Source organism: Rhea pennata, chromosome 2, assembly GCF_028389875.1.
Source record: "Rhea pennata isolate bPtePen1 chromosome 2, bPtePen1.pri, whole genome shotgun sequence".
NCBI classification, from domain to species: domain Eukaryota; kingdom Metazoa; phylum Chordata; class Aves; order Rheiformes; family Rheidae; genus Rhea; species Rhea pennata.
In genome coordinates this window covers 44,190,339-45,343,771 of record NC_084664.1, presented here as the reverse complement: position 1 = coordinate 45,343,771, position 1,153,433 = coordinate 44,190,339, and the positions used below count along the sequence as shown (strand labels likewise).

Genomic DNA, 1,153,433 nt, shown 5'->3' with positions numbered 1-1,153,433 from the left:
ATAGGGCAGGAAAGGATCTCGCAATGTCATCCTGACTAAATACCTTCTGTCCTGAGATAGCCCAGAGATTGCAGCCAGCTTGCAGCTAGCCGGTGTTTAGTCTGCTCCAAGTGACCTCAAACACTGGCTGCCCGTGCAGGCCATTACGATGTTTAACAACTCACAGAAGGTTTTCCTAACGGTGACCCTCAGTTTTCCTTGATGCATTTGATGTCTGTTGCTACTTGACCTATCGCTCATAGTTAAGGTCGAGAGAGATTTTTTTTTTTTCCTCTTTGCAGCTTCTCCCTATTCCAAGTTTATTATCTGAGCTTCCCTTAATGGTCTTCGGTCTTCATTACTAGTCCTGAACTACTGTCATTCTTTCCACACTTCCTCATGGGCCGTGTTTGAAAGGCTTCAGCTTATGCTGTTGCCCAAAACAAGCGACGGCAGTCCTCAGAACTGCAATAGCGCTGAGAAGAAAGGCAGGGCTACTCTGTATGTCTCACAGACCCCACTGCTGTTTGTACAGCGCAGGACAATGTTTGCCTTCTTCTGGCACAGCAAGACACTATTGACTCTTCTTAGGTGTGCGATTCACTCTGATCGCTCGGGCCACTTTGGCTAACTGCGCCACACAGCTCTTTCCCATTAGACAGCTGCACACTTGATTACTGCTGGTTAAGTGTTCCCACAAAAGAGGATCCTGTTTTTTCAGGACGTTTATTCAATCTGTCAAGAGCAGTTTGAATTCTAAGCTTGTCCAGCAGCACACTTGCAGCCTCATATAGCATGTTAAAGTTTGCGGATTTAATAAACATATCTACTTTAGTCCATCATCTATTATTATTTAACATACTGAGTAGGACTATATGTTGGTCCCTGTGGTATCCTACTCAGCACCTCCTAGGGATCCATATGGTACCTGTTTTGTCTTTCAAGCCAGTTGTGCACCAACTCTGTACTTAAATTTAGACAATCCCTACTTTCCTAATGTCATTTGAGGCAATGTCAAAAGCCGTACTCAGTTCAAGACGTGATATTTACTACATCTTCTCCATCTACAAGGGCTGTTGTAAAGGGAGAAAAATGTCATTGTTTTGGCATAATTCAACCCTGACAAATACATGTTGGCTCCTACCCTCATTATTTTTCGGTTGCCTTGAATTAGTTTGATTCCCCTCACCCCCTGGGAGGTAGGGAACTGCAGGGGTCACTCAGCTCCTCCTCCTTCCCCCTTTCCAGTTGTAGGTGTCACCTTTACCATTTTTGCAGTCTTAGGCCCCATTGCCTGTCTGCCCACGTTGTAGGATGGCAGCCAGCCTTGCTGGGGCTCTGTGGTCTATATTGAGACCTCTCACCTCCAATAACCAAAGTCAGCATTGACTGAGGAAAAGGCTAAGGATGGAGGATGCTGAGCTGCTGATCAGGACCATGTCCCTAGCTGATAGCCTGTGGGAACCCAGGGTCCGGGAGGGGGAAGGACTAGTACTCATGTAAGTCTTGCCCTCAGTATGGAGGGGCCAGGATGGGCTTTTGGGTTTGGAGTGAGGCAAGCGGTCCCATGCTGTATCAGAGAGTCAGCATAGCCAAAGACGAATGTGACTGGATCTGAGATTGCTTCTGGCAATCCTTTTGGACATCGAGGATAATTTTCTTCTGGAAAGCAATGTGGCATAGCTATGTGTTTTCCAGCCTGTTCTTCTCCCATGCCAGTTTGAGAAGGACTCCTTTGTCATCTGACTGTGGCTACAGAGAAGACTGAAACAACAAAGCACTGAACATTTTGGCCTTTTCAGCCAGCGTTTATTTTCCTGGGCTTGTTTAGAACTGGAAGACAAAGATGTTCTTCTATTACTAAAGTATTCAGCCTGACAAGACAGTCATGAGGAGAGGATATTTCATCAGGTATTAGCATAAGATGATAAGTAAAAAAGAGCCCCCCTCCCTAACCTAAGAGCCCTTACCCTGTAATTATTTTCCTAATGAATGCACTACATGCAGCTCACAATACTTATAATTTCTTTTTGATTACTGCAGGAAGACTATTAACTGAGTTATTTAAAAATATAATTCATACTATAGAGTATACAAGAATGGAGTCACAAGTGTACACAAGTTATTCATCGGAGCATTTAATATACTCAATAATTTTAACATTGCCAAGATATGTTGCTCAAGCAAGAAATGTGGTGCTGGTAAAGAGTGTTAGAGGAGTTGTTCCTAATATAACATTAATATATTCCTATTGCTAACATATCGGAAACACATATAAGAAAGGAAATGAAAAAAAGATGGGCATCCTAATTTGGCCTATCTGATATGGTATCTCTAACTCATTTCATGCATTTGTCCATGAAATAAATTTCCATCTCTTCTAGAACAGCGCAAGTATTGCAAAGTGCAGACACAGAGATTAGCCAAACTACATAGCAATCAAGACTCAGTGAGTCTAAAATTCTTACTGAAAAATCAAAAGGAAAAATTTATTTGTAAAAATCTGTTATATTTCTCCCCAGGATTTTTGAACCAAATACTGTATATCAATAGCAACAATGTGAAGACATTTAAAGATAAGAGCAACTACCCTTTAAATGTTCTGTGACTAGTCTCCAGTTGTTATTGTGAAACCCATAGTGTCTGCGCTAAAAATCTGCCTCTGTTCCACAGATGTAGCAGATCAAATTGCTGAACTCAACCCTATTGACTTCAACAGTGTTGAGTCTTAATGAATGTTGAGTAAGTTGAGTCTTAGTGCCAATCCTTGGAAACATATGGCATGGAATTCATTTCACCAAGCTTTAGTTGTCTGAAAATTAGAGGTCTGTGTTTAAGGCTCCCTCGTGGTTCCCTTCATAGTCATGGAGAGCAAAGTGCAGCTCCAGATGGAAGGACCTGCCCAAATTAGGACAGAAGCCAATTTTTTAACCAATCTGCAAACCTGGTGATGCTGGAGAGAATCTGCTGCACGTTCCTCTTGGCAGGGTCTTCCTGAGGGTTTTTACATTCAAAGTGGATCTTCTTCTGCCAGAATGTTTTCCTCTAGAGCTGATAAAACCAAATTAGACTCTTCTCCAGACCAGGAATGAATTTTGTCTGATTATGTGTGTCACAGCTATAATAAACAGTTTATACGTGGGCAAAGGCTGTGTTTAAGTACAGCTGAATCCTGTTTGGTTTACTGTGATTAACCTAAACAATTTATAAATGGATGAAGTAAGTTAATTCAAATTCTTTCTTCCATTTCCTATACTTTGTTAAGATTACTTACTTAAAAGCAACCATTCTAGAAATGGTCTCAAGACAAGCAAATTAATGAATGTTAACATTCCTACATTAAAATAAAATAATCTTTTTTCCCCCCTCTCTATTTAATAAGGTTTTCATGTCCTTTCCAGAAGTACCCGGGCTAAAAACCTGCTGCATAATGGGAGATGCAGTTAATACTTTAAAGCACATTTCACTCTGCCATTGAAAGTATCACAAGAAGAATTTCAGCCTAATGCCCTGTAAACTGCTTTTGCAAACTCCTCCGCACTAGTGACACTGAGTCGTGCTGACATCGTCATGTTGCAGCTTCTGCCCATTGCCTGGGGATTGACTGAACAAAAGGAGCTCTGTCTTCAGACAGTATGGGTAAGTTTGTGTAGAAGTGTGCAAGGCTTAACAACTGGAGGAGCAGAAGTCCTGGTATGACATTTCTGTCCTGTTCAAAACCTTTTAGCAAAATGAAGGCCTGGCTTGCTCTCTTCTGCCTCCACGGATACACCCAGGACAGCAAGGAGAGAGTAGCTTAGTTGAACAGAACTGATATCCCACCTTTAATTTCACTGCAGGAGGAAAACTTGCCTTTTCAGAAATTAGGATGGATTCAAATTGCAGCTGCTCTACTCTTTCCCTTGATATGTCCCTTTGCTGTGGACGGGCTGCTCAGGAACCCTCTGGCTGTTAACCTGTGTGCTGCAAGTCATCCTTCACCTGGGTGGCAGCTCTGCATAGCACTTCTTGATGGCCTGAGCAGATGTTCCTTCTATTTTCTTTTACTGAAGTCTTCTTCTGAGAGCTTTGGACACTTGCATATCCCATATAAAAGGCTCTTTCAAAAAAATGGTATTTTACTTCGATTCTCAAATGCAACGATTCACTGAAGTAGTCCTGAGTAGGCCTTGCATATCCATCTTAATCTTTGCAGTGGTGCCCGTAACCACTCCCGAGTCCAGGGAGGCATTTCTGAAACATTGCCAAATGATAACCCCGATTTACTAGCACTGTTTTTCTAATCTTACGATACTGGGTAACAATAGTGTAGATAGCCTTGATAGATGAGTACCGAAATCCTCTAAGCTTTTATAAGTATACATTTATAAGGAAGTTAGTACCTAAAGACTAGCCTCTATGTGTCAAATATTAGCAGCCATTGACAGATGAACAGATATTTATCTCAGAGGAAGTTTATACTGTCTTCTGTTAGAGGAATAGAAAGATAGTTTTCATCTTCAAGGAAAAGCATAAATTAGATGTAATCATTGTTGTTCATAAAACATTTTCTAGCCTTACATGGCCTCCTGAAAGGCTAAAGCATAAAGACTTTGGTACATTTATAAAAGAAGCTGCATTTATAGAAGAAGCCAGTTTTAGTAAGTCTATTTCCAGACTTCTTTGTATGAGATTGAAAGTGCCAGGTTTTGCCTTTGTAAAAAGGTGGGGTAAGCAGCTCCACTTCTGTGGCTCAGCCTATAGCACGGCTAATAAATACATCTGATGCCCCACAGCTGTTCAGATTATCCTAAGCAACAAACTGCCTTGAGCACTTCTCACAGCAGGACTGGGCCTGGGGTACTGTGCTCAGACCTGGACATTTTGGAGGTCATTTTGCTAAGCTGACACTGAGCTGCTAGGTGCAATACAGCAAACAGGGTTGCATCCCAGCTGTAAATGCTATAGGCGCATTTGCAGTCGTGGCCTGATGGGTGGGATCCCTGGGGAGGCAAGCACTAAGGGTGTTGGGGGGGACTAATACGGGTTGGCAATGCAGGCGACAAGTTTGCAGCAGTTTTACCCTGGGTAGTGTCAGGAAGGGGAGATTCAACCTTCTTCTTGTTCAGGAAAACAAAAGGGAGAGCTGATAGGAAGAGACAGCCCCAGCCTGAGAAGATGCACAAAGCTGCCAAGCCTGATGTGAGCCCTGATTGCCATCTCCATGCAATTTGGTTAGAAATATAGAAGGTGTTTGTTTCTCTTAGGCTTTTACTTCCTCTGGATTGCTTTTGGCCCAAATAAATAAAGCTGTGGTGCATTAAACAACTACATGGTATGTTAAATAGTTATTTGGTGTATTAACCACGTATCCTTAGCCATGGTTTCTCCAGGAGGACAGCAGCCCTTGCCGGTGAGGACTGTCCTCGGGCTGAAGCAAGGTGAGGAGCCTGGCGTGGAGGAATGGTGACAGGGACACTTCTTGCTGCAAAGGAAGAGCAAGAAGGGGAGTGTTTTCAGCCAGAAGTTGTCCCTCCTGTGATACTCGACAGATGGCTCAGTCTGGGAAGAAATATTGGAAATCTTTGCTCTGCGTATCTTAAAATGGCAGCATATTTGAGAAGCAGAGATTTCAGCAGTGAGAGGTTAATTGTGCCTTCTTGATCAGATGACCATTTTATTTTTTTAAAGAATTTAGCTAGGTAAATGCAACTGTCTGAAGAGATTGCTTTGTCACCATTATAACTGAGCAAATAATAATTTGCAAACTGCCTTTTGCCGTTCTCTCTTCATGAACTGATTAGCATGGTGCTCAAAGCATTCATTATTCAGGAGTTTTAAATGTATTTCCTGGGCTTAGGCCTCCCATGAGCCTCTCGATTTGGCCATATTTCAACAAACCCCGGACTTCGTCCTCACATTATACACATGAGCAGGGACATTCAGATCCCTGAGATTAAAAAATAGGTGAGGGCTGCCAGTAGGTCAAGGCCCTGCAAGGGACCAGGCTCCAGACAGCTGGGCTGGGACCCCCATGGGCTCAGGCTGTCTGGGTCGTGTGGTCACTCATAGAATTTCCCAGGAAGACACATGTGCCTGAAAAACGCCAAAATGCTGCTGTGAGGTGCATCGCTTGCGCCTAAGCTGTTTGCTGGGATGAGGCTGGATTTTCTGGCACCCACCAACATGAGCCACCTGAACGTGCATGCAGAGTGCACCCGCTTGCATTGCTGTTTGCCAAGTAATAAGCTGCATGAACCCAGCCAAATTGCATTCATGAACAGCAAGCAGGCAGTTTGGAACAGAGTTTACTCCAGCTTGTTTGTGGCCAGAGGGGAAAAAAAAAAAAAAAAGAGGAGCAAGAAAGAGCAAGAAAGAGCTAAGGATCAGAAGGATCAGGAGGAAATAAATTCATCAGTGTCCCCTGAAATGAAAACAAGCCCTTGGACCTCAGCACAGCTGGCTTGACGAGAGGACAATATTACAGGTGCTCTACATGTGGCCCAGTTCGTTTCCAGGAGCATTCAAAACAGAGATGTCCTAATGCTCCTGGCCCCCAGGAGCTGTGTCATGTTTTTTTGTTTTGTTTTGTTTTTTGTTTTTTTCCTTTTTTCTTCTATTATTTGTGTCTACTCCAGGAGCAGTTAGGAGTATCCTAGTAGAGCTGTACTAGCTGGTAGCAGAAAGGCAGGGAGCACTGGGATATTTTGCCATCTAGTTTAGACTGCCATGTGGTTCAGTAGTAAATGCACAGCTTGCCTTCTGCAGAACGCCGTTGGAGCCTCTTTGCTGTGCACCTTCATCATAAAACAGCGAGTGACATGTTAATTATGGGCTGCTTACAGAAAGGTTTTCAGATCCTATATTTAGCCTAGGAGAGGTGGGTAAAAACCTTAATTGAAAAACAAATGTTAAAAGGATATTGTGTACTTCAGTTCAAGACTGAAAGGTCTCTGGAGTTTACCTGACATTGTAAAAAAGATGCCAGGGCTTGAAGAGCACTGTCGCAATGCGGCTGGCAGCATGGCCTGGTGAAGGGTAGCTGGGGCTGATAGTGCATCAGCAAATGTGGGTGTTGAGAGCATGATTATGGGCTTTCCTGGGGACTGCTGGACAACCCCCGCCAAGGTGTAGGAAGTGAGGGTTTGTATGCCCACAGGGACAGGGAAAGCTCAGTTTTGTACTAGGCCTTCACTGAAGGGACAGCAGCGAAGGCTACACCACACTGCTGAAGTTTCCTGGGGAAGAAGAAGAGCTGGTACCCTGCAGCTGCCTGTGCCCCTAGGCTGTGCCCCTAGGCAGGACCTTTTCTAAAAAAGCTGTATTTTGCCAGTTTTGTAGCAGAGGTGGCCGCTGTACTTCGGCCCACACTTTACGTTGGCCACATGTGTTGCACAGGTCTGAACACTGAGTGTCCCATCAGGGCATGACATTCTTGGCATTGAAGATATTAAAAATTCAACAAAGTCTTGAGCAAAATGATCTAAGCTGCTGATTCTGAGCAGGAGCCCAGACCAGATGACCAGAGAACCTGGCAGCTGTGCCAGAGGTCCCCTCCACCCCGTTACTCTACTTCACTGGCTTCCTCACAAACGGAGGCACCTGGATGCCTATTTGGGGAAACCCCACTCAGACATTCAAAAAGTGATCTACAGCTCAGCCAATCATGAGTATTGGTGGATTGGTGGAGTTTTTGGCACTAAAAGAGACTGACTGAGCAAATGGTGCTGTTTGGCGAGTCTCAAATGCTTAAGTTAGGTGAGGACAGCAATATGTTTGAAGACTTAGACTCAAACTAAGTTACACCTGGAACAACTTTCTTTTTTCTTTCTTTCTTTCTTTTTTTTCTTTTTTTTTTTCTTTTTTTTTGGTAGAGGGAGGTATCTAGCTCTTTGTGTTTGCTGCATGTCTTCCATGGAAGAGGTATTAGATTAAAAGGGGGAACCCTCTGAGTCTAGAACAGTAGCTGGAAGGCAAATTAAACATACCATGCTGTGTGACACAGATTTAGTGGGCTGTCTTCTGGCTCGTTTTAATGCCAGCACCAAAACACCTGAGGTTTAACCAAGGCTTTGCCTGTACTTGGAACTGAGTGAGCGAAAAGGAGGAGAGCATCAGCTGCAACCTCCCAGCTCCCGCTCCCCTCGCCGAGGCTAGTGCAGGTTTGGAGACCCCTCCCAGGGGTGTCTGCTCAAGGCAGGGGAAGGAGGCACCAGCAGTGCAGTGCACATACACAGGTTGTTGGAAATGCTGAGCACGCCATTCAGCCCATCAGTGGGAAGGACTGGGTCTGAATCATTTTAGGGTAGGGATCATTTTCAGAAGAGCTTCCTCCTTCCTTTCTGGAGCTGCTCTGGAGATGTAAGACAAGCCACAGCTGAGAAACTCAAGTCGATGTTATTTTATTTGCTCTAATAAACATTTGATTTTATACAAAAAACATTGTTTACAAAGCAAGTTAAGTGCTTGAAACATTTGATAAACGAGAGTATATATTGTTCACATTCCTATTTCATACATGATGTACAGGTGAAGTATTCCCTAAAAGAACAAAAATTCTCCTTTACATGTAGTAGTAAAAAAAAAAAAAGAGAGAGAGAGAGAGGAAAAAAATGTCAGTATTGTCAGGACCTACCGGACTTTATCCCTTGACCTTCAACGTGAAATGAGGGAGAAACCACCACGAAACAACCTCGTCCTCTCCCGGCGGCGCAAAGGCGGCGGCGGCGGCGCAGTGCCGCGGGCCGGCGCTAGAGGGCAGCGGGCGCCGGCGCGGCGCCCTCGCCGGCAGCGCCGCGGGGGGCTTTTGCATTGGGGGTTTCTCTTGGGTCTTTTTGTTTTTATTTTATTTTCCCCTTTTCCTTTTTTTTAAAATCCTCCCCCCCCCCATAAAATTTGACGTAAGATCTAACTGTAGTTGCTGAGGTTTTTGCACCGCTTCGTTTAAATACTTCTGAGTACTTTGGTTTAACCCTCCCCTAGCAAATATGAAACCATTTTAAATAAAATATTTCTCATCATAAATCTAAACTCCTATTTGAAAAAAACATGATTCCTATTGATTTACCTGTCTTCTAGAAATATAAATGTTTATCTGTCAAAGGCTTTCAATACATTGACCAGATACATATTCATCTGTGCAGAATTGCTTTGTGCTGGCTGAATTTCTAATTTCTGAGACCACTTACACGCCCTGGTGAAGAAAAAAAAGCAAAAAACACCTGAAGACAACACCAGTAACATTTACAAACCACAACATTGTCATTTACGTAAGTCCACTGTGATATCAACTGCCTCTCCAAACTAATCACTGCTAACCACTGACTAGCTGAGGGCTCTCCTATACGCAAGCAGTCCTGTGGGCAGGGTATGCCATTAGCTGCTATTATGGAGCTCTCCCTCACCACTAAGGTCCTCATGCAAAAATCAAGGCACTGGCTGTTATTTCTTACTTTTTTCTGGAAGGCACAGCACAAAATCAGGCTGCGGCGTGTCAAGCAATTAGACACGCTGTACAGGGAAAAATATGTTTGCTCTAACAGCAGTACAACCAAGGTAAAGGGAAGCAAAAAAAAAAGCACCGCCTCTATGCAGAATGCACAGCAAATATAAAACACCTGTTTGGATCACTGCTCGATGCCTTGTTTTGTATGGTTTGGGGGTGGGGATGTGAGGAGGAGAAAACTCATCCTGCCGATATTTTGCAACCTGCTTGCAAGCAGTGTAAATTCAAAGCAATAAACGTACAACACCAATGGCCTCTGCATGGCAACAAAATTGTGGGATGGACCAAACCTTCTAGCACTGCCGATATGGGATATTGAGAGGATTTGGGGGTTAAGGCGAGGGAGCAATGGCATTCTGCTGAGCCTTCGCGATGTGCTGCAGGCAGGACTGCATAGTCACTCACAACTGTAACAGCCACATCTGCCTGTCTGCTGTGACACTGCTCCTGCAACCGCAGACTGCAGGGCCACAACCCGGTGTGTACATATGCTTTGAAAGCCACCTTCTTATTGCATGTTATTCCTATCTGTTTTGGCAGGGTGCTTAGTGCACAACTGCTGGTGCCATGACAAGCCAGTCTCTCCATTCTCTTTCCCCAGCGGGAAGGGCTCTCTAATGCACTGCTGATTTCCTGGAAGCACTGTAACTGTTTTTTTTCAGAGCATGGCTATTTATAGATATATATATACACACACACATTTATATATATATATATATATACACACATATATATATATATATAAATAGCAATTTCATAGTTATATACAGGCATTAATAAAGTGCATAATGTTATTAGCTATTCTCAAATCTCGTTTCCTGAGGAAGTGCTACCACATGTAGCTCCTCCTGTGGCAGGATGTCGGCAGCCAATGCTATGGTATGACACCTACTCCCCGGCTTTCAGTTCCCATGAATAGGTCTCCCCGTCCGGAGCCACAGCTTAAAGGGAGTAGTGACAGCTTCAGTCCTCCAGGAAGCAAGTCAAGGCACTGAGCGGGACTCCTTCCTCGGCCAAGCAGAACGTGTTCGGGAGTGACTTCCCCCCACTAGGGAGCTCTTGGCGGCTGCTACTTGGTGGTGGTCACGGAGCCGTCTTCAGGGATCTTCTCCTCGGAGCAGCTCCGTCCTGAGAGTTTGTCGTGGTGCTTGAGCTCGCTGAAGCGCTCGGCGACGCACTGCGCGGTGAGCCGTGCCTCGGGGTCGTGGTCCCAGCACTCAATAAGAGTTTCGCACACCATCTGGATGCCCTGCAGCGAGCAGAGAGAGAGCAGCCGTGACGTCCCGGCCGGGACAGCGCCAGGCACCGCGTCACCGCGAGCGCGCTCGTGGCGGGCTTGCTTTAGTGCCCTCTGAAGTCCAGAGAGTTATTTGCGTGTGTCAGTGGTCACAAAACTGGTCCCAGAGGTATTTTATGGGCTCTGCTGTTATTGTAATGGGAGTGTGGTTAAAAAAAAAAGAAACCCTACTGCAATTTTTTCAGCAACTGGTACTGTCATTTCCAGACATATATAATCTGCTACATTATAATAACAGAAATGATGCTTTGGACCAGTGCTGTAGAATCAGATAGTAATTTTTATAAATATCAGAATTCTTGGATAGCATCACTTCCTGCTCAACCTGTTCCTTTGTGTGACTGAATTTTATTTGGATTTTCCAATCAAAATTCTGATCACCAGCAATACTGAGCCCTGCATCAGCTCTTTATGAGTTCCTTGCAGACTAAAAAGAATCTATGTGCAAATATGGGCTGCAATCCCACAAACACTTAAACACATGTCACTCACAGATGTAACTATTTAATCTTCATTTCAATGCTGATGCACTTGTTTACAGGAGCAAAAAAACAGTTGCATCTTTGTAATGCATTTTATAAACATGAGGTATTTGCCAGGAAATTGTGCGCTTTGCTTTATGACACTAAAAGCCCATTAAGTAGGATTTATCTTAAACTTCTTATTAAAAAAAAAAAAAAAATTCACAACACTGCATTAATTGCATAATTTACCTAATTGGCGATGTTGACTGATGTCAATGTTAACAGCAGAACATTATTGTCTGTATACAAATAACATTTGTTTTTTTTGCTGGCATTGAAATTACAAGCAGTAAATTAAATTAAATATTAAACATTAACTTGAAATCAATAGTGCAACAAATCTCATTAAGGAGGAAAAGTTGTAATATGTAAATCCATTCCAGAATTTTATCACAATGAATAATGAGTTCATTACAAAAACCTGACTGCAGAGGAAGGAAATGAATATGGAAGAGCCATTACAGCGCGAGCACCATCTATAGAGTTCAAATCAGATCCTCAGCTGCTGGAAACTGTCACAGCCCTGCTGATGCCAACGCATCACTGCGTTTTAGAGAGCGCGGTACGAAATGCTGAAGGGATTCAGAGGAAAGGAATTATATCCCTCTTCATTAAGTGAAGATCCCTCATCATAGCCCCCTTCATGTGAGTGTATGATCAGACATCCCTTTACTGCCTTCGACTCTTAACTGAATCCTGCCTGGTGCCGGCCGTGCCCGCCCCAGGGACGTACAAGCCCAGAGCGCGTATTTCTTCCAGTTCGTGCCCGGGACTCGTGGGCTCTGGTGCTGGGGACGTGGGTTTCACACAGCGAAGGAGTCTCTCACACCACAGCAGAGCCCTATCCCCGATGCACTCAAGCCGAGAGCCCCCTAACGCTGCCCAGCTACTGCTTTAAGTGCCTGCGACTTCGGCTACATTGGGGCCTTCATCATCATCTGCAATATGTACCTCAGCTGACTCTTCCCCAAATGCAGAACAGAAATATTTGCGGACCACTTCTGCCTCTGCATTAGCATAAACAGTATCTTCCCTTTCATAATTGGTACTGAGTTACATTTCCTTTTACTCTTGAGAAAACTGCTACTGTCCTCGAGTTTGCTGACCACAGATCCGCCTATTGTTCTTCTCTTTCCCAAATCAGTTCTCTAAACTTCTTTACTTTCTATTTTTTCACATATGAGACCTTGACTTTTGGGTATTCAGGGAAATGTTCCTTCACTGTTCCTAAACACCAAGAATTTCCTTCCATTTACTTTCTTTCTCCCAAACAATCCAGTTCAGGATTCCTTTCTGCTTTGTTAATTGGGCTCTTCTAAATACCACATGTATATTACTGATTTGGACTTCATCCTGCTTTCATGGAAAACAACCATCCACATCAACTCATGAGCCCTTTTACTAGCTAAGCCACATTTTTTTTTAACTTCTGTAACCTGTTCTTTTCTATAGAGATGAAGATTAGCATATTCTCACCAAGCGCAACATGTCAGTTAGGAAATAGCTAAATCTTTAGCTCCTAGAAGTGTTAAGGGCTTTTTAGTAACATGAGATATCCATATGTCCCTCAAAATACAGCTCTCTGCCCAGTTGAAACATCCCTCCATCTGCTCATTGCAGATGACTACATAAGGAGCTGGTCACTGTGGACTGGGAAGGGGTTGCACTCTGACATAGTCCTCAGGCAGATGATGTGTTGTGCTTGGCTGGAAAGGACATTTATCAGGGCCACTCGCTTGACCTTTCCTAATAGATATTAGACTATGATTTTAACATCTCAAATGGAATGAAAAAAGGAGTATTACATTGTTCCCGATGGAAATAGTAGCTGATCTTCATTGCCCTTTTTTTTTTTTTTTATAAATGTCTGTGATCCTTTTGGTATTCTACAAAGACCAGTCAATATATTTCATTGACAAGTGGAACCAAATCTCACTTCTTTTTCCTCTGATACAATTCTCACTTTATTTCTTCTGATAAAACTGCTCAGAGTGCAGGCTGTGAAACACATGCCTTTGGCTTGTTTCCATTCAGTTTTATCTACTCAGAAATTGGGCTGTGACTACTGGCTAGGAGGTGAAATCATGCTGTCCATGAATGGGAAAGCCGACAGTGCATTTCATGATATGCAACCGAAAAGGACTGTTAATGTGCAACACTAAATAAAAACACACTCACTTATTGAAGACTTATCTCCTATTTTCTTAATTCTGTTGATAGCTAGGATACCACTGTGACTGTTCTCCATGATGAAGTACTGAGATTTGCTTTCTCTGCGGAAGGAACCCACATGTGAAATTGCTCTCCTTGACCTTACAGAGTCTGCACAGAGTGTGCTTTAAGGCTCTAATTAGTCTACGGCCACCGAGACGACGGTCTAGTTTTCATTTTACTATTTTTTGTTTTGGTGGCTCTTACCAACACCAGTTGGTAGCAGAAACCCCAGGACTCTGGGGTTAAGCCTAATGTGGTGTCTGAACCACAGGCAGCACCAGTGGTACCACATGACAGAGCTCTAATCTGTGCAAAAGAAAGGTCCTGCCTGTAGGGCAGGACACTGAGTTAAGAACTGAGGCTTGGGACAGCAGCTGAACGTACGGCACATCTCGCAGCTGTTCATACGTGGTGTTCTTACCTGATGGTTAAGCCAGGAGCTGGGGATCTCAGGTCGCCCTCTGTCTCTTAGGACATTGTCCTTCATGCTTTCCACACAGGGGTGTTCTCGCACTTTAGAGCCAAACGGGGGCTCATACTCTTTCACTTCTGCCAAGAGAATAAGCAAACACAAGGTTATTCAGCTGGGCCGTGCTGGTGCCAAGTGCGAAGGGAGCTGGCTGTTCTCTGAAGGAGTAGGAGCTACTGATTAGCTGCTCAGTGCCATACTGTTCTGCCTGACCAGCTCCAAACAAAGCAAAGCCAGTTGGCATCTTCAAAAATGTTTCAAATATGTTTCTCCCACACCCTCCCTCCCTCCCTTTTTCTTTTCCTAGCCAACTAAACAATTTTCATTTAAACCCTTTTGTACATAATCAGATTAGCAACAGTCAGAGCATCAGTATAACGGTTAGTGAGTAGTTGCCTTTGAATCTCTACTGAGGCAAAACTCACAGGGGCTTTAAGGACAGTTTTACTTGAGCCAGGCTTGCAAGAATTGCTTTCTTCGGTCCCGCTTAGTTCCCTTGGGGTTCGCACACACTTACCAGGTGAAATTTAAACTAAAACCTATCTGGGTCATAGATACTAACGTGCTGGATTGCTAGCAGGAAACAGTTGGTTGAAAAGCGCAAAGGAACAGTAAGAAGGAGTGCTGGAAGCTGCTGTGCCACCCTTGTTTATTACTGAGCCATGTTCCCTGGCAGAAAGTAGTAGGTTGCTCTTCCTTTAGGCCTCTTTCCCTAAACAGGCCAGTTTTGACCTGCGATGCAGCAGGCACAGCTTCCTGAACAGGCTGCTGCCATTCTACTTTTTATTTGTGTGTCACATATTTTCTTTGCTTTTCTTTGGAGAGAGAAAGGAAAAGGCAGACATATGGGTTGTTTGGAGAAAACTCAAGAACGCTCTGAGAGCGGAAATATTACAGTAGATGCTGACACAATGTAGAAAATGCTGCGGTTTCTTTGGGAACAGATGGAGAATTTACTCACAGGCCTAATGACTTACTAGCATTAGATAAAGATTTATGAAGTTGGCCTGCTCTACTGCTTCTTATTTCTTTCTAGGAATTAATTGAGGGCAAGAAAAACTGAAGTGTAATCTACAAGACAGCCTGAAGAATGCATGTGAGTGCCTAGAAGATGTGTGACAAGTGAGATGAATGAGATGGGAGAAACAGTCCTGTTGTGTAATGTTACAATCAAAGTTCAAATACGGTGTCCAGCGCTGTTCACTCATCTGAAAGGGCATTTGACAACAAAAACAGGCTCTGAGGAGGGTGATAACAACGATTAAAGGCCTGCAAAAAAGTCTCCTGTTAGGGGAAGAACCTCTACAGCTTCATTTACTTCAGAGAGAGAAAGATAAGAGGTGATATGGCAAAAAGAGGTAGTGTACTAAAAACAGCTAATGACTGAGATTATAGGTCAGAGTCTTCTGATTGCTCTGTCCCAAAACAAAAAAGGGGGTATTCAGCATAACTAAAAGGTGGAGAATGTGGCTTTCAGGAAAAGAAATACTTTTGTCCAGCACCTTAGAATCAGGCTGTAGAAGTCATTAATACATGACAGTCATGAGATGAGGAATTTAGCAGGCTACAGTAAAGGACAGGGGATTTCTAATGCCTAAAAAGAATAGTCCAAGCTACAGCAGCAAACATTGTGGAAGGGATATTAAGCTCTGTACTTCAGATCCAGCTGCAGCCAGATGGATGTACACTGAGGCCGATTACCCCACAGCTACCTCCTGCAGAGCTCTCTCCTCGTGAAACATCTGGTGCTGACCACGGTCAACACAGAGCTCTGGGCAGTGGTTACAGTTCTGAAACACAACTCTTATCTTCTCAGAAGTAAACCACTTTCCTTAAGACTCAAGGGCCAAAGTCTGCTTTGCTTTCTTCCCTCCACAAGAAGGCACACCAGTTTCAAATGCATTAACCTGAGTTAAAGATTACTCAGCCAAAGTAAATTTACAAGCTGTTAGCCCTAAAAACTGATTGGGAAGTTGCCATCTTGCTGGTCAGGTCTGATTTATGATGCAGTGGTTGTAAAATGATTACAAAGTAGATACCCTTATTTCCAGAGTTAACCATAACATTAATGATTGCTCAGGAAATCTACATAACATGCCAGGCATTCGACCTAAACTGCTATTTTTTATGCCATCTACATTAATAATTATTTGATTATAGTAGCGGTCCTGGACACTATCCAAGTTGCAGCGATCTCTATTGCAATATGTAGTACTAACATAGAAGATGGTCTCTGTCTCAAGGAGCTGTTAGGGCCAGGTGATCAGGACAAAACCCGAGGGGCAAAACAGGCTTGAAAAGAGCAGGGAGGTGAGATGGAAGTGCCAAGCAAAAAATGCTAAGCAATGACATTCTCCTCCTACTGCTTCACCTGACCACAGTGTGACACTATCGTCTCTTTGGAAAGTTCCCAGGACTATATAGTCTACTTATAACCAGGTCATCTTGTGCATGTCTGCCCTTCTGTGTATTTCTCAGAGGAATCTGCATGTCCAACAGAAGGGAGCTGGTGTTGTCATGCCAATCTGTTCCCTCTCACTAAGCTTAATCCAAAGGCCATTAAGGTTCATGAGAAGGTTTGCAGAGGGAAGGGAAAGCCATCCTGGGCAACTGACAGCTCTGTAATATGCCTTCCTGTTTAAAAAATTCTTCCTATGCTATGAACATTCCTCTTCCAAATGCAAAGACTGAATAGTTTGGGGGAGATTTTTTTTTTTTAGTAAAGAAAGAGAAATTGAGGCCAGATGTCAATTCGCTGTAATGACTTTGTAGTAATGTATTTATGCTTTTCCTCAGTTTGAAAAGCATGCAGCATCTTCTTGCTGTTTGTTATCTTGCTTCTTTTTCCCCTAGAAAGAAAATCCTCTTGCAGTAAATTGTCCTGATGCTATGGAATCTCAGGTGTCAGACACACTTTGCAGTAATGGCTGGGGTTATTCATGGATCATGCTGACACGCTACAGTAGTTGTAACAGATGTCAATTTGAAGCAGGTTAAGATGTTTGTGGCTAGCTGCTTGTACACTGTTTTACACAGATGCTAAATCTATTTTTCATTCCCTATATGTTCCTTTTGCTTGTTTTTAGACTATTCAGGCACTAAAAATGACAATTGGTTGAAGTACCATAAATACCTGGGGCGTCATACATCTTCATGAACTGCAGCACCTTTAGCATTCAATAATGGCAGGGTGCCTTCAACTTCAACCTCCAGCACTTAATCCCTATGATTGTTGTGAGCTACCTTGCACTAATCACTGCACCTCCAGTTCCCCTTGACACTGGCATGGCCATAACTCTCAGAAAGACTGGGATTGGATTTTCAGGCCCGAACAGAGACATTACTGAAAATCTATTTGCTGTGCCTGAAGAACGCTTTGGAAAATCTGGCTGTGGGTTCCTCATGGAAAATATGGCTCTGTCTTGTGATCTTTTTCTATGCTAAGTTCTGTGCAGTGAGGCTCTTCCTTTGGGTCAGAATTGTGAACCCTGTCGACACTCCCGTGTGAGCCATCTTGCTGATTTCAAGCTGATTTCCTCCTGCTGGAAGATGAGGGTTCATTTGTGGAATTAAAGCAAGAATGAGGTGAAAGAAGGCTGGCAAAAATAAATAATGGAGTGCTGTCCACATCAGTGGGCTTGTGTTCTGAAACTTTTAGGTGCTTTTGAAATGCCCCTCATTTTAGAGCTACAAAAGCTGAGCCACAAAAGGGGTAAATCGGTCAAGCTACTATGAACACATGCATTCACAAATGTGTGTGTGTGTATGTGTATGGTCTGTGCAGATTATGTGTTCTCTTCACATTACTGGAAACTGGATGATGGGTCCATGTAGCTGGTGTGCAAAGGGATTAGGCATCAAAATGGCTCAAAAGCCATTTCGTGATGACCACGCAGTTACTAAATGCTTATTTCACATTTTTCTTAAATTTCCCCCTTCCGCACCTTCAGAATGTGAACAGTGGCCAGGAGAGGTAGGGATACACTGAGATGACAAGTGACGTGATAGGTGAGGTGCGGTAACTGATATTCCCCTGGGAATGGCTGTGGTTGGAGGGAGGAAAAACTCCATCCCTAGTGTGGCAGTTCCTGAAGGTGAGCTCACGTAAAGCTGCTACTGACTCCATTTGGAAACAGTGAACTCACTGTGCAGCTTCTCTTGCACAGACATGTTTTAAGTGACTTCACACCTGACGATCAAAGACCCAGCCTCCCTTCCAAAGGTTGGGGCTACATCAACTCTGCCATAAGGATAAGGTTACATGCTACTTAGTCACTATGTGCTGGATCTTGAGGTAGGAAAGTAGAGGAGTACATTTAAACACAACATGGAGCATAGTGCAGTGATCTTATCTACTGTTACTTGACCTTGTTGACCTGAGCTTACTTGCCCACCTGGACCACTGTGGTAAAACAGCATTTCTACAACCTTATTATCATGGCGTGACACTACACTGTCTGGATCCACCAGCTCGGGGTTATATCCCACCATACACCGGCACAGTGTAGACATGCCCTCATTGGGATCCACCTCATAGCAGGACAGGCTGAAATCAGGCCCTCTCTGCATCTGCCTCAAGGCCTAACGCACGGCCTTAGCCCCACTGTGCAGGCTATGCGCTCTGCTGCCAGAACTGCCACCCCTGTGCAATCAATATAACTAAAACCGAGCATTTAATGAGGTACAGGGTAAACAAATGTTTAGTCACCAAACTAGGGCTCTTGACTGACTCTTTCCAAGTAAGTGTAAGATTAATCAGAGCTTTTATTCATATTAAACACAGCTCCGGTAAAACAAGCCTGCTATTTCAATCATAGCTCTGCTGCTATGCTAAAGCCAGCCATCACTCCAGGCAGCACAACACTGCACAAGCAATGTCACCATTTTTGGGGGGGGTTCTCCTCTCCCTCTTCACCAACCTCGTATATCAAGAAGAGCTCCCTCTGCATTCCTTCTCCCCTGCTACCCCAAACAATTCCCCACCTGCAGCTGCTCCAAAAAAAAAAACTGATGCTTTTCATTTCTTTCTAGAAGACTGTTGCAGAAATTACACTTGCCTCAGTTGCCAAAGCTGTGCTGCTCTGAAAGCAAGTGGTTCAGATGAAAATTATATTTTTTGCAATGTGCAGCATCTGGTGCACAGCTGTTGTACTGAATGAAATACCAAGTTAACGGCAGTGTGGAGCAGTTGAAGTTCTCCCCAAAGTAGTATTGCTGAATTTCTAACTATGCCTTTTAAATCATACTCTGGTGAAAAATCAGTTAAACTCAACCTTTGCCTCTGTCTCCCTTTTAATTGTGCCCCATTTCTTCTTCTCCATAATCAGCACAACACAGTAACAATGAGCAGCATTGCCTTTCTTGAAAGCTGATCCCACCTGCTTATTCGTTACAGCAGCTTCACAGTATGGATTACGCTGCCGGGTATTTTTGTTTAAATGTCTGCTGACTCAAAAGGCCTGGCATAATGTAGAGACTATGTTTGACAAAGCCTCTGCAGTGACAGACCTGCCTCAATCACCTCCCACACTCACCAAACACCTGCACATTGACAACTGAAGCCTGAGAGCTCCCCTTGTTAAAGAAAAAGTCACTGTATCTTTATGCAGCTGAATCACCCCGCTACGCTTCCCTCACTCGTGAAAGTTGTTAAATCCATTATCTTAGCATTAGACTGATATTCCTGCTTCGGTGCTGGATATCTTCTAGTGACAGAGAGCTAACATGGTCGGCGAGTCTGCACTGCAGAGAAGGTCTCTACATCTTTCAGGCTCCTTTGGAAAGCCTGGCTTCAACCAGGTCAAGCTACTCCAGTGTAAACGTGAGGTCATTTCTCGCAGTGCACAACAGTTTAGGAAGACAAGAGGGGTTGGCATGCACTGAGGGAGCTTCCTCTGGAAGGCTGAGATCAGAGAAAGGAGTCTCACAAGTGACAGATGGAGAGAGAAAGCAGTAGGTGAGTTGTAATCATGAATCACTGTAAGGGTATTTCTCCAGCTGGTTGCAAAGACAGTCATACTGCACAAACCAAGCAAAATATCTAAGAGGGAAATGAGAGAAACTGTACAATGCTGCTGCAGCTCAGTACCAGACACAAGCCAAGGGAGCTACATTCTGGGAATTATATTTAGCTGCTCTATATGAAGACACTAAGCCCAAGTTCCATCCTATGGGACCTACAGACTTGCCCAAATATTCCTGTGGTTTTGTTGGGGGTTCAGTCACCTGGAAAGATGACTGAAATATGGAAATGAAATACAAGAAATGTGTTACTGGAGAAAAGTATGACTGAGGTGTGAAATGAACAGGAAAAATCAGGACTTGGGGTTAAACTCCATTATGAAAGGGAAGGGAATGCTGGGTTAGAGAGACCTGTTCATTTCCTAAAATAACTTTAGTGCTCATTCTCAAGGTTATCAGAGGTCAATCTCTCCTAGCTAAATATGCTGTCTATTTTCCTTCCTTATGAAACTCTGTTTATATCCTCTTTTAGGCAATTGCCTTTTGAGAAGAGCAGCAATGAGGTTTACTCTTGCCACAATCTTCATTTCACTATACTCAGCAAATATCAACAGGGAGGGACTCAGGCATCAGCAAAGATAAAAAACTCCAGAACGAACAATGCACAGTTGTATTAATAAGGTGAGCTGCTAAATGCAAAAAACAGAAAGAACTCAAGAGACAAGAAAAGATCCATTTTCTCCTGTTTTAAATCTCCTCAGTCACATTTACAAGATGCAAATGAAAGGCTGGGGTTGTGCCAATATACTTAGAAACATACAGAACCACAAGAGCTAAATGTGGATAGGTTTGCTTTGGAAGATGCCAAACTGAAGTTCAGTTCTGGAAGCACCAATTTTTTTTTTTTTTTCTTGAAATGCTTGACTAGAAAATAATTCTTTTTCATGCTTTTATGCTAGCACTAGCTGGATGCACACATAGTTGCTCTGTAGCTTCCTGGCAGGGTGCAAATCTGTTACCCACAGCTTGGCCCACCCACCAAGACCAAATGCTGGTTACACATAGAAGGAGCTTGAGGTGGAGGCATTCCTCCCTCCTGAACACAGCCACCCTGATGTAGCCACATAGCCTCTGCAGAACTGCTCCAGAGACTTCCATGGATACCTTTGTGGTATTCCACAGATGTCAGTGGAGAAACAGGCAGTAGCTAGCAACAGCATGTCTTCCCATGGCCACTGTTCCCCCTGCTGTACACTAGGTTCCCCATACTGTAGTGCTCTACTCTGCAGGATTGTCCCATCTCTGTGATAGCCCTCTGAAATGCAACTGGGTCAAATCTGCTGAAAAGTTAGCCTCTGTGGTTTTGGAAGAAAGATAGCAAATTGAACCATAGTTTCATATCTATCATAACATCTGTTAGTGTTACCTGCAACACCCTCATTCCTTACTTTGTCTGTCTGTGCAAGTCCCGGACCGTGCAGAAGCTTTTGCTAGCTGCAAACACCCATGAATGTTAGGCACTACCACAAGACTGAAGAATTTTATATGTAACTTAGTCCATTTTAGTCCCTGAATTAAGATGAAAATTTTCAAATACTGCAGTATGTAATGTAGCAACTTCCAGCACATACAGCTGCAGCAAACTGGGAATTCTGTGTGTGTTTTGCAAAGCAGACATGGAGATTTTGTTTCCATGAAATAACTCCAAACATGAACAAGCACAGCATTTTTGCATCTTCCTGAGGCAATTCTGATAGTAAGTTCCACTCATTTTTTTTAACTGCACTTTGTAAAACAAACATCCCTTGGTTTTTCATGTGGATGATCTCTTGCAACAGCACAGAAAATGATGGGTGCAGCTAGGCTTTTGGGGAAAGTTGGAACATTTTTGGATTGCTATGTTAGTTCTTACTGAAATGATGAATTTATAAAAGTGACACTCACATTGCCCTCGCCACATTTCAGAATTAACATTTAATGAAGGTAAACTGAGGGCAGTTACCACTTCTTGATCTTACTGTTTCAGGCTGTCTTATGTTTCTGATCATTTTGGATCAGGATAGCCAAACAGAATCAATCTGTGGCTTCTCAAGATGTGTTAGTTTAAAGAAAAACAGTCACTAACAGTTTCTCAAAGTGGTTGACCTAACAGTAAATTTATCCTTACACCAATAAAGGACCAGTTTTCTCATTCTCTGATACTTGCCCTTCAAGCCTGCTCATGAACATGTGCCTCACACAATACCAAAGGCCCGTTAGCTTGCAGTATCCAGGTACATTAGAACAGATGTTGTTGCCAGGCCACTCTCATAATCTTTCAAAGATCGTGGAGAACTGGAGAGGTGCCTGGTGGCTGGAAGAAAGCCAGTGTCACTCCAGTCTTCAAAAAGGGCAAGAAGGAGGACCTAGGCAACTATAGGCTGGTCAGCCTCACCTCCATCCCTGGAAAGGTGATGGAACAGCTCATCCTGGACGTCATCTCCAAGCATATGGAGGAAAAGAAGGTGATTAGGTGTAGTCAGCATGGATTCACCAAGGGAAAATTCTGCTTAACCAATCTGACAGCCTTCTATGATGGAATGACTGGTTGGGTAGATGAGGAAAGAGCAGTGGACGTTGTGTACCTTGACTCAGCAAGGCTTTTGACACTGTCTCCTGTAACATCCTACTAGGAAGTGGGTGGCTCAGGAAGTGTGGGTTAGACGAGTGGACTGTGAGGTGGACTGAGAACTAGCTGAAAGGCAGAGCTCAGAGGGCTGTCATCAGTGGTGTGGAGTCTAGCTGGAGGCTTGTGGCTAGTGGCGTCCCCCAGGGCTCAGTACTGGGTCCCATCCTGTTCAACATTTTCATCAGTGACCTGGAGGAGGGGACAGAGTGCCTCCTCAGCAAGTTTGCTGATGATACCAAGCTGGGAGGAGTGGCTGAGACACCAGAGGGCTGAGCTGCCATTCAGAGAGACCTGGACAGGCTGGAGAGTTGGGCGGAGAGGAACCTCATGAGGTTCAACAAGGGCAAGTGCAGGGTCCTGCATCTAGGGAGGAATAAATCCATACACCAATACAGGCTGGGGGCTGACCTGCTGGGGAGCAGCTCTGCAGAGAAGGAGCTGGGAGTGCTGGTGGATGACAAGTTGACTATGAGCCAGCAATGTGCTCTTGTGGCCAAGAAGGCCAATGGTCTCCTGGGGTGCATTGGGAAGACTGTTGCCAGCAGGTCGAGGGAGGTGATCCTGCCCCTCTACTCAGCCTTGGGGAGGCCTCATCTCGAGTACTGTGTCCAGTTCTGGGCTCCCCAGTACAAGAGAGACACGGAGCTACTGGAGAGAGTCCAGTGTAGGGCTACAAAGATGATCAGAGGGCTGGAGCATCTGCCCTATGAGGAACGGCTGTGAGAGCTGGGCCTGTTCAGCCTGGGGAAGAGAAGACTGAGGGGGGATCTTATCAACGTGTATAAGTATCTGAAGGGAGGGTGTCAAGGGGATGGGGCTGAACTCTTTTCAGTGGTGCCATGTGACAGGACAAGAGGCAATGGGCAAAAACTGAACCACAGGAAGTTCTGCCTGAATATAAGGAGAAATTTCTTCACTGTGAGAGTGACAGAGCACTGGACCAGGTTGCCCAGAGGGGTTGTGGAGTCTCCTTCTCTGGAGATACTCAAAACTCGCCTGGATGCAGCCCTGTCTAACATGCTCTAGGTGACCCTGCTTGAGCAGGGAGGTTAGACTAGAGATTCTGCGAACAACTGTTAATATTTGAAAAGAATCATCCATGCTCAGTGAGAACTGCAAGGGCACATCTGTTCAAACAAGCCCTTAGAGATAAAAAAAACTGATGACACTTACCTCCAACACCATTACAGCGAGATGTCATTTCCCAGAGGACCAAAGCCATGGAGTACACATCTGTTTGCTTGAAAGACTCCACATTCTCCAGGTTCATCCTAGACTCTAGAACCTCAGGGGCCATGTACCTTGCTGTGCCAACCTACAGGAAGGGAGGCAGGAGAATGCTCAAGAGCTGAAACTGTAACTCACGTTTTAGATTCTGCTGTGATTTGACTTTGGCTTTCATAGAAACCGTGTCATTTGACATGTACCCAACAATGCAAGCTAAACTTAGCACAGGTCATATTTTCTGCTGCCAGGAGAATCTTGCAAATACCAACTTATTTGCACATCCCTTGGTAAAAACAAAACGTCCCCCCTCCCCCCAAAAAAGGAACACAGCTCTGACATTTTTGCTGCTGAGTACCTTTCAGATGGGCATGAAACACATATTGTAGTCTTTTGCACCGCATATTACAGTGTTAGCTGTTTCTTTTCACGGTATGGCTTAAGAACAAGGTGGTAAATGCAGGCCTGGCAGAAGCAAACAAATACACCAAATACTGAATGCAGAAGCACATGTTTGACCCACTGTTTGAAAAATGCTTCTCATAAAGTTTACATGTGTTGAGTGATTTTCCGAAATGATTTTTAGCAGCTTTGCTGTGCTCTTAATTATGACTTTGTATTACAGAAGGCTAAGTTCGAATGTTTGTTTTTTTCACAAAAAAAGGATCTTGGACCACTCTGCAGTTGTTCCCAAATGAAAATCCTTCACAGGGTAGAAAGTGAAAATGTACCCCTCTTGGAAAACTCCACACATAATGAGGCTTTGATCAGCAAAGATAGCTTCAAATGGGAGATTAGCTAATGACAAACATGAACAAGCACAAGTGGGTGATGCAGTAGGACCTGTGTTTCAAATGAGCTATTATACTGCATTATAGTCATCACTGTGGAGCCCAGCAGCAAACAGGACTGCAAAAGATCATTTCAGTTACAGGGTTTGCAATTGCAGGCAGTCACATCATAAATGTATAGTCCTGAGAGAGCCCTCAACATTCATTGCACATGCTTCTGCAAACATGTGTCATTCTCTTGGGCTCAGGTTAAATGGGAAAAAGTGCCACAAAAAGTGTAATGTACCATAAGACGCCAGCAGGAGAGATCAAGAACATTACTTCTGTCATACAACCCTGCAACAGCAGAGAATTCTCTAGTCAAAAATACCCAAAGAGTATTCTTTATAAACAGAGGAAAGCAAAATACCTCTGCAGTTGATCCCAAAGTTACATTGCTTATGATGTAGACCCTGTGATGAATTTTAAACCAAGCATGTAAGCAAAACCCATACAAGGAACAGGCATTTAGGAGGATGATGTCTCAGCACCATTGAGTACACAAGTATCTCCCTGCCCTACAAAAAACGAAAACTCTGCAGTGAAGGCTGTTCCTACCTTTCCCTTCCCCGACATACAACTTTTTCTGCCAAGCAGATCCCCTCCACAGCATACGAAAGGATACCTGCACTCTATCGCCAATAGTTCCCCCCCTCCCAAATCCCATTGATTTTAACAAGAGTTAATGGTGCTCAAATACAGATTTGTAACATTGGCACAAAGTGCCACTCTTCTGGCAACATTTCGCACCATCTTTGCAACAGTGAAAATGATTATGAAGCTTTACAGGACAATAGATGATGATGGCATCGAAAGGGACAATATTTAGAAATGCACTTGAAATATATTGTTTTCAAAACACTCATAAACATCCTCCTGGCATCCTTGTAAAATAGATGAGTACTATCCATAACTGAGAAGTACAATGGGAAATGCAGAGAAAATTTAAAATGTCTTCAAGAATGATATCAAGCCAATCGCATTTCCTTCCTGCTTAGCATTTATCATCTGTTCTTCTCTGCTTCCGTCTTTTTATCAGCATTTAGATTATTAGGTCTTTGGGTCAACTGTATCTTTGGAAACTAAAGTCCTGAGTCTCAAAGGCATTTTTTAAGTACCTAAACTCCAGCAATTGATTGCCACTCTGGAGTCTAGACATGCTTTCTTTTGCAAAGACAAGTCTGCAATTCAGTTCTTACTTTTTTAAAAACTTCTAGTGAGGGACTAGCTCTCTTCTCGTAGTATATTTGTAGTACATTTTGGAGACTTTTTGATCTTTTTTACTGGACCCTTCATACTTCTTACATGCTGTTAGGGAGTGTTTTGTAGCCTGAGGTGTGTCAGTCAGAGCAGCAGTGGTCTTCTTATCTGACTGAGAAGACCATAAAATCGCCAACCCTGTTGAAATGAGGAACTGATGGCCTTGCTGACATCCACCAGTCCTTGGAACGCAATGGGACAAAGGTCCAGATTTATGCATCCACATCAAGTAATGTTGGCAAATATTACCCACCATGGATGGGCACACCACAAAGATTCTAATGGGGAAAAAGATGGATTCTAGAAAGTCACTGAGAGCGCTGGTACTCTATAGTTAATAAAGGCTACATTTACATCATATGGAAGGTAGTTGGGTAAATGGAAAATAAAACAGCGGCTTTGTACTCCAAACAATCTGCTTTGAATATTACCACCTAAGGCTGACTAGAAAAATGAGAAAAGATTGTACTGATTTGCTTATTTATTATTTGTGAACCTATGTATAATTATACATGGTAATTAATTAGAGATTAACTCACTTAATACATGGTCTGAATTTATAGCACAGGAGTTATCATCAAAAGAGACAATATTTAGAGATGCACTTGAAATATATCATTTTCAAAATATTCATAAACATCCTCCTGGCAACCTTATAAAATAGATGAGTATTATCCATGTAACTTAGTTGAAAAGGCAACAACAGGGCAACTATTTCTATTTGACATTCTTGCATTTGTTTGCATGTGGATAAAGTACCATAATCTTAAACAGGCTTATTTGTGGCCTTTTAAAGTGATTGTCTATCTCTCCATGTATCTGCTCACTCCTCTTGGGGACAGAGGACTGACCTCACATATGCTGAGGTACACCAGAAGTGGGTCCACTCACACAAAGTGGTAGCACAGGTAGGTCTGGAAGCTCTAGCACAACATCACAATGTGAAGTATATCCTTGCCTTTTGCGTGTGTGCATGGCATCCGCATCACAAACCCATATGCACTTCAGTGTAAATGTGTACAGAGGATGGTTTCACTATGTATGCATACGGATCTATGATTATAACAAAACCTTTGATCACACTGCTGTCACTGTTCTAATATTAAGTTTAGAGTTTCTTTCTTTATAAACAGTCACATTTATTTCTAACATTTTTAAACAGGTAAGGCAGCATGGGGTTTACTTTCCTCTCTTCTCCCCAGCAGCTAACTCACCAACTGGTGTAACACACACACATCTCTTCAAATTTTTAAACCTACCTGTCCACTGTTAGCCAAGTCATCCACGGACAGAGAAGGATCCAGCCTCAGGGATAACCCAAAGTCACAGAGACAGCAAGTTAAATCATTTTTCACGAGGATGTTGGAGCTCTTTAGGTCTCTGTGCACAATAGGTGTTTTGGGACGACCACAGGGTGTGTGATCACTGTGCAGATGGGCAATCCCTCGGGCCAAGGACCCACCCAGTTTCCAGAGGTCCTCCCAGCTGATAATGTGCCGCGTGAGGTATTCCTGCAAGTTCCCTCTAGCATGGAAGGCAGTGATCAACCAATACTGTTTACCAAGATCTGTCTTGCGCTCCTCTGCTGTCAGGAATTGGAGGATATTCTCATGTTTGAGGTTTACATCTGAAAAAATGTCTTTTTCCGTTTTCCAGGAGGCATATTCTTCATAGGGGAAGATCTTGACTGCCACGGTTTCATACTGCTCGGATGTATTTTGCTTCAGTTTGGCTTTATACACTTCAGCAAACCTTCCTTTGCCAACAACAATGTCCAACTCAATGGGCAGCAATTCCGTGTTGTGGTTGATGTTGTTGGCACAAGTAGAGCTGATATCTGAGCGGTCATCATCTAACATAATGGCACAAACATCACTGCAGTCCTTATGCTTCCTGGGCTTAACATTCTTCTCCCATGCCTTGTTGAGCTTCCTCTTCTTATGAGTGCGGTAGGCATAAAATATAACAATCACAGCAACAGAAATCACCAGCAATGGCACAAGACTTATGATTGTGACTTTGGAAATTTCATCTTTCTCCTCTGGTTTATGGGGGTTCTCTGTAAAGGAAAACAGAAGGAAGGCATGGTTCAAGTTCATACATTAAATGATATCTTAGCTTTATGTATTTAGGAGGCTGTCAGTAATCTACAATCTGACTTTTATCCAAAGCACAATTCATGATTTCCTCCACTAACAATAAGTAATAAAAATGATCACTAGTTTCTTACCTCCAAATGCTGTTTTGTGAAGAGGCCTCCACTTACCAGCACTTCAAAGTCTACTTATTTTGTAAGAAGCCAGAATAGAATGAGCAAGAAACTAACATAATTTAACAGCTTTGTTCTTCTCTCAGGCTCTTATGTATTATGGGTGAAACCTTCACTTTCCTGAACCTGACAGCCAAAGTATTCTGTGCTTACTTTGGCAATGTATTCTTGACAAATATGCCTCTTTAACCAGTAATTACTAGAAAACATTATTTTTTTTTAAGAGGAATTGAATTGATAAATAAATAGACAATGCAGCACGTGAATTCCCACTTGCCCAGTTACCACTCCAAATCCAGCGTATTTTGGAAGGATCAGCCCTATGACATCTTCAGCGAGTTTGTACATGCACAACTACTTCACGCTAACACTCAGGCACACTACCTATACACACACATCTGAAAAGCATTCTCATACTTAGATGTATGTGAAAGATTTGCTAGAATAAATTCAGATGCTTGTATGAACACAGGTGTTTGAATCCTGCAGGCATAGTCAGGCATGTTTGCCACATCTGAGAATTATCACACCATGTATTTTCTGTACAGATTTCTGTAACTGAAAATACCTTGTGTGTCATTTGCTGGTTGTACACTGGCTGCCACATTGCAAAATAGTAGGTGGTTCAGTGCAAACACCATAGTGCAGTCTATAACATATTCTTAGGGGACCAACCATAAGGCACAAGAGTGCGTGCTGTCCTCTCACCTCTGTAGCTGACCCTTCATGCAAAAAACTAAGAAACTAAGTTATCACTGCTTATACAAAAATAGTTTTCTTCTGAAAGTAAATTAGGGAGGAACAGAGTTTATTTTACGATGCTTTAGTGGATTTCTGTACCTGATTTGATTGAGCCCATGGAAATGCAGTCTCCTAGCCCATTTCTTCCTTTAAGTCAGTGCAAATGGACTATATTATCTTTCTGGGGGGAGGGAGAGGATTGATTGGAAGAGGTCCTAGGGGTCTAATCTGAAGGAACTAAAACAACTGAAGCAGTAACAAAAGTTAAGCAAGTGGCTCGTGTTGGCAGCATGACACACTGGGGGGATCATTACAGCAATGTCATTGACTCAGGTTCTGCATATCAGGCCAAATAAGTCAATACAAAAAAGAAAAATATAATAAGCTCTGAGGGAAAGTAGCCACTAACAACATGAGACAAAAGTCTCCGTTTCCCCTAATCTGTGCAGGAGAAAAGCTTCTCAAAAAGAAGGTGAACCATGCTGAAAGGGATGGGGGGAAAAGAGTTTACAATCAGAACGAGCAGCACCTCTGACCCTCCAGTTTCACGAGTAATCACTTTCTACACTAGGAACAGAGTCAGTTGGCAAGCAGCAGGGGCCATCAGCCATTCAAAGGGAGGTGACAGGACACCTGAAGAGCACATTCTCTACTTGGAAGAAGGCATGAATTCTGAACCAGGATTTGCTTCCTCTGTTTGAAAGGTTCATCAATCAGATGTACAGCAAGTAACTCAATTCTCACCTCTCTGATAGGATTTCAAGGAAGAGAAAGTGTCTTTCTAGCACTGACATTCCTATCTAGCACAGGTAAGCAGCATTCCTTAATAGTACCCCTCTTCACCTATAAAGAGATGTATTTACTTTTACTTATGCAAATGAAACTTTAAAGCTCAAAACCAGATCAAGCCTTCTCCCACACCTGTGCAAATCACTTATCATTTTTCTCAAGTAATTTACCTTGGCACCAAATGTTAGTAACATGCCTAACTTTAAAAGTTCATCACGGATTAGCTGTTTTCCTTCTGCTTCTCAACATGTTCAAGAGGAGCAAACCTCCAGATTATGTGCAGCTCTTACTGGAGGAATATAGGAAGTCCCATGCCACTGCTAGTAAACAGCAGTTTTAGATTGCTTTTTCCTGTGTGCATTCTTTGTTCTCAGAAAACCTGCTTTGTAAAGATCTAGGGGAACACCCTGAAGTGGACAGCTGATCGTTTCACTAGAATGGCTCTGTTCTGGAGATTCGGCTGCAAGCAGGCCACAGTTTTGTGAACGCAACTGTGATCTGTAACAATCAGATAAGGTAGTTTTGATGAGCATGTTTCGGGTTCTGTTGCTTTTTTTTTGTTGTTTTTTTCTCCTGACCACAGCCAAGAATGCTTAATTTAGACTCTGCTGTTAGAACTGAACGATAGGTCACCTGCATCATGTGCTGTAACTGTTAACAGAGATTAGCAGGCCATTTTAGGGAACTCTAAGCCCCTTTTCTTTGCCATACAGCTGCAATATGCAGTTCAGATATTTGAAATGTAGATGTCTTTCTAAATGAGGGAGAAAAAAATCCCAGATTTATTAGCTGTCTTTCAAATTTCTTTTCATGAGTCCAGGCACCTGGGTGAACATGCAGATCTAATTAAGAAGAAAGAAACTGGCCCAGAGCCTCCACTTGATGACTGTTACGGCTACCCTGCCTGCCTGAGGGTCTCTGGCCATTTCTGTTAAGTTTGAGTGCAGCCTGTATCACTTTGACCTAAAACTGAGTATTCTCCAGCAGACTTTAGAGACCCTTTGGCTCTTTCTCTTCTTGCATAAGAGAAAGCTCTGCCTGTGGTACAGGGGGATTTCTGGTGGGTGGGAGAAACTTGATGTTGCAAATGTCACTTGAAAAAGAATGAAAAAAAAAAGGAAATGTAATCAAAACAGAGGCTGAGCAGTTTGGCCACTTCCCCTGAGCCCTGTATTGTCCTCCAGTCCTGCTGCAAAGTGACACATCCGCTTTGGCAGGGGCCTTTGGAGGAAGTAGGCAGGAAAGGGGTGAAAAGCGTATGGCTGCACATCCTGCCCAGCGGGGACGAAGTGTGTGCTCATTCTCAGTTTTGTCCCAATCAAAGCTTAGGGAGTGCAGGAACGAGCACCAAACAGGGAGAACTGAGAGTCAGGATTTCCGGTGCTGAGCCTCGAGCTCAGAAAGAAGGGGCTGAGCTGCCTGCCAACAGGATTAAGGGAGACAGAGGCAGCACAGAGCTGGTGCCACTGATGGCTGGTCCAAGCAAACACAGCTGTAACTGCTTATGATTTTGATCACTGATTTGACCAAAACAGTATCAGCCTTTCCAGTACAGCTGAGGCTGGAGCACTTCTCAGATGAACCAACATACAAAGTCAGGGTAGGATCAAAATTGAGAGTGTATCTATATGTTTGCATAGTGGCTAGTCGACATTTCCTGGTTTGACAGGAGGAAGCTAAGAATAAATTTGCTCATTTGTTTACAGATAAGCGACTATTAATCAAAACTCATAATTTTGTAAATGCAGTCTCCTCTTTTTGAACACCCTTATGAGCAAAACACAGCTGAACAGGCAGGCAAGGGAATGGTTAAATAAAATAACCTTTCAGATTCTGCAAACATGTTCCTAAATAACTTTCCCCACCCAGAACTATTATTCAGACAGGTCAGTCCTTCTCAAACTTCAAAAGAGCCTATGAAAATAGCATAACAATAGAGAAGTCTAGCTAAAAGAAAGCTTCCTGTAGGTGGTTCAAACTATGCACAAGTCATCTGCACAACCCTTAGCACTACTTAAGCCTTATGCACTCAGGTGCTGAGGAAAATAGAAACCCTGTACAAATCCTGTTCAGTTAGGAATCTTCAAAGCACATCATCAACTTGCCTGTCAATTCTTGAGGTTGGACTTTGTGCCTTTGATTGAACTTTGGTATCACTGAACTTTGGAAACAAGAAATAAAGCAATGCCAAAAAAATTGGCACTGATGCTTTAATGTACAGGGCAGCACAAATGCACAGCTAGTACTAACAGGACTGCTTTAATGCTGTTTGCTGCTCGTGCTGTTTTTCAGGTTGCTGTCTATCATCTGCTAGTCAAAGCCACATAGCAGAGCAAGAATACATTCCATATTATCAGAAATCACATTACACATATCAATATTGATGTATTGCAAGCTTAATGTCTACTGTCTTAAAAACCTCGAGAAACACAGTCACAAAATATGGGCCAGAACCTGGCCTGTGATCCAGTTATTTTGCAAGCTCCTAAGACACAAAGCAGCCCTTTGAGCTGACTGAAGGACAACAACTCCGTTTTGCAGCAATTCTGAGGTTTCAAAGTTTGGTTTCAATGCCACACTGGAACGAAAACTAAAACCTTTTGAATGTTTTTGCATAAACAGAATTCTGTTCAAATGTTGCGATTTGGCAAGAGATGTGAGTATTTAATCCTCAACAGTGAGAGGACTAGTCTGGGGTATGGGAGCTCCAAGTTCAAGTCCTACTTTGTTTGATTCAGGGAAGAGCTTTTCATCTCTGATTATTCTGAATTAGGCAAAATGTGAGTTGAAACCATGAGTGCTTGCTGATTTCTGGGCAAGCCACTCGTAAATAAAATATGAAAGAGTCTGTCTCTCTCGTGCTACTGTCTTGATGAAAACTAATTCCACAAAATATTTCAACTCCAGTGAAATAAAAATTCATAGACTCTCACCAGCTGTTTGGGTTAACTTAGTTTATCTACTTAGAAGAATCACCAAGTGATGAAGAAAGTCTGTAATTGACTCCCTCCTGTTCCTTCCTGATTTTGGTCTTAGAATTAAACTGGTTTGGAATTATTTAGCAAAGCATCTTCAGTTGGGAAATATTCCTATCCTTTAACCAGAAACCCTTCCTTCAGGGACAAAAGAGGGAATGAGGTTTGCTCCAACCTTTATGTTTAAAAATTTCTCCTAATTTTGGGGGAATTAGTTTTCGGATGAGGGAGTTCATTGTTTTTACCCTTTGTGCACTTTTTCTTTAGGAAAATGGTTGACTTGACACAAGATACTTGAAAATAATTAAATTCAAATGCTGCACCTTGAACTCACCTGTATTTTTTTCATGGCAGTTCATTTAAAAAATTTTAATTTTCCATCCTTGCTTGAGAGTAAGATTTTTTTTTCAACTTAACATTTTTGTGAGGCAGAAAATCAGTTCTTCCCCTCCCTCAGCTCTTTGCTGAGCCATATGATGCAGTAGATTATTAGACTTCAAAACCAGAGGGTATGATTAACTATCTCTACCTTGCTCCTCAGTGGAAAACAAGCCATAGCATTTCTTTTAAATTTTCCTGAAAGTGAAATTCATGCAGTCAGTTCCTGAATTTGACTTTTTTTTGAACTAGCTAAATCTAGACTATCAAGATTAGTAACCTACATTTTATCTACAAGTCTCCATCTTTTAATTTAAAGAGGATACTGCCAAGGTACCCAATAGCTCAATGGCAGTATCTGCTGAAGCAGCCCTTGGAGAGGCACTAGCACCAGTAATTGACAGATCTATTTGGGCTGCTTTAGGGGCTCAGAATTAGAAAAGCAACCAGGCAAAGTCATCTCTAGAGCCTGTTTCTAAAGCACCACCACCCTCGTGGCTCAGAATTTTGGCCCAAGGATGCTTGCTCAAAGGTGTGGGAACTCATTTTCTTGGCCTTTTGGTTATTCACCAGCCTGGAACATTGCTAAGCAGTCAGCATTCAACTTGCAGACCGGTGCTCAGCCCTCAGAGCCCTTAATGCAGTGCAGTGCTCAGTTCTACCACATAACCTCTTCTCCTGAGAGATGGGCAGGCAGCAGTATGAGCAGTTTTGGATAGCAGCGGTACACTTGTGGTTGCTCTCCACTGGGGGACAACAGCTGTGTCCTCGGCACGAGACTGTCTATGTCGGGGTGATCAGGGCTTGGGCATCTCGATTATGCCCAGGGAGGATCCCCAGTTACATGACCCAGTTACATGATGTAAGAGTCATGCATATGCATCTGTCACCTGATGAGAATGGCTGCATCTTAGTCATGTCATGGGGACAGCAGGGCAAGAGATTTGATTGCCTCTGGATGGCCTACTTTAGTGGAAAGGCTGGGCACCAATGATGCAATGGATATTTAATCTATTGTAAGAATAATTTTTGTTTCAGCTGATTGCCAAGTATGCTATATAGCACTCTGGAGGTTTAAGAAACTGCTAGGCTCTAAGACAGAACAAATAGTTTGCTCCTGTTTTTTTTTCCTTTACTGCTGTCTAGAAAGTATAATTCTTTGGTTTTCTGGCACAGCACTCTTTCTTTAAAATATCCCGCCCCTGGTTGCCTTTCCTTCTTATCTCCCCCATTCTAATAGGTCACTTAAATGGGTGTGTATACAGTATGTCTCGCATTCTGACATTTGTAGCTCAGTTCTTCTCCTCAGTGATATGAAAACCAACATGATCTAATTTTACATGATGTAGCTGTGTTTCTGTGATACATGCCTCAGTTACACAACTCAGTGTCTCCTGCTGTTTGCTAGTGGTTTTCTGGAACAAATCAATCTCTCCAGCTTCAATATGTTCCAACAGATGCCACACATTAACCACTATTTTTATGCTCAGCCCGAGTTTCACCCCTCCAACCTTTCCCAAAATATTATGTTGCCAGTGTTAGTTACAGTTTGTTTCTGTCTGTAATTATTAAAGTCTCTTCCATGACAACCTGATAAAAGGTTGGCCAAATTCCCACACTTATTAAGCTCACAAGTGATGCAAATTGTAACAAATATGCCAACCAAACTCTAAGAGAACTGCCTAGCTTGTTTTTACATAAATCTGTAACTGAGCTCTGCATGGTTATTTTCCTAGGAAGCACACAATAAAAATAAAACAGAGCAAAACAAAAAATTGGCTTCTTTTGCCTCTTTCCCTTCTATTTCCTTTCTATCCCACTAAGTGAATCAGACACTCAGTGTTAGGCAGCCTCTCCTTTGGTTACATACAGCTGCAGGCTTTGGGTGGGTCTCTGTGGCTGCAAATACCTAAGAGAAAACATTGCGAACAATGCCAATATACAAGCAGTGAGAGGCTCTGTGCAACATTATGTAATGCTACTGACCTCTTTTACGGGGCAGCGGGAAGACAGTTACCTTCTGAACATGTTAGTTGGACAACAGAAAAACACATTAATGAAAGTCTTTGTTAAAATCCGCTTGGATGTAGTCCAGCTGTAATCATGTCCCTTCTGCTGTTCCTTGAGCACTGGACAACTCATCGCATGAGTATTTATGGCCTGGCGGCTGTTTGTGCACAGGTCTTAAGTCTGCTCTTAAGTCTGAGATCCTTCTATGTAGTCAAGTAAAAATCACTAAAGCTTTGACTCTAGCAAGGAGAGGAAGAGGAGAGAAAGGAAGGAAAAGACAGGGGCAACATGTTAGAGACAAGCAAGAGATACCAAGTTAAGGAAACTCTAAAACGTTACCAATACTTTGCTGCAATCTCTGCACGGGACAAAGTGTGGTGGAGGCATGCCCGGGGTCCTTCGGGGAGCCGAACAATACCGCGTCTCCCAGGTAACAGCCACAACCGTACACAATGAGTAATCACAGCACTTGACACACAGCTAATCCACAGGCTGTAATTTGTTCAGGCAAATGATTCAGGAAACAGCCAGAACTGATTAATCAAATACTTACCTCTCTTACACTCTCAATTAACAAACTTAGGAAAACTATGATCCATGTACAGATTGTTAGCAGCCCAACACCCTCCCCTCCTCCAACACACTTCCCCAAACAGCTTCATCCCCATGAACTCCTGCTGACCAGTTAAGTCATCTCTGTCACTGAAGTTTTGCTATTTTAAGGCAACTGCTTGGATGACTCAGGCAACCATTAAAACTCATCTATACAGTGGCTACTAAAGATTTCTTCCATGCTATGACATGATGGAGTGGGAATGCCCAAAACAAGGATTTAATCTTGCAGTACATGAGGAATAAAGACAGTCTACCTGAATATTCCCACTGACGCCTACTTGCAAACTGCACGGAGATTTGGATGACATAGCAAGCCAAGTGAAAATGAAAAATGGTCACCATGTAAAAAAACCAAAACTAAAACCATAATGAAATAACTCTAGAAGAGCTGGGCTATAGATCTGCAGTGCATTTCCAACTCTCTGCATTTTTACTTGGGTTTGAACTGGATGTCCAGGATAACAACTGCATGTACAATGACAACAGCACACATGATCCTGCGGTTTAAGGGATCTGATTTTTTTGTCTGTAATCTCCAGTGCGGAGGTCACCCTTTCATATGCATCTGAATGAATGTGTCTGAATAAGGCTGGACAAAATGAAAGAGCTGCACTGGTAACAGGCAGATTATGTGTAACACTGCATAACCTGCAGGTATCCCATTTCCTATGCTATAGTGAGGGCGACTTGTCATCTCTGCCCATGGAGAACACGTCAGACACAAGGCTGGAAAGAGCACAGTCCTCTTCCTTTGCATAACAAGCCTTGATCTCAGCCAACTAGTTTAGGATTGTAATTAAAACAAAACAATAATAATAAAAAAAAGTTTTTTAGTGATTTGTCAGGTTCCCACTGGTTGATGAATAAAGGCTGGGAGATGATGTAGCAAGGGGAACACTGAGGAACCAAACTGGCCAAACACCAGGAGAAGCCTGGCATTGTGCAAACAGCTAGAGACAGCTTTGGTTCTTCACAACAAGTTAAAAGAAGAGACTATAAGAAGAAAATGCAAAAAGTTTTGTATGGAAGAACCACCAGACACTATGATTCAGGAAACAGCCAGAACTGATTAATCAAATACTTACCTCTCTTTCTTACACTCTCAATTAACAAACTTAGGAAAACTATGATCCTAAGTTTGGATCATAGTTCAGTCCTGGTAGTTCAGTCCTGCACTCATCTTTTCCATGACAGGAGGACAAGGCCTCTGTATCTGCCACCTAGCCAACATCTCCCTAGCCAGCCAGCGCTTTTATCCCCCTCTTTCTTGGCTAATCTTTTCCTGTGTTTTTACTCTGTGGCTTTGCCTTCTGGTAACATTGACATTAGACATTTGAATAAATAATAATTAAAACAGATTGGTATTGAGTTTTGCTGTCAGAAGCATTTTTCCACCACAGGGGTGTAAGTTGTTTGCCAGTCACCCACAATTATGTTTGGCAAAAACCAGACGGATTGAAAAATAAACAGGGTAGCCAAATTTACAATGGCTACCTGTCTCTGGATATTATTTCCCTGAGAACTACAGAACATTGTTTGGAACAGCCATGCACAAAATATTTTCCACTAACTGCTTGTGGCCTGATATGCCAGTGATCAGAGTCAGCGCCAGAAGTCCCCCAACGCAGCGGAATTACAGGCATATTTAGGTGCATGTCTAATCTGAGTGTATCTTGTTTATTTTGCAGATTGGCAACTTAAATGAAAGTCCATATGAGAAACAGACTTTTGATTTGGATGTAACCACTTCAAATATTTCCAAAGCCACTCTTTACGTGAGTCACAATACCTCACACTACCCAAAATCTTTAGATGTTTATGTCTAAACATGGAGTCAGGAGGTTTACCTTTCACCATCAGAGACTGATACATGCTGACAGAGGCATAAAGCATTTCTTTTATAAGCAACAGCAGCTCAGCTGCGACTCACTGGAATGTCGTGACTAACCTCTGCTGGAAATCAGAACCTGTTGCTTCACCCACACTTTTATTTTTTACCTCAGCAACACTAGGAACAAAATAAATCTAATTTGTCTTAAATGTGCATCCAGAGGGACGAAGAACTAGAACTCTGATCATTTATAGCAATAGCCACAAAGGAAAGGTGAAAGAATACAACCTTTCCTATTGTCTCAATTTCTGCTAATAAGTGAGTACAATCCCACTTCGATCAGGCCTTCTGAGACCAGCTTTTGTCCGCTATTCCTAAACAGAAAAGACGTGCTAAAACTCAACAAAAATCTTTATTTTGGGGTACAACTAGAGAGAAAAAAATGCAAGAACAATGTACAGAATAGATCTGGATGACAGTCATTCTAAAGGCAAAATTATTACAGGCTATTATCTAGTTGTCTGGAGGAGCCGTGGACCAGCTGGCTGTGATGTTCTGCTCAAAGTTAAACACAGACAGGAAACCGCATGTCTGATACTGTAAAAATCGTTTGTCTTCCTGCCATGGCTAAGCAGGCAAGCAACCCAAAGGGGCTGTTTTCGTTTAGAAGTAACACTAATCCACAACAATAAAATAGCAATGGCAAAGCCTCAATCTCCCCCCTCCCCTTCAGAGTTAAGGCATGTGTTTGTGAATGAACTGGAAATGTTACAACTGAAGCTTTACATTGCTTCAATTTTTGTCTGCAGTTATTCAGTTACTACGTGTGAATGCAGAGCACAGCTTTCATGATTCACCTACAGTGCTAACAGCACATGACCTGGAAGGAAAAGCTAAATTTACCCAAGGAGTGAAAGGAATCAGATTAACAAGGCCAGATTTTCATTTACACTACAGATCGTTTTAGGCTGCTTTGGCAGTGTGAGGGGACTGCAGAGGAGATGGGAATGAAGGCACTTAATGTTGGATTTATGGAATGGATCTCATAAACATAAGCACAGAAGACACATTTGACGGACGGATTACATTCAGCAATATAGCCCCAGGAGAAACTGCCGTTACATGACTAATTTATAACAAATTAGCCCAAATCCACAAGGGTGTGGTTAGCTTTGTATAGAAACTCCAAATGGCTGATAGACAGTAAGATTTTTTCACTGGGAACATGTTCCCTTTGATAAAATCAAGGCAATCTGTTAGAATTAGGTCCTGGGTTTACTGCCTGTGCTCACAACAGTAATTGAATTTATTTCAGCTTTGTTAAAGTCCACCTGAGTAAGAGCTGGTCATGCAACCACGGATCAGGTTGTCAGGTTTCAAATTAAGCTTGGGGAGGGGAGGAGAAAGAGGTAAGGAGGTGGCACTAGATAGGGACAGCCTGGGCCAATGGAGTAAAGACTCTTTAGCTTGCCCTTGTCTAATCTCATATGATTTTGCAATCTAAACTAGTCAGCCTCCTTGGAGGGCTGAGAACTATTCATGGAATTCTTCACCTTAGCCTCAGTGCAGTTGTGCATCATGTTTCCCAAAAGTGGAAATACTATCCCAATCTTTTGTTATCCCCCCCTTGCTATATCCTTTTCCTGAGGAACTTACAGGTGGTAGGCATGGGTGCAGTGTGCCACACTCATTTAGAAGTGTGTGCACACAAAGCTCACCACAGAAGATCTCACACTTGCCCTGGGAAACCTGATGGAGTCTCAGGCAAAGATTTACAGTGGGATCTAGCTGGTGGGAGAAAAGAAAGTGAGGTGTGTGCATGTACATACACACGCATCTGTGTGTGCAGCCCAAGGTAGGCAGGAGCTGTACACAATTATGCTGCCTTTACTATATTTGTAGTGGTCACTACAGGCATTCATGAACCAGAATGGGGACAGGTTCCCTGGTTACACATTTGTGAGTCAATCTGTGCTCAGATTTGACCAGTATAATTGAATTCAAATACACCACCCTGAGCTGTAACAAGAATGAGGTGGCTTATCCAGCATCAAAGGAAACTTCTAGGTACTTCATTCCCATCACAGAACAAGAAAGTGCAGAAGCTGACTTTAAATGCACACTCTATTAAGTTAATTAGTAGGAACTGATCTGTATATACAGGTGCTATGATACGGCAATAGAGCCTCCTAGAAAAGGCTAAATCTTAAATATGGCATTTGCCTCTTGTTTGTGTATTATAGTGCAATTTGCCAATGCTGCACTTTGGTGTGTCAGTAACACAACTTTAGGCAGGTTGCTTTCACGATTAAAGCAACTTTTAAGTGCAGCATCTTGGGTCAAGTATCAAAAGTGCTTCAAAGAGACAGCCTGGCAAGAAGAAATATCCCCTAGAAACAGAAAAGAAAGATAGAGATTTTGTAGGACTCATAAGAGACCAAAGTATCCTCAGTCACTGGAAGTTTTTCACCAGAAACTACAACTCCAAAGTCCATTGGTAGGATAGGTTTTATATTGCCTGAAAGGCACAACACAGAAATGCAGTGAAAATTTTAAACCTACCTGGTGAAAAAATGAGCATGTCGTTGCATTCTTCCCCTGTACAGGAGCACATGAACATCAATCCTCCATCGTCCTTCTTTTCTTTCATTAGACATTTCTCTGAGCTGGAGTCATCCAACATGTGACCATAGAGAGTTTTCTGGGGATCATGGCATATTGTTTCTAATGTCTTATTTTCATCATTCTGTCTCCTAAAAATGAAAAGGAGAAAATTGAAATCAAAGAAAGAATATTTTACAAACAGAGCAGACAGGACCGTGCTTGGCTGAAATTTGCCTCTCTTCAGAACTCAAATGGGATTTAAAGAATTTTGTATGATTTTCTCTGGCTTTCCTGGACTCCTCTACACTGAGACATTTGTACAATGGCATTGCTACCCCTTTATCATGTTACACTAAGCTGCAATGAAGGTCTTTGAAAATCTCACCCCTAATCATTCAAGCTAATGCTCAATGAACTACTCTGAACCTCACAACATACTTTTGGTTTTTGTGGTCACTGTGCAGACAGTAAAAATCTGTGGGAAATTACGATAAAAACTGAATGATTTCCTCAAAATCCGAGGAATTTCTACTGTGTTGGATTTTTGTTTTGTTTTTTGAAGCCTACAATCAGCATAATTTCTGCACTGAATGAGTTAGCCTCAGCATTTTTATTTGAGGGAGAAAAAAAAAAGATAGGACTTGTGAAAACCAGAGTTGCCTGTCAGGGAAATATTTATAGCTTAAAATCTGGCCCACATTCCCAGGTTTTGTTGTAGTCCACATGTAGATTATCTTTCATTGACAAAGGACACAGACAGGAAGAGCAATTTAAATACAGTTCTCAACTCACTTGTCTTCTGGATAATTTGGCATGAATCATTCAGAAGTACCTTAAATTGCACTACAGCCACTTTGTGTGGCAATTACAAGCACTGAACGGTTACTCTTACAAACACTGAACACTTAAAAAAAGCAAAAAAACAAACCAAACCAAAAAAAGCTTTTCTGTAAATGGTTCTAATTATGCTCCTAACTCAGCAGTAATGTTGGAAATACTTAGTTCTTTTGCTTTTGTCTGATCATGAACCTCAAAAGGCTACTTTTGGTTTTCTTTGGTAGGATTGGCTTACTGTCTATGGGAGAGCAAAATCCTAGTTTTTAGACTGGAAGGCAAGTTTAAAGTCAAGAATCCCTAAAACATGTTATAAGTCATTTTCATATGCCTTTGATTTTTCAGAATCTAGGCATACAGTGTATAAAAGTTAATATTTTTAAACCAGAGACATTCCTCATTAAGAGAAAGCATTTCCACCTATAAATGGTAAATAAGGCTCTGGTGATAGATGTACATAATCTAGTTCGTTGTTAAACCTAGAGAGCACTACTTTTCTTCAGCAAATGCCACCATGATCTCCTCTGAGTCTCAGTTCTGTTTCTACTCTGAGTGCTGTGGGTGGATGCAGTTTAATGGTTTGAGCAAAAACAAGCCTCTTTTCCAATAACAGCATAAGCTGGAACAGAACTCCTTTAAAAAAAAGTTCCCCAGAACATTTCATATCTGAATTGTTGTTAACCTCAAGTAACTCTCAGTATGCTGAGCACAGATACAAGCTGGAAGTGAGACAGCAGAGCCTGGTGAGTTAGCAGGCATATTCTGAATATCACATCAAGGGAAGAACTAAGTAAGGATGGATGAGGGTGTGCTCCCCTCCTTGCCTTTATGAAGAAATAACTTACCATATAGCAACACAGACTTCATTATTATTCTCACAGATAGAAGTGATGTTGCAGTTGCTCTTGCATTCATGTTGGTTTAAGCAGGTTGTTACTTTAATGTCACAAAATTTGCATAGGTTTGGCATCTGGAATCCATTTTCCTTATCTCTGTCTACAGGTGACATAATTTCAGCTTACAGAGGGGAAAAAAGAGAGAGAGAGAAAAAGAGAGAGAAGGAAACTCATTAATAATGGTAAATTAACAGATTGTATGATTGCTCATTATGAAGGTAAGTTTGTCATCAGCAGCCCTCCCATCTTAAATTAGAATCTCTCTGATCTTGCCCAGCTACCAATTTCTTTGTAACAGGGAAAGTGCCACTTTGTCTAGACCAGGATAATCAAAGTGAATTTGCAAAGTTGAGTCAACTACTATTGAGTTCAGGGGGCACAGAAGTTGCTCTGTGATCTGCAGAATCAAGTTTGCTTTGAGTTCAGTCTGCACTGAGGACTGAGTCCTCTGCAGCTACCCGTCTGCATTACTCACAGGCAGAATACTGATCCCGTGTGCAGGATATTGCATCTTGCTCTGTGTACCACAATAACTGTAGATACCACAGTGCAAAGCCTGCTGGGAATGCATACGTGGTGGGTGACATCCTTATGATATGGCTCTTGATCGATCTCACAAACTTGTCTTCACCAACCTGAGGCAAAACCCTAATCTGATTACTGCTCACATCATAGAAAAACCTATAGCTGGGACTGACTGTCAGCTTAAGGTAGATGGTCTGCCAGAGGCTATGGATAAAACTCAAGTTGGAAATGCAATAGGGTATCTGTGCAGCAATGGGGCATCTGTGCAGCTCATGTAGACTGCTGCTAGACTGTTACGGGGCTGATTCAAGCAAACGTGCAATGAAAGCCTGCCTCGTGTAATCCTGCATTGACCCAACAGCTACATTTCCGCACCCAGGCGCTGAAGAACGTACTTGTTTTCTGGCTCCAAAAATGTCTTAGCACTCTCTCTCTGCTTCACTGTGGTAGCAGTAATGGAAGTTATTTATCCTAATGTATGACTATCAGGAAACATATTTTTAGTTCAAAAGCTATTTTCAAAAGCCAGCATGACTATAAGGAACAGAAAATGCCAACAAAACTTTTTTTCTAAAGCTAAAATGAATATGCAACTATCTGAAGTGGAGTAGACTGACTACAGCAGTTTCAATCTGATTCACTTTGTAATATATTTGGAAAAGTGGGTTGAGCCAATGTAAGGAGATGCTGGGCTTTATGTAGTATAATATTTTTCTGTAGCCAGCTGTGTGTTAAAACTATGTTCATGTTGTTCTAGATGGCTCCATGTTGCTAGTCAACCAAAAACAGGCAACCAGGGATTTGCAATTTTCCCCCTTTTCCTCCATTAGCTGAGAAATCAAACTTTTTTTCTTCTAGAACTTTATTATTTGCTACCATTAGAAATGTTTCATTGAAGGAACTAAATATACATGCTTTCTCCAGAAGGAAACAAAAAGATCATTGCTAACGTTTTCAATGGATTTCTGAGCCATTGTGAGGGACTGAGAGAAAAGTCTCTCTGTCCTGCCTCTTCCAGATCACAGGTTCTTCTTGTCACTAGCATGTTGTGGTACTGACCTAAGGTCTCTGTTCTTACTGTCATTTGTAATCAATGGCAAAACTCCCAACGATTTTAATGGTATAGAAGAAGCTCCTGCATGCCAGGGAGGGTTACGGTGATCTCACTAGGAGCACATACTAGGGTGCAGAAGCTGGTAGTATGTTACAGGCTGGATGAATTTTAAGCCTGAGGTAAAGATTTCTTCTCCTTAATTATTTTTCTTCCAGTAATTCCTAGAAGTGATGTATAAGAACAAAGCCTCATTGAAGTAGGTGTGGTAGGAACTCAAAAGGTCTTGAATCTAATACTGTATAAAATATATATTAATAAATTCATTATGATGGTAATTGCTCCTCTCTTTTGCATAGTACCTCCTATTGACCAGATGTTCAAGAGACAATGATAGCTATATTCATTTAGCTAGTTCACACTAATGATCAAACATCTTGATAGAGTGGGCCTGTCCCTGCACCCTGTAAGAGACAATCTATGGTCTTAAAAACCTGGACAAGCAATAGAGACAAGTACTAAGGAGACATTGCTTTCAAAGATGAGCACAGAGATTGACTCACCCAAGCTCACACGGGGCAGCTCCTATGTCTACACCACACAACTGAGCACAGTTAAGAGCCACCTGGTGCTCAGATTGGATGTACTTTAGCTAATGCGTACGCTGAGCTAATGCGTCTCTGTGTTTCACTGTGCAGCTGTAGCAGCACCCTGCGTGTCTATCTCAGACATTGCCCATTCCACTTTGGCCCCCTCAACACTTAGGATAGGCGCATGATCCTCACAAATGATGCAAAAGTTACTCCTCCACCTCATAAAAGGGCTTCTTCATTAGGGTCTGATACCACAGTAGAAAACTGTCCAGCTAATCCAAACCATCTGCAGAGATTAAGTATCGTCCTGTTACATGATTAGTTTTGATTTGAATGAGGTTAACTTGGGAAGAGCTAACCAAATGTAGACAACTTGAGCCAAAGTCTACAAGAAAGCAGGTCCCTAGGTGACCGCTTTGAGTCCACTATGTTGACACGCAGGACTCATTTTTATGTTGTCCCCAGCCATGTCAGGTTCTGCCAAGACTCACCCACTGGAACAAACAGATGAAAATATGTTTGGACCGCTTCCAAGGAGGGATCTCCAAACCAAACAACTTGATTCAAAAAAACCAATCGCTAGCTGGGAAGCAGCAATCCACTGCAAAGTCACAAACTTAAGTTTCTAAGTCAAGAAGTTACTTTTAATGCTATCAATAGTACTCAGCAAAATGCTGAGTAGTTAGGGCCAGTTAATTTCTAAACAGGTTAAACTAAGGGCAAAAGTTAATGGTATTTAGGACTTCCAGAACTAATTGCACTTGAATTGTCCCCAAAAATTCTCCTAATAAAAGCTGACAAGTCATTGCCTCTTTTCTCATTTCTCTGGCAGTTCAAGGTACATGGGTGAACTGTCCAGGTGTACAAACCTTTTTCCACACTTCAGCATCTGATTTAGATTAAGAGTGCAGTTTACTTTCCTTGATACTGTCGTATTGCTCCAGCAGGTGTTGATGTGTTCTTTGTTACTTCAGCTCTGCTCTGCCCACTCTGACAACTCAGGTATCCAGTTAGTTCCAAACTAAGTGGGTTAAAGCCAAGTTTCACTTTCTCCTATAAGGCTGTTACTAAAATGGGACTTGTCAATCTCTGAAAAGGGCCTGAGATGAAATCCAGAACCAGATGTGAACAACATCAGTACTGTCATCACAGCCTGCTACCAGAATCTGAACACTTAGAAATCAAGGAAAGACAAGTCTGTTTCCAAGTCACATGAACACAGACCTGTCTCTAATCAATTGAAATCTTGCCTGGAAAATGACAAGTTGGTAGGGCTCTTCCCTGAGGAGGTGGATCCTCTGCTGGGCCCACAAGCCCTTCTCTAAAACTACTTGACTACTTTATTGCCTAGTTCACACCATACCAGCCAACTCTTCAAGGCTTTCTCTTATTCAGGTGATCAAGGTCCCTTAAACATTTTGGACAAAAGCAATCTTCAATGTGCATAAATCAGATTGCGCAGTGTAATGGGAAAAACAACTGAGAAACCCAGATTTCCATGCCTGCAGGAAGTCATTCTAAAATGTGTGTGCTTGTTTCCTGAAATGTGAGTTTTGTCATCTACTCTCTAACGTAGAGATGTAATGTCTCTCTTCTTATTTGGATGTGTACGAGAAGACTAATTTTAGCTTTCCTTGCTTCTTTGTCCAGGAACTGGGCTCCAAATAAAAGAAAGTGGTTTCTTGGCTACGAACCTTTCAACCAGTCAGTTCAGCATAAATCAGTCACCCTGGTTAAAATGCTAGCAACATGCAAGCCAACACCTGAGTTTTACGTTATGGAAGAGACACCAAAGCAGCCACACAGGAAATACCAACTCCATGGTTTCTGGTGGAGTCAGGCTTGTGGGACAACACTTTTACTCCATGGTTCACCTCTTACTTACGGCTTCTGAAAGTCCTATAAACAGTATGCCTCACCCAAAGCCTATTGACTGTCTTGAAGTTGTTTGCTTTGTGTCTGTTGTTTGTAAATGTGTAACTTTCATTGAGACCTCAGGCTATAGTTTACATTTCTCATATTTGTTTAGCATCATTACAGGACTCTCAACAGCCAACAACATTCAAATAAAGCCAAAACTAACATGCTGTCTTTTTTTTAGCGTATCTACAACGAAAAACTTTATGTATGTCTTAGGATGGATTTAAGAAATATTGGCCAATCTCTCTCACTCCTACCTGGTAAAATACGATTACTACATTTCTCTTCTCTCAACCAGTGCCAAATATATACACACAAAATAGCAATGCTGAGCAGAGAGACCCCATATCTTCCAAAAAGCACAGTTCCAGGATGCCACGTCTAAATTGTCATTGACTGAATTGCACCATAGCAGCTCTGAAGAAAGTCCAAGCTGTATTACCTTCTCCCCCAACAGAGACACGCTAAGCTTTGCCAGGAACAGTACATGCATACGGCATTCTTTCTACTGTGCCTCCCACTTTAGTATATAATCTACAATCTCAGTAGAACTTCAGTGACCTACTGATGAGGTCACTAGCAGCAGCACACAAACAAATACAGGTTCTGATGCAAAAGCAACATTCTTAGCCTTCCAGAAATGCCTTCCAAGTATTGATGATTCAACTTCAGGAGAGAGGGAGGCAAGGAAAAGGAGTGATCTGAGCTTTGCATTTAAGACCAGGAAAGATCCTGATGATCGTTCTTAATTCCATTGATTATGTTCCATGCAATAATACATGGAAGAAAAGATAGCACCATAACCAACCCGAAGAATTTTAAAAAAATCACAAAATGACAAGACTAGACAGATCATAGAAATAGTAAAATAATAATAATAATAATAACAATAATAATAATAATAATAATAATAAAACAACAACTGCTGGGATTGTCCTTTATTTGCTGCTGCTCTCTGGACAGTTAGGGTACATCTGAGTCATGTTTTGAAGCTTTGGCCACAAGCAGGAGGGTTGGAAACTTACTGTCTGACTTGCAAAAATGAAAAATGTTTTTTAAGAAAAAACACACACAGGAATCTAGGAGCCTGAGCTTGAAAAAAATGTCAACTCTCACGCGATTCATGATAAAATCACAGGAGCTGGTAACATTGCAGATCACCTCGTAACTCCCATAGCAACATCACCAGGGCAATCCTACAAAACAAAACTTTCAAGTTTTCATTTACAGTTCACAATTCTGAGTTCAATGCCATCATGAGTTGAAATGGAGTGTTACTGTAAGAGAGAGAGCAACTCAGCTCTCTAAGTATAGGCACCTAGTGCCATTTTGGACACAAGGCATCTGAAACATCCTCACAGACCCACAGGAGACCTGCTCCCATGTAACATTCAGGTGAAGGTGAGACGAGATACTTGAGGGTGTCTAACCAGCACTTTATACCCATGTTTGACATCAGAATCCTATCAAGTGTACTCCAATGAAAACTATATCATCATGGTAATTATTCGATTTAAAAAAATGAGAGATGAAAAATAAACTAAAAACATTTTTTGTTTTTTAATTAAAAATCTGAAGTTAAATTAAATAGGAACTCCTACATATGCAAAGTACATATAATCTTATATACAAATTATTACATCTGTACTACTGTCTGTTGGAAATTAGCTTATACTTTTTCCCATTTAGAATGCCCTCAGTAATTGCTATGGAGTTGTCACTTTTGACACAAGCCTTAACAAGACAGTTCTTTCAGCAGATGCCTGGAATTGCCATTTGGGATGTAAAATATGTAGGAAAATTGATGGATAAATGCTAATTAATTTAGCATAACTGTTTTGTTCTTTCTGATATTCCTAAATGTAGGTCTGAGTAAAAGGTCTCCCTGCCTTCATGAATGTCATCGTCACCGGTGTCTGACACCACAATTCACTGGTTTGGAATTCATTATGTCATAAAAAGAATGTAGCAAAATCCATGGGGAACAGGCAAGAGCAGATGAACTCTCTTTTCTGAAAATATTTCTAATATTGCACTGAAAAGGGAAGAAAATCACCAGGCCTCATGACATAAATAGCACTCTTTGAACAGACCGTTCTTCCTCTGTGTTTATGACTTGGAGAATCAGTGTGTAGATACTCATATATTCAGGACAATGACCCATTGTTCTGATCCACCAGCCTGAACTGCACTGCAGCTAGAGCGCCACAAAGGGTGTAATGATCTAGCACTCTAAGACTTACTTGGACATCTTCCACAGGCTTTATCAGGAAAAATTTCAAGGCCAAAATGAACAGGACAGCTCACCTTGCTTTCAACTTTTTTTTTTTTTTTAAGCTCTGACTATGGGGATAGAGCATTTGATATCTTGTGTGATCAAGCCATGGATTAAAGCCTGCTCTGCAAACATTTCACACCTGTTGACAGTAGAAGGCAATGGGAAAATGGTGTACCATTGAGAATGCACCGGAGTGCTCATCTGGAGATGAGGCTTCAGTCATCCTTCAATGCATCCTTTGGCCCTATCTATCCCAACGTTCTTGAGAATGAATGAAGTAGTTACTACCTAGTGCAGAGGATCATGTTTAGTGACACAGCTACCAGAGGAATGAGATTGTGAAACTTCTTGGTTTTTATGAGGCCACCTTCATTATCAAACCTTCTTAATTATCAAGCCTGTATCAGCCATTAGCAGCCATTGCTTAACACTTGGGATAGATTCACATAGTTTGTGCTGTCTTGGACCACGTTTTGGGCTGCAGTCCTGCATCTCAACTATGGTTTACCCCAACAGAACTAACATGAGGAAAGGAATTTCACAAGCATTTCCTTTAAGATTAAAAGCAGTGATTATCAGAGTGCTGAGACAGCCTCCTTAAAGCCAAACAGGAGCAATAATTTATGCACAACTAAAATGCATCAGAGGAAAATAGGTTACATTAATGTTTAGCTCACCAGATATTTAGCTGTCTCTGCAGCAGAGACACCAGTCCTGGAGCTTCTTTTGCAGACTGTATGATACAGGTTGAGGCAGAGAGAGGGTCATGAATCACTGACAACACCCTGGTCAGCCCCTAGCAACTTCCCTCTTTCCTTGGAAGGCTTTTTTACCTCATGGGTTTCCTTTTGATCTTCAGCCTTCCGGCCTAGCATAACAGCTGCCTTAGTCAGTGGAGCCTGATTTTGTCTGCAAAGTGGTTGGGACCATTGTATTGCTTTCCCGTCCCATCAAACTTAATCGAGGCTCTGCAGAGAATAAAGACCAAAGTAACTGCCTTTCCACGGGCGTACTTCTTTGTGAAGTACTTGGAAGAGAGGCAGGTCACCGCTCTTGCCTATTATGTAACTAGTCTTGCCTGTCATGTTAGAAAAGGATTCGTCACACCTATCAAATGGCACCAATTCAACAAGACACTCACACAGCTCCCAGGCCTGGGATCCATCTATTACAGAGAAGCCCCTATGAGGCAGGGGGAAAAAACAGTCAGGTGGGGCCTACAGGCCTTCAAAACTATTTATGTGGACTAAGGCCTACTCTTTAGCCATGGCTGAGAAGACTACTCGGAAATAAGACAGCAGACCAGATGAGCTGTTCTGAAAAGCCAGATCGAGCCAGAAGTCATTTGGCCACCCCAGCTTAGTGAAGGAAAGCCAAAGCAGAACCGGTTCTCAAGGGGAAAGCATTCAAAAGCCACATGGACTGCACTGAAATGTAGGAAACCACTGCTGCCAACCTGTAGGCAGGCAGGGAGTGGGGGAATTTTTGTACAGAGACAAAAGGAAAAGGGGCAGGAGTTAGAAAACTTCATTTAACTCCTCTCTGCAGTGGAAATGTTTGTCTTTTAACAGCATGTGGAACTGGCAAAATTTTGCTTGAGGGATTGCTGCAGGCACTGACACAGAGACAGAATCCAACCTGACAAGAATGAGGGGGAGGGAAGGAACTAGAGAAAGTAAGGGAGGGAACAGACTACCAAGTCGGAGCTCTTGAAGATAAAACTCATTCCTCTATTTAAAGCATTAAAATAACACTATTTTTATCCACTACTTCCAGACTGAGCTAATGTTGGCAGTTTTCATCATGGGCTTCATTCTTCTCACTCTTATGGGGCATGGTACTAAACTGCCTCAAACATACCTGAGCTAGCTGTCCTCAGTGAAACTCCTGACCGACATTAGTGCTGGTGCGAGGAGTATCAAGCCCAGCACTTAAAATGAAATGTGAATGCATTTTGAAAACAGGGAATAAAAATAATATTATTGTGATGCTTCAAATAATGAAATAGAGTTTCATCTGCAGATTTTTAACTTACTGCTCTCTTTCACATTTTCAGGTCACTGTTTTGCACTCCATGGTAGCCCATGAAAAGAGAACAAAAGAATACTGTACCCAGGCAAAACAGCTGGAAAAAAAGCTAAATGATGGCTTCCCATAGGGCACTCAAAGGGACCTTTCATCTTCTCCTAACTGTGACCTGCAGCCTCCCTAACACAGATGGTAAACAGCATGCAGTGCTAAAGAACCGTATGTGATATAACATGAAGATCGATTTATTCAACTACGACTACAGGGTCTAGCTTTTTCTGCATAATGCATTAAGGCTGGAATTTACTGGAAGCTGTCTTTGGTAGTTAACTCCTTGTTGACTTCAGATGCACAGCAAATATCCAGTACAGCGAAGCTCAGCTGGTCCACAAGTTTAGGGAAAAAAAAGTTTTCCTCCTTTGCTGGAATAAGCCTAATTTCTGGTTTAGGACTGACATTTGCACAACTAATTCTGACCTGTCCATGGAAAAGGCATATCCTGCAACTTCACCTCCTTTTGCATTCCTGCCTGCACAGTGAAAGCTGCCATTACTTCACTTCAAACAGAGCTGAAAGACTATAAACACTTTAGGTTTGCACAAATGCTATTTTTTCAACTAAGACACTCTGAAAATAGCAGACATTCAAGTTTTAAACACTTCTTTCTATGATAGAGAAATAAGCAAAGATTTTGCATGATAAGAGAGTTTCTGTGGTAAAACAAACAAATAACATTTAAAACATTTACAAGTAAGAACACTTTTGACTCAGAAAAACCCAAAGGTGCCTCCACTCTCAGCTACAGACTCTCAGCAGAAAAAAAACCATATGTGTGAATCTTCTAACTAGGTTGAATGGAGTTTCTGAATCCATCCTTCCTCTACTTTTAGCTATTTAAGAAAGCTTGCTTACTAAAACATGTCTCTCTCCATTCCTGCCCCCTCAGCAGTCACACCACCACCAGCAGCTTTTTTAAAGTATGAGAGGGCTTTTCATTTTTCACAATGACTTTGGAAAGGGTGAATCATGTGTCTTGAAGGAGGCACATTTTTTCCCCAAGATCTTAATTGGTATTTCTTCCCTTTCTCTCTCCACTACAACAGCAATGAGGAACATCCACATTAAAAACAGTTATCCCATCCTATTTTCAAGGGTTGGCTATTTCTTAAACTTCCAATTTCCAACCTTAAAATTCAGGAATTCAGTAATTTTTAGGCCATTCTGCAACAGTGTTACAAGCTATTTCTGTTAGCCATGAGGTATTCTATAGAGACATGTTCTGGCTCTGCAATTTATGTGTATGGCTACTGAACGCAGTCAGCACCATGCACAAACTCGAAACTCCACAAGATCATGAACAATCATATTCTTAAAATATCAGCACTGCTTATGTGAAAGCATCACTTCATTATTAGCAGTACTAAGCATCTGACTTGTGATACCTGCTTAATGCAAATTCAAATAGATCTCCATTGCCTTATTTCTAGCAGTATCCTTACTCCCAGAAATCCTAGTAGTATCCTTACTCTTAATCCAGAAAAGTCTTGAAGCCTATGACACAGGGCAAGCAATTACATCTGCTGCTAAAATTTTGGGTAGCAGAACATATTAGGATCTACTCCAGGGGCTGAGGCCAACTTCAAGAGAGTTATGAGCTTCCTGCCACACAGTACTGCCAATCCCCTCCTTCCTTCTTGCAGGGAATTGCAGCTGTGGTACCAGTAACTGCCAGCTTTGGTGGGCATTTGGTTCTGCTCCTACTACTCAGGAACCCAGAAAGAGCACTGTCTTGCCCATTTGCCACCCAGATCCACACAGATGGAGCCTTGCCCTTGGCTCCCACAGAATAACTGAGAGGCAAAGCCGCACGGTAATCAAAAATAGCAACACACTTGTACAGCCAAACACTCAGAAGCGACACTCTCGCACAGCTTTTATCATATTTAGTGCCTGGCCTTGTCATGCTCAACTGTCCAAACTGCTTTCAGTAACTAAGTGCTGGCCTGGTCTCCTCACCACACATCAGTTTAGCTGATTTAATTAAAGGGGTGTTGCAGCTTTGTGTGTGGACTTTCACATCAGTTTAAACCTCACTTACCTCAGTTTAGGTTATTTTTGTAATGAGTACAACCAGTGTCAGAACTGAGAATTGTCACATACAAAGTTGCTGTGGTTTGACACACAAAGCTGCTTTAGAATCAACTACAAGTTGAAGACATCTGAATTCTGAATGTACGAAGAACTTATATAATGTTACTTGACCATCTGCAGCATTCTCTACAGGTTCGATAGGAGAAAATCATCTCTTCTAATGCAAAATGGAGTAATTTAAAGACTGACTGCTATGCTGACAGCATGAAGCAACTCAGAGAGCCAAAAGCCAGATCTTTCCTAAAGGGCCTCCTGAGACTGCAGTTCTGTTGTGAAATATATGCCCAAAGGACTCTAGTGTACCCAAAAAAACAGACTAACATGAGTTAAATGTAGAAGAAGCTGAGCAAATAATAATTTTCAAAAGCACTACCAGACACTGCTCACTCAAAGAGACTGCAGGCACTTGCAAATCCTCGCTGGTCTCAGGGAAGAGCCTCCAGGAAAGGTCATGAAACGTGTTAGCTGAGGGGGAGATTTTTGTTTGTTTTTTAAAGCAGAGAAAATGAAGCACAAACGTTAAGACTGTGACAAATCATGCAAAACAGGAAATTTAAAGCTAAGGCTGACTCCTCCAGGTCCCCCTCGATACAACTAAGTTGCTCTGTGACTCAGAAAAAGTATCACCCTTATCATTGCCATTTCATGTCTTTTTTCTTCATTTTATTTGTTTTTAGTAATATCCCCTGAAAATTACTGTCATGCTTCCTGGAAAGATTTTGGAAGGCGAAAGGCCATACTCATCTCCCCCACCTTTGATGGGCTTTGAACAGTATGAAGCATGCTGGCTGCATTTTCCGTGGGCCCAGTGCCCTTCCGAAGGGCCCCTGCCCAGCACAGCTTTCCAGAGCCCTCAGCAGAGCACTCCTTTGGGGATCTCACCACAGAGCCTCCTGCACACTCGCAGATCATTTCTGACATCTTACTCTTAGTGTCATGCCAGTGTCATGCAAGGAGGTGCGCGTTTTGAGAACACTTGTTTCTCTCTCAGAGAAATCTTCTGACCATTTTAAGAAAAATGACTAATTTGTTTCTTGCGCATTGTGAACACGAAAGATCAGCCTTTTTCCCTTTCTCTCTGGTGAGCCCATACTGAAAGCATCTGCACAAACAGCATCAGTCAGCAGAGAGAAGCAGTCCTGTCCCTCGCCCTGCCCTGCTCCGGTTGTTGTCTCTGTACTTTCTCCTCCCTTGCAGAGCACAAGATTTCTTGGGTTAGACTGGGGGTCTGATTTGCTTTAATATTCACCTGACCAGACCTCCTCCCCCTCCAACAGCCAACTTGAAACCAGAGCAGTTCTCCAATCCAGACTAAACACTTCCAATAAAAAAAAGGTAGTGTGAAGAGTGGGAAGCCATGGCTAAAGTAAAGCAGGACTACATATCTCAACAGCAGCAGTACCACTTATGAACTGAGAAAAGTCCTTGTGAATCCATGGCTGCAATTACTTCTGGGCCAAGCACACTGGAAAAAGAAGGCGAGTAGGCTGTGTTGCAGTGGGAAGAGCCACAGGAGGGGGCATCTCAACTTCTGCTCTCTATTTCTAAGCAAGCTCCTGTAGATATTTTAAGAGACTCTTAGTTTCAGAGGGGTCTCAAGTTCTGAGGAGCTGTTTTGGGGCAACAAGGGCTTGATTTCCCAAGCTGGCTGATCCCTGCAGGGTGCTGGAAATGGGCTGGAGATGAATTCAGAGCATTACAGCCCCAATGGCAGGGCTGCACCCAGGAACGCAGCACGCAGCACCCTGCCCTGCAGCCAGGCTGCCCCTGCACTGGCACGTGAGAGCCCTGCTATCGGCCACCGGCACGCCAAATTGGCCCCAGCACAGTCTGCCTTCAAGCACCCTCTACCCATCTCCTGAGGCGGGAGATGTCACAGCCCTTCCAGCAGAGGAAACAAGGGCTCCTGCCGTTATTTCTTCTGTGTGACACTGCCACGGCAAGGGCGGATGGCACATGCCTAGGGCTCACCCATGTGGGTTGTGGCACTGCAGGGCGCTCTAGAGACTGATGTTTCTCCCCAAAAATATTTGCAGACACCCTAGAGTAGGCTCCAAAACTGTTTAAGCAGGCTACGAAAGTAGACAGTAAGTTGTTTTGACCTTGAATGGGCCAGTGCAGAAAAAGTACTTTCAGTGTCTCAAGTTGGTTAGCAAAATTTATGGGAGACATTTGAAAAGACAAGTAGCACTCTCTGTGTCTGCTTCCTCAGCAGTACACAGACCTAACAGATGCCTCTTCCTCACAGGATGTTGATGGAGTCAGAGCAGTCTTGTTTTCAAAAACGCACTTTTTTCACAGAGAAAGGGCCATATAAATGAGACAGTCATATGAAGCATAGTATCTGAAATGAAACCTCTGTATTTGCTGCAGATCTGTAACATGAATACAAAAGTAAAATTCAGCCAAATCACCCCAATTCTTTGTTTCAAAGGAAAATCTGATGAAAATTTACCTGAAGCTACCACTAGTCTGGGCAAACTCTCTGTAAACGCAGACAAAAATCTTGCCTGAGTTTCAGTTTCTGCTCTGAAACGCTGGCAGAACTTGAGTTCCCGTCCTGTGATCGCAAAGGGCCTGATCCTGACTGCACTTCCTTTCCTGTAAACTGGGAGTAGGACCCTGTGGGCCAGGGAACAAAGAACTTGTTTAAATGACGCCAAACCTAAATAATGGATTTAGGAATTTCAAAAAGAAAAAAAAATACCAAAAGTGATCTCGAAATATAACGCTGTAATTGGGCTGCATCCGTTCTTTTATTGGTTAAAATGTACACATTCACACATAGGAAATACTTCATAATTATGAAGCACAGGAGGCATAAATGGCATAAGACATAAAAAGATTTTGGATACAATGGCATGGTTTGGAGTACATAAATTACAGTCCTGCTGTTGAGTGTTTTATTTTTACTGAGGTGGAGGAATTCAAATTAGAGTTCCTAGATCTTTTTCTGGATGCGAGTCCACATTGAGCCTCAGTAAACAGCCCTTCACAAGTGCACCTCTTGCGTTGAGCGCTGGAGCATCTTTGAGTCATGAGTTAGGGGGGATGTGCGTGTTGTCCTCTGACCAGGACCTGCTCATTCTTGAAGCATGACCAAAGCAATCCATACAGTTGTGATGGGAAGTCACCAAGCAAAAGGTATTTAGCCACAGCCCATAGGTCAAGCGAAGCAAAGATGTGCTCTGGCTGGGGAGGATCTCTCTTTTGTACAACAGAAAACTCTATGTATATATGCATTCTGCTAGTAAACCAGACCAAAACTTCTATGAAAGTTTGTAACACACCACTAAGTATGGGGAGAAGCTGTTTGCACACAAAGACTCACAGCTGCCCATAAAAATAAGCATTTAAATGGATTAAAAAGGTATAATAATGTCCCCATACTTTCAAACCAGCAGTGGTTACAGTTAATTATTCAGAGGGATGTATAATTATTTTTCTAGATAAAAGGAAGGTATCAGTGGGATTTTTTATGTGTATTGCCTGTGACCATCCCTCCCTATGAGGCACAAACAAACACAGAAAAAAGCCCAAGGATCTGTTTAGGGGTGCAACATTTGTAGTCAGGGTTTAAGACTCAGATTTTTGTTTAAGCTTTATAAAGATAAATTGGTAAAGTAAAGGTAAAAAGTCTCATTTTGCTTAGCTTTTTAAAAAACTCTGACCTTCAGAAACGTGTGCAAGATCTAGAGTTCAAGTTCAGGCACATCCACTGACCTAAGGATGCTCCCATAATGGCACCAGTTTATAGTATCATCTCTGCATTCCGGTTATACAGAATCCTGTGCAATGTCTTTCCTTACACCTCATCATAACTTATCTTTCTCAGCCTATTTGAAAAACTATTTTTAAATAAGAAGTCTCATTTAACAAGTCCACATCCTTTACAAACCTAGACTTCTCTGTCAGTCACTGATGGGTGAATGCATTTATGTGATAGCTCTATTTAGAGCTTTTTTGACTGTAAGGGGCTATTCTCCTAGGTAAATAATGTTTATGAACCATTTTGTCCCCACACAGCAACATTTGAATGACAGATTCCAGAAAACACCATGAGAAAGAAATTGCTCCCTTTCATAATCCATCAGCTCAGCTAAAATAGTAAATCAGAGGAAAGTTGGACTCAAATATAATCCCTTGGGAGCAGAATTATTTTGAATGGATTTCGGGAAAAATACACATCCTTCTCAAATCAGAAGTTTGGATGGTTATATTTGTCTCTGTCAAGTTACTTGCAAAGAAGCAGAATAAAAGAATTTAATACCCTGGGGATATGTTCTCTTGATAGATGCATCTAAATTCCACAACCATTAATGGGGATTATATAATGAGTACTGAGAAAAGAACATAGCCACAAAAATACACAGTTTTAATGATATCCAACCTTAGAAAAACTTGCTTTTGCAGACCTCTGTTTCAGAAATTCTACTGTTACGGCATGCCATTACAGAGTATTAGATTTCTTGGTGGAGAAGCATGTGGCAACATCTCCTTTATCTGCCAAAGGTAAATTTGCTAGCATGTCCCCCAGGTATAAGGTGTTCCTTTTAATGCATTTGTAAATGACTCCCTCCAGTTACCTTTGAGACTGTGAATCATCCGCTGTAATATCATATTGCTGAAATACAGGAAAGCGTAAGTCATCTCCTTCATTTCTCTTTGATGCTTTCTCTTTGATTTTACCAGATGTAAAGAAAAACAAAAATCACGGGTGAAGTTTGCCCATTCTGAAATAATTAGGTGTTTCACCCATAAATACATCCCTTGAAAGCACACTGACGAGTCCTTGTCTTTGCCATTATTTCTAACCCTCAAATATGAGGAATTCATTCACTGTGCTATAAAGTCGGGTGTTTCTTAGGACATGGTCTCTTCTGTATGTAGGCAGAGCCCAGCAGGTAAGCCTTCACATTTAAAAAACTACCACAGGAGAGTAAAGAGTCTGCATATATGAATACACAATTCTCACTACATACAACAACACATTTCCCACCACGTGCAGCAGCTATTTTCACTCGCTGCCCAATGCACTTCAGTTACCTCTACCAAAACAGTTGGCATTACAGTGTGAGGACAGTCTTACATTAGAGACAGCTTGTGGGAAGGAACTTGCCAGTCTAAAATGTTTAGTCTACCTGCCTGAAGATGTGTGAGAGACTGCAGACTCCTCCAATTTGTTTAGGAACAGTAACACTGCATATTTAGGCAGAATAAAATTATAAATAAACTCAGAATATGAAATGTACTGATAGAGTTTGTTTTTTAGGGTTTTTCTCTCCCAGTTGCTCTTCATACTTAATAAAAAGCAGCCTTTTATGATTGTCACTGTTTCCATAAAACCACTCTTTTCAGATCTTCAAGATATAGTTTAAACCCTTCTCCAGACTACACCTTAATGACGCTCCTAACATTTCAACGGTACTCCAAGTCCGCATATACACTTGTAAGCTGCCTTGTTTGAAAGAAACATTGTAAAATAGAAGTCATTTAAATGTCCACAGAACAATTACTTCTGTTGAAGGAATTGTTTCAGGGAGAAAGCTGGAAGAGATAAGACAGAAACACAAGAGCAAGCATATTAAGAAGCAGCTCAGATGCAAACCTTCTCTTGCTTCTCAATTTTCATCCCAATACCTCACAATATCATCCAATTACTTCAATGATTCCTTCTAACCACACAGAACTATGAAGAGCAAAGTATCATGACACTTCATAAACTTTTAAATGGTCCAGTTTGCTTCTGGCAACAGCCTAATATTCTTCATCCTGCAACCACAAGACACACGATGTTTACCATCACATATATTAGTTTAATAAGATCTTCAGCAGATGTTATTCTGAGATTTCCAAGTACTGCTACATCAAATTATACCAGCTGATATTTAACATTTTAGAGACACTGGATGTTTCTGAACATTGGTCATGGCACATAATCATCCATCATGTAGAGGGCACTTGCTCAACCACAGAAATTGGTAATAGTCTGCAGGATATCTGAAGGCTTCCATGAAACGCTATGATTATTTTAATCAAAAGCCAATGGATTAATAGTTATGTCAGGAAAATGCTATTTCAACAACAGTCAATGAGGAGGTTGTGCATAACATAGACATAGTAGCAACCACTTGGGATCCCTTTAAACATTAGGAGTCAGCTGAATGCTTTGTTATGGTTTCTGGAGCAACTGTTCAGGGGAACGGGCAGCTCATTCTCTGAAGCTGTCAGTTTGGCATCATTCACAAATACTACATTCATGTAGAAAGAAATATGTTTTAAAAAATGTTCTTACAAAACAGAACAATTCTAAGCTTTCCAAATGCAATAATATCTTAGTTTGTAACAGAGTTTATTTATATCATTTTCTATTCTCTATAGGAATGGAGACATTTTTTAAATTCCTTGGATGCAAAATTTTACAATTCATGCATATTTGAAATGTCCTTGCAGTGGGTTAGTTAGCAGAGTGGTTTAACTGTTTATTGTTTCTGGAGATGCTAGTCTTAATTCTGAGAGGAATATGAGGGAAACCAGTCCAGTGGAGGTAACCTGCTCCTTCACAGATTTATACACTTAGGGAACTCGTGTCAAAAAGAACTGGATGATATTTCCAGCCTGGTCTTCTGTACAACACAAGTGAAATCATTCCGCTCAGCAATTTCTATATCAAGCCCTAACTTCTCTGGGTACAGCCTTAAAAAGCAGAACCCAGTCTCAATTTAGAAATTCACATTGGGAAGTCCATAACATCCTTGACACAGATCTAATAATTAAATGATTCTCTTTGCTAAAAATGCACATCTTATTTCCAGAGTGATTTTGTCTACCTTCAGCTCTCATTATTGGAATGGATATTTGTTCACAGCCTTATCCCCTTGCACAGTCTAAAATGATCAAGTTAGCATGGCTTAACAACTTACTCTCCATCAACTACGTGCTCTCCTACCCACAGCTTAGCATTTTAGCATAACAGACTTAGTTGGGTTGCATTACCTTACATTTGCCTTGAGGCAAATGCCTTTAGTTACTGAGGTTTATTCGATATGTGACAACTCACTAAGGTATGGCAAACTGCCCACATATCTGACCAAATCTGTGTCCAGCACCGGACTAGCAGCTGCAGGCACCATTCCTGCTTCTTTTGTTCTTCAAGTGGCCAAACCCCAAGAGCCTGTCATTTTCAAAGGCAGGCAACCAAAACATTAAATGCATGGCTGAAAAAATGCAGAAAGATTCCCTAAACAAACAGTACTGTCTCCTACACAACCCATCACTGGCCTTAGGGCAACATGGTGCAAATTTCTGCTCTGGACAAAGCTACCTACATCTCCATTTCAAAAGAACAAAATGGAAATTTAAAACAAAAAACACTCTTTAAAGAGAAGAGTGATGATTATTCTGGTACTGTAACTACTCATGCTAAACTACAGCTTGGAAAGGCAAGTGTCAGTGTCTTTCATTTCTAGATGTGTGGTTATGATAGTGGCAAAGGTGCCTTGTCATTAACTTTGAAGGGTAAGACATAACAAATAATTAGTGGTTTTCTGCTAACACTCATTCCACATCTTCATCAACCAGAAGACCAATATGTTTCTGATTTCAAACCTGCAGTAGGTATGCATCTGACAATCACACGACATATCACCAAAACAAAAAAGCCAAGTTAGGAGAAGAGAAAGTTGCCTGTAGCATGGGTAATACGTATGTAGACAACCATGTGAGCAAAGAGTTAGGCCTTATATGGTCAGATGAAAGAAGACAAAGCTATCCTGTGCCCTTCCCATTTCCTGGCACCTCCAAGCACACAGCCTCTTAATCAGAGAGGAACGGGGAAAAAAAACAGGCGATAATTCTCTTGTTTAACTTGTCAGGAAATGCAAGAGAAGAAACAACAAGAGGCTGATGAGGATGCCTGGGTGCCCAGAGGGCTATCATCCAGAAATTCTGTTCAGAAGTAACACTGGTCATAACTCCCTTTGAACCTAAATATAATAAGTATAATTTTATGATGTGTTAAGTAGAACTAGTCTAATTTTCATAGAATCATAGAATGATAAGGTTGGAAGGGACCTCTGGAGATCATCTAGTCCAACCCTCAGTGTAGCCCGTATAGGGATTGAACCTGTGACCTTGGCATTAGCAGCACCATGCTCTAACCAACTGAACTAAACCTGTAGTTTTACATCTGTATTGTGGAAATTCAAATACAAATGTCCTGAAATTCAAGACTGACATAAGAAATAGAGTGGAAGAAATCCTGGGAAGATGGAGATCTGGGTTTGGGTCTCTAAAGGCTAGGGAGAGACAGAACCCAGATTTCTCACTTCCTAGCTGATGGCTTTAACCAAGGGTCCTGATGCAAAAACTTGATTCCGTAAGAAGTCCCAATCAAGTCTTGCCTCCCATGTAAAAGAATAAGCCTCTAACTCCCTCCAACATCTGCAGAAAGAGCCTTCATGCCTCATATAGATACTCTGAAATCTTCCTTTTGCAAGTGAAGTGACCAGTTCTGAAATGCTGCAAACATCTACATGGAATGTGTCTGGATCCTCCTGCTGGATCTCATGCTCCTGGATTTTGTTAACTTGAATCACATGTGTATCATATTTTAGATACATTATAGGCAGGGGACATGTACACATAGCATGCTCTAGGCTGCTTCTGGTTGCACTGCGACTCATGGCACAAGTGTGGCCTCAGGAAAGAGTAGAAACAGCAAAGCACTATGCCAGGCAGAAACTTGAAGGCAAAAGCATAAGATGTGAAAAGAGAAGAGTGTGTGAGAAACAAGCTGAAGGAGAAAGAAAAACAGTGATGAGGAAACACCCTTTAGTTGTGTTTCCTTTTCCAGAATAGTTCAACCTTCTCTTCCTGGTGAATGTCTCCACATTCTGAATGACAATTCAGAGGCAAGCAGACTGCAGATATGGCTTTAGTTACTACCAGACAATGTGGTATTGCTATGTTTACATGCAAATTTGGTCTGTGTCAGCTTTGTAAGCCCAATGGCCTGGCATTGTACATACCGGATGAGGATACAACAAATGCAATAAAAGGATTAGCTTTCCAGATTTTTGACTCAAGGCGTTCCCTTGTGGTAAAGTTGGGTGAGGAAACGGAAGAACAGACTTAGGGAAAGAAGGGAAATTCAATAGCCCAGAATCACATAATGCTGAGCTAGTTACTCTGTGAAAGCTTCAATAAAGTGGCTTACAAAGTCATGACTATTACATGGTTCTCTCTGATCTTTTCATGAGGATGAGAAATGGTTGTTCCCAGTTTAAGAAAAAAAAAATCTGTATGTAAAGTCTGGCTTTGTTGTACTGTGAACTCCCTGGAGAGAATATCAGTCACCCTGCAGGGGCTGGAATAATGAATGAATCCATCAGGGAACAGGCTTTCTTCTCCTCTGACATGCTTGGAAGGACCACCCGCACACACTTCAACCCTTTCTCTGCAGAGTGCCGCCCTCTACAGCCCTGCCTAATCTCAGTCAGCAAAGATCATTCCTATCAAAGCCCATCACTGATGGGGTTTAGATGCCCTGAGGCTGAGGAGTGGCTTGCCCATAGACTTCCCACTTTCTGGGCAAAAGCTTTAACCACTGGAGGAAAATGAGGCAATGCAAGGGTGAAAAACTGTAATGGGAGCTGTGGGGAGGCAGAAGGTAAGCAGCAGGGCAGCTGGCCAACTGCCACAGCACAGTCACTGCAAAATCATGGATCTCCTGGTATGCAGGGGATAAATGAGACAGGGTAATTGCTGCACGCTTGCAGGCAAAACCAGCCGGAGGAAATAAAGGATAAGCAATCACCTGCATTTGACAGCTCTTCTCTCGAAATCTTCATGGTTCCTGAATATAGTCTGCAAATCTGCGCTGTTCAAAACCTCATTAAATTCGTCCCATTAGTGAAGCACACAAAGATTTACTTCTTCATTCCTGTACTCTTCTTGAGAGTTTTTCAAGGAGAATAGGACACCCTGGGGTCACTACACAGTCATGTTACACAGAGTTTAAGATAGTTATGGAGCCAAGGGGTAAGCACCCTGAGAGCAGCAAGAGACCAACTATCATATGAACTCCAGAAGCAACTCAGTGCTGGCTGGATGCTGAACTCCCATGTGTGATTTTTCTGTCATTTCATCTTGTCATTACTGATAATACAATTAAAAAGATATATCCTTAATTGTGTATATTTTTACAATGTTGCCGTTTTAGGGTAAAAGGTGAAAAAAAAAGCTGCCTTACAATCATGTAATGTCTTGCTCAGAATAACAGAAAGCTACTCCATGCTAATTAGTAGCTTTATAGTTATCTGAAGTGAAACGAATGGATATGCAGCTACAGTCCTCCCTTTAGCAGTGGCCTAAAAATTGCACAGCAGATACTAACTCTGTCTACTGAAGGAGTATTTAAAGAAACTAGACAATTGGAGAAGGCAATTGTGGAAAAGGAAAAAGTATAATTACATCTATCATATTTCCCCAAATATGCATTTAATGGACAGAAGGTATTCACACATATGACACTGGGAGCAGTCTGAAAGTGCACAGATATGTTAAGCCCTGTTATTACGACTTCAGATTTGCTCCCGCCACAGAGCTCCCAAACAGGGAGCTGGACCACAGGGCTGGCCAGGGCAGCCAGGTAATGGTAAAAGCAGGGGATCGATCAAACAAAATGGTGAGAAATTTCAGCTTTCACTGAGCCCTAAGATTTTTCTTAAACTGTTGCCTGTGTATTACATCCATGTTATTAAAACCTCTGCTGTACTGAGATACTTTCTACAGCGAGTTGTCAATAGCATCTGAGCTACTAATTAGACCCCAAGGATCAGACCAGATCAGCATCTCAAGACATACAAGAATCCTGGACAGCCACTCCTGCTTCCCTCTCTGAAAATGACTGAAAATTTTAATTTATCATTAATCACCTGTGGTGTATTTCAAAGTTCACTCTCTCTTACAGCAACGTTAAAAATGCCCTTATAATAGTTAGTAAGATTAAGTCTACAAAATTACCACATTTCTATACAAAAGCCCCAGGCACAACCTAACTGTGTCAACAGGTAATGTGTACAGTGCATTTACTCCCATTTGGTGCTTCAGCATCTACAGCAGGTTTAAAACTGGAGGGAGGTGGCTCATCTGTATCTCACATCTAAAATACCTAGACTCAGAAGAATCACAGGTTAATTCCCCAAAAAACTAACTGAATCATCTCCTCTTTCGGAGTCAATAAAATGAGTACCAGCTTATTTATGACCTTAAAAAATTTAAAAATCACATGTATGTTCTGAGGAGGTTGCCCCTTAGTCCTTGTTTCCCACTCTCCACTTCCTTATTAATTATGCCATAACTAGCAACTTGTTAGTGATGAGGGAGCCTCAGCTTTCCTACAGTTTGGGAAATGTACATGAGTGCTTTGGAGCAAAAGGCCTGGTCTCAATGAAAAATCATCCCTTGCACATATTTCTTTTCTTTTTCTTTTCTTTTCTTTTTCCTTTTTTTTCGTAATTGCCTATGCCCAAATCAACCCCCCTAAAATTCTCCTTCTATAATTCTACCTGAGCAAAAATTCTTAATGATACACTACAACATTGGAAGCAGCCTCCTTCTCTCGACTCTCCGAAATCTCTCCTGCCTGAAGTTCTGAGCACTTCAAAATACTGCAGCCAAACGACTCTCTTGCTCCAAGAAAAAGAACCAGATCACTCTGGCTCCTCTAAGACTGATATCACAAAAGTTCCCTCCAGGGAATTACAGCCTCATAACATACAGTTGCCTATTTTTTATTCCATGGCCAGATTCTCAGCTGGTATAAATCAGGGCAGGTTCCTTGCCTTCACAGGGTAAGGCTGATTTATGCCAGCTGACAGTCTGATCCTGCATGTGTTCCACTTGCACAATGCTAGTTATTAAAGAGACTCATTAAATGCCCCAGGCATGCCAGAACCACACTTGTGTCTTTACTTGGAAAATGTTGCTCTGAGGAGTAACTCTGTGAAACCTTCCTGCTGCTCTCTCAGTATGTTCTGTTCAAATTCAGTTGCTTTTCTAGCAGAAGGAAGGCTCTATGCCCTGCCAGACCACCACAGCTTTGGGAACACAGGATGGATTTTATTACAATGGCTTCAGCGCAGACCAAGTCTTTGACTGAGTTTAAATGCTGAATTAGATGAAGCTCACAGGTATACCAATGCAGTGCTTTGGAGGAACTGATCAAATGCACAAGCAGCAGAAGCTACCTTTCAGAAGCTGTATTACTGGTAACTACAGAAAAGCCAGAAAAAATCTGGTGTGACTTTTAAATCACTAGCTGAGCTTAGGGCTTTGGCTGCTTGATAAGCTTTTCTTTCTTCCCTTAAAAACTAAGAAATCTCCTTACAGAGCAGGGAAACTGAGTTCTTTCAAGGATCTGGGCCAAAGTCCCAGGGTGCAAACAGAACGTATGTAGGAAACAGAAGACACCTTTCTAATACCTCTGGTTTCAAATTACCATTTCAAAGGTGCAAAGTTAACCCAAAGTATCATTGTAAAGATGTGTCTGCCAGATTGCAAGTTGAAGGATACTTCAAATGTGAGGAGGCAGAATCTTCTATCTGTTACTAAAGTTTATTAAATTCAGTGGGATTACTGCTGAAATACTACTCTGAGTGAGTGGAGAACTGCAATCCTGGAATCAGACTATCAGGGCTGTTAGTAATAAAAATTGTGGTTCCTTTGCATGGCACAAAATCCTGAACAAGGCTTGTTTATTATTATGACATGAAACAAAGACTAGAAGACTCCATTCATTCTTTACATTGCCATTCCCACCCATCAAAGGGAAGATGAACACATGGTCACAGATCAACCTAAATAACGCTGGCAGGGAAATGTTTTTCCTGCCCCACAGAACACTGTAACATTTCATAAATTTTCATATTTGCAACCAGAATGAAACCAACATCATTTGAAGTGGTGGGTGTGGGGGTGTTGTGCATGCATGCAAAACAAGAGAAAGAGACTGTCGGCCAGCATCCTGGTGGTAGGGGATAGGGGGAGCTCCAGATTCAAACGTGCACTTTATGAGTCAGACAAGACACTTGATCCCATCTTTCTTCCATCCTCAACCAGTGATTATTCTAATTATTGATTAATGATATTTCTCTTTCTGTCTCCCATATATTATAAATTCCACCCTGGATTGGGGGGGGGGAGGTTTCCTGATGAAGGTTTAGTGGAAACTGGTACATTTCCACAAATTGTTTCAGTTTTGACAAATCAGCATTTTCCCATGAAAAAACAGTGTCAAAAATTCTCAAACAGCTCTAATTTTAACCAGATTAACTTCAGGGATGAATGCCAGCAGCAAGCTCTTGCTAAATACCCGTTGTTTGAGCAAAGGAAAACTACTCCTTCCCTAGACGATCTTTCCAGAAGTAAAAAGGCTTTAAAACCCATATGAAAACACGGCAGGTAGATCCATCTGAAACAATTATAATAAAATCCAGAGCAAGCAAATGGCATATTAAAAATATACACAAACATGGACAAATGAGCAATTAGTATTTCTCCTGCCAATGTGGTTGTTTCTTGACATTTCAAAGAGCTGCTAAACTTTGTAACAACGCAAGCAAAGACAAAAGTCACTGCCTCAGGAACCCATCTGGACTGCAGGGATATCACTTAAAATATGCTCAACTTTAAATGCCGCTTAAATCCCTGCAAGTCAACAGGACACAAACGAATGATGACATGTTGGCACCAACAGAAATGGAATTAAGCATGTCCTGGTGAGATTTGTTAGTTCTGACTCCTAATTTGGATGAGTCTTCATCACTGGATGGTGTTCCAAATGGTTTGTTTCCTCTACATATCTTACCCTAAACATTTCTACATTAACTAAATCTGCACTCTTCCAGGCAGTAGGCTACAAGTGGTTACATTCAACAAATGTCAGTTCTGCCATTCCATCTTCAAGCCAAAATGAAACCCTACTATAAAAAATATGTTTAAGACTTAGCTTTTGTCACCAAGAGCCCAATTGTGCAAATACTCAGTAGCAACCCATTGCTTTACAACTAGAACAGTCCAAAGGCATTTGCCAAAGCTGCAATGCCCTGCCCCAGCGCGTATGCCCACTCCTTGCTGTAATAGAAATATATGCTCTATAGTAAGAAGTTTCTCCGCTGTTTCTTAATACAGTTCTTGCCACATTTACCTGGCAGCAAAGTTAAACATCAGAAGGACTTCTGAGTGATCTGCAGAAAACAAGGCATACTCCTTATGGTGTATTTTGGCCTATTTTAATCATCTAGGATTAAGATTCTTAAAAAGACCTAGAGCTACTGCTACCACTTTTTATTTTTATAAATAAAACAAAATTTAAAAAGCCTGTTCCCTTCCTCTACAAGGTTCCCTGTAGAAACACCTTTTCCCCTCGCACCCGGAATAAATTTATGGTTAAAGTCCTATTAAGCCTACTGAAAACTCAGCACTAAATCTCTTGAATTGGGACTCAACCGCATTTCTTTTTCACAGCGGGGCTGGTTCTCCACTACTCTGTGCTGGAAATCTCTTGTGCTCTCTGACACATGCACAGAACTAGTCCATTTCACTGAGCTTGCAACAGTCTGGCAACACAAACTAGGCAATGCTCCCGGGATCTGCCTACCCGGAGCTCCTGCCTGCCCAGGGACATGCTGCCCTGCTGTTCTCTCACCCCGCCTCCGCACATCCCTTCGTTCCTCTGCTCACCAGGATGGCCCCAGGGGCCTGGGCAGACCCCACGAGGACCGTAAAGCCTCTGGCCCACGAAGTCACAAGAGCAGCTGAAAGCCCTGGCTTTCCTGTGCCACCAAAATTGCACTAAAGCTATGCCAGCCAGTATGGAGACTGTATGGACCACTTTTACATCAAAATCTGTCATTACATCAGTGATAATATTTCATACCTAGTTGGCACAAATGCCCTGGCTACACAAGGCCCAGGACTAACACATTAAGTTCAATTAACTGGTTTTGCTCATTCTCGCTACCACAAGGGAGACACAGATCTTCTGAGGCCAGAGGAATGACAGTGATACAAAATGAATGCTAGCGAATAGAATATGGCACAGACATAAAACACAATGAGAAAAAGTCCCTATGCCATGAATGTAAAAACATCAATTTAAAAATATCCTGCAGAGGAAATAAGATCACGGGAAACATCAACAACTGGTACCACGACGACACTGTACTCTTCCCCCCACCCCCCAAAAAAAAAAAAAAAAAAAAAAAGAGAAGCTCTGTTCTAATTATGAAAAATAAAACCATGAAGAACTTTGCTCTTGGTAAGAGTCTGACACCATCTTTGCTCCTAAGTTCAGAGTTAACCTTGTAACAGTGAAGACTTCTCAGCCATCACTACAGTACATTGCATCTTTGAAGTGATAACAACTCATCCCAGAGAAGAGTAGTTGATTTTGAAACAACACTGATGTATGTCATATAACTGATGTAGGTCACATAACAGTAAGTGTTTATAAAATGTAAGTGAAAAATAAGAATATGAGTATGAAAAAAAAAGAATGATTCCATTGCCCCTTTTTTTCAAATTGCTTTTTAAACAGCTTTGGGAAACGTATATAACTCTGCGTAACTCTATTGATGCTAATGGAACTATATTAATTGGCAATAGCTTAAGATTCAGCTCATCATTTTTTAATAGTAGTCATTCCTACACAGAATTCACCACTCGAATATTATAGAAGCATGTTACTACTAAAGAGCTAAAAATAGCAATTAAATAAAAGTGAGTTTCAAAGTATGAGGTATAAAATACTCAGAGTTCAAGGGTATATCATACATAGAAGAAAATGCAACAATATCTCAGTCCTGTTCTTACTTTCATCATGAAATAACTGGAAATTTGCCAGAGCTTTACCAGGGGGGCAGGACTGTATTTTAGATCTGAGCATGTTGCAAACATTTTCCTCCAAGTTATGAAAATGTTTCTTCTCATACTTCCCTCTTGCAACTATCTGAAGTGCCTGATTTGATTTTATTTTGTTACTGTAAAACTAACTGACTGTAATATGGCATTTAAAAAAATGAGGAGACAATGACGCAACTAGGGCTTGGCTGAATGGAGAAATAAAGTCCTAGATATTCAGAAAAGACAGAGAGTTTTCCAAAGCACAAATTTATTTTCTAATACCCCAAATACAAACTACAGATTCTGATTTCAGTTGGACAAAACTGTGTTCATTTCTTATGCAGGTGACTGCTAGTTTGCACTGCCATTTATCAGTGTAGCAGTCACTACCATCCCAAAAACACATCTTGTCCCTTTAGTCTATGGAAATAACTTCAAGTACTTATGTCTAGCACAGGATACTAGAGCCTTTTTTTTTTTTTTTTCAAAGTAAGGACTTGCTATTGAACCTGCTCATGAATTCACAGTTTTCTCCAGAATTTTTTATGTAAATGTGCTGTTCTTGTCCAGTATTTTGCTAGGAAGAACATTAAGATGAGATATTAACTGAGGTTCTATTAATACCCTCCCCAAGAACAGCAGGTAACTACACATACCTGTAAAGTGAGCTCTCCTGAGACTGCTGCCTGCTCTGCCTCATCCTCTCCCAACTGCAGAGTTTCTGGTTATTCCAAAGCGAGCAGCTCTTCTTGGGCTTTACTCTGTTTCCCCCCAAAAACATCTGGAAGCTCTAGTTTTCATCCTGATGACAACTAACAAACAATATCCAAACCTCATGTTTTCTGCCCCGCACAGAATTGTTGTTTTATGACCAATCCTAACTTGTGACACATTTATTACGAAAATGGAATTTTCAACAAGTTTTGGAGCTATACCATAGGTTATCTATCAACAGGTCAACCTAATTTTGGTTACTGTAGAGCGCAGATGAAGATCAACTGGAAATATACTGAATTTGAAACAAGTTTCTATTTTTTCCTCACTGGATCTATGACAGGAAATAATATATCAAAAAAATCTTAAGATATGTCCATTAAAAAAATTTATCTGTAGTTTGAAACTGTCTGTACTGGTTGAGTGAAAAAAAGCGTAAGCAATAAGAACAGAACAGCAGCTTAATAACAGTTCACTTCACTTCACTTAAAGCTTTGTATATCAGAATCTACTGCAATTTTTTTAGGCATCAAAATAAAAGCCATCATCAGTTGTGTATGATTTATAGTAATCATAAATAACAAATATATACCGAAGTCAACAAGAAGCTGCATGCCTCAAATTTAAAATAATAAGATATTGTGCCCTAGGAGACTACAGGGCCTTATTTTTAAACTGTTTTTTCATGTGCCCAAAGCTTACATGAGTAACTTTACAGGTATGTAAGGCCTGTTGACTTTGACAGGATTAGTAATGAAGCATGAAGTTAGTCATGTATACGGCTATTTGCAGTGGCTATGTGAGAGCTACCTAGTTTATGTTGATATTTTTCAGCAACTGTTTTGAGACCATTACTGGATAATGAATGGACCACAGGGGAGAATTGGAGCACCAGGCACAGCTTGAAAAAGCTCAGGTGCCTGCACCTCTTACTTAAAGATTAAAACCAGTCATTCAGTATCACAAGGCGCCTCAGAAACCTGCTTGATACTTCCAAACTGTTTCAGATGTAGTTCTGCTGTGATATGATGTTCTCTTTTTAACTTCACCAATGGAGTTGCAACATGATTTAGGGCCTAACCTTGCAGATACAGATGTGAGTTCACATACATGGGTTAACATTGGCAAGACAAGGACCAAAAGCTCCTCCAAGCAGGGACCTTGTTTCCACAGTGTACCTTAACCTCTCAGTGTACTCCAAATTACTCTATGAAGAATACTACAAGCCACAGCCTCAAAAACCTGTCTGGGGATGTCTTGATAAAAACAGGCAGAATAAGGGATGTAAAGCCTCATTAAAAGTGAACGGAACAACATGAACACTTTAAGATGCTGAGTGCTACAAGAAGGACTGCTGTCCTCCGCGCAGCTGCTCACAACCATGCCTTAATTCTGCTGTAGGCAATGCCTCAGCAACTCGCACGTAAAATCACTTTCCGGCAAGCAGCTGCCGATGCCCCCGGCAGCGAGCTCCGCGGCGGCGCACGGGCGCTGAGGAGCCCCGCGGGACGGCGCGCACAGGCCGGCGGGCGGCCAGGGCCAGCGCTGGCCGAGCACAGCAGCCTCTCCGCGGCCAAGAGCACCGCGGAAGCGGTGGCCGCGGGCGCGCTGGGAGGTGCGGGACGGCCGCCCCCAGCCGCGGCCGCGGGGGCCGGGCAGCTCCCCGGCAGCCCTCTCCAGCTTCGCCGGCCGCACAAGACCCTGTTGCATTTCCTGCCCGATTCTCTCTTTTTTCCCCCACTTCCCTCTGCCGACGGACCTCAGTGCCTGCTGTGAGCCCCCCTCTTCCCCAACCCCTTCCCTCCCCGGGAACTTTCAAGCAGGGCAATAAATAAACACGCTGTCTCTGCCCCCCAACCCCCATTTTGTTACTAGCTTCAAAACTTTCGTAGCAACCAAATCCTCCCCCTCCGCTGCACCGCTCCTGCCTCCGGCCGAACAACTGTCAAGTGAAAACGCCGCGCAGGCTGCGCCGGGGCCGGGGCAGCGGCGCGCACTTACCCCGAAGCAGAGCGGGGACCGAGCTGCCCATTAGGAGCCACACGGAGAGGCGCAGCAGCAGCCGCCGCAGGCTCCTCGGCAGACCGGCAGGCATCGCGGAGCCGGAGCCGCATAGAGAGCGAGGCCGCGGCGGGGCGCGGAGCGGCGCGGAGCGGCGCGGCGGGCGCCCGGGCCGGCCGGGCAGCGCGGAGGCCGCTGGCGGGGCTGGCACGGCGGCGCGGGCTGCGCTGCTTTGCTGCTCGGGACCGCGGGTGACTCACTAAAAACTTCACTTCGGCGCTGCAGGGGAAACAGGAAATCTTAAACTTCGCAAACAGCTGGGCAGGACTTTCGTACTCTTACAGTAGTTCCTTCTCCCCCCTTCCACGCTCACCCCCTCCTCCGCGCTCGCTCTTTTTCTTTCTTTCTCTCTCTCTTTTTTTTTTAACATGAAACCTCACCCAGTTTGGTGTCAATCATCTGCCAGAGGCCAGCCCCTCGCAGGTCTGGCTCTCCCACCCGAGCGCGCCGGGCCAGCCCCGACGTGCCGCCGGGCGGCCGCGTCCCCGGGCGGCAGCGCGGCGCGCCCAGCCGGCCCCGAGCGGCGGCCCGGCCAGCGGCCAGGCTGCAGGGCGCCGGGAAAGCAACCGCCCGCCCCGCTGCTCCCTTGTCCCCACGAGCGGACGAGGGCCCAGCCGTGTCCTGGGGGCACGGGGGCTTCCCAGAGCTCCCCCTCGCATCCCTAGCCCTGGCCTTGGCCGTGCTGCCGTGGTCCGTTCTGTGCTCCGCGGGACTGGCATCTGCAAGATGAGCTGTAACCCCCTGATGAACTAAAAGCAAGGGGCAGGGGAGGTTGAAGTCAGGGTAATAACAGGAAATATTCACACGGACTAGCTGGGCACTCAGCTTGCAGATGCTGAAGCAGACTGCGACAACTCACCACCTGCCTCTTTTTTGCATTTGGCTCTCAAATGGGCTGGATGCACACCATTTGCTCCCGAGCCCTGCACGTGTGACACAGATGAAGTTCATCTCCTTTCCTCTCTAAAGCAGGTTCAGCTTTTGCCAGCGATTTCTTCAGAAAGGGGAAATTGCACAGAGCTTTCAGGGAGTAGGACCACACTACAGATGTCAGTTTTGCACAGCCCAAACAGGTGACAGAATCACTAGATCCTCAGCAGGTTTACACTGAATAAGGCCTGTGCCTTCTGCCTGTATAAATCGAGCCACTTCATAGCTGGGAATTGTCTTGAGACTCATTTTCAGTTGAGAATCTTCCTCTCTGAGTTAAATGGTTGGGCATTGATTGAAAAGTGAACTGCTGCACATGGGGATAATTTGAGAGTGCCTGTTCAAATTTTGGTGATTCGCTTTTGTCTTGATTACAGCATGAGTCAGAGGTACAGATTTGGGTATTTGAGAAACAGGACTAAGCCCTCAGGGGGAATATACATAATCATGCTCTGAATGTCTCAGATCAACTCTGTATGAATTTGGAAGTGTTTACATAACGCATTTAATTGGCCTATAACAGGCATAAAAAAAATCTCTTTGTGATTTTATGTAAATTTAGTTTTAAAAACTCCCTAAATGCATGTTTTCACAGTAGAGTCCCAGTTTATTGTACAGATTCCCATAAAACTCTCCAAGAGTATTTTCCTCCCCGCTCCCCCCCCCATACACCCAAGATTCATTCAGACACAGTTGCTACCTTCCAGGTGAGGTAAGAAATGTTGGATTCACTTTTGAGTGAAGACCTGAAGTATTCTTATCTGTTCCTGTGCATCGACCCTGTGCTAGAAACTGCCTATGTCTTTAGTAATTTATTTATATGAAAGCATTTCTCAAACCCCATTAGTATTTGTCATAGCAATGCAGCTGTTAAGAGCTGCAGTTTGCCGAGAAAGTTGGCTGTATGTATTGCTTGAGCTCTCCTGTTAGTTTTAGATGACTAACTTCCAATATGTAAGGAAGCTAAAAAGCCATTAGATTCAGACTTAATGTTAGTATTCAAACCTGTCAAAATTCAGGTATGATTCAGTGAGCTGGGCTCCACCTCACATTCCACTGCTTTAGCACCTGATCGCTGCCGCTGCTGCGAGTGCCGTGGCTCTTCTTGCACGTTGTGACCCTCTGACCAGTGGAGGACAGAGAGGGGTTTGGGGAGGTCTCAATCCTGAGTGCTCAGGACCCCAGTCGTCTCACATCCCTGACTGCAGCCCGGCAGCATGGCTCGTCTCTGTCACATTGAGCGATGCTGCTCGTTCGATAGCCAGTAAGCAAGGAGTCTACTCTGTGTTGACTTCAGAAGTCTATTTCTGCCATACAAAATTGCTTTTATTTTCATAACATGTCATGCCATAAGGATTGTGTACAGTTGCACTTGGGCGTTCAGATAGTACATGAGAGCAATACTTGCTATTAGGAAGTTTTAGGGGTGGGGGTATACATCTTACCTGGATATCCTCATTGGAGAAATAACTTTATCACAAAAAGTCCACATGGAAGTGGAAGTAAACTTCAATTCAGTTCACAGATTTGTCCTAAACAGGCTTCTTAATAAAGCTCATGTCCTGCCTTTTTGAGTACTACAAGCTTCCTTGTTAGGGATCAAATGCAGTTTAATCAGGATTTCCTGGACAACCAAGAGTATATAAAACAAGGCTAAGCTGGTCATTTCTTTCCATTTCCTTATTCATAGTTCCCAGTTCCCTATTTGCAGGCTGCAGTTTATTACTTCTAGATTGAAACTGTGAATATTTAACCTCAGCCTGACTGAGGTAAGAAAGAGCCAGCTTTGAAGAGCCACAGGCTGAAACTGTAAATAATTAACTCTGGCCCAACTAGGTAAGAAAGAGCCAGTTAATTTCAGTTTGCTGCTCAAAAAAGCTAAATACTGAAATACTGTACATTGTGTGTTGTCTTTCTGAGCCTCAAAAATGATCTAAAGAGATACCCAGAACACAAACAAGCTAATACCTCTTGAACCTCAGGGCCTTCTAGCGAAAGACAACACAAGTGCTTCTTGCTGCAGTTGTAGGTACCATTTTTTATAACAATCCATAAAAGCTACAAAAAGCAAATGGTTTCTTTCTTATTCCAACCATTTCTCAGCTTGCAATATCATACTTCCGTCAAAATTCCATGCAAAATACAGTATTATTCTCATAGGAAGAACACTCCCAAGCCTCCACAAAACCTGCATTGCTATTACAACTGTATTTTCACTGTACATAACACACACTTTTATTGTTGAAGAACATATAGTCTTGTACAGACTAAACTACTAGTAGCAGTAGTTAAACTACTGCATCTTGTATGACTGCTTGCGTCTTATTTCTCTCTTCATTTAGGTTATCAGAGAGCACAGAGTTATAGCTATTATTAAATGCAGTTTCCTTCTGTCTCATAATCACTGGTTTGGACTTGTTACTAATAATTTGCACTATTATAAAACACATGCTGCCTCAAGCAAGGACATTTACAAAAGGTTACATTCATCGCAAAATGTTTTGAAAGACTGATAAAAAGTGTTTGGAGTTAACACAGCTTATCACACAGATACAATCAAATTAAAACATCTGTTGTGTGTAATCATCCATCAGAAGGATGCAATCAGCTGTTATCAACTGCATACATCAGAGGAAACAAGAATAATGTTATCTTCAAGTTTTATCTTAACAATGCTTTCTGTACAAATCTCCTGAATGACACTTAGCAAAATGAAGTTTTGAAATATTATTCAAATTAGCACCAGACTCTCAGAGCACCACTGTTCACATGCTCTCTGACTTTTATACAAATCAACCATTTTTAAGGTTCACTGAACTGGTTTGATCTGTGTTTACTGTGTATGCACAAATATCCCCAACAGTGAAAGCAGTACTGAAGCATCGGGAGAGAGATCTTCCTCTCAATGCTGCCAGAAGCAGGAAGTACCATTAATCTCACCACATAACCTTTTTAGATGAAGGATCCTTTCTCATATTGCAAATGCAGAGGATTTGGGGAGAATGTTATGTTGTTCTCTTCAGTTTCTCATACTTCTCACAATGGTATCTGAGCTGGAGGAGAAACTTGAACGTTTCCATGAGCATGTTCTATCTTCCTTGTTTTCTCTTTCACATGTAAAAGGAACTAGCAAAACTAATTCTAGCTGCAATAGCATTTTAAAAAGACATTGAATCATATAATTGCAGAAATGTTTGGGAGATAATTTAAGTTGCTCAAAAATATGGTTACTCAGTGGAACTTTTCTCCACTACCATGTAATCTGCAATTTGTACTTTTTATCATCATCAAAGCTTGTTATTTTAGGCTCTTCATTAGAAAGAATTCGAACACTGGATGCCAAGCCTCAGAAAATCTCTGAAGCTATCAAAGAACCCAAGTAATACAAGACAGAGGCCTTTTTGTTTAATTTTCCCACTGGAACAAAAAGGAGTTGTGAATCAATGATAGAGTATATCCCTAAATCTAATCTGAAAGCATCCCAATACTTCAACCGCAAAGCCCAGAACTGGGGAAAGCACGCTCCCACTCTACAGTGCAGAAGATCACGTCTGTGCTATTCAGGAATGCAGTACACTGATGATGTTAAACTGACTCATTTGACGAGGATCTTTAAACAAATTTATTTGCAACAGCACAGCTGTTCCCCTCAGGAAGGAAATGCATGTGCCCATAATTTTTATCTGCAAGGCAACTTTATGATCTGTGGTCACAGGAGGTGGCTACTGTGCTTTACAGGTCAGAACCATGCAGTACTAGGGAATTCAGCTTGCCTTGGGAGCTGGATATTGTTGCAGCAGAGCTGGAAGCTGACCCTGGAATGAATGGGCTAATTGTAGCTTGCAAATAACTCAGCTAATGTCATCCACCTTTGCTACTTTTTTTTCTTGTGACCAAACTCATCGCACGTCTAGGCTCAATTCTCAGGCTGTGCAAACACATCTCCCAGCTGGGAGTGACAAAATGCTCTCCACACAGTCCTGCCAGCTGGGAATATTGGGCAGGCATTTCCACTTCCAGCTCAGGCCAGATTAGCTGAGCTACCTTCAACAGTTTCAAGCCTTGGCCAGAGCTGATTGTTACAGGGCTTTGCAAATTAGACAGTGCTCTTCTGAAACTTCCAATAGGCCCAAAGGATAGTGACTCGGTCTGGTGGATGGAGACAAGACCTGGGACATCAATGACTTCTGCAGGGACCTGGGAGAGGTCAGTAATACTCAGTCAGTAATATTCAAGGCTCTCTGCATCACTATAACAATATAGGGGGCATTAGAGCAGGCTTTACTGCAATTTACACCCATTTTATTACTCTTCTACAATACCATACTGTTATAAATTGTCCATAATGTAATGAGAATTAGGCGCTTTGTACTTAACGAAGGAAACTTGATTGACTCCACTGATTAGAGAAATAACACTATCCATTTTCTGTCAGTGTGGCATTTCTGGAGTGTCAGTTCCCTAGGCTCTGTGTTTCTATGTCTAGGTACTGAGTGCAACTGGGGAACAGATGAAAGATACCTGTTTAAATTCAGTCTTCCATACAGAGATGCATAAGATTTTCCTGCCTGGCTTTGCCCCCATTGGTAATTATCCTGTCTAGTACAACCCGAGGTGCAACTGATACTGATGAGGGATGAGAGTCTGAGTGAGTATTTGTTGCATCTTCAAATGCTTTCAAGCATAGATAAGTACACATCTTGTTCAGTGCTACAACAGTTTAATCTCTGAATCATGCAGGAGTTGGAGCCCTTCTGTCCTGAGGGATTGCTGCCCCTCTACTCTGGAAACTGCTTAGAAATTGAGAGTTTGAAGGCTTTGAACAAAATCCATGGTGGGGTAAACGGCAGCAAGGCAAGGGGGTGGGATGTGGAACAGGAAAGGGCAGTGATGCTGATGAGGAAATGAACAGATCTTGTTGAAGTCACACTGAATTTTCTAAAGAGCTTTGGTAATATATGCTATTTGATGCACATTTTGCTTACTACAAATACAGGCCTATTTTTAAACTCTCTTTTTGATTTTTTTGTTGTGATTCAAAAATAGGACAAGATTGAAAAATCAGCTTCAGTAATCTCCATCACAAATTAAAAGTACAGCTGTCTGCAGGACATTGCTCTTGTGTGACTTCCTTTCATGCCTTCCATGGTCATGCTGTCCTGAATTGACATCTCTTTTTCTTCATTTTGCTGCCTTTTTTGACTCTTTTCATTGGGTTCCTTTTCCTCACTTCTCCAGTTCCCTAATTTTTCTTTCCTTCTTTTCTTTCAGTTTCTTTATTCTATGTGTTTTATTCTATCATGACTTTTCCTCTGGATGTCCATTAGAGCTTGTTATTTTAAAAATCAATCCTTTTTTTTTAACCTCTTTGCAATTACTGCTGTTTCAAACTATGATTCTGTTACAGAGATTTAACAAGCTGCTTCTCCAAAAGTGTGTCTGTGCATTTGTGTGTGCATGGTAATGTTTCATTCAGAAGTAATTCCAGACTCTAGTAACTAGCAGCAACCACATTCAATTAATTTATCAATGATAAAACTTTTGACTCTCACACAGTTTCTTTTAGTCATAGCCCTGTGGCACTGTGAAAGGGCACTGTGAAATGACAGTAGCATAATACTGTCATAATATGGCTTTCTTATTTCCCTATTAAACACTGTGATCACAGTCCAGACTGGTTCCTTTTCCACTACCTCCTTCAACAATTTCTTCCAGCTGTGAAGATAGATGTGCTGAGAAGCTGATATGTAATAGCTCACAAAAAGCTGTGATACTGAGATACACGTTTTCTACCAGTGTAATCATATATATGTGCATGTGGTGTTTGCATGGTATCACTGAACTGAGGTTTACATTGCAGAATGAGCCTGACATCCTCCGCAAAATTTATTTCCACTTTTCTCTGGTCTGCCCGCAAAGGCTGAATTTAGCAATATGACTGGAAGTATAGGCTAGATCCTGTTTTCACTGCAAAAAGCTGCTTAATTTGCAGCAAGGATGCAATCTGACTCATATGGATGCTGACCATCCTCCAGAGTTCTGCCACAGTTGCCCTGGCTGGCAGATCTAGCACTGCTCCCTGGGACCAGTGTCAGCTCAGCCCAGAGATGTCCTCCCAGATGTGCTTGAGATGCTCTTCCCCAGGGATGACAAAGCTAGATGAGGCCAACCAGCATCTGGGTTACCAAAGCCTAGGCTGACTGCAGTGAAGATATATCCTCCATGTAACTAAATTGGAAGCTAAAACACCAGCCTTGTACCATAGCACAGAACTGCAGCAAGATGTTTTTGGCCCCAGAGCACCTCCTTCCTGTCCTGCCTTCCCCTCTGCTATCAGCGCTTTCTCTTACTGGCTCCTTCCAGTCCCTGAGTCCTCTCAATCAGCCTTCCCCCTGTTTTCCTGGCCTCTCTGAGTTCCTGCCAGCTGCCACCGCCCGCTTAGCCCCATGAGTCCGCTGTCCAGCTGCCACGGCAGCTGGCAGGGGTTTGACATACTTGCCGTGGGTTGCTGTGCCCTTCAAAGGAATGCCCTGCTCAGCCCGAATTGCTTGTCCTCTAAGGCTCTCACGTAAGCTTTTACACAGTATTTCTCTTACAGTTTCTTAAAACCGATAAAGATTAAAGAAAAAAGAAATCTAAAGCATCTCTTAAGTCATTGTTTAATTTCTTTCTTTACTTAACTGCAGCAGACAAGAGAATTTAAAAGGTAAACATGATTTTCAGCACTGAATTGCTTTTAATACTGCAGTTAAAGCTTTTGGGTGCCATAGTCATGTAATCATTGACAGGAGGCTTTTTATCGCTGCCTTTCAACACCCAGAAGTGTGGACCAAGTGCAGTCTTGGACTCTTTAAGGACTTGGATATCTCGCTGCTGATTATTGATTGGTTCTGACGTTGTTCATCCTCCTGGGCGGCGGCGAGAACAACGAGAAACTGGCAATGGACTAATTTCCACAGACAGCTCAAGTATTGTTCCTTCCCTTCCCCACACCACGCCAGACATGGCTGCCAGCCCAATCTCGCCGCACACAGCCTCCGCAAGGCTTCAGCTGCACCGAACAGCCCCTGAAAGTCCCAGCTCCCGCCACGTGCCGTGAGAGATGGTGCCAGCTTCAGCTGTATTGCGTGACGCAGCTGGGAAGTGCAGCCAAGCTCCATTGCCTTCCTGCTTTCTGCTTGCTGCCCACCTACCTCGTGGCAAAGGAAGCCATATTTTTGCAGGGAGTTTGTGGCAAACCGGAAGGCAGGTAGCTCATTGAGGTGATTCCTGGAGCAAGGTGCCACATTGCCCGTTCCACGCAGGCATGCAGACCTTCACCTCACTGAACTGCAGTTGCGGTAAGTAGTAGTAACACACCTAATAACCTTCCATTGGAAGTAAGAGCTGGAGGTAACCACTAGAGGGACATGACTTGTCGGCACTGAAGCCAATTAAAGGCTGATTTTTGCAAATATATATATATATATATATATATATTTGCTTTGGAATAAACCACTTGAAGCTATGAATTATTGCTGCATCATGCATGCCTGTGTGTCTCCCTGGGGAGCCCTAAGAGCTTCCTAAGAGTCAGCGGAAACCCAGTGATTCTCATAGACTAACAAATGCACTGCTCCCTGTGAAGCGCTCTAAGATCCTCTACTGGAATGCATGGTGGAAAAAGAGACCCAAGGGAAGCACAATTAAGTTTCTTTTCTCATGAGTGATCATTAGGCCTCCAAAAAAAGATAGACCCTTCGTGTGCAGCATCGATCAGAATTTTAAACAAAGAGGTATTTCCATTCTGAATTCTGTTGTTGACTTTTGTGTAGGGGGCACATGAAAGGACAAGATGGAGGATAACTTCTCTGTGTGGACTTGGTTTTCTCATGTGCACTATCAAAGCAGTAACTCTTACCATCAAAGCAGTAATTTCTATCACACAATGTGGATGAGGCATATTCATTACGGTATAGAAGACATGTTTTACTTCCCAGGTGGAAAGCATCATAAATGAACTATATACTTCACCACTCTAGTATGTGTTTTCTAGATGGTCTTCCAGGTGCAAACATCACTCTCTCTGCAGAGTTGATGACTCCTAAGCAAACATCTGCAGTATCAAAAATGATTCATTTGGGGCATGTTAATGTCATCATCTATTTGTAATTCAACTGGTCCCAATCATAGACCGGCAGTGTGAGCTTTCAGGTGTGAAGGAGAGGTGACAACTGAGAACTGGCAGGTGCTGAGAGGGTGCACAAGCTGATATGCGATAAGCAGGAACAAGTATGAACTGATATTTCAAAGCTGTAAGAAGCTGCTTTGTAGAAGCTGCATTTCCAGCTCTAGACACAAACGAGATGTTATTTTGCAGCAGCCACACACCAACCTTGTGCTGTTGCGCTACAAAGGACACACACTGCTTTCTGCCGTTTCAAACCAGTTTACCACAGACACCTCCTCATGAGCTCACCCATGTCATGTTGACACCATTGTACACAGATAGCTAGTCTATTCAGAGCACAGAGTTGGCTGGGGGCTTTCTGTCTGGTTTTGCAGCAGGCAGCCGTATCTGGCCTTCACCTACACCATTTTAGGAGATGGGTCCCATGTTGTAAAGTCTGAATCTGGATCCAAACACAATTTTCTTCAACATTCATAGATCTCATCCTCATGCTCCGTTCAGATCAGAGCTCAACTCCAAAGTTTGTGTTCCAATTAAAACTTCCTCAAAGCTTTGGGGTCTTCGACTGCAGTTTTGGTTTATCTTAATTTCCAGCTTTTTTTTTGGAAAATCCTTATGCCTAAAAAATTTAAGGACTGATCTTTCTTCCACTGAGGTCAGTAGAGTCTTGCTTTCTTGACATTGGCTTCAGAAAATCATTTAGAGCATAAAAAGATAAGACCAAGGACAACAGGAATTTTTAAGAATCTGCCTACACGCCTAACTTTTAATTGCCAGTTAGACACCTTAGGTCTGTAGAAATCTCCATTTGTGATCATTATTTTATTTCATTAGATGCATGGCAGACTCTATTTATTATTAACTCACCATACATGTCCCAGAAGACAGCCTTGTTTGGTTTGACCTTATAAATTCAAATCATGACTTCTGAGGCAGTGGGTTATTTCCTCCCAGAGATGCAACACTGACACAGGATAACAGACTAGAGTGGAGAGGTTTTGCATCTAGCTGTACACTGGAGTGGGTTTTGGAAAGAATCTTGCTCTAGGATTGGGAAGGTTTCTAAAGCATATGTTATTAGTTATTATTTTGCTGTTTGTAACAAAATTAAATTGAATGAGTCGCGCTCACTGAGCAGCACAGAAACAGCAGTTGGCTTGAAATGAAATGAGCTGAAGTTGAACTCGCTTAGTTTCAGATACATGTTAAGCAACTTCCTGGTAAAAGTGTGATAGAGATTATTTGTATAAACAGCTGTTTCTCCAGTCATGTAGAAAGAAACATTGTCAGTGGAGGTGGATGGGTGCAGTCCCTGCTTTTTAAGCAATCTCTTCTCAGTGACCTCTGCTTACTAACCTAGAACTCCTCCATGACACCGTATGGTGCTCCTGGACTGTCCTCAGCCTCTGAAATATGCCAGTGGTTTTTGTTCAGAGACTGTGTGACAGTTCTTTGTGTTGGATGAAGTAAATCTGCATATATCTGAATTTCATTTCAAAGGCCCCATAATAATAGCTGGTTTTATAAGTGCTTAGAAAAGCAGCAAGAGCACAAGAGACCCTATCAGACTTTAAATATCAGATCAGAGACCTAGAAAATATCTGCAGCTGCAGCAGCACCTGTTACATCAAGATACTATGCATGTAGGTTGCCTGTTAAAGGAAGGAAAGAGGAAGTTCACGTGGTTACTTATGGTCACTTCTCAGCTCTATTATTTCTCCTACTATGTAAGTATAAGCAAGATATTTAAGGTTTAAATGCATAAAAAATATTTCTGCGAGTAATAAGCTACTAAGCACCCTTGTCTATGGAAAATAAGACATGTTGAACACTTTCACATTTATGAAGGGGGCAGTATCACAGCACAACAGTGCTGTATGCTCACTATTACTAATGTGAGATACTTGCCAGCAATTAGGAAGCATCAGTGAAGCACCTGGATAAGGTGAAGTCCTTTGTTGCCAAGATTATGCTTTTACGTCTTTCCACATACCAGCTTTACCATGAGCAGAAGTTTCATAGCACTGTGCCATGGTGAAATGCTTCAGGCTTTTATCCAGAAAATTTCACTACAGTAGTACTGTAGCTTCACTATAGTGCATCCACAGGTAGCAAAAATATTTACCACACTGCATGAGGACTCTCTTCGCCATTCAGAGGACTAACATACTTACTACATAGCTGCAGTAGTCCTTAATTAAAGGAAGAACTGGATTCTGTGATGGTGGGTTGTTCCCTTCAGAGAAACAGCAGCGTACCCCTGTGCATCCTTTCTACAGCAGCCCTGTGGGCAAGCTCTACAGAACAGCCTTCAGCACCAGAGGTTGGAGGGAGGGGTCTCTTCCCAGTCAGTGAAATTTGCACTTCAGTTGTACATTGCCTTCTCTAGGCAAGTTAGTGTCTCTACATCTTCCATCAGCTTATTCAAGCTGATGGCAATGTGGAGGTATATGTACGCACATAGTTCATTGAAAAATCATTCACCGCCTTAAAATTAGAAAAGAAAAAAAAAAGATTTCAAAGTTCTGTAAGTTGCCAGGATATTTGGGAGCAAGCTGATATTTGGAGCTTATTTTTCCCTTTCACAAACCACACCTTGTCTTGCCTTTTATATCACATGTCTTTTCTTTCCTGTAGAGTACTGCCCAAGTATGCTTTAAAATTTTTAGTACATCATTTCTCTCAGTCAAATAAGTTCAGTCAAAATAATCTGCAATGGAATTGTTTTAATTAGGGAGAGAATTGTTAGAGGGAACGCCAAGGGAAATGAGAAAAAAGGTCCCACTCCCTTTTAACCGAGTGGAAAGATGTTCTTGGAGAGTTATGTGCTGAGATCCATTTGTAGCATAATGTTTTGGCACTGCGCAATATTTTGTTTGATTGCTGTGGCAGCAGACTTACCTACAATGGTTTCACGGAGAGATTAAAGCCAGGAGAGCAAATTTTACTGGTGAGAATTAGCAAGAGATGGTTCACCAGTGGCAATAAGTGGTTCTTCAAGAACTACCAACTTAAACATACAAATCAGCAGAGCCAGCAACAGTACTTGCAATGGTGCCATATGGCCTTCCTTTGGAGGACAAGAGAGGAGCATCACATGTATGGCACAAAAACGACTCGTTCAGATGAAGTGTTACAGAAATACATTGTTTAAAACTGACTAATATTTGCAATGAAGTTAGTATTCAAGCTCAAGTTTACAACTTGGTTAGCACACTTAGTGGAACAAGTGATTGGGTCTCTGAACTCTGGCAAAAAATAAAATATGGGTACTCAGATTCAAAGATACTCAACCTCTCTCCTTGAAAACCATGCTTGTCTCAAAAAAAAAGAGGTTCTTAAATTGTAATCAAAACCAAATAGTTGAAAGCAGGGTATTAAAAAAGAGATCTGCTAGTTTGTTTGACTTGCTAATGTCAATCTACATTGGATAATCAGGATTCAGTGTGAATCTTTCTGGAGAGAGTGAGGGGGTTGGTGTTCTTTAATCTTGACTGGCAAGGCATGGCTTCAATGTCCTTTAAATAGCCTTCTTCCAGGGACTGTAACTATTTTACTGTTATTTCCTGTGGGAGATTTTATAATTTCTAATCTTGGTGATCCTGGGTTACTGAAGCCTTACTGGACAGCAAGAATTCTCTTGCTGGGAGTTTAAGCAATTCATGTCGCTTGGCTGATCAGGAATGCTGTTTTTCTTCAGTGTGAACAACAGCCATTGGATACATGTATTCATTTTTTCTGACACCCCAGAGAAACAGCTCCTCCGTGTTGCTGTCCCTCATAGAAAGGAAAGCAGGGAAGAAGCAATTATAGCACATTTCCCTGATCTGAGGAAGTTGCCCAAGAAAAGCACTTTGTGATTTCCCTAAGAGGATCTATTGAATTAACCAGCTTAATTCCACATTCCCTGGGGAGAGCCCTTGATCCATGACACTGGAAAGGATTGAGACTTAGTAAAGAAAAGGAAGAGTATTTCATTCCCTAGGCATCCTTCATAAAAATCTTCTTTCATAAAAATCTTTAAAAAATATTTAGAATATTCTCAGGGCTTCCTCTTCCTTTTGCACACCCCCTTTTGCCACTAATGTGTCAGAATGGAGGAATTAACAAAATCAGAAAAAAAAAATAAAGCATAATTTCAGGCCACCTTGAAGAAATTACTCAAGATTTTGAATGAAAAAAACCAATATTTAAAATAATGCAACTTTCCAATGAAAGCAAGCATACAATTGAATCTTCTTCATTAAGCTTTCAAGTTTTAAAAGCAACGGCAATAACTATGGTGACTATTTGATTACTATTCTGCTATAAAAAATACAGCAGCTTTTCTGGTAGTGTTCAAAAGATTAGTCAGAACCACTGGAGATGGAAAGAATGACACAGGTAACTAAACAGCTTGCTACATTACTTTGATTGTTTTCTTAACTTATTTTTCTTGTTGATGTTTTTCATATCCAACAAAAGTGATTGTATGTAAATGAAAAGGTATAGCTAATGACTAGATCTGAAGAGCTTACAAAGCACTGGAACTGAGATAGTTTCCCATCCGCAGAGCCTGAAGAATAGTGGCATTTCCTTGTTCTCAGCAGAGGCTTCTCATTAATTATTAGTGTTCACTGTTGCACAGACATGCAAACAAGATCAAGGTATAGGTGTGAGCTACCTTACAAAAACATTCAACGGAAGTACAGCTGTCATCCTAAAGGGCAATAGTCGTAGAAGGCAGGATGAAAGGTGGATGACAGAACAAAATGTCCACAGCCATACATTAGCTTTAATGTAGCAACATCTAAAGTCTCCACAGAAGGACAGTGGGAAGGTAGGGAGGAGGAAGAAGGGAAGCCCCCTATGCTCTATGCTAAGCAAAATAAAAAACTAAAACCAGTTATTTGAGATAACCAATATCATCCCTCCATGAACGCTGTTGGATAACTTTACACCTGGCTTTCCATGAACACTATTAGATACCTTTAATCCTGGCTCATGTTGTTTTAGTCTAATTAAAGGTAGAAAGTCGCCTTCAAAAATAGATCGACAGGGGCACCTATAAGAGGTGAATTAATGGAGACTGAGAAGTCTCCATTAATCACTTCTTACAGAGAAAATACCAGGAAAAAGATTCATAACCAATGGCCAGAAGCTTAAAACAGATACCATGGAAATTAATTGTTTTTTTCTTTCTTTCTTTTTTTTTTTTTTAATTGTGAGGTTGATTATCACTGGACATACTGTTGAGGGCCACAGTAGATTCTACATTTCTTACTGTCTTCAAATTGAGAAGATATGTCCTTATAAAACACAAATTATTGGAGTCAGTCAGAATAGAAAAATATGGCTCAGATTAAATCTTCCACTAGTCCTTTCTGGCCATAAACTTCAGGAATCTCTGAAAGAGTGTGAGAATAGGAGGCAAAGTGTGGGAGAGAGCGCTGGTTGTGGAAATGCCTACCAGTGTAAAGCTTTCCTACTACTTCTCATTGGCTGAGGGCTCAGGGCAGCACACTCTTCCTCCTCTAATCCATGGCTATTAGGAAGGTGAGAGTCATTAGCTTTCTTGTTTTAGACTAATCTTTCCTCCTCTCTAGCTTCTCTGATCTCTTCCTAGGCTCTTCTTACTTATTCAGATTTGGATTTCACAAAGGACCAGAGGTCCTTTTTCTGATCTCCAGAGGTCCCTTCCAACCTTACTGATTCTATGAATCTATGACCAGTGATGGCTGCAGCCTCATGGGATCTGCCCTGAAACCTTCAGTCTAGCATGGAAGTAGAAATTCATGCTGAGGCATTTCTGTGAACTTTATTAATTAGCCTCACAGCAAATGTCTTATCTAAACTCTTTGGGGTACCCATTCTTCCCAACAATAATCTCTGTGAACTGAAAAATGATTCCCTCCATAAATGGCTCCCCCAAGTATTATCTGAGCCTACCTGGCCTATCTACCCAATTTTTCTACCACAGTGGCAGATTTGAATTATTATTTCTCCTTTTTGGTTCAGTTGTGACATAAATGAAATAGAGAAGATTCTTCATTTAAATTGCTAACGTTAGTATCTGCTGTGGTAACATGGAAATATAGTTGGCAATTGTCACCTGATTGTATAAACCGCTGAATGCACAGCACAAAAAGACAGGCTCTGCTCTGAAAACACCGTCAGTCATATGTAAATACTCACATATTTTCTACAGGCCTTTACTTGGTCTACTCTGTAGACTATTTGCATGCATCAGATGCTGAGTTTAGGCTGTTAGGTTGCCCCAAAGCATAACGAGGTTTTCTTTTGCCAATATACGTCCCCTAGCCAGAAGCAAATGCAGCCAGAATGGTGATGGGAAGGAAAAGTGGAAGGGAAGAGAATTTTACAGCCACTGCTCTCTTGCCTTACAGACAACCCACAACCTGACTGGTGCAAAGTGGCTTTTAATCCTCCTATCCATAGAAACCTGTCTGTTAGCCACAGATTATAGCTGGCTCTCTATTGTATCATGCACTACACTCAGCTCTACCACTCTGTTTCATTCAAACAAGCTCCCTGTTTACCACCTTCTACCTGGTGCTTAAATTGAAGCACATCTCCAAAATCTGGGAGTTTGTTCTATACAGCCAGGTACAACTTTTGGCCATGAGCCTCATAGATCTGCAAGATATTCAACAACAAAAAAGAATGGTGGCAAGCCTGTTTGCACTTGAATGTTGCTTGTAATAGAAATACTGACTCAAGCGTAATTTATACTTTGAAGACCAAGGGCATTTTTTCCATGTAGTTCGATTTACATACTCGTGTATGCATTTTGAAGTCTTGGCCTCTGTGCTGTAGCAGCCTGTGTATCTTTTTTTCCATCTAAGCCCTTTCTGTCAACCTTTACTGCCTTGCTCTTTCAAAGAATAATGTCCATTTTGATGAAGTATTCCTTTCAGTTTAGTTTACTTTTATTCACATTCTTTACTATCATATGAAAACTACCCTCTCTATAGTGGTTTGACCTGTACTCCTTTGGATTTAGTCATTTGTCAAAATAACCCTAAATATTAAACTATTTCAGTGTTTTAGAAGCAAGCTGTAAATATTGTCTCCTTCCACTCTCCTGTGTTTTCATTCTAAATGGAACAGTTGCCTTTCCTTGACTAATTTCAACATTTTTGTTACCATATCAGAAACACAGTATCTTAACAACCTCAAATAGAGTTTTAAGCAGCAGAGCACATCTCTGTATTTAGGCATTTTGAAACAAATTGTGTTTCTCCACAGATAGCCAAGTGAATAAATTACTTGAACTGAATTTTGTCTTTAGGCGGTCTCATCCACAGAACTTCTGAATTCAAATGGTTTCAAAACTTAGCATACTTAAAAACCTGTATGGCCTCCCTTGAGATGAAAGTAACCCTTTACTACTTTAAAGAACCTAAAGTTGAAAAAACAAGCAATTAAAACTTAAATCCTAAACAGAATGAGGTACTGCCTGAGCACCTTCCACAGGACATCAGAAGCAACAGTGAAGTCTTTAGTTGCCTGTATGGGAATCTTTGCACTAAGCTCTGTGAGGTTAACATTAATAAGATGGGTTTTTTTGGTGGGAGAAAGATGACAGAAAGGAGGATGCAAATAATGACTAGAAAAGCAGCTGTTGGACTGTGTCACTTATGGTAAACAGACCTCCCTCTACCCCAATCACACAGGTAAAATTTTTCATCATTTCATGAAGATGATCAGATTCCAGCGGATCATTCCATAGCAGAGTTACCTTGTCAGGAAGCGCAGATACAGAAAAGCAAAAGCCAAATCACATTTTTTTCCTGAACTTCCTGATCTAAAGCACATTAGAGGTATGAAGGAACTGAAGTTCCTTCAGTTGCTTTGAAAATGAGGGCCAAGGCTGTAAACAGGGACTGTGAGACAGTGGGAGCCTGCTGAGGGACTTGAGTTTGGACATACTGTGCTGAAGGCACCTCATACCACAGAAAAAGTCAGCAGTCACATTCTGGTCCATTCAGTTTTTGGATTCCTCTCCAGTTACAGATTTTAGGCTAGAAGAGACAAATGCATGAGCCAGTGGGCTGAGATGCCTATCAACAAGGAAAGGACAGAGAAAGGAAAGATACAGAAAGCATTTCTGGAATTTGCTGCAATTTGGTCATCCAAGTCTAGTGAGGAGTCACTTATAACTTTGATGAATGAGGGCTGTACATCTTTGAATAAAGGTGGTGAAAGGGTTTTGGCCAGCTCTTCAAAGAGTTTTTTCTTCCAGCCAGACACACTTTGGACTTATGTGGATTCCTCCTGAGCTGACTTCTCCTCATCTAGATAGTTACTGGGAGGCATTTTGACATGGTAGAAGCAATAGTGTTCACATACCTTGACAGTGGGAGCCCAGGAACATGAACAAGACTTGCACTGATGGGAATTTATTGGCAGAGCCTCCTAGTGGAGACCTTCTGTATGACTCCTCATGACACAAAGTGCATCAGCCAAGATACTCTTTTCTTTGGCATAACTATGTCTGTCCTGTGCTGTTGGTGGGGTTTTGACAGTATAGCTGTGCTGGCTACCAGAGCAGATTTTTTTCCACACTTCTGACTGGTTGAATACAGCAAAACTCACTTCAGTGCCCATGAAAGCAATGGGAATCTCCAAGAGTCTGTTAAAAAGTCCCTCAGAGGAATGTATTTGCAAGAATCTGGCCCTGCATTGGGTTGTTAAGTCCTTCTGGAAATACATTCCGTATTTCACAGGCAACTGGAGCTGCTAAAAGGTTGTTCCAACCTACCTGCTGCTCCATACCTAGGTATGACAAAGTTACCGCTAGATGCACTTAGCTATTTATATGATACTGATGAAACCAGTGGATTCTCAGATTGTAAATCTGAAACTGCCATCTGCTCTGTATTCCCACAGAGTGCTTACTATTTTTTAGACTGATTCTGCCTAACACACATTCTTGTTGCCATTGGGGTCAAGAGGAGTTTATTGTTACAGGTGGTCATACAGGTTGTACCTACAGAAGATGGTAAGTTGAGCACCCAGAGTGCTACTTTGATTCATAGTAAATCAAAGAAGCAAAAGCAAGGTTTAAGGACAATGAAATGCATGCTTGCCAGCATTCCCCTGTATGCTACTATTGCTGAGCAGATCTATATGAAATACATATAACAAAATGAAGGATTGTTAAATAAATCCTGTCTTTGCTTTAGCTGAGGATTTGCAAGCTGAAAATAGTGTCCCTTTTGAGTGAAGAAAAATATCCTAGGTTGTACAGATTTCCTTGAACCATTCTGTAACTCAGAGTATTCCCAAACACACAGAGCAAATCACTAAAAATTTGCCCCCAAATCACTACTGTGATTGCTGCCTACTCCTTCACTTTTTTTCGCCCTGCAGTTCACCCATGTTAAAATTGCCAATCACAGAAGAATATGTTTACTGCTCAAGAAACACCTCATTCTGTAGTGCACTTAAGTAGTATTCACTGTGAGACTTAGGAGTGTGCTGAGAAAAGCAAGCTGCACGTTCAGTTGTTTGGTGGACTGCAAGTTAGTCAATGGCAGCTGTGGGCTTCCAGCACTGTAGCTTTTCTTTTTGTTTCCTAATACAGCCTGGAACTACTACTATCCTTACTTTAAAGGATCTTAAAGACCAATTTAAAACTTAAACCAAAGCTGAGAAATACAACCCTTAATAACAAAGAACTCTCCTTTTATTAATTTATAGCTAGATTTTTCCAAATGCCAGATAATTTAAACTGGACACTAGAACTATACCATACCAATAATTTCTTTTTCTTAGCGTTTGGCATGTATGTAGACAAGAAAACAAGAGAGACAGAGGGACTAGACAGATGATGAGGACTTAAAAATGTTTGTTATATTTCCAAAATTCCTTCCCTGGTAAGACTTTGAAATCTCACAGCTGCTGCCCTTTTGCTTGCATGATTATTTCTCCAGCTGTGTGGAAATGCTGCAAAACCATTCTGTGATCTGTCATACAAATTATTTTGACTCAGCCATCAATGACGTAGAAGTTCCTGCTGAATGGTAATGTCCAAGTCTGGTGTTGGATTGGATAAAAAATTATGGTTAATTCTTAAATTGGTATATGTGGAATTGAAGTATTTAAGGTGCTTTTTTCCCCAGAAAAGTTGCACAGTTTATTTATTTAAGTTTTGAAGTTACTTCCTTTATGCTTTAAAGCCCCAGTGGGATAACTTTTACAGCTGTTTGTGGTAGTTAAGAAAAGGGTTAAGAGGGACAATCACTATGCCTTCATTGGAGACTGTTTCTGGCCCTGTACTATGCGCAGGGATAAAAAGTCTGCAGATTAGAAAGAAGAATTTATTTGAACAATAGACTTCAGGGTAGCTACCTAAGTGTCTGAGAAAATGAAATGGGAGGTGATGGAAAAGTGATCCAGGAGAGCTGTGAGGTATAAAACAGTCTGGAAAAGTGCTAGAGAGAACGAATTCCCATTGCTTTATAGAATTTTCCTCTGGCAGTTCTGGCTTCTTCTGCAAAATGTCTCTGTTATCAAAACCCCTGAACAGAAGTGGTTCAGACATTCCTCAGATAGGGCTGACTGACTGCTGGACACCTGGCAAAGCGAGGAGATGCTCAGTGATGTGGGCTGATGACTGATCTGCCAAAGAGTGCCAGTGGTCTGTGGCATGAAGGGGAATGGAGGCAAGCTCACCTCAGCTCCCCACATCACCATGAGAGAACACCAGAACTCTTGGTGACTCTGTTTTCATTCAGATCTTTAATTTTCTTACTTAAACACATCTTGTTTGATAACCAATAGGTTATTGTGTTAAAAAAAAGGATTCTACTGTCTCACACTTGCCTTTTACTAGCATGTGAGTTGAAAGAGCCAAGCTCCCAGCCTCTCTGGCACTAAATATTTATCAGATCTTGACAGCACTTGACAAAACACTGATTAATCCTTCACAATTACACACAACAAAATATCTGGAAAGAAGCTTAACTCCTTGTTAAGGCAAGTGTTTGTTTGTTATTGTCTTATGATACTGTCCCACAAGATCAGGCAATGACCGACAAATGTTTCTTCTCAGTCACTCTCCAGGGCATAAGCTAATGGTTGGAGAGATCAAGAGGGAATTCTGCCTCACACACAAGTGCAAGAACAACATTATAAACCTGGCTAAGTGCACAGCAGTGTGGAAACTAGGCAAAATCACCTTTGGTAACAGCTTCCCACAGATTTCCCAGCCTGCCTATACAAAGCTGTTGAGGAGAAGGTACAGGATTTGGCAAAAGAAATGAGTCCCACTTGAGACTGTCTTTAGAAAGCACCAGTCTAGCCTTTCACAAAAGCTGGTATTGCTTGATTTCTGCTGTCCATAAGAAAGAGCTCCTAAGGGTCACTTATTTGATTATTTACAGTAATACTTGCGAATCTAAGAAAATCCCAGAGTGACTGATTCCAGACTGATAACATACATTCTATGGTTACATTGGATTCATTTCACAGAAAAACGAAACATTTTCTGTAATTTGTTTCATAATTTGGCATTTAAGGTCAACTATTTACCCTGAAAAGAAAAGAGAAAGGGCAGCCACATTCTTGAATGAATTATACTGAATTCACTGGGATTTCACAAGATACTAATGGGTGCAGAATTAGATTGTTGTCATCATTTTCAAAATCCTATTTGCATGAAGTAGTACTGTACTTCTCAGTTACTGTAGCACTGTATGTCTCAGTTACTTTAGAGACTCTGTGTAGAGTTAGGGTCTAGGGCGCTAAAAACAAAGGTGTCAGAATCTGACCCATGGTGCTCTTGTCCAGTCTTTTAGACTTGTACCCAAAGCTTCTGACTGGGTTGTATTTTCATTGGAATTGTGTCAACTCTCTTGTAAGAAAAGTAAAAGGAAACAGGGTTATTAGAGAATAGGAAGCGAAAAATCACACACCAGAAAATGAGGATCTAGTGCTAGAAGTTAGCTAAAGTCCTAGATGCATTTCCTTCTGTCAAGCCTGCTATGAAAGAGAGAGAGAGAAAAAAAAAAAGATGTTGGGGTAAGGCAAGATGTGAATGTAAGTGCACCTATGGTAACTCCTTCTCAGGCTTGTCATTATCCCATGGTAAATAAATGACCATTTACCTCTCTTTTTCCAATATATTTATTTGGCAAATAAGTCACCTGTGGTTTATCAAGAAGGTGAGGCATAGTAACTTACTCATCTTTCCATAACTCTTCAGTATCAGAAGTTTATACTATGTGAAAATTCACAAGGTGAAGAACAGCTGGAGCTTCATAGAAAGCCTATATGCCAGAGAGGCCGTTCCACAGGTTGGTCACTGCCTGCAGACTGTGTATTTGGCAGTGAGGGCGTAAGTCATTTTGCCAGGGAAGAGGAAGAGAGGCTAAAAGGAACTAGTTCAGTTACACAGTCAACAATTTTAATTTAGATGTCCTAGGGTGTCTAAGACATCTTCATACGAGACACGGCCTGTGAGAGATTGACACATTTCAAGACAGACACCTGAAGACCAGCTGGGATGCCCTTAGGCATTGAAAAGGCTCAGGATACCTGTGATTAGATGAGTGAATCCCACCCTTAGAGTCAAATGAAGCTGTGAAGGGGATCTGGGGAGCAGAAAGAGGTCCTGAGGTGAAAGGACAAGCCCTGTGGAAGATAGCCAGAAGATAGCCACAATAGCCTCTGCTCAAAAACTCAGAGGTTTAAACAGCCTGTTAAAGGGAAGGAAAGAAAAGATGATGGTGAAGATGCAGAGGGGAAAATAGTGGATTTGAGGGGAAAAAAAAGAGAAAAAAAGTTCAGAATATGGAGAGTCTTGAAGCAAAGGGCAAAAAACCAGGCACTAAGTTAGAGGAACATGTCCTGGAAGGGGGATGATATGAAGGGTAAGGAGCATGGAGAGAATGTAGATCAGGTTAAAAGAAACATGTATAATACACCCTGTTCAAAACAGAAAATGTAATGCACTCCATTCTATAAAGCTAGTTTCAAGCACTTCCCAGTTTTCTGTGAACATAATAAATCACTGGTTTCTCCAGTGACACAGAGCATGCTCTGTTAAAACTTTCCCTAATTCTTGCAGAAGATTTCAGAAACCCTCAGTTTCTTTTTGCCATTTTCATACTACAGCTAACATATTCCCAGATAATGCAAATAAAAGGACAGGAGCCTGATGGCCTTTAGGATAAAAGAATAAACCACGTAAGATGGAAAATAGATAAAAGTATGGACATTTTATTTTTTTCCCCCCGAACTATCCAGTGGATGAAATTCTCCCAGGAATTATCTTTCTGAAGTAAGGGCAATTGCAGTGCTGTAATTAGGGTAGAATGATTACCAGATGGCTCTAATTTTGATTTCTACTATTTTTTATGGTTCATTTTTGTTTGAAAGCTATTATTCACTGGAATGAGCCCGAACAGCTGTAGGCCTTTCTTGGTGATGTGGATTTGGAAATACTATAATTTGAACTGATTAAGTGTGCACATTCCACTTGTCTTTATCTCATTAAGTTTTAACATAACTGTACACACAGGAAAACACACAGATCACATGTGTACTTGAAGGAGACTAACATCTGATAACTAGAGACACCAGGCTTGCCTAGCAGTCACCTGGGATTAATTCCCACATTACACAGTACATATCGGTTTCATAGATCTCATAAAACTAGGATTAAGATTTCAACCCTATATTAAGGTACATGACATATTTTCAGCATGGAACTATTTTAAAAAGGAAAGAGAGAGCAAAGAAAATTTTCTTAGGAGAAAATGTGGTGCACAATTGACACTCAAAACCCTCCTTATCTAGGCAGGCAGGCCGGTATGGTATTTTTCATAATGCTCTATGTCAGCAAATAGCAACCTATCTAAAAAGGTGGAACCAGGATGTATTCTCTTTCCCAAATTAGAAGTTAAAATATGTCCAGTATAAACCTACTAGTCTCCAGGAGATGCTGCCTCTCCAAGAGAGAAGATGCTACTGATGATGGTATCCTAATTTTCTATGACAAAATGGTTTCTAGCTCAATCTAGATATAAACTGAAGCTAGGAAGCACTGCCTTTTAGAAATGAACCTTTTGGGATGCAGCTCCCAGTTCTAAGCCACATGCCATTACAAAATATGTGTCCCACCTATGTTTTCCTGCTCCACTTGTTGATCTCTGTTGTGGGCTATGGCAGCTCGTGCATTTATTTTTAGTAAACACAATGAAATAAAGTTTTATTGTGTATTGTATCTCTCACATTTGAATAACAGAAAAAGACAAACTCCTGCTATACTCTGTATTCCTTATGCCATTCTGTCATTTGGTTTGCTGAAGTAGTAGGGACTAGTCAGGTATTAACAGTCTTTGGAGTTTTTACAAATGCCAAGGCTGTTTTGCCTCAGGCCAGAAATTATACAGAAATGTTTTCTTGGTAAAAAAAAAAAAAAAAAGTACATAAAAAAGCCTGATTGAGTGCCGCATATATGGAGGTCAGGCTGCTCTCCAGTGAACTGGATTGAAAAAACTCAAAGCCTCATTTAGCAATGCCCAGCCTGCCTCCCTTGGACTGGGTCAGTTGCCATGGCATCTGAACAGCTCTTTAAAGAGAACCAAAAGCCAATGCAAGCAACATCTGAATCATCGCAGTGCCTGACCTAATAAAAAGACTATCGCCTAAAACTAGCACAAAGTGCTCCTCGTTTGTATATTGTTTTAGATGAAGCATACTAGTTTAAGCCAGATGATAACACCACCAAGGCAAGATTGTGCATGTACCAGTTACGAGTAAAGACATCATTCATTTACCTACAGGGTTTGTCAAAGAATTAGAAGGTGCCTCTGTGTCATAACACCAGGTTTGGAGAAGATGGCAACAAAAGACAAAATAATACATCAACACTCACACAAGCACCTAACAGCTGGAGTAAAAGGTCACCTGTTTTGTGCTGGGCAAGGGTTGCTATTTCAGTTTCACCTTTGCTCTGATGCTTGCCCAAATACACAATCAGGAAGCACAGGTTTACGAGCAAAGACGGAGAAGACAGAGATTGTAACCCCATCATTAGTGCTGCTGTGGCACATTTAACTCACTTGGGTCAGGTGATGGAGAGATGCGTGGTAAGGACCAGGCTGTGTTCACCTCCGAAAGGAGGTGTGAGGTCTCTTTCTATTACCTGCCCAATTCTTGGCGTGTGTGGGATCTCATCCAATGCCCAGGTGTACTACAGATTTTACAAGGGAAGAAAAACAGCATGAAAAACAAAGACCAACAGTTTTGTTTCTCAAGCCTCTGATCAGCCTGTCAAATACATTTCCTTTCCAATAACAATAAAAGAGTTTATTGCTTGACTGTGCAATAGTGGGAGCAAAAATTCATGAGCACATGGAGAAATTCCTCCTGAACTTTTAGAGTTACAAAAGACTTTGAATACCATGTTGTATTTCCATGCAAAATACTGGACAACTCCTATTTCAGTGCAACATACTGTATCTTTTCTGGAAGCAACCACGGTTAAACCTTGCTTGTTTTTGAAGAAAGAAAAGGGAGTTTTCTCTTGTAAATTTTAACAGTATTATAGAATTTTTTAAAAAAATCTATATTCATGCATTTGTAACTAGTATGAATATATATATGTCTGTGTATTTATATAGTTTCTAAATGAAAGTGGTAGGAAGTGTTCCTGGGACAACTGCTTATGTTCCAGACTCATGCCTAGTTTTAAAAAGTAGGGAATGGCCACATTCTGCTGCCTATTCTGCTTTGGCTACCTTTCCGGTATATAGAGCTAGATCTGGGTGACCTCATCTGATAAGTAATTCTCTTCTGTCCCCCAAACGCTCCCCAAAGAAAAAGCTGCTAGCCTCACAGTCAGGGCTAAAGAGGGAAAAATGTATCAGATGGGCCCCAAGTCTGCAATCTAACATGTTCATAGTCTTGGACTAAGATATTCACATTAAGTGAAGCAAACACTGCCCATTTGGCCCTGAGATACCCAAGCCATCTGCTGCTCCTGTTAATGCAAAGAGCACACAGTCAGATGCATGCAAGTTCCTTCGGAACATTCTGCCCACTGTAAAAGAAAAAAATCTGCCTTTCACATGAAGTCATTTTGCCAGTGTTTTGAATAGTATTTTCCGCATGTTGTTTCTATGAGATCAGCAGTCATGCCCTACTGTTCCACATTATCAGCCTTTTTTTTTTCCACCCTGTGTTTTACATTAGCAAATCAGCCAGCTCTGAGATCATATTACGTAAGTTTTTTTTTTTTTTTTTCGATTTCTAATTAATAGGAAGTGGCTCTCCACTATGGCCCGGAGATGATAAACGGCTTCGTTTCCTCGGTGGCGCGCTGCTCCGCACTGAGAGCCTTGCTCCCGGTGCTGCCCTTTGCAGTGCTGCCAGCCCCACAGCTGCGGAGGCTTTGCAGAGGGACGACCACTCCAGTGACAGGACAACCATGTCATCAGGGGTTTGGTCCTCACCAGCCCAGAGCCTTGCAACAAAGGACTGTTAGCATAAAGTAAACACGTTTGCTGTGCTTAGGATAAACTTTGACCTGTAATTTCCTCTCTGATCTGCAGGTAGGCTCTCCTGCAAGTAGGCTGCATCTCACCTAAACATTAAGCTACTAAAAGATCATGGCCTGCAGTACTGAGCTGGTTACTGAGGCTTCCTCCGTAACCATGTGGAGGACGATTCACCCCATCAAAGTGGATTACTTTTCTCAGAAAGTGCCTTACTTGCCACTGGCTATAGAGGGAACCTAGACAGGCACTAAACTAAACATCTAATTTCCAGATGGCTAAAATGAGATGATATGAATCCTGCCTTTCATGGGTTGTTGTACCAGCTGAAGCCTAAACTGTGTGCACAAAGGTTTTCCTTACATTGTAGCCTAAGACATTCAATGCTACTTCTGTTTTCTATTTTGAAGCTGTTGTATGACTTTCCTTTTCCTGTCTCTCTCTTTCTGTTAGTGGAACTGGTAAATAATTTGCAGCAAATCACATACTTCAGTGAAATAGATGTTTTGGAAAAATGATCTGCTGGTACCTTCTGACTTTTCTCAAAAGCATATGACTTTTAAAGTTCAGTGACCACATCATTTGCAGGCAGTGGGGTGAAGATATTCAATATTTTAAATTCAAACAGTGTTTGATAGTCTGGTTTGGATACTTTGACCACAGAGTATTTTTCACGTTCTGTGACAAAGTGAATAGAGGTTATTTGCAGTAACTCATTTTGCTCTGCTCAGCACTGGATTAAAAGCATGGCCACAGCCTGTTACCATGACTCAGTTGCATGGCAGTAATTTTGAGCTGAGATGGAATTATTTGAACTGATGAAACATGATTGCTTGAGAATTTCTGGTCTAAAAATTAGGTTTCACGAACTGAAAATTTTTCTTCTGCAGGTTAATATACACTTAAAATTCATAGTTTCTAAGAATGCTGTTAAAAGATTTGTTTGCTAGAATATTCCAGAAAAAAATAAGAAGAGGACAAGGATATTCTGGAAATATATTCATTATTTTGGTTGTAAATCAGCATTGAAGCAGTAACAGGTTTTACAAAAACAATAAGAAATGTTGCATCTTCATTACATGCTAGTTCTTCTCAAAGAAAATATGGACAATCACTTAGCTGTCTTTGATATTTCAGATGCTATGTGGGACTGGTCATTTTTTAAGCCTAGTAATTCTTGTTTGCAGATAGAAGCCTGAAGATAATCTCAAATTTTGGCTTGGGAAAAAAATTCTTGAGGCCTGCACTTCTTTTAAAACAAGGCTGGAGTTGCTAGAACTAGGTGGTGTCACACAACGGAATATCATTGCAATGACTGTTATAGTGAGACGCCTTGTTGACCAAGCTCAGGATACAACAGACTATAAGAAAATCTTAGTGTTTTCACTAAGTGGCCTTTTCTGAGAGTCCTTTCAGCTGCAGCACCCTTCCAAGGAATCTGTAATCTCTTGTTCTTTCCTTGTCTTGCCTAGAAAGTGAGTCACCTTCCAATAGAAATTCTAATGCATTACTTCTCTTTTTTTTGTCCTTCATCTGTTTTCATTTTTATTATTCTGTATTTCTATCTCATGTGAGCTGGAACTTCCAAGTCTGTGTTCCTCACAGTGGGTCACCAGCTGACAGTCTCTATCCTCTATGTTAACTGCTTACAAAATCCAGAGGACAGAGCTCTGGGAAGGACATAGTGAGATGACTTGAAGGAAATGGGATGTGTCAAAACTCTTGTGTCTCTGGCAGCTAGGTGCTATGGTACCACAAGTTAATGAGAGATACTAGACAGAGGATCTGTTCCGTGGAGTTTGCTGGCAAGTTTATTTAGAAACCATGCCTAGACAGAACTCCAAATAGACAGGGATCTGTACGCTGGTTCCAGCTCAGTAGCCTGGTGACCATTCTGCTAGAGTTAGAAACCATTTTGTTCTAAACTTTTAACGATTTCTTTTTTTCTGCAGGAAAATTGTTATTGAATTATTATCATGTACCTTGCTCTCAATAGAGGAATGGATGTAGCACTTTCATTGCAGTCTGAAGAGCTGATCAATATCAAATACTTACTGGTAATTTGGCAGTGCTACTAATAAATGCCTACAAATTTCAGAAGTGACTATATAAGAGGATTACAAGTATTAGTGTGCTTGGCAAAAAAAATACCCCATGCTGATTTCTCAGTACATTCTTCTCTGTTTTCCTTGTCTGGTTCTCTGGAGGAAGCAAGTTGTTACCACACTTACAGAAATTCTGTTTTGGTTGCAAGACCCTTGCCCACTTCAGAGAAAGCTATTCCACCATTGGAATAAAGTTACATCCAGAATTGTTAAAGAAGTAAAATATTCAAGAACATTTCTCTTTCAAAAAATATCTGTAAGAATGTCAGTGGCTCCTAGAGTTTGGAAGTCCTCTGTAATGCCTTCTTCCAAGATTTCTGGTGCAGTTTCCAAAGCTCCACCTTCAGGGCCTTGTCTAAATGAAGCAACTCTGTGAAATCACATATGTCTCTCTCTAATATGAGATTTAGGAGATTGAGGAACTCAGAGATTTCAGAGATTAATAAAATAATTCTGAGGTTTATAAGTCACTAGCCTTTACCTGGCCTACTTTGGTAATGACTGGAAAGAATTATCATCACAGAAAGCGACTGGGTTCACCCTGACGGCCATGGTGTGTTCATGCAACTTGAACAGAGGAAATTTCGTTTTATAGACAAAGATGAGGTTTTATTCCACTATCCGGAAAATGCAGAGTGCTCCAACATGAAGAAATCAAGTCAGGCCTGAAGAATGATCATGGGGAAGAGAAGAGAAGCCTAAATATCAGGAGTACATATGATCTGTGGTAAGACAAATGACTGTTCTCTAGCCTTGTCAGGCTACTAGCCCTTACAAGCATTGGAAAAGTCAAAATAAAAAGGAAAAGGGGGCTGCGAAAATATCCATCCTTACTTTTGTAAACTATGCAGAACACCTGGAAATGCTTAGGATTCCAGTACGGACTCAGAATATATATATATATATTTATATATTATATATTTATATATATAATATATAATATTATATTTTTATATAATATAAATATATATATATTTATTTAACCAGCAGTACTAGTATTATTTACTCTATTGTTAATACGAGGGATGTAGCCTGCCAAATACTATAAATATTTCCAGAGATATTCACTCAAATTTTGCTTCACCCAGAGTTACAACAATTTTGTTTGCTTTCTTGGGTGACTTTCTTCCCTGGGCACAGAGCCAGCATGATAGTGAATGTCACCCTCTGAGAATATGAAATGATTGACACTTAGGTTATGTCTACAAAGCAAAAGAAAAAGAGGTGTAAGGCTTAAGCTCATGTGGCTATAATGCCCCCGTTACCTGAACTAACTGAAGTATATCTGTGTATGGCTGAAAAGTTTTTTTATAAGTCAGTGCCAAAATGGGGACTTAAATATCTGCTTCCCCTGGATCTGACCCACATTTGAAGAATACTCATTCTTTAAAACAATTATTATACAGAGTAGTATTAAACAATTTATTAAGGATATACCAGAAAATGATGTACTGTAGACTCTACCCACAAAAATGACATTTAAGTTTCATATCTGGCCTGAACTCCACTGATCTTGAAGACTTGCTTGCTTGCTTTTGGACAGTTAGTTTTCTAAAACCTGCTGAAAACTTTCTTTAGCTGCAGTGCTCCTGATGGCAGTCCAGCAAGAGCAGGGCTGCTCAGACCTGTTTAGTTGCATCCGTGTGCTCTCCTGCTCATCCACTTCCTTTCTCTTGCCTTATACTTGGACAAAGAGGTCTCGGAGGCCAGGGCTGCCTGAGTTCACGCTGCATTTGCACAGGAGCTAATCTCTAGGGGTCCTTCTCCATATGAGTAGACCTAGGATCTCCAACTTACATAACGTATATAATAACAAGATTAAGCTCCTCTTACTGCTTCCCCATAATGGCTGAAGAAAAGTCACTGAAATAGTCATCTATAAAATGAACTAAATAGGAACGATTTAAAATGTGTTTTGAAGACAGAGAGCAAGATACCAGTGGAAACTCCTTAGCAAAAGTCTACTCCAAGAGAAAAGCCTGTCTCTAGCTCAGACCAAGGGAAACAAAATGGTCTTAGTGATACAGGAAGGCTGGAGTTACAAGGGATGGTCCTTGTCCCTCTACACACGCTGTAGCCAGGCCAGCACCCTGGTCTGTTAAATGTCAATAGAAAATGCAGATTTTTACAAAATTAAACAGAAAAAACGATAATATCACCAACATGGTTGTCCTGCTTTGATTCCTTGTGATATTGCTGTTTTCAGCTTACAGACTACTACAGGTTTCTGTACCTTTGCCAACTTGCAGAATTTGCCTGTGAAAAAGCTGGAGGTATTGGCTGCTCACTGTATAGCAGTGGTGAGCAGGGGCAGCGCAGGGGTGTGCCTCATGCACAGGAACGGCTCAGGTGAAATACCTGGTAACACGGATGCTTACGTAGTCACTCCAGTGTTGAAAACTACTGAAGTGACTACCGTAGTTCACATCAGAAACTTTTGTTTTAGCCTGTCTACATGCTCAGGAAAACTAAAGTGCTTCGGTTAGACGCAAATCTTTTTCTTTATAATCGAGAGCTGGAGAGCTGGAAGTGGATTTTAGATGAAAGCCTCGATTTTGGAAACAGGGTCTGTGCCACTGAGGAAGTCACCTGCAGCTCAGGTATTAGCCTATTAAGTGCTCATTTAATAACCAAACATGCTGTGACCATGTCTTTGAAGAGGGCTTTATTTATTTTTTTTTTCCAGTGTAGCATTTAAATTTTATATTTTAAAACAGTTCAGTTAATGTTTCCTTTAGCCTTTGATCTCTGTTTACTGTTACACATACCTGTTTCTATTTTAGGTCAGAAACAGTGTTTGAATAGATCTAAGAGTACACATATCTGAGACTATTTCTGCAGGCATAATGCATAATTTTAGGTCTAGAACACATACTGAGAAGTGGACAGGCTGCCAGGAGGATTATAAAACTAGTCATGTGTTTTTCAAATCTAAAGGACAGGTTTCAATTAAGGAAACCTAGGTTCAGCTGTAGCAGAAATCAGTGCCAGGTAGACAAGATTCCTCTGATCCCTCTCCCACCTTGTCCACCTTCCCTGACTTGTTCGGTTGGCCAAAATGAAATGAACATTTGTTCTAAACTGTGAGAAGTGTGTGCAGCAGGAAGGTTTAAAGGAGTTCTGAGGGAAAGGTTTTCTAGATAGCTGAAAGACCAGATCATTGCAATAGTCCTGCAAGAGGCCAGCCCACAGTCAGGAAGATAACCTACCCGTTGGTATTCTGAGGCTCCCTTGCATTACACAGGCAGGAAGATACTGTGTATTTTACCATTGTATAAGCCCTGATGCTGTGCCAAAATAAGCTCCTGAAATGGATGCACAGTGCAGCATCTAAAACACTGCACTGTCCCAACTGCGGTGAAAGGAAAACACTTTTTTTCCTGTTGCTATGTACTTTGGCAGATATCCCATCCGAAGAATTGTGCTCAAAGTACTCTGGAAACACCTGCCAGGAGACTACTTGGGAACGTTGTTTAAACAAGCATACCTGCCAACTTTCCAACACTGTTGACTTTGCAGTACCAAAAACGCGTCCTATTTTAAAATAGACTTGAGGGATAACAGGAATCGGGCCATAAGGATGAAGCACAGAATGTTCTTAAAAATTTGCCTGTAATTTTTGAAGCTGCTCAAAGTAAATAACTGTCTAATGCACAGACATTTCATATGTAGCAGTACAAGTGGTTGGACTTGAAGCTGGAACACATACGTAATAACTATATGTGTTAATGTTGTGTGAGGAAAGGAAGGATGTGTTTTTCCTAAGGTAATTTATTCCAAAAAGGTTTCCACAACATTTTATAGTGATAAGACATCTTTCTGAGTGTGTGTGTGTGTGTGTGTGTAAAATTTTTTCAGAAAATTCTCAGAGGAAGGCTTTGACATACAGTGTTTGTTCCCAGAAGAGGTCATGCAGCAACAGAGATAAAACAGTAATTATCTGCCAGATTTGTCCACTGAAAGGAAGAGAAGGTGGAGAAACATTGAGAAAAATGTCCTTTTCACATGCACAGACTTAACATATACAAATTGACTATCAGGACCAGCATTATGTGATGAAAATATAATCTCTTTCATTAACATCAGTCCATGCAATGCACACACCAGATCTTCTGATGGGGAACTAAAATTTCTGCCACCCCATCACTCATATAGTTTCTTATATGTCCATATGCACTGTGGTTGTATCCATACCCGAGTAACTCAGTGCCCATTTACTCCTTAAACTCAATCTAATCCCTTTGAGGATTTCAGAGGTCTGTTCACAACTTTGTTTTTGGCCCACTCCTGACATCTCTTTTTGCTAGAGAACTCAAATGCTACAGAAACTTTCTCTCTGTGAAGATCTGTGAGGTTCTCCAAGCTCCATAGGTAGTTCTAGTAGCAAGAGCCTTACTCTGTATATTTAATCTCTCCACAAAACATGAGCAAATACAGAAAATGGCTTCTTAATGAATCCTCCAAGTCTAGTCATGTAATAAACTCCCAGAAGGGCCACATTAGACTTCTGCTGACCCACAGATGATGACAGAATGCTCAAATCCAAAGTCAAACTTAACCTCCCTAGAACATAAAACCATTTAAGGAATGTCCATCAACATGACACATGGAAAGCTCTCTCAAGCTTGTCTATCTTCCTAAAAAATATTTCATGTTGACCCACAGTAGTGTTCAATTGATCTTCTGCTTGTAATACAGTATTTTGCAAGTTTTTAAAATGTACTCCAATGTGCTACAGTCCAGAAGTTGGCTGAAATGTGCTTCAATGACAGATGATAAGGAAGTGTTTGCTGTGTCAGCACAAGTATATAACTCCATCTTGAAATATTTACAGCCTTGCTAGGCTTTTTCTCTCCAGCTGAAGTCAAAGGAGCTTTGGCCACAGGCGACTGCCTTTGTACATCTATATCCAGCTTCCTTCTAACATTAATACAAAGACTCTTGTTGATTCATGAGATAAAAGATTTAGCTGCAGTTATTCCTGCACTAATCAAATATTGTTTTGTGTAACATTTATGGCTACTCTTTCCACTGGCCTGTGCCATTGGAATGGGTAGTCTAAAATGCTATTTAATGATAACTTAGAAAACATCTGCAAATATTAGAAATCTTTTCTTCATGTAAAGTGATGTGGCTCTATCACTGTATCATCTCCCTTGTTGCACATGTACAGATACTACTAATGATTAGAGCTGGGCAAATATTATTTGATCAGCTCCATGGACAGCAAGTTGAAGAGCTCTAAGCTTAGGCAGAGGACATTTAGCATTTCTTTTGGCAAGCAACCATTTTTCTGATGTAGTAATTTGTTTACATCTACAACAAAGCAGCAGGCCCATGAAAACATAAAAACCTCTCAAATCTTTGATCAGCCAGGAAAATCTACAGATGTGTGGTAAGCACAAGTAAAGCTAACAGATTGCTTGTGTATGCTCAGGTTATATTTTTTGTTCAGGTTGTCTTTTTTATTCTTTGTGGTGGGATTGATTTAGCTCTAAATCTGGTTTCCCTATCCTAATGTGGCATATTCCCTTCACTGTCATTAAGGTCTAGCCCCAGATAGCTTAGTAATATCTTCCCCCATAGAGGTGTTTTGTTTGTTTGTTTTTGTTTACTTTTCTACAGGAACACTACGGACATTTGCATTGTTTTCTGGTTTCTGCTTCATCAGATTTTCTTTCCTTTTTTTGAACAATATAGAAGCCAATAACACAATTGTGTTCCTAAAAAATATTTTTAGGAGGAATACTGCTCTAAAGTATTTATTTTTAAAAGCCTCTATGGTATTTTAAAATATTTAGTTTAGTGCACAGAAAATATATGCAGTACTTTGATATGCCTGCAAGGTTCAGATCTCTGACTTCATGGGAGGAAATTTTTTTTTAGTTACTATGAGCTCTTTTATCCATTGTCTAATACTTGTTTCCTGTATTTTTAAGTATAGGAGATTGGAGAATTAAGCTGGCTAAAATAGGAAGAATGCTATTTTAAAAAGCTAACCACATAGTTTCTCAGGTGAACATTCATAAGCCTGTGATTTTTGCACTACTCTGTGACATAGAAATGCCTGTTGTAAGATATTGTGTTCACAGACTCTGAAATGTGCTCGAGATATTTGCCTTAGATTTGTCCTATGCAGTAAAATTATTTAGGCAACATGATAACAGACAGTATATTACTTCAGTAAATATAACTTGAGAGGTGGATGCAGTATTCAGTGAACTTTGAGTTCAAGGTCAGAAACTCTCCATTCACATTGTATGTATCAAGAACTCAAACAACTATTATGTTTCACATATAAAATTTTATATTTATAGTTCTCTCTTATCTATGCATGAACCTACAGCACAGCAGTCTTAGGCAAAAGCCCTTTCCTTAAAAACACGACCATTTTTTTTTCCTCGCAAGGAGCAGTATTTTGGAAGCACTCTTTGAAAGATGTTTTAATCTTTCTTGGTAATTTCATTAAGAAAACTTATATCTTCAGTACACCATCAAACTGAATTTTCTGTATGGAGTCTTGAAGAAACAGTTGGGAACTAAAGGCACTTAACCACACAGCTTGTCTAACCTTACAAGACCTATTTAAGAATTATGAAAATTCCTGGACTTTATCTTTGGGGAGATACTTTTGCTTGATCACAGACACTTTTATTTTCTTTCTTTCTTCCTCCTCCTTCTGCCCTGAATAGTTGAGATGCAGCTATCAAAGATCAGGTGTCTTTGTTCAAGCAGCAACCGGACCTTAGTGTTTCTTTCAGAATCGAATATACTTCGTTTTAGCCATAAAACCTAAGTCTAAAATTCTGGTTGAGCATGGCAACTTAAAAGCCTTATTAATAGGAAAAATAAATGCAGCCAGCTAGATTCAGCTAGGAATTACGGAGCAAGTGGCTGAAACTTTGCCGAAAAATAGTGTCAGATCTGTCTGTGCAGGGCAGCTGTCCCTTCCAGCATATCAATGTTAAAGACTGAGAGAGACTGCAGAGCTCTTTGGGGTAAATGGGTCAGAGCGAGAGTGGTGCCAGACAAGTGAAAACAGATAGTTCTACGACAATTTTGCTCAGTACGGCAAGATAGAAAGAATACAGAGAGTGGAGTGAGGAAACAGGACATATTGCTGATGCACAGGCTTTTCTAATCCTAAACAACAAATTGTTGGGTGCTCCAATGTACACCACTGGTCTGTGTCTAATGTGCACCCTACATCATTTGAGAAATCCTTGAAGAACAGGAAAAAAATACACTAGATTTCGTATCTCTATAGCCAAAAATTAAGGTGAGTGTGTGCAAAACCAATTACATTGGTCTTACGCCATGTGAGGACTTCTGCATACTAGACAAATTCTTGGCTGACCAGTGTGAGTGAATTCCAGCCCCCTAAGTAGTAAAAATGAAAAAGAGCAGTGGAAAAGTATGTACTAGAGTTTTTCACTAAATAATTAAAAACAACAATAATGAAAAAATAGGTTGTAACATAGTCCACAGAAATGCAGTGATAAACAGCAGGGAACCATCAGCATGCAACGGAAGTAACTCTTTCCTCATACACTATTACTGACCTAGTGCTGTTCTACTGATGCTAAGAAACAAAGGAGCAAAGAAACAGGCCTAAAATCAAGCAAATATCTAAGAAGCACTTTGGGCCTCTAGGGGTATCCCCAGCCAGCCAAATCAGGGCATAAATGTAAAGGGACCAGCCCCCGGTCCCCACGCGTGCTGCACTCCTCTCCATCACCCTCTGCTCCTGGTTCTGCTCGTGCCAGGGTGGCTGTGGTAGCTCAAAGCAGCTAGAGGAGGGGAGGAATGAGAGCACGTGGCCATGCAGAAGCCTCGGGGCCCAGGCTTCCCCTTCTCCCCTTCCAGAGGGAAACCAGACAGGGCACCCCATGCCACTGCCAGTGCCATCACTGTGATTGCAGCATGCAGCCCAGGTGACTTTTTGTGTCTCTTTTCATGCTTGATAGTGCTGAAGAGCTTTGCTGAACTGTCACACCAGTTTATTGTTTAACTGGAAAGTGGTAATCAAGTTCCTTTACAACATCTGGCTACAACACTACTGTTAAAAATCACCTTTCCAGTTACGGCCATTAACTCTCTTTCTTAAGTACATTTCATTTAGTAACCTGCTGTTTTGTAATGGTCTCTCTTCTATTACACTACAGCTGCAGATGCAAAATTTAAGTTTTAGTTATTTACAGTCTTTAGATCTTTAGTACTTCCTCTATGTGCTGTATTCCAACAGGTGACATATTATCATAGTTCACAGGGTATAAAATACCAGTCTTAAAACAAATCTGCCTTCTTTTTTTCATGGAGGTACTAATGAATGTGGAAAATGGCTTACATTAATTGGTTCTTTTCAGAGGGACTGGAAATGAAAAGGAAATGACAAAGGAAATAGGTATAAAAATAAACCATTCTTGTGGTCTAAAATTCCTCATCCCCTGGACTTTTTCATAAGCTGAAGTAAAGGAAAAACCTGGCAGCCGGTGCCTATGCATTTATGCATTTTAGATGCATAGGAGTAGGAATATTTATGCTTTAAAACACCAACATAATTTTTAAACACCATTTTCTAATTGCAGCCAATACATATACTTCATGTGTTTCTTGGCATCTTCATTTGGAAAAGACACAGGGACCTCAAGAAGTGTAGGATTTCATTAGGAAAAAAGCAGCATAGACTGCCGTATATATTGAGGAGCTTGCCAAGACTATGGGAAATCAGAGAAACAGATAGGCCAGCCTCCCTTCCCCAGGCTCCACCTCTGTGAACTAAAACCACGAACATTTGCAGCCTGGGACAGGACTACTTTATTGAAGAAAGCCGTGTGTGACTAGGTAAAAAGGAACAGTATGTGCTTAGGCAAAGCCAATCTCCCAAACTCACTTTCCATAAACAAGACTGCTACAGAGACATAACTGGGTTTAATCCTGTCTGGATGACTTCACTTGCTAAGCACTCCAGAGCTCACCAGAGAGCACGTGACCCAGCCAGCTCCATTCACTCCCGAAAGCGGCTCTCTCTTGGACTCTGAAGCAGCAAAAATGGTCATTTATCAAAGCATTAGAAGTGCTTCTCCCATTGGATCATGAAGACCCTGAAATTTGTACCTCTCTTCCGGGAGGAGTCTTTCCAAACCATTTTATTTCGTTCATTTTTATTCTTTTCATTTTGAGATAACATCAAACATTTCCAACAGGTATTTGCAGGTAGCTAGTGACTCCAGCTACTAGATACTATGGTGGAGAACTTGATTTTGAATGGAAAAGAAATTCATGCTTTGATTTCTTACCAATATTATATTTCAGGTGTATATTATTAAGCTACTTTATGCAGCATAAAACTTTTAATTAAATTCCATGTATTTCTTTTTTTCTTCATCCCTTTTCTGTGCCTCCTTACCCACATAAGTGTAAAATTGTTTTCCCCTCTCTTAAAAAAAGTATTTAAACACTTTTGGAGTGAACTTAATGCTTGCAAATGGGGCTGGATTGGCAGAGCTACAGACCAAAGGCCTTTTTCTGCAGAAAATGTGGAGTTCTGGCAGTGCTGCAGCAATTTTTCCTGACACCATTCCTGAGGCTCTCCTGGAGGTACTGTGATGGAGGGTGAGGGCACACCGGAAAGCTGAAGTGCAGCGGGTTGAGGATGAGGTTAGGAAGTGGTGGCTACTCCGTATTAGCTCCCCAGGCGACTGCTCTCAGCTCACCGATTACATGTCAAGTAGCATACTGCAATTTTGAAGGAAAACAAGCTGGATTTTGAGTGCCTTTGTGCCTCCTGTCCTGTCTCACTGTGTGCAAGCTCTATCGTGCAAACAGCACCTCAGCTGAGGAGACAGGTCAGGCTCCAGGATAGCTCGGGTTTTGGCCTCGAAGGTGAGGCTTTCAAAGCTGCCAGCGAATGCCAGCTGCCGTGTGGGATTTTTGAGCTGAACTTCTTCCCACTGTGTTCCTGAGCACAAGTGCAGGTAGTGGCTAACAACCTCCTGATTCCAGTTAAAGCATCCCAGCTCGTAAGTTGGGAAATCCCTCCATGCTATTTCATCACGACTAGCACTTCACTGCATTGAACAATCTGTATTGAATCTATTCCTTAGAATAATAATAATAAAAAATAGATAAACTGATTTTAAATCGCTGGTTTGTTTTTGTTTTATTCTTACTGAACTAAAGAGTCTGGTTATAAGATGAGTAAGGAGTGGGCAAATCTCTGGAACTATACAAGTTTGGCTCCAGCAATAATCAGAGAGCAGTTAATGTCAAAAGAAATCTAATCATCTGAAACATAAATGATGTGAAACTAAACAAAATCTTCAGAGCCTGAATTCCTCACATCTCTGCCGTACAAGAGAGTGCAACGCAGGGGACCCACAGCTGGGACAGAATAAAATAGCTCAGAAATATTCAGCATGCTGCTGGACCACATATTGCTACGGAAGCCGTGACTGTGTTTTGCTAATATGAATTCATTCATGTTCCTAGTTCACACTAAGAGGCCTGGAGTAAGTTTTCTCTTAGTCCTAATCCATTATCAGTTTCCTTTAATAGATCAAGAGACTAAGACTATGCCTTAAATCTGGATCAGTCTGTGATCTCGTCCAAATGGGGCAGGCAGTCTCCTAGACCTCTCACCGGGATAGGGCAGACCAGGACTCTCATTCCCAGGGCACCCAGTTCAGACTAGATACTAAATCCTAGACTGAAACAATAATTCATTACTCTCACACTTCAGTCACAAATCCCTGGAACTGAAAAACTTGTTCCAGTTAAAATTTTGTGACAAGTGATACATTAATCTTAAAAATTTTAGTTTCAACGTTTTTTTGACCAAAAAGAAAAAAAATTAGTGGAAGATTCCAATCAACATTCCTAGGAATGGCTAGTGTTTAGGGCCATGTTTCTCAGGAAGGGAGAAGGATGGAGAAAGAATACCATCACTGATCACTAGAAATTCCTGAACAGAAGCAAGGCCCAGCTGTAAGCTGTTTTGCAAAATATAAATATACAGTCAGCCAGTGCCAAAAAGGTAATATAACACAATATGTATTCATGTTAGGTGGTTTTGTTATGAGGTGCCAATATACTGTAGCTTACTCAAAGTTTTGTTGTTTCTGCTGTTGGTTTTGTGTTGAAATAGCTTTCAGAAAAGTTTTTTTACAGTTGGCTTTTGTTTGTTTGTTTATTGCTGCTCAGCTGAGCAGATCCCAAATCCTGGGACAGTGTCTCTTGCAGAGAGATCAGTATCTCATTTCTATATTGCCTCCATTTGCAGACTTGGCTTATATTCCATTTGCTAATCTCACTGAGATTGCCAGTAAATCATTCCCATCAGGACTGTTTTTCTCATTTTCTTTTTTTGTTTCTAGGGTATTTTACTGGCTGTCTTCCTCTAATGAACAATTCCTGCAGTTAGGCCAAAGAGCTTCTTCAAAAGTGACTTTATTTAAATGCTTCTAATGATTGAAAAGAAGAAGACAAAGTGCCTCAGAAACTATGTAGAGCAGCTAAAGGGCTGGACTTCATCTCACAGAGTATCACCTGTGCTCCCCTTGTATTGGCTGGTGGGCAAAGAAACACTTCAGCTATTCAGCTGCAAACTCTCCCTGGGTGTCACAGTAGTTAGCTGACTAACTTTCATTTCAGATTTTACAAACCAGTCTGCAGTACCTTCAGATATATATATATATAGTCTAAGCAATTCCCTGCTTTCTCATCATGCTTTCTCACACACTATACTTGTATGTAATATATACTATATGTATATATATGCATGTGTATTGCATGTGTAAATATATATATATACACAGAGACATGTTTTTATACAAATAAAGGCTTCATTTGATAAGAAATGTCTCAAGTGGCTTAGAACATGCTACAACTTGAAAAAATGTTACCTACTAAGATGTGAGCTATGTATTAAATCTATTCCTCTTACTTGAGTGTTTACAGGGGTTCCCCACGCACTGTGTCACAGGCTGAACATTTTCATTGCAGAAAGATGTTTTTTAATCAGGTTCTGTAGGTGAAAAAGAAAACACCCAATAAAATCAGTTTTTCTTTTTCATGCTTCAAAAATGAAATTTGTTAAAAAAAATATGGTGTATGACCAAGTCATCATCACAAAAGGGATACTAGAAAGAGAGGAGAGAGGGACATAATTTTTTGTTATTCAGATGAAGCGTTTAGATATGTTGTGCATGAGTCAATCACACTCCTCATGGGATACAGAGACCTGGACTCTCTGACCATGATAAACTACTCTTAGAACAACTTAAATGGAGTTACTGCATTACCCTGAATGGTCCGCAGGAAAAAAATTGGAACAGTTCATCCCCCAATTAACTCTCTTTCAAACATGTTGTCCAAAATCCAGATCTTAAGAGGTTGGCCTACATTATATATTAGCTCATTTCTCCCATCCAGCCTCTCTTACCACTTGAATAAGAAAGGAAAAGTTACATTTTGGGCCAGTGTTACACCTTTAGAACAAAGAGGGAAAGAGAAAGACCTGAATCTTGATTAATGTTTATTTGTCATTAGGGTTGTTTCTTTGCAACTCTTAGGAGTCTATCACAAATCAGCCCAGTTAAAATACCATGTTGTTCATCTGGCTCCTTGCCACTGCCGTGACATTTTGACCTTAGGAAGAACAGTATCAGCCCGTGTTATCTGGTTTTGCTTGGTAATTTATTTTTTCATTTTTGGTCTGTGTCTCTCTCACTTTCCCAGTGTCTTGCTGATGGAAACTTTGGGCTTTTCTCCTAATCATTTTTTATTTCCTCTGTTTTCTAATGACACTTGGTGTTGCAAAATAAATGAGAAAAGGATATACTGTAAATGCCACATTTGGGTTAAAATCATGTGCCTGGGAAGATCTAAGGTAGTTTCATATGAAAAGTGAAACTGTTCCAGTCCCACAGCTGCAACAAACACCAATGAGACACAGAGCTCTTAGCAATTGCTGGGGTAGCACAAGGTGCCATCCCTAGACATTTTCTGAAGTAAGTAGAAGGGACCAAGCATGAAGTCAGAGATTTCCCCACCCCTCCTTCCCTCTCCAGTTTGCTTTCTTCATCTAAAACTCATTTGTATTGCCGAAGGCGCTAGGATTTTATCAAAAGGACTGAGTAGGGACAGGGTGGAGATCCTGTTATGGCAGGGTGTGGTTTTTCTGTAGCTGAAAAGACTCATCCCTCCATTGTATTTACAGGAAAAGAAAATCAATCTTCAGAGCATGTCCTTATACTAACCCAGTCGCTGCACATACAGATAAGAATGAAATCCAAACTCCCCTCCTTGCCTCGGCTTCATCTAATTTGCTGTAAACCTCTACATCTGCCACTTATTGCAATACTAAGATCTTATGAGTCATTTGGGAAGGGAATCCTCAAGGATGCAAAATCCGTATAAAATCATCGATATCTAGATCAAAGTATTATAACAGTTGTAAAAATGGGCATCTGAGATAGGTAACAGTAGAAATCTATTTAGCTTCTGATCATTACTGTAGGGCAATGAATTTATTATCACTGTAAGTTTTATTCTTACACCTAACAATGGGAACAGTATCATCTCCTCTCTCAGCTTTGACAAAGGACTCATACCCAGACCTTCCCCATTCCTGACATTTGCCCAAGTTCCTACTATAGATTTAAAGGAAAAGGCAACAGAGTCTCACAGCAGAAGGGAGGGGGAAGAGGGAATCTACTGGGAAAGAGCATGTGCTGGGGCCAAGCTGCAAGAAGGTACTAAAGCTGCAGTTTAGGTCTGTCCTCTGGGGAAGGGAGATGCCTATAAAATAAACTGGATTTAGAAGAACCCCTACCCCTAAGAAAAGCTTTCAGTTATTTAGAGCTAGTCATAATTGGAAAAATTGAGCCCCACATACAAGCTCATCCTCCAGCTCCACCAGATTCCTCCTCATCTCGTGTCACCCCCAACTCACATGGGGCAAGGAATCATGTTCTTCATGTGAATAAGGGCAAGGAGGAGCAAGGAGGCTCCTTCACAGGTGATGTGGCTTCCAGCCACCACCAGCCACATGGAGATTAGTGCACAGCAAGATGTGCATGGGAGCCACTGGGCCAGGCTTCTTTTCCTGCCCAGTGCTGCTTATATTGGAAAAGGCAGCCTGATTTTTGGACTCCCAAGTGACTAGTTCCAATGAATTAGGCCCTGGGGGCCCAATTTGCTCAAATGTGGATAGAAAACAGAAAATCAATAAATACAGAAACAGCAGTAGGATTTTTACTCTACAAAAGTAGTAAGAATACAGTTTTTCTAGTCCATCGTACAACCACCATAGCACAGGGTTTAACAGAACTCCTTGTTGCAAATTTTCCTTTCTTTAGGCTTATTATTTTAGGGAACTAAGAATACTTTCAATCCTAAATATAAGTTTTAAAGTGTTTTCTGTCTCTACTTAATACCTTAAAAAGTTTCTTGAGTAGTCTTCTTACAGTAATGGAAAATGAAGAAGAAAGATACAGTTCGGGTAATTTTCCCAAGATTCTGGAAGAATTAGGAATAAATCTCTTATTATACGAGCCACATAACTACAGATGCTTCATCACAACTATGGAATAAATCAAATGGATATGACCATTTTTCATAAGACGTAACAAAAGTTGTATCCTAATTTTTTTCCTAAATTTCTTTGCTTTTTTTTGAAGAAATTAAAATCTATGCCTTTTTGTATCCCTGCCCATTCTTTCTCCTTTCCAAAATGAATCATTTTGATCAAAATATACTTTTCCTATGGCAAAAAAATTCTTTTGGTCAAATAGGCATTCTGGGTTTTGTTGAAAAACTACTCCACAAATACCCTCAGAATACTTCCAGTTAGGAATTTGGTTTCACTTATACAGTTGCACTACCACATTATTTCCCCTTGCACTTTGTGGGTACTGCCATTAGCAGCATGTTTATTAGTACGGAAGATACAGTTTCATACTGTTTTTACAGCAGCATTCCTTACACCACAACTTCACTACGTGGACTAGTCACAACCAAGGAAATACAGGGTAGAAACAGCCAGGTAAGTGCTACACAGCCGGAGAACAAAGCAGGGAGGTTTCTTCCTGAGGCACTGTGCAGATGCAGGAAAAGCAACGTGCTTGGCAGAAAACAAATGGTCACATTTTGTAAAATGTGGGAGGAAGCTTCAGTGAAGGTACAAAGTGAAAAGAAGGATGAGACTATGTCGAGAGTTTTCCTGGGCTACAAACATGACTGCTGGCTTTTAGCAGCCCTGCTGGGCTTGCAAATTCAGCAGCCCACTGTACAGGCCATCCACGGTGCATCTAATTAATAGCACTTGTGTGTACACTAATGGCAGCCCCTCGAATACAATCTTTTATCTGCTACGCCATCATGTTAGGCCACTGGATGGACATGTTTTTATACAAACATTACAACATAGCATTGAAAACATGCAGAATTTACCAGGAGCTGTCAGCTCTTTGTCTCCTACAACCATTTTGCTTTCTCACATATACATACATTTACATCATTTAAAAAATGCGTATTATTAAGCTGACTGTTATGGCTCCTCTGGAGTGGTTACCGTCTATTATGTAAACATATCATTGCTACAATTTATAACACTTCTGCTATTTACCCAATAGAATGTGCAACTGTTCCAAGTGAGCCATTACCGTCTGCCACGTAAAGTAAATCTATCTTCAGCTGCTTTTGCAAGCATGAGTTATAATGACACTTAACGTTTCAATAGTGCCATACACATTGGAAGATCTCAGTGCGCCTTATAAACATTAATGAATGAACTTAGATTTAAAAACAGTCCCATGTGGCAAGAATTAGAGCTAAGCCAATAATTCACAACCCGGCCCCGATTCAGCGAGAAGCTTAATGACAGGCACTGACTTCAACACAGCTGCTTATGTGCTGCAAGTTTCACATGTGCCTAAGTTCCCAGGTGACTATGAGTGTAAGGGGTCCACTGCATTCATTTTTCATCTCTTTCTGTCTGCAGAACATGCTCAGCTTACAATCTTAACACAGGAGGTCTTTGCAAACCGGTCCCTGAATTCTGAAAGACATTTGGTTTGAATTTGATACACACACAGAGCACGTAGTGTGTTCATTCCTTTTGGGTTCCTTGTATTCAGTTAACCCTTTGCAGAAGCACACTGCTTTCATTAGTCACCCCGCTGCACGCTCTGTCTTCTTAGAAATGTTGGGGGGAGGCAGACACCAAAGTCAGCCAGAGTTTTTCCCCAGCTGGGTAGCAAGACCAGCATTTTGCAGTTGGACATTTCTGTTTGCTGGAGGTTTTGAGTCTTGAAAGCTGTTAATAGAGACGCAGGTGTCCAGAGCAGAATGTTAAAGAATTACATGTGCCCACTGCAAGATATGTAGAAAGAGTGCAAGGTCAGGGCCAGCATAGGGTTATAGTAAACAAATAATCTTTGTTTACTTTTTTTTTTCATCTTAAATCAAAGCTTTTGGATTTCTTAGATGTCATGATCAAATGGAATCCTGCTGAACTTATTTTCTTACGGCAACTCATCTGGGGCTGAGGGAAAGGGAAATGAAATTTTAAATTAACTTTGTTATTGTCATAAATACAAAACGTCAAATTGTCCTCTGAATTACACTGGCTATATCAGCGTTATGCTGGTACAAATGAAAAGAAAATCGTATATTTCTGTTTGACTTACCTGAAAAGCCCCAAACTCTTGGATCAATTCTCCTGATGTCTTAGTAAATAGAACCCTTACAATGAATCGTGATAAAGTAATTTAAAAGACTTCATAACTGACTTCAATCTTTGAGCATCCTCTTGTTGTGTATATATGCATGGGACTACGAGCTGAGCCAGAATGACCTATGCATGATAGCATTTCTCTGTGAGAAAAGGCATAATAAACGGAGTTAAGACTTTGCATTTTAAGAAAGAGAAGGAGTATTTAAGCTCAAAAAATTATCCAGGTTGCTAGTTATAAATATATTGGATTACATTCTGTTCTAACAATCTGTTTCTAAACTGCATCAAAGGTATATAAATACTCTTTAGAGCTTATAAGCCACCCAGCTACTCTAAGTAGGAGACACTGTAAATAGTCTACTTCTTGAAGATACACAAGTGTTAGAACTGGAACTCAAGATAGGTTGGTCCCAATAGTGCTTTCAGGTGCAAATTCTTACACAGCTTGGTGCACAAATATCAGATGATTTACTTTGCTTGCAAAGATGATAGACCACTGGAAGTATATACCAGCAACATTTCAGGTTCGTGCATATGTATGTGCCCTCTGATGGAAGCTAGGTTATGTGTATATAATGCACCAAGTGAATGCTAGCTGGAGAATTGACAGATGGGCTAAAACCATGTGTCTTGCAATAGTTTGACATTCTGCGGGCTGGCAAACCAACTGGAGGGGAAGGCAATGTGTAGCAGGACAACAGCTCACAGAAAGGTTTCAGCTGATCTCCCCCTTTGCTTTATCATATCCTCTTCTGTAATTTACTATTGCTTACAGTTTCCCATTCACTCTGTAATGATATGGGAAAATGCAACATCTGGAAAATTGGTGGAAGTCACTCCCTTAACACTTAATGAACCTGATTCTTTTCTGGCAGCTGATCAGCCCTGCTGCACCTCCACTTAAATTCAGAGTTTAGTTTTGATTAACACTTGTGTAACCAAGGAGAGCATCGTTCCCATGGTCTTTCACACCCAACATTTAATTTACTGCAATGACTGACCAGAGACTTCTGTACAACTAGTATCTCTTGCATTAAAAGTTAAATTCTGGGCTTTGTGAAGTTTATGACAAAATGCTCACTGCTTCTGAATGTCTTCTATCTTTTCAAGGATATCTAAGCCATTGAGAATGGACAGTACAAGTGCACAGTCTCACAGCACAGAAAGATACTGACATGAGAGATGAAGATGCTATCACAAAAATACAGAACTTTGAATTTCCCTTCTTGTGTAGATCTAATTTAAATCAGATCCTTCAATATTGTACAGATGTGGCTTATACTAAAGAGTTTGAGAACAATCCCTAAGTAGTGAATTGAATACTTTATCATTCAAAAATGTAATACAAAAGTGAGTTAAAAATACAAGATATGAAAGAACTGGGAAAAAATTAATGTTCATACTCTCATAGCTCCTAATGATAAATGATGTCTTACATGTAGATTGAAAATTGCTTGCATTTTGCTTATGATGAGTTTTTCCATTTTATATAACTGAAACAGAAAAAGAAGTATTGAAATATTTCTAATTACAGGGAAATTCTGAATTGGAAAATATATCTAATTTCTCTACCTGCCTCTTACTGTTTTTTGAGAGATACATAAAGTGCCAGTTTGAAAACAGTCAACATGGATTGATTCCAATTCTCTCCAGATAGCAGAAGTTTGTATGCAGCTGAGCACTGTTATTAGCAAACATTATTATTTGAAACATAAGTGCATGGATCCTTTGTATTACTTCTCCGAGTATGGCAAAAGACATAAGAAAGGTTTACACTTGATCTTTCAGTACAAATGGTACTGCGGGGCTAACCAACAGAGCCTCCTCATCAACATGGGTTATGGGAATGACCCTTTTCCAGCTCTGCTCTCAGCTCTCGCTGCAGTAGCACTCCCCTATAATAGGAACAGAAGGCATAGCCAGAGTAGGGAATGCGAAAATTGTATTTTCTTTCTCATGGCCCGTTAACAAAACATACTTTAGAGTGGTCTCAGCTTACAGTGGGAGCCAGGCAGACCTACGAGCACAGAAATATAGGAAAACCAAAGAGGCGGCTTAAGCCATCTCTCCCTTCCCCCACTCCCTACACTGATGGGAGTAAATAAAATCAAAGAACGTGGTTTATGCTGCCACCAGTTAGGATTTGGAAGTTAGAAGTTCTAAACTTTTAAGTTAGACTATTTTGAGCAGGAGTTTGACCAGATGACCTCCAATTGTCCCTTCCAAATGATTTTTTTTTTCCTGTGGTTCTATGATGGCTAATAATGGATCTACCAGTGAAAAGAATCAAATGACATCAGCTTCCTGAAACATTCAAGCCACTTTAAGAAACTAACTTCATGTGTTTTAGGAAGCAAAGGGAAGGTAAAATTCAAATGAGAAGACATAGATTACAATGGCTTTTGAACGACTAGCTTTCAGAAACAGGCCTCCTCTTAAACCTGTTCTCATACTAGTGAAGAGTGTTTTTTCCTTCCTCTTGAAATCTTAAAATTTCAGACTTAACACTTAGGCATCCCTGAACAGTGCCTTCCCATTTCATTCCTTCTCAAGTGACTTTCAGGCCACACAGTGGTTTAACTACTGCTTGTAGCCATGTAGTTTTGAACTCTTCGTTCCCAGTACTATTCCTCTCTTCAGATACAGATCATGTTTCTGCATAAGAGATTTCAACAATATGTCACGTATGTCACATACGGTGATGATACCTTTCTGTGTTTTTCATACCTATTGTGGGCATGGCAGATTTGCCTTTTGACTGTACTTAATTGGCTTTTGGTTTCCTCCTGAGAAACTATGATTGGGATTATTTCCACCCAACTCCAAGCATTTAAGTGATGGTACTAAAGTAGTAGCATTGTCACCTTCTATATTCAGTGAATGACCTTTGGAAGTCCTTACCCATCTTTGCAGACAGAGGAATGCTGGGTCTTAGGTGTATAGTGTCAGACATGAAGAAGGCAACATTAAGAGGCTGCAATTTTAGACTTAATTATATATTTGAAGAAAATGCCAGGAGTTAATCATTGTATCTTCCATGGGGTTACTAATATGTTGCAGCCAAGCATACTTGCAGATGTTTCAAGGGATTGGAGAGCTTGGAATTAATAAAAATAGTATTGAGCATGTCAGGAGATAAACATCTTTCTTCCATTTTCTGTTGCCACACAACTAGTGGACTTATCAAATACTAGTGTTTTTTTTTTTTTTTTTTTTTTTTTTTTTTTACCAGAATTTGGTTTTCATACCCAGACCAACAATACTTTGCCAGTATAAGATGCAAATTGTTATAAGTTGTGTGTAGGCTAATCTACTAATCTTGCTCACTTAAGCACACTACTGACTTTTTTCTTCCAAGGCACTGACTTCATCAGCATACATTAGATCAGCTAAATGTGCTTTGGATTTGTTGCTTGCAAAGAATAGATTGAGCTTTTCTCCTATCAGTTCCATCTCTTTTCACATAAAATGTGTTAAGAGTGGCATGAGATAATCATTAAATATGAGTTTTGGCCCAAAATTGATAAATGGTCCAGTCACTCTATCCAACTGTCTTGTATTTTATATGACAGTTTTCTTTTTGGCTAGATGGAGAAAGCCATAACAATAGATGGCTTTCTGGCAAAATCTAAAATAAAGCCAAAGTCTAATGACTTTGCATTTGTAGAGGTGGTTCCAGGTAAATTTGTTCTTAAAAGCTTCAGTTTAATTATTGTAGTTACAGCCTTTTTTAAACAAAAGAGAAATATAAAACTAGAATAGGATGACCAATGAGAAATGGTAACTGTATTTTGGGGGAAAGCATACTCAGATTAAAGTTTAATCAGAAATTACTTCTGTGGATTCTGAAATTGCTAGGAAGTGAGTAGATGTTCGTGAAATGCAGAGCAGCCTCTACCAGCAATGCTGAAATGAGCAGCTCTCCAGTTCTGGCAACGGCTAAAGGATAGGGTCTTTCCATGGAATCTGCAAGACTGAATATTCTGCAGTAAAGGTTGTTACTCTAGATAACCTAGTAACATTTTGCAGACACCTGTGGCTGGGTGGCAATGAGGTCTGCGCTGGAGACAAAACTTACCCAGTAGTTACATAGAGCCTCACACAGGGCCTCTACAGAGGAGGTTTTCACACCGTCTGAGAAAGCTACTGCTCCCCAGCTCGCTCCGGGATCAGCCCACACTGTGGCAAATAGCACTGGGATCTTAAAGACTCCTCTAAGTGTGCTGTTCTGGTCATATTACCCTGGCCTTAAAAGGCAAGCTTATCTCATACTATTTCCTTCATAAACTAGGACCTGAATGGCTGATTCTGCAAAATGCAAGCTGCCCTGTACCACACTGATGCAGTCAGCACAGAGAATGCTCAGTGTCTTGCAGGCTAAACCATAAAGATTTATATATAAATCATATATAAATCACTTTAGTGGTATTGCTTTTGTCACTAGGATTCCGAGAATTAAACTCCCCAAGCCTCCTTGTGGAATGATGAAGCCCATTTTCTCCTCTTTATCAAAGTTACCATTAACATGGGATTATACAGCCACCGAGTCTGGCTCTGCTTTGCAGTGTGTCTCCTAGAACACTGCTCTGGCAATATAAAGTGATGATTATTGCAGCTTTAGGGCCCTTTGCAATATAGGAATAAATGTTTTGCATTTTATTTCTGCCAAATGCAGAGAACTCTCCATATATTGTACAATATCACTGCAGCCTTTTCTTCTTTTTTCTTCCCACTGTGATAGGTAGAGAGGTGCCACCCTGCAGGGATCCCGCCAGCCAATTCTACACCCAGTGTGGAGTATTTTCCTTCCAGCGCTTCTAGGAAAAGCAAAGTAATCAGCACAAAAATGGTGCAGTGGTGAGGGGGGAATCCTAGGGTTTCACTTCAGGGAATGGGGCTCAACTCACCTAACTTCAGCTTGAAGTGAGGCCATCCAAGACAGTCACATAGGACTATTCATCCTCTCCTAAGAGAGGTGGGCTGAATTACTCCCTGGAGGTGCCTGCCTTAGTTTCTCTGTCTCTTGACAGAACTAAGATAATTCATGCAGACCAAGTGGCTAGCTACTAGATAGCTGAAGTTAAGATGAAATTGGTATCACCCCTGTATTGAGGCCCACTTCTTGCAAAAATATGTAAATTTCACTGAGTAAGTTACAGCCTTTATTTTCCTTTTAATGCAGGATACAGTTTCAAGCTGCTTTTTATACCCACTCTTTCTAAGCTAGGATTTCAGTGATAAATTCTTGCCTGCTTGCCTAATAAATTTTGCTCTTATTTACAAACTGAAATGTCGCATGCTTGGTCCTAATATTTGGTAAACATAAAGGCTATAGTAAGGATGTGAATAGACACCAGAGAACTAGCCTTCAGACTGGAAGGAAAATGAAGCTCTGCAGGGCTGAAGGAATATGGCCTGTCAACAGAAACAAGGAGAGAAAGAAAGAGGCAAGCAATCTTAAAGATGCCTGCTGATAAATGCTTTTGTGGTCCTGTTAAATGATCATATTCACTCTTTAGTCAGATTTGTGCAAGCACAAATCTAGGAAAAGTGCCAAACAAAATGATTTCAGTTTGGGAAATGGCTTCTCATGCAGAATACTAAAAAAATTAAAGCACCACTCCCCAGCTTTCCAGTTTCTTTTTCTCTGGCGTTTTTACGGAATTCATTACAATATAATAGCAGGGGCATTTTTTGTAGCCCTGATGGCTGAGCAATATGAGTTCAAGTGAGCCTGACTGCTGCTTCTCCCCGAGACCAGAAGAGAGGCTTGCATGCACGAAGACTTGTCTGTTTTCTCCAAATATATCAGCTGGTTTAAGGCAAGCTATTGCCTCTCCCTTCAAGCTGGTTATTGCTTCCAAGAGAACGTGTAGATACCCTTAGTGTCAGAATTGACTGAACAAGACCAGGATCCACGCTTTCCTGCAACACAGGCCTAGCAAGAGTTGAATGAATATTTCAGGCTAGCAAGAGAGAGGGCCAGAGCAGTGCTAGGCGAACACAACAGCAAGCAAGGAATGTAAAAAAGGATTTGGGGAATAACGCCCGACACCTGCAGCCTCACTAGCAGGCAAATTTTCAGCTCTGTGCAAAAATGACTCATGCTGATTTTAAAGTGTAGAGGAAAAACTTTGGCAGCACAGTGAAAAAGAGGCAGCTCTCATTCCAAGGAACCAAATGGCTGTTTTTTTAGAAAACAACATATTCACTGCCATTTTAATCTCAACAGGATCATTTCCCAAGACCAAGAAAGGAAAGAAACTCTGGGTTATCAGCTAATCAACATCCTCCTGCTTACGAGCACTGCTGAGGCTCTATAGAATCACTCCCTGGTAAACTGATAATTTCAGATTTGTTGAAAAGCTCTGATTTATTTTGTCTAAGTCATGTATGAAAGGAAAAGGTGATGATGGGGTGTTTCAGTGGGGGCCAGAGGTGAGATTTCAAAAATCCTCTGCTTTTTCATAAACTATTTTTGGTAATTTCTGAGAGACCAGTGCTACTTCTTAGTTGAAACAAGAGTTGAAAAATCCCAATGTGAGAACAGAGGAATATGTGGGCAAGGTTGGCAGTATAGACGACTGTGTACAAAACTCTCACCTTCTATGATCAGCAGGCAAGTCTCCACCCCTATATTCATTACAGCTAGAGTTTATTGTGACTTTGGCTGTCAAGGCATTAGCACTCTGCTGTTCCAAGGTAAAAATTAAATCACATCACAGAAAATAGGCACTTCAGATTGCCTCTAGCTGTTCTACCCAGCTCCCATCATCCTTAGGGATGCAAAAAAAAAAAAAGCAGGGGCGGGGGATAAAAAAATGCAAAAGATTGCATCTTTAGGCTGCAGCCTCTAGCAAGAATATTCTTGGGAAGAACATATTAAAAGTTGTGATGTCTTATCTGTAGGAAATTCTAGAAATTTCCCTTTTTTGGAAAAAAATAAATTTCAAGAATTTCCCATGAAGGTGAACCCCATTTATTTTTGTTTCTAGTAGTCAAAATGACTGGTTTTGAAAAAAAAATGGAGAAACTGGAAATGGGAATCATTACAGGCTCTCACTTAACCCACAATTCCTTGTGTAACAACAGAAAATCAGAAATGGAAAAGTCCTGAGAGCCCATGGATAAGGCAGCAGTCTGGGAGTGCAAGAATGAGAGCTCCAGTCCAATGACAGAGGTGTCTAGAACAGGATTTTACATGGAAAGACTTTTTGTCTGACTTACTTAGGTCTGGCACCCTAAATGAGCCATCATCAAGAACTGGAAATCAACCTCTAAATCTTTTGTTCTCTCAAATATGGGGAGAAGCTTGTTTTGAGTAGAATGCAATGTTGAAGTTTGAGGATTTAGGGTTTTTTTACATTTAGGTCAATTTAAGAAAGAAATATGTTCACTCTCTGTTTAACTCAAAGTACAAATTTGTAAATAACTTAATGTATATAAATAGCTATTTTTCAGTTAAAAAAAAAAAAAAAAAAAAGGTTTTATCTGGAAAATTTCAGAAGTGTCTACACAAAAGCCCTGAGAGAGACCCCCAGCATGAGCTCTCAGCTACACAGCAGTGAGCCAGTCTCCAAGTGGGCCAAAGGCTCCCGAGCTTCTGAGAGCCCAGTGCCCTGGGAGAGTTCTCAGCCCTGAGAAGTCTCATGGTCTTGCAAAAGCAACTGCTGCTGGGGTCCAAAACCTCCTGCTAGGCAAGTAAGCGTGAAATGGTGAAAACCTCATTATGGTACACTGTCAATTTGTTAAAACTGACAGTGACACAAATCATTCCAGATGTGATGAGTCACCATTTTCCGACAGAAAAAATGGTTTAACTGGAGAACATCCAACCCATTCTATTCTTGGGATGCACAGAAATTCCATCATACTAGACTTCCTCTTGTTCTTTGACCTGCGACAAAATACGACCACAGCTAATCGAGCCCAGAGCAACATGCTTAAGACGATCCTGCCTCCAAGCATGCCCCATTCCCACGAATATCTTATTTCAAGGGATATCACTAGTTTCAAGCTAAACACACCTTCAGCATTGCCATACAAATGTGTCCTTCTCACTCTAATTTCAAAGTCTTTGCCCCCAGAAACAGAGCTACAAAGTAGATAACAGAAAGACCAGTATACTTTAGGAGAATTCATCCAAATGCAGTGTATATTTCAGAATGTCTTTTGTTTTAGACATCCCTTTGTTCTACAATTGAATTTTGGCGGATGAAGAGGTATGTATCACAGTCTTACAGTAAACTGGAAGAAATTTGATGATTCCCTGAAAAAAAGGTACGTCCCATTCATCGTTTTTCCTACATCCTGAAATGTGACTCTAACTTACCTACAGGCAACATTGTTTTCTACTCCTGTCAGTAAGAAACCAGCGCTCAAGTGGTTGTGTGCTAGGTAAGTGCTGTGCATCTCTGTCCATCTAGTTCCCAATAAGAAGTTCAAAAAAGGGGGCAGAATACAGAAAATACACCAGAAGTATAGGAGAAGGAACGGCACTATTAGAGGAACTTCTAACAGAAGACATCAAGCACATGTTTTAGGAGATTTTTTTCTTTTAGGTGATTTTGTTTTTAAGAGATTTTATTTTCAGTTTTTATCATACTGGTCTTGGTCATTTTTCTCTAATACAGGGGTTAATGTAATTAGGAGTTTGCCAGTTTTGAGCAGAATTACTGACGTGAAATCAATCTGACTGTGACAGACTGTACTAGAGTGAAGACAGTTTGTATGGGCAAAAACTTTTCTCTATCGTTTAATAACTCTATCAGTTGGTCTAACAAAATATTTAACATCTCTCCCCAGAAGATGCTTCATCAGTCTTTACATAGGCATAGGTGCAGTGATTCTAATGGAAATTTTGTAAAAACAATAGATGGCAGAATAACAGTAGGATTTTGTGTGAAGAGCAACATTGTCACCTGTGTTGGATCTGGTTTCAATTGAACAAAGAGCTATATAGAATATGAACGTTTTGTCATTTTAAGAAAAGACTACATTAGCCCAAAGTCTTCTGTATTTTAGATTAAATGATAGACACATTCATATATTGCATAAAGGAGAAATAGAGAAACTTGGAACCTCTTGCAGCAAGTGAGAGAAGACCCAGAGAGGATATTCAAAAGACTCATGACTTAAATCATTTTATCTAATTTGGAGAGAGCAGAATGTTTGAATTGCTAAATATTAAGAAAGAAAGTAAACCATTCCAAGATATTTAAGCGAGTTACTGATACATAGCGTAAAATATGGGAGAACTCAGCAGCAGTGTAAATTTGCATTTCCATGGTCATCCCTGCTGAGATTATCTCAGATGAAACAGTAGGCTCCACATACGTAATTTAGCAGAGGAACTATTCAGGCTTGTTCTAGTGAAATGTGTAGTATATTCAATTATTTTTATGCAGTCTTATTTCCCAAATGCTGATGTTCCTTAAAAAAATTCTAACCAATTTAGCTTCATTCCCACCAGCAAATTAGTATAAAATGACAACTGGCATATTTAAGAAGTGCTTTCTTGACTGTGCTAATGAACAGGATGGTGCAGTGCAGCAAATATTGTTAGGACCAAAACAAAGAGAGGAAAGTAACAAAATGGGGATTCTGACCTTATGTTTTTGGTTAAATCCACCATTATTTAGCAAAACATTAAAACATTTGCCTTTCTGATTCAAGGTCCACTGGGTGGTAACCATTGTGTATGCAGTATTTGTTCACACAACTCTCTGTTTTAATATCCAAGTGCTTCTGAATTATTCAGTTCACAACACACTTGTGATAGGGAAATACCATTCACATCATTCTACCACTAAGGAACTGAAGGGGCCCGTAACAACTCATGTCATCACAACTCAAGAACGACTCTTGCCTTGGCGTACCTTAAGCCATCCAACTAATTCCACGCTACATAGCACTTAACACAAACTCTGACTCCACAGCTATCCCATGAAACTTTGGTTTTTCTCCTCTAAAAGCATCTGTAGCACACTGCTTATGCCATGTACAACATTTGCGTGCCCTGTACTTGACCAGGCAGGTTCACCCCTTGGACCTTAGTACAGGTCACATTTAGTTTCAATGCTGCTTTTAAACTCCTATAGATGAAGCCATTCCACACCTTTATAGATGACCAATCTTATAGTCATGAAGTCTTGTACCCTTGCAGAATAGCTTGAGGAACTTGGGCACAAGCTCCAAGCTCACATTCAGGTCAAATTTCGTCCCTCTTTTAAGTTGAAACATCTTAAAAACCCTTTAAAGGTTTTCTAAGCTTTAACTTTTCTATGCTGTTACAGGAGGTCGCATGTTAGTATGATGTTTTCTGGGATAGCACTGGAGGACCAGACTCATTACAGAGCCAACACTGGAGGACTCTCCTGCCCAGGGCAATGATCTTTGCTCAAAACCTAACTACAGATTTTCTCTGAGACCTTGTTATTCCATTCCAAAGAAATCTCAGGATTGATCTAGCAGGCAGGCAACATATACAACCATTGAAACAGGAAGCTGAAGCAGACTCAGGAATTAACCACACTGGTAAGTGCAGTGAAATAAATCAGTGTTAGTATTGATCCTATGCATGCTATTTTGTGTTTAAATTCAGACTTGAGTTAGCCTATTTTCCCTAGACCAAATGTTCCCATATTTGAAGGTAGTTGTCTCAAGAAAAGTTGTCCAACAAGCCCAAGTAGACCCTGTAACTCTGTCTAAGCCATAACACTCCCGCCACAGGATCTAAGCGTTGAAGCATTTACTGCCTCATGTTTGCATCTGGCAATAAAAGATTTTCTGCAGATCATTGAATAGGTCTGTGACAGAGCAGCTCATCAAACTTATGTTTCAGTCTAACCACTGGATTATCCCTCCACCTGAGAAGGGGGCTTAGAGCTTGATCAGTGTGTGGGTGGCAAATGGAACAAACAGTTATCTACACACATTCAGCAAAGGTAGAAAATATGATTAGCAGTGATATTTTAAACCTTTCTATGAAATGATCCATTATGAAATATACTTTTTCCTTTACATACCATATTTGCAAGGTGGATTCTGATGAAAATGTCATTTTAATGGTATTTTCTAGCACTGATTTTGCAATATTTAGAATAAACTCTAATCCCTTTGCTCTAAAAAATAGATGATCTATGCTCTTCCCATACATATAACATAAAATGAATTATTTACAACTCCAGAAGAAATATTTCTTTTTAATTAGTGGTATAATTAGTGAATCCTTCATGTCTATTTTTACAAATGATCAGTACTTTGTAATTTTTTAGAAAAACAATTTTTACATAACGATTTGAATGACAGCTATATAAACCTGAAGAAAAATCAGATGTTTTACAAGACAAAGACAGAAAGACAGAAGGAAAGAGAATACAAACTTTGCCATTACTTCATTCAAGATTTCATCCACATGGTCCCACGAGGAAGTTAGTTAAACAAATAAAAAGCTACTTAACATGCTAATTTTACCAACACACATGTGAATCTCAGAGAGCATGAATAGGAAGAGATGTATGATGTGGCAGACAGTTTAAACAGAAGGTGAATTCCAGAAAAAACTTTTAAAGGAAATGTGTCATTTTCTGGGTTTCAAGTATGTTTATTTTGACTCTAGGAAACTTGCAACTGATGTAATTTTGTCAGATATTTTTTGACTAACCTGAAAACCAGCATCCCTAATTTTGGTGCTAATTTTACTGCAGGACAGAATTAGACACAGAAAAAAACAGCATATTTTTATCTTTTAATATAAAACCAGAAGCTGTAGCTGTTTCAAAGGTATTAGAGCTTTCACATCTTGAGTGAAGGGCAATGAATTAAGAACTCAAAAGTGGATGCAACCAGCAACTGCATTTGGGCTGCTTATGTGAGAAAGGGATTCTGTTGTGGTTATTTGCATTTTGGCCTTCTTGATTAAATTTGGGATTAAGTGTGATTACGGAGATAATTTGCAGGCAGTCATGGCACAGCTGCCTGGATCCATCCTTTATCAGAACTGCCAGCACAGTACAGTCCAGTAGCACCAGATTATATACTAGGGAGCAAAAGGGGGGAAGAGAGCTACTATCATCACTTGTGCTCCTAAACACATCAAAATTTAGGAACTTTTGCAAATACTCCTCATTGTAATTTATAACGTGCAAAGCAATAAAATCATTTCCTTTAGCACCGAGACCGAATCAAGAGGCAACTGGCCATCCTGTAAAGCTGTTTGCATGAAGACCTATGTGATTGTGTTTGGATTTGCTGAAAGAAGCACCAATGTGCCTTCTGATGCAGCCTTCACTCCTTTGCCAGTAACTAGAAGTGAAGCACTTTAAATTTCAGATGTTAGCATTTTCATGAACAGAGAATATGCCAAGATATGAGAGAGAAAGCACTTCACATAAAAGCAAACAAGTAGCATTTGTGGCAGAGCAGTGGCTGCTCTGTGTTAGCAGTTAACCATTTCAAGACACGCAACTGTAACCTCCAAGTACAGACTCACTTTCTGTTTTACGTCATCCTGAAGATCTAACGAACTGGCACAGCAAAGCAAGCATTGCCTGCAACAAAGAAAATGAAATATTGCAGGAAAGAGAGGAAGAAGCAAACTTACAAATGCCACATAGCTGAGTCTCCTAAGTCTTGAGGATATGATGAATTATCACATTTTTCCGTCTACAAGACACAGACAGCTGTTTAGGTCACCCTCAAAGTCAGCAGGAGTTTTGCTGCAGAGAAGGACCTGGGAGTGCTGGGGGATGACAAGTTGACCATGAGCCAGCAATGTGCCCTTGTGACCAAGAAGGCCAATGGTGTCCTGGGCTGCATTAGGAAGACTGTTGCCAGCAGGTCGAGGGAGGTGATCCTGCCCCTATACGCAGCCCTGGGGAGGCCTCATCTCGAGTACTGTGTCCAGTTCTGGGCTCCCCAGGACAACAGAGACATGGAGTTACTGGAGAGAGTCCAGCGTAGGGCTACAGAGATGATCAGAGGGCTGGAGCACCTGCCCTATGAGGAACGGCTGTGAGAGCTGGGCCTCTTCAGCCTGGGGAAGAGAAGCCTGAGGGGGGACCTTATCAATGTATGTAAGTATCTGAAGGGAGGGTGTCAAGGGGATGAGGCCAAACTCTTTTCAGTTGTCCCATGTGACAGGATGAGAAGCGATGGGCAGAAATTGAAGCACAGGCAGTTCCGCCTGAACGTGAGGGAGAAATTCTTCACTGTGAGAGTGACAGAGCCCTGGCGCAGGTTGCCCAGAGAGGCTGTGGAGTCTCCTTCTCTGGAGATATTCAAAACCCACCTGGACGTAATCCTGTCTAACATGCTTGAGGTGACCCTGCTTGAGCAGGGAGGTTGGCCCAGATGATCTCCAGAAGTCCCTTCCAACCTCAACCATTCTGTGCTATTCACTTCCAGAGAGCTAGAAACTCAGAGCCCCATCACATCAATGCTGGAGGTTATTTAGATGCAAGCTTTTGTTTTGATGAGTTTCCATTGTATGTCTAGGCAAATTGTGTTTCAAGTCCAGAGAACTGTAAAAATGGTGCAAAAGCAATATTGCTACACTTGAATGGTATTTTTCTTAAATTTCAGGATGGATTTGACAGCCCAATCTACTCATCATAAACATGACACAAAACTAAACAGCTTTTATTTGTATCATTATTGTTGATACTTAGGGACTGGGGTATCTGGAGAGATGGGACTCTACTTATAATTCTAGGTGATGTCAAATATTATTAAAGAAGTACTAACATTTGCTGCTTTCCACCCAAAAAGCTCTTTATTTTGAAAATAGACTTTTTCCCCTCTGTTTTCTCTTAGTTAAAAAATTTATCAGTAAAATTTCCGCTTGTGCGATCACAGATCAAAACCAGGATCTAATTCATTAACTCCTTTGAGGTAAGTAGATATTTCTTTCCTTACACAGAAAAGGTGATGAGTTGCACTAATTCACTAAGCTGAGTGACTTTCTTTTACAGGCAAATCATTAGAACTGGAGAATTCTTGTATTTCACTTTGCTTGTTGCTCTACTATGTTGTATTTTGAACCAGGATTCTGGGTCTTCAAGGATTTACACTAGGTCACTTGTGGACAATATAACTGTGAGGGTGAATGTTTTTTGTTTTGTTCTTGATCTTTTCTTTTTTCAGTCTCAACTCATACACTGACTGGCTTTCAGTTTTGTAATAAGGAAGGCTAAGCAATACTTTGATGGATGAGAGTAAAATGCAAATCAGGATTTCCACATGAATTGAAACTGAAAAAAACTTCTCAAGTTACCTTGCCTTCAGCATGTTAATTTGCTTTAATAATATATGTGTAGTTGTCTTCTTCCTTCCGCTCTACATTTCAGCCTCTTTTTATCCTTTCAGATTTTTTTGAATTGATGTGAGAGTGAGAGAAAAGAACATTCTGATACTTAAGGTCATCTTTATGATTTTGAACTTTAACAACATCTTCATGTACTTTCCCCTTGTCTTCTCCACAGAACTGACTGAGGAAAATTCACTTTGTTGTGATCAACATGAAGAGAGACGTGTCATGTCCAGTATTGTACTGAGTGCCTATGGCGAAAGCCAGAGATATAATATCCCTCGTACAACGCTGAATCCACCTTACCCTGCTACTAACTGCAGACCTGAGGTAACTGCACAGTTTTGGTAAATTACAGTGATTAATCACTTCCTCAAAACTTGCTTCTAAACAGATGTTTCCTAGTGAAAGATAGGCTCATTAAGTTCCTCCAGCTAACCTCACCATCTTAACATCAGAGGAAACTTCCTGACATCGGTCTGTATATTCAACACTCATCTATTTCCATCATTCCAGTAACAAGTGTATCTAAAAAGGTTTTTCCTTCACAAACTAGCCACTGACTGGTGACAGTCCTTTGCACTAAGGTGTCATCTATATACTTTCCTCTTCATGGCCACATAAAAGCAGCTTTTGGTGCCTGGCTGTTCGCTTGTCTCTTCCATCTGAACAAAATGCTCCAGCCTCCCTTTTTAAGAGATCCCTGCCCTTTGCTGGGCATCTTCCATTTTGAAATGGAAAAACATGGCAAATATGTTTATGTCAGTAAGTTGTGTTTTGAATACTCCACAGCTAACTAGAGTTTTATCTCTGGAAGCTAGAATCTGTTTGAATATGTTAAGCATTTGGTTATTCCTACTGACAGATCAACTGAACACCAAATCAGATACTGTCTAAACTTTAGCAGTTTGAACTAAACGAGTGTTGAAGAGAGAGAATCTGCACTTGATGAATGTGAAATGAATAGCTTTTCTAAACTCCAAGCAACATTTCTATGCTCACTGTCTTACTCAGATTACCATCAAACATTTTGGGTCAGATTTTAAACTTGTTCAACAATATTAAAGAATCTCTGTAGCTTCTTAGGGAATTTTCCCTATTGCAGGACTGATGCAAAACTTGTATGTGAAACTTCAAGCTGCTCACTTAGAAGAATTTAGCATAGGAGTGAGGCAAAAATAGCTATAAAATTTCAGCCATTCTAGGTTTCAAAGCAGTTTCTAAACACAAAGTGGAAAAATACTATAAGTTAACTGTCCCCAAAGGGCTGGTCTAACTAACTTCCAGTGCTGCAACATTACCATTAGGCCAGGCAAGAGGAAGCTGGTGTGTTGCAAGGCAGAACACCATTAAAAAAAGAAAAACAAAGACAGTGGTTTTTAATTAAGCAGGAATGTTTATAAATGAAAAAATTTGTTTTTTGTGGAGTGTGGCTCTTTTTCTTAAAAGGTTTTCTTAAAGTCTTTCTGCTTTTAGACAGCTACTTCTCCTCCCTTCTTTCAAGAATACTTGAGACAAAGAAATATCAAACCATAAAATCCAATATATTTTGTGCTTAGTCTTAAGAAGAAAGGCAGTTCTGACTAGCTGTACATACAGTGCAGCTCTGTTCCCAGGAGGTCAGCTATGATAAGCCTCTATACTGTGTTTTAGCCAGTGCATGTCTTTTATCTTTCAGCACAATCAAGCACAACTCTTGTTTTTATCGATATGATTTGGCTAAATGTTCCTTGAACAATGCTGTAAGAATGTGTCTGCATGCTCAAGGGCCTGCATTTAACATTATTCCATTTTTGGAGGAGGTATGGCTGAGTCGGAGGAAATACGCACTACTGTGTTTTCGAGGGATTTCTGCAAAGTAGTTTTCTCATGCATTCTGACTTCACTCTGGATTATTCTTTAGGAAGTGTCCTCATTTAGAGGTGCTGAGAATCCTCAATTCTTCTGGAAGTTAGTGAGACTATGTCTTTTTTGCATATCATTACAAAACACTAACATTTTGGATGCTGCTTCAAGCCATACCTACCTCAACCAACTGTAGTTTCTGCTCTGATTTGGGATTTGGCCAGAGCAAAACATTCAGTCCTATCTTAACTTCAACTGTTACTTACATTTCTTCATTATTCCACTTTTACCAGCTGGCCTATTACATTATAACATGTCAGGAGAGAATGTATCTGTTACATCAGGTTGTGCTACATCTGTGAGCATAATGTAAAACTCGGGTTAGGAGAACAGGGTTTTCTCACAATTGTGGTGAGCAAAATGGCTGTTCTACAAAAATGGGTACTGAACAGTAAATCATAAACCTAGAGATCTCATAATTTATGAATTACTGTCACTTGAATGAGTTATGTTACTGCAAACATATCTTAAGGGAATGTGCAGTTAAACTGCTTTCTGAAGATGTCAAGGATGCTCTTTGCTTATTTATCCAGAGGCACTCTGGAAGTTTGGGCGTATGGTATGAAGTTAAAAAAAAGAAACTCTTAAAAATGCTTCAGGTATTCTCTTGTATATACTGCAGTGAAAGTAAGTCTACTTTTAAGAGAGCACCCAGATGTGATGGAGAAAAATGCACCTAAACTGGTGTACGTTGCCTTTGTATCACTGAAGAAGCTGTGAGACTCTCCAGATAGATGAGTCCTGAGCCAGGATGGAATGACTGTGCCAAGAGAGTTCCTTGAAACCATGTGGTGGCATACTACAAAGGAAAGATTTCAAAAAATCTGAGTTAATTGATACCAGCTGGCAGCTTGCTCCAAAACCGTTATTTTCCTTCTATTTCTTAAATCTGTAATTAATCTGTAATTTTTGTTAAGATGCATTTGGTACAGTAATATTTTTATGCCCACAGGTGTTATGAGACAATATACAGTTGGTGAAAAAAAAAAAAACTTCCCATTTTTACACCTGCATCTTCCATGTCCATGAATGCAGAAGAAAATGGTCCAGCCTGCAGGACTGTGCTGTGGCAATTAGTCTGCTACTTTTCAACTGTTGCTATGAAGAGAGCTTTTGAGACACTAAAACAATAATGTTATTATTGTCACCAAACAATACTGCTCAAAGAATCAGAGCTATATATAAACTCATAGGAATGTTTTCATCAGGTTGGGAAGCCAAGTCTTTGTGAGGCTGAAAAGAAGTTTTAGTAAATGAACAAGTGCCCATTCTGCATTGCATTCCCCAGGGGTTAGAAAAAATGGCAGAAGGCTACATGGTTTATGGCATATCAACATTTTTTTTCATATGCAGAACTAGAGAATTGAAAATATATCTTTGTTTTATATGGATTTTCTTTAGCCCTCAGACTGCACTATTCTTCAGATGTCTTTCACTAACAAAGACTTAACATTTACCAGAGGATCGGACAAATTCCTCAGGCATTAGAAGCATGGCTGATTAAAAAAGCCTGCATTTAGTAATTAAAACAGTGCAACTAATCCATAACTTGAAATATTTTGGAAGCATATCATATGATGAATAACACAGCTGTCAAGTAAAGAGAGCTTTTCTCATAAAGGATCACTTCACAATATGAGCATCTCCAGATACCCTCCAGCAATAGCACACTTTTGCATAGTTGGAGATTTTTAATATTTCTTAATAGCCAATATAAATTACAAAATTCCATAACAGCGTAAGGCTTTCTACAGCTGGTTTAACACTTGCAGAGAGCAGCAATTTGCTGTACAATCTAACTTATGCTGACTTGCAAGTGGTTTTGATAAGTTTAGTCGATGTAATGAAGACAGGTTTTGTACATTGCTGGTCATCCATTTGTAACAGATTTGTCATTCCCTACAGTAAGTGGCTTAAAGCTTTAGACCAAGCAACTAGTCACAACAGATACATCACGAGGACTGTGGAACACCTAATTTCTATGGAACAAACCTCAAGGAACCAAATCCTGTGACTGTAATGGTAAGAACCTCCTCCCACCACCTTTTGTCATCTTTTGATTGATGCCCATTCAGCTGATTGACACGATCTTCTTTCCTCATGTCTATACTGCCAAATCAGATCACGCAAGTCCCAAAGCACACTGGTAGCAGGCCCAGTAAGAGCACCTGCTATGCTTCAAGCCTGAACAAAGTTAAGGTATGTCCTTATGTAGACTGATACTCTGAATTTGCAGTCAATAAAATAATAAGGGAATGTTATTTACAAAATCTTTTTTTTCAAAATTTGTGTTACTTCAGTTAATAAACATGTACACATCTCTCAATGAAACCACTATAGTAGAGCCATTCCTAACTGAGAGGGCTTTGGGAACTATCTTGCTGCAACCAAAATCACAGAGGAAGGGAGTTCCTGGGTGTAGGACTGCTGTCCAAGCCAGAGTTTGCACAGTAGCACTCTACCAAGCTACCAGCAGACATTCCTTGCCAATTTTTCTCTTTAAGTTGCATTAGTCTTAACCCTCAGTCACCAGAGGAAAAAGACAAAAAGGCCTTAAGGCTCATGCGAAATTCAGACCACTAGTTAAAGAATACTTAACTAGGTAACTTGTCTAGGCATGGATGGGAAGAGCACAAATTACTCGGTCATGAACTGGAAAAAGTTTACAATGCATTTGGGGAAAATTTTACTTTTAATACCTCTGGGAGTTGAGACTACAGAAAGAAAAGTATGGGAGATTTCATTTCTATTATCTCTGTATTAGGTATATTAATGCAATATCTACATTGGACAGGTAATATTTGCTGGCACCTACCTGCTTAAACCAATCCATATAAATTATACAGCTGTGTTCACAAAGAGCACATTACTTCTTACCTTTACTGCCCACAAAAACATCTCTGTAGATGTTCTCAAATCACATGGGAGTATAAATGCATATAATGAAATTGGATCACACTAAGGTGGTTATTTCTTCATTGATTGAGAAGCACTACTAAATCCCTCCAAAATTCCTGTATCCCTCCAAAAGAGGTGACTATAATTTCTCAGAGAAATTTTCCCCACACTACTACTTGTCTTCTTGGTACTCAAGATTATCAGAATGGAAATGTACGATGGGATATGGAACTATAACACAGTGGTTATTCTGAAATGAATAATACAGATGAATCACTAGACTCCTAATTGCTATTAAATATAACCTAGATTAAGAATATGAAAAGCAAGCTTTTCATCAAGATTACTTTTGGCCAGTTTGGAGGCTTTTCTCTGTTATGATATTAGGAGAGAAACAAAGCGGAGATAAATGAATTGCATTGCAATATAATGTCAGTAGAAAGGTAGGTATGGCAGGTCCTAGCTGCTAGTAGACAGTGGAAAGACTTAACTGGTATTTAAAACAATAGGTGAATACTGTTGATCTTCAGTAGTACAAAGGGCAGAATGAACATTTCCTTCCTCAGCATATAGTAAATTGTGCATATGCATGTTTGTGCATATATTATTTTGATAACATTAAATAAGAAATCTTTGATTTTGGGGAAAAAAAGGTACAGATATCTAGATGCATCTGGGAGAAAACCTCAAGAGGTTGGTGGTCATGGGTCATCTCAATTTGTATAGATACTCTCTCACAACCAAACAAACTGCATCTTGATGTTTCTGCATTCACTTTGCTATAAACGCCACATAACAACTGAACATTAGAGATCCACAGTTTCTTTTACTCAAAAGGCTGGCATGGGGGAGGGCTCTACTAGTCTTAACCCAAGTCAACTGCTTTCATCCAGGCAAACAGCTGGGTGACTAGCCAGGGTCAGAGCTTGATTCTTTGTACAGTGCCTTGCTCTTAGCAGCTTGATCCAAGACTTTGTTATTACACCGCCCTTACGTTCTCTCCCTTGCCTTTTCCTGGTATTTGTTACTTCAATGGCGACTAAGTCCTTCATGCGCATGAAGTCACAGCAAACTTTGCTTTCGGCTTTGGTGGGAGCAGTATCCTGTATGAGCACAGTATAAACCTCTTTCTGTCTTTGACTTACATGTCAACACATTTTGCAGCTCTATAGAAAGTATTTTAGTCTTAAAGCAGATGCTTGTTGTAGATAAGCTAATGTAGATAAGATAATGGAATACTTTGTCAGCTGGTGCTGATTTTAAATTAGAACAGTACTATCTTCTATGAGCTACAGAAAAACACTTTGGTCTTCTTCACCAATGTCAGTAGCAGTGTAAGGGATACTGTAGTGCTAGCATGGAAAACATTCAACCTGAAAAACTCTCTAGTTTCAGAGAGCCAATATTACCTGCAGATCTCAAATAATAGTGTTTGCAAGATACAAGAAAGAGGAAAGAAAAACTGAGATTTCTCCAAACACTTCCTTTGTTCACTGTGGGCTCATTTTAATCATTGGGAACCACTGAATAAATAGAGAGGATTTTATTTTTCACCCTGATTTCCAACTTGCTTTATTTTAAATCTAAAAATAATCACTGCTCCTTTTCTCTGTGTTGAAATTTAATGACAGTTTCCAATGCGTTATTTTAATTATGCCTCTAAATTTGTTCATAAGCTGTCCAGGTCACAAGGAGAATTAAAAACAAACACTAGTAATGTATTTCTGCATTGCTTCTACAGGCAGTGATATCTGACTTTTATCCAGAAGCAAAGCTAGCAGGATTCACATGACTAGAAAGGGCATCAGTGCAGTTTGAGATTGTCTAAGCTTCTGAAAGTCTGATCTGAACCCTGCAGTGCCCCTGCTAATTTGGGATTTATGAGAGACACAGGCTTCGTGACTCTAAAACAATATATAGGTATTAGAAACTAAAAACTCCCCTCTAAGCAGTATAAATTTATTTAATAGTGGTGATTCCAGGAGACACAGTAGGTTCCTCATTCATGTAAGTTCTTTCTGGAGACCTTATATAAGTAGTGTTTCATCTACAATTTTCATGATTATCAGAAATTTTGCCCTCATTCCAAAATTCACTAACTAAAAAAAAAGTCAAATCTCAAAGCAAGGGCTAAGATACGTTTTCCCCTAAACTCTTGGTCACGTAGAAAAGAGAATTTCATAATTATTACAGTCTTCTGTTACTTCCAACAACTCCAGGACAGTCTTTCAGAATTTACTAGCAAAAAAAAAAACATTCTCGTAGGAGGCTTAGTCCATAATATTCTATCACTCACACTGAAGCCAAACTTTTTTCACTTAACAAGTAAGCCTGTTAAGGAATATGCCATTTCTGGTACCTTTTGCTGCATTTCTTTGCTCTTCTTTTATGTACACTGAAGGTCTTTATAGAAAGGTGACTGTCTATACCTTTAGTTCCAGCAATGCCTCCAGCAAAGAGAACAAATTCTTGCTCCTGCTCCCACACGGTGGTTCTGCGAGGTCAGGGTTCAGATGTGCGGAGGTAGGGCCAGAGATCTTGCACCAGCTGCTGCAAATTTTCTGTTGATCAATTAACAAAGACTTCACTGTACAGTGCTGTCAGTCTAGGCCTTTTCACAAGTACTACAATAAACTTTTGAAAATGAATATTCAAGCTAAGCCGTTGTAATGCCACATATTGCATGAAGTCCTGTGTAGAGTAGCAGACCACAGTTCAGTCACTGCACAAATGCTCTGAAGCGTGGGAGCAAAGATCAATCTTTTGCCTTTTCTGCTCTCTCCATTTCTCAGATTTAAAAGATGTAAATACAGAAGTAACTGAACACAACTGTCTTCCACTGCAAATGACAACTACCACAATAATTTTTCTGTCTTACAGTCTACATATCACAAACCAGCAAACAAGCTATACTATATTTATTAATCACCTAACAGCTAATTTTGTTTTCCAAGTTACCACGATAGCCATCCTGGTATGTGACCATGGAAAAACCTGTTCCTTTAGAAGATACCTGAAAAAACTTTATTTGTTCTCTTCTTTCTCATGTTTTCAGGCCTGTAAAATAAGGGGTGAACACGTGTGTTTGCAAATTCTATACAGATAGTGTCTGAACATTCCTTTCACGGTATTCCTTTCATAGACTGTGAAATAGTAACCATGATATCTAATTAAAAAAAAACCCAAGAAATATTTCAAAATGTATTCAGGCTCATCATTCCATTACACTGAAGCATTTCGGTATTGACTCACCATTTGTCCGCATGATCTGTCATTTCCCATAACAGTATTTCCTTTTTCAGTGAAATAATATTCCTATTATTTCTTTACTGCAGCCTAGAAATCCATTTCACATATTGCCCATTGAAACAATTCAGATCTTTATGTTCACTAGTTAATGAACATTCAGTATTACCATGTTCACCAAAATCACGCACTACATTTCATAAATACCATTTACAAAGTAGTCTTTGTGAAGAACTTGGCAACATCTTTTTATGTGAATAATGAATCTATCAAAGAGAAATAATGATAAGGCAACTGAAAGTATTCTATCATTCATGTAAAGTTTGATTAAACTATTAGTTTGATTATTTACGTGTGATTAAAAATTTGCAGAAGTGTTAAACATTTTAAAAAGTTTCATTAAAAATAGTACATTAAAAAATTATGAAAAAAGCCAAGTAGAAAGCTAAAGAGTGATCAGAAAACACTACAAAATTAAAAAAAGAAACAAAAAACCAAAACAAAACTGGTGACCTATCCTGTAAGGATGGGAAATGCTAATATTAGGATGCATCCTAAGGAAAAGTCCATAAAAGAAAGCAACATAAGTAATCGATGATTGTTACTTAAAAGAGATACTTAATACAAAATAAATACAATTGTTATTTACCATAAATTGTTTAAATTAACTATTATTTTTTATTTACTAAGAGAAGTAAAATTTATATCTGACCTCCCACAGATCTAAAGAAAATTATAGTGCAATTTACCTTGCTTCATTACCAGAAATATTTAGTCTTCATCTTCTAAAAAACGTTTACATTTTTTATTATTCTGGTTTAAGACAGCAGAAACGACTTAGCATTATTGTAGCTGAAGGAGCTATAAGACTTTTCATGTTTTATTATACAAAGATTCATAGGAAATAACACAGAGATTTGGAAATTCAGAGAAGGGAATTAGAAAGGTAAGGTTAATAATTTTTAACTTTAGTGCTATCAGAAAGAAATAAAAATTTAATTCTCATAAAACTGCATGTTGCTTTTCCATTTTGAGATCTCATTCATCTTTTAATCTTCATAATCTTGGGGAAAAAAGTGTAATAGCAGCAATAGAAACAGAACATTTTGAGCAGCAGGGGTTTTGAGAGTCATACCTTTCCACTATATTCACTTGCAATCCTTAAAAAAAGGATTAGCTCTCGGCAGCCAATATGCCAGCTGTTCTTGGGATACTCAAACTTTGAAGGTCTTATCATGTATTTAGGTATGTACTAACTTATGAAGGCCACTAAGAGTTTCTCATCTGCAATAAGAAATGTCTTAAAAATCACTCTTGTCCTTTCTCCTTTCATGTTAGGTGGCATAATGATGAAAAAGAGAGAAACGAAAAAGGTATGTTTTAGGGCAGGAGTCTCTTGGGAGATAGCTGCATATATTACATCTCTCAGCAGGCAGCCAGATCATTAAGTCTGGGCAGAGCTCTTTGCTGCTGGAAAGAAAATGGCACAAAGAAATCTGCCCTGTTTGCATCTCGACTCAGTCCTTAGTACAAGTGAAAGCAGCCTAAAAATTGTCTGTACCCACATTCCCCTCACAGGTAGCAAGTCCTCCTATGGTAACAGCTTTTGGGGTGACAGGGTGACGCTGTTGCGGATCTTTTTGGATAGGAGTTATCTTTCAGTTAGGGCAAGTTTTAATATCACAACAGAACAGCGCAAAGCAGCCTGAAAACCCAGCAAAATGGGTTAAAACTTTCTCCTCTGTGGTGCTGTATGACTGCAGACAAGCTCAGCAAGTGAAAGGAAGAAACATTGTCTAGAAACAGAGGGAGAAAAACAGCCAAATATACAGAATCACCTCCGCAACTGTAAAGAGTCCCCCAGCACCTGCTGATGCCCGTAGGTACCGCATTATCGTTAGGTAAAGGGTATCGTTCTACCAGTACACCAGAGCAGTCAAACCTGGGGGCCGCAGGTCCTAGCTGACTCTGGAAGGTGCTGAGAACGACAAAGCAAATCTTCATCTTCTCTTCCCAGCAGCTGTGCACAGTGTGAGTAAAGTTTACTATCAAGAACTTCATCCAAATTTCCCATAGCTACATTAGCCGTGGACTGGTTCGGAGGTGCAGTTTGATGGAGCGGACATAGTAAGAGCCTTCAACAAGAAGCAAGTACAGCACTGGAGAAGCTGGACTCAGTCCAGTGGCTTTCTACCCTTTCCATACCCCCCCCCCCCCCCAGTACTGGCAGAAAATAGCAGCAGGCACAATCAGTGCTGGGGAATCTGAACTATTTTAAGTTCACCAGCTTTCACTTCCTAGGGCTCAATAGATCTCAACAGGTGTCAGCAGCAATATTTGGAAAGGGAAGGCAGATACAGCAAGAGTATCAGATTATATAAGTGCAGTTAGTGTCCAGTCTCAGAAAAATCATCTTTCACCATACCAATTAAGTCAGTAAGACTAAGAAGAAAAGCAAAAGATCAGCTTTTTTTACTCTAAGCAGCAACAAAAAAAATCTTTACTAACCTGTAATATACAAACTACATCAGGGAAAGAAGAAACAAGGGTAAAGTACTACTATAGTGCAATTAAAGAAAAATATCTAAACTCTACACAGGCAACCATTGAAAAACCTACTATCTTGGTTTTTTTCTATATGAAAACTGAGTTAATTGCTGCCAATCATTTTCACCTCCTGCTAATTAGTTTCAATTTGTCTTAAAAGCAAATCATGTGCTATTTGAGCAGTTGACCTTGGAAACATTTTTAAGGAGGAAGAACTGACTACTGTATACTAAACATCCAGATGATTTGTTTGCTTTTGAGGGGTAGGAAGTGCTCCATATAGCATTTAAAAGCTGAATAACATAGATGCTTAAACTAATCGTAAGATGCAAGCGTGTGGGTCAAGAAGTAAGTTATATTTTTAAGCTCTACTCATAAAAGTCTTGAACCATAGCTTGCTCCTCTCCAAGAGCTGTTGGCAACTCCAGACTAGCTTCACCTGTCTCAAGGGCTCTATGTAACAGTAAAGTAGAGATCCTAGCAATCTCAAGAATAAAATCTCTACAGCCAGCTACTGAAGTCCAACTTTGAGGAATCATCTTTCTTTTAAGTAACTTCACTACGCATCTTGCATAGTGATTTGAGGACACTTTTTGCATACAGAAATGGTAACCTGTCTTAAGTTTTTATTCCCTCATTTCAAGACTGGACTTTATCCCATTCCCTTGCAGCTAAGAAAACCTATTGAGAAAAATGTAGTATTGATTTATAGGTTGTTCTTAGCAAAGCCTCGCATGGTTTTTTCAGCTGACTTTGCAGTTGATTTATGGGCTGTCACCAAATCAAGGGTCAGAAGCTGACACAAAATGTCTTCTGCAAGCTTTAATTCCTTATTCATTATAGCGTCTTCTTCATTTATATTCTACTGAACTAAACAACGCAGGATTTCCTCTCCTTTTGTTGGATAGCTTCCTGTTCCTGCAGCTGCCTTCTGCGATGTCAGAACATAGGAGTTTTTAAATGTTGCCCAAGGATTATGTTGCCCAAGTCCTTCAAAATAAATCAGATTTGGGAGTTCTACTCCTTTTAGCATCTCTGAGTATCTCAGTTTAAACAGCCAAACCTCCTATAACAAGCCAACTCCTCCTCTTCCCCAGACAACTTTTTGATGAGTAAAGATTCAGTGTGGCTTGCCTTGAAACTCACATGTTAACAATACACTGAGAGATTTTTGGTATCTTTTCTCCTTCACTGTAGCAGAAAAAGATTTCTACTACATCAAGTTCTGATGTAAGCTGGTTTCACTATATGTATAATTACATATCATTCTTGCCTTCCCATCTGAGCTAAATCAGTTCTTCTGGTGACAGAGTCTGTACTCTGACTCTGCATTTGAATAAAGCATCAGTTGTATTGAATGTGCTGGAATTGGCAGATGGTTGGTCACTCATTCAGTTTGATATTAATTGCTTCTTTGAGATCCTCTTTCAGTGAAATGAGGACAAAATACATACTGTTTTATTTTGTTAAAATAAATCACATCTGAAATTCTTTGACTGAAAATTCATCTGCTTGGCAGAGAGTGGGCTTCCTCCCTAGGAGTTAAAAACTGACTAAGAAATTTAATGATGTAAAGATTACATGCTTTCATTCCAGTGTCCTTCCAGACATCATTTTGTTTGGAAGAAAAAAAAGTACAATTTTCTATTAATGTCTGAACAATACTTGTAATTGATGAGCAGTTCTTTTTCCCCAGAAGTTGATCATGCAATTTGTTCATTATTAACAGTCTTTAAATTCTTCACAATAATTTATGAACACGTTCAACTGTACTCATGTGTGCCTTCTAGCGGGTCCCGTTGAAGACCATGGTAGCAAGCAGGGACAAGATTAAGTAAAATCAAGACTATTTGACAGTTGTTTTTAATGACTGGACATCTAAAAGAACTAAAGATCTAGGATGAGGGCTAGAGTTCTGCTCCTCATGTATTATCATGGGTCTATTGCAGGACCCAAAGATTTTCTTCAGGAATCAAAGGTACTCTCAAGAACTACCCCACATACTTGTAATCATATTCATACTTCACATCAAAAGCAATCTTTTCCTCAGTATATTAAACATGTGTCTAGCACCTCAAAATCATTATGTCTGATTTAATCTCAAATTCATTACTTCACAGATATGTAAAATGTATGTCACATCATTTATTCATTGGCCATTAAAAATATATAAAATAGCTCTAAGCTTTTTAAAAGTGTGGGACCCTTTCTATCTGATAGTTCTGTATTGCTATTTCCATCACAGCAATTACAGCAGATGCCAAATGGCACCCATTTCTTATTGATAAACTATATCTTCTAAAGTATTTAAGTAAGTAATGTATCTACTCACCCAAAATATTTTTTAAGACTAGATAATCAATTAAAACTGCAGGCTGCCTACTTCTGCAACAGTAACACTGTTCTAGTTAACTGAGCTAAATGCTTTGTTTCAGAAGGAAGTCTCTTCCTCACATCAGAGGACTCAGAACTCCTATGCCTTTCCCCTGTTCTCTCGCCTGCACTTTTCCTTGGGTCCCCTCCACAGTCATATTTCCTTTTTTTCCTAAGCTGATAGCACAGTACAGTGGCCACTCCAGTTTTTCCCTCCTCTTAGCGTATTTTTGATGATACCATGCATGATATCCAGTCTTCACACTCAGATGCTTGAAATCATTAGTGAATGTTTTAGCAGCTCAGGTCTACTTACAAACAATTTGCAGGTACAACAATAGCATAGCTGGTGTTCTTAATTTGAGTAAAATGCCTTACTCAGTCTTGGGGATAGATCCCAAACTAGCAAGAATCACTTTAGTTCCACAAATTTTAAATGGGCAGTGTAAATTTACACCAGCCAACACTTTAGTTTCGCAATAACACAGGGTCTCTTGGCACCTCATGTGCTTCATCTGGAAAAATGGATAAACTTGGGACCAACACCGAGAAAACAGATTTTGCCTCTGTGCTGGGCTTTCTTAGGTAAACAATGAAAATGGCTTAGTGGTCTATCTATCTGCTGCATTTTGTTTTACAACTATGTGAGAAATACTCATTAACCAGATGTTATTGACATTGGCTAAGTCTCTTCCCTGAAATAATATACTAAGCCCGTATGAAGGAACCACTAGAACAGTGCAGACAGCTACTTGGATACTGTGGTCTCCCTGTTTCTTGGCCCATGGCTGCACGAGGGATGGGCCAGTTGGGTTCTGAGCAGAAGAGGCCTCCTGGACCTCTTCCGAATGTTGTGACCTTGAGCTACCTCTGGACTGGTGGATACCACCATCATTGGTCTTCCTATCCACTTAAAACCTCAATTAATTCTGCCCACAGTGGTTTTATCAGAAGACACTAGCTGGCAGAAAATACTACAGTCAGAGTGTCCAAAGCACCAAAACCAGTGCAGCAATACCAGCTCTTTTCCTACCTGTCTTTTTAAAAGTTTACTGCGTTCAGCCATCATTATCATGCTGTCTTCAGGCAGACTGTACAGGTGTAAAACTTGCGATGATGACATCTTCGAATTAATCCTGTATTATTGTCACATAGTATTGAATCAAGTCTCTTCGTGAAAGACAATTTCACTACTTTATTTCTAGTAGCTTCCTGTCTACAAGATTCACAGACATCAGAGACATTCTAGCTATGTTTTTGAGAATGGCTACAGTGCATCTCTCTCCTGCTACCTAAGTTAGTAGACTGACTCCAGTATCAAGCCAATCACCAAAAACAAAGTGTTTTTTAAAAATTGAAATCTTTATCACAAAGGTCAAGGAGATGGATTTTCCCTCGTGTCAGTAGGGGCACCCTGGAGTGATGGCAAGAACATCAAGCGGCTGTATGAGATATTTAGAGAAGGAAAAACAAGGTGAAACCAAAGATTCTGAAAAGCTTTGGGTAATGCAGTGAGCTTCTCAGGGGAGCTAATTAGCCTGGGCTTAGTGCTGGGCTCATGCAGCTCTGCTACCTCTGTTTCTGCAGCTAGTGTCTTCTTGGTACTGAGCTGTGTTACATATACAGACCAAATCATTTGGGGCTAGCTGGGCATCTCTAACATGGCACTTTAACCCGGAGTATAGAATCCCAGAGAGCTGCACTGAAGCTGACAAGACATCCAGGTGGGAGTAGTAGGACATAATCACACTTTTCTGCTGAAAGCTATTAAAAAAGGAAAAACATATCAGCTAACCTGTTAATCATGCAGGTAAAATGACCATTACAAAAATACAGAGGAGGTAAGAAAAATAATTATTTTCCTAGAAAGCCAGCATGCCCCATCCTTTCAGCATAAACAAGCCAACAAATGAACAAGAACTTTTGTCAGAGTGACGATGTGCAAGGCATATTCCTAAAACAGAAGAAAGCATGTTTAGGCACAGCAGAGCAAAAGAGGAGGTTCACACACTCAGCAGGATTTCTAAGCTTATGAATAAAGACGACAACTGAGTGAGAGCAGAGCCAAAACTCAGAGTAAAAACTACATAGCAATATTCACACCTTTAATGAAGCCAGGGAATTTCTGGCTCTCCATCTTTTGTGCTTTAAATATGATATTCCTGGCATTTTGCCTCTTTGTGCATGTGTGTGTGTGTTTTGGTAATGAAAAGAAATCCTAGCTTTAAAGAATGTTTCTGATGAAATACCCTCTTTACAAACTCTGAGGTCAGGGCCACATAAGCATCAAAATGCTGGGCCCAAAGATAAGCAAAAATAAAATCAGATCAGAGTGAATTTTATCTCCCAGAACAGTGTCCTGCCAGGTACACAGATTATCCTTTTCATTATATAGTTCTCCAAGTCACTTCTGGGCATGCTGCAGCCATATATATTTCCTTCTGGAGCTACTTTGGAGCTAAGTTGTAAGTACAGTCTAAGTCTCCTCTCACCAGCCCCATAAATTTGTAAGGTAGGAAAACTCTAAAATAATGTGAAAAAGTATTTCATCAGTTCCTGTTGCCCTACAAAATATTTTGGCAGCCCAATGTTATTTTCTTTAGACCATCTTTCAACACGTTTGCTGGGAATGCCATAGCTGGACAAGTCTGCTCTTAAAAAAAATTCAAGTACCACACTCATAAAAATTTTAACTTATAATAGTGATGGAAAAGGTCACAAATGTAAATGGCTGCGAATGGTTACAAGTAGAGTTTCTCAGAGGTCTGTCTGGGCCTGGAGAAGGAGGCAGATTCACCCTCATCAGGTTTGCAGATGACCTGAAACGGGGAAGAAGGTGACAGTCTGTACTCTGTACCAAATGCAGCTGACACGCTCGAGGACAGGGCTGCTATTCAGAGGCACCTAGGCAGGCTGGAGGAATAAGCTGACAAGAAACTCATTAAATTCAACCAGGACAAATGCAGTGTCGTGTATCTGGGACAGATGAATGCCTTGCAGGGTATAGGCTTGGACTTCCTGGCTGGCGAGCAGTTCCTTTGAGAAAGGCCTGTGGGTCTTGAGGGGCAGACTGGAGGTAAGCAGGAGCCGGGAGAGCCCTGACACTGATGAAGGCTAACAGCATCCGGGGCTTTCATCAGCAAGAGCATAGCCAGGACATCGAGGGAAGTGATTACTGTCCTTTGCTGGGTCCAGTTTTGGGCCCTCTCAAATCAAGGAAGATGTTGATAAACTGCTGTGAGTGCGGCAGAGGGCTCCTGAGGGCAATTGGGGCTGGAGCACTTGCCCTGTGAGGAGAAGCTGAGGGAGGGGATTTTGGTCAGCCAGGTGAAGTGAGATCCTCCTTCCCTTTGGGGGACCTACCTACAGCCCCCAGTACCTACAAGGAGGTTACTGTGGAAGTGGCTTGGAAAAGGGAAGTTTCTCATTGATTTGGGATGGTCTCACTCAAAAGAAGTGTGTGCTAATAGACATTAAACAGATTCTGGATCTCTGAGAAATTTAGCAGTAGGGAAAAAAAAAAAAGGAGTTGCCAGATATATAGCCAGGGGCCCAGGTATCCTACAAGAGCAAATGCAAAAACAGGTAGAGAAGGAAACAACAGTCAATACAGGCCTCTTGCTTGTTGCAACGTATTCCCCTTGTTTATTGCTTGTCCTACCACCTCAGCTTATCAAGCTCTGCATGAATTCCTTTTGAGGGGATCTAGCTGATGAGTTATATTAGTTTAAAGTTAAGTTTGTTGGCAGACAGAACAAAGGAAGTAAATTTGGGGAGGAATCATAACTATGCTACAGGGGTGAGACAGCAGAAGATAACCACTGTATGCCTGTGCATTTACCAACTGAAATGCTTTCAACTTTGTAATTGGATTAATGGACATTAACTTTGGTATATATTGTCCACATCACCTTTTAGAATGAATTTTCGTGAGAGAACGTTTGCCCACTCTACATTCACCCATGCTGTTGACTTGGATCATTTCCTTGAATGGGCTATCTTCTTTACGGACAACCCTCCCACTGAAAAGCGGAGAGGAATTCGACCTCCATCCTTTACCCTAGTACTGACAGCTAAACCACTAGTATGGAGTAGTTTGTAACAATTTCATTTTACAAAGAAGTTATAAAGCTACTAATATATATCCCACCCTACCTTAAGTCACCGGAGAGTACTACCAAGGTACCTTGTGGATCCTCTAAGAAGATTAGGTTTGACTGTTTTGGAAAATAATTAGTTAATCAGCACTAAATCAGCTTTAATGGGGAAGGAGGCACTGAAAACATTTGGAATATTGTGAAATTACAAAATGGTCAATATGGAAAGGTATATATTTTACTGTGACAGTGGATAAGCTTTTACATTTTCAGGCTTTGACAGTCCCCATCTGAATAATGCCAATATATATGCCTGATAAGCTGAAAATCTGGTGTGGCATACCTTCCCATAACAGCCCACTTCATCACTGATTTTACAGATACTTTCCACGTAGCACTTTTAGGCTGAATTGCTGAATGCTCTCTGTCAACTCGCGAGGACCAGCTGTGGCTCCTTAATGCGAGGATAAGTTTGGGATTTCCCCACCTTGCGGTACAGTGGGTGTAGCTTCCTGGGCTGTGAGCGTATGGTGCGTGTAGTGAACATGTTGACTGCAGGGCTTTCATTGCACACACTTCTTAACAGAATTTCCGGACTGAGTCAGCCAGAATTCTCCCCGGGGCTTTTACTGTGGCACGGCTCTTCGGCAAGCACAGACCTCAGAGTCACAGCCTGGCCCTGGCAGATGCTATTCTTATCACTGGTGTGGGCTACGAGATATGGCAACTACATACAAATGGAAAATCCCTGTGGTAGCTACCAATACTTTCCAGACTAATGCTTGAACCACTAACATTCAGAACATGAAAGACCAACTGCAGTCTCTGAAGGTAACTTCTAGGGAATTACACTGACCTCTTCAGAGGGAGTTTCCCCCTAATCCTGAAAGAAGTTAACAAAAATAGTCAAATAGAAGCAGTATAGGTCATTAATATTTGAGCTTATTTGCGTTCTAGACTATTTTCTTTATTAATTTTACCTAGAAAATTTAATGGGTTTTGACTCAATTTTATTGTTATTTCTTCAGTGGCCCTGAATCCCATAAAAATCTCATAAGGGAAGAACTCTCTGATTCCAGGTGGTAAAAATCAGAAGCACCTTCATTCTCTGCCTACTTTTCTTCTTTGATCTTGTGCTTTGCTGTAGTTCTGTCCAAGCAGTTAAACACAATTTGATACTCATGATTTAAGTAACAAAGAGCTTGTGGATTTAGAAGCAGTTAACAGGTCTATCTGTAAATTAGAGGTTTGTGAGAAACAGTTTAGTATATTCAATGAGGTTGAGCATTTCAGTTCTTACAGTTATTTAGACTAACTAGGAAAATTCAAGCCTTGTTTTCCTAACTGGAGTTTCACTTTTTGTCTGAAACATACCTAATGAGCTTGGCTACCAGTCTCTGCAATTGCTCTCAGATGCAAAATAATTTATTTTCAGTCGTGTTGAAATTAAAAAGCATCCGAAAACACTCGTGCTTTTGCTGCAATAAGACTATTTTGATTATAAGGTAGAAAACAAGCAGAGCTGAGAAGAAAGATCTTACTGTTCTTCCTCACACAACTCTGTGGTGAAGAACATAAAATCTAACTAATTATACTTCCCACTGCAAGAGGCCTCTACAAGAAGAGACCAGATGTTCAGTTTTAAAGTTTAGAAGACTGAATAAGAGACAGGAATAAGAGATGGAAGGTAGGCACAGAATAATCATATCATATGCTTTAAATCCACCAACACTACTAAAAAAAAAAAGGCTTTTGTAATGTGGCTATGAATCTTATGCTAAACGTAAATCAATAAAAAATGATCTGTAATACAAACCCACTGAATGAGCCCCATTTTCACTTTGTAAAAGCAGTGCTGTTGTTTAAGAAACTGAAAAGCCTTTTCTTCCCCGAGAGTTTTCAAAGCTGTACTGTTTGCTTTAAACAAGGTAGAGCAATGGCAGCTATATGGGATGCTGCTTGCAAACTGAAGAACCCACAAAGTCTTTATTCCCTCTTGTGCCTGGAAGTATCCCCAGAGATATAACACTGTCAAGCTCTACCATCATGCCTATTTAAATACACCACACTGCACTACTCACTACATTGGTGAGTCTACTTTGTAAAATCTTAACATAGAATTTGGCTTTTAGTTGGGTCAAGTAACTAAGAAAAATGTTTTTCTCTGTAATAGAAATGAAAACAAAATAACTTAGTTGTGCATTTCTGAGGTTATGTTTCTGTTAAGATACATTTGTTTTTGCTTTTGCTTGTGGAAGCAATGGTAAGAGTGACAGAAACTGTATATTTTTTGACAATTCTGGTACTACAACTATATATTAGTCACCTTGCTAAACAATACAGACCATCTTTCAGATACTCTGGAGATAAGCATGCTATGCAGAACCACTTTACCCACAACCATTCCCTCCTAACTTCTATGCCCAGTCATTGGTAGAAACAACAAGGTTTTTCACATGGGTAACAGAATTGAAAGATCTATTCCAAAATCACCATTCAACATAAATCGAAGGTAGAGATCTGAAACTTTAGAAAGAGAAGCTATTAACCAATGTTCCTTTTCTGTTTTTTCTCCCTAGAGTTAGGTTATATTGTTCTTGCCTTTCTTGGAGTCAAGTATTGAAAAAAATATATAGTATTTATTCATTAGTTGTGAAATATTTGCAATAAATATACCGGTTTTGTTAAAAGACAATAAATAGTAAGTTTAAGTTTTCTCCAAATACAAAAATTGGAAAAGTTTTGGCATTTACTTCTTTTCCTGAAACACTGCATTCCACCAATTTAACATCTACCCTCCCTTTTATTGATGACTGGCATTACTTCTTCATTTTTTGTGAGCCATTCATTCCTCTTTCCATGGGGCTGGCACAATATCTTAACCATATAAATAAGCCTATCCACAGGTAGGACCTCAGCGAGAATAAAAGTCATATTTATATAGAATATTTGCTTCCTACTTAAGGTTTGGTATTGAATTACTGAATATTGTAAAAATAACAAAATAACAGATGATGAAGTAGGTTTGAGTTTTCCTTTGAATACAAATCAAAATTACTATTTGCACAGTATCAATTCTTAAATTGTATTGAAAAGCTGAGTCATCTTATTGAGGATAAAATTCTGGTGGGGCAGATTAACTGCTTTTCAGCGAATTCCCACTTTTTGTGGGAGCTGTGTTCACTACCAATGTGGTGCTTGACTGTACATTAATTACCAAGAAAATGTCATACCACTAACATGGGAGGACATGTTATAATAAACTACTTAAAGATTCCTGTGCTAAGGACTGGCTGAACAATTGGACTAGAATTTATTCTCATCCTCTGATAGGATTTACAAAAACAGTGCAATCTTTCTGAATGACTTCAGGAAAAGCAAGAAGGAATCCAGAATTGACAATATGATTAATATTAATACTATAGTGATGCTCCAGTCTGTTTTCTTAAAAAGGATCCTGAAATTATAGCTATAGTGCTGCTGTTCCTCACTTCATCTATGTCTGAGTCCACGCTTCCTCAAGATTGAGTATCTGAAGAAATTAGCAGAAGATAAAGGCCACCAGGTCTTTAGCTGGTGTGAGCTGGCACAGCACCGCTAATGGGCAACAGAACTATAGCAATTCATACCAGCTCAGGAGATTCCAAATTAAACATTTTTGCAACCTGAAAGGAAAGGCAGAGGCCACATGCCACAAAGCAGAGTCAGAATCTTTTAGTTACTTTCTTTTGTACTAGTGTTAAGGGGTATAGTGGGGATGAAGGGAAAAATGAAAATTGAATCATGATTATGCTGAAGGAAGAAACAACAGAGAAAAATCAAGTCACAATGAAACATCAAATGGTGTATATGGAGTAGGAGGGGTGAGTCCGTTGTATTTGGTACTTTAGTAAGGTTAATTTGTATGTGAAAAATGTGAAACAGGATGCAGAAAGCAACACATGGCAATATGAATGAGGTAACTAAAACCATTTAGTGCATTTCCTATCAAAATTTGAGCATATGCAAAAATAGAATGGCAAGAATCCACTTTAGAGTACATAGTGGTTGTTTACACATGTTCTTTTATGCTTACTGGAAATTATCAAAGTGCTTTTTGTACAAAAGCAACTTGAAAGGTCTGTGACTGTGAATATTTTAGTCAGCCTAAAAAACCTCTGAAAAATATTAGCTGGAGAGGAGGTGTGAATTTCACACTCACTGAGCGAGTGTGAAACCTCACTCACTGAGCTGTAGGACCATGAGTTTACCTCTTGCAGAAGTGAGTGTCATTTCTGTGGTGGGTATCAGAGAATTTTGTTGCTGAGGTTGCTTTGGGCCTGTCAGCTCTTTCATACGTCCTTTGCCTGTTTTGATCACCCAGGATCTGTGTGTGCTTCCTTAGCTATCTTTCATATTTGCAAGCATCTATCCTGCTTGGGAACTCTCAGCAAATATACTTGTGTGTGTGTGTGTGTGTGCGTGTGTACTTGTTTGTGCGTGTGTACTTGTGTGTGTTCAAGTGTTTGCCAATACATTAGGCACTGACAGAATTGCATCTGGCTCAAGGAAACTACTGGATATCTACTCTGACAGCATTCCAGTATTAGTAATGACATTCAGCTGAAGCAGACACATCTATGGAATAGTCACGCATTTATCTGGTCTTTTGAACAGAGATGCTAACTTGAATTGGAAAGAGCAAAGCCCTTTCTGAGCACTCATGAGGCAGTTGGGAATAAGGAATCTAGAAGACTAAGTCTTTTTCCATCTTGTTCCTTGGAGCCTGAATATGCAAGAACGAAGCGCAGCCTGAGGGAGGTTTCTCCTTTGCTCGAGCCTAAGCCTCTAACATCAAAACAAAGAGCTTGGAGTTAACTAAGTCCCCCTGACAACCAAGGGAGGGGGAAAAAAAAGAATTAGCACTCCAAATTATTCTTTTTTTTTTTTTTTTTTTTTTTTTTTGGAATATAATTTCATTTGCAAGGGTGAAATAAATTGAAACAACAAACAATGTTAAAGAAGAGATCTCTTGTTCCAACACAGAAAAAAACATCTGAAGAACAGAGAGATAAAGCCTGCTTATACTTGGGAGCATGGCAGGCAGCACTGGGATGTGCCAGGGCAGGAAACAGCACTTATCCTGTGGCATTTTGGGGTCCTCTTTGAGCAAGGAAATACCATCATGACCTGCAGTAGATAAGATAAACAGCTCTAAAGACAGCTGCAGAGACTACGGGAAATCAGTTGTTCAAATAACTGCTTACCTTCTGTGCATTTAGGAGAGCAAGATCCACCTCCTCTGCTCAGTTCTCACATGCTAGTGATTGATACTGTTGGCGCTCCCCTACACCTTCTGCTTTGTGTTATAAAAATATAAAAGGAATGCTTGGTAGATTAAAGAATCCAAGATCAAAATTCAAGCCCTTCCTCCCTCCTCTAACGCAGTTTCACTAGCTGGTAAAATGAAGAGTTAAAGTGAACGGAAATGGAGTTTGAGATCAGACCTGAGGCCAAGTCCTTAGTTTGTTTTTTGCTAAGGCTGAACTCAAGGAAGTCAACTGGATCCTTGCCTGAGTAAGTACCGGGCAGAAATTAAGGAAGGGTTTGAAGACTGGGTCTTTGATGATTAGGTCAATGCCTTCCGTGTAATCCCAAGTGTGCAAAAGTGCAAGAAGAAAAAAGGAAACTGTACCCCTTAGCATTTCCCATTGCCAACTCAGGAGGGAGGACTTCAGCACTTCTATTATAAGTAGTGTTTTTCTCATCAGAAGTATTTTACAAAAGAACTGATATAACCCTACTGAAATGAGAGAAGGGCTGGAGGTGGGCAGTTGCAGCCAGATGACAGAAAGTTCAAACAAAATCAGCTACAGTTTTCACTGATTCCCCTCTCTTTAAAATCACTGTTGAACACAAGGCTATATGCACACATCTCCTCTGCCTTGCTGAGCACAGTACTTGTTTAACTGTTGGGCTCCAAATCAGACCACCAAATACTCTGCAATGTAATTGCTCAAGTACTTAGTTAAAATGTCTATAAAACCTATTTCAGTGGGTTCTTTGCCTGATTCAGTGAACTCTAAGACTGCATTTACATTAAACTCTTAGGTCCAGCAAAATCCGCACTGGTTTCTAGGCCTACTTCTACCTTGGTCCCAAGTTCAAGACTTATCATTCAGACTAGAATTCTACTTGCAGCTCCCCTAGTACTTCTTACTGTTTTTCATTTTGAAATTATTCTACCCAGAACATCCCACATGTGATTGCTGAAGATCAGTCTAATAATTCAGTGGATGCTTTGCCCAGCAGTTCCTGGAAACAACAAACTAGGACAAACTGACAGGAACTGCATGAAGCATTACGAAAGAGTTCATAGAGTTTCTACTAGAAAGAGCATTAGCCTGCAGCAGGCCTGCTTTTTCTTCCAAGGCATGGTAGACCCTCTTTTCCATTTTCACTGGTTATTAACTACCCCTGCTACTGTAACAGGAGCTCAGGGAGTCAGCTGGGAGGATTACCATAAGAAGAAGAACAAGGCCAAGGAGGGGGAGACAGTGAGAGTTGCAATGAAGTGGCAGAGTTGAAGAGGAGAAAGGCATGGGATCTCCAAGGGACTAAAAAAAAAAAAAAAAAAAAAAAGGAGTAGGGTGCATTTTAAGAGTCTTATAGAATCTGATCTTCACATAACCTCTAAGGCAATGCCTGCAGCTTCCTCTGCTTAATCAGTCATGTAGGAATAGGTCAGTGTGGCCCTAACAAATAAAACTTCACAAGATTTGCCAAGCTTTCATTGAAACTAGTGTAAAACATACAAGCTGTGTGATTGCAAAAAAACAAAACATGAATTTTACATACAATACATGGAACTTCTACAGAGCAGATGCTAGTCCTACTAACACAGAACATCACGCCAAAAGTTCCCCCAAACAAACCACCAAAATTATTTAAATAGAACAATAATGCTCAGAAAAAGTAACCAATAAATGACCTTGCTCATGCTTCATAGGTCTGAGGAGAACATTTTATTTGGATCCTAATATCATGGCCAAATTGTGTATTGACTCATCACCCAGTCTTATAACTCCAGTGGAATTGTACCAATCCCAATCAAACCTAATTGTCCAGCATCCTTCCCTCGAATCCCAATTCCCTTCCAGTCCTTTTCTTCCCACCTCATCAAGTGTGCCTTGAGCTAATTCAATGGCAGCAGTACAAATACAACATTGCAGGACTGACCAACTTTATGTATTCACAGCCATAGGAGCCAGAAAGAGTCAGTAATCCTGGAATCAAGTACTGATTAGGCTGCATATAAAGCCAAACTTAATTCCATTGTTTTGCTGCCTGCAGCAGCAGTTGGGAGAGGAAAGCTATTAGTAATCCCTTCTGTGCTGCTATCACTGTAAATAAGTGTTTTTAGTGGATTACCCGAGGATGTAAATTTCATATTTTTAAACTTCCTTATTGCTGCCTAAGCTGCGAGTGTAAATTAAGCTCTAAGAGGTAACAGATATATAACCAAGAGTGCTCAGGGTGTAAGTTCTGCTTCAAAAAGCTTGATTAAAGACACAGATTATGGCATCAGCAGAGCAGATTTATATTTATACTGTCAGGTTGATCTGAAACAGACAAGATCTTTCCAAATAAGAAAAGAACCTAAGCAGATTAAATCAGCTATCCTTGCTTTATGCAAATACATATATAGTTTTGTTTCACCCCACTTTCTCCCACACACATCACTTATTAGCATGATTTATTTATTTATTATATTAAAGCAAGAGGGAAAGTTTGGTTGCTTAGGACTAAACTGATAAGGGACAGAAAGTGCTGAGGCAGGTGCTTGATGGTTTGGCTGGCTCCAGCACTAGGCAGACAGCTGTAGCACATCCTCATCGCAGGCTGTGTCAGGAACTGATGTGCGACTCCACTTAGCGTGAAGGGGAATCTCACACCCCCCTGGTGCTGAGAGAGTTTGTGTGCTGAGCACATCTGTCACTGTGCTGTTCTCACCTTGAGGAATATCGGAGCTGCGTGCTCTGGGATGCCTTCGCGTGTCATCAGCTGGTGCAGGTGAGCAGCTGTCAGCCAAAGGGGTCCAATCTGGGAATTCTGCCCGTCAGAAGGAGGAGGCAGAGACAAGCACCTCTCTGCTAGCTGTAACCAAGGATGTTGGTCCTACAGGGCTCGTAAAGGATGGCTGGCATTGCCACAGGGAGCTTCTAACAAAAAGCAAGCCTTTAGCCTGGTATGGTTTTAAAAAAGATGCCATTTTAATACGCAGCTGTTCAGGTTTGACTGGGCACGGCAGAGCGTTCTACAGACGTGTTTTGCCTTCCCTTTGCCCCCCTCATGAGTGTTTAGCAACGTCTTTCTTTTTACTCACACACACACACAAAAAATAGCCACTAGTTCTTTCCTGCTATGTTCCCAGCAGATAACTTCATGAATCATTTTCTCAGTAACAGTTTGTTTTTAACACTTTCAGCACACCCTGAAGCTGGAAAAGGACATGCATATAGACCATACGACCTCCCTTGCTGGCTGGCTGACCTGGCAGGAGGTCTGCACTATCTAAGCCAGGTAAGCAGTAAGGTTTAGGAACAGCAAAACTTGCAGAGGCAAATAAGATATGCTCAGTTGGCTTCTTGCTGTTTACGCTGCCAGTAAAGAGATGATAGTGTTCATACACTTATCCTCTATTTACTGAGCCATGTCAGCTGCTACATTATGGCTATCTAGCTTTCAGATCTGGTCTATGCTTTGACCTGACGCAGAAATCTGCATCAGAAATCAACAGGAGAGCAGTGTCTGTGTGTGCGTGCCTGTCTGTGGAGAGCAGGACCCTGCACTGTGCAGCACAAGGCTCATGATTCATCCGAGAACTGTGTAAGCTGTAAGTAGTGCACTTTGACTTAGCATAGGCATATTCAGTGTAGAATAAATTTCATGCTAGATTACAATAAGAAAAAGCTTCAGGTTTTCAAGTTAAAAGCTCACTTTCTGAGACTACTCCCCCTTGTCTGCTTGCAATCTGGTGGCAGAAATATTTGCTTTTTTCACTTACATATTCATTACCAGAGTGAGGAGAGCAGGCTGAAAGTGAGGAGAGCACACTAATGCAGAAAGCACAAAGGTATTTCTTAAAAGAAACGTGATGCTAGGTGAGGGGAAGACAGAAATGTCTCCCTGTTTAAACCAAGAACACAGACTTAGGCATAAGTATAAATGTAGATTCTGGTAATGGATTCATTGTGGGTTGGTCATTTACTGTGTCATAATTCTAAGAGTCTCTCCTGTAGACACCTCTGTAAAAGCCAGTTTCAAGGGCAAACAGAAAAACAGTTTGAAAGAGTATCTTCCACCTTCTGTCACATATAAAATTCGGTGCAGTTAATCAGAGAATTTGAAGTGTTGAAATTCTCTGACAGCCTCATGTAAGGAACACAAACTGCAGTTAAGATATAACAAAACAGGATGTTAAAAGCCCTTAAAAATAGCCTCTTATATTATCTCACTCTTTCCAGAAGTTGCTGGATTAACCACTGTGGCAGTCTGCGGGGTCTCCCATTTACATTACTGCGGCCCTCTCTCACTGTGGAGAGTATCAGCCAAGGCTCAGCCCGCTGCGAAGCCCAGAGCAGGCTGAAACGGGCCAGGAGCACGGTGCTGGCATGGCCCGTCTGCTCCCACCTGACACCTCGTAGATAAGCGAGTGACAGTCTGTAAGTCACAACAGCCGAACTGCCAACTTCCCTAATTCGTGAGTGATGCTGGAGGCTCTTGGAAGGGGAGGCAGAAGGCCAAGCACTTAGTAAAATGCTGCAATAAGATCATGAGAGTTTAATCAGGAAGTCTGAAGCTGTAGATTTTATCCCAAAAGCATATGAAAATCTCACCCAAGAGTACAGAGCATGATCTCTTAAAGAAAAAAAAAAAAGGCGGGGGGGGGGGGGGCAAAACCAAATTCCAGTTTATGTTGAAAGAAGGAATTTTATTTTAAAAAGTCTCCCTCTGATAGTTAACACTTCACTTTGGTTTCAGCTGTTATCCAAATCTGAAAAGTTCTGCATCACCCTCTTCATTTTGTGGAACCAAATTCCTATTCTGCAGAGAAAATGGAATGTAGGTTCAATAAACTCAGAAACTCAGTGAAGAGCAAAAACAGTTTATGCATCACAAGATGACATGCCCCTTTCAAAAAAAAAAAAAAAAAAAAAAAAAAAAAAGAAAGAGGTATTGTATTGAAAGTATGCAACTGATAAAATAATCCTATAATATTTTGACTTGGAAGCATTCAAACTGTTGAATGATAACACAGCAGGGTTGATGAAAAATCAAAGTTCATTGGCTAAATTCTGCTCTCGGAAAGGAACAACTAAGATCAGAATCTCTCCCAATTGCTATCTGTTTGCCTTTTTTATAATTAAATCTCACAATCTTTCCTCAGACAAAATCATCCTCTGGGATTGCCAGCATTTTTGTATGACTTCAAAACTTGGCACTTAGTGTTCTCAGGAGGAAAATCTTTAAGAGTTAAAAGAATACAGCTGAACTGCAAAGAAGGAACAGGCCAGAAGTGGCACGACCTCATCTCCTAGCAACAGAAATCAATAACAACAAAGATAACATAATTACACCGCAGAAAGGATCCAGAGGGCAGATTATGTCAAGTATTATGTTGTTAAGAAAGAATGACATGTGAAAGAGACAGTATGCTTTAAACATGGAATGAAATACAGAAAATGTGGAAGGTAGATAGGGAAAAGTGAAACACAAACACAGAATAAATTAGCCTGCAGCCTCTTAAAAGGGAAAGGAAATTATTTCTGTTCCTGCTTTCACAGTTTTATTTATTCAGTCCACAGAATAAGATTCCCAGGGGAGCAGAAGGCGGCATTTTATTTCACCAGAAGCATCACTGCAGAGGGAAATGGATGACCCTACGATGACAGCTTTCTCCTGGAGCTCTGCAGACCCCTGCTCGGTTCTCACTTAGGCACAGGTGGCTCCTACTAGGCAGATCATGGGTTTCTTGTGCCTCAGCCTCTCATCTGAAAAACAGCACCACTACAAGGGTATGGATTCAGAACCGAGGTGGATCAGATACTGCTATAGTCTGGGAGCTACGTGGAAATACCTACAATGGAGAGATTTCTGACTGCAATGGCAGCCTCTAGAACAACACACTGCTCTTTTACTGCTCAAGCTGCTCATATGCTCAGAAGAGTCAGGAAGGATGTTGTGATATGGCAGCCCCCCATTTCACCGCAATATCCAGAATTTCAGTACCCCACAATTGCCAGCACAAAGACTATTTAAGAATATGGTCACTGATACAACTCTCTTTTAATATTCTCATACTGCACTGAAACATTAACTACTGTGGGGTAGACTTGTCAGGGAAATCTCGTTTTTCTAGGAATATCTGGTTTTAGGCAAAGCAGACCGGTACCAACACATGCTCATATGTCTGTTGCTCTACATAAGGCAGTAACATCCTGCTTCTAGATACTCCTACATTTCAGCCGATTTCTTCCCTGTTGTCACTCAAGTCCAATGTCACGCTTTTTTTGACCCCTTGCTGCACATAGCAATAATGTGGGTTGTGCCACTCACAGTAACTTTTGCCTATGTATTACATAACTGAAACAATCACCAAATACTTGGGTACCCACCATCCAAGCCTGCCACACTTCTTTCACCCCACTGCCACAGCAGCTGAGCTAAATGGACCATCCCCCTGCAAGGTCCCAGGCTCTCAGGTCTCTGCTCAGGGCCTATCAGGCTTTTATTAACATTGCACTCTGCCTTTACTTCCGTGCGCCAGATATTTGCTAAAATAAAATGACTTAAACAACAGAAAAACACACACACAAAAAAAACAGCAAAAGGAATACTTTAGGTTAATGCTACTCACTCATCATAATTTCTACTTACAGATACAGGGATAAGCTACAACTTGGAGAACTGGCTTTCCAACTACATGGGGAACTGAACACCAGTATCAAGCTGAGAAGTTTGCAGTGATTAATTCTTTGGGGTTAGATGTCCACTGAGAGTCTAATTTTCACTTATTTTTTCTTCTAGTGTTTGTGAAAGCAGCTCTTGAACCACAAATACATGCTCAAAAACAGCTTTAAGAGTTCAACCACAAGTTACAAAGCTACACACATACAGTATTAGGATGTAGATGAGGTGTGACTCACACTGTGGCTTTTGCCTCAGTTAAACACTTTATTCTACCTGTTTTCATTAACCTCGTAGCACTTGATGTGGTCAGTATTTCTACCTCTATGCTAAATTTTTAACAGGCAAGGTTCATATGTCATGCATGGGAAACACCCGAGCAGAAAAACATGGACAGAGAGGCTGCAACTCAGTCATCAGCATTGTTCAAGTGTTACAATGGTTCCTGGCAAAGTTTTGGCCCAGTGCTGAAAACTCCTCTCACAAACAATTTCTGGGCTGAGTTCAGAAGCTGATGCTGGCCCGAGATCATTCCCAGTGGCAATTTGGATGCAGCCACCTTGATTTGGAAGATCAGAGAGTTTAACAGTATGGACACAGGCTTTTTCACACCAGTTGGCCTCACAGCTACACAACAAACCTGGGCACATTTAGTTTACTGGTATACATGTAATCTGTGACTGCTTCTGCCTTCTTTCCATCAGAGACTAGCCTAAAACGTGTCATTGTTCTCAAAGGTTTCCTAAGTCTTACGATTTTGAGCTAATTCTTAGAGAGCATTGCCTCATGCTTCCAATCTATGCAGAGTCCTACTATAACACTTTTTGAACCTTTGCAGGAGAAAGTCAGTACAAATTGGGCACCCATCCTGACCTGCTTTCCTGTGGTACCCATCTTCACATCTCTGTTATAAATAGCAGTAGATGATAACAGGCCAATTATGGTCATTATTCCTGTCATAAGATGTTAAGCTCAGCACAGATGGTATCTTATTCAACCTTAACATGATGCAAACAATAGAACTATTTTAACACACTGTATAAAATAAGGGGACTTTCCACAATCTTTCCCAGGAGTGCTTGAGTGCTGATGATTTAGCTATCTTGGCACCTATCCTAAAGCCACCAGCTGAACTAGACTATTTTTCCTTCAGAACAATACATTTTGCAGATATTACTAAATCCTGTTTTTTCCCAGCTTCTTATGGAACTGTGTTAATCACATCTCAGTGACTGGGAGAATCAGTGCAGTTGATGCGGTTGCGTAAGGCTTTCTCAAAGGCTGCAAAGTCAGTCTCTTCTAAAACTGGCTGTTATGGTTCCCTGCTTTAAGCTGCTCTTTAACTCAACTACATTCCCTTTGTGTCATCCTAGGCATCTCTTCTAAATCCAAAAAAAGTTTATGGAAGATTGATCAAGTCACTGATGGTGTCTCTATATGACAAAAATGAGCCAGACTCTTCCACCAGATCTTCCATGAATTAATGTGAAGTAAGGGCATTACCTGTGTTTATTAGCAGTTTTTGATATGAAAAATATTTTGGAGGCATGAGGTTAAAAAACAGGGTGAAATGAGTTCATAATTTTTTTCTGACTAGTAATCTTGCAATCAGCAGGGATGCTGAGTTTACTTGTATTGGCACACAAGCTACTGCTCTTCAATTAGTTCAATTTATTGATGTGTAGTCACATGAAGTAAGAAGATTTTCCACATGAAGAAAGAATACTTTGATATCCTTGTGACAAGTTCTGTGATTCCAAGAAGATCAGAAGGCTTTGGATGTTACCACAAATTAGCACGGAAGGACATAGTAGAAGTAAATGATAAACAGAGAGAAAATATAGTCAGTTTACACAATGTAGAATAATTCTACCCTAGTGAAAATGAATTTACACGGCCAATATATCATCCTGCCAATGGCACCATTCATGATTATTATCTGTTGCCTGTAATATTGGCATTTCTTAAGGACACTGCAGTTATTTCATAGATTGTTAAATGGTACATGGTATCTGGAGGAAAATTAAATGGTGATTGGTCTAGTTGGAGCTGTGGAGAAGAACTGAAAATCTTCAGCATTTATATTTCAAATCTATTATATTTAGCTATCTGTCAGAGACAACAACTCCATCTATGAAAGTCAGTGGCTGAAAAGGACTGTTTTGGTATTTTTGTTTACAACTCATTCATGGTAAACAAAAAATCTCATTAATTTTTGGACAGTTTTTTAGAAGGATTGCATACTCTTAAATAAAGCTCCATGGTTTACGTGCTTCTAAAAAACCTTGATGGTTCAGCTCAGAACCATTTAAAAAAAAAAAAAAAAACAACCACTGCACTGCTGAATATTTTTTTTATGTGGGCCTATTATTAGCCTTGAGGCAATAAATCACACATTTCAATAGCTGGAGGAAGTGGCACCAGCATTTGATGGATCAAAACACTCCTATAAATCCCTACAGCTAAAATGATAATCATGTATTGACAAATTCTTCCCTAATTGGAGAAAACATTGTTTAAAAAACCTCCAGAAAATCATGACTTCCTCTACTTCATAGCTGGTGTATAGGAATGAATATTGTTGCTATTCTTGTTTCTGAATTTTAAAAATATGTTCAAAATCACAAACATTTATAAAGAAGCTAAGTAGCTTATTATTTAGTTTTGATACAGAAAAATATTTGTATGATGATGTATGAGGTAGAAATTTGATAGTTTTAGGAGGCATTTTTGAAAGAATGCTGGAAAATGTTAACCAATTTGGTGTATATGAAAAGAGGAAGGATTCATGTCTTGGGCTGATTTGAAAAGTATTTGAAAAGGAGAGGAAAGCACTGTCAAAACCAGCGTTTTTAATGTTAACGTTCCAGTATTTGCTGTTTTCACACTTGCTAGAATCTGAAGTCTAACAAAATCTCAAGCTTCATGTTTTTCTTTTTTTTTTTTTTTTTTAATTAAGGAACCATGAGGACCTACAAACAAACCAAATTAATCAGAACGGTTAAGTGGTCTGAATACAATACCCTGCTTCCAAAACTGCGTTTTAAGTAAAACCTTGTAATCTTTTAGAAAATCTCATCATTGTAAGTGCTTGACTAGATTCCTCTAGTATGCAGCTGGCCAGCACGTTGAGGAGAAGTTACAAGGTGCTGCACACAGCTGAAAGGAAAGGAGAAGCAGTAAGTGAACAATCACGAAGAGCCTAAGGGGAAAGAACCTTTAAGCTGGTGTGGCAGTGAAACCCTGCTAAGAACTCAGTAAGAGGGTGATCTTGAAAGAAAAAACACTGTACATGGAGGGCTATAGAAACAGTGTGATAATGTCCACGATTTTATGTCAAATGAGGCCTTGACTTCTCTAGGAAAATGGTACAAGTGCTGCCAAGATATGGATCTGATCGTCTTCCTAAGTATGTTTCCTGGAGAGTCATCTGAATACTCTACCATAAGGGAAAATAATCCTATAATGCCATTCTGTTCTGCTGCAGAAGACCTTGCAGAAAGTGAAAGCAGCCATGCAAAACAGCAGCTAAATTTGCCTTGACATCTTTTTCTTAGCAGACCATTCCTAAGCCCAAGGTATTGTATGGGAGTAAAGGCATTGGTTTTCAAAATGAGGGACTGTCCTTGATCCTGCTGGCCCATCTCTGTTCCAAGATATATGGTGATTTGATAAAAAGAAACAAGAAAATGTTTGGAATACACCAATACTTTGTTACAACTGCTTCTGCTTCACGGGGAAGCCAAACAGAAAAGGCTTATTCATATTTTACCTGTTGACAGAATGATCAGGTTGGAAGAACAGTTCTTTCTCGCCCCTTAAAAAAATAAAGGATGTGATTCTTCTTTCTACAAATGAATAACAGAAATAGCTCTGTTGAAGTTAGTGAAACTAAAGAGTAAGAAAAATGGAACTACATCCTAAATGTCAGTACAGTCCCTCCAGATTTTCAATACTGCTTGGCACTTAGACAACACTTTTTATCCGAGAAACTTAAAAGGCCAGTTCTTAGTTCATCTTATAATACCCCTCTGAGGTTGGTAAAACGCCGAGATAAAGAAACTTGAGTACCAAAAGGTTAAGTAATTTACTGACAGTCTCACAGAGTCAGTAGCAGACAGGAGAGGCCCAAATGCCCAGACCTGTGCTGTAAATATAACATGCAATAAGCAAATTCTGGCCATTTTTAGTAATTTGTGTATCTGTTCTTTAATGGAATGCATTAACTATGCATCCTTTGGGGCTTAAATTCTCAGTAAGTCAAACTGAGCTAAGGCTTGTTTTAAATGGATGTAGATTTCTAAAACAAACACCAGCATTCTCTTAGAAAAGTGGATCATAACTCACAGACAGACTGTTGTTCTGGAAAGAGTAATCAGGATAATGCAAGAAGAATTTTGACTGTGTTGTCTAGTAACAGTTATACCTACCATACCATACTACATTTAGTAGTCTCTCCCTAAATAGCTACACCACAAATCCTTACAATGCTGCTTTGGGGAAGCTAGGAAACACTCCGCTTACTTTCCACACAAAAAAGCTGATATCCACAGAAAAGTAGAAAAGAACATTATTCAGTTCAAACCAGTCCAAATTGTGAATGCCCCAAGTGACGATACTAGCAGTAATAAAATATGATCTCATTTGAATATCTTTTCTACAGCTACAGGACTTTCACAAAAAGTTGATTTAAAATTTGGACTTAGAGTTCAGGAGTTCTGGGCTTATAGATAATTCACAGCCCACATTAAATCCTGTTTAGTAGCACTCATAATTAGTGAACTCTTGCAATTATATAAAAACCAGCAGCATTCATAGGAATAGTTAAGTCAGCACTAATTTACAACTATGGAAGATCTTCAGTTTCTTTTGTAACTGATATATATTATAGGAATGTGCTTATTAAATTTGCAAGTGGCATGAAGCTGGAAGGAATTGTGAGTATGTTGGAGGACAGGATCAGAATTCAAAATGATCCTACCAAATTGGAGTAATTATCTAAAAAGAAAGAAAAAAGAAAAAGAAAAGGATATAATTCAGTGAGGTACATTTGGAGTTCTACAGTCAGGCAGGAATAATTAACTGTTTAACTGTATAACTAATCTTTCATTAGACAGGGATTCTTTAACAATGATTTAGCTTTGACAATGATTTAGGGTGTATAGCAGCTTGGAAGCTGATGATATGTTAACAATGTCATGCTGTTGAGAAGAAAATGGTAAATATGGTACTAGGATATATAAATAAAAATACCAATCACAAGATACAGGAAGCCATCCTTCAGTTCCATTCAGCTGATGCTAAATGAATGCTGGGTAAAGTGGTAGTCCTGTGTCCAAATTTGAACTCTGCTCCAAGTAAAATGAATAGTGAGAGGAGGAAGAATGTCCATTCTCAGTAATTAGTAGAGTCTAAAGTGCAGTAAGAAATATTTAGCCTGAATATCTGGAGAAGCATTCTAACAGCAATGAAGTAAAACACTGCAGTAAGTCGCATGGTATCTCCACAATCTCCCCCATCGATTGTCAGACATACTTCTAGCAGCATTGACATCAGCACAGGAAGTCTGCTAGATTGCTAGATGATTTCTGAAGGACTTGTCAGTTCTATTCTGATGAAATGGCAGTTATATTCCTTTAACATTTTACATAAAAGATATGCAGGATTCATTTTTTTTCTGACGTAGGGTGAAAACTGTGCTTGATCACACCACTTGATCAAACTCTTTACTCATGCAAAGAGAGGAAGGACCCACCTGGACCAAACGCCTCCTTAACTGTCGGATGTCCAAACCACAAACCATTTTACTACAACAGCAACGTGCTATCGGGAATCTGAAGCAGACATTACTCTCAGAAGGGCTGTAGCTTTCAGTTGTAGATATTATAATCAAAAACGGTGAGAATGAGTTAGAACTTGATTAAGATGGCAGTTCGTTTTTGCTCGAAGCTAACTAGAGTGATAACGAGAAAATGATGGCCTAGAGCCATCTCATGTGCAAGTACATCAAGCAGAGTAAGCTGTGTTGACAGAAACACCAAAATGCAGAGTTAAAGAGTGTTTTTACAGATAAATCATTCCTGGCTTTGATCGTGTATATGATCCATCAAAAACATTTTGATGAGAAAGAGCTGGATGGACATACATGGTGCACTCAAGCTTATATTCCTTCAAAATTATTTTTGCTCTGCTGCTTCTCACAATTTAGGCTGACAGTCTTTACTGCAAGGATTCAAATTAAGGTGAGATTTTAAAACATCTTCCAGCTATTTTTCTCCCTCTTGATTACTCATAGAAGCTTCAAAACAACTCCACTGGCCCTGAAGAAGTAGGCATGGATGAGCTGATCCTGACATCAATTATCCAGAATTATAAACCCTACCGGAAAGACATTTTCAACTCCAAACAAACAAACAATTGTTCCTACTTTAGAATGACATCTTGCTTTTGCATACCTGTCTGTTTGGACCAGAGAGGGAGAAACAGGGAGGGAAGGGAAGAAAGACAAGTGAAAGAGAAGAGGAGAAGGGAGGAAGAGAGGAGAAAGAGGGGAGAGGAGAAAGAAGGTAATAAGAAGTGGGGAGAAGAACGCTCCTCACCTTTACTTTCAGGAGACTTTCAGTTTAAAGTTGCAGACCTAAGAGAATCCAATAAATTTAATTTATATTGGTAAAAATGCTGTCCCCAAACTATATCACCTCTGAATTCAGTAAGTGTCATCACTGTTAATGACAGAAGTATTTGGCCCCTGACGTTTTAGATGTTTATTTGAATTTTCTCCCATCAAAGCATTTGAGACAAAAAAAACTCTTTTTTTTTAGGTTTGTGTAGCATTTGCCTATTTAAGGGACAACCTCCCCCTGCTTTCTTCACAGAATTCCTGAGTTAATTACTTGATAAAGTTATATTTATTGTATCCTAAGGGCTTCTAGAATTAGGTGCTTAGCAGTAAAACACATCCAAGCTTGGGTTGCATGTATGCTGAATGAAGCAATGCCAGAGAGTATATGTCCTCTATTGTGCAAAACTGAATGTGTAGTTAAATTAAGAACAATAGGTATTCATAAATCACCATGAGCGCCCATGAGAAACAAGCCTTCTAATTAAATAAGTAGAGAATCAGTGTTTCTTGTTCCAGGAATTGTTATTTGGTATTGAAGCAGAATATATGGATAGTTGGTAGAGAGATATTTTTTGTTAGAAGAATTATTAGGCTTATTTATAATAAAAAAGACCCTTCCTTCACATTATTAAAGGTAATATATATCCTAAATGATTCTGAGGGAAATTACATGCATGCTTTTTTAAAGAAATTTTTAAGTGCTTTTATAGACAAAGAAATCTTTGCAGTCAAGATAAAATAAAATTGAAAGTATGCATGGAAACTGCAATGGAACTGTATTTTATTTTGCTTTTCACCTAGGAAAAAAAACAAGAAAAATGTTAGTGTCCTTCCTCTGAGAGGAAATTTTTGAAGAAATTTCTTCTGGAATTTGAAAAGAAGAATCAGACAATTTGTCATCTTGAAAATACTTCAGAATTTCAGGGGAAACTATTCAAATTATTCTGTACTCAGTGAGTAAATGTGGCTTTAGGATGGCTTCCAGATTTTCTGATCCTGATGGTGGTTACCTACAGCTTTACAACTATAGCAAGTTACACATGTTTTCCCATCATCTCAGCAAGAGAAGAAAGAAAACAGTGCATTGTAGTTTTCTGACTTAGGGCCCACAAGTTCAGCTTTTTATCTGCCTGTTATGATATCTTGCACCTCTTCAAGATCAAAGAAAAACCTATGTATATTATACTTGGCAGTATAGTCAAGAACGTGCTTATTTCAGATGATGTGGGCATTAAACACCACGTTTGCTTTAACCTGTTCAAAAAGAAAACAAAAACATTCTAAGAATCTCAAGTCTGCTATTAAAAACATGGAAATGTTAGCAATTATAGAAACAACTTCATGTATGCTAGAGTGATTGGTTGAATCACATTAATAAAAGACTGAGAGAAGTAACTACATGTTTTCTGAACAAACTGTAAGTATCCAGATCACCAGTTTAGGAATCAGATTCTGTTCTTACCGTTAATCTGAATTCCCTCTCAAATACATTAATCACTTGTGTAGACACTCTTATTTAGAGTTGAGGTGGCTTCAAAACACTGCTTATCTGCATTTTTACTCAGAGTGCCTACACAAGAGTTAACTAATACACCTCACTGCAACCTATTTTTCCTTTATGTTCCTCTGTTTAGAAGTTCAAAGTAGTGTAATTCCACAAAGCACTAACTTTGACTCTGGCTAGAACTGGATCTTGTGATTATCCTCCATGAGATTTCCAAGCTAATGAACATTAAGCTGTCAGGGCACCCTGCTAGTCCAATCGAAAGCTGACCACGCAAATTGAAATCCATAATGTACCTGTATAACATGTTTGAAACTTTCTACCTCCACGGAGGATGATTTGAATACATTTTGTCATGGGTGTTTTAAGGTAGAAGGATACCTTTCTGACAGAGGTGAACTTAGTGGGTTTTGCATTAACATTTTTCCACCCAAAATGAACCAATTTCTAGATATACTTTTAGGTCCTGTGAATTATAGACCAAAAGATGACATGTGCTTGGTATTTTCCTTGAAAGTCTTCAACAGAAGAAAAAGTTAATTTTTGAAAGATCTGGATTCAAGCTAGTGTCTCCTAGCAAAACTTCATTCCCTCCCATTAGACACATCACATCCTTACTTTCTGTCCATTACTATCATTCTTCAGCTCTGGTTTTAGCAACTTGAAATTGATGTTTCTAGCATCTTACCAATTCTGTCATCTAACTCCGTTTAGACTGGAAGTATGATGGGATTTCTAAAGTACCCAAACAAAGCGTTCTCTAATGCCACCACAAGTCAATGGCTAAGATGTTTCTGAGTATCTTATCTAGGACTTCAGATCAAGAGCACTCCTGGAGCTGAGGCTGTAGCAGCAGAGAGAGTGTTTTTAGGGCATTCGCCTGCTAAAGTCAAAACTGTAGAATAGAAAGCTTGTCTCTATCATCAGGTTATTCGTACCATTCTGTGGCAGTTTGTAGGAGATTCAGTCATTTCAGTCATTCATCACTATGCTTTGTGGACTTGGAAATATCTGTACTGTGCCCACAGAACTGTACCTAGTGGTTTTTGTATATCTTTTCCTTAATATAAAGCAGGCTTTTTTCCATAGGGTGCCTTTTAAATGACCTGTGGAAAAGCAGCTTACATTCTAAGTGTTTATATAGCTTCAAACCCATTGTGGCTCATTATACACTTTATTCCATGCAAAAACAATAATTAAGGAAATGCTCCTGACACTTCTTACTGCTGTTTCTCATATCTTGGTGACACAGCAAAAAGACAGAACCTAGAAGCATGAGGAGACAAAAGCACAGTATGATGAGGTCCAACTCTGTAGTACTGAAAAGCTTCAATGAAGGCTGCTTGTCCAGGACATTCTGTCCCTTGCAAGTGCCCAGTAACCTAGGGCAGTAGACAATGTTCCAGGGACCCACAGGGGCACTTGTGGCTTTTGAAAGCTTAAGACTTTGATATTCAGCCTTACAAGCTACATTATTTTGGGGGGTATTGTAAGGCTGGATTTATTTTCTGCCCATAGCTTTTTCTGCAGAGTAAATTCTCAGCCATGTGTGAGAATGTATAGCACAATTCACACACTATTTTGCCATCATGTCACAGAGGACACACATTGTCACTGCTATTGTACCCAACTCCAAACACAGGATATTGGTCCCCTGTGTGTACAGCCACAACTAACAACACTTTACAAGACAGAGGAAAGCAGAGTCTAAAGAAATTGATTCTAAAATGAAAAAGACCCCAAGCAAGCCTTGCTAAGCTAAAAACTCATTAAGAAAAAAAGAATTAAGAGAACAGGACTATTTTTTCCCCCTATTGTTAAATGTAAACTCAGATAATAGTCAAAAAGTCATGGAGGATAGGGGAGGGAAGTTGTGGATGATTGCTGCATTCTTTATTACGTCCCCTCTCCATCCTGGCAAGCTGGAACATCAACGTAGTTCTCATGCCAGCTTCCAAGTAAACAACACGTACTTCCTGGCTATCTCTAATCTGGACAGCAATGTGTGTGAAGGGAGAGTGGTGAGTGATCTGTAGTTCAGACCAGGTATCCTGTTTTGACAAGAGTGTTTGTCCTTTAACCAACATATTATAGAAGGTATTCTCGACATTTCTGTGTCATGTTTTTTGGGAAAGGCCTAATTAAGTCTTTTGGGAAAGCTTTAGTTTGGATTACTAAGAAGTTTAGAAGGCCAGAGGTAACAATTAAAAATAACCCAAAAAAGAGTTGCATTGATAAAATGTTTTTTGCACTCAACATTTCAAATTACAGCTAATTAAAGACATTCTTTTTCCTTTAATTAATATTTAAGCTATATATTTACTTCACAATATGTGGTTGAAAATAAAGTTTTAAATTTGCTTCCAGAGGTTTCTGAGGAGCTAACTGAACTGTTTTAGCATTGAGCTCACCTTTCCACTGAATAAGTAGAGCTGCTCAGAAATTTTTGAGTAAACCACTTTTGCTTTGGAAAATGCATATTAATCAAAAAAAAAATAGTGTAAGTAATGCTTCCAGTAAAACTTCTGCTGGCAACAGCTCACAGATCCAGAATAAAATTCTGAACCAAATGTTAAAAAGAAAAATATTTGAATCAGTGTAATTAATTATCTGATACTTGAATGAGTTCAGACTGTATCTGGTCTCCTATCTTTGAAGTGAATAGTTTATTCCGTGGGCTAAAGAGAAATGTTTTATTTGACTCAGTGAGTCATTAGCTATACTGAGCTAAAGAGTTCCCACAACACAGTTTTCAAAATGGATAACCCATACTGATTGGTGATTAGGTCATCAGTCTGACACTTGGAAGATCTGGGTTGCTATCCTTCTTCTGTCTAATGCAGAGCAAAGACCTGAATGTGCATTTCCTACACCCTAACTAATTGCCATAGTCACCTGCATCCTGGCTTCTTTGGTACGGAAAAAAGAAATCCTACGGTCTTATATCAAATCAAAAGGGAACATTTGTTCAATAGTTTTGTTTCCCCAGACAGCTTTAATAAAATGTTTTACAATATGGATGAGGGAAATAATAAAGATAATATCATCTTCATAGTTTAAGTGTTCTAGTCCTTTGTACTCTTAAGACTTGCTGCATTTTATCCTGCTATGGTCCTTTTGTACTTTGCAATAATCTAACAGTTGGGCCCCAATTTCTTTGGAACCCAGTTCACTGAATAACATGGACATAACCAGTCCTGCTATGGCTCCCATTCTAAGCCAATAAAAGCACAAGTAAGTTTCTCACCATCATCCATGGGAGGGGAACCTCGGCCTGCCCAAAGCATAACCCGTGTTGTTTTTGAACTTCCATTTCCTGACTTAAATCCAACATAACTTTAGCTTTTACTCAGGATAAACACAGGTAGCACCATGTCAGGGAAAGAGGGGACCAAATGAAGGCAGGTTACTTCTCTCAAAGGCATTGAAGGACTTAGACAAGCTCTGGGATGAGAGGACACTTAGGAACCTAACAATTCAGATTGATCTACTGCGTCCAGTAGCCATAGATTTAATCTTTCTCCACCTAGCATTATTCATTAACTACTTTTTTCTGACAAACAGTATTATTCAAAATGTTGAGGCTTTCAGTTAGCTGCAAAACCCGTTTAAATTGTTCAACATTCAGAAAAAGTTAATTCCTCAAAATTAAAACGTCAAAAAAGACAAAAAAAATCTAAGATTTCCCATGTTTTTTATTTTATCTTAAAGAAGTAACAGCTTGTATTCCCTTTTTTTCTTTTGAAGAAGAATTTTATCTCTGAATCCTTTAGAATTGCCATGACTTCTATTGTAGTCAAAAGAGGGAAAACCAGACTCATGCAGCCCTCAACTTCCATATCATTGCACACAGGTAACCTTGAGCTGAGTTTGCCTATTTATTTTATGATTCTAGAGCTTTTGCACATAACTTTCCTTGCATCTGGAACCCCTCAAAACCAAAGGCCTGTGAATATTATGGAAATGTTAGGAATTTGCTATTAGGTCCTAAATTTCTAAAGCATCTTTTATATTTTTTTTTGAAAAGCACATTTCCATGCACATCTTTTCCATCAGTCCATTTCCTTCTCTGAGTAAAGCCGATCTGGAGGGAAAATTTCTTCTCACTACTTAATAGCAAACATGAATTTTCATGGAGGAATATGCAGCAAATGTAGAGACTGACAGTGATCTCATATACCATTGTGAACTGAGTGGGTCAATGAACAGAAGTCCTGAAATACCATTAGTTTTACTTTTCTTTGTTTGCTTTTTTTTTTTTAAATGCAAAATTCCAGTTCCCTGAGATGTTGCAATGAATAGTGATTTCAGGAGTGCTTCTCAGCACAGTGCTAAAATAAAGACCACTGGAGGGAACTAGTTAAAAGGATTTACTTTGAAATTATCTGGTATGAACTGAATATATTAGAAATAATGAATCATTAGAAGCTGATGCTTTAGAATGCTAAATCCTCATTTTAGTTAAATATACTGGAGCTGCACAGGAATGATCTTAGAGGGTAATGAAAGGCAAAATAATGACAGATTAGCCAGTTCACTAACTTCACTGATTAAAATCTTTCTCCAAAATGAGCAAGCCAAATTAAATGGAGGTGTGAGGTAAAAATATAAAATGTACTTTTTCGTTGAAGTTTTAAGTACTTCAGTAAATTTTGTGGATGAACTTCAGGTCCAACAAGCGAAAATGTAACCTGAAGCCTCTCCCTGCATTTTACTCAGGATACGATGATGTCCCAGTGACAAAGGCTATATGTGTTTGACAAGGAAGTCTCACAAAACTGAATTCCTCAAACTGTGACTAGAAGTCAAGGCTTACAGTTAATCCCATAGCTGCAGCAAATCAATAGAGAGAGAAAAGGATTTTAATCAGGTAGAGCTTTCTTGTATTAATTTTGCAGTGTTCTGGGATCAGCAGCCTACAAACTCAGAAAGCAAAAAGTCCAGCCCTGGTGCTGCCCTAAGTATTTCTTTTAATTTCTATTTAGCACACACAAATGCAACTAATTATTTCAGTTTGGAAGTACAATTAGCATCCTAATTCCCACTACAGAAAGATATGTTTTCCTAGAAAATGCAAAGCAACCCTAGAATTTCTTGAAAAATGTCTAAGACCTCAAATTGTCAACTTTATTTTATGGATCTTACACCAGATCTGTCTGGCCTGCATAAGCTGGCTGGTAAGATTTGTAAAACTAGTGACCCAAGTGCTTCATTTGTTATTCTACAGCCCCCAAATTGTCATATTTTAATTTCATTTACACTGCTGTCATTCTGAATAAATTAACTGGATAATATCTTGATATTTTTTCAGTCAAGAACAAGTCTCCCATTTACCTCACTGAAGTTGGAAGTTCTCTCTATATTCAGTGGAGATACTCCAGCTCATCTCAATGCTATCGGCTCAGTGTCTAGCCTTTTATATCCTGGAGTTACAGCATAAATAAGGCAACAATTAGAGGTGCAAAACAAGTTTCAGTATTAATCTTGGAAGCAGAATGTGTCACCCTAGGAAAACAGAAATGTGAATCTCAAATGACTTAAGTAGAGCTGCCAAAGGGGATCGCTAACATTTCACTAATGGAAAAGTGAATTTTAGATGGCAGGCATAATTAGAAAAGTACAACAACACTTGAAGCCATGTGACTGATTTATATACAGCATAACTTCAAATATGTTCAACTGTTACTTCCTTCTAAAGGTATATGGCAGGAAAGCACTGGTCATTTTTTCCAGGGGTCTCCCAGATAATAACAGATATGTGGAGACGCTTCTCTAGATACTCTTTCTTTGAAAATTGTTTTGCCGCAGTCTTTTGTTAAACATGGAAGTCTGAAAAAATGTCATGCATTCCTATTTTCCCGTACCTGTTTTTAGTTGCAGTGGTTATCGGAGGTTGTTTTCAGACTCAGAATCAATAGCAAGCAAATTATTTTTAAGAGGGAACTAAAGCAACTCAGTGCCTCTTTGATAGCAAAACTGACATGTCTGCCTGCTTCTGTGCAGTCTAGCCAAAACCAAAACCAGCCTCTCATTTTTATAAGGGTACTACCTTGCCAACAGTTGCAAAAAGGATAGCACCTCCAAAATTTCCACTATTTGGTAAAATTTTGTTCCACAGAAAGATTGAGCTAGGCTATTAACTGAAGGGCCAGTTTCTGAGCTTAGGATATTTACAGAGAATTTACTCTGTGTTTTTAGATTATGAGTTGGACTGCCTGCATGCACAAAGGAGGAAGATTTCCTCCAGTGCCTTGTACAGGACAATACTGGCAGTGTGGCTACATTTGTCTCCCATACCACTGAAGCATATGGGCTAAGACACGTCAACCTGAACAGACCTTAAGCACGTAACAGGTAGAAGTGGGTATTTCTAAGGCACAGTACCTTTCAGATCCACTTTGCTCAAAATTGAGCCTAAAGGCTACAATCTGATCTTTTTTTCAATTTGTTTTTCAAGCATCACTTCCTCCAAGCTCAAGAGAGGTGCATCTCTGTGAGTAAGAAGGGCAGCAAAAGGGGCAGGAGACCTGCGTGGGTGAGCAAGGAGCTCTTGGTCAAATTCAGACAGAAGAAGAAAATACACAGAATGTGGAAGAGGGGACAGGCTACTTGGGAGAATTGTAGGAATGCAGTCAGAGTATGTAAAGATGCTGCAAGGAAGGCTAAGGCCCAGCTGGAATTGAGTCTGGCAAGGGATGTCAAGGACAACAGGAAGGGCTTCTTCAGATACATCAGCAGCAAGAGGAGGACTAGGGAATATGTGGGCCTGCTACTGAATGGGGTGGGGGCCCTGGTGACAAGGAATACAGAGAAGGCAGAATTGCTGAATGCCTCCTTTGCTTCCATCTTCACTGCTAAGGGCAGCCCTCAAGAATCCTGGAACCTGGATGTGAGGGAGAAAGTCTGGAGAAGGGAAGACTTTCCTTTGGTTGAGGAGGATAGGATTAGAGACCTTCTGGGCAAGCTAGACATCCACAAATCCATGGGCCCGGATGGGATGCACCCACAGGTAATGAGGGAGCTGGCGGATGTTGTTGCCAGGCCTCTCTCCATCATCTTTGAAAGGTCCTAGAGAACTGGAGAGGTGCCTGAGGACTGGAAGAAAGCCAGTGTCACTGCAGTCTTCCAAAAGGGCAAGAAGGAGGACCCAGGCAACTATAGGCTGGTCAGCCTCACCTCCATCCCTGGAAAGGTGATGGAACAGCTCATTCTGGATGTCATCTCCAAGCATATCAAGGAAAAGAAGGTGATCAGGAGTAGCCAGTATGGATTCACCAAGGGGAAATCCTGCTTAACCAATCTGATCGCCTTCTATGATGGAATGACAGGCTGGATAGATGAGGCGAGAGCAGTGGACGTTGTGTACCTTGACTCAGCAAGGCTTTGGACACTGACTGCCATAACATCCTCCTAGATAAGCTCAGGAAGTGTGGATTACACAAGTGGACAGTGGCTGAAAGGCAGAGCTCAGAGGGTCATCATCAGTGGCGTAGAGTCTGGTTGGAGGCCTGTGGCTAGTGGTGTCCCCCAGGGCTCAGTACTGGGTTCCATCCTGTTCAGCTTCTTCCTCAATGACCTGCATGAGGGGACAGAGTGCCTCCTCAGCAAGTTTGCTGATGATACCAAGCTGGGAGAAGTGGCTGAGACACCAGAGGGCTGTGCTGCCATTCAGAGAGGCCTGGACATGGTGGAGAGCTGGGCAGAGAGGAACCTCATGAGGTTCAACAAGGGCAAGTTCAGAGTCCTGCACCTAGGGAGAAATAACCCTAGGCACCAGTAGAAGCTGGGGGCTGACCTGCTGGGGAGTAGCTCTGCAGAGAAGGACCTGGAGTGCTGGGGGATGACAAGTTGACCATGAGCCAGCAATGTGCCCTTGTGGCCAAGAAGGCCAATGGCATCCCGGGGTGCATTAGAAGACTGTTGCCAGCAGGTCGAGGGAGGTGATCCTGCCCCTCTACGCAGCCCTAGGGAGGCCTCATCTCTAGTACTATGTCCAATTCTGGGCTCCTCAGTACAAGAGAGACATGGAGCTACTGCAGAGAGTCCAGCATAGGGCTATGAGGATGATCAGAGGGCTGGAGCACCTGCCCTATGAGGAGAGGCTGTGAGAGCTGGGCCTCTTCAGCCTGGGGAAGAGAAGCCTGAGGGGGGATCTTATCAATGTGTACAAGTACCTGAAGGGAGGGTGTCAAGGGGATGGGGCTAGACTCTTTTCAGTTGTCCCATGTGACAGGACAAGAGGCAATGGGCAGAAATTGAAGCACAAGCAGTTCTGCCTGAACGTGAGGGGGAAATTCTTCACTGTGAGAGTGACAGAGCACTGGCACAGGTTGCCCAGAGAGGTGGTGGAGTCTCCTTCTCTGGAGATCTTCAAGGCCCGCCTGGATGCAACCCTGTCTAACATGCTCGAGGTGACCCTGCTGAGCAGGGAGGCTGACCTAGATGATCTCCAGAGGTCCCTTCCAACCATACCGATTCTATGATTCTATGAAATACCAATATACTACAAGAAAACAGTTTTTTTTCCTGAGTTCTGCTAAACAAAAATAAATTAGAGACTAAATCACAGCTTCTAATAAAGTAGTTAATATTATAGGTGAGTGAACCATGATTTTGACTAAAATCATTTCCAAATGGGAAATACCCCAAATATGCCAAAAGCCATAAAGGTACATGACCGAAACACACTGTGAAAAGGAGTAATTAATGGGAATAAGAAGAGATAACATGTCTTTTAACTGTAAACTTTGGTTTACATTGCCTTTAAGATCTTAATTACATTTCTCATTAGAAAGTATCTCAAAAAAGAAAGAGCCTTAATCAATCCAAGATGGATTTCTTTCTTAACAGAGCCTGGCAGTCGTGTATTACTAAATGTAATTCTGAGAGAAAATACAGTATGAGATTTGCAGTTAGATTGGTAAGGAATTAAAAATCCTCAAGTTGCAGATAAAACAAAATAGCTTTTCTATGTCCCTCTTCATAACAGCTGATCCATCTGTCTCATGGTTTTAATACAAAACCCATATTTAAATTTTTCCCCTATATAAGTTTTCTACCCAGGAAATCAGTGCCTTCCAGTCATCTCTTCATATTTTTACTTTTTACTCTTCTCTGTTATGCACTGGAGTCTTTTCTCTTATATAGTCTCCTTTCTGTATATAACTTGGTGCATCACAGGTTTATTTATGTGCCCTGTCTGCACGCTCCCTATGTACTTTTGCCTTCTAGTGGATGGCATGTGGGAAAACCGTTTAAGTGCCCTCTAGTGACTGAAACTCGCACAAAATATATGGCTCGCTGCAGCAGTCACCACTACCTGAAGGACCCAGGAATAGCAAAAATGTGCATGTGATGTGCTGTGGGCACCACACTTTTCCTTTTTAACTTTTGATTTTTTCTGTTGGTATGACCAACACTAGCATACTGCGCAGAAGCTATAGGGCAGGGATCATCAACCTGATGTCTTTACATAAATTGAATCTTTAAAATGTGTATCCAGGAAAGTCCAGGAAGCTATCTGCAGTCTACAAATAGTAAAAGATAGATGCTAAGCTGATGGGAAACAATGTATGTCTATCAGTCCATTTTGAGACTACATAAGAACTGTAAAAATAAAAAGTAATAATAATCTATCAGCTGTTTCTTGTATTCTTAATGAAGCCATTTCAGCTATGCTTCATTACTCCCTTCGAGCAAATAGTGGTAGAAAAGTAATATAGTAGTAGCAATGATGGCAGAGTTTCCATTTGACTACTCAGTCTAGAAAATGGAACATAAAAATTAGGCTCTTTGAATCTGTTCAGATTTTGAACACCTGAATCATGTAACCAAGCCATAGGCCAAAAACTTATTCTCAGGAATGTACTATTTATTTATCATTTTATAGGCTTATTAATCTAGAAGCTTAGCCATTGGCAACAGACAACCATATAATATGATACATGTACGTTCTAAAGTCAAGACATCTTGAAAAATGAACACAAATTTTAGTCAGAAAAATATGAAGAAAAAACACACAAGTTTAGCTCTAAATTTCAGCCACTTAAGAAATAATGAAAATCTGCAATGACACATGGAAATACGTTATTCCTTTTACGTAAGAAGGAGCCTTTCCATTCTAATCAACCAGTTAAATAAGTACAGCAAGCAATATCACAGACACATTTTGGCTTACTTAAAAGACAGTCTGGTACATGGGTTGTTACAAAAAAAAAAAATCTGATCCAGACAGGAGGCCAACCTTCTATCATCTACTGAAGGTACAGGTCTTAGGGAAATACAAAAGATACTCAACCTGCCAGTCCTGCCTGGACAAATCAATTTTCTCTCTTCTACTTAGCAGGTGTTTCCTTCCTTTACATGCTATTGTTCAAAATAAGAAGTCATGTGGTACCAAATTAGCAGAGTAAAAGAGGGGGACATACATACTTATGACCGTCTTGCAGTTATTTTATACCAGGCGAAGTTTATTCAAGACTTTCACATATTTAGAGATTAACATCAACTCAAGTTCTGGGAGGCTTAAAGAATGGAGAAATTTTTGAAAATTCATCACAGAGAAGAGTTCTGGGGGTTTCAAATTGATAAGGCATTTCTCTGGACTTGGAGGTTCACAGACGGCTAATAGAGACATAGTGCTTTAATCAAAGGATCCCATTCTCTGTTTTTTTTTCCCTAAGTACTTAGTTTTTTTTAGTAGTTGGTGAGTAATTTGCGAGGCAGAATAATTGCCTTTACAAAGTGTTTCACACAACATCTGCCTCCTTTACATACTTCAGTTTTCACAAGTTATAACAATAAATACCCATCCTTGGATGGATGTCCTTGAAAAATTCTTCAGTACATGCTTCAGTAAATCAAGATAGCTCAGCAAAAAAAAAAGAAAAAAGAAAAAAAAGAAAGAAAAAAAATGCAAGCAGCCACAGCTGCATATGCTTAAAATTATTCTAGACATAAAAGTTGTAATGTTTGTTGGGAGAAAATGGATCTGTTGAAAGCCAACGTGCAATGTGAAAACAGATCCTGTACAGGTGTGTCTGTTCTGTGGCTTACTGCTAGTCCTCTAAAGTGTTGTTGCTTTCCTTCCTTTTACCCCCAACCCTTTTTACCTTGCAAACCATTAATCATATAAGGTTTTCATCCGTATTCTTCTTTTTTGCCCTCTGTTCCGTTTAGACTTGTTGGAGTCCCTCTTAAAACTTTACTTGTAATCTTATTTTCTGGGTTTTCTCATTTCCCCTTTCTCATCCTCCTTTTGTACTACGTGCAAGACAAAATGTTATTTTATTGCCCTCTTACAGCACAAACATTTCTGAAACCATAACAAACGTATATTTAAGACTGGAGAATAAGCCTTAAAAATATACAAAAATTCCACTGGTCTGTCCCTCTCTAAAAAACCTGCGTGAGTGGGCTTAAATAGGGATATTTTATTGTTGCTGCAATGGAGCAGGATTTTTTATTGTGGTTTTGCCTTAGAGAAACTCTTTGAAATACTTTTCATCCCTCTTGAAGGTCTCTCAGAAACAATCTTTCACCACTACAAATTTCCCTTAAGCAGCAGGACAAGTCTGCCTGCCAGCAAGCCAATTCTTTGTCAGAATGAAGAGTTTCTCATCAGTAAAAGCAACATCTTCCACACTGCATTTCAGTCTCTGCAGTAATAATGTAGCTCTACCATTGACTTGAAAATAATTAGACAGCAGTATCATTGCTATTTTCTTCATTGCCAGCACAGTTCTTCAAAGCAATAATTCATCTCTCTCCAGGAATATCAAGCTCTTCAATTGAATAATGATGGACTTGAGCAAATACCAGTCTAGCTCTCAGCAGCAAGATTCCTACTGCTGAAACCTGTAATCCAGTTTTCTTATGTAGTAATCCACTGATTTTAGAACTACAATCAAATCCTCCACAAAAGGGATATAAATGTGTGCAATTAAAGCAGAGTAGCTCAGATCAAAGGCTCTGAGGACAGTCTTTTCCTCTTAACACATACTTCAACTCAGTCAGCAGTTTCCAAACTTTCCCCATGTTACTACCACCTTGAAGAAGATAGTTCACTCATCCCAACCAGGTGCTCTTTCAGCAGCAAGGGAAGAGCAGCAACAGTGTCCCATTCATATCAGCATGACAGTCCCCAAACGGAGCCCCTATGACCTAGACTGCTGAACAGCTGCTGAGCAACCTATCCAATCCCCTATACAGATAAAAGAGCTATGCTGAAGCATATCTTACGTCTCCATTTTAGCAGTTTGAGTTTCACTGCTTCCAAATGAACAAGATTGCAAGAAAACCAGTTCTAATGTGAGTTTTGGAAATACTTTGCCTTCATTCTGAGCAGTGAAATCTTTTTCCTGTGTACACACTCTTTTTGCATGTAGGTACAGGATTCATTCTAGCAGCACTAAACAAGGTTCTCTCCAGCTTCTTCCAAGCCTGCAGCAATATTCTACTCTGATAATTTCAGAATTAGTGCTGAGAAATAAAAGCCTTTTGTTAAAGCAAAGCCTATTCTGATGGAAAAATCATGCAGAAAATCATAATCTGGAAGGAAATGCTACTGGAGTTTTCATGGCACAGTCAGATTGCTCAGCTGAGTGGATGTCTTCCTCTGATTATTGGTAAATTCCTGACCTAGTGAACAAGGCAGGTAAGGACCATGGAGGTAAGATAAAATACAAGACTGATAAAAATAACATATATTCTGTGAAAAGGCAGTTTAGGTGAACTGTGAAACTATGCACTTGGTGCAATAGTCTGAGGTAATTTACTGTGAGTTAGCTCAAGTCTACTTTGTGTTTGCAGAGTGTGATTTTCTTCGTGGAGAAAACTTCAAAGTGGCTAGATATTTTCCAGATATCTTATTTAAAATCAACAAAGGCTGAGTGTTTATGTATACAAACGTGCTTAGAATAATAACCGTGTACATCAACAGTTGATTTCCCAATTAAGCTGACCAGTAACAGCAATTAAGATAGCAACTGGTTGTAACAATGTACTGAAAAGGCGATCTCCATTTCAAAGAGGCTTGTGTTTACCTTATAAGTAAATAAGCAAATTGTGGTTTCTTCTACTACCAGGTCTATTCTGGTTTGATTTGAAAACAAAACTCTTGTTCCTCTTTGCCAGTAAGAATGCCCTTTGAAGCTAGAAATGAAAGCTTCAGACACAGCCTGCACCATTTCTAATCACAAAAGAGCATTTAGCCAAGTGGTAACACATAGCCCTCTACATGGAGCTCTGTCTTAGGTTTGTTACAGCCCTCCTAGCTTGTTATTTGCATGACTAAAATCCACTAGAGCCTCTCTCCTTCCCTGTTGATGAACAACTCACCTCCACAGTTAGCTCAGAGAAGATCTCTCCCCTTTCCTTCATCTTGAGTCTGCTCTACCCCAGTTCCTCACCATCTTCTGCCTTGGCTACCTGCTAGTTATTGCTAGGCAGAACAGCTGAAACTTGTCAATTATAAATATCAGCATCTTGAGGGGAAAAAAGAGAAGAGTTCTAAATGTTCTGTCTACATTTTCACAATCTTTTTCTCCATTTCTAAAGCCTTGAGATACTGCCTCAAACTACAAAACAAGCAAAGAAACTTGTTTAGGGTGGTATTCATACAGATCACATCCAGTTTGAACACATTTCCCCATCTTGCTTCCTGACGAGTAGAGCTGGTCAGGAGATTTTCTAAGAATGCCTTCTCACTAACAAGAACATTGATCAAAAAAGATCTGTCCCAATCTAGTGTCTGGTCTCTTGAAGAAAAGGGATTTATTCCTTGTTTTTCCAGCACACTACCAGAAGGATAGTGTGTCTCTAACAGTGCTGACTCATGAGCAGGAATGTTTTCAGCTGAGACAGCTAATGAGGCTAGCACACTGCTCACTCCTCCTTACCCCACTACATGGAGGCTGAAACTCCTCTTCATTCATTTACCTTAAAATGCTGCGTAGGAAGCTTGCACTGGCTCAAGAGCTAATACACCAGTAGCTCTGCCAGCCATGTATTTAGGATTCGTTACTCTGTTACCATTCCCAAAAATGCCCTCATGAACGAAATGCCTAGGCAAGAAATTCACTGTTGCATGGTATTCAGTAGTCGCTCTTGGACTGCTCAAGTTTATATTGTATACTGGCCCTAGTCTGAAGGGGTGTAAAGAATTCTACCCACTAAGAAGGGTTAAAAGAAACCTTAGAGCAGTCCTTTCCCTAATCAGTCCTTGTTTCTGGCTAAACATGCATATTTTGAAACATAATTAAAACTTAGACCATCCTCAAAATGACTCTTAAACATTCTAAAAATGGAGCAACTGTTTAATTCACATACAGCTCAGAAGTTTAGGACTAGGCACACTTGCTGCAATCCAAACAACAACAACAAAAATAAACAGACGGGAGTGTCATAACAAGAGAAAAATATGATGAAAACGTGTCCTACCACCACAAGCTAAACATTTTGATACCAGTCACTCCACCCACAACTCAATAAAACCAATGATAAATAAATACAGAAATGGCAGATTCACTTTGACTGAAATCATTTGACAATTCTGAAGTGAGTGAAGTAAGTTGTGGAAAAAAGGGTGTGGGACTCTAAATTCACAAAATGCAAGTTGCCAATCATCTTCTTGCAGGAGTGACTAATAAGGATGTAGGTGGGAGGAAAGGCTTGGAAATATTATTAGAAAAAAAAAAAAAAGTAAGACATTGCTAAAAATATTGTAAGCTCCAAATCCAAGTTTATTATTTTATGGTAAGTTTTATGGTTTTCCTAACTCACTGTTAAGACTCAATCAAAGTACAAAATGCAGACACACTATAGGATAAGCACAACTGCACAGGACACATAACCAACCGTTCTCAATTACTCAATTACTCAAAGATTACTTTCCCCTTGAGCACTCTGCTGTTTATTTCCCTATGTGATCTCCTTCCATTAACACCTAAACTAATGGCCATTTAACCTGTGGTTTTCCTTTTATGAAATCAGAACTGGAAAATAAGGTTTCTGAAACAAATTTACATCAGTCTATCTGCAGAACACTTCATATTTCAGCAAGAAGAGTCCTGGCTGCCATTCTGTTTGTTTCTAGGAGTAAAAGGAAGTTATTTTCCTAATGTCTCCGAGTCTTCTGTTTCTTAATTATTGTCAAAATAATCTTTGTTCATAAAAGGTTCCTGTAACTGCTTTATATTGGCTTCAGAAAGATACATACATAATGAGAAATAAACGTTTAACAGTCACTCTTTGATAAGCAAGTGTTTATAGCCACTACAATCTGCACAACTGAAACATGACTTTGTATCTTCAAATTTCCTGTCCAATTTACCTCTCAACAGCCCTACACTCTGACCCTCAATTTCTTTTGCTCCTTTTTCAGTGTGCTTGCACTGCACTACACTGTTTTGCCTCTGTGCAACTGCTCAGTTTTGCCACAACTGATACTTAGATTATTGGTAAATATGATATAAAAATCAAAATTATGTCTAAAACCTACATGACAGCTACAGTGCCATGAAACTTGTCTTGTCTTCAGGTGGTGGTTTAGCCCAAAGAGGAAGTGTTGATAGCCATATAGAGAGCAAAAGTGCTGGAGCCTACATCATGAAATACAGCCTAGTAAGAAGTTTTTCCTCTAATATGCTTACAGTATTCCCTCTTAATGCTAACAGTATGAGAGAATTGGTTTAGATTAGGCACAATGTAGGGTTTTGATCTAGTCTTACCTAAACAAAAATTGGGTTGGGGGAATAGAAGCTCTGCCAGTAGCATTTACTCTTATGTTCTGTCTCAATTATATGGATTAAATTTTATTCAGAGAAAACAGTATTTTCACAGCACAGAAAGTAGAAAGTAGACAAAGAATTAAGACAACAATGGCAAGAGATTCATTCTGTCTGAAAAAAAAATGTTTTTCAGGGTACTCTAGGCAAAATTAGAATATCTGAGAAGCATGAAGAATTAATCCTTCTTTTACAGAGGTATTGGGAAGACAGTGGGAAAACAGAGCAAAGTTGCAGCAAAACGTTAAGTAGAAGGCATCAGAGAATAGGAAAAAACAAACAGCTAATATCTTTACCATGAAGAGAGCACAGTAGAATATTTAAGTTGTCATTTTTACTATTTGACCATGAGCCAGCAATGTGCCCTTGTGGCCAAGAAGGCCAATGGTCTCCTGGGGTGCATTAGGGAGACTGTTGCCAGCAGGTCGAGGGAGGTGATCCTGCCCCTCTATTCAGCTCTGGGGAGGCCTCATCTCGAGTACTGTGTCCAATTCTGGTCTCCCCAATACAAGAGAGACATGGAGGTACTGGAGAGAGTCCAGCATAGGACTATGAGGATGATCAGAGGGCTGGAGCATCTGCCTTGTGAGGAAAGGCTGCGAGAGCTGGGCCTCTTCAGCCTGGGGAAGAGAAGCCTGAGGGGGGATCTTATCAGTGTCTGTAAGTACCTGAAGGGAGGGTGTCAAGGGGATGGGGCCAGACTCTTTTCAGTTGTCACATGTGACAGGACAAGAGGCAATGGGCAGAAATTGAAGCACAGGAAGTTCTGCCTGACCGTGAGGGGGAATTTCTTCACTGTGAGAGTGACGGAGCACTGGCACAGGTTGCCCAGAGAGGTTGTGGAGTCTCCTTCTCTGGAGATCTTCAAGGCCTGCCTGGATGCAACCCTGTCTAACATGCTCGAGGTGACCCTGCTGAGCAGGGAGGTTGGCCCAGATGATCTTCAGAGGCCCCTTCCAACCTTACTGATTCTATGATTTTTTGTCAAACTAAGGTAGAACAAGATAACCTGACCAGAAAAAAAGTAAAACTTCAGTTTAATCACCATGCTCATTTTGCACAGAAAAAATTTTAGTTAATCTTCTTCATGAAAGAGTAGGTGGTTGTTTCTCAGATAAGTTTATTGGTTCTCAGTTGTGGAGTGCACTACAGTCATACCTTTCTGACTCATACTAAGGTGGACCCCGGAAAAGCTTATTAAATGGTTGCACTAATGAATGACTCACATGTTCATCACAGGAAACATTGATGTTAATCAGGGGGATAAACACAAATGTTCTGTAAAAATGCCCTGAAGTTGTAGTCAGAAGAAGGTGAAAACAAAATCTTGACAGCTTTTCCCTGGAATGGTGTTGAGGTTATCACTGGTGACACATCCCCAGCTCTTTAAAGCTATGACTGCAGAGAAAGTGCAGTTGCGAGACTGACTTGCTACATGAAATGACAGGTAATCACGGAGAAGCATTAAGACTGCAGTGTGCTGTGCTACATTTGCATATACTAATCAGAACAGAGTCCAGCAGCTTAATAAACCTGCTGGCAACACAGCATTCCAGATATTTTTCAGCTAATATGTAATTTTTAAGACTGATCACAATCCTAAGAAGTGAACTCGTTCCAGCAAAAAGTGGAGTGCTTTCAGTTGCTATTAAAGGGGCTTCTCATTTTAAAGGCAAATGACTTGATCCCTGGTAGCTTTTGTGGCCTCACTCTACGCCTGCAGAGAATTAGCACTGCTACTAGTTATGGTTTGAGAATAGGACTTTACCGTATATCAAGCAGAAGGCAAACACAAAAAAGATGCTCTGTTCCCAAATTAGCTTGCAAACCAAACTGAAAAATTTGAAATGAAAACCAGGCATGATAAACAGCAAATGTTCAAGAAGACAATGAGATGATAAGCTAGATACTTTCAGAAAGTCACACTTCTCAAAGTCACACATGAAGTTAATGGACAAAAGGCCTGTCTCCTACTGTATTGCTCTAGCAACACATATATCGAGCTATAGTAGAACAAATAAGGGATGTAGTGGTCTGTCAGTAAAAAGCTGTAGTGCATGTTTACATGTCAGCCTCTCTAAAGCCTAAGCTGAACTTGCTAGAGTAGCTAGACTCCTGTAAAAAGCCAGCAGCCAGAACAGCAACCCAGTGGCATTAAGATGCAAGAGAAACTTTCTAGAGACACCAGCAGGAAACACCAAACCCAGAGCCTGTCTGAAATCTTGCAGATCTCTGATGCTTAAAGCCTTGTACCAGAGTTTGTGCAGTATCTGATGGCAGTACTCTCTCAGGATTAAAATCCTCTCCAGAGAGTGGACACTTATAAAGTGTTCTTTTGAGCTGGTGAGCAGGGTTCATTTTGGAGCATACAACCGCCAAGGAAGTGGTATCAGCTCTCCTATTTCAAGTGATAGCCTAATTTAATAAATATATCAGTCACACAAAACTTAGCCAGACAAAGTGTGCATGAGATGGGGAGGTATGCTTCAACCTTTTGAGGGGTACCGTGTGCCCATGCAGAAAGGAATATAGTGAACCCTGGGCCAGGAGGGAAGCATAGGAGCCAGATAGGTTTCTATCCTGCCTTTCAAGACTCTTATGTGTGTTTAAGCTGTTACTAGGCAGAAGAATGGAAATCCTAGAGAATCCAGAACTCAGGACTCCCCACATCCAGCTGAGCCCTAGCCACGGGTACACTCCTCCTCACATCCCTTCTTGTGCAGTTCAGTGACTGTTCTGCAGAAGCATTGCTTCCAAAGAAGTGGGAAATTGTTCTGCACTGCTGCGTCCACGTAGAAGTGAAGGTAGGTTCAGAGCAGTGAAGATCAGGTTCTCTTTTCTACTCTACTTGTTCCCTATGTCTCACTCATCCCAGCTTTTGCTCTGATCATCAAGCAAAACAGCCTTTTTCTCTGGCTCGGAGGTTCTAACTAATTATATAGAGTGGGACTAGCAAGTGACACTGACTGCAAAATCATTTTGGAGCCCCGGATTCAAGGCCATGCTTTGAAATCAGAGCAGGGATTTGAATCCAAGCTGCTCATGTTTCAGGTTGATCTACAAGCATGATCAGCTATTCCCTTTCCTTTGGTTCACCGTGGACCATAAAAAAAAACATCAAAAACAACGAAGATCCTTAAACAGTAAATTACAGTGAATTAGTATTTTCTGTTGAACTGTTTCTTAGCTGCTGTGTCCCTAATGCTGATTAATGTTAATGGGACCTTCTGTGAAAGCACTAAGGGGACCAAGGCCACTGTTTCTTTGTGCCTAGATTTGTAGGGTTCCTGTTGTCTGAGATTCTTTTCTGCTGCAGGAAATAGCATGGCTGTCTCAATAGAAATATCTGAGTCAGTACTGAATCAGTGCCCAACATGATGCGAGGGGCCAGGATAGCATGCGTTGTTTTTGTTTTGCCTTTTTTTTATGATGGTGTCATTCGAATGTAGGCATAAAATTGAGACCACAACCATTCTAAGGATCAGACACCGTAATGTGCTTTTCACATAATTATTCATGATGGTTGCATTTCTAAAGCCATTTCAAATGGATACAATATCCTGTTTTCTCTATAGCATTCCCTTGACAGCTGAAGAGCTCCATACCCTATTGGGGAGGCAGCATATTTCAATAGTGCATAGGAACAGCAGGAGAGGAAGGGTGACCTAGTGTTCCAATGCTAGTCAGAGGCTTGAAAGATCTGGATTCAAATTCTGAAGTGAGAAGATCAAACTTCTTTAGTGAAGTTGGATCAGTTGCTTAGAGACACATTCAAAGGGGGATTTTCATGTCTAAACATCAGTCTGTTACCCATCGAACTGTAACCCTTAAAATCATGCCCATCTGCAGGGCTTCCTGGAAGGGCTAATTCTCAGAGGACCTTGAATAGGTAACATTGCACAGAACACTGATTTTGATGCTGCTTGTGGAAGAAAAGTAGAGAGCTTTCTTTTCCCCCCTCCTTCAGTCATTCAGTAGATAGCTACGACAAATGCAGGAAAACAAAGTTCCAAGCCCAGGCCTTGCTCCAAAACCAGTGTAGGTACTTTATCTGATAGCTGTTGTATGTAAAACACAAACTCTGTCCAAGGCAGCAGCTTAAACCCAGCCCTATCTCTTTCCCTGATAAGTATCTGAAACAATACACAACAGAGTCACGTTCTCCATTCCTGAGCCAGTCAATCTTCAACGAATTCCTGTTAAGGAACAGATTTAACAAAAGGGAGGGGAGTGTGGTCAATATAGCTATAGTGAGTACTTGCTTTTGGAAGATCTGGGTTTGCACCCCATCAGATGAAGACAAGAATCAATCGCAATCTCCTCTGTTTTGGATTTGTGTTTTAACTACTGAGATTGTCATGTGGGAAGAGTTACCTCCGTACAATTAAAACCGATCAATGGCTGCTTCACTGTTTTGGGCAGACAGGTTGCAGGCAATCTACTTTAAGAAGATGGTATTTGGGCTATAATTCCTAAAGAGGGAGTTAGGGGCTTTTTTGGTAAAGTTGTACGGATGGAAAGGAGGATACCAGCACATTGCATTGTGACACTAAACAGAACAAGGAACTCCCTGCTGACCATTCGGGTTCCTAAAGCCCTTTGGAGATGTCCAGCTTTCCTCCCCAGGCATTGTTTAGTGGTGGCAAGCAGAAACCTAAAAAGCAGTATGTAACTCTCAGGCTGCTTTGTGCTGGAGGGTGAGAAACACTGTGCTGTGCTTTGCCCAAGGCTTATGGCTAAACAATGACTGAATTCACAGTTTGTGAAATGCTCAAAGGTTCTTCTGGGATAAAATACTATCTAAAATGCAAGGTACTACCAGGCTGATTTTCCCACCAGAAAGGAAGCAACCCATCTCCTATTGATTCCACTGGCAAAACTCTGTGTTGTCAGCGATAGCAGGAAGAGATTCCAGATAACTAGAAAGCCAGTTTAATGAGGCAGAGTGAGGAATATACCACAATAAGCAGCTTTGCACTGTGATTTATTATGTTATTTGTACTTTATGTTAAAGTTCTTTCCCGTTTTGCAGCCCATGGTTGAGGGAGCGGAGGGTGTGTATTCATTGCCCTGAGCTGAGCATTGTCTCCCCTTCTCCGCAATGCTTTTTAACCGGGTGCACCACCCTGGTGGTGAATCCACCAGCATAGCAAGACCAGGTGTATAACTGATATCTTAGAAATGGCAGGGAGAGAAACAGAAAGAGCTGCCCCAAATATTTCAGTGGTTAAATACCATATCTTTTTAATGTGAGAAAGACAACTCATCTGTCAGTCTCTCATCTCTTTGAGATGTGTGTGTCACATCCCTTTCTAAAATAGTTCTTCTTAGTGCAAACAAGCTGACCAAACTAGAAACGATTACAAAGTAGGCCCTGGACATCATTCTGCATACTGTTTTTAGTCTGTGCCCAGAACATATATCATATATCATTGTATCATTCCACATAAAATGCATCCAAAGCATTTGGATGTATTCTCTAGAAATATAATTTGAACTGTAAGTGGACTGGACAAATTGTGCAACATTCAAAATAGGTAATTCCTTCTTCCTCTTCAAAGAAATCCCTAGAAGAGGGATATCAAAAGAAAGAAGTGATATTGCCAAAGTACAAATTACTTTCTGGTAGCAGAAAAATCAGTGACAGCAATACATTAAGGAAACATTGGGTACTATTAAAAAGCTGGAACATATACCAAACTAGAAACTGAAAGAATGACAATGATGATTTAAATCCAAATGTGTGAAACTCCTGAGAGATCCCTAAATGATATCCTAAATGCTTAATGACTTTATACATTAGTGTAAATAATAAATTAGTGTAAATAATAAAAGTTACTGTAAACTATAAATGTGCACATGCCTGCAACAAATTATTCTGGTATAAGTGCTACTCTATAGAACAACTTATATTTTTTAGAAAAGCAGAGAGCTTCCAATACTTCAGAGAAACAAGAAAGCCCTAAAATGTAATGATTCTGGAATGAAAATTCAAGCAAATTTACTAATGTCAGATATGAATGCATCTAGCAAAACAGTAAAGCAGCTTAATAAACAAACAGATCTAATTTTGACAAAATTCCATTTTCTACCTAGGCTGAATATACGTAGACTAGAAATCCCCAGGGCCAGTTGAACCTAAGGGGCTCTGTGAATAACTTATGAGATCAGCAGTAGGGTAATGCAAATCCAAAGACTCAGACCTATTGAATTAAGTTTTGGACTGATGCATATTCTTATACGGATGAGCTGCAAAGCCCTGAATACAGAATTTATAAGGCCCATGTTGACAGGCATGTAACTACATAGCAGGTGCTATGCTAAAAGAATATTCCACAATGAACAGAACAAAAATAGCTGAAAAAAAACTGAGTGAGGCCTTGCCCATCACTCAGAAACTAGATGAAATCTTTAGGGCTTTATGAAGGCACTCTGGCTCAAGACAATTTCACCTTAATAACAGGAGCTTTTCTGTTAACACAGAGCAGTAAGTGCTTTGCCACAGGATAGATTAACCCATATTTTTTAAAAGCTTAGTATGGGCATTCTGCATTTGTAAGCATATGTTGAGTTGACATATGTTGTGAAGAAGACAGAAAAAGCATATTAGAAGTTGGAGGGATGTACATATTTCCTCTCTCCTTTCCAATCTACTGCTTTTCTGCCACCCTATCTAATGTTCGTTTACTGTTGGGTTTTTTTTACTCAGCACTTTTAAATTAGGACATTCAATCATGAATGCAGATATTCAGAAAAGAGGTCTGACACATGACTTGCACATGTCCCTAGAAATAAGTCTGACCTTCTCAGGGCATTTTATTTATTTACTAGGTTTTTTACTTTCACAATCACTTTGTTTTACATAAAGATAGGCAGAGCATTATTTCCCACCCACTCCTGGCTCTGCTTGCCTCCCTTCTTAATTAAGTTGTAGTTCTCTCTTTTAATAAGCACCGAAGTCATTTGTCAAGAAAGCAGTTTTGCCCACTCTGCAAAATGGGAGTTGTTGGTTCATCTGTTTCACCTAATTCACAAAGCACTTTTGGCACTGTTAAGGACCTCCAGCTATAATTCACCACTTCTGTAATAACTGCAAGTCAAGGCCCTTATTTTATAGATCACAGGGTAGATACACAGCGCCACATACTTTTGCTGTAATATCTGTTGCCTTGAAAGACTCCAGTCAGATTCCATGGCCCAGAAATGAGAAGGGGCTGGTGGAGAGGTAGCAAGGGAGAAGTCTTTTCAGGACCCAGAGGACCACCACACTGCTGTTGTCACAGCATTGTGAGAAAGAGTCGCCTAGCCTAGTCCCCCAAATATAACAACCCCAAGCCACATACCTTCTGTGGTACTCTCTTGAGTCCCCGGCTGGAAGAGAGCTGTATTGCCCTTCAGAGGAAAAGTATCAAGGAAAGCTTATTTCCCAGAGGAGAATCCTCATATTCCTTTTCTCCTCCCATCCTCAAATGAGCTACTGTAGTGGATTTGGAGTTTCATTAGCACCTGGTGGTATCTGAGATTGTTTCCAAGGGCTTAATTAAGATGCTGAATAAAAGCCAGTGATCACAAGAAGTGTGATGTGTATATATGTAATTCAGCATGCAGTTTAGCCTTTAAAATTATAGTTTGCTGCTGGAAAGCATTTAGTTCCCTGTGAGTTATCAGAAACCTAACATTTACAGAGAATGGAGAATTTCTTCCCTGAAGCTGATACTACAGTTCCACTTATCACAGATCACCATGCCATATGTGAGCAATTACCTTTCACTTCCTGCTTTAAACCATAGTCAACATGCTAAGCGGTCAGATCACAGTCTTTTCCTGAGGTTTGGATGCATTAACAAAGGCTTACGATAAGATGAAGTTCAGCCCAAGCTTCTCCTCCAACTTGGCTACGTCCAGAGTTGCTGCTTCAAAATTGTTCCCCCTCTACTCTGAATTCTCCCTGCTTTTCTGTCTCTAGTTCAGAGATCCATTAAATCTTCTTCAGAGCAGCAGCAGCTACTTTTCTCTTTTTATGAACCGTAAGAAATTTTTTCCTCTAGGCGAATGGATGCTGCAAAACTGGAGTGATTTCTTCCCATTTCCAGAACAGACTATTAACTTTTTCATTCTGGTATGTTACCAAGTTTGTTTTTACACCATCACACTATTGAAAACGAATAACCTTGAGGACCTGAGTGAAATCATAGACTGGAAGAGAAAAAAGAGTATTTTATTTTTTCGGTAGCAGTTCAACTACATCTTAGAAGAAATTAAAGGTGGCTGTCAATATAATGACAGTGCTGTCCAGATGCTTTTGCAGGTAGTATAAAAACAAAAGCACTAGACAACTACTTAAGGAAAGTCCTTTTTGAGTCATTAGCTGCCTGTGACAGTTAAACCAGTCACTCGTTTTTCCATAATTTTAAGTGTTCAGAGGACTGCTTCCTTATTACTACCTACATGGAGGATCTGAACATCTGGAAACAACTAAATACATTATATTCATTGGTATTTCTACAGCACCTCTACTAAATGGAGGTACTCAGAAGATTACCAAGCCAGTTTATCAGAACTGAATGTTTTGAATAGCTCGGATAAGCTTTGAAAAGGCACGCATTTTTGGATTCCTGGGAAAAATTCACTCAAATTTATGTTTTCTGAAATTTCCCCACTCCCATAATCCCTATAATCTGTGTTAGACTAATTTATTTTTAATCCTCAACAGTCAGTTACATTAACAGTATTAGCACCAGCAGACATTGTTGCCAACAAAGATATGTTTTTGTTCTGAATAGGACTAGAAATCCACCAAAGAGAGCTGATTTATACTGGTTGAACATTGAGCGGTAATTGATTTTCATCCGTTTTATTTGCTCTGTGGATAAACTACAATTTTTAATTTCTGTAGTCTTCAGTCCAGCACAAACCTCACTTAAGAAGGACAAATACATGACATAAAAAACTGAGGTTATATTATTATGGCAGTACTATGGCAACCCTTCCTGCAGTGCTGTATTTCTAGAATAATCTCAAAAAATCTCCTGAAGGTTTTCAAATAAAATATTAAAAACGTTTTTTTCTCTCCCAGTTACTCATCTAGCTGTAATAGCAAAAATAGTCTTCATTATTTTTCTAGATCCATGCTATATTTCTACCACTAGTGCCTATCATAGGTCTAGTCTGAAGCTTAAGGTCAAGAGAATGCTGAATGATCCAGACCTTCCAGAAAAACATAGACACCTTCCCCCACAGTCAAGGGAGAAGCAATTACAAAAACTAAATTTAGTATGTCGTTGGTGGTCTAGTTATGGCCCCATTAGCCTTTTTTAGTTCAAATACATATAAGTCACCACTTCTACTCACAATAATTGTTGAAGAGAAAAATGCTAAAAATGCTATTCACCATTCAACTGCAAAGGAAGACAAAATCTCTGCCTCAAAACACACAAAACCCAATTCTTACTGCTTTAATAACACTCTTAACTCACCAAGTACCAACTCACTTACAAAAATATTATCTCAACTGTGATGATGAAGTCTCTTGTTGAGCCAATATGTGAGGTTTCAGCTTTTTCAGCTTCTCTGGTGGGAAATCAGTGTGACTTTATCCACAAAGTGATGGCTACAAGTGTCCTACTACAACTTCTTGTAGTCATTGTACCAGTTGTCCTCTGATTACTTCAGAGTTCTATAGCATCAGTCTGATTTTGCTCATAAGATCTGATGGTGCTAGTAGATAATTTTTGCCACTATGATAAATCAGAACAGAAGATAAGCTTGGAGCATGACATTGTTAATGGATGGTGAAACTGAAATGCACTGAAAGATGTGACTGTCCGAGAGACACATAGGAGATTGGTATTAAGAAGTAGCATTAGAATCCAGCCGTGCTGGTATGCATCCTCTACAACTCTCAACAGCTCATAATGATGAAGCATCAAGGGTGAGATGAAGATACCACATCTTGCAAACACTCACTCTCTCATATATGCACTTTTGACCTGCTATTTCAATCCTACATTAATTGTTCCAGCATCCTTTGCCCATGTCTCTACATCAAGCACTTGCACTCTTACTTCTCAACTTCTATACAGGACACTTTCAGCTGTTTATGAAAATTATCCTTAACTCTCCCTGTACTTTGTCATTAGCCATTTCTTCTAGTTGTCTCAGGAAAAGGATCTCTCATGCAAGATCTGGAAAGTAGTGAGGTAATAGGTTTGAGAACAATCTGGATAAATATCAAGAATGTAAACTGAGAAAGCAGCCAACACTCATTCATTTAGTATATCAATTCCATCAACCAAGGTTTATAAATTTAACACTGACTGCTGAGTTTCTAAGCATGAGTGTCTGATCCCAAAAGCTGAGGTGTTTTATTATACTTCCTAAACAAACTTTTTTTGTTTTTCTCCTGATATTTTTAATTCCCATGTAGTCTTATAATTGCTATAAAGCTAGGATATTTTTTCAAATGTTTCATGTTCAGCCTTAGGCAACAATCATGCTAGGTGATATTGTCTATGGTTTCCTTGCAATTCCCAGCGTTTCACTGTGTTGGTCTTTGTACGTGCAGTTGCACATTTGCCTTTTAAGCTGCGCATGCCATTTTTCAGTATGTGTCTTTAGTGCTTCCTTAGAAACTTAGCTGCTGCATTTTTACTTAAGCTTAAGAGTTTGAAAGAACTACTGCCAAGAATGACCTCAGAAACCATCATGATGCAAAGAGGCAGCTCTGCCAGGCAGCATCAGCACCCAGTGACTCTGTGTTCACAGAGGGGGGTGGAGGTGAAGAAACCTGAACCCAAGGAACTCCTTTTCAGAAATTGTCACATGGGACATTAAAAACAATAACTTTTTTTTTTTTTTTTTTTAAAAAAAAAAACAAACTCTAACTCCCCAAACCTTTATATTAAGAAATGTGGTAGCAGATACCCTTATTCTTTATCCTCCTTTTCCCTCCCCAAATGGTCCCCAAAACCCTCAGTACTGAAAACAAGCAAACAAACAAAACCACAGCACAGGTGTGAAATGAGACAGCTCAGAAGTTAGAAAATGAGTGCACAAGCAGGGTCTATGAGCTCTTTCTGTATTCAAAATGCACAGAGCTCACTGTGGGACATGTACAGAAGGGCCCCACTTTGCACTAAGTGCAGTGGTGTGCTAGGAGCTAGGTATGGCTGTGAAAGCATTTTGTGCAGCAGTCTGTCCCTGCGTGGAGGAACTCCTACGAGGGACAGACTGCCCTATATTGTACTGGAACTGCCTGGCCATGCAGAGGCTGAAACCTGGCACGAGCTCTGCCTGGGCTTCTTGTGGCCATAGCTCCTCCGTTTGCAGTCCGAGCTATGAATGCCCACACATCCCACCAGCCCGTGCAGCAGGTGATGCGCAGGCCCTTTAGGAAGGCCATATTCTCTGCATGGGGTTACTTTTATGAAATTTCTTAGAGCGAAAATGGAGTGCCAGGTCTATCCTGCACTATAACCCAAATATACTGTACACACATACAAGCTCAGGATGAATAAAAGACTATTATAAAACAAAGTTTTCTCTGGAATTCCCTGAAAGCCATCTTGGCCAGCACCTGGGTGAAAAATTAGGTTCACAGAACTCACTTCCATGCTTAGTGCAGACAAAGCCATTGCCCTGGCATGAAGCACTATTTCTTTCTTTCCCTTTGAGACCTGTACAGAGCTGATGGCCTCTTATAGAAGATAGTGGCATCAATGACAAAACACACATTCAACCTAATCCTACTCAAGAGATCTCAGAACAGTCACATGTTTTGCAGTATCTAGTGAAAAAACAAAGCATTATACGAACAAACTTTCCCGAGGAAACTTTTTTCCAGTTGTTCTCTCACTTTTTGTCCTGATCATCACTAACACTTTCATTCATTTCCTTCAGTTCGAAACAATTTAAAATAAGTTTACACATTTGTTTGCCCACAACAACAAACAAACAACTAAACAAAAAATGTGTGTAATTCATTTTAAAAAGCTGCACAATAAAAAGAATGCTTTCAAATAGGCTCATACGGAGTATTACTCTACTGGAAACATAATGTCACAGAAACAGCCACTCCAATTTCATTCTTCCTATACTATGCAGCAATTTTCCACATTTAGTTTTATCACCTATGTCTTATTGTATTGCCAACATCTGTAAAAGAATTCGCTTCACCTGCCAACATTAAAAACAAAACAGAACTCAGACAAACAGAAAGTGTGTTTCTTTCTTTGGAGTTCTTCTTGGTTATTTTAATTTATTTTTACCCATTCAACCAATAAATTATGGAAATGAGTAAACAACATTTGAAGCTCAGCCTGTGACATGGACCAACAGAGATGCTTTATTACTAGAGTAGAATATGTGGACTGATACATAAATAATTTTAAAATCTTGTGTCAACTTCTGATTATGTTAAAGGGAGATTTTTGCTGTCTTACTACTTTATGTCTGACTATAATACTTTTTCTTCAAAGGGCAGAGCAGTTAGCCTCTAACACGGCATTGAATTTTTTTGTTTAGCTCTACGTATAGTGACTCAGCCATACAAAGGGCTCCCCTTTTTGTGAACTATGGATGCAGTGTAGATTCTCTTGCTTATAACACTAGGTATTTGCAGTCCAAATCCCCGATCTTCAGATTTTAAGAGAGGAAGAGAGGTACATGAAATACATGAAACAGTGTGGGAGTAAATTATGGCCGAAGCTTTGTATCTGTGGTTATATCCCACTCTTCTCACTTCATGCAAAAATACAGTTATATCCTTCATACTATTATATGCTGCCGACTCTCCATGGCTTCCCTTATGGAGAATATGAGACATAGCAGTCTAGTAATTTTGCTTTTTAATATGTTCAAAGGTACTTTTCGTTTAGTAGCATACCAATAATTGTTGCTTTGGATGACAACTTTGAAGAACTCCTGAGAAAAATTAATTAAAAATTTACTTAGAGCTCTGATGTTTTGTCAGATTTGGTAGCAAAATTAAAATTTTTATCAAACGATACCAAAAGAACCTAAGGTAAAACTATTACATAATGTCTTGAAAATGGTCATTAGACACAAGCTAATTAGTTTTGCTTTGATAAGGAGTGGCTGGCTAACAAACAAAAGCAACAGTTCAAAAAGGGGAGGATTTTCTGAGTACGGAGAAAATACACCAAGGTACAAAACCACTAAAAATAATAAAAGAGCTAATTAGGATCGGGAGTAAACATTGATCAAGGAAATCTCTCAGATGACTGCAGCCAGAGTAGTGCAAGACAGTGAACAAATAAGTGAATTTTTACTATATAAATGGAAAATTTAGAGGCAATACAGTTGACAAACATAAGTTAACAAAGGGAACTCGAAACCTGAATCACACGAACATTAGGGAAACAGCTGGATTTTTTTATTAAACAGTTTTTAGAAGCCAGTAATCACACTTACTTAATAAAAAGACTATTAAATGAATGCTAAATTATCAAAAATCAATTACAACTTGGCATACAAAGTTACATGCTTCTTTCACTTATGCACAGAAGCCTAGAATTCTTCAAGCTATACAAAGCAGAGACTTTCTTGTCTAATGTTATCAAATATACGAATATTAACATTAGCCCCATCACAGCGTTTTTTCAGGTACTACAAAAACAGACAAATTTTTTTCAAACCATGCTCATCACTTATTTCTGTGGTACTTATAGAGGGGAAAGATGAGGATGACTGTGCATCATAGCAACCAGTTTATCTTCTGAATATTGTTTGTGGTTTATGAGCAAGCATGATTAGATAAAGTGAAACCTTCGTACGTTCAGTGGAAGGAGGCCACACTAGCTCTTTGCAAAGGAGACATTTTTGCAGATAAAATCTCATGGATGCTGAGATATGTGCTGTGTCCAAAAAGGAAAGAAATATCTTTCCTCCTTAATGTAAAGAAAAGCAGTTACATGGAAATGCCTACCAGCTAGGATAAAAAGTGAGAGCTAGCATACAGAGATATACAATCATGCTTTATGCAACCCCTTGAACAATAGTTAGATTAAAATAATAATATTCAAACCCCATATTTCTTGGCTGGCTTCTTTTGTTCCCTTCTCCTCTGAGTTTTTTGGAGCACTGTATTTGAAACAACCAACTCGCATGGAATTTAAATAGGAGAGCTTTAAAATAAAGTGACATCGTGGGAATGGCAATGCTATGCTAATGGTTTATAATCTAATTGTGTCTCTTCCTAAGACAATGAAATAAGAGGATTTGATGTCCTCTTTGAATTACAGACACAGATTTCCAATCCATCCAGTAGGACTGAAACACAAAGAACAGAGAAGCCCAAAATCTTCATTTTATTTTAAAAGGGTCAGAATTGTCCTTATACCTGTTATTAAAATGGACAACAAAAAAAGCCATGGCTGTGAAGTGAGTTATGTCATTCCATTAAATGGTATAAAAGCAGCTGTACTTATGTATTAAAAAAAATCATATGGCTATTTTACTTTTTTCCTCACCTTTCCATTACAGTCCTACTGTATAGTGTGGTAAAATAAGGAAGAACAGTTAATTTTCTTGACAACAGGACTCACATCTGGATAGTAATGCATTCCTGGGGAGGAGGGCTTCCTGTTTCCATCCTCCCACCACAGAAACTATAAGGAAGATGGTGCCTATAAACTAGGGTAGTACATTATCTTTTCTTGTGCTGGTTGGCTAAACAGGGAAGAAGAATATTGCAAGTAGGCCAAGAGAAAATGGCACTATAAAAATCACAAGGCTATTCACTTCCTTGCCAAACTTTCTGTCTGCGGTAATTCTGTGCAGCCTGCTAGAAGTGGAGGCAGGAAGTGAGAGAGTTTGGGCTCAGTGAAGAGATGCCAGAGATTAATTTGGCCAGCTACATTCATAACAGCAACAGAAGAAATTAGTCTGTCCAACCACGAAAAAATAAATAAAAAAAAATCAAATCAGCTCAACTGAAGAAGTTTTTTAAGTTTCTAGGAAAATGACAGTGAACAATATGTACCTGCAAGAATAATACCTAGTTTTTGTCAACTGGTAGCCAATAAAGAAATATCTATCTATATCAGGGGACGAAAGGTTCTCAGACCACGGCCACCTTATCTCCAGCTGTGCCAAATTCTAGCATGAGTTTATTTTCCAATCTCCAGCAGTGCCAAATGCTTGCATGAGTTTATTTTCCAAGCAAGCACATCCCAGACAAGGCATTCTTCCTAGGAAAAATAACTAACTTATGTAAAATAACGAGGAAAAATAACAAGTGAGGTCCTGAACCTTGAGTCCCAGGTCATAAAACTCATAGAAGGAAAATACTTTCCTCAAGACCAGAAGAAATTGTCAGACTTTCTTATACTCTTTCTGTAGTGGGAGCTTGTGTGTACAAGGCATGTTTGTACAATATGGGAAAGAAGCAAGAATAAGCAAGGGAAAATGGTGACTCAAGGGAAACCATTGTACAGAAACAGTCTGCCTTCCTCATAGCCCGAGTTCAACAACGGACCTTGTGCTTTACAAGACCCTTGACAGGGAGCTCTGCAGCAGCACTGTGTCGTGCGAGAATGAACCGTACATACCTGAGCATTCAGACGTGTACTCTGCGTGCTTTTCCGCATACTAATTCATTACAGTTTACAGTTCAGGACTGAAGAAACTTCAGTATCTCATCCCAGCACATTTCACTGCAGTATGTAAACACAAGCAATGTGTTTTAATTGGCAGTCACCAAGTGACCTGTTCTATGACAGTACAGGATGCAGCTGGACGTGTCACGAATACAGAGTAACAAATCCAACACACATGCCATTGTGCAGAGACCGCGTGCTCAAACCGAGAAATTTAAAATAGACCATGGATGTTTTGAAACCAGGCAGAACAAAATCTGGTCTCCACTCACGCAAGCAAACTGAGTTAGTGGAGAATGAATAGAGTACGCTTTCGCCCTCTGCTTTGACCCAGGGAGCCGTCGACAGGGATTCCAGCTGGAGCTCCCTCGGAGGCCAGGAAGGGTTTCCAATGTGGAAGTTAGCTTTGGAGCTCTGTCGTGCCCCTAATTTTGTCTCCAACACTGTGAGTTAGCAGCAGCAAATACATAGTAGAAGACTATTCGTTGTGGAAGAGGGAAAATATTTTATTTTCCATGATCCTTTTATCAAATCTGCATGGCACCAGCAGAATGAGTCCACTGGTTTTATTATTCCACCGCTCCCACCCCTTCAAGCAGCAAAGAACTGCAAGCACATGAAAACGCTTCTGAGTGTTTTTCTTCTCTTTAACCATATCTACCTCCTGTAATAAATATCAATTTACCATGATCATTTTCCTGCAAGTACAGTATTTTCAATACTAAAGCAAAAATTAACATTTAACTCAGTAAAGCACAGATTGCACTGTATAGGTCTAAATCCACCACTCAAAAATGGAATCTGGACTCTGTTCAAAAACATAGTCCTGCCACTAAAAAGTATTCATGCTTTCATTTTATTTACTGAATTTACAGTTGCTTTTAAAATACAAGAGCTTTTTTCCTATTTTTTTTGGTAGTGGTTTCACTAGCAATTCTCAAGGGGGCAGGAAAACTAACTGGGAAAAAAATGAAATCTATTTTTCTTTGAATTACAGACGGTAAAATATAAACAGTTCTTCACACAAAGTACTATTTTTTATTCCTATCGATATTTTTGTTTTTTATTTTTTAAATACAAACATGAAGAAAATAAAGGCAATTATTTTCCTGGGGAGCTGTAACTCTTTTTTTAATTTTACTGTCAGAAAAGTAGAACATGTCAAATGCAATAACAATTTTTACTGAAGAAGTAAGTTTCTGTTAAATTTTCTTTTTCTTTTAGATTTAATTTTATGAAATTTTCCAAATTTGATTGGACAAGGCTGCAGGCAGCATGAATTTAGCCCTGCTTTGACCAAGAATTTGGACTAGGTGATCTTCAAGAGCTCTTTACAACCTAAATTTTACTGTTTATATTTTATTATTTATAAATTTTACTAAACAGTACAGCTGTTTTTGCTTGGTTCTCTACTTAAACAAATTGGTCAAAAAAATCTAATCAGACCAGGTTTAGAACTAGGCTGAAACAGCTACACTTGCTGTCAGTGACAGAACAACTGCAATGACCTTCACATGATGTATCTCATGCGGTAGTCCTGTCCTTGTTTTCTTTCCTGCATCACTTTTATGCTTTAAATTAACACCTGTTTAATTCGAATTCCTGGTAAATCCTAAAAGAAAAGCTTTAATTGTGAAATATTCATGATCCATATCTTTCCAGCTAAGGACTGAAAAAGGATCAGTGCAAATCTTTTGGTTCCTTCAGCAAATTATGATGATTAACTACATTAATAACAATAGCTAATACCAATTACATCTATAACGTTAGTATCACTTCAACATTCTATATTGATTTATTTTGGACTGTGACTTTTCTTGCTGATTTTAAAGTACCTAAGCTATATGAAATACTGTCATCCTAAAACTGGGAACACAGATATAACCTGAATCTATTTAAAGCATTACATTTTGGACTTACAGATCTGATGACTTGCGTATGCTTATGCTTTTACTGGCATACAATGGATATATGCCAGCATAGTTTTTTTCCTGTGCTTTTTTTCATAAACACAGCTGTTTGCAATGATTCAGTTCCCCTAATTTCCCAATTGACCCATAATGAAGGAGAGCAGACAGCTTTAAAGCACCAGTTGTTAATAGCTTTTCTTAATCCAGGTCTGTGAGGCTACATTTGCAGTATTTTTTTGAAGGTAAAACTGGAAATGCACTAGAAGTGCATACACACACACCCCTGTATAGGTATTTGTGCACAATTAAGCAAGTACAGATACTTTCTAAAGAGAAAAGTAAATACATAATGCTCTTAGAAGCAGCTGTGGCTCCTTGGTCACAGAATCACGAGAGTCCAGTCAATGGTATGACAAACATGTCATTATCTTCTGCTGTCCACATCATAAGCTGAAGATAACTTAGATGCCAGGGAATTAAAAGCTTTTTGCAAGTTTTTTTTTTTTTTTTTTTTTTTTTTTTTAATAATTAAGCTGCACAAAAGGTTTTCAACTTACTTCTCAGTGAGGACAACCTGGCAAGTTCAGGTGTCACCAGCATGGATAGCAGTAGAACTGTGATGTTATTGCTTGGAAGAAAACTTGCCTGCATAGGTAGTACCTATTTGGCAGATCCTTTCTGCAAGCATAACTGCACTGCCTGAGATCATGAAGACACTCCTGGGAACTGAAAATCTAGATGGAAGAAAAGCAAATACCCAGGATATGTCTCAATTTGTTTAATGCAGACCATTGATATGTGCAGAATAGCATTCAACTGCAGACCATTATTCTCACAGGTTTTTCTGCCTTGTGAAATGAAGATGCAGACACGTTTGCTCTGTTTAACAGATAAAGCCAAATGTTCAGACTCCTGAATAGATTAAGCAACAGTAATAATACAACATACATTGAAAAACATTAATATTTTCCTGTGATTAGAGAAAACTTTTCTAAGATCATATATAGAGAAACCCCATGCAATATATGCTCTTAAGTTTAAATAGACACTTAAGACTATGAAACAGATACATGGATACCACATTGTGCTCAAAGTATTTTTAAATGTATATAAGTTTTAAAACACATGTATATGGTAGGATCTTAATTAAAGCTGGAAAACAGATAAATTAGTTATCCAATATTTGACAAATATTTTGCCTGTGGTTTCCTTTCAATGATACCTGACTAATCATATTTCCTAAACAACTATACAGCAAGTGAAAAGAGTTGATAATAGCAAGAGTTAAGTACACCATATACCATAAGTAATATGTTATATTTAAGTGCCTCAAAAATGGAGATTTGTATTAGAGGTGTTATAAACAAGAGTGACACTGTGGAGGTCTGAATATATTGGGTTAATATTCATTTTTAATATATAACACACAGCATATTTTTAGTTTAGTTTGGTGAGAATCTGGCAATATGTTTTCTGAAGGAGGGTAATATACCTTGAGTGGAAAGCAGTACTATATAATGAAAATGATTTACTGACAAAATCAGCTTTGTTTCTATCTGCATTAATTGGGACATGACACTGAAACATGGTGCTGTAACAAAAACCTGTCAGTCATCATTCTTATGACATGACGAGCCTTGAAGGTGGCGAAAACATCCAAGCTACATTACACATAGAAACATCTATGGTAGGTTGCTGGAATTCAGCTCTGTTCAGAGGGTCCAAAGTAAGCAAAGATCAGGAAGACGCTTTATTTTGTATCCCTTTCATAGATGGACTGGAAAAGAAAGAAAGAGGTAAGAGACACAGGAAGGTCCCTTCTTGCAAAATCCTCTGACAAAACTCAGTGGTGAGAAATTACTTTATTAACTTCACATATTTTAAGTCAAACATAATTTAGGCAATGGCCCATTAACAGGTGACCTGACCTATAGCTCAGAAATAAACTAGAATTTATGGGAAAAGAAAGTACATTCTAGTGTTCCTGTTTTAATACTATAATTCACATGAGCTATGCAAAATTCCCTCCACAACCTCAGCTATTTTCCAGAGGGCCAAGAAGGTGAAAAGTAGCCTACAGCTAAAAAGCAGTTTTTAACAGGCAATAATATCTCATTATCTCAGTGCTACAATAATACACAATTTCATTGGAAACAACATTTTTTCACGTGAAAATGCACCCATACACATTACAGTCTTCATTTAAGGAGCTATTTGGGGAGGTGCAGATGGTAGTGGTCGCAGTCATAAAATAGTTACACAAAACCCCTCTAATTTGTCTCTCTAAATATTTAATTACATTAGTTTTATTTGCTTTCTGATATTCTAATGTTGACCAGTAGGAAGCCTGGAGATGAAAAGGGGGAAAAAATAGGTAGTCCAAAAATGGTAAGTGGAACTTATCCTTTACCTTGAAGGGGAATTCTTAAGAGGGGGCTTATCATAGCTAAAAAAGCCATCCAAAACCATGAGAATCAATTATCTGTGGACTACATGGTTGGTTTGGTCATTAACTGCTATAGTTGTGTTGTTATACATGTTTTTGCAGCATGGTTTACTTTATTAAAAAAGAGATAAGAGAAGGCAGTCTGAGTTTTATGACTTTGGAAATACAGGGATGAGGCCTAAATTTCATAAGGACCATCCTTCTATCAGGAAAGAAGGAATAATAAGGAATACTTCTAAATTTGTGGAAGAACATATATTCAGAAGACTGGCACAGTCAGAGAGAACCTTTTACACTATTCATTTCAGTCCTGCAAGACTCCATTTAAGTTCCCTTTCTGAATGCATGAACGATAACTTTGTTCAGTTCTCAGTAGACAGCCACACAAGGACAAAAATAGTAGAACTTGATTTAGAGAGTAATATTTTATATAAGCAATATGGTGAGCGCGTAAAGAAAGTGGGTCTTTTGCATGGTGATTTGATCTCCCTGAATCATACAGCATGCCTTGAGAAGGTGCAGGTTACTCCTATCAGTATGAGAGTTTGTCAGTCCTGCTGTCAAGACCATTTCCATAGCCGGCGCTTACCAGCTCTCTAGCAGAGCTCCAGCAGCTCTAGCTGCGCTGGCACCTCTATGCTCTTGGAGGTTTCTATTGGATACAAGACAAGGAAGAGCCACCTTCTGTCTCCACTGTAGCCGTAGGTGCATCCATGAGTTTTTCTGCCTTTGGAAATACATGATTTGTTCTCCTTTCCTGGCAGAAGATGCAGTGCCAGAATAACCTTACTTTACACCAGCCCTTCTGAAAAATGTTTCACTCTGTTCCGCAAACTAGTACAATTGGTGGCTAAGGACAGGGAGCAGGAATAGGCCTCTCCCTTCACTTGACCCTTAAGAGGGCTTCACCTTGCTATCAGCATTCAATAGAGTAACGGTCTTAAACGTTTCTCCCAGTAACACTGAGAGAGAAGTGTAAAGACCAAGTTTGAAAACTTGGAGAAAGTTGAATCACATGAAAATATTTATGAACCAGCTTCACATGCAGTATCCAGAATCCAAGTTATCCTAATACTGATCTGAAGCCTTAATCTTTTCCCATTAGATTTGAAAAGAACTTATATCAGGCTGAGTGCTACAATAATAGGATGTTGGACAAGGAGAAGGGATATGAAGCTTTCTTTTGGGGGGCTTATGATTGCAGTGAGGATAAGAAGTAGCAGAATTTCAGTGGGGCTGAAGAAGTACTACACGGTGTGTCAATTGCTGTGATTTGTGAGACAAACCCACATATTAAAAACTACAGCTCTACCCAATAAGTACTTTTCTAGGTCTAGTAATAATTCAAACCATATAACCAAATGTTCCAATCCATTCTGATCTAGCTCTGTCAGACATTCCTAAGATACACTGTAAAAAATCCAAGGACCCTGAAGGTAATCACTTTACAAGCTTTATTTGTTTTGTTATAAAGTCAGGCTTTTGGAAAGCTTTCAGGACAATGCTTATGCTTGAACAAATGCCATTATAAACTTCACAAACATATAGGATACGCTGAACAATTTCTGAGGGGAAAACAAAAAAGCATTAAGCTGAATAAACCATCATGCCCCGCTCCTATCCCTTGTTCCACACATAAGCTGGAAAAAATAGATTTCTTCTGGATAAAGCAAATGCTTACCAATTTTCTTTTTTAAAAAATTTGCCACCTTGACAAAACTTGCCCGTTTGCTCTATCCCAATGTGAAACCAAGATGTTTTTCTGGAACACTTTCAGATTGCACTTACTGCCAGAGTAACTGAATGTTTTATCTATTAGGCTTTAAGCCCCCAGCCATGACTACTCAAATACTGCTGATACAATGGTCTCCAAATACAGCTGCTTCTACTAACACATACTAGGAAGAATTTTATTGTGACAGCTTATGAAAAAATTTACATAATCAAAGGAAATGTGGTAACACTTTATTTTAAGTGGCCAGTAACCAGTACTTCATCACAGGTCAACACCTACAGGAAGTGCATATGACATCCACATGAGTACTAAATGAATCCATTATGATTAGTAGTATTAAAATGAATACCAGATGCATTAACAAGGGACTGCATAAAACAAAATGCTGCACAAATGTTTGCATCCCAATCCTAGCTTTCAAATAACATCAGCATATTACCCTAAAATCATTACTTTGCTATTCTGGTTCCTTTCCTAGGGAGCTTTAATGACAGTTCTTGCCCTACAGTGAATTCATATTGCATCTGGCACAGGAAATTTGGCATTTCAATTTACATAACTGTTTTCAATTGCACAAATTTGCTGTTCCCTAATTCTCAGCGTACTTTGGACAACAGTTTTAAATGCTTGACTGAGAAAGAGCAAAATTCTGAGCCAAACTTTTTTTTACCCTCTCTTCTGTCAGTAAGTTCTCATGCTTTTTCAGATGGAGGTAAAAGGAGGTTAAAATTCAAATTTCAAAGAACAGAAGTTGTCCATCAACCTTTTGCCTCATTTAATTCAGATAGCTGGGTTTGACTGACAGAGACTGGATCTTGTATTACAAGTGAGAACTGCAATCTGGGTTAAAATCCAGACACGGAAAAGTATAACGTTTCCCAGGAAATAGCATTCTCATTTATGTCAGAGCAAAAGAGACAAAGACAAATGATAATACTTCTATGAGACCAAACAAAATCAGTGCTACTTTATTATTAATTGAGTTTCAGCCGCAGATATGGAAGGCAGATGTACTTCTCTATGATACGTACCTCTCCAGATCCTACACTGCTGGATGTTGAAGAGTAAACTATGAACAAATAGTGATAGACACTACACAGTCAGTGTGAAATATCAGTGTGGAATTTAGAATAAAAACAACATAGGACAAAAGGCACAGACAGATTGGAGAGGAGGGAACCTGACATGTAGAAATAAATCAAAACAAGTAAGTTCCAAGAGGCTGTAGACCTTCTAGCTTAATCTAGTCCTAAGGAAACTCTAGAATAACTTGTAAATCTAAGGAAATGTCTATGTCATTATAGTCTGATCCAGGGTTTCAACTCACACACTGAATCTTTTTACAGTTCTTGAGGGAGAAACTAGAAGCTGATATGCAAAAATTACAGGAAAATGCTAGTACAGAGGGACCGGCCAGAAGGAGAGGCAGGCAAAGCTTGGTGAATTTTGCTGCTAGTGTGTGCCATTGGGAGCAGCAATCACAAAATTACTTCTCTCCTTGCCTTTCACATCCCACGGTTCACAGATATGTTGCTCATTTTCCCACATAGGCTGCTGTGATATGTTCCATGCCTGTCATTACCTGCACATCGCAAGACAACTAGTTTGTTGTAGCAGCCTATTCTTCTGAGTTTGGCATCTGAGATGTGAGAAGGGCAGCTGGGCTTCTGAACATGACATATCCTGCAGGCCAGCACCATCTTCCTCCGAAATAAAGAAATCCGCGTATGAGGAAGAACCTCTCTGTTAGAGGTTCCTAATGAGATATGTGCACCTCCTTGTTGAGTCAACAATGTCATACGACAAGCAGTGGAGCTCAAGGGAATAAGGTTTCCAGAACTATGCTGTATTGATGCTGAGCCATGTCCAGTGCCTCCTGGCCTTTTTGAAGATAGCAAGGGCAGTTCCAGGGTGATCAGGTGGTAAGAAGACAGCAGGAATAAATGGAGGAGAGAGGAGGAGCTGGGCTCAGTGATCGTAAAACGCACTGCCAAATTTCTCAAGTACACCTCAGTACAGAAAAGACAGGAACCACTGGTCTATGCGAAATCCTTCTGTTATGCTAAAGCTTTCTTGGCAGCCTGGCCTTTCCCTTTTTTCCTGTTTCCATTAACTGCTGCCACTGTTCCACCCACTACAGCTGTTCAGCAACCTCCCACTGCCTACTCATGAGTGTGTCCTACACCCTTCCTACTCCTGGTCTTCCCATTGCTACTTCCCATTGCCCAGAAGGACACCAATCTTGGGGTTGGCAGGTTGGGGAGAAGATTAAAAAGGGCAGATACAATCCTTTGACCATAGAATCTCTGTAACGGATTTAGAAAAAAGCCACAGAAACACAAACTACAACTATATATAGCACAATTACAGCTCCCGTAGACTTTTCTGCTTGATTTTCCCCACTTGTTTACAAATTCACCTCACAAAATAAATGACCAATGGCATCTAGAAAGTCAGTCAAAGTAAACAGTTTTAAGAGACCTCGAGACAATAATTTTGAAAAGAAAATACATTGTTTTATTTAAGCACCCTCCAAAAGGGATGCATGGTATAAATATATAGAGATTTTTCAGTTTTCTAATAATCAGATGTAGAGAGAGGGCTGTGGAATATATATATATAGATGTGTCTATCTGTGTGTATATTGCTGTAGATTTACTGTACTCTCTTAAAATAAGTACAAGTTCCAGTTTACATCTGAGAGGTCCTTCAATTATGAGGCAAGAGTAAAAATTCTATCATTAAAGCAAAATCCTACAGAGGAAAAGGACTTGAAGCTATATTAGTTGCTTCTTCCCTATAGTTAAAAACAAGAAAAATATATCCAAACTCCAGAGTCTGTGTTGAGGCTACTAATGTCACTGCCAATAAGAGTTAAAATTTCAGTTTCTGTGTTTGTCTTCTTTGGATACATTTCAGACTACTTTTACAATATGTGCTCTGACAGGGAGGTCTAAAGGAGAGCTGCCAAAGTCCTCTCTCCTCACGCACACAAAAGTATTAATAATCAACTCTTTCTTAACTCTCCCACTTTTTTGACATTGTTGATGCACAAATAAACTAACTTAGCCATTTTTTTTAAGGAAAAGGATAGAACAGATATAACTATTTGTAGAAAACTGGAGAAATTTTCAAGCATTACATTTTCAGAACTACTAACACAAAATTAAAACTAATACTTAAAATGGTCCCCACAGTTTAAGGTGTGGTTCAATGACTAAAACTCAGTTTAGAAGCCTTCCATAATTCCAGTGAAGTCAAGAGGGTTTGAATGAATTTGACACAGTATATTTATAAAACATATTAAGCATATGGCAATAATATTATATAGGTTAAAAGATTTCTTACAATTTTAGCTTAAAGAAGCTTTGACCTTGTAGAACTGGAAAAATGCAATTTATAATATTTCATTAGTTTACTGGTGCTCCATTTTTTTTGGATTATGCAATTTCATTTCATATTCCTATGAATCCATTCATATTCAATAAACACAATTCTATAGTCGATCGAATACTGATTCAAAATAAGAATAGGGAGAATCCACTTTGAAATCGTCAGAATTGAAAAAATTACCATTTCAAGACAGCCTGATTAAATAACTGATGTTTATACCAGTATTTTGTGGGAGTGAGGGAGAAGGTTAAGCATTTCATCATTTTGAACACTAAAAAGCCTGTATATTTGAATTACTTACATAATATGGTCATAAAAGGCCTAGTCTACTTTTAGATGTGAATTTAAATAGTTTATATCAACTTCAATGTAAGCTGTGTGCAGGCACTCTCAGGCAGAATTACAAGAGGAAATGGTCCATTTTCTTTTTTATGACTTGCAAAGAGCAGGTACAAATCATGAAAAAAAGCATTTAGGTCTTTACACAGGTCTCAGTTTCTGAGATCTAAAAGCTAAATGTCAAGAAGAGTATTTCACAAACCTCTGCTGCACTGCCTGTTGTTTTCTCTGTAGAAGACAGCTGCTAATAGTTAATACATTTTGGTGTTTTCATGCTGTCTTTTCTGCATCTGTCATAAGGGCAGAGTTTTCAGGATGCTTAAATAAATTGTGGGTTTTAAGAGGAAAAACAGAATGATTTGAAGGGTACTATATGAGTACCAAGCCAGTCAGAGAGCATTTTCTAGTCCAGAGTCTGAACTAGACATTGAAAAGTACTCTTGGTTTCTGGTTTTGTAATACTGAACAATTCTGGCTTGACTTCTTCCAAATGGAAACAACATTAGTCATTTAATCCTGCCTTTGGAAGGTTTCTATACTGCCTAGCAAAACCACTGCATTGTGTATACCTCTGTGGAGCCTCATAAAAGAACAGTTAAAGAAACAGAAAGAAATTCCATATCGCTCTCTAAGATTATTGATTTTATTCCTCATTTATTGTTCTAGGATTCTAGCTATTATTATTTTCTCACTTCTTATACAAGCAGTCTTCCCTATTTCCTACCTGCATCGGTTATTGTAACAAAATGCTAGTTGACTTTTGGAGATTTCTGAAATTGACCTTACACAGATGTCAAGAAATGATTCTTAAAAACCTTTTCAGCAGGTGTCTTCAATAGCTCTTGATGAGATCATATCAAAGATGAAGTTTGGACTAACCTTACCCAGAACAAACTGAAGTGCCTTACTGAAAGACAAAAACCAGGGAAGAATAGAGACCTCTAGTTATGATCTACATTCATCTCAAACTGAGCATTTCTTTTAGAGAAAGCTAAAGGAAAAGGTGTCATTCTAAACAAAACAGCTAACCAGCAGGGGGAATTGTTTGTTCTGGTTACTGTCTGCCATGCCAATGCTGCCATTTTAGGAGACATGAAAGATGGATGGGGAGATTGAGGAGAGACGTAGAAAGGCTCATGAAGAAAAAGAATGGAGCCAAGATTCAGAAGCTTGTGAGACTATAAACTGTACAAATTCAGAGACAACTAAATTATGCTAAACAAAGTGCCTGCTCAAGAGACCAACTCAATATGTCTGGGCAATTTCCCGTCTTGAACACATAACTGAGTCAAAAAAAACCAATCCAAGTCGTATTCAAGACAGCCCAAAGTTTGAGAGAGCTCCTTGTAGAAAAGAGAAAAGCCTTTTCCAAGAAAGGCTTAGTGTAAGAGATAGCTTCAGCCTTGTTTCCTTAAAGTTCTGTTCAGTTTGTGTTCTTGATTATTCCGCCAGAACTTCTCTTTCTCCTATGAGATCAATGACAATCTGCAGGCTGCTCTGATCTATGATAGTTGATGCTGACTCAGCTAAAGTCAAGTCAAAGAGGCAGCTCTCACAGTTGTGCCAGACTATGAGCATCACCCCAGTGAAGGGTTCACATCAAGGGTTCAGACAGTGGGATCAGCTTCATTGCCTACTTCATTCATGTTTTATCAACTGCAGCTGATGGACTCTTAGACATTTCTGTAGGTATGCAAAGTACAGGAGAAGACAAACGTGACCAAGAAAGGATATGGTAGTCAGTTCCATGGTTGGATCTGGAGCCAACAGTGGCAACAGAGCCAATGACTTCAGTGACAGTATACAAAATTCAGTACACTTTATATTAGCAAATGTCATAAGCCAGCTAAATTGCTTGCTAGACTTTATTCTTACTGCAATAGCTTCCTGACATTCTGTCAGTGGCTCAGCCAAAACTAAAACTTGAAGCAGTAAAAAGAACAATGCAAAACACAAGTTCCAGCAACTGTTTTGCAAAAGGAAGGTGGAAATCTTGAGAACATCTATCTCCCATAACCCATCCCAATCCCAATAGAGAACAAACCTCTTTCCCACACAAGTTTATATTTACATGCCAAAATGACTCAAAAGAAAAATCTTGTGTCATCTCTTGAGCTATGACATAAATTGGTAGAACAGCCAGTAAATGTAAGAATGAACAAAACAATTAGCAGCAGAAGGATGCTGACATCCTAGCTGAACACAGCCTCACAGTCAGTAACGGCAAAGTTACAGTGCTAAAACTGCCAAGGCTAAAATAATGCATCTAAGTAGATTTTTACATGTTCAACATGATGATGCCCTGCTTTTCCACTCTACACCATCTTCAGCTTCCACTTCTCCCAAAATTCCAAGTAAATGCAAAAGGAGATACAATGGCTCACACAGGGCAACAGTCATCAGTGACTCACCAGACCCAGTCATTTTAGCTCATCACATTAGATACCATCTTGATTGTAGAGAGAGCTTGACTTCTCAACCTGCACTGATTAAAACTAGTTCCAGAGGCTCAGACTGGACAGAAATGACAAAAAATATCTGTGTAGCATAGTCAAAATGTGAAGATAACTTTGTAATTCCGTACTGATTGATTTAATTCTAGGCAAAAAGAAGCAGTGATCCACTATGGAGAACTCACTCAAATGTGCCTGTGCATCTTATTAAGCCGTATATTTTAGAGGATTATCTGTAGTTTATCCAACAGTAAACCACAATTGCCTCCTCACTTGCACCTGGATATTTACTTATGTTAATCGTGAGATGTTCCAATTTACTAGGAATAGATAGGCATTGCTTCAGTTATTTTCAGTCATTTACATTTTTCTTTTTTTTTTTGAATTTTAAAAAAGCTTCTCAGACATCTTCTACTACTTTTTACCATAAACAGTCATGCTCAAATACTAAATATCCTTTTGAGTTTTTCTGTCACTTGCGGTTTTCTACTCCAGCTTGTGAACAGTTTTGCAGATGGTTTTCATTTGGAAGCTAAAATGAGGTGATCTTTTATATTATTATTGTTCATGCTTGTTCATGACTGGCTTTCTTTCAACAAAATACAGTATTTGTGTACTCTGTTCCACTAGTACATAATGTGCAAGAATTTTTCTTTGTAAGAGTCAGGAATCTTGGCCAATTTCAATCTCTATACATAAACATTTGTCTGCACTGCTCTGTTGTTTATCCCACTCAGAGAGAGATGAGGTGCAACTGAGTGCGTTGGGGGGGGGGGATATAAATAGCAGCATAGACTATTGCATATAAGTTCATTGAGCAAAACAGACAAGTATGGGTCACAGAGAGGGTGATGGTCAAGTGAGCACCTCTTTCCCTCACAAAGACATTGAAAAAAAACCCAGCTTTTCAAAGCAGATAGTTTAGACCAACAAATTATATACGCTGTTATTTTAAGTGAATGAGTAATTAAAATGTCAGTGAAACTATTAGCATACACAAACTCAGCTCTAGAAATTCAACCGTATCCAAAGTCAGAACAATAAGAGAATAAAACAAGGCTCTGATTAGAAGTGTGGTCCACCTTAAACCACAGTACTCTATGTCGATTCCCTAGACTTCGGGTCTGTCTTACGAATACAAAGTATGCATGTTAGGGAATATGATAATAACCCCTGAATTACTTGTTTCTTCTACAGTACACCAATCACTAGAGGTGAGAACGGTGAGAAAATTGGCTGTCAAATCTGAAAACAGTCACGTTGCTCCTTTTACCTTTTAACGCTAGAATTTAGGAAATTTGATAGTTGATTACTGATTTAATATTGAAAGAAAAATAAGATATCACTTCAAGGGTTGGAAGAATATCATATCAGGTGACACTGTCTACAAATGAGTTGATCTCTCTGCTGCCTTTCAAACTAGGCAGATATTCTGATAGGAATCATATTCAAGCTAAATATGACTGAATCTGAATCATTTTATCCAACATTTATCAGATAATTCTCATGTTACTACAATTTTGCTCCCCAAGGCCAACTACAGGGATGTGAGAATGCTTTTAAAAATTAATCTTCACACCGGAACAGACATGCATGCTTATTACAGATCACACAATTGGTTGTGCACAAAAAGTTAAGGCCAGATTCCCGGTTAAGGGCCCCAAGGGACCAAACGCATCTATTTCTTCTCAGTCATCTCATATACCACCCTCAGCATCAGCTCTTGGGTCATGGGGGCAGACCAGAGTTCCAGCTATCTTTAATGTAACAGCTAAATCCTGGGACCACAGCCAGCAAGTGGAAGGCAAAAGGATCTATATCTCACTCTCCAGCTGGGTATAGAAGTGTCCAGAGATTAATCAGCTTCCCTGCAAGCCCTTGGATACGTTGTGTTTAGCACCACAGTGTAATGGCTTAGGTCACATATAGTCCAGTTGCACTCATGGCTCCATTCTAGAAAGATAAAGCCACAGCAAGAGATTATTTCCAGAAAATATCCACGTTTCATCTGTAAATAGAGGGCTTCAGCTTTTCAATAACATCTTTTTCAATGTTCAGTCATAAGAAAATCTGGCTTTCAAGGGGCTAATTTGTTAGTCATAAAATCACCTTGCAGACAAAGATTTTTTAATTTTGTTTCCTTCAACATAATGAATGCCTTAAAAATACCATGGTATTCAAAACTCTTTCCATCCAGGCCAGTAACAGTGATTTCTAATCACATATCAGCAAAAAAACCCCTTTAATTTATTGACAAGATTCCACATCTAAGTATGATGCGTGTTTATCCAAAATCAGGTATTCAATAGAAAAGAATCCAATTATCATTAGTGGGCTTTGAGACAAAGCTATTTACATCTGCTGTCAATACATCACCATTTGAAATGGAGAGCTTTCTTCGTATCACACTTTATAACACAGCTGTTAAAAAAACCAATGGTTCTTGCAGTAGAAAATACGTATCAGTAAATGAACATAGACAGGTCTCATTTTCCTGTGGAAATTTCTAAATCTTTAATGTTTCTACCCAGTTGTGCAGCCATGATTTATGGGCTAGCATTTCAGAGCTCAAACACTACTAGCTAAATGGATGAAAATGAATGCCTGGCTTTTCTTTATATACTATCACCATTATTGCATAGGATGCATTCAGTTGCTGGGTTGGAACTCTGTTTCTCTGTTTTCATTTTCATTTGAGATAATGATCTGTCATACAGTATGTCAGGCAGATTTTTGGAAAAGTTACTGTCTTCTGCCTCACTGATCTCCAATTGAAACAGTTTGTTAGCCTAGTAACCAAGATGAGATATACTTGTGTTTTGTCTCAGCCCAGAGTAAGACAAGATGGGGAACCAATAGAAAAGAACCAGTAGGACTGTAAAGATACCTCTTCAGCTCTGTGGCACAGTGCCCATTGACGTTTTTGGCTCCACAGCAGTCATCCTGGAGTGCAGAACCCACAAAGTTTCTCTGACATTACATTGGCCATTCAGTGGGGTGCCCTTCCTTTCCATAATGCACCCCAATAGACAGAAGGGAGAATGAGCTGGCACTGAGTGCTTGGGTGTTAGCTGGACATGGAGAATTGAAGCACAGAGATGTGATAAACATTTTAGATTTCTATTCTTTCTGGCTTTAACCTCAGAATGCTGGTAAAGCCAACAAAACCAACAATGGCTAAACAAAATCAAATTTGTTCAGGATCCGCTTCCAATTTTCAAGAAACACTGATCACATAGAAATGCTGTGAAGCCTCCTTGAAGATCTGAACACAGAAGTCAAACTGAATTTTATCCACAATCATTCTTCAACTTAATGCCCCTCCATTCTTTCACTTGAAGGAAATATTTTCAACTTCATGTTGTAAACCAACTGTTGTGCTCCACACCAGAGGTAGAAAGCAGGCAAACCATACTGGAAGTCCCTTGGGTGAAAGGTAAGACATTAAATACCTGACAAAATACTATTATTCAACAGGAAGATCACTGTGTTCTCCTATTAACAGGAGTTACAAAACAATCGGAGAAAATATATTTCCAGGAGGAGTACATTCCATTAACCTCACACAGCATGGTAGAAGTTGTCTCAATTTTTAATCTCTAACTTTGAAGAAACATGGATACATGAAAGCAGTAGCTAATTGTGTTCAATTCAGAGCTAAAAGTAAACAAATCTCAATGGGGTTGCAATTTTGGCTTCCTGTTAGACTGGTTGGTGAGGAGGATACATCTGCCCAAAGTGCAGTCTGACAACCCAAGCATTCCATTGTAGTTTAACATTTTTTTCCCCTGCATTCAGTAGACCAGCAGTATGACTATGGTCATGTGTTCTGTATGAAATACAAGTGGGAATTTCCATTCCTTTTATCTTTTTTTCATATCATTCTACTCAAAGTCACTCACTTCTGTTCATATACATGAACTTCTGCAGATTTTCTTACGTAGACTTGCTTAGATATTTGCCCTGTCGTCAAAATATGTCACACAGCATTTCACCCATCATTCTTATAATGTGCTCACTGAGCCTGTATTCATTTAAGACATGCATAAGAATACCAAAAAAACAAAATGCCTAAAGAAAATCTATTAAAAGTGGGGTTAAAGGTATAAGTTAAAGTTCCAGTTGCTTCGTTGGTAGGTTACGTCAACACAGATTATTTTAGATATCATTGAAGAAAGCACTAGTAGATCCTAGGAAGCATAGCAAGGTACAACACTGGGTATCCTTCATGCATCTGTTCCGTCTACTTGCAGTGATGGCAGGAAGCATAAGGGTGTGCTCTGGGTCTTTTTTGTTTGCTGGGGGGGGTTGTTTTGTTTGTTTTGTTTTCTGGGTTTTTTTTGTTTGTTTGTTTTTTAAGAAGTAGGGGGTCTTCTTTGGATTTCAAGGTCACTTACAGCATGTGTCTTGTCTCGATGTCTCACATTACCATACTTGATGTCTCACATTTCATCATCTTGATCATGTCTCTGCACAACCTACAGTCTGCCTTGTCACAAAGTCATACTGTGAAGGGAACTGTCAAACATGATTGCACCCAAGAGAACAAGATGCAATTCATGATATTACAGACATCATTGTCGATGTCAACAGAAAGAGTCACTGCTAAGATAAAGCTGGCAGATGGAAGCCAGACATCCTGGAAAATAATGGAAAATAATACAGTTGGTTGCCAGTGTGAATTGCTTTCAGGTGGTCCGGTTCATCCCTAATTAAGATAGCACCCTCAGCATGCAATCCTAATGAGCCCTCTGCAAAGGCATAACGAGTCCTAATTCTCATCTTGCATAGTTGCCTTTCTCATTGTGGGTTGGTTACTATGCAAGAAGTGAGGCATATCAAGTGTCTTGCATTTGCTAAGTGAAGTGGGAGTCAGAGCAGATTAAAAATTTGATTAGTTCATTTGTGTGTGTCTGTTTAAAAAAAAGGTGTTGGAATATGCTTAATGGGTAAACTAGGCTAATTTTTGTTCGTTACTTTTTGTAGAAGCGTTAGGAAGATGGAAGTTTATCTTAATAGCACTAGAGTAGGCATACAGTATACATAACATAGAAGACTTGCTTTAAGACTTGAGATTATTCATTTATATTGGGATTCTATCTCAAAGCCTTGAGAAAACTAGCTTCACCATCACCACCTGGTAGTTAAGTGAACTTTGTAACAAAGCTTCAGCAAGAAAAGTTGGCAAGCTGGTATGAAAGTTAGATCTTTCACAAGAATGCATGGTCTAGAGGCCAGGAAGAAGACCTGGCCTTCATTCCTAGCTGAACCACAAAATTGTTCTATTGCCTTTAGAAAATTTCCTTACTGCTCAGGGAACCAACTAAGCAAAAATATATACACAGTCTCGGTTTGCTGTTTTCTGCTCACAACACCAAGGTAGATTCCTTGTCTCATGGGCATCTTGCGACAGCCGTTGTTTACAACATCCTTGAGCAAACTAAATTTTAAAAGTATTAGTTAACATGATACGGTTAACCACAGACAATTCTAAGGCACAAATGTTTGTCCAGAACCTATTTGGCTTCCCCCTCCCCCTAAAGAAAGAGCCATTTTGACTGATGAAGTAAAATGTTTCATTTTGAAACCTATTTTAGGCCTGTAGTTGCTTCTTTAGTATGAATGAATGATGAAAATAATACTTCAAAAGCTTTGTGAGTAGGAAACATAATAGAAAGCAGACCTTCCCTAACAGTATCACCTTGGGTCATATAATAACGCATACATCTACTTTACCTTATCACATAACAAAGGTGGTCATGTAGCACCAAGCAATATCTTTAGAATGTAGTATCCTCCAACATATTAGTTCATAAAGAAATAACGCAATTTGATAGGTATCCAGATATTAATCTGGATCTGCTCAAGTAAACTCATTTGGAAGTATATGGAGTAGAGATAAAAAAGATTTGCATTTTGTTAACAAATCTTGCCTTATTCTGATTATCACTCATTAGAGTTTTATTTTATACACCAATGCTTTAAGCATTTGGTAAAAAAGTTGGTGAAAAATAAGTAGAGGTACTCAATTAATGTGAATTAATGATGAAGAAAATGAGGCTTGCAGGGAAACAGACACCACTGTGTCTGTGGTGATACGTGTAAAGGTACAGAGCCCAGCATAATGGGGCCTGGAACTGCATGGTGGCAAAAGATGAAAATAAACTAGTTGCTTTACAAGAAAAGGCTCCTCCTTTTTTCCCCTCAGTGCCTCAGCAAGCTGTCAATGCAAGATGTCAATGCCACAAGGAGTTTCTAGCATTCACACTCTTCTGATCTAACACAGATATGCAAGTTCTGATTTAAGAAGCTCTCATATCTACTGGTGCAACTGATATCTCTTGCAATAGATAAAAACTGACACAACTATTTTATCCCCATCTCCCCTCAGGCAACTGAATTTTTACATTCCTTTTACATTCCTTTTTTAGTGTTAAGCATTGCCAGATATCAGCAGAGACTCTTCTAGGAATTTGTACTGATGTTAGAGCAGTTTGGGAATTCTCTATGAACATTTTTTTAAAAAACAAGGAAATATGAAAACTAAACAAGCCATGAGAAAGTCAGTTTTGTAAGGGAAGGTCAGTTTTGATGCGTGTTACACAGTTGCAAAATTATCATCTTGTTTTGACATTTTCAAAACGAAACAGTTTATTTCCTTGGTCAAAATGACTCTTTGTTTTGAAATTAAGTGAATTTATGCCTAAACTAAAAGTTCAGTAAAAACATCAGCAACACCACAAAGAAATAAATTGGCTCTGTATGTTTTGAAATAGCAAAACATAGAGGGTTTTCTGTTTTTTGGCTGGACACTAGTTCAGAAGGAAACTTTCCCGTGACTATCAAAGCACTGTGACAATGCTATGCAGACATTGTTCCATTCACAAGTGTCAGACAGGAAAAACAATGCCAAACTGATTAGGAATCTATTACACACAAAGTTGAGCCAAGAACTCAGAACCTTCTGAGATTCCAGCTAGAGCTAGGAGGCTTCTCAGACAGTCCTCTAGCCTACCCCATATGCCAAAGGCAAGATCTAGTATGCTTAACTAGTCCTGAGAGATGTTTGCCTACCCTATTCCTTAAAGGGAGCAGTGGATGGCAGTTTTCCAGGGTCTCCCCCGCCCACCCAAGTGATTCTGTTCCAGTCTTCAGATATCTCCAGCTCTATGTACATGGCTACCAGTAGAAGCCTATAGCTTTCCCAGACCCTGGCTTTGAAGATCAGCCTCAGAAACACTGAGGAAGCCTCAGAATTAATGTCAGATGGCTGGCTTCTGAATCCATATTCAATCATTTTAAGGTCTGGAAGGCCATGCAATAGGTGCCAGAAAAGATCATGCATTGTTCTAGCACAGTTTATAAGACTCAACTGACCCAAATGGGTTTTATTTGCCATTGCTATTAACAGGCATCCTTGTGGTGAATTATAGTCATGGAAAAACGTCAGTGGGATAAGAAGCCACAGGACCATACTTATCTGTTACAACTAACTTGTGGTGGAAGGCTTACTGCTTTCACCAAGTTGTGAAGACTGCCTGTTAGGACTATACTCTTTTTCCCCTTGATTAAAACCCTACTTCTTCCCCATGGTCTTTGCCAGGACATATTCGTACACAGGCAAAATAAATAATTGTCTAGCAATAAGCAGGTAGTTTACACCATCAGGCTGGGGAAAGGTTGAAAGAACTGTTAGAGTACTGAAGCAGCACAATGGAAAAAGTCTTCACAAGAAGGATCACAAGAAAGCAGGAATAAGGCTGTTGCTACTGTCAAGAGAGTTTAGGATATAGCAGCTACTGCTAGCAAGCGATATCCCATTGCAGCAGCAACTGTCACTCATGAGTTTTCTTCCTCCATTTCCCTAACAGCTGGAACAAACCTAATTTTTCAGAATCCTTTGCATCTCGAGTTCATCTTATCCCCAGTCCCTTGCTTTGACAGGAAGGATTTTTGCCCTTCATTTTGGGGGCGATAGCGTTGAATTTTGCCTACCGCTGAGAGGCTCTGAGAAAGACTTGCTCTAGGAGTAGAGGAGAAACACAGGGTAAACAGCATTAACCAATTTCATTTTTTATACCAGTTTCAAATAAACTTCAAAGACAAACTGTAATAACAATATCCTTCTCAAGCAAATAAGTTACTTAATCACATCTCAAAAATAAAACTCTGTAAATAATTAGAAGTATTTATCTGCAGCAAGTTTTATAATCCTGTATAGTAGAAATGTTGCTGAATATTACCATGTAGGTGTCAAAACTTCATGTGTTTCTCCATGGACAGGGATCCAATCGAAGGTAGACCCAAATTCCAGTGAATGACAGAATGAGTCAGAAAAATCTACACTTTTTGGAATCCTAAAGTTTAGAATAGCAATTTATTTTAGCATCCCCAAAACTGCTTTCTCCTAACTGTAGGTTATAAAAACTAATTTGAGTCACATAACTGTAATCTTAATTATTCACAACAATTAACTGCTTTGTTTCCAAAAGTTATTTACTGTTTAAATGACAGCATTTATTATCAGCTGAGAATATACTTATTGCAAGTAGAGAGGGGCAAAAATATATGTGATTTTTTTATGGAACTACATGGTTATTCTTACCTTGGTTTTGCAATTACAAATCCCAAGCTATTCAGAAATAGACACATAGCCAATAAAATAACTAGAAAGTTCTATTACTTACAGTTTTTACCTATTCATCTATGAGTTTTCTCTTTTTAGAGAATTTTTAATTCTACTTTTAGGACTATAAGGGGAATGAGAACTAAAATTACAGCCCTTCCATTACAATAAAACAAAGTGGAGGATTCTGGAAAAAAAGGCATCAGCACTGCAGAAACCTATATACAAAGAATGGAATGTGTTTCTGTACTGCCTATGAAAAATACTCTCATCAATATTTCATTAGTTCCAGACCAGGAGAAATCAAGCAAGAGATGACTCCAATACATGATTAATTGCATGCAGGATGCATGTCCCACTACAATTCCTCCATTTATATCAGACTAATTGGACCAACTATTCACCTCATCAGGCTCAAGAGACTTCTAAAGCATTTGTTAAGCTTCCCAGCTGAGGATCATAACCATCTTTCTCATAGCTCCATGGAAGTAGTCATTTGAGAGAGAAAAATGACAGCTCAGATGGCACATAAGCACTATGAGCTCTTACCCATCACCATGCACAGCGCCATGCTTCCAGCAAGCTAAATCAACAAACCAAACCTGAGCAGTAGAGCATAAGAAGCAGAAATCCTTTGTGCCTCCAGAGTTTTGGTCCTGCAATAAGCATAGCTTAACTATGCCTGAAGATCAGCATCTTCATTATCTAGGGAGGGGCTAAAGGATTAGCAGGTGTTTTTCCGTGTCTAACTACAACTTTAAAGCAAAGTAAGGGCCAGGCTGGGAGAATGTGTGATGCCTAAAAAACAACTACGTACCACATGTCACTATAGAAAAACATCCAGGTATATTTACTTGTATGTTTACTTTCCACACAACATTAAACAGCTTGAAACTTAATTTATGCACCAATATAAAAGAAACATCTGCAAACTGTGCCACCACTCCAGTAGGTTCACCTTGCAGCAACACTTAAAATGGACAACATGAAGTTTCAGCTGTAGCATCTTTTCAAACTGAGCAAACTTTCAGAGGCTCAAAAGTTATTGTTGCAGGAGGAGAGATCAAAGGCCTTGTAGCAGGTGTTTCAGCAGCTGTTCCTGTCCAATTTCTGCCCAAATAATTCACAGCTGGCAGTGAAAAAGTGCTTTTCTTTTCTTTCTTTTTTCTTTCTTTCTTTTTTTATTTATTTTTTTTTTTTTTGGAGGTGGGGTGCAGAAGGGGCAATTTTTCTGCTCACCACCTGGCTAGTTAAAGACTCACTTAGGCTCAGCTGTGCTGGACAGTTCTGAAAGGCGTCTTTCTGTCTGGCTAAAATGCATCCGTACATTTACCTCCACTCCCTGCAAGGCAAGTACAAAAGTTGGAAAGAAAATGAAAAGGTCAAATCTTTATACGGTGCAGCGCATCATGTCTCAGTTGTAATCAAGATACATCCATTGACCTCCCAATGCTTATTGTAATGGGGTGCTAGAGCAATAAGGAAATAATTTGGCCTACTGCTTGCTAATGTCTGTTAGCAAATTAGAAGTGGCCCAGAAAACAGCCACACAGAACAGAAAATAAACTATCCAATGAACAAGTGAAACCTAACTTTTCAGGGTAAATTTCATCGTGGCTTGTATCGGGTGGGCAGAAAATTTCTGATGAACTGCCCCTTAATGCACAAAATCCAAAATGTGAAAAATAAAACCAAACAATTCGATAGAATTTTGTTTTGAAAAAAAAGGGGGGAATTCTGATCATCATTTTCGTATTGAAAAAAGTTTCATTTTGGCATGAAATTTGATATATTTATATTAAAAATTGAAATATTTATTTGAAATGAAACATTGAATTACTCCCTTCCCAGCAATGTCAGCACCACTGAAAGTGCTAGGTAGAGATTTTACAAAAATGAAATGTCATTGAAAGCTTTGACAGAGAGTTCTGATTTGACAGAGTTGCTTTTTCCAACAGGAGACAAAAAAATGTGTTAGCAAAATGATCAAGTCTGCTTTGTGACCTCCGGATTTGAGCTGTGTTGTACAGTTTTTGGCTGCAACCGAGGGAATGAAATACACTCTACTACCCTTTAGCAGGCAACATTTAAAGAAAAATGTACATCATTTTTTTCCCCTTTCAGTTTGTATTTAAGCAAAGTTAGTGCACCTGCAAAGAGTCAAGGGGACTGTCCTAGAAAATGACCTCCTTTCTCTAGAGAACAGTGTGAAAGCAAAATAAAGCAGTGTTTGCTTCCTTTTTACTGTCCTGCCAGATCAAATCAACCCTCACCTGGGCAGACCATCTGGAGTGATGAAAAGATAGCTCAGTGTCCATACCTTTTCAACTTCTTGGTCTCTCTCCTGAACAGTCAATTTTTCAATTCCTTCAAATGCAGAAAGTTGAGTGCTAATTCAGGCAGTTTAAAACAAACAAGACAAGTTGGCAAAAACCCTAGGGAACTGATAGTGAGGAGTGGTTTGCTGACCTAAGCCATCCTAAATTTTTGAATGACTTCAAAGGAGCCACCATTATACAGCAGAGGAAACGCTAGGGTCAGAGATATGGATTCTATCTCCAGTAGCACCATTTCCTAACTATGCTACCTTAGCATTCTACTTAATCTCTGTGACTGAAATAATTTAACCACTTCTATAACACTGAGGCCTACAAATTACAATAACTTTACATGTTATACATTATTAATATAGAATGTCAGATATTAGCCTGAGGTTTGCCCAACTTACTGTGGTAATTTTACTCTTGGATTGCAACACACCTACGCTGCAACTAACCAACTTCAGGCAAATAATTTCAGTGAATTCACTCTCAGTCAGAATGTTTATGAATGTTGCACTCTTAATGGACTAAAAAAGGAAATATGGTACCTAAAGGCTCTCATATCTACTTCACACAGTATATAAAAATTACCTTTGGATTTAAGCCTTGTGTGCAAGGAATTTATATAACGGTATATAAAAATATGTTCCTGGCACATCTGTGTATTTGTAAGAGCTCAGAGGATTTTATAGTTCTAGCTGAGTGATATACAGCACAGACTGTTTGAGGAGTTATTTTGTGCTTTGCAAGCAAGATAAATAACCACTTTGAATTGTTTTGAGAAACCTAAACTAACATATAATTCAAATATTTCAATAGCTAAAATACCTTGCTTTAACAAGGGCTTGGGATACATTTCCTTACAGGTATGGGCAGATTTTCCTGAAGAATAAAGGTGATTGTAGTCTCTGTTCCGGCTTTCCTAGTTATCATTATTGAGCATGCCACGTAGCCCACAACAATTGACAATGTTAAAAAAAAAAAAAGCAGGCTCTTTCTGCTCTAGTTTTATCTTCCAGTGTCACCATTAGAACCAGCCACAGACTTTCCTCTTTTCAGATATGGAGGGATATGGCTGAAACAGGATCCATACTCTTAACCATACCCTCACATGGAAGGTCATACTGGAGAGAGGTAAGAGTTCGTTCAAGGTAAAAGCTGAACATTCCTTCCCCAGCAACCCATGAAAACGACTCTTCCTCTTTTACACTCTGCTTTGCTCCAGCTGTCTGGCCATCTTGTACCCTACAGACTATTCAATGAATACTACAAAGGCCTTTCCCACCCTCTCTCAAATCAATTCACTCTGTGCTCAAAATTAATCTTGCTGAATTGGCTTCACTGCTGCACAGTAATCTCAGGAGTAAATATGGCTAAATTATGAACACACACATAAAAGCTGAGGCTATCATTCAGCCTGTGGCTATATTGGTCTTTGCCAAGAAGTTAGTACACTCCAATACTATTTGCAAATGGACTAGAAAAGACAAATTCACAGAGTTTCATGCTAACTGTGAGAGGCTAAGCATCTTCAGCATTCTGGATTTTTAAATGCAAGCCTTCACACGGCAGGGGCACTCGTTACAAATTTATGAGGGCCTCCAGGATCCTTAGAGGGAGGATCAATAGCTATGATTATTATTACAAATGTATTGCAGTTTGGCAGTGCTGTATCTAGTGGAAGTGAAGAAGAGACAACAGGCAACTAACTGTATGATGACCTGAGGCATAGCATGAGTTACTTAACTGTCAACTTTTAAGAAGTGATGGCTACCTGCACCTCATGCTGAAGCTGTCTCTTGGGACTTAGCCCCATTTGTAAGGTGTATGGGACTTACTTTCAGGGCTGAGCAGTGACAGCAGGGTCAAATGAGGCTAAGAGATTAGAGCAGTGTGCAGGGAAATGCAGAGCATGGCAGAGCTACACAGACAGCTGTAACAACCCTTTTTCTTCTATAAAACCTGCTTAGAGCCTGCTTTGTTACAACTCTCAGGGACTACAAATTTGCACAGCTGGCACTAGCTGCCATATAGTGAAAGGGTTGTTCTTGTAAACAAGGTATCTTGTTCCAGTCCATACAAATGAAACACAAATGAAACATGGTGATGTATAGAACACAGAGCAGACATCAGCCACACTAAATCCAAAGATAACATATTGCAAGATTCAAACCTCAGCTTTGCAATTGGATCTACCTGGCCAGAAAGGCCCCTTGCAGAATCCAGTTACAATATCAGAGCTTTCAGCGATCTGTAGATGTCAGTTAGAAAACTTAGCTTCATACCAGTCTGTCTTCTTTACTCACTTGAGTTTTACCTGTATGTAAGCAGGTCATCAGTGTCCATCTTCACTCTCAAGCTTAGTCCTCCTGGAGTTTTATCCTGAGGGAATTGTTCACAGTGTACTCCAGCCTTGCTGCCCACATCCCTTTACAGGGAGCTAATGGAGTCCTGGCTAGCCTCACTGTTCAAACAAAAGAGTAAGGGGAGGGATGCAGGCAGGGAAGTGCCTTCAGCTTCCGAAAAGCTGTTCCATGTGCTCTGTGAGTCATCTTGACTCCTTGAGACAGATTACCAAGTGGGAAACTGCTGGGTAAAAGATGTTATGAACTTAGCGGCAGCTTGTCTCTGTTATAGAGATCCTGGTGCAGGAGAAGGCTTCACTGAGTCCCTTACCACCACCAATGCTGAAACACAAGCATGTGGTGGGTGCCGTCTTACAATTAACTCTTAACACATGCATGTCCATTCACGCTGTTATGCTGAACCTCATCTCTACGATGCTCTTGCTCTTAGTAGACAACCCTTTGATTTGAACCTGCCCTTGCCTGTGTGATAAAATTCTGAGTCCAGTTCTACAGGTCAGAATCCATAGGTCTCCCATGATGATCACAAAACCTTCTTATATAAACTTTCCCTAGACATTTGTTTTTCCCCTCATACTAAATCCCTTGAGGTCATCCAAAGTCAGTATCTGCTGCTGCCATAGTAACTGCAGCAGTAAGGATGGAGGCAGCATTACAAGCTTCCACTTTATTGCATCTGGATTTTAAAATATCATGCACAATTATTATCTGCCTCCCCTGGCCACTTCCTTCATTTATTTTGCTCAGGCAAGCAGGCCTTGCAAACCTGAGGTTGAGTAGACTCAGCAGCACCAAACAGTCAATGATTTATTAAGTCAAGCTGTAGGCACAGTAATGCTCACCAGGTGGCTAATAAACAGTCTTTGTGAAATAGAACTAAGAAAAAAAAAGAAAAAGAAAAGAAAAGAGAAAAAATCAGGGCCTTTTCTTGGGATAGTTTCAAAAACTTTAAATATGCACCAGAGCAGGCACACACTTCTTCTTCTTCTTTTTTTTTTTTTTTTTAACAGTTTGATGTGTGCTTTGAATGTTAAGCAGACATAAACTTGGCATTTTCTAAGTCAGTATAATTCCACAGTGAAGGAGGGGGAATATATTAATGTAGAATTACTCTCTCCTTCTTGCAAAATAGAGTTTAAATCTTACAGTGCAATGGTCTTACAGAATGAATTGCAGGTATAATCCAAAAGACCAAAAAGGGCTTTGATCATACTTCTGTTTGATTCCCAAGCTGCGGTAACACAAGGTAACTGTGAAGCTGAAAAATGCTGCAGCCAATACACTGGAAGAAGTGAAACAAAGATATGCCTTCTCTTTTTCTATGCTAATCATAGTGGAGGCTGCCACGAGAACATGCTCCAAAAACTCTAAAACTGTGAGCCAAGATAAGGAAGCATGCTCTGGACTGAACAAAATAAAAATATGTATGTTAAAAATAAGAAAATGGTCTTTCTGGAAAGGTCATCTGTGTTGGATATATAAAGAGCTTAGACAACGGAGTTCTGATAGCTTAGTAAGACTATGGCTGATCCCAAATGTTTAAGTTCTGATTCTCAAAAATGTTTTAATATGGAACTTAAACTTTCCCAGAACAACAAAACGTGAAATCTTGCATTTTATTCAAGTTTTTCAGCAAGTGTAAGCTTGAGGAAAAAATCTTTTATTAAAAAGTCCATTGATTAAAAGAATAGTAAAATAAGTAAAAGGTAATAAATAAAAGAACACACTGACAGAGAATAATAGACATAGAAAACTGTTATCAATTTTGATCCAAAAAATATATTTAGCTACATATTTTAAACAAAGGAATAAAATAATTTGTTCTACAAACATTACTTTTTTCCTTTCTTGTATATTCTGGATTTTAGTGGTACCTTGCATCATCACTGATGTTTCCATACTCACACTGAAATGTGCATCTACATATACCTATTTGTTAGCTGATGATCAGGTTGGCATGAATCAGCTCATGATGGGCCATTTGAGAACAGACAGCACCCTCTTTAGATGGCATCTAGACTTACAGCCTTGTTTTTGTCCATAGGCCAGGCTCTTTTGTGTATTGTGAAGCCCAAGAGATCATTCATATAAATAACTAGAAGGGAGACAGTTTCAGCATATTCAGCCACAGCATATTTCCATTGCCAACTGTCCCTCCATTTATTATGTTGTTTGCCAATCTGTATTGAGAGAAAACACAATGACTATCCTGTGGTCATCTGTGTATTACACATTAAATAGTCTGCACAAGACTTTTCCCACAAAGACTCAGCAACACTACAGCATTTCAAAGTAACACGTACAGAAAGCATGTTTGATTACAATCAGCTAAGGGTCTCTTGCTAAGTCTATAAATCAGTCACTTACTGAATTTGACGATGGATGAAATGGGCAAGCTCCACAGTAAGCCACACACATATTTTCAAACCCCAATACACTTTTATTACCTCTTCAGCACAAAAGGCCATACTTTCTTTCTCCAGCCACTGGGATTACTTTACCTAACTTCCTCTGGTTGTATAGTTCCTTAACAAGGAGCAAAACCTGAGCTCAAAGATAAACAAAGTCTCTGGCCCCAAAAGCCTACAACCTAAGGCTCTGGTCCAATATGTGGTTAAGATTATCCATATCCAGGAAAGTACTTAGGCATGTGCTGAAGCCTGACTGATCTCAATTAGATTCAAATATATTTAAAATGCTCTTTTGAATGGAAACAAGCAGAATTCCAAATTAGAATTTCCTTGACCTTCAGGAAGGCCTACGTACTTCAGAAAGGACCCACAGGTGTGCTGGGATCAACTCATCTGAAGATCCTTCTGGGAAAAAAAACTTAATGTAAGTAGTATCAGAACAATATCTTATATTTTCCCATCAGCTTCTCTTCTATTTTTTAAGTAATAGCACTGATGTCGTATTAGTCACTGCAAATATATTACTTTTGAAAGATGACAGATCAACACATTGTCAGGAACCTCATAGTAGGAGTGGGTCTTCAGAGAGGATTTATGGGAATAGGTAGTCAATCTGTGGGTATGCTGAGAGTATAAACTCTGATGCATAGAGTTATTACGTGAGATACATATAAATAAAAAGCACTATTCACATCAGCATGACTTTCTTTTCTGGCCTCCACCCTCAATTGTCAGAGGAATGATCTCTCACTGAAGTGCCAAGAAAAGACAACACTGCGCCCCTTGATTTCAAATAAAGAATACTATGAAGTAACCTTGTTCCCTTTTCAAATTTATGATGCATGGTTAAATGGTGTTGCCTTCTGCCCCTACTAGTCAAATTTCACAGAAATGGGCTGTCACAGCTGACAACATTTCTTTTGAGAAACAGCCTCTTTTCTACTGAAACATTCAAATTACCAGTCCCAGTGGAGACCATAACATCACCCTGGAGATGCAAGACCATCAGGATAAATAACCAGACAGGAGGATACCCACCTTAATTCCCAGGCAGTGCTCTATCATATTCTCAAACTTCCTAATCCTGGGAGATTTAAAGTACTAACTAGATAAACTATAAAAGATGGCAATGAATGATCTACAGTGACTTGTGCATCTTTCTCTAACCATAAATAACTTTATATTTCATTTCTGGCAGCATGACAAAGCAAGGAGGTAATGAGCCATTATGGAAAACCCATCTGTTGCTCATAAGGGAAAAGGCTTTGCACTGGTAGATTTATAGAGGAAAATTCTCAGAGCAAGTACCATTATTGTTAATGAGAATTGCATATCTAATTGCCCATGCTGAAAGTGTACCCCATTACATTTCTTCACTGTCTAGATGGCTATTGTTTGCTTCAGCAACAAGACAAAAATATTATCAAAAGAAAATCCAGTGCTCAAGTGACAGTAACAGTCCGATGATGGGGAAAAGAAACATGAAACAAAACAGAAGAGGCTGAGAGATGAAGAATCAGAACACGCTATTCAAAGTATCTGGCAATGCAATAAAAACATTATAAGTTATTTTTGATGTGCAAGCACAGAAGATATTTTAAGGCCCAAACAAACCAACAAAACATAGCTTAGTGGGTCTACTCTAAAATCCATATGTGTTTTTTCTCTTGCAAAATCCTGAGTATTAAACCTGTGGTTCCTAGTCAGAATGCCAATCTCTGTATTCCTTTGCTAGATCACTCTTGAGACTAGCTTTAGAGAAGGTGCCTTGGGCCAAAACATCCTGTCTGCACTAACTCAACAGGGCTTTCAGGCATTTCTCCAGTGCTGGAGAAATATCTGGCTTTTGGTCTTGAACACCCTGGCAATGCCTTCTAGCTCTATGATTTATTTGGCCCATGCAGGCACTAGGTCCCACCTACCAGGTCTGTATAGTTTGGCTTTGCGCAGCCCTTGCATTCATTATCTTCCAGCACCTCCAAGCAACAGGAGATAGAGAGGGGAAGGAATCTGGGCCAGTGGTTCCACTTCGACCTCTGGACTGTCAGCCCTCTCCATTGTCCTCCATGCCTTTTTCTACCTGTACTTGGCAGCAGCACTGGGCAAAACAGCGAGTGCCCAACCCGAGAGGCACGACACTGTGGGCAGCTGAACTCTACCACCAAGTCTTTCAGACACAGAGATACTGACTGACATACTATGTGATTTCCTACACCACCTCCCTGGTATGGAATCTGAATGAGCTATTCTTTGAAGCAGCCAAAAGGCCTGCTCAGAAATCAGGAGAATTCACCAGCAATGAGGAACATGACATAGGTAAAATGGGAAGAGTGAGGAAGCAACGGTAACTGGTTCCCTCTTGGTTTCGTATTTGTGGGGAGGACTGGTAAGGATCATGGGAAGGGGAAACATGAAGGTGATTACCCTCACTCAGGGATGTGAATTAAAAAACAACAGCAGCAGCAGCAGCAGCAGCAACAACAACAGACAAGACTTAATTCACCAGGTACCATATATTTTACTCCTGGTAACAGTAAAAAACAGTAAAAAAATTTACTGTTATTCAACTCAAAATAACTTTGCCCTCCTGAGTCACAGAAGAAAGAGTGTACAAGAAACAGGCCCTGTGGCAAGTTTGAAAGTACAGTACCAGTGTTACCTCAGTGACATCCAGAAACAAAGACCTCATGAAAGATAGACAGCTTTAAGAGAAGCTTCTCTGACTGACTACAGGCCTCCAAAGATGACTCTCCTCCTTCAAAGTAATTCTGTGCCAAAAGCATTGGGTTCTACTTTATAGTTCCAAAATAGAGTATGAGGGACAACCTATCAACTACAGGAAAGCAGAGAGTACTGCAACAGTCACCAAAGTTTCTTCACTGGAACAGTAAAGGTCTTAATACCCCAGGTTTGCTCTGGGTATGCTTCTAATGGCTTGATGACTATCAGAAAATTTAAACTGCTGCAAAAAAAAAACCAGCATCGGTACAACTGAAATTATCATTGAACTTAGAAATGCAGATGTCTAAGTAACAAAAACAACTTAACAAATGACATGATGTGCACATTTTGAGGAACTGTTGTTCCCTAAAAGCCTTTCCTATTGGCAGACCTCAAATACTGTGCAAACATGTCATTGCTTTGCATGATCTCAATGAGGTAGAAATAATATTCCCTACACTATCCCTGAAATACAACCATATCTGGAATATACAGAATAGTAATACTAGTAGTCTGTGAAGAAAGTTTGCTGAATCTAAAACTGCAGAAGGACTCTAAGTAATCGGAATGTAATTAGAGTTTGGGCAGATGACTATGTTTGACACAACATACCATGAAGGTCTTCATGTGCCTTTAGTGGCAATATTCTCTATCTTAATTTTCTCACCAAGAACAGCTGCAGAAATAGTGGGCTCTCTAAAATAATTACTCATTGATTCAGTACTACATTAGATGGATGATTGCAACATCATCCTTGTAGGTCCTCTGTCTAAGTACTAACTCAGGCTACTCTTTTGAGAGCTAGTGATAACAATTCATTCTGGTGTGGTACAAGCAGTGATTTTAGAAGCACTAGTGAACTTAAATGGATGAGGAGCAAATAGAGTCACCAGAGGAGAAGGTCTCTAGGCTGATTTAAAGATTCTCCAGTTAAAGGAATACATTCTCTGTCAGCCTGCGCAGACTAACATGACATTTGGGAAGACCATGTGAGAGCTGCAGCTTTGTGACACAGCATTGAAGGAAATGCCACAAGAAAAATGAAAATTTATTTTTGTTTTATTTCTCAGTCTAAACCCCCCCCCCCAAAAAAAAAAACAAAACAAAAAAAAAAACATGCGCAAACCCTGGATTTGTAACAGCTGTATTTCACCTTAGAGACCTTTCTCTGCGATGTGGTTTAAGCCTCAATGAGATAAGGAAAGCTCGGGCCAGCAAAAAGAGACAGAAACAAAAGGAAAGTTGGAAAGAAAATCCAAAATCAACACAGTACAACTTAACAGAACCACCTCACAATGCTATAAAGCACCAGGAAAGTAGGAAGAAGCCATGTCCCAAAAGAGTGTGTATAATCACAGAATCACAGAATCAGTAAGGTTGGAAGGGACCTCTGAAGATCATCTAGTCCAACATCCCTGCTCAAGCAGGGTCACCTCGAGCATGTTAGACAGGGTTGCATCCAGGTGGGCCTTGAAGCCCTCCAGAGAAGGAGACTCCACAACCCCTCTGGGCAACCTGTGCCAGTGCTCCGTCACTCTCACAGGTAAGAAATTCCCCTTCATGGTCAGGCGGAACTTCCTGTGCTTCAATTTCTGCCCATTGTGTCTTGTCCTGTCACATGGGACAACTGAAAAGAGTTTGCCCCCGTCCCCTTGACACCCTCCCTTCAGATACTTATACACATTGATCAGATCCCCCCTCAGGCTTCTCTTCTCCAGGCTAAAGAGGCCCAGCTCTCGCAGCCGTTCCTCATAGGGCAGATGCTCCAGCCCTCTGATCATCCTTGTAGCCCTACGCTGGACTCTCTCCAGTAGCTCCATGTCTCTCTTGTACTGGGGAGCCCAGAACTGGACACAGTACTTGAGATGAGGCCTCCCCAGGGCTGCGTAAAGGGGCAGGATCACCTCTCTCCACCTGCTGGCAACAGTCTCCCTAATGCACCCCAGGAGACCATTGGCTTTCCTGGCCACAAGGGCACACTGCTGGCTCATGGTCAACTTGTCATTCACCAGCACTCCCAGGTCCTTCTCTGCAGAGCTGCCCTCCAGAAGGTCAGCCCCCAGCCTGTATTGGTGTATGGAGTTATTTCCCCCTAGGTGGAGGACTCTGAACTTGCCCTTGTTGAACCTCATGAGATTCCTCTCTGCCCAACTCTCCAGCCTGTCCAGGTCTCTCTGAAGGGCAGCACAGCCTTCAGGTGTCTCAGCCACTCCTCCCAGCTTGATATCATCAGCAAACTTGCTGAGGAGGCACTCTGTCCCCTCATCCAGGTCATTGATGAAAAAGCTGAACAGGATGGGACCCAGTACTGAGCCCTGGGGGACGCCACTAGCCACAGGCCTCCAACCAGACTCTATGCCACTGATGATGACCCTCTGAGCTCTGCCTTTCAGCCAGTTCTCACTGTCCACTTGTGTAACCCACACTTCCTGAGCTTATCTAGGAGGATGTTATGGGAGAGAGTGTCAAAAGCCTTGCTGAATCAAGGTACACAACGTCCACTGCTCTCGCCTCATCTATCCAGCCAGTCATTCCATCAGAGAAGGCTATCAGATTGGTTAAGCAGGATTTCCCCTTGGTGAATCTGTGCTGGCTACTCCTGATCACCTTCTTTTCCTTGATATGCTTGGAGATGACATCCAGAATGAGCTGTTCCATCACCTTTCCAGGGATGGAGGTGAGGCTGACCAGCCTATAGTTGCCTGGGTCTTCCTTCTTGCCCTTTTGGAAGACTGGAGTGACAGTGGCTTTCCTCCAGTCCTCAGACACCTCTCCAGTTCTCCATGACTTTTCAAAGATGATGGAGAGCAGCCTGGCAACAACATCCGCCAGCTCCCTTAGTACCCACGAGTGCATCCCATCCGGGCCCATGGATTTGTGGATGTCTAGCCTGCCCAGAAGCTCTCTAATCCCTATCTTCCTCAACCAAAGGAAAGTCTTCCCTTCTCTGGACTTTCTCCCTCACGTCCAGGCTAGAGGATTCATGAGGGCTGCCCTTAGCAGTGAAGACTGAAGCAAAGGCTGCATTCAGTAATTCTGCCTTCTCTTATATAACAAAATGCCTTAAAGAACAAAAGTAACTGAGAAAAATGGAGGAAAACAAAAGATATGCTGAGTTGTGATTTGGCAGAGATCTATGTCATCAGATTTCAAACGGGCATCCGAAGAAAGTCTGACATACACTTTATGTAGCATCTTTTAGAGCCCCTGTCTACAGAGAGGGAGCACAGCTTTTCCTAAAGACATGCATTTACTTTGCTGCTGTAGAAGAAAAGGTAGGGGAAGCTTATGTTTAGGTAACAATCTGTCTCCATGGTAGACCACAAATAGAGAGAGCAATCCTTGTTCTGTGTGAAATTTCCTTTTCCTTCCTGTATTTGTATACCAGTATAATGCTACCATACTGTAGGCCCAGGAGCCTACAAAAGATCTTGGAAAGAAACACTCTGTCCTGAAAATTTTGTACTTGTACACAGCACATCCATTTTCTAACTTATTTAGACTTTTATCACGTCTAACTTTATGTGACATCTATATGACACAGCAAAAATCTTTTGAATAAATAATTACAGGAGCTTGAAAGACTATCCCAAAACAGAGCATTCCATTTAAGTGCTGCTTTAAGAATTCTTTCCAGTATAAGCCATATTGCCAGTAGCAGAATTTGCTGGTGTACTTCTACCAATATAACTGTACCAGTAGACCCCTCCATTAGATGAGGCTTTACTGCACCAGTACAAGGCCAAAAATTGTTTTTCCTCGGAAGACCTCCTTTCTTTCTTTCACAGCTCCCTGACTAGGTTCAATTGCTGTTTCCCTGGGGACCTTGCTATCTGAACAGCTTTTTTTGATCTCTACAGGCCTTGAAAGCAGTGTGATCAAATGGATGATTGAGGGGACTTGACAGGTACGCAGCTGTGTGCTACAGCTCCACTGCCCCCTGACTTCGGAGCTCATCTGTCTTTCTTGTCTCACAGTACACAGACAGGAGGTAACAGCAGATTAAAGCCATATTACACATTACTGAATTACGTAGGGAATAGAAAATATCAGCTGAGGACAGCAATAATGTACCCAAGTAATACAGTGGATAACAAATTCTATGAGTTCCTTTTCTCTGACTAACCTCATAGATTTTTTTCCCCTCCTAAAGGGAAGCCTCCATTTTATTCTTCTCCAGATCTGTATAGGCATTCTTGTTCAGGTTTTGGCAGTCTTGAGTTCTGCAGTTCAAGGCCAAACAGATCAGTTCCTTATGTAAAAAAACACACTGTGGCTAATAACCCCTCCACAACCAGCATGGTTATCTGTTTGCAAATACTAAAAATCACTATCTGAAAATGAAAATAATTTTCCTTAAGCGCTATGTAAGCTAGATCTATGGTGAAGAATGCAGTCTAAGGTAGAGAGCCTTCTCCTGGAATTAAATTAGCTGACTCAAGCACCAGATGCAATTTAAGCACATGAGCATTAGCAGCATGGGCTAATTTAGCCTATAGTGGAGGATCCAATTTTGAGAAGATACTGTAGCTCTTTGGCTGCCTGAGGAAAAGGAATGGATAACCTGACATGCCTTATCAGGAAATTTCCATCAAGTTAATATTTATGAAAGTTCAAAAGCTATGTCTAGGTCCAGATTGCTTGTCTATGTTATATTTCAGCTTCCATTTTGAATGTTACCTCTGCCGGGCATAAATTTGTCTTGGATTTAGGACAGCCAGACTGTGAAATTCAACATAGCAAGAAGAAAATGGACAGGAATGGACACCTTAAGAATGATTCTAAAAGATACAGATTTCCTGAGGAAAAAGAGGAATTACCAAGACTAAAATGTTTTAATTTATATGGTTTAGTGCAGCACACATGTTCTGGGTTGCACAGCACCATTATGCCTGCATAAGCAGTTGCAGGACTGTACGCACAGCATGGCCAAACAGATCTAGCAAGCTGTAATGTAATGTTCATGGACTTCACAGGCTTGGATGGTGTGGCAAACAGGTAGACACTGTCTGGGGTCACTTTAGAATTGCCAGGCTGATGGTTCTAAGAGCATCCTGTGTATCTTCTCTTGTGCTATTAAAAGTAGATGATTAGTTTTTTCCATACCTGGCTGAAACACGTCAACTTCTTGTGGGCCAGCTTGTGAAAACCCATTTCTTGTATTTCCAGCATCTTGAGTGGGTTGCATTTGTGTGACTGGAGAAATTGTCTCAAAAAACAAAACAAAAATTCTCACTCTCACCCCAAAACATGCAACTCTGTCTCCTTCCCCAAATGCATAGTGAAAAGGCATCTACTTCAATTTAATTTTGTGGGTTGTGTGTCTGTGATGATAAACTGACAGTCAGACTACTGAAACTACACAGCAGCAAGACTGCTGTGCTAAAACAAACATTCCTGATGAAAATCTGGAAAAATAATTGATTTGTAAAGTACCTCATCTCTACTCAATGAAGAGGAGGAAAAAGTATATCTTTACATAACCGGACAAATTTGGATTAGTCTTCTGATTGAAATACCATCTATCCACTGCAAAACATTAGAGAAATCCCAGAAACCAGTTGATTTTCATTTGATGGCATAAAGGTCAAATTCAACTGGCAAGAAATAAATCCATAGAGAAAGCACAAAACTATTTGGACCTGACAGCACAAGTCTGGTTACTGTACTGCACACTCTAGTAATGGCTGATACATCCCCAGCATGCACTTATTCTCTGTTCATTGATTTGACTAAGCATTCTACAGGCCAGAACCAGTTAGTGTACATAATACTGGTTAATATGTCATACACATGTATTTACTAGCTTGAAAGAAACTTCATCATTAGACTTCTCTACTTTTGATATCCAAAGATTTTAATTAAGCAGTGTCACAACAGGGTGTGCTTTAACAGTCTATTGGCACATGCCTTTGGTGCATTGTGAAGCACTGGACCAGAGACCAATTACCTTCTACCACCCAAGCAGTACAACAGCAGCCCATTAATGCACACCCTGGTGTGGCCTGTTTCAATTAAAGTATATTTGTAGAACTATGAAAGGGCAGTCAGTGTTGAATCGCTGAGGAAGTCAGATGTTTCTAGGCTGGGATCCTGCTGATTATTCAAACTTTTACAAATGTACACACTGACATTCAGTAAACAAATTGCCTAGCTTACTTCATTAAACAGCGTAGTAAGAAATGAGGCTATTAACAGTAAAGAACATTATTTCCATCTGAACTTAGCGCATGTGAGAAGGAAGCTGTGGTGTCAGCAGTTTTGCTGTCTCCATTTCCCCAATGGACATTCAATTTCAAGAATCTGGCAGAGAAGACATTGAGGAGAAATAAGTTCTGCTCACCCCTCCAAAGGGTTTATCCACGAGAGGAAAGGCTAGAGCTCATCCAACTATGCAGTACAGTTAAAATTTACTAGGAATATAACATCCTTTTTTTTTCACTACCAAACTATTAATGCCTCATGCCTGATTTTCTGCTCCCATAAAGCCTGCATGCACATCTTCAGAAAAATGCATAATATCTTCACACTTGGTAAAGTATATTTTAAGTAAATCTAACTAAAAAGCCCAATACACACTTTAAGTGAGTCCTGTTTCCTCAATGGCTTCTATTTATGTCAGTGGCTATTTAAGGGTAGCATGATCTCCTCTGAGGTGTTCATACAGCCCCAGATACAATTCCTCCCATTTCTAATGGGGTGCTTCCAACTACTCTAATGCAAATCACAGATGTAGATGTATAAATCTGCATATATAAATGTACATACACACAAAGCATAAATCTGTGGCCAATTAGCAAAATATTATGACATGCTACAGAAGAAGAGCACAAAGCTATATACGTTTTTGAGCATTTCCGCTCAGTCCAATTTGACTGAGCAATAATAACAAGGGCCAAGACAACATGACCTGCAGAGTGCACAAAATAAGGTGGTAAAAGTTCCTCAGCCTGAGTCTCATTCAATGCCCACAGAAATCAACCTATCCTAATGTGTTAGGAACAAGTGCTTTAAAACTATGAGGAAACTATCCCCCAAAATACAGGACTGAACAAATCCAGTGAAGACATTAAATGTGTGCTGAACCACACACTATTTTACAATAAATGCAGCTAAGAGTAGGCTGTGAGCTTAAAGATTGGAAGATGGATTATAAATATTTGGCAAGTATAAGTGTCAGAGAAGAGAAGAACTAGTTAAAGAGGTAAAAGAGCTTATAACTAGCAAGTAACTATGAATGAAACCAAGCAAGTGACATTCTATTTGACTGCAAGGCAATGTCTCTGAAGGGGACCACCATGGAGAAACACCCTGTAGGAATTTATGGCAGTTTTTACCAGCCAGGACATGAAACTGGTCAAATCTCTAAGAAGTAATGTCTTGTAGCTGGCACTGGTAGGAGGATGAAGTAGATGGTGCAGGGCTTCTTTTCCTTCTTCATTTAGTATGTTTCTAAATGATTCATCAGCCCAGACAAGTAATGAAGTGAAGTCTTACACATCAGCTACTTCTTCCTGAGTCTCAAAGAGACTCTCGCTCTGGAGATTTTAACTGCATTATTGAATGTAGCAATTGGATTTGCCTTCACATTTCAGGATCCATCTCAGCCAAGTCAGAAATGAAAAATGAGCAACGTGATGAAGACACACAGCAGAACGATGAGATACTGTCCCTTCTATTTTGCTTTCTTTCCTCAGGGTATGGTCTAATATGTCTAAAAGCAGAAGTCATCTCAGGTCAAACATTCTTCCTTCTTTCTTGCTGTAACAACGGATTTTGCCAGTTCTAATTTCAAAGAAACCGTGACATCTTCTGATCTCCAGTAAGTATTTAAGAGAATACAGTTCTTTTTGAATACTGGTCAGTAAAACAGCCTATTGCGAATCAACTTTTTATTTTGCAGTTTCCCCTTGTTCTGAATGCTGTGTATATTCTCAATACTGTATTAAAAAAACTCCCAATGCAGACAATATCCTGTCAGAGTGATTGACATGACTGAAATACTGACAATCAGATTCCGAGTTCTAATCAAACCTGTGAATATCAAATGAAATTCAAACACATTTGAGCTGATGGCCCTATTCCTTCCTCTAACAATTCTCATAGCCTCTTTTTTGTTTTTTATGGAAATCTAGTCTATATCTCTTACATTTCTTCTTTATTCCTTCTTCTCTGTTTCTTCTCTACCACATTAAATAGAATGGCCTGTCAAATTATTAGGTTCACTTAAGAATCAAATTCCATATTCTCTTCTCTGTTCCAGATGAGATGATACCATTATCTGCAATCTCTTTTTAGGTAAAAGTAACCTATCAAATTATTCATCAAATATACATAAGCTGTGTATACCTATAGAAAAGGATGAATGTAACATATAAATATACTACTAACGTATATAAACATATATAGCTTACACACACACACATACATATATACTTATATCAAACAAATATTACAAAATGTATTGGAGTCTTCTCACTCAATTTTTCTTTCTTCTAAGGATGAGGCTATGAATACTACATTCCAGATACAACAGATTTTCTCAGAAAACACTATAACCCATTTCACTCTTCAAAATGCTTTCCTAGAAGTATTGTCTAACTGTTCTGATCTGAGAAATCTATAGGTAAACTTGCTTCAGAATGTGTGAGACTCCAGAATTTTAATTCAGATTTAACCACTGCAGAAATACCGGATGTCCCCAGGAGAAAGACTAGAGAAGCACCCAGTGTTGGAGCTACACATATTTTGGTTGTTCTAAGCTAATTTACTGCAGGAATTTCCCTGTTTGCATTAGCAACAGTGAGGTTCTGATAGTAAGTCCTCTTACCAACCTATCCTACCATTCCAGATACAATTCACAATGCGGTTGTTTCTTTACTTTTGCCTTACCTTTATGTAGAGCTTGGAGTGAAAGAGGGGATGAGGACAAATCTTTCCTCATAATCAGTTCTGTGAATTGGTCTGATACCTTATGAATCAGTGGAACTGCACTGATTTATATTAGCTGAAGTTCTAGCCCAGGAAAAGGGAAGTTTGCATGAAGTCACTTCTCCTTCCTCTCTTCAGCTCAAATTCTCTGATCAGGAGGCAATGCCTGAATGCTACACTTCACGTCTCAGTTCTAAAGTCCAGTCCATCAGATGATTCCAAACTTCTGAATCAAATTGTTCCCAACTTCTGCTGGTATCTACTAACAAAGCATCAGTACAGGCTGGATTAGACTAATATTTGGATAGAACAAGGTATAGAGCATAAAAAATTTAACTCAGAATAATATATAGTGGAATTTAATTATTAATTAACTTGAATAATTTTTAATCACAACAGATTTAAAGCTATACAACTCTTATTCAAGGTTAATAATAAAAACTGCACAATCTTTATTGGAGGTTAAGAGTATCTTACCACATCAGAAGAACCTTTGAACACGTTTACTTGCTCTGACAAAAGATTTCGATTGAGGACGAATCAAGGTATTCGTATCTGGCTCACAGTAAACGTATCTGACTGAACACTGCATGTACAACTTTCTGCAAATATTCTGTTGAACATTTGTGGATAATTGCTCATTCATAATGTTCATCTGTTTGCTTTCTGCAAAGTTCTGTGTGATCGAGAGTTGTTAACATAGGGAGAGCAAGTAAAATATTCCCACAAAGAGAACTAAAAGTGTTCTGTCCATACGCATTTGCATGAATAACACACAGAGATTTTGAGAAAATTTGCATCAAGTCATATCATGTGTAGAATACTATTTATTTTAGAGATGGGAAGGCTTTTGGAGTGATTCTACTTCTAATGCCTCCTAAAACTTTCAAAATGAGACAAGAGGAATACATCATAAATTAATCCCCAAAGTATCATTTTCTAGTATGACTTATGTTAACCCTTTGAATCTCTCTTAACAAAAGTCCGTTGTTCACAAACAAAATTAACACATCTTAATCTTTCTTGTTAATATTTTCTTTCAAGACAACACATAATAAAAATTGAATTAGTTCTTCATGGTTCAAAGACTACTTGGTAAAAGTTAATACTGCATAAAGTGATATAATGGTCCTCATGGCAGGAAAGGAGTATAAAGGCCTTACTGATAAAAAAAAGGTCTTACTGTAGCAGCTCTGCTGAAGAAAATTAGTCTTCCATTAGGCATGTCTGTTCTCAGCTGCTAATAATTGATTGCTTGCTTTAAGTCAGCAGTTAGCTGCTGTACTGCAGCCATACAAAGCTGAAACCTTATGCTAACAAATACGGGAAGTTTTTTAAGTTCAAGTATTAGCTATTGTTAAAAGTTTATTTAAAGTATTAGGAAAAATAAAGAGTTCCTCTATTATTTTCCATGTATTGTGTTGACAGCACTGTTACAGCTCATGAAAGATTTGCAGATTTGGTCTCATAGCTCATGATTTTATTCGGTTTTAATGCTTTTTTTTTTTTTGTGTGTGCACATCCTAGTAAAAAGGCAGGGAGTGCTAGATTTCCATTTGTGTTTTTAAACAGCAGCTCATGGGGCTGATCACTAGTTGGATTGATTTATGTTTTAATTTTATGGATGATATCACACAATTATCTCCAGATGGAATAATCGGGATGAAGCATTGCCAAAGAACATTAGACACTAAAGAAGTCAGCCAATGCAATCCATTCAGTACTGTAATTATTTTTGTTTTGGCTTCAGACATTTGTACAGAGGTACAAACTCTTCCTAGTAGGGACTGATTCAATATCTAATTCAACAGAGCAGTTTTGATAGACTTCAAGACCTACAGCTCACCATCCCTGCAACCCTCCATTGCCTCCTCACCTTCACCTACTGAATATGTCAAAGATCTCTTTACTATATTTTCTTTCTCTTCTCTTTCCATCCTTTCCTCTCCCCCTACTTTTTTTTCCTTTCCAGCACTTTGCAGCTGCTATTTGGACCCATCATTTGTGGTTTATTAAGCATAGACAAATGAAATCAAAGTTGTTCAGCCTGAGTAAACCAGAAAAATATTAATTTTTATAACAATCTATACAGGTCTGATTTGTATTCATTTGTTGCCTGGGTGGATGATAATAAGACTGATCACTTCAGGTTTCTCAGTGTTGAGTTCAATCAAACATTTCTTTCTAGATTAAATATGACATATCAAGGGACAGACATAATTTTCCCTTTTTCCTGGGAGAACAAACACACACTGTCTTGCTGAATAGGCTTGCTTTGCTGAGTGCCCAACATTTCTAGGAACACAATTAGTTTTCTAGGAGTGCATTTACAAAAAGGACCTGCCTCAGCTAGGTGCAGAAACCCTGTTCCAAATTCTCAAACTCTATTTAGAAACTTAAACAAAAGTTGAAAATAGATTTTAAAACATAACTATAGGCTTCAGAGTGTGATTGTTTTGGCTGTGGTCCCAAACGCAGAACCCAAGCCCCACAGAGGATCACATTAGATGGTTGTCTTCCATGTTTACATTGCTTAAAGCACTGCTATAGAGCTAATCAGCTAACTCTGGAACTGGGAGCAGTGCAGTGACACCAGTGCAACTTGCTGAAAGACAGGGACAACTATAATGGATTCAGAGCTGTATCACTGTGTTTATAATGCTTTCAAGACCAAAGCCTTTCTTCATGCTGCTGCCCATCTGGAACTAAATCAAATATCTTCTACAAGTAGAAGACTTAAAAGTAAATCTGAACTGCCTGTAGATCTGAATGACTCACTTTCTCCTCATCATTTTCTCTTGCTATGTTAAGTGTATTTATTTATTATTTCATATTTATGCCTTGCAGCAAATGGTATGAAAATCTATGCAATGTAACAATCCATGAATATCTACTACTTGTTTTTGTGGTAGAGTTGAGCAGCTTCTAGGTTTCAAGAGCCTGAGTCAAAATTCCTAAGATTCATAGCTGTCTGCTAGATTCTGGATCAGCTGCTGTAATTTTATCAGCATTAATTCTTAGTTGTATAGCATATTCTCTTTCTTCCTACAGATATGAACATATAATGGTTTGGGAGTGGGGAAGCTTGTTTGTTTATTTCAACTAATTCCTGAAAGCATAACTGGAACATTACTTTGATGGTCTTGTGGCATCTCTGGGGAAGTCCCTTAATATCATTTTTTAACCTCCTTTATGGAATTTTCCCCTAAATTTTTGAATAAATTCTTTGCAGAACATCCTTAATCTAAATACTGTTATAATGTATTAGCAAAATAAGCCATGTGAGAGGAGCTGCCATGTTCCTTCTTTCCTCACTAAGCATTCAAGAATTTCAGATAGCTGCAATGTTATTTTTTTACAGAATTTTAAAGATGTTCTGTCAACAATAGCAGAAAAAAATGTCATTTGCCCTCCATTTTATAGAAAAGAAGTTTACTCTTAGGTTATGGTTACAAAACAAACATCTAGGATATAAATTTGCAGCTTACGAGCTACTCCATAGTAAGTGCTCCTCTATATTATCTACAGTATAGGAGGCAATTTGAAGTGGCTTATCCCTTAACACAATAACAGTAAGCTATCTCACAGGGTAAAAGTATTTTCTAAAGCAGTTGTCACAGACTAGCTAATGCTCTGTAAATTCCCTGACTCACATTGGACAAGCTACTTCCAGAGGTAATGCAGTCTCTTGGTAACCTACTCTGTTTCACCATACTGCTGTGGTGGGTTCTCAACCTCTGTAAGTAACTTAGCAGCATAAATTCCACTTAAAAGCCTATTGCGTCCAGGTGCAGTGTATAGAGTGTAAAACATAAAAACAGAAAACTTGGAACTTAAGTTCAGAGACACTATCGCCTAAGTTCTGACATCTTTTCACCATAAACCTCATATTGAGTTCAAAAAGTTCTTGCTCAATAAGGTGCTTGCTCCAGCCAGATACAGGCCTTTTCTTTGTGCCAACGAGACGAGTGAATTTATTAAACTGGAACTGAACCTGAGCTAATAAATCTTCTTGGAACTTCCTATGTAGTATAGAGATGTTCAGATGGCACTTAATTAGCCTGGTTGACTCTGAACTGCCTCTGCACTGTCCCAGTCCTTCTGGGAAACAGGAATGCAATACTGAAGCCTTCTTGGTGACTCCGCAAAATAAGCCTGGGTCTGCAGGGCTATTAGTTTGTGTTCTGCACACACAACATAGCTAAGCTGCTCACAGTCCCAACCTGGCTGTGAAGGCAGTACAGCTGTCTCTCTCTGGCACTATGCCTTAACTAGTAAGTCCAGGCAGCCCAATGCAGACTTGGTAAGGGGAAGCTCAGGTATCACTGCTTCCACAGTATGATTAAATCTCGCACTAGATAAGGTAGCCACAAGTAGGGAAGCATTGATTGGATATGATAAGTTCAAAATTGCACAGAAAACATGTGGCAGAGCCAAGGTCTGTATCTAGGCCTCCTGCATCTCACTCAGTCCAGTGCCTTAGTTACAACACTGTTTACCCTTACCAGATGGGGAACATTTTCAGTAGTTTGCCAGTACATAAAAGATTGCTTCCCAACCCAGATTTGTTGGCGGATGGTCCAATCATAATAAACAGAAGACATTGATGATACTGTCTGTGTTGCTAAATAAAAACAACAAAAGAATCACAACTAAATAAAAACAGAAGCAAGTAAAATAGGTCCCTTCTCTTGGACCTGGAAAGTGGAGTGCATCCACCCTGCTCATGGCTAGTCCCCCTGTGGCAAACTGCTCATGTACAAACTACAATAGCATTTCTTCCTGAGCCTGTCTAGTGCCTTCACAGCCTTCAGGCATAATTACCAGTTAGTGGTTTTATTTCAGACTCTCTTCAAAATGCCCAACATGACTAATGACTGTGTTGCAAGCTACCAGAGTTCACAGCATGAAGCTGAGGATGTGTGTTGCATGAGGCCTTATGAGGATGCTAAAAGGTATAAAGCCTACTCACATCGTTGGCAGATTGCGTGGGGCAAAGACAGCCAGACCTATGGAAGCCTTGTCCACAGTGCCTTGTTCGGCAGTCCCTTGAGTGGGCTCACCCCTAGAGTTGTATCCAGACACTGTCCCATAGAGTTCAGTCGAGTGGCCCGGAATGGAGTTGGCATATGTGTGTGTGTGTCAGGGAGGGGGGGGAATACTAATAATGAAGCGGCAGCGACAATCCAGGCTCCAGTGATTGACTTTCCTCTTCGGTCTCCTTTTATTGAGACGTCTACATGCACCTGGATGTCCCCTGCTCAGCCAGTTTTGAAATGGTCATTCATATTTAGAAAATACTTACGTATTTTGGTAGTGATGATGGACAGAACTTGTGCACAGTGTCTGCCCTCTACATATTTTGTTGCCATCTAAAAAATAACCTTTCACTGAAAAGCTTGCTAAAGTTTTATTTCTTCTCAAGTCCTGAGAGCATGCTTACTGTTAAGACAACTGGCCTATAAACAAATTAAGAACATTTCTTTTTTTTTTTCCTGAATTATTAAAGCAAAACACAACATTTAAAGGGTAAAATATCCTGAGACAAAACAGCCAAAATATTCATGTGAATTTTGTTGGAAAGAAATATCCAGCATTGTATTGTGACAACAGATCCCATTGCATTTGTTTGACACATATAATGAGTTTGTATAGTACAGCAAGTGAAGATGAGAGAAGTCACCTTTGCTTCCTTCTAGTTATTATCAGAGATTGTGCAATGAGTTTGAAAAATTCCATTACCGGCTTGTGACTTTTTTATTTGCAGCAAAAAGAAACTGTGCTAATAGAGATAACAAGGGTAAAGGAAATGTAAAAACATTCAGTATACATGGATAGCAGGGCTGGAAATCAAAATGTAGCACAAGAGGCAACAACTTGCAAAGTCCTGCACAACCTCTTAGTGAAGGTCACTGGTACTCTCCTCTGCATTCATGGAGTTTTATTTCAGAGGAGTATAATTACAGGAGTGCATGTGTAGTAGAAATGATAAGACTACAACAAGCTCAGCTAGCCCCCTTTGAATCAATGAAGCTAGATCTTCCCTCATCTGGGAATCATTCTAACAGTTTTGAGCTCCACCTTGTGCTACATAGGCAGTAGAGGCTATATACCTTGATTTTAACATAACATTCTTATCAGCAATCTAAGAAAATAGAGCATAGTTGAAAGTACCATACAGTAGGTGAACAACTACTTGATTTGGCTTCCAAATGGGTTATTAAAGGTATCTGTTTCAGGCCTGATTCCACTTGATGCTTTCATTAATGACCTGGATGAAGCATCAGAGAATATGCTTACAGAATCAGGATTGATAATAATGGTGAGAGCTGCAAAGGATATGATTCATCATAGTGTTGAAAACTGAAAGTGATTGAAATGAACACAAGGATATTATAAAAAACAAATGTAACATACTACATGCTGAAAGGACAGATAAAATATATAGATGAGAAATAAAACATAAGCTGCAGGACTGCAAAGAAAAGGATAGGGAATTACAGTAGATAATAAATACATTTTGAAATGAGAACATGGCACTACTTTTTTTGGTATTTATCAACAGTGTCCTGTATGAGGCACTATATGTAGTGCTGGTGAAATTTATCTGGCACACGCCATTCAGTTCTGGGCATAAAACAAATCAGAGAAGGGCAGAAAACATAAAGAATGATAAGAATGCTATAAAGATAACCTATAAGGAAAAGTAGATGATTTTGGAGAGTCTTCACACACACACACAAAACAGAGTAAGAAGATGTATGATTGAAAAATGCACATTTCAACATTCTTCCAGTACGCAAAGGATAACAGTTAAATGTTGCTAGGGGTAGCCAAAAAAAAAAAAAAAAAAAAAAAAAAAAAATCTGTACTTCTGAGAGTAATTAAGAACTGCAAGTGACTATTTAGGGAAAGGGGGTAGCTAAGACATCTGTTCCATTACTGGTTGTTCAGATAGCTCCACGATGGTCTGCTAGGCATAAATATCTCCAGAGAAGGAGACTCCACAACCTCTCTGGGCAACCTGTTCCAGTGCTCAGTCACGCTCACAGTAAAGAATTTTTTTTCCTCATATTCAGGTGGAAATTCCTGTATTTCAGTTTGTGCTCACTGCTTCTCACCTATCACTTAGCACCACTATATTCATTCATCAGTATCTAGCTATGAACTGCACACAATCATGATCTCTCAGAAAGTAACCTGTAATGTCTACCTTCTGTAAAGCTCTACTCCAGGTGCCTTTTTCACTTTAGGCTTAGACTGTCCCTGTCTGCTGTGCATTGACTTGACCGCTGACAAGGTAAAGTAATGAAATCAAAGCAAAAGATCACCCTGTTGGTGATCCAGCAGATCTTTCTGACAGGATACCTTTCAGCCAATAAATAAGAGAATTTTCTAAGTTACTAATAGATCTAATGGTGTTGACCCTTACCACGTCACATCAGACCAGCTGAAGGCTCTAGGGATTTGCAGTTAATTTTGCAACCCCAGGGAAGAGAAGATGGAGTTGTAATCAGTATAGTTCACTTCACTGACTCATCAGAAATTCCCACTGGTGAACTGATATGTAACCCTCCTCCTACAAATAAGCTTACAGAGAAATCTCAGTCCTGTCATGATTAGAGCCCATCTGAGGAGAAGCATCCTTGTTATGTGGTACCTACAACAGTCCCCAGGTTTGCTGAACCAATCTTGATTTTCAGCTTTATTACTAATGGAGCTTTATTCTAGAAACAAAGGCTGAATATCTGCTGATGAGTTGGGTCTAGCTTTGAGATTGATAATATGACTGGAAAAAAGAGTAGAGGGTAAGTATCTTTGGGGGGTGGCATAATTAGCAAGGGCAATGGCAAAAAGAACAAGGGCAACAGACAGCTCATTAAACATCTCAAATCTAACTTTGGTGTTCAAGGGGAGCTTGTGTAAAACCAGTGGTGCTAAATACAGGATTATCCTGCAGCAGTAGTGTAGCGGTAACCATAGAGATTGACTTGGATTTTATACAGCCATCTAGTGTTTTCATAGGGAATGGAAGGAAACTTTTAACCAAATGACTGAGAAGAATCCTCTTGCCACAATCTTCTAAATTCAACCAATTATTGAAGGAAAAGGCATCAGGAAGGGGAAGGTGGCACATAAAAATCTTCTGGCACAGTTTTTTTAAAAAATGTGTTTATATTTTTTCCACATCTCCTCTTTAACAATTACATTCACTGATGCTAGCTTTGAGATAGGAATAAATATTTTGAGTTCAAGTGCTTCAAAAAAAGAAAGTAAAGGGAAAAGAAAAAAAGAGGGAAAAGGGGGCAAGAGGGAAAAGGAAAAAATGAAAAATGGAAAAATAGAAAAGAAAGAAAGGGAAGAAAAGGAAGCCCTCAGGAATGAGGAAGTACTGTAAGCCTTGTAGCAGCTGCTTGAAGACCCTCTAAGAAACAAACTTCTCATTACAGATAATCTCTAGCCCCAGTGAAACCAGAGGTAAAACTTAAAACAACCTCACTGCTGCTAGAAATTTATACCCAGCTGTCAGAAACATAAAGTCCAGTTCTGGCCTTCTCTGTATTGGCACTGCCCCAATTACTGTAGAAGTACAAGATATACAGCCCTCTACCCTAGCTCACCCTGATGATGCATGCAGAACAGGAAATGCTTGCAAGGGTAATTTAATCTATCTGGCCTGCGTAAGGCTCTCTTGATAATCTTGGCTACTATGCCACTGCTCTGAATGAATGAGAAGTATGCCTCTGTTTTTTTTTTAATTGAAACTGATTTCAGTGTGCAGACTTCCATTACCAGGTTATTCCCCGGAGATTCTGCTGAACCCAGGTGATGACAATATTGTTAGTGCTGAAGTTTATTTCTATGCAACCTTGCATAACATTGCCCTCTTAGGAAAGAGCCCCTGAAAGGGCCTGAAGAAGTAGCCGGTCTGGATAAAGACAGAAAGCAGGTTTCAAAATCTGAATTCTGATTGCCTGCTGCCAGCCAGTCTGAAACACTGCCCAATTGTCCAGAGTAGCCTGCAATCGTGTGGGAATATAAAGCCACACTTGTAATCTAGACAAGTGAATTGGCTGCTATTTCCCCACACAATGATATGGTTTTCGCTGGAATGCTCTCTACTGCAAACACAACTGAGGCGGAAACCTTTAACACTATTATCCAACAGCTTGCATTTTGTTTTTCTTTTCTCCTTTTAAATGGAAAAGCACCGTAAGACTGAACTGAAGATGCAGATATTTAAAATTGGGCATGCGCCTATTAATATGCGAAGTACATGTGCTCCATCTTCATTTTTGAAAAGACAACCAATAGTTAGAGCTTTTCTCTGCAGAATCTAAGATATGGTATCCCCTATCCTAACCACCTAGTTAAAACACTAGACAAGTTTCTCATGTCTCCCATTCCACTTTTTGCAATAGGCTTTCTTCCAGCCTCAGCCTGCCCTATTCTTCACCTATTCAAAGATCATTTTCGTAGCTCATCATTCTGTTCATTTCATGTTCTCTCTTGAATCATTTCTCCATCAAATCAAACCCAAGCTGTTTCTCTTCATTTTTTTACGTGTCACAGCCTAAATTCAACTTACATGTCATTTAGAGCAGAAATGCTGACTTCTACCTCATTGTACACATCTGTCATCCCTGGCTGCATTTGTATTTCCTGTTGTTCATCTAAGATGCAATGGTGTAAGCTAACTGCAGCACAAAACAGCTTAGCATCTGAAAGCATGCTGCTATAGTCCATAACAAAGACTCTCAGTCACTGTAGCAATACAAATTACATATTTTAGCAGTAACTTGACAGTCTTAAAATGATCTTTAATAGTCTTCTACTGGCCACTGGGTTTAGTTTGTTAGTTACTAAATAGGACTGACCTTCCTAAAGTCAGTAATAGCCTTAATATTTATTGTTTCCAACCACTCCAGTTCTTCTCAGCTAAGCTCACTGTTGGCATTTATATTGTCATTTTCACTGTAGCATGTAAACCTGGTCAAAGATTTCCCTGGAAGAGTTGGTTTTCCATTTTATCATGGCTGTGATCAAGAACATGTATCTGAATCTTAACTATAACCAATAACTGATATCACTTCCAATCTTCATTTACGGCTTTATAGGCTGCTATCATATCTTCTTGTATTTTGCATCCTTGGAGAATGAGATCCCGTAGATAAGAATCTTCCAGTGTCACTGGATGGCATGGGGTGTAAGACTGAATTGTTCACTTTTGGAAGAATTACCCATGATACTTGAGCCCCTTGAATCTCTAGAGTGTATTTATATAGTGTGTATTTATACAGTGGAATGATGATATATATTGATACACACACACAGGGAGGGAGGGAGACGGATGAATGGAACGTGCCTGGATCATGGGTTTGGAAAAGACTTCTGAGATACAGGAATTAACACAATCCTATCAACTGATTATATTTTTTACATTTGTTTGATAGATCAAAGTATTCAGATGTTTCAGATTCCCACAATCGCAGAAACTATAGATCAGTAAAACTGACAGAACACCTAATACTTACCTAGTCTAAATCATTCCTGCCAAATACGTTTCTAAGCTGTTTTCAAAAAAACAGCCCCCCTAGTCTGTCTGCCCTCGCACTTACCCATTCTTAAAGTCAGCATTCTTCCTAGTTGAAGATTGATTCTCACAGAAATCTCAGCCTACCACTTCTTGTCTCATCTGTCACTGACATGGAAAGCAGACTTCTCTCTTCCCTTTTTACAGCATGATTTTATATATCTGAAGACTTCTATGCTGTCTCTTCCCACACCTCTCCACATCAAACAATCCTTATCTTCCTAGATTGTTTTTCCTGATTGGAGATCATGTCTCCAATCACTACCTCAAGACAACTGATTTCTTCCCATCTCTTTGCAGCACATGTTTTTGACGGCATAACCTAATAGCTGTTCTTAGGAAATTTTATATGACTTCTCCATAAATCTGCCAGCCATTTAGATCCCGGTTTCTTTTTTTTTTTTTTCAAGACTCTTCTCATTGCCTTCAACAGGGGCTTTATCAGATCCTGTTCATGACAGCATACGTCAAAGCTTGCATACTTGCATACTGTAGATATTCTCAAAGATATAGAATAGGAAGATTCTGTGTAGAGAAAGGAAAATGCATTTTATAATTCCTTTCAAAATTCCAATCACCCCTGGAGACAAAGCAGTAATCTTGGCTCAGAAATACACTGCTTTGTCTCTTTAACCTACATTTCAATATTCTTTTTCTTCTTCCATAGTGTGAGGTATATACTGCAGTTCAGTATAGTGAATAGATACAGTATCAGTGAGGCTCACAGCAAGGCACCAACCCACAAGTCAAACTTCCTGAAGGATCTGGTTAGCAGTTGACTCAGCAGCACATACACAAAGTCTTTAGTTGACAGGAAACCTGGTTTACAGAAGCCATGTATCTTCTAAATTATGAAGTAAATTACTTATTACACTTGCAATCTATTGATGGGGCTTAAAAACTTGTACTACAGTATTATCTATGGTTGAAAATGAAGAACAAAATAATTTAAAAAAAGATAACTTGATTTAAAGAGTTTAAGTGAGTTAAACACCAGTGGTTTGCGATTTTTTTCTGCCAAAGATCAGATAACAAAAGTGGAACTCAGCTTTAACCTTGAACACATAAAAATCAAACTCATCCTTTTAAGTGTACAGAGGCCAATTAAAAAAAGTGACATGAAATCCCCAAATACCACAATTAATGAGTCATTTGAAAGTGACCATGAATGAACATTGAAGCTAAATAGTTTGCAAACATCATTTGATGAGCTACATGAATGAACATCTTAGAATAAGATCCTCATTTTTGAAGATGTTGTTGTCTGAATCTGTGGTGGAAGAATTTAACTGGGATGGAAACAAGCAAATAACTGCAATGGTCAATGAAGCTGATAGCATCTAGAAAGGACCTTTTTTTTGGTTGAAAGATATTTATAAACACAGCATTAAGCAATTTATTTTGCTCTTTCTATACATAGTTCCTTATTTTAATCTTGTCTTTCACCTGCAGGAATTCATTACATACTACACGCTGTGAAATGAGTTACCTAAGTTTCATCTTAGATAGGAAAATTATCTCATCCCAACCAAAGAGCAAAATCAAAACAGCTGGAAAGACTGTAAATGACTTGGAAAAACAGTTATGACTGCTACTTCACTAGTCAGGACACACTACTCAAGAATTCTCTTTTCAACCACTTCTCATTTAACCACATGGGACAGGGCTACTCATCAGAAATTGATTTTAGTCAGTGCTGAGCCTAGGCTAGGATTAAACTGAAGTAAACATTCATGATTTAAGGTGCACTGCAAGGGCTACACTTCTAAGCAGTCAACTTGCAGAAGCAACACAAAGCACAGTACTAGCTTTTTATGACAAAACAGGCATCACAAGAATGGGTTGTAAGTATATAAAACATCCACAACATCTCTTTTGCTAAAGTAGATGATGCTGTAGGCAGTCACCTCATTCCTCAAATTGGGCAATGTGACTGGGATATGATTAGGATTAGGAGGTGTAGGGAAGGCACTGACTTACCATATTCTTGCAATACTTTTTATTACAGCAACTCTGTCAGTTCCCCAGCACAGAAACACATAATTTCCCAGAGGCAGATTTCAGAGACATCAACAGTAGAAATAAACACCTACGGTCTCTCTAATGGGAATTTATGTTGAGAAAAAATCTGGACATACTGGCCCAGGGAGATTCAAAACACTTTCAGAATCAGACCAAGTGATTATCTCCATAATAAAGCAGACAAAGCAATTTTAATAGAATCCAGGGGTGTCAAAATTATTGGCATACCTGAGTAAAATTTAGCACATACATGGAAGAAATGTTGCAATGATTCCTTTTGACACCTATAAAACATGAACATCTTGATCTCTTCAGGATGCATTTGCAAGAAGATGTGGTGCCATTATCCCCCTTCTAAAGCATATATTCATAGCCATGACACCATTTTGGAAGAAAAGAGGAGGACTCAAAGGGGCTTCTTACTACTGAACTACTGGCTGTTCTGTAATGAATCTTTTCTAATCTTCCCAGCTGAGACTTCACATGCTCAGACATTTGCTGAAACAATGACTCTCCTCTCACCCCCAAACAGGAGAGGATTGTCACAAGCAGCCTGTAAACTTACCCACTCTTTCTATCCTGATGAAGATGTGAGCAGTGGTGGTGACATCTCTAAGAGAAGATGCCCTCTGTGTATAATCCTTTTGCATTGGCACCCAGCTCCTTACTTTTAGTAATAGTCAAAATAGACATCAAAAACAAAGATGATGAGGACTACAGTTCAGAAGACTACCTGAGACTGGCTGTGGTACAATTGCTTTTATATTTAAAGCTCATCTATTATCTTTTCTTAACATTAATTCCAGTAAGCTTTCAGCTAGCCACTCCTCATTGTGATTCAACCTTCTGAAGTACTGCAGGAATGAAGAAACTTTTCCGCTCTAAAATATCTGCGGAATTTAGGTCAGAATAGCATTCTACTACAAATCCTATTATATTACTGTAGAAGGCTTGCTTTCTCCACCTAGTGGCTAAAATACGAGCAAATATCCCATGCTACAAAAGTTCCTCCCCTCAAAAAGCAAAATCTAAAGAAAAGTCCTTATTTCCCCCTTTAGTGGGGCTTCATTTTATCTGTACTGACAAAGCTTTTTCTGTTCCCTCCCCCCAACCCTCAATAAATGGAATTTTGTCTTCTGAGGTAAATTGAGGGACATGGATTTTGCCCTCAACGAAAGCCTCTGGGCTAAGATCTCTAGAGAGTCAAGTCATCTCTTTGCTCACAGAAGAGGCACAGTGTAGGCAAATCAACCCACTATTAAGACACTTAGATCTTACCAGATGCATGTTGAGGAATGTGAGAGGAGGACTATAGGAAGAAATGCAAAGAGGCTTTTGTGCTCTTCCATTTGTGCTCTTAAGTTCACTATGGGTAAGGCTTGCTGACTGGTATAATTAGAGCCCCCTGAAGCTCATGATCAGGTAGACAACAGCTCCCACAGACCAGAAGACTAGGATTGAGGTTATGAAATCATAAGAAAGCCCTAGCCATGTCCCTTCTCAGTTATGCCCTTTAGATCTAAAGTAAGAGAAGCACACTCTATAGTTGCACTGAGCACGTACCTCCAACAGGACTACCGTGCACTGAGACGAGCCTCCTGCTTATGTTGATTTTGTGGGGATGTCGTACACTTCATCTGGTCCACAGGATTCAAATAGATTGTTTCATGACTGCAGTTGAAGATTACTGTGTATGCAATTATTTTCCAAGGCCAGATCAAATTGACATAAGGAAGCAAGATCGCCAGTGCCAGTTACAGGTCCCCATCATAAAGCAATCCAGAAGAGTGACCAGACAGCACCTTACAAAATTGTTCTCACTGGCCTGCCTTTCCTTCCTTTCCTGCAAGTAGCAGTAAATTATCAACACCACCAACAGAGTCAGTTTATCAAAACAAAAAGCAAAACAAACAAACAAAAAGCCCTCAAAATCATGAACAAAAAACCTTCTGTCAGGTAAAGATACAGACAGAATCAAATTCATTCATTTAGTCACTGTAATTGCATAGTGTCAGCATCATTTCCTCCAACAGACCAAAGGGTACAGTCCTTCTGATTACTTTACGCAGGATCTCACTTAAATTTAGGCACCTCAAGCTGGACTGAAGGCAGGGTAGTCTCCCAAAACTCTCTTTATAATCAAAGGAGATGAACAGGTGCCTCTAGAGGGTGAGTCATCTCGTCTTTCTCAGAGACTGCTGTAGGACGAGCTGCACTGCCTTCTGCAAGGTCTGTCTCTCTAGAAGAGGCTTAGGATGGTTAGCACAGAATTTGACCCACTCTAATTCAAGAAGATAAATTACAGCAGATGGACCCTACACAAAGATACTAGGAAAAATTTTTAAATGCTAACTATATGCTTTACTTTTTATTCTAAATATCCAGTAGCTTCTCGCACAGTGAGGAAAACAAGTGTTTTTTCAAGTTCAGAAGTCCAGTCAGAGTATTTTACCTTTGAGGAATGGAGAAATGGGTACAAGGGAGAGAAAGGGAAATTTTCTTTTAATTTCTCCTGATTTCCAATTAGCAGTAAGTTTCACAAAACTGAGGCAGGCAAGAAAATGATCAAATGCTCTGAAGGTTTTCCACTTACTAATAGCCCAGTCCAACAGCCTCTGTAGTAACTTAACCAGTCATTCTAGTCTGGTCCAGCAGCCATCCACTACTTATTGACAGAGGCACATTCAGATGGAGATTCAAAGATCTCTCCCCTCCTGTGTGATAAGGGGCATGCTCTGGAAGAAGCACTAGTAATGACACTTACAACAGGCATAATTTGCTTGGCTCCAAATCACTCCCAATAAAACCTGTCCAGCCATCCACTACTTATTGACAGAGGCACATTCAGATGGAGATTCAAAGATCTCTCCCCTCCTGTGTGATAAGGGGCATGCTCTGGAAGAAGCACTAGTAATGACACTTACAACAGGCATAATTTGCTTGGCTCCAAATCACTCCCAATAAAACCTGTCCTATATAAGTGTGTATGTTTTCATTGTTTCTTAAGTTCCAGAGGATTCAATACCCTTACATTCACAAAGAAGAGAACCAGAGGAGAGCCTCAAATACATTCTCCATGTAAAATCAACTTTGCAAAACAGCTGCAACTATTAAAAGCATTCTTTTAGTTACAGAGAATGCATACAATTGGTTTGACTTAAATGAAATTTTTGTTTACCCCTACAATCAAGCATAAGGTTAAGTGCTTTTCTGAATTAGATAGATTTAAATCTGTATTTAAATGTTTTGCAGATCTGGATAACTAGTACATCAATGATAGAGCCATAAATATAACCAAAGAGAATTGTTTTTATGACAGAATTTTCAACATTACAGGAGAGTTATAAAAGATGTAAAAAATATCATATGGGGAAAATATGCATTAATTTTACCTTTTCTAAAGATAGTGAAGGGGTTGTGGGGGGAGAAGGGATTTACAGAACTTGCACTCAGGACCTCCAGTTTATATACCACCATCTTCATCAATGTGTCACCTGCATCAAAGCTCGAAAAACTGAACTATATCATATTAGGAAGAGACTGAAGTTTATCTGAGTAGGCTTTATCTGAATGAGACCACCTGTCAATTGGCAACATTTCAGCGTTGCCACAAAGTATCTCTGAATGTTAGAGGAAGGCACTTTCTTAACAATATATTGTAAGTATTACTGACCTATTTCCACTCTTCTCTTCAAGCAATGGAAAGCATCGAAAATACTTGCCTTGTTCTGAGATACTGCAACCTGAGTTTCCTGTAACTTAGGAAGCAGAGTCACCAAATGGGTTAAGACCTAGCTTAAAAGTGACAGACTTCTCTGCATTTCTGATTAGTAATGCTCATAACTAATGTCTATCAGTATACAGTATGGCAGCATATAATACAGTAATACATATTAATAATATGCTGTCTGCACTTTGAAACACTGTAGCTTAGAAAACAAGTTATTTAATCTACTCCTGATATCTTCAAAGAGCCCAGGATTTCTGCCTCTACATCTTCCATTATCCATCTGTAAACAAGCTTAATACTTAGAACCAGCTATGGCATGACACTTTGTTCACCACCTTTATTCATGCTTACAGTATTTGTCTTCATGCCAAATGGAAGTGAGAATCAACACATTGCACGTGTTTCCACAAAATCAGTACAGCGTAACAAGTCCTTCTTTAGCGCAAATAGGCAAGTTATCACTTCAGGTCCTACCTGGCAACGCACCTTACACTGGGCAATGCAGTGCTAAGCTATAGATCCCAGAACTAGAACGAGAGACCCAACGGACTCATACGGCACAGCAAACAAAGTACAACGCAAATTCATCAGCTTGCAGGTGTTTCATGCAGAGACAGTAGAAGTGGTAGTCAGTACTATGCTCAGTTGAATCTACCTTTTTTTATACTCAGGTTAATTCTTTTTTTTTTTTTCCCTAGTAAAGCTAATAAGCAAGTACCATTGCAATGTAGCAATACCATTTCCCTTGCACTTGGAACAGGGGGGTAAACACCCCATATACAAAAGCGATGGTACTAATTTACCTCAGAATCTTTCCTATAAAAAAAGCCAAGAATCTCTTTTGAGATAGTATATATAAAAATATATATATTGAAAGTTCCCAAGCATTGCATTAACAGCAGTACTTTTCTATGCTATAGGTAAGATACAGTAACTTGCTAAACATGATAAAGTTGCTAGTCATATTGCCTTTCCTTCTAAAATCTACCTTAACATCTACCTTTTCAATGAAGGATAACATCAGCCCAGCGATGTATAATAGCAGATGTTGCTAGGTTTAAGTTTCCTTTCTATGCTATCAAAATCCACAGTGAAAATTTTGAAGCAGCTCCTTTCTTAAATCCCTTACTAGCAATCTCCAATTTAAGTAAGTTCTCTCTATCTGACCAAAGCGATAGAAACACAGATCAATAGTACGGGGAGATACAGCAGGATGGCTCTCTCAAGAAACTCATAGCAGTGCAGGCAGAATTTTCACTTACATTTCAAGTAGGATCTAGGAATTCTTGTGCACTAGCTTTGCTTTGTGAATTGTCTTAACAGCATCATCTCAGCACAAAATGGATTCTTCTCCCTATCACTTGGAACACTTCTGCTTTGCACCAAGGGCACTTTATAATAGATCCTGGGCCACTTCTTCCCCCAACAAGCACTCTGAATAATATAAGCAGGGGCATTCACACTTTCATCTGAGAAATCACCCAAATCTTTGTGATCTAATACAGGTTGATTGAAGTCTCACAGGCAGGCTGTAAGAACAGAGCCGTATGCATTTCCCACTCAGAGACAAGGCTATTTTTAGACAACATTGGCTCTCTAGCCAAGTGAGATTTACTGCTATCCTAAAGGTGAGATGAAAGGCCAGTACAACTCATCAACAATTCAGTAAAAAAATGAATGTTAGTGTTGCAAACATCTGAGAGATTTTCTTGTCTTCCTTTTTTTTGGGGGGGTGGGGGTAGGGGAAGGGAGGAGAGAGATGTTATTATTGTGAGTTATTTAAAGGAGGCATTTTTGTTCCCTTTTGCAAAGATTGCGCTTAATATCCTACATAGCTACCCAAGCTATAGATGTGTGTGTATGCTGCAGCCAGCGGTCAAAGGTTATCATGCATTCATATGCTGCATTTCCACCTGGAAAGACAGTATGTTGATTGTATAAATTATGGCTATTCGCATTGCATAGTCTTTGGAATTAGCAAATGTTAGGACTTTTTTTTTGTCCTTAGGGGACTGAAATAATGAAGTTGTTGGCAACAACATCTTTTTAAAAGGTAATTGCAGGTAAAGATACATGATACACGCAGAAATGAGAAAGAGCCCTGGCTCTAATTAGTGAATTCCTCATTACCTTTTTTGGAAAAAAAAAAAAAAAAAAAAAAACTCACCAGCACAGGCTGTCATCCCCACTGGCTCTGCTCCTTCCTACACTGTCTCAAGCTATTTCACTCTGCTGAAGCAATTTCACATTGAAGTGTTTTGGGCTTTCACAGGCTGATTCCCACACACACCCCTTGTATTTTCTACAGCAGTGCAATTTCATTTGTATAATGTTTTGCTTTGATTATCAGCTCAGGCAGACAATTAAAACACAGTGCCACATTAAGTTTATACTCTGCCACCTATTAGGAGGAAATCCAGAAGATGCAAGATTCACTTCAAATCAGAAATGCTGCAAATGGGTAAGAACCTGTGATAGCAGGACCTTAAGACAGAATGTAATCAGAATTTCATCCAAACTTGTTTTTATCCTCAAAATATGTATTTTAACTTTCTGAATATCCATGAGATTCTGATTCAGATCTGTACCTGTGACTGAAGCCACACTATGATTAATCATTGAGCTTGTAAATTCACTTTGGGTCAACTCACTATTCATATGCTTAAAGCTAGACACATTCTTAAGCGCATTTATGCACTAAGCCTTAATGCAGCCTAGACAGATCATCGCCACCACATCATCCCTTTTTTGTGGCAACTGGGGTAGTTTGAATTAAAACTTTTTACTGAAAGAAACTGTTTATCCTTCAGTTCCCATTTAATATGACACCAGTTGAGATTACCAGATAAATCTCAGGAGATGGACTGACTGCTATAAGAAACTGAAACTTGTAGTTACACAGCCTGCCCTACCTGCCCAGCTTTCAAATACTAACTGCTCCTAAGAGTGGCTTGGAGTCATAATAGACGCTGACCTGATGGAAAAATACATTTGCTTATAAAACATGTTCCCCACACAGCTAGGCCAGCTCTAGGTGACAGGCACCATTACCAACGCCATGGCATGCTTTGTGGACAATTAACATATATTCTTCATACTTCAGCCTGATGTGCAGGTGCTTTCTCAGATTGCTTCCACTGATCATGTTTTACATTTCAAGTGTAACTCTTAACATATTCCTTAAGACCTGCTTTAACAGCTTTTGGCGCCCTCCAAGACTGCTTCAAATTCCCTTCTCTCCTTCCTCATGCAATAAAGACCCAGTATCTAAAGTTTGGGTGCACACAGCTTATGCCTAGGTGGAAGCCAGAGTCCTGCTGGACAGTAACGGCAGAGGCAGAGTCTCAACAGTCCTACCCACCAGTGACTTAGTTCAGGGACCACACCAGCATCCACTATGTTCCTTTTCAGCCCATGTACTCAGGAACGTCTAGGCAGTATGCCTATGTCTGACACTATAAACAGTTTCAGTTACCTCAAATTAAAAGAATGAGCCAGATTCACCACAGATTTCCCCCACTACTTCTCTGATATGAACAGTGTTTGTCAATCCAGACCAGTAACTTTAAGTCAAAATTTCAAAGGTGCAAAGGCTTGCCTTCCATGCCTGGAGAACAGAGCTGCAAGTACCCTGCTACCACATCTTCCTGCCTTCCTCCTGCAGCAACGGCACCAGTGGGCAGGATGCCATCACACTGCCTCAGAGTGACACCTTGTCCCTTCTCCCCTTCGTGGTTTGCCTGTACCACCTGCTTGAGAAACCCACTCTTCTCCCAAGACAAGCATGCTTAGGAACACTCCACCCACCTGAAGGAGCTGGCTCCTTATTCTAAAGTGGTACAGGCAAATATTATCAGTTTGTAAAAAAGTGATTACAGATAATTTTACATTTTTGCATCTCTCTCCCTCCCCACCCTCAAACTGGTTTTCTAGAGAAACAAGATTTTGCCGTCTAACAGACCTCAGCTAATAGCTTATGAACCTGTTGGTTAGCTTAACCGAATTTGAGAGCAAGACAGAGGTCTCAAAGAAATTTTTACACATTTTTTTTCCATTAAAAAAGGTGTGTTGGAAGCAATAGACAGACACAATTAATGCCATGCCAAGGCACTACAGAACAAAGACACGCTGGCCATTCAGCATATATCAGGTAGCCAGTCAGACAACATCTAGCTCTGACTCAGCAGTAGCATGATGGCCTTCCAGAACTGAAGGGCTTGAGTGGGGATGGACTAGAATGGTTTTTACAAAGGATTAATATAACTGTGGAAACAGGAAATCTTGTAAATACTGCAACGGGAGACTGGTGGGGAGGGAGGGAATGTAGAGGATGCAAGACCTAAATCCACAGGAACTCAGGCTTCATTAACTCAACTGCAACTAATTTATTCTTCTCAGTATTGCTCTTTGGAATTGCAAAAGACAGCTTCATTCATTCTTCTGAGTTTCATTATTTCTATGCCAAAGACTCCTGTAAAAATAACTGTAACATATACAAAGAGGTTTTCACATGTGCATCCACAAATCTAGTACCCCCCTCCATCTTCTCCCAGACAGCAACCACAGAAACAAGTATTATGAAATGGAAGGGAGAGTCATAAAACTAATGCTTATTGCTTTTTTATATTAGCCTGGTAAAATGAGATATCTATGTATGCCTTCAAATTCTGATAGTACAGTCTTGTATGATTGCATCCATAAGAAAAGAAAGAAGCCTGAATATTAAGCTAAGTGGGAAATGTACTAGGCATTGGTTAAGAGGATGAATTGATTAAAATATTCCTTTACCTTAATAGTAGGCAAGCAATTGCATACTATTTTGTTCAAAAAATGATTTTAAATTAAAATGACAATTCTATAAAAATACGGCAGTATCCTTGAGATTCAAAGGCAGTCATCTATCATATTTTCATTTTGGAAGACATACTAAACACGTATGACCATGTGCTTTATTTCTAATAATTTCTATTTTTTTGAATAAATTGACACTGCAATGTAATACATGTATCTATAAGTAAACAAGAAGAATTATTTATCCTCAGATGCATGCACAACTTTCACTGTGCCTTTCCACACAAGGACAGTCCTCGATCTGTATTTTCAGTGTAAGTTCAAATAGTACATTAAAAGCCTACAAGCAAGAAATCAGGTAGCATAGTGAGTCCCTCCCCCTTGCCTCCTCGCCTGAAACATAAAGAATATGATGAGTTGTACTTTGTCCGTGTGCATTTAATTGCCAGTTCATTCATTAAGAAATATTAAAGTATAGTCATGTAACTAGTTTAGTTAATTATAGGCTGGATTCTTAACTGGTATCAGTCTGGCATACTTCTGCTCCTGTTAATGGCATCATGCTAATTTATACCACTTGAAGGTATGGTTTCTATTGTCATGGAGCAACCATTGGCTTTGCCCTATATACTTACAGGATAATTCATGATGATACCAACTGGACTTGATTATCGTTTAGTTCTGAGAAAGTTGTTATCCAAGTTGTAGCTTTGAGATCTTAACAGAAGGATCTAAGGAATCAGTTTACTATTTTTTTTTTGTTTTGCTTTTAAATTTTCAGTGTAAAAATGAGGTGGGGGTGGGCTTTCTTGCCAGGCTTTTGTAATGCATCAGGGAGCCATACACAGCATTGAAATACACTGCTTTAATGTGATTTCATTTCCTGATTGGAGAAAATACCATGAAAAAAGACCAAATAACACCTTATTTTATCCCCAGAAATGGTTCCCTCAGGTATGGAAAAATGTAAATACAAATCCAGTAACACTACACTTTACAATTATTTAACCCACTACCTAAATTTTGACTTATCTGAAATCAAATCACCCACTGCATACTCTTAACACATCCACCTGCCAAAAACAAGCTTTCTGGTCATTAAACCCTCCCCAAAATTGCAGTAAGAAGCAAATAATAATAATAATAATAAAAATTCTTGCAGCGTTGACTCTCTGTTGCATTATATATACCAAGGAGAAGAGTTTTATTTCTATACATTTGTGTGCTTTGGCAATTGATATTTCTTCTTGCGTTTTAAAAGCTGACTTTAACAAAATGACAACTTAAAAGCCCTCCTTATTCACAGCTTGATGTTGAAATGAAATCAAGCCAGAGCCGGAATGGCTTTCCAAATTAGCAAGGGAACCTACTGCTGAAGTAGACTATTACCCTGCATGTGTTTGTGCATACCCACACTTGGCTAGCTATCATTTACTCACCTCACAAAGTTGTCTCCTTTTCTTCTCAAAAAATGTAGTTAAAAGAAAATCAGCGTCAAGGCTTGTGCTTGAAATTGCTTTGCCACTTCAAATTGCCAAGAAGCATCACATCACTTAAGAAATAACAAAGAAAAAGTCTTGAAGTGTGAAAGAAAACACAGGGGGCTACATTTTCAAAGTGGCTGCACACAAGCTCTAAGTATCACATGGCTGGTGGAGTATTTACATGGTGTGAAAGAATAGTTGCGGGCAAAAGCCAAGTTTGCAATTGCACCAAAGAACTGTACAGCAAAAATTGCATAGATCAGCTGCCTTGCTGCTTGATCTGCTACAGAAGCCCTTAATAAATATGTAAAAAGTCAAAGCTTTCTTTACAGATTGTACCTGATACCATTCCTTTTGTGAAGACCAGTGGACTCAACCATTTTAAAAACAGGAAATCTGTCACAGAAAGGCAAAGTAACCTAACAAGAAGTGCCACAAACAGTTAACAACACAGACAGAATATACTCTTCATGTTTTACGTTTCAGCGCCTTGCACAGAAGAATCTTGCAATTTAATGCAGATTAACAGAAATTACCTAGTTATCAGGCTGACTTGCTTACAGGTATTAGCATTCACCAAGCAACTCAGCATGCTAAGATGATGGGCAGTGATTTCCCAGATGTCTCTTGATCATTTTATCACCGATTTTAATTCACGCTGAAATCTGCACGCATCTAAAGTAAATGAAATGCTCCAGACTTTGGGAGCAATGAAGAAGGGCACAGAAGAACAGCAGAGCTCCTCTGTAGCTCCTGGGAGAGGAAGGGAAAATATCACACACTACCAAATGAGTCTGCCTGCGGACTGCAGCCACAGCGTAATTGTACCTTGCAACCTGAGAGCTCACTGCTGACACAGTTTAAAAAGAAAGGACCTAAAAGCAGGAATTCCATAACAAAGCAAAGGGCATGCAGAGCGCCTGAAACCACCAGAAAAGTTGCAGTGACAGCAATGGTGAGACCACACATCAAGAAAACTAAAGAAATTGCTGACTGTGATAATGAATTACATTTGAAGAAATACAGCCTCCTTCCACCCGGCCAAAGCCGTCTGATCACGTATCAGTCCCCAAAGCAGCGGCTGTTGCTTATGGTTTCCCTTCCCGGCCACCTTGCTGTGCGCCTTTGGCATGAGTGATGACCACAGGGTGGAGCACCCTGGACCAGGCCCTCCCTGGGCAGCCTGAAACGATGGTAATCAAATATAACCTTGGATGCGTAGCAGCTCTCCTAATCAGCTGCAAGTATTTTTAATTAGCCCTCTGGAAAAGGCAGAGTTTGTGACAGATTCAGCACAGGCTGCCTCGGCTGTTCCTGCAACATGACCTAAGCCCTCCCCCCCCCCCCTTTTTTTTTTTTTTTTTTTTTTTTTGTTGTTAAAAGAGAGAGATGTGGGCAGCTGCTGCCCCTTTGCCTGGCTGCTGCTGGGGGGGGGGGGGGGGGCCACGGGGAAGCACCTGGAACCTTCCAGAAAGGGGCAAGGGCGCTACTGAGCATGCTCAGTGCAGAGTGTGTGCCCCCCCCCCCCCCAGCCCCCGTCTCTGCTGCTGCCTCCACAGTAGGAGTGTGGACACAGCGGGGTCCTGAGAGAAAAGTGACCCTCGAGGAGCTTTCTGGGGACGGGCTGGAGGCACCCTTAGACAGGGAGGCTGCTGAGCGGCAGAGGAAGGCTGGAAGGGCAACCCTGCCTTGCCTGGTGGGCAGGGAGGTGGTATCTCAGCCCGCTGTCTGTGGCAGAAGAGAGCATTTCTGCTGTAGAAGACACTGTGTTTCAGCTGAGGCCCTAATGAAACCTAGGGGGTAGGGATCGAAAGCCTGTCTGGAGCGCTAAATGTGTGCACCTTAAGACATCAGCCTAAAGGCCTTGGCTGATGCGGGTCCCTGAGATTATTGTTTTAAATGGCTGCTGCCTGGGAAGGGAGGTGATGGGCATCTGTAAGCAGCCAGCTGGGCTGCCGGCTCGATGTCACGCACAGACCAGGCGAGCCAGCTTAGGAGAGATCTAGGCATTAGTTTTGGTAATAGATCCCCCAGTCATGTGAATGTTAGTGTGCTTCTGATATCACAGTGGGCATTTTTCATAATTTATAGGTTTTTTTCAAAGGTTAATCTTGCCTCCTAACAACATGGCTTCTCTTTCCATAAATTATTTCAAATTAAACAAATACGAAAGAAACATAGAGAAGATGTAAACCCAAGGCTTTTTTTTTTCCTACTGCTAGGTTACCAGTCAGAAAAAAAAATGCCCTATTCTCTACATAGCATGGCTATGTACAACCAAAGAGGCACAGACATCGCTTTCTTTGCCTTTTTTTTTTTTTTCTTTCTTTTTCCTGAGTGGCTGCTCAGCCTTGGGAAGTAAGCTGCTGCTTGAATATTTCACATATTAAAAGGCAGACTGGTTCATAAAACCTCTGTTTTCAAAGTGGTCCTCTTGAAGCTGATTCTCTTTCTGCAAGAGGTCTCCAGTTACCATAGGATCAGAGGTCAATTGGCTGAGACTGAGGAGGAGCTATGCATTAATATAGAAGTAGCTGGGTCTGGAGCTACTCCTGTCCAATGCAACTAACCTCAGCAAGGAGAGAGAAGGCAGAGGTATTTAAAGTCTGAAAGACCAAGGCTAGAGAAATGGTGATGAAAAAGAGGTATCATCTGCCCCACTGGCAAAAGAAGGCTAGCCGGCACGACCTGGTACTTCATGATTGCAGCGCTTAAGCAGAGATGTGCAAGCAGATCATTGCTGGCATGAGAAGACAGCTGTCTTGGTGGATGGGAATGTCTGCGATGGCTTTTGAACTCAGACATGCTCTGCAGTCACTGATGTGAAACTCATGGCCCGTATTAACGTCAGACTTCTTGAGCTTCTCTGGTCTTTGTTTCTACTTCTGTGCAGCACTCCAGTGGGCTCTGCAATTGCAATTCCCTTTAACCTTGCCCAATTACATGTTTTTTTTTTTTTTTTTTTTTTTTTTTTTTTTTTTTTTTTTTATTTTGGTGAGCTGTTGAATGGCTCTCCTCCCAGTTTGCTGCACAGAGAGTGGTCATATTACCAAAGATCACCTTTATGGATGCTTTTCTGATGGGTCTTTGTGGAGGAAGAGACATGAAATGGCAAAGGGGCATTACGGGCATTTTCATGTCCAGGAAAGTTGGAATTTCTATTTTAAAATTACAAATTAATATATTTTCATACAGTATAGCCTGAAAATGAATCAAAACAATGCTTTTGAGGAAGAAAGTTTCTCTTCTTCTCCACATTGAGGAAAAGGGGGGATTTTCTGGGATTTTAGGGATATTATCTTTCAGTGGAATCAATCTTCACTTAAAAGATACGTACCAGTTCAATGTAGTATTGCTTTCAAGGGACCTATTTGCACAACATAGTGCTACTCGGCATGAGTAAAGCTGCCTGGCATGTGTTTTATTTGTTTGAAAAGATTTTACATGTTTGGGTGCTCCATCACTGTACCAACAATTTTAATATTCATAGCTCACCAGGCTTTGTTCCCTACCCCAAGTCTCTTCCCCCATTTCTCCTATTTCCTCTATCTCCTCCTTCTGTTAGCAGCCTCTTTTCTTGTACTGCCTTCCTTTTGTTCTTTTGCACATATTGGAGCCCTTGAATCACAGCCCTTGAATCACACCCCTGTTGCCAGACAGTTTGTCCTCTGCTGTGCTGAATGGGCACTTCAGAAGGCAGTGTGTCTCCTTTCAGGAAGGGACTGCTTATTTCACACACTGAGAGAAGCATCAATTCAGCACAGCAGGAGAAATTACAGAACACAGCCTGGAGGGGAGGTCGATGAGACAGAACACTGTTCTGGAGCATTCTGCCTTCATTTAACCTCTTAATAAAAGTAGGTTAGAGCAGCCTGATATTAAGGACCATGTGAAAAGAAAAAAAAGATGTTGGGCAAGGAGGGGGAGAAGGAGTAGAAAGTCCTCATCTAGGAAACTTGTGTATGCAGATAATGCAGATGGTAATCTTTCCTAATCCTTAGTGTATCGAATGGTATTGTTGTGCTCTGTTCACCTTAGTTTGCAGGTATTCATCTTTTTGTCAGAGTGGCAGGTTGAAGCAGCCACAGCTCTAGCTATCCTCCTTTTGCCCTGGGCTGGAGTTGGTGGGGAGAGGACTAGAAGAAGCATAGTCACTCACAGGTCATGTGAACATTTCTAGAAAATAATCTGTGCTGCAGCCTTCCAAAAAAACAAAACAAAACAAAACAAAACAAAACAAAAAAACAAAAAAAAAAAAGGGGGGGGGGGGGGAAGAAAGGGTCCAATATACTTTGCAGGCATGATGAGTTTTTGTTCTAAAGCAGATGCTGAGGAAAGAATATTAAGTCTGTTTTTTCCAGATGGAGAAACTGAGGCACTTCTCCCAAAAGAAGTTTGTTTGAGAGAGAGTTGTGGATTGGCCAGGCACAGCAGAAGGGATGGGGACGTTACCACTAAACTGAAATGTAATACTGCATGTTAATAGGAAATATCTGGAGAAGCATGATCAGGCTACTGCTTTAATTTTTGTCAGACTCATTAATGCAGACGGATAGAGAAGGCAAAAAATAGATCAGCAGGACAGGATGGGTTTTGCCTGTGAATTATGATGGATAGCTGTGATCCAATAAAGACATTTGAGTGGGATTTCATAATACATTATTTCTGTTTTAATCAGGCGTTATAAAGCAGCAACAGGACTTATATACTTCACAGCCACTTTAGATTATTGAACGCTCACAGTAGGCTAAAAGAGCACTTACAGCTCATCAAATTAAGCAAAAATGTACAAATTAAGTACCATCAAGCCTACAAGCCATTGCATTTATAGGGAGTGAAGAAGGGGAGACAGTAGAGAATTAAAGGATGAAGCATTAGAATGTACTTTACAGGATGCTTTTAAGAAATGACATTAATGACTGAAGAAAACAATTAACAAGCCTGTAAGTCCATCCCTTTTACTGAGCTAAGATGATCTACTTTACATATACTTCCCTGGGCATCTGTCTTCCATCCCTGTCATTGATTATTGCAGTATTTCCAAATACCATGATTTATTTTCTTCCACACATACTGCAGCTTATATAGTGTGCCCACCGTTTGAGGCAGGATCACCCTAGATACCAAGCTCAGGATGTTGCACCCGGACTCTGTTTTGTGGGGCACTATATAGAACAGAAGCACTGGTATGTTATGAGCCAAATTTGCAGCCTTCTGAATTCAGAGAAGCTCTCCAGTGTCCTGCCCCATAGAGGGCAATCCTATTTCAAGTTTAAAGATTGTAGGAATTACTCTTCTTCTCCCTGTCTTTAGATTAAGGGTACCCAAATGGAGTCTTGAAAAATTTTTTTTTCTTTGGCCATTATGAGTTTTCCAGTTGCTTATGGTGCCTGGTGCCTGGAATCTATGTCCATCGTGTAGCAGCCACAGATTTTTTTTCAGGTGGTTCCCATGCAAGTTTTATTTGGTCTCAGGATTACTTAGGTTCCTGACTAAGACAAATAAATTTTCTTCAGCAGGAACTAGAGGGACAGCGAGTGTCTGCTCATTTTGTAAAAGGCTGAAAGTTAATGATTTAAAGGAGTAGGTGAGAGGAGGGTAGTTTCACTTTGTGACACCTAATCAGGAGGGAGGAAAGGAACAGCTGGAAACTGACAGATGAACAAAAAATATAATGAACACTAGTTTTTGCTCCCATATACACTACCTAAAAACTGTCATTTGGGTTAGGTCTCTTATCCTTGTGATCACTCATAGGACTTGCCGCAAAGTAGTGATAATAACACAGACTAAATATTTTGCCTTTCTGGAGGGAAAACATTAGGAATTATGAAAGCATGAGAAATTAAGATAGCTTGGAAATGAATCACAGACCAAAAAAACCTTTAAGGATCTATTAAGGAACTATTTGCAATAAGATAATCTTACAACTTTCAACTGCACTGCAGCTTAGACAGTGTTTGCACCTTTCCAGCAAGAGCTTTTTTTTAATCATTAACAATTAAATATTGTTGCCATCCAAAAATATTAGTAAGATTTTACATATTTGTGCAGGCAAGACCTAAGACCTTAAGCAGGCAGTTAACATATCCCACTAGAGACTCATCAGATGATAAAGAAGAGGTTTTGTAAAGCAAACAACCAAAAGAATTGAGAATAAATGTTACGAAAAAAGAGGGACAACCTCCCAAAGTTATTTAATATTACAATAACATTCAAATTTGTCAAGTGTTTTTTAAATAAATAACCCACAATTTAATAAAAGTTTTGCGAGTCTGTTATTTGCCAATTTATTTTATTTTTTCCAATTTTATAGGTGACTAAAATGACTTTTCTGTGTGTGTATCTGTATTCATTTCTACTCTTCTTTCAGGTGTCCAGTGCAATTCATCCAGTGAAGACATTTGATCAAACTATTGAAGAGTCAGAATAGGATAAGAAAGATAACTAATTAGGGTAGCGATAGCATTTCCTTTTCATTTCCTATTAAAGCATTATGTAGACAGCCCATTTTGCAATGTGGCAATGTGAAACAGTTGGTTTTAAGAGATTTCAGATTTGGATTCCAAGGAATAATCCTTTAGCAGAAGCACCAAATTTAAGAAGGACCACACAGCAGGTATTGCAATTTAGAAAAAGTTGGCTACCATAAATTATACTAGCAAGTAAAAGTTCATAAAATGCATCATCTTTTTAACAGTGTGTATTTTAAGTAGTACTGCATGCTGGTACTCATGCTGGTATGAGTATTTCAAATATGGAAGCACTATTTCTAGTGTGGTCTCAATGAAAAGTGTCAGTTGGCTGGACTTTTTGTTCTTCTATTGTAGGATAAGAAACAAAAAAAGCTGGTGAGATTTGTAGGTGTCTAGCATTAATACATTTGTACCAACAAATATGTGCGTGTAGCTACATTTAAACATGCATATATACATAAATATGTATACACACAGAGAGGTATATAGTGTATATGGAGCACAGTCTGTGGTGCCATCTGGTGGAAAGAAGTAAGTAGCAACTTTACTGATAAATTAAAAAAATAAATGTGCAGGTAACTTTAAAAAAAGGAAGGAGTAAATAAAACACCAGAAGAAGAGGGCTCTGATCCATATGATATCCAGAAGCAGCAGTATTAATCAAAAAAAAAAAATGCAGTTCCAGTCTGCCTTGAAAGCTAAAGCTTCTCACCTTAACTTACCCAGACTGTCAAATGCATTGATGTTGATGAGCAGTCACTGATGAGTTTTTGAAGCCACAAAAAGCTTAAAGGAGTTACGGAAAAAGACCTGGCATTTTGACTGTCTCATCTCTGATGGGGTGTCTCAGGAAGGGGATTTGAAGCCTTGCGGATTTACTAGAAAAGCAGATACCTTCAACTTAACACATTTGATAGTGCATCATTTTACAGTGATGTATTAACATGAATTTGCACTGATTTTTTTTTTTTCCTGATGCTCTGTCAAATTTATCTGATGTGACGTTTCTCTGTTTCTCTCAGTAGACAGAGTTCTTGTGGTGGAAATGTGTTTCTGGACAAGAATAAGTAATCACTTATTTTAAAGATTACTTAAGAGTAGCTATTTGCCATAGAGGCAAAGGAAAGCATTTCTCATAGTTTCTTTTGAAGAATTTGGATTGTGTTGTTCAAAATTCCCATTAGTTCTTGAAGGAAAAGATATATAAATAGGTTATTTTCTATGAGAAAGCTAATATCTCCAAGGACAGTACTCTTACCAGAACACATCAAGGCCAAAGGGAGTATACACAGCAAGAATAAGGTCTTGTTTTGCACCAAGTTGTAGAAAACTGGGTCATTCAGGAGTGATTATTTTATATTTATACTGAATTATTATACACCTATAACTGTATATTTATAGTTATACTGAGGACTAGGGATCAGACACAACATTGTTTACAATTTCCATGGCAGAGCACTACTGAAAAGCAAAGAAAAAGGTAAGATGTTCATCAGAGGGGTCTGCAATGTTAGATCTTGCTCCTGTTGTTTTAATGGTAGCCTGACCTATTTCAATTTTCTTATTCTCGGGTGAAGATCTTGAAATGAATCAGTTAATTCCGTGATGATTTGGGATATTTCTAAAAGGCTGGAAATTTTGGCAGTGATTCTATGTGTAACAAAGCAAATACTTTGGACAGCGTAGATGATAGGTGAACAAGCACAAATTCCTGTCCATCTACCAGCTGATAATTAGCTTCCACAGCTGACTCAGCTGTGCCACCTATACTTCTTGTTTCTTCCTTTTTATTCCTCATGCTTCCTTTACCCTTTGCCTCTTACCACTTCCTTCCTTCTCAGGCTCTCAGAAGGCTCCAGCCACCTTTCTGACAGCCATCAAACTCCCTCAGTAAGGCAGATGGGAAGGCAGAGGGGAGGAAAGATGATATGACTAAATAGTAATCCCATCCCTGTTGAGATAAAATCTTAATCCAATGGCAGTTTGCTTGATAAAGATGGAGTAAAATCTTGAAAAAGATCTTAGGACTTGGGCTGTGGTTAAACCAGCTTTATGGCAGGAAATTAATTCTATTTCTTGCCTTCCAAACTCAATGTTGTCAAAATGTGTTCTTAAAGCTCAATTAAAAAAAAAAAGTAAAAATACAAGAGTTCTGTCTCTGCTATTACCTTATTTTTGCTAGCCTGGCTTTTTACTCCTGTGTTCCTTTGTTTCTCATTGCTTATAATATGATGGCTGAATCACAGGCTTCTCCTTGTATCCAAAGAACTCAGCAGAAGAAAATCTTATTGACTTTACTGGGTATAGAATTGGATTTACTGTCCATTGCTCTAATCTGCTAGATTACTTTCCCTCTTGCTATTTCTTTCTTTATGTAAATAAACTGTGACCAAAGGGAAGTTGTGCATATTGGATAATGTAGTTGTTGGAAGAGTGCAAGCTAAACAAAAGCAATTAGTATTTTTGAGAGCAATTTTTGTACATTTTTAACCAAATCCTTGTGCTGGATTTGACCAGCTAGGAGTGGTTCAAACACAAACACTCATTTTCTACAGAAAGAAAACAATTTTTATAAATGTAACTGAGATTCTTACTCCCCTCCTTCCCCCCATTAAGAATCATTGGGAGCATATTTCCTTCTCCCTCACCCTCCAGTTTTGCTACCAAACTCTTTTTGTTTTCTGTCTAGACTGAGAAACAATTTTACTGAGAGTGGGGTGTTCATTTGTAGGACGGTTCAGCAAGTTCAGTATTGAATGCCTAGAAGACCCTGTGATGGTCATTGTTACTATGATTAATGACTCTAATTATTGATGCAGGACCATAAATATATACAGGATCTTTCAAGAATAAATAAGAAAGCAGTGCATTCAGCTATGAAAAGTTACAGTGGGAAAACAGCAAAGATTTGTAAAAAGCAAGTCGTGCCAGATAAACAAACATATTACAAAACTGTGAACATGCTCATGTTCCCTTTGCAGTTCTTGGGAACATTGCCTGTTCACTATAATGGGAGGGGGACTAGGCTCTCAGTGACAATAGGAAACCAGAATATGAAACAGACTTGGAATTTAACATGTTAGCTGATTCATTTCCTCATAAAAACCTTGAAAATTTTCATCTGAAGACAATTTGATTATGAGCCCTCACCTGAACTGGTCTGCTTGAGGAGGCCCGCTAATACTAAGTGGGAAGGTGTCACAGTTTCTTGAGGGGGACTTGGCTGGTTGCTTTTTAGCCTCAGTGATTTCTTTCTTTGCAGGTTCACAAAGGAGCATTATCACTTACAGTTTTAGTATGAATCTTTTCTCTGGAGGTGCTGCTGCACATCCTCTTTCAACAATAAACTCAGATGTGGTGGCAGAAACTTGGAGTGTGGGAAGTGGGGGCTGGTGGATTCAGTTATTCTGGAAAGTCTTTAGGTAATTGGCAGCGAGGCATGTATAACTTGGGATATGATAATATCTGCCTTGTAAGTTTAGATATCCATCTCTGACTGGGGCTAACAGAGGGGAGCTACTGTAATTTCATCTGGGGCCTGATTGACAGCCAGGGTGATACAGCAAAGAGAAAAACCTTCAGGGTTTTGAGGATTCCATATGAAAAATTGTGTGTGGCCTCTGGGTCAAGCTGACTCCCCTTTTCTGTGGTTTTTGGTTGTAAAAAGTGTCAGAATGTCATCTGATTTTGTGTCTAATGTATCTCTGAAGCAATTACAGCATTTCAAAACATAACATGGAAGAAGTAAGACAAAAAAAACCCCAAAATTTCCAAACTCTGTAAGTGGGTATAAAAGTGAAATGTGATATTATGGAAGAATACAAAATAAGAAAGAAAAAAAAAGGGGGGGGGGGAAGGAGTGAACTCAGAAATATTTCAAAGCGTGAGGGATTATACAGTAGAATTTATTCCTCAATACCCCAAAGCCGTAAGAATACCTTATACTTACACATGCATCACACCTTTCCTTCTGAAATCAGCCCTTTCTTTCCTATGTCCTTGCACTGCATACAAAGCCATAAACTAGGCTCCTCCACTCTTAACCTCTCTAGGCTGCTGTTTACTTGTTCCCTCCGTGGTTAAATGCCGTAAGGTTTCCCATTACATGTAGGGTTCAGTGTAGGGACTCTTCCTGTTGGGACCTTTCACACATTGCTTCTGGCTTCATTAATACACTTCACAGGTATTTCCATTGCCTTTTCTGAGCTTTAATTACTGAAAATGTGCCTGTGCGGTATCAACTGACATCATTAAAATGATTTCCTCTTTAATGTCAATTGAAAAATGAGTTCCATTCCTTGCTCCAAACATTACTTTCATGTCAGTTATTTCGTGAGCTCAGGAGAGTTTTACTAGAGCTGTCAGCTGCCATGGATGACTCATGCCTCTTTAGACGAAGCTCTGTTAGAACAGTCCCAACTATTAAAAAAGTCCTGTGTTTACAGCTGTACTGCTCAATCCCTGTAGGTACACCAGGTATTTTAAAAAGACCTGCATTTGGTGGAAAGTGGTGACATTGCTATAGGGTGCTACTGTGCAGACAAAAGGAACATTAAAGTCTGTTGCAAAGAAAGGAGGATCAGGGGCTTCCCCAGTAAGATTATGGAAGAGGCTGAAGTTGTTGCCTTGTTGCTCTCTGTGGTGAAAAGATTCCAGTACTGAGGAAGAAGGTGAAACTTCAGTAATACTGAGGTCTTTCTCTGACCTCTACACAGGGATTCATCTTTCCTCTGTAGAGGCTTGATTTTGTGTACTTTTTATTCTCTATAGATCGCACCTGGCTGCTGTGCCAAATGACATCTATCCTGCAGCCACTTCAAATGGGAGCCCAGGTTCCCACTGGCACATAGTGGAGTAGATCAAATTATCAGCATGATTTACAGCTATGCTGTACTACCAAGCAGCTTTTATGGCTGAAGGTGTTGCAGGCAGAAAGAAACAGGTTGTTGACTGTAGCATTTGCTTTTTCGTTCAAGCTCTGAGGATAGAGACCTGCTGATTTCTAAGAGGAGCTGATATAACATTTTTTGCAACGATCTCAGTTCTTAGAAAGACAGGCTTGTAAAATTTCAGCCCCAGAAGGTTCAGTAGGTCAGATCAGCATCTGAAACTTTGCCAGTTTCTTTTACTTTACCCTCCCTCCGACAGGCAGAAGCACTGGGACCCTGCCCCCACCACACAGCACCAGGCGCTGTGATTGCTCTCCAGGGACCAGAGGAAGGATTTCTGAAGGACATTTATGCTACAGTGTATGTAGCAGAGAGGACACTTTGAGTTCCAAAAATAATTGAAGATCTTGAAGGTGGTTTAAAAAAGATTAAGGATAATGCTCCATAGAATCCTTATCTCATAAAATTATCGTGCGTGTGTTTATATAGATGTATACATTGATACACACAGCACAATGTATTTTACAAAAGGCATTTTATAAATGGGCAAAATCAAGCAGAACTTTTCAGAGTATGAAAAGCAACCATCTTTTCTGCATTTGGTCATTATCTTAGTCTGCAAAAATCTTAGCATCTAACTGAATCTTTTAAAGACTATAGTTCTTTTTTAAGTTAGGAAATAAAGTATTTCATGGCACAGTTCTACCTTACCCACTTCAGTAATTCAGTTTAGCTATTTTTTTAGTTTTATTATTTTAAATCAAGTTACTTCTTATGTGGGTTTTCTTGGAAAAGCAAATCAGCTAACTAAAATATGAATGATACTGAACAAGTCAAGAGAAACAAATCTGAAACACTCAGGGCTACAAAAGACTCTCTACCTATATTTCTACTACATCTGTAGTCAGGTATAGCTGATGAAATGCCTCGCTGCGTGTGCTTATGGGAGGCAGGTGAGCAGTATCTGAAGGAGGAGAGATTTGAGGCTTTATTTAGTAAATCATTTATTTTGGATCACTGCAGGTATCACTACAGGGGAAAGTAATCCTTTCAGAAAATTTATGATCCTGTATTTCTGAGTACATCATACTAGTAAAGTGAGTGCCTGTCCAGGCCACACTGGGGAAGAGACATTTCTTTTGGCCAGCTGTTGATGTCCTGCTATCTGACATTCAAGTTGCCATGTTCTCACACTGCCTGCACATTCCTTACCCATCCATCCTCCTTCAGTCCTTTTCCTTTCATCTGTGTGTAAAATTAAACAAAATTATTTACTAATTCACTCACCAGGATAGCCTATGCTCAATCTTTCTTTACTTTACTAAACTATGCCTATTTCCAAGGTGAGGCAAAATAGGGCAGAGTCTCATGAGACCCAAAAGTTTCTCTCTTATGAGTTGGGGAAGGTCATTTCCTGTCTCTTCTTTCCAGAAAGTCTATTTTTTCTCCTTTCTTCTCCAGCTAACTACAGCCTTTAGTAGTCCTACCGAGCAGACTAACTGTTCTCTCAGGTAAACACTCTACATTACCATAGTGATACTTGATGCTCAGATCTCGCCTTTTTTTTTTTTTTTTTTTTTTTTTTTTATGAGTATTCTTTCCAAGCCTAATAAAAAATAATATAAATAGGGAAAAAATAACCAAAGAAGTCCCAGCAGAAAATCCAGTGTGGTTATAGCTTGGCAGTCACACCTTGGGTCCTTGATGGAGGTTTCTGCTAGGTGCTGTACAAGAAACTACCTCAGAAAGCTTTCACTCTGCATGGCAGATTGGATGCACCATGTGGATGGTGCAGATAGATGGAAGTGGATTGGGAGGTGGAGGAGGCTATAATAAACAAGAATTTAACTGAAGAGCAGAGGGTTTTGCTTTTGAAATTCCCTGATCCTGGGTCACCACAGATGGGGGAAATTTCTACCACTTTTTTTTTTTTTTTTTTTTGGCAGGGGAGGGACAGAAGGGACATGCTCTCTTGTACTTTCTGTCAGGAGGGGCTGGCTAAAAGCACTGGAACATATTATAGTAATAAACATGTTTCATGCAGCTGGAGCTGGCAGAAATGGAAAGATAACTGCTGCAGCTCAAGGAAGTCCTTGATGTGGAAGGAATCCCTCTTTGTTCAGGAGCCCTTTCCTGGTCTCTGCAGGAGACAGATTTCTCTTTAGGAATAGAGACACTATTGCCAGTATGTGGTGAGCACTGATGAGGTTCTGTTCAACGGGAAAGCAAGGAGAAAATGTGCAAGTAGCAGAAAAAGTCTCCAAACACTCCAGTGCAGAAGTAAGACGAAAGGGGACAGTTTTATGGCTGGCTGATTGAATTAATCCTTAAAGAACTGGAACAGCTTCCCATTTAGATTATGTTTTGGTGAGGCCCTCTTTTATAAAGACAATCAAGATATCATGAGTAGTAGAGACAACTCTGTCACAAGCATCCTATCATCTCAATTGTTGCTATGAACAAGATTTATGCTATGAAGGATATTCAGAGGAAAGCTTAGGGCTTGAGCACTATTTAAAGCTTATTCAGGCCTCCAACTTAAGGATCTTTGGACTGAAGAGATACCTCATCCAAGTCATAGTAGTCTGCATAGTGTGAATCATGTACCTCACGATGATTTTGGTGGCAGCACTTTCACCAACTAAAACTAAATAGTAACTATATCTTTCTCAACAGCAATAGATGCTACCCAGAAACCAGAGGTTTCTTCTGGACAGTTCCTGGAAAAAAAGGGATTGGATATTCTCCAGTAACTGTCATTTGCAAACAGCTGTTTACATCCCAAAACCCTCACAGTACAGCCAATATGTGAAAAGGGAAATAGATTTTGGAAAGCAATCCTCAAACTCTGCATTACAGCCAACAGTTGCTGTGAGAAGTAAGCAATATAATGCTGAAGCCCACTGCATTCAGTTGTGCCTGAGGGTCTAGCAGAAATATAAATTGATTAATGGATTAAGTGGATCATTTTTCCTTCACCTCATAAGCCTTGCAGAGCATGTCTCTTCTGTATTTGCACAGTACCCAGTGGAGACTGGGGCCTCTGGGTGTTACGCTAACAAATATTTATTTGCTCGTTTGGAAGCATACATAGGACATAATACTTAAGAGACACAGATGAGAAACAAAGAAAATAAACTGCAAAGAATGAAACAGTCTTTTTTAAAAAGTGGTAACATGGTAACTTTCTGAACTTCTTGAAGACTCACCTGTTCAGCAAGAAAGCCAGACTGTCAGGGTGCTCATTAAGAAGATGAGGGTTCACTGCAGGAACTTGCAGCACAAACTGAGAAAGGAAGGATTGGATCAGAGATGCACTTCTCCAGATGGCATGTTCGATTCTGTTCACTGTGCAATGAGCGCTAAGGCTCAGGTGAGTGTCTGAATGGCTAGGAACAGGGAGACATGCATATGTTTAGTACGCCAGTGGTCACATACTGCGTCTGAGAAAGCATATATGCAATTTTAATTCCATTGGATGGATGTGCACATATAGCACATAAGAGAAAGAGAGTGCGGGAAGTTTTAAAGAACTCTGTGTTCTTTATTGCTTTACCTTCCTCCAAACAAACAAACAAACAAACACCTCCTCTTGCTTTTCTCCAGCTAATGATTGTTCTGTCTTGGTATAAACTGATGAGAACTGTCTATTCCTCCACTTCTGCCTCCTCCTCCATACTTAAAAGGGAATTAATGGCGGCTGAGTATCTCTTTCTCATGTCACCAAGATTAAGTAGAAAATAACTAGATCATGTATGGAAAGAGAGGCAAAGCCAGAGCCAGAGTTACACCAGAGAGTATTTCATGAGACAGGCACTGGGCAGAAGTTGTGCTACCTGAGGAAGAGAGTATCCTGTTGGGCTGCTGTGTGGCAACTGTTAGTAAGGAGGAAATGATTTCTGAACAAAAAAAAATGGGATTAGATTCCGTAAGAATGACATTAAGGAGCCTACCCACTTAGCTGGCATCATTCAGTGTGTCAATGACTGCATAGCACACAAGATAGAGAATATATTGTCTGGTAAAAAAGGTGAAATAAGTAATAGGTGTAAATCATGCTTCCTCAGACATTTCTGTTTTTCAGCAGTATTCTATACAGAAGAGCTTAAGGCCTCAGTTAGCCACGTTATAAACCCATGCCTGCTCAACTTTAAAGAACAGCTACATCATTTTAACTAGATCAGCTTTCAATTCCTCCATTTAAAAAGTGGTGCACAAATCTAGTAGATATTTAGTCAAGTAAGTTGAGTGAGGTACCAGTGCAAGATATAAACCAGTAAAATTGAGTATGCTTTTGTCAGGGATTTGTACTCACGACTTTTTAAAGGAGAGAATTGGTTTGGTAACAGCATCTTCCACAAAAAGTGGGATTTTTTTTCGGAAACCTCATGACATAGGAACACAAGCCCTGCTTACAGTGTCTATTTCTCTGAATGGGCAGGCTCTGGAATGGCTCTAGGTGAAGAGCTGTATCTGCTGCCTGCTTCCCATCAACATGATGACTGCCTGCAAGCGGCCTGCTGCAGCCTGCCTGTCTGCATGTGCTGGGCAGCGTGTTACCCGCCAGGCAGGCAGGCGTGCTATCTGCCTGGTCAAATCATCCTGTGTTGAGTGCAGCCTCAGGACTGCTTCTGTCAGACATCAGTTACCACTGTGGCTTGTGTTGTGCTAAATCATATGGAGGCTTTTTAATAGCATACAATCTTTTCTTCAAGACTGACAAAAATGGAGCAAGGAACCCAGAGAAGTGTGACAGCAAGTTTACTGACAGTCAGGCATACACTTAGGTTTTTGCTACTTTGGTAGTGGCAGTCCCATCTGGTCCTGAACCTTCACTTCTGTGTTTGCTGATCATTAGCAGCATGAGACCTTGCTCTATATTTACAATCTCTGGTCACCAGAAATAATACAAATATAAGATATTTAAGCATGGTGAGGGTGGAAGTATTCTCAGTTTATACTGCAGCAAGTGCAACTGTTGAGTTTTGTTTTTTCATTCCTCCCTCCACCTGAACTCTCAGGGAGTGACAAGCAGAACATATGGCTTTTTTCTCATGGAACTTACGGACTTTCACTGCAGGTGCAGACTACTGATAAAAATCAGTTGCCTGCCCCTGGCAGCAGCATACATCACATATTACCATTTGTCCTTGTGATTTTAATTGCTTAGTATAGATGGGGGACTTAGTGATAAATACAATCATATCATTTTTTTTGGAGGGTGCTAGTAGGGATCAGAAGGATGAGACGAAAAAGCGTTCTTACCTGCACTTTTGTAGATGATGCAAAAGCCCCTTAGCCTCCTTCCATATGCACACAGCCTACTTCTAAGAAACAAAACCAAAAACACTAGTGCCATAGTTGTTAGTGATACCTTTGTTAGTAGAATCTGAGTGGAATGATCTTGGCAATGGAGCAGTCTTAGAAGTGACAAATTTGAACCCGAGTGAGCATCAGTTATAAAGCACATTGGCACCACCCGCCTTGCCACAGGCAAACTGTCCCACTTTCCACTGCTCTCCCGTGTCCTCAGGTACCAGTCAGAGTGACGAGCAGCCTGTAGCTTCTGCTTCCTGCCTTTCTCCTTCTCACCCTCCTCATGACCAGCAGCAATGAGTATTTCAGCATTCTCCTTTTTCTCCATCTTCCAAAGATTTCTTTGCGTTTCCCTGATTAGGCAGAAGGGAGGGATAACCTCTCCCACGGATACTTCACTAGGCAGAAAGAATGAAAAGGAAAGTGTACAGCTAAGCCCACAAAACACAAGAAGTGCTGAAGGAGATAACCATGATTCTGCTAGGCTGGGAAAAAGGAGCACTCTGATTTCCAACTTTTGAATAAAGCACTTTGGCTGGGGAGAACTACTGGAAACTTCCTGCCCACCCTTGCCTTCATCACAGACTGTCCTCGTGGGCAGAAACACCACACAAGTGTCACTGGCCAAAGCAACAATAGGGAAGTGTGTCAAATAGCTTTTCTCATTCCCCATGAGATGTGGCTGAGGAGGCATTTTACTTTCCAGTTCCCTTTCAAGATGAAGTATGGCTTGCAGTACACTGCCTAAGTTGTCCTTATACTGTGAATAAGGGTATTCTGTCTTCCATGTGGCAACTTTTGGACTGAAATCACTCTTTAAAATAAGCCTCAGAAGCAAATTCTTCTGGCTGGTGAGCAAAACTGAAAACCCAAAGACAGCAGATATCCATTTTATTAAACACTGAATCTTAGTGTGAGAGAAACTGTCTACTTTTTTTTTCCACCTTCTAACATGTGGGTGATTGTGCTGCTGACAGGGCAGTGGAGCCATCCTGTCTCTCCAATTCTTTAATGCCCTTTGGTGGGGACATGGAGGAGGCAGACTTTGCTGAAAATCCTTTCTGTTCCCTCTGTGCTCAGTGCAAGTGCCGTAGCCTCAGGAAGCCTCTGCAGGAAGGTTCCACAAGAACACAGAATCACCCAGCTCTTTTCTTTCTTTATTTTTTTATTGAAAGCTTCATCAAAGAAAACAGAAGTTTAAACCTAACATCCACTGATCTACAGAAAGCCCCAGGAGTAGGAAAATGGCAGCTATTAGGATTGTGGTACAAATGGAAAACATCAAAAAAAAAAAAAAAATCATAGCAGTACAGATCTTTCAAAGACATTCTGAGACATCAGTACACAGATGCCCATATAAATAAGATTCATAATTTAATGTATCACAGAGGTCTGTATTCTACATTTTGGCTACAGTGAGATCTGTAAGGGCTTTAAAGAACCTCTGTCCCATTTGTGTGATGCATATTTTCTTGATAGGAAGTTTGTCTACCTTCAAAGCTGCTTTGATTTTTCTTACAGATAGAATCTGTTCATTTTCCTTTAAATAGGAAAACAATTAAAAGTTCCTATATGAATTCTGTATGGTTCCTGATTTTACATACAATTGTGTTACCTCCAAAAGATAGCAGAATTTTCTTCCACTCTGGAATACAGCATATTTAATAAAACTTTAGTTACATAAACATCATGTTCTCTTCTCTAGGCTGCATTTTTGGGCTTTTAAAAATATAACTGACTGTAAATTCCACCAAATTCATAAAATTATTATCCAAGAGAAAGACACTTAAAGGCAGAGAATTAATGTCTAGCAGATACTTTCTTAAGGACAATAGATCCAGATCTTGGAAGGTGCTTGTACCTTGCAGGATTTAGCCCTACAAGAAAAAATGGATCTGTGAACCTGTCATAGGCTGACATTCTTCACTTCGTTACACATTTTTATTAAGGTTGAAAGAACTCAACTGTCACTGGTGGGGAATTAAATCCAGAACAACTGAAACAAAAGCAAGATTTTTTTCCTCATAATGGAAAGCAATACCAAAATTGCGATTTTTTTTGACAGCTTTTCTCTCATAGTTTTCCATTTAATTTTAACAAAGAACATACTGATAAAGGGGACAAGAAAGGGTCTCTTCTGCCTGCTTTGAGGCACAAAGGTGAGTAAATCTCTAGGGTACATACAGCATTGTTGTCCACTTGAGTGACAGGAGCAACATAGTTGGTGCTTACTTGAGGGGAAAAAAAACTCTCCTTACACTTTATCTTCGTTGCTTGCTGAGATTCTACAAATCTATCCACTGAAGGAGAGATGTCTGCTGCTCACTTGTCCCTCCTTCTGAGAAAGTGTGTGCGCATGATTGTGTGTATGCATATTAGAAATGAAAGGAATCATCATTATTAGAGACAAACGTCATTAAACAGAAAAGACTAATATACCACATGTCAGTATGTTTTTGTTGTTTTCTGTTGCATTTCCATCACACCGTGACTGGTTTTCTTGGTTCACATGGCCTAGAAAGACTGGTAAAATCCCTTACCTTAGGGCACTTCTTTTATATCAGGACCAATTTCATGTTAAATAAAGTTTTGAAAGGAAATGTTGACCATGTCTGTATCAAATATGACTATCTTCAACTAACACATTTGGTCTCATCACTAGAAATGGATTGATTCATTACTTTAAGCACATTATTACTCTTTAGCATGACTCTTACTATAGGTAAAGTTCAGCGAGTCTGCCTAAACCTGTTTCACTCATGTCAACCTCAGCATTAAAATGAAGTGGCATGAGGAGCACCATCAAGCTTAAAATGATGAAGCAAGGCAATTTGTTAAACACTTAGTATCAGTCTCATCCTTCAGTACCATACGCAACATAATATAGATCCAAAAACTATGACATATTAAAAATAAACTTTATTACAATGCAGGCTTCCTCAAATTTGCTGAGTTTTGGTACACATACATACATAAATAATACCCTTCATTTGATTTTTACTTGTGTAAAAATCCATTTGAATGCTTAAGCCCATTGCCCATTGAAAATTTAAGCCCTCACTTCCCTAATCACCAGCTTTTATCTTCCACAGTAGGGCATGCATCCACAGCAGAAGATAATACAATGCGATGCATTTGCTCTTAAATATGCCTCATTCTGCATTACACTGGATTTCTTGACCAACAAAACCAAGGCAGTTTCTTGGTAAACAGAACTGTACAAGTAAGCGCAAGCTAGGGACATTTCAAGAGTCTGTTTCACTGGAAGGCAATAGGAGGACATTCACAACTTGAGGCCTGACTGTCATGGGTGAAAAGTGCTTACCAAACCAGCAGTAGAGTCAGATAGGAAGAGAGTCCCTCAGCAGTCTCACTGGGAACAGCAGGACTTTTTTCAGTGCCCTGATCTATGCTCTGGTCAGCACCTGCTAGCACAATGTGTTATTCTCTCTTCAGTCCCATTTTTCAGTTCAGTATTCACTTTTTCTCAGCTGTTGAGTGACAAACCCAGGTATTCAAAATTTTCTAGCCATAATTCTTATTTTTCTGACATCCCTCCTGTATTTATCCTTTAAGATAAAAACAAAAATACCAAGCCTGAACATCCAGATTTGACTATTTACAAGAATTCAGGTGTGATGGAAAGTACATATGCAGTTCAGCTTATGGATTTGATGTTATTTCTAGACCGCTGGGCCAGGCACCGTTGCCTTAAGACTTCTAGAGTTGTTTATGCAACCTTTCAGGAACCCTCCTGATATTTAAAGCTAAATTGGCAAGACATAGATATTGACTTTATAAATTTAGGTCTTCAAAAAAGGAAAAAAAGAAACAAATAATAAAAAACTTCAAAAAAAAAAAAAAAATCTCTAACCAGAACATAAAGAAAACCAGTTTCAGATTTCAGAAGCCACCAAGTCTTATGACAGCACCCGTGCAGCAGGTGTGCTGCACTTTAACTGTTCTCATTTTTCTCAACTTTAACTTTTACAGATAAGTTCCTGCCTTCTGAGCATTTCGTATGTTCCAAATAAGCTTTTTCTTACCTTATGACATATGACTGCTTACACTCAAGGCTCGTATTGTTTATAATTCATACACTTTCAAGTACCAGTTCATTGTTTTTTGAACTCAGTAAGATCATCAATTGTATTCAAGGGATCCATTTTCTTTCCTCTTCTTCATCTTCTTCCTCTACTTCTTTCCTTTGTTTCTTTTAAACACTATTAAACAGCATAGCATGGCAAAAAGAATGGAACAATTCTAACAGAATGCACTTGAAACACTTTAAAGTGACAGGCATCATGATATTGTGTTTCCTGTCTGGCTTAATAAAAAACACTGAGATTGTTTAACTTTATTTGCTGAAAAAATAACAAAAATGTTTCTGAATGTATAAATAAAGCAGCAGAGTTCTGAATAGAAACAAGAAGGTACCTCAGCATATTCATCAGCCACATGGTAGCTACCTTGTAGCCTCATTGTTGATAGTAAATGAGACTTTTTGTGTCACATTATAACTAACACAGAAACGAAATGTGTTTATTTCATATTTAAGTGAATTGTGCCTGGGGGTATCTCCATTTGTACAAACAATTCAGAGAGACACAGAGAGTGTGTGTTGAAAGGAAGAAAATAAGGCTAGATTGATTTTTTCCCCCATATTCCCTCCAAAGAAAGAGGGAACCTTTATCCAAGGACAAAATTAAGTGCCACTCTCAAAAAGCAATGAGTAATGAGACAGCATGTAAAACAGAAAGAAAAAGAAATTTTTTCTAAAGTAAAAATTTGTTGTGGATGTTGTTCTTTTACTTTGGCATCATCTGTTTTTCAGAAGTGATGGATATCGACAACTACTTTGGAAAAAGCAGCAGTGTTTCCACTTCTGAAAATCAGGCCCTATTCCTACAGTGAATTTGTACTTGAACACCCATTTCTCTCTTTTATATGTTGCATATCTAGCAGCCATTTACTTGGGAAACCCCCTCCCCCCACCCCATGTTAAAAAATACAATCCTGTTCTATCAATTTAAAAAAATAATTGTTTTTCTCCCCCTAAAAGTCAGGTTATGGAAACACAGAGTTCTTTTAGAATTGGGTGGCTGAATCAGATTGATCCAATATACATACGTTTTAATTTATTTATTTTTAATACCCTGTCTCTAATGCACCACAATAAATGTGATGAAGCTTCCTCTCTCTTCTGGATGGAGGAAAGTTTAAAGGTGTTTGGTTTAATTTTTTATATATAGATACATATGTATGTATGTATATGTTTAAATGCTGCTTCCGACTTGCTTCTCACCTGTTTTTTCGTGTGTTTGGAAAAAGTAAGGATCATAAGGATCATAATCAGGATTTCTCTGTGGAAAATAATTGTCACTCCTAAAAAGGGTTTCAGTGGATTCAATTTAGTTAGTGTCTTTTTGCCTAATTCGTGATTGTCAGCCAACATATTAAGACAACAGAAATCAGCAGAGAAGAATAACTTTTAACTTCCTACCTGCATGAAAATACTATCATGTCATTTTCAACATTTCTGTTTGTGTGGGAGAGCTAAAATGAGAACAAAGATCAAGGTTGCTTTCTGTTGCATCTAACTGGCAATTCAAATGCGTCACTGAAAAACCAATGCAGAATTAAGGTGGCTATGCATGCTGGACGATGACAAAGACTGAGGTGAAGAAATGAATCTGCGGTATGTTGGAATTCAGAAGGAAGACTGTTGTTTCAGTAGAAATACCAAAGATCAGGCAATTTAACAGAAAAACTCATCAAAATTAAAGCCCACCTGGATAGGTTAGTTGGTAACCCACTCCCCTTTGCTTTGTGATGTTCTCCAAAGCACACCATCAACAAGATTCTAGTACCAACTATTCTGAAATTTCCACTATAAACATATGCAGTATGTAAAACACCAGTGGAAGATAGTTTAAACAAACAAGAAAGTAAGAACTGGTCCGGCCATGTAGGTCAAATAAAGATTAAAAAAAAAAAAAAAAAAAAAAAGAAAGAAAAAACGAAAAAGAAAAAAACCTCTATCTTCTGGACTGCGTTAGGGTGTCACTTCATCTTTGGTATAAAATAGGCCATCCATAGGCTGCATTTGTTCACAACTAGGAAAGACTACAGAAATTGTCAACAATTTCTTCTATCTATTGCTTTTTTTGCACTTTTTTGACCATAAGCTCCTATCTACTTAAGTTTTTTTTAATGCTCTTAAGCTAGGTTTTTGCAATGTGACAAGCAAAGCAGACTAAAAACTTCTTAAAGCTCATAAAAAAGACTGCAGATAAAAAGCACTAATGCTTTTGCTAGCGATCACGCTTTGTAAATAAAAAAATCTGCATTCTGCAAGAAAAAAACCCCTGCATTCTCTATAATGCAGCAAGTTTTTTTCTCAATTCAATAACTTTACTGTAAAATGCTTTAGCCTTCTAGAATTTTTTCTGTCAACACTTAAGACAAAGTTCATAAAAGTCCCAGCATTTTTCCAATCCTTTCAGTTGCCACAGTTCCTTTATCATCAACTTTTCTTCAAAAGAAGAAAATCATTTTCTTTTAAACTGTACAGTTTATTTTTTGTTCACCCCAAAAACTCAGTCTATTAAACTTCTGCACCAGCACCGGTGTGAGCAGTTTCAATTCATTCTCGGGTTTTCTAACAAGACGTTGACAGCTTGCCTTGAGAGCTTTTGACGTCCTTAAAATTAAGGCAATTAAGATTCAAGATAAACCTTACCTAAACATTTCTTAAAAAAAAGAACAAAAACCCAAAGAACCAAAAAACCCAATCTAGATTTAAAACAAGAAAAATAAAATGAGAGAAAAAGAGTAGCTTAATTTTTGAGGAAGACAATTGGTTTTCATCTCAACTTGCTCCCTCTTGACATCATCAGTTTTTCTGTTAAAAAAAAAAAAAAAATCTAGCTACACCTCCAGATAAATTCTGAATTCAAATGTTCGTCCAGATGAAATGTCAACCCAGCATTTTTCCTCTGGGTTTTTCCTTTAGTTAAAAAAAAAAATTATAGCAAAAATAAAACTGTCAGACTACATGACGGAACCATTTGCACAGCACATAAAAACACTGTTTTGTTTTCGTTGGGAAAGGTAGAAAAAAAAAGCATTCATTTGACGCCTGTGCAAACTGGAAGCCAACTTCTTGTTCAGTGAAGTTTCTCCATTCAAGGCAAAGATTTCAGACCGACATTCTTCAGTCCTGTTTATTGTCTGTAAAAACAATTGAATTAAAGTGGTCATTAAGTCAAAACAACTTTGAAATAGGCTCTTCTCCTTTTTTTCCACCCAATTCCTTTAAAATTTATCCAAGCTAAACTAACTTTGCAGCTGTTTAAATATGATACCACCACTAAGCTGAAAATAGGCAGAAATGGGGAACTCCTGCTTTGGAGATGTTAACACATCCTAAGCAGATGAATCCACTCTTGTTAATACTATGCTTAATGGACAATCTAACTACACTGAAATGAGATGAATACATGGCTTAACACCGTGTAAATATTTCAAGAGTAATAGAATAAAAGACCGAATATTTTCATAATATTAAGTGGCACTATTTATTTTGGATACTACTAATAAAATGAAGGATAAAATTACAATAAAAGGATACATCCAATTTGCTAATAAGAACACAATTTCTGATAGCAAGAACAGTTGGACTGTAGAGCAGTTTGCTTAATGAGCCAGGTATGGCTAACTCCATAAAACATTCAATATTATATTAATTACACAAATATTATTTTTTGAATATACAATGTCAAATGTTTTCTCAAACTTGCATGTTTGAGAAAAATAAGTTTCAAAAAATCCTCTTCCAACTCATGCTCAACACAAGAAAAGCCAACACTTTTCTTCTAATGCAAGAATAAAATAATTTGCCTTTCTTATTTTTAGATTTATTTTAATATTAGGAGTTAAACTGTGAAGAATCTTGATAGCATTAAGCATTCACCACAGAACTTATTTCTCCAGAACAGTAAACATAACACTATTTCAATTTTAAACATTAAATTTGCCAAAGAACTTTTTCATTGTATGAAGCATTACAATGAACATTTTGAACCTAACAACTGCTTTATATGGAAGAAAGAGTTATGTATTTTCTTAGCATTTTCTAAAGCAGTTTTCTTTGCATAACTTTCAGTAGGACTACTCAAATCGGACTGCTCACCTCCCAAGATTTTACTGCCCCTCTGAGTACAGTCAGCACCATATGCGTGAAAGACTGTTTCCATCAGAGGGTCACAGCATGCATTCTTTAACCTGGCATTGAGTTTGCCCACAAATGGCTCCAGAAAAATTTAATTCTTCCCACATTTAAAAGCAGAGCACTCTGTCCAGCAGATAGGTTTGTTTAGGGGTGACAGAGTGGAATTTCTGGGAGGAAAGAGCTCCATTTAACTCCATTTTAAAGATTTCACACACTTGTATGTGTAAAATTAAAGACTTGCAAGGGAAAGAGGCATTAAAATAATTGAGGCAATTTCCTCACAGAGTCAGAAACAGAGGACTGTTTCTGCTGTATTGTTCCACTTCCAGAAGTCAAGTGTTTGACCTGAAATAACATTTTTGAACATCCCTGGGTGGGATCCTCCATTACAGCAGCCAGCATGTTAAATAAAAGAATGTGTATGCTGACTAAAAAAGTGGATTCTTTCTAAGTTTTGTGGTTTATTTTTACATTCACAGGGAGTACAAAATCCATATACCACTCAGTTAATTCTGAGTAGTTCTCCCTCCTTTGTTGCCTGAAATTTCATGACTGTAGCAAGGAAAATAAATACAGTCAAATACACTGTTGTAACTTATCTCCTGCTTGAGCGACTCCTATGAAACCATTTTACAGTGTTTGTCCTTTCCTTTGCCTATATAGGATAAAAATCATTGTCTGGTCACGTTAATGTCCTCCTCTCCATTGCTTTGAAAATAGCTGTTTTATATAGCGCATGGTGCTTGCTATTGATAAATGTGCTCTTAGGAAGAGCAGATTAATAAAATGATATTTTAATTTAAAAAATCTTTATTTGTTTTTATATTAATGGTTACTGAAATAATCGGGGATAGGACTTTTTTTAAGAGAAACTGTACATAATTTTGTTTCTATAGCCTGTTAAACTTCGCATTTCTGCTCACAACTGGCAGACAGAAAAGAGGGCACATTTCAGAAAGAAAAACTGGAATAATCATAATAAAAAATCTGTAGTGGATCTGCCTATGTGATTAAAAAAAGAAAGAAATTCCTCTGATTATTAATGTCAATGTCATTAGACCAGTATCCATCATTACAACAAAGCAGCAGCCGACAAGGAAAGATGAGGGATCTCATCCTGCGAGGTGGGGAAATTCACCACACTAGCAAGAAACGCAGTACTCATTTCAGTAAAAATCTGCAATGTAGTTTCATGTGGGAAAAATGTCAGGATCAACTGCTCACAGCTCCCTTATGAGGGCTTCTGAAAATATGGCTTTCTGCTTCGATGCTTAAGTGAAAGAGAACTGGAACTTGGGAATGGTCAGATCCAAATCCCTTCAGAATGCAATCATAAAATCAAATGAACAACATGTTATTGTCACATATACTTTTTCTGCATGTTCTATTATGTAAGTATTTTGCTATTTTTTATAGGCATTAGAGAGATTGATGGCTAGAAGGGGTGCACACACATAAAATCTGTCTCCAAAACAGAATACCGGATGCATCAACAAAACACTTGTGATCAACTGCTTATATAATATACATATATGAACAAATACAGGAGTGACATAAGAAGTAGCAAGGTCCGTGTTATGCTGGTCAAAAAGAGCCAACTGTGTGATCTGACGCCATTTGTTATTCATCCGTTAGACAAACAAATGTATTTTAAACTTTCAGAGGTCAAGAAAATAAGTAAAACAACTGACAGAATGGTTTAATTCTAACCTTTTCTATGCCAGCTCATCTCTTATGCCTTTTGCACTATAAGTACTATGTTATGATGTATTGATTGATATATCTAACATATGACTATTTGTCTACCCATTTCCCATGATGAAAACTGTGTAATTCTCTTTTCACAGTAGCGCTGACATTCAATGTACATCTATTAGAAAGGATTGGATTTGGGGTACCACACAATTCCTAAAATCTGTCCAACTTGGAGCAGTCCTTGTGAGTATTCTGTCACCTGCCTAAGTAATGTTGCCTTCGTGAGGACCAATTCTAGTGTGACAAAGGAAGGGAGTGGTTGAAGACTACTCTGGAGATGAAGGGTCTCTTTAGATGTTCTATACCCAGCTATCAGATCTTGAGTTGTCCAAGGTATTCCATGGGAAGCAAATAAAGCGAGCTGAGAACAGGAGAGAGAAAGAATAGTCCTTTTTCCCCTCCCTTTTGTAATCCCTTCATCCATTCCCAGTTCCTGCCCACTCAATGTCTACACAGCACCAGTTGTGCACACTCACTGAATACCAAGTTAGTGCAATTTCTACTGCTTCACTAGCCATACTTTCAGAAATTACCCTTTAGATATGTTACATTTTTGCCTGCATTTTCACCACTGTAGAATTCAGGCCCTCATTATAACCTCTGCCACCAGATGCCAGTTTAGCCCAGCATGATCATTGCTAATGCATTTGTTGAGATCCTTCAGAGTCCAGAATAAGCAGAAGACATTTAGAGTGCATATTGTTGCAGGCAGGAACTCAAAGACAACTTGCCAAAGTGAGACCATCAGCCAAAACCTTCTATAATTACACTGCTGTTTATTCAGAAGTCTTACGAACTTAATGAAGCTACTCTGAATTTTACTGTTAAAATGGAGAGCAGAATTTGGCCCAGTGTATTCAAGAGACATATCCTTCACGTCACAAAACGTATGTCTACTTACTTAGACTGTTGGTAAGAATATGCAGGCGCATGTTCACTGGATGTTTCCACTGTCATCTGTTGCTGTTGACCACTGGCTTCCTGTGATGAAGATGCTACTGTCTGTGGAGAAGTATCAGCAACAACACCCTAGGGAAGCAAATAAGAACATGAAAAACTTACTAATTTTCTCATATCAGTGAATTCCAAGAAGGAGTTCAGCACCAGCTCACCATTCCTATATTTCTCTAGATGTACCACATGGTTGAAAGAGTTTGAGATAGCAGAACCACATGCTAACACAACACACTCCATCAGTTTAAGGAGAGAGCTAATATAGCAGTGAGAGGCTTCCTTTTTATACAGATACCTGCAGTACTTTGCTGTCACAGGCAGCAGTGGAAAATACCTGCATGTCTGAGGACAGTTCCCTACCCATTCAAAGCCAAAGGCAAAACTCCTACTGACTTCAGTGGAGCCTGGATTTTACCCCTTATCTTTTTATTACAACATATGTATGGCTCTTCTGATCTCACTTACCTTCACCAATTTCACAGTGACTTTGCATTTATTTTGCCTGATTTGCAGTGTGCTAAGGGGAGAATCCAGCCCCATCGCTCTCTGCTTTATTACATATCATACAGAATTCTAGCCTTCTTAGAAAAGTACTGCACTCACATGTAAACACTTTTTATGTATATTCTCTTTTAAAAATAAATTTACTTCACACTTAAATTTTTTACCTCTTAGGTCAAAGCTCCAATGAAGCTTTGTTTTCATGTATAGATTTGTAAAAAAAGTTAAATAATAGTCAATTACGTATGAATTTAATATTATGTACTATTTCTTACCCTGTTCAGATAATCTGATTTATATTATTATTAAGTATTTTTGCAGGCTTTCCAAGTAAGCTGCATTTTATTTCCTTTTGTTGCATGTTTGGTGTGTTGGCCATATTAATAATGCTAGCAAGTCTCTTCTGGGAACACAACTGATTACTATATTGCACACAACAGAGCCAGAAGAGGGAGCACAAAGCACTTGCTTTGTTTTCATTTAAGCCCTATGTAAACAACAGGTAATTTATTTTAAATTATCTCCGAAGAAGCATCAGTTTCATTTTTGAGAAATGTAAATGAAAATAGATATCTCTGCATATCTGTTGCTTAACAGATTGCTAGTACTATCTTTTTTCTGTCTACTTCCTTTTCTTTACCCTTCTGACATTGTCTATCTTATCTTGCAAGTGTAAGCTCTCTGAGGCACAGACCATATTTTTGGTCTCTGCTGGCAGAGCATCTAGCACACTCAAGTCTGAGTTCATAATGCTACATAAATACAGATTAACAGTAACAATAATCATCATCACTGGATCAGAGTAAGACAGGCTATATATTAAGATAATTAATTTTTAAGTACTATACCATCTTACTTTATCAGGCATGAATATACAAGTGGGTCATGGTGAGGAGGGCTCAGGAATGATTAACCCACTTTCTTATTGGCACTGGCCAGCACAGCATGCAGCTGCACACCTGTGTGAGTCACTCTCCTTTCTATTCCGCCATCTCCTTTTAATTTGGATTTGCATCTGCCCAGTTGGATACCTAAGAAAGGCTATTCAAAATAGGCAGACGTGGTCCATTTGTAACCAATGTTTAGGGCAAAACTACTGCTATATATCCAAGCAAAAAAGACTAAAACATCACCAGCTCAGTATGACAAAACAGTAGCAGCCTTTCCAGCTGGAACTCATTTGGGAATCTTGGTAATTGGAGAGAACCAGGAGAAACTGGGATGAGTCCACTTGACTGCTGGTGGAGCCATGCCAACACCACTGCTAACATAGCATCCTCAAAGCACAGAGTAGTAATAACATTGACTCCAAAGCCAACACTGCTGAAGATAAAAATACTGAGAGCCCAGCACCCCTCATGTTATCCCAGAGTAGGCGAGAAGCTATTAATGACAGAGGGTAGCATCAAAGAGAAGCACACGCTGAAAAGGAACGCCAAGCCTCCCTCCTCTTGCTCTGCTCAGCTGCCCTTAAGAAGCTGCACTGTGGTGGAGGCCGAGCTGACACTCTCCCAGCAGCTTGTGGTCTACAGGGTTGAGTAAATACTTACTCATTAGACAGTCATCAGCAAGACTCAGCCCCAAGGAGGGAGGGAGCGAATCCTTCCTCAAGGATGAAAAAATACTTAGTCAGTGCAGCATCCTCCATGTCTGTATATACAAGAGGAAGGTTTCCATTGCTCAATCACTTTTCTGGTGGCTAAATGTTATAGCAGTTACCTATATTTGCTAAGGATTGCATCAAATCTTCTTGCAGCCTTCTCTTCTTGGAATTGCTTTTGGGTTCATGGTCTGCTTGTTGGGTTTCTTTTCCTGCCTTTTCCCATCTCCCTCCCAAATACATGGGGAAAAAATAATCATAATCACCAATGTTTTATTCCATGTCCTACTGTACAGTAAAACAAATGCAAAACAAGAGCACTTGCAAATTATCAAAATAAATAAATAAAGGAGAGAAAAGAAAGAGAGGAAGAACATGCAGGCCTAATTTTAAAAGCAGGAAGTGTACCATTCCATAAAGTGACTTTAGCCCCCTTTCAAACAACAGGTACAATGAGGCATGAGTTGTGCTGCCCTTTCACTCTGTGTTCATGGATGGAGTTAAACTTACTTCAATAGGGACAGCTGTTGGAGGCACAGGAGTGTACTGGGGAATGTAGGTCCCTTGCATAGGTGCAGCAGCAGTCATGTACTGGAACAAATCAAAGGCAAATTAATATTAGAAAACCACAATTAAGCTGCATAAAGTGTGATAGAAACACGACACTTTCAATTTCCTGTACAGAGTTTGTTGGTTAGGGTATACTCTTTTAAAATTAGTATATTTCTTTTAATTAATGATTTTAGTGCATGTAGCCTATTAGCTATTAAAAATCATAATTCTGAACATCAGAGTGAATATTCACATCTGAATGTAGGCAACAGCAAGAGATCTTTCTGGCAGACTCAGATGATTATATTATTTTTCACCTACTTTTTCAAAGCAGGAGACTCCTATTTGTACTTACAAATAAAATACAAAAGAGCATGATAGCAGCATATATATAGTCTTTGCAGATACAAAAAAAGTCTAAATGATCTTCTGGAATCTTTTAATGATATCTACAAAACATCATTAAGTATGAAATTTGAGATTTATTCCACTCTATATATAACCCTATAAATAAGAGCAATGGAGTTTACAGGGATACAAAGATACAAAGTTCAGGGGAGCTGGAACCAAGACAGGAAAAAGGCAGGAGGAGGCAGAGATTTCTGAGAGTGTCTCCTTTTGTACACAGAAACCCTAAATAGATTTTTACAGATCATTCTTAATATCCAGAGATTTTATCTAAGCATCTAGAAACCTCTTCGAATTATTATTATAAAACGCACAGTATTAACTTCTCTATTTTCTCTCCCAAACACCGTAAGAAACTTTTTAAAATTTTTGAGTGAATGTGGATTTTGCCATTGGTACGGCACTAATCGCTTTATATACAGCACTTCCTAAAAAAGTCCTCAGCTGAATACAACAGATTGTTCAAATCTTCAAATAAAGTAGCGATATTAAGTTGTCAGATCTATATGTACTTTTCCTTCTACAATCCAGTCCTAACTGTATGTCTTCACTGACAAGAATCTCAGAATGTGCTCAATCCCACAACTGACTATATGACACTTCCACTACATGTTATCTTCAAAGACATGCCGAAGATCTGAATCTACCCAGAATGTATTTGATGAATTTTAAAATGAGTTAAATATAGCTTGGCTTCCTGGCAGAGCTAGGGAGGGCTTGCAACATTTTATTCTGCTGTTTATAGTAAAATTTACATACAAAGCACTCTCTCACCTCAATTTTAAAATAACTGGACAGTTTGATATGCCTGTCACAAACATGTATTATGAAATTGCAAAGTGGGGTGCAGAATCTGCTGCAATGCTGGAGAAAGGGCTAAGGGAATGAGAATGGTATATTTAACAATCTCAGCACTAAATTCTGAAGCTTCCATTCCAGAAAAAAGGAAAAAAAAAAAAAAAAAAAAAAAAAAAAAGGAATGACCTAAATGAAATTGTTTTCTATAGAAAAAAGCTAGTAAGGAACACAAGGGGCACAGAATGTAAACTTGCATTTTAAGTAGCATATTGTGCTGAAAACCATTACAATATCCTTGCTGAAGTTCACAGCATTTTCTTTAACCTGGGCAAAGAGAGATCGGAGCGCCTCCAGTGTATGTGTGCTTGTATCAGGCCACGACTTTCTGCAGCTCCTTTTTCTTCTTCAGAAAGAGAATTGAATTCAATAGTTTTTTATGAATGCTAAGCCACCAAAGACATTAGCCCAACTATCCCTATTGTACTCGATACAGTAGGGCTATTCTCCTGCCTCAGGGATTAGGAACTAATGAGACTGTTACAGCAGGGTGTTCCAGAACTGCTTCCGTTTCATTCAGTCTCCTCTGTCGTGCTGCCATCACATGTCGGGATGACATCTGCTGGGTAGCATTGTTCTAAATGTGTCAATATTTAACATCAACCCGAAGCACTCACTCTCATAGTTTCTCATAGTTCTGCAAAGATTTACAAGGGGGTTTCAATACTTACCCAAGCTAGTTTCTCCTAAAGGAATATATATCTCTTTAATTAAAAGCATTAATTTAAAGAACAAAGTAGCCTCGTTCAACTTTGATTTCCTCAGACTTCTTCCCTGAATCCAGCAGATGATCGGTATACACTCAGACTCCTAAGATGTAATAGGCTGCTATTCTTTTAGCTTACGCAAACACATACAAATTTTATTATGCAGACATCAAGTTCTGAGATTTAGAAGAAAACTGAACCTTTTGTATCTGACCTGCTCAGGACCGCCTGGAATGCTAAGCTGAGGCACTCTGCAGTGACACAGCTGCAGGTGGACCAGAGGTCCAGCAGAAGCACATAGTCTTCATATGGATTCCCATCTGCTTCAGGAAACTAATTTAAGTTAGAAGCAGGCAAATGACAAACACAGAAGACATCTCTGTTAGAAGACTGTCACTGAGATTTATCTTCTCTGTGAACCAAACTTACTAAAGGCAAGCTGTGTGTCCATATGTATGTATGAAAGAGACCCTCACATGCTTAAATTAGAAGTAATCATTTAATTTTACTAAATATTAGTATTGTAAGCACTGAGAGAATTTGAAAAATCCAAATCCATTCTTTCTTTGTCACACATTTCCATTAGGATTAAAAATTCCTGAGTTAGAATGTGATTGTCATTCAACAAACTATGCACAAGGCAGAAGAAAAGATTGCTCATTCTTCCACAACTGTACAGCTTTGTCGGTCTAAAAGTAGAAGCTGCTTATTTCTGACAGTAAAATGAATAGTGACTCTACAGGCACAGATGACAGATCTGGTGGGTAAAAAAGGGCCTTGTTTGGTACTCTGACCCTTAAAAGCTGGTAATTTCTGCTAGGGAGAAAAAAAGAAACATTGCTGGTGGTGCTGGTGCTCTTAATTTGTTTCTACACTGCTTTTATTTTCTTCATAAGTAAACAGAGTGCACGTTCTCAACACTGCCAATGTGCAGTATTCTAAAATAAATAAATGCTTTACAATGCTTGACTGCTTAATTTTGGATTTCACTTATCAGGGCATCAATTTAGGTTATATAAAAAAATCGGATATTTTGCTCACACCTTATTCTAATGTGATTTTTGCTTCTATATTTTGGAAAATGCTTAAAGTATGTGAAAAAATATAGCTAGAAAATGAAAGAGTAGTAATATACACTTACACTTCTGCTGCCCTGTGACAAGCACCCTACATGACTACAAAGAGTTAAATGAAAGGAGGTATCAAATGGAGGAGAAGGTGGGGTGACAGGGAGAAAATGAAACTGTGGGAAGGATAATGTTTAATTCAGAGAGCAACATCAGTTCTTTTCAGATCTGTGAACAGTGGGGTATCCCAGCCTGGCTCCAAGCAAGACATTTCTGGAGCCTGCAGTGAACACTAAATCCATAAAGGTGGCAGCCAGTAGGAAGGAAAAAAAGAGGGATGACAGCTGCCTCTATCTGACAGAGTAAGCAGGCTGCAGTAAGATAATCCATTTTTCCCATCAAAGGTGGAGTTTAAAGACCTGAAGGGAATCTGCATGAGCTTTTACATAAAGACTAACGTACAGCTAATGTCCACTTACTCATTTACCCTAGCAAGTCTCTGGTCTGCTATTCTTTGGCCCAAGTTAATTGAGACTCAGCAAGCTTTAAAGAACAGCTGCAAAGCACAGCAAACACCTCTGAAACCAGCTATTTGGTACTGCATTTGAACGGAGACAGCACCTGCAAGACCATTTAGTTTAAACCATCAGAAGACTTTGGCGACATGCTTTGTTTGAATTCTGAAGGTCTTTAAAAGATATTATTAAAACCCACCATAAAGTACAATTCTATTTATAGGCCTAGTTGCCTATAAAGTAGCACAGCTGTGATTAGAAGAAGACCACTTGATACATGAATTAATTGTCTTGGTCACCATGAGTATCATGGGATTTTACAGAATGATTACAGTGTAAATCAGGAAGAATTTATATAATATGGTATTATATAATATACATGTTTGAGGTAGATTTGGAAACCTGGAACAATCCTTATTCAGATAAGCAGCATTACTATGGACAAGATTCAGAGAAGCAGCCTTACTATGGACAAGCGGCAACGAGCAAGGAATAAATGTTCAAGAAAAGGCCTTCTATAAAGCAGTGTAAAAATTGTCTGTAGCACATAGAATCAGTAAGGTTGGAAGGGACCTCTGGAGATCATCTAGTCCAACCTTCAAGCGAGTGGCCCGTACGGGGATGGAACCCATGACCTTGGCATTATTAGCATCATACTCTAACCAATTGAGCTAAACCTGACCCCCAAAATGCTGCTTTCTTGCTCAGTTTTTATATAAATGTATACCTACTGCAAGATTTAAAGATCGCTTTTCTTATTTCATCAACCTACATGGTCCTGAGAAGCACACAGACTTTTCAGTCATGGTCAGAGCCAAATTGCAGAATACTGGTATATGCTGGTCAGTGTTTACACCACAGCAGCCTGCTGAAGAAGATTAAATGGGACTCCTTCTATGAGTAAAAGCTAACCCATGTGTATTAAATGAGCAAGGATTCCACAGTCTGGTCTTTGGTGACTATTTGTGGTTTCGTATCACTGCATGTGCTCTAGTATAGTGATAATGACTTAGCCTTTTAGGATTCTCAGAACTAATGCCAGAGTTTGTTGGGTTTTTTTTTTAAACCATCTGAGAAGTCTAGACACTGCATCACTAACAGAATTATGTGAAAACATTTGCATTGCTGGAAAACTGTAGGAAATGACACTGTTGCTGGATTTGTTTTTATCACCTTTTTTCATGAAGGAAACCTCCCCTCCTACTTTCAAATCTCTTCCCTTGAAAAGAAGAAAAACTGCACTTGCCTTTGACCTTTGTGAAGTGGTTACGACTTTAATGACACACAGAATAAAACTTCTTCTTTTTTGTCCCTCGTGCCACCTTCTCATTTGAAAATATCCTGTTCTCCAATAGAAAAGAACATTGCCTTGCTGTGTCCTCTTATCCTATAGTCTGGCTCAGAGACATAGGAACACAGGAATAGAAAAGAACCATCTAGTTCATCAACGCCAGTGGCAGTTCAGTGAAATACAATATCCAGCAGCCACAGTTTTTACTTTAAACTTCAAATATCTTTTGCTACTCAAAAGCATTCTCATTTTCCAGCTCAATCCTGTAATTATTCAATGGCTGTTATTAATCTTAGTTTTTCCCAATTAAAGAATCTGAGAATAAAAGATAGGGAGTTTTTGCATATATTACAATATTTTTGCTAATAATTATCAGCCTGGCCTAAAATATAATGCTATTTTACCACACAATTACCATAGCACTATCAAGAATAGCACTGTCATTCAACAGAATCCCATCACCGGGCCACCGCACTCTTTGTTCAGGCACAGAATAGAAATCTTAACAAGATTTAACCTTCTTTCCCTGCTGCTCAGTAATACAAATGTATTAGGAACACCAGCTATCACTTCCCTTTCAACCCTACTAATGAGATGTTACCTAATTCTCTGAGTAAGTTAAATGAAGGTAGAGAGAATAATAACTTCAAGAACTATATTTACAAACTAATCTTTTCCCTTTGGGAGTTTGATACTCACAAATCTGTACCTTTGGAAAGCAGAGTTACACAAAGGTATTGAAGAAACAGTGCGGATGAGCTAAAACATCCATATTAACAAGTCTTTCCTTTATTTCCAAAATTCAGGCTTGCTGTTAAAGAAGAGTGATCAGGGCTAATCAAATAAAGACTATTTAGAGTAAATGAATGTGAGAACAGTTAGGTCATCACATACAGCTGTGCACCACACTCCTCATTAGCATACAAAATCCAGTTTGTAAAAACTGCAGTTAATGCAAACAGCACTCCAGGAATGTGTATAGAAGCAGATAACCCAAAAGTTAACACATTTATTTTAACCACTTTTTAGAGTCTAAAGGCTGACATTATAAAGGAACTTAAAAGAACTCACCAATATCTGAAAAGAGGGAAAAATAAGTAAATAATTTAGAAAGTAAATAAATGTCAGTGAAAATTCAACTCAACACAAAAGCATGTTAAATTATTATTAATAACATAGCCATCTATGTGAATAATTGCTTTCCAGAGGTAAACATCTCTTCTAGAGGCTGTTAAATCTCCATGAATTTGAAGACTCTGAAGAGAAGAAAACTACTGTGTGCAAACTTCCAGATTATGGATGAATTTGTTGTTAAAGCAACATGAGAAAACCCCTTGGACTTGTTAAATAACTTGCTCATCAGTTACTCAACTGTTACAGACACCTTCCAGTTGCTCTTTCAAACCAGACTTAAGAGTGGACAGCTCATGGGGCAACTGTTTAAGAATGAAACAGATGGAAAGCAAGGATAATTAAAAGCTAAAAAAAACCAAAGTAGAAATACAAAAAAAAAAGTTATCTGAATACTAGTATTTCTAATTATCCTTGGAAGCAGGAGGAGTTTCATCACCTCCTGCATGAAAATGCAGCCATGCCTGACAGATACAACGCAGTAAGACACTAGCATTACACCACAGCAGTATACCTTGGACACTTAAAAGCAGATGAAGTGTCGTATTGCTCAGTCCTTCATCTCTAAAAGATTGCTAGACCCTAAAATATTTTGGTAGACTATAATGAAAGATATTACTGGCTTAAAAGAAAATAGCAATGAAAGAAGGCATCTCAAAGCTTCATCTAGAGGCAGAGGACAACTTGCCAATTCAGTAAGTGCAAAATACCTTGCAGACATTACTTGCATTTCACACTAGGGCTTACACAGGAAGCTAAAATGGTGGCACTAACGATACCCTGAAATAAAGACTTTCCTCCTATATTGATGGTGAACATCCAAGTTCAGGCAAGGCTCAGGCAAGGGGGAAGGCATTCTCTGGGACATGCTGGGCCTTTGTGTCTGAGCATGCAAGGAAAATCAGCCTGCTGGCTAGCAGGCATGTGTAGACAAATGTCCTGCAAAGTCACAGTGTAGGTGGCAAGGATCCAGCAACCCTCTGCAGAGCAGTGCTAAAGACTCTCCTTTTTATCCTGATATGGACTCAGCCCTGGAGAGCCTGGCTCTTGGGCCACTTCAATTTGAGGACCTTGATGTCCTTAAGAGCCATGGTTGCATGAGCACATCGGGGATCTAGGCTGCCTAACACAGAGTTAGGCTCTTTGAGCTGGGAGTGGGAGAGCCTCAAGAGCCCTCTGCTCTCAGGTTGCAGGTAGAGCTTTGAAACCCCCTTGCCCACCTGAGAACCTGCTCTGAGGCTCTCAGCCAGTGCCCTGCTTCTCCTCCAAGACAATCCCACGGGGACTTCTGCCTAAAGCAGGCTTGCTGGGGGTTTCAGACTTGTTAGTGACGCAGCTTCCAGGACTAATCTCTCCCTAAGTAAGCAGACCTATAAGTCAGCTCATTAAGCAATCTGGAAGCCTGCCCAAAGCATCAGACACGGTGGGGCTGCCCTGGAACACAAAATCCTGGGAGCGCCTATGCAGCTGCTGACTAAGAACTGACATGGAGCAGGAGAGCAACTGAGAGAGATGTTTATACCATTTGGCAGCTGTCAGGGTCTTGTAGACTATATTTGGATTGGAAAAACCAAGAGTCTTTGTTTCCAAATTAATTTTTGTTTGGAATTTCTGGTTCATGGGAGAATTTTTTTGAGTTTTTAAAAGATGAATCAGAAAATTTCATAAGATGAATTTCCCACGAACTGGAAATCATGAATGCTGGTCAGCTAGCTCTTCTTGCATCCATAACTTATTAAATTGACTGATACATTTGACTATTTGGTCACAGTGGGGATAATATAGTATACTTACCTTTAATAGCTGATGAAAATATTGACACATCTAGAGTACTATATTTTAAAATAACACAGTACACAACATTGTTTCTCATTAGAATATGAATTGGGTCAGATGAAATCTTTAAATGTATTTACATGATCGTTAGCTCTGCTTAAATGGCCAAAGAGTAGAAGGTTGCTGTACTATGCTTTTTTGTGAGTTTTTTTTTCCTGCTTCCCACAAAATCCTGCAGCTTTTATGGCATAAAGTTTCCCTTAAAATTAATGTCAATGCCCTACTGTTAGAGCGTGACTGAGTAAGAATATTTCAGAATCTGCCGCTAAGTATGTTAATCAGCAACTGTGGGAGGATCTCTGAAACACATTATTCTACATCAGCTCCAGGGCTGTGTAACCAAAGGAGAAAGCTTGCCTTTTGCCAGGACACTGGTTAAGTGCACTGAATTACATTGTCATGTCACAGGCTTGTCTATTATGTATATATTACGAGTTGCTTACAGTATTGAACTCTGAAACTTATTTTGTGGCAAAAACTGCAACTAACCTCTCCCAAATTAAGTATTGGTAATTTTTTCATCCAAATATGAAAAAAAAGGATTAAAGAAATATATTACATAGAGAAACAGCAGAAAATGGAGTATGAAAGAAGAAAAAAACCCTGACACTTCAAAAGGCGCTCCTCCTTTCCCCTAATGTTTCCTGTCTTGCCATCTAATCACTAATACCCTGATCAAACTGTCTTAAAGAGGCCCTACAGAATGCTTCCCAGTTTTGAGTACCACTTCGTGCAGGTGGGCAAGTTGAGACCCAGAAAACCTGAATGTTTTTCTGTTTGGTTGGAGGTTTTTAAGAGAAAGCAAGCACTCATTCCCCAGAACACATTATTTAATATAGCTTTTTGGGTGTGTTTAGTACTTTTTTTCCCAGGAATTACATTAGCAATGCTTGAAGGGGCCAGTGAAACAGATGTGTTTTAGTGCTGGCTGAATAGCAGCATTCCAAGGCTGTTCTTTGTATTGCTTCAGTCCTGGCCTTCCAAAAGAGACAGAGTCAGCTCATATACATTCAAATTATATACAGTTACCAATCTGTACAGATTTGTGCTTAAGCACCCTCTTACAGTTCTGGATAATATAAGCACAAATATTAGTAGTATGAATTTTAATATTTTTTTAGGTCCAATACAGTCCATGCCAAGAGAAAAGCAATTCACTTCAGTGGAAAAAAAATCCTCCATCAGTCTTGTCCTCACTCTCAGTGTATTGATTGTAAATAGCTTTAGACAGGGCTAAAAAAGCTTAATGGCTCTCCCAGGTAAGCACCTGATAGCCATAATAGTTGTTCGTTTTACATTTTTTTCAGGTTAGCATTTTCTGAGAAAAATTAAAAACAAAGCAAAACAGAACAGAATCTCCCTCAACTTCCTCCTCTCCTCCAGATCCTGATAGGAACAGAATTTGAGAACGATAATCTGTGGAGGGAATCTACACTGGGGAAGGCATTAATACATATACAGACACCCATATTTCCTCCTTATGAATGCCTTTTATATGACAGAGCTGTCCAAACAGCACTTAAGGAGTAACAGCAAAATGCTTGACAGACAGATATGATAAGTTATGGCTCAAAACATTTGCATGCCAGACAGAAAGGGTGACTTTTTTTTTTCTTTTTGCTGAAAATCTTTTAAGGTAAACTCACTCCATGTCAGCTGGCAAGCAGCCATTTTTCTATAAGCTCATATTACAATGGTGTATTTCTAATGGATTGGGTATGGTGCTTTTCCATTTTGCTAATGAGAAAAGCTAAAGGCCATTACTTGTTCTGATTAAGATCCCGAGGGAAGAAATGTGATGTGTATATTACCAGGGCATACGTAAAGGGAGTATGTGGCATTTCTAATCAATCAGATGAAGGGTAGACAAAAAAAGTCTTATCCTGTGACTGCAGAGGAAGAAGATAGAGGGGGAAAGAAACCATAGAAAGTGTCTTTAAAAGGTGACTTACGGGAATCAGTTATAATGATATTAGTATGATCAATGACTATGGCTACTATCTGGGAAGGATGTAATTACCAAAATGAAAACTTTCAAATGGGAAGCCTGATCAAGGGCAGAGGTACTGTCATATTTCTCAGAGCACTGTCAGCTCTCATAGAGGCAATGTATTACAGTGTCTCCCATGAGCGCTACAATGCGTCAAGGTTGAGTTGTGTTTCCATGGGGTGGGAACAGGCCAAGGGAGGCAGGTGTTGTGAAACTTGGCATCCAACTCAAAAACATGGTTAAGTCTTGGCCCAAAAGCAAATTTAGTATAAGGAAAAGCAAGGCAGGGAAAAGAGAAAAGGGAAAAGCCCCTGTCTTGTTTGGCATTAAGAAAAGTTTGCAGTTGTGCACATTCAAAAACAGTTTCAGATGAAATACAGAAAATGTTGTAGACCAGTGAGCTTTTCATCCTAAGGTGTTAAGATCAAGCCAAAAAAGAGTATTAAGAGAAGCACTGCTGTATTTGCAGAAAGATACTCTGGAATATCCTTGTGGCCAAGAAGGCCAATGATATCCTGGGCTGCATTAGGAAGAGTGTTGCCAGGAGGTCGAAGGAGGTGATCTTGCCCTTCTGCTCAGCCCTGGGAAGGCCTCATCTTGAGTACTGCGTCCAGTTCTGGGCTTCCCAATACAAGAGAGACATGGAGCTGCTGGAGAAAGTCCAGCGTAGGGCTACAAAGATGATCAGAGGGCTGGAGCATCTGCCCTATGAGGAACGGCTGCAAGAGCTGGGCCTCTTCAGCCTGGGGAAGAGAAGCCTGAGGGGGGATCTTACCAATGTGTATAAGTACCTGAAGGGAGGGTGTCAAGGGGATGAGGCCAAACTCTTTTCAGTTGTCCAGTGTGACAGGACAAGAGGCAATGGACAGAAATTGAAGCACAGAAGTTCCACCTGACAGTGAGGGGAAATTTCTTCACTGTGAGAGTGACGGAGCACTGGAATCAGTTGCCCAAAGAGGTTGTGGAGTCTCCTTCTCTGGAGATATTCAAGGCCCACCTGGATGCAACCCTGTCTAACCTGCTCTAGATGACCCTGCTTGAGCAGGGATGTTGGACTAGATGATCTCCAGAGGTCCCTTCCAACCTTACTGATTCTATGATCTGCTAAGATTTTTCAATATGCAATTTCCAAACATTTAATCCTGATTGAGTAGAACTTTATCAAAATTATACCTGTTGAAATATGAAATCTAGAGACATTTATTCATTTCTTTTTAAATGGCTGTGTAGTTATTACTTGAAAATGCTACAAGATACATACTCCAAATGCCAAATGAAACCAATGGAGCTTGGAGATGGGTTCTAAGAAAGTACAAGGTCCTTTGAATGTGTCATTATTTGCAGCCAGGGCTGCAGACACGTTATTGATAATACATTGATTTCACTGAATATTATAACCACTGGCAGAGTATTAAAACTGACAAAAATTCTAATGTAAAAAATGCTCTCAAATAGAATTTGATGTGACAGATGAATAAAATATTAGTCTATAATGGCAAAACTCTAACAAGTGTTAAGGCCAATGGTAGTGGCAGTCTCCTGTAACAGTGTCAGGTAATCTGGCTTTCCTCTGTGGGATACCGCTGCTTCTTTGCAACTACTTGGGAATGATTCAAGTAGATTAACCTGGGAGTAGAAGAAATGGCTGTAGCATGTTGCCCCATCTACTTTCAAGGAATAGTCACAAGAAAGACCATCACTGTAAATCTGAGAAAAAAATGTCTTCTACCTTCCCTTGCATAAGGAGGCAATACTGAAAGAATATATTTCCTTAAACGTCATCAGTAACATGGCATAGATGCCACTTACAGTCCTGGACAAAAAATATGCCTCACAGCTGAGAAAGCCCACCTACTGCTACAAAACTGAAATTCAGTCATCCTTAGCATTCCTCAGAGGAACAGGTCCTAACAGGAGTTATCAGTGAATACTTCAGATCTCTCTGCTCCACTCACTCGAAAAGGAACAAATGCTCCACAATGACTCTTCAGCCTGTACGGGCATGTAACCAGGATGGGTAAAAACACACCGTCCTGTTTGAAAAGCTGCAGCCTAGTTAGTGAACTGTTCTTCCCAGGAGGATCTTGTCGTATCTGTTTTTAAGCTAGGTCATCCTTTCTGGTTCTTTGATGCACTTCTTGGCTTTGGTATGTTAGCCATTTGGCATTCTGACTGACTGAAAAGCTGCAGCACTCCAACATCTTCATTTTGTACTGCTGGCACTGATGGATCTGCAAAATGTTCCCTTTCTGTTTACCTTCTACACGCAAAAAAGAAAGAAAAAAAGAAAAAAAGAAAAAAAAAGATGAAGTGCTATGCAAATATTTGCAATGGAGAAAGTCCTAAGTGCAGGAAAGATTTTATTTTCCAAGAATGTGACAAAGATGACAAAGTGGCTATTTTTCCATCAAACAAATTTATATTAACAGCTTTAAGGCCATAGGACTTAGCATGATTCACCTTACAAAGAAGGATCTCTGCTGACATACGAGCATTACACTGAACTCCCAAGCCTTAAAATAGAAATCAGAATAGCTAACATTTACAAAGTGTAAAACTGGCTATCCATGATGCTGTAGAAGGGAATCTGAAGATTTCTCTCACTTATTGGCTGATTTCAGGGGCAAATAATTTAATCTCAGAATAGAAGGTAGGGGGGGTGTGATTCTGCTAGTCTGTCCAACAGTAATATCCCCTACTAGTCTTGATGCAATTATAATTGTGAATTGATAGAGCATCTGCTTTAATAGCATCCTAGCCTCAGGATTGGAACTTTTTTCTTGTTGCAAAGGAGCACGAGAAAGACTACACAGAGCATGAGGACAAAAACAGAAAAAGACAGAGATTAAAATCATAAAATACAACCTCAAAGACACAGCTGTCCATACTATTAGTGAAGTCAAGGATAAAAAATGTCAAAATATATTTGATTTCATGATGTATTTGACAATGGAATTTAGCTGAGTGGAAACTTCTAGTTTAAAAACTTTTTCATTATTATAGAGTTTCTGCTGACAGTATAAGTTAATGACAGAGATTCAGTGAGAAGCAAATTAACTCCAATGCAAGACACACTGAAGAGGTAAGAAGTAAAGCCAAATCTAACCAGAATAGGTAAAATCTGCTCTTTTCTTATTGGGAGGAAAGTGCCAAATAGTTCAGCTGCTGTGACAGGGACAGACAACATCAGTCTATCCCTCTGAGGAGCTCGGTTTGCCTGGAACATCTTTTCTGCATCAGAGGTTGAACCATCCCTACATTAGCAGTAAGATCTGCTGTCCATGACATAAGGAGTCCACTCCATGGCGTTCGTTTTCATTGAAGGAAACTGAAGCATTACTTTGCTTACTTATCTAAGCAGTACTGTAAGATTTAATGGTTTGAAGCACTTTGAGAATATAACCCGTAATATAGGTGCTGCTGTTACTATTTATCAGTTATTTTCTACCTCAGGCTATCTCTCTAAAGACTGAAGTCCCGTTACTTCCAAGAGGAAAAACGAATGATATAGACCCCTTCTTGCGTTACTTGTACTTCTAAGAAAAAAAAACAGGAGTGTTCAGCAGCTATCTGCACGATACGCACCTGTGCTGCTGGAGTTAAAAGTTTCTGCTGAAATTCCTCAGCTGCCTCAGCTGAACTGCTTGCAGAAGAGATGCCTCAAAGTAACAGTTAAGTGTTGTGATTTCTTAGTTTGCAGCGGGCCTCATTCTGTCTGCAAGGCTCTCTATGGAATAATTACAGTCCAGAGACACTAATCCGTTAAACGTCTGTGCCAGATTTGTAAATGCAATCATATATTACCGTGCCTTGGAACACATATCCAATAGTGTATGCAATACCATAAAATGCCTAATAATAAAAGTAAGCTCAAGACAATGCTGTGATGCCCAAGCTGTATTTTTCTCCTTTGAAACACATGAAAATATAATGCTGATCATGACATTTATTAGAAAATTAATGAAAAGAGAGGCTGGATTTACAAGCCTTGTAATGTATCATTCTTTTCTTTGCCTTCTGTTGCACATTAATTACTTTAAATTTTTTCATCAATCAAATTTGCTTTCCAACACTTTCACATTGAGTTTTAAAGAAAGGATAGAAATTTCAGAAAGGTCAGTGGTCTTCTGCTCTCACTAGCTCAGGTGCAAGCTATAAAAATAATGCTAGGTAACCTCCTTATTCAAGATGTCCATACACAGAGTGGATCTTTTTTTGTTTCTATTCATCATTTCTTATGTCTTGCAGCTCATCAAGGAAATTTGAAATTGTTGCCACTTGTACCATTTTCTAGTTATTAACAAACTTTATGAATGTGCAATAGGATTAATCTGGAAAGTGTAAGTGAAAAAAAAGACATCCTTTTTCTTACATCAAAGAAGAAAACTTCAATTAAAATAAAATAAATTAAATTATCACCAATTTGATGAAGCATTTATTATCAGAAAGCTAAAGTTTCTGAGAAAACCCTGTCATCTTTACAGGAAATCAGCTCTACTAATAGCTAGCTGGTAGCAACCTTACGTTAAAAGAAAGGCAGCAAAATAATTTTTGCTAGATAATTACCTTTGAATACTAAAATTTTGAGCACCCAGTTGGACTCTGTGGATAGACCATAATCTGTGGGAGTATCATCATAGCCAAATATTTACTCTACCTTGTGATTATGCTATTTTTGTCACTCTGATTAACACTGGCAAAAATGCAAAAGTAAATAAATAATATTCATTTTTAAGCCCTGTGAAGGTGTTTTAGGTGGAAAGGACTGGTAACAGAGCAGAATCATGCTAACAGTATTGCAGGAAGGGACTAGTTAGGTGCTTAAGTGTTGAAAAAAAGATCAGTTTGGAAATCATAATGATCTTTAGTTTACACTGTCAATCCTATGCACAATATTGGCTGCAGACAAGAGAACATGCACAGAATGAAATGTTTGCATCAGTGAAATCAGTTTGCATCACAGAAATATTATACTGATTTGAAGGAAACTCAAAAGAAACACATTCAGCATAGACAAACAGGGAATTGAAGCTGGGAAATGTGTACTAGCTTGGCAATTTAGCTACTAAGCTTCTAGGAAACTGGCTGCTGCTATAGTTAAACTGCTTCAATTAAAAAGGCAAAATTGGGTGCATCATATTCAAAGACCATAAAGCACCCCAAAAGAATAAGCAGAACTAACTCCATGGGAGTGGGAAAGGATGGTGCCTTTGTGAGACACGATCGCTCCCTGAACTCATCCTGATGTGGTGCAGCTCTCATCTACCACACAACAGAAATCTGCCATGTCCAACAGTTCATTTACTTTGCTAAAAGCAACTCAATTCAGCAGACTCCCAAATTCACTCAACGCAGCTGCTCTCAACCCCTTTACTGCAGTTTAATGAAATGTGCTGACTGAGCTGTTTCATAGTAAATATTAGTTATAGCAGAGCTCGCTGCCCAAATTGAGGCTTTTTGGAGTGAGAGGGTTCTGCAGCACCGTGGCACTGACACGGAGTCGGCCATAACTCACAAATAATAAAATACCATCTGAGGGCACAGAGGTTATTGCCACCAGCAACTCCCCATGGAAGTGTAAATCACTTGAACAAAGCTTACCCTTTTTTGAGAACTTCAGACTGAAATCACAATATATACAGGATACCAGTGTCTTACACAGCGTATAAAGATGGTACCTTTCAGCTGCTTCGTTTAACCTTGCTTCACAAATGAGTGAACCCTGAACAGGCTGCTCTTTCCAGATGAAGGTAAGAAAGATACCTCAAAACTGTGACAATTTGTCTTCAAGGAAGTTTAAAGCTTTGGGCTACCAGCTTGCTTACCACCTGAGAAGTCACGTGGATTAACTGTGAAATGTAATGTGCACTGAAGTTCAGAAAGATACACTGTGGGAAAAGACAGTAAAATTCAATGGAAAATCATTTTTCAGAGCAGCAGCAGGTCCAGGCCTTTGCTCTACACACAGGTTATGTTATTTTTGTCACTGTGATTAAAATGTGGAAAACACTGAACAAGAAGTAAATTAAATTAATTTTCAATTCCACTGCCTATGTTTTCAATAATGTGGCAGTGTGTCACCTTCAGAAATGTCACAGTATCTACAAACCAGTGTTTCCATGCAGTCCCAGTGCCCCTGGCAGTTAAGTTTTCCCTACAAAAAATCACTGGGAACGTAATTCAAAGCTTGTTGCTGCTCAGAGCAGAAGCATATTGCTTAATGAAATGTGCCCATCCCATCAAAAAAAAAAAAAAAAAAAAAAAGGCAGCCAAAAGCCAGAAGTATACTTACTAATCCACACAATACAAGGTGAAATGAGTCAGTTATAACTCCTGATCCCAAATGTTTTTTCTACGTGAACTGATGCTTTTTTTAAGTTTTCAAACATTGAAAATAAAATATTATTTTGATGTATAGCTCTTGTCTGAGACTTGGTACATCACACTCTGTAAATATTTTTAAAAGTTGGTATAATTTTCTGAATTTCAGTACCTAAATTAATAGATACAAAAATTAAATTGTTCTACTTAATTACTTTTTTTGAACTGAAATTACAATGTTTCTTTGCAATGAAAAACAGAGTTTGGAGATGAAAAAAGGCTATTAGACCACTGTTCGGATTTTGTGCCTGAAAATCCTTCCTGTGCCTTTTGAGGTGTTTGGCCCAACTGAGTTCCAGGTGTCCCAAATGATGACCTTTCCCTATTTCATTTCATAATCTAGCTCTTAATATATGATCAATTTCTGCAAGATATTTGATTTATACTTCCTCTATTTTACTTTCAGGTTCTTATTCATATCGTTAAAAACATTCAAACTATTTATGCTTTTCAGTAGAAGCCCGTCAGGTACCTACACTGTGCTAGATGCTACTGTTGCATGTTACCTTTACGCCCTTTCTTCCTGCTGATGTCAATTTATGATGTCTGTGATGGAAGTTGCTATCATTTAAGTAAGTACCTCATCTTAAGTGCAATTGATATTATATGAAAGATTACAACAGTAACAGTAGGAACTAGCAATTTTTCCATATAATTCATTGCGGTGCTCTTTTTTGCTGAGGGTACAGCCCGTTCAAGGATTTCTGGCTTTCTTGCTGTGCACACAGCTCAGTTTCCATATGCACATGTGGTTATCCGGAGTGTGTGAAGACACGACATGACTGCAGGATTGTTTCCCAGGTCTTGGGAGTGAAGAGCTGTGGAAAATCAGCTTTGGGAAATGTTTCTTCTTGCCCTTCACACTACCACAATTTGGCAAAAAAAATCTCACTTCTCTAAGATCCTCAAACTTGTCTTGGAGTATAGAGGCCCCACAGAGTTTGTCTGCACCACTGATTAATTTGGATTCATTACTTCTCTGGAAAGCCATATGTTTTCTTTCTGCCAGGCACCTGAGTATACTTTAAACATAGGCAGAATACAAAAACAAGATTCATTCTAATAAGGCAAAGAGCTAAGTTCTTGATTAAAAAATTGAAAACACATTTATTAAAGAAGAAAAACATCAAGAAAATACAGATGACAGAACTGACATTTAAAATACTTTTGTTTCTCACCTTTTATCAAGTTTGTCAGTTGTTGGTGTGGCAGGATGTTACAAACCTGGAATTATTATTTTTTTTTTAACTTATTGGTCCCTCTTTCCTGCTTCCCTGTCTGTTAGATAAACAGCCCTTTTCAGCTAAATCTTACCAAATCACTAAAAATCAAACCGATCTAAATAGAACCAAGCTTTCTCTCTCCAAAACCTACCCAGTTATCTCTGGCATCAACACAATTTCACATGAACATGCATGGTTTATACACTTTATCTCTTCTTCTCTTTTCATTTGAGGGTTTTTAGGAAAATGATCTACCTACTTGCATAGTTGCTAAACAAATGAGTTTATATGCTTAGTTCAATCTCAAATAGGCGTAAGAACAACGAATTCTGGGAGTATGCCTAAAGGTGAGCCTTTAGGGGATATGCTGCAGACCACTCACTGTATGACAGATCTTATGTTTTATACCTTTCAGTTTATTCTTTTTCAGAATATAAAAAAAATCCTTTTATACGCAGAGCACGCCTATTGCTAAATAACATACATGCTTTGGAAGAGATGCCTTTGAACTATATGCCTGTTGTCCCCTCTAATTTTCCCTATGTAGCACTTCTAAATATCACAAAACAGTATCACAGCAGCCATATGTCAAGAAGGTATGGGTGAAACTAGCCTTTGAATACTCTAGTTCACAGATATGTGAAGTCTGCAGCAAATAATTAACTTTACGCGTGACATTTGTCCAATGATACAAATGGAGTTCTAATAGGCTGCTGCTTTTTGCTTTGCTGTTACTTCACTCTTTCTTTGTGCTGATATCACGTTTTACCATCACAATCAAGGAGATGGAGTCCTGCACTGAAAGAAAATCTGGGCTTTGAGAAAGAGTCATTAGCTGAGGCCTCAAAGAAAGGCAAAGAGTTCTTAACAAAAGTGCTAGTTCATCTGGGGAAGGTTCAAGTGAAGGTAAAATTTAATGCTGAATAAAACTTTCAGACACACTGGGCTCAGATGAAGGACTGCTTATACAGAAAATGGGATTCTCTCTATCTGTGATTATGCTGCTCTACATTTCCTGTCTCTGTCCTGCATGGTAGGTAGCAGTTTTAAAGGTAGACCTACTTGCAAATAAAGGCAAATAGTAAGCCACTGCTGACAAATGGCAGAAAGTAAATGCTGGGTTTAGAAGAGAATGGGCAACACTACAGAAATGGGATTTTATAAATTCTACTCACTCAAACACCTCAACTAACCACAACCACGGCTCACAATAGTTCACATCTAGACTGTGGAAGCCACGCTGAGGCTGCTGATTAGAAAGAGCCTCATTTAAACAAGGGCTGACCAACCTCATTCTCATTGGAGTCAATAAGACTTGAACATGGATCCTAAAGAAAAAAGGATTACATCCTTCTTTGTTTGCCCTACTAACTGATCAGCCTATACTGGGAACCTTAGGGCTTTTTCACCCTGCTGTTGCATCTGCAAATGTTTCCTTATAGAAGTGCTGAATCTATTTTTTTTAAGATTGCTACCTTACTCATGCCGAAAACATTCAGTGGCAGCAAAATCTACAAATTGAGTAAATGTTTTATCAAAAACTTACTTGATCCTCGCTGACTGCTTTAAATTAGGTGTTTTCCAGTTTCAGTTGTGTGTGCTTTCATTTATCTCAAATTACAAAACAGGCAGATAGGAGCTGTTTTTCAAGAGGATCTTTGGGAGTAGTTATTTTTTTTTTGTAACTCTCATCAGAGCTTATGCTATTCATCTACTTTCCAACCAGAGTAATTTCTCTTTAAAAAGATCTCCTTCCCTGGACTGTTCAGTCCTGTTAATCGCCTGCATTTGCCCAAGACCTTGGCTGAGAAAATGGGCAAAGACAATCATCTACTTAATTTCAACTTGAACTATGCTAATTTCACTTGCAATGGGTTCAGTCCCGTATTTTCCACACACACAGTAACTGAAACAATCAGTCAATAAACAAAATAAAAGAGCTTCAAGATTAACACCTGATAACATGAAAAGCACAAGACTGCAAAGAAACTTTGCTCCTGTAGCTCTCCGGGGACCCTGCAATGTACAATTAGAATAGCAGACAACGCTTTTTTGTAACAGGGCTCTGAACATCAGGGAAATGAGATGATATTTCAGCTCTGTGTGACTGCAGTATGTGCAAATAGAACTGCAGTTTAAAAAAACAACCATATCTAACAAAGCAGTTATTCTGTTGAGGCCTTTAGGTGACATTTTAAACCACTGGTGACCATGGAGTATCCAAAGGAAATAAGAGATAAAAAACTTATAACAAGCTTGTTGTTCCATTGAAGGGTTCTAGAGATACCATCAAGCTCTTCTGGCAACAAAAGGAGCTAACAAAGTGAGAGATAAGAATGATGTACCAGCATAACAAGCCTGTTATTCCATTGAGAGATTTCTGGTGATACTATAAACCAGGGAAGCTGAGTTGGAGTGCTGTGCCATTTCAACAGAAGCCCACGTTTCATTAATGCAGTTCTTCTACCTGACTGCATTTTTAATTCAGAGGTATCCAGGACAATTAAACTTTTTTTTTGATTTAAAAAGTGGGAAGGCGAGCTTATTTTGCAAGTTGCCTATTACCTTTTTAAATTAGAAACTGAGAGCTGAGTGAACCGGCTGCAAGCGTGAAGAACAATTAAGCAGCACAGATGAGCCAGCAGTTTTAGTAAAAAGTTGGCTTCTACTCACTCTCCCATTGGTGCGGGTCTCAGAGGTTTCAGATGAAATGAGACTATCCTAAGGCAATTGAATGAGAAAAAGAAAGCATCATTGGAATTACCTATCTGCCAAAGAGGACTGAGAAAGGCCACCACAATCTGTTGGACAACGGTGGCACCAAGCAGTATCAGAAATAGATACTAACAACTGGGAGGGGAAGGAAACCCAGAACAAGAAAGTACTAAAGAGAAAACTTCCTCCAGGAATGAGCATCAGACGAGAAAGAATACAGCAAATCTGCTTTCCACCGAAGAGGCAGACTATTGCTGCTGATGGCCAAACATGCAAGTGCCACAGTAAGAAGGAGCTGAGCCATAAAGACTGAAAGCAGTCATGAGGCTGCTCAGTTTCTGTATTTCTTAAAGTTTTTATATTATATCCACTCAGGCCATCAATCACAACTTTATTAAACCACAAAACAGATGTCAGATCAATTGCTGTATTAGAAACATTTTGAATGACAGGTTGATAATGGAACAATTCCAGCTTCAATATATTATTAAACACATACTAATGCTGGTCTCTCAGTGCTTCCCATATGGACCCACTCACTCTGTTCTCTCTTACAGTATCCTTTTTAATAGTAGACCTAATTGTAGATGAATATTACATAAGAAAAGCAAGCCTTACTGTAATAAATAATAATAAATTAGTAAACAAAAGAAAAATTTCAAGGTTAAAACAAGTTGTCTGTGTTTGCACTATGCCGCTGGGCATTAAAATTTCATTTTAATACAGTTGTGGGAGCTGAGGCTAGATTGTCAGCCTTAATCAAAATATTCAGAGTTATCGCCTTTTTGCTGTAATCTTGACATAATTTAAACTTAGGTTTTCTTTACGTATTTGCCCACAGCCAGCCTACCTGTGTAAATGCTTTCTGCTCTCTCTGAGTGAAAAGGTATGTATGAAAAATACATATAAATAAGGCCAAACTCGCCCCTCTGGCAGATTCTCTGCTTAACTCCTGCTTGCAGCAGCTTTGGGGAGGTGATCAGAGCAGCACACTTGCCTCCCAATTCATCAGTATTGCAAACTGTATTTCCACCGGCAGAAATCAATTTGATTTGCGTAAAGGCAGCAAGGAATTAGGTCCTTCACAGACAAAGCACAAAGCACAGCAACAAGGAGATGCAAACGCTCTAGTTGGGAAATTCTCCCAAGGCCCAAAGACATGGGGTTGAGTTGCCATGAACCACAGTTCCTTCACTACCTCCTCTCTTCCCCCTCTGCACGAGGCCATCCTTTCAGCTGGGTTATTTGCTGCTGCTCTGGGTTCTTCCTGAGGTGGGCAGCGGCATGAAGGGAACATGGATCGGCTTTTACTGTCCTGGCCTGGCATTTTGGAGGCCGTAGTGCCTCCTCCTGATCCCAGGAGTGCTTGGTAGAGCAGAGCTCTCTGACTTTATGAGACAATTCATTAATAGATAAAAATAGATAAAATGAAAAAACAGATAAAATAGAGAAAATAATTAAATTAAATTAAAGGTATTCTTTGGGGGTTTTGGAAAGAAACTGCATTTACTGCTAATGATTTCCTAAATGAAGTTTCTTGTTCTTCTTGGGGCTAGTGACTCGAGGTTTCCCATAGCATGAGGGGAGCATAGTTAGCTGTGAGTGGAGCTGTAGGAAACCTGTTCTTTTTTGGCAGCTGAACGTGATGCTTCCAGCTCTAAGTGAGCGTTCCCACCAGCAGTTAGCCAGCAGTCCCCCTCACCATGTCCCCAGCTAAATAATCAAGTGCCGAGAGGGAGGGAGGGAGGCAGCTGCCCCCAGAATCCCCACTGGGGGTTAACACGTGCTTCAGGGCTGCGGGATCGAAACCCAAATCCCATTTCTGGTGTCAAGGCAGGAATTGGAAGAGGTCATCCTTCTCAGGTAACTCTCCTAAGCAAGGGGTTGGGGAGTGCTCCTGTGTGAAGGGTCTCCCCTCTGGAAATGCTCCAGCCTGGACAGAATATATTAATCTTTTAGAAAGCATTAAAAGTAACTCCCATAAGATATGAGGCATGCAAAGGCCTTTATGGCATTTTGCTAGCTCTCTCACCAGAGAATAGCTTTTTTGTTGAAGCAGTGCTTTAGAAACCAGCATCCGTCCTGAATCAGGCAGGTTTGAAAGTGGATTTGAAGTCAATTTTCACTTAGGTGACCACAGAGGTCTGTTCTGGCTGAAAAATATATTATGTTAATTAGCAAAATGGTTTGTCTAAGGAAGTAAATGTATCAAAGCTTTTTAATAAAAACCACTTCGCATAGTGCAAGCTTTTAAATTAAATCGGGACATAGCTGCAGCCAGCACTAAGCAGAATTGTTTATGACTTTTTGGCTTGTTTGTTGAAAACAATATGGCTGGTTTCTTGAAAGATGTGGCTAATGGCTCTTTATAGCAGCCTCTTGCAGAGTTTTAAAGGATAAAATTAAAAAATATGTTCATAGTAGAAATGTATAGTTTATGTCTTAGAGCTCTCATAAAACTTAGCCATGCTGAGGTAATCACAGTAGCATTTTTTGGATTTGGCTCAATTTGTCATGGCTGTATGGTCTGAATGCTCCTCTCTCTAGATGCAAATTCAGACTTCACAATGAATGAAGTAAAAATATCATCTCTCAATAAGTCATATCTCTAAATAAGATGTCCATTTTTTTCCTACTTTTTTTCTGGAAGAGGACAATTAAGGAATATTCCATTTCAAGTCAGGATGGATGCATTCAACAAAACTGCTACTGGCAGCCCAAAACCTGAAGTTCTCCTTTTAATTCCTGACAGGAGGAATTCATAAAGAGCTTCATGACCATTTTGCTTGTATAACGGGACTTTAACTGAATACGGTGCTATCGGTACCCATGGGAAATCCCATACGCAATGAAACAAGTGTCATTTGAGATTTAGTAAAAACCTATTAATAGTGTGAAACAATCAATCCTTTATTCTTTCTGCTCTTTACATTTTCTGTAGGGTAGCAAACATAAACCTATGTGGTATACTTCTGCATGTATTTCAAGAAGTTGCCAGGGAATGGTGTGACCTTTAGAGGTAAGACTGCGTAAAGAGCTAGGAAAAGGAAGGAAAGATTTTCTTTACTATCAGTTGCCTTAAAATAAACCCCGGACTTTATGATTGCCCATGAGATCACCCACTGACTTTCAGAGTCCTTCTCCTGCCTTCCCAAATAAGAAACATCTACATTTACTATTGAATAATTACCATAGTTTGATGTCAGAGGAGAATACTACCTGGGAATTTTCTAGTTTGCATAAAGATTGTTAGAGAACATTTTTCAAAGAGCAGAAGATTTAATGTCCGTAAGAGTCATAGAGACGAAAATGACAGACAGAAGGAAAAATTCATAGGAATTGCCCACCAGCAAAGCCAGATTTTATTTTACATTTCCTTGTCTATTTGAATCTTTGAGTAATTACGTATGCAGAAATTCTCGCTAGTCATAATATTTCCTTAAATTTCGTCTATTCAGAAGGGAAAAGAAATCTTGAGATTAACTTTGACATGTAATTCCTACCTGTTCTGATTATTGAATGAAACATTTAAAATAACAGGAATAAATGATGAACCATTATATTCAAGTTACCTTAGAAATGAAAACAGAAGTCAGAGATCTAAAGAGAGATTTAAAAAAGGAGGGTGGGGAAGATGCTAGAGTGGGAATCAAATTCAACATGTAAGAAGGAAAGAGGAAGAAGGGGAAAAGGAAGCAAGTGAAGGGAAAAGAAAAGACAAGACAGAATGTAGCAGGTTAAACAACTATGTCAGGAAATAGCCTTACTCAGTACCTTATTCAATGCAAAAGGAATTATTGAAAAACTCTCTTCCAGCAGTACAGTGGTGAAATAGCACACACACACACATACATATTTAAATATATCTATCTATATATATTTGACAATTCATATATCAAACCACCATATATTGTGTGTAGGCTGTTGGTATTACTAAAACATTTAAGGAAAGTTTGACAGTTACATTTTTTTTATTAAAACTGTTTTTTGCCTTTCTCTGACTCTGGGGGAACTAACTGAGTCTGACTTACAGAGCTTAAAGAGAAAATAAATATTGAAATATGCATATTTAAATAGAATATACTGAAAACCCAGCTGACCTTGACCCAAAATCGCATTTCTGAGCCTGAAGCAAACTATGTATGGCTGGCTGCTATGAGTTAGAAATGAGTGCTGGATCCTATCACAAAGCCTGGAACTGCCATTTTCCAGTGGGGTAAAACTTTCTAGGGTCACAAGTGAACAATCTCTCATTGAAAGCCAAAGAGATAGAGGAGTACTTCCATATTTACATGAGAATTAGTACGGATAATTCCTGCTAAGAACAGAGCAGGTTATGTTGACCTATTGTTTTACTACTTGCACTGTTTTGTCAATTTTGTTCCCCATAATCCGTAATGCCAACTGTATGATGGTTGTAGAAACCTATCTATCTCTAGATACCTGTTTGCATGAGGTAGTGATGGTAGGGTGCTGTTTGTGTAGCACATCATGTGTGGGTCATGATGAAAGACACTTTGATGTGCTGGCCCAGCCATGGCCAGACATCTCTGGATGTGGAGAAAAAATCAAACCAAACCACAGAAATGTTAAACTGCAAAAACTGCAAAAAAAAGGTAAAGCAGTAAAAATCCAACACTGAGAAATGACACTGAGAAATTCAGCAATCAATTAACATTTTGTAAAATAGAAAGAGAATAGAATCGTCTGTGATCTTACCGTTCCTGTTGTGCCCAAGGAAAGGTGGTTCATCTGTTGGGTCAGAGGGCCCATCATGCTTGCTGGCTGCATTGACATGGTGTGGTCCATTGTTGGTGTTATCACAGCACCCTGCAAACACACACCATTTCCAATTCAACATTTCACATTAAAATAAAGCAGCAGCATTGTCTAAACGAGTGAACCTGACTGAAAACTTGACATGAATCTTAAAAGAGACTAATATATGTGTCAGAGAAAATATGTTTTGTTTCTATCGACAACCAGGCTACACAACATATATTATCTGTAGTACTAATGAGGCCATTTTATGTCAGTTCCAATTAAGTATCATTTTTTACTTCACTGCTTTTGACAAACAAATGCATATGCTCTTTCTATGATGAATGCTAATGCCTGTCATTTTTTTTCCATATCCTATATAGAACAATCTTACAGACACAACACATAAGTCCCCAATTGTCTCTGATTTAAAAAACTTCAGTCTCTGAGATCTTCAACCTATTACGGTAATTATCCTGGATTTTTCCAGTCTCAGTTAAGAACCCTTACTTATAACATTTTATAGCTGATTAAGTAAGACTAGTTATTGACAGCCATTCTGGTAGCAACAGCCATTCAAAACACACATACAAAGTTTAAAAGTGTTTTTCTTCTCTACATGACAAACAAAGGCATCAATAACAAACAGCATATGAATTAAAGCAAGAACAGGACTTTGAACAAAAACAAAACAGAAGATATGGCAGAGGAGTTTTGGATAAAGCTTCTTTGCCATATTCTTCAGTTTTTGTTCTCCTGATCCCCAAGGTCCCATGTCAGTTAATCCATGTCTTCAGTGAAGTGTTGCTTTTAGAGGTTCTCCCTTCAGTTCTACAGTGTAACAGCACTATTTCCCATCTTTCCCATCTATCCTTTCTCGTGCATATAGTGGACTGTTTTTCATTCTTTCTGCTCTTTAGCAAGTGATGTTAAAAGTGCCCAAGGGAACTAGATTAAGGTATTGCCATAAAGATAGTGAAATAAGAAGAAACAATTTCAGGTGTTTCTTCAGATGAAACAACCCTACTTTATGCATGTGTATGTGCACACATTGTAAATACGCACACAGAATCACAACATTACAGCTGGTAAGAAGCATGGAAAATGTTCATGAGCATTTTTTGGAAAAAGAAAAAACTGACATATTTTCACTGAGAACACTGATAAAATCCACCTATTAAACAAGTGAATTAAAAAGGACTATTTTCAAAAACCATAGCACAGCTGTTCTTAAGTGTCTGTCTCACATTTATGTGACTGCGATGCCAAGGATCAGATTGGAAGCAAAAACGTTCATATTTTCAGTTGCAAATAAAATACAACCCAAACAACGCAATGCTGGGGAAGTACCGGCTCAACTTTTTCCCACCTTCCCACAATAGTTTGTCTTTGCTCATCCTATTTGAGAAGCTGAGATTCTGCAGCCTCTGTGAACTCATCACTTGCATGCAATGATAAAGAGGAGGTAGGCTCAACTTGGTGAGTCCTCTTTGTAATACCTTGGCCTACAAAATACATGCACACTTGTTTTTTGTCACATACTGGATTACGTTTCTTGCACAGACAAAAGTCACTAGTGAAATGTATCAATTTACAGAAAATAGCTTCCACAGCATGGCCATCACGATTCTAAATAAATGCTTACAAAATGAGCTGATCTGTGTGTTAAGTATCAACCTGCAATACTTGTAAACTTTTTGGCTAATTTTATTAGTACCGGTGTACGGTAAGTACCATAAGTTAACCCATTCTGAATGAACCATGGCAGTGCTAACTTCGCCTTTAATGGCATGGGTCCTTACAAATCAAGATAGTCACAAGCTTTCATCACAGAATTTCTTTTCAGCATAGTAGGGTTAATATTTTATTCAAAAAGTCCTTACTTCTTCCTTACACATTATTCTTCTCTTTCATGCTGCTCCTCACATTTTTCTGAAAAAAATCTATCCTTTTGCTGAAAGAGTCTGAAAGCAGATCCGTGGGGCATACACTCATTCTGCCCATTCTGAAACCTCTGGATATTCGATTCAATGCTAGAGTCTGAAGTAGCACAACATTCAAGGAAAAATATGTTTTTGCTGTATGTTCAGCTCCAGTAGTCTAGGATACCCAGGATGCTCCTTTAGAGGAGCATGCAGTTACACAGGGCCTTGGGCATGGACATTCTTGGTTATGGTATGAGCATTACGGTCACACTGCACCACAGCACCCTTACTTACCAAATCAAAAATGCTTAAATGAAATTTGTCAGCAAAACCCCACAGTTCTCAGTTCCCTCTACAAGCAGTTTTCTCCTTTGGCTTAGAGATGGACTATTTCCTCAGAGGTTTCAGTGACAGACAACGTTAGATCCCTCCTGTGGTGGGGCAAGCAGTCACATCCACCCCATAGCTTCACCTAGCACATATACCACTACCAGCTGAAGCTCAGCACGGCATCTGGAAAGACCACACTGCCAGCAGTAGTGGCTGCAATTCATTTAGGAGGTCCTGAAGTCATAAAACCCCTAGCTTTCTTTACAAAGATGTCTGTTACAAGGGTATGGTTGGAGGAACTTGCTGTGATTACATATGTGACAGACAGACAGTTATTCCTATACGCAAATTCAGGAACCTGGAAATCTAGAAAGGACCGCAGTGGAGGTAGTCTTGTGATTTAGTGTAGGAAACAAAATTGCCAAACACACACTGGAAAAATCTGATAGAAAATGTCTTTCAGTAAGCTAGACAGTTTTTGCAAATAAAGTATTCAAAAAATACAGACTGGAAAGAAAATATATATATCAAGTACAAAAAATTACTCAGAAATAGGACACATAATTTTTAAATTGAGAATACATATTTTCTATCTCAAAATATACAACATTTACTATGTTAGGAAAAGAAGTTGGGAAAACAAATCAAGGATCTGCAGCTTTCTTAAGACAGCTTAAAGTGTTTGAAGCTGACAGTTACCTAGAGCAGAGAATTACATGTATTTGCCAGTCCATTAATTCACCGAAGTTTGCAGAATCCTCTAGTGATCACATAGGGAAAAAAATTATACTTAATTAAGGAAATATCGTCTGGTTGTTAGGGCAACACCCGGCCTCCAAACCATAATGCATTTCATAATGCACGCTGTCAAGTCCATTCGCATTCAGCTTATTTAGCTGTGGTAGACAACAATGTCTTGGATCAGATGTTATCATGATATTAAAAGTAATTTGATTCTTTTCAGTATATAATAGGTATCTGCTGATAAAAGTCCACTTGGCTAGAGGTAAAGCCTGTAGGAAACATATTTTTCATCTCTATGTGTCTAGATGTTTGATTTTACTGAGTTTGTAAACTGCACAGAGAAACATTTCAATATGGCCAACCCTAGCTGAAAAACCTGCAGGAGAAATTATGATGAAGTTTTTGCCACTGTCTTTGCCAAAACAAGTTGTTGGCCTGCCAGTTACTTAAGTCTGCTCTGTTGCCTCATTATGATTAAATTTTTCACAATTTCTGCAAGAAACTAGTTACTATAATGCCTTTTAAATCTGGCAAGATATTCTTGGCATATGACTTGTCATACAATTCTGCTAATGCTATACTGGCTTAAAAAAATACCTTAAAAGAAATGAAGATTAATAGGTCAAATGGCAATGAACTGTTGACAGATAAAGAAGAAAACACATGATTTCTTCAACATTGCAACTTCATTTGAAAGATCTTACTGTTTTAAAATGCTATAAAGCCCATGGACATACCTTTCATATAAGAAAGTGAATATATTTATTTGAGAAGTATTTTCTAGTTTACTTCTTGCAAGAAAAGACAGTCTGACTATAACAACTATAAGCACTGCACATTTCCTGTATAATGGCAAATGAAATCACAGAAAGAAAACTAAAAACAGCCTGTTTATTAGATTAAGTAAACTGATCTTTAAGTGTTTACCAATACCAAAAGGCATCTGCTGCTCTAAAGCTTACACTGGGGCAATGACACATGCCCCTTATGCCCTTTGAAGAGTGGTAAAGTGACAAAAAAGTTCATTGGAGGCTTTAGGAACAGAAAGTTCACTAGGTGAGTGATGCACTTGGGGGTCGGTGGGAGGAAGGATTAGTTAGTCCCAGTTTTCTAGCATAATGAGTTGTAGTAAAAGCTTCTGTTTTTTCCTGCATTCTAGTACTGATACTGGATTTCAGACAGAAGTGCCAGCTGAATAAATAGTTATTACAACTTGCATTAGGCATCTGCTTAGCTTACAGTTTACTTCATTGAAAGTATTAATTAACTATTTCTTTATTTAGGAAGTTTTAATAAGTTAAACATACTTAAAAATTCTACCTTCTAAATACTGGCCAATGTAAAGCCAAAAATCATTGCAGCAGCAAACTTTTTCAAATTTTATAGAACATACTATGTAGCTATGTAAGCACCAGATCATGCCATCTGAAAAGTTATTACCATACAACAAAATGAATGTCTTCATGTTATCTAGAACATGTTATCTCTTGAGGTTTTATTAAACTGAGCAAAAGGATGACTTTCCTCATATTTATCAGACCAGACATGTCTATCAAGAATTAATACAAAAAAACACAACATGCATGCTTTTTTGCAGATAAACAAACTCTCTCTGAATACCGAACACATAACAACTAAATTTCTTTTGGTTTATCATTCTGTTTAGTTTAGCTTTGCTGATCTCCTTGGGCTGCCTATCATAAGCAGCAGGAAAAAAATATGATTCCCCTTGTTAGAGCAGCAAACCCGCTTAAGTGCTCTGAACTGGCCCATAGATGGCCAAACTTTCATGACTGTAGTAGGAAGATGAAAGGTAGCCATGAAATCTCCTGTGTCTTTTATGATCAATTTGTCTGGGTATTTCTTAATCTTCCCATAAGCTTTTATATTTAAAAATCAAAGAAAACTATTGTTATACTTCTGTTTCTCAATGAAAAATTACCAATTGCCTTGCATTTACAAGCTGAGCAGAGATCAAGCCATCATTTAAGTATGTTGAAGATCAGCAAAGATCAGTTAACAATGTATATTCTGCAAATCATAGTATTTGATTTCATTTCATTGTATCTTTGAATTTAAAAACTTGCTAAAAATAGGGTAAAAAATTCAGGAGGCCCAAACACTGCAATGAATTCAAAGCAGCTTTAAGTTTGAAATGATCAAACTCTAATACAGACCTGTTTCTGAGCTGAGTACTGAAACACAAACTTGTATTATAGTATTTCTAATTTGAGGGATAAATTCAAACTTTTATCCAACATCACCTTCACACCTTAGTCCAATCTACTTGGAAAAATGGACATATTTGCTCATTGATGTATGTTTGTGAGCTTCTTTCCTCAGCTGAAATTATGTGTCATACGTCCAGCAGAATTACTTCCCAGAAGTAACTTGTCTTAAAGGATTTAAAATCTAAATATAGTATCACAAATCAAGAACAAAGGTGACCCTTTGTGTATGCTCCACCTTCCCTGCATCAGCCAGTGTTCCTCGTGGTTTCTTTCCCATTGTCCTTCTGTGCCTGTAACTATATGTCATCGCACCTGGTTTGAAATACAGTTTTTGATAACAGATACCAGCCTCCACATACAAATGCAGATTAAAAGGATATAGGAATGGGAACATCAAGAGATGAAAGAAGATGTAGTTGATGCAATAAAGAAGGTTTTATATCAGCAACTGTGTGCACCACAAATAAAGCAATACTTGCAGTCATACTGGTACCAGTTAGTGTGTATTACTTCAGGGAGAACCAGTGTGATATTGTGTCAGTAACTTGATGCTCCTACCAGAGCTGAAAAAACAGTAAGTTTCATAAGATATAGCTGTCTGATAATCTAAAAGGACTTCAAAAATGGTAGAGATGGCATTTCTGTTGCAAACAAAAAGTTGCCCGTGTCACTCAGTGCCTAAAGTGACTTTCAGATGGTGACTGAAATCTCTCCACCCAAATTAAGACCCAGAGAAAAAGCCCCTTGAACATAAGGGCAATATGAAGGAAAAATATACTTGAATTGCTACCAGGAGTACTGGTACTCCTGGCATCTATTCAGGCAAAAAGTACTATTTTCCTGAATAGATGGGAGCTGTTCCCCTGGGGCCTGCCAACAAGTAGGTAAGAAATGACCTGCTGCAGTACGCCATTTGCTCTAGCAAGAATCGGAGTGTGCAGAGAGGCCTTAGCCAGCTCTTGGCCTCTCTTCTTTCATGTTCTAGAGGAGAACAAGAAATTACATTTTTTTTTTGTTTTGTCCCTACCCTTCAGTTTATAAATGCACTTGACTGTAAACTTGCTTCACATAGCTAAGCCTTGTTAACCCTCCCACTCAAGGATGAGCACCACTAACAAGCATACCTCGCAACACTTATGTAAGTCTTAGCATCCCCAACCAATGGAGAGGAAACATAGAATTTGTGATTTGCCCAGGACCTCAGCACCAGAACATACAGAACAAATCTTCTCTCCTATCCACCATCAGATTTCATAACAGGTTTCCAAAGGTCTTTCCACTCTGTATCAGAATAAGCACAGATTTCAAAAACTCAACACTATTAATGAAAGTACATTTTTATTTCCTGGACAGAACTCCTGATCTATATATAATTAGTAAAGGACACGTGTGTGTGTGTCATGCTCAACAATTCCATTCTGTTTCTGTTCTTCCATGTATTTTATGATGTGCATAATTCCTCAATCCAGTGTTTTCCAACGGCTAACATATCATCTTAATAAGTCGGAATCAGAAGTGTCTTTCCTGTGGACTAGTATTTCTCAGGATTAGAAACATAGGGTTTCATGTATTAAAGTGAAATCTATTTCCTCTCCAAACAGCTCTGCTGTGTTCCATCCTTTCATGCCTATAACGGAGTGTGAAAATTGACTCAATGACATATCCTGTTCTAACAAGGTGCAAAATGTAAATTATTAATCACCACAATTATGAGTCAGCATCTACGTTCAGCCTTAACTTTTACTTTCCTACCTTAATAGGATGAAGCAAGACTTTGAAAAAGGATGCCAAATTTGTATCCTCAACAATCTCTTATTTTTTTATATATATACTTTTAATTGTATATGGGTAGTAAAATGATATTGCCATTTCTATTACAATTACTCAGACTACAGGGCTAGTTATTTAACAGTGGTTTTTCAAAACTTAGTTGGATTTTTTTGATGTTTGAAACTCTCAGTTCAGGAATTTACATGACAAAGGAAACTATAAGTAACAGTGGTCTGTTTTTAACTTCCTATTTCTGTGCACCATTTATTAAATAGTGAATAATAACTTCTGTTACTGGCTAAGAGCACTTACTTATTTGCCCAAGGATTTTATTTCACTCAAGGAAATACACTTAATATATGAGACAAATGTCTGACAGAATGACTTGCCTTCAGAGCTTGAGCTTGGCTGTATTGGGGCCAAATGGGTTGACAGCATGACAGTGTGCGTGGTCCGTTTGATGCGGTAGGAGCTTGGCTTTCCCTGAGTCTCTGGCCTTCTGCGGCAAGGTGAGAGAGCCCGGCTGGTCTGTGTGTGTGTCTCAGTGAAGCCATGACAACAGACATTTGATCAGACCAAATGTCTGAGACACTGTGCTGTTGATCACTGCCTTTCTGGCAAGATTTAGTATATAGGTCATTTGCCAGGCAAAGAGAGTGCCTAACTGGGTTTGGAGAGGAAATGTCTGTGACATTTCTTCTGAGTGCACTTCTAGACTCAGTACTATAATGGCTTGTGACAGGACAGTAACTGTGATCTCTAACAGATGTGCTGCGTTTTATTTCCTGCCTGAAACCAGAAGAGACTTACTTTGTGTGAACTGCAATCTAGCGGCTGTGCCGGAAGAACAGATTCACTCATTAGAAGGACAAATACTGACATCAGGAGACATCCGAAATGCTGAGGAACTGGCTGTCAATGGGGAGGGGAGCGTAAAAAAAGAAAACTGGACAGGTAATATAACCCTATGTAACCCTACTAGAAGCATAACCCCATGTATCTACTAGAGGCAAAGCGATAAAATGATATTCTACACAACTGAAGCCAGATGAAAGAGGTATGGCTGTGCAGAGCAGAGCATGCTCTGGTGTAGCTCTACAGCACTGGAAGGACCTAATTATAGCCAGGCTTCCTGGATGAAAACCTCCAAAGTAGCTTCCTGAAGAGAGAGCTAGTATCACCAAGTAAAGCACTGGGGAGATGTATTGAGGGGACCAATGTATCAGATAGTTGAGTGCTCCTCCATGAGATCCCTAATCTTTGAAAGGGAAAAGGGAAGAACATTCAAGGGATATGTAGGTAATGGGATGTCTCTCTGCAACTACAAGATCAGACAGACAAGCTACTACAAGCAAGAATTTACCAGGGATAGTCAACATCTGCACAAATGAGAACATTTCAAGTTCCTCACAGAGTGCATGGGCATGGTAGCCCTTGTAGTCTCAAGACACAGATAGCTCTTGAGCAGTTCAGAACAAACTCCAAGGCCAGGCCTGCATCTGAGCTCCAGTCTCAGAGCCATACTGACAAAAGGTCTGCAACATAATCCAGGTATGCAGCTGGAGGCCAGAAGAGGGCCACTTTGAATTGCTGAGACTGGAACTGCTGCATCACTCCAGGATTCAGCTGCAAATCCAACCTGCATCCTCTGTGAGAGCACTTTGTAGAGCACTGTCATCTCCTGCCTATGAACTATGCCAAAACTCTTTTTTTGTATGTAACTCCTGCATAAAGAAAGACTAAAGATATAGAGTTTGAAGGGTTAGAAAATTATGTCCCTTCCAAATTAAAATAATTTTGGAGATCTGGGAGGCTGACAACAGGCAGTAATATCCACATAATATTCTTGGGAATCCTTCCTGTCATACATGTAAGGTAAGATAGACAACAGAAGCAGAAGATGCTGGAAATGAATCCCTGAATGGGTAAAGGTGTATTTCCAAAGATATTCTTCCACAGATTTTAGACCTGAAGCTGATTGACAGGTGGAAATCCTGTACTAAGCTACAGTTCACATTACGTATCAGTTCAGTTCTACATCATGTATGGTCCATTCTGTCAATCCCAGTATTTCATCCATCTCTGTGAATACATCAGATTTTACTATAGCAACACAATATTGCTGATATAACATACGAAAAAGCCTTAATTAGTTTCAAATTTATCCTGATGGTAACATTTACTGACTGGTGATCCCATAGATAGTAGTGGTGTTTAGGAAGTATGGCCTTTCTGGCCATATAAAACAAGTATCCAGGCAAAGAATCTGTGCAGAGACATCCTGTTTCAAAGTATTTGGTAAAAAAAAGTACTTGGATGTTTCGTCGCTCTGTAAGTACTAACCCTAGTTCACTCCCACAAGGCAGCAGCATGTGTTACGCTCAGGGAAAATTGTGTAGGAGAATTCAGCCCATGGGGCACCAGAGGCTGTCAGGTGAAATCAGGGTCAGATTCCTTCCTGTACTCTGGAAAGCCCCTCAGGACACAGAAACCCAAGAAAAGCTATCCTCACTCTGCCTTTCTTCTCATTTAAAACCACAAGCTCTCAGAGCCTGAACTCACTGCCCCAGATCCCAAACTGTATTTCAGTTTCTGGACTCTATACCACAACAGTAACCCCTTAAGATTGATGAAGGTAGATGAAACCCACCCCATTCTGTATCAACATTTTTCCTTTAATTGGTTAAACCACCAGTTTAACTTGGCAGTGTCAGCCTGGTGATACACCTCAAAACCAAGACTGAGGCAAAAATTTTCAATAATGACTTCATATCTTATATTCTGTCATCAGAACTAACATGGCCCTATGCCTCACGTATGCCTTTACAATTTTTCCTTGTTTTGTCTGGGTTACATAACCACCCCATTTTCTGCTTGCTCTTGAGCATTGGCTGAACTCTGCACAAGCCAATGGCCATCAACACGTCGCTTGTGCTGCACTAAGGACAACTCCACTGTCCTCAGTTGATGCCATCACTGACACCTCTGCAGTTTTCCCTTGATTTGAACAATTGAAAATACTGGCACAATCTGGAGAAACCATGGCTGCAAAAATGCCCTTATTTAAAAATTCTGTCCCTGATGCATAAGACCAAGTGAATGCAATGAAGCAGGCTGCAGCAAGCACACAGCGTATGTAATTCAGGGGTAACCAGGTTTACAGCTGATGTAAACAAAATCAAATTCAAGCCCTCACTTCTGTGTCACAAGTAAGGAAAGAGGACCCTATACAGGATGAACATATTTTCTAGGCAAAAGGTGTTATTTTAAGTTTTGTTTCCTTAAAGGTGTTTCCTGTGAAATCAGCCTGCATATTACAATAATGCTTGACATTTAGAAGTCTCCCTTCTACCAAAGAGCTCGAAGTGCTTCGCAGATTATGTGATATTTAGAGGACTCTAGAGCTGGCCTGTTATCAGAGGTCTGACATGGATTTGGATCTAATCTGAACTTTCCCAAGTCCACAAGTGTTTAGAGCAGAGTTATAGCCTCTACTGTTAGAGCTCACTGTAGCTCACTACTGTTATAGGTCTGAAGGGAACAGGTGGTTCAGATCATATACTCCAGTTCAAATTAAACAATAAGAGGAATCATTTTACTGCTTAATTGATACTGAACAAATCTGAAGTAAATAATAGAAGATGGCAAGCTGACGTATACTTTCCCTTAATTTTTTGCTTTTAAAAGAAGAGGAAAATAGTGAAGAAAAGCAGTTTAAAATTGACCTTTGTGAGTAAAACTTCATTGGGCATGTTTTCCAGCTAAGTTAAAGAACAGACAAGAGAAGTTCAACCAAATGTGGATTTTCACTGTTATTAAGCTAAAGAGAAGAAAAAGTAAGGAACTGATCCTGTAAGGATCATTTATTTTCTTTTTAATACATCTGCACTGATTAAGACTGACTAAATTGATATATTCTTCCCTGTTTTTTGTCCAGATAAAGTCACTCTTGGGCTGAGATCCTCCTTACAAAGTTTCAGCCTGGAGCACATTTTTACAGCAGAGTTATTATGCTTAAAATATGAGTTCATACTGGAAATGCTGGCAGCCCTCTGAACTATTGTATAGCAGGGCGCGCAGCTGTAACATGTTAAATATGTTGAAAGTACATGGGGGGAACAAAATGGCTCAGAAGACTGGTAATAAAATAGGAAGTCTCAGTCCTAGGTCACTGGGTTCGGTCGTTGCTGAAGTTTGCTGGGACAGAAAGTCATTCTAAAGCTACAACTGTTCAGTTATGCCCAGGCATCAGCTACCCCCAGAGAGATGCACTCCATTGCAACAACACCTCGCCGCAACGGGTGATGTCTGACGGGCTTCCCAAGCATTGTGTCGGGGAGAGGATGGAGCTCCCCTTTCCCCCCACATCGGTTCCTCTGGCTTCAATATGAAGAGCAGCAATGGGACAGAGGCGGAAGGCTGGCAGAATTGCTGCTGTGCATGCTGCCCGGTCTATGGAGGACATGCTTCATCAGCCTATCACTACGGTGTCTTTTCAGGGCACTTTGTTTTACCCGATTACCTGCCTATTTTTCTAGACTGCTGAAGAGCCCACATCCACTTTTTCACACTCCCAGTTTCAGAGGAATCTTGGTGATGCTGGTTTTGTGAAGGTGGAAAGCAGATGACAAAGTACTTCTTTAGCTTCAGCACCTTGGATGACCAGATACTTTGTTACTACCTCTCTCTACACTGATAGCTGGTAACCCACTGCCATTTGCATCACTGCCAGATTACATTACAATCATTTTCAGCCTACTCCAAAAACAAACACCAATGTTTGCAGAAACAGACAAATGCAGAGAGTTCAGCATATCTCAAAATAAGGCTACCTGCTGGACTGTGGAATCAAAGAACTCACATTCAAAAAGAGTAGCCAATGCAACGTGGGCCTAAAAAGTCTGAGTCTGCTACTTGAGTTTTCTAATGTGAATGGAGTAAAAGAGGCAAGTTTCCCTGGTGCATGTTTGTCCATAAAAAGTTTTAATTTATTATAGTTTCTTGGTGCACTATTATTTCCTAAAAGCCATTGTGTGCAAGCCCATGTGCATGCACAGCAGTCATACCCTGACATATGATGAACTTTTTCTTTGCTTTGTTACATAGTACTGACTTTCTGTTCTCCATACACAGTCTGATTTGCAGAAATTCAGGATGAAATCAAAACATGATCCTCTGGGCATCTTTTCTGATTTTCTTCAGCTACCTGAATATTGTGGATGTGCTCTTTTTTTCTCTGGCAAAAGTAAAATGTCTGTTTTGTTTTCTCTGGCATCTAGAAATCAAACTACTGTTGTGGTTAACACTAAGTTCACAGTTCCTACAGACTAGCCAAGAAAGAGCAGTTCAAGAACTGTCAGGGTCCTTTTCTAAAAAATCCTACACTTACTCTCAGCTAACAGAAGTCAATTCTTCAGGTTACCAGGTGTCTGACAAAGAACTACCTACCACCATGCTAAAGTACTGCTGTGAAAATGTCACGTGCAATGTAGATCACCTTGCTTGGATGCCAGAGAAAAGTAATCTGATTGCCCACTACTGCAGGCAATGTATTAGAGATACTGCAGGGAATGTATGTGACCCATTCTGGGCTCCACAGATAGGAGCACTGAAGCTGCCATGAGTTCAGGGCGAGGTCTGTTGCATGAAGGTAGGAAGATCTCTGTGCTTTAGAAGAATAAAACATAGTATAAGCTAGAGAAAAAGAGGCCAGCTGAATGGTATACAAATATTGCTGAGATGAAGAGTAAATTATTTGAGAAAAGTTCTTTGAGGGAGATAAAAACATTCTGTGAATTCAGGTCACATTCGGCAAATAATTGTGACCAGCAGAATGAAAACCCTGGAACTGTCAAAAAACGATGTTTGCACTATATTTCAAAATGACTTGCCTTTTCAGAATTTATCTAAATTTGAAAAAAGCTTAAAATCAGTTCAATAACCCAGAAATGTAAACAGAAAGATTATAGATTTGTATTTTTGTATTTTTTTTCTTTTTCTCACCCTCTCCCCGCTCTCTCAGTTTACTCCTGGAATTGAATCAAAACAATATTTTCACAACTTTTTCTGTGTCACTTCCCCCTTCCTCTGCATATTTTCACTTCAGGATGAGTTTTAGAATTATTATTATTTGATTGTACTGACAAAGTAAAATTTTCATTATTCACGGAGCACTACATATGCAATAGACTTGTTAGTCCTAACCAGAGGCAAGGGGTAGCCTCAGAGGAACAGGAAAGAGGGAACCCGCACAGGAAGGTAAATAGGAACAAGGTGATAGGCAAATGGGTAATAGATCCATGGTCTTTTCTTGACAGCTGTGTGGATAGAAAAGAGAGTGCTGTAATTAATTCCAGAGTAATGGGGACTCAAGGGCTGGCCACTGTGCACTACATGGTTGTGAAGCCTCATCTCACTTGAGCCTCCTTCTTCCTAAAGCCAAACAAACCTTTGTTTTGTCTTAGACATCAAAAGACACAATATAACTAACAACAGATGTGTCAATAAACTTAAATAGAGATCAGCATCTTGGCAGCCATATTTCTATTCTGCAGTGGCTTTTCCAAGCATCCATAAAATCCATTTGTGGGACTAAAGAGTACATGAAATGGTTTTCTTGTAGCATTTCTACTATCTAGGAACTGAAGTATCATGAAAGATCCTATTTTGTGCGGTTTCAGCCCTGGGTCACTGTACACGATCATAAATCCAGAGAAGTAATGCACAAATGCATGTGCTTGAAGCAAAAAAACGGAACTACATGAACACTCTTTTTTTTAGCAGAAGTCATTGTGCAATTTCAATAGCTAAAACCTCAACAGTCACAGCAACATACAGAACTTAGTTTATAGAACTTGATAAATTTAGCCTGAAATCCTGGCCCCACTGAAATCAATTAGAGTTTTGTCACTGACTTGAATGCCACCAGGATTTCATACTGTTTTAATCCTCAGAGATAGAAGCTGACTGTACATTACTATGCAGGTACTCAATAGGTTTTTATACTACAGACAGATTGTCATTAATTAATTATCCCATGCAGAGATGATTTTGGTCTTATTTTCAGATTCAGACTGCAATTTAGAGAATTTTCTCTTCCAACCATCCAATTTTGAACTTTTTGTTATTTCTACTTCTGCAGTATTTGCCATACAGGCAGCCTATGGCTGCTTTCAGGCTTGTTTAATCAGGAAACAAAATTTTATTTTATGTCAAGACAATCACCTTGTCTAGATGCTGAAGTAATTAATAAAGATAAGGACAACCAACCTGGGAACAGGAAGGTGGCAGGTCTAATAACAACTTCCAGGAGGAAACCATCTAATAAATGCTTGTTATGTGCACTGAGAACAATCTTTAGGCTGAAATGTTGCCATAAATTATTCATACAAAAGTTTTGGACAGTAAACAAACTTATGAAGATAATGATCCCTTTGCAATTCATGAACAGAAAAACAGGGGGAGGGGTCAATCCACAGAATAAATTGCAATGTATAAATCTACCAGCTGCAGGCATAAAATACTGATGCAGAGATTCACTGCAGAAATTGTAAAATAATCCCTGTGTGTTTTCTCCTTCCAGAAAGAGAGCTTTGAAGAGCAATTGCAGATCCGAATAATTTAGCATATACTCATTTGCTGCTCTTGACCAAAGTGCTAATCACAAGTTAGGAATCACAAGTCTTTGGACTATAATGGGTGAATCGAATCCAAACTGTGCACAGCATTAGCCCTAGTCTGCTTAAAACTAACAGCAAGCAAGCACAAAACCTTTGTCAATAAAGCCTGCAAGGGGTTGCTGTAAGTTTGGGAAACACTGATGTAGGTTTTTATTTGATGTACCACACTGCTTTGCCTCAGCTGAGGATCCATACTGAATGACTAGATGGTTTAAAAAGCTGAATGAATGTCACAATGGTGAAGTTTACTTCCATTACATTTATTTAATGGCTGAGGCAACTGATGAAAGGGAAATATAAATCTGATGAGGAGAAAAAAAAATTAGACTAGAATCTAGATTCCCCCAGGACAATTTCTCATGCTTTGTATCCTCTGTACTGACAGACAACATATTTGCTTTCTAGCTAATTACCAACAAGACTAAAATTTTACATCTTTGATGTGTACAAGATCAAAGAATATTAGGAAATAAAAGTAAGATTAACATAATTGTCTTGTACAGCTATAATAAACTATGACTATATATACAATCAGACGCCCTGCTCATCAAGAAAGTGTAAACCAGAAGTGAATGAACTAAACAACAAACTTGTTAAACTTGGCTTCCTCAGCATCTTCTCACCTCTCCTGACACCCACCACTCGATCACAGTGAAAGACTCACTTCCCCGTTGGGCCCCTCAGACACAGGAGATCCCATTTCATTTCTTGAGCCCTTAAAAAACATAGCTGCGTTTTGCAGACACAGGCAGCCATCAGCAGCGATTCCAGGTCCAAAATCACATATCCCTACTACTTGATCTAAAGGATTAACTTCCATTTATTTCTTTTACTGCTATTTCCCATGTTATGTGCCTACGCACAGACCTGGGACAAATTCTGCTTGGGAGCATGCTTCGGTAGCGTGGTCTTTTCCTATTATACATGTAGGATATGCTTCTGATCTCAAATTTGTGTACTAGTCCGTGTGCTTGCATTAGAAAAGAAGAAGAAATGAGTGCTTTTACATATACTTGTGTCCAATTCATACTTACTATGGTTAAAATGCTGTGTCATATGTATCGTATTTTCTTTAAGCTGTCTAAAAGGACAAGACTGACCTGTAGTAACTAATAAACACCTGGCTTTGACTGATCTTTCTTCAGTCTGGCCTGTATGCATTCAGTGTTTGTTTAGTCCAGAAATGTCCAGTATTCTTACTTTCTTATCAGTGTAAATGGTAGAAAAAAATAAAACCCAGGCAAAAGTAATTACCTCTTAAGAGTAAAATTCTGTAGGAAAGTTTGGATTACTTCTCCTGTTCATTAAGGTGATGGGAAAGGTCTACTTCTGGCTAGGAGCTGTAAGCTAGTACTCAGAGCAAAAGCATTTTGAAAATTTTGTTTGCCATCAGGTGGCACTGACAATGAAAAATGTCTACTGCACTTCAAGACAGCTAGTAATAAAGCAGTGCGGGGAACGAGTGACAGTTATAACAGTTATTGAACCAATGTCGCTTCTAAGTTTTTACAGCCACTCAGCTGGAATTATACCATTGTATAAAATGGTTTAAGGTATAAAAGCATTTGGTACCAAAGGGCTCCCTTCTTCTCCATTACCCTATCAGGAATCAGAGTAACAACATTTGGGAAAAGCAAGTCTTTCGCTTGATTGAATTTAGATATTCTTAGAATGTAGTTTTGCTTTAGTTCATGCAAAGGCAAGCTTGAAAATGTTTCCTCGCTGACAACTGCCTCATTCAGCACCCTTGCAAGCAGCTCCCAACAAATCACAGTCTTCAAAGGCACATTGTTTTTGTTTGTTCTCATTGTAACAGATGTTTTGTATCATGTACTTCAACGAACTAATTCATCTGCAAAGGACCGCCTACTCTGGCTGGTGTGCATCCAGCTGTGGAAATAGCTCAAGTGTCATCTGTGGCCACTTTCATTCCATTCTTCTGATCTCACAGGATCTCAGTGACCGCATCCAAGCCCATAAAAAACAAACAGACCTGAGAACATCCTTTTTAAAAAATTCCAGTGGAGGAGTAATGCTACTCCAGGCAGGAAGCCTTTCTGGAAAGAATGTAACTGATGCTGAAGGAAGATTCACTCAGCTCTGGAAGTCTCCTCTACAACATGCTGCTTTTATCATATGAACCAACTAGTCAGTATTAAGAGGCACTGGAGCAATGTCATGTGTGATTTTGATGCAGCTGAGAGCTTCTAACTCACTCAGTGCCATATCAATTAGCCTGAGCATCAGGCAATCAATCACCACTTCTTCTCTAAATGTACTGAGCTCCCATTAGGAGCTGCATATACTGTGAGGCTAGTTCATCTCAACACACTGAGCACTTTCATATACTGTGGTTCTACTATAATATATTTCTGAAGGAGAAACAAAATCAATTTGAATTGCTCTGGAGTGGAAGCGTATCCCATTAATAGCTGTGCACCAAGATTAAAATGTATTAGTGGATAAAGAATAGTCTGCATTGGTAAGAACTCAGTTACTGCTTTCTTGAAAGTGACCAAATAAAACATCCAATACTAACAACGAACAGACTTTCTGAAAATGGCTTGCAATCTAATCAGCCAGGATCACTGCATGAGAAGTCAAAAAGTGTCTGACATGGTGCAACCATTCCTTGATTAGCTTCCTTAGAAGAAGGAGCAACACGTTGGGCTCTGAATTTGTTGAGATGACCAGCTATCACCTCTGCTATCTCCCTTCCCACAGGAAATAAGTAGTTCCTTATAAGATGCTGATCAGATACTTCAATATCAGATCCACTGGATTTGCTAATTACTTTCAAACCACTTTTAGTCAAGTCATCCATTAAAAGGAAATGATTCAGTTTCATATCCACTGACCTGAGAAACTAGGTGACCAAAACTCCTTGTGGAGCTCAAATTATCTACCTGTATAAGAGGGTTCACAAAATGTCAAACCAAGTAGTTCATTTCAGTTTGAGAAGCAACTGTGGCTGCATTTAATTAGACAGCTTGGCAGGATTTTTAATACTGTACAACACCAATTATTTGGATAGTTCAGAAACATTTCAAAAACCTTTGAAAGTGTTCAGAAAAATTAGAGTCTTATATCAATCATTAGAACTGATTCATCAGTTTTAGGAAGTTGCACTCCAAGTTCCTTAACTCTGCAAAGGATATTTTAAAACTTGCTGATAACTACCCTGTATTTTAGAGATGATGATTCATCTTTTCAGTTCTCATCAGGCATGCTTGCTTCAAACTTGCCATTTGGGTATACCTCCGCCGCCTCAAGGTCTAACCAGAGCACAGCAAAGAGACTGAACAGCTCACTCCAACCCATGACATTAACTGTATTTCCTGAGTCGAAGGTGGGTAAAATGAACCTGCCTGTAGTGAAGTGAAACGAATTCACATTAATCTGCACTGACTTCCCAGTAACTAATTAACAGATGATATCTAGGCCAAAAAGGGTGCCTGTCAGAAGACTTGTTAGGGGCTTTGAAGTCTTTGCCTGCCACACATTCTGACCTTCTGACTATGCTGCTATTGCTTTGCTTGCTTGTCTTGGGCTCCCACTTTGGAACATGTCATAATGATAGATAGTGTTCTTTGAAATCGAGAAAATACTTCTCAGAGGGAAACCACCACATTTGAGCAAAACTATTGTCCTTTGGAACATATAACATACAAAAGCAATGCCTGTGACGTGCCTAGGACTTATACTGGATATTGGAATTATTAACTTCAAAGAGTTCCTTCGCTTCTATTTAGTCACATGAATTTTACCAGCACAAAAGAGTTAACATAGCTCTTTCTTCTGTGAGGAAAAGAATAAACACGTCATAGTACCATATTGTCTCAGACTGGCCAAGAAGATGAAATGAAAGTACAAAGGACAGTCAGTCTCATGCTTCATATGACACAACAGTAGTCACTGCACGCTTCTTCAATTTATTCCTTTACTTGTCTGTTAAAAAAATGAAGAGAAGTGGCTCAAAAAGGATACAAATACACTCCAATTCTGAGGAGAGATGCAGATATCATCATAAATGAGACAGCAGCTGCAGGGATGTACATCCCTTAATGTTTCTGTCAGGATGGTGCAAGTCTCTACACATTCTCTTTAACTGAAGATCATGGTTAATCACTATAGCCCTATAAGGGCTATGCTATAGTATATACACTGTCAATGCTTTGACCCATACCACTGATTCTTAACTGGAAGGCAGATTTGAAAGTAGAAGTCTAAGAAGAATGGCAAATTTAGACTGCTGAATGTGTAGTTCTTGTGCCAGGCAGCTCTCTTAGATTATGGCACCCCAGCATCCTCAAGCTCTCCTGCCAAAGCTTTACAGGGAGCTCAGCGGGCTTCTGGCAAAAGCAGCTCCTGTATTTTTCCTGAATGAATGACAGCTATGTACATTGATCTGTTTATATATTATTCCTGTGGAAACCTCTGCAGCTACTGTTCCCTGGAGTACAAGACCCAGATTCTCAAAGAGATGCACATCACTTAGTCCCAGCAAAAGTTATACCCAAAATTGAACCCAATTTGGGTATAAAATTTGCCCAAAGGATAAGCGAAAGGATACTCAAGGAAAGTTGCACTTGCTAATGGTATAGACATTGGTATAGGTAAAAGGGTATTTGCTGCTGTGCATCCCAAGTGCAGCACTAAGCCCAATTTCCCTCTTCCTAGCAGCCACAGCACCAAGACTACCTTTCCAGGACCATTTTCTTCCCCTAGCACCCTGCTGCTCTAAGCAGCTGCCTAAAATTCGTCCTACACTCACCTCCTGTTAAAATCAGTGGGACCACGGCCGTGAATAACTGTGAAGATTTAAGCTGAAATGTTACAAAATCAGATATAGAATGGAGGTTGAAGCCATGCGAACTGCATGTTCCTGTCTGCAGAAGGCAGCATGAAGTTGGGGGAAATGCATGAGCCTTTCCCTGCAACATCTTGTTATGCCAGTGCTGCTCCTCAGGGAAGGCGATGTCACCTGGTGCAGCTTTAGCTATCACTATGGGTGTCTTTGCTTGCTGAACTCAGAGCAGGTATTAGGGAAGGAGCTAATACAGCTTTGTTACTTGCACACTTAGAGCAGGGAGAAAGGTTGCGCGACATCTGCCTGACTATCAGAAACACTCAAACTGCTCCTGACAAATGTCCGCCCCCTCCTCTCCCTGCGGTAAGAACTCTGCACCAGGAGATGCTCATTCCCGAGAACGCTTTATCCCCATTTAAAATAAGTACACCTACAGCAAACCCCTCCTTTCCACCGAAATGACACAGCCAGTGGGAAGGAATGTCAGTGATGGAGTGAGCGCAACCACGCTCTTCCCGACACCCTGCTGGCCCTCCTGGACTGCCGGAAACTCAGCTTAGCCAGAAGCAGTTGTAGCAATGTAGACGTGCCAGCTTCAGTAGGTCTCTTCCCCCTATCTGCCAGGAGGAAATATGCCTCTAGCTTCAGTCCTATCAGATATGGGACATCTGCAAATGTGATGCCCATCCTCTCAGCTACCGGCAGGCTGGTAATTTCCAAAGCTGAAAGCAGGAGATTTTTATTGATCGTGCTAAAGAGGAAGGCTGTCAAGCTGGGAGCTGACATAGACTCACATCCTGTGTGGAGCGGGTAAGGGGGGGTGCATAATGATTTACAGATTGTAGTACTGGAAAAGTACAAAGGCTGTTTGAAAGCAGGCTGTTTGCTGTGTGAATCATATGCAACCTTCTTGTCCCACCACAGAGATCAGTAGCAGAGTGTCACCCCAATGACCCTCAGCTTGGAGTTGAAGGAATAGCTTGAGTTATCCTTGGACCAAGCCCTGGATAAGGACTCCACACATGTTTTTTCACTCTGAGTTATATAGCTCTTTCAGAGGCAGAAGTAGGCATCTGACAATGAGGAACCCTGATTTTATTTTCTTTTTTTTCTCCCTGCTTTGGAAGATGCGAGTGATGAGCAGCAGGTAGAGAAAAGATAATTTCTGCTGCTAGCTCTGAAAAGAACAGTGGTGACGGGCTATGCCGGGGATTCATGATGTTTGAGACGGGGCTTCTCTTGGGCAACAAGGTCTGCAGCAACATTACAGAAACTCCCAGTAACTTATGTAAAAAGCATGGAGTGGGAAAACTGTTCAGCAGATATCTTTTTTAATGAGGTAACTTCAAGGCTGGAGTCAGTAATAAGAAATAATAAATTGCACTTAAGCTACATTTAGAAGAAGCGGTATTTCAACCCCCTAATTCCCATTTTCCTCTCAACAACAGGCCATTTGATAAGAAAGCCTACCCAACCTGAAGTGCATCTCTCTTTGGCAGGTAGTCCAACAAATAATCATTCAGTGGTTTCACTAAATAACAACTCAGCATTCTTTCTAAATTCTTTCGACTCTGTTGATCTGTCACTGGGTTACACAACTCATTTTTTCATCAACCCACTAAGAAACAGTCAAAGAATGTTCAGTGTTTATACTATTATATTTCACTATTTGTTTTTGCAATCAGATTGTAAGAAAAAGAGATTGAAACCATGCTCTCAGCAGTGCTGCAGATACCACTGATTCATAACTACAAGCTTTTTGACACACACTATTGACTGCATGAACTTAGAATGGATTTATTCCTAATTTACTCCAACTTGATAGGAAAACTAGGCCATGAAGTTACAACCTGAAAACTGTAATTAAACAATGAGTACACTTCAGTGGGACTGGAGTCAGTTTAGGAAAGATATATGTGGTCTGATCTAGATTTGTATCTGCATTGTAAAGCTTAGGTCAACAGTACATTCAGTGCAACACATTCAGTGCAATACATCCAGTAATGACTGCATCCAATAATTAACTCTTACTTAGGATATCTTGGAAGTTTCTAGCTTTCAGGTTGTCAAGACACAGCGCACATTTACACATTCATATAAAAAACTGTTCATACTTTCTCAGTAAAAGTAATTTAACAATAATTATGTTATTACTTCACCAGTTACAGTTGAGGAAGAGTTAACTGGTCACCCACTTACTTGGACTCAGTAAGTATAGCAGGAAAAAACATAGCAGAAGGGGAAAAAAAAAGACAAAAGAAAGCTATATCTTAGGGAATGGAAGTAAGATTTGTAAAAAATCTGAGACAGACCTTGCAAATGATATTCAAACACCTAACAAAAGATTCCTCAAATTTATAAATAAAAAGCAAACACAGAACACAGAAGCTGACTCCCTGCACAGTGAGGATGAGGTGCAGTTTAAAGGTAATACAGAGGAAGTCCTAGCACAGAGGAAGGACATTGCCTCTGTTTCCTGCACGAGCCATCAGACAGTGGTGACAAAAGCATCTTTCTGAGAATAAGATTTTGTGCACAGGAATGAATACAGCCAAAGGAGATGGAAACGTGAGTAAAGTCAGTGAGCTCAAGGTGGGGGTGCAAGTGCAATGAGAAACCAGAACTGGATCATCTCTGTTGCAGAATAATGGAAGAACTGGTACAAGCAATCACAGGTCTAGTGGTCAGGACTAAAGGATACTAATGAGGATAGAAAATTGATAAACTAAAGATAGAGCTAACTAACCTCATTTTAAAAATAAAATGACCTATTTTCAAGATAAAGGGCATGAAGCCGATCTAAGCTCTCTGAAGGCCAATAAAGAATTTTAGGTAGCTTTACACCTGAAATTACTAAATCAGAGAGATGGTGAAGAATTAACTAAAGCGAAAATGACAACAAGTTGTGCTAAAAGACAAGCTATAATGCTATTGGGGGGGTGGAGTTGCAGAAAAGCCCCCAAAAGATTGTTCTCATCAAATATTTTTAATAATGTCCTTGAACAGTAAGATTTAGGGAAATAAGGAGGTTGTGAGGCACTTACAGTAAAGTGGCAGACTAAACTATCATAGAGGAAGAACTGGATTAAACAGAACAAAATGTACAATCATGCAGTTAATTAGGCTAATAAATGGTTTTGTCTATAATGTGGGAGTTCACTTGCTGGGAAGCTGCAAGAAGGACATACTTATGTGTATCAGCAAATGACAAGATGACTGTGCTACCAAGGTCATGAGCACAGGAGCAAAAGAAAATGCTATTTTCCAATGCAGCATATAAAGTATTCTCAGCAAAGAGAAGGAAGTTACAAAATTTTGGAATACTGTGAGCACCAGGAACCCTGTGTGGTGTTGGTCAGCTGTCCCAGAAAAATGAATTAGAAGTGAAAAAAATGCAAATAAGGGTCACTGTGGCAGCCAGAGGTTTCCAAGCCCCTACATTACTGCAGATGTGTAGCGATCTTGGCATAGTCAGTCTAGCAAATGAAGATGCAGGTAAGATTTTTTCTATAAAATAATGTGGCAAACATCCAGAAAGGAGAGGAGACACTCAGCTGTGGAGGAATGCTGGACCAAGAACAGACAGGTGTAAAATGATCATGAGTACTGATAGGCGGGAAACTGAAAGTGCAGTTCTGAGCTTCAGAGCAAAGGTGTGCTGAAACAGGCCTTGCCTAAGCAAGAGGCAAAAAAAAGTCTGAAGTAAATCAAATTTAATGGAATCAAATATGGGAAGGGATTATATAGTGTAGTTACAAGACAGAGCAGGAATCTTGAGTTTTATAAACTGGTTACTACCTCATTAAAGGCTTACATTATTATAATTTTGTACACATCTCCTGCACTAGCTAAATCATGATGTAATATATAGATTAGCTAATTCCTCCTACTTATGTAAATTGGTCCTTGAATATGCTTGCATACTACAAGGGTAATTTATGGAAGCTCTTTTGTTCTAAGGATTTGACGGGTGCCAGTGTCTGCTTCATCAACTTACTGCTGCAGGCATGATTCTCTTCACAGTCTCACTGTTTTACACCTTTGTAACTCAATTTTCTTAAACAAAGTTAACTCTTCATTTATACCAGTGAAAATCAACCCAACATCTCCCTTTGGAGCAAGGATAGGCTTATTTAAATGTTTAGGGATTTTTTGTTTAATATTAATGCTATCATTTTGAGGATATGTTTAGAGACATCAGTCGAGATGGGTCCTTGTTCCACTAGGCTTTTCACAAACATACAGTAAAAGCTATTTAGAGGTGTGACAGTTTTATAATCTAAATAGAAGGGAGAAATAAAAGACAAATTAGAAACTGAGGCTGAGAACAAAGATGTTCTCTCCAAGGTCACATAATATATCAGTGGCGAAAAAAATGTATTTGTTACTAAGTCTGAAATCAGTGGGGGGAGAGACAGGCTCAGGTCAAAAGGAGCTTCAGCAAAGATGAATATACCTATATGTTACATTTATAAATAAACAAGTATGCATGATTTCCATTTAAATTTGCTTCTAATAATAGTGGAATCCTTTAGGACAAAAACCCATAATATCCCACTTCAAAAAAATTACAATAATTAACTTTGCATTTTACACCTTAATTCTAACATGACCAATTATGTAAAAAAGGACAATTTTTTATATATATACAATTATATATAAAAGGGCATTTTGTCAATAATCTACAACTTGATTTGCACCTTCACTATCAGGAATTCACATTTACAATTTTGAGAGGCTGTGCGAGTCTTTATAATTCTTATTTTGGAGCCATCATAGTGGCAGTGCTGTCCCAGCATCACTCTAGTCACACTACACAGCTGATCCTCCCCACAGCTCTACAAGGTTCAAAGGCTACCTCCTTCTCCAAAGCTGTGCTGCGCCTCATCTCTAATGGAAACAATTATTTCGCGCAGTGCAGGGATGGGATTTGGGAGGCCCAAAGGAGATCCATGCCCCTTTCTGCTGGCAAACTGTCCTGCAGCAACATCCTCTGCGTATCCATGCAAGATGGAAACCAGAAGCATATCTCCATCCTGCAAAAGGGGTACAGCAACTATGGAGACGAGTTGGGCAGCGAGCGTCAGCAGTAGATCCTTCCTTGCATGGTTACTAGCTAGCGCAAGACCTTGGTGTTCCCAGAGCACAGAGCTTTCTCAATGCTATGCACTGCCTGGAGCAGAAGAAAATTGCTGCCTTTCCTTTCTACCCTCACAGGAATGGCACATTTGGTAATTGTCCTATATGACCGTTTGTGTTTCACGAAGGCTTGTATCCTGCTTTACATTGGAAGCAAGCTCACGTTTGTTTAAACCAATGTAGCAGAGCTCTCACTGCAGAGGCAGGAATATTAGCATCAATCACAAGGCAATGGACATTACTGGGCAAAAATAAGAGAGATGATCCATGATGGAGGATAAATTAAAGAGGAATGTAGTATACATGGTGGCATGTCTCTCCATTTCATAGCACACGTATGAATGTAAAACCATAATGTAATGAACACAGCAAAATATTTGATGGTGAACTAAGCTAAGAAATCACCTGATGAATTTATTTCACATGCTTACCTAATTCACCACTCTTTCAAGTCCATTACTTTCTGCAAATTCATTAATCTAACTCTCAAACTATAATTAATACCACGTGCTTACATAGCCCATCACTCTCTACTGATCCTGTCACTTTTTGTGTACTTATTAATCTACCACTTGGACAATAACTAACATGACTAGTCCTCACTAAATGAGGGATTTTACTCAAAATGGCAAACATGAAATATGAACTTTACAGCCCACATTCACGTTTTTGACTTAGTGTGAATTTAAAACTTTGTATAAATGCAAATCTACTTGCAGCCAGGGATACATACATGTTACACATATTATACGAAATAAAGTATTTGCTTTTCGGTCTCAGTAGATGTACATGAAGTTGGAAAAGTTAAAACAGACTGCAAGCTTTGAGGCAAATTAGAGATTGATTTTTTTAAATGCACTGCATTCTTCCACTGAAGGTACTCTAATGTCTATTGATTAATAACTAGATTTTTAAAAATAACCCCCTTTGATAAACTCTACTGCTTTTAAACAGCTGTTGTGTTAAGATCTTTCTTAAGCACAAAGGTTGACGGTTAAGGTTGCATCTCTTCTGTTAAAAAGAAATCAATATTCCATAACCATTATACATTCTCCACCAGAAATTCTGGGCTTTGAAATCTCTGAAGTACCTTTCAAAGTTTGTGTCAGCCTTTTTTTCAAAACATCTTTTCCATTTAGGTTTATAGATTTGTATTAAAAAACACCCTATATATATGGTTTTGCCATTACTGCAAACATCTTTAAAAAAAATCTTAGACTGATGGTTTATCCAATTAGTATTCATATTATCTGTAGAATATTTGAAAGAAGATAACATTTTACTAGAACACTTAAGTCATTTTAGGATGAAACAGCAAAGTTCAAGTTCCTCAAATGCAAGGGCTTGTCTACTGGAAATGCTTAGTGGTTCTCCTGTTCTTGTTTTCTAAGTGAATCCATATGTGGCGTGTCTTGCAGCCATCACAAAAATGTCCAATTTCACTAGGGGGCTCTAGTAGAGTGTCAAAAGGGGCTGGATATCAAACTTTTGGATAAGGCTTTTTCTGCCATTCAACTTCACATTAGTTTCTGCAAGAGCAGAACAAACGAGTGCAACAACACTTTGATATGATTCCAGGTGCACTGAGTAATCAAATGTAGAGGCCACTACACCTGAGTACGATATATGACTTGGATGAACTGTTTACACCCATACCCTCTTGCAGAGGCATGAGTTTGGGTGACAAGCACTGCTTTTATGTCCTCCTCAGGCAGATGCCCCGGTCCTCTCCTTAATATGTACACACTTGGCTCAGTAAACACAGGCTCGACTCTGTTTGAAATTACCCATTTGGTAGCACAAACGTAACTTCTATATATGGACACTGCTGGGTGAGAGGCAGGCAGGACTGACCTCGTGCTAGCCTGCCTGTCCCCCAGGAACATTGCCAATTACTATCTGATTATCAGAGTTATAGAATTGGCAGTCCTTGATTTTCTGCCTCGGGAAGCACTGGAATCAAAATTGTTCAGCAGAACTTTGGCATGGGTATTTGGTTAGTTATTTCAACCTCTAAGCTCTTTAGTGTTATAAGTTCAAGTAAGTTCACATTCAAAGGATCGCTTAAAAATACACAGCTAAAAGTTAAAAGAATAGCTGGAGATTCCAATTTCTAAGGATTATTTCCTGTTTACTTTTCATACCATCTAGCTGAACTCTCACATTTCATCTTGGATACTGTCTACAGAGGACATAGTTCCCTTACATTCATACACAGAAACGCAAGATGGACTCTATTTGCTAAAAAGGTAGAGCAACAAATGTGAGGAAAGAAAGCAGTCTTGGGAGACACTGAAGGGAGCACAAGGAACTTCTTTGTTCAAGAGCGTAGGAATCAAAACACTGAAACTGCTGTGGTATTTTGGGTATTATCCAAAACAACAGAGTCGCTAGTGAGAAAATGAAAACTGATATATTTCAGTTGGACAGTTTGTACTTTTTATGCTACATTCATACGCAACAATCAAAAGGCAAGATTCTGCAGTCTTTATTCAGCCTAGCTTCTCACCAAGTTAGGGGTTTTACATTGCTCATGAAGTAAGAAACATTTTTGTTGCTGCTTTTAAAGAAAGAAAGATTACATTCAGCCATAGGCTAGAGGAAGGAAGATAGAAAAAAAATAATAAGGGCATTTGTTAAGATATTGACCTTTCCAAAAGGAGGCATGCAAGGGCTTGAGAAATGTCCAGAAGAGAAGTCCTCCGAAATTCACTTAATCATTATCAATAGCAGGGTTTTCTATATGCTGCTCTACTTGCACCCTTCATGCTGCCACTGGCATATTCCTTCTGTCCCTATTATGCAGAAAGTATTCAAGACTGACAAGGAAACCTATTTATGCAAACACAATGATTACTACGATCACAGAGTTTTATATGTAAATATGAGATGCAAGTGTAAAGTTAGTTGTGTGCACAAGTAGTATTTGGGTAGAATATTTTTGTTGGTTCACCAAAACAATTTGCTCTTAAACAGGAAGAATACGTGCTCTATTTGTAATAAAGACTTGAATCAAGAAAGTTTTGCACAAATGTCATTATTAATAAAAATGAATATTATCTATATATGAATTGACTTTAAACAACAAAGTTTTCCTGAACCATCAGAGGGCCTTCAGAGACTGCAGGAAAAACACACTAATATGGCAAATAATCCAAATGCACAGAAAAACTCTTTTTCCATTTATGCTTTGATTCTGTCACCTCTATCCATCCACTCTTATCCTAAGGCATTAATGAAACACAAAACTTGTTCCAAATAGGGATGGGTGAGCACTGTACTTTGAAACCTACAGTTACTAAACAGAGCCCTGACTTCGATTAGTGCATTAAATGCTGTCCTACATGAGTCCAACCATACACTGTCACAAATCTTCTGGACCTTGTCTTTCACTTCCAAATCATAAAAGTAAACAGGGCACATGGAAAAGCAACAAAATTGGCATATTTGAGACATTCTCACTTGGACATAGGGAAATCAGTACAACTATTAAGTTGTGAAGGCTTCATTTACAAATGGCACATTTTCAAAAGTGTCTGAGTCATACAAGAGCCTAAAGGTAATTTTTTCATCATGTCCACATGACTCAGGAATACTGTTTTCCAAAACCCTGAAGATTGCGCAAGCACAAAGATGTGGGTGTTTTTCACATGTGACCCTTCTGAGCCAGCGGAAGAACATTTTCAATACTATTTATTCTGAAACAACAATGCTACCTCAACCTATTTGATAATAATTTTCCATGGCTCTTAGAATAAAGCTAACAAAAACAACTAATAAAAAAAAATCAAATTTGCATTTGCAGCTGCTCATTAGCATCAACCTATTATCTCAAAGTTAAAAGTTATGGAGGAAATCATGAGAAAATTCTGACTGACCTGCAGAGTCCTCAGCTGCTCTATCTGACTTTAATCTTTGGCTCACAAATCTCATCACTCATGAGATTACAGAATGAGGATGGATCAGGCTTTGCTGAGTAACCGAGGGAGGAGGCCACATGCTAGCCACAAGACATTCGGTGGTACTCGGGGAGGTGCAGGTGGTTACGCTGTGCAGTGCAGCTCTTCTTCCCTCCTGCCAGTCAGTGCACATAGCTGGGCGAAAATCGCCTTGTCCATGCGCAGCAGCCAACAAATGCACCTTTGCCTCTTCCTCAGCATGGTCCCCACTTCCCTCTCTTGTGAGGGATGCCACAGGGTGCTAAATTACTCATATATATCAAGTAGGACCTTTCCTCTGAAAGGAAAAGCTAATCATTCAATAACATAATTTAGCCAATTCTTATAATCAAAACAATGAATGAAGCATCAGCATTTTAAACAATTCAAACTATGCTTGCTTTAAGAGAGTTCATCTTTATTCACAAAGAATAACATGGCCTTAACAAAATGTTCTCCTTCTTGTGGCAAGGGGAATGCAATATTTATCAGCACTGGCTTCCAGGGGAACATCACGCACCACAATCAATCATCTCATAACACACTGTGAAGTAAAGTGGTGACAATCTAGATAATAGCACAGCAAACCAAGTTACAAGAAGAAATAAATAGCTAAGTGGGTTAGGATGCTCCCAGTTCTCCTGGGCTACCAAAACTCCCATCTTAACTTCTTAAATTCTGCCAAATTTGTCATCATCTTTTCTTTTTCTTCTTTTTTATCTTTGTTGAGTTATACAGGTGCCTAGAATAGAGTCTATAGTTAGGCATGAATCTAACGCAATCTTACAATGGATGCAGAGCCTTTATTTTCTTTCAAAGCAGGCCTTTAATTCTGACACCTCTTGAGTCTTCTGGGTAATGAATCTCTGACTACCTTTTAGACATTTCTAATAAAGAATTGGGCTCTGGATGAAATCTGGAGATTGGCAGTTCTTTTTTTTTTTTTTTTTTTTTCCTATTGCACTTCTTCAGTGCAAGCTGCCTTATGTCCATTTATTAAAAAAAAAACATATTTTGGAGAAACACAGTGGAAATACTTTTCAGGGAAGAGACTAGAATTGCTACAGACAACATACGGAGGTAACCCACAATGCAGTGACACTGAACTGAAGTGTTAAACCATTTACCCACTCTCCCATTTCCACATACAAGCACATATACTTTCTTTGATACAATTCTCTGGCAGGCAATGAACACAAATTGAACTCAGCATATTGAGGATGCCATTCACTTTAAGAATTATTTTTCTCTTCACAGCCTTTTACCAAACTATTTTCTCCTAATACATCCAATTACTACACCGAAATACTCACAGCTACTAGTGGCGGAGAAAAATGCTTTTCTGAACAGGGGAAAACCTGATACAACAGAACTGAAATGTACTGATTTATGGTAAACAACAGTTTCAATCAAGGGGTATGTTTTTGCTGGGGCAGAGAATAAGGTACAACATATTATGTGGTTAAACTTTTTGTTCCTTGTCTTGTGCAACATTTTGCCTAATATGTGGCATATGCAGCAATCCTAACTTCTCCACAAATACGTTTGTGTGTATTATCATTAGAGTTAGTTGGGGATCGTCTCCAAGAATAATTCTTGGCAGAAAATGCTTTTTGTCACACCATATTATCTTTGGAATAATTTCAGTTTTGCGGAAAAAAATCTGGTTTTCAGTTTGGAGAACTATGTGATGGCTTCTAGGTTGACAATGTGAAAGGCACTCAAACAATTTTGCTTGCTCTGCAATCAAAGTGTTTCAAGTAGGGCTGCTAAGGGTTGATACTCTGCCGCCTGCCTGAGCACTGGAGAGCTGAAGCCTTCCCCATCTGCTCTTACTTCTTCTCAAGCCCCGCGCTACGCATCCAGCTCTGCAAGCTGGAGGGTGAGGCAGTGAGGCTGAAGGCCCGATTCCTTGCTGCTCTGGCAACCAGATTAGGAGGCTCTTTCCAGTTCCTATCGTTAGATAAAGAGCCTTCCAAGTGGGGAAATTGCCATTCTGATCCTTCCCAAATTCACTTTCTCTTGAAATTCTTTTGCAGGGAATTCTTCCTTCCACATTAGTTGGAATCGGACTTACAGGAGACATTCAGTCACACAATACAATCATTGCCAAGTTAGAGAAAACCAAGGAACTTGCCTCCAAAGAGTTGAAGGATGTGGAAGCAGGCTTCAAATTGGCATTAGAGTCCTGTGCTACTAAGACATGTAGGGTAATTAAGCCCACATTGCTCTCTCTCACTAAAAAAATGCTAGTAGAAGTTACTCTACCATGAAATCAAAATATTTGAATGCAAATGTGAATAACGGACAATCCCAAACCATACATCTTCATTTTAATTTTACCCTCCTCATATAAATTAGGGCATCTATGCTTATGTGGAAAACACATTTAGATTTCAATTAACAACAAACTTAAGCAGATCCATATCTGAGAAACTGATCAAATCTAGGAAACAAAACTATACACCTAAAGCAATCTGTGCATAGTGGGATTCAATCTGTTGCTTCCTTCTGGTGTATTGCTAATATTTAGGCAAAGTGTGTCAAAACTCTTCTGTGAGGTAAACAAAAATTCACCTCCACCACTTCTAAAGAATGATACTAAAAGTGTAATGCAGCTTTAAGTAGTAGTTATAAACTGATGAAGGATGAAGAAACTTTACTCAGAAGAAAAGAGCTGATGGGCCAAATCCTAAAGCAGATTTGGCAGAGAATCTGTAAGACAGCTATGCGTTACCCTTTTCAGTACTTGAAATACATTAATATGGCATTGAGGATCCTTTAAAGTACATACAACTACAAAGGACTTTTTTGATGGATAAGCATACAAGGGAGGGATAACATGTGTTGATCCTGGCAACTCAAAGTATGCAGGAATGCAGTTATCTTGCAGTCCCCGAAGCAAAGCTTCAGAAGCTACACTTTAGAGCTTGTTATTCTCTTATAATCAATGCAATTAGATAACATATCACCCATTCTCCCCTTTTCACTAAATCAAATAGTATTCTGTAAAGAAGCAGAATCTTTACAGCAGAGGGTTCTTGTCAAAAGGAGCAGCTGATTGCTTTTACATGCCATAGGATTTTGTATGTGGCTGACAAACAGAGCTAGGCTACACTGTAGGCACTTCTAGCTGGATGTGAACAAGTATCCACTTACTGTTGGTTGCATAACATATGGCGGATGAGGCATCCATGAAGTACTCTGGACCTGCATATCAAAAACTTTTAATTAGCACAGGAAAGTAAAAAACACAACTCTAACGATTTATGCAAAATTATTCTTTTTTTAACAACTATGGAGCTAATTTTGGTAAAAGATTTCTTTTGATAAATTTTCCACTAAACTCCAAAGTCTGTGAGATTTCACCACCTCTAAGACCTGCATTGTTCTGTCTCATACAGTAGCCTTCAATATTCCATGTTGTCCTACTTCTTCATTTGTATTTTGTTTGCTTTCATCCATTAATGTACTCATGACCACATCACCCAAATGACAGTGTACCAGACATAAAATGTTCAAGGTTTTTTTTCAAAAGTATCTGTATGTACTTTCAAAGTTATGATATTTTCAGAGATCCCAGAACAATTTATTCCATTCAATAAGAGCTGCAGATCTAGTTCAAAGCTTTTGAACGCTACCATCTCAAAGCTGGCTTAAGAGGTCTCTGCCCCTCCCCAGCGCAGCTCTTACCTTGCTATAGTGGGGTCCATTTCCACCAGAACTCCAAACACCTCCCTAAACATTTCTTTGTTGTTCTGTCTTACTAGGTAATCCAAAAGATTTCATGGACATATATGTATTTTCTAACACTTAAACACATGCCAGGTATCTTGTGTGTTTATGGTGGCATGCCTGAGTCTCTGTTCCCTCTTGTGCTAAGCGTGGATGGCCCACATGTTAGCACCTGGAGGGCATAGATCAGACCCAACCCCAGGAACTGGGTGTCTTAGATTCCTTTTGCACCAATCTAAGCACCACTGCACACAGGAAGGACACAAAAATACCCCTCTGCTGCAGCCATCAGCAGAGATTTCAGTGGCTGGTCACCAGCTCACAGAGATGGCCATATGGCATCTCAGACTGAGCATGAAAAGGCACACATACAGTAGGTTACACCGCCCCAACTCTTCAGGTGCCCTGTAATTTCATTCATGAAGCAAGTTTTGAGAATTAATTGTGTAATTACAGTGTGCTTCAACACTTCTTTCTATGATGAAATTAAATGAAGTAGATTTTTTGTTGAAAAATAAGTTCAGTGCAGTAACTTTAAAACCAAAATCAGCTACTACACACAGTGTGTAGTAGATGCACCCACACATCTACCACAAATTTTTCTACTGTGAATCTCCACTAGAAAAAAAAAATATTAAAAAATATAGAGCTGGTACTGCTTGCTGCTGTTCCTTGCTCCTGGCAGTTCCTCAATTGTGCCAAAGAAAATGTCTTTGGGCTTCAACTGTAAACTACATTTGGAAAATGATCTGGGTTGAAAAAAAAGGGAGGATAACCAACGGTTTATACTGCAGACATACCAAACCATGAACTGATGAAGAGGGGGGCAATTGTGAACTGTAGAGCAGGGAGGGGAATAAGTGGCTGCATATGAGAGGGAGTAGCCTCTTAAGCCAGCTTTGCTACGAGAAAGTGTAGGTGAGCTGCATTTCTGACACTATCAGGTCTTCTGAAATTTCAGAATTTATGTTGCCTTTTACTGAAATTTATTGAACATCTCATCCCAACAACTTTTGCTTAAGAAATGTTATGTAGCCTTCTAAGATTAAAGAACACAAAAGTTAAAGAAAATGCTGAGAATCATTCATCTTTGAAGTCCATATTTAAAATTCAGTAAGTAAAATGATTTTGGGTGCAGTCTCCTACCATTACCTGTAGATAACAGCATACCATCTCAAAAGACAAACAAACAAACAAAAAACCCCAAGCCATTCTTAACATGAAAAACACTCCATCATGAAGCTTGGCAACTTTGGTTGACTTTTCTCATGTAGGACTCAGGCCTGGAAGAGCAGTGATGCTCCAGGACAGAAATAACTGAAATGGGAAAAGATATCAGCAATGACCAGCTTCGCAATGAAAGTCATATGTTCCCAGAGAATGACTAATAATAAAACTATACAACCAAGTTCTGACTTCCACATCAGCAAGGCAGAGCTGCACAGTAATTTCCCAGTGGAGACCTATGAGTGATATGCTCAAAAGAGAAGCTTGGGAAGATAAAATGTATGGAAGACTGAAGAAGGACCTGGGGACAATTATCCCGAAGTATCTTGTTTTATTAAGGATTATTGGATAAAAAAGAATGTTGTTACAGGATGCTGCTACTAGAACAAATACAGCTGAGGTGAAAAGGTCAAAACACAATGCAGTCAACATAAATTATAAAAACAGGCATTTTATAAAACTTTTTGCCAATAAAAGGAAGCTAAAATGACAACGTTTCATTAAGAATGACAAGGTTCTACTGCTGTCAAATGGAAATGAAGGAAAATGCTATTTACTGATTGAAATAAAAAAAGATGGATTTTATTGCTTAGTGTAAAGAATGCAGGAAATATCGAAACCCTACACCAAATGATACCTGAATATTACTAAAAAGCCTTTTAAAGTGTGATTCAAGAGTGCAAGCACTCACACAATTTTCTATGGCATACACTTTGCCTTCATCCATATCCAAAACATAATTAAATGGGAAACAGCAGACAAGTGCAAATCTGACGTACCTGATATGTAGAGACAGGGGAAGCAGCAATGAATGGTGTGATTGATGTCTGTGGAATCATGCGGTTTGTTGCAATACTGTACGGTGAGGAATAAAATCTGTGAACAAGGAACAAAAGGAAGATTTTTGAACTTTTTGACTGCTAGGCTCTGATTGACTAATTCACTGCCCCCAGGCAAAGACGAAAGGAATCTACCTAGGTAATTATGTCCATCTATTTCCAAAACCACAATAAAAAAGATGTGATGGCTTCACCAAGTAAATCTTGAAAATGGAAAAGAGGAGGAATATTTACACAAGCATATCTTTTTCACTTCAACTAGCACAAATATAGAACTTCAAAACATAAGAAGTAATTATTTGAAATGCAAAGACAGTTGATTTTCCAGAGTGCTATCCAGTGATGGGAAACTTCTTTCATGATATCAAAGACAATGATGCTGATTCATTTATACATATAGTAATGTTTTCTTTTCATTTCTTAACAGTTTAGTGTTTCATGCATATATCTGCCTGAATTATTTTATTAAGGGATGGCTATAGAAACTGGATGATTTCACATTCATCCCATCGGAGTGCTAGACATCTAACTTTCAGAGAAATTTATCAAGAATTTTAAGTCTAAATGCCCCAGGTAGCATTGAAATTCTCAAATTTAGTTGTTTTTATTTCCACTGTTGCATGTTATGAACTAAAGTTGTGCTATTTCTTGCTTGATGGTTATAAATTCTGTATTTGTTCTCTTTCCCTGTGGGTTAATGATTATTTATAAAATTATAATTTGGAAAATATCATTACTTGTGCATTGTGTAAGTAGTTAACGTGTGTGCTTGAAAATTATTTTGTATTTGCCCCTTCTTCAGTTTTAACCGTAAGTCAATAAAGAAATAATCTGCTTTAAAAAAGAACCTTTGTAGGCTTACAGCTACCAAAATGCTAATATTTTTGACTTCTCAAAAATGAGAGAAACATACTCCTGTGCAATGGTCTCTTGTGCCATTTAAACTTCATGCAGATTGTCCCCAAAAAGCATGCACCAGTCTTACAAGCAACAGATTTTGCACATACGCTCTCTGTGTAACAGCAAAGTGGACTGCACTTCCCTGCCTCTTTTTCTTTTTTTTTTCCCCTCTCCCCATATGAGGCAATCAACAGTAGCTTTCCAAGAGAGTCATGCAACAAAAAAATCATTACTGGTGTTTAAACAAGTGCTCTATTTCCTGATCGCCCTAGCATCCCCGATTTAGTGCTAATCAGTCTAGTTCAGACTGGATGTATTCATTCTGGACGCAGGCTCAAATAATCACCGAGTTCATCCAACCAACAGGCTTGGAAAAACAGGCTGCCGTCTTTGAAGGTTGAGTGGAAACATTCAAAGTTAGAAGGGGAGAGGGAGACAGAGAAGCAATCATTTGTTCTCCCTATTCCAAATAAGATTTTAAGATGCCAAAAGCAGCAGGTGGTGTCTGAGTGATTTTTTGCTTAATAGAAATATATTGCTATTTTAGGAACATTTATCTGCCCTCACAATGCTCACACAGAGACTATTTTAAAGCTATGTCTTTGTCCAAATTTCTATGCATCCTATTACAAGAGGTTAGCGGTATTTCTATCCCACTGTTTGTATCAAATATACCCCATTATTTTCACACCAGTTACCTCGGGGGGGGGGGGGGGGGGGATTTTGTTTTGTACTAGTTGGGTTTGTCTGGCATTAGCTTGATGCACCTTAATGATACAGTCCTATTACAAAGGTCTGTTCCCAGATGAAGGTTAAGCTGTAAATGAAAACAGTCATTGGCCAACTGACAGACAGAATTTGCTCTACAGGTAGAATGCATAATAGAAATTACACCTAAACCTCTTGAACCAAAGGACATGACAAAAACAGAACTCCTGAGAGAAAACAACACATTTTTGTTCCTTCACTTCTAATTCTACCTGTCAGGCTGCCACTGACGCCTCAGTCTCGAGGAAGGTGAAATGCTGCCACTCAGCAGATACGAACCACTCTGACAGTGGAGAGTTTAGCAGAGAAACAACTTTCCATTTGAAAGTAATGCTGATCTTTTGGAATAAACTCTCCAATAAATCCAGGCAAATACTACCAAATTTACAGAAAACGTGTGCTAAGCCAGGAACTTGACAGACAGCTAACCATTTCATTTTCAGCTTAGAGGTGCAGTTATCTGAATAGTACATAAGCTTGTAGAATGTACACTCTGGTAATGTGAAAAATACAGCCCTTCCAACACCCCTGCCAATACCATTTATCTGTCACAGTTTGCAATGCTCTCAAATATGCATCACATAAAACATTATCAGGACACTCAGCGATACTGTGAAAATACATGCAACCAGAGAGCCAAAGAAGAGAAAGGAAGGAAATGTGAGAACATCCAGTTCATATATTTCAATTTTAATAGTCATAAATCAGTTTTAACAATGTGAGTCACTGTGAGAGGGTACAGGTCAAACATTTTATAATCAGAAATCCCTTACGCTCGGAGATGAAGCTTCTCGTTCTGCTACAGTGCCACTCATGCTCTAAGGTACTGAAAGAAAAGGACCTGGAAATTGCCTAGAGGAATTCAATAGTGCAAAAACTAAACAAGTATATTCTGAAGCCCTCTCCACCAAGCTTGAAGGCTAGTAGTATGCTGAGGACAGGGCAGGTGTTGCTGCCTGGGACACCTGGGCTCACATGGAGCCTCTTGAGGAGGGGGAAGCTCAAGCTGCTACCGCGCTGCAGGCAAGCATGGCCTGGTGGGTCATGCTCACTATGAGGACTTGAAACGCTCTTGTCCACAAGTCTCAGAGACATCTTATCCAAATTCCCTTTACATACAATTAGGCTAATATCCACATATGCAATTAATCTACACTGGTGTAAGTGACATGGTGGGCACCTCAAAAAGAGATATGAGGAGCAAAAATGAAAGTGTAGTAAACACTACACAGCCTCGACGAGACCTCCGTGGCTGCTGACCTTGCCTTAGCCTGTTTTATGCTTTCTGGCCTTTGGATTAAATCAGCAATCCTTTAGCCGCAGGGAAAGGTGACATGAGGCAAAAGATACATGCTGCAAGCAAGTCCAAGGGAATACAGGATTCTCAGTCAGTATAATATGGACATTGGAAAGAGAAATAGAAAAAGATATGAGTTATGCTAGCTTTAACTCATTTTAGACTTATTTTTCTATTAGATGCGCAAATCTCTGGGCATTAAAATGGCAGTATCTTGTACTGTTCTTTGAGAGTTGCAGGTTTTCTGGTAGTTGACCTGTGAGCTCTGGGGAGAGCCCTCCAAAAGGCTCAGCCACATTTTCCACAAATGCAGTTTGCAGCCATATGTTGTAGCCTGTGCAAAGCTTTTTGCAGGTGCAAGCCAATGTCCTTGTCCCTCCACCGCAATTGCATTGCTAGAAGCAAAAGTGTAGAAATAAAGATGACAGGGAAGAGGCAAAATGGACGCTGCCCTTGCATCAGAAAGGGACCTTTTGGGTGTATGTGGATTTCATAAGCCCGGGAAAACACTGATCATGAGGAGGGAAAAAGATGTTCCTGGATGTTCATAGTTTATAAAGGGCTTAAAAGAAAATATTCTTAAGACACCTTAAAAGAACCACATTCACAGCACATCATTAAGCATGCGCAGCCAATGCCGTAAGAACAGTTTCTGTTGCTTAACAGACGAAGCACATACTCCCCTCCTCGTACATCAACCCTCCCTCCACACTTGGGGACTGCATTATCTGTAGCGTCTGGTCGCTATTTGCCTGCCAAAAAAAAAAAAAAAAAAAAAAAAAGAAGAAAGAAAGAAAAATCCATATGGTTCCCATCCTATGGGGGAATGTGCAAACTTCCACACAGAGTCTGCACAAGAGCAAGACCCCTATTTGCACAGCAATAAACACCATTTCCTCATGCCTTATGCCTGCAGGCAGTACTGAAAAGTTAGATTCATAAATAGTATCCTGGGGCTCACATAATGTAGGAGTATTACCACGCGTTATCAGAGCAGCAATTTTCCATTGCAATAAGCCACAGAGTCAGATGTTTGAGATGAAAAAGACCTATCTGAATATTGAGTCCATTGGCCTGCAAATGCACAGTATAGTCCCCTAGATATCAGATATTAAACTGATACAGTACATTGCAATTTTTGTCAAATGGCCAAGAGGACTCAAGCCTCAGCAACATTTTAAATGAGCATCTTTACAGTGCAAGTACAAAAGAGGTCTATTTTGTTCCATGTGTGAGTGCATTAAACCACTAAAATAATATTAATACCACAAATTGAAAAATCAATAGCACATTACAACAGGTACACTACTCCCCAAAATAAAACCTGAGTGCCTTTATAAATGCAATTCAGGAAAGCCTGATTATAAAACAAAAAGGCACAGAGAGATTGGCATGGGAAAAGACCTTTTTTACTGAAGTTTGCTGTTACCACTTCTTCCATAACTCACGCTGCAGTGCTATGGTACACTGTGGGCCTGATTCTCTGCTTCGTTATACCAGTTTTACACTGATGGAACTCTGTTGGATGCTTAAACAGAGTTACATGGGCATAAAAACAATATAATGAAATGGAGAATCAAGCCTTACGACTTAATAAACTTAGAGGAAAATTATCTATTCCTTTGTGGAGAAAAAGACTTAGCTATATTTAGTGAAAGCCTCTCTCACTCTCTTTTTGTTTTATTCTTGCCATAGATTTTCGAAGAAAATATGCAGTTATACCATAAAAAAGCAATAGTACTACACTGTGAGCAATGAGAACTCCTGCCTTTTCATCTGAAGAACATAAAAGACTCCAGATTCCCTGAGGTTTGGTTATGTCCCAAACCAAAACCCAATATAATACAAGCCTACTGAGGAGCTTGGAATTTTACATGTCATCCAGCGATACCTGTAGCTTTCTCTCTAGTGGGCCTCCATATATCCTATGAGGACTTCTTAGCAGCTTACATATGTCAAAATACATCAGAGACATCCATCAGTACTACACAGAATTTTAATAGGTGCTACTATATGCATGCAAACCTTTGTTTGTTTTTTAGTAACTCACACCTCATCTGAAACTTCCTCTTGGCTTAGGGTGTGGTATCTTCATATACCCCCTCCCCAGCCTCAGTTCACTAAGCTGCATGCCGGTGGGCACCAAGTGACTCATGCTTATCACAATACAGCAAGTCCTTGTCAGCTGCATGCAGTGCCAACATCTGCTCAACTTGACTGAATCAGAGACTTGCTACAAGCAGCCTTAGTTTCACAAGTCTTTGGGTAACATCACTTCACGCAAACCATAGCCTCTTGTTCCACCCCTTTGCAGAGTATTATGCAGCACCTTACCCACATGTGTACAAAAGCAACACAGCAGAGCCGCAAGAATCAACTTTGTGCTCACCTCTGAATTGTCTCCATTGTGAAGAACAACTTCTTCCTTAACTCAGTTTTACTGAGCTTTAAGTTAACCCATTTTACCTTATACAACAGAGCATATAAGAACCTTTAGCTCTCCTGTACCATGGCCACACACTTGCTATGATACACATCTAATGTATTTCTGAGCAACAAATCCAATTTACACATTTTACAGGCAAGGCATCGAGGTGCTCCCAGACTTTGCTAAAATGAAACCCATGAGCCAAATTTTTTATTGTAGTTGCAAGTAAAGAGGCTTATGAAAATTAGTAAAAAATTATAACTATGGGATATACAGATACTATTAAATGAACGCTTGGGGAGCTAAAAAGAAATAATGTAATCCTGATGATCCTAAGGTGACAGCATTTTTAAGATGCCACCAGAGGACAGAACAATAGTTGTGTGATTTTCTGTGGGCAAATCAAAGTTTTCCACATAGTGTCTCCTCATGATCATGCAATCAAAATCTCATCATGAGAGCATTTTGAATGAGATGGTTTTGTCCTGATCAAATTGAAGATACTTGGATGATTTAGAAAAAAGAGATATGTCAAAGCGGTAATTATCATTCTTAGAGCAATATCCAGTGCTGCAGTTTATTTCATGCTTTACAAATGAAAGAACATTTAAAAAACCTGCAGAGCTGAAATTTGCCACTAGATACTATTTCTTTTCCCAATGATCAGTGACAGCATGTTCAAACAACAGAGTGACCTAAACACCTGAGCAACGCTGAGTGCTCTCTTATAAAAGTGATGTCTGGATCTCAGGTAATTTTCATAATTTCAGAAAATCATTCTTGAACTAAAGTGATATTAATCTCAAAGGATCATTCAAATTACCATTTCCAAAACATTTATGGAACTGACATACAGGAATTCCCTTGAAATAAAAGCCAGTTGCCTAGTCAAAACACTAGTGGATTATGAACTAGTGATGGTTTTATTTATAGCCTGTAATGTGTTACCAGCCAAAAAGCATGATGATAGCATGGGAGAAGGGATAGAGAAGAAAGACTTGTTGGGCAGTCTGACCAGGGAACAAGAACCAGAAGGATTCTGAAGTCACAGTCCTGAAAGAAAAATGCTCTTTTTTTCTGAGTTGCTCTGCCTTGGCTTCTTCCTCCACAACATGGGAATACAAGTCACATAAAGATACTGCTTGTAAAGGGCAACTAAGTAAAATATGCTAACTATGACTATTAATTTTTCTGAAGCAACTGAGAATGTTAGGTTTTTTTCTGATATGCTTCAACTAGCAGCGCCGTAACAAATACTTAAAAAATAAACCCATTCTCCTCTCTGTCAATACATTCTCCCCTTGAGCTGGAGAACACAGATGAGAGTATGTATGGAATTTGATAATCATATCAAACATCTCTCTGATTGAGAGTGACTGTCAAAGAGTTCAGGGCTGAACCTCTTGCTTCTCTTTAAATTATTGTTAACCTTTCTGAAAGGATAGCTAGATTTCACAGATCTGGTTTTTTAGCTCATCAAATAATTGGAAATGTAATCATGCAGATAAATAATATAATGATGTGACTTCTCTGCTGAAGTTGAAAAAAGTTCTAATTCTTTACGTCGGCAAGCTGAAGATGAGAAATGAAAAAGTGTTGTTCAAAATTCTACCCCTAAATCACATCCGCTCATGCACTAATTTAAGGCTTTCATGCAGTGGAAGCCATCCTACCAGCAGAGAGAACTCAGACTAAGTAACAGCTCTATTATCCAAAATATGCTGGAATCTTCAATGATCATTTTAACAAAAGCAAAGTCGGTAAAGGGAAACTTTATTGGTTTCCATTTCATGACAGAGAAAAGATTAGAAAAACAACCACTAGCATTTGCCAAATAGAGATGGAAACTATTAGGAGAAACAACTTCCCATTCAAATGGGTATTACAAACAACAGGGCATAAAAAACAAAAGGGAAACTAAAAGACATGACAACAATATACCATTACATGCTTTAGACAAAATATGACTGAGTGAATTTGCTTCTGAATAAGTTTCACCACAGAAAGAGAAAACAGAAGATGGCATTCAAAGTAATTTTATAAAAGGCATAAGAAAGCATGCATTCCTTACCCATTCTGTATAGCAGCTGTTGGATCATAAGTCAAAGCCATGCCAGCCTGCACATAGTTAGGGAAGAAAAACAGATTTTTTACTATTACTGCAGCAAAAAAAACCCCAACATTAAAAGTATTCTAAGTCAATATGAACCAAAACTGAAAGAAATCTAGATGGAGAACTAAAATCCTCCTAAACTCTGATGGTCCAGAAGAGCATGGAAAGTTTGGTTACCTTCCTTGCCTGAGATATCCCCAAGAAATAGGTCAGTTCAGTATGTTAGTCATCATCTCCCTATACCACCTAGACCAAACTGCATTTTTGTTGCACCAGTTTCAACCAATAACCCCCCTGAGATCAACGGATTTACATCAGATTGTGCAGTAAATATAACACAACAGGGCCAAATCCTATTATTCCCAGTGAGAGAGGTAGTTTGCAAATATTCTAAAATCAGAAAATATTCTAAAAAATATATTCAGAGGAGTTACTCAGGAAGTCACCTCATATTTCCTTCAAAGACCACAATCTGTGTGACCCCAGCTGTCTGTGATTTCCCTGCACTGTCACGGGTATTTTTAGTTAATTCTTATCTGTGAAACAGGTAACAAAGACTAGGCTGTGAAGCAGAAAAGAGGAACCAAAGAAAAATCTGCTTGAGCTTTTAAGCATGGCTTTTAAAAATTTTTAGAGGTCTGGACAGCAAAAGAATTTGTTAATGGGTTATATAGAGCCTTTCAACTGCAGTTCACCCTCAAGCAGATGGTGACCTGTGCGAAAAGATTTGGCAATGTCAAACAGCATCTAGTTAACAACTGTCACCACCAACATTAGCAAACACATCTACTGGTGGAGCAGAAATGGCAGGAACAGAATGGAGATGGAAACTGAATTTCCCACCATAGCCTACTCCTCCGCTCATGCCAATTGCTCAAAGACGACCAGTGCGGCTGTGTGCAAGGCACCAGCACCTTCCCAAGAGCCTGCTTTAATACGCAGGACTGCCAATCTCTCCTCCCACAAACTCAGCATTTGCTTTTTGTCTTCATTTCTTTCCACTGTGAAATCTATAACTATCTAGTTACAGATTTTCAATCTATAACTCTGCCAAGAGATCTGAAGGCTTCTCTGTTGGCATGGGAGTGGGAGGCTAGAGGAGAGGGACTCCGGCCCTGCAGGTTGCTCCTCCCTCTTCAGCTCTTCCAGAGCCCTTCAGGAGCAGCTGAAGAAATGGCCAAGGCATCTACTCACTCTAAGGCACAGTATCTCTTTCTGCTCTTCCTACAGATCACATATGGATTGAGACATGAGAGAGAAGCATTAGCTTCAAGGGCAGTTGCTTCACTAACTGCACAGTGGAGCCCATGCTCTTGTTGTGAGTTTGTAATGCCCCTGGACCCATCTACCTTAGTATTTTTGAAAAACGGCCTCTGCCCCCTTCCAGATGGCTGCTCGCACAGGTCAGAAAAGCGTGGAGGCTTGGCCTGCTCCCACGCAGACAGGTGACCAGCCAGGGTGACAGCCCTGGTGACAAGCAAGCCCACAGCAGAAGCACTATTGGAAAAGCAAGGCTGACCCAGCAGTTGCCCACCAAGCCAGCAGAATGCTGCCTGAGTTTCCAGAAGCCAAAAACCACTCCTGATGTGAATGCGTAGGCTTCACAGTACTGTATCCAGGCAAAATGGTGATGTTTTTGTCATTATGAAATCTGCATATTATTCACATTTTTCTTTTAAGCAGATGCTAGGGCAAATTTTTGCTTATTGAAAATGCCATTGTTTTAATAAAATATGTAGCATCTCCCAGGCAAAAAACAGTTCAGGAGACTTTGGCTAAAAACACACGGCTATTTTTTTTAATATATTAATTTTATACGAAGAGCAACAAAAATGACTACTTCTGCAAGCTTGAAGTGTCAAATTTAGGGTAAGCTCAATCACTGCTAAGTTTGACCTAAAAAAATAGCTTAAATAATCATAAGGGGTGATCTACTTAAATTGTCCTTATTTCCTTACATTTCGTCTTTCCACTCTACCGCCTCATTATTTTATATTATTTGGAAAAACTGCATTACCTACAAATGGAAAAGTACACAGTTCATCCCAAAAGAGAGCCAATAAAACTTTAGTATCAGAAATATTTTTCCTGCAATACATTTTGGAGAAAAAAATACTCTTTTATTTTTCTTTCTCTGTTCAACACTTGCAAAGTTTGTTATTCCTATCTTTTTATATCCTTGTGCTGGTGAAGACAACTTAAACAGTACGTGCAAGCCCTAGAGGGACATAAAAATTAGTTCTAACATTTTTTTTTTAACGCTAAAAATAACTTAAGAGATTCTCTATAAATCAAGGTGTCAACATTTTAACATCTCGTCACACATCTACTCAAGACTGAGAAAAAAAAATTGTAACCCCTTGGGATAGGAGGGATCTCAGATTTCCAAATAAGGCAGTTTCTAGATCTAACAGTCCTCAAAACTGCTTGGATCAGAGCTTGCTATATCCCACACTTCTGGTTAGTGTGACCTGGGAAGAAAATTTCGGCAAGGGGAGAATGGGGTGTAAGAAAGGAGAAAATGAGCAACTGCTCTCATTTTCTTTGACATAAAACCTAAAGGACATTGAGGGTGCAGAAGGGACAGGTTTCAGAGGCTCTTTCACTGGAGCTCTAGCAATGAACAGTGAACATCTCCAGATGAGACAGGCAAATATTTATGACAATTTCAGTTACTTTTCTCACCACAGATATTTGAGCAAACTTTTATGACACAGACCCTCAGCTTGCCCTCAAATGCCATCATGCATACAGGCATCTGTGTGCACATACAGGCAGATAAATGGCACATATTCAGTTCGGTATATATTAACATCATGCTCTTTACATATTACCAGCACTTGAAGTATGGCGACCATTGAAGAGGACAGTTAAGTTCAAAATATTAACAGCTTCTCATTTCCTTACCCATACTGAATATCCAACTGCACAGTGACCGGAATCTGTTCAAATACTTCCATTTGCCAGGAAGTGAAATCTTCACATTAGACAAATATGACACAGTTTGCAGCAATATGCGCATATGGTACACCACCTACAGTTTGCCCAGTAATATTGCTAATATCCCCTGGTGCTGAATAGCCTTAAAACAGCTGCTATTTCAAATAGCTGCTAACAGAGGACTATTTACTTCTTTCTCATCAAGTTGTGTAATTCCTCCCTACAAAATTACACTGGCCTGAAGCCCAGGAGAGGCAACAGTTAGCCCGGACCAGTGAAAGATTTATGGTCTGAAGCATCCTCACTCATCAGGAATAAAAACGGATGAGTAATATTAACTTGCTGGAAAATTGTCTCTATTTTCTTCCATAATACACAAAGAGGAATTCCAAAAATACCAAAAAGCGAATATTAGGGTTGGCCTCAGACTTCTGTGCTTTGGAGGTACGGCTTATTGAAACAACACTGCCATAAACAAAGACAGGAATATAGCTGTCACTGCACTTAATATGGTATTAACTATACTAAGGCATTGCCTAATGCCTCAACAGCAGTTCTCAGCTTTCATAGAACCGTAGAATCACAGAATGGTTGAGTTTGGAAGGGACCTCTGGAGATCATCTAGGCCAACCCCCCTGCTCAGCAGGGTCACCTACAGCATGTTAGACAGGGTTGCATCCAGGTGGGCATTGAATATCTCCAGAGAAGGAGACTCCACAACCTCTGTGGGCAACCTGGTCCAGGGCTCCGTCACTCTCACAGTGAAGAAATTCCCCCTCACGGTCAGGTGGAACTTCCTGTGCTTCAATTTCTGCCCGTTGCCTTTGTTAAACGGTATTTTCTTCCAGGTCTTTTCATCCATTGTTTTGCTTGTGTTTCAGTGAAAGCAACGGGTCTTATCCCTTCTGATAGAGACACTGTATGATAAAATGCCACTCAAGAGAGTGACACTGATGGTGAAATACTGCTGCAGGAAATATTTGTCAGATAAACCTTCTCTTGAGGAATGACTGAACCACTGAAGTTTTATGTCAGCTTAGCCAGACATAAACTTGGCCACTAAATGAAAATTTGGCATCCCAGCATTCCAATAGGCAATTCTCTAAAGCAATCAATAAGAGGAATATCTATCATCATTCCTGCACATAATAATAAATAAAAACTGTTCTCAGTGATCAGTCAACTAGTATGTCCAGAATGTCACAAGCAAGACAGAAGTAAAATCAACTCATTTAAATAATGCTTTTTTTTAGAAAAAGATCATTTAAACTCTGTGTGCGTGTGTGTGTGAGTGTGCATGTGTGTGTCTTTACTATCTTTTATTTTTATTGACACCAGTGAATGAACAGATTCCAATGAAAGGAGTCTCAGTTTGCACCTTTTTTTAAAAAAAAATCTGAATTTAAACTTTTTCCTTGAGAACAATGACAGGAAATATTATAAAGCCTCTGGAACATAGGGGTTCACTCAGAAAGAAAGAAGTTTGAAGACCTTCCTTCAAAATTTTCCATAGGCAAATGACAAGATATTGTTTCCATTTTTTCCCTCTTTGTTATGATTTGAACATAAATGAGTACATTTCTCTCATTAAAAAGATCATCACATTTGCATTCCTTCTATAAATTGGATTTGTAAATCTCTCAAAGAAATGATTAAGTTGTAGAGCAACTATTAAAAAAATTATCGCCTTCTCAATATCAGGTGAAATCATGGATTCATCATTTTTCTTCCAAATCTCTCTGAATCCCAAACAAGAACAACATCCATCAGAATGGCATTTGCCTTCCAACAGACACAAGTATCTAAAAATGACAAAGTCTTAGGTCCTGTGATATCTTCTGTGATGCTGGGAAGCAGCTTCCATGAACAACTCCACTCACTCCCATCAGGGGAGCTTCACCAGATCTCAGGGACCTTTGAGGAGGTCTGTAGGCTAGTTCTCAGGTCTGTGAAAAGCACCTGAGAAAAGCACACTGGCTGTCACTGTGGGCTTTCATTTCACTATGCAGAAATAATGACATTCACTGACATCCTTAGGTTTTCAAGCATGAGGTTCCCTGGGTTTCTTCTCCTTAAGGAGAGATTCGGAAAAATAATACTGCACACTGGGACTCAGTAAATTACTATGGTGAATCAATGCAGGAGCTAGACCAGAAAACGCAGCCCCTCCTCTCCTTCTCTTCTGGCTCATTCCCTCTTTTTTTTTCATGCTAGAGGACTGCAAGCTGCAGTCCTAGGGGACCAGGTGTGATCTTTGTTACTACAGTTGAATCAGTTGAAATTTCAACAGTGAAATTTCTGTACTTGTTTTGTTACCACTGCTATTATCTGCCAGGCACCATAGTGCAAGCATCTTCTCTGCCCTGGCAGCAGATACCCTAACTAAAACAATCTGAAGAAGGAAAAGAGAGGAGGAGGAAGAAATCAACAGCCCAAATGAGACTGTTTAAAATACTGAAAGAATAAAATAAGCTCAGTTAGCAGAAAAATTAACTTGGCAGAGTTCCTTCTTTTGATTTTTTAAAACAGTTCTATCAGAAACATTCCACAGTATTAGAAATACTTCTGAATTTACATTTTGAATAAAATACATTCTTCTTTTTTTTAAAGAAGCAGAAATCCAAACTACAAATGGGACAACTTTTAAATACAGATGCATATGAAAGAAATTGGGCATTTTCACATGAATGTGCTTCCTAAGCAGCTGCAACTTCTGAGAAGAAAGTGGTTGTGAAGAAAAAAATATGCATTTGACCACTGAGGTCAAATTGGGAGAATGATTCATGAACTTCAGAGGGCCAAAGGTTGAACTGATAGACATAACCACAAGTTCAGAAGCCCACATGAAAGACTAGAAACCTTTTTGTCCTACAGAACTGGCTGGAAGTCTAATCTAGACAGTTTTTGTTCATCGTGCTGAGTCACTTTGCTCCCACTTCAATTTAACTGATGAATTAAATGATGAGTGCTGAAGTTTACATGAGTAAAAAAGGATATTATCTTCCTCACAGAGACATATATACTACAATGTAATTTTCCACTGCCACAGTCAAGTCATATAATTAACCCTGCCTTCTTCAGGTCTATGAATCATCTGCTTCTGGGGATCTGGCATACTCATTTTGCCATCAGTCTGGTCCAGTGTTAATTCATCTGTGGATTATGGCTACATCTGCACAATAGATTTATGTGTTACAGTAAATTGGGAAAACTTCTAGGGATGGTTGCAGCACTACTGGAAATGACAGCTCACCAAATACCTGTCAGGGATACAAAAGAGGACAGTAAGCTATGTCCTTATCCTATCCCCAGCATCTGTCTTTATCCACAAGAGAAGACACGGTCCTAACTGCAGAATTTAGAGGAAAACTCTATTGAGCTAAAACCTCTGTGACAACTGACAGGACTTTCTTCAGAGCAGAAGGAAATCCAAGGCGAAAAGTGAACACTAAGAAAAATGCTGGTTCCAGTTTCAGAGAGCAGGTATAATCCAAGGCCTTTATTATGAGTGAACACTGTCCCTTTTAAAAACCTGATCTGATTCTAGGAACAGTGATACCATATAGGTCATTATTTTCAAATCTTTCCACGTGCTTTAGCAACCTGATATCCAGTCACTCTAAATTGGTCTTTGGTATTTGTGTCACTTAAGCATCTTTTCAACATGTCACCCACATGGACTGTGTCTTGTGTCATGAAGAATTTTTAACTCATTTCTCTGTATGTTCATACTTATCTGCCAGTTGTCTTTTCTCCTTCTGTTTTTTACTTCTGTATAAGGCTGCTCTTCAGGTTCGACCCCTCTCTTTGCTAAATTAAGCTTTTGCTGAACAAAAAGAAATGTAAAATACCGACCAATGTCTAGTATCATGCATGCTAAATACGCAAAAAATGTCTCTGTGCATGGTTTCTGTATGCAGGCACTACTGCGTAACTGGACAGGTCTGGAAATTGTCTCCCAAAGAAAATAATAATGATTTGTCTAGGAATAAAATACATCAGCCCTAGATACAGAGGACTATGGAGCACAACTATGTAGTATCTATCTCCTTGAAGCATAAAAAGAAATCTGTGTGTGAATTATAAATGCGCCCAGAACACATCTTCTAACTATTTCTAAATGCTTAGTGCTAGTAAAGAAGGGGCAAATGGCACCAGGATCAGCTGGTTAGACCCTTCACTGGTACTAATTGTATATATATATATATATATAAAAGGAAATCTACCAAACTACTTCATTTATGTTTTTCTCTCCAAATTATTGTTCGCATTGGAGAGAATTGTGATGAGCAGCAGATAAGAAGAGAAAATGCTAACAAAAGTGACATACCCAAACTACTAGTTCTTTTTACTTTTTAAGAAACAATTAAAAATATGCTTAATTCTTTAGACATTTCACCAAGAGATCTTGAAAGAAAACAAAGAAGAAAGTGGGAAGAGAGGGAAGGGGAAAGAATGGGGGTTAATCGCTTGGCTAGTGAGAAAAGAAAAAATAACCCAGATTACAGAAGCAAGAAAAAAATCAATAGACGAATTACTGGTAGAAATTAAGGTAAATGGTTACAGACATCAGATAAAATTCATTGATCAGGGGGTGGTCACATTTAACGGTGAATGTCTACTGGTGACTTTAATGGTGATATTTCCTTGCAAGAAAGATAATACAAATACATAAATGGTCTACATTTTAGAGCAACTTCCAAATTATGTCTCAAAGGGTTTAAAAATATTGGATTGTTCATCTCAGAAACTGAATAAAAAACAAATCACTTTGGGCTGACCAAATACAGACAAGCTACCATTTCCAAAACTGTTCTTTCTAGAAGAATGTAAACAATAAAAACTAACTTTGCATTGATGCAAAGCATTTCTTTTCTTTTCACTTTATGTGAGATCTTTCCCTTTCTATCAGATAAATTTCAAATAAATCCTCACTTAGATATGCATTTCAAAAGATTTTCATTTCAGAATAATCAAAACAAAGCTTCAGTAAATACGCAGTAAAACATTAAATTTACACAATTTAAGTTGCAGTTTTTAATCCAACCTGACCTGAATTCATAACTACTGTTGATTCCCCAGTTGCATTTTTAGCTAATGATTTTTTTTTGAGGAATGTCACCCAACTCTAGACATGTCAATTGCAATTTAGAGATAAATTAAATCAAATATTTTACAGACAGAATTTGAATACGATTACCTCCCTCACCATCTTTTCAATATGATCTTGTCAGGGAACATTTCAGAACAGTGCTGAATTCCTGTCTTGCTTAAACTAGCACGAATCAGAAAACAAAACTTATAAACTTGTGCAAAAATGGTGCCAGTTATTACAACAGAATTTCACAAGAAACATTCCTGACATTTGCAGGCTTGCATTTATCAGACTGTACATTTATTGCACCTATATGTTAGATGCATAATTTGACAGCCTTTTGAAAAGCCATCAGTGATCCAAACCCTCAGATCCTTGGTCTGGAATTTGTTGGCCATCATAAATCTTTAGTCAAGTGCCTTAGTCAATCTGCTGAATATTTCCCGAGGCTTTAAAGCAGAGTGGCAGGATGAGGATTAGAAAATGCTGCACAAGGTTGTACGTTCTTCACTGATTACAAACACCCTTTAGAGAGAAACCCCAAGTAAACCTACCTTCCCCCTCCCCCAAAAAAGCCCTAGAGAAATTCAGTATATTCCTAAAGATTTCACTTGAAAAGGCATAGAACTAGCTGTACCCAAATTCCTAAGCAGAATTAGGAAATAGCTAAAATTATCAGTCGTGCTTTCTCAGTGACGATGCTTCCCAGCTTAGGGCAGTGGGATGTGCAGGCAGCAAAGCAGCATGCCAGGGGCTCAGGGGGTATAGGCAGCTCGGGGCAAAATGCTGCATTCAGACACTCAGACCATGCCACTGCCTCTCCAAACACAGCAAAAACAATACATGGGAAAAGAAACTTGCCTTTTTTTTTTTTTTTTTTTTTTTTTCCCCTCTCAGCAAAAGACTATTTCTACCCTGAAGTGATAATTTCAGGCCAAATTACATTGCTGCTAGGAGTTCAGTGGTTGTATTCTGCGAGAGGATCGGCCAGCCAGAATTTAACAGACAACTACGGTATTTCTGTATGGTTATGAAGCAATCTACAAAAATGTATGATAGGAATAAAATTTGCTATTACATTCTGTAGTGTGGCCTGAAAACTTTACCACAAGAAGTAACCCTCTCTTATTAAACTCCACACAAGCTCTCCACAAAAGAGAGCAAAATCTTGGAGAACAGCATGGCCAGAGAGGTAACATTGCAGCAATCTGTTCTTCCCCACTAAATCTCCCGCCATTTCCCCACCCCCCGTATCCAAGCATCCTGCCCAGCTGTCTGCTTCTACTCTCATACTCCAGTTGGAGGCCTGCAACAAAGCTGCTCGTGCCACCGCTCTGGAGCTGGCCCTCCTGCGTGGTCATCCCCATACACATGCAGCGCAAACACTGCTCAGACTGCGGGAGTTTTCAAAATGCCCTTCATGTAACTATCCACAAATGCAAATGCTTATCGGAATAACAGCCAAATCCATCTTAGTCTAGATACCATATCACATGGGATTTAGCCCGGGTGGAAATACTGAGGTGCAGTCTCTCGGACACTATTTCAATACTCTTCTCTGGGGAAGAAACCACGAAAAAGCAGAGATGCCAGGAGTATTTTCAGCTTCCATCTGTAATCAGACCTATGACACTTATCTTCTTAACAGTTATTTCTCACTATTCACTGCCTGTTTTTTTTTTTTTTTTTTTTTTTTTTTTTTTTTTTTTAATAAAGAAAATGAAGTTGACAAGAATAATAGTAGGAGGGTTACCTGAGTGCTGAGAAGAACTCAATGATTCGTCTTGCTTAGAGAAAGATCAGTTAAGGACAAAGAGGTAGAAAAACTCAACTACATATAAAATATAGGATTAATTCCACAGAAGGATTTGCTTTGGAAGTAAGAGAATTGTATGACAGTGTGGAAGAAATCTAATAAACGAGTGACTTACAGTAAAAGACAGTATGCATTATTGTCTCCAGTGCTCCAACTAGTAACACTCAATGTACAGAAAAATGTTAACCAAAAGTCAGTAAAATCTGAGAAACCATATTTCTACAGAGCACATTTCCAGCTTGAAATATTTGTGAGTCCCCATCTTTGCAATCTTTCCAAGTTTGCAGATTATACTGTGACGACAGCTTTGTAGTTTGATAGTTGACTACAAACAAGAAGAAGGAAGGATGTCTCCCAGCACTGTACAGTAGTTTTTGCACTTCCATACTATTAACACACTAAACGCACACTGCCTCTAGCTTATAAGGATTCCACCGTCCTTAGTATGAGCCATTCCCTGACAGAGCAGCAAATACACTACATATGGTGCAATAAGCTCATACTTTGAGGCCGTATGGCATAACGGTGGCTTGGTCGCTTTAACTTTACATTCACTTGCTTATTGATTTGAACTCAAGGAAATATAGAACAGTGAAGATAATGTCTGTAGTAGCATTTACTACTTAAATAGGGATTTAGAAGCTGTTTAAAGTATGCATTATTGACCTTCTGGAAGGGTTGTTTCTACTTCCTAGATGTCTTTGGTTTTAGAGCCTTGTATGCTACGACCTGAGTCTACTGCCTGAAGTACTTCCAGGCTGCTCATTCTTTGGTAGATCCTTAACATGACAAACCATAATGGCTCCTAAGCAGACGTCTCCATTTTTCGAGTCAATGACCGCAATGAACCTTTGGAGACTACTGCAGTCTCTTGTAGCAAATGTGGCTGCCACGCTGGCACTTCAGTCCACAGAGCTAAAAATACTTTGGGGCATTTTTGTTGGAACACTGTACAAACCACCTTGCTGAAAGGAGCAATTTTTATGCTTTCAAGAAACCATTCTGTTTGTTTTAGGAGCTCACCAATCGTGCTAGACTATATATGTCACAAACTAATGGTCCAAAAAGTATCAGCTGGCAAATCAAGTAGTTAGGGAAAAGCAAAAACCTTCTAGAAACAACCAACTTTGAAATACCAAGTTGTTTGCTTTTTTATTTGCTTTGTAAAATTAAAGTAAATATAGCAGAAAAAAGGAAAAGAATAAACCCTCTGATTCTAGTAGGCCACAACTGAGCAATGTATTTTTTTTTCCTTTGAAGTCTCGATCATAAACACAAAGAATGGGTGTTTAGGATGGAAACACTTGTAAATCCTTCTGCCTTCATTGCTATAACAATGTACAAGAAGGTACTATAACCAGATTTACCTCATTTGTTCAAGTGTCTTTATCCTATAATAACATTCAAGGAGAACAATCAAACTCTTGAAGAATCAAAGAAATTCTTCTCTTATTTCACCCATATTTGCAGTCACTTCATGTGCAAGTGCATGGAAAGGAAATTCCAGTAACAGACTATTTACAGCAGAGCAGAAAGTAGCTAAGCAACTGTTAGGGGTTTTCTTCTTCTTCTTTTTCTTTTCTTTTTTTTTGTTTTTCTTTTTCTTTAATTCGTACATATGATGGAAACAAGCCTACTGTAAACTGTTTTGTCTGGACAGAATAAAGATCCCAACTCAGATAAACTTTTGGAGCACTTTTACATGGACCATAAATCTAGATGGGCAAGTACATCTTTCCATTCTGTATCAGCCCACACGTTCCATGATGCTGTTCTACTGCCAGAAAATATATGGAAAACATAATGTTGCTGCACTGCTTAGGTGTAAATAGATCCTTGGTTTATAACAAGCAGAAAACATGCTGGCGGCACATCGGTAAGAGAAGACTGGGTTCAAGTCTGGCTGCAGACAGCCAGTTCGCTGAGTGACAGGGCTGGGGACAGTTCCACACCCAGCTCTGAAATTCCCTTTCCTCTGACTTTACAGGATATGTAATACTGTAAGCCTCCCTCTGCCCCCACTTACATACTACCGCTCACTTTTTCTGTGTGAAGCTATTGTATTTTGTGTGCTGCTTGATTCCTTCACAGCCCAGAAAGGTAGACCTCCAGGTCTGCAGCTGACTTCTCCCAAGCCCCTGGGAAATAATTGCCGCGTGGCACTTACCTCTCCTTCTCTGGGCCACGGCCTTCCATTCTGTGTGTATTTGCTTTGATTCTGACGCTTCTTTTGCCCTCCATCAGCAAATTTGCACAGCAAAGGCTCAGTGGGCGCTGTGAAGACAAGAAACCCAGTCTATATTAGCATCCCCCCCAAAGAAAGTGATTATACCAGCAACAGTAGTGCTTTGTAATACTGATCTTTTGAAGTAAAATCTTGCCTTCTGCAGACATTTTTCTGCCTTTTTTAGCCTCGACTCCACTGGCAGCTGTTCTTCCAACTAAGCTTCAAAAAATATATACTGGCAGCCCTTAAAAGAATTTAGCAAATATTGTTGAAAAAATAATCAGCCTACGCAGAATGTTAAGTTGCTATAGCGGAATAGTAGAGTCAGGCATTAGTTCCAGCTAAGTTAGACATATATTCATGACCAGCATTAGTGTAAGGATAAACACTGCTTTACTAAAGCAGCTTTATGTTTTCATTGTAAAAACTTTGCAAGAATCTGTTTAGGGAATGTGTTCTCACTATTCTTGTGTTTCTCGGCACTCCATCCTTTAAAATCTGGGTAACTAGAATATAATAAAGACTTCTGCGAAGCACAGTCCAATTAGCTTTATTTTCCTCTTAACTCCTCTTTTAACAGAGTTGGCAGCTAAGCACACCCCCTTCCTCTCCAAATGAGGTCTGTCTGTAAGAATATAGTAGTGGTGGAGGCTGGCACCCCACTGGACAACGTAGATTCGCAGAGCCACAGACCCAAACAGGGAGCTCACACTAGAGTCCCCTCCTGAAGAAATAAGCACGCATCAAATGGGTGCAACAGGAAGGGAACTCAATGTCTTGGCATCCTTTCCCATCTACCCAGCTTCTAAGAGCCTCCTAAAATACCTTTCAGCCAAAACCTTAGCTTGCTGACGGGAGTGGGCCTTTGCTGCCTCTTTTCTAAAAGAGGTGCCAAATTCTTCATTATATATAAGTAAGGATTGTCCTTTATTGCCTAGATCAACTGATAGGTAGATTACAGATGGCTTAGTTCAAAGAAATCTAAGAACAGTATTTCACATCAGAACCTTTTCAGGAACTTTGGGATTTTTCATAGGAAAAGGGAAGAAACATAACTTTTCTGTTATTTCTTGTTTCCAGAAGGGTAGACATGCCAAAAGAATAAAAGAGCAGAGTTATGAAAGAAAAGATGCAGTAAAGGGGTTAATCAAGCTGCTTGCTTACTTATTTGGAATAAAAATAATTATTTGGTTAAAGGATTAGTTAAGTTCACACAGTATTAAAACCAGCTCACTTCCCTCAACCCTTAGTTACAACTCAAAGTGGGCCAGAAATTGTAAATTAAAACTGTCATCAATTGAAAACTGTAACCAAAGAGCACATGGAAAATCTTGCATCAAAAGCACAATTTCTCATTGGGACAGGATAACTTTGGCTACTCCTGAGGCTTTATCAGCTTTGTTTTTCATTACCATTTTACCAGGCTAGTAATTTCCAAGGTCACTAGAAAGTAAACTACAGGGAACAATCTGTTATTGGCAGAAAGCTAGGATGTGTGACCCCTGACATCTTTCCCCACCTCTGACTTGGATTATTTTGTCCTATTTTGGCAGAAGCAATGCTCAGCCAACCATTTTAAATTTAAAATAATGAAGGTTTAAAAGCATTCAGGTGGCTGTGGAGATCCTCTCTGCAGATGGAGAGATTTTACGGGACTGATTACCCTGCGCTTTCACCAGTTTTACTCCACAGTGCGATGCAGCATAATTTCCAAGTGGTTACTTACAATTCACTTTGATATGATTGTGAGGGAGGTGCAGGTGCAAAGATAGCATTAGAGAAAGACCTAATAAATGTCACATCTGAAGTTCAAAAGTTTTTGGTTTTGAATGGAGCAACTATCAAGCAACATACGGCAGCATTAGGAGAAGTAGGCAAAACTCAATCTGAATGTTGCACATTTACATGTGCCATGATCATCTGCTAATGCACACATGTGGTACTAGCCATTATACAATATGTGGAACAGCAAGCTATGAAATTATATGATTTATGACACATCCTTTCTGTGCATTAGCCAACTGCAAATGAGAAGCTGTTGCCATTTCTGGACTCCCCAGTATCTAGCATTACCATCTGACAGCCCCTTATATAATAGTTTCAACCTTCGTAAAGTGGATGGAGAAGAAACTATTACACACTGCTGAACAAACCTGTGAAACAACTTTGCTTCACAAAAATTTGTACTGGCTTCTCAGGAGGTTGGGGAGGGGATGGAAAAGGACAAGGTACCATGTCCTTCACAGGCAGATTTCTGCATGGGAAACTATTCCTCTACAGCAAACTGAAAAGAGTTCTGGGGAAAAGATCGACCTACACAGACCAACAGTAATATAAACAAAAGGATCAAAAGGAAAAATTCTGACAAGAAGAGAGAATTCTTTTTTTTTTTTTTTTTTTGGAAAACACAGGTATGTAGCATACTTTATCCATCAAGACAGCAAATGATCTTGTTACTCTCCAGTGATGTCCATCTCAATGGCTTGTCACTGGGAATAAAACTATGGTAATTGACCTCAAAATGTAAAGAAATCAAATTAATATCATTTATTCTATCACAACATATGATAGAGAGTCACAGACTCTCAGGAATTCAAACGTGTTTCTCTGATCCAAGCACACAGAAGGTCTCAAACTTTTGGTGTACTTCAGCCCTCTCGAAATCCTTTGAAAGAAAAGTTCTCTAAGCTTTGCAAGACCAGAGGCATATGAATACTTGACATGAGTGTAATCACTCCTACTAAACAAATACGTAACTACGCAAGATACTGGAAATAACATAACCCATCCCACCATATCAGCAAAATTATTTCTAAGTAGAATTCTTTTTGAATGGTTTCATGAAACATCAGTAATGCTTTAAAGATAATAAAATTTACTTCAGACAAAGAAGAAAAAAATCACAATCAGGTATTATGGTTATCAATTCAGAAAGAAAATATTTAAGAACTATTCAAACTATAGCAACATTATGTGAATAGTATCAAAGCATGGCAACAGAAGTGGGATATATTACCCCCAAATACTTAAAGGGGGAGGAAGGAAAAACAGGGAATCTTTTAAACCATTTTTACTTTTGCTTTCTTCCTTTCCTGACAGACACTCTGAATTTTTACCTTTCTCTCTCTCTCTCTTTTTTTTTTCTGTATGAATATATAGACTGAAAATAAATGCCAATGCCCTAACCTCTTCTCTCACCTTCTCTAGTGCTGACTTAATAGAAAACATAATTTGGATATCTGCACGTGTTTATATTTGGAACTGATAAGTACATCTTATTGTAAGGTTTTTGATAGCCTCAAAGTTTCAGGCATGTGTGGCATTTTGATGTAAATCTGGAAAATCTGCTCTTGGTATTTTCCTGTCAGAAAAGTGAGAATTGATTCGCTCTCAACGAACTCCAGGCTATTCCATTCTGATAAACTCTTCAAGATAGAAGGTATTGCTCTTTCTTTGACTTCTGCCTGACAGCAACAAATACAAATATCAAGAATAAATAACAACCTTAACCTGAACAAGGTTCATTAAGCCATAACCTATTTTCACAGAAAAAAAAATAAAATAAATGCTTGCTGTAGTTCCCATCCAAAGTCTGCTCTAGTTAATAAGACAAATAGCCCTGGATTTGGCTTTCAGTCCTGAGAAGGAAGCAGGATCAAATTGATGGTGCTTATAAACAGCATTTGCCAAGACACTCGGGGTTGCTCTAGGAGAAGGCAGCGGTGGCTAGTGTTTGAATGCTGTTCCCATGGAAGTCAATGGCTAAAATCCCATCTTTCTATAACCAGGCCCTGAGTTTCCTCTAAGAGTTCGGTGAAGGTGAAAGAGAGAGACTGGCTTTACGTCAATCAAGCCTGTCGATATTGCTGGAGTCCCCTCAGGGGATCAGCTGCTTCTGCTCCGCGACATGAGACAGACAGACTGGGCAGGCAGACAGTGCTGAGTGGCCGAAAGAGCATTATCTCACCAAAAGCAACACTGGTATTTAAAATGGGACAAAACTTTTAGATGGAAGGAGATGGGGATAACAGTGACCCTTTTAAAATCTTGCAGGCTCCAAAATGTTTCATGCCAGGAATGCAACTTCAATTAGATTGGAGAATTCAACAAAAATAAAAGAAAATTTCTAACTAGTTATGAAATGTCATTTCCTTATTCTTTCATTTATCTGAAAGCAGATACATTTGAGCTTTTTCATATGCAAAAATGTATATATTCATGAACATGTGCTTCATAAAGGAATAAGGAAGATAAAAGGTGTCATTTCCACTCAGTAGAATGCAAATGGAATTTTGTTGGTTGCTTCAGTGGTTCTTTTTCAGGTGCTCTGATACTTTTTCTATTGCTAGAGGTTGCTGAAGAAAGCTTGTCCTCCACATCTTCCTATTCATAGTTATAAAGCATTATCCGTCCAGCAATAGCAAGAATTACGTACATAGAAAAGTAGTACCAAGAACATACTAATATATTTCAGCTGATTCTAGTATGAATATTTTTGAAGACAGAATATTTCTCAGCATGTCAGGAAGAGCCGAATCTCTTGTTATCTTGGGCAAAAATAAAGATAACACTTTTAGTAGAGAGCCCAGGAACAAGTGCATTCTGAACATTCATGCAGATCTTTAAATCTCTAAATTTTGTTACTGTGAAGAAAAATGGATAAATCACTGCTGTATCACCAAATGGTCAGCATGTTGTCAATGATCTTTTCAAAGTATATTTTATAAGAGAAAATTGGATTAGCTTATTCAGCCTTGATAAATTCTCCTCCACAATAAAAATGAGCAGAGCAATAGTTGAGTTCACAATTACCCCAAATATTCAAACTGATTGAGTTCTGGATAACTATTTTTCTCTTTTACTCCCTCTCAAATTTTAAATATTTTGATAACATTTTCAAGTACAAATCAAAAAAAAAAATCTGATTGAAACATCTATATAAGAACCAAACCCTTTGCCTGCCACAAATCAATCAGTTTTCAGTCGTTGCGAAAAACTTCATCCTAGACTAAAATCAAAAGTACTTGGTAAGTAGACCTAGTTACTCATACAATATTTCAGATAGAGACATGAAATACATAAAAACTCTAGAACCATGGCAGAACAGAACAAATTAAGGTTCTCATACTATATCTAGGCTCATATGGATGTACTCAGTGGGACTGTGGTGTCTTTAATATCCTCAAAGTTTATTTAGAAAATGAATTTTAGAGTTTTAGGTCTTAAATTTGTAAGAGTGTCAAGACTCCATCAACAGAGCAGCTCTTTGTACTAGGGAGTCTACTTGCTTCACGAAAAGGTCACTCACATAAGATTTTAATACTTATTCATCCCAAAGTAATAAATATGCAACTCTTCAAAGAAGATTTGAAACAGAACTGTAGCTGTTCTGCTCTTGGAAAATTAAGACCAAGAATTGCAAAATATGGTATGTGAAATGCAAAGACAAAAAAAGGACATGCGAGGACAAACAGCACTAGCTGAGTAAGGAAATCTCAAGCAAGGAAATCTCAAGTAATCAAGCAAATAAATCCTGCATGCAGTGCCTTGACTTGTTGAAGGACAAAGAGTTGATCATTTTGTGTAGTAATAGATTTTGCCCCAGAAGTTCATGCTACTGGATGTGAGATGACAGGATGGACCCTAACACATATACATAAAAATATAATGAAAGCACGCTGTTACACATTCCGTAATTCCTTGCTGCCCAGTCTTCAGGTAAGAGCCAGAGCTTTGACACACACAAGCATCTGTAAATAACGCACTGTGGGAGATGATGTCTCTTGAACTATAGAAACAAGGTCAAGCAACACACAGCATATTTGTCACCTCTTCCAGCAGGTTTACAGTTAAATTTAGCTGTACATTTTTCAGTGGACTTACACAACTGATTATGAAAGTAAGAAGTGAGTTAAGAGTGCATTTCTATAGCATAGCACTTCCACTACATAGTTGTGGAAAATGGAGAAACAGCTTTATATAACAGAAAAGCACCCCAAAGAAACAATTAACAAAGGACATATCTTTTTGGCTATAGATGTACAGTATGTTATAGCTTAAGTAATTATCTCTAGTTCACCCCTCTGTCTTCAGAAATGGGATACAATCCTTTCATCTCTTTGTACAATAATTAGTTCCAAAGAGCAAGAATATATTAGAAAAGGAAGTAAAACCCATAGGAGAAATAGCATGTCAAGCATAAAGTTACTGCTTCTATTCTATGAAACAGAAACTGTTTAGACCAGGTTAACTGTATGCATATGTTGGAGAAATAGCATGCCAACTGCTAAGTGTGGTCCAGATTTTGTTGCAATCAATGGAAACACCCCATCTACTTCCTAGAAAAGCTATACTTAATCATATCATTGCAGAAATCCCCCAGATTTGTTAGAGCTGATCAGAAACTATAGTTACCTTTCTAAGAGAAACTGCAATCTGTTAAAGTTTGTTTTTGTTCAAAAACTATATATTTTTAAATTTTCAACACAATATCAGTCCTAAAAGTGTCTGATTCAGGTCTATTAAAATCTTCTATCCTAAAGATGCTCATAAGCGGAAACCATCAGATTATGATACAAAATATTAACTAGATATTTTATGGAGATATGATATACAACTATGCTTTAATATGGTATGGAAACTTAAATAAAATGAAATCAAAATAGTAAAGCTGAAAGGAAATATTAAAGCAGTGCTGCCATGAAATAATATAATAGTCATTTTTATTTTAACAAACTCCTTTTCTCAACCAGCTCTAGTGTTGGCTTCATGCAGGAGAACCTGAATGGACAAGAAACACATCCAGAGCAGAATAATTAATTTTTTAATCAATAACTAATTAATATACTGTACTTTAATGTTAGGTTTTGCCTTTATTTTAAACAAAAGGCCAGAACTGGAGCTCACAAAAGCTGAAGAGAGACTCTCAGTGACTTCAGTGGGATTTGAAGTATAAATGCAACGACTGTAAAAAAATCTTTACTGTTAAGTACTTCTATTGAAAGCACTTGTATAGATTTTGGCACCAGCCTCCGTGCCATTCAATAGAAGAGATTTCAGAGTGCAGCAGTTCCTTTTCTAGCCACTTTGCTTTCGTGTTTAATGTTATTCTTGAATTAACAGTACAGCATTAACATCTGTTGTCTTACTATCCAGTGGGTGAAGTTTCCATTTATAAGGGCTAGAAACTCTATTCAAGCTAATACAAGTATGAATCCAAAGCAACTCCCTAAAGTCAAACGCACATTTGAGGTATCTGAGCAAGAGCAGGGTCAGGCCTGTGATTTTTGCTAGGGAAAGCAGCTTCCTCAAACACGATGATCCAGCAATGTTCCCTCCTGCTGGGGGTCAACTGGTGGAAAGCTAAAAAATATCAGCTGTAATTCATCCTTTGTGCCCACCGATATGATAGCTTTTCACAACGGGATAAAAGGGAAGTGGGGATCTTTGAGCAGTGATTTGTTTTGTGATTCTTAAACTCCTCAAAGAACATTTACAGCAAAAGAGGGTGCCCTTTTATTGAATGTCTGTTTGCAGAAATCATTCTATCCACCTTAAACCTCTGTTTGATAGTACACTAGGACAGGATCCATAACCAACATAAATTTTAGGTATATTATTTTAATGTGCCAATTATATAATCTGGAATCTGGCTTTGTTAATACATCCTGCAAAAATACTATGATAGACTCCCTTGGATTCTTGCCTCACTGGAAGAGCCACCATGTACTCAAAAATTGAAACAGAATTGCATTTAGAAGAGGAGTATTGGCTACAAGTATTTCAAAGCACTTTACATATTATCTCTGAGGCAGATAATAAACACTGAAACAAACAAAAATGTTTTTAGTTAATGCTATTAGCCTTGCTCAGCAATGCTCCATGCTGCTTAATCAGCATTGTTAAAGAGTAAATGCTTTAAAAATATCAACTTGCCTTTTCACATCTGAAGAATTTTTGTGTGCACCGTATATATCAGAGCTCCACTTTATTATTCAAGTCAGAGAAGAGCTTACATAGTCCTTCTGGAAACTTTGCACGCAATTAGTAGATTAAGGATATGATGTGCAGTAGGTTCCTATCAGAGTTTTTGCCCATTTTTAATAGTTGGCTAGTGAACAACAAACAATATTATATAGATTTTGCAGATGCTGATTATTAACAGGGATTCTGTCTTTTCTTTTTTCTTTTCTTTCTTCTCTTCTTTTCTTTCTCTTTTCTTTTCCCACTCTTGTGCCATTGCCATCTTGTACAATTACTGCTGCAGAGACTTATCAAATGACATATATTTGGGTAGGAGGTGGTACCTCCAAGTGAAATGAAATAATGCCAAACTTACTTAAAAAATACCCCTGAAAGTATTTTAAAACAGTTTCATTTACTGTTTTTTATTGTGATTTCCTAGACCATGATTGACCACATAGGCATACAGTTCTACCATGTGTGACAAGGAACCTAGGAAAGCTCATGTGAATAACATCCCAAGGCCCAGTGCAGTTGATGGGAATACTTTCATTACATTCAACTGGTCTTAGCACAGACCCTTAGCCTATGCCTTGTGCAAGAAATAAATAAGACAGCAGTAATGTTGAAATCTCTTCTAAGAAAATTTGCTTTCTCTTCCTCCCTCCCCTCCTCTGTGTCTTTCTTTCAGTGCCAACACTCAGAAATTACAGGTACTATTGTTTTACTGGGTCTTTAAACTTAAAACTGCAATCTCTTCATATCAGTAATAATATACAAAGAAAGTCAAATGAACCGCTAGCCTTTCATCAGGAACAAGTTTACTGCAAAAAACCATACAGTAAGGTTCTGGTGGCTTACTGTGCTGAGAGTCATCTCAGACAAACATCAAGGCTAAAAGTTCCTATGTTGCAGTAATGAAACAGAAGACATCTGTGTTGGACCATTTGTTTAAATAGGTAGAACCACCAACCTAGTGCATTCACTTCATCCCAGTGTATGACTCAAACGCTACTGCCCCAACTTACACACGGTATACAGCTTCTACCTGTAGCTTAACCTGTGGTCCTAGGACTCTACGGGAGTCCTAGCTAGGAGGAGCAGCTAGGAGGAGTTAAGTGAAAGAAATCACCCTCTAAATGTGAACCCCAAATCATTCTTTAAGACCCATCTGAGACTACCCTAATGACCTTTTAGGAAGAATGTACTTCATATACCTCTTTGCCCTCTCCCATAATCTCAGAAGTTATTTGTTTGGATAGAAGTGGAGATCTTGTATTTCTTACTGTTCAATTATTAAGGAACAGCAACAAAGTCAGTTCTATGTGAAGGGCTCAGCGATTTTTAAATGATCTCACATACTGTAATTTATAATGGAAAATCAGGTACAAATAGTGTGAGATGCTTTCTAGTTCCCCTCTAATGGAAATAAAATGAACCCCTGGTAATGGGTGACCTTACTTGCTTCTGTGGTCACCCATTTTACTTTTCAGTGTTCTCTTTAGTACTCTCAGGAGAAAAGAGTAAATGCAAAGCTTTTATCTGATGATGCTTCTCAAAACAATAGCTCTGTGCTTCTGCTATAAAATCTATTTTTACTATTCTCATAAACTAATGTTATCGATCACTGAGATTTTGCTATTATCCTACTAAGAAAAACTTAGTTGTACTGACAGCCCACAGACAAAATGATTGGAATTTATGCAGTACAAAGAATTAATTTAGGTTCCCCTAATACAAGGCTATTTCATGTACCTATTTAATTAGTATTTAATTATATAAATGGTACATTATCATCACATTATTCCTTGTCTGTGTGACACTGCTAGAACTAATACTATGAAGAAAGGAAAAATCATTTCAAACATTTGTTTTCAATATGAAACAAGGAAACCTGGCCAAATGTCTTATGTTAATACAATGATTTCTTTCCACCAGAATAATGATAATTGCTGTACACAGACATCTATTTTTGACTAATTAAGGTTGAGTCTTGGCATTCCCCGCTCACACTCCAACATATGTATGCCATTAATGTGCAGAAGAGCTTATGCAACCCAGCGTTGAACTGCATGGGGAAAAAATGCTTCAGCTATGACCATTAGCTTATGTGATTCAGACGTGCATGTTTGAACACTACATTTTGTTTACAGATTATGGGGAAAGAAACATCTGTTGTGTCTTTGTGAATGGTCATTGTAATAAAAAAGTTAAGTGAATAAATATATAATGTTTCCATTATTTGCATTCTCCATATAGCCTATTCAGAAGGAAGAGTAGAAAAATCTTACGACAGGAAGACAGACTTTGGTTCAGTAAAAATGTGCATGGTCAAAGCAGCAATATGACCTTGCCAATATGACAGCAAAGGCAGCATACTCCTAAAAGCTCTGATTTGTGTGGATACATGAAATATTCCTGTGTAAATGAAAAATTAATCCCAATTTATAGTCAGCTATCAGTCTGCTAAACAATTTAAAATATTCAGAAATATTCAGACTTTTTCTCAGACTGTTTAATGAAAATCCCTTTATTTAAATCAGTTCTAATTAGCACACATTCCAACAATAATTACTAGGTGCAGAAGCAAAAACTCTAACCATTTGTAATCTAAACCATAACTGAGCACTATAATTGTACCACTACTGTGAGAAAGAAGGAAAAGCTGAAGGGAAAATTCTTTTTACTGTTATTGCCCTTCTTCCATTTTATTCCTCTGCATTCGGTAAAAGACATAATGTATATGTCCTAAAACAAGCTAGTGTGCTAGTTAAGTGCTAGTATTGCCAATTCCCTCACTCAAATGCAGGAAGACTTTTAGAAGTGCATTTGACCCTAACTGGTCAGGTATGGCTTACATAGCCCGAAGTGTTTCTAAGACCTGTGACTGACAGATTCTTAAAGGCAGGAGCTCATTCCACTGTGGGAGAGAATATCCAAATCGCTCCGAACACTTTGGACAACGTAATTACTGTGTAGCACACAACCGCACTCTCGGCTCTACCATCTTCTTCTATAAACCAGCCCCAGACAGACTACTTAAAAAGCAATATATAACTAAGGAGAGGGAAAAGGGAAGTTTTCCCCCCGACAGAAGGGACGAGCGCAGCCATGGGCCACACGAACGCCCCAGCTCTCCGATTCGGAGCACCAGCTGCTCCCCAACGCGATGCCCATGCCCCAGCTCTGCAGGATGGACTTCTTTCGGGGGCAATGCAATGGTGGATCTTACTCATACTTACTACGACATAAGGAAAACTTCTAGCTTAAAAAAAGCTTTATCATCATCTGAGACAAAATCCTGGAATATTAAATAAATAACACAAAACTCATTCAAAATTTTCAGGTGCACAGCTCTCAGCTGAGTGATGGCCTCATTGTTTTGACTCTTAATAATTCATACCTCAAGGGTTGTATGAGAGTCATGCTCCTTTGCCACAGGTCCAAAAATTAGAAGAAGAATCTGATTTTAATGTTAAGATTGGAAAGAAAAAAAAATCCTCTACCCTCTACCATTTCATCTGAAAATGCTGGTATAGTAAGAAGAGGAGCAAGCCAAGCTCAACAAGGAAGAACATGCAAAGAAGAAAAAATGGTACAGAAACAGGAAAAGAAAAACAGGAGAAGGGAGAGGATTAGTTCTGAACTGCCCTTGAAAATGTTCTAGCTTCATACAAAAGCATATGCAACAGATGTCCTTATTTATTCCTGCGTGATGACAACAGGCCTTCACAAGTACAAGGACTGCAGCGAGAAAATATTGTAACTAAAAAAATAAGCAAGACAGGCTAAATTTATGTCACTGCTTATACAACCAACAGAATGAGAGAAGTCTACAAAAACTGTGTGCTTTTATTTGAAAAAATAGACTGAAGACCTGCTCCGTTGCATTATCAGGAACTCTATGACTATGGATTATGGAAGACTATGGATGGTCTCAGTGTACCTGTATGGCATCAAATGATGAATGAAACTGAAGAGACCATAGAGTTTCCTCCAAACACAAAAAACAGGCCTCTGTTACCCAAGTCAGCTTAAAAGTTTTTCTCAGAACTCTACAGAAAATCCAAAAGATGTGCAACAAGGGATAAAATCAGAGTTAACTACACGGTAGATGAAAAAGCAAGAACCTAGCTCATAAATAAATTACATTATGAGAAACAGTCATAGAAACCTCTGACACTCAAACCCAACTATTCTCCCCATTTGGGTGGCATCCCTCTGCTCCCAGGCATGCTGATGCAGCTCTGCTTGCATGATGGGAGCACTGTGGGTGCAATGCTGTTCAAAGCCTGATTGCAAGCGCACAGCAATACCAGACTCCAGCCTGACAAAAGCTGTCTCCAGCTGATGTGAAGCTGCAATTTTCCTCAGAGCAAATGATTTCATGAATCAGCCAGCAGGGAGTGACAACATTCTGTTGCCAATGACTAAGTGTATGACCTCTGGGTTGCAGTTTCCACCAGTTTAATAAGAGTCCATTGCAAACATGATCACATTTTTCACTGCTGTTAACAGAGATGCTAATCTGGCTCTCAGTTTGTCTTTTTTTTTTTTTTTTTTTGCCTTTTTTTCCAGCTTTATTGCTTACAATTTAGTATTTCCCTGGAGACCAAGAACAATGAATACTCCACGTTGCTAATAAAAGTTGAAGACAACACAGTAGAGTAAGAATTAAAGGGAAACAACTTTTTCCACTTTGAGGAATGTGACAGGCCCAGCAGAGACCTCCGGGCTCTTTTCTGCCACAAGAACAGCAGCTCAGTACCATTCCTATTGAACTTGGCAGTCTTGTGCAATACTAATGGACAAAAGTAGGAGGGGGAACTCTTTCTTTCTGGAACATTTTCTGATACAGATCCAGAATGGGAAGAAAAATCTCACAGTCCAGAGGATGATCAAAAGAAGAACGATCAAGGTTAAATGTTCAAAATGCCCATCAGGGCTCAGGTAAGGAAAGAATAATGAAAACACAAACACCACCTAAAGTTTTAAATATTCTCCAAATGCTTCAGCCCAGATCTACACGCACACATGCTCCAGACACACAAACCGCAATTCACTGAAGTCAGTTTTAGTGCTATGCTATTAACCCAATAGTATAGTACTGTGCTGCCTTATGAGACTTGACTCTACCTCCAAAAAAGAGTAGAGAGTAATTTATTTCTGGCTTTAATAGCAGCCTTGAGGAGGGGAGTAAAAGAAGTCTAGACTTTGTTCAGCATCACAATCCCAGCTGAATCTTAAAGCTCCTAAAAGAATCAGCAACAAACAGTTAAAAATGCTGCTGCTAAGCTACATTCGTTAATTTGTTATTCGTATGCAGCACGATTCCTCTTCTTGGGCTGCGACCAATGGGGAGGACAGAGCCTCAGGCTCTAAAACTGAGCTCTGCATTGAGAAGGAGGAACTTCTAATGCTGGAGATAAAAAGGATCACTGCTATTAGGACTCCATGCCAAGGGTGGGGGGAAGCGTCATTGAACAGGCCAGCATGGACTGGCTGGTAGAGCAGAGGATGAAAAATGTTAGATTTCTTGTTTCCACCTTCGTCTGAGGTTCCCAGACAACAGGACTACTTGGACATGTGCCATATCATTACTGCGCATCCATCCAATTGGGTATCCAGTGGAAGAGAGCCGTATTAGACTTCCTGGAAACTCACTCATTAGCTAGCTATACGGTATGTACGCTGCATTTTCCTTTTTATTATTATTTTTCTAGTCATGACTTCCTGGACAGAAATAGAAGCACATATGACATGTGATGCAATCACAGTGACTCAGGGCTCAGCCTAGCCAGTCTGCATCCGGACTGTACCTGCCCCTGGGAAAGCAAAGAATGACAGCACATTTGGGCAAAAGCTCTTGCTTTAGGGTGCCCTTGTGCCAAATCAGAATAAAGCTGCGCATTTGCTCTGAAAAGACTTACTTTAAAACACTAGAAGAAAATTTTATTGGAAATGGTCAAATTGGACTATCCCAGCTTGCTTTTATTATCAGTTTTTACTGCATTCACATAACATGCGAAATAAACACAAAATTATTTCAAATTTAATCTTTCTTTGTAGGAGAATCTTCTCATACTGACAGAACTATTTTTGTTTACACGATGCAACATGCACTAGACTTGCAGGATTGGGGTACAAGCACACTTATATTTTGCTCCAGCACACTTCTCAAGCTGTGTCACGCTCCTTCCAGGTAAGTTCCTCTACCACTTTTCATGCACTTAGTAAGGTTTTTATGGTGCTCATCACTGACTTGGTTTGCAAACACCTCGCAAGCACTAATGAATTCATTCTCCCAGTAGGCAGTGAAGTATTTTCTTTATTTCCCAAACTCACCAGCTGCAGCACAGGGTATTGCAAGGTGTCCAGTGTTACACAGACACCGACAGCAACTGCGTTCAGACCTCCTGAGTACTTGTGCAATGATTTATTCACAGGACTCTCTTCAGCCTTCAAAGAGCTTTGCCTAGGTGCCTTGTTTTCTCAGTCTCATTTCTTAATGCGCTCCATTTCAGAGAAGATACCATTTACCAATTTAACCTTACCATGCCATCATCAGCTCACTAAAACGCTTCATTCTGCATTGTCCATTTTAAGGACAATAAGGAATTGATGCCATTATAGCTATACATATATACATTTCTCTGTGAGTTAGTGTCTGTGCACATATATTTATATAAGTTATCAAATACAGAACATCAGAACAGTCAAAATGAACTTACCTAAACCTGCAAACAAATCTTACGTATTTACTATAACATAAGGCTCACAGTCCCATATCCCTAGAGGGCAATGTCACCTAATAGGTTGTACTCATTTCACTGTCATCCTCATATAAAGCCAAAGATGATGCTCACAAAGATTGCGAGGACAGACAGAAATAAGTCTGTACTTAGTATAATTTAATTTAGCTAAATACAGACTGTCTCTGTTTATTTTCAAGAAGTTTTAAAGCTTGATTTTAAGAAAGGCAAAGTACAGCTGATTACTCAAAATATGCCTACCTCTGCAAATCTCGGGGATTTTCTGGCTACATCCCCATGTCAAACACAGTCTTAGGCCCAAGTGAAGAGACAGTTCAAGACACTGAGGCCTTAGAGAACAGCATACGCAAATCTGAACGTACATGTAAGAGAAACTCCACGGGAAAACAGAATGGTCGTGCTTTTTTTTCTGTATTTATTGCCTCACTGCTACCCAATCAATATTCTTCTTTGTAAATTCCAATTTCCCTTTGGCAAGGTCCGCAGCTAATGCCAGATCTCAGTCCACATTTAATCTCAGTGTCGTTCAGCTTGTGCATTATAGCTTTGACAGCTCTGCTCTCCTCCACAGGCGAAGTAAAACTCTCATTTTAACAACAATATGCCACCTCTGAACAGCAAAATATGGTGGGGGGATTAAGTTTTCAAACAAAGCTGCCAACAGTGGGACCACAATGGAAGCCGTGACTGTTCAACATCTTTTAAAACCAGAATAATGCTATGTAATTGCTTTATTGATGGATTTAGAAGCCCAGATACACTCTCTGAAATATAAAAATGTAAGCTTCTGCTTTTTGTTTCCTTTTTGTTTTAAATGATTGATAATTATTTCACAAATGTCTTCCCCTGACATTTGATTTGCTAGATAATACATAAACATACAGTTTCTAATAGGTTTTCCAGCCTTTTAACCTAATTTCTTTTCTCATTACTTCTCATTTCATTTCCAATTCTGATATAAAATCTATTTTCCAGAAATTTTTTTGTGATCCAAAGCTCTCCTGCTTTTATAACGTAAGTTATAATATTTTAAAATAAACACACAGTCAAGATGTGAGATAGCAGAGAAGAAAAATCAACTCATATTCTTAACTTTCTTGTTTCATGTCATCCTTTTTAACACACATTATCTCCAAGATGGTTTCTAAACTACAGTTGAAAATGTAACCACGATTATGTTTACATGAACCTTTAAAAAAATCCTGCCACATGAAGAAAGTTGACTGGGGACAAAATAAGACAGCCCAGCTTAAGGCTGTATCTATTCTTCTGTCATATACTGACTGGCAAATGTTACTCTACTGCAAAGATTTGTTAACTAATTAATGATTAGGCAGATCATGGTGATAATCATTAACAAACGCAAATCGCATTTTCGTATTTTTATAATACAGAGGGAAAAAATAATGGCCAGAAGTTGGTGGACATACATGAGTATGTATAAAACAACACAAAAAGTCTCATTTGTAAAGGAAGAGAAGCAGTGAGTAAATATTCCACTAAACTCACTAATTTCAGTATCACTGACTAAAAAACCCCATAATTAATTTTCCATAAAAACATTTACGTTCCTTGAAACAAAATAGGTTCAAATATCCATTGTTGTAAGTGTATCTTTGGGGCTATATTTATTTACCCCAAGTTCCTCTGAATGAAGAATTAAACTGTTTTTTTCTTTTTTGTCTCTCTCTACTAGTAGAAATCTGTTGAAGTCAGTGTGACCACTCGTTTATTTATCTTATGGACCTCAATGTCTGTCTGCCACACCATTCATAAGTGCATGAAAACACAGGTCAGCTTTCTAAAGACCACTTAATAGTTTAAAATTAAAGGATAACTGCCTTTTTTTTGGGGGGGGGGGAGGAACAGGCTCCTCTTTCACTAAGAGTAAAACATATGTTTTTTTATTGAAGATTTTCAGTATGCCGTCTGTGTATCATCATTCTTTACACAAAGATCCACTGAGATTTCCTAGTAGTCTATTAAACAAATTAAACATGTTTTTGCATTGCTACATTATTCAAAGCATCACTCCCATGTTTGAAGACTCAGAACAGAGGAAGTTTTCTGTAAGAGAAGTCTAAAGAGAACACCTCTGGTCTGCTTTTGAACCCGTTTTTCCTTTCTATGACTTTTTTTTTTTTGAAGGTGTGGCTGTAGGTAGAAAGGATAACGCAATAATGATCTTCAAGCAACAATACCTGTATTGTAGAATCGCAATTTATTCAGATGTCCTTTTCAGTGTAGCCTAAAGAAATAACCTGACACGCTAACAGACAGGTTTCTATTTAAACAAAAAAGAAAAAGGAAAAGTCCTTAAGAAAGAGCCTCTAAAAACATGTTTTTGACTTTCCTTCTTGAATTCCCCTGACAAAAGTAATGAGTGAGGTGACAGGAAACCTGATATTAATTCTGCAAGTTCTAACTAGATGTGCAGAAGATCTAAGCCCAAGGAATCGAGCTGGAATGCAGAGCAAATAGGCAATTATTCTGAGCACAAGAATTCGGTGCCTGATGATGACTTGCCTGTCTCCGTTTTCTGGTGTCGGCTCTACAGAGAGTGTAATCTTGTATGCTGACACCTATATTCAATCTTAATGCTTGATATTGAGTGATGGGAAGCTGTAGGGATTCTTGTGAGATTCATCACTAATGGGTTTAATTCAATTGGCGTGTCTGCCTGGGATATTTCATAGATGTGTAACCTACACTACTTGATCAGAATAATTACTTGGAATTGTGCAGAGCCCCCATCTCAACATGACACTTTTTGTTCTACAACTTTTGCCACCTTCTGCTTTACCTTTAGCCACTCAGCTCTCTTCTAAAAATAATAAATGCTGGCAAGATGATACGCAACGTTATACTCCTCCCTCCCCTTTGCGTGCACCCTTGCACACTTACACAGATGGAGAGACAACAGAGCTGCAGTTTCTCAGCTTTTTGACCTGAGGTTCTGAGGGAATCCAGTTCTTAGGAAAGCAAATTTTGGTTATGTGCTGAGACAGGACTGGGGACTAAGGTTGTGTGACACTAATTATACTAGTAGCAAACCAGAGGAAAACTGCAGTTCAGTACTCTGCTGGCTGTGTGGACCATTTTACACTGATGCAATTTATATTTAGAATAGGAAAAAAAATCCCATTAGAAAGAAAAAAACATTTTGCATGAAAATTCTTCTCAGAGAGAGAAAAAAAAATTCTGCTGCAATTATGCTTTTTAAATAGCTTTGAAAATTCATTTTCATAAATAATCTTTGGCCTCTTGGCCCTCCCTTCTTCAAATCTAGCATCTGCTACCTTTGTTAGCAAATGACATGTGGGAGATTTATTTGTCCTTAAGACCTCTCAGCACATAATGCAATTGTTACGGTTTCTGACCTATCTGATCACTATCACTTGTAGTGGACTGTAATCATTTATGAGAATGGATTCTAGTGACAAGAATCTCAATGACCCAGCAGCAGAAACATTTCCAGTATTTGCTCTCATTTACAATATTGCAACAAAAAGGAAAAGAACATAGGATTCACTCTAGGGGAGAATATTCCAGCAAAATGTGTTTTCTAACATATTGCTAAGGGAAGATTTGACAGATCTCTAACAAATGATTCACACATGGTGACACCATTCATAACTTCTTACTCTTGGTCTACCTTCTACTTTTCTGCACTCTTCCCAGTCACTTCAAAATTAAGGAGGCACACTGAACAAAATACACTTTCCTTGCAATAAGCAGGTCAACAGCATTAACACACGATGCAAAGCATTTCCACGTAGTCTATAAGAGACAGTCCTGTGATTTTCATGAAGCTTGCCAATAGCAAGCATGCTGTAAAATCACTACAATGACATCTTTGTTTCCAATCCCATCTCAACACGTGGCCAAAAGTTATTTTCCAAAGGCTGAATCTCATCAGATCTTCATATTACAGTTTATCTGACTTTTCTGGAGATCAGCATGAACAAGCAAACTTTGTCAAAGGAACTAAATAGGGAAAGGTTGAAAAGCATGAAGCCAGCAGAGCTGAATAAGGAAAATCCTAAGATTTCAGTTTTATGATCAGATTGACAAAGGGTTGTGTTTGTTTTTAATAGTCATGCCTAGTTAATCCTCTTCAATTAATAACTGTAGAAACTTCAGTTTGTTTTTTTTTAAAAAAATCGTATTACCAAGTAATTTAACAATAGTTACTATCACTTACATCTTTCATATGTACAATTATGCAAATCCACCAAGCACAGTTCTGACTGTATCTTCTTTACTTGGTTGAAATCACTGTTAGAAGAATGAATTTACCTAATAGTGTCTGCTACTCCCGTTACAATTTGTGTTTTAAAAATAAAGCGTGCGTGAGGTAACTTGTAAAATTGTTTCACTGTTCCTGATTTCAAACAGTTGCCATTTTAATTTTTCCCTCCTCACTTAATAAGGATGTAAACGCAGGACTGAGAATGAGCAAGAAATCAAAAATACAGATTAGGATATTTGCCAGTACTGGTCTCATTTCCAAAGCACATGATTTCTGAAATATGTGTATTTCATTTTAGACACGGCTGGAACACATATGCAGAGCTGGAAATAATAAAGTTCCCATTTTTGGAGTAGCATGAAAATACATAGATTTTACAAAACTCAAAGTATACAAGCAAAGCTTAAAATATGCAGCTCAATACTCTCTGGAGCTCTCTCCTCTAGTTCTCCTGAGTGGGGATTTTGAAAGTCCTTGACTCTTCAGGACTTTATCATATGGCAAGTTAACAAAATTGTTCTTCAGTCCTTATGATTCTGCTTATAGAGTAAAGCAAAAAACTAGAGACTTAAATGGATCATTTGATTTTTATAATAACTTGATAAAATGATATAGAGATGAACATCCTATCATCGTTATTGTGGGTTTGAATTACTGGAACGTGAGGGAGTCTATGCTGCTGTGCGATCCATGATCAAAGCGTTTGCAACTGAAGTACCAAATGAGAGACATCAGAAACATGAGGCGACATTTGGCACCACTCTTTACACAAAGATAATATAGCTTTGGTCAATTTTCTGCTAGTGTCATGGCAAACAAACTTTTAAACACAGACCAAGAGAGCAGTGATGCTGACTTAGAGATGTTTATGCATTCCAGATATGAACAACACAGAAAAATTTAAAAAGCTCTACATTTTACAGTAGAGATGGACCAAGAGAAAGGTGTTAGCTATTCTCAATGTTTTCAGTAAAAATTTGATTTTTACATATTTGACACATATTGTCACAAACAAACAAAAGCTGCCATTCTTTGTGTTTCTCTAGAAACAACAAAAGCAAAGAATTTCCCATGTGTTCAAGAACTTAAATCCAATGTCCATATATCCTCACATCACCAACATTCAGAATGATTAAAAAGTAAAATACTAATTATGTCGCACTATGAATTGTAGCAATAAAAAAGGCAGTAGTGATCACTTAATTGTTAGTAGAAGTGTACATATCGGATGTACATACAGGGTATATATATTTTCTTGGAAAGTACCAAGATAATATCTAGGCTACAAAGATTATACAATCTAAATTAGGGAAACAATATAATGAGAAAAGCATACAGCCTTTGAATAGCACATTTGCAAATAAATGGATTGAAAATAAAGCATATTCCATACAAACATTTCTTGCTCTTTTGTTAGCTCCTCTCAACTGACACATCTTACCCACACTGCAACAAGACTGCTAAATTTGCAAAGACATTTAACACTGTAGAAATTCTATATAGGTGTTCAGTTGTGCTTGTAGCATATGTCTGGGAACTGTGAGAGTCCAATGAGCCTGGGCTGGATCCAGATTTCTCTGGAACCCATTTATTTTGTTTTATGTTGCACCTACAAGCACTTAAGAGATAGTTTCATTACAAATGTGGCTGATAGTTACCTGTCCTCTTGTCTTTTGCATCATAAGCCATGCCACTAAGAACTTTTTTGTTCTATACTTTAAATAAAGAAAACCTGTATGTGTAAAAATGACCCTGGATGGTCTTTAGTGTTTATTCCACTTTCTGCATGTGTTCTGACCCAGAATTTATTGATTTGATAATAGTAATAGGCACTACTACAGTATGACATCTGGTGGATCAATCACCATTACTGTACATCTACGCTACAATTCAGTCCAAGGTTTTTGTGTTCATTGCGCAAAGTAAATAATGTTTATCACTGAACCTCAAGCCAAGCATGCTGTGTTATCGCGTATTTCATTACAACTTGTGATACTAGACTATGTTCAGCGTGCTCATAGGCACATTGGCTATCTGAGGGAGGAAGTGGGGGAGTCTCATCTCAGCCAAAATGAATGGCAAGAGATAGTTATTACAGCTAAGTCCATAATAAAAGATTGTGCTTTGCCACCCACTGTTCAAGTAGTTTCTTACATTCCACTGCACTCAGTATTTAGCCTTAATATTTTACTAGTTACATTTCTCTCTCACTGGAATGGTAACACCTTTCCAAACCTGCACTTGCATTTTTTTTTTTAGGAGACCTGGCAAAAATCATGCTGCTGTTCTCCATGCTCTGTGCAATCGAAACCAATTCTTGACAAAGCAAAACACTCTTTGAACACCAGTCCAATACTTTTTTGTGGGTAAAAACCAATGAGTTACTTTTCTATAAAGTAGAGTGCATGGGGGAGGCCTCTCAGGTTGATACTCTGAACAGTGCCTGACACTACAGAAATGAAGGCTAGCTGCTTCTACTGGACCTTCTGCCTAAATAAAACAAACTAAGCAGATTTTATGAGGGACAACAGTCCAAGTGAGATGGTAACTGGGCCTCCAATCTCTGAGAAGTTAGCAGCATGTTATTTTTTACTCGTAGTAATATGATGTTTTCTATAAAGGTTATATATATATTCACTGGGAAAAAACCTGCTTAGGGTTGGTGTCCTCTAGAGGCCGGGAAACTATGACATATGAACTATGAAATACGAACTAAGAGTATAAAGAGCAAATAGTAGAGCTGCACTAAGAATGAAGATGTCCTTTGATATCAAGTCTACGATTAGTAATTGAGATCCCCCACTCATGTCACTGAACTTATGGCCTATGGTGGGATTTGTCTCACTTTACATCAAATAGGGGCAATATAGACCTCTACGTATGAGCTGGTCCTCCGGGGATTCCTCTATAACTAACCGAGAAAAAAAAGAGCAGACTTAGTACTTGATGCACCTCACCAACTTCAGATGCCTATTCCAGGATCACAATTAATCACCATCCAAAAATTCCTATTGCTCTCTGTTAACTGTAAAAGGTGAGCAGGTGACGAAGTGGGATGTAGACACTTACATTTTGTCTGGTAACTAAATTCGATGCCTTGAGTTGAAGATTAGGCTGGCTATTCACAGAGGTGCTCACCAAAATGTAGTGAGATCTGATTGCTTCTCATCTTTCTGACTGTCAATATCGTGAAGACAACAATATACTTTAGTATAATACACTAATCATCTTAAAAATAGGTAGAAAAGAAAAATGGAGAGTTAAACCATGAAATCACTTATCAAAGTAGGAACAGGATTTTACATACGGAAGTCAGTGATGCTGATTTCAAAGAAATGAGTTTGGAGGTTGCTTGCTACTGACAAGGCAGGAGCTCACATCACTGCTTTATATCATTGCTAAGGGCACTGCCAGGACTGTATCAAGTGACCCAACTGTAAACGGAAATCAGTTTTCAAAGTCTAAAGTAAAATGCACCTTGATCTTACGCACTGTGTGTGTGTACGCGCACACACATGTAAAAGTGAGAATGTGTTTATTTGTGTATCAGCTCTCTTTCATACCATGTGAAACTCTTTACATACAAGGACTTTCTCTTCTTCACTGAAGTTGTGCTATTGTTAGATTAATCTATCCTTTAGCCTGACACATCTTATTTCCAGCATGGTGATGATGAATGTGAATGAGAGCTCAGGGTGAAGGATTCCTTTCAGCCTTTTTCACTGTGCAGAAGGAGAAGGGAACCTTATTAAAAAGGCTCCAGTTTCTCTTTTTTTGTTGGGTGTTTTTTTTTTTTCTTTTTGGACTGGTCTGTTTTTTACTGCGAAAACAGTCCTCATAATATAGATGTGTGAAAAATAGAAATAATGAAATAACAACTAAAGTCACCATTACTCAACTCTCTCAACCTACTGAAAACATTCACATTTGATCTGTACCCGGGCCCAGTTCTTATCTTCTTCAATCTGTCCTTTACTTCTTAGAATACACTTTCTCATCTGTCCAATCATGTATATCACATGTTTTCATAAAAATGCTGAGAAATAGAGATGCCTGCTGGTCTGGGCTGGAATCTGGAAAGAAACTCAATTCAAAATCAAAATGAATTTAAATGTCTCTGGATCCGGCACTGCTAAAGGAAGATTGCTGAAACTTTCAATTTATTCCACCAAGAATGTTCAGAATAATACATATTAATGTATTTTTGGTAGGTCTGCAATGCATGCTTGATTTGTTTTTCCTAAAAGCAATTTATGTTTAAGTTCCAAAGCTGTAGGCATCTGAAGAATGTTTAGCCTGACCTAATCATGGCAAACCAACATGCACAGGGATTAAAAGGAGAAGCCAATAGCCTGCAGTCCATTTAGAGAGTGGCAGGGTTAAGGTGGGATAAAATAAAACTTTCAACACTTCTAAACAGATTTTTAGACACTACAGGCCTGATCTTGGTGTCTAATCCATGCAACCAGTTATGTCCAGCACATGAGCTGCGAGAGGAAGAGTATGCAAAAGTACAAGGTTGTTTGAAAGCAGCCTTCATATTTTTGTGTTGCGTTCAGAAGCCTACTTTGACCCTTCTACGAATTAAGGGTGATGGAGGAGAGGAAATTGGGCAAGAACTTAAGATGTAATGGGCAAAAGTTGTTAGCTAAGAGCTCTCTTCCACCTAGTACAGCTTTTCTTCCTATCTCCGCAGAGTCTGGACTGGCAGCAGCATCCTCCAGGACTCTTCTGCCTCGATGGGTGTCTTTGGCATCCAGTCACCACAGGAGGAAAGGGGAAAGTATAACTACGGGAATGCAAGGAGATGCTTAACCATAACAACCATGAGTTATTCACAGAACATTAAACCAAGAAGGAGCACTCCACAGGAAAAGTAGCAAGAAATACAAGGGAACAGGACCGGCTTTTTTGAGGTGTGCTTTGCACCTTCTTTCTAAGATCACATTAGTGGATTAATCTGCCTTCCTTGCCAGCAAGGCAACCTCAAGTCTACTTCTCTCTCCTTGTTTTTCCTCACGTTTATGCAACCACCTTTGCCAGCACTGACCACTGTTCTGATGGTAATGCAACCATTTATGCACAGCAGACAGCAAAGGGTTGATATGGAGAAGTGACAGGTTTTTACATGATCTGCTTTTGTTTCTGCAATTTCCTTTTTACTAGAAAAGCTAAGAAAAAGATAATAATTTGGCTGGCTTTCACTCTCTTTACTAATCAGACTGGTTAACAAGTGACTTTTTAGTAGCTGAGCAATACCTGTCTTCCAAACTGTACTAGAAGCACTAATTAACACACCAGGAAATATAAATATTTCTACCATGCAAGTGATCATTTCAAGCCAACTGCACTCTTTGTTGATCTGGGTGAATAATGACTCCCAATAACTGTACAAGTTTCTACTCTCTAGCACTGGAAAAGAGAATAGGAGAAATGTATCTTTAACCCTTTTTTTCCAGACAAAAACAACTAAATTCCTTGTGAAAAAAAATTAAAGCTTTATTTGTCAGAATGTGAAAATGAATGTGAGATATAATGTCTATTAGCTTCTGTTTAGCATCTTCCTCACACCAGGGAACTTTATAATAAGAGGTAGCTAAGCAGAAATCAATGTTGGCCTCCATGGATGTTCTGTATTCATAGGGATGGCTCCTCTGATTGATTTGTTGGCAACATGAGATAAAAACAATTTAAATTAAAAAAGAGTCTAATGAGAACTAAACTCTATATGACAGAGGAGTGGGAAACATAACACTGAAACCAGGAAGAGATCCCTAGCTGCTCCTCTGACCTTGCTTTAATAAAGTTTTGTATGCATGGACAAGCACAACAGAAAGAAATGGCTTCTCCCCTAAATTTGACCTCCAGGGCAAAAAAAAAAAAAAAAAAAAAAAAAAAAAAAATAAAACAGATCAAAGTCATAACACTTTAGTCATCGCAGAGTATGAGAGGGACTGTTTGGCTGAAATAATAGCAAAGAGCCATTGATTCTTCCTACAGTTCACAAACAAAACAGCTCTACTCTCATTTCTTAGTGCTAATAATAATGCCTCCCTCCTTGCACTGCTGCAGAGCTAATCCTACAAACTTTCACACAGCAGTATTTTGACAGAGTATACAGTAGCTGTAAGTCAAACCACCCCTGACTTTGCCTCAATAATGTAATCCCTCCCTGAAATGCTCTTCATAAACATTCACTTTGTAATAGCAAATACAGAATGCCCCTTTCCTTCCCCAAATCAGATTCCATATACCGTACTGCATGCACGCTGGATAACCACAGACATCTATCTGTGCAAATGCTAAATAGAGAGCCTACGTCCGAAGGAAGCCAAGGGGGACCTGGAGCATTTGCAGGGCCGCATGTGACTGAAGCTTAAAAATGGTACAAGGCACAAACAGTCTGTACATAAATTCAGTTCAGCGCTACTCTCCATGTAAAAAGCTAACTACATGTTCTTGGTGAGCAATCTTCTGGTGCATATTTTCTTTCCAATCAATGCTGCACATTTCTTACCTGCACCACAGGTTGCTGCTGCATACCCTGGTGGTGCCCAGTGCACGGAAACCCTGCTGGGATCAATGAAATTTCTGTGCGCAGAAGGAGCACTGAATGAGTGAGAGAGATTCCCAGGGTAGATAAGAGTCTTAAAAATCAAGTTCAAGGAAGGTGAGCTTGTCCTGCATGACTGGGTAGAAGACCTATTTCAGGCATTTGCTGAAATCTAAAGAAAGGCTCAGGGTACTTTTTTTGTTTGTTTGTTTGTTTTTTAAAGGAACACTGAATGAATCACATTTAGAACCAAACCATGCAACTATTTGTCCAGCAAAAAGCAGCAACTACCGTCAACCAGCTCAAACACAGAGTCTGCATGTAGATGCGCTCAGGTGTAAAAATTCAAAATTGAGTGGGAGGCTCAAGTCCAACGTGCAGCCGGGCACTTAGTCTGAAGTGCCCCTGGCAGAAAAGAATCAAGACATAACACTTAGGCTTACACCGGAGCACTTGCTCTTGTCTTGTTTCCTGGCGCTGGTTAAGCGGCAGAACCAAGCTGGTTGTAATAAAAAGTGCTCTCATCCGTGCAGGATTACATCCCTTCTTTCTTGCCCACGAGTTTTCTTTTCAGTGCTCTCTAGGATCAAGTAAATTTTCCCCAAACACGGCAGGAACATTAGGGAAACTGAGCCCTCATAAGGGCTCATCCCTTATGATTACAGAGGCCACTCTAGAAATCCATACAGACTTCCCCATGTCCCAAATGCCATAGAAGAAAAGTAAATTCTAAAGGACATTCGGATTAGATCATCAGATGAAAACAACATTAAAAAACAGAGTAGAGAGGGCTGAATGTTTGCTTTAAAGAGCATCTGTTTATGCGATCGGCTTGGCATCAAAGCTTTGTAGATAGATAAAAGTTTTCTTCATCTAAGTACATTCCAGTGTAACATCACAGTCTCTACAGCTCATCCTCTGCAACTCACCACTATAATCAAAATGTTAACATGAATGACCCAGAAAGCATGCGATCACTCAACATCGACACAAAACTACCTCTGTCAGGCCACATGGGCTTACAAGGCACAAAAGAGCTTTTTTGCTGTGAATGACAGTTACTCCCACAAATAAATGTCCACTGCCTGCTAAAAATTTAAGCTCTTCATCACACAGATTTGATCATGGGAATATTCTCAACTAGAAAAATACTCTGCCCTTGTATTTTATGCTCTGCAAACATGATTCCATACATTGCTAATTCCACTGGAAAATTACATATAGTAAACTATTTTTTTCTTAATTTCATATTTAGCTCATCTCTCACATTTTAAAGTTACTAAATAAATGCTTTTCTAAGTAATTATCTCCCTCCAGAATGAAGAACCACTGCCTCTTTTGCACTCGACCAACTTTGCAAGCTGTCATACACTACGGGGTCTACCATTTTGTCATAGTTTTGTTTTAGTACAAGGCACCGGTTTACAATTGTTTCAGCAATCCGTTAAATCCTAAAAGTAACCAGATGGTACTGGCAAATTGCTGAAACAAAGAATATGAATCAACAAAACATTGCAAACAAATATGCTTATATAGGTACTGCGCAAAACATGTTTAGTTGAGCATAAGGCTTGTGCTGTAATTCCACCCCATCCAAGTTACTAATATGACAATCATCACCTTGTCTTTTGAGTTCCTAATGCATGAAGTAAGGAAATCTGGAACCCACGGCATGGGATGGCAGAGGGCTCTTCCCCATTTCACAGTCCAAAATATCAAGAACATTTTCAAGTCTCAAACCTTTTGTGGATCATTTGCATATCAAAATGCATCATTATATACAGGGGAAAGACAACTTTTCTGATGCCCACCTTGACTGACACATACCCACTAGTTTTCTGGAAGATACAAGTATTGGTTGTACCTTCTGTAAGTGTGAATGTCTGGTTGTATAGTCTTAATGATTCAGTCAACTCATCTGCAACATCTGCTAGGCAAATCTTGGGGGTTCTATTTCCAACTTTGGCAATACCATTTATTTACATATAAATGATGAAAAATCAGCTCAGAAGTTTAAAATAAAACAAGAAATCATATAACAGATACAGCTGCCTGCTACCAGAAAAAAAAAAAAAAAAAAACCTCCCTAATAAAATTTTGAACAGAAATGCTTCCAAAGGCATAGGGCCTGACTACCTAAACTAAAAACTCTCACATTCTCACTAATACAAAGGTTTATATTCTATTTTGAGAGCCAATTAGTAGAGGTTAAGAGAACTATAAACATTTTTTCTGATCTCATAATTAAGGTCCAAGACTGGAAACCTGGAGGTTTGGGTTCTGTGTCTTTCTGGGCCTCAGACCATCATGCTGCGAGGCATTCACACTGCCTACGAGGCAAATTCAGTTGATTGCAATTCAGTGTACAAAATTCAGGGGCATCAGTTCCCCATGTATTTCACAGAGACAGCAGGAGTCTTTGGAAGGCCAAGTCAACAGGACACCAAGAACACAAGGTGTCAAGCCCACTTACCCACCACCTCACTTCATCCATGCCTCAGTTTCTCTCCTGAGGAGACTGGGATATTTCCTCACATGAAAGAATTGTAGGAAGCTAAAATAATTAATGTTTGGAAAATGTTACTCTGAACACAGCAGACTGAAACCAGACAACACTCTTACCTATTGATAAGGTCTGACAGAAGGGAAAAAGAGCATGTACCTGTGCTGGTCCTGAATGTGAAAACCTGGACCTATTCCTGGACACAGAGCAAGAAAGGGGCAAACGCAGCCTGTATTTGGCACACCACAGCATCATCAGTCACAGGATTGCCACCCTGCCCATCCTCAGTAACAGTGAGTTTTCCATTCAGCTTCCATCCCACAAAATCACCTAGATGAACATCAGGTTTGTAGAGGCACCCTGTCCCTTCCAATACTCATGCTAATATTTGAGATTGTATTCTTTAAGGATCTGAAAACCTGGATGTTTATGTTAGTCCTCAGATGAAACTTGAACTCTGAACAAAACACGGCCCCAAATCAGCAGCTGAACCACTAAACTCTACATGCAGCTGATCATAAACTACCTAGAAGAAGAGGAAATCCTTCAAAGCCTTGCAAAATTTTCAACTTACAGCACGAAATTCTTTTGCACCAGCTTCATACGTATATAAAATGTAGTTTCTTTACATAGCATGAACAAGATCTGCAAGAATTTAGTAAAAGAAGCATGTGTGCATTTTGTCGTACTCTCTTTGCTGGGCTTCCCCTCTAAACACACAATCAGGTTTAAAGGATGATTAAATAGGTAATAGAATGAGGCATAATGTGACTTCTTATTGAAAGATAAGAGGGCAAACACAAGTATTTAAACCTTTCTTCTAGCTCTTGATAGATTAAGCAAGCAGCATAACGCAGAATAGTCTTCATGTTACTTTAAATATCCTGTATATCTCCTATAAAGCTTTTGTGTAAAATCCTTCCCTGCATATATAGAAATGAATCATATCACATTATAGCTGGCTATGCATTCTTCCCTGAGCACACTAGGTTTTAAATTGCAAAATCCATTTTTATTTTCTTTTTCATTTGTCACCTCACCACTAGAAGGAAGGTTTCCTGGAGCGTATTCCATTGCATGTCTGACAATATCAAGTCTGCCTTCGATATATTAGTATAAAAAATTGAGGATAAATGATTACATTTACATGAGGTCAATGAACAAGTGCAGGAGACAGAAAGCCTACAGGATTCATTGTATCTTCTGCTACAAACCTCTCAGAGAGTCTTTGATGAGAACGTAGATGCAGAAAATTAGCAGTTACAGGGAAAATAACTTAATTTTTAGTGCTCTGATAATTTTCAGATAATTTCATTAGTATTTGGGCAAATAAACCTGATATGAATGTGTCCTCTTTGTTATCTGCTTTCTCACAGAGCAGCAACATGCTGCACAGTGCCAGCCTCTCTTTGTCCTTACTTTAAGTCAGCCGCTTGGAGATTAGGCACTGATGGATGCTATCTCCGAGGCATCCTCCTTTTTAATTCTGAATTACTACATCAGTCCAATCAATTTATACATTCACAACATGCTAATGCAATAAAACAATAAAAGTGGTCAGTATAAGCACAGTACAATGCTTTACATCACATAAGGGTGCTGGAAAAGAGGAAAAAAGAATATACTTGCAAAGCTTGCATAGAGTGAAAAGGCAGAGCATCCTCTGCAGGGCTAAAACACTCTTCAGGATACTGAGGGAGAATCTGTAAATATTTAACGTTGCTACAAGCAAAGGGATTGACAGAGTAGAGCTCTTTGATCAATACTTGCAGCATCATGTATTATTTCCAATGGGCATGAACAGCAAAATGCTATTTATTGACTTAAGTATGCTACACATCACTGAAGTTTAATACGAGGGGATGTGAAATTCTGTCTCAATCAGGAGTAAGCCACTGACCTGACCTTAGCCTAATCAACCATTTCTTGCACTGCAGTAGCACTTGATAGTTCCCAGCCTCATTTTTCTGGGCGCTTTCCAACCATAGACAAATCCAGTCTCTGACACAGAGAGATTAAAGGATAATGTAATTTAAGATGAAATTAAATAAAGGTGGTATAACACAATAAATGCAGGTGTGGGCAGTAGAAAGGCTAAAAGCACAAAAACGCTTGGATTCACAGACTAATTAAATGTTAAAATATTAGTTTTAAATAAGAATCATTTTTTCTATTATTTTTCTAGCTTAAAGAAGTAATAGGAAAGAGTGCTGGTAGCCTTTGTCCCAGTTTCATTTTACGCAGTGCCACAGAAGCCCGGAAGCAACAGCAGAGGGGAACACAGCAGCCAAATAGAGGTTAGTGCTCATAGCAGCAAAACAGCAACCACCTGAGCAGACTGACACCCACTCTGCCCCAGACAATGCTCGGCACCAGACACATGAAAAGAAAGTTCAAGGAAGCAAAATTGTAGACATCTGTGGAATAAGCTGCCTGTGAGAAAACATTATTTGCCTTGTCATTCTGAGTCTCTGAAGATATATTGCAGGATTCTCCCTCATTAATCTTACTGGAATATATATGAAATTACCCTGTATTACTTAGAAAAAAATGAACCTGGGTACCTAACAGTGCTGCCTTAAATTTTACATTCTTCCAATAGCTGAGTCTTGAAATAAATGGTATGGTTCCCACCTTCCATGCAAATCTCTGCTGTACATTTGATATTGTAAAAGAAAAGCACAAACAAGAAACTTCCTATCAAAGTCACTCCTACTGCTAAGACCTTTGGAAGATAAATTGTTCTGAAAGTCAGCTCCCGATCTCTGTCCCTTCCAGTATTGTAACGTTTGTCATATCTGTATGCAAGGTTGGAATACATAAAATACCACACAAAAAATTCAGGGGCATTAATACAAAGCCCACAACACGTACTTACACAGGAGCAACACAGACAATATGTTTAGAGGCCACGAGAATGACTTTTCCTCTAAATATTTGGCATTTATGAACTCATCCCATGACAGTCTGCACGTGGGAGCTGTGCTCACCTGCTGGAGAAGAGCTCGCTCTTCCAGGGAAGTGGGAGGGGAGGCAATTCTGGCACGGGGGAGCCAGCTGCCTCCAGAGCCGGCACCCCAAGGGCTCAGCTCATTTCTCACAGCTCACAACCTGCGTTCAACAGCACTACGCTCGCGCTGGAGTCAAACCTGTGCTGTTTATCTGGAGCTAGGGAATTTGAATAAAATTAAATACCTTCTGCTCAGAAGAAAAGCCTCTGCATTTTGCTTTCTCAGCTGTATGTTCTGTTACTAAATCTCAAGGAAACGAAAGTGCCTGAACATATCTGACCTAATCTTTTTAAAGGGCTCATACATGACCTTAAGTCTGTCCCTCTGTGACTGACATTGCAGCCTATCTAGGAAGCAAAGAGGAGTTTCCCATGTAAATTCTGAGTAAAGTTTTCCAGAACAAGTATCTCAGCTCCCATTTCCAACCAGAAGAAAGGTTAGTCAAGCAGACAATGACTATGTATTTCACCTTTTAATTTCATATATCATATATCTCTCATAAGTTTCTAAGTAAAAAAAAAAAAAAAAAAAAAAAAAAAATCAGAAACTAAATGTAAAAGACCAAGGGAACCAGATAGACACAGTTATGTATATGATATTTTATGCAAGCTGATGTATATGTTCAATAATCTTTAAGATAATTCCTTAAATTATCCTTTTCTAATTCTCATCTTTACAAATATACACTTTTCCTCTCAAAGCATTTTGAGCTTTCTTCTGCAGTTACAAACTTTTCTTACAATTCATCAAGAGCTATGATAACACTTTCTGATCACCTTTAACAATCGGATCCCTCTTAACTACTACTTTAATCAGAAGTCACACATAATCCTAAATACCTACAAGAGATTTGAGAAAGTTCAGCAAAGAGTTGCTAAAGAAAGAAGGCAACAACATTAAAAGGTAGCCACCTTAAGCTACCAGCCTGACTTTTCTATACAGCTAGTTTAAGCAACTCACCTTGGACAACTCTCCAATGCCAAAATAAATGAAAACAAACCAAACACTGTGGTTATTAAAAGCACTGACATAGGAAAAGAAACCTCAGACTGCATGAAATTTGAAAATCAAAGCCCTTTCCAACACTGTAGCCAACCTAGGAAACTGTTTAGGACATCTGAGCAAATGATGGATATTCTTCCCGCTGATAACAAGATTAATACACAGAACCCATTGTGTGTATCTATTATGCGAAGTGAGTAAAAGAGGATCCAGAGAAGAGGATGCATGCACTTAAAAAGGAACAAAGACATCACAAAAAAGACAAAACATCCTGGAGGAAATTTCTAATGGCACTGAAGAGATGACTCATACTTAGAGACATTCAGAGAGACAGATAACAGTGTGGGCTGAGGTGGATGGCTAAAGGCAGACCATGGATATACATTCAATATATAAAAAGCTGAAGGAAGGAAAGAGAAACCTTCATGTTAATGAACTTCCTTGCCTCAAAAGCTATTCCCACCTTTTCTCCTTTTTAATGCAAACTTTATACATAAATGAGTGTAAAGAATTTTAATGAGATGTACACTTTAAGTGTATTAAAATGAATTATGCAGGAAAGCAGCGGGATAGCAACAGATGTACAGATTCAAGGGTGACATGCTTAGTTTCATTTGATGAATGTTTGTTTTGTTGTTTTGAAAAATTAATGTAATGAAATATTTAAAGCGAACAAGAAACTTAAAATTTGACTTGGAGGATGGATTGCTTCCTTACAAGGACAGCCTCAACTATTCTGTGACTGTGTGACAGGTTTTTGCTAAAGAAAATACATCACTGGCCTCTGAATCAAGACTCTCTGAATAACCATTATGTTGTTCTAAACATTTTAGGAATTTCTTACAGAGAGTGGGTTTCTAAACCTTGGTGTAACAATGTTGGTACATTGAGGCCAGAGAACCGAGTCTTCACAATAAATTTACAGGACAAGGTTTCCTATTAAAAAGGTGGTGATAAGGGCACATGATACTCCTAAAAAACTTCCAGTGGCTTACAGCTGTGCTTTGATCCAAAAAAATTCTAGGCTACTGCCTTTATATGCACGTAGAAACAGCATTAATATTTAATCATCTTCCTTTCAGGTATTTAACACAGGAAGGAGTTAAAAAGTGTTAAGAAACCTGCCATCTGGCATTTCTGTTCTCAAAAACATCTACTTCCTCACCTGAAGTATGATTTTCTGAGGCTTCTTTTAATTGGCAGAACTTTGAATGGTCTTCACCTTTGAAGATTACCTTCCAAGTATTTAAATTTGGGCATCCAAACCAAAAGGAGATCTGAATACTCAGCAACAGAGCTTCTGGGTAGGTTCTGTAGCTTGCACTTCTGAGAGTTATAAGGGAGTCACTAATGTATGCCTGATTCCCCACTGCAGTCTGTGCAGCATATAGAGGAAAAGTAAAGTACTAATCTTCTAATTCCCCAGCTGGGGGTCACAGGCCCAGAAGTCTAAATGCGGGTGAGGCTGTAATGCCCAATGGGAAGCAATTGGGAATGAAGCAACAAACAGGAATTATTAACCTTGCACACAGTGCCTGAGGGAATCCGAAAATTCTTATTATTTTCAAACAGGAAGAATGTTCTTGAGACTATCCAGCCTTTCCTCCATGAAAACATTTGTTCATGAGGAGAGTAAAGTAGGACAGAGAAGGAGGTTATGACATGACTGGCATGCCGAGCCTTTGAAACGATAGCCTTGTGAGAAAGAACTTGAATCAGACGGATTCTTTGATTTGTCCTTGTTTTTTAAAAAATCTCATTGTCCAGTACTACGTTCTTTACCATTCAGAATGGCTGGTAGCCAAGAAATGCAAACTAACTATGTATCAGTGATACAGCTGCAAGGCTGTTTTGTAAAAACAAAACAATTTTTTGTGGGCTAATAATGTTCCCTAACTGTAATCCACCTATGAACAGTTTAATACCAGTAACAGCAGCAGCAAGGAAAAACCTTCCGGCTAAAAAAGCTAAATTGCGTAAGATGCAGAAGCTTTATTATTTTTATGACAATTTAATCCCAAACATCATCTCTGTATGTCCTACACCCCCTCAAATACACACACACGTATCTTGATCCCCTATATACAGGATCCACAAGCAAACCACATTTTTGTGGTGGACTTTACCAAAATATATTTTAGTTTCACAAAAATTCAATTATACAATAGAGCGCAATTATCCGTTTACTGGCAACCAAGCAGTCCACATTAGTTCAGCTCCGCTTTGCTGAACTGTGTTCAACTGCTCAAAGCATTCAACTGTTTCATTATGAGATTTCATCAGACACTCCTGGCTCCAGCACCATGGCACAGCAACCGTGATGCAGGATGCCCGCTGCTCTCCACGCTTTGTCTGCTGCTGCTTAAAAGCTGCCCCGGCTCTCTACAGAATTTGTTCACAATTATTTCAAAGCTTCATGTATGTATGGTTTGTATTATCCATTGTATTATCCATGTCTTATCTGGGCTACTTTCTCTCTCCAGCCTTTTTTTTTTTTTTTTTTTTTTTTTTTTTTACCATGGAAAATTGAAAATTGACTGTAGTGGCTTTGTTTTCCCCACAATGTCTAAAAATCAACAACGATGGTATTTTGTACCATATCCACCACAGGCAGCCTTACATCCCGCCTGTACGCACAGAAGCTCGTGCCATCCCTGTGCAGCAGAGCTGCCTTTCCAGACGCTGATGGCACAAGGTAAATTGATTTAATAGCCATTTAAACCCGGAGACGCCTGATGGAGTCAGAAAAGGCCTTGATTCTGGGAGACACTTTGCGCGCGTTGTCCCTGTCCCTGCTGCGGATCCTCACTGACTCCTTCACAGATCTGAAATGTCACGCACAATTATCCTAGAGTCCTCGTCCCCGCCTCTCCAAACATCTCTCAGCATTACACGGTCCCTCCTCTTCTCCCTGACAGCTTTCAGGAATTGATTTCAATGAAGTCCAGGATTCATCCTTCTGACAGACTTGCTAAAATGAGGGCCATGACTTTTAACAGAAAAAGGTGTAACATTCATTCATAACGAATTAAGCACCAGAATGTAAGCTTCAGGGAAACAAACACGAGAACGTCTCACTGTGCAGGCTACCTAAGGGCTTCCAGACTATATATTATTCAATCTGTGATCCGGGACCTCTCTTACAGGGACAAAACCTCCCTCTCCTTTTGCCATGGTGGCACATTTTCGATTGACGGCTGTGTAAGCTACCTCTGCCTTCATTTAAAACTGAGACAGAATAGCACACTCTCGCTAAGGGACTGTCAGCTGTGGAACAAGCTTTTGACCCTAGTATAATACCGCTTGACTCTGGTGACCTGCCAGACATCCTGCAGGGCAAATCAATATGAACAGGTTTGCTGTGGAAGACAGCCTCTTCGCAGAAGATTCAAAATAGTCTCAGGAGCAAGGGAAAACTTTTTACTGTGGGTTGTAAAAATTACACTCCTTAAAATCCAGAGCACAGAGTCTTTAAATTTCCCCCTTTTAATTTTTATACAATGAAAGTATTAATAATCATAACAAAAGATAGTGTAGACCAAACTCTCCTTCAACCAAAGAATAATTGCCCTGCAAAAGCAGTTATGATGCCACTAAGTGCCTACTTCCCATATCCTCTTCCTGTTAGCTCACAAGCCCGAAGAAATTCTCAGGACTTTGTTATCTTGCTGTGCATGGAACTGAGCAGCCAATTTTAAGGCAAATAGACCCCCCCCCCCAAAAAAAAACAAAAAAAAAAAAAGGTCTAAAAATGTATTACAAAAAAAGGAGGGGAAGTCTTTCACCAGGAAATTAAAACCAGGATCCCACAAAAGCCTTAAGCATGTTTCTAATTTTAGGCAAAAGGAGGAGACTCAGCATCTCAAAGGCTGTCCCTTTTCAGAGTGCTGAGATTTCTAAGCAGACAACAAGCAGTGAAAAATTTCAAACCTACAGGCAGAAGAATGAAAATGAAGAGAAAGCTGCAAAAGAAAAATGGATCAGGATGTCAAATGCATGGGAATTTGCTGAGAATTGGCCGTGTTTGACTGATGTAACTCTTAAAAGCTAGCATGGAAGAGCAGGAACTGCTTCAAGTTGATAGATGCTGTAGAGTTCTTAACAAGAGAAAACAGGAAATACCTAAGGAATTGTTATTTTGGTTTTGGCAGATATTAGGGACAGACCTTTAAAGTGCCACAAGAGCAAAAGGATATCCTCTCTGAAAGGAATGCGGGAGTTCTTTTCTAAGAGCTAAGCTCAGTGCAGGGGCCTGTAAAAAAGAATTGATGAATGTGAATGTTAACGTTCATGGCTCAATTCTCTGTCCAGCTCAACTGCAATCTAGTTCCAGGAGTCATATCTTGTCAGATATTTCAGTACAAAATCACATGCCAACAAATCGAAAACAGTATCCAGATGGAAGAGGCAGACAGTAATGGTCTCAAAAATGGGCATGCGAAGGTAAAATTTCAGGAAACTTAATTCCAGAAAAAGAATTACCTTGAAAAACAAGCTCATAATCTCTAAAAGCAAAATAAAACCCATCAAAACAAACACAATCTGACTTTAAAAGGAATTAATTAGCTTGAATTAGGACTGAGGATCAGATTTCATAAAATCTACTAGTGAAAAAGGCTATGGAAGAGCAATGCTTTAATTATTGTTATTAATCTTAGCACTCCAAATTTCCTCGTGACCTCAAGTAGATCTTTCCTTCTTTAGTCTCACCCCCCTCCAATAAAGAGTGGCCAAAGATTACTCCTTAAGTCACCCTGAGAACTAATTCATTTGAGAGAGGCTCAAATATTAAGGACAGTGAATTAAATGTAAATAAGTATATAGAACAAACAAAAAAGTTCAAGTATGTGAGGTACAAAAAATCAGAGCTGGTTTTTTTTTTTTTTTATATATAACTGGACTTCAATTTGCATTTATAAATCTGGTGATTCAGTGGAGTTCTTTGTTCAAATAATTCAGGTAAGCTGATTTTGATCTATCCAAAATGATTAACTCTTGTTTGTCTTTTAAGACAAGAATTCAGAACTGTCCCTCAAGCTCTTGGCAGAAGTTTCAAAATTAACTTCGCTCTCTCACCCAGCTGCTCTTTCACTCTTTGATTATAAGGCTCACACTTGGGAGGTCACTGCTGTTCAGGACAAAAATCAAGCATATTCTTAAAATCTGAGAGAGGATGATTTGAGAACAGCTTATTAGCACATACTTCATCAAGGCCATCAATAAAATTTCAGAATATATATGTATATATACACAATCCTATGAGAACCATGGCTTTGATGAAAAACGGGCTTGCCGGTAATTCTTCCATGACAGATGGGGCCACACCACAACTCAAACGTTCCCAGGTGAGAAGCCTGTGTCCTAATCTACAGAAAACAACAAAGCAAGGCATATTCAGTCAACATTTTTCACACATATCAGAACTCAAAAAGCCCAAGCAAAACAGACAAAGCAAGACAAGTAGCTGTCATGCGGATTTAACTCCAATGATACAAACTTGTTATCAAAAGAGGTTATCAGACAACAGAAGGTTTTTCCTGTCTAATCCGTCACAGTGTAAAACACTAAGCAACTTTGACTCTGTGTTGAGAAAAAGACAGTCAAGGATAGGCTCCAGGTCCAACCCCTTGGCACCCTGTCCCGGCACTGCCAAGCTGAGGAAGAATCTGTGTCGTGTCACCAGCAAGCAAAGCCCTTCCTTCAGGAGCAGAGAGATGAAAAGACACACACCATGTCCAACCTAGTGCTGCAGGCAGACAACATGTAGATGCAGCATTGTATTTACAAGAAGCTCACTGCAGGCTGAGGCTGCTCAAAACCATGGAGGAAATTTCTGAAATGCCCAAATAGAAGAGATGGTGACAGCACGGCAACACCAGCTGTGGGGAAGACACATAGCCCTTAGCCCGTGGGGAATTAGAGAGAATGATGGACAACCACATTATTAATCAAAATGCTCTCTCTAAGGTGCTCAGCAGCAAACAAAGTGAGATGCAGTTAACTGTTCCTCAAGCACTTGCTTGTGCAGGTTAAACTTATTCTTACCAAGAGAGTAGTATCTTAAGAAATGCTAAACAAGTAACAAAATAAGAAAGAAAGAAAAAATAAGAAAGATCTGCCTACTGATGAGTCTAACATCCTAACTAATCTTTCTCTGCCACAAACCGCCAATAGACCAGACCCATAGCTGGATGTCTGTCAGCAGTGTTTGGTAACAGAGTTATTCTCATTTCTTGACTACTGTTTGTAACTTCTGACTGCCAGATTTAATTTTATTAAATGCACTTGTGCTGGCTAAAGCCTGTCATGATACCTCCTCAGGGCTCAACTACAGGCTTCAGATTGAGATTGGGCTCCTCAGGACTCACTGTGTTCCTGGAAGAAAGACTAGATTACAATAGCAGTTTTGCACAGTGGTTAGTGCTGGTCTTTGCCACTATTGTTCTTCTCTTGCAGGAGGTTAGAAACATGAAAGTTAATAGAATTAACTTTGTTATTAGAAGATGCAGCTTTTTGTAGCAGACAGAAGGGTTTTCAAGTTCACTGCTAGGTACAGGATCCGAAGCAGGAGAAATGGTAATGAGATACCAAATCAGCCATTGATTCAGCTCTGCCAGCAGTGACTCAAAGCCATTATGTGGTGACTGCTCTTTTTTGAAGGTCTGTTCGAAGTATGTTGGTGGTCCTCATGTATTTCCTAGGAGACAAACATCTGCTGAACAAAACCCCCTATCAAAATCAATATAATTAGCATCTTTTTGAAACTCTTGGTTTAAAGGAAGGGCGGAGCTTTTTCCTGATCCTGTGAGTTGATCTTTCTTGTGTGGCAAATAGCAGCTTTCAGCTTCCAAATTGTTTTTGTTGGACAAGGAAACAGTTTTATTTCCCAGGTCTGACAGCATCACTCTGTCTATTAATTTTCATACACTTGGTGCTGATTAATGGTAGGGAGCTACAGTTAAACCTAAAAGACTTCAATATCTACATACCAGTGCAATTTAATGAAACTGAGGTAACTCTCAATAAAACTATTTTAAAAATGCCAGAGCTGTTAAATTAGGAACAGAAACACGAGAAATTGCATGGAACCCACTTACAAATTCAGCTTCTTGCCTGTCACCACTTTAACATAAAGAAAGATCTTCTGGAATCAAAGACTATGTATGGTGTTCAGAAATAAAAACACTTGAGTTAATCTTTTCGTTATGTTCAGTTTTATAGGTGCTGAATAACTTCTACTTTACCAAAATCAACTGAACCAGTAAATATGGGATGTCTTCAAAAAAAATATATCTTTAAAATTAAACTTCAGACACCCTCTAACACCTTCAGTATTTTCGACCTTAAAACTGTTAACTGTCCTACATCTTTTATTTTCTTAGAACTGAAATGAAATCCCTGTTTGAGCGCAATGCCTAGCATGCAATGTCAGAACCAGCTGTCTGGGTCATGAGATATGAGAAAGGACTCTGTATCTGTTTGAAGCTACAATCCGGCAAAATACATGCTTAAGTAAGTGACAAACTGGCTGCTGATACCTAATTCACGAACAAATACCTGCATTTAGGACAGCTAAAAACTCCTCTTTCATCCAGGACATGGAGTGTGTTGAAACACAGATAACTATTATGTGGAAAAGGGAAAACCTGATGCCACATAACATGCCTGTCGGAACAGCAGGTTCCTACGGCACAAGCGCGTTTTTGATGCTACCACTCACATGCAGGGAGAACATTGCCGGCTTCAATTCCATCCAACCCACTTGCCCCGGCTTTCCAACAGGGCTGCTGGCCTTTGGGGCAAGCACGAAATACAATAAATTTGAGATGAAAAACAACCAGTGACATCATGTCCTGCACCAGTGGAAGATAGCCTCTCACAATACAGCTGCTCCTATTTCTTTGAATAACCTGAAAGCTGAAACTTTCATTAAGCCAAAATGTGAAACTGAATTGATGGTGAATTTCTTGAGAGTGTTTTGGAAGACAGGAGCTCACTCATGCTGCTTTCACAGTGGGTGAGCTTGGAGATGGAAATTAAGAATACAGTCAGTAGGGTACTGGGCCATACTCTGTTTTCTTAATTAGCATATTCACAATATATACTTCAAAACTTCATAGTAGCAGTTCTATACTACAAAGCTTTTCATTTGATCAAGAAGTTAAAATATTTACCTAAAAAAAAAAAAAAAAAAAAAAGCCAGAGGGGGGTAAAAAAAAAATCATAGCATAAGCAGTAACCTACTTGCTGAAGAGGCTGACTGCATTCAGTAAGACAATACCGTAAGTAAAGACCCACCCATGACAATTGGAACATTTTTTGTTACAGTTTATTTTTTTGTGGTTAAAAACTGCATTTTTTAAATGGAATGTCTTACTTTGAAGTTAAGCTGGCAAAACTTGGCCTTTGAAAAGTATTTTTCATACCATGTCAGTGCAATCATCAAGTTAAATAACTCCCTTCCCCCCCCCCCTCTGATTTTTCTGTGTCTTTATTTGCTGAACAGTAGCAATTCTGGAATACTATATATTCAAGGATTTTATCTAGAATGATGGTGGAAGTGCTCCAAAATGCTGTTTTAATGAGCTTCAACAGAAAAGATAAATATAGAATTAGACATCCAGAACCTTTCCCCTCCCTCTAATGTCTCTTATATTGCAGAAGGTAAATTACAGACACATTGCAGACACTAACGCAGTCACAGTACGGTGTAGGCTGTTTTGCCTCTCTTTCAAGTTCTTGTTATTGAACCTGGAAAAAATCTTTCTGTGGTCCTGTGATCAAACACTGCCATTCAAACAAGAAAGACTAACAGAAACAGCCAAGAAACATGGCTTTTTGACCACTGACCACCATAATGACTTTGTTGTTAAAATAAATTTAAAAAAATAAACTAAAATGTCAGACTTGAGCTTCCCCAGTACACTCAGCTTCAGTTGCTTTTCTCTGTTGTGTAGTAACGTTTGGGGGAGGATGGCAAAGGGAAGAGACTTCAGTTATGCAAGAGGCTCCCAGTATTCAAAACATATGGAAACTGCCACTGCGATACTGCTTACATTATTTTGGCTAGATGAATCACAAACAGAAAGATCTTCACATGCTACTTCAGACACTTCATGCCACTTCACACTCCCAGGGTGGGAGCAGCACAGAAGAGCCCTCAGTGCTCCTCTGGTGGCCAGGGAAAGGTTTGCTTTGGGGGAGGCTGGGAAGGCATAGTGGAGAAGCAAGATCAGGAAGCGAGGACAAGCCCCACACAACCTTTTCTTGCTTTATGAGCCTTCCCTCTCTTGTTAGGGTCCTTAAAGTCACCAGGAGAGAATGTCCCCTAAAACACTTAAGGACACACTAAACATCTACTGGTTGACTTCTGTTCACAAAGCACTGAAAAAGTTCAGATATCCTCTCTTCTGAGCCACTTAATTCTTCTCAAGTTCTGCCAGGAAAATACTTGGAAAAAGCTCTCCATATCAGCCCTGATGGAATGAAGCCACATGAGAGCCTCCATGAGGCCCTTTGCTGCCCCGTCTGCAAGAAGACAGCAGCAATCAGATCACCACTGAGCCCTGCAGGAAGTGCAGACCACACATACAGCACCTGGATGCTTACTCCCTCCATCCTCCAAAAACTCTTATTTTATAGGGATATCTCGAAAGACCAATCCCCGTGGCTTCCACTTGTGGCTGAAATATGGCTGTGTAAGGGAGTTTGTCAAATTTGAACAAAACTTTTTTTTTCATGTTAGTTGCAATTTGCAGGCAAAGTCTCAAACTCAAACTTCTCCATACTCTGAATTTCAAAACGTTTAAAATGACTTGAAACCTAGAGGAAAAGTGCAGAGAGGAAGGGAGGAAAGGAGGGGAAAAAAAGAATCTTACTTTAAAATCACTTTATCTCGAAAGGGAAGTAATTCCCTTTGGTAAATATGAACATGTAAACCATTTGGTGGATGTTATTGAGCATAACATACTATCAACTCAAGTGGCTAGTCTGTGCTGAGCTAATTGCTTAAGTTACCTTTCTAAATGAGTTTTAAACTAGCTGGCTCAGGTGCAACAATGCTACACTGCGGTCGTAGGGACTGCAAAGCAGATGTACTCCATCATTCAAAGTGTCCTGAAGGGACTAATAAAATAATGCAGCAGGGAGAAAAAAAAATAAAATAAAAAACAGGAGTCGTGCCACTGCTGGCCAGAGCCGGTGCAAAAGCAGAACTCCTCCCAAAATCTGAATCACGTGCAAACAACTTTGCAGTGTTCCACATTGCTTCGTACTCTGATTTGCATGCTTTTATTTGCTTTTTTTGTTTTGCTTTGTTTTAAATTGTCAGCCCTTTACACTTAAGCAGTCTGAAATTCAAGCTGTGAATCTTTCTGGCTCATAAATTTTGCCTGCACAACTCATCTATCTTGTCTTGCATTTTACAAGTGCATCCAAGGAATAGCACTGTCCCTGGACCTTGTAGACACTTCTACTGCTGAGGCACCACAGAATGCAGTTCACAGACCCTCAGCTGTTTTGGTTATGCAGCAGTAACATATGGGAGAAATTTACTTTTTTGTTCATAAGCAAATATTTCTGCCATTGCATAAAAAGTGAGTAAGTCTGCTGAATTAGAAGATTTACACAGTCACTCTTCAAAGTAAAGAATGCACTTCAAGTTAAAAGGAAGAAGTGTTTATATTAAAATTAGTTTAGAATTAGAAACTGTGACTCAGTTCATTACCACTAGATGTTATGAATGATAAAAGAATGCAGTTCTCGACTGACGCTGTAGACTTCCAGAAATACTAGGAAAGATACGACAGGTGATATTGTTGCAGAAAGAAAAATGGAATATTCTCTCATTTGCATGCCATATTGTTCTCTAACTTCAATCTTATAAACCAAGCCAAAGATCTTAATTCAAACTGCAGTAATGCTGTTTTATACATCACGACCCAAACTACTGCATTACCACAAACTGATCTTACGCGTTTTTTTTTATTACTTTCAGTTACGAAGTAATAAACATCAGTGAAAGATTTTCTCACTAATTATATGACCATATTTCAGAAGTAAATATTTCATAAAATAGTTATTTAAAATATAAGAAGATATGGTCCTTTGTCCCAAAACCTGCAGACCAGTACCGGTGCAAATAAAAGGAGGCATAAAAAATGTAGAACATCAGCTCTTTTGAGATCTACCCCACCATCAAGATGTTTATAAGGGTTTATACAGTGCAGACTGTCTAGGGCCTAAGTCTTTTCTCACACACATTCCCTGAAGAGCCAAACTACATGACTTATCACCAATACATATCTGAAATATAAGTTAGCCCAACTTACGTTCCTTCAAGAAATAAGTACACATCATCTACTGTGGCTTACTGGGTAACATCTAAACCTATATCCTGCTAGTGAAAGGGAGTCTTCTTCTGAGCTAAATGGAAATGAGATCAAGTCTTGAGTAAGTAGGGAAACTTTTTTCAAAAAACACATCCATTGTCCTTAAAAAATACACAGTTTTAAATTCCAAGAAGTCCAGAAAATTTGGAATGGATCTTTACGGCAGGAAATGGAAATGTCTGCTATGAAATCAAAAGCATCTACAGCAACATCAGCCAAGGAAGTGTCCTACCTGGAGGTTAAATAAATGTAGTCTGGAGGAAAAAAAAAAAAAAAAAAAAGATGGAGCTGAAGATGGAGAAACCTGTCTTACTCAGTGATCAAAAATGACACAGCTTGCATCTGAAATTTTCATGGATGGCATGAAGTAACACAGATATTTTTTGACTTTTAAATGCAACAAACTCTTGATTTCCAAGAAACTCTTGATTTGAATCAAAGTCACAATCTATCCGATAGTTATAACTGAAGAGTAAGTTCAGGCTGAACTAACTACAAGTGAAATTTAGCCATGCACAAGGTGGAGGAACGGCCGGGAGCTTCTGCTGGTGTTGTACGAATGGCATGTCTCTAAAAGGCCTAAACAGAAGAAGCAGCACTGATAAAGTTGGCCATACCATTGAAACCTGCGGGAGCCACAGAATGAAGCCACAGAAGGCCAACCAGGCAACTGCTTTCTAAGCAAAAGGGCACATGTTTCCTACTGATTCTGGACCCATCCTGTAGTTTCTCACAAAGAAGTCCATCTTGACGACTCTCTCCTACTATGTGTTTTTATCCATTATGTCATGTCCTCATAACAAAACTGTACTTCCCTACAGATGCACAGTCCAGTGGCTGCATATGCCCTGAGGCACCACCAAATGTCCCACACAACCTTGGTTAGTGGTCCCCAGAGCCTGTGCTGCGCTTGACCTGCGGTGGGGACTGCTCCTGGGTTGCCGGCAGGCCTCCGAGGACAGCAGCAGCACCCAGGGGCCAAATCATGACGAGGCACGGCACCCTCATGCCTGGAGGACTCAGACAAAGCAATAACAGAAGGAATTAAAGATTTAAACTCTCTGCCAAAGATAAAGACTGTGAACTGACAGAAGTTAAAAGGATGCTTAGAGGGTTCAAGATGTAAAAGAAATTTCTGCTAACTATGAGTTCAGCATGTGCACTTGTGGAGCACAGAGAGCGAAAGATAACTGCGATTCCATTAAAAATGACAGTTGGGAATTGGGGACAGGATAAAGAAAAGGAAAATTTGTTAAAACAGTTATTTTTCAATGGACTTTACATAGATCATATATTCTGATATAGTAGGGATGGATTTATACACTGCAGCCAGCAGATAACAATAAAAATATTTACAAAATGGAATTCCTAGAAAGTAGACAATGTAAAAAATTCAGATAATATTAACATCGTATATGTTAAAGGCAGTGAGGATACAAATAAGGGAACTTTGTTTTTCTGAACACAGATCATTTCTGAAGATAACAACACGTAAGAGATAAAAACCTTTTTTAAATCAGGTCCACAGAGTATTACCAGTACTAAACTTTAATAGAATGCTGTTTATTCGAAGTTCTCTGTAGCACTCAACGAAAGTTTTAAGCTAACTAGTATAACTAAACTATATATATATACAGAGAGAGAGAGAGAGATAAATGAGATATATATATATATATATATATATATATATATACACACACACACACACACACACACATATATATAGTAATGCATTACTTACCTTGGTAAAATGAGATTAAACTCCTCAACAAAATCATTTTTTAGAATAGCTTTTTAGTGTTTTACACATATGAATGAAGAGTCACAATTAAATAAAAAGATACAGAGGCAAACTAAGAGAAAGAGGCTAAGCAGTTTGAAGCAAAACATTTTAAGTTCATCCACTGAGAAAACCTATTTACAGCACCACTAATGACAAACATGGTATCATTTGCTGATCCAGTAAGAAAGAAAGAAAAACTGTGTAAAACTTGCTGCTATCCATTGCCCATCAAACCCTCAACTGGAAATACTGTTTAATGTTTTATTCATGATCTCCTAGAAAGAATATTGCTCTTAAGTATGCAATTCCGTGTTCTAAGACTACTTCTCTGAAGCAAAGATTAAATAATTGAATTTACTCTCCATGGTTGGAGAAGCTAAGAGATGACCTAGGAGAAATATTTAAACTAATGAGAGAGGCAGAAAATATAACTATCAGTTCATTCTAGTGAAATGAGTCTTCACAAAAAGGCAGTTCTTGGGCCCTATTTAAGGGCAGGGCCAATAATGATCATTATTTGAAGTAAAGTCTTGCTGTCTGAGGCACTTGCAAATACATCTGTGTTGTTGAGGACTTTTTTCCAATTGAAGGTTTTGTTCTGCTAAAACTCTTGCCCCAAAATGCCACAGTTGTTTGTTACTTGTGGCACTCTTACCTACATGAATATATTGCTTCCCTCCGCTTTCTTTGTGTAAGATATTTGTAGCTCCACATTAGAAATAATAACAAAAGGAACATATAGTTACTACGAAAAAGGAACAATACAAAATTCTTGAACATGCATTATATTCATGCATTCACCTTCTCGAAATTTTCCCAGAGCTAGCAATTGGCCCCATGGCATCTGATAACCAGAAGTATTTACAAAGCAAATGAAATTCAGGAAGTACTGTAATTACTAAAAAGTGCTGTGAGAGAGCATAGTGGAAGCATCAGCAGAGGATAATTATCGCAATTGAGACATGTTCCTGTGAGATTCCAGAGAGGAATCATTAAGCCTTTGCATTTATTCAAAAAGAGAAAAATTAAGATTTTTAAAGACATCCAAGGATATTGGGAGCCGAACGCTTTGAAAACTCTACACTAAAACTGTATCCTAAGCTGGCCAATCCAAAGAGAAATCGGTTTGCTACTGACAGAGCAGTTGGGCATTTTTACTTGAATTCAGTGCTTGCAAAAGTGGTAGATGAACAGGATTTCATGTTAAAGCACCCCATTCACCAATGCAAAGAGAGGCAGTACTGAAGGACCTTCATTGTTAATACTGCCTGTCACATGTTGATTGAGCAGTATGGCGCTATAGTCAGATTTATTCATTTGGTCAGACTTACTCATCTGTTGACTTCTCTTTTCGTAGTGGTAAGAAGGGGTCTACAGAATCAGCCTCACATGGGGCTGCACTCTGCTGTGTGAAAACTTACCCATTGGGCTCTGCTCTGTTTATTTCAGAAAAACATTCCTAATAAAGGGAAAACATAAGCCAAAAAGCCTCTAAAAACAATCAAAACTACTGAGAGTGTTCATGAAATTCATATGGAATCTGCAGAGCACCAAGAGTTTGCAGATTTCTAGAGACAACTGTAACTTTCTCAGCCTGGAAGAAATACAAAGATATTTACTAATTATTTATGGGACAGACAATTATCTTGCACTGTATATCTAAGGCTGAACATCCTGAAATGCTTATTTGTTGAGCAAGCAGGGCAGTTGAGCAATTCCCTTTTGAATGGAATGAAGCCAAGGAGTTAGATGGAGAAGGACCCTTAGCAAGAATGATTTACTAATACAGACACAATACTGCTCTGTTTGCTTAGGTATTGCACATCTGACCAGCAAAGAGTTTTAAGTGCCAGCAAATAACCTTTACACTGTCACAGGGTTGAAGCAGGGCAGTCTGCAACTGCAACTGCCCAGCTCTGCATTTTTTATGAGCTAATATACAGTAGTTCAAGTTAGGAAGTCAAGCAAGGTGTGATATGTTTTTGCCTGGGAAACATGCAGAATAAAGGGCCTTCACGGCACCCTCTGTGCCTTCCTTTCCTTGTAGGAGCAGCAAAGCTTTACCCTTTCCTCCCGTACTCTCGGCCTGGGCCAGCTTAGATGAGTGACCCCCAGCTGTGCTCAAGTGCCCAGTTACACAAATGTAGTCTGCTGTAACATCTGTTTTATTTCTAACAAAAAAGTACATCCAACCAAATCTACATCTCATTTGTCATAGGAACACTAGCTGGGAAAGAACTCTGTATTCAAAATGAACATTTGAGATACACCTTTGGGAGGATATACGAAGTCATGCTCCATGAGTTATTCATTGTGAAAGCTAGAACTGCGGTGTCCAGCCTTTCTGATGGGCTGTTTAGCATCAGATGAAAACTACCCCCACCAGTCCCTCTTCAGACATGACTTGATAACTGAGCACAACGGCCCCACATGTGAACACTTTACCACACACACATAATACACACACACACACGCTATTCATATACACACTTCCCATTGCATTTTGAAGATCCTATCTGTTACGGTGCAAGGTACAGACATGCCCTTGTCATGTAATTGCTTGTAATGACACATCCTAGTCATGACACCTGGCAAGCAGGCTTCCAAAAAGTTTGTCACTCAACTATAGTGGTTGTGTTTTGGCCCAACAAGGGTATACATCTTGGGGAACATAACTGAGGAGGCCAGCATGGAGAGAAGCTAGCTGCCAAAACAGTACATGTGGTCCATAATACAACTTCCTCAGGAAATGGGGTGGTATAAAATGTCTGGCAGCCAAGCTGATTTCTTTTCTAATGGGCCCCATCCAATCAATTATTAGGTGATAAGCCTTGAACCTGAAGATCAGAATTTGGGTGAGAGGAGATGTGGACAAAAATGTAAAAACTGCCCCGCTCACTGCCATGCCTGAAAGAAATCCAGATGAAAATCCCCAATCAATTTAATTTAACCCTGAAAGGATTGATTACTTTTCCCTTGCAGTAAGATCATGTCTTGAGCAGTAAAGGTTAATAACAGACAGTGTTGCATACTTCCGCTAATGTTCCCTGGTTCCTCATTTTTTAACTGAAATCCATAAAGAGGTCACAGCAATAACTACAGCCGATTTTATTTCCGTGCCAATTACTGAGATGCTGGGAGGATAATGCTCAGACTCTGATTGTGATTTTCCAAGTATGCTAGGAGACTTGATTCTCCTTGCTTCTCTATGCAGGAAGATAAGCAATTGCCAGGAGGGGGATAAAGCAAGATGTTTCTATCTTGCTGGGAAGCTTAAATATAGGTTCATAACGCAGATGTAAAAACTAAGCAGAAGTTGTAATGGGAAACTATGTCAATAAGAAGAAAGTAGGACTGAATGTTTTTTGCAGTAAGAAGTGAATGAATATGAATGGCCAGTATCACTTTGAATCCACCCAACTGCTCATGTGATCATGTTTGCTCTCTGGCTTCACAGGAAAGGAAGGAAGGAATAAAAAAATCTTTAAACATAGATTTCAATAGTACCCTACACTAATAATTAGGCCCAAATACTCTCTTTTATGTGAATCAAATATACTATGATAATTTCTAATTCTTGTGTTAGGAGCTACAAAACCTGTTTCTTAAAAGGACCAAATGGGATTTTACAGACACTCTGTACTTCAGCTAGACCAGTTACTGATTTTACCTAGCTCTGCCCCAAGAAGCAATATGCTTTGCTTGCATCTGAATAGCACCCAGGTAAATGATAACTCTCAAAATATTTACTTCTCAAACTATCTTTGCAACCAAACGCTGTACGAGCACAATAAATAAGAGGGAAAAACATCCAACAACTTTCTCACATGGAAACTTTCTTCAGGAGATGAAGAGCCGATTAACTGAGAATGCAGTAATAGTTATAACCATTAATATCTAATTTCACTCTATCTCTTGGAAGAAAAATAAGCAATCACGCTATCTGATCAAAACTCCTATTTTGTGTCCCACATTGTTCGCTTTGAATAACCATCTTATTCCTGATTGGAAGCTAATTTAAAAATAAAAAACCTAAAGAAAACAATTTTGAATTTTTAGTTTTCATTCCTTATCATGCTGCTCTTTTTGTCTCAAGCAGGCAGTATAAAAATATTCTCCTTCATTTCCTGCTCAAGTAATGTGTCCTGTATGAGACAACCTGGAATTTGACCACGGAGCATGCAGGGTACCGCATCCTTGCTATTCACACTCCTTCCATCGGGTATTGCTACGATGTTAAATAGGTTACTCCTGTGACTTAATGTACGCATACCATGCCAAAGCTTCAAGGGCTCTGCCTACGTTACTCTGCCCACTGTTCTGCATAGCACGAGTCTGCCATATTTCACACAGGTAATATATGATAGTTAGAGCCAAGCAAAATTGTCAATAACTACATTTTTTTTAAAAAAAAAGAAGTCTATGATATGGAGTCTTCCAGCCTGCGCTAGAAGTTTTACATTTTTGCATGAAGGTGATTTGACTATAATTTATATGTACATTGTACCGTTCAATTACTGTACACAGCAGTTGTGCAGATGACTCTCTTTTAATTAGAGTATTAAGTGCATCTTCTGCATAAAGAACCAGGCAATGAATAAGGAGGAATTTAATGAAAGTAACAAAAAAAGAAAAAGAAAAAAAAGGCTGAGAATTACTTAAGATGCAGCTCCTGCAACAAGGATTTCCTGCTTTCCTGCTCATTTAACTCCAGGAATTACAACTAGTTCTTTAGACAATTTGAGGGAGGAATCTTTGCAGATTTGTGGCCTCAGGGAGGTCTTGTCAAGCACCAAGAATCAGGCAACTCATCACTAAACTTTGCACAGTTGATGACCACAGAGATGACAGCTGAAGATTTCAGAAGAAAGGTAATGGCTGGAACTGGGCTTTAGATGTGGCAGGGATACACCACTGAATATATTCTATGGATATTGCCAGAAAATGACAGGATTTCATTAAGCTATGGCAAGTACAAATGGTATAAAACTGCTTCATATATGAACTGCCCTCCATGAGTATTAGCAGCTGCTGTTAAAGGGATCCTGACAACCTGAAATCCTGGTCCTTTTATAACCTGTAACACAGTTGTCGATCTAGCTATATTCCCAGGTAATAATGAAAGCACAGATATTTAATTATGTGGTCTTTGCTCTAACTGGAAAAAAATTAGACACATGAAGGCAACATGATTTTTGTGCACACTTAAACTCACTACTATCAGACTAAAATGTTTGATTAACACTAACTTGGGCAGGGACTGAGTCCTTATGGATCATAAAGGATTGGCTTCAACCACAAGAGCTGTATGCCTTCATAGATGGGCCAATAACATTGCCAAGCCCAACATACACTCCAGTACTTCTGTATTCTAAATTGTTCAGTGCATTTTAAATTTCAGTGAATAAGTGATGGCTACACTTACCTGGTAGACCAGGTGGGGTTTTCAGGTATTTTCCATTAAAATGTTGAATTACTACTTCACATTTTTCTGTAGACTCCATTCTAGAAAAGAGAAAAGGGCGGGATGAGGATAGAGGCAAAAATTGTTACTAGAACAGTATGAAAATGTTCAGTCAGCAAAAATAAAAAGGAAAACAAGAGAAAAGGACAAGTACAGATGCTGATAGAAATCTTAAAAGCTGTTCTTGCTACTTTCTGCAGAGAAACCAGTGGAGCTCCTTATAGGATGGTGTGGCCAGCAGCGAGACCCCACCACCCTCAAAGCCTGCAGCTGCGCTCCCAGCTGTGCCTGAGCTGCGGCCGTGTCAAGGAACAGCTCGTGCTTGACTCTGGAGGTCACCCTGAACAAGGACAGTCTTTATAGTGTCACGTGCTGCCTGAAAAGGCAAAAGACTCCTCTCCAGATTTCTTGGGCACCCAAAATAACCTCAAAGGGCATGAAAAAGAACAGGAGTTGGACAACAACCCGGAGGATTAAGCAACAATTGTTAAGGTTTACGATGATAAAAAACCCACCCTGCAAAGACAGACTGTACAGTAAAACAAAGAGAACACATATGTGCCTACTACATAAAGCCAGATTCAGGGTGAAGACATGAAGTTCCACACAATACTGCCAGAGGAAATGACCTACTCATCATCTTGTATGACCTCATGCATGGCTTTCAGTATTAGCATTAAAGCATTAACACAGAACTAGTACATATATTATTGAAGCATACTGGCTGAATCCTAAACCATGTTTATATCACATTGAGGAATCTGTAATTCCTTCAGACCCTGCAAACTGACTGCACGCTGGTCCTGAGAACAGTTGACTGCTACAGAGTGTGTACAGAAACGCTTGAAGAGAGGAAAGAGAGAAATGGAAAGCTAATAACCAAGCAAAAAATGTACTGTTTTTTCTCCTCTAAAAACTGTGTTTAAAACCACATTCAATATTCCTTCAATATCCTGGTTCTTACCTCCAGGTGCTCCTTCCAAAATAACTCCACTGACATAAATATTAGTTACTTCTTACCACTCAAGATCTTTAAAAACACATTTATCCACCACCCTTCCTATCACGTGGTCATGAGAAAGAGTTAACATGCCTTCTGTATAGTTCATGGATTAGAGTCTCAACATACAGCTTACAGCAGGGGGCTGTCTCCCAGGATAAAAGCTGGAATTCAAAAGAACACCTCAAAACCACCACCACTGCCAAAAAAAAAAAAAAAATGGTGGGAAAAAAGAAAAGAAAAAAAAAGGAAAAAAAAAAGTCTTACTTAATATTTTGACCTATTCAAAGTTTTTTGTCAGCTTGTTTCAGGTGGAACCATTAAAAATTGCCTCTTCTGAGTTGTATCACCATTTTTACTTCTATGTCTTCTGGGCTGGGCCATTCCTACAAGCCCAAAGACATTGGGACTTGTTAACTTTGGCTTCATTCAGATTTAACTAAGCAAATGTCTGCACTGAGCCTTTAGAGACTCTTGTCTCTGAAAGAATAAATGCAATAAAAGTCTGTTTGCTGTAGCTGCAGGCGCTTAGTGTCAAACCACGTTACGTTGCACCACGCAGCACTGACAATTTCATTTTAATACATGGAGCACATTTTAACAAGGCAAAACAGCCCCTGCAAAGAATGCAATATATAAGCTGCCAAGTGAAAGAGACTCAGTGCACTTTATGCATTTTATGTGGGAAGAGAATAAGAATGAAACCCACAGTGTTCTGGGATAAAAAGGCCATCATTCGAATAGCAGTCTTAAAAAGAATGTGCACATTTTCATCTCAAGCTTCACAATTAACTGCTCTCAAACGCCATTGCCAGCTCTCTGTAATCTGGCACACGCATCGCTTGAAACCGACGCCGGCGTTATCAAGCTCGATGGAAAAGATGGCATAACAGACAAAGCCGGCTACACGTGCTCCCTTCAGACGCGTTGCTGCACCCGCTCGCCGTCCCGGCTACCTGAGCGTCCGCGTGCCTTCTGCTACGCGCACGTCCTGCCTCCCAGCTCGGCGCTCGTCGGCCCGCCGGCCGCCACCTAATCAGGTCTATCCCAGCGGTATATATGCGTGAATTATAGTTTTATCGTGTGCATCAATAATTTCTGTTTTTAGAAGTTATTTTTTCAAATTGTGTTCTGGCTTTTAATTTAGTTAGAATACCGATGGACTGGGAAGAACGAGGACTACAGAGGAGGGAACAACCAGATATAGTACTAAAGCTGCCTGACACTTGCCACCACAAGACGCTGGTTTTGGTTTAGTTCAAACACTGACCAGGTGGCAATGTCTATGCTGGGTGCCTCCCCATAAGCTGAAGCTATCCATCTGCACACATAAACTGAGAGATTCCTCTTTCACTGTTTATTTATTTTAGCCAGGATGACTTCCATATCTGGGAAAGGGCCCAAAGAAAAATGTACTTTTGTTTAGCCTACACTAATAAATTCTACCGATGTTTTCTTTGAAAAGCTATGGAATTCCTCTAGTGTAGCTAGTGTGTCTTCACTGTGTCTTCAAAATTGAGGGAGAGGAACAAATTAAGCTTTTTGCCATGGATCTATTCATCTTGTCTGAGATGCAAATGTTTCAAAATGTTGAATGGGTGGGATTTCTATTTAACAAAAGTATCACTAACAGGAACATTGCACGTTAAAAGCTAGCCTCCAGGGACAGGTTTCCTACAGAAGAATGTCATCAGAGCATGGGTAAACTTGCAGCAAAAGCACAATTAAACCCATTTTTTAGGTTTGTGGGTTTTTTTTCATAACTGAAGGAACAAAAATGTGGCAAATGATAATTTTCTGGGGGGAGGGAAAGATAGCTGCCTTAAAAATTTCTATTGAATTATATGGATATTCAGCTCTCCTGCTGGAAAGGTGAGGACATCAGCTTCACGAGGTAACAGAAATTTGGTTCTGATCAGATCATTTTGCCAAGTATCAAACTCTCTTCAACAATATGTTTTTGGTGCTGATTTCAAAGGGAGCTTAGATGATAATTCATGTTCAAATACAATTTGAAGATAACTAGAATGCATAGGAGTATCAGCTTGAGTAAAGAAATGCTTTGCAGAAAAAAATTATCAAAGCCAAAATCCAGGTTCATTTAGTATTTGTTAATGGTAAAAAAAAAATTATCTAAAACAAATAAAACAACAAAAATACCCAAATTTATTTGTATGTGTCTCTATACATCTCCTGGTTCTGCAGACTCAGAAGTAGAGTTTTCAAATACAGTATCTAGACTGAGTATATTCCATTCAAATGAAAGGAAAGCCATTTAGAAAATCTAACTAGAAAGGCTGTGGTTACAGTTTTTCTAGCCATAGTTTACAAAGTTAAGATGTTCCAATATGATCAGTAAATGAACAATTAGGGGTGTTTAATATTAAGCAGATATCGCCACCAGATCATTTGAGCTTCACCTCTTGCTGTTAAATATTTATCCTATATCATTTAAAAGAATCTTAATATTCTCTCTATAGACTGTGGTGGTTCCAAAGTAGCCATTACACGCTGTTACAAGTAATAGGGAACCTTCATAATGAAAATGCACCAAAAAAAAAAAAAAAAAAAAAAAGTAGAAATAAAGCTCTTTCACAGGCTTATTTCAAAGACTGACGCAGTGTCACAAAACAAAGTTTATAAATTTACACTATAAAGAATAATATAATGACTACATAATTATTATGAAAGAAATATTCAATATCATATAGTCACCAGTGTGTGGCTAAAAATGTGGGTTTGACTTCCATATACCCTATAGTCACTTCACTTAATAATAATAATGTAAATGAGAGTCAGGCTTATGTTTTTTGTATTCCAAATAAATATTTGAATTTGCTTAAATTGTTGCTACCATATTTATATTACGATCAACATATAATAGTGTTGTTTTAGTATATTAATACGAGTAGGAATAATAAATCCTGCAGGAGGGGGCTTTCTTTACTATTTAAGGCATTTTCCAACAATGGAAGTAGGTAGGTAGCGGCAGTATTTTACAGATGAGAAGCCTGAAGAACTGAGGTCATGGTTAGAAGACACACTGGAGAACTCAAATTTCCTTAGCCTATCAAAAATATGACTAGAGGGGCAGTTTGATAGTGATGCATAAGTACCTTTGTGGGTAGAATAAACTGGGTATTAAGTAGCTCTTTAATCTTGTGGAGAAAGTCATGACAAGAACCAGATAAATTTAAAAGAGAAATTAGGCAGAAATGTTTAACTACAAGGAAGATGATCCACCGGAATGTTACTTAGAAAAGAGGTGGCTTTTCTTTTTCTTTTCTTTTTTCTTTTTTTTTTTTTTTTTTTTTTTTTTTTTTTTTTTGGCTGGTATCTTCGAATCTCTTCTAAAAGCTTTATTTCAGTCCAAGACAAGTAATACCTCAGTATTAGGTAACTGGGAGTACTTTAACTGCCTATGATATAAAAGAGATCAGAGAAAATGTTCTTCTTGTCTTAAATACTCTGACGCTACAAAATAGTCCTTATTAGTATGAGGTTTCTTAGTCCCCAGTCCTCTTTATATTCTGCTCTTTATTCTTTCATGGTGACATGGTCAATGATTTCTAAAATTTATTTTGCTGTTTTAATTTCTGGCATTCAAAAGCTGTGATATAGCTGCAATCTGTGATTTTCTTCTGTCCTGTAAGTGATTCAGGTATGTTGTGTCCCCATCTTTTCAACTGGTAAGAGATTGCTTCAAGATGGCTGTACTGTTTGTTTTAAATCTGTTATATGATGGAAAATATTTCCCTTTGACTAGGAAGAGATATTCGTTTGGACAAATTCTCCTTGTTTTACATAAAATCTATTTTTTATCAGTATGTCTTGCCTGTATACGCCTCATGTTCATTTCTGTTTGCATGAACAACTGGCGGGTGTCTGATGCCTAAATGACACTGACATTATCCTGAAAAACACAGACCAATGCAAAACTTCCTTTAATGAAAAGCATATACAAATTAAAGGCTAGGCTCTCTCATTTGGCTTCAGTGCAGTCTGGAGCAGATCCATTTGTACTGAAATCCATGCAAAACTAGCATAAATGGATAATGATCCTGTGTGAGGCTCAAAATCTCCTTCCCATTTTCTCTTACTTGCTTTCAGTCACGGAGTCAAATAGTATTTCCAAAGACTAAAACTAATACATGTAAAACAGAGATAAGCATGCGCAAATTTTAATAAAAAACACATGCAGGAAGAAAAAATCATTCCATTCAAAGCTCTACTGAAACAGCTTTAGCCATAAGACAAGGGTAGAGCCAAAACTCCAAACAACAAAACAGGTGAATTCTCTATTACAGATCCCTCCAGATCCCTCCTGAAGGAACAGACGTATCTCCTCAATATTTCCTTTCTCTCTGCGGTGACAGGAGAACTAACTGAGAATCTCTCGACTTTGGTCATTCCCTGGAACAGGATCATAACATCCTTTTATGACAGTTTACATTGGACAAATTCTCTCATGTTACTGGAAAAGAACAGTATGAACACAGCCATTTCTACCTAGACCCAGGCTGATTTATGCTACTGTCTTCACACTCTCAGGTTAAGTATTATATTGGTGCCTGCCAGCAGTGCAATACTTGACTGTCTGACTGTCAGCATTTCTATCATAAATTTCTGTTTTCAAAGGCTTATGACTTTGTTGTAAAATGTCGCTCGCGGGGTGAATCTTGCAAGGTCATTTTAAGTTACAAGATAGCAAACAAAATAAAAAAAAAGTTAGTGGTTTCTAACACTTTCTTTGCACTTTATTATTTAAAAGGACCTATAAATGCTTTCTCTGCTCTTTAGTTGAGTGTGGTACATGTATGCATAGCATTATTTATATTACTATCTCTGTAGAGAAGATTCTCAAATAATACCTTAACAGCATTTTACTGCAGGGTTCTAAAGACCAATTTTTATTTCATTGATTCAGTGGTATCAGGAAGTCCCTCCCTGACATACATCCCAATGCCTCTGTGCCCCTAGGTGTGCACACACTATGGGGTTCTTCACTTAAACTCTCTGTACCAAGGGCTTATCAAAATTGCTCAGCCAAATTCCCAGATGGCTCCTAATTTGCCCTGTTCCTCTCTCCTCACCTTTAAGGGCTTCATATCTATTTTCATGTTATGCCCTCCTGATGACGTTTGTCCTGAGATCCTGCCTCACTTGCTCCTCTCTGGGGACTGCAACTCTCTGGAAGTGTAGCCCCAGTTTCAGCAACATTTTCATGGATATATTGAGTCTACCAAAATTTGGCCCAGGATGCAATGCTGGATGGGAATTTGAGGGTCTCAAAGATAATGTTCTCATTCCGTAAGATTCTCTAGCACTCGCAGTGTCATTATGAGCCCCTTCCAGGGAGGCATTTCAATGGAAATTTGTCACCGTGGGCATGAGAATATTTTACAGATACCACACAAAGTCTTGTGATATGTTTGGGATTTCCAGTTTCATCTGAGATATCCAATTATAGATCAATTTCCTGTCCAAGATATAGGATTTGACAGATCATTTTTCTGACTGAAAGTAAGAATGTTCCTCATAATATCTAATCCTGCACTTCTTCCCAGATGATGGATTTGTTCAAGTTAAATTTATAGCACCTTTTATAGTACCTTTTCAACCGTCTTCAATTAAACCCTTAAATAAGGAAGGACAAAGCATCTGCCTTCTTCACAAATGCATCATTAAACTACTTGGCTGTTCTCTATCCTCTAGTGCTGCTAACAGTTTTCTGCCTCCAAACTAGCATTACCACTGACCCTTTCAAATCTCCCTTTCTAAATATTCCCCCTCTCATTTAGCAGAATATCACCAGTGCTTTGGATCCACTTTGCCTATGTCACTTCTTTATCTTCTCCACTTTGACACCTGGATCTCAGCCCTTTACAGGCCTGCTGAAAGCCAGATCTTCTAGCATTTAGTTACCTTTTCATGAGTGACAGTAAAAATATCTTCAGAACGAAGTTAAACATTGCCCTCCATGCTCTTAGTCCCCTTTCCCACCCAGTGACCCCAGTTATGCTCAAAGACCATCTTACTTACTCCCTGGTTCTGATCTTTCTGCACTCACTAACACTATTGCTGAAGTCTAGTTTGCAAAAATCATGTTGTAAGAGATCATATATCAGTTCTAAAAATATATCTCTGCTTCAAAAATATATCTCAGAAAAAACCTTCCAATCTAGCTGCTTTGGCTTTTCTTTGCTTTTTTGAAGATTAAAGACTATGCTTTTTACGTTTTGTTCTAAGCTCTGAGCAATCCACTTACAATTTTCAAATGAAGGATCAGATGCTGCAGTAATTAGATAACTCTCAGCAACGGGGATTTAAGAAAAACACCTACATTTCCTAGTCTTGTGACGAAATCCTGTGCGAGGGCAATGCTGCATCATTCTCTCGTTCTACGCAGAAGCACCAGCTCCGATGGAGAGCTTAGCCCGGCAGCCCTGGCTTGGAAATACAATGTCCAGGCAAGGTGGAGAATGGCTCTCAAGCTTATGTTAACTCTGTTTCACTTGAATGGACTTCTAGGGAGCCACAGTTAAACTTTCCTTTCCCAGGTCCCTTGCTCATTATGACTTTCCTCCCCAAAATCTCCCCCTGCGAATGTACCTAGGCACAGCTGGGTTCATGACACAGTGAAACTTTCCAGAAAGATTTAGCAAAATCTGTTCAGTTGCTTTTGAGGGAAACAAATGAGAGGAAATGTTTTTACAGCTTAAAAAAGAGAGCTAGTTTTGTGTGTTCATACTTTAAAAGAGGCTGAACTGAAGTTCAGTGTAGCCAGACGTTACTCAGAGAAGTTTGATTTGAAAACACTTGAAGTTACCTTGGCTATAAATGATTTAAGTAGCCATCTGCAGTACTATGAAACTGTGGTAATCCTACAAATTCAGGAGAAAAATCTGACAATAGCTGTGTATATAAGTCTTCACTTCCGATTGCTTTTTGAATATACTTACTTTGAGATTGATTATTCACATAATTGGGCAGAATCAAAAAGTGATTCTTAATCATCATAGCGATTAATTAATAACTTTAAAATGTCAAATTTCAAAGTCGCTGAATGCTGAATGATCTCAGTTTTCGCAAAACTAACTGTTTCTATTGTGTTTCTATGGGTAGTTGAAGAGCACGGGGCAGCTACACTGTGAAGAAAAGTTCCAGGTCTGAACACGTAATGGACAAGGTCACCACAGCAGTTGCTCTTCGGAGCTTCTGAAGTATTATCTGGACCGAAACACAGCTGCCACCTCCTAGCAGTACTGTATTTATAACAACTTAGCACGTGCTCACACTGTAGCATGACCGTGAACTCCATGACTACAAGCAAAGCAAAACAAAATCATCTATTTCGAGTGACAAACTATAAAAAGATACTGAATAGCACTTTACTAGAAAAAGAAGATCATGTGGTCATGTAATTAAAGCTTTTATTGGTAATTCTAGTAGTGCAAAGGCAAAGTTAAGAGTCAACATTCAACTGCAGCTATGAATTTCTCAAGAAATTACATCTTTGCTCAAGTCAAATTCTAATGTATTCTTCAGTGGAGCCAAGGTTTTACCCCTCTCTTGTTAGCCTGGTGAATTACACAACCTTCATGTTAGATAGTGATACTTTTTTTTGAAATTAGCTACATAATTAAATACATTCCTACAAACAAAGCCAACTTTTAAAACGTAAGTTTATCCTTGCATTATACCAATCTATATTTAGTGAGCTAGAAAAAATCATGTCATTAACTATGATCATAGAATCACAGAATCATTAAGTTTGGAAGGGACCTCTGGAGATCACTTAGTTCAACCCCCCTGCTCAGCAGGGTCACCTAGAGCATGTTAGACAGGGTTGCATCCAGGTGGGCCTTGAATATCTCCAGAGAAGAAGACTCCACAACCTCTCTGGTCCAGGGTTCTGTCACTCTCACAGGGAAGAATTTCCCCCTCATGGTCAGGCGGAACTGCCTGTGCTTCAATTTCTGCCCATTGCCTCTTGTCCTGTCACACGGGACAACTGAAAAGAGTTTGGCCTCATCCCCTTGACACCCTCCCTTCAGGTACTTACACACATTGATAAGATCCTCCCCCCCACCCTCAGCCTTCTCTTCCCCAGGCTGAAGAGGCCCAGCTCTCACAGCCGTTCCTCACAGGGCAGGTGCTCCAGCCCTCCGAGCATCTTTGTAGCCCTATGATGGACTCTCTCCAGTAGCTCCATGTCTGTCTTGTACTGGGGAGCCCAGAACTGGACACAGTACTCAAGATGAGGCTTCCCCAGGGCTGCGTAGAGGGGCAGGATCACCTCCCTCCACCTGCTGGCAAGTCTTCCTAATGAACTGCAGGAGACCATTGGCCTTCCTGGCCACAAGGGCACATTGCTGGCTCATGGTCAACTTGTCATCCACCAGCACTCCCAGGTCCTTCTCTGCAGAGCTGCTCTCCAGAAGGTCAGCCCCCAGCTTGTACTGGTGCCTAGGGTTATTTCTCCCTAGGTGCAGGACTCTGCACTTGCCCTTGTTGAACCTCACGAGGTTACTCTCCACCCAGCTCTCCAGCCTGTCCAGGTCTCTCTGAAGGGCAGCACAGCCCTCAGGTGTCTCAGCCACTCCTCCCAGCTTGGTATCATCAGCAAACTTGCTTAGAGGCACTCCATCCCCTCATCAGGTCATTGATGAATAAGTTGAAGAGGATAAGATATGATAATATATATGATAATATGATAACATATATGATAATATTATCATATCATATGATATAATAATGCATAAAGAACAGAACGCTGTATTTCACTGTAAATGTTTTGCCTTTTTCCATTTGAATTCAGCCAGTGTCATGTTAACATTTCTCTGTGCACGATGAGCTTTTACATCACAGACAGAGGTAGCACTACAGTGTCTGCTATCTTCGCAAGCTACCTTTTTGTCATACAGTACCTCCATTTTACTCAGTGGTGTCACGACAGTAACAGGAAGCCATGACACACCAAGACACAGTACATCTCCGAAAAATTCACAAGATGACTCAGTCACTTCTTACCTCCTTTACCAAGTACAACATTATGATGCTCAGTAAAAACACTGATCTGGGGATTTATTTCTTTGCTTTCTCTTTTGAAATGGAAGACTGATTTGCAGCACAATTAGAAATTTCTCTTCTCCTTGTTGCCTTTTTCTATCTCTTTCTATATATAGCTCTCTCTTCCTTGCTTTTGAAAGGAAAACTATTTAATTTAAGGGTGCTTTTTGCTGAAGAGAATCTACGTAAATATTCCCTGAAAATAAATATGGAAGCTTGTCTTTCTGAACTGACAATGAAATACACTGTAATAACATGTTGCCCATTCAGTCTAAAATATCTGACTACTGCAACAGGGCTTGTTGTATGCAAATATTTCCTCTTAATGTTTTCTCATAGGTTTGAGTTCCTTGCCATTTTCAAGGAAGCCGTGTTTCTTCAGTTACTCTTCTTTTCCTTTGCTCTTCCAATTGAAAAATTTACATTTTCTTGTCACAAAATCTTTGCTAAACATTTAAACAGTTTGTTCATCAAGTGTGTGCTTTTGGCTGTAGGACATTTATTATTATCCAAGCTTGATACTCAGGGATAGCTCGCTGTTCCTAGAGATTTTTATTTCCACATACATAAATTCAATGAACTAATTTTTGGAGCAATGAATGAACATCCTTCTGCATTGGTATTCTTCAGATCAATGGAAAGAACAGATGCACAATCTGATAAAGTTGCTGCTCTGCATTTTCCATGGCTATGAGACTTCAGAGTTACAGAACAGACAGCATTTGCAAAGGACCAAAGCCAAATATATACATACATATATATATATATATATATATATATATATATATATATATAAAAAATCCAATAAAGTAAGGGTTTCACCTGGCAAAGCCGACTCCTCTGCTGACTCCATTAGCATCTCTTAATATTCTGGTGGAAATGACATGTCCAAAGGGTTTCAGCATATTCTCCAGTTCCTGTTCATCCATGGAAACGGGTAAATTTGAGATGTATAGATTTGTGGGATCTTGCTCTTGTTGCTATGACAGAATAAGAGAAATATTCTCCATTAGACTCAGCACAACAAAACAGCTTATGGCCCCTGCAATGAAGACTACTCAAAACAGGACCAAGCCAAGAATTTATAGAAGCATTAGAAGCAAAGCTGGGCAATCTGTTCGTGACGACAATACAATTCAGTTTTTGTAAACTCTCATTCATGTGCTTAACTCTGTGTGTGACTGCTCTTACTGAATTCAGTGACACTACTTATTTAAAGAAAATTGCCCTAATGCACAAGTATTCCCGAATTGTGTTCTGATTCAGCAGCAGATTGTGAAGAAAACATGATTTCCACAAATACGCTGTTAAAATAAATAAAATCCAACACATGTTTTAAGCAGATGTGCCTTCCAGCCTGCAGACTGCCCATTCAACCTGCTTATCATGAGCCAGGCTGATTGAAAACATAAAACATTATCCACAATATTTTTTCTTTTTCTTTTTTTCCCTCCCATCAGAAACATCCTGGCAGACAGTTTGCAACAAAAACTAACTGTAGTGGGTTTTCAGTGTGAATAACTGAGCAAATAAATTTGCAGTTTTTTTTTCTTTCTATTTCAGAATTTTAGGCTAAACTTTTCATTCTGACAAACACTCCTGTTTCTATTCTTGTTTGCTAACCTACTAAGAAAAAAACATGAAATAGCCACAGATGCAGTATGTAAAACAAGGATATGAAAACTTTAAATAAAAACCTTTTCTACAGACAATCAGGTCCCAATTACATTAAATCAATTTAGTTAAGCCCTTGCAAATGTCCACGGCTGTGGGTCCATGTTCACTGAGACCAGCTTTACATACTATCAGGTTACCTGTCAATACAAGTCCGATTTGGATCAGGCATGACTACATAATTTTAGCTAATGCTAAGTGAGCAAAAAGGTATGATACAACCTTCATGCTGGCTGCAGTAAGATGGACATAAAGTCTTTGGAGATAGATCTTTGAGAATTTTTTTATTACACGTTTTAACGGACAGAATTAATTTGCGCTTGCTCAATATTGTGAGAGTCATGCGGCAACAACGTTGTCTTTTTTTGCTACAAGGAGTCCTAAAAGCCCATTCGCAACCTTGTAGCACTACAACCTTACAATGAAGAAACTATACAGAGTCCAGCAGCCATTTGTCCCACTTTAACTGAATTGGCTTCAAGTTACACCCCCATTAAAGTCAGTGCAACTGTGCCTTACTGCACCCAAAGAATCACAGGCATATTTCCATCTCCAGAAGATGTGCAAAGACAGGGCAGAATTGAGATGTCTGCTCTTTCACTGCCTTACACATTAAAGGCTGTGAAAAGAGAAGCAGAAGTCTGAGTTCCAAGCTGTGATTCACACGTCCCATCCTTTATGGGGACATAAATGACTAAACAAAGTCAGAACAAAATCAGACTAAACAAAATCAGCAGCCAAGAAAAGCTCTCAGCTTCCATTCCCCCAAACCCCTAAGGGTAATTTTAGCCCTTCTGGATGAGAAGGGAACCAAAGGGTCCAAAATAAGGGGGCATGTAATGCTTTCTTACTGATAATTTGGATTCTGACCTGAGAGCTGTGAATATGTGCCTTTGGACATACTGCATTGTGCCCACTGCATGTTATCTATGCATCTCCAGATCTATCACCCCAAGAAACACCACATCATGGTACCAGTTGAATTCACTACCACTTTACTAAACAGAAAAAGGAAGACACATTTTCAGCTGCAATCCATAAAAATACACTCAATCATTATCACATCTTATAGTAATGGGAGCAGAAAAGGAAAAAAAAAAAAAAAAAAGCCAAATATGGAGAGTAAACTGAAGTTATGAACTCCAAATCTAAAAAACATTATTTTCCTTTCCAATCCCTGCAGTCATATTCCTTTCTCTCTCACTATAGTTTACATTTATACAGATCAGAAACCTAATTCCTCTCCAATGACTGAAAAATATCTGTGAGGAATTGGGACTGGTTCTGGTATTGATAGTGTGATAGAAATCATGCAAGCAGGCCTGGAGAGCAGGTAGGCAAGCAAAAAGAGGAATACAAGCTTCAGATTATACTTCTGGCTTTGAAAAAAAAAATTGCTTTCTCCTCCTTTAATTTTTTTCCACATCTCTCTTGTCTGTATGCAAACTACTTAAGTTTGTTTGCCTGCTACTTTTTTTTTTCTTTTTCACATAGGCCAAAGAAAAGTAAAGATATAGGAGATTCATTGCTACTACTAACCACTCTGAAAGCACAGTCAATGGAGGCAATTAAAGCAGAGGCATTATAGAAGCAAATCAGGATAGAAAGGTTTGCAATTCCAACAGGCAAGGTTTTCATCACACTAGCATGCAAACCTCTACCTATTTGTTCTTTGAGGACTTTGATTAATCAATTAATCACTGCTAAGGGACTGATATAACTTGCCACTATTAAGAAAAAATCTTCTAACCATATTATGCAGTTATGTATCAGTAACTAAACAACATCCTTTATTTTCACTGAAGCAATTCATTCCAGTAGAAAGAGTATTAAAAATAAGAACTTTCGACTACTCAGTTTTCAAGCTGTGGCAAACAAGTAAAATAAATCAGAATCACCAAAGTATTTCGCTTCTAGAATAAGAACCCATAAGCCTTTTAACTGTGTTAAGGATTAAATGCCGTCTTTTTAAATATCCGTGGAAAGTTCAGCTACACGCTAAGGACGAATGAAATACTAGCTGGCCACAGTCATTCTCTCACCAGGATTTACCAATCATATCTTTTATCAAGACGACAAACAAGAGCAGTAAGCAGACAGATGAGGCCATTCACAGTACCTTCAAAACAGAACAGTGTTTTCTATGGAAGGAAAAACAAATTCTGCATTGTTTTTCCTTACTACGCAAATATAACATTTAGAGAAATACTCCTTTCCTTTACAGAGAAACATAACTCCAAAGAAACCGTATCTCACACCATAAACTGAAAGAAGATGAAATGCCATCCCTACGACAAAGCCTTCTGAAGAGTTTTAAACTTCTCGCTAAGCAAGAGAGTGGTAAGAAAACAGCATGTTCCTGGCGTGCTGCTCTGCCTCGCACAGCCCGGCGCTGAGCCAGGCCAGAGCCAAAAGCCCAAGCACCCCAAGGTCGCAAACTAGAGCCCTTTTATGAGCCAAGCTGTTTTACAGTCAGTAAAGGATCTTTCTTCAAATCACATCCCAAGGTTGCAGGACCAGCGGGGACTTTGACATCTGGATCCAAAGAGTATGGCGCAGGCTCTAATTCATTTAATTCTTTCTATGGCTTTTCACCAGACTCTAAAAATGCTTCATGCCACACTGGGATGCTAAAATCTCATTTATTACTGTGTCCAGTCCCAGACTGAACGGTTATCAAGATCAAAATTTTCAAGCAAAAGAACTGAAAGTTTTCAATGTGAAGGTCACGGACACTCCAGCGTTATATTCTTTCTTATGCTTGTGCTACTTCCTGTACGACGTGAAGGGGTTGGGCAGCAGCAAGTTGCACAGTCCCCATCAACACCTCCAGCAGCAGGTCCCATAGCCACCCCCCAACTGCCAGCGCAGTGCCACAGCAGCCCTCCGCAAGCAACACGCTGCAGAGCCCCCACTTCCACCTGCGGTTCGTGGTCCCTGTCCTAGCTTTTCCTCCACTGGACTCTCCTGGGAGGCATAAGACTCTTTCCATACTGCCCACGAACAGAAGGGCTGTCAGCATAGCTGTTTTACATGCAACCTGATAGAGGCTTGTGCCAGGGCCCACCACCCCCTCAGGTCCTTTCATTCCCCATGTGCGAGACAAGGCCACCCTGGCAGGCAAAAGCCATACAAAATGACGCCATGTGCCAAACAGAGCTATTTAATGGACATAAGACTGGGCCAAGGACCTGATTGAAGGGAGGGGGGAAGTGGCTGTGCATGCCAGGTGCAGACGTCTCATGCTCCAGGCATGCAAACTTGCAAGTACAGTCTCAAAACACTCATGCAAACTTGCTCCTGGCCATCCTCACTGAAGCGCATTTTAGCCAAGGTGTCCGAGTCAGCAGCCCTAGGAGGATCACGTTTTCCACTCATGGATTGCGGTTGCACTGCATCCCCTGAAAAGTAGAGGTGAACTCATCCGGTCAGCCCTGGCCCTAATCAATCCCAGCATATTCTCACATCCCAGCTGAACTCTTTCTGGGATCTTGGTCTGTGTATGTATGCAGAGTCCTACAGAATGGGCTCCCACTTAAAAAAAAAAAAAAAAAAAAAAAAAAAAGACATTAAGACAACTAAAGGCCCTATCGATATGATCGTGAGGGTTCTTTGCAGCTCCCTTTGCTCCCCACTCCAGCCTAGTTCACCACCTTTGTAGGCAACTATCTCACCTACGCTGGCTGATAGGCTCCAGTGGCATTAACAGCAGTCACATGTTATGCCACTCTGGCTGAGGGTGTGTGCAAGTGTCTGACAGGCACTTCAAAACTGGCTAAAAGCACAGCTAGGAAGGTTTAGAGGTATTAATACAGCAAATTAAGAATAGGTCTCAAAGAAGATTTCAATTAAATCTCAGCATTGGAGCATTTCAGACATTCAGCAGCAGGCATCTTGCTGTAAGACTTGGGAGTTCAGTATTTGGCAACAGTTGTACTGGGGAAATAGAGAGCAACATCGTCACTGCCTTTTAGTGAGAACTGAGTCCATCTCTCAGCTTGCAAGACCTGTGCCAAATTGGCAGATGACCTTTATAGAAAAGGGGCTTTAAGATGTACTACTGCACCAACATTTGAGAATTATAAAACCCAGTGGAGGGTGTGTTGCAATTCAAATTTGCTGTTTGCTATGCTGGACCCACCCCTCAACTCTTGAAAGAAAGGACAGTGCTCAGATGGGATTTTCCCTCCCATCTTGAGATAATAGTTGGAAGAATTTCATGAAAAGTCAAAGTAACAATTTCTGCTGGTGTGAGAGGAAGCTGAGACTCTACATAGTGCATTCAGTAATGCATTCTTTAAAGACATGTGTAGGGAAGGGCCAGTAGTTTTTGGTGATGTTGTTGTTCTCCTAGAAGGACCTCAAAATCTCCTGTAATCTCAGTAGACTAGACATGAAGTATATTTGCTTTACTCATGAACACCATGCATCATTTTTTTTTTTAATTCAACCTGTATCATTACTCCTTGGAGCAGTTTGTTCTAGGAAGTTACCACTGATTCTTAGTTCAAAGGACTCCTTTCTCCATCTTCCAAACTTACTCTGGGAATGTTGAGAATATAACATTGCATGTGGACCTGTATGAGATTCTTAAGCCCTCCTTTTACAGATATACTCAAAACGTATATTTATGCTTTGCTTTAATAAATAGAGACTTCATCATATTAATATTCATACAGATCAATATTGGACCTCACCTTTAGCAGCATTGTCTTATCTTCCTGAACATTTTAGATCCTGGTTCAAATCACTCTAAATTAGTATCTCCTTCAAGTCAGTTCATCTTTGCCTAATGGTCAGTGCTCAAATCTTCAAGCTACTTACATAAAATTTTCTCTCCTTTAAAAGTCTGGGGCCAACTTCTGTCTCCCCTTAACATGAAAATAGTTCCACTCTTCACGGAAAACTCATTTTTGTGGAACCATTTATATGAAACTAGATCATTTATATAGAAACATTTTTGTGCTATTTCACAAATTTAGCTTTGTTTGCTCAATATTTTCAAAACTGCAGTTGTTTGGCAGCATCAGTCTCATCTTCAATTTATTAGATTATTTCTAAACTGGATTCTGTATAAGCCACCGAGCTTAAATGAAATTTAGAGATAGCATGTAATACTTTCTCTCAGTAGATTCTCATACAATATCCTTTCTTGTTGTTTTATTATTAAAAATTTACCCTTTTAGTACTGGAGATCACAAGAACTTTCCAGGACATCTGGAAACAGACATTCATTGGAAAGTTGATCCGATACTTATTTGATCAGATTCATATACCAGAATTCTGAATTAAAAGATTTTTCAAGAGTCCTGTTTCTTCCCCATTTATTCCTGCTGCTTTTTCATATTGGATTGAATGCGGCGTATTTTTGCACATGTGTAAAAACTGCCTGTTTTTCACCCACAGTAAGCCACTGATTTTATAATTCAGGTGTCTAACTACAGATCGAACACCTAATTTTAGCAACTAACATTTGGAAAAGTTCTCTCTTTAGTGGCCTAAGAAGGATGCCATGATGCTCCTAACCTAGTTATCACAGTTAGATAGGGTGGATATGGGGTGGCAGTAGGAAAGTTAGAAGAAAGTAATGTCAAACCACTCTGCTTCCCAATATCAGACTGAAGAAGTGGAATAGAGCCCTTTTCCTCCTTCTCCAAACAGGGAAAGGCTGAGGTGGTGCTTAATGGTTAGGGACTGGGATTCCTCCAGTGAACACCTGCATGGCTCCTGTGAATCAATGAAACACACTGATCTGAACCAAACAATAGTAGCTCTGTTTTCAGGGATTTTATAAAGGAATTTATAATATTAAAAAAAAAAATCAAACCAAAAAAACACTACAGCGTTGGTGCAGACCATTTAGATTTTCAGAATTGCTAATGATACGTTTTGAATCACTATTGCAGTGAACAGAATGAATCAAGTGCTGCTGCCAGGGTTCCTTTTGACTTTTTACTTGTTTATTTGCCTCCCTTTGTGTGGGCACATTTTTACACACATTGAGTGGACAGCTAAATCAATGACCAGTTAACTATTGATCCCTGGCTGGTTTCACTCCCTCGTCAAGCTGTACACTAAAAGGTGCACAAGACTGTTCAGAAAGCCTAAACTTCACACAGATTTTATTAGTGCATTAAGTACAAACAATCCTATGCAGATAGCAGGAAAAAAGTATTAAGAGATGCAGACCTTCTAGACAAGTCTTTCCAAAGCTCTTCCCAGCAGGCACTCTCTGAAGCACTAGCTATCTCCTCAACAGAGGCTCGGTCTAAAGACTGACATTTTCACCGGTAAAGTAATACAGAGCAAAAGATATCAGGATATTCAAGATGTTTATTTGGTCTTACAAGCCTTCAGAACAGTCTAGGCCTTGTTTGATGACCTTTTAAAAGGCTCAAGATTCAACATCCTGAGACATCTTCTCCAACCCTGATACATCTATTTCATGGTAGTAATTGTGCCTTTTTAGACTGAACAGTGACTACATGTTTCATAAATGAGCATTCTTCCCTTCCCAACCCTACCCTACTTGTACACTTCCATGGTGCAAAATTTGTTAGCAACTTGTTTTTTTCACAGCAGTAGCAGTGCAGGTCATTAGGCCTTGGCATAATTACGCAAATACTGTACAGAAATAGTTAAGCTGAGTCCATTGAATGCTATATATATACATTTAAAACTAAAACTACAGCCTATATTTTCCATATGAGCTTGACTGTCACCAAATCAAAGCAGCCGCCTGCAGCAACAACATGGACATTTTTTGGAAGAGACACAGTGATTATTCACACGAACATAAAAAAAATACCCAGAAATGCTATTCTGAAGAGAAATATTTACCCAATGATCTTCAAAATAATTTTATTATTACACAAGTAAATCTGAGCATTTCTGAGCTTTATGATGATCCAAGGAAAGTTCTGCTATTTAGGTACTTTGCCCAGGATCGTCCAAGCAGAAGAGAGAGAGTTGTGACTTAGACATCCAATCTTATGTGTAATCACTGAAACGTTCTTTACAGTTACTTCTTAAATAAGCCACAAATTAGAATTTTTTCTACCAAATTCTATCAAAAACTTGCAAATAAATTCAAAAACCCATGACCTATAAAGAGAAAAAGAAGAAAATTACTGAAGGAAATTATCTGCCACAAATATTTCCATTAGCTCCGCAGTGAAGTATTATTTATAAATACTATTTTAATTAAAAACATGAACTTTAGAAGTTCGCAGTTTATATATGCTCAGAATTTCTTCTCACTGTGCAAACTACCAGAGTGCTGTGCCGTGCTGTGTAAGCTGGACTCAGCTTTCTTTTAATTAAGTTTGCTCACAGAAAGCACAGCATTTGCTAAAGTTAAACATTACTGGAACCAAACTGTTACTGGTCTGTCCACCACAGTTGTTGCAGAACCTTCCCTCATGCATTTTATCTGCCAGTGGCGATTTGATTTGATTTGCCCTTCATCTTGTGTAGCAAATACGGTCTTCAGTCACTATGGTCTCTGCCTTCAGAGCACTGTGTAAGATACACGGCACCTCCTTTCATTTGCACAGAACACGATCGTAACCAGAACTGTCACAGACTGACATAAAAACCTTCTCTTTACACTTCTACAATTTCTAAGTGAACATTTTTTTTATAACTCTTTGCTTTCTAATTTTCCTAGAAACAAATTCCCACAGTTTCCACTTTGTACTGCACACTGCAGCCAAAAAGGCAACTCGACCTATGCAAGAATTCCTGTCATAATTTTTGTTTTGTCCACAGATTTTTGTGCCTCCACATTCACTTTCATACCATCTTAAAGATTGCTTTACTATTCATATTCCTTTTCTATTAAGAATCAGCTCATTACCTTGGATTACCTGAAGCTCAATTATAGCAATTTCTGAAATACTACATAATCTCCTAGATGAGAATCTGAAACCAGAAACTCACTGATGACATCTGGAAGCAAAAGTTCATCTGAGCTGTCAGATGAACTGCAATCTAAGTTTGACACCTAAACTATTTATTTTAATTTGTCACCAGCTGTGTCCCAGCAAACTTAAGACAAGGTGTCCTATTGCAAGTTAGACAATATTGCATCAAGTATGTTTATTTGCTTTATACTCTACTGGGTTAATGACATGCTGGTTGATGTATATTTCCAGGATTCTCTTACTGATTTAGACAGAAGTCAAGCCCTTTGCCCCTGTACAGAGTCAATAAATCTTGCAATTTAACTCCTAGTTTTCACATTCTCACTGAATTGTATTTTACATAACATTATCCCACACAGAGGGTGTATTTGTATGCATGTGTGCATACACATATTCTCACACAGAAAGGGGAGGGTACAAGAGAGATTAGCTGATTTAGAGAGGACATAGCATGAAATGAGGAAACAGAATAAACCTTCCATTACTGCTAATTGAGGAAAGAAAATGAGTTTTAGCCAAACATCGTATCCACTAAATCAATGAAATTAAATTAAGGGCTTAATTTAAAGTGCTCTTAAAACAAACAAAAAAGATCCTAGACATACGCACAAAATACATTCCTCTATCATGGATTATTGTGATTATTTGGTATTTTGAAGAACATGACATATATTGTAAAAAACTAACTGTTCAGCACTACTTATTAAAAAAAATTGCAGTGCCAGTAACACTGATCAGTTGGGATGCATTTTTTTCATATGTAAACTGTTCAGTGTAAAAAATTCCAGATTTAATAATAATACTTACAAAAAAAGTTATAATGATGTTTGCTCTATTTAGGATCATAACACTCCCAAACAACTGAATTAAAGGCAAAGAGTTCCAACACAGAAATCAGATGATATCAAACTCTTACATAAAAGTTTACAGTCATCCTCTGCATAACCTGAAAGACGCAAAATCACAGTAACTGATCCTGAGAAGATTCATATGGAAAAAATGAAGATTCTAGAGTGAATAAATAAAACAATAACAGAATTGCTAGAAGATCTCACCTTCTTCGGCTACATTTGCCACGGCAGCAACACTCAATCCATGGTCTCATGATTTTTGTAGTTGTTGGGCTATTTTTTCCCCTTATAGCTTCTAGTTAAATCTCTATTCTTATGGTAGTAACATCAGACATATTACATATTATGTAATTGTCTGTATTACATATTATGCTGGAAATGTATGTTTGCTTCCCAAGTCTATCTCAGGATATGACGATGTATCTTTCTCAACACAGACCGAATCCTGCACTGCAGAAGATAAGAACCGGGTTGGGTTCCTCAAACTTCAGATTTAAGCAGACAGATAAACATATGAATAAACTATGCATTTTGTGGAGTTTGTGCCAAGCGTTAGAGAACAGGCTACAAATCACTCCTTAAGCTCAGAAAGAGAAGCTATGGGACTTTCCAAATGGCGGAAGTGTGGCAGAGAAGCGGCTCTGCTGTCTGACCTTCCAGTGGCAAAGGATGCTGTAATGAGGCAGCAGAGGTACAAATTAAAGACGCTTTCATGCATGTGTAACTTGCACTTGGGCCAGATGGCTTTAGGACTTTCTGTCTTCTATAGCTAGCAGGTGTGCTCCATAAGGACAGAAGTGTTTGCTCTGCCATGGCTTGATCCTTCTCTCATTGAACTCTACAGCAAAATATTCATCGGCCTCATTTGGCAGTATCAGACTCTGTGCTTGGAAAATATTTTAAAAATATACACAGATGGATGCATAATAAAGATTAAACAAGTGTGTGCATCTCTTGATGTCTTTCATGCATTTATTGTTTGCTTTCAATTTTCCATTTCAAAGCTTCCAGCAAAATGAAGTCATAAAATAGACTTGAAATCTATTCAAGCTATGTATGCCTGGATATAGTCCACACAGGGTTAAATTATTGTCCATATTTTATCTATCTGTAGATCAACGGAAGCTTTTTTGCTTTTTTCAGAAGCTTCTCTAAGCTGAAAGAGCTAATTCAGGAAATTCATGTTTCTTGATGTAAAAGTCAAAGAATTGGCATTTAACTGTATATACATACACTGGAAAGATCGTAGCTACTATTAAGGGTAGTAAATTATTAGCACTGGGAAAGCATTAGAAGCATCAAGAGGACTTTTTGGGACAGTATATTGCTTTATAGTATTTGACCTATTGACAAAAAGGTGAATTCAAGCAGCATGTGGATCTCATGTGATTGCTTGTGAAGAAAACCGAACACTTTCTTTTGTCAGATTTTACGTTACTTCCTATAAACCACAAATGAAGTCAGAATTTCTTGTCTGGGAATTCCTGTTGGGATAAAGGTTGAGATCTACTTAGCCTGAGTCCATACAGACTTCTAGTGAACAGTTATTCATCTTGATGCACATGCCAGAAATGGAAACCTCCTAGTCCTCAAGGATACATCAATTTTCAGGGAGTCTGGATTATTTTAACTACTACAGAAATGTAAGAAAAAAATCTACATAGATACTGTAGAAAGAAAAACAATATCCACCATAAAATACAGCCTTGACAGTTTCATTTTGAGAAATCTGTATTTTACACAGACAAAAAGTCCATTCCCATTTAAGATCAGGCACAACTCACAAAACAAATACTGTAGATACACTTGCGCTTTTCTTAAATGCATTAGACAGGAAAAGGCAACCAAGTCATGTTTCGAATAAGACAACTGAGGGCTATCCTTCAGAAGGATGAGAGACATAGTAATGTTACGTTTTCCTAGTGCGCAGAATTCTTGATGACAAGTCAGCACGTCCCTGCAGAAGGTTTAGCACAAAGGCCTTGAAAAATTCACTTACTGCACTCACAGATGACAACAAGGAAATATTATTAGTAACTGAATGAACTAAAACTTTGTTTTATTTTAAAAAGAAAATATTAAATAAAACAAGGAGCCAACATTGAATTCCTGTGATATCTTCAGAAGCACCTAGCACAGAAGCAGCTGACCTATCTGTACTCTCCTCACTGCTCATCACAGTAACTCCTGCTCCATGTGATGAGATTCCCCAGGTACGTAAAGTTGCCCATGTTCTCCATCTTGCAGCCCCCTCTATCAATGTGCATAAGCTTCTCTATCTCTAACTCCTCAGGAAGGGTTCCCAGGTGAGCCTGTGCTGTCCTGACTTCCTGAGCCAACTGGCTGCTTTGTGTATCTCTTACAGCCAAACAACAGAAATAACAGGCACCAGTCCTGGGGAGGAGAAAAGATGACATTTCTATGCTCCTCTCTTCTTTCTTTCTTTCTTCCATTCCCTTGCTACAACACTGGTTTCCCAGTGAAGACACAGCACTGCAGTGAGAATGTAAGCAGGAGCCAGCAATAAAAAGGGGTTAATGACAGGACTAAAACCCTGCCCTTTTGCATGATCCCATTCTCTCCAGACTGCAGACTCAGAGCTTCTGGCACTGTCCCACCACATCTCTGTGGCCAGCGAAGTCCATTGTTCCACATCTGTGGTTAGTGCTGAAAAGCGGAGCCTCAGGCACAGGTGGCCAGCAGAGAGAAACCAGGAGGTGTCAGACTGCCTCCCTGCTCTCTGTCCTCAGCTGAACCAAAGAAATGTCCAGCTCCAGGGGTGGAACACTGGCTGAAAGCAATGAATAAGAAAAGTACAGCAATGACAGTGAGGAGAGACACATGAATAACCTACGGCTGTTTTCAGGAGAGGCCACCATAAAATAGCAGAAGAGGAGATAACTACATCAGTCTCCAGGTGGACAACATGTGGAATGAGTGCCAGGTATCTGTCATTCCTTCCAGCTATTAGAGGAGATTGAGATGAGCAAAGTGTGAAGGTCTCCCTTCACTGAAGCAAAAAATCAGGACCACTAAGGAAGAAAGCATCATTTGAGGGTATACTATGTTTTGCATAGACAGAAAATCGGTGTCTGAGTGCCAAAATGCATCAGTTAGAAGTTTGGGGAAAGTGAAGTAGAACAGCAGGCATCCCTACAGCTCTATAGTATTGGGAAAAAACAAGGATAGAGAGAGCAGTAAGAGAAACATGTTTCTTTTCTTATTAGTATATGAAAGTAGAAAGGAGAGGGAATTTTACTGCGCTTAGCCACCTACCAAAAAAATAACCTCTGTGCAAGATGCAGGGTGGAAAGGAGTCTCTGAACTTTCTAACTTCCCTATAGCAAGGATGACAAAGAATGAGAAGCTTGAGTTTCTCAAGTGAGTTTTCTTATTATCCTGTTGTTAGTTCCTTCCATCTTTCATATCAACTAGAATGGTATAGTTTTCTGAGTAGTCACTGCTGATTAAGTTTTTCAAGCCAATGAAAGTTACAAGTTGCACATCCATGGAGAAAAAACAAAGTCAACATTTTTCTGCAGGAGGAAGCAGAAAAATCACTCAGAAATTGGACTAAATATGTCTAGGTATAGCAAGGCAGACAATATGGACAGTTCTATCTACCTAGAAAAACAAAGTTCTGTTGAGCCATAAGGTGAGGTAATCTAGCTCACTGTAGATCGAAAAAAGAATTTCCCAATGGAAAAAAAAAAAAAAACAAAGGTGCAAAAGGGACATGTGTGTTGTTATTGTAGCAGAAATGAAGAATTTCAAGAAGGCTGATAACCAAGGATGCCTTTGAAATGAAATAAGGCATGCAGTTGTCCGCTATCAGCTGCTGAGACTGCACCAGAACTGAGACGGCCAGACAAGAAGCCGTATGGTACAAAGTTGCGATGAGGCGGTGAGGAAAAACTCAGGTGCATTGCTGGATAAAGGGTGTCTTCCTGCAAAAGCTCATGCAGTTCAGCTTCCCAGTGATCAACAGACCAGGAGGCAAACAGTATGGCAGTGATATAAAATGATACAAGAGAATAATATGGCAGAGATGGAAAGATACTACAGGTTGAAATCCAAGATAGAGCACAGCACCTGAAGTAGAGTACAATGGTCCCTATGAGAATGAGGAAAGAAAGAAAGATTCCAAGTCATGTATCTCCATTTTTCCTTCTGTTTCAAGAAACTTGGACCTAGCTACTCTGCTTAGCACACAACTGGCTCCTACTGCCAGCAGTGTCAATGATTTGCTGGGCTATACTGTGCTGACCGATGCGAAAATGCATTAGTGTTCCAGTACTGAGCTCTCGGTGGCTCAGGCTCATCTGCTCTTCTTATCTCTATGGTATTTCATCTGTGACTAACATGCGTGTGTATGCACACCTGTATGGGAACGATGGGTGCAAGTATATAACTACAGTTATATATTACATATGTAACAACAAAATGTATTATACACATAAAACGCAAATCAATTTAAACATGCTTTTAATTTTGAAAATCTGGGTAACCAGATGTCTATGTGTAAAGACATACTTCCAAAAATGGAGGCATATTTACAATTCTGCATACATATGTGTGCGTGTCACTGTGTATGCAGAGGAGGTGTCCACATACACAGAAATTTAATGTGCTTTGCTGGTGGTATGCGTGTGTGATTGCATATATCTGTATGCAATCATATTTTATATATATTTGTGCATGTGTATAAATCATTCATATAAAAATGATGGATGTATCAATCTAACAGAAGAAGGATGTTATTATCTCCTTTCTCACTTATAAATCATAGGCAACTCCAACAGCTTATTGCAGTAATAAAACTGTGAGACAAGATACATAAGGCATTCCTTAAGTCTCAGACTGGAAAGGAAGTATGAAGATGCTTACAAATTTTTCTGGATACAGTGGACGGTTGGGATCTAAAAGCATAGGGAAATGTACTGCAGGGTGTAAGAAGAAGTGGTGTGAGTCTCCTCCTAGGACACCCAAAGCTGGACCAGGTTTTTGTGCTGGTTCATAAATGATCCATTTTTTTTCCCCTCTGCCTTTAGAACCTTTTTTATAACAAATAAATAAATAAATAAATAAATAAATAAGCCAACAAATAGTACTAAAGGAAGAAACTTCAACTGAAGTACACTTCAGGGCTCTGGATTGCCTTTCCCAGGTGCTGTATTTACAACTTGTTTTCAAACAGGTTTCAGTGAAAAGAAAGGCTGAAAGCCTACAACTGAGCATCTTAAGATCTCAGCCATCTAATGCTGCACAAGTATGGCAAAGAACTAGAATTAGAGAGCGCCACTTCTTCGTATAAATTAGAAGTGTTTTTAATCAGAGCCAGACTCCTTGTTCCAAAGTTTGTTCTTGCTGATACTAATATAAGGAATTGATAATGCAAGCAGAAACTACTCAATACCTGGGGACTGATTTTTTTGAGGAGGTGAAATTCACTTATTCCTAAAAGTAGCAGCACTGAAAGGTATCATTTACAATACCTTTAAATATATGCCTGCGAAATTTGAGAGTTTGCTTGTGAAGCTCACATCATGATTGTAAGAATTCCTTGTGGATTACTGAAAATTACTTATATCAGTAGATGTGTGTGTTTTTCACAAGCCATGTAAACGTTTTAACCCTACGGGATCAAACTTGAGGGTTTTCAGTCTTGAGATATTTGTGCTCATCTCAACTTTAATAAAGAGACCAAGCTAATGTTACATGCATTCTGTAGGCCATATCCAGGAAAAGAGAAAGTCCTACAAATGGAACTAGCAGTCTCAGAATTTAATCTGAAGTTCAGAAGCTTCACAGCCTTCCTCCTTCAAGAAGCAGATGAGGCTGGTGCATTGGGAGAAGCACGAACAAGCTCTGCAGCTTATTTGCTTTCTAAGGGAAACAGTTTCAAGTTATGTGACTCTATTTTTATAGAATCAACTTAACCTGCTAGACTGCTTTCAACAGGTTTTTGAGATATTATACTGTGTTTTGAAAGATGCTGGAGAAAGAAGGGGGAAAGTTAAAGAGTAGAGCCATTTATATTTACTCTGTTATGTATCTACTTCAAGACCTAAATTAGTATTTTGAATTCTTCTAATATTATTAAAGTGAGGGGAAAATATTTTGAGGGATCCAACCAAATCAGAAGGCCATGCAGTAGAATAGGGAGAAAAAACAAGATATATAAGCAACTTCTGCCACTTGAGATACATGTCGAAAAGCATGTTGCACTGTCCCAGTGTAGCTGATCCCCTTTTAAGTAAAAGATTTCACTATTTCTGAATTCTGCTAATTCTGGCATCTTTTCCACTAAAGCACTAAAATTAATGCTAAGAAAAAGAAATACTAGTCAGAGACAAAGCACATTTGAAACCAAGGCTCCGACTACTTTGGGACAACTAAAGTGCAGCCTGGGTATATTAATCACAGTCTTCTGGCCTAATTCCAAGTTGGACAATCTGCCTACCTAGAATTCTCCCCAGAGTTTCAAATGCAAGAGTTATTTCCTCTAAAAAGTGTTGTTTAGTGCAGCCAGCAAAGACTGGTTTCATTCAAATGATGGGTGAATGACCCACACAGACTACAGAAAATGTATAAAAGCACTTTGGGGTCCTTAAGGAAGAAGGACACTTATTACATGGCCATTTTAGAGTGCTTTTATTATTATAAGAGGAAGTATTCCCATCTGGATGTTGCTTCACAGGCCTGCTAGTAATGAAGTAATTCAGAGTTTGGACTTGTTTATTGTTTTATTAAATTAGGTTAGATTATTCTTTCCGTAAATTTAAGATGATAGGTTTGAAATGCAAGCACTGTATCACTAAGACAGTTTAGAAAAACGTATACAACATCTACTTTGAAAACTATTCAGATCATTTTTGAGCCAAAAAAGATTAATGATTTATTATGGGGATCATTAATCAAAAATTGTACGTGCATGTTTTTAAAGGACAAATTCCACTGTTCATGTCAATTAGGTCCTCTAAAGCTATTACACTGGGATGGAGCTGCAATATTACCGAGACTTCCTGCAATATTGTTGAGACTTCCCCGAGTGTATTTAGAGTATAAAATAAATGCTATTATTCAGGAGATACTGATTTGCTAAGCTTCTTAAATTTGTACAATTGGGAACTTGAAGTACATTAAAATGCTGAAACTCATTAAGAGCCCTTTTCACGGCTGCAGAACCATCGGCAGTCGCAGCCCGGCTCCGAACAATACCACCCTCCCCGCACCTTTGAACGGGGCGACTTCCGCGCCGCCAGCGCCGCTTTAATGAACCGCTGAGGCAGAACCGGTATCTAACCTCTCCGTCGACCTCCTCCATTGAGCCAGAGAAACAGAAAGCCACAACAACGCTAATATTCTCAACAGGAAAACAAAATGTACTCGCGTACTGTACTATCCCTCCCCCAACACAAAAACTGTAGTTAGCACTGGCATTTTGTTTGAATATAATCTAATTTTCTCCTCTTATCAACAACAAATACAATATCTTTGGAGACAGAAAACAGCCTGTGTTTTTCTTCTATGCTACCCAACAAACAGTACCCAAGTAGACTTTGCTTCTTTGGGTATCGCTTTTGTGGGACAAAAGGAGAGGACTCTGCATTTTAGGGCAAGTTTTTGTTAATGCTAGTCGTGTACGATCACTCTGTACGCTGAAAATGTCCGGGCCAAAACGAAAGCCGCCGACTGCGCCAGGACGGCCGGTGCTCAGCTCCTCCCAGCTAGAAGCCAGTCACTTTGCACACCTTGCAATTGCGAAGGGCTCTTAAGGACCGTGCTGCTCTCTGATCTGGCACCAGCGCTCGGCCGCACGACATGCCCAGCCTCCTCCTTCATTCAGCAAGGAGAGGCTCAGCCCCCACCACAGCACCCAGCGTTTCCACCAACCAACCACAGGGTGAAGAAGCGCAAGTCTTATCAACTACAGCGTGCGTTGGTCTGACTTCTACAGCTGAAGAATCCGCTTCTAAGTAAATTTCCATGGGGCCACCTACGATGCCTTCTTCGGTATTTGAAAAACAGAAGAAAAAATGACTCCAGTAACCGACCAGAAATTAAGTTTGAGTAAGAACTATGAGAATAGTGACTACTCCAGTACTCCAGAGATTTCACAAGATTCTTAGTAAGCTTGGTACTGGACGAAAAGGGAAGCAAACAATCTTGAGACTATTATTTAGCTTGTACAATTCTATGTGCAAACTGTATCTATTTATTCCACAGTATTCCCCAATGGCTAGACTGTCTCCCTGAGAAGAGGAAATTATTCCCTTTCCTGCTCTTAGCATTTTTGAAAGGAATGTAGGGAAGTGAAATGCCAAACTGGTGAAGAAGATTATGTATTTCAGAAGTGGGTTTGAAAGGTCCACCAAGAGATATTCACATTAAAGATAGCTTTAAATTACAGAATAAGAAGTGGTTGGGTGCCTGTGTGGGTGTTCCCATCTACATCAAACAAACTCAAAAAAGGCAACACTATGAGGGAACATGCAAGTATGACAAAAACAAGGCATGTGGCTAAAGCAAAAGATGCTTTGATAGTATACAAACTGAAGCGGTTTTGTTACTAGCAACAAAAAACGAAGCTTTCAAAGCTCGCCTCAAGAATTACACTCAAGCTCCGCGGTTCCTGACAAAGCGTAGTAAGATCGCTCTTGAAATCCAGCTATTTTGGCACCTGATTTTGATTTTATTGGTCCCTGTGTAACACACGACCTGTGCAAAGCGAGGAGAGCAAGAGACTCTGGCTGCTGACTGACGCAAGCGGGTGCACACGCACACTCGCTGCTCCGCAATCACATTTCTCAACCGCTTCCCGGGCACAGCTCGAGGCTCAGGAAGAGCCGCCGCTGGCTCAAGGCAGCTTGCAATGCGGGCAGCGGAGGTGTCTGCCTCCACGTCAAACACTGCAAGTGCCAACGCAGCAGTGGCGGATTCCAAGCTTTTCCCAGGAAAAGGTCAAGCGCAAGAAGGGCTGTGCTAGTTTGAGCTGGACAGTTATTTGGAGTTCACAACTCACTCATACTTGAATGGAGGCAATAAAAGAAAGGAGGCAGGGAGCCCTTTCTATCCTCCTCAGTTTCTCAGCATGTAACTTTGTTAGAAGAACTTATCGTCTGATCAGGAAAACAGTTCCCAGAAGAGGAAGAAACATTTGAAACAGCATTTTGTCCTGTGTTTTGGGCCTCACTCTTGACACTGTCACATTCCTTCTCTCAGACCACTTCATCAGGACGAACTGGGGTGTCCAAGCTGACAGCTTTAAGGTTTAAAGAGAAGAGGTTACAACAAGGCATTTTCAGGGAAGGGATCTTTGTGGAATTCACTTCCTCTTGCTGAGTACAACACAGCTCAACATGTTTGACCTTCAAGTCATGTTGCAAAAGCCATCCTTCGCAGGCAGCTCAGGCCTCTCCCCCTCTCACACTTCGTGAATGCTTTAAAAATAATCTAGAGTGACAACTTTCTAATGTGCTCTTAATGACAATCAGAATTTATTTCAGCTAAGCTTTTCATCCCTTTTGGAAAATGACACAAGCATGATCATACGCACGCAGCACAACTAAGCATCTCTATTTCTGCAGCGTGATCAACCTCCACAGCTACGGTAGCCTCATGTGTTCTTGGGAATGATTCAGTACTTCCGCACAATAAGGACTCTGCTGGAGAGAAGACTTGGCTTATGTAGATTTTCTTAGAATCTTTTTAATAGTATGATTTATTATTTTGTATTTTGCATCCCAAATTATTAAACATTATAAATACCCTTATAAACACTCTTAGAAGCCTGCACAGACATTCACAAGATGAGAGCCTTTTCACCACGTCTTGCTCACTCTTGGATGCAGTGGTAGAACGGAGGAAAAGGAAGGTTGAGAGCAGGTTCCTCATCATATACAGCTTAGCTCCAGCATATGTGAGAAAAAGTTAAGAGCTGTTTTAACTTAAGCAATTGTCATAAGGGACCTCAATTATCCTTATCCAAAACTGCTCTGCTTTACCACCCACATCAAGTGCGAAAGTCCAAATGAGCAAGGCAAAGAGGTCAGAGCAGACTGGAGAACCCAACCTAACAATTACGTTTGGTTTTGAAAGTTTTTATGGAAATGAACTGAAGAAATCATAGGAAAGATTAATCTCTTAGTATTCCCTAGTATTTCAGGTAGGAAAAAAATGTTACCAGAGATAGATGGAGAACAATGAAGTTCAAAACCTCATTCAAAGTTTCTGAACTAAATTTAACTTTACTACCTCAAGTCAATCACACACAGAGTTTTCAGCTAAGGGTTTGGACGGTGTTTGCTCTTGCTCTTAGTAAGTGCCAGCTTAATCCTACAAGCTGCTTGGAGCAGCTGGAAGTGGTGCAGTCATTTTGGGCCTCATCCTTGAACAGGTCTCAATAGGTCTCATTTAGCGCTGCAGTTCCCCGCAGGTTTGTGCACCTGGCCTTTCCTTACTTAGAGCAACTTCTGGTTGAAATGCCTCTCTGCAATTTGGCCTGCTAGAATTAGCTGGAATACATGCAGACTAGCACCCAAAAGAAATGTAATGGTGAAAAACTGTAACGACACCAACTTTTCTGCTGTGGAAACTATTTAGAAGAAAGGGATTGAGGTGAGAAAAAAAATCCAGTTTTGACATTGAAGCTTCTTAGAACAACCAGATAGCTCAAATCACTACTGCAATAACAATAAAGGGGCAAGTGCAAGGCCTGGAGTGGGGAAGCTCAACAGCACTTTTCATGAGTAACCTCTGAAACACAGGTATTGCCTGGAAAGTGCAAACAGCATGAGAACCTACATTGCTAATACAAGCAGAGGGCAGAACCTTTACATGGAAAGCAAAATCCAAGCAGAGCCTGGGAGAAAAAAAAAAAAAAAAAAAAAAGAAAAAAAAAGAAAAGGAAAAAAAAAAAGAAAAGAAAAGAAAAAAAAGAAAGAAAAAAAAGAAAAGAAAATGTAAGTGCAGGAATGGAATTCTGTGTCTGTAGTTTCAAGTACGCAAATCAATTATGCCTTAATCACCTGATGATTTTGTTGAGCTAACTTACACTAGGGATTTGAAAACTGCTGCTGCCAACAGGACCAAAATTAAGTTGTAAAGGAATACCTTTGCTAATCTTTTGCTCTAGATACTGTACACACAACTAAGTCTGTGTAATGAAAAACAGTGTTTTTGATATAGAGTAGCTATGCTTTGGTCCAAGTTCATTTAAACTGTCTGTCAATTATCGAAGTTCGAACTGACAATGAAAATCAACCACAGAGTAATGATTAACTTGGCAAAGCAAGTTTAACACCAAATTATGCTGAATAGGACAAGTTATATACAACCTGAAGTGCAATGCTTGCTTGCGAAGCCCAGGATGAAAGGTTACAGAACCACTACAGCAGTGCACATCATGAATCTCATAAGCTCCGGAAGAACAACTACTATTACAAGTAAGTCACGTTTTTAGCCATCTTTGGGAACACATCCATCAAATGCCATTTTGAAATACTTACGAAAATGTACACCTCTGCTGCTCCTTTTTTTTTTCCTCATGCTGCTATCTGTTCTATTAAAAAGAAACATTAATCTTTTAATTTTCAAACACTGTCAAACTTCTAGCTGTACTAGTCTCTCATTTTAACATGTTTTTTACCAAACTCTTTAGTTGACTAGCACAAGAAAGGACCAAATTTAGCCAAAATTGGCTTATGAAAACATGTTCAAAGCTAGGAAAAATTTCTGTTACATAGCAGAATTCACAATTGGGAATTTAAGCATAGTTCAAACCCCCGTAAGAATAACACTGCTCTCTTTCTGAAGATCTGTAAATAGTTAATAGAAGAGCTAACAGTAAGTGATGCTTGGAAATGTGGATCTTAATTCATGAATTTTATGAGAACAATAAAATACAGTGATGGGCTCTTCTAATGGCTTCCACAATTCAGCTATCCTCTCTTAATAGGCAGGACCTCAGGCTTTACAACAGGCATAAAAAGGCAGCATCTGCCATGCTGGCTGAGGTTGCTGGTCCCTCTAATCTGGAGATGGCATTCCCTAGTAGCAGTTCTGCAAAAGCAACGGTGGCTTAGAAGTTTATTCATATATAAGGACAAATGAAAAGACGATAGCAACTACCGCTTTATGTAGCGCGTATGAAACAAAAGAAATCAACTTTCATTTCAGACTGAAGTTTCTTCAGGACTGCTCTTTGCGTGCTATTAAAATCAAAGGGAATTGCAAGGCAGCGGGTGCACGGTGACGGTGGGTCCTGCACGGCCCCTCGTCTCGCCGGGCACGGCACAGGCCAGGAGTTCGGCAGTTCATCTCTCCCCCTGCGGGACCCCCGGCCACCACCCCGGCCGCTGCCGCATGGAGGAAGGACAAGACGTTTTGAGCAAAGCCTCTCTTTCAAGCCGATGCTGTCTTCGCAGAACACGTCAAACGCAGCCCCTGAAACTGTAACCTACATATGGTCTAGATTAAAACCAACAAACAAACAAACTAACCCTTAAATTACGAGGCTTTCCAGACGCAAGGGGCCAAAAGCACAATAATCCTTCTGTGCGGTGCTCCGGGGACGGGCGGCGGCGACGTCAGCGAGCACCGCAGCGCATCCGGCGCCACGGGGAGAAGAGGTCGCTTTCCGCTTGCCTGCGAGCAGGGCGGCGAAGGGGCTGCGCCGCTCCGCTCGACTCCCCGGCTTACAGGCAACACCAGAGCGCCCGCAGCCACGAGGGGAAGAAAAACGTGGCGCTCCTGGGGGCACCCAGCCGCGGGAAAACCCCCTCCCCTAACTTTGTGCAGCAAACTCGGGCCCTAGGAGCGACACGGAGTTTGGGATGGTTTGGTATTAATGATGAATACGGAGAAATTAAATTTGCGCCGCTTCCTACATTTAGCAAAGGAAATTATGCATTTCCCACAAAGCCTAATGCCAGCTCCACAGGGATTATATTACTATTTATTGTTTTGTTTTCTCAGATAAAAACACCTGTCGAGGTCAGCTATTCGAAGAATTTTTAATATACCGGCCTTACACTATGGAGAGTAAGAAATGTTTATAGAGGCACTCCTGGTAAGATTGTTGGCTTTTTTCCCCCCAGGTAGGTGCATAATGATTTAATAACAGAAACAGCATGCCCACAAACCTCTGAACTTCAGATTTAAATAGAAGCTAATATATATGAAATCTGGGTATCGGTCTCAACAGTTCCTTCAGCTTTCTGCATTATGAAAGGAGGCGTAACCCTAGGATACGGCGTCCCCCTTTCATAAAGTCCCGTCTTAGAGTGTCAGAAGTCAAGGAATTAAAAACAAAAGCAGCATAAATCGCTGTCAATCAGTAAAGGCTTTGATCTGCTCTTGACTTCAAGAGGCATTACGCTTTCTAAAGGGGGGGCTCGACCGGTGCCCGATGGACCTGCTGGTGGGCCCTATTCTACCGCACCGTCAGCTGCGGGGCCAACTAATCAAGGCACATTCCAGTTCACATTTAAGACAAAACGAATAAAAATATGCAAGCTGCAAAAAGCAAAAGAAAACAAAACAAAACTCTTGGTGTGAACGCACTCCACAAAATTTTCCCCTTTCGGCATTCTGCAGGCTTCTCTATGCAATGACAGCATGCTTTGGCCTACATTTTATATTATGTTATCCTAGGATGTTCCACCATTGCTATTCCTCACTCACAAGCACGATTCTTTTTTAAAAAAGGGGAAAAATCTATTTTCACTCATTCATAACCATATGAGATACTACACGAGCCTGCCTTAGCATGCTTGCTGCATTCTTTTTACTGTAAGCAGGCTCCCTAAGCAAAAGGAAAGAAATCTATTTGCCTTTTCCTCAACAGTAAAAAGAAAACAAAACAGCACATTTGTTTTGCCAAGAAGAAGCTATATCTAAAAGAAAAAAAGTAACAAAAAAAAGAGAGAGAGAGAGAGAGACAGAGAGAGAGAGATGAATTTTCTCTCAGAAAATTATAACAGTTATTTTGCTATTACATGTATAGTTTGTTGACTTAGAAAGCCACATTTCAACCAAGATTGGGCCCTGCTGTCCTGCAGGGATGGATCCTAAAAAAGGCTTCAGATGAAAGCAACTGCAATGTGTTACAACTGTGTAGAAGTATGTGCACTGCATGCTGAGCAAATCTGGCAGAATTAGACCCCTAATTGTAATGTTTGCTACTAATACAGTTGCATGTATTCTGTGAAACAGATGAATCATAATGATAGCAAATGGGAGTAACTGCTGGCCAAGAGAATGTGAACAGCATACCTGTTCAACAGGGATTTATTTGGCCCATGGCAAGGGTTAAATCATTTTTCACCCTAATTTGAACAAGTTTATCGTTTTAAGGCTGCTATTCTTCATGCGTGCATCATGCTTGAATTGTGCTGCCCTTACTTAGTCTGAGGACTATTCTTTTCCATAAACATTCCCTTTAATTTCAGATTATGGTGATCATGGGCACAATCTGGTCTTCATAAACAGGGAATTGAAGAAAAAGCAAATGTCAAACAGAGATAAAAGTAGCATTGTACTTTTAATTATCAAAGTATTTTATTTCATTTAAAGAAACAGACTCACTGGTCTTTTCCAGCTGCCTTGCATCATCACGCCATGAAAAGCATTGTAAATCCAGTTCAGTCAAATGGTTAAAGTGGGTTAGCAGCTGCTTTACATCACTGGAGCAGTATAAAGCAACAAGCATTTGAACCTAACCCATGGCCTTTCAAGGAACTTTTCATTACCAAAAAAGAAAAAAAGTTTTTCTTCTCAGTCATGACTAATGTTTAACTGGGACAGCAGAGTCATCTAATTAAGGGGGAATAAAAGATACTTGAAAAAATCTGCGCAAACAATTTTGAGGTAGAATTCGCTGATTTTACCCCTTCAGCTGGCAAAAACTTTTCAATCTCATCAGACGGTCACTGATGGGAGAAAACTGTTTAAAACTAATATGCCTCATTCCCAAACCTGATTTTAGAACAGTTCCCAACATAGGGCTTCAACACAAGCAAGAAGGGCAGATTCACTGTTACTTGGGGCTGGGAGCACAGAAAAAATCAATACACAGAGATAAAGGCAGATAAACACTTTAGGCAGATATGAAGTAGAAAGAAAAATACCACACTCAAAACCCTTCTGTTTAGCTAATGTGATAAAAATGGAAGAGTGCTGTCTTCCACAAGATGACTGCAAAGCTTCCTTCACTTGCCTTCAGCCTATGAATGTTCAAGGGCTCACACTGTTCATGTGTGGTACTATATCAGGATTTGCTGAGCAATTAAATATGCCCTACGTTGTTCCTTCTTCACCTGATCATTGCTTCAGTTCATAATTGGATGGAGCTATCGCTCCTGTTCAGTTAAGCTCTTAGGAACCACAACTACTAAGTTCCAAGAAAACATTTTGGCAGAAAACAAATTGACAGCTCAGAACCAGCATTTTCTTCTAACTGAATTGCAGAAGGAATTACAGAATAGCTTGCTGGGAATAGTGTTCTGCCTCACAAATGTGAATGCACGCTCTGCTGTGGGTGTGCACATGCACACACACAACCTATATACACATATTCTCACTCACTCTAGGTCATCTTCTTCCCTCCTGTCATGTTTGGAAGGTAGCTAGAAAAAGAAAACTAGGCTTGATTCCCATCTTCGGCCAGGAAACAATGTCTATTTTATCCCAGATCCTAGGGAAATTAGGCTCATACAAGCATACTGTCTGTGTGCATGCATCCAACTAACTTCTGAGGGTTCTGGCAACCTGACAGAAAGTTAAAGGTTTCAAACAATTATAGTTCTACATGTCTTCTGCAATAAAGAAGAGGGAGAAGAGAGATCTAGTACCCACCCCAGGTGCAGGGGGGAGAAAAAGTAGTGAGAGTTCACATTTTGTTAGGCAGCAGGGTATCCACATAGGAGAAATCCCTTATAAATGCCTTCATCATGAAAAAGTTTCACTAGATCTTGTGAGCTTCTCCAACATCACCATTAATCAACTTTCCAATGCAAATCTGCAGGAAACTAAGCTTTGTTAGTGCTGGGACTCTGGGAATGATGTGTTAATGATACCATTGCAGCTACCTGTGCAGTAGCCTTTCTGGGCTCTACTCTTACACACCGGCACCAAGGTGGGGGGGGGGGGAGGGTGGCTTACAGGAATATTCAGGTTGCCCAAGTTACCCCTGGATTTGTACTGCTGTTGCTCTGCGTCGGGGCTGCAAAACACTGAACCCTGCTGCACATGAAACTGTTCCTTCCTGCACCCTCCTCTCCCTCTGACTGCAGTGTACATTAGGCAAGATACCCTGACTGCTCAGAGCTCCTAACCTGGCTCACATACCACTCCCGACAGATGTCCCAGAGGTGCCATACCCACTTCCCAGTCCAGAAACTGAATATGGAAACTTCCGCGCAGACAATGCTTTCTTCAAATGACAACAATTACTTGAATGCCTTCTTGTGAGCCATTTCAACTCAATTACTCCAGTGAGCGGTAACATTTAATCTTACAGCTGGGGAGTACAGTGATTTGGTAATTTAAGTGTTCCTGGCAATTTCAATCATTCCACAGTTTTCATGTAATTATCCACTCCTAACATCAAGTGCCAGAAATGGCAGAATCGATGCCACTTGCCACGGCTGCACACAGTCATCATTACTCCTCTGCAGAAGCCTGAAAGCCCCATGCCCAAGACACCGCATCCTGGTGTAGCTCCGCTTGGCAAAAACGAAACCAAGCAAAGGTGGAGAAAGAAGGCAGAGTCTGCACCAACACATTTGCTACTATTTCAGAAAGCCAATAGTGGTAACAATTCACCCTCCAAAGGTCCCATTTGCTGCATTCCTTATAACACAAGAAAATGATTTTTTGTGCGATTGCAGGCAGAGGGCAGGATGGAGAAGCTTGCTGAGATCACCTCTGCCACAGCGTAGCTGTCGCCAGCACTCCCAAACACCAACGTACTGCACCCCAGAGATTTCAAACCCAGTCTAGCATGTCTCCTCTTAGAGCTACACTTTCCAGTTGCTAGTATTACTCATCCTGAATTCGCTGTGGGAATAAGCAGCACCTCTTATTCACCCCGCTCTTCAAAGAGGGGCTCAGCGTGGTGGGGCGAAGCAGCAGGTCCACTGCAGGCAAAGCAGATGTGCGGCTCTCGCAGTCGCAACTGCTCTGAAGGATGGATGAAGCTCATGTCCCTCAGAGATCAGGACCCTGCCTTCTGAGACTAGCAGAGCCACTGCCTCATGAGTTACAAAATGTGTGCGCTCACAGTGAAAGCATGTACTTTATCGTCAGGAAAAAATAGCAAGATGACACTGCCCTTTCATGAATGCTCTAGGTTTGAACTCAGGGAAAAGATATGAGTCCTAGACCTTCCTTTCTTGTCCTAGAATTAAAAAATGAAAGGAAAGGCAAATTTAATTTAAATTTCATTTTGGATACCATTCCTAATCCTTTCTCCTAACTTTGCAGCATCCAATTTGCACTTTCTGGACTCCTGTTTTGCCAGCACTGTCACCCCTCCGTTTTTACTTCCACGTCTGAGTGAACTGCATGATTAGCCATGTGCAAAAGTATGGCAGCAAGGTAGGGGTGAGTGACGGACCCATTCTGCACAGGCACCACTCGGTAAATGAAGAGTTTCTCCCTTCCTTTCCCTACCAAAACAGAAGGGCACAGTGCGCCAAGCGCCACAAGACAGGGGCTTGCGGAACGCAACGCCAACGGCGGCCACTGCCACGTCCAACGTGCTCTCTTCCACCCGCCTAGCAGCAGCTCTCCGGGCCAATGTGCAGCGAGCCAGGCTGGATGCAAGCACAAGGACGGCTGCACGGTGGCGGAGCATGGGAAGGGCTGGGCATCACTCAGCACGACTTACAACCGCTACGGCGTTCCCTAGGTCTGGGCTAGACAGGTCGTAACATTTTCCAGTCTCTCACTTTGCCTTTCCCCGCTTCCTCTGCTCAACTCTTTCCTCCCCAAGGACAAGCATTTAGCACTGGTAAGGTCATTTGAGGGAGGCAGAGTTTCTCTCTGACCATGAGCATCCTCGGCCAAAGTCGATGTTAGCACATATAGATAATGCTCAGTGTGACTTGGAGCCCTGCAGACCAGCTTCTAGCCAAAGCCCTAGCGCTATAATTAGAATAATTGCTATGTCCAATGAAATAACTTTAATTTCACAGGAATTTAGACAAAACCAGAGCACGTCTTTCCTTCACAAACACTACATAACAAACCCTCATGGCATGGGATATTTCTTTTGTCATTTTTATTAGTTATTAAAAATTTTGAGGAAAATATCTTAGATGCCAGAGCTAGAACAATGATCAAATATGCTATGCTGTGGAAAAACTGTTGTCTGCCACTGAAAGCTGTTACAGACAATCCATAAAAATGCACTACAGCAAGTCACTTTTTTCACACAGATTTGTAGTCTACCTCTAAATGAATGATGTTTCCTGTGTAGTTTTACTTAAAGGAAACATTTGGGACTGGACCAAGTATTTACTCTAAAAAAACAACTAAACTTTGGGTTATTGGTGCAAAAGAAAAGAAACACAAACTTCAGGCTTAGTTTATGAAACCTAAAGCAACTGACGAGAAAAAAAGGAAAGAGAACAGCTCCAATGCATGACACCAACACTACTTTTTCCACCCACTTCTTAGGAACTTCTCCTTGTGGACTTCCAGAGTTTTCTCCAAGATTTCTTGGAGAGAAATATATGTCATATATTCTACAGCACAGACTTTGTAAATTTAGTCTAGGAAGCTTCAGACAGTATATGTTTTTCACAAATAGTTGACATGTCCGCATGTAAATCCCAACACAATAAGTGCTGGATTTATTGTTTTGCACAAATCATCTGGGTGACACAGTCACAGCTCAGTGCTTTGGATTTACTGTGCGCTGTGACACAGCACAGTATGCATGAGCAGCGACTCCAGCCAGGCTGTGAAACATTCGCACATCGTGGACATGGTTACAGATCACGCCATTGCCCCAGGGATTTCTAAGACAGTTGGCAGCAAAACCAGTGGTTTCCCTTTAACAGAGGTGCCAAATATTGCCCAAAAAAAACCCATCAAAATCCACTCCATTCTTCCAAGAGAAAGACATTAACGGGAAAAGGTGGGTAATGCTCCTATTACGAGACTCTCCTCCCTCCCTGAGTTCTCGAGGGTTGCCCACGACACAAGCTGGAGGACTGCCGGATGGTTACCTGCCTCCCAGGGAGGCAGGATCGATAAGCACAGAAGCTGTCTACAGTGCTTGGATTCCACAAAAATAAACCCCAAACATTTGGAGCCTCTCTTTTCTTTCCTCCTGAAGAAAAGAAAATTTAATTCTTAAGAGCCCTAGGAGAGTTCCTATTGATCCACACATAAAACATCCACTTCTTTCAGTGCGAGAAATCAGCTACTTGATAGAGTTATGTGGAAATCGGGGGGCTTGGGGAGCTGTTTGATAAAAAGGATGAAAATACATTTTCCTCTGAGGCTGCAGTTTCAGTCCAGCTCCGGAGAGCCAGAGCTGTTGCTGCCAGACACCATTTCAGTTATTCCTGTCAAATGATGGATGGTCTCAACCCATTCCCCTAATGAAGAGGTGACTTCATCAGGAAGGCCCTCAAAGCAATCAGCTCCTCTTTTAAAGTAGCCTCAAAACATGAGGTAAAGGGAAAAAAAAGGAGAAAAAAAAACAAAAAAACAAAAAGACATTTGCATCATGAGCACCCATGCACGGATGTCAGGGAGACTTTGTGAGGCTGGAGGTTGGGGGGAGCCTGTGCTCCTCCTTTCCAAGCGGTGCCAGGTTTGTGGGGAGAGCACAGCTCTGCCTCCTTTCACAGCATCACTTACATACAAATCCAGGATCCCCAAAGCTTGTGCCACCGCTACCTCTATGCACTTCCGAAAAAGGAGGTGCTAGCTGCAACAAAGAACCCCCTGAGAAGTTCCTCTACCGTGTTACTAGTGTCTCTTTTGTTTAAGGGAAATAAAAAAAATAAAAATTAAAAAAAAAAAATAAAGAACAAACCTCAGTCCTCTTTTACAGGCTAATACACCTCAATTTTTCTCCCCTTCCATCAAGAAAGGCAATTTTTAAGGCACAATATTCAAAAACCACTAATAAAAGAAAGCGGCCTAGGAACCAACCAGTGCAAGCACAACAGTGCCACTTGGGCTTCCCAATACAACGCTGAATGGCATTCAGGAGGCCAGCTAGTCATAAGGACAGGGAATTTCTATAAATTCTATAGTATCATAGTGGTCAATAGAAAAATGTTTCATCAGATACTCTAGGAACAGTCACTGCTGAGAGCTCAGCCAACATCTCTCTCAGGTCCCTCTTCTTTTCCTGGTGAGTTTAGAACAAACCTGGTCATGCTTTGTATTTCGGCCGAGAGAAGAATAATTAGGAAAAAAGGAAGGCTATACACTTCCATACAAACTTATATATATATACATATATATATCCCAACCTGCAAACTCATTATAAAACAAAATATATATATATACATATAATAAATGCCTTTTTAATCATTTTGTTGACCATGGATATACTAACCGAAGTACAAATAAAGATATATCAGTAAAACTAGAATGAACAGTATTCATTTAAACAGAATGATTCATTTATGCTAGCCTGCAAGATCCATTTCACAAATTTAAAAAAAAAAAAAATGGAGAGCCCCACTGTATTTGCTGCAACATTCACCATTTTTGTTCTCTAAATTGACCCAGTGCTCCATTTCGTCTTAAGGAAAAAAAGATCAATCTTTGCTGGGTGTTTTTGGTCATAAAATACGCTTTACATGTAGAATATATGATATGTTTACATAAACCTCTGAATATTTTGGAATAGATCTGTCTTATTTGATTCACAGTCCTGCAGCTGTTGTTCACCAAACTTACACTCCCTTTTTTGACACAGTCAAATACCCCTGATTCTCAGACGGAGAATGAGATTTAAGTAAATCAATTTTGTTGTAAGTTAAACTATTCAAGTTGACTGCTTGCAACAGGGTAGGCGCTTCTTCCTCCTCTGTCTCCTAAAGATCATGAAGGACTACCACTTGCTTTAGACACTGTCTACTCTTATTCATGATCTTTCAGTAAAAGCATATACCACTCCAGCTCTTCATTCCAGTTACAGTTATGACACTTAGCACATGGAAAATATGACAGGCACACATCAGAAATAATGTGATACAAATATATGAATTATATTTGTCTTGTCTTTTTAAACTAATATTTATTTATTTATTTTTAAGAGACACAAGTCCTCTGCAGCTGAGGTCTGTCTACGACAGTTTGACCTGTTTCTCAGCTCTGATGTTTTTTGATCTAGCAACTCCCTCTTGTTTTTTCATCTAGCGACTCCCTCTCTCCAAAAATCTTTTCCAGACTGAAGATATTCTTGAGTGTCATCACAACTGAGTTCCCAGCTATACTGTATTATTACCACTGCTTAGGGCTGCCCCTTCCAGATCTCCTTAAGGGACTGTAGACAACAAGTTAGAACTGCTCAGAAAGGAAGCGAGGGCCCTGCTCTTGCCTAAGAAAATATAGTGAGGTATAAAATTAGAATTGTAATTTGAATGGTTAGCAGTCAAATTTCTAGTGTGTCTGTGGCTGGTTTTGTTTCAAAAGAGTGAATGAGGGCTCAGAACAGTTGTAGTACTATCTGAAATGGGTTGTGTAGTCCTACTTCATATAAAAAGGATACAGTATAATGAAATACAATATTGTTTTAGCTGATGGTGACAAAAAAAGAAGAATTCTTACCTTAAACAGTCTCTTATCTTAGCCAGATATAACAGAAAACAGACCAGCAAAATAAAGAAATACAACCCAGTGTCTAAAAATCAATGTTTATTCTTTTAGCCATATTCTTTTTGTCATAGTATTATGGTTTTCTTTAACCATATTTTTGGGAGGAATAGGAGACTAGCACTATTTGCCAGTGTTATACCATTTTTTCAGTCCTTAGCTATAATGTTAAACAAGCTAAGTGCTATGTAGTCATCTCCTCTGTAGCAATGTTTTATAGAATGATTTTCTTCTCTCAGATTAAAGACAGAGTAATGCAAGTAGACACTGTACATTTCTTTTTAAAGAAAAGAGCACTTTTTTCCTTAAAGTAGAATAAATCCCTAATCCTCTCACAAAGCCAGCAGCTGAATAAGACTGACGCTACTATGCCCTCCACCATCTTCTGAGAACCCACTTAAACTCTTTGTTTTGGAGGCTTAAATAACGTTCTTGGTTTTAATGCACCTCCAAAAAAATGGACCTGCCTTAAGCTTGCCCATTTGTAAACAGGCACAAGACGGTCATCCAACAGACTAGCAGACTAGCTAGTCCTCTATTTGTACCACTTCCCCGGATATCAAAACAAATTTGAAAAATGAGCAACGTTATACCTGAGGATGGTACATTTTTAAGAATGCTGAGACCTGCGGAGTCCAATTTGCTGTGTTTTCTGAGCTTCTACTGTAGTTAACAGCAGGAAACACCACAAAGAGTATTGACAGGCACCGTTTCCACTGCTTAAAGCCTAATGAAACGTTACCGCTTCACTTCAGTTCTCAGTTATTGGTTACAAAGAAGCATTGTTTCCAACAACAACAATACTGATAACGCTAGATTTTATAACGGTACTGCACACGCAACAACGGCAGGGCACTGGACTCGCAAGTGCCTGATGCACTGTACGCATTACCATAACGGGGATAGTTTGGAGTCCAATACGAAAACTTTGAGAAAAACAAGCAAGTCCTCAGGATAATTGCTCTCAAATGGAGAATAAAGGTTTTGACTTAATGCACATTTTGAAACACATTGCTGGGGTTGAGATTGCATCTGTCAGTATTAGCAGCCCTCCTTTGCACATCAGTGGTATACTCTCCCCTTACTTAATCACTCGCCATGTTTAAGCCAAATCCTATGCACAGTCACGTTTTGGGACTAATGTAGAATCTTCAGATGAGTTTCCAAGGCTTGTTTTGGGTAAAAAGCCATTTCTGCTCCAATACCTATAAATATTACAGATACCTTTACTTTCAGGAAGATCTCATGAGGAGAGAAGTCACTGTTCACAAGCATGTGCAGTTTTTCACAAAGCCTCTGTGTTCATTAAAGGCTCTTCTTCACTTAGTGTTTCCCTCACATCTACAGTGTACGCGAGGATGCCAACTTTAGCATCATAAATATGGGGTGGCTCATTTAGGAACGTGTTAGTGGTCCCAACAAGCCTATTATTTGTTTTGCTATTACTGACTACTTTCCTATGTAGGTAAGCTTTCCTTGTCAAAAAGTGTCCAACAAGTGAGCACATAGAACAAATGCAACTACAGATGTTTTTAAAAGAAAATTGTTTTTCCTAAGAAGTAATGTCAGGATTTTAAAGGATTTTAAAGTCTAAAGTCATTCAGGGATAAAAGCAAGCATACTGGATGTTTCCCCTTTTACCGAAGTAAAATTCCCCACTCCTAGCTATTATAAAACATATTACTATACTACTTACAGAAATATCATACTATACTTCCACAGTACTTACTCCTCCTTCTGTAAGCATCTGCTTGCAGCCATTCTGATGGGCTTCTGCCTTTGGCCTGATTCAGTGCACCTGGTTTTATGCTATACTGGGCAAGAGTCTTGTTGTGGTAGCAAGACTGAAAATTTCAACTTCCATCCTTTTTAAGTGAAAATTAGATCAAAATAGAGGGTCTTTTTCATATTGCCAAAGTGAAGCTTCAAATATGAAAAACATATCCCAGGAAAGACAAACTAGAGAGGCATATACAGGTACATCAAAACAATTAATATACATTATCAACATCAATAATCAATATACACCAAAACTCACCTTGTACATAAGCTGGTATACTCAATACATTATTTTTGTATATTTATTTTCGTTTACATGTAAAAGCACCATCAGAAGCACCTGTCAGATTCTGCAGACAGACAGAGACACATGTATAGACACTATACTCTCTTTGCTGGTAACTGGTATTATACTCTAAAGTACACTCCTATAAATTATACTGTTTAAATAACTCTGCTTGTTGCTTTTTCTTGCCTTTATTAATCCAAATTTTTATCTTAGTGCTAATTTATTCTTGGTTCTGAAATCCCTTCAGCAAATAAGGAATTGGAAATGGCTCTCTTTACCAGCCCCGTAATATTATTAATACTCTGAGACTAAACTCTAAGAAAAGAAAATGACCAAACCGTGAATGACGACAAACTGGCAGTGCATTGCAGTTCATCCGGGGGTTGTCAGGATGAGGCAGACCTCACTTCCCGTTAAAATATGTTACTAAACGTATTTTAAAAGTACAGTCTAGGCAAACAACATATACTTTTTGGCATATTGTAAAGTAATCTAATGTTGAGACTTAGGGTGAAATTGAAGTTTCTGTTCAACTCCATAGGCCGCGTTGGAAATGTAGCCTACCTGGTCTTCACTAAGCTTCTAAAACACGACTGCTAGCGTGCAGCCCGTAACACGCTCTACTAACACACTTCAAACACCACTCAGCACAACGAGAGGTAGAGAAACATGCCCAAGGTATTGCAGCTAAGTCAGCCCTGAAGCACCTGCAGTTCAATTTAAGCTAAGTCTACCCAAATCTCTTTGGGCTCAGAAGCAAGGAGAGAAGCCTTGTGTGAACACGGTAATGCTTTTCTCCCATACCTGTTGGCAGCCTGGCTTCATATACCAAGAAAAGAGACCTTCAAGCGATATTCTGAAAAAAAATTATACCGTTCAGACGAAAAAATTTTTTCCTCTTCATTCTCAGTGGCTAAAATTATTTTGTCACCCCACAGAATACTTAATTTCAATGAAATGCTTGACTTCAAAGAGCTCCTACACTACCTTAAACAGGGAATATCAAGTAACTGTTCTCTGAAGAAGAGCAAATAGCAATCTAACTTTGCTCCTGAATTTTAGATTGTGGCTCAGGAGAGACAATCTTAAGCAAATACCCAAACCAGTCCCAAATAAAGTGAAACCAATTAAGAACTAAACAGGAATTATAAATTCAGTCATAAGGAAAATTATTTTTGAAAGAAAAATATTACTTCTCATATTACTGTTTCCAGCGATGAAGACATTTTTCTCTTTAAACCATTGTATCTATTATTTGCCTCTGAGCACACTTCTCTAATGAGATTGCTAGCTTACAGCAATGTGAGTCGAAAAGGGAAAGTTAGCTGATATTAAATGGTTGGATTTCGTTTCAGAAAGAGGTGTGTCTAGTCAAACTTTTAAGTTTTGCATGAAAGAGCATGCTTGCCTTCAATGTTTTTAATCTAATGACCTTGTGAGAATTTGCTGCTTCGGGACTGAGATCTAGAAAAACTTCAGTGCTGCAGACTTCACAGAATTTGATTTTGAACATCAACATTAATAAAAGTTCAGCAGCGGTATCTGAGAACAGGCTTATTGAACCTATCTCTAGCTATGTTGACGGATAGGAAAGTAATGTCTAGCACATAAATAAACGTACAGAGCATTAGTATGGATCTGAGAGAGTCGCATCCAAAAGAAGATTGTTTCAGTAAGTCTTCTCCTATCTTTCTTGCTTAAGTACTACAGGCAATAAAATTATTTCCACAATGTTTCTTCATAAGCTAAGTGTTCAAGTGAATCAGTACTTGTAAACAAGCTCTACTGAGGATTCATTCTGCCAATTTAAGATAAACTATTCTGTATATTCAACTCCACTTCTCTGATAAAATTTCCCTAATGAAATGTAGTAAAACTCACAAACCATCAGATCAACACACACCAGCAAAATTAAACCCCTGAGAATATTCTCTGCTTTATTTTTATTAGTGCTGTTTTAAATATTCAAAATGTATGGGTCATAAAATTATGCTTAGGGCAACATTTTCTCATAAGTTCATTTGTGCATGTTTTAAAATAGATTTAAAAACTAAATAATTTCAGTCTAAACCTTAATACAGAGAAAACTGCAAAAGTAGTAATGGGGACAGATCTTAATAACCCCATTCTGAAATTGTTAATTTTAGGGTATTTTAGTTAGGGCTAACAGAACGCCTCAGGCAGTAAGAGGAATATATTTAAATGCCTGAAGCAGTTTATATAATGTTTCAAATTTCTAGAGGAGTCTCCACATTCCCTTCCTTACAAACACAAGATAAAATTACTTGGAATTTCCTTATACTATTACTTAATATAGGACAAACAATAACACTGTCAAAAGTCAGACAAGGTGACCCATGATTATTTTTCATGGAAAGATCATAGGACGATACAAAATCTGACTAGCAGTTCAGAAAAATAGGGTTCCACGTAGTTTACACACGTACCCGTTGGCATACAACTTATCATGCCATTACCGTGGCCACAAAATCCAAGAGGAAGCCTTCACATCATTATTTCTTGCAAGAGACATGGCACGATGCTACGCTCTGGCACGCTGACCTGTTCGCAGGATACACAGAGATAACAAAGCGCTATCGGCAGCGCCCAGGCTTGTCCTCGCCGTCTTACACTGTGCATATCTCACAGAGGTATTGATCAGCATTGCGGGAGCCCTACGCACAGAATAAGCAACGGAAAGCCACAATGTGATTTGAAGGGGAAGGATTTTTTCTCCAGCCTGCAATATGATGTGCATAACTTCAGGAGATAACAGATGCATTATCTGTAGTCGTTGGGAGAAGGTAGCCCTCAGTCTCACCCAGAGAATCAAAAGATGCTAAACCCCTGCTGAATCACAGAGGGCAGCCTGACAACTCCTCGCTTGTTTTGTCCAAGTCAGAATGCAAAAGCAAAGCTGATGAAGAGGCAGAGAACTGGCAGATTTAAAAGGAGCCTGACAGACACTGGGAGAAGAGAAGCTGCTGCTAGTGGGATCTGCAGGGGATGTGATGCCTCATATTTATCCAGAAGACTCTGGAAGCATGAGGAACAATATTCAGTGCAACCTACCCAGCTCCATGGAGCTGACTCTGAACTCCAGTGCTCAACTTCCACGCTATCACGAGCTGCAAGGTAAAAGGGCAGGTACTGAATCCTCATGGCAGAGAATGGACATCATGAGAAGATGGCAGTACCTTATCCCAGGAGTGCTTGTGCTATCAGGAGAGGGCAGAGCAGCTTGAAAGACACTTGCAATGGGAAGCATTGCGCTGATGGGAAATTGCAAGGAAGGACTCACTGTGCACAGCCACCTCAGACAAACAACACAGCTTAAGATTCTTTCTTTCAGAAATCACTATGTCCTCAACCAAAATACATTAATTTTCACTTTCTTTTACCCTCTCCCTGCAGGCAAGAGCAGAAGCTTCCATGAACAATAAGACCTCATGCCAATCACTCCTAGGTATGGACACAGCAACTGTCCAATAGCATAAGGGATTCCCTATACAAACAAAATAGTAATAATTTTTAGTATCTGCATCTTGACCTCGTAAATAATGCTGGAGCCCTTCTCAGTATTAAGCCAGACTGACAGCACCCAAGAAATAACCACAGTCTACAGCCAGAATGGCAGCATGGCCAAGCGATCTTGAGAATGAGCAACAGGCTGGGTATCAGATCCGGCCTGCTACCACCAGAAGAAGTTTAGAGCAAAACTCAGACCACTTCTTTGTTCTCCAGTCAGTCCTAGGTACCGTATTTGTTCCTCCCATGTTACAAAGTTTCACATCGAAGAAAAACCTGCTTTGGTTCCTCCTGACAACAGGTCCTAAATGTAATTACACAAAAAGTTATTCTTGAAGAGCATCTAACTGTGATTATCCCTACTGGCTTAAATTGGAGAAAATAGTGGTTTTAAGTGAAAGGACTGAAATTCAATGCGTATCATGTAGTACATGGTCTTAAGACAGACAGATGGACATGAAACTCTCAGCTTAAATAACTTTTTTTTTTTTTTTTTTTGGTTCAGACTTCCCATGCTAGAAAAGGATGATAAACTAAGAATCCAAACTGACTGGCTATAAAAAACCACTTTATTTAGCTACTCAGCAAGCTAAGAAAAAACTTTTTGGCTAAGAATCTATAAAGTTTCTTGGGGCATCAAATGAAGTCACACAGCAGACAGCAAGGAGGAAGCAACACTGGGGAAATTCAGAACCTTTCTCTGGGAAGCTGTCAGTGTTCAAAACTGACAGGAGCCAGTCCCACCAGTGATCATGTACAGAGACTGCCACAGAAAAACTGTATGATGCTACAGGCAGCTGAACAGGATTTTTTTTACAAAATAAGGGCAAATGTAACAGCCAACAAATCATTTAAAAGCTTATAACAGATTTTCAATAGAATATTATTTAAATATTAAGCCTTATAAATGATGAAATTGCCATTCTAAAATACTGCGTTAGGATTAGCACTTCCTGAAACCTCCTCCTTGCATTATACTGCTCTTTATTCTAATTTCAGGCTGCCTTTCTAACATGAAGTGCCAACATGGTACACATCAATAGCCTCAAGGGTATAATTAACACTTGTTATTTACATTTATTTTTTAAAATAATTAACTGGGAGCATGTCTAATGAATGGTAATGGGGCTTAAATTGAGACACAATATGTCAAATACCTTGCCATTTAAAAGAGAACTCCCATGCAGCTCCAGTCTGATCAGAACGGCTGGGCTGAAGTGCCAACCCTGCGGATAACACTCCTGAAGAGATCGTGCTTCTTTGCCAGTATAACGCAGTGACATAACATGCATTGGCTGGCTATTGGCAGCTCTGAAGGTACTAATTTTCCGCAGGTGAGGCAGAAAAACACCAATGATTTCAACGTACAGGTTTGGGTTTTGTAGGCTTCAGCAGTTAAACTGAGGTTTACTCAGAGTGTAAGCTAACACCTCTACGGTCCTTTTTTTACTATGCTCTTTTTGCTTTCCTCTGCTTCCAGGTATGTCCTCAGTTGACATAGTTCACAGGACAAGGCATGAGCAGCTACTCCGGCCAGAACAAGCTTCTGACTCAGAAAGAAGTTATGCATAAAGAAAACCCTCACACAGTGATGTACTTTCAAAATGCATGACCTCAGTCTTCCCCAGTAAGGCTCTAAAAGGGAAACAGACCCAAACAAAGCATGTTGTGGAGTGAAACATGAAACCACTGTCTGCTATTGCACTTCCCAGAATGAAAGGCAAGCTGCAAATGCGTTATCGATGTAACATTGCTCCTGTCCACTTAGCAGAAGAATAAATCCATTTCCCCAGCATCCTGAAAGGTTTGGCCATCACAGTACACTTGGAGTAAAAGTAACAAAGTGACTTATAAACATATATTCCCCCAAATCTGATGACTGACTGAAGGTGCTGTTATTAATCACGTCCATGACTTAAAATAAAAAATTTGCAATCAGCATGTTTCATTTCTCAGATAGACTCATAAGGATTTGTATAATCAGTTCAACATTTCTACAGATTCAGACAAACACCCTCGTTTTTCATGTATGGCTTCAAACATATTTTCAGAAATGATTAGCAGCTGTTTTTATGTAATACATACATTCCATAGGATGTACAAAAATCACGACAGAAAAACATGAGGTCCTTACGTCAAGAGCAGAACACCTGCTAACTATCAAAGTCATATGAATTATGATCCACATTGTAAATACAGTAAGAGAATGAAGCAGAAGGAATACAATATTTTCCAACTGCAGCACCCATAAGCAGAAGAGTACAATTGTGTATGTATATCATTAAATTTCTGCCCCCACTCCTTTTCGCTTCTTGCCCTAGGACTGTCCATTTTCAGGTTACTCTTCTATACAAGAGAGAATTTAAAGAAATGCAGAGATTTATTTATCTAGATAATCATGTTGCGCTGTATGCTAGATACAGGGTACACTAGAAGCTGTCCCAAGTGATTGTGCCGAAAGCCAAGAACGAACTCCCTAACGGAGCAAGGCAAGCTGCAGTTCATACAATTATCACTTAAGACCATAGCAAATCTACTCTTTTGGTTTACATAGCTATCCATCTTTCTATGTACATAATATGCACACATGTGGATCAACTCAAAGTAAAAACAGAAGAGAAACAACACTCCTATTTCAATCCTAAATATTTTAAAGTTTTCAAAACAGCCAAGCACTTTGAATAATTGTATAAGCTAGGTCAGTTGCAGTAAATGAAGAATGGTTGTTTTGGCTACATGTGATATACAAGAAAGGAAGTATATGACAAATGTATATACTGCTGTGTGCATTTCTATACAGAAAGTAAGAAAATAGCAACCATAATGCATATGGTATGAGAAACTAGAGGTGGTATTCTAGTCAGATAACGTACTGTACCTGTAACATCTGTCAGTGTGAATAATTTCTTGGCTGCTGGCTAGAATATATTCTGCACTTCATTTTGTTTTATCACATTATTCACACTTTTTTCTGGAACAAGCAGTTCTCTTCTTATAAGACTACAGTCTAGTGGAACAAATGAGCTCAAGCCCATGATTGATTCTCTAACAGAGTTGAGATGCTATAGCTTTATTCACTTTTTAAAAAACAGCTTTACTCATTTGCTACTTCCAGCATGACTCCAGCGTGTCAGCTGCTGAGGAACGGCATTGTGAAATGTTTGCTCTGTGCTCGAGGAGGTTGGGGTTTGTTAAATAGTAAATTCCGCGATAAGGAGGAGAAGTGCCTAACGCAGACAGACTGTCTCTGCTCACAAGTTCAGAAAGTGCACTCCCAGAAATACTTTCTAAAAGCTTATCAGTCTACACATTCCTCTTCGGCTCTGTTTCTCTGATGAAATGTTGAGAGAGCCTGCTCAGATCAAGGCAGCAGCTCCCTGTTTTATTTCCTGATGGAGACTACCAGGGATGGGAAATCAGCAGTGTCCTCACCAGGGCCCTGTAAGAAGCTAAAGCCATGCTCTGCATGAGAAGCTTTTGCACAATGCTGTTCTGCTGAAGTGTCACCTCAAAATAACCTTTTCCCACTGCTTCTATCTTTTTATTATACCTGTATAACAACACAGGAAAATAAAGGTATTGAGGGGGAACAGTCTATACAGAGGTCATCCACATTCTCCTCCTGCAGGACTCTCATGCTAAGAGTAGAATGACTAGGACTATAGTGGATTTCTGTTTCTCTGAAGTTGCCTTTTTTTTTTTCCTGATGGAAATTTTGTTTAAGGAAGAAAAAAAAAAAAAAAGGCTATTTGTCCAAGATTTTCCTTGATGTCTCAAACCACAACATATGGGCTGAGTGCCTCATGCACAGATACTTCTGTCCAGGAAATCCTACAAAGAAGGATTCACTCTCATTTTCAAAACCAGGCATTCAGAATAATCCTGGATAAATAACTGTATTCCTGAAACACCCCCACAAAGAAGAGATTTCAAAAAGGCCACTAGGAATAGAAGAAATTGTATCATCTGCTAGTTTACAAATCAAATAAGCAGTAAATAGATTAAAGAAAATTTGGGCTGTTCTTCAGGTTTAAGTACAGTCTTAAACTGACCTAGCCACTTTTCTTCATGGCCAATAAAAGTAGCTAAACTTAGCTGGACTGGAACAGTTTCCATAAACTGGAAACAATATCAACTCACTATCATTCTGCAATTTAAATTTTAAAATGTGTTCAAGGGAACATAATTTTAAATATATCAGTATTAGTAAACAATTTGTTTTTAGAATACGTGATAAAAATAGTGTTGCACATGTGGAATTTTAACACCCATTGATATCTCATGCTTTACTTTTTTTTGCCCTAAACCCAGTATTAAAAATATAGTAAATAATTTAATAATTATTTGTTCTTTTAAATGCAAGAACTTTTCACTGCATAAGGTAAAATCGGTTTTTAAAACCGCTTAAGTCCCTAAAATGGAAATAAGATTAAAAAAAAAAAAGGTGTATGAGTTTAAGCCAAATTTCATGCCAAAAAATGACCTTCGTAAGTCACACACAAAAAAAAAAAAAAAAAAGTAGCTGGTTCAGAAGGGTTAAAAGGGTTCAGAAACTTGGATATGGAACTGAATTCAAACAGCTGGAACACAACCACCGCATTTTGGACTCCTTCCTTTTCCAGAATCTTAACTTTGTTTATCAGCAACTCTTCTGTTGTGTAAATAAAATTAGAACCACCTAAACTAGCAAGCAACATAAGCCTTTAAGTTAGAGGTGCTCTGTAAAGAGAATGACTGTGCATGAGTAGCATGCAAACCACGCGACGACTAGGAGCAGAAGCAAGCTGAGGACATTCACAAGCTCAAGGATCCCAAGAGAAGAAAGAGTTTTTCACCCTCCGAAAGCTGTAACCCTCTCTACTTCTCCAACAGGCAGGAGAGGAGAAACAAGCAGGGCAGGACCTCCCCGGGACTTCGGGGCTGAGGCACAGGTGAAGCCACAGCAGGTTCCTGCTTTTGCTCGCAGAAAGGCTCCTTTCTTTCAGAAAACGTCGTATCTCGTGCGACTCTCATTTTGTGGGGAGAGACTGCGTCTGCCTCACTGCTAAGAAACTAATACTTTCTGGGTGCTACAGAAGTGGGAACCAGAAACAGTAAACACCACCTTCTTATTTCTGCGGGATGTAGATGTGAGACTCACTGCCTTTACGCAATCTTCTTAAAACCTGACTTGCAGATGGGCTCCAAGTCCTCTGCCCCACACTAAGGGAATAGTCTTGAGCACCACATTTTGCCCCCAGTATTACGCACTTACTGCCATTTTGTGCTGTTAAACTTGGTGTGCTTCATCCCAGGCTTGTACTAAACTCCAATCCTTTTTTCTTTCTTCCTACTTTTAAATCACCAATGGTATTTTCGGCTTAACCTGTAACTCTTCCGTGCTAGCTAGAAGCCATTCTTGATTTGGCGATTTGCAGTTCCTATGTTTTCTTCATCCCACTCCTTTTGACAGCCTTGCCAGCAGTTTCGGAAGAAAAGCCGGGAAGGCAAAGTTGCAGTCACTGCCCTATCTCGCACACTTCCCCCTGAGCTAAGGCCACCCCGAGCGCTGCCGCAGGTCCACCCTCGCTCCGCGTGTCTGTAAAAGGGGTCGAGACTCCGGCGTTCTTCTGAACGCGTAACTCAATTCCAACTAATACCAAAGAAACGCGCGCTAGATCTCAGCCTCCTCACAAGCAGAGACTTCTTGTTTCTCCTCCTAGCCCGTCAGCACCGTAATTCAGAGCGTCGGCCTGGGTCTGTTACGCGCCACTTGGAAGTTATCGCTGCTCGAGCTATTCGCGGCTCATAAACCATTGCGCTGTCAATCGCACTGCGAGGCTCTTTGTGTGGAAATGATGGATGAAATGGGATACATATTACTTAACGATTAGACTTCCGCAAAACATGTTCAAACAGATATGCCAGGCTTGATGATACCTTATTATCGTCAATGAAACAGACAGCATAATGGTGCCATGTATGTATTTCTCGGCAGTAAATGCAAGTGAAACGTTTCTGTTTCAAACCCCGACAGCTCCTTAGTCTCGGTTATTTCAGTTCAGCTAAAGATGACATGCTAAAATGAGAGCATTTATTACTAAGTGGCATTAAGAAAGGGGATATTTAACCTACCCTTGCAATGCTTACAGCAATGCGTGAAGAAATCATCTAATGTGTGCTGGCAGTAATTTATGACATTGGAAAAGACACTATCATCTTTTTTTCCACTGTCTGTGGTCTGGCTTTGCAAACTGCAAGCCCTGAGGAGCAAGTTTGATATAATACAGCTAATGAGAATAAGTGAGCACACTGCAATATTCTTAAAGGGTTACACTGCTGAGTCTTTGACTCTTTATACTTTTTAATTTCCTTGTACAAACAGTGCAGTGAAAACGGCAAAATCCATTTGGCTGGTCTGTGCTACAAATTAAATCCTTGATTAAATTTTGGCAATTACTTCTCCAGGTCTTTTTCATTTAAACATTTTTAATTCATTTGAATAAGCTTCTTAATCATGATTCTGGCAATCCATTGTATGGCAAGACAAACTCTAATAAATACCATAATGCAGCAATGGACAAACAGAAAGATAGATGAATGTTGAAAAGGAAGAGTCCTCTCTTTCTTCTTTTTTTTTTTTTTTTTTTTAATTCTGATGAGTGTTGTTTATACCCATTTTTTGTATAAGCTGTATTCCAGTCTTCTGTGATGCTGAAAGTTATCTTATTGTGTGTTGACATTTCTGTTTGCGATGTCAAAAGCTAATAAAGACTCTAGGTAGGTCGTCAGACCCTCTTAATAAGAAGGTGGAAGAAAGATTAAATCATCCTTAATGCACAAATCAATACTACAGTCAATCCATGGGTACAAATTAAGAGCGAAATGTGAAGGGCTGCCAGTCTTCTTCTAACAGGAAAGATGCTAGATGGACGTTTTTGGTGAAAGCACCTGAATTTAGCTGCCTAGCCTTTACTGTATGCCATTATTAGGGGGAGAAAAAATCCTGTAACTTGCACTTTTCTCTGGAGTTTGATTTTTTAGGGGTGAGGCCACACGGGTGCCCTGTTTGCCCTCAGTCAGAGGGGAAGGGGCAGGAGCCGATGAGCAGGCAGAGTGGGAGAGCAGCACTATACCCTCTTCTGCGCAAACAGCTTGTGGGGAAAGACAGGGGCAACCGGGGTGACAGCAAGAGGCAGGAAAGAACAGAAATAAAAACAAACCCTTCAGGATAAGCATAACCAAGTGGAACTAACTAAATGTTGACCATTTCTTTTTAATTACTGTGCTGGCAGTTCACCATCAGCATAATGCAAAGAAAATATTGATAAATACGGAGGCTTCAAAAGTCCACAAAATGTCTATCAGTGGCTCTAAAAAAGAAAGAGTTTAAGTGTTCGGCAAGGCCAGCCCCGTGCCCCAAGTGAACTGTGCTAACGTGTAACCTGCAGGACCTGCCCCTGCAGCCTCTTGCATCTCACCAAGAGAGAAAAGAATCTCCACGGTCCTGAGAGGAGAAACCAAAGGACTGCAGCTGCCCTGGTTTCTCCCAGGCCAGAAGACCCGTTAGGAAAGATATGCTCCCTTCTCCCGTTCCAGAGGTCTGCCTTTGGGTGTTTTGGAAAGAAGAAGAGTTAAAAGTTAAGCGCATTTCTGTAAGTGGCAGAAAGCAGCCAGACAAACAAACAAAAAGGCCTAGAAAAGAAGCCAAGGATTACATTGAGACTTCAAATAAGGAAGATGTTAACTCTGGGCAAGCTGTAGTAATGTTTGTGTGTATCCATCTGCTCCTTCCCAAAGACAGGAAGCTGAATCTTGGGGATTTACGCTGAAAGGCGATGGTGCTGAACGGTGGGTAGTTAGCAGCCAGGGTATACAGAAAGTGGGTAAGCTCACCTGTCAGGTTTCAAGTAGAAGTGCATAATGCTATACTACCCAAATGAGAAATCTGTAAATGCCACACACCTGTATTTACACTCCATTTCACAAATACATAGAGCCATTTTTGACTTCAAAAGCCAGGGCCACACAATTCAGTCTACAAGTTAATAAAATTGTGGTTTCCCCTTTAAAGCCGGTTGTTATGTCAGAATTTCATTCTCTTGAGCGTTCGTATCAAACCTGCGTTACGATCCTGACTGAAAAGCTTGTGCCTGAGTAATACCACACTGAAGAGGAAAAAACATCTCCCAAACAAAACCCAACAGCGCAAAACCCTTACCAAGGGAAAAACCTTCAGTGTATCACAACGTATCACATAGAGCATGGGTGACAAACACTCAACATCCATCAACAGCAAAGAAAAACAAGCTACCAGGATCTATTTATACAAAGGTAGTGAAAGAAAAGAAACAAGGAAGGAATAATTCACAAGGAAATGACAAGCTCTGTGCTTCCTATTTTGTAGATTATTTCCATTTTCTCTACAGATGTTGGCACAGGGAGGTTTTAAAAGCCAACCTTAGAGTCTCAATTCTATTGGAAAATTGGGCAAGAGGAGGGGCTGTGAGCCTGACAATATTTGATTCAGCATAATCTGAAAATTGAGTTTGGCAGAAGTAGAAGTAAAATGGCATGTATAACTGTGGGCGCGCCAAGTGTCGGGCCTCAGATATAAGCTCAGATAAGGGAAAGGGGAAGACTCAAAAGTCAAACTTAATACCTTCAGGATCAGTATTCTACTGTAAATAGATTTTATATCTAAAAAATCACTTCAATTTAATAAAGACTGGCAGAAGATGCAAAGACTTTTTCATGATGCTCAGAAACTTAGGGACAAATTATACTGCTAGATGCACAAGTGTGTCTCTAGATGAAGTGTGGCAACGTGACAGAGATGGGCAGATCATGGTTTTCTGTAACGAAACAGATGATGACAACAGGAACAACAACTGCAAAGTCTGCACACAGCTGGACTCCTCACAAGTGCCTAACATTTGCCGGTACAGTAGTTCTGTTTCCTAACTGGTCTGAACACTACCTCAGATTGTGTGTGAAAGAAAAGGTCCTTTGTTTAGAAAATGATGGAAAATTTAACTATTGGCTGGTTAATTGGTGCATCAAAAAACATTTGACATCAATCATTCTGCACTGCAGGCTTTGCATCAGGACAAATGTATGGCTTCCATACCTGAAGGCTGGCGAAAGACAGCACTATGTTCAGACAATTTCCACACTAAACTAACCATAACCTGCCTATTCCCCTAAAAAAAAAAAAAAAAAAAAAAAAAAAAAAAAAAAGTTGGGTTTTTTTGTTATTTTTAAATAAAACTCTTCCTATGAGCATCACTTCCCACACATCACACCCTGCCAAATTCCTCCCCTTACAGCTGTAGGCTGAAACATCTTTTAAAACTCAATTTCCAGACTGCCAGAGAAGGACAAGTCATACCTCCGTGTTGCACTCAGTCCTTCCCCGAGCCGGCCCTGCCTGCACCCGGCTGACCGCACGGAGGAGCGCCTCCAGGACGCAGGCCTGGACAGACAGATGCCCCTGGTTCATAGGCGCTGGGGGCCTGCTGCAGCCCCGTGCCCCTCAGTGCATTACCATGCCAGCCAACATGCTGCTCGCTTCGGTTCGCTTCCTGAAGGAATCACGTTCGACAGAACTGAACAGCTGCTGTGTATTTAGAGATGTGAACGCACTGCATTATTTAATGAATTGTGTCATTTTAATATAATTATTACTAAAAGTCTGAACATAAGCCTATTTCTTATGCTTAGAACTTTTACCCACTAAGCATTTTTGGCTCTATTTGCAGCCAAAAAATGTTTTCTTCTCTGACCAGATAGTACCAGAACTGTAGTTGCACTGCTTACACTGAAACGAGCTCCCCTGCATGCCACTAACACTGCTATCTTGCAGACAGTATTTCTAGGCTCTTAAATTATATCTACACAATGATTCATCTTGATTCTATGATTTTTTTTTTTTTTGCAAAACTCTTATAATATCCTAGTGCTTCCAGCTTCCATCTATATATTCTCTCTTACTTAACACCACGACAATAATACTTATGCTTAAATATCTTGTGTGTGGATCACTCTTTCATATGCAAAGTGAGTACCTCACATGGAGGAAAGGATGAATTTCAACAAGCCACTTGATGCTACCAATATCTGAAAACGCTTGCAATCTAAAAGCCAGCATTTCCGTTCAGAATGCCTCACAGCCAAGTTCTCGGCAGAACTCCGCTCCCGCTGCGTACAATGAGATGGCAGGGCAGTTTTAATACTGGCATTCATTTTTCCTTTCTGAGTAAGGATAATTATTATTAAGTCATTGGGTTTTCAAAATTAGAGGGCATAAAAAGAGAATGCAGATCATTATACTTTGCTTCCCTATTACTGAAACCCATAGCATGGATCCACTCTACCTATCTGCTACTTAAAATTACAGTGAGGCAGGAAGCTCAAGAACTGCCATTCTGCCCCTAACAGGGATGGATAGAAAACTACCAGACATGAGACTTCGGTGAGTACATGCCTTTGCAAGCATATACTTTCTCATTTTATACACTTAGCAATAACCTAATTTTTGAAAGTCATCTGGAATCTCCCTCTGAGGCTTGGATCATGGGCCTGACACATGTTCTATTTTGGAAGGTATTTCTAGTTTTCCAACTGTTCTGTATTGCTCTAGGGCTTACAGATACTCTAATGCTGGACATAGCCTCAAGTCCCATTCACATACATTCATACTGCTACGTTACTGAGTGGAAACTGAATTACTCATCACCATTGGTCACTGAAATATTCACCTATTACTCTGTTTGCAGTAGATGTTCCAGTGGATGCCAGCCAAGTTAATGCTGAATATGTTTTTCACTTGCAGCATTAAACAGGAGATGCCCTTGTTTTTTCTAAAATACCTGTTAATATCAGAAGGAAGATAATCTCTATGTATCTTTCTATATATGCTGTACAGCTCTGACATTTGAAATCAATCAAGTTAAAAAAAGATAAGTTGCTAGCATGCCTTACAAAATGCTTAAAGTTGAAATGGATGTATACCAAACTACCCCTCACTGCTTTTTAAGACACCAAGGATTTATTTAACAGCACTGAGACTGAATGACCTACTTGCATATGAAATTCAGTTCACTCTTAGATGGCATGGAGAAGGTGACCATGGAAGGACAATGCACTGCTTCTTCTCTATACAAGTAGAGAACATCCCATGAAACTATCAGGCAACGGGTTTTAAACAACTGCACAGAAAATTAAACTGAACAGTGAAACTCACTGCAACAGGATGTTATAGATGTCTGCATTCACAAAGTTACAGAACAAAATGAAATCTATGTGGAGCAATGCAACTCAGAGACCTTGTTATATATTGTATGTTTGTAATTTGCAGATTGTACCCTTACATGCCTCAGAAGACAGACACAAGCACATTGAAAGGCTCTCGCTTTAGTGCATCCAGGCATGATGCAGTTTAATCTATCCCGTATTAAAGAGTTTTTGGTTGCAAATTGGAATAGGGAGTTCTAGGCAGGAGGGACCTCTACTTGTCCTTCCCAAAGGGGTATTTAAAATCCAACTCTTCCTGAGCAGCCACCAGTATGGAAGGCAGCAGAAGACTCCTGACAAGCTCCCTAATGAAAACACAGTCTACTGCAGTCCCTGTGATAAATGAAAATCCAAAGAACAAGCAGCAGCTGGTGAGGCTTCACAAGGGACTACTCAGAGGGGCTAAAGAAAAAAGAAAAAAAAAGAAAAAAAAAAAAAAAAAAAAAAAAAAAAGAAGAAAGGAAACAGAGGCTTGAGGCTCCACACAAGAATACAAGAGTGTAGAGAATCAGTTAATACTTGCAGGGAAACGATGAGTAAAATAAAAGCAAAGGGAGTTCATGCTAGCCAAAGGGATCAAGGAGGGTAAGAAAGGCTTTCACAAATACTTTATGTCAGGTAGAAAAAGTATGGAAGAGGCTCACTGAAAAACAAAGGCAGAGACAAAGAATAGATAGTGACTCTAAAATGAAAAAATCGGCCTTTAACAAGGGATGGAAAGAAGAGAAAGTTAGATAATAAAATGACAAACACAAGAAAAGGCAGGTAAACCTGACTACACTGTGCAAGCATGCGGGGAGCAGACCAGGGGAAGGACGAGCCAGCGGAGGAGCCTCTTTGCAGCTGCGTGCCGAGGGGCAGCCCGGCCCCCGCTCGCAGGTGCCTGCATGGGTCAGGGCACGGCACGTCCCAACCTGGGCTCCCGGATGTTGTTGCAAGGCATAGCGTGTGCTTGTGGCTCTGACAGCTCCTGCCCGCCAGCAAGGAGGGAGTGCAACAGCCTTCCTCTTCCTCCTCACCTCCGAGCCCAAGAGAGAGACTGGAAGCTCCTTCGGGGCATCCAACAGGGATAACTGACCGCAGGAAGCTCACGAGAGGGGGACACAACAAGCCAATACTTTGTATTTCTGACCCAGAATCTATGCTCTGAAACAGCTGGCCAGAGGATTAAATGGAGATTCCCTCTCTGTAATTTCAATGTACACAAAGGCCTTTCACTCTTCACATACACTGGCCCATGCAAGGATATGCTGGTCCTGAAGTCCTGATTTACACACTAGACCTGCTGTGATGCTTCTTATGGCAAGTCCATCAAGAATTTCAAGTTTAATATGATGATTAAGTTCAGGTCTTTTTACAGGGAAGTACTAAAAAAGCTTAGGGGGCAGCAGAGAAGCAGAGGCAAATGTTCTCTGGTAGGACTTGGCTGCTGGCGCATGCCTATGGAAGTGGGTGGCTTGAAAGGGCGACCAGCTCAACTAAGGGATTTCAAGTCAAAGCTAATCCACCACAGACCACAGATAATTCCAGCAGCAACAGGTCAAGATCACCCAGAGTTTCTGAACTGCTCTTCAAGCTTGACCTTGAAAAACATCTCCCTGGAAAGCATCAGAATTACCTTGATTTCCTATTTTTGGGATCCGCCTTCCAAGGAGAATGCTGTAAATGTGATGGAAATGCACGGGCAACGTAGCTGCTGTGTGGCCTTCTACCATCTCTAAAATTAGACCAAAATAGCATCATTTCTATAAGACACCGGTGCCTAAAGAACCCCTCAGCAATTTCTGAGAAACCTGGAGAAACTGACCATCGGAGATAACGTAATTTAAAACATCTATGGAAGTTTCCATGATAGTCATCTGCCCCAACACACAAAGCATTTCTTCACTGTAAATGCCTTATTGTTGGACACTCCTCCTGCTGTGTTGAGGTCCATAGTGCGTTCGACCAGACTCTCAATTCAGTAAGAGGTGAAGCAGTACCCCGAACTCCCTTTCTCTGCCTGATGATTACACACACAGAGGCACCTGCTTTGGCGATGTTCGTCTTTCTCCGGGGGAAATCTGTGGCTCTTCAAACTGCTGATCAGAAATGATGAATTATGATTACATCCTTTCATTTTGTCCAGCTTTCCCTTGATTTTCCCTATCATACTCCAGACACACATAGAATTTGTCCAGCACCTTTTACTCAGTTTAATGAGTTCATAAAGGAGCAAAAATGAATGTTGCCCCCATGCAATTTGCACTGAACTGAAAACAGTCAAAACCGAGCTATTACATTGTTGGAAAATAAGTAAAAACAGCCATTTACACTGAATCTTTCTCAATATATTAGTCTCAGACAAAAACATCTGAAACCACTTCTCCTGTTTCAGATCAGATATAAATTAAATTCACTTTAAACCAGGGTGAATATTTGAGCTTGGGATGGATTCAAACCTTGAAATCTAATTTAAAGTACAAATGAGACTGTTCTAAGTAATATCACACTATACATAAAACAATACATGTCAAAGACTCCAGAAATTTCCAGGCATTAAGACACGGTGAAGGAAAAATGCTGCTAGAGTAGTGACCCAGATTAATTGTTCTGCTGGAAACCCAGAAGCAGTCAACATTACTCTACAAATGGACACAGAGAACTATGTCAGAGAAATAAAAAGCTACCTTAAAGGCTATCCATTATTCTTTGTTAATACCCCTAACCTTCCCCCAGGTTTTTTGATGAGCTAATGACATAGGCTGTTGGGGGGAAAAAGATCTACCATGAGAAAGAACTGGATAAAATCAAAAATTACATCTCATATCGAAGTTAGAAAATCAAAACTGTATTTCATATATTTAAACAAACTAATTTATGCATTGATTTGGCTTTTCAAAATAAATTTTTTGCCCAGGTCCCAAGGACACCTCTCACTGACCTAGGAAACTATCAAACAGGAATGAGTGCTTTTCTTAAAAAAGATTTCTTGAAATCTTAAACCACTCTAAGAAGAAAAACTGGAGCTTATTTGCCAAAAGAATATTTGATTCATACAGACAAGCTACGGGCTGTACTTAACTTTGAATTCAGTCAGTGACCAAACTAGATGCTTCAATGATTATTTTTTACGTGAAGCACAATTATTAAGAGAAGGTCTGTGCTGTTTTCTTCATTTTCTGATTTTTCACTTCCATGTATTTATGTCAGAGACTTCAGCAAAACAGATTTATAAACAGACTTGCATTATTACCCTTGACTCTTTCATCTTCTGAAATAATCTAACATCTAGTGTAAACTTGGACAAAACCAATATGATATATACAGTTTATCTGCTCACAATAAAATTACACAGAATAAAAATGACTTAAAGATTATTTCTTATTTTCTTATCTTTCATGTAAATTGAATCTTGCTACTGTCAGCCCTTTCTATCCAGGCAGGGGGGGAAAACAACTACTTTTTATGGCCTAATGAACACTTAGATAGCTGCAGAGAGAGGCATTCAATCGCATTTACATTAAGCAATTATTTAATGTCACCTATTAACATCCAGCTACTGTCTCCAGCAGCTCTACCTTGCAAGGTGGCTGAGCATGCTAAATGTGCTAAAAAGGAATTTCCTTTTCATTTCCATCTATGTTGTGCTTAACTGTGGTTTCCATTCTAGCCGCACACCACCTCCACCAGGGACACAACTCTCACATTTAACTGCTCCCTCAGCAGGAAAAGACTGCTTCCAACACGCTGCACCAGATTTGCTGTTTAACTTTCAACGCTGCTTTTCTGCCTGCAGGCTTACAGCATCATCTTCTTTCTCTCTTTCCCTTCCTTTCTTCTGCTTTTCCCTTTCCCTTCCTTTATTTTCCTCTTTCTTTCATTTTTTCCTTTCTTGCTTGTTCTTTCCCTTCCTCTTTCTTCCTCTTCCTTTCTCTTTTGCTTCCCTCCTTTCCTCCTCCCTATTCTCCCTCCCTCCCTTTCTTTCTCTACAATCACTGTTCCACTGTTGCCTGGGCAGTTGTTTATCTTGGTAACAAAAATGTAATAATTTTGAACACCCTGGGTTATGATTTTATCTGATCTTTCCACATAAGCAGAGCTAGAAGATGTAAGCACAACACTGAGACTTGGACATATTGCACCATGGATGTTCCAGAGAATTTTGAGAAGCATGTGTTTGTCTAAGCTAATCATATGGTCAAATTCCAGTTTTCATAGTTTCGATTCATGTTTATCATCAGTTTGAGTATTTCTTTCCACCTGCCTAAAGCACTCAGTGGTACTGCTGCACCTTGAAAACATCTATGATATACCTGTGCAAAGGTAGATGCATTCACCAACAAAGTGATCCACGTAAAATCTGTGCTCAGAACATCCTCAGATTCTGCAGTATGAAAGCATTACAGGAAGGCAGTATCACACTTTCAAATATTTACCATGTTATGAGCCTTTTCTCTTACTTAATCAGCCTGCATAGCTTTAGTTTATTACACGCTTTCCTTACCCATGGACCCACAAGTTCATCAGCATCTTCCTCAGGAGCCCTCATTTCCCCTTAAAATATTAAGGCACACAAGGTCAGTTCAGCTGATTTGGGAGATGATTAATCTCACTATGGTTCTAGAGCATCCAGATGTTGTCAGTTCCATAAAGTCCTGAATGTCTCCAGATCATGGTTAAACTTATAATGATGTCAGCAGGATGTGATTTCACTGGTACAGGACAGCTTACATAGAGAACTTGCTACCACATGGGCCTACTTCAGATTTAAACAGAAATCTTCAGGAGGGAGCTGCTAAGGTGAGGTGTTACAGAGGTTAGCAGCCATAGCACAGATGGGCAAAAACTCTCAGCCAAATATACAAACTGACTTCTAGGTATGCAGCAAATAAGTACCAAAAGCCAGGAAAAGCAACTTTCTTCTTAGTACCTTTTCATTTCTGATGGCTGTGAGCACCTTCCAATTCTCCTCCATCATCTGTTCTAAATCAGGTAATTTGCTTTACGAAGACTGTGGTATTTGACTGGGCTCCAGGACCTGAATCCATGAAAACTAGTGCCCCAAGAGCATGATATGTATAAGCCTCCGCAAGGTGCACTCATACCCATTAATGAAGGATGCTGTGCAAGTGCAAAAATTGTCAGCACTACGGGTGTTGAGAGATCATTACCAAAGCCTGCTGGCTGAGCTGCTCACTAACCATGTGGACAGCTCACTTAGTGTTAGGGCTGGCTCGTTGGGCCATTTGCTTGGTGACCAACTCTGAATAACAAACTTGGAAAAATCTTTCTGTTCTGTGGGCTCCATGCTAGCTTTTTACATGTTACATCAAAATTTGTAAAATGGCCCTACAGAAGTCTTCAGTGTCTTTGAAAATTATCTGCCAAAAATGCCAAAATCAGTATCTCCAAATGTGCTGCAGCTTTTCTCTAAATACAATAGTACAAAATGAGTAAACAAAAATTAAGGTCTCTGTTTTACATGTGTGTACTTCATAAATAACATTTGTTTCTTTCTCAATATTCCTAAATATTTTTTTCTTCTCCATGCTCTAAAGGGTTAACAGGATGTTTGAAAAGTCAGCAGATCTACTTTGGATGAAGAAGAAACAGGAAAGGAGACAGGAGGAAGATACCATCCTTACAGAGAACACCTAATACCAAGCCTTCTCTTTTATATTCAAGGATATTTGCATGCGTCAGCTATGGCAATCTGGTAAGTATAGGGTGAAAAGTTTGAAGCCACTCAGTCCAATATAGAATAAACTTGCCCAATTTTAATTTGTCAAGCTCCTTTGGCACCAGTGGCAAAACTTCCACTGGCTTCAGTGATGGCAGAAATTCATCCTCATCATTCAAAAAGCTACAGGTTCACTTACTACTGCTACTTGTAAACTGATTTTGGACAGACCTTGCAGAATTCCTACAAATCTACTATCCATCACGACCAGCACAGAAAATACATTGATTTTAACATGGAATACAAAAGCAAAACTATATGGAGAAAGGCTTCTGTAAATCAACAGTTAGCCTATCCTAATTATGAGACACCTACAAATATTTGAGCAGCATTAGTGGCATTTTCTTTTAGCTATTAGTAACTATTCTAATGCTGTGTACAGCAGCCGTATCTTGTTTACTTAAATGTTCTCTACTCATTCTGCCTGGGTGGGAATTTGTGTTGATACACAGGTCTGGAAAGAGAACTTTTAAATCCAACAACAACTGCACGCTGTTAGTTCCACATTCACAATTTACATGCCTCTTGGCATCTTAAATGGTGTTCAGAAGAGTAGTGCCTCAAATTCATTGCCAGAGGGCTTATTTTCTTCCTTTGCATTCTAGCTTATCCATGTCTTCATCTGGACTCAAAACAATTAATATTAAGAAACAGCCAATCCCAAACAAATTTTTTTTTCCAAGCTCCAACTTTCTCCAACAGTCTCTTTATCTGGACATTTTGAGCATGTCTGGATCTCAATCTTTTCCTTATTTCTCTTAAATTTTCGCTCATACTTTTTATTTTTTCTATCCACAGCTCTAGAGTAGTCTCTTCTTTTTGCCTGATTTATGCCTTCACAGAGCAATCATTTGCTCTGTTCTAATCGACCGCATGTCACAGATAACACAACAGAGATAGAAAAGACACTTTTAACTTTAGAGTTAGCAAACCACAAATGGCAGGTAAGTAGTAGAACATATAATAAAAACAAACTCATTGTTTAAAAGCCTGAATTGCTACAGAGTCCAGTGAATCAAGTGGACGCGTGCATCCACCCCAAGCAGTGATTCAGTTGAGAACTTGGACGGGCTTATGGGTACCCTACTTTATAAATCCTCTCTTACTGCTGGGTATCATAAGTAGTGGTGTGTGAGATAACATCTTAAATCCTAACACTTCTCAATCTTCATGAGCCTTCTTCAGATCCTTTTGGAAGAGGACTGGAGAAACGTTGAGAAGAGATTACTTCAAAAGATTTCAGATACTCTAGCTCTACAGAGCACATCGTCAGCCCACCAAAGTGAAATGTTGAGATGTAGCTTATGAAGATCACAGAAGAGCACAAAAAAGCAACAACAGAAGAGTAAAAATGCTGAAGAATTCATTATGTTGGTGCAAGTTAAACTTGTTAAAATCTTCACTGCAGAAACTATTCCTTCTGAATTGCATGATTTTTGGTCATTAAAAGACAGCAGTGTTTCCATAAATGTAAGGAGAGTCTGAGAAACACTTTGATATGAAAAGCTTTCAAGAGAGGTATGGTCAGCAGTACAAAGTCTTCACGATTGTTTCTCCGGGGGAGTTTTGCTCCTTTTGTTTCCAGAGTTGGACAAAACAAGGAAGGAAGGGAAGTTCTCAAAGATCCAAATTTGTGTTTTAGATAAACGTCCCACTGTCTTGTGAGAACCAGTCTTTTGTAGAACCAGCATCCTCCCCTCATACTGGGAGGAAAAAGGGGAAGTTTTAGATCTTTACTAATAGAAGAAATCTATGAAATACCGACCAGAGTTACTCCTCCTCATAAAGCTACTACACAAAGGCATCATTTTGCGTTGCTGATACCAGAGAAAGGAAAAGCGGCTTAGCAGTGCGCCTTCACATCAGGAAAAAAACCCGCGATGCTTAGACTGTGCCAAGAACGCGGCAGCCCGTTGGGGCCGAAGGGGAGGAAAAGCAAACAATAAGCCTTTAGAGCTGCTCCCCGCGCCGCGGTCGGCCACCCCAGCCCCTCTCCAAGCGCCGCCTTCAGAGCCGGGCGCCCTTCTGCCGGGTCAAAGTAGCTGTAGCTTCCCCTTGTTCAGGGGGGAAATGCAAGTTTTCTTATGCAGCCTCCCACTCAGAAAGTAACCCAATACATCACAGGTTGCCCTTCCTCCTCTGAATAACTAGGCACCGCTATAAAATCAGACAAAACTCAAGAAACGCAGCTCTGCCGTATTTCAGAGGGCAATTTAAAAGCTCTGATGCAGCCCGTTTGCAGATTAAGCTTTTTAAAAAATTAACCAGCTCTTTTAACTTACTTGTTTTAAATTAAAAAAAAATAATTAAATTGATTTTTTTTTAAGTTAACCTGTTTACCACTTAACTAAACCACTACCTTGAGACAAAAACGTCTGAAATACAAGTAAAAATGAACATTAAACTCTTGGCAAAAGACGCCTCCTGTGGATTTCAATTTTGTCCTTAGACTATTCTTAGGAAAATTATTTTAAACACAGGTGCAGATAAGAGTCAGTTTAGAAATAAAATCTTTTTCAATAGTTCAGTGCACTGGATTAGGGAGTAGTAATTCCTCTATAAAGCCACAACTGTAAAGACAGCCTGGACGGGCCCTGAAAGCATACATACTCACCTTATAAATCTTGCACAGGATTAGATACAGCTCTTATGGGTGTTAAGATCCTGACAAAACCCCCACATTTATAGTGAACAGGGCCAAGAAAGACTACTAAAATTTGCAGTTTTGGACACCTTTTCCTCCCACAAGAGGCTGACTTGTCTGAGAGAAAAATTCTGACTAAACCTTCAGTCCAAGACTTTCGGCAGAAGAATTCTGGGCTCAGATTTTTAAGGAATTTACATGCCTAGGAGTTAGGTACCTGTGTGCTTTTAAGTGTCTCACAGAAAGTCTATCTGTATCTTTTGATATCTAAATAAATTTAAAATTCTGGGGCAATAGTGTCCCATTTTCTCCAATCCATCCTCCATAACTTAATCAGCCAATTCATCACTTTGAAAGGAAGAGCAATTAAATCCTTGATTTGGAACTGTGTCCCACTAGATCTCCTTCACCAGAACACCTTCTTAAATGAAATCTGCAGGAAAAAAAAGCCATCTGCTTGAAAAACTGGGCTGTAAATTACTATTTGAATGCTGATGGCACTTGGAAAAAAAATCCTGAAACCATTTAAATTTCTATACCTAGAGAGGTGCGCTTTTTAATTAGATGGGAGAGCTGACAAAACTTAGAATAAAAATATTTTCATGTGCTGTGCCTCCAAAAATAGCTCGCTCTCTTCGGTTCTAAGTAAACTATCGCTTCGATGCAACTGTGTGCAAACTCTATTTATGGGAGCCAGTTTAGCACATTCCACTAACCCGTTCCAAGAGACGGCTCCCTCAAAAAGCCAGCATCCAGGGAAGCAATGAACACATCTGTCTGTGGAAGGCATGCCTCGCAGTGCCGTGGGAACAGATGAGGTGTTTGTATATACTGTGCTATAGTGACAATTGGCAGATATTATTGGGCTCTCTGAAGACAGTTGAGTATCTCCAAAATGAGTACTATGCTAATGCTCCTCGTATTAAATCAATTTGTCCTGAAGAAGGTTGTGCTAATGACAGCCGCAAAGGAAAGTCTCTCTCTTTGCCTTTTGCTTTGCCTCACTCTGGAGATAAATCCGCAGCAAAGAAAACATTTGTACCCGGTCCAAGTTGTTGCTGAATGGGTTTGACAGACTGATAACATTTTCTTTGATGCAGTAATAAACACAATTTTCAAACAGAAATCAAGATGCCTCCTTTCTATTTTAACAAAAGAGGCTGAGAGCACTAGTAAAGATATATATTCAATTAAAACATGTAAACAATAAATATTTTAAATTTTGAGCTCTCTTCTTTTCCTCAAGTACTATTATTCAGAGACCCCTGTGGAAAGGCACCTTTTACCCACAGACCCTGTAGCTAGCACAGAGACACCCAGTAATGAGACTGCCGCTGAAGATGCCAAACAGTTTGCACAGCGGTAATGAAAACCATTTGCTCTCATGAATCTCTTCAGGGTTGTAGGGCATCAACTTTTGGGGGATCAGAAGAGCACTCCCCAGCTGCAGCATGCAGGATGCTGAAAGATCAGAAAGGCCCTTATAGACCTCATATCCATGGATCCCCCACCCCCCTTTTTTTAATTCACGAATTCACGATGCCCGAAGATCTCTAACATGTAAAGAGAGTGCTGGGGCCTGACACATAATCATATGGCAGATGAACTAGAGCAACAACCTACACCCACCTTACCTGCATTCACCAGATAAGGCATTGGGAGCTAGGAGAATGGCATGGGCGACTGCCTGTCCTGTTGGATGGCAAGTCACATTAGAGTCATTCTTTGACTTTATGATCCCCATCTAGTCTTTCATCATACATACCACACTTAACCTCAGATAGGAACTTCTCTGTTTATTTTGACCATTGAGGTATTCAGGATATCCTCCAGGGCCAGCACAGTTTCTTTCTCCTAAGTACATTATAATATGGTTCCATGGGAAGATCAAGCTTCAGCCTATCACACCAGTTTCTTGCAAAGGGATCAAGGAGTTCTTTGAAAGGAAAGCAAGCAGCAGCCAGCAGCGAGAGCCTGGACCCTTTCCAGCTAGGGCCTGAACTCTTCCGCACCTTAAGCATTTGTACTGAAATGGTATGACACAATCTTTAGCTGCCAGTTCACAGGGAGTTCCCAGAAAGGTTTGGCTAACATCAACAGAATTTTCCTCGAAATAGCACATCACATGATATTGTTACTGCATCTGAAATTGTATTAAAAAATGCCATTTACATGATAAAGCTAACCTGGGATGATAATCATTGGTACTTAAAATCCTGTTATTATTTAAATGTTTGGCATATTCATATGATTCAAATTAGCAGAATAAAAATATACTGTGTTTTAGGAAAAAAAATCCTCTTCAAACTTCTGTTCCCTTGCTCTATTCTCAAAAGACAAAAAGATACACTTTTTTACATTACTGCATTTTTACTGAGGCCTGTTCACTTGTCAAGATGTAGAGTCCAGAATTACATGTTTTGGGGATATTCAGGTTCTTTAAACTGACCTCCCAACTTCTCTTCTGGAATTTTTGACCAGGATAGAATATTTTGCATTAACACATGATGTGATGGCTTTGCACTCCACATTTCTTGTGCATTTAAAATAATGACAGTAGAGAACCAATAGAAACCTGACAGAGTAAAATAGATGGGTTTAGAAAAGAGAACTGCATAGACAGGTACATTTAGCAAAGTCATTTTATGCCAGCCTACAAGTATCAAACATCTACATTCTTGGCTCTTTGTTCATTCATCTTCGGAGGATTTTGTTGCCAATTTGTTTTCTCAGTCTCTCAACTTCATAAATTTTCATTGTCTGCATTTTAATATGAGACCGCCTTCATTCTAGATTCAAAATAGGTTAAGATAGGAGAATCACAAAAGACAAATGTATGTTTCTGTGTGCTAGAAGTAGGGTGAAATGAATGGAAGGAAAAAAAAGATGATCACAGATATGGAACACTTAGAAACACCATCGAGAAAAAAAATATTAGTTAAAAAATTGAATGTAAGAAGGGAGGAAAGTGGAAATAAATGGAATAATGATAAAAAAAAGAAACAGGAGGGGAAGGAATTTAAGCCATTTTAAAAGAATAAAAAAAATAGTAAAAATACCAGAGGAAACTATAGGTAAAAGACAGTCTGAAGAAAAGAGGCAGCAGATGTCAAAACGGAGAGCACGGAAAGCAGAGGAAGGGCACCCCAAAAGGTCAGTCCTTCCATCTATTGCGTAAGTTTGACTTTGCCACAAACTTCCAATATTCACAGCATTTTCTGTGGTATGTGCTGACCTTTTAGGTTTGTCTACTGCAGTATTTTCTTTTACTTCAGTATTTTTCTTTAAACATTCTGAATCAGTGATTTAATGTCCTGTTAGGTAGAGTTCTAGTAAAAATAAACCCACACACAGAACAAAAAAGAAAAACCAAGAATAATAACTCTTTCGAACATTTCCAGCTTTGGCTCTGGAAATGGGCATAATACCTCCATCTCAGAGCTAATCATCTAGGGTTACTGGGATAACTTTATTACCGTGCTGAGAAGTTGCCTGGAATAAACACCTTTCTGTGCAGCATCTCTTTGGATGCTAAAGACTTAAGGCTTGACATTGCAAAGGTGTAAGACTGTGCCTGGCTTGGCGCTTAAGCGTTACGCTGGGGCAAGCTCTGACATCATGACCTTAACCAAATGATTTAACTTCTGCAAGCCTCCTTCTCCTCCTACGGTCTTACAAAGATGATACAGACCATGAACCCTGCGGATGTGGCAGCTGCCTCTCAGTATTGCCTGCTAACACTGTACCAGTTTAGGCACCCACATTGAGCCAAATAGTCGTCTACAACAAATCTTTAAAAAGAAAGGAAGGTGAACATTTTTATACAGAGCAATGCTATTTGCAGTGTTGCTATTTACTCTCTGGAAGTAGCATTTAACAAGTTCGACAAGAATTAAACTAATAAATGAGGCTGGAGTTTGTGGTCGGGTTGAATACAAATGCTGTAGTTCCAACTTGAAGCATTTCTATTCGATGGGGGAAAACAAATTGAAAGACTATAGAGACTATATGTGGTCACATTCCTAACTGATTTATCCATATTATTAATAGAAAAAAGCAAAGCAAAACAAACAAGTTTTATAAATTTATAGAAATGGAAAGACCTGTACATTACATCAAGATTTGAAATGATAACCCTATAATCATTTCCAGAGTTCAAAGCTCACAGTTATTTCCTTCTATAGAAAGACAGACTGATAATACACTTACGTCAGTTAAGTTTTTTTTTTTTTTTTCCTTACTCTTTCCACAAAGCCCTTCTTGTCACTGGGAAATTCCTTAGACAGCACCAGGCCTTCTTGGTAAGAATGAACAAGACACAAAGCTTAACTTCTGCAAAGCACTGCTCATTCAGCAGATATTAATTTCAGCATTGAAATCAAAGTGTCTGCTGACAAACAGTGCAACATTGCTAGAGAAATGTAAGACCCAAGCTATAAAGCAGTGAAAGGACCTTCAGATTTGTAAATACTTATGCATTGTTGCCTCTTGCCTAAACAGCAGTTTTAAAATCAATGTTTGGAGCCTCAACATCTAACTCATTAACTGCAATTTGAACAGCCAATTAAAAATGGACCTCAAAAAACAAGGAAGCCTTTCACTTCTGTAATCACCTGTAGCTTAAGTTTGATGATGCTTTTTTTCTGTTTCATTATGTTTGTTCCACAGGCCCCTATCTGCAGATTAAGATAGATCTGCTTATAAAAGTACCATGAAGATAAAAGCAGAGCAAAGCATGTGCATCATATTTACTCAGGCTGGAAATACTCAAAACAAAGCACAGATCTCTGAAAGCAGTAACAGTCTTGCTTCTTTCAATATGTTGGTTTCATGGTCTCAAGAAGTCAACCGTGTAAGCAAGCTATGCACATAGGTAGCACATGCAAGATTGAGAAAGACTGGGAATTCAAATTTTATTGCACTTTGTTAAAGAACAATGAAAGGCACATCCCGAAAAACGCTGAAAGGGGAATCTCACTAATATTTCTGAAGGTCAAAGATAACTTTTGACCAGGAAGAAATAAACTACAAAGCGAGTACCTGAGGCTCCTAAATATGAAATAAAGTTTACAAAAAACACATCTGCATATTAAATACATTACTATCATCACAAAAATAGAAATATTTTGTGCATATTAACAGCTGCATATGTGATTCTACATGATCCAAGATTACTCAATGTTAGCATGTTAGGGATCTGACTGTGCATTTTTCTTTTTTTTCTCTCTTCTTTTTTCTTTCTTTTTCTTTTTTTTTTAAAAAACTGAAATCTATTTCTGCTTTACGTATGCGTGTCTTGTGCACGTGATGTTGTCCACAGGCAAACTGCTGGAGTCCCACTGGGACATAACCAAGCCACGAGGTGCTCTGCAATATCTAAACTTTCTGGGAGTTCAGGTTCTCTTGTGTCACAGGGAAAGATGAGGAGCAAGCACATAAATATCTTTTGACAGCCCTTAAGAATCCTCTTTCAAACGTAGGAAATGCACTTACTTAGGTATACCTTTCTTCTTCCACAGAAGAGTAAGACGTATCTTGCACACTTATTATGAGAACTGGAGAACTGGACTGGGGAAATAAATAAATGTATAACAGCACAAGGTCTGCTGCCCTAGCAAAAAATGATGAAACATTCAAGGATCAGCATTTTTTTCCCCCAACTACTTACAATCCAAACCAGATATTTCAGGCTGGCAAGTTATACCTCTGAGGACAGAGTTATGAAATAATTTCTCCCCCGGCTTGACAATAAAATGTGGGGGGAGAAATGACAGGCAGGATAAATGTGCCTGTCACACAACTAGCAAATACTAGAATCAAGCCCTAAGCACTGTTAAATAAAAAATAACAAAAACAAAAAAAACAAACCTCTCAACTTTTGTCACAAACTAAATGAATTTCTCTCCCTGAATAATTCCCTCCAACCCATCTTCTATAGAAGAGATATGTCATGCTGTTTCACATCAGGCCTGAAGATAACTTGACAATCATTAGGGTGATTTTTTGTATTCTTCCAGGCACCTTCTTTACCATCCTGCAGGCACCAGGGAGAAGAAAAAAAGGATGGAGGACAGATAATGGTGTTATCAACAGTATAGGCCAACTCTTCTCTTCCTCCATCTCAGGACATCCAAAATTTAAAAATGCCTCTTCTGGTTAAAGACTGATGTTCGTGAACCGAGACATTATCAACAGAGGGCTATCATCTCAAAGGAGAAAGCAAATGTGAACAGAACAGTGTAATTAAAAGAAAGCCCAAAGACCAACAAAACCAACGAGATGATGCTCCCCTTGTGCCTACCACAGGCAACGCTGGGCTAGGAGTTCATCCCTAAAAGCTCCGCATGTGCAGTTGCTAATGCACGGGAAATGTGATTAACTGCCCGAGAAAGGCCTAGAATTACTCCCATTCTGACTAGATTACTGGATAATTAGATTGGTGGCACTCTTCCCTTACCGGGCTGTCAGACTAAATCCTGCTGTTTTTCTTCAGATAATCGCCATGTTCCACAATAACAAACAGGGACCGACACCAAGCGTTCACGTTCAAAGGACGTAAATGCCTTTTCTGCCTCCACCGGATCAGGAAGAAAAACGTGCAGTGCACTTACTAGTTCAGTGCAAATGTCATTAAATTTGATTAAAACATACCTAGTTGATAAATCTGGTCAGATACATTTAATTTGACTTGGTAAATGGAAATCATAAGGCTTTGAAACTCCTCTGGCTGATTACTTAATGGAAGGTCACACTCAAACCACACTTCAAAGAGGGAAGGGAGGAACATTTCAAAGTTCTGCTTACTTAGAAATAAGTCTCTATTTCAGGGCAGAGAGAGGGGGAGGTGTTCAGTCCAAAAAGGACCTGGCAGATATTTAGATATTTTTTGATCTTCCACAATTGCTTAATGTAGGAAGTGAAAGCATTTTACAGTACTGAACTCTGGTAACTGGTACCACATCACCTGATGTTAAAAGAGTAACAGGTAGATTTACGGTGTTGTATTCCTCTATTCTCTCCTTTAAGAGCTTGACATTAACTCTCGTTACCCGAACTGGACTGGAAAGTTAAATTACTAGTTCCAAAAACGCATAAACAATGTCACTATTGCCAAATTGTACACTTACGCCTTGTGAGTCTGGCAAAAACGAACCAGAAGAAATAAAATTTCAGGAGTTATATATATATGTCAGTAAACATAAAAACAAAAGAGGACTTCGTTGATTCTGTGAGTCCTTAAGACATCATACTTTTAATTTGTACTCAGCAACAATGAGGGTTAGAAACATTCTGCCCTTTTTTCCGTTTATGTGAAAGCAGAAGTTTCTCATGTCAAGGCTTTACAACAAACATTTACAAACCGTAAGATCTGTGCTAAAATTGTACAAACTGACAGTAATTGCTTTATTAATTATTGCTTTAGTGTGAGCAAAAATCTAAATATATTGTAGCTCTCCTAATTCTAAAAGAATTAAGATTAATCCATCCAAAGATCAAAATCTAGTCGTCATTCAGCTAAACCCCCAACTTCAGGAGGAATTTTTTCCTGAGTACATTCTTAAACCTAAAAGAAAACGGATAAAACAGACTTCTCTGTAACGGGACCAGTTCGGTGTTTCCTCCCAAAGCCATCACTGGATGGGAAAAGTCTTCTGAAAGATAGCCACAGGCACAGACAAAAACCTGAGTCATAATCTTGATTCACTTGAAATCGGGGTGAATCTGTGTTACCTTTACTAGCACAAAGGAAGAGCCCTTGGGATCCCCTCCACAGGCTCAGTCCCTTCTGTCCTGTCGCAGCCCGACGCCAACATCCAACCACAACTGCAGCTACCCCACTCGGGGTCCCCCGGGTACTCCTCCTTCTAGCTATCGGAGTGCAAACATTTTAAGTATCTGTGCTACCTCTACTGAGAGGACTACTAAAAACACTAACACCTAGTATGGGAGATTTATTTAATAGTTTCATAATCCATGCCAAGTGCCTACCAGTACTTGCATTAACCAAGCTCAGTGAAGTTATTCCTGTTCACAGCTGAAAGCACCAGACTGCGGAGGAAACAGTAATGCTACTCTTCACAAAACAGTAACAGCTTCAAATGCACTTGAAAGATGGCAGAGCAGGGAATTCCTTTTTAATTAGCATTTCGAAACCATCAATGCTTAAACAGCCCTCTCGTCCAAAAAAAGTTTTACTGCCGTATTGTTTTTTCTGCAGATTTCAAGAAGGCTGCTAGTTTGGAATAAAGCATAGAAGTACATTTCAGACACTCCAATACTTTTCCTTCTGACTATAAATTACACAATACTGCCATATTTGAATTCTTTCCACAGCTAGTTAATAAAGTTTTCTGTACATCTGGTCTCACCGGCAAGTTTATGCAATGTGATGAAAAATGTATCTTTAGAAGTTTGCACAAGAAAAAAGAGATAGAAGCAAAAAAAAAAAAAAAAAAAAAAAAAAGAAGAAGAAAAAAAGAAAAGAGGTGGAATATCTCTGATAAGGCATGTCAGAATACTGAAGCTACAAAGTTGTATCTGTGTTTTTTTGTCTTCTGATGACTTTTGAATCTTTTCTATTTTAAACCGGAGAAGTGGCTTACACTTGTAGATGATTTTCACATGGAATGGAAAATGAGAAGAGTTGTAAACAACATTGGCTATGAAGTAGAGAACAGGTAAGCAGCTTAAGCAGTAAGCTATATATGTACAGAGCAAAATCTAATGTTAGGAAATAAAACACTTATATAGCTTGTATTTACAATAAGAATGTATATTTTCCGTACCTATAAATAACAGTTTCAAGGACGTGAAACAATAATTAAAATGACAAACTTAAATCAGGTTAACAATATGAAGATAGTTATCTAGAGATTCCTCCTTTTTGCCAACAAACTTTCAGTACATTTTGTGCCTTTTATAAAACTAGAAAGGAATTATGCTGTCTTTTCACTTATGGCTTAATCAGAACCACCTTCAAGTGAAAATCAGCTGGCTGATTTACAGGGCCTGGCAGCATCAAGCAGCAAGTTAGGATGAGAGGCAAGTGATACTTTACCAGCAAAAACAGCAGGGGGATTATAACAGGTAAAATAAATTATTTGCTTGTAATTTGACCAAAACATTCAAATTCACTCCTTCCAATCTTGCAGAACGGGATGGACAATTTGTATTTTGAAGTTCTTTGAAGCAAGAGACAATAAAAAGGAAAATATGCTTAGATATTTTTATTAACTGTATTTATGAATACATGCTAATTCCTTATCTTTATTTTATGAGTCAAGCAAAAGCTGAGACTGGCAACATAACGCCTTGAAGAGACCTTGGTATTTACGTGTCTTTTGCATACTACAGAAAACCAAGTTCTCAACAATTAGGAACCATGTGCACATAATAGAGAACTTGTGTAAAGCCTCAAATCTCCATTGATTTCTATGGAACTAGGCTAATTCACAGCCACTGAGTGCTTGATTTATCACATGCCTTCCCCCATCTGACCTCAGAGCTAAGGTATTTCTTATGAAAATATGCATAAAAAAACCTGCTGTTGGGCCAGAACTTTGGTTTGGTAGTTTTGGGCTACTGGATATGTGCTCCAATTACTAGTCAGTGGAGTGGGATTAGAACTAATACAGAACAGAGCTTGGAGTCATCTTTTAATAAAGAATTCTTCATTTGGAGAAAGGAGGAAAACACACCTTGGACTATTTGACAGAAACAAAATGGCATTTGTTTAAGGTCGCTCAGGGAATTGGAGTGTCAGAAAACAGCCTGTGAGAGATGGATTAATAGAAAGTTAATGCAGACATAAGCACAAATGCATTATTCACCTGTCTATACTGTTTATCAGATGGATAGATGCATCTACATGCAGTTCAGTATTCATAAAACCTTCACCAGAATTTGAAATACTTTGTTTTTCCTTAATTGCACAGTACCTCTTCTCCCTCTGATGCTGCTTTAATAATCTCATTTGAAGGAAACCTTTTCTAGTGGTAAATTCCGTTTCTGTGGCCCCTTCTTCCTTAGGCTCTTTCAGGAAAATGCGTATTAGTGGCTGCTGTGGTGGAGGCCTTCTCTGATGGTGATGCCCAATATAAGCTAAATGGAAACCACCAACACCTTTCATCATGGCTAACAACTAACAGATGTCAATACATTTCAGCTAATGTTGAGTGTTAAAGCCTGGGCACTGCAAGTAAGATTTCAATGCTGTTCCTAATTTTGTGTGCTGAGGACTCAGAGTTCTTCAATTTGAAGGGCTATCAATCCAGTCCCTTCAGGAGAATGAAACAGTAAAAAATAATGCAAATAGTACCCACCACTTAATGTACTTTGGGTGGCCTTATTTTAACAAAAGGCTATTCATGCTGTTATGTTATGAGGATCCTTAAAACCTCATTAGCAGCAATGAAGCAGATCCAGTGGCCGTAATAAACTCTAGTTTAAATTAGAAACAGTTAACATTTTGCATGTTCACACACATGCACACGATCTGTTCACTGATAACCCAAAACGACCAATTTGTTAAAGTTTACGTAATTTGAAGAGGAAAACTAATAGTAAACACCCTCTACATCTAGAGGAGCAAGTCCTTTATTCATCATACTGTTGAGCCACTCCTCTGATCATTACAGAAAAGCTAATTAAAGCAGCGCCTCAAATACCTTTGCAGAAAATTACAACTCAGGGTGAGACGTGGCAGAGCCAAAGGAGGCTCACATTTATTTGCAGTGGGTGGTCCCGGCTGTGAAAAAACACACAACTAATAAGATTCACTCACATTTTAAATATTTCCAGCTTGAACGTTCAGTGTAAAACATCATTGCTAAGCTTGTACTCAAAAGCTATGGCTTACATTGTAAAAGTCTTCTTTAAACACAAAAGGAATGTTTGCTGGTTTACAGCGCAACACCCCCTCCCTCTAGTCCGCTGAGGAAAACACCACGTATTGTAAACCTCAGTTGAGTCAAGTTTGCTCTCCTCTGCGAAAACTTCTATTTCAACTTCAGAACCACTATTAAGTTCAAAGACAGCTGACAGCTCTCCAGTTATTACGTTAAGAGACAGCCAAATTTCAGCTGGAGTCATTGCAAATTAATTCTGCCTTACAAGGCCACATTAGGTCATTTCCTGAGCTGATGGTAATAAATAGCCCTTTCCGTAACGTAAGAATAAATGAGCAGAGTAAGGCTGTCCTGATGCACAGAAGATCCCCCAGGAATAGGCTAGGCCGGGTAGCGGCGTACAGCAGCCTGGTGTGAAAACTCTCAGATCTGTGCTCCTTCCCCGCCTGCAGCTTGAGCCTGTCCCTCGGCGTCCGCCGACCCGCAGCGGCACTGCCAAGCTCCAGGGCCACACCACGTATAACGTGTGAGGGCACGTCTCCGGCAGCGCTGCTTACCTTCTCCTTTCACGTTCTGCCTTGGGCATCGTAACAACGTGCTTGCCAGCAAAGGGACAGATGGAGTCCAAATAGCCCAAAGGAGGCAGGTTTGCTCTCACAAGCTTCATCTCTACCCTGTCCTGAGCTCTGAAGGACACTTATTTCCTATTGCACACATAGGAAGAGATAGACTTGGCTGGAATATGCTGTGGTAAACAAGTATTGAACTCTTGACATTTTAATTTCCTGCCGAGTAATTTGCCACAATCATGTAAAAACGTTAGTTAACAAAAAGCCTAAGAATCCAGGATTTTCTCTTCTTACTAAACCAGTCTGGCAACTTCATTTCTTATAATGCAGCAACCTAAAGGAAAAATGCTGCCTAAAGCATTGGGCAAAAATCCTACCTAAATCTTTCACTGCCTAACGCTTGTGCAACCCTCTTTCTCCACCGACAGAGACAGCAATGCAGACACCACAACATCCACGTAAGGGGCCAATCTTTGTGGTATAAAGAGTATCCCACATTTGTCATCACCTGTTGTCTCCCACCTCAGTCTCCTAAATTATTTGCGGAGTCCCAATCCCCATAAATTGCCACTCTTAACACAAACAGTAAAGCCTCCATAGTGTGTCCATGGAGGATGCAGGTCAGGATCGAAAGTGCTAAGACAGTGCAGAACCGGTTTTTAAAGCTGGAGCAAAACATACTCCAATTTTGCCTAAACTTCTGTGAAGCCAACAGTTAACCCAGAAGGTCCACAACTCACACTGCAAGCTGAATAATAAGAATTTTGTACTGGGTCTCTGATACCTGCCTCTTATTATAGGAATGTACATTTCCTCTCTGCAGTATTTCTGCTTTTTATCTATTGAACCCTCCATATCTGAGCTCTACACTGGGTAAGTGATTTCAATGAAGAAGGCTCAGATTAATTCTCATTATGAACATTATTATCATTATCACTGAGTTAGTATAGAAAAAGAAAAAAAGCAAAAACTCAGACTCCCTGGCCATTAAATGAGTTTAGCTTTAATTATAAACAAAATGGGCTTGATGGTAGGATTTTGCACAGTTTCAGGCAATCAAAGCTATTAATAAACAACAGGCACAGCTTATGATGGGAATAAACTAGTTTTTGCTTGGTACAAAAGAAGGAAGTCTGAGAACTAGGAGTGCAACAAGCTATCTCCATGGATTAAATAGTATGTATTACAGCACACAAACTATTAGCAAAAAATACATACTGATATGGCTACACAGCTCATTATATTGTCTCTTTGAGGGAAAGATGAAAATGCAGGTCAGTAAGAATAGCTTGTGGATTATTCTGCCTTTGTCCAAAGCAGAAAAGAACGTTAAAACCTAGGGCACAGTCTGACAGCACTATCTCCCACAGGGACACAGGGCTTCTTCAGCTCGAGAGAGGAAATCTGGGTTCAGGGCCCTATATCCCTGATACCTAGCAGGCGATAGCCTTAGTCTGTTGCTCTGCCCCAACGATAATTCAATTATTCATACAAGCCAGGAAAGGTCTGGGTGAAGGGAGTGAGAGAGCCTTCTCTCAAGACAGCCAGTAACTTGATAGTGGGGCAATCACCTCGCATGTAAGAGACCCTCCTTAAAGCCCTTGCTTCAAATTAGACTGACACAGGACTGAACTCAAGTCACCAGATCCTACACGAATTCTTAAAGCTCTGAATTATTAACCATTGTGAAGAAAAGAGATTCTTTCACTATTAAAATGTATTTCTGGAGCTCTAGCTTAGTCTGAATACATTTCTAAAACTTTTATTTTATTTTATTTTAAGAAAGGCCAGAAAAGCCCAAACGTTTTCACTACTATATTTATGTACTGAAAAAGTGACAAAGCTGAGTGAAGATGGGGTGGTCCACTGAGATTCAGTGAAGAGAGGTCCTACACAGAAATAAGAGCGACATGAAACAAGTTGTAAATATGCAGTAAGAAGAAGGAAGAAATGTTGAAAACTGATAAACAACCTAAGAAAATTGAAGTCTCATTGCATCAGCATTCAGAAAATTGCACTTGGAATGACTTCAGTAGAGAATTAAAGCAATAGAATGTTTTGGGTCGTCATAAACAGAATTTCTTCACGAAAAATAAATTCAACTAACATTCTTCAAGAAAGATTACAGCAAGTAGTCAGGTGATGTTGGAAATTAATACATATTATCAGAATAAAGGTAACTGTTCACACAACAGACTAAGATAAATCAGGTTGAATATCTTCCATTTTGCTGGAGTCAGAAATATTTGCTAATACATTGACATATGTTATTTATCACAATACTCATATTTTTCATCTTAGAAAATAGCCACTCATAGTCATTTGCAAGCATTTAGTCATTTCCTTTTGCTTTGGAATCCTAATATGCTGAGTATGATATAAAATGCATCATTACTATTACACAATCCTTTGAAATCACAATCAAATTTTCTGAAAATAGAAAGAAAACCAGCAATATAACCAAGTGAACCTTGAGGAGTTCGAAGTCCCAAAAGAGCTGTTCAATGCAGACAATTAGTTTCTGCTTACCGGTAATGTTTCCAGCCAAACATATGGGAATCAAACCAAAAAATACCCTCGTAAACAAGGAAAATGGATAAAAACTCTGAAATAGACAAAACGCAAAGCATAGGTAGAAAAAAAAATGAAGAAGATTCTGAGATCATCAAGGCTTGCCTGTGCCTCACCTTTGCGAGAGTCTCTCCAATTATTTCTACCCACTGATACAGATCCTGCAATGATGTTTTGGAAACAAAGCAAAACAAAACAGGTTTATTTGGAATAGCATCTTTCATTATTTATTTATCAGCCACAAAGTGCTATTTAATGCATTTGCTGTCACTGGAAAAAAATATATTTTATTGCAGTCTGAGTCATTTCCTATTTTCTTCCATTACTAAATAATAATTTAACATAATAAACAAACATATATTCTTTAAAGTTTCTCAGCAAACTAGAGCTTTGAGTCAGTGTTCTGGCAGAATTTAATTAGCTGAAAGCTCTTCTAGTACTTTTTGAGCAATCTTACGCAGGTAATGAATACAGCACATGAAGATAAATAATGTATCTTATGTGCTTTAGGACACTGAAAATCCTACAGTGAGCTGCAGAAGAGCTTCAAATACATTAGGGCACATTTTACAGTCCTTCGCTGGCAGCTCTCAGATTGGTAATCATTAACATGGTCACTGGCCTAGCTCCGACCCCCACTATGTGCTTCTAATTAACACGCAGCTCTAGAAGGCAAAATCTTTCATCTGTGGACGGTTATGGAGAAGCTGTAGAACAATGTCACGAGCAGCACATGTGACCTGGTCAATGACAAAACTGCTGCAAATCACAGCAAATTATTCAAATTTACATTTTGACTACACTAATTAAACTTAACACAAGGCAGTGTTCAAACCAGCAGCCTAGAGATACAATGGAGAGAGCGACCGGCTTGGAGGGTCCTGTACCTTGTCTCCAGTGCAAGCACAAGTCTCCACAAGCAAGTGCTAGAAGTATAGAGATCAAGAAGGAGTAAGAGTTAAAAGGTTTTAGTAGGAAGGGAGAAGAAACAGGAAGAAATTTTCAGGTGCTGTCCAAGATGACACATGACGGAGACCTTCGAAAATCTGATGGAATTTGGCCTTTTCCTAAAACGTAAAGGAAAAGGCTCATGCACAAATTTTTCATTTAGATCTGTGTCCTCTTCCATGTTTTGGTACTAAAGGAATAAAACTTCAGTTTAAGAAAGCTTTTTGTCATTTACGACCATCACCATTTACAATGCTCCCAGAGGGTAGAAAACTGCAGGTGCTGAGTCCAAATGAGACCTGCTGAGATAATCACCAACACATGTTCCTACTCAGGGTATTAAAAACCAAATATGGAAAAATTGCATAACTCTGTCCCAGGACAGGCAATAACCAGGAGTCTGAAAGCTGAAAAGGATACTGGAAAAAAACAGGAAGTGACAGATGTCAACCTGGTGCCATAAACTAGCAAAACTCTCAATTATAAAGTTAAAAGTTAGAGGACAAATCCTCTCATCCTAAATATTTATATATATAAACTTCAGGTAAGCATAGAAAGAAAACACACATATATACAGCACAGAGTTGCAGCAGACCTTGGCTGAGGGGGCAAACACGGCCCAGCCTGGTGGCTGAAGTTAGCACCCCTGCCCCAGGAGGACAGGCTGCAAGATTATGCTGAAAGCAGCAGGAAAAAATCTCTGGAGCAGGTGTGGGAAGCCAGACCATCTCAGCAGCGCGGCTCTGCACACACGCACCCTGCTCTGCCCGTGCAATACACTGATATTAAGGCTGTTGAGGAATTCTTCTCCAATCTACAGCTAGAGTATCAAAAAACAACTCCCCCTCACCCCCAAATCACACACACACCAAAAGCATCTGGATATTCAGGCCAAATTCTGTTTTTCCATATGGTTCCAGGGAAGGATTCTGAAGTCGCAGAAGTTGTCACGAAACAGAGCTGCTGTCCTACAGGCAGCCCGACTGGAAACATTTCTCCTTCTTTTCTCCTGGTGGTACAGGAAAGGGAGGTGCCGGCGTTTCCAGATCCTCCAGGCATTGTAACCAGAGGGGAAGCAACAGGAAAGAAACCATGGCAACATGTACCCGCGACAGAAACCATCAGCTCCCCGGGAGGAGCTGTAGCAGGGCTCCGAGCCTTCCTGTCATTCCTTTTGTCCTTTCACCATTCAACGTATTTTGTACAGCGGGAAACAGAGAGCCTCCCCGCGAGCTATCCACTGCAAATAAACACCGTATTAATACTAAAGGAAGATAGCGATCTTCTTACAACTCTGATTTATTTTTGGTTATTTTGCTGCAGGGTTAAGACAGCTAGTAGACTGAAAAAGCACACACACACCATCGTGACCCTACACCCAGCAGCTCAAAAGGAGTTTGGGAGCTCTCGGGTTTTTTTCCATTAAGCATCTGGGAACAGTTTACTTCTCAAATCAGCCTGAAATTTAGCATAGGGCACATCGTCTCCCTTCCCTCATCTCTTAGCGTAACATTTTTTTTCCAAATTCCAATCAAAATTTGTTCAGCAGGTATTTTAGAGTCTAGGGAGGAAGGAACAGGCTGAAAGAGATAAGCAGCCAGAGCAGAAACAACAGGATCTGCAAGTGAGGAGGAGGTTCACACAGGTTTTGCACATTGCAAAATATTTTACATTCCCAGATAGGAGCCTGAAGCTCCAGATGACATGGATGTCCACAGCCCATACTTTATGCCACAGTAATCTACAGTACTGACATAAAATAGTAGGGGAAGAATGTGTAGCAACCAAGCGTTACAAAGCAAGTAAACATCTGAATTTTATTACTTTTTGCCCAAATGTTTTAAAAAATTTATTTGAGAACACTAGAGTTGCCAATCTTCTGCCAGAGGTGGCTGCAGAGACTTCTGATCCCCCTTTTGAAGTCCTCCTTGTCACTTTATCATCTTTTCCACTTCCCCCTTTCTTCAGCCTCTTATCTCCCCGTTTAACTATACAGGTGTCAATGAGGCTGATCAGAGCACACATTTTGGGAGCCAGGGGACTGTCATGACAGTAAATCTAAGGAGCAACAGCCCTTATAAATAGACACAGTCTACAAAAAAATTTAGTGTACTTTTAAAAGCAGGCCAGAGGTAAAAGGCACCTGAATTCTGTCACTTCTCTGCCACAGACCAACTCCTGCACCGTGCAAATCACGTAACTGCACTTCATGTTCTAGCCTTTGAGTACTAGGAATTATCCATCTTTACAAAACTCCCCACAGCCTTAAAATGCAAGGTGCAAAAACATTATTGCAATCCTCTAGTAAATGTATATTAACTCTCACTGTGTCTGAGAGCCTACAAGCCTACTCAGCCCAAGCACTTAGCACCTTAGCTCAAGCTCTACCATGTTATGCTTTGAACCCTGAGGGTCCTCAGCTCAGACCTTATTCTAGGAGACAAGATGGCAGACACTATAATAAGAAAAAAACATTTTCTCCATTGACTTATGGATATGACAATGAAGTGATATTTTACAAGGCAACTACAGAGGCAAAAGTCAACCCAACATTTTCATTCAATCTTATTTTAAAAAGTTGCTTTGCTCTATTAAGCTCTGTTTCTTATAATGGCTATATTAAATTATTCACAACATAAATTAAGGCAACATCCTGGCCTTGATTCCCACTTGCCCTACGTGCCATTATTCCTGTAGCATAATCTACTCTCTCTTCTTTCCTTTACATTCTCAAAAAGAGTGCAAGGTAGCCTGAGTGTAAACAGTGAAGCTCACTGAGGTTGCATCTACATCAGTATTATGAATACACCTAATTTCCCAACCATTCCCACTTATCCAGTGCTAGTTCAGCTCGCAGAGTGGTCATGGAGCGCAAAGCTCCATGTAAGCAAAGCTCTACAGGTCTCAGTTCAGCATACGCTACCCAGCTGAAAACAACGGTCCCAATTTTTCACTCTGTTAATGAATTTAGCAGGATTATGCTGATGTAAAACTGAAGAAATCATTTTGGTCCCATTGCCTCACTCAGGCATCACTCTCAGCAGCAACGTACACCAAGAGAGCATTCAACATCATTTAGTCCTCACTGAGTCTAGTTACAGGCAGAAAAGTTGGTTGTCAACAAGTGCCCAGATTTGGACAGAAATGTTGAATATTCTGGAGCAGAACACATCACGCTGATCTGGTTGCTAGTAATTCCTTCATATTTCCTGTGGGAGTACTAGCAGCTATTTCCAGAGCAGGACTTACTCAAGTAATTTCACTCTTCTGATAGCATGAAATTGGATTGGTTAGTCATTTTCTTTTAGGAAAAAAAAAACAGATAAACTAAATCTGGTCTTATTAAGGAAAAAAGAATAGTTTTCACAATTAACATGTCCTGAGAAGTACCAAACCCATGAAAACCTTTACTGTAGGTCCCACTTTGAGCCAGAACAGCAGTGTGGCCCTTGTGACCACTAACCAGGATCTCCTTCCTTCAGCAGCACAGCAAATATGTTGCCCAGAATAATGAAAAACGTACTCATTGTACGTAGGGTAGACTTACTATGTCCTGAACCATTTTGCAGGATGTTTAGCAGCACTTGAATTCTCAAAGTCAGCTCAAATTGGTCAGAGGAGTAATATATCTGTACCTAACCTTGCATAAAGATAGTAAGTAAATTCCTGTAAGTTTGCCCACATATTTGCTGTCTACAAGACATTAAGCAGCATCCTATCATCCTGGGAAAAAAATTATTGTTGACGGGGTTTTTCCTTTCCAAAGACCATGGAAGGACAACATAAAACAAAGACCACAGAATAAAACTAATTACTTGTGGGAAAACTAACCTTTCATAGCAAGTGGTCTGTATAAAGGTGGTAGGAGCGTATCTTGCCTAATTTGTCAGTTCCATGCCATAATTACTTTAATGCTGTGTGACTCCTGGCAGTTTTACTCTAAGGCATTCGCAGCTATTCAAACATTCTTTTTCAAGATCTATGTGGGTTCTCTCCCCCAACTCTTCCCCATTTCTTTTTGCCTTTATAGAATGGAATGAAGGATTTTGAAAAGTATATCCAAGAAAACATTTTCATTGTGGTAAATTATGGAAGAAAAATATACCAGTAAAGCACTGTTCCAGTAAAAAAAAATCAGCATATTTTTTGGAAAGGCTGAGCAAGAAAGCAGGTGCACTGGGGAAAAACACATCTGCTGGCTTTGCACAATGGAGCGGAAAGTCCAGTTTGTTTTATTACCATTTCAAGCCATTTACAAACTTCAGGATAAAGAAAAAAAAAAGAACAAAACCCAGATTTCACTTGCATATTCTTAAGGAAATTCCCTTGTTAAAGCAGACCAGCAGAGGCTTTTTCTTGTTTCTCTTCCTTCTCTGCTCTTTTGAAAGGACTGATATGATCTTGAAAATATAATCTGGGACCAAGCATCTGGCCTTCACTTTTTAATGACATTTTGATCATCTCAAAGGCTTTTCTGGAGGCAGGCCTAAAAATGGTTTAATGTTAAAACTATAGGAGTTAACGGGGCTGCTCAAAAAATGACCAGCCGTAATGGTGAACTTGGGATTAACCTAAGCGAGCACAACCACGCCACGTAACAGGGCTGCCTCGGAAGCGGAGATGCTTACAAGCAAACGGCTGGCTCTGGATGTGGGCAGAGCCGCAGCAAGGGGCAGGGCAGGGAAACCAGCTGAGGGACAGCTCAGCCAAGGAGACCGGGAGCGTCCAGACCGGATGGTGAGAGCCTCCTTGCTCTGGCTGCTGCCCAAACCTTCCCACGCTGGGAGCTGCAGATAGCCCCTTTTCAGCAGCAAATGCAATGCCCTCCGCGAGCATTTGGGTTCACCGGTGATGGGACCAGCGGCACCGCAGTAGCAGTGGCTGGGCCAGGCTGCCACAAGGGCAGGCGAAGCAGCTTGCCACCCGGCTGGTGCATGCTGCCTGAGGCTCCCCCTTCCCAGATGCTGACACTCTAGAGACCAAGCTGGGGGAGCAGGAGAGCTGCCAAGTACAAGGTGTTATCCCAGACACTAAACTGCCTTGCTGCAGCTCTTGAGCACGCAGTAATGTAGATATGAGAGGATAAGGAATTTGCAATTTGCTTGGGCTGTGATCCAGCAAAAAGCACTTAAGCAGGTGTATCGCCAGCAGAATCAACAACAGGGCTCCATCACACACATGAAGTTAGATCCAGCTTAACAACAGCAGGATCCACAGCGTGGCAAGGCAGCAGGGAATCACTCTGAGAAAAGCCCTGTTTCCTTTTCCTTGTATCCATTTCCAGATTTCATGTCAACCTGGCTGCAATATCCCCTAGAGTGCAATGTACACAGCACTGCCTAACAACTGGGGAGAAGTGCTGCTCTTTTTCTGCCCACTAATATTTACACTACAATAACTGAAGCCAAGAGCAGAGCTGCTCTGTACTATGTTCACCGCGGACAGAAAGTAGGAAAACATCCTAAAAAGAAAATTATCAAATCAAGTAAAAACTAGAGGGAGAAACAGAAAGATGGCAAGAAGGAATGAGGTCAGTGTCACACAGCAGACAAGCAACAAAGCTCAGGACAGGTTCGACCGGCCCAAATCTGAGTCTAGGAGGCCACACTGCCTCTCAAGCTAGGAGGTCTGTGGTATCCACTGCGCTGTTCTAGCCCCAGCGGTCTGGGGACACAGATGCAGACCAGAAGCATCAGATACTGTTTCTACAGTCCACACTATGCTCCAGACTTCAGAATAGTTTTGATAACGACATAGCCTATGCCTGAGCTCTGAAGCCCAGCAAGCGTTTTACTGTTTTAAATTATTTAGCAAAACCATAGTTAAAGAGTCCTCTTTCTAGTGCTCTGTGTGTGTGTACATATGTACACACACACACACACACATATATGTGTGTGTGTGTAGAAAATATTTAAAGATTAAACTTAAATAATATGTATTGACTAGAGAAAGTAATAGGACTATCTTCAAATGTTTTCCTCTGTTCTTTCCCTTACCTTTTTATGAACCAGATGAGGTTCTGCAAAGAGGTTATGTCTCAAAGTACTATGAGTTACAGTGTGGTAAATAAATGTTTCACCAACAACCCCTTTAAAGACCTTTGCTCACAGTGTCTCTTGCTGGTAAGGTCAACCTGACATAAACCAGTTCTCAGCAGGCATCTCCTAGTTTTCAAAGAAGAAATTGAACTTAAGCTCTGCAGATGATAAAGCACCTTGGGTCAAAAAACAGTGCCTTGTAACTTACCCCTGGCAGTTAAACCTCCGAATATCTGTTCTAAAGTGATATAATTCACAAATTATCTTTGATCACTTCTGCTTTTATACTTCATAGTGGTATATAAAGAATATCCTTTAGATTAACAAAAAAAATCACACCAGGTTAGAAAAATAACAGATTTACATCAAAAATTATTTTAAAATTTTCATCGTCCTTCCTTGCTACAGATAATTAGTAACATGTAAACTATTGATGAAGCTGTAAGTAACTTAAGACAAAGGCATGATAAATAAAAAGGTTGTTATATATTCCACTTTGGTTAGCAAAACAAAACAAGAGCAGGTAATCTCACCTGTTCCTAGATGGTGTTCCTGGTGGCAAGGAATGGGCATGACCTCCCTTGTCCAAAATGGAAGCGTGTTGACCCTGAACTTGACCTCCTTAGTGTTCAGGGCTTGGCATTTTTCTGGCTTTTACATCCTGAGTTGGCTGTCAGTAGTTTATATGGCTTTTTTGGTCAGATATACAAGAACCATCAGCCCTGAGCTAGCTCTATTGTTCATTTTAAAGGTTATTTTCTAAGAATGAGCAGCTCTGATCATGTAACATCCTTGCTTGGACAGTGACTAAACTCTGTTTCAGATGACACAGCTGATAAATTGGGTCATTCCACTGAGGATAAAGGAGAAAACCAGACAGAAAAGTTTGTCTGACCTCAAAGGTGAGCTCATACAAGTATTATCTATCTTACTAACCATTTCCTTAGAGAAAGGTCCCCAAAAAAATCTCATTTAAGAGGCCTGGGACTGACGTCTGTGGAACATTTCTTGGAATAAAGTCTCTAGGAATAAAGTTTCCTGTATATTTCAGAGTGAGGAACAGTTAAAAAGATAATGAAAGAAACCTAAATGTTCGAATTAACTTCAGTATTTTAAGCAAGGAATATTTGAAGTAGGGTATTACACTGTAGGAGGGTTGGTGCATAATTTCTATAAAGCTTATTTGGATTTCCATGAAGGAAGATCCTGTGAACAGAAAAACAAGCAGATTCAACAAGGGTGCATAAAAAGTACAACAGATAGCGAAGTGCAAAAATGCCAGTCACCCTGCAGCTATGCCAACATCAGGAACAGTGGCATATGCCTTTTGGCTACTGTAACATGAAAACATACGTAAAATACTCGTATTTTGGGCCATAGCGCCCAAGCCCTAGAAGCTTATCATAGAGTGAGAAAGCTGACACGCAATTGCTAATCTGAATGTAGTCTGGACTGCCACGCTACTTGGATTGAAGCGCACTGAAGGCTAGTTATCTGCTAGCTACGTAACTTTTTCGGAGGGGACATTCGGTTACAGCACAAACGAGGGTAGTGGCCCAAAGCTACTGAGCCTGGTTCATTCCCGTGACATGTTCCAGGTATCAGCTGCTCTTTTCCATACTGCAGCACTGAGCTGCCAATTACTCTTCCAGCAAACAGCCCTTCAAATGGAAATACACTATGGGAATTGGTTTCATTAGCCTTCTGCACAAACATTTACACATTTATTTTGCACTCCTTTCATCTTAAAAAAGGAGCTACCAATTCTAAAGGTCATTGGCATCTCTTCCTTCTTCTGCATTAGTCAGTGTGATCAAACTTGATCCAGCATAAGACAAGTTACCAATACATTTATATTTCCTTGCAAAAGACTATATGGGTTCTGAAAAGAAAGAGAAGTGAAAGAGGTGAGATTCTTCCCTAAAATCTCTGTAGATATTTGTTTTCTCTGGATGACTCTTTTCCTACATTTTAGCAACGGCCTGACAGCGTGACCCTCCCCCTCAGCACCTGGGAAGCACATTGTCAACTCTGGAAGTGTTTATTCTCTGTAGATTAAACAGCATTTGCTGGATGGTGATCACAGAAAGTTGTAAAAACAGATGGACAATGATCTGTCCAGACTTCCAGAGCTCACCATGAGAAAGCTACTTACATAAAAACATTTTGCTGAAGGATCAAAGGATTTTCTTTTTCCCCCCACTATACTCAGTTTCATGAGGTCTGTTATATAAACATGGGAACACAAAACAACCATCTTAAATAATGCCAAGTCTCTGACTTTTGAAAATACTCTTCCAAGTTAGACTACTAGAATTCATAAATTGGTTGAAATAAAATAACAGTCCAATGCATAATACTTTTCCCATTTCACCTGCCTCTCAAATAAACTGCTTCTCTCTTTTCCAGATAAATTTTGACTCCTTAATTGCTAAATTTTGACTCCTTGATTACAGTAGAAATAGGAAAAAAAAGTATTATTCCCACTAAAGCTTCAGATCAAACTGATTTCAAAAGTGTCATAAACATCTGAACATACACATGTCTGAATTGAACTAAAGAGCTGAAAAGGCTGGTTATTTAGTTCTTTCACCAGCAAAGACAAACATTAGTGTGCTCTCTTTTCCATCAATATAACCAAACAGTATGTTATTTAACACTGCCAAACATAAAGGCTTTCATCTAGGAATAAGAAATGAAGGGCATTCTTGTAGGTGGTGAACTCCACCCTGAGCTGTGTCTCAGATAAGTCTCAAGGTTATGCCAAACCAGGAGATGAAGATGAATTCCTAGAGCAACCCTGTTACAAGAAGGTTCATATGATGCAGGGAGACTTAGGACAGGTAAGTATAACACTGGCTCTGCTTCTGGCTCTAGTGTTAGCAAACCAGGATCTGTGCGGCCCAAGTTCTTGCTTCCACCCTGAGGAGCAGTTGCAGGGGAAAGGCAAGAAAAATGATGAAACAATTAAAGCATTTACTTCACAGAGTAAGATGCAAAATGATCAATTTATTTAACTCAGCAAAGAGATGGTTTAGAGGTGACTTGATCACAGTCCATAAGTATTCACATGGGAAATAGAAATTTAACAGAGGTCTCTCCAATCTAGGAAAGAATTAGCAAGATCAGAACAGCTACAACCTGAAGTTAGTTCACTCTGTAAAAGTGTTTGCTTGCTCTCTGCCGTTGACACCAATTCTATAACCATCTGGTCCTTCATATATTTCATACTGACAACTAACCAGCAAAATCCAAGCAAAGAAGTAAACAAACTAAAATGGGAAACAGAATTCAAGAACGTACACGAACAGAAATAACAGTAGTGATCTGAGACACATGCCTTGCCTTCCTACTCACCTTCTTGCTTTTTTGCCTTCTATGTTTCTATTAACATTATTTAGATTGTGAAATCCTCTGTCAACAAACATTGCCTTTATACTTGACTTCATGCAAGCATGTTTCTATACTAAATAGGAACTAAGGAACAATAGTACCTTCACCTTGCATACAAGGAAGTTGGATCTATTTCCTAGCCTCAACAGCAGCAGTTTTCAAACTAGGGATGTAGGATTGCCACTCTAGTGGCCTTTGGAAAGGTTATCAAGGGGACAAGAAGACTAACATTCCTGCCCCACATAAGATCTGACCTCCCATGGCAGGAGTTCTGTGGTACTGTTTTGAAGCACCCATGGTGGGTGCATCTTCACACCAGCATTCAACCACGGAAGAATTTTGGAAATCTTATTCTAGCGGAACTTAATGCTCCTATTGGCCAGAAGGCAGGTGGTACTAGAAATACTTTTTGCTTTCTTGCTAAAGAGGAATTTTGTATAGTGTCTTAAAAGGTTTGAGTAATGCAAGAAATCATCATTTGCACCCTTCTGTATGAAATCTATTGGCAGTAGCTGCTATTGTTTATTATTCGTATTATGGTCATTAAGCAGTGGACTTCGATGGGTGATTAAAAAATAAAGCGCAAAGAAGCTCCCAGAATGGTCTTCAGTCTAGACAAGACTAGACAAGATGAAAGGCTGGGAAAGAACAACATGCTGTCAAGAACACCTTATTGCCTGGTATACAAAGCAGTGAGATTGTTTGAAATCGCACACTTTCTTGGTCGGATCCTCAATATTATCCATTCAGAAATATATGAGGTAGGTAATGCACCGGTCTTTATCAGAGGAGAAGCTGTTAACTGAATGCAGTAGTATGCTGTACCTACATAACCCACAAGCATCTGCATTGCGCAAGCTCTTTTGGACGAGCATTTTGCCTTACGTTTTGTAAAATACATTTAAAGCACTTTGTAAGAGTAATAGTCCTGGGACACATACACAGGGAAGCATTTGCCATACAAGCCTGTGAAATCCCAAAGCTGGCAAGTTGTGTTGTAATGCAGGACAGAGGAACACAGCACACTTGACTTACCTGAAGAGCTCTTCACAAAGAGCAGTCAGACTCAGAGCCCCTATAAGAAGGCTAACTAAGTGCTTTCTATGAAGAACAGTTGCAAGCAAACTCTGGAGGCAGAGGAAGCAGCAATAAGACGAATGGGCAGCCTTCCTCCCATCAGACCTGGGGAGGGAGACCACGCCGAGGGGAGCTCGCCGCACTTCAGTACTTGCTCTGAGCCCATGAGGAAGCAGGCTGCCGCCCCAAAAAGTGGAGCAAGAAGGATGGCAATCTCCTGCACTATCTGTACTGTCACATGGGGAAAACTAAAACGCTCCCTTTGAATGACTACAATAACAGCCTTTCTCCCCAGCCACAGGGATGAAGAAGGAGACAGGCTGTTCAGCGGCCACCCTGCATTGCGACTATCGCTGTGGTGATAACGATCACACCCCTGGTAAAATTAAAATTAGACAAATATCCTCAAGGAGGATCAGAGGGATCAACTGCCTTTTCCAGTGCTGACATTTACAGATGATCTCTCCTCCATCTCAGTTCCCAACTTTGCTCTCTCTGGTCCTCTCCCTGCCAGCCGCCAGTGGGAATGCTCCCGCAGGGACGTCACACGAAGGTCACTCGTTTTCTGCTTACAACACTGGAAACTCTTGACATGGCTCATGCTATTTGGGGGGGGGGAGGGGGGTGCATGCACACGGGCTCACAAGAAACAGAGCCCAAGTGAAATGCACAGTCATTTCATCATCAAGGAGTTGTAAGGAAACCCTTCCCAGGAACTAAGCCTATCTTGGGCTCTTCTAATGACACAAACAAACCAAGTTAACTCCTCTTCTTTTCCTCTCCGTCAGTCCCTGCCCTCCCCTTCCGTGCTACCAAGAAATGCATAATATTGTAGATGTTAATGCACCTATCAGACGGGTCCTTGCCCCTGACAGTCGGCCCCCTCCTTGCTCCCTGCTGCGGGAAAGAGGAGATGTTTGGGTAACTGCCCTCCTTGCAATTTTGTGGGAAAGAACTGCGATGCTGACTAGCAGTAATAAGCAAGATTAATGATTTGCCAGGAGAGCCCTTTGTGCTTTGGACTACCTATACAAAAGCTGATTTTTGTTTATAGAAAACAAACAGTGTTTGGAGAGGAAATAAGATGCAGTTACCAGCTTGGAAATTTCCCCCAGAAAACTACAGGCTGAATATTTTAAGGTGGCACTACAGCAAGCCCTACTTTGCACAAGGTATGTTTGTACTAGGTATAGCATGCCAAACACAAAACCCTCTAATTTACTCAGACCCTAAGGCTGCAGTGTTTTAGAGACCGAGACCTTGGGTCACAAGGTAGAGGGAGTGATGCAGATATAGCCTGTATCCAACTGAGCAGCCTTAGCAGTCATTAACGATTTTATTCAAATAACCATTATTTCAGAAAATGATCAAGGTAAGAGTATCTATAGGTTATTGGACTAATCATTTGTAAAATCAAGGTAAGATGCTTTATTAACTATCTCTTCTCTGTCACAGAATATCATTTTTGGAAATTCAGCACTTTTTCCATGAGATGGTCAGAACAGTGTAGCTGCTCAGTATTACAAGGCAAAAGATAGTATCTCTTCCCAAAGTCCGTAGAAAGCTTTAGCATGCTTTCCAGGTTTTGCTATGTTCAGCTGTGAGCCTTTCAGAATGTTCTAAGGGTTTCACATTGAATTCTTCATCTTTATGTATCTTAATATTTTAAAAATCCTTTATATAACACTGCTTGAAAACAAGCCACAGGCCTCCAAAATGCACCTAGTTTCTATGTTTTCTAATATGTCTTTCTTAATGCTTGTTTTTTTTATTTATTTAATTTCAGAGAAAAACTATGAGTAATGCTGTCAAAAAGAAAGAAGAGTTATTCAAAGCAGAAAGTCTGGTGCAGAAAGCTAGATTTAAATTCAATAGAATTACACATAATGTGCTTACTTACGTTTATCTTAGGAAATTCAGGTTATTATGCTTACCCTACTTTTATCAAATATGGCTACAGCATCCCACATACACTAACATAGAGGACATTTTCCCTCAACATAGTGACTATATCTTGCAAACAACTGCTTGCATTCAAATCCCATTAAAATTGGTTGAAAATTACTGGCATTTAATGACCTGCTGGAATTATTCTGCAACTTGCAAGAATAAACACTGGGACAAAAGAAATACACTGTTACTAATGTAAAAATATGAATGTTTTGTTAATAAAATTGAATACTGTAACACAGGATTATACTTCCTGCTCTTATTTATTTGGTGGAATCTGTGAAGAGAAATCATGTCAGGGAGTCACTGTAGACATTGTCCTTGTGACTACCTATCATTTCCACAATAAATCTATGTATAATTTCACTTTGCCACTGATAGTTTCAGATTACCAGCAAAAGGGTGTCTATATTAGAAACAGTTGCATTTGCTTTCCAGTACACACAGTCCCACAGCTGCAAGACAAGCACTTCCAATCTGTTGCCCCTAAACACTTTTATCGCAAACCAGGGAATAATTTTCCAACAAACTGCAATTTGTGCTATTTTACTTTATGCTAGGCAGTAGATGCTTTAGGTAAATGCAATTTCCCTCTTTCTTAAGTACATCTTCTATTACTCTAGGTGGTTATACCAATTACAAACAAATACATTTTCTCTCACATAACCTTTAGAGCAACAACAGCCACTGAAGCTGGGATCAGCTTCAGGTTTAAGCAGTGACCAAGAAGTCACCATCCAAAACTGCTACTCAAGCTAACACAATTTATTGGAAACCTCATACCCAGGGCACTGACTAGTCTCGCTGCACAGGACTCAGTGCTCCAGGGTAGGCTCAGTTCCTGTCATGAGTAGAATATCTGGATTTAGTTGGGAATTTTGGAGGTTCCTAGGAACCCCTAGGTGGACAACAAGTTGACCATGAGCCAGCAATGTGTCCTTGTGGCCAAGAAGGCCACAAGGTATCCTGGGGTGCATTGGGAAGGGTGTTGCCAGCAGTCAAGGGAGGTGATCCTGCCTCTCTACTCAGCCCTGGGAAGGTCTCATCTCAAGTACTGTGTCCAGTTCTGGGCTCCCCAGTACAAGAGAGACATGGAGCTACTGGAGAGAGTCCAGCATAGGGCTACAAAGATGATCAGAGGGCTGGAGCATCTGCCCTATGAGGAACGGCTGCGAGAGCTGGGCCTCTTCAGCCTGGGGAAGATCTTGTCAATGTCTATAAGTTTCTGAAGGGAGGGTGTCAAGGGGATGGGACCAGACTATCTTCAGTTGTCTCATGCAACAGGATAAGAGGCAATGGGTAGAAATTGAAGCACGGGAAGATGTGCCTGAATATGAGGAGGAATTTCTTTTCTGTGAGAGTGACAGAGCACTGGAACAGGTTGCCCAGAGAGGCTGTGGAGGCTCCTTCTCTGGAGATACTCAAGGCTCGCCTGGATGCAACTCTGTCTAACATGTTCTAGGTGACCCTGCTTGAGTAGGGAGGTTGGACTAGATGATCTCCAGAGGTCCCGTCCAACCTCAACCACTCTGTGATTCTGTGAATTTGTCCTTTCCATGTTCTGAGGGAACCAAAAGTCAGGCAGCTATTGTTCGAAGAGAGCTGAGCTTCAGACAGAAAAACTCACTGAGAAGTTCAAATGCTTAATTTTAAACACTCAGTAAGACTCAACTCCTCCTAAGCAAACATACAATCGATTATAGCACTTCAATTTCACTTTAAATTTTCAAAATATTTTGCATGAATTTGAATTTCACATAAAACCTGTTGAAAAGGATGAAAGGCTCTTCTCATGAGGCACCTTCAGACATGACCTGCGAATGACTAATAATTCTGTTGCAACCAACAATGAAATGTAAAAGAATGCAAATGGATGAAAAAGACCCCAAATTAAAATATAATCATAGCATTGCAAAAACTGACAAAATAGTCACAAAATATATACAAAGAGAATGAGACATACTGTTCAAATACAGTGCTATTTTTCAAAAATGCAATCTTTCCTTCTTCCCTTTTCCCCTTCTTTCTCTCAACATCTGACCTGCATCTCAAGTAGGGGAGCATGCAGGGAGAGAGTTTATCACTGAAATGAGTATTTACACAGCATTAACTGTTATTTCCAAAGATGAAATAATTAGCCTTAAAATCTGACATTTCAGAAATGACAGGACAAATACTGCTGGTTAAAAATGTTTGACTAAGATAAAACAATTCAAGATTATTTTTATGAGCCTTTGACAAGAGTTTGCAAAAACCACAGGTAGTTTCTGGTCCTAGAGTAAGACTTGCACAAAATTCTGCTTTATGGGAAATACACAGTTCTAATAAATGAAGGCAAATACTTTAAATACTTTCTTCTACCATCAAATAAAATCCCTTGACTGAGCATCAATCTTCCTTACAGTAATGCACACTTTCCAAACTGCTTCCTGTGTCAATAATAGTTATAGGTTGCATGGTTATAGATAACAAACAGACTGTATTACATTGTAAGTATTTCTAAATGGTGGAAGCAACACCCAGACACTAAAAAAAGATAAGGCAGTGTTATTATAACAGATGGCTTGCAAGCTGATTAGTGAAACACAACATCCTCCCAGCTCTCCCTATTTCTTTTTTTTCATGAAAGAAAAAAGAGAATTTACAAAAGAAAATCATAACACATGCTATGTGTAGCTATAATGAAAAGTTCACCTGCCTTCCTGTTCAACAGGACAGCAGATCATTTACATCCTAACATCTTCAAATAGATTAATGTTTCTTCTATAATTACTCTCCTTTCTATGCTACAGTCCTACAGTATTGCCACACACTGGAAACGTTAATTTAAACAGGAAAGAGGAAATGTTATAAATGCACAGGAATAATGGAATAAATTTCACCTATTGGAAAGCAAGGAGCATGTCTCTTCTCTAGAATAGAAAAGGCCAAATTTTCAAAGATGATTCATCTTAGTTTCTATATCTAGGTTAATATCAGCTTCCACTTGACGTGAAACAGTTTATACACAGAGGTCAGTATTTCTCCGCAGAAAAACTCCTATTGCAGAGTTCAATTACCTATGTGTATAACCATCTCCCACCACTTCTTTATAATGGAAAATTTTTTTTGGATTACGTACACAAGCAGGAATCTCACTGGGAGTTTTGGGAATTATGTAAATTTTGATCTGTCACCCAAGGACCTGACCATTGTCTCTGCATGAAGCACTCAGTCTCAGTTCCACATTTGAATGATCTCCTGTCTACAGTAAATCAAAAAGTATTTCTTTCTTTTCTGTATAGTTCTTCTTTCCTTAAGTTTACTTTTCATAACCATCTACTCCTTATTCTCACCCCTTTCTTAAACTTCTTGTAAGTTCAGTTACATGTTTTTTTGACTTTCCAGTAAATACACTCAGGAAATTTCTAGATAAGAGCGTGACAGATCCAGGAGAAATAAAACACGCATAGTACCGAAGGCAAAAAAACAAAAACAAAAAAAAACCCCAAAACATGAAAGAACATGAAAGTTGCAGAGAACGCAAACAGTCTTTCCTTTCAAAGTTTCCCACAATCAATTGTACATAATTCCTGTAAGCAATGCTATCTCACAAATTGCATAGACAAGGAAAAAAACTTATAATATAATTAGAAAAAATCTTGTACAGCCACAACGTGCACTAAATGACTGATCTGACACCCGATAACACATGTGGGAGGCTCTCCATTTACTTCAAAGGTTGCTGGCCTAAATCCTGAATGTGTGGGCTTAGTAACGAGAAATCTGACTTGCACCCCTGAGAAGGGCAGACGAGAACTCCACGAAAATGCAATCCCTACATCTTGTAATTGTTTGGATACTGAAAAATGGACAACCACACAAATAATGAATTGGGCAAGACACAGCCCAGAATACATTTGCTTTTCATGTATCCTGGTTAATCAAAATATGTGAAACATCATCTGAAAAATAAAAGATTTAGAACTAGAAAAAAATGGGTTTAAATTTGTTATCTGTCATGGATCGACCAATTCATTCCCAATTTTAACAGGAGAACCCAGTCATCCACTAGTGTGAAAACAGCCCGGTGGGAGTCACTTAGGAGCAGGATTACACTGCAGGACCAGAAGCAACCTAGCCACTGTAGTGGAGAGCTCTCTACAAGCTAACTTAACTTGCTATGAAAATTAGATATAGACCTAATAGGAATTATTTTCCCCAAAAGTAACTTTAACCCTCCCAGATCCACTGAGCAGTATCAGTCTAAAGCTTTTTCAAACCTTCACATTTTAAGCTTTGAAAAGATTAAGTTGCATTACAAACTTGTGATTGGTATTTTGATTTACTTTGTGCTAAAATGCAGCCAGCACACAAGATTGGCTTTTTACTGCCTCATGGAGTATACAATTACATGAAATCCGCATCAAACTCATCTAAAGAGCTGGCCGTTTAACTGTCTGTTTGCAGCACATGCATAGTCTGTCATACCCTGTGATCTAAAGTACAGAGTCAAGTCTGGCTGCTGGTTATAATTTAAGATAGGTAGTTCTGAACAACACGGCCTTTCCCCCTCCTTCCTCCCAAGGAACAGAAAGCTCTTAAAAGGTCAGGCACCAATGCAGTTTACTGAATAAAGCTCAAGTTTGAAGAATGTGCCTTCTAAAGTGATTTTACTACCTGGGATGTAATGAGTTTTACAGGCTCTCTTTGTTAAATTGCCCTGACAATTTCGATTTCCACTTGCTTCAATCATATTAACAGAAGCTAAAGTTCACAAGTAGTAAAATATTTCAGTGTACTGAGTTAGGTCCCTATAAAATAGATCATACACTTGACAAACATATAGGACATAATGTTTGGCATTCCATCGCATGTTGGGCTTGGCATGTCTCACTTAGGGCAGGACAAGATGTCCTACCACAGTATCTCATTACCTATGGAAATAAAACACAGCTACACCAAGGACCTGACAAATCCTGTCAGGTATGTCAGAAGGAGAAGATTTTCCCACAGAACTGCTGATGGAAGGAAGAGGGAACAACTGGAGAAGCTTCACTGAAGGGAATTGTACTTAACACCATAGGACTGAAACACACGAAATCTCAGTAAATACCTAAGAGTTGAAATGCTACTGAATCCCTCACTGAAATCAGAAAAGTGAGCAAAACAGAGAAGACAGGATGGGGATAATTCTGTTACTCATCAGAAGAGTACACATGCAACTGGCAATATCTTATTGCACATTTGCCTTTGCCTTTTTAGATCATGCAGTCTTTGAGGTATGGGATAGATCTTCCTCCATCTTTGGGAAGAGCCTAGCACACCTCGGAAGGTACTGCTATCTAAATTGCAATGAGCAATAAATGATAGCTTCCTCTTCTCCAAAGAGTTCTCCAAGTTTGCAGAATATGAGAAAGGAAAATTCAGTGAATGCTTATATAATCAAAAGGAGGGTTTAAAAATGATCTTGCACTAATTCAAAGCAAACAGTTCTAACATGTAGCACAAAAGGCTCACCTACACCTTTGTATTTTCATTTAAAAAATATTTTAACCCAAGTTTTTTTTCTATATTCTGATTTTCCCAGAGTGCCAAGACTCAGATCAGCCTGTGCATCAATATTTTACTGAGATCTAAATTAATTTACTGCTATTTCAGCCAGTGCAACCAAGAGAAGAACTGGCCCAAGAAATGTTTTTGTTAAGCTCACCCTCACTGAATTGACACAAGCAGCGAATGAAGCATCTTGGCACATGTGGAACACCAAAAAGCAACCTACAAACTCTTTGTGTGAGAGAGTCTGATATAGATATTTAAGAAGCTAGTTAATGGATTACACGGCAAAAAGATAAGAGCTAACCCAATGTACTCAAAACAAATCTAAAACAAAAAATTTGGAACTCTGCATTATCATCCAATCATATTCATAAATGTTAACAACACTGAAGCAGTTTCCGATATGTCAATACTTAATATAGAAAAGCAGCATTTAAGTAAGTGCTGTGCTGATCACTGATTGTTCCTCCTGAGTCTCAGAGCACAACAACTGGCTAGCTGATGTAAAAGATCTTTATTATATATACTTAGCTGATGGCATTGACCAAAGGTAGCAGACAGGAGGTGAAGAGGAGCTGAGAGTGTAATGGGAATGCAGTTCTCCACATCCCAGGAGGGAAAAAAAAAAAAAAAAAAAAAAAAAAAAAAGGCAGCAATTGAGGTAAATCAAAGCTGCATGAAAAGAAACGTTCAGCTCATTTAGATGCAAATATCTCCAGACACCACCATGCACCACCTCTAAATAGTACTGCACATCCAGTATTACTTCTATTGTACCTCTGAATGCCTGTCTTCTCTGTAATAATGTTCTCTTTGACGTATACGCAGTGGAAGAGTTAGGGTATATTTACATTCAATCAAAAAACTTCATCAGCACAGCAAGATGAACAAAGATCGTATCCGTAACAGGCCTCTGACCTTTTCATTTCTCTCCCTCAGAGCGCACGCGTGTGAGGCATGCAAGTGCACACCTACGCACACACAGAAATGGTACGTAATGTCTGAAACTGCTGGTCAAGGCGTCCCACTGTTTTCTCCTATGGCAAGCATTTTATTCACTCTAAGCACTGGATTTTAATTTGCATCATAGACACAGCTATACACAGACTTGGTGCTCAAGTAACAAAAGAGAACAGAGAATACTTTTGTTAAATATATCAAACAAATGTTGACCTAAATCACTCTCCCTCTTGAAACTTATACACTTATTTATTAATTCACAGCTTTCAGCCATGTGCAAGGGTGTAGCCTATACATCACAGACTACTGAAATTAAATCTGTGCACACTGCAGGACTTAGATCCAAGAGCAGGTTATTGCATGTCAGCCACTTTTCAGAAATCATCCATATGTATGTTTTTCTCTAAAAAATTATGCAACCATTTGAGGTAGTTCATCTTTCAGTAAAGGAAGGATAGATCACCAATTTATTACTCTGAAATTATTTTTTCATGTGTCCAAACCTTTATACTTTTTCACAGTTGCTCCCTGATCCAATTTGTCATTCACCATCTAGCAGTAAAAATCTTTACATTTAAACTAAATGGCAGAAGTTAACAATGCTCTTGGTGCTGTTGTTTCAGCTTGAATGACAAAGGACTTAACAAAAAGTAAGGATCTGACAGCAAGATGGACAACCAGCTTTACTTAACGTTTTTAAAAAAATCTGTATTCTATAAGAAGCTATCTATCTCTAATATACAGCAAGCAGATTAATTAGGGGTTCTACTTTGCTAAGAGTGTTTTTGGAACTCTACGCTGGCTTAAAACAACTGAAATACTTGCCTCAATGTACACAGCTTATAAAAATCTGATGTGATCCTCTTAAAAGGGGTTCTTGCAGGAACTGCTGGAATCTTACCTAGGATTCAGGTCCCAATGTGATGCAGTTGCATTTCCTTTAAAACCTTCCAGATTTCTGAGGGACAACGTGTTCTGTGGATTCACCAGGCCAAAGTGCACTTGGTTGCCTGTGGTGAATAATTTGAAAGATTCCCAGAAAGCTGGAGTCTGAAGTCTTGGTGATGTTCCAGCTTCAGGAGCCATCAGAAATCCACGTAAGCTCATCTCCATTCACAATTCCATTATTTCATCTTTACCTTCAACCTACTCACAGCAACACGGGGGACTCCCACTGACAGAAACAAGAATTGTGTAGAATGATTACAGAAGAATATTTTCACCTAGCTGGGATTTGAGTATTAAAGCCAGTTCTGACCCCCTCATTCCTAAAACTTTCCAGAATAAAATCTTGCAATGTAACACTCTGTATAAACTGTAGTGAAGTGCTAAGAATAAAAAACATAAAGCATGATTCATACAAAGAACATGTTTGTTTGTCTGCTTTCTAGAAGCAAGGTTTTACCAACATGTTAAGTGGAGGTGGTCACATTAGTGATGACTAGGCAGGACAACACCAAAGTTTTGAGGAATTCTGGGGGAAATATATCCCACCTTGCAAGGCCATTTGTAACCCACCAGTAACGATACACTCATGAAAACTTTTTCTTAATAGAAGTTAAGAATGAGGGCTAGTGGGATTAAAATGAAAAGACTAGCAAAGACAATATATTCTCTTTCTGTAACAAAAGAAGACAGTAAGTAGAGATGAATCAAAGTATTTTACATGGGTGGAATGATGCTTAGAATGCAGGCTGCTAAAATATTGCAAAAAAACCCAACCATCTTCCTAACTGAAGGCTCTGTATTTCAGTATTGCACGCTGAATGCATCTGTTAACTTCGGGTAAAAATGACAGTATTCGAAACATTCCGTATTCTAAAACAGCAAACTTCAGAACCACAAATCACTACTGTGTAGTTCTGACCACTATTAATAGGAAACATGGTAGTACAAACAAGGCTGAGGGTCATTTAAATCATCTAAAATTCCAGACTTGAACTGCTGCTCACACTTTACTTTTTTTTCAAAACAACTTAAATTGATTGCCTGGAAAGCATTTGTACATGTTTCTGCCATCAGGATGTTTCTATTGTGACAGAATATTTCATAATAACCTAAAAGAAATATTACACACAAACATATCTCAAGAATTCATCCCTCAAACGTGCCAATTTGGAGAAGATATTTCTCTTAGCAAATGTCCTGCATGCCTTAAGGTTTTCCTCTATATAATATTTATATGAACCATGATTCTGACAACAAATTAATGTGAAAATAGAAATAGTAAAATAAAACACCCACTGCATACTACAAATCAAATATCTGAAACTTAGAAGGGCCTATTTTTCCCATCATTGTGTCTTCTGTTGAAACTTTATAACAGTGAAATATCTGCATAGATAACATAAAGTTGTTTTGTTTAAGTAATTCTAAAGACAATAAACCAAAACCTGCCAACCCAATGGAACCTGATCCACATTTTTTAAAGTAGGTGAGATTTTATCATGATTGAAGTAAATGGTTCTTTAGAATAAACATATCAATAATTAATGCTAGACACTCATCTACCTTCTAACAGCATTTTCTCATTTCCACTTTTCTTTGTGAAATGCAGTATTTTAAAAAGCATTTAAAGTTTAGAACCACTTAAATTTAACTGACATTTTAAATCTCCTATTAAGCTGACAATATTTTTGGAATTTTACACAGCTAGAAAATGAGCTCTAGGTTGCTGGGCAAGACTCTTCTGGCACAGCTAACATTTTGGGCCATCACATTTACTGTGTTAAACAACAGCCAAACAGTTGATATAATAACTAAAGACAAGCCAAAGAATGGAACTTTAACTATGAACAGTTGCAAATGCTAGGAGGGTCTTTTACAACTTGCACTTATAAAATGTAGCATCTGCATTTGACGCAAAACCTGGTAAAGCATTCTAAAGACTTAACTTTAAGAACAGATATGAAATTTAACAGTCAATGCAGTTTGTATGCTTACTAAAAATAAGAGTTGCTGCTGTAAAGGGGTGCTTGTTGACTGAATATAAGGTAGTAAAAAGCACGTATTAGGCAGGGTAAAAATACATATTTCTTCCCAACTGAGAGACGGAAGTATAAAAATTATTTTTGCATAGCACTGCCAAGACTCTTTTGGGAAAAGACTGTACAGCTCTGCTCATTCCTGTCCTAGAAAGATGAATTGTAACTGCAAAAGGTATAGAGAAGGCTATTGATCACTGGAATCTTGTAAAAAGAAACTGTCTCTAGTAGAAGCAGATTTTTGCTTTGCCCACCTCCTGTAACATCCAGATGCAAGCCAGCCTGGATCCAAAATTCATACAACTGCAGTAGGATGGTGAAAAGAACACCCTACAAGAATCTGGTGTATTTTCAGAAGCAAATGGACATGATTATGCTTTCTAAATGCTTCAAGAGGGTCAACAAAGATGGAAAAGACTGTGGAGGTTAAAGGAGAGCACTGGCACACGAACGAAGGGGAGTAAGTTGGCCACTGGTAAACTCACACTGGCAATGAGCATACAGCTGTGAACAAGAGATGTGAGGCTCTGCTTCCAGAACAGACTGCAAGGACAAAAAATGGTAAGATTTTACAACAAATACAAATACTGCTTTAACCAAAGGAAATCAGTTTTCTTTATATCTAATGCAGCTATACTGTCCAAAATGAACTTAAACTTCAGCTTGATGAAACCACGCTTTTCATGCTTCAACAGATTCATACCTATCTCTACATCACTGAAAACATTACAGAAAGAGAAGATCTTTTTGAAGGTAAAGATCACCACAAAAAACTTGCAAAATATAAACCCCCAAACTAACACGCAAAGTATTATCAAAGAAATATTTGCAAACAGGCAATAAAGAGGCAATAAAGAGGGATAAGTCAATGCCTGATCTGACCTATGTACCTGATCTGACCTATGTACTGTTAAGACCAGGTGACAGTGTTTTGTTTTGTGAGTGGCTTTTCCTCAAAGTATAAAGTGCCTCAGGTCTTAGCTACTAACAATCAAAAGACCTCTGAGCAAAGAAAAGAAGACATCTTTAGTAAAATCCAGTAAAATGAAAAGATCATGTACTAGAGGATGCACCGAGGAGGAAAGTCCATGACGAATCTGAAGAGTAGCTGCTCCTTGGTGAGACAGCGGCTTTTCGATGAGCCTGCGCCGTGCTTCACAGATGTCTCGAGATCAGAGAGAGCCAGCACAATGGTCACTGACGGGAGCGCATACCCTGCTAACTAACCTAATAGCTGATGGACATAAAATGTCCAGCCTCTTCAATGCACTCCTGTAAGGCAATCTCTAAATTACCTCTATATCCAGGAGAAGCAAATCGCATGCAACAGTGCAATCATGCAAGATGAAACTATTTGTTTGAACTTCGAGCAAAGCAAAGCACAGTCTGTATCTAACACTCCCTTTTAATGCAGAAAAACCGAGTTCAAGAATAATCATAAGATTGATCGTACAAAGGAGAGCCATTAAGCATTCCCTCTAATGAAATTTTTACTCTGAAAAGGAACCATTTCCATTACTGCAGACCCAGCAGCCGGAGCAGAGAGGGCAAAGCCGCGAGACCTCCGTGACCCCATTATATTCAGCATTCTGCGCTGTTTGGAGCTGTCCTAGCACCTTTACCAAAAACACGGTTTCAAAATTTGAAGTGCACAGTACAGTAAGAATGAAGTCTGGCATGAATTCGGCCTCACTATTAACAACAGGGGACTTTTCACTGAGGAACAGCTTTTAAGCAGCACTAAAACACCATGGGAAAACTTTTCTGTGGAAGTTAAGACACCGCAAAGGCCCTCCCTTCACTGATTTTCCATGCTGTTTTATGCTGCATTGCTATAATAAAACAACACAGCTATGTAAATGATGGTTTTGGTTCTCCATAACAAGTTATAATTGGGGTAGGTGACTACGAAAATGTTTAGATAAATGGTGGGATCATAACCTTTTATGCAAAAAACAAGATTAAATTATGAAAATATCTGGAAAACCCTGAGGCTATGTAACTGCTTCGAGCCATAGGCATGGCTAAGGTACACAGTAAATCACTAAATCTCGTCTCAGACTCTCCAATTTTGTTGTTTTGGTTTTTGCCAGTTTTTGCTGACAGACGGAAAAAAAATACTAGCTAAATGTGAACAAGATTCAATTTACCATCAATTTCCTTCCTGTTTCTATAGCACATTCCTAGAGAAAGCACAGCATTTTATTCCAAGTGCTTAGAAGAATTACTATTAAGTAGTCACACTCCACCAATACATACTATGAAAGTCCCACTCTAACACTTCTTGCTACTCAAGGGAATTGTATTACATTACAAAAATTTCTCCAGAATATGTCCAAATGATCATCTATAAATGCGCAATATGTTTATACAAATATATTTACTTTAACACTTACCAACTATGCATGCACATATAAAAAACTGTATGTCTGTACACTGAGACACAAAACTGTGATAATGCAGTAAAACACCATCATGTATCGACTGAGCAGAATAGTAAAGTGGCAAGATACCTCTGAAAATGGGGAAGCCCTTCTCCAGGGCATCTTCTCCCTCTTCATCTGTCTATCAAAAACATTTAAGAACTAGCAATGGTTTAATTGCATGAGGAAATGACCTCTGAGGCACAGATATCAATGAGAGCTCCCAGCAACGTATGTTCATTTGGGCTGAGGAATCCAGTTCAAGCTTTCCAATACTAAGCCTTAACCACTCCAAATCCAAAACTTTATTTTAGAAAAGAAACAATTCATATCCCATTTCTTTGGTATTTCTTTTTCTTTCTGAGTCTTCATAAAATACAAGATTACAGATAACTGAAATGTGGCAATTAGCAGACACTGACCCTTTTGCTTCTTCCTGGCACTCAGCTAAGTGAAGTTCTGTCCATCCTAACAAGGGCAAAACATACATCTGCTCTAACATCATAAAAATCCATTCTAATTCCACTCTCATTTCAGGGAGGGCTCCAACTTTTCCAAGCTACAAAGAGGCACTTGCAGAATAGCAGAATCATCAAACACTGTCATTGTCCTCTATGGTTTTGGAGACTGCAAAGTTATTAGGCATAGAATAGGAGATAGCTGTTGTTAGCTGGCAATTACTGCAGTGTAAAGCGAGTACTTTCCCAGTACAACAAAGACATGAAGCTACTGGAGAGAGTCCAGCATAAGGCTACAAAGACGATCAGGGGACTGGAACATCTCCGCTATGACAAAAGGCTGGGAGAGCTGGGCCTGTTCAGCCTGGAGAAGACTGCCAGGGGATCTTATCAACATCTACAAAATACATGAAGGGAGGGTGTTAAGAGGATGGGGCAAGACCATTTTCAGTGGTGCCTAGAGACAACAAAAGAGGCCATGGGCACGAAATGAAACACAGGAAGTTCCATCTGAATATGATGAAAAACCTCTTCACTGTGAGAGTGACAGAGCACTGGAACAGGTTGCCCAGAGAGGATGTGGAGTCTCCCTCTCTGGAGATATTCAAAACCCGCCTGGACGCGATCCTGTGCAATGTGCTCTAGGTGACTCTGCTTGAGCAGGGGAGGGGTGGGCCTAGATGGTCTCCAGAGGTCCCTTCCAACCTCAACCACTCTGTGATTCTGTGATTTGGTAGATAGGCATCCCCCAGAGTCTCCAGGACATACGTTGTATAGTTTACTTTGGGAATCACACAAGGACTCCTTCTGCCTACGTAGTAACTAGAAATCAGCTGTACCTAGGATCTTCCACGTCTCTACCCTTTCGGACTACAACTCTGCCTCTAAAAACACAGAGGGTCATTTACCTCCATGAACACTAAGGAAAGTAGAACAACATACATTATACACACTTCCTAAATAAGGATGAATCTATACAGCATGAGATCCACTGCACTCCTTCCTCATTTTAGATATGAAGGCATCTGCTGCAACATTACTGACAACTCCACCCCTTCATGCCCTTGCAGTGAGTGCAAAGCAAAATGCACAGGGATACTCAGAGCAATTGCTCCTGACAAATGTCATAAAGTCTGCTGACAGACCTGGCCAGCCATTGATCCACTGCCGACACTGGTTTCAGGTATTCTTCAGCAGTGTGAGAGACACTAATTTGACCTAAGATTTAAGGAAAACAGATTATACAATCTCAGAATTTAAGCAGGTATTTATAATGCCTGATTCATACCTGATATGGGATTTTAGGGGTATATATCCTTTTGACACAGTACTGAAAATAAGCCCGCGTATGCGGTGTTGCACTTTCTTTACTTGCTATTGTAAAGGAAAAATCCTATTTTTTGAAGCTTTAGTTATTTATCTTTTAGCTGACATTTTCATAAACCTGACATTTCTTATTTGAGAAGTTGCTCTTGCTCAATTTAATCAGATACACGTATTTATCCTTGTAAGGAATTAAGTGCACCTTACAAATATCTTACATTAGCCAAATGTACCCATCGCCTGTCTATCTACTTTCCCATTTCACAGGCTGCAGCAATACACAGCATTAGCAACACTCACCTGATAAATACTAACAATATGTCAAGCTTATTGGTAAAAAGTGACCCTTAAGCTTCCTAGGATCTGTTTGCTCATATACAAAAGCACTTTGCCATGTTTTATGTTCATTACTTAGCAACTGCTCCTCTGTTCTCAGAAGTGCATCCTTATTTACGCAGGCATATCCCTGTACATCTCCCTTAAAACAGCTAAATAGACTTTCCAAGTGGAAAAAGAACAGGAATTAAGGGAAGCTATGATAGCGTTTTATAAAATTGTTAGTGGCATGAAAAAGTGTGTAGGGAACAAGAGTCTCCTCTCTCAATACAAGAATTAGCAGGCAATCAATGAAACTAACATTTCTGCTTGGAAGCAAGAAAAGGAGCTGATCCTTCAGAGAACGTTGAGTTAAGCTGTAGATTTTCTTACAGCTGGATGTTGTGCTGCCAAAATTTTAAGTGTTAAAAACAAACAAACAAAAAAGACAGAATAAGTTCCTTGCATGCTTGCCTGGTTCTTCTACTCCTCTGTTGGCAACTGAGATTGTGCACTACCAGAAAGCAAATACGTTAGATGAACCTTTGTTCTGACCCAGCATGTCCAGTTTTACATTCTCATATCACTCACATTTATTTTGATCATGTCAAAATTAGACTAATGTGACTGAGAAGAGAATTTGACCCTTCACATCATCATAACCTCCCCTTCTGAGCACAAATACATCAAGGAAAAGACCAAGGGCTGAACAAATAAAATGATCTGCCATCATGACTCAGCTTGCTGCATATATCATAAGGAAAGTTTAATTTGATAATTTTATACAACGGAAAAAAAAGGAGTTTTTTTCCAATGATAAAAATTATCATTCATTAGTGAAGAAAATTGCATCTAAATCTCAATTTATTTAGATTACAGTCAAACCACTCAGACATATCAGCTGAATGAGAGACATTCATTAATAAGGAAATAACGTGCAGAATATTCACTAATATAGTATCATTTAGATATTGAGAGGGGGATGCACGTGTACACTGGGAGTATCTATGCAGATCTGTGTTCACCTGCAGAATAAACATCTGTGTATTTCCAGGCTGAAGAATTGTTAAATGGGATCTCACATCAAGTCAGAAGAAATGCTACTGAAGTTTGCACCGGCCAGTACTGTACACCTGCTTCCCAAATAAAATAATCTGAACGTCATCTGATTTTCAAACAAATCCAATTGCTTTGTTGAATCTGCGTCTCCAGTCAGGCGAAGTGGACCCCAAAAGCATGCACATATCCTCCCACTACTGGTCATGTGAATCACCTCCTTCTCTTGAGGAAACATGCTAGATACAATGATTTTTTGTTTCTCACCTTACAAAAGCATCGTCCTCATTCTGAGCAACAGTAGAACATGATTAAAAGATATGTCACTAAAGAAAAGGCTACGTATATTCTATACTACAGTATTATTTTCTAAAACCACAGTTTTTTGATCATTTCACAGTGCACTGGGTTCTTCCTGGTGAGTAAAGATGTGCTTATTGAATACAGAACATAGCTACTCTCATTCTGAGCAGCAGATTCCCAAGCAGCATAGTTGTGGTTGGACAACTCCTCCATGGGGCGCTTAAGTTTCCTGAGTGTGGAAGGAAAAAAGAATTAATCTGACTCTGGTGTTTAACTCATTTGCAGGACTCAGATTTCCTCTTCTGCAAACATAAAGAGTTTGCAAGGCTGCATGAGAGCTTCCAAGATGTATAGCTATGTGAACGCTAAAGATAGGGAGCCCCATTCTTCTCTCCAGCTTAAATTGCCAAAGCTCTGTGGATTTCAGCAGTGTTATTACCAATTCAAATGTGTTCCAAGCCAGAGGAAAGTCAAAAACAATGTGGATTTATGAAAAAAGACCAATTCTTATTTGGCTGAAGTTCATAACCCTAAAAGAACCTAGCAATTCTACTATTCTCCAGCCTGAAAGCTGGCTACATCTTTCACTTATCAGCATCTGTTCTGTGGTGTGGAGTATTAGTAGCATGGAGGCAGCTATATTTACTGATAATTTATCTATATTATAATTTTCAAAGGCAGAGGAGTGTTTTCATCTTAGATGAAGTTACAATACAACAAAAATCAAGTCTATCTAGAAACTAAAGCAACCCTTGAAAAGGGAAGTAAAATACCGTGGCAAGATCTATTTGAGGTAACAGCTAGAGAATGAACATGACTGTATGCCCCATTGGATTTTCTAAGTTAACTTAGTGGTTGGGAAAGGTACTGAGCTAAGATTTTTGGGAACAAAGCAACACAGCTAACGTCTTTCCGTTAGTCAACAGTGAAGTCCCATTCACTGCTAGAAGCTCAGAATTATGCTAAGCTAAGCAGTTCTGAACACCCCACCAAACATTTTTGTGTTTAAGTTTAGCACGTATGGCACATGCACTGCCAATGCAAGGCCCCTCTCACATTGGCCTACATGACTGTAGGAGAAATACATGGAAGTGTGAAAGGACAGTTGCATTTTTATATTCCTGGACTTGCTTGATGTTCTTCTTTCAAGAACGGCTTCAGCTAATGTACACTCTGTAGGCTGATAAACGTGTGTCTAAAAGCAAGAATAGGATCATAAACTCATTTCACACTGGCTACCATATAGTTCTCAGATAGCAGCACAAAATTGCCCACACTAGACTAGTCTATGAAGTCCTTCCACTACAGTCATGTATCTTTGTCACCACCCTTACCCAATCGTATCAACTGCTTCTTACAAAGCTGCTCTTTAGTCTTAATTGCTTAGGAAACTCATAAGACGCTCATCTGGTAGTTCAATTTTTCTGAAATTTAAAGTTAGTAGCTCGCTATAGCACTTCTGTGATTTGATGCCTGGATCTTAGAGAATGTTTTGTCTCAGAAAGCCTTCCAGGTTTGGGAAGGAATATCTTCCTCAAAACTTCTGTGATAAAAGCTGATCCAAACAAATGATTTCATGTCTCTTCACTGCCTTTATCTTCTCTGATCACTATCCTTTAGTGAATGACAAAAAATTTAGTAGTTACAAAACCAGCACTTAAGGGCCAGCTCCAGTTAGGAAACTGTGTTTCTCCATTAGGGGAATCAAAGTCAGTTTATGCAAAACCACCACTCAGGTAAACAGGCAAGAGGATGAAGAGGGCATGTCTTTCATAAGGAGCACTATATGAAATTGTTGGGCTTGTGGTTATCACTCCTGAAGGACTCCTCTATTGTGGCTGGTTTGGTAAAAGAAAGCAAACAGAAGAGAGAGACACGGACATCCGAACTGAACCACCTTTCACTTGCTCCCAGCTATCATTTTTCATTGTAATTTAACCCAGATTGTTATTGATTCAGGTCAGTACCGGATACATACGGTACATAAGTGCAGGGTGAGATAGTTAACATTTTAGCAAGATAAATAGAACTGTTTACTGTAGTGTGTTTCATGTGCACATTCAACTGTGTGAAACTTTGACAACTGGTGAAGAAGTAGCCCAGTACTGGGTGTGGGATTTGTTAGGGAACGATGTGGAGCGCAGCCAGCTTCATTACAACAGAGTCCTCAGCTCTGTCGACGTTGCTGAGCATGCTGGAGTTTTCGGAAAGTCACCAGCTAGTGCTCCAGCAGCAAACGAAGAAAATGATTTTAAAAAGCCAATACAAATATTTAACTTTACACAACAGTTTGCTTGAGGGGAGGAAAAAAATCAGATAATTAAAGAATGGCATTAAAATGAAGCCTGAATATTTCAATATTGAACTCTAAATCCTAGCATCCTGCTTCGGTATCAGAAGAGGGGGAAAAACGTTAACACAATCAATAAGGCTGATATCCACTAGTCCAAATACATAAATAATCAATATCCTGAAGTTTGTCTAAGTAAAATTTTCAGACGTTTCAATCATGAATTGAATTAAGAAATTGCTTGTGGGATTCAGAGTATCAGGTATTCACTGTATAGGCCGTATTTCAATTCAGTTTTTATTTTTTAGATTAAAAAGTGTATTAGATTGGGGTGCTTTCACTGGACATTCTTTCCATTTTCTGCAGTTTCCATTTTAAGTAACAGCCCTTTAGAGTATTGGTATATGACAATGAAAAAAAAGAGAAATAATTTAAAAAGAAGAGAAAATGAAGCTGAAAAATGAGCAGGCAGAATGGACTTATTTGGTCAGCTGACTCATATAAAAGCCATTCCTGAAACCTACGCAAAAGCCTGGAAAATAAATAACATTCTTCTGTGAGATTTCCTTTTCCTTGGTTCTTTGAGCAGAACTGTCTATTTAAGTATGCAGCAACCAGATCTCAGTTGCTCCTCAGAAGCTCTTATACGTGGTGCTTTTCTGTGGGAAATGTTTCCTCCTATGTTTCTCCTAGCTGGTGATTATTCCCTGGATTTAAGCTTTTGCATGGAGGGGTGAAAAAAATATCACACAAGAAGCGCTATTATGTTCTGTAATTCTCTTCTCTAGCAATGCACATCAGAGCCTATTGGCACAGTCCTACTTCAGGCCCTTCACTGTACCCTCTGGATGGCAATTATTGCAGCAGACTAGTCAAGAAATGTTCCTTGGATTTAGACAACTGCCAGCACTGATTAAATATTTCTTCAATATCCACATTTCTGACAGAGGTGCTAAGGATGTCTAAATGCATTATATGTACAAAAGGGAAAACCTAGAGAAGAGAAGACATGCATTACCAAATATATTTACTAATCTTCGTAAGTGTGCTGAGTATAACTGTATGATTAAATACACCTCCCAGTAAACGCATTTGTTTCAATGCTCTGGATGGACTGCTACATATTCAAGAAGCTATTACATACTTTTTGCAAGAATCTGTCTTAGACCTAACTTCCACTGTACATATTCTTACAGCAGACCAGAAATGGAAACTAAAGAAGGTAGAGAGGAATCAAATATGTCTGTGAAGACGTACACTGATTCTACAATTTGTACAGCCCACCAATTTCAGGACTGCCACAGATTCGGACCCTCAAAATTATTTAAAGAACTAACTTCTGTCGATTTTTCAGATGAGTTAGACTCCTGGGCATCATTAAAAGTTTACATTTAAAGCAGATTAGCAAGTCTCATCACAAATATGTAATTCTGTGCAGAGGAATATTGCTAATGCCAAAAATAGATTTGGCTATGAATTTTATTAGAACATTGATATGTTTTTCATGTGTTGTACTAGCTTTCTCGCCTACTTGTGTTAGCCAGCTCACATATTTCCAAGATTCTGCTTATTAATTTTCCATGTTCTGTCTATACCATTTTTCTAAAAATGTATGAAAAGAGAATATGAACAAACAAAAATATAAATTATGTGCATAAACACTGCCTTTTCTGCATTGCGTTTGTGTAGTCCCTAGCACGATGAGACAAACAAATCAGTAATTTCCTGGAGATTATTTTATGGCATGTCCGTTGTGCCATTTTTAGTAGGAAACCCTCCAAAAAACAAACAAACAAACAAAAAAAAACACCTGGACACTATGAGCCTGGGCAAGTAGGTAGTATATACATGCAAATGAATCTGCATATCGGAGGTGTTTCCAATGGCAACCAGGAAGCACGTAGCAAAATAAGCCAGGCCAGCTGGGAAACCATTCCTCAGCAGCTCCATAAGCGTTAACTTTTCTCAATAAATAAAACCATAAATTAGCACTTCTGAAAACGATGGGCAACTTAGAGCAATGTAACCGGACGGAAGAAAGTGGCAGCAGACAAAACTGCTGTTACGGGTGGCAGCGCGAGGGCCACAGGAAAAGGCGAGCCAGACAGGCCGCAGGTTTAAGAGAAGTCGGGAGGGGGTGAAGCCCCTTCTCCCACCGAGCCGGCGGCAGCACGCCAGACCGCGAAACGCCGGCCGCTGTCGCTGCCTCGGTGTGTGCAGCACCGACACTTCCCTCAGCTGCATTCCCCTCCTGCTTGACCGCTTTGCACGGGGCTGCACGGCATCCAAGAGAACAAAATGAGAGCCCGAAGCACGTTTAATGATGTTTTTCTCTGTGTCGGGTTATGCGGTGCGTGAGCCTCGACCAAACAAGCTTTCCAGCCGCGATGGAACTTGGAGCCTCGATCCATCAGAGTTCAGCCTTCTTCCCGAGGCAGCAGTATGAAACAAAAGCAGCCAAAGGGTGTCCAAATGCTATAAAAATGAGGGAGGCGGCTGGATTTAAGCATCAATAAAATGCGTATACTTTTACTCAAGTATCCGCAAGACATTTCTGTTAGCCAGCATGGGTGGGGGTTCAGTTCTGCTTTTTGTTTTTCAAAGAAGATTCCTGGATTTCTACGAGAAAAATTATATTGTGTTAAAACTAAGAAAGAACCTCTCTTTCCGACTAAGATTTCTCTCCAGGAAAACATCACAGAATACACTGACATTTCAACATACTTTCTCTTGCAGCTGGAGAAGACCAGCACACAGCACAAGCAGGCCAAGGCCTCTTTTACATTTATTCAAAAACGTCCTCGACTAGACCGAGGTTTTTGACATTTGCTGAACATACATCACATAGGGGCAACCACTGCCTAGGTGTGGGTGTAATTTATGGTTAGAAATATGTTGTTATAAATAAAAGCGGTAACACTCCACTTAAGTGCAGCACTGTGTTGTCTTTTATTTGGGTGCTGAGTCAACCTCGCACAGGGTTGAATTTCAGTGTTTTGGAATGAAGAATAGAAAATACAGCACGCTGGTATTTTTAAAGGAATTAATAAATACGGCATGCAAAAGCTTTAGATAATTTTTTCAGACATGTTCTTTTTTCTTTGGTTTTATCTGATGCTACCATTCTACATTATTTAAAGGGGTTCTTGAAATCCAACCATTCCGGACAGATTTTCCAGAAGCCGAGGCTAAATTCTTCTTCTGCCTCCTTTTTCGAACCTTTTCGGAGCCCTCACTGTTAATTCAGACACTGGCAGATAACATTGTCTTTCAGTCCTGTTATGCAACTTGGCTTCCAACATTTGCAAGAACTAACATGCTTCTCCAGAAAGATTTGCTTTCCCAGGCTCCTGCCTTCTCAGCAGTGCAATGTACTTTGTGTGCAGTTGTCTTACTTTCCCTCAAATCTCAGTTTTTCTAAATACTTTGATTTTTTCAGAGATAGGAATATTTATCTTGAATTATCAAACACACTAAAAAAAACCTATGCAGGATCCCAGGCACCATGGCTAAATATTAAAAATATAGTCAGCCTTATGCAAACAAAAGCGTACGCACCAGCGTCCTCTAAATCAGTAAGGGAGAAATATTACTCCAGCCGCAGATCCCCCAGAACAAAAACCTCAGCTGTTGGCACAGCTCTTCTCCCTCTAAAACCATCAGCTGTAGGAGCAAGACCCCAAATATTGGACAATCCAAAATACTGTATTTTAAGTCACCTTCCTCTTTGATATTGCCACACACGCAAGCACTGAGGTTGCTCATCATTTTGAAGCATGAGTGCTATGTCCGCAGAACACCAAATATAGCATCATCTTTCAATCTTTAACTTTAGATCTGTAACTTTAAATCTATAACTTTATAGATATAGAAAGTTGTAGATTTATCCCTTCCCAGAAACAGCTATTTCAGATCAACCAGTAGCACAGAATGTATCTCCAGTCTTTGGTTTCTTTCGCACAGGTTGACTAATGCATCAAATTGTCTATATTTTAACAAGGAGATGCAGTATATCAGAGAAATAAAATAACATGATCCTTAGTAGGTGTTCAGATTCTTTGCCTTGCCATCTTTTACCCATTTGAAGCAAATATATTTTACCGCTACATGTCAATAAAAACTAAGAGCCAATAAAACAGCATAGCTTGCATTGCGGGGTGCTGTTAAACAGAATGACAGGGAATTGTATCCAGTTACTTTAAGGCACAGAGGGTGAAGTTTAAGGCAAAAGAACCTCATTTATCACAGAGGCATTTTTTTCTTTTTTAATTTTGAGTAGGATATTACTGGAAAATGAAAGTTTTAAATCAGCAGCGTTCCTTTCAATGGGAATGTTGAAATGTGGTGATTAGGTATTAGTTGGTATAGCAGTAGGTATGGTTGACTTTGTTTTCTCAATTACTTGTTTGTTTTTAACGTTTCGGCACCTAGACCTGCATCACTTCTGAGAAGGCTAAATCTCCCAATACGATGGGCTAATCGTGATGATAAGGCAAGGTATTTGGAAAGCACAAAGCAACAGCTGATTTTGCAAACCAACACAGTCTGGAGCCCAAAGACGCATGATTTCTCCGTCCCAAAGGCAACAGCCAGAGCACGCGGTAATCGTTTACCGTAACCCCCTCGCTCCACCAGCCCCTTCACTTGGTGCCACAGGACCACTCCAGAAGAGGAGTGTTTTACCTTCTTGCACACCTGCTGTGAGATTTAAAGTATGACCTTCTCAGTCTCTCTGAACAACGTACTCCAGCGGCCTCCGGAGAGACTCTAGCAAAATATACTTTCAGGCAGCCTGGGACAATTCCATGTATGTTTTTAAAATAAAAAGTCAGGAAAAGCTAAAATGAGGAGATAGAGCAAACTTCCCTTGCGTTCAGCCCATGGCTCCTTCGGACAAACCCACTTGCTGAGTAAGAAAGGAACAACTATGCCGAGGCAAAGAAACCAAATGAAGATCACTCCGAGGCAAAGCAAACGCAATTCTTCTGCAATGCGCTCAGCACAAAGGCATTTCCAATTGCTCTGCGACTCCAGCCCTCGGATCTTATAAATCTCTCCAGAGAGAGGGGGAGAGAGAGAGACCAGAACCCAACGCAGCTCTGCAGAAACCCCCACGGCTCACAGGATGAAGAAGCCACTAGAGCCAAAGGAACAACAACAACAACAACAACAAGAAATAAACAAACAATCCAAGCAGCTAAGAAAGACAGATGTAAAATGGACTTGTCCCCACACAGCACAGATAGGGCTGTAACAACATGGGTTTTCTTACCTTTGCCATCTGGGCCTGCACGCCATTTGCTTTGAGAGATGCTACTGCTTTCTGTGCTGCTGCCGGACTGTCAAAATCTACAAAACCGTAACCTAAAAAATAAAGAATAGGCATTTTCATTAATATCTCTGCGTGCATGTGCATAAATATAGATTTGTTTGTTTGTTTGTTTAAATACAAAAGCTTTCCTGTCGTACTTATAGCTTCTGCACTGTGCGACTGCCAGACAGCTCTAGATGATGGTAAGATAACGAAGCCACAACCTAGTTAAACCACATCCCGTTCACCTTGCCTTCGTCTCCGTTGGAACGAGGGCCCGGTCCCTACCAGGGGCTGCTCAGGATATCATCTGAACATCAGCCTGCTGAGGTTAGGTCTCAGGGACTTGCTAGCGATAATCATCTCCTCTAAAGCAGGATTTCTAGTCCCAGTACTTGCAATGGTTTAGTTTATTAATCAGCCATCCAGTTTCTAATTGCTCTTCTTTTCTCACTCTATCGCTCTCTGTTTTTCCTGTAACAGTCAAGGCTATAGGTGTCAAGCTGCTATAGCATATCAACAGAATTTGGGGGTCAGGTCCTGAAATATTTTTATTTGCCTGAAGAGGCAAAGGAGGACAAAAAGGACTCAAAGTGGACTTTTCATAACTTCTAAGTACGTCCCTATCTCTGATCTTAAGTAGCATTTAACGGTCTTACTCATTAAGATTTCAACAGTTAGGTAGCTATAAAAATTTCACCAAACACTTACTTAGGCACCTAAATATGATTCTAAATCCACCTAGGGTATCTGGAATCCTTTGAAAATCCCAGCCGAAATCACGCTAAGCGATTACAGTGCAGGCAGGCATGCGCTGCTTGCACAAGCCGTGGCCACAGGTCACCCCTTTGCATTCCCCTCTGGAAGCAGTAAGGATGAAACTGAACTGCCTGAAGGCTTTAAAAATATTAGCACTAGCATATTTATAGCATAGCAGCTCCTTTGCAGACATCTCCACTTACTAGGTCAATATGCATAATACAGGAGGCAACCACAGATATGCTTTCCTACCATATCCATTTTTATTTCTTTTGCCAGCCTTTCTTCCTGCTCGTGTGAGGCCTTATGCCTTCCTCTGTGCATTGAATCTATGTATAAAAGTGTGCATTTGTGATCAACTTGCCCCCCAGTTATAAGCATCTTTTTAGTATTATTTTGGTATGTATGCAGGCATTAGTCCAATCGTGAAAGAATTTTGTGTGCATGGACATTTGATCTTATTTGCCAATTTTTAAGAAAATGAAAAAGAAATACGAAAAAATGAGCTAAGATTGTCAAATGCTGATGTACTTAAGGAGTACGAAAAGCACTATTTTGACAACAAAGTCAAGATCTGAACCTCTTTCTGCTCTGTTCTTTCTCCAGTTTTGTCTTGTTCTTTGGTGGGGGGTAGAGGGTAGGCCATCACTACAAATGGAAACTACTTGATCAACGGAGTATAGGGACAGTATGTCCAACAAATACTTTGCATGCAAATGGGCACTGGAATTTGATCAGCTGTGGGGGTTGTTTTTTGATTTTATCCAGTTTTCCCCATTTGGTTTTTCTTTTTTTCTCCTACTCAGCATGTCATTTTGAAATCAGCTTGTTCCACATCACAGTGTGCTTTGCAGTGTTCGCCAAGCTATTCACTGCAGAGGAGCAGTGAAGTTTATGCTGCTTTGAACAAAAAAACCTGCTACAAGAGACAAAGTCTTCCCTGGATTTCTGCAATGGCTTTGCCCTCTGGGAGAACAGCTTCTGGGAGGAAGGAGCAGATACGATTAGACGTAGCTTCAGTCTTGCAAAGCAAGAGATCCTGACAAGAAGGCAGAATTGCCTACTGGGACACCTGAAATGCCCTGGGAAGTCAGATACCTCCAAGACATAGGATAGCCTGGAACCAGCATAGAAAAAAAAATTGGGGGTAGGGGAAACAAGGTGCTCTTCTCAGGAGACTACATTTCTTTTTATTTCTCAGTATCTTTATGCCTGAAAAGTAGGAGATGACAGTGCAAAAGTAAGTTTTAATACTGACATCAAAAACATAATAGAGGTAGATTTTGATATCCATCAGCATACATTATGGGATTCATGTACGCAACAATACAAGCAAAATGATTTTTAATAAGACTTTCCAGACAGCACTGCAAGAATATCTAAGTTAGTATTACTTGCAAATACAAACTGGAATGCAGAAGGATATATTCTCGTGTTTTAGTATAAACAGCAGGTACATCTAATATAGTGAATTACTAAAGATTTACATTAGTCCATAATAGTTAAAGCCATGCATAGTGGATATAACCATATTTTCCCATTATACTCAATGAGTGTCTCAAGACAAAAAACCTTGCATCTTTAGCTGTCTACTATGCATTCTAGTACTAATGCTACCAACATAGCTGCAAAGCTCCTCTTTTTCCTTTCCTGAGGTTCATTCTCATTCCAAGTATCTTTCCTGCCTCCCACCTCCCTGCACATCTCTCCGCCGCACACACAACATCAGGACAAAATCACTCCGTGGCTGAGCACCCGTCCAAAGAACATCAATCTGCTGCGAAGGAAGCCAAGTTCCCAGGCTGTTTCAGCGTCTGAGTATCCTTACAAGAACTTTGCAATGCTATATAATAGGAAAAAAAAAAGCACGCTTTTTTTTGCAGAGTTTATGTTCTTCCATTTAGATGTTTACAATGTTTACAGCCTACGATGAAGACCTACGCTAGCATAATTTCATTTGTTTGCAATCTCACTTCATTTTTTTGTTCTCAAGCACTAACAAAGTACTGTGAGCTTTTGGCAGGGGGCTGCTTTTTTTTTTTTTTTTTAGACTTTTCAGATTAGATCTAATTTCGTTGCCTCAAGCTAAAGCTGGGTCTTGGGACAGCTTTCACCCATAGCGTGACTCTCCAAAAGCCCCAGAGGGCTTCCCGGCGCGGGCTGCGCCCTCCAGAGCCCTGCTGCGGGAGCCGCGCCGCCGCCGCCGCCGGCAGGTGCTCGGGGCTGCGTTTGGCTGCTCCGGCAGCGTTTGCCACTCAGATCACTCTTTCCCAGCTCCTCCTGGGAAAAGGCTGCAGCCTGGTTGGAAGCGCCCCACAGGAGAACAGGTTCAGACCGGGATTGCCAAGTGGGCACTGCTGCTCTAAGAAAATGTCTGCATTTCTTCTCCATCTTCTAAAAACAAGTGCAAACCCAACCCTCCTCTGTCCTCAAATTCCAAACTCTTTTTCCTCTCTCCCTTTTTTTTTTTTTTTTTTTTGGTGCGCTGCCTTGTAAACATTCTAGTCTGTGGATTTATCTATCTTCTCAGGTTTTGTGCAGAACATGGTGAAAAACGCGCTCTGATTCTAAACCTGGACTCATATAGACTCTACGCGCAAGAATTTATTGCTGCCACAGGAAACCAAAACAAAACTATTTCTCCCTTTTTTTTACAAAGCATCTTGCCCTTTTCCTTCAAGAGCACAAAATGCAAATAGGGAAAACTGCATTACCTCCTGCTGCTTAAAAAATCAGGAGCCCAGCTTGCCACTAACGGCGGTCCTTCAGCCCACGCGTACTTACCGTGAGGGGTCTTAGGTACTTCAGTGCTACAAATATTCCCGGATCCCTAGGTTTTTTGTGGAAGGACATATACGGCTAGTTCGCAAATGCAAACACGCACACATACACAAAATCCAAGACAAGACTATCTAAATTAAGTGCTAAACCTTTCCTCTACGAAATAAAATGCCTGTAATTTTGCTTTGGCCTGATGCCATTAGAGCTAAATAATTAAGTTTAAGGATCAAAAACTGTGATTTCGTACCTGAGGGGGGAAAGAAAGCAGCTAAGCATCAGCAAGCATAAGTTTATAGCTCGACGCAGTAAGTGCTACCCAAATACACAGGCAGACACTAAACATCGACGCCTCCTATAACCTAAACGGCTGGGGGCCTCCTGGTCTCAGGTTCTCCGTTCCATAATTAAGCTTGGCAGCAGGTTCAAATGAATTAAAACTGAATGTCACTATTTCCTCAACAAATCCCTCATCCTTGTTTTTTCTTACTTGTCAGGAGAAGACCAGCAGAACAGCAATTAGTGGTAAGCAGTGCAGTGAAAAAGAACCAAGTATACACTAATTAGGTCACTCACCAAACACATTCATTTCATTGGCAGATTTAATCAATGTTTTCCTGAAATGTCTTAAATCTCCTATGCTAATTTAGAGTTTTGTTATTGTTGTTACTTTAAACATAGATGGGACGCCCAGAGATTTTCAATTGCTTTTCACAAATCCATTTCAAAGTAACAACCCCTCGTATAGCGTATCATCAATATTTAGGCACAGGTTTTAGGAACTGGCCTCTAATTTTATGTCAACATTTTGGTGCCTGCAAATACCTATGGGTGCGATTTTTGAGGACCGCTGTAACCCGCTGCGGTCCGAGTCCGCCCGCGCCCCGCGTTTTGCACTGCCGCACGCGCGCAGAGAGCGGGCAGGACGTCCGAGGCGCCCGCACAGGGGAGGTCGGACACGGATGAGGCGCAGGTGGGCCTCCAGCTGGGTCTCCCTCTGCCAGAGCCCCCCCAAAGCACCGATTTCCCGGTGGCACTCACGGGGCACCGACCCCGCTCCAGCGCCATCCCTTTCCCACGGCCCCGCTGGCCAGTGGCTCCCCTCCTTCAAGGAGCGCCGGCGGCACGGGGGCTCGGGCGTCTCAAGGTTGGCTATAACTTCAGTTGGAAACTTATTCTCCCAATATATCGCCTGAGCTCTTTGTGCCAACTAGGTCAGAATTGGCTTGGCTTGCTTTTTGAGTTTGCTCCGTGATTTTTCGTTTGTTTGGGGGTGGGCATCTTGGAAATAAAGAACAAAGATCAAAGAAAACTGAAGATTAATTGAATACTTAAGAAACTAACTGGTAACAGTAAAGGCTCTCCCAGTAATATTAATACAACCACAACGTACCTGTAACCACCTCTTGCTATTTTAAAAAGTGCATCTAAGAAGATGGAAGTGGGTATTGCATACAGGCAAGTTTTCTGTTTCCACTGACGTCAACAAACTCCCATTTCATGCAAAGTTTTAATGTGTTGTTTATGTAAGTTAACATCTTGCAGATGTACGCGCGCACAGACAGCCTGAAAGATAGGAAATGCTGATTGACTGTTGTCCCACGCAACCTTCGCTCCTCTCCCCTGCGCCCAGCAAGCGAAATGGGAGCTGGACCAAAGCTACCGCAAAGGAGTAGCTCCAAATCTACAATCCTCCGGACCTGGAGCGTTTGACATACTGACATTTTTCTGGCAATGTAAAATTTGCATTACATAATTGTGAATTTTTTCTTTTTAGAAATAAAACTTAAATTTGCTTGTCTGTAGCTATGACTATTCTCTTATACTTCAAACTGTTTTTCTAGGTCTGATATGCAAGACCACTCGGAACTCTGTTTTCCACTAGGAAATCGTGTCTCGTAGAGTATTGAAGTTTCTAGTTCTTGTTTCTGGTCCTCTAAAATTCATAATCTAAAATCTAGAATTGTAAAATCTGAAATGTGGAACTGCCAAAAGACTGAGAGTATCATTTGTGATGGGGCTCCACGAGGTGCAGCCTATTTGGACAAAAAGGAGGACACAGTTGTTTTAAGAGAATGTTTGTTTTTTTCCTTCAATGTATTTGTTGATGTCGCTTGGAGCTGGAAAATTGAAAATCACTCCCAAGAGGGACCCTGAAAAGGGAGAGGAATACTAGCCTAAGGAAGAGGCAACAGTCAAAACTGCATGATGAATGAGAAAATCATGAAGTAGAACAGATTTATCACAAAGATCTCGTTTTTTATCTTTGTGGTATCACCTCCAGACATATCCGTATACAGATATGCATTCATTTGCATACCTCAACATAGAGTGTTTACACAAACACTAAAATAAATGCACAAAATACCAACACACATAAGCACATACCTAACAGTCAGTGAGCTATTTCTCCTTCACATTTAGATGAGAAACCACTCAGATTTCTTAAGGAGCTGGGCCAGTTTGGATTGTAAAGTCCACTTTTGCCCAGTGTTTATTTAGACTGTCTCTTAAGAGATAGCATTCATTTTGACAATCAGGTAGTCCACATAAAAGTGATCATCCAGTAATTTACTATGCAATTTTCAATCACTGTTTTATGCTCAGATAAAGAATCAAATTAAAGTCTTATAAGCCTTGGAAAATTAGAGTTAGCAAGCAAAGAGGCTGAATTGCCCTTGAACACAAAATTACAGAAAGCAGATTTTTTCTTCCATTGATCCTATCATGCTACAATATTCTTACAGGCACAAATGCTCAGAATAATAGTAAAATAGTCTAAATTCATACTATATTTAAAGCCCCTACTTAAAAAAAAAAAAAAGGTGTTTGGTGACTAGAAAGTGGTGAATCATCACATTTTAATTAAAACAGCTAATATATAGTTAGAGAAATAATTGGAAATAGAGAGTCTTAAATGGAAGAAAGAAAAGATAGTCCCTTCATTTCAGATTACTCCCCAGAGAAACACCTACATTGTTAAGTATGCATATGCAGCTGAATTTTTTGTTTGCTTTAGCTTGATATGGAAATATGGCACAAAACTGTCACTTTGATTACATTCCTGCAGTGATTTCTTCTACCTCTTGTGTTACTTGAACCCTCTTTATAACAACAGAACTGGAGAAAAACACCACTGTAGGTAACCAACAAACAATTTTTACACATCTATTTGCAAATGCATTCTTAATTTGAATACTACATTACTTTGATTTAAACAGAGTATATACAAATACAGATTATTATTAACTGCAGCACTAATTAGTAATATTTACATGCAAAAACTAAGTATGGAACTTGTTACAATCTTTTAATATAGTTTAAATTTTTACTAAATTGAAACATTTTGCAATCTCCAGTTAGTAAAGGAAATAGTTCAAAAAATCCTGTAAGATTTTGGTATATGGGAAAGAAATACTTATTCTATCTATACGTACATATTATTTGGAAAGTAATCCTTCAGAAAGCATACATTCCCTGGAAAACCAGAGGTAAATATCAAAGCTGAAAGAAGCTTTTTGTGAAATACATTTACAATAAAAAAGGGGGAGGGGAAGGGAAGTAGTACAAATTTAGCCTGTATGCCGATCAACAAAATTATACTGCACTTGACTACTTGCACTCGACACTTACGCCGCGTAACTGGCAATCCAGAAGCCCAGAGACTGGCAAAATGAAGACAATTCTAGAACAAATATCCTCCAAATTCTGCAAATAACAGAGCTCCATTTGATTACCCATAACAAGAGGTCAGGTTTGGGAGACCTTAACAGAGACCCTAAATACGAACAGCTATAGGTAACCAAACAGCAGCACGTGCCCAGTGTAAACAGCGAGGTGCCAGATTTCGCAAGGACCTGTCAAAGAAGGAGCACGTTGATGAAGATAAACTGAGAGGAAAGTTAAGAAATATTTCCGGGTATTCTGCTAACTTTGCCAAAGCAAACGATGGCAATTCATTGCTTGAGTTACTAAATATGGACTGAATAAAGACGAACACACACTGTAAATAATGCAGTGGCAGAAGGGCAAGGGAGAAACGCACTTTCCCACCTTTAACTTTTGAAGTTCCTCTCTGTGCAAGCCCCACTGATTCACTGTCAAGATCTAAAATGCCGATTGACTCTATTTTTAAACCTAGAAACACCTCACATCTAAATTTTCCATATAAACCAATGTATGATTTCATACTACAGTTATTTAGTACCATAACATTTCTCATCAGTGTATTAGTTATATAATGTAATCATTATGATTATTTTTACTACGCTTTTTTTAGCATTATTTTTTAGCGTTGTGGCTTTGTGGCTGAGCTAAAGTTTCCACTTGAAGTAGTGACTGAAGAAAGTCCAATATTCTCCCCAAAACAAGTACTCCAAGATCAGTGCTTTGTTCCATATTCACGTAAAAGGGAGGGAAGGATAGGATACAACAGCAATTTCTTCCCTTGACTCAAGAAATATTCAATGACTTAGCAGTGATAATATTCCACGATACCCAGAACAAAATATTCAGAATTTGCAGCTCCAGAAAAAAACTTCCTACTTTACTCAGTACAGAGAGTTACAGAATCAATTAATATCTTCAGTGAAGAAATACACTTGCTGAAAATCTAGAAATGAACCTCACACCCAAAAGTTAAAAACAATTCACTTTTTAAATAATTATTTTTCATTTTCATGAAGATCTGTCCTAATTACAGATATGTCCAGATGCTAAAGTTCAAAAATATCACAAGAAAGACTATTTTCTTGCTATTTCCAGCCAGCAGGAAATATTGACACTCTCATGAGAAAGTCTGTTCTTATGAGGTTTCATGCTCAGTTATGCAGAGTCCAGAGCTTTACTTAGCTTGGATAATGTTTGGGTAAGATATGAAACCAAATCTCTTGGGATTTGTCCATCACTTATTTTGCAGCTAAGCGACTGAGTAAAAAACCTGGTGTATAGAAGCAGTTTAGAAAAATCATTCAGCTGTTATCCCTGAAAGCTTCCAACACCTTTGTAGACAAGTAATTTTCTTTTTTAAATACCGGACCTCAGTTTAGCAGAAGTTAACCTAGTTATCCAACAGCTGTTCAGGTCAAGAGTGCATAATGTAAGAAGCTATGATGCAAACCCAAGTGCATCATGTGTACAAATTAAAAACTAATGTTAATATCATCAGTAACTGCCTTTCAGACATGGTATCTGTCTATCAGTTTGTGCATGACACTCAGGAACTTCTGCAAACGGAAATGGAAAAAAACAAAATATCAGTGAGAGTTCTGCTTTCAATAAATGATGTATATGAAACAGAGCAATGAAATCCTGGGAAAAAAAATGAAGTCCATCACTAGTCAACTTCTTCAACATTAAACTTAAGCAATGATACTATTCTGGGAGGCAAAGGAAGGTGTTCTGTATCACCCAACGCTCCTCGTCAACAGTAAAATATCCCATTCTTTTCCTCCCAATACTAGATTGCGTAGCAATCGTAACATTAAATAACTGCAAATACTCGTGAGTAGGAAGAAACAATCCGACAAGGGAAGATGCACTTGGCGATCACACTGTGATTACTGTACTTCATTAAAAATAATTTTCATTTCAGTATGTTTTGACAAGAAAATAGAAAGTATCTTGTGCAGGCTTCAGGAAATATTAAAATAACCCAAGGTGATGAACATGTTATTATCCAGCCTGTTCCAGCAGGAGGATGCTCAAGTACTGAAATGGTTTTCATTTCAAATGCACATTCATTTTCAAGACACCACACTTGAAAAATTGGACTGTATATTTGTCATACAGTAAGCAGTGATAAAGAGCACAGCAATTTATGTCCTTTATGCAAAGCACATGTAATTCAGAAAACAACTATAGTTTCTGAAAGGCAGCAAAGTGGTAGCGCTTTCCCAAGAAGTGAAATATGTTTTCTTCATGCCAGTTGGCCAATTCTGGCACGTCAACCTTTGCTAAGATAAACATTTTGGTTAACATGCAAAGGGCTCCTGTTCCAACCCATCAACACTCATGATAGTGCTTTAGGCAGAGATGAGCAATATCCTTTGAACATTTCATGACAGTGATACAAAGAAAAAGCATCACAATACTGCCATTGCCCTAAGAGTGTAATACCAATGCCCCTTTGGTCCACAGGGCAGCGCGAATTCAAGAAACTGTTGGTGGGAACACTTCACTCTCCCTCATCTTTAGCCGCCTGCTTCCCAGGCAGTCTGGTTTCTCTTCAAGGCAAGACCACGGAAGAACTCAACAGCACCGTTGACCCCTATGGCACTATACTGTCCTGGTATTTTGGTAGTGAGCAGTAGTAATAAGCCAAAGGAAGGGAAGCAAAACACAACTCCTCACCAGACCCTCGCCTTCATCTCTGCTGGAGCAGACGGAGTTTGCTAGGGTCACATCTGCCCTGTGGAGGAGAAGCACAGTGGGGCTGCACAGTGCAGAGCCGGCTTAGCCATGGCACACAACGCCGATACCATGGACACTGTGTAGATTCAGTGCCTGAAGACTTTGGTCTCGCATGGTATTTCAGACATTCAGAAGTTGAGTCCCTCTATAGTATTACAGACATATTGCCCATTGCTAGTTATAGGGCATTCTTTTTCTTCTGCAAGGGATTCTTTTGTGCTTAAAATATCAGTTTCCCCCTCTGAGCCTTTCTTCACATGCCTGCCACAGTTGTCTGTAGCCTGAAGTTCAAAAATACTATTATTATGGTATCCCAGAAATGGCTATTATTTTTCCAGGCTGAGAAAGAAAAAAAATATGGAGAAGAAAATCACATCAGGAAATCTCTTTTCGCGATCTTGAATTCATTTTTCAGGTTCAAGATAGTTCTACAATCTAGATAAGTAGAGAAAATGCAGATAAAGTGTTTGAAGTTCTGGTTTTTAATCTAATTTGAATTTCTGAACCTGTAGAAGTTTTCCTATTTCCTTTACAAATCACATATCTCAGATACATGAAAAAGATTCAAGTAAACAATATATTATTTTAATCTCAAGTGAAAACCTTTCTTTCTTTGATTTAAGGTCACACAGCATGTAGGGAGAGAGGGCAGATATATGGGACTGGAAGAGAAATCCTGGGTCTTTCTGTAATACAGATGACTATAACCCTGCACTACATGACCACATGAGGTGACACCAGTAACTTAGAGAATTTCTCTAACACTACCCTATACAGATCAGAAGAATCTCACCTTATACATCCTAACACTGTATTTGCAGCCTTTATAGTTGTGCCCGTCATTGTCTTATAACCTTGCAAGACCACTAATACGCCTTTTACGCTTTTCCTTTTCATTTCTTCCCTATAAGAAAACTTCCAATTTAGGGAGCAGAGTTTTTCCCATTACTTTCAAAGTAGATGATTTTACTATTGGATTTGTTCCCTGCTTCTCACACTCCAGTTTTCAGGATCATCTAATTATCTTTCTCTATAATTGCCTAATGCTTCCAAACTTTGTGTGACTAGCAAGTATCGAGGGAGTTTCAGTACCAGTATCATTAAAGATGAGATGGGAAATCTGGCACATGCCTTAGAAGGAGTGAGGTAGCCAGGTGTTGCCAACAATGTTGATTGACATGGGCAACTCTGCATTCAGTAGGCAGCAACATCAGCAAGAAGCTACACCACTGGTGACCGTCCCCCATAGCTCCTAAATGTACGGGCATTGTTTGGATGTAAATATTTTCTGTTTACAGTCCCTAGGGAACTTTAAGGATTTAATAAAAGAGCAAACTCATTGATATAGATTGCCAGCAAAAGGCCAAATATACATCAGAGAGCAACTTTTACCCCATGAAGCCTGTTTTAGAGAAAGGTATGCATTTCAGAGCGTAGCAATATAAGATAAATAGGTGTTTCTGCTATGTGTTGAAGTCCTTAAAATGTTCCTTCTTAAAAGGAAAGTGAGGAGGATTCTAATATAATAATAATTGCTTATTTACAAGAGGCGTTTATTTTTAAGAAATCATAGAATTTTAGTGAAATTATCCAGAAAATAACTGTAGTAGTATCTGAAAGAGCTTGTTTGCAGAAAGTGGTTCTGTATCAGCTTGGAAAATTAAGTAAACCAGGATGAAAGAGAAAGCAGGGGAGAGTTTTGCCAGGACACACAAACTCAGCAAATGCATGTTGTCTAGGAAGCCAAAATGCCTACAGAGAGGGGGGGAAAAAAAGCATTTTAAATGCCCAGAAGCACCTTCACAGGCAGTGTAAAGGAAGCATCAAGCCCGCACCCTAAAACTATTCTTTAACCTTTCAAGAAACACTGTGCTGAACCTGACGTAATGCCGGGTGCAGGCTCTCAGGCAGCCGCTCAGCTTGTGGCTCCACCACTTTCGTTTCATGGATAATGCTACTAACAGTCAAAGGGAAGGCAGTGCATCTCTTAAGCAGGCGCCAAATACATGTTGGTGTTGTCAATGCGAAGATGTTTAAATGTTTTGAGACTGAACGTCTGATTTCTGTCAACAGCAAGAATCAGCCAGATGAATATCCAGCATGCACGGCTGTGCTTTCTTAGCATATAAATACTGTACCACAAGGACGGCAGGCTGTTTGCTTTATCACTGACCCACCGCTCAGCAAATCATTTTGTTACCACACAAATGAGCAAAGCAACCTCCTGTACCCCCACATGGTTTTGGAAGCAGTTAGACATGTTGGGAGAAGAAGATGAGATACCAGTTAGCTGAAAAATTTCAAGGAAACCAGAACAGAGTTGCTCAGGGACCATGAACTGAGTCTGTGCACTAAGCAACCAATGTCATTCCCATTATACAGGAATGGCAGCCTCAGCGGCAACTTGTTACCTTATCATTACACCTTCCTAGTCACTATTTTGAATTTCTGAGGCAGATCCAGGGCTCTTTCTTCCAGAGCTTCCATCAGGTGAAACAGGCAAAGAGTGCATAAATTGGGAAGTGGCTTCATCTGTATTCTTCTGCACATAATGCCATGAGAAGATGCCATATTGGGTACCTCTATTTTACAGAGAAGACAATATGCTATATAACCTGAGAGTAGGTCTATTTCTGACCGCTTACTGGGGAGAGGGCATATGCTCACTACATCTGTCTGAGAGTGGTGGAAGCAACCCTTGTGTCTGGTGGCGGGTTGGCAGCAGGTATCTAATTTAAGTAATCATTCCACAGAGGTGCAGATTTCCTCCTACACTAGGCTTGGAACTCTCCAAGGAAATGGGCATTTTGACTCTAATCTCTAGTCAGGTAGCGCAATAGCCTTACTTTCCCTAGCTGCCTCCCCTGCATTTAAATACAAACAATATGATCTTCTCACAGCAGATATGGGAAACATTTGGAAAGGGGAAAGCTTCCAGGGTCTGAGGATTTTAGCATTTCTTCCAAGATTACTAGGAACAGTCACCTTACCCTCATCATGGGATTTATTTATTATTTTCTGATGCATTTACAACAACACGGCACAATGAAATCACATCACCCTTTTCTCTCACTTTACTGTGCTTTTTCTTTTTCTTCCCTGCATGGATGGGACAAATATTATATTTGAAACAGAAGTACCCTTTCTTCTCCACAAGAAGAAACAAGTAGATACAGCAGATGAAGTACTTCATGCAAAATCTGATGGCATGATAGGAGTGGCTACACCACTGGGCAGCCTTTCCCTTCCTTTGTCTACATTGCAACTTCATCCAGCTTGGCATGCCCATTTCACCTTCTGACTGGGCATTTTGTCACTGAGTAGATTTGCATTTTTTGCATCATATGATCTTTGTTCCAGATAATGAAAATGAAAATCTTTTCAAAAATACCCCACCATCCTCAGCAAATCATGCGGTTCCAATGCTAAAGCATACATGTGACACAAGTGTACTGCACTTGTTTAATGGGCTAACCAATAGAATTAAGCTTCCTCCGGGAAAGTCAACATTTTAGTGTACACCAGGAAAATTAAGAAGAAGTCAGCTTCCAACCAAAAAATAAACTCCACATTTAATAGCTTAAAATGAAGCCACTGAAGACTAAACATCTGGGCTTTTTGGATATCATCCCAGATACTGCATGTAGCACTGAAGCTCTTCATCACTGTATCCTCTTAAGGATTTGAATAGAATCATTTCCCCTAATATATGCTGTTTCTCTGCAGAACATCCCAAAAAAGTGTCTGTTGCAGTAAGATCTTGGGGCAAGGCCTGTTTTTTACTACATGTGTGAAGAGTGTGCAAGAATCATGGGCTTTGGTATTCTTTGAGATCTCCAAGATTTCCCATAATACAAATTGTAATACCGCAGCAGAGGCAACAGCAACAACCCTTGTGGACCACAGAAGAAGCCAACTGGAGTCAGATTATCAGAACCGCTTCAATAAATCAGGAGCACTTCTAGAAGCGCCACTGGAAGTCAATGGGATTTTGTGCCCTTAAAATGCTAAAGGCATGTCTACCGTGCAACAAACCACATCCCTCAGAGATCTTCCATCTAGCATTGAACTAGTATGTCCACGTGGCATAGAGAGAGCAATGCAGTGACAGTACAGTCCATCCAGGTTATCTAGGCCTGTTTCTCATCAAATATAGAAAGGCCTTGCAGAGCATCCTGCTGTCCCAGGTTTCAGCGCTAGTTTGGTGAGTCCTGTAGTGTACTGCACCACGCCATGTTGGTATCAGATGCACAGGAGCTTTTGAAAACCCTCATTCCTTTGAGCCCCTGGGTAACCTGTTTTGAGAGTTCAGCTTTCCACAGCTGCCATGCTTCATAACCATACCAGGCATGGTCTGATGCAACTGGGATTTACTGGAATTGCTCGGGAATGACTGCACAAAACTCTGTAGGTGATTCTGTGCAAAAGGTCAAATTAGATTACTGCATACGTTTAAACTCTGTGAACTGCTGAGAAAGAGCGTATGGAACATGGTCACCGGAAAGCAACTGAACCAGCACAAAATTTCGTAAGCCAGAGGCACACGGATTACAACCAGAGCCAAACTACACAGTACAAGAGAGCCACACAAAAGACAATAAGCATTGGATAAGGCAGAAACAGAATTATCCTTAATAGACAGTGCCTCCCTAGAGCTTTTATGCTCACAGCCAAGCAAAACGGCTATGAGCAGGAAGACAAGAACTGCAGACTTCTGGCATGGCTCTTGAGACACAAACAATATGAGAGACTTGTTCTCATAAGGGAACAAAGAGGTGAAGCAGACCTCCTTGAAACAAACAGTCCATGGCCATTGCACCATCAAAAAAGACATTAAAAATTGAGTTTCCAGCTTATTTTATCCTATATATATACATATGTAAATTTATATACACATGCACACATATACATACATACATATATATGTGTGTGTATACATATATGTATATATAAAGTTGCTAGTTTTTTTGGTTTGCTTAAGAGAATTTACTTTAGCAAATCTTATGCAAACATTTCCCACCACCACCACCATTTTAGAAATATATAGCTATTAGTAAGCTCTTGGTGGGCTTTTCTTTTTTTCTTTTTTCTTATTTTTTTCCAGATAGTTTTGCCCATTTTCTTTCCAAAATTGAGATGAACCTAACTGTTCATCTTCTTCACCTTCTATCTCCTCTCACTCTATTTTTTAAAGTGTCTTAAAAAGAGAAAAACTCGTGCATAGTCTAGGAAGACTGTTTGATTAATGACATTTCCACTCTTACAAGTCATTTCAAAGGAATCACTCTATCCAGGGATGACAACAGGGAAGGTATTTCCATAAAAACCTGTATGCTTCCAGTAAATACATAAGCACACCAAAGGCAAGCAGACAGTGAAGACTTCATGCTCTGGCAATGCAATTCTTTTCCTTTTTTGTTTGTTTGCTTTTTCACTCCACACTTTGTTTTTCCCACAATTCCTGTTATATTTTTTTTAAAAAAACCTTCCATTAGTCCATTCTGTTTCTTTATGTCATTGTCAATTGCCAAAAATATCATCAAAGAGTCTTCCCTCTAAAAGACTTCTGGAAAGAGAAAATGCCATAATTTCTAGATGAATCAGAAAGTACTAGATACTAAAACAGAAAGGCTTTTTCATAGAAGATGCCAGCCCCATATCCCAACAGGAAGAGGTTCAGGAAGAAATCTACTCAGCTTCTTCACATTTTAACTAATTTCTTTAGCATTCAATCTAGCTGCTTCAGGAGGCGTTTGGGTATTAAACCCTCCCCAACACAATCGCCAGGATTAGCAGTCCTCCTTGAAAGGCCAGTAACGACAGAACACAGAAAACGAAGCAGGATCTTGATGGATGCTTCAGTTTAAGGTTACAATACGTTTCTAGGGCAGCGTGAGGAGGCTGATAACCGGCTGCTGGTGTAGACTTCAGTCCCCTGCCGCAACATGCTGCACTCACTTCTGTCCTGTCACCAGGACTGGAAACACCCTGAACATGAAGTTGAGGCTTTAGAGGGTTTTTGAACACTCTTAAAATAACTAAATTTTATCCAGAGAACATGCATCAGACGATTATTAGCTTGCTTCTCAAAATGGGGTTGCTACAGGAGAAAAATTGTTCACTACTGCACAGTTGAAACTACCTAAGCTTCCCATACTGAGTTTCTGCCCAGTTTCAGATATTGTTGACCACTTCAAGAGGGTAATCACCTTCAATTCTGTATGTGTCAATGAAAATGGAGAAGAGGGTCCTCCACTGCGCACCAAAGCCAGATTTGTGCTCTGAACTGTCTTCCAAAGGAGCTTCTCTCCACAGGTTATATACAGAGCCTGACCTTTAAACTCAAGATAGTTGTGTTTGCTTCTAGAACTAGGCAGCTCAAACCCTTCCCTCTGTAAGCCTATTCAGCCTTCATCAAGTTTACAAAGTGCTGGGCAAGAGACAGCTAATGGTATTCACCAACGGGAGAAGATGGGAAGGGAGAGGATGCTGAGAGGCTTGTGCTGGGACAAATGTACACAGAGGAAGGGGCAGGGCAGCAAGGCACCTGTACAAGGCACAGCACAAGTGGAGTAGGAAAGAAAAAATCAGGGATACTTGCATCGAGTTTTAGCTCTAACAAATACAAACTAGGGCAGCGCACCAATTTTTATAGCAATGCTCCGTTAATGAGAACACTGCTAATGAGAACACAACACAGACAAAAGATTCTCTCATAGCTCGTCCATTCAAAACCAAACACTTCCCAGTCAAAATCCAGAAAGATTTCCTAATAGGGATTAGTTCATTTTCACTGTGAGCCCGGGGCCTTTGGAACAAAAATGCCAAGTGTTGGTCAGGGAAACTAATTCGGGCCAAATATTGTTCTCGTTTGCTCTTAGTCTTTTCTTTCCCTCCCCTCCCTGTTCTCTCCTAGTGATGATCAAGAGTACTACTGTCACCACAACTTCTTCTGATTAGCACATAGGAAAGTTTCACAAAAAAAGCTCTTGCTTGATTCCATTCACTGTTGTTGGGTCATGCAGGCAAACAAACCATAGCCAGACGTTACAAAATGAAAAGTGAGTATTCAGCTGGAAAGCATGAACTTGTTTTGCCTCACAACTCCTCTGTTTTCTTACGTGTTTTTAAAGCAGTATGTTTCCATATATACTTTAAAGAGCTGAAAAAAATAAATCAAATGAATCCTTTCTTCTTACAGCTTTTTCTTCTCACAAAGTAAATGGAGTATACAAATGTGCATATTATTGTATGTACACATAACAATTTTTAAATATAAGCATAAATTAAAATAGAAGGTCAAGGTATCGGTGCAATTCACCATATTGACTACTGCATTTCATGCACGCACACGCACGCACACACACACTCCGACTCACCCCACAGAGGATTCAGCTCCCAAATAAATCCTGAGATCCCAACCAATATTTGCGTAACATGTTTGTGCTGTCACTCAAATCCAAATGTGAGTTGAGATAGACCAAGCAACAAACAGGTCACTGCATAGATGTAGAGAGGAAATTATGACCAAGACTATCACCATAAGCCTCTTTCACTTACAAGTCAAATAAGTTGTGTTAACATTCATTGTCTGATTATGCCTGATGCCCACAAATTAACGAATAAGTGGAAAAAAAATCTGTATGTACCAAGCTGGTTTAATGTAATGAGCATTTGATTCACCATCAGTGAGTTTCCCTTAAAATGAAATAAAAATGTATGAACCAAGTGTTCTGGATTTTGGTCTTTTCTTATATAGCTGGGAGAAAGTGGAAGAAAGAATTATAGACCACTAAAAGTGGTCTATACATCCACTAAAAGTTTCTTATTTCCATAGGAAATCAAAGCACTTGCCTTAATTTCTTCTAACATAAAATAATTTAAACCCATCTGCATCATTACTTCCCAAGGCTGTAGCCTTTCAAGGACAGTAACACTTGTCTTTAATCTAACATATAATAACATGCTTTTATACATGAGATGTAAAAGTTCCCAAGCCTCTTCAGGCCAGGTAAGGACATTAAATTGAGGAAAAGACAATTACAGCAGCTTAACATTTGTAAAGCCCGGTTCCTAGCAGGGGATCAGTAACAGCTGACTGCATTACACTCGCACAGAAACTAGCCCTAGGTTTCCTGCTGGAGGTCACTTCTGGCCTCAGTACAGAGGAGTCAGGAGGTGCATTTACATGACACGTAACAGCAATGTGCAGCGATACCTGAAACAGCACTGAACAAGGCGGCCAGGTGCTGGAAGCAATATAGCTGCGAAGAGGTGCAGACTCCCGTTAGCACAGTAAGTGTCTCAACAACATCTTCACCGCTTGCACAGAGAGCCTATCCAGGACTTTTTTGTTTCCTCTTTTGGCTCCACTGACAGCAAAACTTTATAAGCTACATTCATCTTCCTAGCAAAAATAATGTCAAAAAATATCTTTAAAGTATTTCTATCTCAGCCTTCTGTTTGGTGAAATTGTTTTTTCCCCTCAGAAAGGACTGACAAGTTTGTCCAGGTCACACAGCAACAAGCTAAAGGGTGAAATGGAAGATACAGATGAGGGTGAACTTAACAGAGCTCACCTGGCTCTCAGTGATTGTCCTAGACCACCATTACCTCATTACAAGTGGTAATTTATCTTATTTTATCTTTTCTATTTATCAAGTGAGTTCATCCTTTTATTTTTCTTCACCACACAAATGCAAAAAGATCTACATCCCACTGTTGAATTTACTGCATCTTCCTATAACTTAACCTCATGCTGCCTCAATTTCTTCTTCTGTAAAATGGGAATAATAAAATTATATTTACCTTTTGGCAGTTTGAGTACCTAATCCAATTAACCAGTTATTGTGCACTTGTAAAGCACTATAAGCTCCTCGGATGCAAAGCATTACAGTAACACAAAGTCTTATAGCTATTGTTCTAAAAATAATCAAAATTCAGAGGGGAAGGGAAGATGCCAGCTGGCAGATTGAATATTTAGGCTTGCTTATTGGCAACAGTTTCACTATAATAAGAGCAGGACCACTGCTGATTATGCAGGCTTGTGCTTCCAGTGTTCAACTGGTTGTCAGCTTATTTCACAGAAAGCTCCTTGTGGCTCAAAATACTGTCTGATCAGCTTTTTTCCACAGAGCCAGGATTCCCAAAAGCAGAAGTTCTTAAGCACATGCTTACAGTAAAACCGATGTTTAGGTGCTTTGGTTAATCAGACTCACAATAAAAAAGCTCCTCAACTTAAGAAAATGAAAAGGTTCTCCCCTTCCCCCGTACCAATATAGATACGTAAGAGCATTCATTGGCAGACGTCCTCTTGATATACTCTTCTCTAAAAAACTCATCTGCCTAGGGTTTGTTTTCGCTAAGTATACGCGTGTATGTATGTACGTGTGTGTGTGCCTGTGTATATATATATATATATATATTTCTGTGTGTGTGTATATATTATATATACACATAAATACAAACTCACATTTACGCGCTTTATATGCTCTGTTTTAAATAACTCACTTCCTTGGGGATTGTGCCTTGATGGTGCAGAAAGACTGTTAATAGCGAAGAGACAACTATGGTTTCACTCCTAGCTGTGTCACCTAAACTGCGAAGGGCAAAGGTGTAGACTATAACTAAAAAGAAGTTTTCTGGCTACCTAAGAAGAGTTATGCTACCTAATGATGCGGGAAGATGGATGCGTGGCACAGCACATATCAAAGTAACAGACTCTATACTGGCAAATACTGAGACTTGCTGAAAGCTAAAAAGCAACAAAATCTCTGAGGATATGAAATAACTTGTGAAAGATATTTTTTGGAACATTAAGACCAGGGCTGCATCAGCAAAAGCCAACGAAAGTTATGAAAGAAGTCAACAAATAGAAACTCATCCTGAAGTAATCACTCTTCCTGGAGTAAGCAACAGTTAATAGCGAGGAGCTGACAGAAAGTCACTGAAAAATGAAAATAATGTTACAATTTATTCAAGAGACAAGATGGTTACCACTCACAGGAAGTATCATTAATTATGACTTCTAAAAGAAGATTTCTCATCTTGTTGGAACTTATTAGTAGCTGATTGCTCCAAGGTAGGTTTCAAAACATGCGAAAATGACAATTATATAATGTTACTAACTAAAAGACAACAGTGATGATGAAATCAAAGACTGATTCTACAATTTCTTATTGGCAAATTCCCAAGAATTAGAAACAGAGACTTCGGTATAGTGTTGAGGATGTCAGCAGTTGAGTAGAGAAATAACAGGTAAGTCTGACATTTGTAACCATTGCTTAACTGGAAAAAGACTAAATAAACTTGCAGAGCACTGTCTCCCAGCATATGGACTTCCAACTAGGGACACATTTATGTATTAGGCCAGTTTCCAAGGATATCAAAGGAACCACTGTCAGAAATGATCATAATTTCTGATTAGTAAGACTGTATATAAATCAAGCTCAGGAAGACCTGGTGCTCTCAAAGCACTAAAAAGGGAACACCAGAAGGCTACAGCATTCAGTAGAAGATCAGATATCACTAGAAAATTTTAAACTGAACAGAAAAACAGACTTCAGGTCTTCTTGTGCTTAGTTGGGATCACAGGAAGCCAGTACTGACACATCACAAGCTTTTTCTATGTGAAAAAGCAAAAGTAATGCAGCAGGTACAGCAGCTATAGCAGCTACAGGTTCTAGGGAGACTCATCTGAAAGCCTGGGTAAGCAGAGATACCAGCATGAGAAAGAGAACCAGTCAAAGGAAGCATTAACTTCTCCAAAATATGACCTCAAAAAAAAAAAAAAAAAGTGCAAAAAAAAATAGTTTGTAAAGCAAAGGAGAAAGCAATCAGTAAATAGCAGTGTGAGTAATGGGAAAGCACATGACTATGTTGTCAAGTAGAAACATCTACCCAAGTGGCCAACCGTAAAAGTCTTTATCAACTTCAGCACAGTTTTAGCTGGTAAGATCTTGCTAGTCCACAGGCCTATTAAAAATGAGCAATGAAAAGCCTTAATAACAAATCAAGACCAAAGCAAATGATTGGAAAAACTCTTTCCAGAGATGCCAGAAACACCAGCAAGACTTTGTAAACTTCTGAACACCAGAATTAGCCAGTGTCCTGCCTCAGAAAAACAAATAGGGAAATCAAAAGGAGCAGTAAAAGTTGAGGACAAGGCTAAGTTAGGGGGGCATACCAGTAGCATGTAGTAATGACAACAGTGGTAAAATGACCACATTTTTTTCCATAAAACATGGCACTTGAAGAAGTCTCCAGAACAGAGAAAAAAAATAACTTGGAAGAAAAACAAAGATGATGTAAATGACTCTGATTATTAGTGACAAGCAAAGCAGATGACATATATTAGTAAGTCTAAGGCAAGAGCTGACTAGATTTCACGGTCCAAAAAGATCATGTGTCTACCAGATTTTCACCTTCAGAACAGCTCCTGAGAAGCACAGAAGTGGCAAAACAAGCTCATTAACTCACTCAGGTTTTGATTGCGTCTGGCAGCCTCCATCACTGTTCACTCTGGAGCGTAACAGAGGCCTCCAAGGGTCCATCAGGAGCCAAGAAGATCCTTATTGCCACGCGCACGAGGGGCTGTGGCCGAGCTGTTCCTCTCCTGGGAGGAGAGCAGCCTAAGTCGTGGGGTGCTTTGACTGCCTTGAAAGGCAGGGTTAGGAGGATGCTGATGGCCTTCCTCCTGCTCCTGCAGTCTCGCTCATCCCACATTCTTGTTGGCACCAGCAGCAATACATTTGGGTTCTCAGGGCTGTGCTGCTGCTGTGGGCACCATACACAGCTGGGCCATAGTGATTTTAGGCCAGGCTGCTGCGTACTTTGCCTAGACTCAGCAACTGCGCATCTTTACATGCCACGGGCCGCTATTAAAAATAATTACCAGCCTCCATGTGCGACACTGAAGTGAAACTTGAGCAAATGAAAGAGGCATGGGAGCCAAACATGTTGTTTATCTGCTGCCTGAATCTGCCACTGATTTTGTTACGAGAGAAGGATAGATGGATAGATACCATCTCAACGTCGGCTTGGCCCCGTAACAGGATACTTAAGGTTTAGAGTTCAGCGCCAAAATAGCAAAGTCACCGTTCAACTATCGGACAGGCAGGCCTCAAAGCATCACAGGCAATAAAAATATCACAAAAAAGATGCTGTTAACAATAAGTTAAGAAAGAAACAAATCTTGAATCACAAATGAATTTGGAAAGTAAAGAAACAGAAAGCATGACAGAATTCACGTATGTTGGCATTAGTGTGAAAGCTAGGAGGGATATCCATAAAGTCCCATTAGCAAATTGTTAAGCCTTCACTCATTTGAGCAAAAAGTGGCCATCAAAATCAACACTTAAGACTAAAATATAAGCACTCTTCACCTCAACAGATTCATATAGACATATATCTGTGCATCTTGAAAGACAACATAACTCTGAAATAGGTAGTGTCTGAAATTTATCTTGAAAAGAGTATGAAAATACCTAGCTCACTGGGTAAAAAAAGAAACCCAATCCTCTCCCTTAGCAGGAGCACCACCAGGCAGCAGGAGGGAGACGTAAAAGAATCTCTTCAGAGAGAGTTAATACATAGGACTTCACATGGCCAAGACCAGGCTAGCAGGTGACAACACTCATACAAGCCCTAAGCATTACTGGAGATTAAAGGATGTATTCCAATTATAATATGTCATTTACAGATTTTTATTATCTTTTGCAGAATATACCACTGGTCCTAGAAGTGTTTTTGGCTTTTTTCCTTGCTATAAAAAAAAAATATTGGGTTCGTACTGTTGGCAGCTCTTTCATCTCAGATTTCTCGTATTGGTGATTTATCTGAAGGTAAAACTTCTGATTATTTTTTCCAATCATTTGCTATTTATTTGTTGGGATTTTTCTAACATTTGGGTTTGACAAAAGATGAAGCCTGAGAAATAGGAATAGACAAATCTGATGACTCACATAATGCTATCTCACCAACCACTATTTTAAAAGATGATACAAACAGTAGGATACTGCAATTGATGATTTGCATTACAGTATAGAAGAAAGGTTTACACTACGCTTGGGCCCCACGCTGCAAAGCCTTGAAGAAATCAGAAAGGGGGATGCTTGTTTCAAAGAACTACGGATGAAATATGCATGACAGTTTAAGCTTGGGAGGCCCAGAAAGGTTATTTATTTTTCCTTTCTGGCAAAGAGCTGTTTGTTTGTTTAATTGTCCTCTGCCTTTTAATAAGGAATGTCAAGGAATCTTCAGCTGACAGGAAAAACAATACAGTCTAAAACATTTCAGCAAGTGTGCTATTATTCATTGGATAGCGTTGCTCATATGGTGTGCATTGTATCTGCTGCAACCAGGAGAAACATTTGCTGTTTTGCTCAGATGAACAGAGAACAACTTCTCCATGCTTTATCTATTTTTTCAAATATTAAATATTACATCACTGTGAAATAAATTAATTGACCTGTGCTGTGAACAAATAAATTACAAAATTCAATATGCTGCTTTGAATTTGCAGCTCATTTCAGCAAGCCAGTTTTGCTGTAGCTCTAACATATGAGTTAAGTAAGCCTTTCTGACAGGTGTAAAAGCCTTTCCTACCACTTGCAAGGTTATGCTAGCAAAATATGACAGAAAATGTGGACTAGTCACAATATCATATGTTCCATATCAGCAAGTATCATAACAGAAGGGCTCACTACACCAAATAAAATGTACTACGTGGTAAAACAATGAGCGTGCAGAAATAATGACATAACCAAGCAGGCACTAGCTGGGGCTCTAATTTGGTTGGGTTGCTTTTGCATAGGATTAACCCAAATGAGACCTCATTATCCGGGAAAAATAAACCAACAGCCTTATCCATCAGAAGCATTCCACTGCATTTGGCTAGGAGGGAGGGAGGAAGCAGCACCTATTTACTTGTTTACTTTCTTAACGCTACGGTCAGTTACACAAGATTTCAGCAGTTTTCACGTGTGTTGCCTTCCCCTGCCATCCTGCTGCGTGCGCCTTCTCAAAGGGACTTCCTCCTACCCCCTCGTCCCAGATGTTTTGCATTTGCGGAAGTGTCATAAATCACTCGGCCGGAGGCAGGAGACATTGCTGGCTACAGCCCATGCAGTGTTCCCCATGCTCGTTTTGGTTTTGTTTTGCCTAATTAGTGGCTCACAGCCACTCCTTGGCTCCCGTGCTCATTCGGAGGACACGCAGTGTACTCCGCAAAGGCCACCTCACCGGCCGTGGACAGGGGGATGCCTCTGGTTTATTCCAAAGCCGTGTCCTCGCGCTGGGCGACTCTGCCGAGCGGCCCCGTTCAGGAGGATCGCTTGCCCCGCTGGGAGGAAGTTATTTAACTATAAGGCAAAAGTGAATCACAAGACCGAAAGGCTGAGGAGCCAAACATCATCTAACTACTTGCCTGTGCTCAGCACTCTTGGAAACAGCTTTATGCTGGAAAAAATGAGTCTGTATGGAACTGCAGGCTGGACTTCAGTCAGGGTCTCTGCGCAGAGAGGCCAGCTCTGCATTTGGTATCTGCTCCAGGAACTTCTGCAGAAGGTTCATGTGAATTACACGTTGCCTCATGTGGACAGCCGGGCAGCCAAAACATATTGTTCTAAACATCCTCGTTCACATGAACTTCAGTCATTATTTACTAGCATTCAAGGAAAAAAAAATGACATCAACACTGATCTAATGCTTCGATTTTTTACTAGGGAGACATCTGTTTATACCAGTCTGCCTTATGTCCATGAAAAAACACAGCTTACCAAGACAGTTTAGAGCTGGCAACGAGCAGGACTGAAAACCAGGTGTTTTGAGTTTTACAAACCTGAGTACATGCAAACCAAACAGGTTTTATCTCCCTCCCGCCTTCTTTTAAAAAGGAAAAAAAAAAAAAGGATCTTAGCAGGTCTTCAGAGAAAGAAATAGGAACAAGTGAGGTATCAACAAACACAAAACCAACCCACCAGGATTCATTTTTTGCTCTATGACCATCAACAAAGTCTATCAGCTTGCATCTATTTCTAGAACTTCCAATTCAAATTACATCTAATGAGTTTACAGTACAATTTTTAAAGGGTCTCGCCTGAGTCATAAAGACTGAAGCAGCCATTAAGCCACATTTGTTAACAGCTATGATAACTACACTGTCATTATGCACACTGTAGGACACTGTGCTACACAAAGGACTAATGTTACTGCACCAGACTAGAAGCACTTTAAAGTCATCTTGTAAAACTAGTAAGACAGGCAAAACACATTTTCTGATCATAAAAAGACATTCTGGCAATTGCTAAAAATCATACATTAGCATCAATTTTACATTAAAAATATTACGTTTTTCAACCATTTAAATAGACTGCATTTACCTTCCAAATTTAGCTTTGCAGTTTCTGTTAACTACAGTTATCAAAACACACAATTGTTATGGTTACATTTTGTTTGTGTTTAATGCTGGTTTATCCCTTTTATTCCCTTTAAACTATTTTCATTTGGGGCAGTAAACTCCCTCTCTTCCTTCTTTTTTATTTTACTATTAATTAATGTGTGATTCTTGTTATAACTGTTCACTGACTCTAGACAATGACATATTGTGTCAGCAGATACGTTAGTTCAAGTGATGAAAGCTGCAGAGCTGTACTTGAAGCTTGATGGGTAATCAGAGCTTATCTCTTTGTAATTAATTTGTCACCACACTGAATATTGGAAATTGAAGGCTACTGGCCAGACTCTGATCTTAACATACACCTGAAGAACACTGAGGGTATCAGGGATGGTTCTAATTTACAGTGACATAGCTAGAATTGGATTCTGAGGTTTTGTCTTCAGTTCTAGAAAAATCAGGGTTTTCAACAAAGGAAATACATGAGAGATACTGTTAAAAAGCTTACTTATTTAAAGATAATGAAAGGGACCAATGACACCGCACAGAATGTCACGGCTGTGATCCCTCAGGCTGGAAATCATCCAGGAGGACTCCAACAGCTCTGCAGTATCAGAAGGAGGTCTTGCCCAAAGCACTGCTGTGAGGGACAGAGGAGCACTGAGTTCACATCGACAGGACTGTTGGGTTGGCTCTTGAGTGGTAATGAGCGCTGCCCTTCCAGCTAGTGGTAGCCCCAAGAAAGTACGTTGAATTCATATAGCCCATGTGTGGCTCAGAAGTGCATGGTTCCCCTTCCAGATTTCACCTCAGAAAGCCCTAATGACTTAGATCCAGTGAAAGCAGATGAATTATACAAGATGCATTACTTTCTAGAGACAGATCAATCACAGCACAGCATTCTACTTAGCACAGAAGAATACCAAAGGAAAGATAACGTAGAGCTAAATTTTTAAAAAAGTCTCTTGAACGGCCAGTTAATGATCAGTTTATATAAAGCTTTAACTATGATATTCCTATGATGTCCCCAGTTAAAAGGGAAGAATTAACACACTTTTTGTATGGACTTTACAGAAGCAGAAACAAAAAGCTTGTTTAAATTTATATGTTAAAGGTAGTCTTTTGCATTCTAGAGAAGGAACTATTGCATTGCTTTTCATTTGCTTTAGGTGAAAGAAGGCAACACCATCAGGAATGTGTTCTTGCCCCCTCTTCCTTAATAAGTCACCTTATCATAATCACTTTCTGAAATAATTATTTATCAAATAATTCTCTACGGATATTTATTTGGGAGCATAGGCACAAAGAGATCGTCACTTTATAAACAAGTATTTTAATTTAAGAGTAAAATTTGACAACATGTTCCTCCTGAAGTTCAGCTGGTAACTACCAAGATTCCTCTGCTTGAAGAAGGACTTTCATTTGAAGGAGGAGGATGGGAGGTGTCCAAATTCTAATGGCGGAGCAATGTTTTAATTCCTCTTACCAGTCACAAACCCACCGTATTACAGTCCTTACTTGTTACTATAGCTATTTCATTTATAAGTCAAAGATTTTCTCACATCCTGTTATGATCTCTTGCTAGATGTTTCTGCCTGTAAGGTTTTGACTTCTCCTACTTCCCACTGCAGTCAATATACTGTATGTTTTAAATGCCCCACAATATCAAGCAGTCACATTCACAAATTCCTATATACTGGTGGTGAATTCATGTCTAAAGGTGACAGTTTACTACTTCTCATTAAAGTAAATTTGGGAACAGCAGCATAAAGTTCAAGACTGGACTAGTGAATTTCTTAGCTGTTTGCCTCTAATTCCTTCTAGCGCTACCCTCTTGCTGCCAGTGCAGACCAGGCTGGCCCATGCCAGGCTTTTCTCACGCAGACTGTAGGCTGCAAGCAGCCCCGCACCCAGGCGCTTTGCCTCTCTTGAGCTTTATAATCAACTGCTATGACTCTCCAAGGCATTCAACAGTTTGCTCCAACTTGTTCCTAAGGCAAACACAAATACTGCAAAGCTCAACAGTGGAACAGACTGGGAAGCTGCCAAAGAAATAGTTTTCTTCTGTGGAAAAAAAAATAAATTAACAAAAAACAATGTAGTGGTTTCCGCAGACCTTTTACCTCCACATTGTAATTTCTACACAAAGTTGTGACAGCAGTAGACACCATGGAGCAGTGTGATGGTCAGGACACCCTGCTGCAGGGGTTCAGTCTGAACACTGATTCAGACCAAGAACTCGAGCCCGAATTTTTTACTTTTCAGCAGCCAGCTATTTGGATGATGTATCTGTTTCTGGTAGTTATGACCCCATAACAGTAAAAATCTAAAGACCCAAGACAGGCAGGAACAGAGAAAATACCTTTTATTAGACCTACTGATGCTTTGAAAAGACACTTTTGCACACACAAACTTTCATTCAAATCTGAAAAAGAAGTAGACTTCCTCCTTCCCTGCTTTCTCCCTTGCATTCATTTCACAAAATCTTGGGTTCACACCAATGAGGACTGGGTAAAAAAGTCCTCAAAAAACTTCAACAGATGGGAAGATCATTTTTGCCCTACTTCATCCAGAAGTATTAATTCACTATGGATTCCAGCTGATAGAGAAGTTGGACCTCAAAGGGTAAAACTCAGGAAGTGTGGGTTAGAAGAGTGGACAGTGAGGTGGATTGAGAACTAGCTGAAAGGCAGAGCTCAGAGGGTCGTCATCAGTGGCATGGAGTCCAGTTGGAGGCTTGTGGCTAGTGGCATCCCCCAGGGCTCAGTACTGGGTCCCATCCTGTTCAACTTTTTCATCAGTGACCTGGATGAGGGGACAGAGTGCCTCTAAGCAAGTTTGCTGATGATACCAAGCTGGGAGGAGTGGCTGAGACACCTGAGGGCTATACTGCCATTCAGAGGGACCTGGACAGGCTGGAGAGCTGGGCGGAGACGAACCTCATGAGGTTCAACAAGGGCAAGTGCAGGGTCCTGCACCTAGGCAAAAATAACCCTAGGCACCAGTACAAGCTGGGGGCTGACCTTCTGGAGAGCAGCTCTGCAGAGAAAGACCTGGGAGTGCTGGTGGATGACAGGTTGACCGTGAGCCAGCAATGTGCTCTTGTGGCCAAGAAGGCCAATGGTCTCCTGGGGTGCATTGGGAAGAGTGTTGCCAGCAGATGGAAGGAGGTGATTCTGCCCCTCTATGCAGCCCTGGGGAGGCCTCATCTCGAGTCCTGTGTCCAGTTCTGGGCTCCTCAGTACAAGAGAGACATGGAGCTACTGGAGAGAGTCCAGCACAGGGCTACAAAAAGATGATCAGAGGGCTGGAGCACCTGCCCTGTGAGGAACGGCTGCGAGAGCTGGGCCTCTTCAGCCTGGGGAAGAGAAGACTGAGGGGGGATCTTATCAATGTGTGTAAGTACCTGAAGGGAGGGTGTCAAGGGGAGGGGGACAAACTTTTTTCAGTTGTCCCGTGTGACAGGACAAGAGGAGATGGGCAGAAATTGAAGCACAGGAAGTTCCGCCTGACCGTGAGGGGGAATTTCTTCCCTGTGAGAGTGATGGAGCACTGGCACAGGTTGCCCAGAGAGGTTGTGGAGTCTCCTTCTCTGGAGATATTCAAGGCCCGCCTGGATGCAACCCTGTCTAACATGCTCTAGGTGACCTTGCTGAGCAGGGAGGTTGGACTAGATGATCTCCAGAGGTCCCTTCCAGCCTTACTGATTCTGTGATTCTGTGGTTCTATGAAAACATCTTACTAATGCAGAAATGGCAGTCTTACCTAGGAAAATACTAGGCAAAAGGACAGCTTTGTCTGCAGTCACATTTTCTAGCTTGCTTCCACCTTAAAACAAAGCAGGGAAGTGTTGTTCCAGCTGACATCATTTGCTTGTATGCACCTTCAAGAAGTAAAATAACTAGTAAAAGAGACCTTGGAATTAGCAGTTTTGTGCAGAGATTTGGGGGTTTGAGTCTGAGAGTTTTTTGTTTTGTTTGTAAATACACCTATTTATAATTGAAATATTTACAGAAAAGAACCTTAATGTTTAGGAACGGTCTGTCTTCCTGGGTTTTTAATGATAACGAAGAAAACAGTTCTTCCTCTAGTTCAAATTCTGTATGGCATACCAACTTTGACATCCAACCCATAAACACATCTAAACTGAGCTGCACAGATGTTTTCAAAAGGCGAAGAAATGTGATCAGCATCCTATCACCTTAATGTTGTCTCCCCAAGCATTCAAGCACACATCTGTACTGCATATTTCTTCTTCCACCAAAATCATCCAATAAAAGGCAACTAATTTATAAGCTAGCCAGTAGATGCTTCAATACATCACATCAAAAAGAAAACAGACTGCTTTTTAAAAAACACAGCTATTTAATATCATTGCCTCTTGGACCTGGAAGGCGAGCATCAGACAAGAGGCTTACAGAACCTGTCGAAACCAGGGAATAAAAATGTATTTGTAAAATAGCATATTGAATGTTTTTTAGTTTTTTAAAGCACGTGGAATTTTCCCTGGGTGTAATTTGGCTTGCCTAGTTGAAGAAACATTTTATTTGTGTGTGTGCAAATGGAGGGTTATCCTTTTGGCCATTTGGGAGCCAGCAGCTTTGTGCTGTGATCTCCCTTGTGCTATTCCCACGCGAATGTTTTTCTCGGGCATTTCACTCCAACTTCAGAGTACCATGCCAGGTGAGGCCAGACTGAAGGCCTCCTCTCACTTGTCTTCCGTTCCGGTATCGCTGCATTTCCTCTGCTGTCCTTATAAAAGGCCAGCTCCAAAGAAGCCCTCTAATGATTAAGCATAGAAAACATTCCTTCCTCCCCTTTCCCTTGGCATGTAAAATTCACCATGGGACAACTCCTGCCCTAGAACTGAAAAAAATATTTTCAGCCACCATGCACATTGCCTTTTCTCTCCTTCCTTTCCACAACCCAATCCCCCCCTTTTTTTTGGCTCTTGGTGTTTCTAGAGAAAACTGGCCCTTTCATTTTCCTCTATACTGTGGTCTATTAGCTGTCTGACTTTACAGACCAGGATTTAGGTTTCACAGTGATTCTCAGGTATCAGCTCATCCTAAAACCTCAGATGATGACGAAAAAAATGGAATATTGGGGGCTAATATGTCTTTCTGCCAACCTCCAAATCATAAACATGACTGGCTCCAAAGAAGCCCTACCATCTGGGGAGAAATTACTTTCTAGGCATAATAAACTTAGCAGTTTATTAATATATTTTTTTCTCTTTTACAAAGGGAAAAGTAAAGGGAACCAAAACAACTGAAAAAAGAGACCTAACAAAAACGGAAAAAAATCACAGATATTTCAATTTCCCGTTTCTAATAATATTTGTTCCCCTGAGCATAAAACGTCAGTTCTTTCCCTTCATGATAATGTGATAGCAATATTGAAAATACAATGATACAATGATACATACACAGGGAAAAAATTGCCAGCAATAAATTACATTCTATTGATAAAGAATAAGAACTATAAATGGCATTCTCCAACTAGAGAAGTGAGCAGAATTTCTACTCTTAGTTTTTAAAAAATCTTTGGTATTAAAAATTATTTATGATTTCCCATTCAGACATTTAAAAGACATCTAATTAACCCATATTTTCCCCTGATTCTCTAGTTATTGGAAGCAGGTATCTTCATAGTGGAAAATTATTTGCAAGGTTTAAGATAAAAAAAGAAATGTGGAAGCCAGCTTGGCTGTGGGATCCTGCCCTAGTCTTTCACCTCTGTTGATCTAGGGGGGGGGAAAAAATTCTATCTCGGGTCAGAAGTCAAACGGGCTTCACGATATCAAGGAGTCCCTCAAGACACCGGTGGAGAAATGAAAAAAAGAGGGAGACTTACTAGGGCTCATAACCTACTTCTGTATTGCTGTGAGACTGCTTCCAGCACAAGCAAAGTCCTTTCTCGGGAATCTGACCTGGGTGAGTCCTGGGAAATTCTGGAAAAAAAATCTAAGCTTTCAGAGACTGCAGTCACCCGCCACAGCGCTAGGCGCCTTCTCGCCAGCGGGCTGAGCTCTCGGGGCGGCAGATCCCTCCCTGTTAGCTGCGGAGGACACAAAAACACCTGCCTGACCGGAGGCGAGCGAGCGCCGGACGGACCGGGCGGGCAGCTTTCCTCCGCGCGGCTTCTTCTCGCTGCCCGAAGCGCCACGAGCACGGCAACGCTCGCAGTGTCTGTAGGGCAGGAGCAGCGACTTTTTCTAGTTCAACTGACGTCGTTGGAAAAGAACAGAAAAGCTTTGGGGCACGAATGGCTATTTCAGATCTCCTTATGTCCTCAGACTGCTAGAGCTACAACAGTGTTGCTGCTCGCATGCTAAGCACTAAAATTAGTACGTATTATTATTCCTCTATACCCACATATATTCATATATGTGAATGCTATGTGTACATGCATCACACATGCATGTATCAGAGGAGAAGAGTTAGAAAATGACACTTTAAAGATATCATGACAAACATCATACTACAGAATCAGCATTAAGGGATACGTCGAAATACAGTACTTCCTCCAGCTACGAAACGCAGCGCTTGCTCAGGCCATACCGCAACGTGGACAGAAGTGAAGATATTAGAATTATATTCGGACAAGCGACAGCACGCTTTCAGAAGGCCTTACGCGCGCAAGCTCGAGGACTCAGCCGTGCCACCGGAGAGGCCCGGCGGGCACCGAACGCCTCGCGCCGCTCTTCGCCGGGACGAGCGTAATGACAAGCCAGCGCGCCGGCCCGCTCCCTCGCTTCCTCCCGACCTCTGTACTTGAGAAAAGCCACAAAGGAAAAGAGCTGGCACGCCTGCTCCGAGAGCATCTCGTACGACTTTTAATCTGCTTCAAGATTTCGCTGCCCTTAGAAACGCTGAACTCCACTCTGTGCGAACAACCTGACAAGAAGCCAGGCGAGGGGCCGCTACTCGGTCAACAGGAAGTAAGCTGGGACAAAAGGTCCAAGTTTAGGAATGCTTTTCTGGGTCTATTTTGATGTACAGCCTAGTCAAACTGCACTTGGGGAAGAGCCAGCATAAAAATGTACTCCGGGTAACTGTGGGCTTTGATTAAAAAGCCACAGTGCTTAATAACAAAACCTGACTGGAGAGAAAATAGGGCTAAAAAAGAAAGATTTGAGCTTATGAAAAATAGCTCATGCCTTCAGGCTCATTTTAAAAATGTGTTTTATTGACTTTTTACTCGATTAAAGGATATTCTTATTCTCTCCTTAGAAACTGTCCACTGCTTCGTACTGCACATCAATACATGGCGAGCCAACGCAAAAGGCTTAGGTAAAGCAATCGAGAGCCACCGTGTGAACTAGTTCATGTTTCTCTCTGCATCTCGGAAAAAATGAGCTCTTGAGCTGTTCAGAAATCCTATTAAACCCACACATGCATAGAAAATAATTGCATTTCCAGAAGGTCTGTGTGTGCACGGACACTAAATACTAAATACATGTAGTATTTACCAGAACCAGTTTCTAAACAGTTCTGAGTTAACTGTTGCAGGAAGCAGCAGCTTCCAAACAGCTGAACCAAACGCTGTTCCCAGCTCCAGAAGATTTTTGCTCACTGAAAAATCTCCTAAGTGGTGACTTCTGAGCGGGCAGCTGAAGGCTCTAGATATCACAACAGGCCGTGCAAAACTGGCTGCGTAAACACAAACCCAAGTCAACTCACCTCACCTGCAATGCCCCTTTGTATATGTATACTCATGCAAACGTCCCTTGCGTGGGAATGTATTTCTGTAGCCATTCCTTGCAACTGGACTATATGGGATTCAATCAGATGTCGATTTTTTATAGCACTTTTAAAATGCTTCTAAAATTTATTTTTCATAAGGCAAAAATATCCTCAAAATGAGATTCAGACCTGAAATATGACTTTCTAAAATGGGACTGTGAATCCCTCTCCGAGTAATTTTAACTAGATGACTAAAAATTTCAACTGAATTATTAAAAATAGAAAGACACTTTTTCCTCACTACCAGAAAATTTCCTAGTGCCCTGAAGTCAGCTGGCTCAGAAAGTTTCACTAATAAACAGAAAGAATAAAAAATATTTCACAAATCTAAATTCCTCATTACAATTTTTAATTTTGATGAGAAACATTTTCCACAAAATTATATCCTATTCTTATAAAGGCCTTTGTATTTAAAACATGGTTAAGTAGCATTTTCTATAGCTTAGGATAAAACTAAACTATTGACAGAGGAACAAATTACCATCTATCAAGTGTTTGGCTACCCCTTTGCAAGTTCTTACTCCATGGAAAATGCAAAGCAGCTTGTTGCTCTTTTGCTGAAGGTAAGCTGTCTCGAACAACAAACCTTTACCCCAGTGTCAATGCTGGTGGTGTGTGGACCTGAACAGTTACCGAGGCGCATGTAAGAACTTGCTGCCTTTAAGTAACTTGCTCGTATGAGCCTTTACTGACTCACTGTAGCTTTGTTGAGTTTACCATACAAACAGGAAGAATAAAAAGTGTAAGAAAATATTCTGCAACAGAAGTAATTTAATATGATGCTTAGGTCATACTGAGGACAAACTTTGTAATTAAGGAGGGAAAAGTCTGCCTGGCAACTGTTTTGAAAAACAGAATCTGAGATTATAGTGCTAGCAAACGGCGCAATGTTACAATAGCATCAAAAAAAAAAAAATACTGCTTTATGTGAACAGAAAGGTGGGTTGTAAAACAGCTAAAATGATCCTTTCACTATTCAATTTGGAGTTTTGTGTCCATTTATGAAAACGACATTTCATGACCAACTGGTTAAGTCCAGTAGACTCAGACAAATAATCACAAGTCTATATAATATAAGCTAAGACAAAAGACTGAAATAATTGGGGTCAGTTACTGGAGAAGGCTGAGGAGAGAGCATTGCAGTCCTCTGGCAAATTAACAGTTGCTGCAATGTGTAAAAGTAAAGCTATTTTTCCATGTTCATGGGGAACAGTAGCTTAAAATGCAGCAAGGGAGAATTAGATTAGACATCAGAAAAACTCTGGCTAACCACAGCACACATTGTTTGGGAATGTCATCGAATCTCAATCATGAAACATTTTCAGGGTAGGATGGAGCAATAACTGTACAAAACAAATCACATACTGTTAAGTTTGTCTTAAGATCAGGTAGATGGACTACATAAATTCTTGAGGTCCCTTCTCTAAGTACTAAGACACTCTTGAAGTGTCTTCTCTAAGTATTATTTTCATAATTTGTTTTCATCTCACGTAAAACTGCAGAATTTATGCAAAATATTACACTGAATCTCCGTCACAACAACAGGTTTATACTACCTAGCTGTCTGGATAATTTGAAGCCTGTAGTATGTTTTGTAGCCTAATGAAACATCATACAGATTACACTAACTACCATCTGGAGAAAGACATATTTCATTACAATATTTTTATACTTTTGAGAAAACCCATATTTCTCTGTTGTTAACCTCTTCAAAATAAAATAAAGATCTCTGTTCAAAAGCTTATGTATGAAGTGCACCTAGAAATTTTGATTTTATCAAAAAATTGCTTAGATATAAATTTCAGGCTATTCAGACAGTCAACCATTACACAGCTGGTACTTCTGTTGCTGTGTCTGTTATAGTCTAGCTGAAATTACATTCATGTCTCACTGGAAAAGCTTTGAGAGAACTTGAGAATGGTTTCTAATCTCTTTTATTTTCAATGTCCAGTAACAAGACCCATGAAGGCCACCTGCTTCTACCTTCGAGACATACTTTCTGCAACGGTAATTTGACTTGCAGAAAAATAATAAACCTCAAACTTTGTAACAGTGATAAACAGTTTTGTGATACTGACTTCCTGTAGTTGTCTCCTCCAGAAGTTAGACCTATCGACAGACATATATGGAAAATCTGAAAGATATTCTAGAGCACGAAGTCTGAAAGACAAGGAACACTAGTTTTCTATTTCCTTCCTCAGCGGGTTTTGTTTTGTTTTTCCTCTTGTTTGCCTGCGTGTTACACCAGAAGGCACATTGGAGCTAACCAGAAGATATGACCCAGATGTCAGTGCATTTGTAGTGGAAAAAGGCAATTTCAGAGTCTAGTGCTTAATAAAAATTTTTGCATGATTTCCTACAGCTGTTATCCATGTGTTATTTCAGGATAGCTGAATCACCGCACTGTTAAAGAACTGAAACAAACATGCAAAACACGATGAAAATGCAAATCCACAAGTTACTTTAATGTGGGATGCAAGCGCAAAAAAGCATTTGGGGCTAGCACTGATAAATAACCACTACATTATCCTTGCCACCATCTTCAGGATTCCAAAACCAAAAACCTACTGAACATATGTACTTGCCATATGTAATTATAACATTCTGATTTAGTCCCTGCAGTCTCTTCTTTCCCTTAGCTTTAATCTTGTTCACTTGTGACATTATGTGGATAGTCATTGCACTCTAGAATCTAAAGACAAAATATAAATCTGGGGTTTACAACAAGTACTTAATAGAAACCCTTAAGTTTGAACTCAATGTCTGTTGATCTTAAGGGTACGATGTGTATGTTTAAATTTGCAGGTTGGTCCTGCATTTATTAAATGAGGGAAAGAAAATTTTTTTGATGTGATTACAACTCCTAAAGAGTTTTGTGCTCTTCACTCAATCACCTCCCGAAGGAAGAGGCTTGAATCAAGTTGACTCTTTACTGCCGACACAGCCCTCGGATAAAGGCTGCCTCCCTAAATCTGTCACACAGCAGTGACAGGGGTTCTCTAAGTGTAAAGTTTATTCTAAAAATCAGATGAAAACAAACACCCAATAGGAAGGTAAAAGACATCCTCTACTAACATCTTCAGTGGAATCAAAAATAGGACCCTCAGTGTCCAGATAAATAGCTAAAGACAAAAAATAAAAGAAAAAAGTAACTTACTACGCTTATGAGTACATTGCTACTGCACTTGGGTGGCCATTTGCAAGAAAAGAGATGCTGGGACCAAAGTGTCCTCTGGTACAACTCCAACGACCTCAAACTTGCCCTGCGATCAACTTGCCCATTGTGTTTACTGATATACATCAGGGTTTTAAAATAAAAACATATCTTGGGTGAGATATTTCCCGAAACAGATGCGCAAAGCCTTAGAAGGGTTTTGTACACAGCATGGTGTAACCAAGTGATCCTGTCCAGCAAAACACCGGAAAAGCTCATTAATCAAGAGCCAAAAGCCCACACTCTGGATTTTTGTGTTTATCTTTGCATAATTTGTTTACATAAACTTTGCACAATATTTTTCAACCCACTGTTCCTTTGGTATTTACTTATCTTCCTAGAAAAAGCTTCCTGCCAAATAAATAATTAGAAAATAGATTTTTTTCTTCCTAATTATTCATTATTGCCACTAATATGAATGAGAGGATATTTAAAGAGATTCTGTAATAAAGTAGAGCCTTCTCTGGTATGTTCATCAGCAATCCTGGAACTTCAGCCCTTCACAAAATTTCTCATAAAAATATAACATTAATTTATTAGAAAATGTAAGGCAGATGGCTGAAAAGACTGTTCCAGGCATGACATACTAGGCATTTAAGGAAGACTTTTATGGAGAAAAGGATGGGCATACACCAGATTTTGCAGAATTTCAGCCAACAAGGCAAGGTTTAGTAGAGCTAAGAGCAACAGACAGCGAGGAAGGGAGTTGGTATGAGGGAAACCCGTATCATACCCCATACCCTAGAAGGCAAACAAGTATTCATTTCTACTGCACCAGGAATAGGATCCAGATCAATATCAAATCTATACAGCATCTGGAAATGATCCTCCCAACCCGTTCTCTGCCCATAATCCTAGCTAACCACTCTCATGCTGCAGAGCAACACAGGATCCCTGACCTCCAAATGCTCTGCAACTGCCTAAAAAGAATTGTTAAAACTCCTGGAAATGCTTGTGTCAAATCCCCTTCCAGCACTTTAAACACAGTCATTAGCGATGGAGACCTAAATGTCCACACAGAAATGGTGACCCACAGGATGAGTCACTATAGGTGTTCACGATAGAACTTGCTTTTCTCTTTTAAAATTCCTTAAATAATCACTGAAAAATACCTATGAAACAGCATTTGTTGTTTCCAAAATGGTGGCCTATCAATTACAGAATAACACACCCCCAAAACCAGCTGCTTCACGTTCCATTCATCAATCTTTTGCCTGCTTATGTCAAACATTGACAGGTTTAATGTATTGAGAGGTAAGAGTTTGTCCTTGGCTCTAGTAGGAGGGAGGAAATGAAGGCTGAGCACCTGCCCACAGCACATACAGAGAAAAATCTAAGGAGTAAAATGAGGCCTTGAAAACCCTCATCCTTTCTTGCCATACGATCAGCCAGCGCAGACAAGACAGGATGTACAGACTTCTGTGTCTAAACCTTTCTGCCACTTGGAGCAATGACAAAAACATGGATTCCTGAACTAGAGTATCTTCTTTTGCATGAACTTTGGGCAACGCAACAGTAATAGGCATAATCCCCAAAAAGGATTATATCCCAGAAAATCCCCAAATGCCTCCTAGGCTTTAAAAAAAATTACCTATGCAAATGCACATACCAGAATGTCCTGCAGTATCACGGAACTTATAGCCTTGCAAACTCAAGCAACCTAACAGATTTCTCTAATTTTAATTTTCCGAACAAAACTAACGATAGTCAAGAAAGTACAGATATTTTCAGAAGATGTCCACGCCCCTTAAGTCACGAAGGTCTAGAGAAGAAAGACTAAGCGTGAATCATAGTGCCTATTTCCTGCTGAGAGAGCTGGTAAAGGTGAGAAAACAGGAACAAGTTCTGAATGCACTTGTCCTGAACCTTCCCCGCATATTAATAAATAAAAGACATCGATGATGCTGAACAAAAAGGCCGGTGCCTCCTAATGACAAGTTTGCACAGACATTTAAAGGAGATCACAACTTGTACTGGGACTTTGACCTGTCCTGCACTGTCCCTGAAATGAATGCCTCCACTCTAGCAATCTTCTGGCTAAAGGAAAGAGAGGGCTGCGAGGCCGAGCTCAAGTCTGGCTTCTGCTTCCTCTCAGAGCTGGGAGCATGTCCAATGCTTCTTAGGACAGTCCTCAGTTTTGTTGGGATCCTTCTCACCCAGCTTCGCTGCAGCTTCCTACGCAAATCGGGGCAAGTTCATTTCACTTGTGCACTTCCCCAGGTTGCTGCTTCGGGCAATGAGGAACCATTCCAGCCTTAAAGACAGCGATCTTTACTGAAAGTTTGCAAGACCAACGTGAGCCTCCCTGGTGCTGTAGAAGATGATGTCAGCACTGCACTCCAAATAAAAAATGCCTATTTTATCCTACACTCTGTTTACATAATTAATTAATTTTATTCATGTTAAACACAATTGACTATATTTTTAAACATTGCCAAAATCTGGTAATTCATGGAGATACTTCACAACATTATACTGGGGCACCATTCCCCAAATCGGGGCAAGTTCATTTCACTTGTGCACTTCCCCAGGTTGCTGCTTCGGGCAATGAGGAACCATTCCAGCCTTAAAGACAGCGATCTTTACTGAAAGTTTGCAAGACCAACGTGAGCCTCCCTGGTGCTGTAGAAGATGATGTCAGCACTGCACTCCAAATAAAAAATGCCTATTTTATCCTACACTCTGTTTACATAATTAATTAATTTTATTCATGTTAAACACAATTGACTATATTTTTAAACATTGCCAAAATCTGGTAATTCATGGAGATACTTCACAACATTATACTGGGGCACCATTCCCCAGATGAAAAGGAAGGTTATGTTCATCTTCTGGTATTTCTCCTCTTTAGGCCACAGAGAGGAGTGATTAGATTATAGTACAAACAGTATCTTCAGCCACCCTGTTCGAAACTCAGGACTACCTACAGCTCACTGAGAAGTACCACTGGCATGCTCAGTGTTATGATCCATTTCTCAAAAGACTATCAGGATTATAATGTAAGCAGCGTTTACACTGGCTAAGAGAGGCAACAGGTTCAGAGTTAGCCAACTCAACTATCCAACTGACCCACTCACCCAGCAGAATTTAAAAAAGCAAAGGCTTAGTACATGCTATGTTCAAGATCCTCCGCCTACTCTGGGTGTTACAAACTGTTAACCAAAAGTAGGACTGTCTAACGGCAAACACTGACCTGGAAAGCCTGCTCTAGAACACATTTTTTTTACAATCTTGTAGAATGGGATTAATGCTACTTCCCCCATATCCTGTGGTGTTGGGAGATCAAATGTATTCAAAAACTGTGAGGGATTCTGGTACCTGAGCAACGCAAGCCATAGAGGTGTCCAAGATAGACAGATAATCCTCATTTATACCAGATGGGGAAACACTGAAGCAGAGAGAACTTAAGCAACCTGTCACTCAAGAAAAATATGTGGAAAGTGCTGCAAAGAAAAATTTCATTCCCCCTCCCCCTCAGTACTTCAGACGTTTGGAACAAGCTTCAACACGGAGAATATTACTAGAAATAACAGCGTGGGAGACATGTGACTAGCACAACCCCACCCACACAGCCCAGGGAATGCAAAACACCATCTCCTCCATCCCATCGCTGTTGTTAGCATAAATTACCGTACGAAATGACTAAACATAGTATGACTACACTCATTTTGATAGCAATAGTTTAAGTCAGCCAAGGGAAGAGCTGGCTGTCACTTCTAATCCTGGGCAATGAACGGTGGGAGTGCAGCTCTACTCCTGTCCTACACCTCAGGGCACTATGGGGCCATCTGCTACCAAACCAGTTTCATGGAAATGTAGTAACTAATGACTTTGGAAGAATGACTCTTGATTTCCACTGGCAATACCTCTGCCTGGGTGGTTTCACAAAAAGAGTTATCAGTCAAAGAATAGCTATTTAGAAACCATAAATGTGGAGACAGTAATGCCCCTGGGATTTGTGCATATTAGCTTTGCCTGAAACAACAGATTAGGAAATCAGATTGAGAGTTACAAAAAAAAGGAGAAGGAAAGAGGGAGAAACTAAAGTTAGACTGATGGGAACTTGCAAACACTGCATTCTTCAGAAGATAGGTCTGATAAGGAGATACTCTTAGATGAAGAGAGTTTATACCGCCTACATTCAATCAAAACAGTTACACAGCCATGGTATTTCCCATTTGCAAAACAGTCACATGTGGTGATTTACAGCCCCCGGGAAACCAAAACTTTATAAAATGATTGTTTTCACTTCCAAATGTTCAAATAAAAGCTCAAGATTTTTCAAAGGTGTTTGCAAAGTAGAAAAATCTGTGGCTATAGCTGTAAATGAACCTGTATCAGTATTTCACTAGAAGACTTACTATAAATTTCTTCAAGGTCAGCCCTCCAGAAATGTCCAATTTAAAATAAAACTTTTTTTAAAATGAAGGGTGCTTCAAAAATCAGAGTTTATAATATTGATAAATAATTTATAGTCATTTGTTATGACAGTTTTTAACTATCCAAAAATTGTCACTTTGTAACATCACATTCAGCATTCATCTGATTCTTTCTAGAAAAACAGAGGACTGAGCCAAACTGCTTTAAATTTATAACAGCAAAGTATCGTGACCATGCTTCTGCTCTTTGATGGAAAATTCTGATTGCATCCTCTTCCCTCAGCCACCAAAGACTAAAATATGTCGCCCACTAATCTAAATGGTACTTTCCATGAACATTCACAGCAGTAAAATTCGTTCTGTGCAAATATTAATGGAAAATGACCATTAAGAAGTATGAAAATGGCCACAGTAAATTCATTGCATATGCAAATGCACATGAACGGTGGCACATTTTTCAGTGTTCATCCACTGTTACTTCTGTATTTTTATTTATCTGAATCACTGCAGCTATTACCTGCAAGAGGGGTACTGATGCCTATTTTTAGTAGATAATTTTTCATAGTTATTCTAGCAGCAGGCATGCACAGAAATTAATACATTTCCTAATATTGTGCAATGTGAAAAACATAGAATTAAAGAGGCAATCTTCATTTTTTAACTCTATTTTACTGCTTAGGGTTTTGAAGTGCAGATTATAGATATTTATCCAGTAGTTAGTTAGTAACTATTTCATTTGTCGTGGCTCTCAATTTTGGTTTTCTTAATTACACCAAATAGTGCAGTTTTCTTCTGGCCTAAATGGTTTACATGAATTCTCCAGTCCCTGGAGATACTGCAACATTCAGTTGTGAAGTTTTTGTGAGGTACACATAGAACTGCAAAAGAAAACTCAGGAGGTTTAATTCTAGCTTAGACAACACTTGCCTCCGTGGCTTTGGATAAAAGATATAACCTCTCCCTCCCTCCTCCTGCAGCCTCTATTCCCCCTTCCATAAAAGGGATCTCCAAATAGACTAATAGACCTCCTGTGAGGCGATCTTAAATTTATTAAACTATTTTAAGGAATAAAAGTTCTGACTATTAATAATTCAGTCTTATTACTGATCCGTTTAAATACAGACACTGCAAAATCGCTTCGTATGCCTATTAAGAACAACCTCCCAAGCTAACAGTAGTTCATTATTGTGACAGTTCTCCTGTTCAGGCTTACTAGTTGCTCCTGTTACGTGAATTAGGAGTCTTCCATCATCTCTAAGATAAGGACTAAAAATGCATGACTTTGGAATATCCTTACAGAGTATACCTTATTCCAAAATTTCCTGTTTATCATTTGTTATTGGTCTGTGGCAAGTTTCCTCAGGCCAAGCAGCATCCTCACTGCTTCCAAGCAGCCTAGCCTTTCCTCCAAATCGATCTTCCACAGGGACATTGTCCAGACAAGATTTCCGTTTTGTCAGGTGACCAAAAAAACCACAAATAATATTTTTACAGTGGAGCCGAAATGTCAAATAGAAAAACCAATTGCAGCAGAAATCTGAAATGATAATTTATAGGGCTTTTTGCAAATGAAAAAGTTGGTCAATTGGTCTCAACAGAAAAAAAACCCTCATCAAGCGGTAATTCATGATTATGAATTGCTAATAAATATCAATCCTACTTTTTGTGATGCTATATGCTGTATTTGCCAGATAACATGGACATGCACTTTCCAGGTTTTACTTCTTCAGGGGCTGGTTCTGTGGGGTTTTTAAGGTGATTTGCAAAGCGCAGTGGCGCTGCTCTCCCTTTGTTACTGGAAGGCAGATATTTAAATGGAAAAATGCACGTGGGAGCTCTTTTAGGGAGAGGGAAGAGAAGAAATGAGAGTTTGATCAACATTCAGATGATTTCAATGAGCGACTAAACATTTGTTTCATTAGTGAGTTGCTTAGTTCACCTTCATTCAGTTGAGCATAAAGAAGACAAAGGGAGCATAAAGTGGAAATGGAGTGAGGGGAGATGTGATCACTGTCTATGAATACATGAGAGAACATCAATAAGTAACAGAAAGGCTGACTATTTGCACTACCAATGAAGGGCAAAATAAGAAAGAACAGCCTTTGCGATGTTCGGAAATCTTGCGGGAAGTAGGGCTGGTTGAAAAGGAGAGACACACAAACGGAGCCTTTTGAAAAGTTCACGCTGGGCCACCCACATACATAACACATTTTGAAAATCATCAAATTGTTAAAATCACCGATGTTCTAAATAGTTATAAAATAGGAGTTCCTGAATACATTTAAGAAACGTCAGACTCTTTGATTTGACTCAAAACCAGATCATAGAAAGTATGATCAATCTCACACACAAAAGAATCCAAAAAACAGAAGCAAGCAAACAAAACCGGTCTAAGGCAATTGATATACAAATACCCAGTTTACAATGTCACTCACGCGCTTACCTGGGGTAATGCATTTTGTTCTGATCACTTTGATACCAACAATTTGTAAACAAACCAGAAGGTTTGTTCACTGATGAACAATAACACTGAACAGAGGTCAGCAGGAACAGTTTCACAAGGAACAACTGCCAAAGCTAAAATGCATTTGTCAGGCTGAGTAAATACAAGAAAAGAGGCAGGCATTATAGCACTGAACTGTAATACTGAAGGGTAAAAATCAAAAACCAAAGAGGGAGATGAATTAATTAGTGTGGTGCCCAGAGGTAGGAGAGGAGGGCTAATGAAGAATGGTGGGATTAAATTAGGAAAACCAAAATTTAGGCTGAGTATAAAGAAAAAAAATCCTTACTAATAATGAGATTTATCATTCCGGGAATTAGTCTCTCAGGTGAGATGATGGGAACACCTGCCGAGGATTTAGGACTTTTAAATTTAGGTTGTACAAAGGCATTAACGCCAAATATACAAAGTATGCACAAAGACACGTAGCCTCTGAGGAGCAGAGCAGTTCTGGCGGGGACAGAAAGAGCGGATGTGGCGACATCCTGTCACATCTCCCCGCCTGCGCTACTCGTGCCGACATCCTCCGCAAGAAGCGCGCACACGACAGCGTACGGCCGCACCAGGCAAGCCCTGCTTTGAAGCGTTACTCGTACGGACAAGAAACGATGCCCTGCGCACGCACGCCGTGCCGCCCGGCCGGGTAAGCACATACCCCGCACTCTGCCCCTAATTCTCGCACCGATCCCCGCTGCCACCCTCCCGGGCCAAGCGAGCTGAAGTCTACCGGGGAAAGACATCAGCAAAGAAGCAGGGGAAATTGCATCGTCCTGATCTGAGCCCCTTGGGAACCGCCGAGCTCGTGCCTCCTTCCCACGGGCTCGGCCAGCCTCGGCGGCGCAGCTGCGGCGCTGCAGGCTCCAGCGCTGCCGGGGCTGAACGCGGCCGCGCAGAGGCGCGACCGCCACCGCCGCAGTTTCTGAAGGCCCAGCAAGCCGCCTGGACAACTAACCCCACAACAAAACGAAAGGAAACCAAACGTTCCTCAAAAAGCCTCGCCAGCCGAAAATGCCCCGGGGGCAGCGGGTAATCCGGCTTCTTGTTTACAGCACAGTTTTCCTACTATTTCAAGCGGGAAACCTCACCTGAACCGTCCCCCTCCCCACCCCCGCCACCATGTCTGTGGGTTCCACGCTGCCTGTCGCACCTCAGAGCCAAGACGAACACACGCTCTGCAGGCAACGCTGAGAGCCCCGCAGAGATCCCAGCTGCACCAGCAGTTCGTGCCTACAAACTGGCCCGCCGTGCACCCACGTGAAAAAAAGGAAGGGTTAAATTTTGCAGCTTTATCAGGAAATTTGAGGCTTTAAACTGGAAGCAATTTGTTCAATGGCTATTTTGACCATAGGACTTCCTAATCTTAGTTCCCATAAAGTTTGGCTCGGAGCCAGCCGGAATGGTTAGTTTCAGCTGCACAGATATCTTCCACAGAGGAAATAAAAGGATTTTAAACCCTGGAGTCATTTCCTTTGGTTCTCGGCTCATTCAGAAAAAATGTCCTTTTGGTCAGTGATATCTCCAACTTAATTCCTGCAGCATGACTTTAAAAAAAAAAAAAGGAAAAAAAAAAGAAAGTAAGTTTTTGTGGGAAACTTTTTCTGAAGCTTTGGACCTGTTCCCTGTAAGCTCTTTGCCAGTTGGTGTAAAATACCTCCTTTCCCTTCTGAATCTCACAAAGCCAAAGGCCCGCTACTCTTCTGCATTAACTCTCAGTTTTCCAAAAACTTCTTGCTCAAATTTGCAGCCTCATTTAAGGTCAAATGAGGTAGTCACGCGAATTACTCGTGAAGTAAAGCCTTATAGAACCGCGCGTCAAAATAATCCTTAAAAGGCACTGTGATCGTATGGTATCTGCGTGCAGCTTGGTGCTAATTGCGCACGCTGAACAGGGAGGCATCGATCGAAAGGAGCAAGGGATTCTCCTCCCGGGGGTACCACAGGCTCGGAGGCACAGCCGTAACATGATGTGCGCCTGCGCGTCTCATTTTCAAGAGCCACGACAAACGTTTGACGATTTAGCCCCAAATCGGAGAAGCGATCCACAGGATCCACGCAGGATATGGTTAAGACAAGCACACACCGAGCAGCCGGCACGAATGCCAGGAGCATGATGACTTCTTCGAGCGAGCGCTACACTTACTCCTCGAGGCTTTCGCCCGAGCGTGCTGTAAGGCCTTTACTGAAGCGGTGGAGATAACATTTTGACACGGAGTCTAGCGGTAATGGCCAAATTCATTCCACGTGCACCAGACCCGGAACGCCACCTCTGCATCATTACAGAGAGCGAGGAAGCTTTCTAAATATATCCTCAGGCTAAGGCCTGCGATATTTCTAACAACACTTCCACGAAACAAAACACTGAGGTGTGAGGCTTAGCATACGTGGTAGATTTGTGGATCCTGTAGCAGTCAGCTTATACACCCTCTGTCCTAAAATGAACTCTGAAGCACCAGGAGGCACCAAAGCTGACATATGTTTACGAAGAAGATTGATATTAGTGAAATTCAAGGCCTTGCTCAGCACCGTGCTTCAGCACGTATCTGATGCTAAGTACACATGTCCTAATATGACCCTTCACATACTCAGAAAATTCAGGATAAGACAGAGCAAAGCACACTTACAAAATGGAAACGTTAATGAGCTGAACCCTACTGTCAGCTTTAAATGTCAGTGCCAATCAGGTGGTTGATATTAAATCAGTCTTTCTAGGAATGCTTATAACTAGCCCAAAATCACATTTTTAGTTGTTATTTATGAATTATGACTTGCTTAATGTCTGTCTAAACGCTCACAACTGTCAATTCTTGCCTTATAATGATGCAAGGTATTGTATGAGAAGCATTGATATCAACTTTGAATAAAGTACTTTAACACATACGTACACACACTACTGGTATTTGTATCACAAGCTCCTTGATAATGCTGCCCGGTGCGCGGCAACTGAACGCCTTTCTCACCCTGTCTCAGAGATCATCTTGAATAGCCTCAGACTAGATCTGCAATCCACAACATGGACCTCTGTTAGAGAGGAGATAGGCTGATCTCACTTCTGGTTTCTATTTTAAGGAATTTGGGAAGCAATCTGATTTAAAAATAAAATAAAGAAGTAAAATAAAGGAGTACACTTTTCTATATGCCAATCTAAATATCCTTTGACTCAAAAGTTTTGTTTAAACTCTTATTTACCAGGATAAAATAATGATGCAGAGACATTGATGCAGCATATAAAATGAAAGGCATATGTGAAGTTTACAGAACAGCTAGCGTTTCTGAGCTTAAAGTGGAACAATACTGGAATTATAACGACACTTTTTTCCTCTTTTTTTTTTTTTTTAAGTTATATGTAAATTCAAACCAAATGTTGACTGGAAAGTTTCTTCCCTTTACATTCCACTTCTCCCTTCCAGGAATGCCAAGCCCGGGAGCAGAGTGTCAGTAAAAAGACCATCCAAACTGAAATGAAATTTCTGGTTTCACTTAGTCCTGTGGGCAACATGTGCTTTCACTCTTCCCTAAAACACAGTGGGAGCATGGGGCTTTAAAATCATAATCTGCAAATCCCATTTTGTTATGAGCCTTATTAATATGAAATGACTGAGTGATAGTGTCTACATCCAGTTAAAATAATAGAGGAGCATTTCATATCCATTTCTCTGCCTTATCCTCATTCCCAAAACACAGCAAGCTCACCTTGCGGGGCTTTTGAACATTAGATAAAACCAATTTTGGAGTTATTTTATTTTCTTTAATGTGCAAACCTACAGGCATTTCCTAGGCCTCACACTGGCAAATATGCAATTCCCAAGCAGATGAACCGTAACACAACCAGTCTTCTGCCCCTCCGCGTCCTGCCCACTGGCACTTCAACACGCTGGGCAAACTATCACAGCTTCTCTCCCAGCAGCAAGCCCAGGTGCCCCAACGCGCCTGCCCAGCCTGGTTAAGGGGAGGAGATGGCCAAAGAGTCAAGCTTCCTTTTCAGAGAAGCTACACCAGTAGGCATCTGCCAGGAACAGATCTGTTTAAAAGAAGGCAGAGAGCGTGGAAGAGCAACACAATCCCAAAGCCCTGAGCCAATGTCCACAGGAGCCAGAGCCCTTCATTTCCCCCAAAGACCCCCAAGAGACAGTATGCCTCTTTGCTCCCACCCCACTGTTCCTTATATAAGATTATTATGACACTCAAATTATGCACTGAAAAGCTACTTCTGACAGTATCTGCCTCACTCAGAGCTCACAGCATTTTCATACAATTGGGGTAATTCTACAAAATACAAGTGTATGGGTCCGGACAAGAACTTGACCATTGAACCCTCACCCCAGCTGACTGAAGAGCCACATGACACAGCTCCTGTCATCAAAAACTGAGCTTGCTTCACCTTCTATACCACAACTCTGCTGCTCTTGTCACCAGAAACTTTCACCAACGTTTCACCCTTTATTCAATCACGGATCATTTACCCTCACTTATTCTGTTGCCAGCATTATGCACAGGTACTTTTTTCCCCTGCCTAATACTTACCAGATACTGAATTCTTCATAAACAGTGTCTTCCCTCCTTTACTGTGCTTTTGCAAATCCGATCTTAAATGGTATGTCTTCAATTCCCCACTAACCCTTCCCTACACTCTTTGAGTAAGGAAAGCCCCAACACATCCAAGAACTAAGCTGAGTTAGCGTAGAGTTTGGCTCCATGCGGAAGTTGGAGGCTGGACTCTAGGTTTTGTCCTTAGGGCAACATCAGAAGGAAATATCAAATAAATTACTTAGATAGAAAACAATTGAAGGAACCACACCATCAAACACTCAGAGAGAAGAAATTAAGCAAAGTGGGAGTTACCCAATTTACCATGCCAAGGATCATATCTATGCCTTCCCCATGGGAAAACTGCATACGTGTGTGCACAGCACAGGGAACTTCTGCCCTTCAGCACGAGAACTGGGCTGCTGACAAGAGGGTGGCTAAAGTGGAGCAACTCAGGTAGATGCAGGAATCCGCTAGCACCTCGAGGACATCACAGAGCCGGGTCATTCCCAAGCAACCAAACCAGGTCCGCTGAGAGAGAAGATGTGGACATTCACAAAAGGGACGTTCAGAAACGTTGTACAACTGAACCAAGTCTAGGTGAGCAGCCTCAATCTCACAGCAGCATTATATCAGGCTAATGAGGCTAGAAGAGACCCAGTGCTGGATCTTTCACACTGAAAGCTGACTTTATGTCCTCTCATACTGAAAGCACTCCTTGAGTAACAAGAAGTAAACAGAAGGAAGGAGAAGGTTGTAGCGACAGCAGTCTCCCTCACCATACTGAAGAGTTTGCAAACTCACGGAAAACCAAAGGGTGAGCACTACATGCATCTCTCTAGCAAACAACAGGCCAGAGAACAGCAGTGGTCCTACTGGGATGGAAATACTGAAATGGGAAGTAAACAGTGACACTTAAATACAGTGCTGACAACAGAACCTAAACTTTAGTACCTCCCCAGATGAAGTCTAAGAAATAAGATGGATGCTGGAGTATGTACCACAATATGAAAACACTGAGGTGTTAGGGAATATGATAAAAGGGAGACAGCAAGCGGAACACCGTAGCAGTAAGATATAAAATGTATGGTACAGATATAATAGGCCATGCTTGTGGTGTCTGCTAAAGAAAACCTAGAATCAAAACAAATGATCAGGCTAAGCCTGATGTTACTGGAGAGTTAAGGCTATATTACTGGCTGCCCAACCAGGATGGCAACACTAACTGCAACATGAAGAGGAAGATGCAAAAAGGCAGAAAGCGGAGTGCTCATAGGGGACTTTAATTATCCAACGCAGACTGGACAAAACAGGATATAATGCAAAGATCACATTTTTTAGGTGCTATTTCACAGAGCAGCTGCTTAGGAAGCCCAGAACAGCAGATGCAACTCTTAATTTGAAATGGCCACAGAAGAGGTTATGAGACAAATTGACAAAAGTGAACAGTAACAAATTGCCAACAACAGATGTTATTCACCCTCCCAGTCCTAAAAGAGCTCCAGGATGAAACAGCTGACTACACATCCTAGTAAATGGTGCGCAGCTTCCTGTTTTAAAAGCAACTTTGTACCTGAGGACTATGGGGTGGCAAATGCGATGATGGTATTCTGAACGGATTCCAGGTGAGAACTGAGTACCTACTGTCTGCAAGCTCAATATCAAATTAGCAGAAATTAAAGAAACAGAATAAAATTAATGGAAATATAATATGTGGAAAGAGTTAGCCTGCCTTTTGTAGGTTTTCCTCACAAACCTATTGGAGTTCTCTGAAAAGGTCAACAAGCTTGTGGATAAGGGTGATCTGGCTAATGTAGCCTGCTTGGATCTTCAAAAAGCTTTTGACAAGGCCCCCACAAAAGGCTTCTTAGAAAACAAAGCAGTCATGGCATAAGAGGGAAAGTTCTTGGATAAACAATTGGTTGAAAGATAAAACCAGAGGGTAGAGGGCATGGACTTTCCTACAAGAGGGGGACGTTAGCAATGGATTTTCATACAGACCATGCCAGGACCCTACCACACACCCCGCTTCTCAACCAGGAATGAGGGGACTCCATTATTCAGGACAGAAAAGAGGGGGAAGAAGTGACCTAACCAGACTAAGTGACTACATAATAAAATAGCGTGAGAAATTAAATGTAGGTATATAGAGAGTGATACATACGACAAAAAAAAAAAAAAAAATCCTACTTTCACATGTTAACATGATGCACTGTCCATAGGTGTTCAATATGGCAGCTATCCATAGGTATGCATAGCAGCTCAATACTTGGTCAAAAAAAACAACTTGAATTCTAGAAATCATTTTGGAAAAAACAAAGTAAAGAACATACCACAGAAATATCTCTATATATTTCCTTGCCAGCTGATCTTTCCCCATAGCTTTTGAACTGACTCTCTTTTCAAACCAATTTGACAGAGACAATGATCTCAAAATAGGTCAAAACAGGCTGCAGCTCAAACACATTATTAGACACTAGAGAAAACACAGCAAAGAGTCACAGATTATAAGGTTTATTAATTCCACCAATCTCAGAATTAGCTGTTCCATGGCACACACCCTCTGCTTTAAGTGCAACTACCATAAAACTTTTGTAGTAACAGTTCAAGAAAGTACAGCATGGCAAGTGGTAGCTATCCAAGGCTTTCTGAGGTAAGAAATCACATTCACCTGACCTGACAAAAATGTACCTATCTACCAAACCCAAGGCATATTTACTTTCTATTTCATGACTTTCTTCTCTAATAACCATCCATACTAGCAATAAAATCTAGTTTTGTTAGAAAGGAAATAACTACTAGGATAATGTAAAACAAATGTACAGAAAATAAACACTGGAATTTTGAGCACTGATTTGTCCTCAGTTTTGGGGCTTTTATAAAGGGAAGTTCCATCATTATGTGGAATTTACCCTGCAATTTGCAGTGAGCTGCAGTGACTGACAAGAACAACCAAGACACCTCAGGCAAACCAGGTCGCTCAGACTTTTTCTTGATGTTTTACAATTAAAGGTTGACCACAAAACCCTTTACTTTCTGCCGAGTAACATGTTTGCTTGGTTAAATATGCAGGCAATTAACATAGAGATCACATGCATTTAAATAGAGGCCCCACTGACCCCCATCTCCTGGCTGCAACTTTTGCTCCAAAAGCAGATAGCTTAGCAAAAATATTCAATTAATAAAAAGCCATGAAGGGCACCAGGTCTATTTTAATTCATTTAAAAGTAAGTGGTGTTTACTGCTCCATATTTAATAAGTTAATAAACAACACCACAACTTATACCACAAGCAACAAGGGCAGGTGGTGGAAAGATATTTATATAGAGATTGTATTAAAAATATATATATAAAATTTCTGGTTCTTTCTCCTTTACACAGAATCAAACAATATTCGGTGAGCAATGACATGAACATAGCCAGTTTTCTCACACATTTGAGTCCTCCCTTTCTTATCTTTACCCATGTCTCTCTCCACTGCAACACTCTACAATTTCCCTTGGCTGCAGTCACTGTAACCCCCCACCCCAAACGTTCCTTAGAGCTTCTACCCCCTCCTATGATATCCTTAGCTCCCTCATGACTTCTTTTTCAGGAAAAAACAGTGCAAGTTCTGGCTACACCATAGAAGAGCAAGTGCTGATTTACTCTGGTTACATTAAATGGATGAAAACTCAGTCCACCCTGCATCTCCTTCTGTGGAAGCGCTAAGTCTCCACTCTCCATAGCTGCCAGTTTTCTGAACACTTTATTAACCTATTTATATCTAACAGTTCTAGTTGTCTTTCACATTTGCTTGAAACCAGCTGACAGTTTGAAAAATTGTATGTGAAGAAAAGATGGAAAGCTTGGAGGCTCCTGAATTATAAACCAAATGAAAATTTGCTTTTTAATTGAACTATTTATAAGTTTTTAAGTCAAACCTGTGATTTGGGGGTCCAGGGAAACCACACATCACACCACTGCCATCTAATGGAAGAAAACATCTGCCCATCATTGGTCCTTCTGAGGAAGATCCAGTCAGATAAGTTCTATTTTGCCAAATAAGAGAGTCACTTCTACCACTCCTAAGACGGCCTCCTCCTTTTCTTGTATATAAATGTATCTCTCCTCAAAATATTCTGTGCTGAATACATTATCTAAATGTAAAGCTATTTTGGGGAAATTTGAAGGACAGGTTTGGGTTTGTTTGTTTGTTTGTTTGAGAATTTAGTGTTTGCAAAAATGTTGTTTAACTCAATTCAAAGTCGTAAGATTATTTATAGTACCTAAAATTAACTGTGAACATTAGTCTTTTTCAAAGCCCAGGGCTGCAGCGTCTATAAAACAAGGCTATCTTTTAATTTTTTGTAGCAGATGATTGTTCTATGTACTATAGATTACCCTCTAGAGCTTTACTGCTGTACGGCTACCATAGCCTAAACAGATGCAGTAAGATTAACAGCACCCATCAGCTCCTTCTCTTGAACTGGTGTGAGTGGGGTTGTTGTTCAGAGTTGAGGGAGCTACATCTTTATTGCCAGATAAATGGCTATGATTTTTCTCCCATGCTGCACACATATTCCTTCCCTAGCAATCATACGGCATCTCTAGACATGCAGCCCTCGAACACCCAGGAACACAGATTTAATAAAAATGATGGCATGGTCCATTACTGCTTTTCTTTCATAGCTTCCAGTCTACCAAGAAAGAGAACATTTACTTAATTCACTTGGGTAAAGTAGTTCTATTGTGCCAAACAAAAGCCAGGAATGTGTATTAATAGGGGAAAAGGCGAATGATGTCTTTTCTGATTGCTAGCATAATGCAAAAGTGAAGTCATGCCATAATCAACAGATCTGATGTAGAATGGTTCCTGTTGAGTAACTGTGCCCAATAAGAGTCTGTCGATTGGATTTATTATCAAATTGTCACTAGCAAGCATGTGTTTTGCATATGCAGTATGCTCTAATAGAGTCTACTAGAACAGACTCTAAAGGAATTAAAGAGCAGGGGCAAAATGTTCTCCTGTGGGACTACCAGACGTATTTTCCACAGCTCAGCTGTGTTTTGCTGAAGGTCTTGAGACTTTATACACCAACATCTCAGCTGAATGCAACTACTACTGGGAGTCATGACTGGACTTCAAGGAACCAGAGGCCAAAAAGACTTACTGATAAACAAGATGTTATCTCATGGTATCAGGGAAAAATAAATAAATAAAAAAAATAAAGAGTTCAAGTTTAAGCAAGCTGATTCTGCCAGACAGGTGAAATAGCCAATGCATTGCAACTGAGTTTTCAAAAAAGCTGATTACGAAACGCTGTTCAAAGACAAAAGTACTCTCTTCTGTTCACTTCTGTGATATGAAATAAGATACTTGCAAGTCAGTTGAGAACACTAACAGCCTACTAGCATTACCCAGTCCCCAAATGCACTTCAAATGGATGCCAAGCTACTGGAAAAATTTTATACAGACCAATGAACCAAAACTTTAATCAATGCATATAAATGGAAATTTTATTTTTTTACTACTCTGAAAGGAAAAAAAAAAATAAATCAGTTATTTGCCAGCGATAGGGGCCTGCAAATTTTGGAAGCAGTAAATTAAAAACCCAGGAATAATCATAGATTAGATATGTTACAGAATACTTGAGCATCTTGGGTCTCTTTATAGAAAATATTTGCTAGGCCATGAGTTCATTTATGAAAAGATAATGACCCAGGAAATGCTTTCCTTAATTGCAATGAAGCTGTTTAAGAAAGTGTCTGGGGAACTAATTAGAAAAGTTTCCTCTGTAGAGGACCTGGCTTTAAACTCAATAAGCAATTTTTAGAGAACTCAAGACAGAACACTGTTTAAATGCAGTAAAGAACATTTCTCCAAGGTGCCGCAATGCTTTGCGGACACGGAGGTGGGCAGTGGACTCCTCCCAGCAGCAAAGGAGCACCAGCACGGCTGCGCTCTTGCGCCGGCGAGTGGCTCAGGACGGCTCAGCAAACCCTTTTATATCCCACCGCCTCAGCCTTGGAAGGCATTCAAAAATAGACAAATAGGAGAAGCGCTATCTCCAAGCTACAGTGAGAATTTCTAACCGGACTGTAGTTGCAAACCACTCACATGTTTGCCAAGACAAGTGTAACGCCCCCGGTCAACGCAACAGGTGCTCGGTAGGCAGGAAAATCGCTCAGCTGGTATCATCACACGCTTCCGCCACGTGTCGTCCTTTCTTTGTGTACCTAACCATCTGTAAACCCATCATCTGCAAGGTCAAAAGGACAGCTACATACGTATTTTTTAATATATGCACACACACTTTTCAAAGCAAGAAGCTGGTAATTTCTTAGAATTGCCATGTTTGTAGAGCAGCATGGTAGTTCAGGAGCCTACACAGCAAGCTAGTTCTCATGGGGGAAGCTGGCATGAGGACTTGCAATACTATCACCTTCTCTTCAGTGAATGTTTTCACTGTTGTGTAAGCAACATCCTCATTTCTTATTGGCAATTCTTTTCATCTTATTTTGCTGCACCCCTGTTAGGTGTTTTTCCTCAAGCTCCAGCTCCTAGTCTCATATGCTTAGATAATAATGAAACTTTTTAACTCAAAAGAAAAATACTTAGTTCTCAAGCTTTTCTTGTAAGCATCACAAGAAACTAAAGATTTAATAACTAGAAAGTAAACTAAAAAAAAAAAAAAACATTTTTAAACCATCAACCTCATGATGTTCAAAGAGATCTCTTGATTTGCTAAAAATTTTGGCCTGGCGATTTTATATTATTTTGCTGTTTTAAAATGTTGCAGAATATAAAATCAGTCATACCATATAGGCAGAAGAACATTATTTAAAAATATTCACAGTAACAGCTTCCCAAACTAAATGACAGATGGCAAGCGGGTTCTGCGCTAGCGACAGAACTAAAGCGAGTGTTGACATCCCTTTACTTCCACAAGGACCTGACGCTATACTACCAGCAGCAGGATTGAAATTGCAACACAACACAAGACTTTGTTTTTCAAACTCAGGAGATTTGGGTTTACCAACTGGTTTGCTTAACAGAAGTGGCACAACTCTGCATAATTTGCACTCTCTGTTCGAGAGACCCAGAACTGCCCTTAGCAGGGGCTGCTATAGGTCAGTAGTGAGATGGATTAACAGAGGCATACATAAAATTCACAGAGCGTCTGCCCATCCTCAGCCTCTATCCAGCTTCCACAAACACCTCAAGGTCTGAAAACTCACCAAATTAAAATATTCCATATTGCTACACTTTTAATAACTTGTGAAATATTATGCCACCGGAAACTTTGGAATGGATCAGAAAAAAAGCAAAGCAAGCAAACAAACAAAACCAATGCACAAAAACATCACCACATCTATTGTCTATCCCAGCATCGAAAATAGGACTGATTTACTTTTACACAAGGCTAGAGTTTCAAAATTAAGTAAGTCTGTTTTACAACTTATTTACTTTCTACAAGATCCATTTCCCCTTGAAGCACACTGTGCATGCCCTCCTAATGTGAACAGTTTACAGTCTGTGATCAGGCACAGATCTACTTGGCTCGATTTTTTTTTCTCTCAAAATGGCAATTCTGAGTATCATAAATAACATAGCACAGTTACTGCAATTTGAGCTTATTCCCAATAAATAAAATTAATTATTAACTAAATTGCTTTCCATGAAGCTTGGCCGTTTTCCTCACTAGCTTATGATTTTACGTGGACTTGTTTCATGTTGAAGTCACTATCAAATTTTGCCATCCCAAATATATTAAGAAAAATAGTAATTAATTAATACAGAATGAAAATGAATGAATTTGTATGATCACAAATATGCATTAATCCTCACAGAATGTGTGCAAAAAAAATAAAGTTTGAAGTTATAAAAATGTATTGTCTAATGTACTTTCTCAGTTGTACCTATTACACTCTATAAAGTTTTGTTTAGCAGAGCAGAAGCCTCCTACTCCTCAAGTCCCAATTCATCAGGATACATAAGGATGCTGGTCAACTTAAGCAGATGAGTAGCACCATTGACTTAAAGCACAAGGCAGGATAAACTCCTTGTGGGAGATGCGAAGCAGCACTTTATCGTGCCATTCCAATTATCTCCAACACTTACAATAAGCCTGCAGTTATCACACTTTCGTTGCACAAATAAACACTCAATTTATAAAATAGGTCATGGTAAGATTTAAGTTTTGGTCTAAAACCATCTGGGCAAATGGAGAAATGAAATTGTATGAGCTACACGGTGGGCTAACGTAGATGCAGATTTGCTGTTGTTGTTTTTGTTTGTTTTTTACCATAAACCCACTGCAACCCTAATGAAAGCTTATCTGCATCCCCAGTTTTTGTATCATAAAAATGAACACATCATTGCTAACAACAGGTTTCTTGACAAGAAAAACGTCTCACTGAAATATTAAAATTATAAACAGAGTCTCTATAGTTCCCCTCATCATGTTGGGCACATTTCCCTCCTAAGGCAAACACTCCTATTCAACAAATCAAGTCGCGCATGGTTTGAAAAAATATACATAAAATAAAGAATATGCAGTCGAAGTGTTTGTCTCCTACACATTACTGTGATTCATAGCTTTTATTTATTAAAAAAAAAATCCCACAGGTGGGATTTAAGACTTTTAGTCATTCTGCCGTGCTCATCTTCTCAGGTCCTAGTGAAATGCTCAAAATAAGATGAGCTCCTGATTAAACCAGGAAGTAAATCTGTATGCACGCAATTAAAGTGTCTGCAAGGGCAGATGCAGATGACAGTAATTCATACTCTAAGAAATGGGCTTGTGTATTTGGCAGATTAACTGTTCTGTATTCCATTGCTATGAGGTATGGAAACTGTACTGCGAAAGAGCCATTACTCATTCCCCCTGCGCGAAGCACGTAGGTCTGTCGGAGCGAGCCAGCCTGGAGAGGGTGGGGGACACGGCTCCGAAGAGAAGAGTCGACGCGCTCAAGTTCAACGCTTCTCCTGAATGGTGCCTTTTATTTAATTTCCCCTACTTTTTAAATTAGCAAATATAGTAGACCCAGAAGGGAAATGCATGGTGGGGGGGGGGGGGGGGGGAAGGAGGCGAGGGAGAGGGAAAACGCAAAAGCAGCCAAAACTCTCCAACTTGTTCATTAGGGGTTTTGTGTTTGAACATCTGAATGAATCATGTGTCTGTTTTTCATTATTCTCCATATGTGATTGTTCCCTGCTTTGTTCAGTCATTTCTGGCCATTTTGTCATGACTGTGCTTATTTTGTTTTATATATTGTTCTATTACAGAGGGATTGCTGCTCCTACGGTGCCTCACGTAGCATTTATGCCACCAAGAAAGAACAATCTTAAAATGAGAGGTTACATCAAAAGGTTTCCCTAGTGAACTCTCTTGAGGCATAGATGATTTCTTTAGACGCGACTGCTGAAAAATCCTCAGATAACACTATTCCTTAGCACAGCAGGGGTACAGTGAGTACCCTTTTAAAAATCTTTTTTTGCTTGCAGAATAAATTTTAAAATTAGTTTCAGAATGTTTTCCTCATTTTTGGAAGAGGAAACCTAAACAGTAGCCTGTCTTAGGACCTGCACAAGTAAAAATGTGTTGTTTGAAATCATTTCTTTGCTCTATTAACCATTTTACATTTTTAGGTTTACTCCATAGCTTGGACAAAACACAAATGATGCCAAAATGTAATTGGAAATCTCCATTTACACAGTAACTTCTTTATCACCTGTTTGAATTTAATCCCTCCTGCTGCACCCTGCAAATATCACAGGATGATGCGTCCATTTAACGGAAAATCTCCTACTTTGTGGAAGATGAGTGAGATCCAGGAGACTGGAAAGGAGCACAGAAAATGTCTGGGTTTTGTTTTGTTTTGTTTTGTTTTTTAAGGTGGAAGGAATGTAGGTCCCAGTGAATTAGAGCCACTTTAACCCAATTTCAACTTCTGGAAAAATATTAGAACAAATAGTCATCTAAATCCATCCACAGACCCTAGAAGATAACTGGCGATTAGTAACACCCGGCATGGATTTATCAAGAACAATTAATGTCAAATCGTCCTTGCTTCTAGAAGCAGATAGCTAGTCTTGCGCATAGGAAAGTGCTACACACTTTGGTAAGACTTTGGCTGTCCCTCATAGCACAAACAGGTGGGAGAAATACAATCCAGCTAAAACTGCAGTGACGTCGGTGCCAAATTGATTGGCACATCCAATTTAAAAAGAAGCTCTCTGTGGCTCACTGTCAGAGTATCTGGTGTACCGACAGGGTTTCCTCAAAAGTCCTTCCCAGGCCTGATATTATCCAGCCTTTTCAAAATTATCTTGTCCAGCGGATTAGAGAAATCATTTATTAACTGTGAAGAGGGATACTAAAGAGCTAGGTGCTGCAGGCACTCTGGAGACTTAAGATTTGAGAATAATCTTAGCAAATTAAGGAATAGCCTGGAAAAAAAATCAAAAAAAAAAAAAAAAAAGGATAAAATTCAACACAGACAAATGAAAAGTACTAGCCTGAGGAGGGAATAATCAACAGCACAAAGCCCAGCGCGCAGTAAGGAATGCCTGGCTGGCGGCAGCGCTAGCAAAAGCGGCTGGAGTCGGGGGCTGCGGAGCCTCTCCGCACAGGAGAACAGGGCCGTTCCCACACAACACCCCGCATCGCAAAAAAGCATATATACCTTTTATTTAGAGATATATAACATAAACACACACACACATGCATTATATGTATATAAACAAGAGAGCTGCACAGAGGACAAATGAAATTACCTTTCGACACTATTGCCCAGGGTACAGTTTAGGCTGCCTGACAGTCTGTGCCCGGTCTAAGCACTCAAGAAAGAAGTGAGCTAATTAGAGAGACCAGTGGAATGCAATATGAGCACGAAACCTGAAACAAAGTACCTCTAAGGAAGGAGGAAAACGACTACTGTTTAGTCTAAAGAAAAGGCACGACAGACACATAACAGTCTTCAAATACATGCAAGTTTGCTGCAGAGAGGAAAGGAATAAACTGTTCTGCATGTCCACTGGGGATAAGACAAGAAGCAATAGGCTTAAATTGCATCAGGGGAGATTTAGGTTAGACATTAGGAAACACTTTATTATAGTGAGGATAGTGAACACTCTAATGGATTGCCTAAGGAGTTTGTGGAATCTCCATCTTTGGAGGCTTTTGGGAACCGGTTAGACAAACATCTGTCGGGAGCCGTTTAGGTAGAGTTGATCCTGGCCTGAGGCAGGGGAAAGGACCGGACGACCGCTCGAGGTCCAGTTCTGACTTCTACAAAATTTTTTTTTTTTTTAATTTTATTTTTTGGCAAACTTGCTGAAGAGGAAGGAAATTGCACCCAGCATTTAAAGAAGCAATATATCCATTCTTTTTATGCCATGAAGCATACTGTTAATAAATCCAATTATGTTTATGATCTTTTAATGGTACTACTTATGTCATAAAGATCCATCTTTGGAAATACAAATAAATATATCTCTCTGCCCTACAGTATAATAACACAGCATGAAAAAAACTTTTAAACGTTCCAACTCACTGTTATATAGCCCCTACTACAGTAATATCTAAATAAACTACAATATCAATGGCACCAAACCCAGATCTTTTTCTGAATTCTCTCATTCATATTCTTTACACTCTTTTCACTTCACATTTTTCTATTTTGCAAACAAATCCATTCCTTATGTTATTTACTACAGGCAATGGGAATGGAAAGAAGTTCTAATCACACGGCACCATGTTTGTTGGAGTAGTTAGGGAGACAAATAAAATGTAGGGTTTTTTTTAAAAAAATAACAGGGATAACCATCAAGCACACTTTCCCCAGATTCACTCCACCAAGCTTCAGGCGCTCATCTGAAACATCTAAGTTGAAAGCATAGTTGCTTTAGATGACCCAGATCATCGAAGATAAATATGTTTCTCTTACAGTTTTCCTATAATTAGTCAGTATGCTTTCAAGCCCAGTTGGAGTCCACCCCATCCTCTTGATCGGTATTGCTCATTTCAAGTAGCCAAATTAAAAAAAAAAAAAAAGATAAAAAAATGATGGAACTAACACCTGAGAGAAAAATGGAGTACCCCTCAGTTTTCTGTGGTGGTGGGAAAAGGAGGGAAGACCTACGCGTTTCTGCCCCCAAACAGAAGTCTTAGCTGGAGTGCAAGATGGTAAAGAGCCATTTTACCCTGGAGTTACCAAGGTAACACCAAATTATCCTATGACAGAATTCCCATTTCTCATCTCTCCCATCCAACAATTCTGTCCTTTCCAGCGCTTCTGATCCTAAGCACCCAGCTCTTCCCTGCCTAGGAGCCCCATCTCCTAACCGCTGTGACCCCAAAGCCCTTCTTAACCCTCAGTGCTCCAGCAAATGAATGCTGTTGCTGGCAAGCAAGAGGCGAAGGCACACACTTTCACAAACAGCAAGAACATCTTTGCTACTGCTGCCAGGATTTTGCCACTTCTCACACAATTTGCCCTTTTCCACAAATGTCTTTCACTGCTGCTTCTCCTCACATCCTGTCTTCCACTGGTGAGATATTCCTATACTACAATATTTTTCTTTATACAAAACCATACAGAAATACCATCCAGAAGGTGTTTCTTCGGAGAAGGATCCACTTTAGTAGGGACTATTACTCCAGAAAGATAGAGTGTATCAATGGTGTGATGTTAGAGAGTCATTTTAAAACAGAGCTCCCACAGAATGATAGCTCTTCAAACTGGTAAACAAATAGTAATTCCACACTTGAAATATGTCTACGTATCTTATTATTTATCTTGACAGATACAGCTAAATGGATACACACACACACAAGTATCTAACATGCTATATTTCACTAAAGAAATGTTTTGATACATTAGCAAAGAACTGAAAAAGTGAAATTGTAAGAGGAGTCGTTTTCGTATCTTGGTATCACAAGTTGCAAATCTATTTGTATTACAGGGAATATTTTCTTCCTCCAACAGTGTAGGCCATGAAATCACAAGACAAAAAAAATAAACCAGGTTTTGTTTGGGAGAAAGTTTTCCCAAAGGTTTTTTGTTTTTATATAGGAAATCAATTTGCATCACTGATGATATCGTTCAAATCAGACGGCACTATGTGGTTAGAAGGTAATTTACTTTTCTGCCAAAGCAATTTGATACTTGTTCTGATTTGTGATTTTCATTTTGTTTGTTAATGAAAAAAATTAATGAGAAATGTTACTGGAAACACAACTCAAAGCACTGGCATTATTAAATATGTTTGCAATATACCGTACATTATGCTGATTGCACAGTTGGAGCCAAAACCTTGGCAGTCAAGCCACCAGTCAATCATTCAAACAGACAATGAACTCACAGAGAGGACTTTTTGCACATACCTTTGCACTGATTTGTGTTTTTGTCAAGAATTGCCTTTGTAGATACAATTTTCCCATACCTGAAAAGAAAACAAAAACCAGAAATTCATGTTATTATAACTACATACATTGATATTATTTTTACACACACACACATACACAAGCATACAAGGGAGAGATCTAGTGTTCTCAAAGAAAGTTTGCCTGATACTCCTGGAGAGGTTCTTTCTGCCACTTCAGTTCAACAAACACCATTAGAGTTCATCTGAAAAGCCCTGGTCACTTGCCATACCCTGTCCACCTCTATCACTGCACTAAGACTCCTGGCATAAATGCCAATTATAAAAGAGATTTTAGGACGCCAGTACTGCTAAAAACATTGCTTTGGTTAAGTAAATTAGCCTTACTTAAGAATGTATTTTTAATTCTGAGCTGCCAAATAAGGTTCATCTTAATATGGACCAGATTCCTCCAGGATTAACACAAAAAGAAAAGAAAAAAAAAGGGGGGGGGGGGGAAGATACGATTGTTTGTTTACATGCATGCACAGACACACTCGAGTTCTACTTTAGATAAACAGAAGCTTTTGAGTATTATATGCATCTGCTAACTCTTTCCAAAATGAATACTGGTACTTATTTCAACACATGTTACGGCCCATAGATAATGAAGTACTGTACAGCAAATCTATAGCATCAACATGCTGAAGGGGCAATTTGGATGCCATTGGGCAGCTACAACTTGTTGCATCAAGCAACTAGACCAAGTCTTCATGTTACAGAGATTAAGACTAAAAACGTAGATTTAGCAGTCAGTGTCACTTAATTTTGATAAAAATCACAGAACGCTATTTAAAGCTGAATACAAGAATACAAGATTCTGCCTAGAGTATTGGCTTTTTGAGGGGAAGCTATTCCCATGAAACACAGGTTTTGCCATTACTTAAGAGGCTGTGAGTCTCCATCCTTGGAGATATTCAAAACCTGACTGGACATAGGCAACCTGCTCTAGGTCATTCTAATTGACCAGGGGGGTTGGACCAGACAATCTCCAGAGTCCCCCTCCAACCCCAACTGTTCTGTGATTCCATATTACTACAGAAGACAACAATAAAATCACACCTCCTAATGCCAAAGCAGCGTAGCAGATTATTTTGCATAGGTGAATCAACAGCACACAGACTATAAACCACCTAGGATATGTCAGACCAATTTTTATTTGGTTAATCTTTATTAATATCAGTACAAATTTGGTGCTTGTGACTTTTCCCTAAAGTCTAGCAACAACCAAGATATGGAAGACCTTGCTGCAACTCCCATCTCTGCCTCAGGAGGAAAGCTGAACCCATATATCCTGCTATATAGAAAAGGATGTCAATCCGATACCAGCACTCATTTGCTAAATGGCTCCTTTGGGTATTAGTCTGGGCTCTAATGAACACTTAAATATCTCATGAAAGAGAAGGAAGCAGCAACAGGAGAGACTGGGTCAGCCTGCCTCAAACAATTTGCAGTGCCAGGAAAGAAAACTTAAGACAATTTCATGCCCTGGTAGACAAAAGTTCTCAGCTGGTTTCCACATGGTAGGTCACACATTTCCACTTAGCTTTAGAGAAAGTCCACTATCTTTTTCTTTTTTTAACCAATTTTTGCAAAAAATGCAAAATGAGACCTTCCGTTTTCACTATTTTTTCTTTCTTTAAAAACCAATAGAAGCTTTCATTCTGAGGAGGAAATTTTCATTTTTTATTTCAGATGGAAAACAGTCTTCTGAGTAATGAGGAGGGCAAACGGAACTAAAAACATTACTGGTTTGTGCAACATATGTTGAACCCCAATTAAGCTATTTTTCAGGAACAAAAACGGTGCACATGATTTTTCTCCCTTGCTCTCTAGATAGGTGGGATGCTGTGCTCCAAAAGCAGGTGTAACTCCATCATGCAATCCACTGTGATGGGTACACAGGCAGGTAGCTGAGGCTCTGTTTTGCCAGGGCTGGCTATACATCAAAAACACACAGAGCAGATAAAATGTTCGCCATGAGACTGCATGCTTTTCTAACCTCCTAACCTCAAGTGTTTCAGGAATTGGGGCCTTTATACCCACTTACGCTCATTTTGCTTAGTTAAATAATTCTTCAGGATAATACCTGAAGTTGACTTTGGCCTCAAAGACGTTGGAGCATAGATCCTAAGAAGGCATAGCCAACCCCTCTGCCAGGATGATTTATGACTATTCTCTGGGCCAAATTGCCCAGGAGGAAATTTGGCTCTTGCAGTGGCTCTTCATTTATTCGATTTATTTAGATTTGAAATCAAATGCATGAAAAACATGCAAAAACATGCCTATCTTGTACAGTAAAGGGCCTCTGACAGATACATGGAAAAAGAATCCAACAAAAATCAGCAGCTAACCCACAACAACCTCAAACAAAACCCAACGCCTACCTAAGCTTCCGCCAACAAAAACTAATACCCAGCCTCCATTTTAGCTGGGCCACTCCTAATGAATTGATACGTTGTTTCATCCAAGTCATGTGAGAACCAACAGTTACCACCTCTTGCCAGGAAAGACAGACACTTGTGGTACTGCTTTTATTACAGACTTCCCAGAGTTACTTGCTGCGTACTGTGATCCTGCAAACACTTAAGCTACTTGAGAGATTTTAGTCATAGAAGTAATTCTGTTCACTTCTAAAGAGGCTTCCTCGAGCACATAAAGTTACTTGCACACCTAAGTGTTTGCAATAACAGACATCTGAGCAGTAAAAGGTGCCACAATAACACACAGCTATAGGCAATTAGCTGTATGTAGGCCTTTCACTTTGATCTATGGCTACAAACTTTGAGCTCTACCACAAGAAAGTAATTAGAATTAATTTGAAGAGTTTTCCTAAATATTTCAAGTAATTACTTTACAGTAATCAGAACATCAGCTGTAATGAAGAATGTTAACTTGCATGGTGCATGCAATCAGGCAGGTAGTTCGTTCCTACAAATACATTTCTTTCCTGCACATGTGGAGAGCGATATAAAGTTACGCTTCCTTTTCAGCATTGCTTGGCTTTCCCTTTGTGAGCTTTGTAAGTGCAATCTGATCCACCCTGAAATTCCAAAAATGTGTTCTTCAGTGACAATGCTCACAGAAATAAGAATAAAATGTTGCTTCAGAGCTGGCCTCTTACTCTCTTGTATTTAAATGGCAACCACTATAAAATCCAACAGTCTTCACCTCTGCTCTACAAAGTATTGACATTATTAATGTCAGAACTACTAGGCATGGTTTGCATGACATGAGAAAACATAAGCACTATCTAATTTCCCCCTGAATTATGGTGCATGGAGGTATCTTTCAAAGATTTTGAATCAAAAGCTCTGGCCAGAAAAAGATAATTGTGGAATTGAATTGAGATGATCTCAATACCTTATTACCAACCCTTCAATGTAATGACTGTATCATTAAGGTAATCCTACTGCATTACAGTATCAGAGAGAATAGATGTTACAAACCCATGAGATGGCTACCTCAGCAATATGTCTACTGAAAATCTGAGCTGGAATTTCTAGTCAGAGGCTTTCCAGACTAATGTGTTGTTTTTTGCTACATTCTCCCCACACAGTTATTTAAAAGTATAGTAAAGCACAAATAAATTTTACTTGCTTATTTTTAGTCCTTTTAATCCCTCATAGTCAATAATGTTTTTAATGCTTTTCTGTGTAACAGTTTTCACTTAAAACCAGTTGATCACAGGGGCCCACAAGAGTACGCCTGCACCCCCCCCCCCAAAAAAAAAAAAAAAAAAAAAAAAAAGGCAACTTCTAGGGTGGAAGATCTCTCAGGAAATTAAATTAAAACACATTCATGGCCCCAGAAAGTAACATATTGCCAGAAACCTGTAGAGTCTATCAGAGGACTATTGTCACATGTTGGCCCTATTTTAACATCAGGCAGCTCTGCTGACTGCTGCTAGAAACAAAATCCTGGTCCGAACCAGCCCAGCCATTCCTACATGCAAAGAAAACACCACTTTGGGGGAGGAAATAGCTTCTTAGGAACATTAGTATTTCTACCATTTCTTGTGTATGTCAATTTGGGGTGAAGCTTTTCCAGTTATTTGATATCCACTTTTAAAATGATAAAGCTCATTTTAAAACACTTTCCCTACAAATGACAGTAACACGTAGCACGGCGCGCTGAGCGTACAAATGAAGGGTGATGAAGTAGTGCTGATTCCCCTGATCCCCAGAATTTTGGTGTCTCAAACACGCAGAATTTGAGCGAGCGCAGCTGACCCATTCCTGCTCCTGCCTGGCCAGACGCAGGGGAAGGCGAGTGGGTCAAGGAAGACACTGGGACTCTCCTAGAGGACCAGTCCAGAAGGCAGAAGGTCCCCTGCCAGCCACCACGTCCTGAGTGGCAGTCACACAAGGGACAGCTGGTCTAAGAGAGCCACAGGGTCAAAAAAGAAATTTCTTGGGAGGCTAGAGCCACTTGAGCTTTTTACCTTTTTGGTGCCATTAGAAAATTAAAGGCTGGAATAGGTGCATTTTATTCCATCCTTCAGGCTGGCCATGACAAGTCTTGTAATGCAAAACGGCCGTCAGGTCAGATGAGCCACGTCACCACTCGCCTGACTCCATACTACCCGGACATGGCAATTCTCATATATCCAAGCATCATGGTAAGGGGCAAAGACAGGTATGAAACACAGCGTTAACCAGAATGAGGGAATTGCTTATATGTTTTAAATAAAGTCAAAACCTGGAATTCAAATCCAGGTAACTTGTTCACAGAATTCTTTCTTGCTTGTTTAAACAAATGGAGTTGCCATGTAATTTCCAAGCTTAGAGTTTAATACTTGTATCCCAAGCATTCAAGTTCACTCGGGGCCTTATGCATTGCTCAGAGCATAATTCGTCCTACTGAAAACAGCCTGCATTTCTATGCATTTAGGTAATATATACTTTTATCTCTGGAACTTCTGTACTGGAATGAATTATGACCAGAAGTAATTGGATTTAGATAAGCAACTTTGAGGCTCTTTCATTCTTCTGAATTAATATATGAAGAGCATAACTGTGTTTATTTTAAGAGCAGACTCTATTAGGAAAATCACGGATTTATGAAATTTTATTCTGAGAGGTGTTGTCCTGACAGATACACTGCCAAGTGAACTTAAGCCATCCAAATATGCACAAAAGGGAAAGTCACTCAGAAAGAAAGTTCTGATTTGCATGATCATTTCTGGGCATTTTGTCTATCACATGACATATTCAATGCTTGTACTTTTTCCTCCACAATAAAACACTTAATGTTCTATCCATTAAAAAAGGTTGAGCTGGTTTGTTGTCATTATTCTGTGTATTATTTTAATTTAAAAATTTGAAGGTGAAAATCAAATTCTCTTTTCATTCATGTAGAGATACTAGAACAAAATGTATACCCCTCAGAGCATCTTTTGTTTTCACAGACCTGTACATGGCTTGTGTAGCAAAGAGAGGTAGTTGCAGGGAACCTGCTGTTTATTGGATTAATAAAACTGCGCTTCTGCCCAAGACAGTAAGAGTTGAACATTCAATTGTTCCTGTCTTCTCCACTTACTTCAGTCTGGATGTCCACTTTACAGAAATCATTTTTTCTTGGAATATAATACAAGCCAATACAGTAATTTAAAATAACAATTTGTCCAAGTTTTCACGAATACCACAGGAAGGGGGGTGGGGAGGGGGAAAGACCGAACTCTTAAATCCTTCGATTGTACGTCCAAAACTGACCCTGGACTTCCAAAGGGGCTACTTGGTCACTACTACCGAAATCCATAAGGGATGGAGATGCTCAGTGATTTTGAAGCTCAGGCCATATATTTCAGTTCTTAGCGCTGTAGTGAGGAGTCAGTAATGAATACTGCAGCACCTATGAGGAGCGAATTTTCAAGAGACTGATTAACTAGTGAAAGAATGCGTTCATATTCAAGACTATCCTCTGGTACTGATTTTTACTGCTACGGAAGACCGAAGTGATTTGGTTTATATATGGGCTTATCTTATTCACCATCACCCCACATCCAATAGAAACTGCACTTTTTATAAGTACGAGACGAAAAAAGCTACATTAAAAATATAAGTTAATTATATGTACATATCTAGGAACACTATTATTACTTTAGACAAATAGAAGGCAAGATCAAGCAATTCCCCTGCATAACAGCTCCACGTTCAGGAGAAAAGAACCTGAAAGGTTATTTCAGAATATGGGTCTTGCCATTTACATTACACTACATTCACAGATCATATTCATAAATCCTTCTTTTCAGGAGAAAATGCAAGCACGGTTCAGCTCAAATCACAGGTTTCTAATCCAGTGCTGGAGCAGCTGTGATCCTTTTCATGTTCTTTTAGTAAAGAACATTGAAAACTAGTACTTTTAGTGAAATTCACTTGTAAAATTTCTACAACTTAGGATGGAGAGTACTGCAAATGGACCTCTTAAAATGTGCACAAAAATACCTACAACCAAAATACCACTCCATTCTTCTCAGTGTCCCTAAAATACTCAGCTATTAAAGCACAGGAACGCATGTCCTACATACAAATTAGAAATATATTTGTAAGCCGGTAACAGATATTTATGGAGAAATAGAGTCATATTTCCTATTCAAACTCATCTGTACTCACATTTCTAAATGCTATATGTGCACCCACCTCTGGAAAAACAGTCCCATATGAAAGTTCATTGGTTCTGAAGACTTATTGTAATTGCTTTGAGATTTGGGGAAACTAAGTCAGTGTACATGAAATTACAGTGAATCAAATTCGAACGGATAGTAAATTTCCAGAAATATAAAACAATCGAACTTTCAGACCTGCATGAAGTATATCACTTCAGTAGCTTAAAGGTAATGCTTCCCATAGCTTTGTTTCTTCCCTTGCCAAAATACAGATCTTTTGCCTGAATGTAAATGAAATTAGGTAGCTTGATCCAACAGTTGCAGAAATCAAAGGTAGTTTTTCATTGCCTTCAGTAAGTACAAGATCAAATCCTACTTACAGCACACAGGAGGTTACAGATTTGTCACAGTCTTGATACCGAAGACAGAATAAAATGCCACTTGCCTCCCCATAAAAGTCTGACATTTTTACAGTGTTTTTTCCACAGCTTTTTACTATCAAGCAAGATATTTGGTTCTTAGTTGCCATTTTCATTCTAAATGTTGTCTGTTTTGAATTAGTGCTATATATTATATGTTTGACTTGAAGCTATTTAAGACTATTTAAAGCATGATTACATTATTGTATATCATATTTAAATTAAAATTCAGATGTTAATATTTTTGCTTTGATAGAAAGCTATGTTTTTCCCTCACAGTTCTGCCATAACAAATAACCAGTGTTAATAATTAATTAGCAAACTATTTTAAAGTTGCTAAATTAAGTATGGAAAACGAAATTCATGCACAAATTAATAACTGTGATTTCGTACAGATTGCTTCAGTCCTTCTTCTGGGCCATCATTAAATCTTCAACTACTAATTATTCCATATCTGCGAGAATTCAAATGTCTTTAAAAAATGCAACTTTTGTTTGCAGACACTCTGTAGCACCACTAGATTTTCCACATAATGATAGGATGCATTATATGGAAGAAAGCTTAGGGAACTGAAACCCTTCACAAAATGAAATGTGGTTTACTGTAGCCTGGCACAAACAGCAATACCACACATACCCTAATTTTCAAAGAACCAGGGGGAAAAAAAGCTATCTTGTTCTACTATAAATACATCACTCGTTAGTGTTAGAGCAAAAAATTAAGCAGATCTTCAAACATGAAGAATCTCCCCTATTCAACAATTTAATTATCTCAGATATTGTGGAAATAAATCCCCCCAACATATCATTCCTGCATGCGAAACTTACTTATTTTGTATGTTCTTGCATGCTGTGCTGTCTTGTATCCTATTTCTCATTCATAGCGTTGCTTGCTTACGGAGGATTCATTGTTAAATTACAGTTGGTATGAACCAGCATGCCAGCATACCGTGATATTAATCTCTAAAGTATTCAATCATTTCACAATGGCCTCATTATTCAAGGGAACTCTGAGCATTCAGTTTGGGCAGATTTTCTGATGTTTCACTAAAACAATTTTCTCTTAAAAGAGTTGTATGACTGCAACATAATGCAAAAAATAGGTATCTCAGTCAGATGGTACCTCTCTAATAACAGCCAACAAGCTAAAAGAAATTAAAAAGAAAAGGGTTTAAAAAGAAAAGCAAGAACTCCAGCTACCACCAGGGACTGTGAACTCAAACTGATAATTTAAAGCTGAAGCATTTTATAGAGTTCACACAGAGGCCATTTGAATCAAATGCATGAGTGAGACTTCTTGAGTTCACAGGGCTCCCATTTCATTATTTACAAATTACAAAATTCCAGGTACTTCAGATGTCTTTGGACACAACTTAGCTTCTGGCAGGACAGTTTCTTAAGATTTTTACATTTCGAAATACATATTTTAGGAACTGTATCACAAAATTGCTTTTCTTTAGTATATTTATTTTAAATCTTTTCTTTTCAGGGCCGGAATATTGGTTATATTCCTTTTCCACATGCTGAACTTTGATACAAGTGGTGCAAAGGAATATATTTTTCTCTGTCTTAAATTTTTAAGGAGAAACAACAAGAGCATGATTTTGAAATTTTATAATTATATGGACAAAAGTGTACAGTTCTTTCCCAGAACTTAGCTAGAACAACTCTGATTTTGACTTCCTTTGACTTTTACTTAATTCCACCAAGTGTGTTTTCAGAAGGTTCTTAGTCCATTTATTCAGGCAACTGTAACACAAAGACAACTTCAGGACAGGGTGTGGAAATGGATTTGTTAAGCTACTTGTCCAAGGTATTTTTGAAATACTCGTGCATATGTCTGACTTTAGGCGTGTAAGAAGCCCCAGTGAACTTAAATGGGACAATTTGTGTTTATCAAGGTAAAAGCACGTTTGCAGGCTCATTAACTTAACATACTTATTTGGTGAGGAAAGTCACCTCTACATCTCAAATCAGGAAATATTCTTACCAAGGACACAAACGTGCATCTTTTCAGTTACTGAGTACTCTGCCTTCCATAGTGCAAGGCTTATAATAACTATGATAATTATTTCTAAGAGGACCAGTCTGTTCTTGTTAGCAACTTACTGCATCTCCCAGGTCAGCGCTGCAACACAGGAATTCTCAAAATTTTTTCTTAAGTGATCAGTTCATCAAAAATAAAGCTCAAACTAGATGAAGCTGTCCGTCCAGCCATATAGGAACATAATTTACAAATCATGTTTTAAATTTTTTAATGTCTTCAAAACACCTTAAAAACTTCTGTGTAAACACAGCCTTTAATGAAGATTCACCCATTACAAAAGCACATTTTTAGGTGTAAAAATGTATTTAGAGCACTGTCTATTATATAAATAATTCATTCATTCATTCTGTCTTGTGGAAATGAAGATGGACATAAGTGAATGTATTAGCCCCAGTGTGTCAGTCTGGTAAATATTTTTGAAGGGGGACAACTCATTAAAACCTGCACTTTGGATCAGCCTCTTGGTTGCCAGAAACATGCTGCCAAGGTTTTGGGTTCCAGGGGCTATGCCAGTTTACCCAACTAAGCAGCTGCCTCTCTATTTTCTGTCTCCGAGTGTTGAAGTGACACTTAAGATGACACTGAGGGGCAAGGAACGTGGTGTTATTAGCGTGTCTCATAGTGCTCTGCTCATCAGGCAACGCTTTGAGAACCAGCAAGCCCTAGATGCAAATCTTGCAGTCAACCACAAACTCCTCCGTCAAGCTTTGGGTCGGCTTCTCTTACTGGACACCTTGGCAGTACATCTCCTAAAGAAGAAAAGCCAGTGTTGGCAATGATGAGCTCCTCTTTGGTTCAATTTGCCTCCAGAAGAAGCCTATATGGAGCAGGAAGTGGTTAGAGCAGCCATGGGATTCACCAAATAAATACACTCTTTAAACATCCCATGTCTTCAGTCCTTAAAAGGACACCTACTTGGTCTCCTCAGATAGGATCCTGGATGGAGACCTATGAAAAAAGACATGCCACGTAACCTATCCCTTCTGAGATAGACACAGACCAATCCACAGAAGGGAACAAGTATTTAAAGATTTTATCATCCTCCTGGGAGATTTTGCCCCAAGAAGAAAGCATTCACCAAAAAAGACAGTGACTACATCTTGAAACTTGATCAGTAACACTGGATTTGGAAGCAAATTAGCTTCAGTCAGGTTTAGGAGCCCTCAAGAACAGTCTTTTGTATACTGCTGACCTCACATACCTTCAAACTCACTAAGTAAATGTGATATAGTACTCAATCCATGTAAAGATTTACATGAAAAACAGACCTTCTGAGTACTGGGCATATTTTGTGAGAGAGAGAACTGTGAATTGTTTGGATAAATCCACAATCTTCTTGTAACTGACAAAAGGAGCACAGCATGCACAACTTCTGTTATTCGCTAATACACCGAAAAGATATTAATTGATATTAATTTCTAATAGCAAAAATAATTAATGAGAAATAAATATGTTTGGGGCTTTTTTTTTTTTTTTTTTTTTTTTTTTTAACTTTGCTTCCATCTCTTGAGCCTTTCTGATATACTCGGGTCATATTTTCATGCCTCTCTTTTCACCCATGAAGGAGAAAAACCTACATTTTTTAAAAAATTGACAGCTAAGATTCCCATCTTATCACATGCCTCAGGATCTAAGGGTTTAAGAAACAAATATTGTGAACTTTGCAATAAAATTCTGAGGGTTGGCAACACCAAGGGCAACATCTTCATCAAATATTTGTGAACATCCTCAGCCAGGGAAAAAGCACTGCTTGGCAGCTGCATGTTTTGTGTCCCAGGAAACAACCTTGCAAAGGAAAAAAATAAATAAAATAACAACAATGAACAAATACATTCTGCTTTCTATTCCCTGCTTTATAAAAAGACCTGGATTTAAAGGTTTATAAAAGCCCCAGTGCTGACACCACTCACTTTACTGCTGCTATCATACACATAAATGGCAAGTTTATCCTACACAGATAAATTATATTTCAGGCAGCTGAAATATAATCTGCCAAAAGTGCTGGGTTTAAAAATTAATAACACAAAATTTACTACGAACACCTGTAGTGGCAAGCAAATTGCTTTTGCACAGCCCATCAGAAGCAACGCGAAAGCACAGAAACAATATAAAAGGGACATATGGTCAATCTTCATGGAGTCAAAGAAACATCCTACTAGAAACAGACCTATAGCCTCCAAATATTTATAAATGCGAGCAACTACTCTGCACAGGATGCAGTGCACACAATGGCCAACTCATAAGCCAAGCATCTGCAGTATCAGGCCATGTATTTACTCATCCCTGAAATATCTTATTCATGCAGCACTTGCACCCTTTTCTCCCACTTACTCAGACAATGGCAGTTTTCTACCCTTTCCCTTTCTGCTGTTCAAGAAAGGAAGTTCTCAAAAGGCCCACATCTTGAACAAGAAGCTAAAGTAAAATAAAAGGTCTGCAACAGCTATTCATTTCCCAGATGCCTCTGCCCTTCGCTTTCTTTGGGCTTGCTCCAGAGACCACTGAGATCAAGAGAAAGACCTATGGATTTCCCCTGTTCTGCAGTTTCTGAAAGCCATTAAATGTTACTCTACATGCAACATTCCATTTTGTAAGACAATTTCCTAAGTTCAAATTTCGGTTTCTTTTTGATTCCCTCATTCTCAGGACAACAGCTCCTTTGTTTAAGCTTCCATGTTTATGGGAATGTTATCTTATCTCTGGGTTAGCCTTTAATACAGAGCATAGTCAGAAAAGAATCATCCTCTTGTTTGAGATTTAAATGTTTATGTATGCTTACGTTTTTAAGATGTGTATATGCATACAAAAATACTTACAAAATCTGAGTAAATTTATTCTTATTAAAGGTGTTCTCCTAACATGATATTTAACACCAGTTATGACTTACTTATCACCTTTCTGAAACAGTTTTTCAAAGACGATTATGAGAGTAGAATCACTGCATCCTAAGCAAGACATTTTTTCTCCAGCTAGTCTGCAAGGGGAGAGCAAGGTTTAAGCAGCAGAAAAGGAGAGAGGGAAGCAAACCATTAAAGAATGGGGGAGAACTTCTATAACCACTGAGCCACCCAGAGTTGAAACAGACACTCACTACCATGGCCAAACTCTGTGATTCAGAGAAGAAATAAAACCTGAAAGAGTGGGGAACGGCAGAAGAAAATGACTGTAGTACAAACTCTCAAGTGCACATAGCGAGGGACACAGGGACAGGTCTATACTGCAGTCACGCCTGGGCCAGCAGGAGAGCATGGAGCTACCTCACTAGTTTTAACCTAGCTCAGGTATCACTGGATGGCCCAGAAGCCTCTGCAATATAGATGTTCCTTGAGGAAGGGAAAAGCACAGCAGTGTTCACAACTTCATCGATTCTGCATGTTTGTGCTCCACCTAAAAGTAAAGAACAAGTGCTTTAAAAAAACTGTCTTGCAAATCCCATTTGTCTGAACCCTAGGCAGTCTTGTCCCTGCAACCCCCACCTCAGACCTTCTCCAGCAGGTCATTCCCTCCCTCATCCCTGAAATCAGCAGGTTTCAGACCTGACCAGTTTTGGCAGTGTAAAAAAAAAAAAAAAAAAAAAAAAAAAAAAAAATCCACCTTGCATAGAAACATTTTGATTTATTTCACATTTTTGAAGCCTTTGTATTTTTAATCCTTGCTCTGCCGATTCTGTCTTGTCTCCCTCCTCCGCTCAGTGGAAATGTGCTACTCTATAACCCCAAGTCTCTGCAGAAAATTGATTTCCCCTAGAATACAGCCATCCTACCATTCTGTGCATGGTCATTAATGACCATCCTGCTCACCACAGAGACAGACACGGTGGCACTCCTCCCTAGCTCCTTAGCACACAGTGGGAAAATTGGAACAACCTACAAGCTTAGCTAACACCTAGAGTTCACCATCTCCAGAAAGTACCATATATATTCCCCAAATGAGCTATTATGGGAGTAAAGTAATCTTCATTGGTTTCTGTCATTCTTTACTTCCACTACATTAGACTAAAACGTCCAAATATCCTCCAAATAATGACCACTGGTAGCTCCTTCTAAGCCAGAGGAAGAAGGGAACGAACTCTAAAAATCAACATTGCAGTGAAAGGTGTGCCTGGAGCTCATGTTGGTATGACCGTGTTAGTTTTAGCTGATTTTACCTCAGCACCAGTATCAGGGTATTCAAGGACAGAATGCATTTCAGCACAGCCAGCAAAACCCGCCTGCGAATGTGGGAAAATATCTGGGTGCTGCACTTCTTGCTGTTTTAGCTGCTTTACAGGCAGTCTGCCTGCCAGCTTCACCATCTCTGTGAGAGCTGTGATCTCGCCTTTGATTGCAGTCAAGCCCCAACCCCAGAGTGACAGACAAATCTTACCTTGGCTCTGATGCCAATGGGTAAAATAAAATGTTTTCACTCCTGAAACAGCTCAGTCCTTCTCTATACACACCCCGTAGATGAACTTTAAATTGACTCCTTGACCCATGGGGTCCTTGCAAAAAACTTGCCCTTATCCCTGCTGGCACAGAAATGAGAAATGGGAGCAGCTGAGCAAGGTAGGGTGCATGACACGTTATCTTCTTCCATTTCCAACTGGGGATTTTTATAGGCGATGGAGCCAACCTTTCTCATTGAGCGATTCTACTTGTTTCAGCAGGATTGAAAGAGGACAAGGATGAATAAGGCCCAAAGATAGGAATAAGGCTAAATTTTTTGGGGGGGTGGAGGGGGAGAGATAATTCAGCTTATTTATTTGAGATAAAGTCAGTAGGACTAAGAGCAGTGTCTTGAAATCAAAAGGCAAATAAAAAACAAAGCCTTTTCAGAGAGCGTTGAACAAAGAAAACTCACAAAGGTGAAAACAACAGCTAAAAATAACTTTAAAGGTTAGTTTTGAAGTTAGGAGAGGGACTTAGCTACTGAATATCAACTTGGTTTTAAAGAAGTCAATAAAGCTAAACCCTAATGCAGCACATTAGAAAAGCTGGAATGGGTAAACTGCCTAAGCCAAAAAATTCATATTTAAACCTCATATTGTCCAGCAATGCTCTGCAAATTGTGCCAGGATTTCTTTGTATAATTCTCACTAATGCTGGCTGATGCTAGACGAGGAAATCCTCCACAGACGAACAGGGCAATTCATCCCATAGTAGGTTCCATAAAATAACACGCTGCATGGAAATTTCCAAACACCTCGGCACAATATGGGTGAGTTAAGGATAAAGTTTCAAGCCTGAACTCTGTAATTTCCTGTCTTTTGCTAGTCTACACAGCTCTTTAATGTTATGTTAATATCATTTTTGTGGGTGTGATTGAATTACCCGCCGCTCTTGATGCCAGCATTAGTGGATTTCTGTGTAATAGGAGAGTATGGTTGATGGCACATACTGTTACTAAGTACCATTAAGCAGCCCAGCTGCAGACCTCCCGATAGCAGGCCGGGAGGGCTCCCTCGACGGGAGGCGGGGAGCGCTTTCCCACCGGCGCGCGGTCCTGTCCCTGAGCCCTCACCGGGGCGTCCCACGAGAGGACCTGCTCCATCAGGTCCCCGCAGCGGAGGCAGCAGCGCCCAGCCCCAGCACGCCTGCCCAGCGCCCGCGCAGCATCGCCGTCACTTGGTGGTCGGGAAGGATAGAGATGTATTCGCCTGGCGACATTTCGCCTCCAGGTGCAGCTTAGGGCTGCTAAATTCTCCACTGAGAGCCTGCTTCACGCACTGGTGACAGCTACTAACTACTGGTGCAATCCTTGCAAAATCCCTTTCAGAAGTCGGCGCGGAGAGATTAACGTGCCACGTGTGCGCGAGCTGAAGCAATCCTAGGACAGCCACCGCAGGGATATTTAGTGCAATATTCTCATCAATACCCTTACACTGCCAACCAACAAATGACTGGCGTTACTATTGTGCAGAAATATTTCTCTTCAAAAGAGAATTGCATTAGGGAAAGAAAACAGGGAAGGAAAAAAAAAGGTAATGGAAATAAGAAAGAGGGAGGACAAGGAATGTAAATCTGTTCCACATAGTTGGCTCAGTGCACACTAAATTGCACTGACAAACAACAACATCCAAGGATCTGCGATGTATTCTAGTCCCACTTTTTTCCACTCTGACCTGCCTCCTCCACACCACAAAATGCCTCTCACGCTGGCCAGCGCGGCGAGAGTTACCCCCCTCCCGCACCGGTGGGGCATTCGGCTGCACACGGGCTTACGTGACAGCAGCTGCGAGTCCCCGCTGCATCAGATAAAAGATCTGGTCTTGCGATTAAAGGGAATTCTGTCTTTATATCAAAGAGCAAAAAAGACAGTCAAGCAAACGCAGGAACCTAACAACAACTACCAACAGATCCATGTTACAGAAAGCCAGGTTCTTCTCACTGCTCACTGAAGATAGTTGATGAAATGCCTAAAAGTTAAATACAATAAAATGTGTGTTTCATTTCTGTTAGTATTTTATAGCTGTATCATTACAGTCTGCCTTCCCCTTCTGTAAGGCCCACAATCACGTCTCTAATTCTTACATTAGGTAATAAGAAAAATCGTGTCATGAGTATATTGCCCTTTTTTATTTAAACCCCACTAATGTCTTGGTCATGTTCCATTCTGTTCCATTGCAGCAACCAGTTTTGTTTTCCATTTACAAGCAATTGCTATGAGCTTATTTTATTCTGAGACTCAACAGACTGCTCCATTTGAATCCTGCAGCTCCTTGAACTGGCTGTGCGATTATGTATGAATTCATTTGTTATGCAGTTCATAAGGCACTTAATAAACTTTATATTGAAATGTTTGTGCTAAGTTACTGTACAGTAATTAAAAAACTTCATAATCATACTCCATTTAATTGACAATCCTAAACCTGGTGTTGATTTAACTAATGTAGAGGGGACAAGAAGCATTGAAGATGACTAGAGAAATTAAGTTCTACAAAATTAAGATAAGGTATGGCTTAGGTCCAAATTCCTTATTATTTTTGATTTCCAGGCTGTTGTAGTTTTCTTGTCAGACGGGCTTTTGTTACTCAAAGCCAAAGGTGAAGCAATCAAAACCTCATAGGTAGAGATAAGAGGTTCTGGTTCTGACACACTTCCAGGACCAGCATACCATGGTCCTTACAGGCTAAATACAGCACCTTGTTCCATTTCTGCTGTGGCAGTGAGGCAGCCCTTGGAGCATCGCTTCTCTGCTCAGGAACATCATCCCGCTCAGGATGTTCCAATTATAAAACTTTCCTCCACTTAAGGACATAAACAAATGGACATGGTTATATAAACTACATATAACAACAAATCTCCATCAACATGGAAAAGAAACAATTTCTAACCTCAAATAATTCATTTTGAAAACATTTAAATAACCCCTGACATCATCTGTAATACTTGATGAAATTATCCAAACACCCTGGCTTATAATCAGAGGCTTGAAGAGCCCCATCTATTTTGATTATTAAAGAAAAATGTCTGAAAGGTGACTTGATTATAGTGCATAAGTATATCTGGAGGAGGACAGGGGGAGAGCGAGAGGATCAAAAAGGTCCTTAATCTGATTACACCAAGAACCAACAAGCAAAAATTCAAGACCAGAAGGCTGATTTGGAAGCAAGTCAGAAATTCTGAACGGAGACCATGGTTAACCAAAGCAACAAACTGTTAAGAACAGTGGGAGGCTTACTACTGCTTCCTATCCTCAAATCCAGAGTGGGTGCTTTTCTGGAATATATTCTTTAGACCCATATAAATTGCTGTATTCAGTCCAGGAGCAAATGAGGGAAATTTAAGGACATGAAACAGCCAGGAAATAATACTAGATCATCCCTTGGACTCTTCTGGATCTTAAATTCCTATGAATCTGTGAATCATTTTATCCCTTTTAGGGATTAGATCCCTACTATAAAGAAGTTAAAAAATTAATGTTCTTCTTGAATCAGTGAATTACAGAAAATAATTGAAGTTTCATAATTGGATTATAATCTCAGGGGTATATGGAAATGCTGAACAGGGAAACTGAAGTGAGGAAAGCATGTCTTTTTTTTTTTCTTTTTTTTAATGTGATCACTAGGCAGTAATAGCCATAAATGCTGCACTTACTACCTATATTGCACTGAAACAATAACATGTCTCTTATCCTGCAATAAATGCTATGTGAACAGACTACTGTGTTTCCATGAAGCTCTCATGCGAAACTGGGCGTCCACTGGCAGAAAGCTTATTTCAGAATAGCACTTCATTAGCCACATTGCCGTTACCTGCATTATTTTTGAGGGGTTGCCCCAGAACTGTGACTAGGTACTTTCCAAATAGTCCAAGAGAATAGACTTTGCTTTCTGTAGCACTCATGAGGGGGACATAAAAAAAAAAAATGCCCAGAGACAGAAAAAACCTTTTCAGATTTCAGTCAGATCAACATCTTTTTAAAATTAAGCTGAAAACATTCCATCTTTTCCTGTCTGTTTTATAATGAGGCAGACATAAAACCTCTGACGTAGTTACAAAAATTCTGAGAAATGCCTTCTCTAGTGAACATCTTTTCTCAAAAAATAAAGTTTTTAATATAAATCTAGCAGCAGTGCTTGTCACACAAGTAATTCTGGGAAGTTACCAAATACTTGGAATGAAGGACATTGCATGCAACATAGCAGGGAGCTCTTGTCGATGCTTGTTTGGAACAGTATGGGAAAGTCTAGCAGTTGAACACAATGACATTTTTGTTTTAGTGCTGATAATATTCAATAGCTTTGCCATCAAAGCTGGCCTGCCACTTCCCCTTTTATAGAAATTACAGCCATGCTCTAAGATTCTTGCCTTTAGTTGGAATCAGTGCCCAGGTTATTCCGGTTTCTGGGGTAGGGGGAAGGGATTGATTGACTTTTTTTAATTGTTTTTTTTAAGCATGACTACTATCGTTTCCTCACAGCATAGCATTAGGACAGCATATTTCTCAAACAGACCAGAAGATTATCTGCATCACACCTTCCAGAGAAAGGCTACAGAAACAGTTCTGCTACACAAACGTCAGAACAGGAACAGTGATCTCCCTCGTCTCCTGAAAGTCTGCAGACTCCTAAACTGTGTCCCAGCTAGAGAACTTCCTTCTCCCTCCTCTGCTCTTTCCGCACGTACACAGCCAGTACTTCTGCTGCTATCCATTTGCAAAACAAGCCTATCGGAATGACTTTGTCCTGCAGAACAAATACCCAAAACTGCAAACAAATCCAGCTTCAAAACAGAAGCAGCAAACATAGCCAGAATTTTCCTTATCACTACTTTAAATTAAAAAAAAAAAAATACCCAAGCTCATTACTCAGCCTCCTCCCTGGAAAGCGGAAACCTAGCACCTTGGTAGGTTGGCAAATTCAGACAGTTGAGATTTTGCAGTCATGAAGGTCCTTGCTTGGAGCAACACCCACATTATAAAATTCAACATTTGGCCAACAGGCACCCAAGAAGCAGAGTCCTCTGCTGGGTCCTCCAGGCGAGTTTTCAGATTCTGATCATTCTACATAAAGAAGAGGAAGAAAGCCTCACTGACGTATCCAGTGGTGATACCATGGCTGACTGGCCACATACACAACACATGCTGGAGAACTGAAGAAAGGAAGAGGACAAGAAAAAACTGGAAATACACACATCTCAGAAGAGGTCAGAAGAAGCTCATTAAGTGAGTTTGCCCTCTTTCTTCCTCAAACACCCTTCCTGCACACTCAGCAGAGTAAGTGGCTCTTACAGTCATGCCCTTCACACAGCTACACAGAAGACTCAATATTTCTGTTATGAGCTCTCTGTTGTTTTTTTTCCCCCCAAGGACTTTAATTAAAATTCATCAGAAGAAATGTCTTCAGCAGCAGCGTCTGAGAATGCTGCCTCCTCCCCTATCTTCCATTAAATCAGGTTCATCCAACTTGAAAGGAGATGAGAAACTCTCACTGACACTCTGTCACACTCCAGTGAAAAGACAGGCACATTCAAAACAGGGAAGAGTGCAGGTGCTCATTTATTACTTTACGCAGATTATTTTTCTGCCTTTCTTCCCGACAATGAGAACGTTCACATCCCAGATGGAGCTCTCTGTAGTGCTGTGGGCAACTGCTGACCTAGAGTTTTGTTTTCCCTGATGAAAGAGGAGAGGTAAGAAAAGGATCGGTTCATTGCCTACTGGGGCAACTTTAATGTTTGTTTTTGAACAGTGCAAGACATTTGGAGGCTACAGTAATGGGAAATGAATGCACAAGTGATTTTTAAAGGGTAGCAGGTAAAGGAGAAAAAAAGAGTGCGCACATCCATGCCCATATTTACATAGTGCAAAGATGTAATGTTTATATAACTGAGTCCAAAACTGCAAGTCAACAGATTTCAGGAGCCAAGATGTAGGCAACTGAAATTCAAGTTCACTGAATTGTATCATTTTGGAACCTGGGAGCAAAGGCAAAATGTATCTAATAGCACTAATAAACACCACCGCTATGAAGATGTCTCCAGTGTTAGAACTAACAAACCTCGTCCAAGGCATTACATTCCTACTTTTGTGTCCACTTTAGATATCCTCAATGATTACGATTTGGTTCCTGAACTTAACTCATTTTGACTTAAAAATATTAACCTGAATTCATTTTTCTTCTCCTCCCTACCTGCTGTCATCATCTTCTTTTAGAAGTGATATAAAGAGCTTGAGATATAAAAATACAAGAAGAAGAACAGATTTCTCCAAACTAACCCACCCTGTTCTCAACATGCTAACAAATCAGAGGAAGAAACTCAGGCAGTCCCCTTGCTGCTTTGAATCAGTATGTTTAGTACAACAGGACACCTTCGCTGTATTAGGTCGAATCTTTCTCGAGACTTTGCTTTCCTGATTTTACTTGAAATAACAAAGCAAATCTGTTTTCTCCCTCAAGTATGGGCATTCCTCTGGTTTCCATGAAGACTGATCTCTTCAGCAGACTTCAGAGTCATTCACAATCCTCATATTACCAAGGTACACTGAACCAAAACATCCACCAAGATTTAAGCAGGAACTATTCTATATGATGCCACATGGTTCCTATATAGGCTAATCCCAGTGAACGAGCACTCTTACCTTCATACCCTTGCAGTCTCTGCTATATCACGGAGAATCAATGTCAAGTGGCATTAATTATAAGAGACATTACGTGATTCTGTTCAAATCAATACTGAATCCATAGTACACTTCTTTTTAACAAATGCAGTGTTACAGAAACCAATACACTCCCTTTCTTCTTCAAAGATTACTCCTTAATTTCTTCTATTTTTGATTTAGTATCTACTTTAAAAAACAAAACTTTTTTAAAAAAACTCATTATGGGGATTTTACTTTGTTTTTAACTTTATTTTAATTATAATTTACAGCAATTATTTTTAATGAAAATTCTAATGCAAAAGAAAAAGGAGGAAACTTACTTTCTCCATCCCTTCCTTTCATCAGTTCTCACATACTACATATTTGTTGTTATTTTCGTGAAAAGTATGAATCAAAGCAGCCAAAAATTTCAAAGTCTTTCTGTCTTAACACATGGCAGAAATGGCCATGGCACCATCATGAACTTGCTATGAAGTTCACTCTAATTGACAATTTTTTACTTGTTGTAGCTATTAGCAAAAGCTCCTCCCCTAAAAGGCACCTTGGACCCATCTGAAACTCCAGTGAATTCAGTACGTTTCTGCTGGGGCAAAACGAATACAAAGAGTTCATTTCAAGAATAGTCCTCGTTTTAAGTAACATATGAATTTTCAACTGACAACCTCAGTTATCCTTAGGGCTAGCCCGTTAGTAGAATCCAAACGGTAACAGGCTGAATATTTATTCAAGGTTTCAGAGGGACAAAAACAAGGACGTTCGGAGTCGAATGACAGGCTAAAATCTGAAACTTGATGACTTGTCAAGGAGAGAAATTCATGATACCTTCAGCAAGGGGAAAAAAGAAAGATTTGGGTGATTCACACAAAGTATGGATTGAAAAACTATTGAGAGAAAGCAACACTCAAGACAATTACAATTCATTAGGGATTGCCCATACTTGGAAAAACACTGAGCTATAAGACTCTGGTTCATCTTCCACAAGAGTCAGCCTGACTAGTGTACAGACTTACTGCTCTTTATATTTAATTACATTTGCTACTGGTGTTTTAATTAACTCCTTTAATTTCACCCTGGATCACACATAGGTCAAAACTTGTTGAAGGTTGATAAGATACCTAATCCAAACTTTCTTTCAAAATTATTTGTTTTTTGGGGGGAGAAAACTAAGGCTTAACTTCTTTTCCCCAAATCCCCCTTCTCTTTTCCAAAAATTCTTTTAGATTTTTAAAAGTTATAGGTTTAAGTCTTCTTCGGTGGAAACATGTAAGAAAAGACAAACAGAAAGACTAAAATACTAAGAAAGAAATTGTGATTGTTTTGATGTGAAAAACATTTCAATGTAATGAAGACCAAAATTTTAATCTGAATATGAGATTTCTTTCAACCAATCTCCACAGGGATTTAGTTGGTAAGAATGTGCATGTGATGTGTCCAGTGTGTCAGCAGGGGACTAAGAGAATTGTGTATGTTTTGGGAGAAGTTTGGAATTCTTCTGAATGAAATACAATACTATTCATGAAAATCAGAATCATAGAATGATAGAATCACAGGATCAGTAAGGTTGGAAGGGACCTCTGGAGATCATCTAGTCCAACTCCCCTGCTGAGCAGGGTCACCTACAGCATGTTAGACAGGGTTGCATCCAGGCAGGCCTTGACTATCTCCAGAGGAGGAGACTCTACCACCTCTCTGGGCAACCTGTTCCAGGGCTCCGTCACTCTCACAGTGAAGAAATTCCCCCTCACGTTCAAGCAGAACTTCCTGTGGTTCAGTTTTTGCCCATTGCCTCTTGTCCTGTCACACGGGACAACTGAAAAGAGTTCGTCCCCGTCCCCTTGACACCCTCCCTTCAGGTACTTATACACATTGATAAGATCCCCCCCAGTCTTCTCTGATGATGGATTGAGTTTTTCCAGAGCTAATCCTTTGTATTTTGCTTGCACAGCAAAGATTTTACACATTTTTCTGTCTATGAATTTTCAATCTTAATGTTTACTATCTTTTCTTTTGAAAACAAGCATATCTTGGTCAAGAAGATGCATGTGTAATGGTTTGTACCCGTGGATGGTACACAGACTATGTATCACAGAAAATTAAATCCTAATGGTATAATATTTACTATTATTTTAACATAATGCTTAAAATCAGATCTTTAGAATACTATGATCAGATGATCAATATGACCAGGGATGGATATAAAATCTCTCTTTTTAAAAAAATGGAGAAAGGAAAAGGGAGGTACAGCTGCATACCACAGGTGCCATATGAATGCACCTATGCCTCTCTTACTCTTTCTCCATTTTTTCGAAAGCCTTTTTACTCGATTTTCATTGAAAATACAGAAAAAAGATACACACATAAAAGAAGAGCCTGTCCTTGCTTACTAAACATTCCTACTCACTCTTTTTCAACACAATCTTTGACAATGTATTGTATGAAGTTCCAAAAGATACAGTGCAACCTAATAGCTCTCAGCTGCAAAAGAGAGTCTGAGGCAACACTGCTGGACACGTTAAACCAGATATTGAGGATCACAACCATATAAGAAGAAAGTCTTCCAGTAGCACTTCTTTTTTTATTTACTTGGTTACAGTGCAGCCTATGATGACTTGTTTTCCTTTAGTTATATGAACAGTTTGACAGATTACTGTGACAAGGTTACTCTTAAATTGATAAAAGGTTTGATAGTGTTGGAACATTTGTCAGAAATGTCTGACACTGTGTGTAATGGACTCCGCACTTCAAGCATCAATGGCACTCCAGTCTGCTATTTTCTGTTTAGTGTGCAATATACGCCACATAAAATCTCACAGCAGAAATACAGAAAAGCAGGCAGGATTCATCAAGACAGACCCTTACTTTATTAAACGGTTTTGATAAAAGAGTTATCCACTCCATAGCCATAAGGCAAAAAACAATTAAAAATGTTACATGTCACTTAGAGGGTAACCTTCCTGCTGGAATAAACCTGGAAATGGGAAGTGCTATGATAAACATACAGAGCCGCAAGCATTTCCAGCACTCCCTATGCTTCTAAAAGGGAAATGTTGAGTTTTTAGAACATTCTTCCTCAGACCTGCCAAATGCCAGAAATTGCAAGCGACAGTTATACTGCTGGCAGCCTTGTCACATGCCTGGGCCAAGGAAATGGGTTCAGAAGGGATCACTTGAGGTGCTGGCAGCCAGCCTAGGGGAACTAGTGTGCTGGGCACAAGCTGGCTTTGGCGAACACCCTTCCCAAAAAAACTTGCATTGAAAGTAGTAATATATTGGTTTATAGATTGGATTCAGGTTTTCACTTCATATCTTGTAGTAAATTATGCTAATATTTCTATGCAGGAACCTTAAGGGCTAGCACCTTTTTCTGTGCTGTGAATACCTGTTTACCCAAACATATGAAGGCCATGTATGTTATCTTTCCTTTGGGTGATAAAACCCCACTGATAAAACTGAGAACTGCATAAGCTAAGAAGGAACTGTACAGAAGGCACCGATTTCTAAAGACACAAATGGATGTTTTGCTCAGAATAATTTCCACTGCATTTTACAGATATTGTAGACTGCTGCTATATGTGCTGCATTTATTGGAAAACGCAGTTAATAAAATAAGGATCTGGAACTTTATCCATCTCTACTACGTAACCATTTGCAAAGGTAAAGAAAATACCTTGCTGCATATTACTTTAAAAAACTACACACTGCCATGACAAACTGTTGTATTTTCAGACGCTTTAGTTACTCTCTGTCTTCCTTTTGTTTTCATAAATACTTTTAATATTCTAGGGAAAAAAAAATCTATCTGGCTTCTCCTCACTTCCACTTAGTCAAATGATAGAAAATCAGCAAAATAAGTGTCACTGTTTTCTTGAAGAGCATCTGTTCACACAGGAACTCCGTGACAGCAAGACAAAACCCTATAATCATCTACCAGATTAAGTTTAGTGGAGTGCATTCAAAATTTTGTCACAGTACTGAAAGGAAGCTGTGAGATAGTTGATGTGCATTTCCCATAAGCAGATAGGCAGTAGGGACATGCTCTGCGCACTTTGTGATTCAATACTAATGCCACAGCTGACTTGTGCCTCACATCATGACTGTAGCACTGAATAGCAAAGCCATGAGGCTCCTGTAGGAGTAGTTAGTTCATCCCTGCTCAGCTGCTCAGCTGAAAGCATTTATCTGAACTTAGAAAGGATCAGACAATAAGCAGATATATATCAAAATAGCTTTGTGAATGTCAACAGAGCTAGAGTCAATTTATACCTACTGAGGATCTGGCCCTTGAACTGGGATTATCTGCAACTGTCACAAGCAGAAAGTGTCAATGAATATAGATTGTACAAATGTCAGGCAGGTATACTAACAATCCAACTTGCATGGAATATGAAATATCCTGTGAACACTAAGCAAGTTCTACTTCTCGTGATTTTAGTAGAGATAATTGTGAAATATCAGTCACAGGAAAGAGCGCCAAGCTGCCATTATTCTGCTCAAATTCAGAAATCACTCCAGGGAAGGCTTCTATTCCTTCTATTATACAGTCCCAGATGGCCAAGTCTGGATAAAACACACTTGGAGTAGTTCTTCAGCACTTCTGGTCAAGATCAGGAAGTGCAGAATGACATAAAATGGAACATCACTTTAATCTTTTACTCCTATTGAAAACTTCAAAACAGCAGCAATTTCAGTTCAGGTCACTAGATCAGCCTCAGACTGTTTCTTATTTTACCAACATCCATTTATTGACCTCTAGTCAAAGTGCTGATTTGCAATGAAAAACCTCAGAGATGCTGGTCTCTTTTAAAATAGAATATTCTATGTGAAAAGCACTGCAGAGCTCCATATCATAGGATTTTTTTTTAATCTCTCCAAGTTCTTATTTAACTAGAAAAAAAAGGCATTCTCCTAAATTCTAGCTAGGCAATCTCAACCTGGAATCTCAAACTGGATTATTCCCCTCTCACACATTATCAATAATAAAGACTTTCAAATCAGGGTCTCATTTCTAGCCATATTACACATTACATTCAATCAACTGAAGACGGGTAACCAAGTGCACTGTTCTAGGAAAACAGTTTGGTTGAGGATGCACGAGGAGTAAACAGCTTCTTTCTGCTGCCTCTCCAGTTTTAACAGCAATAAACCACAACAAACCTGGGACTTACTCAGAAAGCTTGCAAATATGACTCTACAGCTATACAGGGAAACTAGAAGGTACTTGCTACACCATCAGTTTTCACTGGAACGACAGGTAACTAGACATTTGCGACAAGGCCACCTTCACTTGGTTTAATACTTTGCCATCTCTGAGCCCAGCAATGTGTGACGTAGCAATCAAAAGATGTGATAAGCGATTGAGGTGGGAACACTCATGTTTTGTTGTGCATTAAAGTTATGATTCACAAGTTATTCTAACTATAAAATCTGTCATTAAGGAGCTTTTCTTGCTGTGCAGTATTTTCTTTAGATAAAAATAAACCATAGCCAACGTGAAGGCCCTCCTCAGGTCTCTAGCCCCAAAAAATCATTTTCAGAAGCTTTCAACAGACATTAGGTGCTTGAACCAAAGGAAAAACAACCTTCAAGTGCACCAGATCTCTATCTTTATGCAGGCATGAGTGCAAATTTAAGGGCCAGCTCTGCCATTTTCCTATTTTCCTGCCTTTTTTTTTTTTTTTTTTTTTTTTTTTTGTGACAGACCAGCACATTCCAGTCAAACCAGAAGACATACGATATTTTCACTGCACTTACGGCTGGCACAGCTTGATGAGGTCCTGGTCAGTGGTGCCGGGTGGAAGGCCTCGAATGTACAGGTTGGTTTTACTCAACTGCTCGCCGCTGCTGTTGTTGCTGCTGTTGTTGCTGCTGTTTGTGCTGGGGCTGGGAGGAGCCATGGGGTGGGGAGCTGGTGCATAGGACTGCTGAAAGCAAACACAAAAAAAAGGCCGTTGTTGGAAACCAAAAGCATCATGAGCTCCTATGCTTTACTGAGGTAATTCAGAATTAATGGCATTCTTGCCTTGCTCTCCCTTCATCCACCCACCTGCTGCACCTATCCCACCCCTCCAGCCCAAGGACAGCTAGGTATTACGGATGTCTGTCACCATGGAAAACAGGGCTTGGGAGAGAGGACCAGAACAGCACCTCCTGCTCTTACAAACATACCCATCTCTGAATGAATGCAAACTACATGCAAAAACTGAGTAATGCCACTTCCGAAGGGAGGCATTCTCATGGGAAAAACAACATATCCAAACCTGAGCCAGGAAAGATGCACCCACACGTTGCGCAGATTACCTTCCGTGGGGCAGCGATATGGGGTTTTAGCTGCTGAAGCCCCCTGGCTAGCTCGCCCTCGGCATAGTTATTTGCAATGCAGGCGATTTATCGGCAGAAGGCAAAGGAAGGTGACGATCGGCACCGTCCCTGCTATGACCCAGGTGGGAGTTTCGCTCTGCCATGGAACGCCGAGGGATGCGGCACGCGCCGGGCAGCTCCAGAAACTGCAGTCCGAGCTGTGCTCTCCCTCCTCTCAAGTGAGGGGGGAAAAGCCGCTGAGAGGAGGGAAAAGCCACTTGCTGGAAGACCATCAGCACACCCCGCTATCCGTGTGCCACTGCAGGTAAACGTCTGGTCAGCGAGAAGTTAACAATAATGGACTAATAAGCAGATATAGGCAAAGTACACGCTAGCCAATGACTGCAGCGATGACACTTGTGTGACTTCTGAGACACCAGTCCTGCATTTGGGCCTCGAACAGAGAAAATACTGAACTGGGTGAGTACTTCTGACCATGCTAGGGAACAACCCCTAGGCCCTGCATTAGTGCTTATAATTATGCACCTAGTATATCAGAGCCTTGGTAGATGAATATTTTTATATCAGTACCTTGAAACAGTTTCAAACAAGTCACTTTCATCTAGAAGAATGAAAAGAGATAGAGCACTTAAGGAGAGCATAAGTGATAGGTGAAGCTGGACTTCACCAAAGAAGCTCAGAGGCATTGAAGAAATGCGTAAAACCTCACAGTTGCAAAGATCCCTTGCTTTCTTTTTTGTCCTTCTTCCTAGTTGCTCCAGAAAACTTTTGAACCAGGATTAGGAAAACCCCATTAAGCATCCGGACATAAGAATTCCTCTACGATCTAGCGCGGTTATAATAGGATTGAAGTAGGACCCATTAAAAGGAAAAATCAGCATAACAGACAGTGTGGTCGTCATGCTAGCAGGTAATGACATTCACTCTGATCTACAGCAGGAGAGAAGGACAAGGCGCTTCCTTCCCTGGGCATCTGGGTAGATACTCTTGCTGACAACCAAAAGCACTTAGCGCGCACGGATCGTATTACTCGTCACGCACATTTTATCGCTGGGTAATTCCCACCCACCCGAGCGTCAATGTCATTCCCAGAAATAGAGCCGCGAAGCAGCAGGGCAGAGGAACAGCCCTGCGGGATCGCCTCGGCAACATCCCAGCACTGCGGGCACGTCCTGGAAATCAGCTCCGTGCTGCCGCGCGGCTGCAACCTCCAACTAAGACCTAAAGGCATGAATCTTAAAATAACCTGGTTGAAACTATATTTAAACCTCCGGACACTGCAGGGCCGTGGCAGAGGTAAATGCAACTGCAGACTGTGTTTGGCTTTAGTGTAGTAAGAGCTCAAGAAATATCCCATGGTAATTTTGCACATTTTGAGCATTAGCAATATATGAAAAAAAAAAGTCAAGGTAGCATTCTTACTGCTTTACCCCTACATTTCAATTTTAACACACACATTGAATGCCTGTAAATGGCGTAAGGCAAAGACAGAATTTTCTCCAAGCCAATACTGTGCTATATACTTTAATTATTAATTATTAGTGTTATATATGTCATAGCAGGGCATAATGAGTAAATGGTCTATTATCACACCAAGTTAATAAGCAAGAAAAAAAAAGTGGAAATACACCTTTGGAATATAAAGAGCAATTTTCACTCTATTATAAGATCTTTATCCTCACACAGAAGAAAGCACTAGGGGCCTGATTCTAATTTAAGCTTAGGCCATTTTATCCCCCTTAGCCAGCTGAAAGAGAACCTAAAAGTGAACCTGAATTGCACTTGCACTGATTTTAAGGCCACAGCTCTATAAAAAAAAGCCTTCGTATACATTGAGAGTTAGGCCACAGGATACGTTTTTCAAGCAAGACCTGCTCAGACAGTAGCCAAACACCAATGTTCAGACTCTCCACAACATCCAGAGAGAAGCTCTAAGTGTGGCCGAGGGTGGGTAGAGGGGCAGCCACGCTCTGCGTTGCAGGGTAACGATCTGCTTAGACCCGCAATCACCACCAGACTAAACCCTCTTCACTAATAAATCTCAACCACTGCAGCCTGTAGTAATTTCCATGCATGCCCAATACCCCAGAATACCATCCACAGAAGGATTATAAAATTGCCTGCACTAAGGCTGATGACATCTTCTGGCCAGTTGCCAGGTTAAAAGCTTCAGGTCTGAAGACAGCTTTGAATTCTTGTTTCCTGAACCAATGAGTATATGACCGATGGCAGAAGTATGTGTTTCGCCTCCACATGAGGAAAAGGTCTGTTTGTTAATCACCGCATAATAACCGGAGTGAAAGAAACCTGATGATGATCCCAGGTAGTGACCACTCGCTACAAGGGACTGGCCAATACCCAGAAGGGCTCTGGCTGCCTGGAGAGCTGCGCACACGCCCTGCGGCAGCAGGAGATCCAGCCCACCTCTTGACATCGCTCCCTTCGTCGCCCAGGGCAAAGCACTCAACTTCTCCGATGCAAAGAGCAGATCAGTCCAGACTGGATCAAAACACTGTGACACCAGTTACAGAAACCCAGGAAAGATGCTTTGCCAACATGGCCAAGTGCAGGAGCTGCAATCTAGAAAAATAATATGCAAAATCTACACGCTTTACTTCAAGAAGGGAGCTGGAAGTCGAGCTGACTTCGTTGTTAATTTTTCAAATAACCAGTGCAACCGACTCATTTTTCAATTCCTACGCTTCATTTTTCAATGTGGGGGAGATTGAACTGGTTTGTAGATCATTCTAAGCAGCCAATTAATTTAGCATGGCTAGCTAATAGGATTTGTTTCCATCTTTGAAAAATGAATGAAATTTCTCCTTTTTTATTATTTAAAAGAAGTTAGTGTTTAATGCTTATCCAGCCCTTGGTAACACACCCTTGCACTTAAACCCTACCATTGAGCACTCTGAAAGAAAGCAGCCCACGCAAGTGCATACAGCTAAGCATTCACAAGGAGACACCTTAGTCTTTCTTACTCAATAACCCAGAAATGCTGAACTAGAAGCCTGCTTGGTTACAAAATGAACAACACTCCTCCTTCCAGAATTCACCCTCCTTCCAGAATTCACCCTCCTTACGCAAGAATGGTATTTTTCCTCCCATGGCAACCACAGTATTCTTATGTAGTTTTTCGCCTGTTGCAAGTTTGGTCTAAAGTATTTTTCTTCCAGAGCAAAACACTATTTAAAAAGACAAAAATTTAGATTTTTTTTTAAAAAAAAAAACATACAATTCCTTTTGGTTGGGAATCACAGGCCCCAGATGCCAAGTTGTAGAGTCTGCTTTATTAGCAGCAGCTGGCTCCTTGGCAAGCTTCTGAGGCGGTCAGGCTTGTGGTTTTGGAGTGGCCTCAGAGCCTCGGATGCAGCTGGACAGCTATGCTGATAGACTAGCCAATTTGTTTGTGTTCACCTTTGGCTATGCCGAGTTTGTACTCTTCTATCCACTTGAAAGTAAAGTTTTGGAAAGATTCTCCAATAACAGTGATATGTTGACTCTTCCCATCGAAGTGCATATTTCATATAAAAATATGAGTATGACACACAGTCCTGCATTAAAACATGTGTTATTTAACCAGTTGTGAACACACACACACAAACCATTTCACTCTGAACGGGGGGGGGGGGGTTCCAGCTGCTAGATTCATCTCACTTAAAGTCCAATTGCCATACAATTCCCTTAGCTCCTGACTGAGAGGAAAAAATAAGGCAAAGTAAATACAAAATAAATTGTGCAAATATCAGTTTACAGCTCACACTAGCAAAATACTACTTGCGCCCTACTGTAAAGGAGCAATTTTTGAGAGCTTGAGGGTTTCCTACTGGCCAGTTATAGCAATGATGAGAGGATGCCACCAACTTACAGGCCTGCTCATGGGATTTTGTAGCTGATTGAATGGCCAATCTCATACTAAGCAAGAGACAATCAGAGTTGCAGAGAAAACAGAGAGACAGGGCAAATGTAATATAAAGACTGAGATGATAAACACAGCAATTCTTGTGTCTTAGATTAAAACCTGAGTCAGCCCTCATCCTCTGTGAGGAGCCACACCAAAAGATAGGATACATTTCTGGTCCATAGCCAGGTGGAACAGAAAAGTGAATAAAAGAAAAACAAATGTAACTGGCAACACAGCAACCGTGTGTATTTTAGAAAGGCTGCAGGCAGGGGACTCCAAGTCTTGCGTTTGCACGGCAATCACTGACCTTGCAGCATCCAGTCATGACTATTGTCTAGCTCCCATCCGGCCAACGAAGGCCTGGAGCTGCACTTGGATGCTTCCCTGCATAACCAGATCTTTCCCTAGACATCTAACACAAACCAAACAACTGTATTAGTGTGCGTATTTTCTAACTTCACTGCACGGTGACAAAGCTTCCTGGACTGTTTCTGTAACAAGCAACAACCCACCCCTTGGCAACTTTTTCCATCTGTAAGGAGGGGCATGTGAAAATATAAGTAAACTCAGAAGATGATGAAAGACAGTAAGGTTCAAAGTCTGCTCAATCACAATCCTTTCACTTGGGAAAACCAGAACACACCTCAAGAGGATTTTAATTTGTCTGAGTCACTTCCAAGCATTTAAATGTGATTTGTTGGATACAAGAAGTACGGTGAGTCAGAGCTCCTGGGTTCTGCTCTCTCTGCTGCCATTTTATCACTGTGCTGCCCCAAGTTAGTCATTTCGACTCCTTATGTCTCAGTTTACCAGTCTGACGTGAATCTTATTTACCTTGTCTTGGTTTATATAATATTCTGTGACTACCAGATGAAAGGTATTATTAAATACTGCAGTATTGCTTTAAAATGGAGAATATACTATTAAAATTAACAACAGAAATTAGCCTTAACTTTTGCAAATGAAAATTATTTCTCTCTACAATGATTTTACTAGCCTGTACCCAAACTGAATGAATGATTTTAAAAGTAAAATGCCAGTCCAATGAATTTTCTCATTAAGAAGTATTTAAAATAATTAGAATTATTGAAACAAAGTATTCTTGCTCATCCTTTGTGTATACATTGAACAGTATTTTATTTTATTCTATTCCAAACAATATCTTTAGTTCATAGCAAAAAAAAAGAAAGGAAAAAGAAAAAGCATCACTATGTTTTGCTTACCTGTGCTTTTCACATAGTAAAAAAAAAGATTACTAGTGAAAAATGACAGTGAAAAAACCCAGTTCTCAAACAGCTACAGAAGTCATTCAACAGCCAGATTAAATTTGGGATTTGATGGACCAGTATGATATTTTCTGAGACCTTTCAGTTTCACATACAAAGCTGTTGAAATTAGTTGGCTAAATACTCCTGTGGCTTACAATTCCCCCAAACCTAGCAGGAAGCACTCCAGCTCTATAAAGCATAAATTCAGGCAGAATTTAGTTCACTTTTCCCTTAAAAGAAAAAAAAGAAAAAAAAAGCTTGTCTTTCAATCATTTGACTGCCTAGTTTTTAGCATTTGATGAGCACCTACAGGTAGGCAATACACAGGAAGCAAAGCGTACAAGGGAATAGGAGAAAATCCCTCATGGGAGAAATCTGCGAAGTATGTATCAATTTATAGAATTCTCCGCTTTGAAAAACAAAAGAAAATAAAGCCCAACACCAAATCACTTTTCCTGGCTATCTGTAAGAGCCCTGAGGGTTAGTAATCACTACCCAGGTGACCCCTACCAGAAGCCTGCAGATTCTCACATTGATCAGATCATCTTGTATTTCCACTAAGATTGACACCACGGTCAAATGAAATACATCAGGCGGCCTCTCTCGCTCGCTCTCTCGCCTCACGAGAAGCTTTCAAAGCCAACTGGTCAGGCAGAAAGCGGCGATTTAGTCCTTAGTACTAAAGAGCCAAAGACTAGGATGAGAGCTGTGGCACCAAATGAATATTTTCCCCTCTGGAAAATAACCTTCACCACCTTGTCTCCTCCCGTTTATTTCATGGCAGGAGGTTCCCGTGACAGACCATTCCTGTGGCACTATTTATTTCTCAGCAAGGGAGAAGGAGAATTCTTCCTTTAGATAAAGTATTTTGGCGGTTTGGCCAACTCATAAACAATAACCCATATTCTGTGACATAAATTAGTGTTTTTGCTTCATTATCCAATCCATTCATATTTTATTGATGTACTGAGACTAAATGTGAACAGAATCTAGATCTTAAAAGTACTAAATCCGAGCAGTCTGGACTATAAAAAATTGCAATTCCCCTAAGAAGAATATTTTAGAGCACAGATCAAAATATGACAGCAATTACTGCCTGTGATACAACAACTTTGTGGTAGAAAATGGAGGAGGGAGGGAATAATAATGTTAAGTTAGCAGAGATTATTTTTTGTGCTTACACTTCCAAACATTTTGGGGCTATCTGTGTACCAGCCTGCCACACCGCCAAGTTCTCAGTCCATTTGAAGGTTAAGAATAAAAATGTAGAATCAAAGTCTGATACTTAACTTGGAAAATATATGTAAAAGCAGAATGCGTTTTTGCTTCTGAGAGTCTAAATTTACTATCTAGGTATTTGTTTACACATGGCAGACTAAAAGTGTCTTGGAAATGAGACGTAGGGGGTGCGTACGGCTTTGCATTGCTTTTCTGCACACAGGCCGCGCATACCACAGCATCAGCACCCGTGCGAGAACCTGAACGTCATAAAAACACCTCACAGCGAACTGAACTTAAAGCACAGAACAAAACCAGAATCTGATATAATCTATTTCCTCTCCGCACAAAAATATTTGGTAAACAGAGATCGTAAGATGGGGATTTTTTTGTTTTGCAGAAGGAAAACCCTAACAAAAAAGTTCTTCAAAATCCAACCCAAATTTCCTCAGTTTCTCTTTCTTGTAAAAGAACTAAGCGGGAAGCCTGCCACAGTCACCGCGAGCGGAGGGGATGGAGCGTAATTGCCTACGAACGGCCTGCGTCGTTTCACCGTGGCCCCACGCGGCGCTTTCGCAGAAGAGCACGGGAACCCCTGTCCCCCCTGCCCTGCCTGACCGTGCCTCTCCTCCGGCCGTGGGGGTGACGCACACAACACCGCGCGTGCGGAGAACCTGGCCCAGATGTAACGGTGCGACAACATCTGCCCAGAGCCCGGCGTGGGCCACCGCGGCTGGAGCTGCCCTTTCCCGCCGGGCCACGGGAACTAGGGTGTCCGCGGGCCTGGAGCCAGCGGACGCCCGCAGAACGCGGGAGCCATCACGAACCTTCACCCCAGTTTTGCTTCGAGCGTAAAGCGTCCCTGCTCAAGCTGCCCTCTTCTCACAAGCACATACAGCTTTTTAAAAAGACGCCCACGCGAGCTACTGCTGTTGAGACCTACTTCCTTGCCTAGGGAGAAGGTGAGGGACCCACCCGCACAAGACAAGAAAGCCCTCAGAGAAGCAGCTCGTGGGGCTGGTGCAAGAGCCTGGCAGCGCCGGTGAAGACTTAGGCCTGGATCTACAGGGGCCATTAGTCCAGGCGATGCTGAGCACCCTCGCCCTCGTGCCAGCCCCGAGCGCTGTGCTCCTCACGACGCAGAGCCCAGGGCACCCCTGGGCGCAGCCCCTCAACACGAGCCACCTGGGGACATGGGCTCCGAAGCCGCGGTTCAGGAACCTCTCTGCAACCTGAGAGCAAGTAGTCTATGCGAGACCGAGTTCACAGCAGGTAACTTTTGCCTACTGTTGTGCGATAAACTCGCCCCTTTCAGAAAAGGGCAGAAAGCTCTTCCTTTTTCTTTTAAATGCCACCTCCAGCAGTAAACGTAGATGAGTTGCTTTGTTTGTTTAAATAAAAGCCATAAAATGAAGAGATGCTGAGTTTTATTACACTCGATTTATTCAGTCCTTTCTATCCTTTTCCTCAAAATTCAACGTCCTATAAGTGATGTTCGTTTTGAGGATTCATCTGCTCAAGCATGCTGTGAATGTGTAAAAATACCCACTGTTGTCTATTTGAATCTATAAAATATTTCTGCATTTTTACTTCACTGCCATTACTACTCTTCTCATTAGGAAATCACACTTAGACTGATTTGAACTCTGAGAGCCAAAGGCAACTGGCACTCAGGATACAGCCTATCTTCACACTAAATGCAGGCTCATAGAAGAGGTCCAAACTGATCAGACCATGTTCAGGGTTATCTGAGCAGTAGCATAACTAGATTTTACTGCCTAGCGCACACTTCACTGTCCTGGTTGGAGGTCCTGAGAATGCCCACAGCACTACTGAACAGTTCAAGGCTCCTTCTCAGTTTTGTAATACTTAAAGTCACTGGAAGACAGCAACTAATTTTAAAGATTTTTGACATCTGTTTTTGCTAGAATGTAAATAAAGATCACAAACATTTTCAGAAAGTAAAATCACACCTCAATGCCCACTTTGCTCCAAAATCCGTGAATATGCTGCAGTACTATTCAGCAGATCTTTTCTCTTCCAATTCCAGCTTCTGTTTTCTCAATGTTCTGGTTTAATCAAAATTTCAATTGGTCAGAAACATTCCATCACTTTGGTTTTTAGCACCTTGCAAAGCAGGAAAAAAAGATACTAATTTACTACAATAAAAGTCCTCAATGTTTTCCCATTCCTTCGACAATAGACTGCTTCTCTGCATGTCTGCAGTTTCAAATGTTACTGAACTCAGGCACTCAGAAATGTTGACTCAATTAAAATATCCATACAAAACTAACTTTTAGTTTGGTAGAAGTAATCTATCTTTTTGTCTGATATCTTTAGAATGGCTCATAACTAATGCAGAAATTTAATTTCATCATTAATTCCTCTTCCTCAGTTCTCTAAAATTGTAATTATTTTCTACTAAACGTTGTGAGACGATAAGCCAAATGTCTTGCTAACATACGCAGATCCAGCTGAAGATGTTTCACCCACTACATTTCGGGCTTTGTGCCATATACTTGCTCCAGACTGTGCATAACTACAATAGGAATCTCAACTTCTGTGCGCCAAGCTCAGAGGTGCACAGCCTTTCAGTGTGGGGACTCAGCTTCTTCATTACTCATCTGTGTAAAATCCAACACAGCATTAATCATGATGACAAGGCACTACTATTGCAACAAGCAATATGAACTCAGAAGAACAAGTTTCATGTTAAAATTCCTAATACATCTAGAAAGAAAAAAAATATTTCTAATCCATTCATCTCTATTTTTACCACATTTTTCATCACAGATATATATTTCTTGATAAACAATTGCTTAAAAATGCTTATTTCTACACTGCAGCAGTGCCTCCAAACAGCTTTGTTTGCTTTCTGACCTTTTAATATTCTTCATTCACACATAAATTATTTTTTATGTCTGCATTTTTTCCTCTGAAAAGAATATATATTTGAAGTCATTTCAAATGTTAAATCAGGGTAAGAAAAATTAAAAAGTCTCCTTAATAAATTTCCTCAATAAATTTTGTAGTGAGCGTCATAATGGAATCTTGGAGAATGTTAGCATGCAACAATGTTTATATTTTGAATCAGATAAATATAAATATTCTGAAAGTCTTCATACAGAATATCACCGTCTCAGAGGTATATGCAAAAAACGTTGAGCAATAACCCAACTTTGTAACAGTTACATACCATATTATCAGCTGCAGTGGAGATTAGCTGGGCACGTAAGGGGCAAGAAGGTTGTCTGTAGGTATGTCGGCAGCAAAAGGACGACAAAGGAAAACATTTGCGCACTGCTGAATAGGGCAGGGGAGCAGTGACAAAGGAGACCAAAAACATGGTGGTGCTTGACACTTTCTTTGCCTTAGTCTTTCCTGGCAAGGTCTGCCATCAGGCCTCTTAGATCTCCAGGCAGAGTTTGGGCAAGAGGCATCACAGCATGGAAAAGGAGCTTTAAATTAGAAACTATTCTTGTAAACTGGTTATAGCTTATTTAACAGAGAACTCATCCATGGGGCTGGGCAGAGGGCACACAGGGGTGCTGGCCGATGTCACTGTTGGCTGCGCTCCATCATCTTTGAAAGGTTGTGGCAATCGAAGGAGGTCCCTGATAACTGGAAAAAAGGCCAATATTGCATCTGTCTTCCAAAGAGGGAGGATCTGGGGAACTACAGGCTGTGCATACCTTGGCAAAACCAAAGAGCAAGGCCTGCTGGAGGCTATTTCCAATCACACGAAGGACAAGGTGACTGAGAACAACCAACATGGGCACAGCAAGGGCACGTAACACTTGATCAGCTCAACTGCCTCTGTTTCGAGTGGCCAGCACTACAGGAGAGGGGAGAGATGTGGATGCTGTCTACCTCGACTTCAGCAAAGCTTGCAATATGGCTCTCCATAGCATCCTGTCAAGGGGGAAACTTTGGATATAAGGTAGAAGTTTTCACCACATAAGCAGCTAAGCACTAGAACGGGAGCACAGAGAGGTTGTACAGTCTCCTTCCCTCCCTCAAAATTTTCAAAACTCAACAAGGCCCAGAGCAATCTGACCTAACTTTGAAGCTGGACCTGACTTTGACCAGGAGGTTGACAGGATGACACCCAGAGGTGCCTTCCAAACTATATATTGTATGATTCTATGATTATCAGCAAGAAAAGTCTCCAAATACTGATATTGAAACCTCTAATGCCTATAAGAAAGAATCACTTAGCACAACACACTTTCACCTCCTGCAAAAAAATTTCAAGTTTACTTACAGAACAAATGTCTACTAAGTTATTTCTGCAGATGCTGATACAAGCTATAAAGAAATTCAGCGGCACACAAAGAATTTACTAAAATGGATAAATCCAAATTTTACTCTTGTGCTTTGCTTTGACCTCTAGTTTAGTTCATTTGCTAAAGTCAATATTAAACGACAATGTTGCACACTTTTCCGTAATAGCAATATTTACACCAATACAATATCCTTAGTTAAAGGAATTAAAAATGCTGAAACTCCTATTCCTCAGCGTCTTTGAAGATCTCAAGAATAAAAACACTTTCCAAGAAAAAGCAGTGCTATTGTAAAAGCGGTCTGGTTCTGAACCATGTGAAATGAAATAAACTGGCAGGTCTTTAATTTATGACACAAAAAACTTCAAAAAATTAATGCCATTCCCAGCTGCCGTAAGGTATTCAAAGTTCAATTTTGGCAAGATTTGGAATTAAATGCAACCCAAACTAAAAAAAAAAAAAAAAAAAAACAAACAAACAAACAAAAAAAAACCAAAAAAAAAGTGTTTTATCCGTTTTTTCCCCATCTTATAGCCCCATCAAGGCAATACTTTAAATTGGCAGTGTACTCAAACCAGGTACTCAGACTATCTAGGCACAATCTCTGACATACAAGGTCACACACACCTAAAGATTAAGCCTCAATTTTTGCAAATTTGGCCCAAGCAAACTTGAAAAATAGCTTCTCCAAAACTTAAAATCACAACATTATACTGAGAGAAAATTGCACAAACAGTGCAGGTCTCTGAGGACTGCCTGAGTACAGCTGCAGGACAACGCAAAGGAAAAAATAACATTAAGTAACTCTGCAAAGGCTAGGGTCTTGTGAAAAGGAGAACATATTTGATCAAGTAGTTAAAAGACCACATGGAAACAAATACTCACAAGAGATCCAAATTCAGACTGCACAGGCATCGTCAGACCTACCACTTCCCAGCTTCTGAATCTTTGACTGCCTAACTTTAACTTCTTTTAGCATAACTAGCATGTCTGATAACAGAAACCAATAGTTATTTTACATAAGGCCAGTCACATTTGGGAAAACAAAAAGCCCACCTAGCAGAAAGCTCTATGGTTGAGAATTGCTAATAACAGGTGTTGTGGGATATGGTTATAAAAACAGCATGTACAGAGTAATTATTCCCAGTACATTTTCTGCTTTGGGACTTCCTGAACCAGAGGCTGCACGTGGACCATCAGTCTAATAGGTAACTGAAGGCCCTATCCCTTCCATAATCTGAAACCATTTAGACTTCATTCCTCCAAAACCTCTCTATGCAAATCATTTCTATAATTTAATTTGGAATTAAATGGAAAACAAAATACTCTCTTTTTTTTTAAAAAAAACTACTACTAAACCATTAAGCTGGGGGGCACTCCTTGCCCCCCTTTCTTTCTCTCCCCCGCCCCCAGTTCTTATGTTATAAGGAAGATTTCATAGTGGATTTTTTCATTCATTCCAACTGTTCCTAACATTTGATGTGAAGCTCCACTGTATCTTATCCTACATCTTATGTGGATAATGTTCCAAGAACAGGAGAGGGTGGCAGCCACCCAGTCAGGAAGATTTCTATCATTTTCTTTTTGCATAGAAACAGGAAATGTTGTTGACACCACAGTGATTCATGTGCTGAAGTACCGAGTCAGAGAAGATTATTAGAACTGCTAGACATTTTTAATATGTCTTGAAAAACAAACAAACAAAAAAATCTAAAAAACAACCAACACTTCCCTAGTCTCATTCCTGGAAATGGCTAAACAATTTGTTGCAAGAGGACAATTTGACGTAAGAGAAATTTTAACCCCTAAGCTTATAATTCAGTAATGACACAAGCAATTGGAAAGGAGACCTTACAACAGAAGCTTCTCAGTAGGAGAACAGACAGTATTAAGAGCTCTACTGACACTGGACAGGTAATATATCTGTTGGCATACAGATTTAACTAGCAAAACTTTGAAAACACAGCCCAGTTCTAAGCATGAAAGAAATAGGCATCTCAAACCATTTCCAACACTTTCTATATCCTATGATCACATATTCACAATCTTTACACAATCTATACATATAAAATATTATTAAAATATAGTTATCTCGTGGGCTGCCACAATTGGAAATGATTTATATATTTCACTGAAAACATGACTTTATTCTATTGTTAAAGATATATATTCATTAAACCACATCTTAGGGATTTCACCTTAAAGTGTGGAGGAAAAAGAAAAAAAAGAAAAACAAAAGAAAGAAAGAAATCCTGGACTGTAAAAACTGTATTGGTGTTAATAAAAGAGTATATTAGTATCTGCCTCATTCCTCCATGCCTAATATTCTGCTTTTATTCCTACAGGAAACAATGACTTGCCATTAAATTTCCTATCTGAACCCTGAGCTAAAGAAATATTTGCAGGGTAAAGAGTGCACGCACCCATGAAGGAAATAATCCCTTACTAGATTGTTGTGCATTCACTGAGGTCCACTTAACATTAAAATTCCCTCATCTACCACCTCCAACAGATGCAACTCACTCCCAGTGGGGGAAATCCATGCAGCATCACAGCACCCCAGGAACGGGCCCTGCCATAGCTTTTTGCTGCCCTACAGAGTTGCGCGGTCACCACCTCTTGTTGTGGCCTCATCACTCAGGATCTTACCCTGCTCCCAACACATCTGGAAGAGCCTCTGTAGCCACCAGGCCCTTGGCAATCCACTAGTCTAGTGAGGATGACCACAATTAGAAAGTTCCTCTGTGGGCTATATAAAAAGGGTTTCTAAGTGGCCTTGCAGCATCGCTCTGTAAACAAACATAAATAGAGAAATACAGTATGTTCCTAAAGGTACAGTCCGAATACTTTCATCTCCATAACGGCTAGAATTAAATGGCACTCGTACAAGTAGCCTCTTGTGATACAATGTCCGTTACTAGTATTGTAATTTGCCTTCTGCATAGTTAAAAAGAGGTCCACTTGTAAACATGCTCCTTAACAACTCAATCTGACCTGAATCAAATTACTTCATGTCTATGCTACAGACAAATTATTGTATTAGAAACCACTATGTTACCAGATGCTTATTTATTCTACTGTGTTTCTGCATAATGAACAGAAACCTCTTAGTAGATCCATCTCATTGACGATTATTATTTAACATTTCTTCCAAGAGGATCATCGGCTGTCTTATGGGCAGCATGCCTCCCTCCCGCATTACTGAAGGGAAGCTGATTCAGGATGGATGGCAGAACCTGGAAGGTGAAACATCAGGTCATATTCCTCTCTTTCCTGTGCAGTGCCATGCAAAGCAGCCACAGCCCTTTTTCTAATATCTTTTCCAGAGCACACATCAAATCAGGTGCATTTAAGTCAATTTGCTAATTCAAACACAATGAAGGGCTGAGGGCTACTGAAACTGCAATGGAGTCTGCATGCAAAAAGAAAGTGTAGCCAAACTGCCATCGTGCAACTGATCTGGGACCTTTATTTTTCCTGAGTAACAGAAATTGTCCTTTGCATGCACACACAAAATCAGAAATAGGGACTATGCACTGTGTTGCATACTACTTAGCATAAAACTCGAGTACATATAGCTATTATGATTGAACCTGCATAAGGATCTGACAATCTTCTTCAAAAGCTTTTCAGCTAACTCAGTTCTAGCTCAGCTCAGCTATCTCATCTCCATGCCCCGCTGTTGCAGTGCGCCAAGTAAAAGGACAAGCCGAGCAATGCTCTGGCCTGGCCACGAATCCCCAAGGTAGTGCCCTGCGGGTGCTGAAACCACCCTGCTTTGAGGAACCTGAGGAAAGGAGAGTCACAGGTTCCCTGTAAATCCCCAAGAATCTGGCTGCTTTTATGTTAGTATCTGTAATTACAAACACAGCTATTTTTGGTCCTAAAATGTTCTGAGCTTGCTTTTTTCTCCCCCTCCCCTCCTTTCTTTTAAAGTTAGCCATAGAATTTGACTTGAAGATGCTCTGGCAGCAGGCAGTTCCACAGACTAGCAGTGCACTTTGGAAAATGGTGTTTATCAGCTATCCATTTGATCGGGTAGTTTGATCAGTTAAGAACATTCCTGACGGTTTAAACCTGAGTCACGATTTAAAGCCGTCTTTAAAAACACTCAGGCAGGAAAAAAAGATAAAAGGCCCTGCATTAATGGCTTTTGCCCAGCATCCCAAATTTGTGAACCAGCCTTGATGTTGAGTAAGAACCCGTTATGCCAACAAAAGGGAATTAAAAATAAGCAAACAAAAAGCCCCTCCCCTGACACAGAGGCTAAGGAGCAAAGGAGGCCGTCACCAGCAATTCCTCTCCAGCCATTCGTCAAACTACTGGCAACAAAAATAAGGCAGAGCTTCGTTACAAATGGAACAATAAAGAAAAAGGAAGTTGAGAATTAAGGAAAAAATGCTCACAGACGATAGATGGTTTTAATTTTTTTTTCTTTTTTTTGTCAGCAATCCAGGCACTATAAATTTTTTTAGCTGTACCAAAAAAGTACTAACAAAATCATGCGAACTAACAAAATGATGCCCCTTTCTGACTAATTTCATGACAAAATCATGCCCCTTTCTGATTAATTTCATGACCTTGGTTCCTGAAATACTTCATTATTTATCACACCTTTTAAAATTTCTACACCATTCATTTATGAAACCAGAAGAGATGCGATAAACCACCCTGCTTTTTATGAGCAGCAGCTAACCTTACTAAAACCAACGTCCAAGTTATCTCGCCGTGATTCACTGTGATCTTGCCCTGCCGTTCCTGCAAGATTTACAGATTTCTAAAATGAGACCAGCTTGTTTAAAAAACCAAAACCGCAAGAATCCTACCAGAAAGCAAACCCACCACTGACAACAGCTCACAACGCTCCCCCTAAACGAAGCCCAGGGCACTCGCCTTCCCCAGCCAAGGCCGCGGAGGGGTCTCCCATCGTGGTCCAGCAGCTCACAGCTGCGGCAGCTGCTTTGCGGTAGCACCGGAACCCCTCTCACACCTCTTCCTCCTGCTTTATCGGAGATAAACCTGGATGTGGGGAGCTGGCAGTGGCGCCGGCCCTGAAAAATTTTGCAATACCTAATACAAGTCACGCAACAGGGACGGCAAGTGATTACGTAGATGCCTCATAACATCATAGTGACTTCCCCCCTCTCTATTTTTAATTGAAGAAAATTTTAATTTAAGAGGGTATGAAAGCAGAACCTGTCTTGCTGCTTCGGGGAAGGCAACGTTGGCAGGGTAGGTCTCGTAAGGACAAGAACCAGCGTTAATGCTTCCACGTGAGGCAAGGTAGCAGGATAATTATCCTTTCTGAAGGCCTAACAACACTGCTTATGTGAGCCCGCTCATTTTCTCTAGTTTCTAAGCTTCTTTGCAGTGATCCACTGACCGCAGTCTCCTCCCTTAAGCTGCCCGTTTATCCAAATAACTGGTGCTCTTGTTGTTATTGTTAAAATAGCTTCCATTCAAGCAGCCGCTGTGTAACAGCCACGGCTTGTGGACGTAAAAGGGAGAATGCTTTAAAACCCATTTCAGAGATGTCTGTTAGCCCACAAAGTATTTAACAGCAGCAGCAGCTACGCCACGAGAAGGTTAAGCTAGTTAGTATTTGTGACAACTACAGTTAGCTATTCAGTCCAATGGCAAGAACATCCCTCCATTTATCAAGGGAACAGATTTAGTAAGAAACTGCACACGGCAAGAAATAAATGAGCGATGCAGAGAAAATGCACATTATTGTAGCATCTGCTAGAGCTATTTTAGAATGGTGTCCCCTTGTGCTGCTCCACCGAAGGGCTTGCGAGTACTCACTAAAATTAAATTCCACTTCTCAGGCTTTTGTAAATAGGCCACAAAAAACTTAGCAAGTTTCAGAGAGTGTCTTCTTTTTTTTTTTTTTTTTTTTTTTTTTTTTTTTTTTTTTTTTTTTAATGGTCCCATCCTTTTCTCTATCCATTTATAAAATGTTACAGCCTATGCTTTGCAGTGGCCCTTGTGGCCTGGACTCCCTGTGTGCAAAAGGCTTTGCACTTCCCTCCTCTGCTGCCAAACAGGAGATTGCTTGTGGCAGGTCCTCAGCCATCTTGCTTATAGGGTCAGACTCAGCTGGTCCCAGAAAGAGTTTGCCCTGAGGACCACACATTCCTCAAACATGAACTCTAATAATAAAAACAAAATTTTCATACAGATAAATTCTCAGTGGCTTTGGGCACCTCATTTCCTTAAACCTATGAGAAAATCCCTATTCATCTTCTGCTTTGCTTATGCACAGGTACCCTCTTTTAGAGGCAATGCCGAATATTTATGTCCTATCATTTTTAAAAGGGCTGATTCACTGTCACATGAAGTAGAGCCTACATCCTTTCAAAGCAGTCTATTCAATTCACATTTAATTATGTTTTGTCTCCCATTAGGATATGGCAGTCTGACCAGACAGTCAGAAAAACATAAATGCAGAAATGGCTTCAAGCAAGATTGCAAGCCCTCTACTCCCCTTGGCAAATCTGAGTTCCTCGCACATGCAAGTGCACTGAAATAATTGGGACAGTGAGAAAATACGCTCAAGTACGAGAGCAAAGGTTGTGTAATCCAGCCATAACTAACTTTCAGAAAAATGTATACCATCTCCTACTCACTGTAATTTTTGATTTTTTGAGTTGGAGTTGCATGCTATTGCAAAGTCTGTATTACCTCAAGAGCCAAAAAGAGAAAAAAGAAGCAGTAGGAGCATGAGACAGAGAAACAAAATGGTATGCCTGAAATTTATATTAATATGCTAATGTAAAAACCTCCTTATATCACTGAATTTGGAACAAAATCAGAACACATCATGATTTGAATAAGTCACTGTCAGCAACATGAAGGGTAACTGTGCTGAAAACACCAGTTTCTACTATTTCTAGAAAGAAAAAGTTCATTCTGATCCTGATTATGACCAACACATTAACTCTTAATGTTACTGAGCTTAATTAGTATCAAAAGGAAGGTTCTTCTTCCTCAGCAGGATGATAAAAGGAAAAATCACCTTTTTAGCTATCTAAGCATTCCTGTAAAAAAAAAAAAAAAAAAAAAAAAAGTGCTGATCTTCTCGTGGATAAAAATGCATCTGTATCATCAAAATGGCCATAGGCTTAAGTAGAGAAAATTATTTGCACGCTGAACAAGGAAAGCGCAAACTGGAGAACAGAGCATCTGCCATGAAGGAGGCTGTAATTATCTCCTGTATCTGAACACCACTGGGCATTAAAGTTACACTAGCTATTTTGCCAGATACTCGGCGTTCAGAGTTCCTACCCAACACCAGCAGGAAATAATCAAGAGTTTGAGAGGCCTGTCAATAAAGATTTTGCACACTTGGAAAGGCTCGAGTGTCGATGGCATATGCCTAGACCTTCTTGCTTCTTGCCTTCTTGTTCTAATGCGATGAAAGTCTGAACTATTTTGCTGTCACTGTGTCATATTACAGAATGCTGCAACATTGCTCATCGTGGCATTCGCAGGCTGACGGCTGCTCCCGCACCCGCCACCCGGGCACGTTCTCTGCAGGTTAATGGCAGTCTCATGCACTGCAGAAAGAGAGGGAAAAAACAGCAAAATTGCCACTCTGCAGCCTTACCTCCCATCCAGCAGAAAAATCGAGCGAGCGGCTCCCCTCGCGCCGTTGCTCAGTGACCGCAGAGTAAGCGCTGTTGCTATCGCAGTAACTTTCCCCTGGGGAAAGTTTCCCTTTCACCTGCAATGAGCCTCGAGCCTCCTCTCGCAGCTCCGCGCAGGTGCTGCGCCGGGCTGCTGTAGCGGCTACTCGCAACCCCCGTTTGCGCATTCAGAGTCACCCTCAGTGACTGCCTCTCACAGCTGCTTTCTTCCATACTGTGCGAGGTTATCACACACTTCTGGTCCCCATCAGACAGGACGTATCAGCTACAGCTGATCCACATCAAGTCCTTTATAATGACCCACCTCACTCCTGTCACCAGCAGAGCAGACAGGAAGATACGGAAAAGGGTTATGAAACTGCACCTCTTTCAAGAGGATGGATGGGTACTTTCCCCACCACCTTCCCAAAAATCTGTAGTTGTTCATTTCTGAAAAAGCAACTGAAAAAAAATATCAAATATTTTTCCGTTGTTAATTCAAAGTTGATTTCAGTGCTTTTCTGAAAAGGCATAGGAGAGAAGAGGAAAGATAAAAATATAAAATGCATCAAGGAAAAAAACAATTTCCTTTGATTCTGGGAACACTACAGGATAGGAGAAACTCATCTGCCCGGGTATGTCAAGGACAGATTCCCACGTGAGACTCCAAGCTAGGATGTATCACAGACACTGACAGATGGGTTTTCCTAGCCTTGAACAACCTAATGGAGCTTTTAGCCAATTTGCATACTGGCTGTCGCTGGGTGAAATGGGTATGTGTCAAGGACATTAAGCAGGCCAAGACAAAAGTGTAATAGCCTTGTATACAATATCACTTCTTACTGCTTGCTATTTTTTTTTTAACCAAGAAAAAAAGGAAGAAAAAAAAACCCCTCCAAGCCTCAACTGAAGCCCATTCTGAGGCAATAAGTTTCTACTCATGGGAATGCGCTGAAGCAACAAGATAGTCTTGCAAAATGAAAGAACCAAAACACTGCCGAGATAATTACTATTTAGCTTCTTTTCTTTAACTAAAACAAAACATTGTTGGAGTCTCCCAAAGCCTTCCTATCTTAATGATCTACTCTGGTCCCAACAACACGAAGAGAAGCATGTGAGCAGATTCCTGTGCCTGAACCGCATCCAAAATAACATCATTAGAGCCCCACACAGGTAGGAGAGCCCAGCTGCTGCCGCTCCACGCAAGAGCGAAGCCTAAGGCTACGCTTTCTCAGGCCTGGCTCCAGATTTTCTTTCATATCTCCCAGCACCTCACACATGGCTGCATCTTAACAAATTAACAAAGAGAGCAAAAAAATTCAAACTGGACTCACAACAGAAACTTGGAGCCCGGCTCAGAATACAAGGACAAGCCCTGAGGGTGGCTGAGCTACCTGCTGAGCTGTTGCAGCTCCCATTCGCTTCAGGGAAAATCACACGTACTTTGTATTTGTCCGGCAACCACCACAACCTCCTGGCTCAGTTCTGCTCTCAGTTGTGTTAGAATAATTTGGTTACGGGGAAGTAAAGTGTGATTGAAAAGTGGGGCTGTGCTGTGCACTGTACAAAAAGGCTCCCCTTAAGATCACTCATAAATCTAGTGCTATGCCTTCTGCGCTATACATTGGTTCCTGTCTGTCAGCTCACCTTGAACGTGCTTTGGTGGGTCTGCCATTGTTTAAACCAATTTTTTTTTAAACATTTACTAGAGATCAGATTAAAAATTAAGCAGGCAAACAGAGGAATCCCTGAGGAAACCTTCAGCTCTGGCAGTCCAACTCTGCTCACAGCAGTATAAAGTGTATACTGGGAAGAGTCAACTGTAACTTTGACAACAGCAAAAACCATGCCAAAAAGGCCCAGAATTCAACCCAGCTGAGCCATACCAGTTCAACACCAAATGAATGCAGTCATACGTGATGCTGTCGCGCAGAAGAGACACTTGGCAAACAAGTGTGCCTGCAGGTGTGATCTGTTCCTGACCCTCCTGCTCAGTACTCACCTACCGCACTAGCACACGGAGGACCACAGAGGTATGCCCTGGCTGGATGCACAGCTACCCACGTGCTATTTCTGACTTTGCCATTAGTTTTCTCAGTCATTTTGACTCATCTGTCACTGGGGACTCCAATTTTCTTCTTCTATGCAAAATGAGAAAAATAACTTTTTTTAAAATGCACTTTGAGATCTTTGGATAGGAAAGTGCTATATGTGAACATTATTACCATTAGTGATTGCCTTCTACCACTCTCGTGGTTATTCAAAAATCAGGCCCAGAAGTAATGCACAAAAGAGCTATCTAACGACTATCTGCAAATCTAGGCCAAAGACAGAGGTCAAAATTTTAAGTGTTACCACCCTGTGGGATATCCAGACAAGTATCTTTAGTCATTTCAGGCCCTATTCTAAAGCCAATTTAATTAGAGAGGGAGAGAGGGATAAGGCCCAGAAAGTCTTTCTGTTTGGGTTATGTGTATGCTCATATTTGTTTAATGTTAAAAAAAAATGTTACTAGCTTAAGTTAAAATTATTTCAGCCTTTGGCACTACTCAATTAAACATGCTAATTTTAGATAGAGTAGATTATACTTGAAATAACTGGATTGCATGGGAACAAGGCATTCTAGGGCTAAATCCTGCTGATACTCTGTCAAATCTTCTTACTTGCCGAGAACCATCCTTTCTCTCAGATTTTAATCTGCCAGACTTTTATCATGAAAAGAGGATTCACACTTGCTGTAAAAAAAATGCAGTTCAACCCAAAGCTTCTCATTCAGTTCAATTACATAGATGTGTGTACATATCTTCTCCATACCTAATGACAGATTTTTTTTAATACTTTTTCACAAGCTTCTGTTTTAAGGTTTGCAAGGATATCAAAAATATATAATCCACTCAAGGTTTGACTCACCACATTTCTAAAGTAAGGTGAAAATCTTCTGGATGCCTTATAATAAACAAATAATATATGTTGAGCAATTTTTGTAAAACGTTTTAAGCACTGCAATACAGCATTTCAGTCCTTCCTCATTTCATTTTCTCTAGACACAGCTAGCACCAAAAAATCTAGGATAGCCGAGGTGGTTGGCCAGAAGCAATAAGGCGAAGGCTTGGTAACAATAAGTAGAGTTGCAGTGCTGTTAGGACCTGTGTTGGTTGCTCTACAGTAGGTGGCACAGACGCAGCAGCTCATTTAAAGAGAGTTGAAGTGATTTTACTGTAAGGTCGCACTATGTCAGATAGACATGCCTTCAGACAATTAAAAAAAAATGGTGTGAAAAAATATATCTTGAATATATATTTTCTACCTGGCATGAATTTCAAATGTCTGAAAGTCCAGAGCCTCTACAAAACCCCATCTTCCTATTAAATACATCAACATAACCTTCAACAGTGCAGGTATTATTTTACAAGTGACATTTAAACAAGGGAGATTTCTTGTTTCTCATATTCCTGTCCTGAAACTACAAGGAATTAAAGTCAGATCAGAACAGAATCATTCAGGGATTGACTTTTTTTTTCGAATTCAATTGCATTTAATTGATAATATAAATGACAATTAGATCATTTTGGAGTAGCAATGGGATTGCGAAAGTGGAAAAGTTATTAATAAAATAACAGCAGTACTTCACTAAAGAAGGTTTAAGAGTTCTATATACACAGTGGCATTTGAAAACACTGACCTCCTTTAAATCTCAGGCTCGCACCTCCGCACGGCAAGGCAGGTTCAAGATTTACAGCTTAGTGACAAGCCTGCCAATTCATCACCGCTAAACCGTCTCGAGTCCTTTGGAAGCGGCACAGGTCACAGGAGGAAGCCACCAGCTGCTGACAAGATCCCTTCCCAAATAAATTCATTCCACAAGTAGCCAGACTGGCACTAACATGTGCACACGCAGACTCTTAATATCCCCCTCAAATTTCTGCACTACGCTGGAGACGTGCAAATCTTGACTTATACGCAGTTATCTTCCAAAACTAAGTGCAATTAGAAAAAAGGAGGGGGGATGTTACTAATCTGTAAGACAAAGAGTCAAGAGTAAAGAAATACCACAAAGCTCCCTCCCTTAGACAATTTGGTTTTCTCTAAAGAGAAAAGTGGCCATCCTGTCCACCTCTAACAGTTCCTCCAGTCCCAATGGCTGGATACTTTAGCTCAAATACTAAATCAAAGACACACCATAGTCCCAGGAATCTGTAAAGGAAACTGTGAAAGAAAGGAAACACTTTGTGGAAACATCTAAAGGCAGGGTTTTCTATGGAGCTAATTCTGTTCCTACAAAGGAAGAAACCCAGCCAATTTAAGCTGGTCTGACCAACAAATGCAAAACCATACCTACGCACTTACATATGCCTACCTGCACTAAATTTCATCAGATACGCTTGCAGTTCAGGTTAAGGGTGACTAATTTTACCTTAGTTTAAGCTTTTGTCCTAATTAATTGCAACCGAACTGCCATAAAGCCAGGCCGGCATTGACTTTGGCTTCCGCACACGGTCCATCGCGTCAGCCCGACGGCATCAGTTTTCAGTCGCAGGACTAGTGGGGCCGCCGCAATTCGGCACGAGCGCAGCCCTTAGAGCATCGGCCACGCCAAAACCCGCGGAGGCGCCGCGAGAGCCCTGCTCTCGCCGACGCCTCCGGACATCCCAGCCTAAGCTGTCAGCAGCGAGCGGTCAGGCCGAGAGCCCTTCGGCAGGGGGCCGGGCAGCTCCCCGCCCCGCCGGGGCCGCAGCTCGTTTCGCGCAGCCCCCGTTTGACGCGACGCCGCAACCCCACGCCGCCGGAGGGGAGGGAAGAGGAGGGGAGGGAAGGGGCGCGGAGGAAGGACCTCGAGGCTGCCAGCCGCGTGCGCCTCCCCGCCGCGACTGCGAGGATGCTTTCGAGATGAGTAATTTGGCGAGGCTCGCTGCTCGCAGGCCGCACGCTCGCCGCGAGGTCTGCAGCACCCGCGCTCGGCCCGCGGGACTCTGCTCACCCTCCTCGCCGGACCACCCGCCCAGCGGGTTCCCACGCGCTACCGATTGCTGCTTTTTTCTTTTTTTAAAAAAAAAAAAAAAAAAAACACTTTCCAACGACTATCCTGACACACGGAATATTTTTCACAGAAATACAGAAAAACGTTTAAAAAAAGCCCAACCTAAACTAAAAGAGTTACTCAACGTCACGCCGTTCTCCATCTAGAGAGACACTGGCAGTGGGATATAAAAAGAAGAGCTCTGTAACTGGCGGCTCTCCACCAGCCTTCACAATTAACAAGCCAGCTCATTGTCTGGGTTGTTATCTAAATTACAGTCTAGGCATTTTCTGCTAACATATTTTCTGACTTTTTAAACACTATACTGTACAGTACCTAGCACAAAGGCGTCTTTCTCTAATTCTATTTAATTCCCTATTTTCCCGTTTTAAAAATTAACTACTGAAACTATAGCCTTAAGCAAGGAAGGGGGGAGAAAAGGCACTTTTAGAAAGGAGGACAAAAGAACTGAAGCTCAGGTACTTGGTGGGGGGGGGGGGGGGGGAGAGGCAGAGGCAAAAAGTGCTATATGTTTTTTTAAAAGATTTGAAACCAAATTATACACATCTGAACCCTTAAATTTCATTAAAATTGAAGATTCATATTTTTCCATTTTGGGGCCTGTCACTGTTGTTTTTTCAGCACTTCTCAACAGCATGTCATCTGACAGTGTGAGCAGAGTCTGTCCCTTTCTTACAAAGTTTCTGGGCCACAGAATTTACCTGCACTTTTTCTTGTCTTTTAAAAAAATTTTTTTTAGTATCTAACACTATTAGAAATACTTAAATACTAACAGGGTTCATAGAGTAGAAGATCCAAAATAATAAATGCTAAGTTTCAATACAAAAACCATATTCCATCATATATGCTTTAGATCTGGCAAAGAAAGGTTTTAAAGAAAGGTTTTAAACAAAATACGGAAAAAGTATAGTACGCATTTGACTAAAACACAGAATTAGGCTTCCTTCCATCAGCCCTCAATAACAACCACTTTGACTATTTTCATTTAACTGTTATTGTTTCTTGAGATTCCCCTCCCACATCATCCTTTTCATGTGTGTATGCAGTCTTACAGGTATAAGCAGACACAATTTTCAGCAGTTATTTTTTTTCATTTCATACATTTGAACTGCCTGTTAAATAAATCAACTACAATTATATGGATTTCATCAAACCCTTTGTTTGGCCAAGGGAAAAGGTGAATAGGTAAAAATGGCACCTGCTTCTACAGTTGCCTATTCATTTGGCCTATAAGTAGACACCAATATTTCATTCCAAGTTAAAAAAAAAATAAAAAAAGCTTTTCTTCCATTAGTGAAACCAAATGTGGGAAAAGTGGCCTTTTTTTTTCACTGTACATGTCATCAACAGAAATACTAATTTTCATAGGACTGAAGAATGACTGTAAGCAAGCTAGAAAAAAGAGTTTGCCTTAACTTTCTGGGGTGAATTTACAGGACCAGTCATCAACAAATCTGTTTAAAAAAATCAGCAAAAACTAAAAACCATTAAACAACCATAAACAAGATTCTCATGACATCTTTTATATTTGGTTTTCAGCTTAGAGTTTTACCAGCGCCATTTGTCAAACCAGGTTGTCATTCTTTAAACTGGAGAGAAACAAAAGTAAAGCTTTCCTTGACCCAGAAAGATTACAGATATGGAAAACGTCACAAAATTTACTCCATCCTTTTACCTAATGGTCGTCCTGACACACTAAATCATCACAGCATTGGAAAACACTTTGACTTCTGAAAACCTCCTTTATAACATTCCCACCAGCGAGCCAGTGTTTGCTGAGGAACCTATTTTCTTTTAAAATCTATACTTCCTCAACAGGTTATTCTATTTATAAGAAAAGAATATGGATTTGTTTCTGCTGAGTTCTTTAAATTTCTTTTGGGTTATGCTGCTGTGCTGTGATGATGGTCTTCCCTCTTAAGGCACAGACATGCTTGATTTAACATGATTATCCACTGGAACATTTTTCTAATGTAGGTGCTGTGGTTTCAGACCACATTGAGACTTCTGTAATTTAGCATATAAAGATAAGACAAAGTCTGTCACCACTGTATCTATTCAGGTGCACATTATTATTTTCGAGAACTTTTTTCACCTTCACTTTTCCCAAACAGCATTTACAGCTAAGACACTTTAAAGTCAGGTTTACCATCCTGTCGGTTATGATTTCCAGCACCCAGACAGCATAGATGCCTGATATCCAACCCTGTGCTCACCCTGTGACACCTGCGAGGTGTGAAATGCCGCAACTTTTTCATCTGCTCCATCTGGCACCTGGAACCAAACTGGGCCTCTGATGGAAAGTCGTCACGACGTGAAGCTAATTCTTGCCCCATTTTTCCAGCCCAGCATTAACAATAGCACAGAGCTGCTTTGGGATCAGTAACTTAGAGAATGCTCCCACTCTGATTTGGAATCCGAGCAAGTATGTGGCAGAGAGAGCACCGGAGGACTGAGCCCAGACTCGTTTCTTCTGATCCTAAACTACCAACAATTCGTCTTAGCCATGAATCTACCAATTAGTCTCAGAAATACTTGCATTTTTAAGATTAAACATACACAAATTGTAAAAAGAATGCAGCATTTACTAACGCATAGTTCTGAAAGTGAGGCATTAAGATTTATTCAAAGTATAGGGCTTTTATGTGAGAAGATAATAATAGCTTTTTTAGCCCAAACCTTTCTAAAGGTTCATCTTCTCTAAGGAAAGCAGAAAAATGCAGTGTGACAGATAAAAATCCTGCACATACCACATCCATATTCACATATAAAAAGATATTTTCAACATTTCAATTCAAAGACTGGCAATAAAAAAAAACCCTTTCATATCCTTAGGATGCCAAATAATCATTTCATCCATGTCACAGTACTGACTTACAAAGACATGACTTGCCTTTGCTGTGTAGTTTTCATATACAAATGAACTGAGGATAACCCATTGTTACGGAAGTCAGTGGGATTGTCAGTTTTTTTCATACATATACAAAAAAAAGAAAAAGTCAGCAAGATACAGTTGGCTCTGAACTCAAAAAAAAAGTACTAAAGAAGTACTGATGATATTTTGGCTCTTCTGCAGCCATTATGATATTGAGCAATATGTTGCAAAGAGCTATTGCAGTAAAGTGCTGCAAGACCACCTCCTTGCTGAATAAAGGTCACACAAGGACTCTTTTGAATACACTAAGCTGAATGGCTAGTTCTGCATCTTCTGAGCTGTTTTCTTGTACATCTTTCCACCAAGAGTTCTGGGTTCTTCACATACTGGACAGAAATGCCATGGCCATGAATAAGCTATTGCAAGTCCAAACATCACCAAAACTCTAAAGGAAGACTTTTTTGTTTGATCTTTTCCATCAAAACTATATTAGCCGTTCTGCTCAAAACAGGCAGAAGGGACCCTCCCCGTTCCCAGCTCTGGTCCAGATGGGCAGAGCTGTCACTCCTACCTAGAAGAGAGGAGAGAGGATGTTGCTGAGAGCTCATCTCTGGGGAGTGTGTCCCTGCCTACCAGAAAACAGTATGCTGTGCCACCTTGGGGTCACCACCCTACCAGTCCCCACAGTCACCCAGTATCTGCTCCTCTCACCCAACCGCATGCTTGGCCACGCTCTTAAGACCTCTTTAAGGTGGTCCACGGGGATGCCCACATGCACAGACATCCAGGCAGAGCATCCTAGCCCACGGACACGCTTCCAACACTTGGCTCTCCCGAAATGCTGGGAAATAGCAGCGAAATCCTACCAAGACCCTGCTGGTCAAGATGACCAGAAGGCGCGCAGGGCCCAGGTTCACTCATGTACCGAGACAATGCTTCCCGTATGTCTGCGGAGATGCAACTCAGGGTGCTTCTGCCCCTCCATTTGGCGATTCCCTCCTCCCTGGTTACCTCTCGCCAGATGACATCATCTCACATATCATGGCCCAAGCAGCCTATGGTACCCAAAGCTCCTGGTACTAGGAGCCTATCAGCAGCCAGGGACCTGATGGGGATCACTGACCTGAATGGGCTTCTCAGTGTCCCCTTCTTCTCTGTATCATGTATACCTTATATAGACATAAATACGTACACTTGTGCCTACCTAATGTATACTGCATACATACACACATGGTGCAGAACACATACATCTACAAAAGGCCTCTTTAAATTACAAACAGGGATCACATCACTCACACTAATAGCTGACATAGTAAAACAATTTTGCAATTTGTACTACCTTCCATATATTATACTTTCAGAAAAGAAAGCAGAGAAGAGACTGGAATTTCTCCCTCTAGTTTCTCAGACCATAGGGCCAATGTAATTCTGTTGTCTTCATTACATTATTTTTCCCCAGAAACAGTAATACTCCAAAAAGATTAAATTAAATAATACTTAAAAAAAAAAAGTCATTTTTAATTTCATTTCAATACCATCTTGCTCTTCCAACAGCCTCTCAGATGTGCAGGAAATGGCTAAATGATGTGCCTTTATTAAAGGGAAGTGCTGAGGTATCTCTGCATGTTGTTCCCACTCCCCCAAAGTTTGCACAGTCCTCACTCGGAGCATATTTTTCTGCAAGCGAAAATGGCTTCGCCAGAGCCTCCTTTTATCACAGAAGCTGCAACAAAAACGGCACTTACAAGACATAATCATCTCTGCTCACGGTATCTCCTGAACTGTAAACACGGTTTAAAAACTGCAGGCTGCGGAGCTCGGCCGCGTTATCTAATCCTTTAGAAACCCCATCCCACCACAAACAACCGGAGCGCCGGTGCCAAGCAGCGCCATGTGCTCCCACTCGGCAGCCCGCTGCCTCCCGGCAGGCGCAGGGCGTCCCGGGGCCACCGCCGCCGCGCAGGGCCAGCGCTCTCGGCGAAGACGAGCCGGATTCCCCTTCCTCCCCCCGAAATTCCCTCCGAGGGGCAACGGGACCTTAGCTAACGCTGCCGCAGCCCAAGCGGCCCAATTCCTGCTTTCGCTCCCCCTCGCCCCGACCCTGCCAGCGGGAAGATAAAAGCACAGGAAGGAGCGGTTCCTCGGCAAGGTGCTCGCGCTCGCCGGCGGGCTGCTCGAAGGATCGCCTACCTGCGCGAGCGCTGCCAGGCCCCTTCAGCGCTGTTTTGCTTCGTTAGCACGGCAGCCAAAGCACGCGCGTGACTCCGCATCTGCCTTACAGGACAGCGCTGCAACAGAACAGGCTTTGACAGCCAGCCCTGTTGTAGCAAGGACGGCACAGATCTTTTTTTTTTCTTTTTTTTTTCTTTCTTTTCTTTTCTTTTTTTTTTTTTAATCTTCGTTTACTCAGAACACGGTAATTTGAGCTAACTAGAAAGCAATTCTTTCCTTTTTTTGCTAACAGCGCTGAAGACTCCTGACAACACATGGGAGCGGGAGCTTCACTCAAAGCGGCCTTGGAAGCGGCAAGATGCACTATCAGTTTCACAGCTTTAAAGGACTGGAATGCGAGCATCCCTTCACACATTTTCATTTCCACCGCCGGTAAAGAGGCACCACCGCACCCGCTGCGCTCATGCAGCCAGTCTGCACCATGTTGTCATCCTGCCTTGCGAGGGCGACTCCGTTACAAAGAGGTGAATAAATCTGGGAGAGACGAGAGTACAACTGCAGGGTGTGCTTTCTGCCCCAAATCCTGCCGGATCTCACTGCGTTTGACCAACCTCGCCCTCCGGTACGTCTTACTGCTGCGCTCTGCAAAGAGCCGGCAGTTTCTTTCTTTCTCCTCCCCTTTTCTCCCCCAGTTGGCTCCATCCAACTTAAATTCTGTAATAGGTTCAGTGAGGATTGTATCACATTTTCTGAAAACTGCGTTAGTCATTCCTGTCTCTGCTAGTCTCTGTCCCCACACTCTACATCTCATTTGAAATGTTGAACCACAGAGCATTTAAGTCGTAACCTGCATTGATTTTTAAAATCTGCTTGTAGAGAAAGAGGAATCCTCCTCTACGGATCAATTTACAAGACTCTCCTGGCAGTAAGGTCACACATATGGGAACAACCTTCCGCAGCGCCGTTACTCTGGAGGGCCTGATCCAGCTCTCCCACTGAAATCAGCTTTGTCGTCGGGAACAGCATTGGCCGGGAAACCCTGTTCACGGTTATCTGAGACTCAAAAAATACATTTCAAAATCATATGTAGAAGAGGAGAATGCTCAAGGTTTTATCATTTACTATTTCTTTAAATTACACAACATCAGTAAAGAATTGCTTGTATGTGACAGACAGGCATACTGTAGAAAACTTTCATTTTTACTCAAGAACTATCTGTGCAAACACAGCACTGATCAGCTTCATTCAACAATTCTATTATATCATAAATCACATATGCAGCAAACACTGCTTCACTACCACATCACTTTTCATTCAGTAATTTCCATGTTCTCTATAAACTTTACAAGCTCTCTGAGATGTAAATGAGCATCTATACAGGTATGGAAACCAGGGCAGAAGATGTTATTTTCCATTGCCCCAAATCATATATCAAAGCAATGGCAAAATTGGTGATATAATTAAAATTCTAAATCCTGTATTTCTACGTAACTGGTAGACCCACTGGCCACTAAGTATTTGGCACTGCTGAATTCAGATGTCATTCCTTATCAAGTGGCTTATAAGGACACACTTATTATTGATATAATTCTGCCCCCAAACCATCCTATTTTTTAGTTTCTTATTAACATGCACGTTGACTCAGCCCTGCAGTATAATTCATTAAGTACAAAGATACTGAGGGTATAAGGACTGTATGCCACAGCCTGACCAAAGTATGAGGCCTTTTGATTGAGGCTCTAGAACATGCCTGGATGCTCTTTCGTCCAGGAGCTTCCTAATAACATTGTTGCATCCAGGTTCCTATTTTCATCTTCTCTTTGTTCCTTTCAAATTTTCTGGCTGGAATGCAGCATCAGTTTTGAGAGGAAACAAGATTTTGTTCCCTAGTAAGTGGCAGGATGGTATGCTGGCACACTTAATCACAAAGGTGGCAACAATCTGAGTTTGCTTGAGTCTTAAATTTCAGGGATTAAATGTCAAATTTAGGATTTGAAAAGAGAATTTTCATATTGTTCCCACGTGAATAACTTGTTGCAACACCTAGTAATTTTTACAGCATTGACATATATTAGTCCAGCATAGAAATATAAAAATTTTTGCTTGCTTCAAGTCAGACATGACTTCCAAACACCACTGGAAGCCATGCACTGCGGTACACCTTAGCATTATCCACATGGAGATAAAAGTCATGTTGCGTTAGACCATACAAAATGAAATCACAGGCCACATCCAGCCTGCAGATTGTGTCCTAGCAAGCCAGATGTTATGTGACTGATTAACTATCAGCCTTCTAGGGGAATGCAATGAGCAGACTGGTAAATGTTCTCTACTCAAGACTGACCCAGGGAAGAAAACAAAAAAAACAAACAAACAAAAAAAAAACTTATTTTAGCTTATGAAACAGAGTTACACTGCATTTTCAATGGCTTATGGGCAAGGTCTCACTCTCATTGATGCGACTTGCAGATGGACAAGAAAAGCAGTACCAGCTCACAGGAGTGAGCAGTACTCTGCAAGTCCTCAGTCCGGAGCAATGCACGGGTGGGCATACAACACACACTCACATAATCAGTCAAACCACATCAAAGCCTTCAAATTAGCAAAGACTAATCATAAAGACTGAAGACACCCTTCTAAAAGTAAAGCTACGCTTACTGCCTACAGACACAGCACCACCAACCTGAATGGGATTCTGGTGGGAATCTAGTAATAACCCTGGGAATAAAGGGAGCACAAGGGGAAAGGGAGAGAGATCTGGAGCATGAGGCAAATTGGACAAGGAAGAACGGGTAAATCTCTGCAGGCCTTTGCACACATAGAGCACTTAAGGCACTCACAAATGCTAAATCTAAGAATGCAAAGGCACCGATTGGACATGCTAGCTTTCTGAAATGCCTTTTCAGTTTTAATCTTTTGATATAGAAAAAAATTTCTACAGCACAATGGTTAAAAATGAAGCGCGAATTTCTTTAACAGGTTTCTGTGACAGAGTGTGGGGAAAGGCCTTGCAAATCACATTTGTCTGGGATCTAATGAATACCTTAGAGAAAGCTAATTCACATTTTTGTAAGAGGGTCTGAAGACACTGCTTTTCAGGTTTATCTTATGCGCATCAAGCAGTTGACACTACCATAAACGCTGCAGTGTTAAAGTATTGTGAATCTGCACCATTTGGAAGCACTGTGCTGTACAGCTGAGGACTTCAGACAGAGTACAAGGGGAGAAGGACATTTTGGGGGTTGCTACTTAACTGTCAAGCAACACAGTGCTCCTTACTGTCTGTACAAGCATTTTGGGAAATGGTCCCTCAGTGTGGTAGGTCAGATAATGTATGAAATGCTAAAAGCTCAGTAAATTCCACCAGATGAGGCTGCCTCAGTTTTCACCACGACTACTGCTCCTGTTTTCCAACCACCTTAATTTCCTTCATGTGTCTCTCATTTTTTAACCTCTTAAAGAGGAATAGTGTTGATTTTTAAACACTCTGAAGAAACTCATTGTGCAACGTGCATTAACTGTTTGTCTCGCTTTTCTCCACCTTCACTTTACGGTCACTTGACATTCCATTGAAATCACTGAAATTTTAAAGCTCTCCAGCAACACAGCAAAACCTTTCATCAGCACATACTTGAAACGTTAGGCAGAACGTCTAGAAATCTACCAGATACATAGAATAGCGGACATTTAATAGTGCACCCTTGGCAAAATAAAAGGCGGGGAGAGGTTCACTTGTGCTACACTACCTTCTCCCTCCACCTCCACACCACGTGAGCATATAGAAGCTTTATAGATTTATTATTATTATTATTCCACTACTCTGTAAAATATTGTTTGAGACTGATGCTTCAACTTCCTTAAACACTACTGAGCCAGTTTTGCTTGGATTTGTTTATGGACTGAAGTTATCAAAGCAGCTAGTTGCAGCAGCATGTCTCAGCAAAATAAGCCTCCATCTGAAGGCCTCGTGCATCCCACAGATGCTCACAAGACTGCTACTCGGATGCTCATGTTAAACCACTGGATGAGCAGCCTCACGAACCCCTCCAGCTCATTAGCCCCTTGCATTTGGCAATCATTTATATTTCTGGATAGGTTTTGATTATAGCTCAGTAATGTTAGACAAAAAATAATCAACCGTAAGTGCATTTGTTACAAGCAGGAACCCCAAACCTGCAATATGAACATCAACTATGCTTCCCTAAGTGACAAGGGATCCCTCGAGGCTCAATTAGTTGCCACTATTTGCTCCATTTCAGATGTTAGTAGTCCTAGTCTTTCTAAATGGATAATAACTACCAATAACCATTTACAAGCAACAGTTAAGAGTTTTCATACTGATGCCAATAACTTCTCCCAAAACTGGGACCAAACTGGAGCACTCCTTATTTCAATTGCATAGATAATTACTTCAGTGTGTTCCATTTCCATATAATTTACTTTAGTAAATCACCAGTTGCCACACATGTGAATCTAGAAGTTTACAGAAAAAGCACAGCCTGCAATGAGGATCCTGCCTGAAGCTGAGAGAGGAATTTAGCACACTCACACGTGCACACTCACACCTGCATGCACATACACACTTTCAGATAAATTTCCTCTCCACAGCCTAGATCCAGGAGCAGTGGTTAATGATGGATGAGATCATGTTAGCTCAGAATATCCGCCCATACCAAGTGCAACGCACACAACATGGGGAAGGAGCCCTCAGAGCCCCATCTTTTCTAAAGCAACTCCTACTCCCTATCAATTATAGAGCTTTGCCTGCCAGAAACAATGTAAATGTGGCAGATACTGGAAGAAATCATCACCACCTAATGACTTATTGTATATTAATTAATTGTTGCACATTCCTGTGACCACACGTGTGGTTTCATTGCTCCAACCGTCACCTGTTAGGTACACAAACCCAGACAGGAGCAAATGAAAAAATAAAACAGAAATGACTTGTCCCAGCACACTCAGAAAATGATTAGTCAGAACAGAGCCTGGTATCATCTTCTGGATGTTGACAAAACATGCAGATGTCTGACAGTGTGCAAAAGGGAAAACCTCCAGAAAACTTCCAGCAGAGGCATCTTTGCTGATCACAACAGTGAAATTGTCATTTTATACTGTTGTGAGCAGGACTAGAAATAGCCAAGTTCTGAGGACTAGAGGTCATTAGAATTACAATGAATAGTAATTCTAAAGTCAAGTGTGTTGGACTGTTCACAAATGCCCTTAAAAATATTTCCTTCATTCTCTGGAATCCCCTCCGCCTTTTTTTTTCAAAACCTCAACTGAGTGACATTTTTGTCTTCCATTTTATTTATTTATTAATGATGGCTTGACTCATTCCAGTTCTGCTAACCAGTATCATTTATATACCAGACAGACAGTTTTGTGGACTCATAAAGAAATACAATCAACAGTATTTTGAAGATGATACAAATTTTGCCTGTATTAATACTGAAGGATTGACCTTGCTTAAGTTCCTCTGACTTAAGACTCATCCTGGAAGTGAAACCTTGCTCTTCAGACTTATTCAGCTCATTTTTAAACCCTTTTGCACCACCTGCATCCCTCTTCCCCAAGGTTACACAGCTTGTGGCAAAGCAGACACACGGAAATAGAATAAGTAAAGTCCTTTTACAGCTGTTACCCTGAGTCCCAGTCAGGAGCCAGAAGCAACAAAAATAAAATGAAAGAACATATTTTTTAAAATCATACATCCAACTCATCTTTGCAGTTAAAAAAAAAAAAAAAAAGTCAAATTCTCCATTGGAAAATGGCAATGTGAAACAATACGGTGGTGGGACACAGCGCTTGCTTGGTTTTTTGTGCATAGTACTTAGGTACTCTAATTAGAAAGGGAGAAGGGGAGTGAGAAAGAACAATACTTTCATCTTTCTTCAGAGACGCACAGAGATAGAATTGAATAGGGCCAAGGGAAAAGAAGAATAAAAGCGACGTCTGTTTTATATTACACTCTTTCAAATGCATACTACTTTAAAACGAAGTATCTAAACGTAGCATCTGTAAGAGTCGACAAAGCACGGGGATCCAGCCAGCAAGGCTGCTGTTCCTGCCACGCTCTTCGGCCCCCAGCTCCTGCAGACACCGACTTGAAAACGACGAGAAGTGGAAGCAGCGGCCGGACCGCTCGGGAACGCCGATCCCTCTCTCGCTGAGCGGCGGCTCCCGGCAGCCGCATTCAGCCGCGCAAGGTAAAAAGCGTTTCAATCCGCGCGTCCCTCTGGTCTGTCTGAGCGCAACGTACGCCTTCAAACAGCCCTCGGTAAACAGTCTCCTCATCACTCCAGCCTAGACTGAATTTTAATCAAGGTCCTTTAAATGCCATTGAACAAATCCATATACTATGGATTGCTTCTTGTATGCCTCTGGCCAACCGCTATTGGACGGTCATTTATTATTTTTAGAAAGCCAAAACAATCCGAAGTAGTAGTACAAATTACAGTCCACGTAGAAGCTGGGTGCAAGTAATTTCCGGTGATTTAGTATTGCACGTGAATAAACCTCTTAATTAATCCTTTAAAATGACACAGGGGGTGCACCCATTTGTTAGTCACATGAGAGGAGGAGCTAGATTTATCTCGCAATTAAGCAGCAGTTAATTTTTCAGGCCACACGCTTGTCAAACCTGGATTCTGAAATTCACGTATCGTGCACTAGAGACAGCGAAAGCACAGGGTATGAGAACAGCTCTCAACTGTAATAGCAACAATAAAGAGTCCAAAATTCTAGATACAATGAAAATATCGAACTCTCTGTAAACTATTTCTTTCCAACCCATCGCAGGGAGCGTTAGAGGCGGCGTATGAATTATCAGACTAGGACTATGTTCCCAGCCAATTCACAGGCTCAGCAAAAAACTCATTAGAAAGCGGAGGGGGAAAAAACGTGGTCATCGTTTGACTGCTCTGTTCTGAGAAGAACTATATTAGGGAGGTGTGAGCCAGCAGACTGCTGACTGTTACAGTTCTTTCCATCTCCCATAGATAAGTCAATTAATCAAACTTTGCCTACCACCTGTCAAAAAGCCTGCCTCTGTCCTCTTGTTGAAATACAAAAAGAATGCAGGGGCTCTTTCTCTGCCTGCAGTTTGTCTCTTATTTAAGGAGCAGTTCCAGTCATTTGGGGAAAACATTATTTCATGCTGTTAAACAGTTTTACGAAAATCTCCTCTCCTCTGTCTTTCTCTCCCTGCCCATCAGCTGTTTTATTTGTTAAAGGAATTTCACCTGAAGAGAAATTTCACCATTTCACCCGGGGCTTAGCACAGCCTCTGAGCACAACCTTCAAAGCCGTAGCAGTGTTTCTGACAGCTGACACCTTCTTCCTGCAAACTCCTGCCCGCAGCTTTGGACCAAGCATCACCGTGGGGCACCCTGTGGCTTTTCTAATTAATTTTGGAACGGTGCTTTAAGCCATGGGAGACCACACTGGGCACACACTCATTTTGTGGCATCGCTGAGTTGATCCATGGAGGAGCATTCACATTTGGCTTTGAATCCCTTGCATTCAGGTCTCCAGCACTCTTCCCCAACTTCCATCCCCGATTCCAATCTGGCAGCCAAAGTAACGTGGTCCAGCAAGCACAGGAAAAGGATGTGAATCAGAAAGCCTGTGTGTTCTAATCCCTAATTCTCCTCTGGCAAAGGAGGTGTAAGAGAGAGACTGAAATTTGGCCCAGAATATCCATTTCCCCTTCTGTGAAATGGATAACGCCAACCAAGACATAGCACTCTGACATCCAAAAGAGGGAACTACATGAATTCAAGATACTCATTCTGTCAAAACAAGCAATACAAACGATAAGCCAAATTCATTCGTCCTGCAATTTAGCTCAGGCTGATGGAGTTCCAAGGCACGAGCATCATCCTTTGACTCAGCAATTATTATTTAAGGGCTTGAATTTCAGACTGGACAGGTAGGCTCAGGACTAGCAATTTTTGTAGTTCTGCAAGATCAGACAAGTATAAACAAACTGGGGGTTTCAAGAAATGGAGGTCTGAGAAAAACATTCTCCTAGTCTCTTCATGCCAGAAGAACATGATACAACTCAGAAGAGTAATGTGGGATGGGACGCTTATTATTATTATTGTTACAGGCATTCCCATGCATTGCAGCAAACACTTGTGTATGGTATTAACTGGAGACTCAAGAAGCATTCTGTAAGAAATATGCCAAGTCTTCTTCCCAGCAGAAAGTAAAAAAAGCAGTAGAATTTTCCCTTCAAAAGTCTGAGGAATTGGACTTCTATACACCTGGATCCCAGAAACCTACTGAAAATAAGGTCAGCAATTTCGTTCAATTGCTGATGGCATGATTAGTCAATGTGCCAGTAGCAGCTATTGTTCTTGGCAGGTCTCCTAAAAGAGGGATGTTTCCCAAAAATTTAGAGGGGAAGAGAATGGAGTCCCAGTTTGGTTCTCCTCCAGATTTGAGGAAGGTGTGAAAAGGGATATGTATATAAATCCTCAAAGATTTACATCAGGGATAACAAATGCAGGTTAGGACCATTAAAGGGTCATTATTCTTATTACTCACTGGGGCCAAAAGGGTAACAAAGATCTGGGTATATAGTCATCACAGTATGAGTTCAAAATCCACTGAAATCAATGGAAACACTACTGAGTTGTCTCAGCCACCTCTGAATTTAGCTCTATGATTAACTAGATTGACTTTTATAGTAGTTATTTCTTTCATATTATAGCCCGCTGAAATGCTAAAAATGACCAGTTGTTGAATATAACCAATTCCCAGAATACACTTGTTTTGGATTAGTTTCTGAATTAAGTTCAGACTAAGCATTTTTAGGTCTATTTTTATTTGTGTTGAAATAGATGCTTCAATGTTTTTAGCTGTTTGAACAGCAGCTGTTGCCACAGAGTATTCCAGCATGAACAGGAACTGGATTTAATGTTGTTATTTGGAAAGCAATTAATTTTTTTTTTTTAAAAAAAAAAAAACAACTTCCATGCATATAGTTTTCTTCTAACAGTTCCTAAAACTTCTAAGAGGGAAAAACAAAATGTTCTTGATAAATTAAATTCCTCATACTTAAGCATAGTGAGAGGCCACAAATTCACAAGGCAAAGATATCATTTTGTCTGTGTTTGGAGCTAATAAACTGAATTCAATTTCAGTTAAAGTTGTATCTCTTCCTAATTCGGATTTGCCAGACTGGCTATTCCTGACTAAACTTGTTTTCTTTAGCAGTCATAGCCTAAGGCATCAACTAGACAGAAACCTCCAATCAGAAAATCCAGCATCCTTCATAGTTACAAACCTCTAGACTTTAAAAACATCCTCAGTCAAGCAAGAAACTCTAAGCCACTCCCTGGCTTTTAGGCAGCATCCTTCAATTCATCATAATAAATTTGATGAACTGAATTCTCCCATTTCAGAGAAATTAAAATTTTGGAAGTACAGAAAATTTCTATTTCCATTTGTCTAAACACGAATACTCATTTTCTCTAGTGATCTCAAGGCAATTTTACTGTAACTTATGAGCGAGTACTGCATATGAATTAGCCAAGGTATATACCAAATTCCTGACTGGACGATAAAGATTATAGCCTCCTCGCAAACCTGTCTCCAACCCTGCTATTCCTTTCCACATAAATTTGTTTTCCCTTGTGCATATTATGCCTCCCCTACACATGGCATTGGTGAATAATGTGCATTGAAAAGCCTTACATAATTCAGAGAGTATAAAGGTAGAATTTTTCAGGCCAAATGACTAATTTTAATGGTTCTAGAAACATCAACTTTTAGAGCAGAAACAGGAACCGTAGCTTTTGGTTCCTCCCACTTCATAAACTGGCTGATAAGTACCTCAAAACATCTACACAAATACACTCATCAAATGAGGCAATTTAATGTAAGCAAGATGTTTTTGGAAATAGCTATAATAAAAAGAAAAGTTAGTCTTTGATCCAGAATCAACTTCAGATTCATGTAGGCAGTACTCTCAAAGATTTTCCATGAAAGAATTGTTTCCATTGGCTCTTTGACTTTTGGATTCTTGGAGTTACTCTTCTAAACGATGTTTCTCCAGTTGCAAAACCTGATGATTTCCATTTGTCATACTGATTACACAATGTATACAAGGATTTCAGTTTACAATATAACATTAACTAAAATATAAATAGAAAGTGATGACAGGAACCAATCCAAAATAGCACCATGCACTTTGATGTTAGCTGTGTAGTTTCCACCATGAAATAGTCTATTCCCTCTATTAGATTTTAGCAGAGCTAGGAGTAAAGAAAAGAAAAAAACCTTTCAAACCATTAACATCTCAAGCTCTGCAACATATTTTAGGAGTCAGTGCACCAAAGAACTCATTATGCACATAAAACTTTGCAGAAGATCACCAATCAGCTCCAAAGTCTCGTTTCTTTAGCCCTTGAGCTGAAAATTAGAACATGGCATATAAGGAATTTTCACCTGAAGTTTAAAATGCCTGTATACATAGAAGTTTAATTTATTATTCTAATGACTTTCACAGCTTGAGATTCTCACTGGGAGACATGCCTGTATGCATTTAATAAGGCTGCAGAGATTGGGACTATTCCTGAAGGACTTTCTGAATCATTTCGAAAGCATCTTTTTATAGCTAGCAAAGTATAAATTATGTAAAAAGGCATTTAGATAGATACCATCAAATCTATTTGACTGTTAACCCCTCTTTGTTAGATTAATCTATAAACCTGAAAAGAATCTGCTTTTAGCATTCCAGGACCAGGCTCACATATTTAGACATGAAGATGTAATCATTCAAATAGCTGGGGGGGGAGGGTCTTCACACTGTTTGCTTTTACTCTCCAGAGACCTAAACAGCCCGTTCAGAACAAGTCTTCTGTCCTATGATGTTCATAACCCACAAACATAATTAATGATCCCAGTATTAGATTTGTGAAAATCTAAGTAAAGAGATCCAATGTATTCTTATAGTAAGTGGTCATTTATATCTGTTCTCCTTACTTTTGAAATCTTGGTTTCTTTGGGAAGGCAGGAATAGAGAAGAAATGTTCCTATGAACCATACAAAACATCCACTAACAAAAAATAAAGAGAGTCAATGGCAAAAGAGAGAGTTCTGATTAAGCCATATTTTTTTTCCATAGGCTCTCCCTATAGATAACAAAAGATCAGTGTTGATGCAACAGCTTTCTGTCCCTTTTCAAAAAGGGCATTCCACTGCCTTCGTGGAGATCATGTATCACAGCAATGAATATTAAATAAAGGCTAGACAAAGAGGACAGGAGTGTGAAATTCTCTAGATTGACTAGCAGTGGCTAACTCTGACTCAAAAATTTCTCTTCTCTGCACAAAGAAGTTATAAACAACACACCATCATCTCTGCCATTTGAGGCCAAAATACTCATGAGAATTGTACATCTCTGATTTCAATGCCCTTGAAGCCAGACAAGATCATTGAGCCTCAAACATGAACTGCAGCTTGACTGTAATCCAGACTCAGATCTGAACACTCTCTTCTTCGACCATCTCTAATTATGAGTAACCTTGATTTGCTTTTTAGCTTGGTAAACAGACAAGCTGAGCATTTCTCGCACTCAGGCAGAAGACTAGGTAACACATACATCAAAAGTGCTCTCTTCCCCATTACTGCATGACTTCTGCTTTACAAGGCATGCCCAAAAGTAAAGATCATGTTAATACATTTGACAAGAACACTTTTCTCCCTCCACCATGGAAAATGACTGCAAGATGCTAGCTACAAAGACACTTTGTCAGTTCACCACTCCAAGTGGCCACTTTTCATAGCCGCCAGCTAAGCAGAAACAACCTGAGACTTATGAATACTTATCAGATTGTGTGAAAGTCACAGGCATCACACTGCTGTCTGCCTCTCAATAGCAGGGGACTTCTGGGTGTCATTTGGGAATGAAAGGATGCTGTCATTACTCCAAGAGGAGAAAGAGAGCCAAATGAGACTCCTTGTGAAAGCAGTCCAATGATAGAACATTTTGATTAGAATATATGACACTGAGAAATTGTCTGCTGGCAACCATACATTTTCCCATTACAACAACAAGATACAATAAAAGGGAATTTCTTTTCCAACTCTGATTCTACTGGGAGGTTTCTGAAACCTCAAGTTCCATGAGACAACTGCCTCTAGAGAGGGAATAATATGGGAGAAAGTGTTTGCAGCAAGTATTCTTCCAGGGAACAAAAATAAAAATTTCTTTACTTATACACACTTGCACTGCTTTTCATGCATGTTATTCCTCTGTGGGGTAAAAATCTTACATTTTAAAGAAAAGAGGCTATCAAAAATATTCTTTAGTAGACACATACGCTTCCTAACTTTTATTCAAAAAATAAAATAGTTGGTTGAACATTGCTCATGTGCAGCCAATATCATGGATCTTTGCAAGGGCTGGGAGATGGCAGGCATTAGGGAGGATATTTCTGAGGTGTTAGCATGCGACAGCATTCAAAAGCTGAGCAAACTGCAGCTCAGCCTCTCTGAGCCTTTCACAAGCTGTAAACAGACCTGGGCCCTAAGTCGTGGTGGCTGCTTTGACCACTTGGCTGAGCAGTAGCTGGTAGGTACTGGCAGGTATTCACCTGCCGGTCTCTCTGTCGCTACTTCTCTCACTCAGATTGTATAAATACCCCTTCTATACACATTAAAAAAGCAAAATAATCAAAACACGTCTGTTTCTGTGTTTGGTTGGGCAGTTTAGCAGAAATACGCAACTTTTGCCCTTCCTCTACCAGTGTCTTTCCTTCTCGGTCGTTGACCAGAAGTTCCACCCCGGCATAAAGAGGTTTCCCGCACTCCCAAACAAACGGAAGGATTCAGAAGAGGTCGTCCCACCTTGCGTGCCTTGGCAGGCACCCGAACCACGCAGTCACAGGCAGTCCATCTCAGCTGAGCTTCTGTTTACTCATACAAAGCAGAACCAGTCTGAGACACAGAAAACAGAGGACTTGGACGTGGGAAGCTCCGAAACCAGGACCCACATCCAACCTGGGATGCACCTGGAAACTGCACTGTGACCATCCTCTCCACCGCTACCTATCCCCAAAAGAGGTCGTAGCGGCTATACTGACGAATAGTCCATCTTTTAGCTGAAAATTCGCCCTGCATCTTAGAAACATTTACGTGAAACGTATTGTTGGTTATGCACTTGAGTGGAACAAGTTTAAGCTTGGAGGAAAATGTATTCTGTGGCAAAGCACTCAGCAACTTCTCAACCAGCTTTGCCTGCAACTCTCCGTCCAAGCGGTCGGTCACAGCGAAAATTGGTTTAAATGCCCAGTGAAAGCCCCAGTCAGCCTTAAAACTGAACTGACCTTGGATTAAGTTGAGTCACAGTTTGTAGAAAGCTAATCATGTACCTGCAAGTCCAAACAAAAATAAGAACATAACATTTTCAGCTAGATCAGGGTAGGTAGAGGAAATCAATACTAAATACACTGGAAAATGTATTTTGTATTTTCAAATAGAGAAACTATCCATGGTTGGAACTCAGGTAATGGCTCCAGTGAAAAAAAGAAAGATTACAGCTGCTGCTTCAACTAAAAGGTTTAATAATAATAATTATAAAATAGTTAATTTTTTCTCAACATTTTTTCACTGAACTTTTCAACAGTTCAAGTAAAAAAGTGAATTGTTAAGTATTAAGAAAAAAAGAACAAACAAACAAAAAATCCCCTCAAAACCAGAAGGCAGGGAGCACACAAAATGTTCCGAGCAGAAAAAGGAGGTTTGCTGATCAAAACAACACTTACACGTTAAGGGGCAAGGAGTCATTAACTAAACGGAAAGTTTGAGATTTGTCGGGTTTAACGCATATCAATTTCTTGGCCAATATTTCGATCCAGCCGCGGAGCTGAAAGCCCCGCGGCCGTGCAGCGCCCCTGCTAACGCGCCCGGCACCGGGCCCCCAGCTCTCCGTCAGGTCGCTCCCCGGGAGGCTCGCAGCTCCCGCGCGCCTCGACCCGCAGCGCCTCACTCCAGAGGGGACGCTCAGCGGCGCGGCGCCCGCGGGACGCGTCCCGCCTCGGAGTCGCGGTTTTCCCCTGGGAGCCACCGCTCAGCCCGTCTAAACCCGAGCTCTCGGGGCGGGGGAGAGTTAAGGCTGTGGAGAGCGCGCACGTTTTAGGTCAAGACCGCAGCCGTGCAATGCATGGAGTATAACCTGACGCTAAGAAATAAATACCGATAGGAAAAATCAGATTTCAAATTCAGAAACAGCATTCATCCCATAAATACCCCCAATCCCAGCTACACTCCATTTTAGGCACAGACGAGTATTCGAGCACAGTTCCAGTTCAGCTCTGGCAAGCACGGTCATCCTTGCAAGCTCATGCTATTATTAAATATAGCAATTGATGTATTTGCAGACATGCAAGGAAGTGAAATTCTATAACCAAATCACAATTCATGTAGATGTTCCTCTAAAAAAATAATTGCTTGTAATTGAATTTAGATCTTTTTTTTTTTTTTTTTTTAAAAAAAAATGAACTCCCCCAAAGGTGTGTTAAAATTCCAGCAGGGTAGTTTCAGTACCATTTTGTCACCCTCTTTCCAACACACTTTATTGCCATACACCATAAATGAATTCTATTGAAAAGCAACTGCAGAATGGAAATCTTTGCTGGCACAATGCAGATATCAGACATGCAAGTTAAATAAAGGTCCCAGACCTCCTGATGTAAAATGTGCAAACAGTAAACTGAAAAAAGGAGGGAAAGGAAATAGAAAGGAAATTATTTCTTTTACATTAAAAAGTAACTTTTGTTATGAAAGAGATCAAATCAAATAGCAAAAATTCCTGTGACTCAAACTATATTATATTAATGTGGCTCCACAACAAAGCATGTTGATATGCTGTATAAATTAACTTTCATTTTCTGGAGACAGTAAGTGCCGAATGTTTTGTCTAGCTATATGGACCATGAACAATGTAGCAATTTTATAGCATTCCATTCAGGCATTAAAAAAAAAAAAAAAAAAAAAAAGAATGCATACTATTAATATATCCTGACTAGATTAAAAGTCTTGCAAATGATTTTGCCTGAAATGCCCTAGTCTGAGATCTCCTTTAGGGAAATATCTTCAGCACCAATTAGTTTAATTGACAAGGAAGCCAAGAGAATAGAAGTGAAAAGACAGAGATGGAGTAGACCAGGAAAGGCTCCGCTTCCACGGTCGCTCTCACATCCTGGAGTCTATTTGCTGTTACTATTTGTAACGTTCTCCACCCTAACTATTTATACTACTACCACTTCATGGATATGTTGAAACTTTAAATCATGGGAGACCTGTGTAGTAAAACTTAATAGGCTATTAGCACCGCAGTCATGCCTTGCATTCTTCTTTTCTTTACGGGAACCATCTTCACCACTTGCTGTTCCCCAAATAGCTAGCACATTTTTGGACAATTTTAACGCACCACGACTGTTTTGCTCCACGCTCCAGGGCAGAAACAAAGAGAACAAGTTTAACCTAGGAAGTCAGATAAAAACTGTGAAATCTTCTGTTTTCCCTCCCTCCTTCCCTGCCATGCCCTCCAGAAGTAAACTGAGCTCAGAGTCCGATCAAATCTGTGACACTTCAAGGGCCCCTGTGCAAGAAGGGGGGGGGAAGAAAAAAGTTGTTTCAACCTTGGGAATCATTTGGAATCCACATAATTTACTATTTCCTGTGATTCATCAAACTTCCTTCTTCCCAAGAGTAATTGGTCACCACTTATTTATACACCATAGAGAGGCTTAACTACAAAGGTCAGTCAAAGATTATAAAAGGCAGATTATTTGTTAAAAAAAATTAACGTGGAAAGAAAAACTAAAATGTTTTAAGCAGGAATTCAGTCTGCCAGAAAATACATGGGTTACCATAGTAAATGTGGTGTCACAAAACAGATCTAGGATACAGAAGCCTTCATAAGGAAAATTGCTTGCACACACACTGTTTTGGGGCTCAGCTTCAGGTAAAAGGACTACGAAACTAGGAACATGCAATGCAGTATCTTATACTAGCCTTGGCAATTTTTAAGCACATTTTAAAAGAAAAGGATGTTACGCATATGTACTAACTCTGCCTTGACATACATACAGATGGGGCAAGTTTCACTTGATACTTTTGCAGGAAAAGCGTGTTTGCATTTCTGCGTCTACAAAACAACACATTTGATTCCCTTACAATAAAACTTTTTTTTTCTCCTTTACCATAATAAGAGGTAAGGAAAAGGCAATTATGAAGCTAGAAGCCCAGAGGAGAGAAATAAAAACTAAAAGCTGGTCCTCAAGCTCTGAATTTCAAACAGAACTGCGATCCTAACATTAAACGTTTACTCTAAACATACACACTTCTACTGTACAAACACTAAGAGACTATAGAAATTAAATGTTTTCTCTATCTGAAATTTTGCCCAAGTTTAATTTTCTCTCCACACCTTACAGCCCTATAAAACTCTGTCTATGCAAAGGTGCGAAGCAATATAAAAATGAATGCCTGATTGCATTAATGCCACACAAACTGCAAAATCCAGTTTGTGTGAACAATACTACCCATGCTAAAGTTTTCAGCAATTAAATACTGCGATATAAAATCTCCAATCAAAAGGAAAACCTTGCATATATAAGGCTTAGATACACAGATATACCAGCATACATGACAATACAGCACATGCCATAGTTTACATTAACAGGGAGATGGACAAATTCAGCCTGTTTAAGAACTAGAAAATATAGCTCAGCTCTTATTTTAGGACATGATTAAAGTGTTTCAAATATACTTAACTACTATAACAGGAAAACAAAATAAGCTAATAGAAGTTAAGCTAATTGTTATAGAACAACTCCTTTTTTTTTCTAACTCTCTTAGATTCCAAAGATCTCCTTTATAGGGAGCAAAGGAATTCCAAACATCCTTGCAGGCCACTTTGCCTCAGGCATTAACTGAAAATCCCACCATGATAAAGGGGGAGGGGAAAAAAAGAAAAAACAGAATTAAAAAAAAAAAAGTGTGTGTGTGTGTACACATATTTATCAAACAAGGCTTTGTCAACCTCATTTCAGATGTGAGGAAATTAGATGTAATTAAATGTAAAGATCGTTTAGTGCTTTGATTATGATTTTAACTATGATCCTTTCTTACAAAATGGCACATGTGGAAATCCCTACAGATTTAGGCAAGAAAACATACCTAATTGATTTTGTTCATATGTTTAGGTTGGGTTTTGTTTTTACATTCTTCATTTTTTGGTAGGAAGTAGTTGAGGTCTGAGAAAACAAGAATCTGAGATAAAAAATACCTCCCTATTTTAGCTAAAACACTTCTTCAGTCTTTCCTTTTAGTATTTCTATGTACCTGCCTAACACTGGTCAGATATATGGTCAAGATCATAGCCATTTTTTCAAATTAGTTCAAAGTACTTCTTCTACTCCAAATTAATCATTTTAATTATGCTGTCAACAGCTGCATCAGGGCTTCAAATCAAATCTGTTTCTTTAATGAGATCCTGTTGCCATATATTTTTTACCCCAAACCCTTTTAAATAGCTAAACTACATATTAGGAGATTCCATCATAGGCAGGTCTTAGTACAGACAGTCATTTTAAATAATTTAAACAACATGCTCTGAATTTTCAAAAAAAAAAAATCAACTGTCTTAGGGAGACAGGAATTTTTATGTCTTTCACTGGAATTCTCATAAAAGTAATGGGGGGAAAATTGATTTAAAGAGAACTTTTAGAAGAGAAAGCACACATGCTAGAGAAAGCTCCTAGTGATAATATACTCCCTTTTTTCTCCTCTCTGTGATGAAACGTGCTGCTTCCTGTTTCTGCATTTCCTTCAGTGAAGCTGTGCTAAATTGGTAGTATCTCGATGCAAAAAAAAAAAAAAAATAATAAAATAAATAAATAACAGTAAGGTCATGATTTTGCTCAGCACTTTGCCCCTCACCCAGGTGTTCCTTTAAACCACACAAAAGAGCCTGTAGACAAAGCTGTCAGGTAAAATTCACAGAACAAAAGAATGCAAATTGCCACCTATTACCTCTCAGGCACATTTCAAATAACAGAAAGAAGTCTAGATAAATGATAAGACTCCAGTCAATAGCTCATTTCTGCTATAACTAACCACACAGACCCGGAAAGGAAATATACTGTAGTTAAGCCAGTACTGATTACTGGAGAAGAAATATAGAGTTACCTTTTAACCACGGCATAATAACATATATAGATCAAAAACATGTTCTTAAAATCCCAGACTCACCACTCTCCATGTCTTCTCAAAAATATTTCTCAAATTCTAACATGTCTAAAAATGTAACCCTTAAAGTAAGTACACTTCTGATTTTCTCTACTACTACAGCTCCATAAATCCCATCTGTCCCTCTATGCAACTAAACACAAAAGCTAATATTCTTAAAAGGGTATTTAAAGTTACATGGTTAAATCTACTGTTAAAGCAAGATACTTACAACCTACTTGCTATTGGCCTAACCCATCATGGGGGTAAAAATACCACCCTCATGCAGCTGAATACTTGGTCTAATTTTCAAAATTGCTGAAGACTCAGCAGTTGCTAATCATTGCACGGGAACCGCCGGGGCAATAGCAGGTGTGAAAAATCAGGCCACTCACTTAAGTCCCTTAAGACCAGAGGTTTGGCATACCTAATTTTAGTGGCCTAATAGCCAGTTTAAAGCAAACCAACATTAGTCATACTTTTTGTCTAAAGAGCAGCCAACAGCTTGCGCCTTATGGCAAGGGACTAAAACGGCTGGGCCACCTCAGCCTGGAGAGGAGCTCATGGGACCGAGGCTTACAGAAATCACCTAAGTAGCAGATAAGGTGACTGCAGAACTGTTACTCCCCAAGCCCTGTGATGCTACAGCTGGCAGTGGTTGAAGTTACTAAATAATCAGTTTAAAACATGCAAAAGATAGCACTTCCAATATTGCCACAGGCTTCAGGAATATGTGGCCACCAAAGGTCACGGAAGCACACAGGACGAGCAGGTTGGAAATGCTCAAAGCACAAGCAACAGGACTGCAGCTGATGATGAAAATGAAGCAGGAAAGTCAACTAACAGCAGAAGGAAAAGGCAGAACACCCCTTCCTGTATTTGACATTCTCCCCTATACGTTGTGGCTGCCCAACTGCAATGGTAGCTGCTGTTACTACTCCAGTTGGGCACTTCATCACTAACACCCAGAGCAAACGGTTCCCTCGCGGTCTCCCTGAGACTCACCACAGATTGCTCAGATGCTAAGAGCTAGACCTTCTCGCTGTATTGAAATACTCTCTTTGAAGCTTTTTTATTCTGGGGAACAGGAAGCAAGGTGAGGAGAAAAAATGGACTTACCACAAATCCATTTCCATTATTAGCTTTTTGGAAACGTAATGGATAGGTCTATCATACAAGAAGGCCTAAAATAGGTCCATAGCTCAACTGCTTAGGTTCCATTCTGGATCATAAGTAAATTTTCTTATGTAAATGCTGCTTCCCAAATGCCTAAGAGTCCGTATTTCTTACTATCCTCTGGGTCCCAGCATGCAATACCCCCCGGCCTGGCATTCCTCAAGCTAATTGCTGCAGATTGGCTATCAATAAAAGCTAGTATAGCATGCTGGTGTTCCTGCTGCATGTAGATAAAATTAGTCCTGGCTTAGTCTATCACTGAGCAGATGAGGTTGGAGGTTCATGGAGCACTGTGAAAACCTCCTGTACAGAACATGGCATTTGCAGCTGCACAGCCAAGCTCTACTTCACTGAGGCTTTAAAGAAGTTTCCAACTGCTCCTGTACAGTATTTTGCTCCTTTTTACCGATATTTAAGAATTAAAAATAACTCACACAGGAAAGAGAAACCTACAATAACAAAAGCAGTTTAGGACATTTTCTTCCTGAACGTCAAGCATTTGCAGTACGTAGACCAAGAGACAGGTCATTTTTATCACCAAATTTCTGACTGAACAGTAAAACATGATGCTTTATAATGCTGGTTTGCAAAATCAACTAGCACCTGAATGGCACTGGAAAATCTGAAATGGGAAAGCAAGTATACACGAGGTCTAGGGATTTCTGCAACTTTTACGCAGATCTGCAGTGTCTATTTTCATTCACAGACAGAGTAAGCAGTGAAAACAGTAATCAAGACTGGATTTAAGTCCTTTAGATGTTCCACGGGTACACATTTTATGATGCATTGGATCTATTTAGCAGTTTGAGAACATCAGGATTGTCAGTTGGCTACTAATGAAGTCAAAGCGTTACCCATTCAAAGTGAGACGCAGACAAATTCTCTGCTCAAAGTCTGGGCTGTACTGGAATGTGTTTTCTATATAAAAAAAATCCAACTAATTCAACAAATTAGTAACAGGTACTCTTAAAAGTTTGTTATGAAACAACATTATTTTATGAATGATACGATGTTGTGCTTAATGGCAAGTTTTTAAGGTAAAATTTTAATGCATACAGTAAAATGGGCTAAGTATTATTTTGGCAACTTCATCTTAAGGAATTCATCACCACTGCAATTTCCTAATCTTTTATAAGTTATTATGGACTGATGCTGTGCCTAGCAATTATTTAAGAAATATGACTCAAGAATCTATATATAGTTTACAAACATTGGTGAAATGTTTGCCAGCAAAATATTAAAGCTTTCTGCTTTCCCCGCAAAATATTTTGACTCTTAGCTTGTTTTTTTCAGTGATGGAAAAGAGTTTTCCCTTGAGATTAGAGATACAAGTTCAAAGGACCATTTCTGTCCTGGTTTAGATCAGGCAGTTCTGAGTAAATCTGTTTGACTCAGCTGATGATCCCCTCAAAGAATACAACACCTGCTTTTCATGTCACCAAACTACTTTTCCCTCCACGGGTTTCTATTGCTTCTCTCTTTTGCGGCACAAACTCCAGCAACAGCCTACATATCCCTTCCATTGCCATTTCGCCTCCCTTTACCGCAAAGTTTTGTTGGCTTCTATTCCCTACTGCTTTTCCCCTATAGTAATTTCCAGGATTAGTCTCCTCTTTGAAATGTCCTTCCCATACACAAGGTGGGCTTAGCCCCCCGGGCACTGAAGTGAAGAGGGGTATATTTCCCTCCCCTCTCCAGAACAGGAGAAAAAAAGCCACCTGATACGATTCAGAAGCCTTTTGTGCCATTTCTAATTTTAACGTCTCGTGTTCAAGTAACGCTGATCACAGCCTTTTCTCTCCTAATTATGGTTTTGGATGAACTATATGATTTTTAGAGCTGGTGGAAGAACACCAAAAAAGCACAGTGAGCAAGTGGCATTGCTGAGAGCATAACAAAGGCAAGCAAAGGAAAACCAATAAGTACAAGATTGAAAAAGGGAATTAAATGCACGCATCATTAAACAGTTTATTCAACACAAGATAGTTTCAATAAATCAGTTTTTTAAACACAAAAAAGTTTATATTTGATGATCATGTAAGTCAAGTTCATGTAATTCCCCATATATTACTTCTCTGTCTATTTAGAAAGCATTAAATATTTGTCTACAAAGAGAAAACTAAAATAGCTGACAATTTGAAGAAGCTGTATTCATTCTAAATATTACTTTTAATTAAAATTCAGATCTCAGCAATGTAGTGTAAGATAACAGATACATATACGTACACACACATATACAAAGATATTTCCCTTCCTACACCATAGAAACACCAGATAAGGAGAGAAAGCTTACAAATTCAAACATCATATTTCTAAAGGGGGGAAATGAAAATAGAGCCAACGTCATTAGAAATGCCTTTCCACCTCAGAAATCTTTCTCCAAGTCTTTCTGCATGCTGAAATTATTATGCAAATTAAAAAAAGAAAAAAAAAAAAAGACTCAAGTGGCCATGCACTAGCACCTGGAAACAGCATTTAACTACCAAGAAATCACATCCAAAACAATACTGAATTAGAATATAACTTCTAGAAACTTATTTCAGCTAAACAGCTGTGTGCGTTCTGTCCTAAAACTGAATATGTGCAGAATCACACTGTAGACTACAGCATTTTATGTTTTCCAGCATATCTAATGTGCACATAAGCACATATATATTCAAGTGTGTATTTAATAGCTTCATGAATGAATTACAATTATTAGCTTTTAACAAAGTAACTATTGATGTATTTCCACAATTCTAACACTACTACAAAATTCTACTAAGATGGAATACTTACCAGTTAACAGGCACCCTTCACTCATTCCTTAAACTTCCTCTTTTTTTTTTTTATTTTTTTTCTTTCTCCATTTGCCAATATCACTGGCCATTTTTGTTTCTTTGTTTTCTTTGTCCTATGCAATTATTTTCCTCCTCAGATAATTTAGTGTTATGAAACTTGCTAGATTCATGCCACACAGAATCACATAGGAAAAAAAAAAGTAGAACTCTAAAAGGTGGATACCTAGGTTATTCAGAGTCACCTTATACACAGCATACGCTAAAAAGATTAAGCCCATAGTATGCTTGGAATTCAAGTTAAGTAAATGAGCATCTTCTAGATATTATCTAACTTGGAGGGAGTTAAGGGAGTTCAGCATCACTCAGAAGAGTCAGTTCCATGAATCAGGGTGTAAACAAGCAGAAGTTATTACCACTATTAGATCAGTGAATTACGGATTTGAGTGAGCTCTAATCATGCGCTCATATTAATTTTCTGCAATCCCAAACAAAATACTCCTTACATATTTAATATAAAAAGTCATAAGTACACACACACCTTTACTGTTATCTGTATCCATCCTGGCCTAGGTCTGGAAAATATCTTGATGTGTGTATAACGTTGGTTGACAAACTGTGGTACAATGAAAATAATGTAGGGTAACTTTCTTAAAATTAAAGACGACTAAACCACTTACTTGCAACTCAGCAAGTCTGATTAAAGGAAGTGTATTGCATTCAGTTCCTCTTTATGGTCATGCACCAAGAACTGAGTATCATTTCCCTACTCTATTACCTAACATAAGTTCTGCAAAATACATTACACTGTATCTGCATGGCTTTCTCTAACATTTGAGGCTGCCTCAAACATAGGACTGCAAAATCGGGCAATTGTACAACCATCCACAAAGTTCAGGCAGGCTTTTTGCCCTCTTGAAGAACCAATTTCAGGTACGGGAAGTGACTAGCAAGCAGCACATCCAGGCAGGCAGAGCTTTATTTTCCTCATACTGCACTTGAGTCATTTCCAAGGAACACACTGTAATCATGAACCCAGATATTTGAGTCTTAAATCTTGACCCTCAGGAGAAGTTTTTTTCTGCCTGTCATCACTAAAAATGATTTTCAGGACTTGTCTCTCATTGTGTCAGTTCCTCCTTGCAGAGCTGAGCTCTTTGCATCTCTGAGACTGGAAGCACCAGGGGAGGAGAGGTTGAGAAGCCTACCCAGAAGTCATACATTCCTGACAAAGACCAGACGAGGAGACTAGAAGTTACATTCACATCAGTAACATGCCAGTTAAGATATAATATCTAGTCAAGCGGTTCTCTTCTTTCTTCCAGGCATTTTTTCCATCTAGTCATTCCTGCACAACTGTAAAAGATACAGGTTCTAAAAAGTGAAGTGTGTGGAAGAATAAGGTGATCATTTAAAATCCTCAGATTTGAGCACAAACCACAGGTTTTAAATGCAGACCTCTCTTTTGAGCTTTCCCAATATTACAGCATACTTCCGTGCAAAATTTTTGCAGAGACCCTTTTCTCATTAGAATACACCATAAGACAGGCAAATTACAAGGAAATAATAAGCTACTGCAAAAATCCTTGCATTTGGAGAAGGGAAGACAGGAGGACTATACAAAGGGTCCACCTGAGTTCTTGCGCCATGAGTATTACCACAAAGCCTGCATAGCTACTGCTGTTCATTTTTGCTGCAAGAGTTGTGACTGGAGGCATTAATCACGAATACAGCCTAGCGGTGCTACACAGAAAGAGATCTTTAAACTCTGCAGATGACTGTAGCTTAATAAGGTAAGAAACACACAGAAGAGGGAGAACAAGCACAAAGAAACCAGACGCGCTTGTGAGTGAATCGCATCAGGTGAGAGCGTGCGTCTAGAAGCATATAATCCTGGGTCTTCTCTTGTCTTTTCCTCCTCACGCAAGCCCTAACTCGTGGGTACCTCCGTTTCCGTTCTTGGACAAAACGTACTCCAAGACCTGGAGAGTGCTCAAGGCTTATGCTATGATAAGGATAAGGAATTGGTATTCCCTGATAGCATCCGACGCATAGTTAGACCAAACGGTTTGAGATGTGCTATGTAAGAAGTGGGTTTTATTACTATCATTTGTCTCTCCAGTGCCAGACAAAACACTCTGAATTGCAGCTTTCCTTGTTTACATGAAAGCAAGGAAATTAGTTTTCTATCAATGCTATCTGTGGAATGCAAAAAGTATGCCTTAAAAGACTGACTTTCTGCATTTTCCACCATAAAGATGCTTATAGAGCAGTAACCTATGAAAACGACTTTGAAGTGGAAAACATTGCCCAAGGGCATCTTGAACATGAAATACATTACTTTTATCTATTCAATTATTATTATGTATACTAAATATTATTTATATGAGTACATATGCATACACATGCAAGCATGTTTTTATAGTTATATATTGTTTATATTACATTATATAAGTATCTATAGACATATAACAAAACATTTTATGTATATCATGTTGTATATGGTAATCAATTTTCAGTTGAATACACACATACACATAATGAGATAGCAATTATTTTTTTAACATTTTCGATACTGGATATTGTGATAGCCAAGGTACTTGTGTAGCTTCTCTCTGATTGCCTAACTTTCCTTATAAAAGGATTGTATGCCAGACACATTGTATTGAGTAAATAGAGAAGACTTGAGGCTTTTTTTTAAACAAAAACAAAAACAAACAAACAAAAAAAACATAACAGGTATGTTAAGGAACAGGAAAAGAAAAATCACATTTTAGTTGAGCTGACCAATAAGAATACTTTGTACTTAAACTGCACTTGTGTTTTCCAGGTAGCTCACACCTTGAAAAGCAGGAATTCTCACAAAGGGGGAAAATACTATCTTTTCAAATGAGAAGACTGAAATACAGATGAAGCAACTTCCTCAAGGCCACTGAGAGACAGGAGAGCAGAAAGCAGGAGTGTCAGTCTCTCAGCTGTTTGATCTATCCGCTCAATAGACACAGGCCTCCTTATTGCTGAAACAGGGCTATTTTGCAGAGAGTTAAAAAAAAATATATAGCTTCAGTTAAAAATCAAGTTTTTTATTTGGCCTGCCGAATTAGGTGGAATGGAGTAAGTAATGGAGTGACTCATTAACTCCTGTGTTTTTCACCACTGCTTTCAAAGTAATCATGGAATTAGCTGAAAATTGTTCTCTGGCCCATCCATGTTTTCTATTGAACGATTCTCATGATGGAAGAGCCAAGATCTGTGACCTTAACTTGGCTTCAATAATGCAGAGAGCAGCCTCTCCTCTGTGGTGAACTGAGCCTTGAACAATTTCATTAAAAGGAATCATTGTAACAGATGAAATCGATGCTCTCATAACACAGTAGTCTAAAACACTAATACAGATCCTAATTTAAAGCAGGCAAGAATGTAAATTTTTCCCATCTTTTTTTCCACAAAATAGAATGTGTCAGGCTTTTGTAGAAAGCATAAAAAACACCTGCAATATTGATAGCATAATTTGAACATTTACTCATTCTAACAATGTCAAAAATAACCAGGATGCCTATCCCATTTTGCAACATGTAACTGCTCAGACATAAACCAACAGCAAAAAGTAGGTGGTCTACCTTTTAAATGAGATTGATGGATGTTAAGAAATCAGTACATTTGTCACTAAACAGTACTTCTATTGTAACACAATTCCAGTCTATGCATAAAGTTTTCAAATGCTAGTTGTGGCATTCAATCCAATACCAAGGACCTTATCATATTATTTCATATGAAGAAGAATTATATAGTCAATCAGTCTGACAGCTTTGCATATGAAGGACAATTTCTCCAGAACAAATGCCAGTAGCTTATTAAGTTACCCATACATCGCTAAGATATAGTGTCTCAATGCCAGCAGACCAAAATATTTTCAAATGATTTTTAAAGGGCAGGACCGGGAAGCCTGCAAATCACACATTCACATTTTAATGAAAGGTGCAATTACAGAACATTTAACTTGTATTTAATTAGAATGAAACATCAATAAGGCTCATTTAGCATATCTCTAGTATGTCAGCAACTTTTAAAAAAGGTGGTAGCAAATATTAGTTTCTGATTTATAAGCTTATGCTGCAGAACACTGCATTTGCTAGGTTGATACTAAATGACTTCATGACAAACAGTGCAGTTTTGTCAATTCTAAGACAAAGATAACAGTGGTTCTTGCATAGAAGACAAATCAAAGACTAATTTAAAATCAGAATAATTTCCTTTAAAATAACAACAATGGAGGGGACTATCATGTGCAATTACAATGGAGGAACGCATTCATCTTTTTGACCTAGTTGCCACTGTTTTGAGTGCTTCCTAATTTGTTCAAAATTACAAATAACTGGTGTATGTCTTCTAAAAAAGACCTCAAAAAAATTTCTCTCTCTCAAAAAAAAAAAAAAAAAAATCCCTTCCAGCTGGTGGCACAGTTACATACCAAAATCAAGATCAATGATAAATTCCTGGCGCCACAGTTTTTTGCCATCCCAAGCATGGTTGTAGTCTCAAGACTCTAGATCCAGATCCAAACTTCTACCAAGATTGGCTAAGTGGGAAGCAATGTGGTAACTCCAGCTCTCCTGGACCAGCTGCTTTATGGCTAAGAATCACAGGAACCACCTGCAGCTTCTCCTCCAGAGACTAGAAAACAAAGGGAGGGATAATGCAACGAGACAGAGGGAAGCATCACATAGCTGGAGTCTTGGCAAAATTTACCCCAGCAAAATTTGCTCCCCAGAACTGGCTCTATATCTGTCTCCAGTTGTACCATGCTGTAAGCAGCAACATAAGCTTGCCACATAATGCTGCGGCAGCTGGGATGTACAGACAGTTGTGAAAAAGATCGTGGCTATACTGGCCAAATTGAGCTCACAGTGCACTTGATTTACATCCTGGTCCAGAAAAGTCCTTATGCTAAATGTAAGCATAGAAGATGTCCTATGAAAACCAACAGAACAATTTCTGCACTTTTGGCCCACAATTCTGAGAGCAGATTCTGGTTCCCAGGGTCTGGGCTCTTTGGAACCAGACTGCTATGAGATTCTTTCAAAATAAAAGATTTCAGGCATACAGTAGCCACTTAACTGTGAAATTACAATAGCAAAATCTTTCTTTCAATGAGTTAAATGTTTATTACAGGTTGACACCAGGCAGGAAAACAACTTAAGAGAAACTTGTCCTTCTAATTCAGTATTGAGAAGCAGCCTACCAAGCAGAAAGATATATCTGTTACAGGAAAACTTAAATATTTAACATCCTAGGTGATAAATATCTAATATTTATTCAAGCTCATAACGAATGCTTGTCTAGAAGAAGGATATGAAACTGCACTACAACTATGTCATTACTTAATTAAATTTCCCTTTTTTAAAAATTCTAATTTCCCAGCCAGCTTGCTAATGATTTCATGGCCATGCTACACAAATATTATTTCGTTGATTGGCTTTAGATGTGTTCAGACAGATATTAAGAGGGCATAAGATTTGCAAACACAGCCTTCTCTGCTCTCACTTAAGGAAATCCATGACAAAGATCTGCCATACAGGGCTCAGAAATGAGAGGAGATGGTCAAAGACATTCAGAAGGCATCTTGCACAGGTCATTGCTTTGAAATAAAACACAACAGAACATGAACATTTGCTGATTATTTCCTACTTCTCCTAGGTCACTTGTACGTGGTCAAGACACACATTTAAATAAGAACATCTTTGAAAATGAAGGACTGCAAGAAATGAAAAGAATAGCTCTTTGATTAATGTTCTAGACAGAATCTCATGATTTTTGAGTTCAAATCCTTGGTTCTGCCAGGTTGGCTGCAGGATTGGACTGATGATTCACCGGCTCTGCATGTCACTTTCAATGCAGATTAGTTGTACTCCCTGTGCTTTTAAGAGGCACTCACCTACAGCAGTAAAGGGCTTTATGAGCGTACAAATCCCTGGTCATGTTCTTCAATTAAAGGCAGAAATCTGTAACTTTTAAGCAGATTGCAAGTATTCTTGTGTAATAGGACAGGAACAATCTGTGAGCAAGTGTGTGGGAACAACGACCCGAGTTGCCCTCTGAAGCGGGTGCCAGGTCTCAGTGTACTTGCACAAGAATTAAGAGCTCTTCTGTTGAGTCAGCCTCAGCCAAGTGCTAGACATCCTTCTGCCGAAGCACACACCACAACTTCTCCTGACTCACGTCAGGAGGTCAAATTTGTTATTCCTAACTAATACACGCGAAAAACAAAAACCCAAACAGATATCTCAGAACAGGCACAACTGGCCGAAAGGGGAAAGAAGCACCTAAAGGAGATCCCAGCAAAACTGTAGTTGTGTGTGTTTGTAATTTATAACAGCGCTAAAATTCAGGATAACTATTAGCTTGGTTTGTTTTCAGTACATATAGATTCTTTCCTCCTCAGAGCGGTTTCTCAGTATTTCCTATTCTCACAATTAGCATGAGCCTCTGAGTCTCATCTCAGGTGAAGCTAATACGAGGAACTAAAAGTACAGCTCTTCCGATCTTTCTGCAGGTAGCAATTTTGTTATATCAACCTAATAGACACCTGTCTGAGAAACCTGCTCTGTCACAGGCCATCTCATAACCATCAGATGACAACATTTCAACCCTGCTGATCTGAACTGCATTCAAGCCATGACAACACCGACAATTCTTCCGATTTTCTTATATGTGATGTTTTATTTAAAACTCCCGCTGCTCAGAACAAATCATCACGTAAGAATGTCAGCTTCCACCTCCTGAAAGCATACTTCCAGCCCTCGTGTTGCACATAAAAGCCTGAGAATGTGACACTTAATTTGAAAATTAATTCATTGATTCAAATGTACTTTGAAGTCTCAGAAATCCAAAGCAAAATGAAAGAATCCGATGTGTACTTTACTCATTTGGGGAGGATCAGACTCCTTTCCATTCAAATTAGGATATTTTTTTAAAAACAACATGACTACCTTGAAAACCTATTGTGAATTTAAATGAAAGATTTCCTCATAATAAGGGATGTCCAAAAGGCAAAGGTGGTAAAGATGTAAGCTTTAACTACGAGTAGTTTGAGCTGCTTTTTTCCTCCTCTTTTCTTTTCTTGAAGAGTACTCATTAATCCCAAGAGATAGAGCGTGTCATGTTGGCTTAAGCTTAACATTTATGAGGAGCCTGCAAACTTCAACATAAAGTGGATCTATTAGGAGTTTGTGCTTGATACTACGGAGAGAGTTGTGGATGGAAAGATAGGTTGGAACTGGTGTCTTGAGAATTTTAATAAAATCTTTAAAGCAAGAAAATACTTTTAGCTATCACAGAAGAAAAGGAAGGCAGGAGGGAATCCCGTTATTTAGCTGACTTGCTTAAAAAAGGATGGACTACGAGGAGTTAACTCCAGACAAATTTAACACTCCTTCATGTTTCACTTAAATGCTAAAGAATGAATTTATAATGCCAAGTTTCAGCTTTGCAAAACACCGCTCTCCAAGCATTATGCATTTTTAAATGGTTTAATAGTATACATTCATGCACAAACTAATGCTATAAATGCAGATTCCTTAGAACAATGAAAGACTAAACAAATCCCTGATTTCTAAAACTCAGCAGTACTATTTAAGGACATCCCTGTATTACTGTAGAATTTCAAACCAAACACAGTCTCCATCTCTCCAGCCTTGCTAATCGTCTTTTAGCAGCCCCTTTGCAATTAGTCCATGGCCTTAGACTCAGCAATGAAAAGTTATCACCTATTTCCACCCCATTTCCTCTGTAGTGTAGCCCACCCAGATGCAAGAGAGTGTAGAAAGCTTCCTTCTCCCTCAGATAGACCCAAGGAAGGAGAGAAGCACTTCTACACTCCATTCAGCCCAGCCAGAGTACGTCCCTAAGTTTTCACGTGGTGCTGCCTAATGACCATTGCGTTTTACATACCAACACCTTACTTCCAGACACCACTTGATGCTGTGACACCAGCAACCTCCACGCACTCCTTCCTTAGATATTTAGCAACAAACTGTCCAGGAAGCAAAACAGCCATGGGAAATGCCAGCTTCAGTTCAGCATCCAGTATAGTCACCATCAAGGGATTTTAATGCAAAGAAGAGCAGCTTGAAGAACAGAACCATTTGCCAGGAAAGACAGGAATGATCACAAGCAAAGAGATTTCGAGGCAGAGCGATCAATCAGGGGGACTTTGGGCTTGATTCTCTCCCCCTTTATGCCAGTGCAAGCACCAAAAACTTATCTAACCTCCAAATTTCACAGGAGGACACAATAAGCAAATGAAAAATCAAATCTGACACAGTGTATTTATTAGATGTGTAAGAACAGTGATCATATGAAGTTAACAGGTACTGTGGCACTTTACATTCTCAATCAAAAAACATATATAAGTCTTTAGTTCTCTGCAGCCTGTATATTATCTACAACTGTAAAAATTAAATTCACATTTGGAAGACAAGGCTCCCACTCCTTCCAGTGAGTCAATGCATGTACATTTTCTACGCCTATTCCACTACAAATCTTAACAATTTCAGAATTAGCTTAGGAAGGCTGGGTTTTGCAGTCTGATATTACAGACCAATGCTTCAAGAGTCACAAATGAAAAAGCAACACGCCATACTGAATTAATTTCTCATTCAGCTTTTATAACCCTGTAAACAAATAATGTGATTTGCACACTTAGCACCCACACACTACCTTCAAGCTTTTCCCTAAACTGACTACATCAGAGAACATAATGTTCTTTTCCAATAAGATTGCTTATACAAGGTGGCGATAGGAACAGAATCCCTATAGTTTCACAGTTTAAAAAACACAAAACAAAGCAGAAAAGAAATACCCTAATTGGGAGACATACAAACTGTTAAACATTTGGGGGGAAAAAAATGATGAAATATTTCTTTCACAGAGATAATAAAAATGTTTCATAAAAGTGCACTGTGGACCCCACTGAGCGTAAGATGTTTGCAACACCAATTAGTCAAATTCACAAATTATGAGAGACCACAGAAGTCTTCATTTATCCATGATCAAACTCTGTTATAACCTCAGTTACGTAATATATATAACCAAAACCACATGTGTCCACAAAATTTCTGATCAGCACCAAGCCATGTTTTAAGGGAGCCCTCACAAAATAGTCTCAAATAATTGTATGAAATCTCCACTGATGGCTAGAAATAAAACATCACCAGGTGAAATATCAGTGGGAATGAAGAACTAAAAGAAAGCTTCTTACCTGAATATAAGGAAAACACTTTTCCCCTGTTGCACATCTACAAAAGAAATAATCAGAGGCAATAATAGAAGAAGAGTTACAGGAGATAAACTCCTCCTTTCCTCAATTCTTGTAGAGTAAAAACTGTTTCCTCCAAACAAAATCTTTCCTAATTCTTGTTTGGTAGGGTTAGCGGAACAGGAAGATGGTATAGTCATCTGCAAAAAACTTCAGTAACATTTCCCTTAAATTCCATTAAAAACACATACATATTTCTTCCACCCCGCAGCCAACCTATAGTCAGTTTTGAAAATACAGCTCCAGTCTCTCTTTCGTGCTCTTTATGAGGGTATCAGAACAGTTCCTTCAAGACAAGTAAAGTCAGATGCTGACAAGCTGGGCCAGGCACTAATGCATTTCTTAAATCCTAAACAAATACGTGGCGGACCCCCCCATGGTATCCCCGGGTAGCTGTATCTAATACACCCGTTGCAAAGAGTACTAATTGCAATTAGTGTTGGCCAATATGAGGTATGCCACAGTGCGGCATCTCAAATTTTGGAAAAGTCTAGCTCTTTGTAGTTCGAAGTCCAGGTGTGTTATCATGGTTAAAGACAATCTATTACATAAAGCATCAGTAATATATTTTAAGGATTAAGAAAGGTATTGAACCATTTTAAAGCCACGTCCACAACGGCAAAGTCATCTCGCTCTCGCCTTGAAAAAGGACGCATTAGCAAAAAGAAATAACAAAAACAACCTGGCATGAGTATGGTGAGATTGTTGTGCTTTCGGATGACAGCTTTGTTCATTACTGGGAGAACAGGCAAGGGGAAAAACACGATGCACAGATAAGGAAAGAAAAGGAAAGTTCCAGAAGTTGGAAAATGGTCCTCGGCATTCATGGGTTTGGTTAGCCATGCCTAACACAGAGCGCTGGCAGAGGCAAAGTCTCAAGGACGAGGCCCAAACGGAGCGAACCACTGACGCCTTTTACAGGCGCGAGGGGTGCTGGTTTGGGGCAAGACGTCTGGAACTGCCGCCGCCTTCCCCAGCCACACAAAAGGCGCAAACAGCTTTTCTCCCTCCGCCGCGTCGCCCGCCCTCCCCGACGGCGAGGGCGGACAACGGCCTCCGATCGAGCCGCGGGGCCAGAGGGCCTCACTGGATGGTTTTCGCAGTCAAACACCACGAATCTTGTGAATTGAACAGGAATGGAAGAAACCCGACTCTACAGCAATGCCTTCAAAGAGCGCAGAGAAGAGAACAGAGATTTATGGGCCTGATCCAAAGCCCTTTGAAGCCAGTGGAGAAAGCCCACAACAGGGGACAGCAGCATTCTGCTCCTGCTGCGGAAATGCACAGAAAGGATGTCATCCTCTGCTAACCGTTTTTCTTCTACAAGGAAGCCTCACAGATGAGGGGAAAATCTGGCCCTAAAACATGAGAAATAATTTATATTACTAAATGGTTGCCTTCAGATTCCACAAGAACTGTTTAAAAGATTCTTTAAAAGGTATTGACCGAAAATAACTTCCAAGTATACTTCTGCAAATCAATAGCATTTTCTTTTTCTTTTTTTTTTCTTTTTTCCAGGAAAGAACAATTCCCTGCTTAAATGAGAAGTATTTTGATATTATATTACAGTTTTAATTAAATCAAATGAGCATATACAGTAAAAAACTCTTGATCAAATTATACTAGTAGGTGGTTAAGAACGATACCATAATTCATACCTACGCATAGCTATTGACTGCTAATGGCTGTTTAATACCAGCTCTTGAGTAATCCCATTCGACTACTTCTAACAAATACACTGTAAAATCATGTTCTCTTACTTTATTATAGTCAAAGTATTTGTATATTCATAAAATACTTAGGGAAAAAAAAAACTTCATAGGGTTTCTTCTTAGCTGTTCTAGAATAAGTGCTTTGTAACATTTACCGCCTACCATTTGAGTTGAAGGGACCATAGTACTGCAAACAGAATTTGAAGCATGACATGTTCAAGCTCTCCGTCTAATTTCCCTCACTACTCTCCATGATTTTCCCCCTCTTCAGAACATTGTAATTTTTTTTTAGCAGCACTAAAAAGACCAAGCCAAAGACCTGCACAAGCTCAAAATAAGATGTTTCTGATCCAAATGGTTTACAAACTAAATGTAGGAATGCAAGACAAATGGATGGGACAGGATCCACGTGTTTAAATCAACATTCTGTTCCACAACATTTTGGAATAGAGTGATACTGAAATCAAATCATCTAATGATTTTTTGCAGACGTTTCCTATTCTTAAGGCTGCGTTATTCATACGCCCTGCATTTTAGAATTGCACTAACATAGCGGTTCCACAGAACCAGAAAAGAAGATACAGAAAATCCTAATTAAAAAGATAACTTATTGCAATGTTGCCAATAATTTTTTTCCAATGTTGCTAATAATTTTTTTGAAACTATCATTTTATTCCTTTACTTTTATAAATACAGAAAAGGTAGCATTACATTAAGATTGGTACAACTAAACTCAGTTCTTACAGCAAGATGTCATTCTTCTTTACTATCTTTATTCTAACACTACTTGCAAATCACACATTGGCTGCACAACTATTTATTTCAGTTTTACTTTGAAAGCTCAATACAAAAATACTGTTTGCCTCATAAAACAGCTTTTTCTGTTAGCCTAGCTTTGCAATGTGAGAAACAGTTATAAAAGGAGAGGTTTCAAAAGGACGAAATATAAATTACCATGCCTATATTTTTGTTTACTAACAGATAAAGATGCTTTTAGAAGATTAAAAACACAACATTTGTTCCAAGTTCCCTTCTTTGCAATGAAGGCCAGACTTTGCTAGGGCTACTTGTGGTATCTTACTCCATAGGCAGTTCTATGCAAACTGCTGAGTTTCTATGTTTGGGTCAAATATGACTTGCCACCCAAAATGAGCACACAGGCCCTTCACAAATGGTTGGGTATTTGTAACCACTGATTTTCCAAACTGTTTTACTAGTTTGGCAAAGCAATACACAACTGCTACCCAAACATCTCCCCTCCTGCATGTCTGAACTTTGTTTAGAGCTTAGCAGATTTCTGCTTTGCTTTTGTAAAGCAAAATTGCAGAAACACACACACACACACAGTTGCACATTTTTGGAGTTTTAACATTCATGATGTATTACATTGGAATGAAAATCAGACATCCAGTTTCCACTGAGGTTCAAATGGGCGTTGGATACCTCGCTCCGTCAGGGTCCCTTGCGGTGAGGGAGGATAACAGACCCTAGCTTTGCACCCTTTTCCCCAGGAACACCGGAAACAGGCAAGGGGAAGGAAGAGAACGGCGTTCAGGAGATGGCTAACAGGATGCGCAAGCTTTCCTCTCCAGCATGAGATAGTAGCAAACAAGATGCCAACTCAGTGATGCCACAAAATTTCTTACCAGGCCTACATACATTTTGCCTTTTGAACGTGAAGCTTTTACTCTTGTACAGAATTTATGGGACTCAACCATTAAACTATGCTGAGGATCATGACTTGAAAATTTCCCCACCCCATTCAGCTTCACCCATATATATGTATTACCTTTGCACTGAAAATAGGAAAAAGTTTTAAGATTAGAACTGATCTGAAGGCTAAGCTAAAACCGGAATACCGTTCTCACATGACAAGAGGCAATTGTGCTAATGCGCTACGTTACCTACCTGACAGCACCAAACTCGCAGCGAAATACTGACAGAGGCTTATACTACACACATACCCAGCATCATTTCAACATAACCACTATTCAAATCTCCTTCAAAATACAAAGATAACACCACGCCTTTAAATAATATGTTAAGCATACCCTTCTGATGTACAAATAATAGGTCACTCAATACCTATCACATTCTGGGCAGTAAAACAAGAGATTAAAAATAAGCACTTCTGTGTAGTGTAAAATAGTATCTTATTATTAGATCCCTGGAAAGAAATATGCTAGAAATCACTTTTACATGTGAAAAACCTGCAAATCAGAAGTAACATGTAGCCTTGTCCACATACTGAAAAAATAAAATGGCAAACAGGAAATCTGGTACCTTATTTATAACTACACCTAGGTAATAAAGAGGTTAAAGACACATCATAGACCCTGGGCATAACGACAGCTTTCATCTCTACTAATGGATAACCTGACAGGCAATGTTATCTCTTTCTCTATGTCTGCGCACGTGTCTGTGTGCGCGCATGAGAAAAAACATTCAGAGGCTTGTATGAAATCAGAACTAAAGGATATTAAACGTTTGGTGAACAAATAACTAAATGGGATATTCTGTCATTTCCTACAACAGAAACACACACTGAATTCCAAGCACAACCTGAGGGAAAGCTCGTAAGTAACTTTTAATATGATCATTACGTACAATCTGAATATATCAAATTAAGATACATTTCCAGTCATAGAGACCAAGTTCTTTTCTGACTTTCTCCTTCATATCTGTCTCTTGTAGAGTTGTGTTTGTGGATCATTTCATTCAGAGAAAGAAGATTTTAAAGTAAATTCAGATACATTTTTCCAATCAGTTATGATTTTAGGGATCAAAGATCCATGATAATGAGAATTTCGACCTCTTCCCCCAAAATGCATTCCTTAGAATACGAATATCCAAAAATGATTCAAGTTGTATATACACTTTTCTCTTAACAGGCATTAATGTACATACAACCCCCCAAAGAGATAACAGATTTGATAAGAGATTAATGACAAAGAAGTGTGATGTGGGTGACAGCCCTGAGGCCATTTGGCAAATGTCACTCTAGGCAAAGTGTCTGTTCTGCCTTGAGATCCTAAAAGTTCTGCAGGACTGCATTTTGCAGCTCAACAGAAGAAAGGATTTTTCCGAAAGTAAATTTAAGAGATTTTATGAATCAGTTGAGAAGACCACCACTCCGAATTCAGAGCGCAATATTAAGCTTAATAAACTGTCCGATTAGAAACAAGGCCTCTAAACGTGTCTACTTTGATGGAAAACGTGTAATGTTTTCTTCTACAGGTATTTGACCTAGACAGAAACACATGGAGCAGACTTAAGTTTCAGGATCATATTCTATTACCTTGTGAGACTACAGAAGAACAGACCTTTCTTGCTTGGACAGCATTCTCCATAAAAACGCGAGTCCTTTGGATGAATTCATTTAACTTAGTCTTTAAACAATGCATTTTGTCTAAGCCATTACTGTATGCCTACTTTTCTGGGTTTGTGAGAGTAATAATGATTTCATTTAAGTATGCATTTCATCTCATCTGGTCCTAGATTTCACTGTAACAGACCAGCTCTGTAAGTCAACACATCACATGCAGGGATATGTTATCCACATAGGAATTTCAGCTCAAAATCAGAACCAATAGCATAATGCTGTTCTTTACAAAGTCTGAAAAAGTACATGAGGATACACAGTGCAGTGGAGAGGCCACAGAGTGCACTACTGGTACAAAGAGCACAACTATCAGACTGGCTTATAGGAAGAGAGGGAAAAAAAAAAGAGAGATGTACAGGTTAAGTCTTCATTCTGCTGCATCACTTCTCTAGTGGGCAATGCTGAGAGATACAATAAGCTTTGTATCATCCAGGACAAGTTAGCTCAGGAAATCAGTATCACACATTGAGTAAGTTACCTGTCCATAGAAAAAGCATTGCTCCAGGATCTCAGTGATTTACTGAGTTCAAGTGGATGGATGCTTTACTTTTCAATTTTGAACATAAACGAGGACCTTTCCTCTCAGCTGGCATCTGAAATAAGGATCACGCTACCCACATCAGAGTCACACAGTGTATTTAGTCGAGATAGCAGAGAAAGAATAAAGATGATCTTCATCACAGCTAGGGCATCTTTTAAGGTGCAATGAGGAAGGGATAACAGGAATTAACGCATAGCTTTCTGAATCACCGAAGAATTTTTGTGTGCGAGATCAGCTTTCTCAAAGGCTTCAAAAAGGATGTGATTTTGTGGCAACAGTTCTTTATCTTTATGGTGATTTTCTTCTTTAGTTGATTCATCTGAGCATTCATCTGAGCTGAAACTTGTTCTTGACAGCATTCATCCCCCTGTGTCTGTGGTTATCACAAATCCAAGATAATCTAGGAACTATATTACCATGCATGTTTGCTTCAACTCTGTCTTTGGACAGGGCTCTAATCATGGAAAAAAGTCCAGGAAGAAATACCAGTGAATGTACTTCTACTTTACAGTTACACTAGCATTATCTTGGGAAGTATTCAAACAGTACCAAAGGTTGAAAACAAAGCTGCAATTCATCTGCAGACTTAAATGGAAATATGAAGATGCACCTACTTATTATAACTTGCCTAGATATACTCCAGTCAGAGTCTTACTCTCCTTGTTCCCCAGCCACATAGAGTTAGGAATACAATGCTGAATGGTTTTATTGCTCCAAACTCAGGCATCTAACAAACAGCTCCTTTCATGCCCTTGCAAGCCCATGGGTAACAGCAGTGGAGTAGATCTGCACTTGTGACTCTTACTCATTTTCAGAACATAGCCTTTGTTACAAAAAAAAAAAAAAAAAAAAAAACAAGGGTCCCAAAATTAAGAGTTGGACAGCAAAGGCAGGAAGAAAACTCAACTCCATAGAATAAAGACTTCCACACCACCTTCACTTCCTTCCACAGCAAACAAAACTGAAACTCATTTTCTCCCTAACATTGACTTAGGGTTTTCCCCACACCTCTCAAGTATATCACTTCAAAGGCCTGAAATGCAAGAGTAGGGACCAGAAACCTCATGCAACCTGCAGAACCTGCCAAACTCCACAGTGAAGCTCAATGAAGGGAGTGAAGAAGAGGACAAGGACACGTGCTTTCATCCCTGGCATTTCTCAGTTCTCTTTCCAGAAGTCTGCAAGAGCAAAAGGTGCTGCAAACACCAAGCAGCAGTTGAATCAAGATGACAGTCACTTTGTGAAATGCTGTTCTGTGATAAAACTAGAAATGAGACACAGATACAGCACTGTTAGCACAAAAAACAAAGTTTTAAGTCTCTAATAATAATTCAGCAGCAAGAAGGCTGTTTGAGCCAGCAGCAGCTCAGTACAGAGCATTCTTGGTTACTGCTCTCTGAAGTTCCCTTTTACCTTAACTGAGAAGGCTGAATCATCATTTTAGGCAGAGAACCTTGACATGATTAAGAAAAAAAAAAAAGAAAAAGAAAAAAAAAAAGAAACATGGCTCACAAAAAAACTAATTATTCATGAAAAATGAGTTTACAAATAGGATATTTTATTTGGCAAGTAAGATTTCCCCACAATCAATATTCTCCTTCTTTCTTCTCTCCAGATATGTGATAGTGCTATAGCATTAACCACATCAAGCCAAATGCACGCTAACTCTATGTAGTGACAACAGCACTAATGAAGATTTCGGGGGGGGGGGAGTCACTTGTGGTAGGAAAGTTACTGGGCATTAAAAGAGTAGCCAATATAAAACTAAATTGGTTCTCTATCTTATTTCTGTTGGGGGGGGAAAAAATCAAAAGCTGGATTCATTTGTCACTGGATCATTATTATGCTCCTCTGGAAATTGTCTGCAGTGACTTTCATTCCAGGAAATAATATAAATCTAGTATTAAAGCTGAACTCGGGAGTCGCACGCACTTTAAAACCACAAATTTAATTGGGTTCTGGGATCAAAAAGTTATATCCGAGTTGCATTTGCCAATCTTTCAGCCTCCAATTGCCCTTTCCAAATCAGAATTGCTAATAGAAACTTTTACAAGTCTATAATAGCGAGAATTCATTCATACAGATAATGGGCTGGATTGCGGCTAGCTCTGTGAAGGTGTGCAGAGGAGAAAAGACTCAATACACAGTATTTTCCACAGGCCAGTCAAGATTCACAGTCTTCCAACTTATGGCAGGTAGGCCGGTGCCAGGCTCTCAAAAGAATCTGAGGAGGGTTATGAATTGCTGCCACTGCTGCAATCAAACCTGCTTTGCTCAAGTGGACACAGATGGGCATGTTGTACCTTCTCAAAAGAGGCAACAGTGGCCATTCTTTTACAGAGCAACTGAACACTTTCTTTCTACTCAGGCCATTGTGGTCTCCAGATCATTCATATTATAGTAATCTTGTACCTACTTCTAAGAACTCTGAAAATTTTTATCTTCAGGTTTCTGGCCAAGCCACCTCTCCAAGGATGCTCAAGTTTTGAAAAGAAAGCAGACAGACTCACAACTTATTACATGCTGCTCCCAGAGAACTGCACTTCTCAGTTCTGATTGCACCCTACAGAGCTCAAAATCGTATTTCTTTCTATGCCAAGAGGATGATAAGTTAAGTCTAAGTGTTACAGAGAGGATGCTAGAATGTGGATTTGGATTTGCAGTAGCTGACAAAAAAAAATAGTTTTAGAAGAAATGCATTGCTGCAACAGTAGCATGTTTAAGTTTGAGGTCATATTAGTGATACTCTACAGCACCGATAAAAATCGTAATACCAAATTGTAGCTAGAAGACCAATAGTTTATGTAATAAATGTTCTTGTGCCATAAAACAGGCTCTTAACAACTTTTATTCCCTTAGAAAAATTTCTTCCTTGCCTTTGCTATCAGCACCAGTTTTTCAAAAAGACCAGGAGGTCAAATCATCAGCATAGTTTGTTGGTGTTTGTTTGGGGGCTTTATACTTGCTATTCAAATTATCTTCTAATACAGCATAGTTTTATTTTAAGTTACATATTACTCGCCATACAAACATCATTCTAGTATGCTTGCTCAAGTTAGATGACAATCATTTGATGAAAATAAGGAAGAAAGGAATGAAAATTAAGAAAAAAAGTCCTGCCACGTAAGGCTATGCAAGTGTGTCCTACAGTCAAGATATGACTCTCAACAGAAGGAGTTGCAGATTTTGCACCCATATCAGCAACAGAGTGGGAAAGAGTATATTTACCTTGCTTGTGGAACAACAATACCTCCACATTTTTCTTTTCTGTTAACATGCACTGATAAATATGACTCTAGAACAAATCCATCAGCTGTGGGGAGTGCCTGTACTTTCAACATTCTTCACTAGGAAAGAATGTTTTCAAATCTGCTCAGGAAGGGCACCCCTTTATAAACATGTGAACCAGAGCTTTCTGTTCTTTAACAAAATATGTCTCAAATTAAAGCATTAAATCTTTCCTTAATCAAAGGAAGCGAGAAAGGCTAAACATCTGAGCAGAACCATCTTGCTATTCAGATTTATCATTATTATTACTAGAACAGCAAGTAGTGACATAAAATGGACTCAGAGCTGCTTTGAGCAAAGCCTGCACAGAGGACTCACCTGCACAACTGGAAGTTGGTGAGTTAGTACACTCTAGGACATTTCCCTTTCTTAACTGAGACATGTGTACTCCTGACCTATTACAATTTCCAAGTTAGCTTAAATCATTTTCATGGCAACGCTTCAAGATAGTTTAATTTAACCTGTTTTAATTTACATCCACAATGAAATTAAAGCATTCACAGTCAGCTACCAAATTTCATTGGAGAGAAGAACTTCCAGCAGTACAGTGGTAAGTCCTTGAAATGTGCTAGCTTGCTTGTAAGTACGCAAACGTACGACCAACCACAGATTAAAGAGCTGACAATTGAAACGGCAGCGTAGATAAAGGGCACATGCCTGGAGATGTGGAGAGTCGAGTCAATCCAATGAAATAACTCATCTGAAGTTGAACAGCCCATTAATGGCAAAGCCCAGAAAATAACAGATTTCTCTCCAGCCCAACACTCCGTCTACTGGACTCAGCTATTTCTAACAATATTCTCCCTTCAAGTCACAAGAAGAGCAATGTTGGATCAGACCAGAAGTCCATCTAGCCCCAAATCCTGTCTTTTGACAATAACCAAAAGTGGATGTCCAAATAATACAGGAAACAGAGAGACACTTCCCAGTCATCAACAATTTGTGGGTTAGGGACTTCATAGACAGTCTTTTACAGATGGTCTCTATGTATTTAGCAGCCTCAGGGGATTTCTGTACTATGAATTTATCCATTCTCTTTTTGAAACCAGGTAAACTTTTAGCATCTTCAAAATCCTGGAGCAAAACCATGCTTCTTCCCTTAATTAGTGCTGAAACCCCCAACTCTTAGGATTCAAAGCCTGCTGCTCCACCCACTCAGCTATCCAAGCAGACCCACCTTTAGGACTCCAAGTAATCTGAAGATGTTACCACCATCCACCCAGTCAAACACAGCTTGTCCTTTTCAACAGCCATCGAATTCTTCTAATTTTTAATCATCTCCATCTTCCCTTTCCACAAAACACCTAGCTGATATGATCAAGAATGATGCCAACATATGCTGCAGGTGCAAAAAAGAAAATTGTCTTTGAAAAATGAGCATTGCTTGGGGTAGGAAGCAAGTTGTCCATCTTTACATCTGTTTCCTGCTAGGTACAGCTCCATGGCAAGATTCACATGTGAGCAAAGAGGCATCACGCCCTCGCAACATGCTGAGATGAGTATATAATGCAGATAAAGATATGAACTTATTCCACCTTTGAAGCAAAGCTGTTCACATCATTTCTTGGTAACCATGCAGTATTTCCATTACAAACAATGACAACTTCATACAACTGCTATCAAGGCTACCAGTTTTTTCTTGCAGTAACTTTGCCTGACCAACACACATCAAACATTCCTACTGAGCGCAGGATTCCCACATTGGTTTATCAGAACAGCTGTCTACACTAAGCTGTTGCGCCTATGGTCACAAGAATGTGCCATGGCTAATCTGGATCTGGGTGGGATTAACTCCCTTCAACTGCTGGTGCCGAGATTTCTGGCTCTATTTAATTTGGCAAAGCACTGCACAGGAAGATTAAAGATTCAGTTGCTACAGTGAAGCTTCTGGCATTTTTTGTCCCTGGACCCAGGAGAACCCAAACACAACTCCTGCCAGAAATCAGCAAACTATTCAATTTACACAAACAGGCATGTAAACGCAGAGTGTAGTTTCGTGACTGATTTAAGTTGCTCAAAGTGCAAGCTGCCCCTGATGGCTCAGTCCTGCCTGCTTCACCTCCCTTGGCTGCATGCTCCCAGCCCCTCTCCTCTGCCAGCATCACTGCCTGCTCAGCTGTGTGCCGGGCTGGCTCAGGGAGCCGGGTGGCAAAGGAAAGAAAAGAAAAGAAATGAAAAGAAAAGAAAAACCAGGAAGCACGAGCTTTCAACCAGATCTGTTCCCTAGCCTGCTTCACCTGATAGCCACACAAAGGCACGCCTGCGCCAGGGAAGGAGCAGCTGCCAGCAAGGACAGCATCACCTCTAGCACTACGACTGAATTAAATAATCATGAAATGGCAGCGCTGAAGGACTGCGCTCGCTTTCCACAGAGCGCCGTGGTGTTGCAGCGAAAGAAGAGAATAGGTCTGGGTGTCTGCAATACTGCACAGATCACGATCCCGCTATGACTCTGGACAGCCACTTCTTAAGATGGTTTAAATATCTATAAACATTGCCTGTTCAAGATTAAACAAATTAGCTGGTCTAACAGTGCACATTTACTAATTACTTCACCAATCTTTGGATAGTTTATCTGAGCCATTAAGCCTGCCTTGGTTTTCCCAGTAGAGAAAATACTTCAGGAATAACATGCTGTTTGTATCCTTGCTCAACTCCCCGACAACAAATATAAACTTCACCGCCTGCCGTCCTCTTCTCCGCTAAGAGAAGAGGAGCCCTAAGTGGCATCCCTCGCCTCCAGCCACCGGAAAAGCACAAAGGTCTCGGTAAACCTAGAGCAAAAAGTACCCTTTTCTCCACCTCACCTGGTCCTTCTGTATGAAGATTAAATAAGATCATCAGGGAGGGGTGGTAGACTTACACTGACCATGCCTGCTGGGCATTTAGGGAGCTTAGGCTGCTGGGAATGTCTACCTGATGCATCTCAGCAGCTGGTTAGTGCTAAAAGGTACCTCCTGCAAGGCTGGTCAATGCCGCTCCACCCCTCAAAGGGTCGCTGCACCGAGATCTGAAGCTCTGCCTTCCTCCTAGAGGGACGCACGGATGCCCCACACCACACAATGTAGTAAAAGATCAAATCCAGGAATCAGACACAGATATCTCACTCACAGGATCGCTAAGGCTGGCAGAAACATCGATTTTAATCAAAAGCAAATAAAAAGCAAAACAGTGAACCTTCAGAGGGCTGCCATGAGCAAAATATGTACAGCTTCACTTTAAAAGACTACAGCAACAAAATCTCAGTCACATCTGTACTAAAATACATTTGATATTGGCCACATTAGCCATCCTACCAGACATATTCCCACTGGCACGCAGTTGCAAATTGCATCCCCTTATACAGTAATGCCTAAGAGGATTTGCCCCAAGAGAGCGCTGACATGACTGCACTATTCCTCCCCTGAGGGTTTTTCCCAGCGGAAAGAAAGCTTAAATTTGCAGCTAGAGCTCTACATGGAGTACTTTCTCCAACAGAGGCTACAGCCAAAGGTGCTAAATTTATGCATCTCTACATACTCAGGACTAACTACACCACAAAGGGGAGGAATCTTGTCCTTTTTCTACTGATATAGTCCCTCCTATCACCAGTATCCTTGATCCAGTGTCCTCACCATACAGGGTTCGAGTATATGAATTGACATATTCTCAGACATTTAAAGCTTTCTGCATCCCTGCATTTGACTCTGAATTCTTAGGGAAATTCCTCATCAGTAAGTTTGAGGAAGAGAGATCTGAAATCCAGCCAAAAAAAAAATGTTTCCCCACATATCTCCTTCAAATCTTCCATAATAGGAGTCATTATTTTTATATTTATATATACACACACACACACATATATAAATAATATCTCCTATTAATTAAGTCTTTTTAGAAACAAAAATCAGAGGCAATACATAAGATACTGCAAGTGATACTGCCGTAAGTTCGTAAGTTTTAGGCATATATGGAGGCTTAGGCTTTAGATGACAAAGACCCACAATGTGCATGTTTAAATACCGCAACAGATTTTCTTAGGCCTGCCAAGTAGCGTTTTCTTTCCTCCTATGCCCCCCTGCTTTTCATCTAACGCATCCTTCTTTATGTAAGACAAATTTTCAGCTCATTTTCAACCAATAGATTCCACTAAGCAGTAACTGAAAAAGTAAAGAATAAAGTACAAAAAGAGCTACAAGACAATGTAGTGGCAATCGGGACTCACCTTCAAAACTGGCCTTTCATTTTAGTTAACAAGTTTCTTCCTTGTTATAGAAACAGGGACAATTATGTTCTCCGATTTTTAAGGAGGGTGGCTAAAAATCATTAGCAACACCTGCATCTGCAAATCATTTTGTAATGCTCTGAATGAAAGATGATAATAAATTGCACTGACATTTATGGAACATTTGCAATTTCATCATTCAAGAGAACACAGGGATTCTGGAAGAGAAGCATGATAGAAAATCTTATATGATAGGAAATAATATGGGTAGTTTGCATTTATATAGCTCTTACCACCTGAGAATATTAAAAAAAGACATCAACTGTATCTCTGAACATCTTTCACAAGACTCTATAGGCTTCTTACCTATCGTAGATCAGAAAAGGAAGACACAAAGCTGTGACTTTTGTTTCAGATCACCCAGCAGGGTAAAGGGCATAAGGAGAAACCAATTAGAAATTCCTTGCTCTACCTACCCAGCGACTTCTTAAATGCTGAAATACCAACAGCAGAAAAACATATATATATATATATATATATATATATATATATATAGAAAATAACAAAGTAGCACAGAAAAATTTATCAACATTGCAATGTGGGATAGGATTTAGCATTTGTAGCAATATACTCTGAACATAGACACAAAATAAGTTGCATAGCAAGTATGTAATTTATTCCTAAAGCAAATTCTACTGTAACTTAATTGAATAGAAGAAAAATTGTATTTGTATGTTAATAGGAGAACTCTATTCTATATCCTAATGAACTACAGTTAGTCTCCTTTGTTTCAGCTCCCCAAGAATAGAACTTACTTGTTTATTTCCTAACTTTTTCTTTTAATCTTATTTGTTGCAGAAATTTTAGGGAATACAAAGAAATAAAAATCAAAAAACTTCCTAAAGCCATTTGTTTTCAACACAAATGTTTATATTTCAGCATTAGCAAGTAGTCTGTCCCCCTTTAATTCTCCCCAAGATTCAGAACATTCTTAGCTGCAGAGCAAAGAATCCAGGTGGCTTATGAATAACTATCACTTTTTACACTACTTTTCTATACATGTTTCTACCAGCACACTGTTCTAAATGTAATTAAATTCTGAATAATTTGAACATAAAGAGAAGTACTTTCCTTGAGCCTAAGTTTTCTGACTTATTTGATTTACCGTTGGTAGAAAGAACTCATTAGCTGTCAGGTCAGTTGTTGAAAAGACCATAATGCCAATGCACAAAGCTGACATAATGAAAATAAAGGAAAGAATCTGGGCCAAATTCAGAAGCAATCTGTAAGGTAATGTAATTTATATCCACTTACGCTCACTCAGATTCCCCCAGAACTTGTTCTAGCCAATCTATTGTTGCATGAGGGATTCCAAATTGATGTAATTTATATGCCAAAGAGTCAGAAAAGCTATAAGCCCCCAAAGTCGAGGGCACTTAAAGTCAGGCTTTCCTACATACTCTTCTCTTCACTAATCTGTCTTGATTCCTCCCTCCTCTTACCTGTTCAGGTTGTGATTTATGCCTTCTAGAATCCCTGAGGTGCAATGGCCCAAGCAAGAGACAGGCCGTAGATAAACGAGTACAACTCCAAGGAAATCTAAGTTGATGTAACACAGAAGCTAGGAAAGCCAAGTGTTTCACACAGCCTCCCCATCACTTAGATTCAATTTGGGATTTAGCTCTTCACGTCCTCCATTACCACTCACAATTAAATTTGTGACTTAAATGATACAAGTAGACACAGCTCACAGGGCCTAATTTTAAGGCCAGATGGAACATTATGATGATCTAGTTTGACCTTCTGCATAACAGGAGCCATTGAATTTCACCCAGTAATCCCTGCATTTTGCTCAGCAAGTTGAGGATGAGTAAGACAGACATCCAACGTTGATTTAAAGACCTCAAGTAATAGGGTAATCTACCATGTTCCTCAGCAATCTATACTAGCAATAAGTTTTCATCACTTTCAAAACATGCACCACGCTGTCACTTGAATTTTATTGGTTTCAGCTTTCAGCCATTGACTCACTATTCCTTTTTTCTGCTAGGCTGGAGAAATTTCTTTCTGCACTACTTTTAGAGTGTATAGTAGATTGCCTCTCAGCCTTCACTTTGGCATCTCACATGTTTTCTAGATCTGAAATCATTGGGATGCCAAGAGAACACAAACATGATAATCAAAATAGTTTTAGAATCAGTTGAATTTGCACGGAAAAATATTTATATATGCGATCCTGATAAAAGCCTTTTCATTTAGAAAAGGAAACAGGACAGCTGGAATCTGGTGACCACAGCTTCCTCCTTCAGTTTCTGAACACTCCAGGATACTATCAGTTGATGTGTTTACTTTATTATCTCCACTGGGCTATCTGAACATACCAGGAGGAAGGGGAAGAAAGCCAGGGTTGCAAGCAGTTTTATTGTTGGCCACTGCTAACAGTTCAGTCCTCCAAAAGGTCTCTGACTGAGAGTGATTCTGCTATTCCACTCTGAACGGACACCAGATCACCTGGAAAAATGTAACGCATATCCAAAAAATTTCAGATTTTTTCACTATCCAATGATATATGGAGAGTATGTGGTCAGCAGTTATGCTGGTGGCGGGGACATTTTTTGGTTTCCCTTTGAACTACCAAATACAGTGTAGTAAAAAAATCCTCACCTCAAGGGAAATATCATTCCAAATTCCTGTACAATTTGGGGAGTTGTGGGAAGGCTTGAGAAATACACAAAAGGATGCTCCAGAGCAGCAGTCTCATCTTCTACTAACCAGTAAACAGGATTAGCCAGAATGGGATGTTTTAATGTGGTTTAAGTTCTAGTTTCTAAGCCCTACAAGAAGATTCATCAGATTATACAATATGCCACTGTTGCTTCTGATTTCAGAGCTCAGCATGCTGCTAATCTGTTCTGGACAGAAGTGCCTGATACTGCCTGTCCCAGTTGGAAAGCTGCTCAAGGTTTACACCCTATATGAACAAAAGGGCTGAAGTTTACCCTAGCTTGTTTTCTCTTTTGGTCAGAAATCTAATTCCTGGACAGAAACAGCTGGCTCCCAGCAAAGTTAACATTCCGCTATTATCCACCAGGATTAGCTGCCACACAGTTGGGAATTCTGCTTTCTGGAGACAGGCAGGAGCATCAAACGGAGCCCCTAGGAAGCGCGATGCTGCAGTGAGCCACAAAAAGCAGCCAGTGCCGAGCGCCAATTCAATGCTTCCTATCGGTTAATGCCTGTCATCCCACGGCCTCTTTCACCTCCAGATTTGGCCTCTGTCTGTATTTACATCTTCCCAGAATAAAATCTTTGCTTCACCCACCCACTTGGTAACTATCATTCACCTAGTTTGACTATGACTCATCCACTTCAAAAGCGTGCTGACTCACGGTCCTCAAAAAAGAAACTTGCTCAAAGAACGTACTGAAACGCGGGAACGCAATCCAAGTCATGGAAGAATTCATCTAAGTCGACCCAGTATCTTTACTAGTGAAAGACAAGAAAGATGTACATTGCTTGTGAACTGTTACCATCTCTAAATCTAATTAGCTCACAGTTATTTATAACCAAAATGTATTTCAATGGCCTGATTTCCAAAAATACTATGCACCCAGTAGCTCCCATCAATTTTCATGGGCACTCAATAGTAAAAACTAAGATGTGGCTATACATTTAGCTTTTGAAACAAGAATAGATAGCACATATATTCTATTTAGAATGAAACTCTTTTATTGGGGAGGGGGAGAGGGAGGGTGGAAGTGAACAGGCACTCCTTCGAGCACAAAAAAAAAGTAAAAAAATTAAATGGAAAATTTGTTTGGTTCTTTTCTTGCTGTAAAATTATTCTCGCACTGCACCAGGTACCTGGGGAGCAAGCAGAACCTCTCTCACTAGAGGGCCAGGCCTTCAGCAGCCTCCTACACCATGCCTGCCTCTCTCCCAGGAGCTAAGGTCTCCTCATGTCTCATCAAAACACAAAAGCCACTGGCTGAGAAAAGTCTCATAAAGATACGGTAAATCTGCTTGATATCACCTCTGAGAAAGGGAGGATGGACTGGATGACTTCTTGAGTTTTTTTCTAATACTGTCTGCCTTCCAACAAAAGACAGCAGTCCACTGAGGAAATCGAAAACTGCCCACTGCAAGCACACATGTTGTCATCCTTGCCCCTTTCCCCCAAAACTCTATCAGAATTTGTGCCTTCAGCACAAATTGCCCACTAAATGCATAGCTGAGTTCAAATATTTGCCTTAATATTCAACGCTTTGCCTTGAATTCTCTCAAGTTACCACCACCACCACTTCACCAAAAGTTACCAGAAACATCTATATTCCCTGAGACACTACTGGAGGGGGCTCCTAAAGGCAGGCAGTAAAGCTGCACAAGCTCACTGTGATGTTTGGAGCTCACAATCAAGTGAGATTAAAAAAGAAAAACAACAAGCAAAATGCCTACAGAACCAGTAGCTTTCTGAATCAACCACAGGATTCACTGCTACAGTTGAGTTTCTTCGATAATTTCTTCATGTTTGCATCCGAGAAGACACCCAGGCACATAAAGTAAGTATAAACTAATCAAGGTATTCCTCTAACATGCTGGAAAGTAAGATAAAGAAAACAACAATGCTATTTTTATTTCTCTCTGAAATTATTTGGAAAGCGTTAAGTACCTTGTTTAAACAGACAGATTACATAGCTGGATGGATAGATTAGCCACACAAGACTAATACCAAAATGGTTCAGAGTTGAACATCCAAACCAGTTAGCATATCCTCTGACTTTAGTCTTGCTAGTTTTAACATTTCATTCCCATCACTCACTTTTGTTTGAATCATTTTAAGGGCCAGAACACTGCATTTAGCAGTTCTTATGGGCTGATACTGAACTAGCACACACCATCTGTATAATGTAAATATAGCTGAATATTTTTCAAATATAGATAACACTGAAGAAAAAAAGAAAACCTCTGTAACACCTGATATTTGATAACTCGATCCCTTATCTGCTTGATGTGATGCTCAAAAACACATTTTGAAAAGCCTGTAATGTATTCTGACTTTAACAGTGGTGCTTCTTGTACCCCAAAACCTCAGTACAATCGTAAAAAAGGAAAATAAAGTAAAATGAAAAACCTTTAAAAGAATCTCCCCAAACAATCATTAAAGAACTACTTTACTATATTACTAATGTAAAATTAAATAAAACTTGTATTTTATTTGAAAAATGCCAACCAACGTATTTTTTCACCCCGTAAAAAAAGATGTGCCAAAGACTGCAAAGTACACCAGGGACTTCAAAGTTGCTATCAATCTTTATATAGAAGGCATTCAGATACTGCAGTGATGGGCAGCAGTATAAAACCCTGAGAGAGAGAGAAAAATAGATAAAATGCCCCCAGGAACAAGTTTCTTTCCAGGAAAACTTACTAAACTAAGGCTTAAATTGAAACAGTATTATTTTTCTATGTAGTGGCAGTTTTTCATCTCTTAACTCTCTATTGTTTGTAATACGCTCTCAAAATGAAATTTCTTTCCTAAAGGCCAAATTCTGCCAGCTGTCTTCCCACTGAATAATTCCTCATTGCGCATGCAGCGCTGCAATTTCAGCAGAAGGACTTCGGGAGTAACGTGCGGCTGCGAGCACCCGAGGATGTCAGAGGGGTCCGCGGGGACGCACCTCCCAAACCAGCAAACAGCCTCCCACTGGTGCCCTGTTGTCCCAGTAAATCATTTCTACCAACGCCAATGAAAAGAGAATCAGAAAATTAGTAGAACTAAACAAGACTAGGCACGGGTTCCTGCTCTCAAAAAGGAAAGATGCCTACCAGGGATTTTCCCACTATTAACTCTATGAGTAAGCAACAGAAACCACGACACTAGGCAGCAATAGGAAACACAAACCTAGAACTTCAAAATACTAATTGAAGAAAGTGAAAGATCGTCAATTGAATGGTAACCATGAAAACTCAGTCTAAAAACTCAAGAGATATTTAGGTCTGAAACCTACACAATAAGGAGGCATCGCACACCCATCCACCAGCTGGGCTCAAAAACCCTGACACCCCTCGCTTCCCCTCCAAAAGACATTCATGCTACTCAGAACTAGCTACAGGTTTGTGTCCAAAAATGGAAAGTTGGGCCTTGTCACTCTGAGAAGAGGAAACTTGGAGGGATGGTGAAGAGGTGCTAAAGACCAGAAATAACGAAGCTGGTAGTTGCACCTCCTGCGGCCGAGAGAAGCAGGGAGGAGCTGGATGCGTGTCCGCTTCCCTCCCTTCAACCTCCCAGCTCTTCCCTTAAAGGCAGCGCCAGCAGAAAGCTGCGCACCGGAAAAGTTGACATCAGCCTTTTGGCAACCCCCCGGCTCCTCATTTCTTCCAGTATAGGCAAAATAGGAAGCCTAAAATGCTGTGTATATAGCGGACCCTGGGCGGCTGACCTTTAAATTGCAAGCTTTTTAGAAGACAGTGCATTCTGCATTTTTTACTTGGGTCTGGCTTTTGAACCTTTTAGGTTATCTGGGTTATGCATTCAAGCTTTTCCTTGCAATCAAGAGGGAGATAACTGGTACACATGCACATATAGAGAATATATAAACCCTTTTAAACTAATATAACTTTAGGAATACTAAATTCCTGACACTTAATAAAAATATTAGGGCTAGTAACAAACCAAAGAAGCGAGTATTTTTCAAAATGCAGGTTTCTTAAAAACAATTTTTATGTAACTACAACAGAAGCTTCCATCACATTTTTTCTCCTCTAAGCAAATAATCACTTTCTGAGAGCCCTTGCGTCCCAAACACAAGATTTTTAAAAGCGAGTAAGGTAGATATAAGGGAAGATAGTATGTCCATCCTCATTATCCAGTGTAAGTTGCCAAAAAACAAACAAACAGCTAAGGTAAAGGTAAATTAAATCATTAATGTAATACTGCTAACAATATAAAACATTATCTGTAACAGCTTCTGAGGTATTTGCTTTCAAATCAGTACAGTATACCAAAGCTAGAAAAAAAAGCTTTTCGTTTTGTCTCCCAGCCCTGTTTTTCCCCCTAGAAAAAAATACATTAAAATGAGAGAAGATTTCCCTGTCAGGTTGTAACAGCTATTAAGAGGGGGGAAAAAATGTAACATTTAAGCCCTAAGGAGCTCCTGGTCTTCAAAAGTGCAAAGTACATACGGTTCTAGTTGAAGTTAATAGGAGCTGCAGGTAACCAGCACTTCTGACTCGGAGGCCCCAAGCTACTGCACAAAGCACTGTCCCTTTGAAACTTCAGCCTAACATTTATCAGCAGCCAACTTGCTGAAGCGCAAGACATATGCAACCCTTTCCTCCACAGTATTTACTTTTTAACAGCACTGAACAGTTGTGGGAAACACACTATAGCTCTAGTGGGATGGGAAGCAAGTATGAAGAAACGTCAGCTCTAAGGCTCACCGAGTGTGAGCCCCCGGCCACCGCACATCACGGTACTTCCAGAGCCGGCATCTGCTGGGATCAGACTTGCCGCCTTGCACTGACCTCGGCTGCTCCACTGCCTTGTCCAGCTCCATTTTGCTCACTGTGAAGTCAGCCAGCAACATCAGCTAAGACTTTATTTCTGAAGTGTTTGTGTACTGACATAAGGACCTCCAGAGAACTAGCCTTCGTTTCTTTTCTCTTTGCTGCCAACACCTGCAATCTGGCAGGCAGCAAAGCACAGGCGTGTGGCCACCAACCAGCATGGGTGGAGAAAACAAGGCAAAAGGAAGCCCACGGGAGCAGCATAAAAGTGGCTGTGAACTACACATGTGCAACTACAGCTCTAAATATTAGGAAAGAAAATGAAAAAATTAGCATGAGCTAAGAAGGCAGAGCGACTTATCCCCGAGGTGGACAGAGTAGCAGTAGACAGTACACACAAGCAACAGCCGCTAGTTACCACCTAGCACCTCGAGCCTGGCACTGCTCTGCAGTGCAGCCTTCCACGAGGCACTTCACTTTGTTCTACTTCTGCCCCCACATTGCCAGTCTGGCTTATTTACATTGCTCATAAGCCCTTGCCAGCAGGGACCATCTCTTACCCTGGTTTTGTATGCTGCTCAGTACAAAAAAATCTGCGTAGAGGCAGTACTGCAAACAATAAAACATCACCAAAAGACAAGCAAGGAGTAAGACAGGCTTTGGAAATACAATTAAAACACTATTAAAAAAAAGGGGGGTGTGAAAAAAGGTGCAATGGTCAAATGGCAGAACAACCACCATGACATACACATAAGCACTGGGTTAAAGAAAAAGGAGAACCAGAAGAGCTCTCAAAAAAGGGATGAAAGAACAAATTAAAAAAAAAATCCAGAAAGCAAGAAGGAAATGGTAAAGAAGCAGATTTGCTTAATCACCAAGTCTTCTGGCTCTCCTTCCACTCGCTTTGTGCTGCTGGTGCCCACTAGCTGTACCTCAGGCTTTTCAAGGACTTTCCTTTTCACTTGATCATCAGATCACCTCTTTGCTACTCAGACTGGGTTAAAAAGAAGGCAGAAACTTATCTGTCAATCTCTTCTGAGAGCAAACGAGAACGTGGAAAGGAGAAGGAAGGAAATAAAACTCACATATCCTTACCTCAGAGTAGCTGACTGGCATGGAAAGGAAGTTACCCACCAAAAACTAAGAAACAATAATAAACTAGTAATTTATTCCCTTGCTAAAGAACAGGGAGAGATGAAGAACTGCTTAATAGCAGCCAACTTCACAGGATACTGTTGGAGCATGGTGGTCATATTTCATTGTGTGACAGACTGTAAAATCACAGTCTACACCTTTGTGGCCATTAGTACAATTCCTTGTTCTGCTTTAAAAACACATTATTGAATCCACCCTTGTTTCTGGTGTTTTAGCAGAATTATTTAAAATAAAAAGCTTTGGATACTAGAAGTTATCAGCATCAGGGTTATCATATCCACTGCTCTCATTCACAATGTACGCTTGAGTCAAAAAAGCCATCGTTTTTAAATATGCAATTAATGCCAACACAACAGTAAGTGAAGCACATACGATAACGTTACAAGCCAAAAGGGGAGGGAGGAAAAAAAAGCAATGACAACAAAAAAACTAAAATAAGTCCTGGCAAGATATAGAGCGTCAGGCATGAGAAATTCAAAGCCAGTTGGCGTCGATGAATATGTATTTATCAATCACTATTTAGCTAACACTGATCAGCAGATAAGTTCTTCGGTATTCCAAATTCCCTTGCTGATTAGCAGGGTATAGTAGATTGCGATAATTGTCCTGAAGTTGGACTCTGACACAGACCAGCTCTTACGTGATATGGATCAAATCACGACAATTGTTTCTAACAACCTTCCCGTCGGTGCCCTACGGCTCAGCCTCACAGGGGCTAAGCCTGGGAGAGGGGTCTGGGCACTGTCCAAAGGAGTTCTCCCCTGCTGCTGTGGAGGGTGAAGCAATCCCTGGCATCCTTATCCAGGTGTTCATCAATAGTTCTTTTTTTTACATATGTTTTGGAAAAACTCTGAGCCAAGCTCAGCTTGAATCGCTACAACAGTGCAAGCTGGGCCCAGATACACCCCTCATACCACTAGCCACACACCACAGAGCCCTTTTCTTGGCTTCGTAGCACGACTCCCGACAACAGCCCTCACCAACCCTTAAACAACGGGGAATTCCTCGCCTTTAGCAAGTGCGATTTAAAGGCCCGTTTACACTGCTCCATTTATTTTCTTTTCCAGTATAAAGGAGAAGAGCTGTGAAGGTGTGCTTTTGAATCAGCAAGGCTGACTCAGCCTCTTATTTCAGGCAAGCAATTTTTTCAAAGGGCTCTGTAATTCTGGACGCCTCATCTGGGAAACACATTGGGCCTGACTTCAGATGATTTCAGAACCCCATTTATCGGGGATGGGGGCACTCAGGGGTTCTGGATAACCAGAGAATTACACGCCACTTCTGCAAACATTAGCCTTAGCTTTCCCAGCTTTGCCTCCACTATTGTATCACTTGCTCACTGTATTTGCTCACCTAACAGCAGCCTTCTTCACTTCCCAATTTTGCCTTTAAGAAGAAGGTGTGGACACCACAGAGGTCTATCCTAAAACTCTTGACAGTCTGTTACAGGCTTCTGGTTAGGAAGCTGAAGCCATTATTTGCATGCAGCCATTACATGAGCAAATATGGTGTTTAAGGTACTTCTCAGAACAGGTTGCTGATACTAGTTAATGTTTATACCACTCCCTGAAAATTGAAATGACTACTACATGCTAAATATTACAATCACGAGGGATCCACTTCAGTAAAAGGACGGCAGCAAGTGAAGGAAACAAAACCTATTTCTTCTGTCCAGCACAATTATTGCCAGACTTATGCATACTAAAAACTTCCAATAACCTACATAACACAGTAAATTAATGTTTACGCTATTAAATTTAGACAGTCTTATGCTGAAAGCTTTTCAAACTACAGGAAATTACACGTTATGCAGGGACAACTGTATACAATTACACTGATTTTGCAAAATAACAGACATATAAAGCAGAAAGCGACTGGCCAGAGAGGCTTCTAAATCACACAGATAACAAGTATGTCCTGCCAGGGCAGTAGTATGTAGCTTCACCATGATTGTTGATAGAAAGAAAAACTATTACTGTAATCTTAAAACTCAGGATGACACAGAGCATTGCATACCTTGGTCTGTGAGAGAAGAGACACGTTGAATTACCACGCACAGCTATGGCTATTCCAGAGCCACCATACATCAGCCAGGTTTATCATCAGCCCAGTTGGCACCACCAGCCTGCACCCACATGAAAAGCACCACTGAAAAGGACATGTTTAGCGGGAACACTTGGATCAAGCCCAGTGTTTCTTTAGGATGCGAAAGCTTCAAGGAGATGCAGAGAGCGTGCATGCAACCCTGTGAGCGTGATGCTCTCCCAGGCAGAAAGCTCCCAGCTGCTTTGCTAAAGGCCACAGCAATATGTCTGCTTTATGGCTGTTTTCACAAAGGACTGTTTAACAGTACTTAGTGCAGCTCTACCTTGACACAGTAAATGCTGTCTTAATACCGCCTAGGTGAAGCATTTAGCTTACCTAGCTGCGCTGAACGCTTTGTCAAACATCTGAAGGACTGCAGTGCTGCTGACTCTTTTCTGATGTCTTTCAGGTACCGTACCAAAGGTAGGGTTTTTTCATCAGAGCAGGCACGGGCTTGTATAAGAGCCATCAGTCCTATTCTTTATCTTCTTCATTGTCACCTTCACAGCTCTTTTCATCACTAGTTGCCCTTTCGCGAAACAATTTCAGAAGTGTCATTTACACACTAAACAAGTATACGTTATACAGCTCAATTACATATGGCGGATTATTGGTTTGTGTGCATCAGCTACAGCAGAATATAAACAGCTGTGAATGCACAGTTCAGTTAGTACTAAAAGAGTCTTGTCTGCAATTTTGATCTTGAAGTAAATCTACTGAAAAACTTAGCTATAATTAGGCTGAAAGGCAGATATGATAATCTGGAACGAACATTAAAAGAATGCTGCCAATAACACCATCTACACAAAATACCTTGTTTGGTTTGTCTTGAGTAGATAACGTTTTAAAGACAAAATATTCTGACTCACAAGTGACATGACCCTGCTGTTGTGTGTTCAAAATAATCAGAACTTGTATTTTAAACTGTGCATTACGCTTCATTAACATGAAATCATCAGCCTGAATCACAGACATATTAGCTGAGCTCCAAGTGACCTAATTCAGTTTTATTATTTCATAGTTTGTTAAAAGCTAAGAAACAAGAGCTCACCAACATGACTCCGACACCTCCCATCCTGATCAAAAGATGTGGGAAAAAGGCCGCGTACTGGCACCAAACCAAATCTATCATTATAAAATGGGAGAGCAGAAATAAAGACTATTTCCCATTATCCCTCTCCCTTTGTAGCAGCATCCATCAGCTTGCATGATACCAACACACTGAATTTGTTTATAAGCATGTCCTCCAATAAAAGGTCAGGTATTTTTGAGGAAGAGAAGAAAAGGATTGCAGCCTTTGTCTGATCAGAAGCAGTTCGTCCCCTTTAAAGCAAACTCAGTAGCAATATTCTTTGAAGACCAAAAGGAGAAACAATTCCCAACCACACAGAAAGAAACCAACTAGTCCCTTACATGGCTAAGAATTGCAATGCCATTTCTTTTTTCCAAAGCCGGAAGAATTAGAACAAGAGGGAAAAATAGAGGAAACTTTGAAGAGATAGATCTCAGAGCACCAGGGAATTCACACAGGCACATCACTAGCTTTAAGAACTGCCAAATACTTTTTTTTTCTTGAAAGAGGAGGCGGCCCTCTCTCCTCTTTCAGGTGAGTCCCTGAAATCTAGATTTTCACTCTCCTACAGTCACTATGGATACCCAGCTTTATAAACCTCTTGCGATGTAGCGGCTCCTGCTCTCGTGAACCACCTGCAGTTTCCAAATCTCCATTTATCTCATAAGTCCTCACAGCAGCACCTTGGGGGTTTTGCCAGCTCTGGCTCTGCCCTCTCCACCGTTATCTCCAAGCCTTCAGTTTGCCTCTTGCCCACCAGTGAGCCTGAGCCAAAGGCTACAAGCATCTCGCCCTGGTGGACACCTCTATCCCACTGCATTTTAGAGGTGCCTCCATTGCCCAGCAAAGCAGAAAGGTCAGGCCTGCCAGCAACAGCGAGCACGGGATGGTTCAGCCTGGCTCATCTCTAAATTTAGTGCTGTAGAGGAACAGGCTGCAAACAAGAGTACAGGAGTGGGGAAGGATACAGGACAGAAGCTGAGCAAGCAGTCAGTTTAAAAAGAATAAATGATAACGTGCTGGCCCATCCATAAGGACCTCCTGCTCTTTGTGGCCACCCGCAGCAGATCAAGTCACGTCTTCCAAATTGCAACCTCAGGATTTAGCCTATTAATGCAAACTCTCAAAATTAGAACAAACTGCTGCTTGATTTATTCTTCAAGGGGGGAGGGAGGGGAGAATACAAATCCGTTCAACAACTTTTCTTCTTGAGTAAATTTGAATCACTCAGGAGTGACATCACTTCCACTACATGACAGCCTATAAATCAACACCAGCCACATGGTACAATCCATAAAACATGTGTCACGGAGACACCAATGAGGAACAAAATATCAGAGAGCTCCACATCGTAAACATGCAGTCTTACGTGTCTTCTGGCTTCTACTATGATCTATATAAATTGGGCGGTTTATTTCATTCATTTGAATGAAGCCAACACAGTTAACAGAGGAACCTTAAACCAATTCTGCACAGCTTCATCTGTAGAAATTTACTATAAATGAAACATTTAAAAATGGTAGTTTTTCTTTTTTCATAAATGACCACATTTGACACTGAAATTGTCTTTACAGCATATGAGCAGAGTGGGAACTTATTCCCACAGCTGTTACAAACAAACAAGCAGGCAAGCAAACAAACAAGGAAGAAAAGAAGAAAAAAGCAGCAGCCCTTTACATCCAAAAGTAGGAAAAATAAACTCTTTCTCTCTTCTTTAACAACGTCAAGTCTGAAAAACCTTTCAGCCAGTAAGAACTTCCATAAGAGATTAGACTTTGCTATAAGCCAACATAATCAAAAAGGCAGCATGGCTATAGAATACACCAGGAATCTCCAATTTGCGACTGTGGATAGAGAAAGTAAACTTTCATTTCTTCATCTAGAAACATTGTGTTGTCAGGAAAGACCTAGGCAAAAAAAAAATGAATTGTTTCAAATTTCAAAGTGGCTACACGGTATCCTTATCGCAGGCATTACATAAATACAAGGAAAACCATCTCTCAGCTCTATCCTTTACTTTTTCTGGACAAACCATGCTTACTTTCTCACAGAAATTGCTAATCGTCATTATATGCACTGGACTCTGTGCTAGACATATCGTACAGCAATTAGACTTCCACTACATATAAATCATATTTCAGCTGTAGGAGAGAAAGAAACAGGCAGAAAGACAAAGAATGAGAAGCCAAAAAAAAGATACTCTAAAACATACATCAAATAAATATTATAGCCATAGAAAAACCCCCAATGCATATGTGCTTGTCCACTTGCTCGTACGATGTAGAATCGGTTTGATAGTCAGTTCTCGTTCTTTTTGTGATGCATCTGTATTTTAAGACACTGCATATTGCTCAGCTGACCTGGTTTTGCCATAGAGAAGAATAGGTGCTCCATGGGCCCGATTCTGTATTCCTGAAGGCAACTGGAGTCGTAACACTGATTTTTCAAGGGAAGCAGAACAGATCCCCATTGCTGTAACTTCTATTCAATTATATAACTGTTAATCAGCTACTAAAAAATTTTGGTATGCTGTTTTCTGCATCCATATACATAATTCTCAGTTTGATACACTGCACATTAAGAGCAGCTCTCTGTGTAAAAAATGTTTACTTCTAAACTTCCTTCCAACACTCAATATTGCCCGTATGAGTGTGAAAGCAATTCCAAAATACCACTACACAAACACTCACAATATACACTGTGACAATATTTGAGTAAATCACTGTTCTCAGTTTCCCTTCTCTGCCCATCTGCAGTCTTTGGTATGGAACAACTATATCATAAAAGCTCTTATTCACACATGCTTTTGATATTACACTATTTAATCACATACAGCTGTAGCTGATGAGACTGTTACAAAACACAATTTTAATGCAGCACTGGAAGCAAGTTCTGGAGACACATCAACCATTTTTCTCTACATAAAATTTCTCACATTAAAAGACTTTTCTTCAAGAAAAACAAAACAGAAAAAAAAATAATAAAAACAGCCCACTGATTTTTTAAAATCCACTTCTCTTCCTGGACAGTCTGGAATGGGCCTGTTTGCAAGTGAACTCAAAAGTCCCTGCCTGGAGTATAGATGACGACAAACCCATTTCCCCCTCACTCCCCAACATGCACAAAAATAATAATTTAAAAATTCTGCTTAAAATTACATGCAAAGAGAACACTATCCAGGCTACTTACAGCAAGACCTGAAATGAACTCAGGCATCCTACTTGGAGCACTTCTTTTTTTTAATCCAGTTTTTAATTCATGGAAATTAAAGAACCGACAACCTGACAATTTTTACAAGATTTTACAACATCTATGCAGCCTAATCTGGCAAATGCTTACAACTCCCATCTTTTCTTATGGAAGTAAAACATACATTTCCAAATGAAAACTCCATAGCATATAGTAATACACAAATGTTCTGAAGAGTAAAAATTTGAATTTTCTTTTCCCACCACATTTTTTTTTAATTTAAACAGACTTACACTGAGACAACACATGAAAGGAAAATCAACTAAGAGATTCAACATCGTTTTAATATGTCATGGTGTCCCTTACAGCAAGGAGAGTATTTTTATCAGGGCAAGTAAGGATAGATGGCAAACAGTAATGGAAAACAAACAAGCTCATATATTTCTGCAGTTTTCAGGAGAAGGTAATTTCTATCTTCCTTATTGTTTAAAACAACTTGCGAAATACTAGAGCTAGATATTAATATTACTGTCAAAAATACAACCAGGCTTAAATATTTTTAAATTGCATTTAAACATATTCATACGTCTTTACGACAGCTCTCTGAGGCATTTAAAACAAGCTACAATGTGCCGAACCAAACAAGGGCTAAGCGCGACCCAACTTCATTCCTAGAAATGCATTTCTCTATTTGCAAGCGTTTGCCTTTACTTTGGCACTATCACATGGGCTCCAGCTAGACTTTTGAGCTCTGGCGGCCATCCAAGCTGCAGATGGTTGGAAATGCAGCCTGAAAGCAGTGTGTGGTTGATGAATTACTCCTTACACCTGACCCCTGCTTCACACCAGGCACCAAGCGCCATCGCGACGCCACCAGCCAGCGAAGCCCCGGCGGGCAGCGCCGGCACGGCAGCTCGGGCTTCAAGGCCTTCTGCGCGGCCAGATGGCCCAACGCGGGCAACGTGGCAACCGCGGCACGCGGAAACGCGAGCGACAAGAGAGCGTGGGGCTGGTAGGAACAGGGCGAAGAGAGGCGAGAGCTTCGGGCAGGTGCCGAAAATGCGCTTTCTAAAGGAGGCCTGCTTGCAACATGCAACTCAAAGAGGGCCCCCGATTCCTTCGTGCCTTGAAAAAGGAGAGAGAGAAAAAAAAAAGAAAAAAGAAAAATAGAAAAAGGGAAAAGAAAAATGGGATTTCATACAAATACAAAAACCCAAATGTGTACCCACGAAGTGGTTTTTTGAAGTTTAAATTCTTCTGGGGTGCACCTGCTTTCATTCCCCAGTCCTTTTTTTAAATTAAGTTGGAGCAAATATCTATCCCTTCATGGACATGCTTATGAAGCCATTCTTGCCTGCAGGCCAATTTGCACACTCTTCACATCTGTAGGGGCAGGATTTTACTCATATAGGCATTAGGAAATCACGCTTCTTCCTTCTGCACGCACTCACATACTCACTAGTGTGAGTGTGTACTCACGTACAGAGATGAATAAGCCTTGCTGGTACCCTAAATGGCCACTCACGCTTTAGGGTGTTTCAGCCTTCTAATTGGGTATCAGAGTCAGCACCATGACAGTTAAAATACCAAACCCAAACCGTGAATAACAGTAAATACCCAGAGAACGCACAAAAGCAAACTGCATGGAAATAGCTGCTAAACCGGCATACTTTTACCCCAAATACAGGTTAGACCATTGTAAAACAAATAATTCCTGTTGGCAGGTAACTGTGACATCTCCTCCTTTCTACCCAAATGAGTCATTTTTTTTTTTCAGTAGACTTTATGAGAGAGGTTAAGACATGGTGTCTGTCAAATCAAAGGGACTCCTTCAAATGTATTCAAATGGCTTAGGTTAATTTTTTTTTTTTTGTCTTTTCATATCATTACATGAAATGTAATGGTGCTCAGTTTTGTCTTCCATTGTGAAAAAGGGCAAAGAGAAAAGAATTTGCTTTGGTAAGCAAAAAACTAAAGAAATAAATTCAGACTTCTGTGCAAGATTTGGCATCATTATCATTCTGTAAGTGATGATTTACAACGCACTTTTGTAAAACAGTTGTTTTAGTACGTATGCCATCAGCAAGGACGCAACTAAGGAAGTTTACCTAATAGCCAAAAATAAAATAAAAGCTGCTATAGATTCTCATCAGATATATGTGAACTGAACCTATCTCCTTGAAATATTTGCAGCAAGAACATGAGATTATCTTTAATTTACTACAGTAACAGAAAGATGTTTGTTTTGAAACAGATCCATAGCACTCCTAGAACAACTAGACTCTGCTCTCAGGATCTACTTAAAGAAGTTCAAACACTACTTCCAAACTGCAGTTGTCACACAGTGTCAGACCAAAGGGAGAAATATTAAGCTATGTTTTCCCCCTAACTCACTGCTTGTCCTTAAGGGACATGTTAAGTACCTTGTAATTGTCTTTTAAAATTTGAGATTTTTTTTTTTTTTTTAAGTTTTAGATGACACTGGTTTTGTAAAAGCCTGCAATTAAAGTTTTAACTTCAATGGTAGCATCTGATAATTAAGGAGCACAAGTAAATTGAATAATCAGAGTGTGTGCTTCATGTTCCACAAAAGACCACGAAACATTTTAAAAACTCAAGTCAATCACACAAACATATGGAATTCATTTTTCTATTTATAATTCTATTGCTTGTATAGCTATTCATCTACACCATTTCTGCATAACAATATGCTAGCTACATTAGAAGATACAAACACGGACTGCACACTTAAATCCTGTGCAGCTTTGTCCTCCCCCACAAAAAAAGATGTGATGTACAATATGGTACTTTTTAAAGAACGGTTGAGACAACTTCACAGTAGAAGTGAAGCTGAGGAAACACTTCACCCAAATGCGTTGAAGAACACAAATTTCAAAACTTTGCCCGTTTAACATGCTGTCGTTCAGTGTTTCACAAGCTGTACACAAATGCCACAAGAATGCCTAATTATTTATTCTTATTTTCAAATGAATGCACCCCCTTCAGAGCGTATGACTAAACCTAAAAAGACATTCTTTCTGTAGAGCCGAATTCCACAATGTTTAGTACAAAAAACAGTTTCAAGAAAATAAGTTGAAGTTCACAGTACAGTTGGAATCATACAGCGGTTTATTAGTATGTGTTGTTCTGATAGGCATGATAAAAGATGCAGCTCTCCACCACAATGTTATTTGATTACCCGAATATTAGCTTTAGACATACAATGGATCTAACTGCTTTAAAATGTCCCAGAAGCTGATGGTTAGCTTTAAGGTAACAAAATCCAGATGCTGCCTGTCTGCACTACTCTAAATTGTTAAGGGCTATGGAAGAGAAAAAATTGTATGTGCGTGTATATATATATGCATGTATGTATGTGTTTATTATTTAGGTTTTATGTGTACATTTAACTGTGGAGAGAGGAAAAAAGAAAGCCATATAAAATATATTATTGATTGGGAAATTTACCTGTCCTTACAGCAATATAACATGTGTGCAAAGACAGACACATACGACTTTTCACAAGGTTGATAATTTTATATCAGTTATAAAAGTGGGTTTAATTTATTTTTTAAAGCATCAGGTTAAAAGAGCCACTGTACAGAAAAGCTATTGTTACTATTTTAAGCTCAAATTCCTGGTTAATTTTCTCAAAAAGCATATTTAATAAAATACAATTTTTAAAAAAAAAGAGTAAAGGGGGGGGGAAGACTAGCAAAATGTAAGCTACATGAGTACAAGGGATGGAATGTCCAATATTTCTCCTCTAATACTCGAGGCTATTCTTTCAAAAAAACACCATCAATTGTTTCATGTCCTTGGCTTGCCAGGTTTTGAGGAATAGCATCAGTCTGCGTCCCCGAATCCCCCAAACAGTTAAAGCTATAGGCAATATTGCAGTCAAGCTAGCGACGGGCTGCTGCTGCAACAGCAACAATACACACTAAATGGTCACAAAGGTAAAACGCAATTTGGATCGACCTTGGAAGGAAGAAAAAGAAAAAGCGATAAAGATTGCTCCAAAAGAGAAAATTTTTTAAAAAAACTATGTCTTATACAAATATCCTGCATGATACAGTGAAAGAACCAACACAGCAAACAAATGAGAGGTAACCCTGTTGCGAATTACACGGCTATAATCATATCGGGTGGCTCTGGTGTCACTGCAACTCAAACCAGCCTGATTCTCAGTTCGGCTATTAGTTAATTTATATAATGCAGTGGTCTGGCTATAAACATTAGTAGGAATGTGATTTTATTAGCAAAGAAATGTAAGTTATCCTTTCAGAGCTGCAACCAGATCAACGTGTTTCGAACCCAAAGCGTGGACAAGTCGGCCTCCCCTATGGCACTTCACCACACACACGTCAAATGTCCCATGTGTTCAATTTGCCAGAGAGGTATAACGTGGGCATGTGTACGCAGTGGCGGGTGCATGTGTATGTACCTGTGACCCTGGCTTTTTTGTGTTGCCTTAAAGAATATTAGTTTATCAACTGAAACTGTTAATCTGTGGCTGCTGAGGTCACACTACGTTGGTTTTTGTTGTTGTTGTTTTGGGGGGGGGGGGGGGAGGTTACAGTGTCTTAACTGGGTTTCCAAAGTTTCGTTTTTAGGGATTTCTTTTGTTACTCTCCTTTGGTCACAAAGGAAATCTTTTCAGAGAGCAGACTATTATACAACGGCATGAGAAAAAAAAAATACAGCTTTAATTAACTAACTCATGACCAGGTAGCATCAACTTCACTCAGCCTCTTTAGGAGATGCAGGCCTGCCTTCCAGTCTACTGACATTTTAAAAATTACTAAGAAAGAAAGAAATGGGGGGGGGGGGGGAAAGAAAGAAGAATCCATGTTTGGATACGCCTTTCTGAAGTAGCTACCCTCTATTTCTAGACCTTTTACATGCAATAGAGTACAGCCGTCTCATCCTCAATATTTAATGAAATACTAAAAGCAGTGCAATACACTGAAACAAACTCTGCAAGATTTACAGTTGGCTCGCTCCAGATCTTCCCAGCATCTTGTACTTAGCTGATTAAAAGTTGGAGTTTCCACGGACATCTTCTCTAATAGCAAAATGCTTTTAAGCCCCGAACAAACTGTATAGATCACTGAACAAGCCACTGAAAGTGTTTCGTGCCTGATGCTGTCCAGAGCAATGTTCATCCTCTGCCCAAAGAGGCACGCTACCTGGCCTGCGTTACGGCAGCCTTAACCGTACCAGTATCCCCTAACGATAAAAGGAATTAGCCAAGGCTAGTAGCCCTTAAAAGAATTAAAATAATAATAATAACAAGGCACAGGCAGTATGCTTCCCGCCTCTCTCACGCCAGCTTCTGACCACGAGCCCTACGTGATATTGAATTCAAGGAAGCGAGGGGCGAAACAGCAAAAAACGAACCGGCCGACCCCGCGACTCGCGCCGCGGGGCTATCCATCACCCGCTCGGCGCGCGCCGGTCTCACAGGGGCACCCGTGCCGTACCGTACCTTGGTTTGGAGATAGTGGGGGTAGTAGTAGGTGTACTGGGGGTACATTGGCTGCTGGTCCAGGCGTTTGCCCATGTAGCTGGAATCCTGCTCGCTGGTGCGGGGAACTCGTTGACAGGGTGTAGTGCCCCAGGCCTTTCTTCCTCTCAAACCACTATTCCTGACAGCACTGGTGACTGATGAGGCTTTCGAGACTTCCTCGCCTTCTACCGCTCACTAGTTCCAGCGCAGCAAGAATAACAATAATAATAATAAAAAAAACCCGTGCGCGTGCACGCACACACACACATATATATATAATATATATAGCGCGCGTGTGTGTGTATGCACGTAGGTACGAAAAGGCGCCCGCTCGGCCGCCCCTCGCCGAGCAGCCAGCCTTCCCCTGCCTCAGCGGCGTGCCTGCGGCCGTGCCAGCCGCCCGGGTCGGGAGGAAAACGTCCTGCGAGAGGAATCAGGAAGACGGTGCAACTCCAAATCTCTGCAGAGCCGCTCGCTCACCCGCCGCGTCCTTCTCCCTTCTCTCCCCTCTCTCGAGCCCTCCCTCTCGCTCCACACCCACCCCCCTTAGAAAGAAAAAAAAAGGGGGGGGGATAAAGAAAAGAAAAAAAAAAAAGAAAAAAGGGGGGGGGGGAGGGAAGAGCCTTCCCCAGCCTAGTTGCCGCTGCCTCCCTCACGGAGTGACATGGTGCTCCGCGCTCGTCCTGTCTTTCATTCAAACCCCCTCCGCGCCGCGCCGCCGGTGGGAGGGACCTCGGCGCGCCGCTCCCCCGGGAGGCCGGGCCGCCCCCGCCTCCGCGCCCGCCTCCGCGCCCGCGGCCCGCCGCGCCGCGCCGCCGCCGGACGCGCGGCATCGCCGCGCCGAGGGCAGCGGGCGGGGAGAAAACAGACAAATAAAGACCCAAACACCTTTTTTTTGCCCCCTCTTTTTTTTTTTTTAAGGAAAATAAAAAAGAAAACGGGCAGGGGGAGGTTACGGCGCCGTGTAGCGGATGAGGGGCGCCTCCCCCTCGTCGCCCCGCTCCACCCCCCTCCAAAAAACAACTAGTTGGTGCCACAACACGGCACTTCGCAGAAAGGCAGAGGCGCGACCCGGGGCCAGACATATTAAACGCGTACTTTGTTAGACCGCTTATATAAGACTTGGTTTATTTAAAGTTGGAACAAAATGGAGGAAGAGGGTAAAGAGGAAACTCGCCCAGCCTGGCTGCTTTCAGCTGAGCACAGAAATACTCCTGCGGCACTGAAGTTGGGGCCGGGGCTCCGCTTGCCCCCGGCGCGGCCCCGCCACCCACCTGCGCGGCAGCCCCCACCTGCGCGGACCCGCCTCGGCACCGCCTCTCCAAATATCCACCCGAAAGTCTTGCAACCGCACTACACTCCAGCGGTGCGAAAGCGCGGGGTAGCAAGATGTTTCCTCTTGTACACACATCCCAGCATTTTTTTTCCCTTTTTCTTTTAATTGCTTATTCCTTTAGCACGTCATCAAATTCCTGGGCCTTTCTACAGTGGCTGTGGCTATTTATAAATTTGGGGGGAAAATGTGGGCCAGCAGTTTCTTTTTGTTTTTATTTAAATCATCAGTAGTATTGTGGCAGGATTGTCAGCTGCTGTATTATCAACCAAATTGCCTTAAAAAAAGAAAAAAGAATTATAAAAAGAATTTCTTTAAAGGGACACTTCTCAAGGCTGGTAGAGCTAAAATTAGACTTGCCAGCTGTGTTTTGGTTTGTGGGCACGTGCTTGCACATGACAGGAACATGGAAATAACACGCTTTACTCTGGCAGTTCGCTGTTCTTGTGAGTAGAGTTTTTCTTTTTTTTTCATTACGGATTCCTATAACTGCCCCCTAACCTGCCAGTTCGTGAGCAAGAGAAAGCCGCTGAAGGAAGCGGGCAGTGCGGGAAGCAATACACGCGTACAAAATACGGCCTGCAGGTACCCTGTGGTTTCGTGACCAGGCATCAGGAATCACTGGCCCTTCAGAGCCAGCCTGCGCCGTACAGCAGGAACGGCTAGGTGCTGCGCTTACAAAAGCATCCGGCCCCTGGTTTTGGAGGCAGACAGTTGGAAAACTGGTGCTTTGTTCCCAAACCACAGTGCAAGCGTTACTGGCGTGGTCTGGCCCCCTCGAGGAGCGCTGTGAAGCATTAATACCAATGCAGCTTCCAAGCCTGTGGAAACAGAATCAGAGGAAGGGCCTAATTCTGAGCGCTACTGAGTATTTTCAGTTTCTACCAAAGTCAAAGCCAGTTACGGTGCCTTGGTCCCTTGGAAGCCCAGAACAGAAGTGAGTAAGGAAGGAAGGAACAGGAGGAGGAGTCAGAAATTCCTGGCTCCCAGCCCTAGGCTCAGTTTATATTGCTTCCCAAATTCAAACTACGCTGCCTCTCATGGTAGTATATGATACTCCAGCAATACTCTTGCTTAGGCTTTTTCTTTTTTTTTCTCCCCCCTCCCCCCCCCCATGGGTAAAATAGACTGTTCCAGGGTTCATATCTGCAAAGTGAATAGTGATTTCTTGACGGTACATTATACTTTGAGCCTGACAACTTTCAGACTGTTCTTTCAACTGCCAGAATTAAGTTGTTGGGCTTCTCTCCCCACCTTCTCACTTTTCCCCCAGGATATTAACAGAGTTTTTCTTCCTAAGCAGTTTGCTTGTAGAAGTGGATGTAACCAGACTGGGAGGAAGAAAGAACCTAAGTACAGGGTGAAATAAAAAAGAAACACTAAATAAGGACGAAAAATAGTGTTCTGACAAAAGATCTATCTGAACACACGAGGTTTGCTAGAGCCATTATTTTAAGACTAGAAAATACTATTTTGACTATTTCACACCACTGTCATAAAAGTTTCCCCCCAGCATTGCATTCACTGGCAAGTAGTTGCAAAAGTTTCCACAAGTTGGAAAAGGCAGACTGGTACCTGAGCAGGGAGAGTTGGGAGGGGGCTGGCTTCAGCTCCACCATGCATCTACTCTCTGCCTGCATAAGTCTTAAATGTGCAGATGGTTTAGATTTCCCTTTTCACCTGCAATCCTGGAAAGGTGCTGAGCACTTAGAACAAACAGCAGAGATAGCTCAGCATCATGCATGATAGAACCTTCAGAGATGTAAGACACAAGTGGAGGGAGTAAAATTAGGAATTCAATACAAAAGAGTGGGGACCGGGGTGGGGAGAAGAAGGGAGGCAATATAGCATAGCAAAATGCAAATGAGCAGCCGCAAAAGCAGATTTAGGTAGCGCACAGCCTCTGAACAAATGCTAGCACTGGAAAATGAAAAATTTCCATTTGCAAAATACAGACATCAAAAAGATCATCTGTGACTTGGGAGCACACTATTTAAATAGAATCTCCTTCATTTTCTGGCCTGTGCATTTGAATAACTGAATCTACTTGCAAACTGAAATAGCAGTTTGCCTACCAAGTGTTAAGTATAAATGTTCCTCAAAAGAAAAGACAAGCTGTTCAATCCCGGTGAGCCAGAGCGAGCTAACTTCACAACTCTCCTTCTTCCTATTGGATGCTCATTATCAACTCAAACCCAGGACCGCTCCTGGGAATCAAGCAAGCAAGCCGAGTGCCCAGGCACCTGAGAAGAAATTGCTGCAACCAGTGTCACCCAGCACGCAGGGTGATTCACAAGACACACACAGCAATAAAAATATCTTCAACAGGACATTCAGAAGTGAAATAAAATAAATGGAAGCAAATCAACTGTAAAGCAGACAGCCAAATACATTCTAAGGAAGACACTGAAGGATATTAACTCAGAAACAACGAAAGCCATGGATAAGAAACCTGGAGTTAACTGACAGGAAAAAAAAAAAAAAAAAAGAAAAGAAAAGAAAAAGCTTCTCCTAGCAGACTGAGGTGCAGAAATTACATATGCTTGGCTGTATTTGTACATTGCATAAAATACAGATTTCTTCATTCACAAAAAAAATAGATGAAAAGAAAAAAGAAGGTAACTAGTGGAAGAACATAACTCAGGGGTTCACATTTGCTTAAATACAGTTCTATACACTTTTTATTTTTAATAAGAAGCCCTATATATCAACACTATAGCCTTTTAGCTGCACCATGAAAACCTTCTTGATTCATATATATCTGAATCAGGGAGTAATTCAAAGATATTCTGGCTTCCTTCTCCTGAAAAGCACTAATATATATTCTAGAATAATTAACTTTTGACAAAATTGCATCAAAATTGTCTAAGTTTGGACTAGGGGAAATTCTCTTGTTTAACAGAGAAATACAGCTGCCTTCACCTAAAACAATATAAAAGGTTAAAGAAAAAAACCCAACAATTATCTTGTGATTACATTTTTGACACTGTCTCTCTGGTTTTATTCTCTCTATTTACTCATTAAAGCTATTTTCAAAGGAGACCATAGTGATGCTTGACAGCTTGTTTACAATGGGTTACTAGAAGAATACTGATTTTATTTCTAGATCTGTCAGCTCATTCAGTCCAGAGACCTTAAAACTATATTGATGAACACAGAATTTTGCTATTTAATAGTTCATTTATCAAGCTAATTTGCTTAAGGATAGCTAACTGAATTTCTAACAAGTGATATATCCAGATGCAACCTATCAACAAGGCTTGCGATAGACAACAAGCTTGGAGGGGGGATGGAGGGAAAAAAAAAAAAAAAAAAAGGGAGAGAGACACAGAGAAACAAAACTTTACCTTAATACCAGTGACAGAATTAAGTGTCTGGGATCTACATGATCTGAGAACGGATTTCTCCATTCTTAGATCTTCTCCCCTCCTGCATAGAATGCTGGGTCTCAGCCCTACCTTTAGCTCCAAGAAAAGGAACTCCAAGATGCATGTAGATGAGCCCATCTGGGTAGATATGATCTTTTCCCAAAACAGCAATTGCTGGGGCTGTGGGAGGAGGAATTTGTTTACAGGACTACTCAAATGTCAGACCTGGAGATGGCCTGGGAACCCCTCTCACCTGACGGCTCACGCCTCCTTGCCCTCCAGCTCAGGGAGAAAAAGTCGACATGGCCTTCTGCAAGGTTAGGCACAGGTCGCGCATCTTCTCTCTCCTTCCTGCAGGTGCCCACAAATTTTGTCGATGGGGCAGAAGGAATGTCAGATACAATTTTTGTGGTAAGGTGGAGGAAATGAAGGAGCCACAAGAGGCCAACACCACTTAGGGTGGTTCCCTTCCCACCCTTTCCCCTCCCCCCAGCACACACACCCCCTCCTCCTGCCTTGGTGAGAAGTTGCTCAGGTTGGCTCTCAGCTCTTCTTCAGTAGCACCATGGGGTCTTGGATTCAGCAGAGCTGCAGCCAGACACAGGAAATCTCCAGAAGGGATTGAGGTGAGAGACTGGGACAAGAGCAAGGGTTTGACAGCCAGCTCAGAGCCATGGCCCAACACCAGCCGCGGGCACCAACGCACCTAGCCCTTGCACAGCCGTCACAGACAGAGCAGTACCCCCAACTGCATTGTGGCAACGTGGACGCTTCGGGGATCAGACCCTGCATATTAGGATACAGATCAAAATGGTTCTTTTTACAAAGAAGTCAAACCTATATAATTTGAGACTAATTTCTTGATTATCTTAAACTTGACTTTTCTGTTGTTTGTTTAGGGTTGACAATAACAAATTATCATTAGTTTCATTATTTTTTACCTTATTATCTTCTGTCTTAAATTAACATGGCTCACATGTTTCCACTGGTCTACTTTTGCACAAAGTCCCAGTGCTAAATGGGATCTAAGGTAATCTCTTATTTGCATAAACAAATGAAACTAGCAGCCAATTGTGTAGACAGCCCAAAGTTATGTTTTAAGATCCTCTTTCTGTAGATGCTAATGGACATAGGGAGAGTAAACAGTATCGCCTTAATCTTCAGTCTCCAATCCTTCCTGAAGCATCTCGGAATGCTTTCCAAATGTTAATTCATTCTGTGATGTGAGAGAGAATTAAGTAACACAACCTATTAGCTGTGATGTCCAAGTTGTCACAGAAGAATGATGGATCCTTCACATCCTAAAGGCCAAAGCAAATGCAAGTAGCAGGGTAACAGGACAAATCGCCTCACAGCTCCTTTCAGTTCTGGAGGAGATTCACGAGGAAGGAAAGCGGTCTAACAGCAGAGAAGTGCAATGTAAGGAAGCTGAAGAGCCATATTGTACAGCAGTGTATCACTGCTGTGTCCTTAAGTAGGATCATACATTAATATTTAGGGCTTTCAGAACACACTAAGATTTTGCATAAGGTTAGAAGAGATGTTTTCCAAAAGTTTTATTTCCTATAGCAGCTCAAAACCACAAGTCAGTAAATACTGCATCTGTTCATGTGTCTACTTTTTAGGACAAAAAGGGCAAACAAAACCCCGAACAGTAACAGAACTAACCAAGGCCATTTTGCTATTGTAGCACATTAACTCAGTACTACTAGTGTCATTTGCAGTACAATTTCAGAGGGAGAAAATTCTCCGGTTCCACCTTTCTGCCCCCAAAGTCCTGCTTACTGGTCACCTTCTCCACTTCTCCGTTTGCTTAAAAACCAGATTGTAATCAGGAAACATGAGGGTTTTTTTCTTAGGGAAGTTTATTTCTGAAGGTAATGGGGAGACGTAAATATGCCGCCTGTTTACTGAGGCTCATAAACACATAAGAACACAGGCAATTAATTGTCACTGAGAGAGTTCCAACGAACACGGAAAATCCTCGCTTTTTAGGGCGTGTTTAACTAAATGTTCACCCATCACGTACTGAATTACTTAGTGAGATATTAATTTTGTGCTCCAACTGAGGGTAATCACAGAACAGACTGGCATTATTCAAGTTGCTCTATGAAATTACAGAAAGGGGACGCTTAAGAACAAAGGCCAGCAGGAGCCGAGCCTCTCGACTTGAAAGGAATTATCTTTTCCTCTAATTGAAGCAAGCGCTGTGTTGTTTTATTTTTTCTTTCCTTCCTCTTGCTAAATTTCCAGCCGTGCTGCTGCTCAGGAGAACATCTTTGTGCAGGGGACTAATCGTAGCCAAGGCCCTGGCGCGGGGGCTCATCTGCATGGGAAAATTTGCTGGCATAATGATACCAGCATCCTCTACGGCCATGGTAACACCAGCATAACCCCTCGTGTGGGCATTCTTAGGCTGGAGCGATTACGCTGGGGAATCGCCCTGTTTGCGTAAGCATCGAAAAACCAGGGACCAGGGTTGTGTTTTCCTGCTGGCGCTGCCGGTGCCTGACCTACCCTGTGACCTTGGACAAACCACATCTCAGTCCTCCTGCCTTTCTCACTCTGTCTCATCCGCTTAGATTGGAAAGGCTTTGTGGCAAAAACAATCGCTGTGTTTTTACATTACCACAAGGGAAACTCAATTTTGGTCCTATGAAAAAACATAGCATCAGAAATCTGTAATAATGTATGTAAACAGCTTGTTCCTATACCGTTCAGACAGCTACTCTAAGATATCTCCCACAGACTCTGGCATTTTTTGCATGGGAAAAAAAAGTTAACAATAGGCAAGAATAGAGGGTCATCTCAGGCTAAATTCCATTACTATCAAATATAATACATTCAGCTTTCTCCATACTTATCCTCCCCAGCATGCCAAGATACATTTCTTCTTCTCTGACAGGCTTATTTGCCCACTAAATAATTCTTCATCTAACGTTGGCTGTAAATAAGGCCTGAAAGAGCCTTTGCTAATAATTTCCTTTTCATCTGCTAATAGACCCCCTTATAAAATGCAGTATAATTACAGTAATACCCTTGCAATTTAGCCCAAAACTTCATTCAAAAATGTCTGAAAATTCTTTCCTTAGTGTCACTGTACTTTTTGTTCTTGATGAAATCCCCAAATAAGACCTTTTTTGCAATTCAGTTCAATTTTTGATTTTCGTATGAATCTTAGCTTGACCCAGCAGCGAAGTTTCCCCTTTTGTTCCCCCCAAAAGTCTAAAAAAGTCTGTTTTTTCAATTATTTTTTCAAAGATATTTTAAGCAAAAATTCTGTTTTTCTATACATACAGTAGGAAAACTTTGTTTAGGAATTAGGCTGAAGAAATGCCATTTCTTAGTTCTGTAGTGAAATGTGTTTGTTCCTTGTTTTTAACTGAAGTGCATGAAACTAATCTTTGGACACACCAAAACGCTATTCCTCTCCTTCTCACCTGAACACAAGCAGGAAGTGAAGCAAAAAGCATATAAAAGTACTCACCAGACCTCTAGTGCATTGTTATCAACGTGTAAAGCTTTCTCATGACATTACAAGAAGAATTATAAATGTCCATTACGTATGGAACCAGAAGATTGTGTGTAACATTTTCAAACATAAGGGGAATATCTAGCTCTCAAATTACGTTACCCAGATGCTGAGAAGATGTATAGCAAATGGAGAAGTACTGCACTGTGAGGTGGGTGAAAAGTTCTACTCACAGATAAGCTGGAGACTTGAACCAATTCTCCATTTTTCAAATCTGTTCACTCTTCTCTAGGAATAATGGCATTTTTTGTAATAGACAGCTTCCATTTACCACAGAACCAATGCAACCTGCCGTGAAAAATCAAACTTTATGTCACGCCAGATTACTGTCCATCATAACCAAAGAAAATGTATTGAACTGAATATATTTGGTTTAGGAAATCTGTATTTTGTCAGCTGCAGTATAACTCATTGTCCATAAACAGTACCAAGCCCATTCTAAACAGAGCAACCTGTATAAATGTTTAACCTCCCAATCCTATACTTGTCAACTTTCCAGAACAAAAGTAAGAGTGATACCTGACATGTAACAAAAACATATTGCCACTTTCTTGTACCAGAAACATCTTCTGAATAGATTGTGTTCTACAAACAGACAAATGCTAATTATAACTCAAATCTTCCCCTTTTCTCTCCACTATTAATTTCTTTTCCTCTCTCCCCTGATGCATCTTTTCTTCAGCCTTGTTCATCAAATATCCTTTGCCTTCAAAAAATTTCATCAAATCTCAGCATCCTCATTCTCCTTCATGAAAAAGCTATCTGTTTTGAGAATAATTTGCCTGCCTTTTTGTATACATTCCAGCCAGAGTTTTTAATAAAGCCTAGGGACTCAAAGCTACTATATTTTTATTAGAATATGGTGGAAATTTTATAATGATTTCTATTCACATTCAGCAAACGTTCTTCCCTATTGTTCTACCCTATTCACCTCTCCGAACATCCTATTCCCAGATCATTTTTCATCTGTAATCCTTCATCCATTTTGTCTCCTCTTCATTGCTGTCCCCACCTAACTGCTGTCTTGCTTTCTTTTTCTTTCCTTCCCTTTTCTCCCTCTTTCTTTTGTTGACACCATTCCTCAGTCACAGACACCTTCAGTTCCACTGGTATCTTTCTACCTGGAATCACAGTTGTTTGAATGTAGGACCAGAGGGTCTTTGGTTCCCCACCATGGGGGAAAAAAGATACTACTGAGGTATTCTTTACAACTTGGAATATGTTCCTGCTCTGTGGGAGAAGAAAGCCTGCATGCCATAAACATTGAATTTTCTTGTCAGCTAAGGTGCCTCAGCAGAGGTGGGAACAGAGCTAGGGCGTTCAAAACCTAGTAGAAGGTGAGGATACTACATTCATTAAATAGAAGAAGAATTGGGTGTGATAAGACAAAGATCCAATCAATCTTGCCTCTTCATGACTTGCTTTCAATAAATGGATTTAAAGAAGCTTCTGCTAGATGTAAAGATATAGGTAACGATCTTCCCTCCTCCTAACCCCTGCAAGTTGGAGAGCCCTACAGTCAACACACTTGTCTTTTCAGGATCTCAAGGCAGCTAAAAAAATAGTCTTTGCTGAAGATTTTCACCTCACAAACAGTGGGGTAGAGAATGACAATGAGAAAACACTAAGAGTGAGTAGAAGTGAAATATTAATCTTTTGATACAGTTTTCCAGCTGAAATACACCAGTTCTGCTCACTGGTAATTTGTGGTATTGGCCATATGGCACCTTCCCACAAAATAAAAGCAGATATTTCTGCACAGAGCGAAAAAGTTGCAGGAGAAAAAGCCCTTCTTTCATTTCATTTCCGATTTGTATTTTAGCAATTTCTTCTGCTAGTCATCTTATTTGAAAGTTTTATCAGAAGGGCCAGTAGCATTCTATTGCTATGGTTGTTCAACATTTCCCATTTTATCTCCATTTCAGTTAACTATTAGTTTCTCAAACCTCTACCATCGCAGCTGAATGTTTCCATCCCATAGATCACACCCTAACTTTGAATTCATGTTGAGAAGTCTTGAGAAATTTCAGTCAGGCTGCCGGTCCTCTTCTTGTTTCTCAAGAAAGATGCAAGATTTTTCTCAGTGTCAGAACAAAGTGGTGCCAAATAGAGACAAAAAATGTCCAAGCTCATCCAGCTTCCTCTCCTCGCATAGTGGCTGGAAAGAGCCCAAGGGAAGGCAAGATATCTTACTACAAGCTTCGGAAGAGAGACCTGAAATTTGGCCAAATGGGTGAGTCTTTCCGTTAGGGATGTGCCTTTTGCCTTATGAAAGTTTTCCATATTTGGCTGCATGAAAAATTTTTGAAAGACCAGAGTCCTTGCACGCTCAGCAAATACCTACTTGGAGTTTCTGCACCCACTTCCTTCGCCAATCCCATAGACCTCTACATGCGACACTGTACTCTCCTCCTGAGTTTTTCCCAAACTGAAATGAAGGAAGGAAAAGCCTCCAGACAGACCACATCAAGAAATTCCTACCTCCCTCTTAGCTGCAGGGTAAACAAAGAGAGGCTAAAGAAAGCAGGGCTGGCCTGACCTGAGAAGCACAGCACGAGATCACAGATATGACCGGAGATACTAGCACCTAACTGCGGTGGTACTGTGGCATACTGTAGTATTTTTGCAATTATGATATTACTGTGGTGTTGGGATACTACCCACTGCAATGAAGAGCTGTGAAGCAGAGAGCCCGAAGGGAGACTGAGGAGTAAGAGAGGCCTGTGTCTAATATATACAGACACACTGACTTGTGCTTCTGAAAAGGAGCCCAGCGTACGTGGTTGTTACAGACCAGAGAAGAGAGAGATCCGATGGAGAGCTGGAAATACCTGTGCAAAATGGGAGGTGAGAATAAGAATGGAAATCCAGAGGAATAAAATTAAGAATGAAGGAGCAACAGCGATGGTAACTAGTTAGGTAGGAAGAGCAGAATTTGTCTGGGGACATAGGGCAAAAGAGGAGCTGAAATGGGTTAGGATGGAAGAAGCAGAGATGTGTGTGTTTTTGAGAAAACATCCTGGCAGTGAACCCAGAACTGCTGACACTGACCACTCCTCTGTTGTCACCAAAAATCATCTACACCAGCTGCAAAGTGCTCCATTCCCTTCTAGCACCAGTCCACACAGATGACTAAAATCTAATGCTGCCAGACTCTCTCTGTCTCTGTGATAAATAGAAAGATTTCAACCTTGCTGACAATCCATTTGTCAAATATGCCATGGGATGGCATTTTCTGGTTCCTTTTTAAAAAAGCTAAAACCTTCTTCATACAAATTAAATTAAAACAACAAGGGGAAAAATTCCATGTGATCCTACATTTAAGATTAATGAGAAATGAGATAATTATAACGAATAATAAAAATATAAATGAGTGTTCACAGTGAAGTCCATTACAACTGCATAGACAACCATTATTCTGTAATTTTATACTTTTTGAACACTTGACTTTGCAACCTTAATGCTTTTTTAACATTGTTTTTGCCTGTGTAATGATATATACCAATCTCCAGACATCAGCTGCAGTCTTCATGTTTCCTTCATCCTCTTTCAGCCAACTTTTAGTACCAAGCATGAGAAGAGGTTAGCAATTACCTCACTGAGCACCAGCCAGGAGATAGAGGGATGCGTTTGGTTGTTTTCTCTCTTCGCATTTGTAATTCCCATCTCAACAGCTGGGACTGGGCAACAGGCTCTTGGGGTTAGTCTGTCAGATTTAAAGCCCACTGCGCTCATTGCCAATTTTGCAATTTTATCAGAACTCCTTGATTCTGCCATTTGTTTCTCTCCTTGGTCGAACAACAGAACCCAAGTTAATGAGCCTTCAGGACACAATTAAATATTTATTGGTTCAGTTAGGGCTGTGGCCAAGAGCATGGCATCAACCATTTTCTCGATTTCTTTTCATCTGACAGTGTGCCCATTACTTCAGTGGTACATGTTGTCCTTCACTGCTGGACCCCTGCTTAGACATGACACTAGACACATTTTTGCTAATTGGAAAAAGGCATTACACGCTTACAGACTACCATAATATTTCAAGTTTACTGCTAGGAAAAGCCAATATTAATAAGAGTTGTATTTGCATTTCTTCACACGTTACATATTTTAGCTGGAAATGTCAACTCTTAGCAAGTTCTTAGCTGTTGTTCCTGAAGCATCATATTTACAAATGTCCTGTAGGACTGTCCCAACTTCTTGTCACTCTCACAGTTCTGGGTCACCTTAAAGTTGCTGCAAGTCCCTAAACATCTGCATCATTCAGACTGGAATTCTAATGTGTACTGTGCAGCAACCTTCACTACGCTACCTGCATGCTTATATGCAGGTGGCTCTCCTAGCAGCTGAGATTTCTATTTGCAGTAAAAGAACACTCTATTTGCAGTAAAGAGCAGACACTTTTGGGGATCAGCTCAGCGACTCAACTACCTGTGCAACACATTCTCATTTCCACCTGCATGACCCTGAAGCAGTCATTGCAGTCTGAGCGGAAAAAGGGAGTTAACACTAAATAATATCAGATAAGAGCCAATCTGCACTCAGCACTCTTCAAACAGCAAGAGAAACATGCCTTAGGTGTAAAGTGAGAGATCAAGTAGGAGGAAACAGTGGTGAAGAACGATAGGGCAAATGAAAGACCCTCTCTGCATGCCCCTCTGAACTGGGCTTTTCTATTAAATTCCCAGCTGTAAGAGAAAGAGGACAGAGATCCCACACTCTCACTGTCATAAACAGTCATTTACTTGTTCTTCAAGATTACAAAGAGATATATAAGCCTCACAGTATTTACATCTGAAATTTTATGCAAATAATTTAATTGCCTCCTTGCATGAAAGAAGAAACATATTGACACCTAATTCAAGATTTAGACCTGTAACTACACTAACCAGCAAGGGAAAAAAAATACAGGTGCTCTATGGGTACTTAGTTGTATAACTCCTATAAAGATCAATGAAAACAGAGAGTCTAAATCCTAACATGCTGCTTTGAATAGGACCGTCTCTGAGCTGAAATGATGGACGGCTTTATATATATACAGACACGCACACACACATAACCCATGATCTAAGTAGGCCGGTAGATGACAGTATGTCATTGCACACTTCAGTCCCCCAGGACTGTCTGGAAGCAGTTTGACCTGTCTCAGCAGAACTCTCTCTTAAACATCACAGTCCTTTCCTGCCCCAGCTATTAAAAACTGCTTCCAGCAGTGGACCAAGCAAGTTGCCCACTCTGCCACCTGCTCCTTCTCCTCTCAGAGCCACAATACGCACCTATGGCTCAGCTCCACATACGGCTCCTGTCCGCCTGCACTGCATGGGCTCCAGCCCCAGCCTCCTCCCTGAATCTGGTGGTTGTTGCATGCCAATCAGCAGGAACACCCATGCCTTTTGGCTAGGTGTCCTATCAAGCCCAGGAATTCTGGAATATAACAGAGATACTAAAATCTCTGTTACCCTGATGGAGCTTCTAAATTTCCACCTTATGCACTTCATGCAACACAACAGAACGTATATTAAAAGACAAGTTGCAAGCTAAACAGCTAAAATCTATGAAACATTGCAATTAAGACTGCTTACTCCACCTTAACAATCCTCTTGAGCCAATTCATTAAACTAAAATCTGCAGAACTGCATGCTCTATTCTAACTTTTGGGCCCCCTGCCTTGTTCTCTAGAGTTGGTTGGGCATTCCTCACTAAAGACAAAGTATTTCCTCATCACTTTTTAATACTGCATCATATTAACCATACAACATCCAGACTCTGTTCTGAAGACAGACTTAATGTTTGCATAGGCTTTGGAGTAGGCATTTTTCACTACAGTGGTAGCATGCTGCACAACATATGTAAATTCATCTTCTTAACACCTAAGAAATACGTTCACCTGTAGTTAAGAAGTAGGCAACTGACTCTCATTAAAAAAAAAAAAAAAAAAAAAAAAAAAAAAGTAGAAAGTTAGCACTGGTTTTGGTGCACATTTTGAGAATGGCCTTAAGTCTTTTTCTGAATACTGGCATCTACAGCACAACACCAATTCTCTGTTACCTAGGCTTCTTAATTGTGCAGCTTCACCAATATTGCCTATATATGTGAAGCTTTGGCTGTTTGATTTCTTAGATTTTTACAAAGGGAAAGTGGAGAAAACAACAACAAAAACAGGTGCTATCTGGCTAGTATTAATCAACCTCCAGGACCTGGCAGCCAAGTGTTTATCTTATAATCAAGAGGAATAAGACACATAGCAGTAACTTTGAAGAGATGATGGGGGAGAAGGAGAGAGGCGGATGCAAGAAAGGAGCTCCTTGAACACCTCAGCAGGAGCAGTGCCCACTCCTCCATGGCAGTGTGGGGACGGGGCTGAACACTACCTGTGACCTTGGGAGCTGCAGCAATATTCATGCCAGCATCCTTCTATGCCTAAACAGCCCAGCTGTCACCTTGATGCAGTCCTGGCACAGGAACCTGACACTACCTGTTCCCAACTTGCATGCAGACTTGGAGCTTCAGGTCCAGCCATAGCTCCTCTACAACATTAAAACCTCCAGCTCCCTCCCAAACAGGCACAGAATGAACAGAGCAATTGGTAGCAACAGGAGCTTTCTCTGCTCCCACACGGGGAGCAACACTCCTCACCCCTGAAGTTCACAGATGTATTGACAGAAGAGGACTGGGAACTCAGGAGGGCAGATACTGTTTCATGTTTTGGCCCTGCATGCTAATATTAGTCTTCTTGCTCAGGAAACTTAATCTACTCATACAGCAACTGAAAATAAAGATCTATAAAGGGAAAAGATGGAAAACCTTAACAATAAGCTGTTTAATCAATCCCTTTCTACATATAAAATTAGTGATACAGAATTGTAAAATTATCAGAGAATGAAGCAATAATTTTACAAAATAGTTAAAATAGACTCCAAAGGATTAACATCTACAATAGATTATCTTCTCCATACTAAATTGTGTAATGGATTTCTCTCTATTGGGTAATTTCGCTATAGCAGAAGCATGAGCTATTCTTTTTAAGGGGATCTCTAATATCTACATATGCCTTTTATTTTCTTTTTCTATTTGCTGCAGGCATGCAAAAGTAATGATTTTGACTAAGAAAACATGTACGTGTTCTTGGTGAGGTGTTTTAATATTTTAGGGAAGAACGTACAATTCACACATGATCTTGTTTGGAAAGATAGAGCAGAATTCTTCACTTTGTAATGGAGTACAATGGGGCTCAACAAAGCAAAAATAGCACTGTGGTTAAGATATTAGACTAAACTTGGAAGATCTTTTCTGGTTTCTGGCTCTGCTGCAGACATCCTGTGTGTCCTTGGATAAATGCCTCTTGTGAGGCTAATTTCATTTATGTGCTCATGTACATAGTAATGAGCCTCATAAACAGCCTATAAATATAATCACTCAAAATAATTTTTAAGGTAGTGCCTCATATTCTGTGAGGAATTTCATGTTCTCTTGGGAAGTAGAGAAGTGTATGCTAAGCTAAAGGCATGAGATGGATTTGGATCTATCTCAATTTCTGTGCATCTGTGTGCACATTTAAATTTGGCATATGCAGACCATCCCGATAAAGAAGAGACCACGTTATTTGCACTATTGGCCATTTTATTTCTCAAACTGGGATTGTTCCCAATTATGGGAAGTAATGCTGTAGGAAGCAAGGAGAAATGCACATATAGATGATGATTTCTTTCTTTGAAATATGTGCTGTCTCTGTGTCCACTTTGTTCAAAATTCAGCCTTTGAAATGTCCTGTAATAATCTGTGTGCATGCACAAGAGTTGCAATTACTTACATAGACCCTACTGCAAATCACAAGCTCATCCATACTTCTGGCACTTTCATGCCTTAACACACTCAATATTTGTAGCTATACAGTTCATAAGTAATCTTCTACAGAAATGGTGGTGCTACAGCAAATGCAGATCTGCCTGCTCTGCTATGGCATATCACCATTTGTGGTGGCAGTCTACCACTCTACTGCTTCAAGAGCCTCTGCTTCAGATGTCCAGGTGAACAACTGCTGCACACAGCAGGTCTACATCACGCAGGCAGCAAGTGCACCTGGATCCTGTAGAAACACTGTTCTGGTATGTACAAAATCTACTCCAATAACTTCATAACCCTACGCAAACTATGTTAGTGTTAGACCACCATAATACTTCCAATTTTGTTACTCAGTCTCTGATCAGATCCTTTTCAACAAGGATGATCTCCTCCAACACATGTATTTATACAGTTGTCAACTCCTCGCAGTGAAGGTAAAGCAACAATAGTAAGTAAATCACACAAGTACATTTTACAAGTCTACAACTACTCCCTGTGCCTACTACCTATGTCTAACACAGATCTTGTAAAAATATGTCTACCCACTTTCCAAGTAAAATCTGATTATCTGCTTCTCACAGCACCTGAAATGTTTCCTTACCTGGGAGAAGTCACTATAGAAACTTAATTTTTTTTGTTTAAACTTAATATGTACAGTTAGCAAAAACATACACGCAGTCATTTCTGTGGGGATTATTTACAAATGAAATGTGTTTGAAAGCTTACCTCATCAGGAATATGTTTGCCATAAAGCAGGGTTTCATAATATGAAAAGGTAATTGAAGACACTCTTGATGACAAACCAGGACACAGCATTATGTCTTCTATTTGCAGTACCTTAAATCTCTGAATGCTCTTCATTACTCATTTGTAAAGTAACTATTGTTTCCCTTAATCTCTGAAGTTTTCCTTGCATCATGTTACTACTTTCAAGTAACTAGAAATGCCAATAGCTTAGTGAATCAGACAACTACAAAATACTCTAAGATTGTTAGAACACCAAAAAAAAAAAAAAAAAAAAAAAAAAGGGACAAAATTAAGTACGTAAGCAAAAGATATCTGCTGTCTCCAAATAAAAGCATCCATTTAAAGATTTTAAGTAGGTACCATGCAGGTAAAAAACCTGTAACTGACATTTCCAGAAGAGATGATGATTAAAATATGATCACTAAAAAAAAAGGGGGGGGGGGGACCCAACTACTGTTTTTTTCTGCCCAGCAGCCCTGGTGTGTCACAGTTACTCAAGTGGAGTCAGGTCCATAAGGGCAGAGGCACGCTCCTCTGGAACTGCCCCTGCGGTCTGGTCTCTCTGGGAATTACCAGCCTGAGCAATCAGGAGCAGAGCTCACCACGCAGCACCTTTTCGTAAGGGAGAGGAGAGGAGAGATGAAATGAAGAACCAGTGCCCTCTTGCCTTGCCTCGCAGGAATGGCCGGAGCTATTCGTCAAATGCCTCGGCACTGGATCGTCTCCGCAACAGCAAGGCCAGTGGCAAAGCAAGAATCTTGACACTCCCAAGGACTTGTTAATTTTGGCAAGTAAATTATGTCTGGGGAACTGATGTGGAGAAAATGTGGGTGTTACAGTGTTGCATGCAGTATTATAACATTATGAATAACATTCATAATGCCATCGGATACCTTCCAAAAGAAGGCTACTGATATAGCAAATATATATATATATATTTTTTTTTTAAATATTGGCTCATATTTTATTAAAGCTCAGGATACAGTGACAGTTCAACAGTAAACTGTTTGTAACAATTATTCAATAACAGGTTTTACAGCAAGCCTGGATAGTTTCTTGCTTGTATCCTTTTGGCATTCACTTTTTTGTTTGTTTGTTTTTAAACTGTAATGACAAGGGCATAGCTCATGTTTGCTGAAATACCTCTAACTACACATACAAGCTCTGATCAGTATCACATTTACCACCGTCTCATACAGCCACCACACTGGTATTTTGTATTTCTCATTTAACAACAACACACAGAGTAAATCCAAAATGAGCCTTAAATAATCTTGTTCAGGGCAACAGAGAATAATGACTGTCTTCAATGAGGGGCATAATTACAACAAGCTGTCAAAGGAAACTTTAAGAAGGTTTGGGGGCAGGGGGGAATTAAAAGCTATTTACCTTTATAAAAGCAGAATGAATAAGGGTAATGAGTAATAACCCTGCGAAAATGACAACAAAGGGGAACATTCTCAGCACCACGAGCGGGAAATTAATCAAGTCCCTCTTTTGTTAACAGGTGTTACACAATAAATTCCCTGCGTTCCACCCTGAAAAAGCATCCTTAATATTAGAAAGGAAGAAGTTCTAATAAGAAATAAACAAGAAAAATGCTACCTTGTACTTATGTTGCATCATTTACATAAGTCTCAAAGCACCTTTCAACTTCAACAGCGTAAAATAAATATTGAGGTTCAGTATCTTATGGCATTTTGATTTAAAATAAAGGAAAAATACAATGTTCTAAATTAACAAGTAAGCAATGGCTCCATAACTACAACAGCAACTTAGACAATATTATTTTCAGGAAACTTCATGTAATAGCTAACAAATTACTAGTGCATTTGCTGGAGACATAGGAACTTGTGCATCTCGATCACATCTGCAACACCCCAAACCTCCCCACTGAGTCAGGGAATACTTCAGTTAGAGTCAAAGAAGCAGATTGCAGTTCTGTAAGCAGAGGACTGAAAAATCAAGAAATTCTTACTTCTAAAATGGGATCCAATTGTGAACCTTTTGGCTGTCCACAAAGAAGTTAATGAACCAACCTATACAAGTCATCTGCCTTCTCCCCCCTCTAAAATAAAAATAGCAGTATTTAACCATCAATCTTAGTGAAGTGTATGGTTAACTTACTTAAATCTTTAAAATATTTTGTGGAAGAAAAGTGTTCTATAAACATTAAATACTGTTGAAGTAGTAAGCAGAAGATCTTTTGCAAGCGGGAATTACTACATTTCCTTTTCTTTATATACCAATTACTCATTAATGCCACAAAACAAAGATTAGTTTTGACATTTCCCAAAGAATAATTTTCACTGTTACATACAATTTGTAGTATTTGACACTACAAATAAAAACATTGTTCAGTACATCCCTGAACATGTTCCCAAGCCATTACTGAGGGCTAGAAAGCTAAGATGCAGTGCAAAGTACCTTTTCTTGCTAGTATCCGCTACAATTTAGTTGGGTATTTACGAAATAGATGTGCATAGAGCATGTTACAATTGCTTCTTGTAAAACTGAGCACAATTAGTTTAGATGCTGACTCCTTTCAGGAAGAGATTGCAAAACATGCCTTGCAACTCTGTATGTTACAATAAATATAATAAAAATTTCAAAATAAAGGATAATTCTCAGCAAAACGCAGAAGTACGATGTTGTTCTGTATGGAAAAGCCAGTAGGAATGCCCAAGAGATCTGTGTGTTTTAATGAAAAACTATGAAAAAGTCAGGTGAAGGTGCTATATACAGGTCAAATAACAGTTGTGTAAGCCTAAAAATAGTTCAGTAAGAGGCATACTTTGCCGAGACTGTTTTGCCCCTTACGTCATCTCCAACATCCACCTCACATCGGTCATGTATAGAAATTAAAATCAAAAGACAGATCAAGGGTCTTGCAAAAATCTTAGTCAAGTTCCTGGGGCACTAGGACCATCTGTGGTGCTGCTGCTGACAGCAATCGCCGTCAATGGGACTCGCCACTTGCTAAGGCAAGGGGGAGACCCATCTCTACCCCAGCTCACGCGGAGCACCAGGACGACCCCAACACACAAGGTCCTGGGCACAGGGAGGGCGGCAGGATGCTCCAAAGCTAGAGAGAAGACTCAAGCCAGAGATTCCTGACCAAGTTTGTGAACAGCCAGTGTCCCAAAAAGCACTGCCAGTAGACTTTGGGAAAGCTGGTCAGTGATATGTGCAACTACTGGTCTCCTGAGCTGTATTTGCCAAATTGCGATAAATTAAGCTTAAAAAAAAAAAAAGAAAAAACAATTTCTTCAGCCACTTTTTTCCATTTAAACAACTGCTGTTGTTGTGACAAGGGATGCTAGGTAGTTATGAATGACAGTGGCCAGTATAAAAGTGACAGAATATAGCATTTGAAAGAGGTCCTCTAGGAAGAAATAAGCAGTAAAGAGAAAACATAAGAACCCTTTTTGCAGAATACAAGGCACAAAATTGCTTTTAAAATCTGCTGGGGTATTTTTAGAAGCTATTTGAAAATAAAGTTTTTTAGTAACTATAAATAATTTTTTAAAAGGAGAATGTTCCTGTATAAGCAATCACAGTGTCAAAGTCCAAAGAGAAAGAGAGGGTTCTAAAAGGCAGAAAGTCCAATTTATTCTCAGCGGAAGCTGAGCACCTTCCTCTTCATGCACCTTGGAAAGTCTACTCCTAAAAGCTTTCACAGTTTTCTATTATACAGTTGTTTCATTCACAAACATAATTAAAACTAATAGCACATAAATATGAAAATTATGGGCCTCGGATAAATCAGTGAACCTGTGCCAATTTACTCTAGCTGCATACGTAGCCCTCGAGTGAGATTTTACATGAATATACACAAGCCTTATATCGCATATTATCTTGCCCTGTTTAGAAAACGACAGGAAAGTTGATCTGGTTCCACTAAATTTTGAAGAGCAAATTTATGTCTTGAAGCACATGAAAAGCAGTCTCCTTTGCTCAGGCTACATGCTTAGAATACATCCAAACTTTGTTCATCATTGGTCATGCTGAGCAGGCAGTCCTATGATTTCTCATCTAATCAGCCTCAGAGTGATTGTGAATCCAACAGCTGTGTCTGAGCAATTGGAAAAATAGATACAGAACAAAGGGGAAGACCCATCTCAACAGGGCTTCTCCCTCAAGTACATAAACTCAGCTTCAGTGGAATGTATCAATATTTCATTCACTATTTTGTACTGCATTTCTCCTGTGGTTTATGCTCCAACCACTTTCTTTTAAAGGTGCATTAATGTCTTCTTTTAACAGCATCCCTTCTAAACTTTTCCCCTTGCTTAATGGGCCTGAAGGGATTAAAACCTTAGCAGAAGAATGCATCTGTTGTACATAACATCACAGTATTAGACTATCATAATGCTAACTCATTTATTTTCATTTTGTGGAAGTATATCTTCCCTTGAGAATGATGCTACAGGGTATATTTCCTTCCTGATGCTTCCTTTCATGTGTTGTATGATATTAAGAAGAAGCACTTGTATTCAAACATCAGAAACCCAAGGCCCACTTTTTACCTTGCATTTTGAGGCCACATTATACCAAAAAGTCAGTGAGGCTGACTAGCAAAAAGCTACAGAAATTCCTCCGATCTCAGAAAGCAAACACCACACATTCTTCCCACTTATCACAGTTCCGGACACTGACCAGACAGAACTGACTTAAATTTGCTCTTGGTTTAGGTGACTTCCTTGCACATAAGTTAGAGAAAGCAGAAGTTACCATTTCAGAGGGGTCAGCTGTGATCTCACTGCTGGGGCACGTACCAGAACGTTTGACATCACTGCAAACAATAGCGTCATTCATCTTCTACTGTTGGGCAAGTCTTCACTACGTGCAGTGGCAGCAGATGATCAATGCATATATGCGTGGAAGTTAACTACGGTTTTATTCCTTTGCTCTTGGAGTGGAGTTCTATGCACAGGGTGCTCGGGAGTCCCCATCATACATGATCGAGACCAGGTAACTAGAATAGCCATAAGGTCAAGAAATTCAAGGGAACATACTTTTTAAGTTACCAAAAATTTTATAGCTCTCCTGATTGGAAAGATGTGTCATCTGAAAACCAACTTCACTCTAAGCCTGCTAAGAGAAACTGGGTATAGTTGGTACAAGAATCAAAGGTTGTCAGATTCTTAAACAGGTACATGATGCCTCAGTAAGATTTTCAAAAAACATCTAAACATCCACTCTAGATTTTGGGCATCTGCATGTCTTAGATCACTGGCATCTAATTTGGCTGATTTAACCCCTTTTACATGTACATAGCACAGCCCAGCTGACTTCACTAGACATTTCAGAGTAGAGTAATGGAAAAAAAAACATTGTACAGCACTTTGGAGATCAGTCAATAAAGATTCTCTTTTCTTTGAAAGAGGACAGACACAGTGCACATCATTTCCTAGAAACCAACAGAGGTACACTCAGCTAGAGCAACAGCAGGAGCAACCTCAAACTTGGGTAAGCTTTTCTTCTCAATGATAGGTTAAAACAGGCAGACTTTCATTGCTGCAATAAGCAGGATAGAAAATAGTATTTCAGAGAGAATTACAAGGATGTAACCACTTTTTTTCTTTAAATAGCACCAGGTAACATTACACACAGCATTCAGGACAGAAATACACCAGCACAGACACGATGTAGTTCCTTACAGCATTTAACATGAAAATTATCATACAATAAAAAAGAAACCTCAAACATTTAGGTGGATTTGAAAAACATGCATTCCCTACCTAGCAGCTGAACTGACTAGCTAATACACTGAACACTTCATGTTAGGTCTTGTTGAAGAGAAGAAAAATCAACATTGCTATATAATACTTTGGAAAAATTGGACATTTCCAAACATGCCAGGTTTTCATATCTTATTTTATTAGCATACTGCACAGACTTATTCTCTCTGATATAATTCCACAAAGAAACAGTGGAAAAGCATTTAAATTTTGTAGACAAATTGCAGAGATTGCATGTTGAAGGGTAAAAATCTAAGAGAACTACTTTCGTATCAAGGCAAGAGAAGAAGGGCACCCTTAGGTGAAAATTTCCAGGGGCAGTTCTGAAGAAGCAGTTTGTCAACTTGAGCAGAGAAGGATGTTTAATTCTCCTAGCTAACATGATAGTGATCAGGAAGAAAAGCAGAGCCAATGCTTAATGGTTCAAATGGAGATGCTGGCAAAGAGCAGATTTGGAAAGAGACAAACCTGCAGTGTTTTTTACTCAATTTTAGTACACGTTGAGCTGAAAATTCAAAGTGCTGGAGAGTAAAAATATACCATATTTTCCTGTTTCTTCATGCTAGCCTTTTGCAGGATCTTGCACTCTTCCCGGTCTAAGGGCAGTCATCAGTCTTAACCTTAAGACAAATTTAAGATGTCTGGTAAATAGCACAGCAAGAGGATTGAGGGGTGGTGGAGAATGTCATTACTTCTCTCGCTCCAGTCAGAAACTAGATTATACAGCCTGCACTATGTTTGGGATATGGCAGACTTCCTGGAGTACGCAAGCATGTTAACCAATGGTCAGCACATGTCGAAATATGTAACAAGCTTCACCTTTCAAGAAATCACATTATCCAAGAGAGGGGTCAATGAGCATTAGCAGAAAACTACAGTTGCAAAATGCTAAGATGACAGGGAGAGGAAAATAAGACTGACTTGGAGTCAGTACAGGCTTAGCCACTGAACGATACTGAGAACAGCACGGTCCCTGATGACTGAAACTAGAGATGAATTCAAGCCACACAGTTCCAGCTCAGATTCAGACTTGCCATTATTTTTGCAACCCTGCACAAATCAGCAATCTTCTCCATCCTGAACTTATCCCTTTTTTTCCCCAGCGCAAGCAGCAGAAGAGTCTGCTCTACCAAATGCACAGAATTACTGAGGAAGAAACCTGTGCTTCTTACCTGTTTCCATGATTTTCCTATTTTCTGCAAAGCTATTTCTATTAAGAGAGAAAAGCAAATGCATTCGACTCCATCTTGCAGCAATGTATGGCTGCATAATCTTTCGGTCTGGTCCGATGTCTTTCATCTTCCCTCCATAACATCTGTTTTTCAGAGACAACAGATTCTGTGCTGCTGTCGTGGGACAACACTGGGACATCTTCCACGAGAAAAGCATTTTCTTGCTGTTTTGCCTAGCGTGAATTAGCAGTAATATCTTCTGAGAGACTTGCTAAGCTACTGGGACTAATTTCCCTTTGCGAGGTGTCTGACTAAGGTGCCAACTGTGTTTTCACACAGGACAGATAACATGTACTGTTTTTCTGGTTTTAGCTTCCTGATGTTTTCATTGTGCTGAACTACAAAAAGCCCAAGAGAAACTATGAAGGACAGAGCATAACAGTACTGTATCATTGGCATCAGCACCTGAAATGTTTTGGTGATCATTTATGTCAAGAAACGGATAGGACACCTGAGGCATCTGTTATTATTAGATGATTATTTCCATACCACCACACAACAAGACTAATATGGATCCTGCAAAAATACACAGTCCATTGTCCAATTTTGTGGTCTGTTTTCTTTTACCTTCACTAGATTCCTCCCTCTCCATTTTTTCCTTTGTTCCCCACCCCTCCCCCCAAAAAATTGGTATATATACATAGAGGAAGCTGCTGAGACCAAGGCCTTTACTAGGATATAAAAATTGACTGGTTGTTTTGGGTTCTTGTATTAGGGAGAAGTATTCAGTTGGAGATCCCCAAAAGAGACTTAATCTTTAATGCCTGGTATCTCAGCACTTTCAAAAAAACCAAGCCATTTTAAGTTACCTCATGTTAAGCACCGGAGGATCAAATTTGCTAATCAATTTTGAAAATACTGGTGCATAGATTTAGTCTGTCTATAAAATCCCCTTTACATCTACAGTGCTATACACATCTAATAAACTTGAGATGGGTCCAAGGCTATATTGATCTTCAGCTGTTGGCTGTGTACATTCATCTCCACTTCTTGTTTCAGAACGTATTTCACTCATTGACAAGGTAATTGGACCACTGGGCTAAGTATAATGCTACAGCCACTGCTGCTTCCACAAGAAGTCCCTTTTTGATTGCATTTTAAGTTACTTTTCCCCAAGTCTCCTTTGTCAATAAGTGTTGACATTTGCACAGCAATGGAAGATTACCTGAATGATGTAGGAAAGGAATACATGAAATTACCAGGTGCTTGTGATAGCTGGCCAGAAAGGCTATAGAAGCCATAAGCACCTGAGTCAGGTAAGCAGCGTGAATGTTAGTAATATGAGAATATTACCTGTCTTAAGTAGTCTGTTCTAGGCAAACCTACAGTAAATATAACATTACCAAGCAAGCTGAATTTGAATTTGTCGGGCTGATCAAAACCCAAGCTGTGCATGTGAACCAGAAAGTGAAAAAAAAAAAAAAAAAACATAAAAAACCCCCAAACCCCAAAAGTTCCATCACTCAGTAATATGTATTTCTTTTTTCAAATTAGGATATAATGCCTCTGCATACATGCTGTTCAGCAGGACAGTGACTGCAGGTTTGGTTTTACACAGGCAAAGATAAAAGCCCAGAAGTTAGATTTGCTTTCTTATGCCTTAAGTCGGCACATATCAGCATCTATCCTAGAAACTACTAATAAGAAACAAAGCCTGGAAATTCTGCAAGGATTTCAACGTATCGTGGAAAAGACTGAATCAGTATTCGGCCAGTCAGACAAGCATCCCTGTGACTGCAGACACAATACTAGCACAATTTCCTTCTCATAGACAGTCAGGGATCTCCAGACAGTTGCGTATGTCATGCTTCAATAAGAAGATCATTTTATTATGCTCCTGGGGTCAAATTCTAAACTCAGCTATATTAATATAAATAAAGAGCTACTCCATTAAAAGCAGAAGAGCTGCTTCAAAATGATATACAAGTAAAATTACTATATTTACCTGAATACAAGGAGACTTTGTGGTTTTTTATTTCTTTGTGCATGTAGGCACCTTTTTCTTTTTTTTAAGGGATAAAGTATGACCTTGAATTCAAGGAGACCCTTTCACACTCACACAGTATAAGAGAGAAATTCAACCTCTTGCATCCTTCTCCACTTGCCCATCAGATACCTGGCTAATTCCCCAACTCATGATCGTGCTCTCCAAATTCGCTCCCTCTCAACCCCACTTTTAGTGCTGAGTGAAATAGCAGGAGTTGAAGCCTGCATGGAAATCCTCTAGGCCTGCCTCGCATGAGGGCAAGGAGCATGCCGAGCAGCCAGATCTTGCTCAAGTCCTGCTGGCAGCTTTGCAGAGCAGCAAGAAATTGCAAACCAGCTGATTGACAGTAACTTGCTCCTGCCTCATGCATAGATGAGGCATTGCTTAAATATAAGGCCAGATATATTATACATTAATTTCCTTGAAAAAATGGGATTTTCCTTGTACTCAGACTAAAATGGCAGAATTGAGAACTTGGATGTGCTTTTGCTTTGTATTAAAAACGTCTGATTAACATCTCTATGTTTGGGAGAAGTTCCATGAGCTAAATCCATGCCGCCCCCACCTGCCCCCTGCAAACACACACACCACAGTCTTGACCTATAAAGTCACAGAAACTCAATTAACTTCAGAAGTTATTCAGAAATTGCATTGGGCCAAATCAACACATAGTACCTTCCTTTTTAGCTAGCTAGTTAAGCAATTAATTTTTCTAGGTGGATTTATCTTGCATCCCTCAGCTACTCCTGTTGCTCTTGTTCCTAAGGAATTTAAGAAAGAATAGGTTCTTCAGAAATGGTTATTTAAATTGATCGTGAAGCGTAATGCTGTTTTCATCTTTTCTCTAGAGGAAGAGGGTAATCAATTTTACTTTGGCACAATTTCATCTGAGTTACATTTCTTTAGACTCAACATTCTTACCACTTTCCAAACAACTGCTTTTAAAAATGATCCCATATTTGCCATACTCAAGGGTCATACCAAAGCTTCAAAGTGAATTAACAGCAGGCAGCCATCAAGGACACTGGACAAGAAATCATTTGCAAAATTCAGCTGCAAAATTCAGATGCTATAGAAAGTCATTGCCTCTTTTAGCTGATTATATGGCTGAGCTTATACAAAACAATTGTAATTTTTCCTAAAGAGAAAAGTGTAAATTCAAGCCAGGGTTTGCTGGAAAAATATATAGAATCTATAAATAGTATCTCAAAATAAAATGCATTGGCTATTCTCTATGCTAAAAGTAAGTGATCCTGCTAGTATTCTCGTGAAATATTTTTTTTAAAACGTCTAAAGCTTGATCCAAGTTCCCCGGATTCACTTGCATCCAGGAAAGCTGGTTAGAGAGAAAGTAGATACTCACTACTACATAGTTACTATAAGAATACCCAAGTTTTGCTTGTGGAAAAGGAGAGAACGGTCACCTCTGTTATGTGATAACATACCCTCCTCATTTTTATAATGATAGTCAGGCCACTGCAAGAAATCCAAAATACATAACTTGTAATTCAGACAACAGGTTTAAATCCAGCAATATTAAATTTTTCTTCACAGTAAGCATAAATAAACTGTGGATCTCATCACTAGACAACAGTGCGAAGATCAAAAGCATAAAAAAAAGTTGAAAAAGCTTAGGTCAACTAGAAGCAATCAGATATCATCATCTTTAGGCAAATTCTAGAATAAGGAAATTGTATACTGCCAAAACTACATTAGTAGAAAGATCGCTACACAGGTCCGAACTGTAACACACTTCTTCAGCCTCTGGGTTGGTCTGAGCCTGTGTGCGTGCTCCTGCACAGCTGTGGACATGACCGTGAGCCTCCCTCCACTGCTCTCGGTGGGACCTGGACCAGGACAGTGCAGAACCTGAAATCATTATGGCAATGATGCATTTGTATTGGACTAAAAGGGAAAAATATTATAAGCATAAATCTATAAGGATTTGTCTTTTAACCTTGCTCTTTCCTAGAGCCTATAGCATGTCCAGCTATAGGCATGAGAAGCTGAGAAGAAAGCTAATTGATTTTTTATTGCTCCATCATTTTTGGAATCGATAAGAACATAAAATTTGTCACTGATCTCCTACAAAGGAAATATTTTTATTTGCTGAGGACCAAGATTCTGATTGAAATTTAGGACTTGGTAATGGAATTGATTTAGCAAAGCTCATACAGAGTAACTATATTTTATTATCTATTAAAATGTACCTTGTATATTGTATATAGAATTTTAATTATGCATATTACCTTCGTCCTGTCACATAACTAGTTTCATGGACAGTTATCTATCTCTCTGATTACATTACTCCAAAAAAAAAAAAAAAAAAAAAAAGAAAAGAAAAAAGGAAAAAAAGGAAAAAAGGAAAAAAAAAGGGAGGATAACAGAGGTACCAGGAGATTTGTTCTTAGGGAGACAATGCCTCACACATACTGACAGTTATCGTAATTTGACAGCACAGTGCAGAGGTTCTAATGACATAATTAAATTGAACCTAATTTTTTTCCTAGAAACAAAGCCTTTGCTATGTTTCAATTTTAATTAGAAAAATGTCTTGTGAATAAGCAAAAGAAATTATAACACAGGATCATTTCACTTTGATAGGATCATTTTGATTTCTGGAAGTATTTTTAAACAATAAGCTACTAAATTCCACAAAATTTTTTACTTATTTTTCCTCTGACTTCAAGCTATTTTGGAACACACTTGTTAGTGAAGATAGTCATAAAATACACCCAAAGAGTTAGTCCTAATTAATGAAAGACTTCACTGGGAACAGACACAGAAGTATTTTCAAGTTCAAGTATTTGTTCAGATGGGAGGGATCATCCAGTCCACGTGCAGCAACTTAACCCCACAGAAGGCACTCGAGACCTGCTACCACCTTAGCCATGGCATTCCTAACCCTCCCGTCCAGGGATAGCTTGGCTTCAGTTCCCATACAGCTAGCGGGATGTTGCAGCTATTGGTGCTCCGGACAGGCTCTCTTCCACATCAAACGCTACACGAGGAGAGGTACGGCCATACAGGCAAGCTTATTGTTGCACTTCCACCAGAAACAACAAGAAGACGGTGATGTAAGGAAAACCTCACTCTCACATGCAATAATTATGCATTCTCTCTCATTTTGCATCAGCAAGTCAGCTCCTATTTTCAGTGGTAACATCAGTCCCGATTAATTACATACTCAATCGTCAAAAATGCATGTTCTCCCTCAGGCTGCCTCTCGTAGCAACTTTCTATAGGAGAAGTTCTCCATAAATGGGTGCAAACACAGTCATCCTCCACACCTTGCCTTAAGAGTTGCTACAGCGACTCTGTAAAACACTGGTGGTTGAAGAGACACCACTTCTTGCTCACAGCACTTCAGCTGTGGGGCCTTGGAGGTCAGGAGAAGAGTTAAGTAAGTCCCTCACTGCCTGTTTGCCCGCTTTTTATACCATTTCCTTGCTGCCTCTGCCAGCCACAGTTGGAAGGAGGAACAGGGCTAGACAGACCTCTGTTTTGTGCTTGCACTACATCCCCTCCTGGGCCATCAGCCTCAGCAACACCATTCACCTAAACTCTTAGGCAGCACCATCGTGTTGCATCCTTGCACTCATCCATCCGTCTGCACCCGCTGGCTGTCCCTCAGGTTGGCCCACAACTTGTTTGTGGCAAGGATGGTCTATGGCTTTGCTGTGGGTACTGGGGCACCAGCAGCAGCTACAGGGTAATTTCTCACCATATAAACCAGACGCTTTAAAGAAAATCTTTGAAATACAGAGCAATCTTCTTCTCAAATCCTTAAACCTTTCAATAGAGCAAAGGACTCTAATTGTGGCAAATATTGAGTAAAGCCATCATGCCAACACAAATCATCTCAGACGTGAGTTATTCCTGTCCCCAGGAATAACTGGTTTTGTCCAGATTACCAGAATCAAATCCATGTGGCCTTATTTCTGCCCTTAGAAGAACATCATAGGAAAATGTCTCAAAATGGAAATTATAAGCTGGCAGATATGCATTACATGTATGAAAATGAAGGCTAGAAAAAACTTACTATTCTTCAGGATTTGTATTAGAAAACAATGTTTAACAGCCTGGTTAAAACTGTTACTTCATCATGACGTTACTAGTAAACAGCAGGCAAAACTAAAGTTGCTTTGCTGAAACCAAATAAATAATCTGAGCTTTTTCAAAGCGTCCTGTGTACGACAAGCATACAGACAAGTAACTTGCTTTCCTGGGATGGCGAACTATAGTCACAAACTCTTAGAAATACCATAATCTACCATAATACCAAAACTGTCTCACTGGCACTCATCCCCAAATTCTGAGCACTATTCCCCTTGATGCTTATTTAGAGTTAAAACTATAATTGTGGCTGTTTCATGTAGCTGTCACAGCCTGCTATTTATTTATAGGAAATAGAGCCCAAATAGGAAGTGCTTCTGTACCCTAGAATTAATCCTAATAGATGACTATGGCTCATTACAAGTAGGTTTTCTGTTTTGTTGCGTCTTTTCTAAAGAAAAACAGAGCCATCCCAAGTAGAGGACCTCCTGCATATAGGACTGGCAGCAGGAGGTCCACTTACGCAGAGAAGGGGGGGGCTCTTCAGCTGAAACGAACCGTCATATTAACAGGAAGCAGAAATCTGTCGTTTAAATCTGTAGTTGATTTCTACCTCATCTGAAACATTATAAATCACATTTTTCATTATGAAGAGAAACAAAATCATTTGGGAAATTAAATTTGCTTCTCACCTTCTTTGTGTTAAAAGCAGAATGTGAAAAAAAAAAAAAACAAAATGAAAACCAAGTGTAACTGACAGTTTGTTTCCCCAGTGAAGGATTATTATGGGAACATATAAAAGTGGACAAGTGCTTTCAATTCTTCCTACAAAAAGGAAGCCAATTTTTTTGTTTTCTTTTTATGCAGGTATCAAAATTTCCCATCTTTCCATCCTACAGAACAGCAACTTGAAAAGCCACTCTAAAATATTCTGTTAAGATCTCACTTATCATCAGTGTTGAATTCAAATGAGATTCAGACATACTGCACTATCACATTGCAAAATACTACTTACCCTGGATTATTTTAATTTTCATCCAGTGCTGCTAAAAATGCAGTTCTCCTTTGCGGCATCTTTGTGTACATAATAAACTTTATGATTTCTTACAGGCATTATCTATTGCTTTTGGTTTGACTTTCAGGTAGTTTTTCCCAAGTCATTTTTCAGTAAATGAAGAAAGCCCAAATACAACAACTTGCCTTATGAGATTTGTCATCTGATTTTATTACAAGATAGGATACTCAGGTTTTTAAAGATTAATGTATTGGATAGGACTTTGCAGAGTGTATTGCTTCTGAAGCGTTCACCCTCATGTCACCTCTAATACGTCCAACACCACGCTCTTCGGGAATTAAAAATAAATAAATAAAACACCTATATAACTTCTCTAAATCAGAGATCCAATTTGTGGAGGCTTCTACAAGTCTATCACAAAAAATAGTTTACTTGACCAGGTCAGACTTCATTTGACTTTGTACTTTGACTTTCAAAGTGAGAGATGAAACACGTTAGCAGAAAACAACCAACCAACCAAGTCACCCCCACACGCTTGCAGGGAGCTCCGTGCGGGGAGCCACCTTCATTCCTCCTCGCGCAGCCTCAATCCACGCACGCGGGTTTAATGCGGTATCAGCACTGACGCAAGCTACCGAGCATCAAGATGGCAAATGGGGAAGGTCACCACACCATTGTGCTACGCGGGAAAACGTTTCAGAAAAGCATGCGTGGGTACATCTAGCCAAGTGGTGGGTAGTAAGAGATACGAGTTCCAGTCTCATTAACGTTCCTCACCAAATCTCGGTGAACATCAGCTCCTTAGCTGTTAAAGAAATGCTTCCCCTTCGAAACACTGAGGATAACTGCTGATTCTTGTAGGGTGCTACAGACTCCTTTCATTAATTACTACTAAAACTGTCGTTGACTGTCGCAAGGGGAACATCAGGACTGCTGGCTCTGGCACCTGTGCTTGTTCCAGCAGCCTGCGTGGCCTGAAAGGAGGCAAAAGCAATTTGTAGATAAAAATATCGGTGAAAAATATACATCCTGCAACTGCCAAAATAGTTTCTAAATATCATTAAAATAAAGTCAAAAAAGCATTAAGAAAAAAAAAAAAAAGCAGTGAAAATATTTCATGAGCACCAAGCTAGGTGCCGAGAGAAGAGTTGGGGGATGAATTCCAGCTCTGCGGTGTTCTGCAAGTGGGTGGTTGTGTTAAATATACTTTATTCCAGCATTTTTAAGCATTCTGAACACTTCTAACAAAATAGTTAGAAATAAGTACTATCCGCAATTGACAGAACAAATGTAAGCACAGCAACCATACAAGCAATTATGTAAAATGTGCCTTGGGAATTTCCCTCCATCAACTGAGAAAACAACACTGAAAGAAACCATATGTGGATGGAACATAACATGAAAATATTTTAACTGTTGCATCAATAGGAAGGATTTTCTGTGGAAGCATTCGCACTGATGCCATTCCCTAGAAATTATGCATATGCCTCCTTTACCAATCACAGGAACATTGTTATTTTTATATTCACATTATTTAAGAGAATATACAGAAATGAAAGGTGAATTTCCTAATTGCAGCCAGAAATATTCCAACTATTACTGCTTATGCATTCTGGAAGTGATGCAGCAAAGTATTATCAAGACAGCTTGTTAAAATGAATAGTGTTACTACCTCTCTTGCCACCCATCCCAGAAAACTATGTTATTATCATACAGCATTCTAGGAAAATTAATGCTATTTTACAATTTTACTTGTAGACTTCATCCAAAAAAATATTACCAAGACAAAGAACATTTTTTCTCTGCATTTTTAGGTTAAATAAATATTAAATGTCACAATACAAGCAAACTCTTTGTAGAACTTGATTTTAAGAAATTTGGAGTCTTTTAAGGATTCATCAAAATATTCACTGGTGTTAATGTCTAAACTATTTAATATCAGGAAAGCTTGTTGCTTTTCTCTCCTTAGGTTCATTTGCTGTTACTGCTCTCTCCTCTCTGAGCCACACAATTCAAGGGAAGCTTTATTTCTGGAGAGAACCTGGTTATCAAACTGACTAGCCAAAAGTAAGTTCATTTTAGGGCGTACGCTCCTATTTACAGATGTTCATCTTAAAATTTTTCACGGTTTGCTGAACGCTTCATTTGGGCTGACAGATCTGCTGGGTCCTATGGTGAAAATTCTCATTTTCTGCAGTGTCTGAAATGCCTACTCATTGCATCATGGACAGCTGAAATTAGATATTTGGAAAAAGCAGTCCTGGGAAATAAGGGCTTGATTGAGTTGCCTAAATACTGCTGCCTAGTGCTGTCTGAGAGGCCCTCGAGTACCCCCCCAACACAACCACACCGCCGGGCAGGTGTCACATAACCCACAAGCCGTAGGTGGGGAAGGACAACCCCCACGGCACTTCAGATGGGGCGAGACACACGGCTCGAGTCGTTTAGGAACCAAAAAACACGGAGCATTTGCCACCACCGGGACACGGAGGAGATGAAGGCTGCTGCCTCGGCTTTCTCGGGCTTCCTATTCGCCCTTTCTTCTGGCCGGCGCGGGAACTCCCAGCGCTGCCCAGTGCCTTCCTCCCGCGCGGAGGGAGTGCGGGGCGCTGCCGCCGGACCCTGCCCTGTCCATCCCCTCACCCCGCCATCCTCCCAGACTTCCTAGAGCAAAAAGGAAATCTAATGAAAACAGGTCTGCTTGCTTGCTTTTCTTTTTCTTTTTTTTTTTTTTTTTTTTCTTTCTGGCCTTTGGTGAAGGACCTTTTCCAGGGAACGGAGAGGAGGGTCTGTGCGTTTCCTCTGACTCCATCTTATCACCGCTCACTCAGAGGAAAGACAGCTGCTTAAGGAGCCACACATCCTGGCTCCCACTGTTTCGCGGGTTTTCCTTGGGGGTGTCCAAACTGGAATCCAGTCGTCCTTAATTTGTGAAATTTGACATGATTACAGGCTGGGGAGATAAGGTTCGTGTTTAGGGAGTCTTGATGGCATCTCTGAAGATTGTAATTCTTCATCCACCTATCCGTCTTGACAAGATTGCATAAAAGTGGAATAAAAAATTGCTTTATTCTTCTTTTCCACATTAAGCAGAAAATGGCTTTCTTGAGAGTATGCGTTTGTACTAGGCTCAAGAAAACAGACCCCTGTGGAGCATGAAATGACACTGGGGAATATATTTTCCTTGACGTACTAGGTATTTTTCATCTGTCTGAGGCAGCTCTCCACCATCTCCCTCTTGCTTTCTTTATTTTTAACAAAGTTATGCAGCATCTTATATCAGCACTCGTCTTTATACACACTTTAACAAAGAAAATGAGTTCCAAAAGTGCAAAAGGACAAATAATGCTTATTGTAATAAAAACAACCTGGTCTCAAAGAACTGAGCGCTACTTGGAGGATGTCTTAAAAATACAATGCTCACATAGTTTCCCACTGCTCAAAATTTCATATTTACCCATGAAGGTATAAAATATTTCCTATAAACTTGCTGAAATCACATGAAATCTAATAGTTTGGTGCCCAAGGCAGGGCTAATAAACTTTCACTGTTTCAGCCTAACACCTCTACTGCCTGAATAAGCAATACTAAACAACCACTGTGCCTAAAGAGTCTACCAAATATCAAATCTCCATCTCTGACAAAATAACTCTCACAGAGGCCAACATTCATTCGGAGTGGCATGCATTTCCATTCAGACTGACAGCTTGCTTTTATCAAATAGAAGGTGATGGACAAGTGAATGGTCATGCACTTTTACAATAGAGAAAACACTTCCTAAATCATCTGTTTTCTGTATTAACCTGATCTGTTCAGCTACAAATAGATTGGTTGAGATGATTATTAGTGATAGAACTAAGGTTATTCCGCCTACCATCAGTATTAAATATTGCATTCAGAGAAAGCTTGCTTAAAGAGAGGTTAAAATGGAACAAACATTTAAAATGAGTATGTAGTTAAGGAAGAAGAATGTGCATTGAAGTATTTCTCAGTCACAAACAGATAAAAGCTGATTGTTAAATAAATGTCATGTAATGTATCTCCATAGCCAGTGCAGGCTAGGGGTTGCATGAGAGCTGTGACAAAGCTCTAAGGCAGTTGGTGACATCCATGGCGAATTGGCACAGCCCCTGGGCCTAAATCCCACCTCACTCTCACCTCAGTGTCTCCACGTTTGGGGCACATGCCCCAAATTCAGAGGAACCCATGGGAAACACAGTGACTAAGACTTAGACCACAAGAAAACAGCCAAAGGTGTCTTGTTAGAGTTGGTCCTGTTTTGGTACCTAATCCATTTAAGGATTGACCTTTTTATTTGCTTTGTAACTGTTAGTCATGTTGTTAAAATAACAATATCGAGGAAAACCTCTTCAGTATGGCTGACAAATACATCACAATTTTTGCTGTCTTAATAGCAAACTTTAAGAAAATCTAGTATTTGGTTCAAAATTAGTAGACTGAAATGTAAAAATATAAACATATTGATACTCTATTTGTTGCTCTTTTTAGCAATCCCAAATGGTTTAAAGTCATTCTAGACACAAGAGATAAGATTTGAAGAATTTTCAAATGTAAGTTAGCCTATCAGACAAGATTTTGAACAGATTTTAATGAATTGCAGGTGAATTAAGAAGCTCAAGTACTCATTTATTTACATCTTATGTTTCAGCTTCGTGCTTAAATCTGTCATAATGCCACAGAGAAGAAAAATAGTTTAAGATGGATAGGTGGGGGAGAGTAGGAGATAAAACGGAAAAGTTTATGAACTGCTATCCATTTCCTACACTGCAAGAGAAATGTACAGTCTTTCCATTAAAACACCGTGGCACCCTGGTGAGACAATCACTTCTGTCACATCTGGTAATTTCAGGTAGATTTTCCTTAAGTATCAGATCTTGCGATTTCTAAAATAGTAACAAGTAACCCAAACACTTCCCTGAATCACTGCAGCGGACTGAAACAGGCTGCACAGAGAGGCGGATTTTTAGAGCGATCTTGCAGGTCTGACATCGGCTGGAACGATGTGGCGCCCAAATTGCTAACACACATCTGGCAAACAGGTTCCTTAATTTGCCTTGTGTGTTGAAAAGGTAAAAACACCAAGAACTTGACAATTTTAATCTGCTGGTTATCTGAGAAACTAGACACCTATTCCTTAGACTTAGAAAGAGATTTCCTGTCAATGTGCACGAATTTCTCTCCCTTGACCCTGAGCAGTGAGAGAAGCAGTCTCAGATATACTGCAAAGCTGAATGTTTAAAGTTTATATCAATATACACAGGGGATAAAGGTAATTTACTCAGTGAAGGAGGAACCCCCTGCTACACTTAATCATGCTCAAGTACATGGGAAAGTGCCCTTATGGGCTGTTGTTTCTCTCTGCCTTTTTAACCAACCTATTGAGAAGCACTTTTCTCATGAAACGCCTTAAACTCAAAGCCTAATTAAAATACTAAAACACCATTAAAGCTGGTGAGCAGACATCTCCAGCCACTACAGTTTGCAATTAAATTTTGGGTGAGGGCAGAGGAAATCAATGTTATGTTCACCCCTTAATGAGAACATAAACACCTCCACATTAAAAGATTATTTTCTTTAAATCCCCACAGGTAGGTGGGGGGATTCACTTCACTTGTGAAAGAACAAGTCATAGGAAAGAAAACAAGGGATATGCAAAAAGAAGCTTTGCCTCATGTGCAACAAAGTGTTTTCTCTTCTCCCACAGTCTCAGGAGAAGCCAGAAAGAGGCAGAACAAGTCAGCAGATATATGTGATAAAAGCAACAGAGGTTAAAATTCCGGGAGCAACTTCACCTCTATTTTAAACCACAGAAATCACATTGATTTCAGTGTATCAAGGCATTAGATAAAATAGACTTAAATATACAACAAAAGTAGCCCATGTCTGAGTCAAATACCCTTCATTCACTTAACGTCGGTTAACCAGGCCATGGGCGAGCGCAAAAAACTTTTGCAGCCAACAGGAGCACATCACCTCCAAGGTCCTCCGAGGGCCGCCAAGGCCTTGGCCAATGGTAGTTGCTACACATAAAGCGTGCTTGTATATATTTTTTAGATATATACAGACACATATGCACACTTTTTTTTTTTTTTTTTTAAGGGGAGAAAAAACAGTAAAATATCCATGGGAGACATCGGCTCTTCAGACTGCGAGCTTCAGTCCAATACACGAGCAAGGAGTCTCCTGCACAGCTACAGCTCTGCGGACACCACAGCCATCGTCACAGGACATCACAGTAATGACAAGTCCTCGGCTGAACGAACCTTCCCTTCCTGACACCGCTCGGGCATTTGCAGAGGAAGAAAAGGGTTTCTCTTTCCGGCTGTGTAGTTTGTGCCGGGTGACTCAAGCGTCCCCTTAGATACCTCTGGCCAGCAGCTCATCTCTCTGTGACCACTGCTAGCCTTGTTACATCTTGCTATTGCACCACGTTTGCTGCACTTTCGTTTAAAATCAGAAATATTTTCAGTTGGGGTGCAAGAAATTAGGTATTTTGATTACTACAGATTTCTCACTTTTAAAAATGCATAAAGTCAATATAAAAACATTCCTTTTGCTGAAAAGGCATCAGAGTTGGGTGTGGGTTTTTTTTCCCAGATGAAAGAAAAGAAAATTCCTCAAAAATCTTACAGGTAACATCTCAGATAAATATATCTCTTTCAGTAGAAGATTTTTTTTCTTATTTTTCTCTCTTACATTTGTCGTCTTGTTTATAGACACTGTAACTGTTTTCTCAAAAACATAATTTAACTGGCACTTTTTCTTTTGCGTGGGTTTACTTTCCACTCAGTAATGAGGAAAAAATCCTTTTCTTTTACGCTCTTTTTAAAAAGGAAACATAGTTTTAATCATGCGAGCTAGTAAAGGTCCAGACAGACCACCACCACTCCGCCATCACCAACACCCCTAGAGATGTCACCAAGATGAGCAAAAGGGTTTGTTCACACGGAATACCTTCCAGTAAATTAACGGAACTGGGTATAGTCCTTCAAACTAATTCATTTGTTTTTAGTCAGCGAACAAGACTCCGAAGCTGGCTGCCCTTTTAGAAGTGGAGTTACTGAGGAAGCCATGAGACTTAGCCTTAACAAAAGCGCTGATGTGCTTGCTTTCTTTTACTGATGTTACGTGATTTTTTTTCTTTTTCTTCACTAGCATTTCAAGAGAAAAAAAGTGATTGTCATGTGGTCCACCCAAGCCTGGAACAGCAGCACAGCTGTTGTTCCTAGACGCACAGCGTTTTCTAGACCTACACAGCAGTCTATATTTTCTCTGAAGGGAATTATACATCTCACCATAAGCAGATATAGTTTCCATATTGAGTTTGCCTATTGTATTTTACTTGGCTGCAAGAACAAATTGAATGCTTCTGTCCTCCTTATGTCAAACTAACTCCTCTGGTGCAAGAAAAGAGGACAAAAAAGCCATGGCAGAGAATCACAGAATCACTCCATTTTGCATTTTGGAAGAGCCAAAATGACCAAATATCTGCTTCAGACACTCCTCTTTCCTGGAAAGCACCAGTTTTATAGCTCCTCTCCCAAATTAACTAATCATATGTAGGGGAGAAAAAAAAAAAAAGGCATGAATGTTCACCTGCCTTAAAGGGATGGTATCTATTCTAATTATCTTGTACTTAGGGACAGGAAAGGTTTTGGTGGTGCAATTATTTTATTTCAACAAATACAGGAAATGTATGTCTGCTTTATTTGATCGTGAAGCAGCAAAAAATGTATTCAAAATTCTAAGGAAATTTGCCTTTAGGATTAAATAAAACCTGATAAGTTTTAGACAGAAAGGAGCAAGTATCCAAATTATCAGCAAGGAAAAACATGAAACTGCAGTAAAAAGTCTTAGCTGTGATAGAGAAACCATAAACTAACTTATTTTCTCCATAGGAGAGAAGTAAGACCTTGAAATTAGAACATAGTATCTTTAAAATAAATCTGTTCATTTTGTGTAATTCCAAAGCAACAAGTATGTTGTGGTACAGCTGCTCTGCAGGTGTATGGGACAACAGCATGACACTATTAATTTATTCAGTACAGAATTTTATTCTGTAAAAGATCTCCTCCATCATTAATCTATTAAATGTCTATGAAATGTATTCCCTCTGAGCTGAAACCTCTTAGTATTAAGACAGAATAACTTAGCTCAGCTGTGGGCAGGAGAGCTCTTTAAGGAAAGAAGAACATCCTTTTTTTCAGAAGAGAAATCTGCGCTACATTTCTGAAGTCCTGGTCCTCATTTTCATCAAGGTTAAAAAAATTAATAAGTAAATAAAATTGAAGGATCTTATAACGATGGGTCTATTAGCACTGCCTTAAAATCTACATCCCAACGAACTCGTCAGAGAACCTTCAACAAATCCTTTTCCACATGTAGCAGTGCCAAGAGATTCTGTCCTTAAAAGACTGAAAAGCCAATTCTATCAAGCTTTAATCTATAATTAATTCTTTTACTTTTCTACTCCTAAATGAAGTATTAAGATAAACAGCCCGATGTGGTACCAAGCATTGTATCCTACGCTCTCCTTGACTGGGCCAGAGGTTTCAAAATTCGTTTTGACCCACATAACGTACTGTATGTGGGGCAGTGAATTACATTCCTTTCTTAGAGGTCATGCTGAATTACAATTTCTTTCCCAGGACTCAGAGGTGAATAATTGCACCTGTCCTCCTTAAGCAGACAAAAGACACTAAGTAGCAGCCAAACAGAAAGTTTTAAAAAGAAAATCACTTTACAGTTTGGTAGGAAAACAACTCAATCCAACCTTTCATCCTGCTGTACACATTGTGAACATTTCTACTAGTACAGCTTCTGAAGAAAGGGAAGCTTCCAGTCAAAGACAGAGTGCCCTGATAACAAAGCAAAAATTGAAGTGCTTGCTAGGAGCTTGAAAATGCCTACTTTTAAAATAAGTCATGCACAATACACAAAAATCAGCTACGCATCTAAGTGCTGGTGGGCAGACTTGCTCATTTACATGATACGGGTGAAGAAACGAAATAGAAACTATGACAGGGAAACAAAACTCTATGTTTTTTCCAAGACCACACGAAATGCAATAGTAGAGCCTAGAACAGGATAGAAATGAATATTCTAGAACAGAGAGTCTAGATCGCCAGACAGCCATCACACTGTTCGTGACCACACCACACATGAAGGCCAGTTTTGCTCTTACTGTCTGCAATTACTTGTCAGAGAAATCAGCAGAGCTATGGTTTCATTGGAGCCACACTGGCAGACGTTCAAGAAAAGGTCATCACTAGTATGGAAGGACAGTCCTGAACAGACCTGGCTCACATTCCAGATTTCTACCACTGGGTCTTGCCAAAAGTCTGGCACTTAAAAAGATTAAAAAAAAAAAAAAAAAAAAAGTGTGAGAAATGTGAAAATACTATGAAGAATCTCCGCAAAGACCTCTGCAGTATTTCTAGGCCCTTTCTGTTCTTTATTCTTCACGAAAAATGCCTGCATACCTGACGAAGATGCACCGAATAGAAGGACCAAATGGAATATATTTGGTTCCTTGCAGAACTAGAGATACCATATATGGCAAAATCCAGGCAGTTCATCTTGAAGCTACAAAGAGAAATACCATGTAAAACTATACTAAAATATTGACACCTCTAAATAAAAACAAAGAAACAAAGGAGCAATGCCTTAGAAGGAAGGTCTCGCAGGAAGCATCCCTCTCCTTTTCTCAAAAGCACAAATGTCAGTATTTAACATCTTTAATCAGAACGTGACATAGCACAGAAGATGGACACCAATCAAAAGTGAAGAATATAACTAACCAGACCTTGTAGCTAGAAGTCCTGGTCTTCAGGAAACACCTCCATCGTCCGTAGTTACAGGCTGTTAGAACAAAATTAAATACTATCTAGTATATACTTGGAAACATACAGAAATACAACCTGGTTTGATCAATAAGGCACTAACTTGGAACTCAAGAAAACCAAAGGTTATCACCAACTCTTTTCTCTAAACTGCTTCATGACCTTGGATGAGATACTTCTCTTGGTGCCCCTGCTTTCCTTCCTACCTTCTATCCCATCTAATTGCATGCCATGGGACAAGGATCGTCTTTTATAGACTGTTTGTACAACGCTGAGGTCAAAGTCCTCATCCAGGAAAAAGCCTACATGGAACAACTCATCACAGTACTATAAGCAGCAGAGGGGAAAAACTAAACAAATCAAAAAACAAACAAAGAAAAAAACTAGTTTCCTGTGGATTTGTGTTTCTCCTTCTCAATAACTCCAGATCCCTCTTCATGTCTCTGGTGTGAAGGCCTTCCACACAATGCTTCCAGTCTCCCCATTACCTGGGAAATCCTCCCCACGGTAACCTTGATCTTGAAACTGGCCAAAAATACACAACTGTACAAGAAAACAGGCCCAAGACAGACATACAGATCACATTATCTCCTATATTTCTTTCTTTCCTATCTTTTTTTTAAATAAAGAAAATTCTGCAAATAAAACCAAAGGCAAGCATTTCAGCAGAGGTAGCAAAGGTCAAAATTCAGACTGTTTAGCAAATTAATCACAACCATGAGAGGAACTCTAGGATTTTGATCCTTTTTAGATCACATGCTCTCAAGATATCTAAACAGCCAGTGGAGCTTCTGCCAGAAAACAGCAAGGGACAATCGATCTTTGGACAGCATTGCAGTTTCCAGTGAAAACATTTGTAATTTGTTAAGGTAAAAATCGTGAAATTTCATCAAAAGAACATTTCAATTTTGACAAATTGGCATTTCCTATGAATACACATTCCCTCCCAGCTCCTTTTGTAAACAGGAGCTGCTGCTCATAGTTCTGCTGAATATCATCCCATTATAAACAAAAGGTCTTTGGCATGTTAAAGGAGGCAGGTTTAAATGCAGAAGGAAAATTGTCATTCCCTATGCCTTTACTGAAGTGAGTGGTTTTATTTTAAATCCATACCACCAATTAAAAATAAGAGAGAAGAGGAGTATACCATCGGCAAAACTATTTAAAACAGTATTTGTTCAGACTAGTTCAAAAATCTTCACCCTTGGGGACTGCCATACAACAAGGAAATCTCCTGAGCATGTTAATTATTTAAAATGAAAGCAACACAGTGGCTGGCCTTTTGAAACGATCAATCTTTCAAGAAGCGTCAGGTGTCTCCAAAGCATGTGACAGGTTGGCAGTTTGTAGCATCTGCTCCCAAGCTTAATACCAGGATTTTCTCTGGAGCCTGGAGGAACTCATCACCTTACTAACAACTCCTAAAGACAACCTGTCTGGCTCACTGAAAATGTAACCGAGAAGCTGCAAAACAGAATCAGGGTCCTACTATTTGCTAAATCAAAGCAGAAACCAAAACAAACATTTGAAGCACTGTTATACATATATGGACATACATAAATATAGACGCATACACGTGTACACACACACACATATGTATACAGATAAATATATGTAGTTGTAAATTATAGATATTTACTAAGATATGTATTTATGGCCTCCCACAAGTCTATCTTTCAGTTTAAGCTTATGCAATTTCCTTTCTTAAAAAAACAGAAAAAAGAAAAAAAAGAAAGAAAAGAAAAGAAGAAAAGAAGCATCTGGTTTATATTTTTCAAATCTATTCAAATAAATCTTCTTTCTGCATGTATCTTCTTGGTCAGTATTATTCTACAAGGACAAAACCCTAGAGTCATCAAGACAATTCCTATATAGACTTGGCTTATAAACAAAAAGTTCTCATATTCAGAAAAGTCAGACCATGTTAGTGCTAGGAGGTAGTCAGAAAGTCTTCAGCAGTACATATTTTGTTAATACCATAAATGTGTTTTTCGTTGGTTCAAAGATTTCACTCAAATTTTCCATATAGAAATCTTTCTTATTAAAAATAATTTAAATGTTTTTCATTTCAAATTACAAAAGTGCACAAATAGTACATGCAGAGGATTTTTAATTTTTACCATTAATACTTCTAAAAAATATTTTATGTCCTACGAACTGTTATTGTGGAAAATTTGAAAAATTTCTCTTAAAATACAAGCTGGAGATAGTTAAAGCTATAAAACAAAAGATACTTTAACATACACTAATCAACAACACTAATTAATCTTTTGAAAAAGAACAACAGGATATAATATGTGATGTGCGAATAAACAGTCAATATGGGCAAAAATAATTTTTTAAAAATAGCATTCACACACAAAAATCAGAATTGAGAAACAAAATGCCTCCAAAACTCAAGATTAGTTTTCATTTCCCCAGACGTTTTGAAAAACACTTGTTGCACCTCAGCTAAAGCACCGCGTACTGTCAGTGCTCCCCGTGAACGTTTAGGGGCTCCAGGCAGGGGCCACAAGGAGCTGCTGGCACGCAGCTGGACCCAAGGTCCTTCTTCCCCGTGCCCCCGGCGAGGAGCAGTGAGGGCTGCCTCATCCCCCCCGGGAGCAGGCGCTGCATTTCTGACCGGGGCAATCAGTTTCAAACCTCAGCTGCCATCAAATATGCTACATACCTCAAAGGCTGAATGTAAAACACATTGGTGGATTTTGTGATTTTTTTTTTTAAGTCCTGGCCAAGTTTTAATGGGCTGTCACACACGAATGACTATGAAAGCAGTACAATGAACTGAGCTGATAAGCTGATCTGATCAGAATTAACTGCATGCTTTGAAAAGCTGGCCTAGAGAGGCAGCATTGAAAGCAATCTCACAAGTCACTGGTACCACTTGCCTCAACTATAAGTAAGCACAGATGGTGAGAAAAGTTAATTAAGAGATGTATTTATTTAGGGGTTTGAAATTTCCACCCCCTCTTCCCCAAAGAAGCCTAGCCACAGTGAAAATGTGTTTTACATTTGCAACCTAATAAGTTCATGTTTTTGAGGCTCTGTTCCTGTAGATGGAAGTAATAGATAAACAGAATAAATAATTTATGTCAGCAGTTAGCATATGGATTTGCACTTGATCACAAAGCTGCTCTTTGCACCTGATAGCTACAACAACTTGTCAATTAAAGATACTCCTTTCTCCACAATTCTTCATTTACTTTCCTTCTACCAGCACAGCTTTTCTCTTATATCACAATTCACAACTTACAACAGAGATGTTATCCTATTCATTTTCCCTTTAATGATTGCTTCTTTCATTTTCTTCCTTACTGCTTCTTGCAGTATTTCATAAGTCATGTTATCAGCAATCATAAAGACTAGCTCCCGGTGACAAAGGTTTCCCTCTTGGCTAGGGACTCTCTGTTGCCCCTCTCCCCAGTCCACACCTTGGCTTTCCCCAGACTCACCAGCAGCCTCCTAAAGCTGGGGCTGAGGCAATGCTCTGTAACACGGTCACCGGATCTTGCTGATCAAAATACATCTTATACCTTATGTACTGTAGTAGCATATGAAGCGTCCCGTAACAGACATTTTGCTCAATGGTCCTTCAACAGTGTACGATCATGGACCACATCTTTTGTTCACCTGTCTCCTGCTGACAAGGGCTACGATCATGGCAATGGCTGGCAGCATCAAAGAAAAGCTGGCTGGAGAATGGCAGGGATCAATCTCACATGAAAGGCTCTTGAAAGTAAGAAAGGGTTAAGGTTAAAGACAGAGAAAATAGATTTGAGAACGCGAAATAGAGGGGCTCTTAGAGAGACATTTCCAATTTATGCATACTGTACTATTTATTTCCTTTCCCATCATTGCTGATTATAAGGACGTGCACGTGTAAAAGGAAGTTTCTTCGTCTTTAATCAGACCTGCTCTATTCCATGAATCCGCAATCCACCGTTTGTGACATTACAAAATGAAGCAGGCAGGAGGCTCAAGGCAGATCAGAAAGTGACAGCTTCTGTTTGAAGAGAGATCTTGGAAATTGGTGATGATAGAAGACAGTATTATACTGCAAAACTGTTCAAGCCCCAGCTCCATCTCATCCTCTAAAAAGAGGTGCAACAACTCACTAGAAATACCGAGACATAAAAAAATTAAAATGAATTGCTGAACTGTTACATTTCTAAAGAAATAGAAGCCTATTTTAGATAGGATTCTAGTCCTATATGTCCTGAACACTGCCTGGATTGAAGGCACTTTGCTTCTTAAAAATCTTATCTTTTCATTACAGAGAATGGTCACATCATTTATAGTTTATCATCAGAATTTGGCATGTATCAGTGCACTGCTTCTGTCAGTCTTATTTCTGTGCTATGGAACTGATTTTGATTAGGATATTCCATTTACAAGAATTTGATCCCTAACTAGTTTTACATTTCAGAAAACAGGACCACAGAAGACTAGCTAGAAGCCTAGTGATCTCCACCAAGGCCAGCCCTGCACTGAGAATAGCCTTCTTATATCCTTCCACAAGGATTTTAACCAGGAGTGTGTGTGTATAAATATACATTATATACACATGTAAATATCTATGCATATATGAAAACATACACACAAACTTAGAAATTGCATCTCTCCTTCTCAGGTTGTCCCTAAATTTTGTATTATCGAATCAGGTTAAAAGGGCAGACTTTCTAATATAATAAATGCATATAAAGTAAATCACTGAGGGCTCAGGACAAAGGAGAATTCAATTTGGGGTGATGATTAAAGAACTCCGTTTGCATAAATGCATTATTGCTGTACAGTAATGCAGTCCTGCAATCCCACCATCAGGAATGAGGGCTATCTACCTGTGACTACAAAGTTTTGAGATGGACTCTGCACAATCTCATTCATGGCAAAATGGAACCTTTCCCATATATACTTTGTTTAATCAAACTTCCCATTTTAGTCTTTCCTAGGATAGAAAGACTGCTTTTAATGAATGATTACTGCAGGATGGATGAGAGTTGCAGAATGTGCTCTCAGATATAAAAAAAACCTTTGGCTCAGACATATCTCTTATGACCAGCCAGAGTCATATGGGTCTCTTTTACTATACTCTGTATGGTATTTTTTCTTTCATTTAGAAAAAAAATGAAATATGGAAATTTTTTTTGAGTTACATTTGGCCCAATTAATACGTTGTGATTTTTTTTTGTCTTCTACAGCTTTTCTCTGAACCAAAGCAGAAAAATGCAAAGTTTTTCTCTTGGCTCTCTCTCTAGGGATTAATATCTTTAAGTACTTCAAGGCCAAACACAACTCCCTGACATTTGCCTGCCTTGAATGTGCAAAGCCCTCATAAGTTTGTTAGCCTCCACAGCATCAAGAAACTGCAATGATCTTTGGATATATTCCACAGGGGAGGTTTTGCAGCAAAGACTTCATAAGTAGTAAAACCCACAGCTTCTTCCGGGTGAACCTGTATCAGATGAAGGCAATGAAATACTCCGAAGTACACTAAATACCTAACTAAAGTTGAGCATGCAACAGTGGAAAGATTCATGAACAAAGGAGCTCTTCTGTATCCAGCTTTTATTGTTGTCATTTGCCATAGAAGTGAACCCAGGCTAAATGAATCCAAGTTAGGAACAGGAATCAGAATAATATTTAACTTCGTCATATACAGTGTGACAGATATTCAAGCCAATATTAAGGCAAATGTTTTATTTTGGAAACTCAGCACTCGTGATGCTGCAGGAAGGAGGAGCTGAGCATGCCAGGTACCTTGTGTCAGTTCCTGTGTACTGCCTCAGCCTCCAAATGTGCAGAAATAGAGACATGTGGAAGAAGTACGTGACCACAGTGGTAGCCACTGCTGTGACAGCTAACCAGGTACAGTTTCTTATCACCTGTCTCAAAAATCAGTCCCGCTGCTGGCAGAATAGCCCCACAGCAGAGCTCCTGAGATAAGCTCACAGCCACGACACATGCCAAGTTTACTGAACAGTTGAACCAGGGGCACTGAGGGCAGGAGTAATCCAAGACTTCAGTTCAGTTATCCACTTGATTTTGGCTTTTCTTATCCACACGCAGGTTGATGCAACTCCAGCTACTCCGAATCTCCACCTACCCAGCAACCAGCTAAACTGACGTTCAGATTGAAGTCTCCTTCCCAATGAGCGAAGGGAAGTCTCCTTCCCAATTTGTGCTCAGCAAGCACAAATAGCATACAGGCAAAGCGATTCTAGTTGAGTTACCACTATTTTTAGCCTAAACAAAGCCAAGAGGAACTGTGGCATTAGCCTAAAAAGACTCCAGCACCTTGACTGGCATTTTAATTCATAAGGATACAGAAGTTGCCTCCATTTTAAAACCATTTTATAGGAGTATAGCATTCTTCTTGTAAGCCCTTTTGTTTAGTAGGGCCACAGTTTGACACAAAGCAGGTAATGTTTATTTTAAATGATCAAAGTTAAGGAGCTGTTAAAGACCTGAACATCCACAGTTTATTAAGTTAAATCAAGCTGCAAAGGAACTCTTTTGGAGCCATCATTCCAAACCAGGAAAATATCCATGCCTTTCTAATGCCAAATGTCTTTCTTCCCCCCCCCAACAGTTTTTACAATTTTCAGTGACGCTGTAATGAAATTGAGATAACAGCAGAATCCACAGAGATGTTTAATTCAGTTTGAGATCTCTCCACCTCAGAAAACAGATAAGATTTTACAATTTATTCCCCTCCTTCATTACAATTACCATGCTAATGCTTCAGATAATTCCTAACCCAAACTTCTGGCCCAAAGTCTGTTGGCAGATAAGACAGTAGATGTAATCAAATCACTGAGATCTCGCAGAGACTGTAAAGCGCAATTTCCCCTCTGTAGTAATAGCTGCATGTTCCCCTATTTTCCTACTGGAATTCACTATAGGATGACAAAACTTCATTATATGCACATGACAGGATGCTAAGATAGTACGTCCTTTAAGAAGTTCTAACAAAATCCCAAGCTGCATTCAAATGCAAACATTAGAACAACAAAGTGTGGAGTGGGGAAGAAGGGACGATTGCTTACACTAATGAAGTCCTCCTCAGCTAACTCTCTACACCTCAGAAGTCTTTCTACCACCTACAGGAACCAAAGGGCTCTGCTATAAGCAGTCTGCTAGACAAATGTGAAAAACCAGCAGCCAGTAGTTATGACCCTTTTATGGTTGTCAAAGTAAAAACAATACTGAGGAGCCTGCTTCCCTCCATTATTTTGGGACACCAGTTCATGCAAACCGCTGAGGACCGATGGGCTTTGCCTTGCAAGAAAAGGCTGCGCGTTTGCTACTGATGATGTTAATCAATTAGTAAATATTAACAAATCTATCGATAACAAGAGATGTTCTCCTTCACTGACTCTCCCATGCAACTTAAAGTCTACGAAACAGACAAAACACCTCGTTTATCTAATAACAGACCTCATTAGAAACAGAGGAGAAGCTAGCCGATACAGCATTCCCACCCACATCCCTGACAGCAAAACCAAGGCACATAACAGTAATTTCATACTAGGAAAACCTCTTCTAAATGTTAAAAAAAAAAATAAATAAATAAATAAAAAAGCATGTCTATATTTCTATTTCTATATTTCTATTTCTGCTGAGCCATACATAGGACTTTCATATCTGCTTAAGTCTTAGGTTCACTCCACTACTTGACAGCGCTACAGTTAATTCACGTGAGGACAAGCTGTGCGGAGGGCCGAGGCACAGGAGGAGCATGAGTCCGGCCGCCTTCCGAGGTGTCATTCGCATCACTGAAGTAACCACAGAAAAGGGTCATTACTTACAGCAGGGTGTCCAGCACAGTAGGTGTAGCTGGCGTGGGACTGGTAGTGCAAGCTCGCTCTGGGAAAGGTGTACGTGCTCCAGGCCGGCGGGCTGCTATTCCACTGGGAGCTAAAGCCAGGGCTCATGGTCACTCGCGATTTACTGTTTTGGTACGTTCTCACTGTGGAGCTGGACTATCGGAAAAGAAAGAAATGCAGCGTAAAAATACCTTGGAGAGTAGGAAACAAGCAATCCAGCTACGCGCCAACACTGTGCGTGCACATGCTGCCACGCTGCCTGCTGCAAACCTGCACGCTTCCAGTAAGGAACTGGGAATGAACAAGCCACGTGCTGTAATACTCAAAAGCCAGGCTGAACGGCTGTTGGACTTCAGGCTGGGATGCAAATCGAACGGGCAACGCAAAGGCAGCAGAGATAAGGGGATGTCTTGGAAAAGTATGTCGGGAGCAATGGCACAAAATTAATAGCTCAGACTTCCATCTTTATTCATTATTATGAACTCAGTATTGCTATTTACTGTGCTGCTGATCAGCTCAGCCCGTTCCACAGTAAATGGCAATTTAGTGCCAACGTTTAGAGGGGATTTCAGGACTTCAAGAAACCTATCTGGTGGCTAGGTAAGGCTAAAATCTTACAAATTATGCTTGCATTGCAAATATGTAACCTTCAAAACAGTCTATTAAACTTTATTACCTTTTTTGTACACTTAAATGGTAAGGCAATTCTTATATATCCAAAACTGCTCTTTTTAAAGCATTAAATCCACAGTGACCTTACTTATGCTGCAGTGAAAGCTCTTAAATATGAGCACGAATAATATTTCTTAGAAATACTTATAAACGTCCCTGCTAGTAAATTGATGCTATCGATTTCGAAAGCTGTATTCTCAGGAATGACGCTTCATTTATTTTGACCCTCCTTTCACAGACGACCTTTTATCCACGATATATGTAGCGATAAACAAATATCAATAGGGGCCACCACTGAACAAGATGTTATACGCAGCCCATCCTTACCCCAAGGTGCTCACTGGATAAATGGGAAAGGCAAAGGAGGAAAGTCTGGTGCCTTTGCAGAGAAAGCAGTCCTGCAACATTACTTTCAGTTTCATTTTACTGCTTCAGCTCGGTTTCATTGGGAGAGGATTAGAGAAATGTAAGGATGGGAGAGATGATGTACAAAAAAGGCTTAAGGACATATCCTAGCTGTAAAAATAGAAACCGTGTACAATCTTTGCAATTTTTAACGCTGTACTTCGAGAGCGCGTGGCAGAAACTATAGGCCACGGTGGCATCTGCTGCACATGCCATATTTGCTTTATTTAATTTTCAGAAGTTTAAGTGCACATAGTTTGCCTCAGTTATCAATTGCTGTATAAACTTCAGGTTCAAGAAAAGGCCAAACGACTTCCTGCATGTGTTTATTTCCTGCGCTGCCGATTAGGAAGCCTGAAAAGCGCAGTTTCCGCTCCGCAGCTCTCAGCAGCTCGGCGGAGTCGCCGCCCGCTCCCCCCCGCCGCCGGCGGAGGATTCCCGGGGGGTGATTTCTAAAGATTTAACTTAGGACTAGCTGAACACAAAGCATATGAATGAACACTAAAACCCACACTAAACTCTCATTAGTCACTGTGTGGGACAAGTGGTTACTTTGTTCTTACAAAAGGCTTTTTTTTTGGGGGGGGGGGGGGAGAAAGAGAAAGAAAGAAGGAAAAAAAAAATCTGCCCCTACAGTTAAAGGGGCTTATTTGAAATAAATCTTTTTGTATGAATTTAAATCATGACAAACCAAAGGAAAGGGGCTATAGCTACAGCTAGAAAAAAAAAGAAGGTTTTTAATGCCTTTATCCTTTTTTTTTCCCTCTTCCCCTTTTACCCTCTTCCCCCAAGGACCAGAAACTGTATTTTCGCTCCTTTGACGTATTACTTATCTTTCAGATCACTCCTCAAAGTGAAATCTCTCTTTCTGGGCCCTGGCAGACTTGCTTCTACATAAGAGAAGAGGGCTAGGTTTTGTTTCAGCCAGATCAAGTAGTTTTTTAGCCACAATGTACTTCATGTACAGTTCTCCCATTTATAAACATTAGGCATTCAAGTGAGGCTGCCTATTAGCTCCTTTCACAAACGAGTCCATCCCTGGATGAATATTCTGTGAATATTGGGCTACTGTATCCTGCCAGTAGTTTCCCTCCTTTGTATTATTTCTGATAGGACTGCATTATATGGAAAATATCTATGGCTGATGGGATGTGAAGATGTATTATAAGTTGTCCTTACTAGCTTATTATTTTCTTTTTGGCAGTGAACTCTATTATGGTTGGACAGACATGCTATCAGCACCACACAGGCACATACATAACCTGTTTCCCTACTTGAGAACAGAAGCAAAATGGTCTGCTTTTTTCTTTAGTGTCGCACCTTAGATCCTTCATAAACTTCTGCTTCTTGAGTTTGAATTTTTTGTGATTTCTTGTTTTAAGCTTAAGTCCCTCTCCCACTTCTACCAGCTCTTCGCTGCAAAATACAAAAGTGATGGAAACTGCTGTAAACCCCCAAATACTGCAAACAGTTGAGGAGTCCTTGATCTCGAGAGCGGACAAGACCCCAAACCAAAGCAAAGCCATGCCCAACAATACCCAGCAGCAGGGGAAGGCAGCACCATTTGCTTCCCAAGCCAGGGCTCCCAGCCTTACGTGTGCCACAGCACGCTCCCCCTCTCAGATCCCCTGCAAAGAGGGAAAAGAGCATTTTCCTTAGAGCTTGCTATTGGTCTCGGAGGGAATCGTTCATCTGCGTTCACGTCGGACCCGCTCTGGCCTCGTTCGTTGCTACCGGCTGGCTGCCGCGTCAAGCAAAACGAGGTGGCGTCTCCCCCCTGATGAGGGCACAGTCCAGCCCCTAGCACTTACTAGAGACCTAGGGATAAATCCTCCTGATCCCTTCGTGCTCTTCAACCCAGCTCGCCTCCCAAGGTGAGAAATTGGAAGTCATTCAAATAATAAACGATGTGCCCAGTAAAAAACTGTTATTTCGGACCTAGAAGTGGCAAGGTTAAATACCAAATACCCTTTCTCCTCCCCATCAAAACTGTGCAGCCTGGACGTGGGAGGAAGGATTTACAAGCACTGTGATTATGTGAGGAGTTCCCTCTGCTCTCGACAGTTTTGTAGTGAAGTTACTATTTTTGACCCGATAAAAGCCTCTCTCTTTTTGCTGGCTTTCCTCCAGGAAAAAAAAAAAAGAAAAAAAAAAGTCATTTTGCAAAGACTCTCCCAGGATAATTGGCCTTGAAATCTTGACGCTATCCAGTTTATCAGCCAGAGAAAACAGACATCCGCACTGCCAGCTTCAGGAAGTCTCTGCTCATCTGGTGACTCCATTCTAGGACAGTCAGGGAGCAAAGACATAAGCTCAAGGACCCTAAAAGGAGAACTGGTCAAAGGATTGGACTCAAGGTGTCTGCTGAACAGCAAAAAGCTGTTCATCTGTCTATACTCTTCCCAGCTCAACGCAGAGGAGTCTGCAGGAGAAATATGCTCTATAACATTGTCAAGATTTAGAGAGAGAGAGAGAGAGAGAGACGGCAGTATCTTTCACCAGGCCAACTAGTAGAGTTTGGAGGAAACAAAAAAGGAAAAGATTTGAAAATTATCAGTATGAAATGAAGAAAAATTGTTGCTCTCCTTGCTGTGTGTTTTGCCAGAAAGAATTAATACTTCCAAAACTTAAAGAGATTATTTTTTTTTAATTCGAATAAGTCACTTGGGTACCTTTACACCCTAAAAAGTCCAATCCAATATAAAACTGAGATTAAACATCTAAATATATTTTAAAATATGGCCCTATTTCTTTTGTGCCTTAGTTTCTCTGGCTTTTAAGTGTGGATAAACTTATTTTACAATTTTTAGGGTAACTTTTTCCTCATGTTTGTAAAGGTTGTTAATGTTAATGCATGGACATAAGCACGAGCGAAATGCAAAGTATTATTAGTATTATCACTCTTTCTTGAGCTTAACTACTTTCAGGTCTTAGTTCTTTTAATAGCTGGTATGTGGAGGCTAAAAAATAGAACATAGTATTTATAGAGCACTTTTCATCTTCAAAGCACTGCACAAATGTTAAATAGTGACAACAATTTTGACTGGGATAACATTTCCAGCTTTTTAAGCAGTTTACAGTAGATCTAAGAAACAGCAGCCACTCCTTCCTACTTGCAGACGAATAAAGCACACCATTTGACTAGGACATTCAACGACACAAATAGTTCCGACACAAGTCTTCATGTCATCACACATGTGCTGTCCTTTTTTTTTTGCAATACAGCACTGTCGGGCAGGAAACTGGGACGAGCGGTGTGCTAATCCTCAGCTTCTACATCACTCTGAATTCAAGACTGAAGGCATCTATTGCGTAGTCTTCTGCCAGCTACTCTGGGACACTGTGATTACTACTGGCTTTGGCACTCCAACAGAAGAGAAGGGCTCAAACGCTGCTCTGTGTTACCTCTCTAAGTTGCACGGACTCCACACGTACACACACACGGGATTAAAAAGGTGTAAATAACATCTGAATTCAGCCTCCCACTACCTCATCTTTTAAAGCAGCTCCCCAGAGCTATGATGTCAGTCTCCTACCCACGCACTTTGAGCTGTCTCCAGTCTCTCGGATTTTGATTACTGAATGCTTCTTTCTTCAGCAGTATCTGAATCTTCTGGGGTTTTTGTGCAAAGGAATTGTGACCGAAAGGGTGTCCACCCTTTCTCTCTCCTCACCCTTCCCTTCAATACGTTATTTTGGACATCAAAATGATTACAGGAGCTGGGAAAAGCCAGCTGGAGAAAGCACTGTTCTGGAGATGTTCCTTGCCCGGACTCCAAATAACTGTATCTGGATCAGACCATGATGCAAAGCACAGCCCTATGCTCTCAAAAGTTTGGATGTTTTACAAAATACTACTGTTCCCATAGAAATGAAAGTTTTCCTGTAACCTAGAAGAATCAGAAATGAAAATAGCTGTCCTGGAACACTATTGCCTGAACAAAGACGATGCCTTTGTTTTCTTGCTCAGATAAAATATGCAACTGGCAAACTGAAGTTATTTCATTGCAAAATCCACACAAGAGACCTTAAAGATTGTGGTAATTGTGAAACTGAGGAGGGTGGGTTTTCAGTTCTTTTTGGGTTACTCTGAAAACTAAACACGGAAGCTAATGCAGATGATTATTTTTGTTAATAGCAGGAAAGAGTAACTTTGCGCTGCTCTTTCTCTCAACATAATCTTTCACGATAGTTTGCAGAACTTTTGGACTCCAATACCAGATTCCATCTGTTCCTATAAGAATTGAGCCTGTTAATATTTGGCCGCTGCAGATTTTGAGTTTATCAGGTTTGTCCCACAACCTTTATGAAAAGCTTTACAGACATGTCCGAATTTAAGAGAAACATTGTTTTTCCAGACATGGGACTGAAACTCAATATGCTCTACCTGGAAAAACAGGATAAACTGAGAGAAATTACATTCCACTGAAACCGCAGAGAAATGAGGGGGTTATATTTCATATCTCAGCATACATGTAAGGCTATAGCTCATCTAGCAGATCCAAGAGCGCTGAGTCCTAGCCCAAATCAAGACAAACGCAGGGGTGCAGCAGTACTCTGTGGGGGGGAGCAACGCCCCCATCCAACGCCCTCCTTGGGCTTGTGGTGCTCAGGCTCCTGGTCTGCCCAAGCAGGTCTGCAGGGTGCAACCAGCAAAGCTCAATTACTTAGAGGTGGGGTCCAACAGAAATGCTAAGTTGAGCACATTTTTAGGATAGAGCCCAAATTATCATCTCAGTAACTCTTGAGAAAGGTATTCTAAAAGCGGAGTCAGCTGCTCTTCCCCCCCCACCGGGTTATACCTTGAAAACAAAATAAATATGGTTCTCTCACTTTTCTGGTTAGAATTGCTGGCATTTCCAGTGACTCAATTCTGTAATTCATGTTGTGCTTTTAACTGTCATTTGAATTCTAAGACTATTTTTTCCTATGCAAAGTAGGAAACATATCTCCGGTAGCGACAAAGAATGAATAAGGGAGCTGAAAAAAATGAACACTTATCTGCTCCCGGAAGCAGCCGTGAAGAGCCTGGTTTGCTGCCATCCTCATCAACACCAAGTGGCAAAGAACTAGTAACATGAGGCAGGCCACGGACAATTCAGTTTAAAGCCTTAAGGTCCCTTAGTGCCTTATGTGGAAGAGAAGGGTATAATCAAAATTTACTATTAGCTGATGGTTCTCTAGGTAGAGACTGCTGGATTTCAATCTACTTCTGAGCAGACACACCTCCCCAAAAGCCTGAACACCGCCAGCACCTCAGCAGGCAAGCCCCACCTGAAGATTGACTACAAGTTACACAAAATGCTCCTGGGCTTAGAACTGGTTTCTGCAGAAGGAGAAAAGCAATTTCACAGACATAAGGGAAACTTGTACTCTGCTACTGCTTTGCACCCCGCCTGCAGAGCATGGGGAAACTCAGGCTCACCTACTCACACAGAAGGAAACGTGAAGGAAAACTTTGCAAAGGACATATATATTTTTTTCATACTTAATTTACATCTATCTTTGTTGGTTTGGTCATCTGTAAGAAATAAACAGGGATTAAAAGTTAAGTTGTCAGAAGAGGTTCACATTTGTCCAATTTCCACCTTTAACGGGTTTCAGTTCAGTAAGTCTTGAATCCAAGCCCCCCCCATCCTTCTCCCTCCTCCCCTTTGAAAACAGTAAGGGCATGGAAAATGTCAAGATTTCTTTTGTTCAGAATATTATTTGATCAATCTATTGAGAGAAATTTAAGTCATAACAACCTCAGAAGGACATCGAATACGACCTCTAAATGGTAGGTCATTAAGTAATTATTTTCTGAAAATAAAACACACTGGCACATGTTAAATCTACTCAAGAATTTTTTATGGCACCAAGATCACAATTTAAAGTAGTGAAGTGTTATGTGAACCCAAGAATTACATGATCTGAGTATTCCCAGTAAATTCTAGCAAGATAAGTACTTACCAAGATCCAGTCACAGACAACCTGCATGTGCTGTGCATTTCGGACTTCTGAAGAAGTCACACATGGGAAATAATCACTCAATACAATATTTTCTTATGAATGCATATACATGTCATGCAGCTGTATGGACTGACTGGATAAAAAGATATTCTTTCAATAGCTTAAAGAGGAAGGTTTAGATTAAATAAAGTCTAACAGTGCTAATCTTAAAGAAAACTATTGATTAAGGAGAAAATATACCTTATTAAATCACTGACTTTGGCAGATCTCTGAAATAATTTTTGCGAGGTCTGAGAACTGCTCTCTCGCGTCAAACAGCTGCCACTCCTAATGCCTCTTCTGCAAACTGCACAACACTACTTAAGGCTTGAAGCATTCTCTTCGTAAGATGTAGGAAAAACAAAAAGGATGTTGCAAAAATTTTAGTAACTTCTTGACAAAAGCTTTTGACATGCATCGAGTGTATTTCCTAGGATAACAGTCCCAGATCAAGGAGGCTCTTGTACCAATTTGGCTGTAAGTCAACAAACCACTTGTACCCACATCTCATTTTTGTATGCAGACCTGTGTACCACTGACTGAATCACAAGTCAGGAGCTTTACTGATTAGTGACTCATTTTAGCATCTACACGAATGCTAAATTAGGGCTTATTCAGAGAGCTAACATCTTTTGTTAAACTCAGTTTCTGATAGTTTGGGGGAAAAATAATTATTTCATTATCGCTTGAATACCTTCCCCTCTTACAGTACCCAGAGGTATGTTCCATTATGTGCTGCCGCATCTTAATGTTTTTTCTGATGCATCTGTTTACTAGAAGTATATTGAATTACTCCCTGAACAATAAATCAGCCACTGTCTTGGACACAAAATGATTTTCCTCACGCTAGATCTGCAACGTACAACATTTTCTAGATAATCCCAAGAGGAACAGCTGGCTGGTAATTTAAGCAAGTCTGTAACATTAACCAATGAGTGCAATCCAGACACCTACCAGGGAAGAGGGAACCTTATGACCAAACAAAAATCATACACAGCCCAGCATCATTTCTGTAACTCTACCAAATGAGAAAAAGCCAGGTTTCTTTCCCCAACTCTAAGAGGCAAAGCATCGATTCTAGCGTTACGTACCCATTACAACTCTTCGGTAGAGCCAGCGATTCAAGGATGTGAACGCAACGCAATTACGACACACGTCTGGCCACAGGGAGGAATTCTATAAATCCAAGGAAGCTACCCAATGTGCCACACTACAGCTAACTCATGTGGATGGACTTACATGCCTTTGCAAACCTCACTGCGGGATTAGGACATTTATCAAAGGCATGATTTCTTCCTTGCCATGTTACATCTATTGTATACCAGGAGTTTTGCAGGTGCATGATTTATCCGTGCTGTCATTAGCTACAAAACTCTGCAAACAGGTTTTATTTTGTGCTAGAAAAACAAATACTCCTCCCATAAATTGTTTTACTGCTTATTGGGGAGCAGCGTCCTGCTCCCTTGACAATAAAACAACTTATTTTCTTTGAGAACAGAGCAATAATTTCCCACATAATAATCTAAAGTGCAGCAGCATTTCTTATGGAGTTAGGTGGAATGGGGAAAATCAGAGCTTGCTTTTTGTCCTCCTATCATGCCTAAGGCCTCATTATCTATGGAGCACCAACATGTTTGATTGCTTGAGGCACATTACAGACAACATAGCCCCTAAATACCTAACTGAGGGAACAGATGAGGGGGAAACAAATGTTAAATTGAGGTAAGTAATAGCATTGACAAAATTTACTTTTAAAATAGGAACAAAAACTCAGGATGAATTTTGTTCCTGAGATTGACCACAGATGTCAGTTCAGTTGAAAAAGCTCAAGGTACATTTTAGAAAGCATGGAAGCAATACAGATCCAGGACCACCCAGAAATGAAAAGTGATTTCTTACTCAGTGAAATCATAGTTGGATAAAGGACTACAGGCCTTTCACTCAAATTAAATCTTAATAGAACCACATATATCGTATATGACACATTTGAATGTGAAAAGGCTAATATCCTCTGGCTTTCCAGTACTCAACTAACTCATTAGAAATGTAATAGTCAGTCTAACCATTCCATGACTTTGACAGGAGCTATGAAAAATAAAAAAGAATGAACTACAAAGAGAAGAAAATAAGAAATTAGACATATCCAAGCTAGCTCTCAGGGTACTCAAAAATCGATTTCAGCTGCTCCAGATATCTGTTGAGTATCAAATTCAGAACAGAGAAGCATGCACACAGGGCTACAAAGTTACCTAGAAAAGCAGGTTTTTCCTCCCCTAAGCTTTGGGCACTAACGCTACAGGAAAGAGAGAGAGATCATTAATTTATTAAAAGGAATGAGACGGTTATAACTGGGAAGTTGACTCTAAGCTATTCAAAGTTAGTGTAGTAAAGACTGGGTTTCTAGGATACATCAATACAAAGTTATGTATTTCATGAGAAAAATGTATGTCCAATGAAAAATGACATTAAAATTCCCAAAATAAAACACAACTGAAATACCTATGGGAGAGTATGTTAAGGATTTATTTTGTTTTGTTTTTATTCCCCTGATAAAAAAAAAAAAAAGCTCTGAAAGGCAGAATCCTGCAATCCAAGCTAGTGGGAGGGAGGCAGAGGCATCAAGAATCAAAAATACTATTGAGTCAATGAAAAGCTTAATGAAATCTCAAGTGAAGGAACAAACAAAATGTTTTAACACATGCTAAAGGTTTGACCATGCAAAGCTTCTCTGGCCTTGGTCAGCACTGGTTTTAAAACTATGAGGTACTCAGGACCTAAAGTCAAGCATGTGCATAAGCAACAAATCCCAGATAAAGCTCTGCAGAAACTGCTCCTTACTTTCTGCTCTGCCTATTTGTTTGCTAACACAAAGCACTATCCAAATGGCCAAAATCTAAAAGAAATTTTTTCTTCAAGATAATGTCCATCAAATATTTCTGAATATATAAAAACTTTTACTTTCCAATAACTGTGTGAACACAGATAAACATCCTTCTCCTCATAATACCTTCCTCTAAATAATACCTTCCTTCTAAAATATAAACCACTCCTCTTGCTCTTATCAGCCTGAACATCTAAATCTTATGGGCTGACTTGCAGTTTGGCCATGCCACAGGTGTTTTAGCTTAGCATTTTATGCTCTACTAATTGGTAAGCAAGCCAAAACAACAACAACAAAACCCCAATAGCTTACATTTTAGCAAGATTAGTGCAGTAAGGATAACAAGTCTAAAAATAACTTTTGTGAAATTATGCTGCCGAGAAAAAACAACCTCAACGTGGTGCATATTGAGGGGCTCAAGGTGGAATGCACACGTCTTTTAGATCCTGCCAAAGGGTGCTCAAACAGAAGCAGTGATTGTACCTCCAGAGAGCACATCCAGCTGAGGTGCCCAACAGCCTGGCATCTAGAGTTGTACCTCTTCCCTCAGGAAATACTGACAGCTAGGGGAACTACTCACTGCAGCTTGGCCAGGGGATCTTCCTGCCTCACTGCCCAATGGCATGAAGAAGATTCAGATCCTCCCTATTAAAGTTCATCATCATAAACTTGGCAGACAAAAGGAAAGAAGGAATGATGGAAAGCTCTGCTTTTGCATTTCTCCCTGCTGTAATCACATCCCCCTCTCCTACCCCAAATGTTTGTTTGGGCTCTTAGGAGTTTGTCATCTAGATTTTTAAATGTTAGTAAGGCACTCCTATCCAGATTGCAAGAACTAGATGAGAGGGAGAGGAACAGAGACTAGGGAACGAGACAGAGGATGACCAGAAACCACAGCAGGAGGCTGCGAGGATAAATAGATGCTATCCTGTCTTGTTTGTGTTTTCTGTTTTTGAGGTTACTTTTCAAAAAACTAGATGTGGTTCCCAACTGGTTTAAAACCTCAGCTTCACAGGTGAAGTCCTTTCTGGAGTTGATGATTGCATTCAAAGCCCAAGCACACATAGAATTTCTTCTGCTCTAAGGACGCTGGTATAAAAACTCCAGAGGATTAACAGAAAACTAAGTGAATACAGTCATCACGGAAATTATTTTTAAAAAGTTTTGTTTTTAATTTCATATTTCAGTAGTCTTTAGCCAGCTGCAATAGTGTTTGCAACTCTGTGCTTCAAAAAATCTGGAAAATCTGCCATGTAGAATATTCAACTGTACATTGTATTTCCTGACATGTATGGGCGTCATAAACTTACAATAGAAACAGGGGAAAAAAGGGTAATATTAAACAAGACTTGTACAGAAGCTTAAACATTATTTACCCTATTATCTACCAAAAACAGTTCAGAATGATTGGTGGGAAAATCTTTGAAGATGGCAAAAAGATATTTTTAGAGATATATTCCTTGTTCAGCTTAAAATAGATTTTGGAAGCTCCAAGAATCACCTATACAGAGCTTCTTCAACACTTATTAAGGAACTTAAGTACTTAATACTGCAACTGTTATTAGCTAGCGAACTGTTGTATAGATACTAAGAAAATTAGCTGGTACAGATCATCAAGGATCTTGCCTATTATACTTGGGGGCACAAAAAAAATCCTTTAGCTAATTCAGTTTTATGATTCTGCTGAAAGAAAACTGGTGGGTGGGGAAGATCCCATTGTGGATCTGGAAACTGGCTGGGGAGATCCCCAGCACCTCCCAAATTGCAAGTACCTACTATAGTTTGCTTGTGAGTTGTTCCCGCAGTTTTGGTGACATAATGACTGTGACAGCCACTATACTGGGAGCAAACACAGTAAAAGATAAGAGGAGGCTTACAGTAATGCACACACCTAAATGTAAGCGTAATTAAGTGAATGCAAGTAGAACATAGACAGAATACAAAATTTAAATTCATTGTCAGAATAATTTCTTAAGTAAACTAATAGCAGATCTATGAATTAAATTGCTTTAGGAAAGTTGAAGCACATGTAAGAATAAAGACAGAGAAATGTAGATTTAGGAAGGAGAAACAGCTGAATAATCATAATAAGAGTTTTACTCTCATTTATATGTGTAAATTTAAATGAGGAAAAAATGTTGTTGCGCTAAGTCAAAGAAAACAGTTGTCTGAACACCTACAACTTGTTGGATCTTCTTCTTAAGTTCCATATTTTTCTATTTCATATATTATTACAGAATTGTATTTTATATATATTTCTGCATCTTCACTCATCCACTAATTTTAGAAATCACTATGATAGACTATCATTATACCCAAACTGTTTGCAGATGATGCTGCACACCTGAATAGACAAACTGTTCAAGTGTTTGATAGCATTGTCAACCTTTTCCACAAATAAAAGATGTTTTAAAGGACACTGAATAGATGCTATCAACACCAAGATCTGAAGTTGCCAATGTTTTTTCATCTCTCTTTCATTTTGGTACCAACACAGAGAAATGCGGATTTAAATTTAAGCAAACATACCTAATAAGAACAATTACTGTGATCTGGAACCAAAATAATAGAACTGACATAGATTTTTTTTTGTAATCTTTGCCTAAAAATCTGTTTTATTTGAGACAGAAATATCTTAATTCATTACAAGTTCTTTACAGAGTTATTAGTTAACACAAAACAACTTTTATTAGCTTATAAAATATTTTTTTATTTTAAAAACATAATTAAGTAGGAGATTTTACCCTAAGAAATAATTGTTTTACTATATCCCCAAATTTAAGAAGAAATACCCAGGAACATTGTTTCTATAAATGCAGTAGAATTCAGTTATGCTAACACAGATATTAAGTAATCACTTGATTTCATGGATCAAATCTAGCTGACCACAGGACAGTAAATTTGTTACATGAAGCAGCAGATATCCTGTTTATCCAATTTCTTTAACATCATAATCATACAGCTTGACAAGATTCTGATAAACATTCACCTGCCAGAATTTAATAGCTTTACAAAATGCCATCATACACTGGCTGTCAACTTTGCTCTGAATGCTATGGTCCTGATTCATCAAGATCCTTACACATATGCATAACTAAGCACACGAGAAAGTTTACCAAGCCCAGAGGATTAGATATTAGCTACTATTAGAATTAGATTTTCATTTAAAGAGCCTAAATATCTAACAGAATCAATTCTGTGCTGAAGACGAGAATTTTACTTTTTGCAGGAACAAAGAGATGGAGGCTTAAATAAGAAAGTAGGATTTTTTTGCTTGTTTTAAAAAGAGATAAGACTTCATGATGCAGGCTATAAAAGAAGGCTAGGAAGTTTCATACTCTCTAGGCAGCATATTCCACTGTTACTATCCACAGAATACCTTGCACCTTGCTCCGAAGCACTTAGCAATAGCTCACGGAATCAGAGATGTTTAATGGTCTGATATGGCCCTGCTGCATCGATCACTCTGATACAGCAATCAGAACCAGAGAGTGCATACAGCCCTATTTAGTCCTTGCAAAAGAATTTCACTATTTTAATCTCTAAAATATATTGTTAGATTATTTGTTTCTCTCCCTAGTGCATTTCTTTATTTAGACTAGATAAATCAAATCAATATATTCATCTCACAAATTCTGAATTTCAGGGGAAATCACTAGGATTTGTAAATGATTGACAAAACATTGTCTCATGTAGATCAGGGCTACAAATTGTAAGGAGCCCGGTGACTTTTTTCTATTAATAAATTAGTTTTTCAAAAAAACATTCATTATGATTCCTACTTCCTGGAGGAAATATTGGTGCAACAGAGGTCTACAGAAAGAAGACTCAGCAACAGGAACAAACAATTCAAGATTCTAAGTATTTCACTGTCTGGCTTTTTCCTTCAATATTCTTCTACAAAAGGATTCTATCTTCCACTTTCTATTAAGGTAAAACTGTTCCCAAAAATGAATCATCCACTATATCTTTTCATCCTGAATGTCAACTCTAAGCATGTGAAGGAAAAGAAAGTGATCTGGACTAGTCAGCACGGATTCACCAAGGGAAAATCATGCTTAACCAATCTGATAGCCTTCCACAATGGGATGAGTGTCTGGGTAGATGAGGGGAGTGCAGTAGAAGTTGCACACCTTGACTTCAGCAAGGCTTTCGACACTGTCTCCCATAACATCTTCAGAGCCAAGCAGGTTAGATGAGTGGACAGTGAGGTGGATTGAGAACTGGCTGAATGGCAGAGCTCAGAGGGTCGTCATCAGCGGCACAGTCTAGTTGAGACCTGCAGCCAGCACTGCCCACCAGGGCTCAAGTACTGGGTCCCATCCTGTTCAATATTTTCATTCGTGACCTGGATGAGGGGACAGAGTGCCTTCTCAGCAAGTTTGCTGATGATACCAAGCTGGAAGGAGTGGCTGACACACCTGAGGGCTGTGCTGCTATTCAGAAGGACCTCAACAAGCTGGAGAGTTGGGCAGAGAGGAATCTCATGAAATTCAACAAGGGCAAGTTCAGAGTCCTGCACCTAGGGAGAAATAAACCCATGCACCAGTACAGGCTCAGGGCTGACCTGCTGGGAAGCAGCTCTGCAGAGAAGGACTTGGGAGTGCTGAAGGGAGAGTGTCAAGGGGATGGGGCCAGACCCTTTTCAGTGATGCCCAGCGACAGGACAAGCTTCAGCTTAGAATTTGAACTTGATGATCTCCAGAGGTCCCGTCCAACCTCAACCATACTGTGATTCTGTGATATTTTTAAAAGCAAAAACAAAAGAAACCCACATATTTTTTGCATAGAAAAGGATAACTGAACACAAAAGAAATGGTTGTGTAATTCATAGTTTAAGAAAAAGTCTTGGGGTTATATTTCAGTAAACTCATGTCTCTTTCATTCCTCTCTTCACTTGATTGCACACACTACTTGTGAAACTTTTTTCACTGCTCTTCATTTAGATATTAGAAGTGGTTTTAAATTAGGTCCATATACCAGGACTCCCCACCTGAAAATTTGTACCCTTATATTTTAACTCTCAAGAAACAAACAATTTAAAGTTCAAGGTTAAATCTGTAATAAAACTGTTTGAGGCTTGTAATTGCCAAAAAGCTTCCATACCCAAATGCCCAACATGAACAAATCTACTTTTATTAATTGCCTCCAGCAGGGAGCTCAGATATGTCAACTGATTTTAAGAGTAGATAACTTGTTCTGTTTTGAGGTTCAAGATTGACAAAGTAAATTATGCTGAAATATCCACAAACTTTTTACATTTTTAAAAGGAGGGACTTTGGACTTCTTTTTTTAATGCTGGAATTTGAATATATAGGGCATGGTCATATTTTCAAGTTTCCCTAAGTCTCCCCCCTTTTTTTATGCTACTATTAAAAGAGAAGGCAAAACAGCCAAGATCCGCCAGGTGAGAAGGATGGGGGAAGCAAACCAGAGGGAGGAGGAACCAGAACTCCTGCTGAAGTCAAAGTGAGCAGCACTGGGAGAAGCGTTGCACAGCGAAAGCCATCTGCAGTGCACAGTTACATGCTTTACTGGCACTACAAAACCCAGATGCGCCACTGCTTACTCTCAAATGTGTTCCCATAAGCACACCCTGTTAGCGTCCTATAGCAATTCAGTATTTCCTGAGACAAAGACCTCTCACTGCAATGGCATGAGCAGAAACACCCAGGACTAGTCCTCCTTCCGTCTAAAGGAGGGACAACTTTCCCCACACAAGCACAATCCAGTGCTTTCCTTCTCCCCATTACAATTTAGTCTACAAACAGCAACATGTGTTTGTCAGCAAGGCTTTCAGATATCCCTGAGGTATACATTGATGTTCTGGAGAGGAAAAAAAAAAAAGAAAAAGAAAGAAAATCCATACATACAATCCACAGATGACTAAGCGTGGCAAAATTTTGAAAGTGACAGGAAAACTGCTGGGAACACTTCTGTAGAGATTTTATCATGCACAGACACTATTCCTGCTTAATAATATCTACAAATAATACTCAAGCCATTCTAACAGTTATAAAATTATGGGATACTCCATGTAAGATTGGTCTATAACATTTTTTTTAAAACAAATCTATCAAATAGTTGAAGTGAAGACCAGTAAATTTCTTCTATTGAATGTTCTCTGAACATAAAATTGTCAAGCAAACCTGGGTATCTGTTTTCAGCAATACACAGACTTCTCTTTTCTTAATATAACCCCAAACCAGGGAGAAACAGAGAGGAGGTGAGGAGAAGACCTACATTTTCTTCTGAAGGTGTGCAGTGAAGCATCACTCTGATGCCCAGTGAAATCAATTCTTTTTGCCTGTTGTACTTGAGAGGGTTGTAGCTGCAGAGCACTGTCTGATTGCTAAATTAATATTCACACTGTACTTCCACATTTCTTCCCAGCAAAGAAAAAGGTCAGATCATGGGGAGACAGATTGGGGGGGGGGGGGGGGGGGAGAGAAAAAGGAGGGGCATAAAAGGTGCCAACCAGTTAAAGGAGAACTTTAGCCATGTTATGTAGTGCAGACTGTGGAAAGATCACACAGTGAAGCATTCTGACTTCTTGCCAAGTATACCCTGTGAAATGAATTTGAAAATAAAGTTTTAAATTACAGGCGGCTTTTCCAAGCCTTTGCTGGCATGAGCACTACTGTGGAAAAGCTGTGACATCAGCACTGGGGACAGCAAAGGCTGAGATATTAAGAGGGGAAACTTGTAGCGCAGAACTGAAAATATCTAAGTATTTCTCCTAAACAGTTCTTTAAAAGAATAAACTGAAATTGTTTTGGCTTTGCTTGCCTTTAAGTGTGCACTTTCTGGATTTTTTTAAAAAAATATTCAAAGCCATTAGTTCATAACTTCTATAAATGCAATACTAATTAATGTCTAAAAGCATCAGAAAGAGGGAAACTAATTTTTTTTTTAACTGTAGCATGTGCTTTGCCAGCAACACATTCCTAAGAATTTTGTTTGCCCAACCAGTCCAAGCAAAACACTGCCTGAGCATCTAACCAAAGCTCCTTGAATCCTCAATTTTATGTTTGCAAACAATGTACAGACCAAGAATTATTTGCCAGAAGAGTTCAACTTGATGAAGAGAAAGCATATGTATTAAAATGAGTTACAAATATGGCAAAAGACTTGTTCAGTCCAGTTTTACCACATACTAAGTACTAACTTTTTGCAGATATCGCATATAACTACTAATCATCCGCAGAAAACTTCCAAATAACTGACATTTAAAAAAAAACACGTAATATCTGCACAAAGGCCCAACGCTAGCATCACCATCAAAACCAACTACTGCAATGAGAAGTGCTATGCAGTTTTTCCAGAAACCTGAGAACCGTTAAAGAAAGATATATTGGGTAAATGAGTTCCTGGCACTTAATAGAGAATTATGTTTGTCCTAAATATATGTTATCTACCAACTAATGAGTCTGTTTTTAAGTAAGCCAGAAACAGTTTTGCAATCTCAAACACTCGACTCCAGTTGCAAAAGGATTTGGTATCATTTAAACTACCAGCAGAAGACACAAAGTATAACAAATGCAACCTCTGGGCTGGCTCCCTGTTCCATGGGGTCAATGAAAAACTGCCTCTGGAAAAGTTTCAAGGGTGTTTTATTTAAAACATTTCACCCTAAGGCACTTCTCCAAAGGCTCCACCAAGCTGCTTGCCCCCGTCTCCTTCTCCTTGGGCTGAGGTCTTCAAGGGAAGGAGAAGCAGAGAAGAGGTCTTACCCATGCCCTGGCATGGCCAGCCCACAGGCTTCCACTACAGGAACCGCTCAGAAACTGCCTGTTACTGGAAGGTTATGCCCACCTCATTCCATTTTTTTTGCAGGAATGACTCCAGCTCTTCACAAATCCCCCAGCACACACAACATTTGCCTTTTTACTTCTCCTGCTGGATCTAGCCAAGGATTGAGCCCCATAGCTGAATTTTGAGTTTCCTTAAAGTTCATGGATTGCAAATTGTAACAGATGTCCCTGCTGTGCAGGGAGTTTTATTTAAAGGTCCATCTGCCTGCAGCCTGAAATCTGGGATTCTTTGTTCACATCCTACAGCACCAGCTCTTTCAGAGCACTCACCAGAAAAAGGCAGGAATTTCTCTGAGGTTTGAAGATCAGTACATTACATATTTTCCTCCCTCTAAAAGAAGTGTGGCTGAGCCTCTCAAGGTTTGGCAGGACACAACCTTATCCTTGTTACCATTGCTTCCACAGAAGCACTTGCTCACTGCAGGAAGGAAATTGAGTACATGTACTTACATCCCTTTTTTATTTAAACCCCACACAAGATTTCGGGGCCCTTTCCTTTCCATCTTTATTTTTTTGGGGAAGAGGGGGAGTTCTGGAAGGAGGGGGTCCTCTTGATGCTGCTAGATGTGGCACATGGGGCAGATGATTGAACGCAGGCTCCAAACTATGCTATTTTAGAGAAGAAAGGCTAAGAATTGAGCATTGGTCTACTTGGCAAAATGATTTAGACATGTTTGCAAAATCAGAGCAAAAGCAGACAGGACTATGAACTGAGGGGTGAGATCGGAATGGAAGAGAAGTGAGAAATTAAGGAATAAAAATCAGGAGATGTAAAGAGAAAATAACAGAAAGGGGACAAGCAAAGAGAGAAGGAAAAAGTATTTACTATGCAATTAGATTTCATGCAGGGAAGCACTCAATTCCTCCCACTGTACAGCTTACAATGCCACTTTTCAGAAGAAATTCTCCACACTCCCCTCTGCATATGAGGGGGGTGGGCGGCTGGGGGAAGGGCTGCTGAAGCCATTTCAGGCTCCACTACTCCTTCCTCAGTTCTCCCATTAGGTCATGACATGACCCACGGATCACTCCCACTCCCCACACCTCAGGTTTCAGCCAAGCAGCCTCTGGGATCAGATGGGACTGACTGGAAAGTGTTTGTGCCCACATTACATTTAAAAAAGTGGGGAAGGCAATCCTCAAAGCTGCAGCTCATGGATGAAAAAATATTCTTGAAACTTCCTCCTTGTACTTGGGCAGAAGGTGCAGACCTGACCCCAACCCTAGGAGCTCTCTGTGTGGGCCATCACTATGGGAGAATGGGCAGCTCCGATTTCCTCCTTTGGCTTCTGTAGCTCACTGTCAGCCCAAGAGCTTTACAATTCTTTATAGAGGTAGCTTCTCACTGTCTCTGCATGCTTCACCAGCTTCTGGTGGGTCAGCTTCTCTTCTGCTCATCCTCTTCCAGCTCAAGGAGGTCTCCTCAAAGCTCTAGTCACTCTACCTGCAGTGCATCTCCTTAGTGGCAGGCCCACAAGCTTGAGAAGGGACACTAGAGATGGCCAAGAAGTTTTCTAAAGAGTCAACTGTTGCCTAAGCTTGGGTCAGACCTCTCTAAAAAAGCCCTTATTGCCCTTCCTTTGACTTCTCTACCAAATCATGAGTAATCTCTCCTTTGTAGCGAGCTTCCTTCCTCCTGGATCAAGTCCTGCATATGCAATCATGTTCAACATGCCTCTCTCTCTCTCTCCTCCATCCAAGCTGAGGAATGACACACAACCACATATGAAACAGCAAACAACACAGCAATTTCATATAATTACGTTGAGATAGGGTCCCTTTTACACAAGCTTTTACACAAGAACTGCAAGTGTCCTTGTTCTTTTTTTTTTCTTTTTAAAAACTAATTTAAGACAATACATTTTACCACCACTTAATAGCCAAAGGAAGTCAAAGAGTGCATCTTCCAGCTATTTCAAAAACATTAAAAAACAGGAAATACATTTTTTCAGACAGTAGTGGTAGATGTTTCCCACTGTTTTATAATCTGGCATCCTGTTCACCAGTTTAAAGGTAATCTTTTAGAAAACTTGGAAAACAGTAATGCATACCTGGAAAACTGGGAAACACTATTTATCAATAGAGAATTTTTTCTCAGCTATATTTATATCTTGAAGCATAAGAATGGATTATTCGTATATTTAAGTTTTCATAGAGGCAAAAGATACTAGTTACCCTAGCCACAGCGTGGCTACATCTAGTAGCCTCCTGTGGAAGAACCACAGATTGACTATTTTTTTCCATAAATTGTTATTTTATTTTATGAAATATTTTGTTTTAATGAATATCAAGTATCATTGTTCTTTTACTACTGGGTAGAATTAGAAAGATAAATAAGTCCAGTCTTCAACATGGCATTCACATGTTTCCATAGATTATCAAAGTTTTCTTAGCTCCCTTCCAGGTTTATTATGCAATTTACAGTCATCCTTTCTGTGCTGGTTCTTTCACATTCTTTCACATTTGAAAAGAATGGAGGTCCTGAATTCTTGAATTTTCTCCCCTTTCTCCATTTTAGACAATTCAATCTCAACTGTTCATTTTTGTGTATGGCTGAACAAAATCTGATACAAGGCTCCTTACAATACCCCAGCAATGGCAGATGTTTTCTCTGGTCTTCTAATTCAAACATCTAGCTAATCTATTTGCTTTTAACTATTGCTGTTTGCCCAGCAAAATCTTCCCATACCTATTTATGAATGTATCTTCTAAACTGACAGTCAGATTTGACCTGGAGAATATTAAATGGGAGTTCAGTCCTACTGACAGTTAGGGAGCCACTCAGTCTTTTAATCTTTAATTGTTTCCATAATCTCTCAGTGAGTCCAAGATCCAGAAGCTGCCACACATCTCCATTTCCCATTTATATTAGTGGGTGACAAGTGTGCTGAAAAGGGGTCAGAATTTAAAATGTGGAAATGATTTCTTCCCCCCAAAACAGCACAAGCACGCAAAAACAAGTGAAGGGAATGTATGCCGAAAACTAAAATGAATTAGCTCCACTCCACTAAAAGAAACCAACAAATGACAGCAGTGAAAAGCTGACTAAGGCCTGAACTTGCTTTCATTAATGTCAGTAGCAGTTTGATTCAATGGGAGCAAAGTAAATCCCATTAGAGCCCTTTATACAAAAATCCTAATAAACGCCGACATTACAAAGGAAAGGCCCTGTTCAGCTCTCACTCGCGCTGCAGCCGTTGTAAAGTCACACCATCGCAGCTGCCGACCTGGAGATCGCCAGGCCGCTGCTCGCCGCGTCTCCGGAGCCTGAAAGGAGATGCCGTACCAAAACGAGAATCGCAGCAAGCCGCTTCTGGCCGTGGATTTAATACGGGATTGTTAGGTTTTACGTCAGATCTGGCCGGGTCCCAAGCGTGCGCTCCCTGACACCCACGCTGCCTGATTTATGCCGTCTTATTTGGCTGCTAAAAGAATCAAATTGGTGACTGGTTTTGAATGAAGGCAATTAGCATGGTTGATTGGTTTTGTAATTTGGAGAACACCACTTCAGCGTATAAGTCAATTGTGTAGAACTATCCAGGTCTTTAATCACTAGTTTCCCTGTGTAGAGAGCTGATACTTCACATCATCTAAAATTTATGCCAGGTATAATCAATTCCTCTTATTACACCCCGCTCCCCCACTCCGCCTTTGCCACCTGGCATAAAAAGGTTTTTTCTTTTTTTTTTTTTTCTTTTTTTCAACAGAGAAAAAATTAACTATAGTATGGCCAATTATATTTCAAAGGTGTATCCAAATTTAATTTGCAGGGTCAACCACATATGCGGGGGTAATTATCTTTACAGAGCATCTGACAGCTGTTGTGATATAGTGGTCCAACAGTTCCTGCTAGAAATCTGTCGGGAAGCACTTGTTTAAATATGAGTAAGGTTAAACAACAGACTTCTGTCTGCAAATCCTGGAAAACAACGTCATTGACAAAGCCACCAATTCTACCCAGGTCTCTTGGGTCCCCCCTGAAAGGCTGGAAATTCGCAATTTTCTCTCTGAATGGATCCTGAAATAGGAAGATCTGCAGGTAAAATATACACATTAAGCCAAGCACAGGGCAGGAAGTTGTATGTAGTTTTACTATGTATAGTAACACTATACCTTTGTAGAAACACAGTTTTGCATTTAAACATACAGGCTCTAGAACCTGCCAAGCTCAGAAAAAAAGTTTCACTCAAGAGTTGCCTCGAGTATTTTTTATTCTAAACAATAGCGGACTGCAACTAAAGTCTACCTTTATGGAATAAGTGTATAAAAAGAATTCTGAGGAGTCAAGTAGTATTTCTCTGGCTTCCGTGGAACACTTTCTGGTCCCTTATGGCAATCTACATTTTGACATTCACTCATAACAAGCCTACATTTTTACACACTGGCTTATAGATAACTAAGTCCAAAACTTTTGGACCAACAGGCTGCTGACAGCCTTCAACACTGATCCCTCACTGTCACACACACCAAACTTAACTGAAACATCAATACATCTGTACCATACTATAAGTACATACAAACTCCTGATCTATTATATTCCACTTCTCAGCAAGGGCCTGTAAAAATCTGTGGCTCATATAATAGCTACCACGCATCTTTTGATCAGCTCAGAAGAGGTTAGGAAACTTCACAGCATTCCATAATCTGCCACAATATCAACCCTGATTGCAAGTCCTTCTTATACCTAATCCCTGGGGCCCTCTGCAAACTGACCATGACCAGCCAATTACAGTTTGGAGGTCCAAAAGATATTTTGGCAGTTAAGTTAGTAGTAGTTAACAACATGTAGGTTTATGCATCTTTGTACAAATTCCCTGAATACGCCCTTATAATTTATTATGGACCTGATAGTCTTAATGTTTTAATAAAGTCTGCCAAGCAGAATTACACTCTGGTTCCCACACTCAAGAAAGTAACTTATCTTGCTAATTATCAGGCAATAATGAAACCACGTCAAAAGCTCTGTATAGCATAGATTAGATCATGTAATGGTTAACTGTATTCAATACTATGTACAATAAGCAAGTTCTGTAGCAATTGAAATGATCCTTTTCTTTGAAATATAACAGAGAGAGGAAAAGAGATGTTGGAATATCATTTTGTCTTACCACTCCCAAACACCCAAAAGTCACTGTAAATTCATTATCCTGGAAATATTGGTCCTCTGATACTGTAAACAACTGCAATGTTGCTGTGCAATTTAATACTCAATCTTATTCGGCCTCAGAAGACTGCATGTAGTATGTTCAAGATGACTGCTAAATTTGAATTTTGCTTACTTAAAATAGCTGTTTACCTAACAACATTCACATGCAACACTATGCATAAAAGGATTATTTAAACAAAAATTCTTCCCACTTCAGCAGCCAGACTGAAATTGGCCAAACACACATTTTTGATAACACATAGGAGTATTCAGGGTTAAAACAGCATCTGCCCTATGAGGAATGGCTGCAAGAGCTGGGCCTCTTCAGCCTGGGGAAGAGAAGGCTGAGGGGGGATCTTATCAATGTGTATAAGTATCTGGAGGGAGGGTGTCAAGGGGACGGGGACAAACTCTTTTCAGTTGCCCCGTGTGACAGGACAAGAGGAGATGGGCAAAAAATGAACCACAGAAAGTTCCACCTGACCGTGAGGGGGAATTTCTTCCCTGTGAGAGTGACAGAGCCCTGGCACAGGTTGCCCAGAGAGGTGGTGAAGTCTCCTTCTCTGGAGACAGTCAAAACCCACCTGGTTGCAACCCTGTCTAACATGCTCTAGGTGACCCTGCTGGAGCAGGGAGGTTGGACTAGATGATCTCCAGAGGTCCCTTCCAACCTTACCCAGTCTGTGATTCTGTGAAAACAGACTAACCAGACGCTTTGATGGATTTTCTCCTGCTAGATGCCCTGACCCAATGGTAAGAGAGTGAAGAATCACATCTCAACCAGCTACTCCTATTGCTACTTGCCCCTGTTTGATGTTACAAGGTAGCACCTGGAGTCTGGAGACCAGCACTTCAAGCATGTAACAGAGGAGTTCACATCTGAAAAAATAGCCCCAGACTGACTTAGCTTTCTCCTTTGCCCAACAAAAGGCTTAACTTAGGTGAAAATGGTCCCAAGTTAAGCTTCCTGAGGCCTGGTTTCAAGGACAGAAGATACTGCTCCCTCCAGTGGTTAAGGCAGAAATCCCACCATGACCATGCCTCAGGGATCTGGCCACAGCACGTTTGCCACCTGTGAGAAACCCTAGGGCATTTCGCCTCTCGCATTCCTGACACAAGGGTGAAGGGACACACGGCGTATTAGTAACTGACGTTGCACGTCTACAAAAACTGTGATTTGCTCTTTTCTTATAACTCAGCGACTCAAATCTCAGAACTAGAAAAAGGAAGTAAGAGCAAACAGGAGAAATATTGCCCCAGGGGAAGGGGATTCGTATCTTCACCAGACGACAGAGGATGGCGTTCTGGCAGCGAGCAGAGGAGGCCATAGGATCTGGCAGAACCCCCCCCCCCCCCATTTCGAATACCCTTTAACTGAACAAAGTCTGCCAGAGTCTCTCAGGCTAAAATCCTCTCTACAGCCTCTGTTTGCAATCCAAAAGCATCGGGAGCACAGAAGGATGCTGGTGAGCAGGAGGGGGAAGGGGGGGGAGCGTAAGGGAAGGCACGAGTCCTTCTCGCAGGCACCTGCCTCCCCTGGGACCTACACAGATCTCTAATCCACTAATCTATAACATTTTAGTAAAATCTGGATATAGGTATGATTTAAGGATTGTTCTTACACAAACACATGACAGTAAATGACAGAAAGGTAACTAGCAGCTGCTTTACCCTAACGCTGCCCACTTCTCACTGAAAAATCAGAACCCGAGAGTCGTGAGCTGTAGAAAAGAGCAACCGAGCACACCCGAGCCTGGCTTCTGAACTCCCCTCCGGCCCTCCCAAACACAGCAACACAGCGTGGAAGAGAAGAGAGGTTTGCTTTTCAACCTGCAGCTACACTCGCAAATATACTCCATGCCCCCTGCTGCTCAAATTTAGATTTACCTTCAGGCAAAAGAGTTGCCATCAGAGTCGTCTTGACTGCTCTTTTAGCTGCTCCCTGCGGTCCCCAAGAGCCACATGTTTCTTCCCAGAGCGGTGGGAGGCAGGGGGAGGAGGAGAAACACTGCTGCTGACTGAGTCTAGTAAAAGAACTGCTGACTGAAGGGGGGGAAAAATCTAAAAAAGTAGCAATTAAAAGTGCTATAACTGGGCCAGGCACCAAGGTTTTTTTTTTTTTTTTTTTTTTCCAGATCCTGCTCCCAGGCATCAAGATTTTGCTCATATATATAATAGCAAGGGTAGGTTTGTGCCTTCAACTCTGAGGCCTTCATCAGAGATACTTCCCACCCTGGCCCTGAAAAGGCTCTTAACAAGTGGGCTTTGTGCATCACTACAAGGTTTCAGAACCACACAACAGTTTCATGGGAGGTGGCTAAACAGTTTCTCTTGCAACAGAAACATAAGGACTCTCCTAAGAGGCACAGAAGAAAGCTGACTTGCAGATGTTTGAGGAATCTGTCGATGCACAACTGAACAATTCTGACTGACTTAATGAAGGCAGTCTGTACTGCTGAAGGGGTATTTACAAAAGCAGAAATTAATCTAGCGAGACTATGTTCCCACCAGAGCCAATGAAGAGATACCGACTCGCCCTGGGCGGGTTAGGGAACGAAGTCACGCTACGGATTGGCTTTGCGGAGGTTCCACTGTTTCCCCACATGCGCTGAACAACCATTTGCTGACATGGACCATTTCATGTATCATTCACCCTTTCTGGAAGCAGTTATATGATAATCTCAGGAACAATTAACACACAATGATTCTATCTAATTAGAATAATGAATACACTGAAGAGGTCAGCTGTAAGAGAGGCTCGTTTCTCCACCAGTTAACTTGCAGAGAACAAACAAGAAGTCTTAGAAGCCACCATTAAAGGTGAGTTTTCCAAGTGGAAAAAGCCTGTAAAGGTCCTGACCCAAATGGGCTCATGCAAGATACCATAGGTGCAACAACAAAAATCTGAACACTGAATAGAATGAAGAATAGGATTTGGGTGAAACAAATGGGGGAAAAAAAAAAAGATCAAGACCATCTTCAGGCAGTGAGTTCAGATAAGCAGTTTGGGGGTGCATCTCAAAGTGAAAGACAAGAACTCATAAAAGTAACATACGTAAGAATTCAAGTTCTGTGAAAGAAAAACTCATTTTAGTGGATCCTACTACAATAAACCCATTAGTTTTAGACATTCTAGCTATTCTTTAGATTACTAAAAAAGTTGCAATTCAAAATGAAAGCATCATTTGAATTTCAAAATGCTGCTAGTAACATTCAGATGGCACATGCTTCCTACTGAACAGTTTTAGCAGAGGATTTTCTTATGAAAGCTGCCAGTGTCTTGAGTAATTCATAGTCCCTCAGCTCTTAAAATAGGGAAAATTGTCTATTTCCTTTTGAAAAAATAATACAAATACACTCCTGAAAAAGAATAAAAAAACAAAAGTCTGACAATTACACAGACAAATATTAATCTAAATCAACAAATATTGTCAGAATTCTTAGCCAACTGACTATTTTTGCCACTACCACCAGTTCATTTGGACCGCCCTAGCTTCATCCCACAGACAGACACAATTCCAAATATTTAATGAGCACTACACATTACTCTTTCACTTAAAATAACTAATATAGTCTTTATCTGCTTTAGATTTAGAGAAAATGGACCATAAGAATTCTTTGACTTCTTAAATAAAACTCAAGAGGAATTCAATTTCTGTTAATCTTACAATCTTTGACAAGGCAGTCTACAACTCTTAGTATGCCTTCCTCAGTTGAAATAGCTCTAGATTAGAGAAGCTACCCTTAAAAAGCAGTATAAAGGGAATGTATCTTTGGTCACTTTATTTGCTCATTCTACCCATTCAGCTCCCTTCGGTAAGTATCTTGAGTCTCATGGGTTTCAAAGCATCACCATCCTTGTTCCTACAAAGGATAGATAACTCCTCGTACCAACAGCCTTTTCTACATTGAAGGGCAAGCCTCTCTTCAGTGTCATAAAGATCCATAGAGTCTGCTGTATCTGGTTTTCATGCAAACGTGGCCAGCGTTCATGCTCATTAACTGCCAAACCCGGTAATTTTCCATGCTGCATTTCTCATCCAACCAACATAACCAACATAACTTAACCAACATAACTAGCCTATCCCCCCTGCTTAATAACTTACACTAACACTTGCAGCATTTGGCCGCATCACCTTGAATAAAAATTAAAAGGACATTCTCTGTGTGCCTCATCTCTAACATACAATCACAGGTCTCTTACCTGCTTGATTTGTAGTAGAACTCCTGCACATTTATAATCGGAAAAAAACTTGTTTGCTTACTAAAATTCTAAAGATTGAGCTAATCAAAATAAGGAATTAATTGTCCTCTTGTAGCCAAGGCAGCAAAACCACTGCCAAAATGAAAAACAGAGTGTCAAACAAAAACAACAACAAACCCCCTTACATACTGGCATCTCAGTTACTCCTGAACAGTCTCTTATCTCAGATAAAACTACTGAAATGCGGGTTCCCCTCTGTCAAGGTTTATCAGGATGGCTAAAACTTAGTGGGAGAGAAGAAAATACCTCTTTCAAGCCATGTTTTCTACTCTAAAGGCAATCGTATTTCACAGACTTTATCCATTTCATCCAATCCATCTCAACAGTAGAGATGCTCAAAAAGCACTAATTAATCAGCTCATTATGCATATGCTAGGATTATGGAGCCAGCATTACACATGTCAATTCTGGCCATAAATTTTACATTTCATTAGATTCTAGGCCAAGTGTAATTTAAGAGAAAAAATATAGGATTTTTTGTTTTGTTTTAAACAGAACTTACCAAGAGACCAGCTCCCTGACATGTGGCTGTGTCAGGGTGTACAGCAGCTCCACTATGAGCAGAGCTTACCTCAAACCTAAAGACACCACAGAGAAGGGTGCACTGTACAGCCCGCTACCCAACTGACAAAGCAGACAAAGTTATCATTACCAAAAGAAAACTCATATGAACCTAAGGGATACATGTATGAAACAAACCACAAAAAAAGAACAAGAAGTTCTTCCCTTACTTGCCATTTCATTGAGTCAAGTATTTTCACTATATAATCTACTTGAAGTACCATTTTCAAGATAGCAGACCTCCTTTTTTTTTAACTGTAGAAAATTGAACTAAAAACAAAATGAACATGCATGATTAGAATCACTAGTCCAGTTGTATTTATTTACACTCAGAAAAATTCCAATGTCATATTTCAAGATCATCACATAAGGCTAGAGAGGAGAACAAGACTCAATGACTTTTCCTGATGCTTGTACTGACTCATCGTGTAATATCTATGCAGCTAGTGACTGGAGTGTAATGTGATAATGTTATGTAAGGACTTGATGGGGCAGGAAGAAAACAAGCTGTTTTTAAAGCACTTTGATATTATAAGAATTTTATCAGAGACTATGTTATTGCAGTAAAAATTGCCCAATTGTTCTGTCTTCTCCATCTTTACCAGTTTCCCTATCCTATGAACTCTAGCTGCTAAAGGGGCAGCTGTAATCCTGAAGGGAAAGAATAAACACAGGTTGGCTCTGATCCTTCCCAACTTCAGATTTAATGACTTTGTTAATCTTCCTGAGAGGCAAGAATAGCAGGGATAGCAAAGGCTCTTGAATAAAGAAAAAAAGGTAGTGAGCAACATGACTTTAGAAAAGCATATCACTGAGAGCATTAATTGAGAGCTGGTGTAAAACACCCCTATACACAATAACTACATCAATATTAGTTCTAGTTGGCAAATTTTCATGAAAAAAATATTTACAAACCAGCCTTTATTCTAGAAATAAACTTTTGCAGGAATTGCTGATATAGAAAATCAGTTCACTGTTACATATTTACAGAGAAATTTAGATTTTCAATCTTTTTAATAAAAACAATAATGTTTTGGAGAGAGTCTCAATAAAAACTGAAAAAATCTGTGAAACAGGAAGAAAACAAATACATTGAAAACTAAGAAATTATTGTGACATTTCACAATACGGTATTTTTTGATGTTCACTTGCATTAAATAATGTACATGCAGATATGGACACAGATAATATTAATATAGAATTTGTTATATAAACTGTGCAGTAACTTGTAGCCTTGGTAAAAGCTCTGGGTCACAGATGCTGAGTTCATGAGACTCCTCAGCACCCCTTCCTGCCACCTACAGCAACTCTCACTGGAGAACATCCTTGCTTGCAGCTCACTTTCTACTATGAACTCAGTGATGTGAATAAGCACTCGATGCATCAACATCTAGTGTTGTCTATACTTTCTATCATTATTAAAGTTACTAATCAATTAATTTAATCAATTATCTAACATGGATCTCTAACTCACCAGTGCAAACTTTCTCATTGGTTTGACCCGCTCAGACTTAAAAGCCTTGTGCCACTACTTTCTGTTGTGCTGCTTCTCAGCTGGAAGTGGTCCCAGTCATCAGTTGTGTGTGTGGGGGGGGAGGTTCAAAACAAAACAAAACAAAAAAAATCAGTTACTAGAGCTAAGTGATGGGACCCTATTATCACTGCTTCATTTTTGTGCACAATATACAACATCCTTTCAGGGAATTTAATGAACCATGCAGAAAGAAGAAAAGAAAGTATCAAAGGAGTTGGTGACCATTGCCCCAAGAGCAAATTGTAAAGCCTTTCTAGTATTTTTGCCAAAACATCTTTCTATGCTTTGTACTATACCTACATTGGAAGTCAAGTTGTTAAGACAAAAAAAAATTGATGTACAACCTGGGAAAGCTGATCGAGGTATCAAATGTCCATGGGTTTAGAGAATGATGTAATCAATACGAGCAGTCTGGGGCACAGTGTGTGTAGTGCGCAGCTCGAGTCCTTTGATGCTTTGCTGTTTATTTACAGCACGCTGGAAAGCTCCTCTCGATTTGAAGCTGCCCACTGAAGTTTGAACGCTAAGGTCAGATGCCACTTGCAAGGGAACTTCAGAGGAGTCCATCCCTTTGGAGGAGAGCACTTTGGCATTGAAAGTACACTTTCAAAGAGAAAACTACTCATCATTCCAATCCACAACTCTGGAGCAAAAAAAAAAATGGAGTTTAGAAGTCCAGATCCAGATTTTGCAAGTCCTCCTCTGCTTTGTCATTCTTCACTATAAGTGGGAGTAAATTGAGCTGCTATAAATTCAATTATTTGGTTAATCTTAATTTCCAAGTATTTAAGCTGCCTTGTTGGCTCAAAGGTAACTGTTTCTCTGAAGAAATTCTCTGTAATACTCTGGTAGCCAGCTTCTGTAAATGACATATTTCCATTGATTTAAATAGAACAGTTTTGAAGTGATTTCAGCTATTTCCACTTAACAGAGCAATTTTGATTCACCCAACCTGAGAATTTGAACTTAAATCTTACTTTAGAGGTTATTTGTCTTCATTTTTGTTATCTCTACTTATTTTCCTGTCCTTATTTCTGTAATAACATACCAATATTAAAAGGTTCTATTTTCAAATTATTTTCTGGGGTTTCCTTCAATAAAATTAGCCTACCTAATACTTAATTTTAATTTTGGAGGAAAGTAAGTGTTTCACATTTACTAATCATTTTCTAAAATGAAAGGCATTTCTTTTTCAACTTTTTCCTTTGTCAGGAAACCAAGCAAAACAATAGGACCAGATTGCAGGAAAAACTTTCAGACCGACAGAAGAAAAGTCTTAAATGACAATTTGTCAAAAACAAACTTCACAAAACCATGAAGACTCCTCAACTAACAAAAACACTGCCTTAATTTATGCTAACCTACTATAAAATGCAAAGACATGCTTAAGAACACAATATGTTTAACTTTTTTATTCTGGCTATGACTATGATTTGGATAAGTGGAGCTGTTATCTCTGTGGAGAAAATCAGATACTTTGTCGGCAATAGGAAGACTGGAGAGAAACAGCCAGAACACAACCACTCTGCTCATTTTTCAGTAGTTAGGATCAATGTTTAAACAAATAAATTTTAAAACCTCTGATTTTCTATTCAAAATCCAACATTTTTCTGTCGTATTAAATGCCAATTTTTTCCCTTTTTATAAATGAACAAAAAACAAATGCATGTTGAGAAGTGTCTGGTTTGGGGGGCAGAAATAGAAGAAGAATCATTATCATCAACACTAGACTCTTCAGAAAGCATCAGATTGTTATCAGGATTATGAAAGTAACAGCCAAGGTATTTCTAGAAAATAGGGAAATCACAAATTGGGAATCTGCAGTTTTTAATGAGTTCCATTAATAGCAGTTAGTAGCTATTTGATGAAAAAAATTTGAGTTCTGTCACTAACTAATAGCAGCACTTTTAGACTGTCCTTTCAGAGCTCGGTGGCATGGCTACGGATTTTGGGGTCCCCAGGGTGGAAGGGCTGAACCCTGGGCTAGAAAGAGAGAAGACAGATGGCCTGAAGACTTACAGAATATTAGGTATTATTAGAAAAGAGATAATAAACAGGCAGACAAACAAAAAAGGGCACTGTTCTGCTATGCTGCCCTTGCACCTTGGTGGTCACTCTCTGGGCAGCTCACCTCATGATGATCATAACTAAACAGGGAAGTACACTAAAGGCAACAGAAGTGGTATGAAACAGCTTCCAGCTAGGGAAAGACAGCAACTGAACAGCAGTATGATAGAGGCTTGTAAAAGAAAACGTGGAAAAGTGAACAAGAAATACAAGGATGATGGGTTGACAAAAACAGTTATCAGATGGCAGCTGTAAAACCAGCAGAAGAAATAGCTTTTTTCAGGAAATGCATAATTGAACTGTGCATGTTAGAGCCATCAGAGGCTTTAGTAGCCAGAAGTGTAAATAGTTTCAAAATGGATTATGAAGGGTAAGTCCAGTCATGACTGCTAAGCCCAACAGCCTAGATGCAACTTCGATCTCAGAGACGTTAAGCTATTTATTTCCAGGAACTGGTGAAGCGTAGCAGGACTGAGCTGTATTAGTCCTTTCCTTGTGCTCTTTCCCAAACTGTCCTTCTGTTCCTTGTCAGAGGCTGGACAATGAACCAGATGGACCCACAGCAAAACAGTCTTAAAGGAAGGCAAGCACTAGGAGTAGGCTGGGCAAGGGTCTGGAGCTGCCCCTCAACAGCCTCAAGGTTTGAGATGTGCATGCAGGACAGGAGAGGGCAATCCCTGCCACATCTGACTCAGCCTTGTATTTTGATGAAAAATTGTACCTGGCAAAGTTTCATTAAAATAGGCACATTTCCATAAATGCTTCAGTTTTCACAAACCTGATTCTTTCAGCATTGGGACATGCACACAAATCCAACTAGTTCTTTCACTCCACGTAACTGAGAAGCCAGCAGCAATTTTCTTCTCAGACTGCTTCAAACCTGGAAACATCCCAAGTCAAGCCAATGAAGATGCTGCGGAGTCCACAGGAGAAGCCGCCCACTGAGCTGCTGTGTGTATGGGAACCACACGTAAGGTGAGTGTTCAGTTATGCCTGCTGCTCACCACCGTGGGAGAGTCGCTTGCATCACTTTTTGAGGTTGCAACTTTCAACAATGACAAGGAATTTACAGCCTATCCTTAAAAACTTTTTAAAAAATTGAGTCAAAATTATTCAAAAATAGAAATCGTCCTTGTTCTTTTCCTTACTTCACCCTTTGACACAATAGCACAATACATGCAGCCCCCCAAAAAAATCACATATGGATTTTCTTTTGTCATTTTACATGAAGTAGACTGTTAAATACTATTTCCAGTGTTGTTGTCATTCAAGATGAGGATGATTTGTTTTATTAGCAACAGAGAGGGAACTTATCAACAGAAGACAAAAGGTTAGAGAAATATTTTAACTATAAGTACAAAATAGCCCTTAAACTGCTGATGCTTACACATGGCGATACTTAAGTAAACAGCCCAATGTATGCTCAGGTTCCTATGGATAAAATTGAATGTTTACTTTTTTGGTCTATTGGGAAAATAGTAATAGTAAAATGAAAAGCAAATTGTGATGTTTTAGAAAAATATCTTTACCAAAGGAAAAGAAAACAGCAAAAAAATCTCCTTTAGAAGTTACAGATGCTGTAGTGAAGAGAAAAAAAGTGAGGGGGAAAGCACTCCTCTCCACTTGGAACAATTTTAAAATCAGAAGAGATGAAATGAAGGCATGGAGGCGGTAAAATGAGGAAACTTCACCTCAGAGCAGAAATCAAGCAATCACTTGTTTTTTGCAGTTTTTTTTCTTAGAGTTATCATATCATTTTTGTTAGTATTAAAAGATGAAGAACCAAATCTAAGATTTTAAAGGCTTTTTTTAAAAAAATAGGCCTTTTAAAAGAAAGATTTAAAAATGATTCGTCTCCGCACTGAACTGGTATACAGTTCCTTGTTAAAAAGCAAACAAGGCATCACGACCCAAGTACTTATTAAACTTATTATTTGTCAAGATACCACCTTACAAATATCAGCATGTTTTTTCAAAAAATTATCAGCAGTTCCTCCCTCAGGGTACAGCCTGGTAGGATCAGCAAGAATGTGCCAATGTTAGAAAATGTGCTCAACAGCATGGCAAGTCTTCTTTTTTTTTTTTCCTTGTACAGAAAACACTGCCTATAATTCTCTTATTTTTAAGACATGAGAAACAAGAACAGAAAATAAGATTGAAGGTAAAATACCTTGCCTTGCTCTTAAAAATATCTTTGCTGTTATATAAGAAAAAGCCACAAAAATTAGAGAAACCATAGGAAAAAATATCTCATATTTTTCTGAGAGAAATGCTAATTTCCATTCCCAGTTGTGTTGAAGCAGTGCCAATGATTGGCTCCATATGTTTCAGCAATTGGAGCCATATTACATTCTTACAGTTCTTTTTCTTTCACATGCTTTGTCTTGGTTACAGTATGCAAACCTGGAAAAATCTAACATTTTTAAAGCCCCCTTCCCCCTAAATACTGATTTGGTTTCCTGACCCTAGTGCTTTCTCTATCCCCCTTGCAACAACTGCGATCTCTCCAGCCAAAGCAAGGAGGTAGAAGGAAAGCCGTATCTGGCTTCTAAAACATGCTCATTTTTGAGGAAATTATGGTTGACTGCATGGCAATGTGCAAGATCATTTTCAAAGGCAGAGTTTCCCTGCTACTTGTTACAGCCAAATGTTAATAGATTCTGCTTATATTTTTTCTTGAAAAGACAAGTAAAAGTATACTGATCCAGCGACAAACCAGTAGTAAAATGCTAGTTGAACTGAGACAAGGCAGACTTCTGCTTAACGTCTGTAATTTTCATCGGTACTCGAGTACGAGTGGTAGGATGGAAAAATAACTTTCCAACGCAAAACACTGGCAAACGTGTTTTTCCAAGACAACCTGTTTTTCTAATGCAGTTGACCACAAAAACAGTCAAATACATAGTTTTCCTCAAAGATAGACAGATCTATTTAAGATAAGGAAAACCACCACAACATGAATTTTACGCAGATGGTTCAAAAAGATGGTTCTTATTCAAGCAATATTACTAAAAGTCAATGAGTCAAATCATCAGTCTTTTCCCCGAGTAAATCTCCTAATGAAGTTACTGCTGGGAACAAAGATGTAAGAAATAGCAGAGCATTGAAGAGAGGCTGCCTTCCAGAATAAAAGACTGAAGTGGAAATATTGTTCTGTAGATTTTACCGTCCAACAGCTTAAAGAGTTGGAAGATAATATCCCCATCCCCAACTAGAAGATGAAACATCATCACAAAACAGACTGGCAGGAAACAAGTAGCTGTGCTGTGAGGGTTTTTCATTTTAAAGTCTGACTAAAGCCTAATCTAATTCTGACTCGCATTAACTTAAAATGAAAGTTCCATGACTTCCATCCAGCAGTTTTACAAACTAGAGCCTTGAAGTGCCATCTAACCTGCAATAAAGGGGACATCCGCGCTCTGGAAACACAGCAGAATTCAGAAAATTCCTTTCAAGGACTGTGGAATTTTTAGGACTCTGCTTCATTTATAAATAACCGAGCATTTTCAGAAGTAAGGAGATAGCAGGGGGAACTTCAAATTGAAAGCAAAAACCTCTTCCTAGCCAAGGCACAGATTACAGAAAGGCTTTCTGACAAGTATTTTATGGTATGTAAAGAACTTAACTAATGAATCTCTCAAGCCCTTGGTGACTAAGACCTTGGTACAGCAAAGCCTTTAAAGCATCTGCTTAGATTTAAGTCAACTGGAGTGAATGGATTTTAAGCATGCATCAACCGTTACTCAAGTTATAAAGTCATGAGGATGTGCCAAAGGAACAAAGTAAAACAAATTACAATTAATCAGATGGTATTTATCAAATACACACTTTCAAGTCAAATGTCATCTCTTCATAAAAAAATTGCAGAGAATAGTCAGAAAGAGGAGGAAAAAACACCCTAAAATTAGGAAGGAAAATAACAACTCCCAGCAGCTGAATCACTTAAGAACAAATCATAACAATCAACTGTTACATTCGACAGATCTTCTCCTCCCCACCTCCAAAATGTGATGACGGGAACTCAGCAGACATAACAGATTTGAATTCTAGTGCAGCATTTGTCAAATGCCATTGTGAAATCTTACAAAACAATCCAAGTTCTGTTGTGCATATATAGCATCATGCAGCCTGAATGCTCTTAACGTAAGATACCTGAGGTAAAACTGGATACCAAATTGTTGAGAAGTGTTAAACAGAATGCTGGAAAGCTGAATGACCAGAGTCTGGGCAAAACGCAACATCGCTTACAAAGCTATTTTGCAGACAAATATTCTTCAGTGTCAAGGTGGATATTTTACTGAGTCAGGTAATGAAATCTCCACTGCCTCTAAATTCCAAAATCCCATATTCTATCATTTGCAATAGAAAGTTCATCTGAGAGTTGTTGTTGCAAATCCTTTTTTCATGTAGAGCTCCTATCTATTTGAAGTGAATTTCAAAAGATTAAGTAAGTATTGAATATGCATTAAGGAAACCCATAAAAGCTCAGTTGGTTAGAGTGCGGTGCTGCTAACGCCAAGGTCACAGGTTCCATCCCCATATGGGCTATGCTGAGGGTTGGACTAGATGATCTCCAGAGGTCCCTTCCAACCTTACCATTCTATGATTCTATGATAATGTGCACATGAAGGGAAATATTTACCTTGAGCAAGGACACTTTGTAGTTCCAGAAGATTTGATAAGCATGAGCTATTTTTGCCTAATACCCATTACCACCTTCCTCATTTTACAGCAGGGAAACAGGGACGGAGCAAGTTTGAGCAACTGGCTATGCAGCTGCACGACCTTGAGAGAGGATAGGACCCTCTATCTCAACTCCCAAGGTCCTAAGTCTAAGCTACAATGTCTCCTGCCTTAGTCTTTAGGCTTTGCAGTTGGCATGAAGATCAATACACATAGCAGGCAGTCTTTGACCACTGACAGAGAGAGTGCTGTAGTATTACCATTTGTCTCCTAGGTCTTTGGAGAGCTTTGTTGAATCCCCCCCATCCCTCATAGTTGCCAGACAAGTTAATAGAGATCCCACTCTACACTAGTACCTTCTCAGTAGATCCCTCAGTCACTCTGGAGATGGAGAACGGTGGTGTCACAGGCTGCCAGTTTAATCAGACAGTTCTGCGTCACAGAGGAAGGTAATCTGTTTTCTTCCTTTTATTTTTTTGCCTGCAGGAGGGTTAGTGAGTACCCTTGAAAGGCTCCCAAGACTGTGAAGGCAGATCCCTGAAGAAAGGAAGCAGAAAGTAGCAACATCTCCCAGAGCAGCAGAAGCAACAGCAGCAGGAAAACCAAAATTAAAATTGGACTAGCAATGTTCAGCAGAAGGGCTAGCAGCAGTCACCAACTGGTTCTTCCCATAGGGATGACAGCCCAGCAAATGGGTGCCCCCCCATTTTCCTCCTGTGTCCAGTGGCATATTTATAGGCTGCAGAACAAGAATAAGTGACCATTATGCAAAAGGATTTGCATACCAATCTTAAGAAGTATGTTTTCCCACATGATCACACCCAGAGCCTTTGCTTAGCAAAATAGATAATGAAGTAAAGCAACTGGGGTGATAGAGTAAATAACTGCTGAGGTGAACTCAGAGTTCTTTTATTTTGTAAACAGTACTGTGTGCATTAATTATGTGCAAGATAAAACAAGAACATACCTCAAAGCAGGACACTTTGGGAAGCCAAACATGATATCTCCAGCACACTTCCCCCCAACAGAGGGAGGATGTGCAACAAGAGATACACAGGCACAAAATGTTCAGGGAGAAACCTTAGTGTTGCCCAAAACACTTAACTCATCAATAAATTTAGGTGAGTAACAAGCACACATGGTCAAAAACAAACATTCTGAAACAGAGGGATTTACTACTTTTAATATGAATGTAAAAAAAGATCACATTTATGTTTATTTTTGAATGAACAAGTGAACAAAAAACACTTCCTCCAGTTCTTGTGCTCTCTGCATTTATAAGGAGGCAAGCATCTTTAAGAAGTAAAATAGCATGGTTTTTGGCTTTCTCAGAGTTTTTCACTTATTTTCTTTTCACCATTGTTGATGGCAGTATCAGTTTAGTTTATGTTTTTAAATTAACAAATACTTATTCTTTTGCAGAAATCTTCAAGGAAGGGACTCCTATCCAGACAGCTGTGTTGACAACAACATCATGAGCACTTTTCTGTTAGTAACTGATAGATCTCTTCAAGGATCATTGGTCTGGTGGTCTGGACATGCTATGGCGAGAACTATGCCCTGAAACGCTGAGCCTGGAGACCTGTCATCAGTCCCAGCTCCACCGAGATCTGCCGGAACGAGCCAGGGCACGGATCCAGGGAAGCTCCCTCTTGGAAGAAAGGTGATGCCACCAGCAGGGACCAGAGCTGGTGTAGGGAGAGGGCCTTTCTGCAGGAGCAGGTTTGGGAGTGGAGCTGGCTTTCAGTTATTGGAGAAACCTGACTTCCTTTATGGGCAACACAGTGGAGAGATTCTCAGCATTTTCCTTCTGCATGGTTCACCCAAAGCAAGGATTTGGCCACGGAGCCACACAGAAGGCAATTCCCAAAGCAAACGCTGTGTTTCAGTTTCCTTGTGTGAACATTAACGATTTCTGACCTACAATTGCTTCTTGACACCACTGTAACAGGACTACGCAAGATTGTTGCCAGGCTGATAAAACACACAGCTTCAATTTCCAAACGGGGGATGCTCAGCAAATGATGGATTTCCTATGCTCCCACAAGAAGCTAAATTATTCATTCAGAGCACCTATTTTTTATACGTATTTGCATTCAGAATCTGTTTTCACCTGTTTGCACGACTGGCAAAACGAAAGCTTCCACTTGCTCTGTTTTCTATTTATATATGAAATTTTTCCACACAGCGGAGTGTTGCTCTCTGCTGCTTCCACAAAAACCTTGTCAACAACCTACAGTTAATGATACTATGTATATTATTTCACTGGGGTATACAGTCAGGTTTTTCACCTACATTTTAAATAAATATCCACCATTCTGCACAAGGGGGAAAGTGCTTTATGTCCAGCATCCGCTAAAGCAAGAGAATTATTATACCATCCCTATTTAAAAATAAGGAAAGAAGAAAAAACAACAGAAAAAAGTACAGGCATTGTCAGAAAAGTTCCTTAAATTCACTACAGGAGCTTATGTGTGCTCCCATCTGTCAGGGTCACTTCAAAGTTTTTTGAGAAAGAATATATAGCAAACATCGTGAAGGACCACTTCATTGTCTCTTGTCCTCATTTTACTAGTACCTGCCAAGAAGGGCACTCAGCACGAGAAGGGGAATTATGATAACCCATTACATAGCCTTTTGTCCAGCACCAGACACACAGCTACTGAGGCTGCCCACCTCGACTGCACAAAGCTTGCCGTGCACGGCCAAGAACACACAGGCTTCGAGTGTTCATTCTTTCACATACGATATTTCAAAGTAAGAAAAGAGTCAAGATCCCTGTGGTCATTAATTGTTTCAATATATCATTAAAAAAAAAGCCTCTTGAGACAGTAACCTTTTCAAACTAGCTACCTAAATCATTGACTTTGCTGAAGGATCTGTGCAACTTCAGCTCCAGCTGATGCTGGTGGCCAAGGTAGAGGAAGATTTAAGAACTTGAGAGTAAATGCACAGAGGAGAACAAACATTTTTAAAGGCACGGATTTCATATGAAACAACACAAGAGGACAGCTTGTCCCCTGAGGGGGCTGTTTTTCAGTTAAATGGTCTCGGGACAACAACATGCACCTCCTAGACCTGTCACAACTCCCACATATGAGACACAGGCAGTTCCAAACGCAGACCGGGTTAACACAATTTCTTAGTGCGCCTTTGCCGTGCCTATTTAAGCTGAGTGCTTCCTAGAGGTCTCTCAGGTAGGGAGACTGGAATAGCAGAGGTCTGCTTTCTAACGACACATCTTGCAAAGCAATACATTAGCAAGCAACAAACTTTTAAACCCCTCTCCCTCCTCCAGAAAAAAACCCTCAAACCCCTTCAAGACGTGGGCAGGGACATGTATTTTAAGTACCTAAAACATCTACTTCCCAAACCTCCTGCTATACTAAATGCATTGGGATTCAAGGACAGGTCACAGGTCTCTTCCCGATGTAGCACCAAAAAAAGAAAAAAAAAATCCCCCCAAAACCCTGTAGTTTTTGATGCCCTGAAACGATGAAGCACGACCTCCCCATTAGACAGCAGTTAACCAGTAATCTTTAAAATAATTTAAGAGCAGATAACTTTTTTTTTTCCTTTTTTTGCATTTGGGAACTTACAAGTGACCTTGCACAAGGTCACAGACCACCACAAAGAGCCAAGCGAAGGGCCGAAGGGCAGAACTCGCGCACTTTGTTCCTCAAACATCCTTGCCCTCTAAACCATGTTTTTATGTCACTGGTTCATATGCACGCTGCGGCACAGCAAACTCATTAATTTACTAATGACTGTTAGTAAACATTTTCCTGTAACATTCCCCCCGTTACCAGCTAGCGTTTCCTTTGAGAACTGAAACTTTTATTGACCAAGCCCTCTCAAATGTAAAATTCACCACTGCAAACCTGCCAACAGGAGGGGGAGAGTAATCCACGGAAGAATTAGGGCTCTTGCCGAGCGCGAGAGAAAGCAGCTAAGGAGGCGTTCCCCACGAGGCGGCTCGTGGGAACGGAGCGCTTTCACCTCTAACTGGAAGCAGCTGTAGCAACCTGCAAAGCCCTCCGGGAAGGCGCGTGCCGAGGCCGCGTCTAGCCGGGGCTCTGGCACCGGGACCGTGGCAGCTTTCCTGTGCGCAGGCAGCTAACTCGCCTTTCTGTTATTTTAGCCTTAAAGAAGTTACCATGGAGACTGGCACGCAAATGGCAAGAGGCCAGCCAGAGGGAGACGGAGAGCGCAGAAGGCAAGTAGCCCAGTGTCCTTAATAGTCTGGGCGACATATCTAAGTTTTTAGGAGGCACCTTGTGCTTTCTGCGTTTGTAACGCTAAGCTCCGTCTTTCACGTAGCAGCAGCCTATCAGCGAACTTTTGATGAAATAGGTAAATACCAGCTGTTAAAAGTAATCTATCACAGCTCATGAACACTTAGTTAACAGGCATCATATTGCTTAACATGTATTTGCGTGTGCAAAAGTTGTTAAAAGCAGTGTTAAAATTACACCGTAAAGGGAGGTGTTTATTTCCTAGAACAAAGGGTGAAATACAAAAAGCTTTCCAGGCTTTTTTTTTTTTTTTTTTTAAAAAAAAGCAGAGCAATATTGATCAAAAATTGTTCTCCAATTCACTACATACAAGAGTAGTATAACTTCTTAAGGGGATTAAGAAAAAAGCTAGGACATATTATATAAGGAAGTTTCACATTTCTGATTATTACCATGCACTTTGAAAGTTTTCGCGAGTGCAGCAAGTCTTCACAAGAGCAATATATTCTGGTGGAAGGACCTGGAGAGAGTCTCCTCTACAGATTCAGAAATAGCTTAACCAACCCACAGGAGGAGAAACGGGAGGAAGGCGAACGGGACGTGCCCTGGCAAGAACATGGATGGTCCCCACGCTGATGTGCCCAGCACACGGTGGCAGTGAGAAAACATCAAAGGTGGCAGCACGTCACATCCCACCCTATTTGGGCACTGCTCTTCAGAGAACATTTAGGTACAAGCCAAAGCTTAGGACTCTGCCCAGCACAATAACAAAGCTACTGAGAAAACAGAAGAAAAGAAGATGTCTGAATGACAGGAACTTCCCCTATGTATTTTTTTCCTCCCTCTGTCCCATATGCATGCTTTTTCTTTAAACGAAGGTAGATCTGGTGAACAACGGGGTCCCCGCTGCTCAGTTCAGCCAGCGAGTGCAATAGGATTCCAGCACGCACTTCTGCTTTTCAGACCCATTGTGAACTTTATGGACCATGCTCTTCCTCCATCCACAGGGCAAACATTCCAGGAGTGATTCACAAGGTTTGCCACGCACTACCAAAACATGCTCCCCTGAGCCGGTTAATTTAAGGCTGGAATTAGTCTCTTTGTGCTGACAATGTTCTTATGAAGGCAGCATAATCCCACAGAGCACTCACTGCAAGCATTTCAAATCCTGATGTTTTATAGTGTTACTTTTTACAACATATGTGTATATTTGAGAGGTTTCTTTGATAGATTCCTTTATCACAGTACAAAGCATAAAATATAACCCACAGAGCTTCTAAACTATTGACATTGCTGCTTGCGTACATAATGGTAACGTCATTTAAACCATTTTGAAGTACAATTTACAGTATTAAATAAAATGTTGATTTTTAAAATATTTCCTATTTTACTTTTGTACCACAGTACAACTGGAGTCTGTCTAGACAAAAAGGTAGTTTAATCCAGTCGTCTTTCTATAAACCACTGAAATAATGCCATGTATTTCTGCATATGCGTCTATGGAAAAACTAAGAGTTTCTGACATTTCTGGAGATACTAAAAAAGTCGTAAGTGACATGCAAGTATTCTGTTTAAAAAGTTCTGAGGTCAGACGAGGAAGTCAAAGTATTTTAGCAGGCTGAACAGCTTAATAAGTTTGCATTTTATGACACTGAGTAGCCATACCTACCCTACAGTTTCATATCTCTCACTTAATTTCTACTAAAAGTCTCCTTAAAAGCATAAATAAAGCATAAGCTACATGTCTGCAGTGGAGGGGCTGGTCCTGAGAGGCTTTTGCAAGGAAGTTGAAGTTGATAGTTCATTACATCTAGCTTCTAGAGCAAAGAAAAGGAAAAATCCTGACAGCACCCAAGCAGACTTAGCTGAAGAAGGAAGGGGGAAGGTCATTATCTTGAAGATATTTAAGCGCTCTTTCCATCTTAAACAGTCCAAACTTTTGCAAACTGAAAACTACCAAAAAGATAGTTACCAATATGTTAATATTGATTTTTTTGACGTGTATAATTAGCATAATTTTCTACAGTAAGATGCATTTCTGGTATTCTGCAAGACCCAGAACAAAATACTTTTGGACAAGCCTGAAAAGGGAGAAGGGACTGTACAGCGACACAGTTCGTTGTGTGATCTTTTAATGCCTGTTGAACAGTATTGTTCCCTTTAAAGTCACATTTGGTTGGACTTCTTCCTGTAAAATATCAATGCTGACTCTTTCCTGCCTTTCCAGGAGACTTCTTCTCATGCATAACTCCTTGTCAAAAAAAATTTTTTTGAAAGTAAAACAAAAAAATCCCCAGACAGCGCAGCTCCTGAAAAGCTTTGAGCTATAACAAGAGTAATAACAGATCAAACACTACTGGGAAGGAGAAACGACTGCCCACAAGTTTTGGCTGGCATCTTGCCTATTGCCACTCACCTTAGGGTCTTATAATCCCATCTGAGCACCTGTCAAATATGTTAGCAGAGCCCTAGTTTGCTACTTTCAGAGTGTTACAAAAGGTTGAAAATCAGAGGTTAGCATGCTTTTATTTACATGCGCACATGTAGGTGTGCATTTTAACACCCTCCAGCTGGAGGCCAGGAGAATTTCTCTGGGACCGTTTGGGATCTCTCGCTGCACGGAGCACGTAAAGGCTCCAATTCCTGTACCCATGGATGAGGTAAAAAAAAAAAAAGAAGCTGCTATCACAACAGGGGGACGATTCCTATGGCTAAAGAATTCCATACATCTTTTTAACTCCTCTTTCCCAAATCTGTTTCAGGAACTGTTCCTACCCGCCAACTCTCAAGCATCAACGCTTGTGCCACTGTAGACGGAATACAACAGCAAGCAAAAAGTATCACCGCAGAAGAAATGTCTCTCTGTGAGAAAATAGACAGACAGTTTTGTTCACAAGACAAATTTACATATTAAAGGCTGTATTTGTCAATATTTGATTTAAACTTCTGTGCCTGCACATTTATTGAACAAAGCCAGATGGGTGCAGTCAGTTGCACATCTGTATTCATTAACAGAAAGGAAGAGAGACATTCACAGACAGCCACAGCAACAAATAGAGGAATGAAAAGTATTTGGTTGGACTGTAAGCATTTTACCTACGTTCATCAAAAAAATAAAATAAAAATGCAGCCTCCCTCAGGCCTAGGTCCATCCTTAACTTTAAGGATTGGAGTACTTAAATTAGGAGAGTAGTCGAAGCAATCTGTGAAGATAGAGACCCTTCCCAAGGTGACAGACCCCACTTCAGATGCGATTATGTCAGCCTCTTTTCACTGGTCATGCAGGGAAACTATGATTCCCCAGTTGCCTGGGATGAAGTTCAATCTCAAAGTTTAATTGCCAAGAACAAATTTATGTTTAGCATACTAAAGTGACAAAACAGCTTCCACAGTGTGGGCTTGTAGTGTCACAAAGGCAGTTAAGTTTTCAGGGATATTCTTAGCATTAAGGATTGAAGTGAAAGCTTCTGCTTGGGCCTCAAGTCAAAAACTTAAGTGCATTTTCATGTAAGTAGTGCAGCCTCAGCCCCAATAAGAGTATCACATGCAATGGAAAAAGATGCACAACCCTGCTCCTTTCACGTGTTATCTTTACTGATGGAACAAAGATAAATGTGCTCTAGAGATGAAACTGTTTATGGAATGAAGCCAACTATTGGAATTACCTGCCTTTTGCATGCCTGAAAATCAGTAGTTTTGTAGCTAAACTTTCATTTGTCTCACAGCTACCATCAACAGTAACAGGCAACTGCTCATATCCAGATTTTAAGTAGGCTAAAGATTCAGATTAGCAGGGCTCATAAGTTTTCAAAAATCTCTATCTGCTTTCAGGCACCAGAACTACTCATGAAATTTCAAACTGCTAAGAATGTCAGGTACCAAACTTTTTGAAATCAAATATATTTTCTTGCTTAAATAGGAGCTTAGTGCTTTAGAAGAAATAGTGATTTCATAGATGTTGATCTTCTGCAAAGCTTACAATATTCTCCTAAGACATGGGTATAGGTGGTCAATGGGAGACCACCCTGCATTAAACATCAAAGGGAATAAACGAACCATCAGGAGAGGGGATTGTCTCCCATGCGGTACGTTAGCTCTAATGGACCTTTCCCAAGGGATGGCAAGAGTACTCGGTGGGGGGTTGGGGGCGGCAGCTCCGTGCTATATGAGTGTGACTCAAATCACAACTTGGTCTGACATAAAACTGGAGCCATACCAATGATAGGTCTTCTCATCTGCATCCTTCTTACAGTGCTCACACTGCTTAGAAATTAAATAGTACCTCAATACTGAAATTACAGATAACAGAGTACCAGTGAGAGAGAACAGTACTGACACGTTACCTGTCACTGCACGGCAAAACACATCCTTTAGATAAACGACTCAGACCACAGAGCCCAAACCACGCGTGGTTTACTCTGAGAAGAGTTATTCCGAGAAGAAACCTTCCATGCAATTCAGCCTAGGTCACTAACACCGATAAGCTTTGCTTTTCTAGAAAGAATCATGTACAAAAGCGTAACTGGATATATTGCTGTGTGCAACAGAACTTAAAATTAGAACACTGACATAATTGAGGAGTTTAGATCATAACAACCAACCTCCTGCCAGTCTACTGTATTTTGCTTAAATCTGTCAGTAGAATGTGGAACAACATAAATATTGCATCAGTGCTTTGGAGCTTACAGGGTGTTACAGGGTGTTACAACTTTGCTTTGCAAGGAATACACTTCTTGTACTCTCCAGTGAGACCTAAGAGTAATTCAGCAACCCACCAAAGTGCTTTAAGCTGAATGAAGGCAAATACTTTAATGCCAGAAGAAAGAAGCTACTTGTTGCATACAGGTTTCTGAATAAAAACATCCAGCTTACTATTTCTGATTTGTTAGGAAGGTTGCAGTGAAAATGCAGTGCTGGGTCGCAGGGACTGAGCAGTAGTGCTGCTGTGGGAATCAGGGCCTCACACCCAGGAACACCAGCATCCCAAATGAGCCTGAGGTTCTTGTTCTGGCTGCAGATCACTACTTCTGAAAGCAAAACAGCGTGATAGGAAAGGCTCCAGTTTTGTGCCAAAGTCCTCACTACAAAATGACAAAAAACAAAACAAAAAAGTCCCCCAAACTCCTTAAAAATTTTTGAACTCCCTCTCTCCAATTAATATTTTTCTACCTTCTCAGAAATAACACGTAAATACAGAAGGCAGCCAATTCCACAACACAACCTGAGAGCATGTCCCAAGTTTTGGAGGGAGGGGTGTTTCCACATGCTGCACAGGTTATGCATAGAGTCACTACCTGCCTTAGTCTCCTAGAGTCAACTGGACTTCCTGCTCCACCAGGAAGGGTGGAGAAGGCTCCTCCTGTCTCTCGAGATGCAGCCGTTTGTTCCTTGGACGTCTTACGCAGGCTGCTCTGCCCACAGCACACGTGTATGTTCACGAACGCACCTCTTCCTCTTGCATGCCGCAAGGATCTGATCAAAGTTTCATGCAACCTGTGATTACCCTGAGGTTTTCAGCAGTCCCTCCCGACACCTTCTCTAACACGCACCCCGTTGTCTCTCAAGGAGGAAATTAAGAGCCAGATTAGGTGTGTCCAGGGCAACACTTCTCAAACATGCTTTCTGAGAAGCTGCCTGCACGAGTCTCCAATAAGTTGTCAAACTTCCAGCTACAGGGAAAGTATTATATTACCAGTTATTTGAAATATGGTTTTGCATGGTGACCACACATGAAGTCCTTCACAAGCACACACGGCCACCAAGGCAGTTCTTGAGGGTGCCTTGTTTACTAGCACAATTTTATTGGTTTTTTACTGCCAGAAAACTGGGGTAAGGAGTACTGGGGCGGGGAAGGGAGAGCAGAGTGTTTATATATGGGAAAAATGTCTCTGAGCCTGCTAGGAGCACAAGCCCTTCATGCCAGTGGTCTTGGCCCTCCTGTAGCTTTTGTTCCTTTCTTCATGACTCTTGGAGGCCAACACCCAGCCCCTTCAACAGGGGAAAACTTGTTTAGTAACAGCAATTTGATGAAAACTCCAGGAAATATAGCTTCATTTCTGACCATCTTCTGCAAGTCTTTTCCCAAAGGACCAGATCTGGCCTTGATTTAGCTTAAAGCACAACCATGTTTTTAAACAACGTTAAATTCTGAAGCATATCATAAAGGTGTCTCCCATTAGTAGTGCTCGTGGCAGCTTCACTGGTGATTCTCTGTAGTCCTGCACCCTTCTCCAGCAACCAGCACACTCTGAGAAAGGGCAGACATGTCAGTCTGCTATCCAGTGCCTACAAACTGCTATGAAAATTGCCTGAGTTCACTTTCCAACTGCAGTTCCAGCAAGAGCAGCCCTAGGTATCCCCCTTGCTGAGCCTGCAGATGTCTCCAGCCCAGTCTGCATGGACCAGCACCTGGGGCAGCCACAGAGGGGAGGCACCTGGGTAATCTTCATTTTGGAAACCCAAAGAAAGCAGGTAGAGCAAAGTATTGTACTCACCACCACTGAAAGCAAAAATCTGACCTGCTGCCAGGCCTCAGATCAGAGGAGCTGCAGCTCCTGATTTGGGTCAAAGGAGAAACTCTCCTGCACTTCAATAGTTCAGCTCTCCACAGCACATCATGGTAGATGAATTCAGATACTTCTCTTTTCCAGAGTGATTTCAGTCGCTTATAAATTTGCCAGCATTGCTTAGACAAGAGCTGAGGCCTCGGTCTATAGATGAAAGAGGCAGATCACAACCAGGGCACAGCCTAAGTATGTTTATGCCACTACGCCCGTCCTCTTCCCTGGTGCAGGGCAGCCTCATCGGGGCGAGGAGGGCTCGGAGGCCACAAATGAGCAGAGCCAGCAGCAGGCACTGCTCAGATAAGCCGGTCCTAAGCCCCAGCCTGTCTCACCAGTGCCTTTGCAGGGAACTGGTTGTCTCGTCTCCTCTCTCTCCAAGGAGGTGGGAATCCTCTGAACGTGCACCAGGGGTTCCTTGTAAATCTGACACCTGAGGGCTGAAGGATCAAGACAGAAATGGTGGGTTTGGCTGATTTTTGCTTTCTTAAACAGCTTTTCCTACTCCATTGAAAAAAATTCTGTCTCCGCTTCTTCGCTGATTCTAGCTGCAAAAGCTCCTTCCTTCATGCTCTCATCGTTCACAACTGACTTGTGCTATACAGGCTACAAGTAAATAGCAGAATTTGTGAGTAAAAAAAAATTTACTCAGAAATTCTACAATAGTCATTACTACCTTTGACAAGTCTGAAAACTAGTCAAGTTTTCCCTGTTAAAAGGAAATCACTCTACAGTAATCTAAGTGCTTTTTTAAGTCAAGCATTCATGTTAAATGAAAGAAGAAATACAGAAAAGCTTGCTGCAATATCCTGTGAATACCTGAAATGTCACCTGTGAACACACTGACTTCAACTTTCTTTCCTTGCCTAGATTAGAGGTGGCCAAACATCTCTTACTCAATGCCTGAAGCATGCACAGAGCAGTGGTTTCACAAATAATTTTGAGTATAAGAAACAGTGTCAACCTTTCTTGCTCCCCTGAAATGGATATATTTAAGAGGTGTCACAAATCAGTCATCCTTAAAATTAAGATAAAAGTTATTTAAATTAATGTCATTTAAGGAAATTGATGTACACACCTGTGAACTGAATACATACTAGTTCTGTGCCTTGCTGCAGTACAATACTGCCAAGATTCTAAGAGCTGCTTAAGCTTTTAAAGGCTCACAAAACCGAGGCTGCTCATCTCCATGGAAAAAACAAAATTTTTGGCTAAAATTCTCCATTTCTGGGGAGGGAGCAGAGAGGAGAAAAGGATATGAAAGGCAGATTGTGGCAAAGCCCTTCATATTAAAGGGCTGATTCTAGCACTCTTTCAACTCCCAAACTAGATCAGCACGTGCAGAGTCCAGGGTCAAGTTTTGTTCCATTTTCTGTTACAGAAATTGCTTGGAGCAAGGCTCCCTTATCTGTGCTTTTGACAAATGTGATTTGCCATTAAACTATACCAAGGTCCATGTGCTTCTCTCTTTGCTTGAACAACTTAAGTCATTGTCCCCTGGAAATAAGAAATGAGCTCAGTATGTGCTGTGATCAACATTGCAGGAGAATTCTACTTTGCTTTACACAAAACTTAGCCAGCGCAATTTTAAAAAGAGACATTATGCATAAACAGAGAGAGAGATAGCTATAGATACAGATCTATAACCTCTGCTTAGATCAGGGACACAGGGAACCTTAGATCTGGCTCCTTCCATCTCGGGAAGGAGCAGCTAGAGCAAAGGGTGGTGGTAGGACATTTGATAGTTTAATAAGCACAATCCTTAAATGCAGTTCCTACCTGAGAAAATCCCATACTGTGCATTGACTGACACGGCTGCTGAGGTCACTTTAAAAACTACTTGTATCCTATGGGTTGATTTTGTTGTAGAGTACAGTAGCTATACATCAGGACCATGTACCATGTCAGTTAGCTGATGGGCGGAGGCAGCGTGATGGAGGGTGGAAAGCGATGAGCATTCACTGTCTCTTGTCAGTCACTAGAAGGGGATGCAGGCTCCTTTCCCAGCGAAACATACAGCGAAAGGTACATGCTTGCAGCAGACACCACAGGGATGAGATTCTCTGGGTTGCAAACAATTTCAGCACATATTCAGGGCTTTGGACCTCAACACAAGGATATATCTGGATCACTAGAAATGTCACAGTCATAGATGAGACTGACTTGAGGATGAGGGAAGAAGTCATGGCTTAAGAAAAGAATTTTGGAGACTATTTTTGGAGATCTTTTCTTAATCTATGAGAGACTATATTTTCCTCCTTACTGCCATTATTCAGTGGCAGTTACAAAAAGAGATATTTTAAAATAGTTCATTGCCTGTTAAACACACACAATATTCTTCCATTTCAATCTCCAGAGACTTCAGACAGCAGATGATCTCCCCAATACAATGAATTCTAAAGAGCCTGATGATGCCAGGACCCTTAGAGTTTGCTTAGTTTATCATAACTTCTACAGATTGCATTTATGAAAACAAAGTAGGACAGCCTTAAAGATCTGATTTTCAAAGAACAAACACAAGCAGTGATGCTATTTGTCATGAAAGGAAACATTTTCAGCATCTTTTTTTCTGCGCAATATGGCTTCATCTCACAGGCCTGAACAACCTGGTTTCCTATGCTGTGGCAATCCACATTCCCGGAGTCTGCCAGCTGACATGTGAGATTCTGTGGTTTTAAAGAAAGCTTGCATAAAGCATATTTGGAAATGCAGTGCCCTAAAGGAGCTCTGGGAAACATTTGAGCCCAATACCTCAGAGCTACAGGGGCAGAAAGAAGGGAACAGATGTAGAATTAAGTTGAATGCAGAGTTCTCAGTCATGTAGTTACCAAAGTGAACAGGAGGAATGTAAAAAGGTAAGGGATTTTCAATCAAGACCTCATTCTCTCTCTGTTCCTGCTAATGCACACAAAAATCTGGCAGTTCTGCTTTTCAATGGCTGCTGTTTCCATGGGCACAGAAGTAGTTCTGGTCTGCACAAAGGCAACTCCTCTGGCTATCCACAAAAGGCAATAGATATTTCTATCAATCAGTATTATTACACTAATACAGTAGTATTCACTGGTATCTCCATATATAGCTACAAACCTTCCTCCAAAAACCTACTTGAAAAGGCAGCATGCTAGTGCTGTCAGCAGTGGTAAATTTGTATAGACTCATGCTCAGAAGAGACCAATTTGTGCTTTCCTTTTGCATGGCTCTGAATGCTTGCCTTCTAAATGCACCTTCAGAGCGCAGCATAGTCAGCCTCATGCCACACAGCTTCCACGAATACCACACGCGGGGAAGGTACAGGGCTGATGCCACTGTCGCGTTTCCAGAAGCAAAGGAGAGTGACCTTGTTTTTCTTCTATGTAAGATGGCAGAGTGATGTCTACCGCTTTCAGAGAGGAGATCTACTTCACTTTGGCATTGCTAGTCGTACACATACAGCTTCATTCTGTAACCTGGGTGCGCGGACAAGTAATGATGCCATTTCCATTTGCTCTTGCAACATAGAAGGGAGGCCATGCTTCTGCACTCTTATGTTTAGGTGTTCCACCAGGCTTCACCTAGCAGATCTTGAAGTGTATTTGTACTTCATTTTGACTCACCAGTTACCAGCATGAAAGTTTCTGAGTTTCACAGCAAATTCAATTTTAAATTTAGTACCATTCATAAAGGCCAGCCAACTCCAGACCAAGTCACTTCAATGTGCATCCTTTGACAGAACTTCTTTCATAACCAAAGATCTCCAAACATTTAAACGCCCATGAGAAAATATGCCTTCTTCCAGATGATGCCCATTTTGGATAATAATACCTTTCCCCTAATCTTATCATCTGATGTCTTCTCTTAAAAACATCATCCTCCATGAATGCAATTGCATGAAGAAAGAAGAAAAAGAAGAGGGGAAAAAAAAGCAAATTGAGTTTAAAGTGAAAGCTAAAATTTAAGCCATTATGAGTAGAAAACCTAACAATTGAAAGTGACAAGCAGTTAGATAAATACATTTTAAAGAAATTTAACAGCCTCATCTGTAAGATTTGGGGGGAAATGGGAACTGCCATGTGATTTCTGCTTTCCTCAGAGGGGTGCCTTGTGTTTTTACTGCTTGGGCCGAGTTGCATGCGGCTGTAACTTTCCCACTACCAACGCCCTGAGCTAACAAGTTGAGGTGATGGGAACTACTGCTGTCACTGCAGGGCAGACATGAGCTTAGGCTATATTTAGGAACGAAACCCAGAGCATTCAAAACCAGCTAGTTTCCCGTCAACATCGACAGGAAGGGAGTTGATATCATTGTCTATAACATACATAAGGACAGTAAACCTTATTTGGGATTCAGGAAACTCTGTACTGCCCAAATTACCCTTTAGCTACACTGAATGATAATTACTCTGAAGTAGACACTTTTGAGACATTCTTCAAATTTTTCTTTGACTTTAGAATTTATAACGGTGTGGAATTTGGGCTTCAAGACAGGAAAACAAAATACCCACTATCATTTTTACATGCAAATTTCACACCCGCATACTTGCTCTATTGGTTACGCAATAAATGGTGGGAGCCTTCCTCATCTCTGCCTTAATGAACCCAGCAAAACCGCCGTTGTGCAACAATGCCAAAGGGCACAAAGGCGCTTAAATACAGCTCAACTTAAGTAAGGGCTGCTTTGGTAAAGCTGCCAGCTTCCCATCCCTGGGTCCTTCATGACTCTCTCTCACTCCAAAACAGCCCCTTTTTCTCCAAAATGCATGGCCAAGATCTCAGCTAACATAAAACAGCGTAACCTCGTGTGATATTTATCAAGTCATCAGCCCAAGAAAAAAGACATATAAGCATATTCTAGACTTCTCCATATTCTGAGGAAAACTGAACAGCTCTCTCCAACCTCTGCCACCATCTCCAAGTATCACACAGTCAGACTTGCTGGGGACAGCATCAGTCTGCAGGGAGCAGAATGCAAATTTTGAAACTCTCACGGCAACTTTCCAAAGTGAAGCACTGTATTTAATTAAATACAAAAAATTGATTAGCACAGCACTTCATTAAGTTTTACTTCTATTTGATTCTGCAGTTGCTTTTAAAGTTTTCAATATGTTGCAATAATACAGATTAATAACACACCACTGCACTGTACATAGAATAATAAACTGAGTGCAAGCAATATTTTAAAGTAACCACTTATTTGCAAATGCTTGATGATTATTGTAAAAAGTGAGTGTGACATGAAAGTTGGAAAGAAATCACATCCTTGTTGAAAGTTAAATTCATATCTAAAAACCTCTCTGAAGCTCTGCACAACAGGGGATATCTGTCACCCCTAATTTGGCAGTCACAGACTTTGCCAATTGTGATTTACAACTCCACCGCTTGCTTTGTTAAGGGAAAAGAGGGGTGCCACTTTTCCAAACTTGGCAAATGAAGTTAGATGCTTAAATTTGAGACTCAAAAAGAAAATGCCATGAAACATGCTACTCCTATCTATAATAGATGTCCAGGTGATTTCAGTAGGACACCCCCCCCCCTTTGCCGAGAAGGTAGGACACAGCAGGTCTTGTGCTACATCCAGTGGAAACCAGGGACTGTTTTTGTGAAGCTCCAGTGAGTACTCAAGAGCAGGGCTGTGAGCTGTAACTACCTTCACACTGACTTAGTCCAGCTCTGACACTGCTTGTACCAGCTAAAAAGTCTTCTTATTAGGTGGGGATAAGTCTGACATACATTATTGTGTGCTCAGAATGATTGTTTGTCTTTATACCTACCTCTAAATCACCTATGACCTTTCAAATGCTATATAAATAAATTACAACCAGTATTTTAGCTTCTTTCAGACGTAGCCATTATAAGAATGTCACTGACATTTTAGTCAGGATATTCTATTTAGTTTGAAATATGATAGGACTCTAATGAGTTTTTACCAAAGACAGACAAATGCTAAAAAACTCTAGAAAAATATTTCTAGGAAAATTAAAACAAACAGCCTGTAAGGCTGTATAAAGAGAGCACTCCGATAGTACCTAATTTTGGGCACAGTCTTTTTATCTGAAACACTAGCAAAAAGAGCTAGAGGCAGAGGACTGTGGCATGGGGACGAATCCTCTTGCTACAGCACGTTTAGAGCAAGACTCAGGTGCTACCATAAGGGTTCCACAGCTGGCAAGCCCTTGGCCGCGGGGACAGGGCGACGCGTGGCAGGTTAAGGCAACGCATCCCGTGGGAGATTTGCTCTCCAGCATCAGGCAGCACGAAGCGGGAGCACTCACAGCCTCCCACTTGCCTTCGCCCAGCACAAGGCAAGATGTAGCAGCCAACAGATCTTTACACCGTTATATTCTTTTTTCTTTCTCTTTTTTCTTTTAAACAGTTTACTCTAGTAAGAACCATCCAATTCACCTACCAACCCAACCAATTCTTTCGTTTCTGCTTGCACAAGCTGAAGACTGAAGAGTTCCTTCATAATATTAAATATCCATCAGTAATAACGGTGTAGTTAGTGAAGGATTAACACATTTCAAATATCTATATGTTCTAGAGCTAATTAATTTTTGCGTACAAGTCACTCATACAACCATTGGTTAGAACCACCTAAAAGCTACCATTGAGCAGTATAAATTAAATTAAAACTTGCTCTGAAGCTTTAAGTGGTGTCCATAAATCTCTACAAAATTACAAAAACAAGGAATTCAGAACAAAACTCTGACTTGACATATTTTTTCTTAATTTAAATTTTAACTGGATTACACATGAATTACTAATTGCTATTTCTACTGACCCATGGCATTAATATGAGCTCTGTATTACAATAACCTGACATTTAATTAGTTTGTACGAGGAGATTATGCAATATTTTATGATAAAGTGATTTAAACTCATATTGCCCTTGCTAATGCAACACAGCAATAGTGGGGTCTACACACTGGTACAAACAAAGTTTCAAAGAGAATCCATTAAAATAAAAACCAATTGACTGAATGTAAAATGAAAACAAGCTCCGTGGAGTATTATGTACTAAATTCTACTCATCCAAGCTTCAAACTTTGTAATGACCAACTTGGACTATGTAAAACAAGCATTACTCAACACTTCAAATATCAAATAACTCAGTTTGTGTATTACTTTGGATTCAAAAAATTCTAGTTTGGGATATCCACTGGACATTTACATGAGTTACAAGACCAGCTAAGCCTAGAAATGGTTTTGTATGGGAAGCATTTGCCTGACTGGTCCTCATATGGAGTAACAGCAGCAATTTGGGCCACCTTAAAGCATACGAAAATAAGTGAAAGAATAAACTGGCACAAACATTACATGGCAGTAAAAGTATATACATAAATCACACTGTAGTAGAATATCTTCCCAATAAACTGAGAATCTCTCTGAAGAGACAATAGCAAGTTTAGACAACATAAAGCAATTTAGAACGAATCACAGATACCACTGAAGACTATGTACCACTTAATTTATGTCTGCCAATCACTGTAGTATCTGATGTAAATCAGATAAAAACCGTAGCCCTTGCTGACTTCACTTACCCTTTCAGGGTAACTTCTGACAGGAGCTGAAGTTTTGTTTTGAAGTTTTAGTATTAAGTTCTTAAAGATTTATTAGGGAAGAAAGGAGTATCGATCTGCAGAGCTCCCATTCTTATGCAAAAAGAATTTTACTGAAGAGGAATTTGGGACATTTCCTATAGAGTTTGCATAAGTTCTGTCTTCACCTAATAACCTCTGAAAGTTTATTCCCTTGCTGAACCATTTGACTGAGATCATATAGTGCTGTTTGTTGAAAATTTGGGCATCTCTACAGAGGAACGAGTCCAGGCTCCGGAGGAAATGCTTGCTTGTCTAGAACAGCGTGGAGTAGGAAAGGAAGGCCAAATGTCAGTTTTGCAGCCAAGAGCTAGGGACACAGTACGATGCTGCCAAATAACTAAGACAGTTGTTGAGCAATAACCCAAGCCCTGCCACTGGAAAACAGACTCTGATCTTCAGTATGTAAAAGTGAGTAATTAGATGGTCAGGCCATGCTGAGGATTGGTATCTGCATTTTTATTACTACAGTGCCAGGAAGGATCATTTGATCTGCAACTCCTTCCTATCTAGGCTCACAGAATAACCCTCTCACAGAGGCTAATCTTATATAGTTCCCTTTGAAATACTTGGCCAGTAAGTTTCTGAAAAAAAATATATTCAGCTTCTATTTCTCTTTCCCAGGTGTGTGCATGTATACGTATCTTCCAAATCCTAGATATACAGCAATATTCATAAATTTTTCTTGAGGACTTTGCTGGTATTATACATGCCAGGATCCATCAACATATATACTCGTGTATCCACATTGATTTGAAAATGACTCACGCAGAGGCTTGATAGTGGTCACCAACTCTTCCAAACCACAGAAACTGATACTCTGCAAATCTGGCATACTGATTACTTTTATAAAGTTGTTTTCCAGAACAAAATGTCTCACGCCCTGCATTTGTCATCTGTAAATGACACAAAGCTGGCTCCCAGATATCCGTGCTTCAGCACAACTTTGCCACCTGCATGTGCTCCTTGCAGAGTTGGGCTCACGGCTGTCCAGTCTCGGTCCTTTAGCAGTGGCTCCGCTATATGAACATGCTCCTCAGGCTGGGAGGAAGGCCAGCGGATGGAGGCAGCATTACCTCTCCCCCACGGGGGTGGCATTTCTCCCAGCATAGCCTGTCCGCCCCGTGGGTCCAGGCTCTGACACTCATCAGAGGCAGCTCAGAGGGCACCATGCCTCTTCTGGGGCTCATTGGGTCTGCCCCAGCGGGAGCCACACCAAGCCCCAGACATCCTCTTCAATATTTCCCCAGGCTTTGCTGCAGTATTGCAACCAGCTAGCCCTTTACTGTAAAGGAAAGTTGACTTTGCAGAAATTAAATTTTTAATTAATTAGTCTTCTATAGAGTCTCATAGAGAAGAGGAAAAACATAACTGAGAATCCTATGTTCTGCAGAGCACCATGACCATACTATCTGCCCAGTGCTGGAGGATTTTAGCTGCATTTAAGGAAAAAGAAAACCCCCAAACCTGCAAAAACTCACTCATTCACTTGCCTTGGCTCTTACAAAGAAGGCTGTACTTCGTTGAGCAGAAACTGATAGCTTTCAAAACCACCTACTGGGAATACTATATTGCAGTTACCCATTTCTCATTAGCATGTCTTTAAAACATTTGGCTGTCTTTGAACCCTCCATTCAAAGTGTGCATCTACAAATTGTTTATAATATTAAAAGTCTACCTTACAGCCTAAACTTCAAAATTTCATGCAGCTAATTCTACCTATATTACTCATGGACTTCAATGAGAGTATTCACACAAAAAGTCCAAGATTGTTTTAGGGCTTTCAATAATATATATATATATATATATATATATATATATACAGGCATATATATATCTTTTTACTTTTAAAAATTAAGAGACATATAGAAATAAGTGTGAAGATTATAAAAAGGATAAAGATTTTTTTTTAACTAGCAAAGTGCAATCATGCTGGAAGAAGCTGACAAATTTCACCAGCTCTTTTTCATTAAAGTACATTACTTTAAACAAAACCCCCCAAGGCAAGCTCTGTGAGAAGTTTGCCATGATGGGAATATACTCATGCAAAAGAAATATAGCACAATCTAGCACATTCATAGAAATGTCACTTTTAAATATAAAGTTCATTATTCATTATTAAAAGAAATGGATACACATGTGAGAAAAACACCCATCTTGTGGCTACACGCCTGGTAGCAGCTTATATTCTTTGCAGAGTATTTTACATCCATAACAAATGTGAAATAGACACGGCTCTATCTAGCTTTTAGGGTGTTTCTTCAGGTTTACAGTCATTGGGAAACAGTTGCATCTGATCCGAGAAGAAAAGAAAGCTTCATTTACAGTGTAAGTCAAAGCGCCAGGAAATTCAAAAACCTGGCAAGGCGGGACGAGCTGAGACAGAGCTTGCAGCAGTGGTGCTACCCTGCGAGGCACGCGTTACCCCTCCCCATAGCAGAGGGGCGCTGCCAAGAGCTTAACAGCAGAGGCCCGCCGATTGCACAGAACAGAGTGGCGCAACTCTGATTTCGTTACGGTTACAGCGGTTTACAACTCGAGGTCTCGCCTCAGCATTTTGTGGGGGGTTATGTTGGTCTTCTGTTCTAAATCAGCCAGAAAGATAAATGGATATTAATAGTGCTGATGCACAAGCAAGTTATCGGAGTGCATCTATGTTAATCGCTGCCTTACCTCCTAACTCCTAGCAGGACAGCACAGCAAAAAGCCGCTGCTCATAACAGAGAAACCGTATTTAACTAATATGCCAGCTTAAAACTCAGATTTTTCTTCTGCAGGATATTCCCACGGTTTAAATTTCCAAGCAACAGGCATTCTTTAGTTTTCCACAGTAAAGACATTTTAAACAGTATCATCAAAAAGTTTAATCTCTGTAGCCTCCTGGGACTGTGCAGGTAGCACCTCCTTACGCCCTAATGGTCCTCTTGAGCTGAGCCCAGAGAATGCCAGCAGCTCTTCGGGTCCTACCAGAAGCTTCCTAAAATATGCTGCCATGAAGAGTGCCCCTTTCAATACCATTTCCCCCCCCCCCCCCATTGCCTCCAACAGCAAAGTGGAACTGAGGAGCAGGGAAAAGAGAGAAAGGAGGAAGATGCTTATTTCCATTAGGGATAGGAACAAAATTTAAACTAGAAAGTATTTTGCTGCACCTCATCTGATGATAGGCCTGATAAGATCAAGGCTTCTGCCACGTTCGGCCCATGCGCTCCAGTGATGCAGGTGCAGTGCTAGATGGTGGGCGATCGTGGCAAAAGGAGCTGCGTAAGCTCCAGTTAAGTGCTAGAGAAGCTGGACAGGCCACCCTTTCCATGGTCCCACGCAGCTTGCGCAGCTACTTTTGCCACAATCGCCCACCATCTAGCACTGCACCTGCATCACTGGAGTGCATGGGCCAAATGTGGCAGGAGCCTTGGAAGTCCCCGCGTTGCATGTTGTTCCCTCCCAAGATCAGGAATAGATTGGAGTGGTAGGTCCTCTTACTAACATCTGAAGAAGCGCTGGCCCTCAAGTGGTGCACCAAGGTGGGGATGAGCAACAGGCTGCTCGAAACCTGCAGGGAGAGGGACAACTTCACACTGCACCCTGGAAAGGAGGCTGTTTTTAACCCTCTGTTCCCCCAATTTGGCCACAGCGGATCTATTGCCTCCCTGGGACTCACAATCCACTCCCCACCTTTGCATCTGTAGCACAAGTAGGAGCCTGGATTTAGGCTGTGCAGTGATTTTGGTGGAGCACACAAAGCAGAAGAGCGAGGTAGCATTTTTTAATATTTGATAACTCAGTAGTTTTACAGAACAGGAAAAAAACAGCAAACAGAGGTATTTCCTCAGCCAAAGGGCATCCTTCACGCTGCGTATCAATGACCCACTGCAAGCAAAAGAAAAACAGGAGTTTCTCAAAGACTGCAAGGATCTTACAATGGGAAGTTTTAGGCAGCTTAAAAACCGGAATCACTACCATGTCCCCCTACAAAACATGGAAAATAAATCAGTTGATCAGGAAAATATATACTCATACAAACATATATGCACACACAAACCCAACATAGAAAGGAACAACTTCTAAAGCCCATCAAAACTAAGAGTCGTTGATCCCACACAGGCAGTGCTCCTGACTGGAGCTAGAAAGCGGAGCTTGCTGCAGCATTGCTGTTCTGCTTTTGTGATTTTGAAGTTGTGTGAAGTGCAGAGAGATAGAGGCTAGGTTTTAATAGGAATTACATCTAGACTTTGCTCATCACTAGAATGTAATCACTGAGTAGAACCAGAGACACAAAAGAAAAATGATGAAAAACTCCAGAAGTTGAAGTGTTGTCACTGTGACAGCTGTATTGCTGCAAAAACAAACCTGCAGGCAAATATCTCTATACCATTTCCAGATCCTGACACATTAAGGACCTTGAAAGACCAAGAAGCAGATTTAAAAGCTTTGGTCATTCAGTCACTACCACACATTTATAAAGTGTAAAAACACAGCAGAATATTTATCATAGGTTGACAAGTCTAACCATAAACCTGCCTGCTGTAACTATGTATTTTTGTCATCTCTGTTAAGCTAGGCAGAAATTCTCTTGCCTAATTGAGGGGAAAAGCCTGTTATCCCAAAGCACTGGAAGGGAAAAGGTTTCCCAAGGACTGAATGAACCAGGCTCAAGAGAAGGCCAGAGGCAGAGGACTGCCAGTCAGTTGATATTTTACAGCTAGCTGACAAGTATCCTAAAATTTGGGACTGAAAACCCAGCATAGATCCTGTTGACAGCAAGTACATCCACAGCAAGAAGATGCAAGCAGATGTGAAGACAAATGCACACGTGTATGCAGATGAGCATATGGCAGAAATCTTGATAAATTTTTTTCATTTTTTCAAAGACTTTCAGAAGTAGTACAGGTCAAACAATGCAGATCAAAAGCCCACAAAGATATTCCAACAAATGGAAACTGTTAGCAAACAGTAATCAAGCAGAGAAGGAAAGCAATAAACATAAATACCTTGTATCCAACAAAACAGTTTTATTCCATAATAGAAAGGGTCTTATGCAGAATGAAAAAGCAGTAGTTGTACTAGGTCTTGACTTTAATAAGGATTTTGATACTGCCTCACAGAATTCTCCTAAATAAGGCAAGCAACTATGGTTTACGTGAAACCATTTAGATTGGTACATGATGGTTTGAAAAATTATGCAAGCAGTGGCTCACTGCCAAATAGAAAAGTTGAATTAAGCACAGGAACCTGTTTTCATGCTGGGACTCTTCTATATTATTGTTAAAAAAATGGTATGGTGGAGAATATAACACTTACTAAATCTGAAGATAATATCAAGCTGGGAAAGGACAACAGATTCTCTAGAGGAGAGATTCAGGACTCAATCCTGAGAAAGGAGACAAACTGTCTGAGAAAATGAGGATGCGCTTCAAGTACGAATACAAAGAAGCATGCGTTGAAATATGTTGTGTGTGTGTGTTCACACGCACATGCAGTTGACCAAAGGCATAAAGCAGGAAATGACTAGAGAGACAGAGGATCTTCAGAAAAGGACTTGGGAATCATAATGGATCACAAACTGAACGTGAGTCAAGAATATTTTGCTTTCTCTCCGAAGCAAACATCAAAGCAGGATATATAAACAAGAGTGCTGTTCATAAGACAACTGAAGTAAACCTTCTGCTCTACTAAGAAGCAGTAGTACTTCAGCTTTTTGGAGGCCTGTGGCTAGTGGAGTCCCCCAGGGGTCAGTACTGGGTCCCATCCTGTTCAACTTTTTCATCAATGACCTGGAGGAGGGGACAGAGTGCCTCCTCAGCAAGTTTGCTGATGATACCAAGCTGGGAGGAGTGGCTGACACACCTGAGGGCTGTGCTGCCATTCAGAGAGACCTGGACAGGCTGGAGAGTTGGGCAGAGAGGAACCTCATGAGGTTCAACAAGGGCAAGTGCAGAGTCCTGCACCTAGGGAGAAATAACCCTAGGCACCAGTACAAGCTGGGGGCTGACCTGCTGGAGAGCAGCTCTGCAGAGAAGGACCTGGGAGTGCTGGTGGATGACAAGATGACCATGAGCCAGCAATGTGCCCTTGTGGCCAAGAAGGCCAATGGTATCCTGGGGTACATTAGGAAGAGTGTTGCCAGCAGGTCGAGAGAGGTGATCCTGCCCCTCTACGCAGCCCTGGGGAGGCCTCATCTTGAGTACTGTGTCCAGTTCTGGGCTCCCCAGTACAAGAGAGACATGGAGCTACTGGAGAGAGTCTTTGTAGCGTAGGGCTACGAGGATGATCAGAGGGCTGGAGCATCTGCCTTGTGAGGAACAGCTGCAAGAGCTGGGCCTCTTCAGCCTGGGGAAGAGAAGGTTGAGGGGGGATCTTACCAATGTGTGCAAGTACCTGAAGGGAGGGTGTCAAGGGGACGGGGACAAACTCTTTTCAGTTGTCCCGTGTGACAGGACAAGAGGCAATGGGCAGAAACTGAAGCACAGGCAATTCTGCCTGACCATGAGGGGGAATTTCTTCCCTGTGAGAGTGACGGAGCCCTGGCACAGGTTGCCCAGAGAGGTCACGGAGTCTCCTTGTCTGGAGATCTTCAAGGCCCACCTGGATGCAACCCTGTCTAACACGCTCTAGGTGACCCTGCTTGAGCAGGGAGGTTGGACTAGATGATCTCCAGAGGTCCCTTCCAACCTTACTGATTCTATGATTCTATGATTCTAGTCAGCTGTAAGAACCTTACAGCTGAGTTTGGGCACAGTATCTCAGGCAAGAGCAATGCAGGCCTATTAGAGTTCACGTGGTGGTGGTGGGGGAAGCAAAACAAAATGAAAACACATTGGGGTCTAGACTATTGGAAGAAAAGATGTAGAGAATCAGAGTTGTTTAGTCTAAAACTAAAGATGTCTGAAGGCAGACATGATAGCAATTTTCAAATATAGAAAAGGTTGCTAGAAAGAAAGGAAATAAGCCCTTTTCCATGTTTGCCACAGGTAGGACATGTGGAAGTGGGCTGAAACAGTAGCAAGGGAGATTGAGGTTAGATTTCAGGAAGCCCTTTCTGTCTGTAAGGATAGCTAAGTCTTGGAAGAGTCAGCCTACAGAGATCCTGGCATTATCACTATTTAAGCCTTTTCAGAATATGCTACAGAGACATCTGTCTGCAATATATCTGTCTTGGAGCGAGTGGCTGGACTGACTGACCTCTCCTTTACAGTCTTTTCTTTGATCTTTTATTGTAGCTATGAAAAATAAGTGCGATTGGAATATTAACACATTTGAGTTTCTGGCAGACTAGCTCTATCTTTGAAAAAAATGCATGAGCACCTACAAGACCAGAGCTTGGGATCTTTATAGCATCACTTCTCAACTTCAACAACCAAGGTGTCAGAGGGGTACACAGCTGATCTCACAGGCATACCCAATTACAGTTTTCAACGTTTATTAGCTTCTAGCAAGGAAAAAGGGGTGATAACATGACAAAGCTCACCCTCTCTATTGCCCCAAGTAGTAGGCATGCAGTGTTTGCCCTCCACCATTCCAGCCCACAGCCAGGAGGCAGAAGTCACTGAAGAAGTAGGAGGTGAGCACTCTGCCACACTACCCAAGAAACATATTGATCCTCCAGATCAACACAGTACAGCTGAACACAAGGCTTTATCAGTAAACATGCAAGCAGGAAGATTTGCTCCTTTTTCCACTAGGTATTTACCCAGACGACTATAAAAGCTCTGCATACAATATTTTGTTCTGTTGTGGGAGTGCAGTGAAACACCAGCTGTTGTTAATGTACCTTGGTGAATAATCACACTCAGCTAATTTTCAGCCATGAATGATTAAGCAGTTCATACAGTGTATGAGCATAAAGTGCTATTTCCTCACACTTATAATATATTTGAGAATCCAGTGGAGCAAACCTAGCCCAGTACAGGGACAAATTACAGAATTAGGTACTCACTCTTATGCGTCCATGACCTAGTGCGATGTACAAATTCTGCAGGGAAACTGTGACACTCCTGCAGAAACCAGTATTCCTGCACTGTTATCCAAAAGCAGATGCAGGCACTTCTACCTCTTTCACTTTTACCTTGGAGTTGCCGTGCATATTATGTTTTCAAACTTCCATAAATGCCTCTAGAAAACACAAGCATAGTTTACAAAGAGGAAATGGTCTATCAGGTTACTTAAGATCCAGTCTTGTAAACGTTACTTATGACAACTAGCAATTACTCATGCAGACTGTTCTCTAGAAGTCAGTTTGACAAAAAGCAGTATTCAGTGATCTAACACAGAAATTTCCAAGTCATTATTAGCCTGCACGAAGACAACTTCTACTGCTTCAGCCCAGATGCGGGTTCAGGTTTTCAGCCCTGAGATAACCAGAACCACATGCTGAAGAAGCTTTATTATGAAGACAACACTTAACATCCTCCTGAAGACAGTTGCGGCATTTGACTTCCCTAGCTAGAGAGCACTCAGTTCTGCTCTCTTTAGAACAGCATCACTTATTCTTGCTTCCCATATGAGTAAATATTACTAAGCAGTGGTAAGGATTATAGGCCCTAGTCCCAGAGTTACTAGAGGAGTGCTTCCAAAAAGTACAGTTGTATATTGCTCGCCACTACACAGACATAAGAAAGATGATGTTTTGCGACCAATAGGAATATTGGAGGTTACGCACTGCAAAAGACCCATAGGAGTTGCAGACAGCATAGACACATCTTTTTATGGATGTTTTCGTTACCCTCTACTTTCAAGAAACTCCTTTATATGACATGCCTCACACAGCTACAATAAGCATGCAGTGTCAGGGAACAGCAATTCTGATTCCACACCACCAAACTGAGGTCTGTACATATGGTAATAACAATTTACTTTTTATAGAATAATAATAGGCTTTGGTAATTCCTGTGCCAACAGATCAGTGGCTACTGTTTCCACTCAGAGGTTATGAAAGATTCTGCCCTCACCCCTTTCCAATGGCCTGTTGTTCCCAAACAGCTGAGCGTTATTTTTAAGGCATAAAATTGTAGGACAGTGCATGGGCAGCTATTATTAACAATCATACAGAATGTGTTTCTGCATAATGTGTTTTCAGTCCACTTTATATTCTACCACACAGTAGAGAATGCTTTGACTGAAATAATTTACAATCAAGTGACATTTTATAATATATAAAAGATATATAAGAGATGCATCTATTTGGACAAGACGGGTCCAAATCTGTGGTCTCTGTTCAGAGAAAACTTATATTTAAAATAGTAAGAACAAGGACTATGAAAAAAAATCCTGTCTGAATGCCTTTAATGAGTTTGAGCATTAGACCCTAAAATCAAGGTTATTCTTTAGAGAATTCCTACTCTGCAGCTGAAAACTGGCTCTCCCATTTTTGGGTGCTACCCTTATTCTAAACATAAGGGGTTTTTCTACCTTCCAGCTAATTTCGCCTGCTCCCAGTTCACTTCCAGCTTGATCTCTAACAACAGTATCCTCCTCTTGTCCACCTTTTTTCTGGCATTGGAGTTGAGAGCAAGTAACAGGCAGAGGAAATTGTGCTGGTGGCTAAAGGAATGAACTGGCAAAGAGAATAACTTTGATCCTATGGGGAAGAGCAACAGCAACTCCTATTTAGATTTTTATGGGGATTTTTTTTTCCTTTGTGTTGAGAGAAATAAAACAGAATTGAATCTTTTCCTCCCTACTTTCAGGTCTGCCAGAAAATTAGCCAAACAGCTAACTGCCCACCCTGCGAGCCTCACCCAACATGCTGTATGAACATTTCAGATCGCTACAGTTTGTTAATTGCCACACAGAAGTTATCACATTAATGCAACTTGGATGCCAAGAATAGTTTAAACGAAGTTAAATGAGTAAAGCATGCTCAGTAGTTCCTATTGTTCAGCCTTATAGACATTCAGTGAGTTGTGTAATTGGGCATTCTAACACTTCCAACTCATTTGTTTCATTACATTGTTTTTTCCACTCAAACATCTGCAAAAATTGTGAACCAACAGATCTAAGAATTCTTTTCGGGGAGGGTGAGGAAGGTTTTTTTATTCAAACTCCAATTGATTATGCACAAGAAACTTGCAGGACTGGGATTATTTATTTCTTTATTTAGTGGGCTTTTGGGTTGTTTCCTCTTCCCCCAAGTGAAGAAGGTTATATGAGAGCAACATAGGCCACTGGAGTCAAAGGTGCAAAGCTCTAAGTATCTCTCACAGTGGATGTAATATTAAAAGCAGACTCTCATAAGACCCTGAACTTCTGTATCACATCCCATCACTGCCGTAGAGATGCCCTTCACCCTACAGGGACACTCAGCACTTGTAGAGTCAGGTTCCCACGGTCAGATTATTGCAGTTCCTGGACTTCCACCACCCCCACGGGCATTCAGAGGTGCTTTGCACTTAAATTAAGCATTTGCCTGCTGGCAAAAAAAGCCCCATTCTTCAACAGATATAATTCACCATTTGCTTTTCCCAGCTTTTTACTGACATAGCCCCCCTGATTTCTACCAGTTTTCCCAGCATAGAACCATTGTAACAATATTAGATGCAGAATTACCATTAGGCACCACTTACGGTTGTGGCCTAATATGATACTAGATTCCTACTGTGACTCTCTCAGTATCTTCACACTGGTGTTACAGGATGTGCCAAAACAGATCAAGTCCACTTGTACATCTAGTTCAGCAACCTGTCCCCAGCAGTACCTCTGTGCTTCAGGGAGGGACAAACCCTTCTAGTGTACACGAGAGGAGAAATTCGCCTCACTGGCAAGTCATACAGCAATTGCTATTGCTGTATGTCCTGATGGATGAGAATTGATTAGCAAGACTTAGAGGGTCAGAGGTACGCACAGACCTGACAGGCAACACAAAGGACAGTTTATTTTCATTGATGCTGAGGAAATATAATATATTGCAACAACAGGTTATGCACTAACATGCCCTTTACCCATACAAATCCCACTGCTGCTATGTTATTCTTTTAAGCAGACATTTTCAGCTTTCTCCTCATTATAGACTTTTTTTTTTTTTTTGAAGACTAGCAAAAGCTTTTTAATTTGTTAAAGTAAATTCACAGAGCTACATCTTCCTGAGAGATGTCAACCACAGCTGGCTGACCAAACCCTCTCAAAATCTAAGCATCAGAGTTCATTAATTTTATTTCTAGGTAATCTTACTGACCTTTTCTCCTTTTGAAAAAATGCTATTTTTTCAGAAATAAAGATGAAGGTTCCCTGCAGAGGCATTCTGATTTTAGCAAAATTTCATTAAGAAAAAGATTGACTAGACACTGTATAAAATATAGAATCAAAACTGAACATGGCATTTGACAATCCAAAGCCCCAGGATGATCCTGGTTTTGAAATGAAGTAGTTCAGGTGTTAACACTCCCTGCAGAAAGGGCACTGTGTTTGAACCTGTTCTTTTCTAGAATTATGAATTGTAATTTTTTTAAAAAAAATTAGTGAGTTTGCTTTCAATGCCCATTTTACAGCAAGTCTTGTGGTATTTGCATTAAACACAGTGGCAGCAGGTTGAAGTTCCTAGCCCTTAGGGTTGCAAAAACCATAAAATCATGAACCTAAGGGCTTGAAAACGATATGGCAACTAAGTGGTGAAAAATCGGTGTTTTACAGTTTCTGGGATTTTTAATTCAATCTCATATCTTGAGGGATAGACTATTTTGTGACTGTGAACATAAGTGAGGAAATGAGCAGACAGCATGCCGTACCACTTAACTCTTTTATCATAGCAATATTTTTATGCAATCATACACATGTGGCTCAAGATTTTGGTGATGAATGTGAAGAACACTGGAGGGAGATGGTGAAGCAAGTTTCTCCTTGCCTCGGAATCAAAACAGTTCTTGCTATATCTCTCATTTCATATATATACACACATGCACACAAACACCCTGTAAGCAGTGGTTACTGCAAACTTTTATGCTCATTATATTCCAGAATTAATATACTGAGCACCACACTTTGGAAAGACTTCCACAAAGGGATGCCAGTGCAGTCAGTGGGATTACGCCAGCAATATAACATTTACAGAATTAGAGCCTAAGATCACAACCGTTACCCTCGCAGAGGAAGCGACTCAAACAGAAGCTCTAGGGGCACCATACAAGTGGCAAATAGTTACATATTTTTTGCACTATTATTGAATTAAATTATTAGTTGCTTCATTCTTGCGTCTTCCCTCCAATTCTTTTCAAGCCTGTTGAAAGTATTTCATTAAAATATATAACTAAAATTATTTCCTTTCTCAAGTTGCAGCCCCAGCACAGATCATCATTTTCACAGGAGAAGCAACAGTTATGCTAACCTAGGCCAGCACAAAACCATTGGAAACATCAACACAAAATTCACATATGTTCCCATTTTTTTCCCCTTCCCTGTGGCTGCATCCTTTTTATGTTCCCCCCTGGCCAGGAAAAGTCAATAACTGTGGCACAATGGAGCCTCACAGCCTGGTAATGGGAGCCTTTATTTATATGTAGAAAAAGGATGCACAGTATATGGCTTTATTGCTCTATTCAGATTGGTAGTTCAAAATTTTCTGGCATCTCCTGAGGTTTACATTTAGTTACTTACACTGAATCCTATAATAAGTGTGTCATTTGGATAACTGAAGTAGAAAATGGAATTTCATTTGGATCCAGCCTCATTAGACCAGGAGCATCCTTTTAATTAAAAAGATCAAGAGAGACCGACCTGTGGCTGAAAAATGCAGCCTTGAAAAATTGAAGAACAAAATATGATTTGAATATGAGATGACCCTGGGACAGGAACCAGAAATTATGCTCTAATCATTGCTTCAACTCTGAACTGATTTCGTAGATTTTGAAAAGCCACTCAACCCCCTGCTTCGGTTTTCCCCACTCAGAGAAGGGAACACGATTAAAGTGTTGTATGTGCACGTAACCCATAACTGGGTTGAAAATAAGTGATTGGATCAATCTCAGCTCATTAGTAATTTTAAAGCATTTCATAAACAAAAAGCTGTGAGTACTTATTAGTACTAACTTGAAAAACAGCAATATAAAACCATATCTGGTTAAATTTGCAAAAAAAAGCTTTTCTGTAAGATTTTCATACATTTGTTAGCTTAAGTTCTTGCTGGGCAGAAGTAAAGGCTTTTTTGTTTGTTTATTTGTTGTTTATTTTTAATATCCGATCCTCATGCTGCAGCTGTAAACGAGAGCGTTGTTACAGACACACTCTTCAATGTCTTGAAAAACAACACAAGTAAAAAGCACTTTAAAGTTGTTCTGCTCATTGCGTCTTCATCTACTTGATTCGAAACTAGCTAAATTAAAAAAGCAGCACTAAAGGTCACTGGAAATTTGGAGCGTTCTGCTTACGATACCTTCGCAGAGCTCATTTCCAAAGACCAAGTTATCTTCTAAAAAGGTAAAACCTCTCAAAGCATCTTGCTTTTGGTACTCAAAGAACCTCGGCTAAGTTTCTTAAGGTCTAAGACAACAAATACAGCATTTAAGCACTTTGGCAAGAAAAATCGCAACTCTGCTCCATTAGGAAAGCTCAGTATATTTTAACAGAGGAAAGAGTCAGGCTGAAAGCTGCATGTGACTGAAACAAGATACTAAAGCGACAGAAAGTTCATTAAAGTCACAAAACCAGGCCAGAATCGGGAGTCTTTCTGCTTGACACAACGTGTACGTACATGCTGCTAAGGACATGCACACACACGTGTACGTTATTCGGCTACAAGCAGACTAGAATCAGCTAAATAAAAATACACTTTCTTTCTCAAAGAAACAATCTCACAAGGTACAAAATGTTTGCCTGCCAGTGGCAGCCGTTTAGGAATAAGTATGATAATAAAAATCATCATAAAGTGGCATATGGTACATTTTTGTACACATATTATTCACTCTTTTTATTGTATTTGACTTGACACTGACAATATATCTTACTCATTAGGGGAGCTTATATTTCAGTCTCAGCTGTATGTTAAAAATCTCCCACTGTTATGTGGCAAGAATACATGAAAACAAATAGGCAAAAGCATGCTTGCCTGGAAAGATTTAATATTTCTCAAAATGTTCAGAAATGATTCTTCCCATTAAAAATCCAAAGTCAAAAGGGGAAATACAATTGTTACCCTTGATTTTTCCCTGGTGTTTCATTTATTACATCAAGAGTTTCTTGATTGGATTCAAATGTAGGGTTGCTCCCAAGGCTTCAAAGTCAGACTAAATTGAAAAATGTGCTTCAACAACACTGATACTGAAATAATATCCTAGAACACTCTCTTAATGGCTTTACTCTTATTAAACAAAAACATAAGAAAACATTGGGGGTTCTTTTTAAACGAAGTAACACAGCAATAAGGGGGGAGGGGAAGGCAACAGAGAGGACCGCAAACTAAGGAGAACCTCGTCCTCCTTTTAAACCCCCTCTGGACGTACTCCAGCGTTTCGGCTTTGCTGCGACTCTGAAGAAGGGCAGGCAGTCCGGTCTGCGGGCACGGACCCCCCAGCGCAACGCCCCGGCTGGCCCGCCAGCTACCGAACGGCCGGCCGCCGCGTTAGGCTGGGCTTTGAGGAAACCATCGAGCGTAAAACGGACCAGGCCAGGGGAATCCCAGGAAGCACCACGTCTCGGATGGAGCATTTCAACGCAATTCTCCCCAAATCTCTCTCCAGATATATATGTTGGTATTGCAGAAGGCTGGAAAGGAGGCATACAAACTGCTGCAACCCAAAAGTCTAATTTCTCAAAAATCATTTAAATAATCTGCACACACAGTTGGCCTAAAGTATGTATTAGTACATATTCTCTATTTTAATTTACTTTCCAGACTTAGCCAGCTGTCATTTCATTTCTTTAGACCAGAAAAGATTAAATGTTTCTGATGAGTTGAGGAAACTGCCAAAGAGCTGCCATTCCTCATAAATAAAACAAGATGATGCTGCAGCTCCGATTCAAGTCTTCTGGGATTCCCATATAGATTTCAGCCATGTTCGTTACACCCCTTCCTTCCTCTCGGGCAAGGAAACGATGCCGGGAAGGGAGCAGCACTGATGCTGCTGCAGGCGGAGAACATTGCTCACGCAGTTGCCCCACAGCCTCTGCCCAGGTGCTCGCGGAAGGCAGCTGTTGTCTCTCCGGGGGTTTTTCCACAGCAAAGTCAAGGTTGGGCATTCTCTCTTTTTTTTGGCCAGCAGAACTCTGCCCGAAGCATGGCCTTTCCTAAACATAAACAAGGGAAAACACTGGATTTTCCCCTATGTTTCCTTCAACCAGCTCCCACCTCTGAATGGGCACCTGGGACTACAGGAGGAGATTCAGCTGGAGCAGCCACGTGGCCCTAGTCAGCTGTAAGCACTACACTGTCCCCCTTGCTGACCAGGGACACAGGCGACAAGCCACCACGGCCATACCAAAAATAAATCGGGTTGTGCAACTGAAGCAAACCTGCTGGACAAAACCCCGAAAGCCACAGGAACACATCCAGGCGGTGAACAGTCAGCGACTGTCATCTGCACCGCTAATTCACTTAATATCCGGATGTCAGTTAAAGAGACGCTATGCAGAACAGGCATAGACGCACAAGATGGGGTACGTTGCCGGGACTGTGGTGGGAAGTCAGGCAAACGGGGATTTCCGAGAAAAAGCATGTACTGTTCGAGAGAAAAGCAGGCAGAATATCTTGTTTTACCAGTATTAATCATTCAATAATAAAGAAATAAATACCCTCTGACTTTTTGTCCTAGCAAATCCTACCTTTGTCACAGAAAACACTGCGGAGTTATCCAAGGGTAAGGATGTGAAGTGAGTAAACTTAAACTTAGCTTAAGCTCTGAACTTAAATGGCAATATTTCTGTATCATATAATCTCTCAAACAATGGCATTATACAGAAGAAATATCAAAGTATTACTGGAGTCACATGATGTGATCGAGTAGGTTTTCCATTTTCATTTTTACCACTTCAGGTTCAAAGGCATAGATTTTAAAACAGTTGATTTTTCAACTTGAAACAATATTGTTATGCAGCATTTCTGATTATTTTCCACCTACAGGAATAATATTTTCAAAACTGATAGAGACTCCTAACCAGAAGGAGAATGCCAGGGTTACCAAATCCAGGTTTAGGAGTAATCCATTATCATTCAGGTAGTCCAGGATAAAAGGATGCTGCAGGGAGTGACCACCCCAAGATGCATGCTAAGACAGCATCTCAAAGCCAGATACGACTTTCACTGCACTTACGAATTATGCCTGGCATTTAATATTTGAATGTAATATTTTTGTTTTAATAAAGAATCACTGAATCATCAGAATAATGGATAGCACTGGTGCAAATATAATGAAAATGCCAAGCTTTAAATAGCTCGTTTAATTATTAAAAATGTTACAGGAAAAACTAACTTTGCATTGCTGTCAAGATCAAATGAACATGAATTTCAATCAAAAGAGAGGCTATTATACAATATATTAAAACATGAGGTTCTGCCTACAGTAATTATTGTGCACTGTGCACAAAGGGAAAGGAGGCAACACCATCAATCACGGTCTGCGCACGTTCGGTCAATACGAGCCCCTCCCTTGCTCCGTGGCAGTTCCTCCTTTGTTAGCCACACGATACAACGCATGGGGCTTTCAAGAGCTTGGCCTTGGTGGTGCATTAAGGAAGGCTCTTAAGATCCTTCTTGAAAGAAATTCAATATCTTCTCTCATTTGAGAAAACTGCAATAAACTATACAGCATCTTCTTATTTATTTATTTATTTATTGCTGCTAAATCATCGGTCATCTGCTACTTACTACATTATCCTTCCTATATGATCAGGTTAACGCGCTGCCCAGAACACAACCTCCTCCCATGTTCAGCCACTAAGCAGCAGCAATAAAAGCATCACTCACTCAGGCAGCTGAAGGAGTTATTTCTCCATCTAGGCAAAACGCAAGGATTGAGATTTCCATTTTGCACCACTACGGCAGGTTTGCTGACTAAGTAGATGCTTGTAATCTCCATGTGAAGTAACTACTGGGAATAATACAGAACACACTATCTTACAGGAATCTGACCACTATGTCTGTGCGTATTTTAAAAAAAACTGCAAAACAAATGAAGCCCAGTGGCTCCAGTCTTTTCAGTCTTTTTTTTTTTTTTTTTTTTTTTGCTTGTTTTTAGAGAAGCAATAGGTAATACTGTATGAGTTTAAAAGCATTTATTTGCACACTCTCCCTGCCCACTTTTCCGCCCCTATCTCCCAAAATTTTGCTGGTAGGCAATTTCTATGTCAGCCAGGATGCACAGTGTATACCCTTGGCAGTACTCCAGAGACACTTTTAAAAATATTTCCTCTGTTGCTTTTGAAATTCAAATTCCTTCCTCCTGCCCTTCCCCCCTCCTTTTTAATCTGTATTGTTTTCAAAATATCCTTTAAGTGAACTCAACCTCAGCCAGTTTTCTTATTTTATCTGTTCTATTTTTGCTCCAAGTTCCATTATGTTATGACAAGCTAAGTTTTGTTATACGGTATCACTCGTTTGGATAACAAAGATAAGTCCCACATTTTAAAGGGTGAGGTTCAGCCTTTAAAAAGTTGGCCTTACGCTGACCTGAGCATAAGTTTTGAGAAGCCTAGCTGTATACAGTATATAAGCTTAAAACATTAGAACAGATGATTTTTCCCCCACAAAATATCCTGTTTCTGTACACCTCACTTTTAGAGCATCCACACACACTTGGAATCGATATCAACTTACCTGGGCAGCAGGAATCTATGAAACCAGTTATGTCTACGCTCAAGTTGATAGGAATTTCATCATTTAATTCAGAACCTCCTCCAGACCTACGGGCCTTCTACTGCAGTTACAGCAGTCACGAGAGCTCTGATGGGGCTGCTGTTAAAAGCTGAGCTTGGTTGTGCCTGTTTTACAGAACCTACCATCCGGTGCGTTTGTTTTTCACTGAACAATCCCATCAGACATATTTGTTTATTTACTCATATCCGTGAAAGTCCTTACATGCTCTAAACTGAAGATTCACATGGGTGCTTGAAATTAAATGATGGAGACAAAACTTCCTCATGCTCGTGCTTGAAGGAACAGTCAAAAATTTTTCAACCAGGTCTTTATCTCAAGTGGGCTATATAACCATAATAACCACCAGTTTAATAGTTAATTGTCCTGTGAGGGGTCTGCTGTCCTCTCATGAACATCAAAGCTGTCCCACAAGTAGCCATAAACAGCATCTGCCTCACAAACTGCTAAGCGCTTGAGTTGATCCAGCAACACTTTTAAACACACTCCAACCTCAAGCACACATCTAGACCTACATAGACTATTTCTCCAATTCATTTTCAAATCAGTGCAGGAGCAGATTTTATGATTACTCTCTATACGAACGTTACAGACAAAAGGAACCAAAGGGGATAGGACATCATCCCCTTACAGTCAATCTATGAAATGGAATCAGAAACGTCTGAAATACATTTAATGAGAAGCCTGGAGTTGAATGTCATATACAAAGCACTTATTTTTCCCTATCTTTCTGTTACTCATATCCTGCCCCCCCCCAGCCCTTCCTTTCCACACACCAAAGCTGGAGAGGGCAGGATCCTCCCAGGAGCAGACAGATTTTATAGCACAGCACCGCGCTTATGCAGATGAACTACTTCCACATCACGACTGGCTTACCTGCAGCTAGTACGTGGTGTAGCAAGCTCAGCACTGCCTCCTTACATCTGCTTAAATCCACCTGCTCTTTTCAGGCATCAGCATTATCTCTGTAACACCTGCTCAGTTCTGAGCATGGGTTTCCATACCCAACAGTTATGTTGGAAATAACACCACACACAGTAAAGTAACTGCAGTGCTGTTTCAGCTCTGTGCAAGTCAAAAGGGAAAAAGCTAGGAAAGTGTCAGATACTAAATCAATAACTACTGAAAACTATCCTGTCCAACCCCACCCCCACCAACATTAATGGATGCAGCTTCTAATGATCAAGCAAGTGTAACCGGAGCACACACACTTCATCAAGCCATCTAACAGAGCCAAGTTCTCTCTGGCTCTGGTTATGATCTCTAGTAAAAGTTGGTTTCTAAAGTTTTTCAAACCTTAGTTTCCAGTTTTATATATCTCAAAGCATTTTAACTGATAATAGCATAGAGAAATTGTTTGAGGGAAGTCTCAGCTACTTTAAGACTGTCTGTCGTCCCAGGTGAATTGGTTCTAAGGAGAGTGGCAGAACAATTTATTTAACACATCAGGCTAAAAACAATAATTGGCTTCACCCAATGTTCTGCAGACCTTGTTGCATGATGCTGAATTAACTTTTCATGGCTTCACGCAGGGCTCATTTTTTTGACATTGCTTTCTCCTTGTCCCCAGGAGAGCAGTCAGTCTATTCATTCATCTTTGTTTACATTCTTTCAATAAATTATATGGATAACTCTATTTTGCCAATTCTTCACTGCTGGCATTTTTAGTTTTGCATTTACATAAGACATTCCAAGTTTATCGCCTCCAATTCAATTCATAAAGTTAAAACTAACAAGGCTATAAAGATGAATTTGCTTTAATACCGCAAACATGCTCACAGCAAAACATCAGTTGCAACAAGCGTTTCCTCATTTTCTCCTGCCTCTCCTTGTCATACAGCACTCAGCCCAAGCCTTGGGGAAGAAGGCACCTCACCCAATTCCTTCATTAGCAGGACCTATCATAGTGTATAGAGGAGAATCTCAGTTTATTTAATTTGGAAGTACATTTAATTTGGAAGCAGCCTAACTGCAATCCAGCACACCCATCCACAGTCAGAAGCCTCCAACCCACCAACATTACTGCATTTAGTATGGCACAGTTATTGAGGAGCTTTCATTATGTGGGATACAGCTGGAAGTACATTGGGCTGCTGTGCAGAAATTTCCAACTAACATGCCTACAGCTGGTCATAAGAGCAACAGACTTATAAAAATACTAAAAGAAAAAAAAATCAAGAGGTTACAACTGGGGGCGGGCAGGGGGGGGGGAAGAAATATTTCTACAAGGACTGCTAACTGCAATACCAAAACAGAGGAAATGTAAAATAGTTGGGGCTGCCAGTGTGCAATATAACCCACTCGTAACAGCATCTCTTAAAAAGGGCTAGTGCCAGCCAGTTGCTGTATTTTTACATAAACAGCTTGGACATCAGTTAACTCCTCTAGCAAAGCACTGGCACTCCAGAATATGTTTGCTACTAATCCACACCAAAAGGAGAGGCGAGGTGCTGCTGAGGTACAATCACCGCACATCACTTGGACGCCAAGAGCCCGCACCTCCGTTGCGCGCTAAGGCTCTGCGGAAAAGGCAGAAGCAAGGCAGGGGGCTGCTCCTTTCTAAAACAGGAGACTTGTATGCAAAACTAGGAGTCTGTGTTAGCTGAAGAAGTTCAGACACTTGTAAAACTAGGGTTTTGAAGACTCTTGGCCAGACGTGGCCAACTATTTGAAACTATAATGCACATAGTTGCAGTTATACAACAGAAAGTACTACAAAATGATGGATTAACACATTAAATTTTTTAGTTACACTTTAAAACCTGGCTAAAGTCCTAATATCACCTAAGAAACTAAATTTAAAAAGGCAAGAAATTCAATGAGATTTAATCATGCACACAAGGAGATATTTTGTGAAAATAACTTGACTAGAGAAATGAAAGCCTAATGGTAATTCTGATGATTTGATCCTCAGAAGGAGCACTTAACAATTTAAAATCATTGATATGAAACCATTTTCAACCAGTTCCAAGCTTAAACAATGAAATCTAATGTGAATGTTTAATATACAGGTTATTAATTATAATTAGAAGCACTTGTCATATTCCAGGCAGAAGATTATTTCCTCAACTTGCATGGTATATTATTCTGATATTATCCAAAAATCATAGCATAAAATAAATAACAGCAAAAAATCATTCCAAAGAGCACAATAAAACAACCAGTTATACTTAGTTAAAAGAGTATATTAAATGGGCTTGAAAAAGATAATGAATTTCTCCTGTGACTTGCATTTAATTTGTATGGCAGAGCAAACTAACCAGTAATACTTCTAGTCTATAAAGGACTTCTGTAGCACATTTTGAAAGATGCTGGATTGATCAACTACTGATATATTTATCACTCCCTTCCTTAAATAGCTGGACTTTTTAACCCATCTTCCGAAGTGATAGTTGCATGGGAAAGTACTGTGTTAAAAATTGCACTTTTGAAAACATGTTGATTTCATTCATGAAAAAACAGAACACATTTCTGCAAAGCTGAACAACTTTGACCTTTTCAGAATGCAATTTGTAGCTTCCATACTATCTTATGCAAAATAAAAAAAAATAGAGCTCTAAAACAAAATGGTTTACTTTTTGAGGGAAAGATATTTCACAGATCAAAGTTTTGTTCTTAGTCTGTTCAAAAGAGTTTAAGCTCCCCAAAACTTCCTGTGAAATGGAAAAATCCAGCTCCTACCAGCTCTGATATTTTTATAACCTCTCCTGGTGCTAGAAGGTATGGGTATGTGCATGTATGATAAGGGGAGTGATATCAGAAACCACAGCTGGGCACCTGCTGTTCATTTTTTAGAGGAAACAGGAAAGATTATAGTGGGTCAAGGGGTTATTCAGGTCTTGCACAGTTGCTGAAAGAGCTCACTAGAAAAGTGGAGGCCAAAGGGCAGAAAGTCCTCTCCAACTACGTTTTGGGGGCTCAGGGACTCCCATGCGGATGTGAATGGTTATGCAGATGCAAATCTGTTTCTCCCACACAGCTGGAGCGTGGGCTGTACTGACCAGTGCCAGCAGAAAACAGCACTCGCCTTCTTCCCTAGTATATCTCAGTAAACTGATGCATACCAGTTGCTGGTCCTGATTAAACTGAGAAAAGCAGTGAGCAGAAAACATCGAAACCTCAAATGGAAGATCTCTGTTATGCAGAATTAAAGCCAAAACCAGAAGTACAAAATGTGTTTTTATGTTAGAAAGAAGTTTTGTTACTGTATTTTGTCTGTCAGTGCAAAGGCAGCTAAACTTTATCTACAAGTCTGTGCACTATGCATTCAAATTGTTGCACAACTTTACTCCTTCTTCAAAGGTATAAATTGCACAAATGTAACTCACAGCTTAAAAACAGCATCTGTACAGACTTGTTCCCTAACAAAGAATTCAGCAATTTATTATTTTAATACAGCAACATTTATATGAATTTTCAGACATTACTATTGGAGAGTAAAAACACTAATCTTGTTCATAGCCCTAAGTAAAACACATTTCTTAAAGCTATTTTGAAGGCTGATCTCACACAGACTCAAGTTTCAATGACCTTTTTTATCCTAATCCTTATCCAGCCACATTACATGGATGAGAGTAGTTAAGCTAAATTCCTCATACTCTGAAGATACAGGAAGATGTATACGAAGAACAGCCATACTAAAACTCAACTCTGATGAATTCAGCCCTCCCTAAAGAGATTATCTAGGCAGAGATTAGCCAGAGCTCAAGTTTAAGTCTTCCCGTATGTCTACCCCTAGAACCAACTCACATCTTCAGATAGCAACGGCTGTTGTGCAGCATCCCATAAACACAACACTATTTCCAGAGTTAGTCAGCCTTCTCCAGACAGTGAAAAGCGCAAGCTAACTCCCATCAGTTGTACTAAGCACACACACAGCCAGAGTAGGACTTCTGCAACACCAAAGTAGCCAGGCTGGGTGTGGGGAGGGAGGGGAGTGTTGCACCAAATCTTTTCATCAGTTCTATCTCCAGCACACTGCACATCTCTGTAAATGCTCCTCCAAGCCTCCCATAGCAGTCATAGCACTGGGGGCTTTCCATCATCCAGATTGTTCAGCACCTTTAGGTATTCTTGCTACAGGATTGATCATCTGTAGAATAATTCAACTCCACAGAAACTAAATAGGATAACATAGCACAAATACACGAGTGGCACTATTTACAATATACCTTTTGCAACTACAGCTTTTACAACCAAAGAGCTTCAAGAGCACAGTGATATGCTGCTCCTTGTTTAGGAGAGATAACTACTGAATTATCCCTTCCTTATTCCCATGAAAAGGAATCATTAGGACTCCGGAGTCTTTCTGGGTCCCACCTTGTGATGTGGCAGTACATACCAGTTTCTTATCATCATCCACTTGGCTTCCAGGTCTGCTGACAGAGAAGACCATAAGTGGCCTCACTTGGGGCACTTCTGCCTGAGTTGCAACTGTTCACTGTTCAGATGTACACCCCTGCTAGGTTTGTATCAAGTGTGCTTCAACGTCTGACCTCAACTAATACAGAAGCGTAATAAAAAAAGAATCAATGAAACTAGTTAGCAAAAATAAACATTAATCATGTGCTTTTTTCCATCCTCTCCGAACAATTTATATACTTTTCCTCTTTAAAACAATGTTTCAGTGTCTTCATAATGAAAGCTGAGCTCTTTACAAGGAATGCTCTTTGGTGAACAATTCTATTAACTAACTTTGGCTTCATTCTGCTAAAGAAAACATAAGTGAAGGAGGACAATGTTGATCCTATTTCATCCAGAGACTGTCAAAGTAGACATGTTGCAATCCACTACACTAATAGCCATACCATATATTCTCTCATAGCATGATCTATCATTAACGAAATGGCCAATACTCAACAGTAAGACCATTCCCTTACTAGAGGCTCTATGCGAGTTGGAAGGCAGGTGAACTAGCAATGAAAACATTTTCTTTCATTCCCAACCATACAGGGAGCACAGATTTCATCAACTGTCTGCTGACAGATGTATCGCTGTTTAGTCCATGTCCTTGCTTGCGGGTTACTCATCTAATCTCTAAAAGGATCCATCAAGGCTTGCCAAACTTTGGCTGTTCAGACCTCGCTCACAGTATCCCTTCTCACGGGAGTCTGTAATGCTCATCACGGGAAGCCCTGTAAAATTCAGTCACAGCAGCATCACATACTTACTAAAATCCAGGAGGGACTAAGTCAGTCCTCAGATGATGGTGGGTATATCTCATAGTTTGAAGAAAAACAACAGCCACACACTTAAGGCTGAAATATAACCTAGAAATAAATCCCCAGTGCTGGGAATAGCTGAAAACAGTTTCTAGATCAAAATACCTGCTTTTATCATTTTGAATTTTCATAGGTTTCCTATTGAGTTTCCCTTTTATTTAGCAGCAGAAAATTTGTAATGGTGGCAGCACTAAAATTGTTTTACCTTCTTATAGGCTCTGTTTGATTTATGCAGTGGGCAGAAAAACAACAACAAAAAAATCCCTCCTTATAAATCTATGAGTTCCTACAGGCTGTCTTTTTTTTCTTTTTTCTTTTCTTTTTTCTTTTCTTTTTTCTTTTTTTTTTTTTTTTTTTTGCACAAATGTGTCAAAGCTAAGAGATAATGGACTCTCTTCCTATATTGATATATTAATGTTATTTTCCCAAAAAGTTCAGGCTTTGCTAATGTAATACATTAGCATTACCAAAGTAGGGTACCTTTGAGGCCAAAAGGGCAACAGAAAAGGTTAACATTGCTCATCAGCCAGGTAAGCAGTTCCCATACAAGATGCAGAATTTCTAACCGAAGATAGATAGGCAGAGTACTTTGGGGGCAGAACCCCCACATGGATGTACTTGGATCAGGATTAGGGCTGACCAGCTAAATGAAAGATTCCTGTCTGATGTTACCCTGCAAAACTAATGGAATCACCTGGAAAGATCAGAAGCAGCTATGAGCAACAGAACTGTGCACAGACTTTTTCCCTACCCTTTCTCCAATGAACATCATTTTTATTGTCACCTTAAGACTCAGTTAGCCTGCATTGGATAATGACTAGTGTCCTGAAAAAACGCTCACCTTCAGCAGTAATCTTGGATTTAGCCACCAGAACATGAGCTAGACTCATTGTCCGAGTCCATTGCAAGGCTGATACAATTGACAGCAAATTTATTGCCAAGAGAGCAAGCATTAACGCTTCTGCGGGAAGCTGCAAGAAGATATTGGGGTTACAGCATTTGTCATTGCATGGTCAATGAACTCATGTATCAAAATCACTAAGTTTTGAAGAACAAGACTCTTGCTAATCTGGCAGAAAGTTTCTAATACCACTAATTTTAGGTGATGTAAAGCAAATTATTCCATATTGATTCATTCAGAATGCCTGTTATTTTCACTAGTTTAAGTGAAATGAGAAAGAGGATTTATCTAGAATATGAACTTATCTAAGTCGATCCAAAACAACAAAACATGTCTATGACAAGGTAAAAGCATTAATCACAAAGTATATAGTAGCAGCCCATCAGCAACACATGCCTAACAGCCAAGACCATTTTGTAAAACATGTGATAACTGGCTGATACAGCAGAAACTGCAAAAACAGTTGTTAACTTAGCAGCTAATAAGAAAGCAGGTAACCTTGGATGCTCTTTCTGAGCTAGTATATGCACACTATATGTAAGTACAGTTTGTATTGTCCAACAGCGAGCACTGCAGAGGAACCAGAATGAATTATAACATACATTTCCCTGTGTTTCTGGCCAGATTACTATCAGTTTATTAAATTCACTTTTCTGTTTATTGTGTTCATCAATATACCAGACTTCAGGCTTACTCAATTTGAAGTTTATACTCATAAAAACTATGGGGGGGATTAGATAACGATTTATTCTGGAATCTTAAATCAAAATATGGTAGGCTCCTCAATAAACAAGAGCACATTCCAAAATATTCTAAAGAAAAATAAGGAATATTTCATGTGAACCTAGATTTTGCTGCAAAAATACAAAGGAATCATAGGAGAATTCAGGTCAGAAAAGACCTCAGGAGGTCCCTAGTCCAACCCCCTGCTCTAAGAAGAGGTCAGGTATGAGATCAGGCCAGGTTGCTCAGGACTTTAGCCAGATAGGCCTTGATCTAAGAATCACAGGATGAGGATGGAGCTCTCTTGTTTTAATTTATACCCGTTGCCTCTTGTCCTCCCACTCTGCACCACTGAACAGCCTGGATTAATCTTCTGGTGACCTTCCAGTAGCTACTGGCAGCCAACTGTTAGGCCCACTAATCCCCTCCTCCTCTTTTCCCAGCTGAAGAAGTCCTGCTCCCTTAGCTGCTCTTCACAGGGCAAGTGTTCCAGCCACAAGCACCTTGGAGGCCCTCTGACGAACTTGCTGCAGTTTAGCAACATTTTCTTGAACTGGTGGACCCAAAATTGAATGCAGTATTCTTACATGTGGTCTTACAGATACTACATAGAGGGATAATCACTTCCCTCAACCTGCTGTTTGTGTTCCTGTTCATACAGCCCAGGAGACTTGCCCTTCAACGTTGCCAGAGAACACTGGTGGTGCATGTGCAGCTTACTGCCTGCCAGGTCCCCCAGATTCTTTTCTGGAGAGCTGCTCCCCAGCCAAGCAGTCCCAGCCAGTATCACCTCAGCACTTCCTCCTTCCCAGGTGCAGGACTGCATCTGTCCTCACTGACCTCAAAAGGTTCCTGTCAGCTCATTCCTCCAGCCTGTCTAGGTGTGTCTGGTAGCAGCCCTGCCCTCAAGTGTATTGACTTGTTCCCCCAATTTGATGTCACCTCCAAACTTGACAATAGTGCTCTCCTTCCATCACCTCCTCCAGGTCACTGATACAGATGTTAAAGATAACAGACTCCAGTATAGATTCCTATATCACTTCACTTATCACAGTCATGTAGGTAGAGTACAACCCTGTCTGGATCTAGCATCAAGGTCCGATAATCTAAGTACAACCCTGTCTGGATCTAGCATCAAGGTCCGATAATCTAACTAGATTTTAAAAACCAATCTAGCTATCAATCCATCTTGACAATAACATCTTAACTTGGATACAAGAATATTGTGGGAGTCTGTTAGCAGTGTTTCTAAAGTTGAGGTGAGTGACATCTACTGCTCTCCCCTTGTCCATAGACTCAGCCATTTTATTGAAGAAGGCAATCAGATAGGTCAGGCAGGATTTACTCATGCCGACCATTTGCAATTTTCCTTTATGTACCCAGATGTGTCATTATTCACTTGCAAATAAGATCTAGAAATACCTAACACTTCTCCCTCCACCCTTTATTGCATGAATTCACAACTCTTAACAGTAGTCCAACACACTCCTTTCACAGGTGGTAACGACAGCAAAAGTAAGGCACTCCAAGATATTCATTCTCTTCTGCCCTCTGCATAATAGTCTGAGTTCAAAACACTTGTACTATTTCATTTTATCACCTATCCTAGGCAAAGACCAAAACCTGGCAAAACATTAGTCTTTCTGATGTGCACATATGAAGTTTGGGGTGGAACTTTACAACAAGTCGGCATCCAAGACTTCCAGAAACACACAACTGTGCAGAAATTCTGTCTCCGAATAAGCTACCAAAGGAAATATCAGTAAGAGTACATCTCTCAGCGTGCATGTTCCCATTTACTACCAGTGATTTCATGCATAAATCAAAGACTTTCTGCTTGAAGTACTACAAAATTTCATAGCCTTTAAACCCATAGATAATCATCATTTTGTTAATGCTTCTTGAAACCAAGAATTCCTAAAATAAACACTTAATATCAACAGAGAGCCTTCTGAATAAATACTAATTCATAAATATCAGCATTTATGACTAACACAGCTTACTATCATATCAAAAGAACAGCACAGAAGACTGACTGCTTTTTCTTACTGCTACAGCTATCAACACAACCCCACTAACTTCAAGCTTACTATAAGCCAAAAAGGAAGTTTTGCCACAAATATTGTCTTCCAAGTCAGCAAACTGTTTTAAATCAACTTGTACAGAAGAGCCATGATTTTGGTCCTTCAGTTAAATTGGTCTAATTTAAAAAGCAATCTTATTTATCCAGTGAGTGGCCTGTATTATTATCTTAGTATGCTTTGGAACAACCACAAAACCAGAGTGGCTAGTTTCTAGCCTTGAAACAGTAATTGAGACAGCATGAAAAAAATAGTCTATATTCAAAACAAGCATATGCATGGAAGAGTTTTGAGTTTAATTTTTCCCAGTAATGTCAATCAAGACCGTAAGTCTGCTTGTCACCCTAGAATTAAGTATATAGATATATACTTGCAGAAATCACATCTTCAAAGCTCTTCCACAAACAGCACAATATTGCACATATTGTTGGGGTGCTATGCTAACATCTCACATACAAAATAAAATACCACCAAAACACAAAAGTTAGTGAATCAGGAATAAGACAGGAGATAGACATCTACTTGTGTATGTAGCCTGTTATCTCACAGGTAAAGCAGATAAAAGAAAAAAAGAAAAAACAGGAAAAAGAATAAAATCAAGTCCAATATTGAGAGTCATATGAACCAGTTGAGAGAACTTTTTTTTTTAAAAAAAAATATAAAGTAAGCTGCATCATCCCTGGAACTTTGCTTTCAGGAAGTACTTGAAAAGAGTCGACAAAACATATACAGAAAGAGATTTAAAAAGGAACAATATTGCACTGTCTTGCCTCTAACCATGGTTAAATAAAAAGGAAGGGAAAGGAAAGCCAGTTCCTAACGGCATGTGAAAAGAAAGGAATTGAGAGTTCCAAAAATGCTGCAAACATACAACAGAAGACAACAATTCTTCATCACACAGGGTTTCTGTCAGACCAGATGGATGTATATGGACATGCATTCACCACAAGAACATCCCTTGATCAGGGAACGAAGAAAATCTAAAAGCTTGCAAAGTTTAAAGTGCTGGATAAAAGTGATAGTAAGAGTAGCCATTCTCCTAGTCATAACAGGAGCTTGTCAAAACACTAGCTGCACATTTTAACAGTAGAGAGGAAGATTGAAACTCTAGTAATTCCTAGAAACTCTTTACAAGTACTTCAAGACATTCAATACACATGCTTTTTCAGATATTCTGGAGAATCATATTTCTAAAATGCATTTGATGGCAGAATTGCACACAACTTACTCTCTAAATTCATCTCCTCAAATCCAATTAAATCATAGTCCTTGCCTGAAGCACAGTAGGGCCGACTGCTATTTTTCCTTTGCTAGGTATATCTTCACTTGCAACCAGACCAAGCTCTGCCCAAGTATTCTTCGCATGTCCATTTTCAGCACAAATGTTGAAGATATTTCTTCTCAAGAGAATGTGTTTTATCTCAGACTAGAACTTCAGACTCGGGGAGTCTGAAGGACAGTGACAGAAGTTATCAACAAACATTGCACAACATTAAGGATAGAAAGGTAATAGCAGCAGCACCCAAGGAAATCTGAAAGACCAATGTCATTTAGTATCTGCTAATAATACTCTATCAAAGTGAAACTGGAAAACCCCTTCTCTCCTCTCTCCCTCAAAAAGGCAACAAGTGGATAAGTACATTATGGGAGCAATGCTGCTAAGGGTCACACCACTTGAGAAATACAGTTGCACCAACAGAAGACTGGAATTTCCTCAAAAGCTTGCTCCATGACTGCTCATCCCTCATGGATGGGCTGCTCGCAGCTCAATTCCACCAAATATCGGGAACACAGCTTAGTAGCAGTACTTTAATGAGGTTGAGGCAGAAAAGAGTACTTCTGAGACCACGTACTGGCTCAGTTGTTTTCTCCACAGAAGGCTCAGCCTTCAGTTCTGAGAGGATTTTGAACAGCTTGCTCCCAGTGCCTTTCAGGCTCAGCTCATGCTATGAGTAAGATTTAGTAGTAGAGAGCAAAGAGGAAAGAGGAAGATTTCACAAATCCTTCTGCAAGATCAGAAGTAGCAGGTGACTAAAGCAAGGGACTGAGACATGAGGAAGAAGCACGAGCTTTCCAAGCGTGAAAGGCTTGTGCATCCTCAAGAACTGTCTGTGGCTAATTCCCACTGAGGACAGCAAGGCAGGCAGGAGCATTCATGCCTACTGCTGGGGAGGGAGTAGAGAGGGGAACAGACTGTTGTTGAGACTCCAGTCCCCCAAAGCTTTTTCTTCTGAGCATTTATGATTACTGAGAATCCTAGTGACAATCTGTCATGGAGGAAGAGACTGCAAGTTTTTCTGTCATTCCACTCAAATATTGTGGACCTGGAAGAAAGAATTCTGTGAGAGGATTTCTATTTCCTTTACTTGGAAGGTCTCATTTTATCCTGTGGTTAGGCTGAGACAGTGAGTGGGCTGCTGAGTATCAGAATTTGAGGTATGTCTAAAGGAAGAAATGGCAGTCTGGAAATGGAACAGAGCTAACAATCTAGAGAAAAAAATTTTGACCTCCATTTTAAACTTAGCCTTGTTCTAGCCAGCTAAAGAAGGTCTTAAAAGAATTACATCTCCTTTATTAGAAAATCCACTTAGATGAAGAGCACAGGAATTTAGAACTAACACACAGCTTTAAGAACATGCTTTGTCTTGCTCACTGTTCATGTTGGTCAACCACAACCGGCATCATAGAAGTCCCATCCCTTGCCTGAGGTTGAGAGTTGGGGTTGGAAGGAACCTCTGGAGTTCCTCTGGCCCAACCCCTCCTCGCTCAGGCAGGATCACCTATAGTACGTTGCCCAGGACCATGTCCAGTAAGGTTTTGACTCCAGCGATGGAGACTCCACAACCTCTCTCAATAATCTACTTCAGTGCTCAACAACTCACAGTAAGGAAGTGTTTTCTTATGTTCAGATGGAACTTCCTGTGTTTCACTGTGTTATCACCTGTCATCCTGTCACTGGACACCACTGAGAAGAAGCTGGCTGTCCTCCCATCAGATATTCATACACATTGATAAGATCCCCCCCCAAGCTTTCTCCTCTTCAGGCAAAACAGTCCCAGCTATGTCAGTGTCTCCTCATATGAGAGATGGACAAGTCCAATGAAAATAAAGATAATTAAGGAATGCAACCATATCTAAGGTCCATGTCCGTCTTATACTGGAGAACCCAGAACTGGACCCAGCACTCCAGAGGCTGTATTCATCTGGAACCTCACTAGTGCCAAGTAGAAAGGAGGGATGACCTCCCTCAACCTGCTGGCAACACGTAATGAGCCCAGGATACCCTTGGTAGTCTTTTCCACAAGGGCACATTGCTGGTTCACATAAAATTTGTCGTCCAGCAGTCTTTCCTCCGCAAATCTGCTCTCCAGTTGGTCATCTCTCAGCCTGCACTAGTGCATGGGGTTATTCTTCCCCAGGTACAGAAAACTCTGCACTTCCCTCTGTTGAACTTCATGAGGTTACTCTCTGCCTGTTTCTCCAACCTGTTGAGATCCCTCTGAATAGCAGTGCGACTAACTGGTCTATCATCCACACCTTCCAGTTTTGTGTCATCTACAAACTTTCTGAGAATGCGTTCTGTTCCATCATCTAGGTCATTGATAAAGACATCATACAGTAACAGAGCCAGTATTGACCCCTGGGAGGCACTACTAGTGACTAGTCTCCAGCTGGACTTTGTGCCACTGAGCACAACCCTCTGAGCCCAGCAGTTCAGCCAGTTTTCAGTCCACATTACCGACCATTCACCTAGCTCATACTACTTCAGCTTGTCTCTGAGGATGTTATGAGAGACAGAATCAAAAGGCTTACTAGAGTCAAGATAAACAACATCCACTGCTCTCTGCTTATCCACCAATCCAGACATCTCATCATAAAAGGTTATCAGGTTGGTTAAGCACAAACCTCATGGAAGTCCAACTACAGGCAGTTACTAGAAGAATCTCTACCCAAAGAGAAATAGAAAAGCATAGCTGCCTGACTTGCACCAAAAATTGAGGAACTGAAGAGAAGGGTATGCACTGTCTCCGGTATATGTGGGTGTGCACACTGAGGCTGAGGAGACCATTTTCTGGCTTTCATAGCTCCTGCATATCTGCAGCACAGTGACAATACCTACACAAACAGGGAGATTTATTTCTGACTGAATTTTGTATTCATAACTATATAGCCCTTGTCTTTATTGGTCAGAGATTGCATCAACTCTTCCAAGAACTGTAGACATGAGAACAAATTCACACTGAAACACTGAAATCCAGGAAGTTAAGGAAATAGACATACAAGTAATTCACTAAGTACAGGAAAAGCATAAGAAGACAGAAAAGAATATGAAGCCTACACAAGATACAAGGTAAAAAAGTTCAGTAGAAATGCAATAACTAAGTACAGTAGAGAAAAGCTATGATAAAGTTTACAGGAAAGGCTTTGCATAAGGAATCAAATCTAATCACCACAACAAGAAAGCTACACCTGATCTTGCAGACTAAGGAAAAGCACACAGCAGCAAGGAAACAAGCCATCTAAGATGAACTTTTTTCCCCTTCCTAAAAAGAATGAAAGCATTTAAAATCACAGATTAGTGTAGTAGACTAGTATGTCAGACTAGCAAGGGCATGTTTGTGTGTAGCTGACATGAAATAGGTAACGCTGGTAAATGGCTGCGGAGACAGCAAGGAAGATCACAATTACATCTCATCTCTTTGCTAGAAAGAGCGAGGGAAGTAAAATCTAACATAAAACAAAAATAACATCAATCTGTGACTGAGAACCAACAAAAATAACATCAATCTGTGACTGAGAACCGAACTACACATTGGATCATATGATTTTTATCACCCAAAGATTACACTGTCACCTGAAAAGGTAAAAGCAACACAACACACATCTTTTCCTAAAGAGATTCAGTTCAAGGTTTATTTAGCTTTATAAACTGTAAAAAAATATCTTCTGAAGTGTTGCACTCTGCCAGCTGCACTGCACTGCTGTCTAGCAGTCAGGAGTGGCTGCTTCTCACTGAAGCTGTGCTAAACAACAACTGTCCCAGCCCTGAAACTCTGCAGCGTAAGGAAAAAGATACTGTTCAGCACGGTGCCTGTGAGATGGAAAACAGCTACAGCCCCTACAACCACCACTGACGTGCACAGCTTTCATGCCAAGGTCACTTCTGCCCAGGGAACAAAGGAACGCCAAAATGGAAAAAGCATCTGTTGCAATAGTTAAATCTACCATGTTAACAAACATTTTCAGTAGGAAGTTGCATATAGGGAGTATACACCCTATACACCAACAGGTAGAGGCTTTATTTAGAGAAGTCACTGCTGGTAGAACCTTAACTTCATGGAAAAAAAAGGGGGGGGGATATATTGCTAACTTTCATATAAGATAGTCCTATAACAGAAAAACATAGCTTCTGAACAAGAATATGAACTCAAACCACATCAATTTCAGTCCACTTCGAGGTAATAACTAGAGTAAGAAAATCCAAGAACACACTATCCAAAGCAAAAAATTATACAATTTCTACCAGCATAATTAGGCACTGCAGAAAAAAAGTTGACATTCAAGAACATTTTAACAGTCAAGGTGAATTGAAAAATAAGGTAGTATTGCACACAACAAATCATTTTGACTGTGTCCTATAAAATAGTTTTGAAAAAAATTCTCAGAAGTATGTAGGAGTCATTCTGAAATGGAAACGTTTCTCTGGAGGATCTAAAGATACAGTGCATCCCCCAGACATGGCCGAGACTGTTCAAGACCTGACATAGAACTGTGATGTGTGTTGGGATATCCAGGCTAAGCAATAGGCTACAGCAGTGATGAAACACGCAGCAGAATTTCAAGCAAAGTAGGAATTGCTGGTTTCACTACAAAAAGCACACGATAACATCGTTATCACGGACTATTATCTAGACACCTGGGAACTGAGAAAACCTGTCAGACATTACCTCAGTGACCACTGTAATCAAGGCAATGGACCATTTGCTCAGCCATGATATCTGAAAATGTGAAGTATCACTAAGCAAACTGGAGTCCCTTGTCTTACTTTGTGTGATTTACCTGAAAATGTGAAGTCAGGCATATCACATCATTTCCATAACACAGAAGTCAGTCAAATGGCAAAACTGAATAGGTAGTTAAAATTGTTATGGCTATTCAAGATGAGAAAGAAAATGTGTGGCAGGCCATTCTTAACTGAAGAAGCTGATAAAATACTGCAATGTCAAAAGGAACAAGCGTAGAGCAGCTCCTGGGCGACAGAAACACATGTACTCTGCCATCTGCAAAACATACAGTGGTTTGTGCAGCATTAAAGTGTGCAAAAACAATTTTCCTAAATATAGTAGAAAAAGAGGTTGCCAAAAAAGTGATTACTGAAAACAACACAGAAATTTGCATTAATACTACAACATAGATCTTTTCGGTTGTGACAGGACATTAAACAGCTTATGTACATAAAGCGTTTTTCTTAAGCTGCTTATATTATTTTTGACAGAGATATATCACAGTAGACAAGTTTACCAATATGCAAATCTGTGGCCAAACAACACACAGTAGATTTTCTGGAAGCACTTGATGAAACCATGAGAAAACGTAAAGCAAAGGAGAAAGCCTGGATGCTGAACTGTCTTGTTTATTCTAACCAATGTTAAATGTTTAAAAAGAGATAGCTAAGAGTTGCTTTTGATCAGATAGAGCGTGTGTTGGTGGCATGGTGCTGAGTGAGAAGAAAAAATAACTTGACGTCAGAAACTGGACTTCATTGAAATTTTAGTAAAGGGTATGATTATTTTCAATCCCAAACTTTCACAAAATCTTTAAACGGAGAGATTTTGATTTCATTTCCAAATGCGTCTAACCACCCCTAGATATTTACAGTACCTAAGAAGGAATATATCAGTATTTTATTTACTTAACCACAACCTCTCTGGATATTAATTAACAGATGAAAATGCTCACTATACTTAATGACTAATTAGAGCAGAAGCTAGATGATGTGATCTCAAATTCAAGCCTTGGGCTGTGTAAAGACATGCCCTCAATATGCTGCTGTAATATAAAGACAGTGTTTTGGCATAAGAAGGTTACAAGCCCATGTAACACAGCAGTGTATTCCATGACCTCTACTAGGCTGCAGCAGAAGTAGGGGAGAGCAAGCCTGCTGTCCGCAGCATGCGTTCATGGTGACATACAGGATGATACTGAAGCAATATACTGTGCTTTACAGAAATGCAAATCTGCTATGAAATGCTCCCCCATCCCCACTTCTTTCTTAGCTGTAAGCCACTAAGCCACAGAAATAGTAGGATTGCCTATCTGATTGCTGCAAGAGTATCAGAAAGCACTTTTAAAGTATTGCAGCCTGTATTTAAAATCTGTAATACATCTTTATATTGTAGGCTGCAATATCTCTTTATAGGCAGAAGAGATTTTTCCTTACACTTATATATATATATTTTTATATGGGATTTCCCTGATATGAACTATATCTCAAATTAAGGCAGATTAGGTCCTAAAGCACACAGTCAAGGTCTATATCTGCAGTCAGCTAGACAAGGTCTGACACAGGTGACAATAGCCAGGACATCTGACATTAAGGATGATGCTATGTCCTTAAACAAATTGCATTATGCCCAGGTATGTATAGAACTGCAGTTGCTTCAGGTAACTAAGTGACCTTTTTCCATGTGTGCTTTGTTACTTAAGCAAAGAAGGCTGAATTAAGGACAAAATAACAGCTCTTGCTCTGAGTTTTGTCTCTCCTTCATTTCTTTCACATGCCTTACCAAGTATAAAAAGCACATACAACAAACCACCATCAAGCTTTCAATACTCCGTTTGCCAGGATGCAAGTGGGATTTCATTCACATTCAGCAGCACTGTGTAGGGATCAGACTCAATTAAACCACTCACGCTTTTTAGAATTCTCTATAGCTTTCCTCCAAGCAAATTATTACAATGAAATCAGACCACATCTTCACAAAGAAGGTAGCCCAGAAACAAGAATATGCCATGCTGCGTTTCTAAATTACCACGAGCAGCTGAGTAAGCAACACATTAGCTGAACAGGAAGCCAAGCATGTTTGAAAATACAATTACTGCAATGTTAATGTGTCACTGTCACAGATCTGGACTAAAGAGCTGCCTCTACAAGGGGAAAGTGACCAAAAGTGATATCTACGAAAGGCAAAGGATAGGAAACTGTTAGATGCCTAGTGCTGAGGGGCAAGAGAATAATTTGCTCTAGCTTTCGCCAATGTATTTTTATGACGCATTTTTTTTAGAACCTATCAGAACACTAAATAAAGCTCCACATATACACACACTTGCTCAATGCTTTGGATTCCTCCCTGTAAATTTCCTCTTTCCAATCATCCATGAATGTTAGAACAAGACTATATTAAACTATGCTTTGAAGTATCTAAACTGAGATGTACATAAAGGAACCAAATTTAAATGCAATTTATGATTTAATGCTTCTGCCTCCTTGTGCCTTCCAACACGGGAATCACATTTCTCCAAGAGTTCAGCTGCAAATACGACTTCTGTCCGCTCTGAAAAAACAGGAGCATTGGTTCTCCTACAAAAATCATCAGAAAGTATCTCTCAGAAAATTTCCCTTGAGTGAGAAATCACAGGAAGCTTATGGACAAAGAAGAGAGGAAAAGCTCACTGGAAAGTTTGTGGTGTCCCCTCCCACCCAAGTTTGTGGCTGTTTAGTGGCTCTCTGCAGGCACCCAATAACAAGGAAATGCGGAAGTAAAGCTGAGCAGTGCTGCACTACTCATCCAGGGTATTAGCGTGTTGCCCACCAAAATTCTCCAGCACGCTCTGGATGCTGCTTTATCTCGCTCATCCTTTACAATGATTGTGCAAGAACTGATAGCTTTGATGTAAAAAACCTTAAACCGCTTAAGATTTTGTTTGTGGGATGCTATACTGACATAAATACAATATACCACATCGATGGACTATTGCGACACTGCAGTGGAGGTTGGACAACTTGGCCTGCCCTAAGTGTCAAAGTAGTTGACTATAACATAACACAGCCCTTGTCTTTGGGACACAGTACACCATATGTACCTAAATAACCAAAGAACAGCTATCGGAACTCAGAGTAAAGGCCCACCTAGCTTTAAACACCTCCTCCAATCATGACCAGTAGCAACTGCTTCAGGAAAAGGCATGAGAAAGTGCAAGCCTGAAGTGGTACTCCTCCAAACCAGACCATCCCATCTCCTGACCCCTTCTACACAAGCAACTTTCAGAGCCAAGTGCATCATTATGCTGAATAGCCCTCAATGGAATTTTCCTTTTTTTTTTTTTTTTTTTTTTTTGATAAGATTTTTAAGTCATTTTGAATCTATCTGTACTCTTTGCATCAATAACACTGCCTGGCAGCAAGTTTCATATATTATTTATTCATTCTATTAGAATCATTTTCCCTTTCTTCTAAAACCTGTTGCCTGATAACAACATAGTAGGCTTCTAAGAAACGATACAACATGAAGGAGAATAAGGCAGCAATCTCCAACTTTTGCTAAATAAAGAAGGCAAGTATGTTTAACCTTTGCTCAGGTAGAATATGCTCAGTATTCCTCATAAAACTTAGTATCTTGCTATAATTTTATCACATTCTTTTAAGTTGGGAGAAAGAAAAATGTATAGGAAAAAATTGCAAGCTGTTTTCAAGGTGTAGGCAGACCCTGGTTTATGCACTGACAATGACATTTGCAGCTTTGTTCTCCAATCCTTCTCCCCTTATTCTTAATGTATCATGACTTTGTATTTTCAGAGAACTACCTGCCATGCCACACCTTTCCACACTGTCACTCCTGAGCTGGAGATGCAGGACCCACCATTATGTGGTCAGGCTTGTTTCCTCTCCACCTCACCTCCAATGCATATGCATTTGTATATCTCTGATTTCATCTTTCCATAACTTGGACTCTCTTGAACTTTTCTCAGGGGAGCTGAGCTTTTAGCCTACTCTGCCCAAATAGAGCTGATTTATAACAACTTTATCATCTCATTGTTATTCCTCTTTTTCAGTTCATTTCTGAATATTTTGAACACTGGTACAAGAACCAATTCAAATGCTATTCCAATGGCAACTTCCTCTGGCTGTGAAAAAGAATTTTTTTCCTACCCTTTCAACATCTGATTAATCCACAGAAGGACCTTCCTTCTTGTCCTATGAACACTTAGTGGATTTTTCAGGTCTGTTTCAGGAGCCTTCAGTGAAGATCTCTGTCCATATTGTTTTAGATTGAAACCTATGTTGCAGGACCTATATCATTTTTACCTAGGGATCTGTCAGTTCCTTCATGTAGTCGTACAACCTTTGTTGTTCCCTCAGTAGAAGTTGCACTCATTTCTCTATCAGTTCTAAGTTATATAAGAGTTTCTAACCAGTTTCTTTGCTGGGTGCAAATTCAATAGACCCCCAGGACCTCTTTGAAGATTGGCATCATATTTAACATCTCCATTGCTTATGACTGAAGAAGATAAGTGAGAAAGTACAAGCCAGAGCTGGAAGTTTGGTAATTTCATGGCTTAGCTCCTGCAGCTCTTAAGTGAACCAACTAGTAGCGATATTTGTTATTATACCGAGGGACCAAAATGATGTAGTTTTTTAGAAAGATCATATTAAGGACAATACAGGAGAAAGACTGAAAGAGACAAGATTTGTTCTGCATAGCTCATTCCATAGCAAAGAAAATAACTAAAAGATAGCTTTTGCTTGGTCTGATAGGCTATACTTTCTCACCGCAGAGAAATCACTGCAGCCTTGAACACAAGGAACTTTCCAATTCCAGCACAAGAGGCAGCAGTAAACCATGCAACTGTGGCACAAGACCGCTCCTGTTCGCAAAAGCTTCCCTCCGCAGTCAAAATGCATGGACTTCCATGGTTTTATTTCTCATACTTCTTAGTGCAGCTATACCAACAGTTTTAAACTAGTATTAGGTTTTATTACAGGCAGGATTTCATATTAATGCTTGCACTGCAAAGGCTGGTACAGCCACTATTACTAACTGTAAAACTAATCAGAGCCTACATTGGGAAATAACATCTCAGAAGAAGCAGGACTACGGAGAAGACTCTGGACTTCAACAGTGTAAAGCTGAAAACAAAAATATCTATTTCATAATACAATTTAGTTATTTTTACAACAAACAGAAATCAAAGGATGTCAGACTATCGTACAATGATAAAAGACTTGAGCCTAGTTACTAGAAGTGAAAACAAGTAGCCAAAGGGCACAGAAAATCCTTTCATTCTGAATTAGCTGTTTATGTTGGCCTACATTAGAATTTAACAGTATTCTCAGTTTGATTTTCCATAGTTACTTTTCCAAAATAGGTGCTTTAGCATAACATTTCTAAATTAAAAAAAAAAAAATGCAAAAAGTCATACCAACATCAAATGACATTCAGCTCAGATAACACTTCACAATCCACAGTAGGTCAACAAAATTATATGGTAATTCTATATTAACAAAATTACACAGTAATTCTATATTCCTGTTGTACAGGAGAACAGGGAACCTAAGTGATTGAAGCTCAGAAGTAGTACACTTATTTGGCCAAACGGTAAACTAACCCTAGCATTCACATTTCCCCAGGCCCAAAGCAAGGCAAGATCTCATGAACAACTCTTGAAGTGTCCTCTTCCAGCATATCCACATTTTTCATTTTTTCTATCAAGTACACGTGGTATGCTTAACTCAGTAAGACAAAAACTCCTCCTTCACAAGTTCAGTCTAGTACTTGGAGGTATACTACATCTACAATAGAACTCTCTCTCCAGCAAGTTTTCTTTTCCAAAGGAATCCAAATCTTACTGAACCACTGCATAGGGTGCCCTATTACAAGAACTAAGCATTCTTCAGTTTTCTCCTTATATGGTCTATTTTCAGTTCAATACATCTAGATTTCCACTGAGACCATAACATCATCTGTTTATATATTCTATCAAGTGTTCCCAAGACCTACTTCAATTGTTTTCCTAAGTGTAGGGCCTCTGCTGTAGGTCCTCAAATAAAGTGTGTGCAATATTGATCAAAGTCCTGCTCACACTCCCTGCAACATTCAACATGCTCCTGTTAGGTGGATACAAGCGGAACCTGATCTTTAGCAGGATAAGTAGGCACGGTGCTGCAGGAGACAACAGAACCTGTCCTAAGTGGCTTAAAAGTTTTGTCTAGTCTTTGGAGACCAATATCTCAGTAACCAGGAAGATCAACGGCATTTTTCCCCACTCCCTCCCAGTTTGTCATTTATGGAAGAACACTGCCCAGTGCGGTTTGCTATTTTCACTCCCCACAAGCATAAGTAATAGAAAGAAAGTCTGTATGCTTGAAGCCTGGGGTACTTGATTATACTTGGCCAGATTATCATTTTCCTCTACAAGTCTTGGATGGATACATTACCAACGTGCACATAGTATTCTATTTTTTTCTTTAAATTTGCAGCTATCTAATTAACATCTGTCTTTTAACAAGTGGACAAAAAAGGGATTCGAATCAGTCTTAGCTATCTAGGCAGACATCCACTGCAGTTCAGATGCTCTTCCATTTGAACACCATTTGCATTTAACAGCAAAAAAAACCCACTAGGATCCACTTTTTGCATCCACCAGAATCTTTGTTTTCACTACTTTGGCCTATTTGATAACTTGTTTTGTGGTTTTGTCTTATTTTTAAGGTTCATTTGAAGTTTGGACTTCTGTGCAAATTATCTTCCTGCCACATTAATACTCATCTTCCATATCCACTGCAACAAGAAATGCAATAAGCTTACGATGAAAGTCAGCTAGCTTATACAGAATTGCATTATCTAGTTCTGGCCTGCATTATCTCAATTCCCATTTCAACTGCTTTCTAAGAAAGAAGGAAGATTCCTGCTAGCTTCTTTCTGTTTCACTTAGACTGGAATAAGGGTGCTGATCTCCAGCATCAATGGACTGCCAAGTATTACTGAAAGTTTTTTGTAGGCTCTTGGCTTAAACACCTACATGTGAAACGTCAGTGCTTTTTAAAATAAGCCCAGTCAAAGCTGAAAGTCAGCTTCAGAGACAATATGATGGCCACTCCACAACATATTTTCTGTCGTAGGAAGTACTGAAGATCACCATCATGGACCTTAGTAACAGAAATCTTCAATAGGATACCCAGCTAGAGATGGAATAAAGTAGTGCAAGTATAGATGAATATGGGAAAGTTTTGACAGCTATCTAGTTTTTTCTAGGAACTTAGAGATTTCTTGAAGAACTTCTCTCTAGTTTTAAGAGCTGACCACCTGGATGATACAGCATCTCTAGATACACTGGAAGAAGCAGCATCACCGTCCCTGAACTTCATGGTGAATTCAACTGTTCATATAAAAAAGTCCTATTCTTTCCAGTACCAGATTCTCTTGTTTCAGACAAGGGAATCTCCACAAATGCCTAGCGTTACCAATAGTTAACTGATCAGGACTTAAAATAGAACGGCATGAAAAGCTGTCATTTCCTCATTTCCTCGGAAGTGCAGTTTTATTCATATATCAGCACATCTTGACTGAAGGGGAAAAAAAAAAAAAAAAGATTCTTCTTAGCTTGGTAGGGAATTAACCACTACCCTGAAACACAAGGACTAATAGAATGATACAACTGAGTTTTACCAGTGTTCAACAACTATTCAAAATTACGCATTGCCGAGTAACAGACAGCTATCAAATTGCGGAAGAGAAACTACTGAAACCTCTAACTAACCAAGGGTTTTAACCAAGACCAACATCAAGATCAGTCTAAGAGCCCCTCAGCAAGAGTTCACATTCAGAAATGTAATCTGGGCCAAACAGACCAGCTTTGACAAAAGATGATAACTTTTCATTGATGTAGAGTTAAATTGAGTTGCTCTCTGTTGAGCTACTGGTCCATATGCTCAAAAGGTATTTTCCATCTCCAGTTTTTATGATTCATACATAGATTGCAATTTCATTGCTACAGGGTAAATACATTTTAAATTAGACTATATAAACTCTAAAGTTGCCATGACAGTCTCAGCAAAATGCCTTGTCATTTCTCATTACGAAGCATAACCTGTCTTTATAACCAAATTAGTTTTTTACAGCTATTCCCAAAAATGTAGCCTGCAGATCTGTTTGTTGATCCACCAATTGCTTCTTCCAGATATGCATGGTTAATTATCAAACAGAATGATCATTTATGTTATTAAAATAATCCATCAGCCAGCTTTGTTCTCTTTCACGTGAAAGATAAGGTAAAAGGTTTTAGAGAACATTTTGTTGAGAGCTTTTTTAGAGGGTAGAAACAATTTGTGCCATCAGCTCAAGTCTGACTCTTTCCTAGGCATCCCCCCACAAGCTAACCCTGCATCAGAGGTCTGTATTTGCACAGCTCAATAACAGCTCTTTCTCCTCTGAAGGTTAGCCATACCCATCAGCTATGCTTGCTCTGGAAAAATCAGCAACTCCTTTGTTAACACAGCTGATAGTGCATCCAGCCACACTCTCTTCAGTGCATTTCCTTTGCAGGTTTAAGGCTTCAGGAGCATGAAAGATGAGAGGCATAAAGAACAGAGTCCCTCTGTTACTTTCAAATAATAGGACAGAGGGGAGAAAAGTCATCTAAAAATAACTTAAACTCTTCTACTCGTTCCTACTTTCCTGTCTTTGAAACACCAAAAGAAACTGGAGGAGGGACACAGTAGTATGACAAGTTGTAGTCTATATGTGTATGTGACATCTTTTGCACCAAACTGCATTAACCAGCAAGCAGCATTTTAAAAATCCATGAATTGTTCATTCCAAGAACAATTAAATCCAAAGCAAGAAAAAAAAAATCATGATGAATTGGTGACAAGTGCTAAAACATCATCTGCTGACAGCTTCTATTTCTTTTAGGAAGATGTCATATCAAAGTCAAAAAACAAAATCAAGAAGTCTACAAGAGAAGACACCAAATGGCACATGTAATTGACAAATAGTTTTGCATGCCCCACATTCTATCTTTGCTTTTGATCAGCAGGTGCACATTGGGTGGATATTATGGAAGACTGTTGCCAGTAGCTCAAAGGAGGTGATCCCGCCCCTCTACACAGCCCTGGGGAGGCCTCATCTCGAGTACTGCATCCAGGTGTGGGCTCCCCAGGACAAGAGAGACATGGAGCTGCTGGAGAGAGTCCAGCATAGGGCTACGAGGATGATCAGAGGGCTGGAGCATCTGCCCTATGAGGAACGGCTGTGAGAGCTGGGCCTCTTCAGCCTGGGGAGAAGACTGAGGGGGGGATCTTATCAATGCGTATAAGTACCTGAAGGGAGGGTGTCAAGGAGATGGGGACAAACTCTTTTCAGTTGTCCCCCGTAACAGAACAAGAGACAATGGGCAGAAATTGAAGCACAGGCAGTTCTGCCTGAACGTGAGAGGGAATTTCTTCCCTGTGAGAGTGACGGAGCCCTGGAACAGGTTGCCTAGAGAGGTTGTGGAGTCTCCTTCTCTGGAGATATTCAAGGCCTGTCTGGACACAGCCTTGTCTAGGTGACCTTACTGAGCAGGGGGGATTGGACTAGATGATCTCCAGAGGTCCCTTCCAACCTTATATGACCGTGTAATGGAAAGAGCCCACTGTACAATTGTGTGTTGCTCCAAACTATCATCTCAAATTCATATCTGAACCTTGATAAGAGATAAGAGTAATGATGCTAGGTGCAGCACAATCATTTTCTTTAAAAGCTCAGATTCAAAAAGTTCAGAATTCAACCAATCCAGGAGAGAATTCTGTTAGAATTCAAGTATGGAGTTCTGAACAGCTAAACTAACAACACTCGACAACGTATGCATGTCTTGCAGCTGATGGACTTTAATTGGATTATTCCTTCAGCTCTGGTGTGAGCTCATCCCTTGGCCAGAAAGTCTGCACAGGAGAGAAAATTTAGTCTAGTTTTTGAAAAGACACAGACACCAACAACCAAGTCTTTTGCCCATTGTTTGGGAATCCATAACCTCATTCTCCCCCATGAATTGCCTGATGTCTAGCAAGGGGTGATCTCATGCTGCGTTCTTTCCTTTCGTGCAGCATTGCTGCTGGGTAAAAACAGCGAAGCTTCAGATATCTGGAGGGGCACTAACACCCATCCCCCTCCTTCAACAAATTTGGTCAAAATAGTCCAAGTTATAAGGGAACAACCCAGATTCACAGACAGAATATTTTTAAGCTTTATTTACTCAGGAAAATCATAGTAATATATATGGAAAGATCATTCCATCAGATTGCCACTCTGACTCTCTACAGTTTTGAAGTGAATACTGGAGTCTGCAAAAGAGGTAAGGCTGCATCCAGTGACAAGACACTTTGACCTTATTCATTTTAAAGAACCTTTTTGCTCTCAACCCTGTTAAAATCTACAGAATTCTGCCTATATCAAAGAGCTCTGAGTGACAAAAGTTTAGGTCACAAGCTTTTTTTTTTTTTTTTTTTTTTTTTTGGAAAGACTTTATGCATATGAAAGTCACTCCAAATGCCGTTTCTTTTTTTTCCTCCCCAAACACAGACACTTCTCTATGCATATGCAGTACATTTGAGTGCACTGAATGCATACTTAGCATAATACACTCATTTGGTATTTGTCATTGAAAATAATTAGGTAATAAGTGAACTGAGTAAGAAATTTAGCTAGGTTAGAAAAAAATCCTTATTATGGCAGCTGTTTAGAAACATCTTTTTGAACAAAAGAAACATTCTTTTTCTGCATGCTTTTTTAAAAGATAAGTTGGGTTATAAATGGAATTTTCTGAACCTTAACTTGAAAGTGCAACAAAATAAAAATAGTAACTTTGACTTTGGAGTAAAGATGAGAAAGTAAACTATTATTCTCTCACACTTCCAGAAAATAAGATATTACCATGTCTGTAAAGACGCTTCTTATAGTCTCACAACTATTAGACCTAAAATTTAAGGCTTAAATACCATAATAAAGTTCTGATCTTGGAATCAGATTATTGTTCATAAAGCTCATAAAGCATAAAGTTCATGAAACTAAAGAGAAAGGTAAAAAAAATCACTGAATAGAGCCATTAGAGACATCTCATTTAAAAATAATTATTCTAAAGAACAAAGAAACCCAATATATTAAATACATTACAAAAAGCTTGAGAAGTTTAATAAAATTAGTTTACTAAAACAGATTTCCACAGCTTCTGCAAAGAATGTACTTTCCAGACTTTCAAGTATTGTGACAGCTACATGAACCAAATATTATGTAATGGGAACTATTGCCTAAAACTCATGATTGATTATATATAAATATTTTATATAAAGCTCTAAAAATATACATATAACATACATGTGAAAAATACATAAATTTATTTATAATGTGTATATATATATGCAAACCACACAGCACTCTAGGCACCTATTTCAGTTGGGTAGGCTGCTTGCTAATTTCACCAACCCAACAGGTAGCACATCTGCATGAGCTACCTGTGAATAACATTATGTAGATCTACTCTGTCACTGACCTGAAGAAACCAGTTTCCTTCAGCTTCCCTGCTTCTTACTTTGGGTATAAGCTGCCTAGCATTTCAAAGCTAAGTTTACATCACGATTTGCTTGGCCATCAAGAAATAGAACAGTGCCGTGTCACTTGGCTAGATTTTACCTTCATACAATTGGAGTAGCTTACGTATCTTGCAGTACCTACATATTCAGCTCTGAGCAGCCAGCATGCTACAATCTCCTGTTACTGTCATAGAAAAATCAGAGGGCTTAACTGGTCAGTTCTGCCCTTGACAGGGGGGGGCGAAGTTGGGTCCATCATCTCAAGCTGTCATTGCTTTAAAAGCAGAGATGCTGGGTTCAGTTTTCCTTTACGATGGCTTACCTAAACAGCATCACACTGCAAGAAATAGCCCACAGATACACGGCTGAGCGCGCCTCAAACTTCGGAGCTGAGCAGAGCCTGTAATAGCAGTTTTCCAGTGGACTGGTAGAAACTACCAGAGACATGCACAAATGTTATGAAAGATGAGATGTGCAAGGAAAAATAGCATCTATTAGCCAGGGTTTACTTGATTTGGCTACGCAGTAGTCTTTACAGATGGTTGACAAAATACCACAAAACTACAATGTATATGTCATTATATACACATCACACACCACATTAAAACAGAACTTGAAGTATTGGCCACAGACATTTGTGTTTGTCAATCCTTCCATGAGAAAGCATAATATTATTCTCCTTAATCATCATGTTTTGCAAAAAGACTTTCCCTACCCTAAACTTGCTTCTGTAAGGCACTGCCTCCACCTCAAATACAGATTTAATGAATCACTTACAGCAAGACTAACAGAAGCTTGTTGAAATTCAGTGAGTCCATCTGATAGCCTGTCAAAATTAGACCTCTGACAAGGGTTCAGTTTTTTGCATTCCATATTTAATTTTGTTCCATGTACTTGCCCAAAGATGATTTAAAAACACATGAAGTTAGGATCAAAGTGCTAGGAAAACTGACCTTGAATGTTATAAAATGATTATGATATACAGTGCAGAGGTATGTATAGTCCTGAAAAGATGCATTAAGAAAATAAGGTATTTAGAGACCTTACACTCATAATTCATTGCAAAATTGACTAATTTCCCTCATTAACTCTGATTAAATCCACTGAATTTTGCTACAGATTTTTTGGTTAAATGCCAAGTACCAGGAGGCAGTAACATATTTCTATGGCTTGGGTTGTACAGTCTGCCTTGGTAGAGTTGCCAGATTTCATTTGACCTTTATAATAAGGTTTAACCCTGGTAGCTGGACCAAGTCATTCTCATTCAGATGAGCAGACTGGTAGAGCTCAAAGCCTAGGTCAGTAGTGAAGGAATGCTGTTGCCATTTGACAGCTGCTCAGTGGCTCTGGGAAAATTGTTGGTGTTCTCAGTACATTTTCAAGTGGACAGGCATTTAACCTGAAGTTTACTGCCACGGTTTGCAGAGCTCAGCAGAAAGGCAAATGCCTGAGTCATCAGGGAGACAGTGACTTGCTCAGCACCAACTTTTTCCAAATCAGACTTGAGACCCTGAACAACAACAAAAAACACCAAACAAAGACAGCAAGAATTCAAAACAGCTGAGTACAGAAGTCTCTATAGGATTTAAAACTGGGCATCTTTCACTAGTTTAAAAGAAAGTCACTTCCCAGGAATGGATCTTCAGAGCCATTACTAACAAGTGCTCCAAAAACCTTAGTGTTCAGGTAACATGCCAGCTCCCATAAAGGAAACTCAGTTACCCACCTCCTTGCTTTAATAAATGATGAATCCAACCTTCAGGTCTCCTTTATTTTGGATACAAACAGACTGCAACAACCCCAGCTGCTACTACTACATGAACCATCCCCAGCTGCAACCTGCAGCCTTACTTGTGATGGCTTCTTAAACTAAATCACACTAAAATAAACATAAGGTTTGTTTTGACCTCATCTGCTGCGAAAGAAGCTGCTAAATTAATGATCCTATGATTATCTGCTCATCCACAAGCTACTGCTATAACACCTATACAGGAAGGACATGAGGCCAAAAAAGCCACAAGACCAAATGAACAGATCATGAGTGCTAGTAATAAGCAGGCAGAAGATCTATGTTATTTATACTGAGGCAACCATCTCCAACCTGAAAACAATTGTGTTTAATAAAACAGCTGCCACAGTAAAGCACAGATTATCACTCATAGCTTCTTCCTTGACTGGGCCTTTATGATCTTAGCCACAAAAAAATTGTGTAATAAACTCACATGCTCAACATATTCAGTTAGGAAATAGTTTTAGCAGAGTCTAGAAGCTGCAGTAACAAGAGATGGCATATTTTGAAGTTCAATCCTACACTGAATGTCTATTAACATCCACTGTCTGTACCGAGAGACAGTGAGCTTTCTTCTGAGAAAGCTACTAACCACTGGATACCAAGTTACCAACTTAATGTTTCTCTTAATCCAAGAGTTAAAAAAAACCAAACAAACAAAAAAAACCCACTACCTCCCAGACACAATTCTCTTAACCAAAGAGTTTAAAAAAACATCACACACACACACCATTCTGACCTTAACTGAGGTGAGGCACTGATGCCAAGTTCAGCAATGGACAAAGCTTTGATGATCTGTAAGAGAGCAAGGCGCTTATGTTGCAAATGCCAGGAGGCCAAAGTAATAATTCTGTGTTCTGTAACACCACCGCAGTGGAGCCAGATGAAGAGAAGTCATGGAATCACACAGAACAGTTGAGGTTGGAAGGGACCTCTGGAGATCATCTAGACAAACCTCCCTGCTCAAGCAGAGGCACCTAGAGGACATTGCACAGGATCACGTTCAGGCTGGTTTTGAATATCTCCAGAGAAGGAGACTCCACAACCTCCCTGGGCAACCTGGTCCAGGGCTCCGTCACTCTCACAGGGAAGAGGTTCTTCCTCACATCATGCTGGAAATTCTGTGCTTCAATTTCTGCCCATTGCCTCTTGTCCTGTCACATGACACCACTGAAAAGAGTCTGGCCCCGTCCCCTTGACACTCTCCCTTCAGGTACTTACACACATTGGTAAGATCCCCCCTCAGTCTTCTCTTCCCCAGGCTGAAGAGGCCCAGCTCTTGCAGCTGTTCCTCATAGGGCAGATGCTCCAGCCCTCTGATCATCCTCATAGTCCTATGCTGGACTCTCTCCAGTAGCTCCATGTCTCTCTCATCCTGGGGAGCCCACACCTGGATGCAGTACTCGAGATGAGGCCTCACCGGGGCTGCGTAGAGGGGCAGGATCACCTCTCTCGACCTGCTGGCAACACTCTTCCTAATGCACTCCAGGATACCATTGGCCTTCCTAGCCACAAGGGCACATTGCTGGCTCATGGTCAACTTGTCATCCACCAGCACTCCCAGGTCCTTCTCTGCAGAGTTCCTTTCCAGCAGGTCAGCTCCCAGTCTGTACTGGTGCCTAGGGTTATTTTTCCCTAGGTGCAGGACTCTGCACTTGCCTTTGTTAAGCCTCACAAGGTTCCTCTCTGCCCAACTCTCCAGCTTGTTGAGGTCCTTCTGAATGGCAGCACAGCCCTCAGGTGTGTCAGCCACTCCTCCCAGCTTGGTATCATCAGCAAACTTGCTGAGGAGGCACTCTGTCCCCTCCTCCAGGTCATTGATGAAAGAGTTGAACAGGATGGAACCCAGTACTGACCCCTGGGAAACTCCACTAACTACAGGCTTCCAATTAGATTCTGCACCACTGACGACAACCAAGAAGTTTAACTGAGAAACCCATTTTCCTTTTGGCCATTGGACATCATTTCACTTTCTGTATTTTTTACTTCACTAGCCCATGAACTAATGCCTTGCTAATATAGAGATTGAGGAGGGGAGGGAAACAAGATGTTGAAGTGTTCTATATTATTTTTAATGGAGTTTAAGACACATGAATTATTTTGCAGGCTCATTTAGCACCTAATACTAGAGATGCATTTGTATCATGTTAGTATGTAGGATAATCTAAGCATCCCTAGAGACATGCCTGCTAACAATCTTTGTGCAAGGAACCTGAAATATAGTTGTGAGGTGCTAGCCAGCAGTGGGGACTGAATGAATGTCCAACTTGACTAACTTAGTGTGCCTACAAGCAAGAAAAGGCAGCTTATCTCACAGCAGTTCAGGTCTTCTGTTTGCATATAAAGTGATTTATTCTTGAGATCCATTAAGGTCCTACCCATTTTTGCTTATCATTGTCAGTAGGTATGTAGGCATGCTTAGGAGGGTTGAAATCCTTTTCTTCTTTCTTCTGGAATATTTCACTGTCTATTGCATCTTCCAATGCCTCAACCTTAAGCAGGCCTCTGAAAGACTGCGGTTTTTTTCCCGCGTTTATTACGAAACAGAATCAGGAGAAATATTTTGCTTCATTTTTGCATCTACATTGGCTATACTATCACAATAGTTTCTAGCGCTTAGCTCTCAAGTCATTGCTAGCAGTGAATTGTTAGATGCTGAAAATGCTTCCAAGGACCCACAGCATGAGAAGTGCTTTTTCTTGCACATACGTAAGGCTAATGAGAGACAGACTGCCCTATGTATCTTCACATGCCTTCACTACAAGGCACACTGTCGTGGCTGCCATCACACTTAGTGGAAAGAACATGACATTAGAAATCAGCTATATCATCATATTGTCCTTCATTATCATCAACAGTAACAGCCAGCTGCACTTCGGGAAGTAAAGAGTCTTTAGAGCACCAAGGAAAGACTAAATTCACTTCAAAGCTCCTAACACAATTGCTGCAGAATTCTTCACACATCAGGAGATGCCACCAGCCAGGAAAGGTAGTGTAGGCAATCCTAGCACATTAAAGTCAATTTGTATCTTGTCCTCAATTCCATCCTCCAGGCAGGTTTAATGCATCTGGAGGCAACAGGGTCCAACACAGATCCTTGGCTGCCAGTTCAGAAGATGAGATTTGGTTTGGCTTCTCTGCCCCCACCAAATCCTCTAATTTAAAACATTAATTCCTTGGCTCAGAAAGATCAACCTCGTAGACTATTGGCTTCTTATTCTGACATTGAGAAAGTATAGCATACTAAAAAAAGAAAAAAAAGCTAGCTTGATGCAAGTAGTAATGCCTCTTTCCCAGGGCAATCAGAAGGAACCTCTTAAGTTCTAAAACACCTCCCCTGCAGCAAGACGCTTTCCCAGGCTCAAGGAGCAGAAGAGAAAAATAAAGAGAAAAAAAAATCCTCTGAACAACTTCCCATCAAAAAAACCTCAGCACACAAATTCCACATGTCCATGAGAGCGATGAGCTAATAGGAACTTATTAAAAGCCTTCCTCAGAAAGCATATTTAAGATAAATACGCTTTGGCTTATCCAATACAAAATATAAGCATGTCTGGGTAGCACAAAGCAAAGTAAGTCAGTGAAAAATGTGTTATTTTCAGTAACTCATTGACCCCACCTGAAGAACCCTTTCAAATCTCTCACCCAATGGATCTCCAGACTTCACACAGATAGAGGAAATGAAAAAAGAAAACTTGGGGGGAGGGAAAGAGGAAATCAATTTAACTTTAACATTTCTCAGATGCATCAAAGGTCTCAGCCATGTATTTCTATTAGATTTCTATGCGGATTTTTGTAAGATGTATGTGGAAAAGTCTTCCCTGCATTCACTGTATGAGACCGAAGAAAATGCAGACAATACGAATTTGAACTTTAATCTTTTTCTTTCTTGGAAAGCCATCCTCAAGAATGTTTAAATAAACTATATATAGATGCTGGCAAGTTACAAGCCTGAATACAAATCTCTGATCCAATACAAATATTTTGCCACTCAGCTCGAGAGTGCACAGCAGTATTTAGGACTCCCAAACCAAACTGCAACATGGCCCTACATCCTCACAGTTAGTACTGGTATTTGTAATACGCATGAGGCAAGTTTATAAGCTTATTAAGCCCAAGACATAGAAGACAAAAGCTTACAATGAACAAGGATGAAAAAGTGAAGATTCAAGTGCAAATGACAAAAGACAATATTAAAATGTGGGGTACAACATTGGTGGAGGAGAATTACCATAGGCATGTTTTAATACAGTACAATAGTGTTCTTTCCTGCAGATGTTGGATGATGTAGACATACTTTCAAACAACATTCCTGGTAGTTAATCCCTCGACTGTGCTAGCAATTTGACAGGGTTGTAACACTACAAACAATCTTTATTACATACTTATCTTCCCCCTCCCTCCCCAAAAGGGAAATCAAGTGCACAGAGTGTAAAGTGCATTTCACATGATTTGTTAGGATGATCTCCTCCTGACTTAGGAATGCATCTCCCATTGACATTAACGGGCAACTGCAGATAGGCAGAAAAGGGGAATAGTAATTTCTGTTTCTGCTTTGTATATACTAGTGGAACTCCATGCACTTTTTTCTGCCCATTATATTATCCCCTACAACAAACAGCAACAACCAGTGAAAAAAAACTACTGTCTAGTTCTTCTCCCCTGCCCCCCCCCATGAAAATTCAATGCTCAGAGTGAGAATAGATAATATGAAAATCTTAGTAGGCAGAAAGGCCATACTTTTCTAGGGAGAGAAGGAGCAAGAATTTTATAATAAAATGCCAAGTGAAAATAGAAATATTAAGGTAGGACTGTAAGAATGGCAGAATACATAGCCTAGACTCAAAGCATTTATCCACCTTCTTCCCCATCCCAACCTGAACACAAATGAAATTTAGAGTTACTATAGCTTTAGTTCAAAACCTCTCCTCAGGATCTTCCCCTCCCCCCAAATACTAAAAACACATCAGAAGTGTGCTTACTGTGTACATATGCCCATTATAAAAAGTCAACTGTACATTGGTCAAGAATTTGTTCATTAATGTAACTGATTAAGTAACTTTTTTTGCAGTACCAGTTGTTTGTTTCTCTTTTTTTAAAGGTTGCAAAGGCAGAAAGACACTGGGGAGAAGCAATATTAATACAATCATTACTGAGTAAACATGTGAAGATTTTGATACCTTTTTGTTTAATTAAAGCAAACCATGTGCTTATATATAGTCAAAAACAGTCCTTCTGATCTGATAAAGGAAGGGAAACATTGAACTCACTTTTTTTTTTTTAGAGATAGAAATTAAATATTAATAATATCTCTTATCACTAGAATTTAACTTCAGTTTGGGTTTACAATAAGTTTTCTTGTGAATTTTAGCCACTGTAATAACTTCATAGCTCATTCTTTTTTAAGTGGTGCAAGGTTGGGTGGGAGAGACATGAATTCATTCACTGTCAAAGAGCATCAGATTGACTTCTAGCTTAAGTGACAAGATGCAACAGATACAGGGATCCAGCCATAATAACTACCCCCCGGCAGTGACACCTAACAACCTATGGAGTGGCACCACCTCACTGGAGAAGTCACAGTAGTACCAGCCTTTCCATAAGGGCTGACTGCATCCAACATTTGCCAGGACAGCCTGCAACAACTTTGGAGATCTGTGTGACCTGGTTGGGCTAATGCAGCCAGATAACACACTCAGACCCCCTTGCAGATTTATTTTGAAAGGCAGCATGTGTGACCCTGAGCTTCACATCCGTGTTGACAAGGGCATATTACCTGATGTGGCTGTGAACTGGACCATCTGCTATAGGAAGGAGCACCTGAAGTCTTGTTGGCTGTAGATCTCTGCAAAATAAAAATAATAGACTTGTCAAATATTCAGTGACATCTCAGCTTGCTTCGCCAATCTCAATTATCCAGGTACCCACAGCAGAAACCCCCAAACCAAAAAATAAAATAAAGAAACATCAGAACAAACAGGCATTAAGTACAATACAGTAGCATTAGATCACCAACAAAAAAAAGTCAGTTTCCCAAATTTGCTACCGATACACCATTTAGCCTTGGACCTCAGTACCTCAGTCTCCACCTCAACTTCTGCACGCCACCTACATTGCAGATGTAAAAGCACTTTATGCTAAAACATGCATTTGCCAAATACTGAGCCCTACCCTGAACTGGGACTGCAGAGCACTACCCTTTGGCCAGGTAATTCACTCAGCTTTAAGTAAACACGCTCTAAATTCCCCTGAATCCAAAAAGTTGTCATTAAAAAGTTTTGTCTGTACGCCTATAGAAGTTGCATCTATTTTGTTTCCTCCTAATTCATAGTGATGTTTCATTGCAAATTTCATATTAGTTTTATTGAAGGTATTGTTAACTCACAGAAATTAAAGCAAATTTGTTCTTTCTGGATCACTTCACCTTACTCAAAAAAAAATGAAACTTGGATATTTTTGGAATGGGTAATACAAAAAGACTGGTTAGTAAATAACTTCTTCAAAGAGAAGGACAGTCTTCAGTGATTTGCTCCAGTACTTCTTTCTCCACCTCTATATATTTGTTTTTTGAAGCTTTAAGGTAAGAGTCCATATCATTATGTCACACACAGATCTTCTAATCAAAATGACTTCATTTTAGTACAGGAAAAAGAAAACCAAATGCAATATGATGTCTATTCAAATGCCCCCAATAACTAATTTACACTTGTCCCCAATTTCAAAAATGCAATTTACTCCTAAATTAGGCTAGAATCTACAGTAACCCAGTCCCTCATTTATACATGAATTTAATGTTTCTGAAAAGCTAGTAATCTGCAAGCAAATATCACACGATGTAAATTCAGGTGTTACAGGAATTTTGGGACTCTTAACCGAGCAGGATGATAAGGCTACCTACATTGAGAATATCAGCTAGACTTGGGTTACCTACACATGAGATCCTAATTCAAACAGGCTTCCCAGACATGAGATACTAATTTATCAGTACATTATGTCACCAGTAGGATGCTAATAGGGGGTGGGGGTCAGATTCATATTTGAACCATATGGACATAAGTTATACTGAAAAAAATGTAAGTAAGTCAATCCATATGAAATTTATACCGCAACGCAGTACACTCTTTGTGAGCAGGAAAATAAATAGCTTATGGCTTTTAACACCCAAGGATATTGTACATTTCTATGCCAATTATAGCCACTAGGGCTTATATATCATTACATATTCTAGAGAAACTGGCATCTCATTTCCACTAATGAGAAACAGCCACTGATGTAATTGTGCTTTTGTATTAGTCTATCAAAAATAAGTTATTTTACAAATTTAATTATTAGCTTTACTGTGTAGCATGTTTAACTTCTAATAGGCACCCTTAGACGTATAAGTATTTTTCATAAACAGATATGCTAAGCAACAGAGTAACAACACTTTCTTTTGACAGCAACTTCAAAAGAGACAAAATACACTCAAGGTTGATTTTAGCTTTCTGAAAACTTATGAAAACTCTCTCTCTGGTTCAGAAGAAAGATTGGTGAATCTATGAACAACAAGTTGAATAATAAGATCACTGAAGTTTTTCTAGATGCATCTGGAAGTAGTTTTCCAACAAAACACCTTTCCTTAAGCACTTTTTTTTTTTTAAAAAAAAAAAAGAAAATAAAAAGTTTACCTTTAGTATTGTCAAAAAAGTCTGCATATTCCTCCTATCTAAACCCACTAATAGCCGTGTTTGGTTTCTTTCCTTACTCCAGCGCCTGCTCCCGCTAGCAGGTACATTCCGTCTACGGCCAAATCGCTCTTCTAAACTCTTCCATTTGAAGCTCACCCGGAAGAAAGATTCCCCACAATGAAACAGCATTGCAATATTTAGAAGAAGCAATCACAGAGCCCATCCTAGGCCAGACAGCAAATTAATGCCTCCACCAACAACTGCATTAACACTCATTTCCAGCCTACGTTTACAAAGTGTAAAGGGTCGGAGCCTTGTTTAAATGCTGACCTCCATCTTCTAATTGCAGTAGGAGTGAGGTACTGAAAAATATTTGTAATAATAGGAGTATAATAGGCCTAAATTAACTCAGCATCTACTTCTCCTATCCTCCCAGACCTTTTATTCCCATTCATATATCATTGAATGGAATTACTTGTATTTTGCATGGCAATCAAAATACTGTGTTATAGTCAAAGAGCAAACACACACACACGAGCCTCCATATCAGATCACGTAGAACAGATTTTGAAAGACCTGGAAGATTTTTCACTCTAAGCTTCTTTCCAAGTTTTAAAAGACAACAGGGAATGTTTAAAGGCTAGACCGCATCCCCTGGTTATCTCAGCAGCAACAGCACTCAGGCCAAGTGATTTAAAAAAAGATATATATATACACACACAAACTCCAAACACACATTCCTATTTCACTGGGATCAGTGGGAATTAGACAACCACCTACCTCTGGGAGTTTGGCTCTTCATGCCTAGCAGCCAAGATCACAACCCAGACCACAGTCTCTGCTTGATGAATGATTTTTGCATGCAGTCTGTACCACACAGGAAACATCAAGACATTGAATTTTCATTAAGTATTTTACCACAGAACACCTAGTCTGTACTTAGCCCCTTAAACCATTTCCCTTTTTTTCAGTCAAAATCATCTTCCTTAACACTCTCCAGATTGAGAGGCAGTGCTTACTTACGCAGGACATGTAAGGTCTTCTAGGACTCTCCTTCTGGCTCAGCTAGCACTTGAGCAAAGCACAAACTCTGACCATAAACCCTCTCTCTAGTCTTGCAGGCCTCCCTAACTGCATCATTTGAAAGAACTAAACCAACAAGCTCCCAGCTCTTCCAGGGCCTCCAGTTAGTTGCCATTTTTTGCTTACTTTAGATCTAGGCCTGCTACCTTCCTAGTTAACAGCTGCTCCCTGCAAGCTTTCTCCTCACCATATGCAGGTACTACATCTCTCCTCTCTCCAACTATTAAAAACTAATTAGGCCAGGCTGTTCTAATTAGCTGCTTTAGCCAAGCTCTTCCTCGAATAGTCACTCCTCCTCATTGCCCCAACCTGTGAAGAGGGGTTAAGTTCACACAGCTGCAGGTGACCACCTGTCTCCTTAAAAGAGCGATAAACTGCTGAAAACTTCAGAAAAGTGTGACAATTTTCACAGCAAATGATACTTTTGAAGACAATAAAGCTGCCAATTGGATGTGTGTTTTTGGTATCTGAGTTGGAAGGCATAGACAAGAAGAAAAATAAAAGAGAGAAAAGCTGGTGTTCTGTATTTCACACACTGCCGCCCGGGCAACAGCCCATCTGAAAGGACCAGAGGTGCCGTGGGAACAGGGGTTTTACCGGGTGGAGCATGTGCAACCAGCACCCAGCCAGACTCACAGACTGGCCTGCATGGGACAACTGTGGATCGAACTCCAGGCTGGCTCCAAATCCCAGAGAGAGCATGAAAAAAGTTCTTTTCATAGCAATAAAGTGGCACAGCAAGAGAAAATGATGTGGTGCATGCTCAAAGCTGCTGTTTCATACATAGTTCACAGGAAAATTGTGTTTTCTGAGAAAACTCATACTATTGAACAAAGTATGTATGATATCGAGAGGCCAGAACGAAACTTTTTGTACACTGCAGGCTCTACAGCACAACTTTCTGACACAGAAATCTAAGTGTGGCTCTGCAGGAGAGTTTATGAAACGATACATTATTATTTTACTCTTGGGTTGGGGCTATTGACGACTGTACACAGTGCAAGCCAAGATTACATGTAGTCCTTAAATAATTTCTTGAACTAGTCAATGAGAGCTTCAACATAAGGCTAGACTTCAAAATTATTACAGAAAAGAAAAAGTTACAAGTGTCATTACTCTGACAGTATTTCAAAAAGAAAAAAAAAGTAGATACTCTGATATCAAGGTTAAAGTGTATAATGTGTTCTACAGGCAGTTACACTTATTAAGGCTTCTGACGGGCATAGCAATTCATCTCACTTATCTTGGAAAAGTATCTGAAGATGCAATGAAGTACCTGTTTCTTTCCATCCATTCATGACAGAGAGAGAGGAAACAGCTGGTTTAATTGAGACAACTAACTTTAGATGGCCCGTGTCAGGGGAAAAGAAATCTACCCACACTCTCTGTTCTCCTTCCTACCAAGGAGCCTAGGTAATTTGTCCTTTCCTAGGCTTTAAAGGGTTATGATGGTAGAAAATCTCCTGTGTTACAGGAGTACCTTTGAACTGCCTTATGAACTGCAACAAACATTTGTTAGGCTTTCAAATGCAGCTCACAGCTAATGAGTTGAAGAAGTACTGTCTTGCCTTTCAGGACTCTCAGTTTTGAGGCTGGGCAGTACGGAGAAAGATTTTTATTTATAAATGGAGATATATAATGTGAAAGTAAATGGAAAGTAAAACTACTACCCGTTTAATCATCTAAAAGTCATTTTTTTCAGAGAAAAACCTACTTGAATACCAGCCACTTTAACCAGTGGCTACACTACCACTTCCTAGACTCTTCAAATCTGGGGCCTAAAATCTTGCAGGCATTCAACAGATACTTCACTCTTGGTTTTGTTGGAAATTTTGCTTCTTTAAAGACTTTAAGATTTAGCTGTTTTATGCAAATGCTGATACCAAATTCAGGATTTATTAGCCCTAGGCAATATCTAGATAACTTTTTTGTATTATTTGCCACAGATTTTTCCTGATTTTTCCTTAAATTCAAAAGTTCCTTTTCTGAACAAAGTAATAGTGACATCTGACAACAATATAATGTTGCAGCACTGAAGTTCTTTCTCTAAAGCTTTCTTTAGACAAGCTAAACATTTTGTATGTCCATGACTTCTGCAAGGAGGAAGTAATAAAGCTATGTTAAAAGGAGCACTATTCCATGGCTGCTTACTGACAGATACTGGGTTTTGGTTACACTTGCTTATTTTATTTTATTTTATTTAACAGCAGGAGTTTCAGAAGAGATGCACAAGTGAAATATAAAAGTTTGAACCTCTCATACTATCAATGGCTATAAGATCTCTTATGACTCCCCAGAAACAAACAGTAGGTAAAGTCCTTTTGCCATTAACCTTAGCGGACTGCGGTTTATTTATTGAGTCTACCAGTTTTTCCCACAATAATACAGTATAGAAAATGACAAGCTATTCATTTCTATCATAAGTTAAATAAAAAAGTGACAGTTTTTCTGACTCTATCTGATCAGAACTAGGGCTTAAAGGAATTAGAGAGTTTGAAATTTGGAACAATTGCATCTCTTGAAACAGTATAGATTTCATGTGTAAATCAATCCATCTTTGTCTCTGGTCTTACAAGCTGAAGACACTCGTAAGTAGGGTAAGTAAGTAGGGTTAAAAGTATCCTCTCACATTGACAGATACTAAATCCTGCATGTACTTTTCCTCATGAATGTAATCTCAACAAGTCAGAGGAGGCAACTCAACAGAAAGGGTCTCTCAAGTGTCTCAGGTGTGGTATCACACCTTGCTCCACAGTGAGGCAGACCCCACTGACTGTTCTTTACGGGTGTACAACTCACCTATGAAGCTGTTGTTATTCCTGTAACATAAATATACACAATTTCTTGCTCCCTTCAGAATGTCTCTATTTTCAACAATATCAACATGTTGTTGGAGATTCATAGCTAATGACACCTTGGACATAGGTTAAGAAAAAACAAATTGTTAAGATTTAAAAGATCCATGATTTCTTCAAGTACTACACAGGTAAAATTAATTTTCTGGTGCTCTTTCCTCACATTGAAAAATCTCCAAAACTGCCTAGAATACTACCTACTTTCTACCGATATCCAGCCATATGAAATTCCAGAGAAATGGATTTTTTTTTTTCTTCAGAAAATGGAAGATAGGAAGATGCTGAAAATCAGATTAGTAGCAGAAACATCATTTTCATTACAGCTATGCAGCATTGTTTACCACTCCACAAAGAATATTGCTGATCATGGGCTTTGGACATAGAACAAAGTAAAGTGGTGTTGACAGTGGTGGGACGTGAGATGACAGTATGGTAATCTCTTCCCTGCAAAGGATGCACTGGGCAATCTGTAGCTACCTTGGCAACTGAATGAATAGCATATTTCAAAGTGACATTGTTTTGAAGCGAAGACATGGTGCAGGAGAATCCTCAAGAAAGTTGTCCCATAAACATGTAACATCAAGCAAAAAAGCATTAAAGAAAAGCAGTTGATCTGGATATAGTGGTCAGGATGTAAAATATAACAGACTTATGAGAGGTAAAGTTTGTAAGCTGTAAATAAAAAAGTGGGCAGTGGGAAAATGAAAAAAAGGACTCTGATTAAGATTGTTGCACGATGTCATCAGAGAGTACTTCCTCTAGCTTACAGAAATCAATGTTATGACAGGAAGAGACAGAGCAGGAGAGATATTGACTGAGCTGTCAACCGTAGGAGTGCATCTCTGAACTTGTGGGTTTGGGCTTTGATGAAGCAAATGCATTCAGCAGATACTTTTATAGGAACTCAGGCATGCACTCAAAGTCCTCAGTTGCATTTTACACCCATTGTCTATTCCTGGTTATGAACAAACACAGTGACTCATAATTGCTGGGGCACAATTATCAAAAGTAATATAATTCATCTATCATTCACCCCAGAAGCTGATTCTTGACAGTTTAGCAATTTCGCATGGTTCTTAACCATGATGTTGGGCTTGTCCTGGCACTTCTAGTCTTCCATTTTTCTCTCTTTGTCCACTCCTGTTCACCAATTTAATACAGATATTTTGACACTCTGGGAGGAATAAAAGACTAGACAAAGCTAGGGATGAAAATATTCTCTGTAACAATTTTATAGTTTAAAATCTTCTCACTTACCAAGCAGGAGTTTTGTGTTAATCAAAAAATAGGTTCACTTCATGGCCTCCCATTCCTATTTGAGTGTCAAAATTAATAATGAATTTGAAAATTCAAGATGCATTTTTAAGTGAGGATAAAGTCCACAAGGCTTTTTGTAACACAAAACAAATAAAAATTGATATTAGAGATTTTGCTACCCATCCCAACCAGGTCTACCTTGCAAGAACTGGCTAGTTAAGCTCTATCCAACAATGCTGTGGCCATTAACTCCTTCTTCATTTCCATTTCTGTTGGCCAGCTAAACTGCAGCATTGAACCACATGAACCACAGACAAGCTGAACAACTGTCAATAAAGCTGATGACAAACAACAACTTCTTTCTTAGGAATTTTAATAGGGGAAAATGACTTCTCATCTCTACGGAGCTACTACATAAACAATTATTAGCTGTTCAGTCAGCACTTTCTCCCAAAGTTGGAGAGTTTGAAGGTAAGATGCAGAGAGATTAAGTACCTTCAAGAACTTTCATGGCTTCCAGATGGAGCTGGCATAACACTGACATGCTTACCTCATTATAAAGAAATTGTAAGAAATTCACCTGAGTTTTTTAAAAAACTAGAAAATAAATAGAAACATGCAATTCCTATGTACTACAGAGAAGGACAGGGAGCAGGTTACAGCCATATGAGATAAGATGGTCAGAAAGTGGATTTTTCGAAGTTAGCAATTGCTCTTCTGGGAAAAGACTATAAGGTATGAAACAGGTATAGTATTATATCGAACGATGTTACATTATCAGCAGTAGGTAACTTTAAACAATCAGTCAGATAATATGACAGTATTGATACTACCATACAATTACTCCAACTGAAAGAATGAACAATGAAACAGAAGATGCATTATCAGAAGAACTTGAATGAACATATGACATCTTCTATGTCCTTTAGTCTTTCACCATTTTTCCCGATTAAATGAAAAACTGAAGTTGAAGTAGATGTAAGGAATAAAAAAAGACATTCTTGGTTATGGCAGATGGTGGAATAGGATTAGTTTACAGGGCTGAACGATGCAGCTTTCTTCAGAAGTTTACATAGGTCTGCAAAAATTGAATTACTGTTAATTAGATTGATGGATATATGTTGATTTGAGTTGAAGGAATAACATCAGGGACCTAAAAGATGTCCCTTGTAGTGAAAGCTATTATCATCCAAGAACAAATGCGAGAAGAGATTTGTCCTGTTAAAAAAAAAAGAAAGAAAGAAAGAAAAGAAAGAAATACAAGAAGTGATACAGAATCTTTGAGGAATATCAGGTCTGAGGTGTTAAAAGATAACAAAGTGGCCACACAGAAAACTGACACTGAGTGGGAGACCTTCAGGGATACACTGAAGAAAGTAGCAAAGATTATATGAACAATGGTAAATACAAAAACAATTGATGCTTTCATGAAGATGGTGGGGAATCTTTCTTTATCAATGTTCCTCAAAGGTAATATGAATTCAGAATGAAGTTTACATTGAAGATCATAATAAAGCCAAAACAGACAAGAAGAGCTTTGCTAAGACAAGGCAAAACACAGTACTTGCAGAAACTGAAGTAAAAGATGGCATGAATTATGTGTACTAAACAGGCTATTTTACATGTATTTAGGAGGAAAAGACATGAACCATGAAGGTTCGGTAACAGAAAAACCTGAAATCTTTAGTTGCAAACAATACAATCACAGAAAGGTGGAGGAGGTACTTCAATGATCTCCTTAATGGTGGGAGGGATAAAACTGAACAACAAAAGGTTATTTTCTATATAAATCACTCATACTCAGAAGAATCAGATTTTGAAAATGTTCAGAAGGCAATTAGATATTCATGAAAAATGTTGACAATTCCTACTAAATTATTAATACTCAGTCAAAAACTTTACAAACTGATTTTGAAAATATTCCAAAGGAGTGGAAAGAGCAAGTTGTATATCCAGTTCAAAACAGGGATATATTGGGAAAGCAAGAATTATTTTTGCATTTCTACTCATTACAACTTCTAACAGTCCACCTTCCATACATTTTAAATACACATACTCTTTAAGCAGAAGAAATGGTGAGAGACAATAAGTATTGAGCAAAGAGCATGATGTTCCCTCCCAAGATGAGTCACAAAAAATGAAACAAGCAATGCATTTCAGTTAGGCAATGTCCCAATAAAGGAATAGGGATATAATCAGAATCAAGGTATAATTTCTTAGAGGATTTAGGAAGAATATGTCAGTATGGTCTCTGGGCTGCAAAGAGACAATCTGACATTTCTAATGCCATTTTATGATGGCACAACTGTATCTGACGTTTAGAAATTTGACTACCAGTAGAGAATGAAATCACTGCTCTGCCTAATAGCAGTCCAGCATTAAGGCAGGAAGATGTGCTATCCCAAAGCTTTTCAGAGCGGTCCAGCCGCTGTGAAATTCTCAGGCCAGAAGGAACTGAAGCACGCTGCCGCAAATTCTCAGCAAATGGCTGCTGTAGGAACAACATGGTAGGAAGGAAAGATGATTTGAGATTTAAGGACAGGACAAGACAAATTCACAAATTCCAGGAGTATAAAACAGGTAAATAGCTGTATGATGATGCTATCTTGAATAAGCTTTCTGTCCGTCAAATACCCTGGGTCACCTTGTGTTTGGTAGCTTAAACACCTAGTAGCATTGTATAATCACATGAGTTTGTGGAAGGAGGAAATGCAGTTATTTGCTTCCTTGATCCTAGTGACAGTAAATGAGGAATTTTGGTTTTGTACTCTTGTTTTCCTAAGAAGAACCTAGAAAGACACCAAAGTAATAAATGATCATTTGCCTAAATCAGTCCAAGAAGCTGCAAACTGAAAGGGCAGAATTTTACAGCGGGGTGACTGCAGCCAGTGCCAGCGTACTCTCTAACTAGCAGGGCTACCGGTGGCTGGGAACGTGAGGCAGTGCAGGGTTTGCTGCCTACCACCACAGCAAGTCCCTGGGGTGCTGGGCACGCGCTCGCTTTGCTGCACAGACGTTTCTCCAGAGAACGCGGCTAATTGCCTGTTTTGCACGGCATCCCCACCGCCACCGTTGCTGCCCAAGCAAAGGGTGGGCTCTGACTTTTATATAAAAATTCAGCTAATCCAGATAATACTCTCTTGCAAACAGCATGCTCATTTACATTAGGGGCTGTGAAATCCCACACTTCTTGTCTCAGCCTACCCTCCTCTTATACAAATATGAGCCTTGAAGGTGTCTTCCTTGCCAGAGCCCTGTGCCCGCTCGCTGTGCTCGGCGGGTTTGCTCTCTTTTTCCCCCAGCCCGAACACAGAAACTGTATCACAGCGCACGGGAAGGTGAGACAGGCACTCAAATTCGGCTGTCACTGCAAGAGGAGAGACGCAACGTCGTGACTAGAGCGGCAATAACCGAGAAAATATATCGTTCTGGCTTTTTCAAATGCCCCTCCCTGCACCGTGATCGAGGCACACCACAGCAATAAATTCTTCTAAGAGGCCTTAAATCTATCACAGTAATTGCTAAATGTGGAGTAGCCATTCATCTTTCCTGGTAACGTTTTAATGCATGAATTTGCTGTAAGATTTTTTTTTAATGTTTCCTTATGATTAAAGCCTAAAACAAAAGAAAAAAGTAAAACACCACTGTTTCTACTTTCAGACTAATGTTTCTTTTTGAAGCCTGGAGAGCAGTTCAGGATTGAAACCATGAAAGATAAGGAGAACTGTCAATAGAAAGGGAACAATATTTCCCTGCTCTATTCACACACGTTCTTTGCACTTAAGCCTTATTTCTAGATTGTAAAATGAATATACCGCACCCATTTCTTTAGAAATTTCCTAATAAACTTATTTTTAAATTTCATACTAGAAATCTCAGGTAAGTCTCTATACATTTCGCATACAGATAAAGAAGAATTGGGCTATATTTTAGCAGATAGGTCAAATATTTAATAATAATAATATTCTTTTCAGATGATCAATAAGTGTAAGTGGAAAGACATTTCAAGGAAAACATAACCAATTATGAGAGGCAAACCCTGGACCGTGAGCATGTCCTTCGTCAATTTGCTCAGTGTACAGTAACCTTGTCAAATTAAGAAAATTCCAAGTGCATTAGGAAAGGCTGCCCTCTTCAGACAAACTCAATAAAAGTATTGAAAAGAACTTCTAAGTGTCTTTAAGTTAAAATAAAAATGTGGTGAAATGAGCTGTACAATATTGACATAGTACGAAGTTTCTGCCATTTAATAAAAATTTGCTACTACATGAAGAAAAGAAAATCCCTTCTTGTCATTAGCTACATATTAGCATGTGTTTATTCAGCCTCACTAAAGATCCAGTTCTTTTACATTTTCTATAAGGTTATTAAAGCTTTAATTCATGGGCTGAAGTACAGAGATGTAATTGATTAACTGAAACATTGAGTCTGAGCTCTCCCTACACTGTCATACGGAAAAATGACCCCATTTGCAATAGCTTTATCAGACAGGAATTTTCATTAAATATGATAAACTCAATTCTTTTCTTAAACAAAACTTGGGTTTTATATGTATTTGGATCTCCCTGAGTATCCAAAACAGCGAGTAGAAAAATTTTTTTTCACCGCAACTGGTGCTTTATACTTGATGGCTACTTTTAATTTTTTTTCCTTAAAACATTCATGAACAAGTAGGAACTTGAGCTTATTTAGTTGGAAAGATACTTTTGTTTCCTCATTATTGAAGATCTGCGCATCCCTGCAGGAAAAACGGTGGATATTTGTCTTGCAACACGCCAGGCTGCTGCACACAAGGCCACCAGGTATTTCCCCAGTTATGCAAATAATCAGGAATGCAAACACTGAATTTTCATAAGGAGATGACCTGCGTAAAGAAAATAACTGTATTTGTTTTTACTGCTGTAAGCTTCCAAATTACTGGGGAAGGTGAGTTGGATATAAATATTTTTAACGGTGTTTCACTTAAACTGATAGGTGTGTCGTGGCATCAGCAGAGGGGATACAGAAATATAGATCATGCTCTGCAATATCAAACCTGATATTTTTCAGGTCCTTTACCTGGACCTGGGAATGCACTGTATGAACTTTTCTAGAGCAGACATTACTTGTTAATACAGCACCCTAAAATTGCTCCAGAGCGGGGAGCAGATGTGAGGTTACTAAGAGAAGAAGTATTACCAATGACAGAAAGACAAAGAGGATTTAACCGCCAGCTTGATGGAAGTTTCTCCGTTCATTCTGAGACAAGGCCTTCTTTCAGAGTTTAAGCAAAGCGTCCAATGTCACCATGTCTCAGGGGAACATGCCTGACTACCCCAGAAGTTTGTGAGCTGAGATATGGCTCTTTTTTCATTGCAAAACGCCTTCATTGTGTCAAAACACTTTGCTTAAGCATGATAAATCCAGTCCACTCGATATTCTGCTGCAAAATTTGAACTGAGTTTCCTGCCTCCATTACCGCATCCCGAAGGAGCTCTGGACAAGAAGTAATCCCTTCTCTGAATGTCCCCTTCCACAGAAAGGCTCTTGAGTCTGTGATGCAGACAATAGTTCTGAGTTCACTTTAACAAAAAATACACTTTTTAAACTTTAATCACGTTCCTCTGAAGACTTCATTTTTGTTTTGCCTTTGTTAAATAGGATTTGGTTTAAGATGTACTTTAAGTTAAGCTGTACTTAAACGCTTTGTTGAACTGGGGCCTGAAATGGGACTTTAATTTCCTTAATGACTCTCAATATACCATTACTAGAGCGAATGTAGAAAAATCAGACTTTCTGAAAAAATATATGTCTCAAGGGCACTAGTATAAGGAAATCACAGAGAAGTTTAAAAATGCCAAACTATAGACTCATATCTACCAAAGCTCATACATCTGTCTAACCAGTATGTTAAGGAGCAGGTCTTCCTTATAAACTGCGATGTTAGAGCTGAAAATGAATCTTGCCTTTTAGTTCCCCCCCTATACTATGGTATTCAGTTTCATGTATAATTGATGGGATAAAATTTTAAGATAGATAGAGTAAATAAATTATGAGTATTCAAAATATTGCCCTTTTGCCAGCAAAACCCTATTATTCTTCACACTGACTCATCCAACCCTCGTGCTGCTATCTATATATGAGCAGTATTTTCTATGAATTTGTTGTATACTCTTACTAAAATTATTTTGATGGAAAACATAACCATGTTTTTGTAATAATCAAAATGCAGTACACATTTGTTTGGATGTTTTTCCTTCATTCAATCAAGTCCTGGTAAAAAAAAAGGCATATTAGTTGAATAACCAGCGTTATTCCAAGGCATTAGTTGAATAGCATTTTATATGCTTTTGCTAGTTCTTACACAATAGCATTCCTAAGAACTCTTCTGCAATTCTTTCCTGCAGTGAAACACAGGGGTGTCCACATCGCCATTCTTGAATTTTCTTACACTGTTAAATTATAATACTGCTTGTGCTGTGCACAGAGATTGGGTTATGAATTTTCCGAAGTGACACATTCTGTTATAAAACCCACAAGTGAGTCTGGGAATGCCATTCAACATTTGCAGCTTTGGAATTAATTTTATTCTTCTTCTTCCCATGAGAAAATTAAAAATATTCACAATTTTACTGGTAAGGAGTGCAGTTTCCATGACAAAGTCACATCCCTGGGAAAATCCCAAGTGCTTTTTCCCACCGTGGGGCCATGGGTGTCCAGAGGTGCAATCCTGTCGTGACACCTAGTAGGGTTTTTTGATGAAGTCAAATACGGGATCCTAAAGTTAAAAGGCTGCTTTACAAAAGCAATAGCTTTTCTGGAACACATTAGAAACAGTACCTTTTTTGTAAAAGTACTGGCCTTTTCTCCTACTACATGCAAGTCTGCCCACCTCTGGCAGGTGCATGGCAGAGCTGATCATATCGATAGGTACATCCACTTTCATTCAGTATAACAGACACAGCATCAAAAGGTAACTGTGAAGTTACCACCTGATACCACTTATAAAAGTTAATATAGTAATCTTACACAAATTATTTTGTCTAGCAAAAGCTTTTTCTATGTGGAGTCCCTTTTCAAGATTTCCTAGTGTAAAAAATTTCAGCAGTCAGTACACTTCTATAGACAGCATTTTTCAATAGAAAGAACATGAACAGGTAAACAGATACATGGAAATTTGTTAATAGAATAAGTAACTCAAAAAATGAAAGTTTGTTATTGGATAAAATACAAATTCCTATTGAAACATTAGAGGAAGCCAAAATAAATTCAGGAGCTAGACAGAGATTATTGATCCTTCCTTAACTAAAAACAAGAAAGTAACCTAGCTGTCTCTCAAGAATTGGATAGTAAATTGTGTCAAAGAAATAAAATTTAATTTTGTCTGTGTCCTTTTTGCAAAAGACAAAACCTTGGTAAAAAGCCATCAAGAAAGTGGTGACACCGTTATTCCAAAATCTGCTAGCTCCGCAGTCCTCTCGGATGCTCACCTTCAGACTTCTCATTAAAAAATGGAGGGGGGTGGAACCCAACCCCCAAACATCCACACCTTTCAAATATCACGTTAATGTAACCTCATTACAGCCATTCAGAACTACTTTAGTTTTTACTCCAAAAAAAAAAAAAAAAAAAGGAAAAAAGAAACTTCAGAGCCTTGCTCTGAGCGTTGGCAGTTCTCCTGGGCAGAAACCCCCTAGCTGGGCACCGGGCAGCTTCTAGCAGCGTTTTGCCACTGCTGAAGCTGCATTACCAGCCTGGGCTGACCACCAACCCATGCAAGCAGCAGATCCTTGTCCTGTTCCACCTCTCTGCAACCACCAGCAGGCTCCTCAGCCAAACGGTCCTTCACGCCCTGCTTTCACCATCTGGATGCTTTTGCAAGTACTTTGCGAAGCTTGCCACAGCCTTAACGCAAGCTTCAGTTAGCAGACACAACTCTTGAGTAAAGTCAGTAGCTGTAAATGCCTTGCCATCGCATTTCCAGAAGCCAGGCCTACAGAGGAGGAAAGGCCCTGACTCACAGCCCGTACTCTGCAAGTTGTCCACGACAGAGCAACAGCAACGTCAATACAGAGGAAAAACACTCCTTACTGGACTGGGATGAGCTCCCGGACAAAACAGGAAGGAAGAACAGTGAAGGAATGAAGCGAACTAAACCTTTTAGAAAACTAAAAAAACAGAACAAAATGCTCAGTGCGTCCCTATACTGTTTCAATGTACTTAAAACTCAGTATAAATCCATTCAAGTGGTGGTGGATGGTTTGGAGTTCTTCCTTTTTTTTATTTTATTTTTTTTTTCATTTAAATCTAACCTGGCTGTTCAATCAAAGAAGCCATGGTTCAACCCACATAATCTGCTTAAGTTGAACCAAAAAAAAAAAAAAAAAAGAAAAAGAAAAAGAAAATCAGCAAAAAAGGGCAGAATCCAACGGAAAATGGGTTGTTCATCAGGTGTACAGAAGAGTTTAGGCTGCATAATATCAGCATAATATCAAAGCCACGTCCTGTGTCAGGGTACGTTGCTGGTAGATATATAATCAGTAGTCGATGCAGGCCAGCTTGCATCAGAGCTGCGTCCAGTCCGCTGCATACACACCGGCTGTGTTCATGGGTTTAGCAGCAGGACTGCTAAGTTTCCACTTTAACCAGTGGGTGTATCAGCACACTCTACTGGTAAACCGATCCTGGGCTCTGCCAGCAGAGCTCATTCCAGCTCCCTCAGAGAAATAACCACTTCTAGCACAGTTTTTTGGTCAGCTGTCAGCTTTCCTAACCACCCTGTCCAACTTAGGTATGCCAACACAAGGCTCCACTATTGGTCTGAGTTGTACTCGTGGATACCAATACTGCGAGAGGCTTTGGCAAAGCAGTCACTGAACTCACATTTGGCCTGTGTCCGTGTACCTTCAAGCTGGGATTTTCAAAGGAGTTTGAATTTCGCTGGTAGATGAACACATAATACCCCTTCATTCCTTTGAAGAGGCTGTAATACAGTCTGAGGCTGTAATGAGCCTGCAAATAGTGATTAGCATTTAAAGTGGCACCCTCAATAATAAAATGTCTGTGAGCCAGATTCTAGTTTTCTGGAAGTGAAAGGCGCTATTCACATTTACCTCTCAGGAGCCTAATTTTGGTTTCTTGCTGCTAAATGAGAGGCCACAAGGTTTCAGCTCCAGAGAAAAGCTCCAAGACTCCTCGGGTGAGATTTAATTCTCGGGCTTTACTTTGCAAGCCTTGCAGAGGCCGCATCTTGCTTCCTCCTGTTCTGCTCGCCTTCCAACCTACAAAAATGCACCTATCATCACATGGAAGAAATACACCTATCGTCACATGGAAAAATATACCTGTTGTCACACGAGCTGCAGGAAGTGATAAAACCTCCAAAGTCTGAAGATGGAGTCTCCTCCGAAGTGGGCTTCAATAATCGTCCCTGAAGTCTGACTCTCTCACGACGCTTCAAAACCCTGCTCAGCAAATCTGCAGCTAACCAGAGTTATGGGAATGTGACATTTTTGCAACGTGCCCTGGGCCTCCTCCTAACCCAGAGGACAAGTCCACGGCAGCCACTCACAGTTCGGCTCAACCTTCAGCAAAGCATTTCATCAATAACTGTTGCCAGAGACTTCAGGGCTAGTGAAAAGCACACGGGAAGGATTTAGCCTGACATCAAATTAAAGTTTAGTGAAACCAAAAAAAACAAATGAACAAACCCACAGTCAGGTAAAAATACCTGAATCCACAAGTGGAAAAGGTTTCAAATACAGTAAAGCTTTCATTCTTAACTGATTCTGCAGAAGTAGGTGTTAAGCTAACCAGAAATGCCTTGTGGAAACAAAGCTAACCTGGACAGGCTCTGTCAGGATAGCACATGGACAGAAGAGTCTCTTGATGCCCATGTAAATGCCATCACCTCTCTTTCTACCATCTCCCACAGCCCACATCAGGAAGCTGGTCAAACAGCCCAGAGAAAAGGCCAAACACAGACCCGAGGAGCTGCATGTTCCCCAGAGAGGATTCCCTCTACCGTGATTTTTAAAAAACATGAAGTCTCTTACTTTTCTACATTCATCCTGAAATCTGTCCCATTCTCCATGCCTGACTATAGAAACCCTCTCTGAAGTCCCTGAAATAAAAATATGAAGCAGAACACCAAAGTGTTTTTAAAATACTGTAGCACTCAAGTCTCTGTCTGCCACTCTGCGGCACATAGCAATTTAAAATTATTGAAGCTCTTAAATTAAGTGCTTAAATTTGAAGGTGATCACCACTCTGAACAAGTGAATTGTACAGCCATCTGAACTATCAAAGCGCTTCAATTTACTCTAAGCAGGTCATTTTTGGAAGTGATAAGGGAGCCTGTGATTGCCCAGCCTGCACTGATTTAAAGGTAGTGAAGTTTTTCAATTCTGTTGTACGAGCACTTGAGCTTAGGTGCTGAGTGATTCTCGTAGCTTTTAAGAGAACTGTACAAACACACTTGAGCAAGTTGGGGTTTTTAATTTTTTTGTTGTTTGTTTGTTTTTAATTAGCTATCTTGCTTCACCATTTTCCTGCAGGAGTCATGTCAATGCAGGTGTTTTTTCCTAGTTCTTCCACAATTGGGTGGTTATAAAAATTGAACACCCATATCCACTTTCAGAGCCTTCAATTCACTTAATATACAGTGTACAATTTTCTGAATACACTGAAAATTTTCTTGCTTTGTAGCCACAAATTGAAACCTATAATGCTCATCTCCAGGAAGCAATCATTAATGCCTTTTTTACAATAGAATACATTTAGCTTTGTAATTTTGGCATACAGTGCCTTTTGAAAGTATTTTCCTAAATGAACTAGTAATAGCCAGTTACCCCCCTAATATATTACTTAGTGACTTACTTAGAAACAGTTATATTTAATACACAAACCGTTTACAGCTGCAAGACTACACAAAGGTGAGAAATCCTTAAACTCTAAGACGATTCTTTCCTCTGCCATCCAAAATAGCTTAGGGCCTGAATGAGGCCTTCCCTTTCTCTCTCTCTCTCTCCTTTTTTTTTTTTTTTTTTTTTTTTTTTTTTTTTTGTTGATTTGGACAGCTTTCTACATATTCCCAGAACTGTTAAATATTGCTCTGTTTCCCACACTGTGTAAAGTTCAGTTACAGAGATTCTTTTTGTGGGTCTTTTCTTGTGCTTCTCCAACTGCCCTATGGCACAGCTGCCATGGCTGATGCTGTGCCTTGCTCCACAACACCCAGCACATATTTCTATTTTCTTTTCTCAATAGTTTTACTGATAAAGCATAATTACTTGAACTCTCCGATGACTTCTGGCATTTGTTACAAATTAACTCCACTTAACACCTAATCTTTTTAAAACACTTACATATCTGTCTTTGTCTATCAGAAATAACTTCTGAGTTGGGGATTTGTAGGTTTACCTTTCTGTTGTAGGCCCTTGAAGATTGAATCTCCTTTAAGTGGAACCACATTTTGGCCATTTGGTTCCACGTCCTTTTATACATCTCTACTGACCCATGATCTACTACGAAGGATGAGCATTAACGTTTACATGTGGCACCTTCTAAAATAATGTGTGAGCTAGGGGTTGTGGGGTTCTTGTTAAAATATTCAATGTTTTTTCATTTCTGATTGATAAAAAGTTCATGTTTATGACACTGAACAAACGTATCTTGAACTGCATGTTTTTGTTCTGCCATTTGGCAGACTTCTGTCACCAGCAAAATCAAAATAATTTCAATGTTCAGCTACTGAGTCACATAGTGCCTGTGTTGCATCCATCTACCCTTCTCTGCATAATGTCCAGACAAATATTAGAGGTGATATTAGTTTATCCGTTATCAGATCATTCACTCAAGTTTACATTGATTTAGTTGTGCACGCTGCACCTTGATAAAATTATTTTTATTGGCATACCATAACACATCAAGATGTTTCATAGTAATTTATGAAGAAGGCTGTCGTGTGATTTCAGAAAAAAAGTATAAAGTTTTTAAAGCCATTTGAGTTATCTTGAATGATTAAGCCTGGTGTGAAAATTCAGTTGACATGTAATTTTCCTGGTTGAAATTCAGGGTTCATTCTACCCACTTCCTTCATTTTGTTTTATATGACAGTGTAGTGAGTTTGCCTGTCACTGAAAGAAGTATAACAGTTGCAGTTGCTTAGTTTGCTAACTGCTGCAATTGCTTACATCACCATTCTTGGCTATTTTGGCAATAATGCTGCATTCCCCGCTCTTCTGCAAGATTTTCCTAGTCCCTTACTTTGTTGAAAAGTTCAGTAATTTATCAACCACCTCATTCACACAAGCATTTCCCTGGTGATCTGAACTTCACCTGATGCTTTCTTGAGTTTATGAATGTTTATCATATCTTTTTACTGCACCAGTACAGCAAATGCCATAATAGCTGTTTCAGGTTGCTCAAAGTCTTAATCAAGTACAGCAGTTTCTTGTTGAGCTGGTAGAATATTTAACTACAATCCCTCTTTGCAACTGTTTCAGCTTCTAGTCAATATTATCCTTGCTGTTCCTTCATTTCAACTCATGCTCCATCTTACTGCCCTGTTCTTTATTTCACAGCTTTTTGCTGCCTCTTTTCTGTGAGGTGTTTTTGAGGAGGTAGATGTTTTCTTTGGCTCCTCTCTTCTCTGTCTCTCAGTTACGCAGACTTCAGAATCCCTTTGTGCAAATCAGTGACAGCTGTTGCTGCATGTATGATATGATCATTCAAAAAAGACAATGGCACATCAGTGCTGAATCTAAGCCTTGCTGCTCGCAAAGTCTGGTCCTCGGTACAATGTGAAATGTATTTTATTGTATCTTGCCTTTTCCTTTTGTTTTTCAGGATTATAAAAATGAAAAATTGGAAACGAGTTCCAAGTTGCGTTAGCCCAACTCTCTGCATCGAGCTGAGATCAAGGAGTCGTAGACTACCCCTGACAGATGTTCCTTTAACTGGTTTTTAAAAGCCTCCAATAAAGAGCACGAACAATTGTCCCAGTGTTGGAACAATTGTTCACTATTCTTTCCTATCAGTCTTGCATGTTTGGGGAGATTAAGTTTCCCCTCAGGCCTCTTTCTCTCTAAATTAGACAAATCAATTCCTTCACCTTGTTCCTATAAGCATGCTTTCTAATCCTCTTATTCCTGCTGCCTCTAGACCTCTGGACTCTATCCCATCTATTTCTCTTAAGCCTGGCTCCCAAAACCGTATCTCAGCTGCAGCTACACCAGTGCCAAGAGGAAGAGACCACTTACTTCTCCTTTCCCACATCTGACAAAAAAGAGTGCATCCCAAAAGTGTCATTCTCCTGGTTTTGCAGCAGCATCACAAAAAGGGTGCCTATTTCCAATGATTTTGTTCTTTAGTCTTACCAAACAAAAAGTCTGGCGACTTCTAACATCAACTCTTCGGTATCACCTCATGTCTTAAAGAGCGGATCTACATTTCCTGTCAGCACATAGTTAGTTAACTGATCCCCGACGACTCTGTCTGCATGACTGCTATGACTAGCAGACAGCCACATTCAGGAATAGTTTTCTGTCATTCTGAACTCTGATATTGGGCACTATCAGCTTTTCCTCATGCTGATTTAAAATACAGTGATTTTCCATGCTTCCTCCAATATATTTTGATCGCCTCAACTTTTGCTACGGCCATTCTTGCAGAGATACCAGCATAGAAATGTTGGCAGCCAAAGCATGCTGATGAGAAACTACATACTCATAATTGGCTCTTAGTCTATGAGTGATAATTCTGTATCTGAATTAATGGTATGCCCACTGAATAGTAACTATCTTATATCCTTGGATATATATATACAGAGGTTTTTTTTTTCATTTTTAAATTGCTTTTTGTCAGCATTGATGTTTGCACACTCCAAGGATTTAGGGATTGCATTTGTCCATTTCTTTCATTACCACTATCAGCTTTTATTATTACTGCTATTGTTCTAATGCTCTAGAAATTTACTTACATACTTAACTTCAGAAAGATTGCCGTGGAGGCTTGGCTTACCAGTGACTCACATCAAGATTTGCAAAAATTGCAAAATCCATTACTTTGCTAGTGTGGCTACCTTAGTGTATTTTTGATGCTTGACTTTATTTTTTTAATGAGTGTAAGTTATTGAACTATCAATCAACTGCTAGTTTGGCAAAACAGTGAACTTCATTTCATCTGGCCTTTTTGACCTGTTAGACTTAAGCAGCCCTACTAGGAGTTAAATTCCAGCCAGCAGAGCTGATAGGATCGTCGAAACACAGTCTTTTTCACTACCTCAAGGAGTAGCCCTCAGAGACTGAAATCTCAGTGGTGTTGCTCATAAACATTAACATTCCTGCAAGAAACCACTGCCCAACATTTCAAAACACTTCTACCTGAAGCTAAAGCCTGAATGCAGACTAAGGCAATGAAACCAAAGCAGCCTGTTCCAGGAAAGTACTGAGCACTCACAGCTTTCAGCAAACTTTTTGGAATTAAATGAGAACTGCAGGTGAAATAACGGACCTATGAGGGACAAACACAGTGACATATGGCTATAGTCTTTTCAAGACAGAAACAAATCTTTGTATTAACTTAAACATAAAACTTCAAAAATGCAAAGTGACTGATCTCTTCTTTCTATATAATTTAATTGATGGCCTCAAGTCAGGAAAGGATTTAAATTTAATCAAAGTTTCCTAAATAAATGTGACTTCATATGGCACAACCCTGAATAATGGAATAAATAATAGGTTAATTAATTGGTTGCTTCTTTCACTGAACTGAATAGCAAATGAAAATGCAAACGCTTGCAAATCTGACTCTTTGCCATTGAGAAACACAACTAGATCATTACTGTGTGAAGTGTTCAGAGAGATTTTGTCATCCACCTGAAATTGCAGGCAAAGATGACCTTCCCTTAGCACACGCGGTGCAGCACTGAGTGTGTATGCGTAATGCTTGCCCAATCCACCCATCAACATCCCTTCTTCAGGAAATTCCCTCCCTGTTCTCTGAGAAAGATTCACAGCCATAAAAGCAGGGCATTGAATCTGGATAACAAAGTCCATCTACTCGCATTGTATGCAGCACAACATGGCTAATATCTTGCGGATTTGGAGTGAAAGCAGGACAACTGAAGCCCTGAAGGACCTCTACAAAGCACAGACCACAGCAAATCTTGACGATCATCATACAATCATGTAAGACTCATACCACTGGCTGTCTGCTGTCTGAAGTTTTCCAATGCTTCCAGATAACCTCATATAGTCAGGTTCTGAAGGTCCTTACTGTGAAAGATTCAAGCTTATAACAGACAAGAGCACAGCTAGCCGTTGTTCTCAAAAGGATCTGAATGTAGAGGAAGACATGGACTTAATTGTGAAATAATACGTGAGTCTGAATTAAATAAAAAAAGCTTTTCTGAAGGTAGGGCAGTGCAAGACAGGTGCTAGGCTAACAGGTTGGCAGTCCAGCATGTTTTCTTTTACTCCTTTTGCTAGTTTTATGTCATTTTCAAGTGTCAAGTTGCATTTCAGATCAGTGCTGCATGTCTTCTTACAACTGAAGCAAAGCAATACTGATCTAAAATAAAAGTATATACTTGAGAGCATCCTGTAATATAACAGCAGCCAAATTAAACTGCATTTAATATCTCCTCTGTTAGTTTTGTATTATTTATCAAATACTTGAATTTAGTTACACATATATATATTTATATATATATTTATCATGGATTTTATATATATATATATATATATATATATATATACACACCATATGAGTATGTTTGCAACTACATTACCATTTCTGAAAACCCTCCAACAAGGCTTTGTTGTTCAAAGCTGCAGTAAAGAGCTGCGCCAAAGGGAGCTATTTACACTGCACAACAATGAACTTCATTGATCCTGCAAAAGCCATACACATCGCTACATATTTCTGAGTGCCATCTATGGGCACATTTGCCATCAGCTGATAATGTGAGTGTATGTGTGCATGTGTATTACTGTTAAAGACAATATTGCTATGCACAATAAATTCAGACAGAAAATGCTCCAGAATTTCCAAATTCTGGAGTGAAATCTTTGCAAATTTAATATGTATAAGTTTTAATTTGCATAGACACGAAGCATTCTCCCAGTGCCTGCACTGTGTGTGACATAACACAAGACTGCAAAGACCTTCTGGTATGTTGTTTATATAGTAGGTTAAATTGTTCCAGTTGTGGCTTTTGCAGTACATGTATGCCACTCCATTCATTAATGTGCACAAAATCAGAGAGGCATGCATGCAAGTGAAATAACTGAGCACCTAAATAAGAGTTTGCACAAATAAAATTACAGCATATAAGGAAGCACCATATCTGGATAAATTCTGTGAATGCAAAAAGTGCTAAGATCTAAAGTAGTGTCTGTGTCAATGTCTGGATGTACCAGCCAGGGTACATTTATATATGACCTCTATTGCCGCTTGCCTGGTCCAGCAGAACAGCTGTTGGAGCATGTCTTTGCTCCTACCCAGGCATGTTCCTTTCCTAAAAATCCTGGGTCTGGGAGAAAGATGTTTTTTGCATGCCCAAGTCTCATTCCATATGGAGTAAGACACAGCTAGCTTGTGTGTCCAGATCAGGAAGCACAGAAATAAGTGTTCTTGGAGTCTGGTACCATGAAAGTAGCCAATGTCAACAGAGTTTATTTCACAGTGAACATTAAAGAGGACATTTTCAAAGAAATGTAAGAAAGTCATGAGTAACTGGGGAACAAACACCTTCAGGCTCCTCTGAATAGCACAGGCTAAAATAAAATAACCAGTACACTGCCCCATACTTTTCCATATTGTAATACTCCCTGAGGCTTCAGTCAGGAAATCAGGATCTTGTTTATGGAAACATAATTAAAGCACTTTCCTTGCTTTCCTGTAATAGACACTTTAGCACCTGGTAATCAAAGGGAAGTAGTTGAGAAGTCTGTCCTTGGGTTTCACTAAGCCCATGCATTAGAAGCCTATTTGCCTTCCTGGCCTCAAATTCACATGGCTTCGTTGACTCATTGATAATGCAAGAAACCCCACAGCTCTACCTCCTCTGCTACCTGGTGGAACTACCTGGAGAAGTTTCTTTCCTTTCCCCACTGACAGAAATTTAACTATTTATTGTCTATAAGGCATTTTTAAGAGGCTTAATTACTCTACACTGTTTAAATCTTTGGACCCTTATATCTGCTGCAATACTGAGAATATCAAATGGGAATTCTGCCCTTAGCACCCACAAGGGGTTCACATACATGTTTCCCTTGACTCAGACTGTACTCAGGCCCATCTGTTTAAGAGCACCACTCCTGCTTGCTGGTCTGATGCTCACAGCGTGATGCCAAGGTACAGGAACGTAAGCAGGACAGTGCTAGCTCCCGTAAGGCTACAAGAGGCATCCCCTTTGCTGTCCCCCCTCCCTGCAGTCGCACCACCTTGCCACTGCTGCATGTCTTGCCGAAAAGGGCTCACATCTGTTCATTCGATGTATGCCGCCATGGAAGAGCGATATGGTCCAGGGGAGCCCAAGCTATCCGCGATGGCTGCTGTGGATGAACCCTGCCTTCGCTGTCTTGCCCAGGATCTCATGCAGATCTGCACGATTTGGGTATCACTGTGGAGAGCTCTGTGCAGAAATGGTCAAAAAAAATGCAAAATACTATGGCAGAAATCTGTAGCTCAACAAACAGCCATTCTACTGTGACCAAATCTTCTCATTTAATGGAATAAACCCAGTGGAGGTGCCACGAGGGACCTTCCAGAGCTTTGCCTGCTTCCCCCACCCTGAGTCCTAAAATTATAATGAAAGACACAAGTCAGAAACAAAAGACTCTGAGTAATGAAATGATTAAAGAGAAAATATAGTTGAAAATTCCTGGAACACATTATAATTTAATATCTCATTATTTACTAGGCACATTGAACATAGCATGAATTTCCCTCTGCTCCACCAAGCCCACTTCATATTCCACAGAGCCCATGCTTCATATCTCATCCAAGTTCAGATGAAATTGTCTTGTATATCGGACAAATGTACTAGAGAGTAGTCTACAGTTTGATAATGCACAATTTGAATATTCCCAACAGTTCCACTTCCACATCCTTTAGAGAATTTGCACACACGCATATTCAATACATAATGAGTGGCTTTAGTAGTTCATGATTATTAAGTAGTTATTTTACATGCCCTTGTGACTGGTAAATAATACCACAGAGGAAAAAGGAACCAAGGGTTTGAATAAATGATTCTACATAAACCTAGAAGTTCTTGTTTTAAATCTGCATTATCATGTTGGTTTAGATCTGTAAGCCTAGATCTGAACAAGTATGGACTTTGGGGCATTTGTAATTCTGCTCGTGACCTGGATTTTCTAAATGACCTTTGAAATTTGGATCTAAACCCAAATGTCACTGAGTCTCTATCTGGGAGCCATCCGCTGATAGATATTCATTCAGTCTCATGTAGGTGGCAGATTATGGCTGAAATAAGTCATTTTCAAGAGAACCAAGCACTGGCATGTGGACTGCTTCATCCAACGGGTTTAAATGGAAAACAAAGGTTCTTCATTTAGCTCTGAGGCTTCTGTCTGATTTATTTTGTTTCTCTAGTCTGCATGTATTCGATTGGTTGTGCCAGGTGTAATGGAGAAAATGCAGACGTCACTAGTGAAAGCAGTAATCCGCTGTGCTCGGAGATGCTCCCTTAACCACAACCACTTCTTGAAACTGCTTCCTCTAAGCGGTGCAGAAGGGAGACAAGATCCTGCAGCTGGGCAGGCCTTCGCAGCTTGCCTGCTTGTCGGCAAACAAGGCTTTACAGGACAAGGCTGAGCCACCCACAACTGTTTACAAAGCAGTGAAGCCCGTTCTTAACTTTGCTCACATATTTAAAGCTAAGAATGCACTGGACTGCTCTGCTGGATATGGAGAGGTGCAGCCATGTGCATCACTGCTGCAAGGAATGGGGTCACCTCGGAGCACTGAAAGCTTCTGAGAGACCCTTGAAAATGGGAAATACAACAACGGCTATTTATTGTGTACCCGTATGCCAGTGTCGAGAGCCGGTCATTAGGAACGCCTCACTTTTGCAGTCCTTGACGGCATTTGATAGCACACTACGAGAACTCTTTGCCCTTGTCTGTGAAGGTAAACACTGAGCATATATTAGTAAACTAGCAGATCTTTCCCTAAGAGAAATAGAGGAAAAGCAGCATCAGAGTAGTCATTTTCTGAATTACACTATAGCTAAAATTAATATATAAACATCACTCTGAAAAGACATCATCATCATCATCATCATTATTTCTCTTGATTACATAGGATCATGCACAATTAAACATAGTAAGGAAGAAATGTATTTCACAAATGCACGGATATTCAGAGGCAGAAGTCAGCTGCCTTTTCAAACCTGTATCAGTTTCTTTCATAATGTATTGAAGAAAACACATGAAGATAAAGCTTTTTCAGGCTAGGAACTAAAGATACAACAGCAAGTAACTGGTTGCTTTCTGACCATTTCTGTAAGCACAGTTCTGCACAGTGATGTCTAGATTTATTTCCTGAGTAGTTACAGTAATGTTAGAAAGAAGCAATCTACCTTTGACCACACATCAGGCTGTATGGAAATTTCTCTGCTGATCATTTAGCTGCCATTTTTAAGTACCTTCTGAAATTCTCCTGTCTAAATGGCACTATGTCCTCTGCACATTTTGCGACATCACTGTTTTTTTCTCTTTTCTTAATGAGAATTACTAATACATTTTATTTCTGCTGTACTGGCATAAGATTTATGTCTACACAGACTCTTCAGTATGATTCTCTCTGAATTTTGTGCAAGCTGTGGTAATTTTAATTGCACTGTTTTAATTCACATATTTGAATAGAAATTGCAGATAGATAAATAGGACCAAGTTCATACTGAGAGTAACACTACTAAAGTCAGGATTATCATACTATTTTTTGGCACGTATTATGCATGGTTCAAAGATGGCCTGAACTTTCCTCCCTCATCTTAGAAAAAGAAACATGAATCAAAAGTCATCTTCCCATTTTAATCAAATTGCACTGATTATCCAGTATGGATCTAAAGGAGGGAGTTTAAATAGCTCCTACAATGGAAATATTTCAGAACTAATCTGACAGTACAAGCAAAAAGAAGTAATTAATAAAAGCAAATGAAATTACATTGTAGTAATCAGGGAATGGCTCAGGAAAGGGCACAAAGATTACAAGAACCGGCTGATTACTGTGGATTGTTTCTACTAAAAAAACTCTTGTCCTTCAGGCTACAAAAAAAGGAAGAACAAAAAACGAAAGCATAGATGTGTCAGCTACAGAAATGCATTACTGGATTTCAGTTTGCTGGACTTTGCAAAAAGAGAGCCGTTTCATATACAGATTTGATGATACAATTTTCTTTCTGGGGAATTAGAGATAGTTTTCTGCAGTGGAATTAATGTGGGTGTGAAGAAAACTGAGTGTCACATCCTGCACCCAGCCTCTTGTTGAACGCTTAGCACCTACTTCAGTGTGAATCAGGTTAGGAACAAAAATCAGACTCTTTACTGAGAACGGAGCTCCTGTTGCTTTCCCTTCCTATCACAGCTCTTGGAGGCAAGAAAGATTTTATAATGACGAAAGGGCCTCTTACCTGGGGATATTGTTGGTAACTTAAGTCGTCTTCTCCGTGGGCATGAGAGGAAAGATACTGGAGGAATGGCATAGGGCTACATGAACAAACCCCAGTAGCCAGGGAATATCTGCAGTTCACCTTACATCAAAACGGAGGTTTGATGTTGGGCTCTGGACAACATGAAACTTGATGAACCAGAAGAAAGACCCTGCAGACACCCTGTCAGTGGACACCCTTGCCTAGCCAGTAAGAAGTGAAGCATCTTAGCTGTTCTGCATTAAAAATGTGAAGCAGCCAGAGAGCCTAGCATGGTAATCCTGTACCATAAAGTGCCAATAAAATGAAATCTCTCTTCCCAGATTTATAATTCATCAAAGGTCAGACAAAATCTATCACATGCTAACACATTAGCATCCTAAAATATTTTTTAAACATTTTTCAACCTCGATGAATTAATTTTTAAACTGCTAAATAAACTGGCATTTGGGAGCATATGTTATAAAGACATGATTGGATTGCCTTTAAGAGCTGGTTTTCCTTGCGTTAGTTTTTCAATTTCAAATTTTTGTTAGAGATAAAAATTAAAGGGGATCTGGATAGAGTTGTAACCCTTTGGAAAGCCCTTCTCTGTAAGAGGCTCATGTTAGGAGACTCTGCAAACTGACATGCTGTAACATGAAGGAATATAGAGATATCATAAAGTGAGGTAACTTAGAACCTGGGAACCCTTGTCTCAGAGTTAATGCCTTAATCCCAAACTGTCATTCACACTATGAGAAAAATGTAAGAAACTGAAAATCTATGAAACAAGGTTAGGAAAAAAAGAACAAAACAAAGAAACATTGTGATTGACAATGTGCTAATATTGATTTGTTTTCATTTCTGCAGCAGGTAGTTGCCTTCTGGTTTGCCAAAATCTGATAACATCCTTTTTGTTTAAGTTGTTTTGAGGCTTGATCTAGTATATGTCTTTAACTAATTATTGGTTGTCTTTAATTAATTATTGGTATCTATGCTATCTATTGTCACTAAAAATAGGGTATTTACCATGTCCAATGGCTAATTTCAGAGAGGTATTTTCCTCTCAAAGTTTTGAATTGACAGAAAATAATGGTGTGATGGTAAAGGATGTGGTTATGTGGTCAACACTGGAGAAACTGCATTTCAACCAAACACAGGAAGAAAGGTTTCCTGATTTTTAATAATAAACTAGTGCTTAGAGCCTATCTAAATCAAAGCCAAGTAGTCTCAACCACAAAAAAACCCCAAAACTATGATTATATGATAATTATATATATTATGATTATATGTATTCTGCAGACCCCTGCAGCTCCTCCTAGTGCTTATCCCAAGCCCAAATCATCTGTTGTCCCATGACTAACTACAGCAGCCTTAAAGCCATTAGCCTTCATAATTTTGTAGCTAAGCAAGTGAGCAGGGAGTAAGCAAACGCAGCCTTGGGATCACTGTTTTGCCAGGGTCTGCCTGCATGTGCCTCCCTGGAGCCAAGCCGCAGTAAGCTCCTACAAGCTTACTCACATAGATACCTACATGGAACAGGACTCAGTGCCCTCTGGGCCGTGACTCCAGGCCAGGACACACAGATATGCCTCATGGGATCCCTTCCTCATTTCCCTTGAGGATACAAAGGGGATCTGGATGCCAATTCCTCCAGAGGGAGCCTTGAGTTGGGAAAGGAAGGATTGTGTACACAGCGTTTGGAGGAGTATTTTGGACATTCCCAACAGCACCGAGGCAAGAGACACCTTACCATAGCCAAGAAGCTGGGGCAAACTGGAAAAGCTATATCCAGGCTGATCTCTCTCCCCCAGTCACTGCTGTGAGATGGATTGGCTCCAGCGCCGCTCATGGCTGTCGTGGTAGTACTTGACTGTGGAGTAAGGTAGCTCACTTAATAAAACGAGAGAGTTGGCTGAAAGCCCAGGCCAAAAGAAAGAAGGATGACATGGAGCATGGCTGATAAGGCTTTGCCAAGATGCACTGGTGAGGTCATGGTTCTCCCAGTGGGGACACACCACTGGAGAGCCATCATCAAGATTCAGTGAGGGAACACAATAAAGACCACTGCAACAATCAAGTTGGTTCTAAAGTTCTCTGCTTGGTGTTCAAAGGAAGGGGTATCTTGAGATATACCAAATATACCAAGATACTAGAGGCAACAAATTTGGCCTCAAGGACTACACTATCTTGCTAAACTAAACAGGACCATGTCATGGGTTCAAGGACTTGCATGCCATCATCCATACTACATAAGCGCTGTCACAGCCTCAGCCTCATCTTGGCCCATGCCAACACATACTCTCCCAGGCAGTATTCAGGCACCTTTTGGCAATGAGATAAGCCACACATGGGTCCCAGTAGGTGGTTTGAATGAGGTCACCCTGTTTTGAGGGGCAAGAGAGTTTAGCAGTGTGCATACATACTGTGCCACACCACTTGGCTTCTAGTATAATGTTGTCAGTGGTGAAATACAGATGAGAATAATACTCATATTCAATAAGAGTATTAGTAACAGCAAAGTTCCTTCCTCAGTAGACAAAACACATCCTGGCATGAGTGGTCAAAATGCAGATGTTACCATACTGTGAAAAGCATAGCAGCATTGAAGCCTGCACCTTTCCAAAGCTGTATCGAGTCAGGATCTGTTGCTGCTGATGATGCTGGTGTCTGCTCCCACTGCTAATTGTGGTACCCTTCAAAACAACTCCTTCCCTAAGAGATGGTAGAAATGACAAATTGAAGTGTTAATTTGTTTAACTGCAATAACACTTTCAAATTAGCTTGGTCTAATGTTAAAAATAACTCCATTCATTACTACAGAGCCAAAACAAGTATCATACCTTTTGATAGCAAAAATCTGTTTGCAGAGGAGCCTTATGAGTTTGAGAGACCAGTAAACAGCTAGGTGGCTTAGAGTAAAACTGAAGCTCATACAAATGGAGCAAATCCTACAAGAAGGTCCTCTCTGAAGGCACTTCAGAGCATAAGCATACATATCAGCTGAATACCCCGGAGATTCACCAAAGAAAAATGTCTTGAACCCTAGCTCTTCTGACTGCTACACTGGTAGCATCAAAGAATGTTCCCTCATGACAAAATCAACAAGTACCAAGTGGTGATTTGCCCCTCAGTGTATAAGGAAAAAATACACTGTCACAAATTTTTGTGGCTGGAGGACAAACCGAGTCCTTTCCAAGCATCAGGCCAAAATATCATCTACAATTAAAACATTCCTGAGACAACTTTTTTGAGGCTACATGAGACACAGCAGATTACAGGTCACCCTGCGGCACCAAGATATATTGGCACTGTGATGATAGGCGGAATAAAAATGTGCTTGTGTCAATAAAGTAAGCAAATATGACTCACACACACAGAGGCAGAATAAGAATTCACTTTTCCAAATACAACCACAGTTTTAAGTGCCAAGGCATGGTGGCCTGCGGAGCCTTCACTGCTGGACAGCTGCTTCTGAAATCTAACAGAACATCACCGAAATTAATGATAGAAGAAAGCAACACTCACAAGACTACCACAATTACTGGTTTGCAGAAGCAAAAGTTCTTTTCCATCGCTGACACATCCGGGAAGACAGCAGATAAAAGGAACCCACACCACTTGATAAAATACCATCGTATAGGGCTAATTAACAAGGAGTTGAGATAAACTGAGGCACTGCAGAGCCTCTGCCACAGTCTCAGGGAATGCAGAGTTGTGGAGGGAAAAAAAGCGCAAGAATAACTGGAACTGAGAGGATAGCCTTCACCATCTGGTAACTTACTCCCCTTGTCTGGGAATGATCTTTAATCCCATGTTAAAAGATCAATGAACTGCGAAAGATGTCTCAGTCTGCTCGAGAATCTGAGGAATGAGTGGTATTCAGTTTTGCTTTGATTTCAATTTACCCTTCCCATATTACCGTTTTGTAATGTACTGTCAACCTAAAAATATTTGTTCTGTTGCCAGCGTCCTGTCACCACTGAAGGGGAAAGAGGGATATTTCGATTAGGATTGGCAAATAGTAAAAATGAACGAAATAAAGTGTGGGTGTGATGGCAGTGGGAGGTGGCACAGGAGGGGGAAGAGTCATTCCCCAAATTACCCAGTAAGCTAATATTTTAACACTCGTTGTAAAGCGTGATCACGCTGCTAATGAAGCAATAAATCCTCCCTTGCCTTGGTGCTCAAGGAAGGGGGGTCAGGAGGTGGCGGGAGCTCCCTCTCCTTTCTCATTACAAGCAGCAATGCAAAAATGCTTTAATAAAGCTCCGTAATGTTCTAGAAGGATAATGAGCTCCTGCTGCTCCTGTTCGTGGCTCCTCGGCTCCTCCTGCTTTCAGGAGCCGCATCCTACAGGGAGCAGCGAACGGCGCCGGGGGCCTGCGCCGTGCCCCCGCTCCCTCCCCACCGGCCTTCCCGCACTTCCGGACTTTGCAGTTGGGTTTCCCAGGCCTGCACCATGCACGCTTTAGGCGTAAGAGTCACCCATTAATGCCGAAACGCTCTCACACGCATGCACCCGCAGCGACAAACACTGGAACGCCTTTATTCGAAATCGTAAAGGAGAGAAACATTTACTCTCCCAAAATTGAAAGTGGCAATGAAAAATGAGCAAAGCCTCTCTCTAATTAACGCTAATCTGTCTGCCTTGTGTATGCACCAGTGAGGGAGCCACAGTACGCTGCAGATCAGAAGATAAAAGCACACTCAGGAGTTCAACTGCTTTAGAAGCGCAACATCTGTTAGCCATGTTATTCTGCAGCTCCCGAACAAGCAGAGCGCTCTTCATAACGCTTAATAGCTTATGCATTATGTATGCAGCCGCTGATACACAGGCGCTTGGGTTCAGGGCTTCGTTCTGCGCAAGACCCAAATTATAAAACTACAGAGAAATCTGGAGAGTGTCTCTCTCCCCTCTCCTTCCTTGCACGGTAAGTGAGAGCTCAGGGCCAAATTTTGCTCCCAGTTATGCTAATATGGCTCCACTCAAAATCACTTTGGCATAATACAGACAGTATGTGACTGTCTCCATCCTTATTTCACTGTGTGCGGAACAAGAATAAAATCGGAAGAAGTCTAGTTAAAAAGAACATTTTTAGTCACTTATTGTGGTAACATCTCTGATTGATTTATCCACTATATTATTATTATTACAAATTAATAAAGGAAGAGAATGCATTAATGTATTTTATAGGTTTTTCAATTACTGTTTTCCTATTATTCTTTCCATTATTCGATTCATGAGAGCCTTCATGTAATTTATCTATAATTCCAATGCATTATAGTACTTCAGAATTTATGAAGTATATACAGAGCATATAAATCGTATTAACTCATCCCATCATAGTTATAATTGAGTCAATTAAAGTGTTTTGTGTATCTACAGTATAAAAAGGGATGGAGAAATAAAAGCAAGACCAAGGGGTTAATAAATTCCAGATTATTTATACTTTATATTTCTCTGCCAAAATGCAGCCAAGAAACAACATGAATGTGCTACTTTCTGCTCCTTGGACCTTGCAGCCCAGGATGCACTGTTCAGAGAACCGACGTAATTTGTGAGCAGCTTATGGTCATTTTCATATTTATTTTAAAGCCAAAAGGGACCATTTTGTTCTTCTAATATGACTTCTTTCAGGACACGAACCCAAAGGATCTCACTCAGGGATTCCTTTATGAAGCCATAAACTTTCTGGAAAAGTTTTTCAAAACTATACAGTCTTCATATAGGGATTTCTAGCTATTTCTTCCAATTCTGTAACACAGCCTCACTGCAAAAGATACCCATCCTGGCAGTTGTTCACCCTGCGTACAACTGTGCTAGGTATCTAACTTAGCAATGATTCAACAGATGCAAGTCAAGAACTCCAGTTTCCTGCTTAGTCAATGAAAAGAGGCAGTCAACTCTCATGTATTGGGTCAGAGCACCTAAATGAGATGCTTGAAGAAGCTTAAAGTAGACAAGGGGAATAAACACCTACCCCAACTTCTGTTCTGAAGTGTTCCAGATACTCCTGCTACTGATAGCTGTCCCTTCCCACTGTTGTCTTTGGCAGTTTACTAGACCGAGTAGGCATCTACCTTCTACAGCCATTCATACATAAAGATTGTCAAAAACTTTTCTTAAGCTTCTCGGTGATAATTAAAACACACCAAATTTACAATGAGATAGCAAGACAGGTTTTTCAGAACTCACATCATTCAGAGAGGTCTTTTTCTCACCTCTTCCTCATTTGCTGCTATGCTTCTTCTAGTGCCAACATACACTGTAACTCAACGCAGGGTTTCAGCAACAGAACCGTAAGTGCCACTAAATTGAATTTGTGCTACAAAGTCATTTAAGTGCTTTTGAAAATCACACCCTTGAACTCTTGATATGATTGCAGCATTATGCTGGCCACAGAATCCCTGTGCAACATCAATGTATTAATTCACATTTGTAAGGCACTTTGAAGATGCTCATACTGCTGCATTGCACCCTGCAGATTTTCATTGGTACTAACATGGCGCAACTCGGTTTTCCCCCTCCCCTAGCCTGAACCAGTCCATTGAGAGGAACAAGAAAGCCCAAAAAATGTGTTTTTCCCATACATTTGAGAAGACAAATTTTGATGTCCCAGCATGAATTATTCCACACCACACAAAAATGCTAATTAAGCCTTTATTCTATAACCTGACAGATGTTTCTGATGCACTGTTCATTCATTTCATACTGTACAAAAGCTAAAGTTTTAAACTTTTTGTATTATGATGAAATTAGCATTATTCATGAAGACAGCCATCAAAAGTCTACTTGAAGAGCTGCCCTGTTCCTTAGAGGGAAGAATACAGAAATACATAGCTAAAGATTGCCCTCTGTTGTGCGTTAGGTAGATGCACCACACAAAAGGTCTACCAGCTCCCATTCCTTCTCTCCCCTTCCCTCAGGGCGGTGGGGTGAGCCCTGGCTGTCAGGTCCTGCCATGGGGCCACCAAGAGCCCCCACTGGTAGCAGGGATACCCCCGCCTGTGCAGCACCCCAAAATCCTCACAAGGAAGCCACCATTTGCTTCTGTCTTCTACTTGCCTGCAGTACTGCTGCATGACTCCTCTTCACCCCTTCCCTTTCTTCTACAGCTTTTACACAATTTTCTCCTGCACTTTTGATTTCTTTATATGTCACTATTCCCTTTTCTCCTCTGTCCCCCTAAGAGAGTGTATAAATACTCCAGCCTACTCAGTCTCTTGCCCTTGTCACCAAACCAGCATCTGAGAAAACACTTGTCCTTTTCTCTTTGCTGTCTGGAGTAGCTGTCAGGAAAAGAACAATTTCTTAAAAAATACAGATTCAGCAACTACATACTGTTACTTGGAAGGAAGATTCTCCCTGGGGTAGTGATTATGCATTTAAAGATAATAATAAGACTGAAGGCTGCAAAGCTGTGTAGCAAAGTTAGAAACCTCAGAGTCCATCTTTGCAGTTCTCCAGAGGTTTGAAATACAACATAAACAGACTATTTTACACACATGTAAGTACTGTAAAAACAATTCATTTGCCTATTCATCAGAAATTGGACCACAGCACACCTCAAGAACTGCAACAGTAAGAGGATAAACAGAAACAAATATGCTTGAAATACATGCACAGAAATCGACATTTCTAATAAAGAATCATCCAATTTTTTCTATTTTCAAATTTTTTTATTATATTTTTACTAATACATACCAGAGTTGTTATTAACAATATATACTAGAGAAATTATCTCTTACCATAAAACTGAAGACCTAAAGAATTTGGTTTATTAGTTATCAAAGAAAAGCTAAGTAGACAACCACTCATGGTCTTAAGTATTTACATCGTACATAAGCAGACATTTACATAGGACAAGGAAGATTTCTGAAAGTAGAATTTAACAGAGCAAAAATGGCCTATGCCAAATACAGTAAAACAAGAATGAAGCTAGATAAGAGAAAACTAGAAGCACAGCACTGACAATTTAGCTACAAGTTTCTCAAGGATCATGATAGAGTGTTAGACTAGGGATAAGGCCTTAAAAAGGACAACATAAGGACTTATTAGGCTTTGTGAAACCCAAACTTTATATCTCCTTCCCTCTGCATGCTTGAATCCACAGACCAGAGTTACTTACAGGCTCCCTATGCACAGGAGGAATTACACGCTTTAAAGGAGCAGTTCAAAAGCTCCATACATTGATCGTCTATCTAGAGAAAGTTCATAGACAATGCTAAGAATAAGCATATAACGCTGATGCTGTTCTTCCTGTGAATGCATAAGAGCTGGGAGAGCCAGAGTCAGCTTTCCCTGCTAAGATGGATGGTAGTGGAAATAAAACGGGCACCTTTCCCCCCTCACACAACTCAGCCCCTGTGTAGTTCAGAAAAACCACAGAATGAGTGAAAGCAAAAGCAAGGAGGACTCATCAAATATAGACTGTGCGGTGACCTTTAACAATTGGGGTTAGGGCAGGCTTCTTAGATGCAGACAGTGGGGTTAAAATGAACCCAGACTGAGATAGGAACTAACTTCAGTTTTCCTTCTTCCTAGGAAAGTGTTCTTAATTTATATGGAAAATATTTCCTTCTTTTGCTGATTAAAAAAGAGAAGAGTCACATCTACTTCAGCATGAACAGCCTACTCCTGCTAGCACCCATGTTAGGTGGAACATACCTGCAAGCCAGAGACCAACAAGAGATTTGGGAGCACCTTGATTAAACTCAGCATGGCTTATGCAAAAGTGAGAAGCCAGGGAGCAGTGTAGTACCTGTGGAGTGCAACCATTTCATGGGACTCCCTATAATCCTGGTTCCTGATTACCCCAACTGGTGGAGCTATCAGCACATGCTTGAGCTCCCAATGGATGTGTAAGGACCATGCTTTGGTCTGATGTTTAGTCAGGACCGAGCCAGGGCACTTGCCCGCCCCGTGAAGAGTTTTCACTGTCTCAGTGTGGAAATGCTCAGTCAGAGGAGGGCAGCCCTGGCCACGTGCACTAAAACCTGCAGCACAGTGATCTCCCTAGGATAAAGAGAAATGTTCTGTGCGTTCAGACATCTCCAAGCTAACGAGATACTGTGCAAGAATTCTTTGCATCACTATTTCATGGGATATGTGAGATAAAAGGGGATTCATCTAATCTAGATTTTGATACCTATTACACTGACATGGTCACCCTAGATCCTCCTCATTGTCTATGAAGAAAACCAGACATCTTTAGGACATGATTTATTTAAACTGATTCTAACTAGATGTCTAACTTCAGAGGAGAGAATCGCATCCTCCTTCTTGACAGCTGAGAGGATCTAGATGACCAGTAAGAAGTAGATATCTGCAGCATGCACGTTTGCATATCATCATATCAGGGGCCACTTCTGTTTTGGCTTATATGACTAAGTCCTGTGGAGCTAGCCCTAAAGATAACAATGACTCCTTCTGTCCTTAAAATCTATTAATCTTCTAATTAGAGCTAATTAAAATGAAACGCATTTTTACTTTTTTTTTCTTGACAACTATCTCTTTCATCATTAGAACACTGACATTTTTTAAACGAGCTCCACTAATAACAAGAGAAGACTAATAAATCTTATTAGTATTCTTTTCTAGCAGTAAGACAACAGGCTTGTCCAATTACACATTTTTATACAATTAGAAAATGAAGTGTGAAGCTTCTATATGAATAGGTTACATGTAACAGCACACTACAGTTAGCACAAAAGACCCAATGTAAATAGGAATCAACCAATTAAGTAATTATTCCAGTTATCAGAGGACGAGTTGCTGGGAAATACTCAGCTGGGGTTCACGAATTGTTTTTAAATATACATGCAATAATTACATATTAAATATTTGGGATAAAGTTGAGTGATTTAGAAGCAGGAGAACAACAGGAAGAAAGCAGGGGGCTGTATAAGTAGGACAAGTCTCTTCTCAAGCTCTTTGGAGCTCTTACGAAAAGCTTGCAGTGGCAGAAGACAACAGGAGATGTGCCATTTAAGCACAGGTAGGCCATTAATATATCGTTTCGTGTAATTGAGATGCACTGCACAGGATTAGTTGCCTGCCAATCATCCCAATTAAGCAGGCGTGTCATTGATCAGGATAGCAATTAAGAGGATTCTAGGGTATCAGCAATTTATTCTTAACTGCCTCCAAACTAATTGCTTTCAAGCACAGAACCAGGTTCAACATTCTTTGCAATAGGGAAAAGAGAGATATTGGGAGCTTTCTTGTCCTCTTCCCCACGAACCATCTATTCTCTAAACTAGACGAGGAGAATTTACAATATTCCAAAAGCTCTAATGTGGTAACAAATTATTATATCGTTAGGGACAGGAAATGACAAGACAAAATGCAGCGATACGTTGTTTTTTATCTGCATTTACCGGGTCCAGATACGTCACCACACGCTATCCGGACTGCAAAGCCAGCACACCGTAACTCCGAGGTGCTGGGGCAGGCACAGCCTGAGGCTCTCACGCAGGCTCTCTGTGTATTGAAAAGTTTGGTCCTGCAAAGCATCCAGCTGTCGGCCCCCAGGCATAAAGCCGTCAGTCCAGCTCCAGATCGGTGGGATTGCTCCCACAACTGCATGGCCTGGCTGGTGTCCTGGGCCTCAGCAGCTACTACCACCCAGGCCATAAGGTTGATTAGTTTGACCCTTACCGGTGTGCGGTAGAAGTGTGCCTGGGTGCCCAGTGCATCGCTCTATGGTTTTTGTTTTGTTTTTCTTCCTCTGTCAAAGTCTTTCTGTCCATACTGTTTTTGTTAATGTGCACCAATATGGAGACAAACAACAAATACCTTAATTGGAATATTTGCATTTTTGTTTTTCTTAGTGTTGCATTGCAACACTGAAAACATTGTGAACTTGGCACAGAAATTAAAAATACATATAACTACTCCAGAAACCGTACTGATAATTTTGAATGCTAATGTAGACCAGCATTTACGAGTATTATTTTAAATCTTTGCATGGGCTTTTACCTTTCTGAAAAATCAAATATTCAATACTACAGAAATACATTCCCATTTTAAAATATTTATTATGCAAGGAGTATAATGTTAGCTGTTAGTTGTATGACACATTAATTACTTGTACATAAATATGCTATTTTGCAAACTACTCTTTACATAAGGTACATTTTACTTTACATTCATCATTTCCCTCCACAAGCTCTTAAGTTCCTAAAGGGAGCTGGCAATAATGATGCAGACCTTTACCACAGTCAGTACACTCAGCAAGACGAGGAGGAAACCTTCTGCCTTGTGGTCCTTAGAAAACGCCAGGAAAATGGACACTTTAATCTAAAATACCCAAACCCTTAGCCAGGAGGTAGATGTTTCTGATGCAAACGGCCAGGGACTCCCAGCTCACCGTTCTGCCACAGGCACCGGTTCCGTGGCCTGGGACAAGCCGCAACATCTCTCCCCCAACAGTCTCTCCAGTAAAGTTATATTGCCACTCTTTCAAATGGCTTTGATATCCTTGGCCTGACAGATGCAGTTCCTATTTACCCATGAAATGCTATTTTACATAGTAGAACCTTGCACCCAGGGCTAAGAAGAGCACCTTATTAACCTAGCCTGGGCAATAATAGTTGCGATTAAATTTTAAATTGGCTTTAGCAGAGGTCAGTAAGGCTGCTGTGTGGAACAAGGGACAGAAGTGCAAGCCTAGCAGTTAAAATAACCCCAACCTTTCCTAATAATAGGTGCAGAAGGATACTGTACATATATGCATACTGATTTTCCAGCCAATGCAAATATTTCATGTAAATGCATATTTGGCAACTCAGCAGGTAAACAAATGGGTCAGTGAGTTAGGAAAAATTGTTTCTTTGCTCTGTCATTTCAGGAGGGTAAAGCCTGCAATAGCCTGCATTTTAAGTAAACCAGATTCTTTTTACTTGCAACAGTGGAACTGTTGATTTACATAGCTTCCTCTGCTAAGCATTTGCTTAGAAAAAAGAGAGCACAGCCCTAGTCCGCAAACCAGCTTTTTCCTATTAATTTAACTTTGCTTGCTCTATGTGTAACATAGCCGTTTGAAATCTTTCCATCTTGTTTGCAACTTGAATCATGTCTCTATTTTTAGAGGACTTGGAGCTATGCTGTGGCTTTACCAAATGGAAAATGTAATCATGTCTGTGTTATGTATAACAAAGCGTGTATTTGCCCTGAGCCAGATGAACTGCATCATCAGGATTTTGGACAGAGTAAGATTTTGGGGATAGTTACAAGCCTAAGAACTAGCCCTGCCAGCAACTTTTTTTCCCCTAACTTGCATTACCTTCAGGTTCGTGACAGTCCCCCAGAGGACCCCATTAAGGCAGCACAGTCCGAAGACACGGACTTAAGAACGCGTGAAACCAGATTACTTCATTTGTTCATAGAGGTGATCTTGATTTTGTCTATTCAATGGAGAGGGACAAAGACAACTTAAAAAAATTAACATTTCTGTAGGAAGTGCATGTACGCAACGTTGTTGCGACTGACTCTGGGCTTAACCAGCGCTGGCAGAGACCAGAGAGGGTGAAACAATCCTCTCCCAGCTCTGCATCTGTTGGTTTACGCTGCTGGACAGCGTTTGCACCTAATGAGTTTCGCTCTGAAATGGTCAGACTTACTGCTTTTGCCCTGCTCGGGAGGAGTCCCGATTCACGTACGCATTCCCGGCTCCGCGCGTAACAGGAGCGATAAGCAGTGAAGCTGACAGAAAAACTCCAGGAACGTACGGCGGTTCTGCACGTATGAGAAAGGTGAGGTGCAACCGCGAGCACGCTGCACATTGCTGCTGCTCGAGCCCCTCAAAGACCTACATCAACACAGCAGGTAACAGGAAAAATAAGCCGCTTGTTTGTTCATTTATTTGTTTTCAGAGGCTCCTACAACAGTTACGTAACAATTATGAGACATACTATTCAACATATTCCAGAGCGAAAACCAGAGGCAGACGCTTTAAATACATAAATATGTATTTAAATACATAAATATGTATTTAATACATAAATATGTAGAGTGCCTTTACTCATGATGCTAGAGAGACAGATGGTAAAAATACCCACATGCACCTAATGTGGTTTTCCTCTCACTTTCAGCAGTTTTATACCAGTGTAATTTCATTGATCTCAGAGAAATTGTTACAGGCTCAATGGAATGCAATCCCGCGAGAGAAGCAGCAGCCACACTACGTCACTGCCTTAACACTGGTACGTGATATTTTAAAATGCCATAATAAGCACATACAGCAGCCAAAAAACCCCTTGCAAAAGGAATTCGGAATCCTCCACAAGCGGGACAATTCCTCCTGAGCAGAGTGGCCTTCCCTCAGCGGAGAAGCTGTCAGCATGTAATTATAGATCTCTGATCATAATCAGAGATTATCATCACTAAATCTCCATGTTTACTGGAAATGCATTAGCGAGAAAACACCATTCTGTTTCTCCAAATGCCTTTACAACAAAATAGCTTTTTCTTTTCTGAAAATGAAATTCCCAAATCCACTAAGAAATTACCACAAAATGTCACATTTCTGTAATTAATAATTCACTTCTTTTCCCTACCCAAGCCCATAAAGAAATAAAAAATACAACTGAAATGCTGTTTGCCTGGCATATGTATTCTACTTCGCAGCCGCAGTTGTCACAAAAATACTTTTGCTGTTAAGAAAGACACTCTGGGCTTGGTTTATAAACAAATTTTTGCTGGCACAATTGACATAAATCAGGCTAACTACATGATTTACATCAGTTGCATTAGATCAAATTAACTGCTATAATCGAGCAAAACCATTCAGTGCTCCTAAATATTGCTAAATGAAGAAAAGCAATTCACATCAGGCAATTTGCAAGCACTTCAGAGTTGTTTGAAAAGTTATGCTCCCACTTTTAGAAATGCTGCGAAAATATTTGGCATAACACCACTCTGCCATACGGTAACTTTGCTCTGTATCAATTATAATCTTTCCTTAGCACTTTGCTCTTCAGCAATTGCGATGCTCTGCAATTTAACTTAGCCTCTGCTCCCACATGGGGGAATAAAGGAACAGAAGGAGTGGGTTGAGCCATGGACCCAGCCACTTTCCCGCTCTCCAGATACAAACCTGTGCCAACCAGCACAGCTGCGACAGTGAAAAGAGAGGACTAATTTGCACAGGTAAAGGGCTGCACCAAATGCTATGGACTTGGGATCCAGCAAAAGCATGAGTGTCAGAGCCACTTTAAACATAGAAAGAGATCCACGTAGGATGAAAGTTATTCATATCTTTCAGTGGTCAGCAGATCTGGCTGACTAGCTCGTGGTGTAAAGGTGAGCCTTCCAGCTCCCAAATGTTAGTCCGTTCACAATCACACATGCTCTGAAAGCCTGTCTGCAATTGAAAAACTCCCGTCTTCGGAGACAATATTGATCCACTTCTAAAGTTCCTGGCATAATTTCGTTCAGTCTTACAAAGCACCATCACTAGGCAACCAACTGTTGCTGGGCTCCAAGATATTGCTTAAGACAAGTTTTTCTGTACTATGTCCATTTTCTACCGCTCCTTCCCTCGGGATGTTGAAATCTGTCAACATTTTTTAAGAGAGAGGCGAATGGTTTTATTTCTACTTGACCCTGTGGCAGAGTTGTATTGCTTTTCTTCAGTGCCTTCGAGTTCCTTATCAGCACTGATTTGCTTTGCATCGAAAGCCAATTGTGAATCTCCAGGAGTCTTAACCATTGAAATGGGTGTAAATGCTGCTCTATGATTCTAACAGGTATTTTTAAACTGTATTTTAAAAGCACCTAAATCCTTCGGTATCTGTGCTATGTCCAAGAAAAGGGTGTGATAAGAGGTAAGAGTTCCTTAGGAAGTCGTATGTGCTTTGCAGTGGCTGGGAGCCTCAGCGCCTTCCAGCTCCTGGTCAGAACGAGACCTGGACATGCACCATTCGCCCAGTTCTCCTGGGAAGGCTCACGGGCTGGAGTAGCTCACATGTACTTTCAGCCACTTAGTTTGCACAAGCTGCAACCAGTACATCAGGGTGAGCCACATATTTCATCTGTTTCAGAGCCTGGATGCAGTCGAAGTGGATCAGGCAAAGGGATGTGTTACTATTCAAAGAGCACCTGTGGGGTATTTCAAAGAGAATCCCTCTTTGGTTTCCTTCTTTCCTCCTCTCTCTTTAATATCTTTCACCATTTTACTCTGTCCCACCTCTTCTCACTTTCTGACACTCTCTAACCAGTAGAAAAATATGTTTTAGAAACATATTTCATCCCTCCAGTCCTATTGTCAGATTTGTTGGATCTGTTTTGACTTCTAAAGAGCACCATGTGCTGCTGATTCTTGTTAAGACTGTGCTTGCATTTTATAGATGGAACAAGACAATAGGAAACATTTTTGTATCATATATAATTAGCCTTTGGCAACTCGTCTCCTTGGATTAGGAAGTTTCATAAAAGAATTACACACCTATTTCACTCCATGCAGAAAAACAATCTCACTTGCAGCCAGTCTGAAAATGTAAACATACATAGATACTTTACAGAAAAGATCCTAAGGAGGTGAAATTTCCCTGCATGGAGGAAATTCCCTACGTAGGGAAATTTCATCATGTGGGAATCTTTCTGAACCTACAGGTTGTTGTTGTTGTGGGGTTTTTTTTAATGTAATATATTTTTAAAGTGCAATTAATATATGTGCTTCAGGGTACATATTTGGAAAGAAATTTCCATTTTTCAAAGAGGATTTTTTGGAGGAAGTCTTCCACTCCTGTCTGAATGATCCAGTATTGTTCACTGACAGTATAGTAGATAGACAACGCTGTTTAAGGATAAACATCTCTCTCTCTTTCTCTCTCTCTCTGCATGTATGTATGTAATCAAATTAATCCTTGAATGACTCCTTTGACGTCAATTTTGGATGATTCATGGCAAGACAACAAAGGAAAAAGTAATTTGCTGTTTGTAATTCAGAAACATGAGAAACCTGATTGTAATAAATGCATTGCCTTATGCTGAACATGCCTGTATTCCCATTTTGAAAAACATATGCTTTTGGAGCCTTGGCATTTCACACAAGAGGGCTATAACCCTCCTACAGGAACCACTATGACCAGAACACTCCCAGCAAAACTCAAAATCCCTTGCCAGTTGAGTGGCAGGGTAAAGCCCCAATTTAGTCAATGTAAAGAATATTCACCTTGCCCATTTTCAAGTTGCTGGTTAAAATTATTTATAACACGTATGAGGAGGTATCTTTGTGAAAAGATGCTGTATAACACTGCATCAATGCCAACTAAGAGATGCTCCTGCTAGTCTTACGCTGGTCCCAATACCATCCATGGCCTGTGCTAAGTGTTTATTGTTTGCACAGCGGTATCACACAGAAGCTCTATTCAGTGATCTGGACTCCACTGGTACCGGCAAGTAAATGTATACAGTCAAAAGAAGGTTTCTTCCCTACAGAATTTGATGAGGGCCTCTAAAGCAGAAGACTGACCTACGGGAGGAAGAATAGTGTTTTAGGAAACTTCCTAAACACACACATATATTCTTCAAAATGTAAATTGTCATCTTCCATTCATTTTGTTGTGTTCTGAATGCTTAAATTTCCACCATATAAAAATCATCTGATACATGCCTTTTTCTTTTATACAATTCATAAGGAGTTTGACAGCCCTAGTTACACCCTCCCCTTACAAATTTAGGGTATAATTAGTTAAACTCTTGTTTCAGGCAAGTCTTTCAAGTTATTCAGGGAGACCTCACGTATAGAAAAAGATATTCTGTATGAAATCAAGGTCACGTGGACAGCAATAATTATAAACAGGAACATTTTGCAACTCTATCAAAACAGTAAGAAGCCAGAAACCATATCAAATGAGTCAGGACAGATTGTTTTACAATGCAAACTCACTGGTAGAAGGAATGAATAGAAAGAATTAGTTGTGGTTGTAAAGCAATCATGGTATTATACTATAAGCACATGGGGTTAACAGTTATGGTTAACCATTACACCAGAGGAAACAGTTCCAATGCCAAAATACTTAAAATCAGCAGTCAAATGTACTACAGTCAAGATACAATCCACCAGCGAGTCTCAACTGAACAGTCTCATTTGAATTAGCGAAGACTGAGCTGATGATAGCAAGTGTTTACAACAGATTGACAATAATAAATTACCAAAATAGCGGACAGTTTTGAGAAAGCTCTCAAAGAGGCTTGAGCCAGGATGGGTGTTCTTCCCTTTCTTCTCATGTTACTTCTAACAATGAAAGCTCAGTGAAAAGCTCCATTTGTTCCAGAGAATGGTGTTAGTAAACCTAGGCCAGAAGCAGGTCATAAGCAGATAAAAGAATAACAAAAACGAGAGTAGTTAGGAGGCAGGATTGACTTAACAATGAAGTTTTACACTCCTATTCGTCCTTGGAGCCATGGGTGAAGATGGGCAACTGCAACTCTAACCCACCAGATCTCTAGCTAGTATGACACTGCAGAGGCGAGTAAGGAGTGATAACTCTGAATGACCCTTCTTGCTTAAGGGAAGACATGGACTGAGGCAAGCATCTTGCAGTGAAAAATCCTATTATCCATCAGACTTTGTGGATAAGACCCAAAGGTGCTAGCTTCTGTACGAGTATACGCAGAGCGGATCCCTTCTACCCCAGGAGGCTTTATGCGAAACGTATCTCCAGCTTTTAACTAGCAGCATCAGAGATGTTTTATTATTTTAGGCAGAAAAAAAAAAGCCTGAAAACTCCTGTCTTACTGTATGTTTTATCTTCTGTTGTGGAAAACTAAAACAACAGCAGCAAATAAACCTTGCACCAATTCAATCTGGAAATCACAAGTTCAGCAAAAATGAAGAGACACAACAAATTATTGAAGTTACCAGGTTTGAAAAGTCCTTTATAGGGAGACAAGGTGAACTAGAGGTGTAAATAGGTTTTTAAAATTGAATGAGTTTTCTAAGATAGCTTTAAAATAGGCAATGTATGAGATGCGGATAAAACAAAGATTTAGACTGTCATTTAATCATGGGAATTCAATCTGGGGAACTTGGCTGCTCACCTCTGGGACAAATCCTCCTGCTCCACAGCAGAAATGCTAGAGAGCAAGAAAATCAGAGTTGTTCCACCAGGAAGTGGATTGTGGACACACACAGAAACATCCCCAGCTCCCGTGTCTATGAAAACACAACAGGAGGAACTGAAAGCCTCCCCCTATAAATTGACAGGGAGGCAAAAATACAGGAGGATCAGGGCAAACACATCAGCTTCCTTTGACAACATGCCAATTGCTCTTAGAGGTAATTGTAAGAGAGGTTGCATGTCGTCCTCACAGCAAGAGCCCTGGACTGACAAGGACAACGCCAGAGGTCGGGTCTGTGTCCTTTCAGTCCACAAACAGCCCCATGTCAAATAGGCAACAGCACCATCAATTCTTCATTTTCCTCTTACCTAGAAATTGGCTCAACAGAGATGATAGTTTGGTGATATCAGGAAGGATGATGGAGCTTACAAGCCTTTGGCTTGAGACTAAGCCATTGAAAAAAAAATTCTCAGACCTTCAAAGCTCCTTTCAAGACAAACCTAATCACCTAGCCTACAAATGGTGAGTCATCAAAGAACCACTAAAAAAATTGAGTTCTTGCAGTGTGGGAGCCCTCATTTTCTCCCCACTCATCTATGCTAGCAGGTAGGTTTTTTCCTCCCAATCTGAATAAAAAAGACATCACTTTATTTTTTCAGATAGTAACAAAACCCAATGGGAGAATCAGGCAAGAGGAAAATTGCAGGCTTTTCAATCTCCTATCGTAGGGAAGTATGCTAGAAAGACATTCATAAAGAAATGAATGTAAAGAGTACATCTAAGAGTGCAGATTAGTGAGGAATGCATGTTAGGATTTGCATAATTCCAGCTAGTTGGTGAAACATTTCACATTAAAAATAATGCTAAAAATAATGTATTTTGAATATACTTGAAGAGAGTATACTTAAGCAGTGCTGTTTTCTTCACATTTCTCCTAGGTGCTCCAGGAGAATGAAAGGCAAATGAAGGACAGGGAAATAAATCCACAAGTGAGGTGGTTGCAGACAGCATTGCAAACAGCTACAGCTACTGCAGTGAAAAATGCCAACATACATAACGAAACAAAACAAAATTCCTCCTTCTACTCATCAGTAATTCATTAGTGCCTGCAAAAGTCCAAACATTAGGTTCTTGTTCAAAGGAAGTTCCAAGATGTTTGATAGGGGTCTGAATTAAGTACTGCAAAGTTGAAAAAATCCAGAAACTGCATTGTCTTAAAGACTCACATGGTTTCATGGCTGTCTGCTTCAGTGATTCTTAAGCTTTGAACTGCTAAAAAGATATTCTTTTATACTTTTCATTTGCTCTCTGTCTAAGGCTCTCCTTACCTCATGCTCTTCTTCTGTGTCTTTTGATTTGGTGTTTTTCTTAAAGCCCAGTTCCTTCAATGATATGTTTATGTAAGGATTTCATTTTTTTCTTTAAAATAGAAACCCAGATGCTCCTAGCCTTCGTTATTGAAGAGAGGAGTTTGAAAACATCACTAAGCTGAAGATAAAAGATCAAAAACCAGAAGGCAAATAAAAGGAATGCACATTTTATTATAAAACCCCATGATTTTTCAGCCAACATCATGATGTTTTTGAAGTGTAACATGATTTATAAAGGTTGGAACTGGAGAAAAGATATAAAGAATGCTCCTGTTCCTGCAAGCATAAAGCTACTCATTTAACCCTACATCTGTCCCAGTAGTCCCAGTGACTTATTGGTTACCCATATCTGTAAATGTGACTACGTATGAATACTCACAAAATAAATGATGAACATTCAAGAAGTATCAGGAGAAAAGGCACTTTTTGCAGACTCAGCTGATCAAGATAGCGATTTTTGCTTATTTTTGTTTCTATGTTTTAAAAGTGAACATCAGCCTTGAGGAGGTAACCACAGCTTAGTCTACAGACCATCTAAAACCTAGATCAGAAGAGTTCCACGTACACACATAGTACCAAGAAAAAAGTAGAATATCCACCAAGCTGTGGAGTTACCAGATGCCTAAAGCAATAAACAAAATCATGGGTGCAGCTTGTAAACAGAAAATACTAATAATGCAAGGCTGTAGTTTGGGTGTGAAGATGACAAAAAGGGAAAATTCTGAAACTGAAAACCTCCTGAAAGACTGTCTTCTCAGTAGCCTCTGTTAAACTCAGAAAGACTCAGTTCGTAAGTCTGACTTGCAAATGAACAGTAAATATGTGATTGACTGATACGTACCGCAGTTCTAACTTTTCAGTATGTCATGGCTTGATTTTCAGTCCTGGAGCACCTATGGCTCCACTGAAGTAGTAGGAGATGTGAAAATTCAGCGTCTTTGAAAACGCAGCTAAAGGCACTTAGAGTTATGAACAAAATGTAGACTCAGTTGCATGCCTATTACTGTATGATCATTATGACTGCTTGCAAATTAGGCACACAATCACACACAGTCTTAGTCACATGGGGGACAGTTTCAAAGACACATCACGGGATGACAGGAATCCAGCTCCTCATCAAAGCACATACCTTTGAAAAGCTCATCCTGGGCTTTGAAAAAAATTCCACAATGGGTCTCTTCTGAGGATCCTATGGTAATAGAAATTGTTCTTTATGTATCACTGGTTAATAACTCAAGACTATTGAAAAAAATGCTTATTTTTTGCAAGAGGAGAGAAACTTCACATGTTGCTCCTGGGATATGTATGTTGCAACCAGAGGAACAATGTACTGCAAAGACTATACAAGAGTGAAAAGAAATATAAATGCTACACTACCCTAAGAGAGACGTCTCATTTTAGTCACCTCGTAAATCCCTTGTTTACTTACAGTGAATTCAGGCCAACAGAGCAGAAAAATCCTACATTCCAGTTAAGCTCATTCACAAAACTAATACAGTTTTGAACCACTTCTTGTATGCTTGTGTTCCACTGTAGTCTAAAATAAGTATAATCTATTTTACTATTTTGTTCATATTTTCAACATTTATCTTTTTACACTAAACCCAAAGCTCAACTACTCATACTGTTAAAAAAAAAAAAAATCAAGGTAAGAACCTTGATGGATTTCATTAAGAGTTTTGCAACTAAGATTCAGGGTATAACCATACAGTTTGCTTTTCCAAGCACTCAAACATATTTTAAACGTTTGCTTTTTGGATCTGTTATGCCTTGACAGCACCACTCCATACCATAAGGGTATAGCAAGGAAATAGATAAAATGCATATCGCATTAATAAATAATCATGGAAAGCTATGACCACACCTTCACGTGTTCTTTTGATCTATCATGTAAAATCCATTTAGACAACAGGTAAAACAGAATGTTCCTTGGAGTATACCATCTTCTAAGATGTTACACAGGACTGGAAAAATAGTGATCCTTAAGAGCTCACTTTTAAACTGTACTGTAGACTTTATGACATTTGATGAAAATCCAGACTGCAAATGAAATCTTAGCTTTGGTGAAGTCAATGGGAATTTTGCCGTCTATGGGGTATTTTATCCTATCACAATATCCAGATTACTGTTATCTACATGTTTTCTGAAGACATTAAAAATCATGTAGTTAAGTGGCTAGTTCTAAAAGAGAAGGACAAAATGGGGCAAAAAGCCTTACAGCCCACTTACGACAACAGAGTGAAACAATTCAAAATCTGTGTAACATCTTGCCAGAGCCATTTTTAGCACTTCTCTCAAAAGTTCACTTATCTGGACATACTTCCATATTTCATGAATCTCTTTCCTCCTTTCTGTTCCTTGGCAAAGGATAATTTTGGTCTCTTATTAAGTAAATTTTTGTTGAGGATAGGTGAATTATTTAAATTAGATTCAAGATGATTTACTGTAAACCTGACCTCTACAAGACAATTATGATATTGTGAGACAGACATCCAAATATTTTTTTCCATTTTTCAATGATTCATTTCTCCCAATGGATGAATGCTTGATGTCATGGTAGGTTTTGCTAACAAAGTGAATCCTGCCATAAGCCTTAGAAAGTTCAGTCTACAGACTTGTCTCATTTTTAACAGAAAATCAAGAGAGTTAGCAGAGCATAATATTGGTGGCCAACTTGTACCCAAAGAACTTAAACAAGTACCTCAACATTCTTGGGATCAGACTAAGGACTTTCAATTCAAACAGAATATAATCTGATACAGTTGGAACACTGTATCAAAATATTACCTGCCAATAGAAAATCTGCAAAGAGGAGGGAAAAGGTGTTTTGGGAGTCATCATTAATTGATTATTCATGACAAAAAAAAAAAAAAAAAAAAAAAAAGAAGAAGAAGAAAGAAAAAAAAAAGTCCAAGGTGCCCTGAAGACTACATTCTTTCATGACATTTGGACCAGTTGCACGGACAACTGGTGATGTTATGTATTCCCTGGTCTTCAAAGTGTTAGCTTTTCTTCTCTGCTCCTTCATTTTCCTAGCATCTCATTTTAGAGAGAAACTTTTCAGCCAAGTATTTTTTCCACCTTGTCATGGGAATAGTGGGAAGTTTTGCATTATCTCTATTCAATGCAAAAGGCAGATGCCTACAGATGCTTACAGTACAGTTAATTTTCTCATAGTGCTTATACAGAGATGGGAGAGAGGACAGCATTTAGTAGAATTTTATAACAGGAATACCAGGGGAAGAGTTGCACTTATGCATTACAGTTCAGTCACTGAAGCTGGATTGAATCCATATCATTTGCTTACATCTTTGCAGGATCTTCAAGGCATGTCAGCTGCAATGCGTTATTCACAATGTCAAATATTCTAGACAGGCCAGAAATAAATCTGTCTATGAGCTATGACTAAGAAATCATCCATCAGCAACACAAAAGTAATGTCTGCTGTATCTACTCTAAAGTCCAATTGAAAGGGTCTAAGATATTGGCAGAGATCAGTTGATTCTGAGGTTGGCTTTTGGCCATTTTCTCAGTCATTCCAGAAAGAAACAAGGAATTAGGCTGTGTATGTTAGCTTGCCAAATCAGCAACATCAAAAAAAAAAAAAAAAAAAAAAAAGAAAACTTTCAGAACTGATCAGATTATTGTTTTTTAGAGAAAGCAGTAAATAAAAAGGAGAAAAAAGAATACATTACATAAGGCTTTTTATATAGTTCCATAATCTGAGGCAAATCCACTTTTTTTTTTTCAAAATTCTTGCTCTCTCAAAAGCCTTTTTCAAAAAGCTGATATGCATCAAATTCTGAAGACTAAAAAGTCCTTGTCATCTTATCTGCCTTTCAAGATAGTGGATGTGTTTGGTGACAGACACATAAGCAACCATGGCACATGCAGAAACAGCAAAATGGCATACTATGAGATTTTGATGAATCAGCACATTTGTAGTGAGCTAAACATAGCTGTTTCCCAGAGAAGCACTTTTCAGAGGTGCAATACTTTCCAAGCTGCTGTCCAAGACGAAAAATCATGCATGGTGGTCATAGGCAAGCATGCTGTGGATACATCGCAGACTTTCACCTCAGTCAAGGAGATTAGATGCCCAAACAGGTCCCACAGGAACATTTCACTGATGTCATTGGTACCTAATCTATTTGGGAGGAGCTGCCTTGCATCAGAGCAGCGACACATGCTGCAGTTAAGCAGAATATGTCATGATTCAGTGCAGATAAGCCAGTGTCTGCTAAGCTAGAGGGAAGAAAAGCAACCAGCCAATGTCCTATTTCTTTTATCACAATGTGATGTAGCAAACCTTTAAAACAGGTTTAAAGTCACACGGAAGGGAGCTTAGAGAAATCACTTCATTTGATGCATTGGCTTTGTACTTTTACTGATGCAATGCATAACAATCGTTTTAAATGGGAATTTTGTTTTACTGTAAGCCTACTGCTTAGCAGAGGGCTTTAAAACCTACCAGCATTTATCACAGTACCTGAAGGACTCCTGTGTGTAGTTCAACACTAGAAACAGTTAATTTTGCAGTGTGAAAAAAAGCAAGGCATGCTAAATATTAGTGATTTCTGTTCATAGTACATACTTTGGGTTCCCTCCTCTTCCCCAAATCCTGTGTTTCTGTATGGATAGACACAACTTCCATCACTGTTATCTCTGTTTCCTTTAGCAGCAAACTTCAGTACAGGCCCAAATCTGCGGACGTGCATGAGAGTACTGCTCTAAGCAGAGTAGTGGTGGGCGGTGATGACGCTGCTGCCTGCAACGAAGCTCCATCCGTCTTGGTGCCAGGCTAAGCAAAATCGCAGTCCCCCAGAACCCTTGCCTTAGTGACAATCACTAAGCAGAAAGGAAAGCGTAAACTCTGGGTATTTCTTTCATCTTGCTTTTTTTCAACAAGAGCAAAACAGACAGCCCATGAACTCCCATCTAGAACAGGGTGTACTAAACTCATATGCTTCAGTCTCAACAGCAAACAGCCCTTGTTGCTAAGCATAATTGATATCTGGCAGTCCCAACCGCTCCAACTTCTCCAGCAGTTCTGGGATGCTGCAAGCCTTCGGTTCCTGGAAAAAAAAAATCACACTCTGTTCCCTGTCCTGTGTTATGGATGTGCCTCGTCCTGAACTCCTTTCTATCCAGTTTGCACCAGATAACAATTGTTAGTTGACAGAAATACTGGTTTATTTGACGACAACTCCACCAGGACCACATTACAGAAAAATAGTTGTATTTGGGATGGGATTCATCTCACCTAACGTGCTCTGTTTAAAAGTTAGGGCACGTCTGCTAATCTAGCCGGCTAGCTCCCTTTATCATCAGTGAGGACACAGGCAACTGAAGATTCATTTAATTCCAACACAGACATCTAAGTTAAGTGCAATGAATTTCCTCCTTAACTCACTGACTGTAGAGGGAACACAGAGAATTAACTTAGGCTAGTTGCTTCCTTTTTTAGCTCTAGTTAAACACTGGTTACATGATACGAGCTCCATGAAATAGTGTCAGATCCCAGTGGGAATTTGATTGGCTTATACATTCCAAAAGATTTCAAATATCTTCTTACTGGCTCTCTATTTACCCAAAACACCATATGTTCTGTAACTTCCAGCCAACCTCTAAGAAGTCTAGCTGAGGTGTTCAAATGTCTTAATCTGTTCCTCTTAGAAACGGGGAAAATATGTTTTATGAGATAATATAGCAAAGCAGAGCCTATTTCTTCATAAGAGAAATGCACCAACTCTTTGTTTTATGTTCAGCTGCAGACTTGTACAGAAAAAGAGATGCCTATAATCCTCAATGCAGGATATTTTCCAGTGTAATTTTTCATCAGGCTTTCAAATCTAGATGTAATTTTTACATTTCAGCCAGCAGAACACAGAAGTAATGTTATAATTGGGTTCGCCATTCAACAGAAGAAATAGGGTCTCAGGTATTTTTTTGTTCTATTATCACATTGTTCTAACATTTTAAGTTACAATTGTAAGTCACATTAAAAATTAATATGCAAGAGACTAAAGTTGCATGCTAAATCTTCCAGAGATGAAAACAGGTTAATTAAGCAGGGGGTGAAACTCTGGACTGCTGACAATTGCAGGCTAGAGTCTGTAACATACTAGTAACACAGTTAACAGCCTGCAACCAAAATGTCTTGTAATCTTTATGTGAACTATCAATTTATGCCTTTAAACTTACACTGCTATTATATAGTTAGAATTTCTTTTTTCCTTGCAAAGCTTACTATATCTTCCAGGGCACATTCAACGCTGTCATAAAATGTTGGCCTGGGGATGTTTGAAGAAATAGGTGCGTATGGAAAAGAAATGAAGATCAAATTTAACAGGCATACATACCGAATAAAATAGATTTACCTTACATGTTGAGATACCGGAAAGATGAAGTAGTAGGAAGAATAATTAAGAATGCAATACAGTAGAAAGCCATGCCTCCTTTTTTCTTATCCTCGGTTCCTACTTTTCCTTCAGCCTCCTTAAAGTCAGATTTTCTTGCGTGAAGCTTAAATATTAACTGTTTTCATGCTCTGTGTGAAAATACTGCCAGCTGAATTGTCTGCAGGTGGTACTTATTTCTAGCAGGGTAATTCCTGAGACAAAGGTGTCAGAAACAAGCTAAAGAAAAGCTTCTTCCAGAGCCCTGTTGCGGAGAAAGAGGAGAAACAGAAGCCAGGGAGCCGCTGCATTTTTTTCCTACTATTTTACCATCGTACCCTCTAGCTTAGGAAGCTCCTAAGTCTGGGAAGGCGTGAGGACATCAATGCAAGGTATCAGTACAAGTCCGCCAAGGTAGCCATCATTCCCCACTGCTGGAAGGAGGGCATGGACAACCTGGACTTTCTGGCCATTCTTGCACCTATTAACTCCCGCCTGATGAAACAGAGCCACTAGCTACAAACCAAGGCAGCCTCGGGGCCATCGCGGGGATGAGAAATGCTCAGAGACAGTCTAAAGTCGTTATTCCTCCCTTCAGAAACCTATGCCAAGACCTTGTCTTTTTGAAATCTCTACTGTAACATTTCACGGCCATTCCAAAAGACACCGCTGCTTACAAAATGTAGTTATAAAATACTATCCCATAAACTCTGAAAACTACTCGGGGACTATAAAACAACTCCCTCTTGTATTACTCACCAAAAGGGGCGGGGGGGCATGAAGAGGAGTAGAAATCAAAACTTCTTGCAAAAAGACAGCAAATACATTATTTATTTGATGCTAATTAACTCCACCCCCTTATTACCTTCACTTCTTTTAAGGTGTCACTCTACACAGTAATTACTGAAAAGTACATTTTAGGCATTTTTAAAAGGCAGAGAAAATACTTCTGAGTAAGAAAACTAAATTGCTTTCTAAAAACAAGATATTCAAAACATCTTATGATGAGTACTTCCTGACAGAAACAACTGGCTTTAAGACTTACAGATTCCACTTTTTTATATATATCTATAGGGTGATACCCTATTCTGACAAAAGCCAATGGAAATTTTGACATCAATTTCAATGGTGGCAGAATTTTTACTCACAGAGTTAAATACAATTTATTAGATTTCCATGCTAAATGCAGAGGAAAATCCAGTTCAGACTTCCTACTAATCCAGAATCACAGTTCCTCCATGGCTAAGGCAAGAGAGTTGGTAACCTCAGATCTTTTCTAAACTGTGCAATAACGACCCAATTTCCTACATTCTTTTGAAAACTGAATCTTTGAAGCCTGTGATGTAGGGAGGAAGCAGTGTCGTGCTTTGAGTTTCACTCAATATTCTGACTGCAGTCTTTGCAAGTCTACAAGAATTTACATTCTTTGTCTCTCCAGAGTCACTCGCAAAATGATTTTTCAGAGAACTCTCTTTCAACTGCTATTAGACAGTGTCTGATACAGGAACAAGGAATTCCTGGCCGAGGGGCCAGGTACAGTCTGCAACTTGGTTTCAGGCAGACAACAGCCCAATGATTTTGTGCACGTGCGAACTCCATTATGGGATGAAAAGCAAAGGTGCTTATTAACATCTGACTTTCCAAATGTCTCCAGGAGCCCTAGGTGGCCTTTGTCCAGGAAAGGGTCTCTGCCCCAGTTCTGATAAATTGCAATTCAACATTACGTCTATCACCAGAGCAGGAAATACCGTACTGCACAATATTACCCAATACATAAATGCAGTGCAGAGGACACAAAATGAATATAGGACTCCACGGTGTCACTTCTACAAAGTTTCTTTTTAAGCAGAATTGTATGTTGATATCAAGCAACATTAAAAGTGAATGTAACAGATTAAGATATTTAAAAATTGTTCAGAGCTATAGGAAGTTGCTCACACTCTACCGCTACTTGTTTTGAACCATATTATATTCACCAGCTAGATTATTGCTGTTTCCTACTATCAGTCAATGATAAATGACTGGTTATGCAATAAGAGCCAATGGTCATACGATACCTGTAGTTTCATGGACTTTTTAAAACTATTTGGGTTGGGAGGTAGGGGAAGGAAGGAAGGAAGGAGGGAGGGAGTCAGAGGTGAGGAGAAGAGATGGAGAGGCAAACAAAGGAGAGAGGAAAATGTAATGGATTTACATTGTCACCCTTCATAAATCTTGATCATCTCTCCAACAAGATCTAGAAAAATCACAATTTCACTCTGGGACAGAGATGTTCATTACCCCAGTTCAAACTGTATGAAAAATTACCGTGGGAAAATCACTCACAATTGATTTATGGCTAAATTGAGAGAAGTGGAAGTGCCATGCCCAGTCGGCTACCTTCAAAATATCTTCCAATCTTGCACCCACACTAAAAGCTTTGCACAAAGCTGCTTCTCTCATTTGAGTACCCAAACATAAGGCATTAACCCAGCACATCCCATTAATCATTTCAGCCGCCTAGAAACGAAGGCCCCAGTAAAATGGAGAAAGGGAAAAAATGAATAATTTAGTAATTGATCTCTATCTGGAGATACATACCATACTAATTTAAAAAGTTCTTTCTTTACAAGCCTGAGAGATTCCTTAACAATATTTATATTAAAGAAAACTAATCAATTTACCACTGTTTCTTTAAGAAAAAAATAGAAAAATCCCCCTGTCAGAAGGAAAAATCAAGCTTCAATTTTCTTGTTCATTTTATTTTTTAAAAAATAACTAATTTCTTGAGGATTGTTTAGAGGAAACAGAGGGAAAGGCTCTGCATGACAGATCTTTTTGGAGATCAGCTGTTCAATGTCTCCATATACTTCAAATCAATACAAAGGGCACATGGATGTTTAGATTAATATCTATGCTCCAAGAACTGCAAAAATATCTGAGGCCATGCATTAGCTTCTATGCTCTCCAGCAACTTTATCATCAGCTGCATCACTGTAGAGCTGCATCATGCCTCCAGGAAAATTTAACCAGCGCACTACTGTAGCACTGGTAACATGTGGAGTCAGAGCAGTAGCAAACTATTTGGGAAGGAAAAAAGGACGACTGCTTGAAGGAACAATTTCTCAAAGTTGTAACCATCTTTCTGACACTGTGAAGGGAATCAGGGCCCACTGGGGAAAGAGTCATCTATATACAGCTCTGAAAGAAGGATGTCATGGAAGCCATGGCGGGGGGGGAACTGTTATTCTGATTTATTCTGATTGCATCCTACTGGGCAATACCCTATGAGGTTTCTGTATAAATTCATTTGTGCGTGCGTGCACACACACACACTTGTTTCATATACACCTAAGTAACTGGCTTTAGACCAGCTAATTAAGCCATTAAATATACAGCTTATTTCCAAAGCCCACAAACTAGAATCATGAGAATTTAGATATTAGAGCAGATATTTTAAATGTTAAAGTTACATGGTAGCTGAATGACACTGTAATAGCACAAGCACTAGATGTCTCTATCAAAGGCTTTTTTTTTTTTTTTTTTTTTTTTTTTTTTTTTTGTAAATGAGCACACTACACTGAATTATTAACTTCCCTTATAGAATGTAAACAAGATATCAGAAGAAGGATAAATCAGGAAACATTCAAGTAACAGTTTGAAAACTGGAGCATGACGTAACTAAGTAACCATTCTTCCGCAGATGCACATTTGTCAGGACTTATTGCCCCATGGTTAGGACTGCTGCTCTTGCCTAGCCTTTCCCTCCACTTAAAATTTTATTAAAATAGAGTTTTTGACATGAGCCCAGAAATGTTGTAGTTACAATAGTTATCTTTTCGAATAACCATCAAGTTTCATCTAGTGCTCCTTTGAGCCTATACCATGGGATGGGAAGAGCGTAAGTTCCCAACCCCTGGTCTCCAGCATACCCATTAGCCTCCATACTTGCATCATTTCTCTTCTGTATCTTTTCAGGGAAACTTCTCAGTCTCTCCTCTGGCAGGACTTTTCCCAGGTTCTTCAATGTTCTTGTCACTCTTTTCCAAATCCCCCTCTTTCAGCCACATCGGTTTTGCACTGGGGGGAGGGGGGAACATTGCACACTGCGTTCTGGGTGAGACCACTGGCATTCGTTTATATAAAAGGCTTTATATTATTCTCCCAGTTACTCAATATTGTAACATTTTTGAACAATATGCAACCTAATATCCACTTTTTTTAGTGTGGTCATAATTGGAGCAAGTGTCCCCAGAGAGCTGTCATACTCAGCTCTTCTGAGTCCTACAAGACCATCCCCCCTCTCTCTTCCAGTTGGTCTTACTTCGTGTTTATTCACACTAATCTTTATTCACCACTGTTCTGCTCATCCAGGGGGAAACTTTACACATTTCTGAAAGCCCTTAGAGTCCTTGCTGCCTCTGAGTAGACTAAAAAATTCTCTCAGCTGCAGATGTTGCTATTTCATCATCCCACCCCTCTCTCCATACCAGTAATAAATGGGTTAACAGGAGTCCTAGTCAACTTTCACAGGGCCAACACCAGACTGGGCTCTTCCTACTGTAGTGGGTTGCTCTTACTCCATGCTTTTCCTCTTCTCTCCAGTTTCCATCCACAGCAATATTTTGCCTCTCAGCTCATGACATCGTAGCATCTGCAGTCTTTTGTCCAGAGCTTTGTCACAGACCTCTCACACATGTCATTTTGTTTGCACTTACTCACGCCATCTCTGACATATTTGCAGCTCTAAGAAATCATTGAAATATCAGTTCTCGTGGTAAAAAAAAAAGGTCATGCTAGTAGACTACATCATGCTAGTAGACTACATCTCTCTAGTAATTTACTATTGTTTCCAAATGAGGATTTCAGGTTGGTTGCCAAGACCAGATGTAAAATGTTACTTAAATATATCACTAAATTAATAAACTATGCCTTAGTTAATTCACAGCTGAAGCTTTGATTTCAGCAGAAGTCTTAGAAGAGACACAAGCTTCAGCTCAGTGCTGAACCTAGACACAAATCAACGTCCTCCGGCATATGGGACCAATTGGTCTAACACGTCAGCTGCCAGAGCCCTGCACGGTCTGCGTTTGAGTCGGAGTGCTTACCCAAACCCCTTCATCTCCCAGTGCATCGCTCACTCCAGTACTGTCCTGCTGTCCTCCAGTGGTTTGCTGCACACCCTTATAGATTCACAGGCATTTCTATGACATTTCAAAAGGGAACCAAGACTTGCCCAGCTATTCTAGATGTTTCTTCAAGGTCTCCTTGCCTTAAGCCCTCCAGGTTTCAAATCCCCTTCCTGAAGGCATGCAACAGCCAGGTCCAAGGCCAAGCAAGAAGGAGCTGCCACACAGGAATTCAAGGTTTTGATGAGGGACGCAGGAAGGACAGGAAAAACAGCTGTTACAAGCAGGACACAGCATCTTCCACCATCTTCTCTGCTGCACTGAGGAAGCAGCTCGAGCAAGGAGTTGTATTTAATCCTTCTACTGCCAGGAAAGGTCATGCGGATGGTGCATACCTTTGGGGCAAATGCTGGAACAAGTCGGAAGAACCCCATCGGCCACCGCCAGCATTTGGCTGCCATGGGAAGGAGGGAAGAAAGCCTAGCGTATATAAAACGGCCCAGCTGCACTAGCATAATCTTGGAGGGCAGGTCAGAGATTATTTGGAAGTGTAGTAGTGGTGGATGTGACAAAAGCGGTATCGCAAAAAATAGCCATAATCAAAAATGCTATAAAACTACAGGAGCACACTGGTATTATTAGGCTTTGCAAAGTAAATTCCAGCACTGAAAAAAATTACACACACATGAGATACTCTGAAATATGTCGGTCAGCCCTCACAAGAAGCATTACTTGCTCAGAGCTCGGTCTGCCTTCCTCTCCCACTCCAAGGCAGCAACGCCAGCACCACATCGGCACTCACAGGCGGGCTGTGGGAGGAACCACAACCTCTCTCCTCCTGATGCCTGTCCTGCACCTTGCTTTTTGCAACACTGAATGCCTCGTTACTGAACCAAATGCCACTACATTGACTGAAACATAACTCAAAAGTACACATTGCTTTTTTTATTCATCCCGAAGTTTATGGCTTACAGAGCAAAAGGACAAGAACAACAACAGACACTACAAGCATCCTTCCCCTTCTCAGCCACAGCTGCCCTTCATCGCCACTTTAGGTCTGGAAAGTAGTTCTGCTCCCTGTTTGCCCGTCACAGCAGAGGGACGGGTGTTGACTAAGGAGCCTCCCTCTTCTTCATTACACTAGCATCTTTAAGGTTTTAATATTCTGTTTGATCTGAGGCTGTGGGAGGAGTAAGAAATGTTCAGCCTAGTTTAGCAGCTAGGTAGGGAATACTCCCCAATAAATATATTCCATAACGTTTCCTTTAGATCTCCTATCCATACCATTGTTCTGCCCTTTTTTAAATAACACTTTTTTTATTTAACTTTACACATTCAGGCAAGTGAATCTAATGCAAATAATCTGAGTGCCAACATTATTTATAACATCACTGCACATAACACCCTCATTCTCCCCACCAGCCTTTTGCACTATAAAAATATAGAAGAGTAAACAGGCACTCCATAAAAAGAAACCTAGGCATTCAGTGTTAAGATTGAACAGCCAAGAACTTATCAGCAGCAGCAGCAAATTTAACCTCACCTCCTTGTGAATAATTCCTTGCTATTTAGTCTGGTTACATGATGGCGCACCATACTGTAAATACTACGCTGTGGTATCAGCTTTTCCCTACATTCTTCTGTATGAGTCTAGAAGATTATGTATGTCGAGGCCAAACAATCCATTTGAAGGATTCAAAGATAGCAAAAATATTTGAAAATTAAGACTGTTATATAAATATATATATATTTTAAAAGCCTTATGCAAATAAGAATGAAAATGCTGAATAGCTAATGCAGCAGCAGCTGTGATTTTCCTGAAACAAGGTGAAAAGAACAGCATATACTTCAAAAGGCAGGATGTCATTGCATATGAAAGGCAGGGAAAGAAAAAAGTAATTACTTTAGCTGAACAGCTTTGCCTAACTTTCTGCCCAGACCTTGTAAGCAGAGAAGGTTCCTATCAGTCATCTTTGCAGTTTCTTTGGAGATGGTGATACTGGGATAAGTGTGTTTAAATAGAAACATCTAATCTTCAAGTGTCCTGCTCACCACAGATGAGGCACATCCTTGGTTTAACAAGGTAGGCTTCAACTTTTTGGAGACTTGTAACATGTTCAGAGTGCTTGGTCAAAAGTCCCAACAACCCTGCCACCAGGCTGAGAAGTGAAGAGACACTCATCTTTTTGGTTTTTGTTGTCTTGTGAGAAAAACCTTTAGAAGAATTTTACAGGGAAGCATTCAGAGAAAATAAAAATATTTATTTTGTTTACTGCTAAGGATTTAGGGGTTCACACTGACATTTGGCTGAGCAGTTATTTAACATCCTGTACACCAAACTTCACTTAAACAATAATGGTTACAATAAAGTTCTCTTTTTCCAAAAGAATGACAGTAGGGTATATTTTTACATTTTTAAAAAATGGTTTTTTTAAAGATACCAAGGCTGAAGTGAGGGAAAATATGTTTGGAAGAAAGGATCTGTGGTGAAAGCAGCACCAAGTCTGCAGCTACAAAGCTTGTTTCCTCGATACATTAAATATCCTACCATGGTCAAATAGATACACACAACAACATTTATATGTGGAAAGCAGCCACAGCCGCAGGTCAGCCATCTCCTCTGTAACTTGCTTCAGTAGCAGATTGCACAGTCATCACCACCAGGCACCTGTAAGACAAAAGAATAAGGCACAAAAGTTAGAGACGACTTCTCCCCTCCACAGCCGCTGCCCCACAGAGCTTGCAAGAACCCTTAGTGCTTATCAACAAGGACGACTCTGACTTGTTTCACTGCGCTGCTCCGCGACCGGGTCCAAACTCTTCCAGGATCTTGGTGCGCAGGCGGGCGGCTGGTTATCCGTGAAGACACCTGCGCGGCCCCAGACCAACTGGGGATGGAGGCGCCCTCGCCGCGGCACCCCCGGAGCCTATTTCTACCTGCCACGTGCACAGAAAAGCATCCCGTTTGGGGGATTACCTTACACGGATTTGGAGCAGCACGCTGGGGGAAGGTAAGGCAGCGTGCACGCACCAGTAGTGCTACCACCTGGCTCCCTGAGAGGAGCAGTAAAACCCTCTGAACAGACACAACAGCAAAAACAATTAAGGGAACTCCTCGAGTTCAGAGCTACCTGCGGGGAGCACATGGACCGCGTTCAAGCTGCCCAGGTGCCCTGGAGAGCACTTGCCGAATTAGCAAGGACTGGAACGACTAATTGGTGACTGTTTATCAAATAATGCAGCAACAAGCCCGCAGCATGCCAAGGGGGAGGGAGCAGGGAGGCTGTTTCAGGGGCTACCACTGTGAACTTAGCATATTTCTATGCCTTGTAAGACATATTCCTCAACTCCTTTAAGTGTCCATACACAGCATATAGACTGAGGCTGGCAAGAAGCACATTTGTAAGTGCATTTATTTCAAGTGCTTCTGTTAGTTCAAAGGGCTCAAACATAAATAGTTGTCTAAAAATGTAGATGCCTTTCGGAGAGGAGGAGGTAAACTTTGAGGTGGGAAGAAGGGACAACAAATATGGTGGTAAGTAATTAACATAAAACCTTCTCCTTTACTGCTGCCCCCTTGTCCCCAAGCATGCAAAATCAAAACCCTCTTCTGCTCTGCTCCCTCAATACACTTGGCACGTAGCTCCTTCTCTTTCTCTCTTCATTTCACTTGCTCTCTCTCCATAAAGGGGCATGAAATGAGAAATTTTAGCAAGGTTTCTTTACAGAAGAGAGGCCTGGCTTCAAGCCCAGTACAGATGTGGGAGGGAGGCTTCAAAGTAAGACTCCCTCAGTGCTGCCCAAGAAAGTGGTACTTCTCATGGTCCAGCAGCCAGGCTTTCTGGGACTCATGGTCTCGAACCTCACCAACACTTATTCCCCCAGAGGCAATAAATGCTCAAGGAGGAAAAAACATGGTGCTGTCTTGAATTTTCCTCAGCTTGAACTTTAACACTAGGTAAAAACTGAAAACATAGAAAGGAATGGGGAAAAAAAAAAAAAAAAAGGTGGCATCCCTGAATTTGGTATGTATTTTTTACATACCATCTCCAGTTATATGAAGTAGCCAATTTATACTAAAGATTGTTTGTTATCTTTAGCTGCAGATATATTATTTCTTTTCAGCATGTCCTTGTGTGCTCTTGTAATGGTTTATTGGTATAGCTAAACAAGCACAGCCAATTTACGCTAGCAAAAAAGTCTTTCGCAGGTTGTTTTGCATCATTCCCATGCGCAAAGTAAGTTGTCCAAGAAAGAAATCCTTTTTCTTTCTCTCTCCTGGTGCAACTTCATACATACTAGGGCTTTTGCTAGCATAGCAATGATGACAAAAATATAATAAATCCTTTCCTGACATAGCTGTGCCAGCAAGACTAAAGCCTTAGTCTCAATGAGATTGAACAACTTCACATTTCACCAACATTTAGATCTATTGATGCGTCAATTTATAGAAATATTATAGGCTTTTCCTCTCACAGCAGAGTGCATCTTCCCAATTGCCTAGCTTTGTCTTGTTTCCTGTCTATATTCTAGTAACTATGGGCTTGCTAGGCAACCTTTACAATATCAGAAATGCAACGATATGCTCATTAAGACTATACGGATTATGTGCAATCCTACATTTAAAAGGTGGCTACTGTTTACCAGCGTGTGGCTAAACTTCCAATTTAATTTTTTTAATTAAATTTAAAAATTTTGCTATCTATCATGCAGATGGACATTGCAGTTTCTGCTGGCCCCTTGCCCCAGTGCACACCCAACATGAACGCATTTCCTAGTACTGCAGTAGTAAATGCTGTCCCACATGGTTGCATTATATGTTTGCTTTAGTTATGTCTTTCCCTCCTGTTTTAGAATGCACAACATAAAGCAAATGCATCTTGTTTTCATAGCTGTGCTTCTGCTTTGAACATATCAGGAGATAAACAAAACAGCCTGCTAGCTCTTAACTGATTCTTTTTCTGTAAATAACAGAGAATTTCTTACCATGCCCAATGAAATCCAGAATGTTTCAGTGCACATGCCTGAAAAAGAGAAAACAGTCCTTAAAAGAGAGTCTTTTGCTCAGTGAAAGTCTAACTCTGAAGCAACTATTGCCAGCATAATTCTATAGGTTGAGTTAAATAAATAAATACTTATCTGATTAATTGTTGCCTGGAATCCTTTTGTGCTTGTATCTCTTGAGTTAGAGGCCATATTTAAAACAAGTGCACAGGAGATTTGAAATCTGAGGACAACCTAAAGCTTGATTCTAAGCAGTCTCAAATGCACAGTACTTTCCCGCGGCGTGGGTGAGACAGGTTTAGTCATCAGGTGTGACAGAGAGCAGTCTGTTGCAATCCAACATTACATGGAGAGCCAACTAAAAAGCAACGTATTTAGCACATACACTGCACACATTACAGTACCCTCAATGAAAAGAAATTCAGGTGTTTCAACACGCAGGTTTTATTCAGGTCAGCTGCATTTATTCAGTCTCTGAAAAGCTACAGCAAGTGCCTTGATACAAAAATGATCACAATTTAGAGATCATCCCCAGACATCAGCACAACTGTTATCCACATGCAGGTGACATGCTAACATACTATGTATAGCTATTAAGACAAAAAGTATGAAAATACCTTTGCAAATTAAGATTTCACACAGTACACATTTCTTTCATCTCAGCCTATTTTTAAAAATTCTTTTGCCTCTCTATTCTGTAGAGATATCCCAGGAGTTAACAAAATTCTTTCACAAAAACACAAATTGATTTTTAAGGGTACGAGCAGCTTTTGTCACAGGCTTGAACTGTGGCATAACATGGGTCCAATTACACGGGAATAGCCAGACAGGATCGGATCAGAAATTAGGTAGTCAAATACCCTATATATGCTCAGAACTTATACTTTTTCCTCCTCATGGAAAGCTTAGGAACAGGGCAAGCATGGACAGATCAGGGACCCTCTCTTCTAGCCTCTTCCCAATCCCTAGGCCTTCCTAGCTCTCAGCAATCTCTGGTTAGGTGATTTTCTGGACCATGAATTGCATTTCTGTATACAATAGGCATTAAGAGAGTTCTTTGATGGATTTGTCCAAACACCTCGTCAGCATATGAACATTTGGTGTCTACAATATCCTGTGGCAATTTCACGACTTAACTACACAATGTAGAGGAAGTCTTTCTTGCTTGTTTTAAAGTTGTCACCTAACCATTCACTTGACATTGCTTGGCTCCCACGGTTTGGGAGTGTTAACAATCATTTTCTATTTGCTTTCTCCATGCCACTTGAGAGTTTATAAATCTTCATTCTCTTCCTGCTTAAATATGTCTTTTCTAGATTGAAAAGTCCTTAGCATTTAGATGTTTTCCATATGGGATTTGTTCCATATCTTTTAATTAACCTTCTCTGTATCTTATCTCCTTCTCCTGCATCCTTTCTGATATGAAAGGGACCAAGGATGCAGTATTCAAGTGTGCCATACATTTATACTGTAGCATAAAGACCTCTGTTTTCTGTTTTGCTCCCTATTCCTTTCCCAGTAACTCCTAGCATTCATTTTGGTTTTACTCCTGTTGCACATTTAGCACACATTTTCATACAATTATTATAACCCAACATTTCTTCCCAAGTGATAATTTAAAGTCCAGCACTGTGTACTTAGCTCCTTCTGTGCATCATTCTACATCAATCAACACTGAATTTCATCTGCCATATTGTCCTCCGGTCACTCTGTACTGTTAGGTCTTTCTGCTATCTTCCAGTATGTCCTCACCTTTACCACCCTTCTTGATTTGGCAGCATCAGCAGGTTTAGTCCTCTCACCCTCCATCCATTTTAGCAACACATTGAACTGCACCAGACTGAATAGAAATCCATCCCTGGTCACCCCATCCTTTTGATAAAACCTAGTCATGTATTCCTACCCTTTCTTCCTAAATTGAAATTATTACTAATCCATAAGGACCTTATCCCATAGGGACCTTGATTTCATTAGAAGTTGTTGGAAAGATATTAAATTTTGATTATACCAAAAGCTCCCTCTGCCCAACCCATCTTTAAAACAACTCTTGTCCTTCACATACCAAACATTTAGCAGCTTCTTAAAATACCAGCACACATATTTCTACCATTGAACAACCTCCCCCCAGCCACAGGAGCTGCCCACCCTGTGCAGGATATGACCCTTGCCCTTGAGGAAGGTTGTTCTCACCATGTTTTCTTTAATCACAGTGAACTCTTTAAACAGGAGGGGCCATTCCAGTCCCTGGGATAACCAGCAGTTAGAGTCCAGTTAAGTACTGCTAATGCCTCACTCACTTCAGAACCGCTAAGTCAATGCAGGTAGTAAGAGACACCTCCTCTGCAGATCTTCTGCAGAGGCTATCTACAAAGATTTTTCCTTCTTAAAATTTTTTTTTTTCCTTTTTTTTAATTTTTAAAAAAAACTATTATTCTTTTCTCCCATTCTCATCCTTCTTACAGACATGACACTACTGAGTGTGCTCACGCATACGTTGAACAATGGTTCCTGTCTTTCACTGACTGAACTATATTTTTTCTGACATGTTTACACAAACCCTCTAGTTTTGAATGTCATTCAAATAACGCAGCCCCACATATGGTTTCCCAGTGTTCAAGAGCAGCTCAGAAGTCTCAATTTAGATTCTGAGGCCCACCAAAAAAAAAAAAAAAAAAAAAAAAAAAAAAAAAAAAAAAAAAAGGAATGCATTGCATATGTTCCCAGATCAGCAAATGTAAATTGTGGAAGTTTTTGGAGGAAGAGCAAAAACATCAACCCTTGTTGGTTAATATTACAGTAGATACATAACTATAAGCTTCTAAATAAAAATCATGGGCTCAAATATAATGCCAATAAGCCTTCAGGGGACCTAGAACTGGTGAGTACCTTTGAGAATAATAAAGGAGGAAATTCTTATTGTATGTGCCTACTTTAATCACAGACACCCAACAGAAGAGTTTTAATTCTAATTATTTGGTCAAAGCTGGCTGCTCTGAATCAACAAGCCAAAACGGCACGCGTGAGCCAGCACAAAACAACGGAAAGAAGAGTCGGGGCCGAGAAGCCAAGCGCAACTCCGGGAGCACCAGGACCACGCGCAGGGCTACAGCTTCGTTAGGGACACGTCTCCCACCGCGCTCAGCACAGGCATGCGCATCGTGAACACAGGCTCCGCAGGGAGCAGAGACTGGATTCAGCCCAGCTCGCTCGCCATTTAGAAAGTAATGGCAAAAGCAGCCTTCACTCGCTGTAGGTAAGTCACCCCAGAGACCTCTGGAAAACTACCGCCAGCCCTCCAACTCCCGTTCCCATTGCAGCGTTAATCTTGGAGGTCCAGCCACACGCCGGTAAACGCTAGCTATACCAAACAACTGATTTCCACTCAGAGCACATATACGGAAAGGCAAATGCAGCGTACCAACACGTACACTCCTCTATCAAAGACCAGCTCAGAAGCGTCCCATTTTTAATATCACATACTTATTTACTGATGCCTGCCTTAGCAGGCATATGTAACCTAATACTGTATTTTACTGATATTGCAGATGGTATAACCAATCTTCTAAACTCTCTACACTCTCAAAGGATTAGTATGATGTGTTGTGCAGTTTTAGCTTACAAAGCATTCCTTTAGTGCACAGGGTTATTGATTTAACTTATAAATTCTGCTATATAGTGTAGTTTTACTGATTTACTTTTTAGAGTAGTGTAAGAATATCTTTTTTTGCCCCTAAAAACTTCGACACACTTCATTATCCAACACAAAATATTGCCCTGGGTAGGATTTCAGGACAGGCATTCAGTAATCAAAATTATAGATGTCCTGAAAAATTCTCTGTATTTCAAGGCTCCTCCCTCCTGACTCACGGTTGTTTGTCTAAATAAACCTGGAATTCCCCCCTAAACTTTCCAGCTAGAAATTCTCAGGGAAAAGCACCTGCTGCTATACATACATATATACATATACATATATACATACATCAACTCCCTTCTTCCAGCCTTCAAGTCAGCTCTGTTTCAATAAAGGAGAGATACCAACATGGAGGGAAGAGCTCTTCCTTCCTCTGAAAGATTTCCCAAATGTGCTGAAACCTTTTCTCCTTCTCAGCCATACTATTCCTTGAAGCCTCCAGTCTCCTCTCCCACCGACTGCTGCAGGAATCCCTCTACGCCATCCCGTCCCAGCTCACACTGTTCCAGCACATATGGAAAGCTGCAGCTGAACAGCGCATACGAAAGACAGCAATAAGCTAATCCTGTGATATCACTAAAAGCTTATTTTGAAAGCTCGTTTTAAAAACAAGACCAAACCCCAGAAGCACTGCCAATGGTGGTTTTTTCAGCCTCTATGGCCAACTACGTCCACAGCCATTCAACTCCAACTCCAACCTCACACCACATTCATCTCTGTTCAGGCAAGCACGCTCTCTCTGTTAACTCTTTTGTTTAAATCTCCTTTATTCTTCTACCTTAATCATTTCCACCCACTTACTCTATCTTTAATTTCTCTTCTACTAAACATGATAGGCCAAGTCCTTCAGTTTTACCTTGAGATGTCTTCACTTGGCAGAAACTATTAATAAAGAGCAGCCTAGAGAATCTAATGTCAATAAGTCTACTTTTTCCCCTTTCTCTTTGCAGATACAGAGTTATATAGATGATTATATCTGTCAAAAAGCTTGCATAGTCTGTATCCTAAATTACACCAACTCACTGTATTTTTGTACATATACCGGGGCACAGTCTTAAACTCTTTTAATCCAAAAGCTATATACTGGCCCACTGCATGTCTGTCGATTCTCAGCAACAGGCCACATGTGTGCTTTTTAGAACTATGGCAAATGCAGGATAATACACATTAGCTTGAAAGGCTTGTCTCAGATAAAGAACGCCATAGTTATATGCAGCTCTGACACTACAAGGAAATAGTTAGGTTTCTCCTAAGAAAAACAAGCTTGAGTGAATGACAGGTCAGAACCACATAAATATATTACTTCAATCTCTGCTATTGTACCTTGTTTTTCGGTGTTTCCACACCTTCACACTTCAAGATAATACCATAATAATATCTGGTCACTCCCAAACTCTCGATGTACTGAAAAAATATTTAAGTTTGTATCTGGACCTCTAAGCTGCTAAGGTAAATACAGCACTGCGATTTCAAAAGGTACATAGATCACAGAAAAACTGGTCTAGTGACAAAATCTTCTCTCTCATCAAATGATAAACTGTGCCATTGCAGCAGCTATTTAGACCTCTCTGCCTGAACTCACACTGACCTGCAGCGTACCCACTCCTTCATTACCCCGAGCTCTGGGCCCCGCACGGTGTCAAATTTATCCTCTTCCTGCTCACAACACTGCCAGCAATAGGTATCTATTGTTTAAAAGGGAGGGGGGAAAAAAAGAAAGCAAGCAAGCTGTTTTAAAATGCACCAACGCTCACAAAGTTGGAACACAACGGAACGGCAGGCGCAGCTCTGTCGCTGGTTTTCCAGCAGCACGGCATGCCACGGTTACCCCCGCTGGCCGGGCTCTGCAACCCTCTCGCTGATCCCTCCAGCATGCCGGGAAGGGGAGCCGGCTCGATGGGGAGACATCTGTGCTAAATAAAGCAGGGAGGCAAGGCAGGGGCAGGGGGTGCCAGCAGTGGGGAGCACCTGGCCACCGCTCTGCTTGTCACCAGGGTCACCTGAGATGTCCCCACACGCAATTTCATTCTCGGTCACTAATAACTCCACAAAACTTTGCCCCTTTTGAGTGGAAATCTGAGGTAAAAATAGGTGGAATATGTGCTGCAGCCTAATTTTGGGGGTGGGATTTGGACAGAATGCCTTAGGCAGTTTTGAGAGCAAAGTCTTAGGGAAGAGTGTGCGTGGTGGTGGGGGTGGGGGCTTTTCCTAGAGAAGTTCTCCATTGCTACTGCATTTTGGATCTGACCCTAAATATGACAGGGATGGAATCTGTCTCAAAAATGTGCCCTCTGTCAGGAATGTGTCTGAGTGAAAACCTACCCAAATTTGGACAAGCTGTGAGTCCTCCAAAACAAAGTGGAAAAAGAAAATCCTCAGTTCAAAAGCTGTCAGTAAAGATGTCTTTGAATCTTAGCTGATGAGCTGTTTAGCTGATTTCAGCTATTCCCTCAAGACTCCTGCCCGCCAGGTTTGCTCCAGCCTGGGGCTGAGCGGGACTTTCCATGGTACTGCAGTGCCAGGCTGTCAAATAGTGCCAGATCCAGACACCTAAAAATGAAAGCAAGGATACCCCCGTCGGCTTTTTCCCAGCCAACATCCCTTGGTTGGTCCAGGGAATGTGAAAGAGAAAGTAATCAGACTCATGTAGAAGAGACAAGTTTAGAGGGGGAAATGCAGAAGGACAAAAGCCAGGAGGGAAATGCCTCCCTCTGTCCCAATAACTGTCCTGGAGAGGCTGGAGTAGGAAGGGGTGGGAGACAGGACCAAGAGAGGGCCACTCAGAGGCACACAGCTCAGTCACAGACCTGGCTTGGAAAACTGACACTGGCTGGGCAGAGAGCCAGACTGGTGTGGAAAAGCAGGCAACAGTCACAGCTCTGATGATCTTGGATACAGAAGAACCAACTGACACTATACCAAAGGGGTACTGACTGGCTGAGGTGCCTTTGGAAAGGGGCTTAGGACTGGAATTCAGTGGGAACAAAACAACATGGCATAAAATACCAAAGTAGGAGCAGAGATGGGTCAGAAGAAAGTATGAGAGCAAGGGACTTCGTGTGGCTGAGCCAGAAATTGTGATTTCTGTCAAATATCTATGAAGTGAGCCAGTAAAGCAGACAGTAAAGGACTGGCCAGCTCCTTAATGCTGGCCTACAGGGAGGACACTTGGCTGCTGCTATTACTCCATTAGCTCCAGCAGCCCTGGTCAGTGTGGTGGGCAGAGAGAGTTGCAGTCTGTTCAGCAATTCACAGGGGTGCAAGTTTCACTCTGTGTCATTAACTGTTTTTTTGTAAAAAGTAAATTGACAGGTAGAAATTTCTTCCCCTATGCCTCTTACACCCCCTGCTCCATTCATATAGCATTATTTTAGAAGATTAGATTCGATTATCTACAGCTGGACCCATCTCCTTGGTGTCTCACCCTGTGTTCATCTATCTTCACTCAAAGAGAGTTAAGAAATTCTGTTGCCTTTCAGTTGTTAGGAAATATGAGCATTGTCCTTGCCTAAAGTCCTTGCACTGTTGAGGAGATGAAAGAAAAGGGGCATTTTACATGCTTGAGGAATAGTTATGGCCATATTTAACATTGCAGCCTCCTTCCCCTCAAAGGGATCCCAATATTGCACAAAACGATTGCTTGCACTCTAAGATACAAGCTGATCTGAACATCCTCACTGACTTATGACAGCATTCCTTCTCACAGATGAGCACAGTGTTGCTCTGGGATTCATTCATGCACTTATTTAAAACATACCAATTTCAGTCTTTGTGTGGCATTTTCCATCAGTTACTAAAAAAAGGCTGCTAAATAAAAGCTATAAGGATCATTGGGAATCATAAAAATCATTGAGATCATGGGAAAAGAGGGAAAAGTGTTTGCAGTCCAGGAGGCGAGCTGGACTGTGAGCTGAAAGAGAAAAACACGCTTCATTCAGACCCTAGCTCCAACTCCGACACACTGCTACATTAGTTGCATTCCTGACAACGGGAAAGACTGTAGCTTCTTAAAAGTTTGATCATCTCAAGGGGAGCTTCTTGCATTTCAGTTGCTCCTCCTTCTCGTAAGCTTTGCCATTCCATACGGATCTAGTGTTTGTTGCAGAGGAGTTAGGCTGGCACAAACCCTTTTGTCTATCAGTTAAGGAAATCAAAAAAAAAAAAAGAAAAAGAAAAAGAAAAGAAAAGAAAAAAAAAAAGAAGTTACAATGCCTTTTACAGAAGAACAAATGTTGACTTATATTAGGAAATGTCACCGGTGCAATGCATTATTTTGCAAGACCATCATGGTTGCACTGCCTCACTCTGATCAGTCACATTGATATTCGAATACTGAATGACAACAGTTGGAGATGAATTCCAGTAAGTTATTCACGCCTGGAGGTTCAGATTTCCAAGCAAAATCATTGGGCTAGACTATGGCATTTCACCACAGCCCCAAGAAAAGTGCAGCGGGAAGTCACCCAGCCCCAACCAAGAAGGTCAGAACAGCTTGTACCTTTGTAAAATAATCCCTCCTCCTGCTTTTCTCTGCATGCATGGCACCGCATTGCACAAGATGGCATGCCAGGGGCCGCCTTCTGCTCTCAGACAGCACTGCAGGACAGCATGCTTACGAAAGGGCATGTGGGCATACCCAACCTTGTATCCCCTGTGGAGGAAGACGCATCATGTACTTACCCAGGGAAGCCAAAAAGATCATTCCCAGACAAGCCTTCGTTACAAGACCAAGAAAGATGTGCTTCTGTGGCGGATCAAGCTGGGAAGAATTTGGCCCTCTGCATTTGTTTCAGTTTCACACTCTTTACATAAGAGTCTTGAAGCCAAGGAGGACTTGAAAACATGACAGTACAAGACGAGAGACTGTCGAAACAAAAGCACGAAGGCCTATGCAGTGAAGAGCCTCTTGAGAAGGCTTTCTGCCACAGGAACAAGCATTTTTCTGTGAATTGATGTTAATGCACATGGAGCATGAAACCGATGCAAAGGAGCATTACGTACGGGAAGGCTGGCACAGAGATGTGACCAGTCAGCATCATGCCCTCGCAGAAGGACAAGCTAAGCAGTGCCTGCCTCCCACTGCTAATTCTTGCCTAAAATTTGGGGAATACACATAGTTGCATGAAGTTTATTTAAAATATTTCACATTTTTTCCTGAAATTACCTTTCTACACTAATTTTTCTTTTACTTTCTTTCTCTTTTAATAAGGAAGAAAAGGTGGTCTACTTTTCAGAAATGCCCAGCAACCCGAGCTCAACTACAGCAACATCTACAGATGTACCTTCAACGACCAGAAGTCCTCTAAACACAGAGTGAGAGTGGCCACTGCTTGCTAATTCCCACCTTCGTACTGGACAATTATTATTAGCAAAAGGAAAATCTCTCCACCACTAAAATCAGTGCTACTGAGTCACTACTTAGCTTCCTGTAACTAAGTGCAGAAACCACAAGACTTTTACCTTCTGAGGTGTTAAATACATGAATCCAGTTATTGTTTCGAGTTATCTTGAAACTCACTGCCTAACATCTCCATATAGCGAATAACAGACTACATTACACAGAAATAACAGGAGAAGTAACAGAAAATGTGAGGCACAGGTATTTATGGTAAGATATGCAAATAGGTAAAGATTTAACTCTCTAAGATACTGCACACTAGTTTAGTGGTCAAACTGATTTTTATGCTAGCCAGAAGCCTACCTAGAAATCACCTTGAAACATGTGACTTTGACTTTACAAACTGCAACAGACTTCAGTAAAGCAACTTTTATAAGTAGCAGCAAGTTCTGTATTGGCTGGTAGACAATCTGTATTCAAAATCAGAGGGGTTTTGAAAATAACTATAAAGAGTATGAGAAGATGTCTTAGACTAAATGTAAACACTGTAAAGCATTCATCTTCTGGAAAATAAAAATAAAAAGCAGTATTTTAAAGTCCTCTTCTCTTCCTCTCTGCTTCCAGGACAGAGATAGGAGACATTTAAAATGATGTCTAGTAAAGTCAAATTTTTCTACTGCTTTGCAGTTATGCACATCTCTGTAAAACTGACAGAAAAACGCTGCCAGTGCAAAGGCATGGAGAATTTCTGGTGGCTGCCTTTTACCCAACACCGCCACTTATACCAGCACCGGCACGACACAGAATTACTCTGCTCTCCTGCATCACCACGAAAAGCACAGGCCAACCCAGATCCGGCTCCTTGGCCAAAGCGCCGGTTGTGACCGTGGTGCGGCGTGACCCGGTTCAGCCTCCCCCCCAGCCGCAGCCGCGGTTCAGCCCTTCTTGGGGCTCCCTCTGGGCCAGGGCTGGGGCTTGGCTAATTCGTGGTGCCAGGTTACCCGCAGCGCCCAGCGGCACGGCATGCACACCCCCTTGCCTCCGAAACACCCGGCGCTCGCTGGGGCGGGCCACAGCTGGAAGCGATTCAGCGCTGCTGCCTGCTGCGATTACAGGAATTTGCGTTTGGGCTGTGTCTGCTGGCTGCCACCGCCAGCCCAGAGATTTCCACCGGGTTTCCAAAGTGCCCCTTCTGCGTCTGCTAGCCAGCAGCTCAGATTATTGCAGCAAATTATCCGTGTTGTAAAAATAGTTTTAGGCAGCTACAAGTTACTCAAGATCGCCAACACCTTAACGAACCCTCTTTTACAACAAAAATAAAAGACAAAAAAAATGTTAAAAAGCAAAAAATAAACCCCCACCTCTTCACCTCTATGATCATCATTTTACAGGCTCCATTTTCTAAGCAGCAAGCTCAGGATTTCAGCCTGAGATACAGACAACGTTGAGACAACAGTTTTGCTCCTGGATCACTATACTTAGTATTTACCAGAGGAGGGAAAAGGTTCAGAATATGGAGTGGGTCAAGTGAAAGGATTGTGAAAAATATGAAAACACCTGCGAGGCAAAGCATATATGAAAGGATGTGCTGCACGTGAATGAGTATGGAGAAAGAGAAAGGGCTTGGCCAACAGCTGGGCAACAGAGATGTCCACTTCCATGAGCCACGGTAAAACGGTAAAACTTCCTACAGCACTTGCAGAGCGTGCAGCACCAACAGGGCTCCTCCTCGTCTTCACAGCTCCCAGACAAGCACAGGGGAACTTCCTAGGGAAAATCCAGAGCTCCCCCTGTTTCAACTCAGTTCTTCCCAGTTTTCAACCTACACATCCTAGTAAAGAGCAAGTTCAGGTATAAATGGACGTTTGGGAAAGCGTTTATAATAGTCCTGCTAACATCTCCTTCAGCTCAAACTGGAGCCGTGCATAGATTGACTAGTCTGAGCATACTGGGAATAAAATATTGAAGAATGAAAAAAATGTATCTATACTACAGGGGGAAAGTAGTGAGCTGAATGAATGAATGAGGGAGCCTCTTCCTCCCTAAAATTCTGCAAAAGAATCAGTAAATGGAGGGGCTGTGAGATGGGAAAATACTGGAAGTAAAGCAGAAAAGACCTGACCTGACGGCCTCTTTTCCATAATATATTTTCTTGAAATAAAATTTCATTTAACAGAACACTGAATATTAAATATAATAAGCTATTAAAAAACTGTATCATTTATTAAACATTTGCAAAAAGTTCCATAACAGTGTCGTCCAAAATGCATACCAAATAGCAGCAAGGAGGTGGCTATAAGAATTCTTACACTTTCATAGCAAGGTGGAAGCAGGAAGACAGGATTAATTGTCTAGGAGTAGCTTTCAAGATTACTCAGTTTTTCTAAATAAAGATCGCAAGAGGAAAACTTAGCTCCATTTTTCTTTTACTTCTCCACTTCAGGGTTTTTCCTTCCTACCCCCAAAAGGCAGCACATTTAGGTCCTGACCCTAGCTGCCCATACATGTAATCAGTCCCACGATAGTGAATAAAGGTATCAATAAATAAACAGATAATTAGCCTAAGTATTTTCATGGTCAAAGTATAACTTGGCCCTTGCTCTATTCATCCATGCACAAATGGCCTTAAAGCATAGGCGATTAACAGTGCCTGAAAGCAGACATACTACATTTGTACTTCACAGCAGTAGAGCATCTGAAAGATGCAGTGTATCCTTTCACATCAGCCAAGGCTCCTACTAATCAGAAGGCTAGTGGAGCAGTACTACTGGAAATGCCACTTGATTACTCTGTGACTCAAGGAGAAGAGCCTCATTTATTATTAAAGCTAAAATCCTCATTAAACTGTATTTTTCAGTAAACCTAGGATAGGCTGATCTCCATGGCTTTTTAGCTCATTCAGTTACAGTCTTAAGCAGCACACCAAACACAGTGTTTCCCAAAACCAGGTGGAAAGAGTATGCAGGGCTGTTTTCCCATCTTTTCATTTTAACTCGCGTAATGAAAGTGAAGATATGAGCACTTAGGGAAAGCATGAACTTATATTTCCCCCTTTCCCAAATTCATAGAAAATTTCACTTTGAAATAATTATTTGTGGCAGTTCAACTTCCTTTCTAAGCCATTCTTAGCAATCTTCTTAGAACAGATAAAAATATTCAAGATTTGCAAAATGAGAGGTCACATAATTCAATGATTGGAGATAACCACATCTGCAGAGTTCCCAAGACATCAGCACGTTTGTCACTGTTTCGCAGAGGCCTAAAGCACACAAGCAAAATCAATTCCACATCCAGAATCCCAAATAAATAAATCAGTTACCTCCAGAGACGAGAGAGGGGGAAGCAGTTCTCCCCGAAGCCAAGTTCAAATTTACACCAACAGAACGCAGGAGCCGACTGTTTCCAGCTCCTCCAGAACTGTTCAAGGCAAACGATAAATTGACTGTATTACACAATGATGTATGTAGTCTTAATAAATACAACTAACATCAGCATCACAGTCCTACCCTACCTACTACTGGTCCAGCCTACTGCTTTGACTTCACTGCTGAGCAAGGAAACGAGATGCGATGGTGTTCGTTTGCTCTTTGAAGCTAACTGGCGAGCAGGTATTTGCCAGCAGGTAAGCTGGCACGGGGACACCTCTAAGCCTGGTCACACTCTGCGATGTTCCAGCAAGCCTTCTGCAGAAATCACTCAGAGTTGTATATGTGTAAGAGCCAGAGTGCAGCTCTGCACTGTGCGAATTACAGCGTACAACACCTATTCTATTAGAAATAAATGAGCTTATTTACATTTTAATTCTATGGAACAAGCCGCTCTCAAAAGAACAGTTTGTTAGAGTTACTGCAGATGTAAAGAAGGTATATTTTTCCATCATAAATGCACATTGTAAGAAAAATCTCATGGGGGAAACCAAAGAACCAACAGGCATATTAGTGAAAGCAGTCGGCTGCCTGTCTGGGAGGTCCCTCCTGATCTCCATGAGAACAATCTTTTCCTATCTCACAGTATGTGTTGCATAGCTAAGTACCACAGAAGTCTCATTAGTCAGAACGGGAATAAGTACAGAAAATATTATGCTTTTCATTGACCCTTTGAAATGATTAATGCTATACAGATGGAAATCATGCCAAAATATTTTAAGTCATAAATAATCTAACTGAACAAGCTCAGATAAATGTATTATAAAAACTACAGAATATACTGATTCTCCTCTCTCTTATTTACAGCTTTCTTTCTATGAATCTTGTAATCTTTAAATTAAGAACTTATCATCCCTGACTAGACCAGAACATACAAAGGCAAAATTCACTTTGTAGGTGCTGCAGTGCACCAAAACACTGTCTCTAATTTTTTCCTCTCTTAGCAGAGACTGCAATTAGTGCTGGATCAAAGTCTGCTTAGGGGATGAGGACACTGGTTTTCATGGGAAAGAGGAATTGTACATATTTTGGCTTCTGTGTGATGTTAGTATTCATGAGAAAATGAGAAATTCAGACAATATTTGGCAAATAACTGTGGCTGAATAAAACGATCCAACTCCATCAAATATTGGAAGATCTTGAAATATAGCCTTTAAAAGTTCTGTTTTCTACAGTGACGATCACATTTAAGAAGTACTAGTGTTTGTGGCAAACAGAGTTCTCATTTTATGTTCTGCTCTTACATAGGGAAGAAACATTAACCCAGGTTAATGTTTTCTGAGGACACAGACCTGATCATTATGTTAAAAGCTATTCTATAGTAGCTTTTTCTTCATGATTTCTGACTGAACTTGTAGCACTTTATACAGAACAATCATGGAAGTCGAAGCCAGAAACCTTCAGAGTCACCGTCACTCTCTTTCTGGCCCTATAAATATTACTGTTATTGCTTTCAAGATGGAAGAACTTCAGGGTAATAGGCCACCCAGAAGAATCGACAGCCCAGTAGATAGGGTATTCCCAGAAAGGGGTGAGAGATGGTTTTGCACATTCCAGACCAGGTTCCTGGGAGCCTCAGTGCCGGGGTGGAATAAGCACTCTTTCCTTCTTTTCTCTTTCTCCCCTTCACTTCTATGATCCCAATCCTTTGCTTTCACTTAGAACACCTCAAGATGAAGCGGGTTTCCTTTGGGTTGAATCTATCTGTTAAATACAAATGGTTTCTTTTTGACTCTCTGAAAAGCTGGGGGAGAAAGGGAAGAATGATGAACTTGAACAGACCTGTGAATTTTTCTGTTTAGTGGCTGACTTGGAAAAAGAAATCTTTTAAAGCCAGTCTTACTGCTGAAAATGTGTGATTTGCTCAAGCAAACAAACATTAAGTAGTTCTTTCCATTAAATTACCAAGATTTTTCCATTTAGCTCCACAACAGGACATGAACTGCAGCTCACATCTCCAATTGACTTCCAGTAAGGCAGAGTTTTCTCATCTAAGTATCCAAAATTGTCCCTTGAAAATGGAATTCAGGCTTCTGAGTTACTGCTGTCCTCCCATTCCCTTGAGCTGTTGAGACCCACATACAAGTCTGTGTTCACAGTGGTGAGCCTCTGTGCAGATAACTTGAGGAGCGTAAGAGACAAGATCTGAGGACTTCTGAGGTCCTCCCAAAATTTAGAACTTCCATCTCAAATCTAGTTAGGTTTTAGCTATTCTCTTCAGAAGGCTATACCAATCTTCAGTCCTCTGATTATCTTTAAGCTAAGACTTAGAATAAAGTTCTTGTTTGTGGATAGCATGTATTCATTTTCCTCTGGCAAAGTGATGAGCTTCATGACCCACTTTTGGTTTTATATCCTCCAAAGAACACATCCCTGTCGTGGCTTTCACCTTGGAAAGTAAAATTCTGATGGGGTAAAGTAGGATGGGGTCAAGTAACTTCTGCCTAGCAAGGCTACGTTCAGCCATCAGTGGCAAGAGAGGAGCCCTTCCATAGGGCACGTCTGGGCAAATGCTTCTCTTAAACACAGACTTATGTTCTGGGTCCGGGAAGGCAAGCTTCGCTATGAATATACTGCTCAGTCTCCTCTCCTACAAAGGGCTTTGCAGTCTTCTGACTGCCCACAGGACAATTGCTCTTCTCCCTGTATTCCAACCTTTTTATTCAAGACTATCCATCTTGCACCCAGGCAGCCAGCACTGACCACAGCACAGCACTGCTGTCAGCAATGGCATCAATGCTTTAGTCTCCATTTGGTCTGAGCAACCAGAGAATGCAGGGAGGGGTTTCAAGCTAAACCTGGAAGCATGGTCTGCATGGTCCAAACTCCCAACACCACCTCTCAAAAATTTCAAGGGCAATGAGGCAGTTATATGGACAGGTATTACTCAAGGATATTGGGGGATCAAGATTGAGCCTTTGTAAGATTATTTCTCCCAAATACAGTTTTCTGGAAAGAAAAACAAAACAACCTCCTCTCCCCAAACCATTTCCTCATCCTCCCTAAAAGACATAAAGAGGGGGGAAAATGGCATTTTGCACTGATTCAGCATTCACTATATGTTAAAAGTTCTGACAGCAGTTAGATCATTTTCAGGAAACAGTGAACAGTAAAGAAGGGTGGCTTGATGAAGTCTTCTCCTAGAATCCAAAGTTTTATGCGTATGCAGAGAGTATCGATTTAGTAGCTCTACTCACCCAGGTAGACTCACCCAGGTACACAACTGTCTTAGAAAATCACCGCTGCACACAAATGTATTTTTTTAAAGCTTCCATAGACTCGGGCTTGGCTCTGGGGCACGCCAAGGAGGACACCACGCAATGGTACCTGCGTGCGCGGCGCAGATACCGTCCTTAGCTTCCCTAACCATGCGCTGCAACGTGCCTGGTAGCAGCGAGGGAAGGTAGCAGCCTCTAGAGAAACAAAAGAGTTGAGCGGATTCTGCTCCTTCCCCCTCCCGCACTTATCATCATGCAGAAGCAGAAGGGCGATCTATTGATACCCACCTAAAGACAGTCATTCTTCTGATTCAGTATTGCTTTTGTTAACAGCAGGGAGCCGGTGAAAGAGAACAAACAGCCTCCCCTAAGCGCATTGTTAGGGTACGAGACAAAAGAATACCTGTTTTGAATCACTGAGGACTATTACTATAACAAAGTACAAGATAACATTTCGCCAGAGGATACAAGAGATTCTAAGAGGAGCAAGAATGAAGCCAGACAACCTTTCAGTCATCTTATCAAACTGCTTAGGGTACTTACTGAACAGTGGGGAGAAATAATAGCAAATAGAGAGCAAAATACAGTTAATCTTTATACAAAAGCTCTCTGATAAATAATAAAATAGAGTTAAGGCTGCTGTGCTGGCCCTCGCCCGCTTGCACTGCTTAGAAGACAGGATATAAGACAGGCCTAAACAATTTTAAGACAGGCAAATATATATGCAACAGGGAAATGTTGCATGAATGGATTTCCTGGTTCTCCTTTTTCAAGCAATTCAAGAAGCAATCAAAGCACTCTGAGGTTTGGTATGCTTTTACATACATTTTTTTGACACGTTGCTTTACAGAAGCTTCGTAACAGCCCACTATCAGTAGCTTTGGTGTCACTATATGGTATGTAAATGGAAATAGGCAGATCTTTGACATAAAAATAATAATCTCTGCTAAAATTACAGTACTACAGTGTATCATAGCATCAGAACTGTGGAAATATTAATACATGGATCTTTGACAATACAATGTAAGATGTCACTTTGAGCAGTTATTATGCTAATAATGGATACTTATTATAAAACAACATGAAAGAAGTAAGCTGTGTGGGTGTAGAAAGGGATATTTAGTATTCAGAAAATGTATTAAAAAGGAGGAAAAAGCAAGTGCTTCATACAGCATCTAATCCCACATTAGGCAGATGAGGAGTTCCCTGGCAGATGGGTGTCAGGGCACCGTGGGACTTGGCTGAAGCAGCACATTATCTCTCAAGGGAGCACACATGCCAATATAACTTACAGCATCCTTCAAGCTTCTTTTTGTTATGCAGTGGGCCAAACTGGGACTGCAATCATAAAGGCGGGGGGAAAGTGCCACTAGAGCTTTGAGGATTAAGTAGAAAATCTGTTCATCATGTTTATTAGGGTTTCAAAAGCACATATTCTGCTCTGTGTGCACTAATTAAAAAAAAAAAAAAAAAGACACTAAAGAAAGAAAAGTAACATACCACAATGAGTAAAAGGTCTCATACCAAATACCCAATATAAAGCAAGCAAACAAATCAGCATCGTGACTAGATCCATTTAAGTTCTAAGAAAAAGTACATTCAAATATTAAAGAAATCCTGATTCTAAGACTACAAAATGTTGCATTTTAAGCCAAAGGAAATATTTACAAAAGGTTTGTACTATAAGGAGAAATACAGGGAAAGAGACTCTGTGTTGACCTGACAGCTAAAGCATTTCTCTAGAGTTTGTCTATCTGGGGAAAGAGCACAGCCCAGCTACTCTGCACCAACGCAGACCCCCTTATCCAGAACGGAGCCCCCTTTGGCCCACCTCACCTGAACTACAGAGGTCTCTGAGGGCAGAGTCAGCGCATCCATTTGGTGCAACACTACTGCGCTTCAAATCCACATCCTCATGTTTGACAGAAACTTTTCCCACGCAACTCCAGGCCCCAGGAAACACAAGTAGTGTGGTCATGGGCTACTGAAACCACTTGCACCTTCACAAATACATGCTTCAGCCTGGAAAACACATGCATCATGTTTCTGTTGGCAGAGCATAGGATGCAGTACTTCAGAGAACAGACAAACAAAATCATTGCACCACAAACCTGATCCCTTTTGAACAGGAATACTTACGCGGCAGCAGTTGGAAATACCTGTCCTTCAACATTAAGCTCTGCTAGAATAATACTTAGCTGCAGTCTAAACCTTTGTGACTGCAGTGGAACAAGCAGGAGAAACTGTGTGGTGGCTTATTAAAGCTCACAGGCGAGGAGCAAAATCTACCATCTGCTTGCATGGAAGTGTAAGGAATATTGCAGACCCCTCATCTCCAATATATAATGTCGGGAATCAGTCAAATATTGTTTACAGTTGCAAGGCTTTCCTCGTGCAAACCTACATGCACAAATACATTTTCACAACAGTTGTACCAGCTGAGCACTGACTGCACTGGGCTAAAGCACAGGCTCCTCTTTACTTATTTCACAGTTTTCTAGGTCAACTATACTCAGACACCTACATTCACCCCTAGCTCCAGCCATTTTCCTTTTTTCCCTCCCTCTTCAGATTCCTAGAAGTTTTTCAGATGCAGGACTCCCCTCATAGCTTATTTAAGACATGTTTTTCAGTTATCTTTTCTGATACTAAGAAAGCAACGAGCATCTGCAAAAGCTGCCTAGGACTCTGCAAACTACATTGAAAATTCCTGCTGTAGTAGTATAAAGCCAGCAGAAAACTATGACCTGCCGCTGGTCCCTAAGGGCCACAATCAACAACTCCTGGTATGTATTAATTGCAGAAGGAAAACTTGTCTTTCCCCTACTTTCATTTCAGAATTGGATTACTCCCCAAAATATCATGAGCAAGATTTGGAGATTGGCAATGTCTTGTAGTAGAAAGCACAAGTGCAGTTCTCATCGCTGAGACATGGAACAGGCTGGGAAGACACGTGAACAGCAGATATACATCAGAGAGTAGTAAGACTTTTCCACTCAACATACCCTTTAGAAACACACAGATTAAAAAAAAAAAAAAAAAAAAAAAAAAAAAAAGGCTTAGGCTCATTCTTGGCAACTCTAATAGTCACCTTCCTACATTTGCAGAATTTAATTTTTGCCTTAACTATTAGTTCTAACAATCAAGGGATTCTGTTACACATTTCCTTTAAATTTGGTGGTGAGCAGAGCATAAGAAAAATCTTGGAAAGGGCCTTCTCTCCAGGAGCTAGAAAACATAAGTCATTCATAAATCACTCATCAGTCCTAAATCACATTCATCATTGGGATGCTGATTCCTGACTTGAACTGTGAAGCCTAGCAGAACTGCTGAATTTCCCTTTCCGACAGGTGACCATAACTCACCTTTCTCTGTGTACTAGGCAGCCCTGGAAGTTTTCTTGGCACTTGAAGATGAACTATCCCTTCAGGCTCTAACAGTCTCCTCTTCCCTTCTAATACCAAAGCCTCAATTAGACCGTGATTAAAGAGGCTGCACTTAACAGGTACTAGCAGAAGGGACAGGCTGTCAGTTTTATTACAGGTCAAGAATTTGTTTCGCTGCGTACTCTGTGCTTCAGAGTTTAATGTGAAAATAGAGTTTACTAACAGGCAAGTCAGAATTGCTGAACACCAGGATTCAGACTTGATTATCAATTAAACCGGCATAAAAACTCCTAAACAGATGGCTTCTACCAGTCAACAGAAGTCTTAAGGGGAAGAGAACTTGAATTCATTCACAGAAATATCTTATGCAGAACTAAAACACATCTAACTGAAAATGCACCTCTCGTTACATTTTAGACTCTTCTTCAGTAAAAAGAGTAAGTAAAAGGAAACCTCGTACACTGCAAAATTTCAGTTACATGCTACAATTCTAGAGCACAATTTCCTTTGTGACTACACTGCTTACAATTCAGAGCGCTGGTCAGTTCCTGATGCAAAAGTATTAAGTATGGTTATTACTACTGTTGTGGTTCACAAGTGGCATTATATTACGAACCTCAGTCACACTGCACTAAGCATTTTGACATACACACAAGCAGCCTCAGCCCCACCAGACTACCAAAGGTATAGCAAAAGAGCATTTGGCATAGCAGCCAGGTGCTGGAGCCCTCCCTGCATTTGCACCACGGCTCAGCTCCAGTTTTCCCCTACATCAGCTTCACTCTGCCTTTCTCACACTTCAGCTTCTGAGCAGGTTCAAACAGATACCTATTTTTTAACTGCCAAAAAAAACGTTGCTTTCTCCTGTACAGTTTATCACGTGGTTTCCTCACAAAGATGACACTGTCCTATAGTGTTTAATAGGCAACGTTCAGTTCTGGATCAGCAACAAGTTGAAGGCCTGGTAACATATACTCTCCCAAGTTAGAAATGGAGCTTTATAACACCGAAACATTGCAAGAAGCTGCACTGCTCATGAGGTACAGGCTTGAGCCATATCCCCCTGTTAAAAACATCTTTCCATTAATTTTTTTGCTTACTGTGTTGGATTCTTATCAGCAATTCTTAACTGAAGTACTACGAGCCACGCCATCAAATATTCTCTTCGGATCTAGCTGGCAACAATGGTTAGTACCTAAATTTTGGTAAGTTACTGATTATTTAGATTGTGATTACTTTAGAGTAAAGATCTTACATTTTTGAAAGCCCCAGTAAAGACTGTGCACTGCTACAGATAAACAATACACCATTATAAGGATTCTTACGCTGGTAACGTTCGATGCACAATAATTTTCCAGATGCTGCAGAACTAATTGCGCTGCCAACTGAAGAAGCCAAATCCAAAACAGATCTGCAAGAGGAATTACAGTTGAAAATCAATCTCATCAGCGAGAAATGCCTCGATCCTACAAACCCTTGTTCACATTAGCACAGTCTCCATAAAGCTAATGAAACCCCGTCTGCCCCTTACACAGCTGTAAAGGCAAAGTAACTCCAATACAGGGGATCTAAATGAAGCTGAGTTAGAGCTGGTGTAAAGGAGAGCCTGAACCAAGATTTTCCGACACAGGAAAAAGCAACCTCCTAACACAGTCAGTCATGTAACGTCACTGCAAAGTAGTGTCCAGCAGCTCCATAACACAAGCTCCGCTGTGGTCCAGGACAACGACGTAGGACCACGACTGTGTTGCGGCAGCAGTAGCACCCAACAAGCACCCTCTACGTGGACAAGCCTTCAAGCAGAGCTGGCCCAGTTGGTCTGTCTGCAGGGGAAATTTTTTCCCAGTGTAAAACAAAATTGTGCTCCTACCCAAGTTTTAAAGAATTAGGTGGTTAAGCGGTATGGGCTTTGAGACTACAAAGGATCACTAGGAGCTCCAGGCTGACTTTCTTGTAACAAAAGCCAGAGAATTTCACCCAGATGCAAATGCAAACAAAAACATGAAGAGGCAGAGTTATTATCACACCCTTTCCTGGTCATCACTTAGCTAATTTTTATATTTTTAGTCTTTTTAATCCTCCTTCATAAATCAATCCCTCTGGCTCCTAATTATTTCAGTAGTACACTCTCTGAGCTGTACCCTGTAAAGAAAATTAATGACCTTTAAAATAGAAAGTTTACTTACACAGACGTTAATTGCCATCAGAGCACAGATGAACTGTGTTACCGAGGCCCATGAAATGTTTTACTCAAGCACCTAATTTCAGAGAAGGTAATACTTCACTCAAATCCCTGGCTAACTAAAGGTCAAACCAGATAAAGTTCCCATCAGAGAAATAACCTACTCAGGTCTATTTGCCAACCAGTGCAAACAAGGTAACCATATGCTTCATGAAGTTCTGCACCCTATTATGATCATACGGCACTAACCTGATTGCAATTACAGTGCCTTAGGCAGAAGATGTCATTTTAAGGAGGGAATCACCGCTTTGGACAAGTTTTATAAATGATTCTCATTGATTATCATTTCCAATTAGAGGAAAGAGAAGCATTAAATGGCCACCTTGATGCCGAAAAGGACCTTTACCCTGGGCTTGCTCTCTAACGGATGAGGGTTAAATTCCTTGTGACAGCGCCTCGCCACGTCTCGTGTGGCCGGCGGTCTGACGGGACCGCTAGCACATCAGCTGCCGGCCGCACGGCTAGCACCGTCGCAGGCGGCGTTCGTGTCAGGACTACGCTTATTAGTGTCCCGGGGAGCCGGGAAACGTCGGCATTTTCCAATTACCTCGTTTACACTGCAGTAGCTTAAAAACGACGTGCGGCTATACTATTACCTGCGACGGGATTTTTCACGGGAACACACTTATTTTTCTCTTTTATTTTCTCTGCTTAATGGATCTCAACTATACTAATTTTACTTCAAAATGTTAGTGTTCCCAGTAACAACCAATAACCACAAGTAAGCAAATTATAGGTAACATCCTCCTCTCCAAAGAAAACACTGTATTTCTAACATAGTGCTGCCTCTTTCAGTTAACATAGCCATGTGAAATTAAATATAAAAGCTCCAGTGAGTGATTTTTTTTACTAATCCTGTGTAACACATTTTGCAGAAGTGTCAAAAAGAAATATAGTTCAGTCACTGAATATGGAATGGAAATGATTTACTTTACAATCCAAACTTCTCTATTTACATAAAAATAACAATGTTACAGCAGAAATTTGAGGCAAAGACACAAAATTAAAGCAGTCCAATTTCATATTATTCTAAATGGGTTATTTTATAGCCTTCATAACATTAGATCTAGATATAAGACATACACTCACACTTACAGTACGTTTTAGTGCACATGCAATATTTCAAAAAATGTACAATAGGAAAGTATCAGAAAAGAGTTTTTCTTTAACTATCAATCCCTCCAAAAGCTGTATCTATATACATGCACGAAAGTCTGTTTCAGTATTAATGTTATTTATTTTAGACTTATGGCTGATATTCCCATAAGAAACACTGACAGTGGTTGTACAGTGAACCGTATATCACCTTTGTTTTATCTCTTTGCTGACAATTTTTTAGCGTTCCCTTGCCTTACATGGTTTCATTTTATATTGGTTTTACCAGTGTCCTAGCACTCATCGCTGTTTGTTACACATGCCTCTCTACAGTCTGTCCACGGAGGAAATGAATCATTACAGCTTTTAGTTACAGGGCCGGACTTTTTAATGCGAGCTCTAGGACTCATGCTCCCATCCTTAGCGGCATCCAGCGCAGGGCCCTTACGTTACACGGTGCTATTAGCCACGGGTCCCCCGGAGAGCTTTCCTTCCAGGGGGAACAGCCATAAGCATGGGCTGCAGCCAGCGCCAGCTGGGAAGGGAAATGCACTGCTCTGTCTCTTCAGCGGAAGAACTTCCTTCCCCAGTGCAGCTAACTGAGCTTTGGAAATGTCTAGGCTTTTTGCTGAGGACCTAAGAGGTCCATGTGCAGCTGGGACTCCGCAGCTTTCCAAGTCCTGCTCCACAGCAGCAAGTGTGGAAGTGCAAGGACATCCAGTCACTCTGCAACCAGTATCTTCAAGGACCAGGCTCCTCCCCTTCAGCCTGTATCACTCTGGAAGGGACTGTGAGACCCTATCTTTGATTTCCTGAAATCAGATCACATCTGAAAGGTTTCAAACGAAATATTTTGGGAAAATCTCCCTCCCTCAGCTACCTATTCATTCCGCCACCAGCTACCTGGCTCTGATGGAGCAGTGCCCTGAGCAGTGCACGAAGAAGGACCAGAAGAAAAGGGTGAGGAGAGAAGGAAGTAATAGTAGGAAAAAAACAAGCTTAATTCTCTCTTGACCTCACTAATAGCAGAGCGGCTTGAACCACACAGATTTTATCTTTTCCACCATTCTTTGTCTTTTTAATCCCTACCATTGCGACTGGATGCTCGTTACCTACACTAACAGGTAGGGGCTGATGTTAGCGCAGAGCGCGCTGAGCAGCGTCATGCTCTCGTATCGTCACGCTGCAGAGCTCTCCCCTCGCCTTCGTTCAAACCTCCCCCTCCTGCAAAGCCAAGAGCAAACCTACCCCTGAACACAACTCTGCTCATCCTGGATTCCTGCTAAACTCTTGGCCCCAGAGATACCTTGTGACAACGAGCTGCTAGTTCACTGCGCGGAAGAGCATTTCTATTTGCTTTTGAATTTGTCACTTTTAAGCTTCACTGAGTATTGCTTGTCCTTCGCTGACGGTAGAATGGAATTTCTTGCTCTGCAGAGTCTATGCCTTCATTATCTGTAACCTTTTATCCTCTCACTTCTGATTCATCTGACTCATCTCCTCTCCAAGGTAAACAGTCCCAATCTTCTCAGTCCTGCTCTATATGAAAGTTTTTCCGTGTCTATTTAAAAACTGGTTTAGGTAAACGGTTAAAAACTCGCTGTGTTAGCTTAGCTTATACCTATAAACTATCTATGCATATTAAATTTGTATAAGCTAGGTTTAACTGAATTAAGTGTATCCACACAGGGTTTTGCACCATATTCATTAAGTCAGTTTAAACATCACACCTTTTCTTAAAACAGAGCAAACTAACATGTAGTTAGGCCATAGCCAGTTTCTGATACTTTCAAGAATTCAGACAGTGCTTTGGGAGAAGATGTATTTCCACAGACCCCTCAAAGTTGTTAACATCTCCATTATTCTGAAATTCATGAAGCCCCACACATAGCAGGGAGCAATCCTTTTGGAATATTCTCCATTGGCAGCCAAAGAATTTGAAGAATTTTATCCCAGAATTATCCTAACAGGTTTTTACCTTGAGAGCACCACTATTTACAGGAGATGATAGTTTATTGTCTAAGCAACTCAAACTGCTAATAAACCATAGATTTTAACTTAGCCACAAGTAAGCTGCCTTACAGTACACAGAACACATCAGAAATCTAATCAAAACTGCAATAAAAATTAATTCTGAAAATAAATACAAGCATTGTTAAGATTAACAAGGGATATTTGCTTGGTCATTCCAGACTTAGTTGCATGCAAAAATCCATGTGAAAAAAGCTAGTGAAAACTAGCTTTTAACACACACACACACACACACACACACACCATTTCACCTGATTAATAAAAGTTTTTAAATTATGGCTGTTAAATGCATGGTATTTCTTAATGATAGTTCAAATTGTAATAATGCATTTGATAGAGAAAAAAGAATTTATTGAAAAGCTGCATATAGATTGGAATAAAAAGTATTTTTCAGTAGAAGACAACAACTTTATCTACTAGAGTACAAAACACTTGAGTATTTCAGAAGGAATTTAGAAGTACTAGTTTGCAACAGAAACTTACTGAAAGTTACAAAGAAAGAAGTAACTCTAAAAATCAAATACACAGGCCACTGAGTTGAAATAAAGCAATTTTCTACATCAAGATCTACTATACATGCATACAAATTTTCATGCAAATCAGACTTTGTCTGTTGTATATTTTTGCCTTATTTGATTAAAAATAAAAAAGACAGAAGTAACCTACTTCTGAGTAGTTCTTCCTCAGAAGTAACCCGTGTACCTGCCTCTATTTCACCTGTTAAGCTGCTTCTGCCCTTAGGACCCGTGCTGCAGTGGTTTCACTGAGGCTGGTCACAGCGATGTGGTATGCACGCAACCCCCAAGCCCCCTAACGCTGAGGTTCGAGAGAGCAGCCGAGATGCCCTCGCTCACTTTGTCGTGCCCGCCCCGGGAGCCCCCCGGTCCCCTCCACGCGTCCTCGTGGACGCAGGCCAAAACCCAACACAAACGCCGGCGCGTTAGCATGAACACAAGGTTTGCCATGAGTAAGCCCTTTGCCGTTCACCTTGTTGCCAAGGCCGGCGGAAACGAGTTGCTCCAGTTTTAAATATTTGCAAGGTGCCGCGGTGCTGCAGAGATGGGATTAAGCAGAGCCGCAGGCAGGCACCAGGACAAACAGACCCTCTCGCTCCCGCAGGCGCTTCCTCCCGGGAACAAACTCCCCCAGAGATCGCACAATATCTAGAGCGTATTTGCTTCCCAGTTGTCTAAACAGCCAGGGAAGGAAGGAAGGGATTAGGCGCGCCAGCCTGCCAAGCCCGGGCAGCCCCGTGCTCCCGCGGCCCGGTGAGGCCGCTGACGGCCGCCCCAGGGTGCTCGCTCCCGCGAGCCGCCGGGTCCTCGGCTCAAATAAGCCCCTGGCTGTCACCAAGAGCAACACGGGTAGGGGCGAAGGGGAGCAACCCAACACGCATGCTTCCCCGCCGGAGGATAAACAGCTGACATAGGGTAATTTTAAAGGGGCTGGCGTGCCGCAGCAATTACAGAGAGGCTGACGCCCAGCCGAGAGGGCTGGCACTCGCAAGTTATGCCCGAGCACAAAAGAGGAAAAAAACGAAAGCGAAATGCGCCTGAACTGCTGTCTTGCATGCTCGCGTTTTGTCGACAAACGTATTCGCAGTTTTGAGAATTCAGTCCTTTCTTAGGACTGTCGCTATCGGCTGCTGATAAAAAAGCAACTTGAGTCTATTACAGATGTGTTAGTCTTCAAGCTGATGCTCCTGCAAGCGTGAGAGGACAAAGCATCCTACTCTTACAAATACATTGCACAGGCTAATGCGGTACTAGTAACATTGGAGAGGGTTACGCAACCCTTCTATGTGGAAAAAAAGAGAGTACTTTGATTTTAAACATCCCATTTTAATGGACTGTCTCTTTAAACATATCATCTGAAGAAAATGAAATTTGCTGATAGCTTCAGCTTCAAAATATGCTTTATTTTTCAAGGTGCTTCAAACCCTTGTTCAGTTGTTACACTAGCACTTTACATGAACTATTAACTACAATAAATAGATTCAAGTTAGATACAGTCTTTTAGGATATCACTTCCATAGCATACATTTTTCACAAAGCTCTAAGACTGTTCTTTGATAGGGTGTGAAATACAATTTTACACTGTTTAAATATTATTCTTTGTATTGCACATACTCATAAGTATACAGGCCTTACTGTAGCAGCAATGTTTAAATACGTAGCAAGAGGTGGTACTTCCCCTCAAAAGCTCAAAATTGCAGGATCTGATTCTGCAAGTGTTCACGCATGACTGTGAGACCCCAGTGAGTACTTTTATTGACAGCTGCATTTATCTTATACCTTTTTCGGGTAATTCAAAACAATTCTTGAATTGTTTGAATGCAGCTGGCAGCTCTATGTAGATAACAGTTCCATTTCAGAAAGCATCAAAGCATTTTTCACCACAGAATCATAACAGAATGAAGCGGATGATCTACAGCATTCTCCTGCCCCAAGACAGGATAATACCTTATCCCAAGCAAAATCTTGTCAAGGGGGTCTCTGGCTCGTGTGTGAAATAGAGTAAGATTTGAACTATGCATACTTAGTAGATTTGTTATTTTGAGCCTCTTAACACACCTCAAGTTTATTTCAGACTGCAACCTGTCTGTTCCTTCCTTCCTTTTTCTTCAAATGTGAAAATTATTCCCAAAATTACACAAGGTGAAAAAGTTCTCTTACAGTCTTGAAGACCTTAGTACAGAGAAGTGACTTTCAATTCCCCATTCATGCTCTAGCATGCCCTCCTGGTAAATGTATAAATATAAAAATCCTTTAAACTACTAGGCACTGACAACGCACATCTGACTACCTCATCTGATCCTACTAATCTACCTTCCTCTGGATTATTTTTAACAAGCTGTACCTTCCCTCCTGTACAGTTTCTACTCATAGTCACATGAGCTGTACTCAGTCATAAATCATTGCAAGTAAAATACAACATGCTCTCCAGCCTCAGAGAAAGTCATGAACTTTGTTTGCCAGTTGGATACAAAGCCTGTCCTTAGCTTACTACGAAGTCAAAAATTAGATCTCAGCATTACAAATATTGTTAGTATTTTAGAAGCATTTTTCCCCCCAAAAAAAACACCTTGGTTTACGCAGAGATACAGTCATATCGCAGGGAGGGTGCAGACCCTGGCTGCTGTTGCTGAGTGCCCAGGAGCATCGCCTGCCGGCACCTGCTGGCATTGGTTTGGGAAGGAGACTGGGAAAGGGACAGTTTGAGGCTAAAGATAACAGGTGACAGTTTTACTGCCTTCAGGGCCAGTACTGTGTGGCATCCAATATCACCTGAAGAGATGACAACACCAGAAGAGTACTGAAGACTCACCTATGGTGAAAGTACCCCCACACACTTCAGAGCAAGTAATGACCTGCTATCCAAGCAGATCCCACTCTTTCAAACCTAAGAGCAGAGGAAGAAGGAAGATAAACTATCTTGTTCTTTTTTGCCTTAACTTTGCACCAAAAATTTACCACGAGATCCCATTCATGCATTTTCTATTGCTTTGCCTTGTAAATGTTTTATTATTCCTGCCTGTTGTTGCACTGGTGTGGGGTTATTCTTCCTTCACTTTTATGTGCCATTACTATATAACAAAACTTGATTGGAAACAGAACTTAGTACTTTCTGCCTCTACTACGCATGGTACATACATTTCTGATTGTGCACACAGTAGCTTGGTGCATGCTGCATTTTTGCACTTATCATTTGACAACTCACCTTTCAAGTTCTCTGCAGTGATCTCCAAGCCAGCTTTCCGGGACTCTGACCCTGACTGCTGGGGCCCAGTACTCCTTCTCCTCATACTCGCCAGGGCAGCTGTGACAGTCTCTGCCACAGGATTTGAAGGGAATCCAGGAGGTAAGACAAGGCAAGCAGCACAACACATGCTGACACAATTGATCTTGTTGATACTACAGAACTGTGTGTCAGCAGATGTAACTGTCCTGACCTGCATCTTAAAAATTGCGCAGGCTTTACCTATGACAGATGTGACACCCTTAAGACCTACCTATAAATTTCCTTTGTGTAGGTTAGAAACAGGTTACTTGTATCAGCTGATAAGAGAGTAAAGTGAAGCTTTTGGCACCTGTTAACTATGGTTCCACAGTGCCTTCCTCCTCCTACCTCTTAATAGTAATGTACAGTTTATAACATGTAAGTGCCTGCTATCTCTGGTTATCTACTTTTCATGGTTCTTGTCTCTTCCAGTTACTCCCATCAGATGTTAATATATGAATAAGGAGGTGTCATGATATGATCATAAGTAGCATCTACAGACACTTTTGAAATGCAAACTGGCATTGCAGAATGCCACCACTTCCTGGGCTTTGACTGTAATTGCAGACTAGACAGGCATTATGGTTAGTACCAGGAATAACTCCCTGGAATAGTGTGACCTAACAGATAACATGCTGGGGGGTTGTAGGTCTAACTCTAAAGCAGTAGCACTTAGGTATAGCTATGATGCACCAATTACTCATTTCTGAGAAGGACCTTAGTAACTGTTCTGCACACAACAGCATGCATAATGATGAGACTTGGGAACACAGCTAGGAGAGAGCAAGCTGGTGGGGCTTACACTAGCTAAGGCAGAACTTACAGGCAGAACATGTACAGCAAGAATCAGGACAAATGGAGAAGCTAAAGCCTTGCTTGGCCCAGAGCAATAATCCCCCACGCTGGGTGATGCAGGTCTGGCTGACCAGCAGTGCTAGTCCTACAGTATGACCCTTCTTATTAAGACTCCCTGAGCCATGGTGAACTTGATTGCCTCTGACTTTCTAGCCTCCACGTGGCTTCTCTTAGAAGTGATACACCATCTACTTACCTTCCCCCAGGACTGTCATCTTGACGTGTTCAGCAAGCGGCATGTTCAGGCCCTGTTCTAAGGTCCAACAGGGCTGCTCTCTGTATAAAACTGCAAGAGCAGGTGACAGCAAACTTCCATCACGTGAGTATCTCCTTTATGAGGAGGCACCGTAAGTCAGGTCCAGGATGAATGTCAGAGCCTTTGTTACTGGCTTCCTCCCCTCGGTCTCTGGAAACCCATGGCTTGCTTTCCCATTAAGCTTGCTGATTTCTTCCCTTCTCCCTTGAGAAAAATATTCATGGCCTCCTCCGAACTTACGTGTTCTCTATTGAAACAAAAATTGCCCCCAGCACACAACAGGCACACTTTAACTGCACACACTTAAGTGACTACAGACCATCTGTGGAGACCTGTCTTTGAGGTCATGCCAACAAGCCCACCATTTCCCTGCATCCACTGTCTTGGCCACTGGATAACAGCGTGTCATTTGCTGCGTCATGCTGCTTGTGCGTGGGTGTGCATGACAGGGCACACTGTGGCTGCTCTGCGTAAGGCAGAAGTCAGTTTATCACCTGAAAATTTCAGCATGCCTCCTAGACATAGAAAAGTTGAAACATGCTTCCAGTTATAAATCTGTTTGCTCAGACGCTCACACACACTTCTAATTTCCGTAAAACTGGACTGATCTTCCTGAAATCACTTCCTAGATCAGGCAAAATTTAGTCTGCAGCACAACATACGACAGTCATGGGTGAAACAAAATGCAGCAAAGAATAGGGAGTTTTTCACTTCTTAGATCTTTTGTGATCCCCTTTTTAGCTTGTCCTACCTCTAACCCAACAAACCTAAATATTTTTTATCTGTTGTCTTTGGCAAGGACTTATGGTTGCCTTTTATTAGATATGAAACAACAGGTTGGGGAGAGGGCACCAATTAATTATTGAAAGTGGCTTTCACATACTTTTGAAAGTCTGCAGGTCCTCGAAGCACACTCCATAAAGTTAACAGGGCTAACTAGGGCACTGTATAATGTCTCTGAAGCCTAGACACGCATTTTGCAAACTCCACGAGATTGTGTGTGTGCTTCCTTAACTCCACATGGACCCAATACACACTTCATAAAGTTCTTTGGTCTCCAAACTCCTTCCTTCCAATCCTACTCAAGAGTTACTGTTTCCAATTAGCTTTCCAGCAACGACTCCCTCTCTGCCCTCTGTGCCACTCTCTCTGACTCTGAATTTACCTTAAGAACAGAAGTTACTGTTTTACACTCTGTCCTCAGTTATCGTGCTCCCCTCCCGGCAGCGAGGACTTCCAGTTATCCTCCCAACTCTCACGGCAACTTCCTCAAGGCAGAAAGGCCAGGCAGCGCTTTCGAATCCTCAGCAAAACACAACGTGCAGCTATTCTACTATAGCTAATATTGTAGTATTACTAAATACAATAGCTATAACTATTATTTTTTGCTAAATATTTACCCTTTTAACTCCTCTTCTACAAAGACTTTTCATGTGAATCTTGTAAGTGGTTTGCATCCAACAAGAGATTTTCTGCTAAGGGCTGTTGGCAATGAGTGCAGACCCAGCAATAACCTCAGTGAGACAACGAGCATTAGTTAATAGCATAGAAGAGGTGTCAGCAATGCTTGAGGCAGTTGCTGAAATCAGTTAACATGGACCTTATGTTTACCAAAAAGGCACAAGTTCCATACCATTTTATGTTCACTCACCAGTCAAAGATAACAATCCTTTATGGACGGTCTAAAAATAAATGTGGACATGCTCCTTTTCTCTCTTCCGCAGTATTTTCAGTTGTTGCTCACATTATCACTTCGACCAACCTGAGACAGTATCTTTTGGGGAAGAATACGCTCGGAAGTTATATGCCAAGCAGTTCAAAGGAATGAACTGAGCAGCCAAGAAACAGTAAATATATTAATCAAGCTTTGGGGCCTGAGTCTGTAATTTTTATTCACCCAACATTTGTTTTTCAGTCAAGGAAACCATTTCCACTCTGCTTCTATAACAAGATTGGTCTTCACTTAATAGAATGTATAAAGAAAATAACAGCTGTATTTAAACACATGGCAGAAGCCATTAGGCATGGAAGAATTACTCTTTTTCTAGTAAATCATGGCTGTCTAACAGAATTTTATACATGACTGTCCTTGTCCATACTATGAGCCAAACTGTGTCTTGTTTTATCCCAGCTGAAATGCACTGGTTACTATAGTTTCTGGAACAATTCATATTCTCCTTATAGAGCAGAACACAATGTGGGTAAATGAAACAAAAAAGGAAGTTTCATTTTAGACAGAGGAGAATTTCAGAGCTAGGGAGAAAGAATGAGGAATGAGAAAGGAAAGAAGAAAAACTGTAGAATCCTTAGTATTTTTAATATCTTTCAGGTCTATCCTTTTTATTTTATTACATATTTACATTTCACAGTGGCATCTGATCTGAGTGCTACTTCCATGCAAATTATTGCTGCTCTTGCTGTCATTTTTCCTATATACAGCTGTAGTCCCATTTTCTTTAATATTTGGGTATTTTCTGAGAAACAGGTTGTTAGAAACTAATAATGCTACTGAGACTGTGCAAATTTTTATGCCCTTATTGGATAATTACTGTTGGCAGCCAGTCAGTACAGAAATCCACCTAGTGCAAACTGCTGGGAAATAATCCCAGCCGCTACGCGAGTGGCATGGCTATGGCCAAGCACAGAGCAACCAAATATGGAACCAAACAAAAACTGCACCAGCTCACACAGCAGCAACGAAACTTCATTTTTCACGCTGAGCAGTTAAGTAAACCTTACCGCAGTATGTTAGGACATGCCGCGCCGAACGGATGCAGGAGGACAGAGTAAGCTTTTAGCACCGATAGGGATGGTCTAAAAACACCGAGAGCATGTAGCAAAACACTGGAAACGGTGTGTAACAACATGGGCATTGTTCTCTCCTAGCTTCATTGCTCATCCACTGTCCGAGGGCTCAGCTTTGTTCCGAGCTGGCACCCGAGCCTCGGGCAGGCGTCGCCGCGCACACGCGGCCGCCGAGAACAGGCTCTGCGCGAGGGAGCTGGAAATGCCCCGCCGAGCTCGGGGCAGCCACGTGCGGCCCTGGGCAGGCCTGCTTCCCCCTGCCGGAGCACGGGCACGGACACGCGCCGCCACGCCGGAGCCGAGGCAGCGTCCAGGCAGCTCGAGAGCAGATAACGTTGCCCTTTTCAATGCTGCATCTTGCCCTGAGCAGGAACTGTCTCGGCCCCGCTGCAGCCAAGACGAAGTTACCTTTAGCCACAGAGCCAGCTGTGTGTCTTCTGCACACCAAATTGGTGGTTCTGTTTCTGATGACTCAAGAGTGTTGTGCAGCTCCCACCCATGATGCTCATTGTCTATGTCTCTGGATTTATTACATACTCAACCACATACGCCCTTCACTTCACTTTGTAATAACCACATATAGCACTTACTTTTTATGAAATCTCTGCATTACAATGAATATTGTAATATTCAGCGTGATCAGCTTTTCAAGTCTCATCCACCTATTGATCATTTGGTTTAAAATTTTAAACAGCTGTTCACTTTTTGCCAAAACATTTGTCATGTAATTTATTTAGGGGGAGAAGTATTTTAAATAGTGTATTCTTCTTTCAGAAGTCTCAGTACTGTATACGACTTTAAAGAATCTTTTAGATGCACAGTCTATCTTGTATATTGGCTTTTTATCTAAGTTGCTAACGCTCAGAAGTCAATTCATATTCTTTCCAATTGCTAACTTCTGCTTGAACTCTAACATAAAAAACAACATTGGACATCATTCTCTCCGTTCTGGATTCTAAATACACCACTTGAAAACTAAGACTTTTACAAGCACATTTATTTTACTTAAGGTAACATTATTTCACATGTCAGTAAAAGAAATCCTCAGAATATGAGATAAAAAGGAATTCTGGAGCTATGAAAATTAGGAGGCCTGATTTCCAATATCTCTTATCCTTATGAATTCTCTGATGTCTAATAAAAGGTGAGTTTATTACTCCTGCCTACCACTAAGGTACTAACAATTTCTCTCTCAATCTCTCGCTCACTCACTCGCTCTTTTTCTCTCTCTTGTTCTCATCTTTTCTCATCTGGTTATTTTCGTAGTAAAGGCACCATCCTAGGTTCAGCTAAGGATTCTCTCACTGGAAGGCAAGGAACGTATAAGTGGCAGAGTACATCGAATACATGGAAATGCAAAAGTAGACCTGCCTGAAAAGCAATGCTTTAAGTTCACAGTGAATTTCCTCTTTTTTTCAAGTCTAAAACCACATATTTTAACTCTCAGAGCAGATGGCCCTTGGGATCAGCTCACTGAAATGTATTGATGGCACAAGTAACAGCTTTGCTGTCCACAGCAGCAAATAATACACAGGATCAAATCCTCCCATCCAAGGCACCTGCCCAGTCCTATGGCTCTGGCAGCTGTTTTGAGGACACCCCTTCAGCAGCCTCCCCATGCCTCTGGGAAGCTGCAAGCTGGGGGTCTGCAGGACAGACAGCCACCAGTGAGGGACACGGCATGTTCCGGGTCCACAGCCTGGGGACAGACTCACCATGCAGGTAGCCTCCTGGCACTGCGAGCTTGGAGAGAACGGAGTGTTAGCACTGACATAAGTTTGCCTTCAGAACTTTCCATCAGCAAGACACTGAACTATGCAGATCAATACCAATACCAAGATGACCCACTGCATGGGAAAGAGCAACTTAAAATGAAAAACAGATGGTTTCAGACGGATCTGAAAAAGACTGAGTTGATATTGCTGCACTGAGGAAAGATTTCTGTAACGTTCTTAGCAATGGGTTAGATATAGACCCATTATTCATCAGCTCTGTCCACACTTTCAAGAATTCTGGAATTTCTGTCTGACATCAGACTCCCGGAACAGCAACAGCCACAAGTAAAATTTTTTGCCATCTCAGGTTGGCTAAGAATCTGTCCACCCAAGCAGACAATGGTCTGACCTTGACTATTCACATCTGCATTACATCTTGGCAGGATCACAGCTCATGATACACCTGGCACAAAGCCTTCAGCCCTTGGGAAACTCCAGCTCATACAAAATGTTGCATTTTATCTGATCATCAGGAGAAGCTACTACAATCAGCATCAGGTAGTGTTGTCTGCCTTAGTTTTCTTTGCCTTGCACACCTTAGACTGGTTCCCCTTATTCACTACTGATTTCAGTTTCAGCTCTTGGTTCTTAACTTCATGTTGCTCAATGGGCTGGGTCCCGGTAACCTGAAAAAAACATCTAAATCTCCAGGATAAAGATTGTTCTTGATAACTGCTCTCCTATGCACCATGGAACAGCCTACAGTATGGTAAGTCCATCTGACCTGACATGGGAATGATCTCTCCCTGAAATGAAACTTCCCATCCTCTCCTTCAAGCATAAATTGCATTTCTTAGGCTATGTCCTCTCTAAAATAAACACGTAGCAACATACAGGTTTTCAAGGCAAACAAAACTAAATACATAAAAGAAATAATTACAAAAAAAAAAATCCCCTGAAGATGCTTTCACTCTTCCCGACCTACTCCTTGTGGAGGACAAGGGCTTCACCTTATCACCTTACTGTTGGCAGTAATGGTATAAATACGCTAGCAGAAGGCTTTTCGATACAGTCAGTCCGCTTTGTTGCAGATCACACGTACAGCAGAACAGAATTCCCAAGTTAATACCAAGTGCCTTCCCTCAAAGCATTCAGTTTTTCCTCTCTAAAAGCTTGCACACCTGGGTACCACTCTCACACAGCAATATGACAGAAGAGTATTCCGGGAAACGACATCCACGTGAGCCCATAAAACACTTCAGACCTCTTATATCAAACACCAACAATTTTTTTTTTTTTTTTTTTTTTTTGAACTAGAATACCATGTACCCAGCCCAGATAGGCTTGCTTTTGCTGTAACCTTGGTGTGCTAATTTCCATGTAAATACACAGAGGGTTCTTAACTTTGGAGCTATTTCACAGGGGTTCTCCTATCTGGAATGTAGGTATAAAGTGAAAGCAGTGGGTGTACTTGTAAATCATTTGCACCTGCTTTGAAAACCTCAGATGTACAGAGGTTTCCCTCAGTGGAAAACATAATAAAATGCTCTTTTTCAGGTGTGCAAAGTTGCATGACTAAATCTGTATGTAGGACCAGTTTTTGGAGGACAAGGAGCTGCACAGTACCTCTGAAAATAAAAACACTATACTTGAAAGTCCTAATTCAGGGTACAACCCCAGGAAAAATGCCAGCTATAGCAAGTGTTACCTGTAAAGTCATCAATCAGCTATTCCTGAAGGCAACCCTCAAAGCCCTCACTAAATTGATCCTTTCAAAGATACCATCACTCCAACAGAAGTTGGAAAGAATCCTTGATAAAAAATCAGGGCTCTGCTTCCCCTTGCACAGAGTCCCGCAGTGGCCAGACGGCAGGATGTCCCCCCTCCTCCCCGCCCCGCACAACTTGTCGCAGGCATCAGCTGCACCTCCAGTACGGAAGAAGCACCTAGGATTGCGCATTCACTCCCCCTGTCATCCACTTTGCCACACTGGAGAATGTCAACGTGCTGCTGTACATAGGGTTAGATCTACGTGCTCTTACCTAAAATAACAGAAAGGACTGTAGGAGTGTTGAAAAACATCTTCTGATGTGTTTTGCTTTAAAAAAAGAAAATGGTATCCATACAGAGTCAGTCATCTTTTAAATCTCACCTTCTACTATAATTTCTGCTTAATTTTCTGCTAAATAAATGACAATCATGTTTTAAAGCACCAAGTATTGTATATTTAATAAATTATAAAATTGTTCTTTCTCACTTCCCTACTCATACATTGGTCGGAAACTGCATCAACACAAAAAGATGTGTGGGAGGTATTCTAGGTCTCGCTCCAACAAAGCACTTAAGCATACACTTAAATTTAAGCATGTGAGCATCCCGGCTGAAGACTGTAGGATATATTTCAAGTTACGTATGTGTTTCAGAATTTTATTGAAGTTCAAAAACAGTTAGAGAATAAACATATTGCAGAAAAAAAAACAACATCCATGCAAATGACACCATGGTAGAACCTTAGAAAATACTTTCTTTAGTTAATGTAGCAAGGGTCGTTTTGGAGATTGTGACAAAAAAATGCCTTGCTGCAGCGTGAATTTGACCCAGTTCCATTACAGGTGGGAGCAAAACTCTTTTTACCACCTGTAGAAATGGAGCTGAATGACACATATAAGGTTCTTTATAATCCAAGAATAATCCTAAACAGCAAGTCTTGACAGTGGAATAATGAGATGTGGTAAAACCTTAATATTCACATACTCACAAATGTTCATATCAGCAAAGCTAGTTCTAATGTTCTTCACAGTTTCCATGTAGAGCGCTTACAGTTCTAAAATGTATCACCTTTGACATTTGTACCTTTGACATTTGTTTAAGGGCCAAATAAGCAATGGTTTTGTTATTTCAATCAATTTTAACAGTTCTCAGCTGACATTTCCAGCAATATTGGGGTTTTGTTTTGTGTGGGCTTTTTTATATATATAGTTGTGTTGGCTTGTACTGTCACTTTAATGGCTTTTCCCTTATTTCTGATTGCACTGTCTTACTGGATATTTGAAATACTTTTGCACTTACATGAAGTAGAGGTTGCCTTGGGAAAGCATCCAGAAAACATACATAGGATTAAGGAGGTTCAAAATATCACAGCACTTCCCCAAAATAAAAGCTAAAGTCCTTGCAAACATCTTGAGCATGGCAAGACTGGAAAAGTGGATATTAGCTTTAAAAAAAGGGGGGGGGGGAGAGATTGTATCACAGTACTTTTGCACAGCTACAACTGGAAAAAAAGTAGCACTTTGTTTCTATGTCCTCAAATTGCTGACAAACACAGAATAAAACAATGGTGCAATACTGGATTATCTAAACATGTTAATGAGTTACACTATGGATAATCAGGCCTTCTCTAGTACTCATTCATCTTCAGTCATATGCTGTTTGCCTTCCTCGTGTCCACCATTGGTAAAACATTAGACAGACTGTGTGGCAAATCAAAAAGTAACTATTAAGCACAGATTTGTGCTGATGGCAGGCTTTTTAAATGCTCGAGGCACTGGCACAGCCAACTCGTATGTAAATGGCAACCTTGACTCTACATACTAATTATTTTGAAAGAATGCATTTTAAGTTCCATTAAGTAACATGTTGTAAGTAAAGAGGACCTGGAAAAAATCACACACATGCAGACAAGCACACAAATCATTTAACTATGTACAGTAGTATGCAGTCACGACAGAATTAAATATTCAGGAACTCAAGGGAGTTGAAATTCTGTCTACATCTATTATAATGCAAAACCACCAGTTATCATTTTAAAAATAAAAATGTTGTATGCACCTTACTAAGCTGTACAGGCCCTGCTCAGATGATCAGTCTTTTATACTCTCTTTTAATAAAAACACTAGGCTGGATTTTACTGAAGAGTAAGAAACCAAAAAGTATCTGAGGTTAAATTATGAAGTGCAGGTCTTTGGTAACAGACAGCATTTTTTTTCAAAATGCCCTGAATTTCTCACAATGAGCCCAACTCTAGCCATGTAGATAGCAGTGTGACAGAGTTGTTGTATTAATTTATTGCGCTGCTGGTTTACATTCCTTCATTGTGTTACCATTCCCTACACATTTGTAACAGAAAACAAAACTAGTAAAACTAGTTTATGAAACGTGGCTCAAATCCAGGACATTGCAACATTTCTTTTTTTTTTTTTTTTCATTTATAGTAGGAAGATAGTCTGTTACGTAGTATCTATGTACCCCGAGAATTATTCAGATTTCCATAAAATATAAATGGATTTTTTTTCTCTCGTTCAGCACACCCAGATCGCCGCTTGCAACAATCGCTGTATCACGATAAAACTTGCACATTTAATCAGCCTCTACCCACTGCCGACCTCCACACGCAGCACAATTTCAAGCCTTCACTTCGGCAACCCCACGCCGAGCCAAATTAATGGCAACGAAGACCGTGCCCACAGACAAAAGCACTGATCACCGCACGCCGCTGACATTAGCTTAATGGCAACCCGCTTCCCTCCCAGCCTCCCTACTTTCCGAGTCTCTCCGCAGCAGACATCTCCGCACGGAAGGATGCGAGCTGACCCATTTCTCGCTGAACTCGGTCACCCGGCGGCTTCCCCCGCCGCCGCCGCCGTCCCCGCTCCGCAATGACACAGCAGTGCTGCCGGGGCTCCTTCCCCGCGGCCGCTCGCCCCCCGGCGCCCGCGGGCCGCGCCGGCCCCTCCAAGTGAGGCAAACTTTGGCGGCAGTGCCGGGGCCGCCGCCCGCCGCCCCGGTCGCCGCGGCGGCCCCGCCGGCCCGCTCTGCCCCCGCCGCCCCCGGTGTCCTCACGCCACCCCCCGCCGCCGCCGCGCCGGCCCAGGGCGCCGCGGGCTGCCCCGGCCTCGCCGCCCCCCGCCCGGCCCCGGTCCCGCCGCCGCCGCCCGCCCCGGCCCCGCCGCCCCCGCCGCGCCGCGCCGCCGGCCCCTTCCCCCGGCGCGGCACGGCACGGCGCGGCGCGGCGCGGCACGGCACGGCGCAGCGCCGGCCGGCGGCGGAGCGGACCTACCTTTTTGTCCTCTTTCTCGCTGCCGTGCCGCCGCTCCGGGTGGCCGCCGTCGGCGGCGGCGGGGGCAGGCTCCGCGGGCTGCCCATCGCGGTGGTGCGGGCGCTGGTGCGGGCAGGCGCCAGACCCCGCCGCCGGGGGGATGGGCTCCGGGCACGGAGAAACTCCCTTAACATCCATCTCCATCTTCCAGTTCACTGTATTGCGAGACAAAAGCAAGCGAACACTTTCCACCACCCCGCGTCTTGCTTTTTCTTTCCTCTTTTTTTTTCTTTCTTTCTTTCCTTTTTTTCCTCCTCCTTCCTTCCTATCCCCCCTCAGGAGGCCGTGACACGCATGGCTCTGGCCGCCTCTGCTGCACCGATCCGGCGGCTGCAATTCTCTCCTAGATCCTCCAGACTTTTGTATCCAGCGTGTGTGTGTGTGTGTGTGCGTGCGCCTAAGTGTGTGTGAGTGTGTGTGAGTGTGTGTATGTATGTGTGTGTGTATATGTGTGCGCGAGTGTGTGCGCGTGTCCTTGGTACGATGGCCTTCAATCGCCCCTAAGCAGCAAACGCTAACTAAGCAGATCTCTCGCCACTAAGATCAACTCCCAGCCCCAGCCTAATTGTGGTGGTTATTTACTTTGTGCTATCTCTGTCCCAGGCCCGGACAAGCCCTTTTGGCTGCAGCCCTTTGAACAAAGTTAACTGGAGGGAGGCGAGCCCGGGGAGGGGGTGGGGGCATGGGGAAATCACCAGGGTTTAACACAGTCAGACTGACAATAACCCGGTAATGTCAAGTAAAAGTTAAACCTCCCCCTTCCTCCCCTCCCCCTCTCCCCTCTCCACATCCCAGGCAAGCGCAATACAGCACAGCAAAGCAAGAGATTTCAGACCTGTGCAAGGTGCTGGTGGCGAGCAGAAGAGACGAGCATTTACCCGATTGTTGCTTTTATTTTATTTTCTCTTCGCCTACCCTCCTCCCCACCACCCGCTATTGCAAATGTGGGCTCCTTGATGTTAATCTCCTCTCCGTGGTCTGAGTGTATGTGTGTGACTGGAGCTCCCTCTCGCTCAGGCTGCCAGCGCCACGCAGCATTGCACAAGGAGAGCTGGAGTAGGGAGAAAAACAAGAGCAAATTCAGGAAGGAAATCTAAATCAGTACCAGCCACCGGCTCTCTGGTTTTAGTAAAAAAAATAAAAAATAAATAAAAAAGAGGGAAAAAAATCACGTTTAAACTATTAAATCAATTGTGACTGCAGTGTGCATACAGGATTATTTTACTTTCTGAATTAACTTCCTTCTCAGACTGAAGTTACACATGGTACGGAAAAATGCAATCTCATTAGGAGTGTTTTATACCAAAACCAGAAATTTCTTAACGGTGCCTGAGCCAAGCCAACTCTTCAGCTAGTCCTCTTTTTCATTTTGAACAAATGAATGGTGAGGGTAGACCTGGTCGTTTTTAAATCAGGACACTGTCAGGTGACCAATCTGCACTTCTAAATATAACACTACTTTGTCCTGAGGAGCAGCTGATTTCAAAGTTGACTGGAAACATCTACCCAGAGTCTGCAGTTTCAAGATACGCTTCTAAGCTATAGCTGGTAAGTCTGATGCATATACTGACCTCTCCAATGGCAACTCTCTGCTCCACAGAGATTTGGGCCAGATCCTCAGGAGTCTTTTTGTTTTATGTCAGGAGAGACTTTGTCGAGGGTGTTTTGGTAAGTGGGTGACCACCAGGTATTTCATGATGCCCTTTAGTTCTTTGCCTTGGGTTCCACTATTCCCCAGTAGGATTGTTACTGTGGGAACCTGAGCAGACCTTTTTGTAGCAATATACTTGGGCAAAGGGCAAGAGCTAATCTCGCAACAGAGAAAAAATCAAAGTTGTATTTTAAAAATACCCATCTCTAAAGATTTAGTATTATTCTTAAAGCATGTGAAGTATTTGTGGGCCCTACTATCTTCAAAGACTGGTGTAAATAACGATCATTTCTACTGAAACTGTCAGCCTCAATGTTTAAAATTGACGTAAATAAGAATACAATCATACCCAAAATACTAAAAGTTATGATCAGATAAATCAGATTACTTACAAATCATTTATCTGTTTATAAACATCTAAATACAGTCTACAATCTTGGGGTGGAAGGAGGAGGATTTGACCAGTCTGTGTACTCATATAGCTTTAACCTCATTAACAAAAAGCCGTACTAACTACAAACATGCACATTTGGGGCAATCTGTTTGCATAGCCCCAGTGGCTGCAGAACATGTACAAAGGTGGAATTTGCTGCAGCACAGCCCAAAGCAAAGCGGCAAGCCCACGCAGATTACGAGCTACCCCACCGCCAGTCAGCCTGCGCAGTCACCATTTCCTTCAACACAAAACAGGGCCAACAAAGCACATAAGGAACAAAATTACGTGCTCTAGTGCTTTTCTGGTTTGGGTCAAAGTACTTCCAGTAGCATAGGCTGAAAAATGGCAAGATAAAAGTGAAAATAAAAATATCTTTTTTTCAGGTGCTGCAGCATGCATTTACAAAAATACTGATAAATGACATAGAAGCCTTACCATTGTGGGTAATATTAAAGAACAATGCTAGAAAATAACAAATCAGGTAAATTTCCCCAATCTACCATTTCCATATCTGTAAACTAAAGATCGAAACCAGCCTGAAATAACTAAAAATAGAGAAAAGTTAACGCAAATACAAACATTTCACCATGTGCTCTGAAGCTTACTAGAGCTGGACATTGGCAGACGACCAAGGAAAACTAATTCCAAAGGTGGGGGCCCTTAACTGAGAAAGCTCTGCTCCTAATTCCGGAGAGTTTAACTCCCCAAAGCACCAGAAGCTTCTTAGATGATCTGAGTGATCACGATCACGCATGAGAAGGGCAGGGCCTAGACTCTATGAAAGTCAGTACAAAGATTTGTACTCAGCTTCTGAATTTAAAATGTACCTATCTTTCTTTTTCCAATCTTCTTTTTGTGTGTGTGTGCTGCAAAAGATTTAGCACACTATTGCAAAAATAAAACTGTTATTACAAATAATTAATCATAACTGTATGTTCCCAGTGGTTCTCTGCACAAACCAGGTTTCTGCACAAGCTACCATTATTCAAGAGATTTCAAGAGCATCCCAAGTAGAACATGTTTTGTCAGGCTAAGGCAAAGGTCTAGATAATCAGTGCAAATAATGGTCTTCAGGCCAAACATATTTGGAGACATGAGCAGTAACTACAAGCCTATAAGCACTGACGAATCTGACGGGAAACTGGAAATCTAAACCAGCAGGCTGTGATAGGGGTAAAAAATACAACCTCTTTCAGTCTTCCAAGCTTACCTTCTGACAAGCATCAGGGTCCTCAGGTGCAAGCAGAAGCAAGTTTGCTTTCACTCTGATTTTTTTTTTTTTTTTTTTTTTGGTAAGCAATGAGAGAACAGTGGGGTTATAGACCCTAATAATGCAACAAGCCACAGAGCTGAATAGTTGGTTGGTATTGCACAACCAAGAGTTTTCAGTATCTTCAGCTAACTTCATACATAGGTCACACCCAAGTCGTAACTACATATTTGTATTTGAACCTGAGGTGGAAGGATGGCAAACCCAAATCCTGCATCATATGGTAACTGTCTGGGAAGGCAATTCCTTGAGAAGCAGAAATCATGGAGTCTCACTGGAGGGCAAGTCAATCCACACAGAAAGGCCCTGTCGGTAAGAAAACAATATTGTGTTGAATGCTTTCCAGATGTGCTGACAACATGAACAAAATCAGCATGGATCCTTCACTCCTGTTCACTGTGGTATATATTTTAGAGTCTGTATAGAATAATAAAGTACATTATTGAATATGGACCACCTATTACCATATGCAACATGCACTGAGAATTTCTGAGCCCAGTTCTATTGTTCATTTTTCAAGAGAAACAGCATTAAAATACTGCTGGTGAAATCAATACTGCAACTCATTAGCACACGCTCCATGTTCCTGCATATTTTGCAGTTGTGGGTTGTGCTCTGAAACAGGTGTAGGTGGCTAAATAGATTCCAGAGACACTGACATTCTTAAAGGCAAAAGGAAAACATTTCAAGACCAACTACATTCTTCACGTCTCAAAAATTAAAATTAGGGAGTGATGAGACTATGAATTTAATTAAAGACCAAGTATCAGAACTATTTGATGGAAAAGGTCAAAGATTTCTTGTTCAGTGTCATTCTTGCATTTTTGTTCCTGCCTATGATTAGATAATACTACAACATACTGCACAAGTCACATGGCAGGAGAATCCTCTATGGCCATAAGTAATAAGACTGGGAAATAGTGGGAGGAGGCATAGACAAGTTGAATAATTTCCTAAGATCACAACGTAGTTCAGTGGCAGATCAGGAAATATAACATCTTGCCTTTTCCATGGTCCCCTTCTTCTGTCATTTGTCATTTGTTTCATGTGGTCGTTTGCATGTGACTCTTTTTCAGGAATATTTTTAAAATAACTGGTTAACTAACTAAATCATTCATTGATGTTCACTTATATAAACAACAATTCTTGTTCAAAGATATTTTCAGTTCTCTTTCAAGCTCATTTAGCCATGTTATATCTATATTATATCCAAAACATGGAAAAACTGAAGATATCATGTCAAATGTATAGAAAGGCAAGTTAGCAGCATACATGCAATCTTTATAAAATACAGCTATCACTGTATGAGAGATGCAGCATTTGGCTTTCTACAGGTTCACATGTCTCTTGATTCACGATTCACCTACCCACTACATTCAGCATTTGAATAATTTTGACCTTTTACCACCCTTAGACAATTCAAATCAAAGGTTTCCTGTTGTCGGTGCAAGCTCCTTGGGGGCCTCGCTCAACACCATATCTGTCAACTTGTATTCCAGGCTATTTCATTTCTTGCTTGAGAGTTGCAAACAGAGTTGCTTCCTCCTGAAGACTCTGACCTTATCGATAATTCCCTCTGTACTATACATTTCAAAGTGGCTGACACAGATGTTCATTGAGTCATTTTCCCACCCATCGATCTCTGCTGCTCTTCTCTAAGGTGCTTTATTGCAAGTATGCAAACATTCTGTAACCTGGGGGCTCTTGTAACATTCAAGATCTATCTATGCAGGTATTTTCAGCTGTCTCAGGAAGTCTATAATTGTATATGCTTAGTAAATGCTCTCCTAAATGAATTCTGTTGCACAGAGATATAAAAACATGCTGTGGATATTCTTAGAGAGTAAAAGCTGAAAATACTATTGGAATTCCACCATCCTCTATATAGTCCTACATAAAAATGGATACATTTACAGGCTGCATTTTCCAAAGCATCTTGTCTTCTAGCTTTCCACCCACAAACTGGGTATTATCAATTCTCCCCTGCATTCTAACATTTTTACTCATGAGTACTGAAGCCACAAAGAAGAGCTGCACAACTGAGGGCCTGATTGACATTTCTTTTCTTTTTTATTTTTTGGTGCCTTTAAAGACTTATCTCCCTTGCTTGTTTGGAAAAAAAAAATCCTCTAACCCTCAGGAGGTCTCCTGAGCTCCTACAGCTCCATTTCTAGAAAGCCTTCAAAACAGAGTTGATAAACTTCATGAAGTTTAAGCACAAACCTAGCTCTTAGCACTTTATATTCTATATAATCGACAAACAGAACTTCTGGCCATGGCCAGAGTTTTGTCTTTCTTTGCTTAAGATATTGTGAGGCCAGCAGTGGCCATGCAAACCCTGCACTCCCTTTCTACGGTAGTGTCATAATTCCAGCACAGCATAATTATCTATCCAGCACTGTGAATGGAAGGCTTCATCCCCCTCAAAACTTCTGTGTGAAGTGGGAGAAGAAGCTTTATCTGCTGACTCTCCTCAGAGTTGACCTGGGCTCACAGTGAGTCAAGACTTACTTGGTGGCACATACGGCCCAACCTAGTATAAAGGCTCAACATTCCTCTATGAAAGGAAATGCAGCTCTGAGGCAAATGGCATGGGCAGCACAGCCACGCACACATTTCTGTTTCATGCAGTTACAAAACATCTGTATTTCAGTGAGTGATGCTTCAGTCTTCTCAGCCTCTGTAGTAGGCCTGAACCTGTATCAGCTTGAAAAATTTGACCTAGTTTTTGAGGTTTTTGGAAAGGAAAATGTCTGCTGAGTTCATTTAATTTAGAAAACGGAGAGAAAAGTAATTTATCATAATAATGAATTGTTAGAAACAAATAAACAACAGTGTGTTACATTAAAACAAGGGAAAAATAAGTGGACTATTTTATTTCTTAATGGAGGTCAGATCATCTTCACCAGAGATTAAACTTTCAGAATAGGACAAAGGCATGAGAATGCTCTACAAGGGGTACAATATGCCCAGCAGCAGGCAAAGCTCAGGGTGTGAGGACTGGTCTCCTGAAGCGCAGAGTCACACTAACAAGGGAAGGTGGAGACGACAAGGAGTATGGGTGGGTTTGGCCCCCAGGCAGTTCAACTTCAGCAGCTACCCTGAAGAACCTACACAGCACCTAGCTCTGTTGCGTAAATGGCAGGGGAGATCTGTGCAGGAATGAGTGCTGGTTTTAGAAGAGTTAACTCCTGTCTGGTCTTCCTTGCCATGGAGTGCTCCTACTCCCTGGTTCCGCATCCCTTTATTTCTGATATGGCCAGTGGGATTCTGGAGAAATATCCTTAGAGCTGGGGCCTGTCACGGGCTAAGGAGAATCCCCAGAGCAGTTAAACCCCTTGCTCCACTCATCCTTTTCTCATTTTTTCTTTCTTTTTAGGCTTTCCAAATCTCTTATTCTCACTGCTTCTTTCCCTTGAAGTAGAGAGAAGCAGAAGGCCTCAATGTGCTAATAGCATCTTCTTTTTTTGTAGCAGACTGCATATATACATATGCAAATAGAGTTTTGAGCTGGGGAGATGGGTTTTGTTTAAAACTGTCAAAACTGAAGCCTGGAGGGTTTTCTTGATGCTGAAAATATATGAGTAATCCATTTGCTAGTATCTGTGTAAATGATGTGCACAAAAATAATCTCTTAAAATGTTTCTGATTTTAATTTTTTTAATTAATATATACTGCGCAATTTGACCATTTCTTCCAACTTCTGCTCATTCTCTGGCCCTGCTGAGATGTGCCCCATTCTCTCCTTGTTCCCTCAGTAAACTGGAAGCATATTTAAATTCACCAAGATTCTTTCATATAAGAAATAAGTATATTTCAGAATAAAGAAAATCAAATGCATTTACTCACATCTTATTAAAACAAAAAAATTGATAACAAGTTCAACTGCTGGGACTTGAGTTTGGAGTTTTACAGTTTTCTCTCCTATATTCAGGTTTTAATCTGCAAACTGCTGAAGGAGAAACACAAGATCCTGAATTTATATCTGTACTTTCCATTTCCAAAATAATTTTATATTCCATAAATTATTTGAATACATGCATATTTTGTAGCTATCAATGTCTCCTTAATTGTAAAGGCCACACTTTTCACTATTTCTATGTTTATGCAGGAAGCTGTAGAAAAAAAAATAGCAGAAATTTTAAAGAAACATTTGCAGAGTTGGATCATATGTATTTTCCAAAAGCCACAGAAGAAATGTATTTTCTTTAATTTTTCTACCCACAGTTGTAGAGTTGAAAATAGGCATCTGAACAACTGAGTATGAAGCAAATTAATGAGACTACATGAGAGGACTATTAGATCCAAAAACCCAGGAAACTGATAAAAGTGAAAAACCTGCAAATAGTTTTCTGACTTTGAATGCCAAACTCAAGATAGATGAAAGATGAATGCATCAAAAAGAACATTCTTTTGTTCCTTGAAAGAATAGATTATTGTACTACTAAGACTTCTTGGACACTGTGACTAGGTACTGCACTTCACAAAAAAACAATGGAAGCCACATCCCGGCCCCAAGGAGTGTACAATCCAAAAGCCAATGGAAAGATGTCCAGTAATTTCAAAATTAGTAGGATTATACCCTAAATTAGATAAATGTACTTGAATAGCAATGCCTGCCAACATATTAGCAAAAGTTCAGCAAAAGACAACAGTCAGCCTAACCATTCAAAGATTAGATGTTTTGATAACAGATTAAAAATAAATAGACATGGTAATGGATATAAAGAAAATAAACTGAAGCTGCAAGGAAGTGTTTTGATTAAAAAGCCGACGTTCTCAGGTCAAATATGCTGTCAACAGGGTATGACACCTAAGGTCTTAGAAAGCACTCAGGGCTAAACTTCAACTTTGTGTATGCAAATCATTGGTGTGTGTGGTTGTTTATCACTGTCACTTGTACAAGCAAATGATAGAATTTACATCTGTAAAAGCCCATTTGTGCTTAGTTTGTATTCAGTTAGCACATGCAGCTGAGGTTGGTATGCATATCTGTGTATTTTATCATTTGCTGGCAGAGAAAGCCAAAATTGGACCTGGAAAAATAGATGTCACATTTTGAAATTCTGCGTAGTACTGAGAAAAAGGGAAAAAAAAAACAAACAATGCTGCAGACACAATCTATTCTATTTCCAGCAATGACATAGAAATAACATAATTAAAAATCAAACAAATAAAATGCTGTGTATTGTACAGATCTTACGGTGTGTTTGTTTTTCTTTCTTGTGCCCTTTAATTGACAGGGAAGTAGCTCATAATTCTGCTATTCAATATGGAATCAGTTAACTTCAGAGAAGATACTACTCTTTTACTCTATGAGGGGCAATTCCTAACTTTCAATGTTCTTGTCTGATACCATCTTGAAGACTCATGGCATGCCAGTACTTTACAACGGTGCCCGTTGTGTAACCAAAAGTAAAATACCTGAATTAGGACACATGTGAGTCTGAGTTAGTTAGCTAGTGTCCTCATACATCATTTTCAGTGTCCAGCATGGACCTTCACTCAACTCTGCATCAGCACACTCACAGCTATGTCTTGGATCCATTGGGCAATTTAGATTTGTCTTACAAAACATATCATTATTAATGGCACGTTTGTATTTGACAGGATATTTTATCAAGAACTAGAGACAATTTTTTTTAGGTAAATGCTTATATTCTGAAACACAAGACACAGCTGCCAGGAAAAAGAACTGGACCCTTAAACTGTTCACTGTCCAGTTTAACTTTGCACTCCCTCCAAGAGCTAGTGTTAGCCTTCATACAATAAAGCTGCATGAAGCCACATTCAAAGTCCTACTCTGTCAACTTATCTGTTCAGCTACTAGAGTCCTTTCACATGAGCACCAGGAGAACTCTTAGCTGCAGAAAAATTAAGAGTCCAATAGCAATTTGAGAGATTGCATTTTCACTTCATCAACAATACAATCTATTCTTAACCTCCAAAAGATATTTCCTTTTGATCTACCTGTACCTAGCCCATTTGAAACTTGATTTCTAGAGCTTTAGCTCTGGCCCTCTGGGAATGCTGAGCTGGCATGTGAAGCCTGAGCCCTCACATCACTCTGCGTACACGTAAAAGTAGTCAGGATTGAAGCCCTGAGCAGTAATATCTCTTAAATTACTTATGTTCTCATGAAAGTCAGTTCACAGCTGAATGTATGATAAACTGTATTCCACAGAAGCAGATTTAATATGCTTGGAAATGGAATGCAAGCTTGAGAGCTAGAGGGTATTTCAATGAAGACACCGCCTATATGAATTAGTTGTAGTGAATGTTTTCTGGCCTAATGCAAGAGCTCTATCTGGAAGACAGTCAAAGAGCTAAATAGCTTCTATTAGAAACAATAGATTTGAATGTTAACCTGAGCAGGCCTGGTATTGGGAAAATTCCTATCTTAGAATGAAGCAAGCAAGATGCCTTCTGTTTCTGATGTACTATCATATTGTGATGTTTTACAATAACAAAACAATTTCACAGAAAAAAAGAGATTTTGTGTGCCTTCTGTGAAATCTATTTGCATTTCTATTACTTTCTAATGAGAAACATTACAGTTTATGTACTTGGCTATATTTATACAGATTTTATAAGCATGTCAGGTTGTCTGTTGGGCTAACCCTACAATAACTTCTATGCAACAATTATTTGTGGGTTTACTATATTAGGTACTACCCTCGTTCTGTCTTTTCTAAAGCAAATTAGAAGAAAATTAGGAATTAACACCATAGATAAGACCAACAGGCCTCCTCCTCTGATACCCTGACAGCGCTCAGGGCCAAATACTCTTCAAAGGAAGATAGGTAGGCAAAAGTATTGAATAATTGTGCAATAACTTGTCTGTACTAGACATTTCTTCTTAATATCCATCTTGCTGTCATTAATTTCTGCCAAACATATCAAATTTTATCTACAGAGTAAAAATCTTTTGCTTTTGTAACTCCTGTAACTACTGATGTTCTCCTTACCATCTAATACTTTAAGAGTCTTACAAGGATCCTTAAAAATCCAAAATAAGGCACAGCAAAGCAAATGCAAATCAATCAACATTACTTCTTCAAACAACATGGCTAATGACTCAGTGGTGTTTAGATATGCATTCTGATTTCTACAGCTGCACCTTCCAGTGCATTGCTATCAGATTAAAGTTCTAAACAATCTGATGTTTCTACAGTCCTACGACACCTAGTAGCTGATTATTTTTTCTGCCTGTCATAATAACATAATAAGGAATTCAAGGAGAACATTCAAGCTTTTATATGCGATTTGGCTTCTATTCAAGAAACTTGTATCCTGTGACATGATTTGGAGAGGAAGGTTTTAAATGGGCGCATGCAGGTAGTATAGCCTTTCTGACATTCTGAGCAAACTAATTCAAGGAATGCCAAGTTGAGAACTTTCTTATCCTCTGTTTACGAAAAACTTAGCATGTTTTAAGTATGTCTGCAGAGTATACAAAAAACAGAGAGGACAAGAAAAACAAAAGGTAAGTTCTATGTTGCATTAAAAATTCCACTCAGCTGATTTCTGAGTATGTAAGCATTAAGGCATACAGGTATATGTCAGTATATACAGTACACAAATATGTAATGCATATATTTCTGTATCATATAGAAACACCTGCACCAACACGTGTGAAAAGGAGTACAGGTTAGACAAACAATGGACAGAAGCATCCCTGGATCTGAGCTCAGTCTCATGTTTCAGGATAAGCCAGGAAAGCATTCAGAAGCAAGAAAGCAAGAGATGTTGTTAATTTTCTGGCATTGAAAAAAAGTAATATTTTCAAGAAAAAAAGAGAGTATTTATCAATGAAAACTGAAAAAGTCCCTTGAAACATGAAGGAGAATTGAAGGCAGTCTCCTGGAAAAAAGGAATAAAATCTTGATTGCTAAAACAATTGTTAAAATGTTGGAAACGGAAATTAAATTAATCTGAGCAGAAACTCACTAATTGGTATAGCTGATTGTGGGCAAGTATTACAAGAACAGCAGGCTAATTCAGAGAGCCAATACTAAGTTTAATTGAAATGGATAGAGCAGATTGGCTGAAGAACACGTCCATTATTCAAGGGTAGCAGACAGAAGAGATATAAATTGAAAGGATGTAGGGCCATATTGGCCATATATGCCCTCAAGTGGAAATTCAGAAAAGCTGGAAAGTTAAAATTACAAATAATGATTTTACTGAAAAGATACAGTTATATTGGAAGGTCTAATTTGGATAGTTGGGCCAGTTCTGGAAAATATGTTTAGTATGTATTACTTGTGATACCACAAAGTAGTCTTAATAGTTTCTTGAATTGAAATTTCATGTGTGAAGTCTTCAAGTGAATCCATGAAAGGGCACTGATTTAGTGCTGGTGAATATTTTGTTAAGAGGTTGTGAAAAAAATATATGTATTTCTCTGCAGTAATTTCTTTTTCAAGAAATGAAAACTTACATTTTTTTGTCACAGTAATAAAGTCATCCATAGTATTAAAAATACAATCCCTTGATACCTCACTGATGTTTGACTAGATAGATTTTGCCTTTAGGAGGCACCTGAAAGGAATGTGATATAAGGACAAAGTAAAAAAGAACAGTTGTAAATGATAGTGCTGTTGCACGAAGGAAATCCCTGTTCTTCTTCAGAATGAATCTTTTATCAATAAGCATTTTCTCTACATTGAAAACCAGAGATTTCAAATCAAAATAGTTCAAAGAGGAGTGAAGTTTCAAAAACTTCTCTTGAAATCCATAAATTATTTGGATAAACAGCCTCCTCTTAATGTTCAGCTGCTCATTGGTGATCAAATTCCAACTTTACTTCTCATTGCACAACAGCTCTAATAAGCAGGGAGAACTCACCATTGTTTCTATCTTGAAAGCTCATCACTGGTCTGATAGTTGTAAAGTTTTAGGAAAAATTATTTATCCTAACTACAAAAGAAAACAAGCCTGTTCAATTTAATACAATTAAAGCCCCCCTCAAAAAAATCAAGTACCTTAAACTACTTAACTGGCCCACAATTAAACCAACTGTAAAAAGCTTACATTAATAGTTCAAGATTTTTGGCACAGTCTGAGAGAGAAGTTGCTTCTAATGTTATATCCAAAGGGATTAAAGTGGGTTTGACTTTTAAGGGCATCAGATAGTGTAAGGGAAACCTTTCAGAAGTTTTACTGGAAGGCTTCTGAAAGAGGTAAGTATGATCTAGCCTTACAGACTTCCAAGTAGCAGAGGATGGTATAGCCTACTTGTAAACAAATGGTTATTCACTAGCAACGAAGAATGAGAGATGAAGTTTGCTAGGGATTTATGACTAAAGTCATCCCATTTCTCTTAGTCATGGCAATGACTCAGATTTCTCAGCCAGAGTAGAGGTTTCTGTATAGTCCACCTATCTTGCAATAGAATTTATCACTTAGATGTTCTATTTTCTCTTTCTTATACGAAACAATGCTCATAAGCTGCTACAGCTGTGGGGAATATTTTCCAAGGCAAAGCACTGTGTACAGAACTTAGCAGAACTGTAGCCAAAATATGCTTTTCTATTTTATTACAAAACTTTGTAATTTTATGTGGAAGTATATATCAGTGTTATTTGGAATGAGAGTAACCAGTCCTAGAGAAATTGGTAATCAAATAGTTAAAAAAAAAAAATCTCAATGTCTGTATAATATCCCAGTTTCGGCTGCTATGCAGACACAAAGGAAACTCCTCAATGTCAAATACAAATCCAAAGTTTGGAAACAGAGCATCACACAGGCTGTGTGGGAATATGTTCATTCTTTTCTTCCAGACCTCTAGTAAATTGGGCAGCATAGCTGAATGACCTGAGAGATATTGCTGAGTTTATGTCATTAGCCCTGACAAATTTCTCATCACTGAACGTTTTCCAGGCCAAAGTGTTTTGGCCCTACACATAACATCTCTGTCTTTTAAGTTCTGTGAGTCTGAATATGCTTCAGATATTCTCTTTTCTTGGATACTTTGATACAGTTTCCCTTCAGAGACACATGATGATTGAAACACAATGTGTAGACACCACAGGTGTTCTAGGGACAATCAGCTTGTATCAGGTTTCACTAGGAAACCTGCCATCCTGAACTTTCGGTGAAGTAGTAGTATGTTATGTATAAAAACCTAAAGAAAAATAAAACTGCATTTGGAGAGCCAGTGTTCCTAGCTTTTAAAAAGCAAGCACTTACAAGCAGAAGTTACATCACATGGATGTATGCTGTCTCTCAATTGGTTTGAGTTTTTAGGTACATTGTACAGACCTCTGATACACAGCCTAGAAAAGTATTTGAGTAGTGAAAAGTTGTCCCTCTTTCTGTGAATCAGTCACAAGAGGCAGATGAGACATGCATTTCGTTTGGGTTACAGAGCTATCTGCTAACAGGAGAAAAAAGCTGAACTCTATGAACTCTCACTGTGGTATAGGGAGGAGGGAAGGGGATAGACCTGTCTACAATTACCAAACGTGAATCCTCCACTTGTGCTGTTTCCAGTACATCTGTATCTCAACCATAGATTCCCTGCTTCCTTTCCCGGTAAAGGAATACCTTTCTGAGATCCAGACTGTTTCAGTTCCTCTCTATTATTTTTACATTTTAATTCCATTTTTCTCTGTCTTCACATCCTCCAGTTAATAAATTCAGTCACTCTCTCTTCTGCACTTCCTCCTCGTCCCCCTCTATGCAACACCCGCAGATCCAGTTCTTAATGCTCCACTTAGGCAGTTCTCTTTCTACTGCCGTGGCATCAGTGGGGGTTCTTTGAGAGAAAAAGAGAGATAATCTCTTGCTACAAGCTCAGTTGCCCAAACCACAATACTCCTCAGAGGGAGGAGGAATTGCACAAAGTCTCACTCAGCCCTTTCAATCCAGGCATAGAGCAAATGCACTGCAGATGAATCTTTGGAGAAGGTAGCTGCCAAACCCTAGTGGCTAGAAGTATGCTAACTAAAGTTTTCAGGAGTTTATAAATGCAAGCCAAACATGGTAGATTTTTATAAGATAACTGGATGTCAAATTTTAGGCCGCTGCTTCAGAACATGGAGATAATACAATTTCCTAAGTAACTGTAAACATTTTTCATAAAAGTATTTACCCAGAAACCTATTGTGAGGCATAAATCAGCTCTGTTTGCTCAAGCCTTTCAAAACAAGTAAAGAAATAAATGCATTTCAGCCTGAGGTAGACACCTGCAATGAAAAACTTTAATCTGAGTATTTAAAATTTACTAAAATTATAAATAATTGAAGATACTTAATAATGGAAAAATTCGGTGTCTTAAATACAGGGACTTTTTATTCTATCACCTATTATATGTGTTTATTTTAGGTTTTGACTGTACCACTATTTCGTCTGAAACCCTACATTGTGGAGATCAAGTTATTTCCTCTCCAGGGGATGAGAATCATTTTGCAGATATCTTAAAATTAGAATTTAACTAGGGGGCATGGGAGATACTTCAATAAGGCCAAACTGTGAACTGAACAAAACTTATTTAATAATTTGGGGGTATGCATTTGCAAGGCATGTGAAAAAACCACTCATGTAATTTATCCAGTTGTGGTGATACTGGACATGTTTCACAGGATGAGATTAGGCAGATTGCCTTGGGTTTGCTCCACAGGGGACAGGTCAACTACCTTTATTGCATGCCATCAGCAATGTGCCACTGAGGCATTTCCAAAAGATTAAATACTTCTCAGGATTAAGAGGCCTGGTTAAAATGGAAAATTTCCTTTTTTGTTTTTGTTGCATGTAATACCTATTAAGGGGCTAGAAAGGGGATTATAGAATCTTAAATCATCAACAGTATCACTTCCTGAGGTCTTTCTGTTCTCTTTCCTTACATATATGAAAATATGTGCAGAAATTGTATGTAAATGTATATGTAATTATATGTAAATGTATATGTAAAATAAATGTTGAATACACTATTTAGCCACTCTACACAGCTGCTGCTTCTCAAGTCACTGGACTTTTAAGCTTTGCTTTGTGGCTGGGGCAGGGGTTGGTATAATTATTAAAGAACTGATTTCTAGAAAAGAGATTTTCTGAGATTCAAAGGATTGTTTATCAGCAAGTACTTTATGAAGCTATATATTATTTCCCTGTTCTTTAATAAATGAGGTTGCTCAAAATTCCCTTACGATCAAGAAAAATAAAATAAAATAAAATAACGTGTTTATGTTAATACCTGTAAACTCCATGTTCTGTTAATTCCGCAGTCTCACATAGTCACTCTCCCATTTCATATTATCTGTGTAATACAAGAATCACGTATTTTGGAGTTTACTCTTTTTTATCAAAATGTTATTGAGTATATGATACCATATGTCAGTTAATCAAGTAATTACTCAGGTGATTACCAAAGGTCCCAGTGACACATCCATGGTTTTAGTACTATAAATTTTGTATAATTTTTTGTATAAATGTATAAACAAAACTTTTTGTATAAATGTATAAATTTTGTTTGGTGAAAACATTTGTGACTACCTGTCCTTGTTTTTGCACCATACAAATGCAGGCTGGCACAAGGTTCCTGGTTTAATGAAACAACAGATCAGTCTCAGAGACTGCAAGACTGTGGATGGAGGATCTTATTTTTGGCAGAAGTGTCTCATGTAGCCCATCCTTAATCTTTCCAACTATTTTAATCCTGAATATGACCCCGTACATGGTAAAGCATAGAAGCTCAGAGGCCATAGATCTATTTTGAAACTTCTACTCCCAATACATCTGCAGACCTGTTTTTACTAAAGAAAACCAGTTTCAGATCAGGGCCCCATTGTGCCAGAGCTGTACCAAAAAACAGAAAAAAGATTCCTCCTACTCCAAAGAACAAATATAAAAAGAAGACCGGGGAAAATGTAATAACGCTAATAGATTTTTATAGGCATTCAGACATTAGTACAGGCATAAGCAGGCATTAATGCTTTGCAGGAAGACAAATTTTAGACATTGGAGAATATGTTGTATGCATTAAGCCTTTTAATCTAGGTAGGACAAAAGGAAATGTCTAAGGAAATGCCAATAGAGATATTCAAAGACCAGTAGCACTAAACTTTCCACTTCTGACAGAATTAACTGCAGGGTAACTGAATTAGTCTAAGGTTTGACTTAGTCTAGTTGGAGAAAGGCTGCCAAAACAGGTACAGCCACTTGTCACGTTTGTACTAATGCATCTTCAGATTAGTGATTAGTTGACAAAAAAAGGCTCTGCCCTGACAGAGTATTCCACTGGCACTGATTTCTTGTTCATGCTCAGCTTTCCAGCTGCAGATATATTAAGACCCTTGTTTCTCTGTAGCTTAGTGTTTAGAACCTGGATAAGGTTTTTCCTAACAGTTGGCCAACTGCTAACATTTTTCCACACTTCTGTAATTTTTTGGGGATGTTTCTGCCAAGCTTATCAATATTGCACTGCATATATATCTCTTTTACAAAACATTATTATTTTACTATTTTTAAATTATTTGCTGTATCCCATGTCTCTTGTTTTCAAAAAATTTCAGATTCAGTTATTTGAAGTAATTGGTTTCTTTGGGGCAGTAACATTGAATCCTTCTTGATTCCCAACTCAAGTGTGGAAATCATAACAGTAGTATGCTATATTAAAGCTTTCAATATTGAAATGCCAAGGGCAATGCTGAAGAAGGTATGAAGGACACATAGTGCCAAGGAGACACACTGAACCACGATTTCCTAAGGTATCTGCTGCCAGAAAGCATGAATGAAATCATGGCACAAATTAAAGCTGTCCTAACCCAGCAGCACCCTTCTGAGATGATAGCTGTGAAAACTTTTGATGTGCACAACAAGATGACGGGTGATTGTAGAATATTCTGGTTAACGACAGCAATAAAGATCGTACACACTCTAGTATAGTATATACTCTAGCAAGCTTTGGCATACAGGGCATACATCCAAGGTATCTTTTCAAATTTGAACTGTACTGCTCATGCTAGCTAACATCCCAACACTGTCTTTTCATTTATTATTACTTATGCTAAACTGCACTGATATTCTTTCATATGTCATAGACTCCATTTTATCATAGACTATATACTTTGTCCACCTTCTTCATTTATGGTATTTATTCTTGAGATACTAGTATATAGTTACTCTCTTCAGTTATCTGTGAGCCATGTTATATAGATTTCATCTGTTTTTTTTTTTTTTGTTTTCATTTTTTAAGTATATGTGTAAGTCCATTTACAGTTGTCTCAGACCCACATTATTTTATTATGAAGGATATGTTCACTGTGGAGTCTAAGTGAGATTTAGGGCATTATGGAGACTGAAAACTTTGATCAAGCTCTAACAAGTTTGAGTATGTTTCTGTTTGAATTGTAAATTGGCCAGACAAGATTTGCCTTCCAGTAATGTAACATGGCCAGTGACAAGTCAACTATATGAATCTTCTTAGGAGGGTCCCAATGTTGCAAAATATAAAGGCAGATGGATCTGCAGGCTGTATGAACTCCGCAAGTCTTTCTAAGCCTATAGGCATGCTACACTGAGCTACAGGTGTCCTATATTTGACCATGCAAAGCACTGAGACAAATCAAGGAGCACAGCAGGTTTAGCGAGCTCTCTGGACCAGCCCCTAAGGTGCAGTGTAGTCATAACCATATTCATGACCATATGTTTAATTCTTTTACTCTTTTCCACAAGCCAACCCTTCCAGTATCTCAAAGTTTTCTTTCCAACTTTCTTGCAGACAAAAGAAAGCTTTGAAGATGGTTATAGCTAATAGAAGTATTAAATATTGACAGTATTATTATTACACTGTTCCATCTGTTCACTGATTCTCCACCATTGTGCCAACAACTCACTCACACCTGACTTTTGTGCAGCACTGCAGTTTCCTTCTAGCTCCTTCAATGCTGGAGAGAAACTGCAGTGCTGTGCAGCACCTGAAAATATGAGTGTGGAAAATATGCTTTGCAGCTCTAAGTCTGGCAGCATGCCCCACCGCATGACCCAGTCTGCAGGAATGACCTGGAACAATGAAAATGGGACACGGCCTCCTCCTCTGCCATTACCAGCTGTACTGCATCTACCTCTCACCCCAAAGATATCATTTCTCTGTTTATAGCATCATAGCTCACATTGTGCATTAACTTTGTGCATGATAAAGATGCTGCATTGTGGTGATACATCCTCTTTTGCAACTAGCTCACAAAATTGGAGAGGTACACTTGAGAGAACAAGACACGCTATCCTGAAAGATGATGCCGCTTATTTATGTGCTCTGCAGACCAGGCAGCTGGAGAAGGGAGTTTGCTTCCAGAATCAGATTGTTTTCTCCCATGTTCCACTTCAAATTCACATCTAGTTTGTAACTCTATTATCATTCCTGTATCTTTAGTGTTACTACATTCTGTATTTCTAATACTGAACACCTATTCTTTACATTATTTTGTTCTATTTAATTAGCTTTGAATTGTCTGAGCAAACCTTTACTTTTTTTTCTATTTCCTTCCTGTATTTGTAACCTCCCTTAGAGCTTCTGTATTATGTTTTCACTGATATTTACAGCAATTCCTAATTTAGCATAATCTGTGAATCTATCTTCTTTTAAACACCTCATCTTCCAGATTATTAATGAAGATGTTAATTAAGACATCTTCAAAAGATTGAGCAGTTTCCTTGCATTCCCACTGACTACTTGAAACATGCAACCTGAAGAAATCTGTCTGGCTAAAGATCAATCTGAGTAATGGAGATGCTGATTGCCTGGGGAGAGTATTGTGTTTTGAGGAACTGGAACCGTTGTGATCTTCCTGTCAACAAATAAACATGTCTATTTTAACATCAAAAAAAAATTCACAAACTTAAGTTTTAATGAATTTATATAGAAGATTCACAGATCATGGACGTAGTTAGAAACACTTTTAAAGTCTACTGCTCTGAAAACAGGCCTTTTCCAGACGCAGCCAATCTATTAACTCCACACTAGATTACCTCTATGCATACTGAACAACTGCCACGCATTCTACTTTTGTCCAACACTGAAAGCTAGCTGAAAAAAGGTGATGCGCTGTACGTCTTCTAGTAAGATAGCCAGAAAGGGTATTACACCCACATTGCTCAGAATGCTTCGGCTCTCAATCACCTGCTCCTCATCTCTGAACAGCGAAAAATTCAGACAACTTTTCTCCAATCTACATTATTAACTATCTTAATTCAGAACGCTAAGGTGTAATCAAAATACCTAAGAACTAGGTAATTTTTTATTACATTTTCCTCACTTCTGGATTTCTTCTGATAAAAATACACCTAAGTAATTTAGCCTATTTATTTACTTATTTATTTATTTAAATGGTGTAAGATTTACTGCTTTTCCTTGTCTCTATTAGTACATATCAGTTAGAAAAAAAAAAAAAAGACTGGAGATTATTTTTTTATTGCATGTGAAACTTCATATTAATATGCACGCTTAATACAGTATGTCATGTATGCTTACGTTTTCTTATATACACTTTCAAGCATACTATAAAGTTTGGTTATATATTTCTGTATTTTTAATCATATCATTTCTTATCCATAATGCAGACAAAATTATGTTGACTCAAATTATTTTTAATAATCTTTTTTAATGATTACCAATTTTTTTGTTAAGCTTAGGTAAAGTAAAATGGATCACAGTATAAGGCTGAGCTATACATAGATTTTCCCTAAAGACATATCAAACTTTATTATGACACTTTTGGAATAGCTCTCACCATTACTTTTACCACAAATCTCTCACCATTTGCATTTACATCTGTGCTAGCAATTACTGGAATTCAAGTTTGAACTGGATATAATCGATTTTACTACCTGCCCTATTCAGAGTTAGCCACAGCTTCACAAATATCTTGAAGCAATCATAAATAGGAACTGTCATCAAAAGAAGCAATCCCTTGTAGCTGTTATTCCTGCCCTTGCTTTATTCCCTCTCGTATGTCATCAGACATACTTGTGTGGCTACATGGCGAACCAGATCAGCAAAGCAACCTGCTGAAACCCACTGCTGGGGGAGAGGTAGGGTTGATTTTAACTGCGAATGATTTTCTGATCTAATTTACTCAGTTCCCGCACAAATACTTGAGCTGCACCAAGTGATATGGGCAGAAACAAAGCACCAAAAAGTCAGAAGGATGGGATCACAACAATATCTATTTAATGCTTTGAAGCTACAGCTCTAGAAAACAGAGTAGTTAAAACCAAATGGTACCTCAAATACATCAGCACTCCTACCATAGCTAACGTTAATGAAAAGGTAATAATGAGACATTTCCTGGAAATGCCAGTCATTTAGGAATGCCTGCCAGTTTAGATAACATTGTGACTACTAGAACAGAGTAAACTATTTGGTAAAACTATAAAACCCTATTTTTCTTAAACATTTCATGCTACCTTTTAAGAATTCCTCCCTAGTCTATGAAGAAGTTATTTACTATACCCCTGTTTATTTTGGCTTACTCACTTATAATCCTTCACAGAACTTTAGACTTATCTCATGGCTACTTTATTTTTCTTACTAGTTTCTAGTGAGAGATTTCATTAAAAATCGTTTTGGAAATCAAAATAAATTACTTCCTCAAGATGCCCTTTATCCACTATATTGTTGATTCAAAGAATTTAGCAGGTCAGAAAGGCATGATTTACTTTTGTAGCAACTAGGCTGGTTTGATCTTATCAGCATACAGTTAGCCAAGTGTTCCATTATTCTTCATCACCAATTCTGAAAATTGGGGTACTCTTCTCCCCAGTGGACTGAAAATTTGGACTAAACTATTTGGAATCAGTCAGAAATTATTCAGTGTTTCCTATCTTGAAATTCTTATATAATTTAGTGACGATTATACTCTCTGTCAATTTTTCTACTATTGAAGTTTGCCAGACTGTGATACCTGTAGTCATCCTCAAATCTTTTTTGAACAGTGCAAGATACTTCTTGGATATTAAAGTTTTGTATGCTAAGGAATGTATAGATTTTAGAGTTTCACTGCCACATTTTGTGTTATTGTTAGCTTTCTGTTGTTGGAGTTCTTTTGCCTTTTAGTCATAAGCAAAATGTAGCGAAGAAGGAATATTTCCAAAGATAATTTTCAGTGGCCTCAAGCAAACCTAAGTGATTATAAGAAGACAGACCTAAATGAGGTGATGCATTATTAAAAAATATTTATTGAAATTAATATGCAAATATTTGAAACTTAAACATGTCCATATGTCATAATATGAAATGTTTTGAGAATCATTTCAGTAATACTTTTATTCCTGAAAATAATTATTCAGAAAATATTATTTAATTGAGAATATAACACAAAATAATTTTAAAAGATTTTTATTCAAAAATCCTTTTCAGGAAGATAAAGACTATTTCTCCAGTAGAATACTGATGTGAGACCCTTCACCTTTAGTATTAACAGTTTATCTGTCCCTTTCTGCTTCTGTTTTAAATCCATTTTCATCCACTTTTTTTTTATTTCCTCCCTTCCTTCCCTACTTTGGGGGAGGAGGGGGAAAATATGCTTTGATCTTTATTATATTTTTAGTTTTTCTATGTTATATTTTTAGGCTTTTCAAGTGCAATTTCAGTTACAGGCAGTGAAACAGCTATACCTTGGTTATATATAGGGTTTGGGCCCCCTAACATTCCTAAAACTGTGTAGTAACTAATGCTCCCCTGGATGCTGCATACTCTTTCTGAAGTGAAAAAACTGAAGGACAATTTAAGAGTCTGCAGATCTGAGTTTTCAAGTACCGAATTAAAACCTAATGTAAACCTAAAGGGATTATACTTGAAGATCAAAGGACAATGAAACCTCATTATTATTTATCAGTATATCAGTTCCTTTTGAACACACAAAAATACACTTTGCCAGAATATCTTGTAAATTCAAGATGTGTTTAGAATCAATGATAAGCTTGTCAATTTTAATTTTAACTCATTTTTAGTTATCTAAAATTTTGTGAAACCTCAGTAAATATATTCTATGTAATAAAAATGATAAATACACCTTCAGTTTTCAATCTTACCTTTACCCTGAAAATATAGCAGTCTTGCTAGCAATTTTACCATGCAATATATAATGTTCAGTTAAAATAACTATCCCTTTGAATAGTTCAAAAAATCACACTTAGCTAAGAATCTGTGAGTATGTGGAAAAGTGAACAATATTTGAGTACTTCAGCAGCACAGTAGTGCTGAAGTAGCATGAAGTTACATGTTATCTTGGGATTCAGCCACCAAAAGAATATTTCCTTAAACTTGTCTATTATGTTTTCTATATATTCTCAAGCCTTAAAAGCTATCCCATCAATAATCACGAAGTCCTCTTTCATTAATTATTCACTGGACTTCTTTCAGTGGTATCAATACTGAATTTAGGTACCTGAAAGAGGGGAAGGGAGGAGGAAGGGTGAATTGTCTAGATATACTACATTTCAAATATTATTAAGGAATATATAAATAATAATATATGTATATATTATATTATAATATAAAAATATATTTTTTATATATATATTTTATAAAAGTTAGCCAAAAAATCACTGCAAAAATGTTTAAAAAATATTATCACAAACAGAAAGGTATGAACTTAGTTAAGACATGTTGTAATGCAAATGGTAAAGGATTTGAAAAAAAAAGAAACATAATAAAGCAGTATTTTTTATATTCTATTATTATTTTGCTATCATCTTAGCACATGAAAAATTAAATGCAAAATCACTTCTTACTAGGAATCCTGTGAAACATATTTCAAGATATAAAGCCAGAATGTTATGGTGTACAGTAATACAAAAGTACATTTTTTTTGTCTAGATTGTCCTGCATCTCACATGAGTCCCGAAATATATATGGCTTTCAAAATGTCTGTAGCTATAAAGATCTGATATTACAGAACTTTTACACAAATAGGTTGAAATAAAATACTCTTGAGTAAGAGATTTTAAAAAATGCATAGAAAAAAGAGGTAATTGCCTGTGAATGTAACACATTCACAACACCGAACAGTATTCTGTACCTTATTAGGGTCACTAAACAATCCTGATAATTACATAGATGATTTTTCATTTGAAGAGCATATTAGAATTGTGGTCAAGTAGGGGCTGAGTATAAATAGTACAGGCCCTTCTGCTCCTGCTCCTTTTCCTAGTTTCTTTAGAAGGGATTTTATGAAGAAGTCAATTTTCTAAACAAATTTTAGATAATTTAGCCCTAATTTTTATATATACATACTTACTTTCAGGAAATATGATCAGAGTCTGATATATGGATCCTTAAATAATAAATTACACTACAAGTATTCTTGACAGAATTGTTTTAAAAGCTGGGAAAGAAAATAATCAACTAGACAATACAACATCATGACAAAATCACCCAAAATAAAATTATGTAATTGGTAAAAGGAGGCATTTCAGAAAATGACAGACAAAAACTACTTTTGCACATAAGGTAATATATAAGCAGTTAATCACACAATTAATGTTTTATCTCATCTTGCTTTTAACATTTGGAGAGAGCCTTTCTACAACAAAATCACTATTACAGCTTTCTTCTGTCACAAATTCAGAATTTTAACACAAATTCTTTACCTCATGTATGAATAGACAGTGCCTAAAAGACTACCATTTCTGGACTTTGTTTTCTGAGTTCTATCCCCATGTGCTGGACAATGCCTTAAGTCAAATGCCTTCAGGACAACTGACTTCAGTTATGCAAAACTATACTTACTGTGTTCAACTTAGTCAGAAACGTGCTATTTGATACCTCAAAAACAAATTTTTTGTTGTGTTTTGGAGGACATTTAAAATAAATTTCAGTTGAAGTACCACCTTAGGTCAATATGGTTTTCTTCAAAGCACATCACACTAATAGGCAATACATATCTAATGTTTCTCTTGAAGTAAATATTATGACCCATTGTCCTAAAAATGGTATTAATTCCAATCTGATTTCCCTCTGCACATAAATACAAAATTACCCTGTTGCTAGTTACTAAAGCTTTCAGAATACACAAAACATGTCAATACTATATAGCCCTCCCAGTAGCTCTGCTAAGTAGATGTACAACTGTAGAAAAAACAAAAGATGAAGAATTCAGGCTTTCTTTTTCCTCAAGATGGGGGCCTATCCCTTCATACCATATTATACTTTGACTCAAAAGCAGCCCCTGCAACATAGGAAGAACAAATTATTTCCAAAATATGTCTAGAATAAAGGCACAAGGCACTACAAGCAGTGTACATGAGAATGCTTTTCATACATGAAGAGTATATAAATATAGCCTTACTGTGTTTGACCTGAAGAATCATGATGGGAAAATAAAGCCCAGAAACAGAAGACGGCTGAGAGATGTCAAGTATGCCAAAAACATTTCTTGCAAAAGGCCTTTATATAATAAATACTATAAAGGAGATCCAAGCAGCCTAGCAGAAAACATAGCAAACCCTGGCTTCACTGGGATACTGCTCCCAGGAGGAAAGGGTATTAAAAAAATGTAGACTTATGTCCAAAGACAATGCAGATGACTAATGTTGCAAAGGCTATGGAAAGCAATGGAGCATGACAGAATGTAAAAAGCGTCAGAACTTACAAGCACTGCTTTTCTGTAGAGTTTGTCATTTAAATATTATCCAAAATATTTCTGTCTCAGATAAAAGAGAATACATGGAATAACAAATCAAAATAGATATTGAGTTATAATAGTGTATTTTAAAATATGCTGTAATAGGCCGAGCCATCCTCATGAGGTATGGAAATTTTATTCTCTAAAACCAATCAGAAATAAATTGCATTAAAATGACAGTCAAATATATGTCCCTACAGATTCTTACCAGATCTAGCAGTAAATTTCCTTGACAATCAAAGGGTTAAAACATATACACAAAGTGAAAACCTACTCAGACATTATCTTTTCCATTTCAAACACTGTACTTCTGTTTAGACTCCAGTGCATGCTACTCACCCTCAAGCTTGTAACTACCATTGAAATGCAGGTCTGAGTAATTCCAAATGGTTTGCCATGAGATTATCATTCACATTTGACTCTTACAGGTCATAGTTTCCACATACCACTCTACATTAAGTCTATGTAGTTTATCATTATAATCCCTAAATTTGTTTTCTGTTCATGTGACAGAGCTCATATTCAGTCCAACAGAGACTTAAGCAGATCTCAGGCGTAATATTGTGAGAGGCAAAGATACAGAAGTGAGTAGCTCTGACTTATTTTCAAGAGGCCTTAACTTGGAAGTATAACTCAGACTTTCACTGAGAGTATCAGGATAGTCCACTTGAAGGATTACAGAAAACAAATAAACTAGCATTCTAATCTGTGCATCCTATCTAGTCTGAGAAGTGCAGCAAATGTGTCAGTGCAATGTGAAAATGAGTTATCACATCTGACTCTCCTTGATACATTCATTCCAAGAAAATACATCTGTCTCAAAAAAGATTTCAGACAGAATGGATCCCATTTGAATTGCGACACTCTGGACCTCTCTGAATGATCAAAGTAATAAATTCTCACCAATCAAATGAGTTACAATAAAATGTAACTACTTAACTGAGCATATGAACAGAGTAGTAGTGCCAGGTAGTGCAGTATATATAAAGGAACTAAACTGAGGCAAGACTTCTCTTCCCTTTTACAAGTGGGTCAAATGAGTTACCTGGGAATGAGACTACTACTGCATCCCTTAACATACCTGGTTTGTCTATATCCCAGCATCAGAAGACTTCAATTTTAGAACCAAAAATAGAGTTCCTCAAAGTAGGAATTATTATAACACTCAAGAGTACTTAGCAATAATGCTTGGTTTTAGAAATATTTACAATTAATTATAAATGATTTTAAAAATGCATTTTATAAGCAACAGATGCATACCTCCAAAATGCAAAAATTCATCAGTTATTAGCAAAATATGTATACTTCATACCTTCTTTCCCGTATCTTCTCCTTCTCCCACTACATGACTCACAATCTGTTTTAGAACAGCTCTGCAACATGTCTCAGAATTAGTTCCAGATCTTCTAATATAAGTGCTGTCTCAGAGATAACTAAAAAGCAAAAATTAGCTAGGATGCACATTATTCTTTCATGCAATATGATTTCTGTTATTTGATCATTTAAAAGAGTGGTTCAGATGGACAGTGCTTCTAAGAAAAATCATGATTTTAACCTTAAAAATTGGATTTCATGTTGTCAAATAGCACAGAACTCTTACTGACACTGCTGTGAGCATACACTAAGCATACTTGCTTCAGATTAGGACATAACTTACCTCACAGTTTTAACTTATTTGAAATAATATCACATGAGTAATCATAATAATTATATCTGAAGATGAAATTCTTGGGTAAATGGAAAGCTGACAGCCACAGAAACACAGGGAAGTATTAAAAGCAAAAACTGAAGATCAACTTTTATTTACATTAAAATAAATTGCATCCTCTACAAAGTAAAACTGACACCACCAGCCTTTTTGGCAGAACACTCTGGAAGAATGATTACAGAACACAACACAAGAAATATTGGTAATGTTCCTGAAGCTGAACTGTCTGGTAGGGGTTAAAGGATTCTTCCCCCTTTCTCTTTCTTTCAGAGAGTGTATTACGGTAACTGCTGTAGTTCTACTCAGGGATAACAGGATTCTAGGGACAAAAAGACCACATATGGCCAACTTCCATATTTGCATACATGGGCACGGGATAATACATGTTTTTATATTCATGTATACCTACACACATACATATAAATACGCAACAAATACTGTTTCATTTCCTGCTTACCACAAATCCTTTCTCATTGTGCCCACTGAAAATAAGATAAATTCAAAGTGGTTGGAATACATATGTTTAATATGTTTGTTCACAACCAAAAATTGCGTCTGTGGCTAAGGACCACATCGGCATACAGGAAATAATTAAAAAGTATTTTACTGAGATCCAACATGTTTACGTGAACTAATTTTATAACATATCTGCAATGATGGAAGAAGTCAGAGAATTATCACTGCAAGCTATTTTTATTACAATGTAGTCAGCAGATAATTGTGTTTGCCTTAATGTTAACTAATGCCCCTCCTACTGTGTTTTAAAAGGAAGTGGATCAGCAGGAAACATTTAATTTACAGCAGTTCTTGCTGTTTATGTGAACATCAGCTACCAGAACACCAAATAGTTATTTTATGTATGATTTATTTCTTCCTTACTGATAAAAATCTTCTTTTAGAATAAAAGTTATTACATGCCAAGTAATACAGAAAACTATTTAAAAAATACAATGCCAAAAGTTCCTTTTTTGCATTTATTGCAGCCTTTGTTCAAGACATTTTAGAGTATCAAGAATGTCTGTGAAAATGTGGCCCTCATGTTGTAGCTAAGGAAACAGTTTTATGCAACAGTTAAATTTCATAATACTTAACACTATTAATCACTTTCAATGTTTTATTACTGAAAGTGCATAGTAAGATACTTGAAAAGCAGATAGGAAGATTTTTTGGATTCTGCTTTTATTATTTCTAGGGTTTTCATCTTGTTTCTTTTTAGAGGGGTATGACTTCATTTGTTGTTTGATTGATTGACTATAGTCCATATATTCATAAATGCATCTGACCGTGTACTTACAGAAATTAAAATTCTAGATAGTATTTTAAGCACTTTTCCAATTGGCAAATAACCATTTATCCTGTAGCGTATTGGCAGTATTGTACTACAGAGTTACTTAGACACACTTTTTAACACTTCTAACAGAAGTGCTGTACATTAAAATGTGATTCTGTTACACAGGTTGTAGTTCACAATCATTGTATAGGTTTAGCAAAGATAAAGTTTTGACCTGAAAAAATACACTCTCTAAGACAGGTTGCAAAGCCTAACAGTTTTAAGTAACTTTCAGTGATTTGGGAATGGAGTTTGGTCAGGCAGCTGTTTCGATTTCCTGCCTCTGTCTATCAACTATTTCCCTGGAAAACACAAGCATATCTAGCAAAAACAAAATAGGCCAAAGAAGCTGATACACGAGATTGAAAAAGTTTCCACATAAACTGCTCGAACTTCACCTAGAATGACTGTGACAAAGGACTTGTGATTATTTCTCCTTGTCAAAGAGGAAAAAGAAGTCTTACTGATACTAAAGTTGCTTCTGTGACTATTGTTCAAGTTTCCTAGGTTTCACTTCTTTGACCTTTTAGATGTGGAACATAGAGAGCCAGACCTCTGGACAGGACAAAACCAAAGCAAATCCTTCTGTTTCTCTTCTCGCTGTGATGCCTTTCTCCACCCACTCCCACTCATTTCAAATATTTTGATTATATGAAGATGAATTTTTAATTGGGAACTGTAGCTTGGCCATTTCAATCTCAATTTTTCAAAGGACTTAGATTAAAAATTCTGTAATTTCATAGCCCTTACTCAGTGGGGTCTTCTCATTCCTCATCATTTATAAACAAACTAAGTGATCATCTAAGATGTTGCACAAAACAATCATCTGTTGCGAAGGAACAGAGTAGAACCTATCCTCTACTATGGAAGACACAAATCACACAATTTAGCTAAGCTGTCTTTTAAATGTGTGTCATGCTGATTGAACTGATTTTAAACTGAAGTTACACCTATGGAACTATCTCAATCAAGCAGAAACTTTGAGAAAAAGTTAGTCTTTCACTACATGATGCTTAAGACAACGATGCGGAGCCAGCAGACCAACGTTCTATCCTTTGCTTTACTACAGGCTTCCAACGCCAGATTGGGAAAGTTACCTACATTGAAACACTTGGGATATGGCTGCTAACAATTATGAGCTTACTTGCTTTTGTAATTTACATTATACCTTTAAATAATGAGAAATAAAATATGATACAGCAGTAACAGATGTCTTGAGTTTCATTTTTTTTCCCTTACATTATTTATATATACATATTGTAGTAGTGGTAGTGACACTACAATTGTGATGGTCTGAGTATATAAAAGAAAAAAGGAATTTCTATAAGAAGTTTTTTCTTAGGTCAAATGACACAGCTGGGGGGAGGGGGGGGAAACACTGGCATACCAGCCTTTATCTTAGGTCTGAAGTACATATCTGACCTGCTTGCTACAATGTTGCTATTTATCAGAAAAAAATATTCTCCCCCTACAGAAATGCATAAACATTTTACATGTAGCGTATGTTAATTGTGTACAAGTAATTTCTAATATAAGTGGCCCCTCTCATAAATAAACAGAAGACAATTTTATGTATTTATATGCACCCCCAACAATTATTTCAAGGGAGTATATTAATAAATCTTTCCTAGAAAAAAGATTGTTTCTGTTTGCAAAATGACATTAAATATTCACAAGATTCACAATTTCAAAAAAAAAAAAAAAAAAAAAAAAAAAGAAAGAAAAAAAGAAATATGATCTCTGGCCTTATAATTTCTTACAAAAGTTAGTGGCTAGACATTAACTGTGGAAAAAAAGAGACTTTTTCTCATTTCACAATTTAGCAATAATCCTTAGCTTAGTCTGCTGCAATTTATTTGCAGGGCAATAGTCCCACAGTTTGGATTAGTAATGAGAATTACATACTAAAAACAACTTGTCTTTGCATAAGCAATGAGGCAAAAACTCTTCTCCTGAATAGTCACAAACTCATAGAGATCTCTAAATCTCTAGATTTTCCATTTTATTGGAAAATAAGACACTAAGGTCTAACTGGTCTATGATGTCACTGCTGTTCATCTGCTGCTATTTTCATTGGCATAGTTTGGACCAAAAATGAAAGCCTGATAAAAATCACAATGAATATCTGATTAATTAGAAGTAGCAGTAAATTATTTAGCAAGGTAAGCAGATACGAATTTGGTAAAAAGATTTTTTTTAATTTTTCTTACTTCTGAATAAATAGTTCTATATTTCCCTTTTAGAGATCCTTGAAAACTTCTAACTACTACCTTATTTTTTCATTCTCCTTCAAAACTCCTTGCTATAAAAACCTTACAATTTCAAGGAGCTTTTTCCTTCTGTGGATTGACTCCTCACAAATAGTGGTTATATCACACAACAAATTTTCTATTTGTTGTTACCCCATCCCCACTGAAACACACTAAAAGCACACTTGTATGCATCTGTAGTTTGTGTGAATATGAGACTGGATATTCCTACAAGATATTCTCCCTTCTGCAATACTTCACCCTGAAGAACGTAGAAATAATTTACTAAATTATTTCTATGTGCTACGCATAGTATTACCAAGTAATGGAAAACTATAACTGCAGAGTTTATTAGATTATATAAGCACATTTTTAAAAGCACACTCTAAAATTTATTTTCTTTTATCCAAGTTCACATCTATTTTTATCAGCTTTCTCTCCTCGAGAGCATAAAAATAAGTTCCGATATTTGAGTGACAACTTGCTGTAAACGCTTTAAAATATTTATTTCTGCTGCACATTAATAAATTCTGCTACAAAATGAACTTCACTTTGCATTTAAATTTACCATTACAGAAATATTTCCAATTAAAAAGTAATTAGATGTTACAAAAGCAAATATATGTAAAAAGTCAAGATTTGTGAATTTTACCAGTACAGTTAAGGCCTTAGCTTTATCACAGTGGTTGATACATAGCTGTCTGTCTATATATACAGCAGAAAAGGATGGCAGAGAAATTCATGTTAATGATTTTTTCACTGGATAATTAGACTACTATTGCCAAAAGAAACAAAATCTATTTAAGATAACAAACTGCTCTTCACCATCAGTTTTCCTTAGAATTGTCTTGTCCTAAGTTTAATGGTAATAAAAGGAAAGAAAACTCCGGTCATTTAGTTAGAATAGGCAGAGATGTTGCCCTCCCTTATGACTCTGCTGCTGACCTGTTCTATAATACTGAGAAACAAGTTCCATTTCTTTGGGCCTCCACCTCCCTTCCAACTATCTGTAAGCTCTATTTATATATATTCTAAACCTTTTGCAAAGGCTTACCTTTCAATATATTTCTACAGTGCCTCATGGAGTGGGCTTTTTAATGCATATTAAGATAATTTTTAATCTAGATTTTCTAAATTAGTATATCTAAAGTAAATCGGGTAAATTTATTATGATATTTCCAATAAATAGAAGAAATACAATCACTAAAACTACTAACGGCTTATAATCAGTTCAGAAGCATATACCAACCAAATTGTAGCATAGGTTCCTATTCAAGTGCTGCTTGAGTTAACACTTAAAGTCTAAGGCTACTTATTGACAATTTTCCAGCTTGTGTAATAAAGCCAGTTTAAAGAGTTCCTGCTCAAATCAAATATTGAATCACACTGCACAGCTAGGATTTGTCTGTGTAACTGTGGGACCATAATGTAAGCCCTAAATAATGCAATTATTCAGAGGAATAATCCTGCACAAACAACAACAAAAAAACCCATATGCTCTACGATTTCTACGCATATTTACATACCTATTATATGTAGTTCTCAAAAAATCTGTTTTAAGAAAAATGATAGAAGAATTGTCTCTCATCCATGACTTTTTCTTACACAAAAGACATTGATGTTACTTTTTCTTCTCTCCACCCAATCTCATCTTGTCAAAACCAAAATGTTGTCCTTTTTGCACCTGTAGTCACTAAAAGACAAAATTAATAGTCAGTTATACTTTACCTGTTTTTCAAATGTCTACGAGGTCGAGTGCTTCTAAGGTTTCTAGTTTGAGAAGTCATCAAATGCAAATGCATTACTGTTCTCTGGATCTGTTTAAAGTCTTTAGTCATATCTGTTTTACTGGTTATAATAATAATTATTACTTTCCCTCCTGACAACACTAACAATTACGTAGTTAGCAGAATGCCCTTTATATATCTTCATTGTTTGTTTCTCACTCCTATAGAATTGTTCTAAAAGGTTATATTGAGAACATAACCTACCTGCAAATCTCATACTTATTGGTAATAATGTATACAATGACCTCATTTTTTGTACTCATATTCATTTTGAAGAAAGAGCAATTCAGTTTGAAGAAACAGCATTTATGTTAGGTTTTAAAATTATAAATTTAACCTATTTTAAGGCAATACTAATTTTATGCCATTTTTATATACTCTTTCATAGCAGATCTCAGCTTTTAGTAACTTCATATAACAAGGACTAATTGCCTAAACACTAGCATATGAAGCCTTGTATTTCTGCTTAATAAGCAGCTTCTATAAAATGATGCTGTAACAAGAACAAGCATTTTTAATTAAAAATTTACTACAGCAATTTCTGCTGTTCTGTGTATGGGTTTGGGTTTGTTTCAATAAATTTTATATTTTTTACAGGAAAACTTATCTAATGAGTATGACAGATGCCTTTTATATATATATTTAACATCTCTACTGAAGATACACTTCAGATACAATTAATATGATGCTTTACTCCTAATTATTGTAGATTTTTCCTAAGCTTTCTCCTATAGGGCATAGTGCTGCATTGAAATACTGTAGCCACATGCTACTATTTTGCAATAGCTTAACATTTAAAAATGGAATAGATAATATCCCTCTATTCCCTAGTGGATCATTGTAAAAAACACCAGTTTGGCATGATTTAATATGATACATAAAATCTGTTCTGAATGGAACAGCAACAGTATTACAACTTTCAATGATATAATGTAAATTACACAAAAGAGGTTGCATGGAGCTCACTGATGCTACCATATCTTAAGTATTATTTTTTTTAAGTAGCTCTTTCCAATACAACCCAAACATGAAGCTCTCTAAATCTCTTGCTTAAAGACTAAAATAAATTGGTGTTCATCTTAGTCATCTGCTCTAATTAACAGATATAGATCGACCTTGTATTTTCTGCTACAAATTTTGCCCTTACAAAATGAAATTATGCAATAGTATATCATTATGTTCAGTCACACCACATTTTTAAAATGAGTGTTTCCTAACCACATTTATGTCCAAATAAATGATCATAAGCATTGCAGATAAGTAAAATATTGCAGATAAGTAAATCTCAGAGTTCTATGCAAAGACTAAGTACTATACTGCCCACTTACACTTTCATTACTTAAAGACCCAAAGATGGGCTTTTCCAGTAGGATTCTGTAACACTTAAGTAGATGAATAAAAAAATGTCTTGAATCAAGTACCAAGCAAAAAATACTTTATTATACTTTTATTCTCTTTAAGTAGTTCCATAAGAAGCAGTTTATTTCCTGTCCTTAGCTCCTCAGTTTTTGACTAGATTCATAGCATTGCATCAGTTTCAACTAAACTATATTTCTCTGAATAAAGAACGTTAGTTAAGCAATTTTGATATTAGAAGTGTACAAGAGGGTAATCTATTAAGCCATCTGTCAAAAATAAAACAAGTACACATATAAAAACAGACCATACCATAAATAGTGGAAAAAAGACTGACAGACTCACCAGTCAGACCAAAGAAAGCTCTTCCATTTTTAAGTCTCTCATCTAGGTTAAGTTCTCTCTGAAAATATTACAGTTATTTCAGTCCTCTAACTTGCACTTCTTTTGCACGATGTCAAAAAATATTACTATAATAAAGTAAGTATTAGTTCTATGCTTGTAAGGTGAAAATGTTCCCAAATTTGAAAACTTAGACTTGTCTATTGATGCTTCTTTTTCCTCGTGATATTATCTCTTAAATTGTTCACATAGAACACAAACAATAGATAAAAAGCTTTATTTCTAGCTAAAGCTTTATTTCTCTAGAACATGAAATCATAGGAAAATGGGAATAGAAGAAACATCACCTTGCATGGGCACCCTTTTCCTGCAGAGCTATATGAATTGTATTTATGCCATTACTGGAAGAAGTTTGTCTAATTGTTTTTTAAAAAATCCCATGATTAAGATTAGTAAGCAAGCTTTTTCAGTATTTCTCTATTCTTAGAGTTTTTCCTAATATCTAGTGTTTTTCTCACTACTCTGAGCTCTTTACTTCTTTTCCTGACTACCCAGACCATGAGAAAAATGCTGTTCCCCTCTTGCTTCCTACAGCCTTTTACATATTTCATGACTGGTATCCTCAAGAAGTCTGAGGACAGCATCACTCAGACTTCTCCTCTTTATACTAAACCCCTGTTTTTCAGTATTTCTTCACAATTCAGGTTTTCCAGGCTCTTAAAGCTTTTGTTATTTTCTTCTGAATACTATCCACATAGACCACATCTTCCTTACATCGCTAAAAAATGGACAAATTAATCCTACTGTGGTCTTAACAGTGGTAAGCAAAATGAAGGATCAGGTCAGCTATAATCCTGTTTACACATCCCATTCTCCAACTCATACCTGTAGGATTATCCCAGCCTAAATACTTATGACCCTTTTGTACTGAATTACATACAATTTTTTTCAGTTCATTAAGACCATTTTCACTTGCATGACCTAACCTATTTTGCAGGATCCAGCTTCAAATCACACCCAAAATAAGGGGAGAGGGGAGAGGAAAAAAAGGCTCTTTATTTGGTAATTCATGTTGTTAATGAAAATACTGAACAGAACCAGATCCAGATCAGGCCTTTACAGAATCCTACTCACTATATCCTTCTACTATGACAAGATACTGCTGATAAGCACTCTTTAGGTACAGTTTACCCAACCAGTTTTGCACCAACATATAACTTCATCTAAACTATGCATTTTACATTTTCCTTACATTTTCCTGAGAATGTCATATGATACAAAGTCAAAAGCCTACTAAAGTGAAGACAGACACTATCACATTTATTCCCTATTCGCAGAATTTATTACCTATTTCAGAAAGAAATTGGAGAGATCTAGCTTAATTTATTCTTGTATTACTCTGTTATACTCTACAGAATTACAAACACTCTTGCAGCGGCTGAAACTAAACTGACTAGTTTAAAATAAATATAAATATTTTACTAAAAGATGGTCAGTATCTTGCCTTTTCTTAGTTTTTGAGGACCCCCAATATCTTCCACAAGTTCTCAAGAACCCCTCACTCACCTCCCTGCCTCTGAGACTGACTGGGTGTGACCAGCAAGATTAAAAAAGTGATAGAGACAGTCTGAACATATCTAACTCGCTTGAAATGTACGTTCACTGTGCTACATCATTGCCAGTGGTAATATCTGTGCTGGCTACATATACACGCTTGCCCTTTCAGTGAAGCACAACGCATAAAACATTCAACACATCAGCTTAAACTGGGGTAACATACTAAAATATTTGTTTATCTTTTGAGCAGATACTCTTCTTTTTCTTCCTCTTCTGCTATATTTTCTTATGCATACAAACACACTATATATATACACACTGAGTTCTTGCTGCCCAATCTCTCCCCGGCTGTGCCTCATTTTGTCCCTACATACTTATGCTTTCTTTTAATAATTGTCCTTAGTAATTCTGCCAAGTTTCCATATAATTCAACTTTCCTGCATTGAATACAGTCCTCAGGCCAGTGTCTCTAGGATGGTACCAATATCCTTTAGGCCAGAAAAGAAGTACTTTTGTCAGAGCTACTATTTTTAAAGTCCACTTCCTCATTTTTATTTCCTATTCCCTACAATAATTTAATAAAAAATAGCTTCCTTAATTATTCATTAAGTCTGGAGGGATATAGAAAGTTTAAAAAACACTGCCACTTTTTTTTTTTACACTGAAGTATAGAACTTTTAAAATTTTTTATAAAGATCAGAGATCCACATACAAAAGTCACTTAAAGAACAGTCTGAAAAACTCAAGTTCAAGCCCATATTTTGCTGAACATTTTCCCACATCCCAGACCAGTGTTGTAATCACTGTATTATAAAATCAGATGTCCTCTTTTTGTATTAATGATTAATGCTCATCAATCCAAAGTGGAATGACTCTAAAGGAAGAGACTAGCAACTGTCTTGTGTAAAAATTACATATATCCTGTGATCAGAGCAATTCACCTGGAATTTGGATGCAATATTCTCATATTCTGGTTCCTGGACTGCATCAGACTCACCAGAAACTTGAACCCAATCTTTATAAGACCAGAAAATCTTTATGTGGCTGAAGACTGCACATGCCCACAAACACTGCAAACAGCACAGGAGCATATATCACACCGTTGGTCGCATCAAGCTCCTGACACCTCACCAAAGCCCTGATTACGTAATGACAGCGTATTTTACACAATAGCAAATCTTACTACAGTGTCAAACAAACATACTTAAGAGACAGGAAAGAAATTACAAGAGTTCTCAGTGGCAAGAGAGACCTGGATTGTATATCGAAGGGCACCATCGTCACCATTCCCCTTTTGCAGACTTGTCCAGATATTCGTATGCTTTGTGCTGACTTTATCTGGCACACCACTGCTGTTCTCAGTGTCTGCCTATACTGCTCAATGAATTTTTGTCAGTCTCCAGAATAAAACCAATACTTTCCTGTATAATCTACAGCTAGGTTCCCACATGGAACATAAGTGCAACATTTTGTCTTTTTAAGTGGCCACTAATATATTTACAAATGCTATGCTGTTTTTACAGTTTTCACAGCATAAAGAAAGCAACATTTATTTGAAGACAGAGTGACTAGGGATTAATTCAAGCTCAAATAATTTTGATTAAATGACAAACTTTGCTGCAATACAAGTTAGTATTTCCTACAATCTATGACTATAAACTGCCATTTTTGCATACTACCAAGACAGGAGTGCAATCACATTCCATTCTCTAAGGCCTTTTTCTTCTGAGGAAAGAAAATCAAAATACATGCATTGTAAATGGAGATCTGAAGATAGAGGATGTTATTTCCTGTATTTTACTTTTTGGAGGGATTTGATTTTATTTCAGAATTTTAACAGAGAAGTAGAAAAATACCAAGGCCAAAAGTGACTATAAATCAGTCTCACCGCATGTATTACATAGGCCAAAGAATATTCTGATTTTAGGAAGATATTTAATTTTGATTTAAAGATTCCAAGTAATGCAATCTTAAGTCATGTGCTCCAAAGGTTACTTACCCTCATTGTTAAAGGTATGTGCCATATTTATTAGCCTGCATTTGTCTACCTTCAGTTTCCAGCTTCAGGATCTCATTTTATTTTTTACTGTGTAAGGCCATCATTACTAGAAATCTTATTTTCATGCACATATTTGTGGACTGTGATTAAACTACATCTGAAACTTCACTCGAACATATTGAACAGACTGACCTCTCTAAGCCTTTCATTGTAAGTCACATTAGAAAAACCCCACAATCATTCTTGTAGCTATTTTGTGAACATTTTTTTCAATACTCTGTCCTTTTGGAAATATTACAACCATAACTGTAAATAATATTGCAGCAAGTCTAACTTATGCCATTAGTTAATGTTGTCCCACTTCTCTACTGCTATACCATTTCTGTCAGCAAACAGTTAAGAAAAAAGTGATCCACCCAACTAACTACTTTACTCTGATCACAAAGTATATAGGATTTGTAACAACTGCTGAAGAAAATAAATCATTAAATATATGAGTGGAAATGGAAAATGAGATAAAATATGACATGACTACCAAAGTAATCACGTTAGAATGACTGAATCTTTGCTGAAACAGAAAATTTTATACACAAAGGAAATGCAGGATAGGATTTATTCAGATTTCTGTAATACTACAGAAAAAAAAGGTTTACATAAAATGGGAGTTAATGCTATAATAGTAAGAAGCAAGGAAATGGCTATGGGGGAGATGACAACTTCTAGGATAAAATAGATCTGTACACTAGAGTGGGGTTAGTAGTGGAACTCGTCAAAGATGATCTGTGGGAACAATTTTATTTAATATTTTAAAAGCTCTTCAGCATAAGAAGTAAGAGTATTCTGGTGAAATAGTACTGATGTCAATGTCTCTTAACCACGTGTCAATACAGAGAACTGAACTATGATAAAGGAAAAACTGGGTGACTTGGGGACTGGAGCAATAGAAGTGGCATGACATTTAATAATACAAAGTAAGAGGTCAGGACACAAGCAGTGCTCAAGGCTTCTTAGCAGTGTATACCAAATTGGATTTTGATGCCCTCAAGGAGAGGACAAAATTACTTATTTTTTCAGCATTAACAGGCATCAAAACTATATTTCATGGTGATGACAGAGGAACCACAACAGGAACATCTTCCCTGAGAAGTTTGTGCGCTGCTAAGCTAAACAACATCCCTCGCACTGGTAATAGATGGCCATGGCCCCACTGCCTTCTGCACAGCGCCCCTCTCTAACTCAGCACAGAGTCTGTGCACCTTGCCTGGCAAAGACAGAGGATCACTGCTGGTGGAGAGAGGAAGGTGAGACAAACGTATCCCAAGTCAAAAGAGCTGCCAGTTGCAGCTTCAGATAGACCAGATCCCACAAGCTTGTGTGCCAGTCCTCTCTGTGCTCACCTCTGCCCATGCCCAAACCCTTTTGGGACACTGTACTGCCCCCAGCCTGGAGAAATAAAGAGGAGTGAAAAACAGTCACAACTGGGTAAAATTCCCAGGCCCAGTAATATGCAGCTACAAAACCTAAAAACAATGATCCCTGCTTTAGTGGTGGCTACCTTTTAGCACTTAAGTCCATCTTCTACTCTCTCATGCCAAGGTTAACTAGCTTCTGTTTTGCTAAGCCCTCTAGCAGCTGAGTTGAGCTGGGGAAGTGGTATGAGTACAAGGGGCTGAGTACCCAGCCAGCAGAGCAAAAACCACATGGAATTAACACTTGCTTGATCCTGGCACTCTGAGCTGCTGAAACAGGATGAGGTATGGAAGCAATTCTGTACCACGATGATTTTGCAGACATCAGTTTGCCACCATACACTAATATTCTTATGCCTAAATCTAGTTCTGTGATGGTTCCTCAGAAACTAATACAATGAAAATACATCAGGGAAATGAAGATCATAACCTATTAGTCAATCTTAAGACAACTGAGCCACCAATGTGAAGCAATTCTACAAGGCAAAAGTGACCTTAAATCAGCAAAGACCATTCCAGTAGAGTAAGAGAAGTCTTTATGCTGTTTTATAATGCACTCATGTGCCTTGGATATACAGCTTTGTAGAATTCTGGTCACTTATATTAAACAAAGTTGGATTTAAACTGGGTTACATGCAGTGGCTGAGATGATCAAAGAGTGGAAAATCCATTTTATAACAGCCAAAATAAGAATTTATGCCTGTGTAAAGAAAAGTTACACCAGATTTCTATCTTGCCCTTAGCCCCGATTCCATGGTTGTTTGTTTTTGACTCTGCATCACCTGCATCCTTCTGCCAAACCAAATGCTGAGGTAGCCATGCTGTGACTCAGATCAAGGAACTAATTTGTACTTTCCCCCAACGCCCCAAAGAAAAAAATATATTACTTTCAGTCACAAGTTTCCTGATCGGGTATATTTCGTAGCAAATATGTCTATGCTGTCACAGAGGACAGTAAGGCATGAAGCTAAGGTAACAGCAGCAATGCCAATTTATGGTGCAAGTGAATATCACTGTTTGCTAATAGTATCTGTTAAATGGCAACATCAAGAAGAACAGCTGTTTAAGCTTAAAATCAGCACAAGAGAAAATGGTTATAAATCTATCATAGATCACTTCAGGCTTGAAATCAGAAAAAGGCTTTTAACTATCACAGGAGTGCTGTTTTAGTTTCAGTTTAAGGGGCAAAGAATAGCCAGTTATTACAGTATTGCAAGTGGCCACCTACCATTACTTAATAAGACTTTTTTTCAGTCATGTATTTTTCTAATGTTCTACTTCCCTATCACTAGATATACCACACAATGTAATAAAATGTATATTAAAAACCTCAATTTGCCAAGAAATCCAGACTTGCTAAATTAATAAATAAAAATGGGATCACTTGTACGAGGCAATATTGTAACACCTGGAAAAGCTACTAATAAGATTATTAATTTGCAATGTAAAAAAAGAACTTCAAAGTATAATTTTTCTAAAATTCTAAAACTACTAACATAGTATTCTCAAAGAACTATTCATCCATATGCAGCATGAGATTTTCTGACTTGTCCTGTATTCACTAGGATCCATTAGGATACTTACAAACAGATTTTTAAGAGAGTTTGATACTCTGTATTTTGAGAGCTTTTTGGAAATCTGTCCACTCATTATGGTGCCTAAAGCTATTGATTTAATTCAGAAAAGGCTTATAATATGAAAAAAAAACCAAAAAAATAAACAAAACGAACAAACAACAACAACAAAAAAAAAATAAGAAACACCAAAGGCATAAGCAGTGTTTTGATATATTTTAAATTGGAGCTTAACATTTCTAAAATAACTATCCTCCAAAATCCTGGATGCAAATTTTGAACATGATTACAGCTCACTATTTTGCATAAGTAGTTTGACCTATTAGGGAGACTTGAAGCCTCCCAATCTACAGCAAATCATTTATATTTAACCATACATGGTAAGCTTTTGCTTTTCTAACCAATGAGTTGTACTATAACAGCTGCTTCGGAGGCCCACACCAGGAGCAACCAATTTGTATCGCTTTGTTAGTTTTCACATTCTTTGCAATGAATTATTAAATAACAAGATGTATTTTTCAACAACTTGGTGGAGACTGATTATCAGATACTAGGAAAGTAGTATGTAACTAAACAGATTTTAACAAATGAAGTGAAAATGAGAGATACAATTTAAGTATTAGCTGAATTAGGCTACTGTGCATAACCATACAAAATACTTCACATACCAGTTATTAAATAACACTCATATGCAACTCTAAGTCTGAATTACTTCTAACACATCAAAAAGACCTAGTAATCAATTTTTCAGGTTTCAGGCTTGATACTGTTTTTTTCCACCACAAAATATGCCCCTCCATGCCTCATAACTCCACAGTGGTATACTTAAAATATCTACTTGCAAAATATAACAAATAAACATGCAAGAGAATATATGAAGAGTCTGAAAAACATATGCCAAAAATGATAAGAAAATGCAAAACTCAAATCACATTATAAAAGCAATTGTATTTGCGTGTATCTTGAAGCACCTGATTACAGTTTTTTTTTCTAGACAATGCTCAAAAAATAAAAGCAAAAGGTTAAAGTGTATTCTGGCATAAAGGGTTATTGTTTCCAAGCACCTGGCAAGTTAAAGGCTTGAAAAGGTTGACAATAAGACATATAGATGTAGCAGTTCAAAAATATGAGCTTGAAATCATGCCCATCATCAGCTTTAATCAGAACATTAGAAATATATACTTTACAGCATTGTTTTATAAAAGGTTTTACTCTCCTCTCAATTAACACTGTATCATTATCAGTTACTTTATCCTCTAGTACTGCCGAAAAACATTTCAAAACCAATACAAGCAGAAGCCAAATACTATAGACAAACAAGTAAAATATGTCATATTGGCTGTTCATGAAATTATACAGTCATATTTATTATACAGTCATATTTACTACCTGTAGAAATATTAACACAGTTGTTGTAATTGGTGTATTAGGATGCATTAAAAACAACTCAAGAAGAGTATCAAATAATTTCAGCTTCATTTTCAAATGACTGCCTTTTTAGGGGGTCTAATGTCGATTAATCAAATGATTATATTCATATAAAATTCAACTTCCTCACACTGTTTTCTTACATAGTTACTACTGAAAAAAAGAAAAATATTTCTGTCAGTCTCCTTCAGGCCCTGCTTCAGCAATAAAATTCTCCGGCAATTCTCAAAGTTATCAGAGCGTTTTGCCAAAGGAGTATTGTGAGGCTTCTATTTTTTTCATTCTTTGTAAATGGGATCAGGAAATACTGCAAAAACAGCCAAGAACAGGAAGGAAATTCCCTGAAAGGAGATGGGCAAGCTACCACTGAAAAAATAAACAGCAGCAGCAAAGAAGTGATGTTGCTACTGGCACCTTCTAATCTTGAATTCTCCCAAAGTGGAAGGAATCATTTTCAGCAAGCCCTGAGAAGCCTGAACAGCTAAGCAATGGTTCATAAATTTTAGGGGTGGCTTGGCCAAACTCAGATATGATCCACATGAGATGTTCGTTACTTAATTTGCATTTGGTTGCATTTGCATTCCTATGGCATGTTACTCAGATTCAGTTCTTCCCTGCTTAATCCTGCTTCTCGCTCCTGACCAGCTTGCCTGCTTACTACTTCTTGATATTTAGTCTGCTTCTAACCACATTCTTACTTTATCCTTTAATTTAGTACACCTTCTGATTCTGCAACTTCCTCTTCCTACATCTAATTTCTGAGCATGGTTTTTGTCTAGACTCTGCACACTACACTTCATTTCTCTCATTTCAACTTGGCTCACCTTAACTTTGTCTCCAACCTTGATTCCAGTTTAGCTGTAATCATTCAGTGTAGCTACCTATTTATAGTATCTACCTCCTTATGACAATTGTTTGTTCTTACGTGAAAGGCATCAGTACAAATCAAGACACAAAACTGTTTTCAGAAATATTGAATGTACTTAGAAGCCATTACTTCTATATCATCTAAATATCATCCAAATAATTAAATTGAATTAAATGTTGCTCTAATTTGGAATATTGTTATTGAAACATGAACACTCTCTGGGCATCTGTAGAGAATTCAACGGAGTTCTTTATCTTCCACTATGAATGCTGTTCAGCTCACATAATGTAATCATTAGGCCTCTGACTAACTTTAAAGTTTCAGCAGCTTGGGTGACTTTTGTTTTAGGATACTACCTAAATTGAAATGTAGATTATTTTCTTATGATTATTGAATTAATAAAGTGTTACTAATGAAAATTAGTGGGTTTGAATCTGAAAAAAGGTAGAAAACAAAACATAATTTAAAATTAACCTTTTTATAACTGTTGCTAAATCTGATACAAGTCCAAATATTATTGTTTACTAAGTATGAAGTCTTCTAGATATATAATATTAAATCAGCAAAAGAAAATAAAAGTTAAACACATAATCTGTTGCAGCCTTTAAAAATTATAGGTGTTTTGTTTTTATATTTTTATAGTTTCTGTTCAAATATAATGGCCTGAGATGTCTCTGTTTTAGCAGCTTAACAAGCCTATCTGAAATGCACCAGGTAAGTATTTAGAAAAATCTGAGTAAAAACAGTCTCAGACATATTCAGTTAGTGGGATGGGCTTTGTCAAAGCAAAAAATAAGTTTTGGGAAGATTAAGAAATAGCTGGTTGATTGCTGTGACCTGCGTGTATATTATGGAAAGCAGGCTTGCCATCAGCACCTGTAATACACCAGGTTTATGAGTTAAGTAGCTAAAATGTTACTCTCCAAGAAAAGTGCTGATACCTGAATTTTATTAGCACTGCATTCAGACAGAATAATATAGGTAGGTTGGTTAACAAACAGATAGGCTAGCTAACACAATGGTAGTACTGAAAATGTATTTTTGAAATTTAGAACCTTCAGAGCTTTGGAGAAATAAGCTAGACATATAGTTTGATGCTAAATGAGCCTTCAGGAATTCGACAGATGAACTATTCATCCAATAAGCAGTCCAAGACCACAAAGATCTAACAGAGCTCCTAAAAAATCCCTAACTACCTAACAGAGCTCCTAAAAAATCCCTAACTACCTACCTACAAAACAACAAATTTCCTCTTTCATTCAGATTATTTTCTGATTGTAGAATTTCTGCATTGCAGAAGACATGGCATTAGTTACATTATGACGATATGCTGGCAACCTCTATAACAGTCTTAATATTCCATTTATTTTTCTTGCAAAAAACGTGCACTGAAGCATACTCTTCCTATTCTTTTGATTTTTCTCAACACTAAGTTTTGTAATTGGAATAAACTATACCATGGATGAGGACACATCTATAATGACAGAGTGTTAAGACTGCACCAAATGAACTTTAGGATACAGTGCTAGAACTTACGGTGCTAGCATAGAAAAATGGAGGTAGGCAGTGCTGCTGAATCACCACTTTGAAGAATGAATGTTAGATCTTTCCACTGATGGGAACATCAAGTCACAGTTTGCTTGGAAAACAAATATAGATGGAAAGATTATTACAGTTCTCTGAAGAAGCATATAGACGAGGAAATTTGGATAATCACCTTCTCAGATTTAGAAACAGATTAGAAAGAGAATCCTAGCCTGAAGACTAAAGTAACATCTCTGAAAGCAATTGACTTACTGGTAGGAATATTACTAAGGTGATAGCACTTTCAGACTTGCCACAATCAAAAGAGAAACATATGTGTATCTTTGGTGAAGACTCTGGGAACTCCTATTTTACTATACCCATATCAAAATATACATCTGCAACCACAAAGAAAAAGGAAAGAAGTTACCTAAAAGAGAGCAAAATGGTGAAGCTATGAAGTTCAAATTAACGTTTGTTCATTTGACAACGAAAGAATTCTAATTACCAAGTTAGCAAATGGGAACCAATAATAAAGGCAACTGAAAAAAAACTGAGACAAAAGTTTTTCAAAAGACAATATTAGAGCTCTGAAATAAGATTCTTTACAAATGGGTTATAAAGAAAACAATTGATGGTGCTAGCCAGTGTAACACATTAACAGATAGGTGTGTGACATCTAGTGGTCAGACAGTTTAAATACATTAAAAACATAATGCTGCACAGCACCTTTGTTTTTTACTTCTCATATTAAAAGCAGAGAACTAAAAGACATGAACAATGATAGCTAATTTGGGAACAAAATATGAGTAGAAAAGAGAATCAAAAGTATACATTACTTCTTATATTTTATACATACATGTATGGTTCTTTTTCCAGAACTCAAGAAGAGGGGTTGTTAGAAGTGCCTGCTGGATCTGAAGTTTTAAAATGTCAAATTCTAGAGCAATCTACAAAAGGAAAAAAAAAAACAGTGATTCAACTGTTCTACTGTTCAGCTGTCCTACTATCAAAACAGGTACGCTTTCTTCACCACTATTGAAGAAGAAATTTCATTTATGGAGGAAAACCGGCTAAATTTTGAGTCTAATCTGAACCCCAAATCATAAAAGTCCCAAATACTCTCTTAGCTAGGAATAAAACTGGGGCTGAATTACATTTCTTTCTTAGAGGGTGAGTTTACAGTAGACATGATGACACAGAAATCTAAAGACTATTGCACGGCAAACAAAACATATCTTTTTACTTGGAAAGCTTTCTGAATGTACCTTCCTTTTATACTTTGTCTCAATTCTGCATGTTTTCTCAAAACTTATCAGTTCTGCATAGCAAAAGCAATACTAATAATTTTATTATGAGATGCTTAAACATAAGGCATATATAGAATTGATGTCAAAACTACAGTATTAGCTTTTAGCTCAAAAATATATTTTCATTTACCAACTCTTAGGTTTCTAAAGTTACTGAATATTCCATTTAAAAAGTAAATATTTTCATACAGTTCATGTTGAACTTTGAAATATAAATACGCTGGATACCACACATTCACTGAAATACTTACTTCACATGCAAGATTGCTATGAATCTAAAAATGTCACTCTAGTTCACAGAACAATTTAGAAAAACCTTGAATAAAATATCAAGAATAAAGTGACAAGAGGTGTTTTTTTAAAAAATGTATTTTACTAAAAATTTTTATCTAAGAAATGTCAATCTGTCTGCTTGGAAGCTGATTTATTTAACCTATGTATTGATATAGGTATCTTTCATGGTGACAGCAGCAGACCGAGAAGGTTTTGTAGTAAATAAGTTATTTCTATTCCTCAACTAATTCATTCTCAGCTCTAATTCATTCTCTGCATTTCTAACACTCCTCCTTAAAAATAAACTAAACTGGTGTATAATTGTCTTTCCTTACAGGTTTGTAGAATTTATTTACAATTATGAGTTAATTGAACTAATGACACAACTGCATTGTCAAAAGTCTAGTGAAAAAAATCAAGTGCATACGCATACCCAATGCATGCTCACATTCAAGATTGCTCTTTTTAAAGAGGAAAGGCATATTTCTTTGTCCAAAGATTTCATTTTAAGTGAGAAATGGAGTAAAACATGCAAGTGGAAGGATAGGTGGTTTTTGCTGTTACCCTCGTTCACACTCTATAGCCCACATTTCACATGGTGAACACTACTTTGAGAAAAGCAGAGATTTGCCTTTTAGGGACAGCCAATATTACATGAGCTTTGCTTATGGTAAGCGTTCTTGGGATGTACTTTCTTCTGGAGATGCTGTGTTGTTTGGCTTAGTTAAATCTCTCCTGCTGTATTCAGTTACAATAACCACAAAATTGCTCAAATTTATTAAAAGTGCTGTACAGCTTCTCTATTACTTGTTCAAGGGAATTTTCTTCTCCCAAAGTCTCAATCAGTATTTTGTCTGACAGTTTAAAAAATGTTTATATTTGACAAGTGCTAAGTAGCGTTTCAAAGCACATCAACCAACTTTTGTTTTTCTTTTTAAGTAATTTATAATCTAGGCAAAAAATTTAATCTTATCAAATAAAATGAACATATGTAACACCCACTTGACATTTCAGTTAGAAGCCTGCTCTTCCTAGATGAGAACGAAATGTTTAGAAGAACACAAATTAATGTTCTGATTTAGATGACATTCAGACAATGGCTTTCACATATATTTGAAATGAGAAGAGAGGAAAAAGGTATGTTCTTGTGGAATATGGTGATGTGAGGATTAGAATCTCCCACTGACTTTTTTTTAATAAATGTAATGACAATGCTGTCTTCAGCAACACAAGCAAAGAGCATTCAGAATATTTCAAAAGGGAAAATCTAATTCTCAGCATTAGTACAAATTCTCAGACTGACTTTTTTGACACGGAATTTGTCAAAATTTTTACAATTATTACTAAGACCTTTTGGAACACTCCTGGTCAAGTACACACACGAGGTAAGTTCAGAAAGAAGATGGAAGTACTTTTATAAAAGGCCAAGAGAAACTAGAAATATTTCATGTATAATGAACACGTAGTAAGACTAGATAGATGCAGAATCACTGGGATGACACAGCTCTGGCTACAAACAGGTATTTTCTACAGAGCATGATGCTGTATGGTAAAGACATTTCCAGATAGCATCTTTACTCGCATAGAAAGTCAGGTATACTCACTGATTGTCAATGTATGAACCAAGTCACAAATAAACATAAGGACCAACTAGGCTTTTCCAAACTAGCAGCATAGAAAGGAGCTATTGGTAAGAGAGGTGAGAAAAAGTCTGTATCACTGCTGTCTGATTCATACAGAAGCCATTATGACTCAACATGATTCATAGTTTATCTTATCACTATTGGAATTGACAAAAACTGGCACAAATAAATCCAACACAAAACCACTCACGATCAAGTCTCCATCCATTTGTATTTGACAGCAAAAACTCAGACTGCTTCCTACCATTATTCTACAGATCACAATACATTGTGTGACTATTCATGAAATCTCAAAACTTGCAGTTGAGTCCTGGTGGTAATGCTTTATATTTGCTTGGCAAAGAAAGTATTAGGCACAATTGAAAAGCTAGATACCAATCTCAAAGTGCCACTAGAGTCTAACAGTGGAAACAAACACACTACGTTCATGTAAAATCCAGCTTTCTTATTTGTGTTAGCTGATGAAAGATAAATACACTTCTTGCTCAGTTTTGAGGGGAGGACAGAAGGAGGGCCACAGTCCTAGAACACTTACATAAAGCTGCATCAGCCACCTCTTCCCCCTGTTTGAGATGGCCTTTCCAACAGAGAGATCAGATGTGCCTAACGATCAGAACAGATGGAACTGAAAATTGAAATAAAGTCCTAAAGCACATTATCTCGGAGTTCTCACTAGCAGATGGTCCTGAGGACTTTTGGAGGAATGCTCTGCAGACCTCATGCACAGTAGGCATTTGGAGTTAATTTTGTGCCAATCAGTGCTGTAGATAATCATCACCTCAGACAAGCATTCAGAAAATGATCAACAGGACTATTTTTCTCAGGTGAAATTTTGCCTCTCTTGATGAGCGGCCTAGCAAGTTTCCATGCCATCTTAACCGGAAGACATGCTTTAGCCCAAGGCAAAAACACAGTAATTCCTTTAAGAAAGATCTTCTTCCTTACAAACAGGGACATACCTTTATTAGGAAAAAGCACTAAAATGTCTGCAGACACCATAATAGGTGTATTAAGAAATACACAAGAGTTGGATGAGTTAAACAGTAGTCATATCAGGTATATGGCAAATACTTTTGGCCCAGCAGAAAGTCCAAAGTATTGGATTGCCCCAAGCATGCATATGTAATACACACACACAAACATACATACATATGTGCACGTATGTAAAAATAGAAGATCTCTCTCAGCCAGCCTACATTAAACTGAAACCCCTTTAAACCAACAGTTCTGCTTCAGTCTTGAGGGCAGATCTGTCTACATTCTACACTAACTTTTTAATCATCTGTTGAAGGTTCTCAAGATCCCTGGCTGGGAGAATATGCTGATTTTTTTCCTATAGAAACTACTCAAATACACTTCAGATGCATCACAAGACAAATGACCTTTTTAGATTTTTCCTCTTAAACTGATAAGCTAGAAAGAAATAAATACTCATATTTAGGCTAGTAAAGTTGAACATAAATAAAGGAAGCCCTTGGTAATGCTTACAGAATAGTTTGAAAGATTATCTAATATTTCTTTCTGGACAAAATTTTCCATCACTATGGACTAATCCTTGTTTATTTAAAACCAATTTCTTTTTGGGTTCAGCATTTGAAATTCCAGTTTACTGGTATACAGAACCAGTACACATGTACATAATTAGAGATATAAACAAAGTTATGTTGTACCTGAATACTCAAAAATGGTAATACTGGAACAGTTTCTGGTCCAAATAAATAAATAAAAAAGTGAGACTTACACACATGTAAGTCTGTGCACATATACAAGCATTCTGGCTTTTCTCTACCATAAAATTACCACTGGCTATGGGCAATATAGCATGCAATGTGTTACTGATTTATTGAAAATTAAGGAAATTTGGACAATGGTTCAGATAATAATAAACAAACAAACAAAGGCAGCACTTTTGAGCTAGCTGTTTTGCAGTTCTGTAAGAGGAATGCAAATGGTAGTATCTTTCAGGTAATATCAGCATGTCACTGAGCAACAAGTGCTGCTACACTGAATAACTGCAGGAAGAGAGGACTATAGCTGATGACAGCACAGAAAATATACTCTTAAAATATCCACAAGCTAGTTTACATTCACAATTCTAAAATAAGTACGACAACTATTTCACATCTGATTTGCTCTGGCATGAGTCTGGGTGAACCAGAGCGCAAGGCTACCCAACGTGAAGTTATTAAAATTATATCTACAATCTAATCTCTGGCAGGCACTCAGAAGCTATCAAAGTAACAGTCACGAGATAGTTCTGTTTCATAGTAAATATCAGATATTTTCGTTAGTACATTCTGGCAAGAAATGCATACTGATGTTCAGAATACATATAAAAATGAAAAAATGAAGAAAAAAATTGAGTAACTCAATGTAATCTAGGGTGAAAAAAGTGTTTTTATAATTGTTTTATATCAGTCATAAGTTCCTTTGAAGCAGTCTGCGGGTGCTAGTAGAAAAAATATGTTTAGAAGAGAAAGAAATGTTTTGTATGAAAATTGAGAACATAAAAATTGCCCTGCCAGGTCAGACCAGAGATTCCACCTAGCCCAGTATACCACTTCAAAGTGGCAATGGGAAATGCTATTTAGAGACAACATACAAGCCAGGCCAGTTGCTCCTAGCACACTCCCAGAGCACCCACAGTTGTTGGATTAGAATGTTAGAAGGCACCTACTTACTTAGTCCTTTTATTATCTGTTTTACTTTATGACAACAATATCCCTTTTTGATTCTAGTTACATTATCCGACTCCACAATCTCTGGCAAGTTCCGAAAGTTCAACTCCTTCCCATTGCATAAAGTACTACCTTCTTTTATTTGTTTTAAGTTCATCTCCTACTAGTTTAACTGAGTATCTTCCAGTTCTAATATTGTAAGATTTTGGCAAATAACAGTTCAACATTTCTTTTAGTCACTACCTTCGTGATTATGAAACTTTCTTTTTTCCAAATTGAAACTTTAACTTTGGTTACACCAATGATTTTCCTACAACTACCGTAGATATATGTATGGCCTATCTGAAAGTTTAAATAAACTTAATTTTAAAATATCTACTTTGTACTTATATTTTACTTTTGAATAAAATGTTTGAATCTGCTTTTAAAATACGGTTTAATTTAACTTTCAACTTTTGATTTGGCATTAACCTCCCCCTCTCCCCCATTTCTAATTAGTATATTATGTCTGAATAGCTACAGGATGCACAATCAAATTCAATTTCCAACCACCTTTAAGCATGAATATACATAGTAACTCATGTCTGACAAAACATTTTATCAGTCATTTGTATACAGCACAATTATTTTCCGCACTTAAAGGAGCACAGAATAACAGCTAATATGTTTTGCTTCAACCCAAGCTCTGAAATGATGAATACCCAGGGATTCAACATGATTGCTTTCAACATGGCCATCTAAATCATTCATCACACATCATCCATTAACAGGATTGGGGCAAGTTATCTCAAGTCACCTTGAAAAGTAATTGAAAGAAAATACACTTCTATAGGTAGTCTATTTGGGAGATCTAGCCACATTGCCTTTACCATCAACTGCATCGACTACATTAGGAGGAAAAAATAAATTACTTAGTGCACTTCAAATGTTCTGTAAAAAACAGTAATAATATTTATATGAACTTCATCCAAATTTTGTGATAAACCAGTGTGTCAGACAGCAAGTTCAATCTGATACACTTAACAGGTTCAGGTTTTCCTTTCATTTATACTCCTGAAGTGTCAGGATACTTGTGTTCATTAAGTTCTCCTTGTGAATGTGATAGTAAGTTTTTTTTTGTCTTTATAAATCTACCCACTATAATTAAAAAAAAAAAACACCACAAAATATCAGAATAGCAGGCGTAAAGCTTAAAAGATCCTTCAACACTCAAATTTCCAATTATGATTGTCTTAACAAACTTTCCAAATTTATCATGGATTTGAAATACCTGTTAACACTAAAATCTAACAGTACTATAACATAAATATCACAGTTGTGCAATTTTGTTCAATTAGAGGTAATCTGAGTATCTCTGACCCCAAAATAAATAATGCTTGTACAACTTAAATGGAAAAATTCCACTGTAAGAGTACGCAAGATGCATCTATTATAATTTCTACTTTCTTAATATTTTTATAAAAGCAACATTCACAAAAGAAATCAGGCAGCCTTCCTGTTCCACAACAAAGGTCTATGCACTCTGTCAATCCTACAATTGGAAAGCAAGAGCTAACATTTTGCTCCAAAAAGTGCTGCAGCTGTTTAGAATTGATGCAAACAGGCCTGGAAACTGTAAGCAAGGATATATGACTGTCTGTAAGCATTACAAAAAGCCATGTTGCAGGCTTAAAAGAGGGTAATGCTTGTGTGAGGCTCTCCAGAGAAACTAGCAGAAGAACATCTCAGAGCACCAGAAAAGTCATCTTTGTCACTCAAAAGTATATAGTATTAAAAATGAAAATCTATAACAAAGATTTCTTTTAAGACATTAGTCAGTGAAGTAAATAATGAAAACATGTTATACAATCTAATAAAAAAACACTCCCATTGAAAACTCACAAATAAATCATCTTATTCCATTAATTAAGCGCACAGATTTAGTGATTGTGATCAAGTCACTGCTGAAACATTTCATTAAAATTCATCTTTATTTTTTATACTAAGGCTTATTGGAGAAAATAAACACATAGCAAACATTTTTGTACCTAATACAAAATAGGGATGTGGATGTCCCAAGCAAAAAAAAAATAAAAAAAATAAAAAAAAAAGAAAAACAAACAAAAAAAACCCCAAGCAGTTTAAATGATAACATCTGTAGTCATATCTTGGACATCGGATATTTTTGCCAGAACTACACTCCCTAGAAGTTCTGAACAGATATGCTTACATCCATTTTTATGAAACTGGCTCTTCAAGAAAATATTCTTCAGAAACCAAACACTTATTAAATCATGGATCGCTATTCATAAGGCAGCATCATTACCTATTTGTATAAGCTTATACAGCATCATCACTTGAAAACTGTCCCTGTTTTACATTTTCCATTTTCAGATTGAATCCATATCTTATCTAGGTAAATTTTTCATTTATTGTTTCCATAGCAAAGATTTTTCCAATCCTTAAAAAAAAAGTAGTGTTGAATTGTGTTTTTTCTGAAGTGAAAAAAGAAAAAGTTGTAACAGTACAACAGAGGAATCACTTTTACAAGGCAGGTTTACTTATCAGTAAGTATTCTTCCTCTGAGCTCTTTTTATCATCTGTAAGTAACATCTTTAGCCAAAAGCACTATCTTAAGCTAACACTCAACAAGGCAACAAAAAGACCATCAGTCACTGGAGGAATAACAGATCAGTTCAACCTCTTCTTTATCAAATGAAAATGGTAGAAGAAAACAGAGACAAAAAAAGTGATGTGGAGAAATAGTAGGTTCATTTAATAATATATTTGTCAAAATGGTCTATTTCTCTGTTCTGTGTTTTTTACATCCAAAAGAACATTCAATCTTTAAGACACATATTTAATCATATACAAACATTTGTAGTTTGATTTCTCATCCAAAAGACTCATTGTGATGCCCTGAGTCGAGAGCAAAAGTCAATTCAGATAAAGCACAGAACTGCTGATTCCTACTAGTTTCTTAGCTATATAGAAAGATGTACTGACTAATGAGTTTTCCAGTTGGAATGTCTTTAGCAGCAACTATGGGATGGATTTCAATTCATAATCACATCCTCTTCATTTCTTCAGTTTCTGCAATCAGTATTGGGAAGCATCAGAAAAACAGTCTGCTTTAGTTAAGAAATATGACTTTCTTCCCGTGAAGTATGGTACTCTCCAGAAGTATACACTGAATTTAATCAGTACAACAAAATACAATGTTGGAACTTTTTAAACAGAGAACAGGAACAAAGATTTTGATGCCATTTAACATGAGTAACGTTATAAATCCAATTTATGATTTTTTAATTAAAAATGAAAAATCCAAAGTGTTCAAAAATTTCCAGTTTAAGTTTCAAAAATATTATATAAATACTCTTTCTATGTGATGTGCTGCAAGATGGATCCTTGAATCCAAGCATGGAATTCTTCAGGACAAGACAGTTGAGAGGTTCAGTAGTCCTTTCACAAATGAAAAAGAATCAAGTTCTTTTGATCTTGTTAAAAGGAAAAGCAATAAAACACAGAAGGGACTATTTTTCACCTTATCATTTTGCTGGAACAAAAGAATACAATCAGCTGAAAACAGTTCCATTATGGTCATACTCTTGAGGCTCTAAAGGGCAAGCTGCTAATTTAATCTTCACTGTTGAGTCCACTTTGAGCCTTTAAGCCACAGATAATGGTTTTATACAAAATCTTATTTTTATACTATCAAGATAAAACTGCTGGAAGACATGTTCGAGTTTTACTTAAAACACACTCTAGTCAATGTAACAGAATAGGCCAAAAATGTGGTTTTTCAGCTCTGTGAATGGCTTTCAAGCAGAACAAATGAGCAAGCTCATTATATCACGAAAGTAAGCTGCAGAGCTGTGCTGGATAACCTAAATCCCCAGTGAAGTAAATATAAGAAGAGAACTGAGCAGGAAGAATGCAAAAAAGGACTAAGTAACCCGCAAGACTGCCTGAATTCTGGTTGTTTACAATTTGGTGATGGAATTGTAGGATGCTGAAGACCACATTGCAATCCTTCATCTTTAAACTGCTCCTTGAGCATCCTCTGAGATCTGACATGATCTTGACCAGATCAGAATCTTCCAAAATGGTTCAAGGGATTTGGAAGATCAATCACCCTTCCAAGTGAGGAATACAGAACACAAAAATAATTATCTACTACAGTAAAAATCTGAACTACCACACTGCCATTTCCCAAACACCGCAGAACAATGCATCTACTCTCCTGTACGTTGGTGGCATTTCAACAACAAAACATAACCTTCTAGCTTCACTTACATTGTAGTTTACAAAAACAGCTCTGTTTCCTTGAATCACAGAAGCCTGACTAGATCTAACAGATTCTTGGCTTTTAATTTTGTTAAATGAGATCAGAATATTGCACAAAGGGAGGAAGGGCATCTTATTACAAATAGCCCTAATGCTTAAAAATGAGGTAAAGTTTGACAGCAAAGACCTTTGCCCACATAACCAGGACAGTTCAGTGATTAGAAAGTATGAAGTGTATGGTCAAACTGCAAACTAGGACTTGTTTAGGTCATTTAACTGCCAAATAAGACATTCTAGGTAAACAGATAAATAAAATGTAAGGAAAATCAATAATGTATATTGGTATCAGGATGAAGTGCCTGCTCCAGAGACTACTTTATTCTTTTTCTATCAGACACATTGAAGACAGCCAGGAAAGACTGTCCAAAATACATTCATTCTCACATGAGTCCAGTAGGAAGGGAGGAAAAGAAGAAGCACAAAGAACATGGAGCCCTGTAGTGAGGTTAGCCTCACTACTGTCTACCTCTCTATACCTCTCCCATCATGCTTCAGAAAAGATAGAAGAGAATCAAGTCTCCAGGAAAAAGCTGTTTTTGAGGGATACAATCTATCTTGAATTCCAATTACTCCACCAAAATAAAACAAATTAATTATCTTTCTTGGCCTTGTGGAATATGCTACAGATCCATCAAGGACAAGACTGGCACATCTCTATTCTCCTTTCCTCATTTCCTTACTTTTGGCCTTGATGCTGCCTTGTTAGATACCATTAGATGCTGCTGAACTACTCAAGATCTAACAGAGGTGGAAAACGATGACAAAGTGCCTCTCTGGTTTGTGAAAGAAATTTATCCTCTGGCAGTAGACAGGTGCTTATGTTATTAGCAGAAAGCCCTAAGAAACCAGTTCAGTTTTTCTGTTCTGAAAAGCCAAAACTACCTTTCATCAGCTAGGATATTCAAAACATTGAAGCTATAGAAAAAGTAGAGTTCAGTTTGTTAGGATAGATTTGAGAATACAAGATACTTTTAGTTTGTATCGGCAAACTGAAGACTGTTAAGTCAGTTTCAGTTAAGTGAGTTGTCTCAGCAGAAAATTAGTCACTTTTCCCATAGTACCAAATCATTTATTTATCACAGTACTGCCTAATAACTTTGGGGAACAAGGAGGACAAATATTTTTTTTTACTCCTCCTTCCCATGAAAAGGAAACAAACAAACAACCCCCCTACCACCACCACTAAAGGGCAAAACCCACTCTTCTCCTTTCCTTACGCTATTTTAATATGTTTCACTGAATTCTGTGCAAGAAATCAATACAGAAATAGGCACACATTGAGAAAAACCTGTATTTGGGCAAGTAAGTTGTGAAGAAATAACTACAAAAGTAGCTACAGTCCCATTCTAAATGCTCATAAATGAAAGATAAGTAGCTTGGGATTAGCACCAAAATAAAATTAAAATACTTAGCCAGAAGAGGGTAACGGAATTTGAACTGCTTTCATCATATTATCATATGGAAGTTCCAACTTTTCGCAAGTAATAAAGAATTACCATGCTAAACACAACCTTGTTCTCTAAGCCAGAAGGCTACAAGAGCAAACGGTCTTGAGAGTCATAGCTGACCGCAGATCTCTCTGTCTCTGACATGTGGGTTATATACTGCTTAAAAGTAATAAAGTTTTTAGACACCAACTAGTTTAGAGTATAAATGTCAAGTAAAGACAATGCTGATGGCTCAGGACACTGCATTTTAAAAACTGAGATAATTTAACAGTTTCAGAAAGCTACAAGTTCTGAACAATTCTGTCTTGTATTTTCACAGTTGAATATAAAACAGTTTGCTACTGAAAGTCATATTCACACTATGTAAAGAGTCACTGTAAGAAGACTTATAAGATGACACACTAGTTAATAATTACTAAGTAGTTAATCCTTTGGATATTGTAAGTAAAGACATATAAGACAGTAAAGGCACCTCACAAGGAAAAGGAACAATATTAGCAATCATAATTTTGACTGTAGAGTCAACTGAACAATAGAACAACTTGCTATGGGAGGCTCTCATAGCACACGGGAATTTTCTGAGAGAAACATTAACTCTTACAATATTTTTCTGAAGTAATCCTAGAAATTAACAATGAACAGATCACAGCTTTAATTTAGGAGATGTTTGACAGACAATGGAAGCCAGAGATAACTACTTTCATAATAAAAATATTACGATTTACTCAACTTGCGAATTTCTTAATATTAACCCCGCCACATTGTTTTTTCATACGAAAACGTCCAATTGTGTTTTCTCTGATCCATTTAGCCTCATATCCTAATTGCACTGCAGAAGAAAACCAAATGCAAATACATGAAGCAGGTAAGAAAAAAATAAAAACAGTCAAATATTAATATAAAAAATGAAATTTTTGATTAAAAAAATGAAATACTTGATTAGTTTGATTCCCTACTATTTAAAGTCAGTGGCAAAACTGGCAAGAAACTCCGATTCCACCCCCTCCACCAATTCTTTCATAATCCAAAATGCAATTCTTTAAAAACTATAATAAGTTTTTAAATTGACATATTTGGAATAGAAATCCTATGCTCCCTTTAAGTTTATGAATTTTGTTGACTAGATGCTCTTTCAGAGCAGTGTTTTCTTCAGATAAAACTCAGCTTTCTAACGCATGGTCTTTACCACCAAATTCATTCTAGACAGACCTCTTTCCCCTTCTCCTTTCTCTTCTCATTTGCATGCCTATTTATCTCATGCTAACAACAAATAAAAGTAAAAATTAACTTCTAAGACCCTTTTCATGTCATCTGTAAGACCATACAGAGTTTCTTCTAGCCTACTCTGATATTTGAAGTCTGATGAACATAAACATTGTAGCTAGAAAGAAATATCAGTGACATTTTCTGAATGTAAATAGGAGCTAAAATTTGTTTCAATTTTCAAAATAGAGTAGACATGTCTACAATAATATTAATCTAAGCAGAAACAAAAGTTTTTTATTTTAAGGCTGTGCAAGGCAATTCCGTATTTCAAAAATCTACAGGGATTACAGGGAATACAAAAGAAATTTAGCTCTGTGGAGTTCAGGGGAACTTTTGCTCTTCACTCTTCTACACAAGCTCTTTAAGCTTTAGACAACGATAGAAGGTCCGACTTCATATTTTATGTTGTTAGTCCTTTTAGAGAGGAATTTGTAATGAGGGACTGATTTTCCATCTGCCACATCTCCTCTCATCTAGTCTCATCACCTCAGCTAACACTGTGCTAGACCTAAACATGCCTGGACCCCACTGCATTTATTCTGCAGCTCCAAGATCCAGAAAGGAGCCTGCTATTACCATTAGTAAACTTCCAGAAGGACTTCTTAGGCAGAAAGGGGAAGGAGAAATATCCCCCCGAAAAACACTCGGTTCTTATCTGCAACCGCTATTTCCTTTGACCTGCTGTAGTTTTGAGAAAATAAAGTGTGTGTGTTGGGGGAGGTGAAGCGAGCCGAACCACACATGGCACCAGCGGCATGTCAGCAACTGCCACCACCCGAGGAGAAACGCAGGAGGAGAGACAGACACAGCCGCACGGTGAGACAGGGGAGAGTGCTGCCGGTGCCCGCGCGCAGCCCAGCTCTCCCACACGCCCAGCTGAATAAAAAGAGCCTCCGCCCCCTCACCCGCGCCTCCGCGCAGCCCTGGCGGTGGAAGGGCGCGTAACGGCTTTACCGGCCGGCGCGTCGCGCGCCCAACGGCTTTTCCCGCCTCTGCGGGCGGCGGTGCCTCCGCGCGCTCCTGCCCTCCTCTTGCTGCGCGCCCGAGGCTTGCAGCGTTTTCCTCGGGCCGCCGTGCGGGCGGGGATTTCTGAAGGAGGCGCTGCTCTCCTAAGCCAGCGGCTTCCCAGACAGTGCCGCAACGACGCCGGAGGGCTGTGCTGGAGGGCTGCGAGGACCGCCTCGGAGCGAGAGAGGGCTGTGCGGGAGGTGCTTTTCTAGTCACCGACTTAAGAACTCGTTATTTTATTTTTATAAAAAAAAAAAAAAAAAAAAACTTTGAGCATCAGCTTCTTCACAATCAGGATGGCAAAAGATTTATTATACAAAAAAGATTGTTTTATAAACTTTTTTTTTTTAACAGCAGGACCCACCCACAGACAGGTGTCAGCAAGGCCCTCCCAGTAAAAAGTACAAATTTACACAATTTTCTTTTTTTCTTTCCCCCCTAAACCTTCTGAGCTAACTTTCTCAGATGTTCTCTCACTGCAGTAATAGGAAGAACATAGCCTAAAACAGACAGTAAGGTTCAGAAGAAAGATACCTTTTATGTTACAGTGTCTGTAAAGCTTTTGCTCATTTTTATTCGCAGCCTGGTTTATTGAGAGCCTCATCTGCAGCCTTCCCTCTCACAGAGCTAACTATATATATTTCTTCAATTATGACTTTCTTCAGGGATTGAAAATACCTCAGAAATATACTACCTATACTATGATAGGAAAATAAAGCTGGGGTTGCTTTTCTTTCGCTCTTAGTGTTCACTTACTATTTGCTAGGTTAAAATTGCTCCTACCTTTTAATTCTTAACAAAATTGCTACTAAACTAACACTATAAACATATCCTGAATTATTTGCCTAACAAAGACTTACTTCTTTATAGCTTTTTTTTCTGCTATCTCATCCTTTTTTTTCACAGTCATCTTCAAGAAGCTCTGTAATAATAGCCAGAACAGAATTAAACTTTGTCTGCCTGCCTCAGTGAGTCAGCATAAATCTGCTTCTTTCACTCCTGGCAAGTTCTACCATCTAACAAGACGGCCAGGTGAAAATACGAGCTTAGTAATTTTATGAAGCTTAGGAGTGGCTTGGTTTCTCTTTCTGGGAAGGAGGTTGTAGGTTCTTGAATGGTTTAGATCAAAAGTTGTTTTGTTTTAAGGGAAACTACTGCTTAGACTTCTCTTTTGCATCTAAAAAAGGCCTTAGTTTTGATAGGTATTCATAAAGAATGGCCAGAGGAGTACTGGATACGAGGGTGTTTTGCATTTTTTCTACCACTATAGCTGGCTACTGACCTTAAACAAAGCCATACTGGCTGATGTCCTGATTCTGCTTTGCACCCCTTTTTGGGTGTAAGCTTATACCCTAGCTATCTCTGCAAAACATGCTCTACCAACAGGAAAATTCTGGACTTCTGCTTTATTGGTATTTATAGGTTTAACGAAGTGGTCACCTTTTTTAGCTCTATGAATATACTGCTTCTCTCTGAATGACTTAGCTCATTGGCTGTGTGTTAAGACTGAGTAGCCTGTAGATCCTTGACAAGTTGATGAAATTTAACTACAGAAATAGCTTGAATCTAATGAGTGTTTGAGGAAGAAGTTCTGTCATAACCCTGAAAACTATTAAGTATTTACTTACAAATGACAAAGCTTGAAAGAGAAATAAGTGACTCTTTGAGTAGTAGAATTTACATTTAATATAATGCAGAAGAGTAAACCCATTACCAAATACCAACTTTGCACTTTGTAGTTAAATGTTACTTGTGCTTTAATGACAGTCTAGAGAAATACATTGCATTGTAATTGTTTATATTAATATTTAGTACTTCCATTTTCTTACTATAATGCAGCCTTTTGTCCTATCTTGACTGATTGCAGAGGGACTGCAAGGAAGAATATAGCATTACCTTTGTGCAGAATGTGTTTTATTATCTTTGTGCTGCTTCCATATACAATGTCGCGTACAGGAAAAGATACCAGGAGAGAGGCAAAAGATTTTCTTATGTATCTGCAAGGCCTGAGTTAGAAGAAAGTAAAACTTAATTCAAATTTATTTTGGAATTTTAGCTAATCTGAATCTATAGTTTAAATGAGTGCTAAAAATAGCTTTTGTCTCTGCAAAAGTGAATCTAAGTAATTTTCATAGCACTTTGATTTTTATAATGAATATTACATATAGTACATATTTTGTAACACTATAATTATACATTATTTCAATTGCATATAATAGGGATAGCCCAGAGATTTTTGTGGAGTGGGTGCATATTTTGCTCTAGGAGATATTTCTAATGCATCAGAGTATTAGTTGTGTTCAAGGGCTTTTTAAAAATTTCTGAATCTTCTTGTATGTTCTGTTTAAAATTTTCTAGGGAGAAGTCCTATGCTATTTGGTAAATATAACTTTTACTAAACATTTATATTTTATTGCTGATCAGTATTTTTCTGTGATAAATTATTCTTTTCATCTTTTTTTCTCTTTTGTAATAAACATGCTGTCTTTCTGTAAATCTGAAAAACAGCTGTAGAACAGTTTCTTTTAAGGGACTGATTCTATAGTGAGTCATCTGACTGGAATGTAGTTAGTACTGAAAAAGTTACTAGGCTTTAATTAAAGATACTAAAGCTTTTGACTCTAGATGTTTTGGCTTGCATCCCTGTTGCCATCTGTTGTGCTGAATTATTTACAAGAGTTGTTTGAAAAGTTTGTGTGGTTTTTTTGTTTGTTTTAAAAAGTCCACTATTGTCATCTGAGGTGAGTTTTGATTATGGTTCTGCTGGCTGGTTGTTATGCTTGGCCATGTATCTGACTGTTTATGTGGCTGACATACACTGAAATTAGAAGTGTTGAACCTGAGCACAATGATAGGTCTTGCTAGTTAGACAATAATGTTTAGTTGTTGCAAGATCTAGGCTGGACAGCCTAACAGGAGATGTGTAGCAAAATGGCATTTTATGAAGAATTATTTTATATTATTGGAAATTGCATTTGATACTTGATTGCTTCATAGTTATTCTGAATCTGTAAAGAATATATTTTTTTCTTAAAGAGAGATACAAAATAATAATCTCTTGGAGTAGTTAGCATTGTGACAAACAGTTAAAAATGACAGACTTTATTTTTTTTTTTTCCTCAGGATTTTTATATTTGGACTTTGGACTGCTGAGACTGTTTATCACTAAAATTAAAGATGAAAAATCTAAAAACTAGAGGGTAAATTTCATTCTCTAATGTTTTTAAATTCTGTAGTTGTTTTGTGATATCAATATGTATCCTCTTGCTGCTGTGGTAAATTGCAAATTATTATATATTTTTATGCTTTATAATTAGCTTTTTAATCCACACCACATTGCAATACTTTCTCTAAAACTGGGATGACAATAAACTAGTTTTTCTGAAAAATATAAATCGTTTTTCTTCAGAAAAGGTAACATTATTACCATTATTACTCTTGTTTCCAGAAAAAAAGACATTCTGAAAACATTACCTAGTCTCCACTTAAATATTCAACATTTCAAAGAGGAAAAAAAGTGTCTAGTATGAGGATAAGTTCTGACTTTAATTTTAGCACTACTGTTTTTAAGCTTACATAGATCTGTGCCATCAGATTTTAACAATAGTGGCCAGGTTTTGATGACTGGATAGACTTCTGTGCTCAGATTTTTTTTTAACTTATGTCATGATTTATATTGCAAACAGGCCTGAAAATACTGAAAATATTGTGTTATTTGCTGTTAATAGTGTAAATAAGGTTAAAATAGCACATCAAAAGATGAGGTACAATATCATCTGTTGCAGTGCACGCTTGTTACTGTTTCTTCACTGACATGCTTTTGTAATACGTGCCAAGTACACGCAGGAAAGAATGGCTTCTGAATTTAGTTCAGTATTTTAGATGATAGAAGCTCAATTACAAATTCAGGATTGTAATAACCTCTTGTGATGATAAATTTCTAATGGTATTTAGCAAGCTAAGTGCTTGCTTTTATGTTTAATTGCCCAAATACCATTGAAAAGTTGGTTATTGCTTGGGTTTTTTTCCCACTCAGCATTATGTGTGCCCAATTGTAGTTCTTATGGGAAAAGATAATAAATTAAATATGTAAATAAATATAATTCAGATATTAATGTTGTTTATAAAAATAGGGGGCATATTCAGTGGTCCAAATCCTTGTAAGCTTTTCTTTTGGATTTCATAATGACATCTATTCAAGTCAGTGCAAATGTATGTAATAAAAACCTCTGTTCTGTAACTTCAGGACTTATGCACTTGCATCTATGTCATATTAATTAGCAAGAACGGATGTTAACTATTTATATAGAGTTATAATAGTAGTCCTGGACCTCAAAAAAAAAAAAAAAAAAAAAAAGGGGGGGACCACTGCCTTTTGGTAGTAAGTATTTAAAAGGTGGCTGAAAACAGAGCACAGTACTACTTTGCTTTATAAAAAGCCAATGGCCTATCTAACCTAAACTTCTGGTGAAAATCTTAATAATTCTTAGTACGCATAAAACTTAAGAAAGGTGTACCGAGGTCTATGAACATGATTAATGGAGCTCGCTCTCTCTCTTTTTTCTTTTTTAATGAGTTCTTATCCAAATGACAGTTCCCTACTCATAGCAGATTCTGAGGTGCTATTTTCTTTGGTCTTCATTGCACTTTGTATCTAAGGAGGACATAATACCTAAACGTTCTTCCACATAAATTATAGATCAATTTTGCATGCTAATGCACATTCCTTGCTCCAGCTGACTTTGTGACATAGTGTTAAAGGCCCTTTGGGACTCTGCTGGAGAACTCTCATGGCATAAAAGCAAACTGCTTGTTTTCTTAGCAGGAAAGGAAACCCATTAGTTTTAAATTAGGCTTGAATGGTACAGCTGGACTCCCCGGTGGATCTAGATTAGACTTGTTGAATCAGCTTGTTCTCATCCCTATAATAGAAGCCTCGAGCTGCAGTTAAGGTTTATTCCTGCTTTGTTTGGAGAAAAAGGCTGTGTTTTTGTCTGATGATGTTATGTATACTTATCTTGACACCCCAGCGCAGGAACAGCGAGTCTGACTACTGCCTTTTGCCTCTGCCTTTGAACTCATTCATGCTTGTTGAAAAACTAAAAAAAAAACAAAAACAAAAAAAAAACAAAAAAACACCCCACACTGTGGTTCTCTCTTTAATCCTACACTGATGTAAATTGTTCAAGAAGCTGCTAGTGTTGTGAAGAGTAAAACAAACAAAAAGTAACAACCCACAGAAGTCATTCTATTCAGGAGTGTTCAGAAAACAGCTGTTTAGTCCACTAGTAAATGTTTTTCTCACATTATGTATTTGTGGGGTGAGGGCAGGTCCTCAATAAAAGCAGCTGTGATCTTAACTGCTTTATTGCACTCTTGCTTCGAATCAGTATGGGGGGAAATTCAGTTCACCTCTGAAAGGTGAGAAATTTTTTGGACTATCACCGTATGCGTAGCGGTGATGCTCTGAGCGGCAGGTACTTGGGAAGAGCGAGCGCTAGCGGGGACGAGATGAGTTTGCTGGTTAGAGTCGCGTTTTCCGCAGGTCAGCGCTGCCGCCCGCCCCTGCCCGGCAGCCAGCGGCCGCCGCCGCGCGGCGCTCGGGCGGGGCGGGGCGGGGCGTCCTCCCGGCGTGCGCCGCGGCTGCTGCCGGGTGCATGCCGGGATCCGTGGTCCGCTGCCCGGCAGCCGGCCTCTCTGCTTCCGGAGGCAGCCACTGCCTGTTGGGGGGGGGGGGGGGGGGGGGGCGGGAGCGTGACGTCCGCGTCACGTGAGGCGTTTGTTGACTTCCGGGGGGGCGGGGCCGCGCCGCCCGGGAATTTCCCGCGGCGGCGGAGGCCGGTGGCGCCGTCGGGCGGCGTCTGCGGCACGGAAGCGATGGGAGCCCCGAGCGGGGACCGCGACGGCCCGTGCTGCCTCCCCTCCGCCGAGGTGGCTGCCCGTTACTGACGAGCCTGGCCGAGCAAGGCCCGGAGAGGTTGGTCCCTGGCGCGGGAGGAGGGGCCGGCGGGGCTGCCGGCGGCACGTCGCGGTGTGGGCGGCCCCAGCGGGGACGGCGCAGCTGCCCCGCGGCCTGTGTCGCGCTGCAGGCAGCCCGAGGTGGGGAGAGAGCCGTGGAGTTTCCTGCCCCTGGGGCAGGAAAAGCTCCCTTGTGGAGACGGGGGCCCGGCTGACCGCTCTTCTGTTCCTTTTTCACGAAAAACAGTCGTTCTCTTAGCAAGAGAGCTGAGGCGTTTGTGATGCCTGTCTGGTTTTGCAGTACAGGAAGAGTATAGCTGCATAAAGAGGACCGTTCCCAAGTAGGCTGAAGGTCCTGATAACAAGATGAGAGATGGGAGTGGGTCTCAGGTAATAAAGCTTGTAAAGAGGTTGCACCTAGCTCAGCTGAAAAACTGGATGAGTTCATACAGTAGCAGCTGGGAGATGTGTGTAGTAATTCAAGGAAATGTGGCAAAAGAAGAACTAGGATTATTGGTGCAAGAGGCAAAAACATGATGAAATATTAGAGCAGGCTGGAGTATAGGTGTTGCAGACCATGTTTGGAAAGGAGAGAATACTCATGAGTGTTCGGATAATATCATATGTTAATGATATTTTCAGTTTGTACAAAATTATGTCTTAAAATCCTAGTGCCTCACCTGGCAGAGTAATTAATCCAGTCTCTTTAAGTAAATCAATCCTGCAGCAATTAAGCAGAGAGAGCAGATTGGGCTGTGGGCTGCTGTAGTGGTATTAGGAGCTTGAAAGTGTATTGATACTTTGCCATACTGAATGGCAATTTAGGAAGGAGTGGAGGGAGGGGAGAATTATTGTTATAACAATGAAGTCTGTTATGGACTCTGAAGGTCAGGTGCTGTTCTGAGATATTTCCTCGATGTTGTTAGGTTGAGATGTTTTTGTGGGCTTTGGGAAACATTTAATTTCCTTGTTACTGGGGTGTGACCAAATGCTACTGCTACTAATAGAGCCAATAGTATATTAGTATGTGTATCTTGAAATTTCTATCATAGGTGTTTGCCAAAACAAATCCAAGAATGCTACTATATGTTGTTGTTTAAATAATTGATATTTTATGTAAGACTGATAACAGAAGATGAGTGTTGATCAAGTGACTGCACTAGAGCTTAACTAGGAGAATATTACCCCAGAAACTTAACTGAGGATAGTTTTGAGTTACTAACTCTGCAGTGAAGTCAGTGATTTTCAGTGGAGGGCTTAAGTCCTTAGTCTCTACAACTAAATTATTTTGCTGGGTAAGGCAGCAGTCTAGGTCACATCACCCAAGAATTTTATCCAATTCACAACCCTCTCTCCCTCCATATTACTTAAAATTTCCTGTTTTTTCTGTCCTTATCAACTTACAGGAAAGTATGAAGTGATGATTGCTAGAATTCAAGCTAGATTATGTTTTGCGTTTAAAGTTAAATAGAGGAGCCTTAGAAAAAGGGGTGAAATGATATCTTTGTGCAGCAAAAATAGGAAAGAAATTAGGAGATAATTTTAAGATGACCTAAGCTTCAGCAAATAATCCAGTTTAGTTTTCAGAATGTCTTTGTCTTCTGTATAACTCCTCAAAGGTGGGGTAAACATGAAAATTACTAGGCTAAATACATGAACAAACTATCTAGTCCACTCAGAGTAGAGGAGTAATATGATGTCACCTGACAATGTTGGAAAAACTTATTACATGAAGCTGCAAATTCAGCAGCTTTTGTTCTTACTGTATCAGTAGAACTATTGAGTTGAGGATTGCACTTTATAACTGGAATATATTAAATGAGGGGCATGTATTTAAGAAAGTGAGAACTACATTGCAGAAGTGCAGACCTATTACAGCTAGGACTATACAGCTAGACCTATTATAGCTGCATGTGCAGACCTGCACATGCGCTTTATATCTGTTTTCTTTTTAATAGATTTTGAGGAAACTTAATGATACTGAGAAAAATAATCAAATATATGGAGCAAAATGAAGTGAAATGCAGTGTGGATTTACCTTGTGATATATGGCTTCATTCTTTCATGAGGATGTCCTAAACAGAGGAAATACAGATTGAGAGTCTGTATTCCTTAAGGAGTTAAAGTAGTAATGAGATCCAGTTTGTTAAATGGAGAAGATAGTTATTAGCTTGATCCCTGTATTAATTCTAGCTTGGCAGGGCTCAATGGTGGGTTCTGCTAGAAGATTTCTGAAGGCTCCTTCCTAATGTGCTTTATCCAGAATCAACTCTATAATCAATCCTATGTTTTTGTTATATGCATGTACTATAATTATATTATTTGAGATCTTGCATAATCACATGATAGTTATGTAGTGTTCTTACTATAATAGCAGCAGATGCTACTAAAACTTGTTGACATATTTGGGGAAAAGAAACAAAGCATTAATAGCCTTGAACTGAAGTTTGAGAAGTGAAGCAAAGGAAACTTGAAAATTAAAGGGCATCCACTTATGAACTACTAAAAAGATACTGTTTGGCCTTGTTTGAAATAATGAGATATAAACCTGATTGTATTAGTGAATTACAGGATGACTAAGGGCTGTGAGTGTGATTGAATTCACTTGCCTTTCATAGCTGCAATGGGTGAGGTGCTTGCAATAGAATTAAAAGTATTAATGCAGTTATACAAGGCTTTTGTGATACCTTATGACTGAACTTACGAACTTATTGAACACAAGTTACCTGATGGTTGAATAGGAGGAAGCTTGTGACCAGGAGGTAGGAGTGTTGTTTTTTAAAAAAATATTAAAATGAAAACTCCTAGTTTTGCAACGTTGGTATGGTTGTTTTTTATAAACACTTCTAAATGGGAATGAATAAAGCTAGGAAAAAGTCTGTTTAAAGTAGTAGACAATATTAGCATGAGAACACATGAGGGAGGATCTCTGTAACCTTTGAATCAACTTGTCTTCTGGCTGTTGAACCCTTCTTCCGGCATCAAACACATCTTCCTCATACTTGTGTCTTTTCCAGTATTGTTTCTAATTAGTTTAAAATTTGATAGCATACTAAGTGAGATGATATGATGTTGTTGCTTTGGGTATTGGAAGAAAGTATTTAATTGACTCACTCCTATTTCTTTTTTCTTTTCTACCAGTTGTCAGGGAAAGTGGTTGTTGTGACAGCATCCCTGGAAAGGCAAATTGAGTATATAATGATGAATATGCATAATATCTGCAAATTAGCAGTGAAGATACTGGAAAATTAAACTATTCAGAGAAAGTGAAATTTATCAAGTACTGCTGTCATATAGTGGGCTTTTTAATATTCTTCTAATTCTTGTGAAATTAGAGGACTATTTATGGTAAAAAGCTTGAGGTTGAAAAATTTGCTAGTAGTTTCTAAGGAGATTTCGAGTTTACTTGACTTCTCTGACTTATCCAAATGTTCACTATAAATGAACTACAGTGGTGCAGTTTTTGAACCCAAGACAATAATTTTCCACTTTCTGGAAGTAGCAAACCGAAAGTGATACTTAGCTGACATAGTTCTGAGGAGCATCAAGTATGCAGAGACTGCAGAACTGTGTCTGTGTAAGCGTGGATTCTTGGGGAGAGCTGTGGGCCTGGGGATTTTTTTCATATAGAAGGATAAACAGTGGGCAAAGCTAGTACCTTCTGTGATGCATGTATGCAGAACTTTTGCTCTAAAATAGTAGCAGGTGTCTGTTTTTCAGATAAATATTTTTGTTTAATACGGACTAACCATGATTGGAATCATTGAGAACCTAAGATCCTTGATGGAGAGGTGCAAAATAACGGATGCTTAGCAGATTGGGAGCCTTGCCTCTTCTAGGCATCATGCACTGTATGCTCTCTGGAGTTTTTTGTCAGCTGTGGAAATCTTGTTTTTCCAATACCTATGTTGGAATGTCTTTAAGCCTTTAAAAAGGATAAAAATGAGTACAACTTCTGAGATGTACAAGTGAGCATCGCAACACAGCGGAGAACTCTTTTTAGGATTTCTTTATATATCAAATGTATTTGTTGAATTTAATATTTTTATTGTAAATGCAGGTATACCAGTACAGAATTATGGCCTGTTCTTAACAGCTGGAGGCTGGATGTGTTTTACCATTGTTAAATCAAACCCCAGAAGTCTGGGAGGTAAACTAAAATAATTCATACTTTTGGTAGCCGATAAAAGAATCAGGAAAACGTCATCTTGAAATTCATTTGTATTTGGCATTTGGAAATATTTTGAAAACCATTCTGCTCTCCTTCAAAGAATAAGGTGGGGCAAAATGGGAATCTGCTTGATATTGGAAAAGATGTCATGTAGTCCTTCTTTTACTAGCTCAACTCCTGGCCAAAGTATAGGACTAGGATTTCAAGCTATGGAAATCTATGCCGTGATCTGTTTACTGTTAGTCTGTGCATGGTGGAATTCATTTAAACTGTGTTCTTGTGTCCCTTGTATGCAAAATGTATTTTATGTTTAACTACCCTCTGTGGTGTTAATGACTAGTATTTGTCAAGTTCTATGAAGAGAAAGCTGTGTTACTGTCAGGTAAGATATTATTCTCAAGATGCTTAATATATTAAATCCTAAAGCTGTTCTGTAACTTAAGTGGCAATAAACAATGTATGTGGCTTCTGGAAACTGTTCTTTTCTACAATGGGTGAGGGTGTGCAAATGTGAAAGAACTTCAGCAGTGCTCACTACTCAAACTCATGCTTCTAAGCAGTGGACATAAGTATTTTTAGTAGAACTTAGTGCTACATCTGTGAACATTTTTTTTCTGAAATATAAACATTTAATACAAACATTATTACTTGTGTTCACTTAATGTTTTTATTTTTGAAATTAAAGATAAGACTCTTCAAATAGTCTTTTTCATATTGTGCAAGTCACTCTGAAAATTTTATGAAAGGTAATATACTTCCTTGTCACAGGCAAAATATTAGCGATACCTTTCTTGTAGTGGGATGTGTGTGTTAAATGGAATTTTAAAGCTTGCTGTAAATAGGTTGAGATGGACATCAATTTTATTCATATTAATGTTTTTATATTATTTGAAGTACGCTAGTGGGACAGTTTTATAAGATTTGGAGATCCATGTAGATCAAAATTCTTTGAGGTATTTCAAAATGACAGCTCTCTGGCATTTGTAATAGTGTGTGCAAGTGTAGCTTGTTTGGGGAAGCTAAACAGAATAAAACACAGGCTCATGTTTGTAGCTAGAGTCTGATAAGCTGTCTTCCAACCCCTTCTGGGACTGCCAGATTTGAAGAGTTTTAACTTGTGGAATAATCTGATATGTGTTTTGTTTCAGAAAGTTTTTCTCTGTTACAGATTATATTTTTTACAAAGCCTCAAATAATACTAGAGAAACTAAATTTTGATTCCTATCACTAAACAGTAAAATTAAAAGTTTACAGCTGTAGTCATAGTTCTCTTACAGATAAAGGCTTTTTTTTTTCCTTGCTTTTTTGTCTCCTGACACCACAACCAAGAGCTGTGAAGTGTGCATTTGACTATGACCTTGAGAGAATTGCTGATCTTGCACTGTTTAATAGCCAGGTTTTATTCTTGTGTGAGCTTGTATGTTTTATTCACCTTTGATAGAGGCTGAGCAGGTGCAGGGGGTAGAATTTCACATTTATTTTTTTTCTTTCAAAATACAAAAGCAAAAGCTTTCTGAAGAAAAAACAAAAGAGAAACTGTTCCTCTGTTTTTGTTGTTTGTTTTGCTCTTTAGGATATGCTTATTTATTTAGATACCTTTTAGTAATGCTGTTCTTTTTTTTTTTTTTTAATGGGTCATCTTCCCTGTATCTAATGTATACTTCAGTTAGTAGCAGGTATATTGCAGCTTACCTTTTGAGTGTTCCTGCAGCTATGTAATACAGAAGTCATAGCATTTTTCTTACGTGTTAGGAAGTTACAGGATATAGTTCTACAGATTGAGATCTGAAACATTTTGAAATATCAAATAAAAGGAATACTCAGTAAGCACAAGAAACAGATGTTTACTGATAAATTGTTAAAACTGTTTGTTAAAATTCTTCTAACTAAGACTCTGGTCTTAGTTTCTTTTATAGTTTTCAATAGATTTTTCTTTTTTTGCCTCACTCATCTATAGTAGGAATTTTTGTATTTCTTTTAAGATTAAACTGTATGTTCATGTCAAATAACTGTATTTATGTACTTTTTGATGGGAAAAAAATAAAAGCTATTTAGAACACACCATGCTAAGATGTTTCTTTCCAGATCATGACTAACTAGCTTAACAAGCTCTCTTGGGAACGGTGAGGGTCTGTTTATTCTGGGGGAGTGGAAGAAGTCCTGTTTCAAGAGTAGTACTCCTTTCTGAAAACAAAAATGCCCTTTAAAGGGGAAGAGCAGGGGTGATCTCAAAATATCAACAAATTTGTTTAAGGAAGTATGTGTGCTATGGTGGCTTTAAATGATCTTATGGCAGTGTTAAAATAGTTCATAGATACGATACATGCTCAAACATTTTTACCAAAAGTAACAATGCAAGATGTATTTCTTCTCTAATGAAAAGATTTTTAATGTGTTAAATGGGTTTCAAGATTTTCTGCAAGTTTAAGATATTTCCTGATTATTCAGCTTTGTGAGAATCTCATTCTCATCTTTGTGTGAATTTTACACCCTTACCTGTCTCTCTCTTTTTTCTTTAACAGCTGTCATGGAGGAGTTGATAGAAGATGACATCTGTATTTTGAACCATGAAAAAGCAGACAACACTCACAAGAGAGATGGGGAAGTTCCTGTTTCATCTTACAGTGGAGATGAGTCTGTTGCCTCACATTTTGCTCTTGTCACTGCATATGAAGATATCAAGAAACGGCTAAAGGAGACAGAGAAAGAGAACTCCTTCTTAAAGAAAAGAGTGAGAATTCTGGAAGAGAAGGTAGGAAAAATCAGTTGAACACCTTCTGGTACCAGCCGGAGACTTCTGCTCTCATATTTGGATGGCAGAGTAGATATTAAATATATACTGAAAGTTATTTCCAAGTTTAAAAAAAAAATCTGGTGAATGATCTTATCTACTTAAATGAAGCAGGTTCTTCCTCCCCAGTAGTCCAGTTATGTCATACTGGATTTTTTTTATTCTTTCTTTGTGCTTGTGATCTCATGCAGTAGTGCCGTGCAAAGATACCAGTTAGACTCGGAAGGAAGTATAGTTGCATTAGATTGTTACTGCATTTCATCTGTCTCATTAGAGTACTTACTGCGTTGGGTCGTCCAGCCTAGTGTTGTTGAACAGTGAAGTGTGAAGTCTATAGGTTGTCAGAATCCATAAATTATCTATTAAAAGACTCTCTTATGGTTAACATACTGACATCATCAGGAAAAACTGGTTGGTAAAGAATTGCTTCTTAATAATCTAAGATAGTTAGAAGTGAGAAGTGTATTAGGACTGAATCCGAAGTATGTGCTACTGACTTAAAAACTTAGTCTGAATATATGTGTATTAGTTTTTGGCCTTAGAATAAAAAATTTGAGTCATGCTTAGTATGTTTTTAAAATACTTACGCAGGAATTCTTGATGAGTAATTTGACAGAATTTACTTTGACAAAACTTGCTGAGCTCTTCCTTTATATGAGGTCTTGTGGGTGTGTTGGGGATAGAAAAAGTTTATGAATCAGTTCAAATAATTGTCTTAGACTTGAATGCCTTTAACCTCCTTTGTATGTTTAAAACAAGAGTGCCGGATAAACAGAATGAATAAAAACTCTTTATATAGACAGATGTAACTTAAAAATCAATGTTTTATTAGAGATATTTGTCTCATTAAACAAGATTATATTCACAATTTGCTCTGAATTTCTTATGTTTTCTTTATATGCTAAAAGTTTTTTTCTTTTTCCCCCTCCAAAAAGCAGTTTGTACGGTTTTAAGAACTTGACAAAAATGTGGTTAAGGAGTTGTCAATGTGAGTAGTCTTGGTTTGCGGATAGTTCTTAAATATTCTTAGCAAGTACTAAGTATGGTTAGAGATCTGCAGAATTTACAGACAGCTTTTATTGCACTTGTGCTAAGTTTTGGTCCATATGAACGTATTTGAATTTATTTTCCGAAAAACATAAACTATTGGTTTAATGCTGCAGGCTGTAAAATACTAACTAGCTGCACTTACTCAATTTCAGTGTTCTGAATGTAACATAGGAAAGTTCTTACTACTTTTGTCTGTTAAACTTCTAGCTCCTTGGCTCACGACTGGAAGAGGAGTGCAGTTCTGTTGGACGTGAACAAGTAAATAAGGCTTACCAAGCCTATCGAGAGGCTTGCATTGACCGAGATGGTCTGAAAAGCAAACTGGATAAAATGGTATGACTGTTTAATGACTTAAATGCATGCTATGGAAGTACAGCATAGTTAGTAAATGTTTACTAAGGAATATATTTTGCTTGATGAAGATAAACGGTGTTTGTTTTATCGCTCGTTTTGGTTTTTAAAGCACATGGTGCTATTTTATTTAACATTAGTTTCAGGTATCTCAGATTTACTACTGGGCTGAGCTAATACTAGAAGGACTATTCAGATCAATGAAAGATGGCAGATGTGATAGAAAAAATCTTCAAGTTTTTTTTTTCTGAAAACAGATGAAAGAAACGTCAGAGTCTTTGAAAGTCTTGAATGAACAGTTGCAGTCTAAAGAAGTAGAACTTTTACAACTAAGAACTGAAGTGGAAACTCAACAAGGTACATAATTAGTTATTCCATCTTAATATATGTTGACCACTTTTAGTGGTTACACTGTGAACTCAGCATGTTAGGAGGTTTAAACCTATATGTAGAGAGTGAGTGAGCTGTATACTGTAATGAGGAACTTCAAGCTTGTATATGTTCGTTCTGGCATATGGTGGCATGCATGTTAGATTGTTGTAGGCAAGGAGATCCATGGTAAAGATCTGAAGCTGTTGTAATTTTTCCACTATAGGTTATTCTAATAATTTGGAAGGTGCATGCATAGTCATGCAGTTCAATAGGCTAATTGTGTATATCTAACAGTATTTCTAAATACTGTTCAGTAAACTTGCATTTTTGCATTAGCAGAATGTACACATTTATGTACATCTCTGAGAGTGCTAACAAACCATTAATACTATATAGTGCTTTAATGTAGGTCTATTGTTTCTTGGATCAACAGAATGCATTGGTTAGTCTGCAGGCTGGACCTGAATCTATCTTGACCCCTCCACCATTTTCTCAGAGCAGGGCTGGGGGGACACTTGCTGAAATATAAATACTACACTGGTGTTGCCATTTCCTCCTGTACCTGCAGATAATCTGGTATAGTGCTGTGTCTTGTTGTTGGGATATGACAAGTGCAAGAGGATGTAGCAGTAGCTGTGGTGGACAGCAGCTCTTTAAAGGGCTAGAGGTTGAGGAAGGGAGGAGAGAGATGCTAGTGGTAGTGTCTCTGCTGAGAAGAGGAAGGTGGAACAAAACACGGTGTGTATAGGCAATTCCCAAAGCCCAAATCCAACTTCTGTTAGTGAAATTGTTTGAGCACTGTATAGATGTAACGTAAATCATCATAAAAGTCTTTATTAATGCACTCATATATAAAAAGAGAACAAGAATGTGCCATCTGCATGTGTAAAGTTAGAGATGTGAAAATACATATCCTGGACTTCAGATCTTGTACAAATGCTACCACTTGAAAGATGCTTGTAAGTTTTGCTATGCTTGAATTGCATTACTTTCCATGAGGACCTCAAGCATATAATGTGCTACTTCTGCTGCACAACTTTTTTTAAATCTGCGATAACAAACCACACTTAGCAGCAGTACCATTGTTGAGGACATCATGGTGAAAGGATATAAGTGCAGAGTTTATTTAAAAAAAAGCTCTGAATATGTGATGATTTCAAGCCTTATTTAGTAGTCAGTTTTAATCTAAACAGGCTTTGAACCATAGCTCTGATTACTTAAGAAAAATTTGTGTAACAGGCTTGGGTAAATTACTAAATCTTGCAGAGTGTACTATGGAGTTGAAAATTTGGAAGGTTTCTTCCTGTTGTGTTCTTTTTCCCCTCTACTGCTGACTTGTTTAGGATAATCTTCTGTCACTTCTCAGTAGTGCGTGCGGGGGGAGGGCGAGTGTTCCCCCTGCCTCCCCCATATCTAATGCAAAGGCATGCGTAATCTCAAGATTTTACCCTTTTATTTTGATAAATGTTTTGCTCTTCTGTTTGGAACAACTTGCTTTCCAAAATTGGAAAAAAATCTTAGGGTAAATCAGGTAACACTATAAATCTGGAGGGAAAAGGCTTATGTTTTCAAAGTGTGTAAGAAGAAAGAAACTATATATGCAGAGTATTCACCAGCAATTGAATTTTGTATTTCTTAGTAACTTTTTATGTTAACGCATTTTCTTTATAAAATCTCCACAACATTCCTGAAAAGTAGGACTCTGCTTTGAACTCAGAATTTATTTCATTTATTTATTTATTTTTACCAACATCTTCACCAGTGTTACTGTTGTTCTTGCTTTTAGACTGATAGTTTCTTCAGGATGAGGTTTTTGTGAGGCATAAGCTGATTAATGGAAACTGTTTAGAAAAGGAGAGGTGAAACTTTGTGTTGAGTCACATTCCTTGAACTGAGACTGAACTCTGGTTGTCTTGCTTGTTGTCTTACAGTGATGAAAAATCTGAGTAGTACTCAGTCTAGCTGGGAAATAGAGAAGCTGAACAGTGACCTGAAAGTGCATAGTCTAGAACAGGATCTAGAGAAGCTCAAGAAAGAGTGCAACAGTCTCAGAAAGGAGCTGCAAAAATCCAAGCAGAAGGTATTTTTATTTTTAAGGAAATATTATTAACAGACTTGACTGTGTTATAGTATTGTCTTAAATATCTTCTTCAAGCAAAACAGAAGGTAAACAAGTGTGTAATTGAGTGAAAAATGACCATTTTAGTAAAATTAAGCTTAGCTTCTTGGAAATAGTGTGCTTAGACAGATGAGATTTTATAGCAGTTGCCATTGTAAGAAACAGAAAATGAAGCTTTACAACTTCCTGTAAGTAGCCATTCAGACTGAATTATACTGTGCTGGTATTTGTCTTGGGCTGAGCTTCTTAAGGGAATGATAAAATGCTTATCTTAGATCTCATGAGCTTTGTTAAAGAGCTCTAGCACTTTTCTTTGGGGTAGTGGCATGAAGCTTGTCAGGGAAGCGGATGGGTTTTTATTTTGTTTTTTTGTTTGTTTTATCTTGATGATGAGATGTATTATTTAACTAAGGGAAAGGGGATTCCTGCAACTTTGGTCAAGTTCAGACATGGTCAGGGTAGTGCTGTCACCCCAGCCCCTGCATATATGTAAGGGAGATCCAAGGTGAAACAGTCAAGTATATTTTAAGAGTAAAATCTGGATCTGCTTTCTAAGAAACCTGTTCAGTCCCACAGGCCTTGGGATAGAACAGTGGAAAGGAGCTATAGCGGTGCTGGGGTGGAGAGGGTGGCTTGTGGAAGATGATTTGGCTGGAGTGGAGAGGGTGGCTTGTGGAAGATGATTTGGCTGGAGATTTTGCAGCATAAAAAATGTGATCACTACGGCACACTTCGCATTTAAGATTTGTAATGAAAGACATAATTTCAAAGTCTTGCCATGTGCCTTTTGATGCCCTTCCCTTCTGCTTCTGGGGCAGTTCTGTTTTGAGAAACCTACAGTATGAGGTAGATCGGATTAGGATCTCAAAAAGGAGTATCAGAGTAGTTTAACAGTAATAAAATGCATTAGTGAGTTATAAAAACATTGTGTTTAGTGTATGACTACTGCCTTACACCTTAGCTTTGATAGAAGATATGATAGCAGTCTCTAGGACTCTGCAGTCATGTTAAAGTTGCACAGTATTTTTGAAAATTGTAAATGTGATTTTTTTTTTTTCAGGAAGGCAGGCTAATTTATTGTTACTGATTGACAAAGTTTTTTATGGTCATTAATCGTTCTGCTTATCAGATTTTTGATTCATGTAATATTTCTGAATGAGTCAATACATAAGATATATAGGACTCACAAATAGAGGGTGGCCATCATCCTTCCTACAAACCAAATTTGGTTTAATTTGGGAATGTTTGTTTGAATCTTTGTGATGGACATATTTAGATTACTGCAGAAATGTACTTCTGAAGAAAATCTCCTAATTATTGCTGCCTACTGTGCCTTGCATTATGGAGCAGTCTGGAGTATGGAAACTGGATTCCTTTTGGATGAAGCTGTCAAGATGCACCCCAGCCTCTAGTGGCCGTCCAGAGACAAGACTAGAGCTAGCCTGAAGTGATGTTCTTCTCCATAGGTGCTCTCAAAAGCATTTATGGTTGGCACATTGGGTCCTCAGCACTGAGTGTGTCTCCACAGATCTGCCACACTCCTGCTCCACTCCTAACTTAAGTGGATACATTTACGTGGACGTGCTTAACTGCACTGAATGTCTTGTTAGGGTTTAGTCTTTGGTTTTTCCACTAGGTGGAGATAAATCCCATTACCTTGACGTAACCTCCATTACTGTTGGCTCTTTTCAGTTGCATCTGGCGTTCTTAATGATATTTCCAGTAACTTGTAAATCTTGAAGACATACTGTAACTTGTGTGCAGTGTAGGTGTCTCCAAGTAATTTTATAGAATAGGGTAAAAGCCACATAAACAATTAAAGATTGCAGGTTGTATTGTAAGAATGGGAATTACAAGAAAAAGAGACTAAAACATTTGTAAGGAATACTAGACATGACAATGTTTAAATAATGTTTATGATAATAGCATGTGATAGTAGTGTTTGTTGTAAAGAAGGAATCCAAGGAAGAGGTTGCTTGCTTTTTTTTAATATATAATTTCTCTTGATTCTGGAACTGGTCAGTATAAGAGGTAAAAATGAACAAGTTTTCAAATTGTGGTAGTGTAGTGCAGCTGGAAGTTTTTTGAAATATGAAATAGATTCTTCAACAGATGATGGGAAAATCTTCAAAAGGCAAGGGAGTTGTCAGGTGAAACAAATATGATGAATGGGCAATGATAGCTCAGCATTGTTTGAAACCCAGCTGCTATTTTCCTCTATTGTTTTTAATTAATACTTTCAGAAATTTTCTATTTTAGATACTCTTATTCAGGTTTTGCATTGTAGCTGAATAGAATTTGTGTACTATACTAGCAAGTTAATCCAAATTAAAATGGGCCATCATGAAAACACAGTAACCATTCAAATTCAGTTAACAGCTTTGCCTAGAGAAAAAGGTGCAGTAGGAAGGGAACAGGAAAAATATGATACGAATGAAAACTTAAAATAGAAGCATCACAAAGACAGTGATCACTGAAGTAAGAACAGTGTCTGATTTGTTGAACAGCTCTGTTGACTTCAGTGAGACTGCTTGTACATATCACTTCAAGCATCTTGTAGACTTAAGGGAAAAATTATGTTCTAGTATAAAAATAACTTGTGGAATTAAATCTGTACTGAAACAGTTTGTTCTGACTTAAAAGATCTTTATATTCTGGGGCAGGGAAAGAACGAGAAGGCTACTTTTTTTCCTTTTATTTATTTATTTATTTATTTTAATGTTTGCCAAACTCTTTGGAAGTTAACAGCCTTCCTCAATTTGTGCTTTTCAAAGAAGCGAAGAAGCAAGGCTCAGCTGCAAAGAATACAGAATCATGGCTAGTTTGAAGCCTGTTGGCTAGACTTGTAGAATCTGCATGCTGGAAGATTACCTGTGCTGTTCTCTTACCTGAAAGCATGGCTCAGGCATGAATTAATTAAGTAGATAAAGTTAAGCATTTTTAGGTGGAAATTCTTCGTAAAGTCTTTATGCCCATTTTGAAAACTGCCGCAGCTAACAAAAACCAAGACTTCGACACTTCTGGATTTTAACATAAACTACAAGATAACCTGTTGTTTCACTACAATATTTTCAGTTCACAGATCTGTACTCACCTGCTCATTCCCTGTCCCTACTCCCTGCCTCTCACTTTGTTATGCAGGACCAGGCTCAAGAAGAAAATCTACTAAACGGAGACCACCTTCAAAGCCAAAGCATTCAGAGGTATGAAAATCAAGTGGTTTTTGTGTTTTATTATTAGTTTATTGAGAAATGTTTATTTCAACTGATAGATCTTCTTGCAGCATGTACAGACAACTTATTTCAATCTGCATCAATTTCAAGTCCAGGTATACTCCATTTATCAAAATTATTGTCATTTTTTTCTTTTCTATGCTGATAGAGCAGGATGATAGTGAGAAGAAAACATTTACATTTTCAGATTGATGCATAGAAAATGAGACTTAAAGTGGATTTAAAAATCCATGATAATTTAATAATTGGTTGACTTGAGTAGGTGGTAGATTAACTTCTGAGCCTTCTCGTGGTCTTAGGAATTTTGTAGTTTCGCACACGTGGAGATTCTTGTTTGTGTAGGTGGTAGCTTCAAAACTCTTTTGCTTAGTTTTGGAACATGCATTTTACTTAGTGTGATGGAATAAAATTGCTACCAGAAGACATCTTATTCCTCTAAGATTCCTTATAATATTGAGAATCCACTGAGACCTCACCCTTTAAAGGACTAGATCTACCTCCAATGATGGCTGATTTCTTTTCTTAGAACTAATGTAATGAAGGGAGTGATTAGGAGAGCAATGTCCCATTAAGACAGGTTCAGGTTGGCATTAGTTGGGAAAATATAAAAGAAAACTCCCAAAGCCATGATTATGCTCAGGTGAGGAAAGGAATGTAATACATGACAAGAGCTACTTCTTCTAAAGATGGTTTCAGTTACACTGTGATTATTTTGCAGTGTATGATTTAGTATTATCTATCAGCGTTTTCATCAATGACCATACTCATTTTTCTTTAGAAGTCCATGATTGTTAAGAATGAATCTGAGTGAAGATCTCTTGCTAAACACCTTTGCACATGGTTTTATACTCAGAATCTTCAAATTTTGGGCTAACAATAAAAATGAGAAGCATTGAGGAGCTTTGAGCTGCCAAGCATAGAGCTCTATAGGTGACATTTTGCAGTAGCTTTTAAATATTTTTCAAGAATGCTTAAGTGCATGGAGCTCAGGTATAAGATGCTTATGAAATATGTTCTTCAGGAATCTATGGGCTGTAATATTTTTGCATTGACTGAATCTTAAATGCCTGCTGTAAGTAGCCCTTTATGGTGTATTATGATGATTCTGTTTGCAGATGATATAATACTAAGATAACATGACTTACTTTAGTTGCTGTTTATTGTCCTTCTCTGCTTATATCTAAGCAAGTAACTGAAGTGAAAGAGAGCCATTCAGGGAAAAAAAGAGGTTGTAGAAGAAGCTGGCAGTTCTGGAGCTGTTTTGGAACTCATTTGTGCACAAGTCTTCAAAGTTGTCTCTACTCCTTTTTAAGTAATCAGTAACACTGATAAATAATCCTATCAGTGGTGCGTTGGACAAACCTATCCTTTCACTTTTTTGTGCTTGTGCTGTTGCTTGCTTCAAGTAAACAGGAAGTAAGAAAGATATAAATTCCATCTTCTATCTGTTAAGAGAAATAGCAGTTTACCTGAAAAATACTAACACATCATAAAGCATGTGTTCTCATTTTGTAGCCGTTCAGATAATACAGGCTGAATAACTGTGCTTATGAAATGGTCCCCTGTATTCTGTCTCAAGTATGTGTGTAGTTTTTTAAAAAGAAAAAGTAAATTTATTTGGTAGTTACTAATATATTCATAAAATGTTTTATTTTGCATAGATAAGTTTCCAAATGCTTTATCTTGCAGAAGTAAATAACTGGGTATGAAGTACAAGTAGCGATGCTTATTTGTGTACTTATATGATTTTTCCACAAGAGGGAAGAGTAGTCCTTCATAATGAGAGATTGTTTAGAATAACATCTTGTGGCTTACTTGGCTAGTCAAGAGATGGGAAAGGAAATCAATCACTGAAAGAAAACACTACACATTTCTTTAATATGGTCTCTGGTATAATGATGATAACATTGTACACACTATACCCCAATTATGCTTTTCACCTTTCATCTTGACTGGGTAGCTAGCTAGCACTTGTGGTTTCTCCTGGAGCTTCGTAGTCAGTCTTACACGCCTGAACAAAAGATGTTATCTCAAGGTAAAAGAGTTACCTATTTAATCTTCCAGTGCAAATTTATTCCAAAAAGTGTCTTTCAGATTGCAGCTGTCTGAATTAGTATATGTACGGTGTAGCTTATATTGTAATAGAATATAAATAACGAATATATAATGCATGAATAACAGGTCTATCCAAAAATCTGTGTAAAAACACTTGAAAAAGCTCCTACGCAAAACATTTGTGGTAGCAATCAGTCCTGCGTATGAGAGAAGGAAGCATTTGCAGTTAGTTACCTTTTTGGAAAATAATTACTTTGCGTTTGTCAGCCTGCAAATCTGACTTTAAATTCTTGGTTCGTGAGACTACTTTGCTGTAGATTTAATTGTGGTCATTCTAAAATCTCGCTGTGTAATATACATAAATATAGGTGTGTGTGTATATATATATATATATATACACACACATATGCACATATATATTTAGGTGTACATTTAGATTATGTGTTTCAGGAAAGGGACTATTCTAGCAAAATGAAGTATTGTAAAATTGTTTCACAGATACTTGCAATTAATAGAATCACAGAATCAGTAAGGGTGGAAGGACCTCTGGAGATCATCTAGTCCAACCTCCCCGCTCAGCAGGGTAATACATTCTTGTGTTCTTATTGCAGTAACTGCAATAATTAAAAATTTGATTAAATTGATGTATTTTTGTATTAAAAGAAAAACAAGAAGAAAAAACAATAAAGAATATTTGTAGCTAAAAATGTCTTACTATGCTATGCAGCATGTACACTGTACAGAACACATAAGCACATAAGGAAAGATAAGAGATTAGGTGATAACATGTTTCATGTTTGTTGGAAGACAGCATAGGGTACGTTTCCAAGCATATCTAAATCCTTGTTTTTCAATTGTAACTCCCTTTAAAATTAGCAACTTTGCAATGGATTATATACAAGTATCCACAAAAATAGTTAAAATATGTTGTAGATGATTTAAGTGGATTTCTGATATCTGCATTAATTTGCAAGATTCTTTTAAGTAGTTAAACTCCCCTGATAAAATTCACCAAAGCACTTTCCTTTCTGTTTGTGACAGACACTGAACTGATCTTATATTTATCACTTCAATATATAAATACAGTAAAAAGGTTGGACAGTTCTGTTTTGATATAACTAAAGTTTGTGTGATCTTAGTTTTGAGTTTGAAAAAAAACATGAATGGAGTAAGTTAATGTGACAGTGATACTTAAGTTTAAAGTTGTCCTCTCATTAAAAGTTCAAAGAGGCAAGTGAATTCTGCCGCAGGTTAACTTAAATTATCAGTGCTGAGGCTATTACATTTCCATTTATCAGAATTGCCACTACCTAATACGTTAGCTAGTAAACCATCAGGTTTCTGTGGATTCTTTAATAAAATGTTTTTTAAGCCTGAATATTTGTGTTCTGAGGAAATATTCTATGTACAGAAGAAAAGATACCATTTAACTACTTTGTTTTAAGGAAACTTCTTTTAGTGCTGGCTAACTTACAGAAGTGGGTAATAGCTTCAATGCTTTGTCTCACTACTTTGAATCACATTCCTTTCAGTGACAGATTTAATAAGAGAATGATCCTAAACTGCTATTTCAGATAAGTAAAAATCTATATAAATACATATTTTAAAATAAAGCTGTTCTATAACTTAATTGCTCTTAGTCATGTAACAAATAGTTTGAGGTACTGAACAGGTTGTCAGAGAAACATTTTTGGCGAATGTAGAGAGGAGGAAATGAATCTTCTGAAAAGTCTCATCCATGATACTCATCTTTCATAAATGTGGTAGGATGTTAAATATAAAAACTTCTTACTTCCAGTTTATATTGAAGTAACTGGACTCTTATTTAAAGGGAAATAACTTAATTATTAGTCAACATAAATGTGGTGTTCAGTGAAACTTTAATCAAGAAATGTATGAAGGTGCTGACTTTTTCTGATTTTGTTCTTAATTATCTTATCAGCTCATAAGCTGAAACTCCAATGTTGGATCAGTGCTGCCATTGTTAAATATTTCTCATATTATACCATTTTAGCATAAAATGAATTGAATCTAATGCTTATACTGTCTAATAAGGCAGTATACTAACATGAATTAGATTACTTGAATAGCATATTGAATTAGTTTATCTTGGTTTCTGTGTGCATTCAGTTTGAATCTCAAGTATCTAGTCTGAATTTGTTGTAGCAAAGTGGTGTAAAGAGTCAGTACTGATTTTGATTGAATATTTAAGACTGATCGATTAACATGACTAGGATTACAACATACCAGTGTGTGATCGTTTATCAGAAAAAAATCAGTTAATACTCCAGCTTATTTATAGTCCAGTATCCATTTAATGTATTCAAAAAAAAGTTCCTTTGGGACTACTAATTTTATGGGAAAATGATTACTTTCAAGTAATGAAATTAGAGAATATACTTAATATTTCTTTCCATTTGGAGAACTTGAAATTATTAGTATTATTTAGTGTATGTTAATATATATTATACATTGTAACATGTAAGAGTCTAATATGATATACAAGTGTCCTTCAATTTGAGATAATTAGTAGTACTGCTGAATTCATTTTGAATTATGTTACCCTAATAAAAAATTAACAGTACATCTCAGGTGAAAAAAATTTATTAACAGTTAATAGTCAATTAGCCTTGGAACTGTTACTAGGCATGAGGATGCTGTACAGGTGGCAAATACTTAACTTCAAAAAAAATTTTTGTTTTGAAAGTGCGCAACAAGCATATTGGGAACTGAAGAGAGAAATGTCTAATTTGCACCTAGTGACTGAAATGCAAGCTGAGGTTCTACGAAAGCTGAAAACAAATCCAACAGCAACTAAGAAAGGCAAGTCAGCGTTTGCAGGAATAGACTTTACAAATACAAACCGTTGATTTAAGTTGTGCCATTTTAAAAAGGAACTAGCTATCATATCTTATCAGAATCTCATCAATTGAAGTTGATAAGCCAGACTATATTATGGTTCAAGCCTACCCATTTTCTGCTTTTGCTTCTGTCTCATACTGGTCAACTTCACACATAAAGGTGTTGCTGATGTGTTTTTTTCTTCAGTACTGTATTCTGTTCCCCTTGTGGCTTTTTTCTCAGTCAAGTGTTGCTTATGTGCACAAGGCTGAGGTGTTAAGTTTGCTCGTATTTGACCTTTTACCATAACTACTTCGTATTAAAAAAAAAAAAAAAAAACATACATGTGTGTGTGTGTATATATATATATATTATATATTATATATTTTCCCAGTATAGGATATATAAAGTATTAATTTGGCAACACCTTAAAACCAAATCTTAGCAGATTGAAATTGCCTTACAATTACATATTTATCTATGATAGCGTTCAGAAAACTTGTATTTTCTAGTGAAATGCTATGCAGGGTGACATTTTCTGAAGGTCAGACTACTGATGCTGCAAAAGTCAATTCTGCTGCCACTTTGCAAATAATTAAGGAAAAATGGTAATTTCTGCATAGTGCAAGTGTGGTACATAATTTCAGTGAGTAGTTCATCAGTGCTTTTGTTTGTTTCTCTCAAGCCAAATGCTTTACAAGAGATGGTTCTTAAATACTGAATTGTATCAACATTAGCCCCACAAAACTATCCCCTTCATTTTCTGCTCATCTGGATTGTGGTATTTATGCAAGAAAGCATTTTCAACAGATGTGTATCAGACTTCCATGTGCTCATGGATTTTTTTGTTGCATTTTCAAACTCCTTTTCAACAAAGTATGTCTTTTATTTTTGCCGGATGCCTTGCAGTACTTCTTAGCATGAACAAATTTAAGATTGAAAACTACATGCTGCTTTGACTTGTATACTTGTATAAATTGCGTGTCTCAAGGTATTTCAGGTATCTTAACAACTGAGACGGTAGAGGGATCTTTAGTTCTTACCTGGAGTGTGTTTATATACTTGTTCAAGATATCCAGAAAAAGATGCCAAAGATTGCTTTTGTGGTGGCTCTTTGGTTAGCTGCTGTAGTTGGTCATACCTCAATGGCAACAAATTTATCCTGTTTCTGCTGTCTAGCTGTGGACAATTTATAGTACAGATGGGGGGGGCAGAAGGGGAGATTCCCCCCCAAGTGCTACCTTAAAATGATTGTTCTGTCTGTGCAAGTGCATGCAAATTGTCACAGTATTTCAGTTACTTGATCCTGGTCTGAACTGGCTCAATTAGACTGTTGAGGCAGAATTGTCAAGTGCAAGCCCCTAGGTGCACTATTGGATTTTTTTCTTTTTTTTTAGTAAAATTCTAGCAATGCAGTGGTTTTTTTTTGTTTTTTTTTTTCCTCATTTTACATATAGGTTTCAGACCAAAGTCCACATGTCTGCAGAAGTATGTAGCTCTTTCACAGAACTTCTTGAAGGCATCAGTACTAATTTGGTCTTCTGGCTATTGCTTCAAAACAAATGAAGATTGTATGTATTGTGTGTAACCTACTTGCAATGTAGGACAGCCTTGTTTAAGTGGCCGTATTTCTTTCCTGTCAAATAATCCTGTTTCTGTTTTTGGCCTTCTATCTTAGACAGCTCTAATATGAACACTGGAAATACTTAATATGAACTTTGACTAGTTTTAGCCTGAAAGGTCATTTGAATTAAATTATACCACACTCTCACTGAAGGGGGCTGTAATGCCATACACTTTTGAAGATGTACAGCTGTGCTGCTGCAAATAGTCAAGGCATTAGAAAGCTTAGTGTAACTCCAACAGAGAATAATACTACTTTTATGTTTTAACAGATTAATTATGACTAGATTTTTTTCCAACTTGGATGCAAATGTAGTATTTGGAATATATTACAGAAGATTCCATTTTTTCTTTAACTTTTAAGGGTCTGTAGACCCCAAATCACTTTTTACACCTGTTAGCACAAAGAGGCCAGATCAGTTTCTTTAACTTGATCTTTCAGGCATGACAAACGTGCTATTGGTAAATGCTTTTTGCTCATCTTTGTAAACTGGGTACTGTCTTTTTAAATTTTTAGTGACAAGCTAAAATTGCATACTTCAGCCAATATAGTGTCTCCTTTTTATGTCCCTTAATAACTAGGGTTACAAAATAACGTTAATACTCAAGATTTGTAGCTATTATAGGAAACTTTCCATGAGCTGCAAGCTTCTTCAACTGTAGAAATCATTTACCTACTCCATTACATGTTCATGTAAAGTGTCACTGCAAAAACTTGACCTGGATATATGAGGCTATTTGTTTAGATTTGTGTTGGAGAGGCCGATCTTTCATTTTGAGTAGGCACTGTTTTCTTTCAAAGTCTTTCCTTTCCTGGCATGTTTTCAGACTTTCCTAAAATTTTAAATGGGTGAACATTGCAGTCTGTAGCTTCTGAAAAGAAGTCAAGATTGTGTTGGAACACAGAGAACCTGCAAACACCATACATTTCCCTCTTGCTTGTTCATGGACTGTGGGAATTCAGGTTTTTGATGGTCTGAGAAAGCAACTTGTTAAAAGAATCAGTAAAATAGGAACAAACATGCTCTTAGTAAGCAATATTCTGAGTCTAGTTAGTTCTTCCAAGCATGTTGAAAATCATCTGTTTCAGCACTCATTCCATTCTTATCAAAAGATTCATCAGTTCATCTGTGTTTAAGCAGGAACTTGGAAGTTTCTTTGCATATATTTTAGACACTGATTTCAGGATCCTCTGGTTTACTTTGCAAAGTCTGAGAGGGTTAGTATGTTCAGTTATAACTTAGTTACTGAAGTAAAATGTGTTTTAAAAACTTTTTAACTTGAAAACACTGGTTGTAATGTCTGCTATACTGCAGTGTATTCAGAGAATATAAAAATGCTCTGTCTTCTATTTAAATAACTAATTTTTTTAAATCTTCAGCTGCTTCTGCACCGGTACAGTGTGTTGAAGACTTGGAGAAGAACCTTACGAAGCTGCATTTGACTACATCTCGGGTAGTCTATAAAAACCCATCTCTTTCACAAAATGATCAAGGACTCTGCAATACTATACCCCTCCCTCCACTGAGAGATGTAAAAGTCTCATCTGAAAGGATGACTCAGCAAGCATGGACAGATGAGAGACCTATTCCAGTTGATAGTAAAACATTTCAGGACCACCATTCTTATGGAAAGAGCTCTCTGGAAGATAATTCCTGGGTATTCCCAAGTCCTCCAAAGCCTAATGAGAATATGTTTTGGGAAATGAAAAACAAAACCACCCTGTTAAACTGTCCGGCAGATTACCTGGATCAGTGTAATCAAAATTGTCTGCACAAGAGTTAGGCAATTTTTAGAATGAACTGAGGCATTTTTAGAGTGATTCTGAATAGGCACCTTACTGCTAGAACTTTTTAAAGAGAGAAAACAATTGGTTTAAACTTTTTTTTTTTAATTCTCTTCCTTCCTCTTCTAGTGTCAAAACAGAAAGCCTAGTGTTTCTCTGCTGTAAATTAAGGAGCAAGTTCCTTGAAGTTAAAGCTGTGCTGGTATAATGTAAATGTAAACAAATTAGCATGGAGCCTAGATAGTTTTTCATTGCAAATGGCATGCATTTGCAGAAAACTTCACTGAAAAGCTAGTTCTTGGAATAAAACAAAATAATCCAGTTCTTTATTTGTTTGCTATTTGTATATTCTCAAGAAAATAGTTGGTATCTTATGCTGATTATAACAGCTCTTAGTTAAATTTTGACAGTGTTTTTCTTTCCCAGTTTAAAACATAAAGAATTTGAGTGTACCTCCTTCCCTCCTTTCAGTTATTGCCTAATTCCTCTGGTTTAGAAATACATTTTTGTGAGATTTTTATAAAAATAGTGATTTTTTTTTTAATTTGATTTTATACTAGATAGTATAGCAAGGGAAAATAATCCCAGGCTATCTCATTTAGATTGCACCATTATGGGGTCTTGTGAACTATAAAGGATCATAAGTAATGCTGTTGAAAGTTAGAAATCTTAGATGTTCAACTTTCTTTCAGTTCATAATGAGGAAACTGATTTTATTCTACGCACAATGGTGCCTGCCACAGAATCATCCTATTCACAATGCAGTTATCTTTATTGTGCCTCCTTTGCACATCACCAGAAACTTGACATTTTATTTGTGTGGTTGCTAAGGCTGCTAACTTTTCTTTCATTAAAGAAACAAAGCCTTAATTTAATTAGACTAGATGTTTTAGCATTGTTGAGATACATAATAATTCTTGTGGCGTATGTCACAAACTAAAATTTTTTTGAATTGCAACTGCCTGCTTTATAGATTGAGTGTTCAAGTAATTCTTCTGCTTTTTCTTAAGCCAAGCACTTTTTTTAGACAAATACAATTTATGCTTAATCTTTTTTCAGCTGCTCAATATCTGACTTACTATAACAGGGTAAAGTGAAATGCCTTGACTGCTCAATACCTTGAAAGAAAATGCTGTGTATTTTAGATCTTTGATACCTAACTTGTCAGGGGTGGGGAAGTTGATTAATCCTGTTATTTACAGGTGTGTGGAAGGTGAAGTGCTAACTTCACAAGTCCAGCTTCAGTCTAATAATTAATCCTACAGCTGTTTAATAGCAAATTATCTTAAAATTATTTGCAGATAAACAGCAAAGTTATGACTGTAGCATAGCCATATTAGTGACGGACTGTAAGAGTGTTACTGAGCTGAGCTACTACGTGATCTGTGTGGTTCCGGACACTTTCTTCTCTGTGGGTTAAGTACTTCATATGATGCCCATCTTGTGTTTGAGTTTGTCTATCAAAGTTGAAAGAATCTTTCAGATACCTTCTACTGTATTAGTGAACAGCATACATAAATAATGCTTCCCGTTCACCAGATATTGTTTTTATCTTTCTATTATCTTGCTCATGTATACGGGCTTGTCTGTGATTAATGGAAATGGTATCAGATGCTGGAATTTATTCTGACCAATGAACACAGCTGACTCAGGGGAGTACAATCTCTTGGAAAGTAATAGAACAAAACCCAATATGCATAAAACAAATCCAGGTTGCTAGGCTTTAGCTGATAGAACCAACTACCTGTGTAATAACAAAGTGGCAGAAACCATTTCTCATGTGGCTGCATAGACTGTATTGTATCTAGCTCTAATGTAACTTACTTTTTGACGTGCCCCTCCCTTCATCAAAGATTTTTTTTTAAACTAATGATATCCAGCAGGCATCAGTCTGATTAATACTTTGAATTGTGCAATGAAGGTATCCTACTGTGTAATATTTTAAATAAACTTATTTTTATTTGAAATGAGTTTCACTTATAAATGTCCTTCTAGTATTTGGCACAACAATTTTTACTCAGCTTTAATTTCTTGATTTGTGTATAAAGGTCATTCCAAATACAAAGCATTAGATTTGAGGTTCATCCTCATCCATTTAAGAAGAAAATAAATATCCTCCATAGACTGCTTTGATGCCCTCTGAGAAAAGAATTCCCCATGATGTTGAAAACTGAAAGGCTTAGTCACCTTAATCCACAGAGTGTTCCTGGGGTTTCACTACTCTCAAAAAGTGCCCTGTCAGCCTGCGTGCCTGGAAAGGAAAACATAAAAATGAAGCTGTTCTGTTCTACGCTAGAGAATTTCTGGGCCGTGTTGTCCACTCTTGGCTTATCTTCTGTGCTGCAGAAGGGAACAGTGAAGGAAAGTGACATTTGCTGAGAGGGACTTCAGAAGAACTTGTGACATGCGAGAGATGAGGGCTTGCTGTAGGCAGGATTTCCAATCCAATCACTCATTGCTGTGGCCAAACCATAAAACTTGAAAAGGAAGGCCCCAGATTTGAAGTCACTTGGGAGGTAGCTAGCTTGTGAAGCATCTGCTGGTCTGAAGCAAACAAATTTTGACTTGAGATGGAAAAGTCATCTAAATCCACACCACTGGCTTATGGTGCTTTTCGCATTTTCAGAAGTGAAAGCTTTTCATCACAGTGACAGCAAATTAAATGCAGAAGTATCAGTAGTAAAGGGGTGCTGGTGCCTTGAGCGTGCACACGTGCAGTTTTACTACTTTATAAAACAAATGCACAAGGTATTCTCAAATAAGCAAAGTATATGATGAAAAAAAAATCACTTGAATGGAAACTTTGAACATTTCAAAAGTTCATGTGACCCACAGATTGGATTATTTGGTATTTTTCAGAAAGTACTAATTCCATTTAACAGAGAAGACAGAAGAATTCTTCTTGTTTCCTTTGCACATTTAAGTGGGCATATGGCAAACTGATGAATAGGTATTTGGAGAGCTGAACTAACCTAATAACTCTTAAAATAAACTCACTGTTTTGATTCATTTTAAGTCTGATTCTTCTAACCTTCCTTGCAAGTTTTGTGCATATAACTTTATAACTGATCCGTTCCCTTATGTGAAATATCCATATTAAAGAGAAAGGACTTAGCTATAATGTGCTGTCAGAGTTTTACAGCTGGAATACATTTAAGCTGGAGTACTTTTAAGTATAATTGTACTATACAAGAAATGTAAGGCAGATTTAATCTGATTTCAAATCTTATAGATGCCTGTATTTTTTTTAAATGCTTTGGCCTAGTAAAGGAAGTGTGAAAAGCCTCAGTACCTGACTATGACTCTCCTGCATTTTCTTTTTTCTGGTGTTCAGACAGCACCTGTGAAAAAAAATGGTGGCAAAGAGGTAAGGTGTTCTCCTGTTGCGCTATGCAGTTTGAATAAAAGAGTGATCTTTTTTTGTAACTGTCAAATGTCAAGCTTTTACTCCTTTACATCTTTGTAGAGGAAGGGGCATACTTCTTGCCCACTGTCCTAAGGCCATAAAATTGCAAAAATACTTTTTAAAAAAATTATCAGCATTTTTAATGGAGTTGCCCATTCCTAAGACTGATGAACAGTTACACCATTTAAGTAAATTTGTTCTTTATGGTAAATGTGGTGTGGTATGAACTCAGGTCAGTGTCTGCCAGTTTGACCCTTTCACTGTATTTTATGATGGAAGGAGCTAAGTGGAACAGACACCAAGGCAGCCTTAGGCAGAGTAATTGATAAGATCATGATGGTCAAGTATGGAGGTTTGATCTGGCGGAGAAGCATGACAAATAATTAGATGCTTACTGAACTGATCGTTAATCTAACTTGTAGAACACTTGAAACTAGATGGGGACCACCTAGGTTTTAGCTGCATTTGATCATTGTTGCACCTGTGGAATAAACAGCCAACAATGTTGCAGGAACTATTTGAGGAATATGGCTGTACTAAATATGAGGAAGAATGGGTGTATCATCTGGCTTACAGCGTAATCACTAGATAAACAGTCAAAGACTGTAAGGCTAGATGGCTCCACTTCTCTTCAAAAACCCTTTGCATCTTAAAAGATGACTACCACTCAACCTTCCTGTAACAAGTTTTCATTTTACTCTACAAAGGCAAACCTTTTAACTAAGGATGTTATGCCTGTTTCCTTTTCTCCTTTAAGATTTCACATTTTGAGGCAGCTTTTCTCTCAAGGAGTTTGAAGTAAAATTAGTATATTGAAAAAATGTAGCTTGAAATGGGGGAGGGGAATGTCTGTTTTCACAAGTGGCTATGAAGGGGCTAAGATAGGCCTCTTTACTGCAGAAAATGTGACAGAGAGAGCTTGATCCACTCTGTGAAGCTGCTAGATGATGAACCAGTCCTTCAAGTTCAAGACTTTATTCCATCAGTGTCAACAGTACCATATAGTGGGGAGTTTTGAACTAGCTGAGCACATGGTTCCCATTAAAGAAGATGATTGATAGCCTAGTGTGGGGGCTCCTGTATGGCTACGATGAAAACCTCACAGCTTTGTGAAAGCTTCTGTAGTTACTGCAGGCAGCGCTAAAATAAGAACTGCAAACATTCAGTAACTCGAACTTAATTTTTAAGAAGCTTGGTTGCACGTCAGAAGGCATCAAGCATTATGCAGTTGCTAACTATGGTGGCCTAGCTCCATTGCCAGACTTCAGCTGATCTACTGGAGTTGGTCCCTGCCTTGGCATTTACATAAGCTTTTTATATTAATAGTTTAGCTTTTGAAAGCATTGAAAATGTACCTGGATTAATTCCACCAATTGTGTATGTGGTCTGTGTAGCAGCAGAAGAGTACTGTGGAATTGAGTTCAAAATTAAATTCATACAAGGAAACCTGAGGGAGCATTAACCACACAGCTGCAGTCCGGGCTGAGGTGCAGGTTGCTGTGTGAAGTACTATATGTGTGTACTACTCTTAACTCTCTTCCTAATCACCTGTAACTAGCTACTCTGGGTAAGAAGATACTACATGGAGGGTGCTTTTTAAAAAATGTTCAATGTGTGGCTAAAAAATTTCCAATTTACTAGTGAAGCACAGATGAGGGCTTTGTCAATACTACTGATTTTTTTTTTTTTTAAAAAAAAAAACATTGATTAGAATCTAGAGTTGCTTCCTGTTACCCTCAGTAGGAAGGAAGGGTTGCAGCTGAGGCAAAAGAAAATCCAAAGCAATTTACTAGTATGAATTTGTCATTTCATAGTACTCATTCTTTCACTTAAATAAAAGATGTAAATGCAATTAAAATACAGGATAATGCATAAGACATTAAGAAAGTGAAAGGTGTGAAATCAAGAATTCAGAACTAGGAAACATCAAATTAAGGCCACAAGTGTATTACAGAAGAAGTCAGTGCTACAGCAAAGAGCAGAACCCAGCTTTAAGTAAGTGCCACAGTAAACAAAGGAGGAGTTGCAGTAACCTACATTGTTACATGTTTAACTAGGAATTGGGTTAAGAGAAAGGAATAGGTAACAGCATAACTCAGTACATACAATATCAGGCTTGATAGTAGACCTTATTCATCATCTCAGAAGTGAGTGTTTGTAGTCCTTCATATAACACATTTGTAAAATGGTAAAGGAATTATACTTGTAGATTCAAAAAGGTTTTTCTTCCATTACAGCTATTAATTTGTCACCATCCATACTAGTCAGTGCACCAGGATTTCCCCCTCACATGCCTTCTGCTAAGCTAGCAAAGGAGAAATATGTTGCTGGTGTCGTCGTGTGTATCTGCCAGCTGTGGCACAAGACTGAGCAAGACCCACCAGATGTGCCCTCAGTGAAGGCACCTACTGCTAGCAGCACCTGGCAGTGTCTCCCAGAAAATGCTTGGCCCATTGCCTAACCCCCTTTGGAAATACTTGTAACAAAGTTAAGGACAGCCAGGTTTATAAATGTAGCAGATTTTCATAATAGAGAACAAAAACTGTTCTCCTTGTTTTTTAAAAAAACAAAAAACAACAAAAAAACTCATGACCTGCCTTAAGTTTCCTTTTTTAAATTTAGGAAAAATTTATTTTCCACTAATTGAGATTTGTTTTTAAATTTTTATTATTTCCAAATTGCTCTGACTGGGGAGCCAAAAGTAAGTACAGATGTAGGAAACTTGAGTCTATAGCTTCTATTTTACAGTGGTTAGTTTTAGAGCTGACTGCCACACAGATTTGCCTAATAAACCAGAATACTATATATCTTTTTCAGTCTTCTGTTCACAGGTACTCCCTAATCCTTTGGCTGATCTGCTGTCTAATAACAAACAAACAGAAGCATTATTGATTATTCCAGTAAGAGGCACAGATTAAATGGTAAGAACTAACAAATGTGAAGTTAAATTAAGTAAGTAAGTAAGTAAGTAAAGTAAGTAAGTAAGTAAAGTAAGTAAAGTACTTCACCTATGTGCTTCTTTAAACTGATCCATCAAAGATGTGATGGAAAAGTAACAAATGCTACTGTTTGCTCAGACGAAACTTTTTTTTTTTTTTTTTTTTTTTAATCAGAGCATGAAAGCTACCATGGCAATAATGTTACTTGTAAAGAAATTTCTAATTTATTTCAAAATGCTTCAAAGGATGCCCCAAAATAGCACAGCTTTACGCACAATCTCTAGTGAAGCCACTTACGTATTTGAGAGTTCTACAATTAAGCTGCTTCAAGTATCCATACACAAAGATCTTGAGAGACCCTTTTTTAAATAGAGACTTGCTTGCATGCTGTAGTTTCTTTAACTGTTACTAGATATTTTAAGAATGACTGGCATCCTACATATGTGGTTTAGCTGTTTGCTTATCACTACCCATGATGATTCTGCAAGTGTGGTCATTCATTCCTGAAGTGTAAAAGCTTATATAATCATCTTCCCTCTGAAAGAGGAAGGTGGGGGAGGATACCACTCTTCACGTTCTGGCCTTCAAAGCGTGTGCCTTTTCCCATTCTCAGAGAGGTCTAGAGCAGAAGACTTCTTTTTCTTCTGGAGTTGAAGCAGTCAGTCAGGGCTCATGCGCAGGCACACTGCATCCATCACTTCTGACAATGTAGACTTAAAAAATGAGTCCCACTGTAGTACTACCAGGCTCTCTCAATATTTTAACAAGAGAAAGAAACCAAATGGATTCAAGAAGCTCTTGTGCAATTTGCCACTCTTGTCCTCTAGCAAGAGCATTATTCTAAGTAGAAATGGGTAACACAACATGTTTAAAGTGGTGATTAGACCTTCTGCTATGCATTTTGCTCTGTCTTTCTTTTTTTGAAGGGTAGCTTCTGGTCTGACCTTCACCCCATTCATCTTTTTCTGTTAAAGACACTACTCCTTACTCAGCTTTAAGAGCATCTCAGCCTCCTTCCACAGGCAAGAAATGCACTTTTAGTACTCCTTCCTTCCAGAGACAGTTCAGTTGATTGCTATCTCTATACACCCTTAACTTCAGATGAAAACCAGACTGATTTTAGGGTATACCTAATCTGTGATAAGTGTCAGTACCACATAAATTATTCACCCCTAAGTTACGCAGGCTACACTATATCATGTAAATCAACATCTTCTAGAACACAAGGATTATAAAAATCTCAAGTCTACAAGGAGAGGAACAGGCCTTTGTAATTTCACAAACGGTGACAGTATGCTTTATATCTTTAATTATATAAAATAAACATTTCTGACTTCTGTTAAATTCAGATATTTTATTCTCCATACATTTCACTTTGTGTATTTCAGTTAAATTCCACTCAAGAGGGCTAGAGATGATTTTGAAAAGTCTCTTCAAATTAGTCAAATCAAGGTTGGATGTAAAATTTCAGAACTTCATTGTAAGATTCAATTATACATTTGAAGAAAGCTTCTGCTTTTTTTTCTTAATTCCAGTTGCTCTGTATTCTTCTCTTTGCTTCAAATATTCTGTTTTGCATTCTTCATAGAAAGCTGGATCAGTATAGCTACAAGGCAGACACACACACACAATACTGTTTTTCATTCAAGAATTTAACACTTCAGCCCGATAGCACAGGGAACAAATCAGGACTTCAGAAGAGATCTTTCATTCTACCATGGCATCATTAGAGACCTGACCTCTCTCATATCTAACATAATTTCTCTTTGCTGCTGCTATTGCTATTCACAACTGCAGGCCATTTTCAGAGTAAGGAGTAAATATTGAAAGACTGTTCTGTAAGCAAAACCAAAATGAATGTACTCTAACAGAGAACGAAGGTATGTCCACTGCACATCCCCATTGCCACAGTTTTATTAAGGAAATAACCTTGTCAGGCAGAACCCTGACCAGCATCCTTTTTTTTTCTAAAGTGAACGTATGTTTTTCAGAAAATACTCTAATTAAGCTCTAATTATGGTGATACATCAAAGTTACAAGGCCTGCAAAACTCTTTAGAGAAGGTTTAAGATTTCTATTCATTTCTAGATTAGTGTAGGCCAAATTATCAGATAAGAAAAACCCAAAATGGACTTACTAAGAAACCAGACAATCCTTCAGTGCTGTGTTCTCTTGCCGACACTTCACCACCATAAGAAGACCAGTTTCTTTACAGCATTTAGTAAATGCTGGGGAGAAAAAAACAACAAAAAAAACTAGTTAGGAAAAATGACAGCTAGTAACCCTCCCCCCCCCCCAGATATATCATATCCATATGAAAAATATCACTGACCAGGCCTATTATTATAAACAAACATAGTTGGCTGGAAGACTTATGCTGTTTCGAAGGCCTTTGTCACTTATTTAGCAACCAGATTTTAATTATGATTCTCCCCTCATGTAACAGGTTCACATACAAACTGCTGTTGCTAATATCAACAAATTTCTGAAGCTGTTCTTTCAGCAAATCCATGATTCTTACACTTGCTTTTCATACTGACTACACACGGCTATCACAGTGAATCAAAAGAAAATGTGACAAATTAGGAAAGTTAGGGTTTTTAGCGTTTCCTCTATAATGAGAGTTTTCAAAATTACTGCAGTGTGTTTGCATCTACAAATTAATTAGAGGGCAATAATGCTGATAGCCAACTACTGCCTCAACAAAATGCCCCTGGCAATTGCTTTCTGTGAAGTTACTCTGCAGATAGGAGACAAGAAAGTGAAGTGATGGCTCTCTCTTTGCATTTCCAAAAACTCTCTTCCGGGAATGTAGGGGAAAAGCTAGCAGTATCTAATGAGAGTGCCAGGATGTTCTCCAAGGAGCACTGCTCTCCCTTGCTCTGTCTCCTCCAGGTGGTGGAGTGGCATTTAGCTTTTTTCAGTTCAGAGTTTCTTCAAAGTCTGAATAGCTATTCAAAAGCATTATCCATGAAAATCTCAATCACCCTTTATATGCTATTTTTCTAAAATCCCACAGATCATGATCCCAGGAATGTCTAAGGGAGGACACAATGATATGTCTCCTCCCGAAAGCAATGATCTTATATCCACTTGCTCAATGAAAGTACCCAGTCACTCCTGGGTTTTGAGACTTAAAAACAAGTCATTGAAGTACTGAAATAGAAATACCTTTTGGAGGTGTTGGGCCAAGGGGAAGTGGGGTGACAACTCATGATTAAGGGTATATTTTTATTAATTATGTCTCACTGTTACCACATCCTGTACAGATATTTCAATAAGTAATAATGATGAGGAACTAGATAAGAATTAGTCGTTAACACTTCTATGAGGAGATCTCAAAATGTTTTCTTACAAGCAGTCTGTATTAGTAATCAATCATCATCTGCATTTTACAGCTGTAGAAAGGAAGATACAGAGAGAAAAAGCCAGTAGTCCAAGGTCAAACGTGTCAAGAACAAAGCCAAATTTTCTGTTTTCCTATCTGGAGTTCCCCATTTCTCCTCTTCCCAGCTTTTCTGGGTAATTATTTAATACCAGACAAATTTAGGAGATGTAAAAAATGTTATTTGATTGAACATCTTCAGCAAAGCTTACAGCTAATCTATTAACATCAAATAACACTACATGAATTTAATGATACTAGAAAGGGTAAATCAAGTTAGCTATATTCAACTGAGTATGTATTTGCATTGCTATTTATTGTTCTGTTTGTAATTTAGGCTAAAAACCTGCCTGTACTGAAGCCAGATGTTCTACTTTTTGTTCATGTTGATCAGATTTGGGAGACACAGTAACAGATTGACAAATTTACTCAATTTCTAAGATCTAGTTTTGTATATATTTTAGTTTTAGACCACATACACACATGGACAACTTCTCAGGATACTTCTGAATAGCTAGTGTTTATGAAGTGTAAATAGAACAGTAAAGTGTGCTATTAATCAAAATATTTCTTTAGCTTTTAAAGCTAAAATCACTGTCTAATCACTGAAATCACTAAATCACAGAACTAAAATCTACCATTTTTTCTGTTGTTTCTGGTCTATTTATATTGAATGTATATATGTTTATATTGAATGAATATCTGCTATATACATTTCAGCATCTCATAAAAATCATACATATTCTCAATTTTCTAGAAAAGTCTCTTAAAACTCAAAAAAAAAAAAAAAAAAAAAAAAAGACCATCAGAAGCCTTTGTAAGTTTGGTTTGTCTAGTGACCACCTTGATTTCTACTCTTTACAGGCACATGCTTAAGTGCTGTGCTGTTTTTTGTAGTAATCATTCCTTCTAGAAGCTGTGAAGTAAAAAACCACTGAAGACAACAGGAGGTCCCTCTCACTTGTTAGTTCACCAGCCTTGATTGGTTAAAGGTGTGATGTCCCAATGAACAAAACCTGAACTGCAATTGCAAGCGTGCCCTGGCTTCAGAAGGCCCCGTTCGTGGTAAATGGCCAGGCAAGTAGAAAGCTCTCGTACAAAGTGATAAAACTGCTTCCAGCTATCTAGCTTAAACATTGCTGACGCTTAACAAAGCAGGAAAAAAAAAAAAAAAAAAAAAAAGAGCAAGTTAAAGCGTATCAGGCATCCCCATATGAGCACACAAAACTTGATTATTCCTCTCTCTCCTTATTTCTAGCTCTTTAAAATCCCTTTGACAGTTACATAAAGGAATGTGGTGCAAGACAGGTTTCGTTATAAATGTCTACAAGTAACCTTACAGGAATCTAGAAAGTGTTGTTTTAATTTTAATTATGCTCTGTCTTGCTTACAATTCTTTCGTGAAACAAAGCATCTCAATGTTGAGCAGCACAGAGTGTTAAAACTATTGATTTGGAGAATAACCTCACAAGCAGAAAACAGTAATTCCAGAAATAGCCTCAAACCAAGAATTAATCTCATCTTTGAATATTAGTCATCACCACATTCCTCACTCAAGCAATGCTTATATTGCAGACCAAAACTTCAGTGTGTATAATGAGATATTATACTACAAATCAATGGGATCTGATTACAAACCCACTGTAGTTTAATATTTTAACAGCTATGAGCAGAAATTAAAACTCCAGGGGACCCAGCCTCAAACTCAAAATTAACCCGTTTTGTGATACTGTATGTCATACAAAGACCAATTGCTCTTTCACTGCTTATTTCTGAGTTGATCTTTTAAAATCCTGTGCACATTCATTTTTTACAACTCTAGAAGATGGCTTTCCATGACTTTACAAGTTCATGTGGAGAAAGAACTTTTTCCTTCTCCCAGCAAGCTACCGCAACAGATGCTTAGAGAGGAATGAAACTACGTGCAAATTTGAGTCAAATCAGTGCAGAACTGTAACCAAAAAAAAGAAGAAACAAAATGTTCCAAGCAATAAAAATCACCCCCAACATTTCAGAATTGAAGTGTCGTAGCTTTTATTCCCAGTATGACTGTTTTGAAATTGATCTACAGTTTCAAAGAGACTAGAAATATTAAAGAGAAGCTGAAATGTTGTCTCAAAATCGATGATTTTTCATTTAATCAAGAAAAACCCAATTAAAACTCAGATCATTCTAAGCTGATGTGAACTAATATTTTGTACTTTGGACTTTCCCAAATGGAAGATGTGTATTTGCAGCTTGCTTTTCAAATAGTCAAGCAAATTCAGTCAACCTCCTGGAAGTACTCTCTGTACTAGTCATTTTTATACATCATACTATTAACTTCATAAACACTCACCAGACCATAAAAAGACAATGAATATGAAAAGTCAAATGTGTCTTTTTTTTTTTTTTTTTTTTTTTTTTTTTAATGCACCACCAGCTGAGGAGCAGAACAGGATACAGTAAGATAACAGGATGGCTGGAGCCGTGGAAATGCTTTGTTATAAGGGAAAAAAGCAAACTTGCTTTCCACAAAATGCAGTCTGACAATGCTCTACCAGGATGGCTAGCTATGTCCATCACTGACTGCTCCATGTACAGGTAAGGACAGATCCAGTAGTGCTTGAAAAAGCTGTGGGTGCCCCTCTAATACAGCAGCTGGCCATGGTACCTTCTCCTTAACCTGCAGCAATTATGGTTCATGACATCGTATTTGAAGGTTAGCCCCAAAGATCAATTGAAAACAGATCCTAGCAGTGGGCTATGCAGGAGAAAAGTTGTAAGGACACCTACACACACAAAGAAGCCAGACTTCTTGAACTCCTATGTTTGCAGTAAAATGACTTTGATCAGTGGAGTCCAGGAATTCAAGAGATTTAACACTCTTCTCTGTGGGATAGTCTGCATCTAAGAGAATGCAGACTGAGCAAGGAACTCTCTTCTGAAGTATACATCTCAAATAATCCACTGAACAGTTCATCCTTAATTTGAGGTCAGATTTCTTCTTTCCCGCCTCTCTCTCAAAGAAAATTTTGCACTTTTCTTGTAAGGAAAATCTAAATTTGAGCACAGGTCTCAGGAATGTCATTTTCAGTCTCATTATCTTTTGGCTGTTACAGCCATATTGAGAGATCTTAACAGCTAAAACAAATTTGTAATTCAGTATCTTTCTAAATATGAAATAAATAAATATGAAATAAATAAAGTATGAAAGACCAAATGGTATCTCTGCCAAGATAAAGGCCAGCTTCCAGCTGAACAAAAACTGAACAACTGTATTTGAATAACAAGCAATTAAGTTTAGTCAATTTGCAATTAAGTGCAAATTATGGTATGCTAACATGGAAAGGTGCTAACTACGATATGAAGACTGCTCAGGTCCTCTGATTTTGGGGGGACGGACATAGGGGCCTTGCAGCTGAGAGCAGCAATAAGCCTTCCAGGGGATTAACTCTTTAGTAGACAGTAGCACAGGCATTCGGCAGCACAAGGAAACAGCTGCTGAGTTTGGGCCCCAACTAGATGCCTCCAGATCTCCAACTGCATAGGAGGAAAGAGCAGCATTTCGCTGGGTCTCCTACTCTCAACTTCATCTGCTTAGAAAGAAGGATGCAGAGAAGGAGGGGAAGGCTTGTAGGTCCTGACACAGGTCTTATCCTTGCAGGACAACGGAAGGAGATTTTTAAAAGCCTTCTGAAATTATTTCCAAAGCTGTCTGGACATGCATTTTTTTGTTTGTTGGTTTGTTTTTTATAAAAATCTACAAGGAGTCATCACTAAGGTGTATGTGGCTAAACTAACTTATACAAAAAATGTTGGTGTATTAAGAATTATTTTGAATGTCTGGCTATTGTTCAATACATTTAATTCTTGATTAAGAACTGCTTTAAGTTACAGAATGCTCTCTCTTAATTAAGCCTCGATAGCTAGATAGACGGTTGACAGAGTAAACAACTTTGCATATGAAGATCTTTACAATCCACATAAATCTCTGCTGAAAAGCAATTAGTACCTAAGGAAAATGTTTTGCATTAGTATTTCTGAATGACTTTTTTTTCCTGAACACTGTATTGTGACTTTCCTACAAGATGGAGCAGATGGAAACTGAATTGAAACTAGGTAATAATGCACTTCTTTCCAAATAAAGACTGTATAACAAGAGAGGCATATGCAATTTTCAGTGCTTTCAAAAGTTGATTTTCAAGCTTAAAAAGATCAGCTACATCAGCAGAAAGTTAGCTGTTAAAACAAAATTGATGAGGATGTTAACAGATGTCCTGGAAAGATTGAATTCGACATTCTTACAGTATCAGACGTGTGTGTCATCTGCAGGCCTACAAGCAATGGACAACATTCCCTTCCCTACCACCATATTTATGTGTTTTTTATGCCCCCTGTGATAACCCCCTGCCCAAAGTACAGGTAGGCTGCTCTGTTCACTGTTCTCTGGGCAAAATGAAGTGGTAGAATCTGTCTACCAGGCTACAGAAGTTTCAATTACCTATACATAAAGAAAAGACTTAATGGAAAAAATTATAATGCCCTGCCCAAAGTCATTAAAAATATTCAGAAAGTTTTCATTTGTTGTTTAAATTACAGGGAACAACGAACAAGTGGACTACATGTGTAGAGGTTTTTTTTTTTTAAATGTAATAACTTTATAACTTTAAATATTAAAACTTTTATTTTGGCAAACATAAGTCTTTCCACGTACAAAACAAGAGAAGGACCAAAAGTACTTACGACTTATTTCCACACAACCAGCAATGTGGAAATTGTGTTGACATAACAATGCCAAGGGCTCATCATTATTATTTTTAGTCCAAGAATTGCAACATGAGGACCATTTCTGAAATGTTCAATTTCTGCAGATTCAGATTAAAACAATACTTGACATTTTCCTATTGATTCACCTTTGCAGTGTTGTGCAATTAACAGAATATTAAAATAGTATTTATCAATCATAATTATCTATTTTAAAATTTTTCTTGTATATATAATAAATGAAATAGTCCCCATTATCAAGATAAATTGATCCTCTCAGGTCTGCCTCTAGTTTATTTAAAGACTTTACAATTTTACTACTTAAGAGAAAGTCCTACAGAGGTGTTATCTCACCATTTATATTTTCTCAACACTTATGATACCGCTATCACACTCTTAAAATAAAATAATAAAAAAAAACTTGTATCATGATCCAGAGCAGGTTTAATTCTATTCTAGGGTGTTTTTAATCCTCAAAAAAAAAAAAAAAAAAAAGTTAATAATCTTGTCCAAGGTTTGGATCATTCTTTCTGCTCTACTGCTTGGTGAAGAAAGAACACTGAAGTAACAATATAGATTTGGGGGTGAAGGAGGGAAGAAAGAGGAAACAGTTTAGTTAAAATGTGAAAGCGCTTGTAATACAGGATTCTACAGTCTATGTTTGTAAAATGTGTACAAGAACACTTAAAATCGTACAAAACTTTGTCAATGATATTTTATGGCAAAGTAATGCTTTTAATTTTGTATTAAATTGTGATTTATTAGCTTGTTACTTTGAAGATTACTCACTATGCACAGAACAGATTACTGGTGCATTTAATGAGCCAAAGGAGGTAGCAGAATGAACATGAAAAGATTGTTCTACACTGTAGCGTGTGAGCTATTTGATATTTCTAACACAGTACAAAAGAAAGCTTCTCTGTAGATTGATCATGGTTCAGTTAACATCACTGAATATCTAATACCTCCAACTCAATTAATTCTCACCTGATTAAGATCAGTCTGATATTCAAACTAAATCATCTCTCCAGTCAAGTAGAAATCAATATTTCTGATTTTACTTTTAAATTACAATAACAAATAAAATATATGCATCGTCAGTATGCCAGGAGTGGCTTTCCTATTCTAGTCTACTATGGCATGCATAATACAGCTGATTAAAGAATTAGAATAATTTGAGCAACAATATATATAAGAATGAGATTAATTTGAACAGAGGGAGATAGCATGAAATAATTGAATGCATCTTATATAGGGCAAACAGAAAATTCACATAAAATAACCTTGATTCTTTCAAGTGAACCTCTGTTATCAGATCAAATACTTTGTCTCCACAGATACTCATTTCATATATCACACAAATAATCTTATATAGTTTCCATTTTCCTGCCCAGCAGCAGCTCCCCAAAGGCTGCTCCTGTTCAGCTTTTATAGCTGCGCCACCCTGCTACCTCTGCTCTGGGCCAGATGACCAACAGGCAGGAACACACTGGGCAGGACTGGGGGAGGAGAGCACACTGAAGCAGCCTGGCAATTTTAGGGAAGGTATATTCACCACGTTAGAAGTCTCTCCTCCTCCCCGCTCCTCTCCCGTGTGCTTTCAGTATTGAAAACCAGCTTTGTCTTAAAGTACACAATGCAAACCGAGGATCCTCCAGTACTACAGGGTATCTTGCACTCTAGTATGAAATGCTGAGAAGTCATTTATCTCAGGACTGAGAAGCGAACACACAGCAAGAGAAAACTGTCAGAAAGGCAGACGGCACAACTGTGCTACACAGAGGACCAGTATTTCCCCAATGCTAGAAACTATGTTTCTCTAAACACACTGCCTTGGGATAAAGAATGTGTTATCAATACCCTTAAAACAAGCCTGAAGACTTTGCTTCAGGTGCCACTTACAATTAAAGATAAGAAAATGAGAGACTGGCTTTGACACCAGGCCCATTTGTTCTGCATCCCATCTTCCTCAAAAGCCAGTAACAGCTGCTTCAGAAAAAGGTGCAAGAAAGTCTACATTATGGAATAGTGTTTTCCCAAGTAAAGTTTCTTCCTCACCATTATCAACTGTAAACTTGTACTGTAAAAAAAAAAAAAGAAAAAAAAAAAAGAAAAAAAAAAAACTGATTTGAATTCCTTCAAGATCTATCTGCACCTGGCTTGTTTAAGTCCTGCTTGAGTCCCAAATACTGTAATTGTGGTTATTTGTGTCATACCACGAATGCCTTTTTCATTAGCAAGTTTTCAAAATACTATTGCAAACATTACTGGCCTAAAAGAATTCCTTGGATGCAGAAGACTCTGTCCAGCTACTCTGCCTTTCTTCCTGGCAATTGTTTAATATAGCTTTAATAGGCCAAGGCAATAAAGAAAAGCAGTCTGTAGATGAAAAATATTATTTCTTCAGAACAATCCCATTAACCTGCTCTAACGTACGTGTCTCTGGGAAGCCTTGTGACAGCAGATAAACAAGTGGCAACACAAGGAGATTAGCTTAGGAGATAACTAAAAAAAGATGTTTTCCCAGAACAATAATCCAGGCTAGCTCCAGAGCTGAGAAAACAGTGCCGTCTGAATGACTGACATGAACTCAAATAGCAGCCCCAGAAGTCTCAGGACCAGCTGTAACAGTGAGCTCAAGGGTGCATCTGGGGATGCTGCTCTTGAGAGCAACCAGAGAGCAGTGTCCTCGTTGGGAACAAGGGCACAGACTGCATCCCCTCTTGGGCTTCCCCTCAAAAGCCGTCAACAAACTCTGAAATGACCTGGTTTTCTGCAAAGGTTTCACTCTCAGTGCCTCTGATGTTTCAATGCCATCTACCTTCACTTAGCAACAACAGTCTTCAAAATTTACATCTCTGAAATATACAGACACTAGAAGTTTTGGGGTTTGGCCAACTGTTCTCATCTGGCAAGAGCATTTCTCTTTTCAAATTAAAGCTTAGAAGGAGCTTTCGAAATGAACATAGGAAATCAACAACTTATGTAAACATTCTATTTCAAATGCTATTCAAAAGTTTGGGTTTTTTTATTGCAATACAATGTTGACCTTGAAAACAAATGTAGGGATTCTCCAACATCACATAATTCAAAACAGATGTCATTATTCAGCTGTTGATCTACTTTTCTGTTTATTACAGAAAAGCTAGCAGAGTTTTTGTTGTTGTTTATGAGCCCAAGAATCTTCAGAGAAAGAATATCTGGAAAAAAGAAGTGTTTAAGAAACGAGCACCAAGTAATAATGAGTAAATTAAGAAAGCCATGAAAGAGGAGGACAGAGTACCATTCCCATATGATGACAAAGATTGCACTGGACTCACTACAGGCAGCAAAGTCAAACATTTGCCGACACTGTCTGAAAACTCTGAATGTTTGCCAGAAGTATATCCAGAAACTCTGACCAGAGGCACAGCCACAGGCAGCACTGTGTAAGTACTTGTCTGCCCTAATCAACCAACACTAGCAGCACAGAAGATTGTTGGGACTTTTCTTCCTAATTTCCTAACAAGTAGTAGGAGATAAGTCAACGAAAATGAAAAATAGCAAGTTTAAGAAAGAATTATTTTACTTTAAACAAATAACCCAAGGAATTCATAGCCAAATAGTAATTCAAGCCAGAGTAACTGGGACAACTCAAAAATAACCATGTATTTCAATGGCTAACAAAAACATGCCAGGAGAGAGTAATTAGAGTTAAAAAAAAAAAAGAATCAGAAAAAATATAAACATGGTATTTTCAACAACTCTAAGGCCTGCTGCTTGGACAAGGGCAAGTCTGTCTTCCTCCCCTTCCCAGGCCGTTCCACTTTTCTGTAGCAGTACTAATATCACAGAATAGTTGAGTTTAGAAGAGACTTCTGGACCAAATGATCTAACCCCTTGCTCAAGTACAGTCAGCTACAGCAGGTTGCCCAGCCATTTAGCCAATTTGCAATCCATCTCACTGACCACTTAGTATGCTACACTCAAACCACAGGTACACAAGATCTGATCAAACTGCTTTTTCAGGGTGACAGGTGAAAAGGTTAAAGTTAGTTTTCAGTTTGATAAGAACTCCAAATTCACAAATCAAACCTGACTATGGAAAATGTTTTCCTAAGTAATCACATAGTCAGAAAAGATTTCTAAAAAATCTTACACCTTAAAATGTCAGACAGTGCTTTCTTGGCTATTGCTGAATGCTGATAAAATGTCGTGGCAGACATCGTCATTTAGCATTTGTTAGGAGTGCCTTTATTGCCTTTATTCACTGGGTTTTCAAAAGAACTCAGACTTCAACACGCGCTTGATGCAGATGATGTAGAGACAAATTTCTTGTGAGCTTCAGTGGGCACAAGCTTCACCCGATCTGATCTCTCATTCTGCACTGCCAGATTTGTCAGCATTGTATACATGTGTGCATTTTGCACCAAATGTACAGAAATACAGTACCGCTTCATATTTATGAGGTAAGTTCCTCATAAGAAAAGCTCTTTAGAGCTAATAAGCAAGTCCTCCTGCCACTGACTGGGACAGACACCCAGAGCACAGCAGTACAAAGACAGGTTTATGTTCTCAGGTACAAGAAGACAAGGGGGAAAATAGCAAAGGCATAATTATCAAAAGTAAGACTTCATAGTGACTGCACTTTCTCAAGTGAGGCAGATTTAAGTGCTCAAAGACGAAAATCCACTGGGCTAACCATGCAGATTTGTCGGGGTAAGCAGACAAGCTATCTTTTCCTTGGAATTACAAAAGAGAAGATCCCTTTTAAGCAAGGTGAACACATTACTTGGGCAAGGTGAATACAGATTACTTGAGTAACTCAGAATTTGTTTCCCAAAAATATTTGCTTTATGAATGTTCTTGTCAAGTATATGCACTGCAATAAGCACAGCTACCTAGTTAGACTACGCTGTTTTAAAAACAACTGCTTCCTTTAAGAGCGACTTGATCTAATTTTCTTCCCATCCTGTTCTAAGCATCTCTGACATCAAGCGTTACCATATCAGGCACTGGAAGAGGCAGAACTGGAACAAATGCAAGTTCCCCTATGGCTACTGTCTGTCACTGCCTGCTTCTATATAAACAAGTACATCCAGCTTGAGCAGCGCAGAGTAGCCTCACTGCTGCTTGTCCTCCCTTCAGGAGCAGCTGAGCCACTCAGGGACAGCTGAGAAGTTAACATAACAGATGATTAAAAAAAAAAAGAAGAAGAAGAAGAAGAAGAAGAAAAAGAAAAGACTCACATACACACACACCCCTATCCTGTAGTTACTGACTCCTCAATTGAACTCTCAAGTAAAGAAAGTACATCTGTGGAAGGCAGAGATTTACTGTGAGTGGCTGATACAGCAGTAATGGCTTTCCACCACATGGTGGAGATAGAGCAGGTCATTTATTTAACTTCTGAAGAAGCAATTACACAGCAGTGCCTCCACCATGACACCAGCTCTAGTTTACTGTTGGGTTTTTTGTTTGGTTGCTTGGTTGGCTTTTTTTACACTCAGTTCAAGTTACCATATTTCCAACTGCATGATTTTTACTCAAAGCTCAATTACAGAAATATTTTTATTTCCCCGCCTCTGTCTGAATGAAACAAAATACCCTTTAAGAAAGAATGAAACTGAGTTCAAGGTTCCCGCTGGAGGAGGAGGCGAGGGAAAGACAGAGAATAGGACCAAAATTCTCAGGCCTGCTGGGTATTCCAACAAGGATACAATATTAAAGATGAATACACTTACCTCCCTTTAAAAGAGGAAGTGACCTTCCCTTACAAGTCACAGTTCTTCCTAGAATCCTTCCCAACTATCCTGACATCTCTAGCACAGGCCACACCGTATTCACCCTGGTTTGCAAGAATGTTTAGAGTCATATTAAAAAAAAATAGTAGCCAGTGCAGGCCAGTGGTGAGTTGTGGTAAGAGTTTCTGCTCAATGAGCTATGGACTCAGCTTTGGTATGGATGACAGAGCCTGCAGCACAGTTTCTTGAATAAAACATCTGTGTTTATATTCTGAACTTTATACTTTACAATGGTGGCCTCAGTATGATTATGTTTATAGTTTCTTTTTCAAAAGAAAGTATGTCATTGACTCTGTAAGAAGTCAAAATTTTAGGTTTCCCTACCTATTCATTTCCTGGTTTAAAGAGATGAGTTTCAACAACGTGACAGGAAAGCACACAATCACAATTTAGCAAGTTCAGGTGTTACTTAACATACTAGATGTGGAAGTTTGGTAGTAGTTGACATATCCATCTTTCATTTTCTGTAAATCAGAATTTGTTTTAAATAAGCTGACTAGGATAACCATATTATTAAAAAAGACTGAATACCAGACCACCAGATAATCCAGCCTCAATATTCTTCCTGTGTCTTTGAAATTGTTGCACAAAGAACCTTTTAAACAAAAAAGCAGTACAATCCAGGATTTTTTTTAAGGGACCTGGAAAGCTCCCCATGAACTGTGTGCACTGCGCTGAGTCCTGCAGTTCTTTCAGACTTTCCGTCCAACACAGACTTGCTCACAGGCATTCCTGTATCGGAGACACTGAAGCTCTAATATTGAGCAACTCCATCACTAGTCGACTGGTTAGGGCACTGTGCAATCAGCTATGCCCATCTTCCACATACTGGGCCTGCTAGGCATATCTTACTAATGTAAGACATCAAATGTTACTTTGGGGCAAGAGGTACTAAACTACTTTTGATCTTTGATAGTAGCACATTAGCCAGCTGCTATACATGGAGTCTTCTACTTCGCATGCACGAACAGGGTAATTATGGTTCTCCTCTTGATCAGGAATTCCTCCATGCCCTGTATCATCCCAGAGCTCCAATAAAGCGTATTTTCTTCAAACTTTTTACAGCCATTAAACTGAACCTAAAATGAGGCCAACACCAGTTAGAGCAAGGTAAGAGTATCAGCTTATTACAAACTTAGTGCAGAAGAGCTACCATTTGTGCAAGAGCTTTCATAAAGATTGCAGCCAGCTCAAGCTTGTCTACTCACAGAAGGAAACAGACTGTAGGAAGGAAACAAAATGCAAATCCCAAACACTAACTTAACCCATGTCTTGTGGTACGGTACAGCACTTCCCGGAATCATTTGCTGCACACGCCTATTGGGTATGGACATCCAGCATCAGGGAGCAGGATGAAAAAATAAAGTGATAACATAAATCTCTGCTGAGAAAGTCATATGTTTTGACAAAGCGGCGCCAGACTGAAGCTGTGATGCAGTCCCAGCCACACAGAGCACATAACCAAGTACCCCAGCAGCAACTGCTTCTGTGACACTAGTGGCTGTGATAACCAAACAGTACTAGGCCAAAGAATTTGACATGTAAAAGGCGGTTTTATTAATGAATGTGTTTATAACCTTAGTTATGGAGAAATAGTAATATCTGTTAATTTCTATATATAATTTCTAAGAGCATAAGATGCAATACTTCTAGGCAGAGGAAGAAAAATAAAATCCCCAACTATTTGTCAGCTATGAGAGTTCTTCAACAAGGGGAGCTGTTCTTCAGTGAAAGGCTAAGTGCACTAACAGCATAGTGAGTGCAATGCTATAGACTTTAACGGTGCTACTCCAGAATTAGTTTGGTATAATGAAATTGTCCCTCAGGGGACAATTCTAACTTCTCATAGACAACTCCACAGCGTTCCTTTGGAATGAAATGCTTGTTTAAATGCTGTATGTACTCTGCCTGTTTTTAAGTATTTGTGTCTGACTCAAAAATATTTTAGAATAATACACAGTCTTTCTGCCATTATGAAAAAAACTGCTAAAATAATCACATAAACCTAATTTCCATATTTACCATACAACTGTACTTCAGAGAGTTTATCTGAAAAACTAGCAATGCATCTGTTACAAAGCCATTAGCAAAGGAGGCACATTAAAAGTTTAGACAAGGAGAAATAATACAGCTTTAGTTCAGAACCCATTCTAGTCATATGTCTTCCCAAGGCGTGATTCTTCTCATGAAGTATCATATAACTCAGCTTCTGTTAACTATGCTCTAAGAAACAAGACAATACTACCAATACCAAGGCCTTCTCAACAGCACCCTGCATCTCCATGCATTCTTCCATCTTCCATGTCCATTTAGGATTGAAAGCTCCATGGGACATATTCTGACTTCTCTGTAAGCACCATCCATTGTTGGGACCTCTTAGTGCTATGATGGAATGACCTTGAGTACCTTTGTTGCTAGTATAAAATGACAAGATCAGAATCTGTCCCCAAATCTTTTCTCCCTTGTCTGGGTTCTTAAGTAACTGAGCTTTGCATTCTGAATGCACATGCACACATGCCTCCATCACCAACAGATTCTTCAGTATGTAAGTTTTTCCAAAGAATTCTCTCACCTTTATTCTAGGGGGAAAAAAAACAACAAAAAACCCCAAAACATCCCACCCCACACCCAAAAGCTAGCATATGCTGTATTAATGCAAAACCCCTAGAGGGCAACTAAGCTTCAATTTCAACCTGCATAAATATTCAGCTCCTTAACTAGTTTACAGATTATGTAAACTATTTCCTTCAATCTTTTTTTTCCCCTCATTTAAAAGAAATGAAAGCTTTTATTCTCAAATCACATTACTGCTGCCTATTTAGTGTAGGTTAATCACCACTGCCCAACCAGAGATTGAGTTCTCAACCCAACAAAACTCAGATGTGTGCAAAAGAGAACAACAAAAGAAAACACACGCAAAGGCCTCATTTAAACAAAGAAAGAAAACAAGCATTTGAAAGTCTGAAATCACTGTCTTTGCACTAAAGACCTTTAATAATAAATCTTGTTTATTATTCAGCTTAGTATTAATTTATTGCATAGCATCTGTTTTCTTGCACAGCAGACTGGCTGCAAGTCTTCAATTTACGAATTCAAGTTTATAGTGTTGGGATTATTTGCCTGGTTTCCCTTTTAGCCTTATATATCAAGTATTTTGGAACATAAAGGAAAAAAAGTTTATGAAATGGGAAATATGTCAAATAACTCTGGTTCCAGAAAATAGTTCTGTTTGTTCTTCAGTTACAACCTAGGTCTGCTGCTAGACATGAAAGTTAAAAAAAAAAAAAAAAAAAAAAAAAAGAGAGAGAGAGACTGTAAAAGTCAAAAACCTTCAACCAGTTCCAAGCATTCTCCCCAGATTTTACAGTGATGAATAACTCCTGAGTCCAGTTCAACCTAGTTTGTAATGAAGTAATGGGTCAACTGCCTCAATCACTTTTCACCAAATCCTGGCGGGAGCTAGCAGCCCTGCCATGTCTGCATGGGATCTGCAAGTATCTTCATCTTGTTAGAGGAGGCACTAACAAACCAGTAGGACTCCCATGCAATGTGGAAGCAACCTGAAATAGGTCAAAGGAATCCTGAGCAAGTGATCACAAAACTCAAGGGCATCTACATAGCTTCTGCAGGAGATCAAACATGGCAGCAGAATCATTCTTGCTTTCCAAAAAGCAATGCAATGTCTACACATTCAGAGACCATTACAGTTCTCCTCCATATATGGTCTAATCCCATTTACACTTAGGAGCTGAGATTGAAAATGACTACCACCGGAGTTCACTTAACCTAATTTTAACCAGCTAAAATTTACATCTCCCATCTATGGAAGTTGCCTTGATGACAGAGAGAGAGCGAGCGCAAGGTAGTTCCAGAATGTAATTAGTCCCACCTAAGAGATTTAAACAGGACAACTAGTTTAGACTAGCCATTTATTTCAGATGGCTAGACCTGGGATGAAGTGCATGCCATCCTGAACAACATACCAAAAATAAGGAGTTCTGTAACAAGGAGCTGGCACAAGTCTCCAAGGCTAATGCTCCACTCACAAGGGCTCTCTTCTGACTGAAGACTACAGAAAACTGAAGCAACTTCTGCCCCCACTGCAGTTTTGAAAGAGTGCAGAAGGGAAAAGAGGGCTAGAAGCTATTTCTTCTTCAGATTCACCACCTGTAATTACTTTAGATTTAACAGACTTCAGGAGATCATGAGCTCTTAGACACTTGAACACTAGAGAACTAGGTAGTTCTGGGGAACTATTACTACAAAACCTGCACAAGAAGTAAGTTATTCTGCAACTAGTTAGGATTTGGACACACAAAACACTGGTTATTACAGTATTTTTTCATACAGATGCCCATATGGTAGAACCTAAATTTTAGTATACCGACCTTGTAATTAAACTTCAAGACATTTAAATACATTTGAAACTAGGGAATTCAACAAGCTTCTCATACAGCAATACAGTCACTGTTACAATTTACTATTTAATTGAAATGCATCTATGGGAACCTGAAATATCTTAAAGTAAATACTAAATTACCTTTAACTACTTTAAACACACTTGCAAGCATTTCCCCCCCCCCCTTACTAGGGAGGCCAAGTTACTTTTCAGGCAAGTCAAGCCCTCATTGCAACCCAAAAAACTAGCACAGTGGGGTAAGAAATGCCAGGTCTCGAATGAACAGCACTGCAGTGAGACCGTCTTATATGTGTCAGAGTGAAAAGGTGTTTATGGAACTACGAGCCTAGGTAAGACCAGGACATCACAATGAGGTGGCACTGATAGATTTACCAAAGAAACATTGCCTCCAAGTGTCCAAAGCCCAACTAGTCACCATTTAGAAGGCAACTTCATTCTATATGATGAAAATTGCTGGATTTGCATGACTACAGACAATAATATATTTTTACATTTAAACATTCTACTGTGAAATCCTACTGTTCATGAGCAATGGCAGTAATGAGACACTAATTAAACTCAGGTACTTAAATATTCACATATGCACTCAGTGCTATAGAAGAAAATGGAATTAACATACTTTAAGATTAAGATCTAACTTAAGCCTGTTCTGAGCAAAAAAATAAAATAAAATAAAATAATCATATGCCAAACTTTCCTGATTTGGTACTTAAACAGAAAGGAACAGAAGAGGAAAGGATGAGAACACAATTATTAACGTGATTTACTAGTCTGTTGGGAGAATGCAGCTAGAAGAAAGGTACCGACTCGGTAACTATCCTCCTAGAGGAGTGCAAGAATTCTATGCTGATTTGTGATTTACATGCAGTCTATGCCCAGCAATGAACGTTTATGCACAGTTGCTAACTAGTGTTACATGAACTTGATGGCAGTGTGAAGAGGACCGATTCCTGAAACAAACAAGACAACCTAACACTAATATTCTGTTTTCAAAGTTCTGAATTTTCTTAGCTACTGAACAGCTGAAGCATATCAAAATGAATTACGTAATAGCCTTTGCTGAAGCAAGACGATTATTCTCCATGTCATTCCCCCCTCAACTTCCAAATGACTTAAAAACTTTCTCAAGGTGTTTTGAATGTATAAAGTAAAATAAAATAAAATAAAATCCAGCACATAAACATGTAGATGCTCTCTATTTTCTGACAAATTACATCACAAACAGTTTCCAGAAGTACAAGGCAAGGACACTTCTATGGCAAAGTTCCCCAAAGAGATACCTGGAGAGCCATTAGTGCTGTCATTCAACAATAATGAAGTATCATTAGATGTAGTTAATATTAAAAAAAAAAAAAAAAAAAAAAAAAACAAAAAAAAAACCCACTCAAATACTGGCTAGAAATCATTACAAACACCACAGAAACTCAGCTCTATTTTTTTCTTATTTAAGACAAAACCAAATAAATGTCTGGTTATGTAACTCAAAACAGCATATATACCATATTTACTTTAAGATATTTCAGGTTCCCATAGATGCATTTCAATTAAATAGTAAATTGTAACAGTGACTGTATTGCTGTATGAGAAGCTTGTTGAATTCCCTAGTTTCAAATGTATTTAAATGTCTTGAAGTTTAATTACAAGGTCGGTATACATATATACAGTCTTCTTTTTTCGTATTCTACAGAAAATAGTAACAAGTTTCTGTTCGTTAACTAGATATATGCCCTACGTCTATACTTAGGTAATAATGCAGAACAATGCCTTAAAATAAGAATATACATCAGCACTATAACCTGGAAGATATTTATCCTGAACTTCCTTGCAGGCAGATGGTATATGCCTATTTGTCTCTATTACAGTGTGTTTGCCTGCCCCGCTGTATTGGATCTCACTCAGCAAGCCACGCTTCCTCCATTACACTGCCCTTTGCTTTCAAACACCTTCCTCACTGTGTTGCTCAGCTACCTGGAAAGAAATAAAAGGGACACTTCCCACTCTCCTGAAAAAGTATAACTGGACTGGACCATGGTGCAGGCTGCACTGCGGGGGGTATGGAATAGGATGGCACACAAGCCAAGCACAGTCTTGTCCAGGTCACTGTTCTATAACCATATCCAGGATGGAAACTGTGTATGAATTAAAGCTTGGGCAAAACCTCTTAACATCTGTTTCTTCTGTATTTAAGACCTCAATTTCTTCAGCAATGTTTGAAACAGGCTATGCTTGTGCTACACTTCATAAGCAATGAACAGAAGGCACACCTACTGTAAGGAGAGCTTATATACACTAAGAAGGCTGATTAAAAACAAAACAAAAAAGCCAAAAAAATCCCATAAAAACACAAACAAGAGGAGGAAATCAGGACAGATGAGGAATGACAAAGATTATTTTACACTGGAAAAAATAAAGAGTACTTTTCATCATTGGCCTTACAAATTACTTTGACTGGGCTGTCAGATTCACTGTAGAAAACCACCACCCCAAAGGCAGAAAAAACGTAATGGGCAAAGTGTAATATGCGAAGTTACGGACTGTGGTCCCTATCCTATACTAGATGCCATTTTTTTCAAACCTAAAAGCACCAGTTTACCCTGTAAATTTAAGTGGCATTTGTATCTAGTTAAATTCAAGTCTTTTAAAAAAAAAAAACTGTATTCCTGAAACAACTGTGAAACACCCTACACCTTCCCTAAGAAATCTCAGAGACAGCAGTAGAAATGATTTTCCAGGACGGTTTCTCCTTTTTCATATAAACAGACTGTCCTATTTCTTCTGTTCAAAGTGTCACTTTGTTCAGACCACTACCACGAATCTACCTGATATCTGTGAGTCTTCAGGAGTATTTCAGTATTTTTCTAGTAGCCTGTTTTTTCTAAGAAACACTCGCTTTTACTACATATAAAACATTCTTCAGCTCTGATAAACACAGAAATGGTGTTAAAATACTGCTCTTTCAACTGCAGATTTCAAAAGGTAAACACTGGTATTGATGAATTCCTGTAAATCATGAGCAGGATGCAAACACAAAATACAGAAAAACTCCCTCTTAAAACATGTTACAGAACATTTAAAGCTATTTAACTGTGAAATCCAGACATTAAGCAGGTACATAGTTGATACCGGTAATGTTATGCAGCAAAGCTATATTGAGTGGTATTTTGAAGGAGTCATTCTGAGTGTGCTATCACTGAATGTTTTGAATGATAGTATTCAATTGGCAGAGTAGATAGAAAGGGCTGGAAGTATCCTGGCGGACAGTAAGAGCATTCAACAGGTTCTTGATACACTGAAGATTTAATATGAAAAAAACAGTGTAATTCAATATGGATAAAATCAAAGTTCTGTGCTTTATATATACATATGCATTTCTTTTATTCTTTTATTCTTGATACACATGCCTGTATGAAACTAATGCAGGGCAAAAGAGGTAATTTTCCAGAGTACTCAAGCTTGATAGAGCCTCCTCCACTGAAGCCAATGCTATAAAGCACAGTTAGACCAGTCTAGATTGCAACTAGAGACTGTGCTTTCAACTCTTCATCTGTGCATCCTATGTGCATGCAATAGATGTACATCTACTTTTAATTGTGGTATTAGTAAAATTCTTTAAACAATAGTATCCAAATATCCTTTTTGCCAAATAAGCTTTGTCTCCCTATGAGGACTTTTCAAAGTTAGATGAACCATCCACCACAACAGGTGTGATTACATCCTAAGCCACATCTTTTCACTGCTTTCTGACTAACTTCAGGAATGTCCAATTATATCAGAGCACGCAAGACACTTCTGCCACCACAAAACAAAGCAAGACCTGGATCAAGCCTAGTATGCAAGTATAAGGATGAATTTACACACATAAGTAGCCTGTGTGATTGTTTAGAAAAGGACTACTTATATGATTACCTACAAGCTCAAATATATTGTTGATCTGAAAGCTGAGAAGCAGCTTGCTTGAAGTTAGTTAGTTTATGTTGAAAAACAAGAGAGAATGATTAGATATTCCCTTGAGAGATTCTAGATCACAGAGTGGAAGAAAGTAAGCTACGAAGTGTAAGACATTTGATAAAAAACAGACAAGAAAATTCTGAGATTGATTATTAAAAAATCTGGGGGGAAAAAAAAAAAGCATTTCAGCCTGAAAGAAACCTTTATTTAAACTCAGTTTAGAAAAAATAAGAAGATAGGTCTCTTATTATCAAAAATGACGTCCAAAATTCCTGCAATTACTTCAACTCCTTCCCAATATGGCTGATATGAGAAAAGAAACTATTCATTCCAACCAAGGAAAATTCTCATGAGCTGCTCTTCCATACTATCATCAAAATTCTTACTTTAAGCTTCTGTTCTAACTTACTATCCATTCAGAACTATTATCTTTTATACCTTACTCAAGTACTCTTTTCAAAACGTTTACTAGTATTTCTCTCAAATACATCTAATACTCAGCAGCTAAGTTGTATTTCTTGCTCCCCGCTCAGTAAATTTCAAACTCATCCATACGCCCAGTTCTGTACAGCTCTAGTACTCCTTGTCCATCCCTTTTCATATCCTCTGATCAACTCTGCAACAAATCATTTCTCATGCAAAACCCTTCTCACCTTCCACGCTTACACTTCATTTAAAGGCATTTATCCTGATCCTAGGCAGTGCTTGTTTCAGGCATTCTTTTCTGCAAGATTCCTTTCTCTTTATTTTGGAGGGTAATAAACTGTTAAAAATAAAACCCAGAGAGATAACAATAGAGTGCAAATGTCTTATGACCTTTCATCATTGTAACCTTTATTTCTCTCTCTCTCAGTCATCAGACCTGTAGTACACTCTTTGGAGCACAGATTTCCCTTTCTGTTTTTCTATGCAGCACCACACAGACAACTACTGAGAAACAATTACAATACCAAAAAAAAAAAACCACCACCACCACCAACAACCCACCCCCCCCAAATCTGGGGATGGGAAAGAAGGGAATTTTGTCGCCCTTATTAAAAGGATTAAAACAATAATGTACAAGAATGTGGTTATATTCAGCAACAGACATATACTTTCTACTTGAAGTTGTGTTGTCAGTGTTATCACAGGATCCATTAACTACTACAACAAAGAATAAGCATCTGAGGGGTGCCTCACTCAATTTAACCCGAGCAACATTCAGAATGTCTGCTCCATGTACAAAGAATTTAAAGATATGTTTTCATCCCAAAATAGTATGAAAATTTGAAATTTCATTAAACATGTTCTGATATTTTCAAACACTCCCAACATTCCAGAAATTAATAAACATTTAAAACATCATCTCTTGTTAAGATTGTGTTTATTCGCTTCTACTTTAACTTGCTTTTCTATGCTTGATAAGGCCTGTCATTCCTGCCCTTTCTTTGACTGACTCAGCTGACCCTTAATATTCCATGCAAAGATATATACAACAAGTATAGTTTTCCAAGAATGTCAACAGGAAATAATAGAGACTAAAACCACAACTCTCGTGAGGCACTGTCTCAAAACTATAAGATATCACATGCAGTTGCAACTCTTATTCTTAGCTAAACTGGAATTAAGATTTTGTTTTAATTTTCATAACTTGAAGGGACAGGGTGAGCAGTCTTCTTTGGCAAATACACTCGTCAACTTCATGGATTTCTAGTGAACAAGAATGACAGACAGTATTTTTGCCTATTGCCTTACCCTGAATATCATATATGCTTTATGAGGCCAAAACATTGCCTGTAGGCTATCTGAAAGCTCACTACTTACTAGTTTGTAGTTCTGAATACACAGTAGATGCTTTTTGACCAAAGGTAAGTTCTATTTTTCACTGCTGAACTTAATCATATCTACATAAGACATTCTGACGTCAGTAGTTGAAAAATAACCTATTTTCTGTGTGAAAGTAACCCCAGGGTAATGTTCATAATTCATATACTATATAAATATTTATACACATGCATAGGCAATATGGTATGACCTCTTAAAGTATTAGATTTATTTACATAAACTGCTAACTGTATTAGTGTTGAATGCAGTATCCAGGAGGTGATTATAATCCAAAACTGCAAAGCAACAACTTAATACACCATTAAGGACATGTAGTTAAAATAACTGCTACTCTAAGTCACATGTTATACTCCCACTAACAACACACTGCTCTGCGCAGCTATCTCTAATACTCTGATACACAAGCTACAACATTAAAAAAACTCTACGGAACACCAACGATACCCTCAGTTGCTGGCAGCAAGAATGACTAACAGACATCGATAGGTGTCTCAGAAAGGAGGGCAAAAATATGAGAATCAACAATTATTATTTATAACTGCTAAAAGAAGATACAAATCTCATCTCGAGAAGAGGCCGCAACGACGTCACACCAGCCTCTCCTTTACCAGGAGGAGCCGGAAGACAAAGAACACAGACCACTGCCCTAGGAACTCTCCCCTCATTCACGGACAGCAAAAGCGGTTCCCTAAAGATTGCTTTAAATGCCATCAAATAGCTTGTGACCAGCAGCTGCTGGCACATCTGCATTTCTCCATCTTCCCCACCTGCACTAAATGAACCTCACCAGGATCGCACAACACAGAACCAGCAATTCAACCTGACAGAGTTTAGCAATGGAGAACTGGAAATAACTTCAGAGCAAATAAATGGCAATCTCAGCCTCAAAGAGCTAAATACCAGGCAACTCAAAACAGATATTCAACTCTTTGAAAGTCAGAGGATATACATTAATGGTAGACGGCTTCCTGAAAGAACTGAGCTTGAAGAAATTATGTCGAAGGAGGAACTTAGATACTTTTCTCACCATCGGGCAAGGAATCCCCTAGCACAGAAGCAGCATAAAGAGAGAAGCGATGATCCAAATTTGATAGGGAATGTGTGAGGGGGGTAGTGATAGGACTTAAGTGTAGAAATAACTGATGAAGAGGACTTGGATCATAAATGCAAGTCCAACACTTCCAATGGTCCAAAAAATAGTACAAAAGGATAAAGACAGATTTTCTCCTTTTTTTCTACAAGATTAAAGTACTTCCATCCTGTACGTGTTAAAACACTATCAATCCAAGGTCTGAAAGAACAATTTTCCTCCTTAAAATGGGTCATCGCCACCACAATATAATACTTGTACATCATCACAAAAGCTTCAAAGAAGCTATCCCATTGTTCAGCCTTCCGCAGGTAGCTTGGTCCATTTTCTTGTCATGGATATTAGTGCCCTTGTCCTGCAATGATTTAGAAACACACAGGCCTCCTCTATTTAAGCCAATATTTATTAAAATTCTATAATTACGCTATGCTATGTTCATATATTTATTCTTGATGAGGAAAACAATTTGAAATTCAGGTTCCTAACTGGAAATCAATATAATCTCTAACTTGAGAAAACTAAATCAGAAGACTAGACAGAACACAGATAACCGATCATCAAGACTGTCACCTATGAGCTCTGAACTACCAATATCATTTTTTAAGATCTATACATAATTATCTCTAACAGGTAAGAGAATCAAAATTAAGATAGTGCTTGTAGGATATGGCAACCTGGCTGAAATTGATATTCATTAGAGTACTCTTTTCATGAATAGGAGCATTTGGACTCTGTGGTCTTTATCAGAGCCCCAGCTGGTAATGGTTGAAGGTTAATGCCTTACCCCATTCTGTTCAATTTTCTGTCCTAATTAGCCCTCCAAATCTATAGCTGTGAGCACCAAGTGTCTGTGCTCAAAAGAAACTAATTAATGCTAGCAAATTAGATCAAGTCCAAAGATCCAACAGCCAAACTCTTAAATGCTCCTTGTTAATAGGAAGTGTAGCTGTCAATAACTGCTGTTGGTGGCTATAATGAGGCCTCTTTCTTTCACTGAAAGTGATTTCATTTCTCTTTGTCCTTGTAAAAGCTGTTCCATTCCCTAATAATAATTAAAAAAAAAAAAAAAAAACACACACACACACACACAACTAAGTTGCAGTGGTAAAGCTAGCAGTCTGACCCATTTCTTGTGATCAGCTGGGTTGAAATGACATAGAAGAAAAAAATAAACATATATCAAATAGGGTGAGTTCCCTCCCCAAACATTTTCGTGGAAGTCCTAATACTATATAAGATACTTAAATTTCCATCACCAAGCACACAACATGGTCTTATACTTCTTTTCTATAAAAATCCCTTAAATTAAGAGGTTAATGCTGGAAGTACCATTAAAAAAAAAACCACAAGATCTAGATCTCATTTCTTTAAATTTTAATTTACATATAGCTGTTCTCTCTACTCATTTTGTTGGAGCAAAGCTCAATGTACCATAGTCCCTCTAGAGACTGTATTAATTCACATAGTTAAATGTGATGAGAATAAAATGTTCATTGGAAGTATATAAACTATTTTTCCAAAACAAAAGCTATCATGCACAAGAATGTTATATAAAAATGCATCTTACTCTCAGAAAAACTAACTGAGAAAAAAAATCTAGTAATTTATGACTAGTACTAGATTCAGCTGTACACTATCAAAACATCTCAAGTAATTTAAATAATGGACAACAACAGCACAACTCTAATTTCAGTAGCTTCAGGTAAGGTCACAGTACCACACCAAATACGACTGTAGATATATTTTAAGATACAAATAATAAATACAGCAGCAGAGGATCAAATTTCTTGCTTTTTCTACCTGCAGTTTTGTTGCTGGGTTGAAATAACATTCTTGAGTTATATTTACCCTCCTCACAAAAGTTAAGTTGCAGATAGTAAGGCAGAATTCTTTTTTCACTCTAATAAAAAAGGTTATGCCAGTCTCAAAATCTACTGATTCCTCCAATGTAGCCTCTATAGTTTGGCATCAAACTGAACAATACATAGAAGTAAATTTAAGGGAGTTTGATTACAGCAGCTTAATAGAAAAAGGAATCAGGAGCTGTTAACTCACGGATTTTCATCAATTATCTTGATCTTTTTGCTTGGTTCAATTAGAAAATCATTGTATTCCTGTACATTCCTAAAATATGCAAATTTTAAAAAAACTGTAAAGACTGTACTTTCACCATGATACAAAGTAGGCGAGCAAAATTCTGTTACGAATCGTGTTATTTAATTTAAATTTACTTCAAGCAAAAAGATTGATGAAACTTTTTTTAAATATGAGCTGTCACAATTTCCCATCACTATTAGTCTTCGCATCTGCCAGTGTCAAACACAGAATCATGACTGCAAGTACTGAGAGGTTAGTTCGTCCCAACATGATATGAAGTTTTCATCAATGAACAGAACTTGATCTGCATTACAAAGGAAGTGAGCAACATTTACTCACAACTGAGTAATATCAAACTGCAATTTGCTAAGTACTTCACACATTTCCTTATCTGCACATCTGAAAAGAGAGCGTAACAACTTTTTTTTTTTTTTTTTGAGGAAGAAATTCCAAAAGCATTCTTGGGCATTTAAATAAGCAGCATCAAAAATGTAGCTCAATCACAGGAATTACTTTGTTTTTATGGGCCTTGATGTGTCAGGTGTAAGGGTCATGGTCCAGAGTACGTGGCCCCTACAGCGACAGAAACAATGTCAGTGACAGGACTGTTGAGTAACTGCACATTATCAAAACTCTGGTTGACATTGGCCATGCTCTACTGTAGGGAAGCCTGCAGTAGTGTTGTGTCCCATCATTTTCACTAAGTATCAACATGAGCCCTGAGGAGAAGAGGGCTAATGGAGAAACTGGAGGATGGGAGGAGGAGGAAGGCTGCTTGGAAATGTCCTTTTCCAGCCACACTTTCCAAAAACGTCTTTTAAAGCACTGCCAAGTGAATCCACAGTTTTTTTAATTACATACTTTGTACGGACAACAGAACCACTGTAAGTTTGTTCCAGGGAAGGTCCTCAATTCAGCACAGGTAGACACATTATCTTTTTTTTGTTTCCCTTCAATACAAAAACAAACAAACAAGCCACGCTTGTCTCTTTGACCAAGCAAATGGATTCCTCTCATTGCAAGTTTTAAATGAAAAACGGTATCACATTCTCATCTTCCAAGTCGCTATCAAGATCAGGTCTTCAAATATCCAAATTGCTTCCATTACTTCACTGACTTCCTCATAGCAAAACCATACCTTTATTTACCCTGGAAATTACATATAGCTCAGCTATACATTCAGCTAACTAAATCCTGGGAACTTTACAAATGAGTTGTAATTACAGATGTCACTTGCAAGTCATTCTTACTGGCTTTGAAAGCTCCAAACTCAGATCATGCATCACATACTAGACACCAAAACTTTGAAGAAACAAAATTGAGTGCGAGTTGAGTGCTAAAATCCCTTGTCACAAAAGCAAGATTCTTCTAGCAAAAAAGCTAGGGATGTGAAGGGCACCTTTGAGGGGAGTGTTGATTTATAACACAACAAATGAACAAAATGCAAAGCTTGATGACTAACTTGATCTGAGCACCTTCTCTTCTGGAATCTCAACTTCAGAGGGCTTCCTCACAGCCAAAACCTGTAAAAATCAGCTGACCATTTCTGATTTTGCTTTCCAAGACAAGTAACTCAAATCACACTGAGCTGAGTGAACTTTACTTAGTATACTAACAGTAAAAAGTATTATAATTTGTATAGTTCTGTTCAAGAAATAGGGTCTTCTGTACCTAAACCTGTCAAGTCTAAGAATCATTAAACTGCGGAATATGTACTCCTGAGAAATGGAACAAACATTTCTGTATGTATGATTAAAATCAATGAAAGCTTTTTATTTATTTATTTTTAAAAAGTGTTTGTTCCCAGTTTCAGTGTTAACCAGTTGAAATTGCCTAAGTTTTGCTAAGCTGAATATAACCCTTCCAATGAAAAAGGCTAACTTCAGATTCCTGAAATTTGCTATAACTTTAAGAAATTCACTCAAGTTTAAAATTTTGTAACTGGAAATTACAGTCAAAAACTTGAAGAGCTATTAAGAGGAAAGCATTTTGTTTAAGAAATCATTTTACAAAAGCAATAGACAGATACAGTTAACGGCAGATAACCAGTCCTCTTTCACTTTGAACGAGCATGTTTACCCTTTAAACAATATTATTTTTATAGCAATTTTCACTAGAAAAGTGATTGAAAGTTGCAGCTTAAGCTCATATATAAAATTAAGATGCATTAAATTCTCGATAAACATGCAGCAGTCACTAGAACATTACTGCAACAATCTGAAAAAGAGGTAAAAGTAAATTTAAATAAAATGAAATATGTCCAGGCACAAAACCTCAAATGTTATACGAAAAATTACTGAATAGACACATTTTCATTTTTATTTCACCCTTAAGGTACAATGGCACCCTAAGACACGAGCGCTTCAATGGGTCAGCCATTTAACTGTGCTAGGGTAGTAATATCACCTCTATAGTTAACAAAACCCCCCCCCTTTTTTTTTTAATCCTTGGGGGAGGTTTTCCCTGGATTCTCCTGCACACATGCTGGACAGCCTGTCACTACTTGGATTATTAGCTCCGATCAGCTCACAGCTCTAGGTGGTATAGCTTCAGGCTAAGGCAATGGACTGTATACAGATGGACCCCTGTGCTCATGCAGAGCACTACTGAATGTATTTGGGCTCCCCATAGGGACAGATATGAACCTAGTGTGATCAAGTAAATTGTAAAGACCCATACTTGTAGAATAGCTTTGTTTCCTATGATACCAGTGCATTCACTACAATTTCCTAAAGACAAAAAGAAACAAAGATATATTAATAGAGATGTTCAAACAAAATCAATGTAAATCAGAAAAAATCTTATACTGACAGCAAGTTAAATGCATACCTATGCCACTTAGTGTAAACAGCAAAATTTCACACATGAGTGCGCACTCTGTAGCACACAGATCAAATCTCAGGAGTTTTGATTACTTAATTATACAGCTTATGCTCAAAGCTTATAATTGCTTATAGCATAAAGAGTACAGTCTATTTACTCTGATTAACACCAATCCCTGCGTACTAACAAGACAAACTTATTCCAGGAATAATTTCACAATGGATTTAAGAGATGATAAATTCTCCTGTTCTCAAAACTACTTAAGATTGATTTCCTGTGCCTTGTTTTCCCTCCAATGTATATTAAAAGGTGTGTAACAAAATAACCAAAAATGATGTTACTGCCTCCTCCTTAGCACAGATATGAATTTTGGTCTTGTTCATCTATTTGATAAAAACTGCACTAGAAATACTCAATTTCCACCTCTAGGTTCCACACGACTTCCACAAGCCTCGTTTTCCAAAAGATGCACTCTATTCAGGAAGAACGGAAATTATAATTTTGCCTAATAACACAAAGAAAATTAATTCTGATAGTATTTTTTCTTTAAAAACAATGGAGGAGTTGCAAGGGAATAGTCAACAACTCACTGCTCAAGAATCTCCAATACTGCTTTCTGCCAGAGAAGCTTAAGAGACTGAAACCAAATTCCTCTTCCTACTTGGAGAAAGTTCAAGAGGAGAAAAGAAAAATGCCAGAACAAAAACAACCTCCCCACACAACTTTGGTCTAACCCCAACGCTAATGAAATGAAAATAAACCCTATACAAATAGCTCTTACTCAAACAGTTGTTTGAAAATATGCTGGTACATTTTTGCTAAATTTGACTCTGAAACATTTGTCACTCAAGGGACAGCCTCACACTTTCTTTTATGATCTATCTGTCAGGGATCACGAGACCCTATGAAATCAGACTGAAACACAGAAATTCTCACTGTAACTTCTTCAGCAGTGGTTCTCCAGTAATTCTGTTTTCTTACCTTTGTTTCTGCAATATTAGTTGTGAATGCTTCTATGCTTGTTTTCTGAGATGGTCTATTCCTCTTCTCAGATTCTCTTTTATTGGTAAAGGTATCTCATCTCAATCAGAATGAGCTATCTCTCCATGTAACTTACAAGCATCTAATGACCTTTTCCTAACTTCCTAGGGCCTAACTTCCTCCTCCTGCAGCATACTTTCTTTGAATCTCTTTCCAGTGTTTTTTTCTGTTTTAGAATCTAGAGGCCAACTAGCAAGGGCGCTCTACTGAAAGCACGTCACTTGTATGATATACATGACATATATTAGGACAACTCTAGAGCTCAATTTCTTCTCACTCTTATGTCCTTCTTACAGCAACATTCTTGGCTAACCTGGATATGTAAGTAGTTCTACCTTTCTGGTACTTCAAAAAAGTTCCAAATTCCTTCCAGGAATATATGAATAGTAGAGTACCAGTAGTTAAATTTTGATATCTTACTTTGAAGACTACTCGACCTTTCAAAAGAAAATGAAAACATGCAAAGGCAGATACATCAACTTATTTCAACTTCTGTCTAACAGGGCAGTCATTAATATATTGGGAGATGGAGAAGAAAGCAGCTAGCAGGAAGTATTTAAATAAATCTGTTATTTTTAAGGATGGTAGGAGGCCCTTCCTGAAGGCTCGCATGAAGCAATTCCATTTTTATAAATACAGTACTTACAGGAATATAATTCTCATGTTGTTCTGTCATATTCCAGACAGAGATGTGAAAAGTTCTCCATCAATCATACTAAATTCCACAGCTCTCGAATACAAGTTATGTTGGAAAACAGTCCACATCACAAAACAGCCAAAGCCAACGTGACAGTTTCATATGCTGGTTTCACAGCGAACGGTAAGATGCGGATCATACATATTAATTCTCTGACTACTTGACTTCAAAAGAAAAGGATTACATTCAGAATGCAAAAGTGAATACATCTGATCTCCGATGAATATTTGAATCTTACCTTGCACTTTATCTGAACACCGTTCCTTGGCCTTTTCTCTCATTATTTGTGGAATCAAAACATCTTTTTCTACATGTCTCAGCTTAGAATTCTCTGTAAGAGAGCAAAAAAAAAAAAAAAAAAATGTTTTCTTCCTCTACATCAGGAAAGTCAATCTACATAAACAACATAACACTGTTATAGAAGACACACTGTATCCGTTACAAACTAGCAGCAGAACATACTGTGGAAGCACTACACCTGGATCAAAAGGCAGGGAAGTCCAAGATTTACAACTGATCAGATACCAATATGAACATTATCCTGAATATTCCTTTTCTGCTCATCAATGTGCACAATAAACCAAAACCAATGGAAAAGATTCTGGTAGCACATTCTAATTTCTTTCTTACTAATGTACTGTCTCAGTATAACCAGCACAAAAGTTGAGAATTACATTGCAATTCAGGATACTATTTTTTTTTTATTCGTGTTACCTTTAAGCACAAACTATGGCTCTTTTATTCACTGTCACAAAGCTGAGAAATGTAACACGTATTAGAGCACAACCTGAAATTTTTATTACTATGTGGAAGCCTTAAGTTCTTTAAAACACACCCATGCCCTAGTAGCTGCTTAAATACACAGTCTGGGAGTTTCTTCATTGTGAAACTAAACTTAACAAGAACAAATGTTACTGCCTGAATTCGACACTTAAAATACTGGTGCAGTTTTCATTCAGTTCTCTCACAATAGAATTCAGCACTCAGAGCACAGTTAGTAGTTTTGGATATAGTTAAATATCATGGACCACTTAGAAAAAAAGGATTGCATTTTGAAATCCACTCCCTTCAAAATCTAAAGAGATCAGAATTCATCAAGCATAGCTTTACTTCCTCACTTTTTAGTTAAAAACATTTAATGTATATTCATTCAGAATATTTTATAGTCTTATACAGTAATACCAAAAACCTCAGTTTCCATACTATTTAGCTTTTAATATTGAGGTTATCCTTCAATATAGCATCAGCTGTGATGCTCAAATTACCAAATTACTTTATACGGTCAGACATGCTATTACTCCAAGCGACAATTATCTCATTTAAAATTTCATATTAAAAAAAATGAAGAAAATTAAATGTGATGTACCAAAGGTAAGGAAGCTTAAGCAAAGCCTAGTGTACCTTGCTGTTTCAACTATTATTTATTTTCAGAGTACCTGCTGTTACTTGTAGATCAAAAGACAATGCAGAGACTAACATTTCTCTCTAGTCAGTCCTACCTTACCATCTTCTAAAATTTGCTAAGGCTGTGGGGTTAGACAATATTGAATCTGTGATATTACTACAGGAATTCGGTAACAAAGCAGAAGATTACAATAAGCAAACTACAGAATCAGAACTAAACACTCATCTTTCATCTGAAATCTCTTATTTGGAATTTCTACATCAAAAGAAAGAAAACAAAAATATCTTCTGTGAATACAATAAAAATACCAAACAAATAGCTCAAGACTTAGATTTGCTTTTATGCTCTTAATTTTCATAACTGAGATAACACATTCACAGATAAATATTGTTCATTTTAGCTTTCTTCAGAATATCAGTACAAGTACTGTACTGTACAGAAAATGTTTACTGTTATAGACCGCGCAAAGCAGTCAATTTTTTTTTAAACAGGTTCCTAAAAAGCAGGACAAGTCAGTTCAGCTGAACAACACGGCAAAAAACAGCACCACAAAGCTATACTATTCAACTCCACTTTGAGTAACTTCAATCAAAACAAGCTGGCACTACTGCAGCCCTTGCCTCTCCCAGTGCCTGTGATGCTCCTTCCCCTCTGCCCATTCAGATATGTTCTGCAGCCCTGTGATGAACTAGGAAGATGGAAGCTAATTTGGTTTAAAGGTAAAGACATTTTTTAGCAGGCAATTTTTCAGCTACATATAATACATATAATCCAGCTCACTATACAACTTCATAAACGGCCCAAGAGTGGGAATTGTGAGAGGCCAGGAACAAGCAGAGGGAGGACTATGGCTTTCATCAACAACACTGGCTTAAACAAGCTCGAAATACAGCCTAAACATTCCCTCACCCCTCAATAAGTGCTCAGGGTAGGCAAAGACTAAGCTGATCTATAGGTCTGGATACAAGTAAACAAGAGGGTTGCTAGCTGCACCAAAGGGAAGATCTAGAAGCACCCCACTGCCCTCACCCACCCCAATCACATCAGCACTAGTACCAATGTAACCATCCAGTGAGCAGCCAGTTCAAGGCAGAAAACTAACTCAAATACATATAAAAAAATGTTTCTCAGATGGTCTACACTTTTAAAGTAACCTGATCTAATTATCAGAGTTCTAATAATTACTTCATTTACTTAAGAAATGAAGAAATACCTCAAAAATACTTGACTATCAGTATCTAACTAAGCAACTTAGCTAGCAGGTGGAGGAATACCAAATCATACTAGGACTACAGTAGTATTATCTGCTCCTCAGGCCAGAAGTCAGTGTGGACATTTCTATAATAACTGTGCCTCCAAATTTAAGCTCCAGTTATATATAAGGAAGCATCTTGCCTAGCATAATGTGGCATACTTCCCTGTCTCAAAAAATCATCTTAACTGCTGGATTCAAGTGATGCTACTGAAGAAACATACATGCAAAACCTCAATTAAATGAAAAAGCGTATTTCACACTGACTTCAGATATGATAAAAAATTCAACTTCTAGCACATTACTTTTTGTCAATATATATGATACTCCATAGAATCATAGAATCAGTATGGTTGGAAGGGACCTCTGGAGATCATCTAGGTCAGCCTCCCTGCTCAGCAGGGTCACCTACAGCATGTTAGACAGGGTTACATCCAGGTGGGCCTTGAAGCCCTCCAGAGAAGGAAACTCCACAACCTCTCTGGGCAACCTGGTCCAGTGCTTGGTCACTCTCACAGTGAAGAAATCCCCCCTCAGTCAAGACGAACTTCCTGTGCTTCAATTTCTGCCCACTGCCTCTTGTCCTGTCACATGGGACAACTGGAAAGAGTTTGTCCCTGTCCCCTTGGCACCCTCCCTTCAGGTACGTACACACGTTGGTAAGATCCCCCCTCAGCCTTCTCTTCCCCAGGCTGAAGAGGCCCAGCTCTCGCAGCCATTCCTCATAGGGCAGATGCTCCAGTCCTCTGATCATCTTTGTAGCCCTACACTGGACTCTCTCCAGTACCTCCATGTCTCTCTTGTAGTGGGGAGCCCAGAACTGGACACAGTACTCAAGATGAGACCTCACCAGGACTGAGTAGAGGGGCAGGATCACCTCTCTTGACCTGCTGGCAACACTCTCCCTAATGCACCCAAGGCTACCATTGGCCTTCTTGGCCACAAGGGCACATTGCTGGCTCACGGTCAACTTGTCATCCACCAGCACTCCCAGGTCCTTCTCTGCAGAGCTGCTCCCCAGCAGGTCAGCCCCCAGCTTGTACTGGTGCCTAGGGTTATTTCTCCCTAGGTGCAGGACTCTGCACTTGCCCTCGTTGAACCTCAGGAGGTTCCTCTCCGCTCAACTCTCCAGCCTGTCCAGGTCTCTCTGAATGGCAGCACAGCCCTCAGGTGTGTCAGCCACTCCTCCCAGCTTGATATCATCAGCAAAAAAAACTCCAAACTGAATTTATCAAACCACAATGTTGTTTGATTAAGATTTTCTTTGTATTAAATAATCCAAAAGTGGAGTCCTCTATATCAAGAGGTCTTTGCATAGCCAGAAAACGTAGCAGATCATATAGAAACTAATTTGGCCTGGGAAGAGTAGCTGGATTTCCCCTTTTGGCACAGGCCACTAGAAGTAACCACAGTTCCCACGACAGCAAAGACACTAGACTGCAGAGAAGAGAACTTCAAGAGCACAAGCAAACAGGAAGGCAAACGAATGCTAAAAAAGAAACAGGACAAGGGCTTCCTCCAAACAAAGAGAAGATCTGTTAACCCTGAGCAGTCAAGGAATTATGAAGTTTTGGTTTTGCTCCCGTTAAGTACCTTATTTTCTTTTAGATTATTCAAAATAAGAAGTGCATAAGAAAGAGACAGCAATAATTAACCATGCTGTTGCTATCAGCAGCTCAACGGGGACCACAACACACTTGTGCTCTATGGAAACTCCTCCTTTTTAGTCCCATGTTTTCAGACCTGCAGAGGTTGAAAGGAAAATGCATCAAAACATAAGGCAGTGTTCAATAAGAATCAAGAAGAGAGTTACAACAGTAATTCAAAGGTAACTTACACAGGAAGCAACAGTAACATAATAAAGAACATTTGTGATCTTCACCTACAGTTTTCCAAAGAAAGTTTGTTGGTAAATACCAGTTTTTAAAACCATGAAAAAAACAAACAATTCAAATCATCTTACAGTGTCTTTTTGGTAGTTTTGTGTGTCTGGATGCAACCACTTCACCAAACAGCTTAAATGTTCAGTTTGGGAAATATTATATCTACTGATGAATTCTAATTGTAATATCCAAAGTATTTTAATAGTTCTTCTTGCTTTTAAACTACTGTTTTACACTTAAATAGTACTTTTTACTCTAGGATCTTAAACCAATTTAGAGAACTTGTTTTCCCTAGCATCTGTGCAAAAATATTAAAGAAAGACAAGGAACAAATATTAACTGCAGCTAGATGAATCTGTTTGCATGTGGAGCATCTCTTATGGCAATGTACAAGCACTTGGAAAAAGATCATCAGTCCAACCTAATCAGCTCTGCAGTAACATCATATTGCAAGAACTTTCAAAGAAACAGCACCTCAGAAGCAAGATTTCATCACAAAACATGAGACAGCCAGTCATGATGTGAAACCATCAATTCCTTTTGCCTTTCTTCAACAGTATCACAGCTTCCAGAACAGTAATTGGCTTCTTTCCTTTTTTAAAAGTTCATTATTCTACACTAAGAAAGGTATTTCCTATTCTAATACCAGATTTGTTGCAGATCAGTCACTACGGAATCTGCATTACAACACTGCTGCATTGCCAACTGTTTTATTTTCTTCTCAAAATACCTACAAAATTATCTCTACAAAATATTTGGAAAATATTCCACATGCAAGAAGTCTGTTTTCCTACAGTTTACCCTTCCCATTTGACATTTGGTATCTTCGGTTGCCATCCACATTCTCCATCTACTTTGTCTGGTCTTCCAGAGAGGCTATTTGCGATGACCACGGCTTTTGGTTGCAACGTGGGTAACCCACAACCTCTCTCACTGTCCAATAGGCCAAACAAATATTAGCAGCATCTCATCCTCCTCCTCTCCACAGTCATACATTGGGAATGCTTATTAGAGTAACTTACGTGCTTTGGAGATGGTCCTTTTATCTTGCATTCTGTTGTAATTTACTATTACCAACAAAAGTTACAAGGGACAGACTAACGAATGTAAGCTAACTTAAAGGGTGCTTCTTTTGGAAAAAAACAGACTAAATACAATTAACAGTAAAATGCAAATATTTTGTACAAATATACACAGAGGCCAGAATTTAAAACCAAATGCAGTCTTGCAGGTGTTAAAGCATCAAAGTTACCAACTCCTAAAAATGCAAATAAGTAGTGAGCCAAGGAATCAGTGTAGTAAAACTACTGAATTTTTCCTGAAGACAGAAAGAGATCAGACATTGCAGCATATCACAACTCCTTGTGGAGATGAGCAACAGAATATATGATAAAAAACAGGTCAAAACCATAAACTGATAGTTACCAGAGTAAAACAATGAAGGGAAGAAAAATTACAAATAAAGTGAGTGCTTGGGGGCAGGTTTAGCTCAGTTGGTTAGAGCATGGTGCTGCTAATGCCAAGGTCACAAGTTCAATCCCCATATGGGCTATGCTGAGGGTTGGACTAGAAGATCTCCAAAGGTTCCTTCCAACCTTACCATTCTATGATTCTGTGAAAGAGAGAGCATACCACTTTTTTCTTCTCCATACCACTGCAGCCCAGTGTAAAGAACTAACAGATATACAAACAGAACTAACAGAGAGAGTCTGTACTAGCTTGCCATATTAATTAGGTGACTATTACGAAGACAAAAGTTTTGCTAGAGCAGTGTCCTGAGAAAAGTCACATTATTTTCCCTCTCCACTCAACACAGTTATCACTAACCTTATTCACCTTTTTGTCACTACATCTTGCTGGTAGTTTATGGCTCTGCTCTCATCTCCCATATCGCCTTCAGGTAGCAGGGACACAGATAACATGCAAGAATTGAGATAAATAAGCATGCAGAAAATCTGGATGGGAATCCTTGAAAGTACATTCTACTGTCAACTGAATAACCCTGTTTAATAAGAAGAGATTTCAGAAGCTACTTTTTAAATGAAAGTTATTCATTTCAGGAATCATGGTTGCCACTCGCCAAGTACTTTCAGCTGCCACACAACACAACTAAAAGCAGCAGTTCTACAGTTGACCATCTTCCTCCCTCCACCAGTTAATTCCTACCACCATGCTACCTAATCCCATGTTTCAGAGCAAATGTTTGCAAACCAATGCAATTTGAGAACTGATATGGATGGAAGCTAACAGGACAAATAGGAGAGAGAAGGAAGAAAAAAAGCTACTTTCAACTGAATCAGCTCTCAAAACTGATTCATTTTATGGCTCCTCAATTCTGCACTCTGGGTAGTACTGCAGGTTTCACTTCCGCATATGCAACTTAAGGCACTCCTCAAATTGCAGCCATAAGCACTGTGAATTTCTCCTCTCCTCTCCAATCTTCTGTTTTGGTAAATAAAAGTAGAAAAATACAGATTTGTCCATACAGACATTTATGGAACCCTCATACCTTTAGCATCCAAAAGGAAGCATGTCAAGAGATTCTAGCAACACTGGTTTTGGTAAAGGTAATTGTCATTAAACAACTAGTAATTTGGATTTTCTTAGTACATTTTATCTATCCCTACTAAAATAAAGACAAAAGTAGTACTTTAAACATTTCAGATGTTTCATTAAGCAACAGAGGATAAATGAAAAGCAGGGAAAGTTTTAATGAATGTTAGATTTTAATATTTACAGTCATCTGTTATAACATTTCACTTCTTTCTTTAAGCCTCACTTATATCAACCTTTGTATTTCAGCTATGTTATTTACAGTGAAAAATGCTATAGTAAGAGTTCAGTCCAGGTACAAGAATCAAAGTTATTACAGGTAAAGGAAGAAAAAAAACACATACAAATAATTTCTATCCTTTATTTGCACTGTGTTTAAAGAAAATATTCTAGAAAGCTGTAACACAATTCTTTTCCTGGAAAAGAAGATCTTGCCTTCATCTGTGACCATCCTACTTCCCTAAGTTTACCAGCCATTCTCTCCTTTTTTTCCAAATATATAGTATAAGCATTTAAAGATGCTATGACAGGATAGACAATGAATAACAACTTTATAGCTATTTAAGTTATATAAGTGCATTAGATTCAGAGATTTTGTTACTTTTCATATCACTTAAAAAATATTTCTACATGTAAATCCACTCCCATTTCATCCTAAAGTTTTGTTTTGTAACAATTTGCTGTGATATAATTATAAAACACATTGAAAAGTATAGTTTTATTAGTAACAGAAATAGCAATATAATGTTAATTGTAGGCTTACATTCCTTTCATAATTAGACTACTGGCTCTAAAGGTTCATTTTCTTAAACAAAACACTTCCAATTTATTTTAGTATTCTTGTAAAAACGTTTTCAATGAATAAAGGTAATTGTATGCCTCTATACCTCCAGGAAAAAAGGTATTTAACCAAAAATTTTGATCACTTTTATTCTACGTAATTTATCCACTTAGTATTGATAAAACTGCTGCTAACCTTACATTAATTAATGTTAATTAATATATGTGCATCAAAGATACTTACCAAAAGTTTCTATCTTTGAATATTTTGCCAACTACTTAAAACCTCTTTTCTGAGATACTAAATCACACATCAAATCAAATGTATTTGGGGAGAGACTCATTAAAGTCATGTGAGGGGGGGCAAATGTTTTTAAAATTGAAGGCTTTCCTACAATTTTGATTAAAAATAATGCATATCTAAATACCTCTTAAGAGCTAATACTTTAAGTACCCAATTTTGTAACCTGTGGTGGGTTTCTGTGCCCCTAACTGCCAATAATTTCAATGAGGCCAGAGTGACAAATAGTTTCAGCATACTGGTTTCTAACCTCAGACCCACAAAAACAAAGATAATGGGTGCTATGAGTTAAAAACATCCAATGTGAACTTACTGCTAATAGACCAAGATCAAACATCTGTATGTGAAACGCTACTGAGCTTGGAAACTTCATTTTTACCTAGGTGTTAAATCATAAAAGAACAACACAAAAAGCAGTACAATCCAAGTGACATAACATACGTGATATTTTGAAATCCTAATTCAGAAACAAAAGAGGCTGATCAGTGCAGTTTCTCTATGCAGCAATAATATTTTTATTTAAATATATGACTACAAGTTACAGATTTTGAGGTTTTTCTATCTAATATATCATTTTAAATTAAGATGGAGTACAGGGATGACAATACCAGGGAAAATTTCCAAAGCTTTAACTTCTCACCATTCTATCATCACCTCAAAGTCAATTTTCACCTTTTTCACTGGCTGAATTTGTTATCTTACATTTTGCTTTGGGGCTCATGTGTTCTTGCAATATGGCAGTACCGGATTACAAGAGCAGCGACAAGCCCGTTTGCTAAAAATGAACGATGGCTATATTACAGCAAGTCTGTAATATCTAGAAAAAGTAAAAGCAGACCAGAGAGAGCATCCATGTTTGTTAATTACACATGCATTGCAACTGCCCCTGTATCTACTGAACAGTAAGCATAGCCAAGCCTAAAGTTACTTCTGAAGATCTCTGACACAGGCAGATTTTTACACTTTCGATCACATAGCAAAGCCACTTACAGGACCTAAAGGATGCGCTAGGGCTTAATACTTATTACTGAAAACAACGCAAGTTCATTAAAACCTAGCCTGAACTACAGTTCAGGTATGACAGACCTGCCAGTTGCAGAAAACTTAGGGTGTGAGCAACCTAGAAGGGGAAAACAGACAAACAAACAAAAAAACCCAAATCCCTTCTGACAATCATAGATGAGGTTTCTGGACCTCATTCACCTGGAATTTCTACACATATGATTTTAATCCGCAATCAGCACATGTAACACAAATGAACAATGGCTTAAAAACGTTGGATGTGATCAGAACACATCAGTAATAATTCCGCCTTTCAAAAGTTACAAGGAATAAGATGTTCTGGCACAGAAAAAAAAGGTTGAAAGCCTTTGGGTTACATTAGCACAAGGACTGCAGAGGTTACTCTGGATTTTTAACTCTAAAGAATTCTTTCAGACTCTTCGTATTGTAAAATTCTTCAGAATGTCCCAATACAGTAGCTTTTTTTTAAAAAAAAAAACAAAAAACAAAAAACAAAACAAAAATTTTTTTTTTCCCAGAGTAGTTCTCTAAAATATGCTGTCAAGCAATTTCAGGAAATCACAACGATCATTTCCCTGTAGGTTCCCAGTACAGACCAAAGACATTAACAGTATCACAAAGACCATTCTGATCCAATTCCCTTCTCAATGGTTGCATAATAAGTTCTTAGTTGCCTGTGTTATCTAAGAGCAGCTAAATTAAAAGGTGAGACTATTCTTTCTTTTACTTATATATCTTTCCCATTTATGTTCAACACTATTATAGCTGCCTATAATTATTTTTTTTCTTTCCTATCTTTTCCAGCTATAGAATAACTTCCTTTACTATCATCTTCTAATTCTATCTTACTGCCCATGCCATTTCAACCCAAGTCACACTCAAGTCCAACTGGGCGCAGGCTCAGCTCTCCTTTCACTGATACACTGCTGTATTTAACTACCTAGATCAACACAACCACAAAACAGTCAAAACCAGGCATTTTAAGTAGCTTAAGAAAAGGACTATGACATAAGCCTTCGAGCCCTTTGTTTTTTAGACCCTAAAGATGGCCAGAAGAAGGTGCCAAAACCTGTACAGTGTATTTATATTACTGTCAATAACCTTACTTTTCTCTTCAAGCATTCATGAATCTTTGAAAAGGGATCCATACATCACCATCTGTAAATAACAGCTGTAACCAAATGCATATTAAAAAAGAATTCAGCATTCTACAATGAAAGGTTTGGAAGTGCTGCACACACAAAACAATTTCAATGCTGGACTACAGCACATTCATTATTAAGATAGACAAAACAAAGTAACATAATATAAAATTTTGCCAAAGGACTTATCTCTCAATTCATTTACTAGATGCAATCACCTAATAATACGGCCACAGTTCGTTCTCTATCTGTGCCAGAGAGACTCCTCCCACACAAATCATGTTGTAATTCACAGCTTCCACCTCCTGAGCTTTGGAGGGCTCCTTGATCTTTGCTCCCTGCTGCCTAGTAAAGCCACGAGAATATCTGTGGCCACAAACTGAAGCATCAGCCATGGTAACAACTCACTAAACTGTGATTCTCTCTTTTTTTTCTCATATGTGAGCAAAGAAACAGTTAACAACGATGACATTTAGAACTACCACACCAGGGTATCTGAGCTAACACCTTACTGATACGAGCAGGGCAGCTCACACCTCTCACAGTTATTGTTCCAATTGCTCTACAAAGTCACACAGACATCTCTGCTTTCAGTTCAAATTCTGGTTTTCATCAGAGCAGTAACAGCCAGGGACTGGCCGGGGGAGGGGAGAAGCAGGAAGAAAGTAGGCAAAGATAATGGATAACAAGGTAGCAGATTTAGATAGGTGTCAGTAAGCAATGCTACTGCTTAGCAGATGAGTCTGAGCACTGGTGTCACAGAGCACACACCCTAAGTACATCCTCAGCAGCCCTATCACAGCTAAAACACAAGTACAACATGGATTTGGAGCGACAGGCAATATCATGGCAGCTGTAAATAGAGAAGCTGAACTTTGGAGCTTTTGGAGCTACCCTTTCTGCTATATGCTGAAGGTGAAATAGCTTAAATTAAGCTAGTGTAACTACAACCAACTTTTCCTAAAGGGAAACTGGGACCAAAATTATGTTGTGGGGGAACAACTACCAGCTAAAATCCAGTGATAATTTTTTACAATTTCTTATTTAAAAAAATAACTTAGATGATGCTCCAATCACACCAAAATTTGGTTACTGCATTCATAACTCCTTTGCATGGCCGAGAAAGCCCAGGCTCGGGCCAGGTTTCGGCACTCTCCAGCGCTGCAAGGGCAGGCCGCGGGCACGGCCGCCACGAGCTGCGGGGCCGGACTTCGGCGGCAAGAAGCCGAAGCGCAGATCACCTCAGCGCCGCGCCGCCGCCGCCAGGCTCCCCCCGGGCCGGCGGAGCGGGGCGGGGGAGCCGCGGCCTGGAGGCGGCGGCCGCGGCCCCCCCCACGCCACGGCCCGGCCCGGCCCGGCAGCCCTGCGCCGCGGCGAGCCCTCCAGGGTGCCCTTTACCGGCACCTCCCCCTCTACGGTGCGGGGGGGGGGGGGGGGGGGAGAGGGCGGGCGGCGGCCACCCCTACCTGCTGCGCGGGGGGCAGGCTCCATCTGCGGCTCCACGCCACCGCGGCGGCGGCTGCGCACACCGCCGAGCCAGCCCCGGCCTCCCCACGCGCACGCGCGGCGCGGCCCGGCCCGGCCCGGCGCGGCCCGGCCCCGCCTCCTCCGCTCCCGCCCGCGCCGCGCCCCGAGACCAACGGCGGGCGCGCGCAAGGCGAAGGGGAGGACACGCGCGTGCGCGGACACGCCGCGCCGGGGCGGGGGCCCAACCGCGCATGCGCGTGGTGCTGTGGGCAGGTGGCCGGCGGTTGGCCGTGGTGTGGCGGTGACCGCGTCAGTGTGTGGGAGCCGCGGGGTGGGAGGAGGTACCAGCTCCTCCTGCGGGCCCTGGCCTGGCCTGGCCTGGCCTGGCCTGGCCTGGCCTGGCCTGGTCTGCTGGGCTGGGCTGGGCTGGGCTGGGGAGGCGCCGCCTCCGGCCTCGGGAGCCCTCGGCAGCTCGAGGCTTCTGTAGCAGTGGTCTTGAAGGAGAAGACAGAGCAGTAATAGTGGCCGTTTTTATTTGTTAGTGGGGTGAGTTTCTTCAAAAAATGACTTTCTGGTGCCTAAGCCTTGTTTGATCTCTGCACATATCTGAGATTGAAGCTTGAGGGAGGGAAGAAGGGGAAGGTGTAGTATTCCAGCAGAAACTCAGGCAAAATCATGTTCTGGAAACTGTTGTTAGTGTGCTTCAATCTAGCTAAACAGAGGAGTTTGGTTATTCGAGAGCACAGTTATTTGTGCCTTTTATTTATTTATTTATTTTACCTCTGTCTATGGTTCAGCACAAAGGCCTGTAAGTATCTCCACTGTATAATGTTTTATCAGGGTCTTGTTCTGTTAGGTACAATGACAAGAAGGGCCTTGCTGTCTAATACACAGTAAATGCTGGCAATCTAAATGTGATAGAGAGATGCTTCTGGTATATAATAGAGGAATAAATATGAACTACTAGCTGCCTTGTTCTGTGCAAAGGAACTGAGCTGTAAGCATTATATTCACAGGTAAGTGAGAAGTCCAGAAGTCTTCCCAAAACGCCTTATGGTATAGACCTTACATGTTTCTGGAAGATAACATAAGCAATTTAGAATAAATCAAGAAATTTGATCACAATTATATTTTAATTATTCCTACAATGAGTTTTTATTCAAGTAAAGCTCTGAAGATCAGAGTCCACACTTAGGTGTTCCAGATTTGCACCATTTTTCTCATACAATAATCCAGTCCTTTTATTTGAAAAAAATGATTTTTTCAACTTGTGGCCACACTAAGTTCCTTGTGCTGGTACGTTCACAGAAATTAGTAGAGCGTGTTGTTGGCAAAATCTTCCACGTGAATGCTTTTGGCCTTACTGATCTAGAGCATTTCTGTTAAAGAGTGTGTGTCCTTATGCTTTTTTTAATTCACAAGTTTGATCTCATTTCTTAATGTAGAGTAGAATGTGGATATTATAACTGTTACCTGTAACTTTAAAATCAGTTAATGTTTATACACTGATTAAAGACTTTTAATTGTACAGGGCTAAAAAATGCAACATATCAATTTATTTGTATTTGCTTTATTAAGGTTTGTTGGGCTATGCCAAATGAATATAATGAATATAAGAGAGTATAAAGAAAAGTTACCAGCCCATGTGAGAAAAGTATGTATTTGCAGTGAGAAAATACAAGAAAACATATGGTATAAAAAGGAGTTTTCAGGATGAGAACCGAAAAGGAGACTGTGCATTCGGAACAGTAAGTTGAAATAAATAAAAATGAAATAAATGAACTTAGTTTTATCTCTCTTAGACTTTTGGCTACAGGTTGTTATGTATACTTGCAGAATCAGAACTGTGAAAACTTATTTAAGATGAAGAACTTTAAATGTCAGTTCTGTGTATTTTTTTTATTAATTTGATCATTTTCAGAGACAGGATACCAGGCTTACCAGGCTTGATTTGAATTAGTATTCTAGTATTTCTATTCTTTGATGATGGCAGTGACAAGTATAAAAAGAAAAATCCAGCAGTTTTGTGACTGAGGGCAGGCACCCTCCCCTGCTTCTTCTCCCAGTATCAGGTCTGACAGGCAGAAATAGGATTTTTCTGCAAGTCCTGTTCTTGTGTGTGAGAAAAGAATGGAGAATGCTAAGAACTGCAGGAGGGAAGGCATCTTAGGAAAAGAGAAACAAATAAAAGGGAAACATTGTGTAGAAAACCATTGTTCTGGACATTTGAGGGACTGAAATAATTTCTGAGAAAGGGAACATACAAATGTGGTTCTGATAATAAAATCTGATGCCATTTGGGGTATTTTTAAGTACTGGAAGTGAGAAAGCATCAGAGAAGGTGTTACAGGTGTCATTAGAAATCTTGACAAGTAAATGAGACTGACGTGCAGCAGGTATGGCATAAATGAGAGACTAAGAAACTCTCCAGAAAGAGCTTTAAATTAAGATATATAACTTCCATCTGACTTAACAGTCAGTGGAATGGTGCCAAAAGGTGGTACAGCAGCTGACTCAGCAACACAAGAAAATATTTTTTTGTAGCAATATGAATGAATATAACTGGGACACTTCTCACAGCCAGAAAGGAGGAAGTTACTGTGTTAGATATGTGAAGTGGTAAGAATCCTGTCAAGAATTTTAGTAATGTAGATAAAAAAAAAAAAGAAAAAAAAAGAAAAAAATCTAAACGTTAGGTAAATAAAATTTTTACATGCTTTTAGTAAATTATGGTCTAGCTGTAAATAAAATCATTATCCTATAAAGTGAGAAAAGGGAGATATCCTTCCTTTTGCCACATGAAAGTGCCAGTTATATGAGTTCCATCCTATAGGAGCATCTAAGGGTATGGTTTCAGTTTTAAAAAAGGGGATGGGGAAGCTGGCTTTCTGTAAACATGAAGCCTACTTTGAAGTCTAACTTGGATCTTATTCTCAGCACCAGTTTTTAAATGACATTTGGAGTATATAATTTATATTTAGTAAGAATTTTGTTTAGATACAAATCTTGTCACAAGTTCTGCACACTTGTTAAGTTATTCTGAAATGTGTTGGGTGTTTGCGGTATAGAAGTTCTGTATAAGTTAGTACTGCATGCTTCATTTAGTTGAGATACTCATCCAGAAAACTTGCTTAATTGGGACATCTCCTGGGACATTGATATGGTATCGGTAGTACTTAATACACTCAACTGTTACTTAACAGAGCCATAATAGGACAGCAACTACTGCCTAAATAGTATCTGCTTCTGGTAGTTCAGTGGTGTTTACATCATCTCTCTGTTACAATCTCTTTGAGCTTGTCTGTACAAGGAAAGTTATCCGTACAGTTAATTCCCTGAGAGTACAATGTTGGGAGCTCCAGTGGAAATAAACTGGTCATGGTGGTCACAGTTTTGTACACTGATGATTACAGTGGGGAAAATCTGGTAAATTCCCACATAGTCTTGAAAGATGCTTAAGATAATGGAGAAATTTCGTTTTCAACTTTTTTTCTTATAAAAGTAGAAATAAAAAAATACAGTCATAAGTAGGATTGTATTGCAGTCATTTCTGTGTTTCTAAGATTCATATTGTCATTTGATTAGTTAATCGCCCATCTTCAAAGGTGTGAACATATTTTCACACTTCAGCCAAGACAGTGTTAACAATGAAACTATAGATAGCAATAGAGATTAATTATCTGTTACGCAGGTCTCTGCACCTTGTTCTTACCAGATAAAAGGAGACTGTCTGCACACAGGTGTGATTTTTTTTTTTTAACTCCAAACAATAGCCTTGGTCAAATGAGTTCAAAGGAATATTTTCAAATGACACCTCTTCTGTGTGTTGGCTGTTAACGTTTTTGATCTTGTTTCATAAAATATATTTTCCAGTAAAAGACTGTGATTCTTTGCTAAGCATACCCGTGTGAATTATATTCACTGATAGGTGAGAGATGTGGGGGAACTCTAAATGAAAATTAACATTTAGAGTCAAAGTAAACATTTCCTTCTGTTTTTAAGAGAAACATACTTATATTGAAGCCACTATACAGTTGTTCAGGGCCTTGTTTGCAATTGTCTTCTGAGATTTTTCACTGACTAGAAACATCTCTTTCAGAAGAGAGAAGAAGATGGAGGAGGAGTTAGACTCTTATTTTTGTTATGCATGTTGCTACATTTTTATTTATTACCCTCTATAAATATCTAGCCCATCAATATGTCTGGTTTCTAAAAGCTTAAAGTTAAGAGGTCTTCAGAGCAGAAGCTGCTATTGCAGGAAGAGGAAGCACAAAGCCTGCATCTGTCCTGTATAAATAATCTGTAATTTTGCTTGTTCTAATGAGTGGATACTAGAAGCTTGCAAACCTCAGGTCTCAAGTCTTGCAAGGCCATCAAATCTCACAGACTGGAATCACAGGAAACGAGACTCCTGCAGTATCTGCACAGTGCAAGCATTTGCACTGTGTTGTTTTGGCCTCTTTGTTGCCTTAGAGGAACCGCAGCTGGCATGTTCTAGGTAGTATGCTCTCCAGTGGCACTGCCAGTGCTGAGTCTTGTGGCCTGTCTTTTATCACTTCACCACTAGTGAAACTTTTTCTTTGTGTGGCAGACGTTTCCATTCATGTTTCTGTGAAGTATAAAGTATTCTGCCGGGGTGATGGAGTGAAAAACACTTTGTTTCCCTTTCTTTTCCAGTGTCCATATACAGCGACACAATCTTTCGATAGTTTTTGTTTCCTTAAAACCTTCTCTTTTATCTCAATGGATTTGAATACACCCTAAGTCTATAAACTATATACCAGAAGGAGGTGACTAGAGTGGCATTTGCTTTACCCTGCTTACAAGAATAATTGATTTTCAGGCTATAATCAGAACATTTTCTCACCCAAGTACATATACAGGAACTATAGGGTGGATCTCACTTGGACTGGAGATTTGACTTAGCAACTTTTTTAAACCATTACTGAAGCTTCAGATTTTTGGTTTCCCTCCTTCCTGCTCTATAAGCAGTCACAAATTTTCTTTCTGCTCATGATTTCCTTCAAAAACTTCCTTAGCTATTCGCTTGCTTTATTTATTTTTTTTAAGGTCCTCCAGTCGGGGTGTAATGGTGTAGTTTGTGATCATAAATGTTTAAGTTCCATGTGGTTTCTAGGTTACAGTAACCACTGGCTGGTGTAGTCCTTTACATGTATAAGCTGCTGTGAATGGTGGTGTCCTTATGTCTTTTTATTGATACTAGCCCAACGATTTCCTAATCACTCCCTGATTTTTGTTCGGTTTTGAGCCACATCAAGGAATATCTTTATGGATCCAAGCGCTGAAGCTCTGTGCTGTTTTCCAATATGTTCGTCAAGACAAGTAGATGTTACAGTTTCATCTTTGGTGTGAGGAGTTGTTACAAGTACAGGTAAAGGAACAGAGCTGGGTCTTTGATAACTGAAACACACTGTGTAATCAATCCCAACTGAGTGGTAGTTTTGTTTAAACAAATTCTTTTGATGTAGTAAATCCCTGTTAAGAAACATAAATCCTGTTTTATTGCCAGATGACTCTCAAGGAATGATTGTCTGTTTCTTTAGCTCTGGAAATATGTGCTTCTTACAGGACATGGCACCTGTAGTATGAGGTGTATACTGTGCCTTGAAGTTCCACAGTAGTATTTGTTTGTTTCCACTGTAAATGTCAAAAAGCTTTATAAATTAGAAAACAACAGAACAAAGAAATGAAGCAGTTTACCCTGCATCTTCGAAGAATGCCAATAGCAGAGTGGAGACTTGGAGATCAAACTCCATGATTTATAGTTCACTAAGGTCGTAGCAGCACTCATAGTTCAAGAAATTAGTCCAAAGCGTAATCTAGGCTACTGTGTTTGAATTAGTGTCACTGGAAATGGTAAGGTGGTGGCTCAAATCTGAATCACTAGAGACAGAAAACAAAGATGAAAAAATAAAAACTACTTATTTATATAGAGAAGAATGCAGAAACGAATGACAAAAATCTTTATTGAATGAATAAATTTTTTAAAAAATTTTCTACGCTCTGGTTGCTTCTTTTTCGTGTGTCAAGTGCTCAGTATTTAGCTTACACTAAATATTCATCGCTGTCTATACCTAAATTTACAGTAGGATAGTGTTTACGTAATTATTTAAGACATTATATATACATACCTCCTTAGGTTATATTGCTGAAAGTCTGTGGTTGTTGTCTCTTACACAATAAAGCATTAAACCCAATTTGAGATAGTGCTTTCTTTAAAACTTGTAGTAATTAAAGTATAGTATACTTTTAAGTATAGTATAGTATTGTAATAATGAAAGTGTATTATTTTTACTACGCTTTCTTTTTTTTTTTCAAATTCAAACCTAACACTTAAACACAGATAAACAGGATGTGAGTAGAGGAAGACACTTTTCCTACCATGACAGATATGATCAAAACATGTTGTTTGTATAGAAGCCTTTCACCTCCCTTTAGTTTTTCGATGTATAAGGATGATACAACAATAATAATGCTGAACACTTAGCTTCTTCATATTCAGCAGTCTGAAAAATTCAATCTGACTTAACACTGCTGTGCTAAAGAGCCTCAACTGACCAGCACTGATTGTATATTTTTACCTACTGAGATATGGACCTCATCAAGAGGCAGTATTGACAGTCATAAAACTTTGTAATTTGAATTGAAGTAAGGAAAAAAGTCTTATGTACTGCTTTGTGTTTGTCTATTGCTTTGGAAATCAACTTCTTAATTTATAGTAGCTGTTTTGGGGAATTAAGCACTTGTTTGTCTGTATGTACCTGAGCATTATAGTTGTTGTTGAATGCAATGAAATTATTCATGTCACATATTTAATACTTTAAGCTGAGGAATAAATTCCCTTTGTAGCTGCATACTAATGTGATTTCTAGCTCCATATTTCTTTTTAATGTTCTTTGTATTGCTGAGTACAGTTACATAGCTGCTGTACTTTTTTCTGCTGATTTTCATTTCAGTGCTAAGGGAGCACTGAATGCAGGAAGAGGGAAGATTTGAGTTGAAAGCTCAGCTCTCACTGTCTGTTTCTCTGCAGTATGATTCTGGTATGTTTCTAAATATCTACTTTATAGGTATATTTAGATTCTTAAGTAATACAGGTTTTGTGCAACTCCATTTCTGATGGCTGGGCATTTTTTGTTAGGGGACTTGGCTTGGTTAATTGCTGTTAGTGTGGCAAACTGCAGTATTTTCTGTAGAATCCTAAGATATTTTTTTAAGATTGATTAATGTGACATGGTGTAATACACAGAATCCGGCTGAAAACTCAAAAGATGTTGACCCATTGATTCCAGTAGGTTACAGAAGGTCATAAGAGTTTAACAACTTCAACACGCAAACTCTTTGCTACAAACCATTTAAGTAACTATCTCTTTTACTTTAAACAACTAAAATTTCAATTTTTAGTCAGAACTGAAAAGTATATGATATATAATGTAATAAAGCTGAAAAAATGGATACTAGGTGGAAACCCGTGGCAAAGTTAGTAAAAGAAAGCTTATTGTCTTGGAAGTGCTAGACAGCTCTGAAATTTCAGTGACAGTGATAAAAATTTAAGCTATGACAAACTGGAGCTGAATACAGGTGCTGTGATTCAGGATTTTGTAGCCAATATCTTTCCTGTTGGATTAAACAAATGTTTAAGATATGCCCTATATTTCTTCATTTTTCCTAATAAGCTGCAATTTGGGATTGTAGATTTTACATAAATTCTTTTATTATTTGTCTGTCTTCTCCACTATTTGATCATTGTGCATTACCAATTTATTTATTTATGTCAGTATCAGGGTTAGGGTCTGTTTCTTCAGGCATTATCTGCGTATATCTGTTCCAAAAATCTTACGGTATAAACAATTGACAAATAAAGCAGCCAGAACAGGGTAAGTGTAGAAGAGAGCAAAATAGCATTACTTGTGTTATGGTTAGGATGAACACGTCTATTGCTTATCTGTTATCCTATCATATATATGTAAAGTACGTAGAATATAGTATATGTGTTGTATACATAGATACTTAGTTTTCTTTCCTACTTCTCCTGTAGAATTAGGGAGGAGCATAGCAAGAAAGCAGACATGACTGAACAGTGATATGTGAAAGAAAGTGTAACTGAGGTTTAGCTTTTTGTGTAACTAGGGCTAAGTGTTAATCAGCTCAGAAGAGGGATTTTTGGTCAGGCTATTTTAAACTTCTTGGTTCTTGGAGGTTTCCTTACCCCACTTTTTATAACACTATTTAATTTCAGTAACTAATTCACGTTTTAGAGAGAAGAAGGCTCAAACCTTTTAGTAAGGTTCAGAAAGCTAATCATAATATCTCTGAAACTTCCCAGAAGTTCTCAAAAAAAATTATGAGAGAGCAAAGCTGACATTTCTGGTAATTCAAAGGTTTAAAACAAGCAGAAGCAAACAGAAAATTACTCTTTAAAAATTAACAATGAGAGAAGTAGAAAAGCGCAGAAAATAATAAAACCACCACTACTCCAAAATCCAAATCCTACTGTCTTTACTTTTAAGGGAAATTGGAACTGAAGATGCTACAGCAGATAAATCAACTTTTTTTTCCCTAGCATTGTCTTCTGTGACACAAACATGTACATCTCTCTTGATATCATAATTTGTATTCAGTTAAGTATCAAAAAGTTGATTGCAGAGTGTGATGAATCAATTCCCATGCTGAGATAAGCTGTAGAAAGGGGAAGCTGAAGTTTGAATTTCATCATTTTCTGATATGGAACAGCAGATTAGGGGTGACAGCTAGATTTTAACCCGTGTCCTAGAAAGTAGCATTTGGAATTTCAGGTTAACCCTTTTTCACTTGTCTGTGTTGCATACTGTAGCTAGCAACTATAGGAATAAAGCTTCTGTTTGTTCTGAGGTGCTTTCTTTCTCTCTCTTTCAGTCTTTTTAGAAAATAGCATTTTAAGACATGGAAATTTGCATGGCTTGGTAATTGTTTCCTGAGCTAGAGAAACCTTAGAAAAATGGAGACGGCCAAATTAGGCCAAAGTGGCTGGAGAAATCATATGATAGGCCAAGATAGCTGGAGAAATTATATCACCTTTCGAAAGTCACAATTCCTCTCTCATTTTTTTTTTTTTTTTTAACCATGGTCTTATAGAGTTCTTAACAAAGAGGTAAAGCAGCACTTGTTACCATTCTTAATTTTTCATTCCAGAAATATGTACTGAAAATAATGTCTTGATTTATGCCTTTTTTTTCCATTGATATTTCATGCATAGAAATATACCTACTCTTTCTCTTTCCATTACAAATGCAACAGTCTAACTTTGTAATGTTTAAGGACCACTTTTTGTCAAATTTAGAGGAAAAAGAAGTTGATAAGTTGCAAGGCTTTATCTAAGATCTCCTCACAACCTTTTGGCAAATGCTGTCTTTTTACGGTCTCATTTTCAAACTCATTGGCATGCCAGTAATACTCAGCTTCATATTTAGCTGCCTGTTTGCTTGTCCATTTACACAATAACTTGCTTTTTACCATAAAAAGCAATCTTTAAACAAGAATGTCAGAAGTCATTTAAAATGTTACGTGTGCATGAATACTTCCATTTTGAAGTATTTAAGTACATCTGCACCCTTAGGACGGTATAGTAGTATTAAAACTAAATACCTTTTTCATTCAGTTCTGTTTTCCCTGAATTGACTAGAAATTGAGACTAGTTAGTCAAAAAAAATGTGTTTTTTTTACAAGCAGGAATATTTGTTAATTAAAAGAAATTATACCCGTTTGTTTTTATCTGAAAGCTTCTAGAATAGCATGATGCTCAAGAAGATATCCCACTGATTTCAGTTATAGATTCCATTGTGGAAGACAGAGTTATTCATATATAAGGGTCTTAGAATATAACCCTAATTAAGATCATAAAGGTCCTGCATAAAGGCAAGTGAAGGACCTTTAGAAAGGTATAAGCAGTTGTGATGGCAGTTCAAGCCCGGTCATGTTTTTGTTTTTCCTTCAACACAGATAGAAGTATTAAAGACTGTTTCAAAGAAAATGTTATTGTACCTTAAAAATCATATTGAACAATTTAGGATTAAACTTAAAGTGACAGTTCAAATGATGATTAAGATGCCCATCTACTGAACATTATTTTCATTGAATTGTCTTATATAGCTTTTAGTTCTGCCTGAGCTTAAACTCAGCTAGAACATGACAGAAGATTCTTTCACTATCAGTGGAACATATGTTGGCCAATTTATTGACTGTCTATTCAGCAGGCAGTGTACTTCTTTGAACATAAAGAATTTAAATGACAGCTGTCTATTAAAACATAATTTTTCCTCATACTTTCATTCCGTTGGTATAGCAAAATACAAAATGTACCACCATCTGGAAATTCTGAGTATCAGTCAGGTTAGGCTCCTGCTGGCTTCCAGCTGAGGAGTTCTGGTTCCCTGACAGAGGTGACACTTGGTCTCTGGGACTGAGGCCACAGAAGGCATCTTTGTGAGATTTACTAGTGGCGAACCAGTGCTCAGAAGCTGAGAAGCAGCTGCAGAGGGTGCATCTCGCCAGCCTACCTGCTGGAGGTGCAGGGCTATGGCAGCACAAAGCTGGGATGGAGGAAGGCAGCAGAATCGCAGCAGGTCAGTTCTTGCCAGGTGAGGGAACGTGTAACAGAGCAGCTGTTGTATATGCAGTGACAGTTACCACAACCAACATGACTTTTCTGGCTGGCAGCACATCTCCCAAAGGGGGGTAAAGCATGGGCTACTCTAATCAGATGTTCAGTCGGAGAAAAATGAACTTTCTGTCATTCAAGTTGTGGGTCCTGCAAAGCACAAAAGAATACAGTCATTAAAAAAACCTTACCGGCTACTGACTTACCTGTCAATAAGCATTAAAGAAAAGTGATGCTACTGCTGTGAAGCTATCAAATTTACTTTAAAGAGCAATACTAATGTCAAATACAAAGTCAGAAGTGATGCTGATCTGTAAGTTTCAGATGTTTGAAGCAAAGAGGTGCTTTTAAGGATTCTTTTGCTTTAGATTGTGAAGGAAAAATCCTCCACAGTAGATACTAGCATTAAGAATGGAGACAATCCACTGCAGAAATGGATGAAGAACAAAAGAAAGGAAGGTAGTTATTCATTCCAGGCATGGTTTAGATGTAGTATATTCCTCACAGTTCACAAGAGCAATTAAGCTCTGAAAATTGGCATTAAACCCTGAGAAAGGGCAAAAAGATGCTCACAAGATTTTTTCCTTTAAAGAGGTGTATTCAGTCTGCCTTGGGGGGAAGGTGGAGTCAGCACTAAAGAGGGAGTAGCAAACAGTAACATATTTTAGGACTTAAGAGTTGTAGCTCATTGGGGTTAGAAGCTGTGTTACTGTAAAACAGTTTTTACTAGGAAGTGTCTGTAAGGCCATTCTTGGAAGAAGACATGCGTACACCAGCTATGTTTCTGCACACTTGAATTCATATCTTGCTTCAGAAAAGGAAAAGAGCTTTGTAGTCTCACTTCAGCTGTGTTTGATGTATATCAGAATTACCCTGTATTGCTTCTATACACTATCAGTCTGAGAACTAGTGTAATTCTCTTAAGTGCTATGTTATTCTGGCAAGGTAGTTTTGTCAAACTCTTTTCATAACCTTTTCGCTGTGTTTCTCTCTCCATCTGCTTCAGCCCACTTCTGACTTGAATCATCTTCTGCAGTAAAAAACTTGTGCTGTATGTAAATATCAATGATACTTGTTTAAAACAAGTTTTCTGTAGTTCTTTCCTTTCGGTAGTCATGTATGAAGCTTCCACGTTGTTCTTGTATTTTGATGATTAGTCAGGAGGCCATATAGACATTTGGGCCTTTGGGAGAGATTCTTTGTGCTTTTCATGTGAAAGCAGGTCACTGCTCTTATTGATTTCTGGACTACCAGACACTCTATGTCAGTTCCAAGTTTTAGGTCTCTTTTTGTGTTGGTACTGGAGATGAAGAATCCAATATTTGGATGATATGGGGGCACACCTAGATCAAAAGTACAAGAGAGTGGCAAGAGCTCTATTACTTTTATTTAGCCAATTTCATCATTATTCAAAAAAACTTAGAAAGTTCATTTGATTAATACTTTTTATTTATTTAGGTAATTCCAGCAAAAGCTCAACAAAAGAGATTTTTTTTTCTTTGACTATTTTATTAGAATTAGATTGATTCCTAGAATGTTAAGACATTCTAGACAAAATCTTAGATAAAAGTTGAAATTGAGAGAGGGAGGAATAAAAATGCAAAAATGGTGATGATGGATGATGACAAAAATGGCCATGGGAAACAAAACTATTAAAGTGTGTAAGAGTTAAATGGTGTTTTTGTTAAGATTTGTATAATCTTAGAAATATGGAAAATTTTGAAGACTATTGCAACAATTTTAGGTACAAATGTATCATTTTCTGCCAGACTGTATTGCTAATGTTGTAATTAATTGTCACTGACCTACGTTTGCAAGGAGAGACCTTACAGTTTTCCTGTTAAGTTATTGATATTTTAATATTTATATATATAAAGAGAAAAGTTTATTGATAAAGCTTATAAAATATTTTATCTAATAAAGATACTCTGGATGGAATTAAAATACAATGTTTGAGGAAACTTGGCCTGATCTACTCCATAAAATTTTATTTGTAAAATTTGACAGAAGTTGTCACATACTTGTATTTGTTATATCAGTAAAACTTCGGGTTAATTGTGGTTGAGCTAAACTTCCTTGCCTAGCAACAGAAGCTGATATTATTGATGCTTTTCTGCTCTTGAATTTGCTGATAAAAAGTCTTTCATCAGCAATCACGATTCTAAAACTCTGCCCTCTTCTGATCTGGGGCCTTGCTGGGCCGAGGTCACCGGGCTTCATGCACCTTTGGGATTCCCAATGTGTTTTGGAAATACTTCTCCTGTTGTTAATGTGCCAGGATGAGCCATTGAAATAGAACAAATTAAAGCTATTGCTAAATGACGTTTAGCTTCACGTTGCAGTCTGGCTTAGGAAAGAAGTTCTGGAGTATCATAGCCCATGGGAGTGGGAGACAGTGCAAACTCATTTGTGTCACTGTCCTAGAAATAAAAGTATATTGAACTGCACTGCAGGTGCTGGGATAGGAAAGGACTGCAGCAGTCCTGTGAAAAGGAAAACCAACAGGAAGCTGGGGATGCCCCGTAATACCAAACACATTGTGCTGCACAGAATGCCATTCCAGGAGACAGTGCACTGGGCAGTGGAAAAAGGGACACTTGAGATAAGTACCCAAGTAAAGGCTCTTGTTTTTGATCTCAAACCTCTTAAGGTAAGCCAAAAATGTGCTGTATTGGTAAGGACAGAACAGCTCATGCACTTGAGTGAGATTATAATGGTTGTGATTGTCTACCAGCGGAAATGCACTGATAATTTTTTCTAGTTTAGCCCTAATTTTGGTGGTAGTTTCAGTTTGACACATTATTACTTACTGAAAGACTTAAAGTTAGAGAAACATTCAGAATTGTGAGAGATGTTACATAATCTGTTCAGTCATTTCTCTTTTTTTGGAGTATCCTATTACTTTAATATTTAGTAATTTGCATTATTTGTAGTCAAACAGCCAAGGTATCTGAGCTTCTATCAATGTTTAATTATAAGTAATTACAAAAATGAGTAAGTTGATTAGCAAAGCTTGTGGGAAAAACTTATGGCAAGAGGGTAGTTTAGGAAATAGTCTGTGGGCTTGCCAGAGCACGCATGTTTTTTTTCTGAAGAAAATTAGGGTAATTGGGAAGATTATAAATAAGACAGGTTGCTTATGTTGAGCACATGAAAAAACAGTCTGTCATGAAAGGTATAATAGTCGTCTTCTATGTTTCCCTTCATCTGTACGAAAAGTTTTGTGTTGCCTGGGAATAAAAACCTAAGAGGCAGACAGGTTTTTTATTCAGTAAAAAGGGAGAGAGGTAGAAAAAGAGGAAAAAAAGAATAGTGAAGAAATACTATAAATAGTGAAGACATTGGCAGAAAATACTATTTACCATCATAAAATCAATAATACATGAACCTGCTATTTTGGATAGGTACACAATATTTTCATAGGTCTACCATTTCAAATGTTTGCATTTGAATGAGGATGGCATATGTATGTGGGGATGCCTGTTCATATTTTTTGACACGAAATATTTGTTATACGTGCTAGCTAAACTTTGGAGCACGCACCTCAAGTAGAGCAACAGTGGTGGCTGTGTGAGACTTGCTGAAGTTGCATACATTCTAGATCCCTTGGATAAAATCATTTCTCTACCCATTTTTGGAACATTTGCCTGTTCTCCTAAAATACTCAGTATACTGTGTAAAAATATGATCTTCAGTGCAGCAATAAGACCTCAGTTTGTGGCTATTGATTTGTCATGCAGTAGGGAACAGTGTGTTTCTCCATGTTTGCTCTTCTGTTGCTGTTCCTTTATATTTTCCATGATTCTTTTGGCATTATATAGAATAGAAGTCTCTGGTTCATTTAGGAACAATGTGCTTCAGTTTGTTCAGGAAATAAGTAACTAGTACTTCTAATTTGAGGATCCTAACTGTCCCAAGACAAGTCCCCAGTGGTTGGTTGCATTACACATTAATGCCCAGTAGAAAAGAAAATCTGTGATCTGATGGTTACTAAATCAGAAATAATTCTAAACTACAGGAAGGAGAAAAATAAAAATAATTGAAGCTCCAGACAAATCGGCAGCCTGGCTTGTGTAAATAAAATGGCCAGCTAATTATATTCCCTGGTGAATCCAGTCCAAATGGACCAGACGGGTTGAGTGCATAATAGAACACAAGCACCACAGTTTGAAAATCTCTGGGAATACTGAGCTGTCTTGTGCCACCCCTGATGGAGCTGAAATTGTAGTGAACAGAATGCTGGAACCATGTTGTATTATCAAAGGACATGGAACCACTTATTTGAACTAAACACTTAGTGCTGTCATGCTGGTGTGACAGAAAATGGCACTAAAGCACAGCTGAGTGGCTATTTTTGTCTGGATAAATACTTCATTTTGTCAAGCTCTGTCTTCAAATCTGCTAAAGCACACAGGTATAGTTCAAAATTAAATGTTAACAACTTTATGTTAGCTCAGAAGTATCACCTCCATTTTTTGTTATGCAGAATTCCAAGTAGTCTAATATATTAAATTAACTATTGGTGCTCCAGTTGTCTGAAGAGTATACTTAGGCCTATGTTTGATGTTTGCACTCCATGATAGCAATTTTAGTATAAATTTGCTTGTTACTTTATCTCATTTATCAATGTCCAGCATTGGACATCTCTTAGTGGATTTAGACAGCAATTTAAAAAGGCATTCCGTGTAAGAAATGTTCTTAACTGTATGAGCATGACCATATACTGATAAAATATCCATACAGTGCTGGAGGACTCGGGTATTTGTTTTTGTATCCCAAAGCTAACTGCAAAATGTAAGAAAGATGTGAGGTTACAGATACCGAGGTTGGAGTCTTACTGGCTGAGCAACCAGCCAGGCTTAGGATAAAAGTGGAAGTTCAAGGTTTCCATTCTTGAACTGAAAACCTGAACTTAAGACTTCCTTCATAATTCTGTTGGGGATTTTGTCTACACCTGGCTAATATGTCAGGTAAATCATGGGAAAATTGTAAATTTAACATTCATGGTTTCTTTGAAGCATTTTCTGGGCCCTGGAACTGAAGAATCTTCCTTGTCAAGCTGCAGAGGGTCAGTGTGAGTCCAGCTGCTTAGTCTTGGGGGCAATCCTCTCTGGTTTTCTCCAACATGAAGCAGATGGTAGAGAGGTATCTGGGCAAACCTCAAGGGGCATAGTTGTCATTGTACAAAGCTGAAAGGAGAACCTCAATATATGGGCTCCCCATACAGAAGTACAGTGCTTCTATATAGGACATCTTCCAGTGTTCTGGCAGGGTTCCAGAAAAATGTTTTTCTTCCAAGTCGGTCAATTGTCAGAGATAAAATTTTAAACCGAGGTGTTATAAAGAAGTTGGGGAATGGGCTTAGTGATATTTCCTTAATGATTAAGGATGATTAATAATCCTCTCCTTGCTAGGCTTGTGATTGAATGGTGTTGATATTACCCTGAAGCCAGGACTGCCATGTTGTGTAAATACGAGAAAACAAAGGGAAGATGGGAAGAGATGAGAACAGTGTTTTCCCTCTGTGGTCTCCTAAAAATACCTCTCTGGAACTTTCATTGCTGTCTTTCTGAAAAAGAAGGTGGTTTGGTCTCTTCCCCTTTGTTTTCTTTTGTTGCATTTGAAATCTTTATCTGGAACTGATGTGTATGGTGTAAATAGTGACATACAAGATTGCAAAGTTGAGTTGAGTATTGTTTTTTAAAAATATGGCTTATTCAAAACTTCTTAGCCTACAGTTAAAATTTTAAGAATTTTTATAACCCATTTTTAAACTCTTTAAAATACTTGTGCTGATTCACAAGTGTTGTTTCTGAATTTTCAGGTCAAAGCATTTTAAGAGGGAGAATATCTTCTAAAAAGATTTGTTTCTGAATAAGGCATTCATTGTACAACCAGATTGCTGCATGAGTATCTGTGGGAAAATTTTGACCTCTATTCAGATTTGAGCTGACTCTTGGGAAATCTCCTCCTGCTTATTATCTGATAAAAACATTGTCAAGCAGAAGCAAGCAGAAATTAAATAAAATAAAAGCTTGGAATGAATAGATTTAATATAATAATATAGTAATAGGGATACAGGATGAAGTGATTTTTGTGAAGCTGTATTTCCACAACTTGGTTTAAAATGAGTTTAACAGCTAGGGCCAAGATCTCCCAAGTATTTCTAAGGGAACTGTAGAATTTAACATATGGCTAAATCATATATGCCTAATTCATGAATTTTAAATATTAATTCAATACCTATTACAATTCTTGAATATAACTATTCAGTGTAGTGCTGTTGGCCAGCTTAATAGCTGAATAATGTCTATACACAAAGAAATACGGAGTTACTACAAGGATGGAGTCGTTTTCTTTCATGGCATTGCTTGTGGCATTGCTGAAAAAGAAACAGGAAGCCAGATCAAAGATAGAAAGGGAGCAGAGAAGAACCGTGATGGAGAATCAGAATACTTTCTATCCATTGTGCTTGTCAATATCTTTTTTTTTTTTTTTTTTTTTTTAATGTTAAGAATTGGAAAGGATTTTAAATCATGAGCATATCTGAAGTTAATAATGCCTGGTTTATAACAACAGTTATAAACCTCTTTTATATTAGCTTATCAGAAAAGGAAACTAAGAGGTTGGTTGGTCCTTCTCAGTATGCAGTCGAAAATGGGAGAAAATAAATGATGCTTCATGTACACATTAAAGAAATCACAGAATCACAGAATGGTTGAGGTTGGAAGGGACCTCTGGAGATCATTTATGCCCACTGCCCTGCTCAAGCAGGGTCACATGGAGCATGTTGCACAGGATCGCGTCCAGGTGAGTTTTGAGTATCTCCAGAAAAGGAGACTCCACAACCTCTCTGGGCAACCTGTGCCAGGCCTCTGTCACTTGCACAGGAAAGAAGTTCCTCCTCACATTAAGGTGGAACTTCCTGAGGTTCAGTTTGTGCCCGTTGCCTCTTGTCCTGTCACTTGGCACCACTGAAAAAAGTCTGGCCCATCTTCTTGACACCCTCCCTTCAGGTGTTTGTAGACAGTGATAAAATCCTCTCTCAGCCTTCTCTTCTCCAGGCAAACAGGCCCAGTTCTCCCAGCTTTTCCTCACAGGGCAGATGCTCCAGTCGTCTGATCATCATTGTAGCCCTACACTGGACTATCTCCAGTAGCTCCATGTCTCTCTTGTAGTGGGGAGCCCAGAACTGGACACAGTACTTGAGATAAGGCCTCCCCAGGGCTGAGTAGAGGGGCAAGATCACCTCCCTCAATCTGCTGACGACACTTTCTATTGCACCCCAGGATACCATTGGCCTTGGCCACAAGGGCACATTGCTGGCTTATGGTCAACTTGTCACCCACCAGCACTCCTAGGTCCTTCTCTGTAGAGCTGCTTTCCAGAAGGTCAGCCTCCAGCCTGCAGTGGTGCATGGTGTTATTTTTCCCTTGGTGCAGGACCCTGCACTTTCCCTTGTTCTCCATCCAACTCTCCAGCCTGTCCAGGTCTCTCTGAATGGCAGCACAGCCCTCAGGTGTGTCAGCCACTCCTCCCAGCTTGATATCATCAGCAAAGTTGCTGAGGAGGCACTTTGTCCCCTCATCCAGGTCGTTGATGAATAAGCTGAACAAGATGAGACCCAGTACTGAGCCCTGGAAGACACTGCTAACTACAGAATAAATACGAATACAAGATAAATACAAATATAGTACAAGATTCAGAGGCTAGAAACTGAAGAAAGACAGATGAAAATGGGCAACATGGTCTCCAGTTTTTAACAAGCTAAGTCATGGATTCACCATCAATCACTCTTCCAATCAAAGCTAGTTATTTTCTTGCAACATATCCTCTAGCTCAAGCAGAAATTGTAGCCTTTGCGGTTCAGGAAGTCAGGCATAGCAGTCAGAATGATTCCTTCAAATGTTTATAAATCCATTAAAATAATAAATGATGTGCATAATATGTAATAGATTCTTTACCCATCTGTATGAAGAGACCATGACGATGCTGAAGGAAGCAGTAGTGAATCTGCAAGAATGTCTAACTGTTGTGAATAACTAATTGCAATCCTGTCTGAAGTAATTAATTTTTCACTATTCTACATTGTATTTAGGAACAATATTCTTTCTGCAGTCTTTAACATTTTTCTAGATTAATACAGATATTATTTATATTACAATGTTAGCAGGAGGCTATTGAAAGACTGTAGTTCTATTGTGCTGTGTATGCTGTTCTTGTCACAGTGTCGATATGCTTACAGTTACAATGGCCTGATGTGCCTTTAGCTTACAACTTTGAGATATAGAAGCCATTTAGTTCAAAATTCTGCCTGCTAGGATTCTCCTTTGAGCCTTACTTTTGAAAAAAAAGCAAAACAAAAATCCATCTGCTTTCTAGAAAAAGACTAGGGGAAAATATGTTGTTTTTACTGTATTTGTTTGTTTCTTTGCTAAACTGCTGTTTTACTGAGAAATTGCCTTGATGCTTTAGAACAGTATTTCAGTATTTTCAAAGAAAATCTGTTCAAGTTCAGTGGCATTTTGCTTGGTACAGGTGTATAAGGAATGTGTATTTTAAACAAATATGTTTTACCATTTTTACTTTCTTTCTTGCAAGAACCAGCAGTTTACTGACATAGACTGCAGTCTTTCTGTCTGTGGAATATATTCACTCCTGGTTGTGCACATAGCTCTATTTAGTACACATCAGAAGGCACAGTTCAGTTCTTCAAGGAAATTGGAATGCAAGATCTTGGTTTGATTAGATCTCTCTGATTCCTATGATCAGAGCAAATGGGAGTGGTCTGGGAATATACCATGTATTCAAATATACAATGCAGATTAAAAAAACACTAACTTTTTTACTGATGTACAGTTTGAATATCAGCATAATAACTGCTTATTTTTCCTTTGTTCCAGTTATGTGTTTACTTACTTATTTTTAAGGAAAACCAAATGCTAATATTTTGAGACAGCTGACTTGTAAGTATTTATTTTTTTTCACCTTTGAAAAGGAGATAGACTCCTCTGCTACTTGGCTGCATCTTGTAACTAGTAACACAGATACCATTTCAGAATTACTGTATGTTCCTCAGGATAAACCCAAATCAAGTGTATTCTTCATTACATATTGTACTTTGTACGCAGTTTTACATAGCTTTTCCACGGGCTACATAGACATTTCCAAATAATTTGCTGTGATGGTTCACTGTGGAATTACATGATGCCAACCTAGAGAATTGGCAGGAAGCAATTACTCATTCTTCTAAATTTTTAATTTTTAAAGCACATTGTTATGTATTTCTCTATTAGGTCGGGTAAAGCATCTTTCTGGCAATCAAAATGCCCTGAGGACCCCAAAAGCCTTTTAAAGAATATTTTATTTACTGTGAGGAAGACTTGAGATTACCCTTTTAGGTGCCCCTGCAAGTTTTGTAAAGTATGATGAGAACAGACTGATAGTAGAGTCCTTCATCTCAGACTTGACTGCATAAGGTTTTATTGCATATGGTTTCAGATCAATGGCAATTGAGAGTTTTATAATGTTAATGTTGATGAAATGATAGCTAGTATGAAGTGCTAAAGTAGATCCATCCAAAAGAAGTATTTCTGAACACAGAAGTAGGTGTCTTTCTTGCCTGCTGCTCTGTGGTTTCTAATGATGTTGTCACACATGTAAAATGCAAAGAAAGAGGTGCTGGGCAAAGGCTTAGTCAGTGATGCTCTTGGTTTGAAGAGGTGCCATGAATATAGTTTGTCTTTATGATATTTGTCAGAGCAGGCAGAACATGTGGCAGGGCACTTTTAGCTCATTGCTAATTTGAAAATAAAAGTAAATTTGTGCTCCTTTTATATTGTGAAATAAATTTTCTAACCAATGTTCAGCCCTTGGTTATCTAGGAGATCTCTGTAAGGAAGAATAAGGCAAAAGAGCTATTTGAATTGGCAAAAGAAGAAATGAATCAAATCTAGGCATGCATACAGTTGGAAATTAAAAGGCTTTTAACTTTAAGAGGAGTGAGTTCTGGAGCAACCTCTTTAGAATATTACTGTAGAGAAGAGACTGGCTTGCTATTAAGATGGTGTTTCATCAGTTTATGAACAGAATTATAGAGCCCAATTGGAGGCCAGTTTCCAGTTTGGGAGATGTGTGTTGTCAGATATTATAATTCTGGTTCTGTTCCATCTGTCTCCTTCCAGATCTGTCTCAGGGACCTTTGTTTAAGTGAATTAACTGAAAGATAGGCGCATAGTGTTTATGATCTGTATGCAAAAATGCACTTTCACAAATGAACAAATTCTGTGGCATTTGAACAATTCTGTTGTCCTCAGGTCTGTTGCCACAGAGCAGGATTCTTTTTCCAGTTAATGTGAAAATCCATCAAGGGGTAGGCTGCTGAGGCATGTCAAGCACAGTTAGCCATGCACCAGAAGTATAGCCATTCTGTTTAAATGACATTCATAACCATCAGCGATGCTTCTGCTTCTAGTATTTGAAACGTATTTTGCGAAAAATGTATTTATTAAGTATCTTCCTTTGTGAATGAATGATGAATTTATAATTTGACTCCGTATTATTGTAGAATCATTCAGTTTGATCACAGAGTGATGGAAATTTTCTTTGGAAGGGACCTCTGAAGATCCTGTAATCCAGCCTCCCAGTCAAAGTAGGACTCTTGCCAGTGCTGGAGCATGTTGGCTATGGTGGTACTAAGCTGAGTCTGGAAAATATCCAAGGACAGAGATTTCATAGTCTCATTCACTAATCTTTTCCAGAGCTACCCTTGCAGTAAAGTGTACTACTGTATTAGTAAAGAAGATACAAGTTAAGACTGAGATAAATACGTCTCAAGCTTTTTTTTTTTTCCTGTGTGAAGACTGTAAAAGGTAGGAAGGAAACATTTCCTGTGTGAAAATGGCTACTTTCCCTTGAAATACCTCCTACCAGGAGAAGCAAATTATCGGACAGGGAGTGGTAAAAGAGGACTAAGTACACATAGGTGAAATTAAGATTGTGCCATGGTTTTCAAATTGGCATTTTAAACTTAGCATTTCCCACCTATAAAATGTTGGATTTCTTAGTCTTAATATTGCACTGACATTAATTTTTGGCATAAAACTATTATTAAATCCTCCTCTGTTTCTAGTAGGTATGCTGAAGTAGTATTTGTAAAGCAACTTCCATAATTGCATGATTTCTTAATATAAGCCACTTTAATCTCCTTTGCTCCAAGGAATATATGCTAGTGTGTACTGATTCATTCCACATCAAGGGCAATTTAAGTTATTTATGGAATCCATTCTGGTTTTCTTAATTGGCATTCCATAAAACATTTTAATGCTTTTCTATGGCATGTGACTGTGATGTGCACAAATTGAAGTTTTGTTAGTGGGGAAGTTCCTCCAAATGATTGTATACCACAGTCTCATAAATCATTTTCCCATGTAACTCTGATTGTTATCAAGTATCTTGGAGTGCAGTGGCTTATCAAGCGATTGTTTTTTGATACCAGTTTTTCTTTCCTGTGCTCTAAATAGCTTATGAATGAAGACTGGACTTCAGTTTCAAAATAGGAAGTGAAAATGTCAATGTTATGTCAAAAATCCAGCAGGTATTCCTTCTTTTTCAAAACATAACAGCAATGGAAGAATTTAAAATAAAAAAAATGCTTGATATTCAACATATTTAATCTGTGCAACATATTGATACATTAAATTCAGTTGTGCAGTGTCACTGAATAGATTTTGGAAAAAATGAGTTGTATACTGTTATGTTGCTTCTATCAGGATGTAGCTAAAAAGATAATATACATGTTATGCTCTTCTCAGCATGTTAGATTGATATTATTAAAGGGAGAAGCAGATATAAATCCTTCCTATAGATCTCTTCATTTACTCTTAGCCTGGGCAAGAATTGGTTTATAATTTTCCCACGGAAAGTTTCTGTACGACTTCACAGGTATTTGCACATCTACTGATTTTGGAAAGTCTGCAATCATTGTCTGTGCTTCCTGCATGTACCTAGACTATAGGGTTCAACTGAATGCACAGAGGAATAATTAAAAAATTCAATTTATAATTATAAATAGAAACATACAAAATATGAAATCAAAAGTAGAAATATACTCCCCTTAAAGGAAAGAAAGAACATTCGTTAAGTGATACAATATAGTACAGCTAGATATGTCAAGTGTGCAGTGTCTTAAGTTTCTAACAGTAACAGAACTCATTTTTTAAACAATAATAGTTGTGTTTGAGTATGGGTTACATAATGTATTTTTATTAGCTGAGACAAACAATTCTGTAAATGAGCGGAGCAGAGACCACAGAAAGATACCTGATTAGGTATAGAGATAAAATTATGTGGAATTTAACCACTTTAGACTTCCAATACTTACAAGCATGCAAACTGATAAATCAGTGTATTTTTGTAAACATGGAACTACACATCTTGATGTATATAATCACAAATTATAATCATAGAATGGTAAGGTTGGAAGGGACCTCTGGAGATCATCTGGTCCAACCCTCAGTGTAGCCCATAGGGGGATTGAACCCGTGACCTTGGTATAAGCAGCACCACACTCTAACCAACTGAACTAAACCTGCCCCCTGATGTTGATAGGTTGACTGGTTCATGATACACAAAATGAGGAAGAGTGATCCTATTTAGGTAACATAGCAAATGCCTGGAGTCTTTGTCTGAAACTCAAACTAAACTTAAATAATTTTTAAGGTTCAAAAGTATATAGTGAGCATTCTGTCTTTTTAGTTCTAGACAGATATCTAAGTAGGTAAAATATTGTTATGTTGTTATCAGAAGAAGAAATTGCCGATAGTCTTGCTGGAACGTCTTTGTCCATTCAGCTTTGCAGATCAAAGGGCTATGGAGTTTGAGTAAAATCCACAGAAATATCCTAATGCTGTAAATGTTTAACTGACCTGAACTTTCTTACGTTAGCTTGCTAAGATTAGTTTACTTTGGATAACTTAATTTAACCAAAGTCATTAAAAATTAGAAATTTAAATAAAAATTAAATAATCTAGCCTTTACTTGTATGTTCAGGTTTCTTTTATAATAAGTATTAGATAAATGTGTATGTGGAAATTACCACCAGCTTTAGCTAAACTTTTATCAAAAATGAATGTTAAAATCAAATTGAGACAAGACATAAAGGTAGTGTTTAAGCTTCAGCTGGTCATCTTGCAGTATATAAAAGTTATCTAAACTACTTTCTGGTGGCAGTCAAACTAAATTTCATGTAAGTGTTCAGAGAGGTATTAATAAATAAAAAAAATATATATATACACTCACACACTTCATAGAAAAGGAGAAAGAATAAGAATTTCATAGCTGTAGACTTCAGATAGTGAAAGATGTTCTATACAAATTTATTTTTAATATTCTTAATTGAAATGCTTGGAAAAGTTTTTTGGGGAAAAGTTCTATCTGTTAAAAGTTTAAAATATCCTTTTATTGCAGGTTGTAAGTGGTCTTTCATTCAAATATCTAGTCGTATGAGACTTACCTAGACCAAGAAGGGTAAAAAAAAAAAAAAAAGACAAAAACAGCAAACAAAACCCCAGAAGACAAGACTTTATTCAAGGTGGTAAATTTTTTTTTTAATTTGAAAAAAAGTTAAAATACTAATCTGTTCACTTTCTTGATTAATAAGGAAGAGCACCCAAGTATTTTTGCCTGTTTGTAGTGCTTTCTAAATAATTCACAAGTGAATTTCTGAACCACTTCAAATTCAGGTTTAGGTATTTCCACTAAAATGTTGTGTATGTTGTAATATCTTCTGTAGTTTAGGGTTCATTAGAATTACCAACGTTTGTTGGGTGTTTATTTCAATTTGAAACAGAATAGCAAAGAAATCCTTCTCCGTGATGGCTTTAATTAAGACTGACACCAGAGTTAGCTATAATATAAATAGTTATATTCTACAGTAATACATATTTAAGGTCCATCTTGGTTCAGATGTGTTATTTCACTGCTTTTTTTTCAAATACATACATTTATATACATGTCAATTAATATCATAAATGCATTCTTCCTTCTTCACGTACTTGCCCATTAATATCATCAATATATTGCTTCCTATGCTGGTAAACATATCTTTCCTTTCCAAATTACTGTATCAAAAGTCATGATCTGAAGGAATTCTTTAATTGCAATTTTAAAATAATCCCATGATAATAACAATAACTAACTGAATAAAACATTCCTTCTCTTTAGCTTTGAAATTTTCTCTCGGCCAGCTTACATGTACCATATGAGTCAGGTTTAAAAAAAAGGAAAAGATGTGCAAGTTCTGTGACTCAGGCTATACAGCATATGATTGAAGTAAAGAACATCATCTCCTTTGTTCACTAAGGTTTTTTGTTATTATTATTTCTCTCTAGTCTTCTACTTTTCTGCTCCTCAAATAAGGCTAATTACAAAGGAAAAAAGTTGAAACTGGTGGAGAGAGATCCTTTAAAGCCATTCCTTTTGCAGAATGGAACAAAAGAAAGTACCAAGGGCATGGATAGGCCTTGAAAAAAGAAAAGAGAAAAAACACCTAATGAGGATGTTGAGATAAGTGCTTGTGAAGAAAACTGGCAAAAAGGGGCTTTTAGTCTAAAATCCATAAATAAGTGGGCATTAGATGGGTACTAGAACATTTTTAACAAGAGAGGCCACCAAACTGTATCATCCTATGCAAGAGCTACAACCCTAAAAACTCTTCTTCTTAACAAGATAAGGGTTTTTCTCTTTGAAATATTAATTTGAAAAAGAAATACTTGAAAATTAAGGAGTATTATTCATGTCTCTGGATCCATTATAGAGGAAGACACCATCAGAGTGCTTTAGATGTAATTATGAGTGCTGTAGACTTTCTAAAGGTCAAAGATCCTAAATAGTATGAAGAAATTGTTCACAGTATATGATGGTTCAGACAAGATTTGACCTCCAGTCTCTCTTTGGGTCTTCTGGGCTGGGCTAAAGAAGAGGCATGTACAGCATCAACTAGAGAAGAGTTTAAGAATCAAATCATTTGCCCATCCTCCAAACCTATTTCCTAATACTCCTGGGTAATTGGGCACTCAGACATGCTTGATATCCATAGATGTGCAGGTCAGGTGTTTGAGACTCAGTCTAATTACCAGAGAATGGCTGCCAGCTAAGCATTGTCCATTTCAGCTTTCAGTACTGCTCTTGTAACACATAAAGGAGAAAAACAAATCTGAAAGGGAGAGAAGATAAAAGGACAGAGAAAAATAAACTACAGGACCTGATCCAAAGACTGTAGAAGTTAATAGAAAGTCCCATTAGCTTCAGTGAGGTTTAGATTAGCTCCCCTGTTTTTAACAAGACTGACAGTTCTTTATCCCATCGTGTATTAGATTTCCTTTCATCTGTGTGTACCAGGAAGCTTGCATTTAGTACCAATGATCTGACTTTTGAACATATATTCTGACATATTTGATATTTCTGAATCAGCTAGGGAATATTTTCTTTAAACTTTTTTTTCTTAGAAGCTTCTCACAATGTGAAATTTTAAGAGCTTTCAGAAAAGTCCACAGTACAACTGTGTTCCCCAAAGTACAGTAATAACAGTTCTTTAGCTTTTAAATCCCTCTCGCCATAACTGGGAATCTGATCATTTTGTTACCTATGGTGCATTTTGATCTTGAATATGGAAAGTATTAAGATGCTTAGTACAGATTTATGAATAAAGTGTTTTCTAAATGTATGATAAACTTTACACTCCTTTCCTGTTTACCTTTAGTGAAACCTTTGGCACATGTTCTATGCCACAGATGGATCAGCAAAATACACATGTGTCTAGTGATCAGGTGTTTCAACTTAACTGCCAGCTAGCAGCTTTTGCTGTGATAGAGAATTCACCCACAGGTGTCCTACACACAGGAGAGTAATCTTTTGGCACTAACTTTTCACAGCAGGCTACCTGTGTGGTGGATAGCTGTTGGCCCTTTTATCTGACTTGCCACAGCATTTCCCAAATTCTGGATCAATGATGAAAAAATATAGTAGCATAACACCAAATGGTTTAATAGATCTGCTGCAAGTAATTCAAGTTTGTTTATTACAGTTTACAGTTTGATTTACTAAATAGGAAAGCTGAATTATTACGAATCTTTGGTTGTTCTCTTTGTAGCAGTGATTTTGCTTGTATCAGGTTTCTCTGAGCCATTGTTCATCAAGCTGATGTTTTAAAAGTTTTTGAGAGCACAGATACTATGATAGATAGTATCTTCTGGATACAGATTAATAAACCAATAACAGCTGCAGAAGAGGTGGAATAAGAGTATTTTTGGGCTTGATCCAAGCTAGAGAAATCTAATGATGTTCCTTATTTGTAAGATGGTCTTTTATTTTGCTTGATACAGCACATTCAGTATCAGTGAAACATCAGAAGTTTATTCCATAATTAAATCCTCTTGATACTTGCTCTTAAAGCAAAATTATAATCCTTCTGTTTCACACATTAAAGATTGAATTCAGTCTCCGAACAGCACAGTAACTCTTCAGATGAGAGCTGAGTTTTCTTTATCACATTTTAAGAATAATATTTACCTACTATAGCTGAGGAAATATGTATAAATGCTCTTTTAGTGGCAGTTTGCACATTTTTCTCACATATCCTTGAATTCAACTAGCTAAACAGCCACAATTCCCACAAACGGCAGACTGTCTACACTCGAGTGGCATCCTGAATATAAGATGCTTTTGAACTTTAAAAACTGTATAGAGACCTAGTTATCATATTCATTGTAACCTATATGAGTTTCACCAAAGCTAATCAATGAAGCTGTTCAAAATCAAGTTATTTCCATAAGAAAAAAAACTAACTTGGAAAAAAAAAATTTTTTTTCTTTACATTTTTCCATCAACATTTTAACAATTCCAACTCAGCAATCTATATATTGTTTTGTATACAGTAAAAGTCTTAGGTGAATATCGGTTGTCTGTGACAGAAGAGAAAAGATGTAGGTTTAGTGGATGATTGTGACTGGTGGTGAGTAATGGGGAGAGTAAATGAGGAAACTGATAAATGTTGTACATCTATTAAATATAATTGTGCTGTTTTGTCCCTTTTTTATTCATAGATAATAAACTAAGTAATTTAGTTTCTTATTTCTGTTCTTTTTATAATCTGTGTGGGCCCAAACCTTTTTGGTGCAAAGTGTGTTAAATTGCTCTTTGTTCAAAATGGCATGTTTATGATCCTTGCGACCTGTTTTGACAAAAGGAATTGTAGAGGGTTGGACTGAGACCTATTATTATTTTGGACTCTTTCTTTCTAAGGCAATGGAATACCCATTAATTTTATGTGAATCTATTTATCTCTAGCCTTCTGCCAGTGCATATTGTTTTTCTTCAGTAAAGAGTAATGTGACTTTTCTGGAGAGTGCAAACAGTGATGTGAGTTGTGCAATAAAGACATTCCAAAATACCCATGCAGTTGGTTACCTGTAGATTACTCTGTTAACTTGAAATATACTTTTACAGAAGTTTTATCCACTGATAAAAACAGGTGTTTGTGATCTGTCCCAATCTAGCAGATGTTGTCTTACATGTTTGTATGTTTTGTGTCACATCATGTTTCATTCACTTCCTTCACTATTGCAAACAAGTTACTATTACCTGTCATAAAGCAAGATAATAGCACATGTCAAATAAATAAAAACACACTGCATTTCTGCTTAGATGCCTGCTGACATTAAAGGAGAAGCAGCAACTGGAATTGTATCATCTCCTTGGTATTCAAAACTATCCAGATTATTTGCTTGGTATTCTAAACGATGCAACTTACTTGCTGATGGCTTCCACTGTAAGTTAAAAAGGAACAGTTAACCTATTATTTTATTTAATATTATTCTCCTAACCATAATCACAGTTTACATAAAAATAAACAAAAATGACTAGCTGTTACAGCAATAGTAGTATTCTTTAGATTTAGGCTTTATATGAAATTTGGCTGGAAAATTTGCTCATAATGAGTTACTAAGCTCTGATTTTGAAATGCGAGGCTGCTTTTTCACATCTAAATGTACATATTTAAAAGTTCCAAACATGAGCATAGCTATCTTTACTTACCTCAGCAAAACCCTTCCTCGTGTTGATCTTAAGGGACTGTAGTCATTGCAGCCCTCCTCAGCTGCTTGCCTACATCAGTAAGGCAGTGTCATCTATTTTTGTTAATTATTTCAAGTTGGTGCCTCTATTTTTTTAAAAGACTTCTCCCTTGGTTTTCTATTGGAATTTGGAATTTCACCCAAATAAAGAATAAAATAAAGTTCATTTTGGATTGTGATTTCTAATTTTCTCTACGGAAAAAAAGAGGAAATGGGATCAAGTTCCATATGCTTTTGTTTATTAATTTTAATGAGTTTGATAGAGCTGCCTTATTCTGGCCTCTTGAAATGATTCTGTTTAGGGTCTGTTGCTGTGATTTTGTGCAAGCTAATCTAGAATTCAGAATAGCTTCATTAGGTTTCACCTTTCCTTGAGAAATCTTTTAGGTGTGCTGAATGTTTATTCTATTATTCTGGGAAGCTGATGTTTTCCTACTTCAGCTGTGTTGCTGTCTTTGTGGTTCAAATCCTTAACTCTCTGAGTAATTTTCTTCATCATATAAACAACTTGTACATAATTTTTGCACACTTAGGTGAAAGTCTTTCACTCTCTAGTTGAGGCAAAATAATACCAAATTACCTCAAACGTCAGGACTCTGAGATTAGTGAGTAGTGATTTTAGCAGAAATACTGACAAGCTGATGTGTTTCGACTGTTTTTTCATAGATAAAGGCCCAGCCAATAACATGTACCACTTAACTGGGACTTGTGTATGTCAGATAAGTACATAATGCACTGTTTGTCATAACTTAACAAACTGAAGGGTGCAATGGGAATATCTGAGAAAAAGAAACACTTTGATAGATACCATTCAATACATAACACACAAATACTAAACAAATTACTCCCAGCTCTGAAATTTGTATAAGGTATTTTTGCAAGCAAAAAGATCTGCTTGTGCTTCCAGCTGAATTATGAGTATTTGCTAATGACAGTGTGAAACAATTCGTTGCATGTGACTTTTAGAAAACAGTCTTATGCTTCTTAGTGTCCCTGAGCTGTGTTATTCTACAATAATGTGCACTTTGTCTCATCTTACTTCTTAATTAAGACAAATGCTTCCTGTGGTGGTTGGGAAGCTTTGTATTGACTGGAATGTTATGATGTTGTTGCTTTCACATCATTTAATACTGGAGAGATAAAGACGATAAAAACTGATAGAAAGATGTGTTGAATTAACTTTAAAGAAATATTTTGTTAGATACAATAGTAAATATACATGTACCATGGTGGTACCAATGAGAGTATTTGCAGCTTGTCACACAGAGGCATTTCAAACCTGTATTTAAAGTAGACTTTGATTTTCTGCTATATCTAAATGGCATTTGGCATTAGTGTAGCACAGTAGTAAGTAGTGTGAGTTGTAATTTCTACTGGTAGGAAAGCAAGGTGTGTAAAAGCTCCTGGTCTGTAGCAGAGCCAGGTTACTGCACTCCCTTGTTATCACACCTGCCTGCATCACAGCCACTAGAACCTCCCTGACATCTTTCTCTATTTAGAATAAACATGGGGCATCTGGTTCAGGAGGCACTAGGGGATGTTACCTACAGCAAAGGGAATTTTCTGCTGTCTACTGCTTATGTGGCACAAAGTAGCCTTTTGTGGTTAGACAATCCAGATGGAAGATGAATGATTAGAGAGTAAACATTTTGTGCTGAGAAGGGAAGGGGCAATTTTATTTTTATTAACCTTTCATATAGCAAGCTAGACTAGAAATTATCATCTTTTCCCAGGTCAACATCTGACCAAGTTTATATCTGGTTCCAAGCAGAGAAGTGTCTTTCTGTTTTAACTATGACACCAATTTATTGGCTGTGTTATAGGAAGTGGACTTCCAAAAGCATAATAGAACTTGTCAGATGTGTGTCTGAAGTGAAAAAAACAGTCACAGAAAATGAATCAGTAAGTCTACAAAAGATAATTCACTTTCTGCAACAGACATATCATTAGACATTAATAGAATGATGCAATTATCTCCTGTTTCACTCTAGAAAAATAAAAAAGATTTAAAAAATGCGATGTTCTCATTATGTTAGTTCTATTAATAACCCTTTCCTGGAGTAGAATATGTGCTAGGCTTTGGATTTACAGAAGTCCTTAAGCTTCTAATAAACTTATCCATGATGATCACTCTCAAAAACATTGAGAAAAAGAAACGCTTTTATTCCATTTATTAAATAACACACAAATATTATACAATAAAACATTGCAACTCTCAAAACATTGAGAGTCATGATATTGTCTTTTAAATGACTTATGAATTAGTATAAAACCTTACATACAGTATTTTAATAGGATAGTAATTTGAGGAAACAATATTCATATAAGAAAACGAATGCCAGAATGCAATGTGTCTAATACTATGAATTTGTGTTAACTGAATGAACATAGTCCTCTGAAGTGCAAGGTTGAAGGTAGATAAAATCAATTTGAACTGTTTTAGTTGCCACTTTAAATTGCTCCCCCTCTTTTTACCAATGTATTTTGGCTTTCATGATCAATGTTGTAACTATAGTAAGATTATGTGCATCATAATGCATTTTCAGTAGTAGTTCTTATTGTGGAAAATACATGGTATTAAAATGTACACCAAAAATATTGTTTAAACAGAATTGTTATCTCTTGAATCTGTTAACAGGAAAAAATAATGATACATGGTTGAACGGATGGGACAGCAGACTCAGACATGAGGGTTGCCTTTTCCAGACTCTCCTGGAAGGTCTTCTGCTTTCCTAGCTTCTATTAGAATAGGATATTTTTCTTCTGCCTGATTTGGAGCTTTTGCAAGCAGAGAGTGTAGCGAGTCTCTCACACACTCAGAAGTCTTAAGTGGTCCTAAATATTTTCATCAGTGATACATTATGTGGTCCTGTTAGCATACATTAACCTTTTGTACAGCAAGCTTAGACTAGAAATTATCATCTTTATAGCATACATTAGCATTATATACATAGCATACATTATGTTGTGGAACTTGGTGTGGTGTAAATACTGCGCAAATGTCATCTGGCTACTTGTCAGGTAGCTCAGCTTGAAATGGACAGCAGAGGAGTTTAATTAGCCTTTTTCCCCCCACTCAACAGATGAACATTGCTCCTCCCCTTTCTCTTATCATTACCCAATACTTGTTAGCCACCCATGTTACTACTTAAAGAAGCAGATGACTAGGTAGGACTTTAGGCTTCTACCTCCCATCAAGGCTAATGGTTATTTAATAGTAACTGTTCTGCAATGATGTCCAGAGCTTCTTTCCCACAAAGCTTCCAGGATGCCCACTGCAGACTTTTCAGAAGCTGATGCAGATTTTGGTATCTAGTGCCATATTAAACAGTATACAGAGTTCCAGATGCCTACACAGGCCATCCAAAATGGCACTAGAGACCTGTGTTTTAGAACTAGGATTGCTTTACTTCATTTGACTGACAGTGCTGCTAACTTTACAAATAATTATGAGTGAGCCTCAATTGTGAAAAATTATATCCAAATGCAGAGTGCTGTTGGAGTGAAGTTATCATATGGATAGCTACATATCTTTTGTAATAAGTGAAGCAGAAGCAAGTGGAATAGAAACAGTTTTCTGAATGACATTTGATTAAGGACTCCAGGAGACATATATCCTAGGTATGAGCACTAAATAATGTATCTTCACAGTATATAGTGCTGATTTTCTCTACAGATACTAAAAAGACTTAAAAAATAGGATAGATTTTTTTTATTTGTTGAGTGCACAAGTTTGCAAGCATATCTCTATTGTAGGGCCAAAGGTGTTATGTACACGTTTGTACTATGTAGGTTGCAGTCAGTGAATCACCATGTAAACTAAACCAGTATTTGTAGCTGAATTTTTATGTGTATGTGTACACAACTACGGGTTTAAAAATACTGTCATCTTGGCTCGAGAAATTTTCACTGACTGTCTGAATACGGTTACTTTGAAAATAGAATGACTGGCGTTAACATCACAAAACACTGTAAGACAGAAAGCAAAAGAAATGCCCTGTCAAGTGGGTCTGCAGAAGTTTCTTTTTTAAAATTTCCCATATATTAATTATGTATGACATTTCAGGGAGTGAGAGCTGTTTGTAGCCTATGGCAATGAGTTAGTGAAATGAGACATCGCTGAGACAGAAGACAAAAATGTGTCAGCATATCAAATTACACAGATATTGGTAGCATAGATGTAGTTTGCGAAGCTATATTTGATGTGGTGAAATTAAATCTCTGCATGCTGGTTTTAGATAGCAGTACCATATACCTTTAAAAGTAACCATTGAAATAGTTGGATGAAAAGAAGTGGAATTCTCATCGTATAGAACTACTGCAGAGAAAAACAGTAAATAAAATATCTTCTCTTAACTTCTGCAGCTAATAAAAATAGAACCACTATAACAATTTTTTTTTTAATTATTAACCTCTTTTTCATTCAACAAATTAAGGAGTAAATTTATTAGCGACATATATTGCCTATTTTTCCCCCTCCTTTTGAAGAATATCTTTGTCTAGGAGTGCTAGCTTTGCTACAAAATTCACTAGGAATTCCTTCCTTCATAGATCCCCCAACTTTCTGAGGATCACTCATTGTTTTAATATAATAATGCGCTTTTTAGCTTTATTTTAACAGCATATTGGTTTTTCTTTTTATGTCTTTTGATCCCATGGAAAGAGAAGCTATTTTTCTCAGAGCCAAAGACAAGCTGCTGAAATGGCTGCCAGCAGAACTGTGGTGTTAAAAAAAAATAAAATCTTGCAAACTGGAAATGGTTGAGCCAATGGAAGGTCTTTAACATTCCTCCTGCCCTATCCACTTGGGTGCCAGTCTTCTTCCTCCTCAAGTTTGAGCTTTTGTAGGAAAATAGCCACCTTACCAATAATATCTGATGAAGAGTTCCTTCTAGCATATGTGATATTTTAAGGATTTAATATTTCATAGAATCATAGAATCAGTAAGGTTGGAAGGGACCTCTGGAGATCATCTAGTCCAACCTCCCTGCTCAGCAGGGTCACCTGCTGTTAGATAGGGTTGCATCCAGGCAGGCCTTGAATATCTCCAGAGGAGGAGATTCCACAACCTCTCTGGGCAACCTGGTCCAGTGCTTGATCACTCTCACAGTGAAGAAATTCCCCCTCACAGTCAGGACGAACTTCCTGTGCTTCAATTTCTGCCCATTGCCTCTTGTCCTGTCACACGGGACAACTGAAAAGAGTTTGTCCCCGTCCCCTTGGCACCCTCCCTTCAGGTACGTACACACATTGGTAAGATCCCCCCTCAGCCTTCTCTTCCCCAGGCTGAAGAGGCCCAGCTCTCGCAGCCATTCCTCATAGGGCAGATGCTCCAGCCCTCTGATCATTTTTGTAGCCCTACGCTGGACTCTCTCCAGTACCTCCATGTCTCTCTTGTATTGGGGAGCCCAGAACTGGACGCAGTACTCGAGATGAGGCCTCACAAGGGCTGAGTAGAGGGGCAGGATCACCTCCCTCGACCTGCTGGCAACACTCTCCCTAATGCACCTAAGGATACCATTGGCCTTCTTGGCCACAAGGGCACATTGCTGGCTCACGGTCAACTTGTCACCCACCAGCATTCCCAGGTCCTTCTCTGCAGAGCTGCTGCCCAGCGGGTCAGCCCCCAGCTTGTACTAGTACCTAGGGTTATTTTTTCCTAGGTGCAGGACTCTGCACTTGCCCTCGTTGAACCTCAGGAGGTTCGTCTCCGCCCAGCTCTCCAGCCTGTCCAGGTCTCTCTGAATGGCAGCACAGCCCTCAGGTGTGTCAGCCACTCCTCCCAGCTTGGTATCATCAGTAAACTTGCTGAGGAGGCACTTTGTCCCCTCATCCAGGTCACTGATGAAAAAGTTGAACAGGATGGGACCCAGTACTGAGCCCTGGGGGATGCCATTAGCTACAGGCCTCCAACTAGACTCCACACCACTGATGACAACCCTCTGAGCTCTGCCTTTCAGCCAGTTCTCAATCCACCTCACTGTCCACTCGTCTAACCCACACTTCCTGAGCTTGCCCAGGAGGATGCCATGGGAGACAGTGTCAGAAGCCTTGCTGAAGTCAAGGTACACGACGTCCACTGCTTTCCTGCCATCTACCTAGCCAGTCACTCCATCCTAGAAGGCTATCAGATTGGTTTCTAATGACAGGATTTCATTAGAAAATCAGCAGGATTTCTCCTTGCTGAATCCATGCTGGCTACTCATGACCACCTTCTTTTCCTCCATATGTCTGGAGATGACATCCAGAATGAGCTGTCCCATCACCTTTCCAGGGATGGAGGTGAGGCTGACCGGCCTGTAGTTGCCTGGGTCCTCTTTCTTGCCCTTTTGGAAGACTGGAGTGACACTGGCTTTCTTCCAGTCCTCAGGCACCTCTCCAGTTCTCCAGGACCTTTCAAAGATGTTGGAGAGTGGCCTGGCCACAACATCCGCCAGCTCCCTCAGTACCCGTGGATGCATCCCATCCAGGCCCATGAATTTGTGGATGTCAAGCTTGCCCAGAAGGTCTCTAATCCTATCCTCCTCAACCAAAGGAAAGTCTTCCCTTCTCCAGACTTTCTCCCTCACATCCAGGTTCCAGGATTCTTGAGGGCTGCCCTTAGCAGTGAAGACTGATGCAAAGAAGGCATTCAGTAATTCTGCCTTCTGCGTATCCCTTGTCACCAGGGCCCCCACCCCATTCAGTAGCGGGCCCACATTTTCCCTAGTCCTTCTCTTGCTGCTGATGTATTTGGAGAAGCCCTTCCTGTTGCCCTTGACATCCCTTGCCAGACTCAATTCCAGCTGGGCCTTAGCCTTCCTCGCAGCATCTCTACATACTCTGACTGCATTCCTACAATTCTCCCAAGTAGCCTGTCCCCTCTTCCACATTCTGTGTATTTTCTTCTTCTGTCTGGATTTGGCCAAGAGCTCCTTGCTCACCCATGCAGGTCTCCTCCCCTTTTGCTGCACTTCTTGCTTATAGGGATGCACCGCTCTTGGGCTTGGAGGAAGTGATGTTTGAATACTAGCCAGCTCTCCTGGACCCCCCTTCCCTCTAGGGCCTTAACCCATGAGATTCTGCAAATTAGGTCTCTGAAGAGCCCAAAGTCTGCTCTCCTGAAGTCCAGGGTTGCAATCCTGCTTGTTGGCTCACTTCTTTCCTGCAGGATCCTGAACTCCACCATCTCATGGTCACTGCAGCCAAGGCTGCCCCCAACCTTCACATCTCTAACCAGTCCCTCTCTGTTGGTAAGGACAAGATCCAGCAGGACACTCTTCCTTGTAGGTTCCTCCACCATTTGTGACAAGAAGTTATCATTGATGCATTGCAGGAGCGTCCTGGACTGCTTGTGCCTTACTGTATACTCCTTCCAGCAGATGTCAGGGTGGTTGAAGTCCCCCATGAGAACCAGAGCCTGTGATCGTGAGGCTACTTCCCACTGTCTGTAGGAGGCCTCATCAACTTTCTCTTCCTGGTCAGGTGGCCTGTAGTAGACACCCACAACAGTGTCCCCCATGTTAGCCTGCCCTTTGATCTTTACCCATAAGCTTTCAACTGCCTCCTTCTCCTCCACCCCCAGGCAGAGCTCGATGCATTCCAGTTGCTCTCTCACATAAAGAGCAACTCCACCACCTCGCCTTCCTGGCCTGTCTCTCCTAAAAAGCACATAGCCATCCATGACAGTGTTCCAGTCGTGTGAGCTATCCCACCATGTCTCTGTAACTGCCATGAGATCATGGCCCTGCGACCACACACAGATCTCCAGCTTCTCCTGTTTGTTCCCCATGCTGCCTGCATTGCTGTACAGGCATTTCAAAGAGGTGGTAATGCCTGCAGGTTTCCTAGGAAGGGTGTTGGGGGGGTCCCCCATAGCCATGTCCCAAATGCACATCCCCAGCTGCATGCACCTGTTGGAGGCCCCCCAGCCCAACTTCTGTTTTGTCGTCTACCCTGTCTCTATGACAGGGGCTAAGCATCTATGAAAGAGGCTTTGAATCCATAGGCAAACACTAATAATTTCATCTGCACAGATTTATCTTTTCAGCTTTCCATAGTTATTAGGACCATTTTTTAGGATTATCTAGTTCACAGTTTTCATTTGTTTCTAAACATAATTCAAGAAAACTGATGTTTGCTGTTGATTGCCATTATTTTAACAGTTTCAAAGTGTTTCACATCGTTTTTCCGGAAGTAGTGTATATTGTACTGTGGTATTTATAATGATTTGGTATTCAGATCATATGGGTTACAGGAACTTTAAGTGTTTTTAATTTCAGGGACCATTTGTACTTTACACTCAGCTAATCTTTACAATGCCAAGGTTTCCTTGGCATTCCACTGCAAATACACTTTCAGTCAACTCTATCCATGCTAAAGTGTTCTGTTCTTTTCTTTATGGCTTTTACCTTTGTATGCACCAGCCTTCCAACAGTGTGTTAAGCAGTATGCAGGTAACTGATGTCTGTCATGTGTTTCTTTTTGCATTCCGGTCAGAGAGGCAGCAATGATGTGTTCAAAAAAGTGTTCTTATTCTGAAAAGCTTATGTCAGAGAAGGAAACTCAAAAGTTTATACTCTAATTTGAATAGGCAGATGTGAGGTTTGAGATAGTCAGTAGTCCCTCAAGAAGTAATGAACAAGTACTCCCAAACCTGCATCTTCCCTGCAGAAGAGATTTTTCTGATTGTTGAAAGCTCCATGGAGCCAAGCAGAAAAATGTTGTGTAACATGATCTTCATTGGTGTGCATTAGGCTGTCTTTCAAATCAATATCCTTTGTATAAGCAACTGAATGCCCTAACTTCAGATATTCAAGAGGAAATGAGTACAGGGAGTAGAGGATAGGTGTGCTGCACCTGATACACCGTTGCTAAGAAGACATACTGCAGTGTCTAGTGTTAGCTTGTGTCTTGCTTTGTAGTATTGCTACAGCTACAGACTAACAAATACATGACCAAAGGTGCAGTTTTGGAGAGCAGATCATGGTTTAGCAGGATGGAGAAGTCCCCCAGCCAATTTAAGATACTGCTGAAAGAGCTACTATGCAAAAAGGCAGTGTCAGCTAGCTAAGTTATACACTAAGCTGGTTGATTGTAGAATGAGAGTCCTGAATTGTTTGGTTGTCCAGATAGTGGCTTCTTTTATGGAAGAAATGTTTGTAAAATGTTTCTCTAGAAAAAAGGGATTCATTACTAAGCAGAACTCCACCTCTTTATTATCTGACTGCCTCAGTTTAATCTCAGTAGTAATGGAGGAAGTAATAGTAAGAGGAGTAGACTATGCAAAAGCTATAATATCTTAACCAAAAGGTATTTTCTGAGATAATTTGGGCACATATTGAAATTAGCTGACAGCAAAGAGAATATTGTAAAAGTCTGGCTGTTAAAAATTAAAATCATTGTGAAATACACTGTTGATCCTTTAAAACAACAGCACTTTTTCATTCACCTTTAGTCAATATAAACATGAGAAAATTTGAATAAAATATGGACAGAAAAGTGACTTTAGGCATTTATCTCTGCACTCATCTCTTTCATATCGAATTGTGTTCTCTATTCTATGTAATAAATTAAAAAATTGAGAATGGTTTTGATACAAGGCAGGGAAATATCTGTGAAAATTGTTTCTTGACAGTGAAAAAGGAAAAATATCTCTTGCTTACTAAATCTTCCTAGTCTTTTATGTCCACAAGGACATACATTACTTCACTCTTGTTTCCATGTTATCTTCCTCTTCAGTCCCTGCTAATGTCTTCTCCTGGTCTTATCCTGCTGTGACTGAGCATTACAAAGTTTTTCACGCCTCCATGCGCAAGTCCATCAACCAATTAGTTTTGAGAGCATATAATACCTATAGATGGCATGGTAGTGGGTTCAGACCTAGGTCAGCATTTCAGTCAATATGAAAAAAGTATAGGCCTACATTATCAGCTATATCGATTTAGAGAGTGTGTTTTTCATTGCTGTTTCTTTTTCAAATTTACTTCCAGCTGTGACCACCTTTGTTATTCTGATTTGGTCTTAGCGTTCACTGCAGAATTTCTTACCATGACAAGCACCTGAAATGTATCAAAATATGGATCTCTTATTGACTCTATAGATTTTTATTGTGTATTTTGCATGCCCATTTTTAAAGTACTCCAGTAAAGTATCCAATTTTTACATCTAATCAGTTTCTGTTTTCTTCTGAAAAGGTTTGGAGGACTTACTTGGAATTTTTGTGTTGGCCAATGCCTTCT

The 1,153,433-nt window shown here is 39.4% G+C and overlaps 4 protein-coding genes and 3 long non-coding RNA genes across 17 annotated transcripts; 2 read left to right on the top strand and 5 right to left on the bottom strand.

Moving 5' to 3' along the window:
* Positions 1–8,344: 8,344 nt before the first annotated feature.
* TGFBR2 (transforming growth factor beta receptor 2) lies at positions 8,345–71,156 on the bottom strand. Its single transcript, XM_062569360.1, has 7 exons — positions 71,020–71,156; positions 41,802–41,973; positions 40,081–40,271; positions 27,170–27,969; positions 23,770–23,911; positions 13,920–14,047; positions 8,345–10,712 (listed from the first exon to the last, which is right to left on the bottom strand). The coding sequence occupies exons 1-7, from the start codon at positions 71,111–71,113 to the stop codon at positions 10,533–10,535; spliced, it is 1,707 nt and encodes a 568-aa protein (XP_062425344.1). The 5' UTR covers positions 71,114–71,156; the 3' UTR covers positions 8,345–10,532.
* Positions 71,157–78,805: 7,649 nt separating this feature from the next.
* Positions 78,806–97,450, top strand: LOC134136984 (uncharacterized). The gene is made up of 2 exons (XR_009957597.1): positions 78,806–79,349; positions 96,454–97,450. It is a non-coding gene; the product is annotated as an uncharacterized LOC134136984 (long non-coding RNA).
* A 38,719-nt stretch (positions 97,451–136,169) lies between these two features.
* On the bottom strand, positions 136,170–140,023 carry LOC134136983 (uncharacterized). The gene is made up of 2 exons (XR_009957596.1): positions 139,830–140,023; positions 136,170–137,202 (listed from the first exon to the last, which is right to left on the bottom strand). It is a non-coding gene; the product is annotated as an uncharacterized LOC134136983 (long non-coding RNA).
* Positions 140,024–278,482: 138,459 nt separating this feature from the next.
* RBMS3 (RNA binding motif single stranded interacting protein 3) lies at positions 278,483–978,908 on the bottom strand. Of its 8 annotated transcripts, none has more exons than XM_062569354.1 (17): positions 978,527–978,557; positions 977,906–978,099; positions 875,330–875,398; positions 768,080–768,253; positions 625,445–625,614; positions 599,502–599,560; positions 538,380–538,471; positions 431,349–431,506; positions 420,416–420,495; positions 369,702–369,808; positions 357,642–357,688; positions 350,118–350,214; positions 347,536–347,586; positions 315,769–315,879; positions 290,889–290,969; positions 288,225–288,352; positions 278,483–284,568 (listed from the first exon to the last, which is right to left on the bottom strand). In XM_062569354.1, coding segments are annotated over exons 1-17 (1,626 nt in total). In that variant the 5' UTR covers positions 978,528–978,557; the 3' UTR covers positions 278,483–284,561. The 8 variants fall into 8 exon arrangements, with proteins under 8 accessions (XP_062425338.1, XP_062425337.1, XP_062425336.1 ...); XM_062569353.1 differs by lacking the exons at positions 278,483–284,568; positions 978,527–978,557 and adding exons at positions 287,609–287,684; positions 978,780–978,908; XM_062569352.1 differs by lacking the exon at positions 278,483–284,568 and adding an exon at positions 287,609–287,684.
* Positions 936,249–959,443, bottom strand: LOC134136981 (uncharacterized). Of its 3 annotated transcripts, none has more exons than XR_009957594.1 (3): positions 959,396–959,443; positions 938,995–939,032; positions 936,249–936,676 (listed from the first exon to the last, which is right to left on the bottom strand). It is a non-coding gene; the product is annotated as an uncharacterized LOC134136981 (long non-coding RNA). The 3 variants fall into 3 exon arrangements; XR_009957593.1 differs by lacking the exon at positions 959,396–959,443 and adding an exon at positions 951,361–951,412; XR_009957595.1 differs by lacking the exon at positions 959,396–959,443 and adding an exon at positions 939,417–939,473.
* Positions 978,909–1,041,869: 62,961 nt separating the features above from the next.
* On the top strand, positions 1,041,870–1,066,387 carry AZI2 (5-azacytidine induced 2). Of its 2 annotated transcripts, none has more exons than XM_062569351.1 (8): positions 1,041,870–1,042,047; positions 1,048,722–1,048,951; positions 1,050,248–1,050,373; positions 1,050,649–1,050,748; positions 1,052,695–1,052,843; positions 1,056,024–1,056,085; positions 1,060,878–1,060,993; positions 1,064,016–1,066,387. In XM_062569351.1, the coding sequence occupies exons 2-8, from the start codon at positions 1,048,727–1,048,729 to the stop codon at positions 1,064,417–1,064,419; spliced, it is 1,182 nt and encodes a 393-aa protein (XP_062425335.1). In that variant the 5' UTR covers positions 1,041,870–1,042,047; positions 1,048,722–1,048,726; the 3' UTR covers positions 1,064,420–1,066,387. The 2 variants fall into 2 exon arrangements, with proteins under 2 accessions (XP_062425335.1, XP_062425333.1); XM_062569349.1 differs by having other exon boundaries at positions 1,055,958–1,056,085.
* A 5,712-nt stretch (positions 1,066,388–1,072,099) lies between these two features.
* CMC1 (C-X9-C motif containing 1) lies at positions 1,072,100–1,114,533 on the bottom strand. The gene is made up of 4 exons (XM_062569348.1): positions 1,114,425–1,114,533; positions 1,102,858–1,102,950; positions 1,072,903–1,072,993; positions 1,072,100–1,072,371 (listed from the first exon to the last, which is right to left on the bottom strand). The coding sequence occupies exons 1-4, from the start codon at positions 1,114,447–1,114,449 to the stop codon at positions 1,072,257–1,072,259; spliced, it is 324 nt and encodes a 107-aa protein (XP_062425332.1). The 5' UTR covers positions 1,114,450–1,114,533; the 3' UTR covers positions 1,072,100–1,072,256.
* Positions 1,114,534–1,153,433: the final 38,900 nt, after the last annotated feature.

Coding starts and splice junctions, on each gene's coding strand:
- TGFBR2 (XM_062569360.1), bottom strand. CDS start 71,113: ATGCCTGCCGGTCTGCCGAGGAGCCTGCGGCGGCTGCTGCTGCGCCTC. Junction 41,974..71,019: donor GGTCCCCGCTCTGCTTCGGG/GTAAGTGCGCGC, acceptor CCCCTCTGTAAG/CTGAAATTATGTCACCTGTA. Junction 23,912..27,169: donor ACTTGGCTAACAGTGGACAG/GTAGGTTTAAAA, acceptor CCCTTCCTGTAG/GTTGGCACAGCAAGGTACAT.
- RBMS3 (XM_062569352.1), bottom strand. Junction 347,587..350,117: donor CCCCTGTCTCTACATATCAG/GTACGTCAGATT, acceptor TTTGATATGCAG/GTCCAGAGTACTTCATGGAT. Junction 290,970..315,768: donor CCTTGGGCACAACAGGAACG/GTAAGATCACAG, acceptor GATTTGTTCCAG/TACATGACTGCTGCTGCACC.
- AZI2 (XM_062569349.1), top strand. CDS start 1,048,727: ATGGAGGAGTTGATAGAAGATGACATCTGTATTTTGAACCATGAAAAA. Junction 1,050,749..1,052,694: donor TGAAGTGGAAACTCAACAAG/GTACATAATTAG, acceptor GTTGTCTTACAG/TGATGAAAAATCTGAGTAGT. Junction 1,060,994..1,064,015: donor TCCAACAGCAACTAAGAAAG/GCAAGTCAGCGT, acceptor TTAAATCTTCAG/CTGCTTCTGCACCGGTACAG.
- CMC1 (XM_062569348.1), bottom strand. CDS start 1,114,449: ATGGAGCCTGCCCCCCGCGCAGCAG. Junction 1,102,951..1,114,424: donor GCCTGCCCCCCGCGCAGCAG/GTAGGGGTGGCC, acceptor GCTCTCTTACAG/AGAATTCTAAGCTGAGACAT. Junction 1,072,372..1,072,902: donor AAGGATTGTCTGGTTTCTTA/GTAAGTCCATTT, acceptor TCTGCCTTGTAG/CTATACTGATCCAGCTTTCT.